Source organism: Capra hircus, chromosome 6 (assembly GCF_001704415.2).
Source record: "Capra hircus breed San Clemente chromosome 6, ASM170441v1, whole genome shotgun sequence".
Taxonomy (NCBI): Eukaryota; Metazoa; Chordata; class Mammalia; order Artiodactyla; family Bovidae; genus Capra; species Capra hircus.
In genome coordinates this window covers 68,824,016-69,977,448 of record NC_030813.1, presented here as the reverse complement: position 1 = coordinate 69,977,448, position 1,153,433 = coordinate 68,824,016, and the positions used below count along the sequence as shown (strand labels likewise).

General features: G+C 42.0%; 5 protein-coding genes, 2 long non-coding RNA genes and 1 other non-coding gene across 25 annotated transcripts; 4 read left to right on the top strand and 4 right to left on the bottom strand.

Annotated features, from left to right (window-relative positions):
* Window positions 239,419-429,904, top strand: LNX1 (ligand of numb-protein X 1). 4 transcript variants are annotated; one of them, XM_005681612.3, is made up of 12 exons: window positions 239,419-239,728; window positions 296,134-296,259; window positions 315,224-315,716; window positions 392,133-392,371; window positions 392,861-393,013; window positions 399,913-400,115; window positions 402,509-402,880; window positions 416,365-416,499; window positions 419,979-420,156; window positions 421,159-421,387; window positions 428,767-428,925; window positions 429,326-429,904. In XM_005681612.3, the coding sequence occupies exons 3-12, from the start codon at window positions 315,325-315,327 to the stop codon at window positions 429,459-429,461; spliced, it is 2,196 nt and encodes a 731-aa protein (XP_005681669.2). In that variant the 5' UTR covers window positions 239,419-239,728; window positions 296,134-296,259; window positions 315,224-315,324; the 3' UTR covers window positions 429,462-429,904. The 4 variants fall into 4 exon arrangements, with proteins under 4 accessions (XP_005681669.2, XP_005681670.2, XP_017904945.1 ...); XM_005681613.3 differs by having other exon boundaries at window positions 296,134-296,327; window positions 429,326-429,798; XM_018049456.1 differs by lacking the exon at window positions 239,419-239,728 and adding an exon at window positions 286,023-286,037 and having other exon boundaries at window positions 296,134-296,327; window positions 429,326-429,798.
* FIP1L1 (factor interacting with PAPOLA and CPSF1) lies at window positions 430,808-499,150 on the bottom strand. Of its 13 annotated transcripts, none has more exons than XM_005681616.3 (18): window positions 498,826-499,150; window positions 497,633-497,677; window positions 497,490-497,529; window positions 494,131-494,188; window positions 492,968-493,071; window positions 488,289-488,353; window positions 487,653-487,763; window positions 487,100-487,230; window positions 486,740-486,808; window positions 479,622-479,731; window positions 461,366-461,459; window positions 459,207-459,363; window positions 447,377-447,403; window positions 445,295-445,349; window positions 443,679-443,734; window positions 439,961-440,174; window positions 431,959-432,096; window positions 430,858-431,173 (listed from the first exon to the last, which is right to left on the bottom strand). In XM_005681616.3, exons 1-18 carry the CDS (start codon window positions 498,908-498,910, stop codon window positions 431,026-431,028), a joined length of 1,707 nt encoding a protein of 568 aa, XP_005681673.1. In that variant the 5' UTR covers window positions 498,911-499,150; the 3' UTR covers window positions 430,858-431,025. The 13 variants fall into 13 exon arrangements, with proteins under 13 accessions (XP_005681675.1, XP_005681682.1, XP_013820086.1 ...); XM_018049457.1 differs by having other exon boundaries at window positions 479,622-479,725; XM_005681617.3 differs by having other exon boundaries at window positions 487,653-487,760.
* SCFD2 (sec1 family domain containing 2) lies at window positions 507,464-907,453 on the top strand. The gene is made up of 9 exons (XM_005681611.3): window positions 507,464-508,424; window positions 525,305-525,473; window positions 557,134-557,261; window positions 579,483-579,658; window positions 664,971-665,220; window positions 859,132-859,277; window positions 877,074-877,208; window positions 893,992-894,111; window positions 905,941-907,453. The coding sequence occupies exons 1-9, from the start codon at window positions 507,587-507,589 to the stop codon at window positions 906,031-906,033; spliced, it is 2,055 nt and encodes a 684-aa protein (XP_005681668.2). The 5' UTR covers window positions 507,464-507,586; the 3' UTR covers window positions 906,034-907,453.
* Window positions 784,623-784,695, bottom strand: TRNAC-GCA. The gene has a single exon. It is a non-coding gene; the product is annotated as a tRNA-Cys (tRNA).
* On the bottom strand, window positions 911,549-916,229 carry RASL11B (RAS like family 11 member B). Its single transcript, XM_005681610.3, has 4 exons — window positions 915,708-916,229; window positions 915,012-915,068; window positions 913,791-913,867; window positions 911,549-913,001 (listed from the first exon to the last, which is right to left on the bottom strand). Exons 1-4 carry the CDS (start codon window positions 915,847-915,849, stop codon window positions 912,531-912,533), a joined length of 747 nt encoding a protein of 248 aa, XP_005681667.1. The 5' UTR covers window positions 915,850-916,229; the 3' UTR covers window positions 911,549-912,530.
* Window positions 1,039,346-1,054,672, top strand: LOC108636224. The gene is made up of 3 exons (XR_001918194.1): window positions 1,039,346-1,039,546; window positions 1,053,199-1,053,327; window positions 1,053,990-1,054,672. It is a non-coding gene; the product is annotated as an uncharacterized LOC108636224 (long non-coding RNA).
* Window positions 1,041,282-1,052,527, bottom strand: LOC102170130. Of its 2 annotated transcripts, XR_001918193.1 has the most exons (5): window positions 1,052,464-1,052,527; window positions 1,052,046-1,052,184; window positions 1,051,545-1,051,607; window positions 1,044,581-1,046,535; window positions 1,041,282-1,043,888 (listed from the first exon to the last, which is right to left on the bottom strand). It is a non-coding gene; the product is annotated as an uncharacterized LOC102170130 (long non-coding RNA). The 2 variants fall into 2 exon arrangements; XR_001918192.1 differs by lacking the exon at window positions 1,051,545-1,051,607.
* On the top strand, window positions 1,074,920-1,149,492 carry USP46 (ubiquitin specific peptidase 46). Of its 2 annotated transcripts, none has more exons than XM_018049455.1 (9): window positions 1,074,920-1,075,130; window positions 1,102,516-1,102,596; window positions 1,105,027-1,105,240; window positions 1,106,759-1,106,988; window positions 1,122,054-1,122,130; window positions 1,138,789-1,138,872; window positions 1,140,978-1,141,175; window positions 1,144,594-1,144,672; window positions 1,145,296-1,149,492. In XM_018049455.1, the coding sequence occupies exons 1-9, from the start codon at window positions 1,075,095-1,075,097 to the stop codon at window positions 1,145,395-1,145,397; spliced, it is 1,101 nt and encodes a 366-aa protein (XP_017904944.1). In that variant the 5' UTR covers window positions 1,074,920-1,075,094; the 3' UTR covers window positions 1,145,398-1,149,492. The 2 variants fall into 2 exon arrangements, with proteins under 2 accessions (XP_017904944.1, XP_017904943.1); XM_018049454.1 differs by lacking the exon at window positions 1,074,920-1,075,130 and adding an exon at window positions 1,075,139-1,075,442.

Genomic DNA, 1,153,433 nt, shown 5'->3' with positions numbered 1-1,153,433 from the left:
TGTGCTCTGTGACAACCTAGAGAGGTGGGATGGGGTGCGGCATGGGAGAGAGTTTTAGGAAAGAGGGGACATATGTATATCCTGGCTGATTCACATGTTATATGACAGAAACCAACACAACATTGTAAGGCAATTATTCTCATTAAAAAAAAAAGGTTCTCACAAGAATAATAAATGTTACTGTGTATGGTGATGAATGTTAACTAGATTTACTATGGTGACCATTTTGCAAGTATATACAAATACTGATTTATTGGTTAGACATCTGAAACTAATGTTATATGTAAATTGTATTTCAATTTTTTTTTAAAGACCTATGATTTTACCATCTATTTTTCTATTTGCATAGAAATCCATTCAATGGGATGATTCTTTCTCTTTGGGGGGGATGATTCTTTTATTCAAAGAATTTCTATTGTTGGACATTTAACTTTATTATATTGTTGGACTTAGTTTGAAATTATTGCTTGATGGCCTAAAGTATCCCGTGGGTACCTGCTGTCTCTTCCATGAGCCTTGGGTGCCTGGAGGTCAGAGAGAATTCCTAAGTCAACTCAGTCCCCAGACTACTGCCCAGCACCCAGCACATGGTCCACATGATAAATACTGGTCAGATGAGTGAATCTTACTGAGCTTGGATGGCCTGGGCGTCCCCATAGCACAGAGCAGAACAGTTTGCTGGCGTAGGGGGAGCCTCTGTCCTGGGAGCCCAGCCTGGTGCTCTGTCTGGTCCTCTGGGACTAAGTCTGTCTGCCCTTCTACCCTCATTTGAATTTCCTCCAGGACCGTGCAGGTTACACACACTTATTCTTTAATTATGGGCCACTGGATGCTATCTGCCTCTTTCTAAACCTGAGAATCATAGTGAATTATTTGGGGGAAATGTTTTGGAAGAAGATAGAAGACCCCACAGTGGAAATAACTCTGGTTTTGGAGTACAAAGACTTTGGTTTGACTCCTTGCTCACCACTCAGCTTTGGAGTCTTAGGAGTTTCACCCAACCTTCCAGACTTTCGTGTCCTTCTTTAGCAAGTGGGAAAATACAAATATATACTCTTCCTCTGTATAAAGGCTTATTGAGAAGAGCGACCGTCCTATAGATGTGAGCTGGGCCAAGTGGGTAGAGGAATGGGGTGGGGAGAGAAGCCAACGAGGCCCTTTGGCCTCATATGCACAAATTACCTCAAATTTATATTTTTAAGGATTACACACACACAAGTATGTACAGATGCTATCAACGAGGTGCAGTTGTGCGGCGTAGCACGGCATTTGTGTATGTATGCTGAAAGTAATAATTTGCACAGGATAAATGTTTCAACTGTTCCATAATTTTTATAACTTTGTTTTTGGTCTTTCTTCCCTTTATTTTGAGTATGCTGGCAGCCTCAGTCAAAGGAAGTGGCTGAGGACTCCTGACTTGTGGGAAACCCTGTTTGCCAGAGCACCTCATAAACGACACACCACAGCACGGGAAACAAAACACCACAACACGGGAAACAAAACACGGGAAGGAGGAGTGGGGCTGTTCTTTGATAGGAACGGGCGGACAATGGAGTGAAAGTTGGAGAATGAATAGGAAATTCTGGGGAACCAGCTCCCCTAGGGTCGTCTACCTGAGGCTACTCCAACAGGAAGCAGAGTTGGTAAAGTGATAGCAGCAGAGAAATTCATTTTGAACAATGCTTTTTTTCCCCCCAGAAAGACCATTGCTTTTCAGTTAGCAGGAACAAGGATTTGCGGAGGAAAAATTTTGTTGCAATAAAAAAAAACAGAAAATAGAAAACACCCAAAGGCAGTTACCCACTACTCCACAGAGTCATTTAGGACCCCTTGGAGGCACTAACTGTAATGATAACAGTGTTATTGTGGGTGAACTTGTGTCCCAGGCAGCAATCTAGAGTGGACCCAAGGTCAACAGTTTTCCTCAAGCCATTTTACCCTAGGCTCATTTTATGCCACCATTTATTAGAAGGGACAGTTTGTATCACAAATCTCATAAAGTTACTGTCATTCCAAGGTTAATCATGCAATCAGAAAGGAAGTTACCTCACAATTTAACAAGGTAAAAAGGAACATTTTTACCATCATCATGTGTTCTATAATTGGCTCGAGAGAACAGTTCTCCCCTTTCATTATGGAAAGTGGGCCTCGGCTGTCTCACATTTGGAAATTTCCAAGGCAGTGCCAGCCTTTGAATCCTCTGTGCTGATGGCTGTCTCATGCCATAGGCCTTCACCTCCTGGTCTGGTTCTGGAGATTTGATGGTGATGGCTGTACCCCTTTTTGTGTGGGAAGCACAGACCTGTTCTTCCCTCAATCAAATGCCTATCTCCCACTAAGTCATTGTTCCCAGATCTCAGTTCAGTTCAGTTGCTCAGTCATGTCTGACTCTTTGCGACCCCATGAACCACGGCACGCCAGGCCTCCCTGCCCATCACCAACTCCCGGAGTCCACCAAAACCCATGTCCATTGAGTCGGGGATACCATCCAACCATCTCATCCTTTGTAGTCCCCTTCTCCTCTCGCCTTCAATCTTTCCCAGCATTAGGGTCTTTTCCAGTGAGTCATCTCTTCACATCAGGTGGCCAAAGCATTGGAGTTTCAGCTTCAACATCAGTCCTTCCAATGAACACCCAGGACTGATCTCCTTTAGGATGGACTGGTTGGATCTCCTTGCAGTCCAAGGGACTCTCAAGAGTCTTCTCCATCACCATAGTTCAAAAGCATCAATTCTTCGGAGCTCAGCCTTCTTCACAGTCCAACTCTTACATCCATACGTGACCACTGGGAAAACCATAGCCTTGACTAGACAGACCTTAGTCGGCAAAGTAATGTCTCTGATTTTCAATATGCTATCTAGGTTGGTCATAACTTTTCTTCCAAGGAGTAAGTGTCTTTTAATTTCATGGCTGCAATCACCATCTGCAGTGATTTTGGAGCCCAGAAAAATAAAGTCAGCCACTGTTTCCACTGTTTCCCCATCTATTTCCCATGAAGTGATGGGACCAGATGCCATGATCTTCGTTTTCTGAATGTTGAGCTTTAAGCCAACTTTTTCACTCTCCTCTTTCACTTTCATCAAGAGGTTCTTCAGTTCTTCTTCACTTTCTATCATAAGGGTGGTATCATCTGCATATCTGAGGTTATTGATATTTCTCCCAGCAATCTTGATTCCAGCTTGTGCTTCTTCCAAACCAGAGTTTCTCATGCTGTACGCTGCATATAAGTTAAATAAGCAGGGTGACAATATACAGCCTTGATGTACTCCTTTTCCTATTTGGAACCAGTCTGTTGTTCCATGTCCAGTTCTAACTGTTGCTTCCTGACCTGCATACAGATTTCTCAAGAGGCAGGTTAGGTGGTCTGGTATTCCCATCTCTTTCAGAATGTTCCACAGTTTATTGTGATCCACACAGTCAAAGGCTTTGGCATAGTCAATAAAGCAGAAATAGATGTTTTTCTGGAACTCTCTTGCTTTTTCAATGATCTGATGGATGTTGGCAATTTGATCTCTGGTTCCTTTGCCTTTTCTAAAACCAGCTTGAACATCTGGAAGTTCATGGTTCACATATTGCTGAAGCCTGGCTTGGAGAATTTTAAGCATTACCAAGATCTCAAGCTTGTTTCAAAGCAGGAGGGCTCAGAATCCTTGGTCCTCTTTTGCAGAACTTTTTATCGTAAGGTGATGCTCTATTTTACTCCATAACTGGAATTAGGAATGCTTTTAATGGAGTTAAACCTGACCTTCCTATGCAAATTTTTTAAAATCTAAAATAATAATAGCATATACATGACCTTCATAATATATTAATACAGATTGTTAGAAACTTAGAAAAATATTGGTTTCTTTTTGGCTGTGCAGTTGTGGCGAGTGAGGCTACTCTCTGTTTGTGGTGCATGGACTTCTCATTGTAGTGGCTTCTCTTGTTGAGCACAGGCTCTAGGAGCATAGGCTCTAGGGTGTACAGGCTTAGTTGCCCTGAGGCATGTGGGATCTTCCCACATCAGAGATGGAACCAGAGTCCCCTGCATTGCAAGGCAGATTCTTAAGCACTGGACCACCAGGGAAGCCCTGTTAGAAACTCTTGACTAACTTTGCAGGGTCACCCAGGGCCTCCTCCTCAGTGGCCAGATCTCTGAGCTAAGTTTCCCCAAATCAGGTGATGAGCAGCACTCAACACCGTAGCTAGCTCTCTTGCCTGAGCTGCTTGCTCTCTCATCACAGCTCCCAGGACACCTCTTTGCCTTGGTCCCTCCAGCCTTCACTGGCTGCCCTGGGCTGGGCAGGATGTGTCTACCTCCATCACCAGCATGGGAAGGTACTGACATCGGAACCAGTTATCTCCCTTCCTGAAAGCACATCTTGCTCTTCCCGTTGTCCCCTCCCCACTCCGCAGGCCTCTACAAAGGAGACCAGAGATGGTCCAAGCAATGCTTTTCCAGCTTTGTAGGCAGAAGGGGTCCAGATGGGTCTGGTCCCTCACTTAGCTGCTCAGATGCTCCACTTCTTCACTTCCAAGCTGGAAATACCAGTTGTTCTAGCCTTGTCCTTTTGTTCTGAATATTAAATGCTGTAAGTCAGTGGTTCTCAATGGGGTGTGGTTTTGCCCCCAGCAGATATTTGGCAATGTCTGGAAGTGTTTCTGGGGTCACATCACGAGTTGGGTGGGGTGGAGAGGTCAGCACTGGCATCTAGCCGAGAGAGAGGAAGCTGCTCTACATCCTACAAGGCACCAGCCGGCCCCGCAGCAAAGAAGGGTCTGGCCCTGATGTCAGTAGTGCCGAGGCTGGGAAATTCTGCTCTGAGGCGTGAAGAGTGCTTAGTTCAACACATAAGAAATGTCATTGTCGCTGTTGTTGCCATTATTCTTTTATGCAGCTGCTCTCTGTCAGAGCAATGGCCATGCCTTCTGGTACTTTTAAGAAGAAAATTTATTTTAACCTTTTGATCTGTGACGCAAGAATGCTAAAGTACGCACATTGGTGGAGACACTGTGCGTGTGCATTTACAACATGGTGGGGTGAAACACGGAGAAAGCCAATGGGCTGTGTGCCTCAATTAAGCACTAACCAGGGAAAATTATAGATTATAAAAATAACTATACTTTTACATATTACCACTAATCCTCCCTGGAAATTAGGCATGTTATACTTCCTTTAGAGGAGAAAGCCTATACTTGGGAAAGTTCATGTGATTTGTCCCAGCGATAAAGGGTGATGAGGGATGAAGCCAGACTATGAACCTAGCTATTTTGAATCAGTGAGTTTTCTACCTGACTGCTCTCCCCACAGGCTTCCCCTCCCCCACCAACTCCTGCCCCCAGGCCTGTGTTCTGAAATCAGATCAGATAGAGCATATCTAGATGTTATGTTTTACAGCCTGAAAAGGACACAAGGACATCAGAAGAATCACTACCTTAAGGTGGTGAATTGATTAGTGTTTACTTGCAAGTGTTTATTTTTATAAAAGCTCATAGCTGATACAGGGCTTTCCTGGTGGCTCAGACGGTACAGGATCTGCCTGCAATATGGAAGACATGGCAGGAGCTGTGGCTCCCCTGGAGAAGGAAATGGCAACCCGCTCCAGTATTCCTGCCTGGAAAATCCCTTGGATGGAAGAACTTGGTGAGCTACAGTCCATGGGGTTGCAAAAGAGTCAGACACAACTTAGTGGCTAAACAACAGTTGATCTAATTATAACAAACTTTAAAAAATAAGAGAGATGTGCACACATGGCCCCATGTGACACTGACTTCCAATCCAGTCTTGCATGGTGCTCATGCAAGACTCTCAAAGTCAATATTAAAGTTAACCAAATGTGATTCAGATTTAATCAAGTAGCTAGACTGGGGATTCCTTGTTTTGTGAAAATGCTGCCAAAATATGTTTGTAATCTCCCTGCCTCCTCTCTGCGTACCAATGCCTCCTCTACCCAAGACACACACACACACACACACACACACACACACACACACACACAAAGGGTGATGTCTTTACAGTCTTTCATTCTTTCTGAGTCCATTTACCTCCTCGATATCTCTCTTCCCTCCCCTGTGAAACAGGTTAGCATCTTAATGGAGGGTAAGTGGTTCCAGCAATTCCATTAGCCTTCTGGCTGGGTAGGGTAAGCATGGAGAAAGTTTAGCAAGGAGGAAAGCCACAGTTCTGAGACGAACTAGTGTTTTACATCAAAAACAGTCTTTTTTTTTTTTTTTTTTAAGAGAGCAGCCGAGTGGTGAGTTACAGAAGAGGGCTCAGAGGCTGGGTCCTCCACAGTGTTTCTCTGAACGAAGACAGTCACATAAGCAGTAACATCTGGATGGGGGAAGCCCACTTTGAAATCTGAATATAGGCGAGCAGGGCTTATTTAAACATAGCCTGTGTTTGAATAATGGCAAGAGTAGAGCCCATGAGGGACTCTGTTTTTCAGGCTTTTGAAAAGGGGCAGAGAGAACTTCCAGCAGTTTGAGGCCATCTGGAGTTGAAGGTGGGGGCTCTGCAGGGATGTGGGGCGATGGCAAATTTGGGCAACTTTGTTCATAGCCTTTTTGGGTTCTGTTTAAGTTTCTTGTTTCTCCTTCATTCAGCAACTAACTGTCAAGTGCTATGAGGTCCATCCCCCACATCTCATGGGCTTGTATGTGAGTTGAGCAGATAAGATACAGAAAGATATCTCACCAGATCAGGGAACAGCTTCGAAAACTCCCAGCGTGATTCAAAATTTCAGCCAAGTGTGAGAATCAGTGTGTCAGAGGAGTGCTTCTCAAACACTAACGTGCATTCATAATGTATGAGAATCTTATTAAAATACAGATATTAATACAGGGAGTCTGGGTTAGAGTCTTAAGTTTTTTTTCTTCTTTCATAATTTTTATTGTGATATGATTCACCTACCATGTGATTTGCCACTTAAAGTGCAGCATTCAGTGATTTTCAGTATATTCATAAGGTGTGTACACATCAGTACCATCTAACTCCAGAACCTCTTCATCACTCCAAAGGAGACCTGGTACCCATTGACAGCCACTCCCTAATTTCTCTCCCTCCAGTCTCTGATGAACTCTAAACCCTTTTCTGTCTCTGTGGATTTGCCTATTATGGACATTTCATACAAATGGAATGGTTCAACATGCTGCCTTTTGTGTTAGGCTTCTTTTGCTAAACATAATGTTTTCAAGGTTCCTACATATAGTATCATGTATCAGTACTTCATTGCTTTTGATGACTGATTCCATTGTATGAATATTCCACATTTTTATCTATCAATTAATGAACAAATGAATTGTTTCTTCTTTTGGGCTGTTATGAATAATGGTAATATGGAACTTTGTGTACACATTTTTGTGTGTACATATATTTTCAGTTCTGGTGGATATAGCTAGGAGTGGAATAGCTGGGCCACATGGTAACTCTATGGTTTACCTTTCTGCTGCTGCTGCTAAGTCGCTTCAGTCGTGTCCGACTCTGTGCGACCCTATAGACGGCAGAGGAACTCCCAAACTAGTTTGCAACGTGGATGCACCACGTTACATTTACATCCCCATGAGCAATGTGTGAGAGTTCCACTATCTCCACATCCTTATTAACCCTTGCTATTGTCTGAATTTTTTTTTTTTATGATAGTCTTTCTGGTGGGTATGAAATGGCATTTCAGTGTGGTTTTGATTTGCATTTCCCTAATAACTATTGTTGAGCATCTTTTCATGTGCTTATTTGGCTATCTATATATCTTCTTTAGAGAAATGTCTATCTAAATCCTTTGCACATTTAAAAAATTGGTTGTTTTTATTGTTGACTTGTGGTTTTTATATATTCTAGATATTAGATTCTTATCAGATACATGATTTGCAAATATTTTCTCTCATTTTGGAGGTTCTGTTTTCACTTTCTTGATAATGTTCTTTGAAGGCATAAACTTGATATTTCCTTTATTGATTTTTCCTTTTTTTAAAAGATAGAAGCACTTCTTTCCTGAATTACATCTAAACTTTATCTATATCACATTATATTGGAATTAGTCTTTTTTAAAAAATATTAATTCATTTGTTCTTGGCTTCTCTGGGTCTTCATTGGTGCACATGGGCTTTCTCTAGTTGTGGTGAGTGGGGGGCTACTCCTTGTTGCGGTGCTGGGGTTTCTGGTTGCAGTGGCTTCTTTCGTTGCCGAGCACAGGCTTTCGGCATGTGGGCTTCAGTAGCTGTGGTTCATGGGCTTAGTTGTACCTCGGCATGTGGAATCTTCCTGGATCAGTGATCAGTCTCTTGTCCTTGGCATTAGCAGATAGATTCTTAACCACTGGACCATCAGGGAAGTCCTCCACTCTTCCTTTTGTAGCTTGTGATGTCAGTGTTACATCTAAGAGACCATTGCCTTATTCATGGTCACAAAGATTTTCATTTCTAAAAGTCCTCAGGTGATGCTGCTGCTGGTTGAAGATCCACAGATTGGGTAGCAAGGGTTTTTTTTTTTTTTTTTCCTTTTCAACGATCTGATGGAGTAGGAACTGCTGATCTCTTTGGATGGCCTACTAATCAACTCCAGTGCAGTCTGAATCAAACTGGAGTTTTTCTTAGTCTGTCAGGGCTCTCTCATAGGGTTGCAGGTGGGGATGGAGGAAAGTGGTGGTCTGCCTTTTCTTCTTGCTGCTGCTGCTAGTAAGTCACTTCAGTCGTGTCCGACTCTGTGCGACCCCATAGACGGCAGCCCTCCAGGCTCCCCCGTCCCTGGGATTTTCCAGGCAAGAACACTGGAGTGGGTTGCCATTTCCTTCTCCAATGCATGAAAGTTTAAAATGAAAAGGAAGTTGCTCCGTCATGTCCGACTCTTAGCGACCCCACGGACTGCAGCCTACCAGGCTCCTCCATCCATGGGAGTTTCCAGGCAAGAGTACTGGGGTGGGTTGCCAGTGCCTTCTCCTTCTTCTTGCTAGAAACTCTTAAGAGCTTGGATGAATTCAAACTCAGGACTATAAACTCTAGGTAGAGTGCTTTCGCCATATTGGAATTCAGCTGTTTAAAGAGTAACTTGCATGAGTGAGCCCTTGTCTGTAGTTCTGATCATAGATAGAAGTTTCCTGTTTTGGCAGCATTTGCTCTAATGAGATTTGAGATGCAGCCGCAGGCAGCACTGTGTCCAGAATAAATTACAGGGTTGTATGAGCAATACAATTGTGTGATTCCCCCAGTTTTGCCCTATTTCAGAGTGTAACATTCCCTTAAATTGTAAGCTTATTAGCAGAACGGTTAGCTTGGATTCATCTGCTTTGTTTTATTTTTTTCTTTAAATTTGCTTGGTGCTTTAATGAAACCTCCACTTTCAGATTCAAAGCTCCAAAAAGAATCCTGGGGTGTTGATGGCTCTCTGGATGATGGTCTTTCTTTTTCTGGACCATTTCTTCTCACAGACTAAGTAAAGATGACCCCCCCTGTTTGCTGGGCTCCACAGAGCCCTCCTTGGGGAGCCCTTTTGGCCAAGGGCTCAGTCAGCCTGGCTGCCGAATAGGAAACACTGACCATGGACACTCTCTGGAGGCGAAGTAGGAGTTTGTGGGTCTCACTTTCCTGGCAAAGTCAGAAGGTGTCCACCTCTAGGGGCTGCAGAGAGGAGGGGACCACAGTGAGTTAGGCTTGCAGGGTCCAGTCCTCTGCCTGCAGGCTAGACCCCCACCAGCCTGGCTTTCTTTCCACACTGCCACCAGGCTGTCTCCCAAAGCCCTTTCCATCTCCACCTTCTCTGATCTGCTTCTCCTTGGAATGTTTGTGGTCTTCTCTCAGTTTGGTAAGGGAGTATGGATGAGATTCAACTATTCACCATTCATTTATTTGCTCTTTCTTACATAATTAATGAGCCCCTGCTATATGCAGGGCGCTGTGTTTGTCACTGGAGGGATTTCAAAGACTGTCTTTGCCCTCACAAAGTTTTCAGTATGACAGAGATAACCACTCTAAGTTTGGCAAATATTTATTGAAGGCATACTATGTGCCAGGCACTGTTCTAGGAAAGTGAAAGAAAAGGTGAAAGTGTTAGTTGCTCAGTTGTGTCCGATTCTTTGTGACCCCATGGACTGTAGCCCACCAGGCTCCTCTGTCCATGGAATTCTCTAGGCAAGCATACTAGAATGGTTAGCCAGTCCTTTCTCCAGGGGATCTTCCCATCCCAGAGATTGAACCTGAGTCTCCTGCATTGCAGGCAGATTCTTTGCTGTCTGAGCCACCAGGGAAGCCCACTCACTGTTCTAGGTGTGTGCTGGCCTGTGCTAAGTCACTTCAGTTGTGTCTGACTCTTTGCGACCTTATGAACCATAGCTGGCCAGGCTCCTGTGTCCAGTGGATTCTCCTCAGGCAAGAATACTGGAGTGGGTTGCCATGCCCTTCTCCAGGGGAATCTTCTCCACCCAGGGAATAAACCTGTGTCTCTTAAGTCTCCTGCATTGGCGGTGGGTTCTTTATCAGTAGTGCCACCTGGGAAGCCCTGCTGTTCTAGGGATTGTAGTTAAATCAGTGACAGAACAGGCCAGGTTTCTGCCACATGGAGCTTACAAGGGTAGCTAGTAGCTAGCTGTAGCACAAGGAGGTTCAGTTAAAATGATATTGAAATCTCGAAAGATGGTACTGTTGAACCTATCTACAGGACAGCAATGGAGATGCAGACATACAGAACAGACTTTTGGACACAGTAGGAGAGAGAGAAGGTGGAATGATTTGAGAGAGTAGCTTTGATACACATACATTACTGGATGTAAAGTAGATAGCCAGTGGGAATTTGCTACATGACACAGGGAACCAAAGCTGGTGTTCTGTGACAACCTAGAGGGGTGGGATAGTGAGGGAAGTTTAAGACAGAGAGGACGTATGTATTCATGATTCATGTTGATGTATGGCAGAAACTATCATGTTATTGTAAAATAATTATCCTCCAGGTAAAAATAAAACACAAAAATTTTAAAAATGATACTGACTACACATCTGCTGTCTCTATTCATTCATCCATTCATTTCAGAAGTTCTTAACTAGCTCCTGCTGTGCACCTGGCACCCTATTAAATTCCGAGGAGCAAGTAGGGACCAGATTCTTTCTTTCTTGGTACATACAGTCTAGTGGGAATTCAGTTATGAATCAAGTAATTGTATTTGTGACCCAATAATGATGGTGATTGCAGCCATGAAATTAAAAGATGCTTACTCCTTGGAAGGAAAGTTATGACCAACCTAGATATCATATTCAAAAGCAGAGACATTACTTGGCCAACTAAGGTCCGTCTAGTCAAGGCTATGGTTTTTCCTGTGGTCATGTATGGATGTGAGAGTTGGACTGTGAAGAAAGCTGAGCGCCTAAGAATTGATGCTTTTGAAGTGTGGTGTTGGAGAAGACTCTTGAGAGTCCCTTGGACTGCAAGGAGATCCAACCAGTCCATTCTGAAAGAGATCAGCCCTGGGATTTCTTTGGAAGGAATGATGCTAAAGCTGAAACTCCAGTACTTTGGCCACCTCATGCGAAGAGTTGACTCATTGGAAAAGACTCTGCTGCTGGGAGGGATTGGGGGCAGGAGGAGAAGGGACCGACAGAGGATGAGATGGCTGGATGGCATCACTGACTCAATGGATGTGAGTCTGAGTGAACTCCGGGAGTTGGTGATGGACAGGGAGGCCTGGTGTGTTGTGATTCATGGGGTCGCAGAGAGTCGGACACGACTGAGCAACTGAACTGAACTGAACTGAATGACAAACAGATGAACTGTTTAAAGAGCAATTAAAACAGAGCTGCCCACACCTGACACATACCCCTGGGACTTGACTGATTCCATGGACTCCAGGAGACTTCCAAATGTCAGTATCTGCACCTCCTCCCTTGACGACACAGCAACCTTTATCCAAAGACTTTCAGGGTTTGTTGGGCACACAAATTTGTTATCATTTAACTGGTAGGATCAGGATAATTATCTCCCATGTAATGACTTTTCCAGCCACCTGAATCTGATCTCTATGTGTCAAATGTTTACAGCTCCCCTCCTTTTTTGACCTTTTTGCTAGAAATCCTCCTGAAGTATTATGTAATTTTTATGCTTTTATGTACAGTATATATGTTGAATTTAATCTTACCTTGAGAGTAGGCTAATATTTATAGAGCTGCTTTCATCTAATATTTTGGCATCTATGGTTCAGCCTTACCTAGATCCATTATTAAACTGAGAGTTCATAAATAGTGATTTTCTGATTTTGTCATTCCTTTTGTGCTTATTGGCTACCATTCTTTTGTAAGGAAGAGAGCCCATCACATTTTCTTCCTCCTACTTCTCTCTCTTTCTTTTTTTTGTGTCACTGTGGACTCATGGATAATTTTTGTATTCTATCCAATGCCAGTGTTATTAGTCTTTTAGCATAGATTATCCTAAAATTGGACAGTGGAAGCCTGCTTTATCAGCTCTTATATTTTTTGACAGACTTACTGAGATATAATTGAAACACAGTAAACATCACATGTTTAAAGTATACAGGGACTTCTCTCACAGTGTAGTGGTTAAGACTCCACACTTTCAAAGCAGTGGGTGCAGGTTTGATCTCTGATCAGGGAACTAAGATCCCACATGCATGGCCAAAAAAATTAAAAAAAAAACACCTGGTATACAATTTGGTAAGTTTTGGCATATGTGTGTCTCATAAAATTATCATTACAGTAAAGATAACATATCCATTACCTCCCCCATAAGGTTTTGTTATGCTTCTTTGCAATCCTCTCTCTTATTTTTCCTTTCTCCTCCAGAGCCCCCATCCTCAGGCCCTCAAGGAAATATAGATCTGTTTTCTTTTACAGTAGTTTGCATATGTTTGAATGTGATAGAAAAGAAATCATACAGCATATACTCTTCTTTTGTTTGGTTTCTCAGCATAATTATTTTGCAGTCTATTCAAGTTGTAAAGTGTGTCCATATTTCTTTCCATTTTATTGATGAGGAGTATTTCACTGTGTAGGTAACCACAAGTTGTTTGTTCACTTGTTGATGGACATTGGTTGGTTCCAGTCTGGGGGCTGTTACAAATGAAACTTCTGTGAACATTCATGTATAATTCTTTGTGGGTGACATGTACTCATTTGTTTCTCTAGAGTGATTACTTAGGAGTGGAATAGCTACATGGTCAACATTTTTAGAAACTGCCAGTGGTTGTGCCATTTTATATGCCCTCCATCTGTGCCAGAGTGTTCTTAACCTTCTGCATCCTCACCAACACTTGATACAGTCATTTTTTTTTTTTTTTTTAGCCATTCTAATGGACATGTAGTGGCATTTCATTGTGATTTTAACTAGCTGTTTCCTAATAACTGATGATGCTGGGCACATGTTTATCTGCCTTTTGTCCATATATATAGTTTGATAGATAAGAGAATTGTATGTTCAATTGTTCAGTGTTTTTTCTTTTTAAAATTGGATTATTTTCTTTGAGTTTTGTGAGTTCTTTAGTACATTACAGAGTCTTGCCTTCAAAGTGGAAAATGATTAGTTCTGTAGGGAGCACTCTCCGTCCTTGTTAACAAATCTTAAGGCAAGATTCCCCAAAGATCAAATTCTTTCCATTTGACTTAACTGTGCCCTTAAACAAGCTCAGTTTATAGGAGTATAAAAATGTTCAGCATACAACAAGGTAAAATTTACAATGACTGATGTCATTGTAAATAAAAATTATCAGCCATGCAAAAAAGGATAAAATATGACCCATAATGGGGAAAGAGAAACCCCTCAACTGCAATTTACCCAGGACTGACAAAGTAGTTAGAATGAAGAGTCAAGGACATAGAGATAGTAATTATAACATAGAACATATATTCAGTGGTTAAAGACATGGATGGTGTAAGAGACTCAAATAAACCATTTAGATGAAAACTACAATACATGATAAAAATATATGAGGATTAACAGCAGATTAAATGTTGCAGAAGAAAGCATTTGGGAATCTGAAGACATAGAAAGAAACTATCCACAATGAAATGATGAAAGATAAAATAATTTTTTAAAATGAAATAAGCATTAGTGATCAGTGGGAAAATTTTAAGCAGCCTAAAATATTTGTAATTGGAGTCCCCACAAGAAAGAGTGGGAAAAAGAAAAGATACTTGAGTAAATAATGGCTGAAAATTTCACAAATTTGATGAAAATTATTAACCCACAGATCCAAGAAGTGCAATTAACCCCAAGCACAAGAAACATGAAGAAAACTAGACCAAAGTAACATCATAATCAATGTTAAAGAAAAAAATATGTTAAAAGCTAGAGAAGAAAGACCTTGAGGAGCACAGGGTAAGAATGAAAGCAGATATTCTTTCTCATTTCAGTTCAGTCACTGTTGTGTCCGACTCTTTGCAACACCATGGACTGCAGCATGCCAGGCTTCCCTGTCCATCACCAACTCCCGGAGCTTATTCCGACTCATGTCCATTGAGTCAGTGATGTCATCCAACCATCTTACCCTCTGTCATTCCCTTCTCCTCCTGCCCTCAATCTTTCCCAGCATCAGGGTCTTTTCCAATGAGTTAGTTCTACACATCAAGTGGCCAAAGTACTGGAGTTTCAGCTTCAGCATCAATCCTTCCAATGAATATTCAAGACTGATTTCCTTTAGGATTGACTGGTTTGATCTCCTTCCAGTCCAAGGGACTCTCAAGAGTTGTCTACAACATCACAGTTAAAAGGCATCAATTCTTTGGCGCTCAGCTTTCTTTATCGTCCAACTCTCATGTCCACACGTGACTAAGTAACTTTGACTAGACGGACTTTTGGTGGCAAAGTAATGTCTCTGCTTTTTAATATGTTGTCTCCGCTGGCCATAGCTTTTCATCCAAGGAGCAAGAGTCTTTTAATTTCATGGCTGCAGTCACCATCTGCAGTGATTTTGGAGCACCCCAAAATAAAGTCTCTCACTGTTTCCACTGTTTCCCCGCATATTTCCCATGAAGTGATGGGACTGGATGCCATGAGCTTAGTTTTTAAATGTTGAATTTTAAGCCAGCTTTTTCACTCTCCTCTTCTACTTTCATCAAGAGGCTCTTTAGTTCTTCTTCACTTTCTGCCATAATGGTGGTATCATCTGCATATCTGAGATTATTGATATTTCTCCCGGCCATCTTGATTCCAGCTTGTGCTTCATCCAGCCCAGCATTTTGCATGATGTTCTCTGCATGTAAGTTAAATAAGCAGGGTGACAATATACAGCCTTGACTTACTCCTTTCCCTATCTGGAACTAATCCATTGTTCCATGTCTGGTTCTAACTGTTGCTTCTTGACCTACATACAAATTTCTCAGGAGGCAGATCAGGTGGTCTGGTAGTCCCATCTCTTGAAGAATTTTCTACAGTTTGTTGTGATCTACACAGTCAAAGGCTTTGGGATAATCATTAAAGCAGAAGTATATGTTTTCTGATATTCTCTGGCATTTCTGATGATCCAATGGATGTCGGCAATTTGATCTCTGGTTCCTCTCCCTTTTCTAAATCCAGCTTGAACATCAGGAAGTTCATGGTTCACATTTTGCTGAAGCCTGGCTTGGAGAATTTTGAGCCTTACTTTGCTAGCATGTGAGATGAGTGCAATTGTCCAGTAGTTTGAGCATTTTTTGGCATTGCCTTTCTTTGGGATTGGAATAAAAACTGACCTTTTCCAGTCCTGTGGCCACTGCTGAGTTTTCCAAATTTGCTGACATATTGAGTGCAGCACTTTCACAGCATCATCTTCCAGGATTTGAAATAACTCAACTGGAATTCCATCACCTCCACTAGCTTTGTTGATAGTGATGCTTATTAAGGCCCGTTTGACTTCACATTCCAGGATGTCTGGCTTTAAGTGAGTAATGACACCATCATGATTATCTGGGTCATGAAGATCTTTTTTGTATAGTTCTTCTGTGTATTCTAGCCACCTCCTCTTAATATCTTCTGCTTCTGTTAGGTCCATACCATTTCTGTCCTTTATTGTGCCCATCTTTGCATGAAATGTTCTCTTGGTGTCCCTAATTTTCTTGAAGAGACCTCTAGCCTTTCCCATTCTGTTGTTTTCCTCTATTTCTTTGCACTGATCACTGAGGAAGGCTTTCTTATCTCTCCTTTCTATTCTTTGGAAGCCTGCATTCAAATGGATATATCTTTCCTTTTCTCCTTTGCCTTTCACTCTCTTCTTTTCAAAGCTATTTGTAAGGCCTCCTCAGACAACCATTTTTGCCTTTTTGAATTTCTTTTTCTTGGGGATGATCTTGATCAATGCCTTCTGAACAATGTCACGAACCACCGCCCATAGTTCTTCAGGCACTCTGTCTATCAGATCTAATTCCTTGACTCTATTTGTCACTTCTACTGTATAATTGTAAGGGATTTAATTTAAGTCATATCTGAATAATCTAGTGGCTTTCCCTACTTTCTTCAATTTAAGTCTGAATTTGGCAATAAGGAATTCATGATCTGAGCCACAGTCAGCTCCTGGTCTTGTTTTTGCTGACTGTATAGAGCTTCTCCATCTTTGGCTGCAAAGAATATGATCAATTTTATTTTGGTATTGACCACCTGGTGATGTCCATGTGTAGAGTCTTCACTTGTGTTGTTGGAAGAGGGTGTTTGCTATGACCAGTGCATTCTCTTGGCAAGACTCTGTTAGCCTTTGACCTGCTTCATGTTGTACTCCAAGGACAAATTTGCCCATTACTCCGGGTATCTCTTGACTTCCTACTTGTGCATTCCAGTCCCCGATAATGAAAAGGATGTCTTTTTTGGGTGTTAGTTCTAGAAGGTTTGTAGGTCTTCATAGGACCATTCAACTTCAGCTTCTTCAGCATTACTGGTTAAGGCATAGACTTGGATTACTGTGATGTTGAATGGTTTGCCTTGGAAACGAATAGATCATTCTGTTGTTTTTGAGATTGCACATTGTAATTGCAACTATTTATATAACATTTACAATACCAGAGCACCTGACCTGCCTCTTGAGAAACCTATATGCAGGTCAGGAAGCAACAGTTAGAACTGGACATGGAACAACAGACTGGTTCCAAATAGGAAAAGGAGTACGTCAAGGCTGTATATTGTCACCCTGCTTATTTAACTTCTGTGCAGAGTACATCATGAGGAATGCTAGACTGGAAGAAGCACAAGCTGGAATCAAGATTGCCGAGAGAAATACAATAACCTCAGAGATGCAGACGACACCACCCTTATGGCAGAAAGTGAAGAGGAACTAAAAAGCCTCTTGATGAAAGTGAAAGTGCAGAGTGAAAAAGTTGGCTTAAAGCTCAACATTCAGAAAATGAAGATCATGGCTTCCGGTCCCATCACTTCATGGGAAATAGATGGGGAAACAGTGTCAGACTTTATCTTTTTGGTCTCCAGAATCACTTCAGATGGTGACTGCAGCCATGAAATTAAAAGACGCTTACTCCTTGGAAGAAAAGTTATGACCAACCTAGATAGCATATTCAAAAGCAGAGATATTACTTTGCCAACTAAGATCCGTCTAGTCAAGGCTATGGTTTTTCCAGTGGTCTTGTATGGATGTGAGAGTTGGACTGTGAAGAAAGCTGAACACTGAAGAATTGATGCTTTTGAACTGTGGTGTTGGAGAAGACTCTTGAGAGTCCCTTGGACTGCAAGGAGATCCAACCAGTCCATTCTGAAGGAGATCAGCCCTGGGATTTCTTTGGAGGGAATGATGCTGAAGCTGAAACTCCAGTACTTTGGCCACATGATGTGAAGAGTTGACTCATTGGAAAAGACTCTGATGCTGCGAGGGATTAGGGGCAGGAGGAGAAGGGGATGACAGAAGATGAGATAGCTGGATGGCATCACGGACTCGATGGACGTGAGTCTGAGTGAACTCCAGGGATTGGTGATGGACAGGGAGGCCTGGTGTGTTGTGATTCATGAGGTCGCAAAGAGTCGGACACGACTGAGTGACTGAACTGAACTGAGCTGAATGAAAGTGAAAGCGACAGTCACTTAGTCCTGCCCGACTCTTTGCTTCCCTATGGACTATACAGTCCATGAAATTCCCCAGGCCAGAATACTGGAGTGGGTAGCTTTTCCCTTCTCCAGGTGATCTTTCCAACTCAGGGATCAAACCCAGGTCTCCCACATTGCAGGCAGATTCTTTACCAGCTGAGCCACCAGGGAAGCCCAAGAATACTGGATTGGGTACCCTATTCCTTCTCCAGTGGATTCTTAATCCAGGAATTGAACCTGGGTCTCTGGCATTGCAGGTGGATTCTTTACCAACTGAGGTACTGGAAAAGTCTGCATTGTATTAATATTAGGCATCAAAAGTAATCTGCTGCTGCTAAGTAGCTTCAGTCGTGTTCGACTCTGTGTGACCCCATAGACAGCAGCCCACCAAGCTCCCCTGTCCCTGGGATTCTCTAGGCAGGAATACTCGAGTGGGTTGCCATTTCCTTCTCCAATGCATGAAAGTGAAAAGTCAAAGTGAAGTCACTCAGTCGTGTCTGAGTCTTAGCGACCCCATGGACTGCAGCCTACCAGGCTCCTCCATCCATGGGATTTTCCAGGCAAGAGTACTGGAGTGGGGTGCTATTGCCTTCTCCACAAAAGTAATTTAGAAATGATTTAAAGTGTGTAGGAAGATGTACCTAAGTTATATACAAATACTACTGCTGCTGCTGCTAAGTCACATCACTTGTGTCCAACTCTGTGTGACCCCATAGACCACAGCCCACCAGGCTCCGCTGTCCCTGGGATTCTCCAGGCAAGAACACTGGAGTGGGTTGCCATTCCCTTCTCCAATGCATGAAAGTGAAAATTGAAAGTGAAGCTGTTCAGTCGTGCCCAACTCTTAGTTTACACCATGGACTGCAGCCTACCATGCTCGTCCATCCAAGGGATTTTCCAGGCAAGAGTACTGGAGTGGGTTGCCATTTTCTTCTCCATATACAAATACTAGACCAGTTTATTTTATTTTTTAAACATTTCTCTGAGAATATTTTATCAAGTGCACAAAAAATAAGAATAGGATCATCTTTAGTGATGTCATTAATAATTTAAATATAATAGATTTCTGTCTGTGTTATTCGCTCAGTTGTGTCAACTCTTTGTGATCCTATGGACTATAGCCCACCAGTTTCCTCTGTCCGTGGAATTCCAGGCAAGAATACTGGAGTGTGTAGCCATTCTCCTCTCCAGGGGATCCTTCAGATCCAGGGATTGAACCCAGGTCTCCTGCATTGCAAGCAGTTTCTTTACCATCTGAGCTACCAGGGAAGCCCCATAATAGATTTGTATTTATATTAATCTTATATCCTACACAAGTATATTTAAAATTTCATATCTCATACATTGTTATTAGATGTCCATAGGACATTTAGCAAAACTGGAAAAAAGATAAACATTATTAAATTTCAGAAAGTAGAATTCTTTTTTGTTGTGATTCAGTTATACATATACACATATATTATTTTTGAAATTATTTTCCATTATAGATTATTATAAGATATTGACTATAGTTCCCTGTGTTACACCAAAAGAAAAGTACTTTAAATATGAAGCACAAATAGGTCAAAAATAAAAGAGATGGGAAAATGTATACAATCATAATACTAAGCAAAAGAAATTTGGAATCATTATATTAATAGTCAGTAAATTTCAGAGCGAAGAATATTTCTAGAACTTCTCTGGTGGTCCAGCGGTTAAGAATCTGCCTACCAATGCAGGGGACACGAGTTTGATCCCTGGTCTGGTAAAATTCCACATGCCGAGGAGCAGCTAATCCCATGCACCACATCTACTGAGCCTGTGCCATAGAGCCTGTGCTCTGCCCTCACAATGAAAAGCCTACTGATCACATCTAGAGAAAACCTCCATGTGGCAATAAAGACCCAGCAGAGCCAAAAATGATAAAAATTAATGTATGGCAAAACCAATACAATACTGTAAAGGAATTAGCCTCCAATTAAAATAAATACATTTAAATTTTAAAAAGTGTTTTAATTTAAAAAATTAAAAATTTAAAAACTTTTTAATAAAAAGGTATTTCCAATGATAAAGTCACTTCAAAATGATAAAGAACTCAATTCATCAAGAGAATATAACAGTTTTAAATGTTTATGCACCTGGTAACATAGCCTTGAAATACACAAAGTGGGAAGCTGGAGAGAAATTTTGAAATGTTTATCTAGTTCAACTTCTTTCTTCTTTTCTTCCTTCCCTCCTAACCTTCCTTCCTTTTTGCTCTCCTTCCCTGCTTCCTTTTTATTTCACCCCCCTTTTCTTTCTTCTCCTTCTCCTTCTCCTCCTTTCACAAAAGTAGGAACTGAGGCCACAGGTGAAGCGGCTGCAGAAGTACACATCACGTGAGAAGCTGAATTCGGTCTAAGCCCCAGGCCCTCCAAACTCTTATCTAGGACACTTTCCTCCTCACTGCACTTGACTGGTCTTGAACAAACTCTGTCTTGATACACTAACAGCTCTTAAAGTGAGGGTATTAATGATGTATACACCAGCAGATGGAAATCAGAGGTGTGACCTAAGCACTATTCCTCATTTGTTGATAGTTGATTGGCATTAGCTAGCACAGAAACCAAACAAAAGGTTGAAAAGAAAACTGGGGAAACTCCTGTCCTGTTTCTTGAGAATTGCTCATTGAATTTCTGCTTTCAGGAGAAGTCTTTCTTGAGAATCCTGGGATGTGAATTCTTAGTAGGTGGTTTACCTTCCTGGCACTGGGTGGGCAATGTCCCCTCAAGTATGGGTCTTTATTTGAAGTAAACATTCTGGTGACCTGCTCTAATATGGTGGCTGCCATAGGCTGCCTCCTGTCTGTGCTGTCAATGTGCCCAATGGCCCAGTTCTGCCAACTGGCCCATGAATTCACATGGAAATTAATTACCAACTGAGCAAGAGCTATGGGAATCTCTGAGTGCTGACCCATGTACTGAGATGAAGGCAATCACACACAGGGTCATCTGGGGTCAAGTCCATGGCTTTGGAGAGCCGTTTGTCACTTGGAATTGGGCAGAGAACTGTAAACAGAAGAGACAGTGAGTGAAGTTGACTAATTATACACAATTGTGGCCACAGCTTGGCCTGATCAGACAGGGCAAGACAGAGACAGTTAGAATGAAAAAGTATGTTTAAAAACACAGCCTTCCCCAGTCAGAAATGGTGCAGGCAGTGCTGGAAAGACACGAGTCGGAGTTAGAGCAGCCCAGGCTTTAGTTTGCAGACTGTGAAGTATGACCTTGGAGAAGAGTGGAGGGTAATTTCAAGGCTCCCTGATAGTTAAACCAATGAGAGCTGCATTGTGTCAGCCTTCAGCGACTACCATGACAGCTGAAGTCCAGAAGCTTCTAAAAAAATGCTTCTCCTCCAACTACTTACTCTGGGATAATGTAATCCACAGTTTCATGGAAGAGAGGTTAGCTTGCTGGATAGTCAGTTCAGGTAAGCTTTATTTTTATAAATAGATGGGAAAAGGGAAACATATCCCACAGTGGCATGAAGACTTTGGAGTTAAGCTGTTGTTCAGTTGCTCAGTTGTGTCTGACTCTTTGCAGCCCCTTAGACAGCAGCACGCCAGGCTTCCCAGTCCTTCACCATCTCCCGGAGCTTGCTCAAATGCATGTCTGTCAAGTTGGTGATGCCATCCAACCATCTAATTCTCTGTTGTCCCCTTCTCCTCCTGCCTTCAGTCTTTCCCAGCATCAGGGTCTTTTCCAGTGAGTCGGCTCTTCATATCAGGTGGCCAAAGTATTTGGAGCTAAGCAGTGCTGTGCTTAGTCACTCAGTCATGTCTGACTCTTTGGGACCCCCTGGACTGTAGGCTCCTTTGTCTATGGAGATTCTCCAGGCAAGAACAGGAGTGGGTTGCTGTGCCTTCCTCCAGGGGATCTTCCCAACCCAGGGATCGAATCCAGGTCTCCCACATTGCAGGCAGATTCTTTGCCATCTGAGCCATCAGGGAAACCTGGAGCTAAGCAGATGTTGATTTAAATCTCATCTCAAGCGCTAGAAACATGTGACTAGAATCAAATTAATAAATTGTTCTTAGTCTTAGTTCCTTCAGCCATAAGAGGAGGATGATTGCATGTACCTCACAGGATTGTTGTGAAGGTTAGGAGTAGTATTCACACATACATGTAGCAGGAGTGAGTAAAACTCTCTTCCTTCACCTCTTCATCATCACATCACCACTTGGATGATTTTGGGCAAGCCGCCTTCTTTCTTTGCCTTTTGTATTTGTCTCAGTGTAGGAAACGATGAGCATAATCCTGGTCATCAGACCAAGCTGTACTGTCTTAGGTGCTAAACCAAAACTGTGAGCTGAGAGTGAAGACCAGGATCCTCTCTCCTCTGAGGTCATATAACACTGCCTTCCCCACCACCAAGGTAGTAAAAAGGGCTCTGACACTTGCTATTTCGGGGGTCAAATGTGCCTCTGCCTCCTACACACACAGCTAGTACCTCTTGTGCTGTTACATCTCTGTCCTCTGTTTGACTAGAAGAACTGAAAGTAGCCACAATTAAATGTACTTATCAAAATATCTGTTAAAAAGCAATAACATGTCAGCTAGTCAATTGCAACACATCTATTCCATAATTATTACACATATATTATATTTGATTTTGTTGACGGAGTTTGTAATTTGCCCTGCCTGTAATTTTCAGTAGAGTTATCCTAATCACATTACACATAAACACAAAGAGCCTCAAAGTCAACCCCAAACTCCAAGTAACAGACACGATGGCCACTTCTGTTACCCTTGCTACCTTGTTGTTTTTTTTTTTTGCCCCCACATTTCTACTGGATTAGGTAGAAACTCTTATTCTAATTCTGCCAGCTAAAATTTGGGCTGGCATTTCTTTTTTTTTTTTAATATAGAATAAAAGAATAATACTGTGATTAATGCCTCATTTTTTTTTCCTGAGAGAGGGAAGGAACTGCAGTGGGAAACCTTCTCCTCCACATTCTGCTTCCTGACATACGGTGTTTGCAGAAATCCCAGAGCAGAATGTGTGATGAGAGACTGGAGGCTTGAGGTACCATATTAGTTAGGAATCTTCAGAGGAACAGAACCCAAAAGAAAGAGATTTATTACAAGGAATTGGCTCATGCAATTATGGAGGCTGACAAATCCCAAGATCAGATTCTCAGGGGCCAGAAAAAAGTGTCTTCCTTTAAAACAAAATTCTGGTTCTAAAATATAAAAAGAAAGCTTTAAAATTACAATTAAAATGTTTAATTAAATGTCTATAAAAAGTAGTCATATGTCAGTCATATGCAACTCAATTCCTCTGTTATTAGATGGAAATTATATTCAATGATGGGAAGTGGATGCAGTTTAGGATGTCTGCTTTGATGTGGGGTGGAGCCTCCAGAAGTAAGAATGCTTAGGGTCTAGGAAGGTCTTAAAATAACCCCAACAAAGGCTGGGGAATGTGCATTGGCCAGGAATGGAGAGCAAATGGAAGACATTTGGAGTGAGGTATATGGGGGGAATTGGAGACCGACTGGGTGTGCAGGCCATAGCCAGTGAGTCTCACGAGTGCCAGGAGAGGGGGTGGTTCTGGAGACACAGCGGGAACAAAGCGGGCGTTGGGGGGGTCATGGAAACCCTCTGATGGTTCTACCACCAGCAGTTTGACATCTAAGTCAGTGGGGAGAAAGATTCTTTGCCCAAGCAACTTTCAGCAAGTGGGTCAGGGCAAACCATCTGATGAAAAAGCAGTAAGTGACTGCTGACAGGCTGAACCACAAATACTTCTAGCTAAAAAGGAACAATAAAGTAGAGGCTGATGCCAAGAGCAATTCTAGCTCTAGTAATTCGTTTAACTTTTATCAGATCACCATGGATACCCCCCATTTTTGTTTCCTTTCTCTGGCTTTCATGCTGCACACAACCCATCTTCATTGAGCAGAGGGCTAAATATGTCAACAAAAAGCCACAGGGACTGAGGTGGCAGGGACTCTCCACCCATGAGTGATGGCTGGAGCATGGGCTCTTTGGAAAGGAGGCATTAACTGTGATCCAGGGAGATTCCCCCTCAGCAGGTTGGCTGGCCAGAGCTCATACTGCCACCTGTGTGCCCATCACCAAGGGAAAAAGTTACCCCACTACTGGGGGAGGCAGGAATTGAGCGGCTGAGGTGGCAAAGAGAGAGAAGGATGGTGTCCCTAGGTATGCCTTACTCTACCAGGCAACACACAGAGTCCCCAGACCTGAGGGGGTGGCGCCGTCCTCTTTGCCTGTAGAGTTTTCTTTTCTTCTTTTGTTATTTATCTATTTATCTTATTATTTCGGTTGCCCTGGGTTTTCATTGCAGCGTGAATGCTTTTCTCTGGTAGCGGTGAGCAGGGGCTAGCAGCGCACAGGCTTCTCACTGCAGCGGCTTTTCTTACTGTGGAACACAGGCTCTGGGTGCAGGAGCGTCTGTAGTCGCAGCACGTGGGCTCGGGAGTTGTGGTTCGGGGCTCTAGAGTGCATGCTCTGTAGTTGTGGCACACGGGCTTCGTTGCTCCGTGGCATGTGGGCTCTTCCTGGACCAGGGATCTGAATCCATGTCCTGCATTGGCAGGTGGATTCTTATCCACTGTACCACCAGGGAAGTCCTCTGTCTGTGGTTTAAGATAGCCTGTCACTCCATGGACCACTGGACCAAAGCCTCATTGCCCTTGGGGGAGCCTTAGCCTCCTCTTCCGAAACAAAATAAATAAGGGTCAATTTGGAACTGACCCAAAACAACCATGACACAAGGGCCCTGTTGGCTGATTTCCTTTGATCCTCTTGGTGTCAAACGGCATGTGGTTAGCTAGGCAAAGCTCATATTTGTTATTGAGAGATTTTCTTGTCTTTCCAAAAGACTTCCTTTCCAGGCTAAACCATCTCAGGTTCCCAAGTTCATCTTAGGGGAAACATTATTTATTTTAGCAAACCCTTATATGGCCCTTGCTATGTGCCAAGCATGATTCTAGGTACATTATAAATACCAAACTATTTTATCCTCATGACAGCCCCATGAGATAGACGTATGTACCGTTATCATTTCCATTTTAGAGAAGTGGTGAAAATGGAGCCGAGAGGTTAACTAACTTTCCCAAGCTCACACTGCTTCTGAGAGGCAGAACACGGCTTTGGGTCCTGGTGGTCCCCTCGCCATAGTCCACGCTCCCTCACTTCTCTCACTCCGTGCTGCCTCAGGCTCTCTGAAGGTTGCGGAACGTAAAGTTAGTCACACTGTGCTAAAGACAACTGGGCATGCACTAGTTTGGGGGAAGTGGCACTGGTTTGCCTCGTCTCTGTTCTTAGATTCTGGTAGCAGCTTGTCTTTAAGCCTGGGATTCATCTTATGCCCCTGTCTTTCCAACACTGCCTGTTCAGTGGCCCAACAATTTTCTCAGATTGTGTCAGAAAACTCACAAAAACAAGCTGGGGAGGCCAAGGTGGGGAGGTCGACAAGGCATGCAAGACACCTGTCCCTACCTATGAAGCTAGACCTTAGGTAGATGCCTGGATTGTTCGTATTTGCTTATTAGCAGCAGAAATGGACTCTGGTTGACTTAGGGGGAAAATGAAGAAAAGAAAACAGTAAAAGAGAAAATACTGGAAGGATTCTGGGTGCGTTGATATATCTGACCAATTGGGCCTCAGAAAGGACTGGCAACAAGGCAGCCTTGGAGATTTCAATAGGAGAACTCAGGAATGGTCTTTCAGGGTGGAATATATTCGCTCCAAATATTCCCCATGCTTATGTCAGTCCAGTAAAGGCTTTCTATTCTCAGCAAAGAGAATGTGACTGGAATAGGTCCATCTGTAGGGAAAGTGCTTGGTCAGGCTGTGGACCTAGCACATGGGATGAGGGAGTGGAGGCCTCCAGGGAGGAAAGCAGGGAAGAAGGACAGGGGCTGGGTGGGCACCCCAGCAGCTGTCCACTCAATGCCCAGCACCCTCCTCGCTGGCCCCCAGCATCTCTGCATCCGAGGCCTGCTGAAGGCCTCAGCTACCCCTCGCCCCCATCCGTCTGTTTCTGATCCAGCCTGTCGACCTGGTGCTGATCTGTCTCTGTCTCCTCCCTTGGTGATTTGGTGTTTGCCCTCTGGCATTGCTGCCAGTGGGTTTCTAGTGTCTTTGTTGGAGGGCCTCACACAGATTTCATTTCTAGTCCTGCGTTTGTGCCTGTTGATCATTACCAATTTTTATTCTGTAATTATTAATGTTTAAATGACATTTTCACTTTTGTCGTCTCATGTAATCTTCTCAAAACCCCTGTGAAGTTGACAAAATAGATATATTTCCACCATCTTGTAGATGCACAATCTAGCGTTTAGAGAGACGGGCCAGCTCAGTTGTGAAGTAATTAAGAAGCCAATGACTGCATTAAAATTTAGGACTTCCAGTTTTGCAATTCTGAGTTGCTGCCCATTTCTCGCAGTGTTATGGGTTCCAGATTGTTATGCATGTCCCAAGAATAGCATCTTTGATTAATAAACATCCTCTTATTTTTGAAAAAGGAGACAAATAAGCAAGAACACGGTAGAAAGTGGAAGATAGTTTCCACTGCTGAAAAATTTCTCATGATCATGCAAGAATGACACGTGTTCATGTCTGGGTGTTTGGAGTATCCAGTGTTTTGTTCACAAGGCATCTCTTTTTAAAAATCCCTTGACGAAGAACAGTCACAATTCACTCAGCAGGCAAGCAGGACCCAGCTCTCATTGTGGCCGTTCTTCAGCTGACACACACAGCTCCGTCGTATTTCCTTTGGCTGTCACGGGAGAGCCCCCTTGCCATCTGGACCTCTGTCAACACCCGTTGAAGGACAAGCACAAATGACAAATAGGTTGTGATTATCAGTGTTGTCAAACCTCAGTCCCCATTGAATCCGTTCACATGTGCGGATTTTCCAAAACTAGTTTAGCAGATACAGCAGGCTGTCTGGGAAGCTAGCAGCCTGGCTGCAATGGGTGTTCAATGATCTTTAATGCTACCTGGAGATTATCTCGAGGATCCCTCTAGCTAAGGTCCTGGGGCTGTGACCACCTTTAGGCTACTTTTTAAATTAAGGTATTTAGGGAAACATCTGTGAACTTATTCATTCATTCAAAAGATATTTATTAAGGGCCAACTGTGTGCCAGACGTTGTTCTGGGGGTTGGAGGGAACAATTTAAATTCCCTGCTCTCATTCAAAAATCAAGCGCTCATAAATGTGAGTGTGTGTGTGTGTTTACACAAACATACATGGAATGGATCTTTGATACCTTAAAGTAGGAGTCACAGACTTGAATGATTTCAATCCAGATATTAAGGTAAACCAGAGAGGCCCAGGGTGCGCTCTCAGTTAGCATAACATAACACCTCAGTGTCAAGTGGCTTAAGACAAGGAGGATTTAATAGTAGAACTTGGGTCGGTCTCAGCTTGGTGTGTCTCCCTCTGGTCTCCCCTGGGTTCATCCCTGTGGCTATGGTCAGTGGTGGCTCAGTTGGGGTTGGATGGTCCAGCATGGCTTTCCTGCCTGGGGTATAGCCCTGGGTTACCAGCCAGCGTGCTGGCTTCACCTGCTCGTGGCCCTTCTGGCAGGCCAGCTTGGTTTGTTTGCACGGTGGCCTCAGGGTTCTTGGCAATCAGTGAAGATGAGCCACCATGGTCGAGCACTGTTCAGGCTTCTGATTGTGCTTGCATTTGCTAGGATCTCATGGAATGAGTCACATTTGTGAGCCAATGAAAGGGTAGGGTGCCATGAGGCCCCAACATTGTGGCCATAATTGCAGCAGTCTACCTAGATACCATACCACAGGCGAAGGGGAGCATGTGAACAGTTAGACAGCACACCTTTCCAAACACCCAGCTCCATATTCTAGAGGGATTAGAGGCCCGGTGAAGAATCTGCTGCAACGTGGGAGAGCCGGGTTTGAAACCTCGATTGGGAAGATCCTCTGGAGATGGACATGACAACCCACTCCAGTACTCTTGCCTGGGAAATCCCATGGATAGAGGAGCCTGGTGGGCTTCAGTCCATGGGGTTGCAGAGTCAGACATGACTTAGCAACTAACATTTTTCACTTTTCACAATTCAGATCCCTGGAATTGTAAAGAAAAGCCAGAAATCCAGATTTGTATACAAATCCTTTCCTATTGTAAATATTGTCAGTTAATGTAGAATGTTAAAATATGCCGTGACCAAGCCAAAATACCTCTGTATTTGAGCTGAATTTGACTCAGGAACCCCCAGTCTGTGGGCTCTGTCATTGGGGGTGGGACACTGCAGTGTAAGGGGCTTTGTATCTTAAATATTGCAAGTTTTCAAATAGCAAAACTGTAAGACAGGACAATCAGTTCTTATTTTTACCAACTAAGGGTTTTTTTAAAAAGTAATCATCATCTATTAGTTTTGATTTTATAAAAGAGTTAAACATGCAAAACTAGGAATCACATGAGCTTGGAATAAATGCACAGTTCTTATGACAATCTTATACAATGTTTCTAACTTTTAAATTCTAATTCTTATGATTTAATTCTTTATCATATACAATTTTGTAATCACCACATAGCCTAATTTCTTTAATCAAAAGGTACATTTACTATATACTTTCCCCTTCTGATAGGTTATTAAACAATCATTTATTTTTATAAAAGATCATGTAAAATTAAGGATGATATTCTCATTTTGTCATGAATCAGCAAAAGCTGTGTTTTTTGTGTGGGCTGGTGTCTGAACTACTGGTGTGGCCCTGGCTTTACTCTTTACTATTCATTACATCTCTGAGCTCCAGTTTCCTCATCTGTAAACTGGAAATAATAATAATACGTACTTATGGATTAGGACAATATGAACTGCCTTGCAATCCCGGGCACATAACCAACACTTAATACATGGTAGCTATTGTCCACTTTCTGTTCAAGGAGTCACGGGAGTTGGTACAGCAGATGGGTTGGCTGAATTAGAGAAGCAGAACCCATGGATACATAGGGTTGAGGGCCATTCATTTCTGTGCAGGGTAGTGGTTGACCTCAAGCCTGAAGGCAGTGGTCAGTGCTAGCTGTGTCACTTCCTAGGAGCAAATTCAGAGGGAAGCCAAGTGTAATTCTACAGTGGAGATAGCAGATTCAGAATGTCTGGGGCCCCATGCCACCACCTCAGCAGACAAGCTGAGTGATCACATCGCCGTTTGCAACTGGGACTCACCCTTGTTCAGAGTCCATCTCAAAAGCCATTTCCACTGAGAGGAGGCCCATTTTCTGGGCCTCGGTTTCCTCGTCTATCAAATGAGCTTGACAGCACTTGTCACTTAGCATGGGCATAAGAATTAAATGCAACATCATATGATGTCATCATCACAGAACGAGCACAGCTTGATGCTGGGGGTAAAGTAGACACTTAGCTTCTGAGCAACAACCATCTGTTCAACTTTGGCTCTGTCCAGGGGTGGGGTGAGTGCTGGTGGTACGGTTTGTTTGCTAGCCCTTTCTTTTTGTTGTTTTTTGTGTGTTATTTGGAGTTAGGCCAGTCTAACTTATCATCCTTATCCTTATCATGTAAGATTTAGATTTCTCTTTCTCTACCTTTGAGGCAAGGCATCAGGCCTGTATGATCCAAACTTCTTGCTGAAAGCACAGTTCCCCCACTTTTTCTCACCCCCTGTTGGAGCTCTGGGAGAGTGACTTTGGGTGGTACCAATCCTAGTGTGCTGTACTTGGGGGTAAGGCCTACTGTATGGCTCTTGGCTCAGCTCAATATTAAAGGGTCCTTCCCTGTTCTGTCAGCAATGACCTTCTCCAATCCTGTGCTGTCCCAGCTGCTAACTGTCAACAGGGCTGCCATTCTTACCTCAGCTGGTCTTGACCTCTGGGGTCCCTGGTTTTCACTTGACAATGAACTGACCTTCCTGGGTTCCTGACTGTGGCCTGAAAATCTTAACCTGATTTTGCTCCTTTGGTTTCCCTATTTCACTTCCTGTTTTCCTTGTAGAAAAAAAGGAGTGAGGTAGAAAAGGGTGGACAGACTTGGGTTGTGGGCTGCTTACTAGCCCTGTGATGCTAGGTAAGCTAGATTTTCTGGGCCTTGGTTTCCTCATCTATAAAATGAGCTTGACAGTGCTTGTCATTTAGCATGGTCATCAGGATTAAATGCGACATCATATTATGTCATCATCATGGAAAGCATACAGATTGATGCTGTGGGTAAAGTAGACATTTAGCTTCTGAGCAACAAGCATCTGTTCAGCTTTGGTTCTGTCCAGGGGGCATTTTAGCAGTGAGGAGTGGTGGGGAGCAATGTACACAGTTTCTTGCTCAAACAAACTTACTGTCTGGAGGGAGAAACAGACACAGACAAGGAAACAAATAAAGGAATAAAAGATGCTTGATAGTAAAATGCTCTGAAGAGAATATGTCAAGGCAAGGGGACTGGAAGGAATTGGGTAGGAAGACCAGCCACAGCCTCCCGGAGGAGGAGATGGTTGAGCCAAGACCTAGTTGACAAGAAGGAGCCAGACATGGGAGGATGTGAAAGACTCACTTTCTGAACAGAAGAATTGGTAGGTGCAAAGTCCCCGTGGGCCGGCAGAGCCCAGGTGAGTGTGGGTGAGAGGCTAGTGTGGCTATAGAGAGGGTGGGAAGTAGAAGACCCTGGGGGAGGCAGGTGGCATTTTGGAGGGTCAGGTACTATTTCGTCTCTTTCTGTCCTTCCTCCCAAATCTGGCCTCAGGCTGGTACCTTGATCTCCTCTGCCTTACAATTCAGCTTGGGAATCTTAGCCTGGTACCAAATTCTGACCTTGTTCCCAGTGTCTTAGTGTTAAGGATTTAAGGCTCTTCCTTATCGCCCGCGCCTCCCACCCCCGCCCACGCCCACCCCATTCAACCGGATCCACAATATATTCCCAGTTGCTAAGACTCATCTTTTGAGAAACCGGTCCTTTCTTGCTGTTGCTTGCTCCAGTCACTGCCTTGTGAAGGAAGCACTGTGCCATGCTTCCAGGTTTACACGTAGGTTTTGCATATTCATAATTTCTTCTGAACACTTACACTCTTCTCTCATTCCTCCAGCTACACATAAGGTCCTTCAAACAGAACCATCACTCCTTATCTTTCTTTGGTAACCCTCCATGACTACCACCTTGTTTAGCTACTGAGTGAATGAAAGCTCCCCTCTTTCCACGCAAGCTGCAACAGGCATCACTGTTGACACCAACTTTCTATTTTATGTTCTTTATAGCATTCTCACTATCCAATTATCTGGTCTGTTCATTGGCTGCCTGCCCCAGGGGACATGTCGATGCCACAAGAGCAGGGTCTCACCTGTGTTTTCCCTGTGCTGCCCCAGGAGAAGCTCAGTGAATGAATTTTTCTGCACTGAAGACTTGGCCTTTAGTGGGTGTGTTGGCCAAGTTAGCCTCATTGGTCAGGTGATCCTGACTTCATTGTGCAAAGGAGAAACTTGTTCTGGAAAGGCATCTTATGCCTTCTCCCTGACTCTACTTCTTGGAAATCAGACTATGGGGGTCTGCCAAAGGCTTGTTGCTTTGGGTCAGTGGCAAAATCGTGCATGTCCTGTTATGTCCCTGTGGCCTCTTTCAGTACTTAATCTAGAGGTGAAAAGTTTGGGATGGTTGGCAGCAGCTGCCCTGAGGTATACGTGTTCCCCGAAACTGTGACTTCATTTGTTTAATTCATTTCAACCATCTCCTTTTTAATTGACCATTTACAATCCCCCAGGACTATAGTAATGACCTGTGGGGTTAAGAGAAAATAATGGTGTGTCAATGATGAGCCTGCTCTCTGCGCCTTGACACCCACTTTGCCTCCCCTGCTGGCTCAGGGAAGATGTGGTTTATATTAGTGACCTGGAGAAAGTTCGTGCCCTCTGGGAAAAGTATGTCCATGAAATGGCAGAGTGATTAATGGTTTACTTGCAGCCCTGACATCCAGCCTGTCAGGACCCTTCAGTGGCCTTTGATGTAAAACACACCGAGAGGCCTTGGGCCGTCCTTATCTGCTCAGAGGAGAGAAATCAGAAATGAAGAATGGTGGGCTGAGGCTCTGAATAGGGGACTTCAGGGGTTTAGATGATGAAAACAGACAGGGGCCCGGGCACGGGGGTGGGCAGCACTCAGCAGGGTGCTCTAGCGTCTTCTCTGGGTGCTCATTTTTCCTTTTTTAAAATCTTGTGTCTTCTTCGTTGGGTACCCCTACATCAACTCAGATCCCTCAAGTTACACAGGGTAATGATTTCACAAATTACACAGGGGTGTTCCCAGGAGTAATGTCATGGATATTTGTATTTCTCAGGGTGGGTAGGTGGGTGGGCGGGTGGGTAATGGCTATGCCTTAGTGTTGAACCATTAATGATCGTTTAAAACTCTCTGGCCTGTGGAACGAGCCATGTTTCTTTAAGAGAACAAAAGAACCCCAAACGATCCCCAGTTGCCCAGGACAGAGGACAGAGTCTGCAAATAGGCGGTCTACAAGCTGAATCCAGCCCACAGCTGTATTTTGTTTGGCTGCAGAGAGCTGAAAAACTTTTTAATAGCTGCCAACATTTAACAATAAGATTTCAATTTCACATAACAATTTGGATTTCTGCTTTCTCTTGAAAGACTGGAGCTCTGGAAAAACTGGGCTTGGGTTCCCTCACTGCAAAAGGGGCTGCAATTGAAGAGAGGCTTCTCCCCTTTAACCTGAATAAGGTCTCTTTTCACTGATTCCTCCCAAATGGCGCTGTATGCTCATTGCCATTTGTCACTGTGTTTGAACTGTTGTTCCATTTATTTCTAATCTACTTTATGCATATTTTGGGTGAGTTATTTAATCTATTTTCTTTGAAATCTCAGTGTTTTGATCAGTAAACTGGGGATACCAAAACCACCCTGAATGGTGATGTCACAAGAGATAGCGCCAATAAAGAGGTTAGCACAGTGCCTGGCCTATAAAACATGTTTAGCAGATGGTACTGATTATCTTATTGTAGACATGAATTTAGGCTCTCCACGCAGTAGATTCTCTCTGGTGATTCCATCTTGGTTTTGAAGCTAAACTATTCAAATCAATGCTTTAGGAAAAGGTTCTGCCTTTATAAAGACCCTCCCCCCACCCCTTCCTCTTCTCTGCACTGAGATCAATAATATTTCAAAGTAGCCTGGAATTTGGAGTTTTAAAGAATTCTTTGAGGATGCTGATTGCAAATACTCCACCTTCTGAGGTGAGAATTTAGGAAGCACCATGTGTTTTATCATTTCATGGTAAATTGGTGTTGAGCTAACCAGAAATGTATCTGGCTGAGAATGAATAGATGCAAAAAGAAATAGTCCTTAAAAAAGGATGTTAGGATAGTCTCTGCTGCTGCTGCTGCTAAGTCGCTTCAGTCGTGTCTGACTCTGTGCGACCCCATAGACGGCAGCCCACCAGGCTCCACCATCCCTGGGATTCTCCAGGCAAAAACACTGGAGTGGGTTGTCATTTCCTTCTCCAATGCATGAAAGTGAAAAGTGAAAGTGAAGTCGCTCAGTTGTGTCTGACTCTTAGCAATCCCATGGTCTGCAGCCTACCAGGCTCCTCCATCCATGGGGTTTTCCAGGCAAGAGTACTGGAGTGGGGTGCCTTTGCCTTCTCCGAGGATAGTCTCTAGCAGTTCTCTATCCTCCTGTGGAAAAAATGAGGCAAGGGAGAGCAGCAGTTGGTCTAATGAGTCACGACCCATAACGAGACACATGTGGCCTAAAGTACTTGACTCCTAGCAGGCATTCTGTTTGCCTTCCTTACTTTGTAATTCCTCCTGTGGTTCTTCCCAGGCCTGTTACCTACAGCATGGCAATCTGGAAGCAATGGTGTTTAGTACAATTTGATGTATGGTTTCAAATAGTTCTGTCTATAGCCATGAAACCTCACTTCGATGCAAGAGGGAGGTTGGGTCATTTGAATCAGGTCCACACAAAGGAAATGACCAACTCTTGATTCTTTTGCCCACATTATTTCCTAACTAGAAAGAGGTCTGTGCTTTTGGATGTGTGCCTCTGAGATGTTGATTTCCATCATGGCTGCTGTGGTGTGCTTAAATTGGCATGAACCAGAATGCTTTTGGCTGCAAGTGACAAGCAGATAAAGGTATTTTGTTATTTCATTCATCAAGAAGTCAAGTGTCGGTTTAATTCTTTCCTACCAACAGGGCTCGAGCTTTTACAGATAGTTGAGCTATGTTTCCCAGTGGCACTCATGGGAGAGTCTTAGAATAAAATTCCAGGAATAGAAAAAAAAAAAACTAGTCTAGTACTAAAGCTCTGTTCTATGTCACATGTAAAATTCTGCATTGAGGAACAGTTAATAATTCTTAGATGAAGTCTGTTAGGACCTTATTTAAAGATTTTTTTTCTGTTGCTTGTGAGAGAAGAAAAGCCATGTTGAGAATTTGTGGATAGCCATCTACAAACTCTGGTGGTTCAGTGGTAAAGAATCTGCCTGTCAATGCAGGAGACATGGGTTCAGTCCCTGATCTGGGAAGATCCCATATGCCGTGAAGGAACTATGCCTGTGTGCCACAACTATTGAGTCTGTGCTCCACAGCCCAGGAGCCACAACTGCTGAGCCCACGTGCCGCAACTGCTGAAGCCCAAGCGCCCTAGAGCCCATGCTCTGCAACAAGAAAAGCCACCGCAATGAAAAGCCTGCACACTGCAACTAGAGAGTAGCCCCTAGCTTGCCGCAACTAGAGAGAAACCTGCGCAGCAATGAAGACCCAGCACAACCAAAAATAAACAAAATTTTAAAATTATAAAAAAAGGAGAAGAGTATCCAAAAGCTTGTGTAATGGGGCAGACATCGTCTGAAATTTCTGCCTGCAGTGATAGTGAGATGGCAACTGGATAAGCAAGGAATGCTCTGTGTTGGGTGGTTCAGGGTGCTGGCATCTGGAGCAATAGCTGGTGCATGGTGAGGAGATCTCCTGGGGGTGGTGTTAGAAGGTGCTCTGACCACTAGAACAGCATGTGAGTTCACAGCAGTAACTATAGAAGGTACAAAGTAGATTCCCAGTTAGAGATGGTACCTTGAGGGGATAATATGCAAGGATCTGGGTCAGGATTTCTCAACATATAACCTCTAGTCTAGCTGCATCAAATCATCTGGCAGATTTCTTGACCTTACCCACCAGCTTTACTTTTAAATAATTTTTAGGAGCATGGCCTGAGAACCTGCATTTTAATCAAGATATTCTAGGAGATTTGAAGGCATACAGAGCAGATGAGGCAACAAGAACTGTAGGACTCCAGAGACAGGTAGCTTCAGAAAAGTGAACTGACTTTTGCGTCAGATTTAACCTGGGAGCAGTTGTCATTTCTGGCCTTAAGCTGAAGGTGAAGAATCTCAGGTTTATACCTGAGGAGGGTTGCATCTTTTGGAAGAGAACTGAAGGCCTCAAGCAGTTGACCAGCTCCTCACTCAGGACTTCTGCATAATTTGGGGGCTGTACTGGATGGGAGGCCACAGGAGGTCAAGAGCCTTTGACAATCAGAGCAGAGTTTCAGCAGTCTGGCAAGGCAAAGATTCATGTTCAGGACCTGCCAGGAAGAGAGATTGTGTAGAATATACCAGCCTCTCAGCTGAAAACCCCTGTCAGGGGGAAATAAGTTGTGATGTGGATGAAACTAGGGCCTCTCATGCAGAGTGAAGACAGAAAGAGAAAAACAAATATATCATATGTTAATGCATGTATATGGAATCTAGAAAAATACAGCTGATGAATCTATTTGCAAGGCAGGAATAGAGACACAGATGTAGAGGATGGAATTATGAACATGGGGAGGGGGAAGGAGAGAGTGGGATGAATTGAGAGAGTATCATTGACATATATACTGCTGCTGCTGCTAAGTCACTTCAGTCGTGTCCGACTCTGTGTGACCCCATAGATGGCAGCCCACCAGGCTCCCCCGTCCCTGGGATTCTCCAGGGAAGAACACTGGGAGTGGGTTGCCATTTTCTTCTCCAATGCGTGAAAGTGAAGTCGCTCAGTTGTGTCCACCTGGTCGTGACCCCATGAACTGCAGCCCACTGGGCTCCTCCACCCATGGGATTTTCCAGGCAAGGGTCCTGGAGTGGGTTGTCATTGCCTTCTCCTGACATAAATACTACCTTGTGTAAAATAGATAGCTAGAGGGAAGCTGCTATGTAGCACAGGGAATTCAGCTTGATGCTCATTGATGACCTAGAGAGGAGAAATGGGGGGTTGGGAGGAAGGCTCAAGAGGGAGGGGATATATGTATACTTACGACTGATTCACATTGTTATACAGTAGAAATTAACACTTCATTGTAAAGCAATTATATTCCAATAAAAATAAATATATTAAAATTACAAGAACTATGACAGAGCTTTCATAGAATACCACATTTATTGGCCTAGTGAAAGGTAGGGTGCACCCTCTTTGAAAGAATTTATCATCACATGGAGCTTCTACACCCTTTAATACGCAATGTCTCTCCTTCATTCAGAAAAACTATTAGTCATGGCAAAAGAGGGCATGACAAGAATAAAAATCAAGAAATAAAACAAATAATAGAAATAGCCCTACATTGGAGTAGCTAACTAGAAATTTAAAATAACTATGACTACTATATTTTTTTTAAAAAGGGAAAAAGGTAGAGAAAATATATGATAAAAGAATTTCACCAGGGAACTGGAATTTGTAAGAAAGAATAAAATCAAATTCTAGGAGCAAAGAACAATACCTGGAATTAAGAACCTATTAGATAGGCTTAATGTCAGTTTAGATAAGTGAAATATGGGAACAGGTGATTGAAAATAACCAAACAGAAGCACAGAGAGAAAAAAAGAATGAGACTGCAGGAAAGATGATTGAGACATGTAGGGCATATGCATGATTAGAGTTCTAGGAAAAGAGGAGAGAAAAATAATTGGTCAGAGAAAGAATAGGACAAAAGAATATTTGAAGACATAATATTTAAAAGCATTTCCCAAGCTGACGAAAGATATTCACCCACAGGTTTGGGAAGTTTTTCGAACCTCAAGCAACATAAATATGAAAGAAAAAAAAAAACCCACATACAGATGCATCATAGTAAGATAGTTGAAAATTATAGACAAAGAGAAAAATCTCAAAAAGAGCTAGGGAAAAGTGCACATTACCTTTAGAGGAGCAAAAATTACTCAAATAATTGACTTCAAGACAATGAAGATATTTTTAAAGGGCTGAAAGAAAAACTATCAACCCAGAATATTCTTCAAAAGTCAAGGGGAAAAAAGAAAAATGAGAGAATTCATTGCCAACAAACCTCAATAAGAGAAATTCTAAAGAGAGTTCTTATGACAAAATGAAAATAATTGCAGAGGAAACCCCCAAATGGCAACAAAATTGAAATAAAGGTGACAGAAATGCTGTTATACAAATGTGTAAATTTGAATGAATTTTAAATAAATATTAACTCTACGCTATATATGACCACGGGGTTTCCCTTGTGGCTCAGTGGTAAAGAATCCATCTGCCAGGGCAGGAGACGCGGGTTCCATCCTTGAGTTGGGAAGACCCCCTAGAGAAGGAAAAGACAACCTACTTCAGTATTCTTGCCTAGGAAATCCCGTGGATAGAGGAGCCTGGCAGGCTGCAGCCCATGGGGTCATGAGAGAGTCAGACATGACTTAATCACCGAACAACAATAATATATGATTATACATGATATTAATACATATAGTATTAATCATATCTATTTCTCTATATAGAGAGAATTAAAATTTAGGATAACATTAATGCAAAAGTTGAAAAGATTATAAATGCAGTTAAAGATTTCTAAAGTTTTGGCATTGTATAGGAATTCATAAAAATAATAATTTCTATAATAGTAAGTTAAGGAAACATTTTAACATGTAAATGATCACTAAACCATTGTAAAATGTACATAGGATAAAATGGAATAATAAAGATAAAAATTATGATTCATTATTAATCAAAAAAAGCAGGAAAAGAGAAAAAAATATGGGTTACATATAAAATAAATGGTAATATAAATAAAAATGCCAATATATCATTAACTACACTAACACATGTGGACTAAATAGCCCAACTAAATCAAGTGGCAAAGTTTTAGTAGTCAAATGGTAGGCAGTGATACTGGAGGTTGGAATATAGTGATCCAAGTCTTACAGTGACAAACACATTTGTTAAAACTGTGCCTGAGCTCTTGTGGCAGGAAGACCATGCTACCAATTCTTTAACTTCAAGGAAAATGTTTGGAAGACAGAATGTTAAAAGTGTGTGGTTGTTGTGACCGGATGTAGTATTAGAAGAAAGAAATGCGTTCAGACTAGGATTTGCTGATTTGAAATCATAAATAAAAATGGATCTAAGGAGTCCAGATATTTGAATACTGAAAGATTAAAAAATCCATCTGCTTTTAGACTCTAAACACTAGGAAATAAGATGGAGAAACCGTCTGAACTACATTGGTTTATTAAGGTGCAGATTTATAGCAAAGATCAGATTATATGGCTTTTTAGATCCAAGCTGGATGGCCTGAAGTTGGTTGCCGTAATGTTAGAGAGTCATGGGAGCAAGAGAGCAAAGAAATGTATCAGACTATAGAATGAATCTAAAAACTGATGTTTGCAACTAGCAGGAGGCAGATAGATGGGAAACATTACTCTATTTTTGAGGAAATTTTATTACCAAAGAAATATGAATAAGGAACCATGAAACTAGACTAAAAATGCCTTTTCCTGTTTAATGCATAAGATAACATTTAGACCCCAAATTTGAACCTGCAGGAATGTTTTCACACCTGGGCAATCCCTGAAAGGGCATTCTTTCCAGTGTCCACTTCAGATGCAGCCAAGTGGGCCATGGTGGACATGGAAGAATGTCCCATAGGGTGGAGCCATGAGTTATGGAGAAAAATAGACTTCTGTCTAATGTCCTCTTAGCAAATTCAGGGTCTAATCAAGAAACCTGTTCTATCTTCAGAACAGAGATTTTTCTAATACCTGTTGAGCAAAATTCCATCATTGCTAGGGCATAATTATGCTGAGTATTCCCCATGCTTTCTATTTGTGAATGGAAGTTTCATTGTGGTTATTCTATCTCCCTCCCCACTGTATAATGGTGTGTGTGTGTGTGTGTGTGTGTGTGTGTGTGTGTGTGTGTGTGAGAGAGAGAGAGAGAGAGAGAGATGAGTTCATAGGAGACTGAATCACAAGGACCACATTTGGTCATGATCGATAGACAATAAAGGGGTGTCAGCATTCCTTTGGGGGTCCTGGACTTTGAAATGATTGGATGGGACTTTGGATTGCCTCCCTTGGCGAGAAAAAGTGAAATAGATATTCAATGACTAAAATGTTGGACAGTGACTGAGAATGGTATGTGTTCACCAAAACCTGTTTCCTCTACTTCTTGAGCCCACAGACAGACAGACTTGTTGTCCATCTTCCCTTGTAGTTACATGGGGCCAAGTGCCCAAATTCTGTGGGTGGAAGTACGTTACGCCACTTCCAGTCCTGGCCCATAGAAACTTCACAGAATCTCTTACATTCTGTCTTTATCCATAGGCTGACTAGACGGCAATGCCCCAGGGGACTTTGGGAGATGTATACTGATGGTGGATACTCAATCAACCTTTGTTCCTGAATAACTGCAGGGCACCTCCCTATATGCCCACGCTCAGCCGCTGGCCTTTGTGAACTTCCACTGTATTAAGTCAAAGACATCTGGAGGTTATCTATTTTAGCAGCTACCAGTATTCCCTACAAGTCATCCCCTACATTCTTTGATGCTCTTTAACTTGTATGAATACCCCTATGGTTACAGAGAGCAAAGAATGAGCTTTGACAGCTGGGTAGCCAATAGTACAGAAAGAAGTAGATTACCTTGCTGGATTTGGACATCCCAGAGAATGGAAAAGGGTAAAGCATATGGTCATGGCTCCAGACATCGAGTGGAGTTATTTTACAATCCTGTTTCTGAGCCACCCCCCATGACCTTAAAACTCTTTCCGCAGTTCCGGTCACTGAAGGGGCAGCAGGGCCTGTGAGAGAGCCACCCCTTACTACCACTGAAAACCTTTATTCTGCTGTGGATGTGCTTACAACATGTCTCTCTTAGAGCAATTTTCTGCAATGGGGTCAACATATTTTTCCCCAGAGCGCAAATCCTGGAAATGTCTGACTAACTCTAGCATCATGTCTTAAGGGGGTAAAATAGTTTTGCTATCTGGCCCCAGGAATGTAGGCCTGCTAATTTCAAGTAATTCATCTCATAGGGGTGTTTTTGTGTGTTAGCATGTTTTCCTTGGTCAACTATACAGTCATCTCATTGCAGCCAGAAGCAATTTGTTTCTCTGAAACCATCCAGCTTACATGTTTTGCTTTCCAACCAGGAAGGGCGTTGTGGGGAACAGTTCTGTCTGACACAGACTGATTCACGATTGCATTAGGGAAATAGTTTCTTGTCATCTTATTAGAATATGAATTTGGCTGCTGAGTTCAGTTTGCACAAGAACAGAAGAGAATAAGGTTGCTTTTGAGTCTGTGTGTGATTCTGTGTGCCTGTCTTTTATTATGCAATGAGACAAAAAAAATAAATAAAGTGGATTCTCAGAGCCCTAGAACATGCATGATTTGTCATGAAAACGGGAAGCAGGTTTCTGGGAAGCCATGCTTAGGCCCAATTCAAGAGTTTTGAATCTGATGATTTATTTAGAAAGTCTGATGGGAGGAAGCCTGGCCCTAACTGGCTGAGGCCGGCATAAAAGAGCTAACAGGAGGTTGTACTTGATTTTTGTCAATAAAAGGAAGCCTCCATCGCTTGCCTCACACCTTCTGAAAGTCTGAGGAAGATAATTTCAGAGACTGTGTCTTGGATTGTATTATACCATTCATCTGAGAGATTCCTCCCTGGGGAATGAGAATTTGAGATTCGGGGATCTGGTGATAGAATTTTACGATTTCGCATGGCAGCAAAGCTGAGTTGGATCCACTGACTGATCCTTTCCTTCATCATGTATTTATTAACAGTTGCCACAGTAGAGGTCCTAAGCTAGGACCTGGGGGTACAGTGGGGAGCAACACAAAGAGCTTTAGCCCCTTTGAAATTTACAGGCCAAAGAGGGAGACAGATCAGTGCAGAGACTCAATTATAGTGAAGCATAGGGAATGCTATGAAGTGGGTAGCGGAGCTGCGAAGGGATGCCAGAGAAGGGTCAGCCCATCCAGCTTTGTGGAAGGGCCAGAGAGGGCTTCTTGGAAGAAATGATGTCTAGACCATGACACATGAGATGAGGGGAAAGCAGCTAGGTAAAGGACTGGGGTCAGGGTCAGGGTCAGGGAAACTGGGTGATTGAATGGAATGGGCTGATGAGTTTTAAAAGAGGGAATCACAGAGACTGTATTGTGGGAATACAGGGCAAACAAATGACTAGATTCTAACATGGGAGGCAAGAAAAGTTGAAATCTGACTGAGGGCAGGAGTCAGAACTTGCTGAGCCCCGTGGAATATTTTTAAAAAGGCTGCTCTGTATTTCAAGAGAGATGAAATATATATTCTTTTCCAGATTCTTTTCCATTGCAGGTTATCGCACACAAGGTATTGAAAATAGTTCCCTTTGCTACACAGTAGGTCCTTGTTGTTTATTTTATATATAGTAGTGTTTATCTGTTAATCCCAAACTCCTAATTTCATGTGTGCATTTTTCATGTAAAACAGTATTATCAAGGGGACCTCAAGTTCTTACGTTTTCAATCAGATAATATTGAAAAATGAGCTTCCAGTTTAAACAATTCCAGGTAGCATGAGAAGAAGTTAAATTTCTTTACTAAGAAATGGATATGTTAATGTGCCTTGTGACTCTGAGAAAGGAACACGATCTGCATCACTGTTTAAGATTCTCCTAGTGTGCCTGGCCACAGAAACCTTTTTAGTTTGGGGTGGATCATCATAAAGCATAGGGCTGATTGTAAGCCATTTAGAAAAAGACATGATGTCTCTGAGGCTGAGCACTGCCTCTGGGGCGGGGGGATCCCAGCCCCACTCCAGTCTCCTCCCCTGGCCTGGGCTGTGTATGTGTCTCTGTGACCAGGGCACCCAGTGGCTAACACACTAATGGCTACTGGATTCCTCTCTCCAGGAGAGACAATTTGCTGGTTTGCTAAAGTCTCCAGGGATTCATTCCGAGAGTGAAGGAACAGGACTCAGAAATGCCGTTCCTTTGTCAAAACAAACACAGGCGCCCCTGCGTCAGCAAACCCCACGGAGAGTAACTTGCTCAATATTTGAAATAGAGTTTAAATGAGGATTTGGGGTCTTAAACTTGACATTGAGGAGAAAAAAAAAAATCTTTGTTAAGAAAGAGCGTATATGACACAAGTGCTGGGCAGATGAAAATCTTGGTTAATTCTGACGTCTCCAGATGTTTAATTGAAAATACGATACAGAAAACTCTCTCTTAAAAAAACCTCATCTTTCAGACAAATAAAACCTGTCATAAAGGGCAAGAAGCTCCAGGTGACATCTGCCTAAGGACATGATGTTTTGAAAACAGCAAAAGTAGGAGAGAATTCCTAGGACACATTTGTTGAAAATCTTAAAGGGCCACAACCCCGTATCCAGAGGAGTTTCTTGAAATGTACTTTCTCAACATATTCTTACCAATACATATAATTTTCACCAGCTCTTTGTCTTTGGATCTTGCAAGTATCATTAGAAGGGTCATTCACATTAACTGAACAGGTAAATTTATGATTTAAGAAAGATATTAACAGTAACAATACTCAAAGACTAGAAAGGCTCAACAGTTTACATAATATCACCCCCCTCCCCCAATCTAGTATGAATCCTTGACCAGATTTTCAAAAACTGTAAGAGAACCAGTTAAATGCAGGCAAGTTAAAGTAAAAAGATAAAGGCTGAATCTTATCAGGAAGAGAACTCTCCCTCCCTCTACCACAGCCCGCCCCCCACCCCACCCCCGCCACCGCCCCAGTCACGCCAACTGGGCTATCTGCCAAGTACTTTCCACAATAACTTTTATTAATTTCATAATCCTAAGAGGCTCATATTATTCCCAGTTTGCTAATGACTAAATTGAGTTCAGAGAACTTAGGAAACTCTCTCAAGTCCTCACAGTTGAGTGTTGAATTCATATTTTAACCCAGATTCTTCAATGAATGCATGACCTCTGTTCAATGTTTTTGCTTCCAAAGGCAAAGTTGTCCCCCTTAAACACATTTAAGTTGAAAGTCAAAAACAATAGATCTGGAACAAGTAAGGAAACTACTACTGTTTTTAAATCAAATAGAATCCACGGATGGGAAGAAGTGGCACTGGAAATGAAATAGTTTCTGCAAATCTATTCATTTTATTCAGCACACATTGATCTAACTCTGACTAGGCATAGGTTTAAGCACTTTGCAAATAAAGGTCCTCCTACTAGCCCTATGAAGTAGGTGTGAAAAAGAAACAGAAAGGTTAAGTAATTTGCCCAAGGTTCCCCAGCTCATAAGTTGCAGAGCAGAGTCCAGACCCAGGAAGGCAGGCTCCCAAGTCTGTGCTTTCAGCCTCTCGGTTAGGCGCATCTTTGATGGACCACTCCAGGTCTCAAGAACAGCGGCATTAGAGTGCCGGGTCAGATGTTCGCCTTCACAGCGCGTCTACTTGCCTAACATAAGTTGCGCTTTAGGCCAAAGCAGATTTTCAAAGCTTTCCTGACTCCTGCTTTGTCAGGGAACAGGAGGCCTGGATGTCTATATCTGATGAGGATCTCGTAACCCCGCACAACCTGCCTGTGCTTTTCTAAGGGGTGGTCTATTTTCCGCAGGCACGGTGAATTAAAACCCCACCGGTTTCCCATTTGGGTGGGCAGTGGGTGGGAGGCTTGTATTGCCCAGAGGGTCAGAAGCATCTTATTGGCACAGAGTAGTAAAGACGATCACTTTGTGTTCTCTATGTTCTAGGAAAACCCAGATTAAGAGTAACCCTTGCCACTGCTAACACACACACACACACTCACACACACAGCTGAGTCCGGATCCCTATGAACAAACATCTGTGCAGAGGCCTGACAGAGCAGTATTGTGCTTGGGCTAAGGGCTGGGAGCCGAGCCCTCCCAGCAATCGTTTTACCAGAGTTAAACCTACAACTGGCCCTATAAATAATTACCACATTGAAAAATAAGGGGGTGTAATCATACAAGCACTTTTGAAAAGCAGCTTGCTGATTGACAAAGTACTTCATGATGTTAAAACCTTCCCACTGAAGTCATTTTCCTCTATCTAGGTCAAGGCATAAACAAGCAATGTTTTTTTCCTCCCTGCTGAAAGACAAATTACACTAGCCATGAAGCAAAAGATAGCACAAGATATAAATACAATTCTCTTTAAATCATGACATAGACACTCACTTCAGCTCGCCATTTTCTTTTATGTAAAATAATGGTAAACACTTCCTTTGACTTCTAATTTCCGTTTGTCTTCTAACTTTAATAAAATTTCCGTCTGTTTCTTTTTCACATTTTCACTTCAGGAAGGTCTGAGACACAAGATTTAAATTGTCAAGTTTAATCGGTTTTTAAAAGACACATGAAATACTGGTAGAAAAAATTTTTTCAAATAGCCTATTTAATCTAGGGAGTACTATGTAAAATATGTCTCCTTTGACCAGAAACTAACTGGTAGCAGGTCTACACAGCTCTGGATTTTTCCAGCCAAAGACACTGGAAAATTTCACCTTCTGGGCTGAACATGCAAACCCATTCCATTTTCAGAAAGTCAACTGCTGGAATGCCCTGGGTGTCTGGAGAGAAGCGTGCTTGCCTGCGAGGTATGTTGACGTTTTGCTGAAGAAGAGAATGACCGCAATGCTGAGAATCATGACTGACCCTCAGCATTTCCAGATGTGGAACCAAGTGTCAGCATAAATTTCCCCAGATTCGTTTCAGGTCCGGGCTAGGCTCCCAGTGCTGCCCGGAACACACAGGCAGAAGGCACCGAGGTAGGGACTCTCCTGCCCTGTGTCCACCCAGCATATATCTTATTTGTAAGCCAGCTCTACAGAGACAAAGCAGAGACACAATGTTGGCTATAGGTAAGATCTTCCAAACCTCCAATACCAGACTAAGAAATTCCAAGAAAGCAAGGAGCACGGGGACCCAAGAGAGAGTCCATCCTTCGCTTACGTATCTTAAGCTTTGTTTCAAGACAAAGATATTTAACTCTCTTCCCTTGACACTTCTGTGCCTACACATTTCCATGTGTATATATGGCTATATAATCTTTACAATCATAATTTAAATTATTGATAATATTCCTTTGGGCAACTATCTTGTAACTTAATCATTTTTCTGCTCTTGAAAACTGGGCACCTTCTGATCATTTAATGAAGTAAATAATCTTGATTAGTATTTCTATGGATATGATTACCCTCAAACCATTTTGTGATATTTCCTGTTTTCAGAGTGCTTCTTTCAATGGAATGTACATGGGTCATTGGTATACATATCCTTTTAGCTCTTTAGTCACACCATTGCTTGGAAATCCATTAACAAGCAAGTCAAAAAATAAATCTGAGAAAATGTCCGTTTAATAAAATCTGAAGGTAAATAAATCTGTTGTGAGATCTATGTAAGTCTTTAAAAATCAAAGTAATTTTTAAAATGAAAAAATGGAAAAAATAGAAAAAAGTTCCCACAATCTTTACCATTCTGATTAATAATTATACAACCACATATACCAGAATGACACTGTTGTGTTATTTTTGTCCAGCCCTTTTGCATTTGCAGAGACAAAACAGCATAGCAAACAAATATTAAAACTTTAAATAAAATGCTTTCTCTGTGCCAGGAATTTTTGTGTAAGAGTTTTATGTGATAGTAACTTATTTAACCCTTGGGGGGAGAAACCTATGAGGAAGCCATTACTGTTTTTCCTAATTTACAAATGAGGAAATGAGCATCAGAGAGATTAAGTAAGCTATCTAAGGTCACAGCTGGTAGGGCTGTGGACAGGGCTGGGACATGAACCTAGCCAGCTTAGCTCAGTGATCTTTGCTCTTAACCACTATACTTACTGACTTTCTAGAATGCACACATAAGTCTGTGTTTGGCTCTCTTCAGTAATGTTACATCAGGTATATACTCCCATATGTATATGTGGCTATATAGATTTTATAACAATTATTTTAATTCTTGCATAACACCACCATAAAATTTTCCATAATGATCCAGTGCACTCACTACTGAAAATTGAGTTTCTCTAATTGTTCAAAGTTATTAGTGATCTATGATAAATTATTCCATGAACATGATTGTTCAAGCCATTTTCAGAATTTCATTGGCATAGATTCCCATCAATGGTACTTCTAGATCAAAGAGTAAACATTTAATGACTCGATACATATTTCAAGAATGATTTCCAAAAGAGTCATTCCAATTTACATCACCAACATTACCGTATGAGAACACTAGATTCTTTGAAACCTAGCCAGGATTGGATATTTGTAAAAGTTGTATTTGTAAAATTTATTATTTTCAGATGTATGGCTTTGGCAAATGTTTGTAATCATGTACCCACTACCTCAGTCAAGATATAAAATATTTTCTTCACCCTCACCTCCAAAATTCTCTTTGTAGACAATCTCCTCCCCAGATTGCCAGCCCCTGGTTTTCTCTAATGTGTCTTCTGTTCCTACAGTTTTTCTTCTTCCAGAGTGTCATATATATCAATCATAAAGTATGTAAGGCTCCTTGTTGTGGTTTCTGTCATAGCATAACAATATTTGAGATTTTGCCATATTATTGCGTATATCAGTGACTGTTCCTTCTTCTAGCAGCATGGTATTCTTTTGTACGAATGCACCACCATTCGTTTATCCATTAGCCAGTTGGGCTGTTTCCTCTTTGGACAATTATGAATCAAGTGGCTATAAATATTTGCAAACAACTTTTTTTTTTAATCTTCTTTGAGGAATTTTTGCCCAAGTAATTTTCTTTACCAGTATCTTTGTTTTTTTTTTTTTTTTTATCTATTTATATCAGCTCTAGGTTGAAAATTTTTCTCTTTTTCAGACATTCAATATTTGTTTATCCTGGCCTTTAAAGTTATTTTTCACTTTTAGTTCTAAAATGTGGTAAAATCAATCAGTCTCTTCCCTTGTTAATTATTCTGTTACTTCTATGCTTAGAATCTTCTTAGTCGTCTATACTTAGTAAATTACACCTATGTTTAGAATTTTGAAAAATATTACGTTTTCTTCATTGGCAGTTGGTTGGAATTTTTATGTTGAATTTCTATTCACTTGGAATTGATTTTGATTCATGGGATAATAACTTTAATGTTTAACTGTTCTATGATACTATTTGTATTGATAAATATCCTACCACAGAAGTCCACAATGACAGTAGGTAAAGCCTGTGAAAAAGACGTTTTCAACCCCTTGTGTTCTTACAGGCTTCAAAAAGATGGAATTAGTAAAAGACATATCCACTCTTGAGTAGCTTTTAGAGGAGTTAAAAATCAAATATGTATTCGTCAGGGTTTTCCAGAGAAAAGAACCAATAGGAGATGTGTGTGTGTGTGTGTGTGTGTATGTGTGTGTGTGTGTGTGTGTGCTGTTTATTATAAGAAATCTGTCCACATAACTAGAAGGCTGTGAAGTCTTAAGGTCTGCTGTCTGAAAGTTAGAAACCCAGGAAAACTGGTGCCATAATTGTAGCCTGGGTCCAAAGCCTTGAGAACCAGGTGTAAGCCCCAGTCCCGGAGCAGATGACCCACGCCTCAGCTCCAGAAGTCAGGCAGAGAGCACATCCTCTCTTCCTCCACCTTTTTGTTCTATCAGTTCTAGGCTCTTAAAGGATTGGTTGGTGCCCGTCCACACTGGGGAGGGCCATCCACTTTACCTGGTATACTGATTCAAATATTAATCTCATCTGGAAAGCTCTCACAAATATACCCAGAAACAATATTTAACCAAATATCTGGGTGCTCCCAGGACCCAGTCAAGCTGACATGTAAAATCAACCATCATAGATACCTAGTTAAGGTGGAAGGATAATTCAGGTTAAATATTTCTGTTCATGTCAGTAGCTACAGTTGCTGTAGTCCTAGAACGTATATGAATGGAAGGTATTTGACATCTTTGATTTCTTGTCAGATTAGGGCAATGGGAAGTGAGACAGTCCCACCATCAGAAAGGAAAGATCTAAGTGTGGGTGGGTGGAGGAGACTAGGAAGCTTTCAGAGAGGAGGTGGGTTACTTGAGGCGGAAAAAAAAGAGAGAGATTGAAGCTCTCAGGTGTCATTCAGTAATTTAATGTTGTCTGTGGAATCCACTGGCCATCAATCTTGATGAGTTGCCCTGGACAAAGGGGTCAAGCTTAAGCTCCCCCACCAGAGCTCTTCATCTGGTCTCTGTGTAGGATGCTGAGCAGCCACGGTTGCTGTTCCTGCCTGCCTATCCACTCCCTCCTACTTGTGGTAGAAGAATCTAATCCTGGGGAGGCTGGATTATATCAGCATCAAGAAAGCCATGGCTGTCAGACTCCCACAAGGAGTGTGATAATAGACTTAGGAAAATATGGGAATATACTCACCCTTACACGTTTGTAAAGGTGGTTGCCTCACTTTAATGGGCAGATAATTTGAGGCAAAAAATATCCAGACTTGGAATATAGAGACTTGCTATTTACTTGCTGTGTGACTTGGGCATGTTGCCTATCCTCTCTGAGTCTTGGTTTTTGCTAAGATAAAAAAGGAATTCAGTTCTCTAGAAACAAGTTCTGTGAAGTTTTCTGTCCAGGCCCTTGAGATCAGTAGCTATGAGCCTGTTATTGGTTTACTTAGCTTTACAAATTCACAATAGATGTGTCCATCGCACTTAGGTAAGTTGATTCATTTTCTAAAGAAATAGAGCAATTCACCACTTAAGTGAAACTGCTGGTAGTTCCTCTGGTTAATCCAATGGATTTTCCCTTGATTATTAATTAATTAATATAGATAGGTTGTTGTTGTTTAGTCACTAAGTCATTTCCAATTCTTTGCAGCCCATGAAATGTAGCCCTCCAGGCTCCTCTGTCTATGGGATTTCCCAGGCAAGAATACTGCAGTGGGTTGCCATTTCCTTCTCCAGGGGATCTTCCTGATTGAACCCACATCTTCTGCATGAGCAGGAGGATTCTTGACCACTGAGCCACTCACTCCCTTATTCAGGGGAGCCTAGATAGAGACATAAAAAGAAAGAAATATTTAGCCAGTAGCCTTATTTAAAATGAGAAACTATGTTGGTCAGCTAGGCAATTCTCTTCCTCCCCTGAGTAATTCTCAAAAGAGGCACCACTAGACATGAGCCTCCCCTGGTGGGTCTCCCACATTTATTACCTTTGGGATAAATTTCTTGGCCATCTTCTAGGAAAACAGGAAAGGTGCCTCCAAAAGTCAGATTTGAGATTTGCATCTGTGCTTTACTTTAGCTCCCTTTAAAGCTATTGCCATGACAACCAGCATCACTCTGGATATCTTGTCCAGAGTATACTGACATCTAATCCAGTGTGACAGAGCATAGGACCACAGCCTTCAAATTTGCTAATGACTGAGACTCAGTGAAAGGATGAGACTCAGTGAAAGGATGAGCCTCTGGACAACCTGGACCAGACAGTGAGGGACCAGAAAGGAAGACCACGGTAGCTTAGGTGTGTTTGACTGTAGCTGACAGATTTGTGAGCCTGCATGAAAATGCCTTTGAAGATGCCCCAGTGAGCTGAGGGGACTCTGAAGGGGGTGAGGACTGTTGTCCTGAAAACAAACAAGTGGGAATTCTAATTTGGCTTTAACCTTAGTGCGATCACACGGGAGTTCACAAGTTGCTAAAGCCGTAATGCAGCCTCTTTTCAATTTCCTCCCAACTAACGGGTTCCAACTTTGACCCTGGGGTCAGGGTGCTCTTATGCCCCTTACATGTCATCATCACTCTACTTCCACTCTTTGGACCAGAGTCAGCTTTTTCTCTCAGCATCTTAGGTCCCTTAAGAAAAATATTTCCTCAATCTGGGCTCCATGCCAGCAACTGGTCAAAACTGCCCTCCTCACAGCATTTTATCCAGTAATCTAGTTTATGTCTCCTGGCATCTGTCCCTGGAGGCATTTTCATTTTTAATGTAGTTTTAAAAATCAAGGTTATACTGCACAGCATTTAAAGAATCAAATGTATCTGCAAAGTTTCCCCCAAACACAGCAGCCTCTCCCCATCCATATACCATGCCTCCAAAGCCCTTTCAACTCCTTTGGCCTTTCTTGTGGTTCAAGTACAATTCTTGATTTTTCAGTGTTAAGCATCATCTATTGACTTTCAGGCTCTTCTCTGGTGGCTAAGAGGTTAAAGTGTCTGCCTCTAATGCGGGAGACCTGGGTTTGATCCCTGGGTCAGGAAGATCCGTTGGAGAAGGAAATGGCAACCCACTCCAGTATTCCTGCCTGAAGAATCCCATGGACGGAGAAGCCTGGTGGGCTATAGTCCATGGGGTCGCAAAGAGTCGGACATGACTGAGCGACTTAACTTTAACTTAACTATTGACTTCCAGCTATGGAAGATGAGGATTTATCTTTCTTTCCCATCGCCATCTAACTCTGCCATACAGAGACTTTTTTGGCTCCATCTATTGTAATTTTGGTTAGATTGATGTGTAGTACTTGATGACTTTGTAAACTTCATACCTGAGTCATGTATGATTATTTTCCAGCACAAACATTTGTTGTCCTAAAGTTAATAACGGTTTTGGTTCTACATGTGCTTAGTTTCCTGCGCAGTTGTCATTACCATATTCCTAAACCGTCCCCCAATTGTATCACTCTTTCAATGTCTTTTCATATATTAGAGAGTCTATTAATTTTATATGCTGTGAAATGGTCCCTTCTGGAGTCTGCCCTGTGGGCCTCATCACAGTTGTCATCTTGGGATTTCCCTTCCTCATTTTCCTGGATTTTTTCTTCACTTCTTTTCACTGGGTCTCCTATTTTCTGCATTCTATGTCTGTCTCTTCCTGGGTGTACTTTCTTGTTTTGGTGAACGATCTCTGAGAAAAAATGAAAAGGAGTTAGACTTTTGGGGATCTTGGAGTCTAAAAATCCAAAATCCTTTCATTTCCTTTTCCCCTCATTTATCTTGGGTAGGGCTTGCCAGGTGGCTCATTGGTAAAAAGTCCCCCTGCCAATGCAGGAAACTCAACAGCCACGGGTTTGATTCCTGGGTCTGATAGATCCCCTGGAGGAGGAACTGACAATCCTCTCCAGTATTCTTGCCTGGAATATTCCATGGTCAGAGGAGCCTGTTGGTTACAGTCCATGAGGTCATGAAGAGTTAGACTCGCTGAACACACATGCACTTATGCACTTAACATCATTCTATGTTGGAAATCATTTTCCTTCAGAATTTTTAAGGAACTTCTCCCTTGTCTTTCAGCCTCCAAGTTTGAGAAGGCCAATGCCATTCTGCTTCTTGAGACTTTGCATAATCCTACTTTTTATCTCTGAAAGCTTTTAGAATCCTCTTTGTTTCCTATCACCTTCCGTTGGGTTTCCTGGAAACTGAGATTAAGACAGGAGTTAGCGTGCATGTGACTAGTTGAGGGATTCCTCTCAGGAGAAGGTAAATGAGGGAAGGAGGATGGGTCTGGGGAAAAGAGCTAAGGATGTGGTTTTGGCTGGAAGCTAGCTTTGGCCAGTACCCAGCCCTGCTCTGGTGCACAATTTGAACCAACATTGGTTCCTCTTTCGGGGCAAGGCTCTAGACCTTTCTCTTCAGTCATTGGTGTGAACTCTCCTGTGCAGAAGCTGCAGTGGTGGACAGATCCTTCCAGGAGACACAGCTGCCCCAGAGGAAGGGGCTGTGAGCCCCAAGAGGGAAGCAGTTGGATGTGCTGGGCAGGTACAGGCGATCTGGACAAAGAACCTGCAGCGTCTTCTAAACACATGCTCTGAAGCTTGCAGTGATTCTCTTTCACTCTGGAAACTCATATATTTCAGTTCTGAGAATTTTCCTCCAATCATTTTGTTGATAACATCATCTTCTCTGGAACTCCTTTTATTCGGATATTGGAGATTCTGGAAAGGTTCTCTGACTTAGTCTCTGTTCTCTCCTGTTTTCCTTCTGTTTTTCATTTTGTTCCTTCTTTTTCTCCCTTTCTTCTGAGTTTTAAAATCTCTTCTATCTTGTTTTTAATTTCTGAGACCTCTTCTTTGTTCTGAGTATTCTTTATTTAGTCTCCCGCTTCTATTTCATGCTGCAATATCTTCTTTTCCTAAAGATAGTAATTATAGTTTTCTTTTCTTTTCAGTTTTTCTCTGCCTCCAAGTTATTTTCCTCTGTGTATTGGTTTTGTCCCTAATATTTTATAATTGAGAATTTCCCCTAATATGCCTGGCTTGGATATACACTCATATTTAAAAGTGGGACACTCTAAAGCTGATTGGAAATTCTTAGTCAGTGGGGTTATCAACTGTGAGCTTCCTGGTAGGGTGAGCCAGATGAGTCATCTTCTCAGTTCAATTCAGTTCAGTTGCTCAGTCGTGTCCAACTCTTTGTGACCCCATGAATCACAGCATGCCAGGCCTCCCTGTCCATCACCAACTCCCAGAATCCACCCAAACCCATGTCCATTGAGTTGGTGATGTCATCCAAATCTTATCTTCTGTCATCCCCTTCTTCTCCTGCCTTCAATCTTTCCCAGCATCAGGGTCTTTTCAAATGAGTTAGCTCTTAACATCAGGTGGCCAAAGTATTGGACTTTCAGCTTCAACATCAGTCCTTCCAATGAACATCCAGGACTGGTCTCCTTTATGATGGATTGCTTGGATCTCCTTGCAGTCCAGGGGACTCTCAAGAGTCTTCTCCAACACCACACTTCAAAAGCATCAATTCTTCGGCACTCAGCTTTCTTCACAGTCCAACTCTCACATCCATACATGACCACTGGAAAAACCATAGCCTTGACTAGGTGGACCTTTATTGGCAAAGTAATGTCTCTACTTTTTAATATGCTGTCTAGGATGGTCATAACTTTCCTTCTTAGGGGTAAGCGACTTTTAATTTCATGGCAGCAATCATCATCTGCAGTGCTTTTGGAGCCCAGAAAAATAAAGTCAGCCACTGTTTCTGCTGTTTCTCCATTTGTTTCCCATGAAGTGATGGGACCGGATGCCATGATCTTCGTTTCCTGAATGTTGAGCTTTGAGCCAACTTTTTCACTCTCCTCTTTCACTTTCATCAAGAGGCTCTTTAGTTCTTCTTCACTTTTTGCCATAAGGGTGATGTCATCTGCATGTCTGAGGTTATTGATATTTCTCCCAGCAATCTTGATTCCAGCTTGTGCTTCCTCCAGCCCAGCATTTCTCATGATGTACTCTGCATATAAGTTAAATAAGCAGGGTGACAATATACAGCCTTGACGTACTCCTTTTCCTATTTGGAAATAGTCTGTTGTTCCATGCCTAGTTCTAACCATTGCTTCCTGACCTGCATACAGATTTCTCAAGAGGCAGGTTAGGTGGTCTGGTATTCCCATCTCTTTCAGAATTTTCTACAGTTTATTGTGATCCACACAGTCAAAGGCTTTGGCATAGTCAATAAAGCAGAAATAGATGTTTTTCTGGAACTCTCTTGCTTTTTTGATGATCCAGTGGATGTTGGCAATTCGATCTCTGGCTCCTCTGCCTTTTCTAAAACCAGCTTGAACATCAGGAAGTTAACAGTTCACGTATTGCTGAAGCCTGGCTTGGAGAATTTTAAGTATTAGTTTACTAGCGTGTGAGATGAGTGCAATTGTGCGGTAGTTTGAGCATTCTTTGGCATTGCCTTTCTTTGGAATTGGAATGAAAACTGACCTTTTCCAGTCCTGTGGCCACTGCTGAGTTTTCCAAATTTGCTGGCATATTGAGTGCAGCACTTTCACAGTGTCATCTTCCAGGATTTGAAATAGCTCAACTGGAATTCCATCACCTCCACTAGCTTTGTTCGTAGTGATGCTTTCTAAGGCCCACTTGACTTCACATTCCAGGATGTCTGGCTCTAGATGAGTGATCACACCATTGTGATTATCTGGGTTGTGAAGATCTTTTTTGTATAGTTCTTCTGTGTATTCTTGCCACCTCTTCTTAATATCTTCTGCTTCTGTTAGGTCCATACCATTTCTGTCCTTTATTGAGCCCATCTTTGCATGAAATGTTTCCTTGGTATCTCTAATTTTCTTGAAGAGATCTCTATTCTTTCCCATTCTATTATTTTCCTCTATTTCTTTGCATTGATTGGTGAGGAAGGCTTTCTTATCTCTCCTTGCTATTCTTTGGAACTCTGCATTCAAATGGGTATACTTTCCTTTTCTCCTTTGCTTTTCACTTCCCTTCTTTTCACAGCTATTTGTAAGCCTTCCTCAGACAGCTATTTTGCTTTTTTGCATTTCTTTTTCTTGGGGATGGTCTTGATTCCTGTCTCCTGTATAATGTCATGAACCTCCATCCATAGTACTTCAGGCACTATGTCTATCAGATCTAGTCCCTTTAATCTATTTCTCACTTCTGCTGTATAATTGTTAGGGATTTGATTTAGGTCATACCTGAGTGGTCTAGCGGTTTTCTCCACCTTGAGTCTGTATTTGGCAATAAGGAGTTCGTCATCCGAGCCACAGTCAGCTCCCGGTTTTGTTTTTGCTGATTATATAGAGCTTCTCCATCTTTGGCTGCAAAGAATATAACCAATCTGATTTCAGTGTTCACCATCTGGTGATGTCCATGTATGGCATCTTCTCTTGTGTTGTTGGAAGAGGGTGTTTGATGTTACCAGTGTGTTCTCTCGGCAGAACTCTATTAATCTTTGCCCTGCTTCATTCTGTACTCCAAGCCCAAATTTGCCTGTTACTCCAGCCATCTCTTGACTTCTGCTTTTGCATTCCAGTCCTCTATAATGAAAAGGACATCTTTTTGGGGTGTTAGTTCTAGAAGGTCTTGTAGGTCTTCACAGAACTGTTTAACTTCAGCTTCTTCATACTGGTCGAGGCATAGACTTGGATTACCGTGATATTGAATGGTTTGCCTTGGAAATGAACAGAGATCATTCTGTTGTTTTTGAGATTGCATCCAAGTACTGCATTTCAGACTCTTTTGTTGACTATCATGGCCACTCCATTTCTTCTAAGGGATTCCTGCCTGCAGTAGTAGATATGATGGTCATCTGAGTTAAATTCACCCATTCCAGTTCATTTTAGTTCACTGATTCCTAGAATGTTGACGTTCACTCTTGCCATCTCCTGTTTGACCACTTCCAATGTGCCTTGATTCATGGACCTGACATTCCAGGTTCCTGTGCAATATTGCTCTTTACAGCATCAGACCTGCTTCCATCACCAGTCACATCCACAGCTGGGTATTGTTTTTGCTTTGGCTCCATCCCTTCATTCTTTCTGGAGTTATTTCTCCACTGATCTCCAGTAGCATATTGGGCACCTACCGACCTGGGGAGTTCATCTTTCAGTATCCTATCTTTTTGACTTTTCATACTGTTCATGGGGTTCTCAAGGCAAGAATACTGAAGTGGTTTGCCATTCCCTTTTCCAGTGGACCACATTCTGTCAGACCTCTCCACCAAGACATGGCCGTCCAGTGTTGCCCGTCCAGGGTTGCACCACATGGCATGGCTTAGTTTCATTAAGTTAGACAAGGCTGTGGTCCATGTGATCAGATTGGCTAGTTGTCTGTGATTGTAGTTTCAGTCTGTCTGCCCTCTGATCCCCTCTTTTAGTGCCTACCATCATTTTCTAGGGAAACCTCATTATTTTTAGGCCTTTTCCTGTGAGTTGACCAGATTCCAGAGAGAAGGCTGTGTTAATGGAGGATATAAACCTGATTTCCAGTGCTTTGAGAGCCAAGTAAGGTGAGATTAATGTTTGAGTTTCAATATTAAGTAAATATTCATTTAATCATTCTGCTTTTTTTCTTTTTTAAAAATTAATTTATTTTAATTGGAGGCTAATTACTTTACAATATTGTAGTGCTTTTTGCCATACATTGGCATGAATCAGCCATGGGTGTACATGTGTTCCCCAACCTGAACCTCCCTTCCACGTTCCTCCTCATCCTATCCCTCAGGGTCATCCCAGTGCACTGGCCTTGAGTGCCCTGTCTCACGCATTGAACCTGGACTGGCGATCTATTTCACATATGGTAATATACATGTTTCAATGCTATTCTCTCAAATCATCCCACCCTCGCCTTCTCCCACAGAGTCCAAAAGTATGTTCTTTACATCTGTGTCTCTTTTGCTATCTTGCATATAGGGTTATTGTTTCCATCTTTCTAAATTCCATATATGTGCATTAATATACTGTATTGGCGTTTTTCTTTCTTATCTCGCTTTGTATAATAGGCTCCAGTTGCATCCACCTCATTAGAACTGATTAAAATGCATTCTTTTTAATACCTGAGTAATATTCCATTGTGCATATCTTACCCATTCACCTGTCAATGGACATCTAGGCTGCTTCCATGTCCTGGCTGTTGTAAACAGTGCTGTGATGAACACTGGGGTACACGTGTCTCTTTCATTCTGGTTTCCTCGGTGTGTATGCCCAGCAGTGGGATTGCTGGGTTGTATGGCAGTTCCATTTCCGGTTTTAAAAGGAATCTCCACACTGTTCTCCATAGTGGTAGTATTAGTTTGCATTTCCAACAACAGTGTAAGAGGGTTTCCTTTTCTCCACAGCCTCTCCAGTGTTTATCATTTGTAGACTTTTTGATAGCAGCCATTCTGACCAGCATGAGATGGTACCTCATTGTGGTTTTGATTTGCATTTCTCTGATAATGAGTGATGTTGAGCATCTTTTCATGTGTTTGTTAGCCATCTGTATGTCTTCTTTGGAGAAATGTCTGTTTAGTTCTTTGGCCCATTTTTTGATTGGGTCATTAATATTTCTGGAATTGAGCTGCATGAGCTGCTTGTATATTTTTGAGATTAATTCTTTGTCAGTTGCTTCATGTGCTATTATTTTCTCCCATTCTGAAGGCTGCCTTTTCACCTTGCTTATAGTTTCCTTTGTTGTGCAGAAGCTTTTAAGTTTAATTAGGTCCCATTTGTTTATTTTTACTTTTACTTCCATTACTCTGGGAGGTGGGTCATAGAGGATCCTGCTGTGATTTATGTCAGTGTTTTGCCTATGTTTTCCTCTAGGTGTTTTATAGTTTCTAGTCTTACATTTAGATCTTTAATCCATTTTGAGTTTATTTTTGTGTATGGTGTTAGAAAGTGTTCTAGTTTCATTCTTTTATAAGTGATTGACCAGTTTTTCCAGAACCACTTGTTAAAGAGATTGTCTTTTCTCCATTGTATATTCTTGCCTCCTTTGTCAAAGATAAGGTGTCCATAGGTGCATGGATTTATCTCTGGGCTTTCTATTTGTTCCATTGATCTATATTTCTGTCTTTGTGCCAGTACCATACTGTCTTAATGATTGTAGCTTTGTAGTATAGCCTGAAGTCAGGCAGGTTGATTCCTCCAGTTCCATTCTTCTTTCTCAAGATTGATATGGCTATTTGAGGGTTTCGTATTTCCCTACAAATTGTGAAATTATTTGCTTTCATTCTCTGAAAAATATCGTTGGTAGCTTGATAGAGATTGCACGGAATCTGTAGATTGCTTTGGGTAGCATACTCATTTTCTAATCCATGAACATGGTATATTTCTCCATCTATTTGTGTCATCTTTCTTTCATCAGTGTTTTATAGTTTTCTATATATAAGTCTTTTGTTTCTTTAGGTAGATTTATTCCTAAGTATTTTATTCTTTTCATCTCAATGGTGAATGGAATTGTTTCCTTAATTTCTCTTTCTGTTTTCTCATTATTAGTGTATAGCAATGCAAGGGATTTCTGTGTGTTAATTTTATATCCTGCAACTTTACTGTATTTATTGATTAGTTCTAGTAATTTTCTGGTGGTGTCTTTAGGATTTTCTATGTAGAGGATTAAGTCATCTGCAAACAGTGAGAGTGTTACTTCTTTTCAGTCTCAATTCCTTTTATTTCTTTTTCTTCTCTGATTGCTGTGGCTAAAACTTCCAAAACTATGTTGAATAGTAGTAGTGAGAGTGGGCATCCTTGTCTTGTTCCTGACTTTAGGGGAAGTGCTTTCAATTTTTCACCATTGAAAGCATTCTGCTTTTATTACACCATCTCCACCCTCAGCTATGACTGGTGTCCTCCAGTCCATAAACCATGATTTATCTTTTCCAAAGACCAGTCCTCTTTCTTTTTCTCACTTTGGGTAGAGCTTGTCACTTGGCTCCATAAAAGAGAAGGGATATGAAGGGTCTAAGCTCTTCTTAAACAGATTTTCATTCAACACCGTTAGCCTCACCTCTTCCCCAAATTCTATAAGTGCCTCCAGTTGCTCAGACTTTTGTGAGATCTTCACTATAAATTGTGTCTCCATTTCCCTTGCTTAAGGTTTATCTTTCTTGAGATGATCAGTAACTATGCAGACATCTGCTTTCCAATTTCCAAAATTTTGTTGCTATTGTATCCTCTCTGGAATTCTTTATTTTTATGTGTTTATGCCTTTTTTTTTCATCCTTTTATTGTTATTTGAGAGAAATTTCAGGAGGGACTAGATATTAAGACATGCATTCAATCCAACATCTTCAGTTGAAAATTCCCCATAAAATCTTGTAATATTTCTGTCAAGGGAAAGAAATTTTCCCTGACGTTTCTCTCAGCTCCTTATTATTTATTTTAATTGTGTTGAGCTTGCTTTCTTCATGGGTAAGGACTGTCCTCATAGTCCAAACCTCTTTCCTAGAATGTACTTCATCTCAGGTACTTAATAATAATAATTTTCTGTTAAATGCTTATGCAACATTGTACACAATCCTCAAAGAGCTTATCTAGTTGAAGAAACACACACACAGTACAACAAAGGGCTGTTCCAATGTGTTAAAGAAACAATAATCTGTTCAGAGATTCCGTAGCAATAGATTTTTTAACAGCAGATTCAAAAGTCCACATTAACATTTCACTAATTCTCATGCATAATCTAAATTACCTCAATTCACACACTTTACAAGAGATGGAGTTTTCATCATGTGCTTCTAAGTTGTGTTCCAATGTGGAGGAGCTGACTAGAACTGTAGCATCAGAAACTGATATGGTGGTGAAATACAAAGCTATTTCTACCTTCCCTTTCCTCACACCTGAAGGTCATGAAAAACACTAGTGCCTAGAATCAGGAGAAATAAATTTCATAAGCTGAGTACTGCAAAGACAATAGTTTAGCACACACCACTGGCATTCTTCCCAGTGGTCTTAACTTTCACCTCTACACACCCAAGGCTGCTTGCTGTGAACATTGACAACTCTTTCTGAAGACTTTCTTCCTGATTGCAGGATCAAGCTCTGTTTGTGCATAGGATAGGCTAGAAATACCAGAGTTAATATCCTTGGTAATCCTTGAATCAGTAGCAGATTCGAGATGTTATTGGTGGGTAAATTCACCAGCTTCCTAAATACTTCAGCTGAGATAACTCTGAGGCATGTTCTATACTACCATCCAGCAGGACTGAATTTCAGTTGCCCACACTGCTGACTGACTCTGAAATGTACTCTTCACTGGCTTCTTTCCCTTTCTTATCCCTTCTTCACTTCCTTAACAGTGCTTCCCATGGTCACCCCCAAAATAAATGACTGGCACTCAAAATTTTGGTTTAGTGGAACTCAGACCCAGATCAAGAGCTTCCCTAAAGACTACATATTTCAGAGAGGTCATATTCTTATTTTGAACTTTACAGAAGTAGAATGAATCCAAAAGATATATCAGGAGACTGTCACTCCAGATACACATAACATTAGAGAAAATCAACAGCTAACCAATGCTTACAAGGCTAAATCTTGGAGCTGGAAAGGGTTCAAATAGTAATTCAGTACAACTTACACTCAAGACGAGAGCTGCCTTCTAAAGATCCCTGATCAGTGATCACCTCAAGTCTTTATTCAAATACTGCAAAACAACAAAAAACCTAAAGAAACTCAGCCTTTCATAAATAGGTTCCCACTTTGAGTTGACCTTGGTGGACCCTAATGAAGAAGATAACAAAAGATGTCCACAATACATGGATGGCTTTGAGAACAATTTAGACTGTCCTCTACAAGAAAACTAGTGAAAACAGACTTTATACATATTACCAAGCCATTAAACTAAGTTATTTCTTTGGCAATGAATTTCCAAAAGATCTCCTTCTCTAGCTTCTAACCCATCCCTATTTTCCTTGGATTGAAAATTTCCTTCCCCTCTCTCTTTGTCTATCCTTCTCTGTTTGAACAAGTATGTTCTTGACAGCCACCCAGTGGACCCTGTTGACACTCAGTAGATAGTAAACAGTTTTAGCAGCACATGTCCATTCCTAGTCACATAAACTTCATTAGAGACTGCTTATCACAAAGTCTCACCCCCTGGGTAAACAAAGAAAAGCTAAGAAGTAGTGTGAATATATAAATTATTGCCAAAACCAGGAGCAGCTTAGACAAAGCACAGCAGCAAACCCAGCCTTCCATAGAGTTTGTTAGAACACTGGGTGGCTTGCCATAATTCTCCTCCTTTCCCCCAACACAGAAACACTCTCAGAGCCACTGAATATTTTCAAGGGATATTAACATGCAAACTTCTGAAACAGAAGGCAACCAACCAATCTAGGATGTACTAGAATCCAGTCACAAAACTTTAGGAGCTGAGGACAATCGACTTCAGCAGCTAGATGGATGCGAATGCACAGGGCAACCTGATGGAAAGAGCTGTATTCTGGAATGTGTTAAGATGTAGATTTCAATCACCAGTATATGAGCTGAGGCACGCAGTTAGGCTCTCTTAACCTCCATTTGCTTCAGTAAAGTGGGAATGATACTGATATTTGAAAGATTCTTTGGGGAGTAAACAAATGAAATATGTTTAGTAAAATATCAAATTATACGGCAAAGTATCCAGATTACTTATTACCTTTCCTTGCTGCTGTGCTGCATTTGGTGACAGCAATGCCCTATTGCTATTCGAATGATCCAATCTGAATCAGGCAGCCTTAGTCAATCCAAAGCAATTATCAATTTTCATTAAAAATCATTATTACCATTGTAAGACTATGACTTACAAGATCACTTCCAGCATGTTAGGGACTGTTGAGCTCTTTTCATGATCATCTCATAGAATTCTTAACATAGACCTATGAGATGAGCTATTTTTCCTGTTTTATAGCTGAGGAAACTGTGGTTCAGGGAAGTTGAATTCGTTTTATGAAAACTACAACAGATATGTGGTAGTACCAGGGTTAAAACTCAAGTCTGTCTGACTTTAAAACCTGTGCTCTGAACCATCAGTAGCTGCAACCATGGTGGCTGGATTTGGTGAGAGTAGGAGCCATGGCATTCTCCAAGGAGAGGGAGCTGGGGTGGGGGTGCAGAGGAAGGCATTGGCCAGGGCAACTGGACGGCCAGACTTTACACTGTGATGGGGCTAAGTGAAGAGTTTTGCCAGGGAACTAAGTGGGCTAAGTGAAGAGTTTTGCCAGGGAACTAAGTGGGAGCCTAATGTATCAAGTTGTTAGATGTGTTTCATCAAGGCAAAAAGCTCTTACCGCGAAACATCTAGCTGCAAACATCCAAAGACTCAGCTTCAAATGGCCTAAGCAGAATGGAATTTAATCTCAGTAAATACCAAGTCCAGGGGTGGAGTGGCTTGAGGGTCAATTTGGCCATTTGACTGCATCATCAAGGATCCAGATCTTTAACATCCTGCTGTTCTGCCATTCCCAGAATGTCTACAGCCCTCTCTCTATTCTCTGACAAGCCGTAGTTCTGATGAATCACAGAAAACCCACACTCAGCAAGTAGGGGTGTTTCTTTCCACGTGTCTGCTGCTGCTAACTTGCTTCAGTTGTGTCCAACTGTGCAACCCTATGGACTGTAGCCTGCCAGGCTCCTCTGTCCATGGGATTCTCCAGGCAAGAATACGGGAGTGGGCTGCCATGCCCTACTCCAGGGGATCTTTCCAACCCAGGAATCAAACCCAGATCTCTCACGTCTACCTGCATTGGCAGCAAGGTTCTTTACCACTAGCGCCAACTGGGAAGCCCTTCCATGTGTCTGTCTCATCTTATTATGCAGAAAAATCTTTCCAGAAGTCCTGAAAGGACCACCTCAGCTTCCACTTGTCAGATTTGTGTTATGTGGTTGCACCCAAACCAGTACATGGCAAAAAGTTACTATAATTAAAAATTATTATAATGTTCATCTTCTGGGACCAGGATGATGTGTTCCATTGAGAACATGGGAGGGGGGCACCTAGACAAAATCAAGGCTCTACCAACAGGGAAGAAGTATGTGTGTGTGTGTGGGGGGGGTATTGGTGTGATGCATGTGTGTGCAAGTATGAGCTCTAGAAGAGGCAAACAACAGGGTCTGCCATAGCAGTCTGCATGCAGTGTCTCTCCTGAAAGTAAACCTTTCCTGGAATTACATCAAGGAAAGTTAGTCTGCACTAAACCTTCTCAGCCAGAGGTCTCTGTTTTCTCCCTGAGCATTGCCATTTTATTATTTGTTGAACAGACCTACTTCCTGCCTGGTCTGTATCTGACCTGCCTCCGACATCACTCTTCCATGACTTTGTAGCCTTTCTCACCACTTTCCATGGTTGGTCCTAGAGCCCTTATTCCCCAGATCTTTATTTCCCTAGGTTTTAAAAAAAATCCTCCTTCTACTTTTTTTTTTAAAGAAACATCCACTGACACCATGGATCCCAGTTTAGGAACTGCAAAGTCAACAATTAATTCAGCAGTAAATGATTATCGAAAGGAAAGACAGAACCATAAAGACTATCTTGGGGAAAGAGCATTTCCTCCTAAATATTCCCGTATTTTTAGTTCCTACTCCCCAAAGCTGCTCTCTGTGTCCCATTAGAGAAACAGATGCCACCACACCACTTACCCAGCATGCATCCAGCCTCGTGGCACCCTCGTTTGCTTCCTTAGCAGGCACAGAACACAATGGTGTCCATCCTTTCTCATGCGGATGGTGGTGGGGGTGGGAAGTTTGACCTAATATTGAACAGAGCTGCAGCTAGTCCTGAAATGAGCAGTGGCCAGGAGCCCAGCATTAAAGACATAAATAAGCTGCAGGTTTTTAGAAACTTGCCAGCAACCCTCTGAAACAGGAAGAAGATACTTAGAGCTGTTCTGCTAACTCTCAATCGTGAACCTGCCGTTAAGGTCTGAGGCTCCCTGGCTGCTGAAACCACCAGCCTTGGAGCTGACTCCAAGGGCACCAGGCTGAGAGGACACCTGAGGTCCCAGGGACCGCTGATGGGGGAATCGCTAGATAATCCCTACATTTGCAGGAGCAGAGAGGGGTTGTAAATGTCATTCCTTTTCTGGGAGGTGTGGTATCTGACTCCATTAGACTTCCAGGAGAGTTCAAAACAAACAAACCGAAAAGGCAAGGGCTTAGGATAATGGAATAGGGTCAGTGCTGCCACTGGAGTGTCATTAGGGAACTGACCCACGCACCCTATGGTCTGGGACCCCAGCTTGACTGGCATTGAGAACTATGCTGCTCACATACAGATGGGCTGGAACAAGTCTTTGAAACTCTGCTGCAATCAAACGAGGCTTTTGGGGGGATGTTTCTCAAGTCTGAAAGCCATTAGTTTTGTATGAAAAGCTATCATGGATGAACACAGTAGTTAAAACAGATCCTTTGTATGAAAACAAGTGACAAACAATCGAATGTAACTGATGGTCTATTTAGTCAAGCAGTGGTTGATAACATAGAATTCCTATCCGGTAGGTGAGTGGGGATCATTCCTTAGAGTTCATGGTGCTTAGAGTCAAACCTAGGAGATAGAACTCTAAATTTCATCATTCAATAGGAAATATTGATATTTAACAAACACTCTGTGCTCAAAGACACAAAAAATGTCTCCTATTCTTCAGAGCTCAAAATCATTACAGACATATGAAGTTAAATAATGATTTAAATAATAGGATGAGAGTACATGAGGAGTCTTAGGCACTATCTGAGAAATTAGTGTATACATGTTAAAACATGTATATGCTTAGCCTCTCAGTCTTGTCTGACTCTTTGCAACCCTACAGACTGCAGCCTGCCAGGATCCTCTCTCTATGGAATTCTTCAGGCACAAGTACTAGAGCAGTTTGCTATTTCGTGCTCCAGGGGATCTTCCTGATCCAGGGATCGAACTCCCTTCTCTTGCATCTGCTGCTTTGGCTGGCAGATTCTTTACCACTGTACCACCTGGGAAACCCTAAGACATTCATCAGTTCAGTTCAGTTCAGTCACTCAGTCGTGTCCAACTCTTTGCGACCCCAGGAATCACAGCACGCCAGGCCTCCCTGTCCATCACCATCTCCCGGAGTTCACTCAGACTCACGTCCATCGAGTCCGTGATGCCATCCAGCCATCTCATCCTCAGTCGTCCCCTTCTCCTCCTGCCCTCAATCCCTCCCAGCAACAAAGTCTTTTCCAATGAGTCAACTCTTTGCATCAGATGGCCAAAGTACTGGAGTTTCAGCTTTAGCATCAGTCCTTCCAAAGAAATCCCAGGGCTGATCTCCTTCAGAATGGACTGGTTGGATCTCCTTGCAGTCCAAGGGACTCTCAAGAGTCTTCTCCAACACCACACTTCAAAAGCATCAAATCTTTGGCGCTCAGCCTTCTTCACAGTCCAACTCTCACATCCATACGTGACCACAGGAAAAACCATAGCCTTGACTAGACGGACCTTAGTCGGCAAAGTAATGTCTCTGCTTTTGAATATGCTATCTAGGTTGGTCATAACTTTTCTTCCAAGGAGTAAGCGTCTTTTAATTTCATGGCTGCAGTCACCATCTGCAGTGATTTTGGAGCCCCAGAAAATAAAGTCTGACACTGTTTCCACTGTTTCCTCATCTATTTCCCATGAAATGATGGGACCAGATGCCATGATCTTCGTTTTCTGAATGTTGAGCTTTAAGCCAACTTTTTCACTCTCCTCTTTCACTTTCATCAAGAGGTTTTTTAGTTCCTCTTCACTTTCTGCCATAAGGGTGGTGTCATCTGCATATCTGAGGTTATTGACATTTCTCCCGGCAATCTTGATTCCAGCTTGTGTTTCTTCCAGTCTAGCGTTTCTCATGATGTACTCTATATATAAGTTAAATAAGCAGGGTGACAATATACAGCCTTGACACACTCCTTTTCCTATTTGGAACCAGTCTGTTGTTCCATGTCCAGTTCTAACTGTTGCTTCCTGACCTGCATACAGATTTCTCAAGAGGCAGGTCAGGTGGTCTGGTATTCCCATTTCTCTCAGAATTTTCCACAGTTTATTGTGATCCACACAGTCAAAGGCTTTGGGATAGTCAATAAAGCAGAAATAGATGTTTTTTTCTGGAACTCTCTTGCTTTTTCGATGATCCAGCAGATGTTGGCAATTTGATCTCTGGTTCCTCTGCCTTTTCTAAAACCAGCTTGAACATCAGGGAGTTCACGGTTCATGTATTGCTGAAGCCTGGCTTGGAGAATTTTGAGCATTAGTTTACTAGCGTGTGAGATGAGTGCCATTGTGCGGTAGTTTGAGCATTCTTTGGCATTGACATTCATAGGTGGGTTCAATTATGATGAGGTGGAGCGGCCTGTGAAGGCTTCTGAGAGAAGGTGGGATTTGAGGTGGGGCTTAAAAAGGAAGGATCTGGATAGATGAAGGGAAAGAGAAAGGAGGGGCTTTAAGAAAACTGCAAGCAATAGTCACATGTGAAGTGTTTACACTGAAATTTTCATACACCCACATGTCCATCCACTTATCATCACCAGCCTGAAAACCATTGTTATTATGGTCTTCTTTTTGTTGCTGTTCTACAAGTGAATTGTTTTCCTTTTTAACTGCCTTATTGAGATACAGCTGAAATGCAACAAACTGTACTCACTGAAAGTATATAATTTGATATGTTTGTTTTTGACATATGTAATACAACTCCACAATCAACACAGTGAACCTATCCATCACCTCTGCTAAAAAGTTGTAAACTTGTTTCAAATTGGAAAGCCCAATATATGGCTTCAGGACACTCATTCTACTCAGATTCCAAAAGCCAGTTCTCTCATCTCTGACATGAGGGCTTCTTTCTTCCTCTCCCACCAAAGTACACAGGTTTCATCTTTTAATGATAATTGAAGGATTACCCTTCATTGAGGGCATTTGGCAACCTGGAATTGTGCTTATTTCTTTATTATTCCTAAGGAGAACCTATGAGAAAGGTATTAACGTTATTCTCATTTTGGAGGCAGAGAAAGCAAACCTTAGGAGGGCAGTCACTTGCCCAGGTCTGATAGACTTATAGTCAGCAGATGGCAAAGCCGCTGTTGGATCTCAAGGTTGCCTTTCCTTCAGACATATCCTCATACATATGTATTCTTAGACCTTTATAAATCTTTTCCAGGACAAAGGATCCTGCCAGCCTGGCACATAGGGAAGGAGGATACGGAGGACTGAGTTTCTAAATCATTGAATCCTGACCATGGATACACAATAAAATCAGGTTGGCTCATTCAGCTTTCAAAAGTATCAGTTTACATTACCTCAAGGGTGCACGTGGGTTTGCTTTTCTCCATATCCTTGCCAACATTTGTTGTCTTTGTCTTTCTGATTACACTCATCTTAACAGATGTGAGATGATATCTCATTGTGGTTTTGCTGGCATTTCCCTGATAATTAATCTACACTCCCACATTCAAATCAGCATTATTCACAATAGCAAAGATGTGGAAACATGGAAACAGGATAGATATCAATGGGAAAGTGAAAGTCTCTCAGTTCAGTTCAGTTGCTCAGTCATGTCCAACTCTTTGTGACCCCAGGAATAGCAGCACGCCAGGCTCCCTGTCCATCAACAACTCCCAGAGTTCACTCAGACTCACGTCCATCGAGTCCGTGATGCCATCCAGCCATCTCATCCTCCGTCGTCCCCTTTTCCTCCTGCCCCCAATCGCTCCCAGCATCAGAGTCTTTTCCAATGAGTCAATTCTTCGCATGAGGTGGCCAAAGTACTGGAGCTTCAGCTTTAGCATCATTCCTTCCAAAGAATCCCAGGGCTGATCTCCTTCAGAATGGACTGGTTGGATCTCTTTGAAGTCCAAGGGACTCTAAAGAGTCTTCTCCAACACCACAGTTCAAAAGCATCAATTCTTCGGTGCTCAGCCTTCTTCACAGTCCAACTCTCACATCCATACATGACTACTGGAAAAACCATAGCCTTGACTAGATGGACCTTAGTCGGCAAAGTAATGTCTCTGCTTTTGAATATGCTATCTAAGTTGGTCATAACTTTTCTTCCAAGGAGTAAGCGTCTTTTAATTTCATGGCTGCAGTCACCATCTGCAGTGATTTTGGAGCCCCAGAAAATAAAGTCTGACACTGTTTCCACTGTTTCCCCATCTATTTCCCATGAAGTGATGGGACCAGATGCCATGATCTTCGTTTCCTGAATGTTGAGCTTTAAGCCAACTTTTTCAGTCTCCTCTTTCATTTTCATCAAGAGGCTTTTTAGTTCCTCTTCACTTTCTGCTATAAGGGTGGTGTCATCTGCATATCTGAGGTTGTTGATATTTCTCCCAGCAATCTTGATTCCAGTTTGTGTTTCTTCCAGTCCAGCATTTCTCATGATGTACTCTGCATAGAAGTTAAATAAGCAGGGTGACAATATACAGCCTTGTCATACTCCTTTTCCTATTTGGAACCAGTCTGTTGTTCCATGTCCAGTTCTAACTGTTGCTTCCTGACCTGCATACAGATTTCTCAAGAGGCAGGTCAGGTGGTCTGGTATTCCCATTTCTTTCAGAATGTTCCACAGTTTATTGTGATCCACACAGTCAAAGGCTTTGGCATAGTCAATAAAGCAGAAATTGATGTTTTTCTGGAACTCTCTCGCTTTTTTCATGATCCAGCGGATGTTGGCAATTTGATCTCTGGTTCCTCTGCCTTTTCTAAAACCAGTTTCAACATCAGGAAGTTCACGGTTCATGTATTGCTAAAGCCTGGCTTGGAGAATTTTGAGCATTAGTTTACTAGCGTGTGAGATGAGTGCCATTGTGCAGTAGTTTGAGCATTCTTTGGCATTGCCTTTCTTTGGAATTGGAATGAAAACTGATCTTTTCCAGTCCTGTGGCTGCTGCTGTTTTCCAAATTTGCTGGCATATTGAGTGCAGCACTTTCACAGCATCATCTTTCAGGATTTGAAACAGCTCAACTGGAATTCCATCACCTCCATTAGCTTTGTTCATAGTGATGCTTTCTAAGGCCCACTTGACTTCACATTCCAGGATGTCTGGCTCTAGGTGAGTGATCACACCATCGTGATTATTTGGGTTGTGAAGCTCTTTTTTGTACAGTTCTTCCATGTATTCTTGCCACCTTTTCTTAATATCTTCTGCTTCTGTTAGGTCTGTACCATTTCTGTCCTTTATCGAGCCCATCTTTGCATGAAATGTTCCCTTGGTATCTCTAATTTTCTTGAAGAGATCTCTATTCTTTCCAATTCCGTTCTTTCCCTCTATTTCTTTGCATTGATCGCTGAAGAAGGCTTTCTTATCTCTTCTTGCTATTCTTTGGAACTCTGCATTCAGATGCTTATATCTTTCCTTTTCTCCTTTGCTTTTCACTTCTCTTCTTTTCACAGCTATTTGTAAGGCCTCCTCAGACAGCCATTTTGCTTTTTTGCATTTCTTTTCCATGGGGATGGTCTTGATCCCTGTCTCCTGTACAGTGTCACGAACGTCATTTCATAGTTCATCGGGCACTCTATCTATCAGATCTAGACCCTTAAATCTATTTCTCACTTCCACTGTATTGTCATAAGGGATTTGATTTAGGTCATGCCAGAATGGTCTAGCAGTTTTCCCTACTTTTTTCAATTTAAGTCTGAATTTGGCAATAAGGAGTTCTTGATCTGAGCCACAGTCAGCTCCTGGTCTTGTTTTTACTGACTGTATAGAGCTTCTCCACCTTTGCCTGCAAAGAATATGATCAATCTGATTTCGGTGTTGACCATCTGGTGATGTCCATGTGTAGAGTCTTCTCTTGTGTTGTTGGAAAAGGGCATTTGCTATGACCAGTGCATATTCATGGCAAAACTCTATTAGCCTTTGCCCTGCTTCATTCCGCATTCCAAGGCCAAATTTGCCTGTTACTCCAGCTGTTTCTTGACTTCCTACTTTTGCATTCCAGTCCCCTATAATGAAAAGGACATCTTTTTTGGGTGTTAGTTCTAGAAGGTCTTGTAGGTCTTCATAGAACCGTTCAACTTCAGCTTCTTCAGCATTACTGGTTGGGGCATAGACTTAGATTACTGTGATATTGAATGGTTTGCCTTGGAAATGAGCACAGATCATTCTGTGGTTTTTGAGACTGCATCCAAGTACTGCATTTTGCACTCTTTTGTTGACCATGATGGCTACTCCATTTCTCCTGTGGGATTCCTGCCCACAGTAGTAGATATAATGGTAATCTGAGTTAAATTCACCCATTCAGTCCATTTTAGTTCACTGATTCCTAGAATGCTGACGTTCACCCTTGCCATCTCCTGTTTGACCACTTCCAATTTGCCTTGATTCATGGACCTGACATTCCAGGTTCCTATGCAATATTGCTCTTTACAGCATCAGACCTTGCTTCTATCCCCAGTCACATCCACAGCTGGGTATTGTTTTTGCTTTGGCCCCATCCCGTCATTCTTTCTGGAGTTATTTTTCCACTGATCTCCAGTAGCATATTGGGCACCTACTGATCTGGGGAGGTCCTCTTTCAGTATCCTATCATTTTGCCTTTTCATAGTGTTCATGGGGTTCTCAAGGCAAGAATACTGAAGTGGTTTGCCATTCCCTTCTCCAGTGGACCACATTCTGTCAGACCTTTCCACCATGACCCGCCCATCTTGGGTTGCCCTCGGGCATGGCTTAGTTTCATTGAGTTAGACAAGGCAAATACCGCACAATTGCACTCATCTCACACGCTAGTAAACTAATGCTCAAAATTCTCCAAGCCAAGCTTCAGCAATACATGAACCGTGAACTCCCTGATGTTCAAGCTGGTTTTAGAAAAGGCAGAGGAACCAAAGATCAAATTGCCAACATCCGCTGGATCATGGAAAAAGCAAGAGACTTCCAGAAAAACATCTATTTCTGCTTTATTGACTATGCCAAAGCCCTTGACTGTGTGGATCACAATAAACTGTGGAACATTCTGAAAGAAATGGGAATACCAGACCACCTGACCTGCCTCTTGAGAAATCTGTATGCAGGTCAGGAAGCAACAGTTAGAACTGGACATGGAATAACAGACTGGTTCCAAATAGGAAAAGGAGTATGACAAGGCTGTATATTGTCACCCTGCTTATTTAACTTCTATGCAGAGTACATCATGAGAAATGCTGGACTGGAAGAAACACAAACTGGAATCAAGATTGCCGGGAGAAATATCAATAACCTCAGATACGCAGATGACACCACCCTTATGGCAGAAAGTGAAGAGGAACTAAAAAGCCTCTTGATGAAAGTGAAAGAGGAGACTGAAAAAGTTGGCTTAAAGCTCAACATTCAGGAAACGAAGATCATGGCATCTGGTCCCATCACTTCATGGGAAATAGATGGGGAAACAGTGGAAACAGTGTCAGACTTTATTTTTTGGGGCTCCAAAATCACTGCAGATGGTGACTGCAGCCATGAAATTAAAAGACGCTTACTCCTTGGAAGAAAAGTTATGACCAACTTAGATAGCATATTCAAAAGCAGAGACATTACTTTGCCAACTAAGGTCCGTCTAATCAAGGCTATGGTTTTTCCAGTAGTCATGTATGGATGTGAGAGTTGGACTGTGAAGAAGGCTGAGCACCGAAGAATTGATGCTTTTGAACTGTGGTGTTGGAGAAGACTCTTTAGAGTCCCTTGGACTTCAAAGAGATCCAACCAGTCCATTCTGAAGGAGATTAGCCCTGGGATTTCTTTGGAAGGACTGATGCTAAAGCTGAAGCTCCAGTACTTTGGCCACCTCATGCGAAAAGTTGACTCATTGGAAAAGACTTTGATGCTGGGAGGGATTGGGGGCAGGAGGAGAAGGGGACGACTGAGGATGAGATGGCTGGATGGCATCACAGACTCGATGGACGTGAGTCTGAGTGAACTCCGGGAGATGGTGATGGACAGGGAGGCCTGGCATGCTGCAATTCATGGGGTCGCAAAGAGTCGGACACGACTGAGCGACTGAACTGAACTGAATTGAGACAAGGCTGTGGTCCTAATGTGATTAGATTGACTAGTTTTCTGTGAGTATGGTTTCAGTGTGTCTGCCCTCTGATGCCCTTTTGTGACACCTACCATCTCTCTTGGGTTTCTCTTACCTTGGGTGTGGGGTATCACCGTTGCTCCAGCAAAGCGCAGCCGCTGCTCCTTACTTTGGATGAGGGGTATCTCCTCACCGCCGCCTTTCCTGACCTTCAACGTGGGGATAGCTCCTCTAGGCCCTCCTGCGCCCGCGCAGCCACCACTCCTTGGACGTGGTGTTGCTCCTCCACCGCCCGTGGCCTCGGACGCGGGGTGGCTCCTTTCGTCCGTCGCCCCTGACCTCCGACGCGGGGTGGCTCCTCCTGGCTGTTCCTGTGCCGTCGCAGCCTGGCACTCTCGGCCGCTGCCCCTGACTTCGGACGTGGGGTAACTCCTCTTGGCCGCCGCCCTTCGGGTATGGGGTCCTCCCGGCTTCTGCCCCTGACCTCGGACGTGGGGTAGCTCCTGTCGGCTGTGCTTAGTGCACTGGTCGCAGCCGCCTGCGCTTAGTGCGCCGGTCGCAGTCGGGTCCAATTCTTTGTGACCCCATTAGACTTCTCCAGGCCAGAATACAGGGGTGGGTAGCCTTTTCCTTCTTCAGGGAATCTTCCCAACCCAGGGATTGAACCCAGTTCTCCCACATTGCAGGTGATTCTTTAGTAGCTGAGCCACAAGGGAAGCCCAGGAATACTGGAGTGGGTAGACTATCCCTTCTCCAGTGGATCTTCCTGACTCAGGTTCGAACCAGGGTCTTCTCCATTGCAGGCGCATTCTTTACCAACTGAGCTATCAGGGAAGCTCTAAATGTCAATAGGTGAATGGATAAATATATTTGCTTTATATATATATTTATAGCATAATTACTCAGCTTTTTTTAAAAAAAAAGGAGGGAATCTTGCTATTTACAACCACATGGAGAAACCTGGAGGACATTATGCTAAATGAAATAAGCCAGATACAGAAGGCAAATACTGCTGATTCTCTTTATCAGTGAAATCTAAAATAGTCAAACTCATAGAAGCGAAGAGTTGACTGGTGGTTACTAGAGACTGGGAATAGTCCATTGTGCTTCAATCAAGCTGGAAGAAAGAAGTTAGATTATGACTTCTCCCCTTCTGTTTCCTATAAAAGAACTTCGGTGGTCCTGAGTGGGAGTAGGATGACGTTTCCTCCATCTGCTGCTGTCCCTGCAAACCCACCCCATCGCTCATCCTTCGCAGAAACTCAGCCAGGATCTTTCCTAACTGCCAGAAGCAGACCATCTCAGAAAGAAGAACAAAGATGAATGTCTAGCTCTCTAGATCACCCCTGTTGGCCTCCAGCACACCGGGGAAGGGGGACCCAGCTCTGCTTGCTGCTGTATAAATGTCCTGTCAGGCTGTTTATATGCTTAATGCATTTTCTTGGCTTTCCCCGTTCTGTTAATTGCCCCCCGTTTAGGAATCTTCGAAGGGACGAAAGCCAGATTGCAGAAACACACCAGTGTTTATCATGAATGACTTTCTAGGGATCACCATAACAGCAAGAGGCAGGTCCTTTCCTACAGAAGCCAAGGCTTTGCTGCCTCAAGTCTGGGCCCGACTTTGGCTCCTGCACCAGCTCTCTTTGAACAAGGAAGGGGTTTCTGGTTCACAGGAGATGGCTGATTCCTCCTCTCACTCAGAAACCTGTATGAAGTTGGAGGTCATAATGTGAAATGCTTGTGCTGTGTAAATGGGTCTTTGATTATGTGCTTTTACATTACAATATTTCACCCTCTTACCTCTTCTAAACAATGTTTCATCGAGCCTCTGAACACTGATCTTGCCCCTGCTCCTTCTTCCCAGCAATGTCTCACTCCTGGGCTTAGGGACTTCTTTGCTGCAGGTATTGATACTCAAGGAGGGTGTTTAAAAGTATGTATTTGGAAAATACTGTATCAGAAGGATCCTTCTTTCTTCCCTTTCATTTATTTATTTATTTTTATTGACAATTGAGGTACAATATTATATAGATCGTGCTGTGCTGTGCTTAGTTGCTCAGTCATGTCTGACTCTTTGTGACCCCATGGACTACAGACTGCAAGGCTCCTTTGTCCATGGGGATGCTCCAGGCAAAAATACTGGAGTGGGTTGCCATGCCCTCCTCCAGGGATTATATAGGTAACAAGTGTACTATTGTACATAGTGGTTCACAATTTTTAACGTCTATACTCCATTTATAGTGATTATGAAATATTGGTTATATTCCCCACTATATATACTTAATCCCCTTACCCCAATATCGCCCCTCCTCCCTTCCTTCTTCCCATTGGTGATCATTTGTTTGTTTTCTATACCTGTGAGTCTGCTTCTTCTTTGTTATATTCCACTAGTTTTTGAATATTTTTTAGATTCCATATATAAGTGATATCATACAGTATTTGTCTTCCTTTGTCTGGTTTATTTCACTTGAGTATAATGCCCTTCAAATCCATCCATGTTGCTGCAAATGACAAAATTTCATTCTTTTTGTGGACGAGTAGTATTCCATTTTGTGTGTGTGTGTGTGTGTATCACATATTCCTTATCCACTCATCTGTTGATAGACACTTAGATTGCCTCCGTATCTTGGCTATTGTAAATAATGCTGCAGTGAACATTGCGGTACATATATCTTTTCAAATTAGTGTTTAATCTACCCAGTAGTAGAATGGTTGGGTTATATGGTAGTTCTGTTTTTAGTGTTCTGTGAAACTGCCTACTGTTTCCACAGTGGCTGCATTAGTTTACATTCCCACCAACAGTGTATGAAAGTTCCCTTTTCTTCACTCTTTGCCAGTGTTTGTTATTTGAGTTCTTTTTGATGATGGCCATTCTGACACCACCCTTATGGCAGAAAGTGAAGAGGAACTCAAAAGCCTCTTGATGAAAGTGAAAGAGGAGAGTGAAAAAGTTGGCTTAAACCGCAACATTCAGAAAATGAAGATCATGGCATCTGGTCCCATCGCTTCATAGGAAATAGATAGGGAAACAGTGGAAACAGTGTCAGACTTTATTTTTTGGGGCTTCAAAAGCACTGCAGATGGTGACTGCAGCCATGAAATTAAAAGACGCTTACTCCTTGGAAGAAAAGTTATGACCAACCTAGATAGCATATTCAAAAGCAGAGATATTACTTTGCCAACAAAGGTCTGTCTAGTTAAGGCTATGGTTTTTCCAGTAGTCATGTATGGATGTGAGAGTTGGACTGTGAAGAAAGCTGAGTGCCAAAGAATTGATGCTTTTGAACTGTGGTGTTGGAGAAGACTCTTGAGAGTCCCTTGGACTGCAAGGAGATCCAACCAGTCGATCCTAAAGGAGACCAGTCCTGGGATTTCTTTGGAAGGATTGATGCTAAAGCTGAAGCCTCATGTGAAGAGTTGACTCACTGGAAAAGACTTTGATGCTGGGAGGGATTGGGGGCAGGAGGAAAAGGGGACAACAGAGTATGAGATGGCTGGATGGCATCACTGACTTGATGGACGTGAGTCTGAGTGAACTCCAGGAGTGATGGACAGGGAGGCCTGGTGTGCTGTGATTCATGGGGTTGCAAAGAGTCGGACACGACTGAGCAACTGAACTGAACTGAACTGAACTGATTCTGACAGGTGTGAGGTGGTATCTCATTGTGATTTCGATTTGCATTTCCCAGATGATAAGCTATGTTGAGTATCTTCATGTGCCTGTTGAGAAGGCCCCTTTTGTTAAGGAAAGCACTGTATATACAAAGATAACTAGAAGATGAGAAAATATGACAAGTTATTAAGAGAGTCAATGTAATATGGGTGTTCAAAGGAGGAAATGCTAGATACCTAGCTGGGGAGCAGTAGCAGAGGTGTATTAATTAAGCATATTTCAGACATCATATTATTTCACCTTCACAGAAATCCCGCTAGATCAGGAAACTAAGGCTTAGAAATATGAAGTAATTTAATTCAGGTCACACAGTAAGCAAGCTGTAGAATAGGGATTTGAACTCCGAAAGCCTGGTTCTTACCTGCACTGTCATACTGTGGAAGTAGCAGTGGAGCTGGTCCATGGAAGGTGAATGAGGTCATGCTTAGTAGTGTTGGGAGAGGGCATTCTTGGTTTGGAGGACAGGAGGAGAATAGTGAAAGACACATAGTAAGAATATTGTTAAAAGCATCCCTAGGGAAATCCATCCATCCATCCATCTATCCACCTATTCATCTATCCATCCACCTATCCAGTAAATATTTTTTGAGAATCCACTGTGTACCAGGCACTGTGGAGGCTGATAGAAGTTATAAGGGTATGAACAAAGATCCATGTCCTCATGAAGCTTACATTCTAGAATGAAAAGACAGATAATAGAAATAAAGTGTGTTAGAAGTCATAGAAATAGAAAAAATACGGCCTGGTGAGGGAGAGTTTGGCATGCAGGGTGAGGTGGAGTCAGTAACAGTTTACAACAAGGTGGTGAGAGGTCGGCCCGCCCCTCACTGCTCCCTCTGACTCTCCCTTCTTCTCCTTTCATCTATTTGTTTATCCATCTATCACACCAGACTCAGAAACCCTGAAATTCCTGAGGTGGCATCTTAGGACAAGTTCTTCTTGCCACACTGACAACTCCAAGCTGCTGGAAGAATCTTCAAACCAGCCTGGGAGGTGTTGCAAGCTCAGATGGCTGTGATCCGGGCCCAGGGCTGAGAGTGGTCGCTGATGTTTCCTGCTCTCCAGGCCAAGCGGCGCTTGCTGCCTTCCTGTGTACCACGCCCTCCTCAGCCTCCTTCCACACCGGAGGGTCAGCTGCAAGGGCAAGGTTGGGTGCAAGCCCTCCGTGGGTCATGCAGCCAATAGTTTTGCTGCCCAGTGACCCTTCCTCAGAGGAGGCATCAACGGAATGCAGAGTGTGACTAAGGGAGGGGCGTGCAGAATTCCGCTGGAGAAATACAGCCCGTCCGCAGCACCCTGGCCTGGATTCTGCAGTAATCAGGCAGAGAGCAGCGTGCTGAGGGGATGTGTGGAGAGAGACACTGTCTCAGAGCAGAGACTGCCTCTTAGGGAGTCACTGGGGAACTCCAAGTGAACCAGAGCAAAGCTGCTGCGGGGAAGGACATGGAGGGAACTCAGAGTGGGGGTCTTTTTAACTAACGACTCGGTGACGAGGGTGTGGAGTAGCTTGGTTTTGGTCTAGACAAGCAGCATGTGAGTCACAGAAGGCAAAAGCAAGAGAAGATGACCTCTTTAGTCCTTTGACACCTTGTGTGCCCCCCACCCAAATGGTGTATCACCCTCCCCTCTCCACCACACCAAACGAAAACATCTCCTTTTCTGACCTCCAGCTCAGTAGCAGATCAAATCACGGACATGTATCAACACAGCGTCCTTGTTGGCACCATTCTTTCCCAGTGGGCCCTGGTGACCACCCTGGTGTTTTCTAGCAAGATTTCATTATTTTCTCAGGCAAGGGGTGTAGGAGAGGGGCAAGGATGTCATGGGCCGGTTGAGACAATGTTAAGGTTGAAAACCAAGAGTTAAAAATTCACAGAAAACCCAGAAAGGGCCTTTTGTAGTCAGATATTATTTAATTTCAATGACCTGAAGACCTCTCAAACTGGTTTAAATGAAAAAAAAAAAAAAAAAAAAGGAGGGGGTGAGGTGAGGATATATCTTTGGAAGGGTAAGAAGGCATGTCACACACCTGAGATGGGGGAGAGCCAGGCTTAGACAGCACCTGATTCAGAAAGCCATGAGCTGAATGCACTCTGAAGGCCTCTCCCTGCACATCCGCCTCTCCCTCCCCTCTCTGCAGCTGGCTTCCTCTCTTTCCATGTCTGTGCAGACCCAGTTCTAGCATCACACAATGCCTGGGGGTCCAGGGCACTGACCAGGGTCTCTGGATTCAATTTCTAAATGCCTGTGAGGCAGAGTTGGCTCATCTTAGTTCAGCTGTTTAACCTTTCTTTAATTGGATGGAGCCAGGGAGGACTGAAGTTATTTATTACAAAAATGGTCACAGAAATTCCCAGAAAGGAGAAGCAGGGCAGAGGTGGAGGAAGGGGGAAATTTTCTGAGAAAAGGGTTTAGTTGGGCACTTGTTCCAGGAAGTGTCTATTGCAGGATCTTTACTAGAATGAAGCAAATTCAATACTATCAACTAGAATGCAGGTATGGCTACTGTGATGCACACCCTGTTTTAAAGAAGGTGAGTTTTTATTTAACCTCCCCTAATGATTAGGACGTGACTGAGTGACTGAACTGAACTGAACTGAACTGAGTGATTATAGCAAGGAGATCCAACCAGTCCATTCTAAAGGAGATCAGTCCTGGGTGTTCTTTGGAAGGACTGATGCTAAAGCTGAAACTCCAGTACTTTGGCCACCTCATGTGAAGAGTTGACTCATTGGAAAAGACTCTGATGCTGGGAGGGATTGGGGGCAGGAGGAAAAGGGGACGACAGAGGATGAGATGGCTGGATGGCATCACTGACTCGATGGACGTGAGTTTGAGTGAACTCCGGGAGATGGTGATGGACAGGGAGGCCTGGCGTGCTGTGATTCATGGGGTCGCAAAGAGTTGGACACGACTGAATGACTTAACTGAATGATTATAGTGGAGAAGGCAATGGCAACCCACTCCAGTACTCTTGCCTGGAAAATCCCATGGGCGGAGGAGCCTGGGAGTCTGCATTCCATGAGGTCGCTAAGAGTCGGACACGACTGAGCAATTTCACTTTCACTTTTCACTTTCATGCATTGGAGAAGGCAGTGGCAACCCACTCCAGTGTTCTTGCCTGGAGAATCCCAGGGACGGGGGAGCCTGGTGGGCTGCTGTCAGTGGGATTGCACAGACTTGGACATGACTGAAGCGACTTAGCAGCAGCAGCAGCAGCAGCAGCAGCAGCAGCAGCAGCAATGATTATAGCAGAAACAGACCAACAAGGAGAGGGCAGCTTCATGGTGTCAGGACCCAAGGGAGGCAGCCTCTGAAAACTCTTCCAGGGACCCTCTCCTCCTCATCCTCCATGCCCTGTGGAAACACTTCCACTCAAATGTAGGCTGGACCTGGAGACTTCCTTCTATTAATAGCACACGCAGAGGTAATGGGAGGTGGCCGCTGAGCGTAGGGTACAGAAGGAGTGTCTTCCATTTTGTTGGCTCTTTCTGTTTCCCTTTCACCCTCAGGGAAGCCGCTGCCATGCTGTGAGCTGCCCCACAGAGAGGCCCACAGGGAGAGGAACTGATGTCCTGGGTTAACTGCCAGCTGGGACCTGATGGCTGCCAACAACCACAGGAGTGAGCTTGGACATGGGTCCCGCCTCAGTGAATCTCTGAGATCCAGCAGCCCTGGCCAGCACTATGTTTGCAGACTTGAGAGAGACTCTAAGCCAGGAGATCCAGATTTCTGACACAGAGGGAGACCATAAATGTTTGTTACTGAAGCAACTATATTTTAGAATGGCTTATTACAGAGAAATAATAATCTAATACAGGGTACCAGGTTTCTTCCATCCCATTTCTCTGCCACCCTGCCCATCTACATGGTACAAGATGACTCACCAGCAGGAAGGGGGAAGAAACACAGCAGGGCTCGCTTCTTATTTTTCAGAGCTTAATTCAGAAGTTGCACACATCACTTCTGCTCACACCCCATTGGCCATAATTCTGTTGCTACCAAGAAGGGTGCAAGGGGTGGCCTTGTGCCCAAGGGAAAATCAAGGATTATATTACAGTGAAAGAACAGGAGGAGGGACGCTGGAGGACAATTAGCAGGCTCTGCCACAAACACCCACACCCATGTTTGTTTGCTTTGTGTGCATGATGAGACTCCAGCCGTATGTTCTGGTCCACAGAAGCTGGGATACGCATACACAGAGCATCAGGAAGACTCCAAGGAGGTGGTAAAGAGAAGCCGCCTCCATAGTCCTAGCACAGAGCCTGCAGGGCAGGTGACAAATGCACGTTCATTGGAGGAATTCTTGCACCAGAAACCGAGGCTCCGTCTGTTATTTCTTCAAGGTCATGCTCAGCAGCAGAGTCATTACATAAGCCAGGGCTTCGGTCTCCCAGCCCAGCTCTCTCTCGTTCCGCTCCTAAAGGACAATTTTAAAGAATTGTTTTTGAGTTAGGACTACACCTGCAGTATGAATACGAAGAGAGGATGGCACACAGCAGAAGGCTTCACTTGCAGTCCTGGACGTGACTTTTCCCGCCAGACCAAAACGGTTTGGTTTCCAGCACCTGGTGAACGCTATGCCTGCTCTTCATATCTCCGTGAGCTCACCCAGTGCTGCATCATCGCTGGGTGTTCAAAACATTTTAATTCAACTGATGCCAGGTGAGAGGAGAAGGGGTTTGCCTTCCCTGTGCTCTCCTGCAGAGAAATGAATATATAAGGGATGATCTATCTGTGAATTTAGTTAAAATAGGTTGGGATTTTCCTTTTAACAAAGGCATCACACTCACAAAGTCTTTTTTTCCTCGAAGTTTATGGCAAGATAGAATACTGGCACACAAGCAGTACCCGATAAATGTTTGTTAAGTGAAATTACAGACTTAATTCCTTTCTAATAATTACTGAGTCATAGAGGAGACTACTGTCCCCCCAGTACCCCCTGTATCCATTCTCCCACTTTTTATTTAGTAACAGAACTCCTGCGTTTCACTGGGCGTGTTGGTGACCAGCCACAGACTGTATTATCCAGCCTTCCTTGTGGCCTTGTGACCATTTTGTGCCTTTTGACCCATTTGGGCCATGGGAATGTGAAAGGCAATGACGTGAGCAGCATGGGATGGGTGGGGGGACATCCCTAACCCCCGAGAAATGGTGGCAGTGCCGTTGGAGTAGCATTCTTAGACTCAGCAATGGAAGTCACATGTTGATAACGGGAGAGATATCAAGCCTGGTGTGTGGATGAGCTCGTGGCTGAAAATGCCTGCACCCAAGATCACCTGCTTCACTCTGGACTTTTATACAGGGATGAGTACATTTTCATTTTCTATACTTGGGGTCATTTTCTACTATAATACATTACTAAGTTCACTAAGTAATGTATACTAATATTACTATTGTATACTACTAGTGTTACTATTGTGTATTAATGTACTATTAGTAACTGTTGGTAACTAACATATACTAATCTTAGCATTACTCTTAGTAATGTGTTCTAATATTGCTAAGTTTGAGACATTCTTTAATCAATATGTTTTCCTTTCTTCTAAGACAGTGTGTGCACTCAAGCGTGTTTCATCTAATGTACAGACTAGTTTAAGAGCTGGATGCTAACATTTCTCTAAGTTGATCCCTGAGTGCTAAGGTGAAGGACAGATCGGCTAGTCTGGTACTGTTCCGTGGATAATAACATTGATTTTACCACATGACACACATCTGTCTGCCTTGTCAAAATAGAGATTAGGGTGCTATGACTACACAAAATATCTACTCTGTGAAGGATAGGGTCTTTTAAGAGAAAGCAACCTCATTACATTTTATGAGTCAAGAGTGTAAGAAATTCCATGTAGGTGATGAAAATGCTTATTGTTTAAAAGACTACTCATATGTCCTGATGGTTCCAAACACATTATGAGTGTTCACAAAATATCCAGTAAAAACCATGAAATAATTGATCCCCTGTTACAGAGATAACTGATCCCCATTACACTTGGCCCTGCATTTCTGGGGCTGCACACTGAAGTTTCAGCCTGGGTACCTCTTCATAGGTACCAGCCTCTTCGCATCATCTTCTGTATACTTGTCATGTGTTGACTTTTCAATGACAAATTCTTGGCATATGGCCATGCTCTCTCTCCAAGGGTCCAAGACATATCCTTGGCATTTGCTTCAGCCTTTGCTGACCTGAATTTTTCCTACAAATCTCCCATCACTCCTTTTGTAATACTGTATCATCTTTCAATCACATAGTATCAATCTGTCTTTTTTGGACATCCTTATACTTACAAATATATATATATATAAAGAGAGATGTGTATATGTGTTTAATATATGAAGACGTATGGATGAATGAATTGAACATCAAAAATTCTACCTAGAAAGCAGCATCTTTCCTTTTTTACCATTTCTCATCAGATACTCTGAAGACTTGAATTATTCTTCACTACCCATTGGGTAAAGTCTCAGGCAATCCAATAGCTTTTTTGGTCAATTTTGAATGTTAAATGTCCAGGCTTATCCATTAAACTCTGTACTCTCATCCAATGAGAATGTTTCCTCCTTTAGCTCTGACCTGCCTCAGGCAAGGACACTGCAGTGGACACGGTTACAGTAATGTTTTTGCCTCCCTTCCTCACTAGACCTCCTTTTCCAGGTTTTGTTTAGCTCTGAGGGTCAGGATAGCACGGGGTGGGAGAGGCCGGGTGAATTAGAGGACGAGGGCCAAGCTGTCACTGCATCTATCATTGGGACCCTCTGTGTGCTGCGTGCTCCAGAGCTTGTGCCTCCCTGGTTTCTTGCATCCTCAGCACTGGAGATTTCACATTTCACACCTGAGGTTCCTTTGAAGCAATGTCTGCTTTGACTGGCTGCAATTACCCCTTGCCCCCGCCTCTCTGGCTTCTGGGTGGTTCTCTGTTGGGGTCACCTCATCCCGCCTGCAGCTCCCTTCCTCAGGCCCACATTTGGCTTGGGAAACATGAATGGATCCTCTTCTTCCCTCTCCCAAACCCAGCAAGCACTGACCTTTCTCAGGCAAGCTGCTACTCCACCCCACACCTGCTTTTAGAGTTTTAGATGAAAATACCAGTCTACAAATATCAGGGAACATAGGTTGTGGGGTGCTTAAAGGACCCCATTGTAGAGTCCCCACCAGCCTTTTCACTTTGTGCTGAACAAGAGGAGGGCTGGGTTCACATGCTCTCTCCACGTTCCCTGCTGAGAACTGTCCATCTGATTCTTTTCTTACTTGGCTCCTCACTGCAGGGGTCCCCATAACCCAGCCAAGTCCCCAAGGGCTGTCTTCCTAAAGCCCTTCTGGGTTGAGGAGGGCATCAGGTGGAATGTTGGCAGCAGCCTTGTGCCCAGCTGTGTGGTGCCAGGGGCACAGCCTGCAGGTGTGCAGGAGTGGCCCCCCAACTGCTCACTGAGCCGGGCCAGCTGTTAGCACAACCACCAGCAGACAAGCAGTGTGCCAGGCCCTGGGAGTCCTGCATGGCAGGGCAAGGCTCACCCAGAGCTGTGGCTCTAGCCTTGGGGTAGTACAAACACAGCCCAGTAAGGAGGCCCCACTAAGCACCAACCGCACCCCCCCAGGCTTTTTTCTGATTTATGGTTTACCAGATTCCCACCAAATTGAACACATGTGCCATTGTTGATTTAGCCACCATTTGTTGGTCAAGTTTAGTTTTGTTTTAACCTACAGAACCTTGATTATTTCATCAATAGACACTAACATCTTCTCTGGGTTGTGGCTGAGGTCTAAGCCAGGTGAACCTCTGTGGCTTTTATTTATTTATAATTTTTCATTTTTGTTGTAGTATAGTTGACATAATGTGTTAGTTTCAGGTGTACAGCAAAGTGAACCTCTGTGCCTCCTTTTAGATCTGGTTTCTGTTGGTGGCTGAGGTCAGGGCTGGGATGGTGGGGGCACTCAAGGCACATTTCTCTCTGTAGCCAAAATCCATTTCAGCTCACACTGAAGAGGAGGTAGGATTGGGGTTAAGGTCCCAGGCTCTGGAGCCAGACTGCCTGAGTTTGATTTCTGTCTCCATCAGTTATCAGTTGTATAAGCTGGAACAAACAAGACCAATGCGTGCATGCATGCCGAGTTGTTTCAGTCGTGTCCGACTCTTGCCATCCTATAGACTGTAGCCCACCAGGCTCCCCTTTCCATGGGATTCTCCAGGCAAGAATTCTGGGGTGGGTTGCCATGCCCTCCTCCAGGGGATCTTCTAACTCAGGGATTCAACTCACATCTCTTACCTCTCTTGCATTGGCAGGTGGGTTCTTTATCATTGTGCTGCCTGGGAAGTGCGTTCCCATTTCCTATTCTGTTTAGTTAGGATAATAATCCATGATGTCTTCAGAACGGGGCCTGGCACACAGGGAGGTCTCAATGAATGTCAGCCGTCATTATAAGCAGAGAAGGCTTGCATACTTTAGTAATGGCCTGCTTCCCTTGCATCATGCTATAAGTTCTGCATCAGCTTGCTTGGTCAACGGTGCCCAAAACTCAGCAAATGGCCGTGTGGTGCATGTCAGTCTGACACAGATGCTGACCTTGATCACATTACATCCCAGCTATGTCCCATGAAGACCTAGCAGTATGATTTCAGTGGTCCCCATTGTCCCAGGTCAGGCTGCTGTAACGAAACACCAAAACTGTATGACTTAGAAAGATAATCATCCATGTAAAAGAAGTTAGAACAGTACCTGGAAAATAGAAATGTTGAGTAAACTTGGTTATAAGCATTGCGGTCATTCTTAAAATGCTTATTGTTGAAAGCGAGTGGTGTGATGGTTTACTATTACTGGCTTCTGCCTTCACAGTCTCTGATTTAACAGATCTGGGGTGGTGCCTGGAATTTGCATTTCTAACCAGTTACTGCTGCTGCTGGTCTGGGGACCACACTTTGAGAACCACTTTCTTATTTCTTTCAGGGGAAATCAGGAGTACACTGAATGGGCACTTTCACCTTGACCTTAAGCACTGTGCTGAGCTTTTTAAAGACAATGATGAGTAGATGAGCCTTTGAGCTCTGCGTGGGGACAGCAGAAGCTCTCACACTGTAGGAAAAGAAGTGCCAGCTCCTAAACTTAGGGGGCAGGCGAGAGGGAGCCCCCACTATACCCTTCCTCCCACTGACAGCCACATGTTCCCAGGCAGGAACGTTTGACCAGTTTTGCCTGGACTTCAAAGGAGGGTCTGGTCACCAAATGTCTGCACGTGCTGAGCAGTTGCTGCGGGGGCTGGGGTCCCTGGAGTGGGCCAGTCTTAACTTGGCAGAGGCTGGCTCGAGCATTTCTAGGCTGGGCTGAGTCCCACGTGTGGTAGCAAAGACGCTGTGTTCCTCTTGGGCAACCTTCACAGCTGTGATCGCTCAGACCCACGGGCGAGGCAGAGTTGTATTCGAAGCACTTTGGGGGGCTCACAGACAAATATTTTTGGAATGATTGTGGTAAGAAGCCCAGCTGGGGAGGGTACTGGGATTGCAGAACGGTTCCTAGTCGCTGCTGTGTCTGCTCTTATCTTTCAGCCCCGGAGCTGGGCTGGACAGGAGGAAGCAGCTGATTTTCTCTGTGGAGCTGGCCCTCACGTGACTTAACCACTCTCCCTGATGGGTGGCTTGGAGGTGGTTGAGACGGTGACTGCTGAAAGAATGTCTGGGAGTTGTCTTATGATTTCCCCCAGGATTGGACCTCTGGCTGGTGCTTCCTTTAACACAGATAGACATCAGCTATAGTGATTACCCTCCAGGTGACACAGGGGCGGCTTCCTGCCTGTGTGACACCTACAGTGTCACCATGACCCCCACCCCCACCCCCACTCAGAAGAGTCCACACCAGGTGCTTAATATTCTGTGGTCACTATTTCTGAGTAAATTTTGAAAGGGTCCTGAATTTCCATTTTGCTCTGAGCCCTGCAAATTATATAGAGGTCCTGGGTGGCAGTGTCAACCAGAAAGTAAGAACAGAGACATGAGGAAGGAAATGGATTTCCACTGGAGCTCCTGAATCAAGTGAGCTTTCAGCTTTGCCCTCCTGAAATCCTGGGAACCACCAGTGAGGAAGGTCACTCACTCCAAGTCATTCCACTGAGCTCCAGGGGCTCAGAAACTTCTGTGTTGAAATCTTGTTGGGAGTAAATATTAGGGTAGTGGTTAGAATCAGGGAGAATTTTTCACTTTTCGTGCATGCATGCTGTCTCTTCAGTGGTGCCCGACTTTTTGCAACCCCATGAAGTGTAGCCCACTAGGCTCCTCTGTCCATGTGATTTCCCAGGCAAGAATACTGGAGTGAGTAGCCATTTCCTTCTCCAGGCAATCTTCCTGACCCAGGGATTGAACCCACATGTCTTAAATCTCCTGCATTGGCATTGGGAGGCAGGTTCTTTACCATTAGTACCAAGGTCTTATTCTTTAACCAGTGTGCCTTGAACGAAATCTGGTGAGATTAAGTCGATTCAGATGGAATTCCATTTGACAGATTCCTCCCATGATGAAGCAAGAAGACAGACCACAGTCCAGGCTCACAACCTGTCTGCTAATCATCTCTAGTGAAAGGAACACATCCCTTTTCTAATAATATCAAAGAGAGTCTAGAAATTGAATTGTATTGGTCTAGCTTTATGGGTCAGAGAAGGCAACTTCTCTGTTGCCTATGTTGCCACTCCAGTGTTCTTGCCTGGAGAATCCCAGGGATGGGGGAGCCTGATGGGCTGCCATCTATGGGGTCGCACAGAGTTGGACACGACTGAAGCAACTTAGCAGCAGCAGCAGCAGCAGCTTTATGGGTCACGTGCCCATCCTTGAACCAATCACTATAGCCAAAGGGAATGAAAGGCTCTGATTGGCTAGGTCTGACTTCTATGTCTATATAGTGTCAGAGGGGTGGTCTCAGTGCCTTCATCCCAGATTTTGTCCTGCAGTGGGATCATAGCTTTTCTAGAGCACTGACCTGACCTTATACCTCCCACAATTTCCCCCAGCACTGGGCCTAGGGCAGGTGCCTTTAGTGTTTGTTGTTTACGATGATGGTCCTGACAGTGAACACAGTTCCCCCTCATCTCTCCTGGATTCCCAAGAAGCTAGAGCCCCTTGTCACCCAGAAGGATCCCTCCTACTGAAATTACCACTTACTCTCCAAATTGCTTTCCTCAGTTCAGGCAGAGTCAACCCAAAACAATTCAACCAAACCCCCAAAGATATTTACAGCCCTTCACTGTATCGGTTACCTCTGTTACTATACAATGCTGTGTAGGAAAATGCCCCAAACTCAGTGGCTTAAAACAGCAATCACTTGTTCTCATGGGTCTATCACTGAGCTTGGTTGATTAAGTTTGTTGTGTCTGGGAGGCTTTGCCTCAAGCTGTAGGTCCAGCCGGACTTCTCTGGGAAGCTCTGCTCCAAATGTGTTACTTCGGGCTTGGATGAAAGGTGGCTTAGCTCTACTCAGGGAAAATGCCTTTCAGGGATTTGGCAAAAATGGGAGAGGGCAAGTGGAGATACTGAAGGTCTCCAAAGGCCCAGATTGAGAACTGTGTATGTTACATATGTCCACATTCCTTTGAGCAAGCCAAGATATATGGGCAAACTCAAAGTCAAGAGGTGGGCAAATATTCCCTGCCAGTATAAGGTGAAGAATTGGGGCTGATAATTCAATTTACTCTAATAATCCTATTGCCTAAAATATTCCATCTGTACTCTAGCCATAACCTGGGGCCATTTTTTCTTGTGCATATGGCATCAACAAGATGTCAACTAACCAGGGAGTGAGCAGATAGCAAGTAGAATTAAGTGGAAACATACACCCCATGGTCTAAAATCCCCAGATTCTTACCATGTAAGCCAATTTATTAAAATTTTCCTAGCGAGTATGTGAAAATGTTGATATCCTATTTCCTGATGGCATGACAGAGAGGTCTGGGCTCCAAGATTCTGCATTTTTATAAGCACCTCAGGTGAGACAAGGCCAATATTTTTCTTTCTCTAAAGTTTTATCTATTTATTTATTTTTGTCTGCTCTGCTCTGGGTCATCAGTGGTGCGCCTGGGCTTTCTCCAGTTGCGGTGAGCAGGGGCTGCTCTCTCGTGGTGTGTGAGCTTCTCACTGTGGTGACTTCTCTAGTGGCGCACAGGCTCTAGGGTGAGCAGGCTCAGCAATCGTGGTGCACAGACGTAGTTGCCCCGGGGCATGTGGAATCTTCCCAGACCAGGGATCAAAACCTGTCTCCTGCATTGGCAGGTGGATTCTTTACCACTGGATCACCAGGGAAGTCCATGTCTGAGGTAAACTGTCTTAATCCTTAACCACGCTATTAGGTTAATCAACACTAGGATGTTAGCAAATTTGAGCAGATCTGCTGAAATTCTTTGTGATGGGTATTTAGTAAACTTCTACACAAATGAACTCTTTTTTAAATCTCTCCCATTCTCTTAATTTCTTGGTATGTCACTAACTACCAGTTTGACAGGCAGCTTCTGGGTTCTAGATACTCATCTAGATACCCATCTGGGTTCAGCACATCTATCTTAGTGCCAGCTTTGGAATCTGAAAACAAGCTTCTTGTGTTTGTGCATAACTATAGAAAGTATCTTAATCAGCAAACTCCAGCTTTTGTGACTTCACTCAGATTTTTTTCTGGCAGTCACACCTCTCTCTTTCAACAAGGGGAGGCATCCAAAGTCACCATGATTATTGTGAACAGCCATGTATCCCAGCCTGAACCAAATCTCATTCTGCAATTTTGCTGGTAGGAAAAAAAAAAAAATGTCTGGAGCTGCTAGAGCTCATCTTGACCACCACAAAACTAAAACCTGCTGAAGAGTGAAGTCAGTACAAAGGAAAGCAGAGCAAAGGATTTCAGCAACAACTCTGAGCACCTGAATCCAGCTGTGCCTGAAGGTGTTCCTCCTGGACTTTTCCATTATATAAGCCAATGCGTGGTCTGTGTCGTTTGAGCTAGTTGAGTTCGGTTTGTTTCACTTGCTACTGAAAGAGTCCTAAAGGATATATCATAATCTGGTATTGAGGCCAATACGACCAAAGCAACGGAACTAGTCAGAACTTAGCAAAGCCCAAAATTCACTTAGCTAGTCATACAGAGATACAAGTTTATTCTGATAAATCAGACCAGACTTGGGACCAAACCTTATCAGTAGTTACTGAGTTACTTTAAACCAAAATAGATTGAAAAATGAATACAGCTATTAAATATATCTGTGTATTCTTAGCAAGGTCTAATTGCATTTTAAAAAACTACTCCATGGCAAAGGCATAAACTTATTTTATTAGTACTTTGCTTTATTGCGTTTTCACAAACTGTGTGTGTTTAAAACAAGTTGAAGATTTGTGGCAACCCTGCGTTTTTAGATGATGGTTAGCATTTTTTTAGCAATAAAATATCTTTAATAATTTTATGTACATCATATTTTTAGCCACAATGCTATTGCCCACAGTATAGTATAAACACAACTTTTATATGCACTGGGAAATGAAAAAAATCGTGTGACATATTTTATTGCAATAGTCTCCTATTGTGGTGGTCCAGAATCGAACCCTCAGTACCTCTGAGGTGTGCCTGTGTTTACAGCTGCTACAAGAGTTACAGTTTCTCTCTCCCAACTCCCATTAGTAACACATTCAGTGGCTTCTTCCCAGGTATTGCATAGAAGGATCTCTCTGAAATCTTTTTTTTTTTCCTCTGCTTGGCTGTGCTAAAAGGACAGAAGCCTCACTCTGGACAGCAGGAAATAATGCATCACTTTGAACAAGTTGTCTTTTTATTATAAATATGATGATATGGCTAGGTGGGACGGCTTCAAAGAGGCAGGATGTTACCTTAAACATTTACAATGCTGTGGTTAAAACAGTCTCCTTAAATTACCGTTTCAGCCCATGGAGCTTGCATAAATATTTGGCTGTTGGTGACAGGCCTAATAAATCTGTTTAGGATGTCGCAGCAATATTTACTTACAAAGTAAAAGCATAAGCCCGCCTTGGCCAATAATTTTAAGACGAGATGCTACTTTTTAGCACCTTGCGTAAATATTTGCGAGACCTATAAATCCAAGATAACCTTGCCTCTTCTCTAAAGCTATTTACTATTAATACTTCCTATCATGGTCCAGCCAAATGCCACTTTTAAATGTCTTTTGATTCACTTCGCAAAACTTGACATTTACTTGAAATATATTAGAAAACATCAACTGATTCTTGGGCAATGGAGGAATTTCTAATTGCCTAAAGTTCTTCTTTAGAAAAATTAGTTTAATTGGAGTATAATTGATTTACAAGGTTGTGTTAGTTTCTGGTATACAGCAAAATATATTGGATATATATATATATATCCACTCTTTTTTTAGATTCTATTCCCATATAAGTCATTGGGAGTACTGAATAGAGTTTCTGTGCTATACAAGGGTTCTTATTATCTATTTTATGTATGAAGTGAAGTCTCTCAGTCATGTCTGACTCTTTGCGACCCCACGGACTGTAGCCTACCAGGCTCCTCTGTCGATGGGATTTTCCAGGCAATAGTACTGGAGTGGATTGCCATTTCCTTCTCCAGTTTTATGTACAGCAGTGTGTGTATATCAGCCCCAATCTTCCAGTTCATTCCTGCTCCTCCTCCTCCTTGGTAACAATAAGTTGTTTTCTGTATCTGTGGCTCTACTTCTGTTTTATAAATAGGTTCATTTGTATCATTTTTTTTAGATTCTGCACATAAGTGATATTATATCGTATTTATTTTTCTCTGTCTGACGACTGCAAGGAGATCCAACCAGTCCATTCTGAAAGAGATAAACCCTGGGGTTTCTTTGGAAGGAATGATGCTAAAGCTGAAGCTCCAGTACTTTGGCCACCTCATGAGAAGAGTTGACTCATTGGAAAAGACTCTGATGCTGGGAGGGATTGGGGGCAGGAGGAGAAGGGGACGACCGAGGATGAGATGGCTGGATGGCATCACGGACTCGATGGACGTGAGTCTGAGTGAACTCTGGGAGTTGGTTGATGGACAGGGAAGCCTGGCGTGCTGCGATTCATGGGGTCGCAAAGAGTTGGACACGACTGAGCGACTGAACTGAACTGACTTGACTTGGTACGGCAGTCTCTAGGTCCATCCTTGTTGTAGCAAGTGGCATTATTTTATTCTTTTTTATGGCCGAGTAATATTGCCTTGTATATATGTACCACTTCTTTATCCATCCCTCCCTTGATGGATGTTTAGGTTGCTTCCATGTCCTGGCTATTGTAAACAGTGCTGCAATGAACTTTGGGGTACACATATCTTTTCAAGTTATGGTTTTCTCTAGATATATGCCCAGGAGTGGGGTATCTGGATCATATGATAACTCTAGTTTTAGTTTTTAAAGAAATATCCATACCGTTCTCCATAATGGCTATACCAGTTTACATTCCCACCAACAGTGTAGGTGAGTTCCTTTTTTCCCACATCCTTTCCAGCATTTGTTTGTAGATTTCTTGAAGACAGCCATTTCAATTGGTGTAAGGTGATACCTTTTTGTAGTTTTGATTTGCTCTTGTCTAATAATTAGTAATGTTGAGCATCTTTTCATGTGTCTCTCGGCCATCTGCATGTCTCCTTTGGAGAGATGTCTATTTAGGCCTTTTGTGCTCTAATGGCCTAAAGTTCTGCATGATACTTCCAGGCTAGGGGAAGGGCCAAACTTCCTTTGCCTCTAAAGCTTGTGAATCAAAATATGCACAGTTAGGGGAAACATCTTATTATGTCTCATCAGAAACTGAAGGACACTCTTTATTTGATTTTCCACATTATACGGATTATAGAAAACTTGAAACAAAAGTAGAAAGGATGGTGGCTGGTTGGGCAACTGTTTACTCTGGAAAAACTGAGATGTAACCTCAGTGTTTTGGGCAAGGCTTTTACACAAACTGGAAAGGATTCTGGTCTTCCTCAAATAGAATGAAACACCATCTGAATTCTCTCTTGGTCTTTTCAAGAGTTGAGTTTCTTCCTGATTTTAAGAGATGGCTCCCCATGGGAAAGACACCAACAGTGAGTGGCAAACATCTCTTTATGGAGGTCAAGCAACAAAATAAACTCTTGATTGCCCAACGCATCCCTGTGCTGGTTTTTTTTCCCCCCTGCCCATAGTTGAGTTTTTTCAAAAACTTTAAGAGGTATTTCCTGTTTACTACATGGTAGAAAAACAGGCTGTGGACAACTCACCCCAAGCCCAGATACCAGAGAATTCCAAAGTGCTTGTCATTTGCGTATTAGTTACATTATCAGATTTGACTTCCAGTGAGTGTTAACTAAGCAAGTGGTCACCATTTACAGGAAAACAGAATGACTGATTTAGAAAAGAAAACAATTTTTTTCCAGTATCATGTAAAAATTACTTTTTTCCCCAAACTCCTAATGAGGCCTCCTGGTCTGAATATTTCTGAGGAAGGAGAACAAAAGAAGTTTGCTTTGGTATTTACATTATCTAGGGGTGGAAGAAAAGGCTACAACCAAGACTTTGATGTTTCTGAGGAGGACGGGAGATGATTTGATATTTATCCCTTCTTAGTATGTGAATTTATACCAGATGGTCCATTTAAAATAGTTCCCACTGTAAACCAGTTTGCATTAAGCAGGGCCGACCAGAAAGCTCTCATTTCCTCTCTGGCGATAGCTGGTGTGAGACCAGCCTCCTAGGAGTGGCAGGACTGCCACATTTGGGTCTGCTGCCAGGCTGCAGGAACTTGCCTGCCCTGCCACCCACTAATGCCAGATGGTCCAGAGTAACTCCAGGAAGAGAAGTCCTAGCCAGTGACTGCCGTCGGGGCCACAGCCTCTCTCCTCTCTCTGGGAATGGTGGATGCGAACAGTACTTTATTGATGTGTTTCATTTATTCCTGGGAGGATTGTGGAAGGTGTCACAGAGATTCAAGGAGTAGATGAGTCAGGCTGGGCTAGGTGTTATAACAAGCATCCTCAGGATACAGCGCTAGGATTTGGAGACACAAAGTAAAGAGAACAAAGTCCTGGTTCTCACAGAGCTTCCATTTCAGTGCCGCTTTCAGGGTTACACTGAACCTCTAAAGTGAATAATCCTTTCCATCAAAGATCAGTTCTGGACTCTTTCTACATCAGTGTCACTCTCTGTAAGGAATGGGCCTGGGTGAGTGGATGCTATTTACATATAGAAACAAAGGGAAAGAGAAGCAGAGAATTCAGGTAATTCTGTTTCCTGCCCACTAGAAGAAATACCTTCCAGTTCCTCTCACTTGAGTCCCCTTGAAACATCTCAGCCTCTCCTGTGGTTTTCAATTCTTGCTGCACATTAAAGTCACTGTGTGTGTGTGTGTATGCACACTCAGGCAGATCCAACCCTTTGTGACCCCATGAACTGTAGCCCTCCAGGCTCCTCTGTCCATAGAATTTTTCCAGGCAAGAATACTGGAATGGGTTGCCATTTCTTCCTCCTGGGAATCTTGCAGACCCAGGGATTGAATCGATGTCTCTTGTGTCTCCTGCATTGGCAGGCAGATTCTTCACCACTGCGCCACCTGGGAAGCCCTATTAAAGTCACTCTTCCCCCTCAAGCACCATCCACCACCACCTCATCAAAACCTACTACTCTGGGAACTTCCCTGGTGGTCCTGTGTGGTCCTGTGCTAAGTGGTTCAGTTGTACCTGACTCTTTGCAACCCCTGGACTGTAGCCCACCAGTCTTCTCTGTCCCTGGAATTTCCCAGGCAAGAATACTGGAGTGGGTTGCCATTTCCTTCTCCAGGGGATCTTCCCAACCCAGGGATCGAACCCGTGTCTCTTATGTCTTCTGCACTGGCAAGCGGACTCTTTACCACTAGTGCCACACGGGAAGCGCTGTGGGAGGTAGGGTATGCAGTAACTCTGTATTTTCCACAGATCTTTTTTATGAGCCTAAAACTGCTCTGAAAAATAAGGTCTGTGGATTTTCCAAAAGTCAACCATTTTTTTTTCTTCCTGGAAAAAAATCAATGATTCATAATTCAAATTCATAATTCATCATGGAGACTGCCTCTCAAGCAAGTTTTGCCGTCTCCTCTTTTCCCTCTTGAGGATAAAAATCAAGGTTGATATTCAGACCACTAGATAAATAATATTTCTGGATTAAAGTATGACCCTAAGAAGTTATTTAACTAGCATTTCTTCTGAAATGTTAGTCCTGGACAACTGAGAATGCTGCCCTTTTGATAGTGCTCATTGGAAAGGAGAGGCTAATTTCACAGCCCGTCTTTTAAGGACAGCCCATGAAGGGAAGAAAAGTGCCTGGCATGAGTGTTACAAAGAAGGCCGTGTTCCTCTACAGGGCATTTCCCCAAGCAGCTGGGCAGAGTCCTACAGGCTTATTCTATGGTGAAAAACTCAAGTGTTTGGCATCCAAAAGTGATGTCATACCCACCTAACTTTTGGTAAATGTGGGTTTAGTTAGATTGGTTGCATTTCAAGACTAAGGAAAACTGGAGGATAAAGTTGTTTCCTTCTGATCACACCCTGGTATGCACAGACAGAAATCAAATAGAAAAACCAGCTGTCATCAAGTAGTGAAAATATTGGGATAAAAAATAGACTGTGAGGCATTACAAAGATATTCTACAAGGCTGAATTAGCTGCACTCAGCCACTGGGGGTCTGATGAATGCCTACGAGCATTTCTCTCTTCTGCTCTCTTCCGAGTATTCCTGCCCTCCCGAGGTTAACTCGGGATCAAAGAATCTTTGAATCCACTTGAATGTTCAAGAACAGCCTGCCCTTGCATGGCCTGAGTGACCCCCATAGCCCCCGCACACTCAGCCACTCGTGTGCACCAACTCAGAGCCACCCTAGACTGAGAATTCTCACAACCACACACACATACAAAATATATATATATATATATATATATATATATATTTTTTTTTTTTCCCCCTCATCTTATTCTTTAAAGTTTGAAGGCTTTAAATTTTGGATATGTTTCAGAGATAGAATCTTCATAATATAGGTACAGGTAGCAAGTAATTTAATAGTAAACCACAATAATTTATTAATGGGAAATATTAAATGAATGGGTTTCCCTGGAGGCTCATATGGTAAAGAATTTTCCTGCAATGTGGGAGCCCCAAGTTTGATCCCTGGGTTGGGAAGATGCCCTGGAGAAGAGGCATACTTCTCAAAATTCTCCAAGCCAGGCTTCAACAGTACATGAACCATGAACTTCCAGATGTTCAAGCTGGATTTAGAAAAGGCAGAGAAACCAGAGATCAAATTGCCAACATCCACTGGATCATCCAAAAAGCAAGAGAGTTCCCGAAAAACATCTACTTCTGCTTTATTGATTGCACCAAAGCCTTTGACTGTGTGGATCACAACAAACTGTGGAAAATTCTTCAAGAGATAGGAATACTAGACCACCTTACCTGCCTCCTGAGAAATCTGTATGCAGCTCAAGAAGCAATAGTTATAACTGGACATGGAACAACAGACTGGTTCCAAATTGGGAAAGGAACATGTCAAGGCTATATATTGTCACCCTGCTTATTTAACTTATATCCAGAGTACATCATGCGAAATACCAGGCTGGATGAAGCACAGGCTGGGATCAAGATTGCCAGGAGAAGTATCAATAGCCTCAGATATACAGATGACACTGCCCTTATGGCAGAAAGTGAAGAAGATCTAAAGAGCCTCTTGATGAAAGTGAAAGAGGAGAGTGAAAAAGCTGGCTTAAAACTCGACATTCAAAAAAAGCTAAGAACATGGCATCTGGTCCCATCACTTCATGGCAAATAGATGGGGAGATAATGGAAACAGTGACAGACTTTATTTTTTGGGGCTCCAAAATCACTGCAGATGGTGACTGTAGCCATGAAATTAAAAGATGCTTGCTCCTTGGAAGAAAAGCTATGACCAACCTAGACAGCATATTAAAAAGCATTTTACTTTGCCAATGAAGGGCCATCTAGTCAAAGCTATGGTTTTTCCAGTAGTCATTTATGGATGTGAGAGTTGGACTGTAAAGAAAGCTGAGCACTGAAGAATTGATGCTGTTGAACTGTGGTGTTGGAGAAGACCCTTGAGAGTCCCTTGGACTACAAGGAGATCCAACCAGTCCATCCTAAAGGAGATCAGTCCTGAATATTCATTGGAAGGACTGATGCTGAAGCTGAAACTCCAATACTTTGGCCACCTGATGAGAAGAACTGACTCATTTGAAAAGACCTTGATGTTGGGAAAGACTGAAGGCAGGAGAATGGGATGACAGAGGATGAGATGGTTGGGTGGCATCACCAACTTGATGGGCAAGAGTTTGAACAAGCTCTGGGGGTTGGTGATAGACAGGGAAGCCTGGCGTGCTGCGTGCTGCAGTCCTGAGGCTGAAACTCCAGTACTTTGGCCACCTCATGCGAAGAGTTGACTCATTGGAGAAGACTTTGATGCTGGGAGGGATTGGGGGCAGGAGGAGAAGGGGACAACCAAGGATGAGATGGCTGGATGGCATCACTGACTCGATGGACGCGAGTCTGAGTGAACTCCGGGAGTTGGTGATGGACAGGGAGGCCTGGCGTGCTACGATTCATGGGGTCGCAAAGAGTTGGACACGACTGAGCGACTGAACTGAACTGAACTGAAGCAACTGAACTGAAGTGAACCCACTCCAATATTCCTGCCTGGAGAATCCCATGGAGAGGAATAAATGAATAATACTGTTCATTTTAGGAAGCCTTATCAGTGCCAGCCATGGTGCTTGGTGTTGGGACAAATCAGAGATGAAACAGATGCAGATCAACATGCAGAGACTTGAGGCCCGGCGGGTAATGGGGTGTATTCCCAAGTAACAACAATGTGAGGCAGACAGTGGTAAATGCCAGGAAAGAATCTCAAATGACAAACAGCAGGAGCGTGGGGCAGTGGGCCTTACTCCCAGCTGAGCGAATGGAGGAGGTGGTATTAGTGATATTAGACGTTGGTCTGGGAGGCCAGGATTGGGTCTGCAGACAGGGAGCATCCTAGATGCCATTTTATCAAACACTCCAGGAGAGGAGAGCCTGCTTTCAAGAGCAGGAGGGGAAGAGGGGCTGGGGTTGGTGGAGAGGAGGAAAATCAGGACTATCCAAAGGCATTTTGCCCTGAGCGGGCACCACAGACATGGAGATGACAGGGGCACGTCCAGGAGGAGTTGTGGGGGAACATAGGAAGGAGATGGGAAGAGCGGGGAATAGGTGGTCTCTGGCCAGAAGAATTTTGTTTTTTCCTTTTATTTTCTTTCAAGTTAGAAGTGTTCAGATTTCTGGCCATGTGTGCAGGATGAGGCGAAGAAATGGGAAGGGAAGGGATTAGAAACACAAGGAGAGGTGGGGAAGGGTGTGAGGAATGATCAAACATTTGGACAAGGATGCTCACAGCAGCTGTATGCGAAAGAGCCCCAAACTGGAAAACCTAATGCCCATCTATGGGGGAGTGGTTAGAGAGATTGCAGCATATATTCAGACAATGGAATGCTACCCAGCAAAGGGAAAAATAAAATACTGGCACTTTATGAGCAACATAGCTTAATCTCACAGATACGGTGCTGAGTTTGAGAAGCACAAAGGTGAAAGAGTACAGATGCCAAAGAGTTCCTATTGTGTGACTGCATTTACACAGAGCTCAGAATTAGGCATAACTAGTCTATGGTGGCAGAGAAGGCAATGGCACCCCACTCCAGTACTCTTGCCTGGAAAATCCCATGAGCAGAGGAGCCTGGAAGGCTGCAGTCCGTGGGGTCACTAAGAGTCGGATACAACTGAGCAGCTTCACTTTCACTTTTCACTTTCATGTATTGGAGAAGGAAATGGCAACCCACTCCAGTGTTCTTGCCTGGAGAATCCCAGGGATGGGGGAACCTGGTGGGCTGCCGTCTATGGGGTCTCACAGAGCCGGACATGACTGAAGCAACCTAGCAGCAGCAGCAGTCTGTGGTGGACAGAGATAGGATAGTGGTTACTCTTGAGGTAGATAATAGCTGGAAGGGGCCACAAAGGAGCCAGTGGGTATGAGACTGAAAATGTTCCTTATCTTGACTCGGTGGGGGTATACATGTGTGTGCCTGTGGACAATTATGGTGAGCTATAAGTAAGACTTGTGCATTTGACGGAGTTTATTCCTCAATAGGGAAAGAGAGACAAGAAATTGGGGGCAAAGAGGTGAATGAGATAAAGCTAGGAGACTGGGAGGGTGTAAGGACAGGGATTGTAAGGTAGAGTGAAGTCAGATTGCTCTGTTGCGTCTAACTTCTTCATCCATCTAGGTATGAGCAGGTAGTGCCTCACCTGGAGTGGTGGGGATGATGGAGATGGAAAGACAGGGACAGCTTCTGCAAGGGCATGGCCTACAAGAAGTGGCAACTGAGTACAGGACTTGGAGGGCATCTGAAAAAGAGGAGGGAGTCTCAGGTGCTCCCAAGGCCTAGAACCTAGATGTGTGCCCTACATCACTGTGTCTGGTAGAAAGGCATTGACCCACCTACTGGGCACTTATCCCAGTGATGGAACATGACCATACATCTAATTCATGGCCTCCATCCTGTCCAGTATCAACCTTGATTTAGCTGGTTCTAGCTGAATCATCAGGAGCCTTCAGAAGATAAACAAACAAGTCAGGGAATACTGTTAGTTTAGTTTAGCAGCAGCTCTCATCTTGTCCTGGGTAAGACTGAGTAGGGGTGGGGCTTGGAGTTGTCCCCCAAAGCTATAAAATGCAGTCGCTTGCAATGCAGCTGATGCTGGTGTGAATTAAGGGGGCCTGAGTACGGCTTCATAATGGACACACAACAGAGAGCCTGTGCCTGCCGATACTGACTGGGGAAGCCAGTTCAGAAGCCCTGGGCAGAAAGCAAAGGGAAGGAGAAGCAGCGAACCCACCGTGCGTGCAAAGCTTCCCTTCCCCTGGGCAGCATCAGAAAAAGCAGGGAAGCACAGTGTGCTTGGCCCTGCTCCGCCAGTGGTCTCACGTCCTTCCTAAAGCACCTGGAGTTCCACACGGATGGAGTCCTTTCTTTAGGCCACAGTGAGATTCAGAAATCCCATCCACCTGGGCAAGTTTGGGAAACTGGGCCACCAGGGATGCTGAGAACTGGGGCAGAGATGTTGCCCAGCTGGCATCTCCTGGACCCTGACCCTCCCTTCTCCTCCTGGATGAAGATGTGGTTTTACTGGTGTTAAGTCCAGGTCAGATCCAGGAGAGCTTGATGCTTGTGAGTGCTGAGTGCTCAGTTGCTCTGTTGTGTCCGACACTTTGCATCCGCATGGACTGTAGCCCGCCAGGCTCCTCTGTCCATGGGATTTCCCAGGCAAGAATACTGGAGCAGGTTGCTATTTCCTTCTCCAGGCTGATGCTTGTGATCAGCCCCACAAATGCAAGTTCATTGGTTGTTAGTGTAAGTTCTTCCCGGGGAGGGGTGAGCCTAAGGCTAACAGTGGCTGAGCAAGGCTTGAGCCCTCTCCTGAACCGTGGCAGAGCCCCATCTGCAGTGCTGCCTGTAAGAGAACTCGGGAGCAAAGGAGAAACCTCGTCCAGACAGGCCGCACCTGCTCCTGCCTGGGGTGACCATTTCCCTGCCCTATTGCTCTGTATCCTGCCTAATAAACAGGACTGTCCCACGAACATGTGCACGCAACACGCGAGAGTGTGTGAGAACCCTTCAGGGAGCGTGTAACCCGCTGAACCAGTGTTGTCACCGTGATTGCATCACAGGCTGTGGAAAGAGGTGGGCACAAAGGGATGCGGGGGACTCAGGGAACCTAAAAAGCAGGAGATGGCATCGACCTTCCGAAAATGCATGGCTTAAAATACATACCACCTGATGTGGGCCCCAAAGACAACTCTAGGCCAAGGGGGTGGTACTGAAGAGAGGTCCAGAGAACTGATGGGGGGTGAGGAGAGAGAAAGGAATGCAGGAGGGGAGGAGACAGGCGAGGAGAGCTGTCAGCAAGGGCAGTCAGAGAAGGAGGACAGCGTGATAAAAGGACGCTGGATCGGGGGTCTTAGAGGAAGCAGCTTAAACTTAGGATGAGAGAGAAAGGAAAGTATTCTCCCCCCAAGAGAGTTGGTAGGCACAAAGGCACGGGGTGGGGGCAAGTGGACAGTGTTCAGGCAGGGAAGGAGCAGAACTTTGTGCGCTGGGAGTTAGCTGTGTCTGGCAGAGTCCACCTGCCGCTTCACGTGTTAGTCAGGCAGCAGGCAGCAGGGTAAGTCACGTGTTTTGTACTCACACACACCTCTCTATGTATAACTCACATGTAATTCTATGCATGAGTATAGGAGGCTGTGGGCTCAGTAGAAGGTGGGAGGATTAAGAGAATCGTTTTAAAGGAATAGAAACATATAACACAGCATGAACTCAATGGACATGAGTCTGAGCAAACTCAGGGAGATGGTGAAGGACAGCGAAGGACAGCCTGGTGTGCTGAAGTCCGTGGGGCTGCAAAGAGCCGGACACAACTGAGCAACTGAGCAACATACAACAGAGATGACTGCAAAGCCAGCAGTGCACATCTCGTTAATGCAGCGACAGGTAAGGAAAGGCGGCTCTCAGCGGTGCTCCCACAGTCACTGGGCTGCAGGGGTGACCTCAGTCCCCTCCGTCAGCTCCTCAACGTCTCAGAGCAGCCCCACCGTCATGGAGGCTGGGCTGTGCGACAGGCATATCTAGTTCAAGCTTGGCTCTGCCACTCTCCAGCCATGGGACCGCTGGCAAATTACTTGCTCTTCCTGAGCCTCAGTTTTCTCATCTGTAAGTGGGAATACCATAATATAATCAATCTCAGAGGGTTGTCATAAGTTTTATTGAATCTGGAGGAACCAAGTCCAGTGTCAGAGAGCCCTCAGCCAATGTTAGCTTCTTTTATTATCAAACATTACAAGTTAGAGGAGGTGACAGTGTTCTCTGCCTCGGCCACATGAGTGCTAAGATGTGTGGCTTACAAGGCCCCTGTGGTAGAGAATAGTTGCCCACCCAATATCTAGTCTCCCCTTCTTCCTTAGTAATTGACCCTTTATTTTGTTCAACATAGATTAAATACACACACACATACACACACACACACCACACACACCACGCACACTCACACCTATTTCACTTGCTTCCCTTGCACCTATGCCCATCCTGTTCTGACCAAAGAGATGTAAGCACTAGGTGTACCCTCTATGAAGCTCTTTAAATGAGTTGACTGAGGAAACACACACCACTTTGCCCTTCCTAATCTTCCTTTTTCTTCCTGCCTAAAATGTAGATGTGATGGCTGAAGCTTCAGCAGCATGGTTGAACCATGTAGTGACCCAAGGATGGAAACCTTAAACTAAGGATGGACAGAGAGACAAGGAGCAGAAGGGTCCCAGACAATGATGTGTGTATGTGTGTATGTGTGTGTGTGTTAGTCACTCAGTTGTGTCTGACTCTTTGTGACCCCATGTTCTGTAGCCCACCAGACTCCTCTGTCCATGGGATTCTCCAGGCAAAAATACTGGAGTAGGTTGCCATTTCCTTCTCCCCCAGACAATGATAGAGCAGCATGATAGTTTTAAGCTGCCTATCTCTTAACTCTCATTGCATGATAAACATATCTCATACACGATAAGCTTTATAAACACCTATACTGATTGAGTACTGTATGCATGATACTCACCACTAATGACATTTCCCCATGACTGAAAAATAGGATCAGGGGCTGGAGCTGGCTGGAAGCTGAGATCCCTGGGTAGGCAACTGGTTTCTTCCATGTCCTTGCCTCTCTCTCTTTCTCTCTCTTATACTAGTACATACCTGCAGTGGGCTGAATGTCCCTGTCCCAGTCTCCAGAAACTGTGACTGTTACCTTATTCAGAAAAAGAGGTCTCTGCAGATGTAATTAAGTTACAGTTCTTAAGATGAGGTGATGATCCTGGATTATCTGGGTAGGACCAGTGACAAGTGTCCTTATAAGAGACATACAGAAGAGAAGACAGACGAGGACGCAATGTGACCACCAAGGCAGAGGTTGGGGTGATGCAGCCAGGAGTCAAGGAAAGCTGTTAGCCACCAAAAGCTGGAAGAGGCAAAATAGACTGCTTCCTGGAGCCTCCAGAGGCAGTGTGGCCCTGCCAATGCCTTGATTTGGGGCCTCTGTGTTTCTCTCCAGAACCACAAGAGAATACATTTCTGTTGTTTTAACCAATCCAGTTCATGGTAATTTGTTATGGCAGCCACAAGAAACTCATACATACCCACTGGCACACGGCACCCAGGCTTATATCATGTAGAGTGGGAGCCTTGAGCCCTTTGTGGTTCTTCAATAAATTCTTCTTGAACTAAATGGGTATTGGAAACACGAAAGCCTGGCTGCTCTCCCCTCCTCAGGAAGGAAGGAGCAGGTCTACAGCTCTGACATTCCCCACATACTGTCCTGCACAGACTCTGTAAACAGCTGTATTCCAGTGGCAGCTGCGACCCAATGGTACACAGAAGAGGAAAACCGTTTGTACCATCTGGAGGACACAGCCTGATCCTCGTTGCTCTGAAACATCTCTGAGTTTAGAAATCTAAACACATATTCCGGTTTGTCAAGCTTCCTGAAGGACTAGGATCTGTTACATGGTTGCATAATATAGTTAAGTGACTGCACTGCCCTGGCCTCCCGCCACCCCCACGTCAGGACCAAGGTTAGGAGAGGAAGTAGGCTGGAGAAGATGGGCCAGAGGATGGGAACCAGAAGGGCAGGAAGCATGGGCAAGCACACTCAAGATTCTAGAACCTTCCAATGGGCTGTGGAAGGAAAAGCTGTCGTACTACCCGCTACTTCTGTCAGAACCGGAAAGCAACACAGGCTGGTGGTGATGTGCACGGTGACAGTCTTGAATTAGAGACGAGGTTCTTCTTCTAACCTGCTGTGTATCCTGGACCAATTCGATCTGTAAGATTTGTCTTACCTGTCCATAAACTGGGGCTAGTAACTACATTTTCCTCTTGGAGTTGGTTGTGAGGATTAAGGGAGATAAAATGCATGGAAAGTGCTTTGGGCAGTACTTGGTGCTAGATAAGAATGTGTTAACAGAAACACCAAGTGTTTCAGAATCCATGATAATCAAAAATGCTAGGCTTCTCCCAGTCACAGAAGTTCATCAGCGAGGCACTCATTTCCTGTGGGTAAGGTGTTCAATCACAATTTTTCAAGGACTTCCCTTTGTATTTTTGTTGTTGTTTGTTTTTATTTACTTATGTATCTTTATGGCCACACTGTACAACAAATGGGATCTTAACTCCCTGACCAAGGATCGACTCCTCACCCAGTGCAGTGGAAGTGCGGAGTCTTAACCGCTGGACCGTCAAGGAAGTCCCTCTTTTTTTGTTGCTAAACAGTGCTGGCCCAAGCCTCATACCACAGAATTCCTCCACCCCTAATTCATGCCTGAAATTCCATTGCTAAAGGCTTTATTCCTATCGAATCCAGAGAGGTCAGCAAACTATTAAAAGCTAGAGAGTAAATATGCTAGGCTCTGTGGGTTACATGTGGTCTCTGTCACGAAGTCTTCCTTTTTTATTTTTAACTTGAGAGGACCTCAGAGTCTGGATTTGGCCCAAGGGCCGTGATTTGCGAAATCCTGCTAGATGAAGATTTAAAGAGCCTCGAAGTTTTCTGATGAGGTTAGTCATTAGATAAAGAAAGAGGTTTTCTGTCTTCTCTCCCTTTAGCAGGAGAGGAGGAGATGGCAATGGTGGCCCCCAAGGGGAAGGACTCACTGAAGGGATTAACTGACTAAAGGACATAAAGCAGACCTTGAAGACAGAGCAGATGCCTGATTTTGCCCGAGGCAGGCCTGTTTCAGAGTTTGCAGCCATCAGTGAACAACAGGTGAGAACCAGACTAACATCTGTGCTTCAGTATGGCTCGCATCCCACACTAAAAAGTGCTGTCATTTTCCAGCAATCTAACCTAGCAAACGCTCAGAAGTTAAAATGCCAAAACCTGATTTCATGAGTAATCCACTCCTGTTGATAGGTTCTCCTCATCCCGTGACCTTTCATTCGAAGCAGCAGAAGACAGGGCTACGATTTTAACTCTGACAGCAACAAAGAGACCCCCTGGATGATAGAATGAGATCACAGATGCAATCTGCAGGGCCAGAAGACTCCCATCTGCGCTTGGTGGAAAACTGGCTTGTGAAGATGCTGACCACTGGGCCAGGATCTGATGGATATGACTGCACAGAAAAGAAGGATACTGAAGATTAAGTAAATTGAGCCTGGATGGAATGTACACTAGTCTTTGATCAAAAGAGAAAGTAGGATAGATCAAGTTTTTCTTTATCCAAAAATGACCAAAAAAATTTATAAACATGCTCAACAAGGTTTGGAATGACAGTTCTTAATGGTTTCTGCTGAGGTGGATATTTCAAGGGATCTTTGCTTCCTACTAAAAGTTTATTCTTTCCCTGAGTTTCTATGTATACCCAATGTATTAGTATGATTCTCTGGGGAAAAAGAACCAATGATACATATTGGTTTTGTTTGGTTCTGTTTTATACATACATACATACATACATATATATGAGAGAGATGGGTTGATTGTAAGGAATTAGCTTATACAATAGTGGCGGCTGGCAAGTCTAAAATCTATAAGGGAGACCATAGGCTGGAAACACCAGGAAGACTTCATATTGCATCTGAAGCTCAAACAGAATGTACAGGTAGAATTCATCCTTGGGAAACATTAGCATTTCTCTCTTAAGGCCTTCAGCTGATTGGATGAGGCTCATACTCATTATGGAAGATAATCTACTTTACTGATTTAAATGTTAATCTCATCTAAAAAATATATTCACAACAACATCTACATTGGTGTCTGACCAAATAGCTGGATACCATGGCCTCAGTTCAGTTCAGTTCGGTTCAGTTCAGTCACTCAGTCATGTCCGACTCTTTGCGACCCCATGAATTGCAGCACACCAGGCCTCCCTGTTCATCACCATCTCCTGGAGTTCACTCAGACTCACACCCATCGAGTCAGCGATGCTATCCAGCCATCTCATCCTCTGTCATCCCCTTCTCCTCCTGCCCCCAATCCCTCCCAGCATCAGAGTCTTTTCCAATGAGTCAACTTTTTGCATGAGGTGGCCAAAGTATTGGAGTTTCAGCTTTAGCATCATTCCTTCCAAAGAAATCCCAGGGCTGATCTCCTTCAGAATGGACTGGTTGGATCTCCTTGCAGTCCAAGGGACTCTCAAGAGTCTTCTCCAACACCACAGTTCAAAAGCATCAGTTCTTCGGTGCTCAGCCTTCCTCACAGTCCAACTCTCACATCCATACATGACCACTGGAAAAACCATAGCCTTGACTAGACAGACCTTAGTCGGCAAAGTAATGTCTCTGCTTTTGAATATAATATCTAGGTTGGTCATAACTTTTCTTCCCAGGAGTAAGCGTCTTTTAATTTCATGGCTGCAGTCATTCACCATCTGCAGTGATTTTGGAGCCCCCAAAATAAAGTCTGACACTGTTTCCACTGTTTCCCCGTCTATTTCCCATGGAGTGATGGGACCAGATGCCATGATCTTCGTTTTCTGAATTCTGAGCTTTAAGCCAGCTTTTTCACTCTCCTCTTTCACTTTCATCAAGAGGCTTTTTAGTTCCTCTTCACTTTCTGCTATAAGGGTGGTGTCATCTGCATATCTGAGGTTATTGATATTTCTCCCGGCAATCTTGATTCCAGCTTGTGTTTCTTCCAGCCCAGCGTTTCTCATGATGTACTCTGCTTATAAGTTAAATAAGCAGGGTGACAATTTACAGCCTTGACGTACTCCTTTCCCTGTTTGGAACCAGTGTGTTATTCCATGTCCAGTTCTAACTGTTGCTTCCTGACCTGCATACAGATTTCTCAAGAGGCAGGTGAGGTGGTCTGGTATTCCCATCTCTTTCAGAATGTTCCACAGTTTATTGTGATCCACACAGTCAAAGACTTTGGCATAGTCAATAAAGCAGAAAGAGATGTTTTTCTGGAACTCTCTTGCTTTTTCCATGATCCAGCAGATATTGGTAATTTGATCTCTGGTTCCTCTGCCTTTTCTAAAACTAGCTTTAACATCAGGAAGTTCACGGTTTATGTATTGCTAAAGTCTGGCTTGGAGAATTTTGAGCATTACTTTACTAGCGTGTGAGATGAGTGCCATTGTGCAGTAGTTTGAGCATTCTTTGGCATTGCCTTTCTTTGGGATTGGAATGAAAACTGACCTTTTCCAGTCCTGTGGCCACTGCTGAGTTTTCCAAATTTGCTGACCTATTGAGTGCAGCACTTTCACAGCATCATCTTTCAGGATTTGAAATAACTCAACTGGAATTCCATCACCTCCATTAGCTTTGTTCATAGTGATGCTTTCTAAGGCCCACTTGACTTCACATTCCAGGATGTCTGGCTTTAGATGAGTGATCACACCATCGTGATTATCCAGGTCATGAAGATCTTTTTTGTACAGTTCCTCTGCATATTCTTGCCACCTCTTCTTAATATCTTCTGCTTCTGTTAGGTCCATACCATTTCTGTCCTTTATCGAGCCCATCTTTGCATGAAATGTTCCCTTGGTATCTCTAATTTTCTTGAAGAGGTCTCTAGTCTTTCCCATTCTGTTCTTTTCCTCTGTTTCTTTGCATTGATCACTGAAGAAGGCTTTCTTATCTCTTCTTGCTATTCTTTGGAACTCTGCATTCAAATGCTTATATCTTTACTTTTCTCCTTTGTTTTTCGCCTCTCTTCTTTTCACAGCTATTTGTAAGGCCTCCCCAGACAGCCATTTTGCTTTTTTGCATTTCTTTTCCATGGGGATGGTCTTGATCCCTGTCTCCTATACAGTGTCACGAACCTCATTCCATAGTTCATCAGGCACTCTATCTATCAGATCTAGGCCCTTAAATCTATTTCTCACTTCCACTGTATAATCATAAGGGATTTGATTTAGGTCATACCTGAACCATAACCTAGCCAAGATGAAAACATAGAATTAACCGTTATACCCTGAAATAGTAGAATGGGTTTGCAATTCCACCCCCACCTTTTTTTTTTTTTCTTTTTTTTTTGAGAGAAAAGCTTTCTCAGAAACCTCCCTGGAAGTCCTCATTTGCTTCACTGGATAGGCCTCTCATGTGACCACCTTGAACTGCAAGGGAGGCTGGAAACACTGCTGCTCCAAACAGAACTAGGTTTCTGTTAGCAAGAAAAAAGGAGATGAGACTATTCAAGTGGGTAACTTACAGTATCTGCCACAAGGATAGTGTACAATTACTTTTATCTGGATTTTAAAAGATATGTTTTTTAAAAAATTAATTTTTATTAGAGTATAGTTGATTTACAATGTTGTATTAGATTCTGTTGTATAGCAAAGTGAATCAGTTTTACATATACATGTATCCTGGGGCTGTCCCAGGTGGCACAGTTGTAAAGGATATGCTTGCCAACGTAGGAGATGTAAGAGCTGCAGTTTCAATCCCTGGGTCAGGAAGACCCCCTGGAGAAAGGGATGGCTACTCACTGCAGTAAATTCCAGGGACAGAGAAGCATGATGGGCTACAGTCCATGGGGTCACAAAGAGTCAGACACAACTGAGCACAGTCACATATGCACACAGTCTCACACACACATATCTACTCTTCAGTAAGATACTATTTCCATTTAGGTCATTACAGAGTATTGAATAGAGTTCCCTGTGCTGTACAGAGCATTCTTGCTAGTTATCTGTCTTCTATATAGTAGTGTGTATACATATCAATCCCAACATATATCTATTACTCTATCTCTGTCTTGTAAATAGGTTCATTTGTCATTTTTAGATTTCACATATAAGTGAAATCATATGATATTTCTCTTTGACTTCAGTTAGTATAAGAAGTGTTTTTAAAGTTTCACATTTTGCCATTTGTCTAATAAATATTATGTCTTCTATAGGATAAGTCTGTGATACCACAGTGAATACCACAGTGTACTTGCTCTTAAGAAAATTAAATCTATAGTGGTTTCCAAGAATAAACCACTATTATGAGAGAAATGTGATAGAGGAGGGTACCCAATTAATTCTTTAGAAAGAAGTGGGTGGGAAACTGGGACAGTTTCAAAGAGGAGGGGACAGGAGAGTACAGTCTTAAAGGATGAGTAAGAGTTGGCTTTGGGGATGAGGAGGCAAAGGAGGAGAATAAGCAAAGGCCTGTGGTGGGAAGGCAGGTTGTGTGAATCAGTTAGGGTCTCTGCAGGAGAGCAGACACCTCTTCAAGTACTTACAACGGAGGAAATTTTAGGCAAGGGACTGGCTGTATGGTAGAGAGAGATGCTGAGAGCTTAGCATGGGATGATGAGTCCATGCAGAAAATGGCATCAGCAAGAAGCCATTATCACCTCAGATGGTAAAGAGTCTGACTGCAACGCATGAGACCCAGGTCCAATCCCTTGGTTGGGAAGATCCCCTGGATAAGGGAATGGCAACCCACTCCAGTATTCTTGCCTGGGGAATCCCATGGACAGAGGAGCCTGGCGGGCTACAGTCCATGGCATCGCAAAGAGTTGGGTATGACTGAGCAACTAACGCTAAACTAGAGGGAAAAAGAAGGGACCAGAAGCTGAAATCACACTGGGCCTATTTGGTAAGGGCCAGAACTACAAGACACATAGTTACTGGTGTGGAAGCCACCGAGGCAGCAAGGAGAGAGATGCCCTCTCCCTTTTTGCCATCCTCCCTAGCTCACCAGGGCCTCCCTCTGGCCTAACCCAGCCAGCTGGCCATCAGAAACAATGCGGCCTGCAAGTGTCAGCCATGGTGGATAAAAACAGAGCAAGGGGAGGGTGAGCTTGGATTCCCAGGTGAAGCAAGGGACCAGAGATGCATCTGTGGGAATCTACAAGTTTCACTAATGTGCAATAGTGATAGTTGACATTTATACGCGTTTACCAAATGCTAGGAAGCGCGCTAAGTGTTTTATATGTATAAACCTATTTACTTGGTATAGGTTAGGTACATAAAGAGGATTGGCAGGAGTTGATGCTGCAATATGGAATTAACAGCAAGGGTCACACTACTAAGGGCTTATATACCATATCAAGATTTTTAAATTTAGTCCTGAAGGCACTGGGGAATCAATGAAGCTTCGAAGCAGAGGAATGATATGATTCGGTTTGTATTTTCGAAAGATCATTTCATGACCATGTCTAAGTTCTGACCATCAATAATTCATCAAAGTAAATAATGGGGATGTGACTAAAGAGACTTGGGAGTGTGACCAGTTTCTCTTTCTGCTTTCTCTGTTCGTCTGCTTGGAGCAGACAGCATCACTTCTGAACACTTGTGTCATCTGTTGACATGCTGGAACTTTGTTTACTTTAGCTCAGCAAAACTGGAGCAGTAGACCTTTTAAAAGCAAAATATTTATTACTAATCTATACAATAGCTATGACAGTTAATGTATTAGTGTATTACTCACTTCATTAACACACTTCCGGAGGAATCTACATCCTAGTAATGTTCTAGAGATAGTCTTTCTCTATCTACTAGTCCCTTAAAGTGTATGTGGTACTTATGATTTGGATTTCAACTTTTAAAATAAATCAGTGTCATTTGTCATTGGGTGTGGAGGTGGCAGTTGGAGACAGAACTTCAGATTAGCTTGAAGTGTTGACACAATGTTATCACAGAGCCAAGACTTATGGCCCTAGAAGAGACATTTAGAGTTTTTTTCTTCCAACAACCTCTTTTAGATGAAAAAAGTGAGCCCACACAAATAAAACTACTAGCCCAAGCATTTTAAAGCAGTTAGTGGAGCTAGGGCTACAACCCAGACTCTCAGATCAATTCTTTCCACACTTGGCTTTATTGATAAGGCATCTAGGGGTAATAAGAAGTTGCCATGTTCAGAAATACTGCTCAGGTGACCACTTTCATCTCACATGGACTTGAGCAAAAAAATAAATAAATAAAACGGTTTATTGGCTCAGGAAACAGTTTAGGGGATATTTCAGTTTCAGGCATGGGTCAGTCTACAGGCTTGCTCTTGTAGTTAGGACTCAACCACTTTCTTTTCCTTTTTAAAAAAAACTTTTTATTTTGTATTGGGGTTCAGTTCAGTTCAGTTCAGTCACTCAGTTGTGTCTGACTCTTTGTGACCCCATGAATCACAGCATGCCAGGCCTCCCTGTCCATCACCAACTCCCAGAGTTCAGTCAAACTCACGTCCATCGAGTCAGTGATGCCATCCAGCCATCTCATCCTCAGTCGTCCCCTTCTCCTCCTGCCCCCAATCCCTCCCAGCATCAGAGTCTTTTCCAATGATTCAGCTCTTTGCATGAGGTGGCCAAAGTACTGGAGCTTCAGCTTTAGCATCATTCCTTCCAAAGAAATCCCAGGGCTGATCTCCTTCAGAATGGACTGGTTGGATCTCCTTGCAGTCCAAGGGACTCTCAAGAGTCTTCTCCAACATCACAGTTCAAAAGCATCAATTCTTTGGTGCTCAGCCTTCTTCACAGTCCAACTCTCACATCCATACGTGACCACTGGAAAAACCATAGCCTTGACTAGACGGACCTTTGTTGGCCAAGTAATGTCTCTGCTTTTGAATATGCTGTCTAGTTTGGTCATAACTTTTCTTCCAAGGAGTAAGCGTCTTTTAATTTCATGGCTGCAATCACCATCTGCAGTGATTTTGGAGCCCCCCAAAATGAAGTCTGACACTGTTTCTACTATTTCCCCATCTATTTGCCATAAAGTGATGGGACCAGATGCCATGATCTTCGTTTTCTGAATGTTGAGCTTTAAGCCAACTTTTTCACTCTCGTCTTTCACTTTCATCCAGAGGCTTTTTAGTTCCTCTTCACTTTCTGCCATAAGGGTAGTGTGATCTGCATATCTGAGGTTATTGATATTTCTCCCAGCAATTCTAGGGCCAGTTAATGAGGTTATGATAGTTTCGGGTGAGCTGCGAAGGGACTCAGCTATACACATTCGTGCATCCATTCTCCCCCACACATCCCTCCCATCCAGGCTGCCACGTAACACTGAGCAGAGTTCCAGGTGCTATACAGTAGGTTTTGTTGGCTATCTATTTTAAATACAGCAGTATGTACATGTCCATCCCAAACTTCCTAACTATCCCTTCCCCCTGTTCTCCCCAGTAACCATAAGTTTGTTCTTTAAATCTGTGAATCTGTTTCTGTTTTGTAAGTAAATTCATTTGTATCATTTATTTTTAGATTCCACATATAAGGGATGTCATCTGATATTTCTCCTTCTCTGTCTGACTGACTTCACTCAGTATGACAGTCTTTAGGTCCATCCATGTTCCTGCCAATGGCATTATTTCATTCTTTTTAACAGACCCAGCCACTTTCATCTGAGTAAGTTTCATTCACATAGGCTCTTCCCATGATGAGTCAAGGAGACCAAAATCCAGGCCTACCGCCTGTCTGCTCAGCATCCCTAGTGAAAAGGACTTGTCTCTTTCCTAATAAAATCAGTGAAAGCCTTGGAACTAAATTTTATTGGTCTAGCTTGGGTCCTGTGCCCATCCTTGAACCACTCTAGCCAAGGGGAATGAAACGCTCTGATTGGCTAGGTCTGACTCCTATGTCTACACAGTGTCAGGGGCTGGTCTCAGCACCTCTGTCCTCAAATTGTGTGTTTGGAGAATGAGGGCAGTTAAATTCCCTGGAGAAGATTCAAGTTTCATCAACCCAAGAAGAGAAAATGGGTGCTAGACAGGCACAAAACTGAGATGGACTCTAGACTCTTATGTCAAATAACAGAGTGGATTTCTAGGTATTATTGGTTAGGGTTATCCTGACCCTACCCCATGGATTGATCACTTTTGAGAAACACTCCTTTAACCAAGAGACTCTTGCCTTGGGCTTCCTTTAGAGGCAGTCACTCCAACAAATTTAGCAAACTGAGTGTTTAACACAGTAAGGTGCTCAGGGGTGAAAAAGAAACTTGAGGTAAGGTGAGTGTGTCTGCTCAGAACTCCCTCCAAAGAAACAAGGTTCCAAATGAATCTGAGCATTCAAGTGAAGAAGCAGCACGCCTTTGGGCATCATTGTCTATTGGGGGGGCTTTACTGGAATTTTCATGTTCTGTGACAAATCAGAAAAAGCTAACCAACTCTGGTAAGCAAAAATATATAAAACTTTATTCCACTGTAATTTAAGTCTCACTGAGTCTCTTCATGCCTCTGTTTCTTTTGTCTAAAAAATGCATAAAACATAGCTATGGAGGTTTGCTGAAGCATTGTCTAAAAGCCTCCACATTTCCTCAGAGAGCAAAATGGAGAACTTTGTAAGCATTATTCCAAGGCAGAAACCTTCTTTTTTCCTAATTAAAAAATTTTAAGTATATCAGTTCAGTTCAGTCACTCAGTCGTGTCCAAATCTTTGTGACCCCATGGACTGTAGCGTGCCAGGCTTTCCTGTCCATCACCAACTCCTGGAGCTTCTCAGACTCACGTGCATCAAATCAGTGATGCCATCCAACCATCTCATCCTCTGTCATCCCCTTCTCCTCCTGCCTTCAATCTTTCCCAGCATCAGTCTTTTCAAATAAGTCAGTTGCATCAAGTGGCCAAAGTATAGCCTCAGCATCAGTCCTTCCAATGAATATTCAGGAATGATTTCCATTTAGGATTGACTGGTTTGATCTCCTTGCAGTCCAAGGGACTCTCAAGAGTCTTCTCCAATACCACAGTTCAAAAGCATCAATTCTTTGGTGCTCAGCTTTCTTTATAGTCCAACTCTAACATCCATACATGACTACTGGAAAAACCATATAGCAAAACACTATTAAAAAGTTAAAGGACAAAAGACAAACTTTAAAGAAATATGTAACATATTAAAAGCTGATAAAGAATATCTTTTACATGTAAAGGGTTCTTTTGAAGAAAAAGATGAAAAATGTACCACAATAGAAAAATAAGGTAAGGGAATGCATAGCTAGTTAATTAAAAAATGGACAATACATATATGAAAAATAATTTATTTTACTAGTAATTAAAGAAATGCAAATTAAACAACAGTTAGATGCCACTGTCACACAATCAAATTAGCAGAAGAAAAGAGTGATGCTACTTGGAGTTAGCACAAGAAGAGTATATGGGAGTGAAGATTGATGAAACTTGACATGGAATGTGGGTGTTGGGAAAGTTGCAGTTTAGTATCAACCATTCTGAGAAGCCTCACAATATGCACAATATTGACTTGACACCTCTAGGAATGTATCCTAAGGAAATGAGGAATTTGCACAAAGATTTAGGTTGTTTATAAGGATAAAATACTGGATATAATCAGGCTGTCCAATACAGGGGATTAATTAAACATATTATGACATGTTCATTGTAAGTGGAAGAAATGAGAAAATTATTTTTAAAAAAAGTTTAGTGTTATCTTCCATTTGGTTTTCTGCAGAAAGCTTTGGAAGAATATTTAAGAATATGTAACAGTGGTTTTCTTCTTTTTGGCCCATTTGTACTTTCTCATTTATCTTAAGTGAACAGAAATGAAAACTGTAATATTAAAAAAGAAGCAAGGATAAGCAAGCCTGGCTGATACCAGGGGCTTCTGATCTTTATGCCTTGACAAGCGATACCAAGGCTTAGCGAAGTCTTGCTCACAATGCAAACATGAAGGAGAAGGGGCTTTTTACATATGCCAGGGTGTTTTCTTTTTACTTTAGAAATACAGTGTTTCTTGGATTCCGGCTGCCACTGCACCCAGATATACATCAGCTGTTCCAAGAGAAAAAGGGAAGTGGAAAGAAAGACAAAGGGAATTCAAGGCAGCGCAATCTGTCCCCAGGTCCTATCTTGTGTATTTTTAAGTCTACTAGTTTATATCTCTTTCTGGATTCTAAAACCCCTCGATAAGATTCCCTTTGGGTATCTCTATGCTTTTCAGGGAAAGAGATTCAGAGCTAGCCAGACCCTTTCATCTCTAGCTGATAAAGCTGCGTGTTTATTTAGATTCAGTCATATTGAACCCATCTCAACATTTACACATTAAGCCTCCCACCCCCTGAACAATAGATGCTCCCTTATCCCCTCCCATAGGCCTGGACTTCCAAGGAATTTGAGAGATGTGAATCAGAGCTCTGAGAGGGAATGATAGGCTTATTTCTAAGGTCCAGGAGTATACAGAACTGACATGTTTTCCAGTGCTCCCATCCTTCCCAATCCCTCGCTTTAACCTCATGTCCTTTGATTTCATTTGGTTTTGTTTCGCTTTTCAACATAGACGCTTCATGGCTCTGATCGTGCCTCATCTGGATGGAATTGCAGGGTTACCCTCTCCCACCTGATGGATAATTTCCTGCACAGCACGTTGCAAGACAATCTGGTGAACACTCCTTCCTCCAGCCCAGCCAAAACATTTCATAATTCTTTAGCCCTTCACTAGGGGATCCAGAAGCTGCCGTGACTCAGAAGAGAAAGAGTGTTTCCATTGGTCTTATCTTTTTTTCCTTTTAGTTTAATTTCTAAATATATATCTTGAGCTTTATCTGAACCTGTTGGGTCCTGTGGGTTGAATTTGGCTTCAGAAATCAGGGGACAGCATCCTTGTGAACGTCCCCTTCACTGCCGTCTTTCTAAGTGATTCCAAAAAGGTCACTGAGAGTCGATACACTTTCTTTCCCATCTGTTTACAATAAGACCTCAGAGAACCCCATCGGGTTGGATGAGCCTAGTTTATGGAGTGCTTAGAAATCCCTGAAGGACACTTGTGCTCCAAAAGCCTTTTTCATCATTAGCAGACATGCAGCTAGGAAAGCAGAGAGTCTCCATAATGGGGTAATTAGTTCCTCTTAAAGTTCTGAAAGTCAGCTTTGCAATGGAGGCGTCTGTCACTCCACTCCCAGTTTCTCTGCCGAGTTTCCCTATATGTATCAAAAATCTTTGCTTGTAAACTGTGTTTGTCTTTACCTTAGAAAAGTGAGACAAATTTTAGAGGAAGGGGAAAGGAATTCTGGGGGTGACTTTTATCTTATTCTTAATTGTAGTAATGATTTCACAGGTGTGTAGATACGCCAAATCTTATCGAAGTTGACACTTTAAATGTGTACAGTTTATTACGTCAATTATGCCTCAATAAAGCTGTTAAAACAAGGACAAAACAAAACACTGTAACATTCCCTGCTTCCACTGCCAAGAGTCTGCTGTACTGCCCTCCACTGTTACCAATAAATAGATGTTTAAGTGGAAAAAACAAACAAAATGCCATAAAGAAATAGTGTTGACCTAGGCAAAACTTTCTAAAGTATTAAAATTTTATTCAATTATTATTTTGCCTACTTTCAGAATCTAGGAGTATTTAAAGCAAGATTTTGTTTTTGGGAAAAAATATTTGAGAGTAACTTGCCATCAGAAAGAAGGCAAAGTGATAAATTTCCACCAGAAATTATGAAAGACAAAGCCATATCCTGGAGATACCTGGGAATCCACTCTCAAACAACCTTCAACACTTTTAGCCTTTCTCAGGCATCACCTTAATTGTTATCATATGGTTAACTTCTCTCCAGTTCTCATGGCCTATGATTTAGGCAGTGATTATTGGTCATTTTTAAGGCTAAAATTTCCAACAGGCCTCTATGGATTGGAACAGGAAGCATATAAGCAGGGAAAGGGAAGAGTTGATGATCATTTAAATGGTGAAAAATTGCCTTTTTTTTTTTTTGTTCACTACCAAAAAGGACACTGAATTTGCTCCTCTACTTAGATCAAATGTTAAAACTGCTTGTGGATGGGGAACAACCAAAGGGGTTCTTGCAGTGACTGAATATTCAGGAGTTACATGGAATAACACTCACTGGAAGGGAATCAACAGCAGGGCTTTCTCTCCCACTAGGTCTTGGTCCTTTTTCCATGGTCAGGACCCAGGGATGGGCCCGGAAATTATGAAGCAGAACATTTCCCATCTGATGATGGCCAACTTTGTCTTTCTGCAATATACTGTGGTCTATGTAACTTCCCTGGTGGCTCAGACAGTAAAGAATCTGCCTGCAATGCAGGAGATCTGGGTTTGATCCCTGGGTCGGGAAGATCCCTTGGAGAAGGGAACAGCAATCTACTCCAGTATTCTTGCCTGGAGAATTCCATGGATAGAGGAGCCTGGTGGGCTGCAGTCCATGGGTCACAAAGAGTAGGACACGACTGAGTGACTCACACACATGCTCTATATGGGGCTTCCCAGCTGGCGCTAGTGGTAAAGAAGCCAACCACCAATGCAGGAGACATAAGAGACGTGGGTTCAATCTCCTGGAAGAGGGCATGGTAACCCACTCCCGTACCTAGAAAATCTCATAGACAGAGGAGCCTGGTGGGTTACAGCCCATGGGGTTGCAAAGAGCCAGACACAACTGAAGTGACTAAGCACGCACACATGTGCTCTGCATGTGTTGTTTTTACCTAAACCTCAGGTTGGTTTTTTTTTTTTAAGGTGGTAAGATATTTTGATTAGGTTATTCTTTAAAAATTTTTTTCTTTTTTCTTTATTTATGTTCGACTCTGCTGGGTCTTTGTTGCTGAGCGGGTTTTTCTCTAGTTGTGGCGAGCAATGGCTACTCTCTAGTTGTGGTGCATTGCTTCTCATTGTGGCGGCTTCTCTTGTTGCTGAGCACAGGCTCTAGGGTGTGCGGGCTTCAGCAGTTACTGCTCCCGGGCTCGCGAGCACAGGTTCAGTAGTTGTGGCACACGGGCTTAGTTGCTGCTCGGCATGTGGTATCTGGTATCTTCTAGGATCAGGGATGGAACTGTGTCTCCTGCATTGGCTGGCAGATGCTTTACCACTGAACCATCAAGGAAGCCCCTACACCTCACACTTTGAAATAGGTGTAGCTTTCCCATTTTCCAGAGAGGAATCTGAAGCACAGATGTATGAAGCTACTTGAGCAAGGTTACACAACATGAATATTAATACTAATACTAAAAAAAAGAATAACAGCATTTATGAGGAGCCAGGCAGGCTCTACACCAATGCCTTTACATATATTAATATGTTTATATTACTATGAGGTATGGAATACAGTTATTCTGACTCAGTTCAGTTCAGTTCAGTTCAGTCACACAGTCGTGTCCGACTCCTTGTGACCCCATGTATCGTAGCACGCCAGGCCTCCCTGTTCATCACCAACTCCCAGAGTTCACACAGACTCGCGTCCATCGAGTCCGTGATGCCATCCAGCCATCTCATCCTTGGTCGTGCCCTTTTCCTCCTGCCCCCAATCCCTCCCAGCATCAGAGTCTTTTCCAATGAGTCAACACTTTGCATGAGGTGGCCAAAGTACTGGAGCTTCAGCTTTAGCATCATTCCTTCCAAAGAAATCCCAGGGTTGATCTCCTTCAGAATGGACTGGTTGGATCTCCTTGCAGTCCAAGGGAATCTCAAGAGTCTTCTCCAACACCACAGTACAAAAGCATCAATTCTTTGGCGCTCAGCCCTCTTCACAGTCCAACTCTCACATCCATACGTGACCACAGGAAAAACCATATCTTTCCTTTTCTCCTTTGCTTTTTGCCTCTCTTCTTTTCACAGCTATTTGTAAGGCCTCCCCAGACAGCCATTTTGCTTTTTTGCATTTCTTTTCCATGGGGTTGGTCTTGATCCCTGTCTCCTGTACAATGTCATGAACCTCATTCCATAGTTCATCAGGCACTCTATCTATCAATTCTAGGCCCTTAAATCTATTACTCACTTCCACTGTATAATCATAAGGGATTTGGTTTAGGTCATACCAGAATGGTCTAGCAGTTTTCCCTACGTTCTTCAATTTCAGTCTGAATTTGGCAATAAGGAGTTCATGATCTGAGCCACAGTCAGCTCCTGGTCTTGTTTTTGTTGACTGTATAGAGATTCTCCATCTTTGGCTGCAAAAAATATAATCAGTCTGATTTCAGTGTTGACCATCTGGTGATGCCCATGTGCAGAGTCTTCTCTTGTGTTATTGGAAGAGGGTGTTTGCTATGACCAGTGCATTTTCTTGACAAACCTCTATTAGTCTTTGCCCTGCTTCATTCCGCATTCCAAGGCCAAATTTGCCTGTTACTCCAGGTGTTTCTTGACTTCCTACTTTTGCATTCCAGTCCCCTATAATGAAAAGGATATCTTTTTTGGGTGTTAGTTCTAGAAGATCTTGTAGGTCTTCATAAAACCGTTCAACTTCAGCTTCTTCAGCATTACTGGTTGGGGCATAGACTTGGATAACTGTGATATTGAATGGTTTGCCTTGGATCATTCTGTGGTTTTTGAGATTGCATCCAAGTACTGCATTTTGGACTCTTTTGTTGACCATGATGGCTACTCCATTTCTTCTGAGGGATTCCTGCCCGCAGTAGTATATATAATGGTCATCTGAGTTAAATTCAACCATTCCAGTCCATTTTAGTTCACTGATTCCTATAATGTTGACGTTCACCCTTGCCATCTCTTGTTTGACCACTTCCAATTTGCCTTGATTCATGGACCTGACATTCCCGGTTCCTATGCAATATTGCTCTTTACAGCATCGGATCTTGCTTCTATCACCAGTCACATCCACAACTGGGTATTGTTTTTGCTTTGACTCCATCCCTTCATTCTTTCTGGAGTTATTTCTCCACTGATCTCCAGTTGCATATTGGGCACCTACTGACTTGGGGAGTTCCTCTTTTGGTATCCTATCATTTTGCCTTTTCCTACTGTTCATGGGGTTCTCAAGGCAAGAATACTGAAGTGGTTTGCCATTCCCTTCTCCAGTGGGCCACATTCTGTCACACCTCTCCACCATGACCCACCTGTCTTGGGTTGCCCCGCAGGCATGGCTTGGTTTCATTGAGTTAGACAAGGCTGTGGTCCTAGTGTGATTAGATTGACTAGTTTTCTGTGAGTATGGTTTCAGTGTGTGCCTTCTGATGCCCTCTTGCAACACCTACCATATTACTTGGGTTTCTCTTACCTTGGGCATGGGGTATCTCTTCATGGCTGCTCCAGCAAAGCACAGCCGCTGCTCCTTACCTTGGATGATGGGTATCTCCTTACCACCGCCCTTCCTGACTTTCACCGTGGGGTTGCTCCTCTAGGCCCTCCTGCGCCTACGCAGCCACAGCTCCTCGGGATGCTTCTCCTGGCCACCGCCTGCTCTGGCCTCGGGCGTGGGTGTCTCCTCCCAGCTCCCGCCCTTGGCCTTGAGCTTGAGGTGGCTCCTCAGGGTCACCGCCCTTGGCCTCGGGCGCGAGGTGGCTTCTCCCAGCCGCCAGTGACCTCGAACGCGGGTTAGCTCCTCCCGGGCGCAGGCGGCTGCGAGAGCCGAGAGCCGGCGCACTAAGTGCGGCGGAGAGGAGCTTCCCCACGTCTGAGGTCAGGGGCAGCGGCCTAGAGTGCCAGGCTGCAACGGCGCAGGAACAGCCGAGAGGAGCTACCCCGCGGCTGAGGTCAGTTGTTCTCACTAAAGACAAGAAAATATGAAGTGGATAGTAACTCTTCCACTCACACGATTGATCATCAATAGAGTCTGTTATGCACTGAATGAAAAATTGTGTGCCTTTCTAGTCTATTGGAGGTGCTCTGTGGGTGTTTGTGTGTGTGTTTGTATGTGACTTTTTTGTGTGTATTATTGGGCAAGTAGGTTATGGAACATAATAAATTATTTTTATAGCCCAAACCCCCTATTTAGCTAAAATGATTAAGGTTACATTGGAGTTGACCTTTACTGCAGTTTCTGCTCTCCAGGGCTGCAGAACTGGCCATATGACACTAGCCACTTTCTATTCACAGCTTTCAACTGCCTCTGGGCAGCAGGCCCACTCCCTCTCCTGTGGGTTCTTCTTCCCAGAGAAGGGTAGTTAATGACAGCACTCAGCCCTTGACCACAGAAATGACCATGTGCTCTCTAGCTGGCCAACTTCAAACCTGTCTGTGGCCACAGCAACTGGCCCAGCAAAAAGCAGTTGACCAAGTAAGAACCAGTTAGAGTTTTTTCTTGAGTTGTTTATATATGTGCTCAGAGAGAAAACCTCTCTGTTTCTTCTACAAATTTTCATTAAGAGTAACTATGCTTGAAGCTGTATGAGGCCACGTTCCTCCTCATGGAGGAGGTTCAACCACGATGGGAAGAACTGAGGCCCAAATACCCTGAAAATCAGAGACCAGAAAGACACAGAGATGGAACGAGGCAGCAGATCACATCATTTGAGACTTAAAGGATCCTCAGGCCCTCTTGATTTCTGAATTTCCTAATTATATGAACTCATTTCCTTCATTATTTAAGATAGCTTTATTTGAGCTTTTTTCATTTGTTAATGAAATGAAAGTGCTTAACAGTACTGACACATACAGGAAATATTCTTATTTCTTTTTCTTAAATATTAAAATTATGCCCCCTCCAAAGTTACTTTTAATAATGATAGCATTATACCTACAGCATTATGAAGGAAGGTAATTGCAATTCTTTAAATACTTATAGTGAGAATACTATTTTATTTATTTTTAGGTAAGTCCTACTATGGAATGTAGTATCGTTGTTGTTGTTTAGTCCCTAAGTCATGTCCGACTCATTTGCAACCCATAGACCGTAGCCCGCCAAGCTCCTCTCTCCATGGGATTTCCCAGGCAAGAATACTGGAGTGGGTTGCCATTTCCTTCTCCAGGGGATCTTCCTGCCTCAAGGATCGAACCTGCATTGGCAGATGGATTCTTTAGCCACCAGGAAAGCCCTGTAGTATCATTAGAGAGGAAAATAGGATCAAAGGATCAATGTTACCCTCTCTATCAAAATCAAAACAGAATCAGAAGAGCAGAGACATGACTTAGACAAAACTAGTGAAATGCATTGGACATGAGAATAAAAGTAGACTCTGTGTTGAAATGATTGCTTTGGGCAACGTGAAAGATTAACCGGGGTCAGTAAAAATCAGGGCCAGAGTCTAGAACTTCCCTCTAAACCAGAACGCATTTGAAAATTTTCCAACAAAATCTTTCCCAGGTTCAGAGACTAGGGACTTCGGGGCAGAGAAGTTATCATAGAAAGAGACCTTTTTAAAAAATCCCCATATGTTTCTGAAATTCCTCCTTTAGAGGTTTATCCTATTGATTAGCATTCACTCTTTCTCTAGTTTCCCTTGAAAAAAACTTCTTTGCAGGGTAATATTACATTTCTTTTATTTTAAGATGGTAATGTTATAGTAGTTAAGTGGTTAATTTTAGCCAAACAGCTTGGGGTCCCATCTTGGTTGCACTGTTTATTAGCTATGTGACTTTCCCTCTCTCTTTACCACTCCCACGCCATACCTTATTTTACTCATCTGTAAAGTGGGGATAATAATAATTATATATATATACACACATATACACTCCTGGACCATTATGGTGGAATTAAAGAAGACACCATATGAAAGGCTCTCAGCATGGTGCCTGGCACACAGGGTGTATTTGATAAATGTTAGCTATCCTCCTGAGAGTGAGGCATTCTAGCTGGGTGCAAAGGGCACTGAGAAACCAGCCAGGAGCACTGATGCTAAGCCTGCATCTTCAAACACTGTCCAGGTGACTTCAACCAAGTGTATCTTGGGTTCCACTGTCCCCCCTCCCACCCCCACCCGTCCCCACTGCCCCAATGAAGGGCAGTACTAATGCGTCTCATGCTAGGTTTCCAGTGGTGGCAAACCTGAAATAGGCGTTTTGAGGATAAAATGAAGTGACTGAAATGAAAGAGGTTTGGAAAGAGTAAATAGATTTTATCAATAATTGGGCGGGGGGATAGTTTATTCATTCAGCTAATATTTACCAAGTGTCTACCAGGTGCAAGGACCAAAACCAGTTTTATTTTCAAGTGAATCTTACTCTGTGATGAGAGAAAGTCAGACAAGAGCATAAAAGTCAGACAAAATTAAGGAAAATACAAGAAATGGGAGATGAGGGAAGGACCGATCTTGCCTTCTCCACACTTTTGCAGCAGGTTAACTCTGCAAGGTTTTCCTGAATCTTCCTCAGTGTGGCCAGCCCAGAGTCACCTTAATGTCTTCTGCTCTGCAAGCCAATGCAGGCAAAGTTAAGTTGGGCCTGAAAGAGAAACTACTGCAACACAGCATGCTCACAGCTCTGAATTAATGCAACCTGCTCTCCAAGGAACAGAATACATATACATATGTACATCTATATTATAGATAGAGATTGTATATATTATATATATAATATAGAAGTATATAAATATATTTTATGTATATTTATATATGTGTATATATAGAAATATTTAATTGTAATAAAATGCACAAAAATTTACCATCTTAATTATTTTAATGGTAGTTCAGTGGTATTAAATACATTCATAATATTGTCCGACCATCACCACCTTTCATTTCCAGAACTCTTTTATTTTGTAAAACTGAAACTGTACCCATTAAACAACATTCCCCAACTCCTCTGTTTCCCCAGTCCCCCTGGCAACCCGCATTCTGCTTTCTGTGTCTATAATTTGACTGTTTTCTGAGCCTCATATAAGAAGTGTCATGCAGTATTTGCCTTTTTGTGCTTGGCTTATTTCACACAGAGCTCTTTTGGAAAAGGTCTGAGATCCCTGTCCCTGGAGGTTTGGGACATGGCCGCTTTCCCTTCCTGTATCTGCAGGCCCACCGGTTTATGACAAGTTCTCTCACGTGGTTCCAACGGCAGCCAGGCTTCAGTAAGATTGGGGAAGGGGATACTCTGTGTTTCTTGCAGTTTTTAACCCAAGCGACAGTGTCTGGTTCCTCAGATTCTACCTTTTTTTGCTTCTCTCCATTTTCCTTCACTTTCCACATAAACATGGACTTGGGGGATGGGGTGGGTGGTGTGTGAGCCGTGGCCCCTCAGACACTTTTGTCCAAGGAGTTTAATGGAGGCTTCTGAAGTCTGTAAAACACAGTGAGAAACAACAGCTGCTTGTTCACCCCGAAGCTCCATTAATAATGAGATGTGCCTTTGTCGTAAAGGTAAACACACTGAAATGGGAAAGTTACCAAGAGGCCCTGAGCGAGGCTTATCAGCAGGAGGAGAGGCCAAAGGTACAGGTCACCACCGATGCAGGGCCATCAGACAGAGGAATGATGCCACTGTTACCTTGGGAACGGGCCTCGGCACCTGAACCTTGGAAAGAACACAGGGTCTGTGTGTCCTCATCTGCTACATCTGGGCTCCCAAGACACATTCTCAGCTAAGCAGATCCCATCTTCTTGTACAACTGATATTTTAAGAAAGCCTGCCTTTCAGAATTTACACTCCCAAATGGAGATTGCCCTCTAAAGTTGCCACGCCGTGGGGATGTTATCTTGTCTACCAGGGTCTCCAACATTCTGCGTGGAATGCTGCTTTGCACAGACCTACAAGCAAAGATGAAGTCCTCCTCTGAGCTTTCTCAATGGTGTCAAGTCAAATTTTGGCTTGGATTTTGAGACAGATGGTGAAATAAGATAGAGGAAGCATGTTATCCACACAGTTAAGTTATTTGGGGTGGAAAAACAAGGCACCAGTTCATATAAAACAATATGTGATGTTTATTGTGACAGGCCAGGGACTGTTCTCAGTGTTCTGGATAGACTATTTTATTAAATTCTCATAATAACCCCATGGGTTGAATTGTGTCATCTCAATCTTCCAGAGCAGGAAACTGAGATACAGAGAAGAAAGTAATGTGCCCAAGGTCACACAGTCACTGAGCGGTAGAGTCAGAGTTCAGGTCAGGTTCTTAACCAGTCTCTATATCGACTCTGTGATTTGCTTGAGTGAATTCCTTACTGGAATTACTGACTTGAGAGGTTACCAAAGAGACTTCTGACTCAATCTCTTACTCTTCCCCAGGTCCACAAGGCCTAGAGTTTCACTATTGGAGTTACTCCTCAGGCATTTGGTTTTGACAGAGGCTCCTATTAAAATGCACATAATTTGCTTTGGAGAACATTTATTCAGGTGTGTCTAATCAATTAAAAAGAGCAAGGAGACATAAATATGGAAAACAGAGCTATGCATTTTGATGGGACAAGAAGTAGTGAGACAGCCTAATCCTAGAGTTCCTTGGGATGATAGTCTGGATACCCTGTCCATCCATCCATCCATCCATTCATCCATCCATCCCTCCATCCATTTATTTAACAGATATTTACTGAAGGCCTGTGATGTTCTAGGAATCATGCCAAAAGCTGAGGCGCAATGTTGAGCAAAAACAGACTGAACCCCTCTGAGAGTTTAGAGTCTGAAAAGGGAGAAGTAAATATTGAAGCGTGATAACATCTGGGAAAGAGAAATACAAGGTGCTATGAGAACAGATAACAGAGGGCTGGAATGGAATGCTCTGAGGGCACTGGGTGTTGGGAGGAGGGAGAAAGAGATGCCAGATAAGAGGCAGGGAGGCGCTCAGCGTGGTTGATGGTGCTGAATGCTCAACGCGTCCATCTGGGTCCCCCAAGGTAACTCTGCCTACATGTTTGGTGGTGGACAGGTACATATGTGTGAAAACTGCTTTAATCCTGTGAAGGAAGTTACTGTGCTCATACAGAGTGTTATTTAGAGGGGAAGAAATAATGACTTTGAACACACACTCAGCCTTGACTCTTTACTTCCCTAAGCTTACTTATCCATCACTTTGACATCCTCCACCGTAGTTGCCTCGTGGATAAAATGGTGAGGGCAGACAGACAGAGGTTTTCTCTAATCTCCCTTGAGAGTCTGCATGAGGCTGTGACAGGAGCCCAGAGGACAGTCTCCTCTGTCTGTCTTTGGTTGTCCTGGTGTCTCTGTGGAGCCTGAGAGACACGAGGGACGTTGCAAGGCAGCATGGTGGCCGAGGCATTTGGTGTCAGGGAGTCTGAGATGGGGAGAGGCAGGGAGAGCAGAGACGACTTTCTTCCCTCTGTTCTTGGAGGGAGATAATCAGACAAAAAAGTTTCAACACTGTATATACTATAATCTGAAAGCTGGGCTCATTTAACCAGGGCCAAACCAATTCATTTTGGAAACATCCCAAAAGACAGGGTTAGTGTGGCAAATTCATAATGTAAGAAAGAGTGCAATCCAACCTCTTGCTAAGAGCACATGTTTCAAGAAGTCATTTAGTTATTAATAATGTTAATAATAATAATAGATAATGTTCATTGAGCATTTACTATACCCTCACATGGGCTTCCCATGTGGTGCTAGTGATAAAGAACTTGCCTGCCAATGCAGGAGATATAAGAGATGTGGGTTCAGTCCCTGAGTTGGGAAGATGCCCTGGAGAAGAGCATGGCAACCCACTCGAGTATTCTTGCCTGGAGAATCCCATGGATAGAGGAGCCTGGTGGGCTACAGTCCATAGGTTCGCAAAGAGTCAGACACAACTGAATGCGTAGCATGCACGCATTCATGCCCTCACATTCACTTTCTCATCAATTTTTCACATTAACTGTGAAGTGAAGTGAAGTGGCTCAGTCGTGTCCAACTCTTTGTGACCCCATGGACTATAGCCCACCACACTCCTCCATCCATGGGATTTTCCAGGCCAGAGTACTGGAGTGGGTTGCCAAAGAAACAGATTGTTGTTATTTAGTCACTAAGTTGTGTACAACTTTTAACAACCCTATGGACTGTAGCCTGCCAGGCTCCTCTGTCCATGGGATTCTCCAGGCAAGAATACTGCAGTGGGTTGCCATTTCCTTCTCCAGGGATCTTCTGAACTCAGAGATCAAATCCGCATCTCCTGCATTGGCAGGTTCTTTACCACCGAGCCACCTGGGAAGCCCTGAGAAATAGATAGTGCAGTGAGTGAAGTCACTCAGGCATGTCCGACTCTATGCGACCCCGTGAACTGTAGCCCGCCAGGCTCCTCTGTCCATGGGAGTCTCCAGGCAGGAATACTGGAGTGGGTTGCCATTTCCTTCTCCAGGGGATCTTCCCAACCCAGGGATTGAACCCAGGTCTCCTGCATTGCAGGCAGATGCTTTATCCTCTGAGCCACCTGTTATTCAGTTCAGTTCAGTTGCTCAGTCGTGACCGACTCTGCGACCCCATGAATCACAGCACACCAGGCCTTCCTGTCCATCACCACCTCCCAGAGTTCACTAACTCATGTCCATTGAGTCAGTGATGCCATCCAGCCATCTCATCCTCTGTCGTCCCCTCTCCTCCAGCCCCCAATCCCTCCCAGCATCAGAGTCTTTTCCAATGAGTCAACTCTTTGCATGTGGTGGCCAAAGTATTGGAGTTTCAGCTTTAGCATCAGTCCCTTCAATGAACACCCAGGACTGATCTCCTTTAGGATGGACTGGTTGGATCTCCTTGCAGTCCATGGGACACTCAAGAGTCTTCTCCAACATCACAATTCAAAAGCATCGATTCTTCAGCACTCAGCTTTCTTCACAGTCCAACTCTCACATCCATACATGACCACAGGAAAAACCATAGCCTTGAATAGATGGACCTTTGTTGGCAAAGTAATATCTCTGATTTTTAATATGCTGTCTAGGTTGGTCATGACTTTCCTTCTAAGGAGTAAGCGTCTTTTAATTTCATGGTTGCAATCACCATCTGCAGTGATTTTGGAGCCCCCAAAAATAAAGTCTGACACTGTTTCCACTGTTTCCCCATCTCTTTGCCATGAAGTGATTTGACTGGATGCCATGATCTTAATTTTCTGAATGTTGAGCTTTAAGCCAACTTTTTCACTCTCCTCTTTCACTTTCATCAAGAGGCTTTTTAGTTCCTCTTCACTTTCTGCCATAAGAGTGGTGTCATCTGTATATCTGAGGTTATTGATATTTCTCCCGGCAATCTTGATTCCAGCTTGTGCTTCTTCCAGCCCAGCATTTCTCATGATGTACTCTGCTGCAATTACATATTATTATATAATATTATTATATTATAATATTGCCCCCATTTTACAGATGAGGAAACAGTGGTCTAGAGATGTCATGTGACTTGCCCAAGGTCTTACTGCTGTAAGTGGTACACCCAAGGTTAGAATGGAAGTCTGACTGCAAAGTCTAGACTTTTAAATACTACTCTCCACTGCCTTGTGGTGAAAGCTATCGATATCCAGATATTTACCAACCTGTAACTTGTTCATTAAGAAAGGCAGATTTCTAAAGACATTGAGGCCAACATTGTTAGATTTTACAGATGCATAAAATTTTTTAAGTATTTGGGAGTCAAAGGGGTGTCAAGTTTTTGCTTTGCTAAATGAACATGTTCCTCTTTTATAAAAAATAAAAAGCCTATTTCACCATTTTTCTTGAATAGTTAAAAATCAAAACATTAAGAATTAAATAAACTTAGAATTTCAAATCTGGATAAATAGAACCCCGTGAACAAACCACTGCATGGTTCTTGCTTTTCTCCTTTTGCTTCAAATCAATGAAAACAGAGTCCCAACCCACTGACTGGCACCAGGGTAAGAATTAAATATTGGAAGTATCTATCCTTTGGCCACTTATTAGCAACACTTTGATTTTGAATATAGCTTGGAAAAAAATAGGATGGTATTTCTTAGAATCGTTTATAACTCAGACTTTCCACTAACTTCATCTGGTTTCTATCCTCCCCCACCATACAATTAGTCTGAATATTTGAGGTTTTCCTATTGTCTCCAGTAAGGTTCTTGGAGACAAGGTCAAACTAAGGGCAAGTCTCACAGGTCAGAGTATTGTTTTGAACCATATGGATGTTCTCTAAATAATTAAAAAAAAAATAAAATCACTGAGTAAATGAAGTTTTTTAAGTGTTCAAACCACATAGGTGACTAGGTTTGGGGCCAAAACTCAAGACCATATTTTAAAGACAATCGGTGATTTAAATATGGTAATTCCTCACAGCACAAATCGGCAAAGAGAATCCACCCCAGCCATGAGGAAGGCATGGATCTGATCGATGTTTGGGTGAGCCTGATTTGGGGCCAGTGACCTTTCCCTGCTCTGGTATTTCTTCAGACCTCTTTTTTGACCACAGCATCACACAGTTCTTAGTTTATGAGTCACAGGGTATCTCCAGGGCAATGCCTCCTTTTCTGGGGGTGTACATGAAATTTCAACCCTGTAAGCTGCGTACCATCAACTTACTTCATTATTCGTTTCTTGGTCACTTTGGAAACGATCTGTCGAAAGTGTGCAAAACACCTAAACATCTTCCTTTAAAATAAAACAAAGCACACGAGGAAATACTACCTAGGAGACATTTTTTAATATTAGAAATAAAATGCTGCACTTAATATAAGAGTATCACCAATCTTAAACGCAAGTCTTCATATCTTCAAGTCACCCAGATAATTTGGATGGTGCAAACATCATACTTCAGGATTTTAATCTTTCATTTTCCCCTCAGTTTTCCAGAGTGATTCAGAAGACAAGTAAAAATAAAGATAAGGGCTCTGAGGTTTTTAGGAAAAATTTTCCATCAGTATAGCCTATGCCTTTGGACTCTTGGAAATAGACATATCTGAATCCCCATGTGGGTTCTACCACTTACTTTTATTTGACCTTGGGCAATATAAGCACTTAAGTTTCAGATTCCACATTTATAAAAACGGGATGAAGCAAAACCCTATATGTAAAGGTCTTAGCACTATAATTAGTACATAATGAAACTTCAAAAATGACAGAGATCCTCCTAGTTCAGCAAATATTCTAAGCACTCCCCTACATTTCCCAACTTCCCTTGATGTCAGTAGGAACAAAAGGAACATGAGCAGATTTTCACATTGGGTCTAGGCAATTAAAAGCTGGTATATATGCTCTCTTTTTCTCCCCCCGCCCTAGTGATCTTGAGAGCCCCATTTTAAAAACTGATTTTTAAAATTAAAGCACAGTCCCATTACAATATTATATATGTTACAGGTGTACAATATAGTGATTCACAACTTTTGAACATTATATTCCATTAATCAGTTCAGTTCAGTCACTCAGTCGTGTCCGACTCTTTGCGACCCCATGAATCACAGCGCGCCAGGCCTCCCTGTCCATCACCAACTCCTGGAGTCCACCAAAACCCATGTCCATTGAGTCGGTGATGTCATCCAACCATCTCATCCTGTGTCGTCCCCTTTTCCTCCTGCCCTCAATCTTTCCCAGCATCAGGGTCTTTTCAAATGTGAAGAGTTAGCTCTTCACATCAGGTGGCCAAAGTATTGGAGTTTCAGCTTCAACATCAGTCCTTCCAATGAACACCCACGACTGATCTCCTTTAGGATGGACTGGTTAGATCTCCTTGCAGTCCAAGGGACTCTCAAGAGTCTTCTCCAACACCACAGTTCAAAAGCATCATTTCTTCAGTGCTCAGCTTTCTTTATAGTCCAACTCTCACATCCATACATGACCACAGGAAAAACCATAGCCTTGACTAGATGGACCTTTGTTGACAAAGTAATGTTTCTGTTTTTTTAATATGCTATCTAGGTTGGTCATAACTTTTCTTCCAAGGAGTAAGCGTCTTTTCATTTCATGGTTGCAATCACCATCTGCAGTGATTTTGGAGCCCAGAAAAATAAGTCAGCCACTGTTTCCACTGTTTCCCTATCTATTTCCCATGAAGTGATGGGACCGGATGCTATGATCTTCATTTTGTGAATGTTGAGCTTTAAGCCAACTTTTCCACTCTCTTCTTTCACTTTCATCAAGAGGCTTTTTCCTTTCACTTTCTGCCATAAGGGTGGTGTCATCTGTATATCTGAGGTTATTGATATTTCTTCCAGCAATCTTGATTCCAGCTTGTGCTTCTTCCAAACCAGAGTTTCTCATGATGTACTCTGCATAGAAGTTAAATAAGCAGGGTGACAATATACAGCCTTGACGTACTCCTTTTCCTATTTGGAACCAGTCTGTTGTTCCATGTCCAGTTCTAACTGTTTCTTCCTGACCTGCATACACGTTTCTCAAGAGGCAGGTTAGGTGGTCTGGTATTCCCATCTCTCTCAGAATTTTCCACAGTTTTTCGTGATCCACACAGTCAAAGGTTTTGGCATAGTCAATAAAGCAGAAAGAGATGTTTTTCTGGAACTCTCTTGCTTTTTCAATGATCCAGTAGATGTTGGCAATTTGATCTCTGGTTCCTCTGCCTTTTTGAAAACCAGCTTGAACATCTGGAAGTTCATGGTGCACATATTACTGAAGTCTGGCTTGAAGAATTTTGAGCATTACTTTACTAGCATGTGAGATGAGTGCAGTTGTGTGGTAGTTTGAGTATTCTTTGGCATTGCCTTTCTCTGGGATTGGAATGAAAACTGACCTTTTCCAGTCCTGTGGCCACTGCTGAGTTTTCCAAATTTGCTGACCTATTGAGTGCAACACTTTCACAGCATCATCTTTTAGGATTTGAAATAGCTCAGCTGGAATGCCATCACCTCCACTAGCTTTTTCATAGTGATGCTTCCTAAGGCCCACTTGACGTCACATTCCAGGATGTCTGGCTCTAGATGTGTGTGAGTGATCACAGTTATTACAAAATATTGGCTCTATTCCCCATGTTATACAGTATATAACTGCACTTTATTTTATACCCGATGCTCTGTATTAATTCCCTCCTTGTTGTATTGCCCCTCTTTGTTCCCTACCCCACTGGTTACCACTAGTTTTTTCTCTGTATCTGCTTCTTTTATGTTACATTCACTAGTTTGCTGCCTCATAGAAGTGATAACATACAATATTTGCCTTGAAAGCCTCATGCTATCATGACAGCATCACAGGATAGAGCGATCCTTGATCCCTGAGTCACCGCTTGGAGGAGAACTCCTGCTGAGCCACATCAATTTTTATTGTAAAGACTCATCAAACCTTTTCATATAAAGGCCCTAAGGCTTTGAGGACTGTCTGTGGGTTGCCATTTAGTTGCTAAGTTTTGTCTGACTTTTTCATGACCCCTTGGACTGTAACCCCCCAGGTACTTCAGTCCATGGGATTTTCCAGGTAAGAATATTGGAGTGGCTTGCCATCTCCTTCTTCAGGGCATCTTCCCAACCCAGGGACTGAACCAGTTGTTTACCGTTTAGCCACCAAGGAAGCTCTGTCTGTGGATAGTTTACATTATTTACATTTATGTACAATATATTTACATTGTATTAATTAACCCAGTGATTGAGATACATATGTTCTTACATTCATAGGATCAAACACATTACATGTACCAGGACCCCATGTGCATAGAATTACCTCAGCTTCCTGGGATAGGAAACTCAAAGAAGCCTCCAGCTAATACATAATTGGTCCCCTCCTGATCTGTAAGAGGAGAAGCTCAGTTTAAGAGTATGAGTTCCAACCAGTCAGTTACCAAGTTCCTGGGAAGAATCTGCCTACCTGATGGCTATGTGTTTGCCAAGGTTTCCAAATTCTCTTCTTAAATGATCTCTAAGCATATGTAATGGCAACCCACTCCAGTACTCTTGCCTGGAAAATCCCATTGATGGAGGAGCCATGGATGGAGGTTGCAGTCTATGGGGTCGCAGAGGGTTGGACACGACTTCACTTTCTCTTTTCACTTTCATGCATTGGAGAAGGAAATGGCAACCCACTCCAGTGTTCTTGCCTGGAGAATCCCAGGGACAGGGGAGCCTGGTGGGCTGCCATCTGGTGGGTCGCACAGAGTTGGACTGAAGTGACTTAGCAGCAGCAGCAGCAAGCACATGTAACCACTAGCATATGTAACTTTTTAAAGTTCCATGTATTATTTTTTAGCCTAAGTAGTAAATTTAAGACCTGAGTGAATGCTGAGTGTTTTAGTTTCCATAAAAAAGTACCACAGAGTGGCTGCTTAAGCAACAGAAATGTATGTTCTGACAGAGCTGGAGGCTGGAAACCTAAGATCAGGGTGTCGCAGGATTCGTCTCTTCCGAGGCCTCTCTCCTTGGCTTCTGGATAGCCGTTTTCTCCCTGGGTCTTCACATGGCTTTCCTTCTGTACATGGCTGTGTCCACTTTTTCTCTTTTAATAAAGACAGTAGTCATGTACAGGTGTGAGAGTTGGACCGTAAAGAAGGCTGAGTGCTGAAGATCGATACTTTCAAACTGTGGTGTTAGAGAAGACTCTTGAGAGTGCCTTGGACTGCAAGGAGTTCAAACGAGATCAAGCCAGTCAGTCCTAACAGAAATCAACCCTGAATATTCATGAGAAGAGCTGATGATGAAGCTGAAGCTCCGATACTTTGGCTGCTTGATGGGAAGAGCCAACTCATTGGAAGAGACCCTGATGCTGGGAAAGATTGAAGGCAGGAGGAGAAGGGGACGACAGAGAATGAGATGGTTGGATGGCATCACCAACTCAATGGAAATGACTTTGGGCAAACTGGGGAGACAGTGAAGGACAGGGAAGCCTGGAATGTTGCAGTCCATGGGGGTGCAAAGAGTTGGACATGACTTAGTGACTAAACAACAACAGCAATAAGGATAAAAGCCATCTTGGATTAGGAACCACCTTAACAACCTCAGTTTAAGTTAATTACCTCTTTGAAGACCCTATCTCCAAATCCAGTCATATGCTGAAGTACTGGGGCTTGCTTTGATGTACGAACTCGAGGAGAACATAATTTAACCATCACACTGGGTAGCAAGGATTTCATCAAGAAATGAAGCCCAGACATGGGTGTCTCTTGGGCTTTCAGCCTCCCATGTATGAATCTCAGACAAAGGACTCGTGTGAAAAGTAAATGCACATGTTGTGACCCAACAGTGAGATTCTTAGACCCTATTACCAGGCGGTGGCGGAGCCTGGTGGGCTGCCGTCTATGGGGTCGCACAGAGTCGGACACAACTGAAGTGACTTAGCAGTAGCAGCAGTAGCAGCTGGTCAGAACACAATTTTTACTTGTGCTAATTTGGGTAATCTCAAGATTGATCAATGATCTATCTAGAGCCAATCTGAAAAGTACACAGTTTTAAAACTCATTTAAGATAGAAAGAAGAGTGGACTTTTCACTAGTTTGTCTGCTGCAAGTTAGTAAACAATAGCAGAGAATGAAAAAAAGCAAAGGAACAGTCCGTTCCCACTCTGCTCTTTAGCTTTCAGGCTTTTGTTTACTTTGTGTTTATCAGTCAGCTGGAACTGGAAAGCTGGACCAGCCCATTGACTGACTTAGTCTGAGCGGCTGGTTAATGCGCCTTCCTCGGGGGCATACTTTCAATCCTGCAGAGGAGAGACTGTATTTGCATAAATAAAACTTGGTCATAATCTTTTCTAATTTGAGGAAAATATGTTCTTTTAAATGGATTTTGCTCCACTTTTTGAATATGCAAAATGCCAATTTGAGGTTTCATATATGCTTTGGCATCGTATCACTGTTTCAAACTCATGTATGAGTGCAAAAACTTTAGAAGGAAGTTAAACTGAGACTCTTGGAGCAGGAAGATGTGATTAATTGCTGGCTTTTCAAGTCAAGTCACCACACAAAGCGAAGTAGTAAATTAATAATGCCTCAGATCATGAGTTAATAAAGACAGTTTTGCCTGAGAGGCCTGGGCAGGCAGAATGTCCTGGACAGCCGTTAGGCTGTAAGACAATTGGAAAGAACATCCACCGTGACGGCACTCACTATTACTGTAAGAAATGCAACAAACAAATCTCAGATCCCAGAGCTCATTTAGTTTAGATTGGAAAGAAACTTTTGACCTGTACCAATTTTGGGCACCAACTCGATGGACACAAGTTTGAGTAAGCTCCAGGAGTTGGTGATGGACAGGGAAGCCTGGAGTGCTGCAGTCCATGGGGTCTCAAAGTGTCGGATATGACTGAGCAACTAAACTGAATGGAACTTGGGCAAGGGGTGTCCTGATAGCTTAGTTGGTAAAGAATCTGTCTGCAATGCAGGAGACCTGGTTCGATTCCTGGGTCAGGAAGATCTGGCCTGGAGAATTCCATGAACTATATAGTCCATGGGGTCACAAAGAGTTGGACATCATTGAGCGACTTGCACTTCACTTCAACTTTGGACAGGGATGGGGGGCTATTTGGTGGTGGTATTAGAGGGTCTCCTTAGTGGTATCAGAGGGACACCTTAGTGATCTGGGTCAACATGCCTAGTATTTGCTGATGGCCCAGACGTCTATAAGTGGGCACTGGGAAAAATAAAGGTGATCAGTCTGTCAAACCAGGGGGTGGGTTTGGTGGCAGGTGTCTGTGCCCCAGCCTCCAGCAGGGAGTGGGCTGGGCTGTGGTCTGCAGCACTCTTTGACAGCCACAGCCACCCAGTTCAGCCTCTTATTGGACTTATTTGAGGTAAACAGGTTCAGAGTACTGTGGGAAGAGTGCTGTGTTCAGGGTCAGGGGGACTGGATCTTAGTCCTGACTCTCATAAATGTATCCTGTGAGTGTTAGCTACTCCCATCGCCTCCCATGGCCTTTGTTTCTTCATTGGTAAAATAAGAGTTGGAAGATGGTTTTCAATTTTTTTTAGCTCTCTACCATTTTCTTCAACCCAAAGTTTAAGTAGAAGCCAAGGAACTGGGCCTGTGGTTGCAACAGGAATGAAGGTGACCCCTCCTTCCTCATGCCCACCCCACCTCAGGGATGTGCTGAGACCATGGCTTAAATCCGAAGTCTAAAGCGGTGCTCCTCAAATTTCAACCTGCTTTATCACCTAGCTCTTGTTCAAACACAGATTCTGACTCATCACTTTGGGGGTGGAGAGGGAGATGTGGGATCAGAGTTGAGATTCTGCATTTTAATCAACCCCCCAGCCCCACCTCTGCCAGGGTAAGCTGATACTGCTGGTCCATGGACCCCACTTTGAGAAATGAGATCATCTCTGTTTAATTCTAAAAGCCTATGAAGTCTTCTGACCCCCAGCTCAGTGCCCATCACCACCCAGGGTCCCCAGCAGTGATGGGAGGTACCAAGCACTGGCTCTCTGTCTCTTTCACTCTTAATGGAAATGTGTGGGAGCACTTTTGGACGCCTTCAAGGGAGATATCAGCATTTAGTAATTTCAAGCTCAGGCCAAGCTAGATGCTCTGCAAAGCACAGAACTGCTTCAGGTGGCAAAGAGTTATCCCATATCCTGCATAATTTCCCTTTCTTAAACTCAATAGCCACTTCCCAGGTGGTACTAGTGGTAAAGAACCCAAGACACAGATTCAATCTCTGGGTCAGAAAGAGCCCCTGGAGGAGGGCATGGCAACCCACTCCTGTATTCTTGCCTGAAGAATCTGATGGACAGAGAAGCCTGGTGGACTACAGTCCATGGGGTCACAAAGAGTCGGACATGACTGAAGCAACAGCGTGAATGCATAGCCAGCAAAAAGCTTTCTCTCACATTCAACTTTTTATTCTGGAAAATACAGGTGTCCCTCAGTATCCATGGGGCATTGATTGTAGGAACCTTGTGGATACCAAAAGCCATGATTGCTCAAGTCCTTTATATGAAATCGTGTAGTGTTTGCATAAAATCTATACAATCCTCCAGTATACTTTAAATTCTCTATAATGTAATACCTGATACAATATAAATGCTAGGTAAACAGCCACTAGGGCAATGAAAATTCAAGTTTTACTTTTCTGGAAATTAAAAAATTTTTTCCCCAATAATTTTGATCCATGGCTTGTTGAATTCATGAGTGTGGAACCCATGGGCTGACTGTACTCACAGGCTTCCAAGATGGCACTAGTGGTAAAGAATCTGCCTGCCAGTGCAGGGGATGCCAGAGACGCAGTTCGATCCCTGGGTTGGGAAGTTCCCCTGGAGGAGGAAATGGCAACCCACTCCAGTATTCTTGCCTGGGCAATCCCATAGACAGAGGAGCCTGCTGGGCTACAGTCCAGGGTTGCAAACAGTCGAGCATGATTGAGCAGGCACACACGCACAACTATATTCACACCTACAGGAAAGGTGCAGGAACAACTGGTAATATTTTGGCACATTTGCTTTATTATTGTTATGTATATAAGAAAATCTCTTCCTGTCTCCTTGTCTGAATCATGTGACATTTCATTGCAGATATCCTAATGCTGTCATTCAGTTGCTCAGTTGTATCTGGTTTTTTGTGATCCCAGGGACAGCAGCACACCAGGCTTCCCTGTCATTCACCATGTCCCAGAGCTTGCTCAAACTCATGTCCATTGATAGTGATGTCATCCAACCATCTCATTCTCTGTCGCCTCCTTCTTCTTTTGCCTTCAATCTTTCCCAGCATCAGGGTCTTTTCCAATGAGTTGGCTCTTCCCATCAGATGGCCAAAGTATTGGAGCTTCAACTTCAGCATCAGCCCTTCCAATGAATATTCAGGGTTGATTTCCTTTAGCACTGACTGGTTTGATCTCCTTGCTGTCCATGGGACTCTCAAGAGTCTTCTCCAACAGCACAGTTCAAAGGGCTTAATTCTTCAGTGCTCAGCCTTCTTTATGGTCCAACTCTCACACCTGTACATGACTACTGGAGAAAACCATAGCTTTGACTAGATGAACCTTTGTTTGTAAAGTAATGTCTCTGCTTTTCAATATGCTATCTAGATTTGTTATAGCTTTTCTTCCAAGGAGCAAGCATCTTTTGATTTCATGACTGCAGTCACTATCCGCAGTGATTTTGGAGCCCAAGAAATAGAGTATGTCACCATTTCCATTGTTTCCTCATCTATTTGCCATGATGTGATGGGACCGGATGCTATGATCTTAGTTTTTTGAATGTTGAGTTTTAAGCCAGCTTTTTCACTCTTCTTTTTCATGTTCATTAACAGGCTCTTTAGTTTCTCTTCACTTTCTGCCATAAGTGTGATGTCATTTGTATATCTGAGGTTATTGATATTTCTCCCTGCAATCTTGATTCAGCTTGTGCTTCATCCAGCCCAACATTTCTCATGATGTGCTCTGCATATAAATTAAATAAGCAGGGTAACAATATATATAGCCTTGACATATTCCTTTCCCAATTTGGAACCAGTCAGTTGTTCGATGTCCGGTTCTAACTGTTGCTTCTTGATCTGCATACAGATTTCTCAGAAGGCAGATAAGGTGGTCTGGTATTCCCATCTCTTTAAGAACGTTCCAGTTTGTTGTGATCCACACAGGCAAAGGCTTTAGCATAGTGAGTGAAGCAGAAGTAGATGGTTTTCTGTAATTTGCTAGCTTTTTCTATGATCAAATGAATGTTGGCAATTTGATCTCTGGTTCCTCTGCCTTTTCTAAATCCAGCTTGTACATTTGCAAGTTCTTGGTTCACATACTGTTGAAGCCTAGCTTGGATTTTGAGCATGACCTTGCTAGCATGTCAAATGAGTGAAATTGTGTGAAAGTTTGAACAGTCTTTGGCATTGTCCTCTTTGGGATTGGAATGAAAACTGACCTTTTCCAGTCCTGTGGTCACTGCTGAATTTTACAAATTTGCTGACATATTGAGTGCAGCACTTTCACAGTATCATATTTTAGGATTTGAAATAGCTCAGCTAGAATTCTGTCACCTCCAATAACTTTGTTTGGAGTGATGCTTCCTAAGGCCCACTTGACTTTGCACTCCAGGATGTCTGACTTTAGGTGAGCGATCACACTATCATCGTTATCTGAGTCATTAGGATCTTATTTGCGTAGTTCTTCTGTGTGTTCTTGCCACCTCTTCTTAATATCTTCTGCTCTGTTAGGTCCATACAATTTCTGTCCTTTATTGTGCTTATCTTTGCATGAAATTGTCCCTTGGTGTCTCTAATTTTCTTGAAGAGATCTCTAATCTTTCCCATTCTACTGTTTAATTCTATTTCTTTGCACTGATCACTGAGGAAGGCTTTCTTATCTCTCCTTGCTATTCTTTGGAACTCTGCATTTAAATGAGTATATCTTTCCTCTTCTCCTTTGCCTTTTGCTTCTCTTCTTTTCTCAGCTACTTGTAAGGCATCCTGAGACAACCATTTTACCTTTTTGCATTTCTTTTACTTGGGGATGGTTCTCATTACTGTCTCCTGTACAGTGTTATGAACCTCTGTCCATAGTTCTTCAGGCACTCTATCAGATCTAATCCCTTGAATCTATTTGTCTCTTCCACTGTATAATTGTAAGGGTTTTAGTTTAGGTCATACCTGAATGGCCTAGTGGTTTTCACTACTTTCTGCAATTTAAGTCTGAATGTGGCAATAAGGAGTTCATGCTCTGAGCCACAGTAAGGTCCCAGTCTTGTTTTTGCTGACTGTATAGAGCTTTTCCGTCTTTGGCTGCAAAGAATATAATCAATCTGATTTCAGTATTGACCGTCTTGTGATGTCCATGTGTAGAGTCATTTCTCAGGTTGTTGGAAGAGGGTGTTTGCTAAGACCAGTGCATTCTCTTGTCAAAACTCTTAGCCTTTGTCCTGCTTTATTTCGCACTCCAAGGCCAAACTTGCCTTGCCTTCAGGTATCTCTTGACTTCCTACTTTTGCATTCCAGTTCCCTATGATGAAAAGGGCATCTTTTTTTGGTGTTAGTTCTAGAATATCTTGTAGGTTTTCATAGAACCGTTCAAATTCAGCTTCTTCAGCGTTAGTGGTTGGGGCATAGACTTGGATTACTCTGTTTACTGAATGTTTTGCCTTAGAAATTAACCGAGATCATTCTGTCAATTTTGAGATTTCACTCAAGTACTGCATTTCAGACTCTTTTATTGACTGTGGGGCCTACTCCATTTCTTCTAAGGGATTCTTGCCCACAGTAGTAGATATAATGGTTATCTGAGTTAAATCCGCCCATTCCCATCCATTTTAGTTCACTGATTCCTGGGATGTCGATGTTCACTCTTGCTGTCTTCTGTTTGACCACATCCAATTTACCTTGATTCATGGACCTGACATTCCAGCTTCCCATGCAATATTGTTCTTTATAGCATCAGACTTTACCTTAGGACATCCTAATACTTTACCCCTAAATAATTCACCTTGTTTTTTCCAATTACAAGGACATTCTCTTACATAACTACAGATTATATACTCAGGAAATCTAACACTTATACAATTCTATGTCACATTAATAGTTTATAAATAGCCCATATTTATAAATGTCCCAAGACGTACCAAAAATATTCTCTCTAGATGTTTTCAAAAAATCCATAATATAATCAAAAATTTTCTCCATAGGGCTTCCTAATACCCACTGGACATTTAGGTACATAACAAATTAAATCTCTTTGTTTCTGAGCCCAGAATCTAACTTTATAAGTAAGCATAAAGAAAATTTTCCATAGTTTTAATAAATATTAAATTTTACAAATGCATTTCCTGGGTAACAAAACAAAGAATACACTTTATTTTGCCTGACAGTTTCGGTAAAGTTGTCCACCGTTTTGATAGATCACATCACTGATGGTATGCCACTTGTGGGGTTTGGATTGCCCCACCTCTATTGATCTGTATTTGTCATAGGAGGCCTCATAAGGACTCCACACACAAGTGTGAGCATTTGACCATTCGACTATGGCTTCCAGTTTATTATGCCCACTTATTTACATACTGAAATACACATTATTTTATTAGAAATTTTCTATTTCTCTTTCACTTACAGTTAGGGCATTGTGTGGACTTTCTGTAATTATTCATTATGAATAATGTTAATGTCTCTGTCGTATCTGACTCTTTGGGACCGCATGGACTGTAATCCACCAGTCTCCTCTGTCCATGGGATTTCCCAGGCAAGAATACTGGAGTGGGTAACCATTCCCTTCTCCAGGGAATCTTCCCAACCCAGGGATTGAACCTGAGTCTTCTGCACTGCAGGCAGATTCTTTACCATCTGAGCCACCAGGGAAGCCCCCAATATGGGTAGGTATAATAACAAATTTTATTTCTGAATAATAGAAGGGGTGCTACAAAGTATTCATTATAGAAAGGAGTTGTTGACTTCTGTGACATCAGAAAGACTGACCATATTGAGTGCTTGCAAAGATGTGGATAGTTGGGATTCTCAACTATCAGCACTAGTAAGAATATAAAATGATAGAGCCACTGTGGGAAACAGTATGTCAGTTTCTTAAAAAGTGAAACATATACCTACCATATGATCAGTCATTATCTTCCTAGAGATTTACTCAAAAGAAGTAAAAGCAGTTGTTCATAAGAGGACCTCTACACAAATGTTCATAGCAGTTTTACTTGCATAGTCCAAACTAGAAATAATCCAACCAAATATGATGAATGGATAAACAAATTTCAGTATATCCACACAATGGAATACTACTAAACAATAAAAGGAATGAACACAATACACACAAAATTATGGGCAAATTTCAAAATAATTTTGCTGGTTGGAAGCAACCAGGAAAAAAGAGTACACTTTGTATGATTATTGAAAATTCTAGAAAATTCTAGAAAATAGGAGCTAATCTACAGGGATGGAAAATCAATTAATGGTGCCTAGGGGCCAAGGGTGGGTAGGAAGGGGCCTGAGGGAGAAAATTTGTAAGAGTGCTAGTTATGTTCACTATGTTGCTCTTTCAAAAGTGCATACATATGTCAAATCATGTCAAATTGTTATACTTCAAATATGTGAAAATGTAAATACGTCAGTTATACCAACATACAGCTTTTAGAGAAAAACGGGTTGTTGTCAACATCTGCCCTGTTGAATGCAGTCCATACAGCATCCTCCACAACCTGGGCCTGTATGGCCTTTGTTTAGGTAACTACTCTTGGGTGGCAGATCCCTAATGGTCTAGGTTTATTATGGTGTTTTTTTTAATCCCTTTGTCCCTCAAAGGGATTGAATTAGGTGTGGGGATAAACAGCCATTCTGCACAATGAAATACAAGGGACAAGGGATAGTGTAGGGCAGAAAGAGAAGAGGATGTCAGAGGATGAGCTATCTGGATGGCATCACTGATGCAATGGGCATGAACTTGGGCAAACTTCAGAAGACGGTGAGGGCAGGAGTAACGGTATGCTGCAGTCCATGGGGTTACAAAGAGTCGGGCACGACTGGGCAACTGAGCAATGCACAACGCTGTGTAGGGCAAGGTTCTGGGAAGGATTTGCCTCCTTCAGAGAAAGACCGAAAGAGGAGGACCCCTCTTTCTTCCTGGCATGGGTATATCCATGTGTAATATCTGGAATTTCTGTAGCCATCTTGTGACCCTGAGGGGTCCTTGGTGTTTGAGAACACAGCTAACATGCTGAGGAGGGCAAAAGGGAGACATGGGAAGAATCTGAGTCCTTGACAGTCTCCAGACTATATTGTGTGGTATAATGAGCTCCCCTATCACGTGAGGCAATTGAGTTTAGGTTTGTTGTTACATGCGGCCAAAGGCATCCTACCTAACACTTTCCTTATCTTTAAAGACTCAAGTCAAGGACTACCTCTTCCAGGAAGTCTTCTCTGATACCTGCTCCCTTCTAGGCCTGGGCTGAGTTATATACCCCTACTCTGTGTTCTCAGGATATCCTTTTAATGGTCCTTTTTAAAAAAAAAAAAAAAACATTGCATGTAATTATCTATTCACAATTCTCTCCTGCATTGATTGAACTGGGAGCTCCCCAGCGCAGGACTGGGTTTCATTTGTCTCCACTTCACCAGAACATAGACAGTAAGTAAAAAACAGTAGGGATGTAATAAATGCCAGAACAACTGAATTGAAACTCTCCTTTTCATGCACTAACAAATGAGAATCTCACTGCTCCCTAGTCATTACAACTTAATTATATTTTTCATATCTGAGAATTCCTTTCTTCTATTCCTCAGTATTTTGTGGTTGCTCTTCTTGAGTATCTTTAGAAACTGGAGTTATTTTTGAGGTCTCCCTGGACTACAAAAGATCATCTTCCAGGTGTGCCCTTGCAGGCTGCAAGGGAGGGAGGAGAGGGGGATTCCCCTTTCTCCACGTTTGGGGCACTGCCTCTTCAATGTCTCCAACTGTGGTCTTGGCTCTTTCGGGGAGTGTTGGCTTTTCTGTCCCAGCAGAACAGTGGACTGAAAGACCTGTGCCTTCACCTGCCTCTCCCTGCCTCCTCCCCCAAGTCCCGACCAGGATTATTTTTTTACAGCTGTCTTGGCTCAAGTTGGCCAGGATTTCTGAATTCCCTCTATTAGATCCTTCTGTGTGTCCTGTGGGACCCTTTCCAATAGCACAGCTCCAATGACACTGACAGGTAATGTTTTTTCTGTTTCCCAGATCATTACCAATGAAAAAGATGTAAACCCAGAGCTGGCCAACCCCTTGCCCCTGGGGGTCCTGCTCAACATTTTTCTTCCCTTCCTTCCTTGGAACCTCAGGCTGGAGGCAACACTATTCATCATTTCTTTGGCTGCAACTTGTACAAGAAGATGCATTCCATCTTCAAAAAAAGAAAATGGAATAAACAGAAAATGGCATCTTCTCTCTCCTCCCCATCCCCCTCCTTTCTTACATCTGTCCCCTCTCATTCACTCCCTCCCATCCGCAGCATTTCTTCCATATCTTCCCTAGATTAGTACTTAAGTGCATAGACTCTGGAATGAGAAAACCTGGTTGTGGATCCTTGTTCCATAACTTCATAGCTCTACTGTCATCTGGATGGAGAAACTTAACCCTCTGTACTGTGACGTCCTCATTTAGAAAGCGATGATAATTATGCTTAATAGAGTCATTTTAAGTATTAAAATGCAGTATGCACAGGGTTTACAAACACACCTAATAAAAATGCCAAAACACACCTAATAAATGCAATATAGATGTTCGGCATTATTGCTACTACTACCATCATTAATACTACTACTAGCCAGCGTTATTGAACATATACTATGTATCGTGTGCTTGATGTTTACTATACTAAACTTCAAAAACATGGTCCCTTTTAATCGTCATAATAACCCTCACAGATGGTTCCCCAAAACCCACAGTTTTTGAATCCTCTGTGACTGACTCTTTGCTAAGCTCTGTACACTTATTTTATTGTTATTTTCGTAACAATCCTATCAAGTAGCTACTGTGAAGGTCCAGCTGACACAGATGGCAAAACTGAGGCTTAAATTAAAAGTCTTGCCAATGTTACACTAATTATAAAATGGGGAAGCCAGGATTTGAATTCAGGTCTGTGTAAACTTGGAATTCTCAAACATTAATATGCATCAGATCATCAGTTGGTTAGTCACTCAGTCATGTCCAATGCTTTGCAACCTCATGGACTGTAGCCTGCCAAGATCCTCTGTCCATGGAAATCTCCAGGCAAGAGCACTGGATTAGGTAGCCATTCTCTTCTCCAGGGGATTGTCCCGACCCAGGGAAGGAACTCAGGTCTCTTGCATTGTAGGCAGATTCATTATACAGTCTGAGCTACCAGGAAACCTCTAGATCCCCTGGGGGCTTGTTAAAACACATATTTCTGGGCCCCACACCCAGAGTCTCTGGTTTAAGAAGTCTGGGATGGGGCCTAAGACTTTGCATTTCTAATAAGTTCCCAGGTGATGCTGACACTGATGGATGATCTGGGGCCATATTTTGAGATCTATTTTATTAGTGGTAGGCATTGCTTTATTCTTGGAATAGGCATAACCCTTTGGTTGATATCTTGAGTTTTGCTCTAGAATCTTAACTAAGAGCTATTTCTCATCATAGGAACAGAGGGGAACATATCATGTTCATCATTCCACTCATGATGTTCCAGAGACCTTCTGACTTCAGTCTTATTTACAAGCTAGTAGTTTTGTGTTAGCAGTGCTATCACCTACATCTCATGCTCTGGTTTAGATTTATATTCTTTTATTCTTTCTTTTTCTACAAAGAGGCCATTTATTTCAGAAGCTTTCCTTGCAAAGGAGCCATGAATCAGAGCATCAGAGATACTGATGTTGTAGATTTCAAATGCCAAAATGTGCAGAAAATCAAGCACCAGGTTGAAGGGGTGATGGTTACTTTTATATGTCGTCTTGACTGGGCCACAGTGAGTGCCCTGATTACATGTTATTTCTGGGTGTGTCTGTGAAGTTGTTTCTGGATGAGTTAGCATTTGAACAGTTGGACTCAGTGAAGTAGATTGCCCTTCCTAATGTGGGTAGGCATCATTCAGTTCACTGAGGACCTGCATAGAACAAAAGGTGAAGGAAGAAGGAGTTTGTTCCCTTTTTCCTATCTTATTGCTTTCCTGGGTCTCCAGCTTATAGACAATCATGGGACTTCTCTGCCTCTATAATCCCATGAGCCAGTTCCTCATAATCAATTTCTCTTTCTCTCTATGTACAGGCTTGAGTGCAATGATGAGTTCCTTGCCAATGGGAAATATAGATGCTAATAATTCATGGCATCTGGTGGCTTCACAATTAATCACACTAGGTTGGTCATGATGATGTCTGAATGGAAGCAAGGGCTGTGGCATTGGATGAATTCTCCTGAGGGCACTGGATCATCTACAGAAAGCAAATGACAAGCTGAGGTCTTTTAAATCTCAGTTCAAGCAATGATCTGAGAGCAAGAAATATCCATGGCAGCTACAAAAGAACCCAGCATTTCTTAGAGATAGAGGTTCATATTGCTGAAAATCAAATAAAATGTAATAGGGTGGGTTACAGAGTTGCAACGTTAGTTGAATTCACAGCCTTACCAAGTTTCTCATGTAAAAGTCAGGGAATTGATTGGAAAAGAATGAGACACTGAATCCAGAAGTCAGTTGCTATGTTGGAACTAATGCTTTATCAACCCCACGTCACTTTGGGGTTCCCTTGCTAGCAGAAGTAGCTTGTCTTCTTCTATTTAAGGAGATGAGCCTTCCTTGAAAAGCCCTGTCGTAACCTCACTCAGGACAGAAACCTTGCAAGGGGAGTTTCATTCTCCTAAAGACCCACCACAGTTGCCCCTTGTTGTCATTAAAGCAGCTCAGTTCAGTTCAGTTCAATTGCTCAGTCATGCCCAACTCTTTGTGACCCCATGGACTGCAGCACACCAGGCTTCCCTGTCCATCACCAACTCCTAGAGCTTATTCAAACTCATGTCCATATAGTCAGTGATGCCATCCAACCATCTCATCCTCTGTCATCCCCTTTTCTTCCCACCTTCAATCTTTCCCAGCATCAGGGTCTTTTCCAATGAGTCAGTTCTTCACATCAAGTGGCCTAAGTATTGGAGTTTCAGCTTCAACATCAGTCCTTCCAATGAATATTCAGGACTGATATCCTTTAGGATTGACTGATTTGATCTCCTTGCAGTCCAAGGGACTCTCAAGAGTCTTCTCCAACACCATGCTTCAAAAGCATCAATTCTTCAGCTCTCAGCTTTCTTCATAGTTCAACTCTTACATCCATACATGACTACTGGAAAAACCATAGCCTTGACTAGATGGACCTTTGTTGGCAAAGCAATGTCTCTGCTTTTGAATATGCTATCTAGGTTGGTCAGAACTTTCCATCCAAGGAGCAAGTATCTTTTAATTCATAACTGCAGTCACCATCTGCAGTGATTTTGGAGCCAAAAAAAAGAAAGTCTGTCACTGTTTCCACTGTTTCCCCATCTATTTCCTATGAAGTGATGGGACCAGATGCCATGATCTTAATTTTCTGAATGTTGAGCTTTAAGCCAACTTTTTCACTCTCCTCTTTGACTCTCATCAAGAGGCTCTTTAGTTCTTTGATTTCTGCCATAAGGGTGATGTCATCTGCATATCTGAGGTTATTAAAACGGTAACTAGGATCAAATTTCAGCATACCCAGGGGCCCAGGACCTAGGACGAGGAAAGAGCATATACACATTATAAAATTTCACTGATACCTAAAACCTGAATAATATGTATGATAGTGGATTTTAAAAAATACAGTGCTATGTCTTTTCTTTGGGACACAATCAAGAGTCTTTTTTTTTTTTTTTAAAGAAAAACAAACTTCATTTTATGGAAGCATTTTGGGGAGATTCGTGTTTATAGAATACATTATAAAGCTACAGTATTTGAAAAAGAATGATACTAGTATATAAATGAACGGAATGATCAGTGAAATAAAATAGAACCCAGTGAAATGCCAGTTAAAATAGAACCCAGTTAAATACTTATTATGAAAAGTAACGATTTATGGAAACAATGACACTTCATATAACTGATCAAAGAACAAACCAATCAATCAATCAATCAATCAATCAATAGCACTGAGACAATTAGCCAGTGATCTGGGGGGGGGGAAAGGAAGAGAAAAAAGAAGAGACAGAAAGAGAGAAAAGGGGGGAAAGAGGAAGCTGAGGCCTACATTATTGCTTGCCTAAAATAAATTCCATTTTGGTCTGTTATTTGCAACAGATAGAAAATCCATAAAAGATTAAGAATAGAGATTGACTTTTATCCTCTGGAACAGTGAAAATCTCTCAAAGCATGACATAAGATGCAGGAGGTATAAAGAACAGATTTGTAAAGTTGACCACACAAATGTTTTAAATAGGAAAACAAATACACATAGCCAAGGGGCAAACAACAAATGGGAAAATATAGCTACCACCCATATATCAAAGATTCATTTATTTAATTTACAACAACCTGCTATAATACAATAAGAAAAGGGTAAAAAATAAATGGAAAAATTGGGAGGGGGGAGATAAAAACAAGCAGATCACACATAGAGGATCCTGCTGTGATGTATGTCAGAGAGTGTTTTGCCTATGTTCTCCTCTAGGAGTTTTATAGTTTCTGGTCTTACGTTTAGATCTTTAATCCTTTTTGAGTTTATTTCTGTGTATGGTGTTAGAAAGTGTTCTAGTTTCATTCTGTTACAAGAGGTTGGCCAGTTTTCCCAGCACCACTTATTAAAGAGATTATCACACAAAAATAATATTAAAAAGCTATTCACAATACAAATGGATGTTCACTTTTACTGAGTCAAGAATATGCATGCAAACAGCACAAGGAAAACAGCAGAAAGATGTGCTGTGCATAGTAGTGTCCAATTCTTTGTGACCCCATGGACTATAGCCCGCCAGGCTCCTCTGCCCATGGGGGTTCTCCAGGCAAGTATACTGGAATGGGTTGTCACGTCCTTTTCCAGGGGATCTTCCCAACCTGGGAATCGACCCGGATCTTCTACATTGCAGGCAGATTCTTTACTGTCTGAGACATCAGGGAAGTCTAGGTGTAGAAAAAGGGGAATTGGCCTATACTCTTGATGGAAATAGGGCTTTGCAGGTGGTGCTAGTGATAAAGAACCAGCCTGCCTATGCTGGAGACAAAAGAGGCATGGGTTGGATCCCTGGGTTGGGAAGATCCTCTGGAAGAGGGCATGGCAGCTCACTCCAGTGAGATTGCCTGGAGAATCCCATGGACAGAGGAGCCTGGCGGCCTACAATCCATAGGGTTGCAAAAAAGTGGACATGACTGAAGTGACCGAGCATGCAGCACACTTGATGGATGTACAAGTTGATTCAGTCTTTGAAAGCATAGTCAGGCGAATCTATCAAAATTCAAAATGAGTATGTTGTTTGATCCAGTTCTAAAATATTTCTGAGAGATATGCTCACACAGGTGGATGGGGTATTTGAACAAGATGCTCATTGCTGGTTTGTTTGTATTAATGAGAAAAATGTTGGATGCAACTAGAATACCCATTATTAGAGAACTCATTAAGTAAATCACTTTACACCAATAATATGACACTGTAGAGCCACTTAAAACTACGTGCTGATCTGCTAGCATCCAACTTTTTGTGACCCCATGGACTGTAGCCCACCAGGCTCACATTTTATCCATGGGATTTCCTAGGCAAGAATACTGGAGTGGGTTGCCATTTCCTTCTCCATAAAACAATGAGGTAGATCTATTCAATAGAAGCAACAACATGGAATTGAATATATTATTATGTCAAAAAGTAAATTTGCTGAATGATATTTATTTTATAATTTCATCTATGGTCAACCAAAAATATACATATTAATATATAGAAACACTAGAGAAGGGAATGTAAACGACTTCAGTATTCTTGCCTTGAGAGCCTCATGAACAGTATGAAAAAACAAAAAGACACTAAAAAATTAACTCCCTAGGTAGGTAGGTGCCCAATATGCTACTGGAGAAGAGTGGAGAAATAATTCCAGAAAGAAGGAAGAGATGGAGCCAAAGCATAAACAATGCCCAGCTGTGGATGTGACTGATGAAGGAAGTAAAGTCCAATGTTGTAAAGAATAATATTGCATAGGAACCTGGAATGTTAGGTCCATGAATCAAGGCAAATTGGCAGTGGTCAAACAGGAGATGGCAACAGTGAACATTGACATTTTAGGAACCAGTGAACTAAAATGGACTGGAATGGGTGAATTTAATTCAGATGACCATATTCTTTGCAGCCAAAGATAGAGAAGCTCTATAGAGTCAGCAAAAGCAAGACCAAGAGCTGACTGTGGCTCAGATCATGAACTCCATATTGCCAAATTCAGACTTAAACTGAAGAAAGTAAGGAAGACCACTAGACCATTCAGGTATGACCTAAATCAAATGATCTATGATTATAAGTGGAAGTGACAAATAGATTCAAGGGATCAGATCTGATAGAGTGCATGATGAACTATGGATGGAGGTTCATGACATTGTACATGAGGCAGTGATCAAGACCATCCCCAAGAAAAAGAAATGCAAAAAGGCAAAATGGTTGTCTGAAGAGGCCTTACAAATGGCTGTGAAAAGAAGAGAAGTGAAAGGCAAAGGAGAAAAGGAAAGATATATCCATCTGAATGAAGAGTTCCAAAGAATAGCAAGGAGAGATGAGAAAGACTTCCTCATTGATTAGTGCAAAGAAACAGAGGAAAACAATAGAATGGGAAAGGCTAGAGATCTCTTCAAGAAAATTAAAGATATGAAGGGAAATTTTCACACAAAGATGGGCACAATAAAGGACAGAAATGGTATGGACCTAACAGAAGCAGAAGATATTAAGAAGAGGTGGCAAGAATCAACAGAAGAATTATACAAAAATGTTCTTCACAACCCAGATAATTATGATAGTGTGATCACTCACCTAGAGCCAGACATCCTGGAATGCAAAGTCAAATGGCCCTTAGGAAGCATCACTACAAACAAAGCTAGTGGAGGTGATAGAATTCCAGTTGAGCTATTTCAAATCCTAAAAGATGATGCTGTGAAAGTGTTGCACTCAAAATGTCAGCAAATTTGGAAAACTCAGCAGTGGCCACAGGACTGGAAAAGGTCAGTTTTCATTCCAATCCCAAAGAAAGGCAATGCCAAAGAATGCTCAAACTACTGCACAATTGCATTCATCTCACACGCTAGTAAAGTAATGCTCAAAATTCTCCAAGCCAGTCTTCAACAGTACGTGAACTAAGAACTTCCAGATGTCAAGCAAGGTAGAGGAACCAGAGATCAAATTACCAGCATCTGTCGGATCATCCAAAAAGCAAGAGAGTTCCAGAAATACATCTACTTCAGCTTTATTGACTATGCCAAAGCCTTTGACTGTGTGGATCACTACAAACTGTGGAAAATTCTGAAAGAGATGGGAATACCAGACTACCTGACCTGCCTCTTGAGAAACCTATATGCAGGTCAGGAAGCAACAGTTAGAACTGGACATGGAACAACAGACTATTTCCAAATAGGAAAAGGAGTATGTCAAGGCTGTATATTGTCACCCTGCTTATTTAACTTACATGCAGAGTACATCATGAGAAACACTGGGCTGGAGGAAGCACAAGCTGGAATCAAGATTGCTGGGAGAAACATCAATAAACTCAGATAGGCAGATGACACTACACTTATGGCAGAAAGCAAAGAACTAAAGAGCCTCTTGGTGAAAGTAAAAGAGGAGAGTGAAAAAGTTGGCTTAAAATTCAACATTCAGAAAACGGAGATCATGGCATCTGGTCCCATCACTTCATGGGAAATAGATGGTAGTACAATGGAAACAGTGACAGACTATTTTAGGGGGCTCCAAAATCACTGCAGATGGTGACTGCATGAAATTAAAAGACACTTGCTCCTTGCAAGAAAAGTTGTGACCACCCTTGACAGCATATTAGGAAAAGGCAATGGCAACCCACTCCAGTACTCTTTTCTGAAAAATCCCATGGATGGAGGAGCCTGGTGGGTTGTTGTCTATGGGGTCGCACAGAGCCAGACACGACTGAAGCAACTTAGCAGCAGCAGCAGACAGCATATTAAAAAGCAGAGACATTACTTTGCCAACAAAGGTCCGTCTAGTCAAAGCTTTGGTTTGTCCAGTAGTCATGTATGGATATGACAGTTGGACTACAAAGAAAGCTGAGCACAGAAGAACTGATGCTTTTTAACTGTGGTGTTGGAGAAGACTCTTGGGAGTCCCTTGGAGTGCAAGGAGATCCAGCCAGTACATCCTAAAGGAGATCAGTCCTGGGTGTTTTTTGGAAGGACTGATGCTAAAGCTGAAACTCCAATACTTAGGCCACCTGATGCGAAGAACTGACTTATTTGAAAAGACCCCGATGCTCGGAAAGATTGAAAGCTGGAGGAGAAGGTGTTGACAGAGGATGAGATGGCTGGATGGCATCACCAACTCAATGGACGAGACTGACTAAACTCTGGGAGTTGGTGATGGACAGGGAGGCCTGACATGCTGAAGTTCATGGGGTCGCAAAGAGTCAGACATGACTGAGTGACTGAACTAATACATAGAAAAAGTCTGAAAGACACACTAAAACTTAACAGTTTTTACCTCTGGGGGGCGGGATGGGGGAGGTTGTGCTTGAAAAGCAGTGTGAGATTTTTACTTTTTATGTTATACAGTTCTCATTTTCGTAAGCATATATCAATTTTATATTTTAAAATGCATTCCTCTCTCTTTTTCTCACTCTTTTTTAAAAAAAGAATTTTCCTTTCTCTTTCTCCGTTAGTGCTCCCTGCCTCAGAAAGGTTTTCCTGTCTTCCAGTCTGGATGTTTCCCAGAGGGATCCCTCTCCAGCTCCACCTGGGTAAGAGGACCCCAGGAGACGTGGAGAAGGCACTAGCAGGCTGACATGCAGCTTCGCTCCCTCTAAAGAAATGATCTCGGGTAGCTTACTCGGCCTCTGGAAGCCTCAGTTGGGAAATGTGACCATCGGGAAGGTTTTTCCCAGGGTCTGTGTCATATTGATGGCCCCAGCAGTGACCTACTGCAGGTCAGTAGTTTTCCAGGCCCTGCCCTTGTCTCCTGGAGACCATCTCCTGCCTTATACGGGAAGCTTGCAGCACCTTTCACACTGAGGTGCTGCTGACACTGATGGGTAACAGAGCGCTTTATCCACCTCAGGTCTGTTCTATTTCGGGGCTGCTATCAGCCATTTCTCATCTCAGACTTGCCTCTGTTATCTAAATGGCCCCTTGCGGGAGGGGAAGCTGATGCTTCAGCCTTCAAGGAGAGCTGCTTTTGTCTAGGTTTGAAGTTGGTTTCTCTGAGTGAGCCTGTCACTCAAATGCCCTGGTGGCTCCTGAGTTGCATCTAGAGACATTGTTGGTTGAGTCACCTGTATGTGAAGACGATAGTCCCAGGCTTTACTGCCAACTCTCTAAATGTGACATAAACAACTCCATAAACATGACATTGTGTGAATGTGTGTGTGACTACCTGGTACTAAGCACTCCCTCTGTGCCTGCCAGCCTGCTTGATGCTCTACATGGGACCAGAACCTAGGGGCTATGTGTTATTAAGCCCATTTCACAGATGAGGAAACCTGAGACTCAGAGAGAGCAAGTAACTTGTAAGTTCATCTATAAGAGATCCTTTAGTTTTAAGAAGTTGAGTTAAGAAGTAGCCACAAAACTTGACTCACCTTAGTCAAGTCTGCCGCTTTCTTTTGCTTTTGGCAAGTACATAACAAGTCATCCAAAACACCCCAGTAACTACTGGAGGAGAACAAAATTCATTGCTGATCTTTTCTTGGCTCTTCCCCCACACCCACCCCTCAACCGCCACCAACATTTGATTATTTCCATTTTCTTTCTTCACCAGATATTTGTTCAAAGAAATAAAATCCTCATGGTTAGCAGTATCTGCCAAGTTTTAGCAGCTGGGTCGGGGAGAAAAGGACCAGCACTGAGCAGGCGGGGTACAAAGCAAATGCTTATGTGTCATTTGAAATATGGTCTGTGCCTGTGTCAGACATTTGCACAACGCTCTGAATCAATTTTGTTGATTCGGGCGCTTTTGGGAGAATAACAAACCTATCTTGAAATACGGGGCCAGGAAACAACTTCCCTGGAGCTCATTTTCCAGTGACAAGTTCCACCTTATCTCAAGTGGCTCCACTCCTGAAATTATAAGCATATGTCCTACCACCATGGAAAATAAATTTGTTGAGACAACAAGCTGGCGTGGAGAGACAGTGTGCAAAACAGGAAACCACGGCAAGTGCTTCCATACTTCTCCAGGAGACAAATTGCTTTCTAATTTTCACTCAAAACAACTTATAGAAGTTAGTGCTTTATTCCCCAGTCCTGTAAAAGCCTAATTGGTGCCCATATATTAGACTAATATTTTTTCCAGCCCTTTATACTCTGCTGCAAATTTAGAATGGGGGAAAAAGAATAACTGAGTTCTCCTTGGAATGAGATTACATCACCTGAAAAATGCCCGGATTTCACCTATAAACTGTTGGGATATTTCCTTGATTGTTTCATGGCTCCTCTCTTAGCCCCTCTCACCTTCACCAGGAAAACTCCATATAGCCTTTGCATATCCCTTCTCTATGATTTAAAAGCCGCAGTTGCCTCTTTGTGGACCTAAAGATTCTTCTCTAGCCCCTGGTGTGTTTGGTAATATTCCCAGAAGAAGGTACACATAAGCTTTTTAAGAGGCAGCAAGAAATTGCTTCATCATTCTTGAACGCGAGGACCTTTCTGGGAGAGAAGGGATTTTTGTCTGCCTTCTTCAGTCTGCATGCCCATTGCCTAAGACAAGGTCAGGTACATTCTTGGTGCTCAACAAATATCTATTAAAATCAAGGAATAAATTACTGTAGACATCTGCGGTTACTGCCTGCCCGCGCTCATTCCTTTCTTCCTGGGAAGAGCACTTGGAGCTTTTCTGGAAAACCTCATCTTTCTCATTCCCAGTGTGCCTGAGTGTGATCTATAAAGGTGAATTATCCCCAGCTCCAGGGGTGGGCACATGTCCCAGGCCTGAACCATGAACCACAGCGATTGGTTCAGAGATGGGCACGTGACCTAACGTGAGTCCAATGACAGTGAGCCTTGAGGATTTTATGGGAACTCTGGGGATAAGAGTTTTTGTTTTGTTTTCCCCCACCATAACTGTGATCTCTAAGGATACTGTGAGCCAGGAGTTTCAGCCTTCACCTCATAGAAAAGCCCTCCCTACGAATCAATTGAATACAGAGAAACGCAGAGCCAAGAGAGGGAGAAAAGGGTTAAGTTCTACAGTCATTGTTTAATCCTTGAATCTAACTATATCTGGGCCCCAAAATCCCCTGGAGTTTTTAATCTTATCACCCAATAAATTCCCTCAAACTGGTTTCTAGAAATCTAATATTTTTAAAAATAAAATAAAGAACCAAATTAAGGAAGTGTCAGTGATTTCACCATTCTGGTAACTATGGTTTCTATTAGAATGTGCCCATACTTGACTCATAGGAATCAAGAATCAGGCTGCTATTTCTAACAGACACCAAGATGCAACAACTTAAACAGGATAACTTTTTATTCCCCCATACTGAAATCTGGGAAGCAATCCAAGCTGGAACAGTGGCTTAACCAGTATTCTATTTTGTTACTTTGCCATCCTCAAAATGTAGCTTTCCTTTCCTGCTCTCATGGTCTGAGATGGCTGTTTGAGCTCCTACCATCATGCGTCTTGCCACCAGCGGAAAGAGTAAAAGGAGAAAGTGAAAAACATGTTCATCCCTTGGCGCGGTGGACTTGGAGAAAGGTATAGGTGGGCGGATCAGAAGTGAAACTGAAAATAATTCCTCCCTCCCCCTTTCCTTCTCTGCTTTTTCCTTCCTTCCTCTCTCCCCGCTTCCCTTCTTCCTGCTTCTTTCCTTCTCTCTTCCTCTCTTCCTTCCTTCCTTTCCTTCTTCCCTCCTTCTGCCTTCCCTCCTTCCCCCTCTCCCTTCTTCCCACTCTCTCCTTTCCTCCAAGGATTCACTGAGGACCCACTATGTACCAGCTACTGTGATGGGTACTAGAGAGACAACATTGAATAAGGCGGACTATTAAAAATGCCAGAGGTCCAGTTTTGGGAGGTAGCAGCTCTCAGAGTGAGTTTTGGAACTTCCTTTTTACAAGATTGAGAAAACCCTGCCATCCCCAACTTCCAAAAGCCTAGAGATTGCCAATCTACCCTGTGTCTACCAAACCAGGAAAAGATCTGTTACCTCTATTTGCATTTTGAGTAGCATTATTCATGTGTACATATTACTTTTCTCCATCCCATGTATATTATAAACCTTTGATGTTTAATCATGCTATTAAAGACTTTCTTTTCTAAGGAATTTCAGGAATCACAAAAAGGTGAAAAAGATATTTCTCTATAAAATGGAGACAATAATGTTACCTGCTTCATAGATGTGAAAATTAAATAAGATAAAGTGCTTAGCATAATAAAGATTTAATAGTTTCAAAAATGATATTTATTATATTTTCTGACCAGAAAATGTTCTTTTTTCCCCCTAATTCTATTTGGGGCACTTGGTAAAGAAAATGTTTAGTTTTTTTTTTTGTAATGAATATATATGACTTTTATGTTTAACAATTTAATATTCAAGAAGGATGACTATTCTGTGTTTGTAAAAATGGAACATTTTCATTGTGAAGTATTTAAGAAATGGAGAAATGTCCATGCTTTATAATAACTCCAAATGATTATCATTAAGTGAATGATATTTCACATCTTTCTAAGCAGATGAATCAAGTACAATGTTTTTAGCTCCAAAAAGATGTGTATAAAATCTGATTCAAATGGGTTTAGCTCATATGGAATGTGTTGATTGCCATAACTGATGTTCAGAGGCAGCAGGCTGATCCATTTCATTTTTCTGTGGCTCTTCCCTCTGTGTGTGGGGGCATTAGCCTCAGACTGGCTTCATTTGTGGTAAAAATGGCTGTAGCCACTCTGGGCTTTGCACTTTCCCATACCAAGTCCAGAGGGAGAGAAAGAGCCTCCTCTGGTGAGTGTGGTGTGTGTATTGTAAAAGCTAGAATACCTCTTTTCCCAGAAGTCCCCAGCGAACCTTCCCTCAAGCTATGCTGGCCTTACTCAGCTGGGTCACAAGCCTAGATTCTGAGGCAGGACTGTACCACACTCTGGTTGGCTTTGCCTGAGTTCCATGGGATAAGGAGAAATTGGATTATCCTGGGATGAGTCACCACATGGCAGAGCTAGAGCTGGGCTCAGAGTCCCCTGCGCGGGTTCAATCCCTGGGTCAGGAGGATTCCCTGGAGGAGGAAATGGCAACCCACTCCAGTACTCTTAGCTGGAGAATTTTGTGGACAGATGAGCCTGGCAGGCTACAGTACATAGGGTAGCCGAGAGTCAGACACGACTGAAGTGACTTAGCACATGCATGCACGACACGTTATCTGGTGGAGATAGCTAAATGAAAATCAGGGCACTGTTTAGAAGGGAGAAGACGGAGAGAAGAAGGTGTGCTTGAAGAGACAAGATGACACAGACCTAGAGAGGAAGAAACCTTTTTACAGAAGTATGAGAATACCACACATGCTATTTTTCATAAAATAATAGATTTAATATGACTTGAATTTAACATTGGAAAAGTAAAACTAAATTAAAACTGAAGGAATCGCTGCCCTTCTGTTAAATGTATCTTCACCACAAAGGCCATTATTTCCTTAAAATTCCCTCTTGGGGAAATAAGGTTAAGAAGCGAAATTATGAGAGATTTTAAGATGTTGGAATCATTACTTCATAAGAATAGGTTTCAATTTTAGAGAGTATTGAATGACTCAGGATATGAAACATGAGTAAACCCTTTGTCTTGCACTTCCTGTCATCTCCCCACCCCTCACCCCCCTGTGCTGACTCTGTTACTGTTTTTTACAGTATCATCGTTTGTAACATTCACATTCTGTTGTGGAAACATTACTCCCATAATGGTTTCATATCATCAGTTCGGTATTCAAGTAAATTTTATGTTCATGACCCGTCTTTTTTTACCCCATCCTGTCCGTTTCCAGATGCTTTGTTTTGCCTCATCTCTAAATTGACTGAGTTTAATCACTGAGTAATTTTTTCAAGAAAGATCATAGGTGTGTCTTCTCTGAGTCCCTTCCTATGTCAGAATATTTGTCTGAGATTTTTATGCTAGAAATCATCTTGGGTGAGTAAACAATTCTTGAGTCACACTCTCCCTTAGAAGTTCTAGACGGTGCTTCATTCTATTCTGGCACTGAGTACTGATTATCACAGTTAAATGCAGACCTAATTGACTTCCCTCACTTTTAACGTCAGTATGCCAAAGGAATTTTTTTGGTTTTCCCTTCAAGTCCTTGATGTTCAATAAGCTAAAGAGGCTGTGTATCAGTGCTGAGCATTCCGTTTTTCCTTTCCTGGATCCTGCTGTGCTCTTTCAGTCTTTGCTTCATTCCATCAGGTGTCAGGGCAATTTTCTTGTTTTATATCTTTGCATATTTAGTCTGTCCTATTTGTGGATTCGCTATTTTAAGAATAACAAACAGGTTTAAATTGCTTTGTGCTTTTCATATTTACTGTTTATCTCAAGCATTTTTTTCTGTCTGTAATTCTATTTTGAGCTGTGTCTATTCAGCTTTTTGCTATTTTTATTTATTTATTAGTTCCATGATAATATTTGGTCTTTAATTTCTTTCAATAGAACTTAAATCTCCATTTTTTAAAAATATCATTCTCTTATTATTTTTCCCTTTGGGCCTCAGTATGTTGAATTCATACTATTATTAACCTGTTTTATAACCTCATATACTCAGCTAGTTTTCTTCTTCCCAGATATGGAACTTTTGATGAAAATGCTCAAGATTTTTGATAATTCAAGGCCTCTAGGAAGAGCACAGGGTTGGAATCTGCACTCTTCTAAAAGTTCCCCTTCCTTTCCTTGTCCTCCTCTCTTTGAAGTACTTTGCTTCACTTCACTTGATGCTATTTCACTTCCTTGTTTGTACCCATTTCCTTGTTTGCTTGCTGTTGCTGATCTCCTTTTCTTACTGGTTTTTATTATTTTTGTTCCTATACTATATATTAAGGGAGGAGAATATTTTGTCTTCATTCTGCCTTCTTTCTTCAGAAGTTTGTATTATTTTTATTTACTGACACTGGTTATAAAGTCAGAAAGAAGTGATCTCCATTGCTTAAAAATAAATCAATGATGGGGCTTCCCTGGCAGTCCAGTGGCTGAGATTTCACCTACCAGGGCAGGGGATGCAGGTTCCATCCTGGTCTGGGAACCAGGAGCCCACATGCCTCTCAGCCAAAAGTCTGAAACATGAAACAGGAACAGTATTGTACCAAATTCAGTAAAGACTTTAAAAAATAAAAATAAAATAAAACTAAATCAATGAGATCATGTGAGGTTTATTAAACACTTTGAAGTCCTATGCAAATATTATTTTTAGAAGGTGAGATCATAGCATCTTAAGCTTAGAAAAGGCCTAGGATCTTGTGTTTTAATCCCACAGCCAACTCAGAAACCCTCCTGCAGCATTTCTCATGATGACTTCTCCTGCTCTCTGTGATGGGAATTCACTGTTGGGGAAAGCCAAACAAATTCAGGGAACAGACAGCTCTCAGTGTGAGTAACTACCTCTGTGTATTAAAGCAAAATGTGCTTTCCTGAACTTCGGCCTAGAGACTCTAGCTCTGCTCTGTCAGCAGGTGGCAAAACGGGCATCATTTGAAGTTGTCACAATGTGGAGACGTCAGCAAACTACAAAGACAAAAATAAGAAAGGAAGATTCAATGGGCTTGCATATGAACAAGACAATCACAATAATTTGTGTGAACTGTTTTCTACTTGTGCCCCCAAAACACACCGCAGGAAAAAAAAGGATTTTAGCTGTAAAAATGATTAACTTTGTAGCAAGTTTTTATCTGAACTTAACCGAATGCTACAAAATTTTGTTAAAGGCTCATAGATAGTTGCTCCTATAAACGTTGGCAACCTTCAAAGAAGAAAGATTGCTCCTGATATCTGGCCCTTATCACCTCTCTCTGCCTCTCAGGCTACAGAGTAAGCACTTGCTGAGTGAGAAACACATTTCCCAGTGGGTCAGGCACTTCTCAAGAGGAAGCAGCCTGCCGATCACTTCCTAACCTACACACCCCTGCCAGGCAGTGCCAAATGACCCATTTGGAAAAAGTTTTTGGACAAATAAATGTTCCTGTAGCCACATGTTTTTCAAAAAATACTTCCAAAAGAATCTTTTCAACAATGCTGATTCTAATCTGTAACAGAAATGCATTTATATTTTACGAATTTTTTTTTTTTTTTGCATCAGTTCAAATTTCCCTTGAAAATGCTTAGGAGCTTTGGGCAGTCTTTTGTTCTCCTTTTTAGAATAAACATTTCCAAAAAATTTGTGTGACGCTTCAGTACTGACACTTAGGTGTTAAATAAGAGACTGATGGAGGGGGGTGTAGAGATCCACAGTGATACAGGTTGAGTCTCCTGAACCCCCCAGTGTCAGCCCTGCCTTCAGGAAGGTTCGCGTGGTTTATGAATTCTTTCCACAACCTCTTTATGAGGTTGACACCTCCGAGCTTGAGAATCCTTTGAGATCCTTCTGTGGAGTTTCATTTTTATTTATTATTATTATTTTTAGTGACACATAGTTGATTTACAATGTTGTGTTAGTTTCTGGTGTATAGCAAATTGATTTAGTATATATACTGTTACTGTTACTGTTACTGTTAAGTCACTTCAGACGTGTCCGACTCTGTGCAACCCCATAGACGGCAGCCCATCAGGCTCCCCCGTCCCTGGGATTCTCCAGGCAAGAACACTGGAGTGGGTTGCCATTGCCTTCTCCAGTGCATGAAAGTGAAAAGTGAAAGTGAAGTTGCTCAGTCGTGTCCAACTCTTCGCGACCCCATGGACTGCAGCCCACCAGGCTCCTCCGTCCATGGGATTCTTCAGGCAAGAGTACTGGAGTGGGGTGCCATTGCCTTCTCCGTCAGTATATATATATATATCCTTTTTCATATTCTTTTCCATTATGGTTTATTTGAGTAAAGTTTCATGCACACACACCTTTAGGTAATCCTTACCCAAGTCTACATTTTCAAAGGGACTTTTTAAGAATCTTATTATTTATTTATTTTCCTGAGGACTGGGTCAGAATCTCTTCAGCTGCAAAGGCGATGATCTCAGGGTTGTTGTTTTTTGTTCACCCTCCTTGTTTTTACTTCAGAGAAGAGGCAGGACAGTTCTGTTCCTCCATCACTGGTCTGGTGTATGAGAGCCTCCCCAGTGCAGGGCCTTTTCCTTAAACTCTCACCCTGTGCCAGGCCCTTTGTGTGCACTGCTGTATCTAATGCTCTCAGCAACTCTCTGGGGTTAGTTTTACCTTATTCCTGCTTCACGCGTTGGGAAATGAAGGTGCAGAGAGGTTCAATGGCTTGCCCAAGGTTTCTCATCTTGGAAGCAGAAGAACCCAAATGTGAAACTCAGTCTGATTCAGAACCTTCCCACCCCCACTACTGTGCTGCTCCCCTACAATGAGGGTATCGAGTACCTACATCAGCAGCCTGGTAACTAGCTCAAATGATCATCTCCAGCGACCCTCTTGCTAGCAGCTCTTGAGTGCTATTATAGGAGATAAATAAAGTGACAAAGGAAGACGTCTGCAGGGGCACACAACGCTGGCAGATTCTTACACAGGATCTCAGGGGCCTAATGGGCTTTCTATTTCCAGCAGTGTGGTGGATTGCAATACATAGAGCCCTCCTGCTATGAAGACACCTGGAAATGCGATCTGAAATAGAGCTAGCATTCCTTTAAATGTCATACTGGACTCAAAAGAGAGAAAAGGAAATCCCAGGGACCAAAAAAGAAATGAAAACTAGAAACCAGAGTGCAATCTGCAAACTAAAGCTGGAGCTACCTGGGGGGATTTGATGATCTCAGAAACCGAGGAGCTTGGGATATAGTGGTTACTCTGGGACAGAAGGAAAACTCAATATCTCTTGTAAAGCTGTTACCTGTAGTGAAAGGGTAAAGAGAAAAGAAAAGACCCTCAAAAGACCGAGAGAAATGACAGGAAGGCTCACATTCCTTGGAGTGAGTTCTCAGTGGTGGAAAAGTTTGAAACCCCAGGCCTGCCCTCTCTAGCCTTGGAGTTCAACAGTGAACTCCCCATGTGGTACCAGACACCTCTGGATGTTAAATTAGCATAGTGGCATTTCTTAGATGTTCCGCAAGTTCCTGACAAATGCAGAGCTGAGGCATTACTAGAGAGATATCCCCAAATCTGGAGCCCCAAGGTTCCCATGGATCAAACAGTAGATGAAATGAGTTCACAATCCAAGGTCTTTAAAAAAAAAAAAACAGCAAATGTATGAGCCAATGCCAACAGGCATAGCAATAGAAATATCCATCTTTCCAAAACCAGATATCAGATAGAAGCTATAAAATAAGAACATAGAAAGTGATTAAAGGTAAGAAAGGAGTAATGAGAAAAAAGAAATCATCAAAAAAAAAAAAAACCACCAAAAAACAAAACTAAGCAGATTGCTTAGTGCAGATAGAACTTTGAACAAAGGAGCAAGGCTACATACTTAGGAGCAGCTTAAGGAAGAACCAGGGGAGCACTTGATCCAACTCTGTCTGACATCTGAGACAGATGGAAAAATTTCCAGAACACTGCACAGGGGAACAAGTGGTCCCAGGAAGGCAGTCTTGGGCCTTTTACTGGAAACAACAGACAAGAATAGCCCTTTTTGTATTGGACTGCCCTGTCATCAGCAAATCCTTTTTGTAAAGGGCCATATAATAATTATTTTCAGCTTTGCCAGCCATGCGTGTCACATAATTGTCCTCGCGTTTTTCTGCAACCCTTGAAAATGCAAACATTTTCCTTAGCTCACAGGCCTCGGGTGGGTTTTGACCTGAGGGCTATCATTTGCAGACCCTGTGCTAAGCCCTCGTCTGCCGTTCTCCTGGGCATTTGCCACCACTGTGTGCATGGGGAGAGTCTGCCTGCGGATGAAACTGCTCGAAGGAAGGCCTTGCCAGGAAGAGGACAAAGAGAACACAGATTCCTGATGACAGGGTTTGAGTGTCTGGACCCACCATACACAAAGGTCCAACCAGGAATTCTTAGTAATGTGAATTAATAAATATTCTTTTTTTAAAAAAGCCACTTTTCCTTGGTTTTATGCCACTTATAAACAAAAGAGCAACATGCACATTTAGCAATGCCCTTGAAGCTCATTTTAAGAGAATCTTGAAATCCTTTGTGTGTGATAGTCTGCTGGCCTTAACATTGTCTAAACAGAAATTGATTTCATTTGGAAATTACAGAAGATATAATGAGTGCACCATTATTCTACAATCAGCTGCTATGTGGAGGGAAAAAGAGAAGAGTCCAGCACCATACTGAGTGTTTTACAAGTTGTCTCATTAAAGCGTTACAATGACTTTTTCAACCCCATATCGCAAATGTCCTAGATCGGGGTCATCAAACTTTTCCTGTAAAGGGCCAGAGAGTAAATACTTTTGGCTTTGTGGTCTACATACAGTCTACTGAAACGACTTAACCCCGCCATGCAGAGCAAATGTAGCCATCAGTTCAGTTCAGTTCAGTTCAGTTGCTCAGTCGTGTCCGACTCTTTGCAACCCCATGAATTGCAGCATGCCAGGCTTCCCTGTCCATCATCAACTCCCGGACTTCACTCAAACTCACGTCCATTGAGTCAGTGATGCCATCCAGCCATCTCATCCTCTGTCGTCCCCTTCTCCTCCTGCCCCCAATCCCTCCCAGCATCAGAGTCTTTTCCAATGAGTCAACTCTTCGCATGAGGTGGCCAAAGTACTGGAGCTTCAGCTTTAGCATCATTCCTTCCAAAGAAATCCCAGGGCTGATCTCCTTCAGAATGGACTGGTTGGATCTCCTTGCAGTCCAAGGGACTCTCAAGAGTCTTCTCCAACACCACACTTCAAAAGCATCAAATCTTTGGTGCTCAGCCTTCTTCACAGTCCAACTCTCAGATCCATACACGACCACTGGAAAAACCATAGCCTTGACTAGATGGACCTTAGTCAGCAAAGTAATGTCTCTGCTTTTGAATATGTTATCTAGGTTGGTCATAACTTTTCTTCCAAGGAGTAAGCGTCTTTTAATTTCATGGCTAAGTCACCATCTGCAGTGATTTTGGAGCCCCAAAAAATAAAGTCTGACACTGTTTCCACTGTTTCCCCATCTATTTCCCATGAAGCGATGGGACCAGATGCCATGATCTTCGTTTTCTGAATGTTGAGCTTTAAGCCAACGTTTTCACTCTCCTCTTTCACTTTCATCAAGAGTTTTTTTAGTTCCTCTTCACTTTCTGCTATAAGGGTGGTGTCATCTGCATATCTAAAGTTATTGATATTTCTCCCGGCAATCTTGATTCCAGCTTGTGCTTCTTCCAGCCCAGTGTTTCTCATGATGTACTCTATGTATAAGTTAAATAAGCAGGGTGACAATATACAGCCTTGATGTACTCCTTTTCCTATTTGGAACCAGTCTGTTGTTCCCTGTCCAGTTCTAACTGTTGCTTCCTGACCTGCATACAGATTTCTCAAGAGGCAGGTCAGGCGGTCTGGTATTCCCATCTCTTGAAGAATTTTCCACATTTTATTGTGATCCACAAAGTCAAAGGCTTTGGCATAGTCAATAAAGCAGAAATAGATGTTTTTCTGGAACTCTCTTGCTTTTTCCATGATCCAGTGGATGTTGGCAATTTGATCTCTGGTTCCTCTGCCTGTTCTAAAACCAGCTTGAACATCAGGAAGTTCACGGTTCACATATTGCTGAAGCCTGGCTTGGAGAATTTTGAGCATTACTTTACTAGCATGTGAGATGAGTGCAATTGTGCGATAGTTTGAGCATTCTTTGGCATTGCCTTTCTTTGGGATTAGACAATATGTAAATAGAGCAGGTATGGCTCTGTTCCAATAAAACTTTATTTGCAAAAACAGGTGGTGGAAAGCAATCAGCAATCAATAAAAATAAATAAATATTAAAAAGCAGGTGGTGGGCAGGATTTGGTGTGTGGGCTGTAGATTGCTGACATTTGTACAAGATGATCATTGCCCTCCTAGCAAATGAGCTTAACTATTTGAAAAGAGCACTTCTCCCAACACTATAAATGTTACTTGTGCTTTATCCAATATTGCATTAAGAAATTTCTATTAAAATGTCAGCTTGGATAACCTGAATCTTTCATCTGGAACTTAGCACTCATGACCTCTTAAAAATTAGTGATCTTCATGTTTCTGCTTGTTTGCCCTGACTTGACTGGATGTTTTTTAAGGATATGGTTGTTTGTTCACTTATTGTCTAAAATAGGGTAAGAGTGGACGTGTTAGTCACTCAGTCCTGTCTGACTCTTTGTGACCCCATGGACTGTAGTATGCCAGGCTCCTCTGTCCATGGAATTCTCCAGACAAGAATACTGGAGTGGTAGTCATTTCCTCCTCCAGGGGATCTTCCCAACCCAGGGATCGAACCTGGGTCTCCTTCATTGCAGACAGATTCTTTAAGGTCTGAGCCACTGGGGAAGCCCCAAACAGGGTAGTCAGTGACTACCATCCTTGGGCTAAATCCTGCCCCTGAGCAAACTCTGACCTGGGGATCAAGCCTGCCTCCCCCACTGCTTGTTTCACAAATAAAGTTTTATTGAAGCATACTAATTCACTTTCATATTTGCTATTTTAGTGCTCTAATGGCAGAATTGAGTAGTTGTGGCAGAGATCAAAGCCAAAATTATTTGCCATCTGAACCTTTGCATAAAAGGTTTCCTGGTTCATTCTCTAGACAGAAGGTGAAGTTATAATTACCTTAATTGCTGGCTGAGTATTTTCTTAAGTAGGAAGTTGTCTTTGCTTGGGAAAATAGGTTGGTGAGTGTTTGGTCTGGAGAACACCCAGCACACAGGTATTTGGAAGAGCCCAGGCAGCAAGATGTACCATTCTATGTAAGAAAATGAGAAGAATGTTGGGTTTGGCTCCTAAAACAATGGAGGGGAAAAGCAGAGTGGGTGGTGGGAAAAAGACTGGAGAGAGAGGAGCTGAGAAGTTCTTGAGAGGTAGGAACATTACAGGAGGTGGTAACCAGGCCGAAGAAAGAGCTAATACATGATTTTAAGTTGTTTGCTCGGTTATATGCAATGTCACCCTTCCTGTCATCACTTGGTCTTTAGGAAAACGCCTTGTTGCATGGTTGCTTTGGGGGTGGGTTGGGTCAGAGAAGAAGCTGTATGCTATATAGCAGTTGCCAGAGCAGAATGAAGAACTAGCTACAAGATATAGAGCAAAACAAAGTTTGGTAAAGTCAGGACATGAGAACTAACCATATAACCATATAACTAACATGAGAATTAACTATAAGTCTATAAGAACTTCTCCTCGAATTTGAAGAACCCTTGGAAGTGCTTTAGGTGTCTTTCATCTATGGAATTGGGTTTGGAGCCATCATCTAGAATTTAAAGACCCGGGTGACCCTAGCTGATAGCTGAGTTAGACCTTTACTCAACAAGCATGAGTAAAGCATTCTCCTTACTCCCAGGAGCTCATGCTCTGTGGGAAACAGAAACACATGCGTAATAAGGTGTCTGACAGAAAGATGCTGTGAATGCATGAATGGCCAGGTGTCATGGAGGAATTCCGGCAGGAGGTGACCTTTGAGCTGAATCCTGAGGGATGAGAAAGGGTTAATTGCTCAGAGAGGGAAAGGGAGGATCTCCCAGCCCGAGGGAACCAGGGGTGCCCAGATGGGAGTCAGGAAGTTTCCTGTGAGGGAAATTGAAGAGGCAGATTGTGCAGAGATGGGTCAGGGCCAGGTAATTTTGTTTACTTCTTATTTTCCCTCCATAATGTTTATTATACGAGGAAGATGCTCAATAAAAGATGTTCTCAGATGGGTTAGCATCTATTATTTAATTGATGCTGGGAAATATTTAAGGCAGGAGAAGATGGGGATGACAGAGGATGAGACAGTTGGATGGTGTCACCGGCTCATGGATGTGAGTTTGAGCACGCTCTGGGAGTTAGTGATGGACAGGGAAGCCTGGTGTGCTGCAGTCCGTGGGATCACAGAGTCAGACATGAAATGATTTAATAGGAACTGGGCATTGATGAGGCGTCTCTTGGGCTTTCCAGGTGGCGCTGGTGGTAAAGAATCCGCCTGGCAATGCAGGAGACATGAGAGACCTGGGTTCGATCCCTTGGTCAGGAAGACCCTCTGGAGGAGGAAATGGCAGGAGACATGAGAGACCTGGGTTTGATCCTTGGTCAGGAAACCCTCTGGAGGAGGAAATGGCAACACACTCCAGTATTCTTGCCTGGAGAATCCTGTGGATGGAGGAGCCTGGCAGGGTACAGTCCATAGGCTCACAAAGAGTCGGGCGGATACAGCTGACTGACAGCATGTGTGCGCACAAGGTGTCCCTTTCTCATTGCTCTTTAGACTGTTTAATATCTGGAGGCCTTACAGCTGTTCTTACTGTGAACATGCGTCTTGAGTGAACATCGTGATCTATATCAAGGACTGGGGGATTTTAACTGATCTTTTAAAGTTTTTTACTGATGCATAGTTGATTTATAGTATTGTGTTAGTTTTAGGTATACAGCACAGTGATTCACTTATACATCCATATACATTCTTTTTTGTATTCTTTATATTTATATTCCTTATTTATATATGTTGCTTTTCCGATTCTTTTCCCTTATAGGTTATTATAAAATATTGAGAACAGTTCCCCATGCTATGCAGTAGGTCCCTGCTGGTTATCTATTTTTTATACAGTAGTGTGTATCCTAACCTTCTAATTTATCCCTCCCACCAACCCCCTTTCCCTTTTGGCAACCATAAGTTGGTTTTCTATATCAGTGAGTCTCTTTCTGTTTTTGAAATAAGTTCATTTGTATCATATTTTTAGACTCCACATATAAGTGATCTCTTACATTTGTCTTTCTCTCCAACCATGTTGCTACAGATAGCATTATTTCATTCTTTTTATGGCTTAGCAGTATTCCATTGTGTACATATACGACATCTTTATCCATTCCTCTGTCGATGGACATTTAGGTTGCTTCCATGTCTCGGCTGCTGTAAACAGTGTTGCAATGAACACTGGGGTGCATGTATCTTTCTAAATTATGATTTTCTCCAGACATGTCTAGGAGTGGGATTGCTGGGTCATATGGTTGTTGTGATTTAATTGCTAAGCCATGCCCCATTCTTTGCAACCCCATGGACTGCAGTGCAGATCATACGGTAGTTTATTTTTAATTTTTAAAGAAACTTCCATATAGTTCTCTGTAGCAGCTATACTAACTTACCTTCCCACCAACAGTGTGGGAGGACTTCTTTTTCTCCACATCCTCTAGCATTTATTGTTTACAGACTTTTTGATGATGACCATTCTGACTGGTGTGAGGTGACACCTCATTGCAGTTTTGATCTGTATTCCTCTAATAATTAGTGATGCTGAGCATCTTTTCATGTGCTTTTTGGCAACCGATATGTCTTCTTTGGGCTTTCCTAGTGGCTCAGTGGTAGAGAATCCACCGGCCAATGCAGGAGACGCAGGCTCTATCCCTGGGTAGGAAAGACCCCCTGAAGAAGAAAATGGCAACCCACTCCAGTATTGTTGCCTGGGAAATCCCATGGACACAGGAGCCTGGCAGGCTACAGTCCACAGGGTCACAAAGGGTCGAACGCAATTTAGCAACTAAACGACAATAAACATCTTCTTTGGAGAAATGTCTATTTGTAATTGATTATTTATGTTGTCAAAGGTAATGTGTTAAAAAAATAAAAGGCTCATGCTTGAGTTTAAAACCTGACATTACCACTTCTTAATTGTAAAGTACAGTTTAGTTAATCTCTCAGTTCCCTCTCCATGGAGGGGGGGATGATGATATCTGTGTAGCATAATTATGGAGATGAGCAAATTACGTGACATAAGTAAAATTATCAGCCCAGTGGCTATCACATAGTTGCTGCTCCATAAATATGAGTTCCCTATTTCCAATTAAATCTCTGTACATGATTCTTTGATAGTTGTTGTTTACAACATTCATATTTTCCAGTAGAGTAGCCACCAGCCATCTGCGGCTATCGAGCACTTGAACCATGGCTCATGAGAACTGGATGTGTCATAAATGTAAAATGCATACCAAGTTTCAAAGACTTAGTATGAACTTAAGAGCAGAAAATACCCCATTAATACATTTGCATATTGATTACAGGTTTAAATGATATTTTGGATATATTCAGATTTGTGTGTATTTATGTATTTGGTTTTATTTTTGGCTGCACTGTGCCTTTGTTGCTATGTTTGGGCTTTCTCGAGTTGGGGCAAATGGGATGCCCATTCATTGTGATGCTCTGCTTCGCATTGTGGTGGCTTCTCTTGTTGTGGAACATGGGCTCTAGAGCTCGTGGGTTTCAGTAGTTCTGGCGTAGGGTCTTAGTTGTCCTGTGGCATGGGGATCTTCCTGGACCGGGGATCTTCCTGGTCCAGGGATCGAACCTGTGTCCCCTGCACTGACAGGCAGATTCTTAACCACTGGACCACCAGAGAAATCTCTCACCTGTTTCCTTTTAATTTTCTAACATAATAGAAAATTCCAAGTTAGATTCATGGCTCACCTAATACTGCTGGTGGACAGTTACTCATCCAGAAGAGTGATGGAATTAAATTTTAAGGCTTCTCTAAAGCCCCTAGATGATCAATTAAATGTTTCAATTTTTCACCTTTTGCTATAAATATCTATTGCCTTAAATTCGATGGGGTTCTGAAAGTAAAGTACTTAACCATTAGGGAATAGGCTAAACGACTTTGATAGAAAAAACCTCAGTGGTTAAACCTTTTCTTTTTTCACATTTTTACCACCATCTGTGTCATCTGAATGCCGTGTTCTCTAGTGCGGGGATGAAGGTTCAGGAACTGTCTCTCTGTCTCGCTTCTGATGGATGGAATCCCGAAGCCCAGCTGCCCCGCAGTACTCTCTGTCCCTTCTGGATTGCACAGTGAATTCGTTCTCTTTTCATGTGCGACAGTGCCTTCACTTTTTGAACTCTCCATCTTTCTTAGAAACCACACAGGGATGTCCCTGGACTACGGGGGAGATTCTTTTGAACTCTAAATCAGCAGTAGGCCTTGGGCTTGACATCAAAATCATTTAAACACACAAATGAGGAAACCCAATACAGGAGGTCTGGTTTGTATCTAAAATCCAGTACACTAGCTGCCTTTGGGATGCAGAGAAAAGCTGAAGCATTTCTTCACACATTGTATCTCCTCTTCCTTGCTACCATCTGTTGATCTTTTTGCTGGGGGAGGCAAGGGGTGAGTGAGGCTCCCATTAAGCACTTGACGTGGGTGGAGGCAGAGAGACAAAGGAGAGGGAAGCCGGTTTTCATTACGCAGCCACGTCGTTTTCATAGTCTCCATTTTCCTTTCCCATCCTCAAATCCTCTAACCTCTCTTCCAACCCTCATACCCTCCCACAGTGGCTGCTTCTTCCCAAGGACACCCATGACCTCTGTCTCACTGAAACCCATGGACACTTTCTGTCCTATCCAGGGATAACCATAAAGTCCACATCGCTTATCCACTGCTGGCCTGGGTACCACAGCTGTGTTCAGTCTCTCCCTAGCCTCATCTCCCAGCCAGCACTCTCCAGTGGGCTTTCTTCTGCCACGCCCAGCAGCCTTCTGAACGGCTCCTTCAGAGGTCGCTCATGGCGCATGTGATGCCACATGAGTGGTGTCTGTCAGTTTCCATCTTCCTTGACCGCTCGTCAGCCCATCACTCCTTCCACCTTGAGACCCTTTGTTCCTTGGCTTTCCAATACAATCCTCGCCTAGTTTGCTCCTAGACCTTTGGACACTCCCTCTCTATGTGCTCTGCAGGCTCAGCTTTTCCTTGGCTACTAAGTGTCAGCTCCATGAGACTTGGCCATGAGCCCCCTGAGACTTGGCCATGAGCCCCGCTCTCTACAGTATCCCTTGCCGTCCAGCAATCATAACATTTCCAGGGTTTCAACAACTAATAATCCCGATATTTTTCAAATTTACATCCTCAGCCCAGAAAGCTTTTCTGAGCTCCAAGCCCATAAACCTAACCTCTTTCTAGACATTTCAGCTTGAATGTCTCAAAGAGCTTCAAAATTAACAAGGCCAAAATGAACCTCCAAGGCCTGGTTCTCCCTAACTCTTTCCTCTTTCAAGGAGTAATAGTATATTCATTTCTTGTGTGAGCCAGCAATCACTTTGAAAGTCACTTTGAAAGTCTCCCTTTCTTTGCCTTAACTATCTGTTCCATTATATCATCCAATCCCGACACTCCTATATAGCTATAGTCTCTCAGATCCATTCACTTCTTTCCACCCTCCCTGCCAACCCTGGGGCCACAGTTCCCATCGCTTCTTGCTTGGATGGCTTCAATAGACTCCAGTCTTCTTCCCATTCCTTCCCAAACACAGTAACCAGAGTCATTTGGCATACTGAGTCTTAGGCCTGTTGAGTCTTCCACAACCTGGTTTCCTTCCTGAGTGTAGAAGTCCTGGACACTTTGGGATATGTGACCTGGGAGCTCTATGATTTCTAAAAGCCTGAGGGTTTTACAGGAGTTCAGGGAAGGATAAAGTTACTTCTAGCAAGGGGTTGGGGATCTTCACAGAGGAGGGGCTTGACTGTGAAGGATGGTTAAGTCCCAATCATGTGGATATGAGAGAAAGTCAATTTAGAGAGTGGAAACGTGCGCAAAAATAGGGAAGTGGAAAATGTAAGTATTGGTTCATTGATTTATTGAACAATGAGTTATTGAGCATTCATCATGAGCATGGCTGGGAAGGGCTGGGAATAGTTTGATGAACAAAACAGACATGGCCTCTGGCCTCATAAAACTGATAAGAGGTGTGGTGTGGGGAGTGTTTGGGGCACAGAGCACATAACGGTGGATCAAGGAAAGTTAATGTGGAAGAGAGAACAAAGGCCAGTTAGTAGGAGAGCCTTAAAGAGCAAACAAGGAGTTTTAGACTTTCAGTCAAGACTCGACCTCAAGTCCTTACAGGAGATGCTCAGGAAATGTAAATTAGGGAAGTAGTCTGGGTGTGAAGCAAGAGGACGAGTAGGTAAGGACTGGGGCAGACTGGAAATCCCAATTCTATCCAGAGCCGTGAGTGATTACACACTGCAGGTATTATTACCATTCAGGGGCACAGGCCCTGAGTCCCTGCTATCAAAAGAGGGAAACACAGGATTTAGAGCGATTTTTGGTTTGTTGCATTTTGATAAGGAGTTCAATTCACTTATTTTTCAAAATACGTGAAGGTCAATCAAACTCTGTTGGCTGGATGCTGCTTATGAGATGCTAGTTTGTGGGTTCTGCTCAAAGGAGATGGGAGACACTTAACACATTATTGACCAGGGGATTTTTGCAGAAACCAATGCCTGTGGCCATACTACATCTCCAGTCAATAGTGTGTTAATATCTAGGAAGACTATTCATGTGTAAGATGGGCTGAAGGTGGGAACCTTAGGCAGAGAGCCCACGAGAAGTGCCCTAGGAGACAAAGAATGAGAGATTGCATTAGAATTAGGCAGTGAGAAAGAAGGTGGGCCTATCCCAGAAAGATTCAGCCTCAATAACCAAACCACATGCAGGGTGCCAATGTCCCTTCTAGCTGGGGTCTGTCATTCTGGCTGATGGAATAACAGCATGTTGTTGGGTGGGGTTTCAGAAACAGTATTAAAGGAGTGTGCCTTTTGTTATTTATTTTTTTATTTTTGCTCTTTATTTTTTATTAAAAATTTTTTTTTTTTACTTTACAATACTGTATTGGTTTTGCCATACATTGACATGAATCTGCCACGGGTGTACATGAGTTCCCAATCCTGAACCCCCCTCCCATATCATCTCTCTGGGTCAACCCAGTGCACCAGCCCCAAGCATCCTGCATCCTGTATCGAACCTAGACTGGCGTCTCGTTTCTTACATGATAGTATACATGTTTCAGTGCCATTCTCCCAAATCATCCCACCCTCTCCCTCTCCCACAGAGTCCAAAAGTTTGTTCTATACATCTGTGTCTCTTTTGCTGTCTCGCATACAGGGTTATCATTACCATCTTTCTAAATTCCATATATATGTGTTAGTATACTGTATTGGTGTTTCTCTTTCTGGCTTACTTCACTCTGTATAATCGGCTCCAGTTTAATCCACCTCATTAGAACTGATTCAAATGTATTCTTTTTAATGGCTGAGTAATACTCCATTATGTATATGTACCACAGCTTTCTTATCCATTCATCTACTGATGGACATCTAGGTTGCTTCCATGTCCTGGCTATTATAAACAGTGCTGCGATGCCTTTTGGTCTTTTCTCCCTCCTACCTTTCATCTTGGAATGTGGGTGTGATAATGGCTGAAACTCCAGCAACTATCCGAAGCCAGAGTGAAAGATGATAGAGGAGAAAGATGGAAGAACCAGGGTCCACAGAACTGTCGTCTCAGCCTGGGCCTGCTACCTCAGGATTTCTACTTGGAAGGAAAATAAGTTTCCTCTTTTTAACTCCTGTTATATATTTTCTGTTATATACAGCTCAACATAATTGTAAAATGAGAAAGCACCTAAGTAAATGTAGAGAGTGGGGAGGGGGAGGCAGGGTGACAGAAGCTGGTTGTGGGTATGAGATATTGGAAAAACAGAAGTTGCAGGAAGCTTGACACACATTAGGAAGGGTGTAAAGGACACATTGAGTCCTTGCAATGTTTCAGGCTTTGCTTTCCACAGGCTAACTCGTTGAAGTCTAACAACTGCTCTATAAAGACATGATTCTATAACCATTTTACAGATGGGAAAACCAAGGCACAGAGGAACTAAGTAACTTACCCAAGATATCCTGGGTAGTAAGTGGTAGAACCATGGGTGTCCAAGTGGCATATTCCAGAACCCTTTCCTAAAACCTCCACGCGGTGCCACCTCCGCAGGGCAGGAGGTCTGTTCCTACCATCACTCCTATGGCAGCACCTTCTCCCTCCCTCTTACATGCTGCTTTCCAGCCACACTGCTTCATCCCTTCCTGCCTCAAATCAAAGCTTTGTCCTAGCTGAACTCTCTGTCCACAAGGCCCTTCCCTCTCATCTCTTGATTGGCACTTTCTCCTAATTCTGACCTCAGTTCAAAGATCACTTCCTCAAAGAGGAGGCTTTGTATCAGTAGTTGGAGTACTTTTGCAATGCATGTTTCTTGTGTAGAATTATAAGCTGTGTCCACAGACCCAGACATCTATGGTTATGTTTCTCCTTTTAAGCCAAACACAGTGATCTATTTAAAGAAAAAAAAAAAAAAACAAACAGAAACCTGGGACTTGAATGCCAGACAGCTATCCATGCCCTGAAGAAATTCTCTGCCTAATGGTGAGGCACACAAGAACATCTACGTGTCTGGTGCATAATCAGTGCTCTTAGGGACATGCAGGTGAGACGCAGACCAAGGGCAGAAAGAACAGCTTCTGCAGAGGCTGCTGCAAATAATTGAGAGGGAAAGTGTCAGAGTTTACTACTTGTCCCCAGTACTTTGCTGGACATATGACCACCCTAAACAGTGACTGCATTTCCCAAATCTGTTTTGCAGCAAATGTGGCCATGTGACAATTACATGGAGCCTAAATGAAGATTAGTAAGTGGCACTTCTTAGAAGGGACCATCAGGGGAGGAGTAAGACTCTCTTTGGTCCCGCTTCCTTCCTGTGGTTTAAAATGTGGTGCAGGAGCTGGATCTCAAGCAGCCATCTTGGCCCATGATGTGGAAGCCACACGGTGAAGAAAATGGAGCAGTGAAGAACAACTTGGGTTTTGGAGACTTGAAAAAACATTCTTGTCATATGAGAAGGGGGGAAAAATCAATGTTTAATAGTTTATATCACTTTTTAGTTTTCTGTTGAAAGAAAGATAGTGAAGTCACCTTGTGACCCCATGGACTGTAGCGCACCAGGCTCCTCCGCCCATGGAATTTTCCGGGCAAGAGTACTGGAGTGGACTGCTATTTCCTTCTCCAACGGATCTTCCTGACCCAGGGATCGAACCTGGTCTCCTGCATTGCAGGCAGATGCTTTACCATCTGAGCCACCAGGGAATCTCTAATTTTGAGTAAGGGGGTATTACAAAGTAAATGAATCTGAAAAGATAAAGCCAAAACAGCAGTGTCATTTCAAGGAATGTTAAGAAACTTCAACTTTATCCTGAAACAATGAAAAGAGAGTGAACTTTTTTAGTGGTAGGTAAGATAGGGTTCAGATTTTTCAAAAAGTTATTTTTGGGAGTAAAAACATTTTGGGGAAGCATGAAAGGGAAGGGGCAAGCCTAGAGTCAGGGAGGGCAGTAAGGAGGCTATTATAAGTAATGCAATGAAATAATAAACTTCTGAATTGTAGTAACAGACAGAGTGGGAGAAGATGGACTGCAAAGAAATTAAGGGGGCAGAACCTCTAGAATTCTTGTCTTGTTACTCTGGCCAAGGAGAAGGGAGCACCTTTACTAACTTACAGATTTCTGACTTGAGCAGCTCCATCACTCATGAGTGGAAGTTACAAGGAGAAGCTCACCAGGCTGTAAAAGGATCTCTAAGAATACAGAATCAAAGGGTTGGCAGAGTCTGGAAACAGAGTATTGTTAATCCAGTTTCAAAATTTCACATCTGCAGAGTCAAAAGCATGCACCAATTAGATTGGTTCCAATTTCGGACAAACCAAGCCATGTTGCTTGACGTTAGGCCTATTTATTTAACCTCCCAGATCTTCAGTTCCCTTAACTATAAAAGGGACAAGACCACAAAGACCTCATTGGTTTCTGTGAAGAATAAATGGAATTCCCAGTAGATGTCCAGATGTACTAAGTGGTCAGTACATGGTAGTTATTGTTATTTGCTGCTTGCTAAATATTCAGACCATCCATGTAGGAGTATTTTTCCTCCTGGTGCTTCGGATTGAAGGTTCATGTCCCACCCCACCCCCACAAAAGTCATGTGTTGAGGGGTGATTAGGTTTAATGTGGTCACAAGGGTGGAGCCCCTGTGATGGGATTGTGTGTGTGTGTACGCTCATTCACTCATGCCCAGCTCTTTGCAACCCCGTGGACTTCAGCCTGCCAGGCTTCTCTGTCCATGGGATTCTCCAGGCAAGAATACTGGAGTGGGTAGCCTTTCCCTTCTCCAGGGGATCTTCCCGACCCAGGGACTGAGCCCACTGAGTCTCCTGCCCTGGCAGGTGGATTCCTTACCACTGAACCACCAAGGAAGCCATGATGGGGTTAGTGCCTTTACAAGAAGAGGAAGAGACTTGAGACCTCTCTCTCTTCCTCCTTCCCCTCTCTCTGCCATGTGAGGATACAGCAAGAAGAGAATCACCTGCAAACTAAAAAGAGGGCTCTCATCAAGAACATAAATGGCTGGCACTTTGAACTTGGCCTCTCCTGTGTCCAGAAATGTAACAAATCAATTTCTGTTGTTTAAGACACAGGTTTTATCATAGCATCTTGAGCTAAGATGCCTTACATAGTCTCTTGAATGTTGTTAGTACACAACACAGCATGTAGGACCTTCACTCTCAGCTAACTCTCAATATACAGCACATTCTCAATAAAAACACAAGGAATAAAAGAGCCCAGTGTATCCTCACTGGTTGAAGGAGAACCTATTCAGGTTTGCTCTCATCTTGATTCTCTTCCTGCCCCGAGATCTCTCTTACCTTCTCCCAGACTGTATACTCTACCTAGAAGTTCCAGCAAAGCGTTTTTAAAATTAAATATTCCTGATAAAGATTTTGGAACATTTCTTGATATCTTAGTGTGGTATACAAATGATTCCTTCTCTTTCATAAATTTTTTTTTCCCTTTGGAAGAATCTCAGTTGATATTATTAGACCCCCTCCCCGCCCCCCCGCCCCAAAAAAATCAACTTGGCATATATATTAACCAGCTATGAGTCTGGAAGAAATTAAAAAAACCAAACAGAAGTCTTTGATTTTTAAAGCATATTTAATCATGTTTTAAAGCAAAATGAAAGACCACAAATCTATTCAGACATTCCAAACAGTGAAGGAATAATTTTTATCAAAATCTGTAGCCCTACTCACGCAGAAAGAAATTGTCCCTAAGCAGTGCTGACAACTCTGTCTGAGACGTGAATCTGAAAACACTGCACATTTTTTCAATTATATTTTGGAAGCATTGAGTGTGCTCAATGAAATTCCAGAATTAATCCACTCTGGTTTTGCAATAGACACTGACTCATCCAAACTCCTCCCCTCTTTCCTTTTGGCAAAGTCTCTCTTCTACTACCCACTTTAACACACACACACACACACACAACTTAAGCTAGAACCAATGACTATGAAACATCAAAATATTCAGCTAACCCAAAGACTTTCATTTCTGTTTCCTGCCATTGTTTTTATACCCAAGATAAAGGGAAAACACCTCATTTACCACCTGCAACATCTCCCAGATGAGCTGAGGTGCAAGGTACCCTCCCCTCTAAGGGCATAGGCTGCCCCTTCCTGCCCATAAATTTCATGGAGTGACAAGACAGCTACTGATAACTACAAATGCTGAGATTGCAATGGATTGACAATTACTGGGCAGTCATCAGAGAACAAATGATTCACCTAGAAAGAGACAGAGTCTTCCAATGAGATGGATCATTCTGATTCCAGTGCTGAAGAGGTAGGGAGTCCATGAAACAAATTAGCTTCAAAATTCATGGTTTTAGTTCATAATAGCTATTTTTTTAAAAATTAACTATTTTTGAGAAATAATTTACATATATAAAATTTATCCTTTTAAAGTGTACAATTCAGTAGGCTTTAGTATATTCACAAATTTATATAAGCATCACTATCACTTATTTCCAGAATATTTTTATTATCCCAAAAAGAAATGCCATATCCACTGGCGCTTAAGCCCAATCTCTCCAACCCTCCAGCCCCAGACCATCACTCATTTACTTTCTGTCCGTGTGTGTGTGTGTGTGTTGGTTGCTCAGTTGTGTCTGACTCTTTGTGATGCCATGGACTGTAGCCTGCCAGGCTCCTCTTGTCCAGGTGAGAATACTGGAGTGGGTTGCCATAGCCTTCTCCATAGATTTGCCTATTCTTAACACGCATTTTGTATAAATGGCTACCTGTGGCCTTTGTGACTGGCTTTTTTCGCTTAATGTTTTTAAGGTTCCAAATGAGATTTTTTGATGATATGTTGAATTTCTCTTCTAACAGTCTTCCAATATTGAATGATTTTCCATTGTGAAGTGCTGTACACGCATTGTCTCACATCATTCTCACAGCATGGGATGAGGCATTTACAACTATATCTATTTTACAGACAAGGAATTGGGGTTTAGAGAGAAGTCGAGTAACTTGTCCAGGGTCAGACAGCTAATAAACAACAGAGCAGGATTTCAGTCTAGATCCATTTGACTCCAAAGCTGGTGATCACAACCTCCAGGCTCCAGGATTTTTAGAGATGTGTTCTGATTTGTCTGGCCTTTCCAGTCACTTCTTTTACACAGGAAAATGTAGATTGGGAAGATGCTCAAAAGTGAAGGAAGTTCTCTGGGACCTGGACTGGGTGCAATGAGTCTGAAATGCAGGCTAGCCAGTCAGTGAACTGAGTATCGGTGAATGATGGCTGGAAGTCTAAGGCCACAGGAATCTCAGAAACTTTAAGGAGATTGACTGCAGAGCTTCCATCACACCAGAGCAGCAAACAGCTTGGGGTGTCTGGTTGAAGCTTGGAATGCCATTAACATCCCTGCTTGGGTCTCCAATTGGCAGGCTCATAAATCAGATTATTCACCAACAGAAATGGTCTTCTTGATGAACCTTGGAGAAACATAAAAGAAGAGTCATCTTGCCCATCGCATTGCTATGATCCACAGCAAGGCTCAACTTAAGAATCTTGGGATGACATTCAACTTATTTTTTTTAATATTTATTTTATTTTTTAATTGAGGTATAGTTGATTTACAATCAGAGTTTATTTCTGAAGACTCTCCAAACAGTGGCAAAATGTCCATGCAGAGATTTATCAAAGGCTGTCAATTTTCTTGTATCTCCCAGGAGAAATGACAAAAATTCTAACTGAAACCCACAGTTTAATCTTTAACCTTCTTTCAATTTTTTGTTCCAACTCCTCCTTTGAAATTTCAAGAACCCAATGGCCAGGAATGATCAGCCTCACTTCTCCTTGTTTCCACCTCCTGACTTTGAGAGGCCTTGACATGCTTAAACTGTGACATGGTTCAAAATGGGCTGCATTTGAGCAAATTAGAGGCTGTGAGGAATTCTTAAAACACTGGCCCTGTATGCATTTTGAATGCAGGTGCGGAGGAAACGGTCTTTCAGTGAAGATAGATTATTAGGCCCATTGTTAAAAGCAAAGTCAACCAAACTCAAATGCTGAGCTCTTCCTCTTGGTGCAGCTTTAAGCCCAAGTTGAATCTTTAAAAAAATTTTTTTAAATTTTTTTTTAACTTATTTTGTATTGGAGTGGGGTCGCACAGAGTCGGACATGATTGAAGTGACTTAGCAGCAGCAGCATAGCCAACTAACAATGTTGTGATAATTTCAGCAAAGAATAGTGATAGTGAACAGCAAAGGGACTTAGCCATATATATACATGTATCTGTTCTCCCCTCAAACTCCCCTCCCATCCAGGCTGCCGTATAACATTGAACAGAGTTCCCTGTGCTATGCAGTAGGTCCTTGTTGGTTATCCATTTTAAATAAAGCAGTGTGTAAATTTTTCTTTTTTTTTTATTGTAGTATAGTGGATTTACAGTATCGTGTTAGTTTCAGGTGTAGACGTAGTGATTCCATACTTTTGCAGATTATAATCCCTTGGGTGCATGTTATCATTTTAGTTGTGTCTGGCTCTTTGTGACCCCATGGACTGTAGCCTGCAGGTCTCCTCTATCCACAGGATTGTCCAGGCAAGAATACTGGCGTGGGTTGCCATGCCCTTCTCCAGGGGATCTTCCCGACCCAGGGATCGAACCCACATCTCTTATATCTCCTGCATTGGCAGGAAGGTTCTTTTTTTTTTTTTTTTTTTAGTTTTTTATTTTTTTAATTTTAAAATCTTTAATTCTTACATGAGTTCCCAAACATGAACCCCCCTCCCACCTCCCTCCCCATAACATCTCTCTGGGTCATCCCCATGCACCAGCCCCAAGCATGCTATATCCTGCGTCAGACAGACTGGCGATTCAATTCTTATATGATAGTATACATGTTAGAATGCCATTCTCCCAAATCATCCCACCCTCTCCCTCTCCCTCTGAGTCCAAAAGTCCGTTATACACGTCTGTGTCTTTTTTCCTGTCTTGCATACAGGGTCATCATTGCCATCTTCCTAAATTCCATATATATGTGTTAGTATACTGTATTGGTGTTTTTCTTTCTGGCTTACTTCACTCTGTATAATTGGCTCCAGTTTCATCCATCTCATCAGAACTGATTCAAATGAATTCTTTTTAACAGCTGAGTAATACTCCATTGTGTATATGTACCACAGCTTTCTTATCCATTCATCTAGGAAGGTTCTTTACCACTAGCGCCACCTGGGAAGCCCTCATGATCCCTTACAGATTATTAAAAAACAATGGCTATAATTCCCTGTTAAATCCTTGTGGTGTATCTATTTTACATATTATAGTTCATTAATCCCACACTCCTAACTTCTCACTCGTCCTCCTTCAAAGGGAAGTGAGAGTAGTGTTTTCCCTCCACTCCAAAGGCAGGGGCAATCAGCGGCCTGGGCCCTGCTCTCCTTCCGCTGTTTCCAGCAGCGGGAACATTTGCCTGAAAACAAGTCCTCTGACGTCACACCTGAGAGAGCTCACTCTAGCTCTGTAGTCAGACAAGAGCACCTCGGCAACCCTACTCTGCAAATTACTTAACCTCTCTAAGCCTGTGTTTCCTTCCTGTGTTAGGAAGATTGAATGAGATCAAAACACGTGAAGTTCTCAGCAGAGTGTCTGACATGTAGTGAGTACCAGTAAACACTGGCTTTTTTTTTTTTTTTTTTTTTTATAAAATTCTCAGAGCTATTTGGAAGCACGTCCCAGTGAGATGTTACACTGTCCTTATTTTGGCCTGCAGAACACTCACATGATTTAGAGAGGCTGTTGCTGCAGCTGCTAAGTCACTTCAATCGTGTTCGACTCTGTGAGACCCCATAGATGGCAGCCCACCAGGCTCCACCATCCCTGGGATTCTCCAGGCAAGAACACTGGACTGGGTTGCCATTTCCTTCTCCAATTTAGAGAGGCTGGGAGGGAATAAAGATGTGAGCTAACCCTCCTAGGTGCTTTCTGGTATGAGCACTGAATCTCAAAGGCAAGGCTTAGAAATGGGAGTGTTTCTGCCACTGATCTCCTCCAGGAGGAAGGAATTAAGGAGCAAGGAGCCCAGACAATGGAAGATTCTGAGGCAAGAGATGAAGGCCTCACTTCAGACAGCGAGAGTGAGGAGAGGAGGGTGCAGGCCCATGAGAGTAGAGGCCGGGAGACAGCTTGGCCACTGCTAGCCATAGGCTCCCGGGAGCCAGTTAGGGACAGGCACCCCTCCACCCAGGACCCATGGTTTGGCGAGGGGAGCACAGGATGGATTCCAGTCCCCCACCCTTCCTCTCTTGTCTCCTCAAATAAGTCCTTTATCAGGACCCAGACTCCACAGCCTCAAGCAATAGCTGAGGGCTGGGCATGGGTATCTGAGTTTGGATTTGGACCAAGAGTCCAGAACCATGAGGATAAGAGCAAGTAGGCTGCTATCTGTGGAGGGCAGGAGGGGAAGAAAGGAGGGTCTTAGCAAAGTGTTTCTCTATATGTAACGGAGCAGGACCCTATCAGGCCTTTCCCAGGACAGATTCCCACCCCTCCTTCCCACTCCATGTCCTCTGCCTGCATCTTTTTCATAGAAAAACTCTAGCCCCCTAGGCTTTCCCTGAGTTCCAAATAATAAATTTAATACAAGAAATGAGAAATCGCAGAAACAAAGGAAAGCAGTCAAGAAGGCAAAATAATAATAGTTTAGTCATTAAACAAAGTCAGGGATCTTTAGTTCCTCCTCAATGGCCATAGATAGCATTCTGAGCCATGTCCTTTGAGCTGCTTTGCAGATACTGAAATCCCCACCAGGTGGGAGAAGTTAACTACATACTGATCATGATCACTGATCACTGATAACTACATACTGACCCCAGGCCAGTTGGAAACAGGAGGTTAATGATGATGTTCATTCTCGATTACCTCACCACCCACCAACCAGAAGAATGTCTATGATCTGACCACGCACCCCAAAACCCCCTCCTCACCATGTCTTGGAAAACTTTTCCCTGAAAGCCATCAAGGAGTCCAGGTCTCTTAGACACTAACTGCCTGAACTCCTAGCTTGATGCCCTGCAATGAACGCTGTACTTTCCTTCACCATAACCAGTGTCGGTAACTGGCTTTACTGTGATTGGGCAAGTGGACTCAAGTTTGGTTGGATAATGTATACTTTTCCAAATGTGTGAACCACCTTACAGGTTGTGTTCTTCAGAAAATGAAGCTGAAATGAAGGTTGGAATTCTTGTGTTGCCTCTAAGTTGTGTCTGACTCTTGCAACCCCATGGACTATAGCCTGCCAGGCTCCCCAGTCCATGGAATTTCCCAGGCAAGAATACTGGAGTGGGTTGCCATTTCCTTCTCCAGGGGATCTTCCTGACCCAGGGATTGAGGGTACATCTCCTGTGTTGGCAGGTGGATTCTTTACTACTGAGCCACCAGGGAAGCCAAAAGTTGGGATATGAGATGTTTATTAAAGATAAATGTAAAGCACAGGATTGGGCCTAGAGGAGCCACCAGCTGAAAGCTGTTGACCAAACTCCCTTCAGCTGGGCAGCAAGGCCTTCCTAAAAGGGCGGTGTGGCGGCGCCTTTCCAAGTGAACCACAATTACCAGTCAACAGCACTGAGTTAGCAAGTAGTGAAACGTTGCTCCTGGGGAAATACAGGGCCTAGGTTCCTGTGAGCCTCTGATCACAACATTGTCACCAACAGATCAATACGGGACCTGGTTTGATGTGTATCTTTTTTAAGGCAACTTTTAGAATATATACTATTGATTCATAGCTGTTGAACTCATGGTCAACAAGACTGCAACTCAGGCCTGAGCAAAGCTTAATCTAACACACGTGTTTCCTGTTTTCTGCGTAAGGCTCATTATAGCCTTCTAGTACTCAGAAACACGAGTCCAGCTTCAGAATTGAGCCTGGGGGCCATTTTAAAACAGCAAAACCACCAATGAGAAGCACAAAATGTAGCACTAAATAGACCTTGAAAAGGACACGTTTGCAGGGTGTGAACTGAAAAAAGAAGTCATCAAGTCACCTGTCCAGTCTCAGCTGAGAACTTGCAGGTCCGGCAATACAATTTTTTGTTCCTCTGCACATCAGCAAATGACCGTGGAAGCATCGAAAGTACTGGCTTTAGGGTCACAGGTACATTTCAGCAAGCAGGCAAATTCACAGATTCAGAATCCATGAATAATGAGGATCAATCATGCTTAATATTAATTGCCTCCTTAATAATTTAAAATGTTACTCTACTTTCACTCTAGGTAATATTGATGAAATCATGGTTTAATTGTGCAGGATGTGTTTTTTCTAACATACATTAATTTGAATACATTGTTAAAATTGTTCATCTTTACATCTAAATCATCTGACACATCGCCCGAGTGGTGCACAGACCTCAGGTGTCCATGGTTCTTTGAAGCTGCATTTTTGTGAGCGTCACGGATTTGATACGTGGATGATTTGGTCTGACCCACTCTCAGGATATCCTTCTCTCCTCAGGTTTCTACTGGAATCATTCATTTGTTCCGGGATCTCTGGACTAAGAAGGAATTCTCATCCACGTTCCACTCAGCATAAGCTATGCTTATCCTTTACTTGCTAATAAAACAGCAGCTTGTATTTAATGCGGATTGATTGAAATAAGAGAATTCAGCGACTTTCCAAACCCACCAACTTCTTCCTGTGTGGTTAAACGTTCCCATATTTGGTGAAAATGGAGAAAGGAAATGACAAAGGATTGGATATTATCCTGAAACCTATTTGTTTACTTTAAAAATCTTAATAAAAAGATTTCTCCAATTTATTTTTCATAACTTCGTAGGAAGCAAGAACAATTTCTGAGAAAGAGCTGGTTTTTAGACAAAAATGTCATTTAATCTCCAAGTACACAGTAAATTACTTTAAAGTGCTACTTGGCATTTGTTATCTAAGATGTCCAGAATCGATAACATTGCAAAGATTCTCTGATAATCATGAGGATGCAGATTTATTTCCTTCAGTGGAGAGTCCATTAAAAGCATATGAACTTTTTAACTGGCCTCCAACCTCTATGCCATGTGATCTACTTGCATTTTTCCATAATTTGTAAGCATCAGCTGAGGTTTTTTAATAGTTGACGCTAATATTTGTTAACTGAAAGTGGAGGTGATTTAAACCAAACCAAAGATAGCATGTATACTTTTTTTTTTAACATTGAACCTATGTTGGGACCTTTGTTCTATTTTCTTCTTCTTTGTGCTTTTCTTGTTTTTGTAAACAAATTTCAGCTTTATTAAGGTATAATTGACAAATAAAATGTTATTTAAGGTATTTAAGGGTACATGTGATGATTTGATACATGTTATGAGAGAATTCTCCCCATCTAGTTAATTAACACATCCATCACCTCACATATTTATCTTTTTTTTTTTTTAAAGAGAACATTTAAGTACTACGCTCAGCAAAATTCAGTTATACGATAGAGTGTTGTCAACTATAGTCACCATGTTTGAAGTTAGATCCTCAGACCTTGTTCATCTCACACCTGAAACTGTGAACCCTTTTCATCATCATCTCCCTATTCCCCAACCCCCCAGCCTCTGGCAACCACTGTTTTACTCTCTGTGTCTAGGAGTTAGTCTTTTTGTGTTTGTTTTTAAGATTCCAGGTATAAGTGATACTTTGGAGTATTTGTCTTTCTCTGTCAGGCTTATTTCACTTAGCATAATACCCTCAAGATCCATTCATAAATGGCATGATTTCTTTCTTTCTGAGAGCTGGATAATATTTTACATCTCTATCCATTCATCTGTCTGGACATTTAGGTTGCTTCCATTTCTTGGCTATTGTAAATAGTGCTGCTATGAACATGGGGCTGTAGTTATCTCATTTGATACCCTGTTTTCATCCCCTTTAAATATATACTTACAGTTGGAATTATGGAATCATATGGTAATTATATTTTTAATTTTTCTGAGGAACCTCCCAATTGTTTTCCGCAGTGACTGAACCATTTTACATTCTTACTAACACTGCACAAGGGTTCCCTTTTCTCCACAGCCTCACCAACACTACTATCTCTTGTCTGTTTGGTGACAGCCAGTCTAACAGTTGTGAGGAGATAACTTGTTGTGGGTTTGACTTGCATTTCCCAGATTAGTGATGTTGAGCCTCATTTCGCGTACTCATTAGCCGTTTGTCTTCTTTAGAAAAGTGTCTATTCAATTCCTCTGGCCACCTTTAAGTTGGATTGTTCTCATGCTACTGGGTCTTTTGAGTTCTTTTCATATTTTGGCTACAAATATAACATAATTGATAGTTCAACTTGCTAGTCCTGCTCACCAGGAGGGACTTTCACATTCTGAATGTGGTTTCCAGATGAGGACAAAGTCTGTGATCCCAGCACCTGATCATCCTCAGAGCCTTCACAATTCTGCTTCCCCAGGTTTTTATAGTCCCTGGTTCCCCTCTTGTGGGTTTTAGCCCATGATGGCAACAGTAGGTTTTGATCATCACAGAATACACTCCTGCTGTATATCACCTGCTTTGTTCTCTGGACCACACTTTGCCCCCCTGAGTGGCAGCTCACAACTATGTTCCAAACAGGTCATCAATATATGCTCCTCCTCAGTACTTTGGCCACCTCATGCGAAGAGTTGACTCGTTAGAAAAGACTCTGATGCTGGGAGGGATTGGGGGCAGGAGGAGAAGGGGACAACAGAGGGTGAGATGGTTGGATGGCATCACCAACTTAATGGACGTGAGTTTGAGTGAACTCCGAGAGTTAGTGATGGACAGGGAGGCCTGGCATGCTGCAATTCATGGAGTTGCAGAGAGTTGGACACAACTGAACGACTGAATGGACTGACTGACTGACTCAGCCTTCACAGTGGTCACATGGCCCCCTGGAGAGGTTAGAGCCCTGGAACTCTCACCCCTGGCCTTGAATAGCCTCATTCGTATCTCACACATAGAGCACAAATGATCATTTTCCACATGTACTGGGACATGAATAGGTTGGGAAGCCCCTCTGAAGACTAAGATTCAGCTTGGCTTTGGGAATCTCCAAGCATCCCTCACTACCTCAGTTCTGTGTGCTAGACTCTCTCTCCAGTACCTGATTGCCAGTCCCTAGAACAACTGGCTCATCTTTAGACTTGAGACTCACTTGCTTCATTCCTGTGGCAGAGACTGACTGGATGGTCACCCAACCCGCTTCTCTCCTGGGTTTATACACAAACTGCATTTCCAAGGCCCTTGCATCCGGGCAGGGCTGTGAGACTAGCTCTGGCTGATGGACTGTCAGTGTAAACGATGTATCACTCCTGGGTGAAGACCAGTAGAGCTGTATGGTCTCACCACACTTTCCTTCTAACTTCTTTGTCCAAAGTGTCCTTTGCATGTGTTGAAGATGGTTACTAGATCCCTAAATGACTATACCCTTTGTCCAGCTGCCCCACAGCTTCTAACTGAAACAAACTTGGACTTGAATGAAAAGAATTTATTGTGTTAAGCCCTAAAACGTCAGGACTTATCTGTTATAATAACTAGCATTATCTACAGTAATCAGTACAGTTTCTCTATCATAGACATTCATGATGTTAGGGGATGAACTATGCCACCCTAAAATTCATGCATGGAAGTCCCAACCCCCAGGATCTCTGAATGTCATGGTAAGTTCTTTAAAGAGGCATTTAGTTAGAATAAGGAGATTAGAGAGGGTTCTAATCTAACATGCCAGTGCCGTTATAGGGAAAGACATAGACCAGAGGTGGTAGTACACAGGTGGATAACGATGGGAAGAGGCAGCGAGAGCGTGCCCACCTGTAAGCCAAGGAGGGAGGAAACCAAGCCTGCCAGTTCTTTGATCTTAGACTTCCCACCTCCAGAGCTGCAGGCAATAAATTTCCATTTTTTTAAACCACCCAGTCTGGGGGATTTTTGTTTCAGGAGCTCCAGAAAACTAGTACACATGGTCCCGTCTCCCTGTGTATCATTTTGTTTCCCTATTTCCCAACAGATGTGTTTATTTAAAATACTATCAGTTCTCAAAGATGCTGGTTTTGCCAGCTTTCCTGTCTTTGCCATTTTATCTTTCATGACTTGCAATCAGTTTTGGTAATTCCTATTCTTACATAAACCCAAACACACACACATATATTGCTTCTGCTTGATATTTTCCCATTTCACAACAGTCTTGCTCTTAGAGGTTTGCTCAATAAAAGTCTTTATTGAGGGCCGCGGTGGGTTTGAACTTAGCCAAGTCCAAGTCTGCACAGTGAGCTAATGGGTTAAGTGAATACCAGCTCCAAACATTCTGTGAGATCCTCCAATCCCTGTCTTCCCTTTCCATCCACTGCCCTTGAAGGTAGTCGCTAGCAAACTCCCTAAGTTGCAGGTTTCTCTGACATAGGATCTATCTTCAGAGACCGTGAACATAAGCAGCCCTGACTGTGTGAGTGCAAGGTCAGCACAATCGCCCATTTCCCTCACTGTGTTGGAGCCAGGCCCTGCTCTGGAATCTGTGAGCCTGTCAAATTGTGGCAACTGTCACACTGAGCCAAAACCGAGTTTTGCTGATGGAAGCAAGCTGCACAATCCAGGGCAGCCCACAAACCCCAAGATACCACCTTGCAGAAGTTTTGCTCTGGCTCTGAGCTTTAAACTAGGTAACCACCTATTGATAAATGGAGCTTCCAAAATACACACAGGGACCACCTGTTTGGCTAATTCCAAGTATTTTACATTCGACTTCAGTAAATTGTTTAACACAGCTCCCTCTACTGGGCTGTTAGTGACGCTGAAGCTTTTGGTTTCAAAACCAGGGAGAAAGGTTTTGAAACCAAAACCTTTCAGCTACCACCAGTTGAGCTGACAGAATCAATGAGGAAATAGCATTGCCTGATGTGAAAATCCTAACGGGTATTTGAGTGGGACCCTTTGGGGTTTTGCCAGTGCCTTTTGGGTCTGCCACCTTGCATCTCAGTAACTTGCCATCTGGGAAAAGGGGGTCAGCAGTCCTGATGGGCTTCCCAAGAGGTGTATGGGTTAATACAGGGTTTGTTTCTAGGAACAACTGTGATTCCAAGTTTAGCTCCACAGGAAGTCAACAAGCACAAGAAACAACAGGGCAAAGGTGTTCCCAAAAAGCCAGCCAAAACACAATCGCAAATGGGGACCCTTTCAGAATAAAAGCAGACCGAAAGTAAGGCAGGCTGCTCTCCCAAGAGTCTGATCTGGGACAATCAGCGCGAGTTCCAGGTTTGAACCAAGGCCCATTTGTGACCTTTGTTCTGACCATTAAAGACTCTTAAAAAGGACAGTCCAGATTTGTTTCTTTCATCCTGAATCAGGAAGCTCTGCAGTAAGGGATGAGGCAAAGAGAGTCCCTGAAAATTTGTCTCCTTTGTCTACAGGGCTCAGGGTGATCCTGGTCCCACTGAGCATGTGGAGTGAAGATTTCCTTCAGCCCAGCCTAAGTGACACACCCACCCCTCTGCACCTGTCTACATGTCTGCCCAGACCCTAAGTAAGCATCATCTGTGTTGGAGATTGAGAGAATCCAATAAAGCAAAGGGAGATCAAAATGACAGTGCTGATACAAGCTGGCTTGGTGAGTGCGGCTTTGATTATATTAGCCAAGTGGCTTTTTAATCTCTCCCTCTGTACTGAACGTACTTCCCAGGCTCTTGCCGGGAAGGTTACAAAGAGTCTGTTCCCCGCAAAAGCCTGGCTTTGTAAAGTTTACGGCACAGGGGAGCAGGAGGAATGATCCCGGCCAAAGAATGACTGACTCATTCTCCCAGTTCCCTCTCCTGGACTCACAGATCAGATAAGTCATTCCTCTCCCCCTGGGGAGATGAACAAAGTGGTGGCAAGAGTCCAGGAGCTGTGCTCTGGTGGAGGTGTCCACATGGAAGGAAGCATCAAGAGACGGAAATAAGTGTCCCCAGCAGTCTCTTCTTGGAAGCCCCCATGCAGCCTCACCCTACCTCCCTGTGTATGGATACAGGTGGGTGTACACACACACACACACACGCACACAAACACACACCCACCAGCACCTCCTGCAAAGATCGACTCAAGGCTCCATCCTGGGCTTCATAGCCTGTGATGATGTCTGCGTGTGTGCTGAGCCACTTCAGTCGTGTCTGACTCGTTGTCACGCTACGGATTGTAGCCCACCAGGCTCCTCTGTCCATGGGATTCTCCATGGACAGAGGAGCAAGAATATTGGAAAAGGTTTCCATGCCCTCCTCCATGGGATCTTCCTGACCTAGGGATTGAACCCATGTCTCTTACATCTCCTGCGTTGGCAGGTGGTCCTTTACCACTAGCGCCACCTGGGAATCAGTCTCCTTAGCATTGTGCTCCTCCACTGTTTCCTTTCTACCTCCTCCATTAGGACTTGAACTCCCAGAAGGCAAGATTGTATTCCATTACTTTTTTTCTTCCAATTTTATTGAGAAATAATTGGCATATATTATTGCATAAGTTTAAGATGCAAAGTGTGATGGTTTGATTTCCATATATTGTGAAATGATTGCCATGATAGATATAGATAAATTTTACCATCTCATTAATATACAATTTAAAAACTTTCTTCTTGAGAAAAGATTTATCTGGACTTTTTCACTAATCATGATTTTAAGATTCTTCTATATTGTTGAATGTATTAATACATCTTTTGCTTGCTGAGGAGTATTCCATTGTATGGACATACTAGACTTTATTCTTGGGTTCAGCAGTTGACAAGCTATTTTGTTCCTTTTCTTTCTTTTTCTTCTAGTTTTATTGAGAAATAATTGACGTATGGCACTGTATAAGGTTAAGGTATACAGCATAATGATTTGACTTACATATGTCATGAAATGATTATCACAATAAGTTTAGAGAACATTCATCATCTCACATAGACACACACAAAAAAAGAAAAAAATATCCTTGCGATGAGAACTCTTAGTATTTACTCTCTTAACGTTCATGTATAATGTACAGCAGTGTGATCATGTTGTATGCATTGCGTATCTCTGTTTACCTGGAATTCGCACATAGTAGATGCTTGAGAAATGTTTCTGGGCTGGCTGGCTGGATGGATGGATGGACAGATGAATAACATGAATATAGAATAAAACTTTGGGAACCCAGAGAGATAGGGCTTTTTTCTAGATATAAACTAAGGCTTTGACTCAGTCTTAGGGCTGCCTCAGGCCTGGGGTGATCCTAGAGCAACCCCAGAAGCAGCCAGCTGCACAGAGGCTGCCAGAGTAGAGAAGATCTGGTGTGTGTGTGTTAGTCGCTCAGTCGTGTCCAACTCTGCGACCCCACAGACTGTGGCCCGCCAGGCTCCTCTGCCCATGGAATTCTCCAGGCAAGAATACTGGAGTGGATTGCCATTCCCTTCTCCAGAGGAACTTCCCAACCCAGGATCAAACCCTGGTCTCCTGCATCACAGGCAGGTTCTTTACCATTTGAGCTACAGGGAAGTAAGATCTGGATCTGAACTAAATTCCTCTGAATGCCAGGGTTTCCCAGGTTATATCAGTCCCCTGCTGGACCTCCCCGGCCTGGCTCTGGACCCTTGGTCTGAGCGTGGACTTTTCCAATGTAGGGTTCCTCCTAGCTCCCCACATGCTTCCCTCCCTCTCTCCTGCAGACTGACACACCTGCTAGTTCCTAGCCAGAGACTTGGTTTGGGGATCTTCAACCTGAGAAACTTAAGACCCTCTCACAACCGAAGTACAACTGTCAATAAAATATGAGCTAAATATTCACATACTATACATCATGCTATTTCTTTTTGGCCTGTGTAGACTTAAATAGCATCTTGCCTAGAGAACATAACATGCCCAATAAATATTGGTTAAGTAAGGAATTGATCAATATAATATATTTAATTACACTGAGAACGAGTAGGGGGGCTTGGATTTTGACCAAGGAAGACTATGGAAAAGAGGTGGTATAAGCCCCTATGGACTGTTTTCTAGGACATCTGAGGTGTGAAAACTAGCCCTACAGGCTTGAGTGTGTTTCACCTCTGCTGTATCATCAACACACCCTATAATACTTCTATAAATATAGGAAATTACAGTTTACTCTTCTGAAGTCTTCTGGAGATTAACATCACACCTATCTCATAGGCTTGCTCAATGAGAAATAAAATGAAACAGCATAAAATGCTTAGTATAGTATCAGGCACATAGTTTTTAACCAATATCTTTTTAAGTTGCTGATGCTGTTTTGTTATTTTTTTTTTTTTGAGTCAGGATTCCAGGGCAACGCAGGGGGAAAAGATCATTATTGGTGTTCAGGGGCAGTGTGGAGGTGGTAAAGCCGAGGGTGGCATCACAGCTGTGTCACAGCTCTGTGAAGCTCCAGATATGCACAGATGGAATGGTTTTCTGCAAAAAGAAGTGTAAATGGAGTCAGAGGAGCTCAGAGAGAGTTCGAAGAGGGTTCAATCACAAAGGCACATAGGAAGGCTCGAAAGGATAAGGCACAAAGCTCAAAAGAAAGCCCTAACAAGGAAGCCTCGTGGTCTGACCTGGAGAGCTTGCTAGTGGGCTCCCACTCACACTCCATCCTGTAAAGTGGGTGGGGAGAGAGAGACAGAGACTCAGAGAGAGGAGCCGGCCCGCTCCCACCTGCTGCCGGCCCACCCAGCTATCCCTCAGACCTGGCTTCCTGCCTCTCTGGTGAGGGATGTGTCCCTTGGCTCAGTAGCCATCAAAGGTCTTAGAGCATAGAGGGACATCTGCCAGGGAAAACAAAGGGACCCCGCCCTCTGCTGCTGGGGAAATCTCTTGAGGATGCTCTAGAGTACTGTCCGCACATGGAGGCAAGCAGCTCATCAGCGCTGGGGACCTTGAGGGATGCTGGAGAGACTCTGCAGAGTCAGGGGGGAAAGCCCGCGGGCTATTTTAGGCCAGGCCCAGACTGTAGTCAATGGAAGTTTTGTTTATGTAACATCTGCTGAAGGCCCTTTGGAGAGAATGACCCCGGGCTCCCGGCCGGGGCTGTAGTGAGCAGGGGTGGGATGGAAGCTTCCTGTTGTTCTTGGCCGGGCCGCCCAGCTGGTGGTGCAGCTCCCCTCCTGGAGCTCTTGGTTTTGCTCCGCCCGCTCCTTCCAATCACCCTCACTTCAGCTTCCTTCCTCCGGCGCTGTGCAGGCAGGGTGTCCCTCAGAGGGGGTGACTCAGGCTCTGGACCCCACAGAGCTGCCCCCTTGACCCCAGGCCTCCCTGCTCACTCTATGTCTTGGATGTTCCAGGGCGTCCTTCCTGCACGTTTCCTTGGCTGCGGGTTTGCTATCAGACGCTGCAGTTAGGGAACGGGGCGGGGTCTGAATCTAGCGCCGCCATTGGGTCCTTGCTGGGCAACTTGTAGGATCCCTTGAGTTTTTATTATATTCAAATATGTATATAAATACATCAGACAAAGCATATATGTCAATTTCCCTCCTATCAGCCTTATTCAAAGGCAGTCAGACTATTTTGGTATATTTTTTAAACACAGATTCTCTTGGTACTAAAGTATGTTGTGTCCCTCCAAAATGTGTGTGCTGAATTCCTAATTCCCAAAGTGATGGTATTAGGTAGTGCAGTCTTAGATCATGAGGGTGGAGCCCACATGCATGGAATATTTTAAGGGTGGAGTCCGTATAAAAGAGCCTCCAGAGAGATCCGAGGTCCCTTGGCCAAGTGAGGACACTGCAGGAGGTCTGCAATCCAAAGGAGAGCCCTCAACATTAATCCTGGCACTCTAATCTCAGATTTCAGCCTCCTGAACTGTGAGAAATCTATTTTTATTGTTTATAAGCCACTCAGTCTATAGTGTTTTATGACAGCAGCCTGACCTAAGACCATTGGGAAGGATAGTGGTAGGAAGGAGAAGGACTTTTTTAAGGTTAAGACATAAAGAGGTACAAATCTGAAATGGACAGTTTGATGCAATCTGGTTATCTAGATATCTACCCATGTAACCACTAGTCAGATCAAGACACAGAGTGTTTCCTTCACCCTTATGTGAACAGTTCCATCGTGTCTCTGTCTAATCAGTAACTTGTTCACACCCAATCTGCCCTTCTTAATCTGCTTAGGCTGCCATAACAAAATAGCACAGGCTGGACTGTGTAAATAACAGAGTCACTCTCAGTTCTGGAGGCTGGAAGTCTGAAATCAGGGTTCCAGCTTGGTTGGGTTCTGGTGAGGGCTCTTTTTCAGGCTTGCAGATAGCCCCTTTCTCACTGTGTGTTCCCCGGACCTCTTATTTGTGCACTGAGCTCTTTGATGTCTCTTCTTATAAGCACACTGTTCCTATCAGATTGAAGATAGGGCCTCCCTGGTGGCTCAGAGGTTAAAGCGTCTGCCTCCAATGCAGGAGACTGGGGTTCGATCCCTGGGTCGGGAAGATCCCTTGGAGAAGGAAATGGCAATCCACTCCAGTATTCTTGCCTGGAGAATCCCATGGATGGAGAAGCCTAGTAGGTTACAGTCCATGGGGTCACAAAGAGTCGGACACGACTGAGCGACTTCACCTTCACCTATCAGATTAGTGTGCTGTGTGCATGCTCAGTCATGTCCGACTCTTTGTGACCCCATTGGCTGTAGCCTGCCAGGCTCCCCTGTCCAAGGAGTTTTTTTCAGGCAAGAATACTAGAGTAGGTTGCCATGTCCTCCTCCAGGAGATCTTCTTGACCCAGGAATCAAATTTAGGTCTTTTGTATTGGCAGGCAGATTCTTTACTACTGCGCCACCTGGGAAGCCAGGCCAGGGCCCCACCCTTATGAACTCACTTAACCTTAATGAATTCTATAAAGGCTCTGTCTCCAAATACCATCACTCTGGAGGCTAGAACCTTAACACAGGTATTTTGGAGGAAGACAGTTCAGATCTCAGCATTAATACCACTCCCTCCTCCTCCAGCCCCTGACTGTAGCCACTGCTTCACTTACAGTGCTTCAGATCTGAAAGCAACCCAATTGTCCATCAACACAAAAATGGATAAGAAAACATTGTTCAAGTAAAGTCACACAAAGGAATACATGCTATTGCAATTTACAAAAAGAATGTGTACTAGTACCTCGGATCCATTCTGGGCGTTCCTCTGATCAAGTGATGAACAGGGCAAAGTAACACAGGCCTTTGGGACTGACATTCTAGTCTCTGCCTCCTCTTCTCCAAAGGCTGGTTCATTCAGGCCAAGTTAAATTATCCCCTCACATCTGAAAGCAAAATTTCAAGTCTTTCGGGACCTTGGCTAACCACTGACAATCCTCCCACCCTGGGGTCATGATGGAGACCCCTGCTCCCAGCATGAGTGGTTTTCAGTAGAGCTTTGTTAACATAAAACATAGCTTTCTTGGGGGCAGAAACTGAATTTGAACTTTCTGTTGTTTTTGTTAAAAAACAATAGAGTACCCCATTGGCCTAGGAAAAAGCAGTTGTTTCAAATTAGGTGTAATTTTGAATTAAGACAATATTGGCTTAACAGATTTTACCCAAGATATTTTTCTATACATATACATCTATACATGTTTTTTTTTTTCCTGAGAAAAACTGTGATAGATTTTCATGTCCACTGTTGTTTAGCTTTATATTTTGTAAAGTATCAAAGTAAGTTTATTTTTAGCAATTGTGCTTTAACAGATTGGGCTAAACTGTTTGAGAAAGGGTTCTGCTGATAATCATCTCTTTTGAGGTGGAGAGTTTTAATTCACTGATATAATTGATTTTAAAGTGAAGGCAGCTAGAACTTGAGATCTGAGATAACAAGCTAGTTCAGTTCAGTTGCTCAGTCGTGTCCGACTCTGCGACCCCATGGACTGCAGCATGCCAGGCTTTCCTGTCCATCACCCACCCCTGGAGCTTGCTCAAACTCATGTCCATAGAGTCGGTGATGCCATCCAACCATCTCATCCTCTGTTGTTCCCTTCTCCTTCTTCCCTCAATCTTTCCCAGCATTAGGGTCTTTTCCTATGAATCAGTTCTTCGCATCAGGTGGCCAAAGTGTTGGAGCTTCAGCATCAGTCCTTCTAATGAATATTCAGAACTGATTTCCTTTAGGATTATCTGGTTTGATCTCCTTGAAGTCCAAGGGACTCTCAAGAGTCTTCTCCAACACCACAATTCAAAAATATCAATTCTTTGGCACGCAGCCTTCTTTGAGGTCCAGCTGTCACATCACACATGACTACTGGGAAAACCATAGCTTTGACTATTGCAATTGTGCAAATCACAGCATTTCCCAGGCAGTGGACTGGATATTCTACTTCCAGATGTTTCATTCTGATTTCTGTGAGTCTGGATTTTTTATCCAGAGGCCTTTCTTGCCTAAGATCCCAATTTGCCTTTGGTGGTTTTTTTTTTTTTTTTGCACTGAGAAGATATTTAAAAGGCCAGAAGCAGAGATGCTAGTGAAGTATAGAGGCAGCATCTGTGTGTTCATATCAAAGACCCATGTTTTGGGTCCTATTTATTCCCTCTGCCTGGCTATGTGATCTTACTATCCATTATCCATATCTATTCGTATCTATAATCCATAGCTTAGGGATGTTGATGCCTCCCTCTGATCTGATAAGAATTTGGAAATAATATCTGTGGCATGCCTGGCACATGGTGGTTTATTCATTCAAAAATATTTATTAAGTGCCTATCACATGTCAGATTCTTTAACAGTGGGGACAGAGCAATGAACAAAATGATCTCTGCCCAACAGAGCTCGCAGTTGTTCAGTAAATAGCTGCTATTCCAGCTGGTACATGAAAAGCTGCTTAGCATCACTAATCATCAGGGAAATGCACATCAAAATCGTAATGAGATTGTCTCACGCCAACTAGCAGGGCTGTTACATTTCTTTAAGGTTGTGTTGCTAAGAATTTGGAGAAATTGGAACTCTTGTTGGTGGGGATGTAAAATGAAAGAGCCACCATGAAAGACAGTGTAGAAGTTCCTCAAAACATTACAGATAGAACTATCATCTGATCCAGCAGTTTCACTTCCAAGTAGGTATCCAGGAGAATTAAAATCACGACCTTGAAGATGCGTTTGCATTCCTCTCTTCACGGCAGCACTGTTGACAATAGCCAAAATGTGGAAACAATCTAAATGCCCATTGATGGGTGAGTGGATAAGGAAACTGTGGCATGTACATGCAATGGAATGCTATTCAGCCTCAGAAAAGAAGGAAATCCTACAGCATGCAACAACATGGATGAATCTGCAGGGTATTACGCTAAATGAAATAAGCCAGCCACAGAGCATGAGTCCACTCAAGAGAAACAGAGAATAGATTGGTGGTTGCCAGGGGCTGAGGAGAGGTAGAAATGGGAAATAGCTGTTTAACAAGTATGGGGTTTCAGTTCTACAAGGCGAATAGAGATCTCTGTGCAGCAGAGTGCCTGGAGGTCACAGAACTGTGCAACACATATGAAAACTGTTAAGATGGTTGATCTCTTGTGAAGTGTTCCTACCACAATAAAGAAACATTCTAAATCTGGATTATGGCAATGTTTGCATAAGTGTAGATTTACTTAAATTCATTGAATTTTATGGTATGTAAATTATACCTCAATAAAGCTGCTTTTAAAAAAATCAATGGAATATTATTCAGTGCAAAAAAAAAGTGAGCGATCAAGCTGTGAAAAGACACAAGGCAGCCTTAAACGCATATTACTAAGTGAAAGAACCCAGTCTGAAAGGACTACATCCTTTATGATTCCGACTATAAGACACTCTGGAAAAGGCAACGTAACGGAGACAGTAAAGAAGATTGGAGGTTGCCAGGGGTGGGATGGAGGAGAGGGATGAAGAGATGGGCCACAGAGGATTTTGAGGACAGTGAGACTACTCTGTACGATATAATGATAAATGCATGTCATTATATGTTTGTTAAAACCTATAGCGTGTACAACACCAGGAGTGAGTCCTCTGCAGGGATAGAACGGAGATGCAAACGTAGAGAACAGACTTGCAGCCACAGGGCAGCTGCTTTATGATGCAGGGAGCCCAGCCTGGCGCTCTGTGACAACTTAGAGGGGTGGGATGGGACAGAGGCTCAAGAGGGAGGGAATATATATATATAGTTATAATCGATTCGCATTGTTGTATGGCAGAAAGCAATGCAACATTGTAAAGCAATTATTGTCCAATTTTTTTAAAAAAAAGTGAACCCTAAGGTGTAAACAGTGGGCTTTTGGTGATCATGATATATTGATGCTGGTTCATCCTGGGGCAAATGTACCACTCTGACAACCGATGTCCATACTGAGGAGGCTACATGTGTGTGGGGGCAGGGGGCATATGGGAAATCTCTGTACCTTTCTCTCAGTTTTATTATAAACCTAAAAGTGCTATTAAAAAATCAAGTCTTATAAAAATTTAACAGCTCTGTCTCCTTCAAGTCTGTTCCATATCACCACTCCTCTTCGCAAACCTTCTTTGCCTGCTCTGCTTTTGTTTCTAATAGCCACCTACTATACTATAGAATTTATCTTCTATAGGTAATCAGGGCTCCCCTGGTGGCTCAGACCATAAAGAATCTTCCTGCAATGCAGGAGACCCGAGTTCGATCCCTGGGTTGGGAAAATTCCCTGGAGAGGGGAATGGCTACCCACTGCAGTATTCTTACCTGGAGAATTCCAAGGACAGGAGCCTGGCAGGCTACAGTCCATGAGATTGCAAAGAGTCAGACACGACTGAGCGACTAACACTTTCACATAGGTAGTCAATTCTGAGTTTAACGACATTTTACACACTTTGAAGAGAAATGAACTGCTAGTCACTCAGTCATGTCCGACTCCTTGCGACCCCATGGACTGTAGCCTGCCCTCCAGGATCCTCTGTCCATGGCATTCTCCAGGCAAGAATACTGGAGTGGGTTGCCTTTCCCTTCTCCAGGAGATCTTTCCAACCTAGGGATCGAACCCAGGTCTCCTGCATCAGAGGCAGATTTTTTACCATCTGAGCTACCAGGGAAGCTGTGAAATCAGGATTTTTTAAAAATAATTGGCAGCAATTATTAGCACCAATTTCTTTTTTCATGGCACACAGAATAATGGTATGTTTGTATCATTGCCATCTTAGAGATGGTAAACTATGGCGTTATTTAATTGTTTCTTGGCCCTTTCTGCCTTCTAGAATATCAGCTCCGCAAAGGTAGGGGTCTTTACTTTGTTCCCTGCTATATTCCAAGTCCCTTGAACAGTGTCTGCTACATAGTAAGTCCTCAGTAAACACTTGTTGCATGAGTGAATGAATGATTGGATGCCATGCCTGCTGATAATAAACTGACAATAAAGCAAAGGAACTGAAATAAAAAGACAAGATGAGTTAAGAGCAGAACAACCTACTTCCATTATTTCCTCACTGTCCTATCCCCTGGATACCAGGAAAAAAGCCTAGTTAAGAAAAATGTCAGCAACTCACCAAGACTCACCCTCCAGGGCAAGAGACTCCCTGAGACATCTGAGAGGGTTGAAAAGAAGGCTACCATGCTTAGTTAGCTCAGTCCCAGAAGCTTCTGTCCATACCATCTCCCACTGAAGTACTAATTCACAAAACTCCCTAGAGATGATGTGAGAAGCCCTGTCCTGTAGCAAAGTGTTCGGGTTCCCCTAGGTGGTCCGTTCATCTCTTTGCTGCACTCCCCAGTGGTCTGGGAATCACCTGTCCCCCAGAGCAGGCCCAGTCTTTTGGTTTTGTTAGCCAGTTATGGTGGCTGGCTCTCAGGAACTGAGACATGAGAACCCTGAGTTTGGTTTGGGAGTGGGTGGTTTCCTGGGCTTCTGGAGGGGCTATGGGCATTCATTCCTAATGCCCTGGGGGTACGATTTACACCAGGCCTGGGTGTGCAAAAGTTCCTTAGAGGAACCACTGCTCTAGTTCACATTAGCCCCATCACAAGTTGCCTCTTTATTTTCTTTTAGTTTCAAGGGACAAATCTCATAATGTCCCTCCCCCTGCTGGCCCTGTAGAGGGGACAGGAAGGAGCGAAAGGTGGGGAAAACCCACTTTAGGAGACGAGACCCCTTCCTCATGTAGCAGCTTCCCCATTTCTGTCTCTCCCAGCCACTCACCCATCAGGCACAGTCCCTGGGGCCTGTGATGATTTTAGAGCCCACAAAAATGTTTTCATTTCTTTTAGAATCAGAATAAAAAGAAAAGAACTTTCAAAGGTAAAAAATGTTTTTATCTCACAGGGAAAAAAAGAGAAAATTTTAGGATTTCTAAAAATCAATGGCATTTTGCCTGAAATAAAAATAAAATGTTGCAGTATTTAAAGCTCTATTAAAAACTTTTAATTTTGATATTATAATGAGGAAGGGGCCACAAAAGTCACATGGAGGCCCTGCTTGTTATTAAATCAGAAGAGCGATCGTGTCATTTATGGGTGGCCAGGTGGATCAAGAACATTCGCGGCTGTGGCAAATAGTGAGTGCATTTAAGGGAGAAGGCAAGGGGGATGAGCATTTCTTGAGTCCCACTCTGTGGTCAGCCTGATGTTTAGTATTTTAGGTTTATTATCTCACTGAAGGCTTTCAACTCCAGGAGGCCATTTAACCACCCACTTTTATTATGAATTTAATGAACCACTCCCTTGTCTAACTCAAACTATGAGGCATGCCAATGTAGGACCACCCAAGATGGACGGGTCAAGGTGGAGAGTTCTGACAAATTGTGGTCCACTGGAGAAGGGAATGGCAAACCATTTCAGTATTCTTGCCTTGAGAACCCCATGAACAGTATGAAAAGGCAAAAAGATAAGACACTGAAAGATGAACGCCACAAGTCTGTAAGTGCCCAATATGCTACTTGAGAAGAGTGGAGAAATAACTCCAGAAAGAATGAAGAGACAGAACCAAAGCAAAAGCAACACCCAGTTGTAGATGGGACTGGGGATGGAAGCAAGGTCCGATGTTGTAAAGAGCAATATTGCATAAGAACCTGGAATGTTAGGTCCATGAATCAAGGCAAATTGGAAGTGGTCAAACAGGAGATGGCAAGGGTGACATCAACATTCTAGGAATCAGCGAACTAAAATGGACTGGAATGGGTGAATTTAACTCAGATGACCATTATATCTACTACTGTGGGCAAGAATCCCTTAGAAGAAAGGGAGTAGCCATCATAGTCAACAAAAGAGTCTGAAATGCGGTACTTGGATGCAATCTCAAAAACGACAGAATGATCTCTGTTCATTTCCAAGGCAAACTATTCAATATCATGAAAAGCAGAGACATTACTTTGCCAACAAAAGTTCGTCTAGTCAAGGCTATGGTTTTTCCTGTGGTCATGTATGGATGTGAGGGTTGGACTATAAAGAAAGCTGAGTGCTGAAGAATTGATGCTTTTGAACTATGGTGTTGGAGAAGACTCTTGAGAGTCCCTTGGACTGAAAGGAGATCCAACCAGTCCATCCTAGTGGAGATCAGTCCTGGGTTTTTGTTGGAAGGACTGATGTTGAAGCTGAAACTCCAATACTTTGGCCACCTGATACAAAGAGCTGACTCGTTGGAAAAGACCCTGATGCTGGGAAAGATTGAGGACAGAAGGAGAAGGGGACAACAGAGGATGAGATGGTTGGATGGCATCACTGACTCGATGGACATGGGTTTGAGTGGACTCTGGGAGCTGGTGACGGACAGAGAGGCCTGGCGTGCTGCGGTTCATGGGGTCACAAAGAGTCAGACAGGACTGAGTGACTGATCTGAACTGAACTGAATCCAAGTCTATGCCCTGACCGATAAGGCTGAAGAAGCTGAAGTTGAATAGTTCTATGAAGATCTACGAGACCTTCTAGGACTAACACCACCAAAAGACGTCTTTTTCATTATAGAGGACTGGAATGCAAATATAGGAAGTCAAGAAACACCTGGAGTAACAGGCAAATTTGGCCTTGGAGTATAGAATGAAGCAGGGCAAAGACTAATAGAGTTTTCCCAAGAGAACGCACTGGTCATAGCAAGCATCCTCTTCCAACAACACAAGAGAAGACTCTACATGGACATCATGAGATGGTCAATACCGAAATCAGATTGATTATATTCTTTGCAGCCAAAGATGGAGTAGCTCTATACAGCCAGCAAAAACAAGACTAAGAGCTGACTGTGGCTCAGATCATGAACTTCTTATTGTCAAATTCAGACTTATATTGAAGAAAGTAGGGAAAACCAATAGACCATTCAGGTATGACCTAAATCAAATCGCTAAAAATTATACAGTGGAAGTGAAAAATAGATTTAAGGGAATAGATCTGATAGTGTGCTTGATGAACTATGGATGGAAGTTTGTGACACTATTTAGGAGACAGGGAGCAAGACCATTCCCAAGAAAAAGAAATGCAAAAAGATAAAAAGGCTGTCTGAGGAGGCCTTACAAATAGCTGTGAAAAGAAGAGAAACCAAAAGCAAAGGAGAAAAGAAAAGATATACCCATTTGAATGCAGAGTTCCAAAGAATAGCAAGGAGAGATAAGAACGCCTTCCTCAGTGATCAGTGCAAAGAAATAGAAGTAAACAGTAGAATGGGGAAGATTAGAGATCTCTTCAAGAAAATTAGAGATACCAAGGGAATATTTCATGCAAAGATGGGCTCAATAAAGGACAGAAATGGTATGGACTTAACAGATGAAGAAGATATTAAGAAAAAGTGGCAAGAATACACAGAAGAACTGTACAAAAAAGATCTTCATGACCCAGATAATCACGATGATGTGATCACTCACCTAGAGCCAGACATCCTGGAATGTGAAGTCAAGTGGGCCTTAGGAAGCATCACTATGAACAAAGCTAGTGGAGGTGATGGAATTCCAGTTGAGCTATTTCAAATCCTAAAAGATGATGCCGTGAAAGTGCTGCACTCAATATGCCAGCAAATTTGGAAAACTCAGCAGTGGCCACAGGACTGGAAAAGGTCAGTTTTCATTCCAATCCCAAAGAAAGGCAATGTCAAAGAATGCTCAAACTACTGCACAATTGCATTCATCTCACATGTTAGTAAAGTAATGCTCAAAATTCTCCAAGCCAGACTTCAATAATACGTAAACTGTGAACTTCCAGATGTTCAAGCTGGTTTTAGAAAAGGTAGAGAAACCAGAGATCAAACTGCCAACATCTGTTGGATCATCTAAAAAGCAAGAGAGTTCCAGAAAAACATCTATTTTTGCTTTATTGACTGTGCCAAAGCCTTTGACTATGTGATTCACAATAGACTGTGGAAAATTCTGAAAGAGATGGGAATACCAGACCACCTGACCTGCCTCTTGAGAAATCTATATGCAGCTCAGGAAGCAAAAGTTAGAACTTGCCATGGAACAACAGACTGGTTCCAAATAGGAAAAGGAGTACGTCAAGGCTGTATATTGTCACCCTGCTTATTTAACTTATATGCAGAGTACATCATGAGAAACGCTGGACTGGAGGAAGCACAAGCTGGAATCAAGATTGATGGGAGAAATATCAATAACCTTAGGTATGCAGATGATACCACCCTTATGGCAGAAAGTGAAGAAGAACTAAAGAGCCTTTTGATGAAAGTGAAAGGGGAGAGTGAAAAAGTTGACTTAAAGCTCAACATTCAGAAACCTAAGATCATGGCATCCAGTCCCATCACTTCATAGTTAATAGATGGGGAAACAGTGGAAACAGTGTCAGACTTTTTTGGGGGGCTCCAAAATCACTGCAGATGATGACTGCAGCCATGACATTAAAAAATGCTTACTCCTTGGAAGAAAAGTTATGACCAACCTAGACAGCATTTAAAAAGCAGAGACATTACTTTGCCAACAAAGTTCCATCTAGTCAAGGCTATGGTTTTTCCAATAGTCATGTATGGATGTGAGAGTTGGATTATAAAGAAAGCTGAGTGCAGAAGAATTGATGCTTTTGGACTGTGGTGTTGGAGAAGATTCTTGAGAGTCCCTTGGACAGCAAGGAGATCCAACCAGTCCATCCTAAAGGAAATTAGTCCTTAATATTCGTTGGAAGGACTGATGTTGAAGCTGAAAACACAATACTTTGGCCACCTGATGCAAAGAGCTGACTCATTTGAAAAGACCTTAATGCTGGGAACAATTGAAGGCAGAGGAGAAGGGGACAACAGAGGATGAGACGGTTGGATTGCATCACTGACTCAATGGGCGTAAGTTTGAGTAAACCCCGGGAGTTGGTTATGGACAGGGAGGCCTGGTGTGCTGTAGTCCATGGGGTCACAAAGAATTTGATATGACTGAGCGAGTGAACTGAACTGAACTAATGAATCACTTACTACCGAGTTCCTCTGACACCTCCCTGTGTATTTCCATTTTCTTAGAGAAATGAATCACAGGTTCATGAATCCTTCTCAATGATCTTATCTAAATATTATTTTGAAATCATTTTTAAAATTCATTTTCCTTTTAATCCTTAAATTAGAACCAGAATAATGGGTTTTGGTAGTCAGAGGCCTGACTTAAATTCCAAGCAAGTTTTGTCTGTATTCTACGATGCTCCTGGGGTCTTGGTTGGGGGGAGCTTGATTACCTAAGGCAGCCTGCCTTGAAGAAATGTGTAATTTTTTTTACTGATCTTTTTAAGAAACAAATTTCAGATGTCCAAAGGTAATTTAAAAAACAATTTCACTGTCAGACTTCAGTGGTCTAGTTGGCCCCCAGGCAAACACCCACACCGTCCTCAAAATGTGGCCTACAGGCTATTCAATTAGGAAAAACAGAAAATAAAGCCTACCCACTGGAAACAAAATCCTGCAATATCTTGTCCTAGAAAAACAAACAGTGATGACTCTAGGAGCTCTGGTTTCTTGATTGAACAACTTGATTCATTCATTTAGTCAGTGTCCTTGAGTCCCTGCTGTTATGTGTTTGGTTCCATGCTGGGGTTGCCAACATAAATGGGATTTTGTCCCAGCTCTCATGTCACTCCCAGGCTAATGGGACAGCCTTTCATCTGGATACTGGCAGAGGCCTCCTAATCAGTCTCCCTGCCTCCACCCTGGCCCTCCATCCTCCAAACATTAGACAGAGGGATCCTGTGGCATAGGGATTCAAATGTGTGGCAGCTCATCCCCTCTAACCACCTAGCACTCTGTTCTTGCTCTCTGGTCTGGCTCCTGTCTCCAACCCTTGCTGACTGTGCTCCAAGAACTCTGGCCTTTTCTAAAGCAGGACAGACCCACTCCCACATTCAGAGTTCTCCACTTGCTATTCCATAGGCCAGGATGCTTGTTCAGCAGAGGTCCAAGAGGCACACTCTTCACCTTCTTCAGGCCACTATTCAAGTGTCATTTCAAAGATGCCTTCCTTGACTGCCTGTTCAATCCTGCAGTTCCCACCTCAAGCCTCCGTATGCCTCCTCCTGAATTATTTTATTCCACTGCACTTATCATCATCTAACCACCCTGGGTGTATTTTGCTTATCTTCTTTCATTGTCTCCCCTTTGCTTCTTGAGAACAAATATTTTTGCCTTTTTATACCTAACCATAACCTTAGTGCCTAGAATAGTTCACTCAGTAAGAACTGATCTTTTGAATAAAGAGGTGACTGAATGAGACATTCATGTAAAAAAAAAAAACACAGAAAATGCTATGCAGGTATGGTGTTTTGAGAGCACAGAGGAAAAAATAAAACCATCTGCTTAGAGAAATCAGGAAGGCTGACTCAAAGAGGTAACTTCATGCTGAATTTCAAATGATAAGTAGCAACTAGCAAGGTGAAGAAAAGGAAATGTACTCAAACAGGAAATGGTGTAAAGAACGTGCCTGTTTGGGACCTACAGGAAGTTTGGGTACAATAGAGAAAAGGATGCCTGAAATGAGATGGGAAATGTGAACCGATATCAACTCATGTCCAGCCAAGGAGTTTTGATTTCCTTCTTCAGGTGAAGGGGAGATACTGAAGACTCAAGCGGAAGAGAGACACGATAGAATTGATATTTTTAGAAGGCCTCTCTGGGGAATTCCGCAGTGGTCCAGTGGTTAGGAATCTGCGTTTCCTCTGCTGTCCTTGGGAAAAGAAATGTGGGGAAGCTAGGAAGACCAGCCATAGAGGTTGCTTCAGTAGAGCTGTTGAAAGATGACAGAGCCCTGCAGAATGACTGCAGCTGTGACAGAGAGGAGGGATTTAAGAGACATTGGGGTAGCAGCTTCTAAAGGACTTGATGAACCATGGTAGGGGGTTGGAGAGGGGACCAGCTTGAGCAGAAAGAAACAAGAATGACTCTCCCTAGTGTCTTTTGGGTAATTGAGTAAATATTTAAATTCATCCAACAAATATTTATTGAAAACCTACTATGTAGCAGGCACTAATCTAGGCACTGGGGTTATGGCTTTACACAAAGTAGGAAAAGCCCGAGCAGAAGAGGCTGCAAATAAATAAAGAGATGGTGGAATTTCAGACTGTGATAAGCCTTATGGCAACAGATATAGCTTTCTAAAAAGTTGGAACATGATGTTTATTTTATGCAGGAGCCAAGGAATGATTCTCCAAGGAGACAATATGAGAGCACAGAGGAGCCATGTGAAGATCTGGAAGGATCCAGGTGGCGGGAAGAGTGGTGTAGAGAACCTGTGACTGGAACAAGGGGTCTTGTCTGACAAACACTGAGAAGGTGAGTGTGGCTGAAGCTCAGTAAGTTAAGTCTCAGGTTAAAGGAGGGTGGCAAGGGCAGATTCTTACAGTTTTGGCCACCATGACAATGCGTGTGAATTTCATTTGAAATGTGGAAGGAAGCAACTGGATGGGGTTGGATAAGGGAGAGACATAACCTGACTTATGTTCTTGCTCTTGGTGTTAAGTTACTCTGGTTGTGCAGTGTAGAATGAATTTGAGAGATGCATGAATGGAAGGAATAGTCCAGGCAAAAGAAAATGGTGGCTGAGACTTGGGTTGTAGCACTGAGAGTGTGGAGAAGTAGGGATCTTTTTTGTTTTTTTGAGGGTAGAAAAATCAGGATTTGCTGATGGATTGAATGTGGGGGAAAAAATTAAAAATCACTCATAAGTTCATCACCTGAGACAATAGATGAATATTAGTGCTCTTTACTGAGACTGGGAACTGTTGGGAAGGAATAGGTTTTAAGGCAATGGAGGAGGAAACCAAACATTTTGTTTCAGACATACTTTACTTGGAAAGCCTGTTAAACATCCAAGGGGAAATATGGAAAAACAGCTAGACACACAGATCTGGAGCTCTTAGGAAAGGTTTGGGTGGAGATAAAAATTTGAAAGTGTTTGATGTCTTGAAATTGAATGAGGTCACCGGGGAGCTGAACATGGATTGGGAAGAGAAGGTGGTCCAGGGCTGCCCCTTGTTCACTCAAGATGATACCAGCGGACTGGAGAAGGAGCAGCCAGTGAAGGAGATTGAGGAGGAGATGCCAGTGAAGGAAATTTGAAGGATGGTGTTCCAAATACCAATGAAGTAACTTATTTTCAGAAGGAAGGAAGGCATTTCTATGCTGGATGACGCTGAGAGGTCTAGTAATGAGAGATCTGAGGGTTGACCCCTGGACATGGCGAGACGGAGGTGATTGGCAAGCTTGACAATAGCTGTTTTGGCAAAATGGTGAAACACAAGTATACTGGGAGCTGAGATAGTGAAGAGAAGGCCTGTTGATGACACTTAGAAAACGATTGGCTCTAGAAGAGTAGAGAGAGATGGAGTAGAGCTGGATGGGGGCGAGAGGTCAAGGCAATTCAGTCTCGTTTTGTTGCCACAGCATATTTATGTGCAGATGGGAATTATCCGGTAGAGAACAGAAAACTAATGATATGGAAGAAAAAGGAGCAAATCATAGGACTAAGCACGAGGATGGGATGCAGCGTGTAGTGGAGGGACTGGTCTTAGAATAGGTTCTGTCCCACCTGTTGCAAGAGGAAGGAAGACAGAATGTAATTGCACAGGTGCTTAGTCTTACCAGGAGGAGTCCTCTCTGGTTGGCTTTACTTTCTTAGAAAACTCTCCAGCTGAGAGTGAGGAAGTATTACTAGAAGGGATGCTGGAATTTTGAGAGGCCAGTGGTGGGTGGGTGAGGGGAGTATGAGTAGCTGCAATACTGAGAGAGCAAATTGGATGGCAGTCATGTTAGGATTGCCAGGCAGCTGTGATGCTCACCTAAGCGATATACCATCTTCAAATGTTTTTCTAGCTGTATTGAAATTGAACTGACATATAGCATTGTGTAAGTTTAAGGTGTGCCATGTTGATTTGATACACATATATTCTGAAAAGATTACCACAGCAGCCTTAGTTAACACGTTCATCATTAGTACATAATTACTATTTCTTTTGGCATTGAGTACTCTCTTAGCAACGTTCAAGTATACAATACAAAGTTGTTAACCTCAGTCACCAAGCTGATCTCCAGAACTTGTTCACCGTAGAATTGGAAGTTTGTATCCTTTGACCGACATCTCCCCATTTTCACCACCTACCAGCCACTGTCAACCACTATTCTACTCTCTCGCTTTTCTAAATGAAAGATTTTATGATGTGGCTTCAAACTGGGCAGCTCCAAACTACTTTTAAAAACTTTTATTGCCAGCATTGATGATAAATTAAGTGGATAATCCAACAACTATAAGGACAGAGAGCTTAAAATGGATACATCTTGGTTTCCTTTTCAAGAAAGAAAGAAAAGATTATTACTCCATATTTACATAGCTCTGTGTATCTTCCTTCCTAACCCCCTCCATTTCTATCACCATGCATTGCGAAGAGTGCAAAATTAAGATCCAGGAGATACAAGTTTCAATATTCTTGCTGCCCCTGACTCTTGGGAGCTCTGCCCTATTTCTCTGAGTTTGGCATTTTTAGGTTTCACATATGAGATCATACGGTATTTGTCATTTTCTGACTTGTTTCACTTAGCATGCCTGCAGGACCCATCCATATTCTTCCAAATGACACAAATTCTTTCTCGTGGCGAAATAACATGGTCTCAAGTAAGCTCAGTCAGGCTGATTGTGTTTAACTCCAGTGGGTTTAGCCAGATGGGGGTAGGTGTAAAGTAGGAAGAGAAACAAAAGAGATGATGCTTTGGTGGACAGAGACTTTATGTGGTAGGAAGAGAAGAACTCAGCTTGGAATACGCTGGGTTTAAAATAGCTACAGAGATGCAGGTAAAGCTGTCTGGTAGACAGTTGGAAGGGAGTTTATGCTATACATAGAAGTTTGGGAATCACTCACTGATTTAGCAAACATTTTACTGAATGTGTCTCAAACATTTACTGAATGTGTCTTGAGTGCCAGACACTGTTCTAAATCATGGGATGTGGCAGCAAACAAGAGACAGGCTCTCTGCCCTCGTGTGGAGCTTGCATACTGGAGAGGAAAATCATCATGTGTAGTTCAAAGGTTTCCAAAGAGAGATGTGCAGCTCAGGGATGGCTGAGATGGTCTTTTGGTATGTGGCTAGAAAATAGTTGAACTTCCACTTCTACATTTCTTATCTCATTTACTATCTATCTTTATATGTGTTTTATTTTATAATACATTAATGCAGTAGTACATATATCATTACATAATAAATATGTGTATATTGGGGGCTTCCCAGGTGGCACTAGTAGTAAAGAAATTGGCTGCCAATGCAGGAGATGTAAGAGACACAGGTTTGATCCCTAGGCCAGAAAAATCCCCTGGAGGATGGCATGGCAACCCACTCTAGTATTCTTGCCTAGAGAATTCCATGGACAGAGGAGCCTGGTGGGCTATGGTCCATAGGGTCACAGAGAGTCAGACATGACTGAGGTGACCTAGCATACACGTACTTCATTGGGAGTTGCATGCTCAGAAATCACTTACTGAAGGAGGTGCTTCATCAAAATAAACTTGGAAAACACTAGCCATATGTGAGTAGTAAAGGAAGAAGGATTGTATCAATATATCAGTTCCTTCCAAATAATACTGTTGAGAATGTACATAAGGAATAAGATTCATGTTCTATGGGGCACAGCCACTAAATTATCCCATCCTGTGTATAACATTTCTAAGTGATGAGGCACAGGATGAAAACATCAAAAAGAAGATTATTATGAGTGTGCTGTTGAAAAACAGGACAAGCTGCAATGTGACACAGTGGAGACCCTTCAGAGAGGCAAGAAGATCATTGGTGAGGTTGGCTGTGGACAAGCTTGGTTCTTGCAGGACCCTGTTGATGTGATAGAGAAGATCTGATCACACAGCCTTCAATTGCCTTGTAACTCTAAGCATCATTGGGGAATTATAATTCCAAAGAGTTGGATAGAGGACGGGTGAATCATAGCCTTACATCTACAGAGGGGCAACACTCTGCCCAGATAGGAGCCCAGGGAGAGCAGGAGAGCATGTCAGCATTTCCAGCTTACTTCGTGGGAGAGGGTGCTGAGGAGCAGATGTGAACATTCTGGTTTCTGTGGTTGGTGTTTTCCTGTAGTGGAGGAGAGTGACTCATGGGATCCCTGAAGCCTGATGATAATCATCTCGAGAGGCTGTTTAGAATCATGGAAAGCTGCTCCAGGTTTACAAGTAAGGAGACTGAAGCTCAGTTCAATTCAGTTCAGCTGCTCAGCCATGTCCAACTCTTTGTGACCCCATGAACCGCAGCACACCAGGCCTCCCTGTCCGTCACCAACTCCCAGAGTCCACCCAAACCCATGTCCATTGTGTCGGTGATGCCATCCAACTATCTCATCCACTGTCGTCCCCTTCTCCCCCTGCCCTCAATCTTTCCCAGCATCAGGGTCTTTTCAAATGAGTCAGCTCTTCGCATGAGGTGGCCAAAGTATTGGAGTTTCAGCTTCAACATCAGTCCCTCCAATGAACACCCAGGACTAATCTCCTTTAGGATGGACTGGTTGGATCTCCTTTCAGTCCAAGGAACTCTCAAGAGTCTTCTCCAACACTACAGTTAAAAAACATCAATTATTCAGCACTCAGCTTTCTTTCTAGTCCAACTCTCACATCCATACATGACTACTGGAAAAACCATAGCCTTGACTAGATGGAACTTTGTTGGCAAAGTAATGTCTCTGCTTTTTAATATGCTGTCTAGGTTGGTCATAACTTTTCTTCCAAGGAGCAAGCATCTTTTAATTTCATGGCTGCAATCAGCATCTGCAGTGTTTTTGGAGCCCAGAAAAATAAAGTCAGCCACTGAAGCTCAGAGAGGGTAAACCACTATTCCACAGTCACCCAGCTGATAAGTGGTGGAGCTAGAATTCAAGCTGGGGATATCCAACTTAAAATCCCATGTTCTCCCTGCTATGTGTAAATGGAGAATGTGTCCTAGGGAAAAAAACAGGGGCTGCAGGGAGAAGGTACAAGAATGCATTCATTTGGATGATGTGGGCTTCTATAAAGAAGAGACCCCAAAATCATGAAAACCAAACAGTCATCTTGAACAAGATGCAATACTTCTCTCTCACACATAATGGTCCAAACATAGGCAGCCCCAGAGTGATATACCAGCTCCACTGGGTTGGACACCAGGCTCCTTTTAGATCCTGGCCATGCCATCACTGTGGCATTGCCTTCAGCTGCTTGGTTGAAGATGGCATTGCACCCCACCACATCCACTGGGTCTGTATTTCGTGCCGTATGAGGGAGAGGAGAAGGGGGTCCCTGCATCCTCTGGGTTGTGATCATCACTGCACACTTTGCTTCTGCTCCCAGATCATTGGCCAAAACTAGTCACATGGCAACACCAAGTCAGGAGAGAAGCTAGGAAACATCTTCCTTCCAGCAATCTGTCTGCCTACTTAAGCCTCAGAACCTCTTCCTCTAGAAGAAGAAGGGAAATGGATATTGACAGATAACCAGCAGCCTCGGACCCAGGAAGTTACATCTGTTAGAAGAACAAGAAGAGGTACACAGTGGAAAGATAGACTATTCTAGCTTAAAACGAGGGAGGGCAGTCCCGGCACTGGAAACAGCCTGGGCAAGGGCAGAAGAGACAGGCCCGTTGTAGAGAAGAGCTTGTGGTCAAGTTGGCTGAAGAGTTTAGTGGTGCACAAAGGGAACATTCAGAAACAAAGCTAAAAATTTCCATCACGGGCCTTCAGTAGATCAGGGAGGAATTTGTACCGCCTCTTGGTCAGCAAGAGATTGCAGGAGTGTAAGCAGAAAAGGTTCTGATTAGGGTTGCACTTGTCAGAGATTTGTTCTCGCAGTTGTATGCAGAGTGTAGATAGAGCACGGCAAGATAGGAAGCAGGGAGGGATTGTGGAAAAACACTAGATGGTGTTCAGAAGGCCTGGCTGCAAAGCCTCTGCCACTAAGCCACTCTTGTGCAGCGGTTACGAGTCTGGCTCTGGGGCCATGTCCATGTGTTCCGTCTCAGCTCCACTGCATACTAACCACGCAGAGAACCCAGATGCAGATGGAGAGTTCTTAGCACATGCCAGCACATGGCAAATGTTAGCCTGGCTGTAACCTTGAATAAACCTCTCTCCTTAGTGAAACATAGATTCCTTAGTTAAATCTAAAGGTTCAATGAGTTGATTTCTAAAGACACTTTTAGCTTTAATACTCTCTGATTCTAAAAACTAAAACAAAGTTCCCTCATTACATGAGTATAATACAAATGTCTAACATTGGTTGAAGAAATACGAGAATAATACTTTAGAATAGTGTTCTTTCCCTTGAGTAATGTGTTGCTGCTGCTGCTGCTGCTAAGTCACTTCAGTCATGTCCAACTCTGTGCAACTCCATACATGGTAGCCCACCAGGCTCCCTCGTCCCTGGGATTCTCCAGGCAAGAACACTGGAGTGGGTTGCCATTTCCTTCTCCAATGCATGAAAGTGAAAAGTGAAAGTGAAGTCTCAGTCGTGTCCGACTCCTAGCGACGCCATGGACTGCAGCCTACCAGGCTCCTCCATCCATGGGATTTTTCAAGCAAGCGTACTGGAGTGGGTTGTCTTTGCCTTCACTGGAGTAATGTGTTAGTATTGTTAAATTCACCTCTGCATCTTCCCCCACAACTGAATGGTGGCTCAGTGGTAAAGAATCCACCTGCAATGCAGGAGACATGGGTTCAATTCCTGGGTTGGGAAGATTCCCCTGGAGAAAGGAATGGCAACCTATCCACTATTCTTGCCTGGGAAATCCCCTGGACAGAGGAGCTTGGGGGGCTATAGTCCATGGGGTCATAAGAGCTGGTCACGACTTAGTGACTAAACCACCAACACCCAACTGAATTGTAATGATTTGTTGATTAGAGGAAAAGAGAATTATTTTTAAATCATATTTTACTCAATACAAAATAATGATGCTAGTCCAGGACATTGGGGAAATAGTGCCACCCAGCTGTGTATTTCTGTCTCCTGTCTTAGAAGAGGAAGGAGGATTCCATATAGCCCGTTAGTTTCCTAAATCAAATCAGGAAGTAGTTTCTTTATCGTAGTCTTTTGAGAAAGCTACTAAAGAGATCCCTAGGTCCAAATGCACTTTCTAGATAGATTTTCTACTTCCTGGAGAGTTACTGGGGACCCTTGGATCCCAAGGTTGGGAGAGCACAGTGAGCAAAGGAGCTGCACCTCTGTAGCTAAAAGGGTGGATGGATAAAAGGGAAACAGGCAGCCAGTCTGATATCATTTAGTCCACACTAAGGGTTAGATTGTGCCCCCACTAAAGTCGTATGTTGCATCCTAACCCAGTGCCTGAGAGAGAGATAGGGTCTCTACGAGGTAATCAAGGTAAAATAAAGCCATTCGGGTGACTCTAATCCAGTACAAGTGGTGTCCTTATGAAAAGGGGAAATTTGGAGAAGACATGCATGCAAGGAGAATGTCATGTGAAGATGAAGGCAGAGATAAGGGTAATGTTTACAAGCCAAAAAACACCAAAGATCATCAGAAAACCACCAGAAGCCAGGTGAGAGGCACAGAACAGAGTCAAAGAAGGAAGGAGCCAAACCTGACAACACCCTAGTCTCAGGCTTCCAGCTCCCTGAACTGTGAGACGGTGTTGATACATTTCTATCATTCGAGCCACCTAGTCTGTGGTGCTCTGTTCCAGCAGCCCTAAGTAATGAATACAGTCCTCATCACAGAGAAGGGAAAATGACCAGCTCATGAAAAGTGCCTGCCTGACACATAGTAAGTGTTCAATAAATACTTGTTGGCTGGATAAATAAATTCATGAGGAACCAGCTTTGAACAAACCCATGACCTACCCTCACTTCAGGAATCTGCCCTCCGTTGTAAATGGTACACCCTACACCCTTTCTGGGCAACAAGAGAGGGGAACAGAGGTCACGAGAGCAGGAAGAAGAAGCAAAAACCTCCATTAAAAATTTTTTTTCTCTCCAGGTTGCAGGGCTCCAGCTTTGGCCAGCCACGCTCAGTCCGGGGAACTCACCTAGGAGGTTGACAAGTTGCCATTTATTATTATTTATTATTAGAGCTCAGAACACAGTCACCTCTATAAATTCCCTTAGTTATTAAAATCAGCAAAACACGTTCAGAAGGTTTGCAGACCGAGGGTAACCTCTGGTGTGTATTTTTGGAAAAGTTTTCCACTTTATTGTGAAAGACATCTGAGTTTCTGAGAAAATTTAATCCATATGTTTCTGGCCCCTTTATCCTGAAAACCTCGGGAAGACTTGCTCTGTGAGCTCCATGCAAAAGAAACGCTGGAGATCTTTCAACCCATTCCCTGTGAATGAGTTGTATTTCCTGTCGCCAGCTTCACTGGCAAAGTCTTTTGATTAAGTCCTGTTTCCCAGTCCACTCTCAGAGCTCACCCGTGACTTTTCTGGTTGTTTCTTCTTCAGAGAACAGACCCATTTCCCAGTGGGTCTGACTCGAATGAATCTCACACGTAGGTGATACAGCCCCAGACGAGGCTTTGCTCTATTTCTTAAATAGCAGAGATTTACTTCAATTCTCTAGCCACCTCTCCTCTGTGTATCTCTTTCTGGAAGGTGGTAGATGATTTCTTGTAGATTTTTTTTTATATTAAAAAAAGAAAAGCAAAGTACTAACAACCCCCCAAAATTGGACAAGATAAGAACTTGCTCAGGTATTAATGGAAGCAAAATATTTGTCCCATGCAGACCAGAGGAAGATTGTTTCATAGTAAATTCTTATGTCTCCCGTTCAGAGAAATGTGAAGCTCTATTCCAGGAAAACTCCAGATTATATAAACCACATGGGACTGAGCCCTTCCAGTTTAATGCCTCTTACGACAGTCCTCTTTGGAATTTGTTATATTCATTTATTCATTGCTTTGTGTAGGTAGGTAACTTCAGTCAGTTAGTTTAGTTTCTCAGTCATGTCCAACTCTGTGCAACCCCATGAACTGCAGCACGCCAGGCCTCCCTGTCCATCACCAACTCCTGGAGTTTACTCAAACTCGTGTCCATTGAGTTGCTGATGCTATCCAACCATCTCATCCTCTGTCATCCCCTTCTCCTCCTGCGTTCAATCGTTCCCAGCATCAGGGTCTTTTCAAATGAGTCAGTTCTTCGCATCAGGTGGTCAAAGTATTCGAGTTTCAGTTTCAACATCAGTCCTTCCAATGAATATTCAGGACTGATTTCCTTTAGGATGGACTGGTTGGATCTCCTTGCAGTCCAAGGGACTCTCAAGAGTCTTCTCTAACACCACAGTTCAAAAGCATCAATTCTTTGGCACTCAGCTTACTTTGAAGTCCAACTCTCACATCTATACATGACTACTGGAAAAACCATAGCTTTGAATAAATGGACCTTTGTTGGCAAAATAGTGTCTCTGCATTTTAATATGCTGTCTAGGATGGTCATAAGTTTTCTTCCAAGGAGTAAGTGTCTTTTAATGCCATGGCTGCAGTCACCATCTGCAGTGATTATGGAGCCCCCCAAAATAAAATCTGTCACTGTTACCCCATCTATTTGCCATCAAATGATGGGACCAGATGCCATGATCTTAGTTTTCTGAATTTGAGCTTTAAGCCAACTTTTTCACTCTCTTCTTTCACTTTCATCAAGAGGCTCTTTAGTTTTTCACTTTCTGCAGTAAGTGTGGTGTCATTTGCGTATCTGAGGCTACCGATTTCTCCCGGCAATCTTGATTCCAGCTTGTGCTTCCTCCAGCCCAGCATTTCTCATGATGTACTCTGCATATAAGTTAAATAAGCAGGGTGACAATATACAGCCTTGACATACTCCTTTATCTGTTGTTCCATATCCAGTTCTGACTATTGCTTCTTGACCTGCATACTGATTTCTCAAGAGGCAGGTCAGGTGGTCTGGTATTCCCAGCTCTTTCAGAATTTTCCACAGTTTTTAGTGATCCACACAGTCAAAGGCTTTGGCATAGTCAGTAAAGCAGAAATATATGTTTTTCTGGAAATGTCTTGCTTTTTTGATGATCAAATGGATGTTGGCAGTTTGATCTCTGGTTCCTCTACCTTTTCTAAAACCAGCTTGGACATCTGACAGTTCATGGTTCATGTATTGCTGAAGCCTGGCTTGGAGAATTTTGAGCATTACTTTACTAGCATGTGAGATGAGTGCAATTGTGCAATAGAAGCATTCTTTGGCATTGCTTTGGGATTGGAATGAAAACTGACCTTTTCCAGTCCTGTGGCCACTGCTGAGTTTTCCAAATTTGCTGGCATATTGAGTGCAGCACTTTCACAACATCATCTTTTAGGGTTTGAAACAGCTCAACTGGAATTCTGTCACCTCCTCTAGCTTTGTTCGTAACTTCAAAACCCTCAAAAACTCCATCATCATTTTTAAGCAGCAAAAAGAAATGTAAATGAGAATTCTTTATTTGAATTGAAAACATTTTACTGGTAGGAGACGTGAGAGAGAGAGAAAGAGTGAATGCTAGGGGCGAAAAACCTGTGGGTCTTGGGACAAGCTACAGGATGTGAGTAAACCAACTGCAGAGTTGGCTGACTCAGCCAACTTGCGGACAAGAGGCATCACACCCCTGAGCAAGGCACAGAGCATCGTAGTCTAAGTCTTCTCAGGCTTAACTCCTGTATCATTTACCCAACCTGAACATGCAGTTCCCCACTTGAGGAGTGAAATCACAGTAAACCATCTCTGAGCTGATCTGTGAAGGGGAAGGACAATTTGAGTTAGCAAAATTACTGAAGTGCATTGTTTTTTTAATCTCACATCTCTAGTGTGGAATTAGCTCACATTTCTCATTTCATGATGCATTGTTAGAATTGTCCTTGGAAAGTCCCTTCCATTCTTTTCTTCCTTTCCATTTTGTTTTTTCTTCTTTATTTTTTAACCTTTTAACTGTCTTCCACATCGCCATCCATTCTGGTATGTTATATGTGTTTTTGAATGTACGTGTAGTTTGCCAAATGAGAACTATGCTTTTGTGCACATGCACTTTCGTTTTGCACATTGTATTGTCTTACAGATCTTATGATATGCAACATCAATACTTAGTCATCCAGTGTCCCAGGGATAGATATGGAGACGGCCTTCAACAAGTCAACCCACAAATAAGCCTGCAATTAATTCATTTATTCAGCAAATACTTGTATAAGCATCTATTATGTTTCAAGTGTAATTCTAGGTACTTAGGATGTATCAACAGAGAAGGCAATGGCGACCCACTCCAGTACTCTTGCCTGGAAAATCCCATGGACAGAGAAGCCTGGTAGGCTGCAGTCCATGGGGTCGCTGAGTCGGACATGGCTGAGCGCCTTCACTTTCACTTTTCATTTTCATGCACTGGAGAAGGAAATGACAACCAACTCCAGTGTTCTTGCCTGGAGAATCCCAGGGATGGGGGAGCCTGGTGGGCTGCCATCTATGGGGTCGCAAAGAGTTGGACACGACTGAAGCGACTCAGCAGCAGCAGCAGCAGCAGGATGTATCAAAAAACAAAACACTTAAAAATTCCTCTACTTGCAGAGTTAACAATCCAGCAGAGAAAGAGAGAAAATAAATAAAAACATAATATATAAGTAATTTACATAGTATGTTAGAAAGTGATAAAGGTGACAAAAGAAAAAAAGTTGGTCAGAGAAAGCAGGACTGGTGTTGTGGGGAGGGAGTGGGCAGTGATTTAAATAGTTTATCAGGGTAGTCACTGGAGCCTAGACTTTGAAGGAGATGTGGGGATAATCATGCAGAGACCTGCGGGCAGGGAGATTCAAGGAGCAGGCACAGCCATTGCAAAGCCTTCAGAGTTAGAACATGACTGACCTGTTCAGAGTACAGCAGGCAGGCCAAGTGTCTAGAGCAGCGTGAACAAGGTGGAGGGCAGTAGGAAGTGAGGACAGGCCATGGAAGGCCCTGGAGGGCACTTCAAAGGACTTTGATTTTGGATGGGGATTTTTGGGGGAATGTTGAGCAAGAAAGTGTCATGATCTGATTTGTGTTTTAACAGGATTAGTCTGGTCAACATGTTGAGAAAAGACTGCCTGAAAAACAAGGGTAAAAGCAGTGATTCTTATCTGATTATTTTGTAATAATTTGAGCATGAGATGATGATAGGTGAGATCAGAATAGAAGTGGTAAAGATGGTGAAAGGTGGTCAGATTTGAGACAAACTTTAAATTTAAAACTGATAAATGTCTCAAAGTTCCATTTTTACTTAGGATGTAGAAACCCACAAGAATACTAATAATGAGAAAAATCTGGAATATCTATAAAATCATAACTTAATCCATCAGAGAGCTGAGGTCTCAAGGTAACCAAAGAAATGGAATTTTAAAGAAATGAAAAGATTCTCCCAGCAGAAACAAAATACATAGACAGTTCCACTTTCAACAAGACACAGGGAGAAGAGGTGGCTGCCATAGAAGTGAGTCAAAAGAAACAAGCTAAAATTTTAGGAAATTCCCAAAGCCCTAGAGTCACTAGTGTGCCAGTATAACTGGAAGCTATAGATATAAGGTGAGCATTCACTCTTAAGTTTTTTCTCCATAAGCCTCCAACAGGTATTCACGGGGACTGAGGGCAGGGCAGGGGACCAGAGAGAGTATCCGTCAGTAGCCCATGTGTGTGGGAAATGACTAGACACCCCTGGAAACAGGGTGAAACAACTGCACACTCTCCCAACGTTTCTGCCATTCCATTCCAAGCAAAAGCCTTATGTTGCTGGGAGAAGCACAGGGGAACTAGCTCACCTCCAGAGTGCCATGTTGGGAGTGGGAAGGGGTGGAAGGAAACCCCATCTCCCTTTGAGGGAAGTGTATGAAAGCCTCCTTCCTGCCCCCCAGAAACCAGGCAGAGATGCTCTGCTTCTAGGGGAAGGATAGAAGCCAAAACCATCTTCCCTAGAGAAGGGACAGGAAAATCTCTTGGTACCTGGATCTCATACCAGTACAAAGCAGAAGTCTGCTGCTGCTGGCTTTACTTGCAAGGTCAAGTGCACAGCCTTGCCTAAGATCAAGGCTAGACCAGGACAACTGACAATCTCCTCCTGTCTCCTGATCAGGAGCCAAGCACCAAGCCACAACCACTAGTAGTGTCCACTGCAGGAATAGGGGGTAGGGGCAGGAAAAGAGCACCCTTCTATGGTGACTTCACAGAGACTGCTGAAATCTGAGGGTGGAGAAGACATACAGGAAAAGTTACTCTGGTGCCCGAGGCCTCTCACCACAGAAGGTAAGACAGTGTACCCCGGGAGGAATGTGAGGTGATGTACTGGAGGGAATGACAGCAACAGTGAGCCCCAATCCAGCTCAACTACTGAGTAGACAGACTGTTCCCCAATATGAATGGCCTGACGGAGGAGGCATGCCCACTTTTGGAACTGAATACTACGTGTCCTTCAGTTCAGTTCAGTCGATCAAGAATGTCTGACTCTTTGCCACCCCATGAATCGCAGCACACCAGGCCTCCCTGTCCATCACCATTGCCCGGAGTTCACTCAAACTCACATCCACTGAGTCGGTAATGCCATCCAGCCATCTCATCCTCGGTCGTCCCCTTCTCCTCCTGCCCCCAATCCCTCCCAGCATCAGAGTCTTTTCCAATGAGTCAACTCTTCGCATGAGGTGGCCAAAGTACTGGAGTTTCAGCTTTAGCATCATTCCTTCCAAAGAACACCCAGGGCTGATCTCCTTCAGAATGGACTGGTTGGATCTCCTTGCAGTCCAAGGGACTCTCAAGAGTCTTCTCCAACACCACAGTTCAAAAGCATCAATTCTTCGGTGCTCAGCCTTCTTCACAGTCCAACTCTCCCATCCATACATGACCACTGGAAAAACCACAGCCTTGACTAGATGGGCCTTTGTTAGCAAAGTAATGTCTCTGCTTTTGAATATGCTCTCTAGGTTGGTCATAACTTTCCTTCCAAACAATAAGCGTCTTTTAATTTCATGGCTGCAGTCACCATCTGCAGTGATTTTGGAGCCCCCCAAAATAAAGTCTGACACTGTTTCTACTACTGTTCTTTAAATGTAGTGCCTGGCAGTCAATGAGAAATGATGAGATACAAAAAAGCGAGAGAAAAAAAAAGACATTATCTTTTGTTTTCCCTAGTTTATTGAGATATAATTAAAATAGAACATTGTTTAAGTTTAAGGTGATTGGATGGATGTATATATTACAAAACAATTACCACAATTAATTAACATCCATCACCTCCTACTTTTTTTTCTTGTCATGAGAGCTTCTAAGATCTTGCTCAGTAATTTCAAATATATACTACAGCATTAAAAACTATAATCACCAGGTGGTCTTTATGTTACATCCTTAGGACTTATTCATCTTAAAATTGAAAGTTTGAACCTTTTGAATACCTTCCCCAACTTTGTAACTTTGGACCATCTTCTCCTTTCCCCCATTATTCCCTCTGCCTCTGGCAACTACTAATCTATTCTCTGTTTCTATAAGATCCATTGTTAAGAGAGAAAGCCATTAATAGAAACAACTCAGAGATGCTGGAATTATCACACTGTGTCTTTAAGATAACTATGATAGCTATGTTAAAGAAAAAATAAAAAGTTGAACTATGTGCATGAATAGACAGGAAATTGACCACTCACAAGCAAGAAGGATGATTCTTTGAACAATTACAGATAACTTCTTGTGACTGGTGGATTGGTGTGTGTGGGTTTCAATCTATAAGCATAAACAATTCTTCCTGTAAACTGAAAAACATCAAGGCTTGCCAGGAGCCAGCACGGGAGATCTCACCCATGACAAGGTCGTGTGGAAGAGACCTGATAAGCAAGACTTCAGGACTCGAGAGACTCCCTAGACCTGCTCAAGCGTCTACCCCAAAACCAGAATCTGTCTGTCGTACTATTTTAGGCCTTTCACCAACTCTTCTGATATTAACAGGGAGCTATCCCTGACCACCTTTCTCTGGAGAAAATCAACTTAGGGCTCTAACTAATAAGTCTCTTGGGCATGAAAGGAGTATTTCAATTCAAACCCCCCTGTTAGCATTCTAGCTTGCCTGACAGGTTTATCCAGACTCTTGCAGCTACGCTTATGATAATTCACAGCCTCCTAACTGTGAGAGGCATAGGAAGCCTAAAAATATAGAGTCTTTCAAAGAGTTAAAAATATTAGAGTAGTGCTGGGGTAGGATTTCACTGTTGAGCCAATGCTTGCTGCTAAGTTCCCATATCTCTTATCCACTGTGCACTTGGGAGTGCGTTAGTTAACATAGTTGGAATGCGAGAAAAACAAGTGTAGCCTTGGAATTAACCACATCAGACCTTTGAGCTAATTGGTTCTTTTTTTGTTGTAACTCACTGCACCTTTGCTCCATGAGAAATGTAACTCTGTTTAATACTTTCTGAGGCTGACGTAGATTAGAAATATAAAGAAAAAACACTTTGAGGGAAAGTAAGTTTTTTGGTTGAGCCACCTTTATCAAAAGAGGGTTGGTCATAAAATGTCCACAGGCCTCCAAGGCCAGAAGATAATGTACACAATATTGTTTATGGGAAAGGTATGCATAAAAAATCCTGGTTTCGATAAGGGCAAAAGTGCTGGAGTGTTTGGGCTGATTCTGCATGACCTTGCATCTTTCATTTTCCTCTATGTATAAGTCAAGGTATAAAAGTCCCTTTTGAAAATAAAATTATGGGCCTCGCTCACTGAAGAAGCTTGGTCTCCCCATGTCTTTCTTTCTTTCTTTCTTTCTCTCTCTTACTCTCTTTTTCAGGCTGATCCCCTGGAACATAGAGGCTCTCTGTGTTCACTTTCCTGCCTGGGCTTCTAAGACCTGAACGGGAAGGCGCTGTGCGTCTTCACTCCCTGGGGAGACCGGGAGGGCGCCTGCGGGCTCCGTGAACAGAGCAAGTCCCTTGTCTTGGGACTTTATTGGCTTTCTGTGTAAACCAAGGAATATCAGCTTCTATTCTTTCCTCTTTCATTCATTTGCCGATGCCGTTTCTCCTGAGGGTTCCCCTGGATCCTGTGGGGGCTGGACCCCAGCAAAGGCTCTGCTAGCAAAGAAGAATGAAGAAATGATTACAATGGAGGCAACCAACAGCAACATTGCAAGAATACTTACAGGACTTGAAAATCACTACTCTTTATGGGATAATTTTCAAAGACTTAAGGCAAACTCTATGTTCTTATCTTCCACTATCTTCCAGGTGTGTCTGTGTGAAAGTTAAGGTAATGTAAGAAGGAATGTCCACAATGACACCGAAGCCACATTGCTATTGTCCTTGGACTGAGTCAGAACTCGTCATACACTAGATGAAGAAGCCTTAATACACGAGGCTGGACCTAGAGGAGAAAACAGACATGGAGGTAAAAACTCAAAAAGGAAATGAAATTAAGCAGAACCACTGGATAGGGAAGTGATCCATATAAACAGAGCTCAGAGGGGAAACAAATGGACTTACAATGCAGTAAAGGGGAAGAAAAGGAGAAAAACCTAGACAGCACAAAACTAAAACCAACTCCAATATCATTGTTTTACCAATTAGAATGCCATTACTAAAACTAACTGTGAATTTGACTATAGTGGCTTAAACAAGGAGTTGTTTGGATTTTTTTCATATGATATGAACTGTGGAAGTTGACAATTGCTAACATAGTTTCAGCAGTTTCGTGATGTTAGGGCTGACATCTTTACCATTGCAATATGGTTGCCACAGCTCCAGCCATTACATCTGAATTTCAGGAAGGAAGATGACAGAAGAGGTTGGGGTAAGGAAAGCTGTCTCTGTCCTCTTTATCAGGAAAGCAGCCACTGTACCAGAACCAGCCCTCTCCATCAATATACTTCTATTTACATTCATTGGCCAGCTGGTCACATGGTCACTTCTAGCAGCAAGGGAAAGTGGGAAAGAAAGTCCATTTCCTCTGCAAACAAAATCTAGGTTCTGTAAACAAGAAGGAAGGGAGTATATGATATTGGATAGACAATATCAACAGAGTCTTCTCTGTGAGTATTCATTGAGACAGTGTATGCAAAAGAAGCTAACATATCATCTGGCATGTATAGGCACTCAATAACTTATGTTTTTATAAAGCTGAAGAGATGGAACTTATTGGAGATGGGAGGATGGGAGACAGCCTGTACATCAGAGGTCAGGTTCCCACACTGTAAGACTGACAGATTTAAAAGTTTACACTTGATTTTGTGAATCCTTAAAATACTCAGCAAAAAATAGAGCCATACACTTGAAGAGCAGTATTAACAGTTGGAGGAGGGTGGTTGTCTATATATCCTTAACGGGTGGGATGGTTATTGTAAACCGAGAGAAAGAAACAGGGCCAGATGCAGAGAAATAGCAAATGTCACAGGAAATAAGCAAATGCAGAGGTAGCCTCAGTTCTGAAGAGGACTTTTGAGAGGTGGAAGACAAATGGCACACAGAGTCTGTAAGTGTATTATATATACACACATGTGCACTCTATAAATATTTCACAGGCCAAGCCATTCTTCAGAATCGTGATATAGGAGAGGTTTCCATACACCAAAACAAATCATCTCAACATATCCCTTCTATCAACTTTGCAAAGTTATTACAGACTATTAACTTTGTTGCTTTTAAGAAAGTTTAAGGGATAACTTTTAGAGTCTATGTCTACACAGTCTAAGCAAAAAGAGGAACTGAATTAAAACACTCAGGTTTTTTTTTTTTAACAGTGATAACTGAACAGCATAATGAATTTAAGCTCACCACAAAATTTCTTCCATAGTAATAAATTCTTTTTGTGACATTTCTGATGATAACAGTTATAGAGCATAATTTTCAACTCTGCTTAATTTCTTGAGGTTGCATGAGTCTACAAGTCAGAAGTATCACAGACACCATGGGTAACTGGCCCTTTTCCAGGGGGCATTCTGAATCCTCAAGGCCATCTCCTTTTCTATCAAACAGAAAATGGCCGAGCAGGGTAACTATAGAGATGTACCAGACATCCCTGAAAGGATAGCAGTTAAGAGAATGTATCTTTAGTTGAGATCATCCTGTGGCAAATAATTATCTTCAGTCAGTGTCCTGTTAGGGATCTTAATCAGGTCGCAAGACAGAAAAGATTGGTTTGAAAGGATTTCTTCACAATTGATGAATTATTAACTAACATTACCTTACAGTTAAGTTAAACATTGTAACTAATTAGAAACCTACCACAAAGGAATGTTTCACTTTGACCACCAACCTTTTTTTTACCTAGGATTATTGCTGTATTAGCTTGAACACAAGCTTTGATGCTTTAATAAAGACCCCCAAATAACAGTGATTTCATAGAAGTTTGTGCTTTCTCATATAGAAAATCAAGAAGGTGATCCAGAGCTGGTATAACAACTTCACAACCACCATTATCCCAGGCTCCTCCTAATCTTATCATCCTGTTATCCTCAACATGTGACTTTTATCTCATGGTCTGTATCAGCCTGCTGGGGCTGCTACAACAAAATACCACAGACTGGGGAGCACAAACAAGAGAAATGTATTTTCTTGCAGCTCTGGAGGCTGGAAGTCCCAGATCAAGGGGCCAACAAGGTTGGTTTCTGGTGAGGCCTCTCTTCCTTACTTGTCAATAACTACCTTTTTGCTGTGTCTGCACGTGAATTTTTTTCTGTGTGTGTGCACATCCCTGGGGTCTCTTCCTCTTTTTTCTGTTTTTTTTTTTTTTTTTTTTTTTTTTTCAGTTGGAGTATAATTGCTTTACAATGTGTGTTTAGTTTCTGTTGTACAATGAAGTGAATCAGCTATATACATGCATATTTCCTCCCTCTTAGACCTCCCTTCCACCGTCTCTCCAATCCCCCCCTCATACCATCACAGAACACTGAACTGAGTTCCCTGTGCTATACCACAGGTGCCCACTAGCTATCTCTTCTACACATTGGGTGTTCCCTGGTGGTCTAGTGGTTAGGATTCAGTGATCTCTTCCTCTTCTTATAAGGGCACCAGCTGTATTGGATTAGAGCCTCACCCTTATGACCTCATTTAACTTCAGTTACCTCCTTAAAGGCCCTATCTTCATATACAATCACATTGGGAATTAGGGCTTCAGCATGTAAATTTTAGGAGGATACAGTATGACCCAGCATAGCTGCCCTAGCTCTCACGTATGTCCACATCCCATCCAGAAAGCAGAGAAAGAAAAAAGGGAAGGACACAAGTCTTCTCTTTAAGGGCATAGCAAGAAATTTAAACCTATCACTTCTACTCCAATCTCATTCAGTTCAGTTCAGTCACTCAGTCACGTCTGACTCTCTGCAACCCCATGGACTGCAGTACGCCAGGCCTCCATGTCCATCACCAACTCCTGGAGCTTACTCAAACTCATATCCATTGAATTGGTGATGCCATCCAACCATTTCATCCTCTGTCATCCCCTTCTCTTCCAGCCTTCAATCTCTCCCAGCATCAAGGTCTTTTCAAATGAGTCAGTTCTTCGCTTCAGGTGGCCAAAGTATTTCAACTTCAACATCAGTCCTTCCAATGAATATTCAGGACTGATTTCCTTTAGAATGGACTGGTTGGATCTCCTTGCAGTCCAAGGGACTCTCAAGAGTCTTCTCCAACACCACAGTTCAAAAGCATCAATTCTTTGGTGCTCAGCTTTCTTTATAGTCCAACTCTCACATGCATACATGACTACTGGAAAAACCATAGCTTTGACTAGATGGATCTTTGTCGGCAAAGTAATGTCTCTGCTTTTTAAATGCTGTCTAGGTTGGTCATAACTTTTCTTCCAAGGAGCAAGCATTTTTTAATTTCATGGCTGCAGTCACCGTCTGCAGTGATTTTGGAGCCCAAAAAAGTAAAGTCTGTCACTGTTTCCCCATCTATTTGCCATGAAGTGATGGGACCAGGTGCCATGATCTTAGTTTTCTGAATATTGAGCTTTAAGCCAACTTTTTCCCTCTCCTCTTTCACTTTCATCAAGAGGTTCTTTAGTTCTTCTTTGCTTTCTGCCATAAGGATGGTGTCATCTGCCTATCTGAGGTTATTAATATTTCTCCCGGCAATCTTGATTCCAGCTTGTATTTCTCACAGCCCAGCATTTCCATGATGTACTCTGCATATAAATTAAATAAGCAGAGAGATAGCTCCTAACCACATGGTCACACTTAACTGCACGGCAGGCTGGGAAATAGATTGTTTAGTGGAACTTCCATGTGCCTGGCTTAAATTTTTATTCAGAAGGGGAGAACAGATGTTATGAGATGACCAGCAGTTTCAGCCACAGTTGGAAAGATTCTGTTGCCTGGTATAATCTTAACATCTCCATTTTGTCCATTCTGCTTTCATTTCCCTTTCATACCCCTCTCTTTCCCCTCCAGAGTCTTGGTTCCACTCAGTGCAACCTGGGAGGAGCCTGTTGCATACTTGGAACTAAAAGCTTCTTTATGGCATCCATAGAAGACAAGAAAGTATTATTATACCAAAAGTTCTCTTTCCCTTCAAGGATGAAGGAGATAAAATATGGGAGGGGATGATGCAACTAGCAATGTAAGAGTAATTAGGGGAGAATGTAGGGTCAAGAAAGAGAAAGGAGATTGGCAACATTAGAGCACTTAGTCTGCTGGTAGGAGTGATAACCCTTTGTTCTATTTTTAAATCTCTGCAACAAGAACAACCTTTTGTGCTGGAGGAAACATTTAGAACCAGTTGATTTTCTATGCTATTTCACTCCGAGCAACAACGGCCTCTTGCCTCCTGCTTCATGTCTCTTGAAAGTGGAATGTCTCCTTTCATTAGCATTTTTAATCTGGTTCCTCCAACATTGTGCAATTTCCTGCTATTTCTTCTCCAGTAATCTAGCCAAGTTCTGCTTTGGGGGGACTCTCCCCTGCTGCTTTAAGGTCTCCCCAAAGCCCTCCGTCATTCTCTTACTCTTCTATGCCTTTGTGGGAACACTTTGTTCTGGTACTCACAGAAGAGCTGAAAGTGCATCTTGTTACCTTGGCCCCATTTCAGTCAACAAGTATTTATTGAGAGCTGCCTTTGCTCCAGTGCTATTCTAGATCCTGTCAAATATAGACATGAAAGAGTCTTGAGGTCTGGAAAGCACCTTAGAGATAGCTGCTCATTTTCCAAATGAGGAAACTGAAGGCCAAAGAATAAACAACTTGCTCCAGGGTCATGAGGCCATTTAGAAAAAGAACCTGCTGAGTTTTCCCATTTCCTACTCTCATGTATGATTTGTCCTTTGATTGGGAAGATGAAATAAAGTGTATGGAATATTATGTCACCTTTTCCAAGCCAAACTTCATGGTTTCAGTATGTTATGCAAATTGCATCATCTCCCAAAGAATTTAGTAAGATTATCTACTAACCCCACCCCCCCAAAAAAATTAATTAAATTATGCGCAATAGCTTCTCCTACCCCATGGCCCTATCTAGATGAACTCATAGTCCAAATTCTGGACATATAAAGCTAAGGGCCAGATCCTGGATCCTCCAGGTGCTGATACTTTGCAGGGACTGTTGGAGAGCAATAAGCCAGACATCTTGGGGTTTACCTTTCTCTTGACCTTGTGTAAGTTGGTAACTGTATCTTCCAAACATCCCTGTGAAGTGAATATCACTATCCCCATTTCATGGATGAAAACATCCAGGCTTAAAGGGGAATTCCTATGCAGGAGACTGGGCTGATTGCCAAAAGATTCTGAAGGGATTCAAGCTTTATTGATGTCTCTTCTTATCCTTAAGTCACATCTGTCTTTTCTTTGTACAGTTTCCCCAGCATGGAATGGCACAGGAGCATGGGGCAGGAGCACATAGGTGGACAGGGACTTGGCTGTCAGGACGAACTTGATGGTGAGTTCTGACCCTCACAGCTGAGCTCTGTGTGCAGCTCCAAGTCTCATGCCCCTCCCTGCACAGGAAGAAGAGCTTTTTCAGGGTGAGGCGCAGGGTGAGCCCCTCTGCCTCCAGAATGGAACTGAGCCCCCTGGAAATAAGCAGGGGCTAGAAAAGACTGTCAGAGCCATGTTGTGGTGGGGAGTAGAGGACTATAGACCAGAGAAGATGCTCAGGCCACGTTCCCACCTGAGATGGCTCTGTTTGGCCTGAAATGAGAGTCCAGGGGAAAGGCAACATTTTGAACCATCTTCCAGAGTCATATGATTGCTCTCTGTGTGGAACTGAGTTCCGCCTCCCTAATCTTCTAGATGGTGCAGGCCTAAGAATGGAGTTTTATATTTGTGTATACATGCAGGAAAAAAAATGTCTGAAATAATATCCATAAAAATATCACTGATTATTAGAGGGGAAGGGTTTGGTGTTTTTTAATTTCTTCTTTCTGCCAATGCTTTCTGCACTTTTAAAAATAATAAGCCAAAATTACTTTTCAATCAGAAAAAATAAAAATTTCTTTCATTGTTGTTTGGGAAAGAAAGAAACCACCACATGTACCCACTAGCTTCTAATGTGATTGCTGCCTTGGGGATATTTGGTAGTTTCAAAATGACTTTGTGTGTAAAGTGATATTCTCTGGCCACACAAACAATTTCAGAAGAGATAGAAGAAATTTAATCTAAGAGCATGTCTGTACTAAACCGGCTTTTAATCTGAGAGCATGTTTGTATTAAACCAATCACACATCCCACCTTTTCTGGTTCCCAGAATAGGCTGTCTGGTATTTCATGTCCCCACACATCATCACCTTCAAACTTTCCAGCTACTTGCTCACTGTCCCTTAGGGCAAAAAGAGCAATTTACAGCTAATTGTCATTAGCCAGGATCTAGTATAAGAAGCTCACAAAACAAATGGGGAAAATGAGTGTGGATTTTCCAAATTGGGATCCAAGGAGAAAGATGACCACACCACAGTGAGGAACAGGAGGTAGACAAGAGTCAAAATAGATAAGAACCAAAATGCCCACTTAGTACGCTAGAGTGAAGCCAGTTAAATGTTGGCCTAGGAACTATGGCAGGCTGCAGATTTCCTTCTTTGCAGACCTCTTCTCCATAAACATGTGAACATCCAATAGGATTTGTTTATGTGATTGTCTGCATAAAGGCACAGAGATAGACTCCATCAATTTCCCAATGTGTGGTTACAGACAATTCATATTTTACTGTATCTCAAGAAGAAAACAGCAATTGCAGACCTACCCCCTTCTCCTTCTCTATCCTGAGTGTGGCATTCTTAAAATTCATCAACTTTTCCTAAAGGCTGTAGTTTTCAGAGTCCAAGTTATATAATGCATCAGGGCTGGATCACTGAAAAGGAAGAAGGAGGTATTATTCCCTCTATTCCTACGAGGTAGAGGGGAACAAAGGTACAAGGGTCAGATTCCCACCATTTTTGAAGAACTGGATCTTTGTTGGAGAAGGAGTGCTTTCTTAGGCTTTGGCTGTCCCACATGTAGCCATATGTGAGTATGTAAATTTATGTTAATTAAATTAGGTGAGGGAGTCTTGGAGACACAGACACAGACAGAAAGTTCCTGAGCTAGGACCTCCTCCTGCTTTCATTTTTCTTACTTGTTTGAGAATTCTAACAGAAAGTATTGACTACCTCCAAAAAACTGGGCAACGAATTTTTGTTTTAAAAGAGTCTACTTTCTTTTCATGTGACAGGAAGAAGCTTAGAGGGAGGCACAGTTCAGTTCAGTTCAGTCACTCAGTCATGTCCAACTCTTTGTGACCCCATGAACCACAGCATGCCAGGCCTCCCTGTCCATCACCAACTCCCGGAGTTTACCCAAACTCATGTCCATTGAGTTAGTGATGCCATCCAACCATCTCTTCCTCTGTCATCCCTTTCTCCTCCTGCCCTCAATCTTTTCCAGCATCAGGATCTTTTTGAATGAATCAGCTCTTTGCATCAGGTGGCCAAAGTATTGGACTTTCAGCTTCAACATCAGTCCTTCCAATGAATACCCAGGACTGATCTCCTTTAGAATGGACCGGTTGGATCTCCTTGCAGTCCAAGGGACTCTCAAGAGTCTTCTCCAACACCACAGTTCAACAGCATCAATTCTTTGGTGCTCGCTTTCTTTCTAGTCCAACTCTCACATCCATACATGACTACTGGAAAAACCATAGCCTTGACTAGAGGGTCGCTCAGGTCTCCTGCATTGCAGGCAGACGCTTTACCGTCTGAGCCACCAGGGAAGTTCCCCTGACTAGAGGGAGGCACATCCAGTGACTAACTATGGGACTCAGAGTGGGACAGGAGGACCTTGGGTGAGAAGGAGAATGGGGAGATGCCGAGGGATTTTCACTTGTTCCCATATCCACCTCTGGGTTGTTGAGGTTTTTTTTCTTTGATGAGGTTATTTTCATTTCTAGTGTGAGAAAACTATTACAGAGACTTAAAAATAAATAAGCAAACAAACACATGGATCCAAAATGCTAGCTAATCTCATTTTTCTTCTCTAAGAACAAAGATTGTGAAGAATAATAAACAAACATTGGGGGGGAAATCTTGTTTGTTTCCAGCCTCCATGTGTTTTGCCTGGTCCAAAGCAGCTGTCATGGCATTGTTTACCCATGATGTGTGCGTGACTTGGGTTGGCTTCATGTCCTGGGCTCTGCAATTCTAAAATTAATAGGAGGCTAACTGGGGAACTTCCCTGTCTTCAGTGCTATAGGGGCACAGATTTGAGTTCTTGAATTTGTTTGGTAAATCCTTCCTTCCATTTTAAGAGATAACTCTTTGTCTTATTTAGGGGTCAAATTCACTGAGATGCTGAGCTTGCTCTTTATCAACATGGTCATAGAGGTATGTCCTATCTATCTATCTAAAGGAAATCAGTCCTGGGTGTTCATTGCAAGGACTGATGTTGAAGCTAAAACTCTGGTATTTTGGCCACCTGATATGAAGAACTGACTCATTTGAAAAGACCCTTATGATGGGAAAGATTGAAGGCAGGAGGAGAAGGGGACGACAGAGGATGAGATGGTTGGATTGCATCACCGACTCAATGGACAAGAGTTTTGGGTAAACTCCAGGAGTTGGTGATGGACAGGAAGGCCTGGAGTGCTGCAGTTCTTGGGGTCACAAAGAGTCGGACACGACTAAGTGACTGAACTGAACTGATCTATCTATCTACCTATCTTCAACCATCCAAGTCTTTTTCCTGTTAAGTAAGTTTAAAAACTTCCCAGCTAGTATATATGGAACATTATAATTCACTAAAAGCTGAATACAAATGGAAATTGACAAATAGCTAAGAAAATTTCAAGTAGGAATCTCATGATTATTTATGAAATTTATGCTCTGATTCTTCTCTCAAGATTTCTTAGTTCTTTTTAAAATACAATGTCAAAAAGAGTGGATATATGTATGTGTATAACAGGTTCACTTTGCTGTGTACCTGCAACAAATACAATATTGTAAATCAACTATACTCCAATAAAATTTTTAAATGAAATCTCAAAATCCCAGGTTATAATAATTGAATTTTCTGCAGCATAATGTAGTAATGTTTCAGTCCAGTTGCTTTCAGTTACAAGTAACAGAATACCTCCATTAAAAGTGGTTTTAAACAGAAAGGAATTTAGTTATCTCATAAAACAATCATTTGAGAGGTAGGCAGGCAAGGACAGAGCTGAATCAGCAGATCAGCAGCATCATTAAGGATGGAAGTTCTTTTCTTCTCTCCACTCTGTCATCTTCAAGATTGGCAGCATAGCTGCAAAAATGCTGCCACTTGCCAGGCAACACGGTTATGCCCCGCAATATCTGGAAGAGAGAGATTGAAAAGATAGAGACAGGAATTTTTTGCCCAGCATCTTCTTCTATTAGGAGGGAAATTCTTCCCCAGAAACCCCCCAGCTGAGGTCTCATTGGCCAACACTGGGTCACATATTCTAGCTGCAAGGGAGGCAGGAAGAGAACACCACTCCAGTCCCTTCCAGGAAGGAAGAATGGCAGCCAACAGGTCAGCCACACAGAGATTGATAGGATCAGAGCCTCTGGTACCAAACTGATGAGAATGCTGTCTCTTTCACTTAATACCACTGCAAACTTGAGCAAGTTACTCAATTACTCAGTGCCTTAGTTTCTCCTCTGCTGTGCGAAATAAATTCTACCATATATATATAAAGCCCTTTATAGTGTCTGGCATGTGCTGCCTATTAGGCATCATGGTTATTTGCATATCTAGGATGACAGAGGGTCTCCTGGGGTTTGGAGTTCATCCAGATGCTCCTGCTGAAAATTTGGCAGACAAGTTGGATTTAAGTTGCGGTGATGTTAAATTCCTATAGGACCATAACCACAATGGCCAACATTCGCTGGATCATGGAAAAAGCAAGAGAGTTCCAGAAAAACACCTATTTCTGCTTTATTGACTATGCCAAAGCCTTTGACTGTGTGGATCACAGTAAACTGTGGAAAATTCTGAAAGAGATGGGAATACCAGACCACCTGACCTGCCTCTTGAGAAATCTGTATGCAGGTCAGGAAGCAACAGTTAGAACTGGACATGCAACAACAGACTGGTTCCAAATAGGAAAAGGAGTACATCAAGGCTGTATATTGTCACCCTGCTTATTTAACTTATATATAGAGTACATCATGAGAAATGCTGGACTGGAAGAAACACAAGCTGGAATCAAGATTCCTGGGAGAAATATCAATAACCTCAGATATGCAGATGACACCACCCTTATAGCAGAAAGTGAAGAGGAACTAAAAAGCCTCTTGATGAAAGTGAAAGAGGAGAGTGAAAAAGTTGGCTTAAAGCTCAACATTCAGAAAACGAAGGTCATGGCATCCAGTCCCATTATTTCATGGGAAATAGATGAGGAAACAGTGGAAACAGTGTCAGACTTTATTTTGGGGGGCTCAAAAATCACTGCAGATGGTGACTGCAGCCATGAAATTAAAAGACGCTTACTCCTTGGAAGAAAAGTTATGACCAATCTAGATAACATATTCAAAAGCAGAGACATTACTTTGCTGAAGGCTATGGTTTTTCCTGTGGTCATGTATGGATGTGAGAGTTGGACTGTGAAGAAGGCTGAGTGCCAAAGAATTGATGCTTTTGAAGTGTGGTGTTGGAGAAGACTCTTGAGAGTCCTTTGGACTGCAAGAAGATCCAACCAGTCCATCCTAAAGGAGATCAGTCCTGGGTGTTCTTTGGAAGGAATGATGCTGAAGCTGAAACTCCAGTACTTTGGCCACCTCATGAGAAGAGTTGACTCATTGGAAAAGACTCTGATGCTGGGAGGGATTGGGGGCAGGAGGAGAAGGGGACGACAGGATGAGATGGCTGGGTGGCATCACTGACTCAATGGACGTGAGTCTGAGTTAACTCCGGGAGTTGGTGATGAACAGGGAGGCCTGGTGTGCTGCGATTCATGGGGTCGGAAAGAGTCGGACACGACTGAGCGAATGAACTGAACTGAACTGAACCACAATGGCTGTCCTCAATTCTTCAGACTTAATGCTTAATATTGTTATATATTTTTAAAATCTTTTAGCTGACAGCCTTGTCTATTAAATTATTTCCAAAAAAACTTCCCAGAGATAGAAAGAGTGTCTTTGGTTCCTATGGGAGATGCCAACCTCCTCCAAGATTCCATCTCTTCCTCTCTCACATTGCTTATGTGTCTGACTTTTTGGTCTGTTCTCATTGCAGCTTAATGCAGACACTAGTTCACACAGTCCTAGACCTCATCTCAGCTCTGTTTCCCAATCCCCTGGCATCAAATGAGGGCAAATTCAGGATGAGGACAGAAAGTAGCTCTTAGGAGTTTCCTTTAAAATTTGATACACTGTTAAATGGGATGGAAATTGGCACAACCTTTCTGAAGTACAATTTGACACATGAAATATTTAAATACATAATTCCCTTGACCCACTTCTATGCATGTAAGCAAGAAATAAAATTCATAAGGCATTGCTTGCCATAGCAAAAAAAAAATTAACAACCTAGATGTCCATTAATAGTAAATATGTTAAATAATTAGAGCATTACCATAATATAAGATTGCTATATCGGAACATTTTTTAAAACATGAGGAAGATCTTTATGTACTGACATGAAGGGATGCCTACAGTATATTATTGAGCTTAAAAACAACAAAACACAGACTGTTGTTTACCATACTGTATCAGTTTTCTATGGTTGCATAGTAAACCATTCCAAAGCTTTAGTGTCTTAAAACAACTGTATTTATTCACAGCTCTTTGATTTGGCATTTGAGTTGGGCTCAGCAAGAACAGCCTGTCTTTACTGAACGTGCTGCTGGCTGGACTCACTCGTGTATCTGAGGCCTCGGCCGGTATGTCAGGGACAAGTCCCTCCCTCTTCCTGTTCTCTCATCCTCAAGGAGGCGAGTCCAGGCTGCTCACATGGCAGGAGCACTCCAAGAGGGTGGGAGCAGCAAAAGGAAACCTGGTTGCTTGGCGCAGGACGCTGACAGCATCATTTCCCCCAGATTCTACTGGTCAAAGCAAGTTTCAAGGTCAGACCAGAATCAAGGAGTGGAGAAAGAGACTTCTCCTCTTCATGGGAGTTGCTGTCTCAGAGCCATCATCCAAAATGCCCTTCAACCACCCTCACTTCCTGAGATCCATGCCTCTGTGTAGCCCTTCCCTTATTGAACTTGGACTGTCTGTGGGACCACCAGAATGTCTGAGTGTGTGTTGGAGTGTGACGTCAGAGTCTAGATCACACCAGGTCTTGCACCTTCCACCTTGCTCTCTTGGTTCTCTCCCTGTGGGGGAAGTCAGATGCCATTTCATGAGGAAATTCATGTGGAGAGGCCCGCATGTATAGGAAGTGAGGCCTCCTGCCAACAACCGGCACGGGTGTGTCAGCTGTGGGAGTGAGCCACCACGGAAGGCAATCCTCCAGCCCCAGTCAGGTGTGCAGGAGTGTAGCCCCAGCCAGAATGTGACTACAGCCTCGGGAGAGCCCCTCAGCCCCCCAGAACCTAGAACTACTGCTCAAGCCCCTCTTGTCCATGGAAGCTGAGAGATAGTAAATGATTAGTGTTTTTTTTAAGTCACTAAATATTAGAATGACTTGTTATACAATGTTCAAGAATGAATGAGATGCAAATAATTTGTGGCTTCTGTGTGTGTGTGTGTGTATACATAAATATACACAAAGATAAATGTTGTCTATCTATTTAATATTTATCCCTAGAGACCAGGAATAAGGGTGTGTGTCTGTGTGTGTGTGTTGTTGTTGTCTGGCACTAAGGGGCAGGCAGACATACTTTTTAATTAAGGCCCTTTTTTCTTCAGACTTGTTTGAGTTTTCTACTAGGAAAGCTTTACTTCTATAATTGTTTAAACAAAAACATTTTCCCTGCTATTTCAAAGCATTTGTATGTACACATGAATATGAGCAACTGGGCTAGGTACAGAAGGAGGAGGTACAGATCCATTGAGAGGCCCCCTCGCACAATTTTTCTGGACACTTCAGTTCTAGTAATGGTGCCACATGCCCCCAGCACATCAGCACAGGCTTGCTCTACGGAGATGAACACTGTCCAACCAAGCATAGCATCAAGACTGCAGTAATAAGGCAACTACAGTGAGATTTAAGCATCCGTTTTCTTTTTAAATGAGATTTTCCCAAAAAGACAACATCCAACTGAGTCACTGAAATGCAATTAGTACATACAGCTGGATCGAGTTTAGAACACTGAGAATCTGTTTGAAAAAACACATGAAATGGGGTCCAGCTGTCTGAACTTTTTAGTTTTGTGAAATCCACATTTAAAAACAAAACCCGCCTATATATTTTCTGACCGTTTTTTCATTGCAATGTGGTTTTACAAATGAACCAACCCAATCAATTCATCAGTGCAATTGACCAGACCTCTTAAAAATAAGGAATCTAAAGCCTTTTGTCCCCTGAAAATAGAGATAAATGTCATAGAATCTTGGTTTTTTTTCCCTAAAGTCTGTGGTAACTCCATGCATTTCTGGGTTTTAAGAAATCTGAATGCCCGTCACATTATTATTTCCATTCATTTATTTATTATTGCTATATTAATTTGTTATTTAACAAGTATTGACAGTATCCTCTGAGCTAGAAACAAAATTCTAGAGGAGACTACAGTTTTTGCCTAAGAGATCACAGTCTTGTCTTCTCCGTGATTGTCCCAGAATGTACAATATTTACTCTTATGGCATTTCATATAGCCCTGAAAGAGGTATTTCCCCTTAAATGGATATATCTCTAACTTAAAAAAAAAAAGTATATAGTAAAGAAATATATATGTAAAGATGACATCTTCCTAACCCCTGGGAATCATAAGCAGAGCATTGAGAATTTCTAATATTTGTGACACAGTGGACGAGTTCAAACACATGTGGTCTTTCTACTCAGGTTAAGTTTAGAGACATTGCAAAGAAAATTGGACTTTTCTTAATGTAACAACTCATTTTATTTATTTTTATTGCCCAACCTCTGCACCCAAATCCAATTTAAGACAGTAATCTGGGGCATCTCATGTGTTTAAATATGAAAAAGACAACCTTTCTTCAGAGATTGCAAACAATTTTCCCAGGAACTGTTAGGAGAAATTCAGTGGTAAAGAATCTGCCTGCCAAGGCAGAAGCTGCAGGAGACGCGGGTTCCACGCCTGAGTCAGGAAGATTCCCCTGTAGGAGAAAATGGCAACTCTCTCCAGTATTCTTGCCTGGAGAATCCCATGGACAGGGGAGCCTGGTAGGTTATGGTCCATGGGGCCTCAAAGAGTTGGACATGACTGTGATTACACACGCATGCATGTACATGCAGCCACTGCCAGTAATTTGGGATTTCTGGCATGCAGGTTTGAGAGCTACATATTTAATTCATGTGCCTAGCACCAGGACCTGCCGTGGTTTTGAGCAAGCCCCCTATAGCCTTCTAGCCTATTCCCTTCAGTGACGTGATATTTATTTGTGAACAAAGCTTTGTAAAACTATGGTTACACGGATGACAAAATCTGGAGTCGGGATGCATGGCAGTGTGAATTTGTTTGGGTTGACTCAAGGGCAAAGCTGATTCATATAAAATTCCTCAGGGAGTTTTCCTGGGTTTTGTTGAAAAATCTAGGATGTAGAAAGACTTCATTTTAACCCTGATTTTGGAGGCTTAATAACTGGCAAACACTTGATGTACACACTTTATAACTCAAGTGTTAGATTTATTTTCACATATGTTTTACACATAGATATAGAAAAGTTGTTTATGAGGGGCTTCCCTGGTGGTCCAGTAATTAACAGTCCACCTTGTAATGCAAGGGATGTAGGTTCGATCCCTGGTCTGAGAAGATTCCGCATGTCATGGAGCAACTAAGCCTGTGCACCTCAATTACTGAGCTCTGGAGCCCACGAGCCACAACTAGAGAACCATGCACTAAAACTGAGACTCAATGAGGCCAATTAAATAATTTTTTTTAATGGACGTGATTTTTTTTTAAAGTTGTTTACGAAAGAAAAAGGTTAAACTACAACACAAATTACTGATTCTGGTTGAGGACAGACATCTAGAGCAAGGGGGATCTTAAGACAGCATCTGCTTTCTGAGGAGGTAGATTGAGAACGAAGGTTTCCTGCCGCCTTCCCTGAACTACAAGACCCACAGGAGTCTGACTCCTCCAGCCAACAAGAGGGAAGAAAATGGAAGCAAGAAAGCAGAGGCCTGTGTCCACTGGCCTGGCATCCCCACACGCCCTGCCTCTAACGGGGAGGTGGGGGCTGCATAGTCACCACCTCCCTTCATCCGAGTCTTGCCAGACAAGATCCAGGAGGCAAAGGAAAAGAGGTCTTTGCTTTTCAATGCAGCAGTCAAGTACCTGGCATAGGGGGCCCAGAAAGGACCTTCTCACCCTGTCTTTCCAATCAGATTGGCCATCACGTCTCTTCTTGGGAGCAGCACCAGGAAAGCTGGGGAGGGGAGGGTAGATGGAAGTGCAGTTCTAGATTGCTCCTTCCTGGGGAATGAGTCACAAGTTCCTTCTGAAATATGAACAGGAAAATAAATATTTCTTGGCTGTGCCTCAACACCAGTAAATAAAATGCCTGTGAGAATAAATCATCTCATGGGCCTCCCCAATGCCATCTAACACATGCTCACCAGGACCCGAATTCAATGAGCAGTCAGGGAGGGTGTGGCTGATGATGAGTCTCCATATTTTAGAAAATTTACAGGAAACACAAAATGTTCCTGCTTAGAGGTTTGTTTTTTTATTTGGGTTTTTTGGGGGTATGTCAGTTGTTCGAGAATTTGGAACAGATTTTTCCACATAAACTGATGTTCTAAATCTAAATGGTGTTTGGCTTCCTAAAACTGGCCCCCCAAAGTTTTTATAGCAGTACAGTCTTTGCCTTATTGTTTTCATGGGAAATTAATTACAAAATTAACACAGTCAGAAATGCATTAGTCCTGGGTCCACACCAGTCCACCCCCTTCTTCTCCCCTGACATCTCCCTGGGCCATGTTGTGGCACTCCCAGATGTAACAGCCAGTGGTCTCTCAGAAGGGAGAACGGGGTTAGATTCTCTGAGACCACAGTTCTTTGCTAATTCTCGACATCTACATCTATGAATTCTATCTGTGTTTGAATAAGAACTAGTAAGTACCTCTCAACAGCTATTTAACAAACTCTTCCTTAAGTGATCTGAATTGAGAGGAAAAGATTTTTCTCATTTAATTACTCATTCGTTCATTCAGCTTAAAAAAATTTGGAACCTGGACATGTAGCTGTGAACCAAACGGACATAGTTCCTGCTTTCCTAGTTGTAGGTGGAGGAGTGGACATAGGAGGGTAAACTGTATAAGTTCTATATTAAGGAAATAAGCAAATAAATAATACACTTACAAATTACATCAAATACTACAAAGAAAATAGGTGTTGGGGGGATATGCCTCTAGGAAATGACATTTGCGCTGAGACCTGGAAGATGAGAAAGAGGCAGGAAGAGAGTGAGTTTGTGTGCTTTTGGCAGAAGATCTGGGAATGGGGGTGTGAAGGTCAGTACACGCCAGCCCAAGATTAGCAAAGCTCTGAGGTGGAGAAAAGTTTGGAGTGTTCAAGAAACTGACAGTAAGCTAATGTCGCCAAGGCAATGTTGGAGAGGTGAGTGGGGATCAAATTATGCCAAGACTAGCTGGCCAGTTCAGAGATTTCATATTTCCTCCTTATTGCACTGGAAAGCCTTGAGGCTTTTAGGTAAGTTAATGGCCTCATGTGACTTATCTTTGAAAAATCTACTCTGGCTGGAATGTGGAACTTAGATTTGGCTAGGGGGGCAACATGGGCAGCAAGAAGACCAGCTAGGAGCCAAGATGAGGGCTGAAGTTGGGTCGGCATTTGTGGTAGCAGAAGTTTTGAATAGAAAGTTGCAGTTGATATCAGTTTAGGAGGTGAGATTGACAGAACAGACTCATGGGTTGGTTGTGGGACTGGAGGGAGAGACGGGAGCACTTGGGTGGCTGGAAAGATCATTGGCTAAGATGAAAGCAGCTGCTGCTGCTGCTAAGTCGCTTCAGTTGTGTCTGACTCTGTGCAACCCCATACACGGCAGCCCACCAGGCTCCTGTGTGCCTGGGGTTTTCCAGGCAAGAATACTGGACTGGGTTGCCATTTCCTTCTCCATGGAAGCAGCAGGAGGGGGAAAAAGAGGTAGAAGGCTTGGCTTTGCCTGAGTGGAGTTGGAGATGGCAGTGAGATTCTGAGAACACGACTGGGAACTCAGAAGAGAGTTCTGAGCCAGAGATCCAAATATGGGAGTTGTTGGCACAGAGATGGTGTTTAAAGCCTCAGGGTGGAACTTCGCACTCCTCATTGCCTCTCCCATTTGCAGACACAGGTGGGCAAACTATCAGTGCATGGAGGAGGATAAGGAAAGCAATCAGCCCATAATGGTCTCGGGAAACCATATTCTGCCTCCTATTCTGATAAATCCACATTCACCCTGGGCATCTTGTAAGCATACAAACAAGCCTAAAAGAAAGTGAGTTAATCTTCTGATTTCTTGCTCACAGTATATTGAAATATGGAGGGGAGAGATGAATTAGGAATTTGGGAATAATACATACACACTATCAAGTAGAACATAGATAAATAATAAGGACCTACTGTATACCACGGGACCTATACTCAATATTCGGTTTAAAAATCTATGTGGAAAAAGAATCTGAAAAAAATATATATATATAACTGAATCACTTTGCTGTGAAACTATCACCTGAAACTAATACAACAATGTAAATCAACTATACTCCGATAAAAAAGAAAATAAAAGAATCCTGAAATAGCTCCTCTAGCATTTTACATAATTCAGTTTTAAGATTCCTCCTTCAAAATGCACCAAAAATGACATTTTCTCTGCATACAAGTGGACACATTACTTTTAGGGACACTTAGAATGGCCATATTTCCTTGCATGGCAAAGTTGTGCTTGCTTTCCCATAATAATTAAAATCCGTGAGGATTCTAATTGCATCTGGATGCCTCTGCTGAGTTGGAACCTGTCACTCATCTACAGCATCCCACACCGAACGGAAAGGACATGCTAAAGCCGTGCCATTTGAGCAGACCCAGGTCCCACACTGTGAGTTGCCAGGGAGTGAGTAATTCTGGCCTTGGAAAGGGCACATTTGTAAAGCTAAATTAATACGTCCTGTTTTTCATCCGTGACTTCTCTCTGTTTCCAGTTTTAAACAGTCAGCTGCCTTGGTTACATGACCATGCAAAAAAAGAAAAAAAATGGGGTGGGGGGAGGTTTGTATGTTTATTGTCAATCCCAGAATGGACTCAACTCTTGGAACCAACTCAATCAGTACTGATCCAGATGCTCAAAGGAGAGGAAGGAGAAATAAAATCCATCTACCTCATTACCTTTCTGAATGGAAACCCCCAAAGCATCTGACAGTCCCCAAGTCTGCTATCTTTATTCCCTGGTGGTGAAAAGCTGTGAAGCAGATGAGGAACATGAAAGCTTTCATTACATCAGCTCCCTTCCAACATTTTGGTTTTCATTTCATACGATAAGGTTGAAAGGCCCATTTGACTGTTATAAATTGCCTTTCCTCATCAAAGAACTCCAAGACCAGAGTCTGTAAACATATCTGGACACTGTGTTTAGTTGTAAACCACTGGGAAAGAAAAATGAAATGACATCTAAACTAAAAGCCCGGCCCCTTTCCAATCTTCTTTTTTTATTGCTATAAATCTAGTAAATAAGTCTTTAGTTTCTGTTGAGAATGAAAGCTGACCAACCTCAGACTTAAAGGCATATGTGGCCCCAGAGTAAAGTACCCCCAAGCTCCACAAAACCAAATGCAAGTGTCCCATGTGCAAGCAGCGGCCCTAATGTCGCAAGTTCTATATTTACAAAAACGGACAACTTAGACGTTGCTGGGAGGCATCTCCTTGTCTCCTAATTACAGGTTTTACTTTCCTTTGACCAGCAGCCAGTTGCCCTGGGTAACTGCACTGGAGAGCTACATGCTAACAGTTGGAAGTAAAGATGAGCCCCCCCACCCCAAAAAAAAAGTGTTGCAGTAGGACCTGAGGACTGAACATACATGTGCTGATTTCTTCTCATCAAGCAGAAGTTTCCAGGCTGGAACTTAAAATTATTCATCCCCTGGATTATTGATTAAAAGAAGCTTGTAACTGTTAGGCTTCTAGAGTCAAAAAGACAAATTTGTGTGATCAGGCCATAACTGAAGCACACACAGAGGCCAAGAGATTTACAGGGCCCTTCCTTCTGGGTCAGTCAGAATCACAGTGGAGAACTGGGTGAAAGCAGCCAGCAGCACCCCCTTGGAGAAGAAGAGAGGGTGCCGTGATAGGTGAGTCCTATGTACGAGTCACATAAAGGTAGCACCACTTGGTAACTCCTGGAAGAGGTCATTAAACTAACCGATGAGCTGTGGTTCTGTTTAGAATTCTATTCGCAGGCCTAAGAGTTTGTTTAAGCAACTCTTTGTCCATCACAGGAGCTGTCAGCCCACCGAAGTGCTTAAGCTGACTGTTGGGAAAAGCAAGACTCAGAAGAGCATCCTTCCAGAAGGGCAATTTCTACATTTTTAACTAGTGGGGTCACTGTGCAGGAGTGACTTAATCTCTCTAATCCTTATTTTCTTCATCTACAAAATGGGAATGAGGATGATAGAATTATGTTGAGAATTAAATGAAATAACACAGGTTGAGGTCATTAGCACAGCACCTGGCAGACGATAAGCTCTCAATAAATGCTGGCAAAGATGATGCTGCTGATGATGACCGTGACATTGTTGTACGTGGAAGAAAACTTTATTCAAACAATAATCTTGTATCTTTAGAGGATGTCTTGAAAGTCTTAACCTGTGTCTTTAAAAGTCTTGGCTTGTGTCAGCTATAAACTTGCTCATTCTTTTCCTTTGGCTACAAACGTTTGCCAGTGTTTGGTTACAAGAGATGCTGCCTATGGAAAAATCTTTGAAAGATTTGGCAGGGCATTGGAGCGAGTCAGGATTGCTTGATTGGTCCAACATAGATTTCATACTTCTGACAGAAATGCACACTTCTTTGCATATTTAAAATTTTTTAAATGCCTGGGGCAATTAAAAAATGTCTGGGGCCCCTTCAGGCAGCGGCCAGCTCCTGCCTCTTTAGAAAGTGATCCCAGCGTGATGATGTCCCAGCCTGGTGATGACCTGGAGGGGTAATGACCCTGTGTTTATTTCCTTGTTGATTTCCCTTCCCTGGCTCCAAGCTCATTTTCCCATTGCCTGCAGGAAAACAACATCCAGGGGTGCGGTAGGCCTGACTTGGCAGCCCTAAAGGTGAACAAAAGGACCCTGGCTCTGGCCGAGAGCAGAAGGAAGTTGGAGGGAGACTCAGCCCATCCAAACCAGAACAGACGCATCGCTGATGCTCTTGAGTGGCTGCTCAGTGGTAGCCACTCTCCCTGGAAGCTCCCCAGAGGCTGCTCTCGGGGTTATGGCTCAGTTCTGTGCAGAGCCTGCAGCAGGGGCAGGGGATGCACTGATTGAGTCCAAGGTGGAGTGGATCTCATGCGTGTCTGGAAGACGGGGCACAGGAAAGAGAAGGGAAATTTTCCCGGGCTACTGCTGAGTCAGAAAAACTCAGTTCCCAAATGGACTTCACCCGGAGGCCTCACACAGCTGAAAACTGATCCGCAATGCAGCAAAGGTAAGAGGCCTGCCACCTCCAGAGGGTTGCGTCTCAGGCAATTGGAGAGAACTTTATCCTGACTCTCCGAGCCCAGCCCCCACCCCACTCCTGCCATACACCAGACACACACACACACACACGCGCACACGCACACACACACACACTTGTTAAGGAGAACTTGTTAAGGGCACACACACACGTGTTAAGGAGAACCTAGAAATACTTCCAACACTCTAGAAAGGCCTCAGGACATTTACTGTCTTTATGTTCAAGGATACCACTTCCTTGACTTTCAAAAATAAAAACTACTTTTTTTATTTCATTTTTCACTGGCCAAACTGGTCAGTTAAAATGTAAGTAATCCCATTAATGGTGACTGGGTTTCTGTAACACTATTCTTTATCAGTATTCAAAACACATTCACGTGTTTTGTCCCATTTCTGTGGTAGAAATAGGCATTTCCGTTACTGTTTTACCCACAGAGGCACTTAGGTGCAGAGAAATTGTGACCTGCCCAGCAGTGTGTAGGAAAGTGACAGACAGCTCATCTTGTCTCCATTCCTGCCTCTTTTCAGTAGAATGGGGACTCTACTTTCTAAAGCAAATGCCAGACTACCCTGTCTGTCGCATATGCCAGCAAATGGTCTGATGAGAGGATCCAGAAACGGAGAGTCACAGTATCCAGGACAATACCCCCCTGTGTCGTGTATCCTTATTCATGTCCATCCCTGGACACTGAAGCCAGTTCAACAGATATTGATAAGCGGTGGCCCCAGTGCCCTGTTCTGGGTCACACATCAGTGCAAGGTGCAGACCCTATGCCCAGCGGGTGCTGAAGGAGGCAGAGTGGGGGCTGGGGGACGGGGTATGAGTGAGAAAGCTCTCCGTGGGAGGGGAGCTTCACACTTGGGCTTAGCATGCTGAAGGAGCAGTTTCAGATCAGCACAGCCCTCGAGTAGGGAGGGAGTGTACATTTATAGCAAGACCACAGCAGCAGGGCAGGAGGTGAAGAGCACAGCCTGAAGAATTAGACCATCCAATGGTGAATCCTGGTCCCACCACATACTAGCTCTGTTGTTGCTGTTGTTCAGTGACTAAGTCATGTCCGACTCTTTGTGACCCCGTGGACTGCAGCACACGAGGCTTCCCTGTCCTTCACTATCTCCTGGAGTTTGCTCAAACTCAAGTGCATTGAGTCATTGATGCCATCCAACCATCTCATCCTCTGTTGCCCCCTTCTCCTCCTGTCTTTAATCTTTCCCAGCATCGGGGTCTTTTCCAATGAGTTGGCTCTTTGCATTAGGTGACCAAAGTATTGGAGCTTCAGCTTTATGTCTGGGCTATTTCAGGTAACACCTCTGACCACAGTTTTTTGACATGTAAAATGGGAACAATTGGTGATACGTACCTTAAGGAGTTGTTTTAAAGTATAAATGAGATAACACATATGAAATCTTGACTGGCACACGTGTTCAATACATGCTAACTGGCTCCATGGGAGATGCCAGGGATAAAGTTAAGAGGAGCCCTACCCTCAATTTGATCGCAAGATCATGAGTTCCTTGTGTGCCACTATCAATGTATGCACTGTGGTCAGGGCTGTGGGATCGCAGAGGAGGGATCCACTCAGTCTGGGAGATTCTGGATGGAGGTTTTGGGCAGCCTGTTGCGGGAGGTGGGGAGAAGTTACACAGCAGAGGCCATGTGTAGGAAGGTGGCAGAGAACAGAATTGCACTGATTTGATGTTGAACACCAACTTCATCCTCCCCCAGATGCCTCCACCTGTTAGGCTGCTGGGACTGCCATAACAGTACCACAGCCTGCATGGCTTAAACAACAGAAATGTATTTCGTTGTAGTTCTGGAGCCCGAAGTCCAACATCAGGGTGAGGCCATTCACCTTGGCTTGCAGCCGGCCACCTTTTTGCTGTGTCCTCATGTGGTCATTCCTCTTTAAGGAGAGCGTCTCTCTCTGTATGTCCAAATTTCATCTTCTTAAGAGAGCCAGTCATTAGTTGGATTAGAGTCTACCCTCAAGGCCTGTCTTTAACTCAGTCACCTCTCTCAGGGCCCTATCTCCAAATCCAGCCACATTCTGAGACATGGGACTTCAGCATATGAATTTGGGGGGATACAATTCAACCCATAATGTTGAGGCTGTTACTAAGACTTCCAAAGCCTTACTTCTTTATTTATAAGATGGGGACAATTTACTTAACAAGGAGAACCATTGGAATGATTATAAAAAGAACCTGTGAAGCATCTATCCCAGTTTCTGACCCTTAGAAGGTGCACAGCAGTCAGTGGTGGTTACTATCAGCACTTTAGGCCAAGTCTCAAAAGAACATGGGGTCCCCTGCACAATCCATGTTCCAGATGGACATCGGAGAACTGGCCCATAGGTATCCTGCAGACTTTTGGACAAGGAAAGGGGCATTCAGTGCTTCCACTTCCTTGGTTCTGGCAGAAAGCCCATCATCAAAGTCAAGTGGCTGGCATGTGTCCTACAGAAACTGTGTTCTGTCTGTCTAGTTATTCAAGAATCCAGGTGCCCATTCTTCACTAAGTGACTTGGTTGAGAACGTCCATCTCTGCACCTCAGCAGAGAAACAACACTTGGCAGATACACCCTGATTCTACTCCTGGGGCAGCCATTCCAAGCTCTGTCCACCCAAGGCAGGCCCCAGGTACCTGTGTCCTGGCAAGTCTGGAAAACAGTATCATTCCAACCTACATCACTAGATATAGATATATCATTTTGAAAAATCTCAAAGTTACAGAAAAGTTGCCGGCACAATACAGTAAAAAAAAATTCTGTAATGTATTTGTCCTGAACCCTTTGAGAATAAGCTGCCAAAGAGATGCCTCATCTTCCACAAATACTTTAGTGTGCAGTTCCCATACACAGTACATCTCCCACACAACCACAAAACCAGGAGCTTAAAGTTGATACATTACTATTATCTAATCCTCAGACTCTAGGAAGTTTTCATTAATTGTCATTGGATCCTCAGACCAGTTCAAGTTCTTGTCACTTGTCCCCAAAATAGTCTTTATAGCAAAAAGAGTACTTTCAAATCAAGCGTTGCATTTAGTTGTCACGTGTCCTTAATCTACTTCAATATAGACCCTTTCCTCAGTATTTCCTTCACTTTCATGACCTTGACAGTTTTTTGTTGTTGTTGTTGTTGTTAATACTGGCTGGATATTCTGTAGAATGTTCCTCACTTTGAGTTTGTCTGAGTTTTCTCACACTTAGATTCAGGTTCTACAACTTTGGCAAGAATATCACAGAAGTGACGCCATGCTCTTCTTACTGCATCCTATTAAATGGCAAAAGATTTTAAATTCTTTTGAGAATTTCACTGAGGCCCCAGTCTCCAAATATGAGATCACTGGGAGTAGTTGGTTAAAGTGATATCTTCTAGGGATCTCCACTGGAAAGTTCCTCTTCTTCCTTTTTTAAATTCATAAGTGTTCTGTAGAAAAGGACCTTGAAATTATGTAAAATCTCATACCCATCAGACTGTCAATGTGTCTTTTTATATGTTCCCATCATTATTTGCACTTCCTTACTTGCTGTTACAATGAGATGTTCCAGCCTTGTAGTCAAGGAGCTCTGGTTCCATTTAGTGGGAAGTTATTTAGAATCCAAATTCTCACTGTTAGGTAGGCTCATTGCTGCATTAGGTATTGCTGTTCCCCGACTCTTTCAGTGGAAGAGCTAGGGTGTATGAGTGTGTGTGTGTGTATCTATGATTTGGATGCATTGAAAACCAGAATTTCACTCTCATACTTTCAATTCCAATCCAACCCCTCATGTTTCATTCTAGCTTCCTCCCTTTCTATATTGTAAGTTCCTTCTCTCACATTACAGAGCCTGGTTTCCATTATCCTTAATACACTTGCTTGTTTGATCAATCCCCTGAATGTAACCAACCGCTACCATGACCTCTGCTATCATGACCTTCCCTACAGGTGCCCTCCTCATCCCGCTGGGATTCTGGCAATCGAGCCAGGCTGTCCCTCCAGAGGAACCCCTTCCTCTGCCCATCCAGGGTCTGTCCCTTGTGTAGGGCAGCCCCTCTAGGTGGTTAATCTCCTTACTCTATCTGGACCAGCATACCAGCTCCACCCACCATGTCGGTGATTACCTTACTCAGACCCCATTAATGGCCTTAAGTATTATACTAAATTAGGAAGAGAAGATGAAGAAGACATTCATTCAATTTTAACATTTTTTTAAAACCTGGAAGTGGCTCAATGACCCATGATATGCGTTTGTATGTATGTAAACATTGTCAGTCTCTTTGATTAGTGGGGAGCAGTCTCTGCCATATGAATCGGGCACATGTTTCCAGTACTAGCCCTGAAGGCATGGGGTTCACACCACTGATTCAATTCCATTCAAGACCTCTCTAGTCTTCATGGATGTGGACTTCCCACCCCACTGTCTGCTCAGGGTACCAACAACATTTCTAGGGTGAAAGCTACTATGTGGACAGTCATTACTCCATCTTCTACACCAAGTCCCAGTGTGGGCTCTGCCTCCTTTATTTCCTTAAGACCAGGTACCAAGCATTTACTATGAATCAAGTACTTGGCTAGGTTGGGACACAGAGATTTAAAGCCTTGTTCTCTACCCTCAGGGAGCTCTCAATCCACCATGAGAAACAGACAAGAGTCAGACAGTTACAATTCCATGTGGCAAAGTACAATGTGAGCTGTCTGAACAGCCAGCCACAGGAAGACATAGGTGTCCCCAGACAGGGAAGGCAGAGAGGGGATACCAAGGGGAACCCTGAGTGGGGATTAACAAGGTGGGACAGGCAGGAAGGAAGGCTCAGGGAGACTTGTGTAGAAGGGCCAGCGGTGAGGGGAGAGCTGGAAAGGCAGATGCAGACAGGTGGAGGTGGGCACACCCTCCAGGTTAATATGCCTGGATTTTAGACTTTAGGACAAGAGGTTCTGAAGCCCAACATTCTGGGTTCAAATCCTGGCTCTGCCACTTACTAGCTGTCTGATCTTAGGCAAGTGACTGCCCTGTGCCTCAGCTTCCTTGACTGTAAAACCAGAGATTATAATCATGCTTATCTCATGGGACTGATATAATGATAAAATTAGTTATTTTATATAGTGCACAGAAAAAAAACATAGCATATAAACAGCAAGTAATAACTATTAAGTGTTATTATCATTTCCCAATAGATGGCTTAAAAGAGATTGTGGTAGCTTAATCGCTCAGTCGTGTCTGACTCTTACAACCCTGTGGACTCTAGCCCACCAGGCTCATCTGCCCATGGGATTTCCCAGGCGAGAATATGGGAGTCGGTTGCCATTTCCTTCTTCAGGGGATCTTCCTGACCCAGGAATTGAATCTGGGTCTCCTGCATTGCAGGCAGATTCTTTACTGACTGAGCTACGAGAAATTGGCAAGGCAGAGACAGCAAACATATCATTAGTTAAAAGAAAGAGAAAGTTTTTAAAAATAGATACTGGCATTTCAAAAGAAACTCTATGCTGTTATTTTGGAAAAATTAGGACTTTGTTGTCTTTCTCAAAGCACATTTTATGGTTTACTGTTGTTTTTCCTTTGCCATACTTGGAAGGATGGGAGACCACCATAATCTTTCCATTGTTGCAGCCTCTAAAGGTCCCAGAGAGGTATTACAGAGAGACACACTGTAGAGACCTCCTCTCTCATTTTTCACTTAATATGTAGCATTCTCAAGGTTCATTCATATTGTGGTGAGTGTCAGAATTTCCTCCCTTTTTAAGTCTGAGTATTATTCTATGCATTGGAGAAGGAAATGGCAACCCACTCCAGCGTTCTTGCCTGGAGAACCCCAAGGACGGAGGAGCCTGGTGGGCTGCCGTCTATGGGGTCGCACAGAGTCGGACACGACTGAAGTGACTTAGCAGCAGCAGCAGAATTCCGTTATATGTTTACACCCTAATTTTATTTATTCATTAATCTGTTCATGGATATTTGAGTTTCTTTCATCCCATGGCTATTGTGAATAATGCTTCTATAAACAGGGTGTACAAATATCTGTTTGGTTTCCTGTTTTCAGTTATTTTGGACATATACTCAGAAACAGAATTGCTGGCTCATATTGTAATTCTATTTTTAAGTCTTTGAGGAGTCACCACACCAAGTCCCCATTTTCCTTAAGTGCTCTTGCTCATTCCTGGAAGTGGGGTTGTCGGCAAGCTGGTTCCTTCGAGGGGGTAACGGTGGGAGTGGATAAGTGGATTGAGCTGCAGGGTTGGCTTAGGTGGTCTGTGTTACACCTTGGAGGTGCTGTGTGCAAGGATCATGTGTAGTACCCTGCTTTTGCTCCTGGTACTTCAAAAGTGGAAATTAGGATTTAGCCTTATTTTTTTTAATTTTTATTTTATATTGGAATATAGTTGATTTGCAGTGTGATTTTAGTTTTATGTGTACAGCAAAGTGAGTTGGTTGCACATATACTTTTATCTATTTTTCCCATATAGATTATTAGAGTATTGAGTAGAGTTCCTTTTGTTATAGAGTAAGTCCTTGTTGATTATCTCTATTATATATAGTAGTTGCTGCTGCTGCTGCTGCTGCTAAGTCACTTCAGTCGTGTCCGACTCTGTGCAACCCCATAGATGGCAGCCCACCAGGCTCCCCCGTCCCTGGGATTCTCCAGGCAAGAACACTGGAGTGGGTTGCCATTTCCTTCTTCAATGCATGAAAGTGAAAAATGAATGTATATATTAATCCCAACTTCCTAATTTATCCCTCCCCTCCGAAACTTTCCTCTTTGGTAACCATAGGTTTGTTTTCTAAGTCTGAATCTATTTCTCTTCTGTATTATGTTCATTTGTATCATTTTCTTAGATTCCGTATGTAAGTGATATCACATATGTCTTTCTCTGTCTAACTTACTTCACTTAATACAACAATCTCTAGGTCCATCCATGTTGCTGCAAATGGCATTATTTCATTCTTTTTATGGCTGAGTAATATTCCATTGCATATATGTACCACATCTTCATTATCCATTCATCTACAGTGGACATTTAGGTTGCTTCCATGTCTTGGCTATTGTGAATAGTGCTACAGTGAACACTGGTGTATCTTTTTGAATTATGGTTTTCTCCTGATGTATGATCAGAAGTAGGATTGCTGGATCATATGGTAGCTCTACTTTTAGTTTTTTAAAGGAAACTTCATACTGTTCTCCATAATTTTACCAACTTACATTCCCATCAACATTGTGCAAGGGTTCCCTTTTCTCCACATCCTCTCCAGCATTTATTGTTTGTAGACTTTTTGATTATAGCTATTCTGACCAGTGTAAGGTGACACCTGATTGTAGTTTTGATTTGCGTTTCTCTAATAGTTAACTATACTGAGAATATTTTCATGTACTTTCTGAGGTTTTGGCCTATTTATACCTATTGTTCATAATTTGCCCCAACTGTGCATGCACACAATTATTTTTAGTCCCTCAATAGTTTCTTTGTGTTCTGTTGCTTGAGGAGATATTTGTCCAGTTGCAAGCACTCCAGTAGAGGGTCTCAGGTCCAATCCTGTCTCAGCTATAGCTGGAAAATATGAGAGCCATATGCTAACATGGCCCATTTCTGGCCAGCAGAGTGTTTTTAATTTTTTATACTTGCCACCAATATCTAAAAATCAGGAGATTTCATATAAAAATCCAAATTCCAAACTGTTAAAATGTAGTAAAAACCTAGCCACACTGGTCCCGCTGAGTCATTAATTCACTCAACAGATGTGATTAGGTGACAGTTCAGGGCCAGGCATTGCTATGGGTTCTGGGGATATAGCAGAGGTGAGAGACAGTAAACAGATAAATAAGATAATTTCAGAAAATGATGAATAAGCAGGGTTAGGGGCTAGGGATTGACAGTGGCAGGAGGTGACGCTATTAGACTAGAATGGCCGGGAAAGACCTCTTTCCATTTGCTACAGTCTACACCATGCTCCGTTATCCCCACTTACTTCAGTCATTTACTGCTACCTGCCTGGCAGTTAAAGGTATCTGAGATTTTATGAACTCTGCAGTAACAATGATTGGAAATATAATCAAGAATTTAAGCTGGGAACAAGGAAAATAAAAATAAGATTAGGTTGACAAGACCAGAGGAATAAGAATCAAGTATGAATGCCAAAAGAGCCTTCATCACTGATACAGCTGAGCAGCAGATTGAACCCTAAGCTTCCAGACAACTAGAGCAAAAGAGAGATATGTCCAATGACATCATCCTCATTTTCAGAAAGGAAGAAAGCAAGCCATTCCTTTATAGGTACGAAGCTTTCCTCACTTAAACTTGGAGTAGAAATTGACCATATCAGGCTTTTTATAAAGGGAACTGTGAGTGATATAGTAATCAGTATCCTCATGAACACATGCGCAGAAGTATGATACATTCCACTGATCGGTCATTCATTCAAAACCCCTTTGTTGAGACACTAACATAAGCGCTACCGATTCAAAAATGCCTGTTGTTTTCTATTCCCTTAGTGTCCATAGATAAGAGATGAAGGTATCTCTTACAAGAATGTTGTTGTATGAAAGGTCAAGTTAATGCCATGCAGACCTCTTCTCCTGCTGATTTCAATTCACGGAGTATCAGAAGAATGCACAGAATGCCTGTCACTCAAACTCTCATCCTTCCATGAATCGATCTTCTCTCAGCTGGTTAGACAGAGGGGGATTAAGAGTAGAATTAGCAGCTCTACATGACTTTCCTCAGTGACAGCCACTCCTACTGCTAAAACGCAATTTTTGCGGCCCTTGAAACTTCTGATTTAAGTAGATAAACCTCTCTCTTTCTCTGGACTAGCCATGTGGGGGAAGCACCTATGGATACACATTCTCACTGCTTAATACTGAGAAGAGCCCTCATGAGGGAAGGAAATTCCTACATCTATTTATTCACCCCCTGCATGAGAAGTCTCTGCCACACTCCTGGGCTGGTGACCTAATGCTGGGAAACTAGCCTGTCTTCTAGAATGCTCCTGGGAGCTCTTTCATGGCTTCAGTGTCCAAAGCTTCTTAAGGGCTCCCTTGCTAACAGAGCCCAAAGGATTCCTACATTGTATATCCCCCAAGTATAGTGCATACCCATGTTCTCAAATATATCTCCTGCCCCACAAGAAAACACACCGGCAGAAATAGAGTTAAGCAAATTTTCTACCCTTATTTTTTGGCCTGGGGGTTGCCTAGCTGAATCCTTATCACCAGGATTATCTCTTGGCTCACTGGCGATTTTGCGGACTCACTCTCCTACGCTTGGCAAGAACGAGGTATTGTCTGAGGTCCAGGGCCAAGCTTTACTTCTCCCTTACTCTTCTGAAAGCTGAGAAGAGCCTTTGGACTGTGCTGGTTATAATCCCTACCCAGACTTCCTCCACTCCATTACCATACCTCTCTGTTACTCTGACTAAATGTTCCCTTTGAGCCAACCTCACAGAACTGGTTCTCTGGGTTTGCAACAATGACCTTCCAGAAACACCCTGAGCTCAATCTGGCTCGAGCCTCATAGTCTCTGCTTGGCTATCTGGCAAAGAGGCCCTGCTGGTGCCAAAGTAACCGACCCCATCTGAGATCTGATCCAAGTCACCTGACATGGAATCCTGCCCTATCCTGCAATGGGACAGCCCAAGAGTTCCCAAGGATTTGCCACAAGAGCCCAGGCTAGTGCTGTGTTTCTGACAAACTTCATTGTGTAAATTTCTTTCCATGGACATTGAAAAAATATATAGGCTTAAATCTATATACATGCATAAATACCTCAATACAAATCATTTTTCATTCATTTCTTTTTATCACTAAAGTCAAGTTTTAAACAGTGCATCCAATGTATCCACTGTGCTTTGTTTCTAAACAGAGAGGGTTCATATTATTAAGACTTTTCGAGTAAATGCTCTGAAGACTAATAAAAAATTGTCACCAACTGGCACTGGGGGGCTAGGAAACACCTAGAAAAGGTGCTTTAAGTTCAGCAGGTGCTTAATTCACAAAATAATGATAGTCACTTCTGAGTTCTTTTCAGTCTGTCAGATCCTGTCAGACTCTTCATGTGGCTTGGCTTATCTGGTTTAATTCTCGTGATTCTGAAAAGTACTAAGGTAATTTCCATGTTTCAGGTGGAAAACTGAGTCTTAAAAAGGTTACATCACTTGCCCAAAGTCCCTGAGCAGCAGGACTGGGGTGAAGCCAGGTCTGTTACATGGCAGTTCCTAACAGGAGGGAGAAGGCAAGGCAGGGGAAGCTGGTGAGAGGGTCAGAGGTTTTGGGCAGCTCACAGCTCACAATCCCTCAAGCTCCGTGATCAACTCTCCATGTCTGTACTGTGGCGCTCGTCTGCTTAATGGACATAGAACCAGTTTTTCAGAATCTGCACTCATTTTCTCTGTCCATTCTTGTTGACAGTTGATTGAGTCATACAAATAACAATTTCCCAACCTCACCAACACTGGCATTTAGGGCTGGATAATTCTTGGATGTGGGGAGCTGTCTTGTAGAATATTTTTCAGCATCCTGGCTTCTGCTCACTAGATGTCAGTAACATCTCCCAAGTTTTGACAATGACGTTTCCAGACTTTGCCAAATGTGCCCTCGTGGAGAACCCTGCACTGGATACTATGAGAAGTGAGAGGAATTGAAAGTTTCTCAGAGGTGATGGCAAAATTCCCCAGAGGACAGGCACTTCTGTGGGTGTTGCTGGGAGGCCTCTGGGATTTCTTCACACAAAGCTGCCCCTCTCCTAGTCACCCCGCAATCCTGACCTCAAACTAAGTGGAAAAGGTCAAGACCCAACCACCCAAAGGACTTCCCTGTAGCTCAAATGTTAAAGAATCTGCCTACAATGCATGAGACCAGGGTTCGATCCTTGAGTCGGGAAGATCCTCTAGAGAAGAGAATGGCAATCCACTCCAGTATTCTTGCCTGGAGAATTCCACGGACAGAGAAGCCTCGTGGGCTACAGTTTGTGGAGTGGCAAAGAGTCGGACATGACTGAGCGACTAACACACACGCCAATCACCCAAAGAAAGGCCAAACCTCAGGCCCCACACTCTTGCAGGTGAGTAGAGCGCGGGGTCCCTCCAAAAGGCCCTGATGGCCATGGTTGACCTCCCCAGTGTCACCATTCTGGTAGGAAATTTGCATTGATCTGGGAAAGGGTCCTTTCTTCCATAGCCATCTCTGTAGCGTTCATTTGACCCCAAGTATAAATGGCTATAGAGTGACCATGCCAGAAGTGACTTTAGGGTACACCGGGTATGTGAGAAGTATCCAAGCTGGCACTGGTGTCTCATGGCCCATCACAAGGTAGCCAATGGGACACCAGAGTCCTTTGTCTCAGGCCCCAACCTCAAATTAAAACGTTGACATCCTCTCCAATGTTATATACATGCTGAATGTTTGCATGTGGTCAAAAGCACTCATTTGTTCAACATACACATTTAAAATGCATCACCCTTTTCATATGTCTATTTTGGAATTTCTTTTATTTTAAATATCTTAAGAGCCTCAAAAAGTGGGCATGACCCAGGCCTGTCAGGCATGGCCTGTTTGCATCATAAGACTGAGTCAGGCACACAGCGAGAGTGATCTCCAGGCGCTTGAAGGCCCCAGGCCCCCAAATCATTCCCCTATGCTCTGGTTTGTTGTTGTCATGTATTCACTAAGTCATGCCCAACTCTTTGCAACCCCATGGACTATGGCACACCAGACCCTTCTGTCCATCACTATCTCCAGGTTTGCCGAAATTTCGTGTCCATTGAGTCAGTGATGATATCTAATTAACTCATCCTCTGCTGTCCCCTTCTTTTGCCTTCAATCTCACCCAGTATTAGGATTTTTTCCAACGAGAGCTCTGATTAGTTCTGTCAAAATCGTCTATGCAATGTCTTACATTCCATGATAAATCTTTAAATAAAAATATCTCTGGGAGAATCTATAATGACCTCTCAAAACTCAATCATGAGAAAATAGACAAGCCAATGTAAGAAATGATTAAAAGATTTACACAGTCACTTTGCCAAAAGATGATTTACAGATAATAAGTAAACACATGGAAAAGATGCACAACATGATTAGTCATTAGAGAGAAGCAAATTAAAACCAGACTGAGACACCCTTACATGCATATTAGAATAGCTAAGACTCAAAAAGAATGACCATACCAAACGTTGGAAAGTACAGGACCAAATACAGGAACTGCACCTACTAGTGGGGGAAAAAAACAGTACAACTACTTTGGACAACAGTTTGGCAGTTTCTTAAAAAGCTGAACATATACCTACAGTATGATCCAGTTATTGAAATGCTCAGAATTTACCAAGAAATGAAGGCTTGTATCCACACAAAGACTTGCATACATATATTCACAGCAGCTTTACTTGTAATCACTTCAAACTAGGAACAACCCAAACGCCCATCAACAGTGAATGAATGGACAGACCATGATACATCCACACAATGGAATACTACTCAACAGTAAAAAGAAACAAACCATTAATACACACAGTATGAATGAATCTCAAAAAGTATTGTGCTGAGTGGAAAAAGTCAGACAAAAAAAGATCATACTGTGATTCCATTTATGTGGGGCTCTAGAAAATGCAAATAATCCATAGTTATAGAAAGCAGATTGATGGTTGTCTGGGGATGCAGAGTGGAGGAAAGAGTGAGACGAGGGATTATAAAGGGGCGTAAGGAAACTTTAGGGGGTGATGGACATGTTCATTATCTTGATTGCGGTGTGGATGAAGAGAGTCACCTGTTGTATCAGTAAATAAAGGATGTTGCAACCATCAAGGAAGCAGCCGCTGCAACAACCCCCCACCCCAGAATTCAGGATGGAGGAAATCAGCATCCTGGCCCTAGATATTACTAGTTAAGATGCATATCAAAGGAATGATTTTAGTGAGTCCAGACTCTTGCATCCTCCCATACATAAAAAGGCACTAAATTCATTAACTTGAGATGTCAAGTTTTCTTTAATAGTAATCTTTTGATGTTCTGATTACCTGGTTTTTGTTGCAGAACTTCTATACATCCTGACTCCTCCCTTACCTTTGTGAAGCAGTCCCTCAGAGCTATCTGAGAGGCTGTCTTCCATGCTTATATCTTCAGTTTTGTCCACCGAATAAAACATGACCCTTAACTTTTAGGTTATGCGTTATTTTCAGTCCACAGTGGTGATTTCATGGCTGTGTCTGGAGGCCAAAATTGATCAGACTGTACACATTCAATACGTGAATTAGGATGGAGGTCAGGCACTAGGGTGTTGTGAGGGGAACAGAGGCGCAGACATTAATTAAATCCACCTGGGCAGTTTCTCCATCTCCCTCTCCCTGGGCTAAGCACAGAGCTGTAGCCATCACTCTTGAATGCTGCCTGGATTATGTCACTAGTCAAGTGTGAGAAACCCATAAAAAATGCAGCAGCTTCTGGGTGGGTGAAAGCCAGGCTGTGACATCCTCTCATACTACCTGAAGGGCGCCTCTTATCTGGGTGAGTTCTCTTGGGGCCAGAAGAGATTAGATCAAAATATACTAGATTTATTAATACTTGCAGGGCTAAAAATCCCTCCTTCCTAGAGAGGAGAGAAAAGAGGGTCCCTCTCCACTAGAGCAGAGAAAGTGGCTGAGCAGCTTGGATCCCCTCCAGACAATTCAGGCCAAAAGAACCGTGCAGTGTCCCAGTGTTCATTGAGGAAATCAAATGCACACACACACACACACACACACACACACACACACACACACACACACAGCAGCACCAGAGCCCAGCCGCCTTCAAGGCTGGGGTCTGCAGGTGCAAACTCCAATTAGAGCAGCCGGCCTTCCAATACCTTTTCATCCCAAACAAGGACTGGGTCTCAGCCCCCGCCAGGGATTGAGGAAGGGCCCGGAAGGACTGCCGACCAGACTGGAGAAAACAAAGACTGTCCAAATAAAAGCAGTTCATGTGAGTCGAACCTGAAACCCTCCCTTCATTTTTAATACTCTTGGGAGAATTAACCAATGTGCACTTAGTGGAAAATCAGTCACTGGCCACAAGGAAACAAACTGCCTTCCAAGGCACTCCTCTTCCTCCCCCAAGTTGGGGAGATTTCTTTTGCAAACCAGCGAGGCGCAGTATTTCTATAAGGGCACAGTCCCCTTGGTCATTTCCACTGGCAACAATGGTTCACCCTAAGCTGATGTTTCTTTCAGGATTACGGATGCAGTGTGGTCCCTTTGTAACTGGTGGCTCTTTATCATCAATTTCCCATCAAGGTTTAAGAGAAATAAGCCTTATGGTTAGCAAATAAGTGTGTGCTTGATATGCTTGCCAACTCTCTATCCTCAGCAGAAAAATATTAAGACCACAGACTCATGTTCTCCACTCCTCCTTTTCTTCCTCTTTATTTTCTTTTATTGACTTTTTAAAGAGAAGGCTAGATAGGTCAAAAAACTTAAATGGAGCTCGGTGCTTCCTCTATAGTCAAGCCAGCTTGTACCACAGCTAAGGAAGCACTCCAGAGGTGGGAAGACATCTCTGCAGGGGAGTCACTTCCTTCTGAGCTCTTTGGGTGCTTAGCCACCAAGGCCACCACCCTCTTTCAGCGAGTGCTTCGTCCCCTTCCTGACAATCTTGCTTGTTTCTAAATCTAAATCTCTGAAGGAGTATCAGCAATTAGAAATATAAACAAAAGAATGTTTAAACTGTTCTCGACCTTTTTAGTCTTCTCTTTAAAACTTTCAACATTTGTTTGAGGTCAGAAGGTCTGCCTTTGAGTGGTGCTTCGGCCTCCATTGGCAGCCTGACCTTGAGCAAGGCGTACATTTCCTGCTCTGTAAAAGCGGAAGTCCAGAGTTCATCAATTCAAAGACACTCATTCTTTCACGTCTTAACATATCTGAAACTACGTGGTCTTTTTGTTTTGTTTTACAACTGATGGTGTGTCGTGGTTTAACTGGCAGCATTCTGTTTTCTTTTTGGGTGGTACATAAAATGAAGGTGAATATTCCACCCTTTGGCCTCTTAGAAGCAATGAAATACAAGAATAATGATACCCACCTCATGATATCTTGAGGACTGGGAAATGCTGCAGCTTGACAGGGTTGATGTGAAAAAGTAAACAGAGTGTGAAAGGATATGGACGGTGCAGAGCTCTTGCAAATGAGGGCGTTGTTATCATGACTGGGAGTATTCTCTTGCTCCTGGAATAGATGAATCTTTTTTACTTTTGAAGTTACTCAGGAAATTTCATAAAAGCTGCACCCGTGATCCCCTATGACTATATTTTTCATGCAATGGTTGTTACAAACGAATTAGTTTAGTGGATCATGATATGTTTTTGTCATTGGAAATAGATTCCAAAAAGCATTTGAGAACTACTGCTTTGGGAAAAGCAAAACACAAGTTTCTGGGGGCCAGAGCACTCCTTCTTCCACGTCTATGATGTTGCAACTGTGGGGCTGCATGGGACCTGATTATTGGGATTCTATTATTTGCATTGTGAGATTCGTTGCCCGTAGAAATTGGATTTCCTCTCATAAAACTGCTTTTGCATATGTTCTGTCGTTTCAGTGGTAAAAGGGATGTGAAACAATTGAGGTAATAATTCAGTCCTAAATTATTAATATACCCCAAGATTCTTTCAAGTAGTTCATCCAGATTATCACCTCAATTGCCCTTCTTTTGCAGGCGTTGGGGGAGGTGGGGGGGGGGGAGGAAGGAAGGTTACCTGGATCCTGTGTACAAGAGAAGGCTTGTAACACCTTCACTCCAAACAGATGTCTTAAACTACAGATCTTGGCCATGTTCTTTATACATGTTTGTTTCTTCCTTGATATAACGGGAAGGGAAGTCGCTCAGTCATGTCCAACTCTTTGCAACCCCATGGACTGTAGCCTACCAGGTTTCTCCATCCATGGGATTCTCCAGGCAAGAATACTGGAGTGGGTTACCATTTCCTTCTCCACTTGATATAAAGGCACAGTTTAAATCCAAGACATTTCTCTCGAGTCTAAATACAAATTTAGGGTGGTATCTGTTGATTGCATGTGTAGGACTGAATGTCTGCTGAGGGTTTGCTCCCTGAGAGCAAAACACAGCAGTCTGCGGTCCTATTGCCGGCTTCCTATCCAAGTAAGTAAATAAATGGAAGGGCTAGGAAACCAGGATTCATCAGGCTCCTAAGTGCCATTTTGTTAGGTGCTTGTGCTGTTTCAACATACTTAAACATGAGCGTTACTGTTTCCATGTCTCTATGGTCACAACCTGGCACTTGAAGGTAAGATGATTTGTGTTAAGGTCATAAGAGTTTCAGAACAGAGTCACCCTAACATCCAAATCCTGTCTCAAAGCCCAGCTCTTCTATTCTAAGGGGCAAGAAGGGCCAACCAGTGTCCCAAAGATGTCATGATAATGGCCCTGCCGTCTGCTTGTCCTACCACCTTCTCTAAAGGGAACTGCAAACCTGACTATTCACATGGTTATTTTTGCAGTGATATGCAGAAGCAGATGCTTGCTAATTTTTTTGAGACCACAAAGTTTCATTTTTCTCTAAGACTGAAAGGATACATCCCTTTCATCCCACCACTTCTCCTCCCTTAAAAAACAGAGAAAAGTTAATAGAAGAGCAGTCTCAATGAGAGTCCCCTTAGGTTTCCATTCTGAAAAGCAGATATTGTCCTCAGAGGTTATTACTTTCGGAGAGCTGGCCAATAGAGATTACTATCTCCTTTGTTTAAATGCAGTGCGAGAACACAGATTTTAATTGACCTGCTCAAGGTCACACAGGAATTAGCAGTGGAGCCAGAAGTGAGGCCCAGTGCTCGAATTTCCCTTCTCTGGCTGTATCAGCGCACACTGCTGTTTTATGTACACTCAGTAAATATTTACAGCCTTCAATATCTTCCCCATTGCAGTTAGGACAAGACGTACTCTCATATACGTGCATGTGCATGCAAAACAGATGTGAAAAATATAAACTTGAGTTATATGGACACAACGCTCCTGATAGTCAAGTACAGAGTAAAACCCAGAAAACCTAAGATTCAAGACTACAGTTTTGTCCTTTCCCACCTCTTGGTGGTTTTTCAATGTTCTGAACAAAGAGTACATTTTTGACTAAGAGACCTAAAATCTGTGCCCACCTAGAAGAGCACTGATGAAAAAGGAGAAGGAAAACCTCCTCTGTGCTGCAACCTTCCCAAGTTCATGATGCCCTAAAACAGCCCATTGTAAGATGGCTGAGATTTGTGTTGGAAAGAATATTGATCAAATCATGCCCCACTTCCTGAGACTTAATTTGCTAAGTTAAATCACATATAACTCACATCAAGTGTGAGAAGAGAGTGATTCTACTTTTCTTTATATGTGTGTTAGCTGCTCAGTCATGTCCGACTCTTTTCAGCCCCGTGGACTGTAGCCCACCAGGCTCTTCTGTCCACGCAATTCTCCAGGTAAGAACACTGAAATGCATAGCCATTTCCTTCTCCAGGGGGCTTTCTGACCTGGGATCAAACCTTCTTCTTCAGGTACATTCTTCTCCAGGTGGATTTTTTTACTGTCTGAGCCTTGAAATACAATTGACCCTTGAATAATATGGGGATTAGGGCACCAATGGTAACCAAAGTTGAAAATCTGCCTATCACTGATAGTCAGCCCTTAGCATTCATGTCTCCTCTATATACACAATTTACATCCACAGATTCAACCAATGTTCAGTTGGGTAGCACTGTATTTACTATTGAAAAAGATTGCATATGAGTGGACTTCCGCTGTTCAAACCCATATTATTCAAGAGTCAACTGTAATTGCAATGTATTAACACTAAATGCACTCATTCTAATCTAATTGCATACATTCTTTAATATAAGATACTTGAAGGAGAATATCTATCTGAATGGAAGATTATACTTTTAAAATTAGATTTTTAAAATGTTGTAGTAAGTTATGTGCTGCTGCTGCTAAGTTGCTTCAGTCGTGCCCGACTCTATGCAACCCCATAGATGGCAGCCCACCAGGCTCCTCTGTCCCTGGGATTCTCCAGGCAAGAACACTGGAGTGGGTTGCCATTTCCTTCTCCAATGCATGAAAGTGAGAAGTGAAGGTGAAATTGCTCAGTTCTATCCGACTCTAGCGACCCCATGGACTACAGCCTACCTATAACCTCAATTCTGACCAAAGAAAAGGAGAGATTTCATTGGCTCACGTAACCAGGCAGTCCAGAGCAGAGTTCTGGCTCAATCAGTGTCAGCGTTTTCTTCTCTCTCCACATCTGGCCTCTGTATTTGTAATACTTTGGTTTCTGAGTGTACTGGTAGCATTCTCTCCACCCCCACCCCCTGCGACAGGAGAAATGGATGGTGAGCTTCATCCTAACAGCTTTTGTTCAAAAAGATGGGGGATACTACCCTTCTAACTCTTATTCCAAGATACTGGAGAAGGATTCTGATTCACTTGATGAGCCAGCCACCCCTTGGACCAATGTCTGTGACCAGGGAGAAGAGGACTGTTGTCAGTGGAGACTGGGTGGCATGCCCATCCTTCCTGTAGGGGATGGGGTGAGTTAGCTGGGCAACAAGCCACCATGATCGCAGCCCCGCTAGGACTAGGGATTGGAGACAGAGCTCTCCAGAGGAAAAGGAATCCACTGCCAGAAGGCGGAGAATAAAAGGAGCTGGGCAGACACAAAATATTAATTAGCTCCAGCTGTTCCATTAAACTTATGGTAATAATTATTATAAAAATCCACTTGAGCAGCTGGTATTGGGTTAATACCAATTGAACCAAAGCTAATGTGTGACCTGCAGATTTCCCTCCCTCTTCAACAGAGCATGTGATCGTGACAAACACGATATACTTCATGTCCCACAGAGTTGAATTGCAATAGTTTCATAACATTATTAACAAGAATATTTGTAACAATATACATTGTTCTCAGTTGGTTTCTGCACAGGGTTCCAGTGCTTCCCTCCCAAAACATTTTATGAATTCTAGGAGGTCCCTAGTGAAGTAGCTGGCACATATTCTGCTATAGAGCCTTCCTGGTGATGGAGAAACTAGACTCCAAGGAGGTTATGTAATCTCTCCAGTCCCACAGCTAGTTTGTGGCTGAGCCAGTAAACTCTTGTCTCAGGTTCTGACTGTGGTGATCAGCTCCCTTCTGCTCCACTGTTTGGCCCAGAAGTTGAAGACTGATGTTGATGAGGGTTCTTTATGTCCAGTGCTAGTGTAATTGGTTTTTAATGGCCTTATTTTCATCTCACAAGGAAAATAACATATCCTTTCCTGGCTAAGCACTATCTCAGAAAGAGCCACAAACCAACCCCCTGAGTCCTGTTTACAGAACTGAACCAACCTAATTCTGCTGAATTGGTAAAAACTGATCACTTCACTGCTGCTTTCCTGGCCATGGCCCACAGAACAAGGATCTGTGTTTCTGGATATTACTGTATATCTCTCTTAGTCTATCATGGCTGGAGGAAGTGAAAAGCACTATAAAAAAATGAGGTGAGGAACCCTGGGGAAAGGAGATAGTAAAAGGATAATACAGAAGAGAAGAAAGAGAATGGAGAGACCAAGAAAATCATAGCGCAGGGGCACCAAGGACATCCGTGGAGAACCAAGTTTGGAGGGAGGTAGCAGGAAGGCTCTAGGAGGCAAGGGAAATTAACATCCCTGGATCTCTACTATGTGCCGTGGAATTTTACGTCCATCCCCTTGCTGCATTTAGTATCATCACAACATCCTGGCAAGGGATGCAAGGCCATTCCACATTTTATTGATAAGGAAATAGAATAACAGCTTCCAGGTAATTTGATGGATTCATGCAACAAAGAAGTGCTGACACTGGTGAATCCAGACATATCTGACTCTGTGGTTCGTATTCTTTCTGCCCTCCCCTCCCCATCACCCACATACTATCTACTCATTACTTGTCCTACAAATTATCTGGAGCCTGAGTCAGGATTTTTATACAAAGGATGTCTTGAGGAAGGGCTCTCAGGAGAAGAGGAATGAGGGAAGCAGGATGGGGCAGGGAACCTGTAAGCAAGCATAGAGCCGCAATGAGTCTAGCTTTAGCCTGATCAGACAGAGCACATGGATCACCCTTCAGAATTCATCCCACCTGAGGCGAGAGGCACCCCAGCTAGTCAGTCATTGTCTGTGGACCTTGCCACCTGGCCAGAGTGGAGAACACTGTGGGGGTGTAACATCTCAGGGGAGCATCTTCTTAGGAGAAGGGGGCCCTGAAAAGAAGAAACCACCACACTAGTGGTCACTAAAGACCCATGCAAATTGTTGATGTCAGTTCCAAAGGCCTGACCGCTGAACAGCCAAACTGTGGGTAACAAGATTTACACTGGGGTAGTTCCTGTGATAGTGCAGCCCTAGGTCTGTCCCTCGCAAATCCCCTGCTCCCCTCAATGGCCCACCTGCCTCTCCTCCCAGGTGACAGTTCAATGGATTAGAAGAATCAGAGGACCAGGACCTTTGAAGGTAGCCAGTGGCTGGTCTCACTTTCACTACATTCATATATGTATCCCTTTCAAATATTTTACCACATTCCTATTTATCTCCAACTTTCTCCAGTCTCTATCTTGCTTTTCTCTAGCAGATTTTATTCCAAACATGCGATAACTATGGCATCTCACTAAACCAGGGATTCTTAAGGACTTTAAAAGTATACACCAATGCCCAGGCTTTCTCTACCTTCAAGGGGGTTTTTAATTGATTCACCTGAGATTTAGGTACCAGAGTGATTCTAATGCAGCCAAGATTGAGAATCACTATATCAGACATACTTCAGTCACCTGGGGCCAGTATATTAGAATCACCAGGGCATTGAAAAAATTACCCATGCTTAGGTCCCATCCCCCAGAAATTCTGATTTGATTGATCTTAACAGGGTTTTTGAAAGCTCCCCAGATGCTTCAAATGTGCAGCCAAGGTGGAAAGTTGGGGGATTTTTGAATTGTGCCACAGGGAAGCATGTCAGGATAGGAGATTTGGAACTGTGTTGGGATCAGAGTGCTAAAGAAAAGAGGACCCTGAGGACAATTGGGACAGAGGTGAAACGAGAGACTCTCACTTTTAATTCAACAGCCAATAGCCAGTTTGATTACATTTCCTATCAAATGCAAATTAAAACCTGGGGAAGGAAATGGCAACCCACTCCAGTATTCTTGCCTGGAATATTCCATGGACAGAGGAGTCTGGCAGGCTCCAGTCCATGGGGTCGTAAAGAGTCAGACACAACTGAGCAACAAGTGAGTGTGCACACGTACACACACACACACACACACTAAGTAAAACCAGATTTTTCGGAAATCTTTATGTGTCTTCAGGTCTTGCTGGAGAGCTTTCTGGTAGCAGTTTTCTACCAGAAGTCCACAGGAGGATCCCCTCAAGTGATGGATCTTTGTGCCTGATCTCAGGCCCAGAATCAATTTACCTGATCAAGATGGCTCAGGCTCCTGTATTATCCCACCAAACACTCAATCCTTCACCCATGAAAACCAGCCACTGGATAATGAAATTCTTTCCAAGTGTCTCCCTCCCTCACACAGCCCTCGGCCCTCCTTTCCCCACCCATCTCTCTTTCTCTCCCCCTCTCTTTCACACACACACACACACACACACACACACACACACACACACACACACACACACACACACACACACACTTCTCCATATTGACCCGATCCATAAGACTATACTTCTATCCAGTGGAGACTTATTGCAAAGTTCTCACCTAGTTCCCCTCATTGCCTTACCTGGACTGGCTTTGCATGAACTGGCAAAAATGCACAAAACTGCACAGAAATGTAAAAAACAACAACAACAAAAGTAGCATTAAACAGATCATGAAAAAAACATGTTTATAGTATGAAAGCTGATAAAAGAAGGCAATTGTGTCTGAGCGCTTCCACAGATGACTCTGAAAGTGTCACAGGCATCAAATCTGGGATTACAAATACATTTTAGTAACTAGGAGAATCCACAAGTATGGAATCTACAAATAAGAAAGATTGGTGTGTAAGCATCCTGTTCTGAGTGACAAGATTTGTTTTAATGCCTTGTGCTGCTATTAATTTAAAAGCCTCTGTTCTAAGCAAGAATTCCTGAAATACTACATAGCTCAGGTCAAGAGAAAACTCACACAGTGATATTATATTTCTTTATTTTTTAACCAAGAAATAATTTTTGTGGAAAAATGCTCATACTTCCAAAGATGATTGAAGGTACCCCCCTGCCACCAACCAATGAAACATAATAGAAAAAATCAGAATCCGTACATTATGTCCATTTTGGCTTTTCACTAGGATAGTGTTTTGTCATAATGAGAAAAACATTTATTTATGCTCTACTGAGGGAAGCCTGGCGTTCTGCAATTCATGGGGTCACAAAGTCAGGCATGACTGAGTGACTGAATTGAACACGGAACTGTGGATACATGAAGAGGTTCTTTCCCCCCCTCTATGTGCAACATTGTATCATTCATTCAAAAAAAATCAGACCACAGTGTCTGTGTCATGTAAAACAAAAGTCTCCCGCCAAGCCAGGGCTGTTGATCTCAGTGTTGTCCCACTGAGATCTGCTGGAAAGAGGCACAGACTTACCACCACCACCCTGATCACCCCCAGAGACTGAGCAGATTTCAGGAGTGGGTGTCTTTTTTCCACCTCCCAGGTCTGAGCCTATCCCTAACCTCTGGTTCAGTTCTGTTACAAATGGCTTTGCCTTTGGTTCAGAGCACCTTTGAACTGGGCTGCAGCCTGTGTACAGATGGGCCATTTGGAAGGCACACTCCTTCTTTCCAGGTCGAGGAGTGAAGCCACACTTTGTCACTGCCTTGAAAAAAATTGTTAGTTGCTCAGTCACGTCCAACTCTTTGTGATCCCCATGGACTGTAGTCTGCCAGGCTCATCTGTCCATGGGATTTTCCAGGCAAGAATACTGGAATAGGTAGCCATTACCTTCTCCAAGGGATCTTCCTGACCCAGAGATCGAACCCGACTCTTTTGCATTGCTGGCAGATTCTTTACCACCTGAGCCACCAGGCATTGCCTTGGCCACATTTGAAAGGATGGGTCAACACAGGTCAGAAAGAGCTAGAGAGAGTTCTTAGCACTGAAACCCTGCCCCTTTGCGGGATGGTGTGATACTGGTCTGTTTCTTGGTGGCAAGAACCTTGTAGCCATCATTCTGCCCGCTGCCTCCCCATCACTCATCTAGGGGCAGCTTCCAGTCTTGTTTGTGGATGCACTGAGGAATGGCTGGAGCCACAGCGGGTGGGGGCTTCCCTGCCCTGTCCATCTCAAGTAGCCCCCCATCAGCCCACACAAGCACTCAAAACCTGTGTGCTTGCCACATGCACTCAGCTTCAAGAAGTCTTTACTTGCCCTGTCCTCACAACCAAATGCCTGCCTCCACACTTTCCCTAATGAAAATCCTGGAGATGATTCTGTTCCCAGTGAATTTAATTTTCACTCCCACTTGAAAATGAGAAAAGGTGCTAAAGAAAAATGCCTTCAGGTTGGAGTGCTGTGAACCAACACCCAAAGTCTTCTCTTTTAGTTGCTTCCTAAATGCAGTTTCCCTCAGAGACTTGTGAAGCTGGAATTAGGTAAATCCCAGGTCCACTTGGTCCAGAGCTGAACACTCCCATTGGGCCCCCACCTGGAATCCTCCCATGGGAAGTGCGAAAAAGGACTGGCTAATAAGGAAGGTACAGGCTCCTTAAAAACCATGTCTGGATACTTCAGAGGACCAGCAATGGCAGTGGAAGCTTTAACAGGCTCTAGGTCAGCTCAGAGTATTACATTTTTTAAAAAATAAATTTTAACTTAAAAGTTTTTTAAATTTCTTAAAAAAATTATACAATTTTAAAGGTTACTTTCCATTTGTAAATTGTAAGATATTGGCTATATTCCCTGTGTTGTACAATATATCCTGGAGCCTATCATACATGCAATAGTGTGTATCTCCAACTGCTCTACCCGTCTACCGCCCTCCCCAGTCCCATTGGCAACCACTAGTTTGTTCTCTGTATCTGCGAGTCTGCTTCTTTTTTGTTACATTCACTCGTTTTGGTTGTAGTCTTTAGATTCCACAAATAAGAGATATCATACAGTATTTGTGTTTCTCTGACTTATTTCACTTAGCCTAATGCCCTCTGAGTCCATCCATGTTGCTCAGAGCAGCATCCATGTTACATCTGAGCAGATTATGGTATCTGTCTTCCAGAGGTGTGCTAACTCAAGACTGCTTGACCCTTTACCACATTTAAAAAAGAGCCACCAATTACTTTGCTTCCATACACTCAACAATTATTTGATTTCTTTAATATTTAAATTTTCTTTAGGTTGAGAGAATCTAGTCTGGGATTATTTCATTTTATTGGAGTCAAAAAAAAAATCAATTCCAAGTTTTAAAACAATTGCATTTTTTGGAATGAGTTGTTTGCAAGTGAGTTCCTTTCAACATAAAAACTTGCCATCAGTAGGAATTCTCATGGAAGAGATGTGTGTCAACCCAAGTTATTTGGAAGCAAATTAAGCTTTCAACAAGATTGCTCAACTCTGTTAGTTTAACACACCTTGATTTGGCTTTCCTTATAAATGTTAATGAGAACTGGGAAGGGTGATGAATACATTCTGAGGACCAGATTGTACCTTCAAGGACTGTGATAAGAGAATTGAGAGGATGGGGCAGCCCGTAGGTAATCCATAACTCTGAACCAAGCCGTCTTCACGCCATCTATCAGAGTCTCATTACACTAGCTAAGTTTTCCTTCTCCCTGAAGACATAACTGTCCCAGGAGACAGAGGCTGGGCAACAGCCTGAACTGTCCTGTGCCACAGCCCCACTAAGTCCCCAGGGACACATGAGGTCCAGGGGACAAGAGGGAGACATGCTGCAGCAGGTGGCTCCCCCGCGTGCTGCTCCTGGGCAAGCAAGCTGGCCTGGGGTCCTCGGCACTCATTCCATGCTGTGGTTTGTCAATAGTGTATGAGGAATGAAGGCCCAGTCCTCCAGATCTCTTGCCATATTCCCATCTTCACTTCCATTTCAGACTCTTGGCAAAGATGGGCCTATGTCATGCTTTTTATTAGGTTTCAAAGGTAAAATTAATACTCAAGTCTTCAGTTTTACGATTATAAAGCTCTTTTCTGAAGCCCCTGAGAAACCCTGGAGGGTTTGTTTTTCTTTTTTTTTTTTGGATCACAAAAAGGCTAGAGAAGAGCTTATTTGCCTTCCTTGCTCTGTCTATTTATGGTGAAAAGAGTGTAAAGAAATGATATTTGACTAGCGGCGATTTGATACTCTATATTGGCTAACTCCCAGTTTTTTCAACTGTCCATATGGCTCTTGGTGCCCTTCCAGTCTGGTCACCATGAATCTTTCTCAAAATACTGATATGACCAGCTCCTAACACAATCCCTTGTTCAAGGAATGTTCCACAAGAATTTGGTAATTGAATGAATGAGGAAATGAACACTAACTTGCAGGTAGTTAATCCCTACTTTTTTCCTTTTAAAAAAAGCTTTATTGTGTTATAATTCACGTATCACAGAATTCACTCTTTTAAAGTGTGCGATTCATTTACAAGGTTGTGCAACCATCAACACAATCAAATCTCAGAACATCTTGATCACCCCAGAATGAAATCTAGACCCAGTCACAGTGCCTCTCCATTCCCTGCTCGGCTCAGTCCCTAAAAACTTCTGATCTATTTTCTATCTCTAGGGACTTGCTTATTCTGGACATTTCTTTTAAGTGAATCATATGATATCTGTCCTTTCGAGTCGAGCTTCTGTCACTTAGTGTAATGTTTTCAAGATTCATCTGTGTTGTAGCATGTATCAGCACTTCATTCCTTTTTATTAGTGAATAATATTCTATTATATGCATAGCAAGGCTTCCAGGTGGTGCTAGTGGTAAAGAATCCACCTGCCAATGCAGGAGACATAAGAGATGCAAGTTTGATCCCTGGGTCAAGAAGATACCCTGAAGGAGGAAGTGGCACCCCATGCCAGTATTCCTGCCAGAAGAATCCCACGGACAGAGAAGCCTGGCGGGCTATAGTCCACGGGGTCGCGAAGAGTCGAACACGACTGAGTGTCTGAGCACACATATGGGTATATCCTATTTCGTGTACCCATTCATCAGTTCATGGAAGTTTGAGCTGTTTCCATTTTATGGCTATTATGAAGAATGCTGCTATGAACATTTGTGTACATATTTTATATGGATACATATTTTAAATGTTCTTAGGGATATATATTATATAGCAGTGGAATTGCTGGATATGTTATCTCTGATTAACATTTTGAGGAACTACAGAACTCAAAAGTGGCTGTACTATTTTACAATCTCAGCAGTGTATGAGGCTTCCAATTTATATCCTTGTCAATGCTTTTTTTTTTTTATTTGCTTGGTTGGTTTTGTTTTGTTTTTGCCAAGTTTAAGGTGTATTGTGGCATTAAATACATTCACTTCTTGTATAACAATCATCACCATCCATCTCCAGAACTTTCTCATCTACCCAACCTGAAAATCTGTACCCATTAAACTATAGCTTTCCATTCCCTTCTCCTTAAGACCCTTGCATCTACCATTTTACGTTCTGTGTCTATGAATTTGACTACTCTGGGTACCTTATATAACTAAAATCATACAGTATTTGGCCTTTGTGACTGGCCTGTTTCACGTAGCATTATGTCTTCAAGGTTTATCTATGTCATAGCATGAGTCAGAATTTCTTTCCTTTTTAAGGTTGATTAATATTTCATTGTATGTACGTACTATAATTTCTTTATCCATTCATCCATTGATGGAACTTGAATTGCTTTGACTCTTTTGCTATTCTGAATAACGCTTCTTTAAACATGGGTGTAGAAATATCTGTTTGAGTCCCTGATTTAAATTCTTTTGGATATATATCCAAAAGTGGAATTTCTGAATCATGCGGTAGTTCAATGTTTAATTTTTTTGAGGAACTGCCATACTGTTTTCCACAGTAGCTGCACAATTTCACATTCTCATCAGTCATGAACAAGTGTTATGATTTCTTCACATCCTGGCCTGACTTGTTATTTTCTTTCTTTCTTTTCTTTTTTATGTTTAAATAATAACCAATCTGATGAAAAGGAAGTGATATCTCCTAGTAGGCCAATATTTGTCCTGTCTTTTTTATTTCAGATAACCCTAGTGGGTGTGAAGTGGTATCTCATGATTTTGATTTGTATTTCCCTAATAATTTGTGGTGTTGAACATCTTTCCATGTACTTATTGACCATTTGTATGGTCAATAGTGAAAGTGAGGTCACTCAGTCGTGTCGACTCTCTGTGACCCCATGGACTGTAGCCTATCAGGCTCCTCCGTCCATGGGATTTTCCAGGCAAGAGTGCTGGAGTGGATTGCCATTTCCTTCTCCAGGGGATCTTTCCAACCCAGGAATTGAACCCGGGTCTCCCACATTGCAGGTAGACGCTTTACCGTCTGAGCCACTACAAATGTCTATTTAAGCCATTTAAGAGAAATGCCTATTTAAGTCATCTGCCCAATTTTCAACTGGCCTGCTTGTCTTTTTGTTGTTGAGTTGTAAGTGTTCTTTATACATTCTTTTAAAATTGTTTTTATTTTATTGCTTAAGCACAGAAATTGAGGCAAACCTGGAGAGTTTTTATATTAATATATTCTGAAGACAAGTTCCTTATCTTATATATGATTTGCAAATATTTTCTCATGATCCATGGGTTCTTTTTTTTGTTTTCTTGATGATGTACTTTGGAGCACAAACATGTTTCATTTTGATAAAGGCCAATTTATTTCTTCTTTTGTTGTTTTTCCTTATGCATTATTTCTAAGAAATCATTGCTTAATTCAATCTTCAAATCATAAAGACTGACTTTTATATATTCTTCTAAGAGTTTTAATTTTCACTCTTGCATTTAAACGAATGATCCTTTTTAAAAGTTGAAATGTCATTGACATATAACATTGTGTTCATTCTATATGTATCACATAATGATTTATACATATTACAAAATGACTACCATTAGGTTTAGTTAATATCTATCACCACACATGGCTACAAAAATATTTTTCTTGTAATAAGAACTTTTATGATGTACTCTATTAAGAATTATCAAATATACTGTACAGTATTGTTAACTATAGTCACCATGCAAATAATCCATTTTGAGTTAAATTTTTATATATTACATACCTCTAATTTTAAAAGTATTCATCAAAAACATATAAATCTTTTTTAAAACCAATTGAATTTATTCCTTACTCTATGAAAGAGGGCTGTTGCTGAAATGTCAGGCAGTTTCCTTAACTAGAATCATTTTCTTATGAATTCTTTAAAAATATAGAAGGATGTTTATGTATAAAAATTTTTTCTGATCGTTAACCATATGCACATTGTATTTAAGAATTTTTAAAATCTTTGAATATATTTTTAACCAGTCATTTAATAAATTTTTGTGTGTCTAATGTGCACAGGCAGGATTCCAAGCAGGGGATGGTCTGCGGGGCCAGATGCTGCAGAAGGGTCAAGGCGAAGGACAGCTAGGGAAGGCCTTCAGGTGTGGTGGTTGAAGATTATGAGTGCCCGTGAGGACGCAGCTTTAGCAGAGTCTGGGCTGGGGGTTGTTGTGAGGGCCATGAAGTTGAAGCAAAAGAGCTTACTTATTGAGGAAAGGGCAGAACTAGGATCATTATTAAAAGGTACAGAAGAGTCAAGAATTATTCAGCATAGAGGTAGCTGGAATATGAGTGTGTCGAGAGGAGACAGCCAGTAGGAAGATGAGCCTGAAGGTTCTCAAGGAAAGGAGAACAGGAGAGCCCCGTTCTCAGAGGGAAGAGGAGAGGGCAGAGGTATGAGCATAGGTTACTCAAGTAACCGGGAAATCAGGAAAACGTATATTCCTTTGATGAGTAACTATCTACAGATAGACCTTTCAATGCAAGACTGTCATTTAAACTATTATGAAAGAAGTTCAAAATGTATAACTTGTACTCCAGGTGCAAAGAGAACTGGGTTTAGATTCTGGCTTTGCTGCTCATTAGCTGAGCAACCATGGGAACGTTATAAGGCCACAGGGCTTCAGTTCACTTGCCTATAAAATGGGAACAAAGAAGACCTACCTCATTGGACTGTGTCTGAGGACTCTGAGGAGGACTACACATACATGTCTGGATAGGTATACATTCTCTGTAGCTCTAGCAGAAATGAAACACACCCGTGTTACTTCAGTTGAGAATTCAATGGGTTGAAATGACATTTTATTCATGTTCTATGGAGTCAGACCTCTTCCCCTTCCACCCTCTGGTGTAATGGAGATGAAGTTAACCCTTGTTTAAGTCAGGCATTCGCAGTGGCTGGCCTGGATATCTTCTCGCCATACGATTCTAGAATGTTGGATCCTGAGTGGTGACATCAGAACACCATTTTGAAATCTCTTTCAGCCCCAAGTTTGGATAAGTTATTAAAGCTTTTTAAGACTAAATACCACCATACACCATATCCCTTAATCTCTGGCTAATGAAAGGACAAGCTCTTTCCCTCTTTATTGTATAACCATATTCACCCCTAGGCAAAACTCATGAAAACTCCCCTCCCAAAGAATAACAGTTTACTTCTAAGAGAAATGAAATTGTGAAAGAAAATGCTGCTGATTTCCAGTTAAATTAGATTTTTAAAGTCCTATAACATAGACGAGGGTGAGGGATCTTTCTGGCAAGACAGCTCTACTCAGTCACTCTGTTTTTTCCCCAGCAAATGCAAGAAACTGTGCTGTGCTAGAGGTATTTGATTTTCTCAGAAAATTTTCATTTACACTTTTAAACCTTTTCCTTCTCATGAGCATCTTTCTGTGTTTTCTTTACTGGATCCTGTTGTAATAAGAGGATTTTGTTTTTATACTGATTTGGAAAACTTCCTTCCTGGCATTCAGATTCTCTCTTCAGATGTCAGAGTGAGAGATAATGGTCCCTTGCCAGCCCTTGGGTGGGGGAGCAGTGGAGAAACAAGGGGAGCCCCAGTCTGCCCAGGCCGGCCAGGTTGGCAGTCTCCATGTGTGAGAACAGCCCAGTGTGTGCCAACAGTGCTTCACTGTTCCCTCCCACAACACCGGGCCATTAACATGCAAGGCTAGTGTTCTGAAAATTGTCAGTATTTTCCAATCAACGCACTCGTTGAGGCATTAGTCAGTTTTGTAAGGAACTTAGTCACTCAGAACAAAGTTGGGTTTATTGCAAATGCCAACTTTCTTGATCAAATCCACTCTTCCTGGCTTGCAATACGCCTAGGTCTTTCTGAATCAGATTCCATTCAATAGATTCCTTTTCATGAAAAACTAAAAATACAATAAGCCGTGATTTAAGAAAATGTCTGGGGAAATAGGGAAAGCATATAACTTAGTGTAACTCGCCTATGAAAGAGATTTTGAAAACTGATTATCCTTCAGAGGCCTGTTTAAATAAAACCTGCATTTCCCAAAGTCGCTTGCATTAGATGGCATTAATATCTCAGAAATATTATAACTTTATATTTAAAGTGTTTAAAGCGATCTATGGCGGGGCAGGGGAAGACCAAGGGGGTTTCTGAGTCCAACTCCCTCACTTATTAATGAAGGGACAGAGCCCGAGAAGGGGAAAGGAAAGGACCACAGTGATTCACCCCAGATCAGCATCGTATTCAGAGCCCAGCTCTTAACCCCGTGCTCATTTCCTGTCATGTCACGGCCTCTGTCTTTTGAGGTGAGATCTGGGAAATCAAAGTAGAATGAGAGCTCATAATGTGATCTTTTCAAAAGTAGGAATTGGATTAACCCCTGGCCACTTCCCAGTCCCCTGTTGTTCTAACTTTCTGTCTAGACCCATTATGTCCAATAAGGCCAGTATGACCTGAATCTCTGCAAATTACAGAGAAAAATAAAATGAGCTCCCTGATCTTGAGAAACTCTCAGTCTAGTACTAAAGACAAACAGATAAATAAACGACTGCAGTCTGGTGCTGTCATGGAAGGATGTCCAATTTCTCTATGGGTCAGAGGAGCCAAAGGATAGAAGGATATTCCGGACAGAGGGTGTTACAGGGGATATAACTGGACAGTTTAGGAGAATGGCTTGGTCCTTCCCACTAGCTGGAGCTGTACTTTTGAAACTTTATTATACATGCAAATCGCCCGAAGTTCTTGCTCAAATGCAGATTCTGATTCTGTAGTCAGGAGTGAGCTCTGAAACTCTGCATTGCTAAGGAGTTCCCAGGCGATGTCAGTATGCTCTGTGGCCCCCTTTGAGTAGCAGGGGCTATAGGAGAGATAAGGTGGGAACAGAAGTAGGAGCTGGTTAGTAAAGTGTTTTAAAAGTCATGCTATAGAATTTAGATTCTCTCCTGAAAGTAACAGGGGTAACCAAAATACTTGAATAACCTGAAATTGGTGGCTTTCTAAGTTTATTGGAAGCTCAATAAGGCATTTCCTTCAGGAAGCTTTCTCACTCTTCCCTGGGAGGAGCATCATGCTGCTGCTGCTGCTGCTAAGTCGCTTCAGTCGTGTCTGACTCTGTGCAACCCCATAGACAGCAGCCCACCAGGCTTCCCCATCCCTGGGATTCTCCAGGCAAGAACACTGGAGTGGGTTGCCATTTCCTTCTCCAATGCATGAAAGTGAAAAGTAAAAGTGAAGTTGCTCAGTCATGTCCGACTCTAGCGCCCCCATGGACTGCAGCCTACCAGGCTCCTCTGTCCATGGGATTTTCCAGGCAAGAGTACTGGAGTGGGGTGTCATTGCCTTCTCCAGGAACATCATGTGCATACCTTAATTTAGAACTAGCTTTACTATAAGGTAACACTGAGCTACCCTTCTATCAAATTCACTTGATTCTAAATCCTGGAAGGACATTGATGTCTTTTTCAGTATTGAAGTCTCAGATAGAATCATCAGACTCCTGCCACTGTATCTGACTCATAGGGGTTTATTTATAAACTGTGATCCTATAACATTCTTGCTCTAGATCAGTGATTTTCAAATATTCACATGCATCAAAATGACAGAAGGCTTGTAGAGTCAGAAATGGCTGGATCCCACCCTCAGAGTTGGTGATGCAGTAATTCTGGACTAGAGCCCAAGAGTTTGTACTTCTAACATACTCACATGTGATGCAGACGCAGCTGGTCCGGGGACCACATTTTGGGAACCACTGGTCTAGAGGAGATCACGGATTACTTCCTACCAAGTAGTACTAACAAATGAGATAAAGCAAATTACTGCCTTAAAAGCATGGACCCTAAGCCGTGGAATCTTGAGCAATTAGTTAACATCTTCAGGCTTCAGAGTACTCATCCATAAAGTGAAGATGGTAATTCTAGCACCTACCCCGCTAGGGCCAATGTGAGGATTCATTGAGCTAATATATATGTATATAATATATATAAAACACTCAGGAATCACAGATATTAATTGTCATTGCTAAAAGAACTCACCTCACTTGCTGATGGTGCAGAGAGAATAAAATAGCTTCTTAGCAAAGCTAAAATGTGCTTCCCTGATGGCTCAGGAGGTAAAGAATCCGCCTGCAATCCGGGAGACCCAGGTTCAATCCCTGGTTAGGGAAGATCCCCTGGAGGAGGGCATGGCAACCCACTCCAATATACTTGCCTGGAGAATCCCCACGGACAGAGGAGCCTGGTGGGTTACAGTCCACGGGTCACAAAGAGTCGGACATGACTTAGTGACTAATACTTTCACTTTACAAGTAAACTTGGCAAATGTGAGTTTTACCCCTCTTCTTTGAAATCTGTAGGAATACAGTAGCTCCTGTTGCATTTTTGTAAGCACAGTTTTCAAATTTTTAATCTGTAAAACATTAGCTAACCTCACATTTGTTAAAAAGATTTATACTTCACACTCATCATGATGGCTATAATAAAAAAAAAAGTGAAAATATTAGTCTTTCAGTCATGACCAACTCTTTGCAACCCATGGACTATAGCCCACCAGGCTCCTCTGTCCATGGAATTCTCCAAGACAAGAATACTGGAGTGGGTAGCCATCCCCCTTTTCAGGGCATCTTCTGACACTGGGATCAAATTGGGTCTCCTGCACTGCAGGTGGATTCTTTACCATCTGAGCTACCAGGGAAGCCCTGTAATAAGAAAGTGGATAATAACACACATTGATGAAATTGGAACCTACATACACTGCTGGTGGGAATGTAAAATGGTTCAAACACTTTGGAAAACAGTTTGGCTGTTCCTTAAATTGTTTAACATAGTGTTTTGATTTGACCCAGAAATTCCATTCCTAGATAGAATTGATGGAGAAGGCGATGGCACCCCACTTCAGTACTCTTGCCTGGAAAATCCCATGGACAGAAGAGCCTGGTAGGCTGCAGTCCATGGGGGCGCTGAGTCGGACACGACTGAGCGCCTTCACTTTCACTTTTCACTTTCATGCATTGGAGAAGGAAATGGCAACCCACTCCAGTGTTCTTGCCTGGAGAATCCCAGGGATGCAGGACCCTGGTGGGCTGCCATCTATGGGGTCGCACAGAGTTGGACACGACTGAAGCAACTTAGCAGCAGCAGGTAGAATTGAAAACATATGATCTCACAAAAACTTTTACATGTTCATAATAGTATTGTTCATAGTAGCTAAAATGTGAAAAGAACCCAAAGTCCCATCAATTGATGAATATGTAGTTAAAGAAAATGTAGTATATATCCATACAAGGGAAGAGTAGTCAACCTTAAAAAGGAGTGAGGTTCTGATACATGCTAAAACATGGATAAAGCTTTGATAACATTATGCTAAGCGAAAGAAGTCTGATACAAAATGCCACATATATTGTATAAATGAGTCCATTTATATAAAATGTCCAAAAGAGGCAAGTCCATGGAGACAGAATGCCCTGCTGGGGCTGGGAAAAGAGGGGAATGGGGAGTGACTGATAATGGCATGGAATTTCTCTGGGGAATGATGAAAATGTTCTGGAATTAGTGGTGATAAAGAGTGGTAACAAACAGTCTTGTGATAATAATAAAGAGCATTGGATTGTATGCTTAAAAGGATGAATTTCAGTGTGTGAATTATATCTCAACATAAAAAATTATTTAAGACGCTAAAATCCTACTTGGTGAGAAAAACGTTTTCATCCTAGAGTGGCACTGTCCCATAAGATAGCCACTGGTTACGTGTGGCTCTTGAACACTTGAAATGTGGCTGGTCCAAAGTGAGCTGTGCTGTAAGGGTGAAATGCACACTGCAATTGAAAGTACATTTTAAAAATTGAAATGATTCTATTTTAGAGACATTTAGTTAAATAAAATATAATGGTAAAATTAACTTACCTGTTTGATTTTCCCTTGTAAAATGTGGCCACTAGAAAATCTAAAATTCTGTAGGTGGCTCTCATTTGTGGCTCACATGATCCTTGGATTGGCCTGATCTGCCTCCGAGGTCCTCCTCACTGGGTTCAAGGCTTTGTCAAGACACATGAAAGTATTTGCATCTGGGGTTAGTGAATCTGAAGCTGGTCCTTTTCCTTTACATAAAGGGCTTTATACCCAGGACTTGATTAGCTCTGTTCCATCAGCATGACTCAACACATGTAAACAGGGCAATTCAATGGATGCTTCCAGTTTTTGTTCTTTGAGTAGAAGGCCACCTGCAAAAACAGAGCCTTGTTATCTCAAAGAGCAAGGTTCTGGACCATTATTATTTTAGAAAGTACTTTTTGTGTGTCTTGCTAATGAACTACACAGCAAGTCATCTGAAAAAGAAATTTTTAAGGCATAATTTCTTTCCTCTTCATAGTCAATTTTTTTTCAAGGCTCAAGTCCTATGTCAAAGTTTTCTTAGCCTAGATATAAATTTCTAGATACCAGTGAAAATTGATCATAAGAATTCTTTGGAAAGGGAAAATTGTTTTTAAATAAGCTGAAGACAAGGATTTATTTGGTAGGCAATGTAGTTAAGAGCAAATTATTTAAATATTGCAGGAATGTCTATCAGTAAGTTAACTAGGTTGATTGCTTTTAAAAATTGTAATTTTTTATTATAAAAAATATGCTCTTATATATGCTCTTTTGAAAACAACAATATAGCTTTTTTGAAAATTTTAAAAAACAACAAAAAGCGAAGAGAAGTAAATAGCGAACACTCCTAATCATACTACCAGAGATGTTCATTGTTAATATATACTAATAGATGTTTATCCTCCTGGGGACAGAAAGGTCCAAATTATCCTATGTAGAGAAAACTGGCCCCAGTTCTATTAACTTTTGGTCAAAAAATAGTAAAACAGTGATTTTTCATCCAATAAAAATAATCCTATTGGCACTCTAAATTTTGAGAAGATAAATCCAATTTTTATAAGTTTGGTTATAATATTCCTGTGCTACAATTTACTTGCTGGGCTGAATGTAATCCTTTAGCCTTTACTTCAATAAAACAAGAAAGATATTTACTTTACAGACATCAAAGATGTGGGTGGGCATGTCTATACATTTTTCTCCTCTCTTCACAAACAAGGTTGTATAAAAATATTTACTGCTTCCCCATAGGTTCATGTATGGGGTGTAGTGTCCACGTCATGAGGCAGAAGGATGGATTATTCACTGGAGTTTTTATGGACCCACATTCAAGTATTTCCCCAGCTGTGTTTACAGCTTTGGGTTTCTAAGCCTCTTGAAAAGTAATCAGTTTTGATCATCTTAAATCCCAAAGTAAATTTTCTTTTCTGGTGATTATTCTAGTTGCTAACACAGGTTAGTCTGGCCTATTGAGCCATTTTTTAGTGCTGTAACATCCAAACATGAAAGCTGTGGTTTTGCTTCAAGGAAACAGGGAGCTTTGAAATACGACTCAGATTCTTCCCTACAAGAGGTGAGGTCTCAGAAATGCTTTGTTCTTTTTTAAATTGTATCTTGTCTTATTCTCTGGTCATTTCATTTTACAAGGCTGGTCACTTCAAAATAGTGCGAATACCTTTAAAGCTAAGTTCTCATATAATGCTATTTTTTGTATTAGTTTATATGTTGTAAAACTTTCTGTGTACAACTGCAGTAATGCTGTCAGTAATACTTGCTCTTGACTAATGAGAAGTACAGTGATATTTACAACTTTGGGGATTGTCATTTATAGGTGATTTCTTGTTAGATAACTTTTACAAATTACTATGTTTAATATTCTTTAGTTTAAACCTTTCTGCTGTAACCATTTTAGCTACAAAAAGCCAGAATGTTTGCTAAAAGCAGGAAAGCTAAGACTTTACCATGTAACTATGCCAGCTTGAGCAGATAAATTAGTCCATCTGTGCCTCAGTTGCCTTATGGAAATAATAATGAATTAATAACTCAATTAGCTAATTTATGTAAAGTGAATAGTGTGATGACTGATATATTGATAAGTGCCAATAAACTTTAGCTGCTGCTCCTGCCACCAGTAACTATAGTCAGAGTCATGTCCAACCCTTTGTGACCCCACGGACCATAAGCCCACCAGGCTCCTCTATCCATAGGATTTCCCAGGCAAGAATACTGGAGTGGATTGCCATTTCCTTCTCCAAGGGATCTTCCTCAACCAGTGATTGAACCTGGGTCTCCTGCATTGCAGGCAGATTCTTTACCAACTAAGCTCCCAGGGAAGCCCATAGTCAGAACACTCTGGTCCAATGACATCAGTTCCGCCACCAAGTGGAGACGGGCTCACTTCCTCCAGCCTGGCAACTATGAGAACTTTCTATGTGGAAAAGTGAAGCAACAAGCGATCATCTGCTGGGCTGTTCAGGTAAGCCAAATCAACCACAAGTCACCATTTGTTCAGTGACACATGCAAACACTAAGAAAATGAGATGAAAGCAGCAACAGGTGTCTCACGAGACACTTAATTTGGTCAACAAACGCTGACCATCCATGGGTCACATGGTGCTGTTCTGGGTATGGGATACTGGAGCACAGACACATAAGATGTACGGCTTGCCTTTAGAATCATCTGTCTCTAAGGAACTTTTAAATGCATGGTACTTAGGGGTTATTTGCATCCATGAAGAGAATGTATTTTCCAAGATTTCTAAGGAAAAATATTTAAAAGGAGCCCCATTATACACAGAACACTAGAAAAAGAGAAATAAAAGATAGACAGTTAAAATATCCAAGCATCTATCTTCATCACTTATTGCTGTTACGATAAACTGCTTTAAATTCAGTGACTAAACCGACAACCCTTTGTTATTTCTCATAATTCTGGGAGTTGGCTGAGCTCTTCCACTGTGGATTTTGCCTGAGATCACTCGTGAGCCTGCTTTCGGCTGCCAGGTCTGAGATGGCCTGACTCCCACATCAGGGAGTTGGTGCTGCCCATTGGTGAGAGCCTCTGTTCTCTTCCAAAAGCCTTTCATTCACCAGTAGACTTGCCTGAGATTCTCAACAGCATGGCCATCACAGGGTCCCAGGAGGGTAAGAGTGGAGGCTGCCAAGCCTCTCAGTGCCTAGGCTCTGGAACTCCCACAACATCCTGAGGCCTGAGCAGGTTGATTCACGGGGGTGGGGACATGGTCCCTAATTCTCACTGGGAGAAGCATATCATATTGCAAGGGGGTTGGACACAGCATCAGTTAACTACTGCATAACAAACCACCCCAAAAGTTAAAGGCCTAAGACTAATCTCCCACAGCTCATTCACCTCTCTTCAACTTGTGTCCTGTTCTCTTCAGTGGCATGTGTAATTATTCCTGCTGTTTCTGCAGTTCATCAGTTTGAAATGTCATGACAAAGTTAGAATCAATGACTTGAGGGAAAAAGAAAACTACACTTCTTTTTTACTCTCAGAGTTCAAAAGCGTTTGAATGCATTGAGGAATAGCTCCAGAAGTCAACTTGGGATAAGATGAAGAGAGGACATGTTTCATTAAGAAGAGGAGCCAGATTTGGAGGCGGGGCCACAGCCTGGGGTCCTCCCTGCACCTGGAGCTTCCTTTGAAGTGAAGGAAATTGCTCCGCCACGAGGAGGCGGAGGGAGGCAGACAGATGTGAGCACGGAATGTCAAACCAGTAAGCGTTCTGTACACACCCAGGGGGCAGTCAACAGCGTAGGCCGCCTAATAGTAGCTCCGGTTCGTTTTCTTGGCTTCTTGTATTTTACCTCATATTTGATGCTGAAGAAGTTCACAATTTAGACTACTTCAAAGTTCTTGGACTTATGATCTAAAGAGCAACTAGTCATTTTCCAGTACCTTCACTTTCTGCTTCTCTGTTGTGGGGAGAGAACCATGGCCTGAGGCTCCTAGAGAAGCGGCCCCAAATTGTGTCATTTGCTATAGTTACAAAGGTTAACCTAGGAGTCATTTCACAGAAGGAAGTATAGACAAAAAGCAACAGAGGTAGAAACCGCAAAGGATATGCATTTCCAGAAGGATGTTGGAGGCTTTCTGAGTGCTGTTTCTGAGATGAGACACTATGCCTCGAGGGGTGCGTTGGTCGCTCAGCCATGTCTGACTGTGATGCCGTGGACTGTAGCCCATCAGGCTCCTTTGTCCATGGGATTTTCCAGGCAAGAATACTAGAGTGGGGTGCATTTCGTAAGTCTTTGGATTAAAAATGGGAATCCCAGAAGCAGAAATTCTTTCCTGAGGAATGTGTCGGTGCAGGGGTACAAATGAACAACCAGTGTTCCTAGAAAGGAAGAAGTTAACAGGGAGACAGAATCCTTCAAACTGGCTGGGTGAGGTCTTTATGTCTGAACAATACACATTCATGTATTTTCACAAATGCATGTATGAGATCAGTTTAACCATAGGTGTGTGGTTGTGTGGGTGGTCTTTTTGCTTGTTTTCCTTTTTATAGACTTGGTGCCTCCTCTTGTCTTACATGCATATGCATCAATTCCCAACCCACCCACCTACACAGATAACTGATATTAATAATCTAATATGTATATTTCCTACTTTTGCTGATGACCGTACAGTCATATAAAAATGTATGCCTACACACACATGCACTTTCTGATCATTGTTTGACAACAACAGAAAAATATTACCCTTCTTTTTCCTGCATTGTGCTTTACTCAGTCAATAATACTTTCTGAAACTTCCTGTCAACTAGCAGAACTCTGTCGTTCTTTTTGATAGCCGTGTTGTTCGAACACAGGGCTCCCCTATAGTTCATTCAATCACTTTCCTATTGCCAGAAACATTGCAGCTTTCAGAGACAATTTGCAAAAAAGAACTAACACAATCCTCCCCTTCTGAAAAAAACACTTTATATAAATCCTTAGGTTCTAGCAACTACATCTATTGGAGTGTTTCCCAGGAAGAAGATTGCTGGCCTGAAAAGTATGTGTATTTTAAGTTTCAGTAGGTATTGCAGTGCCGCTTCCCCGAGAGGCTCTAGCATTGCTCATTCTGACTATGAAAGTGATCCCTTTCCTACAACCCTGCCAGCAAGAAGTGCTTCAGATCTTTTAAGTTTTAGAAAATCTGGTCGGTACAAAATGCAATCCCATCATTAATTTGCATTCCCCGCACTTCGGGTGAGCTTGGACATCGTTCCGTGCTTCTCAGCCGTTGGATTTGCTTTTCAACGAATTGCCCATTTGTAATGTTTTGCCCGTTTTCCTACTTGTTTGTTCTCATTCCTCTTGTCAAATTACAGGAAATACTTGTATATTATAAAAATGGAATAAACTATCTACACAATATGTATTTCTGCAAACCTACTATGGTCAATGATATTTTTACAATAGCTTTGCCTTAAAGTTATCATTTTAGAGTTAAATATGCCTGCCTTTTCTCTCATAGGATTTGACTTCTCAGTTTTGATCAGGAAAGTTTTCCTGCACAATATAGTACATATAATCTAGATCCTTCTTGCAAGAGCTTTGCTTTACCTTTATATTTTTACTGGTACATTTTACTCATCCATTTGTACCTTTAGATATACAATAAAATTGGGATCAAATAAGGTACTTATCTGAATACAGTGGCTTTCTAGAGAGTTCTAATAACTGGTGAGGAAGTCTCTGCCCCATGTTTACTTTTCTAAAATTACTTACTTTTTCTTCAGTATTTCATTTGTTTTCTAGAAATGATAAAAATCATCTTATTTAATTGCCAAAGCCTAACAAACCAAAATACCCACCTTGCTGTGAGTTTTAGTGAAATACATACACAATTTGAGGGAATATTTTTGTGGCATTGAGTCTTCTCATCCAAAAATATGGCATGTCTGTCCATTTCTCCTTTTACATACATATTTTAGTATGATTTTGTTATTTCCTTTTTTTTGGTATCTATTTCTAAGTATTCCATAGGGGTTGATTTTGAACATTTTTTTTTCCATTCCTATTTTATTGCTAGAGTAGAGAAAAGTTAATGATTTTTGTTTTTTGCATATTTTTGGATCCGTCTACTTTACAAAATTCTCTTAAATCTAGGAGATTTTTGCCAGATTCCTTTGGGTTTTCTAAGTTTACAATCATATCATCTGCAAAAATAGATCATTTTTCCTCTTCTTTTCCAATGTTTTCTACAGTTTTCAAATTTGTTGCCATAAAGTTTTAAATTATATTTTCTTTTAATACTCTTGGTCATTTTAATATTTGATCTTTCTATTTTCTGATCTTTTATAATTTTGCTTTTTTTCTTTTAAAAAATTAGATTGTTTATCAAGTGGATAGAATTTTAATATAATAAGATTTTAAATTTATTTATATACTTTATTACTTTTCTCCTTTCTATTAAGATTTTATCTTTATTCAGTTCAGTTCAGTTCAGTTCAGTCGCTCAGTCGTGTCCGACTCCCTGCAACCCCATGAACTACAGCACGCCAGGCCTCCCTGTCCATCACCAACTCCCGGAGTTCACTCAAACTCATGTCCATCGGGTCAGTGATGCCATCCAGCCATCTCATCCTCAGTCGTCCCCTTCTCCTCCTGCCCCCAATCCCTCCCAGCATCAGAGTCTTTTCCAATGAGTCAACTCTTCACATGAGGTGGCCAAAGTTTATTAATCATTCTTTATTGTTATTTTTCTAATTTCTTAGAATGTAGACTTAGTTTCTTTACTTCTCATCTTTATTCTTTCACAAGGAAGGCCTTTTGACTGTAAAATTGCTACAACTCTATGAAATTAGAGTAGAAAAATTGTACAGTCAAAAGGCCTTCCTAGTGAAAGAAGGTCAGTAATTTCCCTTTTGATTTCTTTAATTGTTTTCTATTTCTTCATTTTCAAGAAGACAATTTTTGGTCATCTTTTGATAATTTTTTTTCTTACTAATTGAATTAGGATCAGATAATGTGACCTATAAAATCTTTATTTTTTGAATTTCTGAAGCTTTTTTTTGTAGCCAGCTATATGATCATCTTTATAAATGTTCTATAGACATAAAAAGTAATGAAAATTATCTATATTTGAAATGTAGGGTATTCTCCAGTTATTGTGTGTGGGAGCAGTATGGCACATAGATTAAAAGCAAAGAATAGAGGAAAATGTCTACTTTCAATCTCGAACTTACCGTATGACATTGACTGTATTTGTAAGACATAAATAATAATGGTATTTACCTCATAGGGTATTTGAGAGAATTAAATTATTTAACATTCTTAAGTACTTAGAATAGAAATTAGCACATACCAAATGCTATATCATTAACTTTGTAAACAAAAAGAATTCATATATGTCAGTTCATATATGTCCTTATTTCTTCTTTTCTATGGAATTGCCCAATACAGTCCAAAGAGATATAATGGGTTTATTTAAGTTTTTGGTGTTTTTAAGGATGGCTCTGTATCAAAACATTGTAAGTGAAAGTGAAAGTCACTCAGTCGTGTCCAACTCTGTCACCCCATGGACTGTCCATGGAATTCTCCAAGCCAGAATACAGGAGTGGGTAACCTATCCCTTCTCCAGGGGATCTTCCCAACCCAGGAATCAAACCAGGGTCTCCTGCATTGCAGGCAGATTCTTTACCAACTCAGCTATGAGAGAAGTCCTTATCAAAACATCGTTCTGGTTCTATTTTAAATTTCAAATTATTAAAGTGATAGATTTTAAAATGTAATCCTTTTTTTCTTCTTTAGATTTTCGATGCTCATTTTACTTCCTTGAATTTTTTCTTATCTCTATTATTAATTTTTTACATTTGATGCACAATTTAAAATGTCTTTGCCCTTTAATAAACTTAGTCTCAATCTCATTCTTCCTTAATTAAGTTGCCTTTTCTCCCAAATCATACATAAATAACCATTCTCCTTATACTTTAGAATGCTGGATTTCCTTCAGAGCAGTTCAGGCAAATTAAGTAGCCTGTGTAATCAGATTGGATTGCAGGTGTGTTCCCAAAATGACGTTAGGTGTACTGAGTTCTGTAGTCAGTTCATTCTTACAATTTCCAGTGTCCTTCATTTGCTGTGTAAGTCCAAGTTTTTGTCTCATATCATATTCCTTCTGCCTAAAGAAATCTCTTTAAACTTTCTTGCAGTTCATGTCTGTTAGTAATAAATGATCTAGGTCTTTGTTTTTCTGAAAAAAAGTCTCAATTTCCTTTCATATTTGCTATAGAATTGGGGATTGACAATTTTCCCCTTCTAGCATTTTAAAGACATTCCTCTGCAGCCTTAAGCTTTATTCCTTTCTCATGAGAAGTCTGATCTTTCTTATCTTCCTTCCATAGACCTGAACCATGAGGAAGGCTTTCTCCTACCTTCTACTCCACCACTGTCAAATCCAATCATTGAAAACAGCTTACCAACAGGGGCCATTTCCAAAGGTAAGCAGGAGGCCAGGGCAGACTCCGAGCTAGAGACAGTATGCTTTTCAGGGGCTGTATAGTCGGATAGTAGTAGTGCTCAGGCGTGTCCGACTCTTTGCAACCCCATGGACTGTAGCCCGCCAGGCTCTTCTGTCCATGGGGATTCTCCAGGCAAGAAAACTGGAGTGGGTTGTCATTTCCTTCTCCAGGGGATCTTCCCAACCCAGGGATCAAACACACATATCTTGTATCTCCTGCATTGGCAGGCAGATTCTTTCCCACTGACTCCACCTGGAAGCCCAGGGCGTGCGGGTGAAGCCATTACCATGCAGGAGAGAAGCAATAATTAGAACTCAGAGAAAGAGAGCTTGTGCCCTATGTCAGAAAATGAACCACTCCATTACCCTGGAAGGGGAGTTTAACTGCATGGAAGAAAACTTGTCACTTACCTCAGAATTCTATACCCCCGAAGCATCATCTTTCCCAGTTTCCTGCTCATGCATCTCTCTCTTCTTGGAAGAAGTAACCCATGACCTGCTATTTCCCACCCAAGCGGTTCAGGCCCATTCCAGACATGAACACAGATTTTCAGTCTCAGGGAATTAAAAGAAAGAAAAATTAGTCTGTCTCTGCCTTTGGACTGATATTTATAATTCATTTCTGGTGTAAGAAATAACAAATCCAGCTAGACTGAGTACACCTCGGATATGAAGTATGCTCACATGCCGTTTGGAGTTCCAGTTAAACTTGGCCTGAACCCCAGTACCACCTCCCACGAGAGTTCAGAGTCCTTGGTACAATCTCTGAGGGTCCTGAGTTCCTTTGTCTTATATCTCCCTCTCTCCAGTTCCTACATCCACATGGGCTCTGCTAGTTCTGCTTAAGTCTAGACAGTTTATCAGTTTGCCCCCAAATACCACGTGCCCATTACTTCAGTATGTTGTGAGTATAAAAACTTTAATAACAGGTCACATATCATTTGGTCTCCATTTATTTTTCCTTCAAACACTCTCCAGTTTAAGGAGGATGTCCTGGGCTTATGATAAGAGAACAGAGAAGTCCACCAGCAGTAGTTGCTGGTATATTTTTAGTGGGAGGGTGAGGGAAAAGTAATATAAATTCTTTCCTAGGGAGAGTAGAGCAAAAATCAGAAGCTCATCAGAAACTTGGAATGGACATAGCCTCAAGTGATAAATTGCCCTCCACCAAATTCATAGAACAATAAATGGATTTGAGCAGCTCCCCTGACTTCAGCACTACCAACATCTGTGAGAATTGTTAATATGTGTGGTGGCCCCATGTTGCAGTGAATGGCCATCAGAAATAAATTACTTTCCATTTGTGAAAATGTTGCCGAATATTCTAGGCAAATATGATTGTCCGTGTACTTGGGTTGATTTTCAAAATATTTAATAATCAGTACAGCAGAGGCATCAACCAATCTGGATAGACCTGACCAATCATTAGAGATGTTAGGAGTAAGGACCCACTACAGCCCCGTGGTGGACACCAGCGGAATACCTACCCTGCCTACAACTTAATAACAACTCTGCTAATTCATATCATTTTGTACCCAGATGCTTCCTTTCTCCTTCCCTTTCCCAAGGGAAGGGAAACTGGCCAAAAAAGTTTTATGGAAAAACATTTTGGCCAACCCAATACTTTGTTCATTCATTCATCTATCCATCTAGTCAATAAAGACATCATTAAGCTCTTCCATGTGCTTTCCCAAACTTTCTCGGCTCCTGTCCTATTATGCCTCATACAGGTATCTTCCCTAATTAAGTCCTTGCGTGCTTAGCCTCATCCTGGCATCTGTTTCTCACAAGACCCAGACTAATTCCTAATAGTGGTGTCACAATCACAGACAACAGAGTAGTTTGTTATATTTGAAACCATCCTTGTATCACTATGGAGGGTAACTTCCTTTCCATTTCTTTGGGCATGCGCATTAACAGACCCTGATTGCTGTTTCTCACTCTGTTCCTCTTCCCATCACACCAGCAGAATTCTACAGCTTCCCGATGAGAACCTACTTTTGCTTTTATATGAAATCTCATATGATCGCTTCCAGCGGAGGATAACAGAAGTCAGCCATTTAAGCAGGAGTGAAGACAGTAGGTAGTATTTGGATGCTATAGAATAGGAAGATTTGTAGGAGAGGGGCTGGTGGAGCAGGGCAGGGAGAAATAATAGCAACCAGTTTAGAATAATTGGTTTAGAGAAGACTGGAACTTGGAACAGACCTGTTGGTGAACTCTGGCATGTGGTTCCTGGTTCATTTATTCTGGAGAAGATGCTACCTTAAGATGGGTGGAGGATAGACCAAGAGAGTCACAGATCTTCTTCCAACTTCAAGTTCATAGGAGTTAGTGTGTGCAGTGTTCTCTTGTGGCAGAGATGAGGACAGGACGTGCCCAACATAACTGCTGCCCCCTCTGCCAAAACCCTGCAGCAACATGACATTGACGAATAAGCATCCTGAAGTCCGCCTGGCTTGCTGCCACACACACTCCAAAATCACAGCTGTGACTTTATGGATGGGTGGACAGAACATGATCAGTGTTGATCCAGGTACAGCCAAATCACTAAGAAGGACTGGCCACCCTGGGGAGACACTTTAATGAGAGTCACCCAACATAGAGGTGGGAATACACCTGTGGCAGGACTTGCCAAAGACGTGCTTTCAGTCAGCCTCTGGGGCAACTCAGAGAAAGTGGGAGAAAGGACTGAAAGCAGCCTCTCCCTTGCCACATGGACCATGCTGCTTCAAGAGGACAGGCTGAGCTGGAAGGACCAGTCTAGCCACCCTAGGCTGATAGCCAGTACTGATATTGACAAAGCCTCAAATTACAACAGGGCAAATGGGGAACTTAGTGATCCAGGGCCTCTGGATCACTGCTTCTAGCTCTTAACTCTCCATAAATATTCATGGAACTAAGCTGAATGGATTTGAAAATTAAATGGAGGCATCTTTCAGACATTCTCATACCCTAGAGAGAATGAGTTCCTGCTGTCTCACCTGTACTTTGGCCACTTGGTTGCAGTTGAGGTCAGCATTTCCAGTGCGGGATTAGATGAGCCATCCAGGGGTGGAGGACTCGAGGATAAGTCCACAGTGATAACACATTTTCATAACTGGTAGGAGGGGAAACTATTCATTACTCTGTGATCATCTAAACTTCAACTGGAAGTGCAGCTTCTATGCTGCCCTTGGGAGGAGCAGCAGCTCCTAGGGCCAGAGGTACCAGGACTGGCCATGGAAATGCCTTTGTCCATGTCACTCGAGCCTGTGTCCATGGCTCCACCTTGTTGTGGCTTTATGGCCACAAGGAAGTGCCCTTACTTATTCCAGACCCCTCATCGTGGCTTAGCAGCAGGTGCCCAGGGAAATTCATCTCTAAGAAGGGCTGAAAAGAGAGGCAGTCATCCAGGTTCATTGTCCAAGTTGAGAAGGAAAATCTTCACCTGCTTGTGATTTGAGAAAAGCCAAACGAATTGCCCCTTGCTGAGATTCTGTTGGAAGATTAACAGCTGTCTCTGCTTTAATGGTGAGTAGTTTTCAAGATATTCTTTCTTATATTTGACTTTGGAGAATTGAAGGACAGGATTCTTGGCAGTGAACCCCGCTTTTGAGGACCTGCCCTCTCTTGGATGGAGGCAAAATTTCACTGGGAAGGAAAACACTTCTCCATCTAGACGCTGGCTTCTTCTATGCTTACAACACCCAAAGGGACCAGCAGCATGCTTTGCCTCTTGTTTTTGCCTTTTCCACTCCATCTCTTATTGGGCCATTTTGGGTGTGTATCTATGAGTCACTGTAGGTTATTAGTTATTGTGAAATTTTAACTTTATCAGGAAGAAATTTGAAGAAGTTGGGCTCTTAGGCCTGGACAGAGCACTCTACTAAACAACATAAAAGACAGCAAGTATAAGGAGGTTTTGTGAAGAAAATGGTCATTTGATCTTATTTACTGAGGATTGAATATACAGAAAGTAGAACTAAGTGGGACTTAAATTATGCAACACTGAAAGCTTATGAAGTTTAAGGAGGGAATCTTTAATAAGGGTTTACTAACATTGTCAATTCCACTTGAAAGGAATTTAAATTTGTCTAAATAGTTACAGATGTTACTGTCACATGAGAGCTCAGGTCTTTTTCAGGTTCTTCCCAAGGTACCACCCAAACCTGACTGTGGGCATGAAACTCCAAGACCACATTTGAGGCAGTTTTTCTACCCACTCAAGACAAGCCACATCTACATTTGTGAAAATCGTTAAGGTGTAAGAGGATCCCCTGGAGAAGGAAATGGCAACCCACTCCAGTATTCTTGCCTGGAAGAATCCCATGGACAGAGGTGCCTGGCAGGCTGCAGTCCATGGGGTCAGAAGAGCAGGACATGACCACGTGACTAAAGCACCACCACCAAGAAGACCCAGATTCTCTGAAGCAAACCTAGAGGCACAATGGGCCCCTGTTCTCACGGGCCCCCTTTTTGGCAAAGGGCCAGGGCAATGCCATGTGGGCCCGGGAAGGTCACGGGCACTAAAATGGACCTGCACCCCATTGTAAGCTCTGTCATTACCAGTTGGGCGAACTTGGGCAGAAGTTTTTAACAACTTAGATCTTTTAAATGAGAAGAAACAAGCCACCCTTCCTCTTCCCTGTAACTGTATGAATACCTGGCAATCTCCACCTTGGGCTTTAATCCTCCGTCTTTAACTCTGCTTCTTCATGGATGAGGAGTTCCTGAAAACTGAGATTCTTCTCCTCCTTGACAGTGACTAGCACATCAACAGTTTAATACGTTTTTTGAATATCTGAATGAATGAATCGTGAAGGTCTAGGTTGTGGCATTACAGTGAAAATTAAGTGTAATAAAGTTAGTCTCCTTTCTAAAGTCCATAGGCTTAGACTCCTAGGAGAAGGAAGGGATCCTTCCAGATGTAACCTAACAGTGAGAATTCCCTCATTCATCCACTTGTTTTACAGTCATCTCTAGTTCTTTTGACTAATGTCTGTTGAAGGCACTGGGCAGTGTTCCTTCCAGACACTGGGCCAAGTCCTGCAGGTCTATGAGAAGTCATGCTCCCTAGCTGGCTGTCTAGAGAGAAGACTATCTTTTAAAAATTATAATCAGGATAATAACTGCCTGAGTAGGGCATGCAGCGAGCACAGCGCGGGTATGGATGTCTGCTCAGGAAAGTGAGGAGAGGTTCCATAAAGGAGGTGGCACTATGCTGAGCCCTGAAGACAGAGCAGGGGTTTCCCAAACTGAGGGAAGAGAGATACCTGAGTGTCGGGTCTGCCTGTAACCCACTGGGCAGTTTGGGGCATTCAGTCTCCTCACCTGTCAAGTAGAGTTAGCTCCTGGGGTTTCTGCCAGGATCCTGTAAGAGAGCATTTAAAAGTGCACCACATCAATGCAGGTGATGCCAGATGAGTGAGAACTGTTAGGGTGGTGTTGCATGAATAAGAGCCCAGCAGTGAGAGACCCTGGTTGTTACGGGAACCACAGGTTTTCTTGGGTATCTAAGAGGGTCCCCAACAAAGAGTGCTTCCCTTTCCCACCTGAGTTTGGAATGATTAGAGAAAAATTGAAGAGTAATTACTGAGGCCAAAATATCACCTTTCAAATGGTAATCGCGAAGCTGGAGAACAAGACGTGGAACAAGGTAAAAAGAGCTTGAAGGCACCCAGCCCGGGCAGATCTGGGCATGATGTCTTCTCAAACAGAAGCCTGCCCTGGGAAGACTCAGCATATGGAGCGGCAGAGGAAAACTACCAAGACAGCCAAGGGAGGAGTGCAGCTGAGCTGGCCCGTCGTTCTTTCCTATTTTTCCACTGAAGGACTTGCAGGGGGCAGAGTGAGTGAAGGGCAAAGTATGGCAGGAGTTTTCTTTGGAAACCACTTTCTTGTGGAAATTTTGGGGTGGAGAGGGGGGCAAGGGCAGACCCCTCTAACACAGTGTTACTAGGGCATGGGGGCTGGGGCACGGGCAGTATTCTGAGGGTGGAAAGGCTATAAAGATGTTGCTGAGGTATAATAGGCAGGCAGGGCCCAGGGTCATGAAAAGCCTGGTGTGCCAGGCCAGGCAAATGGACTGCAGGTGGGCTGACCGCAGAGAAGAGACATGGTGGACCAGGACTGCTGAAGAGACCAACTAGAGGGGCTGGCATTGCAGACGTATGGATACAGTGGCTCCAACCCTCATGCTCATAGGAAGAGAGAAGGCTGGAGCCCTGGTTCCACCAGGCCATTGGGAAGTTGAGGATGCAGGCAAGGAAGTGGGATCTGGGTCAGACAAGCTTGAAGTGAAAACAGAAGAGAGAGAGATTCTTGGATGAGCTCCAGAAGTCAAGGACCAGGAGTACAATCCATTCAGAGATGAAAGCAAAATTTGAGTAAGGGAGTGGAAAATCTGAACAGTTAAAAGAATATAGAAGAGAGTAACATTCTCAGAGTTTTTTGAAATGAAAGATTTTTGGATGATAAGAAGATGCAAGTGGCAGCCCTGAAAACGGGCAGCTTCATAGGAATCGAGGTAAATGTCCTTAGAGTTGGCGGGGTCAAGGATGTAGAGGGGTCATCCACAAGGACATGGACTCCCTTAGAATGAGGTCACAGTTCAAAAGGAGAGGCAACATTTTACACTTTCAACATATGGTACTGGGTCAATTGGGCTTCCCTCATAGTTCAGATGGTAAAAAATCTATCTGCAATGTAGGCTACCTGGGTTCAATCCCTGGGTCAGGAAGATCCGCTGGAGGAGGGCTTGGCAACCCACTCCAGTATTGTGCCTGGAGAATCCCATGAACAGAGGAGCCTGGCAGGCTACATTCCATGCAGTTGCAAAGAGTCCAACACGACTGAGTAACACATACACACACACATTGGGTCAATTTTAAATAGCTATATGGGAAGATCCCCTGGAGAAGGGAATGGCAACCCGCTCCAATATTCTTGCCTAGAAAATTCCATGGACAGAGAAGCCTGGTGGTCTACAGTCCATGGAGTTGCAAAGAGCTGAACATGACTGAGCAGCTAACACACAAATGATGGAACCAAGAAAGGCAGACACAGCAACCTTCAAAATATCAACAACCATTAGCAAAAAAATTAAATAACCCACCTGGTTTATGTAAGAATGGAGTCATATAAACACAGATATTTACAGTTGTGGAATATAGGCCTTGTAACATTTATAGAGGGAGCAACAATGAAGTCTTTTTTTTTTTTTCTCTACTAAAGAAGAATGCACTGGCTGCAGGTCCATGGAGGAAATCTTCACACAATATGTGCCACCTCCAGTGGCTAATGTACTTCCTCTTACCTCCAAAGCACACAACCTGGAGCAGTGTCTGCCCCCCAACTGTAAATCCATCCAGTATCCTAGAAGCTCATCTGCAAACCAGACTACACGTGGGCTGTGAGTTTGTGAGAGAAATGCAATCTCTTCCACATATATAGAACCAGATGGCATTTATCCCATCAGCTGATATTTGTGATTATTACTATTATTTTCTGTAATTGCCCTTCTGGGTTCTATTTACTCATATCATGCTAAGTAATTGTGATTAACCAATGAAATATTTGGAGCTAAGCTAGTTCAAGGCTATGGTTTTTCCAGTGGTCATGTATGGATGTGAGAGGTGGACTGTGAAGAAGGCTGAGTGCCGAAGAATTGATGCTTTTGAACTGTGGTGTTGGAGAAGACTCTTGAGAGTCCCTTGGACTGCAAGGATATCCAACCAGTCCATTCTGAAGGAGATCAGCCCTGGGATTTCTTTGGAAGGACTGATGCTATAGCTGAAACTCCAGTACTTTGTCCACCTCATGCAAAGAGTTGACTCATTGGAAAAGACTCTGATGCTGGGAGGAAAAGGGGATGACAGAGAATGAGCTGGCTGGACGGCATCACCGACTTGATGGACGTGAGTCTGAGTGAACTCCGGGAGTTGGTGATGGACAGGGAGGCCTGGCGTGCTGCGATTCATGGGGTCGCAAAGAGTCAGACACGACTGAGTGACTGAACTGAACTGAAGCTAGTTCAAAAAAGAAACTGAGGCCAACATGATGGAATGTGTACAGCAATTCCATCTCATAATGCGATATACTTTCAGCTAAAGTATATAGCATTTTATTAAAATCAGATGGAATTTGTTCACTTTTGTTGTGGCGTTCAGTCATCTTAGACAACCCTACAAATATGCTATGAAAAAAAAAGGAAGCCAACAGGCGCAAAGCAATTCTGACGAATCTTGAGGTACTGTCTTAGCAACAGTTCTTTGCCAGGAATGTCTTACAATAGTTTTCTGCCAGGAAGAATCCTTGAGAATGCCAACCTTCATTGTGGTGATCTAATAGGAAAGAGCTTTGAAAAACAGACCTCCTTTCCCCCATAGATTTCCCTGTCAAGATACATAAAATAATTCAGGCTAATCAAAAAGCCCAAGTGAGCTGGCTGCCTAACTAGGACAGGCCCAACCTTGAGTTCAGAGAGCTTTCTAATGCGTTCCATCCATCTCTCCAAAGAACAAAGTTTACAGGATATGTTGACTGCAAAGGAGGCTTACTTCTAATGAGAAAGATGATCACATAGTAGCTGAAATGGCACATCATGGAAGTTTAACTCAATTCTGAAAATACTGTTGCTCTGAATAAATGACCCATGCCCAAGATGCTGAATTTTTTTCTCTTTCTTCCTCCCTCTCTTGCTCCCTCCTGCCTTCCTTCATTCTTTCCCTCCTTTCTTTATCTCTTCCTTCTTCCCTTCCATCCCTCCCTTCCTTCCTTCCTCCATTCCTTTTTATTCTTTCTGCGTTTCGCTGTTTAATCATCACGAGAGAAGTAGCCGGAAGTCATGTGAAGACCTGAGGAGTCAGCCCTTGAGGTTCTTTATCATCTGGTCCTCCTTTCCCATGCAAGCCAAGCAGAGGATGGCTCCTCTTCACCCCAGCAGGATGAACACTCTATTGTCTCGTCTTTTCCCTCGTTTCCACTCACACCCTCCTCCCCAGCACTCACAGGCTGTGATCACTCCGTCTCCACCTGCTGTCTGCACTGGCTTTTTTTTTTTCTTTGTTTTCATTGCTGCACAGGCTTATCCCCAGTTTCAGAGAGAGGGAGGGGGCACTTCAGCTGCGGTTCATGGGCTTCTCACTGTGGTGGCTTCTCTTACTCCAGACATGGTCTTAGTTGCCCCAAGGCATGTGGGATCCTCCTGGATCAGGGATCAAACTCATTTCTCCTACACTGGCAGGTGGATTCCTTACCACTGAGCCACCAGGGAAGGCCCCTCCCTGGATTTGTCTGCCCCTCTCAACAATCTCCCCATATCCTTCAAGGTCTAATTCATGTTCCATTCTCCATGAAATCTTGCCTAATGAACCGGCCAACACCAATCTTATCCTTTCCTGATTATCCCTCCCACTTACTATCAAATCAAGGATAGAAATTGTTGCTGTGCTTGGACCTCTGTCTTGAAGATTCCTAGGTTACCTCTGAGCTGAAGGCCTTCTAGCAATAATGATGAGAATGATATAGGAGCAGTGTGTGTCGGCTGCTGCTGCTGCTGCTAAGTCGCTTCAGTTGTGCCTGACTCTGTGCGACCCCATTGAGAACAGCCCACCAGGCTCCCCCGTCCCTGGGATTCTCCAGGCAAGAACACTGGAGTGGGTTGCCATTTCCTTCTCCAGTGCATGAAAGTGAAAAGTGAAAGTGAAGTTGCTCAGTCATGTCCGACTCTTTGTGACCCCATGGACTGCAGCCTACCAGGCTCCTCCATCCATAGGATTTTTCAGGCAAGAGTACTGGAGTGGGGTGCCATCGCCTTCTTTGAGTGTGTGTCCAGTACTTACCAAACCTGGTCTAAACTATATAACTTGGTAGTGGTTGCATTGGAACTTAATTTTACATAGTCTCGATTATCCAAATGTATAAAGTTCTAGGCTATTATGGCCCTTCTGATAGCATTTGCAGCTTTTAAGGGATAAACCGTTAAAGTTTTAGAGAGAGAGAACCATAAAAGATGTCGTGGAGAGTTACAACTGATCCCTCTGGAGGGGCCCCTCAAGTTGGCTTTCCTTTCTTGGGTTGGTTTGACAGAACCCAAAATACGATTTTGAGGATGCACTCAGGGTTGATGGATTTCCTGGTGTGTTTTCTCACAAATACGTGTATAAATGTATCCATCTACATACTCAATATGTAAACCAGATTAATAATTCTTTTGTAATTAGAGATAGTCCTTCCCAGAAACTATACTTCCCAGGGCTACTTCTACAAGGCACTTCCTTCTAAATAGAGGATGGGTAAGAACTTTGATTAGTGCCCAAGAAGTTGCCAGGGAACATGAAATCAAACCCTTTCCACATTTTTCCCCCCAGAGGATGAAACTGCTCTGGCCCTGTCACTTATTGGCTGTGCTGGCCTTTAGCCTGTACTCAATATCTCTATGCCTTGGTTTTCCAATTGTCTACACAAATAGTATGTAACTCAGTGTCGTTGTAAAAAGTGCTCACAACAGTGAGTAGCACCAGCTAAGCACTTAGTCAATGGTAGTTTTTTATGATTATTATGTATATCTTTTCACCAGTATTTGAGACATACTTCCATAATAACACAACAGCCCTAATGGAATAATGAAGCCCACACTGATTTTTTTGAAACTTCAAAGATTATTCTAAATCCAAGAGCACCAAGTCAAATGGCCTATTTTTCCTTTGTCTTTTGTACACTTCTCCACTCTTTTTGTTTTTTTGACCATGATCTCTACTCCTGGTTGAACTTCTTTTCTCTATTTTTATTCATCAAAGCACAGGAGCAGAATGCTGTGTGTCTCTGAAGCCCTTAACCTCAAGGACTTGTTGTCACTTCCTGAAAATGCTTTTCCCCAGAAATCTTGCTCCTCCTTTTACTATATTTTCTGTGAAAGTGTTAGCTGCTCAGTTACGAGCTATTCTTTGAGACCCTATGGACTGTAGCCCGCCAGGCTCCCCTGTCCATAGGATTGCCATTTCCTTTTCCAGGGGATCTTCCCAACCCAGGGATTGAACCCGGGTTTCCTGCATTGCAGGCAGATACTTGACCCTCTGAGCCACCAGGGAAGCCTTGTGGCTTCCCCCTACCTAGGTGGGACCTGCCGCCTTCAAAGGTGATTGACACACATGGAAGGCAGCTGTAGGCAGGCCTGGATGATTCATGAGGCTGGCGGCTGGCCCTGCGCCTCCTCCTGTCTCGGGGGACACTCAAGCCAGGGTAGAAGCCTGTTTTGCAGGGGTATCTTAGTTGAATATCAAACCGGTGGACCGGTACTTATTCCTGAAACACCGGCAGGCATATAAAAGACTTTGCTGCCTTATTCTTTTTATGTAGTCGTTGATAATAATAAAGGAGTAGCCATACCTACCATAGTTTCTATTGGATGAAAACGTGAATGGGGAATTTTTTTTAAGCTTCCAGCTCTCTACGAAGTGCAGGCAGTTCCCAGGTGGGGACGGTGGTCTAGAGCAGCCAGGGACAGCTCGGGAGAGCAGCCAGGGACAGCTTGGGAGAGGACCCAGCTCTATTGCAAGAGAAATATGCAGAGCCTGCCCTGTGGACCCGTGACTAGAATTTTTCCTCCTTCCCTCCCTGGTTGTTTTACAAGGTATCGGATGACTGGAGGCACCCAGTCAATGTGGAGAACTAGAGACTGGAGTCAACACCTTCCCCCCTTCCCCCTCCTGTTTATTCTTCTTCCTCTACCCCTCCCCCTCAGTCAAAACACCAACCCACCAGCCCAATTTCAAAACCTCTGAAGAAGTACAGTGTTAGAATGTGTGAAATCAAAGGATTAACAGTATCAAGAGAAGAACAGTAGAAACTAACACAGCGTTGTAGAGCAACTATACTCCAATGAAAGTTAACTTAAAACAGAGACAGAGGGAAGACGGAGACAGAATAAGAGGAAGAGTCAGAATTTCAACATTTTTTTCTCCTTCCAGGGAAAAAATAGAGTATATCTCTCTGGGCAAGTAAGCCATCCACCTGGGAGGGAGAACCCACGTTTTCCCCAGGTAGTACATTCCAGAGATGCTGGACTGGGGCCATAGAAATGCATGATTTAAAATGCAATGATAGAAGCTGTTGACAATCCTTTGAAAGATGCCAGAGGGTTTAAGAGGCAGCCGCAGTACCTCACAGGTGCTGCTGCCGCACTGGCTGAGTTGCAGGGATCCTGTCTTTTGCTGCTGGAAAAGCTGAGGCAACACAATGACTTGCCCAGGGTCACACACGGAGCTTGGGACAGAAATAACCCTGACTCCTCCTTCCTGGCTCTAACCAGCTGACAACGCCACTTTATTACTGCACTATCATTCCAATCTGAATCATGTAAATTGCTCCTAATTGCAGGTCTGAAGTGAACTGTAACCTCCATGTGACTTCTAGCTGCCAGACCAGCAAGCTAGGAAGTGACTGAAGTTCCACAAACTCCTGAACATGGGATGAACTGCTGGGGCAGGGAGTGGGGGAGTGTTTGAAAACTTGACTCTGAAACTTCTGAGAAGCATCATATTTGAATTTTTAAAAAAAATGGATTTGAAATGTCACCTCTCATTTATTAAATTTGAACAAAGAAGCACTTGGGATCCAAATGGATGACATTCAGAAAAGCATTCAGGAATAAATCTCTGATATTTTCCAAGCATTCAATCTTCACCCAGTTCCTTTTCATGCTCATTAAGTGACTGTTTTTGTATTTAAACATCCTAGGTTATCACATGTGAAATCTAAAAGATAAACGAACAGACTCAGAACAAACTAGTGATGACCGGTGGGAGAGGGAAAAGGGGAGGGGCAAGATGGGGTAGGGGAAAAGTGAAAGTCACTCAGTCGTGTCCAGCCAGTCGTGTCCGACTCTTTGCAACCCCGTGGACTGTAGTCCGCCAGGCTCCTCTGTCCATGGAATTCTCTAGGCCAGAATACTGGAGTGGGTAGCCATTCCCTTCTCCAGGGGATCTTCCCAGCCTAGGGATGGAACCCAGGTCTCCTGCATTGCAAGTGGATTCTTTACCATCTGAGCCAGCAAGGAGGCCCTAAGTGTAGGGCACTAAGAGGTAAAAACCAGTAGATATAAAATAAATAAGAAAAAAAGGTATATTGCACAGCACAGGGAAATATGGCTGTGATTTTGTAAGAACTTTAAATGGAATAAAATATAGAGACGAAAATAACATTGCAAATCAAATATACCTCAATTTTTTGAAAGCTGTCAAAATGATAAAAGTAAATAAACTTCGTCTATGGGGTCGCACAGGGTCGGACACCACTGAAGCAACTTAGCATAGGATAGCATTGGAAGGGGGTGGGAGGAGGGGCCCAGGAAGCAACCAGGCATAGAAATTCAGACCTGTTCTTGGGGCTGGACACGTGCCATGCAGGAAAGAAAGTAAATTCCAGTCGGCAAATTGCTCTAACTGATTCATCTGTCCACCCAGAGACGCCACCTACCTGCTCGCAGGTATTCAGGTGAACGACAGGTGGGTGGGACCTACTGACTGTTTCAATAACTAAGGTCCCAGCAATGTTTTATCTGTCGAGGCTCCTGTGATGTCACACATTTCCTGGTCTCCACCAACCAATGCCCTCCTTGTTCCTCTAGGCACCTGTAGGACGGAGGTGGAGGCCGGTTACTGCCGGGGCAGCCCAAGGAGTTGCTGGACTCGCCACAGGCGTGAGAACGGCTGGGGTGCTGCTGCTTTGAGAGCCCCAGGCAGCACTTGGAAAGGTGAGCTGAAACCCTGCTTGTTCCTCTCTGGCCGTTTAGACCGTGGACCCTGGATCTGAAGGAAGAATGTGAGTGAAAAATAGAAGCTGAATGGTTTAGCCCTGGGTGTTTGTCCCAGAGGGAGAAGTTCTTTTTGAAAGGAAAGAGATGTCTTTGACATTTTGGATGCAGAGGAAAATTCTCCCAGGTCAGATATTTAATCCTTTCGGTTTCTCTTAATCATTAATCCAGCCTCTGATTGTCTGGGAAGTTGAACTGATTATTATTATTTTTAAACTCTGAGATGGAGTGGATACTTTTTTTTGAAACTTCAAGATGCAGACCTGTGTTGGGAGGGGGCTGAAATCAGAGTTGACTTATTTTCCCTTACCTTCTGCATTCACCAGAGGCAATTTCCATCTAAACCTGTGAGATGACCTTAATTATTTCCCCCCACCCTCTGAAAATCTGTTCCTCTGGCAGGTAAATTCTATTGCCCTTACTCAGAAGCACTCCAGGCTTCTTCCTTCTTTCTTCTCTAGAGAAGTCTACTATTTTCTTTGTCCTTTATTCTTCTTAAAACTACTTCACAGACTTGGATTAGAATTGTTTACATTCAGACCCTGAGTTGGCTGCCTGCTGACCTTTGGCTAAAGTAAAGATCATTTCCTCAGTGTTTACAAGAATATAGATTCAGGTCTGATATGTAATTTTTGGGAACTCTTCCTTTTTTTTTTCTCTCTCTCTTTCCTTTGCAAATATACCAAGGAGACTGTTCTGCCAGGACCTTTCTTCCTTGAGAAATTTTGCCTCTAGGATCCATTTTGTTTTCTTAATCCTGACCACACAGACTGTTACCACTTCTGTTCTGGATGGCCCAGTACCCACACACACTCTCCACCCAATACTGTTGTTAGAGGAAGAGAAACCATTTCCAAACCTGGCTCCCTACTGGGATGAGCTGGAAAACTGGGGGAGAAAAGTCAACCTGTGAGGGAGGCATTTCATCCTGAATTCCTTCATGGGCTATTTTTCTGAGATTTCAGTTAGCAAGGTAATAATCTGTTAGGAATATTCCTATTCCTATAAAAATTCATATTCATCCACCCAGAAATTCAAAGTGCATGTCAATTCTCCTAAAGTATAAACAGACACAAATTGAGAACACTTTAATCTTGGGTGTTTGCTTCTCCCCTGAGACTCTGCCTCACATTTGTTGCCAGTTTCTCTTACTCCTCAGAGGCTTGTATTGCTCTTCAGCTGACCTTTGAGTCTGTCCTTTTCCCCTGAGCCTTGTGTTTGGGTGGTGGTGGCTGCCTGTCCTTCACCAATAGCCTCACTTGATTCAGAGTTTTGTCAACACAAGAGAGAAAAAGATCGCTTAGATCCTAAATCTCCTAGATAGAATTATGTCCTTAAAGTCACAAACCTCTCCACGATATTTCCTTCCCCCTGTGGGCCGTGGTTCGTTAGGTCTCTGCATAGTAGATAATGTATGATTAAACCAATCAGTTTATCACTATATGTCAGGGCTCCTGACTATTAAAGGAACAAAGCTATGGATACTATGCCCCCAGATATAAGAAAGAAAAAAAAATTACAGAGACTGGAATTCAGAGTCAGGTGATTTAGAATGCAACTGGTATCTTGGATAATGTGTACATGAGTTTTGTTCACAGGGATGAAAAGACCCACAGTGGTTCCCTTCCTATAGTAACTCCATCCCTTGGTTAAGTGCAAAATGACTTGATTGAAAACTGTACAGTCTCTTCCATTTACATATTCCTTATATTACTTCCCTAAGTCTCTGTTTCTTCATCAGTAAAACAAGAACTAATAATCCCAGCAACATAAAACGGTCCTGAGAAGTGCATGGGGTAACATAGAGCGTCTAGTGGCCAGTGCCTGGTGTCAAGTGGGTGCCAAGCAAAGGCTAGATCCAGCCTCCTTGAGGCTATTTATCTGGATTGCTGGAGGAAATAGTCTGACCTTTCTGAGATAAAAGGTCTAATGTGGTTGCAATTGTTAGGAATCCTGATAGTTCTTGTTATGGTTATTAGTTGTAAGTAATTAACACCGATGTTCACAGTGCAGAGAAAGGAAACAGGCAGGAGGGAGGAAAATGCTTAAACTGTGTCATTAAACAGGCCAGGCAGATTGGTTCCTGCCATTCTCCCAGGCCAGCTTTAGGAGCTGCTAGCCACGCTGTTACTCCTGCCTATTTCCTCCTCAAGACTCTCATCCCACAACAGCCCCACAAAATGTGGTCCTCCACAGGCTTTCGGGGGATGGCATTTGTGCAATCTGACTTGGCAGACAGCCCTTTCTGCTTTCAATTGTGTTATCTCCAGGGCAGACTGGTGCTTGGTCTCCTCCAGTCTTGGAGGTAAACACAGTTGGCTGTAGCCTGGTGAGCTGGGAGGAGGAGCCTGCCCTGGACTAAGGAAGGAGAACTGGGAAGTCTTGCTGACATGATCATCCCTTTAACGGACTGTCGTGTGCTCTTTGATGACCTTGAGCCATTGCATGAGAGCAGGCGTGTTCCCAGTGCCCTGGGAACTTCTCCAGGTCTCACCTTACCCTGAAAAGATAAGGTCATCATCAAAAAGAAAATTTTCATCATCAAGAGCAAGGTAACAGCCTAGTGGATTGAGATCAGGGGTTCATAACCTTGAACTGATTACTAGCTTGCTCAGTGGAACCTGGAGATGCACCTCAACCTCCTCATCCATCAGTTTCCATATTTACCTTTTCCCCCAAAAGAGATGTCAATGTGTTGTGGTTCACATCCCCAGGCTGCATAACAGAAGCTGTATGGGCTGTGCACCTATGTGAGTAGGTCAGGTTGACTGCAGGGGAGTGGCCATATGCCTCATTAGGAAATATTAGTCTTATTTATTGAATTCTAGGTGGAATGGTGCTACTGCATTAGAACAGTGGCCTGTTCTTTGCCATCAGACTCCCTGAGTTCAAAAACCCAGCACCACCTCCTACTAGCCTTGTAACCTGGGATGGGTTATTTAACCTCACTTCACCTAAGCTATAAGAAAATTATGAAGCTGAAATGAATTGAAATGTTTAAAGTGCTTAGACTAGTCTTTGGCACAATGTCAACTATTATTTTCTTTAACGGAAGGCATGGTGGCTAGAATCAATCAGATCTGGGCCAGTTCCATCAGGTAATTATTAAACTAAATAAGTAATTGAATATCTCTTCGTCTCAGTTTCATCATCTGGAAAACAGAATACTTACCAAACCCAGTGTTATTGTGAGGAATAACTGAAATGGTTTCATATAAAGTGCCTGGTATATAGAAAGCACTCAATAAGTGTTAAATTGTGTAGTATTAGAGGAAACAATTATTATATTGGACACAGCTAGACTTCCTAGGTCATGCTACAGTTTGGGTATAATAATGATGGAAACAGTAGTAAATTGAGAACCAAAGATGCTCTGAGCAAAACAGATTTCCCAAAAGGCCCCCAAAGGCTTAGAAGGAGAACCTGGTAACATAGATTATTAATATCTTGTTTATCTTGGAGTTCCGGGCTGGGGTGCTGTCAGTTGAAATGCCTGGTCCTTTGCAGAACTGTGGGTAGTAGGATTCTGCAATGTAAATAAACAGTGGGGTTTCCTGGAGTGGTGATTCCTGGCTTCCAGCGTCTCCTTTTTAGATTTGAATTCCACACTCCAAGTGGAGAAGATAAGGTCTGCTAGGATTCTAACTACTTAAAAGGCCATTCTGTAGGATGCTCCTGAGAGGGGACATATGAGAGATACCCTAAAATCTGTCCTTTCCCCTTGCCTCAGCATTCATGGACTCTCTAGTGTACATAACTTGTCCTAATATTTGCATGCTGGCACCGCATAGACTCACTTTTATGTGGGTGGCAAATTTATTGTTTTCTGACAGGGCCTCTAAATAACATGGGCTTTTCAAAACCATTTGGAAGGAAGACTACATCACTCTTTCTGGGTTAATAGGGTTTAACCATCTATTATCTCCAAAGAATAAAGGTGTACATGAAAGCCATACAAATTGCAAAGCACAAAAACTTCACTGAGCTGAAATAAGAACAGAGAATGTTGATTCTCCTCTATAAACTTCTTCCATCCATCTTTTCCTCTTCTTTGGTTCTCAGATGAGGACAACGCAGTGACCTGTTGCTTACCACAGATATATTTCAGATCAACATGAGGCAGAACTTTCTAAGAATTAGAGTTGTCTAAAAATCCAGTAGGCTGCCTTGCAGTGCACTGAGCTCCCTGTCTGAAGGTGATTGGTTTTTGCTATATTTAGTACCTAGTACAATGGCAACCCACTCCAGTACTCTTGCCTGTAAAATCCCATGGATGGAGGAACCTGGTAGACTACAGTCCATGGAGTCCCAAAGAGTCAGACATGACTGAGCGACTTCACATGTTTACTGAATGAACGAATGACAAAGAAGACCTGCATCTCTTTAGCAGCACATACCACTCATCTATACAATAAAGATTAGATCACGGATCTCATAGGGTCATTCTAAAGATTAACTGAGAAAATACATGAAAAGTATCCAACATAGTATCTTGCACTTAGTGAACTGCTAATTAACTAGTAATAATTATGTCTTATTTTACATCATAAAATATAATCTAAAAAGGAGGGGAGAGAAGGGATTCCTGGAGTTCAAGTAGAGGATAGACAAGATGACCCCCAAATTTGAGGTTTGTGGTTTTCTATTCCTGTCCTCTTCACCCTGCCCTTCTGTGTCTGCCTTTCCAGAAGAATACCTCATCCCCTCCCTGACCCTCTCTCTGGTTTAGGGAGCCACACTCTTTGACATGGTGGATTGACAATACACTTCTGTCAGTGGCTAAGTTCTGCCCCAATTAACCAGAGATCGTTTATATATATATCATTAATATGTGACTTAGAATGTGTGGACTGCAGTTCCACCATTATTTCCTAGTGACTCTTGGTCGCTTCTTGTGTTTGAAGCATTTGTCACGGGGATGGAAAAGACTGCACCAATAGCAGAGTGGAAACTCTACAAGAATTTTCTTTAATAGCCTCTTGGCATGGAGCGTGGCAATAACACGCATATGATGGTGAGGTCTAAATATGTCATTGCTATCTGTTGAGATGATTTACATAACTTGCTTATGACTGCTCTCACAGTCACGCGGCCATCTTTGAATAGTACGCTACATGTTGAGGCTCCAGCATACTCACGTTAACACATGAGTCATCTGGTGTTTTCAGATTCCTCATTAACTAGTATCATTATGCTTGTCTTATGTCTTCCACGACACACGCACAAACTCAGCTATTCTACCTGTAGTTCTTTTTTCTCCCTTGGGGCCCTAGAAATTTGGTTTAACAGTCATCTCTGGAGACATCTGTGTTCTCGCTTAGCTATGGATTAAAAGAAAATTAGGTTTTTATACTAGGGCAGAACTGCTATCCAGAAGTGTGTCTTAATAGATGTCTAATTGGCTGCCACTCACTGTGTTGTCCCTAAATCCTGTAGAGAAGCATCGTAAAAGATCATGGGGAATGTGTACCCCCTTCTGGGTATACAGAGCCCTGTTTTCATTTCCTATCACTGTTGTAATGAATTACCGCACACTTGGCATCTCAAAACAGCATGCATTTATTTCCTCACAATTCAGGAAGCTAGAACTGTGAAATCAAGGCATTGGCAGAGCCCTGCTTCCACTGGAAGCTCCAGAAAAGGATCCTTCTTTCCTTCTTTCAGTTTCTGTGCCTCCTGGTGTCCCAGGCTTGTGGCTGCTTCATTCCAGTCTGTCTGCACATCACCATCTCCTCTGTGTCTCCTCTTCCTCTGTCTCTTAAAAAGACATTTGTCATTGGATTTGGGGTAAATCAGATAATCCAGGATGATCTCATTTCAAGATCTTTAACTTAATTTTATCATCAAAGACAAGACCGTTTTTTCTAATAAGTTCACACTCTCAGGTACTAGGAGTTAGGATGTGGGCATATCTTTGGGAGGGACTATCCTACACGTAGGCCCCTCCCACTTCTTATGATGAAATTCCTTATCTACTTGGAGATTGATATATTGGGCAAAGTACAGCCAGGGAGAAACAGAATTGGCAACCTTCACCACTACAATTATTTATTCCTATGTTCAAAGTTCAAAATACAATTGTTAAGTGTTTTATATGCTAAAGACCTGCTGAATCTTTTCAGTCACTAGTATGATGAATCTACAAAAACAAATAAGTGAAGGTCATCTTAGGTTGCTTTAACAGTTAGGTGGTATTCTGGCTAAGGAAACGTACTGGAGATATTTCAAACAGAAGCTGGTCATCCCCCAGCATGTCATAAAGAGGATTCTTGCTCTTGGTGAGAATCTAAGATCATCACCCAACTCAAATCCCTGTGACTTCTTAATAATTTTAAAATCTCAGACATGTGGGAACACCAGACACATGGTGGGTGGATTCCTTTTGCTTGAAGAATTTGCTCAGTTTCTTCCTTCTGCCTGGATTTCTTCCAACTTTCCCAAATTTCTTTAATCTTTCGTGACCCTCCCTGAGGACAATCTGTTCCAAGAACTTTCCTTGACTGTTCTGAGCCATGCCGCACTGCTTTCTCACTCCTTTTCCTCCACGCTTGTCCCTGGCTCCTATTTTGGAGGACCATACTTATTGTATGTTTTCTTACACTGTTTCAAGTTTGTTTGTTTTTTTCTATATGAAAGCTCTATTTTCCTAATTAGAAAAACTCGTTGAGGGTGAAATTTAATTGCCTATGGGAACTCCCACAGAAATGCAGACAAGAGAAGGCAGTGGCACCCCACTCCAGTACTCTTGCCTGGAAAATCCCATGGACGGAGGAGCCTGGTAGGCTGCAGTCCATGGGATTGCTAGAAGTCAGACTCGGCTGAGCGACTTCACTTTCACTTTTCACTTTCATGCATTGGAGAAGGAAATGGCAACCCATTCCAGTATTCTTGCCTGGAGAATACCAGGGACAGGGGAGCCTGGTGGGCTGCTGTCCATGGGGCCGCACAGAGTCAGACACGACTGAAGCAACTTAGCAGCAGCAGCAGCAGTCAGGCACATAAGAGGTAAATACCTATAGAATTGAAACAGTAGAGAAATGTTGAGCACTTAAATGTCTTCCTCCACCTTGTCCTTTCTTCCTTAAACCTTGGTTATAGGTTAAAAGAAAAAAAAAAAAAAAGCATTTCCTGAGTATGTTTAGGCTACCCACTCCAGTATTCTTGGGCTTCCATGGTGGCTCAGACGGTTAAGAATCCACCTGCAATGCAGGAGACCTGGGTTCAGTCCCTAGGTTGGGAAGATCCCCTGGAGGACAGCATGGCAACCCACTCCAGTGTTCTTGCCTAGAGAATCCCCAGGGATAAGAGGAGCCTGGCGGGCTGTGGTCCATGGGGTCACAAAGGGTCAGACATGACTGAGCGACCAAGCATGGCATAGCACAAGGATGTTTTTCAGCCTTGAGTGTAAGAAGGCCAGTCTGCTTCTTTGCCATACTTCTCATCTGACATCAGCCCTGCCCAGGACCTTGTGGCAACTGACTGCAAGGGCCATGAGCCGTTGGTCAATGCAGAATATTCTGCTTTCATTTTGTTGTTGGCAGGGGGTCAGTTCCACCTCAATATGTTGGTAGACCAGAAGTGGAAGGACGTCTTTTATGGGCCGGAGTTCTTACAAACAAACCCAAGTTTGAAAGGTGTGCCCTGACACCCCAGGGGAAAGGCAGTAAAGTCTTCTGACAAGAGAAACAAAGCTCCTCTCCAACAGGAGCTTGTGAAAGTCCATCGCTGACTTCTAAAACTTGAATTTCTTCTCATATAACACTCCGTTGTTTTCCCCACTTTCTGAACATCTATCTTCTCAGTTATTGACTCCAGATATATCACATGTTCTCCTTTTAGTTCAATTTTCCTTGAATTTCCTGACTATATTTCAACACTATACAGACAGGTGTCATTCACAGACTGCATTGATGAATTACTCTCTCTTAGAGACTGATGATTTAGATATTAAGTAGGAGCAGAGCTAACCCTGACCTTTGTAGCCCATACACACCTGCCCTCCCTCTGTCCTCTCTTTCCCCTGCAATGCATATGGTGCCCTCATCTCTCCACCTCCACTTCCAACCCAGGCTCTTGGTTTGAACATAGTTTTTATCCTGTGCATGACTATTTTTATTCAGATCACTAAAGTACCTGGAAATGGAAGTGTGAGTCACTTAGTCATGTCCAGCTGTTTGCAATCCCATGTACTATAGCCCGCCAGGCTTCTCTGTCCATGGAATTATCCAAGCAAGAATACTGGGGTGGGTTGCCATCCCCTTCTCCATGGCATCTTTCTGACTCAGGGACTGAACCCAGGTCTCCTGCATTACAGGCAGATTTTTTTACCATCTGGGTCACCAGTGTGCTAAATTGCTTCAGCCATGTTTTTGAGCCAACAGGGAAGCCCATTAAAGCCCCTAATTTCTCCCCACTACAAAATAAGTTAAGGTATAGCCCCCAGAGTATTTGTCTAGCCTCTTATATATCTTAATTCAAAGTTAGTATTTAAAAAAAAAAATGATGGCACTTTGATACCTGCAAGTCTCGTACAATTTATCCATAATTTAACATGTAACTGTAAATTTACATTGTTTAATAGAGAAAGAATGAAGCAGGGCAAAGGCTATAGAGTTTTGCCAAGAGAACGCACTGGTCATACCAAACACCCTCTTCCAACAACACAAGAAAAGACTCTACACATGGACATCACCAGATGGTCAATACTGAAATCAGATTGATTATATTCTTTGCAGCCAAAGATGGAGAAGCTCTATATAGTCAGCAAAAACAAGACGGGGAGCTGACTGTGGCTCAGATCATGAACTCCTTATTGCCAAATACAGAGTTAAATTGAAGAAAGTAGGGAAAACCATTAGACCATTCAGGTATGACCTACATCAAAACCCTTATGATTATACAGTGGAAGTGACAAACAGATTCAAAGGATTAGACCTGATAGACAGAGTGCCTGGAGAACTATGGACAGAGGTTCATGACATTGTACAGGAGGCAGGAGTCAAGACCATCTGCAAGAAAAAGAAATGCAAAAAGGCAAAATGGTTATCTTAGGAGGCCTTACAAATAGCTGTGAAAGGAAGAGAAGAGAAAGGAAAAGGAGGAAAGGAAATATATACCCACCTGAATGCAGAGTTCCAAAAACTAGCAAGGAGAGATAAGAAAGCCTTCCTCAGTGATCAATGCAAAGAAATAGAGGAAAACAATAGTATGGGAAAGACTAGAGATCTCTTCAAGAAAATTAGAGATACCAAGGGAACATTTCATGCAAAGATGGGCACAATAAAGAAAAGAAATGGTATGGACCTAACCTAACCCTCTTAATACCTAGAAGATATTAAGAAAAGGTGGCAAGAATACACAGAAGAACTAGCCAAAAAGATCTTCATGACCCACATAATCAAGATGGTATAATCACTCACCTAGAGCTAGACATTCTGGAATATGAAGTCAAGTGGGCCTTAGAAAGCATCACTACAAACAAAGCTAGTGGAGGTGATAGAATTCCAGTTGAGCTATATCAAATCCTAAAAGATGATGCTGTGAAAGGGCTACACTCAATATGCCAGCAAATTTGGAAAACTCAGCGGTGGCCACAGGACTGGAAAAGTTCAGTTTCATTCCAATCCCAAAGAAAGGCAATGCCAAAGAATGCTCAAACTACCACATAATTGTACCCATCTCACATACTAGTAAAGTAATGCTCAAAATTCTCCAAGCCAGGCTTCAATAGTTTGTGAACCATGAACTTCCATATGTTCATGCTGGATTTAGAAAAGGAAGAGGAACCAGAGATCAAATTGCCAACATCTGTTGCATCATTGAAAAAGCAAGAGAGTTCCAGAAAAATCATCTACTTCTTCTTGACTGACTATGCCAAAGGCTTTGACTGTGTAGATCACAACAAACGGTGGAAAATTCTTTAAGAGATGGGAATACCAGACCACCTGACCTTCCTCTCAAGAAATCTGTATGCAGGTCAGGAAGCAACAGTTAGAACTGGACATGGAACAACAGACTGGTTCCAAATCGGGAAAGGAGAACATCAAGGCTGTATATTGTCACCCTGCTTATTTAATTTATATGCAGAGTACATCATGAGAAACGCTGGGCTGGATGAAACACAAGCTTGAATTAAGATTGCCAGGAGAAATAGCAATAACCTCAGATATGCAGATGACACCACCCTATGGCAGAAAGTGAAGAACTAAAGAGCCTCTTGATGAAAGTGAAAGAGGAGAGTGAAAAAGCTGGCTTAAAACTCAACATTCAGAAAACTAAGATCATAGTGGTCCCATCACTTTATGGCAAATAAATGGGGAAAAAATGGAAACAGTGATAGACTTTATTTTGGGGGGCTCCCAAGAATCACTGCAGATGGTGACTGCAGCCATGAAATTAAAAAACACTTGCTCCTTGGAAGAAAAGTTATGACCAACCTAGACAGCATATTAAAAAGCAGAGACATTACTTTGCCAACAAAGGTCCATCTAGCCAAAGCAATGGTTTTTCTGTGTATGGATGTGAAAGTTGGACTATAAAGAAAGCTGATCACTGAAGAACAGATGCTTTTGAACTGTGGTGTTGGAGAAGACTCTTGAGAGTCCCTTGGACTGCAAGGAGATCCAACCAGTCCATTCTAAAGGAAATCAATTCTGAATATTCATTGGAAGGACTGATGCTGAAGCTGAAACTCCAATACTTTAACCACCTGATGGGAAGAATTGACTCATTTGAAAAGACCCTGATGCTGGGAAAGATTGAAGGCAGGAGGAGAAGAGGACATTAGAGGATGAGATGGTTGGATGGCATCACTGACTCAATGAACACGAGTTTGAGTAAACTCCAGGAGTTGGTGATGGACAGGGAGGTCTGGAATGTTGCAGTCCATGCGGTCGCAAAGAGTCGGACACGATTGAGCGACCGACCTGAACTGAATAGAGAGATAGAGTTTGCCCTGACTTTGGCAATTCCTTTCCCCCAATAGTCTAATTTAGGTGTTGAAGCCAGAGCCAGGGCAGTGGTTGGACTGATAATCATTGTAGAAAGGGAGACAAGGCCATTGGTGTTACAAGAATTTATTGGCATTGTTCCACCCACTCTTTTCCTCAAGGGCTATATATCTAGTCTCCACAGTTTCAATGTTCCTGGCTATGAGTGTGATCTGTACTGTCTCTGTACTGCGACATGGCCTCAGTGACCAGTTTGAAACCAGCTCTGCAGCCATTCTGCCCTGTGGAGCTTCATCCAAATTTTAAAGCATCATCAACAACAGGAAAACTTTAAGCTCAGTTTCATTTTTTTTTTAAAGGCTAATTCTTTTTTTAAAATTTTAAACGTTGAAGTGTAGTTGATTCACAATATCACGTTAGTTTCAGGTATATAACACAGTGATTCAGTTATATACATATATATATATGTTTATTCTTCCTTAGGTTCTTTTACCTCATAGGTTTTTAAAAATATTCAATTTAGTTCCTTGTGCTATACAGTAGGTCCTTGTTGGTTATCTACTTTATATATAGTGGTGCATATGTGTTAATCACAACCTCCTAGTTTATCTCTCCCCCAGGTAGGGCCAAGTCTCACATTGTTGGTATAGCAACAGTTCATACAGTGTCCTTCCTTGAGAGAACTATTTCTATTACTTGAATGGGCTCTCTTATATACTCACAAAACACAGCTCTTTCAGGATTCAGTTGTCCTGTGATTGTCTGGGGGACCTGGCCTTAGGCTACATTTTCTTCCTCTCATTTGAAGAAAGTTCTTCCTCCTGCTTCATGAACCCATCAGCAGATTGCTCACCTGCTGCCTCTATCAAGCATGTATCAAGACAATGCTCAGTCAAATCAGTTTAGATCTTGGTTAAATTTAGTGGTACACCTGTGACAAGGTTGTAATTCTTTGCTTTTGCCATTGCACCTGACTGGGAATCAGGGCAGGTGCAAGGAAAATATTGAGACCCACAGAGGTAGCTGGAAGCAGAGCTGGGTCCTCACCATAGCCTCAACACACAGCTCTACCTGCGTCTCTGAAATGGCAACAGTGGCAGGGCCATGAGTTTGTGAGGCAAGTGCAGGACTTACCTTTGGGTGTAATTTTAAGGGGGCCCCCAAAACCCTGGTAATCATGATAAGTACTGTTTTAATGCATTATTTTAAAAAACCAAAATTAATGCAAAAATCCATGATGAATAAAAGGATCAGTAGCTCAAGTTACCTAAAGATTACTTAAGGTTATCACTTAGTCAAAAGAGATTGTCAAACAGCAGTTTCCTCAGTTGAAAATCAGACAAAAGAATAGGCAGATTTTTGAAAATGCTATTGCTGGGCTTGCTTCCTTTAAAGCCAGGAAAGTGAAACTATGGGGTAAAAATGTTTGTTTTTAGTATAAATAAACTATTTAAACTTAAAATAATGTTGTACATTTAATATATGTGTTTTTCACGTTTCCCATGTTTTTTCAATTAGCTTAATGATCTAGGGGAAATTAACCATTAGAAAATATACATGTATATCAGGACGCATATCTCCTTTGGCCTTAGGCTGCAACATAGGGACTTCCTCGATGGCTCAGTGGTAAAGAATTCGCTTGCAATGCAGGAGACACAAGAGACATGGGTTTGATCTCTGGGTCGGGATGATCCCTTGGAGGAGGAAACAGCAATCCACTCCAGTATTTTTGCCTGGAAAAATACCCCATAGATAAAGGAGCCTGGCAGGCTGCCGACCATGGGGTTGCAAGAGATGAACATGACTGAGTGACTAAGCACACACTACATATTGCAACGTGGACCACACAGCACTGGTGGGATAAGTGTATCTGTTATTTAGGAATGTCTTCAGTGGATTTTTTCCTGTGTTTGTCATAGGCTAAGTAGGAATTTTCTATAAGCAATGCTTTCTGGCAGATAAATGGAGAAGCCTAGTGTTCCAAGGTGACTGGCTAGCAAGCCTCCTTAGGTACACTTTCCTTCTCAAGCACTTGTGCATCTTCTTCTCCTTTTTTAAAGCAGCTGGACAGGAAGAGGTACAGAGCATTTGGAGTTGCAGAATTTCTAGTTTATTCCATCACCTGCCCCTTCATCAGCTGCCCTTGGCCCTATTTTCATTTTTTCATTAATAGTGAATTTCAGTGAAAACTCAATGTTTATGCTCTGGATGGGAAAAATTATCTCAGATTTACCATTTTTTAAACTGGTTTCCATTTCTCTTGTGTTATGTATGTCAGGATATTGTAAAATACCAAGAGTTGTCAAAATAAAGGAATGTATACAAACAAATGGGAGAGCCCCAAATTCCTCAAATACCATTCATTCTTCAGTTCAGATTATATGCTGAGAATTCCAATACTGGAACTGTTTGGCCATTAAGGGTTTTATTTTGTTTACAGAAATCTAGCTAATGCCAGTAAATATCATTGCATTTTCTAAATTGCTCCAAACCCTTGCTTTTGCCTTTTAAAGCATCTACTTCTCTACTTCATTACCCTTAATCTTTTTTCACTTCTGTGGCCAAGACTTACTAATAGATTCCTTCAGGGCTCAGTGTAATGTCCCCTGCTCAGCCCTGGCAGGACTGCAGTAACAGCCAAGGTGTGTATTGCCACCAAGAAAACAGATGCAGTCTTTGGCTATGGGAGCAGTTGGTTACTCTCATTTCACTCTGTCTTGGAGGCTGTCCATATGTTGCAGGAAGTACACTGATAAGTTTAGAGCTTGCAGAAGAGTGTGGTCAGGCTCTTGGAGTTTGGAAACTGGAAGGAATGTCGGATACACCTAAGGCTGCTGAACCTATGGGAAGACTTGGGGGCTGTCGTCAAATAATTGAAATGGATTTAAGGAATTAGACATGTTCTAAATGGCACCCATGAAGGGGTTAGGTGAGTTCCAGAGAGAAAAAAATTTGGTCAATATGTAGACTTTCCCTCCTTAGTAGGTTATTATTTAGTCGCTCAGTTGTGTCTGACTCTTTTGTGACCCCATGGACTGTAGCTCACCAGGCTCCTCTGTCCTCAGGATTTCCCAGGCAAGAATACTGGAGTGGGTTGCCATTTCCTTTTCCAGGGGATCTTCCTGATCTAGGGATTGAACCTGTGTTTCCTGCATTGGCAGGCAGATTCTGTACCACTGAGCCACCAGGGACGCCCACATCCCTAGTAGTTATTTATCCTTTAACTGGAATTTTTTATCTTTTGACTACATTTACCCACTCTAACTCTCCCCCCACTCTGGTAACTACAAATATGATCTCTTTTCTTCCAAGTTTGTCAAAGTATAACACCATGCTAGTTCCTGGTGTACCACGTAGTGACTCAATATTTCTATACATTACAAAATGATCACCACAATAATCTGGTTACAATATGTTACCACATGAAGATATTATATCATTACTGAGTATATTATTTCATAAAATATGAAGCTCATTCATTTTGCAGCTGGAAGTCTGTACCTCTTAATCGCCCTCCTGAAGGCTGCTCTTAAGGCTACTAAGTTTCCAGTCCATTGAATTTTCCAGTCCAGGTGACAGTGTGCATACGACCTCTAATGAGCCTCTTGGTTGCAGATGGTGCTGACTCACATTTGCTCTGAAACGTATCTTTGTTGTCAACCACAGATGTTTAGAATTTCAAAGTTAGGTAGAAGAACTTCTGGACAGACTGCAGGCACCATGAAGCAGTGGGGAAGGAAGCAGGGATTAAGGACAAACAGAGATGGGCGTTGTTATTTTTCCTGTCACTTCCTGGCATGCCATTGGTGGACTACACATCTCTGTAAACATCCCCTCAGGCTTCTATTCTACCCCAAATCAGAGAAAAGGAGGAAGGATGGTTCCTAAGTCGCAATGGTGTTGTATCAAGGCAGAGTATCCCCCCCCCACCCCACCCCCATACACATACTCAAGGAAGGAATCTACTTCCTGCTTTTTCTCACTCCAAACTGCAAAAAAAAGCCATCTTGCATATCCCTTTCTCCTTACCCCAGCTAGGACCAGATTGCTGACAGCTGACATACAGACTAACGTGTATGGACAGACCCTCTTGCTCCCTCTTAGGGGACAAAAGAGTTTACCTTTTAAGCCTTAATGAGTTTCTATTTCTTCTCAGTTCATCAGCAGGGCACATATATGTCCAAAAACATGACACATCATACGTATTTATAAGATGTAAACTGGAAATAAGAAACATCAAGTAAATCACATTAATCATACTTTTTAAAGTCTACCTAGTTCTTTTTTTTGGAACCCAAACTCCTTTTTTTAGCCAATTCTCTCATAATCTGTGTCTATTCATATAGGCTTTATTTAGTCTAAAGCAAAGTTGAAAAATATATACAGCAGTGTTTACTTTAATATTATATGAAGAATCTGGTTTACTCACAAGAGTAAGTGCCAGGGAATTCAAATTGCTCTCAGATAAAAAAGAATGAAAGGAAAAACAAATTGGTGTTGGAGCTAAAGCCTGCCATTTCTGCTTATTCCAATCCACTTATCCTGTCTTAGGCATTTTAGCGCTCAGTAAAGTCGAAGAATCTTTTTATTCAGAGATCTTGGAAAACTCCATTTGCAATGGGGCCTACAGGGATTTTTAACCTTATAATTTCCTGGGGCTCTTATATTTGGTTCAGTTCCTGGGTCGGGAAGATCTGCTGGAGAAGGGATGGGCTACCTGCTCCAGTATTCTTGGGCTTCCCTTATGGCTCAGATGGTAAAGAATCTGCCTACAGTGATGGAGACTGGGGTTCAGTCCCTGCATTGGGAAGATCTCCTGGAGAAGGGAAAGGCTACCCACTCCAGTACTCTGGCCTAGAGAATTCCATGGACTACAACCCATGGGATCTCAAAGAGTCGGACATGACTGAGTGACTTTCACTTTTCCTTTTTCCTATCTTGATTCTGACTGGTCATAGTCAAGATAGATATGGGAGAAAAGTAGCAATGCTGTGAAGAGCAGTAAGGAGTTATGAGCCCCTGCTAGTTTGTTCTTTTTTGGTGTAACTGGCAAGTTACTTACCTACTACACCCAGTTTCCTCATCTGTTAAATTAAAAACAAAATCCCTGGGGATGTGTAAGGATTAAACAACATAATTTTATATATATATATATATATATATATGCCCCAGAAAAAAAAAAAATTCCCCAAAGCCAACCACCCTAAAATACCCCAAGAAAACACCTCTATTATATTAGCATGGAACCACAGGACTCTGTTTCTGAAAGGGATTTCATGGTATCTAGTCCGGAGGATTTTTTTGGCTTTTGTTTTCCTTAAGCCATGGTCCTTTGAACAGAATCTATGAGGAACCTAATGTATGAGATGAAAGTGGAGCTGGGTCTGGGTGGAGTGGAAAATTGGGCACAGCCTACCATCCCCCTTCCCTTCCCCGGAAGAGCCTGAGGCACCTGACACACCTTGCCTTGCCGAGCACAGTGAGAAAACCAAGCATCTGGTCCAATTCCACCTTTGCACCAATGAGGAAATGGCCCAGAAACGTGACATTGTTGCAGTGGTCAGAGCAGGGCGACCACCGTCATTCCTATCACCCTTCCCTTCAGCACAATGAGAAAGAATACGTGGGAGGATTTGACCCAACTCTAAGTACTAAAGACATAGGGTTTTAGTTCAAAATATGCGAACTTTTTTTTCCTATAGCAGATGATAATCTTTTGGGTGGCCCATTTCCATTTTCATGTTTATTTTTGAACTGTTTTTCATGCTACTGAAAGTATTTCCTGTGTGGTTCCAATATCTTCTCTGAGCCTTGAGGACAAATAGCAGCTGTGTAGGTTTCTATGAAATTTGACTATAAACAGCTTCACCCCCTCCTGTATCCTCTACTTTTGCCTCCTGTGATCTCTTCTGATGCTAAATAAAAGTCTGTGATTTCTACATGCTTTCACATTTGGGGCACTTTACTTCTACCTCTTGACCAGAGTGTTCTTCAAGGCTTGTTAACACAGTGCAGAAATGTAAGCTGACTCAGTACAAGTTTGAAGTCAATGTATTTTCTTTTTGAGATAAGGCTATGTTTGTACAAACAACCTCAAACTTTACTTGGAAAAGAAAAAAACTGTAAGGCAGTTTGTGACTGCTGTGCTGTTTCAAAACATGGCCAGTTTCCTGTTAGGCGATTCATCTGTCTTTATGTTTCTGTGGAAAACTTAAAGTCATTTTAGTTACTTTTGGAAAAGAAGAAAGTTGAGTTGGGGGCTGGGATACGACAGGTTCTTCATTGTCATGAGTATTGATCTTGAGTCCCCTAGTGCTGACCTCTGTCTGCACTGCTTACCTGGGTTTCTCATTACTTGGTCATGTCCACATCCCCTGGGAAGGTCTGAGGACTCCAAGAGGGTAGGCATGTCCTTTAAAGCTCTCTTGAAGGTCTCCCGCACGGCCAGTTTGCTACCTTGCTCAAGATTGGTGCCTACAAAATGCTTATTGAAATCAGATGTTTATGATTATCATTGTCACTAATCTCACACTACTGCAGTTCATTAATAAAAAATATTGAAGGCAAAGAAAAAACTGTTTATTGACTGGTCAGGAGACTTTCCTAGATGTTGATCAGGCATGTTGAAATCTCCACTTTAAACTCCTATACCACAGGAAAAATAGCTTCCCTGGTGGCTCAGATGGTATACAATCTGCTTGCAACGTGGGTGACCCAGGTTCACAATCCCTGGGTTGGAAAGATCCCCTGGAGAAGGAAATGGCAACCCATTCCAATATTCTTGCCTGAAGAATTCCATGGACAGAGGAACCTGTCACGCTACAGTCCATAAGGTTGCAAAGAGTCAGACACAATTGAGCGACTCTTTCACTTTTCACCAAAGGAAAATACATAGTGTGATAATATTCTACTAGTTTGAAAATATATATATAATTGAATGAAAGAGAACTATGAGAACAAAGCAAAAGACCCCTGAGAGGAACTATAGCTTTCAGTTTCCAGGCGAAATGAGCTTGGCTGGAGGCAGAATGACTTCAGCAACAAATATATGTAAGAATAGTTAATACTTACTGTATTTTAGGCATAATTCTAAAGTGTTTTATGCCTCATATGTCATTTACTCTTCACAACAACCCTCTGAGATAGGCCATTACAGTATTATCTCCACTTTACAGACATGGAAGTGAAAGTGAAAGTGAAATCACTCAGTCGTGTCCGACTCTTTGTGACCCCATGGACTGTAGCCCACCAGGCTCCTCCCTCCATGGGATTCTCCAGGCAAGCATACTGGAGTGGGTTGCCATTTCCTTCTCCAGGGGATCTTCCTGACCCAGGGATGGAACCTGGATCTCCAGCATTCCAGGCAGACACTTTAACCTCTGAGCCACTACAGACATGGAAACGGAGACTTCCATCATTGGTGCAGTGATGGTGAGATTGGCACAGACAGCGTGGCTCCGGAAACACCTTTACCACGAAGTGACTGAATAAATGAAATGCACGCAGAAGAAAACAATGCTTTCATCTTCATAAAAATACAACTGCCTCAGCAGCTCTTATTTCTTCTCAGATGATTTAGTTGAAGACTATGAGGTGTCCTTTATTTTCTGGGTTTTAGAGAAAGGTAGTGAAGAGAGATAAGAGAAAGCCATCAGAGCATTAACATCTTCTTCTTGTCATGATCTGACAGAATTTTATAAATCACTGGTCTGTTTTGTTAGGGCCTGTTTCTGGGCATTCTCAGATTTCACTCAAATAATTTTCACTGCACTAATATGAGGAAATTAGGCGTAAGTATTATTCCTGCTAAGATAGGTAGTTAAACTGAGGCATAAGGAAGCCAGGCTTCAGGTCTCGTTGGTCAGTCACCACGTGGTGACTCGTTCCAGGCCTTCCTAGTCACAGCTCAGTTCTGTCCATAACCAAGATAGATGAGCAGTCTCGTTCTCTTTCAGGTTTGTGGATGGCTCCTAGAAGATCCTGATTTACTCTGGAGGAAATACTGTTTTCTGGGGTTGGTTTCCGGTCATCCTGCTCCACCCACTCCCAGTTGACCATGAACCAGCCAGACCCCGCTGAGGACCCGGATCCCAGCGCTGCACCCCTGTGTGTGGTGTGTGGCCAAGCCCACTCCCCCGAGGAAAACCACTTCTACACCTACACGGAAGATGTGGACGATGACCTCATTTGCCACATCTGCCTGCAAGCTCTTCTGGACCCTCTGGACACGCCATGTGGACACACCTACTGTACAGTCTGCCTCACCAACTTCCTGGTGGAGAAGGACTTCTGCCCCGTGGATCGAAAGCCTCTGGTTCTGCAGCACTGCAAGAAATCCAACATCCTGGTCAACAAGCTCCTCAACAAGCTGCTGGTGACCTGCCCGTTCACGGAGCACTGCGCCGAGGTGCTGCAGCGCTGCGACCTTGAGCATCACTTTCAAACGAGGTAGGGAGGGGCTTCCCTTGTGGCTCAGCTGGTCAAGAATCAGCCTGCAGTGCGGGAGACCTGAGTTCGATCCCTGGTTTGGGAAGATCCCCTGAAGAAGGGAAAGGCTACCCACTCTAGTATTCTGGCCTGGAGAATTCTATACAGTCCATGGGGTCTCGCGAAGAGTCGGAAGCGACTTTCACTTTCACTTTCTAGGGAGGGGCTGCCTCTCGGCCAATCCCGAGAAGCCCTGCCCTCATGGCTGCCGCTGCAAGGGCGGGGTGTTGCAGGGTCCCGGTGCTCCCGGAAATACCTGTTTCTTTACCTTCTGCTTTGCAGCCAGTGAAAGGATTGATTCAAAGTAAGAAACGGTTGAGATATTCTGGCTGTGGTTCAGTGTGAGGAAACAGCGCATGGTGGAGTTGTGGGGTGTGAATGTGTGTATATGTGTGGGTGTGTGTTTATACGGTTGGAAGGTTTTCTGGTAAAATATAAATAATATAAAATTTGCCGTTTAAAGCATTTCTAAGTGTGCGGCTCAGTGACATTAAGTACGTTTACACTGATGTAACAATCATCACCAATAACCATTTCCAGGATTTTTTTCATCTTCCAGAACTAAAACTTCACATCCATTTAAAAAACTAAAATAAACCCCCCTCATTTCTTCCTGTCCAGCCGCTGGCACCCACCATTCTGCTTTCTGTCTCCATGAATTTGACTGCTGTGGAAACCTCATATAAGAAGCATCATTCAGTATTTGTTCGTTTGTGACTGGTTTATTTCATTTGGGTGCATCTGAAATGTGAAAGATACTGGAGAATCTAATGAGAAGCTTTCTCATTTTGTGAGGCTTCAGGTTCCCAAAAAGATATCCTGGAGGACATTGCTTGCCTTTTTATGTAAGAAAAAAAAAAAAAATCTCTCCCAGTTTGGCCCGTGACTTGCTCTGTACAGGAAATACCAAAGCCCAACTATCCTTTGAGGAGACACGAGGTATTTTCAACTAAGTTTCTAAGAGGAGAGATTTACAAAACTTCTGTCCTTCTAGTGATTTGTTCTGCACGTGTTTCCGCACAGGTGTGCACACTGATGCAGAACTGTGGTGTGACTGCTCCTGCTGGTGGTCAGCACCATCCACCCCACCATCTACCTCTTGCTTCACCCACGCACATCGTGTGTTCCTGAGCGTGCTTCTTGTGGACAGCCTCAGGGGGTGGCCCTGGGTCTCAGGCGCAGGAGTTCCTTTCTTAGAGCATCTAAGGTGCTTAATAAGAATTATTTTGTAAGAGGAAATTTGGAAACTGGTGTTTATCTTGGTTCCTATTGTGACAAGGGTGAGAGGCAGGTGCGGGTGTTTTTTTTTCCTAAAGATCACATTCCTTAAGCCCTGAATCTGAGTCTTTGTCTTTGGGGACATGCAGAATCTCTAACATGGAAGTTTGCATCCAAAGCACCTGCCTGGGTATAATGCTTCACACATGTTTTCCATAGTAATTAATTATGTTGGTAAACACACTTTCCCCCAGTAGATGTTGAGCCAGATGCATCTATGTCAGGTTTGTGAGTTGCCTCTGACCCTCTGTGATTTCAGGTGTGTGAGCTAGGATGTGCCTCTTGTCTGGCTGCCCGGAAGGAAACGTGGCCAGAGGAAAAGGGGTAAGGGAGTCTGTGTGTGAATTTTGCTGCAAGTTTTGCCTGGGTAGGGGAGGCGTTGCCTGCATAAGGGAGGCATTGCCTGCAGGGGAGTGGGCCTGGGGTCAAAGATGAGGTGGATGCAGACAGATGCTAACACAGGGCCAGGGCCAAGACTGCAGCCACACCAGATAGAAGAGGTGAGGAGCAAGAGGAGGAGAAAAGGCCCTGGGAGACCTCCTTGCCCCATTCCCATGTTGGCTACTTTTGCCGTTTATATAATACATTTGTGTTTGGGAGCTGTATTGGATTCCTGCTGCTGCTGTAACAAATGATCGGAAACTCAGTGGCTTAAAACAATGCCAAGTGTGTTACTTTCCAGTTCCGAGTATTTGAAGTCCAACACAGGTCTCACTGACATCAGGGTGTTTGGAGGCTGTTTCCCTTTGGCTCTGGGGAGAGTCTCTTTCCTTGTGGCCTCCAGCTTCCAGAGACCCCCGCATTTCTTGGCTTGTGCCTTCTTTCTCCATCTTCAAAGCCAGCAGCCTAGCATCTCTCTCTCTTCTCTCCTTCCTCGTTCCCTTCTCTTTCTCTGTCTCTCTCCTTTCCTTCCATCACCACATCTCTTTCTATGACTGTGATCCTCCTGACTTCCTTATATAAGGACGCCTGTGATGACACTGGGATCCACTCAGTGAATCCACCTGGATCATTCAGGTTCCTTTCCTCATCTCAGGATTTATTTAGTTGCATCTGTAAGTCCCGTTTGCCATGTGAGGAGACACATTCACAGGTTCTGAGGGTGAGGAGGCAGGCTGCTTTGGGGAGGGGTGTGTTAGGTATTCTGCCCACTACTGGAGTTTTGCAGGAGAGGGGTAGAGAGGACAGAGACAAGGAGAGAATAGAAGCACTCTGAAGTAAGAGAGTAAAACCACGGCAGCCCTACCCCCTCCCCTCATCAAGCACTGACTTGGGGCCAAGAATAGCCCTAAGAATTGGGATAAGATAGCACATGGAGCTGAGAGCAAGGCTGGAAAAAGTGCTTCCAGGGGAGGTCTGGGAAGAGACTGGTCGGGGTAGGGAGGGGTGGGGCACTTCTGGGGTCTAGAGAGAGATGACTCAAGTGCACCTCAGCTGCCCACACTGGCTGCATGACCCCACACCTCAAGGAAGCCTGGGAGAAAGGTCTGCTGAACGCTCAGCGCATAACGAGGTGTGCAGAGCTAATTGAATTCACATGTCTGAGCTGTGGCCTCAGAGTCTTTCACCCTCCCCTTCAGCAGCCCTCGGTGACGAGGGAACTCTCAGGGCAAGGTGTTGGGCCTCCACACTTGCTGTGACTCCACACTTCAGCTTCCTAAGTAGGTTAAAACCAACATTTCCAAAAATACGTTGAATTTGTTAGTCATCAAATGCTTAATATACATTTCCTTGCCTCCTGCTCCCTGAGCATTTTACTGGCCAGGATTTAGAATCTGGAGCTAATCTGGAACTCTACTCCAGAGCCCTCTTGGGCCCAGGGCCTGTAACCAACCAGTTCAGTAGACTGCCTCTTCCTCCTCTTAGAAGAGAGGTTAAGATTAAGGCACTACTACTGCTGGAGTCTCTTAAAGTAGGAAAACTCAGATGTTACCAGGAAGCTGGTGTTTTCCTTACATTTGGATTCGAGGCCTTCAGGTTGGTGGCTCCTTGTATGGAAGTGTTGTCATATGTTTGTACTAGAAGATAAATTTATATTTATAAATTTTGCATTCTTCATTTCAGTATTTAAAATGTAATGAGTTAAAAATATTTTCTTTGACTGATGGTACTTTGATGAGTATAAAGTAGGTAGGCTGAGAATTGACCTAAAATGGAGAACTTCACTGTAATTCTGGTTGATAACTATGGGGAGACTGACGTGGATCCACATGTCCTTCCAGGGGATCCTAGAGAGCTAGCAACCCTGGGCTTCACGGGAAGCTCCCTATAGGCGGTTTGTCTGCCTGTGCAATGGGAATTTATTTCAGTTGACTCCTTGAAAACTAAGCTCTTGCAGAAATAAATCACATTTAGAATGTTTCCATTGTCCCTTTAGTAAATAACCTGTATTCAAGAACTATTTCCCCAAGGTCTCTGTTCACGGCCTGTCTAGAGGATCATGCATGCTATGGTTATCAGGGATGCTGCCTGTTTTTCTGCAGAATTTATGTCATTTGTAAACATTGCTTACTACTTCAGGCCCTGGGTTAAATATAAATCCTAAAGTAAAGCATGTATGGGCAACTGTGGGTGTGCAGGACTGGCTGGACCAGCAATGACTTGGGTGACTTGTTTAACTTCAGACTGGAGAGTTCTTCTGTGGGAGTAAATCTAAGCATGTAAGCTGATGTTTGGAATCTTCTGGATAATTCTGTTGTCCTCTGCTCTTAGATGATTGCAGACTCCCATCACATGGGTCTACTATAAAGAATTCCCACAAGAGTGATGGCCTGTTGAGTGCAATGGCAGACTTCCCAACCAAGGGATATTGGCAGTGGGCACAGTTGGGGCACAGCAGAGGGTCAGTTCAATGCACCTCTCTTGACCCAGACTGGCAGTGAGAGGGTGTGCTGAGGGGAAGCTTTTACTTCCTTGATCCTGAGTGGGCGTTTTTTTAGTCTCAAGACTACATCTTTATTTTGCAGTATCATTCTCTGCATATATCATATTTATTAACAATCCACAATAGGCCAGGCCCAGAATGAAAGAAAAATCTATATAAGCCACAATTTCTGCCTCTGAGAAAATGACCTCTGAAAGGTAAAAGAGAGAATTTGAAAACACACACATGTTGAGTTCATGGGACAAGCCACTTTGCCCTTGAGTTTCTCTCTCATGGACAACAATAAAAACGTGAGATAGTAAAGCTGACCCCCTTCAGTATTTACTTAGCACAAATAAAGAGCTCATTGTTCAGTGTTTTGAAAAACAGTCCTGGGTGAAAATGTGATGGTATTGGCACACCTGACTGAAGACTCTCTAGGGTTATTTTCTTGATTAAGTTTAAACCCAATGTCCTGGAAATTTCTTCCCCAAAGACCTACACTGGAACCTCTCCTGACCTTTTCTTCTATCAGGGGCCCTTCTCTGTTGTTCAGTTGCTCAGTCATGTCTGATACGTTGTGACCCCGTGGACTGCAGTGCGCCAGGTTTCCCTGTCCTTCACCAGCTCCTAGAATTTGCTCAAACTCATATCCATCGAGTCGGTGATGCCATCCAACCATCTCATCCTCTGTGGCCCTCTTCTCTCCTGCCCCCAATCTTTCCCAGCCATCAGGGTCTTTTCCAATGAGTTCGCTCTTTGTGTCGGGTGGCCAAAGTATTGGAGCTTTAGCCTTAGCATCAGTCCTTCCAATGAATATTCAGACCCTTCTCTGTACCATGTTCCATAAACACAGACTCAGGTAGCTGCCTACAGGGCAGGGAAAGTTCTACTGCCAGAGTAAAGGACTAGGGACTATTACCCTATGGAAAGGTGGTCAAGTAACAAGTCTCATTGGTCATTTTAGCCTGGCTTAACATCTCCACTCTGACTGTGCTTAACATGCATCCTTCACATGACTTTCCAATCCTGAACCCACTTTCTCCTGGCTGTGCCTAACTGAGATCTGTTCTTTTAGTTCTCCTGGGCACAGAAGAGATGAGGAAATTTTCTGCCTTTGTTTTTGAGAGAACCGTTGAGCATCCATCAGATTATGCTCCAAGAAATTCTTTAGAGAAATCACATTCTCCTAGACACCCGTTCCAAGAAGTATTCCTTACCTTTTTCCTTGGTTCCTGGGCATTTATTATCCATTCATATACATGCTCAACCCCTGCCATCACTCTCATAAAGTTTGAAGTCTGTTTTTGCTAATTTGCCTGTGATCAAGAAAGACTGTTCCAAGAAATGGTCTCTTTAACCAAGTTGAATTCTCTTTCATTCAACAGATATTTATTGAGCATCTACTGTGTTCTAGGCACTGTGATGAGAATACAGTAGAAAACAATATCAATAGAGCTCCTGCCCTCAAGGAGTTCCCTGCTTAGTGACAAGAAAAACAGACAAGAAAACTGGAGGTGATTGATGATTGGTGACGTCTGAGCTGACATTTGAAGATAAAGAGGACTCAGCGCCTGGAGGCAAGGATTAGGGTTATGACTGTACTGTTTACAGTGATCCATGACCATTTGAAAGTAGGATTTTATTCCAAAAAGATTATATTAGATAGGACTACCTCTGAGAATGGGTAATAAAAGATTCAAGTTATATTGATCTAACTATGTAGAAGTTTCCTTTTTCTCATTTAGCACAAACTTTGGGGCTAGGAAGCCCACAACTAGTATGATGTTGCTATCAGGAATCCAGGCTCCTTCTGCTTTTCAATTAGCATTCATCCTCATAATTATTACCTCCTGGCCTCAAAATGGCTGCTCAAGCCCCAGCATCACATCCAATTTCCAGGCAAAAAGAACCAGGCCTCAAGGGCAAAATGCAGTGTACAAACTGAGACTCCCTCCTTTAAAGAGCTTTCTGCTGCGTCACCCAGTAATTTCTTCTTATACCTTGTTAGCCATTGTTGTATTACATGGCTGCCTGTCTGTGGGAGAGGCAAAGTGCATCACCACCATAAACAAAACACAGATGCTCTTAAAAAGAAGATGAGATTAGATATTGAATAGGAAGCCAGCTGTTTTTGCAAGAGTGACAGAAACAATAAAAAACAATACCTTCATTTTTATATTGCATTCATATCCATTGGGATTCCCTGGGGGCTCAGATGATAAAGTGTCTGCCCGCAATGTGGGAGACCCGGGTTCGATCCCTGGGTCAGGAAGATCCCCTGGAGAAGGAAATGGCAACCCACTCCAGTACTCTTACCTAGAAAATTCCATGGATGGAGGAGCCTGGTGGGCTATAGTCCATGGGGTTGCAAAGAGTCGGACACGACTGAGTGACTTCACTTCACTTCACTTCTTCAGATCCATTAAGGCATCTTATCCTTTTGAAATGCAAGAAGTGAAAGGCAGACATCTTTCTTTTTAATAGAGACTTGGAGAAGCAATCTGACCTACCCAAGATCATCAGAAATACAATCCTGCACGCTCTGAAGCCTCTATGTTATATATGATGCTACTTATGAGTCATGCTTTATACAGTAGATCCTGGACATTCAAGATGAGCACGTCCCAGGACTCTGTGAAACTCTGTATTCAGGAAAAGACTGAGCAGGAGGAAAGAAGGGCCAGGGTGAGAACAGCAAAGCCTCTTGGAAATAGATACTGATCTGCCAGCCAGGCTCATCCACAATTATTAGTGGCTATTAATAACAGCATTTACAACAACAGCTAAACACTCATGCAGTCCTTTGTTCTTACAGGCATTATTTCATTCCACCTGCATAACAACACTGTGAGTTAAGCATACTATTGTTGTCTTTACAAAGGAGGATATGGAAGTTCAGAGAGATTAAGCAACATGCCCAGTGTCACACAGCTCATTTATGGCAGAGCTAGGGTTCAGACTCAAGCCTGTTTGATGACAGCATCTCAATTCCAAACCTTACTTCCTTTTTTATGCTCGTCACAGACTCTGACTCTCCTGCACACCAGAGAAAGGGAGTGGAATTCAAATTAGGACCTCCAAAGAATTATAGATGCCCATGCTTTATCAAGGTTGTGTGTCTCAGATCTAAACTGTAGAAGTGAAATCTGTACATCCTCAGGGTCTCCTGTAGTTTAAGTCTTTGAGCACTGTCAAAGATGAATGCAAATCTCTGATGCCAGTTTCCTGCTTGTGTGTGTGTGTTTAAGCCGCTTCAGTCGTGTCTGACTCTTGTGACCCCATGGACTGTAGCCTGCCAGGCTCCTCTGTCCATGGGGTTCTCCAGGCAAGAATGTTGGAGTGGCTTGCTGTTTCCTCCTCCAGGGGATCTTCCCGACCCAGGGACTGACCCATGTCTCTTCTGTCTCCTGCACTGGCAGACGCATTCTTTGCCAGTAGCACCTGCAGTTGCTGTCATCCTGTAGATTTTCCTTAATCTTCCTGTGAAGTGGAGTTTGTTGTAATTGCCAGGTTGTGGTTAACGTAACCATCTTTTTGAGCCAGTTCTATTAAGATTTGGGTCTTCAGTTACCAAAATGGATTTCCATCTTCTTAAATATGAACTAGAAGGAGAGGAATCTGAGGCTTCTATGGCATTCCAGAGCTTAGGCATGCAAAGAAGCCCTCGTGTTAAGACAAGTAGTATGGTCTGGAATCATAGACCTCAAAGGTGGAAGAGACGCTGTCGTCCAGCCTCCACAGAACCAAGGAATTAAGGCATTATTAGCTCCGTTTCAAAAATGAGATGACTGAGGCTCAGAGCTTCAAGGAGATGCCCAGAATCCTGCAGCTAGTGTCAGAGCCTAATTCAATTACTCCAGGGAGCAGGAGGAATGGAATAACTCTTCTTCTTACAGATCAGGAGTCTGTGTACACTGGTTTTAAAGAGCTTCATGTCTGTCTATTGAGGCCTTTGGTTAGTCTCAGAGAGAATGACACAACCTATTCTGTCATAGGGACAGTTTTCAAAATTAACAGGAAAGATATCACTTCCCTTACCTGTCTGTGTGGTCAGGAAATTGACAGGTAAATTACCTTAAGCACATATTCTAAATATACATGGAGAGGTGGAGCTGGTTCCGATTAACATTCCTGTGCAACAATATCCAAAGACTCACTTTGAGCTCAGCTCTCTAGGCTCTGTTCCAAAGATGCTGATTTCAACCCGTGTCTTCCTCCAGTCAAGCTGGAGGACAGCTTCTGAGTATCTGCTTATTCACACAGTGGGCTCTGCATGTGCCATCTTCATGCCCTCTTCCAACACAGATCAGCTTCCAGCCCGGCTGCTCCCGGCCAGTGATGTAAATGTACCAGCTGCTTCCTGAGAACCAGTCGGCAGCCTGCAGGAGGGGGCAGGTCCCTTTCCCAGGCATCAGCCTGTCTGCTCTCAGCCTAACCCTCTCTCCAGCCTTGGTGGGGCCCTTCATTCTCATATCTCCCCATCTGAGAATCAGAGCACCTCACAGTCCCCTTACGAGCCTGTGATTTATCAACGCAGCTCCAGCCAAGGGCTCTGAGTCTGATTCTCTATGATCTGCTGATTGTGGGAACATGGCAAAGGTTGTTTAAAGGGGCGGGCTGGGCTGGGCCCCTGCCACTGACAGAGAGAAGGTGGCTGGTGGGGGGAGAAAAAGCTGCACCCTGATCGGAAAATGAAGGCGCTTCTGTTGCTGATCCTGCCTTGGCTCAGCCCTGCCAACTACGTTGACAATGTGGGCAATCTGCACTTCCTATACTCAGAACTGTGAGTCCCCCTCTCACCGTGCCTGCCTGTGTGTGTGTCTCGGGGTGTCGGGGGTGGGACCGAGTCCGTCCTTGGGCCGGTATGTCGGTTTAGAGGGATAAATTCCACATCCACTAGATGCACTTGGACAAAACATCCTGCCAGTAGTTTGAAGTCGCGTGCTTAGCGGTCTGTGACTTAAAAGAGAAACACCATCTTACTAATGCAGTGCTTTCCCAACAAGGCATTTTTTCCCCTGCATCTGTGCCAACACTGCTTTCTTCCTTTCTTTTTTTTTTTTTTTGATACTCTGCTTTTTCTCAATAGCTGCTGCTTCTCTTCCCTCCGTAAATAGAACCAAAGGACCGTTAAGAACAGAAGCTGCATGTACAGACCTGAAGTCTCTACTGGACATTTCTAGTTAAAAACAGATATCATCCTTTTTTGAGATGATCGGTCTCCAATCCTGAAAACACCAAGAGTGTCAGTATGGGGGCAAGATAGCCCTATATGTAAAAAATCTACACCCTTTTTGTTTTTATTTTTGATAATTTTTATGCTTCGGAAAGCAGAAAGAACCCTGTAGTGAATACCTGTATTCCTATCACCTAGATATAATGATTAACATTTTGCCAATTTTGCCTCATTTGTTTTATTTTTTATAGAAGTGGTTTGGAGTAGATTGCAGTCATCATAACATTTTACCTCTAAATATTTCATTATGCATCTCAAAAAAAAAAAAGACATTTTCCTCCATGACCTATGTTCATTTTGTAAGAGGAAATGACACACATCCCCAATCTTTACAGTAATATTTTTCAGGCTGTTTGAGTTAATAAGCTTTGAAAAAGGATTGCAGACTGATGTGAACAGCTTCTAGCAATCAGATGCAAAGTGCTGCTGTGTATGTCTCAGTGTTGGGAGTATTTACAAAAATGTAGTTCTCTTTACTCACCAGACAGGTGAAAATAGCAAGAGTTGCTTCTTTATAAATTAGAGTCAGGGTGAGGGGTAATTGAAAAGAGGGACTCTAAATAGAGTCCAGACATCAGACATCCCAGAATAGAAAAGCTTGACTGGTCAGATTTAAGTAGAGATCCTCACATGTTCAGATATAACCAGTGCCTCTGTTATAGTTAGGCAGACTGATCAATTTGCCCAGCACAGTAGATGCTCAATAAATGCTCCAGAAGCAGAGAAGAGAATGAATGACCTGGGTCTATGAAGGACATTCATTTTGAGGACTCTTCATTTCAGGGTTTCCTGGTCCTATCTTATTGGAATGTAAACCTGGTCTACCTTGGATAAGAAGGTTCATAGAGGAAGTATCTGGCTTAAGCCTGAATAGTGAACATCTCTGGGGTAATAATGACATTGTGGAAGCTTGTCTAGAAAAACATATGATGGCAGATTTAATTGGGATTATGGAAAAGCTCCTTCCTGTCTCATGATGGATGCTGAAGCTATCTCTCAAATCTAGTGCCAGAAAGCATTCCTCCCAACCCTTTTCAGTTGCATCTCTCCACCCCCATCCCCCACCCCCATCTGCTATCCTTGTTTTTTGCTGTATTAGTTTCCCAGGGCTGCTGCAACTAATTATATACAAGATAGCACATATTTAATCTCTCACAGTTCTGGGGACTAGGAGCTTGAAATTAAGGTGGCAGTAGGGCCACACTCTGTGAGGGCTGTCGGAGAGAATCCTTCCTCACCTCTCCCAGCTTCTGGGGGCTCCAGGCATTCCTTGGCTGTGGCTGCCTCACTTCAGTCTCTTCCTCCATCTTCACTTGGCCTTCTACGGTGTGTGCTCTCCAGTTCTACATCTTCTTCCCCTCTTACAAGGATACGTGTCCCTGGATTCAGGACTCATCTGGATAATACAAATGATCTTGAGAACCTTAGTTTAATTGCATCTGTAACACTCCTTATCCAAATAGGGTCACATTCACAGGTTCTGGGTGGCATGGTTTAGGGGCCACCATTCAACCCATGTCAGGTGCTAATGAGGAACCTTTCCATTGAGGTGCTTTCCATTTATAGCCTAATTAAATGCAAGCTCTTCATACTGGCTTACAGTTTTCTTTTCCACAAATGCATGAATCAAAGGCAACTTTTCTGAGTGAATTCAGGCTAGCCACCTTTTCTGAATGTGACGCAATCCAGGGCGCATGATACAATTAGAAATATCACGTTCCTGTACTGATTTGATAGAACTTTCTTGGAAGCTCCCAGTTCTGTGCAGCTGTTACCTGATGCTGCTAGTGATAATGAACTAATCAGTGAATTAATGACATGTTTCAGGTGCTGGGGCTTCCCTTGTGGCTAAGCTAGTAAATAATCCACCTGCAATGTAGTTCATGTACTGCGGCAGGTATTGGAAGGAATATATGGGCAGTAAAAAGTTAGTCACAGCACCTACCCGCAGGTGTTGGGGATTTAATTGAGAAGATAAAATGTATATAGATAAGAAATACAAACAATAATCTAAGACATAAAGTGTTAAGTCTTTAGACAGTAGGTTAGGTAACCAGTTGAGAGGAGAAGGAGATTGTGCATTTCAGTGAAATTGATCAGGGAAAGTTTGACAAGGAGATGGGGGCCTGAGCGGGAATTTGAAGTAATTAGGGAGGAATTAGGCAGAGTCAGAGATGCACAGAGAAATGTTTCAGGCAGAGTTTCAGAAAGGATAAGAGGTGGCTGTGGTTGTCAGCAAAGGTTAGAAAACAACTGAGAGCTGTGAATGGCACTGCTGGGTGGCTCTGCTCAGTATTGTTGGCACTGGGGCCACAGGGTGGTGAGATGCTACTGTCGGCCGCTGGAATCTCAAAGGTGGAGTGCATTAACCAGGCTTTTTCTGACACCCTCGTCTAGGCTTTGGTGTCCAGGCCTTGGGTAAAGCTTGCCCTGAGTCCCGAGCTTCCAACTACAGAACTCCTTCTGGATTTTCCTTTCTCTCTGACACCAAGACTCTCTCCACCTGAGTCCTCTTCCCTAGCATCCCAGCTGGAAAACTGGAGTTAATCCAGTAAATGGATTCAAATTTAAGATGTGGTCCCCAAGGGTCTCAAACTCAAATGCCTAGAGGAACCAGGCAGGAGTTATCTAAACATGTGAATCATTCAGATCTAAGATTACAGGAAGACCTGAGGCCTCCGATCAACTGCTGAGAAAGTAGGTATACAAATATGTATGCATATATATATAAAAACATATATGAAAAGAAATTGAAAGTGAAGTCGCTCAGTCATGTCCGACTCTTTACGAACCCATGGACTATAGCCTACCACACTCCTCCGTCCATGGGATTTTCCAGGCAAGAGTACTGGAGTGGGTTGTCATTCCCTTCTCCAGGGGGATCTTTCTGACCCAGGGATCGAACCCGGGTCTCCTGCATTGTAGGCAGACGCTTTACCATCTGAGCCACCAGGGAAGTCCATACACATATATATGTATATATAAATAAGGTCAGGGGAGTGTGTAATTTCCTCGGTTCTATCTCATCAAAACAAAAATTTAAAGTGACAGATGTTAAAGCCCTCGGACAGGGCGTGTCACAGCTCTCAGCTCTCGGACAGACCATGTTACTGCTGTTGGACAGATCGGTGGTACAGCTCCGTGTTACAGCTCAATTTTATTTAGAAAATAAAAGGAAAATACATCCTTGAGGTGTGAGGGCATGCTGACCCAAAAGACACGAAGAGACGAGAAGGGAGAGAGAGAGCCCCTGCCCTTCGGCTCCCCTTTTATCCGTTTTTCACCCCCTGGGCCCGCCCTCTGTAAACTGGGCCAGCCAGGAGGGCTGATTGTTCTACCCGAGGTCCTCAATCGGGTCCTCTGAGCTTCCTTTCTTCCATTTTCATGGGCTTTCCCCTTCCTTGTCTTTTAGCCACTGCCATTCTGGACTCCTTTTTCCTATTCTAACTACCTAATATATAATATACATATTATGTATACAGGTTCGATCCCTGGGTTTAGAAGATTCCCTGGAGAAGGGAAAGGCTACCCACTCCAGTATTCTGGCCTAGAGAATTCCATGGACTGTATAATCCATGGTTCAGTTCAGTTCAGTCACTCAGTCATGTCTGACTCTTTGCTACCCCATGAACCACAGTACGCCAGGCCTCCCTGTCCATCACCAACTCCCGGAGTTCACCAAAACCCATGTCCATTGAGTCAGTGATGCCATCCAACCATCTCATCCTCTGTTGTCCCCTTCTCCTCCTGCCCTCAATCTTTCCCAGCATCAGGGTCTTTTCAAATGAGTCAGTTCTTCCCATCAGGTGGCCAAAATATTGGAGTTTCAGCTTCAACAGTGATCCTTCCAATGAACACCCAGGACTGATCTCCTTTAGGATGGACTGGTTGGATCTCCTTGCAGTCCAAGGGACTCTCAAGAGTCTTCTCCAATACCACAGTTCAAAAGCATCAATTCTTCAGCATTCAGTTTTCTTTATAGTCCATCTCTCACATCCATACATGACCACTGGAAAAACCATAGCCTTGACTAGATGGACCTTTGTTGACAAAGTAATGTCTCTGCTTTTTAATATGCTGTCTCAGTTCAGTTCAGTCATTCAGTTGTGTCCAACTCTTTGCAACCCCATGAATCACAGCATGCCAGGCCTCCCTATCCATCACCAACTCCCAGAATTCACTCAAACTCATGTCCATAGAGTTGGTGATGCCATCCAGCCATCTCATCCTCTGTCATCCCCTTTTCCTCCTGCCCCCAATCCCTCCCAGCATCTAGGTTGGTCATAACTTTCCTTCCAAGGAGTAAGCATCTTTTAATTTCATGGCTGCAGTCATCATCTACAGTGCTTTTGGAGACCAGAAAAATAAAGTCAGCCACTGTTTCCACTGTTTCGCCATCTATTTCCCATGAAGTGATGGGACAGGATGCCATGATCTTAGTTTTCTGAATGTTGAGTTTTAAGCCAACTTTTTCACTCTCCTCTTTCACTTTCATCAAGAGGCTCTTTAGTTCTTCACTTTCTGCCATAGGGTGGTGTCATCTGCATATCTGAGGTTATTGATATTTCCCTGCAATCTTGATTCCAGCTTGTGCTTCTTCCAGTTCAGCATTTCACATGATGTACTCTGCATATAAATTAAATAAGCAGGATGACAATATACAGCCTTGACATACTCCTTTTCCTATTTGGAACCAGTCTGTTGTTCCCTGTCCAGTTCTAATGGTTGCTTCCTGACCTGCATATAGGTGTCTCAAGAGGCAGCTCAGGTGATTGGTATTCCCATCTCTTTAAGAATTTTCTACAGTTTATGGTGTCCACACAGTCAAAGGATTTGGCATAGTCAATAAAGCAGAAGTAGATGTTTTTCTGGAACTCTCTTGCTTTTTCCGTGATCCATCGGATGTTGGCAATTTGATCTCTGGTTCCTCTTCCTTTTCTAAAACCAGCTTGAACATCTGGAAGTTCATGGTTCACGTACTATTGAAGCCTGGCTTGGAGAATTTTAAGCATTACTTTACTGGCGTGTGAGATGAGTGTAATTATGTGGTAGTTTGAGCATTCTTTGGCATTGCCTTTCTTCGGGATTGGAATGAAAACTGACCTTTTCTAGTCCTGCGGCCACTGTTGAGTTTTCCAAATTTGTTGGCATATTGAGTGCAGCACTTTCATAGCATCATCTTTTAGGATTTGAAGTAGCTCAACTGGAATTCTATCACCTCCACTAGCTTTGTTTGTAGTGATGCTTCCTAAGACCCACTTGACTTCACATTCCAGGATGTCTGGCTCTAGGTGAGTGATCATACCATTGTGATTATCTGGGTCATGAATATCTTTTTTATACAGTTCTTCTGTGTATTCTTGCCACCTCTTAATATCTTCTGCTTCTGTTAGGTCCATACCATTTCTGTCCTTTATCCAGCCCATCTTTGTGTGAAATGTTCCCTTGGTATCTCTAATTTCTTGAAGAGGTCTCTAGTCTTTCCCATTCTGTTGTTTTCCTCTATTTCTTTGCAATGATCACTGAGGAAGTCTTTCTTATCTCTTCTTGCTATTCTCTGGAACTCTGCATTCAGATGCTTATATCTTTCCTTTTCTCCTTTGCTTTTCACTTCCCTTCTTTTCACAGCTATTTGTAAGGCCTCATCAGACAGCCATTTTGCTTTTTTGCATTTCTTTTTCTTGCAAAAGAAAAAGATGGTCTTGATTCCTGTTTCCTGTACAATGTCACAAACCTCCGTCCATAGTTCATCAGGCACTCTGTCTATCAGATCTAGTCCCTTAAATCTATTTCTCACTACCACTTATAGTCATAAGGGATTTTATTTAGGTCATATCTGAATGGTCCAGTGGTTTTCTCCACTTTCTTCAATTTCAGTCTGAATTTGACAAAAAGTAGTTCATGGTCTGAGCCACAGTCAGCTCCCAGTCTTGTTTTTGCTGACTGTATAGAGCTTCTCCATCTTTGGCTGCAAAGAATATAGTCAATCTGATTTCGGTGTTGACCACCTGGTGATAATCCATGGATGAGGTCACAAAAGAGTCAGACAGGACAGAGTGACTTTCATTTTCATATATATATAAACATGTATATATATACATAACATATATTATGTATAACATACATAATATATAAAGTAAACATGTATACATATATCCTGGCTTGATGTTGTTTTAGTTGCTAAGTCATGTCCTATTCTTTTGTGACTGCATGGACTGTAGCCCACCAGGCTCCTCTGTCCATGGCAAGAATACTGGAGTGGGTTGCCATTTCCTCCACCAGGGGATTTTCCCCACCCAGGGATCGAACCCATGTCATCTGCATTGGCAGGCAGGGTCTTTACCACTAAGCCACCAGGGAAGTCCATAGATACTGGCTAAAAGGCATTCAAATTCAACTTAACTCCAAATAAAAACACCTGTGTCCAATTCAGCAGACGCTTCTGCCTGCCTGGTTTGGCCTTGAGGGCCAAGAGTTTATGACCCTAGGCAACTCCTTCTTTAAACATTTCCATCAGCACCTGTTGACATGACCCAGAGGAGAGTGAATTCCATAGAAGAAGCCTAAAACCAGAGTGTTTAGTATAAAGGAGTCCCAGTCAGAGATTAGGGGGCAGGGAGCCGAGGATTGCTCTTGAGGTCTACAGAAAGCCTGCCAAAAGGATCAAGGGCAGTGCTTTCTTTCATAAACCCTCACCTCCAGACTTCCATGAACTCTTTCTGAACTTCCTAGATGCCCAAGCAAATTGAAGAAATAGACTTTGAGTTTCACACACATGAGCACGGATCCAGCGTTATAGCCTTTCTGGGTCTATTTACAGCTTCATGCATGTCCAGACTTATAGGTGAAGTCCTTGGAGCAGCAAGGGTTCTGAGGACCACCCACATAACAACTGAGGGCTGATTTTTTTTTTTTTTAATGCAGATGTTTAGGCTCTAAATCACTTCCCTAAAACAAAAGTCTTGGGTGGAGAGCATCCATTTTCATTCTCAAGTTCCCCTTGATTCTTATGAGGCCCATCCTATTTTCATTCTTAACAAAAAACTCCCCAAGTGATCCTTATGGGCATTACAGTTTAAGAACCCTTAGTTCCAGCTCAGGTGTCCACTCACCCTGACATCCTGTGGAAAGTCGTCTCTCTGTCCCTCTGCATTCCTCTGTGGTGTATCCTCCACAGCGTTCCCATCCATTCTGCTCTGCCTGCTGAGTCCTAAGGAGGAGGGTTGGTTGAGAGTTGTTTATTTCTTGCACCCAGTGTCTGCACAGTACAGGCTTAAATTGAACTAAATGAAATGAATTCACCTCGTGTCTTGGCCTCTTCCACGACAAGTTGTCTGTATATCAGGTTTTGCAGAAAGCAGCACTGGGCCTGAGTAACTGAAATGGCTGCTGCTGCTCAGGTTAATAAATCTCCTGTGGCTTTTGTAATATTTCTTTAAATATTTTGTTTAGCAAAAATCCCAAGGAGAAACTTTAGAGTTGGGGGTGGTGAAATGATGAAATGAATTTTACGATACACTCCCAACTCTCAAAAGCTATTTACAGAAAATTGAAAGTTTTGTCATGTTTCCCCAACCATTCAAATTCTGTCTCCTATTGTGCCTGAAAACAGTTCTGACTTTGTGTCATATTTTGGTGGAAACTGTGTTTATGCTTGTGGTATAGAGTCTGAGCGAATTCCCTGCATCTGGAGCCCTTTTCTTCAAAGCAGGTAACTGTCCTTTGTTTGAAAGATGAAAGTATCAATAAGGCAGCTAGGCACTGTCAGCCAATGGGGGATAACTGGTCCCTAAAACTGGTGCTATGCTATGGCCATGTGGCTTCTCAGGTTGTCAGGAAATGCCGGCTGTCTTTCTCACTTACAGTCAAATATTCTTGGTTTGGAACTGGCATCACTAGAAACAGAATCCATGCCCATATCTGGAGGGAGAAATTGCACTCTTTCCTGACCCCTGCAGAGAGAGTAGCTCTAAACAGGGATGATTTATTCCCCCTGGAGTTTTGTGCTTGGGAAATTAAAATGCATGACTCCAGTTTTGCAACCTGAATCATTTAAGGCTATGGAAGGATGTCTCTGGAGAAGCTGCCAAGAACAGCAGTTCTGAGGCGGCCCTGTGTGTGTCCTTCTGGGAAGTGGGATAGGGCCTGGGAGTCAGAGACGCAGAACACCCACTACATGTCTCAGGTCCAAGGAGCCCAGCCACCCTCTGCTCCCCTAGCAGAACTTCCTTGAACCAACTTGCAAAACACACCTCTGACAAATTGCAGTCTTCATTGGGGTTCACAGACCAATAAGAGCCTTAAATCACACCCCGCTGGGCGTTCTGGGCTTTCAAGGGTTTCAAGATGGTTTGCCCTGGTCCAACTTCTCCATTTCCCCTCCTTTAGAGAAAGGTCATGTGGTAGCACTGGCCTCCTCCCTGCTGGCTTCAGCCAGACTTGGCCATGAGCTACACAGCCCGGGGAAGCATCTTTTCCAAAGGCTTTGTACTAAGCAGAGGTCCACACAAGGCACGTCGAGACTATTGCTGTTGGACTCTTCTTCGTGTGAATGAGGAGGAAGAGGGTTGAGGGAGAGGAGGGCAGTAGAATGACCTCAGCATCCTTTTCCTCCTCACTTCATTTGCACTGTGTTAACGACTCCCAGCACTTTCCAAGTTTAAACCAACAAAGTGAACTCCATGGGTTTGCCAGGAGATTCTTTCCAAGTTAAGTCTCAAAGAAATTATTTCTTTTTCATCAAAATTGAAAAGGGGGAAAAAAAACCCTGCTGATCTCTGGATTTTTCTCATCCTATGTTTTGAGACTCCAAGGTCAAGTTTAGATTAGGATTTAGAAGGAAGGACGTAGCATTTACAGAGGAAATGGGGTGAGGTGGAGAAATCCTACTCCACTAGAGAGGAGCAAGGTCCATTCTGGGGGAGTAGAGCCAGAGTCCATCTGTGTTCAGTGATTCTCAATGTCTTCCAAAGCATTGCAGCTCAGCACATGTCTAATAGGGCATTTCCCCCTTAAATCTACAGCTTGTGTATCTGGAAGGAAATTGAAGCTGCGTGTTCCCAATTCATTATACTCAACTCATCAAAATGGTGCTCTGTAATGATGCTTTGTCCAAAGAGCATAGTGATCCTGTTTAATGGTCTTATTTTTTTTTTTTCCTCCTTGAGAATCAGCAAGTTCTCTTTTGCCAGTAGAAAAGCAACATCAGTCCCAAATTATTTACATCCTGATCTAAAATGCCAAACTCAGGGGCCTCAAGGTACCACTCTAGTGCTCGGTAAATTGTTTGCTTTTCTTGATGTCACTTAACTATGTCAGGTAGATGAAAGACAGTGGGGATTTTTTTTTAAATATCGGGCCTCACTGATTTCTTCAAGTTTGGTTGATTTTTGTTGTAAAATTCTTAGCTTTTATAATGAAAATCTCAGTGTAAAAGTAGAGTATAAGGAATCCCCATGTACATTAACACCAGTCTCCAATAATTAATAATTCATGGCTATCTTTTTTCATCTATAGTATCTTTTGAAGCAAATCTCAAACATCATAGTTTATCTGCAGATGTCTTAGTGTTTATCTCTGAAGGATGCAGGTTTTTAAGAAATGTAGCTATAACATTAATATCACACAAAACAACCATAATCCCTTAAAATCAAAATGCAATCAGTTTAAATATGCAATCAGTTCAGCATTTCCCTGTTGACTTGGCAAACTCCAAATACCAGGGTTAGTACCTAAAAAAAATACAGCAATTATTTAATTTACTGTAAAGTTGAGGGAAATGTAAAGAAGACAATTTTTATATCCAAAACGTGGAACAATCTTATGAATTCAACCAAGATAGGTATTTTTGATGACTTTGTCACCCAGAAGCTTTAAGAGGGGAAACTTAAAGAGGATTGGGCAGTATCTTCTCTTTAAAGTGATAGTCTCCCAACTTTTTTCATCGCAGTGTTAGTCACTCAGCCATGTCCTACTCTTTGCAACCCCATGGACTGTAGCCCACCAGGCTCCTCTGTCCATGGGATTTCCCAGACAAGAATACTGGAGAGGGTTGCCATTCCCTTCTCGAGGGGATCTTCCCAACCCAGGGATCAAACCCAGGTCTCCTGCATTGCAGGCAGATTCTTTACTGTGTAAGCCACCAGGGAAGCCCTTTTTCCATCACAGACCTATAGCAATACATTCCAGGCAAGAACACTGGAGTGGGTAGCCATTCCATTCTTCACGGGATCTTCCCCACCCAGAGGTTGAACCCAAGTCTCCTGTATTGCAGGCAGGTTCTCTACCATCTGAACTATCAGGGAAGCCCTTACCTATCCTGTGTTGTGTTGTGCTAAGTCGCTTCAGATGTGTCCAATTCTTTGTGACCCTAAAAAACCCTGACAGGCTCCTCTCTCCATGGGATTCTCCAGGCAAGAATAGTGGAATAGGTTGCCATTTCCTTCTTCAGGGGATCTTCCTGACCCAGGGATCAAACCCACATCTCTTATATCTTCTCCATATGTATGATTATTTACAAATTATATACATGTATTAATGTGTTATATCCATTATCAGACATATAAAAATGCTGTTAAAGGATCAGAAAATTCTGCATAAGAGCTCTGTTATAGTCCCCCACATTCCTCACGGGTATCACCACTTTGGCGACTACCACGGAGGAATGGCAGGCTCTCAGGACTGGTTGGCATCAGAACACAACCCCTTCATTAAAGTAAACAGGGGAAATTTCCCACTGCCAGTCTGTGGGATTGGCCTTGGAAGGAATAGGGCAGGAAATGGCCCATTTCTGCAAGCCAACGAAAACTCACAGACCAAACCACCAGACAACTTTTCTCCTAGTTATTTCCCCATTTTCAGTCATCATTACTTCTTCTGCGTGGCCCATGTGGACCCTACTCTCTTCCAGCTTCCTCTATCCTGAACAACACCTGCTTTCATAAACACTGGGTCTGGTAGCATTGGGGGGCGGGGGTGGTCCAGGGTTGTGAAGCCTGAAGCATTTAGAGGAGTCCTCTTTAAAAAAAAAAAAAAAAAAAAAAGACAGGATCATGAATTCATACTGGCTAGGTCCCTGGTGAGGTCTTGGAAGGACTCATGCGTGCCTTGAGCTGGAATCATCAGTCTTAACAGTAACAACTGCCCCCCACCCCCCTCCCATGCATGAGCACTGAAATACCAGCTGTGTGTCTGTATCCCCTTTCCCTCCCTATTTCTCACTTTTAGTTCCCTATAGAACAAGCTCTGGGAATTCCAGTGCCTCTCTAAGCCCACTCCTGTGTTTTAACTCCCACATATCCAGAGCTAGAACAGTCTTCCTGACTGTTCTGTGGGCCAAGGAAGTACTTGTGGCCCTTTTCCACTATCTCCCTTCATTATCAGTTCTACCCAGAAGAGTCAGGGAGAGGCCTGGGCCCCAAGACCTTTGTCACCCTGAGAACTGTGATGAAGTGGCCCACCACTGAAAAGTTGGAGGTGAGGTAACTTGGTGATTAAAGGCACACACGCTGCAGTCAGGTTGACTCAGCTTCCTATTCAGTCTCTGCCAGCTGGGCAAACTTAGGCAAGTTACTTAGCCTCTCTGAGCTTTTCTCCTCTATAAATGAGGGTAGTGACACCTATCTCACAGATCGCGAATATTGAGTGCAATTATATAAAGCGTTTAGTACAGTTCCTGGTACCTAGCAAACCCTTATAGAGAAGGAAATGGCACCCCATTCCAGTACTCTTGCCTGGAAAATCCCATGGATGGAGGAGCCTGGTGGGCCACAGTCCATGGGGTCGCGAAGAGTCGGGCACGACTGAGAGACTTCACTTTCTCTTTTCACTTTCCTGCGTTGGAGAAGGAAACGGCAACCCACTCCAGTGTTCTTGCCTGGAGAATCCCAGGGACAGCGGAGCCTGGTGGGCTGCCATCTATGGGGTCGCACAGAGTTGAACACGACTGAAGCGACTTAGCAGCAGCAGCTGCAGCAGCAAACCCTTAAGTTATGGATTTTATTAGTAGTAATAACAGTAGTTATAAGAACTTCTCATCAATTCTAAGATAATTCTTAATGTAAGAGCCACCCTTGTCTTCTAATGGCACTGTACAAAGATATGGGCAGTGCTTTTTTTTTCTATTTCTGTAAAATAATGGTGTACCTACAATAGATGAAATCTTTAATGAAATTTGATAATAGCTAAATTTCATCCAGGATTAGCAGGGATGGGCTGAGATCAAGAAAGTGGAGTTACTGAAAGTGTACATTCCCTCCTTTCTTCCCTCCCTCTCTGAAGACTTAGCTCAGACAGGGATGACTAGTGTCTCTGGGAAAACCTGGGGAAACGCTAAGCCATTTGTCAGTGAACAAGGGCCCTGCCTCCCACACAGCTCTGTAGGTCCTTGTCTCTGAACTGACTCCCGTGCTTCCTCCTCCCCAGTCATTCCTCCCCACTTAGCTCCTTGTCTTGTAACCTTGACATTGCAGCTCCTACTTCTCCTTTCCTCTTTCCTACCCTTCTTTCCCCTTTCCTAATTTGCAGAGAAAGACTTGATCCAGCATGGTTCTTGCCTGAGGAGTCTGTGGCCCAAAGTCATATTTTTTTTCCTAGCCAAAGGGGGCTGTGGAAATGATCCAACCCAGTCTGCCCACTTTGTAGAAGAACATGAGGTATAGGAATTCACCCAGATAACTCGGTCCTACCAGTGACAAGCTACGTGACCTCAAACATGATGTTTTGGGGGAAACAATGCATTCGTTATTTTAATTTTTCCTCAGGAAACAGTAAAGCTGGAGTTAGTTGTTAAAATTGGACAAAGCAATGGCATAGATGTGATAAAAATGATACATGTGACATCATCTTTAAGGAGTGAGTGACTTCTGAGGGTATATGACCACCCAGGCTTACTCAGCATCGTTGTGGGACTTCCTTGATCAGTTTTGGACAAATGCAACCTAAGGTCCTTAGGTCAAGAATAAAGCTTAGCTTAGGTTAAGCTAAAGATAAAGCTTCACATTGGAATATGGCATTCCAAGGATTTTCATATAATCCCAAGGGTCTCATATACAAGGGATGGCAGCAGAGAGACAGGGTGGAGCCCGATCACGAAGCAGTCACAAGCTTCAGCTTGTAGAGATTAAAACCATGGCTTCAGAAGGTACTCAAATCTGAATTCAGGTTCTGACCTGTCACTTACCAGCTGTGTAACCTTGGATAGATTACTTAACCTCAGCTAGGCCCCAAGTTTCTCATCCTTAAATCAGAGCTTTTAATGATAAGTACCTAGCCCCTGGGTTAAAAATTAAATATATGCATGAAGCACTTAGTAGATGCTTGGAGCATTCCAATGACACTATAAACATTTGCCATGGTGATGATAACCTAGCTCATTTGAACCTCATAGCAAATGTAGTGACTCCCCGTCTTATTGATGAGAAAACCAAGCTTCACTGAGGTTAAGGAGGTTCCCCTAGAATACAGGCATCCTGATTCAAGGACCGAGGCTGCTTTTCTACTGTATCTCCCTTTGTTGCCATGGAGATGGCATTGCTGAAATGCATCTTGGGTTGCTCCAGGCCTTTACAATTCATTAGCACCAGGTTGGGGAACTGAGATGGATTCGGAACCCCGAAAGTCAATTGCTTTGTAGATGACACATTTCTGAGTGAGATATTTGGGTAGCTTCTCTGGCCAGTTGTGCTGAAGACAGAGCTTTCCAGCGCGAACTATTTTTGCCACTGGAGTAGGCATAAGAGGGCAGACTACAAGTGGTCCCAAAGACGTTCTTTAAAATGGTCAGCCAAAAATGGTTTTGGGCCCCATAAGTTAATTGATGATAGATTAAAGAGGATCAAAGGGATTCTGTTGCAAATGCATCTGGAATAACCCTTCCCTCCAAGATGCTGCTGCAGTTTTTGTAGAAAAACATCTGGGCACCATCAAAAGTAGAAGTCCGTTCCATCCTCGCTCCCTCTATGAGACAAACCCTATGCAGGTCGTATAGCATTATGGTCAGGAGTGTGGGCTCCAGAAAGCCAAACCGACCCTGGTCCTGTCATTCGCTGTATGTGGAGGCTTCAGGCAGCTAACCTAACCTCCAAGGTTACTCTTCTGGAGTGAGTGGGGACTACAGACCCAGCAACATGCCTGCCACAGGAGCATTCACAACCAATGGTGGCTCTTACGCTTCGGGCTTTGCGACTCTACAACGCAACTTCCTTTCTTCAGTCTATGCACATTTTCCTCTTTTCAAAAGAGGAGTCGTGGTGGTGTCTGATTACTGAAGGCTCCTTGCTGATGAGGTAGCCCTCTTACGGTCTCGTTGGATGCTAGTCAGGACAGCAGCCCAACCCCATCAGGGAATTATATTTCCTTTAACATCATGAAAGAATGACTCAACCCCTGAGAGGTACTGATTCTCCAAGAAAAGCCCCCAGACACTTACAGTCAGCTTCCAAGAATTAAATACTCCAAGTGGCAACTAGACAGGAATGGTGTCTAGGGCTCAAATACAGGACTGGCGAGGGTAAAGGAGAGGAAGAGAACGTGTTTTTTTTAACTCAGCATCATTTCCTTATGAAAGAACTAACAACTTAGATTATTCTGTGGAAAAAGAGTCAGTTTGTTTGTTTGCTTAATCCCTCTTCAGTTTCTTGGCATCAGTAAAGAAAGCATCAGGGCAATGAATTGACTTTTTTCACCTGAATTTTCTTGGTTTCTCTGCACATCCATCTATCCCCTCCTACTTTCTTGGTGTTGTTGACAGAGTTGGGTCAAGGCATGTGGACATCCAAGGAGTCCGGTGGTTTGGTTCTCCTTCAGATTCTTTATTTAACACTTAACAAAAGCAGGGAATTTCTATTAATAAAAACAGTACCTTACAGAAACTGTCTGCTTGGTCCAGTAGACATAAATTAATATTCTGGACAAATCTAACAAGACATTTCCTATTCATCTGTTCAGCATTTTGTTTTATAAGTGTGATTTTTTTTTCCAAACTAGGTACCTTTAATAGATGAATTAGTGTGCATTTAGGTAATAAAAAGAAAGCATTTGTTCCTGAGAAGCATATAATTTAGTAACAAATATTTATTGAGTACCTGTGAAGTATCAGACATGTTTGAGACTAGAGATTCTGTAGTAAACATATATTCCAGCGAGAGGGCAGAAAGCAAGCAAATATATAGCATATCAAATAGAAATAAGTGGTATGAAATAAAGCAGCATCTCCATACCCTATTTGATTGATATGAGAAGGTCTTTCTTATATAAAAAACATAGCACTTGAGCAGAAATCAGAAGGTGGAGGTGGGGCAAGGTGTGAGAGTGTCTGATGTTGGGGTGAGCATGGGTTTTGGAGTCGAGCTGTGCTGTTTGCAAGCCCTAGATCTGACACTTTCTAGCTCTACATCTCCTTTATGGCCTTAACCTCTTTGTCCTCAGTTGTCTCTCCTGTGAAATGGGAGTGGAGAGACCTGCAGCACAGGATTCTTGTGCTGACTGCTGACTGACTCCTCGGGCAGAGAGACCCATGGAAAAGGAACTGGCATCTGGGTGGGCTGGGGGAATGTGACTTCCTGTTGCTCCCACTTTCACCTTTTCTGGATTATTCTTCAATGAGGGTTGGTGGAGGGCAGTTACCTGGTTAAAGCTTGCTCTGAATCACATCCTCTGAATATAGTTTTCAATGGAATCTCAAATACCAACAACATCCCTCTCCACACACATTTTTCTTTTTTAGATTACTTTTTGAAATCACGTACATATTTAATTAAGAAACTAATAATGCAATAATACTCAAACAAAAAGGAAGCATATGTTCAATTATCATGTTCCATATTTCAGAGAAGAGGCATTAAGGATTTGTGCCAAATCTATCTAGGATGCTGAAATTAAGAGTTTTATCCATTTAAAAAAAAAAAAAGATTGCACCTCTTAACATACTCCTCTTCATATCTGTCTCATGGATTATTTTTTAAGCAGTTGATGTCTTTCTATAACTGGAGGAGGGCATGGCAACCCACTCCAGGATTCTTGCCTGGAGAATCTTCATGGATAGAGGAGCCTGGTGGGCTACAGTCTATGCAGTCACAAAGAGTCAGACACAATTAAGCGATGTAGCGGGCAGCAGCAGACAGGTCTCACTATAAAGGAAGGTGGAGCAAATCCAGACCCAAAAAACAAAGTCATCATAGCTGGTAACCTCCACTTGTTTTCCACTGAAAATGGTATACTCGTCCCTGGACCCTCCTCACGGTGGCTCCTCAGAGGCTGTGAGCCTCTGGATGCCCTGTACCAACGCAGCATGGTTAGAAGCTCTGCGAAAGATGCGGACTGAAGGCTGAAGGGACGGTGGCTGCAGACCAAGCGCTCCTTTCCTCACCACCTAGTTTCTCCTTTAATTTTTTTTTTTTTTTACCATTTTAACTTGTTGTTTTGTATTGGAATATAGCCAATTAACAATGTTGTGATAGTTTAGGTGGATAGGAAAGGGACTCAACCATACAAATGCATGGATCCATTCTCCTGAAAGCTCTTCCTCCATCCAGGCTGCCACATAACACTGAGGAGAGTTCCCTGTGCTATATGGTGGGACCTTGTTCTCACATCCCCATTCTTAATCAGTATGAATCCATGTTAAATATTCTCATCCCTAAACTGTGCTGTTTTCTAAATTTATCCAGCCTGTTTTTATCTGTTTCCAGTGGATCCTCTCTTTGCAGATGTGTCTATGTCTAACCTAGTTTATTTTTTTTTTTCTTGCTCCTCTCTCATATTTTCCATGGCTCTCCCCACCAGAGTATCATCCATAAATTTTGTGACACCCCATCCTGGGTCATCTGTCAGGGTACTAACTGAGACTGATGTGGTGGCAGCTTGTTAAGACATCTTCTGAAACATGTCCCTATGACTGGGCTTAATACCATGTTTGTTTGAGATTTCTGTCCATTTTCAGCCTCCCTTCTGAATCTTTAGGCTAATGGTGAAATCTTGACTGAGACACTGCATGTTCATGCACCTTAATGTCCCCCTCCTCATCCCTTTATATTCTTAACTACAAGAATGTGTCAAAGTCGTCAAGATAATCTCAAGTTCATCTGCAGTTATCTAAATGCAGACATTGTTTTATTCACCTCTGCCATTCTGAACCTCCCTAAATTTTACCTCCCTAGTGTTTATTCTGGCCTTCCCAGGTGACTTAGTGATAAAGAATCTGCCAGCAACGCATGAGACCCAGGTTCAATCCCTGGGTCGGGAAGATCCCCTGGAAAAGGGGATCCCACTCCGATATTCTTGCCTGGGAAATCCCAGGGAAAGCCTGGAGGGCTAGAGTCCATGGGGTCACAAAGAGTCGGACATGACTTAGTGACTGAACAACAACAGCGTTTATTCCACAGCTTTTAATACCAGCAATTGCATATATCATATGCTAATTTTTCCCTACCCTTTCCTTCTGTTTTCTTTCTACATTACTGCCACATGTTGTTGGTCTTTTTCCAAGCTTCTGACATTCCCCCTGTGTGTAAGGTAATTTTTCAGAAATAATTGTTCATCTTCAGTGTACCATTGTTCAGTAAGCATATTAGTCAAATTCTTTTATTCCCTGGAGCTGTATGTCATCTGGAGCAGCTGATTTATGTTTGTGTGTGTGTGTGTTTGCCAAATATTCCTTTACCTAATTTTTTCTTGTCCAAACTACTCTGCCTAAGTTTAATTCTTCAAATTTTTATTTATACTTATTTGTACTTATAAAGATATCTTTAAGGAGTTTAGCATTTCATGTGTTAACATTTTCATTTCAGTGTTTGCCTCTTTTAAAAACTTAGATCTGTGTTCTTTCAAGCTTCTTGGCCTATTTTTTTATGACTCAGAGTGAGCTTACAGATTTTAAAGCTATTGCTAAGTATTAAATCCTCCTGTTTCAACTCATATGTATTCTTCTGAGTTTAACAAAGTCCCTTGTCTGGGCATTTTACTGTTCTTAAGTATTAAAAACTGTTTAGTGATTCTAAGAGTTTCTGACATAGGACTAAATAGATGTCCTCTTTTTCCATTTGATGTAAATAGTTAGAGACTGGAGTTAAAGAATTATGAACTGTGGATTTCTTTCAGAAAATAAGGCAATGGAATATGCTGATCAGCTTCTTAGAACCCACCAAGTCTCATCTTCCCAAAGAGCAGAATTTTCCACTATGTAAATAGTTTGGCACTAATTATTCACTCTTTCCCTCCGAGAAATCATTTTATTCAACCCAGCCTCTTTTTTTAACATGACCTTGCCAAGTCATCATGCTCGTACAGAGCATTTTGCTGAAGTTTATTCTGCGTCCTCATTTGGTTGATACCTCCACCCACCCACTGGAGAATCCTCAAGTCATAGAACACATTCCTGCCAGTTATTTTTAGAGTCTAGTCCAACGCCCTTATTTTACTAAAGACAAATGTTTGACCCCAATAAGCGAGGACACAAATCTGTAAGGACTCCTTGCCAGTGATGACTCCAACAGAAAACTCTGTTTCTGATGCAATAACCCTTCTTAATGAGCTTTGCCAGCTGGTGTGGCACTTGACTTGGAGGCTGGGTTGGAGAACGTTTAAGTGAGGCCCCATTGTCATTTGAAGCTGTTGGCAAAAACAGTGGCTGTGCTGTTTTATTGTATTCAAATGCATTAGATTTGGTATTGATTAGTAGCCTGAGCAAAAAAAGAATTGGAACAAACCCAAATACTAAATTTCCAGTTTTAACCGTGTAGCCAAATCAAAACCTTTGTCATGGATGACAGTTGCAAGGACTGCAGAAATTATTACTAACTGCTGCTAGTGGTAGAAGAGGAAGCAGCCTGGTCATGGTGAGTCCCCTACAAGCAGCTGTTGTCACTGTCCTCAGAAAGCAAACTTTTCATCTTAAAATAAGCAGTAAACAATGTCTTTGATAGTATCAATTTTATATAGATAACAGAAGTCCTGGTGTTTGGAGACTTATGTATACATACACGCAAAAGGGATCAGAGCGGGGGTTAAAGCAAACAGGTTAGAGCTGAATCACTGTCTAAAAATTAAAGACTTTGTGTGAATCATGATCCTGCTACTAGAAGAAAAATGTCAGTTCTAAAATATTACTTACTGAACCCAGAACTAACCACCCCCACACTCCAGGGCCACTTTCACCTGAGAGATATGCATTCTGCCTATGGGATGTGTATCTCTCTAAATAAACTTGCTTTCGCTTAAGAAATTTTTTTTCTTTTAATAAAATGTTACCTACCAAAGTTCTAAAATCTTATGCTTAGATGATTCATTTTAAAAGGAGGAACTAAGGACCATGTGAGCATTTATCAGCCCAGACATAACTCAGTGGGTAAATATCTCTATATGTCTTATGGACAGGAGGTAAAATAACGTTCCCTCTTCCTGAGACTCTGATTAGAGCACCAGAAGTGTAGGACATATTGCTGGGGACCTTCTGGGAAGGAGATAGCGGGCATTCTCTAGCTCAGATCTAGCCTTGGGCAGCTTCAATTGGTGGAGGGCCCTTGTGGTCCCATTCCTGCCAGAGAGAGCCCTTAACTCATGTGGGCTTCTTTGAGAAGTGGGATATGGCTGATCCAGGTTTAGTGAGGAAATCTACCTTATTTAAAGTAGAAAAAAAATGCAAACAGATTAAGCCCTTGGAACTGACCCCATTTTCAGTGGAACCGAGTTGATTTCATGCTCTTTCTGGAGCCCCTTCAGCCAGGCAGCTCTCCAGGAGTCCGTCAAGTAAACGTGCAGAAGTGTCAGTCAGCTGTTTGGCTTACTTCCTCTGATTGCTTCCAGAAGGGGTAGAACATGTTGTCCCTACTGAGGGTCTTCTATTACCCCCGCTCCCTCCCTCCCTCCCTCTCTCTCTTTCCCCCTTCCCCCAAAAGGGCCCTTGTTCCAGTGTGTTCATGTTCGGCCTTTCCTGACCACATGAAGATCAGAAGACTGGTTGCTAATGACACCTGCATTGTGACTCTTGTGTCATGTCCCTAGTGACCTGTACACCTGTAAATCTGAAAGTTCTTTCAGTCACAACTTTTGAATCACAGATGAATTCAGCAAGAATCAGGAACAAAGCTTTCTGCACGCAGAAAGCTTTTAACCAAACAAATGCCATGACACCAGGCTTACAACATCTGGGAGATCAAGCGGATCGACTGACTCTTTTAAAATGTAGGACTTAACTCAGGTTAATTGGACCAGAACTGTAATTTAGTTGTTTCCAGAGGTAAACCTTAATCCATTCAGAAAAGAAGTGTAGGGTTCTTCTGTCCTACCACACCTCCGTTCATGCATGTGTCTCTTCCCTGCATTTCACCTGGAGTTATGCACCCCAGATGCAGCGAGACTGTAAGGAAAAGCTGTTCTAAATAGCAAACGATAGTGCTGCCAAAGGTGCTTTTCTGTCACTGCTGATCCTGGCTCTTAGTCTTAAAGATGAGGTCCCACTTGATACAGAGGTTATGTGGCCAGGCTAGTAGAAAGAGATGCAGATAAAGCCCAGACACCATAGTGTCCCAGCCCCAGGTGCCATCCAGACACCCGCACTTAGGGCTCTATGTATGACTCACTGTCCCCTCCTCTGTGTTCTTGGCTTTGGAGTGGATTTTGTGATTGTTTGTGGGTTGTTTTTTTTTTTTAATGAGACATTCATATTTAGCCAGTAGCTGTTTGAAACCAATAGCCATGCAATTTATTTTTATTTTGGGGGGCTCCAAAATCACTGAAGATGGTGACTGCAGCCATGGAATAAGAAGACACTTGCTCCTTGAAAGAAAAGGTATTACCAACCTAGACAGCATATTAAAAAGCAGAGACATTACTTTACCAACAAAGGTTCATCTAGTCAAAGCTATGGTTTTTCCAGTAGTCATGTATGGATGTGAGAGTTGAACTATAAAGAAAGCTGAGCACCAAAGAATTGATGCTTTTGAACTGTGATGATGGAGAAGACTCTTGAGAGTCCCATGGACTGCAAGGAGATCCAACCAGTTCATCCTAAAGGAAATCAGTCTTGGGTGTTCATTGGAAGGAATGATGCTGAAGCTGAAACTCCCAATACTTTGGCCACCTGATGAGAAGAACCATCTCATTGGAAAAGACTCTGATGCTGGGAGGGATTGAGGGCAGGAGGAGAAGGGGATGACAGAGGATGAGATGGCTGGATGGCATCACTGACTTGATGGACATGAGTTTGAGTAAGCTCTGGGAGTTGGTGATGGACAGGGAGGCCTGGTGTGCTACAGTCCATGGGGTCGCAAAGAGTCGGACACGACTGAGCAACTGAACTGAACTTCCATGCAAATATAATTCTTTACTTACTTTGGGTCCCCTAATATTTCACACTCTGAATAAGAAGTGAGAAGCAGTTGCTGACAGTGGCCGAGCCTCACCCAGCTTGAAGATACTGTCTCAGGTCAGCCAGCTCACTGACTTCCCTGTGTCGTGACCTGAAAGGAAGAATCTGGCTGGACCAGATTGTGCATTTTTATGAGGAAGGAGTACTACTCTCGGGAAGCACTTTCTATTTTCAGTGACCGAGACCTTCTCCTTGGCTCTGTGGTAGAGTGTGGTTTGCTGGGACTCCTATCCAATGCGGAGGCAGTGCAAAGGAAGGTGCCCGGGCTGCCCACCTCTGTGGAGCTTGGGCGTCCCCGAGTCTCACGAGGCTGACAGCAGAGCCTGGTGCTGGGTGCAAAGGTGAGTTAGAATGGAGAAGGTGAGAGGATACTAATGGAGCCTGAAAAGTGGCCACATCCCAGTGCTTTGTAAGGTTTCAGGGTGTGTGCACACGCACACAAATGCATGCACACCTATAAAGGAATAAAACTATTGGATGCTTTCCAAAGAGCAAGCATCTGGCTACCTACTGATAGAAAAATAACAGCCTCCCTCCCTTCTCCACCCAGGAGTAGAACTGGACGTAGCATTAGAAACTGACCCTCAGTCTAAAGATTCATTCCGTTGAGAAAAGGTACACCTAAGGCTGTTGTATGCAGAGGCTTTCAGGGCTGTTGTTTACCATTAAAGCATTTATAAGCATGCTCTCAATTCCTATATGATTGGCTGGATGTTTGCATAAAAGTGCCAGGTGTTCATGCAAGTTGGATGCCTTTAAATATATCTTTTTCACTTAGTTTAAGGCAAATTACATTTCATAGGAAAATCAGTGTACCTTTCCCGGTACCAGCCTAAAATGCAAAGGGAAGTGACCTAGAGGTGAATCTTTTCACTAGTGGCATGCTAATGACCAGCTCAGACTAGAAATAAAGCAATAAACAAACAGGTAGATTTTCCTAAGTAATCAGGAAGTGATTGCTGCTAAAACCATGTTAGTGATACTTAGAATTTACTACAAGCAGAAAAGATAACAGTCCTGGGACTGGAGTGGAAATTCCATCCTGATGCTAATATTTGCATCATCGTGTGATAAACGCTATCGCCCACATCTTTAGTGGTGTTGTTCAGCTGGGTCAATGCATCCTTAGGTGGGGAATCAAGAAGAGGAAGAGAACCAGCTAATTATAGAAAAACAAAGGGGTGATTTCTCAAGAACATTCTGTGCTTCCTCAGTGCAATCAGGGGCTCTTGAGAGGCCCTGAGAGCATTCAAGGAAACTGTCGCTTTGGTATCTAAAACTCTGAAGTGATGTGGGAACAGAAGCGCCAGACTAGGAACGTGGTGGCCTGAGATCTAATCTGGAGTTCGCACGTCAGGACTGCTGAACCAGTTTCAATAAAGCATAACTTCAGAACACACCGAGTTCTAGGACAAAGGTGGAGGAGAAAGGGGAAATCTTTTTAGGCCAGGAGTTGCTTGTGGTCTAGGCACCATTCCATCAAGAACATTTCTAGGTACTTTGCTGTGACCATTTTGTACTTGTCTTCCACAGTAACAGTTCCTCAGGGGACAACCTCAGTAGCTGTACCTTTTGTGTTAAGATCATCTTTCAAAGAAGGGGTACAGTGAGACTCTCCTCTTCTCTGGGTGATGAGTATCTTCAGTTAATGGAGAAAATCCTGCGAGGCATTTCCCATGAAAGTCTGACTTGAACTTGAGACTTGTTCAGTCACTTAGGTGTGTTCTGCTCTCTGCAAACCCATGGACTGCAGCACACCAGGCAGGCTCCTCTGTCCTTCACTACCTCCCAGGGTTTGCTTAAATTCATGTCCACTGAGTCAGTGATGCTATCTAACCATCTATAGGAGACTAGCGACTATCAGAGGTGTATTCACAGATAGAGGGCTTTGTACTTACATAGAGATGGCCTTGTGTGTACACTCAATCCTGTCTGACTCTTTGCATCCCTATGGACTATAAATCACCAGACTCCTCTGTCCACAGGGTTCTCCAGGCAAGAATACTGGAGTGGGTTGCCTTGTTCTGCTCCAGGGGTCTTCCTGACCCAGGGATTGAACCCACATCTCTTAAGTCTCCTGAGTTGGCAGGTGTTTTTTTTTTGGTTTTTTTTTTTTTTTTTTTTTTACCACTAGTGCCACCTGAGAAGCCCCAGAGATGGCCTTATTCTCTACCCATTTCCTCATGGTTAAGTGAGGAAACCACATTACCATGTTATGTGGAATAACTAACTAAACAATGGTAAGACAGTTACTTACTAAAAGCAGGCTGAAAGACTTCAGGTCGGGGTCAAGTGATTAACCCACAAGGCTTACATTGGTGCAAGTCCCTGAAAAGTTCTCAGCTGTTCTGGCCTTGATTAAGTCTAATACTCCAATATTTGAAGTTACCCATCTGCAAAATGGGGGTGATGGTACCTTTGTCAGTGGTTATCAGATGCTATTTCAAATGTAGGAGTAAAGATAGTCCCAGCCCCGTTGCTCAAGAACTGAGCCAATAGATGAACGAAAAATAATAAAGGAAATAAGAGAGATGTAACAGGAAGTGGGGACTGACTGTGAAATGCTTGGCGTCCATATGGGGCTGGGGAGCTGAAGCAGGGATGTGAGGCTGATCATTGAGTCAACTCGTGTTTCTCTGGCTTTTGTTATTCCTCATTTCATTCCAGTCTACATCATGGGGTTACCATGTTTTGTTTTGTTTTGTTTTGAATAACTGATAATGTTTACCTTTGAGAAGATTAATGTGCTGTTTAAAAATATTCACTAATAGAATAGAAATGTCTATTGATAAAAATAATTTTAATAAAATGTTAATAAAATTAACATTAGTATATGTGGTTTCATTAATGTTCAGTTTCATTACAATGTGTTACTAACGAGCCAGTCTGTTTTATTGGATTGACTTCTCATGTGCCCTTGCAGGTAAACAGAGTAGAATAGTTTGCTCTTCTGGATGGAGGGGAGATATTTCATTTGTGGCCCCATCAAGAGGCAGATTTTGTGTCATAGAAACATTTCAGGGGGAAGACAATAACTGCAGTAGAATTTGCAAAAGGAGAAAAAGAATCATGCCTTAGGCATCCAAAACAACAAAGCCTGTTCTCTGTTGTTTATGGGGTCTGCTGAGCCTAATTTTGCACAGGAAGCTTTGGGAGATGTTGTTTACTGTAGTCTGCCTGAAGTTGGGACAAAGTTGAACAAACAAGGTGAGTGTTTTTCTAATCTTGGTATGTCATGATTCATGCCATGAGTTTTATCTTGAATAATAACTTGTCTGCGTCCTATTGCCATCCCTAGCTGTAAGGAATGATGATAGTGAAGAATAGTGAACATTTTCATATTTTATAATGGAAGGTAGGAAGTAGAGAGAAATGGCTCTTAGCACCATCCCTGCTACACATTGATGCATTAGTGATAAAGCTGAGGTCTCTTAAGTTTAAAAAATAAAATCTGTTTTTCTTTGGAGGCAGTAAAGAATATCAGAACATGAGCTCATGAGTCAGAATCTGGTTTTAAATCCAGGCCCCTCAACATATCAGCTGTGTGATTTGGAGGAAATTACTTAATGTAGATCTCATCTGTGAGTTAGGATAATAATAACTGCCTCATATAGTAGTTGTAAAGATTAAGTGGAATTAGCATAATATCCAGCATAAGATTTGTTGTTGTTTAGACACTAAGTTGTGTCCAACTCTTTTGTAACCCTTTGGACTGTGGCCCACCAGGCTCCTCTGTCCATGGGATCTTCCAGGCAAGAATCTTGGAGTGGGTTGCCATTCCTCCTCTTCCTGATCCAGGCATGGAACTCATGTCTCCTGCATTGGCAGGTGGATTCTTTACCATGGACATTAGTACTTGATAAATGTCAAGCAGTGGAACCACGTGTATTATTGTTCATGGGCTCCTTGCTGTGTATAAGACACTGCTAGAGAATTTAAGTATCTGTTTTCTAATATCTTTGACAATATCAGCCGTATCTTTTTCTGCTTAAACTTTCCCTATCATTTATCTTGTTTAAACTTTCTTTTTATCTGGACATCAGTTGTTTTCTTTTTTTATGCTTAATTTTAAAATTTCCATTAATAAAAATATGTTGAGTAACCTCCTTAAACTAATAAATGCTTTAAACTTTCTGCCAAATGCCAAAGGTATTTTTTAAATTGAGGTACACCCATGGCAGATTCATGTTGATGTATGGCAAAACCAATACAGTATTATAAAGTAAAATTTAAAAATTTTTTAAAAATAAATTTATATATGATCTAACTAGATCTAGGCATTAACTATATACTCTTAACTGTATAATCCAAACAGTTTTGATAAACGATAATCTCTTCTCTGATTTCTGTCACCATAGATTACTTCTGCCTATTCTTTAACTTCATTTAAAAGGAATCGGACAATATTATGCCTGGTTTCTTTTGTCTACTGTCATGAGTTTGAGATACATTCATATTAAGTGCTCAGTAATTTGCTTTTTATGCCAGCGGTATCCCATTGTGTTTGCTGAAGTGGTTACACCATTTGCATTCTCACCAGCAGTATCAGAGAGTTCCACGTACAACATATCTCATTGTGGTTTTAACGTGCACTTCCCTAGTGACAGATTATTCACCTTTCCATGAGCTTTCTGCCACTCTCATCTTTGTGAAGTCTCTAGTCTAATTTATCTTTTTTACCATTGATTTTAGGCATCTTTTATACATTCTAGATATAAAACCTTTTTCAGATATGTATTTTAGGAATATTTTGTCATATTTGTGTATAAAACATTGTGTCTTCTCTAAGATATCTTTGTCTGTCTTCATAGTTCCCAGATTATATACCCCAGTAACATGAGGTGCTGTGAGATATTTTTAATTTTTAACATCTGTTGGACACAGCACGAACTAAGAATCAGTGAAGTTAACAATTTCAGTATTGAATCTTACTCTATTACTTTGGGTAATGTATCTCTGAAGCAAGTACTACATGGTTGGTGTGGAACATGAGGTTGGGCATTGGTTGATATGACCTGATTCCCTGATGGAGAACTTAAGCAGTATGCAGCAGACACACTTATATCTGTAAATTGTAATTAAGAATGAAAATTCTATTTTTTTTCAATTTCTGTATGTTTTTTTTTAAACTGCTACTCAATTGTTAGGAAAGTTATAACCAACCTAGATAGCATATTGAAAAGCAGAGACGTTACTTTGCCAACAAAGGTCCGTCTAGTCAAGGCTATGGTTTTTCCTGTGGTCATGTATGGATGTGAGAGTTGGACTGTGAAGAAGGCTGAGCACCAAAGAACTGATGCTTTTGAACTGTGGTGTTGGAGAAGACTTGAGAGTCCCTTGGACTGCAAGGAGATCCAACCAGTCCATTCTGAAAGAGATCAGCCCTGGGATTTCTTTGAAAGGAAGGATGCTAAAGCTGAAACTCCAGTACTTTGGCCACCTCATGCGAAGAGTTGACTCACTGGAAAAGACCCTGATACTGGGAGGGATTGGGGGCAGGAGGAGAAGGGGACGACAGAGGATGAGATGGCTGGATGGCATCACTGACTCGATGGACGTGAGCTTAAGTGAACTCCGGGAGTTGGTGATGGACAGGGAGGCCTGGCATGCTGCGATTCATGGGGTCACAAAGATTCGGACACAACTGAGCGACTGAACTGAACTGAATTGTTAGGATATAAAAACCTTCTAAGTAGTTAGGACCTGACCTCTTAATAAATTGAAATGTTAGGTATTTGTTTTCGTGTAGGAGAAGGCAATGGCAACCCACTCCAGTACTCTTGCCTGGAGAATCCCAGGGATAGTGGAGCCTGGTAGGCTGCAGTCCATGGGGTCGCTAGGAGTCGGACACGACTGAGGGACTTCACTTTCACTTTTCACTTTCATGCATTGGAGAAGGAAATGGCAACCCACTCCAGTGTTCTTGCCTGGAGAATTCCAGGGACGGGGAAGCCTGGTTGGCTGCCGTCTATGGGGTCACACAGAGTCGGACACGACTGAAGCGACTTAGCAGCAGTAGCAGAGCCTAATTAAACAAACTTAGCTTGGAAATGGAAATGGAAATAGTAAAGTTGGTGGGTCCCATATGATTTTGATTATATTCTTTATGTTCCTTTAAAAAAGAAAAAGTCTAAACCTTTAAGTAATGATGCAAAAAGAAAAGTCTGCTTTTCTTTCGCTTCTGATTCTTTATAGCCATAAAAAATCATAATTATTCAAAGAAAGATATAAACACCTTCCTTAAACCCCATGACTTAATAGAAGAACATTTCCATTTACAATAGGTTGCCACTACTGGTTTCTTTCCTTTCACGTACAAACACAAATCACCTCTTCCCATTTAAATTTTTTAAAATCACCTTGCTAAGACCTCTCACTCATCCTTCAGCAGTTCAGTGAGTTAGGTCAGGCATTATCATAGGGGAGGACACCAGGGCCCCCAGAGACAGCAGTCTGGCCAAAGTGTATGGCTGCTAAGGAGAAAGAGAGAAAGTAGAGCAGAAATTATTTGACTCTCTATATGGTACTCTTGAACACTAGAAGATAGTGGAGAGTGGAGAAGTTTCTCCTTAACTTTTTCATCCTTCCCCAAGGAAAAGATGTGCCAAAGTACTGTGGCACGCCCGGTAACCAAAACATAAGCCCTAGAAATAACTCCTGCTCTCCCCGTGATCTACTTATGACGCTTAAGGTTGACGATAGGGCCCTCTTACAGAGAAGCCCAGTGCACTGGCAAAGACTTGCAAACTCTCGAGTCAATCAAGCCAGCAGAGTTATAACAATGGGGAAATTGGCAGTGAAGCTGACATTTCAGAGGCACAGCTGCTCAGCTTTCCCTTGCTTTTCTGCTTGGGGGTAACTGGACCCTATGGTTACTCATCCCCATGGTCCCATAATAAGTCCTGTTAAAGTCTCCCATGGGTCCTGCATGGAATAAATTTGTAAAGTGTGTTGTGACTGTCTTTAGTGTTACTTATCTGAGTGTGTTCCATGTCTGCCTTGACCCATCCTCACTGCCCTGGCAACCTGATGTCATCAGCCGGTTGACAACACAGGTGGAAATTCTCAAACCTTAGAGTGCATTGGAATCACATGCAGAGTTTATTTAAAAACAAAAGTACTCGGCACCGCTCTAACCCAAAGAGCAAGGTTTACTCAGCCTTGGGATGTTGGCATTTTAGACCAGATGCCTCTTTGCTGTGGGGGCCATCTGTGCATCATAGGATATTCAGCAGTAACCCTGACCCCAACCCACTGGATGCCAGTAACCCCTTCCCTAGTCATGACAACCAAAAATGTCTTTAGACATTGTCCCTGGCTAAGAACTACTGTCCTAGGGATTCTAAGTCCTAAGGGAAGAGTAGCCACGATTCTCTTTTTAACATACTTCCCTTCTTCCCTTTCAATGCCCCATGTCCTTCAGCCCCCTGCTTCCAAGGCCACCTAGAGGATGACTGCTGTCTTAGTAAAAGTAAAAGGTAAAGCCCAGTTCTCCTCTTCCCAGGCCAGGCCAACTGTGCTGCCCAGAAGGCAACTGAATAAATAAACAAAATCCTGCTCTGTGCTATTGAATGGCCCACTCTGCATCCAGGGAGCATATGTGCTTAATACCAGAGCACTTTTGGAGGGAATGTCCCTGCTGTGGTTGTATAAGCCAAGAAAACAATAAATAGGCTCCCCTGATGGGATCTTTGGACCCGAAAGGGAGAAAGCAAAATTGGTATGGCTGGCTCCCAGAGGGGGAAATATTTAGAGCAGATGATGCTTGGTAGCAACTCCTGGGGCAGCGTGGAGCCTTCCCTGGGGAGGCTGGACCTGAATTCACAGGCAGGTGAGGCAGCCTCAGCAGAGACCATCAGCCTGCAGCCCAGCCCAAGCTGGGCACCAGCAAAGCCGAATCTGACGCCTTTGTTGCAGTGTGAATGGCTTGGATGCGTTCAGGAATTCCGCTGTTTAGTCTATCTCCTGTGGTTGGAACTTCCTCTCCAAACAGTCATACTAGGGATGTTATTTTCCAACTGGCACGAGGAGAATTTCCTACGGTAACTCTTAAGTGCTGTGCTCTAGCCGAGCTGGTCCATTCAAGGCGAGAAGGCCTTCCGCGGGGATCTTTACTGAAAGCAAACCTTTTGTTCAAAATAAACCTGGTCGCGCTCTGGGGACACAAGGGTTTCTGGTCTGTGGGTTTCCTTGTTTTCAGCTGTTGTAGCTGGTGACCTGTGTCAACAGGTGTACCCTCAAAGAGGACACTGAATATATTGTTGGTATTGCATCCTCGATCCACATTTTCTGAAGAACTTAAGCCATTGCAAATGTACTTTGAAATAATACATATGTTGCCTTGATTGGTTTCTCACTGGAAGATCAGAATAGATGTTTGGGGGTCAGCTCATGGCTTGGATATTTCTTAAACTACACCAGAGGTCTTTAGTTCCTTTCCAGAAAAAAAAAAAAGTAACTGAGGCAAAGGGTGATGTCCAGTCCTCAAAGAGGCCACCCTCTGTCTCCTAGGCATCCCTGAAGAGACAGAGATTGTTACATCACCGGGATGATGATGTGATGGGACAAGTCCCGAGCACTTCGTCCGAAGATCCTTCTTAGAACTCCAAGCCTTCGTTATGGTCCCATGTCAAAAAAAATGAAGTGCAAACATCACAGTTTACCAGCAGCTTAGTCTGAACGTATTGCAAATGCGGGACATTGCAGTCTCGTGTTTAATCCTCATTCACAGTTTACACAGTGATCACAAGTTCATTCACCTCCTTTATATTCTCCCCAAGCTTATATGTTTACATGGTGGGGAGGCATCCGAGCAGGCAAAAGCAAGCAGGCAGCTTCAAGCTAAGATAATTTATACTAAAAACATTTTGAAACTAAATATTGTCCTAACCACTGTCTTTTTCTGTGTGCCTCATCCAGGAAGCTGTGGGTGTATAGTAGGAGACAGACTCCTGTCTGAGCCAGGACGAGCCGTAGAATGTTAGCATTATTCTGGGCAAGAGAGGTGAACCAATTCAATCCTGTGCTTTACAGATGAATAGACTGAGCCTTTGGAAAATTAAGTGGCTTGCTTCTGAGAACACAGCAAGCTGGTGCAGAGAACGGACCGTGGCATGTCTTAATTTCTGACCCAGTCTTCTACAGATCACAGAATTCTGTTGCCCATAAAGTGTCCTGTCCCTGCCTCACATCCACAGAACTTTCTCATTAAATAAAAGTAGAGACAAATCCTCAGTCAATGCCGGTTGAACTTAACTTATAGAAGAAAGAGAAGGCTGAAGTTGTATGTATCAATAGTATGCATGAGTTGGCTCAGGCTGGCAGAGAGGTGGGGTGGGCTGAAACAACAGGAGTCTAGTTGCTCACAGTTCTGGGGGTAGGCATCTGTGGTCAGGGTATCAGCAGGGTTAGCTTTTTCTGAGGGCCAACAGGGAAGGGTCATGTTCCAGCCTTTCTCCAGCTTGTAGATGGCTGGCTGCTCCAGGTGGCTTCTTGTGTTCCTCCCTTCCTACCCTTCTGTGTCCTAATTTTCCGTAAGGACACCAGTCAGATGAGAGCCTACTCTAAAGACCTCATTTAACCTCAGTTACCTATTTAAAGACACATACCTGCAAACAGTGTCATATTGAGGTACTGGGGCTTAGGGCTTTACCATAAATTTGTAGGGACACAGCTCAGTCCATGCAGCATATGTACACATGTTCTTTGCTGTTGTTTAGTCGCTAAGTCATGTCCAGCTCTTTTGCAACCCCATGGACTATATATAGCCCACCAGGCTCCTCTGTACATGGGATTCTCCAGGCAAGAAGGCTGTAGCGGGGTGCCATGCCCTCCCCCAGGAGATCTTCCCAACCCAGGGATTGAACCCGTGTCTCTTTCATTGGCAGGTAGATTCCTTACCACTGAGCCCTAGGTACATGCATGTTTTGTGCAAAAGAGAGAAAATGGAAGAGAGTAACAGAAAATAAAAACAGAAACAAGAGGTCCCTTGGAGGCCTGTCCGGGAGGCATAATCATTTCATGCCAGGACCTTGGCAGGAGACTGAGGGAGAAAGAAGAAGAAATAAGAAAGGAAGGGAAGTGGGGCTCCTACCTGGACAAGTCCATGGACCCTCAGGATTTCTTATCATTGTCCAACAGGGCCAGGTACACTTGAACTTCTTGTGTTAGTCTTCCAAGAAAACAGGTCAGAGGTTAGAGCATCATACTTCTGATTTATTTGGTGTGCAAACACATTACCCAGGAGTCAGTACTAAGTCAGAGGGGCTTACAAGGACTGGCTCTGTACTGCTGTTATGGTAGCCACAAGTCTCACATGTGGCACTTGGTTCTGCAAATGTGGCACTTCCAAGTCCAGATAAGCTGCAAACATAAAACAGTCGATTTCTAGAACTTAGTATGGAAAAAAATGTAAATTGTTTCATCATTTTTTTATTGGTGTTGAAATAGAAATATTATACACTAGGCTAAAGTATATTAAAACTTCACTTGTTTTTCAAAATCTTACTCTATATAATATGGTGATTAGGAAATTTTAAATTACCTATGTGACTTTCATTAATTTTCCATTGGACAGTTCCATACTCTAAACTGCATGAAAAAAACATGACTTAAATGAAATTAAGCTTATGTTATATATTTAAATATGTATTCATATAGTTTCTAATCTTTTAAAATATATAGTATATATAGATGTATATATAAGCAATTTTCTATCTTGCATTTCTTATAATCAATAATATTTAATATTCATAATAATTGAGTCATGTTTCCATTTTATTTACTATTCTTTACAACTATGATTTTTAAGTTTGTAGGGGAGAGTTTTTTAAACGTAAGTAAAAGTAGAATAGTTTAAGGAACTCCTGTGTGTACATCTCCCAGGCTCAACAATTATCAACATTTTGCAACTTTATTTCATACCCTGCCCACCAGTTTTTTTAATTGTTTTTTTATTGGAATATTTTAAAACAAATTCCAGACATATATGTCATTTTACCCAGAAATACCTCAACAAAATGTTTTTCACTTGCTTCTTGCTATTCTATCTTTTAGCATGTCATAATTGATTGTCCCTATGTCTAGAGAATAGACATATTTAAATTTTCAGATTCTAACCCTAAGTAATCTGTGATGAACACCTTTCGTGTGTGTGTTTGATTTTTTTAAATTTATTTTTAATTGAAGGATAATTGCTTTACAATGTTGTGCCGGTGTCTGCCATACATCAACATGAATCAGCCATGGTATACATATGTCCCCTCCCTCTTGAACTCCCCTCCCATGCTATCCCTCCCCTCTAGGCTGTTCCAGGTTGAGCTCCCTGTATTATACAGCAATTTCCCATTAGCTGTCTACTTTACATATGGTAATATATATATTTCAAGGCTGCTCTCTCAATTCATCCCACCCTCTCCTGCCCCTGTTGAAAACATTAGCCTGTTCTCTATGGCTGAGTCTATGTTCCTGCCCTGCAAATAGGTGTGATAAACATCCTTTAATATAAACCCCTATTTTTTTAGACTGAAGTCTTAGTAGAATTACTTATTCAAAGTAGCAGACTTTAAAAATATGATATATATGCTAGGTTGCTTTCTAAAAATTTAAGTTCCTACTATAAGCATTTATACTTTGACCAGCAGTGGATATTATCAATGCCAATTTGATAGATGAAATACTGTCTCAGTGTTGCTTCTTTAGTTATAATGTTGTACTTCTTTAATTACAATGAGATCAAACAATTTTTTTCTCCTGCTTCACTGGCTATGTACATGTCGCCCCTTCTCCCTTTGACCTTTATTCTCTTGTTTCCTGGGAATCTCAGTCTCCACATGAATGCAGAAATAAGTGAATGTAATAGCTTGGTTGCCTGAAAAAATCAGCGCTCATACGATACTCTTTTTCAGTTGGATTAACCTCTCTCGGTCTCTGGATCAGGGAGAAGACAGGTGTGGAAGAAAGCATCTCTTCCTCACCAACCCTGAGCAGATTCTGGTCTGTTTCATGAGTCAGTGCATACGGTGCAAGGTAGCTTCTGGCTTTCTCAATCCAGTTCCAGCACCCCCATCTCCTAGAGTGTGTCAGTTCATTGTCTTAAGTCTTTTTATTCTCTCTCCTCATCTGCCTCTCCTGCCTTAATCATGTTGTGTTGACCTGTGTTCTCATGTGTGTTGGTCAGGACTCTGCAGCTGCAGTTTGTCAAACCAGCAAAAACAGGACAGCTCATACCAAAAACCCCAGGCATCACTGGATGTTGAGTCTCCATGCTTCCATCAGTATGATTTTCTCTCACCATCTCATACTCTGTTTTCCTCTCAGATGGCTTCTTTCAGAGACAGCCTCTTCCCACCAACTGAAATGCAGAGTTCCAAATTGGATTCATCTGATGGGAGTCACATGCCCATCCTGGACCCAGTCCCTTTAGCTGTGGATGCTCTGATTGCTAAGACAGATCACCTGCCTCACCCTTCTTACCTCCAAGGAAGATGGTCCCAGGGGAGATATAGTCCACTAGTTCATAAGGCTGGCTTTGATTTATATTGTTCAATTATTTATTCTTGCTGGTTGCTGTGTAGGCTGCTCTTGCTTTTTATTTATTTTTTAAATAAAGATATAATTGACATATAACATTGTATTAGTTTTAGGTACACAGCATAACGATTCGATGTTCATATATACTGCAAAATGATCACCACAATAAATCTAGTTAACATCTGACTCCCTGCACAGTTATAAAATTTTTTTCTTGGGATGAGAAATTTTAACGTTTATTCTATTGGCTTTCAAATAGTATGATCTATAGTCACCATGCTGTACATTACATCCCCATGATTTATTTATTTTATAACTGGAAGTTAGTACATTCTGATCCCCCTTCACTCATTTTGCCCTGTGTTCTATACCACCCACCCGACCTCTGCCTCTAGCAACTACCAATCTGTTCTCTGTGTCTGCGAGCTTAGTTTTTTACTTACTCAAATGAGATCATATGATACGTGTCTTTTACTGTAACTTATTTCCCTTAGCATAATGCCTGTAAGAGCTATTCCTTTGTCACAAATAGCAAGATTTCCTTCTTTCTTGTGGCTGAATAACATTCCATTGTATATATACCACATTTTTTTCATTCATCTATTAACAGACACATAGGTTGTATTCATACCTTGACTCACACCTTGGCTATTGTAAATAGTGCTGCAATGAACACAGAAGTGCATGTATCTTTCCAACTTAATATTCATTTTCTTTTGATAAACACTTAGAATTGTTGACCGTGTGGTAGTTCTAATTTTAATTCTTTGAGGAACCTCCATACCATTGATCATAGTGACTGCACAAATGTATATTCCCACCAACAATACACAAGGGTTTCCTGTTCTCCACATCCTTGCCAACACTTGTTACCTCTTGTCTTTCTGATGAAGGCAATGACACCCCACTCCAGCACTCTTGCCTGGAAAATCCCATGGATGGGGGAGCCTGGAAGGCTGCAGTCCATGGGGTTGCTGAGAGTCACACATGACTGAGCGACTTCACTTTCACTTTTTACTTTCATGCATTGGAGAAGGAAATGGCAACCCACTCCAGTGTTCTTGCCTGGAGAATCCCAGGGACAGGGGAGCCTGGTGGGTTGCCGTCTACGGGGTCACACAGCGTCGGACACGACTAAGAATTGATGCTTTTGAACTGTAGTGTTGGAGAAGACTCTTGAGAGTCCCTCGGACTGCAAGGAGATCCGACCAGTCCATTCTGAAGGACATCAGCCTGGGATTTCTTTGGAGGGAATGATGCTGAAGCTGAAACTCCAGTACTTTGGCCACCTCATGTGAAGAGTTGACTCATTGGAAAAGACTCTGATGCTGGGAGGGATTAGGGGCAGGAGGAAAACAGGATGACAGAGGATGAGATGGCTGGATGGCATCACCAACTCGATGGACGTGAGTTTCAGGTGTGAGGTGATATCTCCTTGTGGTTTTGATTTGCATTTGCATGACAGAGTGATACTGAACATTTTTTCGTGTACATACTGGACATCTGTGTGTCTTTGGAAGAATGTCTATTCAGATCTTCTGCATATTGCTATCTGTTGCTCCCTTTAGGTTTGTTAATGCTTACTTTCTATATTTGGGTGCTCGCATTTTGGGTCATAGATACTTACAAATGTTATATTCTCTTGTTGGGTTGACTCCTTTATCATTGTATAGCACCCTTCTTTGTCCCTTTTTACAGTCTTTGTTTGAAAGTATACTTTCTCTGTTATAAACATAGCTATACCCAGCTTTCCATTGATTTCCATTTGTGTGGAAACCATGTAGAAGGGTCTTGTTTTTAAAATCCATTCAACCACAGTTTTTTGATTGGAACATTTAATCACTTTGCATTTAGAGTAATTGGAGAAGGAAATGGCAACCCACTCCAGTACTCTTGCCTGGAAAATTCCCTGGATGAAGGAGCCTGATAGGCTACAGTCCATGGGGTCACAAAGAGTCGGAGAAGACTGAGCGGCTTCATTTTCTTTCTTTCTATAGTTCCTTTTGGAGAAGGAAATGGCAACCCACTCCAGTATTCTTGCCTGGAGAATCCCATGGACAGAGGGGCTTGGTGGCCTCAGTCTATGGGGTTGCAGAGAGTCAGACGTGACTAACAACTACACAAGCAACTAACGCAGACACACATTTAGGGTAATTATTCATTGTTGTTGTTGTTTAGTTGCTAAATCGGGTCTGATTCTTTGTGACCCCATGGACTGTAGGCAACCAGGCTCTTCTATCCATGGGATTTCCCAGGCAAGAATACTGGAGTGAGTTGCCTTTTCCTTTTCCAGGGGATCTTCCCAACCCAGGGATCAAACCCATGTCTCCTACACTGGCAGGTGGATTCTTTACCACTGAGCCACCAGGGAAGATAGGTATATACTAATTGCCATTTTGTGATTGTTCTCTACTGTTCTGTAGTTACTCTTACTCTCTTCCTTTGTGGTTTAATCACTTTCTTTAGTGTTATGCTTGGATTTCTTTCTCATTATCTTTTGCATATCTACTATAGGATTTTACTTTGTGGTTACCATGAGACTTACCTATAAGGACTTTTACTTATTATAAGTTCTTATAATAAATATATTTTATATGAAGTTGATAACAAGTTCTGAGCACATTCTAGGGCTCTGCATTTTAGTTGTCCGGTCCCTTCACATTTTATGATTTTGCCGTCACATCTTATATCTTTTTGTCTTGTTATTCTTCAATAATTGTAGTTATTATTTTCACTGCTTTTTGTGGTTAACCTTTATGCAGCTCCACAAGTGATTAATCTACTATCTATACTAAATATTTACCTTTACCAGTGAGATTTATACTTTCATATGTTTCTTCTTACTAATTAGCACATTTTCTTTTCAACTTAAAGAAATCCCTTTAACATCTCCTGTAAGGCCAGTGTAGTGATGTAGCTTTTGCTTGTTCGGAAAGCATCAGTTTTTCAGTTCTGAACTTTGCTGGGTAGAGTATTCTGGGGAGTTTTTTCTTTTAGCACTTTGACTATATTGTGTCCCTCTATTCTGACTAGCTGAGTTTCTGCTGAAAAATCTCCTGAGAGTCGTATGAGGGTTTCCTTGTATATAACAAGTTGTTTTTTCTCTTGTTGCTTTTAAGATTGTCTCCTTGTCTTTAAATTTTGACATTTTAATTATAAGAAGACTTGGTGTGGATCTCTGTGCTTCTTCTCATTTGGAACTCTCTGGTCTTCCTGGATCTGAATGTCAGTTTCCTTCCTCGGGTTAGAGAAGCTTTCAGCCATTATGTCTTCAAATAACTTTCTGCTCCTTTCCCACTCTCTTCTCCTTCTGGTACCCCTGTATTTAGAAAATGTTAGACTGCTTGATGTTGTCCTATAAGTCAGTATTGTTATTTTATCTTCACCTCTAATTGGTATTTTCTTATATTTTCTATCTCTTTGTTGAAATTCTCAGTGTGTTCATCTGTTTTTCTCCCGAGTTCAATGAGCATCTTTATGATCATTACTTTGAACTTCTTTCATTAAACTTTTTTTTCCAGAGATTTTATCTTATTCTTCCCTTATAACATATTCCTGTTTCTTATGCTTGACTCTCTGTGTTGGTTTCTAAGATTATATTAAATAGCCACATCTCCCAGTCTTGATGAAATATGCTCATGTAGAGATGAACCTCATCATTCAACCCTGCCTTAGCTTTTGGCTGTCTCTCAAACCTTCGTGATTATCCAAGCAACTGATTTTATTTTTAATAGCTCCCCATAGTTGAGGGTGCGCCAAGGCCTGTCAGTGTCTCAAAGGGAAGGATCTTAGCACCTAGATTCAGGCTGATTGGAAGCCAGACTCTAAGGCAGCAACTGTTAAGGTATGCAAATAGACAGTCCTGCTGACCGCCACAGCCAAGTGATCCCAAGGTGTCCCGAGGTGCAGTTGCAGAAAGTGAGGTTCCAGATGTGTGTCTAAGCTCCTTTCTGTAAGATACAGAAATATTTTCTTGGGTTTCTTTTTTTTTTTTTTCCCTTGGGTTTCAAAATCACTTCAGATGGTGACTACAGCCATGAAATTAAAAGACGCTTGCTCCTTGGAAGAAAATCTATGACCAACCTAGACAGTGTATTAAAAATCAGAGACATCACTTTGTCAACAAGGGTCCGTCTAGTCAAAGCTATAGTTTTTCCAGTAGTCATGTATGGATGTGAGAGTTGGACTATAAAGAGAGCTGAGTGCTGAAGAATTGATGCTTTTGAACTGTGGTAACCCTAGAGTCCCTTGGACTGCAAGGAGATCCAACCAGTCAATCCTAAAGGATATCAGTCCTGAATATTCATTGGAAGGACTGATGCTGAAGCTGAAACTCCAATACTTTGGCCACCTGATGTGAAGAAATGACTCATTGGAAAAGACCCTGATGCTGGGAAAGATTGAAGGCAGGAGGAGAAGGGGACAACAAAGGATGAGATAGTTGGATGGCATCACCAACACGATGGACATGAGTTTGAGCAAGCTCTGAGAGTTGGTGATAGACAGGGGAGCCTGGCGTGCTACAGTCCATGGGGCCCCAAAGAGTCGGACACAACTGAGAAACTGAACTGAACAGTGAGGCAGGGGGAGAATGCAAAGAAAGTGTCCCCCAGCCTATTTTCCCTGAGAGTACCCCTGGAGGCTCATAGGTGTGCACGCTGAACCTGAAGCTTGCCGCTCAGGCCGAAGCTCCAGGACTAGCAAATTTTCCTCTTTAACAGAAAGGCCGAGACTGTCTGTGTAGTGCTCTGGGAGTGGTAGCCTGCCAAAAGCTATCTCTGGTTGTCACTGTCCCATGGCTCCCAGGACTGAGAACCAGGTGATCAATGGATATTCCCTGGGGGCCAGTCACAAAAGTCAGGGCAGCAGATGTAAAAACTGAGGCACTAGACCTGTTAGAAATCCCCTCCAAGTGATATTGGCACTCTGGAGAGCATCCCTCCCTGGTCTCAGGAAAGCATTACAGTCAGCGTTTGTTGTTGTTTAGCTGCCGAGTCATTTCCTACTCTTTTGCAACCCCATGGGCTATATAGCCCACCAGGCTCCTCTGTCCGTGGGTTTTCCCAGGCAAGAATACTGGAGTGGGTTGCCATTGCCTTCTCCAGGGGATCTTCCTGACCTGGGGATCTTGCCGATCCAGGGATCTAGCCTACATCTCTTGCATCTCCTGCATTGGCAGGAGGATTCTTTACCACTCAGCCAGTGGGGAGGCCCATAGTCAGCCTTTAGATGTGTTTAATTAGATGTCTGCCCCTCGGGCTGCAGCCAGGATAATAAGCTGATAGGTTCGGAAAGAATGATCTTCCAGGTCGGTTGCTTCTTGCTGCGCCCTGAGGGTGGTAGCTGTTTAAGGACTTTTTCTCCATTGGTTACTGTTCTGTGGGACCTGCAAAGGTAAGCCTCTTGGGCCACCAGACCCAGGAGATATAGAGGTGTCCCCTGGTAGCAGCCACAAAATTCAAGGAGCCCGACCAGGATATAAACACTTCCCTAGGATGTTGATGAGCTGAAGCCAGGTAGATGGAGAGCGCAAAGGTTGCATCCCCCCGTCTCCATTCCCCGAGTGCACCTGTGTAGCTCCTGGAAACGGGCCAGGCCAGAGGCTGCACTGAGCCAAAGCTCCTGGGCAAGCAAATAGGCTCCTTTCTCAGAAAAAAATGGAGATGTTTTGGTCTGCTCTGTGCAGTGTCCTGGGGGGTGATCTGTCAAGAACTGTCTCTGTGAGTGTTACAATCCCATGGGACACAGGAAGGCAAGCTGCCCTGGCCTTCAGAATCAGCCAACCAAGGGACGTCCCCTGGGCAGCGGCCACCAAAACCTGGGCATCAGGCGCATATGTAGAAGCTCCCCTGCAGGTGATACAGGCACTGGAGTGTGGCTAATGGAGAGGATAAAAATACCACCACCACCCCACCACCCCACCCCCCCCACCCCCCAGAAAACAGTGGCACCTGCAGGCTTTAGCAAGGCAGAGGGACAGTGTGAGCATGGAGCTCACCAGCCTCCATCCCCGGAGAATATCCCAGCAAGCCCCTGCCCCTCAGGCTGATGCTCTATTAGCAAATGAACATCTTTCCCATGAAGTCTAGGTACTTTCCAAATGGCTGCTTCTGTGCTGTATCCCAGCGGGTGCATGAGTCATTACAGAGCCCTTACAGAGCCATTTCTCAGTTTGGTGCAGTTTGGTGGGTCTCATGCACATGGGCCCTGCTGGTTTTCAAAGCCACGTGTTTGTGAGGACTCATTTAGAGTGCAGGTCTTAAAAGATAGGGTGCTTGGTATGGGGTTTTCACGAAGACACCTCAAGTTTTGAGTTTCCTCCTGGTTGTGGGTCACTGTGTTGGGGAAGGGGCTTGTGGTGAACTTGTGTCTCAGCCTCTCCTTCCTGCTTGAATGTGTTTCCCTCTCATTTGTTCAAGATGCAGAGGTCACTCAGCTAGTTCTTAGTCTTTTTTATTCCAAAGAAAGTGTTGCAAATCGTAGCTATAGACTCAGTGTGTCTGTGGGAGGAAGTGGGCTTAGGATCTCCCAGACCCTCACACTACCTTTTTACTTATTTTGCATATCTTCCCTGGGCAAGTGTACATGATTGGTTGATTGAAGTCGAAGGGAGGAGCCAATCTCAAAGGGGAAACATGGACACAGGGGAAAATAGGCACAAAGGGTTAAACAACATCTGTGGTGTTATAAGGCATCAGGGCGGGGGTGGGGTGCTTTCCTGGTGGTTCAGGTGGTAGAAAATCTGCCTGCAATGCGAGAGACCTGGTTTCAGTCCCTGGGTCAGGAAGATCCCCTGGAGAAGGGAATGGCAACCCACTCCAGTATTCTTGCCTGGGAAATCCCATGGACAGAAGAGCCTGGAGAGCTGCAGTTCGTTGAGTCTCAAAGACACAACTGAGCGACTAACGCTTTGACACTTTAAGGGCATCTTAGAAGACAGAAAAACAATGGAACATGGATGGGAAGTTTAGGTAACCTTCAAAAACAAAACTTTATTCCCAGGACCTGGCATGTAGTAGGCTCAACTTTATATTTTGGCAGGGTAAATGAATGAATGGAAGAAAAAGTAGACTCTATCAGGCCACAATCATCATCTGGTTGCTGGAGGCTTTTTGCCTGTGTAATGGGATTAGAATCCATCTGCTTGCTCTTTGATTATTGGGGAAGATCTGAATCTGTCACGCAGAGGGTGGTTTCCCGAGGTCTTTTGTCTTCAGATCCACTAGCTGTCAGCCCCAGTGCTCCAATTCCCTGGTGTGGCCCCCTGTTGCACTCGACACCCTCTGTGGTGGATCTGTGGATGTGGGCATTACCGCTGATCCAGTGAGGAGTCAGGATTCAGGCTTGGCTGAGTGATGGGGACAGAAGGTAAAGACACAGGAAATGTACAGAGGCTTCAAAGCATTTCCTAGACACAGTGAAGGGTTTGAGAGGGGACTGGGGTGTGCCCGCAAGATGGAGCCAGGGGATGCCCTGGGATTGAGGACCTTTATAACATCAGAGCCTGCACCAGGCGTGTGGAAGCCGATTCTGGGTATGGGAGTCATGCAGATCCCTTCCCAAGGACTTTGAAGCCATCAGAGAGTGAGCACCACATCAAATTAGGAAAACATTTAGGTGGATAAATTCCTAAAATGGAAAATTAGTTACAATGGTAACTAATTAGTTACAACCCTTGACTTAAATAGCCTATTTGTACTGTGAACCTGGGAATCAGCTAATTCATTGACTATATAGAAATAGAATTTCAGTAAATGGGTATAGTTTTATTTCAGGTGCAGTAAAGAAGTTGACCTTGGTACTGATAATATAGAACTGAATTTCTTTTTAAAATTATTATTAATGGATTTATTAAAGATGTTAATAAAAATAGCTGGCAATCCATAATTTTGGATTTAAGCTTATGCTTTCAGTTATGTACATAACATTCAATATTGTGTGTAATGCATAGTATTTTGTAAAAATGGGATGACATTGTACATTCTATATTTAACATGCCTTTCTTTTCACATAGCACTGCACTCTGGGTACCTTCCTATCTCACTGAATATTCTTCTCTACCTTTAGTCTTTATTTTTAAAGAACTAAATTTTCTAAATTCCTAGCCATATATTTTAGTTACAACTACTATCTATAAATGCAAGCTCAGGTTGTTTTTTGTTTTTGTTTTTCTTGGGGTTTGGGGGGAGTTGCGGTGGGAAGATTCAGGAGTCTGAAATTTTATTTGACCCAGCATATCTTTGGGCTCTAATTCAAGCATTCCCTACCCCTTGTTTAGGCTTCGTTTTCTATTATTTTGGGCTTCCCTGATAGCTCAGTTGGTAAAGAATCCACCTGCAATGCAGGAGACCCTGGTTCGATTCCTGGGTCGGGAAGATCCGCTGGAGAAAGGACAGACTACCCACTCTAGTATTCTTGGGCTTCCCTTGTGGCTCAGCAGGTAAAGAAACTGCCTGCAATGCGGGAGGCCTGGGTTTGATCCCTGGGTTGGAAGATGCCCTGCAGAAGGGAAAGTCTACCTACTCCAATATTCTGGCCTGGAGAATTCCATGGGATACAAAGAGTCTAACACGACTGAGAGACTTTCACTTCTATTACTTAAAAATGAGTGTATACCTTACAAAAAGGAATTTACTCTGTATTTTGATTCATTCTGTAACCTTGTGAGCCTTCCATGGAGCCAACTACTGAGGTTATAAAGATTTTAATACGCCTCTCTACAATAAAGATAAGGTTTCCCTGAAGAGACTGAGGAATTCACAACTAATAATTGCCAAAGGTAACAAAGTTTCAAAAGAATAATTTTACCCTGAGAAGCCCAGGAGAGGTTAAGCAAGCAGAGACTAGAGCACATGGAAAGGTGCTGAGAGGGTAGCCACTCGGCTGCTGGAGGGAGAAATCTCTCAACATTATGACTGAAAGGATGTGCATTCTGCATCTTTATCAGCTGCCTGGGCAACAGTTTTCCTTGGGCTTTAAGATTTCTTCCAAACACTGTCATTCTAATAAGAAGTTGCACTTGATTTCCCCATCAGGTGCCAAGTTACTCATTGGTTGACTGGTTGGTAATTCAGACATGAGAATTTCGGATTATGGGAAAAGTTCAGAAGTAGCTGATCTGTTTCATTTACATAGTAACCAGTCCTCATCATTTTAATCAACATGTATAAATTCCCCAAACTGAATTTCTGATGAAAACAGGGATGAACACTTAGGAATGTGGCCAGTGAATTTTTGTTGTTGTTCATATCATCATTGATTAGAAGAGTTTTCTTGTTGAATGTGACTTAAGTTATCCTGAAATTTTTATTACCTTTTTTTCTTTCTAAAACATTCCAAAACATGCTATGATGCTTTCTTTTAGGCAGCTTCTAAACAAATTGCCAGCATTTTTTTTAATTGAATACCCATAACCAAGTGATTATTTTGACTGAAGAATAATTAGATATTGATAATTTGTAAAGCCCAATTTGCAAATTATCCCTTTGCCCGTTTTTATAACATGACAGGGTGCTTGCCAACACCAATCAGGTGGTATTTCCTAAAAATGTGACTGAGCTAACAAAGAACCTCATTATCTTAACTATCAACCCAGCTTGCCAGCACCTCCCCACAGGCACACCCCTTCCTGGCCTTCCAGTACTCTCCCTGAAAGGGCGGGGCTGCTTTAGCCACTGGATAATAGCATTCACCACCAGGTTTTTGCTTTTTTATTTTTTAATTGAAGTATAGTTGGTTTACAATGCTATATTAATTTCTGCTGTAGAGCAAAGTTATACATGTATATTCTTTTCATCATAGCTTATCACAGGGTGTTGAATATAGTCCCTTGCGCTATACCATAGGATCTTATTGTTTATCCAGTCTATTTAATGTGTGTAATAGTTTGTGTCTGCTAATCCTAAACTCCTAATCCCTTCCCACTTGGCAGCCACAGATCTGTTCACTATGTCTGTGAGTTGGCTTCTGTTTCATTTGTGTTGTATTTTGGATTCTACATATAAATTATATCATAGGGTATTTGTCTTTATCTGACTTACTTCACTTAGTACAATAATTTCTAGGTGTATCCATGTTGCTGCAAATGACATTGCTCCCTTCTTTCTCAAGGCTAAGCGGTATTCCATTGTGCCTAGGTACCACATCTTCTTTATCCATTTCTTTATCCATTCCCCTGCCAAGGGACATCTAGGTCGCTTCCATGTCTTGGCTATTGTAGATAGTGCTATGATGAACAGTGGGTGCATGTATCAGGTCACATTATAGCTTTGGCCCAGGAGTGGAATTGCTGTATCATAGGGTAATTCTAGTTTGGTGAGGAACCTCCATGCTGTTTTCCATAATGGCTGCACCAACACTACTGTGTTTTTGATTCAAGACCCTTCTGTTGAAGGTTGCCTCCTGCTGAGTCTCTACCTTTTAGAAATCTTAAATACTTGACCTATTTCCAGTCACCAGGCTGACTGATAGCTTTTTCCCTATGGTAGTGATGGCCAGCCAGCTTTGAAGACTAAAGGATAGACATATTTCTGAGATTCGCTGAGATCAAAATAGAGCTGGAATTGCAGATTAGAAACCAGGCATCATTATGTGTGGTTAACTAGATAAGCTGGGCAGAGCAAAGAACTGAAAAAAATAGAAGTAAGGAGGTGGGAAAAGACATGTTTCTATCCTCTTGGTTTACCAACTCTCTGACTTTGCACAAATGGCAGACCTTTTAATTAGTTTTTCAAATCTGTAACAAGGGGTGCTCATGGCCTACCTCAAGTGGCTCTGGGAGCTTTAAATGAGAGTGAAAGAAGACCACGTGAAGTATATGAAGGTCCTGTGGCTTCAGAGGCTACAAAATGTAGCTGACTACTGTCTGTGCTACACATGAGAGCTTTCTGGAAGCTTCCAAATCCATCACAAATTCTCACCTGTACACTCAAAGATTCCTTCCACACTAGACCACCTTTAGATCATGTGTAAATTAGAATAAAGCAGTCCCTTAGCAAATGGACAGAGACTTTTTTAAAAAAAAAAAAGAAAGGGCCCCTTTCTCCTGGCAGGTGAATTCTTTGCTGGCACTTAACTTGGAAGGCAGAGCACAAGCTGGATGCTGGCCCTCAAACCCTCACTTGGGCACCTTTGTGCAGAATCCAAACCGCCCAACTGTGCTTATATCCCCTAAACCTTACTAGTAGTGTCCTCAGAAATGCAATAAACTTCCCAGGAATTGGATTCATTCTGAAGATGACATTTACTGGTAGAAAGAAATGGACTTGAAGTCATACAGACCCATTTTTCTTTTCTTGATCTGCCATCTGCCAGTTGTTAGCATTGAATGACTTCCAGGAAAATCATCCTGGTCTTCTTGTGTGATCTTGAATGAATGACTTGGTTTTCTCTGACTCTATTTCCCCATCTGTAAAATGGAGACCCAATAGTATGTAGGCCGCCCAGTAAATGTGAAAGATACCACGTATGAAAGAGTAGCAGAAAGCTCAACAAGTGTCTGCCCAGCAGAAGGCCACTTACAACCTGGCTCATGGGCTATTACTGGGACAAGAGACTTCACTCTCCGTCACCAGCTCTTCAAATCACTGCAAAATTTCAACAAGATGATGAATAAAGTGCTGTCAAGGTCCAATGAAAGCCTTGTTGACTATAATTTTAACACAGAGGCTGTGGGGGAGAACCCACTTTAGTTTAAACATTGAACTGTTTCTTTTTCTTTTTTTGGCTCTGCCGCTTGACATGCAGGACCTTAATTCCCCAACCAGGGATCAAACCTATGGCCCCTGCAGTGGAAACACAGTCTCAACCACTGCCAGGGAAGTCCTCCTGGACTGTTTCTTATCAAACCATATCTTCCCCAAACAGACTGATGCTATTAACATTAAGAGAGCAGATGTCAGGTAAATCTCCTGGTTTTCTGGGAGAACAAAGACTTATCCAAAATGTCAGTTTTATGTACTCCAATTGATGGTCAATTTAAGAATAGGCTGACCAGCCAGATGACAATTAATAGAAAAAGTTGTCTTCTGAAGATCAGTTCTCAGTATTGAATTAACAGAATCATCTACTGTAATTACCCAAATCCTCTGTCACTGACAGGCAAGCAGGCAGAGAGGGGACAGTGTAAATGGAGCCCCCAGAGGGTATCTTAGGACAATTGGCAGAGTGTCTGAGACCACCTGAATCCAGAGTGATTTCTGCAATATCCGAGCCTGTCTTCATATGAAGAGACCAAAATTATACTTTCAAGTCCTCATACAAATCAGAAAATCTGTCTGATTTTGCATGAGATGTACATATTCATACTTAAACTCATTATACAGCTTGAGGTAATCATTTTCAAAAATCAGAGTATAACATTCTTTCTCTCTAATTATCCTTTACTTAGTCAAGAACAGAAATCCATGTCTAGGTTGATCTTCCCTTCGAAGATTTCTCGAAGGTCCTATTATTTAATCTAGCTGGAGGTCTGTGCAATTTTTATCTTATGATAAACAACTCATAGCAGATGAAAGGCCTATCATCTAAATAAAACTTTAAAATATCTAAGAGTTCAAATCTAAAGGCTCTTGGCATCAAAATTCCATCCTTTAGAGACGTAAGTCACCCACTGTTTGTGATGATGCTCTGCAGCTTTACTCCCCACTCTCCTTTCCCCAGTGTTGGCAGATGGGTAAAAGCTTGCTTGAACAACTTGGAAGTCCACATTTCTCTGATAAATCTGGGGCCCTGTTTACTCCCTCTGGAATAATTGGACAGATTAAACTGTTTGACCCCCGTTGACTTCAGTGCAGTTCTCTGACGATAGATTTTAGTCATGAGCAAGTTGAGTGATAAATTAGATGGTTGGCAAACAGCCAACACTTAGGTTTCCCTAATGTTCTTTTTCCACTCCCTTTCCATGCTATCCCTTCCCTAGGGATTGTTGAATTCCTAGAAAAGAAAAAGGAAACCGAATCAAATGGATTGAAACCAAAAAGGCAACCTCCAAGCTCACAAGTGGTAGAAAGTCGGGGCTAAAGCCATGTTGAGGATTCAGTCAGGGTCATAGGGGTCAAAACCAAACACCGACTGTTGAAGGGTCACGGTACAGACAGAGCCTTTAACAGGAGGCAAACCCTAAACTCTGCTTGTTGAAAGTCATTAAGAACACATGCTGGGTAAGTGGTACCTTAAGACGTTTACCCGCTTCAAGGATTTTATAAGCTGTGTGTGTGTGTGACAGAGAGAAAGTGAGAAGAGAGAGTAGGGGAGAGAGGGCATGAAAATAGCTTTACTATCACTGTATCACTGCATCCCCTTCCAGTGTTTCTTAACCTTGGATGAACAGTGGGATCACCTGAGGAGATTTAAAAATGAGTGTGGAAATAAATGGGATGATGAGAAAGCTAGGGGTATTGTTAAAGTTATTTCAATTTTAAATGAGACTATCAAACCATGAATTGGGTGACACTTCTACATAGGTTGTTGGAATCAAGAATCTAATTATTAAAATATGCTTGTATCAACACTTAACACATGTTCATTGACAGCCTGTCATATATTAAGCACTCAGCCTAGCTCCCAATAGGGATTTATTATTTTAAGCTTATAGAAGCTAGAGCTGAAAGAGAACCCAGTAGGTTCTATTAAAAGGTTTAACCATCTAGGATGATGGGAAAGACCTTCACATAAAAATCTATCACTGTGTTTACTGAGGTGGCCTTTCAATTTACCCTTTGTGATCATAATGGCCATCCTTTGATGTGTTGTTGGCCCAATTATATCTTAACTATACCATGTAAATAAAACTGTAAGAATTCAGCGAATTGCATTTTAGATAAAACACTGATTTGTGCAGCACATTGTAGCCCCTAGCCCACCCCCACCCCTCCCCCTGCCATGCACTGTGGAACGTCAGGGTTAAGTGACCGCTTTCCCATGGAGGAGATGACGATGAGTCATAATCCTTTTCCAAGTCCAGATTCGATAGCAGGGAAAGAAACACCATCCCGCCTCCTTCCCTAAGGGACTGCACACCTAGTTCTCACCACCCAAGACTATCTCCACGGATGGTTCCCAGCACAGCCTTCAAGGAGGAGTGAGGGAAATACTTCAGCAGTACCCTGGAAGCCAGCACCCCTGGTCGCTCAGAATCAACAGTGAGAAATACATGATTTCAAGGATTCACACAGCAGTGATTGGCTGATGAGCAGTCAGTTCTAAGCAGATTCTATAACTCAATCAACTAAAATAATCAGTGAGATGGAAAAGGTTGGGCTGGTGGTTCTCAACCAGGCTACACATTAAGATCAGCTGGAGAGCTTTACAAAAACATGGATGCATGGTAGACCCACCCCAGAGATGCACATTTAAGTACCTGAGAGGCTGGATTTTTAAAAATCTTCCCAGGTGATTCTATTGTTCATAAGGTTGAGAACCACTGGGTAGGGAACAAGCATGTTGATATGCTGCTGCTGCTGTAGGTAACTATTATCAATGTATCTCAAATGCCTTAAAAACGTGCATCTCATTTGGTCCAATTATGGGAAAAAAAATAAGTATAAACAGATGAATATGTGTGTCTATACATTTAAAGAGATTAGAGGAATAAAATAACAGATTAGCAAAAATAAAGATTAGCAAGACTTCTTTGTGGGATCATTATGGGATCTTTATTTTCTTTTTTCTATATTTTCAAAAATTTCTTCTCTGAACCTCTGTTGCTTTTGAAATTTAAAAAGGGGACTATTTTAATTAGATTCTAATAAGACTATGTATTTTATGAATATCCAGCATGCTGTTAATCCTGTTCTCATGGTGGAGGATGCAAAAGACGTGATCTTAGGGGGTTTGCTAGCTAGTCCAAGAGATATAAGCAGTGTCCTTCAATTTGGAGTGAAATATTGTCCTGGACTAAGAGTGTTTGGTTCAGACCAATCTTGTTTCTGTGGTAGATCACTAGCTAGTAAAGGGCAGAGCCTTAGGAACACCTAGCCCTGGGTTTGGTAGCCACTCAGATCTTTGTGTGGAGAAGGCAATGGCACCCCACTCCAGTACTCTTGCCTGGAAAATCCCATGGACAGAGGAGCCTGGTTAGCTGCAGTCCATGGGGTCGCACAGAGTCAGACACGACTGAGCAACTTCACTTTGACTTTTCACTTTCATGCATTGGAGAAGGAAATGGCAACCCACTCCAGTGTTCTTGCCTGGAGAATCCCAGGGACGGGGAAGCCTGGTGGGCTGCTGTCTATGGGGTCGCACAGTGTCGGACATGACTGAAGCGACTTAGCAGCAGCAGCAGCAGCAGCAGCAGACCTTTGTGGAAGGGAGGAATGAGTTCAGAGAGCAGAGTGATTCCCCGAAGCATCAGTGGAGAAAGTGGGATTAGCGTTATCGCTGGAGAATATGAGTTGGCATGGCCACCGTTCAAACAGATCCAGGGAAGAGGCCCGTGGTGGAGTCGTGTGTGTGAGGAGCGACAGCTTGCAGATGTACTGGACTGCAGAAGTCTTGTCGAGGGCACTGACTGTGCCACACCAAACACATGGGGCTAAGCCGCAGCCAAAGGGCAGGGCTGGCAAGACGAGGAGAAAGAAGCGTTCGATTATCTGAGAAAAAGAAATAAGAGCCAGCGTTTCCTGCAAGTGCTCCCTCCCCCATTTACATAACACAACTTGGGGGAAATGAAATATGACTTACAGGAGTCAGGGAATATAGTGAGAAGGAAGAAGCAGTTCACTTAGCAAACAGAAGCTGGCTGGGAAAATAGGGTTTTTGTTTCAGGCAAAAAGATTTGGCACAAAAGAGCAAAGTATCTTCACAAGGCATATTCTCAAACACAGAGCAAGACAGAACCCACTTTCTCAATACCTGAGAGTCCCGTAAAGTCCATCCAGGAGGGCTCTGGACATCCAGCCTGGAAAGAACTTGGAAAAACTGGGGCATTTTGAGTTAGCCCTGAGGGCACTTAGAGGAAAGAAGGAGATGCTTTAAAATAGCATCTGGGAATGATTTCCACTGGAGGGTCCTGATACCGTCTCCCACCCCTCCCCCATCCCCATGCCAAACCGTCACCTCTGAGCAGCCCCTGGGGTTGTGCAGATTTCACAGAAATTGAGGCTCTCAAAACCTCATCCGAGGTGGCTAGAAACCTAGGCTGCTTTCAGAGCCCATCAGAAAACCTCACTGGGCAGTCAGTTCCAATATTTAGAAAACCTCACCACCGTGAAACCCACCGTTTCCCATTCCCCTAAACACAGTTCCTAGTCAATCCTGAAATAGAAAGCGCCATTGACCCATAGCCCAATTTCCCAAAAATGAGAAGCTGAACCTTGGTCATTTTTAAGCATTTTAAAAGTAAAGATGACAAGTCTAAATGGAGCCATGAATTGCAGGGGCCTAAATGTTAGCCTCCCCAAAACGATGACCCTCCCCCTGACACACACACACTGTAATCCATGGAAAGCTGACGGAAGACTCCAATCATTTGTGCCTCGGGAACTGTCTGCTCTCCCTTCCCCCAAAACATCCAGGAAACAACTTCGTGACCCCAAAGATGCCGGAGACTCACAGAGTGGATAAACCACTGTGACGTCTCTGTGAGGAATTGACCTGGCATGTGGACTGTGCCTGAGCCCTCAACCGTCACTCATTAAGCACTGTCAACTTCACATCTGGCTTGGGCTTTGGAATTCTTAGACATCACCCCAGGGAGCAGCCTGGTATTCATCAGGCACCCCTTGTTATCAGCCAGGGTCCTCCTCACTAACAAGTGAAGCTGATTCTTCCAGTTGTGGGAAAGCCCTGGAATTGCATGTGTTCCGTACCTGTCGGGGCTGCTGTGAGGCTGAACTGAAGCAGCGGTGTAGGGAGGTGGTCTTCTGGAGGCCCTGCTAAGAGGGTGTCATCTGAGCACACACTGAGAGGCACTGAAACCATGAAAGCCCCCACCTCAGTCGCTTCTGCTTCTGTGAAATCGTGGAGCAAAATATACGAAAAAGGAAAAAAGGCCATAGTGTACCATAGTAAAGGGGCTTCCCTGGTGTCTCAGACAGTAAAGAGTCTGCCTGCATTGCGAGAGACCCGAGTTTGATCCCTGGGTTGGGAAGATCCCCTGGAGAAGGGAATGGCAACCTACGCCAGTCTTCTTGCCTGAAGAATCCCATGGACAGAAGAACCTGGCAGGCTACAGTCCAAGGGGTGGCAAAGAGTCGGACACGACTGAGTGACTAACACACACACACCATAGTAAAGAGTATGTTATCTGCAGTCGTGACTCTGACTTAAATTCTCTTTCTGCCCTTTACTGGGTAACCAGGTTGTCCTGGTGTGCCTGGGACTGGCCTGGTTTAAAACTGAAAATCCTACATCCCAAGAACCCAGTCAGTCCAACGGCAAGCTGGGATGGCCTGTCACCCTAGGTACTGTGTGACCCTAGGCAAGTGAACCTCTGTATTATGTTTCTACATGTGCAACATGGGCATGATAATTATATCTACCTCATTAGGTGGTGGTAAGGATTAAGCGAACAGAGGGGAAAGTGCTTCGAAGCACCTGACCCACATTAAGGACTAAGATAACTTGATAATTGTGTGCTCATGCTAAGTCACTTCAGTCGTGTCCAACTCGGCGACCCTATGGGCTCTAGCCCACCAGGCTCCTCTGTCCATGGGGATTCCAGGCAAGAATACTGAAGTGGGTTGCCATGCTCTCCTCCAGGGGATCTTCCCAAGCCAGAGATCGAACCTGTGTCTCTTACGTCTCCTGCATTGGCAGGCAGGTTCCTTACCACTAGTGTCATTTGGGAAGCCCATTACACATTGTTTAAATCAGCAACAAAGTCCCAGACAGAGCTAGGTTCAACTTTCAGCTCCTTTGCCTTAGTGCTGTGTCATTTTGGATAAACTACATAACTTCTCTAAGCCTCGCTTTCCCCGTCAGTAAAATGGGGATAATAGAAGCCGGCTGGGGCAGTGTTGCTGGCCTAAGCCCCATTTCTATGTCTGATGATAAAGACCAAGCTTGGAACAAGTGACAGCTCAAGTGGTTACTGATATGACTTGTTACTAATAGGGCAGGAGATGATGCAGTCCTTGCTGGTATGGGATGGAGATGTCTGCCTCTTTTCCCCTGATAAAGTTGTTTTCCACCACAGATGTGGTGTATTTGAGTATCTAAATGCCTGGACTAAAGAGCTCCCTCTAGAGGAAGAATAAATAAATCACAAGTTACCCACTCACCCGGCCCAGATTGTTTTAAGCCACTGCCTCTTATAGAAGTTTGAAGTGGAACCTGTTCTCAGATAATTATGTTATGTTTGGAGAGGAAGGAGAGCAGGAAGACAGCGAGCCTGAGGGCACATGGGGACCGCTGCAGTTGGCTCACTCTACCAGCAACCCACCACATGAGCTCCACTGACAAATGGTCCTGCTGACAGGGCAGAAACGGAGGTGCAGGCAGCTCGAAGCTTGCCGCTCGTGTCTGTCAACTGCAGGCCTGAAGATGCCAACTTGATTACAACAGGCCACCCTTCCAGCTCATGCCGTTTGTATTTCTTATGGCAGCCACACCGTAGCTGGCAGCAAACAGTAGCTGCAGTACAGAGTAGACAGTTATAAAGGACCTTCTCATGTTTCTTGCCTTTTCCCTGCCTCCTACATTGCAGTCCCCTCCAGACTGTCCGCCACCAAAGTTCATGGCATGTTACAATCATGAGGTGCACACTTCAGCTAAAATCCTGTCTGCTTTGGGTTCAGATCCTAGCCCCTCCACTTGCCTACTGTGTGACCTTGGGAAAGTTATTTAACCTCTCTGTGCCTTAGTTGTTTATTAGCAAAGTGGCTAACTGGGATGATGCAAAAGCCAATGAATTAATATGCATAAAGCATATTATGCATAGTAGTGCTTAGTCCATATAAGTGTACTGTAAGTGTTGGCCATAATTCTAAATTGTTATTAATATATGAGTTGAGATTTGAAGGATAAAAAGATGAAGTCACAGGTTGGCTGACAGACCTAATCCTGCAGACTAACAGAAAACATAGAAAAGGAGCCTTTAACATTAGGTAAAAGAATATCTGCCTTTCTCTGCCTAAATAAAAATAGACACTGTGCAGAGAAGGGCCAGCTGTTTCTCATGCCTGCACAGCACCAGGTCATCAGTCTCACAGGAACACATCAGCATCTTTGGTAAACTGAGTCACGTATGCTGGCTTCATTGTCTTTAGACCATTTGTTTGTGGAGCCACTTTTACTTTAAGAGCGTCCTGCCCCTCACCCCACCTCACGAGGCCCAGGAGACTGGGGTTCCAGTTGCCCAAATCTTGGCCTGTGCTTCCAAGGCACTCTCCAGTTTGTTTTAAATCTCCCTTCCTGGGATTCATTAACAAGGGAGGCAAGGGTGGTTGGAATCACTGGGGATGTTCTCCCCTGTGGTTTGGAGGCAGAAGAAAGAAGCTAATGAGAGGAAGAAGTGTGTGGTCGGTGGTGATGTTAAGAAATCCCTTGGTCCCGTGGAGTGAGGGCCTTTCAGGCTCAAGTTCATATCCAGGGTCTAAGGCGACTCCCAGATGGTAGGCTTGTCCAGCTGATGACCTCCTTCACTTATTAACCGATGTTGGTTTCACCCATGAGTACACAACAGTGCTAATGACTTTTCTATGTATGGTTTCTGGTAGCTTCATGAGTGACCATGTAATTCAATCCCAGGGAACATGCATTTTAACCAAGAGGAGAAAAAGTAATCCAAACAAAGAACGACTTTACCTAATATCCTTAAACCAGAGATTAGTTTCAAAGCTGCAGGTATAATGAGTGAAATACAGAATTATCCAATCGAACTCAGAAAATGCCCAAAAAAGTTGCAGTGCTTAGGATCTATCTGCCGAAAAACTAGAGGAGTCATATTAATAGAAGTTATATTATTGTTACTTGAGTCTTTTCCAAGTGATCAGGACTTAATTAGCAAGGGTGGGTTCTGTTAGAGGGCGGGCTCAGGGATCCCAGGTGGGTCTGATTTAGAAGATGACTGATGTGTTTATTTTTATCCTAAATATAATAAAGATTTCCAGTGTCTTGCATTTTAAAAGTTATTAAATATTATCACATATTTTAAAAACACAGCCTGTCTTCCTCCAAAAAAATGAAGGCAGCCTGCAATAATGGAAACATATCTGGGTCAGCATGATTAAAAGTGTAAACAGAAAGTGTCTAATACAAGGAGCCGAAAAATATATAGCATAGGATATTATGCTTAGAGAAATAAGTCAGAAAAGGGCATATCATATAAGCCTATGTGTGGAAACTTAAAAAGCAAAAACAAGACTCAGATATGGAGAATCAATCGGCGGTTGCCAGAGGCAGGGGGTAAAGGCTAGGCAAAATGGGTGAAGGGTGTCAAAAGCTACAAACTTCAAAGTTATAAATAAGTCATGAGGATGTAGTATACAGAATGGTATATATAATCTGCATTGCATATTTGAAAGTTGCTAAGAAAGTATTGGATTGGCCAAAAAGTTTGTTTGCGTTTTTCTGTAAGAATGTATGGAACAACTCAAATTAACTTTTTGGCCAACCCAGTGGATCTTAGGGGCTTCCCAGGTGGCGCTAGTGGTAAAGAATCTGCCTGCAATGTAGGAGACCCTTGTTTGGTCCCTAGGTCAGGAAGATCCCCTGCAGGAGGAAATGACAACCCACTCCAGTATTCTTGCCTGGAGAATCCCATGAACTGAGGGATTTAGCAGACTACAGTCCATAGAGTCCCAAAGAGTCAGACACAACTGAGCACGCACACAGTAGATCTTTAAAGTGCTCATCAAAAGAGAAAAAAATTAAACTATGCACGTTAGGTAGACTTATTGTGGTGATGATTTTACAATATAAAAATATCAAATCCTTATGTTGTATACCTGAAACTTTTTATAATATGTCAATTGTACCTCCATAAAATCAATAAAAAACATATCTAGGTCAACATAATTGAAAGTATAAACAGAAAGCATCTAATAAAGGGAGTAAGAAACATAGCTGTTCCCAGGATCTCTCAGACTGTTCTGACACATGGCTGACCCCATGTCTCTCTGAGCGCTGTGTGGTGTGTTGAGGATTTAGTGGTGACCAAGACATGCTGGACTCTTACTTTTGGGGGGAGACAGTGATTTAAAAGGGAAGCAAATAAATATACAAAATCATTTCCAAAGAGGTTAAGTGCTGGGAATTGAAAGCGGGTGCTGGGGGGAGAGAAGATCCACTTCAAACAGAGGGTGAGGGAGCCTCTGTGAGGGGGCGACTTTGAGCCCTCCATTGTCACCTTCATCCCTCTTCTGTGTTGGCATCAGACTTCTCAATGCCCTCGTCTCCTGCACCCACAGGCATGGCTTTAGCCTTGCCAACCTCCAGAGGTGGCAACAAACGAGCAGTCAAGTACCCTGGGCTTTTTCCTCAACACCACTGCCAGCATCTGTCTTCCTCTTTGGCCTCACTTTTGTGCGTTTCTCCATCAATGTCTCAAGGGACAAGATCTGCACCAAACACAGTAATCCTGCCATGCACTTGCATCCTTGGTGTCTTTCGATGTGGCATTCACACCTAGTCTGCCAGAACAATGTCACTCACTTTCCTAGACTCAGCTCAGATATCACCTCTTCTGGGACACCTTCCCTGATTACCCCTTGATAATGAGCTACCTGCAGAGAGTGAGTGGCCCCCTTCTCTGAGTTCTTCCAACACTTGGCTCGTACCTCCATCTCTCTCTGATAACCTGGCAGTTTTCTGTTTTCATACCAGTCTCCTCGCAGGCATATACTGTATAATATGTTTCTTTGCAACCATAGGACCTAACATTATGCTTGACATATAATAATCTTGCTGATTAGTGCTGATTGAGTTGCTAGTATATTCCAGGTGCTATTAGGGGCTTGGCATGGATCTGTAAATCTTACTATAAATAAACACTGAGCCCATTTTACATCTGGGAAAGTGAAAAGTGAAAGTGTTAGTCACTGTGAAAAGTTGTGGAAAGTGAAAGTTGTGAAAGTGAAAAGTGAAAGTTGTGTCTGACTCTTTGCAACCTCTTGGATTGTAGCCCAACAGGCTCATCTTTCCATGGAATTCTCCAGGCAAGAATACTGGCGTAGGTTGCCACTCCCTTCTCCAGAGGATCTTCCCGACCCAGCATTCAAACCTGGGTCTCCTGCATTGTAGGCAGATTCTTTACCAACATCTGGGAAAGGCTGAAAGGAGTCACGGAACTTGTCCACAGTCACAGAGCTGGTGGTGCAGACCTAGGATTCATACCCAGATGTTTTAAATGTGAAAGCCTGAGCTTTTTCCACATCACTCCGCCCTCTTTTTCAGGAAGTCCTCCATAAGTGCCCACTGAATGAAAAAACAAAGTATTAGTATTCAAAATCACTCATCCCATTGTAGCAGCATAACCCACCAAAAGAAGGTATATGGCAACTGTTTATTCCTCCTATGTACAGACTGGTTTTAAAACCCAGATCCAATAGAATCCTATTAGAGTTACCAGGGAAGTATGTGAAAAAGAAAGAATGTTAAAAATCTCACTTTTTCCTCTTCCTTCTCACTTCTCATCTCGCATTAGAGCGCAGGGAAATCATGAGTTTGCTGAGGGGAAAAGGCAGCCTGGCAGAGGCATCACAACCAACCACAATTACATGTTAGTGGGACCATATGGGTGGATCATCAATCCCCAGTCGCGTAATTTCAATAGAACACCCAAAGGGAGACTTCAGTCTAATTCAACACATGTTTGCCAAGTGTCTGCCTGAGGAAATCTACTGACCATGTGGACTCTTTGAAAGTCACCAGGTGAGCAAGGCTTTGTTCTTCCCTCCATTCCCTTCTGGCTCCATGGAGCAGACGTGCCCAAAGCTGACCAGGCAGCTGACACAGAGCTGGTGTGTCTGGACTGTCAGCCAGGAGGGACATGGGAATCCCTGAGCTCACTCTTTCTCAAGAACTGATATGATGAAGCCCCTTTGAACCTAGAGGGATAGAGTTTTCAAAGTTTGGTTCAATTGGTGGTTGCTGCTGCTAAGTCACTTCAGTCGTGTCAGACTCTATGCGACCCCACAGACGGCAGCCCACCAGGCTCCCCCATCCCTGGGATTCTCCAGGCAAGAACACTGGAGTGGGTTGCTATTTCCTTCTCCAGTGCGTGAAAGTGAAAAGTGAAGTTGCTCAGTCGTGTCCGACTCTTAGCGACCCCATGGACTGCAGCCCACCAGGCTCCTCCATCCATGGGATTTTTCCAGGCAAGAGTACTGGAGTGGGGTGCCATTGCCTTCGATGGAACTAAACTCCCTCTCTCCCCAACTTTGGAACTTTTACTCCAAAATAAGCAGAGAAGAGAGAAGTAGGGAAGAAAAATAAGAAGGGTTAAAATGTTCCAGGAAAAAGCTGCTAAGAGAGCAGACAGAGAGCAGGAGCAGAAATGCAAGGTCCGGGAGACAGGAGCATGCTGGGCAAGGGTGAGAACCAACAGGAGGCCAGATGAGTGGGAGATGGAGATGGGAACGAAAGTAACCCAGAGAGCATACAGGGCCCACTGGGCTATTCTGAGGGCCTTGTGTTTTAGTGGCATGGAGGGCTGTTTTAAAGGGATGACACTACTGCTCTGTTGAAAATAAACAGGGGAGGGGAATGAGTGTAGAAGTAGAAAGATGTCTCAGGAGCCTGTTGTAATAATCCAGGCTTTGATGATGGCAGCACAGACTAGGGCCGTGGTGGTAGAAGTGATGAAAAGCATTTGGATTCTGGATAAATCTGGCTTGATTATATCTGTAGGGTTGAAAAAAAGAAAGGAATCAGGGCTGACTCAGGAGTTTCGGGTCTGAGAAGGATGTAAGGTAAAACAGAAGAGGCGGGAAGAGCTGGTTTGGCAGGGAAGGTTGGGGCATTTGGATGTTAGGTTTCAGATGCCGACTGAGAGTGAAAATGTGGCATGAGCAGTCAGGAATCTGACTGCACGTCAGGAGTCTAGAGTGTAGGGTGAGCCCCAGGCCGGAGGCCAGGCCACAGGAGGGGAGAAAGCATGGACCCCACAACTTGGATATGAGCCCCAGCTTCACTCTGACAGCTAGAAGGGAAGAAAGCTTTATCCAAGTTTTCATATCCTCATCTGCAGAGTGGAGGTGGTTTAACTGACTTGACAGCTGGAGCCACTGGGAGGGTTTAACAAGGTTTTAGCTGAGCCTAAGACCACATTTCAGAGAAGGCAATGGCACCTCACTCCAGTACTCTTGCCTGGAAAATCCCATGGGTGAAGTAGCCTAGTAGGCTGCAGTCCACGGGGTCGCACAGAGTCAGACAGGACTGAGCGACTTTGCTTTCATTTTTCACTTCCATGCATTGGAGAAGGAAATGGCAACCCACTCCAGTGTTCTTGCCTAGAGAATCCCAGGGACGGGGGAGCCTGGTGGGCTGCCATCTATGGGGTCCCACAGAGTCGAACACAACTGAAGCAACTTAGCAGCAGCAGCAGCAAGACCACATTTGTGAAATGTAACGCACAGTACACAGTAGTCCAATAGATGTTAGCTCTTCCCAGCCCCTTTCTGGGTTGCCAGACCCTATCATGAGGCCATGATCAACACAGCTCAGAGATAAGTTCAGTTCAGTCACTCAGGCGTGTCCGACTCTTTGCAGCCCCATGGACTGCAGCACACCAGGCTTTCCTATCCATCACCAACTCCCGGAGCTTACTCAAACTGATGTGCATTGAGTCGGTGATGCCATCCAACCATCTCATCCTCTGTCGTCCCCTTCTCCTCCTGCCCTCAATCTTTCCCAGCACCAGGGTCTTTTCAAACGAGTCAGTTCTTTGCATCAGGTGGCCAAAATATTGGAGTTTCAGCTTCAATGAATATTCAGGACTGATTTCCTTTAGGATAGACTGGTTGGATCTCCTTGCAATCCAAGGGACTCTCAAGAGTCTTCTCCAACACCACAGTTCAAAAGCATCAATTCTTTGATGCTCAGCTTTCTTTATAGTCCAACTCTCACACCCATACTGACTACTGGAAAAACCATAGCTTTGACTAGATGGACCTTTGTTGGCAAAGTAGTGTCTCTGCTTTTTAATATACTGTCTAGGTTGGTCATAACTTTTCTTCCAAGAAGCAAATGTCTTTTAATTTTGTGGCTGCAGTCACCATCTTCAGTGATTTTGAAACCCCCAAAGTTAAAGTCTATCACTGTTTCCATTGTTTCCCTATCTATTTGCCATGAAGTGATGGGACCAGATGCCATGATCTTAGTTTTCTGAATGCTGAGTTTTAAACCAACATTTTCACTCTTCTCTTTCACTTTCATCAAGGGGCTCTTTAGTTCTTCTTCACTTTCTGCCATAAGGGTGGTGTCATCTGCATATCTGAGGTTATTGATATTTCTCCCAGCAATCTTGATTCCAGCTTGTGCTTCTTCCAGTCCAGCGTTTCTCATGATGTACTCTGTATATAAGTTAAATAAACAGAGTGACAATATACAGCCTTGACGTACTCCTTTCCCAATTTGGAACCAGTCTGTTGTTCCATGTCCAGTTCTAACTGTTGCTTCCTGACCTGCATATGGGTTTCTCAAGAGGCAGGTCAGGTGGTCTGGTATTCCCATCTCTTGAAGAATTTTCCACAGTTTATTGTGATCCACACAGTCAAAGGCTTTGGCATGGTCAATAAAGCAGAAGTAGATGTTTTTCTGGAACTCTCTTGCTTTTTCAATGATCCAGTGGATGTTGGCAATTTGATCTCTGGTTCCTCTGCCTTTTCTAAATCCAAGGCTCAGAGATGGCCCTGGGTAAATACTTCAACCTGCGGAGCCGGGACTTGATCCTATAAGCAGTAGGAAATACTTCCATGGGAAGTTTTTGAGAAAAGAAATTGTGTTGGTGTGGTTGTGTTAAGGATGGATTGGATGATGGGGAGGAGGGGCAAGACTGGGAGCAGGGAGATGGGCTGGAATGTGTTGAAAAGCCCTGGAGGTGTCAGAAGGGCCAGGATGGCGGCCCTGGAGATGGAGTTGGGAACCAGACACATGAGCAAGGCCCATCCTCAGCCTCTGGGTCACCAGCATCCTGACACAGACTCTCTCTGAGCTGGAGCAGTGTGGGTGGATTCCTTGAGGCTGCCAGTGGCCCATCTCCCAGGCACCTTGTCCAAGGACACCAAGGAGAGGCTGTGGGTCTCTGACAGCAATCATGTCCTCCTGCAATGGGCTCCTAACCTGGCCCCAAGGACCCCACTTTGAATAAAGCTTGAGTTGTTCATCCTGTTCAGTAGAGCAGCTGAGCCTATGACCCAGCTGTTAGCAGGGAACCTCGCTTCCCTTTAGAGCCCCCTAATCTCGATTCTCTTGGCCTGAAAGAAAGAATTCATCCATTTGAGTTGAATGTGTTCCTTTTGCATGATGTTGTAACTTCTGGCACATGATGAGCTCTCCCATGAATGGAAGACAGTTGGGAATATCCCCTTCTCTGATTGGGATCAGAAATGGGGCTGGGGCAAATGTTGAAAGGGAAGCCCCATCTGAGGCCATGTTCTCTGTGCTTGCACATGCATACACCCCCACAAAAGTGGGGAGGGAGGGAGGGAGGGAGCAAGCAAACTCAGCGGGAGAGTGAGAGGAGTGTTGAGTTGCTTCTGGAGGACTGAAAGAGAAATGGGTCTGACTTACACACATTGGCAGGTGTGTTGTTGTTTTTTTTTAATTCCCAGAGGCTGGAATTTGTCATCCCTTGAGATAGATCTGGCCTACAGATGTGGTTTTTTTTGCCCAGAAAATGGTCTGAAAAGTTTTGAATTTGTTGCCAGCTTTTAAAAATGAAGAGATTTCACATTAAAAACTGGGATTTAGGCTTCCATATTGTTTGTCTAATAACACTGGACCACTCTTACGTTTTTCTTCCAGTTTTATGAAGATACAATTGATATATAGCACTGTGTAAGTTTAAGGCATGCAACATAATGATTTGACTTAACATACATCATGAAATGACCACAAAGTTTACTGAACATCTATCTTCTCATATAGATATAAAATTAAAGAAATGGAAAAAAAAAATTTCCTGATGAAAATTCTTAGGATTTACTCTCTTAAGGACTTTTCATATATAACATACAACAGTGTTAATTGTGTTTACCATGTTGCACATTACCTCCCAAGTACTTAGTTATAGCAAGAAGTTTGGACATTTTGACTGTCGTCATCGAATTCCCTCCCCCATCTCCCACTCCCTCTGCTTGGCTCTGTTAATCACCAATCTGTATGTGCTTAGTTTTGTTTTGTTTTTAAGATTCTACATATAAAAGTGAGATCAAACAATACTTGTCTTTCTATCTGATTTATCTCAGTTAGCATAATGCCTTTAAGGTCCATCCATGTTTTGCAAATGGCAAGACCTCATTCTTTTTTATGGCTGAATAATATTCCATTTTAATATATATACACAATTACTGTAGCCCACCAGGCTCCTCTGTCCACAGGGATTCTCTAGGCCAGAATACTGGAATGGGTAGCATTTCCCTTCTCCAGGGGATCTTCCCAACCCAGGGATCAAACCCAGGTCTCCCACATTGCAAGTGTATTCTTGACTGTCTGAGCCACTAGGGAAGCCCTGTATATATATATATATATACACACACACACATACACACAATTATTTATCCTTCAGAGGGCACTTAGGTTGTTTCCATGCCTTGACTACTATAAATAATGCTGCAATAAACATGGGGTGCATATATCTTTTCCAGCTAGCATTTTCAGTTTCTTCAAATAAATACCAAGTGGAAATCCTGGATCATATGGCAGTCTATTTTTTAACATTTTGAAGAGCCTCTATACTGTGCTCCATAGTGGCTGTACCAATTTATGTTCCTACCAGCAGTGCACACAGCTTCCCTTTCTCCACATCTTCACCAACATTTGTAATCTCTGGTATCTTTAGGTGTCTTAACAGGTGTGAGGTGATATATCGTTGTGATTTCAATTTGCATTTCCCCGACAAGAAAGTGATGCTGAGCATCTTTTCATGTACCTATCAGTCACCTGTGTGTCTTGTGTGGAAAAATGTCTCTTCAGATCTTCCTGTTTTTTAAACCTTTTAGGGTTTTTTTTGCTATTGAGCTGTGTAGATTCTTGTTATATTTTAGATATTAATTTCTTATGAGATATGATTTGCAAATATTTTTTTCCATTTAGTAGTTGTCTTATTTTGTTGATGGTTTACTTTTTTGTGGAAAATCTTTTTAGTTTATCTGTTTATTTTTGCTTTTTCTGCTTTTAGTGTCAGATTCAAACAATCATCTCCAAGACCAGTATCAAAGAGCTTATCATCTGTTTTCTTTTAGGAGGTTTGATATCAGTTCATACATTTGTCTGTAACCCATTTGAGTTAACTTTGGTGTGTAGCGTAAGATAGAGGTCCAGTTTCATTCTTTCACATGTGGCCGTACAGTTTTCCTAACACCATTTACCAAAGAGACTGTCCCTTCCCCGTCATATAGCCTTTACTCCTTTGTCATAAATTAATTGACCATCTGTGTGTGGGTTTATTTCTCGACTCTCTATTCTGTTCCAGCAATCTACATCTGGGTTTTTTGCCAATATCATACTATTTTGACTACTATAGCTTTGTAATATAGATTGATATCAAGGAGCATGATGCCTCTAGCTTTGCTCTTCATTCTAAAGATTGCTTTGTCTATTTGGGATCTTTTGTGGTTCTACACAAATTCTAGGAATGTTTGTTTTATTACTGTGAAAAACACCATTGGAATTTTGATAAGAATTACACTGAACATGTAGATTGAGTTTAACAATATTTTCCAGTCTATGAGCACACAATATCTTTCCATTTATTTGTGTCATCTTAATTTCTTTTATCAGCGTCTTACAGTTTTCAGTGTACAGATCTTTTGCTTCCTTGGTCAAATCCCTAGATATTTTTCATGCAATTGTAAGTGGGATTTTTTTAAAAAATTCCTTTTCTGATAGTTCTTTGTTAGTGTATAGAAATGCGACAAATATTTCTGTATTGATTTTGTATAGAAATGCAACAAACATTTCTGTGTTGACTTTATATCCTGCAACTTTGCTGAATTCGTTCAGGAAAATTGTAGCGAGGTTTTTGGGTTTTTTTTTTTTTTTTTTTTTTGAGTCTTTGAAGGTTTCTATATATAATATGGCATTGCAAACAGTGACAGTTCCCCTTTTCCTTTCCAATCTGACAACTTTCATTTCTTGACTAATTGCTCTTAGGCTGGTGTTCTTGAGGCAACACTCAGGAGGTCTGTAGGGCTGCCTGTCGCACTTTTCAAATGAAATAGCACTGATCACCACAACCACCGCCCCCCTCTCCCCCCACCCCCTGGCCTGATTAGCGTATGAGTTTGCAAGCCCTGGTTTAAAGTAAGAGCAGACTGAGCAATTAATGAACTCAACTTGAGGGCAGATTCAGTGTTTACCTAATTCAGAAGTGAACTGAGAAAGAATGTGAGGGAAGTTGAAAAAGAGAGGTGGTATAGTTACCCAGACTGTTATAATGAGTGTATTGAGGCTTGATTTCTCAAGGACCTCTTTTATTCTATCATCAGAAAGGAGCCCTCCCCTGCAAACCAACTTGTGCTGAGCTCTGATCCCATCAGAACCTCTGTAAAGTACACCAGAGGTCCAACCTGCTTGCAGTCAACCCCCATTAGCAGTGAACTCACGGACTCAGGAATTTTTGCAAGAAGAGGTTCATTTTCTCTTCTTACTTTCGCCTCTCCCTTGCAGAAAAGACAAAAATTCCATGGCACATGCCCCCAGTGTCAGCATTTTTATATTAAGACAGATTTGCCTCCGCTCACTTTGATATAGGAGCTCAGGATCCCAACTCTGTTATTAACAAAACTGATCTTCAGAGCTACTTTAACAGATGGCATATCCAAAGTGGTTGAAAAATGGTTTACCACGTTCCTTGTGTTCATCCTTCAAGTTCATGGCTGTCACCCATCACCACCTGAGAGTACTTAATGCTCAGGATAACTAAAGGGAGAATAAATCCTGTTTGCTTTGAACACAACCCAGGGTTCAGCATATGTTCCTGTATTGGCCAAGGCTAATCAGCTCTTTCCCCCTCCTCCCCTCACTTGTGCCTGTAAATCAAGAGGCCCCAGGATCAGTCAACACGAAAGAGATAATTAGTAAGTACAAGCTGCTACCTTCATAGATCACGCTGTGCCTTAGATTCAAGCTCATCCAAGAAGCTGAAACAAGCAACATTACACAAGTATTAGTCACTTTAGCAGAACCTTTTTCACACAAAGCTTATGAGTCTGAATGTTTAAATCTACCCTCCCTGGCTATTGTGAGGATAGCTGAGGTATGAGGCCAGAGGGGAGTGATCTTAGCCATTTTATGATGTTTCCTTTCCTGGGCTAAAATGTGTCTTTGGAACCCCAAGTATCCGAAACAGAAATGGTTTCTTAATGGCATAGGCTTGGCATTCAGAGATCTTTAAATACCTTACCCCTTCTCACAGATGCGGCAGCAGAACAAGATGCCACTTTTTTCCACCGGGATGTGGTCCATCCCCTCGGAAGGCCATGGCTTGTGCCTTCGCCGGTCATTTGTCCAATTGGAAGATTCATTTCCTGCTCTGGCAGGGCACATGGTGAAGAGCATTGCTGCCCCAAGAAAAGAAAGACTGTTTCCAGTCCAACAAAATAGCCTAGGAACTTCCTTCCCATGTGTTGCTAGTCTGAGACTGCTGGCTTACAGAGAAGTGTTCCACTCATGTGTTTATGACTTTGGAGCTGCTCAACTGCATGCTGGCTTTTATTTTTTCCATCACACAATGTTTCTTCCAATTTTTGAGCTTCTCATATCAACCACTTTGCTATTTTTAAGCAGAATGATTCAAAGCCAAAGTAGCTCATCAGAACAGTAAAATCTCACCAGTTCAAGCAAGAAGCTTATACTCTTTCAGGGAGAGAAAGACTAGTATGAGAAGCTATAGTCCCATTTCATCTTCTATAAGATAAAGATGTAGGTAGGGTTGTATAATCAGTCCTTTTCTACTAATATTAAAACCACATAAAATCATCATCATTGATTATAAGAAGCATCATGTTTTATGTACCAACAAGAAAGTTTTAAAAACTGTCACTGGTTTTTTATCATTCCAAAGCACTGTTAAAGATATCCTTGCAATACATGAGTTGGTGAGATTAGACTTCAAAATCCATTCAGACAAATTCCATTCAGACCTCTCCTGCCCTCTAGTTGTATTGTTTGGCATGAAAGAGGCCCATTCTTTTGGATGATTTCAGTAACAAAATGTGACACCATTTTTCATCTCCTTGGTGGTATCTTTCTTTCTAAGCAAATAAAGCGTCTGCTTGTCTCTTCATAAGAAAATCGGAAATTGCTGTCCTTCTAATGACAAATATTTACTTTGCCAATGTCAAATTTACATGACACTGCTCTGTTTTTGAGAGTTTCTATTTATACAGTTACTTTTCGTTTCAATGCTTAATTGTAATGTAATCTTTTCTAAGACAATGAACAGCATTTAAACTTGGCCTAGTACCAAGAGTGGATGCAACTCAATGGAAGGGACAAGCTGGACACCTGTTACCATGTTTGCCGTGCTTGGACAATGGCATTTGCATCGTGACTGCAGCTTGGCAACTGAAGTTTTGGAACCCCATCCATCCCCCATGCACTCTAATCTCAAAGAAGTTAATGTGATAAAACAGGCAACTTAGATGGTTCAATTATGGAAGTGGCCACAATCTGTTGAGAATTTTCCATGTATCTGGCAAAATACTAAACTTTTGCCAAGACCTAATATCTAGCAGACTTCACAGCAACCCAAGATGTATGTGCAGATTAGAAAGTTTAACCACGTTAACAAAATTTTCCCAGATGATACAGCTACGTAAATTTCAGAGCAAAGATTTCCATCCAGACAGAGGCCCTTCTATCCACCAGCTCTATGGCTCTCTCAGGCCGTATCAATTATGGGCACATCAACTGCAGGCTGCTTTTGATTCTATTCAGAAACATCACTCCAAATAGGCTCTCAAAGTGTTATCTAAAATAGCTCAATCATATCCAGTTTTCTGTAATGAGTTGGTGAAGATAATTTAGAAATTAACATCCATTATATGCAAATGGTCGCTTCTTAAAGGGACTCGCCCATTCAATTTCTGCCTTCATGATCACTGGGAAGCTGATGTGGCTGTCTGTGGCTACAGCTTCACCACAACGATGAAAGAGTGAAATCATCAGCATTTTCTGATCGAAACCTACCTAAGAGCTGAGATGACTTGCCTAGTGACAATGGAAGGGCATTCACAGCAAAAATATGGACTTAGATAAACTCGAACCTTGGTCTCCTGACTCTTAGGCTTGCTCTTTAACATGGAGGGTGAATGGATATAGACCTATTTTTTTAAAGACCGTGAATGTTGTTTTACTCTCCCAATGTTAGAAGACAGGCACATTTTTAGTGCATGGGAGCCCCCAGTCCTCAGTCCCTCAGAGGTCCTGGCCACTCTGAGACCAGCCCCAAGGCAGGGGACTGGAAGCCAGCAAGCCGGCCTCTAGAGAACCATGGTGCTGAGCAAACTCCTGTGGCTTTGTAATGTGGGCGATTCTATTTCCATGGACAGTTAAATATGGAATCTGGGAGGAGTTTTGTATTTATCTTCAGTGGCTTGGGAAACTAAACCCAAAAGAAAGGACTGAGAGGGTGACTAAGGGCTTTCATGGTCAAGATAAATACCAGCAAGAAGGAATTACCACGTCCAAATAGTTGAAGATAGCCAGCCGCAAGCCCTAGTCTTTGTGACCCCATAACAACTCTCACAGTTTGCATTTCAGGCACCAGGATAGAGAGTGTTTTAATAAAATGCAATAAACGAATTTTAAAAGCTGTCCTCTCAAGTCATTCATTCGTTTGATTGGCAAGTGTATATTGACTTACCTCCATGTGAAAAGAGAGGGGAACCAGGGGCGAGCAAATCAATTTCCGAGGGCAGCAAGCACGTGCGCTGGAAGAGGCCCAGCTGAGCGATGTGCAAAGCTTTCTCTGACCTCCTTCTGGCTTTGTTACAGCTGCAAAGGTGCCTCCCACTACGGTCTCACTAAAGACAGGAAGAGGCGCTCTCAGGATGGCTGTCCAGATGGCAGCACCAGCCTCACAGCAACAGCACTGTCCCCAGAGATTTCCACAGTTCCCACCGTCTCCTTAATGACAGATGAGCCTGGCCTAGACAACCCTGCCTACGTGTCCACAGCAGAGGATGGTCAGCCAAATAGCCCCCTGGACTCTGGCCGGAGCAACCGAACAAGGGGTGAGTCAAATGGGTGGTTGTCCGGGAATGGGCTCTTCTGCCTTGGGACTGCCCTCTGTGAAACGGTCACTGTGGAAAGTCCTAGAAATGTTTTGTTTAAGAGGAAATTGTTCTGGTAGTTTTGGCCACAACCCAACATCCAGTTCTCCAAAGTGAAATGAAACCACAAGGACTTGAGATCATTAGAAACGTGTGTAATCTGACTTGGTGAAAGGAGTTGAAGTTAGACCTAGTGATTCATCACTCCCGCAGCGTCCATACCTTCCCGCCCAGGCAACTCGAGAAAACTGCTGTTATATTCCATCCAGCCTAGGAAAAAAAGACAAGCAGATTTTAAATAAACCGTCCATATTTCATTGTAGAAAACTGAGAACATACAGATAAGCAAATTGTATCATCCTGCCACCTCGAAGTAATCACCGTTTGCGTTCTGTTGTGCATCTTGCCAGCCGTGTCCATTAAAAAGGCCTTTTTCTCTCTTGTCTTCAGCACGGCCCTTTGAGCGATCCACCATCAGAAGCAGATCCTTTAAAAAAATAAACCAAGCCTTGAGTGTTCTCCGAAGGACAAAGAGTGGAAGTACCGTTGTCGGCCAAGCTGACCAGGGACGAGAGGATTCTGAAAACACCACTGTCCTTGATGGTAAGTTGCTTCCCCATGAGGCTGGGCGTGGCCTGGGCTTCCAGAATGATGCCAGGGGTGATGACCACAGGACTAGCCCTCACTTTCTACGACACCTCTCTTCCTAAGGGCATAAATATTTTTTACCTTGATTACTCTACTTATATAAGTAACCAAAGGCAAAAATTACTTTTCCTTTTTTTTTTTTTTTCCTGGCTACATTGGGTGCTTGTTGCGGCTCACCGGCTTCTCTAGTTTGGCATGGATCTTAGTTCCTGAACCAGGGCTCAAACCCATGTCCCTTGCCATTGGAAGGCAGATTCCCAACTGGACCATTAGGAAAGTCCCTATTGTTCTCTTCTTACATAGATTAAGGGAAAAGATTTTGGAACCCTTACCTTCAGGTCTTAGCTTAGTGTATATAAAGAATAATATAGTTAAGTGAAGAGCAGTTAGAACAGTGCCTGGCACACAGGAAATGCCACATGAGTATTCTTATCTCCACCTTGTGTGATGTGTGATTCTGAGGGTTTTCTATGTATTAATTCATGTACTCCTCAACAACTCTATGAGGGAGCTACAGTTATCATCCCTGTTTTATAGATGAGGAAACTGAGGTACCAGGCAATTACTTAGTTTGCCCCTTCTGAACTTGGGATCCAAGTAATGTGGCTCTAAAATTCACACAAATAACGTTTCTGGATCTTAGATTCTATATCTTTTTTTCAATATAAATGGAGCTGAGAAAATACTGTCCTGTCCTTTCATTTTCATCTTACATTAGAACTTCACAACAGTAATGATAATAACTAAAAGAACGTTTTTGAGCTTTCCTGGGTGCCAGGCAGTGCTCTAAGGCATTTAAAGGTCACAATGATAAGAGATGGGGATTGTGATTCCCAGTTTACAGAAGAAGAAACCAAGGTTTAGAGAGACTGGGTAACTAGCCCAAAGTCACCAGGTTGGAAAATGGCAGTCCTGGGATTTTAATTTGTGTCCTCTGGCTCCAGAGCCCACTTGTTTACTCACTGGATTAAAGTGCCCTCTGCTCCTTCAAGATTGGGGAGTGAAAGTGTTAGTTGCTTAGTCATGTCCCACTCTTTGAGACCCCATGGACTGTAGCCCCCCAGGCTCCTCTGTCCATGGAATTCTCCAGGCAAGAATACTGGAGTGGGTTGCCATTCCCTTCTCCATAGGATCTTCCCAACCCAGGGATCAAACCTGGGTCTCCAGCATTGCAGGCAGATTCTTTTCCATCTGAGCCACCAGGGAAGTCCCCTCAAGGCTGGAGGCTTAACCCCAAACCTCTGTCTTTATCATGTTCTCAGAGAACTTTGAGCAGTTGTATAAGCCCCTTCTTACCTCTCTTACCCTGTACCTATACTACATGCTCTCAGTACTCTCACTGCTGCTGCTGCTGCTAAGTCACTTCAGTCGTGTCCAACTCTGTGCAACCCCACAGATGGCAGCCCACCAGGCTCCCCGTCCTTGGGATTCTCCAGGCAAGAACACTGGAGTCTGCCATCGTGTAAATACTGTCTTTCTCTCACTTCCATGTTGCTGTCCAACCTGTACTCTCACTTGCCTTCAGCTGGCATCCTAATTTCTCTTTAGGCTTTGCCTCCTCCTGGGAGCCCTCCTTGACTCCCGCAGTCCTCTCTCCTTTGTGTTCTCAAAGCACCTGCATCTCTGTTATAGCAATGTCATCTTTTATTGTAACTCTACCAGTGAGGGCAGGGGTTCTTTATCTAAGTCTTTGTGTTCTCAAGGCCAAGCACAGTATCTAGTACATAATAGTTTTCACTGAATGTTTCTGCAATGAATAAAAGGATCATAACTTCCTTTCTGCCAGTCTTCCCCCTTATTCAGTTCAGTTCAGTTCATTTCAGTCGCTCAGTCGTGTCTGACTCTTTGTGACCCCATGAATCGCAGCATGCCAGGCCTCCCTGTCCATCACCATCTCCCGGAGTTCACTCAAACTCATGTCCATCGATTCCGTGATGCCATCCAGCCATCTCATCCTCTGTCGTCCCCTTCTCCTCCTGCCCCCAATCCCTCTCAGCATCAGAGTCTTTTCCAATGAGTCAATTCTTCGCATGAGGTGGCCAAAGTACTGGAGTTTCAGCTTCAGCATCATTCCTTCCAAAGAAATCCCAGGGCTGATCTCCCTCAGAATGGACTGGTTGGATCTCCTTGCAGTCCAAGGGACTCTCAAGAGTCTTCTCCAACACCACAGTTCAAAAGCAAAAGCCTCCTTAATTCTATTCCACATAAAGTTTTCTCTTGCCTGAATAAGACTGATTTGCATTTTAAAAGTTTATTGCAGAAACTTTTAAAAATAAGAGATTACTATGTGTAGGACATTGGCCTAAGCTTTGTGCTTTTTTAAAATTGAAATATAGTTGATTTACAGTATGGTATTAGTTTCAGATGTACAACATAGTGATTCATTATTTTTATAGATTATACTCAATTTAGAGTTATTATAAAATATTGGCTATATTCACTGTACTGTACAATGTTTCCTTGTAGCTTGCTTATTTTGCATAAGCAGTTTATACCTTTTTCCCTGTTGTATCCCTCTCCCTTTCCCTCTCCCCACTGGGTATCTACTAGTTTGATCTCTATATATGTGAATCTGTTTTTGTATTTGTTTTTATTTTCTAGATTCCACACGGAAGTGATAACATAAAGTTTTTGTATTTTTCTATCTGACTTATTTTACTTAGCATAAAATGTTCAGGTCCGTCTACACTGTTGCAAATAGCAGAAGTTCATTCTATTTTATGGCTGAGTAGTATTCCATTGTATACATACCACATCTTTATTCATCTGTTGATGGACACTTAGGTTGCTTCCACCTCTTGGTTATGAACATTGGAGTCCATGTATCTTTTCAGATTAATGTTTCTGTTTTCTTTGGATGTATACCCAGAAATGGAATTGCTGGATCATATGATGGTTCTATTTTTAGTTGTTTGAAAGCTTCCATACTGTTTTCTATAGTGGCTGCATCAATTTACATTCCCACCAACAGTGTGCCGCTGTTCCCTTTTCTCTTCATCCTCACCATTTGTTATTTGAAGAATTTTTGATGATAGCCATTCTGACAGCTGTGAGGTGATTAACAATGTTGAGCATCTTCTCATATGCCTGTTGGCCAGCTGTATGTATTCTTTAGAAAAATACCTATCTGTATCTTCTCCCCTTTTTAAATCAGGTTATTTGGTTTTTTTGATAGAGTTGCATGAGCTGTTTATATATTTAGGCTCAGTGATTTTATATAAGAAACTGCCTGCCAATGCAGGAGACACAGGAAATACAGCTTCAATCCCTGGGTCAGGAAGATCCCCTGGAGAAGGAAATGGCAGCCCACTCTGGTATTGTTGCCTAGGGAATCCCGTGGACAGAGGTGCCTGGCAGGCTACAGTCCATAGATTCACAAAGAGTCAGACACAATTGAAGCAACTTAGGACACACAGAGGACTTTTATATAAAGATTATAAAATCTAGTTCCTGGCTCCAAGGGGTTCATTCAAGACTAAAAGAAAAGAAAATACCATGAAGACTGAAATATAAATAAATGAAAATGGGGGCCACCAGAAGAGACACACCACTTCCCAATGGGACAGTGTAGTCCGTGTTTAAGGGGCAGTTATGACCTGGATGGGCACTGGGATCTTGACTGTGTGTTGGGAAGTGGGGGAAGATGAGGATAAAGCTGGATTAGAAGAGTCCTGGAGGCCATTTAAGAGTCTTGACTTGGGGCAGTGAACATACCTGAATGCTTTTGCATCAAGTTATAGCAGAATCAAAATTTATTTCACAAAGATGAAGATTGCAGCTACATTATGTGTGCAGGGGTTTTGCATGGGAGAGAATGAAATTTCCTTTTCTGCTCCAGGACCTATTACTTCACAATGGGGGAGGGATTAAGACTCAGTGAGGCTGGTACAGGATTTGGAGGTAACAGAGATTTCAAAAATGACCTTAGGGTCTCATTGCTTCAGTAACCCATGGTTAGTGTGATGAACTTCCATGGTTTATCCATCCTTTTCATATCAGTAAAGAGATTGGCTTTAATTTTTATCAGCCATATGACCTGGATGGTTTACTTGACTCCTCTAAGCTTTAGTGTCTCATCATCTAAAAAATCAGGGATAATAATAACCTAGTTCCAGTCCTAATCTATTGTGAGGACTAAACAAACAAACAAAAATATCATACAAATTGCTTAGCTGAATGGTCAGCATATAATAAACACTTGGTAAATGATACTATATTCCTTGGTCCTTAAGTAAGGACAAAATATTGGACAACTGTTTCTTTTCAGACCAGTACCAAGTGGGAATTAAAAATTTCATTAACTCTTGAAGGTCTCATTATCGTGGCTGTAATTAACATTTTCAACTGTGACTGAGTATGTCCTTTCAGACTATCAAAACAAACAGCGTTGACTGGTTTAGATTTGGGAGCATGGTTTTTGTAACTCTGTTGGGAGAAAACGTAGAAAGTGGTGGGGGGGAGAGCAAAAATCAGCAGCTTTGATGATTATTTCCAAATCTTTCTTAGCTCAAAATGATTTTTTAAAAAAACTTCCATTCCCTTCTCACCAGAGCTGTTCCAACAAATACTTGTGGGTAGCGCCTACTTAAGGTAATCAAAGCAGTTTAAACATTAATTGAACTTGATCACTCAAGCAGTGTTAGCACCAGGAGCTGACAGATGAAGACTGCTGCCCACAACCTTACAACAAAGCCCAGTTGCTTACATTAAATCAAATCCCAACAGCAGTCAAGGGCCCACATTTACAACCCGGCTTCCTCTGGCCACTAAATTTCTTTGTTTATCATGTTTTGTAATATTTAGAAATAATTTTAATTCTTTCTGTATCGTTCCTAGAGAGTTGAGTACTTGTTAATGAATTTGGAGTTCATTAGGGAAAATGGACTAAGGTCATGGGTTTTGAAAATAGTCACAAAAAGTGTTTTATGTAGAACCAGGCCTGCAGTTTTGATCTTTCCCAGTGATATAATTAAGGAAGAATCTTAGGGCAACGGCTGCTGTCAGCAGCTACAGGAGACAAAAGTAACCCCACCTTCAATGTCCAGACTCGAGCCTCCAGCATCTGGGGAAGAGCTGCGGCTCCTGTCATGCTAGGTGTTGTGTGGCAGCTGGTGTTGCCTCTATACCCTTCTATTCCACCGGGGTGGAGAACCACGCCAGTTGGCACTGCTGGCTCAAGAGAGTGTGTGTCTACAGAGCAAGTCCCCTGGGGGCCTGTTGCCAGCTGTGAAGGAGGGAGCCTAGCAGGAACCCCAGGTTCTGACCCGGTTTTGGGGACCACCACTAAACTACCACCTCTAGCTGGTCATGTCACTTCCGTTCTCCCAGCTTATGCATCCTCACTTGTGAAATAAAGGTTTGACTGTGGCTAACTTTATTTGGGGGCTCCAAAATCACTGCAGATGGTGATTGCAGCCATGAAATTAAAAGACACTTACTTCTTGGACGGAAAGTTATGACCAACCTAGACAGCATATTAAAAAGCAGAGACATTACTTTGTCAACAAAGTTCTGTCTAGTCAAGGCTATGGTTTTTCCAGTGGTCGTGTGTGGATGTGAGTTGGACTGTGAAGAAAGCTGAGCGCTGAAGAATTGATGCTTTTGAACTGTGGTGCTGGAGATGACTTGTAAGAGTCCCTTGGACTGCAAGAAGATCCAACCAGTCCATCCTAAAGGAGATCAGTCTTGGGTGTTCATTGGAAGGACTGATGTTGAAGCTGAAACTCCAATACTTTGGCCACCTGATGTGAAGAGCTGACTCATTTGAAAAGATCCTGATGCTGGGAAAGATTGAGGGCAGGAGGAGAAGGGGACAACAGAGAATGAGATGGTTGGATGGCATCACCGACTCAATGGACATGGGTTTGGGTGGACTCTGGGAGTTGGTGATGGACAGGGAGGCCTGGCATGCTGTGGTTCATGGGGTTGTACAGAGTCGGACACGAATGAGCAACTGAACTGAACTGAACTGATGGTTGTCAAACTGCAAAGCCTGAAATGGTCTTCTGTGTGTGGGCTCAGGGGATGGGGGCAGAGGAACCTGTGAAAAACTTCCTAGGGTAAGGGTCCTCACTGAAAGCGTAAGGTTTGGAAACCCCAGCCTATATCTCTGAATCTCCTTCTTGCTCTGAATTCAGCAATGCAAGCGGATCAGGGACGAACCCCTTGACACCGCCAGCTGGGCCTGGGCGCTTTCCCTGATTGTGAATTAGGCCATTTGACTTCCCTTCACTGATAGCAGGGGTGGGGAGAGAGCCTGCTTTTCAGTGAGACTGAAAGACAGGGCCTCCCAGGAGGAAAGCTTCAGAATAATCAGAAAGAGCAGAACAGGTTTGTTCTGTTTTTTCCCCTTGATAAGTAAGTGAGCAAACTGTGGTCCACTCCATAATGACTGTTCATTCATTCTTCTTCACTCAATAAACATGGGACAAAGTCTTCTGTGTACAGAGATCTGTGCACAGACCTAAGAAACAAGGATCTTAGAGTCCAGTGATGGGTATAAGAAATGGCCATATGTAATACTAACAGTAATAGAAGGCTCAGTGCCCTGAGAAATACAGCTTTGTGGGAAATAGGAAGTTGAGAGAGAGTAGGGGAGGAGGGAGGAGGGCAGAGTTTAACTGGAAGGGATCATTTCATGCAGGCCTTGAAGGAAAAATTGGGTTTAGGCCTAGGATGGAAAACATTCCAGGCAGAAAAACTTATGCTGGCTCAGAGGCAGGAAGATGGAAAACATGTACAAAGAATGATGAATAGTTTAGTTTGGCTGGAACCAAAAGCCTGGCAAGAAGAGAAGTGGTTGGAAATGGCCGTTGGTGGGTGTCTTAAAAAAACACTGTCTTTGTCCATTTTAGTCTTTCCGAGGTTGTATCACCTGATTCCAGATGGTGAAATTACCAGCATCAAGATCAATCGAACGGATCCCAATGAAAACCTCTCCATTAGGCTTGTGGGAGGCAGTGAAACCCCTCTGGTCCATATCATTGTCCAGCACATTTATCGTGATGGGGTGATAGCCAGAGATGGCCGGCTCCTGCCAGGAGACATCATCCTAAAGGTAGAGACTGTGGCTGTGGGGCCACGAAAATGGGCTTAATAAGAGTCACTTCTGAGCACATCATTGGATGCATAGGTTAGGGTTATGATGGGTGAGTGGTTGGACAAATAAGTAAAACACTAACATAAATGTGGAACAGTCACTTTCCATAGTTATTGGGTTGATATGACTCTTCATACAAGATTAGTAATTTTCAGTGGGTCCCTAACCCTTCTGTCTTGTTCTTCTGACCTCTTTCTCTCTCTGTATAAATACTATCTCTATATCATTTTGTCTCTGTCCTCCTCCTTCCTCTTCTCATGTCTTCCCCTCCCCTAACTTTCTCTACCTCTTCAGTCTTCTCTCTTCCTTCTTCTCCCTCCTCATTCTTCCTCTCCTACCTCTTTCTCCCACTTTAAGTAACAATAACTTAAAACAATATAAAACTGTAGCATATTAAGTTGTTTTTAAAACAGATTACTGGAACATTTTGTATTTTATCTAATCACTCACATTCACACACTCCCCTAAAGTAAATTTCCTATAGCTTAATGACCCTACAGCAAAGAAAAAAAAAAAAATCCCTAAGCTATTCAGCCAACCCACAGACATTCCGGGGAGACAGGTGGTGGAACAGAACGCCTTGGGCATTACTGTCCTCTGTGGCTTGGCCGAGGATAAGGATGCTCGGGAAGAATTTTCAGTTGAAGAGAAAGGACAAAGGAAGAGTTGTTCATCAGACAGAAGTCTAACATGTGCCAAAAGTGATAAGGAAAAATCCCTCCCTTGGTCATATATTTCCTGTCTGACCCTCAGATGACAGTTTCATCCTATCCCTTCTGGGTTGCTGACAGGCCAGCTCCTAACACATTATGTGCTATTTCTCTGGCAAAGAAATTCTTATTTTTTGGACTAAGAGGAGAAAGAATTTGAAGCAGTTATTGTAGAAACACTGATATTCCCACTGGCCTCTGAGATAGAGTACGAGGCAGGGCCCGTCAACCTCAGGGGACGATTGGCCATGCAATTAGCAACACTCTACATGGCTTCCCTCCAGTTCTATGGAAGCTATGCTGCCTGGGAGGGTTGCATAAGGAAAACATTTTGATTCTTGTGGCCTTCAGCTGGCACTTGCAAGCAAAAAAGCTGCCAGGACTGTTTAGCAGGCGACCCTGACTTTCTCTTGGCCCGGGTGTGATGGGGAAAGCTGGACATGGGATAAGGTGACAGAGCAGAGAAAGGCCTTTGAGCTCACCTGCGCTTGAACAAAGGTTCTGAGCCTTGTCCACACACGAAGGAGCCTCCGTGCATCCCTGGAGATGCAGCAGAGGACGGGCAATTGCACGCGGCAGGCAGGCCCGGGAAAATCTCACTCTGCGACTCTTCTAACAGTTGGCTGCCGAGTGCGAGAAATCTTCCCAAACCATAGAAATTCAAGAAGGTTGTTTCTCTTCTGTGGGGCCTCCCTCCTTAAGAACAGTGCAGTGCTGCTGTGAAATTATTTTCTTCCCAAGCAGTGACCACCACTGGGGGCCGAAGCCTTGAAGCTGGGTCTGCCTAGAGTAATTAAAACCAGAAAGCCCCACACAGCATCAGTCCCACAGATTATTAGTGAGGCACAAATGAGTGGGCCGAGCTGGAGGACATTTAAGCAGTTTAATAAGGGGACCCAGCCTTTCAGTAAAAGAGCCTAAAACTTCCATTTACATCGGTTCATTTGAAATAGTACAGAGATTTTTTTTTCTCTTTTATTGAGAACATGGGCAAAAGACCTTGTAGGAGACTGCCTGGGGACTTCACAGATGTACACACTGTCACACACATTCACACACTTGCCAAAACACAAATACATGTATGTACACATACATTCTCTGTGTCACACACACACACACATACACACACACCAGTGAAGCCTAGAAATCCCAGTACAGGTGACCTAGGGAGAAAAATTCATTTGGAGATGTTTGGAAAGGAAATGTCAGCTCAGTTTTATTTAAATAGCACTTTAACATAATCATTAATCAAAAATTTTCTTTTCTTCTTTGGCCTTCTCCCACTTTTTCTTCCTTTTCCTTCCTCCCTCAGCCAAAAAATAAGTTTAGCAAGCAACAGCAATGAGGGTTAGGACCATATTGTTAAACTTGAGGGCCTATGTAAGGACAAGGCTGAGAAAAGATTCTGTCTGCTGAGACAGAGAGTTGAAAAGGTGTGCAGGTAACAGTGGAGGAAAGCTGGGTTACAAGTCCTGTTGGAAGATGAGGTATTTGGGCATTTGGACAGAGAAGAAGGGGACAGAGCAGAGTGGTCCTTTAGGAAGGGCCCTGGTGGGTGTGCAGGCAGGGCCTTTTAGGCAGGATTGTGGCAGGTGGATCTGATGGCTCGGTGGCTCCAGATTCGAGGTCCCCTTCCTCCAGGTCAACGGGATGGACATCAGCAACGTCCGGCACAACTACGCCCTGCGCCTCCTGCGGCAGCCATGCCAGGTGCTGCGGTTGACCGTGCTCCGGGAGCGGAAGTTCCGGAGCAGGACCGACGGACAGCCCCTGGATACCTACGGGCCCCGGGATGACAGTTTCCACGTGATCCTCAACAAAAGCAGCCCAGAGGAACAGCTTGGAATAAAACTGGTGCGCAAGGTGGATGAACCAGGGGTGTTTATTTTCAACGTGCTGGACGGTGGCGTGGCAGACAGACACGGCCAGCTGGAGGAGAATGACCGTGTGTTAGCCATCAACGGGCATGACCTTCGGTACGGCAGCCCGGAAAGTGCAGCTCATCTGATTCAGGTAGGTCACAGACGAGTACAAGATCCTGGTCAGAAACTGCCAGCATGAGCAGGAATGCTCATCACCTTGATCCACCTACCCTGTTTCTACCCCCGGTAATATGTAGTGCCTCCTTTTCAAAGATACCCTGGGTAACACGCAGTGCCTCCTTTTCAAAGAGTCAAGAGTGAAGGGCCAGGTAAGAACATTGCTCCAGCAAATGATGTGTCTCAGGGTCATGGGCATTCTGTTAGTGTTGCCAGCCATCCAGTCTGACTGCAGGTAGACCCATTGGGCTCTGTTGCAGCCTCACCAGGTTAAGATCACTCAGGGTCAGCAGGGTTGCATCATCCTTGTACCCAGTATGGTAGTCACAGACCTTGGGGTCACGCAAATACACTCTGAGGACAGCCGGTGTGCTACTCACATAGAGGCTGGGCCATGTGCCTTTCATGATCCTGTGGATCAGAAACCATGGTAGCACTGGCTAAGTTTGAGCCCCTTCTCCATGGCTAAGTCCAGCCCCTTTCAAAAGTCCATAGGAACTCAAATATGAGCCTAAGGAAGCCCTCTGTAAGAGAGGCATGCAAATTATTATTACTCAGGCAAATAGAGCTCATGACAGCCTGACATTGGTTCAAACTAACTCATGCTCCTGACAGGCATGATGCCACCAAGCCCCAGCATGCATCTTGTTAACTTCAGCTGGATGACCTTGAGTTTTTGTTGTTGGTTTTCTTTTTAAATTGAAGTATAGTCGATTGACAATGTTGTGTTAGTTTCAGATGTACAGCAAAATGATTCAGTTTTACATGGATATATATACATGTTCAGTTCAGTCGCTCAGTTGTGTCCGACTCTTTGTGACCCCATGGACTGGATGTGTACCTATATAGATATATAATATATTTTATATATGTATAAAATCTATTCTTTTTCAGATTCTTTTCCCTTACAGGTTATTACAAAATATTGAGTATAGTTCCCCGTGCTGTACAGTAGGTCCTTGTGATTTACGCATTCTACATATAGTGGTGTATGTATGTTAATCCCAAACTCTTAATTTATCCCTCTCCTCTCCTTTGGTAACAATAAGTCAGTGGATTTATTTCTGTTTTATAAATAAGTTCATTAATATCTCTTTTCAGATTCTACATACTAGCAAAATTATATGATATTTGTATTTTTCTGTCTGACCTCACTTAGTATGATAATCTCTAGGTCTATCCATATTGCTGCAAATGGCATTCTTTAATTCTTGGTTTCATGAAAAAAGTAATATTTTTAACTTTGCTGAGTAATATTTCATTATACATATACCATCTTTTCTTTATCCATTCCTCTGTCGATGAATATTAGATTGTGTTCCTGCCTTGATTATTATAAATAGTGGTGCTATGAACATAGGGTTGCATGTATCTTTTTTAATTATAATTTTCTCCAGACATATGCCTAGGTGTGGGATTGTAGGATCATATACTAACTCTGTTTATTTAAGAAACTTCCATACTGTTCTCCATAGTGGCTATTACCACTTTACATTCTCACCAACAGTGTAAGAGGGTTCCCCTTTCTCCACACCCTTTCCAGCATTTATTTGTAGACTTTTTGATGATGGCCATTCTCACTGGTGTGAGGTGATACCTCATTGTAGTTTTGATTTGTCTTCCTCTAATAATTAGTGATGTTGAAGATTTTTTTCATAAGTCTGTTGGCTATCTGTATGTCTTCTTTGGAGAAACATCCACTCAGATCTTCTGCCCATTTTTGATTGGATTATTTGCTTTTTACCATGAGTTTTTCTAATATTCACTGAGCTTCCAGCTTTATTCCTAGAGACAGGCTTTGTTCTGGACTCTTACATTCTAACCCTTCTGTTTACTTCATTTAGCCAAAATGTATTAAGTTTTTGCTTCTTGGCTAGTTCTGGATTGCGTTCAGAGAACAGGGAGATGATAACCTCTTAGGTTGCTCTTCCAAAGGAGCCCACAGTTTAGTAGAGAGGTGGGTTTTTTCTGAATGACGGCCATATGGTGTGATAGTGTGTCATGGAGAAATTAAGCATGGTACTGGTTCAGACAAAGGAGAGATTTTTTTACTTAGTGGGGTCTAGAAATTCTTCACAGAGAAGGAAAATCTTGCACTGGGATTTTGAGGGATCAGAAGGGGTTCTCTAGGTGGTTGAGGCAGAGAGGGTCATTCTAAGGAGATACAACACAAAAGAATGCTTCCCCCAAAGCCAGGTAGGGAAATGGTTAACACCTGGAGTGTGGTATACAATTTTAAAAGCAACAATAGATAAGGTAGGATTGGTAGCTAAGGGCCAGATCATGTAGAGTTTTATAAGTCATGCTAAGAAGTTTGGACTTTACCTCTAAGGCCATGAGGTATCATTGGAAGGGTTTAAGAAAGAAAGTGACATGATTTTCTAGAAAGATCTCTTTAGAGGCAGTGGAAAGCTCATAGGAGAGGGACAGGAATGGAGGCCTTAAGATGTGTTTGTGGTTATCCATACATCATGTCAGCTTCCCCTTGGTGGGTTAGAATGAAGAAGTATTCATTCAAGTATAGAGAGAGAGTCAGCAGCAGTAGTTGAGTGGACCTTGTATCAAAGTTCCACAGAGGGTGACAGTCAGAAGACAGAGCCTCCCCTCAAGGGCTTGATCATCTCAGTACAAAACAAATCTCCCTACCTTTGGGTTCCAGTCATGGAGTTCTTCCAGGTGTTGGCAACTCTTTTCACTATCATGTGTGTAGTATCTTATCTCTGTTTTTGGGGAGGAGAACCAAGTAGTGGATGAAATTATTGTCATTTTAGATGTGGAAAGCCTGAAGCAGAAGGTGCAAGGGGACTTCCCCTGCTTCTTCCACCCATCAGGACAGGAAGGCTGCATGGTGCTTTGGCCCCTGATCTGGGGCTTTTGATGGTGTCTCAGTTCCAAGGTCATTCTCAATCTGGTGGATGCCCATCTGCCCTAAGGGGCCTGAGGTCATGCCCTGTGGAGCCGATGAAGAACAAACCAGAGTTACAAGAGGCATTTCCTTCTGGAGTTTATGTCATCCATTCCCAAGTTCACATGCCCAGTCCCAACTTTTCTGAACACCACACTTACATGGCCAATTGCCTACTTGGTATCTCCATGTGAATGTCTGAAAGCCATCTCAAATTTAATATTCAAAAGTGAAACCTTGGCCTCTCCACTCTCCACCCCTTGCCAAACCTGCTCTTCCCCTCAGTCTTTCCTTAACTCTAGAAATGACAACGTCATTTACTCAGTTACTTAGAGCAAAAAGTATCCTGACTCTCTTCCACATCCCCTGCCTGTAATCTTTCTCACCATCTCCGTGGCTTCCATCCGCCAGGCTGCCATCACCTTTAGTCTGGGCTGCTGCAAGAACCTCTTGACTGGTCTCCTTGCTTCCATCTCCACTCTCATTCAGCATTTAGAATGACCACTTTACAGAGTTAATCCCACTATATCACTTTCCTGTCCTCAGCCATCCAGTACTTCCCAAGACACTTAGATTCAAATACCAAATCCTTCCAGTGCCCAGCAGAGCCATGTAATCTGGTCTTTAGTTGTCTCTCCAACCTCATATCTTAAGCAAATGGGAGGATTTCTGGTATTCTCCCCCTTGTTTAACCATGTTCTTCTTAACATTGCCTTCTTTCTATTGCTACTCCTCAAGCATTTTAGGAACTTTCTCAACCCAAGGCTGATGATCTTGCCTCTCTGAAAGACTCTTCCAGATATCTGCATACTCTTGCACTTCACTCAGGTCTCTCTTCAAATGTTACCTCAGAGACACCTTCACTGACCATCCTGCTTAAAGTAGCATCCCCTACCCTCAATTCTATATCCTCTAATCTTATGTGCTACTAACAAATTATTTGATTAATACCTGCCAATCAAGCATAGTATAGTAAAGTATTTTACCTCGCGCAATTAGAGAAATGTCTGGTAGTAGAGACACTCAATAAATATTTGAATGAATAAATTTAGCAGGTTATGTTGTTGTTTGGTGGCTAAATTGTGTCCAACCCTTCGCAGTCCCATGAACTGCAGCACACCAGGCTTCCCTGTCCTTCACTGTCTCCTGGAGTTTGCTATATAATTCACACATTAATTTCATCTCATAGGGATATTTTTTGTCAAACCGTTTACTGAAGAAAAAGCACCAAATCCACTTTTACATTATTTTTCCCCAAGGTAAAAGTCTTTTTGTCCCTTTGAATTTGTTCAGTTATTATTGGTTGAGCACCTTCTAAATGTCAAGAGGTGTGTAGGACAACGGTGAACGAGACTGACACAGTCCTAGCCTTGTAGAGCTTAGACTACATTCCCATCTCTTCCCAAATACAGTCAAGTCAGCACTAAACAGGCAGTCTAGCCTGTATGTACCAATGGGTGAGAACAGGAAATAGACAATGTTTATGAAAATATTAATCCATGGAAAATGAAGAGCCCTGCTTTTTTTCTTTATTAAGAAACTACACTCTCAGCATGCCTTTTCTCTTTAAAAAGCAGACTCTTGGGTGTTCATCAGTTTTTTCCCTGTTATACTTGTCAGCTCCCTCTGCAGGTCAGTTTGTGCAGCTCACAGTCTAAAGATCACCTGCCAACTATCCTTCGCAATAGACAAAAGAAAAACTCCCTTACTCATGTCACTTGGAAAAATCTTGATTACACATGGCATTCGACTTTTGTAGATTAGTAACAGAAGAGGAAAAAATTTTTTCCCTGAGAACGTTGACTTATGAAATAAAATCTTGCTTAACAGTGGGATTTCCTAAAAGAGTCTTCTGCTTACCAAACAAAGCCGATGTGCTTTGTAGGCAGGGGAAGAAGAAGGGGGAAGAAAAATTGGGCCAAATGAGTTGGAAAAGAAATGGAAAAAGCAGAATGCTGAGCAAACTCAGTTAAGCGACCTCAAGTGTGGATTTTATTCATGAGATACTTGTAACACACACCCGGCTGGGGGGATTAAACCAAATGCCCTTCAAAAGTTGAGAATCAAATTTCCAACCAATCCTTGGCTGCACTGGCCTGGTGTGTCCACTCCATGAATCATGTTTGTCTTGCAAAGAAATTCCCAGACAACATGCCCTTTTGGTCATGTTTTCACCCACAGTCCCACGCATTCTACCTTTTTCTACATTATTTCAGGGAAAAGTTATTACAGAGAAGCCGCAACTGTTTTAAATTTGACCAACTTTACATATGTAGAGCCCTAACCTTGGCTTACTCAGCAGAAGCCCTAAGTACCAGACCCCAGAGTTAGGCTGAAAGTTGATCGCCTCTTGGAGAGAAACCCGGTGGAGATGGAAGCTTCAAATATGAGGCACTTGACTTATTTAGAACTTAGTACAACTTTATTTTTCTCTGTTGTCAATTTTAGCTTTTTGAGCACCATGACTAGAATCTCTGCATGAAAGGGACAACTATCTTGTGTCATACCTAAAATAATAGAACAAAGAAATATGGCCAGAGATTTCAGACCCTGGGACATCTCAGCATCCCAAACCTGGAAGGTTCCACATATATCCATCCAGTATTCAATATGAGAATGATTTCTGCTGAGAGTTATACCTGCTTTGAGATGCTCTCATCTACCTGCAATTCTGAATCCGTGAATACATATCTAGGAGTTCAAATGTATACACAGTTAATAAATGAAGAAAGCAATGATGGATTTTAAATTCAAGTATCTCCTTTGTGCCCTTTTTTCTTAGCCAACTTACCATACTTGATGCAGAAGCTGAAATAATTCAAAACCATTTGCAGAGGTTGTGATAAGATCAGCTCTCGTTAATATAGGTCTATGGGATTTTCTTTCCCTTTCACATGAATTAATGTTTAAGTGAGAAGTTATTTCACTAAAGAGCAACTGACAACCAGGTTCTTCAGACTTTCTAGAAGGATATAATAGGGTTTTAAACAGATTCAGAAATTAAATAATAATGGACTACTCACATTACCTACACTTGTTCTAAATAGGTGGTTCCAGTTCATGAGCTTAGGGTCAGGACTTTTATCCCCAGGAGCCAGTAAGAATTGCCAATAAAATAAGAGTTCTGTGTTTGTATATGTGTTTTACAGATTAGTGCAGCTAATATATTCCCTATTTAAACAAATTTTCTTAATGTGGCATGGTAGTAAATTTAAAGCACATAAGACTAAACAGTATGTAGATTTTTAAAACATTCTTCTTGAGCTGAATTCTTAGAGTCCAAATGACTTTTAACACAAAACTCCAGATTCCATGCATTCATGGTTCAAGCATGACTTGAACAGTTTTTCAACTCAGAATGTTATGAGTGAATCTTCTGCCTAGCCACACTGCAAATATTAGGGGATCTCGAAACTTCACCATCCTTCCCCAACTCTCACTACCCTTCCCCACCTCTCATGTCTCCACACATGATTTTGTTTTGTTTTTTATATTGTGGAACGAAATCAATCAGAGTAACTTCCAGTTGCCATAAAAGAAATGGCGTTTGAGGACTTAGGTCATTCTGCTGAGGTTCAGGACCTAAATTCTTATTTTGACCTTGTCATTGACATCTGTTTGACCCTGTATAAGTCAGACTGTCCGTTGTTAATTTCTTAGCACTTAAAAAATACACTTCTGGGAGCATAAAGATGTACATGGAGCTAAAGTCTAGTGGGAAAAATAGATCAAATTGCTGTCTCAAATCTCCTCTTCTACCCTCATCAAACCCTAAGGTCCTATTCATCACTTTTCCTCAAAGCCTCCTTAATCTCCTTTTTTCTTGGCACAACTCTGGTCACCCTTAGCTCAAGTGGCTGCTGCCTGTCTTAAAAGACATTCACAATTCTCTTTAGACTGTGCCAGGCTTTCTATGTGCCAGGAGCTAAAGTCTCAATGGTGAATTAGTCGACATACCAGATTTGCCTTCACCAAGCTCATGTTATAGAGACTAGCAATTAACATTGCCCCATGAGCTCAACCCGGAGTTGTAATTCTGGAGCCCCCAACTTACTGCCCAGTGAGAGAGATTTCTTTTAACTTTTTTATTCAAGCATGGTTGATTTGCAATGCAGTTTTAATTTCTGCTATATAGTAAAGTGATTCCAAACTTCCAAACCCCTCCCTTGGCAACCACAAGTGTGTTTTCTGAATCTGTGAGTCTGCTTCTGTTTCTTAGATTTATTTGTGTCACTTTAGACTGCACACGTAAATGATATCATGTGATATTTGTCTTTCTCTGTCTGACTTCACTTAGTATGATCATCTCTAGTGCATCCATGTTGCTACAAATGGTCTTTTTCATTTTTTATGGCCAAGTAATATTCCATTGTATATACATAACATCTTCTTTATCCATTCATCTTGTCAGTGGACCCTTAGGTTGCTTCCATGTCTTGGCTGTTGTGAATAGTGCAGTTATGAACAGGCAGGCATGTATCTTTTGAATTATAGTTTTGTCTGGATATAAGTCCAGAGTTCAGTTCAGTCGCTCAGTCGTGTCTGACTCTTTGCAACCCCATGAATCGCAGCACGCCAGGCCTTCCTGTCCATCACCAACTCCCCGAGTTCACTCAAACTCATGTCCATCAAGTCAGTGATGCCATCCAGCCATCTCATCCTCGGTCGTCCCCTTCTCCTCTTGCCCCTAATCCGTCCCAGCATCAGTCTTTTCCAGTGAGTCAACTCTTCACATGAGGTGGCCAAAGTATTGGAGTTTCAGCTTTAGCATCAGTCCTTCCAATGAACACTCAGGACTGATCTCCCTTAGGATGGACTGGTTTGATCTCCTTGCAGTCCAAGGGACTCTCAAGAGTCCTCTCCAACACCACGGTTCAAAAGCATCAATTCTTTGGAGCTCAGCTTTCTTCACAGTCCAACTCTCACATCCACACATGACCACTGGAAAAACCATAGCCTTGACTAGATGGACCTTTGTTGGCAAAGTAATAGGTAGCTCTATTTTTAGTTTTTTGAGGAACTGCAGTACTGTTTTCCATAGTGGCTGCACCAGTTTACATCCCCAGCAACAGTGTAGGAGGGTTTCCTTGTAGGGAGACATCTTTCTGTTTCTCAGCTCTTCTCTTGCTCACTGGCAGAACCTTCGGGCAAGGATTTTGTTTCTGTACCTCACTGTGAAGTATGTTGCTCTGTCAGCAGGAATAGCTGAAAACTGTTGCTTTGCTAGCATATCAGTGGGTAACCCTGTTCGGATGCCTCCTATTGCCTGCATGGCTGTGTATGGTCTGTGTGCCACATGTGATCTCAGAGGCAGGCTGCTCTGCTGTGATGTATTCACAGCAGCATCTTGGGAACCTCCCTGTCATCTTTCAATTAAGCAGCAATAACCAAGACAGACACCTATGGAGTTCTTGGCCCCATAGAACAGAGACAGTCTTTATGCATATGTGAAATGACAAAATGGGAACTCCATAAATGAAGTCCTGGGTGCAGCTGGTCCATCCAAAAACAGTTTATTCTGCTGGTCAGACCATGCTATATCTTCTAGGTCTAATTCTCTTATACACACCCAACTCAACTTTATTAGAGTGAGTTCAGAGTTCATGTTTTTGAGGCAACTTGTTAAATATGAAAGAAACTAGAAATCCTTGACCTAGAAAGGAGAAGAGCTAAGGGAAGGTCTTGAGAATTATTTTCAAATAGGCTTGTCACATGGAAGTTGATTGGGGTTGCCTGAGAGGACATGGCTAGAACCAATGGGCAAGCAAGAGAAAGACAAATTTAAATTCGACCTAAGGGCAAACTTGCTAATTAGTGCTGTCTAAAAATGGCCTGCACCACCTTGGGACACAGTCATTGGATGCATTGAAGCGCACACCGGGTTACAACATGGCAAGGAGTTGGAGGGGAATTGAAGCAGGCTGCCCATCAGTCAGTTCAGAGTCCCCTGTGTCAGGCTTTTGTATAGAATGATACTCTGAAGCATTGAGGGGGCAGGAGTGTGGTAACTCTTGAGATTTTTTGAAGCATTTTTGGTCAATGCAATGACGAAACCCACACAAATTACAATTTACCAAATGTTTTATTTAAGCATATATGTGTGCTAAAATACAGGCTACCCCAGTGCAGTGGTGAAGAATCCACTGCAATGCACAAGTCACAGGAGATGCAGGTTCGATCCCTGGGTCGGGCCGATCCCCTGGAGGAGGGCATGGCAACCCACTCCAGTATTCTTGCCTGGAGAATCCCATGGACAGAGTCTGGCAAGCTACAGTCTATAGGTCACAAAGAGTCAAACACGACTGAAGCGACTTAGCATGCACACATGTATGCTTAAATATGTGTGTGTATAAATATATATATACATGTGTCTGTATATATGTGTATACACACACACACACACACACACACACATAAAGCAGCAAATGCTAGCGTGCATTTGGTTTAACTCCAGTGTTTTGGACATGAATAGGTAGAGAATTTGGCTTGGCCACCATACTTTTAAGTACAGGTAGTCTATCAACTCTTGCTCTGCCCTAACTAGCCTCCATATAGACCATGCCACCGTGGGTCAGTATAGAGTCCTACTCTGCTCTGGGCACAGCTCTGTAGAACACCTGGCCCCTGGTGCAGTGGCATCTTTGATTTCCACCTCTCTACTCTGTGAGTCTGAGTGAACTCCGGGAGTTGGTGATGGACAAGGAGGCCTGGCGTGCTGCGATTCATGGGGTCGCAAAGAGTCAGACACGACTGAGCGACTGAACTGAACTGAACTCTGTGAAGAGCCTGGTCCTTGTTGCATCCTGACAATCAACTGAAGTGGGTTTTGTAGAAAAAAGAGCCATTTCCAAGCTGAACACAAAGGAAGATGCTTGCCCTGGGAAACATCAGAGTAGCACTCTCAGACTCTTCTTCCTTCTAGCTATGAAGGATGGGATCGTATTATTTTAAAATGGGCTAAATATAAATGAGGCTGCTGGACTGTGCTTGCCTTTTGTGACCTCTGCTTACTCTCATCATATAAACATGATTGGCAGCTTTGAGTCAAATCTCAAAAGAGCAGAGAAGTCATTAAATGAAACAAAAGCAAACAAGCTTTTCTATGAGAAATGCTATTCAGTTTTAGCCTTCTGGTTTTCTCTGAATATGAGATTTGTCCTGTTTTTTCAGCTAGGAGTAATTGGCCCCACTTCAGGAGACTTTTATGTATGTTACTCATGTCTCCTTCTTGGCACCTGCTTCAGACTTTTCCTGAAGTAGGACAACCCCCTGAGGGCAGAAGCCTTGTCCCCAGGGCTCTTAGAGGCTAGTCTAAAGCAGACACCTGTCAAGCATGGGGACAGAATGTTTTTCGAGAGGCCTGCCAGCAAGTGGAGGTCCACAGGGGAGAAGGTGGAGGCCATTAGAATCCCTTCCCCTTAACCAAGGAAGGCAGAAGAGAAAGTGAAGGCTTGGGTGCTTAGAATAGAAAAAATACGGTATTGCAGTCAGACTGTGCAGCTTGTAACCTCTATGTCCAGAATTTGTCTGGATCAAAATTTAGACTGTTTAAAGGAGAGAAGGGGCTTGCTTCCCTGGTGGCTCAGAGGTTAAAGCGTCTGCCTGCAATGTGGGAGACCTGGGTTCGATCCCTGGGTCGGGAAGATCCCCTGGAGAAGGAAATGGCAACCCACTCCAGTATTCTTTGCCTGGAGAATCCCATGGATGGAGGAGCCTGGTATGCTACAGTCCACAGGGTCGCAAAGAGTCGGACACGACTGAGCGACTTCACTTAAGAGGGAGAAGAGAGGAGAGGAAAATTACCTCTAGCTTGGTCTGTTACTTGAGTTGCAATTGTTAAACAGTTCTTTTGCCCAAATTACAGCATCCCAAGAGATGCCAGAAAGAAGCAGGGACCCCTCTTCTTTTGAGAGTTATTTAAACAACAGGTCTGCTGCCCCCCTTCCTCCTGGCACAGATTATGTGGGTATGAAATAAGCGAGTTCTTGCCATTCTCTCCTTCATTCAGTCTTTCTATGATCCCCCTCCTTCTCCCACTCATCCCACATTCACACTACATTCAACCAGTGGAAAGAAAGGCTATCTGGTGCTAAGGGCTGTTTCTCAGCCCTAAATCCAGCTGCTCCTGAGAGTTAAAGCCAGGATAAACACATTAGCCCATTTTCCACCTTCAACTTCAAATACTTGGAAAGAAAGAGCATCAAATAGCATCTCTCTGAGAGCAATTTATAAGGTGGCTGGTAAGAGCCTGGGATCTAGCCTTGCAGGGAATTTATTTCCAAGTAAATTGATACCAGGGTTATTTATTGGAGTGTTATTTCTGCCAGAGCCGGCATTTGAAAATCCAGTGAGAAATTCATGCTAGAAAATGTGAATTAAATAGCTCTTACAGGCTACTCCTTGGCATTTGGGATATTGCCTAGCGAGTTGATTCAATCTGTCTCTGATTTTCTCAATTCTTATTAGGTGCTTAGGCCTGCAGCTGCTGCTAGTCCAGACTGAACACAGCACAGCACGAGGGCCTAGACACAAACCTACCACCGAGATCTTTCAAAACGTTGGAGTTTCCCTGAAGATAAAGAGCATATTTGGACTCAGCAGCTGAATGTTTGCCACTTCTTATCTTTTAGTGACTTTTGCTTCAAAAGGTTCCTAGAGATAACCTCATTTGGATAAGTGAGGCTTACAGTATAAAGAAAAAGCTATTACAAAATCCTCTTCCAAGAATTGAGTTTAGTTGGCTAGTACCATAGTTCTTCATGTCAGCTTACTTCACTGTTGTTTCCTGGCCTTGTTATTTTTATCCTCGTCTGACACAAGCTTTATATATGATGAGAAACACCAGGGAATTCGAGATAGGCAAATGAGCAGGGGAGATGAGTATGTAAGTGATGACTGGGCAGAGCAGCAGAAGTGATGCTCAAGCTTGATATGAAGGAGAGGGAGTGAAGGACTTAAACTTTCTTTGTAGGGTTTTCTACATGTATGTGTGATGAGTCATGCTGGCCCACCATCCACCATGATGTTTACAACAGGCACTGTACTTTAGCAGCTGTTTTTTAACATGCATCTAATTTATAACCACCCAGCTGATGACCTCTACGTTTCTAAAGAGTCCTGAGATATTAATAGAAGAATGTAAAGCCACAAAGTTTTGGGCTAGGCAACTGTAGGGATCTGATTTCATTGGTGGGGTTCTCATTGCTTAAGATTTTAAAACAAGGTCCTAGTTCCTGAGAGTGACTTACAGGCCACGGGAAAGAAGAGGCAGAGAGGCAGGAAGTGAACAACTCCACTCCCATTGTCTGAGCTCATGGAGAAGAACATGGACTTTCCTTGGCCTCTTTTCATGACCTGACTTGTCCATGGTCTGAGAACCGTGCCTGTGAAGGAAGAGGGCAGGTAGGCCGCTATCTACCTGTGCTGTGATGCTGGTGGCTAGGGGAGGGGATGTAGAGGGAAAACGCCTAGAACTTAGTCTTCTCTTCTCCACCTCCCTTGTCCCCAAACCTAATCTTTCCTGGTTTCCAATCCAATCCAGCCATGCCTCAGCCACAGTCAGCTTTTATTCAAGTGACAGGGAGGTCAGCAGGCTCCTTCAACCTGGGCCATCAGGGAGCCTTGTTAGGTATGTTTCACAGGTCCAAGGTTTCCTCTATCTTGCCTGCAGGTCTGGAACCTCTGTAGTCAGTGGTTCTAAAATAATGACCCCATGTGTTCTCAGACACAAGTGAAACTCCTCAGTGGCAGAGAGCCAATTGGTAGGTTTATGGTGTGGAATCAACCTTCCTAATAAGCAGTGCAGCTGCTCTTTGTCAGGGTACATAGCAGAGAGGACTGGTCAACACAGTTAGTGACTGTCACATTTTAAAAAAGGATCAGGGCAAAGGGCTTTAATCAGGCTGTGTTAGAGCCTGCTGTCATCCTCAGATGTCTGAAATGCTCATCCTTTCCAATACTCAGATGTTTGAGACTGTCACTCACAGGATTCGTATTCCTGCAGTGGCAGTGTTGCCATCACCAACTCCATTTTCCTTTACTCTTTACCTTTGGTCTTAGACCTTGGGCCTGGGATTTGAACTAGGCTACAACCTTACACAACACACACTGTTCTAGCTGGAAAGTTCTTCAGTCATGGCTTGTGTGCAATTCATTAAAAATAAGTTAGCAATGCCCAACAGTGTCTTTTCAAAGACTGTTGAATGAGTCAAATATTCCTTAGTTTCTCCCTTTGAAGTGATGTTCGTTACCTAAAGTATAGGGATAAAGGAAGTAACTCAAGTTCTTGCCAAATTACAAAGTGGGTATAATCATGGAGAATGTGAGAAATCATTTTTTTTCCATAAAAAAGGTAAAACCTTGGGGAAAAAATGGATACAGGTATACGTTGACCGAGTCCCTTTGCAGCTCACCTGTAACTATCACAACACTGTTTATCGGCTATTCCCCAACACAAAAAGTTAAAAAGAAAAGTAAAACCAGACTCACATCTCAGTAAGTCATCGGTGCTGGATGAAGCTCCAAGTGGCTAATGCCTGTGTCTCATCATGCAGGCCAGTGAGAGGCGTGTTCACCTCGTCGTGTCCCGCCAGGTTCGGCGGCAGAGTCCTGACATCTTTCAGGAAGCCAGCTGGAACAGCAACGGCAGCCAGTCCCCGGGGCCAGGGGCCAGGAGCAACACTCCCAAGGTGAGGCCCAGCCGGGATATGTCCACTGGTCCTGCAGGGAGCTCTTTCTTGGGAAGCCTACACACTTGAACATTTCCAAGTGTCATCTCTGGACTTCATCACTTAAACACTGTTTGACTTGTCTTGTAAAACAAAAGCCCTAAATCCCATCTTCGCGACCTGGTGAGATAACAGGTGTCTCCTGTCCAAGGAGGAGGGGGAAAGGTACAGGAGTGTTTTGAAACTGGATCGTGAAAACCAGACCTCATATGGGGACCTAATTTCTAGTCTAAGCCAAATGGATGTCTTATTTTTAAAACAGGCGTTTAAGGATGGTTCCCATTCATGTTGAAATGAGGAAGGTGGCTTGGTTTCTGGCTTTTGAAGTACCCAACCTGCCTGAAAATGAATGATTCTCTGCTATCTTTTTTTTTGCTGCACCACAAGTCAGGCAGGATTTTAGTTTCCCAACCAGGGATCAAACCCATGCCCTCTGCAGTTTGGACCATGAGCGTTAACTACTGGACCACCAGGGTTGTTTCCCCCTTCTATTTTTAGTGTGTTTATTTTTTGCAAGAATACCCAGGAAGATAATAAAAACATTCAAATTCAGGTAACATTAGGGAGTAGTGGGGATTGGGACAAATTAGAGAGTGTATGCCCTTATGGTTTTCAATTCCAGAAAAACTTTAAAACACTGTGGATGAAGCAGAATGCCTCTCTAGGCAGAATGCCTCCTTCAGGTCAGCAATTTGTAGCATCTTTAAGTGAGGTGACTCAGGTCAATGTGTACTTTTGCATGTGGCTTTTATTTGAGGGAGTACTGTACCTTCCCCATTTGGATGGGTATCTAAGTAACACAAACCTTGCTTAGTCCTATGCCTTGGCTTGGCATCCTACCGTGATGGCAATGAGTTTCTAGCTGTCATTTCTCCTGAGACCTGGTTTCATTAATCACTTGTCACTAAACTCTTATAGGTAGCCCATTCTTCTTGCAACAGATATTAGGAATGCCTACATTCTATATCGGGCTGTATTTCAGTTTGGAATAACTCACAAGTTTGAGTTTTTGAGCAATGTATGCAGATTTTTTATTTTGGAATATCTCTGTTTTGTATACTGTTAACTACATAGCCTGCAAGGCTACACCACCTCGCCTTCCTCCAGCCAGCCAGCCAGCCAGCCAGCCAGCCATAAATCCATAAATTTTAGGTTTGTTTACAATAAGCAATCTAGAAAAACCAAGTACCTCCTGCTAAAACCTTTTATGGATAATGACTACCTGGTGTCTTTTTGATAATAAATACCATTAGTGTTTAAACTAAACCAATGGTATCTGTTAATGGAAAACTGGCTATTAGCTCAATTATTTATTTAAAGTTTTAGTGTGAGTTAACTAGACGATATTATATTCTGGTTCATTAAACCACTAAGAATGTGGCTTCCACCAGCACTGTGGCTTTATAATCCCTTCCACCTAACCATCATGAATCATGGAAATAGGGTAATCTGATCAAATTTTTGCTGCAACCTTCTGTCATGTGTCCAGTTTCTGGAAAACATACATAACAGACTGGCCTAGTGGGAACTTGTAATTATTTTCATTTTAATTTATAGTTCTATCTGCCTTCTGAAATGTACCCCCCGTCTCTCTCTCACATACACACAGTGGTATATTTAAAACATGTAGACATTTGATGATTTAGTTTTTCATGACCCTACTCAAGTTTTTTTTTTGCTTAGGAAGTAATATGGCTTTTTTAAAGCAGGCACTTAATGATTCAAAGAAATACCAAAAGAAGGGAAACCAAGATTTGTGAAATAGAGTTTTTAGGCAATTGACAGTATGGTTGCCTCTGTAGGGGAAAACTAATGCTTACCTACACAACCAGTCTCTAGCAGGGCACTTCAAAGTTCTAAGGTTTATATAAACACACCCCTGATGTTAGAAGTACTAATTGCAGCATATTCCTTGCTATAATTATTAATTTCCAATTTAATTATTATTCTATTACTATCAAAAACAAGGTGTGCCAACTTGCAGTTTATCCATCCATTTATTCAACAGATGTATACTTATTGTCATCAATGTGTTAAATGCTATGCTCAGTGCTAGGGATACACTCACATGGCATTACTGTATATAATAAAACCATTACAAGAGACATGGATTATTTAAAACCATAGGAAATCATGAGGTAATAAATGCGCAAAAATCCTAGGTTTATCTTGCTTCATAATGAAGCATTAAAAATTGATTCTGTGCACGCAAGCATTAGTTCTGTATTATGAAAACCGTCAAATTTACAGAAGTTTGATTATAGCCCATTTGGTTTACTGAATACATAATATATTCACTGAGTTCAAAAGATGGAAAGCATAGTTTCTCACCTATCCCTGCCCTGCCCAGTACTCACCTCCACCACTTTTTCTTTCAGAGCTCCTTTATGAAAATGCAAAAGCTAATACAAGTTCTTATTTCAGAAGCACGCTTACATTTTGTTCTGTGACGTGATTATTTTTGTCAAATTTAAAAAATTTTTATTTCTTTAGATAGAACTATCAGCTATGTTTTGAACCATAGACCTCCTTGAGGTTTGATCAGGCGTTATATTGATTTGCAGTGCACATGCTGACTTAATCTGCTTGGTCACTGCCCAAGCAGGAAAGAGAATAACTTTTTAGAAAAATATATATTGATATATATTCACTGATATATATTCCTTGACTCACTCTTAATGCTTTCAAGATAATGTTGCGTATGGCTTTGATGTTTTTAGTCTTGTGCTGTTGAATCAAAATCACAATTCTCTTGTTTTAGAAGGTAGTCTATTAATACAATGTGTATTATGCAATGTGTATATTTTATGTAATAAAATTAAAGGGTATAACTGCACATTATTTAGAATGCTAAAGTAAGAATAAAGTTGTCAGCTGGAGAAAACCCAGATATTGGTGAGTTTTTAGAGCACAGTATCTATGAAGTTCATTATTTTTCTTTGTGGATTTCTGTGATTACCTGAATAAATTAAACTGAGGCCATTTAATTTAAATATGGTTACTCTTAACTTAGAAAAAGGTGCTGATCTTCATGAATGACAAGCGTTTCATGAAATGCTGACTCACTATATCAGGAATAAATGAGTCACATGAAGAATTTTGGGTGCAGTTCACTTTGTATGCTTAATATTTCTCCAGTGGTCTCCACCCTATTCCTCTTTCCATTTTTCACTCCTCTATTTGAAATGCAAATGTTCCGAGTCACCCAATGGCATTTGGGATAATGTAACTCTGTAGTGAAGACCAAGTGAGTTCTCTGCATCTCTCTCCCTCCAACTCTTACCCCCTCCCCGCTCTTCCTCTCTGTAAGACAAGAACCTCCATCACATTTATGCAACTTTGGTAGTTTTTGTATGTAAGCAACTCAAACCCACTTGTGAACAAATGTGCTACATATATATATATATATATATAATTTTCTTTTTGGTCTGTGCCTTTAGCCCCTCCATCCTGTGGTCACTTGTCATGAGAAAGTGGTAAGTGTCCGAAAAGACCCTGGTGAATCACTCGGCATGACCGTTGCAGGGGGCGCATCACACACAGAGTGGGATTTGCCAATCTATGTCATCAGTGTTGAGCCCGGAGGAGTCATAAGCAGAGATGGAAGAATAAAAACAGGTAAAAAGTAAAGAGACTTAAGGAACTAGGGCAGCAGAGTGTTAAAAGGAATTAGTGTGGCTTCCTGGATTAGCTGTTTCCAGAAATTAACAAGAGAATGTGAGGGTGATCTGGCCAGGACATCTCTTACTCATTGACCATGACTGGTTTGAGTATAGTTGCTGGACTGGGTTTCACCCCTCTTGGTTCATGTGGTTTGATTGTGGGCCACATTGCTTGCTGGGAAAGTGAGTACCTGCCAAGGATGCCAAGCATTAATAGGGAAGAACTGCAGTTATGAGCAAGCTGCTTCTATTAAGTGGAGTAATTTGGTTCTGTTCATTCTAAGTGATTCTTTGCTAGAATGACCAGTGATGAAACTGTTTGTGAATTGTTGTATTTATGGGTTGGATAGGAAAATGATTTGATTGAATGAATATTAAGTGAAAATACCGAGCCAGATACTTGTTCGTCGGTGAAAAGTGTTTCACTACTTTAATCTTAATGTGATCTAGGGTACTCTAAGTGAAGGAAAGAGATGTCCAATCTCATGGGAAGCTTATGTATTCACTCAATCTGTATTTATGGGGTGCCTACTACATGCCAGGATCTGTGTAAGCTTTTGCCACCTTGCTCTGCCTTTGTGCTAAAAATAAAGGGGGTGGGAGAGGGCAGGGAAGAAAAAAAAAGGTTTTCTCTGATTAGTGAATGTGACTATTTTGTCTTCCTCTCATTCTCCCTCTCCCTTCTGTCTTCCCTCCCTTCCCCCCATTCTAAAGGCAAGAGCCAAATACCAACACGTACGTTTAGAAACCACCCCCCCACACACACACACAAATTTATCAACACCTTGCAACATGCACGCTGCTCACAATTTGCTATGTGAGAACCAACCTCATGTCACCAGGGTGTCCTTTGCCCTCACGTTTCCGCATCCCAGTCAGCCCTGCCCCTTTATCCTCTCCAGCAGAAGTTCCCATTTGTAGCCTCACCAAGAATGGCTTCTGCTTCTCTGGCCCCTAGGTGATATTTTGTTGAATGTGAATGGGATTGAACTGACCGAGGTCAGCCGGAGTGAGGCAGTTGGTTTATTGAAAAGCACGTCCTCCTCGGTGGTACTGAAAGCTTTGGAAGTCAAAGAGTATGAGCCCCAGGAAGATGACAGCAGCCTGGCAGCCCTGGACTCTGACCACGACACAGCCCCACCCAGCGACTGGTTCCCCTCGTGGGTCATGTGGCTGGAATTACCGCGGTAAGTTCCAATGTGACATCCTTGGGGAGGTGTGGGAGGAAACAATTATAGTTCGTAGACCACTGTTTCACTCTCGGGCTGATTCAGGGCAGTAACAATCTTAATGAGACCCATGTGTGATTGTGGGTCTATTTGAAACAATTCGTCTTCCCTTTTGTAACTGAAAACACAGTAATCCTCAGGCAGGAATGAAAGCTTGAATATGGGCACTCCTGTTGAGGAGCTTACAGGGCTGCCATGTACAGTGGTGTGGGTCATACATGCAGCAGGAAGCCCAGCCAACAGGGAGAAGGGGCTTGTGTTCACACACCCTGGAGCCATGGGAAGGTCCCCTTTTCCGAATTGGCTAGCGGCAGTGCTGGGAACTTGCAGAGGCAAAACTCTTCCATGGCTTCCCCTCTCCAGCTTTTGGGTGGCCCTGGCTAGACACAAAGCAACGCAGCAGCACATTTTCCTTTTGCCCGGATGCTCGGGCATGTGCTGATTGAGGGTCTGGCTCAGATCACCTCTCCTTAGTTCCTACTCTTATAAAGTTCTTGTGTAAGCCTTCAGGAAGTGGCTGCGTTGTCATTCCAGTGAGACGGAACTAGAGCCTTATAGGGAAGCCAGTTAAGTGTTTTAGAAGTTCAGGAAAAGATTTGGGAGCAACCTTGCTCAGGGCTAGATACAGAAATCAAACATTCACAGGACAGATAAACTTGAGGTTTGCTCACCTGCATCAGAGTGTGAACTCTTGGCCTACGAGAAGGATGGCCTTAAAAATCCCAAATGTGTGATTTCAATATTAAACATGGGCGTTGCTGATGACAACATGCTGGCAGAGGATTAAATGAATGAAAGTAGGATGTTTGGTTTGAGTACATTTGCGGGGTGGGAATAGGTTGGCCTCTAATTTTTAAATGAGGTTTTGAAAAACAACCTTATCTTAAATACAAACCGGGATTCCTTTTTGAGCCTTCACTTGATAAAATGTTTTTTACAGTGAGTACGTCTTAGGTTGAAAATTGAGCATTGAGTTTAAAAATCTTTAAAAATGTTAAAACTGAGCCTAAGTGGAAGAGAGTATTAAAGTTATATAAAAAAAAAATCTAAGCCTGCAGTCTGCTAAAATAGATCATTTTGAAGTATATTTGTACTTGAAAGCTATGTCATACAATTGAAGTTCCTCATTCACTCATGTAAAGCAAAACAAATGAGATGTTTTTTTAGTCCAAATACAACCAAGTGAATAGCTTTCTCTCCCTCTACCTTTTGCCCCTGACCTTGGCACAGCACTTCCCCCCTTGTTTTTTGTGGCACCGCTGGCAGGAGCTTAGTTCCTCCACCAGGGATCGAACACACCCCGCTTGCAGTGGAACTGCAGAGTTCTGATCACTGGACAACCAGGAAGGTCCCTTCCCTGCTCTTGCCAGAAGTCTAACCTGAGCTTTGCTCATTTCCTTTAAGAGTAGAAAGCATGAAATGACAACACTGGTTTGCTGTCACCCCTGGCAATTCTTGTTTTCCTTCATCCACGAATCTCCTTGCAGTCACGTAATAAGCAAAGTGAACATGCATAGGCACCAAAGGCTAACAGAGTGACCCTCTGAAAGTGACTCTCCCAGCCCTTGCCCTTCAGATCTGCTCAACAGCGGTCACGGTTACCAGTTCCTTGTGTAATATTTCAGGGAGTGTCGATGTCAGAGGTTGGTAAACTTTTTCTGAAAAGGGCCAGAGAGTGTAGGTTTGGAGGGTCTTTCTGTCTCTGTTGCCACTATTCATTTCTGCTGTTGTGCAAAAGCAGCCATAAACAGTAAATGCTCAACACATAAATGAATAGGTATGGCTGGTTATTTATAAAATTGGGTGTTGGGCTGGGCTGTAGTTTGCTGACCCCTGGTCTAGGTACAGATGTACACACATACAGTGGTAACACACACACTATGTGCTATACCATGCTTTTTAAAATCTACAAATACACACTGGTATCATTTCACATCAGGACACATCAGCTTGCCTCTTCTCCACGGCTGAGAGTATTCTCTTGTATAGATGTGCTATACTGATTCAGCCAGTCCTATTGGTAGTGGACACTTAGGTTGTTTCCCTCTTGGCTTTCACAAACAATGCTGAGAAAAGAATTCATAAGGTACAGTGATACTCACTGTAGTATTGTCATGCCCACTACCGGTAAGAACTGGTTAAAGAAATCATGCTGCATCTGTACAGCCCTGTGACAAGTTACTTGGTTATGAAACTATCTCATCACCTCTTTTTGGACTTTGTAGGTGATGCATCACTGTTGACTTGCACTGAGTGGTGATGTGGAGAAATGAGGTCCGTCTCATTTCTTTACTTCCCCACGTGGCTTGCTCTTTGCATCTAACATTCAAGATAAATGTTCTCTGTTATCTGGGTTCTTCTTTTCAGGGAGTTCAGACGTGTATTTGTCATCTTTTTCTTTTGTATCCTTTCACTTGAATCATTGTCATCTGTTCACTTTCATTCTTTCTTTCTTTGAGCGCCTCTTCATACTCCAAAGTTTCCAGCCATTCATCTTTGCCTTTGTAGGCACTTATATATTTGTTTTTTCTCTTCCACTTCTTTCTTCTCAACGCTTTCCCTCTCATCTTGTCTTTTACTGACCCCTTGGAATCTTGTGTTTCTGCCTTAAGAGCCGTTGTTTCAGGAATATTTTAAATTCATGGGAAAAGGGCTGGTGTTATACATTTCCTTGTCTATAGTGGCAGTTCTTTTCCATGGCAGCATTTTTCTGGTGAGTTGTTTTTCATCTGTTACTGTTTTTACTGCTACTTTCCATCTTTTTTTTTTTAATAATGTGTCTACTGGTTCATTCTTTTGAGCTAAATTTTTCCTGGAGTGGCTAGTTGCTGGAATTTTATAATCAAAGGAAGAAACCAGGGCCATCTTCCAGGTGGTAGAAACATCTCTTTATGACAAGAGTTGTGTGTTTTACTTCTCCCAAGCCAATTAAGATCTGCCTTGCAGGGCCACTCACTCATAGTACACATCCTTCCCCCACCCTACCACCAGGACAGGCTGCTAATTCCTGCATTTCCAGCCATGCATCCTGTGTGGGTTATCTGTTTGGGTTTTCATTGCCTCACTCATGCCCTTCTTCTTGGCCAAACTGGGTCTGGTGCTGTCTGCGGAATGGCATTCTGCACATCAGAGGGGCACTCACCATGGGCTCAGGGTGCTGCGGGCTTAGTTTGCAAGCCCCTGGTGTAGGAAGCCTCACTTCCATCTACAATCTGACTTTCACTGCCTTTGGTGGCTCTCCTTCAGTTTTAACATGGAGTTCTCATTTGTTTCCATGATCCCTAGTTGGCGTTCTAGTAATTTTTGAAAGCAAAAGGGTTAACAGTCTGCACTCTGACATTTAGAGGCGTGGTTCTTTTGGGGAGTCCTTAAAATTCAGTCATGCTCTTGCAAGTCTTCTCCAGCAGAATCAAAAAGCATCAGTTCTTCAGTGCTCAGCCTTCTTCATGCCTTCATATCCATACGTGACTACTGGAGAAGCTATAGCTTTGACTATATGGACCTTTGTCAGAAAAGTGATGTCTTTGCTTTCTAATATGCTGTCTAGGTTTGTCATAGCTTTCCTTTCGAGGAGCAAATGCCTTTTAATTTCATGGGTGCAGTCACTGCAGTGATTTTGGAGCCCAAGAAAATAAACTCTGTCACTGTTTCCATTGTTTCCCCATCTATTTGCCATAAAGTGAAGGGACAGGAAGCCATGAATTTCATTTTTAAATGTTGAGTTTTAAACCATCTTTTTCACTCTCCTCTTTCACTCTTTAGTTCCTCTTTGGTTTCTGCCATTAGGGTGGTGTCATTTGCATATATGAGGTTACTGGTATTTCTTTTAGCAATCTTTTTTTTTTTTTAATTTTTAATTGGAGGGTAATATTGTGGTGGTTTTTGTTCTTTTGGCAATCTTGATTTCCACTTGTGCTTCATCCAGCTTGGCATTTCACATCACGTACTCTACACATAAGTTAAATAAATAGGGTGACAATATACAGCCTTGACGTACTTCCTTTCCCAACTTTGAACCAGTCTGTTTTTTCATGTCTAAGAGTTGCTTCTTGTCCTGCATATAGGTTTCTCAGGAGGCAGGTAAGGTGGTCTGATATTCCCAACTCTAAGAATTTTCCACTTTGTTGTGATCCACACAGTCAAAGGCTTTAGTGCAGTCAATGAAACAGAAGATTTTTTGCAATTCCCTTGCTTTTTCAATGATCCAAAAGATGTTGGCAATCTGATCTCTGGTTCCTCTGTCTTTTCTAAATTCAGCTTGTACCTCTGCAAGTTCGTGGTTCACAAACTGCTGAAGTCTAGCTTGAAGGATTTTGAGCATTACGTTGCTAGCATGTGAAATGAGTGCAATTATACGGTAGTCTGAACATTCTTCGGCATTGTCTTTCTTTGGGATTGGAATGAAAACTGACCTTTTCAGTCCTGTGGCCACTGCTGAGTTTTTCAAACTTGCTGGCATATTGAGTGTAGAACTTCATCAGCATCATCTTTTAGGATTTTAAATAGCTCAGTTGGAATTCCATCACCTCCATAGCTTTGTTCTAAGTAATGCTTCCTAAGGCCCACTTGACTTCACACTCCAGGATGTCTGGCTCTAGGTGAGTGACCATACCATTGTGGTTATCCAGGTCATTAAGGCCTTTTGTATAGTTCTGTGTATTCTTGCCACCTGTTCTTAATCTCTTCTGCTAGATCCTTGCAGTTTCCGGTTCTTTATTGTGCACATCTTTGCATGAAATGTTCCCTTAATATCTCCAATTTTCTTGGAGAGATCTCTAGTCTTTCCCATCCTATTGTTTTCCTCTATTTCTTTTCATTTTTCACTTAAGAAGGGTTTCTTACCTCTCCTTGTTATTCTCAGGAACTCTGCATTCAGTTGGGTATGTATCTTTCTCTTTTACTTCTCTTCTTTTTTCAGCTATTTTCCAGGCCTCATCCGACAACCACTTTGCCTTCCTGTGTTTTTCTTGGGGATGTAAAACTCCATGACTCCTGTAAGGTGAACCTACTAACATCAAGTCTTACTGTGAAATACAGCAGATAACATCCTGTACGATGTTATGAATCTCTGACCATAGTTCTTCAGGCATTCTGTCACCAGATCTAATCATTATTCTTTGCACTATGCTAAATCTTCACCAGTGAACCAGTGAAGTAGCTCAGTTATGTCCGACTCTTTGCAATACCATGGACTGTATGTAGCCTACCAGGCTCCTCCATCCATGGAATTTTCCAGGCAAGAGTACTGGAGTGGGTTGCCATTTCCTTCTCCACAGATCTTCACAACTAGGCCTAAATTTAGAGAACTGAGAATAGGAAAAAAGCTCACATTTAAATTTCGATTTTAAATTAACTTAATTTCTCAAGGGTATATCCTCAACATTGATCAAGACAGCTGCCACATTTCCCAGTAGAGAGTGAAGTAATTCAACTTAAGAAAAAAAATGCCCTAAAACTTACTCAGTCCCAACTGACCAAGATCTGACTCTTGAGAGTTTAACATAGTGAGTTCTCACTGCTATAATGAAATAAACACTTAACTGAAGGAAAGCACTTGATGAAATAAAATTAGTAACACTGAAATTCCCTTGAATAAAGCTACACAGGGCAGGGGTTTCACCTGTTTTGTTCACTGATATATACCAAGTGCTCAGAACATGGTATACCCATATCAAAACAAGAGTCTAAGAAAAAAGACACACTTGTGACTTAACGTTATGCTGAAAATTTTCTATTGGTACATAAAAATTTTAGATGGTTATTTGTATAGCGTGTCCACATGGGATAAAATATTTAGTAAGAGTCAAGGTAATACTTAATGAAAAAAGTCAAAAGGATGAGAAATACTTAAAGTTTCTGAGTACTGCTCTTTGTACCCGTTCATATATTTTAAAGAATATAGAGATATATTTGGTCATAACCTTGGGTAAGAAGCACCCACCTGCTTTCCCCCAAGTACTGGCATAGGTGAGAACGTAAGTGCTCTGGGGTTTGGGGAACAATACCTGCTATGAACATGAGCTGTTAGGGTGCCACTGTGTAAAACTCCACGACTCCTGTAAGGTGCATCTACTAACATCAAGTCTTACTGTGAAATACAGCAGATAAACATTTTACAGTAAAAACATGGTTGTTTCATGTAATGAAATCAATACTTTTCAGCTGTCATTTCAGTGAAACTGATTACTGTAAATGCTCTATGATGACAGATACAAAACAAAAAAACTGGGTTGAATTTTAGTACTACATTTTAAAATTACCCACCATCAAACCCAAATCTTATTTTACTTCAAATGGGAGTCAAAATGCCAAGAAAAAGTTGTTACATTAATTAGCAAGGTCGGTAACAATAATCAATTTTATCACTTAAAACATTTCATAAGAGTTTTTTAATTGGTTTCTCAAAAATCAGTTAATATTTTAATGTACAGTTTATAAACAAAATCACCTTATCTTGATTTTTAAAAACATGAAAATGCTAATTTCCTTTCAAAACAGTTCCTGGCCTGGGGATTCTGGAGTCAAATCCAGCTCCTGATATACCTGTCATAATTGTAACACAGTTTTGTACTTAGCTTGCATCTATGTTAACACTGATCTAATTGCCACTGAACAATAAAGGAACAGCTTCCTCAATCTAGTTTTCTATTTTAGCTGAAGGTTCTACTCATTTACAGAAGACCTGTGGTCATTCTCCTATTCCTACTATAACTTGCTATTCAGTTTACCGCTGTTTTTTTCCCCCTTCGATATGAATCATTCTCATTATCTTTAAATGTATCTCAATCTCCACTCACTATATTATGTGGCCTGCATGCTTCTCTATAACCTATCAAATATGTAGAACTATGTATAAACTGATTAAGTCAAAATAATACTTCAGGAAATGCATTAATTACAGTTATGTTTACATTTTTTCAGATTAACCATTTATTCAAAGACTTTCCTTCATTAAAATTTATATCCATAATAAAAAAAATGGTACTGTAAGTATGCTTGAATGTGGTTCATCAGTAAAGATTTAGGCATAACTAACTTTTTAATATAAATTGAGGGGTTAAATCTTCAAGGGGAAAATGAATCTTTCCTAGTAGACATATAAACAGAATGTAATAAATAGATCGCCTCATTTTTTAAAGGGTGTTTAGAAAAGATAAGTTCAATGAGAAAAAGCCAGCTTTTTAGCACAAAGGTTACTGGGCTATGACAATTTTGAGTGAGACCCATCGCATGTTATTAACCCTAATAATGCCAATAAAGGGAATGGGAGATGAACCACAGTAATTACTATGAGTTCAAATTAACTGTGGATTTACATTGATTTTGTTCTATTTAAGGTACCTGTATAACTGTAAAGATGTTATATTACGAAGAAATACAGCTGGAAGTCTAGGCTTCTGCATCGTAGGAGGTTATGAAGAATACAATGGAAACAAACCCTTTTTTATCAAATCCATTGTTGAAGGAACACCAGCATACAATGATGGAAGAATTAGGTAATAATAATGACTGCTTAACAAAACACTTATATTCAAAGATTCTGGTTTTTATGTGCAAAAGCTTGGCCCCATTTGAAATAAGGCATATATTTATTATGCCTATTTTTATTGGTCATAAATTTTAAACATTTATGTAGCATTCCATTCCCAAGAAATCCAAAATTAAGTTATTCTTGATCCCATACAGCAACTTCCGCTACTTTTAGAATTCTTCCTAAAACAAGATGAATAATACAATTTGATAGAATTTAAGTGATGGATGGAGAATCTTAGTTAGAAGTAATATAATCAAAACTGACAAGCGTAGCAAAAACGAGGACCACCATAAAAATTGCATTAACTTCAGCTATGGCTCAGAATGTTAATCATATACCTTGTTTATTTATTTCCTTTTTAGATGTGGTGATATTCTTCTGGCTGTCAATGGTAGAAGTACAACAGGAATGATACATGCCTGCTTGGCAAGGATGCTAAAAGAACTTAAAGGAAAAATAACTCTCACCATTGCTTCTTGGCCTGGCACTTTTTTATAGAATGAATGATGGGTTATAGAAAAATAGGAAATCACAAGTAAGCTAAGTTGAAACAATGTATTTATCTTGTCAATTTTTTTTTTTATTTGAAGGCTATACTGTAAAAATACTAAACTTTAACATCAGGAAAAGTAGGATCTAATGAAAGCAAATTACACCTCAGAAAATATAATTCTCAAAATATAAAATCTTTATTCAGTGTGGAACATTTCTCATTACTCCACAGCTTTAAGATTAAATTTTCTACTCACTATAAAGCTCTTCAACAGCTGACATGGTTTGTATGCTCCCACTGAATTCAAATCATACAGTTTAATTAAAATTTGGTATGTGCTGAGGTCTGTAAAGCATTCATTATGGGCATTTTAAAAACAATTTCCAGACACGGGATTATAAAAGTGCACTGCTGAAAAGTGTTCATCAAATGAGAAATAAATATTTTTTAAAAATTATATAGCTGTCCTTTAGTATGTGATACTAAGTACATTTCTATCATCACTATTTAAAAGTTCCTAGTAATTCATTCTTTTAAAACCATGTTGTTACCTTCACTGACAAACACTTCCTATGGATTATCCCTAAAAATGCTCACAGAATTTTGTAAACTTGTATTTTCTTAAATGTTACAGTAAATGACTAAAGCTCTTGTTATTTATTTTCATTCACAATATAGCTAGTAACTATAAAAACCCAACATGCTGCTCAACCAATAAGCCTTGAAAAAGCATCAAGAAAAGGCCAAACCACTTTGACCCTGGTTTGGCTCACAGAAGATGGCAGTGAGGCAATTCAAATTTTTGTCACAGTGATGAGTATTTGTCCATGTGCCTGCTCTCTAGAAACTACAAGTTATTTTAGAGGCAACCCAAATGCCATTAGATTTTATTACTGTGGATATAAAACTTCCCCATTTAGTTTCACCATAAACCCAAATTTAGAACACTGAAAACCTGCTATAAAAAAGCTGTGATATCAAAACTGAGTAAGAGTTCTTTAATATGCAAAACCACAGTGCCACAGCAGTGAAGAGAAAAGAATAGTTTTAATCTCAATACGCAGAGGTACCTTTTGATGCCTTTTGTAGTGCAACTTCATAAGAGACTGGTATTTGATTAAGTCAAGAAAACCAGCCAAGACCTCTTCTGTGGGGGCTGGCCCACTCTCTTGCCCCGAAAGTGTACTGCTTGCTCGATAAATCTCGCCTGCTTGAGCTGTAAAAAAGAGAAAGAAAGAAAGAAAACCGGCCAAGAGGGAACCTTGACTTTTATCAGAGATTGTGTATGTACACAGCTAAACAGAGCTCTTTAAATTCTCTGCTGAGTAACTCATTCACATTACTTTCTTCCATACAAAGTCATTACTGCCTTTTTATTTTTTAAATATTACAAGACAAAAATTTTAACTTAACATGAAAAACTCACTCTTTTATTTTGGAAGAGAAAATTAACTTTTCATACTAACAGAACAAGATGAAAGGCAAGTTTCTTAAACATTATCCAGAAAAATAACAAGATTTACAGTATCTACTTCTGGCACTACTATACACAGAAGGCCATGACCACGCCTATTCTGCAGGTGTAGCTTCAGCGCTCTCCTGTTCAGGGGCAGGCTCACTGCCAGCTTCTTTTCCTTCTTTGCTTCTTTTAGACTTTTTGTGCTTGTGTCTCCTATGACTGTCTCCTTCTTCACTTTCATGGCGACGTCTACTATTGCTGAAGGAAAAAAGAAAGGCATATTTTTCTTAAAAATGTTTCCCTACGTAAGTAGTGACAAATCAACCCACTTTAGGTAAATTCTTGGGAGAGCAATGGGTTCTAAATAACCTAATACTTTTTTTCCTCAAATACATTTTGGAGAGTAATCACATTTTATGTGACTTCTATCCTGGGCTTATACTTACATTTAATGCTCACCTTCACTGTTGTTAGACTAGAACAGTAAGGCCCACATACTTTAGATTATGAGACTGACGCAATGCCCACTGTGCTGAGAGGGCCAGTAGGGACCATATACTGTATTCTAAAAGAATAATTACAAATTAGAAACTAAAGTACTAAGTCATAACAGGAAATACTTTCTAGAGTTGATTTCATGCAAACAATACACATTAAAAATGTAATGCTTTTTTTTGAGACTACAGGGCCCTGAATGTTTTTTGATTAAACTGAACATTGCTTTGTTTAATAATATTTACTACTAAAAACTGATTCATGACAAATTCCCTCCTGCTCAACAAGATAATATAGTAAGTTTAATTTTCATATATATATTTTTCATTTCATGCTAATTTTGGCTTATGGGTATTAAACATAATCTTGTTAGATTTCAAGGTCTTTGTTGAAATCTGTAAAAGAACCAACTATTTTAACAGATTATTCCTGATCTTCTAATTAGGAACACATACATGCTCTAGTGGTTAGTGGCAATGTCTGCTTCTACTTTCTGAAGTCAAATCAATTTGCCTGGCTTCAAACTGATTCACTATTAAAGAGCAAACCTTCGAGAGGACTTGTGTCTGGTTTCCTCTTTCTCTCTGTGTCGTCTTTCTCTGTGTCGTTCTTCTTTCTCCCGACTTGCTCTGTGGCGCTCATAGCCTCTTTCTGCATACTCCCTGTATCTGTATCGTTCTTCATCACTGAAACAGAATAGAAACAAGTATTCTTGACAGCTGGACTGTTGATTCTGAACAACTTCAAATTATAAAAGAGGTGACCTGAGTCCAGAAGTCCCCATGTTAGCACCTTAAACAGAACAGGTGCAAAGTATGTGTCTGCTGAACTGAGAAGAAAACAATGTTGCTCCCAAATTAGTACTAGATCTAATACAATACAAAATATACAGTAATTACACATTATGTTAAAGGATCAAGTTTTTTCTATGCTTTCAGTTGTTACAGGGAAGAAATTTTACAAAAACAATGCTGTTTTTCTTCAAAAATTGGGAGCTGAAACTGATTTAAATTTTAATTTGCAGCTTCCCTTGTGGCTCAGCTGGTAAAGAAACTGCCTGCAATGCGGGAGACCTGGGCTTGATTCCTGGGTTGGGAAGATCCCCTGGAGAAGGGAACCGCTACCCACTCCAGTATTCTGGCCTGGAGAACTCCATGGACTGTAGTTTATGGGGTCGCAAAGAGTTGGACACGACTGAGTGACTTTCACTTTCACTTTTAGTTTTTAGAATTAAAAGAATGTTTGCTTATCTCAGATTTCCAACCAAAACTCTTATATTTATAAAACCTTAGGTAGACAGTTAAAATTCTAAAAACATTATTAAAAATATTTGGCTTTCAAATACAGACAAGGTTCTTAAGATTTTGAATCACATAAAAAGTATATTCATCTAAAGAAGCAGTACAAACATTAAGAACAGTGTGACACCAAAGCAACTTCCACAATATCCACACAAAATGCAGGCTGAAAATTGCCTGTGTACACTTGAATTCCGACATCCTGATAACACTACTACTGTGTGTGTGTCACTGGGGGTGGGATGGAGAGGTGGCCATGGGAATAACTTCAAATCCATATTAAGCTGCACCTCCATTTTCTGATCTTGGAGAAAATGGACTAAGGAAACTGGGACTGATGGCTACTGTTACAAGCATAATCATCTTTACCTACCTCCTGAGACCTCTCTTCAGGTCCTTTTGTGAAAATAGAGATATACTCTGTTTTTTTCTTAATCCTTCAGGTCTTTTTATTTAGCATACAAGCCAACATTCTCTACAGCCTAATATCAGTAAACTCTTTTAGAATGAATAAAAGTAGCTTTTGGAACATTGTGTGCTAAAGAGCTATGGTTTCTAGAAATATTCTGTGTAATACAAATTATTAAATTAGTAATTTGTACACAGCATCAAGATGCTAAGGAATCTTAGAGAGTAATAGGAAACAGAATCAGGTGGAAGTATAAGCCATATAAAAACCAATCAACCTAATTGTCTCTTAGCAACAGTGATAATTCAGGAGTGCTATACCTAATGCCAAGTCATATTGCTGACCAAGTTGTTATTGCCTGTGATACATTTTTATTTTTAAAAGTATTCATATATGCAGACATACATAGATATATATATGCACACACACACATGAAAATAATTTTTTCTAATCATAAATATGTACTTGGTATTGGGAAAATGGAAATGTGCCACCAGAAAGGTAATGCACTATGTCCGGAAGTGGGAAGTAGCAAGAGCAGTCTGGGCAGAGCAGGCCCCAGGGGAGTCCTGACTCTGCTATGGTCCAAGGTAAGTAACTTAACCTCTCTACTCAGTTATCTCACCTGTAAAACTGGCAACAGTCTTTTTCAGGGTTGTTGCAGAACTGATAATAGTATTTATAAAGTGTGTCTGGAACAAGAGTAGGCCCTCAACAAACGTCCACTAACATGCAGGTTCATTATCTTCATTAAATTTAATGCTAAACTTTTCAGAAGCAGAACGCTTTTTGTAAAGGTAACTGACTAATAAAGTTTCTAAAAGGAGAATAAACTTGCGCCTACCTACCATGACAAATATTAGCATTAATGTTATCCTCTTTAAAAATGAGGTTGTTGGGGACTTTCTTGATGGTCCAGTGATTAAGAATCCACCTTGCAATGCATGGTACGTGTGTTAAATTCCTGGTCCAGGAAGATCTCATCTGCCACAGGGCAACTAAGCCCCAGCACTCTAAAGCCTGTGCTCCACACCAAGAGAAGCCACTGCAACAAGAGGCCCATGCGCCAACTGCCCATACACAGCAACAAAGAGCCCGCGCACCACAAGGAGGACCCAGTGCAGCCAAAAATAAATGAAGCTCTTTGTAATGATTCCAACTAGATTTACATAAAAATAACTAAAGTCAATTATCTCACAATTTGTCATTTCTAACCTCTTTCCCTCTCACCCTGCCACCAATTTTTATTAGATTTGAGCCAGATTCTGAAAGCAAGCCAAACAGTCTTCTGATGAGACCGTTCCCACAGATGGTGGAAGATTTGGTCTCATACTCAAAATATAAAGACCCCTTCTCCGATTAGCAGCTGCAGCACAAAGGTTTTTCTGGGCCTGGAAATCATTAGAGTTCATTTCAAACACCCTAGAATGACCAGCCTTCCCTCTGGCCCACAATTAAGCAGCCTAAAAAACACGTTGAAACTTGTCTGTAATTTTCAAAACAATAACTCTGTAATTTGTAACACAGCACATACTACATGCCACATTGCTAGAATGTCAGTCTTGAAGAAACACAGCCTTCACTTCCACTTCGCTTGGACTTTCCAGAGATCACTATTGCTGGGATAATTCAGAACACCACAAAATTCTTCCACCTCTTTTCCCCTCTCTGGCCTTGAACTTTTAGTCAGATTTAGGTAAACATTATCCCTGATGCCCTACAGCTAGCAACCTGAAAATCAAATGTGGTTTAACGATTAACACTTTTTAGCATCAATAAAAATTGAGTAGAATCTGTGCATGGGTGTGCCCGAAATTAAACTCAAAGTATTTTATAAACATTGTATTATTCATGCAAAGTAAACTTATATGAGCTCTAGCAAAGCAATTCATTTTAGACTTCTTTCCTATTAAGTTTTGAATTACGTTCCTTACCTTGTGAACATGTACATTCAAGAGATAACAGTACTATCTCAAATATATTAATTTTAACTGCATTCGAAACAATTCAACTTTCTGGAAAGTAGTGCCCTTGATTTAAAAGAATTCGTGCACTTTTTTGACTAAAGTTAACAGCACATTTCCCACCACACAAACTTGAAACATACACTACACACACAGATACAATCATATGTATGGACCCATACCTTCACTTATTTAGTCAATAAAATTTTACCAGGTGCCTACAATATATAAGTCATATTATTAGCAGGTATTAGAGAAAAAAGATTAATGAATCTTACTGAGTTTCTTTCTGCACTGTTTTTTTTACACAACCTTTAAACTTCCAACCACAGTCCTAGTTAAGGTGACAATTATTATATGGTTAATCTGTAACGACAGTATATGAGTAATTCTGTATCCTCAGCACACAACTTTGTCCCTGGCATATAACGGGGATTCAAAGAATGTCAGTTAATGAATGAAAGAATTAATCTGATTCCCCATGACCTCTAAAAGAAGAAAGAAAGAAAAAAAATCAAGTACAGAAAAATAAGAAAAACAGAAGGCAATAGAATTTTTAAACTACCGAATTCCAATACTAGAAATGATTTTAAGTAATATCTCAACCATATTTCCAGTAGATACCATGGTTCTACTGTTGGTTTAATTTCTCTATGCTTCCATTCTCTCACCTGACAAGTTAAAATTTAGGCTGGATAATCCTCAAGAACCTTTCTGGATTAAGAAGTATATGATTACATGATCACATCTAACAAAACAAATGTTGTCTGAATCAGACATATGCTCACATCCTGAACTGAAACATTGCTTCATCTCACCAAGCAACATCTGGAAAACTGTGTACCTGTGTATCTTATGCATAAAAATAGCTGGTAAAACAAGAAAAAGTTATCTTAAAGATATTTCATTCTACATTGTAAAGGTACCTCAATGGATATCTTAATTAAAAAGATGTTCATATTAATGCCTTGATAGTGATAAAGGGTGATTTTTAACCATTTCAAAACCTATCTAGCTAGCACAGTTTCACCAAGTTTTCAAGATCTTTTTTTCTCTATTGTATTCACCTCCCTGATATGTGTATGTCATTTTATTCACCGACATATTCATTATGTGCCAGGCATAAATGGACAAAGGGGTGAGAACAGAGAGATGAAAAATGGCAGTCAATGCCCTCAAAGAGGCTTACTAAGAAAGACATGCTCTAAAGAAAATACATGAAGTGCTTAGGGAGTATGTGAAGGAATAATTAAATTCTTTCTTTCAGGTTCAGAGGAGCTCACGGAAGACAAATGTGAGCAGAACCTTGAAGAATCAGTAAAAATTTGTGAGGCAGTAAAGGATAGGAATAACATGAAGGAAGGAGGTATTAAAACTATGAGGATTTCCAGATGTACAACTAGTTCACTATAGATAGAGCATGCAGTATATTGGCTTGGGAGAGAATTGGGGTTAAAATATAGAAGGGTGCACTGGACTTGTGACTTATGGGTCATAAAAAGAATTCTGAATTCCTTCTTTCAGCTAGCAATAAATGAGTTCTTTCCAATGGCACAAAGTTTTAGGGAATCAATTTCCATACCCTGAACTTCCATATTTATTCTTTCCTAAACGTGCTTAGTCATTCAGTCATGTCCAACTCTTGGCAACCCCATGGACTCTAGCCTGCCAGGTTCCTCTCCATGGGGTTCTCCAGGCAAGAATAATGGAGTGAGTAGCTACTGCCATCTCTAATTCCTTCCTAAATATGGAGTGCCTAATGATACACCTGCAGGTAAAACATCACACCATTTCTCCAGTTAATCTCTTCTCCATCATGTTCCTGATCTTTTACAAAAGGCAGGCATTCTTTTCAACAATTTTACTACAGTACATTATTGGCTCAGGGTATAAAAACCATCATGGCATCAATAAGATCTAAGTTAAAAATATTAGTGTCAGTAAGACCAATTTTATTTCAGAAACCATAAAGTTTTTATAGGGCTTTAGGCCTTTATCTCTTATATATCCTTCTGTTACAAAGTATGAAGTAAGAAATGGAATATTTTGGCCTGTGTCATGAGACATTCTAAGTTCAGATATACTGCAGAGGTGTATGGTGGGAGTCCTGAGAATTTTCCCTGAACTAGTAAAAAAAAAAAAAAAAAAAAAAACCAAAAATTCCTTCTAAAGGAAAGCAAAACAGCGTTGGGGAGGCAGCACCTTATTTTGAGTTCTGTGACTATTTTATCTTAGACAAGGGATATGGACTAACTCATTTAATGGAACAAGAAAAATGAAGTCAGACTTTTCTCCCACAGAAATTGGGTATAATGTGGCTGGCTGGCTTGCCAATAAATAGGAGCTGTATTTCATGAATTATTTGGTAGCTATTTTCCATAAATGGAATGGGGGAACTTGCAACTCCAGGTTTGCATGAAAATAAATATAAAAGTACACATAAAGGTGTTCCATTAATTTTTAAAGACATTTTGGAAAAGATATACTAAAATTAACAGTATTTCAATTTTCCTAACCCTTGAAAGAGGAGAGTGAAAAAGTTGGCTTAAAGCTCAACATTCAGAAAATGAAGATCATGGCATCCGGTCCCATCACTTCATGGGAAACAGATGGAGAAACAGTGTCAGACTTTATTTTTTGGGGCTCCAAAATCACTGCAGATGGTGACTGCAGCCATGAAATTAAAAGACGCTTACTCCTTGGAAGAAAAGTTATGACCAACCTAGACAGTATATTGAAAACCAGAGACATTACTTTGCCGACTAAGGTCCGTCTAGTCAAGGCTATGGTTTTTCCTGTGGTCATGTATGGATGTGAGAGTTGGACTGTGAAGAAGGCTGAGCGTTAAAGAATTGATGCTTTTGAACTGTGGTGCTGGAGAAGACTCTTGAGAGTCCCTTGGACTGCAAGGAGATCCAACCAGTCCATTCTAAAGGAGATCAGCCCTGGGTGTTCTTTGGAAGGAATGATGCTGAAGCTGAAACTACAGTACTTTGGCCACCTCGTGCGAAGAGTTGATTCACTGGAAAAGACTCTGAGTTGGACACAACTGAGCGACTGAACTGAACTGAACCCTTTCTAAGCATACTAAGTTGAACAGGGTACCTCTAACATGAAGAGTATTAAATATAATTAATAGTCTTCTGGTAAGTCTTGGTAAAGTCCTTTTGATATTCCAAGAAACTCAGAACACTGAAAACTTTGGAAACAGGATCTTTCTGGATGTAATCATCAAGGCAAGATTAGGTTATACTGGATCTGGCTGTGCCCTAATCCAAAGACTGATATCCTTATAAGAACAGGGAAACTTGTACGCAGACAGAGAGAGGAGAATGTTGTGTGAAGACAGAGATAAAAATTGGAGTTAAGCATCAAGGGATACCAAGGACAGCTAACAACAACCAGAAGGTACAAGAGGGCAGGGAACAAATTCTCTCTCAAAGCCTCCAGACCTGTGAGAGCAAATTTCTGTTGTTCTAGGCCACCAGTCTGTGGTACTTTTATTGTTACACTGAGTAACAACTGGGTGATTTCTAATTCTTTGCTTTTAAGAAAACTAAGCCATGAGCTTATGGATTCTTAAAAGTAATTTCTGATGATATGTAAATTGTATAATTTTGACATATCACTAAATCTTAAAGTGCTCAAATAACAGCAACAGAGCCACAACAAAATTCCATTAATTCTTATTTACATATTTCATGTGAACAAGGTTTGTCAGGGCTTACATCTATACAATAAAGAAAGAAAGAAATACAATACTGGCAAAGCCTTTTCTCCCCCTAACAATAGTAACATTCATTTATGGATACAAACATTAATTAAGAGATGGGCAGAAGCTCTTTCATCACACTAAGGAATGTAGCTCCAGTAAATTATTTTCAGAATTTGCATTATATTTATATACAGAAATAAATCATGATAACCAACATGAGAAAAAAATTTTAAATACTTAATAGGAAATGGCACCCCACTCCAGTACTCTTGCCTAGAAAATTCCATGGATGGATGACCTGGTGGGCTACAGTCCATGGAGTTGCAAGAGTCGGACACGACTGAGTGACTTCATTTTTACTTTACTATGGTCATTACATTTTTAATACATTAACTTACATAGGTATGTTGCAGGGTAAATAGGATGGATAATTAAAAATACTTTTTCATAATAAAAATACTTTACATTAGAATAAAATTCTTTGGGGACATGGTTCAGAAATAAGAATTCAAGCACAAAAAGAAACCCAGAGTTTCCAACTGTTAAAGAGAGCTTGCTTATACATTTTAAAAAGATGGATAATGATGTTTAACAAATCACTGTAGTATCCTTAATCCACTGGATATGTTCAAAAGAATAACAGTAACTTTCAAAATTATGATACTTATAACAGACTGGAAATTTTATCTATGTGGTTGGTTGGTTGGTTTAGTTGCTAAGTTGACCCCATGGACTGCAGCCTGCCTGGCTCCTCTGGTCATGGAATTCTCCAGGCAAGAATACTGGAGTGGGTTGTCATTTCCTTCTCCAGGGGACCTTCCCAACTTGAATCAAACCCGGATCTCCTGCATTGCAGGCAGATTCTTTACCAATTAGCCAAACGTTTATACTTAAAATGAAAAATCTTGTGTGGCAAGTGGGGGTATGACATTTTCAAAACTGTTTTAAGGAAGAAATGAACAAAGAAATTTGGACACTGTTGCTTTAGATAGTGGGAAGTCCTTAAGAATTACACGACAGCCTTGATGCTTTTAAAATGGCTATCCTCACTACTCGTCAAACAATCCTTTCCCAGTTGAATTGGATTTCCCATTCTGGCACTGAATAAAAATTCTGAAATGCATATAAAACACACATGTATAAATCCCTGTGCGCTGAACATACCTGTTGAAGACGCTCGGCGTGGGACTGTGATCACGCTCCCTCTCCCTCTCTCTGGTGCGTTCTCGTTCTCTGTCTCGATCACGGTCTCGCTCTCGGTCTCGGTCTCTCTCTCTGTCTCGGTCTTTCTCTCTCCTTGAGTAATAGTCCCATTGCTTGCTGGTGTCCACAAGACTAGGCCATGAAGGAGTAGAACCAGGAAGGTGGGGAAAGGCAACTAAAGAGAAAGAATAATAATTAAAAATAAAAGTTATTGTACTTAAAAAACAAAAGAGAAAGACGAGGGAGAAAAAAGGTAAAAATCCCACAAAAATGCTTCATTAGATTAAAAAGAAAATTATTTAGTATGTAGAAAAGAGAAGTAATACATGGTGAATACCCACAGTCTGGGGACATGGCCAGAAACAAATCTTAAAGGTTTAACTCTTCATTTGAAAGGTGGACAGCAAACCAGAATTAGTACATAACCAACTTCCCAATATAGCAAAAATATAAACCAGAATACATTAGGACATCTTCAGAGTGCTGAGACAAAGTAACGGTCAACCTAGAAATGTGTACTCAAAATTATATTTGAAGAATAAAACAAAAGGCATTCATAAACAAAAAAAAAGCAAAAGTTATAAACAGAGTTCACACACAAAAATAACTTCTATTAGATACATGTAAAATATATTTCAAGAGTAACCACTAAAAAAATAGAGATAAATATATTATTTCAGAACAATGTAGGGAAAAAGAAAATATTTTTAAAAATCACCTAAAAATTTCAGTCACTTCACAACAGAAAGAATGGGGATATGCAAGACAAGTTTGAATGGCTCAAAAATCACAGTAATACAAAGAGGATGGAATTAATCACTTAAGTGACAGAAATTGTTGATTTGTATTTTTCAATATTCTACCTATATTTTGAACACTAAACATAAAAACACAAGATGGTTGAAAGTGAAAGGATGGGAGGAAAAATGGAAAACACTAATATCCCCTAATTTCCATGAGTAACTGTGTAAGTGGCAAAGCATACTCATACAGAAAGGGTCACCCGAGGAAGAATGACTATGTGAAGATGGAGGATGCAACTCACTAAGGACACAGAACAAATTCAACTTCCAAATATCTAACAACACAGCCTTACTTTCCGTGGAATAAAAACTAATAGAAATAATACAGGTAGAAACAGAAAAATCAACCATGGTCATTGGAGACTAATGTAATTTTTCAATTATCGACACTTAAGCAAACAAAAAAATCACTACAGATATATAAGGACTGAGGAAAATATTGTTAATAGAGTTGATTTAATGAACATTACATAGAAATCTGCCAGGCAGGTAAAGAATACACATTCTCTTCACCCATATGAAACATTTATGAAAATATGTTCTTTCAAAGCATAACAGACATCATGCTTTCTGACCACCACACAATTTAAATTAGAAGTAAAAATGAAAAGTTATGGGAAAATAATCTCCACTTATTTCAAATTTAAAACACATTTCTGATAACTCAGGGGTGAGTCAAAAATGTCATAAATTTAAAATCATTTAAAAACTGAACACAAAGAAAAGTACAATATGTCAAAATGAAAACTGTTCTGAAGGAAATTAATCTTAAAAAACCCTGCATTACAAAAGATGGAATGTGAATGAATTAAGCTTTCAACTTATGAGCTTAGAAAAAAGTAGAATAATCCAACAGAAGGGAGATAAGAAATCATGTCAGCAGAAAACTACCATGTAGTAAACAAAGGTAGAAGTTGGCTCTTAAAGACTAGATGAATAAAACATAATAATCTTCTGACAAGATTAGGAAAGAGACCTTATAAAAAAATATCAGAACCAGTAAGGGACTACAACTACAGATGTTACAGGGATTAAACAACACAGAGAGTATTATATATTTTAGACCAACACATTAAGTAATTCAAAGAAATCTTGACTAGTCTCGTAATTATTAAAGACATTAAATCAGCAATTTAAAACCTTCCCACAAGACCAGATGGCTTTTACAGGTGACTTTTACTCATTTATAAGGTACAGACCAGTTGAATAATACAAAAACTTTCAGAGAATGGGAAAAAAGATTATCCCCTTAACTTATCCCATGTGGCTTGTATAACCTTAATACTAAAACCAGTTAAGGACAATAGAAATAAAGGAAAATCACAGAACAATATTACATATGAACTTATATATGAACTTAGATGTCCAAATTCTAAGGAAGTCTGTATTTATTTTAAAAAAGTAATCAGTTGTGACCAAATTAGGTTTATGTCAGCAAATAAACAGTGGTTTAATATTAGAAAAATTTAGAAATCTGCCACATTAACAGAGAAAGAAAATAATACGATCAACTCAGAAAGCATCTGATGAAACTCAATATCCATTCACAGTTTAAAAGCCCTTGGAAAACTGGAAGAGATTTTCCTTATTCTGACATAGGGTTCTATCAAAAATCTGAGAGTAAAAATTGCATAATATAAATATAAAAGTATTTCCTTAAAAATAATTTTTTTAAAGGGTAGGTGGGGCAGTTCCAGACAAGAACTCCATTTGCAGTACTTCAACATTATATAGAGGTCCTAGTCAGAACAGTAAGATCAAAAAATGAGGAGGCATGGGGTGTGAGGAATAAATACCTGAAAAGGAAAGAAGGGCAGATGATATTGCCTCACTTCTACAGGTAACAGCTACAAAGTATATATTGAACCTGTTATACATATAAATAAAACAAAACCCAATTCTATTTCTAAATACAAGCAAACACAAACAGAACATGTAGCTTACATGAAGATACTATTTATAAGGACAATAAAAACATTAGGTACCTATGACTAAACCTAACTAACGATGTCTAAGAAGTGGAGGGAGAGTTATAGCACTCAACTGGGAAACATTAAAGAATATCTCCGTAAATGGAGAGAATGCTTGTTCAGAAGTTAACTCAATGTTGTAAGGTATGAATTCCTACAAACTGATCTAGAGCATCAGGATAATAATACAGTATAGTAAGAGAAAGGACTCTGACAACAGGCTGCATGGTTTCAAATTCTGACCTGACTATGCCACTTACTGCGTGACACTGGGCAAATTACTTAATCTGGCTGTTCTTAAATTCCCCAGTCCATAAAATAATGATAACAGTATGCCTGCTTTATAAGGCTGTCAGGATTACATGAATCAATAGTTTGTCATATTGTAAACATGAGTTAGTCATTAATAAAAATCTCAATAGTTTTCAATGAAACTTGAAAAGTTGATTCTAAAATAGGTATATAAAAGCAACGGCCCGAATCACTTCTGAAGCAGAGTAAGATAGCTTTTGCTAAAACAGATGTCAGATTTACTATAAAACTCAAAATTAAAGAGTTTTATAGTAAGTGTGGCACTGTTAGCATAGGGATAATTAAAAACTAACCAAATGAATAGTCTTGAAAGCTAAGAAATAGATACATGCATGCAGGGAACTTGATACACAATGGAGATGACGCTATTGCTACCTCAGGAAGGAGGGACAATTACATCTTTACTAAAGAAATGAAAAATATTCTGTTAAGTAACCTGGAATATATGTAAGACTAATTATTTCTAGAGTAAACATTTTTAAATTCCTTTTAAGATAGTACTTTAAACCATGGGAGCATGTTTCTACTATTTTAAAGTATTTAAGTACTTTACTGGTTTAAATTGAATCCGGGCAATTAAAAAATAACACTTACCATTGCCATATGGAAAAGCACGTGCAGAACGACTATCATAACCAGAGGAATGTCCACTGTCAAAGAAAAATGCATTTTTACATGTTGCAAGTTCTGAATTTCAGCTTGGTGCAAATGCAAAACATAAGGTAGAATTATGACTTTTACTTAACCACCATGTAATTTGTTCTGTTTGTTTTTGTTTGTTCTTAGTCGCTCAGCTGTGTCCCACTCTTTGCGACCCCATGGACTGTAGCCCACCAGGCTCCTCCGTCCATGTAGTGTTAGGTGTAATACTGTTAAATAGCCTGTGTTTTCAGTCTAAAAAATTAAGTTACTATGGAATTACAACCACCATATTATGGTAGCTGCAATTCCATAATAACTTTATTTTTTAATACTGAAAACACAGGCTATTAACAGTATTAAGCCTAATACTACATATAAAGAAGATACAGCTTGTTAGTATTATTTAACATGAATAGTCCAATCAATTCAGCGTGACACAACAGATAACAGAAACTTTGAGGCTGACAGAGTACTTCAGACATAGTTAAAATTTAGCCTTAAAAAACTAATTTTAATGAATAAAAATCAGAAATTCCGCCCTACTGACAGACTCAACAAATACTACTTCTTAACATTTTGAATGAGAAAACAAATATATATAACAAGGATTTAAAATTAAATGCTTATGGTCTCACAAGTCACACTTTGCTGAGTTTTATCATTTCTTCTGAAAATCATATGCAGTTTGATGCTACTGATCTAAAGCTCCCATGATTTTTCTTTAGTTTGAATCACTTTCTCAGAAATACAGTAATTTTTTTAGTTTTTTGCCACTCTTAAGGAAATAATAATAGCTACCACTTATTGGTTATTTCTGTCTGCCAAGAATGGTGCTGATGCTTTATATTCACCTGAGTTGTTTTAATCCTCATAATTCTATCAACCCCATTTGGCAAAAGAGGAATCTGAGTCTCAATGAGTTATTATGCACCCTGCCTTGCCACAAAGCTGGGAAATTTTGAAGGCAAATTTGAACCAGGTTTGTGTGATTCCAAAGCATATGCTGTTAAACATGGTATTGCCATCCATGAGGTAAATGTTCTTTACCACAGCATTCCAAATAACATAAACTATAAATACAGGGTATAAAAAATAAGGTAACTGCCAGGCAGAAGGGATCCATTCTTCCTCTATGGAAGCCGAGTTGCACTGGGTAGCAAGGAATTAGGCAGCTTTTCTTTACTGTGGTCCCTGATAGTAGCTGTCCTTACTTAATCCTAAAACAGACATGCATTATTCATAATTTCTAGTCATCTGTTTGTATATCCCACAAAACTTGACTATAGCCAGGTTTTTACCAATCTAGCGGTTTCTTTAATAAGTGTACCATAAATCAAAGCAAGATATTTCAAAATAACTATCATTTTGTTTTCTTTGTCCTGTTCTATAATTAGGTATAGGTCCAATATCTTATCTAAGAGTAAATAACACAGATCTAGACTCATGAATTAAAAGGCAGGTACTACTGTTTACAAAATTAAATCTTTGAAAATATTACCAAGATACATATGATTCTTCTGTCAAAAGCCTATGAATGATAAAAAATTTATAGTGTCCATACTGATTACCTTTCTATTGTTGGTATAAGGGATGGAGGTGGAGCACCTGGTGGAGGAGGAAAACCTGAAACATTCAATCATAAGATAAAAAGAAGTTAGAATGTAATACAATGTTGAGGTAAAAGTTGTGTGTCATTAAAATTTCTCTGGGACTATAACGTGCTTCTCTATGTTATAATGGACAGGAAAAAAAATGGAGCTTAAATTTATAAACAGATTTTTGGATCAATATTAACTTTGAATGAACAGTCTGGTCTAATACACAGAGCACAAACTGGGAGTCAGGACACTCGGTCTTATTTTCAGCACCACACACAGCCCATTTTGTGAGTATAAGAAAGTTAATCTCAATGCCTTACCTTTTCCATATATTAAACAGTAGTAGGATTGCCACCAGATACATTTAAAGTATTTTAGAAGAAAAGCAAATAAAATAACATTTACCTCTTTCAAAAATATTTTGAGAGTTTATATGTATAGAAATGGTCTTAAAATGCATAATTTTAAAATAAAATCTTACCAGTAAATACATAATGCTTAAGGCTGAGAATATCCATCATAAAATGTGTTTTAAATAGCACAACCCTAAAGAACTAATTTACAAAGAAAAGGACATAATGTAGTTTTTAAATTAGTTTAGAAAGGAAATAATTTGCAGCTTTGTATCATGAGGTCTGCATTCTGAATGATCCACAAAACCTAGATGAAATACCACAGAATACGGCTACCAGGGACCTTAACAGTTAATCTACTCTGCACTTTCAAATTCAGTCAGGCAATGAAGCATCTCAACAACACTTGAAGAGTCTACAACTTACAATACCAATTCTTTATGACATCAATTTTTGCCAAGTTTTAAAGACCCTGACTATTACGAAGTACATTAAATTATGTAATTTAAATTTCTCATACTACAACTCACATACTGATCTTAATGAGGACAAGAAGCAATCCAACAAAATACATGTTTGAAAACACTTCCACTAAGCCTCCTTTTTAGTATTCTATGTAAAAATGAATTTCAGTTCTCCTACCCCTTTTCAAATGTCCATTTAAATCAATTTTTAGCCTTGTTTCAAGTTGTTTTAAATTCACCATGCTCATCTTCACTGTGTCGAGTTTTAGGTTCTCCTCTATTAAATATCTTAACAGAGTAAAACTTAGCAATTACTACTTAGTCCTAGAGTCCACAATCCTATTTTAGATAATCTTACAATCACATTTCTTTTTAACCTGTAACGACAGACCAATGACTCCTTTAAGACTTCTCCTGATAGGTCTTTTTCAGCCACACTCATACATAATCAGTGACTCTCTATCTGACAACTAAATATGTATACTATCCTAAGCTATTTAAACTCCACTATTTATCAAGGTCATTTTGAATTTAGACCCACCCTTCCAAGCACTGTCACCTCTCATCTCTTTATATTTCATGACTTTCAATACTGAGCTTCATAAACACACTTGCTATCATATCTGCATCACACTACAAAAGGAAAAAAAAAACAAACACCCTGAAAAACTGTAAAAAAAAAAAAAAACACACTGGGCCACATGTAACACTCCTGTTGATCATATTCTTACATGAGTGAACAATTAAATCACTGCTCCATGAACAATCATCTGACCAGCTGTCAACCTATCAGTGTGGTTCAGAACATATTTTCTCACAATATTGAGTTATGTCAGGAGGGTAAAAACAATCAGAAACCATGATAAAATCAAGATAAATGGGAACTTTCTCTTCTCTTGCAGTCACTTCATCATATAAAAAATTCTTTGGTTTGAAAAAACAATTTTTAATAAAAATTTTCTTTTTAATCCTATACTCTGTTTTCTTCAATAAATTGATATGGTAAGAATTTTCTCAGAATCTCTATTTCTACAGAAATGGGTAAGACAGGTATAAGAAAACTAAATATCTTAATCAAAACTGGAATGAAGCAAAGGCAGAGCTGAAAATAGGACCTTGAAATCCCAATAACCTATTTTATATTCTAACCACATCAACACCGTCCCTCCTGTAACTATAAGCTTGAAATTTCATGTTTATTAACAATGATGGAGAAAACATGAAAAAAGTTTTACCTGGAGGTGGTACAGTTATTGGAATACCTAAAAAACAAGTGATGAAATTTAATATAGTAACTGGATTTCAAAACCTGTTATGTATTTATGCCATCACGAAAGAAAACTTTGAAATAAAACCCCTCGCCTCATCGTCCTGGCTTATTCACTCAAAAGCAGCATTCTGTTTTCTTGCAGAGGACCAACAATTCGAGTATAATATCAGACTTCCTGATGAAAACCCAGTCTAACAACTTGATAACAAGATTTCCCCACTAATTGTAACCACGAACAAAGTGAGATGTTAGTTAAAAAAAAGCACCTTTGTGCACACACAAATATCAAACTCTATGAAATTAACACTAAGCTTGATAATCAACATCTGATCTTGTTATTTTAACAGTATATGATAGGGGGCTCTTAAATACTGCAGGTAATACAAGGTAACTCGGAAGATGATGGATATTCACTATAGTAAAGCTATGAGGGATGTTCAAGTATGGACATGAGTTGTTTCTATTGGTGACAGGAGTGTGGAAAGGTTATTATTTCCCTTGACTTGTGGGAGTAGAGACAAGGGATATAGCCAATTCACATATTTACATCCCTAGGGCACGCTAAAATGAATGTGGTGGTTTACTTCAACACAAGTCAGTAAATACTAATTTGAGTGACTCTCACTCGCACACATTATAATCTTTAAAGGAATAAACTACGGATAAACATTCTCAATTTACACTGGTCAAGAAACTGAAAGTGTTAGTCGCTCAGTCGTATCCGACTCTTTGCGACCCCATGGACTGTAGCCCACCAAGCTCCTCTGTCCATGGAATTCTCCAGGCAAGAATACTGGAATGGGTAGCCATTCCCTTTTCCAAGGGTTCTTCCTGACCCAGGGTTAGAACCTGGGTCTCCTGCATTGCAAGCAGATTCTTTATCATCTGAGCCACCAGCGACTCTTCGAATGTGTCCTTAAATCCTAATTTAAAATTTATGTGTCATACAAATTATAATTTTCTTGTTTGAAGAAAAATGACATTACTAAGTAGAAAAATTTCAAATATGAAAAACTTTTTGAAGCAAAACGTTAAATCATAAAGAACTTCAACAAAGTCAGAATGGTTTACTAAATCCTATCTTTTAAAAACTGCATCAAAACTATTCCCAAAGAGGAAAAGTAACCTAAATTCATTAACTAAGTACACAGGAAAAAATAATGAAAAAAATTGCTTTCAAATGTTTGCTTGTCAATGGAAACATCTGCTAATAATTTAAAAATTTTCTACGCATGTTTTACCAGATTAAGAGGTTTATTCAAACAGAACTTAAGGAAATAAGTAGGCCTTAAAATGGAGAATGAAGCACCTTACTTAACCACCCATGCAATAAAAGGATATGGTAAACTCAAACCAACAAGATGAAATAAGTAATGCAGCAGTCATGTTTCAAAAATCATTAGGCATCCACAAGTCTACTACAATGAGCTACACTCCATGGCAATTCTCATACCTCGAGCTACCTCCCTGCTTCCTACATTACTAAGCTAAAGGAATCCAGCAAACAATATAAACTAACAAAAGTTCCAGACACCACACTAAGTGGGAAATTAAGGCAGGCAGAGTATATTAAATGCTCTTAATAGCTGCTATTACTTGATCTTCATTAGAAGATTATAGATTTTTTTTAGAGTACTACTGAACTTCACTATATGTCCCAGTTTTCATATTTAAATGCGTGACTATTTAATTCATGACCATTGTCCTAGGTATGGTAAGGTAACCATGCCGATTTCAGCAACCCACACTGTAATCCTAATAACTTTACCCAAGTAAATACATGAACATACATCACTTAAGCTAACTACAATGTGAACTCATATAAAATAACTAAGAAAATACTATTCACCTCTCTCAACATTTAGTCTTCAAAAACATTTAAGTTACCAAACTTCCACAAAACATAAAAATAAAAGAATATAACCAAACTATTAAGTGTGCTATGAAGACAGTTAAAATTACAAACATTCTGCTTTTAAGTTTTCTTACTATAGTAGTATCATAAGATTCTTTTCAAAAATCAACTGAAAGGAATTAAGAACACAAAAATTATGCTACATAGATAGATATGGATGTCTTTCCAAACAATATCTACACATCAGAAAGTTGACATAGAAACTAGAGAAGACGCTTTGCGTGAGACATATACCTCATCTAAGATAGCGTGAGATGTATATCTCATCTAAGATAATTCAAATCTTAATTTTGAATTAAAGTTCACTGAAACAGAACTTTAGAGTTGATGAAACACTGTACAATCCATTCTTTTGACAATTAGTAAATATATTTTAAGTAAGTAAGTAAAGTCACTCAGTCGTGTCCAACTCTTTGTGACCCCGTGGACTGCAGCCCACCAGGCTCCTCAGTCCATGGGATTTCTCCAGGCAAGAATACTGGAGTGGGTTGGCATTTCCTTCTCCAGGGGATCTTCCTGACCCAGGGATCGAACCCGGGTCACCCGCACTGGAGGCAGACGCTTTAACCTCTGAGCCACCAATGCTACTTAAAAAGTTTAATATGTAATATAATGTTAGACCAACACAATTGTCATCTAGAAAATCACTATTTAGTATTTGACTTTTGTTAACAAGAGACAACAGTAAAAAGAAGGACAAAATTCACCTCAAAATTCCCTGTCCTGTTTCTCCTGGCACTCCCAACTTTCCTGGCCAACACATGTGCTGCCCAGCCAACAGATTTGAAATACACAAATTACGCACTGTGTTTCTGTATGCTTTATCTTTAAAATGAGTAGCAAAAACAAAATGTTTTCCCGGGAAATTCTGCATACAGTAGTAAAAGTAAGATTTCTATTACTGGCCAAAAGCTTTTGGAAAAGTTATATTCAAGTTCTAAAGGGAATGAATAGGTGGGGTTTTGACACTTTAGCGACCACCAGAATTACTTCAAGAATTTGTTAAAATGCAGATTGCGGGGCCCCTCCCCTGGAACTTCTGATGCAGTAGGTCTGGCATGAAGCAGAGAATCTGCATTCCAAACAAGGAGGTGATGGTGTTGCTGACCAGAGACCGTATTTTGGGAATCAATGGATTTACATTCAGACTTCCCTGCAAACTGCACTGCGGAGCTACTCAAAACGCATAAACTCCATTTCAAATTTTTATTAAACAAAGCATGTGCCACTGTGATATAAAACAGTACAGCTGTATGACAGCCTATACTGTCCGGCACCTTCAAAGAAAGAAAATAGGATTTAACTTTTCTAGTATGTAATATGAACTTTTAAATGTAAAGAAGTGTAAGGGTGGGTGGCGGGACTGTCAGGGGGTTGAAGGAACTGGTACAAAGAAACAGAAAGGCAGCACGCCAGCGAAACATCACATCGAAAGGAATTCAACTATAAATTCATTATTTTTAAAATTCTCACAAAAGCAATAGCTCTGTATTTAAGTTAAAAACTGGAATAAAAATTATCTGTGAATTCATTCTTAATGTATCCCATCATTATTTTACATAACTTAGGCAAAGAAAGAGTTCTGTGATAGGAGGCCTCCAACTTGGCTTCCAATGATTCCTGCCTCCTGGTATTCATGTCTTTTTACACCTTTGGTATTCATATCCTCTCCTTGAAGGTGGGCTAGATAATAATTTATTTCCAACAAATGAAATATAGCAAAAATGATGGAATGTTATTTCCATGACTAGGTTACAAAAGAGACTGACTTCTATTTTGCTGGTTTCTTCTACTGTGCTCTCAGCATTCATGCTATGATGAAGCAAACTACCATGGTGAAGAGGAAGTGAATCTTTTAACAAAGAAGTCAGTGAATCTGAACATGAATCTTTTCTTAGGAAGTCTTTGAGATGACCATCTCAAAGTCTGTGAGAGACCCTGAAGCAGAGAACCAGCTAAGCTGTCCCCACATTGCTAATCCACAATCACTGTTCAACAATAAACGTATGTGTCTTAAACCACTGCGCTCTACAAAAGTAATCTGTCGTCGTGGATCAAGAGCTAACTAATATATATAGTTACCAGCTATCAACTACCTATTATTTCTCTATTCAGTTCAAATAAAAGAAAGAAGCACACCAGAACAATGGGAACTATGCTTTCTATTTCTCACTTGGAAATTATAATCTTCATCAACACTAGTGTGTTACAAACACCAAAAAGCCTAATTGCTTGCCTTAAGTCTCACCAATTACTACTTTCAAGTCATCAAGCTCGTAAGTAAATTCTGCACACACAAAAAACCTGAGTACAAAACATCAAGCTTTATAAAAATCTTTAAATATGACCTTCTACCACATGCTTTTCTATGTACCAGTGTTTTAAAGATTATGTACACATACACATCATCTACAATCTATACTTTAAAAATATACGAGGTAGAATACTTATAAACCTATAAAGTAAAACAATTACAAGGTGCAACAACAAACAGGAGTAATTTGAAAGAAAAAATTGTGTTAAAAGGCACTATGAACACTTAAAGCATCAGAAATGGTAATCAGCATACTCTACACCTAAAAAGTAAAAAAGATAATTTTACATTAACTATAAAATTGGTGAATTATTTTATCTTTATTACAATCTCTCACTCTTCCAATTATAAAATAACCTAAAAGCCTATGGGAAACAAAAATTCTGTTAGACAAAAACATCTCAGATTAGAAATACCGATATTTTTACTTGTAAAGGAATTAAACTCTAAAGGCAAAATAACTAGAAGAGTAGCACGAATGAAAGCAAATATTAAATCATCATTAAATTCTACAATATACAGCATCTATGCTGGTGAAGAAGACTCTTGAGAGTCCCTTGGACTGCAAGGAGATCAAACCAGTCAACCCTAAAGGAAATCAAGCCTGAGTATTAAAGACTGCTCTTGAAGCTAAAGTTCCAGTACTCTGGCAACCTGGTACCAAGAGCCGACTCACTGGAAAAGACTCTGATGCCGAGAAAGACTGAAGGCAGGAGAAGGGGATGCAGAGGACAAGGAGGCTGGATGGCATCACCAACTCAGTGGACATGAGTTTGAGCAAGCTCTGGAAGACGGTGAAGGACAGGGAAGCCTGGCAAGCTGCAGTCTACGGGGTTGCAAAGAGGTGAACATGACTGAGCGACTGAACAACGAAGGATGTATTAAAAATATAACTGTTATAAAGGGAGCAACAGGGAGAAAAAGACATTCAAAAATCAACATCTTAAAGAAGCTTTTAATTGCTATTAAACTTAAATTGTGCTCATTATAATTAGCATTATACCCTATTTTGAGTTTATGGAAAACACCAATACACTACTGTATTTTTTTTAATATAGAAAACTATAACAAAACAGAAAATGAGTACTTCTTCAAAAATTCAAGAAGTTATTTTTCAAAAGGTACTTCTGGAAACTACATTTTTAGTGCTTACATTTTTGGCAAATAGCATAGATTAACCTGCAGATTTGCTGTGTAAGACCAAAAATCTTGATGAAACTGTAAAACCAGCTTAATGTTATACTCACAGAATAATTTCTCAAATAAAGGGACAAAATTATACTTCCTCAAGAGTGCAGATAATATTCACTGAATATAAGCCAAGCTTCTGCAAAGTAGCAGTTCTCAAAGTATTATCTGGAGCTTCCTGGGGGTGTCCGTTCTAAGAATCTCTAAAGGTCAAAACTCCTTTCATAAAAACACTAGGATGTTATTTGCCATTTTCATGCTCATTCTCTTACAAATGCACAATGAATTTTTCCAGAGGTTACATGACATGTGCAATCACAACTGATTTAATGTGAAAGCAAACAGGAGAATCCAGTTTTTTTGTATTATGCCACATGAGCAAAGAGATTTACAAGGTGTAAAAGAAAGCCACTCTTTGCACTATAATTTTTTGTCATTCTGGAAGAATAATTTTTCATTAAAATGTTATCTTAGTATGTAATTGGATTAGATATACATTAAAAATAATATTTAAATAAAATATCTTAATTTATTGGGTTTAATTTCTAATAAAAAGATGAATTTATCACACATAAAGAAAAGCTCTTTGGGGTCTACAGTAATTTTTAAGAGTATAAAGGGATCTGTGACCAAAAAGTTTAACAGCCACTGCACTAGAAACCAGACTGCTAACAGGAAAATAATCTAAAGACAATGAAAACCCTGAGGAAATACTGAAAAACTTCAGAAGTAAGCTGCTTTCAGCCCCATGTGTCATCACTAACTCAAATTCAAAATACTTAAGGAACAAACAAGATTTTTAGGTTCATATAATTTGTAGTACTAGATGACTACTAAGATGCTAATTGTCTTACCTACCTAACAAAAGTCTTTTAGTAAAAAAAATACTTTGCTCTAAAATGCAGAATTTTATACATTTTGAAATCTAGATAAAGAGCCTAAATCCTATGCACGCATGCATGTATGCTAAGTTGCTTCAGTCATGTCTGACTGTGTGTGACCCTATGGACTATAGCCTGCCAGGCTCCTCTGTTCATGGAATTCTCCAGGCCAGAATACTGGAGTGGGTTGCCAGTCCGTTCTTCAGGGGATCTTCCCAACCCAGGGAACGAACCTGGGTCTCCTGCACTGCAGGCAGTTTCTTTACTGTCTGAGCCTCTAGGGAAGCCCACTAAATTCTATATCCAACTTTAAAAGCAGAGATGACTTATCTATGGTCTGGGCTCCATCTCCGTAAAGCAAAGAGACTTACTCAACTTAGTAGAATTCTACTCATGCGCTAGATTTCAACTGTTGCCAAGACTTAACAGAACAATAGTCACATGAGCCTTAACACTCTTAAGGTAACAAGACAGGAGTTAAACTGACTCTCCCTTTTCTTGTTCAACAAACTAAATTATATAAAAATGAACATAAAATATGACACTAAAAGTAAATTAATATTTAAAATCTAAATTAAAAATCTATCATAAAATGTAATACAGTTTGATCAAAGTTTAAAAAACAGCCTATTTACAACTGTGAATTAAAATGTTATTAAAAAATAATAATATAAATCAGACACAAACAAATACTGTATGATTCCACTTATATGAGGCACCAAGAGTAGGCAAATTCAGAGAGACAGAAAGAAGCCACCAGAAGCTACAGTAGGGAGGAAGGTATTATGTTTAATGAATATATAGGCTTTGTTATGCATGATGGAAAAGTTTTAGGTATAGATAGGGGTGATGGTTACACAACACAGTGAATGTACTAATGCCACTGAACTGTACAATTACAAATGGGTATGATGATCAATCTTATGTCATGTTATCACAAACACACACACCCACACAAAATCAACTGCTCTATAATATCAATCCTTCCAATTCTACGATTTTTCTTCCAACACACAAGTATTTAAAAACTGGTTTAATCAGTAAACAGACTTCTTAACACAAAACAGGCAAATAGTAAAACCTCAATTACTGTAGCTGTTTGGTCACTAGGTTGTGTCCGACTCTTTTTCAACCCCACTGACTATAGCCTGCTAGGCTTACTCCACGGGATTTCTGAGCCAAGAATACTGGAGTGGACTGACATTTCCTTCTCCAGGGATCTTCTTGATCCAGGAATTGAAGCTGAATCTCCTGAATTGGCAGGCAGACTACTGAGCCACCTAGGAAGCCCCAAATCTCAATTAATTGAATTAAAAAAAAAAAGTCTGATCCCTACTTTTCACTCCCTAACTTCCTTAATCACAAATATAGATGCATGCACATTCACAACAAGAAAATTTTTTAAAAGAGCTTTTAGGCCATGTTACCAGAGTGAATACAGATAGGTAATGATTCACTTCTTCATTTCAATGTAGTTGAATAAAATAGGCATTCAAGCAAAATTGCCTATGTTAGAATTCTGGTTCTGCTACTTTCTAGCTATTACGATTCCAGTTTTCTCATCTGTAAAACCAGAATAGTATCTACTTCAGATGGTGTTGAGAATCAAATTGAGCTAAAACATGAAATGTGTTCAGAACAGCGCTTTCAACAGTAGCATTTAATAAACATTAACTTTTACTTCTATTATTACTCAGTGAAAGCATGGAAGCACACTAATAATGTGTGTCTGAAAAAACTCTTAACAATAGAAAGTATTTTCTGGATTACTAATAACAACAGATTTTCTGAAAATTAAGGAAGATCCTAATAAATTACAGTGTTTGTTTTCAAGCTACTATCAGTATGGTAGCAAGGAACCATATTACTTTTCCATTTAGAAAAGCTAATCCAGAAGTCATAACATTAACGTAGGACTGAACGTCCCTTACATGTTTATTGTACTCGCCAATACCAAACCTCCTCTACTCTTTAGACAAATCTACTATCGCCAGAAATATGACTTTGTCTGTTATAACAAGACTTCACATATGTTGTAGATGTGTTTGAGGGGGAGAGGAAACAACACATCTCTTTTCTGTTAACTATTTTACAGTGAAAATTTCTTGAATGAAGCAGCTTCCCTGGTACCTCAGTCAGTAAAGAATTCGACTGTAACGCAAGAGACCAGGATTCAATCCCTGGATCAGGAAGATCTCTTGGGAGAAGAAAATGGCAACCCACTCCAGCATTCTTGCCTAGAAAATCCTGTGGACAGAGGAGCTTGGAAGGCTTCAGTCCATGAAAGTGAAAGTGATGGCGCTCAATCGTGTCCAACTCTTTGCAACCCCATGGACTGTAGCCCACCAGGCTTCTCTGTCCATGGGATTTTTCAGGCAAGAATACTGGAGTGGGTTGCCATTTCCTTCTCCAGGAGATATTCCCAACCCAAGGATTGCTCCCGGGTCTCCCATATTGTAGGCAGACGCATCACCATCTGAGCCACCAGGGAAGTCTTGGGGTTGCAAGAATCGGATACAACTTAGCAACTAAGCCACCACAAGCATCTATTCATGCAAGAAGCCACATCTGTAAACCTCCAAGAGTTGATCATAAAGGTCACCCTCCATACCAGGGCGTTTCTGAATGAATAACAACAATTAAGCTGGGACAATAGGTTTAATAGGACTATTCCAGACAAATCTGGATTAACACCCCAAATTATGGGCATAATACATCATCACTATATTTGTTCCATCATTTACAGCTCTACAGTCTTAAAAACTTAAGCATTTGAAAGCTGATGTTAACAAAGGCAACATTAGAATGTTCAAATTAATTCTCCAAAGATTTATTCCATTTTTCCTTTCAGTATTTCTCAAGGAGACAAAAAGAAAACCCAAGGTTTCTCTAAGAATACTTTTAAAAGCAATACTTACGAAAAGACTGCTTGAGCCACAGCTTTCTTTCATTAGCCGCTTATGATTCTTAAGATGATCTAAATTATAGCAAACTCTACAGAACATGCTGTAATCATATGACTCTGTGGTAAATGGTAACTGCAAATGTGGCTTTAATCACTGCCTATATTCATCTGGTATATATATTAATGCAGCCATACTGTTTTTAAAGCCAGTGCCCACTCTGACTGATAAGAGCCTGTGTGATGTACCAACTGTCAATCTGAAAATTTCTTTGGTGTTACGGATACATAAATATGTTGCTAACTCAATTAGCTAACACATGTAGGGAATGTTAGGTATACAGAGGATCTCTGTGATTGGCACTGCGAGGAAACACAGATGGGAATGGAGCGCGTATGCTCTCTCCAACAGCTCACAATCTAGTAAAAACAAGGAGCAATCCAGAGAGTCTCAACTTACAAATATTTGGTTTTAACATGAACTGGCATCTTTCCCTCACCATCATCCCTAGCAAATATACCAGTTAGACTATGACCACATGCACTGATCATCTTTTAGTCTTATTATTTACATATTTTATCTTTCTCATAGGACAAAAGACCCATTATGAATCATTAAATCCTCATTATTTTCTCTTTTCATTTACTTAATTCTCACCATGTCAAAGATCCCAACCAATATATACTGCTTAAACCAGCATTAGAATTCATCTGAATTTGTATTCCTTAAATGCTGACAGGATGACACGGAAAGGTAATATAAGGATAAGCATCAAAAGAAATCTGTACAGGTGTTAAAAATATGGAAAGCATGCAATTGAAAATTAACATTAAATAGCTTAAACAAACAAAAAAAAAATCAGTGGTACTCTACGGTATAATTCCATAGGTAATCTAAACATTTTAATAATAGATTTGTTATCCTTATAAACAGATTTTATGGCAAAGAAATGAAATGATTTTTACCATTTTGAAAAAGAACACACATCCAGATAATGCCACTGCCTATCAATATCCTACAGAGCTTCTAAATATTCTTACACCAGTGAGGTGTTTATTCCTTTGTTATTATTTTGTACCACTATTTTCTCTCACTTACTTTAATAACAAGTGTTGAAAAATACCTGGGGATATACTATATTAGGTAGTAAATAAGAAAATTCTTTTAAATCACCTTTAGTAATTAAATAAGATTACAAAGCAATGTAAAGACTATGACCACATGCACTGATCATCTTTTAGTCTCATTATTTCCACATTTTATCTTTCTCATAGAACAAAAGATCCATTTATGAATCACTAAGTCCTCATTACTTTCTCTTATCATTTAGTTAATTCTCACCACATCAAAGATCTACGGACCACAGATCGAATCTTAACTTCTGAATGGTTTCAGCTTTGGAACAAGCAATTTATTGTCAGAACAAGAAATTCACTGAACTTGAAAAATATATCAGTCTGGAGTAAGCAACTCAAACCTATCTAATCTTCTCTTTCTACTATTTTTGAAACAACAGATTCCCTAAAGCCATAGTCATGTTTCATAATTTTCTAATCCTTTTTGGAAAGCAGAATCTCAGAGGGAAATCAAAGGTGCTGTGGTTGTGGGGCTGATGCAATAGCTGAATTTTAGAGGAAAAGGATGAATATTACAAAGGATTATTCAGATCCCTTAAATGCCTCTGTAGTCTATTCAGAACTGCCACCTCCTAAAGACAACTCTCTGGCAAATGCAAAGTGAGTGAGTGAATGTGGCTCTCTAGCATAAACTGATTTTATTAATAAAAAGCAAATTTTTACATATGTGGCACATGTAGTTATGGTCAGGATCAGCAGCTAATTTTTAACACTTATTATTGGAGGTCTCCCTAGGAAGAAAATAATTATTATCTCAATCTGGTTAGTTTCATTAAAAACTGGTTAAGGGATATAAATATTAAAAGCCTGCTGTGAATAAAATAACAAAGGCTATCAGACAAAAGTTGAAAGTATACAATTAGGGAATTATTTGTGAATTTTTTCCTACTACCACTGATCTAGCTTTTAATAAATAACCAAAAGTGGCTAAGAATATTATAAAAACTGACATTAATTTTCTGTTATGTTTAATAAGCCCCTGGCACCCAGAAACAGTCTCCAAAAAGGAAACCAGTATACAAAGACGACAACTAGACTTGAGATTTTAATTTAATTCTCTTCATAGGATATAATTTTTTTTAACTTATGCAATTCTAAAAGTATCTTTATTTATTTTTTTCCCAAACAAGGTAACATGACTCAATGTGAGTTTATACATACACAATCAGCAACTTTAATTTGGGGAATCACTATCACATTTTCGGAACACTGTTTTAGTCCACTTGTCTCTATTTTAGTATACTGCCTCTTCGCTTTGCTGAAATTGTTAAGACACATATACAGCTGATTCAGTGTGAATCTACTGAAGACTGAGCATAAGTTTCTTGTTCTATTACTTTTAATGTAATGCAGTGAAGATTCTGTTTCCAAATATATACTTTAATTGTTAAGTTCAAAATTTAAAAACACACATAGGCTATTTTTCTTTCAGAATCAAATGTCTCATTTACTATTTACCTGGTGGTGGAATCAGAGGTGGAGCAGTGCTGACAGTCGGAGGAGGCGGAAGAAATGGAGGAGGTGGAAGGTGAGTTGGAGGAGCTCCTGGAGGGAAAAATGGAGGTGGTTTGCTAAAATTGTTGTCTACTTCAGTGGCAGATCTTTCAGAAAGGACCTAAAATTAGAGCACAGTTAAGTAAAAAGGTGAATAAATATTCTTATCTAAGAGTAAACACAGTAAATGAATCTCATTTAATCTAAGAAATAAGTTTTATTCACGTACACGTATTTTGGATAAGTAGGACTAATTGTTCTATGCATGGGGTATGAGTGAACATTACACGTATGTGAGTATACACTCAAACACACTTTTAAAAATGCTCATAGTCAAAGCCTAGGAAAAAATGAATCATTACAAGTAAAATTCTTATGGAATAACTGAGATTTAATAACGTTGTAAGCAAGAGACAATCACAAATAAAATGTAATGAGTATTATCTTTGTTACTCAACCAAAGATAAAGTATTCAAATTAAGGCATTCTAATCATTAGTCACAGATAGCAGAATTAAGAAACTAAGATGGCAGCAGAACCAGATATGCATTATACCAAAGCCTGTCATCATCAGGCTGTAAAGTAAGAGGCTGTACGGCATGCATCAAATAGGGTGCAAGTAAAAGGCAACTGGATATATAAAAAGCTTCTTCATATGAGCCCTTAACTTTCAGAACAAGGGTTTATACTCAATAAGCCAAAAGTATTTATAAAATACCGATCTTCGTGAATAGGTAAGGGACAAGCATCAAACCTACAGGAGAGTGGCACCTAGAAATATGAATTTTTTACAAGATCCCTGACAGACTCTAATGTGCAAATGTGTTTGGGAAAAACAGAAAAAGCAGGAACATAATGTTATATATTTATACTTTTCAAATCCTTGCTGGCTGAAGCATATCATTTAAACATATAATCCTTCCTTTCATTAACTTTTCCTACATTTAAGTACAGTAATTTTTGTAAGGCTTATGTTGAAAAGCTATTTTTTAAGTAGAAAGCAGAGTTATTTTAAGAATAAGCATGGCCTTTTAATTGTGGGGGGAAAGAAAGAGGACTGTCTTCCAGTTTAGGAATAATTTACCTTTAAAGGTGCTAAAAAGAACATTCATATGATTAATTTATTAAAGGTAATAAGAATCAAAACACTTTGGATATTTTTTAAAGTACTCAGAGAAAGAAAACAATAATGAAAAAGTGTAGTCAATTAACAGCTGAAAATCTTAAGTTACTCAAGTTCAAACTTGAGTTATCCACGCTACTAATAACTCATCTCCTTTCATCCTTTTAACTAAAAAGCATGAGATCCATTTCTCTCAGAAATGTCACATTAAATAAATTATGGAACAGCCATAGAATAAATCTATCAAGCTGCTGCTGCTGCTGCTAAGTCACTTCAGTCGTGTCCGACTCTATGTGACCCCATAGACGGCAGCCCACCAGGCTCCCCCGTCCTGGGATTCTCCAGGCAAGAACAGTGGAGTGGGTTGCCATTTCCGTCTCCAATGCGTGAAAGGGAAGTCGCTCAGTCATGTCTGACTCTTAGCAACCCCATGGACTGCAGCCCACCAGGCTCCTCCGCCCATGGGATTTTCCAGGCAAGAGCACTGGAGTAGGGTGCCATTGCCTTCTCCGAAGGAGATTTTAAATCAAATTGTTAAGGATACGGAAAAATGCAAATGATAATTTTAAACAGAAAAAAATGGATACACAAAAATATAACTGTAGTTGTATCTGTCCCAATCTTACTTAGTGATGAGGAAAAGGTGTATCAAAATGTTAAGAGTAGTTATCTTTAGATGGCAGAACTATGGATGATTTTATTTTCTTCTTTAAACTTTTCTCATATCTTCCCTTTTCAGTCCACTGAGTCTATATATCACACTCATAGCAAGGAAAAGAAATTTTACTGAAAAATAGCCAAAGGTTATACATTTTAAATAGAACAGTTTTTGTAATAACATAGTGATTATGTTGCAGTGATTGATTCACATTTTAAATCCCCTTTGTATTAAAAGCACCGAAAGTACCTAACACATAGGAGAGAGCTATGACTGAATACATTAAACCAGAACACAGATATAATCTTTCATTTAAAAATAATAACTCATAAAATACTAAACCTGTATATTGCTGTTTTCATTTGCCCGTCGCCTTCCTTCTACTCGGCTGATAGTTATAGTCTGACCAATAACATCAATTGCCCCAGGTAATCTCCTGTAACGTAAAAATTGAATCATTTCAGTTTCACCTAACTAGATGTTTGGACAGTATATACATATTAGGTAAGAAATAAAGCCCAAAACCCTTTGCAATGTAATTTAAAATAAAACTATCACAACACACTTTGAAAAAAACTTCATTTAGGTAAAAAGTTTTATTAATGAGCTAAGACTAGCACATCCAACAATGATCACAATGCTAATTTTTAAGTATATTTGAAGGTTTTCTTTAAAGTTTATTATTTTTTAGTACTCTCCAACTGAATTTACCTTTGTGGAATTGAAACAGGTAGCAAATACTAAACAAATAGAAATAAAATTTATTTGCCACTATAACTGTAACACATACCACAGTTATATTACAGACTTAAAAATTCTTCAAAAGGGCCTGGAAATATATAATGCATAAATAATATATAAAATAATAATTTTGAGACACAAAGAATATTTTTCTTAGTAATTTATTCTGAGCATTAGAAAAGAATAAAAAGGGAACCAGTTCTGTATTGCCGTTAGAAAGCCTCAAATATTTAAATGCCAGGCCCACCCCCAACTGTATTTACAACTGTTAAAGTTTGTGAGTAGATGGAAAAACAGTCTATCACAAAATAATGCTGCAAATTTAATAGGAAAATCTAACAAGTTAAATTAAAAAAAATAAAATAACATTAAAAGCCATTTATACATGTAATTAAGGACTATAAAAATGCATATGGTTAATAAAATACAAAAGTCACTTGTAGGCATTGGCAATGAAAAATGGACGCAAATTAGATGAATTTCTCTTTATCTGTACTTCAGTTCTGAACAATTGTGCTTTTAAAATTTTAGAACAATCAAAGTACCATAAATCCTTCCACAGTCATCAAGTTAGATTCCTTAAAATGACTAGTAACAGCGGCTACTATCTGTTGAACAATTATATTCTATACCTAAACCTCACAATAACCCTTAAAGAAAATCAACATATTACCAGTCAGAGATGATAAAGCTAGAGCTAGAGTGACGTAACTGACTTCAGTAATAACTAAATGGCAAAACTAATTTACACACCTCAGTCTTTCTGATTTCAAAGCCTCAGATTCCTTCCCTTGAGCCATGCTGCCTTCCAGCAAGATACAGCGGCCCTTGAAAAATCTAGGACTTTTGGAAAGCAAGAATTGGTGGAAATATGTCTCAAGTAAACCTTGAAATGACCAATAAATAATTTTATGCTCAGAAAAAGAGAGCCCTATAAAAAGCCTATAATATCATTTGAAATGTCTTTAACTACTGATCCTGCTCATGTAAGATTTCTATCAATATATTTTTTTAAATGTTCAAGCCTTACTGATTTTATGCCTGGGTCACTGACGTCCCCAAGTTTCCTCATGATCTCAAAGATCAAAAGTGATTTTCCTTCACTTGTATTCTTTAGTATAGCTGGGAAACTATCCTAACATTCACGGATTAGGAAAATTCATATACTTCTGACAAAACAAATACTGCTGTAATTTTTCCCTAAAATTTAAAATACTTATAAAGGTATGATCACTGTAATTTCACATGAAATGCACATGCCATCCGTTCTCCCACATAAAAACATATCTCAGATTTTAACGTCTCAGCAGATAAAAGTATATATTTTCTGAGATCTGGACTTCTCTCACCATTTACTGTACCTAGACTTCATTGTAAAAATCCTTATTTCTACTCTGTTTTCTTTTCCGTTCTCTTCTGTTCTCAATCACCAGATTCTCCCCACTCCATTCTTTTTTTTTTTTTAGATGTTCAAGCTGCTTTTATTTTATTTTTTTTTATTTTACTTTTTTTTTAACTTTACAATACTGTATTGGTTTTGCCATCCATCAACATGAATCCGCCACGGGTGTACATGAGTTCCCAATCCTGTACCCGCTTCCCACCTCCCTCCCCATACCATCTCTCTGGGTCATCCCAGTGCACCAGCCCCAAGCATCCTGTATCCTGCATCGAACCTGGACTGGCGATTCGTTTCTTACATGATATTATACATGTTTCAATGTTCCTGTCAAGAATAAATTCTCACAAAGTTGTTTGGCTTTGCAACCTGCATTACAAATCCTTCAAACTGTTAAAAGTAACAAAAGGGAAAGATTCTATAACTTTGACCATGGATTTCTAAGCATTTGTGCTTTCAAAAATTCTGGGCCATATGGGAGTGCTCATTTAACAAAATTTGATCTTCAGTGTAGTTAGAGAAGTCTGATTATCTTTTTCAGCTTTAAATGGATTTCTCTATCACTAAAAGGGCATCCCCAGTGGCCCAGCAGTAAAGAATCCGCCTGCATGCAATACAGGAACTGCAGGAGACATAGGTCTGATCCTCTGGTGTGCAAGATCCTGCCGAGGAGGGCATGGCAGCCACTCCAGTATTTTTGCCTGGAGAATCCCATGGACAGAGGAGCCTGGTGGGATATGGTCCATACGGTTGCAAAGAATCAGACATGACTGCAGTGATTTAGCAGGCTATCACTAAAGATTCAAAATGGCAAATACTATGTTTCTAAAAAGATACAAATGAGAAATTAGTCTGAACAAACACATATGGCTAGAGAGAGTCTAAAAAATTACAATTCCTTGCATTTCCATAATAGTAACATCTTCTTGCCCAAGTACTTTTACCACACAAATTGATTTAACTGAATCAAAAATTTTGTTAGGAATTAGAAATTGATGAGAAATTTTGTTATTTTAGAACAGATACATATGTATCACAGTAACATTTAATTTGATAATATTTAATATTAAAATAGAATAATCAAGTATCAATTCTATTGCCACATTATGGAGAACAATATTGAACCATATTATTTTTAAAGTTTCTGATGCACCACTTTCTACTTCAATGTATAAAAAGATTTGTAGAGCTTCACCATGAAGATCTACAATAACTTGGATTTCTACGAAGCACAGATTTAATTGGACTTAAAAACTTGTTCAGTAAGGCAGATAGCAGTTAATGGAGTATCAAGATTCTCTTCTCTATATTAGACTCAATCACATAGTAAAAAGTGAAAAGACAGCAACTAACCATGGTGGACAGCTACTGTTTCATCAACTAGTTTAATACAGGCAGTAAATATTCACAAGAACCTCTACCTCTCCTCCTAACACAGATGAATATGAAAACAACTCTGAAACTTTAATGGAATCAAATTAAAACGCCATATTTTGGTAACTCTGATGTTCCAGAAAGGGTATGAGAGCTGCTTACATAGATACAACAGAAAATCTAAAGTAATGAACTTGGGACAAAGGGAAGATAGACAAAAGGTTATTAATCTTTGGCCACATATTTATCTCTCAGTTTATTTTTTAACAGCCAAAATAAAGGACATTCTTAATAACTAAAGTCTCTAGTGTGCATTTAAGATAAAAACAAAACACTAGCACTGAAGATTACTTTTCTTGGTAATTATGACAGCTAGCATTTATTGAACCCCTACTATGGTGCTAGGAAAGCACTGTTCTAAGCATTTTACATATATTTACACCTCATAACAATCCTATGAGGCAGCACTTTCCCTCTTCCATTTTATAGATAGTAAAAAGACAAAAAGCTTCTCCTTTGATTACATCTTAAGAGAAAGTATGATAGACTGCAGTAGTTTTTAAGCTTTTAAACAACAAAACAGTTATTTAGGAAATATATTTTACATAGGAACCCAGCACATACATTATATAAAAAACAAAAACAGAAGTTTCATAAAACAGTAGTAACACTTACTATAAAGGAAAATGGTAACATTAAAATCAAGTATGCCTTTATTAATATTTACATATAATACAGGGGGGAAAAACTAAATAATATTTGGAGGCTCAGACTACCAAACTGGTCTCATACCCCACTAATGGATGGCAATCTCATGCTTTGAAAAACACTGAAATAGTGACAAAGTTTCCAATATTACTATAGCCAAAAGGGAACTGAATTTCACATCCTGTTTCTCAAGTTTCCTCCACAGTGGGTGAAGCATAACAATGTACTAGTCAATAAAAGCAATTTAATCAGAGGAGCAAAACAATGTGGTTTGAGAACACTGCCCTCTTGATGGTCAGGCTTACCCTAAGGATTTAATTGTACTTCTGAGCAAGAGTTCTTAACTAGTATCCATGGGATACAGAGAAATCAAGAAGTCCCTGAACCTAAATATGTGCATAAATATACATGTATTTTCTAGGCAAGAGTCCACAGTTTGCAGCAAATTTTCAAAGGACTTACTGCTTCAAAGAAAGTTGAGAACCTCTATTCTAAAAAAAAAAGCAAAAGGAATGAAACACATATCCTTGCAGAAATCTATGAATGTAGTCTTCTCACAACGGAGAGTCTAATAAGAACAAAGCAGGAGATATTTTAAGAGTGAAATCTCTAGGAAAATACCTAGAATGTGACTATTATAATTTCCAAATTAAAGACAGATGTACTTGGTGGTATGATTATCTAACTCAGGTCATACATCTGAATAGATGGCTGTAACAATTCTGCATGAAAATCGATATTACATTTTTTTAAGTTACTTAGGAAAAAGCCTTAGAAGACACGTAAAATGGATTTAGCCATATCAGATGGGAAGGGAGGACATTTTAGATCGAGGGGAGAACAAGAATGGGGTAAATATTATGCGCTGGATTCCAAATATACTATCTACCAATCTGTTTGCAACAGGACAGCAGGATCCACTTTTGGTAGAGATTACCATATTTTAAGCTCAGCTGCATTTTTTAAGTGTATCACTGATAGGAAAAGACATGCTTCTACAGGTAATTAAAAAAAAAAAGACCTTCATATGTGCAATCACATAAAACCTTATAAGCCACACAATATAGCAATATGCATTCAGAGTGCTCAAATGCTTTGAAGAACAGGTACATTTTTTTCAGTATACAAATTAAGACAGAACAGTAAGCAGTGCAAGAACAAATGAGGAAGTCAATCTTACATTTAATGCTCATTTAACATCCACTTCAAAAGTCTTATGTTTGTCTAATTATAAGAAACCCAAGCAGGTTTAAATATTTTAGTAATTCTACACGGTAATGGAATTTTTATTATTCCTCTTACAAGAGTTTGAATTGGTTTAAAAGAATTATGACATTGGAAAAAAGCTTAAAAAAAGAACTTCAGTCCAGTCGCTCAGTCGTGTCCAACTCTGTGACCCCAAGAACTGCAGCATGGCAGGCCTCTCTGTCCAATACCAACTCCTGGAGTCCACCCAAACCTATGTCCATTGAATTGGTGATGCCACCCAACCATCTCATCCTCTGTCGCCCCCTTCTCCTCCTGCCCTCAATCTTTCCCAGCATCAGGGTCTTTTCATATGAGTCAGCTCTTCGCATCTGGTGGCCAAAGTATTGGGAGTTTCAGCTTCAACATCAGTCCTTCCAAAGAACACCCAGGACTGATCTCCTTTAGGATGGACTAGTTGGATCTCCTTGCAGTCCAAGGGACTCTCAAGAGTCTTCTCCAACACCATAATTAAAAGCATCAATTCTTCAGCGCTCAACTTTCTTTATAGTCCAACTCTCACATCCATACATGACCACCGGAAAAACCATAACCTTGACTAGACAGACCTTTGTGGACAAAGTAATATCTCTGCTTTTTAATATGCTAAGTTGGTCATAACTTTCCTTCCAAGGAGTTAAGTGTCTTTTAATTTCATGGCTGCAATCCCTTAGAAGAAACGGAGTAGCCATCATAGTCAAAAAGAGTCTGAAATGCAGTACATGGATGCAATCTCAAAAATGACAGAATGATCTCTGTTAGTTTCCAAGGCAAACCATTCAATATCATGGTAATCGAAGTCTATGCCCCAACCAGTAACACTGAAGAAGCTGAATGGTTCTATGAAGACCTATAAGACCTTCTAGAACTAACGCTCGCAAAAGATGTCCTTTTCATTACAGACGACTGGAATGCAAAAATAGGAAGTCAAGACACACGTGGAGTAACAGGCAAATTTGGCTTTGGAATGCGGAATGAAGCAAAGACTAATAGAGTTCTGCCAAGAGAACGCATTGGTCATCGCAAATACCCTCTTCCAACAACCCAAGAGAAGACTCTACACATGGACATCACTAGATGGTCAACACCGAAATCAGACTGATTATATTCTTTGCAGCCAAAGATGGAGAAGCTCTATACACTTAGCAAAAACAAGACTGGGAGCTGACTGTGACTCAGATCATGAACTCCTTATTGCCAAATTCAGACTTAAACTGAAGAAAGTAGGGAATGCCACTAGACCATTCAGGTATGACCTAAATCAAATCCCTTATGACTATACAGTGGAAGTGAGAAATAGATTTAAGGGACTAGATCTGATAGAGTGCTTGATGAACTATGGATGGAGGTTCATGACACTGTACAAGAGACAGGAATCAAGACCATCCCCAAGGAAAAGAAATGCAAAAAAGCAAAATGGCTGTCTGAGGAGGCCTTACAAATAGCAGTGAAAAGAAGGGAAGTGAAAAGCAAAGGAAAAAAGGAAAAGATATAAGCATCTGAATGCAGAGTTCCAAAGAAGAGCAAGGAGAGATAAGAAAGCCTTCCTCAGCAATCAATGAAAAGAAATAGAGGAAAACAATAGAATGGGAAAGACTAGAGATCTCTTCAAGAAAATCAGAGATAACAAGGGAACATTTCATGCAAAGATGAGTTCAATAAAGGACAGAAATGGTATGAACTCAACAGAAGCAGAAGATATTAAGAAGAGCTGGCAAAAATACACCAAACTGTACAAAAAAGTTCTTCACAACCAAGATAATCATGATGGTGTGATCACTCACACTCACCTAGAGCCAGACATCCTGGAATGTGAAGTCCAGTGGGCCTTAGGAAGCATCATTACGAACAAACCTAGTGGAGGTGATGGAATTCCAGTTGAACTATTTCAAATACTGAAAAATGATGCTGTGAAAGTGCTACACTCAATATGCCAGCAAATTTGGAAAACTCAGCAGTGGCCACAGGACTGGAAAAGGTCAGTTTTCATTCCAATCCCAAAGAAAGGCAATGCCAAAGAATGCTCAAACTACCACACAATTGCACTCATCTCACATGCTAGTAAAGTAATGCTCAAAATTCTCCAAGCCAGGCTTCAGCAATACGTGAACCTTGAACTTCCAGATGTTCAAGCTGGTTTTAGAAAAGGCAGAGGAACCAGAGATCAAATTGCCAACATCCGCTGGATCATCGAAAAAGCAACAGAGTTCCAGAAAAACATCTATTTCTGCTTTATTGACTATGCCAAAGCCTTTGACTGTGTGCATCACAAGAAACTATGGAAAATTCTTCATGAGATGGGAATACCAGACCACCTGACCTGCCTCTTGAGAAACCTATATGCAGGTCAGGAAGGAACGGTTAGAACTAGGCATGGAACAACAGACTGGTTCCAAATAGGAAAAGGAGTACGTCAAGGCTGTATACTGTCACCCTGCTTATTTAACTTATATGCAGAGTACATCATGAGAAATGCTGGGCTGGAGGAAGCACAAGCTGGAATCAAGATTGCTGGGAGAAATATCAATAACCTCAGATGCGCAGATGACACTACCCTTATGGCAGAAAGTGAAGAAGAACTAAAAAGCCTCCTGATGAAAGTGAAAGAGGAGAGTGAAAAAGTTGGCTCAAAGCTCAACATTCAGAAAACTAAGATCAAGGCATCACTTGATGGCAAATAGATGGGAAAACAACTTAGAATTTGCAACTAATAAACTAAAAGGAGCACAGTTTAAAATTTAAAATGGAAACAAAATACAGAAATAAACTGAACACTGGGATAAGATTATAGCAATCATCTGTAATGCCAATTCTAATTTTCTGTGTTCATTAAACAACTTCATTCTTCTCAGTAACTGGCTTTACAAGAGTAACAAATCTGAATGAACAAAACAAACTAGACTCTATACTAGACTGTATTATTCTTTACAGTGGGCTTCAAGAGTTAAAAAAAAAAAAAGCAAAAACACAGTACTATATAAATTAAGAGTAACATGGTGAGAAAAGTCTGTGTCTCCAAATACAGTGATTTATGAAATGGATTTCAACCATTGTACAACTGTTCTCATATAGACCTAAGGAATGCTTCAAAAATAACTCCCCATTTCTCAATTACATTCATTATAAGAGCTGGAATCTCATTTTCTATCTTCTGCTCTAAGAAAGTATGTGCAGCTTTCAGCTACAGTTTTTACTTTTAATTTTCAAAAGCACAAAATATTCACTGAAAATACAGTGTCAAAATTCCTAATAACTACCCCCTGACATTAACCACAAAATCAGAACAGGAGTTTTATAAGTTACCAAAACCATTTTTTTTGGGGGTGGGGGGAGAAGGCGAAGTGTGGGGAGAGTTATACAATCTAAGTACTGAGATGTATCACTTTCAAATTAAAGAACTAATATCTTCCTTATAAAATGGCCAATTTATTTCAAGAAATAAACTGACATCAAAAGAAAAACTAAGTTAAAAATTATAAGTCAAATGATTTATATAAAAGAAACTTCAGATGCTAAAACAGTAGCAGTAAAAGCAACATATATAAAATTTAAAGTTACATTAAAATGAAACTTATGAAAGTCAACTTTCCTGACCCACAGCATTTGAAGGTGAAAAAACAGGGATTCTTGCCCTGGCTCTGCCTCTTACTTAGCCATGAATCTGGGCAAATTCCCTAATTTCTCAAATCTCCTCTTCCATGTAAACCAGGGACTAGCCAGAAAATAAATAATTCAGGGCTTTTTCAGATAAAATAGTCCAGCCCCATCATTTTACAATCATGGAAACAGAGCCCTAGACATTTAAGGAAACTATCCTAAATTAACACAAGGGCAAACCCAAATATAATATCCAAATCCAATGTCTATGACATGAACCTGCTCTAAGTTTAAGAAAGCAGTCATTCTCTTTCTACCAATATGGCTACTGATTCATTATCAATAGTAGAATGATGAACACAATGCTCTATTGTCTGGCCCTTTGGGGATCAGTGAATAGGCCCTCCATGTTGCTGGCCAGGTTAAATATAAATCCAAGTGTTTCTTTATACACTATAATAACAAAGTTAATTATTATTTAGAAATTATATTATTAACACTGCTATTAAATTTTGAGTTCCACAGAAATATTAAAAGTGAAGACTCAAACAGCACTCCACACCTGTCACATCTAACTTTTCTTCATTCAAAACAAATCTTGAAATTTTCTATTGGTTCTTCAAGGAGAACTGCAGCTTTAAAAACTAAGATCCCTGGTTCCCATGGTTAAGAATCTACCTGCCAATGCAGGGGACACAGGTTCGATCCCTAGTCCAGGAAGATTCCACATGCCCTGGGGCAACTAACCACATGAGCCACAACTACTGAAGCCTGCTTGCTTTAGAGCCCATACTCCACAAGAGAAGCCAACACAATGAGAAGCTCGCACACCACAACTAGAGACTAACCCCTGCTGCCCACAACTAGAGACAAGCTTCGCACAGTAACAAAGATCCAGAGCAGACAAAAATAAAACATATATTAATTAGTTTAAAACCTAAGATCAGCATTATATAACACATCTGCAAAAATATCAATGAGGATCCCTTTAAAGTAACAGTCATGTATGCAAACTGTCATTCTATAACCTATTAAAATAGTATATGCAACTTGAGGCTATTCTAAGGCTATAAATAATATATTTTGGTCTGCATCAATTATCATTTGGATATTTACTGAAAAGTCAGAATATTTTTGACTTTCAGATGAATACCCTTTTGAGAATGAGTAAGTTTATTTTCTCTTAAGAAATTTTATCAAAGCAAGTTGACTAGAAAACTCTTACTTCTCACAGGGAATATATAATGGAGACCCCCAAAGAAAAGAAATCGAAAAAATAAAATTTAGACATGTTTCCTCCTTTTACTTTTCTTTTAGGTGCTATGACCAAAACATCTGATCATAATTTATATATTTAAGTCCGTAAGTAAAAGTAATTAAAAGTACACTAATACAGCATCAAGTTGCCCAGGAAAAAAGCTTTAAATTATTTAACAATAATGACACACAAAATACACCCCCATATACTATCACCTTGTTTAAAACTCCAAATGATAAATTAGGAAGGTTCTTAGTTTATATTACTAGTCAAGCAAAGTATAATTTCTTAGACTGATGAGTGCTGGCAATGTACTTTCATACCCTAACATATTTGCTTCTCATTACATCCCTTAGTCTAGAAATTATTACTCCCGTTTTACAGACTCAAAAGAGTTTACAATATCCATCCAAGGCTGTATGCTTTGTAAATTTAAGACTTTGAACACAAACCAAAATTTTATGGAGAATGGATATGAGAAATCAGCAAAGAAACAATAGGGAGATAATATTTCCAAAGACATCTGGTAGACTCACCTAAAAGAAAGGCGGGTTTATGCACTGTAGTTGGAAATAAAGATTGAAAAGATTCAGTGGTATACAATTTTAAAAAGATCCTAAACACTGAAAAGGTCAATTTTCATTCCAATCCAAAGAGGGGCAATGCCAAAGAATGTTCAAACAACTGCACTCATTTCATATGCTAGCAAGGTAATGTGCAAAATCCTTCAAGTTAGGCTTCAGCAGTACAAGAACAAAGAACTTCCAGTAGTACAAGCTGTGTTTAGAAAAGACAGAGGTACCAGAGGCCAAACTGCCAACATCTGTTGGATCATAGGAAAAGCAATGGAATTCCAAAAAAACATCTACTTCTGCTTCACTGACTACACTACAGCCACTGATTGTGCGGATCACAACAAACTGTGGAAAATTCTGAGAGATGGGAATTCCAGACCACCTTACCTGTCGCCTGAGGAAGCTCTATGCAGGACAAGAAGCAACAGTTAGAACTGGACACAGAAGAACAGACTAGTTCAAAATTCGGAAAGGAGTACATCAAAGCTGTATATTGTCACCCTGCTCCATGCAGAGCACATCATGCAAAATGCTGGGCTGGATAAATCACAAGTTGGAATCAAGATTGTCCAGAGAAATATCAACAACCTCAGCCATGCAGATGATACCATCCTAATGGCAGAAAGCGAAGAGGAACTAAAGAGCCTCTTGATGAGGGTAAAACAGTGAAAGCTGGCTTAAAACTCAACATTCAAAAAACTAAGAGCATGGCATCTGGTGTCATCACTTCATGGCAAATATTAAGGGGAAAAAGTGCAAAGGGTGATAGATTTTATTTTCCTGGGCTCCAGAATCACTGCAGATGGTGACTGCAGCCATGAAATTAAAAGACACTTGCTCCTTGGTAGGAAAGCTATGACAAACCTAGAAAGTGTATTAAAAAGCAGTGACATCACTTTGCTGTATATTAGTCTATATAGCCAAAGCTATGGATTTTCCAGTAGTCATGTACAGATGTAAGAGTTAGACTATAAAGAAAGCTGAGTGCCGAAGAATTGATACTTTCAAATTGTGGTGCTGGGAGGACTCTTTTGAGAGTTCCTTGGACTGCAAGGAGACCAAACCAGTCAATCCTAAAGGAAATCAGTCCTGAATATTTACTGGAAGGACTGATGCTGAAGCTCCAATACTCTGATGCCACCTGATGCAAAGAGCTGACTCATTGGGAAAGATTCTGATGCTGGGAAAGATTGAAGGCAGGAGGAGAAGGGAATGACAGAGGATGAGATGGTTGGATGGCATCACTGACTCAATGGACAGTGATGATGAATTTGCTCAATGAATTTGAGCAAACTCCAGGAGATAGTGAAGGACAGGAAAGGCTGGTGTGCTGCAGTCCATGGGGTTGCAAAGTGCCAGCCACAACTTAGTGACTGAAAAACAACAAAGATTGACTCAGAGGGCTAAATTTTATTTCAGATAGTGAAAAGCACCCAGGGTTTTTTGAAAAATAATTATAGTTGGTTAAAGTAAAATTCTAAAGAAAGCTAATTTTATCTTGTGTGTTTAACTACTTCATTCCTGCCGACCCTTTAAAAACAAGATACTCTTTTAAAGCAACAGGAAAAATATATATTTATAATTACACATCTGCTTATTTACATAATAAAAAACAGGAAGAACAAAAAAAACTACATGAAATGAAACTTTTTACTGACAGAAATGAAAAAAACTGTGACAAGAGTAACTAAGTATATTTTTAGATAGCCTTGCCTGTGGAACTATGTTAAATGTTCTGAACATGTAGAAAAAAATTAGTGTGGAGAAGAAATGCTAATACTGAATAGCAACAAACAATGAATCAAATTATCTTTTAAATGATTAATAAGATGCAATACGAAATAAGGAAAGAGGAGTAGAATCTGTGCTTTCAAACTGGAAGTAAATGAAACCTGACTTTGTGACTAAAATTTTATAAAAATAATGTACATATGGCAATTTCATATCAAAAATGCTTAATTTTTCCTAGCTCTGAGTGCTGAAAAGGACTAGAAAGACTGTAACACCTCAACAGCAATGAGATAATTAGTGCCAAGATTGTGGTTTCTAACTACCGTTTCCAACTAAAAAGCATCAGGATCCCTTCAAGATTTGGTTGCTTCTATGGAAGGGGCAGGGAAAGTACAAGACTAAAACATCTAGGAGTACCAGAAAATATCAGTTCAGTGGCTCAGTTGTGTCCGACTCTTTGCGACTCCATGAACTGCAGCACGCCAGGCCTCCCTGTCCATCACCAACTCCCAGAGTTCACTCAAACTCACATCCATTGAGTCAGTGATGCCATCCAGCCATCTCATCCTGTTGTCCCCTTTTCCTCCTGCCCCCAATCCCTCCCAGCATCAGGGTCTTTTCCAATGAGTCAACCCTATACATGAGGTGGCCAAAGTACTGGAGGTTCAGCTTTGGCATCATTCCTTCCAAAGAACACCCAGGACCGATCTCCTTTCGAATGGACTGGTTGGATCTCCTGGCAGTCCAAGGGACTCTCAAGAGTCTTCTCCAACACCACAGTTCAAAAGCATCAATTCTTCGGCACTCAGCTTAGAAAATATAGAAATCATCAAAAAAAGAGATGGTGGGGACATGTCAAAAGGTCATAGCAGCCAGTTTAAAGAAGCTCCCACAGACTAAATTTGGAATAATTTGAGAATCAGTATGAATTACAGTGTGTGTGTAGTATCCACACAAACTAATAAGCCATATTAATGTCACACATACTCTCTCAAGCATATAAAATAAAAACTGCATCTAATAATAAATAAATGAGGGAGGTGGGAAAACTCATTTTTAAAGTAGAATGCCAACTAAAATGTAAGAGGAATAACAGATGATAACTATTTTTAAGTAATAACTGACTAAATAAAAATCATAATTGAACATTGAAATTCTTGGACAAGTTCAAAGACAGAATATTGATGCAGTCTCCTCACAGATCACTTATTTAGACAGTAACTTTGTAGAAACCCAAAGGACACCACCACAACAAAGTAATAAAGTTATCACCGCTAATAATAAGACAAACTGACATAAGCACCTATAGAGTAACTCAATGAGAAGAACACAGCATTCATTACCTAGGTAGGAGTCCTGTCCAAAAAGCAAAACCTAAACGTAATAACACAGAAATATCAGACAAAACCAGATTGAAGGATGATTTACTAAATAACCAGATAGAACTCTTCCAAGAGTTAACGTCAACAGACCCAAAGAACACTCATACTGTCCTAGATCAAAGAAGAATAGACACAAAAGAATTAATTGTAATGAATAATATTAGACTGAACCCTAAATCCAGAAGGAAAGAAAAGAATTATCAGATATTATTGAAATATAATAATCAGCAAAATTTATTGGCTATATACTAAAGTACTAATTCATTATTAGATGTTTTGGCTTTGATAACTGTTCTCTGTAATTATGGAACACAATGTCCTTGTTCTTAGGAATATACAGTGAAGTAGTCAAGGAAAAAGCGCATAATGTCTATAATTAGCATTCAAATGGTTCAGGAAAAAATATTTCTGAGAAATTATAAAGCAAACATGGCACAAAGTTAAAAATTAGTGAATCTGAGTGAACTGTGTATAATACTTTTCCTGTACCTCTGCTAAGTCACTTCAGTCGTGTCCAACTCTGTGTGACCCCATAGTCGGCAGCCCACCAAGCTCCCCCGTCCCTGGGATTCTCCAGGCAAGAACAGTGGAGTGGGTTGCCATTCCCTTCTCCAATGTATGAAAGTGAAAAGTGAAAGGGAAGTTGCTCAGTTGTGTCCGACTCTTTGCGATCCCATGGACTGCAGCCTACCAGGCTCCTCCGTCCATGGGATTTTCCAGGCAAGAGTACTGGAGTAGGGTGCCATCGCCTTCTCCGTGCACCTCTTCATAAGTCTAAATTTTTGTCAATACTAAAAAATGAAAACAATAAATGAGGGGGCACAACAGGGGCTTCTGGTTGTAATGGTAATATTCTGTTTCCTGTTCTATATGACAACTTTTAAAAACTAAGCAAAACATTCTGATATGTTCAATATTAACATTTTATTTAATTATGTCAATTTGCTGGGCAGTACAGAAAGTCAGAAATCCAACATTTCTACTGATAAAGTACAAAGAACCATTAAAAAATAATTTCTATGCAAACATTCTATCAGTCACCTATATGTTAATAAAATAATCTAAGATTTAAAAAAAAGAAACAGTGACTACATCAGTAGTACACCTCATTACTGCTAAATACTCGCTATGCAGTCTCTATTATGACTTAAAAGACATTCACTGTCTTCTCCCTAAAGTAAATAGAAGCTTACTTTCAAAAACATCTAATTTCTGTAAGTACAGAGGAAAAAAACAGATACACTTTGTACATATATAAGAATAAGAAACAAATATTTACTTAGAGGAATACTTCACAGTGGCTGAAAAATATCCTTTTGATCAAGCGGAGATGAATCCCGAAAACAAATTTTTCTAATGAGCTATGAATACTGTTCTCTGTAACCAAAAGTGAGAGTACTGACATGTTGGGTTTGTTTCCACAAGCTGTGGTGGTAGTTACCCACTCTTTTCAGCAGTAGTGATGAATCAGCTAATTCTTCCAATCGTTTTTTTACATCCTTTGCAGTGTGTCATATCCACCAGTGTCCCTTTATCACTCCTTGGATCCATGATTCATCGTCACGATCATGCTCTTAAGTACACTCTCACCTTCCTTGCCCTCTCTATATCCCTTTGTCATACATGTCTGGCAAAACTTCAACTCCTGCTAAATCCAACTCCAGACACTCTTCCTGAACACACGAACACCTGACAATGGCAATAGGAACACACCCAGACAAGCTGACTCGTCTCACTTCAACTTATGGCCATCCACCTCAAGAACAGTTTGGAATGTAGAGTCTCTCTTCCTGTGTCACCAGTTTTTCACTCTTCTAACTCATTCCTATCAGCATATAAAAGTGCTGTGGTTTCTCCCATCTAGGGGAGAAAAAGCCCTCACTTGACCCCACATTTCCCTCCAGGTAACTGCCTAGCAATCCTACTTCTTTTCCCTAGTTTATTTATACCCCCTCTAAATAACTATTTCATATCATCTCCTCTCCTCTCAAATATTCAATACTCCCTTCCATTATTTTCACTTTTACCAGATAAATCTGCATCCTATGCTGCTGGGAAAAATTGAAGCCATCAGAAAGAGAACTTTCAGTTGTTCCCATCACCATGAACTATCCAGGCCCCTCCCCCTTCACCCCACCCCCCACACCTGCACTGAATCCTGGCCTTCCTCCTATTGCTGTTTAGTCTGTAGGTTGTGTCTGACTCTTTTGTGACCCCATGGACTGTAGCTCACCTGGTTCCCCTGCCCATGGGATTTAACAGGCAAGAATACTGGAGTGGGCTGCTGTTTCCTACTCCAGGGGATCCTCCCAACCCAGGGATAAAACTTGTGTCTCCTGCATTGGCAGAAGGATTCTTTACCACTGAGCCACCAGGAAAGCTCTCCTTTCTCCTGTTACAATGAGTAAAATTGTCTCCGCTTCTCCCTAAGGTTAAATCCTTCACTGGCACACTACATCCACAAGCTCTGACCTTAAGGACATTGCTTTAATAACGGTACTTTCTCTTTTCTTACATCATTAATTTTCCCTTCTAGTAACTCATTCTCATGAGTATAAAAACATGTTATAATTCCATTTTGGCAAAAGCAAACAAACAGAAATCTCCTCCCAACCCCACATTTCCCTCTAGATACTGTCAAAAGTATTCCACATTTCCCTCCATATACCCTCAAAAGGAAAACAAAAAACCTCAAAAAAAAATGTTCATTCTAATCCCTCGTCCTAGTTGTCTCACTGTAATTCCTTCCCTCCTGTTGTCTCCTGAATCCACTACTCCAAAAATTCTTTCTAAAATCTTCATTTTACACCACTTTAAAATGATTCTGGTCAGAATCACCACAATCTTTGCATTCTAAAATCTCAAAGTCAGCCCCAGTCCTGTTATTCCTGGTCATTCAATATTATTTGATAGTTAAACATTCCTCCGACATTGAAATACATCCTTTTTAAGATGCACCACCACCACCTTGGTCCTGTTTACCATTATCTTTGCTAGATAATTGCTGCAGCCTCCTAACTGGTCTCCCAATTACTGCCCTTAATCACTCTGTAATCTCGGCTTAATAAAGCAATTAAATTGAGACTTTAAAAACCAAAATCAGATTACTTCATTCCCCTGCTCAAAATCTGATGGAGATTCCCCATATATTTCATGTATAGGAAAAGTCAAAACCCTTATAATGGCACAATGTCCTACATACTTTGATCCAAATTTTTAAAGCAGGGTGGGGCAGTGGTGCTTCAGTTAGAAGTGGGCAAAATACAGAAAAACTGCTATTGACTTTTAAAAGTTCAATTAGTTTAATCATGATAATGACATCTAAAAATAATTATTATGTATGCACTGCTATTCTAAACACCTTCAATAAATTAATCCATTTAATATCCACTGAGGTTATTATTGTAATATTATTACTGCATTTTACAGACTAAGAAATGAAAAAACAAGAAGACCGGGGGATGTACTCAAGAACACACAGCTTGTAAGTAATACAACCAGAAACTGAACCAAAAGTCTGGCCCTGGAGTCCAAGCTCTTATACCATTCTAGAGTGTAGATCACCACAAACTCAAAGAATGAAAGCTGGTCTCATGTAAAATATGAAAAAAACAAAATAATACTATATATTAAAAGAACCAATATTCGTCACTTATCATACTTTTTATACAAACATTTTATGAGATCGTATTAAGTTTAAAAAACCTTATTCAGAAACATCCACAACTTGTAACTGTTAAGCTGAGAAAAGACAGTCAAAATCTGAGATGGCTTTATGACCTTTAATTTTTGCTGGAAGTTTTAAAATTTTATGTTAGAGCTTCTTACAGTCATACAGTATGAAATATCATAATGACAAAACCAGTAAAGTATATGAAATAAGTAACACAAAAGGTAAATGATCTGGCTGAGAACTAGTCACAACTGAGTTATTGTCTTGTTTCAGGCTCACAGAAATAACTGATTTAAGTCATCTTTATCTAACCCAAGATTAACCTGCTGACATCCAGCTTCCCTAGTTTTAGCCTACCCTTTATCATTTTCCTGGTAACAGGCTAATCACGTGTTATGTTTAAGTTAAAAGGACATTTACCAAAATATTTGCCTCCAACAATTGGTACTCTATGGAACTTAAAGTTAGGTATTATCACAATAAATCAAAGAAAGAAGAGAAAATGGCTTTAATTTTCAAAGATTCCTCAGGCTAAAATTTCTATGTTTTACTAAAATCAGTAAACATCTTTAGGTCTGTCGCTCTAGACTTAGAATGTTCAATAATTCTTTATGAAAGAACAATATACACAGAAAACAGCAAGACCACTGTTAATCACCTTTCCCAAATATGAGATTATTGTCTCTTTGTATATACAAATATAACTATATACCATGGTTCATTCCTTGCTTACCTAGATTTTTTAGATGAAATAGCACTCAGAAGAGTTTTTCACAAAGAATTCATTTTGTACTAAAAACCAAACAGAAGGTTCCAGTTTTTTGATGTATCATTCAGAGGTTTCATACTTTACACAGCACTCAAGGTGAAGAAACCAATGCCTTCAATAAACTAAATCATCACTGTCTTACTAACCTGCTTGGTGGAAGTCCAGTCTTGAACAAAGAAGGAGGAGAAGTAAACTCCGCTTTTGTAGATGGAAGCGCTGTTTCCTTTTCTGCATTTCCAGTTCTTCCCTGCTGTACCTTAAAAAAAAGGGTTATTAGCTTGTTTAATGAAACACGGAAAGATAATACAGTAAAGATGTTGACATAAATTCATAGTTTTATTTCAAATGATATGAAGAATGTTTTGTTGCCAAATATATAATAAATTAAACCTATTTTAGAATAGCATTAAGTATAAGGCACCAAACATGGATCGTGGGATCAAAATGTTTCCAACTACTAAAAAGTTCAAATTAATGTCACTTCAAGTCCAATAAATTGTAACTCTTAAGGACTTTCATAAACTCCCTCAGATCACTCACTATATATACTTGGTATATATATATATACCAAGATACTTGTTTAATACTCCATGTTTCAGAGTTCAAGAAAGGCCTTGAAGAATTCAGTACACCTAGAAGCTTGAAGTCAGTCATCTGCTTCCTAAACCTTTTTTCTTACTCTTTACATTCGGTTATAAACCAGTAATCTACCTAACTCCATAATTTCTCCCATATTTGCCCATCCTTTGTGCTCCTATCAGATCCTTGAGTATGGTCCAATCATATTCCTTTAGATTGGTGAAAATCTTTATGCTCTTTTGCTTTCATACTCATCTTCCTATCTTAAAATCATCATTAATTTATTAAACTTAAACAAAGTTCACACTGACCTGTACTTAAAAACATCTCTACTTTCTTAAGCCCTATTTAAATTCTTCTGCCCCTGTTCAGTGTAAATTCAGCATCACTCTCCTTCCCCATGAGGCAAAGGCCAAGAGAACTCAAGACACCTTGACTCTGCTATATTCAAATCACTGATTCAACTCCAGAAACCATCTATCTCTCAAATAAACATTATGTAGAACTCATTTTCAAATTAAATATTAATGCTAAATCCTTATATAAGAGATGATGAGGATCAGCACCTAGACAATGAAGATAGAAAGACGAAATAGATTTGATAGACATGTGACAGGTAAAATTCAGAATGTAGTAACAGGGAAAATAAACATGGTTTATTTGTCAAACATTTATTAAGTATCTACTATGTACCAGAAACTGGGACCACAGAGAGAAATACCACAAAATCCCATACTGTGGGAAAATACGGACACACAAATCATCAGAGCACTGTAACTGTTATGAAAAAAATTAATGGGATAAAAAGATCCTATGAAAGAACAGACAAAGAAATGTGCTGCTCTTCCTGGGGATGTGAAGAATACTCAAAAATGACACTAAGGTCTCCAGTGCACTCCTGAGCACCTAACTTCTTACCATGTCTAACAAGCATCTCAAACTGATATGGACAAAACAAAGTTACTGACTTCCCTCTATCTGCCAATCTGATTCTCTCCAAGTCTTCCTCCTATGAGTAAACGGCACCATCATCTACCGAGTTGCTTAGTAAAAACAAAAAGAAAAACAAAGCCTTAGCAAATAGCCAATACACAGGTACATCCAATATCAACTTTACCTTGACAATATATACCAAATTCAACCACTTATCACTATGTTCACTACCAAAATTCAGGTCAAACCCATCACCACATCTCAACTGTTCTGCTACATTATCTGGACTCTTTCCTTTGATCTAACCTCTCTAAAACCCATCCTCTGTACAGTCAAAGCAATCTTTGGTATGGACCCTGCCTACCTACCCAACTTATTTTGACAACAACCAATCGCAATGGCCTTTTCTCTTGTTCTTTTTAACAGGTAAGTTCCTCCTTAATGTTGCTTCTGCACTGTTCTTTTAGCTTTATAAGATCATCATGACAACCTCCTTGTAATCATTCAAGTATTGTTCAAATATTTCCTTGAAATGGCCAATCCCAGTCTCCATCATGTCATCTCTATCACATTACTATTTTGTATTTTCTTCACAGAATTTCTCACTAGTATCATTATCTAAAGTCCTCTTATTTATGTTTATTGTCTGCCTGCTGCCACTATAACATAGGATCTTGGAAAACATGGATGTCATCCAGCTCAAGACTATATCCTAAGATCCTTAACATATTGCCTGGCATGCAGTTAGTGCTCAAATATATTTGCTATTTGACTGGCTTTAGGACTCAGCTTAAATGTCACTAAGGGAAGCCCGCTTAGAGTTTGTAACAACATAATTTTTGCCATGATTTTCTAGTTATCTTTCCCATTAAGTCAGATAATCTCTGAGACCACAAAATCTATGTCTATAAATGTTCATTTCCCCTTTCCACTTGAACCTAAGAAACTTCCTCGCACAGACAATGCTCAATTAAAAATTGGGAAGGAGGGGAAAAAAAAAAACTGGGAAGGAGGAAGGGAGAAGGGTTGGAAAGAAGTAGGGGGTGGTGGGAAGAGAGTAAAAGTTAGAGTATTTATAATACGGGAAAAAGTGAGAGAAGGTTTAACAGGAAGACATGGTACATTTTTAACCATGTAAAAATTGCTGTTTCCTAACTTAGCTTTCTTTTCTTGTTAATTTCTTCATAACATACTCAAACAATTCTGAAAATCTTCACCATTTTTGCAACCCTCCTAATCAACTTGCAATAACACTATCACCTTATCTTCAAATGTTGATTAGCATTAATAGACTCAAAACTTGTTTAGTCAGAACATAATGAGATTACTTTTTCCACATGATCTAATATTTTAAGAAAAGACTATAAAAAAAAAGAAATAACTCTAAGACATCACAACTGATTTTATTAAAAAATTGTCAGATTTTATGTATTCAAAGAAAAGTTGACTGAAGTCTATAACCTTAAGAAGCTATTTACTCAAATTATCAAATTATGCCAAAACTTATTTTGTAAAATTTCCTTCAACTGCCCTTTATAGCATTATTTACAAGCTTAATATTACAAAGTAATATCTAAAAATAAATTGTGAAACACCCAAATAAAGGACTATGCAACTATTTATAAAGTATTATTTATCAAAAAACTTTATTTAACCTAGGAAAACAGCTTATGTTAAGATGAGAAAAGAAAAGTAGAAAACCACATCAATTATTATAATTTCGTTTCAACTCACAAGAACAAAAATATTGGGACGACAACAAAGTCAGGACTTTGAAAGCAGATGAAAAAAAAGTAACTGAGCAAACCAAAGAATCTGAATCCTAAGTCAGCAATGAGAAAGCAAAGACATATTGATTTTCACAGCAAGACCTGCAAAGATTCAGGAACTAACAACTCTAGCTCCTAAAATATTTCAACCAGTCAAATATAAACATCAGCCCTCAGACAGATGTCTTCTCTGAAAACTCAGATTTCAAAAACAAAAACCCAAGAAAGCAAAAAGATAAAGACACTGGCCATCAGAGACTGAAAAACGCTTAACCGCAGTCAAGTGTACAGCCAGCAAGCTCTACCCGTATGCACAGACCTCTCAACTGTTTCTTCAGTGGCCCACACTCTCGTGAGTTCATAATGGCCAGGGGTCAACAAATACTTGAGAAGAGTCAAAGGCAAAAGCCAGAAACAACAAAATTAAAAGATCAACTTGGAGAAAATAGACTATGCACAAAAAGAAAGCCTAACAATCAATCTACCATTAATATTAAGATATTTTGAGAGACAGAGGGAGAAAAAACCACTGCATCACTGCATGAATGAGTAAGAATAGGATGCTAGGGGCTTTCCTAGTGGTTCAGGGGTTGAGAATCCGCTTTGCAATGCAAGGGAAACCGGTTTGATCCCTGGTTTGAACCCTGAGCCGGGAAGCTCCTACATGCCATTTATTAAGCCCATGAGCCTAGAGCTGGTGCTCTGCAACAAAAGAAGCCACCGCACCAGTAGCAGAGCAGGCCCCGCTCGCTGCAACTGAAGAAAGCCCACATGGAACCACAAAGACGTTTCAACCACGGCTAAAAAATGAAAATGAATCTTTTTTTTAAACTTTTTTAAACAAAAGAAAGACTCAATACTACAGTTAAATACTGAAGAAAAATCATCTTATATATTCAAAAACATAACAGTAGAAATAAAAAAGTGAATAGAAGCACTCTGAAGCCAAAGAAATCTCCAGATAATGGAAAACAAAGAGATAGGAAAAGAAAAACGAATCAGCATAAGGAGATTTTGAATTTTTGAATAAGAGGGCCAAAAGGCACATGAAGACAAAGTAAAAAAAATAACAAGAAAATATCCCACAAATGAAGGATTTATACTTCCAGATTTAGAAGGTACAAATAAATGCTTGGTACAATGGATAACAGACCGACAAATCTTAAGAAATTCACAACGGTGACAGAGCGGGAGGGACACCTATGCAGGCGTGCACACACAAACTTTAATATTTGAGAGAAGGCTGTGGCCAATTTTTCTTATACACATCACCCATTCTTACTAGTCACTTCTTTCTTGCCCTCACTCCCAGTTATATAATTGTACAATTGTTTTCATACTCAATTGACTTTATACTGAAGTGTACAAAAAGTCTTTAAGAATGTTGAAACATTAATAAATCCCTGGAGAAACTATAATAAGCACCTGGTGGTTCTTTGTGCAGTGAAATGGCAACCCACTCCAGAGTCCCAAAGAGTCAGACAGACTTAGTGACCAAACAAAAACAACAAATCTACTTGTCAGTATGTTTAAAAATTCACTTAATCAAAAGTTTAAAAGTTATTTTAAAGAGGCTGACTGGCTGTCCCTCAGAAAACTAAGGATAAAAAAAAAAATCTTTGTATTAGATATAAAAATAACTTTAAAAACCTGTTCTTTTGTCCATTCCCCAGTATCAGTCTGAGTCCTTGATCATTTCGTACCTATAGTACTCCAACAGTTTCCTATCTGGACTCTGACTCTCATTTCCCCCCTTTATACTCTGTGGCCCACCCTGGTTACCAGTTCTTTTTTCTGAAAACCGATTTGCTTATGCTATTCTTATACCCAAGAACTTTCAAACGGCTTCCTGCTACCGATCCATCCGTCTGCAGGGTAGGTGCACATTAGTCTTTCACATCATTTCCACCATTCCCAGGCTTCTCCTCTATCTCTCATCGATTCTCAACTCTTCCTTCACACTATCTGGTTTTGTTCACATTGTTTTCTCTGCCTACAATCTTCTCCACTCTCCTCTCTCCTAGTAATGCAAACTTACTCATTTTGCATCGCATCCCATTTGAATCCTTCTAGACTCTGCAATGTAGGATAACCCACTCTCGCCTCTGAACTCCTTACTGTATTTTGTCAATACACCAATATAACACTTTCACAATACAATATGGTTATCAGTTTGTATGTACACATCACTCAGATAGTGAGCTCCCTGAACACAAAGACTGTTTTACAGGGCTGGGCACAATGAAGGCATTCGGATATGTCAATAAAGTTGGGCAAGTTTTTTTCCTTCTATCTCCTTCTCACCAATCCTAATAATTACAGTTCAAAATGGTAGAGAAGTGGACAAGAGCTTGGACTTTATTCAACTACACCATACACTGCCACCAAAACAGTATTACTTGTAAGTCACTGTCCTAATCACGAACAGACAGTAATTCCTCCAACTCATCTTCCTGGTTTAAACTACACCCTACAAAGCCATGTCTTCTATTCTCCAGAAAAAATTAACTCTCTGATTCAATAAGGCTGATTTCTTAAATAATCTGACTACACCTATCAAATTCAAGTCCTTATTCCTTCAGAAGTAAATAAATCAGAATGGAACAATCATCTCCTCTCACATGATCAAAAGAAACTTCAAAATGATTTTTTGATAGACTGTATGTATAACTTATTCACTATGGCTACCTTCAATAAAAGACAAGACCCTAGCAGTTTCTTCTTATTCTTTGCTTTTAGTAGTTTACTGCAAGAAAACACAAAGTATACAAAAACTGGAAGTTTAAAAAGGCAGTTCTTTTTTCTGTTGGAAGAAAATGAAAAGCACCATTGCCAACAAACTATTTCCTCATCAAGATAACTTCTCTAACTATTCACTGCAATTGTAAAAGACAATATATTCAATGTCTAACTAAGTAGGTATCATCAAAAATAACTTGATGACCATTTAAAATAAGAGAGACATCAAACACTTTCAAAATATTTACAGCAGAACAAGAACCAAATACTTACCCAAAGTAGGATGTAAATTAAAATTAAATTCTCTATACAGAACTGTGTCCAGCAGAGCGGCTACATCTGCGGATATAGCACATGCATCGCATAAGGCAGTATTTTGGAGGACAGGGCTATAAGCCCCAAAAGGGACACAGAAAAGTTCCTGCCCATAAAAATTCCCTGCATGTATAGCTCAAACTAAAAGGCACTCCCAGTCACTGACATCCCAGTGTCACTCAACACAAGAATCAAGAATTAAGAATTAAGGTAAAGGAAGAAGAGTTTATAATCAGGTTTTGAGAAAGTTTGTGGGATGCTGTGTATCACACAAGTATGAAAATATATTATTATTATTTGGAATGATCATATGGAATAGAGAAGCAAAAAGTCAGACCTGATACCCAAGTGGTATCAACCTACAAGTTCCTCACTAACTTGCTCCTTTTAAATATTCATTTAAAAAATCAATGACTTTATCCTAATTTTGTTGAGTCTCTCTTGGTGACTCTCAAAGAATACCTAAGATTCTTGAGATACCTTCAACTGTAAGAGACATCACATCAATGATTTCAGTGTCACACAGATAATACAGGGTACGCCATCTACCTTACCATTTTTTAACAGAAAATCAGGAAAAATAAGTCTCCAATTCTGATAAAAATTACAGCAGGATCTACAATGAGTGCTTAGCCTGTTGGCATGAACTTTTATATCCTACAAACAAACATACACTTGACTCAAAATAAAATCACAACATACAGCAGGAATAGTTTTACTTTGCATTTGTTAGTATAATAGGCTATAATTCACATGCTTGCAAAAGTGGAGATAAAACAACAATCAGCAAATTTGTAAGTCACCAGGAAGCTGAAGATTTGGAAAAAAGGTAGCTATTTCCATTTTAATCTTGTCCCTCGAGTAGTGGTATGGGAGCAGACTCAAGAACAAAAAATGAGAGCAACCAAGGATAATTTACTAAAATTCACCTTAAAAAGATTGAATCTGCCATCTTGGATCTCTGCACCTGGTGTAACTTCCATAGTACAGTCTTCGGCCTAAGTTAAATAACATATTCCCCATTAAGATACCACATAATTTTTAATTGACAGGCCACATAAAGACAAACCAGCTGTGGCTAGTCTGCAACATGAAACTAAAAACATCAGATAATCATTAATATGAAACTCTGAAAGGGAAGGAGGGGGAAAAAAACAAACATGGTAAAACGGAATTTTTAAACTATCATATAGCATTTAACCACCTTTATAGGGAAAAACTGATGTATTTAGGGAATAAAATTGGGACAGTAGAAAAGGCCGGGGTATTTTGGAATATTTACTAATTACCGTAATTTTATTTGTAGTAGAGGTAACTGGTATAACTTCAAGCCCCATTCGTATCCTCTTCTGTTTTTCACAGTAAGCCTTCCAGGTATCTTCATTAAACCCGTAATTAAAATAATCAGAAAGATCAGCACCTAAAGATAAAACATACTTTCAGTGTACAAATGATTTCAATTCTATTTTTATGTAGTACATAAAATATAATAAACTGTAAAAATATAGAGTTCTATTAAGTCTTATCACCTCTTCTAGTTTTACCAATTTTCCCAATTAATACCATAAAGCAACAGAACTATACAAAGTTTTGACCAAAATGATTTCCTCTAGAATTGGCATTATAATAAAAACAATGAGTCTACTTTTATATAATGCTAGGTCACCTGTAAGATTTAATAATATAAGCCACTATTACTTGTGTGCTTAAGACAACAAAAATTACATTTAAAAAGTAATATTATATGCTGAAAAAAACTTTTCTAATGATTGTTCATACTGTTTGCTAATGATTATTTATACTAAAATTTTTTCAAACTGACATAATCCACAATGATCTTACCAGGTTTACGCCATGGTTTATCTTCAAAAGAATCCAAATCCACCTCCAAGAGCGGAACTCCATTAATGCTTCCAGGCGCATCCAGATCTACTCCTTTCACTTTCGTTCCTACTTTAGAAAATTACAAAACCGTAAAGGACCCATATTAGTGAGACATACCACAGACAAACAGAAAACAATGACACCCTTTTACTACTGCTAATGCTAGCACTAATTGTGGCAAAGATTTCACACTGAGTAGTAACGTTTCCACAAATAAAAAGTGAGGTCCAAGTGTATGGTGTAGTTATAAGATAAAACAGAGAGATTAGAGACTTCTTGTTTATAATAAGGGATTCCTGTACCAAGAAACTTCCCTCTTTTAAATCATTATCTTCATACATTCTGTGATCTAAGAAAGATTTCCACCTTTTAAAAAAGCTGTAGAACAAACAACAACAAAATCACACACGTGACAGGAACCCTATGTGACCCACAGCCTAAAGGATTTACTAACTAGCCATTTACAGGAAAGTGCCCACTATATATGGTCAAAACTGTTCTTTTTAACTGAGTTGTAATAACTAACATCTATTCTTGACTTATTCTGATATATGCCCGATTTTCCTATTGATGCAACTACAAATATAAATTTACCGGTAGTTCCATAAACTCTTCCTCCTGTCTTGATGTTAAGATTTACAGGTGCTGTACCGTAACTCCTAAAAGCAAAATAATAAAAATTATCCTGAAATGCTGCAATGAAAACAGTAAAATATTCAGTATGTACATATAAATTATATACCCACATATTAACTGGATAGACTGACACTAAAACATTTTAGAAAATGTTTTCAATTTTAAAAGTCTATCACTTGCTCAATAAAAGATAAAAACAAATTTTTTAAAAAGTATGATTAATTTTCCATCTTAAAAACCTACCTATAAATAATTCAATATTCCACTGTTACAAACTAACCAGAAATTTGGCTGGAAAGGAAAGAATAGTTTATATGCCTTGTTTTTACTTCCTCATCTCCTACTCATTCATCTGGACTTGCAAAAACTCACTGCTTCTTGCCCGCCTAATAATGTTCATCTTTTGTCTCCAACGTGTTAATTGTGACACCTACGTTATTCTGCCTTAGAAAACTAAGGCTATATTCAATAAAATACTCAAATATTTGTATAAAGCTCCACTGCTATAAATTTAAGAAATATAAGGTAGCTCAAACAAAACTGTTACTATCAAGGAGGACCATCATTACCAACTTGAAAGGTTTCATCATCTCATTGACTAATTAATTCATCTAATAAATGCTTTTGCCCACGGCTTAGGGGTAAAGAACCCGCCTGCAATGCAGGAGAGCAGCAGGAACCATGGGTTCCATTCCTGGGTCAGGAAGATTCCCTAGAGAAAGAAATGGCAACCCACTCCAGTACTCTTCTTGGGAAATCCCATGGACAGGGAAGCCTGACAGGGGAGTCAATGGGGTCGAGAGAGTCAGACACAACAACAAATGCTTGAGTACCAACAATGTATCACATATAGTTCTAAGCTAAGGACAGAGAATGAGGAACTGGACAAATATGGTTCCTGTCTCTTAATACTTACATTTCAACAATCAAGTTCAGCACAGCAAAAGCACTCTGAGGTATCTATATAAGATATACAAAAGTCCCAGCTATTTGAAAGTCAAAGCACAAAAACCTAGGACTGTCTCCAAATGGTCCTCTTACAGAACTGCTAAAGGATAAATCAAAACAGTATTTATGGCTTACCATAGTTCATTACATGAAGTTCTTTACTTCCCACCCAGCTACTTTCCCTTCCCCACAGTGCCTTTTAAAATGTTACTTTTCTTTTTTAATGCCACCAAGCCTTTGCATTCATTGTGAGTAAAGAAGCTTAGCTGTCTGGAAAACTGTATTCAAGTAAATGTGACACCAATCAATAGCTGCCCTGCCACCATGAGATGTCAGGCTTCTCTAGGGGCTAGATCCTATGTACCTGGATGTCTAAAGGAACTTCAAATTAAACGTACCAAGAAATTTTATTTTAACCTGCTCCTCCCACCTTACCCATATATGGTAATACACTGCTATGTATACAATGAACTAATCTAGAAATCTCCAAATCATTGAGTCCTTTATCTCCCTTTCCATCTATAACCAGCCATTACCCACATTATTTCCATTTATTCTTTACTCATATATATCAAGTTATTTCATCTATCCCTATATTACTGCTGCTGGCTTAGTTTTATCATCCCATGTGGATGATTACTTCAAATTTATTAACTAATTTCTGTCTAGCACATCTCAACTACTTCTGCTAGTTTTATTTCAAATGTGACCGACTATTTATAATAACCTTTAAAGGTTCCATGATGACATGGCAAAAATGTACTAACGTTCCTCTTCTGTGGTTTAAATAAGCAACCTTTCTCATCTACCTTATTCTCCAGCATTCTGGTTCCTCTAAGTCATGCTTCCACTACATCTAAGTAGCTTCCTCTGCCAAAACCATCAGTCCATTTCCTTCTGTCTCAAGAATTACTGAAATAACTTCCAATACTACCTCCTTTAGAATTTTCTCTTTAACACATGCAGACTTTTAGCAACCGTCCTCTCAAAACTTTTAAATCACTGTACATGTTTCTGGCTAAGCACTTACACTGCTTAGCTACAAAGTGTTTGCTCACACGTCTGTCTTCCTCACTACTTTTGATAAACAAGAATAGTTTATATTCCCATCATCAATTAACAGAATGCCACACAAGCTGTCTTTAAAAAGTATTTAATGAATGAGCAGATGAATTTCAAAGACATAGCTGAGAAGCCACTCTTCTATACAAGGTAAATTATTCCTACCCTAAGATTTGCTTTTCTTCCTACCTTACTTATAGATACAATAAACTCTGACAAAAACTGTGTTACCTACAACAATTCTAGTTTTTACTTTCTAGCAGCTTAAATAAACCAATTTAGCATTGTTCCTTAAAAACAATTTGCTCTTTAAATTTGCTTCTGAAAACACTGCACAAAGTAAGTATTCATCAAATTTTCTCCTTGGCTTTCTTTCAGTTTTCAATGGCTATATCTTGAGATAGCAAGGTTAAAAAAGCTTTATACTCTCCAGAAAGATCTGTAACTTAGTTTGAAATGCATTAAAAAAATACAAAAGAAAAGATGGACTGTTGAGTGGGTGGAGGCATGGAGGTAGGTAGTAGATAGACAGGTGATACAGCAAACACAGCAAAACATAAATTATATAATCCAGCTGATGAGTAAACGGGTGTCCACATCAATTCCTTAAACTTCTTTGAATGTTTGAAAATTTTCATGGTCAAATGTTGAGGGAAGAAAAACGTTCAAAGACAACTGTGTTTTTTAACATGCAGTCTATTTACTAAATAAACATCTACTAAACACCATATGTAGGACAATGTAAGAAATAGGAAAATTCATAAACCATGGTTTCTACTCAAAGATTTCAGAGTCTGTGTTAAAAGTGCAAACATAATTACAATCCATGAAACTGCTATAAGAAATAAAGTTCAGATAAAAGTACTATGGGAGTCTATGTGTATTTGATATTTGTATGAAAGTCTTATCACAAAATTGGTCATATTAGTAAAAAATAATCACCATTTCCTTTAATTCTTCTATACTTGCAAATACAAATAATTTTAGAGGATAATATTTACTAAAAATGCAATGAATACTATGGTATTATTTTGAAGTGTTCCTTCTGCGTAGTGCAAATGAAAAACAAAGTCAAAGTGTTAGTCACTCAATTGTGTCCAACTCTTTGTGACCCCATGGACTGCAGCCTGCCAGCAGGACTGTAGTTCCTCCTGTCTATGGGATTCTCCAGTCAAGAATACTGGAGGGGGTAGACATTCCTTTCTCCAGGGGATGTTCCCAACCCAGGGAGTGAACCCGGGTCGTCTCCTGCACGGTAGGTAGATTCTTTACTATTTGAGCCACCAGGGAAGCCCAGATGACAAAGGCCTATTACCATAAGGGCTTACTAACCTCACAAGCTCAACACTAATAATTTACTTTAAGTGGGGATGAGGAGAACATCAGCATTACCCTAACATGAATCATTTAAATCCTGCCCCCCCCCCAAAAAGTTGCTAGGGTCTTAAAATTCCACAAGCAGTCATTATTATAATGCAAAACTGATTATGACAACTGAATTACCTTTAAGCTTCCTGAAATAACTTCAAAAAATTTCCCTACTAGATAAAATATTCAAAAGTATTTCTGTATATATTGTTCCATTTCAGGTAAGACTGTGCAATTAATGAAAAGCTTGTTTCCAATGTACTAGTACCACAGTATACATCCAAATTGAAAAGCAGAGAAACAATGTCAACTCTTATTCTACCACCACAACAAAATCACAATCTGTACTTTATTCCTCAGCAGTCCATTCACTTGATCCAGCTTTACAGACTATAAACCCTGAGACAACATATTGGCATAAACAGCCCTCAGGATTATTAACCACTTGAAAAATAATACTATAAAAAGCAAAAAGAAGTACTTTGGTTATTGTTTTTACTGAACAAAAAAACCTAAACTCAGGTCTGGAAAAGTAATAAAATGTTAAAAACAATATAGATGCAAACAACAATTTAAGGTTTTCTAATTAAAGAATCTGTGGCACTCAATTAATTTGTAAAAACACTTCAATTTCAAGAATAAAAAACTGCTACTTCCACACAGGTTTACCTAACTTTATATTTAAGAAAAAAAATTTAATTCTGAAATCCCTTTACATCATGAGATGTAACTAGATGCACGCATGCATGCCAAGTCGCTTCAGTTGTGTCTTGACTCTTTGTGACCCTATGGACCACAGCCCTCCAGGCTCCTCTTTCCATGGGATTCTCCATGCAAGAATACTTGAGTGGGTTCCCCTGCCCTCCTCCAGGGGCTCTTCCCGACCCAGAGATCAAACCCGTGTCTCTTATGTCTCCTGCACTGGCAGGCGGGTTCTTTACCACTAGTGCCACCCGGGAAGCCCTGCAACTAACATATAATACTGTATTAACTTCAGGTTTACAACAGAATGATTTGACATACATATAAATTGTCAAAATGATTACAGTAAGTTAACATCCATCACCACAGAAAGTTACAAATATTTTTTTTCCTTGTGACAAGAACTTGTACCTACTATCTTAGCAATTTATCAGATGAAACTTTAGTAAGAATTCATATCATGGTCAGATGGAAAAACAATGGAATCAATCACTAATTGTCTGATACAGGCACACTGCCTTTGATTTAAGCACATACAACTGTTACATATAACTCACCCATACTGTGGTGCTCCCGTTTTAATGTCTCCTATAGTGACGTGAACATCGTCCTCATCATCATCACTGTCGCTATCACTATCATCTTCAGTCTCAGTCACTTTCTACACCAAAAAAGAACCACCACAAAATGCACTCATTAATCCGTTTCAACATTTGATCTGAGATGTGTAACTGAAAAGGTAACCATTTTGCATTTTTTGAGCTCCTTTTAAAGGAAAAAGTTATAGTGTCGCTGCCTATTTCAACTCATTTACAACTTTGATGTTTTACATGACCAAAGGATAATGATGTTAAGTAAAACTTTTTTTCATCATCGTCTTTTTGTAAATAACACCGTATGTATTTTTCCTATTAAGAACTGCTCCTCTTAAAAATAAGATCTAAGGCAACATACTAAAATATCAACTTAAAAAAATTTGAGGAATTCTTAACAGAAAGAACATGAAGGTAAAAGGAAAACAATTTTTAAGGGTCACAGAGTCATGGTTAAAATCACCAAACAGTTAAAAAACAGTTCACTTACTCCTGACAATCATTTACACACAGTAGAGGCCCTGCATGCAAATGACTGAGGGAATACTTCAATTCCATGAGTAAAAGTTGGGCCATACACAAAGGTTTTATTTTGGCTCTAAAAGGCTGTTTTGTGCTTAGTCACATAAGAGTAAAATTAAAAAATAGAACTCATAGGCTAAATACTTTTTTGTATATAAGTTCGAGCTTACAGAATACAATTTTGTTTTTATAGGATTAAAACATGTTAAAACATTCCTAAGACCAACGATTTGTCACCTGCAAAGTGTCACTTTTAACAGGCATGAGGTCAGACTGTCACACACACATATATATATATAAATATATATAAATAAAATATAGATATATCCGCTAAAGAAACTGACAAACTTGGGTTGCAAGATGCAATGTTTGGTTTGAAAAAAACTAGGTTCTCTATTATTATTAATAATAAACTGCTCTTTTATTAAAGCAATAAACATTAAACCTTTGTAAATGTTCCATTTCATCTAGCGTTTCCTCCCACTAATTCTCATGCAAAATACTGCAAGTAATTCTAAATTTTGGGTTTTTTTCCTATGGGAACGGGAAACTACCGATAAAGATTTTGAACAGAGAAGTAACCAGATCTCAAAGCCTTGTGTTACCGGTTTAGGTACGCCATTTTCAGGAGTTTCGTCTTCAATTCCAGATGGAGGATTCGCACTATAAGCAACAAAAAACAAGCACACGCTGTGTATTACTTTTCTGAAGTAAGGATGGAGCATTACAGTGTTTTTAAGCTATGTCTGATAGTTTCTTGAAATTACTGTCTCCATTGGATAAGAAGATGGTAAAAACTGCCTGTCTTACTCTGCTATTCCTAATGCCTATACAAAACATGTACATTCAACACTGGAAGTAAAATGGAATTGCACCCAGTTTGTTAATGATGCCAAATTTGCAGTTTGATGATGGGATACAATTTGAGTTTCTTACATTTTTAAAATATGCATCATACTTAATCTATGTAACAGTTTCCTCTTTTCTTCCTAATTTTATAGTTTCATCTTATTGGATATATGTCCTTTGTGAAATAAGAAACAAATTTTAAGATTTTAAAACAGTTAATTTTCACTTAAGATTGTCTTCCAGTTTGGCAGTAAGGAGCTCCAGATCTAATTTTCACACATGACAAAAATACTTTTTTAAGGCTAGTTATTAATTTGAATTTGCCCTGTTATAACAAAATTGCTATATAATAATAAATATTCTTATTCTCACGAGACTCAGCATATGGCCATTATCCATGGTGTCAGATTTTCAGTACTATAGTGCAATTGGTTCTTACAATTATAATTTTTATAGTGGACATTAACCATTAACCTCATTTTATAGATAAACTCAACTACAAGGCAACTCACAATTATGTAGGTAAAGCATTTCTAGGAAAAATGTCCAGATGTTGATACAGTTCAAAGCTCTTTTCACTGAATTCCTGCCAATCTCTTCTAAACTTCACTTTTTGTCAGTTTCTATAGGAATCAATTTAATCCCTAGAGCGTTTTTTTTTTCCATAATACAATTTCCAAATAAAGCAAAATGAAGGGTAAAACCTGAAAATTTATCTGTTAAATTTTCATTGTTCTACACTAGCCCAAGGAAAAAAATATGCAACTATGATTATTCAGTACATTTCTCAGAAACCAGCTGGGCTTGTTCTTTTATGTCACAAAACAGTATATTTAACCAAAACTTGGATCAGTGAAACATGACAATTAGAGATAGCACAATGCAATGGTTATTAATGACAATTTCAAGGATGGGTTAGTCACTTTTTTAGTCACAAGAATCTGGGGAAAACTAATAGCAAGAGCTCAGCTCATTTAGGGCAATGTAATATGTACCACTCTGAATACCACAACACAGGTTTGTTTGGCAGGGCGCTCGTGCCCAACAGACTTAAGTTTTTATTCTCTATCACCATTAAAATGCTAGAAATGTGGTAAAATTATAAGCTTTTTCTAGAAAAATAAAATTTTAAAGATAGATCTTTTCCTTTGGATGAAATAAACAGCTTTCCAAATAAAGTGCTAATAAGGAACATGGAGACATTTTGACAGTGACAAGAGAGAGGGCTGCCTCTCCAATCAATTTAATCAGGCTGTGTACTGAGGAAGTAAGAAATCAGAAAATAAGCTTCAAGAACTATAGCCAAGAACTCATAATAACAAAATAAAATAAAAATTAGTTTACAAAATCGTGTTATTATCATTAATTTCTGAACCAACTGAAAAAAAGGACAGGAAGTAATATTCTTTTCATCACTATATACTACACAAATCCTAACTTTGTGATTAATTGAGATCAGGGTTAGGAACTGATTTGGATATATCCATTTCAAAATTAAATAACAAGATTTCAGATGGTACAGTACTGAGTTAATTAAAAAAAAAACACACACATCCAAAATAGGGATATTTTTAAGCGAAGAATAAGCTCAACACCCCCTAAGCTGTTTCCATTTTTCACTTCTTCCCTTCATCCACTTTTTAAAAAACAGCAGCAGAGATACAATTCATATTCCATATAATCTACTCATTTGAAGCATACAACCAGAAGATTAAGTATGAAGACAGAATACTGTATCTATCTAATTATAGTACATTTCCATCATCCCCAAAAGAAATCTTACAGATATGTAGTTGGTCTCCATTTTTCCTACCCCAGTAACTACTAACTACTTTCTGTATCTTTGGATTTACCTATTGTGTACACTTAATATAATTAGAAACGCAATACATAGTCCTTTGTGCCTGGCTTCTTTCACTAAGCATAATGTTTTCAAGGTTCACCTGTGTTCTAACATATCAGTACTTCGTTTCTCTTCACTGTCAAACAGTATTTCAACTTATGAATATATCACTTTTCTAAATCTGTTCATTCATCATTTAATGGCTATTATGAATAATGCTGCTATGAACATTCACATAAAACTTTTTGTGATGTGTTTTAATTTCTCTAAAGAATGTATCTAGGAGTAGAATTCCTGGATCATGTATATATGGCAGCTCTACATTTTAACCTTTAGAGAAACCATTAGACAGTTTTCCATAGTAGTTGCACCATTTTACAATTCCACCATCAGAGTTACAATTTCTCTGTATTTTCAGGAGCACCTGTTACTACCTGTCTTGATTACAACCATCCTAGAGTCAGACACGACTGAGCGACTTCACTTTGACTTTTCACTTTCATGCATTGGAAGAAGGAAATGGCAACCCACTCCAGTGTTCTTGCCTGGAGAATCCCAGGGACAGGGGAGCCTGGTGGGCTGCTGTCTATGGGGTCGCACAGAGTCAGACACGACTGAAGCGACTTAGCAGCAGCAGCAGTGGGTGTGAGGTGGCATTTCCTCCTCTTTTTAAACCCAAATATTCTTTAAAAGTCATTTTTGCAATCATGCCTCCCCCATTATAAGACACTAAGGAATCCGGTCAGAGTAATGTCAGCGTGTATCCATGTACTTGTATCAATGAGCTATTCCGAATTTAGGATAAGTTTCTAGCTAATATGTTCGATAAATGACACTCACACCTTTCTAATTAATCTAACAAACACTTCCAATCTTATAAGAAATTCATTCATTCCACACTTAATTTTACATTTGAAACACTTAAGTTGTAGTTACCCAAATAACTCTTTATTTTTAAAAAATTTAAACCTTTTTTCCTTAGTAGTGTAATGGTTATACCGTATACTCCACTACTGAGCTCACTTAAGGTTATGAAGTTATTTAATATGAAAAATATTCACATCCTTACCTCAAAACCTGTTTGTCCCCTAGGCTATTAGCAAACAGAATTGGTTTAAGAGTACATCCTGCAATAGTAATAAACTATAAAGGACTCAAGTGTCTTCCAATCTCATTCAAGCAATGATTATAACCAAATAATGTTGACAGTCTGTTGACAGGACCACTGTACCACACAATCTTTGTTGAGTATCAACAAGAAATTTCACTAACCTGGCATTTTCTTCTTCTGGCCTTTCAACTTCATTTTCATCTACCAAAAAAAATACATACACACATAAATAAAATTAACAAACAAATCACTCTTAAAGAAACCATTATTATGAAAATCTGAAGTGATCATCACAAGCACTAACCTAGGTCCTTTGCCAAATCAGTGTGCACATGCACGTCCCATGGGCCTATAAGCACATCCAAAGTTAGATCACCTTACAATGACTTAACAAGATACTGTTTCTAATGAAAAATAAACTTTAAAAAAATCAACTTTTAAGTAAAGATTTCTAGGTCTTTGTAAAAGAAACCCTACACAGTTACATTTCAAACAGTACTAACTAATGCTAAATCTTGCACCAAAGGTAATGTATTTTACAAGTTTACCAGAATCAACATTTGTCAAAGTCACATCAAGGAGCAGCAAGGTGCCCAAACATGCATTCTTACTGGACTACTCTAAACACAATCGAGAAGATGCCCTTTAGGCATGAAACAAACATTAACTTTCAAACTTAGCACGAACAGACAAAAAGGGACTGTGACTTCATGGAAGTTAAAAAACAAACGTCAAACAACTCTCTTTCAACGGGTAAGCAAAAGATGCAGTAAATTCATTTTGTGAAAAAGATAGATACACGAGATGATACTGAAAACCATAAGCCTAAGGGACATGAGGTACTTCTATGTGGGTTAAAGCGCAGTCTCTTAAAAAAGAAAAATTTCACCTTAATACAGGAGACATTCGGGGTTTTCTTTATGGGCCATAATGTATTCCATCTCTTTCTCTCACTCTTTTTAATTAATTATTTTTAAAGCACGACTTTCAGACAAGGAGGTACCCTTGCAGGTGCATTCCACACAAACTGACCATCAAGAAACAAGACGTTAGTTTTACAGCATCAACTTTATTTAGCTATTATTACAGAATGACTGTTTGTGGGACAAGAAGGGCATCCTACAGTCAAAGGGCAACAAGAAACACGCCAACAAAGCTCAGAATCGATACAAGAAACAAGTGAAAGAGTGCCGAGGCGAGGCGGCCGAGAACGGCGGGCGCGGAGGAGGGCGAGGCTGGGTTCCGACCCCGCGCCCCCGGCCCGGCCCGGCGCCGCAGCCGCTGGGTCGTTGCGCGTTGGGGGCGTGGGCTGGGCGGAAGGAGGCGGAGGGGGCGGGGAACGCGCACGCCGCGCTCGGCCTAAGGCAGGCCGGAGGAAGCTCCGCACGGAAGGCCGCAGGCGGCGGCGTGAGGGGCCCGGGACGCCGGCAGTTTGCGGGTCGGGAGGGGAAGCCTGAGAGAACCCGGGAGAGAGAGAAGGGACAGGAAGTTCCGTACCGCCATAGAGCCACTCTTCCTCCTCATCCCCTCCGGTCCCGCCGCTCAGCTCCGACACTAGGCGCTCGACCTCGCCGGCCGACATGGCCGCTCCGAGCACAACTTAAGCGCAGTGATCAACAGCCCCCTCCAACCCCTTCCCCTGCCTCGCTGACCAGGGGCTCGAGAGGGGCGCGAACCCGCCGGCGAGCGGACGAAGGAAGCACGAGACTGAAATCCAGGGCAGACAGCCGCGGAGGCGGCAAAGCAGACGACTCCGGCGCCCTCCGCCCGCGCACGCGCAGCAGCACCAAAGCGGCGCGGCGTTTCTAGGTGGCTTCACTTCCGCGGCGGCGGCCACCTGAGTCTTGGTGCGCATGCGCGTCGTGGCGGGCCCCGCCCCGCCATGGGATCCCGCCGGCGTTTTAGCGTGGCTTTATCTCCTGACGTTCTACGTTGCCTAGAATTCCCCTCCCCCTATGTGGACTCTGATAGCTTGTGTTTCTACTGCTGGAGAGAACACCATTCTTACTTTCTGGCTTTGATGCCTGCATTCTCTTCTCTACCTGTTCTGGTTTTCTAAATCTTCTGAAAAGCGTTTCATTTTTCACTTGTATCAGAAGTGATATAAAATCGTTACCCTATCGGTCCCTGTATCTCATCACAGAAGAAATCTAACTCATGCTCACGTTCTTGAAAAATTAGTTTTAACAGCAAACAAAAGTCAAACCAAAAAATCAAGTATGCGTTTTCCTTGTCAAAAAGAACTCATCCACTACCCTCCTTTTCAGAAGTAGGTCTTGTTTTTCTGTTTCACGTGCAGCATTATGAAAATTTATACATAGTTGCTTCAAGTATATCGTTGTGGAAGAACCTGAGATTAATGAGCCTTAAAGTGTACAACATTCAGAAACATTTCAACATTCAGAAAACTAAGATCATGGCATCCGGTCCCATCACTTCATGGCAAATAGATGTGGAAACAGTGGCCGACTTTATTTTTGGTGGCTCCAAAATCACTACGGATGGTGATTGCAGCCATAAAATTAAAAGATGCTTGTTCCTTGGAAGGAAAGTTACGACCAACCTCAGTTCAGTTCAGTTGCCCAGTCATGTCCAACTCTTTGCCACCCCATGAATTGCAGCACACCAGGCTTCCCTGTCCATCACCAACTCCCAGAGTTCACTCAAATTCATGTCCATCAAGTGGGTGATGCCATCCAGCCATCTCATCCTCTGTCGTCCCCTTCTCCTCCTGCCCCCAATCCCTCCCAGCATCAGAGTCTTTTCCAGTGAGTCAACTCTTCGCATGAGGTGGCCAAAGTACTGGAGTTTCAGCTTTAGCATCATTCCTTCCGAAGAACACCCAGGACTGATCTTTAGAATGGAGTGGTTGGATCTCCTTGCAGTCCAAGGAACTCTCAAGTCTTCTCCAACACCACAGTTCAAAAGCAGCAATTCTTGGGCACTCAGCTTCCTTCACAGTCCAACTCTCACATCCATACATGACCACTGGAAAAACCATAGCCTTGACTAGACGGACCTTTGTTGGCAAACTAATTTCTCTGCTTTTGAAGATGCTATCTAGGTTGGTCATAACTTTCCTTCCAAGAAGTAAGCGTCTTTTAATTTTATGGCTGCAATCACCATCTGCAGTGATTTGGGAGTCCCAGAAAATAAAGTCTGACACTGTTTCCACTGTTTCCCCATCTATTTCCCATGAAGTGATGGGACCAGATGCCATGATCTTCATTTTCTGAATGTTGAGCTTTAAGCCAACTTTTTCATTCTCCTCTTTCACCTTCATTAACAGGCTTCTCAGTTCCTCTTCACTTTCTGCCATAAGGGTGGTGTCATCTGTGTATCTGAGGTTATTGATATTTCTCCCAGCAATCTTGATTCCAGCTGGTGCTTCTTCCAGCCCAGCGTTTCTTATGATCTACTCTGCATAGAAGTTAAATAAGCAGGATGACAATATATAGCCTTGACATACTCCTTTTCCTATTTGGAACCAGTCTGTTGTTCCATGTCCAGTTCTGACTGTTGCTTCCTGAGCTGCATATAGGTTTCTCAAGAGGCAGGTCAGGAGGTCTGGTATTCCCATCTCTTTCCGAATTTTTCACAGCTGATTGTGATCCACACAGTCAAAGGCTTTGGCATAGTCAATAAAGCAGAAATAGATGTTTTCCTGGAACTTTCTTGCTTTTTCCATGATCCAGCGGATGTTGGCAATTTGATCTCTGGTTCCTCTGCCTTTTCTAAAACCAGCTTGAACATCTCTCTTTTTTGAGAAAGTCAGAAGGGTGGTAAAAAATTAACTCTCCTACAAGGGAAAAGTGGGTCTTAATAGACGCATAAAATGTTTTTATACCACCAATGCCACAGCATCTTATGTTATTTAAGTCATGTGGCTTTTATCCTCATTACCGTTAAATATTGGGCTTTTCCACAGGCTCAGCAGTAAAGAGATACAGGTTCCATTACTGGGTAGGGAAGATCCCCTGGAAGAGGGCATGGCAACTCACTCCAGTATTCTTGCCTAGAGAATCTCATGAACAGATGAACTTGGTAGGCTACTGAGTAAGGCTGTGAAGTGTTAGACCCCACTGAAGATTTAGCATGCTTGCGTGCACCATTAGATGTTCCTCTATTGCTATTTTCAGTCTCCATTATCTGTAGAGGATAATCCTTTGTATATTTCTGAAGTCTGTTGAGATACAATCAACTTTTAAAATCTTTCCTGAACCCCATTTCTTTATCCTATAAATATGGAGGGCCTACCAAGTTCCAAAGACACTTCTAAACTATGTAAATTCAGCAGTGAGTAAAACAAAGTCCTTCCTCTCATGAAATTTTCATTCTAATGAGAAAGACAGATAATAAACGTGTAAATGTACAGTATGTCAAATGGTGATAAGGATGATAGAATAAGCAGGAAAGGGGGATCCAGAGAAAAATGATGAAGACGGATAGGATGTAATCTTATGTGGTCAGGAAAGGCCACTGTAATGAGGTTGCAGAAGAGTAGAAACCTGAATGGAAAGAAGTAAACTCTTGTGAATTTCTGGGAGAAGCCTTATCAGATGGAGAGAATAGCATGTGCAAAGACCCTGAGGCAGAAGCATACTTGGGGCATTCAAGGAACCCAAAATATAGCTGGAGTGGAGAGAGGGAGGGAGGATGAAGATATACAGATGAGGTTAGAGTTATTCTGGAGTAGCTAGTGCAGAGCTAAACACTCCTTTCTGTACACTGGGCCAATTCCGTGGCATGTGTCTATCACATCGTATAGTGATTATTTAACTACATCTCTGTTTTCCTAAGATTCTTCACCGTGTCCTCTCTCCAAAAGGGCATCTTCTTATGTGTCATTCTAATTCCTGGTGTTGTGCCTAGTACTAAGGCGATCTTAGCCTCTGCTGACACTAATGAACTAAAGATTTTACATTCTGCTTGCGAGTTTCATAAGGCGATCACTCACAGTCCTGTCTATCTATTTACCATTCAGTAAGTCTGTAACAAACTTTGATAGTTTCATGAGAGGCCAATTGCCATTTGCTGAGGAGCCTCTTTCTCCTTTCAGCTGCCTGAAATGAGCTTTTCTTTCAAGGCATTAGTTAAACTGAAGAACTGACAAATAATAATCAATGTATCAGAATCACCTTCGTGGTTGAGGTAGCATTTGAGCTAAGCTTTGAAAATAAAGATTTTCACAAGCAGAGAAGCCCATAAATCACTAATAACTACTCTTTAAAATACCTCTTCCTTTCATGCTTGCAAACTGAGTTTTTGCCTGGATATACTTCCTTGGTTAAAGGTATCTTTGTCTCCTACCTGGGGAGACTTGAAAGATAGGTAGCTTGAAGATGTTATATAAAATTATGCCTTTATCAAAATTATAACATCAAAATTATTCCCTCAGTGGCTTCCCTTCATCTGCAGATCCAGAAATGTTGCTCAGAGATCTGTCCATCACCCTCATTGTCTTTGGTCTTCTTTATGCACAAGAAATCTCAAGCACATCCATTTGCTAATGACTCCCAAGTTACTAGACGTCTCTCCTGCAATCCATAATCATAATCCAACTGTTTACCATGATACATGTTTCCACCTGGATGTCCCATGGTACTTTTAAAACAACAAGCCCCTATACCCAATAGAAAGGCTATTATCAAAACAATAACAATAACAGAAATAACAAGTGTTAGCAGGAATGTGGAGAAATTAGAATGTTTTTACACTTTTGGTGGGGATGTAAAATGTTATCCAGCAGCTGTGGAAACAGAGGGTCCTTGAAAAAGGTAAAGAGGGAATTATTGTATGATTCAGCAATTCTACTTCTGGGTATATATCCACAAGAATGGAAGGCAGAATTTTAAAGAAATATTTGTAAACCCACGTTCCTAGTAGGATTATTCACAAATGCCAAAACATGAAAGCAATCCACATGTCTATTGAGATGAATGAATGAACAAAATACAGTATACACAATGGTGTATGCAGAGGGCTGTTCAGTCAGCTCAGTTGCTCAGTCGTGTCCGACTCTTTGTGACCTCATGGACTGCAGCACATCAGGCTTTCCCGTCTGTCACCAACTCCCAGATCAAACTCTTGTCCATGAAGTCAGTGAGGCCATCCAACTATCTCATCCTCTGTTGTCCCCTTCCCCTCCTACCTTCAATCTTTCCCAGCATCAGGGTCTTTGCCAATGAGTCAGTTCTCCGCATCAGGTGGCCAAAGTATTGGAGTTTCAGCTTCAACAACAGTCCTTCCAATGAATATTCAGGACTGATTTCCTTTAGGATTGACAGGTTTGATCTCCTTGCAGTCCAAGGGACTCTCAAGAGTCTTCTCCAACACCCCAGTTCAAAAGCATCAGTTCTTTGGCACTCAGCTTTCTTTATAGTCCAACTCTCACATTCATACATGACTACTGAAAAAACCATAGCTTTGACTAGATGGACCTTTGTTGGCATAGCAGTGTCTCTGCTTTTTAATATGCAATCTAGGTTGGTCATAGCTTTTCTTCCAAGGAGCAAGCATCTCTTAATTTCATGGTTGCAGTCACCATCTGCAGTGATTTTGGAACCCAAGAAAATAAAGTCTCTCATTGTTTCCATTGTTTCCCCATCTATTTGTATGAACAGTATGAAAAGACAGGGGGATATTATTCAGCCTTAAAAAAAAAAGGAAATTCTTGCACATGTTATAACATGGAGAAACTTTAAGGATATTACCAAGTGAAATAAGTCAGTCACAAAAAGATAAATATTATATAATTCAACTTATATAAGGGACCTAGAATAGTCAACTCATAGAAACAGAAAGTAGAATGGTGGTTGCTGGGGTTGGGGGGACTAGAGAATTGTTAATAGAGTTTCAGTTTCAGCAGACAAAAACGTTCTGAATATTGATTGGAAAACTGTGAAAATACTGAACTGTGCACTTAAAAATGGTTAAGACGGTAAATTTCATATATTTTCCCACAGTTAAAAAAACAGAAACAAAAACATGTCCCAATCAAATTCAGTATATTTATTCTCCAATCTGCTTTTCCACATCTCAGTTACTGCCACTTACTAGTCTCCCAAATAGAAAGCTGGCCATTAATCTGTGGTTTTCCCTCTGCCTCTGCCTTTGTCAATCTAGTTACCTGAATTGTGTCTCTATCTTCTTAACATCTTTTCATAAATCCCAGGCTATCTACTCTCTTTATTAGTACTATTCTTATGTGCTGTTTTCCATAGGTATTGCTGTTACTTTTTTCTAGCTGCACTTCCTGCCCTAAATCTTACTCCGTTCAAACTATTTTCCATTTAGAATATTTTTCCCCTAAACTGAATATCTGAATAAATGTTTCTGCTCCTAAAAATACATTGAGATCCTCCATATTGGTGGGTTCCACATCCATGGACTCAACCAACTTTGGATAGAAAATATTTGAAAAGAAAATCAGAAAGTTTCAAAAAGCAAAACCTGTATTTGCTGTATACCAGCAGCTATTTACTTAGCTTGTACATCATATTCACAAACATTTACATAGCACTTACCTTGTATTAGACATTTCAAGTAACCTAAACCTGATTTAAAGTGCACAGTGCACAGGCTGTATGCAAATATTACAGCATTTTATATAACAGATGAGCATATGGTATTTTATTATTTGTAAGATGTCAGGGCAGGGGCTGTACTGGAACCAAACTTCCAGCATAGGGTTACCAAGAGATTGTACTTTAATAGCTCCCCATTGGCTGCTACTATTTAGAATAAGGAAATAAGACTTACTCTAATATAGTCCATTCTTTTCTATATCCTAGCTCCTATTTCTTCATGGGCCTCTCTTTAAAGAAGACTCTCAAGCCACAGTAAACCATTTGTAGCTCCAAAGAACATATTGTAAGGTTTCATAATTCTGTACCTTTGTTTATGCTTCACTCTTTGCTTGGGCTGCCAGGAATGCCCTTCCTCATCTTGTACACCTGGTTAACACCTGGTTTTCTTTGAAGACAAATAAAAACTTATGTCCTATATGAAACTTCTGACTACTTCCCTTTTTCCTTTGCTTAGAATTTATTTTTCCCACTTTATAGCTCAAGGTTTTAAAAAAATTGCTTCTGTAATGTTTTATTTCATTTGCTTGCTTTACTTGTGTGTGTTAGGGAAATTAAAAGTCTTGTTCAGGCTTCAGAAAGTAGGACAACAGGCCTCTGACCAACTTTCAACCTGCCTGCACCCTGCCTGGACTATGAGCCTGCCTGCAACACACCAACTGTTACCAGCAAGTCAAGCAGTACCTTAGATAAGAAAGGAAGTGGGTCTTAGAATTTCTTGAGCCCCTGGGGGCTTAACTAGCGCCCGCAACTGATGATGATATTAGTTTACAGCCTGGGATTATAAATGGGAGCCTGCCTCCACCTCGCAAACTGCAATCTGAAGTCTCACCCATGGAGTGGACGCACTGCCCAGGACCCTTTGCCCCAGTGGGACTCCAGATTGCTGTTACTCAGGACTTCCCAGTGCTGTTCAAGTCGGGATGTAGGTTTTGACCCAACTCGGTGATGTTTATGCCATTACTCTCTCTATTGTTTCTATTTCTTTTCTTTTAATGATTGTATATTGAAATTAAGTTAAATATTAACTCTGAAATATTAAAAATTGTTTATTTCATGTTTAATAAGTGGTTTCTTTTGTTAATGAATCCTTTGCACCTAAAACGAAAAGTAAAACTTTAGCCAAAACAGTGTGAGTCCTTTTACTTCAGGTTATTTTGAAGGCAAGGCTATGGATCACTTCCATGTATATCTTCAGTGCCCAACACAATGTATGGAATATTGTACATATGCATTAAAATTTGGATGAATATATTATTTATTATAATGATATGAATTCAACAAACATTTATTCAACATTTATTTAGTTATTTTCTAGTGCTGGGGAAGCCAAGCTTCTAGTGCCCCATCTAGTAGAACAGATACCTTAAGGAAAACAAGTATGTTAAAATTTACTCCATGATATGGCAAGTACTTAGCAGAGGTGTATATTTTTCATAGATCATGTAATATATCTCATTAACTACTGTTTTGGAGCCTAGCTCAGTGATCACAATAAGTGCTTAATAAATAGTGATTGAACAAACTGAACCTATGATGCAATCCGGGCTCAATCTGTTGACTTCATTGTGCAGGCATTTAACGTTCTAAGCTAGAAATGGCTGGAGAGAAACTGAAAAATTGTGAAGGTTTTTGGTGCCATTATAATGCGTTGGCTGGATCTGAAGGCAATTGGGCTAGGAGAGGTTTTAAACAGAAAATTGGCTGAACAAGCTTAGTTTACTAGGAAAAAAAGTGAATCAAAGGGTGAAGAGGTGGGAAACTGGGAAACGACAAGAGAGGGGTAAGGTGTCCTCACTCGGTCGTGTCCGACTCTTTGTGACCCCATGGACTGTAGCTTACCAGGCAAGAGTACTGGAGTGGGGTGCTATTTCCTTCTCCAGGGCATCTTCCTGACCCAGGGATTGAACCTGGGTCTCCTGCATCGGAAGCAGATGCTTTACCCTCTAAGCCACCAGGGAAGCCCTAAAAGAGGGGTGGTCACTGCTATTGTCCAGTTGAGTGACGACGGTGGATTAAGGCACTGAGAAAAAAGATGGATGAGGAGAAAGGACTGGATTCTCGAATTTTGAAGCAGGTCAAGATTTAGTGTCAATGAGAGGCGGGAAGGAAGATAGAGAAAGTGAAAGCGAAACTGGTATGTGTATTACAGGTTTGTATCAAATGCATGGGATAGTAATCTATAAACAACAAAACCTCACAGTAGTTGGTTGTTTTTAATCTCTGGCCGCTCTTAATTTGGGCAAAGTGGCAGTACGTTTAAAGACATGTGTTCAGATCCATGAAAAACATCATATTTCAAATTAGGTTTTATCACTCCTCAGATTTCTCAAGGAGCAGCGAAGGATAATCTGAGCAGAGAGGGAGAGGAGGACAAAATTCCTCAGCTATTTCTTCAGCGCCTTCCCACTTCCACAAACCTACGGTGGTACCCTGGAGGCTCGGAGCCCCGCCCATTTTGTCTCAGCCGTAAACAATTCTTCCGCGACGGATTTCCTGACTAGCCAATCACGCTCCGTGGCGTCATTACCTTGCGCCACACGGGACAAGTCAGAGGCCGCCCCACGTGTACTGTGTTGACTGTCAATGTCTCTTGAAGCCTAATTCCCGGAAGCTGTGAGTTCTGCGAGAAGTTCCTGCACTCCGTGCCCCAAGTCAGCGAATTCCCAAAAATGAACACTCCAGGCGTGCTGTCCTTTACCCAGCAAGCCTGGGAGCAGGTGCTGGCCAAAGCGAAACGGGCCGTGGTCTACCTGGACGCCGCCTGCGCGGAGAGCCTGCACTGGGGCTGCGGGTCCTCGAGGCTGCTGGAGGCGGTGGGGAGCCCTGCGTGTTACCTGCGCGAGTTCGAGCCCGCCGCAGTTGGTGGCGGAGCCGAGCAGCCCAAGGCAGTGTTTGTGTTGAGCTCCCTGCTGAAAGGCCGGATCGTGGAGACCCTGCGGGACATCATCTGCCGAAGTCACTTCCAGTACTGTGTGGTGGTCACGGCTGTGAACCACGCAGTCCATCTTACGGCTAATCATGTGCCGGCGGCGGCAGCAGCAGAGTTGGAAGGGCAGCAGCCAGTGTTCGAGCAACTGGAGGAGAAGCTGTGTGAGTGGATGGGCAACATGAACTACACAGCTGAGGTGCTGCACATACCATTGTTACTCGCCCCTGTGGCTCCCCACCTTGCCCTGACTCCAGCTTTTGCTTCCCTTTTCCCACTGTTACCCCGGGATGTGCATATTCTCAACAGTGCCCGACCTGACAGAAGGAGGCTGGGAAGCCTGGCTGAGGTGGATGCCACTGCCCTGACCCCTGAGCTGCTGCTGCAGATTAGGTGCCTGGTGTCAGGGCTCAGTTCCCTGTGTGAGCATTTAGGTGTACGAGAGGAGTGCTTTGCTGTAGGTTCCCTCAGTCGGATCATCGCTGCAGATCTGGCCAATTTTGCTCCTGCCAAGAACAGGAGGAAGACTGCCACAGGCAGGGCATCAGTGGTCTTTGTGGACAGAACGCTGGATCTCACAGGTAAGTGGCAGTTACTGTGGGGGGCTTCATAACCACTCTCCAAAGTGATTCAACCTATAATTAATTTACCTCTTTCTATGTGTCCCCGGTGGCTCAGACAGTAAAGAATCCTACAGTGCTGGAGACAGGAGATGTGGGTTTGATCCCTGAGTCGGGAAGATCCCCTGGAAAAGGAAATGGCTACCCACTCCAATATTCTTGTCTGGAGAATCCCTGGAGAGGAGCCTGGCAGGCTACAGTCCATGGGGTCCCAAACAGTTAGACATGACTGAGGGACTGACATTTTGACTATGTGTCAGGTTAAGGAGACAAAGAAGAACTAAATAGACACAGTCCCTGATCTCACAGTTTATGGTCTAGAGGGTGTTAGAAACAAACAAATAGCAATTAAAATCAACTTATTAAATGCTGTAATGGATAAATACATCCTTAAGGTGTACTATCCTGTTAAAAACAACTGCATCTAGCCCAAAGATTGAAAAACTGGACTTACGCTGACATGGAGGAGAACTGTCCACCTGGGAACCTTTAGAAATGTGCAGATATGAGTATTCACAGCAATCCTTCATAAGAAGGCTTTAAGTTGTTGGAGAACTATTACCAGATGACCAAGTTGAAGGAAGCTGTACAACAAAACACAAAAAATATTACAGAAAGTTGACTTTCAAATCTCTTTACATGAGTGTTAATGAGGCTGTACTTAAATTTCACCAGAAAATGAGACTAAATAGACTTGTAGAAAATCTTTTCAAGTGTTCATTGATTTATTCTTACCTCTTATTCTATTGAAGATTGAAAAGTGAAAGTGAAAGTGAAGTCGCTCAGTCCTGTCCGACTCTTTGCAACCCCATGGACTGAAGCCTGTCAGGCTCCTCCGTCCATGGGATTTTCCAGGCAAGAGTGCTGGAGTGGATTGCCATTTCCTTCCCCCAGGGATCTTCCCAACCAGGAATCGAACCTGGGTCTCCCACATTGCAGGCAGACGCTTAAGATTGGGTACTCCCAAATTGTAATAATATTTATACACATAAGTAACAAATGCTACCCTTAATATGTTGTTGTTTAGTTCCCAAGTCATGTCCAACTCTTCTGCGACCCCATGGACAGTAGGCTGCCAGGTTCCTCTGTCCATGGAATTTCCCAGATAAGGATACTGGAGTGGGTTGCTATTTACTTCTCCAGGGGATGTTCCTGACCCAGGGTTTGAACCTGAGTCACCTGCTTGGCAGGCAGATTATTTACCACTGAGCCACCTGGGAAGCCCACCATTAAACAGGTGAAGGAAAAACACTTTCTCATACTTGACATGCGCATTACTTTCTTTTTTAAAAAATAATTTTTATTTTTATTATTTTTGGCTGTCCTGGGTCTTTGTTACAGTGTGAGCTTCTCTCTAGTTGTGGAGAGTGGGGTCTTCTCTCTAGTCGCAGTCCGCAGGCTTCTCACGGTGGTGGCTTCTCTTGTTTCAGAGCATGAGCCATAGGACTTGCAAGCGTCAGGGGCTGTGGCACGTGGACTCAGTGTTTGGTGGGTCCCTGGCTGTAAAACACAAGCTTAATAGTTGTGGCTTATGGATTTAGTTGCTCTGTGGCATGTGGGATCTTCCCAGATTAGGGATTGAATCCACTGCATTGGCAGGTGGATTCTTTACCACTTAACCACCAGAGAAACCCTTTATATTTATTTTCAAAGGTCAGTTTTATTGATCTCTAATTAGGTAAATGTATGGTTGCTGGTAGTACAGGCTGGAAACACCCAAGTTCATGGATAATGATCAGGTAACTGATTTTGGTAAGCATTCCCTTCAGTAGATAAATAAAAATGTTTTAAACACCCTTAAATTCTTAGAGGATTAAAAACACCTGATGAGTATATGCTTGTTGAGTTTTTGAGTCATGGTGTATACCGCTTATGCTTCTTTTTCTTTTTGCCCAAAATGTGACATTTCAAATGTTTAATTCAGTCGCTCAGTTGTGTCTGACTTTTTGCGACCCCATGGACTTCAGTGTGCCAGGATTCCCTGTCCATCACCGATTCCCAGAGCTTGCTCAAATTCATGTCCATTGAGTCTGTGATGCCATCCAACCATCTCATCTTCTGTTGTCCCCTTCTCCTCCTGCCTTCAATCTTTCCCAACATCAGGGTCTTTTCCAGTGAGTCAGTTCTTCACATCAGGTGGCCAAAGTATTGGAGTTTCAGCTTCAACAACAGTCCTTCCAATGAATATTCAGGACTGATTTCCTTTAGGATTGACTGGTTTGATCTTCTTGCAGTCCAAGGGACTCTCAAGAGTCTTCTCCAACACCCCAGTTCAAAAGCATCAATTTGTCAGTGCTCAGCTTTGTTTATAGTCCAAATCCCACATCCATATATGACTACTGAAAAACCATAGCTTTGACTAGATTGACCTTTGTTGGCAAAGTAATGTCTCTGCTTTTCAATGGCTGTCTAGGTTGGTCATAGCTTTTCTTCCAAGGAGCAAGCGTCTCTTAATTTCATGGCTGCAGTCACCATCTGCAGTGATTTTGGAGCCCCAAAATAAAGTCTGACACTCTTTCAGTTGTTCCCCATCTATTTCCCATGAAGTGATGGGATTGGATGCCATGATCTTAGTTTTCTGAATGTTGAGTTTTAAGCCAACTTTTTCACTCTCCTCTTTCATTTTCATCAAGAGGCTCTTCAGTTCCTTTTCACTTTCTGCCATAAGTGTGGTGTCATCTGTGTATCTGAGATTATTAATATTTCTCTCAGCAATCTTGATTCCAGCCTGTGCTTCATCCAGCCCAACATTTCACATGGGATGTACCCTTCATAGAAGTAAAATACGCAGGGTGACAATATACAGCCTTGACGTACTCCTTTCCCAGTTTGGAACCAGTCTGTTGTTACATGTCCAGTTCTAACTGTTGCTTCTTGACCTGAATATGGATTTCTCAGGAGGCAAGTCAGGTGGTCTGGTATTGCCATCTCTTGAGGAATTTTTCGCAGTTTGTTGTGATCCACACAGTGACATACAGCTGCATAAATCAAGCAAGGTCACTTCTCTCCCTGCCCTGCCCCAAGACTCCAGTTAGGCAGACTTTAATGTCCTAGCCATCTAGCATCATAGCAACTAATTTTTTATATAATATGCATCTCTTCCTTATATATGACTTCTAAAACCAGGAAAAAACAAGGAAAGCATAGCTTCTGCCCTCCGAAAGCTCCCAAAGCAAAGCTATTAGGAATGATTTAGAAAATAAGGGCATGTAGGAAGGCCTAAGTTGCCAAGTCTCCCGATCTCTCTGTATATACCCCTCATATTTCTTGCTTTTTATCACTGAGAAAATATGAGCCATCAGGAAGCTTCTGTATCTTCCCATTACCAAATCTACCAACCTTTCTACATCTATAGCCAAGTACTTCTCTCTCCTTCCTTCATATTAAAGTGAGATATATTGTCTCTGCTACTATGTAGTGCCAACATTTCCTCCTTTGGAGACTAGATCTTTTCCTTTCTCACTCCTCTCATAGATTGACTTCTTTCAAATATCCTCCCCCTTTCCTAGCTCATCATTTTTTAAAAATGTATTTTCTACCATATTTTTCCCATTAGCATGCACACAGAATGGAACATCTCCTTTCTTAATCCCTCCGGCTCCTGCAACTTCAGATTCATTTTTGCTCCATTTTACAGCAAACTTAAAAATTTGTCTATTCTTGCTATCTCTACAATCCTCTGCTCAGTTTTCCCTTGACTTCACTTCTTTTAGGCTTACATACTCCTCAGAAGTTTCTTCTGTCAAGATCACCAGTGGCCTCCATGTTGCCAAATCCAGCGTTCAATTATCAGGATTCATTTTAGTCAATCTCAAGCATCATTTGTTACAGCAGAGTAGAGGATGCAAATAGTTTAAAAAATAATATTAATACAGATATTAGAAGAAATACAGAAGATACACAGATAATGCAGTTTCTTGTGTAATCCCATCAGAACATAAAACTGATGCCTTATTTGCTTGCTCACAGTCAGATCTGGGCTCCTTAGCATTTTTGTCAAGATCATACATGACCTGCCTGTCTGTACTTTGCCCCCCTGGACCCTACATGATCTCCCGTCACACGTAGCTTTCTTGGCACACTGGCCACCTCGCTCTTCCGCAACATGCCAAGTGTGTCCCAGCCTCCCGGCCTTTGAAGTTCTTCTGCACTCAGCTGGGAATGTTCTTCCTTTAGGTATCTGCATGGCTTTCTCGCTCACTTCCTTCTCCGACAACCCTTCCCTGACCATTTTCTAGAGACATTCTCTAAAGGTTGGTTGTTTATTGCCTATCTCCTCATATTTGAATGGAAGCTCCTGAGGGGAGGGGCTCCATTTTGTTTAACTATTTATTAACCAGCAGTCGGAAGAGCGTCTTGAAAATACTAGGTACTCAATAAGTATTTATTGAAGGACTGGATGAGTGTACAGGTGAATTAAAGGTTGCTGTTATTTGGATATTCAGTGAGGTTAATGTACTCATTTTTTGTGATAGAAAATACTTTTGAGATTCCTAAGTTGCATCATTAGTCATTCACAAATAAAGTGGAAGTATCCTAGGGCACACATTTTCTGAATATTCTAAAATTTGACAATTTGGGTCTATGATAGTATTTGAGAAAGGAAATAATTACTATTCATATATATGTGATTAATAGATAAAAATCACTTCTACACTACCTTATTTGATCTTCTCAACAAATTAGGTGAGCTATTTATCATTTCAGGAATAAGAAATTGAGGCTCTGAAGTTTCTCTTTACTGGAAAAAAGAAAAGCAGAAACATTAAGTAGTAGGCCAGATGTGACAGGATTGCTCCAATATTTTTATAAATGTCCATGTTCAGCAACTTTTGTTTTCTGAGTTATCAGTGTTGTTAGTGTAAAGCCCTCATTTTCTTCTGTATTTGTTTAGGAGCCTTCTGCCAGTAGGTGGGCTTCCAGGGTGTTCTTTAATTTGGTGAAGGTACTCAGCAGGAAATTGGTGTGGGAAAAAACATTTTAGGTCCATAAGATCATGTGAGAGACTAGGAGAGCATAGCTTTAGTGACAAGCAAAATAGCAATTAAAATCAACTAATTAAATGCTGTAATGGGTAAGTACATCCCTAATGTGCACTGCCCTGTTAAACAAAGCAACTGCATCTAGCCAACGGTTGAAACACTGGACTTACGCTGACATGGAGGAGAACTGTCCATCTGGGAACCTTTTAGAAATGTGCAGATACCAGTATTCACAACAGGCCTTCATAAGAAGGATTTAAGTTGCTGGAGAACTGTTAACAGATGACCAAACTGAGGGAAGCTGTACAACAAAACACGAAAATGACTGAAGTACTACAGACAGTTGACTTTCAAGTTTGAAAGGGACATTGTTCAAAGGGAGCAAATAGAAAAGTTTCTCTGGGTAGATTCAAGGCAACAAACAGGTAAAAGAGAAAGAAAAATCAGTCTACTTTGTCCAGGGCTTATGAGGAACCGTGAAAGTATTATTTTCAATAGCATGCCGAGAGCAATATGCAATGTGATGACAGCAATGAGAGTGAACCTCTGGAAAGTTTCTTGAGATATTTCCCAAGTATGTTTAAAATGATAAGGACTGTTTCCTTCCTGAAGAGTTCATTTGAAAAGCACCAGGTGGGGCTCAGCCAGGCAGTGTCTATGCGTCGAGGAAAGCACTCCCAGGCCCGGGTAAGGGAACTCAAGTTAGGTGAGATCTCCTGAGCGGGAGAGGTCACCTGCCTGGGGTAGCAGGTGACAGCAGGAATGCCCTGGTGGGAGAGGGGGTCAAGGGAAGCCCCAGAATGGGTGGCATAACGGTGTCCCTGGGGCCCAGCATATTTACCTCTCTCCTGGGGCCTGGAACCAAGTTTGAAACCTATCGACTTTGCAGAGTGTAGCCAAGAAAGTTTCACTGATCTACATCCCATTTTTAAATTATGACAATGCTCTCCTTCAGAAGGGATCAAATTATTGCTGGCTGATAGAGGGAAGATTTTGGAGGAGAGATTCTGATTGGAACAAATTTGTTGCTATAGTCCTAATAACTTATAAATTAAATTAAATTTAATTTAACTTATAAATTAAATCCATCTATTTAATGGATGCGTTTGTGGTAATCATCCAAACTGTCTTCCAGATAATCAGTTTATTGGTTCATTTATGTCAAAGATGTTTCAAGATAGTGTTGCGATTTCATATTGATGATTCTTAGGACTGATTTCCAGCTGGGATACAGTTGTATTGTCAAACTTGTTTTTTAAAGACTGAAATACGTCTGTGCGTGTGTGTTCAGTCACTTCAGTCTTGGCGAATCCATAGACTGGAGCCCGCCAGGCCCTTCTGTCCATAAGATTCTCCAGGCAAGCATACTGGAGTGGGTTGCCGTGCCCTCCTCCAGGGAATGTTCTCAGCCCAGGAACTGAACCCACGTCTCTTGCATCTCCTGCAGTGGCAGGTTGATTCTTTACCACTGAACCACCTGGGAAACCCAAAGATGTTTGTACTAGTAAGTAAAGAGAAATCCTCTACTTGGTGAGACCACAACTCACTTAATACTGTTGTTTGGTAGAGGTAAGTGATAGGGCCTAAGACACTGGGGGTGCTGACAGTACTGAGGCCGCAGAAGGATTTCATGCTGGTAATGATGAGTGTAGAGAAGCAACACGTGTCCTTTGCTCCACAGTGGCCCAAAACTGGCTGGGGGGTGGTAAGGTAAGTGGAGTTGGTGGCATTACTTTTGGCCCAGGTGCTTTCCAACCTTAATCTAGGCTCTGACATCCAGGAACATACCTGATCACCATGCCTTTTTTTTTTTTTTTCCAATTGATCTGTCCTGGCTGCAGCAAGCATAGGGAGCTGGGGAGCTCATGACTTGTTGCTAAGAGTTTGTTGTGAACTTCCCTATTCGTCCAGTTGCTGGGATTCTGAGTTCCTAGTGCAGGGTTTGATCTCTGGTCAGGGAAGTGGATCCCACATGCCGCCTGGGGCAGCCAAATAAATAAATAATAAATATTACAAAAAAAGAATTTGTTGTGACAAGGATTTTGATGTGGTTTCTTACATCAAATTGCAGCTTAGATTGGGGCATTGCTTAGCTAAGGATAGCTGCAGCATGTAGAAGATTGCACCAACAATTTCTGAAAATCAAAAGGTAACTGGAAATCATAAGAATGATTTGAATCTGATATGAATTTCAATTTAAATTACATATGACAGCGATTTTCATATAGTGACCAAAAGAAAATCCATTTTCAGTTGTTGGTTTAAATGTTAATTTATATACATAGTGTATTAAAATGTTATTTGTTGTTGAATATTTTGGGTGCTATTCTTGACCCTTTACCATTAGAAGTATATATGCGTTTGTATATATTCTTCTTAGATGTAAAATTTATGCTACCCAAAATAACACAAATAACCTCCAATAGTTCATAAATACTCCACAGTGTTAATGTCATGCTTAGAAATATAGAGAAGCTTCTCATCTTTTTGTCATCATCTTTGCTGAAAGTAATGTCACTTTGTCTAATAGTTGCTTTATTTTTTTTCAATAAACAGTTATTGAGTGCCTGTTATGTGCCAGGTGTTGTTCAGGCCTAGGGGAACACTGGTGAACAAGATAGACACATTCTTTGATCCCCTGAAGCAGTCAATACACTCTCAGGGCTGAAAAATAGAATAAGTTTGTTCTAATTGTTTGAGAAGGCCCCCAGTATCTGTTGCTGTGATTTTGGTATACCTTTACCACATCTAGACCACACAGAAGCTTGTCTGCAGTATTCTTCAGACATGTTTGCATAGGGGATTTCAAGACAAACTTCTATGGACCATTCTGGCTTCTGATTTTGTTTCAAGGGACAATTAAAAAGGTAGACATGATTTATGAATATCAGAGAGATTTGAGTCTGTTTTTTTTCTTTTTCCTAATATTTTTTGGCTCTTTTCAGATGGGCTAGAGTGTTTTGTTGATTATTTACAGGTTCAAGATTAAAAGATAAGAGGGAGCAGTAACTCTGGGAATTAAATTTCCTTTCTTGGTTCAATTCTTTTGAATTTTAGTTTCATGTAAACTTTTAAATTAAATCCATCCAGTTAAAGATTAACTCCCAATCCAATGGGTGGTTCTTAATCCTTGGATTAGGATTTATTGGTTCATTCAAGATGTGGTTGTATATTATTTTATTAAAGTGTTAAAATTTGAGACTATTCATAATTGCTAACCTTTGGGATCATACTACTTTTCTCAGCACTGTATGTACATGTTGTTATTCAGTTGCTAAGTTGTGTCCAACTCTTTGGGACCCCATGGACTGCAGCATGCCAGGCTTCCCTGTCCTTCCCTATTTCTCAGAGTTTGCTCAAACTCATGTCCATTGAGTCAGTGATGCCATCCAACCATCTCATCCTCTCTTGCCCCCTTTTCCTCTTGCCCTCAATCTTTCCCAGCTTTGGAGTCTTATGTAGAGAGTCTGTTGTTCCATCAGGTGGCCAAAGCATTGGAGCTTTAGTTTTAGCATCTGCCTTTCCAGTGAGTATTCAGGGTTGATTTCCTTTACAATTGACTGGTTTGATCTCCTTGCTGTACAAGGGATAAATTCATTTAATTTTTATGACAAGTCTTCTATAACTATCCCCATTTTACAGATGAGGAAACAGAGACATGGAAGAGTTAAGGAACTCACCCAAGATCACACAGCTAGTGAGTGGGAGAGCTGGGGTTTGAACCTTGGCAACTTGCTCCAGAGCCTGTGCTCATAATCTCTCTTATATGAAAGGCTATTCTCGTCCTGGATAGTAGAGATGAAGCTGATGTGGTCTCTAGAAGCTGGCAGCCTCAGAGACTCAGCACAGTTGTTGGACTCTGGTGATGCTTTAGTGTTCAGAAAAGTTATTTATTCTCCCCCCCCCCCACATCTGGTTTTCCACAAAATGTAAAATAACCAATGAATATCTGTATTTTGGAGAGGGAAATGGCAACCCACTCCAGTATTCTTGCCTGGAGAATACCATGAACAGAGGAGCCTGGCGGGCTACAGTCCATGGAATCGCAAGAGCTGGACACAACTTAACGACTAAATCACCACCACCATCTTTATTTTAGGGTTAAGAGGATAGTGTTTAAAATCAGCATAGGTAGTGAGAACAATTGAGAAGCCATGTAAGGCTCCGACTAGGTTGCGAGTGTTAGATCTAGACGAGTGTAATAAATTCAAGGCTTAGCTCAGTGACTTACCTGCTGTTTGGTTCTCATTGAGCTTTTTGAGAGATTTTTCATTTGTAAATGGGGGAAATTATGACCGTAAAGTACTGTTGGAAAAATAGAAAATCATCCATTCATTTACTTATTCAATATATAACTAATACAGTAGTAAAGAGATTAAAAAGGGATAGTGTTTCCATTTTAGATAGCATAGCTAGGGAAGACCTCTCTGAGGATGTGATGTTTGAGCAGAGAATGACAGGAGAGGGGAAATAGGATGTGTGACAGCCTTGGTATAGAACATATAAGATCCAGGTACAGAACACGAAAGACCCAGCTATCGAATACGTAACACCCAGGGAATGGCAAGTGCAAAGGACCTGAGGTGGGAAGATGCTGGACGAGTTTGAGGAGTCCAGCGTGGCTTCCTTCAGCTTGCCCTGCAAGCAAGGAGGGCAGTGAGAGAAGATGAAGTTGGAGAGAGAGGCAGAAGGACAAGACTTGGAGTAAAAACCTGGATATGACGGGAAAGTTGGAGGGTTTTGAGCTGTGATGTGACATGCTCGCATTTACATTCCACAGGATCACATATGTAAGGAGTGAGGGGATTGAGGCAGATCCTCAATGTATAGTAGCTGCTGCCGCTCTCTAGGGTATGTAATAGGCATGTGTGGCAGTCATAGTGGCCTTAGCTCTGCCCTTCCTAGTCATAAGTCTTTGGGCGAGTTTCAACTTATAGGTCTCAGTTTCTTGATCTGTGAATTGAGAATAACAGGGTAAAATAAGTTAACAGGTCCAGCTCCTAGAATTGTGTCTGGTACATGATGGGGAAAATGTTAGTTATTACCATTATTAATTAATGACATGCCTTTAAAATGATTTAATGTCTTTGAAATGTATGTTTTCCCCTTCAATATAAGGCTAAGACTGTAAGTATAAGAATAATTTGCCATACATATAACCCAGAAGAATTCTACTACCTAACCTATTATCTGCCACTAAAGTAAATGAGGGCTAAAGAATTGATGCTTTCAAATTATGGTGCTAGAGAAGACTCTTAAGAGTTCCCTGGACAGCAAGGAGATCAAACTAGTCAATCCTAGAGGACATCAACCCTGAACATTCATTGGAAAGACTGATGCTGAAGCTCCAATACTTTGGCCACCTGATGTGAAGAGCAAACTTATTGGAAAAGACCATGATGCTGGGAAAGATTGAGGGCAAGAGGAGAAGGGGGCGACAGAGGATGAGATGGTTGGATGGCATCATTAACTCAGTGGATGAGTTTGAGCAAGGTCTGGGAGATGGTGAAGGACAGGGAAGCCTGGCGTGCTACAGTCCATGGGGTTGTAAATAGTTGGACACGACTTAGTGACTGAAAAACAACAGCAAACTAAATGAGAGTTGGTTAGAATTAACCATTTGTTGGGGACTATATTCTATGCCATTTTGGGTGTTAGTATATAATATTTTAAGGATGTAAATAATACTTTGGTTCTGTAAAAACAGCTATTAGCTACTGAACCTTAAGGAAAATTAAGTATCTTGACTTCTCATATTAAAGAGTTTCTAGGTTCGTTTCTAGATTTGCTGAGAGTTTTTGTTTTAATTTGCTTTGAGTGTAATGAATTGAGACTTGCTAAAGTCCCCTGTTGCTTGCATAGGGAGGAAGAGTATCAGCTAGACTGTAGACGCTAAAGAAGTTAAGAAAGAAAGGCAGAACACGTAGGCAACACGTAGGTACCATGTGTCTAAGAATGGCAGGTGACAGATGAGAATAACTTAGGGGCAAGACTCTGAATTTGGGCACTGAGTTCAAAGAAAAGTTATTGTGGTGATGAGGAGAAGTTTTTAAATTCCTGAGAAGGTTACTAGTGGAAAGTGAAATTCATGATGCTGTGGGGTAATCTAGTATCTCCATTCCAGGCTTGAAGATAGGATTCACTTAGAGACTTTTGACTCTCCTGTGGGTCTCAGGGCCACTAATAGTCACTAGGCATTCATTCAGCAAATATTTAATGACTAAGTTGTAGTCTGACTGCTGGGAAGACAACCATAAACCACAGAAAACATAAATAAGATATGGTTCTTTCCAGCCCTGATAAGTGAATATTTTTCTGGTGGAATAAGAACTCTTCTTTAACAGCAGAAGTCCCCTTCAAAGCACTCATACTGGTTCTGTCGTGAGTCACTTTTATGGCTCTTTTTTTTTTTTTTTAATAGTGTGGTTATCTGCCTTCTGTGTTTGAGTTCTTTCTCTGTAATTTACAGCATATATAATTTTGAGCAAGTGACTTAAACTGAATCCTCTGCTGTGTCATTGAGCATAATAATACCTGTGTATTAGAGTTGTTTTAAGAATTAAGTGGATAATAAATGTATAGTATGGAAGTTAACATCTGGTACATCATCAGGTCTCAATCAGTTCAGTTCAGTCACTCATTCGTGTCCGACTCTTTGAACCCCATGAACGACAGCACGCCAGGCCTTCCTATCCATCACCAACTGCTGGAGTCCACCCAAACCTATGTTCATTGAGTTGGTGATGCCATCCAACCATCTCATCCTCTGTCATCCCCTTCTTCTCCTGCCCTCAATCTTTCCCAGCATCAGGGTCTTTTCCAATGAGTCAACTCTTTGCGTCAGGTGGCCAAAGTACTGGAGTTTCAGCTTCAACATCAGTCCTTCCAATGAAAACCCAGGGCTGATCTCCTTTAGGATGGACTGGTTGGATCTCCTTGCAGTCCAAGGGACTCTCAAGAGTCTTCTCCAACACCATAGTTCAAAAGCATCAATTCTTCAGTGCTCAGCTTTCTTTATAGTCCAACTCCCACAGCCATACATGACTACTGGAAAAACCATGGCCTTGACTAGATGGACATTTGTTGACAAAGTCATGTCTCTGCTTTTTAATATGCTGTCTAGGTTGGTCATGACTTTCCTTCCAAGGAGTAAGCATCTTTTAATTTCATGGTTGCAGTCACCATCTGCAGTGATTTTGGAGCCCCCCCAAATAAAGTCTGACCCTGTTTCCACTGTTTCCCCATTATTTGCCATGAAGTGATGGGACCGGATGCCATGATCTTCGTTTTCTGAATGTTGAGCTTTAAGCCAACTTTTTCACTTTCCTCTTTCACTTTCATCACGAGGGTCTTTAGTTCTTCACTTTCTGCCATAAGGATGGTATCATCAGCATATCTGAGGTTATTGATATTTCCCCATAATCTTGATTCCAGCTTGTGCTTCCTCCAGCCCGGCATTTCTCATGATGTACTCTGCATATAAGTTAAATGACCAGGGTGACAATATTCACCCTTGACGTACTCCTTTTCCAATTTGGAACCAGGCTGTTGTTCCATGTCCAGTTCTAACTATTGCTTCCTGACCTGCATACAGGTTTCTCAAGAGGCAGGTTAGGTGGTTTGCTATTCTCATCTCCTTCAGAATTTTTCACAGTTGATTGTGATCCACACAGTCAAAGGCTTTGGCATAGTCAATAAAGCAGAAATAGATGTTTTTCTGGAACTTTCTTGCTTTTTCAATGATCTAGCGGATGTTGACAATTTGATCTCTGGTTCGTTCCTCTACCTTTTCTAAAACTAGCTTGAACATCTGAAAGTTCATGGTTCATGTATTGCTGAAGCCTGGCTTGAAGAATTTTGAGCATTACTTACATAGTGTGTGAGATGAGTGCAATTGTGTGATAGTTTGAGCATTCTTTGGCCTTGCCTTTCTTTGGGATTGGAATGAAAACTGACCTTTTCCTGTCCTGTGGCCACTGCTGAGTTTTCCAAATTTTCTGACATATTGAGTGCAGCACTTTCACAGCATCATCTTTCAGGATTTGAAATAGCTCAACTGAAATTCCATCACCTCCACTAGGTTTGTTCATAGTGATGCTTCCTAAGGCCTACTTGACTTCACATTCCAGGATGTCTGGCTCTAGGTAAGTGTGAATGATCACACCATCATGATTATCTGGGTCATGAAGATCTTTTTTGTACAGTTCTTCTGTGTATTCTTGCCACCTCTTCTTAATATCTTCTGCTTCTGTTAAGTCCATACCATTTCTGTCCTTTATTGAACCCATCTTTGCATGAAATGTTCCCTTGGTATCTCTCATTTTCTTGAAGAGATCTCTAGTCTTTCCCATTCTATTGTTTTCCTCTATTTCTTTGCATTGATCACTGAGGAAGGCTTTCTTATCTCTCCTTGCTATTCTTTGGAACTCTGCATTCAGATGGGTGTATCTTTCCTTTTCTCCTTTGGTTTTCACTTCTCTTTTTTTCACAGCTGTTTGTAAGGCCTCCCCCGACAGCCATTTTGCTTTTTTGCATTTCTTTTTCTTGGGGATGGTTTTGATCCCTGTTTCCTGTACAATGTCACAAACCTCTGTCCATAGTTCATCAGGCACTCTGTCTATCAGATCTGGTCCCTTAAATCTATTTCTCAGTTCCATTGTATAGTCATAAGGGATTTGATTTAGATCATACCTGGATGGTCTAGTGGTTTTCCCTACTTTCTTCAGTTTAAGTCTGAATTTGGCAATAAGGGGTTCATGATCCAAGCCACAGTCAGCTCCCGGTCTTTTTGCTGACTGTATAGAGCTTCTCTGTCTTTACCTGCAAAGAATATAATCAGTCAGATTTCGGTGTTGACCATCTGGTGATGTCCATGTGTAGAGTCTTCTCTTGTGTTGTTGGAAGAGGGTATTTGCAATGACCAGTGTGTTCTTTTGGCAGAACTCTGTTAGCCTTTGCCCTGCTTCATTCCATATTCTGAGCCCAAATTTGCCTGTTCCCCTGGTTGTTTCTTGACTTCCTACTTTTGCATTCCAGTCCCCTATAATGAAAAGGACATCTTTTGGGGGTGTTAGTTCTAGAGGATCTTGTAGGTCTTCATAGAACTGTTCAACTTCAGCTTCTTCAGTGTTACTGGTCGGGATTTAGGCTTGGATTACTGTGATATTGAATGGTTTGCCTTGGAGACGAACAGAGATCATTCTGTCATTTTTGAAATTGCATCCAGGTACTGCATTTCAGACTCTTTTGTTGACTGTGATGGCTACTCCATTTCTCCTGAGGGATTCCTGCCCACAGTAGTGGACATAATGGTCATCTGAGTTAAATTCACCCATCCCACTCCATTTTAGTTTGCTGATTCTTAGAATGTCGATGTTCACTCTTGCCATCTCCTGTTTGACCACTTCCATCTCCTGTTTGACCAGGTCTCAATAAATATTAACTATTCTGATGAAGATGATGAGGGTGATGACAGTGATTCCTTGAATTTCTGGTTTAGTCTTTTCCACCTAGTTCTTCTGCCCGATTAATATGGCATGGCAAATACAGTAGAGAGATACAGATAGAAAGACATTAGGAAATCAAGTGTTAATTGATTTGAAGTGAGTGAGATCAAAACAAGCCGATTTGGCCAGTCACATCCATTGTTGCCACTCTAACAGCAGAAAGTGAAGAGAAACCAAAGACCCTCTTGATGAGGGTGAAAGAAGAGAATGAAAAAAACTTGCTTAAAACTCAACATTCAAAAAAATAAGATCATGGCATCTGGTCTCATCATTTCATGGCAAATAGAAAGATTGAAAGATTGGGAAAGATTGGAAGCAGTGGCAAATTTTATTTTCTAAGGCTCCACAATCACTGCAGATGTTGACTGCAGCCATGAAATTAAAAGATGCTTGCTCCTTGAAAGAAAAGCTATGACAAAGTTAGCATTTCAAAAAGCAGAGACGTCACTTTGCCGACACAGGTCCATATAGTAAAAGCTATGGTTTTTCCAGTAGTCATGTACAGAAGTGAGAGTTGGCCCATAAAGAAAGCTGATCACTGAAGAACTGATGCTTTTGAACTGTGGTGCTGGAGAAGACTCTTGAGAGATCCTTGGGCTGTAAGGAGATCAAAGCAGTCAATCCTAAAGGAAAGCATCCCTGAATATTCATTGGAAGAATACTTTGGCCACCTGATGCAAAGAGCTGACTCACTGGAATGATGCTGGGAAGGGTTGAAGGCAAAAGGAGAAGGAGGCAACAGGACAAGATGGTTGGATGGCATCACCGACACAATGGATATGAGTTTGAGCAAACTCCAGGAGACAGTAAAGGGCAGGGAAGTCTGTTGTGCTGCAGTCCACGGGGTTAGAAGAGCTGGGCATGACAGTGACCGAACAACAACAATAGCTGGTTGTTGAAATGGTATCTTTCAAGCATTGATGACTTTTGGAAAGATAACTTGGCCTTATGGAAAAGCATTAAGCTATGTATTTGGTCTTGATTTTAATTTGAGCTTATTAATTCATTTGTTATTAAAGGAGTTAATATATGTAAAGCACCTAGAACAGTGCCTGGTAAATAGAAAATGCTCTATAAATCCTTCTATCAGTACAAATTTTTTTCCATTCATTCGTTATTTTCTTCATCTAACAAATAATTAGTAAACCTACCAGCTGCCAAGTTGCCTTTATGTAGAGAATGGACTAGGTAAACAGCTGCCATTGTGAAGATAAGCTTCTAGCAAAGGGGAGATCTGCTATTCTTGGTCAGGTCACTAAGCCCTTCTAAGTCTTATAGTCTTCATCAGTAAAATTAAGAAAATCTTTTTGGCTTGAAAATTTCAGGATAATGTCATCTTATGACACCATTTACCTGACCTACCAAATGTTGACTATTTGTTTATTCACTAAGTACCTGTTGATGCCTTCCATGTGTAGGCACTATACCAAGTGCTAGAAATATAGCAGTAACCAGAGCAGACATAGTGCCTACCCTCGAGGACAATTAAGTCCAACACACAAGACATACGTTGTCTAGGTAATTGTGAACCTGATTAGTGTTCAGTTCAGTTCAGTTGCTCAGTCATGTCTGACTCTTTGCAACCCCATGAATTGCAGCACGCCAGGCCTCCCTGTCCATCACCAACTCCCGGAGTTCACTCAAACACATGCCCATCGAGTCGGTGATGCCATCCAGCCGTCTCATCCTCTGCCGTCCCCTTTTCCTTCTGCCCCCAATCCCTCCTAGCATCAGAGTCTTTTCTAATGAGTCAATTCTTCGCATGAGGTGGCCAAAGTACTGGAGTTTCAGCTTTAGCATCATTCCTTCCAAAGAAATCCCAAGACTGATCTCTAGAATGCACTGGTTGGATCTCCTTGCAGTCCAAGGGACTGTCAAGAGTCTTCTCCAACACCACAGTTCAAAAGCATCAATTCTTCGGTGGTCAACTTTCTTCACAGTCCAACTCTCACATCCATACATGACCACAGGAAAAACCTTGACTAGACGGACCTTAGTCAGCAAAGTAATGTCTCTGCTTTTGAATATGCTATCTAGGTTGGTCATAACTTTCCTTTCAAGGAGTAAGCGTCTTTTAATTTCATGGCTGCTGTCACCATCTGCAGTTATTTTGGAGCCCCCCAAATTAAAGTCTGACACTGTTTCCCCATATATTTGCCATGAAGTGAAAGAGGAGAGTGAAAAAGTTGGCTTAAAGCTTAACATTCAGAAAACTAAGATCATGGCATCTGGTCCCATCAATTCATGATTAGTGTTACCAAGGGCAAAATGTTAGGATTGTGTTACTGATTTCTGTAACAGCTTCTTTTCCCTTCCATTTTGTGAGTTCATAGCTTCTTGTCTGTTTAAATAGGGGCTGTAGGACATCATGGAGATAACTTGGTGGAGAAGATCCTTGCAGTGCTTCCCCGGCTTCCAGGCCACACCAATGATGTGATGGTTAACATGGTGGAGCTCACTGCACTCCAAGCTGAGGAGGAGAATCAGAATGTGGTTGTACCTGGCTGTCTTGCACAATCCAAGTAAGATGTGTGGTTTTTTCCCTCTTTTCCTTTTCTTTCTCTTCTAGAGTGTTCCTGTAGAAGGGAAACAATGAAGAGTTAGTCTGGTTAAAAAATTTATAGTGGAGAGCATTTAGAAAAAAGAATTTTTTCTGAACTTTGAAATAATTGTGTTTGTTAAACAATGTAAGCCAAGAAGTACAGAATTTTGAAAAGGTGTTATTTAGATGCAATATAAGCTTGTTCCCAGGGTCAGCTAAGTGAGTCAGTTTATACATCTCCATTTCTCAGACAGTTTCACGTGGAGTTGAGGCTAGGTTTACTCAACTTCTCTTTCCCAGCTGACTCTTCCACATGACGAAAATACTGCCCACAAAGCTCTGAAACAGTGCCATCTTTTTATGTAAATGATATACTCTTGGGCATCAGTGGGAAAAGTTTTTATTTCTGTGTATACTTTTGCACATGGTTAGAGAAATCAGAGAAAGAAGGTGGGGTACCTTGTATTATGCAGAGTTCCAAAAAAGAAAAAAAAATAATTCCAGAAACATGACAATGAAAAGAAACAGTAATTACCTTTCCTACTTTTTCCTTCATCAGCAGTTTTTATGAGAAAAAATATATATTTCAAGAGAAAAAAGTGTTTGAGGAGCTATTTCCCTCACCTCCCAAGTTTTAAAGTTTTAAACAAAGCAGGACCTTTCAGCTGTACGGTTTCCAATGTTAACAGTAATAGATGTGTTTGGAATTTCCTGTCATAGTTGGGATTAATCTTCAGCTCCTGAGATTTTCAGCTTTTTTGTAGACAGTTAATAACGTTTATTGGATGCCTAGTGTGTATGGGCTAGTGTGTGAAGAAAACAGAAACTTCTGTCTCTGTCTTTTTGTGTGCTCTTACACGCAATAAAAACAACGGCCTGTGCTTGGCAGCATATATGCTAAAATGTCGGCCTAATGGCTTGAAGCCATACAAACTCAGAAGTAACTATTATTGGAAATATTTTTAGCTTCTCAGAGGGCAATTTAAAACTTTATTATTAAGGGCTTACTATAAGCGTTACTCTGGGCCAAGTAATATGGAGGACATAAAGTAATATGCAATGTCATTGTTGCCTTCAAGGAACACTTTTCTTGTTGGGTAGTCATGATTTACACACAGGTACAATTAAAAAGTAATAGAATGATACAGAATTAAGACTCATGTGTCTGCTATAGATTATGATTCCTATAAGTGAAGTATCAAGTTAATGTGGCCTTTGTAGATCAATGTGGGCATTGTGGAAGTGGTGGTTCTTACTTCAGTTATGTCTTGAAGAATTCAGAAAAGGAGAGAGGGCCAGCATGAAGACAAGGACAGTAAGAACAGTAAGAACGGAAGTAAGAACAGTCGGGGCCTAATGTGATGGGTTGTGAGAAATAAAGACAGTGACAGGACCATCACCGCATCAGCTTAATTAGCATTTTTCAGGACTTACTATTATACGTGCCAGGCATTGGGGAAGTCAGAATTCAGAATTCAGAAAAGGAGAGAGGGCCAGCATGAAGACAAGAACAATAAGGACAGTAAGAACAGTAAGAACAGAAGTAAGAACAGTCAGGGCCTAAAGTGATAGGTTGTGAGAAATAAAGACAGTGACAGGACCATCACCGGACCATCACTGCATCAGCTTAATTAGCATTTTTCAGGACTTACTATTATACCTGCCAGGCATTGGGGAAGTCATTTAAGTTTCGCAATGACCCATTGAGGCAGATGTTTTTATTCTGTTTGACGAAACTAAGACAGAGATGTTAAGTAACTAGTAGGACATAGGATTAAAATTTGAGCCCAGAATATTTGACTTCTGAGGCACTGTGTTAATTTATGTACTATGTATGCAGGGGCAAGAGAAAATCTAGCCTCATAAATAGCTGTAAAGAAACAATGAGAGAGAAAAACAAAGCTATTTCATTATTTAATTTGGGAAAACCTGTGTGTTCGACATAATGGTTATACAAACAACAGGAATCAGTTTTGACTAAATTCAGCAAAAAGGGAATTTATTAAAGGGGATTGGAAAGCTAGCAGAATCAAAGGAAGAATGGTTAATCAGATTTTGGAATGGATTAGTACAGTTCCTGAAGCTGAAAGTCCGATACTTTGGCCACTTGATGCGAAGAACTGACTCATTGGAACAGACCCTGATGCTGGGAAAGATTGAAGGCAGGAGGAGAAGGGAACGACAGACGATGAGATGGTTGAATGGCATCACTAATTTGATGAACCTGAGTTTGAACAAGCTCCAGGAGTTGGTGATGGACAGGAAAGCCTGGTGTGCTGCAGTCCATGGGGTCTCAAAGAGTTGGACACGACAGGGACTGAACTGAACTGAACTGAGTACAGTTCCAGGGACCTAGGGTCAAGAGCTCAGGAAAAGCTCTTCCAATCATTGACACCAGAGAGACTGAATTTCAATTGTTTTCTGTCTTGAGTCATTCTAGCTAAGATTCAGATTCCAGGGGAAAAAGTAAGATTGGCCTAACTCAGTGCCAGGAGGGGTTGGGAGCAGTTCATGCTGACTGAGATTTGTGCCAGGATCATATGGCATGGCAGAGGGATAGTTCTTCAAAGGAAAACTGAAATGTTTATCAAAAGGAGGGAGAGAGATCCTGAGCATATGTCTTTTCCATTCCTGGTCTGTGTTTTTAATGGGTGCCTTTTCCGCTCTTTAGACTGAGTGAGTATTGAGTAGCATATCAGTTTTCAGTGCCACTCAAGTATCAGAGTGCAGTCATAAATGTCTAAGGCTGTGGTGAATTCTAGAAAGATCTAAAGAAAACTTTAAGAGCAAGTTTGGTGACATAGTGAGGCCAGAAGGCAGGTCGCAGATGATAAAGAGAAAGATAGTGAGAAAATTATAACCAAATAAAAATATAAAACAATAATTAGGAGAAATATGGTATTTTCTTTATAGTTGCTTTGAAGACTGAAGGAATTGTGCTGATTAATTTCTTTGTAAAGTGATATTGAAATCAATTACAGCCAACCTAGTGTCTACTGTACTTCCATCAAAATAATGAGAGCCATTACTATCTCCAGTGCCACTCCCAAGAAAGTTCTTAGTGAAATGAGTGTGAGGATTAAAAATTTAGTACTAAAAGGCAAATCAGATCACTGTTTGGCACTAAATAATGTGACTGCAGTGGAATAATCTTTAAAAACCAAGTCTCTAACTAGGATATAAACCGTAACAGGCAAAATTGATGGCGAAAATAATTTTTATAAAAGGTTGTTTATAATTACAGCAATTAAAATTATGACCTATGCAGATGAAAAATTGATAACTTAGATGCATTATAGCCTGGCTTTCCAGTTCCTGTCCACTGGTCCCTGGATTATGTGGAATATATTGTTCAAGAAAGAGGCAGGATCTTTTCTGTTCTCATGTTCACCTTTTGTTGAAGTGGGTTTCTATCCTCTGCCCCAGCTCCACTCTCCTAACCTATTACTCTTTCAGTTGCTGAAGAATGCTTTCCCTCTTGCCATACCTGCATTGACCGTGTTTGTTCTTGGTGCCCCTGCCTCGGTTCAGCCCCACACCCATAGTGCGGCTGGTTCCACTCTGTCCAGTGCCCGCTTTTCCTCCCATAGCACCCCAGGTGCCTGCCTCGTCTTTCTTTCTCTCCTCCTTCCTCGCTCCTTACAGCCACACTAGCTTCCTTTCTCTTCCTCCAGTAGGGCACTCACTTTCCTGCCATGGGACTTTCCTCTTGATTTTCCTGGATCATTCTGCCTGCTGATATAAACCTGCCCTGATTTCCTGTCTTCCTTCCTTCTCAGGCCTTCATATTTCCTTTCTCTCTTTAGCTAGTTTTCCTCCTCAGCCCAGATAACTTTCTAATGAACTTACTGATGTTGTGTATTTATCTGTCCCTTTCCTGGAGACCCACAGAGTGAACTCCTACTAGCGAGTCCTATGAAAGGAGGGATATTTGTCTGTTTTCTTTGCTGCTAGACCCCCTTCCTAGAACAATGCCTGGCACTCAAGAGATTGCTTTTGTTTGTTTGTTTTGTTTGTTGATTGGTTTTTTGGTTTATTTGTTTTTGGCCATGCTGTACACCTTGGGGAATCTTAGTTCCCTGACCAGGGAGTGAACATGAGCTCTCAAGAGTGAAAGCATGGAGTCCTAACTACTGGACTACCAGGGAATTCTCATCAAGAGATGTTTGTTTAATGGTGATGGTGCTGCTAGGGCAGGATCTGTGAGAGAGTGAAGCTGAAGACTAAGATAGAAAGGTGATATCAAACCAGAGCATAGGAGAGGTTAGTATGGGGATGTCTAGATTCTAATTATTTATTTGGCTGCATTGAGTCCTAGTTGTGGCACACGGGATCTTTCATTGTGATACGCAGGCTTCTCATGGTGATATGCAGGCTTCTCATGGTGCTATGCAGGCTTCTCATGGTGATATGCAGGTTTCTCATGGTGATATGCAGGCTTCTCATGGTGATATGCAGGCTTCTCATGGTGATATGCAGGCAGTCCTAGTTGTGGTGCATGGGCATAGTTGCCCCCTAGCTTGTGCGGTTCTCAGTTCCCTAACCAGGGATCCGACCCACATCTTCTGCATTGCAAGGTGGACTCCTAAGCACTGTACTGCTAGGGAAGTCCCTGCTGCTGCTGCTAAGTCGCTTCAGTCGTGTCTGACTCCATGCGACCCCACAGACAGCAGCCCACCAGGCTTTGCCATCCCTGGGATTCTCCAGGGAAGTCCCTAGACTTTAATTATTGAATATTTAAAACAGTCACATCGTGTTAGCTAAATGTAGCAAAATTGGCCCAGAAATTCTGCTTTTAAGACCTTATTTCTTAGATGTATTTTGTACACATGTACAGAATGATATATTACATTAATTTGTCATAACAGCATTTCTAATAACAAGACTGGAAATAATTTTCATGTCTTATCAGTTCAGTAAATTGTGGTATATTCATACTATAAAATAATATATAGCTATTGAAATAGGATGAAGAATGAATAAGCCATTTATATATTAAGAAGCAATGAGCTCAGTGACATACTTCAAATGAAATTAGCAAGGTATAGCATACCAGTTTGTTAGAAAGGGGGAGATACGTATTTGCATTTGCTTGTGATACATTAAATATGCCTGGAAAGTGCACAAGAAACTGATGATGTTGGCTGCCTTTTTAGAGGGGTACTAGTTGGCCAGAGCTTGCTGAGAAGTTGGTGAAATGAATGAAGGTGGAGGATGGTAGAAGATGTCTTATTACATATATTATATACTTGTGTATTTTGTATTTTCAGTCGTGTGAATGAATCTTCCTGTTAAAAACATAGAAATTACTCAACATCACTCATTATTAGAGAAATGCAAATCAAAAGTACAATGAAGTATCACCTCACACCAGCCAGAGTAGCCATCATCAAAAAAATCTGCAAACAGTAAATGCTAGAGAGAATGTGGAGACAAGGGAACCCTCTTCCACTATTGATGGGAATGTAAGTTGATACAGCCCCTTATGGAGATTCCTTTAAAAACTAGGAATAAAACTACCATATGACCCAGCAATCTTACTATTGGGTATAAGTAAGTAAATGTTAGTCGCTCACTCGTGCCCAACTCTTTTCGACCCCATGGACTGCAACCCACCAGGCTCCTCTGTCCATGAGATTTTCCAGGCAAGGATACTGGAGTAGGTTGCCATTTCCCTCTCCAGGGGATGTTCCCAACCCAGGGATGGAACCCAGGTCTCCTGCACTGCAGACAGATTCTTTACCGACTGAGCTACTCCTGGTTATATACACTGAGAAAACCATAATTGAAAAAGACACATGTACCGTGTGTTCATTGTAGCACTATTTGCAATAGCCAGGAAATGAAAGCAACCTAGACATCCATTGACAGACGAATGGATAAAGAAGATGTAGTACACATATACAATGGACTATTACTCAGCCATAAAGAGAAAAAAAATTGAGTCGTTCTAGTGAGGTGAGTGAAACTAGAACCTGTTATACAGAGTGAAGTAAGTCAGAAAGAGAAAAACAAATATCGTTTATTAATGCATATATATGGAATCTAGGAGCTTCCTTGGTAGCTCAGCTGGTAAAGAATTGGCCTGCAATGTGGGAGACCTGGGTTTGATCCCTGGGTTGGGAAGATAACATGGAGAAGGGCATGGCAACCCTCTCCAGTATTCATGGAGAATCCCCATGGACAGAGGAGCCGGGCAGGCTATAGTCCATGGGGCCACAAAGAGTCAGGCAGGACTGAGCGACTAAGCATAACACATGGATTCTAGAAAAATGGTACTGATGAACCTTTTTGCAGGGCAGGAATAGAGATGCAGACATAGAGGTAGAGAGTATAGACTTGTGGACCAGTGGGAGAAGGAGAGTGCGGGACGAATTGAGAGAGTAGCGCTGAAACATATACGTTACCATATGTAAAATAGATAGCTAAAGGGAGGTTGCTGTTTAACACAGGGAGCTCAGCCTGGTGCTCTGTGACAACCTAGAGAGTTGGGCTGGGGTGGGATATGGGAGGGAGGTCCAAGAGGGAGGGGACATCTGTATACTTAGGGCTGATTCATGTTCCTGTGTGCAGAAACCAGCATAATGTTGTAAAGCTATTATCCTCCAATTGAAAATAAATTTAAAAAACAAATTAGAAATAAACAAAACACTACTCCCTTATTAAGCTAGCTTAAGGTAGGATTCTGTGCTCTTAAGAAGGAAAACTGCTGTCTCTCAATTTCGAACCTCTGTAGAGCTTCTTGTCTTCCTTTCCCAATGAACCATACTTTTCTTTTAATACTTCTATCAAAAAGTGAAAACATTATACCCCAGTAATTTGTTGTGTGTCCATTTCCCCTGTGCTGTGCTCAGTTGCTTCAGCCATGTCCAGCTCTTTGCGCTGTTGATTGTAGCCCTCCAGGCTCCTCTGTCCATGGGATTCTCCAGGCAAGAATACTGGAGTGGGTTGCTGTGCCCTCCTCCAGGGGATCTTCCTGACCCAGGATCGAAACCCTATCTCTGGTGTCTTCTGCATTGCAGGTAGGTTCTTTACCCACTGAGCCACCTGGGAAGCCCTGTCCATTTCCCCTGCTATACTATAAATTCCTTGAAGGTAGTAAGTGTACAGGCACTTCAAAAGTGCCAATAAATTGCATAAAGAAAGAATGAATAAATTTTATTAGATTTGAGGCCAAGTATAAAAATGATGACATAAATCCCTGAAGAGCCTTAACTGTTTCATTTTAGCACTTCAGTCATTGTCTAACATTGATATGTTTTAATTTCTTCTGTAAGTTCCTATAGCGTAGGCATTTTCTATGTACTTTTCACCAAATGCACCTATTGTCTAGGTCAGTGAGAAGGAAGGATGATAACAATGAATGCCTAAATTTTTTCAAACATTGTACTGTTTTTTAAATGTATTATTTCATTTAATTCTGAAAACAACTGTTTGTTGTTCAGTCGATCAGTCGTGTCTGACTCTTTGTGACCCCACGGACTGCAGCATGCCAGGCTTCCCTGTCCTTCATCTCCTGGAGCTTGCTCAGACTCACGTCCGTTAAGTCGGTGATGCCGTCCAACTATCTCATCCTCTGTCACCCCCTTCTCCTTCTGCCTTCAGTCTTTCCCAGCATCAGGGTCTTTTCTAATGAGTTGGCTCTTTGCATCAGGTGGCCAAAGTATTGGAGCTTCAGCTTCAGCATCAGTTCTTCCAATGAATATTCAGGGTTGATTTCCTTTAGGTTTGATTGATTTGATCTCCTTGCAGTCCAAGGGACTCTCAAGAGTCCTCTCCAACACCACAGTTCAAAAGTTAAGAGAAAGAGACTGAGTAACTTGCTTTAAGCCAAACTTTCCCTAATTGATTGAATCTTTGAAATCAATATTGAAAATATCTTTTTGCTGTTTCTTTAAAAAAATTGAGGAATAATTGACATACAGCATTATTTTAGTTTTAGGTATAGACCATAATGATTTGACATTTGATTGTATTAGCAAATCATCACTACAATATATCTAATAGACATTCATCACCATACATAGTTACAGATTTTTTTCTTGTGATAAAAATTTTAAAAGTTTACTCTCCTAGGTGACTTTCAAATATGCAGTACAGTATTATTAACTGTAGTAACCAGGCTGCACATTACATCTGCATGACTTATTTACTTTATAACTGGAAGTTTGTATCTTTTGACTCTATTTACCCATATTGGTACCTTGCCTTATGCCTTTGGCAACCACCAGTCTGTTCTCTGTATCAATGAGCTTGGTTTAAAAAAATTATTATTTTTTAATTCCAAGGCACATTTATTTTCTACTATACCATACCAACTGTCTGATACATGGTTAGTTAATGAATGTATAAATAGACCAATGAATTCAGAAATTATGGGTACTCTGGTTTATAAAATGAAAATATAGTTTTAAATAAATCAAGACCAGGGCACTGTGCCCCAAGGGTCTTTTTTAAAATTGCATACTTAGTTAATTTGTTTATTAATTATTTATTTTTGGCTGCCTTGAGTCTTTGTTGCTACAAGTGGGTTTTCTCTAGTTGTGGCGAGCAGAAGCTACTTTCTGCTTGCGGTACTTGAGCTCATTGCAGTGGCTTCTCTTGTTGTGGAGCACAGGCTTACTTGCCTCATGACCTGTGGAATCTTCCCAAACCAGGGACTGAACCCATGTCCCCTGCATTGGCAGGTGGAGTCTTCATAACTGAACTACCAGGGACGTCTTAAGTCCAATTTTCTTGTTAGTTTTTATACTGAAGGTGGCATTTTTTTTTCTTAGACTATAGAACAATGGAATAATAGAGTAGATCTTATAGTGAGAGACAAATGCAACAGTGGTTTCACCCTAACCACTGCTGAGAGAGTTTTTTGTTAACTTTCACATTATTAAGCAACCTGTTAGTGGTGTATAATAAATCACTAACTCAATGTCAAAAGCTGTTAAATTACCTCTTAATAGTGGTAATTTTTTATCTTCTTTCCTTGGTTTCCAAATACCAATTAAATATTACTGTTCAAGAGACTAACATTAGGACTTCCCTGATGATCCAGTAGTTGACTCCATGCTTCCACTTCAGGGAACTTGGGTTCGATCCTGGTAGGGGAACCAAGATCCTGCTTGCTGCATGATGCAGCCAGGAAAAAAAAAAAAAGAAAGACTAACATTTTCAGAGGGAAGAAAAATAATTTTTATTAGAGCAGAATCAGAGATACTCCTTTGATTTTAAATTTCCTTGCAGATAGAGTTACTGAACTCTATGTCGCATTGACTTTGAGGTGTAAAGCCAGTACGCAAGAGGATGTCACCATGTAGCTGTATAATGAATGACCTGGCTGTTGGTGCACGCTGTGGGTATCTTCTTTTCCCCACTTGGACCTCCCTGCAAAAATGTCATTATGTCTTATTTTATGTTTTTACTTTTTAAATAAACATTGCAAATTGAGCAGGAGAAAGACTTACCTCTTCTCAGCATACAGCTGCTATATTTAACTTTCTGTTTTTTGTTTTGTTTTGAGGAATTCTATAAGCCAGGTTCTTTTCTACAAATGAAGGGATGAGTGTGTCTACTAAGAAATAGCTAAATAATTTGGTATGCCAGAGACATTTAACTTATATTTCTTGATAAAGAATTATGTTTAATAGTTATATTTTTCTGAATTTTTAAAATGCATGCTAAGAAAAGAAAATTTAAAGGTAGAAATTCTTATTCTATAATCGCTTACATATTACAACCCTGTCATGGTATTTGTTTGTTAAGGCATGTGCAGGTAATCCCCAGAATCTTGCTCATCTGAAAAATTTTCAATGATTTGTGGTCTATGTGTTGTGAGAAGACTGAATTCTGGGTCACTGTGGCTTTGGGATCCATAATTTAAATGGAAAATGTGAATCCTTTAAATAAAGCCAGGAATGCTCCGAAGTTAGCTAAAATGGAAAAGAAGGAATGGAAAGAAAGACTCACTACATTTGAATGACAAGTCCTTAATTAGTTTGATGTTCACTGCCAAGCAAAAATCAACAAGTTCAAAAATACCTTGCAAAGCCAACCACAGTCTTTACTGGGTTGACTTCTTGGTCTTGTGTTATATAGACCAGGGTGTATTCAACAGCATGCCAAGAATGTCCCAAAGCTCTGGCTGCAGCTTCTCTCATCTAACACCTGCTGGTATTCTTGTTCGAGGGTCCTTTTCCTTTCTTTTTTCACTCTGTCTTCTATTACAGTGTCACACTGGTTAGTGATGGGGTGGCTGGAATCAACAGAGTTGGGGTAAGTGTCCTACTAGGAAAGCTGGAAGGAGGATTAAATAACTAAGAACAAGGCAATGGCTTTAGCATTTAGAGAAGGTTTTAGGACACAGCAGGCAGATGAGGTCGGAAATCCAGGAAATTTGAGTAAAACTTCATGAATGGAAATATGAAAGCACATCCTCTGAATGTGTTGTAGTTTATTTATCCAAAATAAATAAATATTTATTTAGTTTATTTATCCAAAATAAATATTTGTTGACTACTCTGTGCCAGATACTTGATGAAGATAAGATCTCTGGCCTCTTGGAAGTTATTCTATTAATAAGTGGGGAGACAGACAACAAACAGATGAACAAGTGACTATATAATGTCAGCTGGGAATAAGTGCCATGAAGGCAATAAAGCAAGGAATTCAAGAGTAAATAGGGACTTGGGGTGGTGAGGAGATGTCTGGATGGGGGAGAAAAGGCCTTTCTAAGGAGGTATCTTTCAAGCAAAGACCTCAGTGAAGTAAATTGTAAGCCTCATGGGTATCTGAGACTAGAGCACTGCAACCCAGTGGAAAGACTAGGTATTTAGAGATTACTTTGTTGATTTGCTTTCCCCTAAAAGACGCTTACTCCTGGGAAGGAAAGTTATGACCAACCTAGATAGCGTATTGAAAAGCGGAGACATTACTTTGCCAACAAAGGTCCGTCTAGTCAAGGCTATGGTTTTTCCGGTGGTCATGTATGGATGTGAGAGTTGGACTGTGAAGAAAGCTGAGTGCCAAAGAATTGATGCTTTTGAACCGTGGTGTTGGAGAAGACTCTTGAGAGTCCCTTGGACTGCAAGGAGATCCAACCAGTCCATTCTCAAGGAGATCAGCCCTGGGTGTTCTTTGGAAGGAATGATGCTAAAGCTGAAACTCCAGTGCTTTAGCCACCTCACGCGAAGAGTTGACTCATTGGAAAAGACCCTGATATTAGGAGGGATTGGAGGCAGGAGGAGAAGGAGACGACAGAGGATGACGTGGCTGGATGGCATCACCGACTCGATGGATGTGGGTCTGAGTGAACTCCGGGAGTTGGTGATGGACAGGGAGGCCTGGAGTGCTGCAATTCATGGGGTCGCAGAGTCGGACATGACTAAGCAACTGAATTGAACTGAACTGGATGGCTCGTGATGTTGAACATCTTTTCCTGTACTTATTTTCTATTTGCATATCCTCTTTTTTTTTTTTTTTTGGTGACTCATTCTTATTTTATTTTTTATTTTTATTTATTTATTTATTTTTTTTAAAATATAAAAATTTTTATTTAACTATGGTATCATCTGACTTCTTTTTTTTTTTTTTTTTTTGGAACTGGAGGAATCAACTTGCCTGACTTCAGGCTCTACTACAAAGCCACAGTCATCAAGACAGTATGGTACTGGCACAAAGACAGACATATAGATCAATGGAACAAAATAGAAAGCCCAGAGATAAATCCACACACATATGGACACCTTATCTTTGACAAAGGAGGCAAGAATATACAATGGAGTAAAGACAATCTCTTTAACAAGTGGTGCTGGGAAAACTGGTCAACCACTTGTAAAAGAATGAAACTAGATCACTTTCTAACACCGCACACAAAAATAAACTCAAAATGGATTAAAGATCTAAATGTAAGATCAGAAACTATAAAACTCCTAGAGGAGAACATAGGCAAAACACTCTCAGACATAAATCACAGCAGGATCCTCTATGATCCACCTCCCAGAATTCTGGAAATAAATGCATATCCTCTTAAATAAAATGTCTCCACATCTTTTGCCCACTTTCTAATTGGACTTTTTTTTTAATATTTAAGTTCCTTATCACAATTTATTGGTGGTATTTTACCTGTTTAAGTGAAATGTAGAAAGCTTACCATGCCTTACTCCCCTTTACCTTCCCACACTTATAATCATCTTAATATTTCCTCTACATACATTTAGGACTGCAACACAGTGTTAAAATTTTTACTTCTATTGCCAAACAAAGTTTACAAAACTTAGGAGAAGAAGGAATGCTTATTGTATTTACACACAGACACACACACATTGAAGCTGGTTTTTTAAAAAAATAATTAATTTCTTTGTTCCTTTCCTCTAGTCGTGGTGAGTGGAGCTAGTCTCTAGTTGCAATGTGCAGGCTTCCCATTGTGGTGGCTTCTCTCGTTGCAGAGCACAAGCTCTAGGGCGTGGAGGCTTGGGTAGTTGCAGCACTGGGGCTCCATAACTGCGGCTTCCGGGCTGTAGAACGCAGGCTCGATGCAAGCTGTGTTGCATGGTCTTAGTTGCTCTGTGGCACGTGGGATCTTCCCCGCCCAGGGATGGAACCGTGAGTCTGGTATTTGCAGGTGGATTCTCTTCCACTGAGTCACCCAGGAAGCCCTTACTATATTTTTGCTTACTGTTTTCTTTCTTCATTATGTTTTAAGATTTCCTATTTTTACTTTTCCTTTTTAGAGATTTTCTTTAGCCATTCTTTTATGATATGTTTGCTGATGACAGAATCTCTTAATTTTCATTAATCTGAGAATACTGAGAATATTTTTTTTCTTCTCATCTTTCTTTTTTCTTTTGGCTGAGGTGAGTCTGTTGTGGCTCGAAGGCTTCTGCTTGGGGCAGTCAGGCTTTCTCTAGTTGTGGTGTGAGGTGGAGCATAGGCTCAGTGCAGGCTCAGCAGTTGCAGTGAGTGACCTTAATTGCCCTGTGGCATGTAATGTCTTAGTTCCTCAACCAGGGATTGAACCTGAATCCCCTGCATTGTACATGCAGAGGCTTAGCCACTGGATCTCCAGGGAAGTCCTGCAACAATATCTTATGGTTTTTTGAGTACAGGTCGTTTACGTCCTTAGTTAGATTTTTTCCTTAGGTGTTTTTTCTGTTTGATGTGACGGTAAATGAGATTGTTTTCTTAATTTCTCTTGCTGATAGTTCATTGTTAGTTTATGGTAATGAGACAGATGTCTCTGTGTTAATTTTGTATCCTGAGACTTACCAAATTCATTTATTAGCTCCAGTAGTTTTCTGGAGGCATCTTTAGAATTTTTATGTATAGTATCATATCATCTGCAAGCAGTGACAGTTTTACTTCTTTTCCAGTTCGGATTCCTTTTTTTTTTTTCCTTCTTTGATTGCTGTGTCTAGGACTTCCAAAACTATGATGAATAAAAGTGGTGAAAATGAATATCCTTGTCTTGTTCCTGAACTTACAGGAAATGCTTTCAGCTTTTCACTGGTGAATATGTTAGCTGTAGGTTTGCCCTACTTGGCTTTTATTATGTTGAGATATGATTCCCTCGTAGCTCAGTTGGTAAAGAATCTTCCTGCAGTGTGGGAGACCTGGGTTCCATTTCTGGGTCAGGAAGATCCCCTGGAGAAGAAAATAGCAACCCACTTCAGTGTTCTTGCCTGGAGAATCCCATTGACAGAGGAGCCTGGTGGGTCACAGTCCAGGGGGTCACAAAGAGTCGGAAATGGTTCAGTGACTAAACCACCACCACCATATTATCTCTGTGACCACTTTCTGGAGAGTTTGTATCATAAATGAATATGGAATTCTGTCGAAAGCTTTTTCTGCATCTATTGAGATCATCATGTGGCTTTTATTATTCAGTCTATTAATATGGTATATTACACTAATTGGTTTGTGGAAAAATCCTTGCATCCCTGAGATAAATCCCAATTTATCATGGTATATGGTCCTTTAATGTATAGTTGAATTTGGATTGCTAGTATTTTTTTCTCTTCTGTGTTCAGCCTTAATGATTTCCACGACTATCTTCTAGCCCACTGATGTATTCCTCTGTATCATTTAGTCTATGGTGGGTCTTTCCAGTGTGTTTTTCCTTTCAGTTATTGCATTCTTCATTTCTGTTTGATTGTTTTCATGTATTTTCTAACTTTTTAAAACACTTCTAACTGTTCACTCTGTTCATCCATTTTTCTCCTGAGTTCTTCGCTCATTTTTACCATCATTACTTTGCACCCCGTTTCAGGTAGATTGCCTGCCTCCACTCCACTTAGTAGTTCTTTTGGGGTTTTATCTTGTTCTTTCATTTGGAACATGCTCCTCGGTCCCGTTGTCCTGCCTGACTTGTTTTTATTTCTGTGTTTCTGGTCTGTTGATTATATTTCCTGGCCTTGGAGCAATGGCCTTTTGCAGATATGTCCCAGCAGCAGACTTCCCTCTCATCACCAGAGCTGTATGCTCTCGTTGGTGCCCTCATTTTGGGCTCTGTGGGATCCTTCTCTTGTTTCGGGCTGACTGCTGTTGGTGGTCTGGTAGGCATAGCGGGCCCTGGTCCTGTCGCTTGCCAGGCCCTGCCTGGTGCTGAGGCTACTGGCCACTGGTTGTTGGGGCTGGGTCATGAGGTGGCTGGCCATGGAAACCCAGGGGGTCCCTGGAGTGCTGGTGGCTTGTGGGTGTATGGGCGAGGGCCTGCCATGGCAGACTGTATGACTGTGGTGGTCCTGGAGCTGGTGTCCGCCCACGCTGGCTGTGGCTTGGGCCCACTGGGCCCTGAGGGTGGTACCTGCCCTTCGGTGTGTGAAGTTCGTCTCTGGGCTAGTTCCTGTCCTCTGGTGGGGCTGGTGCCATCTCACTGATAGGTGGAGCTGCTTCACAGAGTCTGGTTGCAGGGCCCTGGGGCTCCCGGAGGTGGTGTGTTGGCCCATTTGTGGGTGGACCTTGGACCCAGGGGATTCTGTGGTTTGTCTGGGTGAGGCTGGTCCTGAAGCTCATGCTCTCGAGGCCTTCTGGTGGGTGGGACCAGACCCCAATGCTAAAAAGCTAGATGGAGAATTCAGAAATGTCGCTTGCCAGGACCAGTGTCCACATGGTAGAATGATCACTCCAGAATGGCTGCCTCCAGTGTCTATATCCCCAGGGTGAGCTCCGTTTGCCTCCTGTCTTCTCTGGGAGACTGCTCAGGATCAGCACCTGGTTCCTTTCAAGTTACCACTTCTTCCCTGGGTCCCAGAGAGTGTGAGATTTTGTGTACACCCTTTAACAGTGGAGTCTCTATTTCCCTCTAAGAGTGAAGTTTCTGTTTCCCTTTAAGAATGGAGTCTCTATTTCCCACAGCCCTCCCTGCTAACCTTCAAAACCAAATGGTCTGATGGCTTGTCTGATGCTGGACCCCTCGGCTGTGGCACCTGATATGGGGAGCCTGTTGTGTGGAGGAAGGAGCCTCTTGCTTCTTGGGGTGAAACTCTACAATTGTAATTATCTTAATTATCACCTACCCAGGGATGTAGGTATTGACTATACTATATGTCTCTGCTCCACCTTTCTCATTGTGGTTCCTTCTTCACATCTTTAGTTGTAAAAGATATATATATATATATATATATATATATATATATATATATATAATTTTAAACTAGATTCTAGTCTTTCTCATCAACACATGCTCTGTAAACAGTTATAATTTTGGTGTGCCCATAACAGAAGGTGATCTCAGAGTCTTCCCACTTTTATCACCTTGGTTAAGCTCCCAGCATAATTTTTTTTTTTCCCAGCATAATTTTGAACTTAGAAAGGGTTGTGAGCATTTAGGTGTTTGGTATTACTGAGTTTTTTTCCCTTGCCTTTACTTAGAACAGTGTTCCCAAACTTTGTTAATTGAAGAATACCTTATTGATATACTGACCTTCCAAAGCTGTTTGATATTTTTCTTTGAATTGATTGATGTCATAAAACTTTTTTTTTCAAATATTTTTTAACATGTAAAAAAGTGGCAAGAATAGTACAAGAAACATTTTCTTTTTCCTTTGAAACATTTGAGAATAATTCACCTGTGCCCATCAGTCCCAAAGATTTTAGTGTGTATTTGTCTCAAAGGGATATTCTCCACTGTAATCTCAATCACGGAATCAACACTGTTAAACTAGTACCATCTAACCCACACATTTTGCCACTTATCTCAATAATATTCTTTATCAAAACAAAAGGATATTGGTCAGAATCACACATTAGTTATCACGTCTTAGTGCCCTTTATCATGAGTCTTTCCTTGGCATTCATGACCTTCACACTGCTGAAGAGCATAGGCCAGTTATTTTGTAGAATATCCCTTAGTTTAGGTTTGTCTCATGTTTCCTCGTGAGTAGATTTCAATTATGCCTTTTTGGCTAGAATATCACATAAGCAATGCTGTGTTCTTTTCATTACTTTCTGTCAGGTGGCACACAATTTAACTTTGTCCACTCATACTGACAACTTTGATCACTTGATTAAAGGAGACATTTTGAGATTATGTAAATATGCTTTTCCTCATCTAACTTTAACCCACTGGTTTAGCATGCCAAATTATTTCCATGGTGGCTGTTTTTAATTGGAGTTGTTTCAGACATGTGTACTTATAATCCCTTCATTTTGGGTTTTTACTTTGAATTACTATCTTTTACTAACAGAATAATTTTAACTACAAAAATCTAGAAGAAAGCCTGAAGATTTCTTTTTACTCTCTTTCTTATGGTTGGAGCTCTGTGAAGGGGTTTTCAGATGTTCGAATTTCAAGGAGCAGAGAAATTCAACAACAATGTAAAGCTCCTGACTTTGATTAGTCAAGTAAAATCCTCCAGTTTTTCCATACAACACAGGCACTAAAGATTCTTTATCTTACAGTATTGAAAATACTTTAATTCAAATATTTAGCTTTATGAGAAACTACCTTATCCTCACTATAAGTAACATAGTATGCTTGCTGTGCAAATGTAACTTCAAAAATAAGTTATTTTTTCTAGCCTCTAAACATATGGCCACCCCCCAACCACCCTTATAGAAAAATCTGTTATATATTCTTCTCTCTTCAGATTTGCATCCATAGTAACACTTCAACAAGGTTTCGTATCTCTAAGGTGGCAAGGGACATGTACAAAATGCCTTAACAAAATATTAAAATGTGGGTGTTAAGATGATATAAATAATATGAGCAACATAAATTCATATTCCACCTGAATTAATGACTGTAATAATTTCAACAAATCAGGTTTCCTTGATTTAGTAGCTTTGAAAACTCACTCTTAATATGTGTATAGGTACAGTGGTGTCAACCAGGGTGAGTAGAGTATTAGATTCTGGGCTTACTGTGTGGTAGTAGAATATTAATAGGTGTGCTGATTTTGACTTTCCATCTTCCTCATAGAGTGGAGTGATTGAAGGTATGAAGTGAACAGGTTGAGTTTGTCTCCAGGAGTCTCTATAAAACTGTCGCTAACTCTTGATCTTATAGTTTCTCTACACATGAACTAGTTCTCAACTTTGCAAATCTCGAGTTCAAGCCAAAACACACAGATGTAATCCACCACAGAGGAGAGTTCCCCTCTGAAGCAGATGCTGACCTTTGGAATGGGTCATGAAACTCAAAGTATAGCCTTCAGAGTCGGAAAAATGTTCATAGAAGGGACATGTATTTGGTTTTTTAAGTAATTTAGTTCTGTTAGTAATTTTAAAGTCTTCATACTGAGTTAATCTGTTTATGCATTAAAAATCCATGAGAAAACCCCTATTCTTTGTTTATGAATAAGTGTATATCGATTATGGTTACTATCATTAGTGAGCTGGTAGAGAGTAGGAATAGAAATATTTATCTGTACTGAGATGAAGTTCAGCTTCCCACAGTTATTTTATATGATTGTCAAACAGTTTATGTGTTGCATTCTGGTCCATTTTTTATAGTTTCATAGGCCCATTGCTATGAATGAAATTTGCTATGCTGAATGAAAGTATCATATTGAAGGAAGAAATGATGAGAGGAAACTTTGATTATATATCAAGTGGAGATTATTCTTTTATTATTCTGAACATTATAAAGCTTGTGTGGAGCTGTTTATCCTGGATTTAAACAATGTTTTATCCTGAACTTTATTTAGTTTGCCTAACACATGGTTGTGATTTCTGCACTGTTAAAGTTATTCCAGTGTCATTTATCATGTGGAACCAGTCACACCCACAGATTTCTATTAGCTGTAGATTGATAGAGAAGGTGCATGCATTTTTCAGGACATTTAAAGTTTTTGAATACCAAACTGAAAGTCTAGTTCACAAGATTAGTGAAAGTTGATAACAGATAATACATTTATTTATGCTTTTAAAATGACAGCTCTTTCCCTAGGTAGACTAATGCAGAATAAATTGGTGTGGTGGTTTATTCTTAAGTGAATATCCTGAGCAAATAATGAAAATCACTTCCCTATAGTATAAGAGATATAGAGTATCAGTGAGAGTTGGGGGGTTGATACCAGTGACCTGATCATAGTAGGAGCTACATCATGGTTCCTGCTTTTTCCATTCTCCTCTGCTTCTTCCCTGAAGTGTACTTCAGTGCCATAGTGAGTTTAACATTTTTGAAGTGACCTTATCTTTTTCAGCAATATAGTTGATAGTTATGGGAACATTCTTTAACAAATAGGACAGTGGATATAAAACGTCCTTAAAACAATCCCTTTCACTTGAACCAGAGAGGATGTGTTGATGTGGCTTTGTGTGTGTGTGTGTGTGTGTGTGTGTGTGTGTGTGTGTGTGTGTGTCTTTGAACAGTTTCTGTGCAGTTTTTGTTTTCTAATCATTATTGTAGTATAGTGACCTGGCACAGTCCATGGTCATAGGTCGGTGATGGCCCCAGTACACTGCCACTCGTGGACCCAGGATGCTGACATTCTGCTGAAGCTAGAATATCTCTGTGCTCAGTGCCCTGAAACCAGTTCCCTCTCGCTTCATGAAAATAAATTCTATTTAACAGCTTGTAATTTGAGTTAATGACAAATGTTATAGATAAAATAGGACAAGTGGGATTTGAAATAGGAAGCACCACAGTAGCTAGTGTGATCGAGGAGGGAAGCCTTGAGCAGTGCCTACGACAAGACTGACTCTTGGTCAGTGCTCAGTGAGTATTTGTTGAATGAACGAGAGTTAATCAGTGGACACCTGGAGGAAAAGGGTTCTAGGCAAAGGGAATAGCAAATACGACGGCCCTGAGAATGTACTTTGACCCATTCAAGGGGCTGAAATCAGAGCAGTGGGTCTGGGGCCTAATGGTTAAAAGTGAGACGTGAAGATATAAAGTATAGGAATGCACTGAAGTATATAAGCTTGTTGGCCAAAATAAGGAAATTAAATTTCAGTGTGATAGTAGTAAGAAGCTTAGAAGTATTTTGAGCAGAATGATATGATCTGGTAGCTTTAGGAAATCAGTCTAGTCCAGGCTATCAGTTCTTGTCCGTACTGCACAGTAACCTCTTTCCCAGTGCTTAGATCCATTCTAAACAATGGGGCCAGAGTGGCCTTTTAATAACACAGATCTGATTAGGTTAGTCTGTTGCTGAAGACCCTTCAGTTGCCCTTGAAAAAATGTCTATAATCTCTAATGTGGATTACCAAGCCTTGGATAATTTGACATAAGCTGAAGGCCGTATCAGACTAGATCTTCATGCTCCATTGATACTAGTTTTCATTTCCTTGAGAAGGTCTCAAGTTCTCTCCTCAGAACCCCTTCCTGTGATGCTGCTCTTACTTAGACTGATCTTACTTGTGTTTGAACTGGCGAGCTCCTGCTGATTTTCCCGGTCTCACTGTCACATCCTTAGCCACTCCCTGTCCTCTGCGCTCACACCCAGACCAGTGTTCTACTCCCCCTGAGCTCCTGTATCCTCTTCCGTCGCCTAGTCCCTAGGCGTATGCTCAGCTCCAGCCGCCCTGCCAGCTTGCTAGCTCCCTGAGGCCTGGGCACTAGAAGCTGCTCACCAGCTGTGATGAGCGCTTGGTCACAGGAAGTGCCCATATTCTGAGAGAAAGAAGCAATGAAGAACGGCTTTCTAGTGCCAGGCGTCTACTTCAGGATCCTTCTGTGTTTATCCTTCTGTTTTCTGTTCTGTTGAGATGAAGGTTAACGGATTATTTTGTTTAAGATGAGGTAATTGTTTTAAAAAGTAGTCCAGAGGGAAGATGACTATTGAAAGCTCTGTGAATAATTCAGTTAACAAACCTACCTTCATAGCTCATTAAGCTTACCGCTGATGGAAGCCATTATTCCCTGCTGTGAAAAACTATGACTCAGATGGCCCTCTGTTTAAAATTAGTTGAAAATGCTTATTTGGTTGTTTTTGTTGTTGTATCATTGTATTTCTGTTGCAATACTGTAACTGTTACTGCAAACTGTGTGAGTCAACTTAGCTTCTCATGCATGCTGTGGAGAAACCATTTCTCTGAGTTTAGTCATAAGATAATAGTGTGCATTCATGTTTTACCCTCGGTCTCTTAATTGCAAGCCTTTCATCTGATTAAGCAGAACCATGATTCAGTTTTTAGCCACCTTTAAAAAATTAATGCTGTCTTTTTTATATTTTATTTGATGATGAATATTTCCTGTTCCTGACATTTTATACATGCCAAACCAATATGCTTCTAAGGTTTCATTCATAGTTGAGTAATTCTGGTGAATAAAATGTCAAGAATTATCTGGAAGGACCATATCTTCCTGTATAGACGTCTCCTGAGACTTAAAATTAATTCTAGATGGTTATTATTATGAATATTGCTGGTCTGTAGTCTTCAAACACAACAGTTTGATTTTTAAGGATACAAGATAATCAGTTTATCAAAAAAAGGACATGAATTTAGTATGCATTTCACATCTTATGTAGTTACAATGACAATATAGAAACAAATTCTGTATAATTCACAGTAATAAAATGGATCTTTTCATAGGATAAATATTCTACTTTTATATTACATATTTCAAGGAATCTATTGAAGCAAATAAAATTGTATTCTAGTAACTACAGGGAAATAAAGTTTGTCTCATAGGAAAATGACTAAAAACAGAGGAAAAGGTAGAAAATAATTTAATATATTTTGTAAGCTGTCAGGAATATTCTTTTGTTAGCTCTTTTTGTCACTGGGCTTGTGAAGAAGAAAAAAGGTTTTAATAAAAGTAACAGCAGGGGATATTCACCCATCTTTCATTGTGTTGCACAATTAATCAAATTCATACATGTGAACTTGGAGTACCAAGGCATAAGGAAAACCATGTGAGTATGGCTTGTTAGAGATCCTGGGAATCTCAGTAGTATTCTAGTTTGAGCATTTTGTTTTACAGAATTGTGTAGAACTGTGGTAAAATAGTTCGATTTTGGAGTTCACAGGGACCTGGGTTCAAATTCTTATTCATTGGCTGTGTGATTTGGGTAAATTATTTTATTTAAGACTCAGCTTTCTCACTTGTAATGTGGCATTGATTCTTACCCTTGAGAGTTGTTGATCATAAGATAATATAGTCATGTTAGTGAGTTTCCAATAAATGAAAATGATAGATTAATAATATTTATAAAATATAAAGCGCCCCAAAAGTAAAGCAAATTATTCAAGGTCACAGAAACATCCCATTGATGCTTTGAGTGTCAGTTCCTCTATCGAAATATTCCTTCCTTTAATGTTAACAATGGAATATTAGGTGGGTGGCTTCATTTTGTCTCCATTTTTATCAGTGATAAAATAGCTGGAGGCCATTTTTTCTTTCTTTCCCAAAGATATAATAAACATCAAATAAGAGCTAATAATATCTCAGGGCAATTTAGACTTTGATTTTTTTTGTCAGTTCAGTTACATAAATGTTGTATATATGTTGACTTAAAATTCAGCAAGTCTTCTTAGAAACATTTAAAGAAGAGAGTTGTCTAAAAGTGGGACATGATGGTCATTGTGTCCCAAGGACTGTCAGTGACTAATGGTGACCTACAAGGGGAGTAGTATGATATTGTTTAAAATAAAAAGTGTGCAGAATCCTGAGGTCAAGCTTTACCTGCTTCATGAGTGAATGTGGATCTGCTTCATTCTTCTCTAAGGCAGAATAGAGGATATATTAAGAACTGGAAAAGAGAGCTGACATGAAAAGTTTAAAATAATTGATATTATGAATAATGAATTCTCCCTGCTGATTTGTGTAGTGCAACATGACATGGCATAGTAGAAAGATTACTGGATCAGAGCCAGTAACTTGGGTATGAGTCCTGGTTTGCCAGATGCAGACTGAGTCATTACAGAAGTCAGTCGGCTTCTCTGAGGCTCTTTAAACTGGGGCAGTGATAGTGGCTTAGCTCATGAGATGAGGATTGTGTGAGACATAACTTGTTTTGTAAATTCTGAAATGTTTCTAAAAGGGAATGTAGTGTTGGTGTTTTTTACTCATATTTTATTTACCTTTAAAAACTCTTCCTTAAGTTACCCATGAAAAAAATTGTTTCTGGCTGGGCTCAATTATTAAAAAGATGTTGTCATGATCCAAAAGGATACATGCACCGCAGTGTTCATTGCAGCACTATATACGATAGCCAGGACATGGAAGCAACCTAAATGTCTGTCAGCAGAGGAATGGATAAGGAAGATATGCTATATATATACAGTGGAATATTACTAAAATCATTGCAGATGGTGCTGCAGCCATGAAATTAAAAGACGCTTAGTCCTTGGAAGGAAAGTTATGACCAACTTAGACAGCATATTAAAAAGCAGAGATATTACTTTGCCAACAAAGGTCCATCTAGTGAAGGCTAGTACAAGGTTTTCCCAGCAGTCATGTATGGATGTGAGACTTGGACTATAAAGAAAGCTGAGTGCTGAGGAATTGATGCTTTTGAACTGTGGTGTTGGAGAAGACTCTTGAGAGTCCCTTGGACTGCAAGGAGATCCAACCGGTGCATCCTAAAGGAGATCAGTCCTGGGTGTTCACTTGAAGGACTGATATTGAAGCTGAAACTCCAGTACTTGGCCACCTGATGCGAAGAGCTGACTCATTTGAAAGGACCCTGATGCTATGAAAGATTGAGGGCAGGAGGAGAAGGGGACGACAGAGGATGAGATGGTTGAATGGCATGACTGACTCAGTGGACATGAGTTTGGGTAAACTCCGGGAGTTGGTGATGGACAGGGAGGCCTGGCATGCTGCGGTTCATGGGGTTGCAAAGAGTCGGACATGACTGAGCAACTGAACTGAACTGAATAAGAATGAAATAATGCCTTTTGCAGCAGCATGGATGAGCCTAAAGATTGTCATACTGAGTAAAGTAAGTCAGAGAAGGAGAAATATTATATGACATCCCTTATATGTGAAATCTAAAAAGAAATTATATAAATGGACTTAAAAAAACAGAGACTCTCAGACTTAAAGATGGACACGATTGAGCGACTTCCCTTTCACTTTTCACTTGCACGCATTGGAGAAGGAAATGGCAACCCACTCCAGTGTTCTTGCCTGGAGAATCCCAGGGACGGGGGAGCCTGGTGGGCTGCCATCTATGGGGTCGCACAGAGTCGGACACAACTGAAACGACTTAGCAGCAGCAGCAGCAGCAGCAGACTTAAAGAACAGATTTATGGTTTCTGGGGAGAAGGATGTGGGGAGGGGATAGTTAGGGGGTTTGGGATGGACCTGTACAGAGTGCTGTGTTTAAAATGGATAGCCAACGAGGGCCTACTGTGTAACATGGAATTCTGCTCAATGTTATGATGGGAGGGGAGTTTAAGGGAGAATGGATACATGTATATGTATGGCTGAGTCTCTTCTCTTTTCGCCTGAAACTATCACAACGATGTTAATTGGCTATAACCCAATAGAAAATATAAAGATTTCTTTTAAAGGTGTTGTCCAGCTGTTCCTTAATTTAAAAGATAAATCATGATGAAGTTGGTTTACAGTAGAGCACAAAGGATTTAGATTTGGCATAAAGAGTATCTAATAACGGTTTAATTTGTTTGAAGCTGTAGTGTTTTTCTCATAAAGTTTTCTTTAGATGCCTTCAAAAACTAGAGATAGATTTATATCTGTGTTGGGTTAAGTAGCATCCTGCAGAAGATGTAGAGTTGATTAGCACTATTTCTGATGTTCACTTCTACCCCTGAAGTTGTACATCCACTTTATAAGTCAGTCTGGAAATATTTATAGAACCTGAACTCCTTGTAAAAGTAAAAATTGTAGTCTTAAAATGTCTTTTTGTGTGCAGTCTACAGAATTTCAGTGTTGTTAAATTGATGAGTACCAAAGTCATTGCTTAAAAAGTTTGTACCGAAAACGCTAATTCCCTAAAACTTTGAGTCTCTATCTTTAGTAAACTTTCTTATCTTATTCCTGAAAGTCAAAATTCATCACACTGTCTTACGTATGGGGATTGGTTAGGTTGGTCTTAATATGTTTCATTATGAATTTTGTACTATGTATTATTGACCTTTTCATATTAGAAAATGAACCTACTGACAGTGGTTATCCATGCTGCTGCTGCTGCTAAGTCGCTTCAGTCGTGTCCGACTCTGTGCGACCCCGTAGACGGCAACCCACCAGGCTCCCCCGTCTATGGGATTCTCTAGGCAAGGATACTGGAGTGGGTTGCCATTTCCTTCTCCAGTGCATGAAAGTGAAAAGTCAAAGTGAAGTCGCTCAGTTGTGTCCGACTCTTAGCGACCCCATGGACTGCAGCCTACCAGGCTCCTCCATCCATGTGTATATATAATTTTGTAGAAGAAATAAAAGTACTTCTAAAACAGGCTTCCTTCTATATATCTTATGAGAAGATCCTGACCACTGATTTTTTTTTTAATTTGTTAAAATATAGTTGATTTTAGCTTCCTGGTGGCTCAGATGGTAAAGAGTCCACCTGCCAGTGCAAGAGACTCAGGCAACATGGGTTTGATCCCTGGGTTGGGAAGATCCCATGGAGAAGGAAATGGCAACCCACTCCAGTACTCTTGCCTGGGAAATCCCATGAACAGAGTAGCCTGGTGGCCTACAGTCAGTGGGGTCCCAGAGAGCTGACACAACTGAGCGACTGAGCAACAACAGCAGTTGATTTGCAATGTTATATTAATTTCTGTTGTACAGTAAAGTGACTCAGTTATACATATTCTTTTCCTTTATGATTTATCACACAGTATTGAGTATAGTTCTCTGTGCTATGAATAAAATATAGTAAGACCTTGTTGTTTATCCATCTTTTATACAGTTGTTTGCATCTGCTAATCCCAAACCCCCAATCCATACTCCCATCTTGGAAACCACAACTCTGTTCTTCATGTCTGTTGACTGATTTTTTTTTTTTTTTTAGTATTACAGCTGCTGCTGCTACTGCTGTGTTTTGAGGGGCACTTACTGTGTGCCAAGCATTGTCCTAGGTCTTTAGATATACTAGCACATTCATTTCTCATAACAACCCACTGATAATGTACTATTACCATCCCCAGACAACAGAGGAAGAAACATGCATAGAGCGTTTAAGTAACCCTGCTAGGGATGTAGAGCCCTTCGTGTTTGGGATCCAGATCCTGTGCTTCTACCCACCCGTGTCCCACACTGGCCCTGCTGTGATTGCTCTCTGTGTAGTGCTTTTTCCCTCATTGGGAAAACAGAGAGCTTGTACACTCAGAGAGGACAGAGAATTATTCAAAACATACTCTCATGATTATAATGTGAATTTCAGTGAACTTTCCTTAACATGAAATTGGACATCAGGAATTGATTTCATGCGTGAAATGTCTATTGAATGTCTTTTGAATCAACTTCTGTGAACACGTCAGAGAAAGGCAGTGGTTAACTCCTCCATTCAGCTCCGATGCTGATATATGCTTTCACATTCAGTACGTGTGTAAGCCACCAAGTGGCAGCAAGGGTGACCTGGGGAAGAAGTGAGTGCAGGACACAGTAGAGCGGCCGGCAAGTCTGATCTTCTTCAGCTCTGATTTTTCAGAGAACCAGAGCTAGTTCATGAATGTTAACTTGGTAAGCTTGATAATGACCATGTTCAATGTGGGGTATGATATGTTGAGAAAACTGTTTTGGACAGAAAGTAGACATTAGCAAGGGTAGTATCTAGAGAGTTTGAATTGTTCATATCAACAAAACAGTTTTCATGACCCAGCTCCACATCAGTGTTAGAGACTGTATAAACTGTATATTTCTCTTAGTGTTTTAATAGAAAAGAGCCTGAGAGTTCAAGACCCCAGTGACTTCAGTACAGATGAACAAATCAAGATTGTATGAAAAACATACTCAGTGTAATTAAGTAGATTCATTTAATATATCACAAACCCTTAAGCTTATTGAATTTTAAGACAATACCTTTTATAGCAATAGTAATAGCAACCACAACAACCACACAAACGCATTTACTGTAAATCAGGAGAGTGCTTTAGGTGCATTATCTTAGTTAACCCTTCAACTACCATCTGAGGTAGTCGCTATGTTACTTCCATCTCAAAGACGAGGAAACAGAACAAGAGAGCATTAGTTACATGCACGAGGTTACGCAACTAGCAAGCATTGTTTGTTCATTCACTGTTTGTTGAGCGTTAACTACCACAGCCTGGCACTGTTCCAGGTAATGGGGAATTAGCAATGAGTATAAAAGAACCTCTGCCTTCATAGAAGGACCTTACCTTCAATGAGGGAGCTAGACAACAAAGAAACATGCAAATCTAGAATGAGTCAATGGTAATATGGATTATGCAGGCTAATAAAACCCCATAGGTGGAAGGGTGTGTTGGGAAAAGGTGCTGTGATGGGTTCTCATCATTTTTTTACACCGGTGGCAATGCCAAAGAATACTCAAACTACCGCACAATTGTACTCATCTCACATGCTAGTAAGGTAATGCTCAAAATTCTCCAAGCCAGGCTTCAGCAATAGGTGAACCGTGAACTACCTGATGTTCAAGCTGATTTTAGAAAAGTCAGAGGAACCAGAGATCAAATTGCCAACATCCGCTGGATCATGGAAAAAGCAAGAGAGTTCCAGAAAAAACATCTATTTCTGCTTTCTTGACTATGCCAAAGCCTTTGACTGTGTGGATCACAATCAACTGTGGAAAATTCTGAAAGAGATGGGAATACCAGACTACCTAACCTGCCTCTTGAGAAATCTGTATGCAGATCAGGAAGCAACAGTTAGAACTGGACACGGAAGACAGACTGGTTCCAAATAGGAAAAGGAGTCCATCAAGGCTGTATATTGTCACCCTGCTTATTTAACTTATATGCAGAGTACATCATGAGAAACGCTGGACTGGAAGAAACACAAGCTGGAATCAAGATTGCTGGGAGAAATATCAATAACCTCAGATATGCAGAAGACACCACCCTTATGGCAGAAAGTGAAGAGGAGCTAAAAAGCCTCTTGATGAAAGTAAAAGAGGAGAGCGAAAAAGTTGGCTTAAAGCTCAACATTCAGAAAACGAAGATCATGGCATCTGGTCCCATCACTTCATGGGAAATAGATGGAGAAACAGTGGAAACAGTGTCAGACTTTAGTTTTTGGGGCTCCAAAATCACTGTAGATGATGATTGCAGCCGTGAAATTAAGAGACACTTACTCCTTGGAAGAAAAGTTATGACCAACCTAGATAGTATATTCAAAAGCAGAGACATTACTTTGCCGACTAAGGTCCGTCTAGTCAAGGCTATAGTTTTTCCATGGTTATGTATGGATGTGAGAGTTGGACTTTGAAGAAGGCTGAGTGCTGAAGAATTGACGCTTTTAATGTGAGAGCTGGACTTTGAAGAAGGCTGAGCGCCAAAGAATTGATGCTTTTGAACTGTGGTGTTGGAGAAGACTCTTGAGAGTCCCTTGGACTGCAAGGAGATCCAACCAGTCCATAAAGGAGATCAACCCTGGGATTTCTTTGGAAGGAATGATGCTAAAGCTGAAACTCCAGTATTTTGGCCACCTCACGCAAAGAGTTGACTCATTGGAAAAGACTCTGATGCTGGGAGGGATTGGGGGCAGGAGGAGAAGGGGACAACAGAGGATGAGATGGCTGGATGGCATCACTGACTCAATGGACGTGAGTCTGAGTGAACTCCAGGAGTTGGTGATGGACAGGGAGGCCTGGCGTGCTGCAATTCATGGGGTCGCAAAGAGTCGGACACGACTGAGCAACTGAACTGAACTGAACTGAAGGAGGGACTTCTCTGAAATAGTGACATCTCAGCTGACACTTGAAGAGAGAGAAGAATGTTTGTAAGAAGGAAATTCCTGGCAAAGGAGCGAAAGAGGTCCCTGTGCTTGAAGTGCCTGAGGAGGCTCACAGAGGCCATGTAATTGCTGTGGGTGAAGGGAGGATGGTTGGGTTTGGAACCGAGATTTATCTGACCCCAGAACTCACATTTTAACAATTACGGTAGTCTGATGGGGCAGCCACCGCATTGCCCAACCTGTTGTGATCTTGGAGACACTATCATTCTCATGGAAAAGAAAGCAAGAGAGAGCATTAGTTGCTCAATCCTGTCTTTGCAATCCCATGAACTCTTCGCGACCCCATGAACTGTAGCCTGCCAGGCTACCTTGTCCGTGGAATTTCCCAGGCACTAGAGTTGGTTGCCATTTCTTTCTCCAGGGGGTCTTCCCAACCCAGGGATTGAACCCATGTCTCCCACATCTCCTGCATTGCAAGCAAATTCTTTACTGCTGAGCCACCAGGAAAGCCTCATGGAAAACAAGAGGGCAGTCAATTTCTACTCTAGAGGGTCTGTGTGTAGAGTTGAGAGTATAGGAGAAATCTCTGTAGTTTAGGAGCTTTGGAAAATAAAAGTAGGAAGTGATTGATTCACTTCAGTTCAGTTCAGTCGTTCAGTCATGTCTTATTCTTTGCGACCCCATGAACCGCAGCATGCCAGGCCTCCCTGTCCATCACCAGCTCCCAGAGTCCACCCAAACCTATGTCCATAGAGTCAGTGACACCATCCAACCATCTCATCCTCTGTCATCCCCTTCTCCTCCTGCCCTCAATCTTTCCCAGCATCAGGGTCTTTTCAAATGAGTCAGCACTTCGCATCAGGTGGCCAAAGTATTGGAGTTTCAGCTTCAACACCAGTCCTTCCAGTGAACACCCAGAACTGATTTCCTTTAGGATGCACTGGTTGGATCTCCTTGCAGTCCAAGGGACTCTCAAGAATCTTCTCCAACACCACAGTTCAAAAGCATCAACTCTTCGGCACTCAGCTTTCTTTATAGCCCAACTCTCACATCCATACATGACCACTGGAAAAACCATAGCCTTGACTAGACGGACCTTTGTTGGCAAAGTGATGTCTTAGCTTTTTAATATGCTGTCTATAGACCATAAACTTGGGAAACTGGGAGGTGTATATCTTTCTTTCCCAAAATTCCTCAGTGGTTCTCCATTGCCTTCAGAGCTTTAAAGAAATTAAGTAACTCTTCCAAAGCCCCATAGCAAATAGATCTAGTTAAAACTATTTTTTTTAATTGTAGTGTAGTTAATTTACAATATTGTGTTAGTTTCAAGTGTAAAACAAAGTAATTCAATTATATATTCAAATTATTTTCCATTATAAGTTATTAGAAGGTATTGAATATTGTTCCCTGTGCTGCACAGTAAATCCTTGTTGTTTATCTGTTTTATGTATAGTAGTGTGTATCTGTTAATCTCATACTCCTGATTTATCCTTCCCCCTCTTCCCTTTGCCCTTTGGTGACCATAAATTTGTTTTCTATATCTGTCTGTTTCTGCTTTGTAAACAGATTCACTTGTATTATTTTTTAGGTTCCACGTCTAGATGTAGTCCTAGTTTTGAATGATGATGAAAACTTTGTTCATGACTGCTGAGCTATGTTACTCTTCTCAGAAAGTGAAATCAGTCACGTGCTCCTGGGCTTCTTGTCACTTGCAGGATGCAGGGCTCCCCCAGAGTAGCTCCCCTGATCTCTTTCACACTTACATCTGCTGCCCCTCCCCTTCCACCTTAGCATGGAACAAACCAGTGCTTCTTAGAGTCATTTAAGACCTAAACTTTGAACGCTCTGAAATGTCCTTCCTCTTGTTTTGTGGCTAAGATTTTATATCTTTCTTGAAGGTTGAGTTATAATTTCCAGTTTGATTTATAATTTCTTCTGTTGGCTGCTTTTGTATCTGTGTAATTACTTATCATTTCTGGTAGAGAACATTATCTGAGTCCTTGCCCTCCCAGTGAGAATTGGAGCCCCTCTGTGCTACCACAGAAATCTATGCCAGTGTTCGCTATGCCTCTTACCATGCTCTTTTGGGGGGTTAATTTCTTTGTTCATATGTCTGCCTATTCTTCCAGACAATAAATCACTAAAAGCTTGTGCCCTAGCTTTTTTTTTTTTTGGTCTGTGTTCTAACCATGGAGAATAGGGCGTGGCACCTAGTTTACTTGCTCCTTTAAATTAAACAGAATATTAATTTTTATATTAATGGTGACAGTTTTGGTCAGATCAAAACAAGTGGAATATATTGAGCAGCGATGTTAGTTCACTGAGGAAAAAATAAATGATAATAAAAGCAACTACTTTTAATGAAAGGTTATTATGTGCCAGACTCTAAACTCAGCCTGAAATACATCATTCCATTATTCCAAATCACATTCAAATGTGAAAGTTATACCTTATTAGGTATAATTTTAAAGCTAAGTTAATATCTTATTAGATATAACTTTTAAGATGAAACTTTTAAAAACGTATCAATGTTTGAGCTATGGCTAACTGAATAGTAGGAGGTATTTCTGGAGCTTTAAGTAGAGGGAAATGTCCTTAGGAAGGGACAGAAGTAACCTTTGTTTCTTTATACTCAGTTTTTAAAACATTACTACAAATGTGTATACTTGGCTCCATGCAGAGATCTTCCGGAAAGAACACTGTACTCATTTATAACTGGGACATGGCATGTTGGGAGAGACAGAGGGCTGTTGGAGAAGTGAGGCCAGATGAGACCCTGCAGAGTGCAGCGCTTCGTGCGCTTATCAACGGTTAATTGTAAGGGCTTCGCAGTGCCGTCCTTGCAGCCCAAGGCCCCTAAGTGGGCTACTTGCATGGTTTCTTAACCTAATTCCTGATTGCCATTCACTTGGAAATCTACTCATTAAGAATTCTGTTGAGTAATTTTTGAATAGGAAAAATTGAATCATTGAATCATTGCTGGTTGCTTTCTGTTTCTCAGACAAGTGTATTATCTGAAATCAATAGGCTTATAATCACATCAGTTTTGGGCATGTATTTAATTTTGGTTTACATAACATTTATATCTTATCTAGCAGTGTTCAGTTTTACTTTGAAATACTTTTAAATGCAAATTCTCAGGATATCACACAGTTTTCCTACACTTCTCATAGTATAGTATGATTCCCTCCCACTTTGAAGGTGCTTGATTTTACTGTCTTCTTAATTTTTCAATATTTTGTGCTGCTTAGAATGGATCAGATATTCTTTATTTAATCCTAATATTTTTAATACTTTTGAGTCCATCAGTTAGAAGGACTACACTGGTACTCAAAAAAGATGCTTAAGAAATTATTTTGCTTGCTATTCTTTCCATTATTCAGTAGAAATTTACTCTAAAGCTCTTTTTGTGGTTTTATTGCAGTGACCCTGCAGCCAAAGCCCTGTGGGAAGCCTTATTGAACACCAAGCACAAAGAAGCAGTGATGGAAGTCCGGAGACACCTAGTGGAGGCAGCAAGCAGAGAAAACCTGCCAATCAAGATGAGTATGGGTAAGTTACCAGCTTCCCCAGCAGACCATGACTGCCTGCTCTGAGGAAGTTCCTTTAAGCCTGCTCTGACCTGTGGGCCAACCTAGTCATCATGGCATCTAGATAAACATATTGAAGACATCTTTAAACTGTTGAAAGAGTAGGAAAGGATGCCCCCCGGGGCTCAACCATGAGCCCTTTCCTTAGACTCACCTTTGGAAAGCTCAGGCAAGTCCTTGCCCACAAAGGGTCATGCTGTTAGTTGTTTCATCTAGAATGATTAAAATCAGTCTGAACTCCTCCTTCATTCTGCCCCACACCCCCCTACTCCCCACTTGCTGTGATTAAATGATCTTTTATTGGATTTGAATTGATGAATGAATGATGATGCTGAGAAATCAGTTGAGCAAATGGACGTATTCTGTTCTGGCTCCTCACTCTTAGACTGGTCTGCTGATTGTCTGGTCACATCCCTCTTACCCCTTCTTCACCATGGTGTTTTATAACTTCTCATTTCTCTCTCTTTCTCTTTTAACATGCAGTTTTATCTTTAGTATTAGAAGAATGGGGCTACAGTGATTTAAGTTTTAAATTGCTGTTTTCTTTTGATTTAAAAAATCAGAGAGCTAATGTTTTGAGAATAATAAACTTGGCTTTACATTTTTTGAAATAAATACTTTTATTAATGTAGAAATATTTAAATATGGATATTGAATCTGATTAATAGGTAGAATTTATTTCTGGAAACTTGCAAAGGTTTATTTCTCTTTTAAAAATAAGGTTTCTTTTATAATCTGATCTTAGGTATCTGATAAATACTGATACATTTTACTAGATGGGTAAATTTTTCTTATTGAGATTTCTTGCCCAAATTCTTGATTACTGATGAGTACAAAGAAAACAAAAAAATCAAACTGTCAAGTTGAGATAGAAGAGCAGAATTTTGGAAATAAAAGAATACAGATGAACCCAGAAGAAAAAAAAATTTAGAAGGTCATAATATGAAAAAAAAACTGTAACTCTCAGTGTGTTAAGTGATTACATATGAAGGTTTTAAGTAACATGAAGGATGATAAGGAAAGTGAAAGTAACTAACATTTATTGAGCACTTGTACCAGGTCTTATTCTACCTCTTTACATGTGTTATTTAAAATTCACAGTAATTCTATGAGATTGATACTGTGAGTATCCCATTTTTCAGATGAAGAACCTAAAACAGAGAAAAAGTATGGTACGCAAGGCCCATACATCTGATAAAGAGTAGGACTGGAATTTAAATCTAGACATTGTAATGTGAAAGAATGTGTTTTTTATTTATAAGATTATCCCAACTCCATACAACCAATGCCAGAGTTATACATGTTGTTTTGGAGTAGAAATAAAGTTGTTTCTTTGAGGTCATTCTGGTATTTGACTGTAATTCTGGTTTCTTTTTCACTCTTTCCTTCCTGCCTCCCCTCTTTCTTTCTTTCTCCCTCTCTCCTTCCCTCCCTTCCTCCTTCCTTCCTTTTTCCCATAGTTAGAGGTATCCATTAATAAGGTATGTTTACCTAGTATAGTTCTCTATCTGTGCATATGCTGAAATAAGAACTGATTCACATTGTGAATAGAGAAAAGTAGGAATGTACAGAAGGTCTGAGTGAAAGGTTAATTTGTATTGTGTTTCAGTGATAGAATCTTATGATGCTATCCCAGAGCATAAATCAGCTTTTATTGCTCAATCAGTGCAGAACTCTTAAAAGTTCAAAACACTTTACATTTCTAAAGCTCTGTATCTTTTAAAAATAATCAGAGTCAGAAAAAAAAAAAAAAAAAGCGGGTAAGCCCATAAGGAATTCAGTTTAAATATTTGAGTTTTCTGTCGACAAAAAAAAATTTAGATAAGATGGTTTGATTTATCCCCAAACTCCAGACATGGGGGAGGGGCTGGGGGGAGAAGGAAAGAATCAGACAATTGTTAGCAACCTTTGTTGTAAGAAGGACCAAAAAGATTGATCCAAATCATGTTCTATCTATGTGCCAACTGTAATTTAGGAAAAGATAACACTTTACAGCTATGCATTTCTGCTTCATATCACTGGTCAGAATTTCTGGTGTGTCTCATTTCCATTTACAAACAGATACATAACCATGAACAGCAAGGGAAAAGACTGGAATTTAAACAAATGTTGATATTTGAAAACTGCTTATCATAAAAGAAAAAAGAAATAATGTTCTGATATCCTAGATAGCTGAAATCCTATTTCTAGCAGCATTAAAAAATGTGAAATTCAAACTATGCACTGTTCAACCCCTGCTGTAAATTCTACTGAGGTAAACATTCTTCTGACTGTGATAGAGGCTTCTAGCATTTTGGGGACATTAAACAGATATTTTAATTTAGATTTTTCTTATAGTGAAATTCACAGGGAGGGATCCCATGTGTGAAACCTCAGCTCTTAAATATAAAATTTCCCAGTAAAAGGTAGTGAAAGTGAAAGTGCGACCCCATGGACTGTAGCCTACCAGGCTCCTCCGTCCATGGGATTTTTTAGGCAAGAGTAATGGAGTGGGTTGCCATTTCCTTCTCCAGAGGATCTTCCTGACCCAGGGATCAAACCCGGGTCTCCTGCATTGTAGGCAGACACTTTTACCATCTGAGCCACCAGGGGAGTCCAGTAAAAGGAAAGTTCATATTAAAACATCATGAACATAAAGAGGAATAAACATCATTCTCTTAGGAGAAAAAAGTTTAATTGCTAAAAGAAAGAAAACATTCATTTTGTCATTTCACATATAAACATATGCCTTCTTTCCAAGAAGTTGTTATTAAATTGTCAGTTAACTAAGCATATATGTTCCAGAAAAGTGATTTTTATTTTTTTTACAACATTGCAAACTGAATTGTGTTTTTCCCAGTGGCCTTTCATCATGGAAAACGTATTCTGAAAGTAAAAAACAAATAGCCTCTAAGAAACCCATTTGTTTGGACCCAAAATGTTCACTCACAGAGGAAATGAGTAGAAGATGCCCATGTTAGTGTCTCCATTTACAGAGAATCTGTTTCTCTGGACTGACACTGGTTGTGCATCTTCCCTGGTTTATCCCATAGCTCTCCGCAGAGTGGCTGTATTTAATGGCTGGTGGAAAGATCCTATTACGGCTGAAGTGAAACAGATCTCTTTATGACACTGTACTTTGTTTCCCAGCCAGATTTCTTGAAAGAGTGTCCTATGCTTGATGCCTCTGTTTCTTTATAATTTTCTTGCTGATTAGTTCAGTGTAGTCTGGCTTCTGGGACTTTTTTTGCTGAGAAAGTGAAGATGATGAGTATCAAGCAAACTGGAATTGGTGTGCTGCAGTTGTGTTCTGTCTATGGGATAGATATCCAGAGGGGGTCCCCTGGAGAGGGCAATAACAACCCGCTCCAGTGTTCTTGGCTGGGATGTCCCACGGACAGAGGAGCCTGGCAGGCTGCAGTCCACAGGGTTGCAAAAGAGTCAGACACGACTTAACCACTAAACAACACAATGGGGAAATCTACATGGAAAGCCGTATTATAAAAGGATTGTTTGATGAGAGTAAAATAACAACAGATCAAGTTCAATGATTTTCTCCCTTCTTTCTTGGAAATGTACCAATTTATCCTTTTCACTTAATTTGTCTTTTTTCTAGTCTTTATGCTGAGTATTCCCCTTTTGATAACACATTCTTTCTTTGAGCAGAATTCTAAATAGTTTTTCCATTTTCAGCTTAGTTATGATTACATTCTGTTATGTCTTCCCTGACTTCGTTCACCCTCACATCACCTTGGCTATATTTGGGAGTCCCAGACCTCTGTGGTCACACTTTTACCGGAAGGTCTCTTGAGCTGTGTTTCCAGATAACAATCAGATCCATTGTGTTGTGAAGCTTCATGATTACTCTGTTCATTTTGGGGCACAGGAGTGTCAGCTCTGTGTAATCACCATCACTTTCTCTTTTGTAAATTAAATGTGATGAGTTCATCCAACCATTTGTGAAAGGACTAGCCTTTAACCATTATAATTTTTTCTCGTTCCGAGCCACTGACAAAGCTCTAGTTTGTTAATGTTTGGCCTAAAATGTGATGTTCAGAGCTGAATAAAGACGTCTTGTTCTTTGCCTCTTTTTGGACGTCATATTTCTCTTAATGAAGCCCCAGATGAAATTAGTGATTTTTGCTTTTCACCAATGACACACACACCTATCATTTCCTGCTTTCATAATTTAGCAATACTGGCTTTGAAAAACAGCAATAAATCAACACACTCTAAAATTTTATTCAATATGTACTTTTTCAACATCACTGAGACTACTCTGATTCCTAGTATTGGTACTTGAGTTCATCCTGTTTTGTGTTTTAATCACATTTATATCTTTTGCCTTCATTACAGAGAGGTTTTTTGTTTGTTTGTTTGTTTGTTTGTTTGTTTGTGATTAAAAGGAACATGTATGCATATACATCTGTGTGTGTGAGTGTGAAGTGGGTGTGGAGACTGTCACACTTGGCAAAATGGATAGGTTAAAACCTAGTAAGACCAATGTTGCATTTCATGTATGGTAACTGATAAGAGATGAGAAAATCTGGATGTCTCCTAGGCACACACACTGAGTGTTAACTCTCACACATGCTTGTCTTCATGCTTTAGATGTTGCCACAGTTTGGAGAATGGGGAAGGGAATTTTATGGGCTAGCTACTTTTTTCAGGTACTATAGCAAGTTTTGGAAAACTCAGCAGTGGTCACAGGACTGGCAAAGGTCAGTTTTCATTCTAATCCCAAAGAAAGGCAATGCCAAAGAATGCTCAAACTACCGCACAATTGCACTGATCTCACACGCTAGTAAAGTAATGCTCAAAATTCTCCAAGCCAGGCTTCAGCAATACGTGAACCGTGAACTCCCTGATGTTCAAGATGGCTTTAGAAGCAGAGGAACCAGAGATCAAATTGCCAACATCCACTGGATCATGGAAAAAGCAAGAGAGTTCCAGAAAAACATCTATTTCTGTTTCATTGACTATGCCAAAGCCTTTGACTGTGTGGATCACAATCAACTGTGGAAAATTCTGAAAGAGATGGGAATACCAGACTACCTAACCTGCCTCTTGAGAAACCTATATGCAGATCAGGAAGCAACAGTTAGAACTGGACATGGAACAGCAGACTGGTTCCAAATAGGAAAAGGAGTACGTCAAGGCTGTATATTGTCACCCTGTTTATTTAACTTCTATGCAGAGTACATCATGAGAAACGCTGGACTGGAAGAAGCACCAGCTGGAATCAAGATTGCCAGGAGAAATATCAATAACCTCAGATGTGCAGATGACACCACCCTTATGGCAGAAAGTGAAGAGGATCTAAAAGCCTCTTGATGAAAGTAAAAGAGGAGAGCGGAAAAGCTGGCTTAAAGCTCAACATTCAGAAAACGAAGATCATGGCATCTGATCTCATCACTTAATGGCAAATAGATGGGGAAACAGTGGAAATAGTGTCAGACTTTATTTTTGGGGGCTCCAAAATCCCTGCAGATGGTGACTGCAGCCATGAAATTAAAAGACGCTTACTCCTTGGAAGAAAAGTCATGACCAACCTAGACAGCATATTAAAAAGCAGAGACATTACTTTGCCAACAAAGGTCCGTCTAGTCAAGGCTATGGTTTTTCCAGTGGTCATGTATGGATGTGAGATTTGGACTGTGAAGAAAGCTGAGCACCGAAGAATTGATGCTTTTGAACTGTGGTATTGGAGAAGACTCTTGAGAGTCCCTTGGACTGCAAGGAGATCCAACCAGTCCATTCTAAAGGAGATCAGTCCTGGGTGTTCATTGGAAGGATTGATGCTAAAGCTGAAACTCCAATACTTTGGCCACCTCATGCGAAGAGTTGACTCATTTGAAAAGACATGGGAGGGATTGAGGGCAGGAGGAGAAGGGGACAACAGAGGATGAGATGGCTGGATGGCATCACCGACTCAATGGACATGAATTTGAGTGAACTCCAGGATTTGGTGATGGACAAGGAGGCCTGGCATGCTGCGATTCATGGGGTCGCAAAGAGACAGACGCGACTGAGCTACTGAACTGAACTGATACCAAGTTTTATATAGTTGGTACTCCCCCCGCCATCCCCATTTCACAGACAAGGAAAACTGAGACTCAGAAAGGTTGAGTTTTTTCCCGGAATTACTGTGCTAGTTAAGTTGCTGTCTCGCAGATCTCACCCCACCCTTCTCCGTGCTGCTGGGGCTGGGGCTCTGCAGTCCACATCCTGCTCCACCCTCTGGCTCCCTGGTGAGCTGTGCTGGTGAGGGGGTGCCAGAGGGAAATGGCAAGGTTGAAAGGGAAAAAGCAGCTTGCGCCTTCCCGTCTGCCCCTGCCCCATGGAGTCCACTTCTACTTGAGAGTGTCATGGCAGCAACACTTTCTTCACCCTGGCAGTGGCAGGTCCTTCCTGTGGGAGCAGCTGAATCCAGTTTGCAGTTCTTCCAATTCTTGCAGAACCAGCTCCATGGCACCCTTTCCTCAGAGGTACTAACCCAGCTGAGTAGGGCTTGGTTCTCAGAGGTGTAATTCCAGGCCTTCTCCTTGTGTTTTTCCTTCCACCCTCCTGCCAGGTAGCTGCTTCCAACAGCTGTTGCCTGCATGATACCTTGGAGTTCTCTTTTAACCTTTCAGTTTCCCAGTTAACAATTCTGTATGCTAAATTTTCTCTACTCAGATAACTGTTGTGTTTTCTACCTTCTGCCTGGGCCCTGACTGATACAGTCATATACCAAGTAAGCCAAGATGTGGCCTGGTCTGTGTGACTTCTGTATCAGGAATCAAACTACTGGCAGGAGCAGCTATAGAGGCTCAAACACAGATATGGTTGTGGCAGTCCTCTGTCTAAAATCTCTAATGGTTCCTTATTGCTTTAGGACAGTATACCAACTCCTTAGCCTGCTATTTCTGTAAATCTCTGACTTCTAGCCCCATGCTTCATCCACCACTCATGTTACTTTTCCTCCCTGCTCCCTACTCCCCAGCAAGGAACTTCTATAGATCCAGGTCTTTGTTATTTTTGCCTGAAATAATCTCATTTGGTGTCCCTTTAGATCTCCTCCGCCCTTCTCTTGCTGTGCTTCTAGGGGCTCACCATTATGGACTGCCTCAGCAGGCTTTTCTGCCCTTGGCCTCTCAGCTGAGTTTGGCTATTGGGAGGCCTGAGTGGGAGATTTAGAGGGTGAGAGGCAGTTATGGTTCCAGGTGTTGATTGCCTCACTCCATCCCTGCCAGGATGCAGTTGGTTGTTTCTCTCTACCCTTCCCCTGTTGGATTCCCTTCACACTCCTGATTGTCCTTAGCCTCACTTCTTAGAAAGTCATGTTGTTCAGTTCAGTTCAGTTCAGTCGCTCAGTCGTGTCCGACTCTTTGCGACCCCATGAATCGCAGCACGCCAGGCCTCCCTGTCCATCACCAACTCCTGGAGTTCACTCAGACTCACGTCCATCGAGTCAGTGATGCCATCCAGCCATCTCATCCTCTGTCGTCCCCTTCTTCTCCTGCCCCCAATCCCTCCCAGAATCAGAGTCTTTTCCAATGAGTCAACTCTTTGCATGAGGTGGCCAAAGTATTGGAGTTTCAGCTTTAGCATCATTCCTTCCAAAGAAATCCCAGGGCTGATCTCCTTCAGAATGGACTGGTTGGATCTCCTTGCAGTCCAAGGGACTCTCAAGAGTCTTCTCCAACACCACAGTTCAAAAGCATCAATTCTTCAGTGCTCAGCCTTCTTCACAGTCCAGCTCTCACATCCATACATGACTACTGGAAAGGTCACCTTATTTTCTGTTTGTGTGTGCCATTTATTTCCTGCTGGGACCTTGATTAATATAACCACACACTTTCCAATGCATGCACACACACACACACACGCACACACACACACACACATACACACATTCCTATGAACCCCATCTTAGTTTTCATGATCTCATACAAATGTCACTTTCTCTGTGGAACCATATTTAATTCCCCTTTACCTTCCTTCCTTCCCCTCCTCAGCAGGCTGCGTTGACTGTTCTGCCTTCTAAGGACCCACAGCTCTTTCTCTTTTTGTTGTCTTAGCACTTACCACAGTGAAAAATAGTTGTATGTGTATGGATCCAAAACTTTATACTAGACAGTGTCCATGTCATATATTCTCTGTTAGCTGTTTGGCTTGGTACATAGTGGATGCCTTGGTACTTGCTGTTTGGATGGATGATTGCCTAATGAGTATGGATGAATAGTAGATTGGTGATGGGTATTTCTGCTTCTAGTTACGTGCATTACTATTTCTTTTTTTAATTTATTTTTTATTGAAGGATAATTGCTTTACAGACCTTTGTTGTTTTCTGTCAAACCTCAACATGAATCAGCCATAGGTATACATATATCCCCCGCTTCTGAACCTCCCTCCCACCTCCCTTCCTACCCCACCCCTCTAGGTTGGTACAGTACTATTTTCTGTTTACAGCTGTTCTTTCTACTCTTTCTTGTTCCTCTTGATACCCTGTAGCATCTGACTGTGTCTTCTCTCTTGATTCTTTTCCCTTGATCTTCATGTCACTCTGCTCTCTGATCATCTTCTCTCTGATAACTGCTTCATGCTTTCTCTTCTTTGCTTCTAGCTTCCTCTAGAAGCTTCCTTACTTCTGGCTTCCTCTAGACTGTAGCTCTATTTGTATCCCTTGTTGTGCTTTGCATGTAGATACTCAGCTAATGGTAAAGAGTCTGCCTGCAGTGAGGGAGACCAGAGTTCAATCCCTGGGTCGGGAAGATCCGCTGGAGAAGGAAACGGCAACCCGCTCCAGTATTCTTGCTTGGAGAATCCCATGGATGGAGGAGCCTAGAAGGCTACAGTCCATGAGGTCACAAAGAGTCGGACACGACTGAGCGACTTCACTTTCACTTTCTTTTACTCAGTTAATAACTGCTACTGATCTTAAAGCCTTATCCTGCTCTATTCACTCTCCAGAAAGAATGCTCATTTTAGTCTCCTGTATTTTAAAATTCTCTTCCAACATTTTTTCCATGCTATCTCTCATCCCTTATCATCCTTTCTGAAAGGTGACATCTTATATTCCTGTCAGTACTGTTTTTGTTCATATTTCTGTCACAGCAGTTACCACCAGACCCTGAGTAGTTGGGGCTGAGAATTCTTATCTGTATTTCCTAGTATTCTCCGCACCTAACACAAGACCTTGAAATTCCTATATATTCAGTAAGTGTTTATGGAATGAATAAATAAATCCTTTAATTAATACTGTCAGTTGGTATTCATTATGTAGTTAATGGATTACTTTTTCTATCTCTCTCCTATGGAATCCAAGAGGGACACTGGTTTAGACCGTCAGTTCTCAAACTTTTATGTCTCAGAACCCCTTTACATTGTCAAAAGCTGTTGATGTTCACAACAACCTATGAATGGAAAACAAAACAGACCTATTGAGGACATCATAAGGTTTTGTTATGTGGAGTTTATCTATTAATATATGTGAGACTGATAGATAGGAAGAAAACATCACATTAGGAATTTAAGCAGGGAAAATTTTAAAAAATATTTTGGAAGAAAACATCAATTAGTGATTCAAGTAGGGAAAAATTTTAAAATATTAATTAATGTAAAAATATAATAAACCTATTGCATGTTGCTGCTGCTGCTAAGTCACTTCAGTTGTGTCTGACTCTGTGTGACCCCATAGACAGAAGCCAACCGGGCTCCCCTGTCCCTGGGATTCTCCAGGCAAGAACATTGGAGTGGGTTGCCATTTCTTTCTCCAATATTGCATGTTAATATAACATATTTTTGTGAAAAATAACTATTTTCTCAAATAAAATAATGTGGGGAAGAGAGCGGCACCATTTTCCATTTTTGTACATCTCTGTCTGGTTTAATAGAAGGCAGCTCTATACGCATATCTGCTTCTTTATAGAATCTGTTGTGATCGAAAGAAAAGCTGGCCTTACAAAGATATGTAGTTGAAAAGGGAAAGATTTTTTAAAATAATTTTCAGAAAATTGTGGCTATTCTAGAATTGCAGATATACTATACCAAATTTACAAGAGGTAATTTCTTACAGGTAATTGCAGTGTGGAATATGAAACCATATCATTCAATTTTCCACACTCTGGTACATTAAGGACCATTGATCTCTTTCACTTTGGCTCTTTTACTCACACATTATTTTATAGCATTTTACATTAGTCACTTGGACAATAAAGGTTCTCTGAGTTATGCAGATTTTCCAAATGTTGACACATGTTATACAATATAGCAGACCACATTTGTTGATATCCCCATTGTTATCATTAGAAAATCTTTACATATTAGGATGTAAAGATATAGAGGCAGATACAAGCTTTCCAAAATTATGATTTCACATGAAAACTTGAGTTTTGATTTTGACAAAACAAATAGCTGTTTTCCTTGAAGTGATAGGCTCACTTTATTCTTTTTCTTTTGGAAGAATGTATGAAGAACCATACGCTTTCAGTTGTCTTTCCAGTAAAATCCATACCATTGAGTATGAAGAGTATTCTACCCAACCTAGGGGCGGGATTACGTTGTCTGTAGGATTATTCCCTGATCACCTTAGTTGGGTGACATGTGGCTAGAGTAGTGATTCCAGAAGTGAAAGTGGAGGTTGGAGATGTAGTTACCTAGTCATTATGTTGGAGCCGAAGTAGTGAATTTCTAAGGAAATAGTGATCATCCAGGAAAAGAATATAGAATGAATGAGAAGAGGGTTGAAGGCAGAGCTGTAAAGAACACATCCACTTAGGGATATGAAGAAGTAGAGAATCTAGAGAAAGAGCCGGAAAGAGTGTTTATTGAATTAATAATTAATAATGCCCCAAAGCCTTAAGGTCAGCAAACAAATATTTCCTTCTTATACTTCATCACCTAAAACAAAACCTGAATTGCCTCTGCTACTGTTATTTCCTTGTCTGCAAATGGTCATCTGAATTTCTAATACCCTTTCTTCAAGCATCTGTCCTCTGACTCTATGTTTCTAACTTTAATTGGTGCATCTGTTTTTTTCATCCTCCTCCTCCTCTTGTTAATTTTTATGTTTTCGCAACAGAAGGAATCCTCAGCACATGAGAATATGGGCTAGGAGTTAAAAAAAAAAACCCAAGGAAAGATGCATGGCTGTGGGGTGGGAGTTGCTTTATTTGGAAGTACAGCCTTCCAAGTCAGGGTGGACCCACCAAGGAATGGCTCCTTACCTGGCAGGCTGGAAATCTGCCTTGTGGAAAACAAGAGTAGTCTATCAGTGTCTTTCCATGTGCTCAGCTGAGTTTGTAAACATTGATGCAGTGATTTAAATTAGCCTCAGGAAGGCTGCATTTCCAAAGAAAGCCAAACCATAAATGTTTCTGTGGTTTTATATTTCATGGTTTTTGTATAAATCTCAGGGAGAGCTGTTTATTTTCTATTTGTGACCCCTGGTCCTGCAGCAGTTATGCTTTATTCCATACTCTCCTAAAATCGTATCTTGCAATAGATTTCTCAATTTTGGATCCATTTGATTGAATTGGTTCATATAATTAAAATGCTCTTTTCACATTGCTTTCTTATTCTGTCTTTGTAATACTGTAGAACTAAAAAATTTGTTTAACAAGAAACATACTATTTAAAGGAAATCTCAGGAAAACCTTCTTCAGTATTTATAGTGTTATAAAAGTAGACATCGATTCCCAGCTGGTTTTTATCCAAGTTTCACTATACAGATGGCTGTATATGCTGCCCTTCAAATCCCTACGGGAGAAGATTTATAATGTCTTCCCTCTTCCTCCTTTAATAACTGGTTTCCATGTCTAATAGTCATCACGAATGTGGAGTTTTTTTTCTCAGGTCTGACTTAAATCTCCCCACCTGCATGTTAACCATATTTCTTTGTCCTTTGACCTCAGTAGAGGTGGGGAACTAGCAGTAATTATTACTCTTTTATTTCTTTTTCTCTTGAAAGACAATGCTTCATCCCTTGTACAAATCAGTGATAGTAATATACTCAAATTTCTCAGAGAAAAATGCTTGTCTATTAATTCCACATGAAACAGACATTATTTTATTTCAGAACCAAGAGACTATTTAAAAAGTAATATTTGTAACATTAGTAGAATAAAAAGTAATTGTCTACCCACTCCCCCACCGGCCCCCCCGCCATCATCTTACTCTTCAGTGTAACCTTTGTTCCTGAATTAGTATCTTGACTTCCAGGCCTTTTTCTGTGTAATTAGGTAAGAAAGTAAGTAAATAAGCTAGTAAACCAACAATAAGCAAAATAAAGGTGTGTACAAAGAGCATGACAATGTGGTTTCCATTGTGACTTCTTTTCTCTCTCTCTTATTAGAGTTTTGGCTACCCAACATAAAATACCATGAAGGAAACTTAATTATACAGTTGTGCCAGGTTTTAAACATTATATGTATACTTTAAAATTTATGTTAAATTAGGTTAAATTTGATCACATTTAAAGTGTGTGGATATATTGATACAACCATGGAAAACCAGCTGTATTAACTGAAGTATACCCATCTGATCCACTGGTTTCACAACTGGGCATATAGCCAATGGAAGCGAGTCTACCAAAAGGCATGTGGTAGACTGTTCACAGCCTCATTATTTATAATGGCCCTAAATATCCTTCAAAGTAGAATGGACAGAGACGCAGTTAGAGTCGTACAGAACAGTAAAACAGAGGAAGGGAAAAAAAAAGATTGAGATTTTGGACGATGTTGAACTAAAGAAGCTAGACACAAAATAGTGTATCTGTGTATATGACATTCAAAGGCAAACGAAAAATTAGCTGTACTGAGAGAGTTAAAAGCAATGGTTTGCTGTTGTAGGATTATTGATTAGGTAGGTATCAAGGGAATCTTCTAGAGCGCTGGGTATATTCCATACCTTGATCAGGGTGGTGGTTACGTGGATAGATGTAAAAAGTAACTGAGCTACATACTTAAGATGTGTATGCTTTATTTTATGTTATACTCCTCACTTTCCTCCTCCATTGTATCTGAGGCCTCTGAGTCTGAAACTGGTTATATCTTCTAGGTAAGTGACCCCTCTTTGTTGTAATGCCTTGTCACATATTCTAGGCAAAGTGTTTGGAGGAGGGGAAGAAGTTTATTTTTATTGTTTGTTTTGCTCCGTGATTTAGTAAGTATTTTTCTAGTCCTATATTACCTTCCAGGAATTTATACTTCAATTAAAAAAATTTTTTTAGCGTATCTGCTGCTGCTGCTGCTAAGTCGCTTCAGTCGTGTCCGACTCTGTGCGACCCCATAGACGGCAGCCCACCAGGCTCCCCCGTCCCTGGGATTCTCCAGGCAAGAACACTGGAGTGGGTTGCCATTTCCTTCTCCAATGCATGAAGGTGAAAAGAGAAAGTGAAGTTGCTCAGTTGTGTCTGACGCTTAGCGACTCCATGGACTGCAGCCTACCAGGCTCCTCTGTCCATGGGATTTTCCAGGCAAGAGTACTGGAGTGGGGTGCCATTGCCTTCTCCATTTAGTGTATCACCATAGTATTATCATATATAAAAAAGCCAGAATTCTATTATAGCTATAATTACCTGAATATTCTCCCTTCAGTTATTTCTGTTTCCTGGTTTAACTAAGTACAGTTATATCTCCCAACTGGAAATTTTATTTAGGCTATATTCTAATATGTATGGATTTATATAGCTGTATATCTTTTTCATAACTGGGGAAATTTGAGTATAGGCTTTCTTCTTGGGATAATGAGAATGTTCTGAAATTTTATAGTAGTGATGATTACATAACTCTGAGTGTACTAAAAACCACTGTATTGTACATTTTAAGGGTGAATTTTATGATATGTGAGTTATATCTCTATAAAGCTCATGTTAAAAAAGAAGCTCTTAGGGACTTCCCTGTGGTCCAGTGGCCAAGACTGTATGTTCCTAATGCAGGGGGTCCTGGTTCGATCCCTGGTCAGGGAATTAGATCCCACAGGCTGCAACTAAGAGTTCTCGTGCTGCTATGAAGATTCAATATGCTGAGTACTGCAACTATGCCCTGGTGCAGCCAAATAAATAAACAAAATGATAAAAAAAAGAAGAAGCTCTTAGTAATAAAGGTTTTATGGTTAAAAAAAAAAAATTCAGGACTTCCCTGTAGCTTGAATGGTAAAGAATCTGCCTGCAATGCAGGAGACTCAGGTTCATTCCCTAGTTTGGGAAGATCCTCTGGAGAAGGGAATTGCAATCTACTCCAGTATTCTTGCCTGGAGAATCCCATGGGCAGAGAAGCCTGGTGGGCTACAGACCTTGGGGTCGCAAAGAGTCAGCAATTCAACCAAAGTTTAAAGATAAATCAAGACAATCTCCTAAAATGTTGAAAGAACAGGGCATTGAAAATATGATACAAAAAGCAAAGTATATAGAAAACCAATTCAGGAGACCGAAGAACTATTGAAAGTTTTAGAGAGAAAAAGTGGAGGACAGGAAATTAGTAAGGAAAGAATGTGAGACTTCCCAGATGTGAAGAAAGACATATCAAATAGTAGAACAGGCTTAACTGAAAAGCAAGTGGAAAGAATAAACCCCTCTAAACTAGACATCATCACTATGACTCCTTAGAGTACAAGAGAATGAAAAGATCCTATGAACCTCTAGATGGAAAAAAGGAAGCTCGTCTACAAAGGAACAAAAATAGGACTAGCCCAGGTTTCTTATGAGCAATGCTCAGCCAGAAAATAATGAAGCAAGGCATTGTTTTCAACCTTGAATTGTAGATCTGGATAAACTATTATTAAACTTGGAGGGCAAGAAAAAATCTTTTTAGAGATAAAATGAACTTTGCTTTCCACACACCTTTTCTGAGGAAATTACTTGAGATTGTCCAGCGAAACAAGGCAGCATAGCAGGAAAGAAAAATCCGAAATTTAACCAAACAGTGTTCCAATAGAGGAAAGCAACAGAATCAGTTCCAGGCTGCTGACTACACAGAAAGGCCTGGAGAACAGCCCGCCCATGATGGGACTGGAGAATGAAGGGGTTTGGTTGTAAAGTATTCAGGGAGGGGAAAAAGCAAAACAAAAACCCCCACAGCTCAACTATACCTCAGTTAAAAGAAACAACAACATAACCTGGACTTCAAAGATGAGACAGTGTATTTGAAATTAGGAGACTTCACAGCTTTGATTAAGGCAGGGAATTCAGCTCCCCCATCCCCTTAGAAAAATCCCATAAGCGTTCTAGGACCAAAGTATATGCATAAGGAAATGCAATCATAATTTGTACCTTGGGTCTGTCATTAATAGTTATATAGTTCATTATGATGGAAACACAATAGACTGATTTTGAACTGTTTGAATCAAGCTATACGAAAAGCACGTACAGTCGTCCCTGGTGGCTCAGTGGTAAAGAATCTGCCTGCCAGTGCAGGAGACATGAGTTCAATCCCTGGTCTGGGAAGATCCCACACGCTGCAGAGCAGCTGAGCCCGCGGGCCGCAATTACTGAGCCTATGTTCTAGAGCCTGGGAACTGCAGCTACTGAGCCCATGCACTCTAGAGCCCGTGCTCTGCAACAAGAGAAGCCACGGGAAGAGAAGTCTGCACATCGCACCTGGAGAGTAGCCCCCACTCACTGCATCTAGAGAAAGCCCTCACAGCAACGAAGACCCAGCACAGCCAAAAATAAATAAATAAAATTATTTTTTAAAAAAGCACATAAGACTAAATTACGGTCATAAGACAAAATATAAATGCTATCCATCTTGATGAAAGTAAAAGTACAGATGATTTAAAAGATGAAAGGAGGAGATACAAAGTAGAGGGGGGGCAAAGAGGGATTAATATCCTCTGCTCAGAAGACGAAAAGCCATAGGATACCATCTGTAATTGACAGAACAAAGAAGAAAGTTTACGAATGTAATGTAAATTACGAAGATAACCAACAAATGGGGAGGAATAGTGCTCGAAGCCTCTGTCAGTTTAGAGACTATCTCACGATCTCTTTGTTGTGTATTCCTTTCCCTTTGTAATTCCTTTTTGTCTTTCTGATGAAATGAGATGAGGATATAAACCCATGTGTTCAGTCTACCCTCTCAATCTTTTGTACATTATTTACAGAACTCTGAAAGTATATTTTGTACACAAGAGCTTTCTATTGTCAACTGTAGAATTAGCATTGGAGCTTTTCCCTGACCATGCTGCCTACCAACCAATAGTTATGTTTTAGTAGCATCACCACCTTTGTCTACATGTTAGTATGAGCACTTTTGCTGTAATTTACATGCATTCCTGGAAAACTTGTTTTGCAAAATCACATACTGGTTATTAGGGCTCATGATAAAAAATATCATTAGCAGAAGCCCATTTAAAAATCTATACAAATTTATAATTAGAGCACTAACAACAAAAAAAAACACAAAATCTTGATTAAAATACTAGCACAGTTCAAAAGGTATGCCAATTTCCTATAGATAAAGAAATGTTACAGTGTATTTGGGACTTCATGTGAACAAAAGAGTTGAAGGTAGCTCACTGGAAGGGAATGTAAAGAGAAGTTGAGGCTGTTTGTTAATGGAGGCAAAGGCAAACTGCACTGAAGATCGGGGAGGACCAAACAGGAAGCACTTACAGGACAGGGCATATGATCAAGCAGAGCTAAGAGGAAGAACTAGGAATGCAGTCAGGACTCACTTCCTCTTATGGCTTGCAGTGTTCAACCATGTTTGCTTACTTTGTGTTCAACTGCTCTTATTTGGCGGCACAGGATGTTAAGTGACAAATGAATAGATGTGACTTTTTGTGTAATATTAAAAGTATTCTTGTTTGCCAGTTGTGTGTCGGTTAATAAACCAGATTTTTAGCAGAACATGTTATATTTAATTATTTTAATATGCTTTGTCTTTATTATATTAGAAGAGTAATTAAAAAGTAGACAAATGAAATGCTGATATTTGAATTCTGGGAATACATGTCTTAATACATAACTTTGTTTATTCAGATTTCACATACTAGTTTTCATTCACAGTTTCAAGACAATGATGAATAAAAAACATGCATGATAGTGTTATTATTTGTTATAGAGTTTTTTTTTGAAGAAAACATTTAGTGGCTAAATATACTATTTTAGACAAAATTTCTCATGATTGCTTTCTACCATTAAGACACATTTTGAGGATTAAGTCAAACCTACCACTGACAGAATGCTCTTTTTTGTTGTTGTTCAGAAAATCAACAAAAAATCATATATGTGTAAATATTTTAAATACATCTTACCAAGCCACAAAACAAGTTCAGAAGTTTCAGTCACTCAGTCATGTATGACTCTTTGTGACCCCATGAATCGCAGCACGCCAGGTCTCCCTGTCCATCACCAACTACCGGAGTTTACCCAAACTCATGTCCATCGAGTCGGTGATGCCATCCAGCCATCTCATCCTTTGTCATCCCCTTCTCCTCCTGCCCTCAATCTTTCCCAGCATCAGGGTCTTTTCCGATGAGTCAACTCTTCGCATCAGGTGGCCAAAGTATTGGAGTTTCAGCTTCAGCATCAGTCCTTCCAATGAACATTCAGGACTGATCTCCTTTAGAATGAACTGGTTGGATCTCCTTGAAATCCAAGGGACTCTTAAGAATCTTCTTCAACACCACCGTTCAAAAGCATCAATTTTTCAGCATTCAGCTTTCTTTACAGTCCAATTCTCACATCCATACATGACTACTGGAAAAACCATAGCCTTGACTAGGTAGACCTTCGTTGGCAAAGTAATGTCTCTGCTTTTGAATATGCTATCTAGGTTGGTCATAACGTTCATTCCAAGGAGTAAGCATCTTTTAATTTCATGGCTTCCGTCTAGTTTATAAATGTATGTAGTAAGTAGAAAGGTAATTTCCATAATTCATTTGAATACAATGGAATTAAATATTATAAGCATCATAGACAATATTAAAATATTAAATCATTTTATTTTCTAAATCTGTCCCTTTTCTCCCAAGCAATAATTCTATTTTACTGTTTCAAAATATACATAGAATTAATGTTGTTAAAGTTTTCCATTTTTTTTTCTTAACTAAATATCAGAAGCCTGTTTCTCTTTCTTAAAAACAATATTTTAAAAAAAGAGCCTAATAGATTTTCTTACTTGAAAACTAGTTTTCAAATTTCAAAATTGTCCCTTTTCACAGAGTTCCTATATATTATGTCTTGATATAAAATAACCTTTGTTTTTATGACTGAAAAAAAGTGTGTTGGCAAGCCTTCTTGGGTTGACATTTTTAAATCACTATGTAAATCTACCTGAGAAGTTTTTTTTTTTGGTAACATGAGATATGAATAAATGTTCTGTCTATTACTTTTTCAACACCTGGTCCTAGTTGCTTGCAGTTTTAGTTGAAATAAACTGGGAAGATTTCTCAAGTTGTTAGTCTTATTGTATAACATTTTTAATACTCAGTTAGTTAATTTTACTTGTTTTATGTAAGATTCTGATTAAACTTATATTTTAAAATGTCACTAGTCTATATTTTAAAGCATTTGTGTAAAGTACTCTTTTAATAAATTTAAATTACCATGTTTGGGATTTTTACCAAAACCCCCCTGCTTTCATGACATGTATAAGAAGTGTTAGTGGCCTGTCTATGTAAGAAAAAGATATGCAGAGGGAAAGAGACTAGAGCAGCAAGGGTGAATAATCGCTAATTCACAATGTAGTATTCTGTTGGCAGTTCCTATTATGAAATATAGCCATTTGTTCTTTGGATCTCATGCTTTATGTTGGAAAGTGGTGCTATGTAAATATGGTTGTTGAGTCCAAGTCTGAGATTGGAAGATGCTAACTGAATAAAGTTTAACTATATTTTTGAATTGAAGACATTATTATCTTTAAGTTGAACATATGGTTATTGCAATTGAAATCGAAACAGACCTGATGACTTTCTCTGATGGTTTCCATTTTTTTAGGTCTCTCTAAAGGGCAGTTATGCTATAAACGGATTGTGTGTATTCTGAGCCTTTTTAATTTCTTCTTCTTCAGATCCTGGAGATAGGGTTGGAGAGGTAGGCAGTTATGTACCACATAGACCCTTTCACGGTTTCAAGACTTGTTAGTTGTTGCCTTAGCAGTACTTGTCACAATAATGATTAAGTAATTGTTCATGTAATTGTTCTATGACGATCTCTCTTGGTCAACAAAGCTCTGTGTGTCCAGGGACTACACTGCCATCAACTGTAGCACAATGTTTAAAGAAATAAATGGAGCTCACTGCAGTGTTAGATCTGAACCCATTTCAAGTGAAAATTTGTTTTCACATGTTTAATGTGTCAGAAGATGTTCTTGTGTAAAAATGTTCATCCTCTGCACAAAAGATCCCATCCCCTAAGAGAGTGACATGTAATGAGCTGGATTAGTTAGGAGAGCATTCTGGGAGTCATTTGTCTTCCTTATTTGCTGGCCGTGAGGACAGAGTTTTCTTTGATTTGTTCATGGGCTTGTGCTTAGCAGTAAGAATAGTCCCTAGCACAAAAACATGTGTTGAACCAATGGATTAATAAAAGTTAATGATACTCTTAACTCAAGAAAGCAAACAACTTAATAAAAATGAGCAAAGGATTTGAACAGACACTTCACCAAAAAAGATATAGGGTGGCAAATAGGCGCATGAAAAGATGAACAACATTATTAGTCATTAAAAAATCCAAATTAAAACCCTAGTAAGCTGTTGCCTATTAGATAACCTATTAGACTGGCTAAAACCAAAATACCTGGCAATACTAAGGCTATTGAGGATGTGAGGCAATAGAACTCTCATTTGTCACTAGTAGGATAGCTCACTTTGGAAATTAGTTTGTCAATTTCTTGTAAAGTTAAGCATACATTTAGCATATGATCCAGCAACCCTAGAAATTTCTTACGAAAAAACTGAAATCGTATGTCCACAGACACATACACACATAAAATACTGTATGAAGATGTATATGAAGTTTTTATTCATCATTTCTAAAAATTGGAAACAACCCAAATGATCATGAACTGGTGAATGGATAAGTTTAAACAAACTATGGTTCTTACAACGGATTACTACTCAACAAGAAAATAGAGCAAATTACTGATACAAGCAACAACATGAATGAACACAAAATACCTTATGCTCAAGTAAAAGAAGCTAGACTCAAAAGGCTATATGCTATATGATTCCATTTATAGAACATTCTGGAAAGGAATAACTATGGGACAGAAACCAGATAAACACAGACAAGTGTTCACCAAGGACTGGGGATGGGAAAAGAGAATTGACTATAAAAGGGGAACTTTTGGGAGTAAAGGAAATAATCTATCTTGATTATGACTGTGTTTTTGTCAAAATTCATAGAACTATTTTGAGAACACCCTGAACCAGAAAAGAGTGAATTTTACTGTATGTAAATTATACCTTAATCAAGCCAACTTAAAACCAAGCAAAGAAGGGGTTAATGAGGCTCTTCTCTGTTAGTACTTGAGCTAGCAAATTGTTAGCTTGCTGCTTGAGAATCAGGAATGAACTATGCTTTACCAAGGGACCAAAGAAACTAGTGAGACTCAGCTCTGTACTATTAATTTCCACTGTTCTTGCCTGCCGCCAGCTGTTCTTACTGTTTGAAAATGAAAGTTGCTCAGTCATGTCCGACTCTATGTGACCCCATGGACTATACAAGTCCATGGAATTCTCCAGGCCAGAATACTGGAGTGGGTAGCCTTTCCCTTCTCCAGGGGATCTTCCCAACCCAGGGATCAAACCCAGGTCTCCCTCGTTGAAGGTAAATTCTTTACCAGCTGAGCCATAAGGAGTGGGTAGCCTGTCCCTTCTCCAGCGGACCTTCCCAATCAAGGAATTGAACCAGGGTCTCTTGCATTGCTCTTTACCAATTGAGCTATCAGGGAAGCACCATATAAGTGGGTAATAAGGGCACTTTAGAATCCTTAATCTCTCCAAAACATGCAATAAAAAGGTGGAATATATTACGGGCTTGTAAGTTTCTTGTGACAAGGTCTTTATTTTTTGTGTATTATAATCTGTAGCAAAACCACTAATTGACAAATGCCATTTAGCACGATGTGAGATACTGAACTCTCGCTTGTTTGCTACCCCATGGAATTGCTATGAAAATCAGAACAGGACATGCGCTAAATAAATACAGGTAGTTTTGTTGCCAAATATTAACAAACCTAGGCATAGCAAACAAACCTGGATTTTAGGCATCAGAGGGTAAACCAGGAAGACAGTGTGGCTGAAATGTACAGGAAGGATTTACTGGCCTTGCATTTGTGTTTGGCTCCGTTGCACTCTTCTTGCCCAGTGAGGAGAAACTGTACTGGAGTTCTGCCCATTGCATTGATGAATGGCAGGAATGAGATCTGACATAGAATGGGAAGTGACTAAACGGAAGGAGTGCTGTTTAGGAAAAGGTTGGACTTAGAGGTCTGAAAGACTGAATCTTCAACAGGGTTTGTTTGTGTTTTTGGTACTCCAGCGTTTAATGAGGTGACAGTCTTGTTCTAGATCTAGGTGACCATGATAGTAAATGCCCTCTCACCCACAAGAAACCCTTTCTTTGGATATCTCATCTTCCAGGGTTTTTTCCACTCTGGTTCTCCATACATTTTTGTTCCAACAACAGTCTGCTTTTATGCTCAAGGATATTGTCATAAACCCATTGATATATCAATGATAAAGTTTTAGCTATAGTCCTAACAGATTTCTCCTTTGCTTTATATACGTAACACACACAATTGGAAACCTTGCCTTTTTGGCTCTTAGATTGCTATATCATATGTCTTGCAGAGGTACTCCACGTTGACCTCAAGAAATATTTATTCATAAGACTTTATTTGAAAATGCATTTATGGGGTATTGCAGAGTTATGAAATGAATCCTAATAGCAATATGGCTTTGGCAAGAGCACTTCACATCTGTTTTCTTGCTTGTAAAATGCAGTTGGTAGTTTCAACTTTGCTGTTGTCACCATGTTGTTTTAAGAGTCACAAAAGCTTAGGAAAGCTTGCAGTTGACTCTGAAATTTTGTGCTGATGGGAGATAGTGAAGAACAGGGAAGCCTGGCGTACTGCAGTCCGTGGGTCACAAAGAGTCAGACATGGCTGAGCAACTGAACAACAACAAGGCAGTAGTAGTATTAATAGCACGCTCCTCTTTATTTTTACCGCTCCCAGAAGAGGCTGCACTGATATATTGTATGTTTTCCCAGGGAGAGTCACTCCGGGGCAGCTCATGTCCTATATTCAGCTCTTCAAGAACAACCTCAAATCTCTAGGGAATCACTGTGGGCTCCTACAGCTTGGGCTGGCCACTGTCCAAACTCTGAAACACCCACAGACTGCCAAGTGGGACAACTTTCTGGCTTTTGAAAGGCTCCTTCTCCAGGTATGTTGCTCTGGGAGCTTCTTGGGATATTAATAATTAAAGTTTTTACTTCCAGGGGAAAATTTAATATTTATTATAATCTGAGTAATAAATCATATTGTTGACATGTGCCCTATATCATATTCTGTAAGTGCCCCCAATTTAAAATGCAAGTAGCAGCTTTTTCTATTTTTTTTAGTTTTTCTACTTTTTTTTTTCTCTTGACAGCAATGTCTTTGGCTTCTCACTCAAAACTTAGATAAATGTTTTTTTTTTGAGTATTTAACTAAACTTTGAAAACCTCTTTTTGATTTTATGCCATTTGGACCTTTCTTAATCTTTATGGCATCTTTATTCAATCCTTGCTACTTTTCCTGTAGAATATGCTACTTTTTACCCTTCTTCTGTCAATAGTTTCTAATCCTTAACAACATCTAATAACATGTGGCTTAAAATGATGTTTAATAACAGATGAAAGGGAGGCAAACTCCCTTTGTAGTTTTATGAAGAGATATGTACATAGGGTATGGCCTTTTCATTATTGTTAAAATATTTACAAGGGATACTTTAAAAAACATGTATTTTTAAAATTATAAGGTATTTTGAAACAAAATATTATGAATATTTAGGTATTTTACACATAGATTCAATATAATTTAATAATTTTTTATATTTATATGCATTTTCATTAAAGAAATAAAACTAGAGGTAAAGTTGAAACATCTCTGATACTTCACCCTTTCCATGCTCTGATTCTCCTTTTTCCTTTCCTGGGATAATCAGAAGCTTGATTCCTTGTTTCTACATATTTATTAAAAACTTATTTTTCCATAAATAATACAGAGTATTGTGCTACGGGTTTTACTTTTTATGTAAGTGATGTCATATTATAAATATCCCTGAACAACCTGCTTTTCCCTCTCAGCATTCTGTTTTTAAGATAATCCAAATTGACATATACAGATTTAATTATATGAATATTCAACAATTTAGCCAATCCATGTTGATATATAGCTAGACTATCCCACATGTGTGTGTGTGTGGTTAGAAAGAATGAGATGAATATCCTGGAGCTTGTCTTCTGGTTTACATGTGAGAGAGTGTCTCTAGGGCACATACCTTGGAGAGGATTGTTAAATTTGTTGACCATGCATATTGATGAGTTTAAAAAATATCTGTGACCAAACTGACCACTAGATTTTTCATGGGTATTTTAATGATTCTAATACCATATGTAAATTGAATTTTCTAATTGCCTACTGGTATACTGGAACACTCTTGACTTTTGATTGGTGATGACATGTCCAACAGCCTTGCATTTTGCATTTATATTTGTTATCCAATTTTTTTAAAAAAATGTTCATTGGAGGATAATTACTTTACAATGTTGTGCCAGCTTCTGCCATACAATGATGCGAATCAGTAATGAGTATACATATGTTCCCTTCCTCTTGAATCTCCCTCCAGCTTCCCACCTCCTACCCCATCCTACCCCTCTGGGTTGTTACACAGCACTGGGTTGAGCTTGTTTTCCTTTTTCTTGCTGTGTATTTGGTTCTCCTGTATTTCCTCTGCTGCTGCTGCTGCTAAGTCGCTTCAGTCATGTCCGACTCTGTGCAACCCCATAGACGGCAGCCTACGAGGCTCCCCCGTCCTTGGGATTCTCCAGGCAAGAACACTGGAGTGGGTTGCCATTTCCTTCTCCGATGTATGAAAGTGAAAAGTGAAAGTGAAGACACTCAGTCGTATTTCCTCTGCAGGCAGTGATATCTGTAAATAATAACAGTTTTGTTTCTTCCTTTCCACATGTGATAGCACTTTCTTTTTTTTTATTTTAATTTTAATTAGAGACTAATTACTTTACAATATTGTAGTGGTTTTTGCCATACATTGACATGAATCAGCCATGGGTGTACATGTGTTCCCCATCCTGAAACCCCTTCCCACCTCCCTACCCATCCTATCCCTCAGGGTCATCCCAGTGTGATAGCACTTTCTTAGTGCACTGACCAGGCATACTAAAACTTGCAGTGAAAGTAGGTGTTTTCATCTTATTCCTGGCTATAAAGAAAATGTTCTAAAGTTTTACTGTTAAATATTATTTTTTGTTTTTAAGTTTCTTCTTAATTGAATTTTTCTGAGTAATTGTTATTGCTATTTTGTCATGCGTAAGTATTGAATTTCACTTAATACAGAGTCTGAATTTTTAGATGTATATATATATGGGCTTCCCAGGTGGCACTAGTGGGAAAGAACCTGCTTGCCAATGCGGGAGACATAAGAGATACAGGTTTGATCCCTGGGTTGGGAAGATCCCCTGGATGAGGGCATGGCAACCAACTCCAGTATTCTTGCCTGGAGAATCCCCATGGACCGAGGTGCCTGGTGGGCTGCAGAGTCAAACATGACTGCATGCAGACACACGTGCAGGTGGGTTTACTATGGTAAACCCTGTGAAAAATTCATAACCTATAAAGAATTCTTTTGGTAGCCTATGAAGAATTATTTTTTTATATTCTAGCAAGACAGTTTGATTTAGCTTCCTCAATTAAATGGGAATAAAGTACCTATATCACAGTGTTATATCATCAGGATTGAATGAGATTGCATATGTATATCACTAAGTTATACTGCTTAACATATAGTAAATGCTCAATAAGTATTAGTTATTATTCTTTTACCTGAGCCAGAAATATTGCCAATGCTTGCCAGTTTACTTTATGGAAATAATGGTTTTAACATATTCTCACCTTGGTTTTGTTTTTCCAAATTAAAATTTATTAAGGAATAATGAGGCTGTTACATAGAAATATATTACCATCTTTTTTACTTACTATTTGATAATGTTTAATAGTATTTTTCTTTAAATCCAGATTTAAATACCATTGTTTCTACACTATATGTCTGATGTTATGCTAATTGTTTCAAATAAAAAATTTTATTGATCATAGCTTGATGATGGTTATGAAACAATCACAAACTGTATAGCAGAGGGAGCATCTGTGTTTATACTTCCTGAAATGCATACTTTATAAATATGTATGTAATATCTATCTCCAGTTATTTTTTAGGTAAGAATTTACATTTCGAAATTAAAAAAAAATCCAATTTGGAAAATGACTTTTAAATAACATGTAAATGATTTATAGAGCCACTCAAGATTTCCCAGGTAAACGTTGCTTTAGTTTTAAATGTTCTCATCTTTGTAGTGAAAAGTAGGCGCAGCATGTTGTCAGTTGCCAAAGTAGTTTTTAATAGGTAGAATTAGTTTTCTTTATGAGATACTAAATTTCAGAGTATCTGTTCTGTAACAGATCAAGTTTAGCTAAACTAAATGACAGTATGTCTGCTTGTCCTGGAGCAAATTGATGAGCTTTACCTTCTCAGTCCTCTAGTGCTTCTGTTGGGTCCCCCAGCCAGATGGCTAGGCTTGGAAAGGTAGTGGCTCATTTTAGGTCTGTTCCTGACTTCGCCAGCACCCTGGGAGGTCCTGACTTGCCAAGTGCTGGCAATATTATTTCGATAAAGAGTGAGGGAGGAAGCAGAAAATAGTGATCCCTAAAGTCAGGCCAGAGTGTTGTTGACATTTATGGAGATTTTTCATAGGATTTTTCTTGAGAAGAAAAATTGTGGAGCATACTTAAAAGAAAACCTCTTGTTTCTTTACTTTCTACTCTTAACACTTCTGATACCAAATGTGTAGGAGTTTTTCCTACGCCAGGCAATCCTCACTCCTGGGTGTCACACCCACTAGAGGGTGTCCTGTAATTCAATTATGACTGACTAAATGGAGGAGCACAGACCCCACAGGTTATGGACTCAGTCCCACAAGACTGCTCCCCACTGTAGACATCAATTACAAGTCTGGGCCTCTGATACTTCTGACCAGTCCACTATCAATCAGGGTTCCCATGCCCCACCCCACCCCCACCTCCTTAGGTTCCATAATTTGTTATAATGACTCACAAAACTCGAGGAAACATTTATTTAAGTTTATGGGGTCATTAGAGCTCAGGTAAGGTCCAAATGGTTTTTCCTGTGGTCATATATGGATGTGAGAGTTGGACTGTGAAGAAAGCTGAGTGCCGAAGAATTGATGCTTTTGAACTGTGGTGTTGGAGAAGACTCTTGAGAGTCCCTTGGACTGCAAGGAGATCCAACCAGTCCATTCTGAAGGAGATCAGCCCTGGGATTTCTTTGGAAGGAATGATGCTAAAGCTGAAACTCCAGTACTTTGGCCACCTCATGTGAAGAGTTGACTCATTGGAAAAGACTCTGAGGCTGGCAGGGATTGGGGGCAGGAGGAGAAGGGGACAACAGAGGATGAGATGGCTGGATGGCATCACTGACTTGATGGACGTGATTTTGGGTGAACTCCGGGAGTTGGTGATAGACAGGGAGGCCTGGCGTGCTGCGATTCATGGGGTCGCAAAGAGTCGGACACGACTGAGTGACTAAACTGAGTGACTAAACTGAACTGAACAGAAGGTCCAAAAGTGTCCTGAGAGCAGGAGCTTCTGTTCCCATGGAGTTGGGGTGTCCTACCCTCCCAGCCCATGGGTGTGTTTACTAACCCCAAAGCTCTGTGAACTCTATCCTCTAGGGATTTTTACGGAGGCTTCATCTTGTAGGCATGATTAGTAAGTCAGTCTCTAGCTCTTCTCCCCTCCCTGGAGGATGGAGGGTGGGTATGTAGCTGAAAGTCCAAGCTTCTACTCTTCGCTTGGCCTTTCTGGTGATAACCCCTGTCTAGGAGCTACCCAGAAGCTCACCAGTAACCCCCTCATTAGAACAAAAGATGCTCCTTATCACACAGGAAATTCCTAGAGATTTAGGAGTTCTGTGTGCCAGAAATCAGGGTCCAAGACCAAATATTGGAAACAAAGATATTCCTGGCACCCCTGTTGATCATGAAATTACAAGGACTTATGTACCTGGAACTTTGGGCAGAGATCTAGTATGTGTTTTTAACTGCAAAGGCAAATTATTAGGAGGAAACACCCCACCCCCACCACAGATTTCTACAAGGAGAGGTTCCTCCTAGGCATGTTCTTGGTCTGTTTCTGACCCTTTATTCCCTCCTTTCCTAGGGAGAGGGGATTTTATCCAGTTAGCAAGTTCAGGACAAGTGAATGGGCTCAGCTCTCTTTTCTCCTCTTGGGAGGTGTCCTGTCTGTGGAGTGCAGTGTGAGGCTCAGGTCTTTCAAAGTCAGAATCTGCTCTCATTGGCTGGCAGCCTCTTCTTTTTCTACCCTTCTTATTCTTTATTCTGGTAGCTTGGTTATTTTGAATGAAATGTCAAATATTTGGGAGAAAATGTTAAATGGGGATTTATCAGTTATATCTTTGGAGTTGTACACAAAGAGAAGTAGGGATGAACATAGTACAGAAAAAAACATTTTTTATGACTGAGCCGAAAATAGTGAAAGTCATTTTCCATGCTGAGAAGAAAAGGGGCATATTTGGCTTGAAGAATACTACCATTTCTATTGATTCTAAGAAATCCTTTGTTTCACATTTCTGAAATTGGGATGCATCTTGGAATCAGTTGCATTTCTCACTTTAAGTGCAGTATTTTTTTCCCCCCTTGTTAGGGTACATCAAATAATGATGTGTGTTACAGTCAGTTGTGTCCTAGAGTCAACGAACTTGGGTTTTGAAGGTATAAGTCAATGAAAATTTCCCCAGACCTTGGGTCTGACTTGGTACCTTTCTTACTGCTCTTTTGGCAAAGCCATTGTGTTAAAATTGTGACATTTGAGTGGCAGCTTGCCTTCACTGATCATGAAAAGTGAAAGAAAGTGAAAGTTACTCAGTCGTGTCCAACTCTTTGTGACCCCATGGACTATACAGTACATGGAATTCTCTAGGCCAGAATACTGGAGTGGGTAGCCTTTCCCATCCCCAGGGTTTCTTCCCAGCCCAGGGATCGAACCCAGGTCTTCTGCCTTGCAGGCAGATTCGTTACCAGCTGAGCCACAAGGGAAGCTCAGGGGCAGCCTATCCCTTCTCCAGTGGATCTTCCCGACCCACGAATCAAACTGGGATCTCCTGCATTGCAGGCAGATTCTTTACCAGCTGAGCTATCAGGGAAGCCCGATCATGAGTTTGATAGAAAGACTTGTCACTTGGAGTAGTTATATCACTGTAGTACCTTTCATAAGTTAAGTTGGTCTTTCTTTTATTCAAATTTGTGACTATTAGACAATGCTGTGAATACATCATGATAGTTTAAGCAGTACTGAACTTTCTCCTAAACTGTTCTCAGACCAAGGAATAGATGCTTTGGGAAAGATCTCTTGGCTGGTGCTACCAAGTCCTTAGGTTAAGATTTTTATGAGTAGATTCCTGATAGCTTAAGAATGTGACTTAGTTTGGATCCCTAAATATAAGTTGTGTGATATTTGAAATATATATTAATTTATGGTACAAATGTACCATAATGTACAAATATTTGATTATTAAATTTGCTTATTTTTACCCTGTTTTGTGTATGTTGTTGTGCATGTTGTTGTGTATGTTGTTAAGTCATGTCTGACTCTTTGTGACCCCATGGACTGCAGCACGCCAGGCTTGCCTGTCCTTCGGTATCTCCTGGAGTTTGTTCAAACTCATGTCCATTGAGTCAGTGGAGCCATCCAACCATCTCATCCATCTCAACAGAGGATGAGATGCCCCTTCACCTCCTGCCCTCAGTCTTTCCCAGCATCAGGATCTTTTCCAATGAGTTAGCTCTTTGCATCAGGTGGCCAAAGTATTGGAGCTTCAACTTCAGCCTCAGTCCTTCCAATGAATATTCAGGGTTGGTTTCCTTTAGGATTGACTGGTTTGATCTCCTTGTGGGCCAAGGTATTCTCAAGGGTCTTCTCCAGTACCGCGATTTGAAATCATCAATTCTTTGGTGCTCAGCCTTCTCGTTTTAATTAAAATAAAATGTGTAAGACATTTTATTTACAGCTGCCAATTTCTCATTGGGAGCTAAAAGTTAGTTAGAACAATATACCTGAAATTAGTTAGCTTTATTTAAGAAACAAATGGGATCTAATTAAAATTAAAAGCTTCTGCACAACAAAGGAAACTATAAGCAAGGTGAAAAGACAGCCTTCTGAATGGGAGAAAATAATAGCAAATGAAGCAACTGACAAACAACTAATCTCAAAAATATACAAGCTACTCCTGAAGCTCAATTCCAGAAAAATAAATGACCCAATCAAAAAGTGGGCCAAAGAACTAAATAGACATTTCTCCAAAGAAGACATACAGATGGCTAACAAACACATGAAAAGATGCTCAGCATCACTCATTATTAGAGAAATGCAAATCAAGACCACAATGAGGTACCACTTCACACCAGTCAGAATGGCTGCAATCCAAAAGTCTGCAAGCAATAAATGCTGGAGAGGGTGTAGAGAAAAGGGAACCCTCTTGCACTGTTGGTGGGAATGTAAACTAGTACAGCCACTATGGAGAACAGTGTGGAGATTCCTTAAAAAATTGCAAATAGAACTACCTTATGACCCAGCAATCCCACTGCTGGTCATACACACCGAGGAAACCAGAATAGAAAGAGACACATGTACCCCAATGTTCATCGCAGCACTGTTTATAATAGCCAGGACATGGAAACAACCTAGATGTCCATCGGCAGATGAATGGATAAGAAAGCTGTGGTACATATACACAATGGAGTATTACTCAGCCATTAAAAAAATACATTTGAATCAGTTCTAATGAGATGGATGAAACTGGAGCCAATTATACAGAGTGAAGTAAGCCAGAAAGAAAAACACCAATACAGTATACTAACGCATATATATGGAATTTAGAAAGATGGTAATGATAACCCTGTATGCGAGACAGCAAAAGAGACACAGATGTGTAGAGCGGACTTTTGGATTCTGAGGGAGAGGGAGAGGGTGGGATGATTTGGGAGAATGGCATTGTAACATGTATGCTATCACGTAAGAAACGAATCACCAGTCTATGTTCGATACAGGATGCTTGGGGCTGGTGCCCAGGGATGATCCAGAGAGATGATATGGGGTGGGAGGTGGGAGGGGGGTTCATGTTTGGGAACTCATGTACACCCGTGGTGGATTCATGTCAATGTATGCAAAACCAATACAGTATTGTAAAGTAAAATAAAGTACAAATATAAATTTTAAAAAAAAAGGAAATATATGTACCCAGAAACACTATTTAGGACAAGTGAAAACAACAGAAAAAAATCGTTTAAATAAAAAGGCTATACTATCTCTCAACTTCTGTAACCATTTGTTTTGTTTTTCATCTCCTCTCTGTATGGCCCCAGGCTCTCTTTCTTCCTGGTTTCAGAGTGTTCCACATTATTACTAGATGTTAAATATTAATCCTAGGAGTAGAATCATAGATCTCCTCTTCCTAAGCGTGAACACATGCATGCATACACACATACACACAAACACACACATGTTCTTTCATCCTGTCCCATGTATGCTGCTGCTGCTGCTGCTAAGTTGCCTCAGTCGTGTCCGACTCTGTGTGACCCCATCGACGGCAGCCCACCAGGCTCCCCCGTCTCTGGGATTCTCCAGGCAAGAACACTGGAATGGGTTGCCATTTCCTTCTCCAATGCATGAAAGTGAAAAGTGAAAGTGAAGTCGCTCAGTCGTGTCTGACTCTTAGCGACCCCACGGACTGCAGCCCACCAGGCTCCTCTGTCCATGGGATTTTCCGGGCAAGAGTACTGGAGTGGTGTGCCATTGCCTTCTCTATGTCCCATGTATAGCAGGCCTAAATAAAGAAAACTAGAGCTAAAGCAACTTGATTCTGACAAATAGGGAGCCTTGGGTCTTTAACAATTGTTAATCTCTCTTATTAGATTGTTCTTTTCCAGCTCTTCTCATGGCTAGTCAGATTAAAACTGAAATGCCATTTCCTCAGGGAAGCCTTCCCTGGATAGCTTTTCCCTGAGAAGCTCCAAAACTTTGGAGCTTCAGCATCAGTCCTTCCAATGAGTATTCAGTGTTGACTTCCTTTAAGATTGACTGGTGTGATCTCCTTGCTGTCCAAGGGACTCTCAAGAGTCTTCACCAGCACCATGATTCCTAAGCATCGTTTCTTTGATACTCAACCTTCTTCATGGTCCAACTCTCACATCCGTGCATAACTACTGGAAAAACCATTGCTTTGACTATATGGACCTTTGTCACCAAAGTGATGCTTCTGCTTTTTAATATGCTATCGTGGTTTGTCATATCTTTCCTTCCAGGGAGCAAGTGTCTTAATTTCATGGCTGCAGTCACCATCTGCAATGATTTTGGAGCCCAAGAAAAGAAATTCTGTCACTGTTTCCATTTCCCCCCATCTATTTGCCATGAAGTGATGAGATCAGATGCCATGATCTTAGTTTTTTGAATGTTGAATTTTAAGCCAGCTTTTTCATTCTCCTCTGTCACCCTCGTCAAGAAGCTCTTTAGTTCCTCTTCACTTTCTGCCATTAGACTGGTGTCATCTACATCTCTGAGATTGTTGATATTTCTCCTGGCACTTTTGATTCCAGCTTGTGATTCATCCAGCTTGGCATTTCACGTGATGTACTCTGCATATAAATTAAATAAGTAAGGAGACAGTATATAGCCTTGATGTACTCCTTTTCCAATTTTGAACCAGTCCACTTTTCCATGTCTGGTTCTAATTGTTGCTTCTTGTCCTGCATATAGATTTCTCTGGAGACAGGTAAGGTGATCTGGTATTCCCATTTCTTGATTGGCTTGCAGTAAATAAAGATTTGAGTGGTTTACCTGAGTCTTAAATGATATCTTGCCCTATGGCCTTTAGGACAGAGGCTTCTTAATGTTCCCACCACCTAGTGTCACCTTTTTACATACATATTATGTGATCACCCAGAATAATGACAGTGATTTGCAGTTAGCCTACCAGCTTAATGTGACCAAGTTCTCCTGAGTGAGAAATGAGTAGGAATATGTGGGCCACTTTCAGGCTGTGCAGTGAAAGGACAGGTATGTGCTTTTCCTACACTTTCTTTGTGTTGAAATGTCAGACTAGGATGTGGCTGACTTGAATTATGAGAGGAAGCTGCGGTGTTGAAGATATTTAATGGAAAGATGGAAGAACCATAATTGGTTCACTGAAGATGGTGTAAACACCATACCAGCCCTGGACTCCTGACCTGGTCTTCATGTGTGTGAGAAATATATTCCTATTTTGTTTAAGGCACTGCAGTTTTGAATTTCAGTGATAGCGGCCAAGCATTCTAATTAACATGGCTGTCTTTCACGATAATTTTCATCACAGAAGTCTGTGCTGTGAGTCTTGTATTTCTGATCGTTTATGATCTCATGGGGAAGTGCTCACCATAATGGAGTGTCTTAACATTTGTACTCTTAAACATCCCTAGATTCTGAGTTATTTGGAAACAGTGTAGGAGATTTAACTTATTTTTATGAAACACTAAATTATTAGAGTTTAAAATTTTTTCCACAGAAATTTATGGGTAAATTTCCAGATGAAAGACATTTGTAATTAAAGAGATCTGAGTAGCCTAAGATGTTGGTTCTTCAGGGGCTCATGTAATTAGACTCTTGTATTAACTCAAAAGACCTTTATTCTTCTTTCTCCCCACAGTTCAGAACACCTGGGGAGATTGAATAAACTTTACTGACCCTCAGAAATAAAAATCGTCTCTTCATCACTTTCTGCCTCCTCCAGGGAAGCTCTGCCCTCTAGTTCCTTGCCAAGAGAGGTGTCACTTCCAGATGGTGGAGGGAAAAACCCAAACACATTTTCTAAAAGAAAATATTCTTTTCCATTTCATATAATAACAATCTATTGAACACAAGCTATTTGCCAGATAGTGAAGTTATAAAACCAAAGCATATATGGTTTCTTGGATGAGTGTTCAGTTTATTCTGTAATGTGGATTAGATGTCAGTCCTTAGTACCATTTGTGCTATTTTCAGGGATACAGGACCAAGTAGGATTTCCTGGCCTGGTCTGAGTACCTGAGTACTGCATTTATAGTATTTTTAAAAAAATTTCTTGAACTGCTGATTTAACTTTGAGGATTGTATAGCAGAGGTTGGACAAGTTATGAACTTGATCACAGTCCTACCAATAGAGTCAGAACCAGGTTAAAACCCAGATATGTCTGATACTGAAGCCATGCCCTTCACTGCTGTGTAGTGCTGGAATATTTATCCTGGGGCAAGGCATCAAGTGACTGTTGGCCACTTTCTTCTCATACTCCACTCAGGCTTGTGCTCAGGCATTAGTATAAAAAAGTTGTCAAAACACAATAAGGTCTACATAATTCATTAATTAAGGTTTCAGTTTATATCATTTAAATTGATAACTTTCTCTGTGAATACTGAGATCATTTAAATGTGTTTTTCACTAATTTGTTTGTTATTGATACATCTATAAATTTGGCACCCAGGTTAGAATTTCATGTTGAGCTCTGCTCCTCAGCAAGCCTGTTGTTGAAACCACGTGAGACTTACACATTTTTCTGTAAGGATGCAACGTCACTATTATCCCACAGAATATTTTATTTTAATCTGGTTCTTCTCTTCTATCACCTTAGGATATTATGTTTTTGAATAATAAAAGAGAAAGACACATGGAAAATAGAAAAATACCCATGAACCTTTTGTTCCTTTGCCTAGGGAGGGCACATTGCCAGGTTTTGGTGTTAGGTGAATTCGTGCCAAGCATCTGATTAGAAAGTGAGAGCTGAATATATAGGCTAAGTAAACTGTTGCTTTTAAACTGGGTTTGCCTTAGAAGCAATGATATCATATGTTATTCCAGCTGGAAGCTAGAGCTCGTAATCAGGCAAAGTAAGTTCAAGGCTAGCAATTTTGGTTCTAGCGTTTTGTGGGTCTACCAAAAACGTTTCAAATACAGACATTATGCCAGTGACCAAAGGTACATCTGGGTGGGGCTTCGTTTTATGAAAAACAAGAAGGGTGCAGCCATTCTGGTTTGCTTGACCAAAAGAGAAATAATAATGGTTCGTGCTTCCCTGCATGGACTGAATCTTCTCTCTAAGCCTCTCCCTCCAGCTGTTTGTACTATGCTGGCCACTCCGATGCTGGGGTTCTCTTTTCCTATTTAAACATCTGGGTCTTTAAGAATGGAAGGCAATAGCACTGTCTAATTGATGTTTTCTTTTCATAGTGTTTGCCAGTCTTGGAGAAACCAAGTCTTGCTTATGCCCCATCACGGGATGTCTTGGGTGCAACCTAATGGCAGGTCTTTCTGAAGGAAGCCTGTGTCTGCCTGCATGCATAGTTGCTCAGGCGAGTCAGATTCTTTTCGACCCCATGGACGGTAGCCTGCCAGGCTCCTCTATCCGTGGGATTTTTCAGACAGGAGTGCTGGAGGTGTGTTGCCACTTCCTTCTCCAAGGGATCTTCTTGACCCAGGGATCGAACCTGCGTCTCCAGTGTCCCCTGCATTGCAGGTGGATTCTTTATCTCCTGAGCCACTGGGGGGTTCAGCCTATGCCTAGGCTGGCTGAATGTCTCAAGGACCCCAGTGCTTCACTTCTGACGTAGAATACCTAAGGTGCGAGAGACTTGCTTAACATCACTAACGAGCATCTGAGACTAGATGGTAGGCTTGGGCCTGGATGTGGAGAAACCTAAAAAGTTTTTTATTTTTTACCAGTCACAAAGAGTTGCATAAAATGAATTATTTATTGAGGATTTTTCTTTTTTCTTTTTTTTTTTTATGGAGGAGAACAGTGCTACTGATCTTCAAAAGTAGGAGAAATATTTGTTCAGGATCTCAAGTTTCTTTCTGGTGAGGGACGCTGAGGATTTGGCCATACCTGGTTTACCTTAGCACCTTGACCAAATGTGTGTGTCTTGGTAGCCCCCTTGTTACTTCCATCTTTGCTTCTAAGGTGATTGGCTCAAAGCAGAAGAGCAAGAGGACTGAGCGGAAGCTGACCAGTCTGTCCCTTTTTCTCCAGAAAGTGTTGGCCCTTGCAGAGAAGAACATCGAATGACCCGACTCTCCTAAAGCAGACATCCCTTACGAGGGGCACTGTACGTGGCACTTCTGCACCCTCGAGGTTTCAAGGAGCAGTGTTAGCTTATAACTTGCAAGATACTGTTGCAGTGTCACTTTACAAACATTATGGAAATAGTTCTTCTAGAGAAATTGATGTAATTTCATATCTGCACAGAAAAAAAACCCACAACTGGGCGATTCCATGTTGGTTGTACTGTATGTCTTTAACAGGAATTTTCCCTACTATAGTATGCAGGAACACTGTTCTTACTTTTCTTTAGTCTCCTGATTTTAAGCTCTTTAAAAAAGTCACAAATAAGCAAAACAGTTGCCAATAAGCCTATTCCTAGGGACAAAATGTGTGAAAAAGTGATAGATTACCATGCTGCCACATGGAGCTATTTCTGTTATTGTATATTTTTAAATCTATTGCAGTTTGACAAAAAGAGTACAAAAGATTCCTTTTTACTTCGTCCACATAGAGTTGATATAGTCCTTTTTCTTTTAAGTGAGTCGTTTTGTTCAGTGTTGCTGTTTTGTTCAGTGTTGCTGTTTTGTTTGATGTATTAGTAAGTGTTGTTTTCTTTGCAATGTTTTGGATTTGTAATGTTAAATGGAAAAAAAATAAGGAAAGTGGAAAAACATTATTTTTAAGGTAATTTTGTTTGATGGGTTTCTTTTTTCCTTTCCTCCCATAGAATTTTTTTTTAAAGATTATAGTCTAAATTAGAAGAGAAAAGAAAAAGATACATTACCAATAATCCCATAAATATATCTCTTTAGAGGAAAGCTGCCTGTTTAAATAGGATAAAATACAATAACCAAGGCATGGGTTACCAGCACTCAACTGACAACAATAGTTTCTAATGATACCCACCTGATTGAAATTCTCTTCATGAATAATTACTATACTGATTGTGAAAAGGACTAATTCACTGTGTTCTTGCTTAACATGATAAAAGAATAGAGGAAGAAAGGGAAATATAGATCAAATTTTAAAAGCAAAGGCATTTCACGTTTGTACTGGTGAAATTACCTCCAAATGAAGATTATTTCTTATGTACCCAGAATATAAAATCTGTCTGCTTAACCGACAGATATTTATTGGGCACCTACTAGACACCAGACACCATCTTGGCACTGAGGCTGAATCAGTAAACAAGTAAAACAAGGTCTCTGCTGTTCTGGAGCTTACATCATATAATGAGTAAAGTCAAGCAACAGACAGTTAAATAATGAGCTGGCAGTTAGCACAGATTTTGAGCATCTTGGGACTTCCCTGGTGGCCCAGTGGTTAAGACTCCACCTTGCAATGCAGGGGACCTGGGTTTGACCCTTGGTTGGGGAACTGAGATCCCACATATAGAGGAGCAGCTAGGTCCATGCACCACAGCCACTGAGCCCACTTGTTCCCGAGCCCATACACCACAGCTAGCAAGTCTGCATGCTACAGAGGAAGATCCCACATGATGCAAGAAGGTACCGTGTGCCACGACTAAGACCTCAGATAGCCAAATAAATAAATGTTTTTTAAAAGTTTGGTGTGAAGCATACTATTAGAAGTTAAGGGTTTTTAAAAAATTAGTTTTCAGTTGATAAAAGATGCATGTTTGAACTCATGAGTGATTCCTTTTGGGTATGCCATAGCCCACTTCACATGCATCCATAATATGCACGTTAGTTATAACATGAGTGATAGTTGCTTGCATCCAGCTCCATCTGTCATAGCCACACCAACACTGACAGACTAGCGTCTTAGGACTTATTTACCCATGCTTCCCCTTCACTTGGAGCTTGCTTACGTGATATATGAGGTCATGGTGTATATTGGTTCACTGAATGTAGTTCTTCACAGTTAGTGAGACATTTTCATCTGATTTTTGTCTCAAATTGATTCTCAACAAATCCATGTAAGTGAGGTAATTTAATGGTTGAAGCAACAGAAGATGAAAGAATTTCAGTGACTACCTATGGTTGCATGGAAAATACATATATTTTTATGCACATATGAAAGAATCATGGGTCATAGACAAGCCAACTTTAAGAATACTTCTTTGGACATAAATTTCCCATTTTTGTTGTGAAAGGTCATCAAGAATGGTGTAACTGATCATGTCTAATGTAACTTTTCAAATGTTGTCAAATTTACAAATCTTACCAAAAATTCATCATCTTTCTTTTGCCAAACCACTCTCGTTTTTACCTTACACTTTGTGAAATCATTCTGAAGCTTGTAAAGATGTTTGTACTGAAGTTACAAGATAATCAATCCTCAATACCTCCATCATTGAGCTTTTGCTAAGTGCAGGAACCAGACTTAAGTACTTTTTATGCACTGTTTTATTCAAACCTTACCATTCCCTGGGTTGGGAAGATCCCCTAGAAAAGGAAATGGCAGTCCACTCTAGTATTTGTGCCTGGGAAATTTCATGGACAGTGGAGCCTGCTGGGCTACAGTTAATGGGGTCGAAAAGAGTCAGACAGGACTCAGTGACTAAACATTAACATACCATTCCAGCAGCTATGACGGATGAGGAACTAGAAAGTTAGAGGAGTGCCAACCTAAGGTTACATGTTGGTGGTAGAGACTAGATTCTATCCTGACTCCTCCCAGTCCCAAAGTTTGTGCTCTCAGCAATTATACTACACTACTTCAAAAGGCTTTCTTGAAAATGTGAACTCAATAATGTTGTCAAGCTACGTGTCTAGTATAGAACGTGAAAATCTGCCTATTTATGAAGCAACCATCTGTACATCACTTTACCAGAAAATATAAAGTCAGTCTCACTGATTTTTATTTTTTGTAGAAATAAAAAATTTCTTGTAGTGTTTTCAGGGAACAAGCCCCTTCACTATGTCAAATTCATTTTATTTGCTGCTTTTCAGCTATACATCATGAGCGATGAGCAGTGCATAAGGAGTAGAGTGTTTAGGCTCCATAGTTTGAGGTCCAAAACTTGGATGTTCAAACATAGTGAGGTTAATCCAAACGGACACAGCTTTTGAGTTTTTGAAAAGACTTTGACCTGTTGTCTTCATTTATTTCAGCACTCTCAGCTGTATTTGATTGTAGCAGCCATAGATGCTCTTTGCTGGGAAGTACTTTAGTGGTCATCTATGTAAGAATCCCTCTGTGGCATCTTCTCTATGGACAGCTTGTGTGAGTCTATTTACATTTAAAGTCTAGATTTCTTTCTAAATATTGCATGCAAAGATTTTGCTCTTAGCTTTGAGGGGGTAACATAATTGAGGCAATGGATTATTTGCTTTTTTCTTAAAAAACTTCTTTATTTAAAATTTTATGTTGGTATCTCTTATATACGGGCTTCTCCCAATGGCTCAGCAGTAAAGAATCCACCTGCAATGCAGGAGATGCAGGAGATGTGAGTTCCATCCCTGAGTCAGGAAGATCCCCTGGAGTAGGAAATGGCAGCCCACTCCAGTATTCTTGCCTGGAAATCCTATGGACAGAGGACCCTGGTGGGATACAAAGAGTCGGACACAACTTAGCGACTGAGCATGGAGATGCACCCTTATACACAATGCTCTTTTCTCAAACTGTACTTCATTTTGTCATCTTTCCGTGGCTGAAATTACATTTGGTGCTCTTTTATACAAGATTATGAATGGTGATAGGAAGGATCTTTATCATTGAAGGACAATGGATACTCAACCCAACCAAGAGGCCAGAAGAGATCCTCGCAGGGGCCACCCATGCTAGCTACCTTTCTATGCTGCCAGCCGCGTGCTCCATCTTTTCCCTCGGGAAGACAGAATGGTAAGAAGACATGAGAAAATCCAAGAAATCCTTAACAGCTAGATCTCCCAAGTATACCTCTCTGGGGGCTTCTGTTTTTCCCTTAGGGTTAAATAACCCATAGCAAATGTAGTCATCTGACCACTGCAAAGAGTGTGTTAAAAAATAATTTTGTTGGTGATGAGGGGTTTTTGTAGGGCAGTTGGTTTGTGGTCTACAATGCAGGAGACCCAGGTTTGATCCCTGGGTTGGGAAGATCCCCTGGAGAAGGAAATGGCAATCCGCTCCAGGACTATTGCCTGAAAAAATCCCATGGACAGAGGAGCCTGGTAGGCTACAGCCCATGGGGTCGCAGAGTCGGACACGACTGAGTGACTTCACTTTCTTTCTTTCTTTGGTTTGTGGTAGTAGCAGTGAGTGTTCTAAGGAGAGTCTTAGCCACAGTGATCTGAATATGCACATCCAGTCATTTCATTGTCCTCTGTGTCTTCGCACATGCTGTTTGCTTTTACTAGATCATAGTCTCTACTTATCTAGAATACCTGCCCCCCTTCTTCAAGTTCAAAATAGCTGCCTTTCCTTGGATGCTTCCTGCCAATTTTGCTGATCACCCTGTCTTCTTATTGCCTAGTTTATTTTTATCTACTAAGCTCTCTGTGGGTGGGGATCCTGTATGTTTTGTTTATTGCTATTTTTCCACATAGTAGCTGTTCAATAAAGATTTCCTCTTGACTTGTGAATTTAATGCAATGTCATTCTGAATTCTAGCGAATGATTTTTTTTTTAATTTGATTAAACTATTCTTAAAAATAGCCAATAAAGACATGAAAAACAGTAATGCTGATTGAAACACTTGTCCATTTTAGCCTACATTATGATACTACCAATATATGTATCAATAATACTTGTTAATGTTTTCTAGTATTTTTTGTTTTTGTTCTTGTATTTCCCATTTTAATTCAATAATAATCACTACCTTTCCCTACTATAAAATAGTTCAGAAATAGATGCTGTAGTATTTTAGTGTATTAATAAATTTTGTTTATTTAATGAAAGCAGTACCATAAGCCCTGGAAAAACAAAGAATAATAAATGGGCAAAAGCAACTGGTGCCTTTTTATTACTGTGTAGAAATGGTATATTAAAAACCAAAACCAAAATAAGTCTTCTATAAAATATTGGTAAGCATATGTTTTATCTAGGAATAGGGAAAATGTTAGAGCTTCCCTGGTGGCTCAGCTGATAAAGAATCTGCCTGCAATGTAGAAGAGCCAGGTTTGATCCCTGGGTTGGGAAGATGCCCTGAAGAAGGGAAAGGCTACCCACTCTAGTATTCTGGCATGGAGAATTCCCTGGACTGTATAGTCCATGGGGTCACAAAGAGTTGGACACGACTGAATGAGTTTCACTTTCTTTTTCTTTCAGTATAGCTTAATGTGTAAGAGAAAGGACTTTAAATCAGTTGGTCCATCTGAATTTTGATCTGAATATTGCCTTTGACACCCAGCAAGTGAACTTACAGCAAATTATTACCTCAATAAGCCTCAGTTTCCTCATCTATAAATTGGAAGGGCTGATAATAATAGCAAACTCATTAAACCTTTAGAATACAAAAATTTACCTAAAGTACCCTTTGCCAGTCACATGAAAAATGCAAAAAATTTTCACCATTCTCACCCTTAAAATTTTTATATAGGAAGTTGGTAAATTAAAAATCCCATAAAGGGCAAGAAAAATAGGAAAAATACTGCCATAAAGATGAAGATTGATATACATGACATGGATCTTCCCAGGTGGCTCAGTGGTAAAGAATATCCCTGCTTATGCAGGAGACACAGGAGATGCAGGTTCAACCCCTGGGTCAGGAAGATTCCCTGGAAAAGGAAATGAAAACCCACTCCAGTATTCTTGCCTGGGAAATCCCATGGATAGAGAAGCCTATCAGACTACAGTCCATGAGAGTCCCAAAGAATTGGACACGACTTAGCAGACACAACTTAGTGACTAAACAACAGCAATACATGACATGAAACTAATCCACTCATAGATAAGAGAAATGTAACGGTTCAGCGGAGGAAAAAATGGTTAAAAAATGTGACCAACTGTTATCCAGATGAAATAACTGTGGTTAGTGAGCATGTGAAAAAATATTCACCTTTCCTAGTTAAAAAAGTAAACTCAAGCTACACTAGAAAGCAATTTACCACTTCAAATTAAAGATTAACGATTGATAATTTAGTGTTAGGCAGAATTCAATGTCATGATCAAGAAACATTACTCTTGGGAAGATGAATTTTGTCAAAGCACTTTAACAATGTATGGTGAGACTCTTAAGATTTATACCTTTCCTGGTAATTTCACTTCTGGTAATTAATCTTAAGGACACAATCAGAGACGCTGTTATGATTCACTTTGATATGTATTCATTGCAGTTTTATTTATAGTGATGAAGAATTAGGAACAGCCTAACTATCCCAGGTCGCACAGTGGTAAAGAATCTGCCTGCAGATGCAGGAGACGCAAGAGATGCAGGTTTGACTCCTGGGTCAGGAAGATCCCTTGGAGTAGGAAATGGTAACCCACTCCAGTATTCTTGCCTGAAAGATTCCATGGACAGAGTAACCTGGTGGGCTACAGTTCATCGGGTCACAAAGAGTCAATGCTGAGTGACTCAGCACACACACACACACATATTCCACAGTAGAATGGTAGAATACAGTATGTAGTCATTAAAAATCAAGTTATTGAAAAATATTTTTGATGAGGTGAGAAAATGTTAATCATGTAATGCTAATGGAATAAGAGTTTAATCATGAATATGGAAAACAAAACTGCGTATAGTATGAATCCAACTCTTAAATAACAACAACAAAGGATGAAGAGAGTAAAGAAGGTTAGGTACATAGACAAAATTAGCAGAAACAATGGAAAAAATACATGGGAATGATTATCATAGTTTTCAGTTTGTAGTGGGCTTTCCAGTTACCTATTGTTACAGCAGCAAAACTACCCCAAAATTTAGTGTCTTAAAACAAGCATTTTATTATAGCTCACAATTATTTTGTATAGCAGTATTTTAAGCAGTAATCAGCTGGACAGTTTGCAACCCCAGCCTTCCAGGCACCTCTGTCTGTGGAATTTTCCAAGCAAGAATACTGAAGTGGGTAGCCATTCCCTTCTCCAGGGATCTTCTCAACCCAGGGATTGAACCTGGGTCTCCTGCATTGCAGATGGATTCTTTCCCATCTGAGCCATCAGGGAAGCCCAGCTTTCAGCTGAGCAGTTCTTTAGCTCCATGTAGCAGCTAATGGGAGAAGGCAATAGCATCCCACTCCAGTACTCTTGCCTGGAAAATCCCATGGACAGAAAAGCCTGGTAGGCTACAGTCCATGGGGTCGCAAAGGGTCGGACACGACTGAGCAACCTCACTTTCACTTTTCATTTTCATGCATTGGGGAAGGAAATGGCAACCCACTCCAGTGTTCTTGCCTGGAGAATCCCAGGGACGGCGGAGCCTGGTGGGCTGTCGTCTATGGGGTCGCACAGAGTTGGACACAACTGAGGCGACTTAGCAGCAGCAGCAGCAGCAGCAGCTAATGAGGTGGCTTGGTGGTGGTGGTATTCAGCTGGAGGGAGGCTGAAATAGTGGGTCCTAGGCACTGTCAGTCACATGTCTGGGCCTGAAGGGAGCAGCTGGGAGGATGAGCTCAGCTGCAGTTCCTACACATGACCTCTTCACATGGCAGTCTCAGGGGGCTCAGACTTCTTATGGGGTAGGCTCAGGTCTTCCTGGGAAAGTGTTCCAGGGAAACCGGTGGAAGCTGCTGGGCTGCTAATGCTAATAACCTAGCCTTGGAAGTCCCAGCACATTGTTTCTATTCACCAGCCCAGGATCAAGGAGATGAAACTGGACTTCAGGAGGGGAGGAGAAGCAAAGGATTTGTGACCATCTTTAGTCTACCTCAATTGAATTGAGTGATTTTTTTTTTTTTTGCCTCTGTTTTTTGCTTTATTTTGGAATTCTATAAACAATTTTTTTTTCTCTTTTTTTTTAATTTTTTTATTTTTTTAATTTTTTTATTTTTTTTTTTTAAATTTTAAAATTTTTAATTCTTACATGCGTTCCCAAACATGAACCCCCCTCCCACCTCCCTCCCCACAACATCTCTCTGGGTCATCCCCATGCACCTGCCCCAAGCAAGCTGCACCCTACGTCAGACATGGACTGGCGATTCAATTCTTACATGACAGTATACATGTTAGAATTCCCATTCTCCCAAATCATCCCACCCTCTCCCTCTCCCTCTGAGTCCAAAAGTCCGTTATACACATCTGTGTCTTTTTTCCTGTCTTGCATACAGGGTCGTCATTGCCATCTTCCTAAATTCCATATATATGTGTTAGTATACTGTATTGGTGTTTTTCTTTCTGGCTTACTTCACTCTGTATAATTGGCTCCAGTTTCATCCATCTCGTCAGAACTGATTCAAATGAATTCTTTTTAACGGCTGAGTAATACTCCATTGTGTATATGTACCACAGCTTTCTTATCCATTCATCTGCTGATGGACATCTAGGTTGTTTCCATGTCCTGGCTATTATAAACAGTGCTGCGATGAACATTGGGGTACATGTGTCTCTTTCAATTCTGGTTTCCTCCGTGTGTATGCCCAGAAGTGGGATTGCTGGGTCATAAGGTAGTTCTATTTGCAATTTTTTAAGGAATCTCCACACTGTTCTCCATAGTGGCTGTACTAGTTTGCATTCCCACCAACAGTGTAGGAGGGTTCCCTTTTCTCCACACCCTCTCCAGCATTTATTGCTTGCAGATTTTTGGATCGCAGCCATTCTGACTGGTGTGAAGTGGTACCTCATTGTGGTTTTGATTTGCATTTCTCTAATAATGAGTGATGTTGAGCATCTTTTCATGTGTTTGTTAGCCATCCGTATGTCTTCTTTGGAGAAATGTCTATTTAGTTCTTTGGCCCATTTTTTGATTGGGTCATTTATTTTTCTGGAATTGAGCTGCAGAAGTTGCTTGTATATTTTTGAGATTAGTTGTTTGTCAGTTGTTTCATTTGCTATTATTTTCTCCCATTCAGAAGGCTGTCTTTTCACCTTGCTTATATTTTCTTTTGTTGTACAGAAGCTTTTAATTTTAATTAGATCCCATTTGTTTATTTTTGCTTTTATTTCCAGAATTCTGGGAGGTGGATCATAGAGGATCCTGCTGTGATTTATGTCTGAGAGTGTTTTGCCTATGTTCTCCTCTAGGAGTTTTATAGTTTCTGATCTTACATTTAGATCTTTAATCCATTTTGAGTTTATTTTTGTGTACGGTGTTAGAAAGTGATCTAGTTTCATTCTTTTACAAGTGGTTGACCAGTTTTCCCAGCACCACTTGTTAAAGAGATTGTCTTTACTCCATTGTATATTCTTGCCTCCTTTGTCAAAGATAAGGTGTCCATATGTGTGTGGATTTATCTCTGGGCTTTCTATTTTGTTCCATTGATCTATATGTCTGTCTTTGTGCCAGTACCATACTGTCTTGATGACTGTGGCTTTGTAGTAGAGCCTGAAGTCAGGCAAGTTGATTCCTCCAGTTCCATTCTTCTTTCTCAAGATTGCTTTGGCTATTCGAGGTTTTTTGTATTTCCATACAAATCTTGAAATTATTTGTTCTAGTTCTGTGAAAAATGTGGCTGGTAGCTTGACAGGGATTGCATTAAATTTGTAAATTGGTTTGGGTAGTATACTCATTTTCACTATATTGATTCTTCCGATCCATGAACATGGTATATTTCTCCATCTATTAGTGTCCTCTTTGATTTCTTTCATCAGTGTTTTATAGTTTTCTATATATAGGTCTTTAGTTTCTTTAGGTAGATATATTCCTAAGTATTTTATTCTTTTCGTTGCAATGGTGAATGGAATTGTTTCCTTGATTTCTTTTTCTACTTTCTCATTATTCGTGTATAGGAATGCAAGGGATTTCTGTGTGTTGATTTTATATCCTGCAACTTTACTATATTCATTGATTAGCTCTAGTAATTTTCTGGTGGAGTCTTTAGGGTTTTCCATGTAGAGGATCATGTCATCTGCAAACAGTGATAGTTTTACTTCTTCTTTTCCAATTTGGATTCCTTTTATTTCTTTTTCTGCTCTGATTGCTGTGGCCAAAATTTCCAGAACTATGTTGAATAGTAGCGGTGAAAGTGGACACCCTTGTCTTGTTCCTGACTTTAGGGGAAATGCTTTCAATTTTTCACCATTGAGGATAATGTTTGCTGTGGGTTTGTCATATATTGCTTTTATTATGTTGAGGTATGTTCCTTCTATTCCTGCTTTCTGGAGAGTTTTTATCATAAATGGATGTTGAATTTTGTCAAAGGCCTTTTTATTTCTTTGTTTCTGTAAAGTCTATAATGAATGTATTTTTGTGTACATTTATAAGAGCTCCTTATATATTAAGTTTATAAGTTTGAGTGAAATAGTTCCCATAAAATACTTAACAGTGTATCTGGCATATATAAGATGCCAGCTGCCATCAGTATTATCTTTATTCCTTTCTCATTATAATAGAAATGTATTCGTGGGTTTATTCACTAATTGAAAAAGGCTCATTGAAAAAGGCTTTAAAAAGAAAAGGCATAATTTTGCTTGGGCAAGCCAAATAAGATCTCATGAGCAGTTGATTCTTAAATAATGTTTTGAAGGACAAAAAGGAATTCACCAGTTTGGGAAGAGGGGGAAAGGCACTCAGGGAAGTAGGAGCTGTGTATTCAGACATGGACTCCGGGTAGTGCATGGGTGCTGGAGAATCTTTTAGTGTGCAGCATTCGAATATGAGATGCACATCGGGAGAAAAGGGCTGAGAATAGGATTAAATTCAAGAGGTAATCCAGAATCAGAGTATATAGGTTTTAGTGACTGATTAGCTCTAACAATTCCTTGAGAGTTATAGCAAATACAATGTATCTGTTCTCTAGTTAAAGCTTTGGTATCTGTTGCTGATTCCGTTTTCTTTCTTTTAACTTCAGCATGAATTGTATGTGAAAAGGACAGATTCAGAGCTAGTAATAAACTACACATGGATAAATTTCCTTTCAAACCAAAAAAATAAAGAGTTGGGAAAAATGACTGGCTAAGCTGTATTTCTTGGTTTAAAAGTAAAATGATTAATATATACATATATTTTTCAGAAAGTCAGCAACCGAAGACTTGTCCATCATCTCAGAGTGGCTGTTCCAGCCTTTTGAGCTTATTAGCTCCATTCTTTTGTCCCAGGTCTCATACTCATGTGCCATATGGCTTCCACATCTGGTGACCAGCCCATGGTCTTTTAGGGGTGAAAAACAAAATTTCCTTTGAGGTACTACATAAATACATTTCTGTAGAATCTGCTACTGCCCATGTCTGCAAATATCTGGGTCCCAAATTAAATGCATACAGCTGAAATTGTATTACTTTTCAAAGATAACAGTGATTAAATGAGACACAATACAAATTAGGGCTTTAAACTTTATGGCACTAGTAGTTTTCTTCCAGCTCATTACTCGTGATGATAGCCCTTTGATGTTTTGACATATCTCTGAAATCGTGATTAAATATGGTAACCAAAGCTAGTACTGGCTTATTGTACTGGTAAGTAATTCAGAATCAATATTATAGGGAAAACAATGCTATTTGGAAAAGTTCTTCTAAATTTAATGAATTTAATTTTTATCTTTTTTCCCTCCTTAACTGTCATTAAAGTAGTTGTCATAAGTTATTAAACCAAATAAAAACTTCAAATAAGAAGTTAGTTCAAGATATCATTAACAGATATTTATCACTTAATATTTTTAAAATTGATCATAGATATCCACTGTCCCATGGATAAAAATGACAATTAAGCTTTTCAGCAACCGCTTGTACTGGTATGCTCTGCAGTCATTTAAAAATAATTTCTTTGACCAAAGCTTTGAGAAGAATGCTGAAGCGCACATATGTGCAAGACTGTGCTGGTAACACAATCAGAGTTCTGTGTTTCAACACCAGAGTTTTTATTCTCTTCTTAATTCATTGAGTCACTGTTGCTTCTCCCACTGTTTTAGAACATGATTAAAATTTGTACCATTTTTCCTGTGTTAAAGAAACAAAGTGGGGGAAAAGCTGGAAAGACATAATCCAGATAAGATGGTTGTATTGAAACAGATTTTTCCAAAGTGTTAACTGATGTTGTAAAAAGCTGTTTTAGTAATAAGCCAAATGGGAAAACAATGTGGTCAGGAAACTCAGTGATACTGAAATTTGACTCTTTCAAAGTCATGTCAGGTACCAGGAACAAAGGGGCCTGATGAGCAGAATCAGTCCCATGTGTTGGGAAAATAGGTTTTTTTGTTTTGTTTTTTCTCCTTTGCTGCCTCTTCTTGTAGCCTCCCATGGTGTTGATGGGGTGGGGGGGGGGGGTCAAGGCCTGGCTCTGGTAGAACTTCTGGCTTCTCCCCATTCTTAAGCTCCTCATCACCATCTTCCAGCAATGTTAATCTTGTTTCACCTTCCTCTAACTTGCCCCCTTGTGATGTCATTTTAGTCTTAGCTTGTTTTTTTTTTTTTCTATTACAATTGTCTTGATTTGAAATTCATTTAAGTAATAAGTAAAAAAGTAAGCAAGCAATCAGTGCAATCACATTCTAAAAGTTATATGTAAAATCTGGAAATACCTGTTGGATGGGGATTCATATTATAAATCACCATTGAAAAAGGAGTTAGAGATGGGGAGGCATAAACACCCCAAACTGTTGTAATATTGTTAAGAGTAGATAGCTACTCTTAACAAGGGTTTTAATGTTACTTCTTTTTTTTTTTGTTCCGAGGCAATGTCTTGACAAAATTAAGAATGCATGGGAGATTTTTTTTTTTTTTTTCCAGTCTCAGCAGACAAAGACTCCTGTGAATGGGAGCCAGGAGACCTGATTTTCAGTCTTTAAACCCTTTGCTTTTTCGTTTCTTCATCAATCAAACACAAACATTTTCTTTCCTTCTTTCCTCATGGAAATACTCTAATGATCAATATTATGTGACTTTCAAGTCTCCAAGAAGAGTTGCTTTATCTTTCTAATCCCACCCCCCATTTCTCAGTTGTTTAATTGGGCTGACTTTGGGGTGGTCCTGGGCATCAGGAATAATGTATGCACTGCATTAGGCATGGTGCCTGCTAGGTCATGGTTCCTCAAAAGAGAGATTTGACCATTGCAGTTACTGCTGTTGCGCCTGCTATTACTCTGTTGCTGTTACGAGTGCTATCATTACCTCCTTATTTCCTAGGACTTTGTCAATACTAGTTCTTTTCATGATTAAAATAAGCATCATGATATGGCTGAGATTCATTTACACCACTTCCTGCAAGGGAAATTTTGTTCGTTTTATTGAAAAGGAAAGAGAAGATAACATTTCAAATAACCCTACATATAATTTAGCATTTCAAATTTTTTATTTAGGTAAGGTGTAAGGCATGTTTATTTTCTTAGAGACTGTCCCCCTCCTCTAGACTCTCAGCAGTAGAATCAATCAGTACTGGCTAAGTCTTTGGGACTCTTGTTCTGTATGTGAAGCCTTGAAGTTGACCTCGGAATCAGCAAAGATACTGATTTACGGTTAGTAAGGTGTTATTATTAACTGCTTTCTTGTATGTAATGCTATAAAATTCTGCCTGTGTATACTTGTATATGATCTTTAAATAAGTCAATACCTAACTATATTTCATATAATAATATTCTTTATATTTCTGATAATTTGTTAGAATATTATATATAGACACACAGAAAGTACTCAGTTATTCATTTCAGCAAATACTTATTGAGTGCCTACTTTGTTTCTAATACTCGTGTACCGTCTGGTGGGACTAGAACAGTGAATATTATGAAATCCCTTCTCTGATAGAATGCACATTCTAGTTAAGGAGACAGACAATGAGCAAACATATAAAGCACGTATGATACTGAGCTTATAAACTGATCAGGTTGTCTATAGCTCTATTCCAGTATTTGCTGCCTCTGCTCTACTGGCTTTGAATACTTTGAGTAACACTGTTTATGATAAGTGCTCTGATGAAAAATTTTGAATCTGGGTCATGGGAATAATAAATACTGGGGGCCAGGGAAGCTGTCATATATCATGTGGTGAAGGCTGGACATTTCTGAAGTGACCTCTGAGTGGAAAGCTGAATGAAGAGAGGGAGTGAGCCATGAGGCCATCCAGGGAAAGAGTGTTCCAGGTAGAGGCGGCAGGAAGGGCCGAAACCCTGGCGCAGATTGGAGGCCATAGCTGGGGAGTGAGTGTCAGGTAGTAGGGACGAGCTCCGGTGTGGCAGGGGGTAGATTTTGAGATCCTATAGGCTCTAGTGCTAGTGGTGGTGGGAGTAACTATTATTATCAATTGTTATTATTAATAATTATTTTTGGTATTTTGATCTTGAAAGTGAAAGTGAAGTCGCTCAGTCACGTCCGACTCTTTGCGACCCTGTGGACTGTAGCCTACCAGGCCCCTCCATCCGTGGGATTCTCCAGGCAAGAATACTGGAGTGGGCTGCCATTCCCTTCTCCAGGAGATCTTCCCAACCCAGGGATCAAACCCGGGTCTCCCGCATTGCAGGCAGACGCTTTACCATCTGAGCCACCAGGGAAACTCTATTTTGATCTTAGTAGATTTTAAATAATGTTAAACACTGGGGGAAAACACACATGACATTATTAATTGAATGAATGAAAAAAATTTAAGAACTCTGAAGAAGAATCCCACTGGTACTCTTATAACCTATGCCATTTGCTTGTGCATCTTAATTGTTAAATTTTCTTTTAGTTTGAAGCAGCCTAAAGTTTTTACGTATGAGCTCTTAAGAGTTGTGACGGAAAACGTTTTTACAGAGCCTAACTGAAGGCAGGTGGACTTCGCAGGCCCTACTCACTCTGGTTTGAATCTCAGCCCTCTCTCTGTAACGAAAGTCAGGTCCCTGAAGAGAAGTGAATTAAGTCAGAGGTGTTGTTTTTTCTAATTCTATTCCAAAGAAGGTTTTTTCTTTTTGGAGTTTTTGTTTTGGTACTGTGCATCTCCAAGAGGAATTTTTTCCCCATACACCTGCAGCAATAAAAAGTAAAAGGATTGTGAACTTGAGTTCTATCTTAACTCATCATCTCTTCATGCTTATGCTAGAGACAATTGCATCTAAATGCGTTTGTGCAGTTGGGTTGTTTTTGGACGGTAAGCTTTGTAAAAAGGTAGTACTTTTTAATTCTAAACCTGCTAAATAATTCTAGTATAATCATCACTGTTAGAAACTATTTATGCGTACCACATGTGCTTAAACATACTTCATTTATCATTATTACAGAAGTGTTTTAATATTTTAACAGTCGAAACAGCCATATTGAATGCATTCAGGCTGAGTATTTTTCTTGGCCCGCTGTCTACCAGCACCTAATTATGTGTGGATTTTTTTTTTTAATCAACTATATATTCTAACAAGATAGAAAAAGTAGAATGTGCTGGTTAATATATATATATATTGATGTAATCATTGCAAATGAGTTAAGGTTCACTTGTAAAGCAGAATTTGAATGATTCAATTGGTTTCCTTTAAAAAACTGCCATCATTTCAAAAGAACAAATGACTCCATGTAGCCATTGTATAAAAATAACTCAACTCCACATCTGAAGTGAACAGTTTTCTTTGTATTTTAGTGAATATGAGTCGTTTGTCTTAAATTCCTTGTGTCTTTCCCCTTCATCCCAATTCCCTATCTCCTTAATACTTTATGGTGCTGTTCTCTGTTCACAGGCAAATAGCCTTTGCTTTCTTTTGGTTCGGATACTCTCTTCAGCCTGTTCTGGACTGTGTTGTTGGTTTGGAAAGTGAGATGGGCAGATTTTTCCTAACAAGCTAATTGCTTTTATCATGGTTGTGTCAATAGGTGCACTGAGAATACCACGCTAAACATTTACTGTTTAGTCGCCAAGTTATGTCTGACCCTTTTGCGACCCCATGAACTGTAACCCGCCAGGCTTCTCTGTCCATGGAATTTCCCAGACAAGAATACTGGAGTGTGTTGTCATTTCCTTCTCCAGGGGATCTTCCCGACCCAGGGATCAAACCTGCGTCTGCTGCTTTGGTGGGCGGATTCTTTACTTCTGAGCCACCTAGGAAGCCTCAAGCCAATCACACTTCCCACATTTGTATTGTTTTGACCCTTTCAAGTCCTTTTAAAGCTATATGATACACGGTTAACTTTACCAACTTCAGGGAAGGAAAAGAGCATTTGGTTTTGAGGGGAGGAGAATGTTTTCCCAACAGTGAATTCCGCTAAGTGCTAGACTTTTCTTTCTTTTTCCCCAGCAGAAGGAATACAGGTGTCATGCTTGAATAATTTAAAATTCAGCTGGAGGAAGTTTAGCTTGGGCATATACCACCCATCTGATACTATAAGACAACCAAACAATGGAAGGAAAAGTGAAAGTGAAGTAGCAAAATAGAAAGTAGAAAATAACCTCATTAAGCCTAAAGTTCAGTCTCCTTAGCTGACAGTTTTAACCTTTCAGTTTATAGTTTTAACTTGTGGATCTCAAACTTTTTGATCATGAACTTCTTTTAATTCTTAAACATTATTATGGACCCCAAAGAGCTTTTGTTTATATGGGTTCTGTTGATTATTAGGCATCTTAGAAATTTTTTTAAAATTCATTAAAAGCAACAGTAATACATGCATTGCATGTTAATATAAATAGTACGTTTTTCATGGAAAATAACTTTTTCAGAAAAACATTTAGTGAGAAGAGCGGCAGTGTTTTACATTTTACGAATCTCTTTAAAATGTCTGGCTTAATAGAAGACAGCTGGGATTCTCCTATCTGCTTCTGCATTCAATCTGTTGTCATATCACATGTTACATAGCTTCTGGAAAACTTCACCCTATGCTCCTGAGAGAATGAGTGAAAAAAAGGCAAATAATGTCTTAGTATTATTATGAAAATAATTTTGACCTTGTGGACCCCCTGAAAAGGTTCCCCAGCATCCCCTAACCACAGTTTGAGAACTGTTGGCCTTGACAAATTTTTCTAGTCACACTCTTGTGTCAGCTCCCCATGCAGCCTCTTAGTATTAACACGTCAGCCTGTTCTCCCCGCTCCCACCCACCTATGCCCCAGCTGCCCACAGTTTGGAGACCGGAATTTTAAGCATTAGAGTCAAATGGAATCTACCCAGTACTTGTGTCTATCATGGAAGGGTTCAGCTCCAGATATTATGAAAATAACAGAAGAGTGAACTGAGAATGAATGAACCCACTTTCTGAAGTGTTAAAGCTACAGTTGAAGTCTTATCATGGTGATCAGGGCCAGGAGATGACTGTTTAATTTAAAAAGCAGTTCAAAAGAGAGAAACATAAAAAAAGATTCATCCACACATCAGCATTTTAAAACTCATATAAAGCATATCTGTTCATTCATCAATCTTTACATGTAGTGTCCAGTCTTCTCTTTAAGGATTTGCTAATTGGAGTTCTCCATCCTGTTTTTTGCATAAACCACATTCAAAATGCATCATCTACTGTTTCTAGTTTTGCAGTTTTAGAATGTGGAGTAAGATCTTAAAGTCATTTGCAAAACAAGCCAAGGGCTCTACAAACACTGGCCTGTCATTTCTCTATGATGTGGTTTCTTGAGGACAGAGACCATTCTTTGTCATCTTTTTCCTAGTCTTAACACAGTGACTGAAACCATAAGATACTCCTCATAATATTGATCGAGTCTATAGTATGGGCATACATCCATGAATGAATGAAGCAGAGGTTGTATGATGAAATACACTGTTAGCAATTCAGGGAGGAACAAATAAGTAGACCTTCTTGTATTCAAAGAGGAACAAACTATTAATTTTGTGTTTCTACTACATCTTCATCCTGAATTTTCGTTGAAAGTACTGATGCTGAAGCTGAAGCTCCAATACTTTGGCCACCTGGTGTGAAGACCCAATTCACTAGACAAGACCCTGATGCTGAAAAAGGTTGAGGGCAGGAGGAGAAGAGGGCAACAGAGGATGAGATGGTTGGATGGCATCAGACTTGATGGACATGAATTTGAGCAAACTCCAGGAGAACAGGGAAGCCTGGTGTGCTGCAGTTCACGGGGTTGCAAAGAGTCGGACATGACTGAGTGACTGAACAACATCAACTTCATCTTTAAAGAGAGTTACCACATTTTCCCATGTCAGCTTCCAGTTTTTGAGGGGTACAGAGATTAACCAGTACTCTTGCCTGGGAAATCCCATGGATGGAGGAGCCTGGTAGGCTGCAGTCCATGGGTTGCGAAGAGTCAGACACGACTGAGCGACTTCACTTTCACTTTTCACTTTCATGCATTGGAGAAGGAAATGGCAACCCACTCCAGTGTTCTTGCCTGGAGAATCCGAAGGACGGGAGCCTGGTGGGCTGCTGTCTATTGGGTCGCACAGAGTCGGACACGACTGACGTGACTTAGAAGAAGAGATTAACCAAAGTCAGATTTTTATTCAAAAGGAAGGCTTGCTGGCTGCTACGCCCTCATCTAAAGTATCTTCTTGTCTACCTTGATCAACGATATGGGAGGATGCATTAAGGTCTAAGCTTTTGAATTATTAATATTGTGTTAGTAACTTCATAAGCTTTGCTTAATTGGGGGATGTGTACCCCCTGATGTTAAGCAGCGTCCTTAGAATAATAATCTCACCCAGTGTACTGTACCTGAGACTTCCCCTGGTTTACCACTGAGTGTATTAAGTCTGGAGATTTCCCTCAGATCCTCACCAGCTGTCACAAGCAACCCCAGCTTCAAGGCAACTGGAAATGTAGCTGTGGGGTGAGAGGTCAGGGATGGAAAGTTGGAGGAAGAATGAGGCAGTTGCCCTCCCAGGGACTGAGCAAGTCTGAACCACAGAATCCCACAGAAAACAGTGCCCATTTGTCTCATGATGGAATACAAGGCATGTGTGGCAGCACCCTGCCAGCCATGGTGCAGTGTGGAACATGTGGCTGGGAGTCAGAAGACTGGGTTTGCACACTGGCTCTGCCACAAACCCAGGTTTGGGGAGCTTGGACAGGTGACCTAGCTTTGCTGAGCCTGGCTTTCTTTTTCTGTAGAATGGGATCAATTATATAATAGCAATGTCACAGATTATTTTGATTGTTATTAAGAGGGACAACTTGTCGGGAAGTATATGATACACACTGAATTCTTCAATAAATGTTTGTAGAGCGATTGCTGATATATCTGCAGTACCCACTTGTTGCTTCACAGATAAGACTATTGTTTCCAATGTCAAGTTTTATTTTTAGAACATAATCGGTATAAAATGTGATGATTTGTTGATATAACTACTTAACACTTTCTATTACTGACTTTTCAAACTACTCAGCCACATATTTGTTTGTTCATGATCTATGTCTGTTATTTAAGTTTGGCCTTTTTGAACACTGGAGATTATTGATTTGTCAACACAATAATTTTAAAAATGTGAAATATGAACATTCTTTTTTTAAAAAATCCTCCCCACCTCCTTTCCTACTTTTTTATTTTCACTCTTTTGCAAAAATGTATTAAGTTCCCAGGTTTGCCATCTTTAGACCTAGGCACTAGACACACATGGGTTAACACTGGTTCCTGCTCTTTTGGAACTTCCAAACTTTATGTCCTTTATTTTATCTATCAGAAGTTTTCTCGATATTTCCAGCTAGTTTCAAAAACTTGAAGGATTGCAAAGGGAGTAGATTAAGAACCAAAGAAATAAAGGTATTTAAAGGCAAATGATGTGGAAAGTGCATGGCTTCATGTACTTTTCACCACTTTATAGCTGTATGGTTCTGGACAAGTTACTTCCCTGAGACTTTTTTTTTTCCAGTTTTGGAGAAAGGAATTGCATCCATATGACACAGTTTTTTGAAGCAAAAATAAGATAGTGTATACAATAGCACTTGGTTTATAAATAACACAATCATGTTTAGCATGCACTAAGGACTGTTCTTTGATTCTTGAAACTCTTTCCTCATTGATCTTCCTCTCTTACTCATACAGCAGTTTTAGTTTTCATGTCCTTGTTAATTTAATCTTTAGCAGAGTAATACATGAGTATAATTTTTATAAATCAGATACAGTCATCACTTGAACAGTAGCAAAAATCACTGTAAAAAGTGACTGAAGCTGTGCAAAGCAACTTTAACAGTCAATGAGAAAAGTTACAGTTGTCCCATGACCTTTAAATTTTTTTTTTTGTCGAAACTGACAACTCATCTACTTTTGCTTATATAAGGGTAAATTAATATTTATTTCCTGCAGTGTAGTTTGAAATATTAGAAACATTGAGAATTGTTGGGGGGGGGGTTGGCTAAAAAGTTAATTGAGTAGTTGGAACATTGCTTGTCTTCTTGTATAACTTACAGTGTGGAGCAAGCATCTTTTCTGTGCCTTGGTGAATATCATACTCGTTTCTAAGTTTGGAGCAGCTTCCAACATTTTATCCTCTGTACTTTCAATGTTATGACTGTCTCTGAGAGTTCCTTTAATGTGAAGTTTTTTGTTTGTGTCAGTCCCTCTGGACCATCTTTGTCCTCTTTGTGACCACGTCCCTCACTTACGTGGTTTGTTTACCTTCTGTTGGCTGCATATGTGGAATTTCTTGAATGGCAGCAATATCAACGTTCTCAAAGTCAGCTCTCCTTTCTGTCCTTACATCAGCACTCTATTTGGACCTCATTTCTAGTGTTATCCTGTTTTATTTGCTGCACTTTCATCTTTTGGGGCTAATTTCTACTTCCAGATATCCATTTTTGTAAAATGTTGGGTGAATTCATCACTCACAGACAAGGAGGCAACACCACTACATACTTTGCTGTCTGTGTGTGAGCTGAGCAACAGGTGTGCAGTAACCGGTCACCAGCAAACTTTGAAAGGACTGATGTGACTGGTCACTGACCATGATGCACGTGTGTTATTTGTGTAGTGTTTGTGGACTAACGAACTCACAGTGGAATTTCTACAGTTATTCATGGTCATATACTGAAATTTGAATTGTGTTTTGGGGAACTGAGGCTATTAATTAGTGTTAATAACACCTAGACAAATAATGTACACAGCTGAGCCTTGTAATATACTGTGATTGTGTTTACCTTTTTACTTTCTGCTTTTCTAGAGTTAAGAAATAACTTCTTAATTTGTTGTTTGATTTTTACCAATTAACTTTTTGTACATGTTTCAAAAAAAGTTTTTGTTTTTTTTTTTTTTAGTCCTGTTGTTATAATTATCCATAAGATTAATCACATCAGAGTCAGGGTTCCAATCTTTTTTGTTGCTGTTTTTGTTTGAAACCTCCATTCTCAAGAGTTCTTTGTGAGTGTGTCTGTATATGAATGTATATGTATTCTGTATGTTATAATTATTTTTAAACTATCATTTTGTCTTTGTTTTATAGCTACATTATCTTCTTTCTGCATAATTTTTACACATTGCCTTTTTTCCCTGTAAGTTGTTTTTTCCTCCACCTTCCATGTCAAAAGTTTTCCTCAGTTGTTGGATAATTCCTGATAAGAAAAGTTAAGAATAGATGTCCAGCCAGCTGATTGGACATGCTGAACCTATGGTAGGTTTGCAAATTTGAAGTTTACTCTAAGTGGTCAGGTGAGTTGTTTGTTGATAAACCATCTGGATTAGGAGTAGGTCTTTGTTAGAAGTATTCTCCCAAGGGTACTCTTCCAGTTTCCTTCATGGAATGGGAAAGGTCTGTCTGTTTCTTCTGAGAGTCACTTAGAAGAAAGGGTGGTATCTTAGTCCGTTCAGACTGCTATAGCAAAATGCCACCAACTAGGTACCTCATATAAACAAATTTATTTTCCACAGTTTTGGAAGTTGAGGGGTATAAGATCACAGTGCCTGCATGGTTACCTTTTGGTGAAGTCTGTCTTTTTGGTTTATAACCAGCATCTTTTTGCTATGTCCTCACATGGTGGAAGGGGTGAGGGATCTCTCTGGAGCACTAATCCCATTCAGGAGGGCTGAACCCTCATGACTTAAGTACCTCCCGAAGGTCCCACCTCCTGATGCCATCATCTTTGGAAGTTAGGCTTTCAACACATGAATTATGTTGACCCAAACATCCAACCATACCAGGTGGGTAGTGTTAGCATCCAGCTTTTGATGTGCAATCAATTAATTCCTATGTCTTTGTCAGCCAATCTGTAGACCAAAGCCCTCTGCTTTACTCTCTCCAGAGAATAAACCTCTCGTCTGCTGCCAGCCTGAGGGAGGGGCAGCTGCCAAGTGATGTAGAGTGTTAGAGGAGACTCAGTTTTATCACACCTATGACTAATGTACCCCAGTTCCCTCCCAATTGCTGGAGAGCCTCTTGCTGCCATTTGCTGAGCCTTTTGTGGATTCTGCAATCTTAAGTAGGTTTGCTTCTTATAATAGCTTTGCCACTAGTTAGGGCCTGGCTTTTCTTTTGTTTTCTGCCACTCTTCATGGCATGTGGAATTGTAGTTCCTCAAACAAGGTTGGAACCCTTACCTCCTACATTAGAAGAACGTGGTCTTAACCACTGGCTGCTGCTGCTGCTGCTAAGTCGCTTCAGTCATGTCCGACTCTGTGCGACCCCATAGACGGCAGCCCACTAGGCTCCCCCGTCCCTAAGATTCTCCAGGCAAGAACACTGGAGTCGGTTATCATTTCCTTCTTCAATGCACGAAAGTGAAAAGTGAAAGTGAAGTCCTTCAGTCGTGTCCAACTAGTATCGACCCCATGGACTGCAGCCTACCAGGCTCCTCTGTCCATGGGATTCTCCAGGCAAGAGTACTGGACCGTCAGGGAAATCCCAAGGCTTGGCCTCCTTGGTTCTCCCAAATAGTTTAACACTTATGCATTGACTTTGAAGTTTCCAACATTTTGTAGCTGTTATTTCCTCGGTGGCTTTTTCTTTGTATGTGTGGGTTTATTTATTAAAAATACAAAACCTTTCTTTTTCTGTTACCTTTCTTGGGTAGTTTCAGTAGGGCTTTAGTGGGCAGCATACTTAGAGATAAATGTTTAATCCACCATCTGAACCCTGAATTCCTGTGATCTTTCTATAATTGAAAATCTGACTTATGAATCTTCAGTTATATTCCATGATCTCGCTAGAGTCAGATACAAACTAAAAGGGAATATGTGTCTTGTCAGGATGCTTTTTGACTAGGTAAATGAGCAATGTCTTAAATAATAAGGAAAATATATTATTGTTAGGAGGAAAATGCTGCTCCATTCTCTTGTCACAAATGACAGACAGCATTTATGGATGAAATGATGCTTGCCTTTGGAGAACTGAGTGGTTATATCAGGTTTTGCTACAGAACAGAACCTTAGCTCCTGTATCTACTTAAAACGACTTTGGCAATGATATTTTGGCTGGTGAGAAACTAATTAGAAGATGAGACAATTTTACATACACTTCAAATGACCCAGAGTTTCAAACAGATGTTTCAAGGAAATGCATACCTGTTTAGCCAATTACTTTGTTGTGACTGTCACAGGCTCTTTTGTACAATAATTATGAAGAATTATGTCCCAGCTGGCAACAGAAATGTACATTGTTTAGCTCAATTTGGAGGAAGTTTGGTGGTAATTAGAGACCCAGTTTTTCTGTTAAGCCTTGAAAAAGGAAACTATCACCGTTGAGAAGACCTTGATGAAAGGCATAGGAGCAGATCACATTCTTCAAGAGGCATGCACTGTAGAGTCTTGAAGGATCATATATGCACACACGTATACATGCAGTCAAAAAAGCTCTAACTCCAAAACAACTTAAACAGAAGTGGAGAAGTAGAGAAAGAGTAAGGAATAACCTCTACCATAACTTGAAGCCCTGAAATTTAAATTTTAACGTATCAATAATTGCATGAATTCTTGCTGGCTTCTCCTGGAATCTCAATAATTTTTTTTATGAACCTTAAAACTATTCCTTTATATCTCTGTAAAGGAATAGTTTTAATATTGAATTTTTCAGTAGAATTATTAGGTTGGTAGGGAAAATGCTTGCTTGAATCTATAATATTTTGCTCTCTTAAAGCAAGTAAGCGAACAAATCTTTGAGTCAAAATTAGAGACAAAGACACACATAAACACTTAAGACTGTATAAAGGTTGATTCTTTTAGAGTCAAATAATTAGTTATTGTTTTGCTTAATGATCTTAAGGCTTTTGTGTAAATTTATGTCCAGTCACTCAAATATACAGAATTTAGAGAAAGCCATATGGATTACCATTATGTATGATAAAAAAATTTCCATTATGTATCTATAGGTTTTATTCTTAGTACCTGGCCAAGAATTTGCTATTTCCCTCCACAAACTCCCAAAGCATAGTAAGTCATTGGAAGCCAAGCATTCAGTGCAAACAGTTTCAGTTTCCATATTTCCTTGCAGGCCAGCCAAGAGCCATCCTAGGCAAGTGCAAAGAAGTCGATTTCTAGAAAATACGAATACATTCTTGTAAATATTTTCCTACCCCATTTTTTGAAATTAACGTCATTTAACCGGATCACATTGACTTGTGTTTATAAACCAGCTCTGCATTTCATTTCAGACCAAGATGAAATATTCATTCCATTTTTTTTACCAGCTCCCAATGTGATATTTACAATAAAGAACATCTGGATATTTGCAACTGGAGAAATATTCATGCTTTTGAAATATGACATTTAATAAATAGTTCTCCTTCCACTGCTAAGTAACTGTCAGCATGTCTCCGATATTTAGGTGTTCTTTTCCATAAAAGCATTTCCTTTTTGTATTATTTAAGACATCTTAATATTGTAGGTAGGTGGTAAAAAAGCAAGTTGGACATCAGGAGGAAAAAATCTAAAATTTGTAATAAATTAAGATAATTATGCCAACATGATTAAATCTTAATGAAGAATAATGGTTCTTTTTCGTCTCTTGGTCAGGCCTTGTTTCAAGTGTGAGCATGATGTTACAATACTGCCCCCTACTGTATAACTTTACTGGGCCCTTTCAAAGGAACATCAAGAAAAAAACAGGAGAAAGTAACTGATGACGGGGGCAAGTATATCTTATTATGTTTGGCATTTTAAAAGCATACTCTGATGAATGGTTTAGGCCTTTCAAATGCAGAAATCTAGAATAATAATGAAATATATACTTTTCTTCTCAGTTTGTCTTCTTTTGAATTAACGTCTTTGCTGCTCTGTTCCTTTTGTTAAAAAGAGGGAACTTTCCTCCCCTGACATATTTGAGAGGATTGATCTTACTAGGGGTTTTGTGAATGTGTTTCTGTTTTAATTTGTGTTGGTTTCAAGGAATTTTGCATCTTTGAAAAAAAGCACACAGGGTATCTTTGAGGCTGGATAAAGAATGATGCTTTTGTCTATCTTCGGTGTGGCTTTGGTATTTTGAATAATGGGAATGAGTCTTGGAGTAAAATATATCAACTCAACCAATCATATCTTGGAGTTTATCCAATCTTAAACTGTCTGTAAACAACTTTGTATTCTTTTACGTTGAGTAAAGCTACAAATACATGTGAACAAGCCTTTGGCATGAATACAATTTAGGCTGCCTTTTTGTTTTATTTTTTGAAAAGTTGAAAATTTTTCTTTTTTATGTATACTGGTTTAACAAAATGATTCTGATGACATTTCTTTTGCCAATGCATATTTTCTGACATTAAAATACAAATCAAAAGCCACTTATCATATGAATCATTGTTAAAGTCAGCAGTAATCCACTGCGTAAAATCTCCCTTGGAAGACGCAGAGGCTGGGGGCTTCAACCTGGAGCACATTAAATTAGTTCCAGTCCCTCACAAATGGGCTTCGCCTGGCTTGCTTAGGCAGGCAAAACGGAAACAGGCAGTTTATAACGCAAGGTCGGCTTGAAAAACCAGGGGGTTCATTGGAGGAAGATTTATATCCCCCACTTATATAAACATTACAAATGTGGACTGCAAGTAGGAGGGAAACCTTTATCGAAATCTCTTCAAGAGCTTTTTCATTGTGAGTAAAATGGACAGCTTGCACTGTCGTTTGAAGATACGCCAGGAGTTCGACAATCATCTTTTTCACTGCTTCGCCTGATTAAAACGTAGCATTGTGAAAACTAACCAGACCACCTACTTTTAATTTACTTTCCTGATGAGACTATGTTGGCATAAAAAATGAGTAAAAAAACTCTGTGCCAAAGGAGAAAATAGTCATTCCAGGATTTTTTTTTTTTTTAAAGACAATGTATTTATATGAAGACTTGGGGAAAAGGGAATCTGGATGTCCGTTTATATCACCTCCTAATTGAATATGATTTTTATATATAAACACTATCCTAGATTTCATGTTGTCTTTAGGATTGTAATGGAACACAGATGAGGCTTGAAATATTTGGCCCAATAAAATGAGAAAGGCTGCAAGGAAAGATTACCAGTTGAGATTAGAGTTGCTATTTATTTGATATTTTGCATATGGTGACTTTGAGTCCATGGGCTAAATTTCTGTTTTTCTCTCATTTGTTTTTATCTTAAAAATAACTTTAAGATCTTTAAAATTTCCATAAACGTGTACTTTCCTTTGCCCCATACTTGTTGAACAGGGCCCTAAGATCAAGTTATCTTTTTTCCTTAGGCTTCTTAGCAGTAGCTTCATGGCAAATAACATCACTTCATGGCAAATAGAAGGGGAAACAATGGAAACAGTGAGGGACTTTATCTTCTTGGGCTCCAAAATCACTGCAGATGGTGACTGCAGCCATGAAATTAAAAGACACTTGCTCTTTGGAAGAAAAGCTATGACAAACCTAGACAGCATATTAAAAAGCAGAGACACCACCCTGCTGACAAAGGTCTGTCTAGTCAAAGCTATGGTTTTTCCAGTAATCATGTACGGATGTGAGAGTTGTGCCATAAAGAAGGCTGAGCACCAAAGAATTGATGCTTTTGAACTGTGGTGCTGAAGAAGACTCTTAAGAGTCCCTTGGACTGCATGGAGATCAAGCCAGTCAATCCTAAAGGAAATGAGTCCTAACTATTCATTGGCAAGACTGATGCTGAAGCTGAAGCTCCAGTACTTTGGCCACCTGATGTGAATAACTGACTCCTTAAAAAAGACCTTGATGCTGGGAAAGATTGAAGGCAGGAGAAGGGGACAACAGAGGATGAGATGGTTGGATGGTATCACTGACTCAATGGACATGAGTTTGAGCAAGCTCCAGGAGTTGGTGATGGACAGGGAAGCCCTGACGTGCTGCAGTCCATGAGGTCACAAAGAGTCGGACACAACTGAGAGACTGAACTGAACTGTTAGCAGTAGCTACCATTTGATAGGCTTTAGCCACAATCCAGGTAGTGCTGAATCAGTTTTTCTTAGGATTTCTTCATTCTTTCTGAAAGATAGCACATCTGTTTTTAGCATTGTTAGCTGGTTCCAAACATAATGTTATTCTTATACCTTAAAAATCTTAAAACCTTAAACCTATAATCTAAACCTAAAACCATAAACCTAAAAACTTTAAAAATCGGGGCTGACTATAAGAAGCAACGCGGTGAAAGTATTTGAAGGACATAACATGAAACCAGGACTTACAGGAGTGTGGGGGTTAGCATCTCAGGAGCTCAGCCCAGAAGGGCCAGCTTGGCTGTTTGTCCACCAGGCCTATTAGCTGTGACTGCCATTAGAGGTAAAGGCAGATTTTTCAAAGGGAAGGACAGTGCAGAAGTGGAAACTGTACTTAGATTCGGTGTAAAAAAAATTTTTTTTTAAAGGCACAGACAAAGCTCTCTGGCCAATAACGTAATAATAGAGATAATAATGATCATTTTATGTGTGTGCAGCTCAGTCATGTCCAGCTCTTTGTGACCCCATGGACTGTAGCCCACCAGGCTCCTCTGTCCATGGGATTCTCCAGGCAAGAATACTGGAATGGGTTGGTGTTTCCTTCTCCAGGTGATCTTCCCAACCCAGGGATCGAACTCGCGTTTCTTGTGTTTCTGGCATTGGCAGGCGGGTTCTTTCCCACCGGCACCACCTGGGAAGCTTAATGATCATCTTAGTGAGTCTCATTTGTTGAGCTCTGATTATATGCCATGTACCACGTACTTCACATGTATCATTATTTTTCATCTTTGCAACAACTCATTTTCTTAAGTGAGGAACCCAGGGTACAGTGGTGCTCAGGTCACACCACTGGTAGTGAAAGAGCTGGTCATTGAAACTGGGAATTCTGAGTGCAGAGCTGTGCTCTTAGCTTACTTAACCATGGCATGACACGTATTGGTTTTTCCTGTTTCGACTTGGAATCCTGTTATTGCCAAGTGCTGTCCAGTTTAAATCCATGGACTTTTTTTATCAGCAGCTCTATCTGCCCCTATAGCCATGTTACTCAGATGAGTGGCCCTGAGCGTGATAATGAATGGCTTTGTGTTGTGAACTGGGATGGAGGCAGAAGGGATGTAGGGAGACTGTTCAGAGGTTGTCAGGTAGTGATGGAAGGAACTCTTTGTACAGAAGGACTAAGATAAAGGATGATTCTTGTTAATCTGCGGTTAGCCTGTGATCTGTCCTTCCAAACAATTAAGTTATTCGAAGTCCGTACTGTCTTCCAATGAGGGTTAGAGTTTTACTCAGGAAGACCTCCAGTTTCAAAGATAAGCTGACCTCTACTCAAAGGCAGCAGAACTATTAGTCACTTATAACTATGACTTCATTGGTTGAGTAAAACTTTGTTCTTTGAGAAATTTGATTTATATTCACCTGTAACGTAACAAACAGAATATGTATGTTATTAAAATGGATTTTTTATAATGACTAGCAGACTGCCCTCAAAAATAAGGCATGAAAAAAGAAAAAAGAAAAACAAAAGTAAGGCACAAATATATCACCAGAAATATCACATAATTTTAGACTTTAAAGAGGTTGTGATGATAGTGAATTTCTTCTTTACTTCACATAACTGGACAACCCCCTTCCCCCATAAAAAAGGAAACCCAAAAGGTAGAAGCTAACAGTGACAGTAATGATTAGAAGAGGAAGAGAAGAAAATGGAGAAAACCCTCCTAACTACTAGTGTTGATCTGTGAAATAAGATGTGTGGTCTAGAGGGGGTGGAAGAAGAAACAAAGATGGACCTATTGCACGTACAGTATTTAAAGTGAAGGAGGTGATCAGTAGAGAAACCAGAGTTTTGATACAAATGACTGGTATCTGGATATGTGTGGTTATATTTCGGGAGAATGGGTTAGGGATGCAAATGAGCTAAATTCTAGTCTTTCATGGTAGAAAGTCAGTGTAATGTAGGAAAAAAGTGATCTATAAAAGAAATAGTATAAATATAACATGTTATTTAATGATTTGATGGTGATCTCCAGAGAAACCAAAACCAAAAATCAGCCCAAAGTGGTTTCCTTTAGCAAGTAGGAGCGGACTTGGGAAGCAGTGAGCAGGAGGCTGTTGTTTTCCATTTCAACCCCTTGAACTATTTGAATCAAATCTTATGAACCATATTCATGTTTTACTTTGATAAGAATAATTCTTTTAAGAGAACTTTGATTAAGGGACTTCCCTGGTTTAAATTTCTGGTTGTTAAGATTTTGCTTCCCCTGCAGGGGACCTGGGTTCCATCCCTGGTCAGGGAACTGCTGTCCCACATGCCGCACAGCCAAAAAAACAAAAACAAACCAAAAACAAACCAAAAAACCCCCACTTGATTAAAAACAAAAGAACACTCAAGAGTCTACATTTTTTAAAAAGAAAGAACAAAATATTCCCTCATGTACTCCATTACACTTTTCTTTGTCCCCTTAAGCAGGGGTATGAAAAATTAACTACCCTTACTTAGTTTTGTTTAGTCTCAGAAGTTCTCTTTGTTGGTAAGGTGAAGGTTTCCAGAAAAGACATTTTTCATAATCTGGTTAATTAGGCCAATGTTGTTGATGACTAAATAAACCTGACCAATGACCTGTAGACCATTTTGATTAATTTTCAATCCCAAATTACTGAGACTCATAGATTTAAATGATGGATATAGTGACATGACGCCTCAAGGACTTTCTTAGATTATGTTTGCCTTTTCATTACCGCTACTGGAATAGATTAGTATTCTGGAGATCTGTTTCTCTGTCACAGATAATCACAGCAACCTTGACTGTCTGGAATCTTAAAGCTGGTTAACCACTTATAAAACCCTGTTATGCTCTCTTTGGAGGTTGATAATCCTGGCTCATTACATGCCTTTTAATGCCAGCATTTGTCTTAAGTTTTCTTCACAGACTAATTTTGTTCATGTTTTATGTCGTCATTCCTAGATAGACTCTTTTGGTCATGTGTATAGTTCCTGAAAACGTTTTTTGGCTGACCTGATTTGACCTTGAAGTTATCTTTAGTTCTCAGGAAATTTAGTTCTTTCCCAGTTTAGCAGTCTGACAAGTTTAATGTTATTTATGCTTATAAAGTTCCTTAAAAGGAGATGGTTTTCAGTATATATAAATATATATTTGCATTTCCTGAATTTGTAGTCTGAGGCCTACTAATTTCTTTTGTGCCATTAATCATGACGAGAAGATCAAGCTTTCTCTGTGTACCAACCTCAAACATTCATGTAAGATGTTGTTGTTTTATAATATTTTTAAAATGTGCCTATCCTAATCATGGATTCATGTTCACTATGTGGTGACATCACTTCTCCATCGAGCACTTTTATACTCTTGTTCCATTTACTCATCACAACAACCCTGTGAGGAAGGCAGGGGAGGAGTCGTCATCCCCACGTCATAGATGAGAATGAGGGAAGATGAGTGATTTGTATACAGTCACATAGTCAATGTCAAAGAACAACTCAGTGCTCTGGCCTTGACTTCATGGTACTCTGCAGCAGGATTTAAATCTAGGGTTTATGCTGAACGTCAACAAGGGGATGTGTTGGACTTGGGGGCCAGGCAGGTGATGTAAACTAGGTGGAAGACAATAGGGAGCCGTGGGGAAAGTAGTGGCCCTAGGAGGAGATGCCCAGCCTCAAGGGGACAGTGACTCCTCATAGATTCTCCTTCTATTCAGTAGTTGCACCTCAGTGTTGCTTGAACTTGTGCATTTTTAAGAGAAGTTGGAAGTTTGAATATTTGGGGGGAAATTTCCTAATTTTCGAATACCCTTCTTCCTAAATAAAACATTTGATTTCCGGGGCCTGTAGCTTGGGACCCCTGACATAAATCCTGCTCTTCTGTCTATGCATTTGGAGCAGCCAGAACTGAGGCCACCCCTGGCACTAAACTCATCTTTCCACACATCACGGGTGGTGGACTGGAAAGGAGACCACAAGAGAGGTGTTCTTAGAACAGGGATGAAGAAAGGAATGGCAACACACTCCAGTATTCTTGCCTGGAGAATTCCACGGACAGAGGAACCTGATGGGCTACAGTCCATGGGGTTGCACAGAGTCAGACATGACTGAACGCCTAACATTTTGGGACAAGGAAAGTTACAGGCAGTGGGTGTGGGACCTTAGGGCATCTAGGAAACCCATTCCCAAAGGACGTTTTTCAATTTTCCTATAGTAACCCCTTTCTGGAATTTCAAAGTACATCTCTATTGCTTTCTATGACCATGCCTTACCTATTTCTGTTAAGAAGCCAGATAATCATGCCTGTGTTTGATGTATGCAGGAGAAAATGATTCATGAATATTTTCACACTTGATTTTTCTGCTAGCAAATATTGTTCAACTTTTATATTTAATGCTGTTCTAGATCTAAAGCAAAGTAAATGTATACCTTATACTTCTTGAATGTCACTATAGTTTTTGTGATGACATATTTTGCTTCTTAAATAATTTTATATATTTTAATTTCTATAATGTCAGGGACCTTTTCATTGCAACTCTGGTTTTAAAAATATTTAAGCAACTCTCTGGTTTCAACTTCTGGAAGAGGTCACATACATACCTGCTATAGTTTATTGGATTGGAAACTATTCATATTTAATTTAATTTGAATCAGAGCATTTAATAACCCAGTTGTGGTTTTATTGTTTCATATTTTCATTCATTTATCTAGCATCAATTATTTCCCTGGCATTGGGGGTTCAAGATAGAACAAAAACCACATGAAATCTTTGCTCTCATAGAGTTTATCTTCTAGTGTGGAGAAAATGAAAAAGGATAAAGAATATAAATAGATACATTATGTAGTGTATTAAAAGGTGATAAATGCTATGGAATAGGAAGTGTTAGTGGAGAAGTTTGTAATGGAAATAGAGTGGTCAGGAAGGCCTCACTGAAGTGATATTTGGACAAAGACCTAAAGAGAGAGAAGGCAGTAAGCCATATGGATCCTGTGCAGGCAGCAGTTACAGAAAAGCAAAGGTCCTGAGGTGAGGGGTGCCAGACATTTTTCAGAGAAGACCTAGCAGCCCTGTGTGGCTAGAAAAGAGCAGGCACGGGAAGGATATGAGGTCACACAGACCCTGTAGGACCTTGTAGACTGTGGTCTAACACACCACACACACACACAGACACACACACACAGACACACACACACACAGTCAAGTATCTGTCTCCACTAAAATTCCAGAACTGGTTCCCCATTTAATTAAATAGAAAAGGCCATTGGGGATTATTTTCCATGATTAAAGTGTTTTGTGCCAGTTGAATGTCAGGCTAAAGAGAAGATGAAGAATAGGTTGACTGATTAAGTGTTGGGTTGCAAAACCAGAATCTCTAGTTTCCCTTATGGTATTAGACATCTCCTGTGTATTTTTATATATGTCATTCACTTTTCAGCAGATACTTACTGAGTGATGTTATGTGCCAGCCACTGGACAAAACTCTGGAGTAAGTAGTGTTATGTATTCAAGGGTAGAACCAACATCCTCGTGATGGTTTCTAGTACAATGAAGGTTACACCAATGTTCTGGGCAGTAGCATAGTCTAACCTCATCCAATCTATTTGTGTGTATGTCTAAAGGTGGTTTAGGTAGCATTATGGACTGAATGCTTGTGTCTGCTCACAGTAGAGAATCTGCCTGCAGTGCAGGAGACCAGGATTCGATCTCTGAGATGGGAAGATCCCCTGGAGAAGGGAATGGCAACCCACGCCAGTATTCTTGCCTGGGAAATCCCATGGACAGAGGAGCCTGGCGGGCAATAGTTCGTGGGATTGCAAAGAGTTGGACATGACTGACGAACACACACACACATACCCTTGGTATGATAACATTGACAGATGGGGCCTTTTGGAGGTGATTTGGTTTAGATGAGGTCACAAGGCTGAGATCCTCATTGTGGGATTAGTGCCTGTACTAGGAGAGGTTATGCTCTCTCCACCATCTGAGGACACAGCCAGAAGGCAGCAAAGTCTGAAAGCCAGGAAGAGGACTCTCCCCAGAACCTGAGCATGCGGCACCCTTCAGAGGTCAAGCCTTCAGAACTGTGTGAGATAAATGTCTGTTCTTTAAGCCATCCAGTCCATGGTATTTTGTGAAAGAAGTCCCATTTGCTCTACTCCTGAAACTAACACAACATTGTCTAACAACTATACTACAATCTTTAAAAAAAAAAAAAAAAGCTGCCCCTGCTGAGATAGGTAGATCCACTGGGGAGGGAGACATGACTGTCCAACCTCCCTTTCCTCGTATTTGTTATCTCCTTTTGGTTTCATTTGACAGAAATCCAAATCAAATGATATGAATGGCTTCAGGCATGGTTTGACCCAACTTTCAAAAATAGTTTGTTACAAGTCTGTTTCTCTCTGTTTCATGGATCTACTCCCTTCTTTATTTCTTAGGTGGACTGCGAAGTAATGACAAAGATGTCTTCAGCAATAAGTTTATATTCTTTACATGGAAGCTAGGGAGGAAAGAATATGCTTCTTTCCCAGGAGCTTAAAGAATTCTTATTCTTTAAGAATTCTCAATTCTTACTCTTATTCTTAATTCTTGCCCCAAATGGTCCTCACTTGGGTCTGTGGCTGCTGAATATTCATTCTGTCTAGGGGAATGAATTATATTGCATGACCATTCCTGGGTTACTCATTAGTTCCTGAAGTTAGGAAATGAGGTCAACTCCACCATATGGGCCAAAATGTGAGAAGTACTCCTCCAGAGGAAACCTGGGTGCTCTCAACCAGAGAAGGAGGAGTGAATACTGGGCAGAAAAAACAAATGACCAGCCTACCAGGAATAGACAGTGAATAGCAATTTAAATAGCTATTTACTTAGTCTTTCTCTCTGTCTCCCCTACCTTTTTTTTTTTTTTTAACATTTTGTGTTCAAGATTTATTTTGCTAGATGAAATTAAGAATCTTCAATTGATCTAGTCGTTCATTAGTTTTAAAAAGGCACAAGTGAATACCGTAGGACTTACTCTGAATTCTTGAGACTTTTGTTCAGTATTAAATGTAAGAATGAATCAATGTCCAACCTAGTTACACAATCTGTGCCTGCTCCCTCCCTTCCATGTGGGGTGGTGGGGATTAAGTGTATTTGTATTCACACTCACTTCATTCTGAGTAAGGCCTTTCTTAGATTTATTATGAAGTTGGAAAGCCACACTAAACACACACACACACACATACACAAAGATATGCCCCATTTTTGAAGCATGAGGACCTTCTCCTTTTGCCTATTTCTAAAATGATTGAACTGATTTTTTTCCCCTTAGTTGTGACCAAGCATTTGACCTGTCAGCCGAGAGGTCCCTTTAAATTTGCAGAAAGCAATGAGTTATAGCATAGATAAACACTCACTGAAGTGTTTCTAGAATTATAACCATACAGATCACTAAATCTTTCATAATTAATGTTTGTTTTTATTTTTTTTCTCTTTGCTGCTGAGTAAGCATGAGATTAAGGTTTTAACTTTATCCAGTACTGCTTAGTTGTGTTTTGTTTTGTTTTACCCTAATGCCATTTAGCCATTAAGCATGTGATGGTCCCTTGAGTTATTTTGGTATTTAATTGCACTTTTGCATTGAATTACTTGAATTGCTTATATATGCATAGAACCTATAGGCTGATTTTCGTTCTTGTATGCCCATTTCAAGGAACACAGGGCAGCCACTATTGATTGGTGGTGATGAATACCATCTAACATGAAGGGTCTCTGATAGGACTGGACTGTCCCCTAATGGTAAATTTTTTTCTTTTGAAAAAGACAGTTTTTATTTTCTTGAATTGTAAAAATATAGTCATTATAAAAAATTTAAAATATGTTATAGCTTTCCAAAGGCACCTAAAATTTCATTATCTAGAGATATTTGACATTAACCTCTTGGTATATTTCCTTTCTAACCTTTTTTTGTGTCTGTGTACACATGCACACATACATACACACACATCTTCTTTTATGGTTTCTGTTTAATTAAATTAGAATCATGTAGTAGTGCTGTTATAGCATTTTTTTTCATTAATAGTATTAAATATCTTCCATGAGATCACATTATTCAGTGTTGTAATTTATTATTCTCATCCAGTTTTCACTTACAAACAAGCATTCAGTTTATATACTTGATGATTTCTTTATTAAAAATACCTGGTTTCCATGGTCAAAACATGCATACATTTTAAGACTTTTGATGCTCTTTGGCAAAACGGTCTATAGAAATGTGCAAATTTAAACTCTTCGCAAAGCTCTGTAAGCATGCCCATTGCTTCATACCATCATCAGTATTGCTGACTTAATAAGCAAAACTTATATCTCATTTTAACTAATGACCTTCAATTACTTAATTAAGGTGGATATTTTTTCATGTTTGGTCATTTTACTGTTGTTGTTCAGTCGCTCAGTTGTGTCTGACTCTGTGATACTGTGGACTACAGCATGCCAGGTTTCCCTGTCCATCACCAACACCCACAGCTTACTCAAACTCATGTCCATTGGGTCGATGATACCATCCAACCATCTTATCCTCTGTTGCCCCCTTCTCCTCCTGCCTTCAATCTTTCCCAGTATCCGGGTCTTTTCTAAGGAGTCAGTTCTTCGAATCAGCTGGCCAAAGTATTGGAGCTTCAGCTTCAGCATCAGTATAATGAATAGTCAAGATTGATTTCCTTTAGGATTGACTGAATTGATCTCCTAGGAGTCCAAGGGACTCTCAAGAGTCTTCTCCAACACCACAGTTCAAAAGCATCAATTCTTGGGCGCTCAGCCTTCTTTATGGTCCAACTCTCACATCCGTACATTACTGCTGGAAAAACCGTAGCTTTGACTATATGTTTCATTGTATTTATTCATATTTTGTGAAATGCTCAATTCAGCTTTCCTATTTTTTTTCTATTAGGGTTTTACTCTCCTTGTTAATTTGTTAAAGTTCTTCCTATATTTGGAGAAGGAAATTGCAACCCACTTCAGTATTCTTGCCTGAAAAATTCCATGGACAGAGGAACCTGGCAGGCTACAGTCTAAGGGTAGAAAAGAGTCAGACTTAACTGAGCTACTAAGTGCACAGGCTTTTCTACTTTTTTTCTATTAGGGTTTTACTCTACTTGTTAATTTGTTAAAGCACTTCATATATTTAGGATATCCATCCTTTTTCATCCTGTGTATTATTTAATATTCATTTATTTGTGAGTACTCTTTTTTAGACTACAAAGATTATTTTCATGCAGCCACATCTGTGTCTTTTCCTCTGTTGATTTGCTTTTAAACATGTATGGAAGACACTGTGTCAGACATTGTGGTATGAACTTTACAGTCATTATCTTATTAATTCCACCTTGTGAACTGTATGAGACTGGTATTATTGTCATCCTATTTTACAGTGAAGAAATTGACTCTACAGATGGCATCCTGGGAACTGAGTCTGCAGCCTGACTCAGAGCTGGCCATCTTCACCATTTATTTCATTCCTCTTTTGCTTGCTTTTGTTTTTTTTGGTGTCATGTTTAGAAACATGCCTTCCACCTCTTAAGATTATGTAAACGTTCCGTGATTTCTTTCAGTGTAATTATGGTTATAATTTTACCTTTTATTTAATTAAATGCTTTATCCTATTATATCTGGATCTCTTCTGTCCTCTCCTCAGCAGACACAGAGAATAATTGCTAGTTGCTGTGTATTCATGACTCTTTGTTTCTAAAGTGGCTGCTAAATTCTTTCCTTCTTTCTTCTCCTATTAATGCTAGGGCTAATTCCATCAGCGTTTGCTGGGCATGTACTTTGTGCAAGAATTCTCCGTTAGTCACCATAGGTATACAGCAATGAATGAGAAAAAGTCTGCCTCTCTGACAATTTGTGACGTAATGGCGAGAAGAAGAGCCGTACATAAAGAACTCTTGAGGTGATCTATGGTAAATCTTACAAGAGAGGCAAATAAAATAGTGGAGAGGGGGAAGTAGACAAAATTTGACTTGGTGAGCGAGGTAGGCATAATTAAAGAAGAACTTGTGAGCAACTGAAATTTAAATCAAACCTCAAAGGATAGGAAGGTCCCAGACTATAAAATGAGGATGATAATAGAACCATTTCATAGACCCGTTTTACAGATCAAACAAATAACATGCAAAGAGTGTGGGACAGCGCCTGGTATGTTGTTAAGAGTTGGGTCATTGTTAAGCATTGTCTTCTTGATCACAACTTGAGCAAAATCTTGAAAAAAAATGCTGATTCTAGAATAAGACCAACCTTGTAGATTTGTATTTATACTTTAGAATATCCCTCTTTATTTTTCTCTGTTAGTAGTTGCTGATTTGTATGTTTCATGATTTTCTACCTTGCTTTCACAAGGCTATTCATGTTGCATTTGGAGGGGAGGAAATAAATTTGAAGGAAAATAAATATAATTAACATGGAGCCAGTTTTATTAACTTTTATGTACTGTGCTTTTATTTTGAAAAATATTCATTCATTACAAATTAATCTTAGACTTCTGTTTAATTAAGAGAGTCTAACGGTCTCACTCAAAGATTGTAATCATAGTTAAACTGAAGTATTTTCAGTTATGTGCCTGTGTGCATGCATGCACAGTTTAACTTATTCTTAGTAACTAAAGCAGTAAGTTTAAAATAAAGTATTGGAATAATTCAAGTTTAATGTAGGCAATTAATAGAGTTAAAAACCATGTTTGATACCTTTTCCTTTGGGCGACTTAGGTGCCTGGAGGACTCTCCCAGTTGGAGGTGGGCCCCTGCCAGGGAACAATAATCAGCAAAAGAAACCAGAAAGCAGGAAATTTGAAACCCAGAATGGGAATTTGAGAGCAGCAGTGTACAGCAGTCTGAAGCCTGGGGCCAGGACTACTTCAAATGATTTTGACTGTTAGACCTTTCTCATGTCACCTTGAGAATAGAAGCCAGTTCCACGCCTTGAGGACAGCCTACAGGCAGAAGATCAGTGTTGGTGGACTAAAGGCTGGGCTCAGCTGTTGATTATCTTTAATGTTTATGGAACACTTGGATGGGACACGGTGAGAAACCAGACTATCTGCCTTACTCTTCTCTCCGTTCATACAGATCATCAGAACTATCCCTTCCTTCCCCATTAGGACCAGTTGTCTTTGTACATGTGTGGAGTTGGAGAGAAAAATAGAACTACCACTAGTCCAGATGGTACCTTAATAGGAATAAGAAAAGGCCTTTTTTTTTTTTTGCTTTTTCAAAAAGATTTATTTATTTTTTAATTGAAGCATAATTGCTTTACAGAATTTTGTTGTCTTCTGTTAAACATCAACATGAATCAGTCATAGGTATGCATATGTTTCCTTAAGACATTTCACTGCTTCTGCTGGAAAATTTTTATGATCAATACACAAATCTATGATGTCTATAATTTTAACTGTGTAAGTATACAGTAAATGTGCATGTAATCTAAATGTACAGTATACAGCCATATGGTACTGCCCTGGGGAGTAAAGACTGCAGATTGGGAGAGAAGAGAGAAAAATGATATAGGCCATTTTGAAGACACTTTCACCCTTGTAGTCATTTATCCTACCACATAACTTCACCCATTCTGTCCTCCACGAAAGATGTAGTTGGCATTTTGGATTTGGTTGTGCAAGTCTGCCATGGGCACTGAACAATATTTAGTGCCCCTGGCCCCCCTTTCCACCTTCACACTTAAACTGTAGTGCTCCCCAGGTATTCTGCCAGCCCATCCCCCTGCTCCCATTTCTAGATGCCCCTGAGATGGACAGTGTCATTCAGGTTGGGAACCTCTACTCTGGTTTCATGGTACTAATCCTCTATTCCTGAAGATTTCAAAGTTGCCTTGCATAAAGGCTCATCCTTCACGTCACCTCCTCTGTGAATATTTCTGGTCTTCTCTCTGGGTATAATTGACCCCTCCTATGTGCACCTTATGTTGCCACTTGTTAGGGCAAACACTAGTCTGCATGTGGTTGGATTTGAGGATTCCTCTTTCTGTCTCCCCCTCCCCATTGGACTTTGAACTATTTGAAAAAAGGGATAATGTTGACTTCCTGGAATCCATAAAGTCTAAGACAGCCTCTGCGTCTCCCTGGGAGGTTTTTCTCTCCCTTCTCTACCAGGTCAGCTCGAATTTTTAAACTTTAATTTGTAAAAGCATTTTGCATAACAAAGAGCTACTTGAAATCAAATAAGAATATTGTGTATTATAATTCAAAGTACATTAAAAATTGGAAATTGCTTCTCTAATTTATCTAAAATGTTAGTTTCCTATTAAGACCAGTATTTTTAAGGATACCAGTCTGTTGGTTTGCTAGTGCCAAATATTGTTTTAGGTCAAAATTGCCATGATTCTCCTACATAAGGGAGTAGGATCATGGCAATTTTGACCTGAAGCAATATTGTATTAGCAAACCAACAGACTGGTAAGGGAGTAACACACTCCAGTGTTCTTGCCTGGGAAATCCCATGGACTCAGAGCCCGCTACAGTCCATGGAGTCACAAAGAACTGGACATGACTTAGCGACTAAACAACAACAGGGGAGTAAGATAAGATGTTTTGTAATATGGTTCTTATATAGGTTCTTGTCTTAAACTTAATATTGCAAAGGATTATTTTCAGAGATATTTCATTATTGTTCATACTTCCCTTTGGATTATGTGTCTCTCTGATTCGGCCCTAAGTCAACTGCTGTGACCTGAGATAACACACTCTGTGAGTCAGTTAGCAATTAGTAATGTTCTCTGGCTTCTATTTGGGGAGGGCATTTTTAAATTTCATTTAACTTGTTTTAAAAGTGTTTTCTCCCCCTGATGAGAGATGAGTCAAAACCATCTCAATAAAACAAGCTACAAAGAGAATGCTTGCTCATCAGGAAAGCTAAATCTCCTATAGCTGGTAGAAAGACTGTTTCATGGGCAGCCTGATTATATTAGAGCAAGAAAAAACTTCTGCGTGAACTCATGATAACAAATGAAGATTGTTCTTTCTGCTTAGCACTGTTGCCATTTGACATGAAGCAAATAGTGAGTACAAAAATGAGGTGTTGATGAGCTGAGTTCCCTGTTGCCAGATATTTGCTTCAGGGCAGTGCACCAGCCATCTGGAAAGGCCTTTGGACTCACAAGGCAGATGATGGTTCAGTTCATTAGGATACATATTAGGCAACTATCATAAACAGACTCTAAAATATAGTAGACAGAAGCAAGATAGAAATATCACTGTCTCTCACGTAAAATTCTCCATCAGTGGTCTAGGACTAGTAAGACAGCTTCTTGGTGCTGGGGGCCCAGCTATCTTCCATTTGGATGTTTTGCTGTGCACACTTCCATTTTTTGATTCCAAATGGCTGCTCTCACTTTCACAAGCATTTCTTTATCCCATAGATAAAAAAAAATAGGCACTGAAAGGTAGTGGTGGGTACAGCAAGTTCCCTTTAAGATCATGACCCAGAATTTGCACCTGTCACCACAGTTCACCATCCCACACCCCTCCACCCCTTAGTTACAGGGCAATACCTAGTTGCAAGGGAAGCTGGAAAATGTGGTTTCTTTCTAGGTGGCTAGGCACTGAGCTAAAGGGGTGGTTTTATTACTAGTTGAAGTGCTAAGTCTCTTCAGTAGTGTCTGACTCTGCAACCCCATCAACTGTAGCCCACTAGGCTCCTCTGTCCAAGGGATTCTCTAGGCAAGAATACTGTAGTGGGTTGCCATTTCCTTCTCCAGGGGATCTTTCTGACCCAGCGATTGAACCCATGTCTCTTGTGGCTCCTGCATTGAAGGCAGATTCTTTACCACTAAGACAAATAAAGAGGCAATATCAATGTGGTAGGAGTGGGGGCATTTCTGTGTTGGCTGAAAGATCTGCTGGTCAAGGTAATAGTCACATTTTCTGTCTAAGGTATTTCAGTGGTTCATCCCCAAAGAGCTCCAAGGAGAGCTCTAAGGAGTTTTTGAGCAATGTATTTCAACTGTATTTTTATATTCCATCATTTCATGGAAATAAATTTCCTTTCAGCATTATCTGTATTTTCAGATTACTAATTTAAAAGCATATATTTTTTTGACTTGATAAAATGTATTCTACTTATGCTTTAAGGTGCAGACTTCTGAAATACTTTTTTGGAGCTAGGACATGTTTTTAGTTTACTGTGTTATTTAATTTAAACCTGAGTATTCAATGAATCATTTTTATTGTGGTACATTCAATTATTGTCTTTAACATTGAAAGGTCTTTCCCAATTGATGTGCCTGTTCTGTAAAATATTATATTGAATAAATAGAAATAGTTGGAAATGGGCTATTGTGTGGAGAGTAGAGAGATATAAAGAATGGAGCTGGCAAAACAACGTCACTATGGTTATAATTCACAGCCATGGTGATAGATTTTTAGTGAATAATTAAGGAAGCCAGGAACTTGGGAGGTATAAAGATTCTGTAAGCATCATGAGATCGCTAAAATGGAACCAGAAACCTTTGAAATCCACTTGTGTAGTGATCCCATTTTATAGATAAGAACAGTGCCTAAGTATCTGTCCAAAGTCACTGGGTGGGGCAGTTGTCTTCAGTTCAGTCGCTCATTCATGTCTGACCCTTGGCGACCCCATGGACTGCAGCACGCCAGGCCTCCCTGTCCATCACCAACTCCCGGGGTTTACTCAAACCCATGTCCATCGAGTCAGTGATGCCATCCAGCCATCTCATCCTCTGTCGTCCCCTTCTCCTCCCGCCTTCAGTCTTTCCCAGCATCAGGGTCTTTTCAAAAGAGTCAGCTCTCCGCATCCGGTGGCCAAAGTGTTGGAGTTTCAGCTTCAGCACCAGTCCTTCCATGAACACTCAGGACTGATTTCGTAAATGCTCTTCAGTTTCTAAACCTGTCGTAGCCCCTAGTCTGCTAAAATATTCCATGGAGGCAAATTTTCAAAGATACCAAAGTTTCTAAATAAAAGGCTTTTTTCACTTTAAGTCTTTTTTGGGGGGCAGGGGGGCAGGAGCGGGGAGAGACAGGGCATAAATAAACTAACTGTAAATATAAATCTGATTCATGGCAATATTTCAGTTAACTTAGGAGTTAATTTTGGTGTATAATAAATGCTAAAAATTGCAAAGATTTCAGAAGAACATAATTATCATGTGAACTCATTAAATTACTTGCAGATTAAACCAATTATTTAGTTTCAGTCCGTGTGCAAATGAAAATTTAAATTTAGATGGATTTTGGAGCATTTATATTTGGATAATTTGGAAAATATTACAGTTTTGTCTCTCCAGTGAATTTGTACATCCAATTTCCTAGTCTCTTAAAGAGGAAATTAAAAAATTCAAATGAAGCTATAATATATTAGCTTACACTGCTTTGTTTTAAGAAATAAAATTTATTTCTGTACTCATAATATTTTCTTTTTACTTAACTGGAAAATTACTAACTCTAAAATGGTTTGAAGTATTTTCTATTTGTTAGGTACCTTATGCATTCCTGAATTTCAATTCAAATTCCTGTGGAATTCTATGGGGATGACTAAATATATGCAGCCGTTGTTGGGGAAGAAAGCTTGGTGTGCAGTCAGCAGAATCTGAAACCCCACAGTAAACTGAAGTTGGAGCTGAGTCAGACTTTCTCTAGTCAGTGTGGTACAGTGGTCGGTCACAAACATGTGTAATGGCCGTCAGCGCTCACAGCACAGGCAGCAACATTTACATGGATGATATGGATCTTTATTATAAGCAGAAACATTCCATGCTAACTATACTGAATAAAAGGCATTTCTCTTGACGGAGAACAAGAGTGATAGGGTATAGGGACTGTTTCTTATTAACAGATACTTTTCACTTTGTGGTGAATTTATTGTTCCCTTCTCCTGCCCTAAGACTCTAACAAAAGGAGGAAGTAAGCCAATTTCAGATTTTATTACTGTGAGTTTCAGTTTAGTCTTCCTAGTGGCTAATTTAATCACTTAATTGGCGTATAGAAGAATAGAGTTGATTTATTCAACCATTGTTCTCTGAACAGTTTAGGGTATGCTCAGCAGTATAATGGGCTTCCCTTGTGGCTCAGCTGGTAAAGAATCTGCCTGCAATACGGGAGACCTGGGTTTGATCCTTGGATTGGAAGATCCCCTGGACAAGGGAAAGGGTACCCACTCCAGTGTTCTGGCCTGGAGAATTCCATATATAGTCCAGTGGGTCGCAAAGAGTCAGACATGACTGAGTGACTGTCACTTCACTTCACTTTGGCGATATAATAGGAGCTCATACACAGAGATGACTGGTACTCAGGACTTTGACAACGTTATTTATCCCTTGTATATCCAGACTTCGTTATTGCTGTTGAGACATCTGTAGTCTCTGTATTGTCAATTCCTTTGACTGTAATCCATTTTCCTTTGACTTTCCAGATTTGTGGGTTTTTGTGTTTTTTTTTTACAATTTTATTGTACTGTTACAGTGTCTGATTATGGCTCTCTTTCTATTTGCCCTGCTTGGTATATGTTGTATTTCTTAGGTCTGTGGGTTTGTGCTTTTCTTCAGTTCTAAACAATTTTAATGTATTATCTCTTCCAATATTATGTGTCTTTTCTATTTTTTTTAACCACTCTGGGGCTCCAATTAAACCTATTTTAGACCTTCTTATTCGACTGTCTTTTCATATTTTTGTCTTTTGTTTCTTTGCCATATTTACGGTAATATCTTCACATTTATCCTCTATTTCATTATTGATCTCTTCAGTATTTGTAGTTGACATTTAAGTTTTATATTTTAAATAATATGTTTTTCTCTTTAAAAAACTTTTATTCTAATAGTCCCACTTTAAAAATTTTTCATCTTTTATTTCTTTGAACATTTTATATATTATCAGTTTGTATTTTTTATTTGATAATTTCATCCTGAAGTCACTGGGTTCTGAATCTGCTGAACAATGTGTCTGCTGACTCACCCATGGTTTGCTTTTTGTATGTTTTATAGTTTTTGGTTCTGCAATCATTGCTGGTTGAATAACCTTTGGTAATTCTGCAAGACTAAATCAGGAGTGTGTTCCTTCAAAGATGATTTGGTTAGGCACCTCCCTTGAAGCTAAGGGTCTCTAGGGACACTTACCAATCTGCAACTGCTGTAGCCCACATTGTTGTTGTTGTTTACTCTCTAAGTTTTGTCCAACTGTTTTGAGACCCCATGGACTGTGGTCTGCCAGGCTCCTCTGTCCATGGGATTTTCCAAGGAAAGAACACTAGAACAGGTTGCATTTCCTTCTCCAGGGGATCTTCCTGACCCAGGGATGGAACCCATGTCTTCTGCATATCAGATGGATTCTTTATCACTGAGCCACTGAGGAAGCCTGCTGTAGCCCACATAAATGCCCTAGATTAATGTAGCATATGCACACTCAGCTCTTTCACCTTGAGGGGATCCAAAGTCAAATTTCTAGATTTCTGTGTAGAATCCAGTAGTTTCCCCAAGACAGCACCAGCTTTCTGGTACTCATTATCCTAAATTGGGTTTCAGCTCACTGGTTAACAGTTTGTTTGCCTGCATAGGTTTTCTTTACTTTCTTACAACTCAGCAGTGAATTGAAAAGTTTATTATTATTTATGATTGTATTGTATGTGTGCAAGAGAACTTTATTTTAGCAGGAGAACTCATCATAGTATCTAGCACAGTAATACTCCAGAACACTTTGGTCCCCCTTTAATAATAGACCACCAGTAATCTGTGTTGTTAAGAAAATAAAACATATGACATTATTAATCTTGAGAAGTTTGCATAATGAAGTGTTTTCATGGGGTAAACATTTCAAGTTACAGAGATTAGTCCTATATGAAAAAAGAAAACTTCCTTTATCCTCCTGGTTTTGGCAGACAGTTTAATTAATGGAAAATCTTAGCACTTGGCACTAATTTTAATCTTAAGTTACCAGGTATTTTTACATGATTTCGAAACAAAATTAAAACCTAAATCAAGTGTCTTGATTCACTTGCTGGGTTACAAGTAGCATTTGGAAATGCAGAGAACAACTGGCCAGGTGGACATCTCGAAATGTGACTGTGTTTTAGTGTTGGAACTTTTTGACCTGTTATACATACTTTGGTCATATCAGTGTTTCTGCAAAATATTCAGTTGATTCTTCATAAGTTAGTTTTGCTTCCCTGTCATTGTTTAAGTCTATCAGGATCAGTTACTAGGGGATGGTAACCTAAAAATAATTGAAATGTGTGCCTTGGACATGGTAGTAAAATGGGAAAGTCATGTAAGCAAATAATCATAGTTCAGTGGGCTAAGATCTAGAAGAGAATACACAGTATATTATGAGGGTATCTAGGAGAGAATATCCATACCTATAATAATCTCATCAGTCTGAGATGGATGGCTTCCCTGATGACTCAGATGGTGAAGAATCCGCTTGCAATGAGGGAGACCTGGTTCGATCCCTGGGTTGGGAAGATCCCCTAGAGGAGGGCATGACAGTCCACTCCAGTATTCCCTCCTGGAGGATCCCCATGGGTAGAGGAGCCTGGGAGGCTACAGTCCATGGAGTCACAAAGAGTCAGACATGACTGAGCAACTAAGCACAGCCATCAGTCTGAGAAGACTTCTCAGAGGAGGTGGGGGGGGGGGCATGTGAATTCCATGTTATAGAATAAGTAGGAATTACCAGGTAGAGAAGGAGGATGAGGGATTCCAAGCAAAGGGGTTATTAGTAGATGGAGCAGTTTAGAAAGGATTTTCAGAGGAAGAGCTGAATAGTAGTATAACACATTCATTTTCTTATAAGGGATCAAAGCTATAAGTTAGTGTTTTACAAAATCACAGATTTTCTGTTTCTTCCATTCACCCTCACATCCCCTCTTTCTCAAGTACCACTAAATGTTTCATCTTTGTTATCATCTTTGATATGATGGCAACTTCTGATCCTCAGGATATGATCTCTGGTTCTTCTAGGATCTTCAAGCCAAGTCTTGATTACTGGTGGCCTGGTTGTGAATGGGCTCCACCTTGCTTCCTGTGTCTATATATCAACATTTATGGCAGGAGTAGGGGGAGTACTTGATATTACTTAGGGTTGCTATAACCCTTTTTTCTCATTTTCTGAAACTTTTTTTCAAGCTAGAGAGTTGCTTTTTGTTTGTCTTAGACACTTTTTTTCTCATGTAATTTCAAAATTTCACTTTCCATTATGCCTTCCAACCTTCCCATCTCTCTGTGGACCTTTCCATAGAGTAGGCCTCTTTCACAAGCATGAAGGAAAAATATTTTAGGCATTACCAATTCAGAGGTAATGATTTCTTCAAGTAGCTAGGTTGCTTCACAGATTTTTTTTTCCTTTTTGCCACAAAGGCAAAGAAAAGACATTGGTAAGTTGGCATAGCTTGGATATCATGACTTCTAAGGCTTTATTCTGTTTTTGTTTTCTATAAAAAGTACATTTGATATACCAGTATTCACAAGAGCATTATTCCCAATAGCCAAAAGATAGAAACAACCCAAATGTCTACCAACAGATAAATAGATTAAAAAGGGTATATACACACAATGGAATATTATTCACCCTCAAAAAGGAAGGAAATTCTGATAATTACTACAATATGGATGAACATTAGAAAACTTTATAATTGAAATAAGCCTGACACAAAAGGATACATATTGTATTATTTTACTTAAGTGAGATATATAGAATAGACAGAAAGTAGGGTTATGGTTTCTGGGGACTGAGGGAGGGGAGCGTTGGGGGAGTCAGTGTTTAATTGGGCATAGAGTTTCAGTTGGGGAAGATGAGCAACTTCTGAAGATGAGTGGTGGTGATGGTTGCACAATAATGTGAATGCACCAAATGCCACTGGCTGCACCTTTAACGATGGCAGATTTTGTGCTACATATTTTTTTTTACCATAATTTAAAAGGTGCACCTGAGAAAAGATGACTTGGAGAAAATTATGTGGTACCTAGGGTCATTCTGAGCCACAAGGGAAGCCCAAGAATACTGGGGTGGGTAGCATATCCCTTCTCCAGCAGATCTTCCTGACCCAGGAATTGAACCAGGATCTCCTGCCTTGCAGGCGGATTCTTTCCCAACTGAGCTATCAGAGAAGCCCATCATTATTTAAGATACTTTATTTATTCAGTCATCCATTCATTCAATAAATATTGAGTTGCTACTATGTATCATATATGTTTTAGACGCTAGGGATATGGTAATGAACAAAACAGACAATAGTACTAGGCTCACTGAGCAGTTTAGTAAGGTGAGACAGATACTAAAGTAAATAAAGAAAACATGTAGTAAGTAGATGGTGAAAATTCTCTGTGTGTTAGTCACTGTCTTGTCCGACTCTTTGCTGCCTGTGGACTGCAGCCTGCCAGGCTCCTCTGTCCGTGGAATTCTCAAGCATAATGGAGTGGGCAGCCATTCCTTCTCTAGGGGTCTTCCCCATCTAGGGATCAAACTACGGGTCTCCTGCATTGCAGGCGGATTCTTTAATAAAGCAGGAAGGGAGGATGGAGTAAATGGAATTAGGTGAGGACTGTTGTAACTTGTCAGGTTACTCCCTGAGAAGTGGCACTTAAGTAAGACCTGAGGAAATGAGGGGGCAGCCACACAGATGTCTGTGGGAAGTGTTCCAGGAAGACAAAGTAGCAAGGGTCAAGGCCTTGAGACAGACTGATGGTAATAATGATAGATTTCACTTACTAAGCACTGGCTTCAGATACTGTATTATTTTTATCTTTTTTCCTCAGTTTTATTGAGATATAATTGCCATAAGCACTGTGTAAATTTAAGGTATGCACCCTAATGGCTTGACTTAATGTATATTGTGAAATGATTACCATACTCAGTTTAGTTAATATCCACCATCTCTCTCTCTCACACACACATATACATGCTTTATTATTAATCTCTAAAATAATTCAAGTAACTCTTATTTTTTAGATGTAGCTGTTGAAATTCTTGAAGTCACCATAGCAAAGCAGGAATATATAACCATGTCTGTCTGGCTAACTGTCTTTGTTTTTCTGCTTTTCCATGTGGCTGTCTATGGCACAAAAGTAACAATATTAATGGGGTAGCCCCAAAGAATGAGTTGCTCAGCATCTAAAAGTGTTTCCTTCGAATGTTATGTGGGCCCTTTTAAATGATCTTGTTTATATTCAGGATAATAAAAAATCACATTAACAGACTACTGGATTCTAGCTCTACAACTTAGAACTTGCCACTCCAGCCTAACAAGCAAGAGGCTAAACAAACTAAAAATTCAGTAACTCTCCTTGGATCACAAGAGAGGGAAGGGCAAGCTGCTGCCCCTGAGATTGGAGAGAATGACAAACACACTCAGTTGCCACTTCCCAGAGGAGAGATTCACAAACAGAAACTACCACAAGGACCTGTGCTGGGTAAGGAAACCCAGATTGTAATTGATGACTTGCTGGAGGCTCATTTGCAGCAAAATGACGTAGAGTTAAAAGCTCCAGGGAAATCCAGTCATAGGACAGCCCTCACATGTTATGACATTTGCTCAGTTGTGTCCGACTCTTTGTGACCCCATGAATTACAGCATGCCAGGCCTCCCTGTCCATCACCAATTCCCAGAGTTCACTCAAACTCAGGTCTATCAAGTCGGTGATGCCATCCAGCCATCTCACCTTCTGTCATCCCCTTCTCCTCCTGCCCCTAATCCCTCCCAGCATCAGAATCTTTTCCAATGAGTCAACTCTTTGCATGAGGTGGCCAACGTACTGGAGTTTCAGCTTTAGCATCATTCCTTCCAAAGAAATCCCAGGACTGATCTCCTTAAGAATGGACTGGTTAGATCTCCTTGCAGTCCAAGGGACTCTCAAGTCTTCTCCAACACCACAGTTCAAAAGCATCAATTCTTCGGCGCTCAGCTTTCTTCACAGTCCAAATCTCACATCCATACATGACCACTAGAAAAACCATAGCCTTAACTAGACGGACCTTTGTTGGCAAAGTAATGTCTCTGCTTTTAATATGCTATCTAGGTTGGTCATAACTTTCCTTCCAAGGGTAAGCAACTTTTAATTTCATGGCTGCAGTCACCATCTGCAGTGATTTTGGAGCCCCAAAAAATAAAGTCTGACACTGTTTCCACTGTTTCCCCATCTATTTGCCGTGAAGTGATGGGACCCAATGCCATGATCTTCATTTTCTGAATGTTGAGTGTTAAGCCAACTTTTTCACTCTCCTCTTTCACTTTCATCAAGAGGGTTTTGAGTTCCTCTTCACTTTCTGCCATAAGGGTGGTGTCATCTGCACATCTGAGGTTATTGATATTTCTCCTGGCAATCTTGATTCCAGCTTGTGCTTTTTCCAGCCCAGCGTTTCTCCTGATGTACTCTGCATATAAGTTAAATAAGCAGGGTGACAATATACAGCCTTGATGTACTCCTTTTCCTATTTGGAACCAGTCTGCTGTTCCATGTCCAGTTCTAAGTGTTGCTTCCTGACCTGCATATAGGTTTTTCAAGAGGCAGGTCAGGTAGTCTGGTATTCCCATTTCTTTCCGAATTTTCCACATTTTATTGTGATCCACACAGTCAAAGGCTTTGGCATAGTCAATGAAGCAGAAATAGATGTTTTTCTGGAATTCTGTTGCTTTTTCAGTGATCCAGCGGATGTTGGCAATTTCATCTCTGGTTCCTCTGCCTTTTCTAAAACCAGCTTGAACATCTAGAAGTTCACGGTTCACGTATTGCTGAAGCCTGGCTTGGAGAATTTTGTACATTACTTTACTAGCACGTGAGATGAGGGCAATTGTGCAGTAGTTTGAGCATTCTTTGGCATTGCCTTTCTTTGGGATTGGAATGAAAACTGACCTTTTCCAGTCCTGTGGCCACTGCTGAATTTTCCAAATGTGCTGGCATATTGAGTGCAGCACTTTCACAGCATCATCTTTCAGGATTTGAAACAGCTCAACTGGAATTCATTCCATCACCTCCACTAGCTTTGTTCGTAGTGATGCTTTCTAAGGCCCACTTGACTTCACCTTCCAGGATGTCTGGCTCTAGGTGAGTGATCACACCGTCGTGATTATCTGGGTCATGAAGATCTTTTTTGTACAGTTCTTCTGTGTATTCTTGCCACGTCTTCATAATATCTTCTGCTTCTGTTAGGTCCCTACCATTTCTGTCCTTTATCGAGCCCATCTTTGCATGAAATGTTCCTTTGGTATCTCTAATTTTCTTGAAGAGATCTCTAGTCTTTCCCATTCTGTTGTTTTCCTCTATTTCTTTGCATTGATCGCTGAGGAAGGCTTTCTTATCTCTCCTTGCTATTCTTTGGAACTCTGCATTCAGATGCTTGTATCTTTCCTTTTCTCCTTTGCTTTTCACTTCTCTTCTTTTCACAGCTATTTGTAAGGCCTCCCCAGACAGCCATTTTGCTTTTTTGCATTTCTTTTCCATGGGGATGGTCTTGATGCCTATCTCCTGTACAATGTCATGAACCTCATTCCATAGTTCATCAGGCACTCTATCAGATCTAGTCCCTTAAATCTATTTCTCACTTCCACTGTATAATCATAAGGGATTTGATTTAGGTCATACCTGAATGGTCTAGCGGTTTTCCCTACTTTCTTCAATTTAAGTCTGAATTTGGTAATAAGGAGTTCATGATCTGAGCCACAGTCAGCTCCCGGTCTTGTTTTTGCTGACCGTATAGAGCTTCTCTATCTTTGGCTGCAAAATAAATATAAGAGAAAAATCCCCTTGGGCTTTAGAAAGGAACAAGGAAAATATGCCAGAGCACTCTGTTCTCAACAAGGCCTGCCCTCAGGGGAAGCCAGTGAACCAGAGCCTAACTGACCTGGGAAAGGGAAATACTCAAGCCCAGTCGACTCTAGCCATCCTGTTCCACCTGGGAGGGAGGCAGGGTGGAGTGAGAAAAACTGAAAAATACTTCTGAAGTTCACAGTCCAGAGGCATAGGCTTAGTAAAACTCTGAGTTCTAATCATAAAGCAATAGAATTCTCCTCCAAACCCTACAACACACTACCACATTACTTAAGTTCTATAGCAATTCCTCTTACCTGGAACATCATATCCAGCTGCCACAAAAAATTATGAATACAAGGCATACCAAAAGGCAAAAAATGCAATTTGAAGAGACTGAGCAAGTGTCAGAACTAGACATGGCAGGGATGTTGGAATTATCAGTTTGGGAACTTAAAACAACTATGATTAATATGTTAAGGGCTAAAATGTATAAAGTGGAATGCAAGAACAGATGGGCAGTATAAGCAGAGGGATGGAAATTCTAGTAGAGAATAAAAAAGAAACATTAAAGATTTTTTTTTTTAAGTGCTGCAGCAGAAATGAAGAATACTTTTGGTGGTCTTTTACTTAAGACTAAGGAAAGAATCCCTGAGCTAGGAATATATCAATGGAATTCTCACAAACTGAAAAGCAAAGAGAAAAAAAAAAGCAGGACAGACTATCATGGACTGTGGGGTAACTATAAAAGGTATAACCTAAGTATAATGGGAATATCAAAAGAAGAAAACAGGAAAGGAACAGAAGCCATATCAGAAACAGTATTGACTGGAATTTCCCTAAGTTAATGTTTAGACAGTCACAGATCTAGGAAGCTCAGAGAAACCCAGGCATATCAGATAAATGCCAAAAATTAATGCTTAGGAATATTATTTTCAAATTATAAAAAATCATAGATAAAATTCTGAAAGAAGCCAGAGGAGAAAGTATTTTATCTATAGAAAAACAAAGGTAAGAATTGTATTCAACTTCTCAGAAACTATGCAATCAGGAAGAATGGAGTGAAATATTTAAAGTGTTGATAGAAAAAAACTCACCAACCTAGAATCCTATATTCTGCAAAATAATCCTTCAAAAGTGAAGGAGAAATACAGACATTTCAGACAAACAAAAGGGAATTTTTTGCTAATAGATCTGCCTTGCAAGAAATGATAAAAGTGCTTTAAAGAGGGGGAAAGTAGTATAGGTCAAAAAGTCACATCTTCATAAAGAAAAGAACATCAAAGAAGAAATGTCAAAGTAAAATAAAAACTTTTATTTTTCTTATTATTTTTAAGTTTTATCTTGGAGTTTACTTGATTCAGTTATACACATAAATATATCTGGCTTCTTCAAATTCTTTTTCCATTTAGGTTGTTACAGAGTATTGAGCAGAGATCCCTGAGCTATACAGTAGATCTTATATTTTAAATATAGGAATGTTTACACGTTAGCCCCAGCCTCTTAAGTCTGTGAATCTGTTCATTTGTATCATTTTTTTTTTCAGATTCCACATATAAGCAATATATTATTTGTCTTTCTCTGTCTGACTTACTTCACTTAGTATGATAATTTCCTGGTCCATCCATGTTGCTGCAAATGGCATTATATCATTCTTTTTAATGGCTGAGTAATAGTCATATATATTTATGTATATATACACACGTACACACACACCACAACTTCTTTACCCGTTCATCTGTCAGTGGTTGCTTCCATGTCTTGAGTTTTGTAAACAGTGCTGCAGAGAACATTGGGGTGCATGTATCCTTTTGAACCATGTTTTTCTCCAGATATATGCCCAGGACTGGGATTGCTGGATCATACGGTAACTCTATTTTTAACCTTTTATGGAACCTCCATTCTGTTCCTCCATAGCCACTGTATCAGTTTACGCTTCCACCAGTAGTGTAGGCAAGTTCCTTTTTCTACAAATCCTCTCTAGCATTTGCTGTTTATAGACTTTTTGATCATGGCTGTTCTGACTGGTATGAGGTGATATCTCATTGTAATTTTGATTTGCATTCCTCTAATAATTAGTGATGTTGACCTTTTTTCATGTGCCTTTTGGCCATCTGTATGTCTTCTTTGGAGAAATGTCTGTTTATTTAGGTTGACATTGTTAACCTAATTTTTGGTTGAGTTGGTTGTTTTTTGATATTGAGCTTCATAAGATGTTTGTATATTTTGGAGATTAATCCCTTGTCAGTCTCATTGTTTGCAAATATTTTCTCCCATTTTGTGGATTTTCTTTTCAGCTTTTTTTTTTTTTTAATGGTCTCCTTTGCTGTGCATTAGTTCTAGAGTTTAATTAGGTCCCATCTGTTTATTTTTGTTTTTATGTCCATTACTCTAGGAGAATGAATTGAAAAAGATATTGCTATAATTCATATCAAAGAGTGTTCTACCTATATTTTCCTTTGAGAGTTTGGTCTTATAGTTCCTCTATATGGTCTTACATTTAGATCTTTAATCCAATTTGAGTTTATTTTTGTGTATGGTGTTAAAGAATGTTCTAATTTCAGTTTTCTTACTTGTGGCTGTCCAGTTTTCCTGGTACCACTTATTGAAGGACTGTCTTTTCTCCATTGTATAGTCACAACTCCTTTGTCATAGTTAATTGACCATAGGTGTGTGGGTTTATTTTTGGGCTCTCTATCCTGTTCTACCAATCTGTTTTTCTGTTTTTGTGCCAGTACCATACTGTTTTTTAAAAATTGATTTATAATTGAAAGATAGTTGCTTCACAGTATTGTGTTGGTTTCTGCCATACATGAACATGAATCAGCCATAGGTATACATATGTCCCCTCCCTCTTGATCCTCCCTCCTACCTCCCACCCCACCCCACACCTCTAGGTTGTCACAGAGCCCCAGTTTGAGCTCCCTGTGTCATGCACCAAATTCCCACTGGCTATCTATTTTACATATGATAGTGTATATGTTTTCATGCTACATAGACATAGAGAACAGATTTGTGGACATTGGGTGAGAGAGGAGAGGGTGAGATGAATGGATAGAGTACCATACTGTTCTAATGACTGGAGTTTTATAGTATAGTCTGAAGTCAGGGAGCTCAATTCCTGTTTTTCTTTCTCAAGATTGCTTTGGCTATTCAGTCTTTTGTATCTCCAAACAAATTTATTTTTCTTAATTGATCAAATAGGTAATGGTTCAAGATAGTAGTAGCAACAATATGCACTTATCCATATATCATATATATGCACATGATACACACACATACCCACACACACACACACACACACCCCCTAGGTATATGTGAAATGAATGACAACAGTGATGCAAGGAATGGAAGCAAAAGGTATCAGGATTATTTTATTAATATAAGGTACTCACACTACCTGTGATGTGGTGTAATTATATTTGAAAGTAGACCTGGATTAGTTGCAATTGTATCAATAATATCACAAACTCTAGGGCAACCGCTGTCTTTAAAATAGGCCCTTAACTGATATACTAGAAAAGGAGAGAAAACTGAGCCGTAGAAAATGCTCAGTTAAAAGCACAAAAGCAAAAACAGATCAAAAGACAAAACTAAGAACAAAGATAAAGGCACCAAATAGAAAACAGTAATGAATATGGTAAATATTAATCTAGCCTTATCAGTAATCACTTTCAATGTCAATGGTCTAAATGCACCAGTTAAAAGAGATTGTAAAAGTAGATTTTAAAACATATGACCCAACTATATGTTTATAAGAAACCCACTTTAAATGTAAAGACCCATGTAGATTAAAAGTAAATGGTTGGAGAAAAATACATTATGCTAACACTGATTAAAAGAAACTACAGATAGCTATGGGATTCCTTGGTGGCTTAGATGGTAAAGAATTCGCCTGCAGTGCAGGAGACCCAGGTTACTGATCCCTGGGTCCAGAAGATTCCCCTGGAGAAGGGCATGACAACCCACTCCAGTATTCTTGTCTGGACAGAGAAGCCTGGGGAGCTATAATCCATGGGATCACAAGAAGTTGGACACGACCTAGTAACTGTCACTATCACAGGTAGCTATATTAATTTCAGAGCAGAAATCAGAGGTAGGAAATTTATCAGGTATTAAGTCATTATATAATGATAAGAGGTCTATTCCCTGTGAAAACATAATTCTTCACACATATGTGCCTAAAAACAGAGTGTTAAACTTTATGAGGTAAGAACTGCAATGAGAAATGAATGAATTTCTATCCTACTTGAAGAGTTCAACACCCCTCTCTCAGAAGTGACAGATCCAGCAGGCAGGAAATCAGGAAGGACATAGTTGAACTCTACAGTACCATCAGTCAATTGCTTATGCTTGACATCTGTAGACTACTTCATCCAGCAACAGCAGAATACAGATTTCAACTGTGAATAAATCATAATAATGATCATTATTGTTATTTCTTAACTACTAGCCCTGGACCATGGCTGCAATCCAGATTGCCCACCAGGTTCCAAATGCCTGACTCTACATTAGTAATTGCTGCTGTAGCAAATTAGTACACAGTTAGTGGCTTAAAACAGCACAAATGTATTAGCTTACAGTTCTGGAGGTGAGAATTTGAAATTGGTCTTCCAGAACTAAAGTTAAGGTGTTGACAGAGCTGCATTCTTCCTGAAGGCTCCAGGAAAGAAAACATTGCCCTGCCTTTCCAGCTTCTAGAGGCTGCCTGTTTTCCTTGGCTTATGGCCCCTTACTCCTTCAAAGTACATTACTCCAACCTCTGCTTCTGCACATATTTTTTCTCTAACTTTGACCCTTTTGCTTCCTTACTATAGAGCCCTTGTGATTACATTGGGTCTATATGAATAATCCAGGGTAATCTCCCCATCTAAAAATTACTTTGCCAAGTAAGGTAACATAGGTTCTAGGGATTAAGATCTTGGCATCTTTGAGAATCCATCATTCTGTGGTCTAGGTAGTCCGTGTGCTTAATTTTTTATTCAGGGCAATTTACTCCATTTCTAAATCTTAGCTTTCTCACCAGTAGAATAAGATCTCACTTTTAGGCATTAAAATTAAATATGAAGATATATACTATATTTAACTCAATAAAATTTGAATACCTAGTGCTAGTTTTGAACTTGGAGGTTGGTGAAAGTATTAGACTCTAGAGCAGCACTGTCTCATAGGAATATAATGTGAGATACAACATAAGCCACATATATAATTTCAAATCTTTAATAGCTACATTAAAAGATAAAAGGAAACAGGTACAATGATATTAAAAATATATTTTATTTAACCAAATATATTCAAAAATATTATCTCAGTAAGATAAACAATTATTAATGGGATTTATTACATTTCTACTCTAAGTCCTCAAAATATAGTATATATAATAAAATAGTGTATATATGTATATATATATATAATACAGCTCAATTTGGACTTGACTGCATGTCAAAAATTTACTAGCTAATGTGATTAATTTCTACTGTATTGGGCAGGGCAGGTTCAAAATAATCACTGTCATTTCCTTGTGTAACATGTAATTCACAGCATTTACCCAACCAAGTTTTCTATTCAAAATGTTCACAGATCTGACTCCTAAAAGGTCAAAGTAAGGGAATTTATTTATATACCACACGAATACATACTGACTACCTTTGCAATTAATTTAAAAAATTTTTCAGATAGTGATAAAAGCTATGAAGATAAGAGAATAGCTTAAAGAGTGATTAGGACTAGCAGTGGGGTAGAAGGCAGGCTACCTTAGATGGCAGAGAAGAGCTCTGAGAAGTGGACAGCTGAACTGAAACCTGGATGATGAGACAGCGTTTTGACCAATCACTGAATTTCCATCCTGGGAAAACCTGGAAAAGAGCGTTTCAAGCAGAGGGAGCAAGCACAAAGGCATCATTATGGAGACAGCCTGGAGGAATGGAGGAGCTGAATGGTGGTAACCAGCGTGAGCAGAGCATCCTGAAGGGAGGAGGGAAGAGAAGGGCTGGGGAGAGCAGTGGTACTAGGTACAAGTGAGAAGTGGGGCAGGCCTGATTCTGGAGGGTTGTACGGGTCAGTGCAAGAGTGCAGATTTCATTGCATTCCAAAGCTTCCCCAGACTAAAGCTCCATCAGCCTTAGAGTAACAATAGATCCTTTTCTTCATCACACTGGTTAGTGTTTATTTTTCACTGATTATATAAGCACAAGCAGAGAGTTCCCCTTTCCTCAAGGACTTTTCCAAAAATGTTGTAAGTATACACTTGTGACCACAACATACACACACTTTCTTTCTCTCTCTCTCTCGCTTTCTTTCTCTCATATAGTTGAGCAATATCAAGCCCCTAGGTTACCTAATTCACCTTTTTTGCCTCTTTAATTATCTTTTGTCTTATTTTTCTAGGAAACAGACTCAGAGGCAACATTTATATGAAGATGCTTTAAAAGGGGAAGGAGGTAGAATCCCAGACCAGCAAAAGAGTAAGGGAAAAAGGGAAATGAGTCAAGGAAGGAAGTAGAGCAGATACAAGAAGGCTGAGCTGGCCATTGCCTCCCTAGAAACACAGCTGGTTGTAGCTGTGTTTAGCACTCTTGGTACTTGAAATTGTTTGTAGGGGAGGAGCTAGGTTAAGACTCTATGCCACTTCTTTCCAGGGCCCCTGCCTTTCATCGGTCTTAAAGTTTCTTATGCGTGCATGCTCAATCACTTGGTCGTATCTGACTCTTTGTGACCCCATGGACAGTAGCCTGCCAAGCTCTTCTGTCCATGGGATTATCCTGGCAAGAATACTGGAACGGGTTTCCATTTCCTCCTTTCCTCCTCCAGGGGATCTTCCCAACCCAGGGACTGAACTAACATCTCCTGCTTTAGCAGGCGGATTCTTTACCACTGAGCCACCAGGGAAGCCCAAAATTTATTAGAAGTGTTAACTCCTCTTTCTTTCAGGTAGTCTTCTCTTTTAGGTTCTGGCCGTGAGAGAGGTCAGGACTCCATAGGACTTGTTGGATTGGACGTGGACGTGTTGCTGATATGGCCTTCACTTAATGGGGATGAGAGAGCCAAGTCAAGTTGTGCCCAGGAAGTCTGAGGGCATTGGTGGTGGGGAGATGAGGCCGTGGAGCAGTGGCCCAGCCACTCCCTTCAACAAGGGGCCAAGTCCAGGCACTGGAGGGCAGTGTGCAGCTGAGTCTTTGGGGGTGAGACACCAGATCTCTGAACAGAAGCATGGCTTCGGTGAAGAAGGTGGTAAAGTAGTAATAAATGTAGTAATGCTTTATAGTTTATAAAGTGCTCATTTCACTGGTACTCCTTGAAAGTCTGAGTCTAAGCTAAAAGTCTGAGCTGAGGGATGTGGTATTATCGTCCTTTTTACTGAGACCTTGAAGCCTTGAGATGTTAAATGCCTTTTCAGTGGTTGAGTGGAACTTAAATTGCACCCCTTCATACTGTCTCTTTAAGGAAATGAGATGTTTATATTCTGAATCTGTACAAAAGATTGTATAGAGTAGGAAAAAGTGTAAGTATGCTTTAGTTAATTTCTGTAAAATGTGACTTTGAGGAGCTCTAGAAAGACTTTCTGTGACACGTGGTTGCTGCCCAGCTACCAATGAACCAGAAATGTTATGGAATAGTCGTCTCACTTTTAGATTCTATCTCTCTTCTCTTGTTTTAAAACACAGAAGTCCAGCCATTGAATCATTCATTTCTTAGAGGAAGAATGGCTCATTCACTGGTGCTAGGAGGAGGTCAGCGAGTTCTGCATACTTGGTGGGGAAAGGGAAGAGCAAAGTCACAGCAAGGACAGTGGAGACCACTCAAGTCAAGTTGGCGGCCTTCACCACAGTGCTGCTGGGTGCTCAGCCTGGCACTAAGGCGTCTTCTGGAGTCTGTCCAAACTTCTCTTCTGGAGCAGATAGTATTCCAGAGTTTCTTCTGAATAAGATGACACAGCCTGCTGAGATGCCAGCCGGGGTGCTTTTGGGAGAAGCAGCTCGGATGCCTTGTCCCGGCTCCACCCAGCTCATGGGTTTCTGCAGGCAGGTTGTGGATATGAGGAAGTGTTCTCTTACTGAGTAGAATTTCCTTGTTGCTGGTCATTTTCCTACGGGGGCTTGAGGCCTTACAGTACATTTTCCTTCTTACTTCCCATCAAGTGATAAAGAACATTTTGAACTAATACTTAGGATAACTGTTCTGGTTTACACAGACAGCCTTTCTGCTGGTCTATTTTACTGGAGCCTCCACTGCATTTTTCTTCCTCCTCCCCGATCAGCAGTCTTTGCTTGGCTCTGTGGATCCTGGAATTCAAATTCTCTCACAGGCTGGGAAGTGCAGTATCACATTCTCCATTAAGATAGCTACAATTTATATTTCCATCTTCTCATATACTCTTTAATTTACCAAAATGTAACTCCTCTTCTGGAGTCAGCAAAATGAGTTCATTTCAGTTGCCTGCTAGTTGTGAAATTGTTGCTTAGCTAGATTAAAAAACAAGCAAGCAGAGAGGGGAAAAATTGATTTTTAGTTAATGTATACAGCCTATGGGATATTTTGTTATTGAAGACGAAATTTACTGAGAACTCAAGCAAAGAGTGGACACAGTGAGTTGGCACTGATTAGAGGAGTGTGAATATTTTTATATAGGCTTCAGAAAGCCCAAGGTTGACCTGTTTGTATTATTTTTATTGGCTCCCTTGATGACAGACAAACTGGTCTAACCTGGGGCCAACAGAACCAGCAGGAAATTTAGGTCACGGATAGTTGCATTTTAAAAACTCTGGTTTTTTAGATGCTGCTCAGTCATAATTGATTGATGATAACATGGCAGAGAGGGCTCTTAAATCATAAAAGGTGGCCAGATAAAGACAAATGGCTGGAGATTTCACTGGATGCCTGGTCCCCAGCTCCCTGTGGTGTTCTGTTCTGCTCTCGGAAGGAGCTGCTTGTCCCTCCTTTCATGCAACTTACGGCCCAGCTGGCCTGTGTGCAGAAAAGGGCCTCTTAAACTTGGCAGTTCTGTTTGAAGTAACATCATTTCTCAAGAGATGGGGGGAAAAATTACAAAAAAGTTTTTATCCCCCCTAAAACATATGTATGTTTTAAAATGAATAGCCTTTAAAAGTTGTTCTTTCCCTCCCTGAAATGAAGACCCTAGCCTTTACTGGTAGCCGAAGTTCAGTGTAGTCAAATGAGATAATTTGATAACTCCTATAAGCTTCTTATATGGTCCTGCTCTGGCTTTGGGTAAATGCTAATTTGTAATAAGAACTCTAAGTAGATAGCTCTGTTCTTCCCAGGATGTAGGAAATGTGGCCTGGTATAATGGCATTTTAAAGAGTTTTTTTTGAACTAAAATATAATACTGTAGGAAAGTACAACTCAGAGAATTTTTACTAACTGAAAACATCTGTGTAATCAGCACCTAGGTCAAGAAATAAAATATGAGCAGCAACTCTGGAAGTCCTGCTTTTTCTTCCTCCCTGAATTCTAAAGACATAGATAGTTTTCCCTGGCTTTTATATTTTACATAAATGGGATCGTATAGTATGTTCTTTGTTACAGATTCTTTCATTCAGTGTTTTATTTGTGAGATTCATCTGTGTTATTGTTTTATGAAATTGGAGGTCATTCTCATTGCTGTGCACTGTTTCATTGTGTGGCTCTCACACAGGTTTTCTCTGAGCATTTTCAGTAGGAGAGAAAGTTTGTAGAGACTGCCTGCACCTTCCCTGAGGAGTTCATCATTTCCCGTACCCGAGAACCATGTTGCGGGGGGCGCTCCGCAGAAAGAGAGGGGCAGTGGAACTTCCCTCAGCAGAGCTGAGGGGTTCCGAGGAAAAGTGAGCCTGCTGTCCGCCAACCCAGACCCTCCGCGAGCGAGAGACAATCAGATGCGTTCTGTCTAAGCAGTTCCACTTTATTGTCGTAAGCTCCTGGTTTATATAGGCAAGCAGGGGGGTTTTGCGAGGGACTTTCCATAGTTCTACCTATCAAGTTAAAGGTCAGATTACCACGTGCTTACATCATGACAGGGGTCTGTGGTGATCTCGCATTGTCCACGTGCACGGAAATCAAGAGAGCCAATCAAAAATTTTGACAAACAACTTAAGCTGCGCCCTCATCTCTTCCGCCAGGCGCCATCTTAGCTCTAAACCGCAAAGCTAGCCCTTCTTTTTAAGGTTTCCCATTTAGGGCCCCACACCATGTGCTCTGCAGACGCAGAGTGCCAGTAAGTTCCAAGGGCCCCTTAGAGGGATAAATTTTAGGAAACGCTTTCATACTTGGAGATCAGCCTCTCATTGCTCCTTTATATCTGCTTATTTTATTAGGTCTTCTTGATACCTTCTTCCAACTTTCTTGTCCATGATAGTATTTTGCTCACTCTGGAATCCTTCCATTCATTTTTGTCTCTTTCTCCCAGTCCTAAGCTCAGACATCCCCCCTTTCTGAAATATTTGTTTCTGTCCTATGCTTACATATTGCTCCAATTCTACCTTCTCTGTTCTCTACTTTGAACCATATCCTCCTACTCTGAACTTCCATTCAAAAACCTTGCAATAATTCTAGATCCTTTGTTTCTCTCATACTTCATATTAAATCCATTAATAAACTATGCCAGCTTTAGCTTCAGAATATTTCCAAATGTAACTAATTCACATCACCTCCAATGTGTCTACCTCATCCAAGACCCATTTCTTCTTACTGGGATTATTGAGATTGTTTCCTACCTGTCTCTCTGCTTCCCTTGCTCCTCTGAAGTCTGTTCTCTTCATCAGAGCCTGAGTAATAACCTTTTTAAAAAATTTCTTTTACATTTTTATTCTATATGGAGGTATAACCGATTAACAAACAACGTTGTGATAGTTTGAGGTGAAGAGTGAAGGGACTCAGCCATACATATACATGTATCCATTCTTCCCTAAAATCCCCTCCCATCCACACTGCCACGTAACATTGAGCAGAGTTCCATGTGCTATACAGTGGGTTCTTGTTGGTTATGCATTTTAAATATAACAGTGTATACATGTCTACTTCAAACTCCCTAACTGTTCCTTCCCCTCATCCTTCCCCGTGGCAGCTGTAAGTTCATTCTCTAAGTCTGTGAGTGTGTTTCTGTTTTGTAAGTAAGTTCGTTTGTGTCATTTCTTTTTAGATTTCACATATAAAGGATGTCATACAATATTTCTCCTTCTCTGTCTGGCTTATTTCGCTCAGAATGACAGTCTCTAGGTCTGTCCAATTTGCTACAAATGGCATTATTTTAGTCTTCTTAATGGCTGAGGAATATTTCTTTGTACATATTGAAAGGTTGTTGTTGAATCACGATGCCGGGATTCTTGGCCCCCGGAGGAGAAGAATTCAATCCGGGGCCAGAGACGAGGCTTGATCGCTCAGAGCTTTTGTGTAATAAAGTTTTATTAAAGTATAAAGGAGATAGAGAAAGCTTCTGACATAGGCATCAGAAGGGGATAGAAAGAGTACCCACTTGTTAGTGTTAGCAATGAAGTTATATACTCTCCAATGAATCCAAAGAATGTCTGGAGGTTGTAAAGACCTCACCAGACCTACTCCCATAATTTACACTTTAAGATAACGGAATTAGCCAGAAGGTTTAATCCAGAGACTGTCTCAGGCAGAATACATTATGGTTATATAATCCTAAGGAATGTAGAGAGGAAAAAAGTTCGTCCTTTCTTCCTCCTTGGGGATTCCAGACCCCCCTCTCATTGGGGACCCCTAGACTTCTTATCAACCTGCCTAGGAAATGACTCTTTCAATATGTAGCACATCTTCTTCATCCACTTCTCTGTCGATGGACATTTAGGTGCCTTCCACATCTTGGCTATTGTAAGTGATGGTAACAGCCTTTTCTTTTTAATAGTTGATTCACAATATTGTATTAGTTTTGGGTGTACAGCAAAGTATAAATACATGAGTCAATATACATATACGCACTCTTTTTAGATTCTTTTCCCATATAGGGCATTACAGAGTATTGACTAGAGTTCCCTGTGCTATATACTGTAGGTCCTTATTAGGCATCTATTTTATACATAGTAGCGTGTTTACGTCAATCCCAATCTCTCAGTTTATCCCTCGTCCTACCAAGCCTTGTAAAACAGATCATACCATTCCTCTGTTTGGAAGTTCATTTATCTCAGAAGAAAAGCAAAGGTTCTAACAATGGGCTATGTGGTCCTGAATGATCTTTCCTCTTATCCTCCTTGTGTCTTAGCCTCTTCCCACTTCTCTTGCTGAGGGAACTGAGCCTGCTTAAACAACTTCTACACCATTGATCTACCACTTTCTCCTGCTGCTCTTCCTCTGAAGCCCAGACCATGACCCCAGTCTGCCATCTTTAAATCAACTGCTCCTGGAGACCATTTCCACCTTCTTTGATGACTTCAGGATCTGATTCCTTTTTGGGCATATCTCTTCAGTGTGCCCCATCCTTTCTTTTTTTAAACATAGTTGTAGATGTACATAGAAAATTATGTGGTTTGTAAAGGACACACTGGGTTGACAGCTACACAGAACTGGAGGCCACTGCCGTGTGGCATTGGCTGACCTAAGCCTCAGTCAGCTGTCCCTTGGGCTTAGGGATGGCGGGTAAATATGGCATGGAAACACTCTGAATGAAAAATTCTTTCTTAACATTGTCATTGCAACTACATATCCTTCCACCAGGGGTTTTTAGCCTTGAATGAGGTTCTGAGGCCAATCATCTACCTTCCTGGGGGGCTCTAAAGAGCTGCCAGTCTGTAGATCTCCTCTGACATGCTGAGTTGGTCTACTGCTGCTCTTGCTTGTGTGATTTATCTCACTTACTGGGTTCCCTTGGTGATTTGTCCCAGTCAGAATCCTGGCTTCGGAGCCTGTTTCAAGGGTCTGAAATCCCCTTCCCTCACAAACTCGGATTTTCCTCTGACTGGGAAGCTCCAGAGAGGAAATGTGTAATGGATCAGTTCTCAGTTTTAGAGAAAGACAGTCTTAAGTGGATCCCAGCTCAACTATTCACCAGCCGATGTCCTTGACAAGTCATCTTTCTCAACCTTAATTTCTTCCTCTGAAATAACAATGCCCATGTTATAGGGTAATCAGGAGGATTAAATGAAGTAATCTATAATAATAATATTTTTGTAGATGTTTGTTTCTCTTTTTCTGATGTCAGCTACTTCACTATAGAGATGAGTGTACTTTTGATCCTTTATTCAAAGGACTGAGCTAGATGCTGGAGATGCCATTAGGAATAAGATGTGTTTCTTGCCATGAAGAATTTTTCAGTCTTCTTTGGAAGGAATGATGCTAAAGCTGAAACTCCAGTACTTTGGCCACCTCACGCGAAGAGTTGACTCATTAGAAAAGATGCTGGGAGGGATTGGGGGCAGGAGGAGAAGGGGGCGACAGAGGATGAGATGGCTGGATGGTATCACCAACTCGATGGACGTGAGTCTGAGTGAACTCCAGGAATTGGGTGATGGACAGGGAGGCCTGGCATGCTGCGATTCATGGGGTTGCAAAGAGTCGGACACGACTGAGCAACTGAACTGAACTGAACTGAGACATGAATAAACAGTTATGAAGTTCAAGGTGGTAAGAACCATAGTAGAGGGAAACAGAGGCTTCTCAGGGGTTATAGAGTAGTACACTTAACACAGGGAAAATCAGGGGAGATAATTGTGCGAACAGGTGGAAAATATGGGGGCAAAAAGCCGAAAACATCCTGGACAGCAATATAAGCCTGTAGTTCAGCTAAACTAAAATGTAGCCTGGAAGGAAAGGGTTCATGATGGATAAGGCTGAATGGTCAATTAGAGCCACAGAAGCAAAAGAAATGTGTGTATCATGTAAAAGCTTTATCTTGAAGACAATGGAAACCATGAAATATCTTGAAGGATATCAGATTTTTGGTTCAGAATGAGATAAGTCATGATTAGAAATATTAGTCCTCACAACCTAGGTGGTAGAGGAAGAAATAGAGGAGATGGATATATAAAATCATCAGGCCTTGGTGGCTGATTTGATGTGTCAGGGACAAGGAAAACCCAAGTAGACTCCCAAGTTTCAGTCTTGTCCAGCTGGAATAGTGATGGTACCACACAGTCAGTATGGGTATAGACTGTATAGACTGCAGAACAGAATCTGGGGTAAAAATCTGCATTTCAGTTTTAGACAAGTTGAATTAAATTTGCTAATGAGATATATGAGAAGTTCATTTGTTGGCTGTATAGCTAGGGAGCAAAGGAGAGAAATTTGGCTGAAGATGTAGATTTATGAGTTATTAGCATTCTGATTCGGAGAAGGCAATGGCACCCCACTCCAGTACTCTTGCCTGGAAAATCCTGTGGACGGAGGATCCTCGTAGGCTGCAGTCCATGGTGTCGCTAAGAGTCTGACATGACTGAGTGACTTCACTTTCACTTTTCACTTTCATGCATTGGAGAAGGAAATGGCAACCCACTCCAGTGTTCTTGCCTGGAGAATCCCAGGGACGGTGGAGCCTGATGGGCTGCTGTCTATGGGGTCGCACAGAGTTGGACACGACTGAAGTGACTTAGCAGCAGCAGCAGCATTCTGATTAAGATGAGATATCAGAGGAATTCACAAATACAGTGACTCAAACAGGATTGTTTATTTCCCATATACCCTGCAGTCTAGAAATTGTTGAATAGTCCAGTCCAGATGCCACTGAAAATGTGGTCCACTGGGCAGCAGCATTGTTATCACCTGACAGCTTATTAGATGTGCAGAATCTTCAAGTCCTGTCCCCAAACCTAGTGAATTCACATCTGCATTTAACAAAAGCCCCAGGTAAGCCACATCCACATAATTTTGAGAAGCTCTGGTTCAAGGGATCGATGGTATATAAGAAGGGGAAAAGAACACACAAAGCAACGAAATTTTTTTTTTTAGATGTGACATCTTTAAACCAGTAGATATTAATTTTCACTATAGTAGAAATTAAAACTGAGAAAAGTTTAAAATGTTTATTTATCAATTCCTTTAAAAATAACAACAAACCTGTTACGAGTTAACATAAATAACATATTTTATGAAAAATAGCAGTATTTACAAACCAAAGAAAAAATGAGAATGGCATTGGTTCATATTTTTGCAAATCTCTTAAATGTCTCCCTGAAGAGAAAAACAGCTGGATTCTTGTATTTGCCTCCTCATTCAATATGCTGCCATATGTTGTTTTGGTTGAAGCATTTGAAGAAAATCCAGCTTCATGCAGATACATAGTTGAAAAAGGCAGGAATATTTTGATTTCCTTTTCAGATGTTTGCAGATACTATGTTTTGATACGATACCTTGACACTGCAAGTAGTAATTTCTTAAAGGTATGCTGTAATATGGGATTGGAAATCATATCAATGGATGGCGTCATCGACTTAGTGGACATGAGTTTGAGCAAACTCCAAGAGATAGTGAAGGACAGGGAAGTCTGGCGTGCTGTAGTTCTTGAGGTCGGGAAGAGTCAGACAGGACTGAGAGACTGAACAACAACAGGATAATGTAGGTTAATCTCCTCATCTCAAGGTCTATAACCTTAGTCACATCTGCAAAGTCCCTTTTGTCATATAACGTAACATGTATGGTTCTGGGGACAAGAGTGTGGGTCTCTTTGGGGGAGGTGCATTATTTTGCCTACCACGCACTAGTGTGTATTAAATATTTGTTGAAGGGATGAACAAAGGATCCTAACCCATCACTCATTTCTCAGAGCTTTGCTCTGTCATGATATTAGGTGTTGATTGTTCAAGACACAGTTGAGGTACTACCTCTTCAAAGATGTAGGTATTCCTCGGCTCTATTTCCGGAGTGAATGAATCCCTCTGCTAAAGCAGCAGCAGCATGACTGTTTACTCCTGTCCTCACTCTCCTGTGAGCTCCTTGTGTCTTGCTTTGTGGAGCACAGTGTAGGGCACATAGTATGTATACAATGCATATTTGTTGATGAATGCACGAGGGCAGCAATTAGTTATCCTGTACAAAGCAAGTTACACTTTTGCATTTTCCCTGGAGCATATAAAGCTTATCCCCTCCCCCAAAAAGCAGAATGGCTTTAGTTATGGGGATGTAAGGCCTTGTGGCAAGTATTAATGCAAGAACAGCAAAGGCCATTAATACAAATGGTATTTGGCATCAGAAGGGCCTCACCTACTCCCTCAGGCCCCACACTGGCACCATCCCTTGAGCCTGCACCCCCTAACTGAGCGGAAGTTGGAGGAATTGCAGACAGGTTCTCAGCAGAGCAGCAGTTTAGATGGCTTAGAGTTTCCCTGAGGGTCCTCAGGCTCACGCCCCAGAGGGGCAGGTGTGGAACCAGCAGTCTGCTCTGTAGCCATACCACACATGGCCAGTTTACACCTCATGCCTGCAGAGCCAGCCAGCAGAGACTGACTGACTTTGCAGAGGGATCTTAATTCAGCCCCCAACTTGGCTGTTCTAAAGACAACATACATTTTACAGAGGACCTTTTGTATGAAGTTACTGGGGACTCATTCAAGAATAACAGAAGTCCCAGTCTGCAGAATTTTAAAAAAAGAAATTCTTTTTTTGGTTATTCCAGACACAGCTCCAGTCTTCCACCTCCCACCAGTAAGCCCATTTATATCAAAATGAGTGAGAAATTTAATCCCTGGTACTTTATAAATAAGCCATTTCCCCCCCTTTCTTTGTGGTTTACTCTGTATGTGCTTTTTAATGGCAGCGTTTAATAATGTTTATATTGCCTTTAACCTTTGACTAATTTTGCAGTTAGGTTCCAAAATCTGGTTTCACATCCAGTGTGTGTAGGCTGCTGCTCCTTCCTTTGAGACTACTGGCTTCTTATTCCTGGAAGGTATTTCATTCCCTTAATCACTTCTGCTGGGTAAAAAGCATGTCCATGGGGTAGTAGGCAATAGTAGTAGTAGTGGTAGCTCTGTAGTCTGGTAGGTGGGCTAAGTTGCTTCAGTTTTGTCTGACTTTTTGCAACACTGCACTGTAGCCTGCCAGGCTCCTCTGTCCGTGGGATTCTCCAGGCAGGAATACTGGTTGCCATGCTCTCCTCCAGGGGATCTTCCTCACACAGAGATTGAACCCGTGTCTCTTATGCCTTCTGCATTGGCAGGCAGGTTCTTCACCACCAGCACCACCTGGGAAGCCCTCTTCCTTATACTATGCCAAAATCAGTCTTCCTGGAATTTTCAATCTGATAGAAAGAAGATCAGAATGTACCTGTCTTTGTCTCTTACTGTCCTTCCCTTCCCCCCCTCCATCCTCTTCCCTTTCCAATAAATGTTTTCAGAATGGTTTTAGATTTATAGGAAAATTGTCAAGATAATACAGAGAATTTCTGTGTACCCTTCACTTTACAGTATTGTGTATCTACAACCATTCATCGAAATTCAGAAACGAACATTGGTACATAGCTCTTAACTATAAACTCCAGACTTTGGTCTGATTTCACTAGTTTTTCTCTAATGTCCCTTTTCTGTTCCAGGATCCTATCCAGGACATCACATTACATTTAGTCATTGTGTTTCCTTTGTTTCATGTAGTGTGTGATGGTTTTTTTGTTCTAATTTTTTATGACCTTGACAGTTTTGGGGGAGTACTGGTCCGGTGTTTTATAGAATGTCCCCCAGCATCTATCTGATGTTTTTCTCATGGGTTTATGGGTTTGGGAGAAGAATACTGCAAACAATGAAGTGCTGTTCTTATCACATCATGTTAGGGACACATGATATCACTATGACATCACTGGTGACATTAACCTTGATCCCCTAAGATAAAGTCACTCTTCCCTCCCTTTTCCATACATAGTTTTTTAGAAGCAAGTCACTATGTTCAGCCTATACTTAAGAGGTAGGGCAATTAAGTTCTACCTCCTGGAGGAGAAGTATCCTATATAGTAAGTAATCTGGAATTATTTTGTTAAGGAAGGTTTGTGTCTTCTCCTGCATTTATTAATGCAGTCATTTATTCGTATCAGTTTGGAGTGAAGCATATTTACTTTACACTTTGGGTTATAATCCATTACTGCTTTAATTATTCTCTTGCTCAACTTGTTCCAGCCTTGGCCACTGGGAGGGCTTCCAGTTGTCTCTTGTGTCCTCTTCATGTGTCCCCATTTGTGTGTTTCCTAAGGATTTCCTTACTTTGTGGCACTATAAGATATTCCAGGTTCTTCTTGTATTTCTCCTGCCCCAGCCCTAGAATCAGCCATTTCTCCAAGGATCTCTGGTTCCTATTATTGGAGAGTGAGATTAGAAACTAAGATCTGACCACTGGGGTGCCCATTGCTACTGGGATGTCACTACTTCCAGATCTTCTCAGTAGACAAAATTAAATACATGAGTGTATATCAGCGTATGTTACACATGTATGTGCAATGTTTCTGCATCTACATTTCTCCCTATAGTAAAGCTCTGCTATTTTGAGTATTTATATTTTGTTGTGTAGCAAACAATGAGAATATGATTCACTCTATTCTACCATCACTGGTAATTTTTTTAAAGGAGTGAGAAGAAAGTAGAAATGGAAATCTTAGCATAACTATGACTTAAGAACTCAGTCATCCTCCTGACAGATCATGTCGTTTCAGAGATAAAGACTTCCTAAGAAGTTTACTGAGGTCCAAAGAAGTTAAGAAACTAGTTAGTGGAATAGTCAGAAGTGGATTCTGGATTTTTGAAATGAAATCTCTTTATTTCCACCATATCTAATGCCTCTGTAGACTGATTAGTATTCTTGGCTTTGTTTTCATCTCAGTTATTAACTACGTAGAATGCATTAATAAGCCTTTTAGAGTTGGTGTGCACAAGTATGACCAGGTAATCCGAAGTCCACCACAGTATCACTGAGGAGGGATTTTGCTCTCCAGTGACAGGTGTGTGTGTGTTTGTGTGTGTGTGTATTCAGTTGCTCAGTCATGTCCAACTGTTTGCTGTAGCCCAACAGGCTCCTCTGTCCATGGGATTTCCCAGGCAAGAACATTGGAGTGGGGTGCCATTTCCTCCTGCTGGGGATCTTCCCAACCCAGGGATCAGACCCACCTCTTTTGTGTCTCCTGCATTGCTGCTGCTGCTAAGTCACTTCAGTCGTGTCCGACTCTGTGTGACCCCATAGACGGCAGCCCACCAGGCTCCCCTGTCCCTGGGATTCTCCAGGCAAGAACACTGGAGTGGGTTGCCATTTCCTTCTCCAATGTATGGAAGTGAAAAGTGAAAGGGAAGTTGCTCAGTCGGGTCCAACTCTTCGCGACCCCATGGACTGCAGCCTACCAGGCTCCTCCGTCCATGGGATTTTCCAGGCAAGAGTGCTGGAGTGGGGCGCCATTGCCTTCTCCACATGACAGGCGGATTGTCACCACTGAGCCAGAGTGCTGGAGGGGGGCGCCATCGCCTTCTCCGCACGGCAGGCGGATTCTTCGCCACTGAGCCGCAGAGGCATATCTTAGATCAGTAACTCAAAACTGATGCTGTAATGGCTGGATGGTAGTGAGTGAGTCTTTTCAGATCATTATGATGATTACCCTGCCTCATTTTACTTTTTATAACTGTCTCCAAAAAAGTATTTTTTGCTCTGGGAAGGGAATCACAGGGCTCCTACAGGACAGATACTTGATGTGTACACCTGCTTTTTAGAAGTGGGTCATAAAGCAATAAAGGAATCTGCTTAATGACATCCAGGAGTTGGTGATAGGGTAAAAAGTAAAAAACGAAAACTGTAGCCCCCACAGCCCCTCTTTTAACACACAGCTCCTTTCTTTTAAATTGCTTTTGACAGTATGTAAAGCAAAGAACATACACTTGAAAGTTCCTCTCAAGAGATTCCCAAGGCTACAGGACAGTCCTAGGATGCCTTCAAACCTTTCAGCCATGTCCTTTGAGACATGGGTATGTTTATACTTGGTAAACCATGTCTTGTTACCAGGTAACAGTAAAATCTCCATTCTGTTCTTTTCCAGTTGTACTTTTATCCATTTCATTTTGTTTTTGTTTGGTACATTGTGAACGTCCAAGATTTTTAGTGGAAATAAAAACAGCTGTTTCTCATGTACCAAAGAATTTAATTGTGAACTTTAACCTTGAGATAATATATCCAAATTTTCCCAGGTGTAGGAATGACTTGACTAGAAAAGCTCATTTTGGGTAGTTATCCCAATAAGAACCAAATTCAGCTTGCTTACTGTCAACTTCATTAAGAGAGAGAGTTTCTATAGGTCTTTCTTTATTTCAATACTCCTTTCTTAACATGGCTTTTCCTCTTTAAAATAGTACATATTTACCTACATAAACAAACACACCCTAATGTCCCATCTTTCATTCCGGCTTTATTTTTCTCCATAGCTCTTACCAACATTTTATATGCTATATATTTTACTTCTTTAGCTTTTTGTCTGTTTTCCCCCACTAAAATGTAAACTCTATGAGAACAGAGGATTTGTTTTGTTCGCTGCTATATTCCCCAGACCCAGAGTAGTACCTGGAACATAATAGATGCTCAGGGAATGCTTCAGAATGAATCATGTGAAAGTTGCAAGTTCTGATTATTTAGCTCCTGATTTTAATATAAATGCAAATAGTTGAACTTTATTTTATAGGGTCATTTTAGATTATAAATAAAATTAAATCACCTTGTAAGTTAAGGATTTATCTATTCACCAAAAACCTTAGAATTTGTACAAGCAGTGTGCATAGTGCCTTGGAAACTATGCAACTCACTCAGTACTACGATGCTATTATCACTTGAAAGGAATTTTGAAATTCTCTGCTAAATATCACTCAGGAAATTGAAATATCTAAAAGCACACTTTTTTTTTTAAGTTTAAAGGTGAATCAATTCAGTTCCGTCACTCAGTCATGTCCAATTCTTTGTGACCCCATGGACTACAGCATGCCAGGCCTCCCTGTCCATCACCATACCTTCAGACTAACGCAAAGATATCTTGAAGTGTCATTACCCACTTTGACCAGATTTAGCAGAAAATGACTTTTCATTGTTGCTTTTTAAAAAATCTATTCTGACTCATATTTGCCAACTTAAAGAATATTAAAAAGAATAGGTTATAAAATCCAAAGTAATTCCTCTGAAAGAGTGTCAGCATTCATTTGTATACATAGGTGCTGGCATGTTTTTATTTTTAATCACATTACTTTACAGATATTTACATTTTCTAGTGTCTGAAGTACTTACACTTTTATTTTTAGAATACATGGGCTCTTATTTGTTTAAGAAATATGTAAGATAATACAAAAGGGTATGCAACTTGACTAGCCTTTTGATGAACTAGATCTTTCAAAAACAACAGCTCTAATGCCAAATTTCCTGCAGTATTCTCTCCAGGACAAGAAACAAATAAAAAACCCATCTAGTCAGTGAACATCACAGACTTGTTTGCATGCTATCCTTGGACTCATGTAGTGCATAAATTACACCTTTGTACAGATTGACATATGTCCAATCCCCCCTTTTATTTCAGAACATTGGGGAATCGACAATGTCTGTTGTGTTAAATCAGCTGCTGCCCATGATTAAGCCTTTGAACCAGAGGACCAATGATGACTACAGCCCCGAAGAGCTGCTGGTCCTCCTGCTATATATTTATTCTGTCAGTGGAGAGTGCTCAGTGGACAAAGACCTGGGGGAAGGTGAAGAAAAAGTGAAGAAAGCGTTGGCTCAGGTCTTTTGTGAGGAGTCTGAATTGTCACCTTTGCTGCAGAAAATCACAGGTAAGTGTTTAACAAAAATAGAGGACGTATACATCACTGATACAGAAAACAGGTTTTAAAATAAAGGCATTTTGGAAAGAGGATGTAACTATCTTCATTAGAGTTGTTTAGAATTTCATGAGGCCTGATGAATGCTAGTCAGCTTTTAGGATTAGAAGTTTTTATTGCAGTAATTGTTTTTTTCCAATTGTGGTAGTAAAATGCCCTTCTAGCTGCTTTTTTAGAATTCATAGTCTTAGAACCTAAGTCTTGTTAAAACAGCAAAATTCTCACAAGATGTAATATCTTTAAGAAAAAATAAAATATGGTGCATCCTATTCAAAAGGTTTCTGATGACGTATTCTCTTTGAGATTGTCTTTTCAAGCTTAGAAAAAGCAAACCCGTTTCCCTAAGATATTATACAATGTTATAGGATGAAAATTGACATTTTCAAGAATAGTTTTATACTTCCATTTTTCATTTTAAATCTGAGTTAATTGATAGCATTCAAAATAATACCCAAATATCCCAGTGAAGTAGACTGTGCTGATTTGGGGAAAATATTTAATTAAAAGTCATAAAATCTAACCATTTTCACTTCTAATAAGAACTGTGATAAAACTTATGAAAGCCTAACTTAAGGAGATAATCAGTTCTATTGTTTCATATCAAATTCAATGTTATTTATATTTTGTGTAAAACTTATTGCCAGTAGTATGGATTGAGCCTGAGTCTGTTTGACAGTGAGAAGTTATTAAAACTTACATGTGAAACTTAAATACTTTATAAAAACAGACCAAGTTGACATTCATTCTTGAGCGTGTGTGGGTGTGTTTAGACCTTTCCACTGGGGAAAGCTCAACTTGGTAGGTTACTAACGTATCTCCTGACCTTTCCTCCTGTCCCCTGTCTTGCCTCCCTGGGTGGAGGAGCTTGCTCAAAAGTAAGCTGTGTTGCTGTCCACCTGAGTGTCCTGTGCATATGTGCTTTCCTTTGTTTCCCACTGCTGGCCTTTCCTATGTCTGGTCATGGAAAATGAAACCCTGATGAGATGGAAACTGAATGAAGTTCCCATAGAAGTGAAGCATTTCCTTGCTCAGTACAGAACCTGCTTGCCAACATAAAATCTACATAAGGAAAATTGTGGGAGTTGTTCCCATTTCATTAAGGTACAGCGCTGTATGTGATTCCATGTGTGTGTTTGGTTATAAATGAATATTGACTTAGAAAGGCTTCATACAGTTTGTATAAAGCTTTAGAACAGTGATTTGATTCAAAGTCGATTTGAATGCTAGGAGAGTGTAATTGGACGTTATTCTTAACACACATAATTCCAGAAACAGACAACAAGCATGGTATGTTTTAGTGAGGGTGTTTGGCTAGCTTTTCTGCAGCACTAGTGAGTTACTGTATTATTTTGGGAATTAAGGTCAAGCAGTCAGAGTGTTCATTTGATATTTGCTCAAGGTGTTTATTGACCCAGAATTTCATTCTTTATTAGTTTCTCTGTTTTTGATTGCTCAGGATATTGCATTTTCTTGCTTATAAATGTGATTTCACGATGGAAAACACTTCTGTACATTTGTATTTATATATCAGGAAAATTTGTAAGCTTAGCAGTTGAAGGTGAAAAAAAGAATCTATGAAAGTTTTAGTGCAGTTTTAAACTTTTGAGACATCTTTTTTAAAATTAATTTATTTCTTTTAATTGGAGGCTAATTACTTTACAATATTGTGGTGGTTCTTACTATACATTGACATGAATCAGCCATGGGTGTGGCTGATTGTTTTATAATACAAAGCATACGTTCCTACCCAAATTAACTTTGAATGTGCAATTTAAATAGATGAATAAGATGTGCTGTCTAAACTTGACAGAAGTTACCTTGCCAGTGGAACATGTGTGCATTGGTCAACTTCTGTGGACACAAAAAGGACTTGCTTTCTGAAGATAGACTTTTACTTGGCCAGTATAGATATGCCTCTTATTAAGTATGTTGAAATGCGATGTGGCCTGAGAAGTAGGGTTTATGTTTACACTTAGCTGCTGAAGAGAATGTTTAACCTACATCTCAAGATAAGGAGTAATAGGATGGTGTTGAGGCAGTGGTGACTCAGTCTTGTATCAGTACAAGGCATGCCCAGCATGTACTGGAAGAACTGAATTGTCTTCCAAATGTGCTTAGCCTATCATGGAGCTAGGTTAGTTTGGCCCACAGTATTGCACTTAACGTTATTCCAACTTTTAGTCTTGACTTACTTGTTACTGGGTGGCAGAAATTATTTTACGTCTTCTGCACATTTTGTGGTTGATGAGATTTAAAGGTATTATTGAAAATAAGCATGTAATCAATATAAGAATTGTGCTTTTCGTATAATGTTGTAATTTTACTAATCTTAACTGTTGATAGAATCAAGAAAGCAATACTTTCTAAAGTGAAGTTGAATACTGGACTGAAGATGAAGCGTGTTATCATCACACAACTGCTAAGTGATAGAACCAGGACTTGAACCCAGGTGTTCTGAGTCTGGAGCCCATGTCTTTAAACATGAGACCTAAAGCTGACACAAATTCATTTCCATAACCATTGAATATTGTATTCTGTAACTTATGCTTGCCTACATTTATTGTTTTATGCCGTGCATGCTCATTTTCTGAACAGTGAATTAATATTTGGTTAATATTGTAGATATTACTTGTGTTTTTGAATCTATCTGTAAAGATCCTTTCTCCAGGGGATCTTCCCAACCCAGGGATCAAACCCAGGTCTCCCACATTGTAGGTGGATTCTTTAGCAGCTGAGCCACAAGGGAAGCCCAGGAATATTGGAGTGGGTAGCCTATCCCTTCTCCAGCAGATCTTCCCAACTCAGGAATTGAACCAGGGTCTCCTGCATTGCAGGCGGATTCTTTACCAATTGAGCTATCAGGGAAGCCCAATAGCTACTTACAGATATTTCCTTGTACTGTCCTGTTTTGGTGCATGTATCCTCTTTGTTCCGCATTGCTATAAAGAAATTAAAATATTTTTTCTAGTCATTGAAATCTATTGGTTGTCTAGCTTTCTAAAACAGGAGTAGCAAACTTAAATTCTTTTTGTTTCAGTAGTATCTCTTGACAATAATTGTGCTGTGTTTAAAATTCATATTTCCTTTTATATGTTAAAAGTGTAATTTACTTTTGACAGTGTCTTTCATCTCTATTCTTCCCTTTTATGGAAAGGGCAATGAGAAATTGTGATTGGAAAAACAAAACAAAATTTAAGATGGTCAACGGCAGCTATTATTTTCTTTTTAATAGGTACTCTTGGGGAAAATAGTGGGCAAAAACTCCTTTCTATTCACACAGAATAACAAAGGTTGACTCTTGGGTGTCAGGGATGGGAGCTGCAAAAAGAAAATTGATATGGCCTCAATGTGTCATTTAGTGTTGTGCTTTCTCAGTCTTGCTAAGTTCAAAGAGAATATCGGTTTCTATATATGTTAGTGTTTGCATGGGAGTCACAAGAGAAAACAAAGGAAAACCATTTGAACTTTCTTTAGGCTATGAAATCAAAACACTGATTTTAAAGATCTGTGCAAACTTGGACTGTCCTCATACGGGGAGGTATATCAGAAAAGTGTAGACTTAGAGCAGAAATCCTTGACTCAGAAGTCCTGGCTGTGTCATTTCCTCTCCGTGTGTGTTAGTGGGCAAATTAATGTCTCTGAACTTTGATAATAAATGCAAGCAGCCTATTGACCACTCATGGTTTTGCTGAGAATAAAACGATGTTATGTGTATGAGCTAATTTTTGATCCATTTACTACTGTAATAGGTAATTTTTTCCCATTGCTGTTATTTTTTTGCGAGCATCTAGCTATCTTATAGACAGTGCTTCCCAGCCTTTTCACACTGCGATGCGTTCAAACAATGAGAATGCTTGCATAGCCTACCATGGTGAGTGGACAGGCTATTGTGGGAGGAAACCAGCAGCAGGGGCTCTGATCACTTCCGGCCCTACCCTATTGACCTGTGACCTGAAGTGAAGGAGCAGCTTGGCACACCTGTAAACTATTAAGGGCAAATCAGTGCACTAAGGTGTGTTGGTCAGAAGGCTCTGGAATCAGGAAACAAAGAAAAACAAAACTTGCGTATATAGTTTTTGACACCAGAACTCTTGGAAAAAGAATTTTTTTTGGTACACAATTTTTATATTAATCAATTTATTTTCCTGAATTTTTATATTTCCTGTCTTTAATTTTTCCATGTCTTTAAAGGGGCTAGATCTATTTATTTAGGTTCAGTGTAATGCTAGGGAATGAAAGATTCAAAATATCTAAAAACTGTGCTTCAAGAGAGAAGCATGACAATACCATGGAAACTATGATTTACATTTCTTAGATTCTTATTTTACTTCCTGTTGATAATTTGGGATTATCAATTTCTGTATTCTTGTATTAGGATTGTACCTGGTTATATGTGATGGAAAATTTACTAGATTAGCTTAAATAATAAATAAAAATAAACAGGGATTTTTTTTTTCCACAGCAGGAAGTTCAGAAACAGGCAGCAGAACTCACACTCTTTTTGGCTTCCTCCTTCATTTATTCTATCATCATGGTCATGAGGTGGATACTCCGCTTCCATGTGTTATAGCCATGCTTCAGGCAAGGAGGGAGGAAGGATGAAAGTCAAAGGAATATGCTAGTGAAATCTGCCCTTTTTTCTTCACCTAGGAAGACCACAACTTTCGGACTTGTAATCATTTGCCTATGAAGTTGGCTCATTTTCTAAAACACTGCATGAGTCAAAGGGATCTTACTGAAAGGCAGGATTCAGCCTGTAGGCTTATAGGTTGCAATCTTTATATATATATATTTTTTAGATTTTAGTATCCAGTATACAAGACAGTGTACAGGTTGCAGTCTTTAGGCTAGTATTGCTTCAGGTATTGACTATTATAGAGAAAAGCTTTTGAATCTCTAATACTAGAAATCTGAAAGATCGCTAGGCAGTGAAATTATACGCTACAGATCTCATGAACTCCTTTTTTGACTTTTTTTTTTTAACTAAAAGAAAAATCACATTCGTTTACATTTTAATCTGCAGTGAGTTCACCAGTGAAGTAGCATAGGTTTTCCTTCCAAATCGATACTGTAAAGATACCATCTAAGTGGAAGTCGACCTCCCACGGAACTCTGACTATTGGATGGAAAATGCTAGGAAGCAATTTGGGGCTTAATGTTAGGAAGACATATCAAGAAAATAAAGCCAGCCAGAAAGTCTGACTCACTCCCACGAGAAGAGCTTCCCAGCACAGAAGGCCGACACCAGAACTTGAGCATCAGTAGGAATTTTACCAAGACATTTTAGGACTTGAAAATGTTATGAAAAGTCAGTTTGGTGGAAGGAATGGTGCCTCAGTTGCCCTCAATTTCTGGGAAGGTGGTACTTTTCCTAGCAAGATCTTTAGTCATGCTCCCTTTCCTATGTAGTTCCCCAAACCTCGATATAAAATAATGGCAGGATTCCTGTTACTCTCACTGGAATAATCAGAACTTCACACTGATTGGAATAAAATGTATAAATTACCTTCATGATGGACCATGATTTTTTAAATCATCTTCAACTTTGTTAAGGGATCTTGTTTCCTGAGTTTTTTTCTTCTCTGTTCCTCCTCACTTGCCTATTGCCCCGTTTAAGATTAACCATGGATGACAGATGAGGAAAGGCTGAAGGTAAGAACAGTCTAGAGAGTTCTCATCTGGCATCCGCTTGTGTTCTCTAATGGAAATCTGAGAGAGGACTTCGAATGAGGAGGGAGCTGAGAACTTGGTTGTAGAAGGCAGCTTATGATACTGTCAGGCCTGCTTGCCAATGGGAAGCATGTATATGCCCCTGTCCTTAGCAAAACAAAGTCACATTCTACAACCAAACGTAAAAGCCTATTTGCAATGATTTGTATATGACAGCTTTTCTCTTTTGAAAAAGTTCAGATAAACATTAGTTCAGTTCAGTCGCTCTGTCGTGTCCGACTCTTTGTGACCCCATGAATCGCAGCACGCCAGGCCTCCCTGTCCATCACCAACTCCCGGAGTTCACTCAGACTCATGTCCATTGAGTCGGTGATGCCATCCAGCCATCTCATCCTCTGTCATCCCTTTCTCCTCCTGCCTCCAATCCTACCCAGCATCAGAGTCTTTTCCAATGAGTCAACCCTTCGCATGAGGTGGCCAAAGTACTGGAGTTTCAGCTTCAGCATCATTCCCTCCAAAGAAATCCCAGGTAAACATAGACCATATAAAATTATTATTGCCATTCATGGCTGATAATTTATTATGAAAACTTTCATCTCCATCAGCATAAGGCACAGACATTTTGTTTATTATGTTAGTAGAGATATTTCTTTCAAACAAAGCATTTTTCATCATTGGTCAAGTACTTTTCCCAGCCTTGTAGAAAGTCAGTCTTCTTTGTAAAATACGAAGTACTTCCCAACAGAGGACTGTAAAAGATGAGGAGCTAATGAGAACTCCTCCTCTTTTGTGCTTCCTTTCCTCTGTCACCTCTGCATTTTTTCCTCCTTTCACAGCTTCCCCTCAGTAATTTATCAAATTTCAAAACACAGGTTTCTGCAGATTTCTACTCTTAAGGGCACTATTTCAGTTGAAAAACAGTTTTCAAGATTTCAGATATCTTTCCCTTGAAAAGTTGTTCCTTGGACCTTGAGCATTGGCAATGATAAGGATGTTGCCACGGTAACTAGCAGAGTGATCCTGAAAGTTCATTGCCAGCTTAAACATTACCCACAGTTGAGTGAAAACTTGAGCTCATTACAGGAGGTGACAGTTTACAAAACCATGACTAGAGAATCCACTACTCACTCAGCTGAAAGACTTCAGGATACAGGGAAAATTCATTTCAGAAAAGATTCTGCTTCATCTCTTGCTTTTAATTTATGGATTCTCAGTTATTGTGGCATTCCAGCATTAGACTTTTCATCAAGGCATGTACCTTCATTTCTAGTGTTTCAGATTTCTTGTTTCAGGGCACCAAAACAAAACAAAACAGCTTTTAAGACTGTTGTTTTCCATTATGATTTGTAACACTGTTTGGTATAATAGGGTCTATTTTTCCTCTTGATTTCTAAGATTTCTGCTGGAAACGCTGATGAAGAACATATGTCTGGCCTAAATCACTCCCATGAGAAATGTTGGAACTGTTACATTTAGTTTTACTGTCCAACATATTAAAATAGTTAACTGCAGCATGTATTACAAAACGGCTATATCAAGTGAAGTTTACAATGTTTAGTTCATATTTAAAATACATCACAAGCTGTGCAGAAAAATATTTAGAGCTGCCTATTAAGGTAGCTAACTAGTTAAGTAATTTTGCAAAGATATTAAGGGATTACTGCAAATTACTTTCTCAAGTACTTAATTTTTTCATGCCAGATCATAAAAATGATCATTCTTAATTAAGACAGTGGAACAGATCTTCTTGCAGTGGTATTTATATATGCACAAAGGCATGAGACAGACTGTCTAAATCATTAATTTTTATGTCTGCTCATGATGCCAATAGTAATAATTGTGTGTATGACAGAGCAATTAATAATTGCTGATTCTTATTAATTGCACATTAGATTATACATTTCCCAGTCATGAAAGACAGCAAATGGAATGCATGGAATACAGCGTAGTTTTCTTAAACATATAGCTGTGGATCAGATGGGAGTGACTGAGTGTTGTAGTCGGAAAGAGCACAGAGGAGAAGGGGACTAATGTTTATTCCTGAAAATCCTCATTGGTGTGTAACCTGAAAATAAGTCACTTAGCTTCCTCATTGTAAACTGAGAGTCTTATTAGGTGAATCTTAGGTCTCTTCTTTCGCTGCCGCTCTGTGGTTCTAGCTTCATTTGTTTTTTATTTTTATCAGATTCAGTGTACCCCCATCCCTACCTCTAAGCCTGCTCCTTCTCAGTACCGTTGTCTCTGTCAGGCCGTCACTGTCATCTCGGGAGGGAAGCAGAGCAGTCACTGACTCAACCTCAGCTCCGAGAGCTGTGGCCTCTCCCCGCGGCCGTGTCTGCTTCCTCTGAGATGGCCTTCTCTGTTCACAGTTCTCCAGCAGTGCTCCCTGTGCCCCAGGCACACAGTGGCCCGCGGCCGCTCCACCCCTGCCCACCCATTCATGCAGCTTACTGATAACCAGGTTAGCATTCTGAAATTTAATTTTATATTTTAATATCTTTAAGGTTTTCCCTCCACTATTGTAGTCATACTTTCTCTTTGTAGAAAATTTGGAAATGTAAAGAACAGTGTAGAAGGCACATATAAATTTCATTTCATTGAATATTGATGAAAATCAGGTATTTGCCATTTGTATTTCGTCTTCTGTGAATTGCCTGCTCATGGTCTTCGCCTTTTTTGCGGACTGAGTTGTTAATTCTGTTCTTGATGATTTTAAATCAGAGCACCTGTATTATTAAGGTTATTAGTGCTCAGTCATGTGTTTTGTTAACCTGTGTTCCTGGTTGGTATTTGCCTTTCATGTTTGCTCAAACGGCAGGTCTGGAGATGGAGCTGTGTTTAGGAATGAGGGTTCAGGGACTCTAGAGGTATGATCGGGACACTCTGCATCTTCCTCCTGAGTACTGGCCTCATTCTTTCCTGTTACAACTGCCTCCATGTGACCCCCTCATCCCTCTAAGGCATTCCTGGCTTCTGTCATTTCAGAACAACAACTCAGGAAAAAGGAGAGTTTTTGTTTTTCAATCCTAAGACATGAAACTGACTGACTTCCAGTCGTCATTGCCAGGGGAATAGGGTTGTCTGTGGCCAGGCTGAGTCCTGAGTTTATAACTGCATTGGGGCGTAGGCAGGAGAGAGACGGGGGCAGGATATGGAGAACGGGCAGTGGACTGTGATCAACAGTCCAGCATTACCATTTACTAATAGAATAGGGACTGGAGTAGTTCCACAAAGGAAGGGACACTGGTGTACAAATGCTAGGCATGGCCATTGTGAAGACATTCGCAAATAAACCAGTTTCTTTCTTTATATCTAAAAAACGTATCTTATCTTCTCCCTCTTGAGTTTGGTACTTTGCCTGTAAATGGATGAAGATGTCACTGGCACCAGAATAATTGCTTCAGGAGTAGGTGTTTATATGCCTAAAAATCATTGTCTGGAATTTTCACTAATGTTTTAGAAAACAGCATCAGAACAGCTGGGAAAATTCTTAGACCTCAAACTGCTTTCACCATATAATTGCTGTCAACACTCAAGTAGCCATAATTGTGCCTGTCATGTATGACTGTGTAATTATATGTAATTTTTTGAATATAAGTATTAGCAGGACAATGATTATCATTTGGATGAATTTTAAAACTCCATTCATGTTTATACATTTTCTAAAATATTTATAATTGGATTTTTTCCCTGATTACAGAAATATACTTGTTCATTGTAGAGTACTTGGACTATCTTTTACTCTTTAATAAACACAGAATAAAATTTAAAGTTACCTATGAACCCACTACTGAGAGAAAACTACTGTTAGTATTTTGATGTGTACTTGGTGACCTATTGGTAAGTAGAAATTCAGATCCCATATAAGTCTCCCAAGTAAAAGTGGCAGGTGAGATTTTTGTTTTAAATTTGTTTTGTATTTTATCTGTCAAGGTCAGAGTGCCTAAAATAAAGGGGATCAGAAATAATGTCATATATGGCTTTTGAAACTAACACTGGAAAGTTAATTGTTGAGAATGTTGGTACTGAACTAATGTCCCGAGTTCTAGGAGACACTATCCCTCAAAAGTCAAATTACCCTTAATCAGAACATAAAGGAGAATAGGGGCTTCTCTGTCCACGGGATTTCCCAGGCAAGCAAACTGCTGTGGGTTGCCATTTCCTTCTCCAACGGATTGTCCCAACCCAGGGATTGAACCCAGGTCTCCTGCATTGTAGGTGGATTCTTAACCATCTGAGCCACCAGGAAATGCACATAAAGGAGAATTCTCTCAGCCAAAGAGGAGGACCATTAGGACCTTGGGTAGGAGGGAAAACACTTAGATACAAATAGTTCAGCCTAGAATTTTGGCAAAAGAAAATTAAAAAGAGACACAACAGGCTCTAGACACCAATATTATTTTATTATGTGAGGAGAGAAGATTAATATTTTAAAAACCAGAAGGAGAACATATGTGTACAACCATGGTGATATTCATTTGTATTTTGAAATTTAGTTGTAAACGTAACCAAGAATGTAATTCCCATGGAAACCTGACTTTTTCTGCCTTCATATGTTGCCTGTTTATTCTGTTCTTAGCACCTGGAGTGAATTGGTCCCAAATGGAATGGTAATTTTCACTGAAGTGTTTATAAAATGAAGCCCCCTTCTGCTTTTTTTCCTTTCATTTTAAACACAAGACATATGCCTGCACCTCTTCGTCAGGCTCTTGAGTTGTTGCCAGCCTGACAGAGAGCCATCTGGAACAGGAAACTGATAGGATGCAGTGTTCATTAACAATTAACATTTTCCAATGTGTAAAATGCATTAGAATTTTCATTTTAAATGCTGTGGTTTTTTCCAAACTATACTCTGAAATAATTGTATTCTTTCTTTCCTTATTTTTGTTGTGGTTAAGAAAAACAGTTAAATCTGATTTATTTATTTATTTATTGCATACAGTGATGTAGAATTGAGTTTCTTTTGTGTACAAATCACCACCTTGCAAAGAATTCAATCTTTGGCCAAAAAAGTTTTCTTCATAGTTAAAATGTGGTTGGATACTTCTTCGCTGGAAATGCACACCCTTTCTTTCCAAGTGTGGAAACAATGCACTATGTCAACAAGCACACTTGTGAGTTACAGTTTACAGTATTCAGAGTGTCTCTTTGATGTACAAGAAGTGAAGCACATGTTTTCATCTGTTAAAAAGGAAGAATGCTTTAAATTTTGTTCCCAGATTTTTCTATGGTTTTCCCTTTGTTATTTTTTTAAACTTGAACCTCTTGCTTACCATCCCTCTTCTCGCTTTCTCCCTCCTAATCTCACCTAATCTCACACTTCTACGAGAGAAATCGGAAAACTGGTCACCTGGGGAGTTTGCACACTGTACTCTTGATTATTTCAAGTTGTTCTCCTGGAGAATGGAGAAGCCCAGACAACATGACATCATCTGAGATGAGTACAGCCTTTTATTATAGAAATCGGTATTTAATGGCTTTTGAATGTAGAGCGACTGTAGCATTTCAGAGCAATAGCCCTTCCAGATATTCGACTGCAAGTGCTGACACCATTCTGTGTCAGGGCCACTATGCAGAGTTTAAAATAGAGCAATACCACCAGAGTGTATTTGTTGGAACTTCTTGGTAGGGTATGTGCAAATAACAATCAAAATATCAGATCTCTAATTACTTCCTTATTGTTTTTATCTTTGCAGTTCTCTCTTGAGCCAAGTTATGCCTTATCATTTATTTAAAATGCAGATTCAACATGTGAAAAATCCAGGAAAAAGCTCTGGGAACATAGATATGTTGGCTTTTTGATTGGCCCTTTTAATGACATGGCTCTTGTTTTGCAATTTGGCAGTGAAAAAAATATCAGTATTTTGCTTAAAATAATAGAAGAGCAAAAATGAACACGATCAGGCTCAAAAAAAATCTGGGTCATTACTCTCCAGGGTAGGGAGGCGCTAGAAACAGTTACTAAATAGTGTGCTCCACCCACGATGTCCTCCGTGTCTGGACCAAAGGGACACACCCTCTGCACTGGACTCTTCAGAGCAGTAGAATGACATTTTTCCACAATCACCTTCTCACTCTGGAGGTTTTGTATTCTATCATACCCTTTCTTCTAGCCACAGGCTTTTCAGTTCCTTAAATCCATTACACTCCCTCCAACTAACTCCCCACCCCAATCCAGGTAACCTCTTTGGGGCACGGCTCAGGCAGACCACGTGTCCTGGGCTCAGCCTTGTGCCCCTGCCTGCTAGCTCAGAGCCTCCACCCTCACCATGTGTCTAGTGAGCAGTTTATTATATATTTGTGTGATAAATTGATTGGTGTCTGCCTTCCCTCTGCCCCAGACCATAAACTCCATCAGCGTGGTTCACCATTGTATCTCAAACACCAGCTATGCTCAGGAGCAACATGGAAGGCTTTTCCTAAGTACAGTATTTATTGAATGAAGGAGGGAATGAGAAAGCAGGCCTGGCTCAGCTCCAGTTTTCATCTGACACTGCAGCGCTGCAAATAGGTTGCAGCTTTACCGGAGGAGAGAAGAGAATAGAACATTAAAGAGTTTGAGAGAGTTTGAAATCCCATTGTTTGCAATATAGTGAAGAAAATGATTCATGCAGTGAAAACAAAGACTACCAGCCAGTGATGGAACTGTTATTTTGTGCTAAATACTAAATCTGGCAGTCTTTTTGTGCTGCCAGATTTTGAATTCTGGAGGTTTTTGGTTAAATTCACTGTTTTTCCATTACTCCTCTTTTTTTTTTTTTTTTCCCATCTTTATTTCTTTGTCCATCTTCTCTTTTGTCCCCTTATCTTGTTTCCTGGCCAGGTAGTGAGGCTGTTATTCAGCCACACCTGGAAGGCAAAACATTTTTTGACTTAACTTTTAAACCTCAGGCCTACTGACAGTTCTTCTCCCACCTGAATATATCAAGGGTGAAACCGGCCACAGAACATCTGTGGAAGTTCAGTGGCCCATGGACAGAATCACCGGGGCAGGAGAGCTTTCCTCCTGAATGCCTGTCAGCAGTATCCAGCCATAGCGCCCTGACTAACGTCTCTGAGCAAATCTCTCCTCAGCCAGCTTCTGTAGCCCTTTCTGGCTGCTCTCCCAAACTTTCCCCCTCCTACTCTGAACAGAACCATTTCTCCAAAAATGTTTTCTAAAATAACATTTTTTTTTTTTCACCACATCTGCTGCTCCCAGCCCCTTCACCCCGCACCTCCACACCTAATTATCAGACCTAAACCAAGGGAGTTTGGTCATGAAACTAGCATTCCTAAGTTACAGTATTCTATTAGGTACTCACTGATAAGGAAACGGCTTGGCATACGTAATGTATCATACAAAGTGGAGGAGGGGATTTGCCCCCAGCCCCATGTATCTCTTGTCTGCTCATGTGTAACCTGAGGCCCTGTCATCAGGCATGTGTGCCCATTGACAGGAACATGAGCCTGCGTACTGGCTCTGAAGTTTTGCTTCTCAAGGCAGGAGCTGACTAGCCTGAGCACCTTTTGCTTTTCATACATATAGAAGAATCTGTGATCATTTCTTATTGCTGTGGCAAATAGGAAAGTTACAAAATGCTAGTGAAGGAGAATGAGAATGAGAAAAGCTTTAGATCCAGATACATGTAATAGTATGTTTCAGAACCTCAAGTGTTCTCTTCTTAGGATTTAAACAGTTTTATTTTCAACTCTATAATATTTTCCAGTTGTGCTATATTTCAATACCATTTCTTATGCCTAAAATACATCCCCTGCCTCTCCATTCCTACCTGTAAAACTCCCACTTATTCCAAATGCAACTACAATAGCATTGCCTTTCTTACCCCTTCTCTAATTATTCCAGCCCAAAGTGGCCCTGCGCCTCGGTATTGACTTGTGACATCTCTAGAGCATTTATATTTGTGTCAACCTCACATGGGTGATACTTGTACATGAGTGTGCTTCCTACCTGGTCATCTTGGACAAGTTACTTATTCTCTCGTTACCTTCGCTAGTCTATCTTTAAAATGAATGTACATGAGTTTGAGCAAACTCTGAGAGATGGTGAAGGACAGGGAAGCCTGGCATGCTGCAGCCCTTTGGGTTGCAAAGAGTCGGACACGACTCAGCGACTGAACAACAAATAATATTACATCTCTTGTGGGACTGCTATATACGCTTCACACTATACAGCTACTGTTGTCGTTTGGTTTCTATTAAGTTCCTTGAGGGCAGCAGCCATTCATTATTCACCCCTGTATTCTCAGTCCCCCTTTTTAAATTGTGGTGCTGAATGAAGAGATAAAAACTGGGTTGTGTGTTTTCATGTTGCGCTTCACTTTTCTCTTCTGAGAGTTGTTTCAGATGGAATGGAGGCTAGACTGATAGCTCAGCCTTTGGGGACTAGAACTGGTTCTGAGATGTTACATGGTGAGAGAACTCTTTGATGATGAGTACAGAGGAGCCTGGTGGGCTACAGTCCATTGAGTCACAGAGTTAGACATGACTGAGCACACACACATTGTTTTTTGCAAAATATTGCCTTATAAACCTGCTGTATTGCAGAAAACTTTTTCTTCTATTCCTGATAAGCCGAACACTGTAAACAGTATATCATCACCTTGGGAGTAGATCTAGATGCTCTTCTCCTCCAAAGTTACTTTACTCATCTAGGCATTGACTGTCACATTTTTCTTTCACACATACATGTTTGGAACTGATAAGATTTAACTTTATAAGAAAAGGAAATTTAACCCACGTGTAGTTGAAAGAACTTACTTTCTTCTTACACTTCTTTTCTCTGAAGAAAATCTTACAGGTTGGGTATAACTTCCTGACCCTCAGCTTTCATTGGTCCAACTCTGTGGTGTTACCAGACACCAATGAATTCGCCTTTATGAGAAGGGCAGTAAGAGAGTTGGTCCTTCTCTTTCTCAAATATTGGTTTCATGTTCCTAGCATATCTGTCAGCACTAATAAGAATATTTATGGCACACCAAAAATGTCTAGACGTGGCTCCAGAACCATCTCGTGGGATGATCTAGCTCACTGAGCTCATCGTCTGAATGATACAGTGAGATGTCCAGAGCTCTCGCAGGACAAAGCCCCGCCCCAGCAGCACTCTGTTCCAATAGGCTTATCACCAGAGCACACAGGGCCTTTGTTTTCTGGCTGCGCGGGGTGGGAATTCTTAGACCCTTGTTACCACAGACGTGCCTGTGAAGATCCGTTTGAATCCTTCCCTAGAGTGGCTCCCAAGCACTGTTCTACAAACCGGCTGTGTTAGAATCCCTAGAGAGAGTTGTTCACCAAACAGGGTTATAGACCCTACCCGAGCCCTACCCTATCAGAGAGTTGAGGGGTCGGGTCTGGGGATCCGGGTAGAAAAGGAGTAGTGTGTTCTGTCTGGAGCTTCCTGGACCAGGCACAAGACAGGGCTTTCCCTTGAGACGTCACCCCCCTGGAGGTATGTGGACTGCACCCTCTCTTTTGGGGTACTTGGAGAAGGAAATGGCAACCCACTCCAGTGTTCTCGCCTGGAGAATCCCAGGGACAGGGGAGCCTGGTGGGCTGCCATCTGTGGGGTCGCACAGAGTCGGACACGACTGAAGCGACTTAGCAGCAGCAGCAGCAGCAGCAAGGTCCCAGGTTACTGAACAGGGTAGATGTTGTCTGCTTGGAGTAGGTCAGCAGGCAGTCTGAGGTACCAACGAGCATCTTACAGGTGCTCAGCTGGCGACTGGCTGGCCATGTCTGTCAGTGCCTGTCACACAGCTGTTAGTGAAGGTGCTAGAAGTCAAACCTAGCCCTGTCTGGGGCCCGTGTCAGAGGTCTCTGTCTCTGCACTGTGTTGCCTGCTCATTCCCAGCTGAGCAGCTCCAGCCACTCCTTCCCACCTGTTACTGTGTGTGTTTCTCCTTGTTTATCGTGACACAGCTGTTCCATTTGGTGGCCGAAGCTCTTGCCAGGGCAGTGTTTATGCTGGGACTCTTCCTTCCCTTTCATGGTGAGTGAGCTGCAGTTTGTTAGCCGGCCAGTGTTCAGAAGTCAGGGTCCAGGAGTTATTTCCCTTTAGATTTTTTTTTTTTTTTAACTTGGTACCAAAGTGATTGAGTCTTGGGAAGTTATTCCTCAGGTGATCCCACTAGGTCAGAACCTGGTTTAAATGGATAATAGGAGGCAATGATGGCAGCTGAAACATTTAAAGCAACAACATTTTGGGAAAGAAGACTAGAAAAATGAGAGCAATCCTGGTAACTGCTTATATTAGTATTCTTGATTAATGTCTGCTTTTTAAAACATCAAATTGCTAATGCATCTCTAATCACTGCAGCAGTCATAACCAATTAGTTGTGTTTATGTAATATTAAAGAGTGCACGGGCAGGGCTGGCCGAAATGTCACTTTCTTCCACGGAGAGAGTCAAGATTGCATGCCTCGCTGCTTCTCCAAGCCTGGTCTCTGCAAAACCATGAGCAGCTCACAGCCCCGCACCGAGGCAGCTCTCTGGGCGACTCAGAGTTGGTTCAGCTGTGGACTCGAAAGGGCCCCCAAGAAACTACCCATGACAGCCTTCTCTGAAGCCAGGCTGCCTCTTTCCTTCCACACCTCAGAAGCACAGCGGATTGCAGGCTCATACCCAGCAAGCCTCAGCTGTTCTCTAGGCCTGTTGTGTTTGGCCTCTGCAGTGTTTGTGAAAACCTTCAGTTGGAAGCCAGATTGGAATAGAGCAGCTTTAAATAAAGAACTGGGTTTTTGTAGCTGTTGTTATTTGGTTTCTCTGAAAAATGTAAAGAATGGCAGGAATTGATTGAGGCTAAGTCGTGGCTTCTCTCTCGACATCCCAGGTGGCTCGGTAGATAAAGAATCCACCTGTCAGTGAAGGAGATGCAAGAGATGCAGTTTCCATCCCTGTGTCGGGAAGATCCTCTGGAAGAGGAAATGGCAACCCACTGCAGCATTTTTGCCTGGAAAATACCACGGGCAGAGATGCCTGGTGGGGCTGCAGAGAGTCAGACACGACAGCACGCACGCCCATGCAGCTGTTCTCCAGCTGGCTGGAGCATCCGTCCCTCACCTCCTTCTCCTATAGTATCTGTGGCCCCCCTGCTGCAGGCAGTGTGTGGCTGTACTTTCCTATCACCGCCATATTATCCCTCCACCTGCCTGTTAGCAGATGGATGAGCTGGACAAGCAGCCATTCTGACCAATTGGAAAGGGTTCACTTATCATTGCATCACTATTTTGTAAACAGGAACTTGAAATCCACGCATTCCTGAGTGTTTTTAGAGAAATGTTTCAGGCACAAGCTGTGGCATGTATTGGCCACTTGGCAAACATCTGCTGACTGACTGAATCTTTGACTAGAGGTCCAGGGGTTTGAGGACCCAGGGTCCTGTGTTTGGCTGGAAGAGGAGACCTCGGGGGCAGATTGGGAATATTACTGGTACTCTGTAGATCTATGCAGAGCAGGGAAGCCAGCTAGCGATTTTTCACTTTCCATGAAATACAGGACTTGGTCTTGTGTTGGGACACTTTGACCACTTTATACTGAAGCCTATTTGAAGACATTAAACTTTAGTAACTTTGTAAAATTTCAGTAAATTTTCTGCTCAACTAAGCAAAAAGTCCTTTTGGGTTTAGTTGGGTGTGACTGTCTCTCTCACCTGACACTGTCTATTTCTCCCAGTGCGGGCTGTGAAACAGGACTGCCTCCCATGTCTCTGCTGCCTCTGTGCCTCAGAGCCCTTTGATGTCAACCGTGAACCCTTATTTTGTTACTCACACCTGGGCTCTGCCCTACCAGACCCAAAACAAGTTCTCAATGATCCTATCACAGTGGTTTGGGACTAAGGTTTCACAGATTGCCTGGGTTGAAATCCTGATTCATCCTGTGGCCCTGAAGGTTATCTATCATTTCTATATCTTAATTTTCTCATCTGCAAAATGGGTATGGTAGTAGCCCCTACACCATAGCATTGTCAGAACTGTGCTGGGCACATTGGGAGTGCTCGGTGAGTGACAGCTGCTGTCTTGGTGGTGGCAGTGACAGCAGCAATCATCTCTGTCTTGAATTATGAGAATGTAGCCACCAAGAGCTTTTTTGTGATTTAGTTTCATCTTTCCTGCATTGAATCCTTGGAGCATCGTGGAGTGCTTTTGTCACCGGATTGTAAGAGTTTTGTATACTTCCCCCACCCCCGCCCCTTAATGTGTGGTCAAGTTTGATTTGATAAAACAAGATACACATATAAGGGGTCCATTACTTCCTGGTTATAAAAGGCACACGAGGCCTATGTGAGGGAAGGTCATTGTCTTCCCATAGTAATTACTATGCTTTAAAGCTCAACACACTCTCACACCTTTTACTGAGGGAAAACAAGACTGGTTTCTGTGTAAAGCTCCTTGTGGTAATGGCCAGCTTTGGAATGTGGTGTGATGTCACTGCTGATTGATCCTGGAGGTCTGGGTTTCATTTGTGTTATTAGAATACCTCAATTTATCTGTTTTCCACAGGGGATCACAGCGCTTTTCAGGGGTTTGGAAAGTTCTGAAATGAAAGCACACTTCAGGGCTAAGACATGTCTGTCCCAAACACTGGCAGTTCTCACAAGGCTAAGTGTCGGTTGACCTTAAGGAATGATATTTTTTCCTTAGCTATCAAGCCACAGGATTTTAAAACTGGTTTTATGACCAGCTCTCCCTCTAGTCCACCCCCTTACTTACTTTGGACAGAAACTTGATTTCAGGGACAGAGTTGTAAAGTAAATGTTTGTGTTGGGGCCTTTTCTTTCCAATTCCTCACAGATTCCTTTCAGGTCTGTAAGAGAAAGCAAATTCTGTCAGTTATATTTGATTCCCAAAGTGGCTTTTGAACCCCGAGTCATATGTATCCTACTGAAACAAAAGACTTCCATTAAAAAAAAAAAAAACGGAAACAGTAGATGCCTTGCAGATTATAAGAGGAATGTCCTATCGTGGATAAAAGAAATGGGAGGGAGGTATGGAAGGAAGTCTCTGAGAATCAGAATTGAAGGTGTCCCTGCCAGTTAGGTCCATGGCCTTGACTAGTTCTTAGCTGTTGGTGTCTTCCTCTGTGAAGCTGAGAATCACAGGTACCACCATCACACAATGTGGGAGGACCAGAGCTTGGGCTGCCCATAGTTTTTTAAGCACTCAGTAAGTAATACGTTACCATGATTACCATTACTGTTACCATGCCTTGCTCTGGACTGCTCTACTTATTCAATTATGAGATCTCATGTCACCAAAACATTTTGTAAATACTTTTTTCTTTTCCTGGTAGAAATATCTGAATGAGCCCTCTCTTTGTTTATTGATCACCAAACCTCTTGATCTAATCACCATCTACTTACATGTGGAGAAACGCAGTCACTAACATGACTGATACTATATATCTTTGACTCCTGGTAGACCATCAGTCACCACATGTTTACTGAGTGCCTACTCTGTGCCAGGTAGAAGTGGATTCTGGGGTTATAAGAGAAAGCTTCTGCCCTGAAAGAGCTTGTATTGTTGTTGTAATATTACTTGTATTTATGCAATATTCATTCTACAGAGTACCTGGCATACAGGAAGTACTCAATAAATGTTGGCGGGGTCGGGGGGTGGAGTTGGTGAATTGAGTGCAACTTACTGAAATGTAAATCCAGTTTAACAATCTTTATCCATCTGGTTGGGTAGAAAAATAGGTCTTGCTGATTACTATCTTCTGTCTGGCTGTTTGAAGAAACTCTTCACTGTGATACTTATAGGTCTTTACGTGTGCTGCTTCTATATGTAAAGAAATGTGTAAAAGGAGAATTAGCCGAAATACAAACCAAGGTTGGCATACTTGTTCTTGAACCTGACCAGATTTTGCAAGTTTGTCAAGAGCTCTTCCTTTAATGGACACAGAACCCCCAGTCTGTCTGCATACCAGCAGCCTCCCCTTGTACACCTGCAAATCAAGAAGAAAGAGAGCAGGTGAGGGGGGTGGGAAGGAGGTAGCAGGCCAAGACCTGTTAGTGCTTGGCCTTGTATAGAATGCTTCACCTTTTTAGAATCACTTTTTATCTCTGAAGCAGATGCTGTTCACCACTGCACTCCACCTCCAGTTGGTCTTGTAGCAAGGTGATGTAAAAGTCAAAGTTGAGAATCTTATGCAAATGCTTCCATTTAAATTAATTTATGCAGTAAGGCTTGGAGCTTGATGTTTTAGGGTTGGTTAAGGTACCTTAGAGGTTTTAATGCCTCCTGATTCCTCGCTTCTCCTCTCCCTCCTTCCATTCTGTGTTCCCTTTTTCTTTCATCCATTCACTGTGGTCATCACTTTTGTCGTTTTCTGAGTGATGTTTATTGCAGGGCAGTAAAGCAAGGTGATTCATAATGTAGACTCCCACGTCCTTCCATAGGTACTTCCCTAATGGTCCCATGGTTAAAAGTTCACCTGCCACTGCAGGGGATGCAAGTTCAGTCCCTGGAGAGGAAACTGAGATCCCACATGCTGAACAGCAGCTAAGCCCATGAGTTACAGCTAGAGAAATCTGGTGTGCCGCAGTGAAAACCTAGCGCAGCCAAAACAAAATCAAGCAAAATCCTTCTGCAAATGCTTTCCCGTACCTTCTACTGACATCAGGATTTGGGGTCGAGAACAATCTATCCACCAGTCTACGAAGCCTTCTCCGCTTCTGCCTATCAGTTCTGAATGATTTTCACTGTGGTTATTTTAAATACAGTTTATCTTAGGCTAACCTCCTATCTCTCTCTGTAGCCTGTTCTCCTGGAGAATGGGGAGCTCATTCTTTAGACTTCTTTCACTTTCCAGAATGTACTCATCATGATGTTAAGTATGCAGTCACTTCTTAATATACTCAAGAATAGAACAGTGATGTCTTATCTTAATCTTTATTTGGCATAGATTTTTGAACATGAAAGTGAAAGTGTTAGTCGCTCAGTCATGTTCGACTCTTTACAACCACGTGGACTGTAGCCCACCAGGCTCCTCTGTCTGTGGAATTCTCTAGGCAGAAATACTGGAGTGGATTGCTGTTTCCTTCTCTAGGGGTTCTTCCCAACCCAGGGATCGAACCTGGGTCTCCCACGTTGCAGGCAGATTCTTTACTGTCTGAGCCACCAGGAAAGCCATGATAGGCTATGACATACAAGTGCTCTTGATATATAATCACTCGTTAAAATTTCATAAAGCTCAAATTAATATATTCAAATATGGAAATTTTTAAACAGTAAAATTAACAGTGTTTCCCAATGTTCTTTTTCTGTTCCAAGAACCTCTAGGATATCATCTTAACATTTAGTCGTCATATCTCTTTAACTTTCTCCTGCCTATGATGGTTTCTGAGACTTTCAGTATTTTTGATGATATAGATATTCTTAAGGAGTACTGCTCAGCTATTTTGTAGGATGTTCCTCAGCTGAGATTTTTCTGATGTTTTTCTCATCATTAGAAGCAAGTTATTGGTTTTCTTTTTATTTCTTGCCTCAGTCCTAGAATCAGCTATTTCTACAAGGAGCCCCGGTTCCTTTCACTGGAGAATGGTATTAGAAATCAAGATCTGGTAGTAAGTATGCTCACTGCTGTTGGGATATTATTCTTCTAGACCTTCAAAACTAACAAAGCAACAAATTACATGTATATATATAAACCCCTGTAAATATACACATTTATAAATATTTCCATTACAAAGCCATCTGTATTCAGGTTAAAGTAAACATGAGTTTATATTAGAGTTTATATTATTAGAGTCTCCAAGTCTAATCCATTACTATGTGGCTCATTGTAGCCTCATCCCCTTGTTTTTGGTATACATCCATACCAATAATATTTCATAGAAACCTGGCTTCCTCTGTCCTCCATCCACTTATTTAATGTGTTAGAATCAGTTTGTGCACCCCTCCCCTCCATCAGAATACTCCACATGGGAAGTTGTAGATGTCTTAGGGTCAGGTATTCTTCTTCAGTTACGATGTTAATTTTGGTCACCTGATCAAGGCATTGTTGGAGTTCTTCCTGTAATGTATTTAATGTGTTCTCTTTTGCAACTAATAACCAATTTATGGTCATTTATTTTGATATAATACAAATATCTTGCTCCACATAAAGCTATCACCCACTGATTCTCACTCTTACAAATCTTACAATTATGGTTACAAAAAAATGGTTTTAACTCCACTATATCTCTGCTCATTAGTTGACATTCTGCTAGAAGGAAAAGCTCTCTTCTCCGCTAGATGTCAATGTATATTTTTATCTATTTATTATCAGTAGGGGTTCCTATTTAACATATTAGAATTTACTAATTTTGGGGCCAGTCTGTTCAGTCGCTCAGTTGTGTCCAGCTCTTTGCGACCCCATAGACTGCAGCAAGCCAGGCCTCCCTGTCCATCACCAACTCCTGGAGCTTGCTCAAACTCATGTCCATTGATTCAGTGATGCCATGCAACCATCTCATCCTCTGTCATCCCCTTCTCCTCCTGCCTTCAATCTTTCCCAGCATCAGAGTTTCCTCCAATGAGTCAGCTCTTCGCATCAGGTGGCCAAAGTATTGGAGCTCCAACTTCAGCATCAGTCCTTCCAATGAATATTCAGGACTGGTTTCCTTTAGAGTTGACTTGTTTGATCTCCTTACAGTGCAAGGGACTCTCAAGAGTCTTCTCCAGCACCACAGTTCAAAAGCATCAATTCTTTGGCACTCAGCTTTCTTTATAGTCCAACTCTTACATCCGTACATGACTACTGGAAAAACCATAGCTTTGACTAGATGGACCTTTGTTGGCAAAGTAATATCTCTGCTTTTTAATATACTGTCTAGGCTGGTCATAGCTTTTCTTCTAAGGAGCAAGCATCTTTTAATTTCATGGCTGCAGACACCATCTGCAGTAATTTTGGAACCCCCAAAAATAAAGTCTGTCACTGTTTCCCCATCTATTTGCCATGAAGTGATGGGACCGGATGCCATGATCTTAGTTTTCTTAATGTTGAGCTTTAAGCCAACTTTTTCACTCTCCTCTTTCACTTTCAACAAGAGGCTTTTTAGTTCTTCTCTTTCTGCCATAAGGGTGGTGTCATCTGCATATCTGAGGTTATTGATATTTCTCCTGGCAACCTTGATTCCAGCTTGTGCTTCATCTAGCCCAGCATTTCTCGTGATGTACTCTGTGTGTAAATTAAATAAGCAGGGTGACAATATACAGCCTTGATGTACTCCTTTCCCAGTTTGGGACCAGTCTGTTGCTCCATGTCCAGTTCTAACTGTTGCTTCCTGACCTGCATACAGATTTCTCAAGAGGCAGGTCAGGTGGCCTGGTATTCCCATCTCTTTCAGAATTTTCGAGAGTTTATTGTGGTCCATACAGTCAAAGGCTTTGGCATAGTCAATAAAGCAGAAGTAGATGTTTTTCTGGAATTCTCTTGCTTTTTCAATGATCCAGCAGATGTTGGCAATTTGATCTCTGGTTCCTCTGCCTTTTCTAAATCCAGCTTTGAACATCTGGAAGTTTGCAGTTCGCGTACTGGTGAAGGCTGGCTTGGAGAATTTTGAACATTACTTTACTAGCATGTGAGATGAGTGCAATTGTGCAGTAGTTTGAGCATTCTTTGGCATTGCCTTTCTTTGGGATTGGAATGAAAACTGACCTTTTCTCGTCCTGTGGCCACTGCTGAGTTTTCCAGATTTGGTGGCATGTTGAGTGCAGCACTTTGACAGCATCATCTTTCAGGATTTGAAATAGCTCAACTGGAATTCCATCACCTCCACTAGCTTTGTTCGTAGTGATGCTTCCTAAGGCCCGCTTGACTTTGCATTTCAGGATATCTGGCTCTAGGTTGGTGATCACACCATTGTGATTATCTGGGTCATGAAGATCTTTTTTGTATAGTTCTTCTGTGTATTCTTGCCACCTCTTCTTAATATCTTCTGCTTCTGTTAGGTCCATACCATTTCTCTAATTTTCTTGAAGAGATCTCTAGTCTTTCCCATTCTATTGTTTTCATCTCTTCCTTTGCAGTGATCACTGAGGTAAGGCTTTGTTATCTCTCCTTGCTGTTCTTTGGAACTCTGCATTAAGATGGGTATATCTTTCTTTTTCTCCTTCACCTTTAGCATCTCTTCTTTTCACAGCTATTTGTAAGGCCTCCTCAGACAACCATTTTGCCTTTTTGGTTTCTTTTTCTTGAGGGTGGTCTTGATCACTGCCTCCTGTACAGTGTCATGAACCTCCATCCATAGTTTTTCAGGCACTCTGTCTATCAGATCTAATCCCTTGAATCTATTTGCTACTTCCACCATATAATTGATTATACAGAATTGCTATATAATCGTAATTTTGGTGCCAGTTTTCTCAGATCTGGCAAGGCTCTTAAAGCTGGTCCCTATGTGCATTTGATATGCCTCATTATTTGGGGGCATTTCCTTAATTTCTGGCACAGCAAAAATATTCTGGATTCATCTTATGTTTTTCTTCGTACATCCCTGAAATCATCCATTAAAAAAAAATTCATATCAGAAGCATATGTATATATTAGGAAATATTTTTGTATACATTTATATCATTAGTTATGTAGTTACATAATTGTATATAATATATGTCTAGTTGATACATATACCTGCCATTCTACCCTACCTCCCAAGATTCTTTGTTGCCTTTGTCTCAACCCATGCTTGCATTTCACTTTCTCACAATGAGAGCCTTGGCTTTCAGCGATGTCAACACATTTGCTCCATTTGCTCAATCCTACAATGCACAAACAAACAAACTCGGAATTGCTATACTCATAGTGCTATGAAAAAGAGGCCTGCTAAAAATAGTTCAAGATGTATGTGCAGTTCTTTTTTCTACAGACTGAGGGTATGTATCAAAGCATTGTGTTCTGAAGCTACTGGGATCAATTCTGTCCTAGCTTGGCCCCTTGCCACAGCATAGTTCTGTTTCGCAGTTGGGATCATATGGTATCTCTGTTTTCTTTCAACTTTAGAATTTCTCTGAAGCTTATTGATTTAATTGTATTGATACTTTTGAACATGTACAGCATTAACATTTTTCCACATTTAAAATTAAACTTGCGATATATTCAGAAATGTCACTCACTCCTCCGTTGCTTTTAATTTGTGTTCTACCCTCCTCATTCATTCCTTTTGTAGGTCACCAGTTTCATTGTTTTCTAATTTATTCTTCCTGAACTTCCTTTTGCAAAAATAAGCAGGGAATTTTATGCTTTGGTACTTCCTGCCTTTTCTTACACAAAGGCAGCATATACTATATATACTGTGTTGACTGTGCTTTTTTTACCTAACAATATATCCTGCAAATTATTCCCTATCAGTTCATAGAGCGCTTTCTGTTCTTTAGTACATTCACCTAGTATTTCATTGTGTGAGCGGACCATACTTTATTCAACCATGTACTGTTTAGGTAATTTCTATAGTTCATGATTACAAATGATAGTACAGTGGATAACCCTATGTATGTGTGTTGGAGATAATATGATCAGGATAAATTGCAGTCATCGTATTGCTGGGTCAAGAGTAAGTGATTTAGTTTTATTCAGTTGTCAAATCCCCCCACCCCAAATAGGGATTGTACCCTTTTCCCTTCCCGTCAGCTATATAGGAGAGGGTCTATTTCCCTTTAGCCTCACCACAGACCGTATTGTCTGGCTTTTGATTCTAATGGCTGAGGTATATCAATATTGTTTTAACATGATTCCTTTTTTAAGTGAATTTGAACACCTTGCCATATTTTAGTGTCATATCTTCCATGGGAAATTTTTATTTATGTCTTTCTATAATATTTTTGGTCTGTTTTTGATCAATTTTTGAACGTATTTTGGTAAATTAGGGACCTTAGTCCTTTATCTAGGATAGATTTTCAAATATTTTCGTCTGATTTGCTGTCTTTTTGCTTAGCTTGCAGTGTTTTTTGTCATGCATTTTTCTTGTTGTTGTTTAGTCACTAAATCGTCCAACTGTGACCCCATGGCCTGTAGCCTGCCAGGCTCCTCTCTCCATAGGAATTCTTCCCAGGCAAGAATACTGGAGTGGGTTGCCATTTCCTTCTCCAGGAGATCTTCCTGACCCAAGGATTGAACCTGCATCTTCTGCGCTGGCAGGCAGATCCATTACCACTGAGCTACCAGGGAAGCCCATAACAGGCACTTACTGCTTTTTTTTAAGATAGTCAAATATAACATTTTTTTTTCATTGCATCTGGATTTTGAGCCACAGTTAGAAAGTCTTTTTAACTTTCAGGGTAGAGAAGAATAATTTGGAATTCACCCATTTAAATATTAATTATATAATTTTATCTTTTAGAATATCTGATTAATTTGGAGCTTGTGCCTATGAGTAGCATGAAGAATGGATCAACATTTATCGTTTTTCAAAGGCTATCCAGTTGTCCCAGCCATATATTAAAAAGCCCATCTTTATTCCCCCATTTTGGGAAGCCCCTTGTCATATACTAATTTCCATCTGTGGTCCCGAGGAGAACTTGCTGTTCTGTTTCATTGGTCTGTCTATCTATGCGCCAAGACCGCACTTTAGTTAAAGAGGCTTCGTAGCAGGAGCAGTTACAGAAACCGCGTATTTCTGTTAGCTACTCCCTCACAGTTCTTCCTTTCCATTGTTTTCCTTAGATAACATTTTGCTGTTACTTTTTTATAGGAACTTCAGTATTTACTAGTGTCAGTTTGTTTTTTCCCCAAAACATGACTCATTGGTATTTTTATTGGGATTTCACAAAATTTATAAATTGACTTAGAGAACCCAGGGTTTTGATTTTTTTTAAAAATAATGCTTAGGTGTTCTAACCAAGAACTAGTGATGTCTTTCTATTTGTTCAAATATACCATTGCATTTTAGAGGAGGGTTTTAAAACAGTGTTTTTTCATAGAAGTTTTAAGCTTTTCAAATTTAAGTTCTTTTTAAGTTTACCTCTTTTGTTGTTACTGTAAATTGAGTGTTTTCTACCAAAGTGAAGTGAAGTCACTCAGTCGTGCCTGACTCTTCGTGACCCCATGGACAGTAGCCTGCACCAAGCTCCTCCATCCGTGGGATTTTCCAGGCAAGAGTACTGGAGTGGATTGCCATTGCCTTCTCCAGGGAATCTTCCCAACCCAGGGATCGAACCCAGGTCTCCTGCATTGTAGACAGACGCTTTACCGTCTGAACCACCAGGGAAGACCTTTTCTACCAAAGTGTCTTTTAACTTCTACCGGTGTTTTTAACATTTCTATCTAAAACCAATGCTTAGCACATTTTTTTTTTCTTTTCAAACAACTATCTCAGCACAGCCAGACTGTGTGCAGTGCATCAAAGATAATTTTTCCATGAGTAACTTCCTCTAAGTCAGCAGATACTTCAAGCTTCACACATGTACTGTGGATTAGAATCCACTGGAACCTTCACCACCCAGATTGCAGAAGATCAGCTGTTGTTCAAAGGAGAATATCATTGTGGAAGCTCTGTGAGTTGCTGTTTGGACTAGTGCAACATGAATATTGTAACTATGATCAAGGAAAAGAAAGAGATCACACCGGGTCTTATTGGAACAACAGCCATTTGAACGTGCAGCTCTTCAAGCTGGCTTTTTCTGCAGCACATGGGAGTGACTTGTGGAGCCCCATATAGTCACTCATCCTGAGTTTCTGCAAGCTGATCCTTTTTACAGTGCATGAGGGGTGAAGTGTGTTAAGCAGTTTACCATACAGAATGCTCTGATAGTTTCTTTCTGGTCCCTGGGAGCTGTAGTGCTTCAGTGTAAACTTTGGGTTTGACATTTCTCTGTCTCTGATGAGGCATTTGAAGTTGTGCCAGAGTGGAGATCTGTGTTTTCTGTACTTAATCTCACAGCTGTGGGTTTGCGTGTTTCATTCGGCAACAGAGTTTGGGGTAGTGATGAGTATTTATGCTAAAGCTCTGAGTATTTGCATAATTGTGAGATTTTAATGGAAACTCAACAAACTGCTTTTTACAAATTACTTCCAACTTTGGTGTACTTTACGCTCACTAGAAAGGATAAATACTAGAAAATGCTAAAAAAGAAAAGGAAATAAAGCAGAAATTAAATCAGAAGTTCAGTTGTCTACTATCTCTTAATGCTTGCTGAGTTTGGCTGAGGTCATATGTGATTCCATAGGGAACCTTGTGTGTTTGTTCATCTCCAGCCATTTGTCATTCATTCAAGTCTTATTCTCAATGAGTATTTTGTTAGAATACCTCTTTCTGATAATAGGAATTTGTAATGTAGTCCTAATGACCTGTTAACACCTAATTTAATGAAGGTAATTAAATTTTGCTAACGAGACTGGATAGAAAATTGGTTTTATGACTAATTAATTAACCAGATTAAGAAACCATTCCTGTCTCTCTTTGCATATATAACTTGCCTGCATGTGCACAAATTTCTTTGTTTATATAATTTATTTAGTCTCTTAGAACTGTGATTTTTCTAATTCTTAATAATGGGCCATCCTTGGGAATGCTAATACTTTTAGAATGTAGTTCAGTTCAGTTCAGTTCACTCGCTCAGTCGTGTCTGACTCTTTGCGACCCCATGAATCGCAGCACGCCAGGCCTCCCTGTTCATCACCATCTCCCAGAGTTCACTCAGACTCACATCCATCGAGTCCGTGATGCCATCCAGCCATCTCATCCTCGGTCGTCCCCTTCTCCTCCTGCCCCCAATCCCTCCCAGCATCAGAGTTTTTTCCAATGAGTCAACTCTTCTCATGAGGTGGCCAAAGTACTGGAGGAGATAATAATAATAGATAATATTTATTGTACACAGCTATACCAGGCACTGTTCCAAATGATATATTTATCCTTCATAGGAGCCCTGTTAAGTGGTTGCTATTATTATCCTACATTGAACAAATGAAGAAACTGAGGCAAGTTAAATAACTTACCCAAGCTCACTCAGATAATAACTGTTGGTAATATAGTCCCTAGGCTCTTAACCACTTAGCAGAAATGAGGCTAAGAACTGTGGTTACTAACTAACATGACAGGTAAGAGTCCTGTTATTTCCATTTTCTCCACCAGTTCCCTGATACCCACTTTGGCTTCCTTTTAATTTATACTTACTGTCATTTGTTGGTATTTCTTGTGCTTCTACACTAGTTTTTCCTTTATACTTCCAATTTCACAGAGCTGGGGTGAGGTTTATGGAGTGTTTTATAAACATTCACATATCTCTTATCCATAAATAATTTTTTTTAAAGAAACAAAAGCTTCCAGTGCATTAACACCTACTTGGGGACATTTAACAAGGGGAATGTGAATAATTATGTGTTTAGCAGGCACCAAGTAGGAGGAATGCAATGATAATTTTACTCTTTTCTGTTTCGATTCTCAACCTTGTGAAATTTTGCAATCCCATGTGGACAAGAGAGATTGATGAAACAGTTCTATGAGTAATATTAGTGACTTGGAAAACTGGGAAAGACTTGTGCTTGTTAACTGCTTTTGTATTTCTGGCATTCATGGTCACTGTAGAAATGGTAGAAGCGATGTCCAGGTCCTCCTGCCAGCCACCCTTTTATCTTTCCTGGAGACAGCTAAAAGAAGCACAACCATGTGTGTGTGTATGTGTGTGTGTGTGTGTGCACACGTGCGCACACGCATGCATGCATGCTCAGTAGTGTCCGACTCTGCAACCCCATGGACTGTAGCCTACCAGGTTCCTTTGTCCATGCAACTTTCCAGGCAAGAATACTGGAGTGGGTTGCCATTTCCTACTCCACAGGATCTTCCTGGAGATCAAACCCACCTCTCTTGCATCTCCTGTGTTGACAGTCGGATTCTTTGCCACTGTGCCACCTGGGAAGCATATATATATGTATATGTGTGTGTGTATGTATGTGTGTGTGTGTATATATATATATAAAATATATAACATATATGGGTATATATATAAATTCATAGGACTTCTCTGGTGGCTCAGATGGTAAAAATTCTGCCTGTAATGCATGTGATCTGAGTTAGATCCCTGGGTTGGGAAGATCCCTTGGAGAAGGGAATGCCTACCCACTCTACTATTTTTGCCTAGAGAATTCCATGGACAGAGCAGCCTGTTGGGCTACAGTCCATGGCATCTCAAAGAGTTGGACACACCTAAGTAACTAACACATATATAAATTAATATATATTTTCTTCTTTATTCTCCCCTTTTTATACAAATGATAGCATTGGACTCTTCTTTGCTTTTTTCACTGATTTATATTAATCAATATTACACAGTGTATTATTATGTATTTTTTACATAATAAAATTATGTAATTATATAATGTAAATTTATCAGAGGCTGAGAATGGGCCATTCTGTCTCTGTCTATGTGCCTATAGCACAAAGCCTGGCATACTGTTACTATGTAAATATTGGTTAAACGAAATGAAGCACAAATCTGGGCTGCAATTTGCACAATACATCATGTGGCAGTTTCTAATTTAGCTATGAATCACTGGGACTATTATTTTGCATGTATAACATTCTGCTGTCATTTTAATATCTCCTTTTTTTCCACACTTACCTAAAAATCTGCAATGGTGTTGATTTTGACCCTGGAAGATTTGTATTTCTTTAATTACTGAATCACTGCATCTTTTGAGAGATTTGATATCCCAGCAGAATAAAATCAAGAAAAATTACTATTTAAGAGGAAAAATCTATAAATTATAGTAATTAGAAAAAGGCATGACCTACTTTATCTTACTAGTGAAGATGTGATATTGCTAGAACAGATTAAAAAGTACCATATACTTCAGAGCATATCTCTTCTCCCAGAAATCCTCAGTCTGCCTGTGTTATGTCACAGGCCACCTAAGCCATTTTTATAAAAGTTATAGCCACAGGACTCAGGAGGGACTTTGGTATTCTAAATTTGAACTGAAGGTTGAAATAAGTTGACATTTTATGAAGCAATACCCATAATTAACTTTTATATAGCAATCATATTTTTGTAGATATTCCTGGAGGATTATGATAATATAAGGTATTTTCAAGAGTCTGAATTACTGAAAAACCATCAGAGATAATATATACTCTAGTGTCTTTAGTTGTTTGTTTATTTTTTTTTTCATTATCTATCTCCTGTTAATAATCACTTTGGGATTTACACACCTCTCTAGCACAGAGTTTGCCAGATTTCCTCTTTTGCCTATTTTCTTCTTTTCCTTAGGTGCAGAGTCATTTCTTTATTTCTATTGGGAGATAGTGCTTTTCCATCTTAGAATAACTCATAGCATTATTTCTTCCCACATGAATATCTCTTTTAACTTTGTATCTCCTTTCTCCTTTCAACAATAATCAGACAGACATACCGTCACATAGCATCATATTTAAACTTTACAAATCTTGAGGCTTTTTCTCTCATCTATAAATGACTGTATGCTGTGTGCCAAGTCATTTCAGTTGTGTCTGACTCTGCAACCCTTTGGACTGTAACCCTCCAGGCACCTCTGTCCATGGAATTCTTCAGGCAAGAATCCTGGAGTGGGTAGGCATTTCCTGCTGCAGGGGATCTTCCTGACCCAGGGATCGAACCCAGGTCTCCTACATTGCAGTCAGACAGTTTACCCTCTGAGCCACTAGGGAAGCCCACAAATGACTGTACTGCTATAATATAGGAAAAGATGGTATAACAGTCATTTGTATAATTGTCATCCAAAATTAAACAACATGACAGCAGCTGTAAGATTATGGTCTTAGAATCACAGAGTGAATCTCTGATGGAGTATGCAGCTGTGAAGACTAGAGTTTCAGTGGTTGGGCAGACCTGTGTGTGAGTCACTGATTCCAGTACCTAGACAAGTCCCTTAACCTAAACTTCAGTTGTCTTACCTGTAAGGTGGAAATAATAATAACAGTTTATCCATAGGACTGGAGTGAAGATCAAAGAAGCTATCACATATGAAGATCTGAATACAATTGTTGTTCAGTTGCTCAGTCTTGTCCAATTGAATACAATGGTTGGCACAAATCAATGCTCCATGAACGTTAGCTTTTAATTGTATGCACCATGAGGGCAAGGTTTTCATTCTTTTTGTTTCTAGTTGTATCACCAGCACCTAAGGCAGTACCCATGCTAAGTGCTCTACAAATATTTGCTGAATAAGTGATGAACAGCTATTAAAGACTTCACTCTAGAATACCACTTCCAGTGTAGAATATACCACTTCCACAGTCACTATTCTTTCCTCATCTGAAATCGCATGCTGTAGGTATTTTCATTCAAGCTCATTTATTTCCTCTACAGATCACATGATCCTTTTTTATAGCTTCTCCTAACATATTTAGCCAGACCCGAGGTTCTAAGAAGGCAGAGGTCTCTGCCTCCAGGAGCTTCTATCTTAGGAGGAAACACAACTAAACAGACAAATGCCTCCTGAAGAGGAGGTCCCCTCCTGGTTTTCTTTCAGTCTTCACTGTCTCTTTTGGCATTTTCAGTGAGATTAGCTTGTACATTTTCAAAAAATTCTTACCATGTATGATTTGAATCCAACAGAAAATCTGTTTGTGGGGAGATGTTTGTTTTGGGTTTCTTATTTTTTATTTTGTTGCCAAAATAGTTTTCACTTGTTATCCTCTTTTTGACTGGCTTCCAGCAGAATTGCAGATACAAAGCAACAGATGGCTGGGAGTAGGGTTTTGCAATGTCCCTTGAGCCCAGTGAGATCCCACTTGCCACCCAGACGTTACAGTTTCTGACAAACCTTCAAAGCTACTCCAGCTTGTTTTCCATTTGAAAACTATACAGTGCTTGGAAGTCACCATAGCATATTTTATGCTTACCAAAGTGAAGTTCTGGCTGTTGTAGCTCTCTACACAAGAAGCAAATACACATATTGGCACAGATGTCTTTTAAATTAATTTTTTTCTAATGATTGAGCATGTTTTGAAATGTCACAGGGGAAATATGCTTGTATAACTTCACATCTTTAGAAATGATGCCAAGCAAAGATGTTCTGTGAACTAATAATATTAGCATTTAGTCAAGATACAGATTCCAAAATATTTAAAAATACGGAAATTCTATAAGCAGATAGGCTGTCTAGATATGGTCCTAACTTTTATCCATTGTCAAAGAAATGGCACAGATTTACTTTAATGTCCTATTAAGCAACTTTGCCCTAACTTGTACAGAAAAACATTCTTTTATTATAAATGTCTCATGACAAAATTAATATGCATTCTTTAATTTTTCTACTTCATAGATGTTGTCTCTTTCATAACTTTAGAATTAAACAGAAATAATTTAAAACAGAAATGTGGTTGTTGGCATATCTCTAATTATATACATCAGCATAATTGGACTTGATCAAAATTTAAAACATTTTTTTGCTTTGAAGAATACTATCTAGAAAGTCAAAAAACAATTCATAGAATTGGAGAAAGCACTTGCAAATCCATATTTGACAACAGTCTGATATTCAGAATATATAAAGAACTCTTACAACTCAACAATTAAAAGACAAATAACCCAACTGAAAAATTGGCAAAGGATTTTAATAGACTTTTATGCAAAGATGATGACCAATGAGCATATGAAAAGATACTCAGCTTCATGAGCCATGCTGCTAAGTCGCTTCAGTCGTGTCTGACTCTGTGTGACCCCATAGACAGCAGCCCACCAGGCTCCCCCATCCCTGGATTGCCATTTCCTTCTCCAATGCATGAAAGTGAAAAGTGAAAGTGAAGTCGCTCAGTCGTGCCCGACTCTTAGCGACCCCATGGACTGCAGCCTACCAGGCTCCTCCATCCATGGGATTTTCCAGGCAAGAGTACTGGAGTGGGTTGCCATTGCCTTCTCCTCATGAGCCATGAGGGAAATATAAATCTAAACTGCAAGGAGATAACACTTTACATTCACTCACTCATGAGAATGACTATATATTTTTAAAAGTAAAATAATAAATGTTGGTGAGGATGTGGAAAAACCTTCATACATTAGTGGCTGGAACATAAAATGATGCAGCCACTTTAGAAAATAGCAGTTCCTCAGAAAGTTAAACATAAAGCTATCATACAACCCAGAAATTCTACTCCTGTACCCAGGAGAACTGAGGACATGTGTTTACACAAAATCTTGTACATGAGTGGTCACAGTAATATTCACAAAATCCCCAAAATTTAGAAGCAACCCAAATGTTCTTTAGCTGATGAATGGTTTTTACAAAATGTGGTATGTCTATACAATGGAATATTATTCATTCATAAAAATAGAGGACATATTCTCATATGCTACAACCTGCATAAACCTCAAAGACCTTATGCTAAATAAAAGAAGGCAGACACAAGAGGGATGGGTTATATGATTCCATTTTTGTGAAATATTTGAAATAATTTACTATAGAGACCACAAGTAAATTAACGATTGCCAGGGGCTAGTGAAGTGGGGAAGAAGAAGTGGGAATAACTGCTAAGGGGCCTGGGCTTCTTTATGGGGTGATGAAAATGTTCTGGAATTAGATAGTAGGGATGGTTACACAGTAAAATTCAATAAATTGCATACTTTAAAATAGTGTATTTTATGGTATGTGAGCTACAACTTAACTTTAAAAAATCAACATAGAAAACCTATTTAAAAATCAGTTAACAAATTAAGACTCACCTTGTTGTGATTTTTCTTCTTGAGGTCTTATTAGAAAGTGGTTTGAGCAATTATCCCTCCCAGGATATAACAGATACATTATACAGAGATCACCTAGACTTTGTTAACCCACACACTAAGATAATTGCCTGAAATGCTGGGTGGTCAAGTATAGATTTAACTGTATGTTGCATTTAAGGGGCTTTAGGAGGTAGATTGTAATTTGCAGTTCTAACTGAAATACTGCAGTGGTTCACCCTCAAAGCTGGAATTATCACATACTCACTGTAGATCCTCTACTCTAAGATGCGCATTTTTTTCTGAATTTTAACATCTTTGGGATGTATCTTACAATTGATAGTGTCTTAGATTGGATGAAATATGGCAATTTTGTACTGTGTGTGTTTGCTTTTAATGCCTTTCTAGAGTAGTTATACAAAATTAACTTTGCTGTCCCCTAAAGGGCTATTTATATTAAAATATCATTGCCAGTGCACCCCCGTGGCGTGTTTATTTTGAGGCTTGGAAACCCGGTTATTGACATATCTCCTAGTTGCATAAAAATAGTTCTCAGAGGTTAAGGGAAGGTTCCCACGTTTCCCATCCATTTCTCTCTGGACTGAAAGGAAAAAGGCCTCTCAAGTTGCCCACCTTCTTCTTCTTTTCTGTCATGTTGGGTCATTTGAAGGACTAAATGGAAACTTGAAATAATCAAGCATTAAAAAAATTCCTGTCTCCATATATGATATTTTAATTTGAAGCTTTGAGAATTAAGTCTTTAAAGTATCTATGACAGACCATAATTTTATAGCTTTTTAAAAAATTGCTCTAATATATTTTAAGTATACCATAAACTCCTGCCATATGATAAAGTTTTGCCCAAGTGTCTTCTCTAAGGCCTTTGGAAGCAGAAGGTTTTGGATTTCTGAGTGGAGATTGAGGAGGATATTGTTAATCCGTGGTTTACAAAATGTTTGTTTTACCCCTAAACACAGAGAGAACCTGGTTATTACAAATGGCAATACTTCTTAAAAATATAAACATAAAATGAAACCTGAGGGCATCCATAGGCTAAGGAGCAGTTGTCAAGGAAAGTAGAGAGGGAGGGAGTATTTTCACTATTAGAACACTTGGTTCTGTATGATAGTGACCTTTTACAAAGGTAAAATTTTGCTGGCATTGCCTTTAACAAATGTATAACCCCAGCCATATGTCCATATGTGTTATACAACAAGAATACCTAACTATTCCCATAGTGAAGAAAGGAAAGTTTTCATGTATATATTACAATGTGTATTTATACATATATATCTTCTTATATATATTTTCTACATAATACAGATATATTTCTGTATATGCCATATGGCCATCAAACATTCCCTAAGGTCTTTGCTCAATGGTGATATGTAATGGAGCAAGTGACTTTCTCATGCTCTTGGTTGAGAACTTAAAATTGGATAGTAAGTCCAAGTTATAAAGCACACTGTGAGGGGAGGGGAAGCATTAGTAAGAGCCTAATAATCGCTGTGCCAGGAAACAAATAATGATAATTATTAGGTGCTTTGAATACTCTTTCCAGTTTGGATTCTTGCTGTTGTTAAAAAATACTTCAGGTTCTTGGACGTGCACATGATCTGGACATTGTCTCCTCTCCCACTTTCTTTCCAGCACTGTTCAGGCCCCTCCTGGTGAAAGGGGACTAGCTCTTAGAGGACAGGGAAAACCCTGAGTTGCTGAACTCTCAGTGCTATCTGCCTTGTTGTTGTTCAGTCAGTAACTTGTGTATGACTCTGCAACCCCATGGACTGCAGCAAGCAAGGCTTCCTTTTCCTTCACTATCTCCCAGAGTTTGGTCAAACTCATGTCCATTGAGTTGGCGATGCCATCCAACCATCTCATCCTCTGTTGCCCCCTTTTCCTCCTGCCTTCAATCTTTCCCAGCATCAGAGTCTTTTCTAATGAGTCAGTTCTTCGCATCAGGTGGCCAAAGTATTGGAACTTCAGCTTTAGAATCAGTCCTTCCAATGAATATTCAGGGTTGATTTAGAATTGACTGGTTTGATCTCCTTGCAGTCCAAGGGACTCTCAAGAGTCTTCTTCAGCACCCTAGTGCTGAAGCATCTATTCTTCAGTATTCAGCCTTCTTTATGGTCCAACTCTCACATCTCTATATGACTACTGGAAAAAGCATAGCTTTGACTATACAGGCCTTTGTCAGCAAAGTGATGTGTCTGCCTAGCTGGTATTATAGCGAGTGATGGTACACAGGGCCTAGACTCAGGATGACCCATAAAAAACTCATTTCAGACGCAAGATAACACAATGTGTTCTTACTTGACTTACACCTCATTCTATATTCCATCTTAACTCAATGAGCATGAGTAAAAGAACTGATTATAGCCATTTGGCAGGTTGTTTTATTATATTGGCTAATACGGTATTGTGGATAAGGCCATGGGTAGTGGAATCAGATTATGTGGGTTCATATTCTGATTCCATTGTTTGACTTTGGGCAGGTTATTTGGCCTCTCTGTACCTTAAGATTCCTATTTGTAATGTAGGGCTAGCAACAACATGTGCCACGTAGCAGTATCATTATAATGAAGTGAACCTCTTAGAACATTACCAGCATATAGAGTAACTGCCCAAGGATGCTTCTTGATTTGCTGTAGAAAGCAAGCAATAGGAAAAAACTACCTTTGGAGCTGGGGAAGGGCCTGAGCTGGCAAAGTAGCCTTGAACAGTGAAAGCCATCATGTGAACTTTGATGTAGAATCCTAATGTCATTTGTCAGAGGAGCAGAGGAACAGTCCCAAAAGAAAGAAAGAAAGCGGGGAGAGGGAGGTAGGAGAGGGGAGGGAGAAGAAAGGAAGAAGGGCTTAGAATTTGGACCCTATTCTTTAGAGACGCATACAAGGCACAGAATGAAAATTGAAATCTTGGGAATATTTTCTCACTCAAAAAATTTAAATAACTTAAAACTCTGAATTGTCTTTTTGTCAAAACCTTTAATATTGGGCTTTGCCACCAATTATTCATTAATTACTTAATTATGACAATTTTTTCCATTTGTAGAACTAAAATAAATTTCTGGCCTAATACTTTGATAATTTAAATTATTTGCTATAAAAAAGGGTAAGTTGTGACTAAAAGCAATTCAGTGTAGTAGAAAAAATATAATGATTAGAGATATAATGACCCAATTGTGAGATTCCATTCTGCCACTTACTACATTGTGATCCTAGGCAAGAACTTAACTTCTCTGAGCCTGAGATTCTTCTATAGAAAATGAAACTGAAAAGGCATTCAACCTATCATAGTTCAAGGAAATGGCTGTGCTCAAAAAATGGTTCCAATAACTAATTCTTATTAACCATGGAAAGGGTTACATGAATCACGGAAAAAGTCTTATGTGGTGGTTCCAGTGGTGCCGACCTTGATGTTACAATGCTCCTAACCACACTGGAACTTCACAGTGGTAACAATACACCTGGCTCAACATGATGTAAAGCTCGCGTGCAGAAGTTTGGCCTGAAAATGGAGACTTAAAGAAATAGCGATGTATATTTTAGATGTAAAATCCAAGAAGCTAATAATGACAGCTAATTATGGGATCTGGTGCAAGTTAACTGTTCGATACCTCGTTCTTGATGTGCGACATTGGACTAGATGACTTTTGAGAAATAAATATTCATGAAGCCAGAAAAGCTTGACTAAGCTTTGAATACCATAGAGACGACTGAGCCTTTGCAATCGAGGATGTAAATATTCCTGGAGTCTGCCATGATTTGTTCAGAAAACTTGTGGATTTGAGAAAGGGAGGAGTGAAAATTAGATCTTAAAGCTGAAGTATAACCTGTTAAATAGTCAAGCATTTAAAGTGAAGCTTTGGAAAGCACTCATCTCATACTGAATTAACTGCATGTGGAAAACTTTTATTTTTGTGTCCTTATTTTTACTGTCATACTGTGGGATCTTAAAGTTAAAAGTGACCACACTTAGGCTGATTACCTACATATGTATCCCCCAGTGCTAGACTTTTCTTAGAGCAAAGAATGATACTGTTGGATACTAGAACAATATTCATCTGATAGCTGAATGCTCTTCTTAAGACCTTTCCTTGGCCAACTTTGAACAATATATGAAATCTCTTCCAGTGCATTTAAATCAGAATAATTACCCAGCCTATTGTCTCCAGATTCTCCTCTGCTGCTGAATGAAGAAATAACTTATCTTTAAAGAAAACGAAGCCCCACTGGATAAACCCAAGTGTTCTGGGCGTTGACTCTGGCCAGCGAAAAGAAATGCTGCTGAGGGGCTCCTGTTTGTCACCTTTTAAGGGTCCGTCAACTTTGAAGGAGAATTATAGTTAAATGCTTAGAACTGGCAGGTCCGTCTTTCCTCACAGCTTTTTAAATGACTTCTTTTGCCCCTGATTGGTCTGGCCACCTCATTTTGCTCTTAATATTTCACTAGCACCTCTGTTCCTGACAGTTATGAGGACTCAACGCCAGCCAGATATCAGCAGGCCCGCCCAGCCCAGTGGCAGCTTAGCGAGGAGTCTGACCAGAGGCGGGGAGGAAAGGCTTTTCATAAATAACGGTGTGTTCTTGTCAGTGGTTTTGGCCCTCGCAGGATGGTAACATGTTTCCATAGCAGATGGGTCAGCTCTTGCTTGCCGTTCTGTCTTTTGAACTTCCTGTGCGAGAGTATGGTTTTCATCAACCTTGATGCTGTAGAGAACACCTCCTTTATAAGACTGGATTTTTTTTTTTTAGCCAAAAGAAAATAACTGAATGTTTTTATGTATTAAATGTTTCTTTGGCAAAGATTAAAAGGGGGTGGAGTAGCCAGCCCAGATGTCCAAGTGAAAAATTGTAACTGTGATAGAAGCTTTTCCTAGTAATGCATGAAAATTAAGACTGAGGAGAACAACTCTCTCTAGGCTCAGATTTCATTAAATGTCATTAAGAAATTATACCTTTTGCTATAAAACTGCTTTGCCTTATTATTATTATTATATTTTTGGTAAACAATCCCTGTACATAGATGTCATTTTGCCTACTTATGTCTGCAGATCTTTTGGCAGGAAAGCTAATGTCTCCTACCTTTTCCTTTCAGCATCTTGATCTCATTTTCAGAAGGACAATTCAAATGTAGTGCTTATAGGGTGAACAGAGTTTGGAATGCCTCATTCCGATGGTATTTACTGCTGGGGGCTAAACATGGCTCAGGTAAATTGTAAGGACTCTATCAACCCTATTGGACCCATAAATTTAGCTTGACCCAAGTAGTTGAAAGTAATTTTTCAAAGCTCTGAACAATTCCAGAGGAAAAAATAACACATATGTTACTGTCGTGTCTGTGTAGTAGAAACACAAGTATGTCGTACTTCAAGAAGCTCTAATATGTAAAAACAGAAACATTAAAAGCCCATAAACTAGGTGGTGACTAGATACACTCCTACATTCATATTCAGATTATGATTACTTGATGATGAGAGTAAGTGGCAAACTGTTAGAGTCTATCGAGAGAATTCCATTTACAAATGTTTAAGAAATGATTGTATGGTACAGTAAGAATGCCTAACACAGCCAGAAAGAAATGTCTGATGTTGTGGTTTTTGCCAACAAAAATCTCAGAGATTTGAAGACCAAATAAATCTGAGGGAAAACGTAACTCCATTAGTTAAAATATGATTGACGTGTAATTTTTGAAACAAAGAAGTACCCCCTTTACTGTAGTCCTTGGATAACCCCCGGAATATTCAACCTGATCTGCCATGCCCGACTGATATGCCAGAAGGGACCCCATGGTACCAATCTGCCTGTGAAACCATTATGGAAGGCCATAGTAGTCACCTCATAGGTGAATTCTGATTGCTTTTGTATCTGAATGTTTAGCCAAAGGGATGAGAAGTGTTAAGTCCTGATTAGGCATTCACTTGTATTAGGACATGTCTTGTATTGCACACACTGTGCTAGGAGTATGTGCTGCTGCTACTGCTGCTAAGTCGCTTCAGTCGTGTCCGACTCTGTGCGACCCCATAGACGGCAGCCCACCAGGCTCCCCCGTCCCTGGGATTCTCCAGGCAAGAACACTGGAGTGGGTTGCCATTTCCTTCTCCAATGCATGAAAGTGAAAGTGAAGTCGCTCAATCGTGTCTAACTCTTAGCGACCCCTTGGACTACAGCCTACCAGGCTCCTCCATCCATGGGATTTTCCAGGCAAGAGTACTGGAGTGGGGTACTAGGGTACCAAACAGTGGTGGTAATTGTGGTACAAATAGTACTAGTAACAAGAGAAGAAAGAGTTGGTAGCAAGAAGCCAAAACCCATATGAACTAGACCAAGTGAAAAGTGACTGATTATAGGGAAAAATGGAAAGTGCTATGGGATCCAGTTGTAGGAAGTTAAACAGCCAAGTTTAACAGGAACTAAAACATCTTTGAGTGTTCAGTATGATGATTCAGAAGGTCTCGATCTCAAGACTGTCTCCTATATTGCTTCTCTGTGCACATCTGGGTGCCCTCCTAGCTGGCCAGCATCTTCTGCTGCTCCCTTGATTTCTGCTTCTCCATAAGCTTAGTCAACAAAGGACTTTGATGGGCCATGAAGGACTCCATGGCTATATTCTATATAATTCTATGCTTCATTTCCTCACAGCTAACTAACTCAATCTTTGTGCCCAGTTTTAAATTCCCAAGAAAGAGATCTTACTAAGCCAAACCTATTGATTAAGTTGTCCTTAGATCCCCCTAACACAAAAAGAATCACCGTGTTTCTTTTTTCTCTGAGCCAGGTCCTGCTTTAAACACTATATGTACTTAATGTGGTTCAGTCGCTCAGTCGTGTCCAACTCTTTACGATCCCATGGACTGCAGCATGCCAGGCTTCCCTGTCCTTCACCATCTCCTGGAGCTTGCTCAAACTCATGTCCATTAAGCTGGTGATGCCATCCAACCGTCTTGTCCTTTGTCGTCTCATTCTCCTGCCTTCAGTCTTTCCCAGCATCAGGGTCTTTTCCAGTTAGTTGGCTTTTCACATCAGGTGGCCAAATTATTGCAGCTTCAGCATCCGTCCTTCCAGTGAATATTCAGTGTTGATCTCCTTTAGGATGGACTGGTTGGATCTCCTTGCTGTCCAAGGGACTCTCAAGAGTCTTCTCCAGCACCACAGTGCAAAAGCATCCATTCTTCAGTGCTCAGCCTTCTTTATGATCCAGCTCTCGCATCTGTACATGACTACTGGGGAAACCATAGCTTTGCCCGTACGGACTTTTGTTGGCAAAGTGATGTTTCTGCTTTGTAATGCATTGTCTGGGTTTGCCATAGCTTTTCTTCCCAGGAGCAGGCATCTTTCAATTTCGTGGCTGCCATCTCATGTAATTAGCAAGCATTTGATCCGCAACATCTCGTTTAGTTCTTCAGAAATATTATGAACTTCATGTGGTCCTTGAGGGGATAAAATGAGATAGCATATGACCAAACAGTGTGTTTCACAGAACCTAGCCTTCATTAATAAGGGCTTCATTAATATTAACTCATAATCAAAGTGGTTTCAATGAATGAAGACTTCTAGGTTAAAGCTCCGAGGACCTGAAGATCTTATTACGGTTTTTGTCAGCAACAAGTCTCTAACCACCATTAGTTTCCACTTCATCAGATTAAATGAAATTACTGTTAATTTTTTAGGTATGATAGTATTATTATGGTTGTGTTTTTAAAAGTCCTTATCTTTAAGGATATGTACTGAAATATTTGTGGATAAAATTATATGATATCTGGGATTGACTTCAAAATAATTTGAAGAGGGGGTGTGACGGAGATTAAAAAGATTGGCTGTGAGTTATAATTGTTAAAGTTGTGTCAAGGGTTTTATTGTAGTACTATTCTTTCTACTTTTGGTAGGTTTCAAATTTCCCATAGGAAAAAAAAATGTTAAAAAAAGATTGGAATAAGATCACAGAAGTCTTTTCAACTCTGTTTTGTGTTTTTTTTTTTTTTTTATTCTGCTATTTGGAACAGCATAAGTCTTAGCCAGTGTTTACTCTGAATATTTAAGTTCTATGACTAGTCTTTGAGTTTTATACAGTTGGTATTTTTTTAATCACAAAGTAATGTGAGTTAATTATGATGAGATTGGCCTCTGCCATCCCCTTTTCCAAATTCTCATTGCTCCTGCAGTAATCAGTGTCCACACATTTTTTTCTGCAGTCATAAAAATATTTTTATATATGCATATACAGGCTTTGGTGAATTTTGTTTTATTTTCTTTACAAAATTTGTGCATTTATTCATCACTTGATTATCATAGATATCAAGGACACCCCCCAATAAATAGACATGGATCTAACTTATCCTTATGGTCCAGGATGCTCACTAGTATTTCACATTCTAGCCAGTTAGAAGGGGGACAGGGGCAGGAGAACGTATGAACCATCCCTTCAATGGCCACAACCAGAAGTTCTAAACATTGCCTTATTCTCCCATGTCCCAGATTTAGTCACAAGACCACAGTCTTCCCTTACTGACAGACGCTCAAGTTATTCCTGTTTGTTTTTTGCCTTTACAAACAATGCTATATTAACATTCCTATACATAGGTCCTATGTATTTTCACTGTTATTTCTGTAGGATAGTTCCCCAAAAGTGGAATTGCTGTAAATCTGCATTTTTATATCTTATGAACTGAAACACTTAAATTTTTATAGTTGGATTCGTTTGTTAGTTGGTTAAGATCTCTACCTTTTTTAAAATTAGTTTTTATAGAAGTATAGTTGGTTTACAACGTTCTGTTAGTTTCTGCTGTACTGCAAATTGATTCAGTTATACATGTCTACTCTTTTTTAAATTCTATTCTCAAATAGGTCATTACAGAGTATGGAGCAGAGTTCTCTGTGCTATATAGTAGAATGTTACTGTTGTTGTTCAGTTGCTAAGTTGTGTCCAGCGCTTTGCGACTCCATAGCTTGCTCAAACTCATGTCCTTTGAGTCAGTGATACCATGCAACCATCTCATCCATCCTCTGTCGCCCCCTTCTCCTCCTGCCCTCAGTCTTTCCCAGAATCACGGTCTTTTCCAATGAGTTGGCCCTTCACATCAGGTCACCAAAGTATTGGAGCTTCAACTTCAGCATCAGTCCTTCCAGTGAATATTCAGGGTTGATTTCCTTTAGGATTGACTGGTTTGATCTCCTTGGTGTCCAAGAGACTCACAGGAGTCTTCTCCAGTCCCATAGTTTAAAAGCATTGATTCTTCGACACTCAAACTTCTTTATGGTCTAACTCTCACATCCATAGTTATCTATTTTGTATATAATAGTGTGTATATGTCAATCCCAATTTCCTAATTTATTCTTCTCCCCCTTCCCCCCTTGTGTTAGTTGCTCAGTTGTGTCCAACTCTTTGTGACCCCCTGGACTATAGCCCACCAGACTCCTTTGTCCATGGGATTCTCCAGGCAAGAATACTGGAGTGGGTTGCCATTTCCTTCTCCAGAGGATCTTCCCAACCAGGGCTCGAACCCAGATCTCCTGCACTGTAGCAGATTCTTTACCATCTGAGCTACCAGGGAATCTTTTTTCCCCCTTGGTAACCATGAATTTGGTTCTACATCTGCGATGCTTTCTGTTTTGTAAATAAGTTCATTTGTACCTTTTATAACATTTCTTTAGATCCCACATATAGGCAGTATCATATGACATCTGTCTCTGACCTACATCACTCATTGTGACAGTCTCTAGGTCTATCCATGTCACTAAAATGGCCTTCTTGTTTTGTTCTTTTTTATGGCTGAATAATGCTCCATTATATATATGCACCACATCTTCTTTATTCACACCTCTATCGGTGGGCATTTAGGTTGCATTCATGTCCTGGCTATTGTGAATAGTGCTGCAATGAACATTGGGGTACATGTATCTTCAAATTATGGTTTTCTCCAGATATGTGCCAAGATCTCTAACTCTTGATGGCATTGTCTCATAGTGAGCAACCAGTCTTGAAAATGTCACCATATTTATATAATGTTATTTTGACAATTATGTAACTATTCTATAGTATTTCATACTTATCTATAAAAATTAATGAGCCATGGAAAAATGAAAGTTCTGCTATTAGTGAGACTTCCACTATAATTTTCCCCCTTGAGAACAGGTGATTTGGGCTCTTTTCTTCCCTGCTTTATTCCTGACACCTAAAAGAATATGATACATAATAGGCTTTCAATACATACTTGTTGAATGGATATAAGAAATCAGTGAATAATTTTTATTACTGCAAATCAGAAATTATAAGGAGCATTAAAAGCAGTAAATCTTTAGGCTCAATTGGACACTATGTTTAAAACTGATCACTTGTATTTTTCTTTGTGAAAAAAAAGCTAAGTAAAATATACAAAATGCTAGAAAGATGCCACCGAAGATGCAGTGATACAGTCATTGGGAGGGCTCTAAAAGTATAGACAGAATTATCCCTTTGGTGTTTTAAATGCCAAAGAAGTTCAGAGAATGTTGATTGGGGATCTGGCTTGTACTAGAATCTTTGCCAAGAAAAGAAGATGATCAACATTTTTGTGACAAAATTTTTGAGATGGTTAACTAGATTTGAACTGCACAATTTCCATCAGCAAATCCCAAGTCTCCATATTAAAATCATTCTTTTGTTAGTTAAGTTCAGTAACTCAGTCATGTCTAACTCTTTTCAACCCCATAGACTGCAGCACCCCAGGCTTCCCTGTCCATCACCAACTCCTGGAGCTTACTCAAACTCGTGTCCATTGATTCAGTGATGCCATGCAACCATCTCATCCTCTGTCGTCCCCTTCTCCTCCTGCCTTCAACCTTTCCCAGCATCAGGGTCTTTTCCAATGAGTCTGTTCGTTGTTGCATCAGGTGACCAAAGTATTGGAGCTTCAGCTTCAGCATCAGTTCCTCCAATGAGTATTTAGGACTGATTTCTTTTAGGATTGACAGGTTTGATCTCCTTTCAGTCCAGTGGACTCTCAAGAGTCTTCTCCAACACCACAGTTCAAAAACTGTTATTAGTTACTTAGTTTGTGCCTGTTTCATCCATGAGGAGACTAGTCCAATCAAAGTCTACAGAATCCAGGGAAGCCTGGACATCTCAGGGGCTAAAACTAGCAGGACTCTCTTTCCACCTCTGTCTCTGTCTCACCCTCTTTTTATGTGTGTGTGATGATCATTTATTTCACATGAGATTTTAAGTATCTGCATCGTGGGGCCCATATTCTAATAATCATCCAGCTGAGAAGAAATTTTGTCCCACCAGCTCCCTTTATAAAATTATTAGAGGAGCACTGAATTGTCCTATCTTGGGTTATGCACCACTGAGGAAAAGGCCATTCTCCAGAGGAAAGGGGGGGGTGATGTCATTAGTACAGCATTGCACATTAAACAACTATTTCTCTTTTGCTTTTTGTATTTTAAATAATCATAGGCAAATTGTAACACTATCTGTTGCTAAAAATAAAAACTAGAAGCAATTTTAATTAATGAAGAACTTTGTAATGTCAAAAATTTTGTTCAGTTAGATGAAAATAGAATCCCCCTGTTAGAATATAACTCTTACTTTTAAGTTTTATACACATCTAACTTTCTTAGATGTTTTTAGAATGATTTTTTACAGAAGTTGGGAAAGCCTATACAGGGCTTCCCTGATGGCTCAGCCAGGAAAGAATCAGCCTGCAATGCAGGAGACACAGGAGACACGGGTTGAATTGATGGGTTGGAAAGATTTGCTGGAGAAGGAAATGGCAACCCTCTCCAGTATTCTTGCCTGAAAAATCCCGTGACAGATGAGCCTGGCAGGCTCATGGGGTCTCAGAGAGTCAGACACGACTAAGCAACAGTGTGTGTACACACACACACACACGTACTACAGTCATTGGCACAGTGATAAGGGCATGGGCATCCCCCTTGGTTACAGTTTTCTGTTATTAACTTTGAGCAGGAGATATATCCTGAGATTCAGTTTTGTATCTGTTTTTGTTTTTAAATCAATTTTGTGGGGTTTTGTTTGCTTTTTAATCTATAAACTGATGGGAATAAAAGCAATTTTTATTTCACAGACTGATTGGAAGATCAAGTGAGATAATGGATGTTAAAAAATGTGTTAATTACAGAGTACAAAACTTAAGTAGTTATCACTGTATCCTGTTTCTAAAGTAATATTCTGAATTTGGGATCTATGAACATCCCTCCTCCTGCCCCCAAATTATATGCAAACTTGAATGTGTTTCTACCTGTATTAGTTAATAATAGGTTCAGCTGTGAGTGACAGAACACCAAGTAGCTGTGGTCTAACAAAGTGTAAGTCCGCTTGCCTCTCAAACTATGCAAACTCCAGAGATAAGCCATCCAGGACAAGTACGGCAGTTCCACGATCACCAGTGGTCCAAGCTCCTTCCATCTTGTTTTGCTTTCCTGAGCCTCTAGTTTTTACCTCATGGTCCAGAATGACAGATTAAACACTCAGTCAACAATAAAGGAGTGGAAGAAGGACATGCTGCCTTTAAGAACACTTCCTGGAAGTTGAACATGACACTTAAACTCTTTTATCTCACTGAATTTAGTCACATGGCCGCACCTCACTTAAGAGCAGCTAAGAAAATGTAGTCTTTTTTCTAGGGCATCCATTACTAAGCAAGGCCCTGGAGAAGGAAATGGCAACCCACTCCAATATCCTTGCCTGGACAATCCCATGGACAGAGGAGCCTGATGGGCTAAAGTCCATGAGGTCACAAAGAGCTGGGCACAGCTGAGCCACTGAGCACATTACTAAGCAGGAAGGGAGAGTACCTAAAGGGAGAATCTTCTGTGTCTGCAATAAAATGGGTATATATTTTAAACAGAATAGTGGGGAGATATATTTCAAATAGAGCTTTCATCAGAATCTTAAAGAGGTCTATTAAAAGTTATAAATAGAAAAAAAAAACCCACTGTTTCAGAACAGAATCAGCTATTTTACTATGTAAATATATAGATTAAGGGTATCTTTCTAATTATCACCTGTCTGTGCTTTGAGCAGGAGAGTAGGAAGTAATAAATAAGCAGAAGTTCAGTGCTGTCATATATATAGTATCAATGCCATTTGATAATGATGGCTTATTATTTTAATTTACCCTCTTAAATCAATCACTTTACATAAGTTAATGACTTCTTTTTCACACACTCTACTGATGATGTATTACTTAAAAGATTTTTAAGCAATTTAAAATTGTATCTATCCCCTCTTCCTCTTTCATCATTTTGGGTTCTAATCTCAATTCTTTTTGAAAATTAGTTGAGTTTTGCTTTTCATAATTAATTTCAAATTAATAAAGCCTAGTAAACATCTTTTCTAGCTTAATTGAATTTTTCTTTTAAAGCTTTGCTTTGTACAAATCATCTGATCTTATTGTTTATACCCCATTTTAAGTAACACATGTTAAGCAACACATAAAATGTCAAAAATTCTAACTTAAATCATTTTGAAAGTAAACAACTGATAAAACCAACTCAAAAAAAGTAAATAGTTTTTAGACATTTTAATGGTTTAATTTTTGTTTTTATTGTGCATAGTCTTTTCTTATGCAAAAATTTGTAGCTATAAATGGTTAGATTATTTATTTGAATTAATGTCCACTAAGAAGTTTCCCTCTTTAGAAACAAGCCAGATGTCAACATTAAACACAAGAACCCCCAAAAAAGAAAGAAAAAGTTTTTACTAATGTAATTGTCAAAGTAAACATGCGTCAGGATTTTTTTAAGTATTTAAAAAGTTAATTATGCAGCCATTTAAAAAACTTGATTGACAAAGATGTATATTCATATTGTTAAAGTGGAAAGGAAGGTTACAAAGTAAGTATGTCTAATGTGTTTTTTTGAATATTTACGTGTCAGAAGGAAAACAGTCTAACAATATACATCAGCTCTCCAACCATTTAATATCATCTGTCTGTGAATGATGGGATTAAAGGTGATTTTTACTTTCTAGAATATTCCTTCCTATATTGTATGGATTTTTATAGTGTCATGTTGCATTACTTTTATTACTGGCGCCCCCCCCCCCAAAAAAAAAATACTAGCCAGTTTTTCCCATTTTGAAGAAAAGTTAATTATAATAAAACGTATAAAGAAAGGTAGCATTTTGGGATTTTTTTTTTCCCACTGCAGAGCTCTATCTTTAAAAATGAAAAAGTCAACAGTGCTTACTTTGGCAGCACATATACTTAAAAAAAGAAAGAAAGAAATTAAAAAGTCATTTAGAAGGTAGGTAGAATTATATACCCATAACTGACTACTGCAATTTTAAAGCATAGCATTTAGGAAATTTCACAGGAGACTTGATACATTGCTGCTTTTGTTGAAGAAACTTCTTTTCTTTGCCCTGTCTGTGCAGGGCTGATAGCTACACTGAATTGCAATGAGATGTGAAAGTAGAGTAAGTCAGTGTGAATTAGAAATTCAGTCTCCTGGATCTCCTTCCCTTCAGAGTCACTGACGCAGTGTTAATGAGGATGTGTGTGTGTTACTTATCTCAAGGTGTGAGGTCAGCAAATGACTGCGGGGCACATCAGTAAAGCTTTTGTGCTCTGTGGAAGCAAGAATAAACCAGCTATTTTCACCCAAGCCCAGGCATTCCCTTCTCTGGATTCCCCAGCGGTTCCTTCAGCTGAATTTAAGCCTTCAAATAAAGCCACTTTCTGTACTCCTCTGTGCATGCTGAGAATCCTGCCAAAGCCTTCTATGAGGTATCTGTGAGTCTCTCCTGGGAGAACACCACACAGTGTCCTTGGCTTCCTGCTCTAAACGATCCACCCCAATGACACACTGTAATCCTACTCAAGGTAGGGAGAATGAGCTGCCAAAACCTATTTATCACTTTGCTGGCCTTGGACCGTGCACATCTGTCTAAAGTTAAACAAGGGTCATAGGAAGAGCTTTTCTTCTTTCCCTTCTTGCCAACACTAGAATCTTGTATAAAGATTAAAATAAATTGTCTAGTGTTTCACTGCATTGGTTTTCCCACCCTACAAAGTGCCATTCTTTAAAGTTGTATAAAAGAGTGAATTTGGTAAAATAGATGCTTGCAGTTGCGCAAATAAATATTGAATATCCAGAGCTAGGAGAAACTGGTTAAATAGATGATGCTTGCCATTAAAATGGAATATTATGCTACCATTAAAAATAATATTGAAGAATATTTAATGAAGTGTCAAATGGCCAGGATATTCCATTGAATGGATAAGTATCATCTGTTTAACCAAAATAGTATGTAGAATATGATCCCAGTTTTGTTTTTAAAAATTAAATATATATACACAGAAAGATATGTACCAATAAACTTTTTGTAGTTACCTTTGAATGAAAGAATTATGTCTGAATTTTCCTTTCTGTCTTCGCTTTCTTTCTTTTATCAGTATTTATTAACTTTTCTACTTCTGAACTAACCTAGAAAGTCATTTAAAATAGGTTGATTAGTGTTCATCCTTATGTAAAATAGAAAATTTGCTAATTAATATGAAACATAAGGTGAAGATTTTAGAGCATTTTATTTCTGGCAGTTAAGTTTATATTTTTTAAAAGACACTGTGGAGTGTCTTTATATTTTTTAAAGACACTTCAGAAACTGTGGAGAGGGAGCAGAGGGTAATACAGGAACTCTCTGTACCTCAATTTCCCTCTAAACCTAAAACTTCTCTAAAAATAAAATCTATTAATTAAAATTTTAGAAGCCCTTCTACACTTGTTCTACTTGGCCATCTTTTATTTTTTTCTCCATCACGTTATGTCACTAATCACATGTTACATGAATACTTAAGTTTTAACAAGCCATAGGACAGTGTCTACTGGCTTCCCAGGTGGCACTGGTGGTAAAGAACCTGCCCGCCAGTGCAGGAGATGTGAGAGACACCAGTGCAAACCCCTGGGTCAGGAAGATGCCCTGGAGAAGGGCAGGGCAACCCGCTCCGCTGTTCTTGCCTGGAGAATTCCATGGACAGAGGAGCCTGGCGGGCTACAGTCCATAGGATTGCAAAGAGTCAGACATGACTGAATTGACTTAGCATGCATGCCGGGAGTGTTTATGAGCAAGATGGCTGGGACTATAGTTTGGAAAACAGTATGGGCTTGCTGAATACTCTGTTCTGTTAGGATCCCATATTGTGAGTTTCTCCCTCTGACTGACTCCCCTGGCCTCCTGAACCTCAAACAGTATCAGCCCCCTTCCCCTCCTAGCCATAGAACAAAACAGACTGTGTACCCCCTGGAATCCTGTAGGCGTTAGCGATAACCCCTGTTCTCAGGGGCCTGTCATCAGTGGCACTGCTGTAGAATCAATTCAATGCATGTAACTGCTCTGAAAGTTTGCGGCCATACCATTACAGCCACTCTTTTGGGTAAGGCTGACCTCCAGGTGGCACTAGTGGTAAAGAGCTTGCCTGCCAATGCAGGAGACTTAAGAGACATTGGTTCAATCCCTGGGTCAGGAAGATCCCCTGAAGAAGAGCAGGGCAACCCACTCCAGGATTCCTGCCTGGAGAATCGCCAGGACAGAGAAGCCTGGCAGGCTATGGTCCATAGGCTCACGAAAAGTCAGACATAACCGAAGCGACTTAGCACACACCAGAAAGCTCTCACTGAAGTAGAAGTATGAATGAATACTGACCATATGACCAAAAGGAAGGTGTGAGGTCCAGCATGAATAAAGCGTGTAAGGATGAGTGAGGGCACTAGAAGGCTATGACATAGGGTATTGAGATCTCCTTCTAATCCTGTATATCTTGCCCCGTGTTCTCAGTAGCATGGGCTTCAGGAAGAAGGTAGAAGGGAACCCAGTAAGATAGAGGCAAGGGGGTCCACTATCCTATGCTTGGCTTGGGGTAGAACTCTAGTCATCATTTTTACCCAGTGCTAACTGTTTTAAACCCAATAACAGTAAATACTTCTTTCCTTCTTTTTCATCATCCCATAAACATGCATTAGACATCTATTCTGTGCCCAGCTTTGTGCTAGATTCTGAAGTTGTAAGGTGAGAACAAGCAGCCATGTCCTCTTTCCTTCCTGAGGTATATAGTCTAATGGGAAGGAACTGATCAAAAAACAATACATCAGTTCAGTTCAGTTGCTCAGTCGTGTCCGACTCTTTGCGACCCCATGAATCGCAGCACGCCAGGCCTCCCTGTCCATCACCAACTCCCGGAGTTCACTCAGACTCACATCCATCAAGTCCGTGATGCCATCCAAACATCTCATCCTGGGTCGTCCCCTTCTCCTCCTGCCCCCATCCTTCCCAGCATCAAAGTCTTTTCCAATGAGTCAACTCTTCGCATGAGGTGGCCAAAGTACTGGAGCTTCAGCTTTAGCATCATTCCTTCCAAAGAAATCCCAGGGTTGATCTCCTTCAGAATGGACTGGTTGGATCTCCTTGCAGTCCAAGGGACTCACAAGAGTCTTCTCCAACACCACAGTTCAAAAGCATCAGTTCTTCAGTGCTCAGCTTTCTTCACAGTCCAACTCTCACATCCATACATGACCGCAGGAAAAACCATAGCCTTGACTAGACGGACCTTAGTCGGCAAAGTAATGTCTCTGCTTTTGAATATGCTATCTAGGTTGGTCATAACTTTTCTTCCAAGGAGCAAGCGTCTTTTAATTTCATGGCTGCAGTCACTGTCTGCAGTGATTTTGGAGCCCAAAATATGTTTCTACTGTTTCCCCATCTATTTCCCATGAGGTGATGGGACCAGATGCCATGATCTTCATTTTCTGAATATTGAGCTTTAAGCCAACTTTTTCACTCTCCTCTTTCACTCTCATCAAGACATACACAAAACAACACATAAAAATGTAAAATTGTAGCTATGCCAAGTGCCATGGAAGAGAGGCACACTGGTATAGTATCAGAGTCAAAAGTCAAAGTGTTAGTTGCTTAGTCGTGTCTGACTGTGCGATCCCACAGACTCTAGCCTGCCAGGCTCCTCTGCCTGTGGGATTTCCCAGGCAAGAATACTGGAGTGGGTTGCCATTCCCTTCTCCAGGGGATCTTCCTGACTCAGGGATTGAACCCAGGGATCTCCCACGTTGCACGCAGAGTCTTTACCTCCTGAGCCAACAGGAAACGACAGTATAGGAGGGCTGAATCTGGGAAGTCAGGCTAGACACCACAAGCAAGTGATGCTTCAGCTGAACTCTGAAGAAGAATTCAAGTGAATGAGGCAGGGAACATGAAGGGTTTTCCAGACAGAAGGAAGAAGCTTGTGCTGAAGCTTGGAAGGGGGCTACTAGAGCACTGAGAAAAAAACTTTAGTTTTTAATGTTCTGACTTTCAGACACCCCAAAGGATTCATCCAGATGCAAGCAAAGGTTCCCCTGAACCTGTGATATTCATCTTTTGTGTTTTGCTTCAGCTATAAAATTTGTTTTTACAGCTGCACTTTCTCGTACAGAATTTGAATATGGATCATAAAACGATCACAGGGAAAGACTGCACATATTGATTGTTCTGATTTTGATTGCTAAATGGCCGATGTCATCCAGCAGTTACTTTGTCACCTTGATAAAGTAACATAAGCACCAAAGGTCAGGCTCTCAAATTTAGGTTGTCTTCATAACATGATTCTCATACACTTTAAAAATTTTGTTTAACATTGCGGCTTTGATTTTGGATACAAGCCAAATTGGATTGCGCTTTGCCCGCAAGTTGTTTTCTTTGTAATTTTTTGATAAGGTAAAGAGTTTTGTCAAGCACTGTTTTTAATGCTTGAATTTAAAGCACTTCAAAGACAATTAGTCCTGGTTAGACCATTCATCTGTGATTATTTTCATGGTGAAATGGTAGTATTAAATCTCCTGATATTAAGGAATAATTTGACTTCAAAGCATAGTTCCAGAATATTCTGTCTGGTCTTGCCACAAGTTCCTGTTCTTTAAGGTTTTATTCTTAGAAGAGCTGTTCAATGAGTACAGTAGCAAGAAAATGGATGAAAAACATACGCTGTTCTTATTTAAGGGTTCATTATCATTTTCAAACTTTCAGTTCTCCACCTTATTAATTTCTCCAGTGTATTGGGCTATACTGTGCATACATTAGCCCTTGCCAGGTGGCGCTAGTGGTAAAGAGCTCACCTGCCAATGCAGGAGACATAAGAGACATAGGTTTGATCCCTGGGTCAGGAAGATCCCCTGGAGATGGAAATGGCAACCCACTCCACTATTCTTGCCTGGAGAACTCCATGGACAGAGGAGTCTGGTGGGCTATAGTCCATGGAGTCACACAGAGTCAGAGGGAGGTGCATATATTAAAACTGTTGAAAATGACAAAATGTGAACTGTGATAGTGGAATGCAACAGGAAGCATTATGTGTATTAAATTTTTTTTTTTTTTAGAAAAAAACAAACTCTATTTTGATATGACACACTAACAGAAACCAATTGGAAAGACTAAATTATTTTTCTAAGATTAAAAATTTTGAAATAGAGTGTCAATGTTTTTGAATAATGTTGACCTAAAAGATACTATGACATACTTTGAAGTGTGATATTATTAATGTAAAAGCAAGATAACAGTTAATGTCTTTAAATATGACTAACTATAGTTTAAGAAAAATAATAAAATCTATTAGATGAACCATAGAATTATTGAAGGTTTGCTGGGATAGTTTCTCAGCAGGATTGCAGAGATCTTCCATGCTTTCTTCTAATATAACATCGACTTATTATTTGTATCATGTGTTCTTCAGTAGAAGTATTCATTTTCTTTCTATATTTCCCTTTTATATTTAGACTAAAGTTTATCTGTGTTAGCTATCCTTTTCCCCAGGTTACTTCCCTGGTCTGTATCTTTGAATTAATTTATATATGGTATAGGTAGTCTTAACTCATAAGAGCCATATTGAATTTACTGTGCTAAGTGGTGTAAGCAGTCTATGCTGTTATTGTTCAGTTGCTCAGTCATGTCCAGCTCTTTGCAACCCTGTGGACTGCAGCATGCCAGGCTTCGCTGTCCTTCACTATCTCCTGGAGTTTGCTCAGATTCATGTCCATTGAATCGATGATGCTATCTAACCATCTCATCCTCTGCCACCCTCTTCTCCTTTTGCCTTCAATCTTTCCAAGCATCAGGGTCTTTTCCAACAAGTTGGCTCTTTGCATAAGGTGGCCTAAGTTTTGGAGATTCAGCTTCAGCAACAGTCCTTCCAATGAATATTCAGGGTTGATTTCCTTTAGGATTGACTGGTTTGATCTCCTTGCAGTCCAAGGAGCTCTCAAGAGTCTTCTCCAGTACCACAGTTCAAAGCAATCTATGACCATTGCTAATTACATGCTTGTCTTTTGTGTAACAACTATTCTGAAATTTTCTTCCACTGAAAGTTTCCCTGCCACTCTCAAGATATCTAGTGCCATGACTAGAGTTCTCTCCCCTCCCTTCCTATTTTTTGATTGCTCCTCACCCCACCCCCTTTTTCTTGCCTCCTGTAACTATAGAAGCTTATATAAGCAAACTTCTAGAAGTACTCATCTTACTAGAGAATGATAGATGACCCAAATAAAATATTAATAATATTATAATTATAAACAGTAATTTATTGAGCATTTTTTATGTGCCAGGCAGTAGACTAACTACATGAATTATCTCATTGAACCCTATGCAATTTGTACCTAATTTTTAATGCATCAAATAATAGTGAATCCTATTCAGGTTATGCAGTTGTTTTCCACTTTTCTCAGTTAATGAGAGAGAAGCAGTATTGCCCTTGTGCTAAGTCACTCAGTTGTGTCTGACTCTTTGTGACCCCACGGACTGCAGCCTGCCAGGCTCCTCTGTCCGCGGGATTCCCCAGGTAGGAATACTGGAGTGGGTTGCCATTTCCTCTTCCGGGAGTATTGCCCTAGAACTAGACAAATTTGAGTTTGAATCCTAACTTCCCTGTTTATCAGGTTGTAGACTTTGGGTAAATTTCACCTCTCTGATCTTCATTCTCCTTATCTGTTAAAGGGGCTAATAGTATCAATATTGGGAGAAAGCAATGGCACCCTACTCCAGTACTAAAATCCCATGGATGGAGGAGCCTGGTGGGCTGCAGTCCATAGGGTCACTAAGAGTCGGACACGACTGAGAGACTTCGCGTTCACTTTTCACTTTCAAGCATTGGAGAAGGAAATGGCAACCCACTCCAGTGTTCTTGCCTGGAGAATCCCAGGGACAGGGGAGCCTGGTGGGCTACTGTCTATGGGGTTGCACAGAGTCGGACACGACTGAAGCGACTTAGCAGCAGCAGCAGCAGCAGCAGTATTAAGATTTGCTCCTAAGAATCATTAGATATATTTGTGAAAATGAAATCAGACCCCTTCCTCTCTTTCCTTCCCTTTTTATCTTTTTATAAAATGGGAAATATCATTTAAATGTATTGTATGGTACCTTTTTTTTAAGGAACTATACTCCTATTTGCTTTGAGAATTGTTACATAAGAGGATAAGTTGCCTACAGAATAATTGCTCTGGGTTCTAGTATAAGGGCTTCCCAGGTGGTGCAGTGGTAAAGAATCTGCCTGCCAATGTAGGAGACACAAGAGACACGGGTTTGATCCCTGGGTCACAAAGATCCCCTGGAGGAGGAATTGGCAACCCACTCCACTGTTCTTGCCTGGAAAATCCCATGGACAGCAGAGCCTAGCAGGCTACAGTCCATGAGGTCACAAAGACTGGGACATGACTGAGCATACATGCACGCCTTTTCTAATATAAAGATTGATCGTATATTGTTTTGTCCACTTAAGTTGAAAGTCATAAAATCAGTATTCACAAATAAATTATGAAAGAAGTCAAGCAAAACATTATTCCAAACATTCTTTGAAGAAGATGAAACTGTTAAATTAATCCTCACCATGTTAAGCTCTTATTGTTATTATGTGCAAGTAGGAATTTTAAGTAGGAACATATAATTTTATAAACGAAGATTCCATTTTTTCATCTCATTGTGAAAGGAACTCAAGAAGTTACTAGATGAATTTGTTTTTGGTAGGCCAAGCTTATTTCACATTTTAATAGTATTTTCACATTAAACAGTTTCATATTAAGCATAGTGTACACCTATTAAATTATATGGGTTCCATGTAGTGATGGCAGTCTTGTTGCTCAAGAGACTGAATCCCTGGAGGGTACTCAAAAAGCAAATTTTCTTGTGACTAGTCATATATGTGATATTGTATCACCTCTCACTTGAAGTGAAAGTACTTCCTTTTCCTGTGTCACAGTTGAATCATAATTTTTTTCCTGCTATTACACTTATATTATGGTGGCATAAAAGTTGTAAAATTGGGGTAAATTTTAGAAAGCGCAGGAAGAGCTCCTGATTTTGGTTATTAGAATACCACTCTCCCCACTCTTGAGTTCCCCAACTGTCTAGAAATATTATTTTTGCTGTTAGGTATGCATGTTAAGATGCCTAAGCAAAGAAGACCTATAATTCTTTGCTCCATTCTCTGATAATTAGGGTTAGAGTGAGCACAAATGCAGAGGAAATTTTCCAAATCACCTATTGTCTATACAGAAGTAAGGAGCCAGATAGATAGATACTCTTCCATGAGAGACTTCTGCTACTCGTGACAGTGATGATGGTGATGTTATATATTGTATTTTATAATTACAACAATAATGGTGTATATTTTAAAGTCACCAATAAGATAGTCACCCAGACTAAAGGCCGTGTGGCATCTGAATGTAATAACATCAGGCAAGCGGGCTCTCTCACCACTCTGTCCAAATGGGGGTTCAGGAAAGGTGACCTGTTATTTCTCTTGTATCATCATTTACTATTATCACGTTTCCTTTTAAAGTCCTAAAGAAGGGCTGAGTGAGGCAATTGTGTTTGTGCCATGGAAATAGGGGACATACTGCCTTTATGAGAATTTCTTGTGAAAAACCTCCCCAGGGAAAAAAAAATTCTTAAAAGCTACCATCTGATGGCCCAGCTCTGAAGCACTTCACACAGAGGGTGTTATCTTCCAAATGAATAAATAATGCAACTGCAGTAAGGACAATTCTGCCCTACAGGAACCCACGCTGTAAAGCCAACAGAAGGCGGAACCATGGATTCTTATCCATATCCCTTAAGTCATACACTTAAGAGCTTTTCTGATTTGTATTTCCTGTTTCATCATTTGCAATCAAAATGCCTTCTGCTCTGGCAAGAAGGAGAGGAAGGTTTCTAAAACAGGGGTGGACTAGGTAAGTCACAGTGGTCCACACAGTAGTTTGGAGTAGAGACTCTGGAGACAGACAGGTCCAAATCCTGGCTCTCCCACTTACTGGAAGAGGAGCTTGGACAAGCCCATCCTCTTGTATATTGAGGACTCAGGGAGAACACAGGTGGAAAACACTTAGGAACAGGCCAGGCACAGAGTAAGTGCTCAATAAATACTTGCCATTGGTGTTGGCAGTGTCAAACCTGAATTCAATTTCATATTTTCTTCACTATTGGATGTTCAGAATTCAAGAAAAGTCTAATGTTTTTAAGCTCTTAGCACATTTAAAAGAGAGAAATGTCAAGACAGATTTACAAACATTATGGTATGTTTTAAATATTTATATTTTCATTATTGATACTTCTAGTATATGCTATTTATGGAAAAGCACTTGGTTTTATGCATTTAACCAAAAATACAGTGCAGTTTATTTTTGCTGCTCACCAAATAATTACAGAATAACTTCTAATCTGGAGCTCACTCTAGGTGTTATGACCCAAAAAAGAAGTGGTTCTTAAACTTTGTGCTCTTCGAGACATCTTTATATTCTTATAAATAATTCAGAAATCCCAGAGAACTTTTGTTTATATGTTTTATCTGTTACTGTTTATCTGTTAGAAATGAAGCCAGGCAATAATAAACCCATAATATGTCAACATAGTAACATATAAAAAACTGTGTAAACAGAGAAAGTAAATATATCTTCATAAAAAATAACTGTCGTTTCAAAAACAAAAAGAAGCATAGGTAGTGAGTGGTATTGTTTTAAATTTTTGCAAGTTTCCGTAATATCTTTGTCAACAAAAGACAGGTGGGTTCTCCTGTCTATCTTTTGTATTTAATCTGTTGTGATATCGCATGACACATAGCCACTGTGTACTCAGGAGAGAATGAGAATGGAAAATACAAATACATTTCATGCCACATGTCCACATTGGAAGGCCCGTCATAGATCAGAACGTGGCCTTCCCTAGTAGCCCTGTGATAACTTTGGAATAATACGAGCATAATATCTTTTTGAAAATAGGAAATCCATGGAAGGGAAGTGGAATTAACTGCTCCTCTGGTTCCTTAGCACTCTGACCTAACTCTATACTGTTTATTTCTTTTTTAAAACCCCTGTGTGTTCCTCATTAATTTCACATCCACTGAGCAGGGCATATTGTCTCGGTCTAAGTATTATGGAAAAAATTTTTGGCTCATTTGAAAGAATCATTTTTCTGGACCTTGGTGTCCCCTTGTGTAAATGAGAAAATTGAATCAGATGAGTCCAAGAATCCTTTTGGTATGAGATTCTATTCTTCTCACTTAAAAGTGGAAAGATTGTCATTAAAAAAGAAGAAAGCAGAATTTGCTTTATGTATCTAGTTACGATAGACCTAGGGATTGCTTAATACATAAAATTACAGATTGCACAATTGCAAGGAGCAATAAGTTTGTTCTGAAAAGAACTGAAGTCATCTCCGTCAACCTCCTGCCATGTTAGAATCTCCAGTTGGGTTACACTGCTTTCAATTAGTTTTTGAAACTTGACTAAATGGAAGGAGAGCCCTGCAGATTACCCCTTCCCAGACGCAGTCAGGAAAAAGAAAAGGAGATTTTATCAGAAGGCATTTGCAAATTGGAGATTAGTAAATCGGGCTCTGCGTATGTTTTAAGTTAATGTTTAAGTGATTTAGGCAGGCTCTGAAGTCAGGCGTAACACATCTCTGCAACTTGGTCCTGACAGATCCTCAGGATAGTTCATCTCTCTGAATCTCCTCTCTAAAATGTCCGCTTTATAGGGTCGCTTTGAAGATTGGATGAAACAAGATGCTATCATGCCAGATCAATGGTAGTTCCAAATGTTGGCTCTGTCCTTTACTACCAGGTTTCTTCATCTGTAAAATGGAACTAATGGCACCTCCCTTTCACAGTTGTGGGAGGATTTAATGCACAAGTCCTAGCATATAATTCTGAACTTTGCAAATTGGAATCAACTGAAACTTTTGAATTGTGGTATTGGAGAAGACTCTTCAGAGTCCCTTGGACAGCAAGGAGATCAAACCAGTCAATCCTAAAGGAAATCAGTCCTGAATATTCATTGGAAGGACTGATGCTGAAGCTGAAACTGAAGAAGTGACTCATTTGAAAAGACCCTGATGCTGGGAATGATTGAAGGCGGGAGAAGAAGGGGACGATGGAGGATGAGATGGTTGGATGGCATCACTGACTCTATGGACATGACTTTGAGTAAGTTCCGGGAGTTGGTGATAGACAGGGAAGCCTGGCATACCACAGTCCATGGGGTCGCAAAGAGTCGGACACAACTGAGTAACTAACTGAACTGAACTGAGGTATTAAAATTCCTGACTCCTAATTTCACCTACAGAGATTCTGGAGTGTGGCCTGGGAATAACAATTTTTAAAGTTCTCCAGGTGATTCCAGTGTATAGCCAGTCCACTGAAATCCTGCTTATATTTAAAACAGCCATTTTCCCTAGAACATTGTAATTGAACTGAAGACACAGTCAGTTTTCTATGTGGTTGTCTGACTGGCTTGTATATCAAAAACATATATTATTTTTGTTTCACTAAATATAACATCAGTATAGATCTTTTCTTAAAGCCGCCGAATCTCCTTCTCTCTGCCACACAATTACCTGGAAACATTCCAGTGAAGTATTACTTATAAATGAAATAGGACTCTCATTTAAATAATCTATTTAATAGCATGGAATACTTAAATTGCCCTCTGTGTCTTAGCATTGTTACTTATAGTAGACTTGAAAATTCGTCATATTCGGAATAAGATTTGTAATGAGCTGAGTCAGTAATAAATTCAGTTGCCTGCTGAATGTTTAGGTTTTGCCTGCTAGCCTTAGTTAGGCTGGAAAATGAGGTGCTGACAATGAGGTAGGACTCATGGTGCTTGCATTCTGGAGATGACTCAGGCTGGTTTCCTACCCTCGAAGCTGTCGCCCTTCTGGAAAGGGAGGTAGTTTCTGCTGGTCTCTGCATTGCCCTCTAACTGCTCAACAGTAGTGTTGATAACTTTACTTTTTGGCTGCTAACACAGCACAGAGTATATATGACTTCAATTTTATGCTCAACCACCTTGGAAAACCAATAAGAGCTCCCTAGTCACCCTCCCTCTAGCCTGGCATGTACTTTCTCCCCGAGCTGATGAACAAGTGCCCTCTCCCGGATATTTTTGACTTTATCAGCTGTACTCAAGTGTCCTCCTTTTCTCGGCATCTCCTCCCACACCCTCGTTACTTCTCTTTTTCCTCCATCCTTTAGTCTCCCCACTCAGCACCCTGATTCTTCTTCCCTCTCATCATGGTGTTCTGATACATAAAAGAATTAACCCAGAGGAAGTATAGCAACAAATTACTAGTGATTAAAAGTGGTTTATTAGCAGAGAAGCTAACAGTTAGAAAGAGACACACAATATATCATGGAAAATCCTGTCTCTGGGAGGGAGCTGGGATAGTTCACACTATTTGTTATTATTATTCAAGTTGTAGTTCATGTACAATTTTTCCATTTAATTGAATAATACTTGGGAAAAAATATTAGGTGTAAGTCTTTGTTGTGAATAAAACAGAATCAGCACTTTCCTGTAAGTCAACTGTTTTTCCTTTCCTTAAGTCCAGGAGCTGTCATTTCTTTGGGGCCAAAACATACATTGCACAGTAAGATTTTAGAGACGCTGATGGGGCTCAATTACTGTGGCCGAGGCTGCGTGGTCGAGATTTGCTGTAAGAATGGACATCCCCTGAGTCCTCACCTGAGGTCATTAAATTGATTTAGTCTGGATCCACTGCCTGTATTTTAATGCATCTTAGCTGTAAAAATACAAGGCCCCATTGTGTAATACAGGCAGTGTATTGTGATTTTTCTAGGCCTGTCAATGTAAAAAATGTGTCTGTTTGCCTTCCCCTATGACCTGAAAAAAAAATTTTTTTTTAGGTATATTACAGAGTAGCAGGACACCCTGGAAATGTTGGTTTTGGAAGATACCTTGAGGAATAACATAGAAAGATCTGGCAATGTAATTTGTTAAAGGTGCCAGGGATATATACATGCTCATCTGGGGGTACTTTATTACCCTCCCTTTTCAATTAAGTACCAGGCCTAGGAATGAACCACATTAAGAGTCTCCAAGAAGCTGGTGGTTCTTCCAGTGGTGGTCTGCTGTGACCAGAGAGGTCATTTTCACTGCAGCCAGTCAGGAGAGAGGCCAAGCAGATGGGCACATGCTCCAATACCCAGAGCCCTAGGAAACCACACTAAATATACTGTGTCCAAGATTTGCCCAAAATAAACCAGGTGGCATTCAACTTGCCAGCGCCTTTAGTATAATGTGTACTGTGGGTTGTTGCAGGACCCGTGTGTCTGTCATAAGATTCTGTTGAATCCGGGTGTTTTCTTTTCTCTCTCCATTTTTTTTCCTCTCTGGCATGTGGTCGCTGGTAACCATTTCTTCAGATATATCTTCTTGTGGGTCCCTCTAGGGTGGTTCTGCTTTATTGTAGTAGGTGCTGGGTTGAGTACCTTACAGGAAATTGCCACACAGCTTCATAGTGCGGTTTTGTACTAGCTGTATTTTTAGACTCTTTTCCATACCTTTGGGACTCCGGGGTGTTCTTTCCCAAGGATAAATCTCCAGCTATGGATGTTTAAATACTGCCCATAAACATGGCAGAGAGGCTGTGCCACTTTTCTGCCTGTTCCCCTGCCATGATGTGGGCTTCTGAGATCCTCATTTGAGAGTGTCTTTGGTAAAAGTCTCACTGCCAGACTCTAGAGCCCCTTAGGCCTGGGTTAGAATCTGAACACTGCCACAGCCTGTCTCCAGCAGGCTCCTACCTTCCTAGAGCATCAGTTACCTCATACGTAAAAATGGAGGTTAAGAGCAGACCGTCAAGGATTTGCTTCGAAGATTAAATCAGATAATGAATGCAAATTGCCTGATAGATAGTAAGCATTCAATAAATGTCAGATACTGCAATTAAGTATTATTACTGCTATTACTGTGAATATCCTGACCTAATTCAGGTCCTATACCCATAAACACAGTCCCCTAAATTATCATCATGGTTGCTTCTCTTCCCTTAAACTGTTTAACATTTTAAACTTGGACTTAAAAAAAGACCTCATTTTTGAAGACTAAGGTATTCATTTTGATTCTTTACTTCACCTATCTCTGTCTCCTTATGCTCTGAAAGGGGTTTTTGTTTCTTTAAACTACCATTGGTCAACGTGTCCTTATTCTGTGCTAACAGTTATATGCTTTACTGTGCATTTTCCCCACTCCAGTATTCTGGCCTGGAGAAATCCATGGACTGTGTAGTCCACGGGGTCGCAAAGAGTCGTTCATGACTTTGCGACTTGCACTTGCACTTGTGCGTTTTTCAGTTCAAGTTCAACCAGTGTTTGGCAGGCACCTTCTGTCTGACAAGCACCATGGGCACAGCAGATGCAGAAGCATGGAGGTGAGCAATGCAATGGCCTGTCTAGAAAATTCAGGGGGAACCACATGCCTGGAGCATCCCGTGCACATGTGGAGCGCTGGATGTTGAGATGAGAGCGTCTCTGGAAGGGGCTAGATTACAAAGAGCTTTGTAGACCTTCCTGAGGAATTTAGACGTTATCCAGTAGACTGTGATAGGGCCATTGCAGGGGTTTCAGAAGTAGAGTTCCTGTTTTCTTTTTCATTAAAGTACCACTTTCCTACAGTGAAGCGTGCAAATCTGGAGTCCACAGCCTAATGAATTTTTCATACATATGCACCTACAGTCGCTCAGTCGTGTCTGACTCATGTGTGAACAGCATTTCTAGCAACTCACTTGTATTTCTTCCCATCAATTCCCCCAGAGGTAACCACCATTCTCCCTTATTTCAGCCTACGTTAGTTTGCCAGTTTTCAACTTTGTATAACTGGATTCATACATTATGTACTCCTTTGTGTCTGGCTTCTTTCATTCCACATTTTGTGTGTGAGAATCATCCATGTTGTTGTGTATAGCCGTAGCCTGTTCCTGTTTGAATGCTGTGTCGCCTTGCCTTGTATTAAAAATGCCTCTGCAGGCATTTGTGACTACTGTTTTCTTTTCATTTATTCACCTAAAATTACCTAAAAGTGGACCAAAAATAGACTCCTTCTCCACTTTCACTTTTGTGCCCCTTACAAAATGCTCACCATACCAGGACCATCTGAAGGACCAAGGATCTGTCAATAGCTGGAACATTTAAGATCCCAAGGGAAGATGGCTCAAGGGTGTTCTAGTTTATAATGTAAGGTCTTTATTTTCCTGTTATTCTTTACTGCCTCCCATGACCTTCCACCTCATCAATTAACAAATGATTATTGAGAACTGACAAGGTGCCAGACACTGGGACATGCAACAAGAAGTCTGTAATACACAGTCAATCAAGAGTCCCTCCTAATCTGGAGGGTTGGGGAACTTTCTTAAAGCAGTAACAGTTGATCTGTGAACTGAAGGATGAGCAGCAGTTAGCTGGGGAGGAAGAATAGCAGTCACAGAGGCCCTTCAGTTCAGTTCAGTTCAGTCACTCAGTCGTGTCCAACTCTTTGCGACTCCATGAATCGCAGCATGCCAGGCCTCCCTGTCCATCACCAACTCCCGGAGTTCACTCAGATTCACGTCTATCGAGTCCGTGATGCCATCCAGCCATCTCATTCTCTGTCGTCCCCTTCTCCTCCTGCCCCCAATCCCTCCCAGCATCACAGTCTTTTCCAATGAGTCAACTCTTCGCATGAGGTGGCCAAAGTACTGGAGTTTCAGCTTTAGTCTCATTCCTTCCAAAGAAATCCCAGATCTGATCTCCTTCAGAATGGACTGGTTGGATCTCCTTGCAGTCCAAGGGACTCTCAAGAGTCTTCTTCAACACCACAGTTCAAAAGCATCAATTCTTTGGCACTTAGCCTTCTTCACAGTCCAACTCACATCCATACATGACTACTGGAAAAACCATAGCCTTGACTAGACGGACCTTAGGTGGGAGGAAATCCCCAAAGCTTGAGCAACTACAAGAAGGTATATCTGGAATGAAAAGGAAGGGGGAGGGTGGCAGAGTTGGAGCTGGAGACAGAGACAGTGCCCAGTCAAGTGAGAGCTCGTGTTCCCTTAAGGATCTTGGACTTTATTGTAAAGGCAACGTAAAGCCTTTGAGCAGAAAGGGACTAATGCGATCTGTTTTGCATTTTTTAAATACTTAGATTCCCTGATGATGCATGTTTATTATAAGAAAGGGGCCTACTGCTGCATATCTGACCTATTGGTTTGGGACCTGTAGGACAATTAGCCCTAGTTAAGGGACCAGTCATTATTCTTTGATGGCTTCATCTCATTTTTAACATTTTCAGGTCTTTTCTGTATATTTTCTCTTCCTTGCATCCTAGATTTTCAGAACTTCCTTCCCTTTGACTAGACTGTAAGGGGAAGTACTCTTCAGAACTAATTTAAAATCTTGACTTTCTTCTTTAAATTGAACTCTTCATTTAATGGTGGTAAATCTCAGGATTTAAACTTCAAAGGGGTTACCACGTTGATACATCACTAGTCTTCTTCAGCGTCATTAATTTTACTGTGTATCCAGACTGAGAACAATTTATTAAGAGTAACATAAGCACTTGTATTAATTAGCCCTAACCACTGTACTTAAAAAAAAAACATTGAAGTGACTTAACCTAAAGTTTCACGTTCTTACTCCTGCCCAGTATGAGGGAGGTGGCACTCTTCCAAGAGGCAACTCAGGAACCTGGGCTCCTGTCCCCAGGTGCTTCCATCATCTCAGAGTCTTTAGCTTCCAATGGCACTGCTGGGGAAAGAATGGCATAGAAGATTGTGTTGGGCATTCTGCCACAAGTCCTGGAAGAGGTGACTCTCACTTCTGCACACATTCTGTTGACCAGAGCAGTCTCATGTCCCCAGAATTTAGCTGTAAGGGAGACAGGATGATAAATGACCTCCTGAGTACCAGGAAGATTTAAGGAGTCAGCATCCTGCTGTCCAGCCAGTCTGACACAGTGATAGAAAATGTGCTCAAACTTTTGTTGCTTTTTTGCAAATTACATTTATTCAGCTTTCTATTCACTAAGGATTCTAAGTACCAGCACTGTGCCAGACCCTAGGAGTACAATGGGAAGCAAGACAGACATGGTTTCTGCAGTTTAGCCAAGAGAGGGACAGAAGTAACAGAGTCACAGGAACGGCTGTTTAATGGGGTTGCATTGTAGTAAGGGTTATGAGGGAAATTAGCGTGAGTTCAGGGAGAGTGCCCCTGAGGAAGGGGCGGTTTAAGCTGTCTCCTGACAGATGGCAGGGAGCAGAGAGACAGAAGAAGTGGGCAGCTTTCAGAGGGAGCAAGAAGGGGCACTGGAAGTTTAAGGAACTGAAGGAAGCATGGCGAAGCCTAGGGGGGATGGGGAGACAGGAGCCGGATGATCCAGGGCCCTGGTGGACCACGAGAGGCAAACAGTGGGGGACATAAAGCAGTGGGAAGCCAGTGAAGGATGTTCAACCTGGGAGTACAAGATCATAAACGTGTTTTGTAAAACACTGCCCTCAACATGGAAGATAGATTGGAATAAGGCCAGGGACGGTGTCGGCAACCCAGGTGTTTTATCTGTATGGCTTCTTTCTGGTTTCTGTTCTTCCTTCGTAGCCTCCCACCACTGTACGTAACACTGATAGGCTACAGTGGAAGCGCTGGAATTTTCAGTTCCAAACGTGGAGATGTTATCTGTATTATTGAGGTAGAATAATCTCATCCACTTCTGAGCTCTTTGTCTTCTTGAAATATTCCTCATGGCCTCTGCTATCTGTCTTGACTCAGTTAATCACATCAGCTGTGTGGCCAGACCCTTATTGGTGAGGTTTGCCGCCACTTAATCTGAAGCTGGTATTGTATTAATAAAAAGCAGTGCCCATGACTGCCCTGTCTGCCATTTTGAAAAAGTCTAATCAACACCTCATTCGTCCAGCATTATTGGGTGATAAGCTGTCTCCTGTAAGATCTTGTTTCTCTTAAGTACTCAGAGGTGTTTTAAAGACTTTTAAAAAATTTTCTGGTTTCTAAAATGGACATAGAACAATATTAAAGATGGAGTTTTTAAGGGAAAAAGTCCTTAACTCCATTAGACAACAATGTTTACTTTTGCATATCACATTAGAATATTTTTAGACTTGTGTACGTATATCAAAATATCTTCCATTGGTTTTTTTCCTTTTTCTTCAGTATAGTATCTTGTCTATAGCAGAAATAAATAAATATGTTGGATGTGTTAGAGAACATATGAGGGAATGTATGTTAATAAGAGAAATTTTTAAATATTGAAAAGCCAAAGGAAGAAAATTTGAATGACCTAAAATAATTTTTAACAATAACGAAAAAAGACCTGTGATTGCTCCACTGAAAGACAAATTTTACCTGTACATTTTAACATAGTCTTAATCAACATTTTGTATCCTACTTTTCTGGAGAAAAAAAAAAATGTATGGCCTTTTTTTCTAAAATATCAGATGTAATTTTCTGACATGAGGTAGTCACAGAGCAGATAACATTATCAGACATTTTTATACAGAAATAAACTCAGACTCAGATTAGATGGCTGCGTGCAAGGAGCAGGGCCAGAAAAGGTCCCATGCTTCCTTCCAACTGATGAATTTCTTTCATTCATCACACTGCGCTGCCCCTCTGCTCACTCTTATTTGTCATTCTGTCATTTGGGAACAAAATGAGGAGGAGGGAGGAGTTAACGGCGGTGACATATGTGCCTTAGAGTACAAAGAAGCCAGGCTGCCTGGATCTGAGTCCCAGTTCCTCCGTGTGAGTTTGCTAAAGTAACTTAACCTCTATAGACTTACCACACATGTGTATCATTGATATATGTGTGTGACTGTACAGGTGAGGTGATAAGGAACACGTAATTAAGGGGTCAAGAGGAAACATAACCTATAAAGAAAATTCCTGGAAGAGAACTGTGTTTTTCTCTTGGAGAAGAGCTCAAGAGAGGTGTAATGATACATTCATACTGGGTGGATCTTATGTTGCAAAAAGCACTTCCATCAGAGGAAGAAATGTCTTTTTTTTTTTTTTTTTTTCATTTGCTCTCCTTAAGTCCTAGAACAATTCTTGAAATATACTAAGCATTCAGAAAACATTTGTTAAATATAAAAAATGAAATCAAAACTTGGGGAAATAATTACCATACATTATCATTGCAAGAACATATAGCATTTATAGCGTTGTTAAAGTGGGGGTATGTATGAGGTACCATTAAAATTAGAACTTTCTAGTTCCTTTTGAAACATTATTTTTCGAAACTTGTTCTTTAAGAGCTTCTAGTTATCACAGAAAATGTGTATGCTTTTTTTTAAACTTATGCTCTTTGAAAAATATTATAGAGTCATTCATGACATTGCTAACTCTAAGATTACAAGCGCTGAAGATTTGTTCTGAAAACATTTTTCAGTATGGATATGAAAAGGATTTCTATTCAGAGTGAAGTAGAAATAAAAATTGCATTGGAAATCTAGAGAGATGGATTCTGGTCCTATTTCTGCCCCTTAGTAGCTGTGTGACCTTGGGTAACTAAATGTCCTCTCTGATCGTTAGTGTCCTCATCTTTAAAATGGAGTTTTCAGCTAAATGACCTGTGGGAGACTTTGCACCTCTTCAAAGCTATGATTTTTTTTTTTTAATTCCACAGACATTTAGTAAACTTTTATATTTAAGAAGCTAGATTATAAGAGAATTTATTTATGAAGAGCATTTCAAGGGATATTAAAGCTCTTCTTAGTTAATAGGCATGAGCACCAAGATAGTCATAGACTTTATTTTCTAAAATATGTGAATAATTAGTAGATGAATTCATTCACTCATTAAATAAGTGTTTTACACTCCTTAAGTGCACCTGCTATACATGCACCAGGTATTGTGTGTTAATCCCACAAAGAAAAATACCTTATTTGGCAGAATATAAGGTTTGTTGTGCAATCACTTTGTCGTGTCCACCTGTTTGCAGCCCCATGGACTGTAGCAAACCAGGCTCCTCTGTCTTTCTCTATCTCCTGGAGTTTGCTCAAACTCATGTCCATTGAATCGGTGATGCCATCCAACCATCTCATCCTCTGTCATCCTCAATCTTTCTCAGCACTGGGATCTTTTCCAATGAGTTGGCTCTTTGCATCAGATGGCCAAATTGTTGGAGCTTCAGCTTCAGCATCAGTCCTTCCAATGAATATTCAGGGTTGATTTCCTTCAGAACTGACACTGGTCTGATCTCCTTTCTTTCCAAGGGACTGTCAAGAGTCTTCTCCAGCACCACAACTCGAAATCATCAGTTCTTCAGTGTTCAACCTTCTTTACGGTTCAACTCTCACATTCTTACACAACTACTAGAAAAACCATAGCTTTGACTAGGTGGACGTTTGTTGGTAAACTGGTGTCTCTGCTTTTTAATGCACTGTCTATGTTTGTCATAGTTTTTAATTTCAAGGCTTCAGTCATCATCCGCAGTGATTTTGAAGCCCAAGAAAAGAAAATCTGTCACTGTTTCCCCTTTTCCTCTATTTACCATGAAACGATGGGATCAGATACCATGATCTTAGTTTTTTGAATGTTGAGTTTTAAACCAGCTTTTTCACTCTCCTCTTTCATCCTCATCAAGAGGCTCTTTAGTTTCACTTTCTGCCATTAGAGTGGTATTATCTGCATATCTGAGGTTGTTAATATAAAAATATATGAGTGTTATTGATAAAAGATAAGCCATTAGAATGGAATCATCTGCATATCTGAGGTTGCTTATATAAGAATATAAAATATGTAGATATAAAAGAGTCAAAAATATTGAGGGCAAAAGAAGAGGACAAGAGAGGATGAGATGGGATGGCATTATTAACTCAATGGACATGAGTCTGAGCAAACTCCAGGAGATAGTGAAGGACAGGAAAGCCTGGCATGCTGTAGTTCATGGGGTTGCAAAGGGTCGGACATGACTTAGCGACTGAACAACAAGTTAATTTCATAAGGAAATTTGGGGGAAAATAAAATTTTAAATATGTTTTATTATATAGAGAGTAAAAAAAGATATTATATATATGTGAGTGTGTGTGTATTTGTAGAGTGTATGAAAACCCAAACTCTGGATGTATGGTAACATGTTATCATCAAAAGTACATTTTTAGAGCTAGATTACATATCTAATACCTTCTTCCCTGGTGGCTCAGAGGTTAAAGCGTCTGCCTCCAATGCGGGAGACCTGGGTTTGATCCCTGGGTCGGGAAGATCCTCTGGAGAAGGAAATGGTAACCCACTCCAGTATTCTTGCCTAGAGAATCCCATGGACGGAGGAGCCTGGTGGGCCGCAGTCCACGGGGTCGCAAAGAGCCGGACACGACTGAGCGGCTGCACCTTCACCTTACATATCTAATAAGAAATACATTGGCCATGGAATACTAGTGCATAGCAGGCAACAGAGCATTAATTGATTTGGTAAATGGTGTGACTATACTCTCATAGGGTTAGGAAAGCAAATAGAAGTACTAAATGTCATTGAACAGTCATCGATAAAAAGCCCACTTCAAAAAACAAATGAGTTCCAGTAGGATACGTGCAGTCAAAGCAATAACATTAATAAAATCTAGCACAGGGGAAAAGTAAAATGCTATAAATACGCTTGAATTCTTCTCCAGATAACCCAGGTATTTGTGAAACTCACCCTTTAGCCCCAGGAACTGTGTGGCTACCGTCCTGTTACTGTCCACGGATACAAACAACAAAGTTTTCAGTTGAATTTCCCATTGCAGTAGCTTTGTTTATTTACAGTTCTGTACTAAATGGACTATAATAAGTTCATACAGCTCATTCCAAAGCCAAGACAAGCTTTCTTTTATGGGTGAGTAGAGGTGGGAGTCGGGATGGAGAGATAGATGGATTCACTCAGGTGCTGGCAGAAAGGGGGAAAAAAAATGACAGTGAAGAGAAATACTCTTGTCTCTTGTTGGACTCAGGGTCTGGGATGGTGACAGAGCTGTAAACATGCAGTGTGATTGCTAGTGGTTCTAATCCTGGCTGACTGCATCACTGAGGGAGCTTTGTAAAATTGAAAAGGAGGAGCAGGTGGGTAGGGAGAGAAGTAAATAAGTCTAAGACCTACTAGAGCATAGTCTCTGTGGCTAGAGTCTTTTGAACAACTTTTCTGCTGTGGCTGGATAATAGGATACAAGGGAGTGAACAGCGCCTGCCCAATCCAAATGGCCAAGCAAGGCTACTTCCCAAATGACCTTGTGTGACCAGCTGCACAGAGTCACCTTATTCCTTAAGGAGTGAGGAGTCATGAAAGCCAAGGACCATTGTGTTCATGTTTGGGTCTTGAAAAAAACTATTGTTCTGAGGACCAGCACTGGAAAAAAGGCTGCTGTTAGGAGGTTACTGCCCTAGTCCAGGCCAGTGACAGTTGAGCCGTGGTGGTGGGGCAGAGAAGAGGTGATGGTTTCTGCGGAGGAGGAGGTGGGGAGGAGAGTCAGCAGGGTCTGGTGTGAGTTGTAAGAGAAGGTTTCTAGACTGGGCAGCTAGGACTCAAGCAGTGCTGTTGTTGAAGAGGGAAAGAGTAGGTAACAGAAACACATCTGGGGAGGACACAGTGGATTCCAGTAGTTTGGAATGACTGTGGAACATTTGTCTAACAGGCATAATTGTATTATCTCCAAGCGGGTCTCTCTGCTCCTGCCTTTGCTCCCCCGTGATCTTATCATGGCAGCCAAAATCGGCCTTTAAAAACAGAATTCAAACCATGTCACTCCTCTGCTGAGTAGCTTCTCAGCTCACTCAGTGAAAGCTGCAGTCTCCTCAGTGGCCCACAAGCGTCACCTGCCGTGTCACCTTGGACCTCGCCTCCTAGTGTTCTTCCCTTAGTCACTACACAGGCCTCCACGCTGCCCCTCAGACAGGCCGGGGCCGCTCCTGCCTCAGGACCTTTGTCCTTGCTGTGGTCCCTGCCTTGAGTAGGGGTTTTGCTGCTTCTGTTGGTGCTGCTGGTATTGTTTTGGACTGTGTTCAAGCCAAGAACAGGGTCCAGGACCTTATTAAGCGAAAGAGGAGTTCCTTCCTCACAAGTTGCAGGTCTTTGCTGGAATGTCTTCTCCTCTATTAAAATGATAAATGCCACCTCCCCTCTCCTATGCCCTTTTCAAATCCTCATATTTAAAGCCCCTTTCTGAAGGATAGTTCCATATTTAGAATTACTGTTCAATCAACAAATATTTATTCAGTACCTACCAGGTGTCGGCCACGGTTTTAAGCACTGTAGACAAAACAATGAACAAAACAGACAAATATCCATCCCTTCATGGAGCCACATTCCAGCTGGGGGAGAAAGTCAACAAATAAGTACAATATACTATTATTGCATGGTACTTTTCATGCTGTGCTGTGCGTAGTCTCTCAGTCATACGTGACTCTTTGTGATCCTGTGGACTGTAGCCCTCCAGGCTCCTCTGTCCATGGGGATTCTCCAGGAAGTGGGTTGCCATGCCCTCCTCAAGGGGATCTTCCTGACTCAGGGATCGAACCCAGGTCTCCCACATGGCAGGTGGCTTTTCACACTACTTGCTCAGAAAACCTGATGTAGGACAGGAGAATAGAAGAAGTTTGACTTGCATTCAGGTTTAGCAGGAGAAAGTAGTGACAGGATTGAGAGTTCTTGAATGACAAGGTGTGGACTGGAGAGAGAATAAAGCAAATTCCAGAAACTACAGAAAAGTTTAAAGAGGAAAGAAAAGTAGATCATATTTCTTTTGCCCACATGTTTAAATATTTTCATTTACTTACTTCTAATGTCTCAAAAATATCCTTAAAATTCATAATTACTTATTAATTGATTCAATTCAGAAAATATTTATTGAGTCCATATTATGGGCCAGACACTGTCTGTAGTCTCTGGAAGAATAATGTTAGGCATATTATTGAATTATTGAGTTGGGAGAATCCTTAGAAATAAATTAGGCTAAAATCTCCACATTTTATAAATCATAAAACCAAGCCCCAGGAAAGTGATGTGGCTTGCCCAATGACGCATAACCAGTTAATGGCAAAGCTGGAATTTGTAACTGGGTCTCCAGACTCAAAATCAGTGCTTAATCCAAGCTACATTTCCTGGGATCAAACCATTAAAGGTCTAAACTTGACATTTTATGATGGAAATCACTGGGGGAAATGAGCCTTTCGGGAATCTCCATAAAACAAAGTCCAGTGCATGAGTATACTAGAAGTGAGAGACACAGTCATTGAATATATCAGCGAAGAATGGTGTTTACAAGTGAGAGAAGTTTAATTGAGCTAGCATGCACATCATAAAGGAGAAACTGGGGTAAACAATGAGGTCCTACTGTATATCACAGAGAACGATACACAGTATCCTGTGATAAACCATAATGGGAAAGAATATGAAAGGGTACATATATGTGTGCAGCCTCACTGGTGGCTCAGACAGTAAAGAATCTGCCTGCAATGTGAGAGACCCGGTTCAATTCCTGGGTTAGGCAGATCCCCTAAAGAAGGGAATGGCAACCCACTCCAGTATTCTTGCCTGGAGAATCCCAGGGACAGAGGAAACTGGTGGACTATAATCCAGAGGGTCACAAAGAGTCAGGCACGACTGAGCGACTAACACATGTATATATGTATAACTGACTCATTTTGCTGTACAGCAGAAATTAATGCATCATTGTATATCAATATACTTCAATAAAATTTTTATTTGAAAAGGTGGGGAAACCGGGGAAGTATTTATCAGCTCCAAGAGTAATTGGTGTAGCCTGAGTTATGTGCCTTCTTCCTCCACGGCCAATATTGTCACGACAAAGCCAAATGATAAAACCAAAGCCGGGCAAGAGATTATGGAGTGAGGATGGAAAGAGGCATTCTCAGAATAAGAGTCCTTGTAAAGTGTGTAAAACCTCCCAAAAGATGCCTGTGTTGGTTGAGCCCTCCAACAAGCAGGTGCTGAGATAGGGTTATAGGGTAGCTGGTAATGACTTTGAAAGGTAAGAAGGGGAGGGAGTGGGACTGAGCACAGAAAGCCTTCGGCTAACATGTAGGTCTGACAACCTTGAAAGGGGGGGAAGGGGGAGGCAGGGCTGGGGGAGGCAGGGCCAGGGGAGGAGAGCCTCAGGTCTGGATGCAGATCTGACAGAGAGGTGACCAAACCAAGGGGGATTTGAGAGCAGAGACTGTCTGTCGGGAGATTCCTTGGAGGTAGTGGCAGGCCCTTGAAGACCATGCCTTCACCATCCTCAGTCACTGGCTGGTCCATCTGGGAGTGTGCCCTTGGCCTTGGCTTAGAAGCAGAGGAGGATGCCAGTGGGTGATGGCTGACAGCTGTCCACTAATTACACTCCTTCCAGCTCAAAGGAAGGGAGATGGCTGCCACAACATCTAACATTAACTGTGAATGTTCTGCTGACAAAATGCAGGAAGCATATCAATGCCAAAAAATATCAATAAGAGTTTATTTGGGGGGAAATTTTCTATTTTTATTTTAAAAGGATTTTTTTAAGAGTTTTTTTTTTTTTTTTTGAAAAAAAAAAAAAAAAATACAGAAAAGCTGAAATGTTCCCTCAGTTACCACTTCAAAAATCTGGTGTGGGTCCTAGCAAAACTTTTTCTGTGTCATATATATTTACATACTTTGTATATAGAAAAGTAGAACAATATTAAGAGCAATTCTGCCTTGTAAGTTGCCTTTTTTATCCCATAAGATAGATAACCTCTAGCATACATTAATATCTTTTCCTGTTCTAACACCCCATGTTTTGTTATTATTTTTTCATTATATACTTCTTCAATTTAATTAATCTTTGTTTACAAATGCATGGAATGTCACAGTGACATGGTCAATGGTTATTGTGAGTTAAGTATGACTGAGTTCTCAACATGCTTCTTACACGTTCAGTTCAGTTCAGTTCAGTCACTCAGTCGTGTCCGACTCTTTGCGACCTCATGAATTGCAGCACGCCAGGCCTCCCTGTCCATCACCAACTCCCAGAGTTCACTCAGACTTGCGTCCATCACGTCAGTGATGCCATCCAGCCATCTCATCCTTGTCGTCCCCTTCTTCTCCTGCCCCCAATCCCTCCCAGCATCAGAGTCTTTTCCAATGAGTCATGTTAAGTCTCCCTAATTCATTTATATTTGTTAGTTGACAGCACCTAAGAGCTCCAACCTAATCAGATGCTTTAATTCTGCTGCCATATGTCTCCCAAGTGCTTCCATCCCGAGGCTCCGCTGACTTATACTTGAAGAGGCAAATGAGGTAGAGGGAGTGGGGAGAGAGGGAATGAGGAAGGAACATGTGCACCTGACTGTAGAGCCTGGAGATTGCAGAAGGGTGTTCATGCACAATGCTCAGAGTCAGTCACGTGGCCAGCCTAACACAAAGCACTCTGGGAAATAGAAAGAAGCACATCCACATTGTTGAGCATCAGCAATTGCAAAATACTATCAAAACACTAATACATGCAGGTAAGTAGATGGTTGTTGTTGTTGTTATTTTGAATACTAGAATACTCTTTAACTAAATAGTAGGATTAACTCCCATATCTGTGTGGCACATATTGGTGCTTTTGGTAAACTCCAGTTGATATATAACATATTTTAATATGCACCGAGGTTTTTCTGGGCTTTATTATTATTTTTTAATGATGCAAATCAGACACTCATGGACTCCTTGGAAACTGAGGCCTAGAAATGGGATGAAAGGAACCAAGACAAGATCTTGGCTCTTTTTCCAGTTTCAGTGCTTCTTCATGTGTTCTGTCCCCACCAACTTTTAAACACATTTATGCCTTCAGTGGTGGTCTAAAATTAGTCATATACCTTGATAAAAGCCAAGATTGGTTTATACAAATACGGGAAGCTTAAGACTATTAAGGGCCTTGTGCAATGGCTCTTCCCCTACAGAAACAGCAAACTCAAATGCTTACAAGAACCAGAAAAGGATGATAAGGAGACCTGGGTTATACCATAGGAAATGGGCACATTTGCTCAGTTCTATTTTGACCGTGTGGGAATCAGAGCCCAGTGTTCTCAGATCTTGGGGGTTTGTTTGTTTGTTTGTTTTAGGAGAAGCCATCTACTGCCTACATAGAAACAAATGTTTGTAATATCATGTTATTGAAATCAGAGCAGTGATTTTGTACTCTTCCAGAGGTGTGTTGGTACCTGATGGCAATTCCATCTTCATCGCATATAGAGAAGGAGAGAAGACTGTGCACTAGTCCAACCAAGACCAGCTCTGTAAACCACATTAGGGTTTATCAGTTACCAAAGGGCCCAGAAGTCCCCAGAAGCACTGTCCAGTTCTGCCTTAATGAGACCTATTCGCCTGGGTCTTGGCTCTAGTATATTTGAGATGTTCCATCTTTTGGACACAGCCTATTTATCCCTTAGCTTATCTTAACAAAGAGGAGTGGGTTTTGCTTCAGGTTCTTGCATTGAAGAGAGGGCAGATACAGAAATAAGGAAACTCCCGGGGGCAGCAGATGATGGAAGTAAAGAGCTGGGAAAGGCCTAGGAAACAGAGCTGTGCTGAGGAGTACTTAACAAGAATAAAACTTATTCTCACACCATCAATTTCAAGTAATTTTATTACCATCAACATAGTGAAGCACAGTTTTTAAAGCAATAATATGTGCATTTCTTAAGAGCTACGTCAAACCAACCATGAACCACACGTACAAAGGGACCGCTTCCATGTTCAAAGCCAGAGACAGTAAGGCTCATTCTCTTTGTTCCTCTCATCTTCACCCAAAACTTACTCTTGCAAAACTAAATTCTTACATATCCCAAAGTGCCAGACTGGGTGCACAAGTTATTCACTTACTTGCATAGGACATCTCATCTCCTGGCTTAAATGCTGTTACTATGCGCAAGTGTTATAAATAGGTCAGTGTAATGTGATGTTGATATACTCTCCATAGAACTGTCATTAGGGCAACCTGACTCCATCGAAACTTGTTAAGTCTTCCAAGTTATAGGCCTTGATTTCACTTCCCTGTTAAGTTCTTATGAATCTACAAGGTTCAGTAACACATTTGTTATCATCATCATCAGTAAGAATGTTTCAGGCACCAATAAAACAGAAACTACATCAGATGCAGCACCACTGAGGGTCCTAGAAACAAGCCTGCTGTTGGGGATCCCATGGATGGTTGCATAAACCCCTTTAATTAGCATATTATTGACTAAATAATAGCTTCTTCTCAGAGATGTGTTTTCTGTTCCAGTCCACCCAGCTGGCATGGACATACTGCTTAAAGACTACATAATGAAATTCTATAAAAATACTCACAGAACGTGTCTGGTAGCAGATTTATAGACTAAATAGTCCCTGTGGTTTTCTCTCTCTCTCCACCAAATAAGAGAAATGAATAAACACCCAGAACCTGAATAATTATTTAGGTTCAGCAAAGTTTTCTTTATCTTATTCATAAAAGACTTTATATCAATAAATATAAAACTTTTTAACCCCCACTTTCAAAACTAGTTATCATTTTCACTCTTGGTAAAGATCCTTTACAAATTCATCAGTAAGGTATGAGTCATTAGAAAACCAGTGCTTTTTGGAATTCCACAGTGAACCTGCTCTAAGAGGTAATGAATAAGAAGTGTCCACTGGAAGAACTTAATGTGGCTGTGGTTTGCAAAAAAAGATAGAGAACCCAAAGAATAGAGATACAGAGATATTTATCATTGCAGTTTGTGTGTGCTGTGTATGTATACTTAGTTGCTCAGTCGTGTCCAGCTCTTTGGAACCCCATTGACTGTAGCCCACTAGGCTCCTCTGTCCATGGAGATTCTCCAGGCAAGAATACTGGAGTGGGTTGCCATGCCCTCCTCCAGGGGATCTTCCCAGTCCAGGGATTGAACCCAGGTCTCCCTCATTGCAGGCAGATTCTTTACCATCTGAGCCACCAGGGAAGTCCTTGCACAAATTGAAAAAGGAAAAGGGGACAACAGAGGATGAGATGGTTGGATGGCATCACCAATGCAATGGACATGAGTTTGAGTAAGCTCCGGGAGTTGGTGATGGACAGGGAAGCCTGGCATGCTGCAATCCATGGGGTCTCAAAGAGTTGGACACGACTGAAAGACTAAACTGAAAAGAAATTTTCAGCCAAAGTAGTCAGAGAAAAATATCTGTGTTAAACACAGCTACCTGCTTTCCAATTTTCATGCTAGTAAGCTTCCATAATAAAATGTTATTGAATCTCAAAATGTTGTATTTTTATTGCATTGGAGAAAATTAAATTTTTGGTTTAAATGAATCCTGCTGTATGAAATTGAGGTATGCTTGGAGGAAAAGTATCAAATTCCAATGTAGATTGTTTATAAAGCTCCTTCATCAGATGATTTACTTTATTCAAGATTTCATTCATGCCAGACAACTGATACTGCAGTCAGGCTCACCTCCTTCTTCATATCCTGTATGAGTTACACCCTCTGCTAATTACATGGGCTAAAGATACAAAGATATGCTCTTCATTTGATAACCTTAGCTCCACAGAGTGTAGTGTTATTGACAGAAATAAGAGGCCAAGGGGAGAACGCAGTTCGAAAGGAACATATATGTAGGATTCCAGGCCACGCTCACCTGCTGTATATTTGCTGTGTCCACAGCACCATGCTAGAGGCTGATGGAGGTGATATCTCAACTAAGTGTGAAGTCACTGCCCTCTAACAATCACAGTGGGAAAGTAAGCACAAGTGAACCATGTAGCTAGCCATTCAAAACAGAATGAGATTAAGTGTCAACTAAGTGATAACAAGGGCTTCTCTGGTGGCTTAGATGATAAAGAATCTGCCTGCAATGCAGGAGACCTGGGTCTGATCCTTGGGTTGGGAAGATCCCCCAGAGGAGAGCATGGCAACCCACTCCAGTATTCTTGCCTGGAGAATCCTCATGGACAGAGGGGCCTGGCAGGCTACAGTCCATGGGATTGCAAAAAGTTGGACATGACTGAGTAAGCACAGCACAGCACAAGTGATCCCAAAGAGAAATCTAGGCAAGGTTCAGAGCAGAAGAGATGGGTAAAAGCAGCGTAGAGCCAGGAAAGAGCAGTGACTGTGGGATCAGGGAGCCTTAGGATAAAGTCTCATTTTCACCCTTCTCTAAGAGCAGCATGATCTTAAATCAGTGTCACGCTGTGCATGCTAAGTCGCTTCAGTCATGTCCTACTCTTTGGAACTCCATGAACTATAGCCCGCCAGGCTCCTCTTTCCATGGGATTTTCCAGGCAAGAATACTGGAGTGGGTTGCCATGCCTTCCTCTTCCCAACTCAGGGATCAAACCCGTGTCACTTAGGTCTCCTGCATGGGCAGGTGGGTTCTTTACCACTAGCACCACCTGGGAAGTCCAAAGTCAATGTCACCGTGCTCCAATTCCCTTATCTGTAAAACAGGGATCAGAACACCTTCTTTACAAGTTGTTTCCATGATGAAATGAGATACTGTATGGGAAATGCATGATGTGAGTTCAGTTCAGTTCAGTTCAGTTCAGTCACTCGGTCATGTCTGACTCTTTGCGACCCCATGAACTGCAGCATGCCAGGCCTCCCTGTCCATCACCAACTCCTGGAGTTCACCCAAACCCATGTCCACTGAGTTAATGATGCCATCCAACCATCTCATCCTCTGTCATCCCCTTCTCCTCCTGCCTTCAATCTTTCCCAGCATCAGGGTCTTTTCAAATGAGTCAGCTCTTTGCATCAGTTGGCCAAAGTATTGGAGTTTCAGCTTCAGCATCAGTCCTTCCAGTGAACACTCAGGACTGATATCCTTTAGGATGGACTGGTTGGATCTCCCTGCAGTCCAAGGGACGTGAAGGAGGCACTAATTATTTGGCGGGTGTTCCTGTGGCTATTGTGATCCAGTAGAGGAGGAATGGAGCAGTCAGATCTCATGCAAAGATGTGCTTGAAGTTGAGGACAATGAAGGATTTGCTTGGGGCTTGCCATTTAAAAACAAGAATCAGTGACAAAACTGATCCACTAGAAATTTGTCTTTAAAATGTGGTAGAGAAGCTTAGAGTAATTGGAGTCAGATTACAGAGGGCCTTGATTGCCAGGAAGAGATGTTCAGATTACATTCTGTGGGCAGTTGGGAGCCACTGGAAAATTTTGAGCAGGAAAGTTATCTGATGAAATCGGTGTTTTAAGGCTCTTGTTTTGATAGATCTGATAATCAGATATGCAACCTGGATAGCAAATGAGAGAGTCAAGAGTGAAGAGTGAGAAAGGGAGAATGAACATTTATTGAACAGCAATGGTTTGTGTTTTAGGCCATGTCCTGAGAGCCAGTCTCTGATTCCAAATGGGGCTCCCCCTAAAGAAGAATCAATCTTATTCTTTTTTTTTTTAAATTTTATTTATTTATTTTTTTTTTAAATTTTAAAATCTTTAATTCTTACATGCGTTCCCAAACATGAACCCCCCTCCCACCTCCCTCCCCATAACATCTCTCTGGGTCATCCCCATGCACCAGCTCCAAGCATGCTGTATCCTGCATCAGACATAGACTGGCGATTCAATTCTTACATGATAGTATACATGTTAGAATGTCATTCTCCTAAATCATCCCACCCTCTCCCTCCCTCTGAGTCCAAAAGTCCATTATACGCATCTGTGTCTCTTTCCCTGTCTTGCATACAGGGTCGTCATTGCCATCTTCCTAAATTCCATATATATGTGTTAGTATACTGTATTGGTGTTTTTCTTTCTGGCTTACTTCACTCTGTATAATCGGCTCCAGTTTCATCCATCTCATCAGAACTGATTCAAATGAATTCTTTTTTACGGCTGAGTAATACTCCATTGTGTATATGTACCACAGCTTTCTTATCCATTCATCTGCTGATGGACATCTAGGTTGTTTCCATGTCCTAGCTATTATAAACAGTGCTGCGATGAACATTGGGGTACATGTGTCTCTTTCAATTCTGGTTTCCTTGGTGTGTATGCCCAGCAGTGGGATTGCTGGGTCATAAGGTAGTTCTATTTGCAATTTTTTAAGGAATTTCCACACTGTTCTCCATAGTGGCTGTACTAGTTTGCATTCCCACCAACAGTGTAGGAGGGTTCCCTTTTCTCCACACCCTCTCCAGCATTTATTGCTTGCAGATTTTTGGATCGCAGCCATTCTGACTGGTGTGAAGTGGTACCTCATTGTGGTTTTGATTTGCATTTCTCTAATAATGAGTGATGTTGAGCATCTTTTCATGTGTTTGTTAGCCATCTGTATGTCTTCTTTGGAGAAATGTCTATTTAGTTCTTTGGCCCATTTTTTGATTGGGTTGTTTATTTTTCTGGAATTGAGCTGCAGAAGTTGTTTGTATATTTTTGAGATTAGTTGTTTGTCAGTTGCTTCATTTGCTATTATTTTCTCCCATTCAGAAGGCTGTCTTTTCACCTTGCTTATATTTTCCTTTGTTGTGCAGAAGCTTTTAATTTTAATTAGATCCCATTTGTTTATTTTTGCTTTTATTTCCAGAATTCTGGGAGGTGGATCATAGAGGATCCTGCTGTGATTTATGTCTGAGAGTGTTTTGCCTATGTTCTCCTCTAGGAGTTTTATAGTTTCTGGTCTTACATTTAGATCTTTAATCCATTTTGAGTTTATTTTTGTGTGGGGTGTTAGAAAGTGATCTAGTTTCATTCTTTTACAAGTGGTTGACCAGGGATGCAAGGATTCTTCAATATCCGCAAATCAATCAATGTAATTCACCACATTAACAAATTGAAAAATAAAAACCATATGATTATCTCAATAGATGCAGAGAAGGCCTTTGACAAAATCAACATCCATTTATGATAAAAACTCTCCAGAAAGCAGGAATAGAAGGAACATACCTCAACATAATAAAAGCTATCTATGACAAACCCACAGCAAACATTATCCTCAATGGTGAAAAATTGAAAGCATTTCCACTAAAGTCAGGAACAAGACAAGGGTGTCCACTTTCACCGCTACTATTCAACATAGTTCTGGAAGTTTGGGCCACAGCAATTAGAGCAGAAAAAGAAATAAAAGGAATCCAAATTGGAAAAGAAGAAGTAAAACTCTCACTGTTTGCAGATGACATGATCCTCTACATGGAAAACCCTAAAGACTCCACCAGAAAATTACTAGAGCTAATCAATGACTATAGTAAAGTTGCAGGATATAAAATCAACACACAGAAATCCCTTGCATTCCTATACACGAATAATGAGAAAGTAGAAAAAGAAATTAAGGAAACAATTCCATTCACCATTGCAACGAAAAGAATAAAATACTTAGGAATATATCTACCTAAAGAAACTAAAGACCTATATATAGAAAACTATAAAACACTGATGAAAGAAATCAAAGAGGACACTAATAGATGGAGAAATATACCATGTTCATGGATCGGAAGAATCAATATTGTGAAAATGAGTATACTACCCAAAGCAATTTACAAATTCAATGCAATCCCTATCAAGCTACCAGCCACATTTTTCACAGAACTAGAACAAATAATTTCAAGATTTGTATGGAAATACAAAAAACCTCGAATAGCCAAAGCAATCTTGAGAAAGAAGAATGGAACTGGAGGAATCAACTTGCCTGACTTCAGGCTCTACTACAAAGCCACAGTCATCAAGACAGTATGGTACTGGCACAAAGACAGACATATAGATCAATGGAACAAAATAGAAAGCCCAGAGATAAATCCACACACATATGGACACCTTATCTTTGACAAAGGAGGCAAGAATATACAATGGAGTAAAGACAATCTCAATCTTATTCTTTAATGGAATGGAAAGTGAAAGTACAGAAGAGCTTTTCAGAATTCTGAAGGGAATAAACTAGAGCATGAAGACTACTGTTGATGGTAGATTGAGGGAATCTTTGGTGCTGGTTAGAAGGAAATCTCAGAATGCAAATTCTTAATATAAATATATATTCTTTTTCTGTTAGGTGTCTTCTTTCCTGTGTTCTTTCCCTCATCCTTTTGTATTTAAGAGTAAAACTCATAATGGGGAAAACTCAGAGGCCTTAGACATAAGCTATAATTGCTATATAAAACTCTCCACTCAAGCTCATTTTCATTAAAACCAGACAGCTTTAAAATGAAAGCTATTTTAAACAAGCTCATCTGTGAACATTTGAATATCCATAAGGAAATGTACAAGAGCCCAATTATCAATCTGGAAAGTTGTATTAAAAAAAAATGCAATTTCCTTTAGACTTGAGGATGGACCAAAGAAAGGTGACTTCATTTTGGCAGACTCCCTGGTCTCTGGAACCCTCTTCAGACTCATGAAAAGATTTGCCAACCCTAGAGGTTTGCAACCTCTTCTACAGAGTTCTCTTATTGGACTCCAGTGAATGCCAGTAAATAGCTCAGTAAATCAGAAAACAGAAATTTTTCTAGACTTGTATTCATTTTTCTTTCCAGAAGTATCTTCAACATGTTGTTCTTGTTAAGGAAAATCTTGGGAACTGTGTGACTCTCGAAGAGTGAATTTGTGTTTCCAGTTAATTTTTTTTTAAATGTTATACTCAAAGCCTAACATTGGCCAACACTTTCATTAAAACTATAGCACCACCGTTTTATTTTCACTGAATGAAATCTTAAAAACTTTATATTCTGGCTTACAGGGAAGAAGAAGGTTCCAAGAAAATATTCAAGATCTACATTTCCCAGGGTTTGGTTGAACTATGACATTATGTTCATTGTTGGATTGTTTGCATGTTTATCATAGATTTTCTTGCCTTGTTTGGCCAAGTGGTATTCTCTGGCCTATAAAGGATATATGTGGTTTTAGAAAGATAAGACATTTTACTGTGAAAAACAACTTCAGATCTGAGAGAACATAAGTGTTTAAAAAACACGTTTAAGTTTTGGAAGCTACTTAAAAAAAAAAAAAAAACTTTGCTTTTGATGCATATGTCCCAGGTTTGATTTGTGTTTTTCATTGATTATATAAAATGTTCTTTTAAACCTATCAGGCACTTGCTGATGGGAAAATTCAGATTTTCCTTATGCATATTCAAATGAGAGAGTATGCTTTTCTCTCTTAGACATATTTTATGGCTATTGGATCTAAACCTGAAAGTGAAAGCGAAAGTGTTAGTTTCTCCCTTATGCCTGACTTTTTGCGACCCCATTGACTATGCAGCCCATGAGGCTCCTCTGTCCATGAAATTCTCCAGGCAAGAATACTGGAGTGAGTTGCCATACCCTTCTCCAGGAGATCTTCCCAGCCCGGCGATTGAACCCCGGTCTCTTGCATTGGAGGCAGATTCTGTACCATCTAAGCTACCAGCTTATTCTTTTTTGAAAGGAATATTTTATCTTTTTGTGAAGTGGCCCATAATTTATTTGGACAATCCTCTGTTGATGGATAGAGACTTCCCAGGTGGCTCAGATGGTAAAGTGTCTGCCTACAATGCAGGAGACCTGGGTTCGATCCCTGGGTCAGGAAGATCCTCTGGAGAAGGAAATGGCAACCCACTCCAGTACTCTTGCCTGGAAAATCCCATGAATGGAGGAGCGTGGTAGGCTACAGTCCATGGAGTCCCAAAGAGTCGGACATGACTAAGCGACTTCACTTTCTTTCTTTCTGTTAATGGATAGTATTTACATGAGATAGTAATTGTTTATCCAGTTTTTTGTTCATGTACAGAAAATTTTACTCTTTTTGTTGTAATGTTTTATGAGTTTTGATGAACAAATATAGTCATGTAACCACCACCACAATTAAGATACAGAACTGTTCCAACCCTCTTAAAGTTTCCCTTTGTAGCCAACCCTTTTCTCTACCATCTGCCCCTGGCAATCTGTTTTCTCTTTTTATAATCTTGCTGTTTCCAGAATATCATAAAAATGGAATTATGCAAGATGTGGCTTATTTCACTGAGCATAATGCTTCTGAGATCTACCAATGTTACTGTCTATATCAGTTCATTATTTTTATTGTTGGGTGTTCTTCTACTATGTGGAGGTGCCAGTTTGTTTATCTGTTCTCCTATTGAGGGACATTTAGATTGCTTCTAGTTTTTGAAATTATGAATTAAGCCACTATAAATATTCATGTGTAGGGTTTTGTGTTCATGAAAGCTTTAATTTCCTTTGGGTAAATACTCAGGAGTGAGATGACTGAGTCACATAAGTGTATGTTTAACTTCATAAAAGCTGCCAGATTGTTTCCAAAGTCCCTATGCAAGTTTGCACTCCCACCAGCAATGTGTGAGGATTCCAATTGTGTGTTTTCATTAGTGTTTAGCATTATCAATGTCTTGTGTTTTTTTTTAAATTTTTACTTTATAATATTGTATTGGTTTTGCCATACATCAACATGAACCTGCCACAGGTATACACGTGTTCCCCATCCTGAACCCCCCTCCCTCCTCCTTCCCCGACCATCCCTCTAGGTCGTCCCAGTGCACAAGCCCCAAGCATCCAGTATCATGCATCGAACCTGGACTGGCGATTCGTTTCATATATGATATTATACATGTTTCAATGCCATTCTCCCAAATCATCCCACCCTCTCTCTCTCCCACAGAGTCCAAAAGACTGTTCTATACATCTGTGTCTCTTTTGCTGTTTCGCATACAGGGTTATCATTACCATCTTTCTAAATTCCATATATATGTGTTAGTATACTGTATTGGTGTTTTTCTTTCTGGCTTACTTCACTCTGTATAATAGGCTCCAGTTTCATCCACCTCATTAGAACTGAATGAAATGCATTCTTTTTAATGGCTGAGTAATACTCCATTGTGTATATATGCCACAGCTTTCTTATCAATTCGTCTGCTGATGGACATCTAGGTTGCTTTCAAGTCCTGGCTATTATAAACAGTGCTGCGATGAACATTGGGGTACACGTGTCTCTTTCAATTCTGGTTTCCTTGGTGTGTATGCCCAGCAGTGGGATTGCTGGGTCATAAGGCAGTTCTATTTCCAGTTTTTTAAGGAATCTCCACACTGTTCTCCATAGTGGCTGTACTAGTTTGCATTCCCACCAACAGTGTAAGAGGGTTCCCTTTTCTCCACACCTTCTCCAGCATTTATTGCTTGTAGACTTTTGGATCACAGCCATTCTGACTGGCGTGAAATGGTACCTCATTGTGGTTTTGATTTGCATTTCTCTGATAATGAGTGATGCTGAGCATCTTTTCATGTGTTTGTTAGCCATCTGTATGTCTTTGGAGAAATGTCTTTTTAGTTCTTTGGCCCATTTTTTGATTGGGTCATTTATTTTTCTGGAATTGAGCTTCAGGAGTTGCTTATATATTTTTGAGATTAGTTGTTTGTCCATTGCTTCATTTGCTATTATTTTCTCCCATTCAGAAGGCTGTCTTTTCACCTTGCTTATAATTTCCTTCATTGTGCAGAAGATTTTAATTTTAATTAGGTCCCATTTGTTTATTTTTGCTTTTATTTCCAGTATTCTGGGAGATGGGTCATAGAGGATCCTGCTGTGATGTATGTTGGAGACTGTTTTGCCTATGTTCTCCTCTAGGAGTTTTATAGTTTCTGGTCTTACGTTTAGATCTTTAATCCATTTTGAGTTTATTTTTGTGTGTGGTGTTAGAAAGTGTTCTAGTTTCATTCTTTTACAAGTGGTTGACCAGTTTTCCCAGCACCACTTGTTAAAGAGATTGTCTTTAATCCATTGTATATTCTTGCCTCCTTTGTCAAAGATAAGGTGTCCATAGGTGCGTGGATTTATCTCTGGGCTTTCTGTTTTGTTCCACGACCTATATTTCTGTCTTTGTGCCAGTACCATACTGTCTTGATGACTGTGGCTTTGTAGTAGAGCCTGAAGTCAGGCAGGTTGATTCCTCCAATTCCATTCTTCTTTCTCAAGATTGCTTTGGCTATTCGAGATTTTTTGTATTTCCATACAAATTGTGAAATTATTTGTTCTAGCTCTGTGAAGAATACCATTGGTAGCTTGATAGGGATTGCATTGAGTCTATAGATTGCTTTGGGTGGTATATTCATTTTCACTATATTGATTCTTCCAATCCAAGAACATGGTATATTTCTCCATCTATTAGTATCCTCTTCAATTTCTTTCACCAGTTTTATAGTTTTCTATATATAGGTCTTTAGTTTCTTTAGTTTGATATATTTCTAAGTATTTTATTCTTTTTGTTGCAATGGTGAATGGAATTGTTTCCTATTCTATTTTCTCATTATTAGTGTATAGGAATGCAAGGGATTTCTGTGTGTCAAATCAATAAAATTAGAAATGAAAATGGACAGATCACAACAGACAACACAGAAATACAAAGGATCAAAAGAGACTACTATCAGCAATTATATGCCAATAAAATGGACAACGTGGAAGAAATGAACAGATTCCTAGAAAAGTACAACTTTCCAAAACTGAACCAGGAAGACATAGAAAATCTTAACAGACCCATCACAAGCATGGAAATTGAAACTGTAATCAGAAATCTTCCAGCAAACAAAAGCCCAGGTCCAGACGGCTTCACAGCTGAATTCTACCAAAAATTTCAAGAAGAGCTAACACCTATCCTACTCAAACTCTTCCAGAAAATTGCAGAGGAAGGTAAACTTTTGAACTCATTCTATGAGGCCACCATCACCCTAATACCAAAACCTGACAAAGATGCCAAAAAAAAGAAAACTACAGGCCAATATCATGGATGAACATAGATGCAAAAATCCTTAACAAAATTCTAGCAAACAGAATCCAACAACACATTAAAAGGATCATACACCATGACCAAGTGGGCTTTATCCCAGGGATGCAAGGATTCTTCAATATCCAAAAATCAATCAATGTAATATGCCACATTAACAAATTGAAAAATAGAAGCTATATGATTATCTCAATAGATGCAGAGAAAGCCTTTGACAAAATTCAACATCCATTTATGATTTAAAAAACTCTCCAGAAAGCAGGAATAGAAGGAACATACCTCAACATAATAAAAGCTATATATGACAAACCCCCAGCAAACATTATCCTCAATGGTGAAAAATTGAAAGCATTTCCCCTAAAGTCAGGAACAAGACAAGGGTGCCCACTTTCACCACTACTATCCAACATAGTTCTGGAAGTTTTGGCCACAGCAATCAGAGCAGGAAAAGAAATAAACGGAATCCAAATTGGAAAAGAAGAAGTAAAACTCTCACTGTTTGCAGATGACATGATCCTCTGCATAGAAAACCCTAAAGACTCCACCAGAAAATTACTAGAGCTAATCAATGAATATAGTAAAGTTGCAGGATATAAAATAAACACACAGAAATTTCTTGTTTCTTGAACCATTCTGATAGTGATTTTAATTTGCATTTTTGTTGTGACTAATGATGTTGAATATCTTTTCACATCCTTATTTGCCATTTATATGCTTTCTTAAGAACTTCCCTGGTAGCTCAGTGGTAAAGAATCCACCTGCCAATGCAGGAGACCAGGGATCAATCCCAGGGTAGGGAAGATTCCCTGGAGTAGGAAATGGCAACCCACTCCAGTATTCATACCTGTGAAATCCCATGGACAGAGGAGCTTGGTGGGCTACAGTTCATAGGATCCCAAAGAGTTAGACACGACTCAGCAACTAAATAACAACAATATACTTTCTTATGTAAAGTGTCTGTTCAGATCTCTTCCCATTTTTTTTTTTTACTGGGTTGTTTTCTTATTAGTGAGTTTTGAGAGTTCTTTGTATTTTCTGGATACACGTTCTTTCGGAGATGACATTCTGCAAGTAGTTCTTCCAGATTGTGTTTGTCTTTTCAGACTGTGTTTTTTACATGTCAGAAACTTTACATTTTGATGATTTCCAAATTATCATTCTTACATGTCATATTTAAATTCTTGCCTAACCTGAGACTTCAGTGATTTTCTCCTGTGTTTTCTTCTAGAAGTATTATAGTTTTAACTCTTACATTCAGACCTATAGGCCAGTTAGAGTTAATTTTCTTGGTTAAGGTTCATGTTTTGTTTATGAATGTCCAATCAGTTCAACGCCATTCACTGAAAAGATTATCCTTTGTCCATGAAATTCAAATTCAGTTCAGTTCAGTCACTCAGTCACGTCCAACTCTTTGTGACCCCATGAATCGCAGCATGCCAGGCCTCCCTGTCCATCACCAGCTCTGGAGGTTCACTCAGACTCATGTCCATCAAGTCCATGATGCCATCCAGCCATCTCATCCTCTATCGTCCCCTTCTCCTCCTGCCCCCAATCCCTCCCAGCATCAGAGTCTTTTCCAGTGAGTCAACTCTTCTCATGAGGTGGCCAGTATTGGAGTTTCAGCTTTAGCCTCAGTCCTTCACCCAGGACTGATCTCCTCTGGAATGGACTGGTTGGATCTCCTTGCAGTCCAAGGGACCCTCAAGAGTCTTCTCCAACACCACAGTTCAAAAGCATCAATTCTTCGGTGCTCAGCTTTCTTCACAGTCCAACTCTCACATCCATACATGACCACTGGAAAAACCATAGCCTTGACTAGACAGAACTTTGTTGGCAAAGTAATGTCTCTGCTTTTGAATATGCTATCTAGGTTGGTCATAACTTTCCTTCCCAGGAGTAAGCATCTTTTAATTTCATGGTTGCAGTCACCATCTGCAGTGATTTTGGAGCCCCCCAAAATAAAGTCTGACACTGTTTCCACTGTTTCCCCATCTATTTCTCATGAAGTGATAGGACCAGATTCCATGATCTTAGTTTTCTGAATGTTGAGCTTTAAGCAACTTTTTCACTCTCCTCTTTCACTTTCATCAAGAGACTTTTTAGTTCCTCTTCACTTTCTGCCATAAGGGTGGTGTCATCTACGTATCTGAGGTTATTGATATTTCTCCTGGTAATCTTGATTCCAGCTTGTGCTTCTTCCAGCCCAGTGTTTCTCATGATGTACTCTGCATAGAAGTTAAATAAGCAGGGTGACAATATACAGTCTTGATGTACTCCTTTTCCTATTTGGAACCAGTCTGTCTTTCCATGTCCAGTTCTAACTGTTGCTTCCTGACCTGTATACAGATTTCTCAACAGGCAGGTCAGGTGGTCTGGTATTCCCATCTCTTTCAGAATTTTCCACAGTTTATTGTGATCCACACAGTCGAAGGCTTTGGCATAGTCAATAAAGCAGAAATAGACGTTTTTCTGGAACTCTCTTGCTTTTTCGACGATCAAGTAGATGTTGGCAATTTGATCACTGGTTCCTCTGCCTTTTCTAAAACCAGCGTGAACATCTGGAAGTTCATGATTCATGTATTGCTAAAGCCTGGCTTGGAGAATTTTGAGCACACTTTACTAGTGTGTGAGATGAGTGCAATTGTGCGGTAGTTTGAACATTCTTTGGCATTGCCTTTCTTTGGGATTGGAATGAAAACTGACTTTTTCCAGTCCTGTGGCCACTGCTGAGTTTTCCAAATTTGATGGCATATTGAGTGCAGCACTTTCACAGTATCATCTTTCAGGATTTGAAATAGCTCAACTGGAATTCCATCACCTTCATTAGCTTTGTTTGTAGTGATGCTTCTAAGACCCACTTGACTTCACATGCTAGAATATCTGACTCTAGGTGAGTGATCACACCATCATGATTATCTGGGTTGTGAAGATCTTTTTTGTACAGTTCTTCTGTGTATTGTTGCCACCTCTTCTTAATATCTTCTGCTTCTGTTAGGTCCATACCATTTCTGTCCTTTATCGAGCCCATCTTTGCATGAAATGTTCCCTTGGTATCTCTAATTTTCTTCAAGAGATCAAATGTCTTTCCAATTCTGTTGTTTTCTTCTATTTCTTTGCATTGATCTCTGAGGAAGGCTTTCTTATCTCTCCTTGCTATTCTTTGGAACTCTGCATTCAGATGCTTATATCTTTCCTTTTCTCCTTTGGTTTTTGCTTCTCTTCTTTTCACAGCTATTTGTAAGGCCTCCCCAGACAGCCGTTTTGCTTTTTTGCATTTCTTTTCCATGGGGATGGTCTTGATCCCTGTCTCCTGTACAGTGTCATGAACCTCCATCCATAGTTCAACAGGCACTCTATCTATCAGATCTAGGCCCTTAAATCTATTTCTCACTTCCACTGTATAATCATAAGGGATTTGATTGAGGTGATACATGAATGGTCTAGTGGTTTTCCCCACTTTCTTCAATTTCAGTCTGAATTTGGCAATAAGGAAGTCATGATCTGAGCCACAGTCAGCTCCCAGTCTTGTTTTTGCTAACTGTATAGAGCTTCTCCATCTTTGGCTGCAAAGAATATAATCAGTCAGATTTTGGTGTTGACCATCTGGTGATGTCCATGTATAGAGTCTTCTCTTATGTTGTTGGAAGAGGGTGTTTGCTATGACCAGTGTGTTCTCTTGGAAAAACTCTATTAGCCTTTGCTGTGCTTCATTTTGTATTCCAAGGCCAAATTTGCCTGTTACCCCAGGTGTTTCTTGACTTCCTACTTTTGCATTCCAGTCCCCTATAATGAAAAGGACATTTTTTGGGGGGTGTTAGTTCTAAAAGGTCTTGTAGGTATTCATAGAACCGTTCAACTTCAGCTTCTTCAGCGTAACTGGTTGGGGCATAGGCTTGGATTAGTGTGATATTGAATGGTTTGCCTTGTAAACAAACAGAGATCATTCTGTCGTTCTTGAAATTGCATCCAAGTACTGCATCTCGGACTCTTCTGTTGACCATGATGGCTACTCCATTTCTTCTGAGGGATTCCTGCCCACAGTAGTAGATATAATGGTCACCTTAGTTAAATTCACCCATTCCAGTCCATTTTAGTTAGCTGATTCCTAGAATGTCGATGTTCACTCTTGCCATCTCCTGTTTGACCTCTTCCAATTTGCCTTGATTCATGGACATAACATTCCAGGTTCCTATGCAATGGTGCTCTTTACAGCATCAGACCTTGCTTCTATCAACTGGGTGTTGTTTTTGCTTTGGCTCCATCCCTTCATTCTTTCTGGAGTTATTTCTCCACTGATCTCCAGTAGCATATTCAGTTGTGTGCAGCTCTTTGTAGCCCTATGCACTGTAGCCCACTAGGCTCCTGGATTTTTGCCTGGATTTTCCTGGCAAAAATACTGGAGTGGGTTGCCATGCCCTTCTCTAGGGGATCTTTCTGACCAAGGGATAGAACCTAGGTCTCCTACATTGCCAACAGATTCTTTGCTGTCTGAGCCATCAGGGAAGCACCGCCCCCCCCAACCTTGTTATGTTGGTGTATATTAATTCTGACAGGTTATCAGGGTGATAATTACTATACCCCTCTTTTATAAGAATAAGGCATACACATCTCATTTCAGTTCAGTTCAGTTCAGTTCAGTTCAGTCACTCAATCGTGTCCGACTCTTTGCGACCCCATGAATCGCAGCACGCCAGGCCTCCCTGTCCATCACCATCTCCTGGAGTTCACTCAGACTCACGTCCATCGAGTCCGTGATGCCATCCAGCCATCTCATCCTGGGTTGTCTCCTTTTCCTCCTGCCCCCAATCCCTCCCAGCATCAGAGTCTTTTCCAATGACTCAACTCTTCGCATGAGGTGTCCAAAGTACTGGAGCTTCAGCTTTAGCATCATTCCTTCCAAAGAAATCCCAGGGCTGATCTCCTTCAGAATGGACCAGTTGGACATCTCATTTAGTCAGAGGGATTTTAACTTTACATTTTTACTAGTAGGGAAAATCTGGAAGAGTTTAGTAACCATTTCCAACTTTGAAATTTGTCATTCTCCATTCCTTGCTTTTTTCCTTTAAATTTTTTTTTTTTTAATTTTAAATGGTTTGAGTTTGAAAATTTGCATTTCATGAAGTTCCTTCTAGTGCCCTGGACCACAGCTTGTTCCAGTGACATTGAAGACACAGTTGCTACTACTCTGGTTGTGTGGAAGCTATGGAGTGGTTCAGATATCCACAAGGATCAGGCTACTGGAATGACTGCCTGAAAATGTGAGATTAGGAAATAGCAGTACATGATTCTAGTTTGCCAGGATCATGTGTAGGATTCTCAATGTAACTTCATCCTGGTATCCACTGGAGAGGTATCCAAGAGGTAACTCAGCCCTGGAGATGCCCACTTCAAGCATGTGGTCTGACATCCCTATTTCCCATTTCGTGTATCACTGTAAGAGTGGTCTTATGGCTTGGCCATAGTGCTGTAGAAACACTGGACAGGGAACTCAGAGACAGCATTTTCAGCTCCTGACAGCATTTTCAGCTTCTGTTAAGTCATTTGTTTATCCAACAAATATCTATTGAATATCTACTGTGTGCCAGGCATTCTGCTAGATAGACATTGAAAGTCTAATGTTAGTTCCTGCCCTTGTGGAGCTTTGCTTTTGCCTCTAATTAGCACTGGAATCTGGGTAAGTTTTCCTTTCCTATAAATGAAAGATCTGGACTAAATATTCTTGCAAAGTCCTTTCCAACTAGAATATTCTATTCCTGAAAGCAGAGAGTTCCAGTGTCTCCAAGGGGGACAAAGGGTTAATTTAAGAAGCAGTATGGAAAAAAGTTCCTAGTGTAACAACGATTTAACACAAGAATTTGGTTGGGGGGAGTTGTTGTTGTTGTTTAGGTGGTGATAGCTTGCTTTTTTGGGAAAATTTTATGGACTTTTCCTAAGAAGGAGAAAGAAGAAAATGAAACATTTGAGTCATTTATATCATCCATGATAACCCTAGTAGATTTTAAGAACATAATTCAGTCCAAGTTAAAAGATTTCTTGAAATGTTTGATATATGAAACTGTCCTTGTGCAAATCAAGTTAGTTTTACTTGTATTTAACAAAGGTTGGGTTTTGGCAGACTTTTACTTCAAAATTAAACCTATGAACTCAGTAATACGACTCTAGTTAGTAAATTTTTGTGTCTTCTGTTGGGCTCAGCAGCAGGCCACATGGCCATCAAAAGTGAATAAGATGACTTAGTCTTGTCTTTAAGGAGCTCAAAGTGTGGTAGTTTCTCCTTCATGAACTGAGTAACTTTTTGAAATTCTAAAAAAAAAAAAAAAACTTGATTCTTTAGCATTTATAGTAGAAATATGATGCCCTTGAGTAACTGGGGGATTGGGTGGGGGGTGGAGGTGTGATACCACAATAGAATCCACTGAGAAGGCTTTAGAAGTGAATGCTGGAGCTTGGAGAGGAGCTGTCTTCCTCCTGCAGGGGTGATCTCTAAATTGTACTTACTGGGCACTCTCTATTAGTAGCACAGAGAATATTTGGTTTTATTTGATCCATTGCTTGGTTTGGAAGTATCAATGTTATTTGTGTTTTTTTTGTTTTTTTGTTTTTTTTTTTAACTTTTAAATTTTTTTTTATTTTTTAAATTTTAAAATCTTTAATTCTTACATGCGTTCCCAAACATGAACCCCCCTATTTGGCATCAATTAAACTAAAAGATGTTTTGTGGATTAACAGCAATGTTTGCTTTAGCATTGATTTTATAATTTTGTTGTACAACGGATATCCCCATCTGTGTTTTATCCAGGAAAACATGGAAATAAAGACAGTTTTGAATGTGTAAATGTGATTGGAGAATTTGAAAAACTTAGAGTGGTATTTAAATGAGCGAGTATAGATTTCTATTTAAGAGATGGCCACCCAGAAGGGCTGAGCCACCCCTACCCCCCCTTCTTTTCATTCCATTCCTTGTATTCCTAACTGTAAGAATAGAGGCTTGCAGCAGAGCAACACAGCAGGGCTGTGGAGATGCTTTGAGGTTGGATCAATCATAGCACTCCTCAACCATGAATAGAGAAGGTACAGTATAACCAGTGGGCTAGATGTAACAGGTGCTCACAGTCCAAGCTGATGCTCTGGGGGTGGGGAGGATTCACAATTTTAGAAGCTGTTTTAATGCCTCTGGATTACCAAGGACTGGCTTCTTCAAAATGCTCATGCCTGGAATAATCTGGGCCAATGTGTGATTACTGAAGTGTTAGTTGCTCCATCCAGTCCAGCTCTTTGTGATCAAATGGACTGTAGCCCGCCAGGCTCCTCTGTCCATGGGATTCTCCAGGCAAGAATACTGGAGTGGGTTGCAATTTCCTTACTGAAGTGGTGATAAAACAGAGGCAGAGACACCTGAACCCTTTTGCAGTAACGTCCTTCTGTGGGTCAGCTAAGAACTGACTTGGAGTAGCTGAAGGCAAAGGAAATGGATGTAGACATTAAAAATGACCTTTCAATTAAAATACTATTAAAGGGGAAAAATGCAATTTTTTTGTTATTTTTATTTATTAAGATTTTAGATAGCCAGTCTTCAAAACAGGCCAAATGAAGGGTTTATAAAGAACTGATAGTGTCTTAGCCTACCAATTTATTCATTCCACCATTTGTTCATCAAATACTTATTATCTGGCTACTTGATATCACTTTTCTTGAAATTCCCACCCCTCCCCCATCTTTTGTATCAATATATTCCTCCAAGTCAATCATGCCATTTTTAAACAGGGCTTTAAATTCTGTTAAATTCATCACCTAGAACTTGTTGGATAAAAAAGCCTTCAGTTCCCAATGTTTGTTCACCTGTTTGAGTTGAAGAAGAGAAGAATTGAGCCAGCCATCACCTCTTTAGAGGACTTTTCTGGAGCCAAAATGTATGTAACCCAGAAACCTTCACACTGGTGAGGTAAGCGAATCTTCAAGTCTTCAGCTTTCCTTGTGATGACCAGGACTTGCCATAAGGCTTTTAGAAACACAGCCACAAATACTTAATGAAAGCAAACATCTTGCGAACAGCAGGTTTCCATTGGGTAGTTGTTTCCAGATGCCCAAGAACAGAGCTGCTGCTGACTCTGGTGTTTAGGTTCCAAGTCAGAGCAGCTCCATTTGAATGACAGTGTCTCTGGAACTCTGACTTGTCACCTGCAGGGTTCCCCCCCCACCCCGACCGACCACCACCACCTGTGATCTCCCACCCAAACAGAGAGGTGTTATCAGTGTTAGGGATGAAGTTTTCTCTTGGATGATTAACTTCACGTGGTGAGACCTGCCCCAGCCAGTGAGCTAAGAGCTCACACACGACAGGTTTCACTCCATGCTCAGATTTCACTTGGGAAACCTCCCAGACTGGCACTTGGAGTTGCATTTATTGATATTATGCCAAAAGATATCCAAAGTGGTTTCCAGAGAAACACACTGTAAAAAATGTGATAATGCCGGAGCAAAAAGAGGAGAGTAGAAAATAAAATGAAACTAAACATAAGAGAATCTCTCATGTAATTCTAAAACATAAGATAAAAGCCATAGGGTTCTGTATTGTTGGGACTGGTCTAGATTTGGCACCAAGATTCTTCACAGCCAAGGATAAGAGAGAACTAAGATTGGGTTAGAATTTGGGAGAGGGGACTGATGTCACAGCATTCTGTCCAGGCAGACTCCACCTTCTAAGTTTGGACTGAGTCTCCCAGGTTTCTGGAAACTCCAGCAGCCACACCAGTATTTTTAGGGCCAGGGTCATGTAAGTCTATGATTCCTTTTCCCAAACCATGCCTTGGGAAGCTGGTGTCCCAGTTTTCTTAAGCATGCTGTTGGAGACACACAGTTCATTGAATTGGAGACACAGATGTAGATTTCAATTCATCTCAGCAACACTCATCTTTGAGGGAGCAAATTCAAATCAGAAGGAAGGGCATGAGAAGTGAATTAAGAGTCTAAAATAAGATGTAGTATCACAGGAAAGGATTTTCCTCCCTGGAGTCTAGTTCTGCATTCAGACCCATGTCCCCATGAGTCTAAATATTTATCGCACCCACTATGCACTAAGTTCTCAAAAAGACACAACTACCTATGTGTACCATAAATTAAGTCAGTTGCCTGTGATGCGCTGAAGAGGTCTATTGTGCCTTTCTTTTAGCCTTTTGGATACTTTTCAGGAAGGCTGTAGGAGCACTGCTTATTTACCTCACCTTATTCATTCATATATATAATAGATAATTCTCACACTCCACATTCATGCCAGACTTTGTGGGGATAAAGCAATGAATAAAAATGTCCAAATCTCTATACACATACAGCTTATAATTATTATTTCGCTGTTGCTACTTAATGTTAAGAAAAATTCAGCCCTCCTTGCATGTTTTTCTAGCTGACCAATCAGTCTCTGAGGTATTATCCCATGTCTATTCTGATCTCTAAATTACCCTGTGAGGTAGTTTGGCAGGGATTAATCCCTTCTTTAGAGATCAGGAAAAAGTATAGACTTGCCAAGGTCACACAGAGCTGGGATTCAAAACCAGGTCTCTTAACTCTAAGGCCTAACCTTTCTCTCTTATTCCATTGTCCCAGTTTAGTAACTTTACTTTATTTTCTGACCTCCAGTTTGCCAGATAGATGGAGATAAGCAGTTCTTTGCGACACTGTAGATTACAACAAATTTCTCAGAAAACCAAACAGATAGCAAGGAATCAGAAGTTTTTTCTTAGACCTACTGCCTGATTTAATGTAGGCCTCCAATGGCCTCAGGGGCCCTGACTGTGTTGGTTCCAGCTTATTTCCAGGGCTACCTAATGGGTAGAGAAGACAGACAGATACTGTGTTCTTATTCCTTGTCACTATCATTTTTAAAAATCCAGGCCCCTTTAAGGAAAGTAACATCCTTCCATGTTTGTTCCTCTTAATAGTTAACTTGCATTTGACGTCTTTCTGTAATCCAACCAACGTCTTTCTTGTAACCCACCAGAGACCGTGTTTTTCTTACCCCCAAAAGCTTAAAGAATAAAAAACCATAGAGGGAGGAGGGTTTCTGCCCACAGCCCAGATCACTTGACAGCACCCGCAGTGGCGTTAACCATCATGCTCTGTGATACATGGACCTGTGGCCCCTCCTCATTTTTCAAACAGGGGTGCTGGCATCCAGGCATCGGAGTAGAGCTGGTCCTGTAATGTTTTCCATCTGCCGGCTTGGCACCAGTCATCGCAGAGTGTCACCTGGGTTCTGTCTTCTGGTCTCTAGGGCCAAGGCTAGAGGCACCGCAGAAGAACAATTACCTTATTCATCTGTCAGCACTGTTTACTTTATGTGAACAAAACAAGATTTTTCTGAAGTATATGAAAGAAATTTTCTGGGGGGAGGGGAAAAAGGCTCAGCAGCGTCTCTCTTCCTTTCCTCTCCCCCACACCTTCAAATTCTGACGGATCTCAAATGTCACCTTCTCCCAGGAGCTTTTCCCAACACCCTCACCTTCCTTGTCCCCCTGGAGAACTCATTTCATTTTGCATTGTGTCACCATTGTTTATTTGTATTTCTCTCTTGCCCACTAGACTGTAAACTCTTTGAAGGAAAACATGCACTGTATCTTTTAAAGTTCATACCATTCAGTATGTTCCTGTTCAGGGAATGATTTGCAAGTTTAGAAAAAAAAATGGCAATTCCTGTTAGCTTTAAACTAAATCAACGGGAATAAACTATGTTGAAATTTGCCATTCTGAAAAATAAATTAGTTAATGCTGTTTTCCCTTTTATAAAAAGTTAGCAATAGGAAGTTCAGTGTTAGGGTTGTACAATATCCTTTTAAAGACAATTTTTAAAACAATTGAACTTATTGTTGAAAACCAACAGGATATTTGAAGCTAGTCTGTATCACTTAAAACAGATCTAAGACATTTGACGGCACCATCATTAATTAAATGGCCCAGTAAGTTCATGTTTGTGGTTCTAAAGTAGTGGGTTTCTGTTTTAAAGTAAATTTTCACATTATTAGTATTTCATCACAAGTGAAGTACATGCGAATCATAGTAGAAATTATTCCTAAACAAATGTAAGATTTTTTTTTTTAATGTATCATATTAATGCTGACTTAGTCAAGTCGCGAGAGTGGATGAGGTGGCTACACGAGCAATTCTGGAAGGAGGAATGTCTGGGACAAAAATATAACTCAAAAAAACAAAACAAAACCATGTACCATGGCATTAAGGCCCTCCACACAAATTTTCATCAAGAGCAGAGACTGGTATTTATGATCAGCTCTCATCTGAGCAGTAACCTCAATGCCAGGCTCCATCATCTTCAGTGCATGGTTCCTGTGACCACATCGGGGTGGACTTTATGGGCCAGATGTGGTGGTGGCGCAGACCGTCACGTGGACCCTACAGTCAGTCCCACGGCACTTCCTGCCTGCAGGGAAGGCTGGGAAACACAGGCTGGCTGTGTGTCCTGGAGGAAGGGGAAGGCACTGTGGGGAGCAGCCATCTAGTCCCTGAGATCTGAACTCATCCCTTAGGAAACCCAGTTCCAGGCACAGAGTAGTGTGTGGCCTGGAAGATACAAATCCCAGAGCTCTTCAGATGGGAATCATCAGGATTTAGGGACTGGATGGGGAAGTAGGAACACAAGAAGAGCATCGACAGTTTCCTAACCTCTGCCTGGGTCTGTCCTTATTAGGCTCTCTGAAAATGATTTCTGAAAAGCAGCTGGGAAGGGCTCTCAGACATTTGTCTGTCACAAAGTTGTTCTTACACAGTGGCCCGTTCCCTAATAAGCTATGTATAAACCCACTTTTCACACCCCCTCAAGACCAGATGAATTTTTACAGGGACCACAGTGTGATTTGAAAATGAATATCATTTAGTTAATGTGAACTAACGTAAGCAACGACAGTTTTGTTCCCAGGACATTAATAAAGGCCTGAAATGGCATGCTAATTTAGTGTGTGGGCACAGGAAGAGCCATTCTGTATTCAAAAATAGTTGTCAAAGAAAAGAATCAACCAAGACGAGCTCGCTGCTAATAGTTTTGGCGTGGGAGGAAAAACTGCTCTGCAGTTCTTGGCTCTGAGGTGGGGTCAGGAAGGTCAGCAGCCCAGTGTTGACCCTTGTGTTTGGAATCTTTCTTACTGACTCACCAGACTCTTGTAATTTGCGGAGCCGACGAACAGAAGTGTGGATGGTGGTCTCTGGGCCTCGACTTTAAACTCCTGAGACGCTTGTCTTTTACAATAATAATTAGCACTGCCTGGAATCCAAAGCAGGATAGCCAGCAAAGACCTACCATATTAAACTAAATTAAATCAATGAATGACCATCAGAGAACCCGCTGGGGAGCTGGGAGCGGGCAGCAGAGTAGCACCGTTGCCTGACCATGCACCGTTGGGAAGTCTGTCTAGAGGTGATTTTTACAAAACTAATAGGTCTGAGAGGCTGAGACAATGTCAGCCACACTGATGTGATCACATGCTGCCCTGGTGTTGAGGTTCTCTGGTCCCTTTAAATCTAAATGGAACTTTTACTCCTTATTTCTTCTAATGATGAAGTAGTAAATCGTCATTTTGTAATCAGGTCAATGGTATTTTAAAAAATTAAGTAATATGTGTTTATGGTAGAAAGCTATGAAGCTAAAGATTTTAAATCAGATTTAATCCCATCACCTACAGATGACCAGTATAAATATTTGGGGAAGTTTCTTTCAGCTCATAGGCATGTGTGTGTATGAATGTACATATACCTATATAAATAAGGCTTAAGTATATAACCTTGATATCAGGATTACTTCCCAAGATTTTTGTTTGTTTGTTTTTATTTACCTTTGTTGTGTTGTTTAGTTGCTCAGTTGTGTCCGAATCTTTGTGGCCCCATGGACTGTAGCTCTCCAGGCTTCTCTGTCCATGGAGTTTTCCAGGCAAGAATATTGGAGTGGGTTACCATTACCTTCTCTAGGGGATCTTCCTGACCCAGGGATCAAACCCAAGCCTTCTCCATTGACAAGCTGGTTCTTTACCACTGAGCCACCAGGGAACAAATTTACCCCTAATAGTTGCCTAATGTTCTAAGATCTACTATTATTTACCTAAGCATTTCCTATTTTTGAACATTTCCGTTTTTTCTAGATTTTGAATATCCTTGTGCATAAGTCTTTGTCCTTATCTTCGACTACTTCCTTAGGATAAAGTCATAGAAATGGAATTACTAGGTCAAAGGCTGCAGTCTTTTTTAAGACTCCTAATGAATGTAAGTCACATGGTAACCTAGGAAATGTACTGCTGTTTACTCCTGTCATCTGGGTATGAGACAGCCTGACTGATCAGAAATCCTTTCAGCATTGAGTATGATTCTTTACTTATCAAGTGAGAATTGGTGCATTCAACTGGGCTATCACTTCGATAGTTTTACAGGCTGCTCTGCTTCATAACTGGCTGTCTCAAGTACATACTGTGTGGAAGGCTGCCACAAGAAAACCTCATTACAGCTGCCCTTAGTCTAAAGTAAGATGGACACAGACAATCTGAGATATGTCCACCGTGAGTATGTGCATCAGATAGTTCTTAGTGTGCGGAGTCAGACTGGTATGAGTTTTGTTTCTGATACATGTCCCGAGCATCCTCTGGGAGGGTTGTGTTTGGTTTCCAGAGTTGATCTGCTGAGTCTCTTCCCCAGAAATGTCTTGTCAAGCAATAAAGGAAACTCCAAGCGTGAAAACTGCACATCGTAAGCCCGGTGGAGTTTTCCTGCTGACAGAGAATTGATTGACTGAATATAAATCACTCTGACTTGAGTGATTGTGTCCACTCAGGATGAATTGGGGAGAAATCACCAGAAGGAAATTGGCCTCTGAAGTGTGAGCACATTGGATTATTGCAGTCAGGGGCAATGCTTGTCAGGAGCATTGCGCTTTCGCCTTACTTTGGATCTCATGTTATTTGGAGCAGTGTTGGAGTGCTGTGGGATTTAGAGCTACCTTTCTGTGGGTGTAATGTTGTAGGTTTTTGTTTTTTTCTTTTTCTTTGTTGCCATTTTAGTAATCTAGGAACAATGGATTATAATATTTTATTACAGTTTACAATGCTTGGCTCATTCTGTAACATTATCAAGATTCCACTGACTTTTTCTTAAATGCTTAACAATGTCCCAGAAATCTATTAAATCGTTCCATGAGTGTATCTGGTCCTATCCCATGCCCTGGGAGTAGAACTGTGAGTAAATCCAGTGAATCCACGCCATCATAGAGCTTACATTCTGACGTGGGAAGACAGTAAACAGATACAAAGTATGTCACGTGCTGATAACAGCTTTGGAGGAAAATAGAGCAGGAGAAGGGGGCAGGGTGGGTACAGAGGGGCTATGGGTATGGGATTTTATATGGGATGATCAGAAGAGGCCTCCCTGGAAAGATATTTGAGCAGACCTCTGAAGCGACTTAGCAACAGCAGCAGCAGCAGCAGAAGTGAGCAAGGCCCCGAGCCTTTTGGACATTTTGGGGAATGACATGCCAGGCAGAGGAAAGAGCACATGCAGAGGCCCCAAAGAAAGCAGCAGCTTGCATGGCCTCTTCCAGAACAGCAGCAGGAGGGTGGAATGAACGGGTGGGGCGGAAGGAGAGGTGGCAGGGCTTAGAGCTGGTGGGGCCTAGTTGACCTTCATGGAGGTTTTGGCTTTGGCTCTGTGTGAGGAGAGGGTCGCGGAGGGTTTTGAGCAGAGAAGTAACATGATTTGATTTCAGTTTTTGTTGGCAGCAGAGGTGGTTTATCCACCGAAACAGGAGGGAAGTCGGAGTCCCTTGGAAGGTGGGCGGTGGGAACTTGTGGAAGGCCTGATTCAATGCCTTTCGCTTCTTGGTGAAGGAGGAAGCCAGGCCGCCAGCCAGCAGGGAGGTGAGGGAGGAGGCGCTGGAAGGTTGAGAAGAGAAGGTTTGAAGTAAATGGTCTGGGAGGGTGGGAGACTGAGTGGAGAAAGGTAGGAGGCATGAGAATTGCTATGGCCATGAGTGCTGTGATTATCAGTAACTTGAGTGAAGGACCAGTTGTATAAAATTGTTTCTGAAATCATTTTCAGATTTTCCTCTGCCTGGCTGCTTCTTCATCCTTCAGTAGCCCTTGGCTTGATTTTCTTTGCCAGTCTTGTTACGTTTTAACTCTAGGGGTTTGGGTCTAAGGACCAAAATCCTCATAGACAAGGACTGATAGAGCCGGAAAGAGCTCAGAAATCATGTGGTCCAACCCCTTCATTTTACAGATAAAGCCCGCCAGGGAGCTTGAGTGACCTGCCCGGGGCAGAGAACTCGTGGTCATAGAGCTGACCTCAAATCCTGTCTCCTGGTTCCCCACCAAGGACTCTTCATACTACAACAAATTATTCTCTTTTTTTCCCCCAGAAATTAGTTAAAAAAAAACACCTAATCTTGGATATTTTAAAATCCCTAACGTAATGTCATCTAGCTGGTTTAACTTAAGAAGATAAAAGAAAATTGAAGAAACTAATTTTGACAACTTTATTGAGATTTGTAAAATCCATAAAACACTTCCTTTTTCATCTTTCATGTTAAATATAGAGACAGATCAGCATTATCATCAGCAGCAAAAATTTGGGCGAGTGAGTTCCCTATTTCACATGTTTTTATTTCAGTGTGTTTTTTATGTAACTAGTTTTTGTTCATCTTTTCTCTCCTTGGTTTTTTTCTTTTGTTTGTTTGTTTTAAATATGTGATTGAAATGTTTTCCACGTTTATTTTCAGCGGGTGAAGTGTGGTCCATGTGGTCTATTGCATAATAACCCCTACCCCTGGATAATTACCCTCCTTATTTTTAGAAAGCAGAAAACAGCCTATTGTGTTATAATTAGGCAATGATGCCCACCCAAACATAAGTATTAGACAAGAATTTTTGCTTCTTCTCTCTTTTAGGGAAAGGAATGGGGATGGAAACAGGAGGGAGAATAAGATTTTGATCATTTTTGTATATCCTGAATACCATCTTGGGAAAGGTTCATGTTTTTTCAGGTTCCCTAAGAGACTTTTTTAAAAAATCCATTAAACCTAATTTTAAAATTAAATGTCCCCAAAGTAACAAGTATATATTTTCTTTCACCTATCTTCTAATTAGAACTGCGTACCCATTTCTAAGTTGATTCATTTATTTTGTCTCATACGAAGAAGATTTAGAATTCTCACTGATGGCTAAAGAGCTCAGGAGTTTTAGCTAGAAAAAAAATGTACATTAATAAAAAGAGTAATAAAAAATAGAAACCTCAGCAGTAGCTTATAAACAACAGATACTTAAAAAAAAAGTTTTTGTACTTTTTTTTGAAAATCTATGTAAAGATCTTGAAGACTTTTTAAAGATTAATGTCATAACAGTTTTGAAGTTTGTATGATGAAGTTTGTTTCTAACTTGTTTGACCCCTAACAAATGAAAACATTAGCACACGGCAGGTATGATTTTCTTGCTTTCTGCTCCTATATGATCCAGGATAATAACCAAAAATTATTTTGTAACATCAGATTTCTTCCCATGGCAACTGACTGTAATGTTACAAACATTGGATTATTGACTGGTTCAGGATGAAGGTTAAGGAAGATTCCTATTTGCACAGGATCATACAAACCAACGCCCAGGGGAATACTGTCAGAGACGTGTCCAAGGAATTAGTCCCTTTCGAAAATGTTCTCATTATTTTGAGAGCGTTATTTTGTGAGGGTTTTCATTGTTTGTTGTTGTTATTGTTTAATGTTTTAATTTTGTTTGCTTGCTTTACTTATTTATTCCCTCCTCCCCTAGAGGTGATGGGGTGGAAAAACGGTTATTTTTAGTAATAGAAGCTCCCTCTCATAAGAAACAGTCTCTACCTTCAAGTAATTCTTCCTTCATAAATAAGATTTATTTTGGAACTTCAGTCAAAAACATCTGTACTTTATGCTGGACAAACATCTGCTTTCCTACAAGAGCTGCTGGCCTTCCTGATGTTAGATAAACCCGTTTTGTTCTCTGAAAGCCCCTTGATAGAGCAAAGGAAAAATGTAGGATGGAAAAGAGAAGCCCACTCATTCTTTAATCCAGAGCGCCTCTATGTGGCCTGAGCCAGGTACTACAAGAGGAGGATGAAGACGGCCAAACTGCTCTCCTTTCCCCACCCCCAAACCTCATACATTTTTAAGGCAAAATATATTTTCATAAACGTATTACTTGATGGTGTGGTATTAATACAAAAAGAGAGCATGGAGCTATTTGTCTCGGAAGATAAGCCAGTGTTAACCAGGCTTCTACTTGAGATATTTTTCTAATAGTGGTGGGAGACATGTGATGATCAATTTTTAAAGCCTCATCTGAACCAGCCACGATTGACAGCAGGCCTTTGAGAGATTCTATTTCTCTTGGGAATCCTGCCGTCACTCTCATACCGCTTCCCCCAAAGGTTAGATGACTTGTAATCTGTTTAAACTTACTTTTCTGTATCCCTTACTTAGGTCATCAATTCCTTACAGCAGAGCTGTTGTGTTCCTCACCTCTGTATTCCCAAGGCATAGCATACTGCCTGGCACATAGTAGGTCCTCAGAAAAGGCTGGATAAATGATAGGTATTTAAGGATCAACAGTGGTGCATCAGAGACATGAAATCCATAATCTTGACCTATGTCTTGACCACCAATCGTGTATGGTTAGTCTTTATTACTGTGTTTTTCTGTACTTACTCTTTGAAAATCGCCTTAAATACAGTGAACTTTGCTTAATGAGAAACCGAGGTAGTAAATAGTAGACCCTATAATAAAGTTGGACATTTTGACTTCATTCTCCTTCTCCCTCCTGACTTGCTGGCTTTTGGTTTGTTTTGCTAAATCATTAGTTTGTAATGTCTACTTTTTATTCAAAACATCTGCCACCCAGTACTACACCAGTAAAATCTTCTAGTGGATACAATAAGCTTGGAGAAAAAAATAGTACCATTGCCCTAATAGCAGGGAATGCTAAGTTATGCTGCTTTTCAGAGAACAGAGACACCCCTCCAAAAAAGACTTTCTTTTTTTTTTTTTTACTGTTCACTTACCATCTGTGTTGAAACATACTATGTAGGAAACACTTTTTTTTAAAGGTGAATTTAAGTATATTTTGGGAACTGAACTATGTCCCACCAATCACGTGGGTCATTCAACAGTCATTTACTGACCCCTTTATGTGGCTGGCGTTGCGCTGAGGTTACAGAAGTGGGTGAGACAGTCCTCCCTGGACTTCATGGGGAGGCTGAGGGGGCCTAATATAGGTGATCTGTACACACAGGGCTGAATAATGAAGAGTAGTGCCTCTGAGATGCTTAATAAGTGCTCCAGGAATTGAATTTAAGGTTGGTGGAAGCACCTTTGTGTATTGCAAAGCCAAACTGAGAACAGTGTCTTGGATTACAGGGGAGAATAGTCAGGCAAATAATGTTCCATACCACACTTAAAAATGTTTAATTTAGACAAAGCAAATAAGAAATGTATAGATTTTAGGTGTGACTAAGTAAAGTCGGGGACTCTGACTATAGTCTCTTTCTTATGTTCCCCCTAGTGTGGAACAGTGATACTGATTTGTCAAAAACCCCGAAACTTTCCTTTCCAGACTTTTATAAAAGTTGTTCCTTCTGCCTGGAACAGTCACTGCAACTCTGTCTCCAGACCATCTTCTCCTTTCAGCCTGGAGGGGTCTCCTCGCTCACAGGGCTCTGTGCTGCCCCCCATAGCACCTGCCACGCCGTCATGTAAACAGGTTCACCTGCTTACCTGCCCGGCTCCCTGCATGACCTGAAGCCACGTGGAAAAGGGTGTGTTCTCTTTCCTCCAGGGCCCAGGCCTGGCTTGGCACCTCCAAGAGTAATAAAGATGTGTTGATCAAATTAGCTAATTAATTTCCAATAGCTCTCTGGTATTGTGTCTCTCTATGTGACCTTGGAAACCTAAAATATTTTAGTTGCCCTATTTTATTTTATGCTGGGAGAAGAGATAAGCTCTTATCATATAGATATGAGGAATATATACCCTTCACTGCATAGAATCCAAGCAATGTCCTCTACAGATGCGGTAGAGGGGAACCTGGTAGTTAAGTGAGAAATATGTGTACCATTGATGGGATTTTCAAGAAAGGGAGAATTGTCTGCAAGGGCCAAAGTGGACATTTATTGTGAAAACGTGTTCCTTAAACAGTTCCATTATTTATTTACTTGGGAAATGGCCCGTGGATCTACAGCACAAAACCTTTATGAGAGAATTAGACCTCGAAACTAGTGTAGTTGTACTTACGGATCAGTGCTTGAAAATGCCATGAACTAATGAAGTGACCAAGTGTCTTTTTGAAATTTAGAAACAAGGAGTCCCAGGAAAGTGAGGAAGGTGAGAAAAAGAATAGCCTGTCCTAGAAATAATGCCATCTGCAGCAACATGGATGGACCTAGGGACTGTCATACTGAGTGAAGTAAGTCAGAGAAGGAGAAATATCATATGACATCCCTTATATGTGGAAGCCAAAAAGACACAATACAGGTGAGCTTAACTTACAAAACGGAAAGAGACTCACAGACTTAGAGAACAAACTTATGGTTGCTGGGGCAAAGGGGATAATTAGGTTGGGATGGACATGTACACCCTGCTATATTTAAAATGGATAACCAACAAGGACATACCGTATAGCCCGGGAACTCTGCTCGGTGTTAGGTGGCAGCCTGGATGGGACGGAAGTTTGGGGTAGAATGAATACGTGTATATGTATGGCTGAGTCCCTTGGTTGTTCACCTGAGACTGTCACAACATTGTTAATTGTCTATACCCCAATACAAAATAAAAAGGTAAAACAATTAGCCTGTTCTAGACAGATTTCTTTCCTTGTCTCTTTCAGGTGGCTGTCTTGAGGGAGGGGGCTTCTAACAGTTTTCAAGCACAGACTGCAAACGGTTTGTTGTCACTGAGGCGGCCGTTGGACTTGGTGCCGGAGCCCTGCAGCTTCTTGTCTCTGGAATAGTCTCAGTGTGGTGGCGTTCAGTCTAGCTGGGGCCCCTTCCTGTCATAAATAAGATTACTTTCATTTCACTTGTGGAGTGTGCTATTCCTCAGAGTAATGAATTTCCTCTGTGCCTTTGAGCACATAAACATGGTTTTCATTAGCTTTCTCTTTAAAAAAAAAAAAAAAAAGAGAGAGAGAGACAGGGAGGTGGGAAGGAGGAGAGAGAATCTGAGTAAAATTAATAGATGTCAATTAACTCCATAAATGCAGATATATAGATATATATATATATATATATATATATATATATATTTTGGCCTGCTGGCTGAAACAGGCTTGTGAGCAGTTCCAGAAAAGCATTAGATAGTTCATCTCTTCTGAAAAGCTGCAAAAATTCAGCAGGGCAGAAAGGGGTGCCGGTTTTAACCTACATGAACAGAGAAACAAAGAAAAAGAGAGGGGAAGGGAGAGAGAGTATTCCTTTTTTAACTTTGTTTTATTAAGAACTGTGTCCCAAAAAAGTCCATCAGAGTGGTGCCCAGGCCAGACAACTAGCCCTGGATTCCTCTGCAATTAGGGGGCCCGTCTCAGAGGGCAACCTGACGTGACCAGGATCACAGCGCATCCTCTGTGTCCACCTCCCCCTTTGCCTTCACTGTGTGTGATATCTCAGCCTTTCTCAGTTTCAAACTTACCCTGTTGAGATTTGTGCTAACTATGCGGTTGTTCAGTTTTATGGTCTGGAATCTCTTGTCAAGGGGTGACTCATTATAACACGGCTGGACTTTTCTCGTTGACATTGTATAATTGAGCCTGAAAGCTATTTAGGAGCCATTGACCCTTTGACTTCTGCCAGGATCTTTTTTGCTGTTGTTTTTGGAAATTTGGGGCCAGAGAGTGGAGGCATGGGGCGTTTGCAAAGGGTGTCCCAGTGCGAAGGAGTCAAGCCATTTTTTTTTTTTTTAAGCCTGAAACTTGTTTTCAAAATTACTTATTCTCAATGGAAAATCCCCAGATTTGTCTTTCCAGAGTCTGTTTCTCTCTCCCCTCAAATCAAGGTCTGTTACAGCCTCCAGTTCATAATATATTGTGTGTTTATGTCTGCCTCCTGAGAGGAAGAAATGATAATGCTCTGAAAGCATCAATGAACTGAATTCTGGGTCGCAGGTTGTCACTGACAATTCACCGCAGACAAACTTTAACCCAGATAAAGAGGCTTGATGCATTTTCCAGTGAGGTGCCTTCAGCCCAGCTCTGACCTTGTGGATAGGTGTTCTCGTTACAGTTTAAACATACAGCTGGTTTCCATTTGAAATGAGAAGGAGGGAGCTGTTTAAGGAGCCAGTGCTTCTCCTAGGTGAAGGCTGCTTTGCTGAAATGCATACAGCATACAGCAAGGAGCCTTAGAAACGAGCTTCCATTTCAGTTAGCTCGGGAAATTGTTTCTGGCTTGTTGTTGTTGTGAACAAAGAGCGTGTTGCATATTAAAAATTCCCCGTAGTTGTTTAATATTTACTGGGTGGTGTGCTAGTCCCCCATCAAGGCCCTCTCCTCAGTAAATCATGTCAACTCTGTCACTGTTTTGATTGGAAGCATGAATTGTAACGTTGAAAATCTCCCAGGACAGTAAACCTCTGCAGCTGTGGAAGGCTGCAGCTATTTACTGGGGTTATTAAAGGAACCTGCATGACTTCTTTAGGGAGGAGGAGAAGCTAAGATGGAGTGAAATTCATGAGGCCTACAGGGCTTTAAAATGAAGGTTCTATTATGAGCACAGTTCCACAACCATATCCTCATAGAAATGGATACAGTATAATAACAGTTGTTCCTTGAATATTCTGCTGTCTTTTTACTTTAGAGGAAAACAATAAGAGTCCAAATGTGGATACTAAAACAGACATATTTAGTGCTTTAGAACAGTGTTTGAACTGAATGGTTTTCAAAGATGACATTTCAAACAAATGTCACCTTTATTTCCTAAAGGCCTTTTGGAACGGTCTGCCATTAATGTTTTTATGGCCTTAATTCTCTTTAGAACAAAAGAATTGGAGAAACTTTTTATTTTTATTATCTAAAGACATGGCTAAGTAGCCTGCTTCCTGCTACTGGGTCCCCAGGAATGTCCTCAGAGCACAAAGGATGTGTTGGAGGGGCAGGAGCCCAAGGGGTGGAAAAGAGAATGCAGAGAAATGGAAACTCTTGCTAGGGAACAGAGACCAACCCCTTACCTGAGATGTATCTTTTCCCGAATGTTTCTTTGCTCATCTGTTCATTTCTTTATTCAATCATGTATTCTTTTAAGCAGTGTTTATTGAGCATCTACTCTGAGCCCGGAACTATGCCAGGTCCTGGGAGGTCTAATTTAAAGGCAGCTTGCCCCCAAGGACAGGCTTTTCTGGCAAGAATGTTCTGTTTTCAGTGCTGCAGTGCAAGGAGCAACTGGATGCCCCAGTTCAGCCTTGACATTCGGCAGAACTCAGTGTGTCTGCTTCTGAAAGCACAAACCTGTTTGCTTGGCTGCTGTTCTTATAATTGCTGGCATCTTTGCTATTGTGTGAAAGCCATTATTCATTTTAAAGGCAACCTTCTAATTGGACGTAAATCTCTGTTGTACCTAGAAGCTGCTGCTGCTGCTGCTAAGTCACTTCAGTCGTGTCCAACTCTGTGCGACCCCATAGACGGCAGCCCACCAGGCTCCCCCATTCCTGGCATTCTCCAGGCAAGAATACTGGAGTGGATTGCCATTTCCTTCAGTGCATGAAAGTGAAAAGTGAAACTGAAATTGTGTCCAACTCTTAGCGACCCTATGGACTATAGCCTACCAGGCTCCTCCGTCTATGGGATTTTCCAGGCAAGGGTACTGGAGTGGGGTGCCATTGCCTTCTCCGATCTAGAAGAAGCAGTACAAGGCCCTAAGAAACAGTTTATAGAAAATAGTTTTTGAGTCATTTAAAGAAAGTAACTGTAAATTTGGCATAATTCCAAAGTTCACTGTCAAGGGTAAACATCAAGAACCTCTGGCACGTCTATAGAAAAGCAGTGCATGTATTTTCTTTGGGGCAAGAGCTGGATAATCAGGGATGAAATTTCTAAAATATTAACTCAGCAAAGCAGATGCAGAACTTTTGGAGACTCAGTCTTCCAGTGGGGGACTGGACACTGTGGGAGACATGACAGAGGATAGATTGTCCCCAGCCTAACCTAGGGCAGGAAATGAAGCTTAAGCCCTTGACCTAGAAGACCATGTGCTCCAAGCTATCAGTGCAGTCGCAGAAAGTACAGGGAGCGCTGGCTCCTGTGGCCGGAGGGCCAATGAAACGCTGGGACCTTGGGAAGGTTACAAAAAGCCAGACTGAAAACATGTCCAGAGCTATCCGGTGTTCCTACCTGGAATGTATATGCTGTTCCTGGCCTTGTTCCTCGAGAAAAATAGTTTGGAATTGGACGAGGTTCAGAGAAATGCAATTAAAATGATAAAGAGGAGCAAAGGGTGATGGTGAGAGAGGACGCAGGCCATATTAGGAAAAATCAAAAAGGTTGAGATTCTTCAGTCTGCCAAAATGGAGGTTGAGACTAGTTGTGTCTATGAAAGAAGGTTGCACACAAGGTCGGTGCTAAATCTCAGCGTTACTAGAAGCAGGAGGAGGGAGCCATATCAGTTGCGAAGCCTTGAGCAAGATGTTTCTTTTCTTGGAGTCCAAGTTTCTTCCTTTGTAACCCACATTCCATAGTGTCATTAGCAGCACACCTGTCCTGCAAAATGCTTGCCTGGAAAAAAGGTACTCTTTAGCCAAATAAATTTGAAAATCTCTCCACACCATAGGTTCTTCCAGGAGATTCACCATTTGCATTTGATATTAAAAGCTCTCAGAAGTTCATTCTTAAGGGAAATCTATTTAACTTTCGTGAATCTCAATCGCTATTTCCCCAAACTCATTTGACCATGTGGAATCTTTTGTTCACATAGTGTCTATGAGGACTTTTGAAAATGCTTTTGGGAAGACTGGAGTCCAAGATCTTTAAAGTCCCTGAAAGTTCATCCCAGACAAAGAAAGTGCTTCCTGACCATGTGAAACTTACTACTTCTAGAGCTGATACAGGAAGAAAAGCATACTTTGCAAGGAGTAGAAATTATAGCCACTGAAAGAGTCAGACACAACTGAGCAACTAACACACACACATATGGACAGTGGCAGGTTTGTCAAAGGTAACTGAGAGGTATAGGTTCACAATATGAAGAAAAGTTGTTAGAGTCCACACAGTGCTTTGGGGAGCTACTGTTGAGACCCACAGGCTTCTCTAGTGGCTCAGTGGGAGGGAATCCACCTGCCAAGCAGGAGATGTAGGTTCGATCCCTGGGTCAGGAAGATCCCCTGGAGAAGGAAATGGCAACCCGCTCCAGTATTCTTGCCTGGGAAATCCCATGGACAGAGGAGCCTGGAGGGCTATAGTCTGTGGGGTTGCCAAAGAGTTGGACATGACTTAGCAGCTAAACAACAACAAATTTCGACCCAGGCCCCTGGATTTAGATTGTTGTATCAGGACACGACTGGCACCATCAAAAGAGAAAGTACATAGAGACAGCTCATTTAAATTTTAGCTGAAGCAAGCAGAGCGGCCTGCAACATAATAAAATTACAGACAGTTGGAAAACACTTCTCCTGGACCTTTTGACCTGTCACATTCCATTATTTAAGATTCGAGTTCATGTCCGTTAAGACCCTATCAGTTGTTTTCTATAGCTTGTCTCCAAAAACCTGGCCAAAGATTCAGGTTCAACAGTTTTATGCCTGGTGTGCTTGGGTTGTTTTTCCCTGGAAACCTTTTGCTATTTTGGAAAACTGTTTTATGCATTACAGCTCTCCACCCGTGGAGCCACTGGTCGACTCTCCCTCCTTTCTCTCACTTCCCTACCTCACTGAGCGTGTGTATGTAGCCACGGTGTCCTTCCAACATTCTAAAATGTTTTCCTGTTATTTATGGAACTTTAGGGAGAACAAAGATATACGTTAGGTTGAAAGACTAAGCCTGAGAATAACTTTCTTGCTTTCCAGCATGTTTTGGCCCCTCTTCCTTTTGCTTCCTCCATCCCTTTGGGCTGGACCTTCTCCACGGCCCACTCCTCGCCACTGTGCATTGTGTGGGGGCAGGGAGGAAAAGGTTAACCTGTATGGACTGCACCAGTGGGCTCCCTTGCCCTATGACTTCCGGTTGGGATCCGTTGATGGAGAGACACCAGCCGGAGATTGTAGGAGGAGACTGAGGTTTGGGTGTCTGTCCACCACCCCCTCCATAGGGCTTGTTTCTCGTGTTCTGGACACAGCTTCCTTCCCTTGTGTCTCAGACCTGCACGTGCCTCTGGCATTACTAGCCCTCTAGTGCCTTACTTCTACTTGTTAGTTTCCATTAGCCCTGCCCACATCTTTATAAACAGCCCTTTTCTGAAACTCTCCGCATCTTACCCAGTTTGACTGTGTTGTCTCTTTCCTGCAGAGACTCTGACTCACATACCCACCTGCCTGTAACTTCTTCTGTCTTTCTTGAGGTCTAATGAATAGCACCATTCAGTGGAGCCTGGCACAGGCTCACCTTCTTCAGGAACTATCTCCATTCCACATGAATCTCTTCTTGAGATCTGCTAGCCATTATACTCTGTCCCACTCATCACCGCCTAAAAATGCCGTCTTGTATACCGACTTAACCGCACTAAGACTGATGCTCTTCACATGTGCGGCTGCTGTCTTATGGGTGTGCAGGAAGGAAGGCTAATGAGTGGAGGTTGCCAGTTGGCAACCTGACTGGCCACTATTGGCCAGTTACCATAATTTTATAGAATGCTTCCAGGCACTGTTAAGCAGAGTATAAAGTTAACAGGCAGCACAGTTATTATCTTCCTTTTACAAATACAGATGCTGACTCAGAGAAGTTAGGTAGCTTGTCCTGGGGCACACCAATAGTAAATTCTGGAACTAGGATGTAAACCTAATCTGCCTAGCTCTAGAATCTATGCCCTTAACACTATACTAAGTTACCTCTCACAGTGTTTTTTTAAGTTTTTGAATCACCAATTATCACTTAAAATTCATGTGTCACTTTAGAATCTGCATTTCTATGTCTCTTGAAAAAATAAATCATCTGGTTATTGGGGCCCATAGGCCATGGCCACAGTTGGCCCAAGGTCAGTAGGAGCCACCCCGTTGAGGTGGGGATGTGTTCTCCAGCTCACAAGGTGGGCTGGAGGATCTCTGCTCAGTTTCAGTTCAGTTCAGTCGCTCAGTCATGTCCGACTCTTTGCGACCCCATGAATCGCAGCACGCCAGGCCTCCCTGTCCATCACCAACTCCCGGAGTTCACTCAGACTTGCGTCCATCGAGTCCGTGATGACATCCAGCCATCTCATCCTCGGTCATCCCCTTCTCCTCCTGCCCCCAATCCCTCTCAGCATCAAAGTCTTTTCCAATCAGTCAACTCTTTGCATGAGGTGGCCAAAGTACTGGAGTTTCAGCTTTCATTCCTTACAAAGAAATCCCAGGACTGATCTCCTTTAGGATGGACTGGTTGGATCTCCTTGCAGTCCAAGGGACTCTCAAGAGTCTTCTCCAACACCACAGTTCAAAAGCATCAATTCTTCAGCACTCAGCCTTCTTCACAGTCCAACTCTCATATCCATACATGACCACAGGAAAAACCATAGCCTTGACTAGACGGACCTTAGTCAGCACAGTAATGTCTTTGCTTTTAAATGCTATCTAGGTTGGTCATAACTTTTCTTCCAAGGAGTAAGCGTCTTTTAATTTCATGGCTGCAATCACCATCTGCAGTGATTTTGGAGCCCAAGAAAATAAAGTCTGACACTGTTTCCACTGTTTCCCCATCCATTTCCCATGGAGTGATGGGACTGGATGCCACGATCTTCGTTTTCTAAATGTTGAGCTTTAAGCCACCTTTTTCACTCTCCTCTTTCACTTTCATCAAGAGGCTTTTTAGTTCCTCTTCACTTTCTGCCATAAGGGTGGTGTCATCTGCATATCTGAGGTTATTGATATTTCTCCCGGCAATCTTGATTCCAGCTTGTGTTTCTTCCAGTCCAGCGTTTCTCATGATGTACTCTGCATAGAAGTTAAATAAGCAGGGTGACAATATATAGCCTTGACGTACTCCTTTTCCTATTTGGAACTGGTCTGTTGTTCCATATCCAGTTCTAACTGTTGCTTCCTGGCCTGCATACAGATTTCTCAAGAGGCAGGTTAGGTGGTCTGGTATTCCCATTTGGTCCTACATAAATGCTCTTTCCCATCCTTAGGAGCATTGGGTCTGGGACCCTTGAATAAGAGTGATTCTGATGTGTAGACTTTTAGAGAGCATTCACGTGCCTTTAGTCATTTCCCATGTGAACACCCGTTTCTCCAGCTAGATGAGATTTGAGCAGCATCACTATTGCTTCCAACTAAAGGAGAATCCACATCCCCTGTAAGCCCAGTGCTGTTAAGTTCATAGGAAAGGAAGCAGCCACTGCTTGAGAGGGTGGTGGGAAAGGGGAGAGCCTACTCTTTGGAAGAGCAGCAAGGTGAAGCAATGTTTCAAAGTGGAAGTTGAGAATACAGAGGCTCTTGCTGCTGAATGACATAGGTTCTAGAAGGCACAGGGATTTGGAAGTTGGGCAGGAGAAGGAAATGGAGGCAGAGTGGGGGTGTGCAGGGCCATATTGGAAACAGGCGAGATGAGGGATAACTGGGACCCTCAGGTGACAGATATAAAAAGGGGTGCTGGATATGTTGGAGTTAGTCCTAATGGTCTTCAAAGCAGTTGCAGTAGTGGAAACCTGGGTGTGGAAGGTGGGGCAGGGATGGAGGAAGGGAAAGGTTCTGCCAGGAACACACAGAGCTGGGGGCCCTCTCTTCTTCCTCTTTTCTCCTGGAGTGTAGAGCATGGCAGGCAGGAATGCTTCCTCTAAGGCAGGTGCACAGCAGAATGCCCTGTTTGGGATGATGCCTTTTGCTTTTGCAAATGCACTTAGAATGTGGGCCATCTCAGTAGAATCTGCATGTTATCATAAAGTACAGCTAAGAAGCTTGCTTCATCATGTTCAGTTCATTTCAGTTGCTCAGTCGTGCCTGACTCTAAGGACACGTAAATCTTTATTCATTTATTTATTTTGGCATGATATTCTTTACCTGTCTTTGATTGCAGGTTTTATTAATTCATCTTAATAGTTTGACTCTTCTTAATGGGACAAAACGACTTCAAGAGATAGAGGCCGGTTTAGGAAGATAAATCATCTTTCCTTAGCCAGGGGGCTGGTGTGTTTGTAAGGCTGTAATCGGCATACCTACTAATTACAGGCTAAAGGAAGATGAAGGGTCGGTGGTACCTGCAGCCCTCTCAGTTTAATGGGCGGGCGCATGAACGCCCCCTCATGAGTTGGAAACATCGTCAATGGCTGGGGCTGCGGCACTGGCCAAGAGTTGGAGCTCTTGGTCCTGGCTGAGCAGGATCAGATGCCAGACCTCCATCAGGCAAGCCAGGGGCTTTCCCGCCAGCAGAGATCTGCTGTGATGGGTCACTCTTGCTCATACCCCTTGGGACTTCATGGAAAAGTACAGAATTTGCAGATCTCATCAGCATCTGTTCCCTTGGCCTCTGTGGATTCAGGGAGTGCAGTCTTGACCAAAGCAGAGTAGAAATCCCCATCTCTCCCGAGAGCACTGAGATTTTAGGAGGCAAAAAAGGATATATCAGACTTAGAAATCGGGTGATGAGTGATTTTCCTAACTCTACCTTCCTCATTCCTGGTGGTGTATCACCTGTCCTCAGGGATTTGGGCAGGGGAACCACCCTGGAAAGTTTTTAGGATGCCCCCACCAGTATAAGCAAGGGTCGAACCTTCCTACCATTCTGCCCTCTTTGACCTGTCTCTCCCCAACCACACTTGGCATATGATCAATACTTTCAGATTCCAGCTCAGTTCAGTTCAGTTCAGTCACTCAGTCATGTCTGACTCTCTGCAACCCCATGGACGGAAGCCTGCCAGGCTTCCCTGTCCATCACCAACTCCCGGAGCTTGCTCTACCACTTGCCAATTAGTTGTGTGACCTTGGGCAAGTCACTTCGCCTCTCTGTACCTCAGTTCCTTCGTCTGTCAAGAGGAATCATAAGGGTACCCCTCTCGTAGGGTTGTCGTTGGAACTAAATGCGTTCAGTGACGCCTGGCATGTGGTGCGGGCTGAAGAAGTGTTAGTGATAGACGGTGGGTGTCTGGTCAGCCGCCTGGTCACCTTTACACGGGTCCAGCCAGGTTGACTTCATGCTTTTCTGGTGAGTAGACATTGGTAGCTGAAGTCAGCCTGACCTGACCTCTACGCGCTGCTTGTTTACGCCTTTCTTCCATACCTCCCAGCCGTCTGGCTCTCATGTAGCTGAGACACTCACAGAATCAGACGGCTCTAGATGAGTGTGATTCTGAATGAGACCCCAGAGGTCTCCGTCGCTGACCGCATGGCGTGTGTACGTTGTCATTCAGTTTCCTTCGTGGCTAAGGAGTGGACACCTAAGTACTGCTTCTTTTTATGGAAGGCTCTGACTAGCATATTTGCTGATTAAAAGGGAGGCCTCGTAGAGCATTCATTTCGAGGCAGATAGTGATACTTAAAAACCAGCACTATTCCAGGCATTTACTGCAAACTGTCTATTTCCTAAAATAGGGAGGCCATGCTTTTGTTTACTTCCTCCTAATGAGAATTCCTCAGGAGTTTGAAAGCTGCTATTGTGGCCTTTTCCTCTTCCCCTGCATTTTGCAGCCTACCCCGTCCAAGGAGCAGCTGAACAGTGCTCAAAGTGGTCATTCAACATGGAAAGGAATCCCCTTCCACTTTCCCCTTAGAATTGTAGGAAGCTGCCTTTGTCGATCAAATGTATATAAAAACTTTTAACATATTTCAAATCCTATCACTGATTCCTCTCTCCTCTGGAGGATATTCCCTGACCCCCATCCTGTTATGTAAAATATTTCCTTCTCTGATATTTATGTACTGGGACGTATCTTTATTGTTGTACTTCTCACACTGCCTTAACACGTAGTAGCTCCTAATAGTACCTACTGTGTGCCCAGCACAGTGTGAGACACCAAAGACCTGATCACAACTAAGACTCCAGTGCACCACGGCCTAATGCAGCTGCGGGTGATAGTGGACGTGTTCTGCATCGACACTGCCCGCTCTCGAAGTCCCCAGCCCCCTGTGCCTATGGAACACTTGAAGTGTGGCTAGTGCAACTGAGGAAATAAGTATATAATTCCATTCATTTAAATTTCCATTCAAATAGTTACATGTGGCTGATGACTACTGTATTAAATAGCTCTAGAACCTATGCCTCAGAAGGCCAGAGATTCTTTTGTTTATTGCTGTGCTTCTAGCACCAAGAACAGTGCCTGGCAGGTGATGTGAATGAGAGAAAGACGGGGTGGCAGAGGGGAGGAAGAAGGTCTCTGTCCTTGTAGGACTCAAGATACAGGCAGGACCTAGTATTTATGTTATTTGTTTGTAGGTGCTCAAGTCCAGAGACAGGGATTGTCTTTGCATTGTCTGTACCCTTAGACCCGCTGCTTAGAACCATAATCAAAGCCATAGGAGATGCTCAAGAAACGTAAGTGGGATTGATGCTGATGAAGGAGTAGGCACTAGGAAAGCTAAGATAGCTCTTTTGAGATTAATATTCCCTTTTATTTTCATGAATATGCATTTGAGAATGAATAAGGGGGATTTAGTCTCTTATCATGAGCCACCTTCAAAAGCTATGTATGGTGCCAACAGTAACAGCTTCGAGTGGGCTCAGAGGGACACAGTCGTAGACATAACATACCTATATGCTATAGCAGGGAGGGGTCCTTGGTTTTGGGGAAGAAGGTCACAGTCCCCTGAGCCGAACCTAGTCCATAGCTGACCTGAAGTCACGCATGCCCCTGAAGCCAGGTACGGATTAGACGTCTGAAATGTGCCTGGTGACGCTGCCGTCCTGAGTGTCTTAGATGCACAAATGCAACCAAGTCCTCAGCCTGGGTTTTGAAAAGTAACCCGATTGTGCCTCCAGTAAATGGCTTTTCTGGTAGAAGCCCTGGAATGCAGCCTTATCTCCTCCTTCTCTTGGGCTAATCCTTTGTCCTGGCTGCTGACCTTTCTCCTTCCTCACACAAGGAGGTTTGCTTGATTGGGAAGAGTAACAGATGCAGACAGCTTCATTTGTTCTTGGCAGGCACCACAATCTGCATTTCTGTGGAGGTCAGGAGAATCATAAATAACTCACAGGGTTCTGGTTTTCTGGGATGAAATGGGCCAAATTAGTCATAATTTCATTGCATTCTCCCTCTTCTCACCCCAAACCCCATACACCCCATAGCCTCTTAGCCCCTATGCCAGCACCTTCCCTTTGATGCCTTAGAAGGAGAGGACAGAGCGGGCTCTCTCCGCATGAACGTGAAGCACATGGAGTCGGTATGTGAAGATACTGTGATGCAGAAACTAGGACATCTTGAAAGCTGAAACATAAAACAGCATTTTTAAAAGGGAAAATAACCCCAATGTGTCTCCAATATGCTGCGCGCAGGAAACAGGACAGAGGCTGGCGTGAGGCCAAGGGGAGTTGTCTCCAGCTGGAGGGCTTTCATCATTGCCCTATTACCATCCGCGCATCAGAGCCCCAAGACCTTTTTACTCCCGCTCCAGGAGACAGTGGGTACGCAAGTCTAGAGAGCTTGGAATGTCAGCATGACCTTGCAGGCCCCTCTGTCTCCTTCAGCATTTAAAAATTCAGATAATAAGCCTGGTCCCAATCTGACTCAGAGTGGTGAACGTGTGAGCAAGCGTCTAGGCAATCCACAGTGACCTTTTGTTTGGGACTTACTCACTTTTAACCAAAGGTGGGGGAAGAAAGCAACTCAAAGGCAGGCCCAGGGCTTCTGTGTAATGTTGTTTAGCCACAGGTGGTTTAGTCGCTCAGTAGTGTCCAATTCTTTGTGACTCCATGGACAGCCTGCGAGGGATTGAACTGTAGCCTGCTGTAGTCCCTGTAAAGGGCCTGTCCTCTGTCCATGGGGATTCTCCAGACAAGAATACTGGAGTGGGTTGCCATGCCCTCTTCCGGGAGATCTTCCCAACCCAGGGATCGAACCTGGGTCTCCTGCATTGCAGGCAGATTCTTTACCAACTGAGACACCAGGAAAAAGTCTTTTTAGCCTCAGTAGAGGCTAAATGCAACCAGAGTGCCGCTCTGGCTAGATCCGGGGTGGGGAGAGACCTCAGCTCAGTGTCTGGACTACCATCAGCAGGGCCTGTCCTGCTTCCAGCTTCTGAGTCCCCTGCCTCGCCGGGTTCTAGAGCCGGGGGCATGGGGCAGCCTCCGAAGGTTATGTAGAGGATGGTATGCTTTGCACTGGCACTGTGCGAGGAAGACCACAGTGATCTGCTTACATCCACCCTCCCCGCTGCAGACCTGGAGTACTTCAGACCCCTCCCCTCTATCCTTCTCACGCTGCCACGCTTGCTCTCTTTGCCCCTTTCCTTGGAGGTGAATCTAGAGAGCTGTTAGTTCCTCAAAGCAGGCAGGGCTTTGTTGGAAAAGGTGTGAAGGAGATCAAAGTTTTATTTTTCTTTCTGTTTTACGGAGACCAGTCATGGTGCTAATTAAATAAGTGCTGCCCAAACAGCAGTCCATGCAGTCCTTGCCTTTAAGAAGCTGAATCTAGAAGAGGAAACACAATAGTTACTTATGGTACCAGTTTGCTTCGTTTCTTACAGGTGATATTATTAGAGGTCAATAAAAATGATTTTGAGCTCTAGTCAATATCCTGTTCTTCCCTAGTAACAGATGGTGGTGGTATCATAAACATAGTAGGTGTTAGGAAGTTTTTGTTATGTTGATGTTGGTCATGATTATGGTAAATATGCTTTATGATAGTATGCAGAAACTCTCACTCCTCTCTTAGTGATGATGAGTGGGTGCCTTTGTGTTGTCAACACTCAGGGCAGAAATGACGTGAGTGTCCGTGGTTCTATGGAGTCTCACAGACAGACAGGACTTCACCTAATGACAGTGTGGCTGGGTGTGGAATGGGGAGGAGGAGGCAGGGGGGCTCAGGAGACAGAGCGCGGGCCCCAGCACCCGGGTTCCAGGGGAGCAGGATGTGTGATGCTTCGGCTTCCGCCCTGCTCAGTTCCACTTGTCAAATGGGCTAGATGATGTCAGGCTCTTCGCTGACCACCGGGGCTTGCATCCATCCTCTACCTTTGAGAGATAAGAACACCGCTGGCAAAGGGTTTAATGAACCCACATGAGGTCAGTGGTAGCAGGGCCAGAAGTAGAATCCAGTTCTCTGGCCAAGTCTCCGGTCCTTTCCCCTTCCCCTGTCATAATTTCACGGTGGCCAGAGGCAGTGTAAGATATTAGTGAAGTGTTAGGGCTCTGCAGAAATCTCTAGTAACACAGCAGCATGACAAAAAAATAGGGATCCTGTCTGTTTGGTCATGGTCCATCCAAGACGTGTCCAGAATACCTGGGCTTCCTCAGGTACCCCCGACTGGGATCCACAGCCCTGGGGTATTTGTCATCCTTCCCTCCAGCCATTCAGGGGAGCCACTGGCCTGAGGGTGCTGCCTGCTCCAAACCCAGTTGTCGAGAGCAGGGTCAGCCTCCAGACAAGGAGGCCAGACTGGGGATGGGGGCGCGGGGGCGGCAGAAGGCTGGTCTGTGTCCTCAGCCCCTCTCCACTGCACTGCCAGCAGACCCACAGTTTGGGCCGCTGGCTATCTATTTGACACCCCCAAGAATTTCCCACACTCCTCCTGTCTCCAGCTCTTCTCCTGACAGTGTTTGCTGTCAAGGACAAAGCACTCTAAATAATTTCAGTGTCCAAACAAAAGTACCTGTCCTAGAGAGTTTAAATGATTTCCATTGACTTTATGGTGTTTTTATAAAGTAATTTTATTAATCTATTTATTTGTGACTGTGCTGGGTCTCCATTGCTGCACGTGGGCTTTCTCCAGTTGGAGCGAGCTCAGGCTACTCTTCATTGTGGTGCTTGAGCTTCTCATTGTGGTGGCTCCTCAGGGAGCACAGGCTCTAGGGACTCAGGCTTTAGTAGCTGCGGCTCCCAAGCTCTGGAGCACAGGCCCGATAGTTGTGCTGCACAGGCTTAGTCGCTCTGTGGCATGTGGGATCTTCCTGGATCAGGGATCAAACCCGTGTCCCCTGCCTTGGCAGGCGGTTTCTTTACCACTGAGCCACCATGGAAGCCTCTTATGACCAGTTATTATGATTGTAGTTTGGAGATTTGGGGGTACAAATCCAGCAATATTGTCTGCATCTCCCCACACTGTGCAGCGTGGCATTTTGTTTTGACCAGCAGCCTGTGTGTGCCAGCCCCTTGCCACTGTCTCTGTGTCTTCAGTTTTCTTGAAGCAGTCATTTTGAGGAGAGAGAAGCATATGTAAAAAATTATGAGCCTATGAACATAGTTGAAGCCAAAACACAGAGCTACTTTCAGACATGCATCGTAGTGAATATTTTGATGATTTAGTTGCAGCACATAAATAAAAGATCCAGTTAAAGAAAAAAAGTACTTAAGAAAAATGCACACACTTTTTAAGGCTGCTTGGGGAAATGTATTCACTGTACAGACATGTACATTTGTTAAGTTCATAGCCTGCCTCATTCCAGAAGGACTTGAGAGAGCTTCGGGACAAATACTGGCAGAGAACCATCTGAACTCAACATATTCAGGCCAGAATGACTTCCTGCCAGCACAGGACTACACAGCAACAACTCCACTCCAGTTTCCAGAACCAGAGAGAATCAAAGGCACTTCCCTCACTTGGCGGTTGGGTGGAGCCAAGCCAAGTAACCTTGAGGCTGGTTCTGCTCAGAAGTGCAGAAGTAATAACCAGACTCCTCATCTGTCTTTGGTGATCAAATCCCCTCCCCTGACCTTACCCCAGGTTAAGGGTGCCAGTCTTGTTCCCCAAGGCTGAGGTCATCCTCAAAAGTCTGTGATTTTTCCTGGTCCTCCAACCCTGAACCTTCCCTTCTAGTATTCTTTGTGGCAGAAGCTCTCCCTTGAACCCTGATCCCAAAGGGTCTCCACTTGAACCCCAGCCTCTCCTCCTAAAGTGAAGTTGAAGCATATAAACTTTGAAATCAGCAGATCTGGGAATGAATTCAGAGTCAATCTGCCTTTCACTGTCCATAAAACCCTGCCCGCTTGCTTAGCTTCAGTTTCCTCAGCTTGAAATGGGAGGAATAGTAGTATTGATCACAGAGGTTCTGCTGCAGATGAAAAAACACCTCTAGTAGGCAGGGCCTGACACTGATACTCATCTAAGGCACGGTCGCCACTATTGCTGAACTTGCCTGTCTGTAAGCACAGGGGACAGCAGCAGTGTGTCTCCCGAGTCTCCCTGTATCACCTGTAAACAGGCTTTCCTGTCGCCAGCTCTGCTCAGCCTCCGGGGTACTCCCCAATACTCCTTACTGGACCTCCCTCCTTCCTCCCGCCCACTTTCCACCTCCATCACCATGATGTCCTGACTCTGCATATCAGAGGCCTGCCTTGCATTGCTCCCCCACAGCCACATCTATTCCAAGTTCAAGAGTAGGTGTCCAAACCCTCCCACACTCGCCCTGGTCACCTCAGCCCTGTTCTGACGCAAAGAGAGAACTAATGCTGAAGAGTTAAAATGGTGAGATCTTACAGTTAAGATCATCGTATGTCTCTTTTGTTGGGAAAATCAATCCTTTTGGTGTTTCGTGACTTTTACCCTTTATTTTTTCATTCATTCCAAAAATAATAGCTACAGGGATGAATAAGATGGACCGAGTGCCTGTCCTCAATTTGCTTACTGTTTAGTAAGGGACTAGTATACAGCATGATAGGTTATATAATTGTTAAAATGTATTAAAGGCCCCATTTTAACTTTGTAATTTACATGGTTCTTCCATTTTGGAGCAAATTACTTAACTCGTCTGTGCGTCATCTTCTTCATCTGAAAAATGGAATAACAGTAGCTTTTACCTACAGTTCAACAAGCAGCCTCAACTCTCCTCTCTGCTGGACTCCTCAGCACGGTAACAGACTGCTCAGCTGTGTTAAGAGCCCTGAATTTGCTCATTCACTTTTAATAGAACAGAGCTGATGCCTTGTAAGTACACAATAATAAGTTATTATTAATTGTAGTGATAAAACTAAGGAAACACCTTGGGCGTACAGAGATTGCTGTAATTCGGTTTTGCAGCAACTTTGTCTCTTTAGAAACATTTGCAATCACCCTTAGATACAAGAAGACAGCTTTCTTATTAACTATCACTTGCTCCCCCTTCAGGAGCTGCTGAATCAGGCAGGATGTCTCCTTCACTTCTGACCCCCTGCTTCAGCACTTCTCCAAAGAGGATAATAAATGAGCAGGATAAGTTTGCCTGTCGCATTTCACTACTGTCTGTGAGATGTGGCAGGAGATTAACTGAGCATGTTTGGATAAATGATAGATCACTTGGAGGCGATTTATAAGTTCAGCATTAATGAAGAAAAGTTGAAGGAGGCATGAAGGATGAGAGGGAGGGAATCAATGCCAGAATGTTAACTGTAAAGACAGAGGAGGCAAGTCAGGGAAGGAAAACATAAAGGGAGGTGAGCAACTGGGCTGGAAACGCGTGAGCAGAGAGGGCAGGAAGTGGGCATCAGAAGGCCAGGGGAAAGAGGATACAGAGAGAGAGAGATGGCATTGTCCACCAATGAAAAGGCTGAATTTTGAGTAAATAAAATACATCAGGCACATTAGGAAAAAAGTGGAATAAGCAAAATGGAAACAGAAAGTTGAGAAGAATATAAATCAGTGCGTAAATGGAGAACACATATTAGATTATGGCTATTTTTATAAACCAAGGAGTAACTGTTTTGCCTGATAGAGATTATTGAGCTCCTCTAAAGTCACTACCATAAGCATTCCATGACTGTTATATTCTTTTCTCTTTTTTCTATAATATATTTGAAATAGACAAACTAGGGAAATTTATGGAGTATCTTTATAATAAATTGAACTCCTAAGTCGTGGCATTTCAAATGCTGAAATAATTTGATATGATATAATATAATGTAATATAATAGTATAAGGGAAATTATAGTATGAATAGAGAAAAACTGGAGTTATGCTATTAATAAGACTGTTTGCATCATCTCTCTTTAGTCTGCTTTATTAGCAGTGGTATATCTGACTCATGATATCCCTTTAAGATATATTTACAGATAAGATATAGCATGGTTTTTGTTTCACCATGTGCTATGCTTAGCCACTCAGTCATGTCTGACTCTGCAACCCCATGGACACATCCTGCCAGGCTTCTCTGTCCATGGGATTCTCTAGGCAAGAATACTAGGTGGTTAGCCCTTCCCTTCTCCCGGGGATCTTCCAGGAATCAAACCCAGGTCTGCATTGCCGGTGGATTCTTTACCATCTGAGCCACCAGAAGAGATTAAAAGACTAGTCAAATAATCCATAGTCATTCATGGAATAGAAACATCATTAAGTTTTCTGTTCCATTCTTACGACACCCGACTCTGTTCGTCTTCCATAAACAAATGAGCCTGGGGAGTGGACATACTCGGGTGAGAGTACAGGCTCCCTGATGTGTTAACTTTATAAACTGGAATGGCTAACTTGGCCTGTCTGAAATTTCATTTCCTCCCTCAGTAAAATGGGGATACTGCCACTCCCCCCACCCCGCCCGCTGCCCCCGGAGATCATTATACCTATTAGAGATAAAAATACAGTAAAGCATTTGGAACAAGTAGATGGTCAATAAATTTTAGCTATTATTATTTTCATGCAACAGAAACTAGTGATATACATCTTTATAGTCAAGTAAAAGCATCATTGCATCAACAAGGAAAGGAGAGAAGAGAGTGGCAAGATTAAATCAAGGAGGAAAAGGGAAAAAATCACATGAGAAAGCATGCTTGTTGTTGTTGTTCAGTGACTAAGCCATGTCTGACTCTTTGTGACCCTGTGGACTGTAGCACACCAGTCTCCTCTGTCCTTTACTATCTCCCAGGGTTTACTCAGATTCATGTCCACTGAGTCGGTGATGCTGTCTAACCATCTCATCCTCTGCTGCCCCCTTCTCCTTTTGCCTTCAATCTTTCCCATCATCAGGGTCTTTTCCAATGAGTTGGCTCTTCAAATCAAGTGGCCAAAGTATTGGTGGAGCTTCAGCTTTAACATCAGTCCTTCCAATGAATATTCAGGGTTGCTTTCCTTTAGAATTGACTGTCCAGGGGACTTTCAAGAGTCTTCTCCAGCACCACAATTCAAAAGCATCAATTCTTTGGCATTCAGCCTTCTTTATGGTCCAATTCTCATATCTGTACATGACTACTGGAGAAACTATAGCTTTGGCTATATGGACCTTTGCCAGCAAAGTGATGTCTCTGCTCTTTTAACATGCTGCCTAGGTTTGTCATAGCTTTCCTTCCAAGGAGTAAGCATCATTTAATTTCATGGTTGCAGTCACCGTCTGCAGTGATTTTGGAGCCCAAGAAAATGAAATCTGTCACTGCTGAGAAAGCATACTGGGATTAGTGTATCGGAAACTAAAGGGAAATGTATTCCTATAGTGCCCTGGATTAATGTACCTAAATGAAAATCAATATAGAAAGGAAGTCAGTTCAGCCACAGACATAAGGAAATGCTATTAAAATGGAGGTTTGCCATCCCTCAGAAGATGTCTTAATCTATACCTTAAGATTAAGGTAAAGAGATAAGTGGAAATGACACTATAAAAACCAGTGTTACATAGTTGAAGCTTGATTTATTGATATTGAAAATCCTAAACAATAACAGTAACCATTTCCTCCCGGTCTTGATGATCCGCACTTATATCCTCGCTAGACCCCCAGGTTGTATAGGCCCTGTAAATCATGTAACTAATATGTTGAATAATCACGGCTCACAAGGGAGGTCAGATCATAAAGCAATCTTACTTTGTTTCTCCGTGTTACTTTCAGTTTTTCAGTGAGGTCTAGTTCTTTCCCTATCTTTGGATGAATATTGGGCAAGTCCATAAGTTTTATGGTCCCCCTTAGGAAATATAAATGGTCTCAATTTAGTAATTTATGTGTCTAATCCCATGGAATAGTCAAAGCTTCAAACTTGATTTAAAGTTTAGGCATTCTTTCTCTCCCAGTTTCTGCCTCCTGCAGTTGAAGAAGGGAGGTGCGGCTGGTTGCCTCTCTCCTCCCTCCTCTAAGGTTCCTCCTCCTCCTCCCATAGCTGAAAATCTGCACTGTCCAGCACCTGCAAGGTTCTGAGAGATAGCAGAGGGGCAGGGTGTAGAGAAACTCTTGCCTCGCCGACACAGTGATGAGCGGATCTGACACTGTTTGGTCTTGGCAGCTGTATCAACCTGCCTTTTTTCTCATGTGCACTTTGGCAGGGGCTTTTGAGACCCCCATATCCCTGGAGATCACCTGTGGGCCCTTCAGTGTGGAGAAATGCTGTGCTGTGTTGGTCAGCGGTTAGGAGCAGCTGCATCGCAGTGTTTTGTTTTTTTTCTGCCTCTCTTTTAGGGATAGGAGTTGTGTATGCCACCACCTACTCAGTTAATAGTGCAAAAGGCATGGAAAATAATTCAAATACATGAAAAGATGTAGATCGATGAATGAGCAGAAATGCTATTGCTTAGAGTTAGTACAGCCAAGAACTTACCAATTATTCTGATTTACAAGAGGCTTAATGATATTGGAGCTTCTCAGGTGGCTCAGTGGTAAAGAATTCACCTGCCCATGCAGGAGACACAGGTTCAATCCCTAGCTCAAGAAGATCCCTTGGAGGAGGAAATGGCAACCCACTCCAGTATTCTTGCCTGGAAAACCCCATGAACAGAGGAGCCTGGTGGGCTATAGTCCATAGGGTTGCAAAGAGTCAGATATTGGCAGATTGCTAATCCCCAGTGTTTGAAAGGTTCCCCTCCTCAGATGAAATGGCTCACCTTTCCACAGGCTCTGTTGAAAGAGAAACTCTACAGAAACCTGTGCCCTGGAGATTTCAGAAGGGGGAGTGGGGAATGGGGTAGGGTAGACAGAGTAGGCAATGGCACCCCACTCCAGTACTCTTGCCTGGAAAATCTCATGGACGAAGGAGCCTGGTAGGCTGCAGTGCATGGGGTCGCTAAGAGTCGGACCCGACTGAGCAACTTCCCTTTCACTTTTCACTTTCACACATTGGAGAAGGAAATGGCAACCCACTCCAGTGTTCTTGCCTGGAGAATCCCAGGGATGGGGGAGCCTGGTGGGCTGCCGTCTATGGGGTCGCACAGAGTCAGACACGACTGAAGCGACTTAGCAGCAGCAGCATCAGGCAGAGTGGAGCAGATCTTGCAGTACTGTCTTGAGCAGGAAGGGATGGCCATTTTACAATGAGTTTGCTCATCGGTGGTTTAGAAAACAAATCATGAAGCAATGAAGGGAGAGGGAGGTGATAGGTAAGCGTTCATTTTAAAATCCTTTCAAACAATTGTGAGTTTGCAACTAAGTTACAAAGCATTATGTATCAAGCTCTAAATACTCACAGAGTATTGTTAAGCCATGAAAATTCTGATTTTTTTAAGCTAGAAGAATGTTCAAATGTTAGCAATTTCACTTGGTTCAGACTTTTTTCACTCCCTCTCGTCACTAATACTGAATTCCACCTTGTAGTTTAGAAATTTTAAAACTTAAATCAGGTACTTTTATCACCCCACACATATCTCTAAACTTCCTGAGATGAGGAATGGTGATTATTTATCTTTGCAATCCCTCCAGTACCCAGCACACAGTGGTTGCTGACAGAATACTTATTAACTTGTATCACAAATTCAGAGTCAGGCTAGAACTCATTATTAGCCACAAAATGGCAGAGTTCAATTCTAATCAGCAATCTTTACCTTGATATAGAAAGTGAAAAGTGCAAGAAGTTGAAAAACCTTATTTGTCACCTGCAACGGAAAACTTTGTACTTTTTTCCCTTGTAAATGGCCCAGAGAAGGGAGAAGAAGAGGGAAAGATGGTACCTCCCCCAAGATGCAAAGAGGAGCAGCTGTAGAGGGAGGATTTGGGGTCCAGCCTCCACCCTCAGGCACCCCCGGAATCTGAGAGCAGTGGCTAGACCAAGGCGGCTTCCCTATGCTCCTCCCAGATGTCAGGCAGGGACCAGAGCAAAAGCGGAATCTTGAGAGGAATTGTGCACCCCCTCTGCCCACTCAGTGTCTAAGGAGAAATTGTTTTCTGGCGATTGCTTCAGCATTTGAAAACATTCCCAGCCCCAACCCGCTCTCTCTGGTGTTTGTCTGATCTGATTGGAAATTCCCCAAGTGTGTTTAGGGCTTTGCTCTAGAATGGGTGAATATAGTTGAAATTGCAGAGTGTCATCTGTTACATATTTGGAGAAACTTTTTAAAACCTAACTCGACACTAACCTGCTAACTCTAACCCAGAATTCCAGACAAATACGTGGGTCTTCTAACATCATAAACATTTGATGTTTGTGCTCCTGATCTATTTGTTTCTTTAATACAAAAATACTTGCATCTGGCATTTTGAAACCTTCCAAAGGAAGTTTTCTAGACACCTTTGAGGGGATGATCTCTTAATCAGATAAAACTACCTTCATTTTTTTTTAAATTTTGCTAGAATTTTCACTAGACACCACTGTAAAACATCCTAAGATTTATCAATACCAAAATCCCCAGTCATAAAGATGATATTAACGTTTTATCATAAATGCATTTGGAATCATCAGTAACTTGAAAGGCTATTAGGATAAAACATAAGGCTAATTAGGAAAATATGAAGCTAAGCACCATGACAAATGAAACAGATATTTATTGGAAATAACCAAAATGACTTTGCTCCAGTGGAAAGATCCTAAATCTGTGCTCTGTGGAATAAGGCTGAATGTGTTCATATGTTTTCACAAACACATCATGAATATTATGCCCAGCTCTTCAGAACTGGGTAAAAATTGGATGAGGGTTTACCCCTACTACCAGGAAGCAGTCATACAGTTGAACAATATTGGAGAAGGATTTTAAGGTCAATACTCTTAAAACCCCAATAGAAACTTTAAAAATGAAATTGTCTGAAATTTAGCAATATGGCTCCCGATTAAATGAATGAGTTGTGTCTTTAAATGCCTATGCCCTGCTGGAAATTTGCCATAGCTTTTTAAATTATTTATTTCTTTAGACCACACTGTGCAGCACGTGGGATCTTAGTTCCCCAAGGATTGAACCCATGCCTCCCTGCAGTGCGAGCACATATCTTAGCTGCCGGACTGCCAGGGAAGTCCCTCTCCATAACTGTTTCAAAAAGCTGTAAATGTGTTGACTGGTGACAGAATTCCGCTTAATAAGTTTTCAGAGGTCTTGATAATTCCTTTCACACTTTAACTCATAAAAAGTGTAGGCAAGTAAGTGGAATCATTTTTCCCATCTTCTACATGATTAGGCAAGGTACAAAACCCAGTACACTCCGTTAGAGCAATTTGGGGAAGCCTGAGATGACTCATGAGAAGGGAAGACTCCAGGTGAGTCCTTGGCAGCTGAGGTGACATGTTGCACGTGGCTCGGTTCGCCCTTCTCCTGTTCTCCTCAGGAGCATAGACAGTCTCAGACCTCTGCTGACCTAAGGATTTGTCACTGTTGATTCAAACAGAAGAACTATTAATACTTAGACCCATTTAGGATTCACAGCTTACAAGCAATTTCCCATTCTTCCTATCATATAATGGTTACTCTTAGGTCATAGATGCCCCCAGAGGACCTTAATTTCAGAACAACTTAATTCTTCGTAAGTTGCAGACTCTGGTATGAGTCTAGTCCCATTGGAGAGCGTCTGATTTCAGTGTCAATCACCTTTTGGCTCTTTTGTTTCCCTAATAAGAATTAAAAGTGAGTCGGATCCTCACAGTGAGTTTGCAGGACGCCCTGGACAATGGTGGCTTTGTGATAGTGTTGAGGTCATCATTTTACAGAGCAGCACAAAAAGGTGCTCCAGAGACAAACCAGCACTCAGAACTCTCCAACTTGTTATGCCAGTGATTTTGGCATTATACATGTTCCTCCCTTTTCTTTCAATATGAATGTATCTAACCCAGCCCCTTCCTCTTCCAAAGTTAGAGTTTTAGAAAAAGTGCCTTTGGCATAAGTTTCCAACTGGTGTCATAATTACAACCTGTTCCACTGGCTTCCTGTTTGGGAACCCGGGAAAAGCAACCATGAGCAGACTTCAGACATGCTGTGTGAAAAGTCCGTGACTCTGTTGATGCAGTCCTTCATGACACAAGGCACTGCTACCACTCTGCAGAGAGGAGGCAAACTGATAACCCTAGGAACTTAGTCAAAAAGCTGTGTGGAGTCATTATTTGGAGAGAGCTTTCTCTTAGGAAAATAAATGCTCACCAAACAGCCTAAATTTAAATTCTTCATGGTAGGTGAGAGCAGCTGGAGCATCCGTCATGGAGAGCGCCTGTTTACTGGCAGGCTAGGATGTTTATGTTTCCTTTTCCATGCTCCAGGTAGTGGGACCAAGCCAAAGGAAAGGAGAGGTTCCTCTTGATTTTCCCAGCAGAGGTCACCATTCTCATGATCTGAATGGATTTTGTGCTTAGAATCCACACATTGAAAGATCGTGATTACTGAGCCCTCAATTCCTGGAACAGAGGACAGACCATCTACAGGCCACTTTATTCTGTGCATAAAGAAAAATAGCAATGGTCTAGAAACTGTAGATTGTTCAAGCAGTTTAAGTTAGATCTTGGTATTTAAAATGTCTCAACTAAGCTAAAGACATCTCCTTTGAACATTTGCACACACATGCACATGTGTGTTGTACACACACAACTACTGTTTTTATATTATTTAAGCTGCCTCATAATATGGCTTTCCATCCCCCCCGTAGAATATTTAGCCCAAAAGAAGAGTCATAAATATTACTTATTGCAAATTTCTGCTGCACTGTGACTTTAGTTATATATACCTTTTAAAACCAATTCTATAGGTATGAAAAATGACAGATGTACATATTGAGCATTGGAATTTGGTTTTATGGGCTCTGGTGCCCTTAGGTGGCTAGGCAGAGTCATCATGCCCTTTTGTCCTTTCACTTATGAACTTCCATAGACTCTTGTCTAGCAAGTATCTAGGTTTTATGTTAAAGGCGTCAAACCATTACATTGTCAAAGCAAAGGATCAAATAGTTCACACTAGAACTCAACAAAAATACCTTCTCTAAGAGTGAGTAGGGAATGGTGATTGTAAATAGCACCCAGTGGAAATCTTTGAAAATAGATTTGCTTTAAAATATTTGTTACACCTCATGAATCATTATTTTGAATATTTCTGTCATGTGAATGTCCCTAAAATAAGTTAGGCTGAAATAGCAGGTTGAGTTGCTACTTCCCTAGTGGATTGCTATGTGTGCAAGCTTAGCTGGCTGCTGAATAATTTTGAACAGTAGAGAGCAGTAGAAGAGTGTCAGAGCACATAGCTGGCCAAAAATCAAGAGGCTGTAAAGCAAAATCAAGGCATATTCTCCTAAAATGATGTTGAGTTTCTACTGACAATGAGAGACACTTTTGACCTGTATTGTAAATGTATCCATTTTTAAACAATGGCTAAGTAACATACAAACAATAAGTTATCAAATAAGGATGCCAGTATTTATTACTGAACAGCTGTTTATTTATTAGAATTAAGGCTGTTCCCTTTGGAGGCATGGAAACATTCAGTAAAAACTTCTGTACAAGCTCCATCATCAATAGCAGCAGCAGCATGGTAATCTAAAGCAGGCCACAGACTAATCGTATAGGAGAGTCGTCAGAATCGATCATCATTTCTGTGAATGCCGACTTACATGGAGCATTCAAGACGTGTGCATCAACTTCCCAGCAAATGTGTTTGCCACTCTCTCTGTAGTCAAACCAGCCTTTGTAGAAACTACACCGTAATTCTGATGTTTCCCTTTGGCCTTGGTAACCCCACTGGGGTGGTAGTGAATACAGCAGTGGTTTAAAAAAGAAACAAACAAAACACCAACCGAGAAGCCAACAGCATCACTGCCACCATGCTTACTCCTGCCAGACATGGGGCAGCCCACGTCTATTGCACTGTTCCATCTCAAGCCTCACTTGACCACCTGACCAACAGTGGATTCTTGGTTCCTTGCCCTCATTTTTTTTCCCATCTCACAAATAGTCCCTGCATCCACACAAGCCCAGAAACATAAGAATCATCCTTGACCTGGCCTTCTTCCTGATCACCCACAATAGCAAGTCCTCTAGATTCTAATTCTAAAAATGCCTCCAGTTCTAAAAACCTCAAATCCGTTCTTTTTTCACCCCATCGTCACACCTGCAGCTGGGCCACCATCATCTCACACCGGTGGACTACTAGAGCCTGTAAGTGGCCTTTCTCCCCCAGGCAGCAACATGGTCTTTATATTTGAAAACATGGGTCAGATCCTGGCATGCTCCTGAGTAAAACCCTTCAGCTGCTGCCCACTGAGCTGGGAAGGCAATGTCGATCCCTGGCACTGGCCCACCGAGCCCTCGCCAGCTTTCCTGCCTCCCCTGCACCCTCTCCAAAGTCTCTCGGACTCAGGGCCTTCCACATGATGCTGCCTGTGCCTGGAGGATATGTGGCTTGGGGAAGTCACTCAGTCTCCTGGGCCTTGGTTTTCTCCTCTGAAAGGCGGGAGCTTGGTCCTTTTCCAGCAGTGTTCCTCCTATTTCCTTTGATAAGACAGGAGTTCTCGTGAATCTGTCTTTTAGTAACGTTCTACCACACACTGATCCTGAGACAGCAGAAGAGGCTAGCCACATGTCCATCAGAACATATTTTCCAAGGATAGTACAGGAATAAAAAGTGCTTTGAAACTGAGATGTATATGTTAACCAGCACTGTTTTCAATTAATAGAGGGATGTTTATACCATATGAGAAGCCTAAAAGCCTCAAATTACAGCAGGGCAGGAGGCTTAATCCTTACAAAGTAAATTTACTGCTCTTTCCCTAGGCTCTATTTGAACACACCAGTTACATGTGGGTACCTATCTAAATTGGCATTCCAACCATCCTGTATTAAAAGTGCATTTTCAAGGTTTATCCTTTTCTCATCGACAGGACAGTGTTACCAGGTTTTCAGTTTCAGATTGTCAGACACCCAAACCAGGATTTTGAGCCGTTTTCTTTCTTCCACCGCCTATATTCCTAAACCAGTCTACCACGCACAATGAAGGTGAATTCTTAAACCATGTTTATTAACTGAGCCAACCTTATACCAATTCAGTCCAGTTATGCAAACTTTGTCGAGTATCTGCTGGATGCCAGACACCTACCAAGTACCAGGCTACAATGAGTAGGTCCTGGCCTCAGCTCTCAAAGAGCTCCCAGTCCAGCAGGCAGACCCAGATGCAAACTAATCGTGTAAAAGTCCAGTGTGTGCTCGGTCGTGTCCGACTCTTTGCGACCCTTTGGACTATAGCCCGCCAGGTTCCTCTGTCTGTAGGATTTCCCAGGCAAAACTACTGGAGTAGGTTGCCATTTCCCCCTATAGGGGATCTTCCCGACCCAGGAATCGAACCTGCATCTCCCACACCTCCTGCACTGCAGGCAGATTCTTTACCTGCTGAGTCATCGGGAAAGCCCATCACGTAAAAGAGTTGGTGAAAAAATAAAGGAAGATGCTGTGGGCTCTGGGACAACTGTCTCAGCATGGAGTGATCGGGCAAAGTGTGATGCATGAATAGTATTTACCTGTCAGAGAAGAAAACAGCATTTCAGGGAAGAAAATCAGGTATACAGATAACCAGGAGTGCAACAGCTGTGTCCTTTGGGGGTTCTAGAGGGTCTGTGGCCAGATAAAGCTGGAAAGAGCAAGGAACCTTGTTATGAAGGGTCTGGTATGATCTACATGCTGTCCATCAAGTTTGATTGGATCCTGAAATACTACTCACTAACTACTACTTTCCATGAAATGACTCCTGTAGTCCTGAAGAGCTGAAATTCCAGCCTCATCTGCCATCTCTTCAGCCCTGTTATGTTGTTGTTCAGTCACCCAGTCATATTTGACTCTTTGTGACCCCGTGGACTGCAGCACACCAGGCTTCCCTGTCCTTCACCATCTCCTGGACTGCGCTCAAACTCATGTCCCTTGAGTTGGTAATGCCCTCCAACCATCTCATCCTCTGTTGCCCCCTTCTCCTCCCACCCTTAATCTTTCCCAGCATCAGGGTCTTTTCTAAGGAGTCAGTTCTTCGCATCAGGTAGCCAAAGTACTGGAGCTTCAGCATCAGTATAATGAATAGTCAGGATTGATTGACTGAATTGATCTCCTAGGAGTCCAAGGGACTCTCAAGAGTCTTCTCTGGCACCACAATTCAGAAGCATCAATTCTTCAGTGCTCAGCCTTCTTTATGGTCCAGCTCTCACATCCATACGTTAGCCGTGCTATGAAGCACTATTACTCTGCCTCCCAGATAAAAGGAGACATTAAAACTCTGTGATCCTAAGCAAGTTACCCAACACCTCTGAACCTCACGACATCCTCTGTAAAATGGGAATAACTTGTGCAAGGAGAATAATTGAGTTTTTGTAAGAACTAAGGTTAAAACGTGAAATATTTAGTACTATTCCTTGTGCATGGCATGTACGTGCCATTTTTAGCATCTTAAACATCATCACTAGAAAAGACTCTGATGCTGGGAGGGATTGGGGGCAGGAGGAGAAGGGGACAACAGAGGATGAGATGGCTGGATGGTATCACTGACTCGATGGACATGAGTTTGGGTGAACTCCATGAGTTGGTGATGGACAGGGAGGCCTGGCGTGCTGCAATTCATGGGGGTGCAAAGAGTCGGACACGACTGAGCGACTGAACTGAACTGAAACATCATCATTATAATTCATTTTTAAGATTTGAAGAAATGAAGCAGCATAACCTTATTTGCAGGTTGAAAGGGGTCTAATAAGAGAGTAGGGTGCAGGGAGGCTAGGGGCAGGACTGCATGCATGTGGACAGCTCTGGGGGGCGGGCATCATTCACTTTGTAATCAGTGTGCAAGTGCCCCTTGAACCCAGGCCCTGGGTGAGGCTCTAAGCTGAGAGCTTTACATGTATGACTCAGCCCTCCAGCAACCTTCAAAGTAGGCACTATTATTGTTCCCATTTTTTGAGAAGGGAAAGCTAAAGTACAGAGAAGTTAAGTAACTCTCCCAAGATGACTCAGCTAGTAAGAAGTGGAATGAGGATTCAGATCAAGGCTGCCTGTCCTGAGTCATTGCCAGCATTTCTGCTCTGACCTCTCTCAACACCGAAGCAAAGGATGCTCAGACGCTGCAGCTGTGACGAGCTGCAGGCGCTGGTGGTCGGCTGGGCTCACTCGCTGTGAGTGGAGCCACCACAGCTGCCTTTGGCCCAGGTCGTGACGATCCATGCCTCAGGATCAGAGTGGCAGATTGTCACTGGTGTTTGGGTCCTTAGAATGTGAGCTCTTCCGATGCCGGGGTCTGGGAGCATTCTGCCTTCACTGAACCCACATTCTCTGTAGTTCATCAAGGTTTGTTCTTTGTGTGTAGCCTTCCTTTCCCCCCCACCGGACTTTTCAGTATCTCAGGAGAAGGTAAAGCCCTGGGAGAGAGATCTCTATTTGGAAATGACACTGCTGATCAAAGAGCAAGCTGCAGGGAAGGGAGCACCAATTGCCTATGACTCTGAATTAATTTTCTATTTAACTCTAGAAGACCCCAGAAATGCCTCCCTGCCAGATTTTGTTTATTAAAGCTGCTAGGTATGTGTTACTTCATTTAAATACAACGGCGCCCTTCGGCAGAATATTCCCAGTGCTTTCTTTAATAAAGCCTTCTGCTCCACATTTATACAAGAAGAGGATCTTAGAATCAGTTCATAGTTTTTCATGTTCTTTGAGCTTTCTATCCTTTTAAACTGTTTCGTAAGTGAAAAAAATGACGATATTAAAGAAAACTGCTTTTTAGAGAAGCTCACAGTGATTTTCATTTTTGCATGATGTATTCCAGTCCAGGCTCCATCTAATAATGTTTTCCATAATGTACTTGCAGCTCATATTAGTCAGTAGAGTAACTCTAGTAACATGACTCCCAGACCTCAGGAGTTTAACACAAGTCAAATTTGCATCTCACTCAGTCTGTATCTCTCTCTCAGGCCAGCAAGAGCTCTGCTGGTCACAGTCACAGAGACGCAGACCCGAGGGATGGGGCCCCACTGTGATGCACACCTCACTGAGGCAGGGCAAGGAGAAACAGGAGATTATAGCCAGGCCCTCAAACCTCTGCCTGGAAGTAACACCCATTACCTCAGCTCCTTTCCACCGGCCAGAGTGAGTCACGCAGCCAAGCCAACTTCAGGGGAGGTGGGGTTGGACGTTTAGTGTGTACCTGGAAGAACAAGAGATGGAATATTTGAAAACATCCCTTTACTGTTCCATAACTGTGTTATATTCTACCACAAGTCATAATTTATTGACTTATTTTCATACTGGTGGGTATTAATACCAAAAGCAAAGAGTTTATATAGGATTTAGAGTTTATATTTGAATGTGTTTTATGGTACCATCACCAAGCAACATTTGCCTGCTCCTGCTGTATGAAATCTCTCTATATATATCTCTCTCATACACACACACACTCACACTCCCACACATACGTATACCCACATGGTCACACACATGCACACACACTCTTACACACATACTCACACTCACACACACACACTTCTGGTCATCTGTTTGCCCTCTGGCCACAGACTTGAAGATCAGACACTAATAAAGCCCGGCTCAGCAGGACAGTCCAGCACGCTAACGCGTTCTAGTTTTCTCCCATTTCAACTCTGGTTGCTGTTTTAAGCATCTCACTCCTGCAGCCCTAACTTTGGGCCTTTTGCTAAGAATGCCTTTTGTGCCCAACCGCTAAAGCATCCAGCAACAGCCCCCTCCGCACAGTCAAATGACAGCAGGCAGGCCCTCGGCCCAAGCTCAGTGGTCATGTCCAAATGAGACAGAAACGACTCTAGCGATGAAGTGAAGGTGCATTGAAGTCGTACTGTCTCTGTGAAGGCAGTGACCTTTCCCAGTTATAAAATTGATTCTGTTAATCCAGGTCAAAGAACTACCATGGCCTTTGAATTGAATTATGTTGTTTACAGTCTTCCAGATTATAAAGTAAAATGTTATTGGGACACCAGAGCCACCTGGCCTGTAGTGGAATAATTACACTGAACTGAAACATTAATGACCGACAGAACCTGCCTGAAGTTTTGTTGAAACTGGGAAGCAACTCAGCACCCAGGAGGGTGACATAAGGAAGGTGAAGGGACAGAATCATAGAAACAGGCCATGAGGCATAGGCTCCAGAGCCCAGGTGGTTGACAGAGCAGCCAGCAGAGGGCCTCGGAAACTCAGGCCAGGCTCAGGGAGATCACGGTACCACCAGGCCCAAACTAGCTGACAGGACAGCGGAGAGAGTGTCCAAGAGGAATCAGCAACATTTGCAGTTTAATGAGAAAATGTGTCCATTTGTGGGCCTATTAAAAGTTCAGAGAACTGAACTTCCTCCCCTATGGAAGGAAAGCCAAGCCCTGCAGAAACTAAGAGACATTACAGGACGTATGGGGCTGCCTAGCTTCTAGTTCCGGAGAAGGCAATGGCACCCCACTCCAGTGTTCTTGCCTGGAGAGTCCCAGGGACGGGGGAGCCTGGTGGGCTTCCATCTATGGGGTCGCACAGAGTCGGACACGACTGAAGCGACTTAGCAGCAGCAGCAGCAGCAACTTCTGGTTCAGGAGCTGCCTTTGGCATGTTGCTTAATCTCCCTATGCTTGAGTTTCCTAATCTGTAAAACGAGAAAAATAATAGTACCTACCTCACAAGGATGTATTTTCACATTTAAACAAGATAGTATGTGTATCTTGTTATTATATGTATTACATATGTGTTGTATGTATTTAAGATTACACATATTATATATATATTGTTTAGAACAAGGAGCTACATAGTAAGTACTTTTTTTTTTTTTTTTAATTTTTTTTTTTATTTATTTTTTTTAAATTTTAAAATCTTAAATTCTTACATGCGTTCCCAAACATGAACCCCCCTCCCACCTCCCTCCCCACAACATCTCTCTGGGTCATCCCCATGCACCTGCCCCAAGCAAGCTGCACCCTACGTCAGACATGGACTGGCGATTCAATTCTTACATGACAGTATACATGTTAGAATTCCCATTCTCCCAAATCGTCCCACCCTCTCCCTCTCCCTTTTGATATGTAAGTTCCTATGAGGAATTCTTGGATCCCAGATACTAAAGGGGATTTAGGACAGAGTCCCGGAAATAGAGGCAATCTAGCGCTCACTGTAGTATAGGACCGACTCTATAGCAGAGAATCAGAAAGTAGAGTGAAGATTCAGAATGTGCAAAATCATACCGTTTTGAAGTCGGCTGAAGATTCAGAAGATGGACAGCATAGACAAACCTGAAAGACATTATGCGAAGTGGAGTAAAGCAGTCGCTAAAGGACAAATACTGGATGACTCCACTTATTTGGCGTGCCTAGCCCAGTCAGCCTCATTGACATAGAAAGTGAAATGGCAGTTGCTAGGGGATGTGGGGAGGGGAATATGGTGATTTACTGTTTCACGGGCACAGAGTTTCAGCTTTGTAAGATGAAGGAGTTCTAGAGATGGATGATCGTGATGTCCGTATAATGTGAATGGACTTGTTGTCACTATACACTGAAAAATGGTTAAAATAATGTTCTGTTTCTTTGATCACATTCAAAAAAAAACTAAGGAAGTCTGTATAAAATATGGACTTTAGTCATAATAATGGGTCAATTTTGATTCATAGATAGTAACAAATGAATCATGCTGATCTGGGTTCCCCTTGTAGCTCAGTTGGTAGAGAATCTGCCTGCAAAGCAGGAGACCTGGGTTTGATTCCTGGGTTGGGAAGATCCCCTGGAGCAAGAAATGGCAATGGGGAAGCTAGGTTCAAGGATATATGAGAAATATCTGTACTATCTTCATAATTTTTTTTTGTAAATCTAGAGCTGTCCTTCAAAATAAAGTTTAGTTTTTAGAAACAACTCTAGAAGATGGGGAGAACCAGATGAAGAGCTGCTCTGGCTTGAGTGAGGGACAGTTGAGCTAGCTGGAGGGATCATTATGAATCTGAAAACAGAGGTTCCCCCTGTGGTTTCGGAGGTCACGTGTAAAGAAGAAAGAGACTTAAGGAATCAGGAAGTTGGTCTCAGCAGCAGGAGGGGACAGATGACCAGTGACACTGACTGGGAAAGGATCAGGTCATCAAAGTGGACCCACAGTCAACCCAGTCCCACACTACATGACTGTAGGAGAAAAGTCATAAAGACACATGTACCATCAGCTGAGGCTGTTTCAACTTCCAGATAAGGAAGATTAGTAGACCTGAACCCTTGGGCATTTCCTTAAAGCCAAAGAAAAAGCAGACAATTAGGAGCAGGCAGAAAGGGGATTGAGCAGGGCAGGTGGTGTTGGCCCCAGAGCCCCAGTAGTCTGGTGGGTCTAAGTACGTCTAAGCACCTAAGCTTGTCAAGACTGAACAGTACAGTCGATGCTGTAAATTCTGATGTCATTTTACAGTAAGATTTACTGTTTTAAATTCTTGTCCCTGAATGTCTGTAGGAAGTCTTTATGAATCAGATCTAAGTTCAACACATTTTTAGCACCTATGGAGTTCTGTATTTGGCATGTTTGCTCATATTGTTTTAATTCTCATAATAGCTAGTCATCATATTACCGTAGAATATTATGTGAAAAACTAGAATCGCATTATTTGAGTAACCAGTGATAGAGGAAGGAATCAAGCTATGATCTTCTAACCATGTAAATGAATCGTGAGTTTCTAAGCTCCTTCTATAACAACTGTTAAAGCAAATCAAATCATATATGGTGGTGAGGAGTTTGCCTAAAGGCCTGATCAAGCCAGACGTGCTGGCTACAGAGGAGATCCTAGGGGAGGCACTGGAGAGCAGATGTGGGCATAGCACAGCCCTTTTTAGAGGACGTGTGACCTGCCCCACTCCTGCTGAGTACCACAATGTCACCAGGGTGGGCATCGTTTTGAACATCTGCAGTGCTGTGAAAACTGGGCATGCAGAGATTCTGACCAGTCACCACAGGAAGAGAGTGAGGCAGCTGTGGGGGATGCAGGAACACATGTCACAGTGTGGGCAGAAGGAGGGGGAATGATGAGGTGGAATAAAGGGGATGTGCACTCAGCAACTGGAGGAAAGTGGGCATTAGGGTGGGGCTGCAAGAGGGAACAGAGCCCTGGGCTGAGGCAGGAAATCAGCAAATCTGTGCCATAAGTGAAGAAATCTTTAAACATTAGTAATATGCTATAAGAAACATCAACACTAGGCTCCTCATATTTTTGAGCTTTCATAATCCACTTCACTTACTGGGAGACAGTGCAGCTCCCAGAAAAGGAAAAACATGCACCAGGGTGCACAAATGGTATGGAAAGATTAGCATGAAACCTGATATGCTCCAGCCCAGCCTCCAGCGGCCATGGTGGTGCTGTGCATAGTAGGTGCTCAGGAACAGAAATGTCACTCAGTCGTGTCTGACTCTTTGCAACCCCATGGACTGTAGCCTACCAGGATCCTCTGTCCACGAGATTTTCCAGGCAGTAGTACTGGAGTGGATTGCCATTTCCTTCTCCAGCAGATCTTCCTGACCCAGGGATCGAACCCAGGTTTCCCACATTGTAGACAGATGCTTTACTGTCCGAGCCACCAGGGAAGTCCAAGAAATGCTTTTTGAATGAACGGTGATAACATGGAGTAAGTGGCATCAGCACGTGCACCCGTGTGTGTGTGTCTCTGTGCAGTTTGGGTTACTATATGAGGCTTTTTTTTTTTTAATGTATTTTTTACTATATATTCTTGCCTTTGAGGTCAGGAATCATGTCGTTTAGCATCTTTGTAACTATTCATAGCTTCTGTGAGGTTTTTTTTATCCCCTTGTGGAATGGAATCTATAGTGATACAGTTTTCTAAATTCCATACTGAGTTAACATGGTGATATTTTATTTGAAATGCTTATCTCAGCCCATCCTATTTCATGCTGGCCCATACTTAGAAGCACTCAGGTAACGGCTGGACAAACAACTACATTGAATGGGAACTGGGATTAAAAGATTCAAGGATCCTTTCTGACTTTGAGTCCATTTTTCTGTGGACCCCCGCAACAAGTCCCCCAAGGTCAGTATTCTCTTTACAATCATATTGCAAATCCACTCATAGGTGGATTGTAGTACCTGAGTATATTATCTTCACATTGCTAACCAGTGTTATTTAGCCATCCATTCAATGAAAGGAAAACTCAAGCTGCTGAGTGGAACGTGGATGGAGGAACCAAGAAGCTTCAGGGGACACTGGCAATGATATTGGTTTTAGAAAAGGGTGAGGCTCCTCTGAGTATAGTAAAACCTCTCTCTTTAATATTTTGAAAACCTTGGGCCTGTTGGCTAAAGCAATTAGTAGTTAGTACTAATGACTTTTTGGCCTTTTATACAGTTCATGAGGTTCTAATGACTTATTGTTGGATCAGGTCTGACCTGGTGGCACAATACAGCTTTACCCTTTGCTAAACTCTTATGCCTTCAACTGGTCCAGACCTTAAACAACTAACAATAGGCAGAAAACATTCCTGACCTAGTTTTTGAATCTTTACATGATGCAGAGATAAAAATAAGTTCTCTACACTAATTAACTGAGGAGTCTTGGAACATTACAGCTTGGAATCTCTCCATTTCTAAAACTGGTGCCCAGAATGTTGCTGAGTGGTTTGCTTTAGGGAACGATGTGTTGGATTTCATTAATCCATTGTTGAGCTTTTCAGTGGAAAGAATTCAGTAAAATCTTTGTATTACTTTTTCTCCCAATTAATAACAAGAACATAATGTACTCTGGGAAGGACAAATGTATGACTAATCCTTCACTCCTATGTCTGATTTTTCTTATGCACCTTTTTGCATTCCATGTATTTGTTTAACGGTTCAGATAACCACATAACGGAACCTTAAAATTCCGTCATTATAGATTCTTGTTTTGTCCAACTTAGGAAACCAGAGAGCAACCTTTTCTCCTCCCATCACCTCTGTTTTTATCGGTCATATGTCTTGTGGAGAGAGGAGCTAAGACTGACTGAGAGACATGGGCGCTGCCCATCAGGCTGATGAAAAGACTCCTGTCTCAGAGAAGCTCTTTTCCCCTCTTCCTGAGAGAACCAAATAGATAATCATGGCTAGAAGAGAAAGAATTTGAGCTCATTTGATAGAGACTCTTTTGAACACAGCTGAGTTTATACCTTTATCCTTGAAACTTATATCTGAAGTAGTTTGACCCTAAGGTCAATAATGTTGGGGGAGGAAATCACAAAGACAAAATGTCAAGTCAAGGTCATGGGTACTCTCAGAAATATAGAGTGCCTTGTAGAACCTGGCTTCAAAAAATGGAGAAGAGAAGGCAGTTCAAGGACCTTCCAGCAAATTCTTAGTGCAGAAGAATTAAGTATATGTAAACATTTTTATAGCAGTTTGGTGAGTAACCCCAAATATTCCTGCTGTTCCTCTGACCTTGTATTGCATCAGAAGAAAATAACAGCAAAAATGATGGCAATAAAGAAAAATAGGTTCTTTGGCTATTTTCTGTTCATCAGAAAACAGATGAACCCATATGATCCCAATGGTAATCTCACTTGTAATTTTTTTTTCTTGATTAGTAACTAGGGCATTTCTGATAATAATTTGCAAGCTTAGGAGAATACATTTGTTCTTTTTATAATAATAGAAGGTAGTTAAAATGCTTTAGTAGCCAGTGGAATAACTGTGAGGATTTAAACTTGGTCCAACACATGTTTGTTTAGTGACTTCTTGATTTCAGCAAAACCAGTATGTGTGTGTGTGAAGACAGAAATCAACGAGCTTGTATATAAACAAGTCATTTTTATGTGAATTTGAGGCCTTGGCTCTTCTCTTAGTCTCTCTCTCTCCTTTGGGGATCTCATCCAAGCTCAGAATTTTAGCTACATCATCTGTGGAGATAATCAATTTGGAAAAGAAAGGTTCACAATGACCATGAGAGTAAAATATTGGATAGGCTGTTCTGGGTAAAAGGGATTAGACCTCATTTTAGAGACAACCGAATTCCATCATCTGGAAGCCAGCCTGGGGATGAGGCAAGTTTCCACCCACTGATTAGAGAGAGGAAGGGGAAGGGGGGCCAAGAATATACAGCTTCCATCTACTTGCTTACCGTAGTTCGTGGTCATTCTATTTTCCCTAAACTGTTTACATCATAGTCTTAACACGGCTGTCATTTTAATGTGTTGCTTAAAAAAATAGGTGAGAATACTGCCACTTCTTGAGAGTGTGGCCAGGGAGAGTTGCCTCTGGCATCCCACTCTGCAGCCCAGCTATGCTCTTCCTAACTGAGTCACTTTCAAGAGGAACTACTATTACAATCTGTGGGTTGAGTTTACAGGGAAGTCCATTTCAGCTCAGTGAAAGGAATCACTTTGTGTTAAAGCTACCTGGTGACAAACTCTTGATGGCCTTAGGAATTTGTGAGGTGCCAGGAGTAAAGAAGGGATGAAGGGCCATCTGTCAACATTTCTGGAAAGGGGATTCCTGTCTTCGGTTGGAGCTTATGCTTCGGTTGGAACCTCTGAGGTCACTCTGAACTGTGAATTCCCCCTCACTACCGAACCTGCATTTGCAACCCCAGCCTCACTCCTGGAATCAGGGAGCTGTAGAATTGGCCATGACCTCAGAGGCCATCTTATTCAACCCTGTAGAGAGGGGGTAAGGGACTAGCTACGGTCCCCTTTGAGCTCTAGTCCCTCTCCTCCCAGTGCTACCCTTTAAGTCTGAGGCGGGAGAAGTCCTCCCCACTTTCAAACCAGCCCCACATCTACTTTCCATCCGTGGAACTGGCATCCTCCCAACTCAGAGGAGCAGGCACTCCACATCACCTGCCTCCTTTTCCCTTGCCTCCCCCAGCTGGTCATCAAAGTGCTTTTACAATGCCATTCTGAGTCTCCTCTCCTCATTCCTATCACCACTACAGCATTGCCTCTAGCCTGTCAATAATGGCCTGAGAATGTCCCGGATTCCAGTCCTACCCCCTCTAAGCCATGGTGCAGACTATCACCAGCGACTGCCATCTACCACACAGTCTCAAGATTGGAAGAAACCAGAGAATTCATCTTGTTCCACCTTCTATCCCATACCTGACCCCTTGCTAAAACATTTCCTCTTTCATCAGTATTCCATTTCTCAGAGGTCACCATGGCTTCTCGTGCCTATAGGCTGTAAAGTTCTTATCCCCTAGCTTTGTAATCATGCCTCCCTTCCATCTCCTGCCAAGTTTGGCCCCAGTTTATTCTTCCAGCTGTCCTTTCAACAACATCAACCAATGAGACTCATCTTCCCACTCTTGCGTTAACACTCTTACACATTTACTACTATAGTGACAAAAAGTTAATCAGCCAAACTAGCTTTAAAAACCAAAAACAGCCTGCTCACATGATGTAAATGGTCCAGGTATAGAGCTGGTTTCCTCAGTCTTCGTCCTCGGGACGAAGACCTCTGTTGGCTCTGCTTCCAACTGTGATGGCTTCGCTCTCAGGCCACCCCCTCCCTGTAGCAGTAAAATGGCCCCAGTGGCCCCAGGGTTACCTCTCTTAGCAGACAGCCATGAAGAAGGGAGAGATTCTCTCTATCCATGGTTCCTGCAAAGGCCTCGGGATCCAGTCTCATTGGACTGGTCTGGAGCATGTACTCAATCCTGAACCCTTATAGTGGCCAAATGGATAGGGTTTTGATGAGCAAGGTCAAGTTCAGGCCCACCTGAATCACAGAGTTAAGCATGAGTTTAAGGAAGATCAGGGCACTGTTACCAGAAATAGTTGGAATGAAGACTGCAGTCATCCCCTCGACTCCAAATACTCTGCCCGCTCTCCTCAGCTTCTCCAAGACCCAGGTCCCTCTTTCCCCCAGAGGCTGTTTGGTAACCAGCCTACTCACTGTGACTCCTGAACTCCCACCATGCTTGCTTTCTGGAGCATATCTATATCTAGGTGCTAAGGTCCTTGAAGGGAGAGACCACGTCTAATGCAGCTTCTCGTTTTTTTTCTCATTGTGCCTAGGACTGTGCTTTGCACAACTGATACATAATAAATTTTTGTTGTGGTAGTGACATTGGCTAATATTAGCATTCATGTGTATCTGTCAGAAAGAGGGAAGAAGTGCATGGAAAAAGCAGATGTGCGTCTCTGTGGAAACATAGCAGCGGGCAGCCCCTGAGCCTGGTGGCTGCATGATTGATGTGGGCATTTGGCCATCTTGGTCAGCCAGGGGTGAGGCCTCAGTTGAGGGGGTCTTGCATCCTTGTGCTGGGCAGTAAAATGATGACCATTACAAGGTGTGCCGAGTGCAGGCTTTCTTGTCACTCTGACCTCGATGCCAGCAGGAAAGGACAAAAATAAAGAGACCAAAAGGCAAGCTAGAGGGAAAAATGAAAACAAGAGGTAAGAGGGCATTTTTAGGGGAAATAAGGAAATAAATTAGGAGGAAAAGTCAAGACCATGGCTGATGGTAACATGTTTTTAGTGGAAAAAGGCCTGTTTGCTCTCACACTCTTCTCTCACAGCCCAGTGTTACCTGTGTCTTCTATGTGTATGATTGGAATGTGTGTGTGTGTGTGTGTGTGTGTGTGTGTGTGTGTGTTGATTTAGAAATACCGTCTCTCCTCCCACCCCCTTTCTCTGAGAAATGAGAGAGATCATTGTCGATGTTCCCTGGTCCAGTGACTCTTCTCAGTAACTACTTCCATATGTGTGTGGACTTCCACTTGTAAAATACCTTTAAGAAAATTCTTTTGGCTAAGGTCATGTCATCTTGTTTTTGCATTCCTTCTAAATGGGAGGGATTTGTTTCGTATGGTTTAAACATCTTAGAGAATAAAGAATTTGCTTGTGTCTTGTATGAAACAAGATTGCATGTTGTCTATAGCTGATCTAAAGAAAATGTGTGGGATATTTAAGGGTTAATTCTGGGTGGGATGGAAGAGGAACGCTTGCATTCTTGAAGAGTCTCTAACAAAAGGAAAGCACAGGCCATCATAGTAGAGCTGGGTGAAATTTGGGGATTATATACCTGGGGGTTCTCAGACCTTAATATGCTTAAGAATCACCTGGGGTTCTTGTTAGATTCCTGGGCCTCACCCCCAGGGATTCCTATCTGGGGTGGAGCCAGGAGTCTGCAGGTCAACAAGCACCCCTGGTGACTCGGGACAGTAGTCCACATACCACGTTCTGGGAAATACTGACCCCTAGCCAACCTCTGGCTTTTAGGCAGGAAGAAACTTCAGTCAATAGTTGTGGGCATCACACAGCCATAAAGGCTTTACCTCTGTAGGCCTCAGTTCTGTATTCAGTAAAGCAGGAGTGACAGCGTTGTCTATTTCCAAGGGTTTTGGAGAGGATTACGTTCACATAGAGCACTTGCATCATGCCTAATATTAATATGTAATAGGTTCTGGTTAATGTATTATTATCAGCTTATTGTTACCATTTTAAATATATTATTTCCCTGTTTGAACTCTAGTTATCTGTAGAGCTTGCTAAAAGGTACCAGGGTCATTCAGGATGGACTGACAAAGTGTCCCCGGGGAGGAAGAGAGGTACTGCGGAGCTGGGCAGAGCCCCTCTTCCTCAGCTCCAGCCACAAGCTTTCATTCTGCAATTACGACATAGGTGACTGACACGAGACTCCACCGTCCCCCAGGTTAAGGCTGCCCATGTGGGAGCTTTACCTTTGGCCTGTGGTGGCTGTGAATGAGGCAGTCTGTCACAGACATGAAGATGTTGGCTCAGACGGTAAGCAGACAAAAGTCAATTGTTGGCTGCTGCTGCTGCTGCTGCTAAGTCACTTCAGTCGTGTCCGACTCTGTGCGACCCCAGAGACGGCAGCCCACCAGGCTCCCCTGTCCCTGGGATTCTCCAGGCAAGAACACTGGAGTGGGTTGCCATTTCCTTCGCCAATGCATGAAAATGAAAAGTCAAAGTGAAGTCGCTCAGTCGTGTCCGACTCCCAGCGACCCCATGGACTGCAGCCTACCAGGCTCCTCCGTCCATGGGATTTTCCAGGCAAAAGTACTGGAGTGGGGTGCCATTGCCTTCTCCGTCAATTGTTGGCAGTGGGTGTGAAACACTAAGAAAGGTCGGTAACGAGAACCTCTCCAGCACGTGAACAAAGTCACCGCGTCATAGAAGGTTAGTGCCAAAAGGCACAGCAATACAGTCATTGTCCAGTGGGCCCCTCCCTCAGTCAATAAGCGAGAGAAGTACTTGGTCCAAGACAGCTGGGGTAAGAACCCAGTGATTTCCCTTCCTGAACAGAAATAAACAAACGCGTGGTACTTTCCTTGCAGCATCAACAAGGGCCTCAGAGCCCAGCCAGATTTTAATACGTGAACACAAGTTCGTAACCTTGTCATGCAGACCGGGATCAAATGTTTATGCAGGGGTGTATTTTTTCACTGCACTCAGAGTGTCGTTGTTTTTCCTTCCCACCTTGGGGAGCAGAATAGCCCCTTTCAGTCTAAAGGAACATTTTAGATGCAGTAGGAGAAAATGAACCTTTTCTCCTTTGTGTCTGACTTTATTTCTCGTGTACAAAGAGCTTGTGTTCTGAGGAGAGCCTGGAGATGGCAACCGGAGTCCTAACAATCCCGTTTACTGTTTGACTGCACAAGGGGGCCGTCTGTCGGGTTTAACGGCCCTCTCTCTTAAAAACAGCAGTGACCAGCCAGTTAATAAAAAACAGCCCCGGCTGAGTACTGCTCGGTCTGGTTAACTTAGATTTGTATTAACACGTGAAAATATAAGCGTCACCTTGGTCTGACGTGAGCACATGACCCCACTGGGTCTGGGGTTTCATCTAAACCAGCACTAAGAGCCGCACGTGCAAGCTCGTCTCTGTGGATAAAATCAAACGATGAGCAGGTCAGAGGAGTCAGGCACGAGGAAAATGCTTCTGCTGAGATCTCCACGAGCCGCCACCTCCCTTTCTTTCTTGCGGTGGGACCTGGTGCGTGCTGGCCATTGTGAGGCTGCAGAAGAGATGGGAACAAAAGCTCCTAAACGTGCTTGATGAGCGATGGCCATTGGAGCTGCTCAGTGTGTGGACCCCCGCCTTTGTGAGGGGTCAGCCGGGATTTGTGAGAGTCCATAAACTGCCACGTCAGGAGGATCGCTGCTATTCTCAGCAGCGGAGAGCTGGCAGCTGCTGCCAACATTTTTTTTTTTTTAACTCAGACCCCATACCGCTCCTGTCCTGCTGATCCTTTCAGTACTCCTCTCCGAGTGGCAGATGGTGACATTTTTCCAGATGTTGCAGCTTTCATGTTCATCTGATGTGTACACGGTGCACCAGGGTTATTCGTGTCAAGAGACTTGCACACGGATCCAGGTGCGTGCTTCTCATACTGGCTGTCACGGTGGCCTCTGCAGTGCCCAGGTGGAGGTGCTAAGCCCACCCTGGGCCCCTCCCATCCACCAACCCTCCTGGCCTAGGATGGCTGCGTCTCGTTCCTCTGGAAGGGCAGCATTTGCGTTTGAAGCTTCGAGTTGTTTCTGGAATCATGGAGTGTCTGTAGTCCACTTGTCCTCTTCCACTATGTGACTTCAGTCTCCCAGGCTGTGAGTTCCCCAGAGCATCGAAGACTGGAGTATGAAGGAGGGTTTCATCTACCCTTCAGCCCATGTTTGCTAGGATTTCAGCAACTCCGTCCCCTTTGTTGTTTTCCCGGTCACCCTGGGGCAACTCCCCACGGGACTGCAGATCCCTGATGGTCCGAGACTGCAAGGTCCTTTGGCAGCCATCCGTGGTTTTGCCTGGCCCACACCAGTCCTCCTATTGGGAAACTTAGGTGAGCAGTTGCTCATCCTCGTCCTCTGTTTGATTTTACTGGGGCTATCTATCACAATACCTGCCTTGTTGGCCACAGAAGTGGGCCAGTTGGATTTCTCATCTGGGACGTTACTAATTGAAATGAAGAGCCTTCCCTCCTAGTTGAGAAGATGGGCTCATGACAGCTGCTGGCAGCCTCATTTCATGCTTCATGGAAGATGCCAGTCTGCAGGAGAGTTCAGCTGATCATCAGAGAGAAGAGAAATGAGCCATTGAGGGAAGAGTGGGCTCTGGTTTCACTGCCCCAGGACCCAGCTAGCCACCTGGCCCTTCCTTCAGCTTAGTTACTTGAGCCAATAAATTCCCTTGTTCGCCTTTAGATACTTTAAGTTGGGTTTCTGTCACTTGTGATCAAGAGTCCTAGCTCATGCAGTCACGTTGACTTCTGTCATGAAGTCACTCCACTCTCCTCTGGCCCCTTGGCGGCCTCTCCCCAGCTGGTCTCCGAGAGGAAGGAGGCTTTTCCTTCAGCACGTGACGGGTGATTGTGACGTGCTGTTGGGGAGACAGCCACTGCTTTCAGGAATGGGGGTTCTTTGAGCTCCTAAAGGTAGTCTTGGGCTTCTTCCAAGACTCAGGCTGTGGAGAAATTTATATCAAGGCCCCTCATGTGATACTTCAGAGACCTGAAAGCTGGAAGGAAAATTGGGACCCCCGTATCAGCTTCACTTGACCAGCACATCTGAAGTCCCCGTGGTGTCACTGACCACAGCAATAGGTATCGCAGCCTATTGTGGGACACAGGCTTAACACAGTTGGTCACCTGTCCTTGGGAGGTGTTTCCTTCATCAAGTAGCTGCCTTTACTTGAATTCAGCATTCGATTTCAGGCAATACAAGGACTGCTCTTCTCAGTCCTGAATCATCGTGGTCGCCCACTGCCTTTGGCCTGGAATCCCGTCACAGAAAATCATGTTTTTCTACTTTCGTGTATGTTAAGTATGTTTTCTGTCCCCAATCCTGAGGCAGAGTTTGCTGCCAGAATTTTCTGATGAATGTCCTACAAGGTTATAGCAAAATGAGACCAATTCTTGGTGATATTTAGAGTAAGGCTAAGAGCAGCGGCTGCAGAGTTCAGCTGCCTGGTTGAGCTCTCAGCTTTGTCACCTACCAATGGTGGCTCCTAAAGCCAGTCACTTACCCCTTCTGTAAGGGGTTCTCATGTATTACAAATGGGGATAACCATACCACCTGTTATAAGGACCTTTGTGAAGAGTGGCTATTCTAAAAGATATACAGGGCTTAGCATAGGTTCTATCACATTAGTGTCATTTAGTAAATATTTAGGAGAAGGCAATGGCAACCCACTCCAGTACTCTTGCCTGGAAAATCCCATAGACGGAGGAGCCTGGTAGGCTGCATTCAATGCAGTCACTAAGAGTTGGACACGATGGAGCAACTTCACTTTCACTTTTCACTTTCATGCATTGGAGAATGAATTGGCAACCCACTCTAGTATTCTTGCCTGGAGAATCCCAGGGACGGGGGAGCCTGATGGGCTGCCGTCTAGGGGTCACACAGAGCCAGACACTACTGAAGCGACTCAGCAGCAGCAGCAGTAAATATTTAGTAAATAATTCAGTAAATATTACCAACAATAATGGGCTTCTCTGGTGGCTCAGAGGTTAAAGCGTCTGCCTGCAATGCAGGAGATCTGGGTTTGATCCCTGGGTCAGGAAGATCCCCTGGAGAAAGAAATAGCAACCCATTCCAGTATTCTTGCCTGGAGAATCCCATGGACGGAGGAGCCTGATGGGCTACAGTCCACGGGGTCGCAAAGAGTCGGACACGACTGAGTGACTTCACTTTTCACTTTCACCAACAATAATATAAGTTCTTTCACCTGGAGTCTCTGGGATCTGGTTTCTTATGTTTGGTCAGATATTTTGCTGCTAGGAAATGGGACTTGGAAAATTTGACAGAACGAAGAGCAGTGGGATAAAGGAAGAAAAAGATGCTGGCATGACCTCTTGCCGGTGCTAAACCCACTGCCCTATGCCCTCCTGCCTAGTACAAGCGCAGAGGGAGAACCCCTGAAGCCTGGCCACGCGTCTACTCTCTGCTTCCTCCCCAACAGGCTGCCTTAGTCAGAGAGAGGGGATGGAAGGTGAACCTTGAAGGGTGGGAGGAGAGTCGCCGACAGATGGAATAAGGAGAGGGTACAGCGTGGGAGGAGGCTTGACGTCAGGAGCAGGAGGGGTGGGTGAAGAGGGCGGGTTGAGATTCTCCTTTGTGGATCAAAAGGAGCAGAGAGCAAAAGCGGCGCATGAAAGAGTGTGTGGCCGTGCACATAGGAACGAGCTCCCTGGCTCCCTGGCTCCCTTCTGTGTCTCTTTTATGGCCTTGAAAAAAGTCCTCCTCTTCCCACTTCTTAGTCACACATGTACATCTGCATACCCACCAGCCCCTTGAGCTCATGTTTGTGCTTAACGGACATGATTAAATCCTGCACTTAATTTATACATCTCTTTGATACTGATGCAGCTGTGTAAGCCGTGGTTATTTTACATTTCATCTGACTCTCCCTTTCTGATTTTTGCTAGACTGCTTGTTCCTTTTTCTCCCCTGCTTTTCCGGGCTTTATCTCTGCTTATGTGTGTTAGGTTGAAGAATATGAAATTGGGGATTTCCCCCCCCCTCCATATTTGACCTACCAAAACAGCCATTTCTTAGGGTACAAGTGAATTTTTTTCATATTTAGGTTATAACCGTAAGTTTCCAGAGGCACGGGGCCATAGCCACATGCCCTGAGGACGTGTCACTGAGGCTTGATGGTGACGGAAAGCTGGTTAACCATCCAGAGCAGACAGAGGACATGCGAACAGCTCCCGCTTTGCCAGCGGTGCTCTGTGCTAGGCACTGCTTCTGGTTCTTGCTCATGATCCTCACACCAGCCCTATGACACGGGTGCTTGGGGGGTCCCCCTCTGTGATGAGGGGACAGACACACAGAGAGATCAGGGAGCTCGCCCACTGTTACACAGCCAGCAAGTGGCAGAATTGGGATTCGAACCCAGACAGCTTAGCTCAGGAGTCAGTGGTCTTAACCACTACACTATAGAATGTTTGACCAAATACCTGTAATGTAATAATTTTGTTTGTTTGTTTTAGTCGCTAAGCTATATCTGACTCTTTTTGCAACCCCGTGGATTGTAGCCCACCAGGATCCTCTGTCCATGGGATTTCCCAGGCAAAAATACTGGAGCGGTTTACCATTTCCTTCTCCAGGGGATCTTCCCGACTCAGGGATCGAACCCACATCTCCTGCATTGGTAGGAGGAATTTATCATTGAGCCACCAAGGAAGCCCATAATGAAATAATGCTTAGCCATTAAAAAAAGGAATGAATTAATGCCATTTGCAACAACATGAATGAACCCTAGAGACTACCATACAGAGTGAAGTAAGTCAGACAGAGAGAGACAAATACCATATGATACCACTTATATGTGGAATCTAAAAAAAAAAATCATACAAATGAATTCATTAACAAAACAGAAATAGATTCATAGACATAGAAAACAGATTTATGGTTACCAAAGGGGAATGGGCGTGGGGGAGGGATAAATTAGGAGTTTGAAATTAGCAGATACACACTACTATGTATAAACTAAACAATAGGGACCTAATACCACAGGGAGCTCTACTCAGTATCTTATAACCTATAATGGAAAAGAATCTGAAAAAGAATGTGTATATATATACATGTGTGTGTATATATATATATTTGAATCACTTTGCTATACATTTGAAACTCACGCATTATAAATCAACTATACTTCAATTTTTTAAAAAAAGAATATACTTTTTTTTTTAGTGCAAATAAGACAAAGAAAAAAAGTTTGACCTAACAGTGGAGTAGTCAGCAGTGCCCATAGGTCCATTGCTGCAGACTGTACTGTTATCACTCATCAAACACTCCTGCCCCGCCTGCCCAGCTCTTGTTGGCTTGGATGAAACTGCATTTCTGGATAAGCTCTAATATAAATTCATTAGTAATTACCTGCTTGAGGATTTTATTTGTATTTGGCATTTTACCACCACCTTGCACTTCTTTGATCTCACACGTATGCAGCGTCTGAGACTTACAAAGCCTTTCACCGTCATCTTCTCATTCATCCTTCACAAACCCTGTCTCTTGCGCGAGGGAACCAGCGCGCTGAGAGTAGAAAGGGCTTTCCCAGCTCACACATGTGACTCCCGTCAGGCAGGCGCTGACCACAACTCCACGCGAGGTTCACCCCAGGACTCACTTGGTACACTGAAGACATGCATGACCCTCTCTACACTTAGGGTGTGTGGCTTTGGTGAGGCCATCTGCCCTCCCCCAGCTTCCGTGTCTTTTAATAAGTTTATTTATGTTTGGCTTTGCTTCGTTGATGTGTGGGTTTTTCTCTAGTTGCAACAAGTGGGAGCTGCTCCCTAGTTGGGGTGTACGGGCTTCTCATTGCTGGGGCTTCTGTTGTTGCGGAACACGGGCTCCAGAGTGCATGCGCTTCAGCACTTGCGGCTCCCGGGCTCTAGGCACAGGCTCAGAAGTTGAGGCACACGGGTTTAGTTGCTCTGCAGCGTGTGAGATCTTCCTGGGCCAAGGATCGAACCCCTGTCTCCTGCTTTGGCAGGCAGACTCTTTACCACTGAGCCACCCTGGAAGCCGTGTATCTATTTTTAAAAGGGAGGTATTCATGGTGCAGGATTGGTGTTCGTCACTGTCGTGAACTGCTTTAGGCAGTAGACCCGCTAGGAGTCTCCTTCCTTCATATCTGTTCTACCCAAGGCTGTGCTGAGAGATTGCACGTCACAGCTATTGGCATAGACTGACACCAGGTCTCGAGGGTATAAAACAGACTCAACTGGACACACATTCTTCACCACTCTCTGGCTGCAAACTAATGTCATGAAATGACTGCTTTTAGAGTTTTCATTTGCCAGGTTGGGGCAGTAATAATAATAATAATAACCCCCTCGAGAGCTGTCTGTGAGGACTGGAGGTGATGGGTAGAGCTCAGGGCCTGGCGCTTTACAAGATCTCGGATGATGTAGCTGTTGCTGTAGTTGTTGCTGTTGTTTGTGGTGGTGTTACTTGTCCAACAGGCGCTTATGTTCAACCAAACCAGCGGAGGAGCTTGCCAGCCCTGTGGGACATTATAAAACTGTGAGCACTTTGCTACTGTTCTGCGGTTACTAAAAAAATACTTAAGCTAGATTTCAGGATGCCAGCTGTCACTGTCTCATCCATTCCCCGCTACTTGGTGACTTTCCCAGGGAACACATGAAGATTTCTATTTTGATCTGGGAAAAAGCCAGGGAGAATTTGAGTAACATTCAGGGGCACGAAAGGATTATCGTTTTTCTAATGGACCTGTTTCCAACATGGGTCCCCTTATCACTAGCAGATTGTAAAGCTGTAAACCCTCCTGTTCCACACGAAATCATGAGTCACGTATCAGGAAAGAAAAATGCCTTCAGCAGTCTGTCAAGCAGCTCCCTGATACTCGCTTCACCTACATGTTACCCATATGTGGTTACTGCTTATTTCAAAAGATATTTTTAAATTAACTGCCGCAGTAGTAATGGAAATATTTTAAAGTCTATGTTTAGTATGGGAGTGGGGAAAAGAAACCTTATTCCAGGGTGAAATTACACTGGCCTTGTTTAGTTTGTTTTCTTTGTTTCTCTCTCAGGAGTTACTACCCTTTCAAAGGTGTTAGCTCTTAAGCTATTCATTCTCTCTCAGTAGACATTAGAGGGCTGCAGAGAAAGGCGCAACTACCCTGAGACTGCCCCCCAAGAGGTCCCTGATGGGGGTGCCTTACTGTCTGGGCCCCGCATGGGACCATCTGGGGTAGACGGGTGGGAGAGGCTGGGGGTAGGGAATGGCTTTGACTGTTCCATAGACAGACAGAGAACTCAGAAGCGTGGCTTTCCTGCCTCCCTCTTCTCTTCTGCGCCCTCTCGTCTTCTGTTCAGGCTTCTCTTTACAGGTTAACGTCTGAACCTATATCCAGGTACCAGCTCTAAGTGAAGAGATCACACTACTTACCCTCTGTCACTTTCATCTCTTTCAGGAGATTATTCTTAAAAGACTGGTCACCTAGGAACAAAGTCCCTTTTCCTTTGAACAATATTGGAATGCATTTCAATAACCCAACTCCCCCTTTTAATCCATCATCATTCTTACTATTGGTCAGGATATTCTGAGTTTTGCTGCAGTAACAACATAACCCCAAAAGTTAAGGGACTTAATCAAGAACTTATTTCTTGCTCATATTACATGTTGATTGTGGCTCAATGGAGTCTCTTTTCCACACATTTTCTTAAAGATTCAGGACAATGAAGGCTCAGACGTCTTGAAGCCACACCACCTGGAATAAGAAGGCTCCACAGGCACCATGGTAGGGACAGAGGAAAGCTGAGCTGGATGGTCATAGGAGTCCCCCTTCTTGTAGCCTATTGGCAAGAATTAGTCACATGGCCTCTGCTAACCACAAGGGAGGCTGAAAAATGTGGTGGGTCCCCATGGATAGCCAGTATGCAGATGATGTCTCTGCCACAACTCATCCTCAGATTTTCCATGTGACTGAGTGGATGATAGCTTAAGGTAGCTTTCCTAAGGGTACTGGTTGGATAGAAGGGAGTTATCAGTTTTCAGAGACTTCCAAATCTTGGACTAGTAAGCTTTCCTCTGTGCTCCTAGACCACATGGTATGCACTTTCATCACAGTCCTTACCAAACTGTGTTAGATTTAGTTGTCAGTGTCTCTATTTCTGCATCTTCCTGCCTCCCCCTCCTAACTAAATTAATAAATCTGAGGGCAGAAAACACATATTTGAAGTCTGGTTTAAAAAAAAAAAAAAAGCATTGCTCAGGACTTCCCTGGTAGTCCAGTGGCTAAGACTCTGTGCACCCAATGCAGGGGACACAGGTTCAGTTCCTGGTCAAGGAACTAGATCCCACATTCTGCAACTAAGAGCACAATGCAACTAAAATCCCACGTGCCCTAACAAAGATCAAAGATTCTGCTTGCTGCAACTAAAACCAGGCACAGCTAGCTAAAGAATAAATCAATCAATGAATAGAGAAATAAATAAGCAAGCAAGCAAGACCTGTTAGTCCTCAGCAGAGTACCTGTCTGTTTGGTAAGTCAGAGAGGAAGAAAAGAAGGGAAGGAATGAGTCAGTCAGTCAATTAATCAGTCAAACAAAACCACCTCTTGGGGTGGGTTAGTCATAAATTAGACTCATCCGTTATGGGTTGATTTTGACCAATGTACACATTTGGGTATCTAACAAATGCAGGCTTAGTTGTTGTTTTTTTTTCTCAGCTCTCTTCATTGTTATATGTGCTCCTATTGCTCTGCGTGGTGGAAGTTTCTGTCTGGCAATTCCGCATCCTCCCACCTTTATCCCAGGACATATCTAAGGCTGGTGCCTGTGCGCCATGCGCTGTCTGTCCCTGAAGGCACCCCTGTAGCATCCTTGTTCCACAGGATCCCCGCTGTCAGTCCACAAGTCCCCGATGGGCAGCTGTTTGCAAGGCTTCTCTGTCCAAGCTCTCTATCTCTCCGAGTCTCTTTGAACTTCCTTAGGCCAAGAGAAGCTTTCCGCTGCCCTTGACCAAGAGCCCAAGGGGCCCTTGTGAGTCTGTTCAGGGCTTCATCGACGGCCAGGCCCTCTGGGCCACATGCAGTTTGGGGCCATGGGAAGCTCTTTGACCTCCTCTGATGTCTGACACAGCCCTGGGGCTTCTGCTCCCCTGGGCTCCACTTGAGAGGTGAAGCATAGGCGCCCTTTGTTCTATAACCTACAGATGTATCCAAGGGTTCTCTCCTCCCCGGACATCCCCACCCCAGGGGCCTTTCTCTAGTCAAGAGGACTGGACGCCTACCTCTGCCGCTGCTGCTTTCAATCTCTTGAGAATCCTCAGAGTCTATCTTTTGACACTCTACACCTGGAAGAAGATGGGTTTTAGGGTCAAAAGAAATGTGATTCTGTGCATGTATATGAAACTCACTAATGCTTTAAATTATTATCTTGCCTCCCTAGTACCTCTCTCAGGATCACCAACTTCTTCTTAGGTCCCAGATTTAGTCTAGGGACAGCTTCATCTATCTCATACCCTGTCCTTCAGGGTCTGCTGTCCTGCTGGGCACACTGCTGCCTCAGTCCGCCACCTCTGCCCAGAGCAGAGGCACAGCCAGCTTTACACAGCATGTGTGCAATGCTGGCTACAATGCCCAGGAGGAACTCCACCCCTGCCCCCAGAGCTGGATGTCCCCCTGCTCTGGATTCTGCACCAAGGTTCAAAGACACCCTGCCCCTTCTGACATTTTGGTGGTATAGGCCTGATGTATTTAGGCCCTAAATCAAAGGATAAGAAATCTGTGCTTTCCTTGTTTCCATGGAGCATTTGGTCCTGGCCTTTGTGGTTCACCCATGTATCACTGCATCTTCCAAGAAATGGAAAAGATCGAGGCTTCAGGGTGGTCACAACAGGCTGCTGTTCCGACAGTGGAGCCAGTAGACCAGGCCTCTCAGTAATCTTGTAGGAAAAATTCTGTCTATGCAGAATGCCGAGGGAAGACAGCCCCAAAAGAAAAGAGAACAAGAACACCTGTTGGTTCAGTTAAAAATGAAAGTAATTGGGCTTCAGACATCCAAAGGGAAGGTGGCCACTTTTGGAAACAGCTGAAGCCACACACGGTTGTTGGGGAAAAATACTACCCACCTCTGAAGAGCAGCCCTGTTCAATCTCCAGGCCCCTCGGATCTGAACCTTGAACCAGATTTTCATAATGTATATCTTGGAAAAGATCCTACTCTTAAAATATAACCAAATAAATATTAGTACTAAATATAAAAAATAAACCCATGTGTGTATATAGTAAACTAGCGCTCTGAGGGTATTTTAATGCCCTGTAAGAATTTACGATGAGAACATGGAGTCCCCAAGAGGGCATGTGGCTTTGCCTGGGTCCCACAGAGAGTGGATGGCTCCACAGCATCTGTCAAAGCCAGGCTCTTCTGGCTGCTTGTCCTGTGTTTCTCCTCCAGAAGCCTTTATACTCAGAATTTTATCTTAGCCTGACGCGAGAGTCTTTTTAAGCCATATCTTAAGATGCCTGCTTTTCATTAATTGGTATTAAAAGTGCCCGTGTAAAGAGAAGAAAAATAGAAGGCAGGATGTGGGAGAGAGAATATACATTGCAATCCTGGAAATAGATACACAGAAAGAACCAACCCGCCCATTGTTATAAATCTAGCCTGTCCACCCCCATGAAGGTTCAATTCAGTTCAGTTCAGTCGCTCAGTAGTGGCTAACTCTTTGCAGCCCCATAGACTGCAGCACACCAGGCTTTCCTGTCCATCACCGACTCCCAGAGCTTGCTCAAATTCATGCCCATCGAGCCGGTGATGCATCCAACCATCTCATCCTCTGTCGTCCTCTTCTCCTCCTGCCTTCAATCTTTCCCAGCATCAGGGTCTTTTTCAATGAGTCAGTTCTTCGCATCAGGTGGTCAAAGTATTGAGGTTTCAGCTTCAGCGTCAGTCCTTCCACTGAGTATTCAGTTTTGATTTCCTTTAGGATTGACTGGTTTGATCTCTTTGCAGTCCAAGGGACTCTCAAGAGTCTTTCCAACACCACAATTCAAAACCATCAATTCTTTGGTGCTCAGCTTTCTTTATAGTCCAACTCTCACATTCATATATGATTGCTGGAAAAACCATAGCTTTGACTAGATGGACCATTGTTGGGAAAGTAATGTTGGCAAAGCTTTTCTTCCAAGGAGCAAGCATCTTTGAATTTCATGGCTGCATTCACCATCTGCAGTGATTTTGGAGCCCCCAAAAATAAAGTCTCTCACTGTTTCCATTGTTTCCCCATCATTTTGCCATAAAGTGATGGGACTGGATGCCATGTTTTTGAATGTTGAGTTTGAAGCCAGCTTTTTCACACTCCTCTTTTACTTTCAAAAAGAGCTTCTTTAGTTCCTCTTCACTTTTTGCCATAAGGGTGGTGTCATCTACATATCTGAGGTTATTGACATTTCTCCTGGCAATCTTGATTCCAACCTGTGCTTCATCCAGTCGGGCATTTCACATGATGTACTCTAAATATAAGTTAAATAAGCAGCATGACAATATACAGCCTTAATTAACTCCTTTCCCAATTTGGAATCAGTCTGTTATTCCATGTCCAGTTCTAACTGTTGCTTCCTGACCTGCATACAGATTTCTCAGGAGGCAGGTCAGGTGGTCTGGCATTCCCATCTCTTTCAGAATTTTCCATAGTTATGATCCACCCAGTCAAAGGCTTTAGCATAGTCAATGAAGCAGAAGTAGATGTTTTCTGGAATTCTCTTGCTTTCTCTACGATCCAGTGGATGTTGGCAATTTGATCTCTGGTTCCTCTGCCTTTTCTAAATCCAGCTTGAACATCTGGAAGTTCTCAGTTCACATATTGTTGAAGCCTAGCTTGGAGAATTTTGAGCATTACTTTGCTAGCGTGTGAGATGAGCACAACTGTGTGGTAGTTTGAGCATTCTTTAGCATTGCCTTTCTTTGGGATTAGAATGAAAACTGACCTTTTCCAGTCCTGTGGCCACTGCTGAGTTTTCCAAATTTGCTGGCATATTGAGTGCAGCACTTTCATAGCATCAACTTTCAGGATTTGAAATAGCTCAACTGGAATTCCATCACCTCCACTAGCTTTGTTTGTAGTGATGCTTTCTAAGGCCCACTTGACTTCACATTCCAGGATGTCAGACTCTAGGTGAGTGATCACACCATCGTGAATATCTGAGTCATGAAGATCTTTCTTGTACAGTTTTTCTGTGTGTTCTTGCCACCTCTTCTTAACATCTTCTGCTTCTGTTAGGCCCATACCATTTCTGTCCTTTATCAAGCCCATCTTTGCATGAAATGTTCCCTTGGTATCTCTAATTTTCTTCAAGAGATCTCTAGTCTTTCCCATTCTGTTGTTTTCCTCTATTTCTTTGCACTGATCTCTGAGGAAGGCTTTCTTATCTCTGCTTGCTAGTCTTTGGAACTCTGCTTTCAGATGGGTGCATTCCTTTTCTCCTTTGCCTTTAGCTTCTCTTCTTTTCTCAGCTATTTGTAAGACCTCCTCAGACAACCATTTTGCCTTTTTGCATTTCTTCTTCTTGGGGACGGTTTTGATCACCACGTCCTGTATAATGTCATGAACCTCCATCCATGATTCTTCAGGTGCTCTATCTATCAGATCTAATCCCTTGAATCTATTTGTCACTTCCACTGCATAATAGTAAGGGAATTGGTTTGGGTCATACCTGAATGGTCTAGTGGTTACACTGATCGGAAAAAAAATGGATCTAGTGTGATCGAGCGTGTGTTCCTGTTGAGTGCTGATGCTGGTGGCTGCATCCTTCAGGGTCGTCACTGCATACGTATAAGCAAGAGTTGGAAAGAATGCCATTTCCAATGTGAACCATTGGCAGTGAAGAGAGTCGGCATGTGACCGCTAGCAGCGGCTTATCAGCGCCAATACATCTGTGTAGTGGGTACAATTTAAGTTGTACTTTCTCCAGCTCACTGGCATCTTCAAGGTCACATTGAGGTCACTGTAGTTCTGTCACTTTGTAGAAGAGGAAATGGGATACCAAGTTAAAGCATGTGTCCAAAGGTCCACAGTAAGTCCAGATTCTCTGACTCAGAACCCCTCATTTCTTCTGTGACCCTGCAGTTATGTGACTGCGGTTTTTTAGGGGCACCAGGCCTTGGGAGAGAGTTGGCCAAGCTCGGCTCTGCCAATTCAGAACCAGGCTCTAGTGAAATAGAAGAGGGAAGAGGGCACATCTGAGGAACACGGCACATCTGCCGACACTCGGAGCCTGCATCTGTGTATCACAGCCCAGCCCCTTCTCACCCAAGGCTCCCTGCCTCGGCCACATCCCCAGAGCCCCTGGGTAGTACCAGACTCTCATATCTGTGTCATTCTCATTCCCTGACTGCTGTGGAACGATGCATGTATGAACATATTTTTAACCATTCACATGATTTTTTTTCTCTCTGTGATTTGCCTCTTTATATTCTTTGCCTATTTTTCTACTTGGTTGTCTTTTTTCTACAGATTTTCTTACTGATTTATTCCTTTGGCAAATAGTTTGTTGATTTTGTATGTTACAAATGCCTTATACTCATTGAAGCCTTCTCTCTTCACTTTGTTTATGGTATCTCTCGGGCTTCCCTGGTGGCTCAGCGGTAAAGAATCCGCCTGCCAATGCAGGAGTTACGGGAGATGCAGGTTCAGTCCTTGGGTCAGGAAGATCCAGAATTCAAATTCTTGGCTGGAGAATCCCATGGACGGAGGAGCCTGGGGGCGCAGCAGTCCACAGGGTTGCAAAGAGTCAGACACGACTGAAGCAGCTTAGCACACACACATGCATGCATGGTATCTCCTTTTTTTCTAAAAAATTTTCAAATTTTGTTTTTTCACATTTAGGTCTTTAATATCTCTGCATCTTGGCATATAATAAACGGTATAGGAATCAAGTTTTATACTGATTATGTCCAAATACCACTTGTTGATTAGTTCATCCTCTCCACACTGAATTTCAGCATCATCTTGGTTGTGTATCAAGTTTCCATGATGTGCCTGACAGTTCACAGGCTCTCTGCTTTCATTTCATTCTTTGGTTTCTCCCCGTGCCAATACCACACTGTCTTCATTACTAAATCTGTATAATGAACCTTGTCCAGCTTCAGCTTTTTGCTGGTTTCTCTTAACTCTTTGCTCTCCCATAGAAGTTTTAGAATCAAATTGTTAAGTTTTACACATGCATACACACACACCCCTCACTTTCTTGATTTGCACTGAAGGTGGACGGAGTTAGTAGATTTATCTGGAGAGAATTGATATAGTTACAGTCTTAATCCCTAAGGGAATTTGAGTTTGTCACAGGTGCATGAAGGCCAGAGCTCGCTCTGAATAATGAAGGGACACCTGGCTTCTGTCTGGTGGTTTCCCTGTAAATGGAGAGCTTTTTCTAAATGGCCATCCTTGACTGAACTTTGGGTACATCATTATAACAGCTCTTTCTCTGCATGGTGAGCCAAGGTGGGAAATGGTCATTATAGTGCAATTTGCCAAGATTTTTTTCTAGCTGAGTGATCAAATATATGTAGTTAAGAAGAGAAGAGCCTGTAAGAACAGTGCAAAGGCCAACACAGCTCTGGCAGCTGGATTCTCTTGCTGCCCAGTACGAGAACACTCTTAAACATCAGGACACAGTGAGCAGTTTTCACAGGCTGGATACTCTGCCAGTGAGACAAGATTCAAAATAGAATAATGAGAAAACAAGAAGGGTGTCTTCAAACCTCCTGAGCATGACATGTCCCAGCCAATTTCATCCTGAAGATTATTACCCTTCTCCTCTGATGTGTGCTTTCCTATTCCTCCCAGCTCTCCTACCTGAGAGTCAAAGAAAAACAGTCCCTGCATTCTGAAGAGTAACAATGCTGATCCTTTACTCTGGAAGGCTCTGATACATATTAAATGAAGATTTTTAAAGGATTGGAGCCTGTTTCTCTTAATTCTTAAGATTTTCAAGAAAATAAAATAAGCATCTGTATTATGTTAAACTACAGACACATATGTAATCTTTTTGAGCTGAGGGATGAAAACTATAGTGACTGCTCATGACTTTAATCATAGGCACTATCATGGTAAGTCATTTGTAGTTCCAATTATCATGAGAATTATAATACTCCTTTCTCTTTGTTCAAGAAAGAATAATGAATTTGAAGTTTATACATCAAATGTTTTTTAAGGGACAGATATTCCCGACCTTTTTAGAACTGAAATACCCTAGCTTTTAGTAATTTTGAAACACAGCCTCCCTAATCTTGTAAAAGTACTCAATTGAATATATTTATTTTAAAGTGAAAAAAATTTTAATATTTTCCTATGAGACTTGAGAATATCTTTAAAATTCTTCTAAGATAAACCTATGATATCCATGGGGGATAATCACTCGTTTGAAGTTGAATTTTACACCAACATGGGACCTGACTATGACCATCATAACCAACTATGGCAGTAAGAGTTCAGATCCCTAAGTCTCACTCCAGGAGATTCCAGAACTTCCCTGGTGATCGACAGTCTGCCCTTCCAATGCAGGGGGTGCATGTTTGAATCCTGGTTGGGGAACTAAGATCCCACATGCCACACAGCGTGGCCAGAACAAGAGAGATTCTGTGTTAGCTGCCTGGGACAATTTTCTATGCTTTTGAAACAAGCATGCAACCTATTTTCAACTTCTTACAAGTAACATATTCCACTTTTCCACTATAATTAATCATTCTAAATTTATAGGCTTATTTTCTCTTTATGAGATCTAGAAGATGATTTTAAAAGGATGCCACATTTGGCTCACGAGGACTGTCCTCAGGCGTCCCTCACCACCACTCTGCCAAATTAAAAAAAAAAAAAAGGAAGGCTGCAGCATTTGCTTTTAAAATCTGGCTAACTTAATAATTTAAGAGAAGAATAAGACAAGATGTTTGATGTGGAAATCCCAAGCTCATAATTCCTTCTTGAAAAAAAAGGAAAGAGTATTACAGTTCTCATGGGTCTCTCTATAAGTGGAAGTTTGGAGAAAGAAAAAGAGTTAAATTTAAAGTCAGTAAAAGAATCGTTCCATTTGAAACTTGTGTCCTTTTACATTTCTTGGAAAGAATGTCCAGAAATATCTGATAACCGAAGCCTGTGAGAAAGCCATGTCCTAGTGGAAGCATAACTTTCTGTCGATAAGGAATTCTGTCCCCTCGGTTTTATTTATTAGTAGTGGTATTCTTTGGATTTGAGTTTTCTCCCACTGGACTTTAGCAGAAACACAACTCATTTCTCTATGGAGTAAAACTAGGAACTGATGAAAAAAGGAAACATTTATGAGAAGGTTAGTGTTACACCCTCATGTTTGTCTCCACAACAAGGATGTGATACAATTGTGTGTCGGTTCCAAACTGTGTGGGTTGGGGGAAGAGGATTTGAGGGGGAAAAGTCTTTAGTGGAGGCTCGAGCTATAGAAATAAAGACGCAAGTCGATTTGGGGCTAGGCCTCTAGTTCCCTAAAGAAAGGTAAGTTAAACGTAAAATTCAGTTTATAACACTTGTGATATATGAATATAGCCTATTGAACAAAATTTAACCAGTACAGGTAAAAACACTAGTTCCTCTTGGTGTCTCCCAATCTCCAATTCCATTCCTCTTTCCATAAGTAACCTTGGTCATCAGTTTGAATATAATCATCCACATTATTTTCCAAGTTTTCACATCCAGATGTATGTGCAATGATATACCAAGATGTATATAGGGCTTTTTTAAGTAGATATCGTATGAGTATGATATCATAGTCTATTATTCTGCAACTTGTTTTTTCCACTAAGTACGTCTTAGAGTTCTTTCCAGGGGACCACAGATAGATCTGCCCCATCCTGTTTTTAACGGCTGCAAAATATTCTATGTTAATTTAATCCTTATTCGTTGGTGCACATATTAAACAGTTGTTTCTAATCATTCTTTGTTGTAAGTCAGGCATAGCGACCACCTTTCTACATGCTTCTTTGTACCCAAATAAGATTATTTCTAGGGTAGATTGCTAAAAGCAGAACTGCTAGGTCAAAGGGCCTGCATATTTGTAATTTTCCTAGAAGCCACCCTGTGTGTGTGTGTGCTTAGTCACTTCAGTCATGTCTGACTCTGTGCAACCCCATGGACTGTAGTCCGGCAGGCTCCTCTGTCCATGAAATTCTCTAGGCAAGAATACTGGAGTGGCTTGCCATCCTCCAAATGATTTCACCAATCCACATCTCCACCAGCTCTATATCACCACCATGCTTGATGTAGTCAAATGCTTTAAAATGCTTGCAATTAATCATACTTTGATTTAATTAGATTTAATAGTCAATGCCTTTTGAGAACTGTCATATTAATAAATTCATATGCACGCAGAGAGGAACCTATTGTCTGCCCATATGCTCGTGTTTAGCTTCACTGTAAACATGCCTTGTTACAGCCTCTAGTCAGTACTTCCTCTAGAGCCCAAATTGAAGACAGACTAGGTGGCTACTATGGCAACCAGTTTTATGTTAGATCCTGGGGGAGAAGGGGTGACTATTACATGAGGGGAGGTGAGATAGACAGTAGTTTCTGGAAAATATCCTTCCTGCTGGTGTAAATCGAAGCCTGGAAATTTCTTTCAGAAAACAAATCCCTTTAGATGAAGCATTGACCCTTGGCACGGAAAGGAGTTGGTCTGTAATATGAGAGTACTGCATGGCCTCCGGAGCCCTTTCAGCTTGACGTTCTATCACTCCTCTATGAAACTAGCTATTATAGTTGACAGGAATAAACAAGGGCTTGAGAGAATGGAGTTCAGGAGGGAGGAGGTAGTCCAGAAGTCAGAGTTTCCCTGGTGGCTCAATGGTAAAGAATCCGCCTGTCAATATAGGAGACTCAAGAGATGCGAGTTCAATCCCTGGAGAAGGAAATGGCAACCCACTCCAGTATTCTTGCCTGCGAAATTCCATGGACAGAAGAGCCTGGCGGGCTACAGTCCATGGGATTGCAGAGTTGGACACGACTGAGGGACCAAAACAAAAATAGCAACAAAAAGGCAGATACAAGATTTGATTACTTCTGGGGAGCTCAAAGACATTGACTGCAGGAGGGACATGGGTGGGAGGTCACCTTCCGCACCCGCCCACTGACCCGGCCGTCACCTCACCTGCCTGTAGCTCTGCTCAGAGGGATATGTCTATTCAGACATTAGGCAGTAGCTCCCAGCTAATCAACTGAAATGTTTTTAAAACCAGATTAGAAAGTTGAAATAGTTCCTCTATGACGTTCTTTAAGACACATGAGAAGAGAGGTCAGCCAATTATGTCATTGAGAGCAAAGTTTGGATGATAAAATATATCATTAGAACAACAGATACAGGCAATTCAATTTTCTTTTATAGAAGAGTCATAACATCTGTTTCTTTATAGGGTTGCATCGTTCTCTGGCATGGACTCTGAAGGATTAGAATAATTTGTTGTTCAGACGCTAAGTCATGTCTGACTCTTTGTGATCCCATGGACTGGAACACGCCAGGCTTTCCTGTCCTTCACTATCTCCTAGAATTTGCTCAAACTCATCAAACTCATGTCCTTTGAGTTGGTGATGCAATCTAACCATTTTATCCTCTGTTGACCCCTTCTACTCCTGCCCTCAATCTTTCCCAGCATCAGTGTCTTTTCCAGTGAGTTAGATCTTCCCATCAGGTGACCGAAGTATTGGAGCTTCAGCTACAGCATCAGACCTTCCAATGAATATTCAGGATTGATTTCCTTTAGGATTGACTGGTTTGATCTCCTTAATGTCCAAAGGACTCTCAAGAGTCTTCTCCCACACTACAATTTGAGAGCATCAATTCTTTAGCGCTCAGCCTTCTTTATGGTCCAACTTTCACATCTGTACATGAATATTGGAAAAATCATGGCTTTGATTATACAGACCATTATCAGCAAAGTGATGTCTCTGCTTTTAATATGCTGTTTAGGTTGGTCATAACTTTTTCTTCCAAGAAGCAAGCATCTTTTAATTTCATGGCTGCATTCACTGTTGGCAATGGTTTTGGAGTCCAAGAAACTAAAATCTGCCACTGTTTCCACCTTTTCTTTTTCCACATCTATTTGCCATGAATTGATGGGACTGGATGCCATGATCTTAGTTTTTTGAATGTTGAGTTTTAAGCCAACTTTTTCGCTCTCCTCTTTTACCCTCATCAAGAGGCTCTCTAGTTCCTCTTCACTTTCTGCTGTTAGAGTGGTATCATCTGCACATCTGAGGTTGTTGATATTGCTCCTGGCCATCTTGATTCCAACCTGTGATTCATCCAGCCCAGCGTTTTACATGAATAGAAGAAGAATATAGGTTGATATTCTTTTTTGTCCGATAGCTTCTTCCTTTAGTGCTTAACCCTATTTGTTGAGGTTCTACTCTTATGTCCCAGACATTTGGGGTATGAGAGGGAGCTTAACATTTCCAGGACATAGTTGTTACAAAGCAATATCATCTCCAGTGTCCTCCCCAGCCACTGACCTTCTGGGTGATGAATTCTATAATATTGCTGCAGCATGGAAATCTTTTTAAAAATGAGATAATACATTATTTGAATGAATAAAGGAACAAAAGAATCCTCAATCTTAGTCTCAATTGACATAAGTATTGAGAGGTCTTATGCTTAATTATATTATTCTAGACACAAAAGGGACAGAATATGTCTAAAATTACAAGTTTTATCTATTGCACAATAAAGTTCATTGACAATATTTTTAGTGCATATTATCCTTGTCAATTTCTAAAGACTTATCTGCTGAATAATTGTCTATGTCACTGACATATTGACATCCTGGAGATTTTATGTTTGGGCTCTCATTTCATTATATAGTTTGGTAAATAAAATGTTCTAAGTGTGCTAAAAATAAAGGTGTACCTTGTGTCTGAATTCACCCCTTCCTTGTGGTTCTATTTTAGACATCCTGAAGGGTTGGGAAAGAACAGGCAAGTTGAGATGGACCGTACAAGGCTGTTGCAGTGTAAGTCAGGGTCTCTCTTTGCGTCAGTCCTGTTATGGTAGGTTTTCATGTGCATAAAGGATAAGCCCAGTGCCTATCTTTTACAGGGATTGTTTTTTCAACTAGCACTCTAAAATGAGATTTTAAAATACCATATTCCTACTCTGGTCACAAGAGCCAGAAAAGCTGGAATCTGCCCCTTGCCTTCTTGAGTTAGGCACACCACCTTGAATCATTGGCTTATTCTCACACCTTTGTTTTAATTATTTTTTACAATGTTAAAAGATTTTCTTTAGTAGCAGCAGATTAATGTCATATTTGAAAGTGAAAGAAGTGTTAGTCACTCAGTCGTGTCCAACTCTTTGCAACCCTGTGGACTGTAGCCCGCCAAGCTCCTCTGTCCGTGGAATTCTCCAGGCAAGAATATAGGAGTGGGTTGCCATCCCCTTATCCAGGGGATCTTCCCAACCCAGGACTGAACCCGGGTCTCCCACATTGCAGGCAGATTCTTTACTATCTGAGCCACCAGGGAAGCCCACTGCCATATTTAAATAATGCCAAATTCCCTTCTGCCTAATGCTTTTTTTTTTTCTTTAAACTTTTTTTGGGCTTTTCCCTTCCATAATAGATTTATATAAGTCGGATCCCCAGCTATCTTAAGCTATGCTATAGAGGCATATCTCATTTTGATGAGGAATATTCTCATATCAAAATGCTCAGGATATCTAAAGTACTTCCAAGGCCAACCCAATGGCCCACTTGTTTTAAGAGGTATTCATTAAAGTGCTTTCTCTTTGGACCTCAGCCCCTCTCCCTCCTATACCCCTCACCCTGAAATGCTGCTCACTCAGTGCTATCTAAAGATAACATTAACAATAGTTAACTTTCAAGACCTTTCTATGTATTCACTCATGTATTTCCCCTCCCCACTAAAACCTGTATTAATGAAGCCCAGAGAAGTTAGGTCATTCATCCAGGCTCACACAGCCTGTGCTTGGCAATATCACACCAGTCTGCCTGGCCTGGGAGCCAGTTCTCCTAACAGCCACCTGACTCCGTGTTTCCTGAGTCAGTGCCTCTAACCAAGATGGTGGCACCTCTGCACATCTGCTCCCAGCTCCTCTCGGGGAATGTCGGCACTGGAATCAGAACGTTCAGCTTCTTTCAAACTAACACTCAGTTTCCGACTTTCTCCAACATGGCCCACCTCCTTCTTGTCCCTCGGTGAGTTAGCTCAAAAGTCAGTCTTTTTGCCAGATCTTCTGCGGTGGCTCAGATGATAAAGCATTTGCCTATAATGCAGGAGACCTGGGTTCGATCCCTGGGTTGGGAAGATCTTCTGGAGAAAGAAATGGCAACCCACTCCAGTACTCTTGCCTGGAAAATCCCATGGACGGAGGAACCTGGTGGGCTACAGTCCATGGAGTCACAAAGAGTCAGACACGACTGAGCGACTTCACTCACTCTGCGGCCTCTGCTCCAACTTTCCTCTTCCTTTAGCTATTGCCTTTCTACCATCTAGATTCAGTATTTTCACCCCGTCTTCCACTCCTTTTCTGTCAATTCTAGTTCCTCCATGCGCAGATACTAGAAAAATATTTCTTAGCACTCACCATTCTCATCAAACTCCTGTCGCTGCTAAAGATCAGAATAGGTTCTCTTTCATTAATAGTACAGTATTCCTGGGGCCTCCTAGCACTCACCGTCCAATGGGTAACTTGTCCCCATGTCCTCACTCTCTGAATTTCTCTCATCTCTACCAGACAGATCTTGTCCAATGGGTAACTTGTCCCCATGTCCTCACTCTCTGAATTTCTCTCATCTCTACCAGACAGATCCTGTGTTTAGGCGAGGTAGTCTGATTTAGATGGAGCCATTCACTCAACAGGTATTTTGTATGTGCCAGGCTAGTGAACCAGTGTAAGTGCCTGACTTCCAGAAGCTCCTTGTCCAGTGATGGAACCAGGCTCAACACAATGGGATGATGCCCCAGTACAGTATCTCTAGGGTCTTTGATTCTACTGCAAGGGAACTTCTGAGCTCCTGGGCAAGACTCTAAGAAGTGGAGCATTTAGTTTTCTGGCATCCGCTGTACGGAAAGACCCACCAAAGGAAGCAGAAAGAGACGTCAGGAAGCCATTTGCCCTGTCTGCTCTGTGCTGCTGTGTCTTCTGCATGTCACTTATCCTCAAGCATTTGCTTATGTATCTATTTGTGTGCTGTCTGTCTCCTCCGCCAAAATACAAGAGCCACGAAGCAGGACTGTTGTGCTTGTTCACAGATGCATCTTCTAGAAACTAGCACACAGTTCAGTTTAGTTCAGTTCATTCGCTCATTCATGTCTGACTCTTTGTGACCCCATGAACCGTAGCTCGCCAGGCCTCCCTGTCCATCACCAACTCCCAGAGTTTACCCAAACTCATGTCCATTGAGTGGATGATGTCATCCAGCCATCTCATCCTCTGTCAACCCCTTCTCCTCCTGCCTTCAATCTTTCCCAGCATCAGGGTCTTTTCAAATGAGTCAGCTCTTCGCATCAGGTGGCCAAAGTATTGGAGTTTCAGCTTCAACATCAGTCCTTCCAGTGAACACTCAGGATTGATCTCCTTTAGGATGGACTGGTTGGATTTCCTTGCTGCCCAAGGGACTCTCAAGAGTCTTCTCCAACACCACAGTTCAAAAGCATCAATTCTTCAGCACTCAGCTTTCTTCACAGTCCAACTCTCACATCCCATACATGACCACTGGAAAAACCATAGCCTTGACTAGATGGACCTTTGTTGGCAAAGTAATGTCTCTGTTTTTTAATATGCTGTCTAGGTTGGTCATAACTTTCTTCCAAGGAGTAAGCATATTTTAATTCCATGGCTACAATCACCATCTGCAGTGATTTTGGAGCCCCAAAAAATAAAGTCTGCCACTTACCATTGTTTCCCCATCTATTTGCCATGAAGTGATGGGACCAGATGCCATGATCTTTGTTTTCTGAATGTTGAGCTTTAAGCAAACTTTTTCACTCTCCTCTTTCACTTTCATCAAGAGGCTCTTTAGTTCTTCTTCAGTTTCTGCCATAAGGGTGATGTCATCTGCATATCTGAGGTTGTTGATATTTCTCCCAGCAGTCTTGATTCCAGTTTGTGCTTCCTCCAGCCCAGCATTTCTCCTGATGTATTCTGCATATAAGTTAAATAAGCAGGGTGACAATATACAGTCTTGATGTACTCCTTTTCCTATTTGGAACCAGTCTGTTGTTCCATGTCCAGTTCTAACTGTTGCTTCCTGACCTGCATACAGATTTCTCAAGAGGCAGGTCAGGTGGTCTGGGATTCCCATCTCTTTCAGAATTTTCCACAGTTTCTTGTGATGCACACAGTTAAAGGCTTTGGCATAGTCAATAAAGCAGAAATAGACGTTTTTCTGGAACTCTCTTGCTTTTTCCATGATCCAGCGGATGTTCGCAATTTGATCTCTGGTTCCCCTGCCTTTTCTAAAACCAGCTTGAACATCTGGTAGTTCACGGTTCATGTATTCCTGAAGCCTGGCTTGGAGAATTTTGAGCATTACTTTACTAGCATGTGAGATGAGTGCAATTGTGCAGTAGTTTGAGCATTCTTTGGCATTACCTTTCTTTGGGATTGGAATGAAAACTGACCTCCTCCAGTCCTGTGGCCACTGCTGAGTTTTCCAAATGTGCTGGCATATTGAGTGCAGCACTTTCACAGCATCATCTTTTAGGATTTGAAATAGCTCAACTGGAATTCCATCACCTCCACTAGCTTTGTTCATAGTGATGCTTCCTAAGGCCCACTTGACTTCACATTCCAAGATGTCTTGCTTTAGGTGAGTGATCACACCATCATGACTATCTGGGTCATGAAGATCTTTTTTGTATAGTTCTTCTGTGTATTCTTGCCACCTCTTCTTAATATCTTCTGCTACTGTTGGGTCCATACCATTTCTGTCCTTTATTGTGCCCATCTTTGCATGAAATGTTCCCTTAGTATCTCTAATTTTCTTCAAGAGATCTCTAGTCTTTCCCATTCTGTTGTTTTCCCCTATTTGTTTGTGCTGATCACTGAGGAAGGCTTTCTTATCTCTCCTTGCTAGTCTTTGGAACTCTATTCAGGTGGATATATCTTTCCTTTTCTTCTTTGCTTCTCATTTCTCTTCTTTTCACAGCTATTTGTAAGCCCTCCTCAGACAACCATTTTGCTTTTTTGCATTTCTTTTCCATGGGGATGGTCTTGATCCCTGTCTCCTGTACAATGTCACAAACCTCATTCCATAGTTCATTAGGCACTCTATCTATCAGATCTAGTCCCTCCAGTCTATTTCTCACTTCCACTGTATAATCATTAGGGATTTCATTTAGGTCATACCTGAATGGTCTAGAGGTTTTCTCTACTTTCTTCAATTTAAGTCTGAATTTGGCAGTAAGGAGTTCATGATCTGAGCCACAGTCAGCTCCCAGTCTTGTTTTTGCTGACTGTATAGAGCTTCTCCGTCTTTGACTGCAAAGAATATAATCAGTCTGATTTTGGTGTTGGCCATCTGGTGATGTCCATGTGTAGAGTCTTCTCCTGTGTTATTGGAAGAGGGTGTTTGCTATGACCAGTGCATTCTCTTGGCAAAGTGGATACTCAGTAAATATGTGTGTGATTAGTTCAATCAGCTGGAAGTAGCTTTCTGGAACTGTACTAAGAAGGGGTGTGAGGCTGCCTCCCACTTCTACAGAGAAAAGTGCCAAGACTTAGCAGTGACTTTTTTTGGCCTGGGAGAGGGTCTCACCCCCTAGGCTACAAAACTACTATCCAGAGCCTGGTGGGGCACGAAGGAGACCGCACAGGGCAAGGTGACATCCACGCTGGTAAAGCAAAGAAAAGGAGAGTTTACCAGGCACAGAGTCCAGACAGATGTTTCTAACTGAGGGAAGAGCATGCCTGAGGGTCCTGACCGCTGCTCTCCATAGAACCTACCCATTCCTATCCCACCCTCACAGAGGGGCGTGTGCTCCTTACACCCTTGGAATGCCATTCCCTCCCCAGCTTTCTATCAGTTTATGTCTTTTGCTCCTTAATTCTTTGTCCCACAACAAGAAGCCCCTTGCCCTTTGCCTCAGACAGAACAGACTGCCCCCTGATCGTGCTCTCAGAGATCATGTGGCTTGGGGATGCTGAGATCCTCTTTTGAAATTTGAACTCACAAAAGCAGTGTTTCATGTTTCCTATTGTTCCACCCACTTGCCTCTTTCCAGCTGCAATTGGAATCTCCAGGTTCCAAGACTTCTCTCAGATCATCTTCTAATCTCCAATGTGATGTGTTAACCCTTCTAGCCTTAAATCGCCCAAAACAGAGACCCTAACGTTAACTTCCAAAGCACATTGTGTTTCTCTCCCCAGACTCTCTGACCCCAGATATGGCCTAGCAGCCCCTACCCTAAGACATGTATTTCTTCATTCCCAAGTGGGACAGGTCTCCTTCTGAAGCTCAGACCTGCATGTGTTCGTTTGTGCATGCTAAGTTGCTTCAGTTGTGTCTGACTCTTTGCAATCAATGGACTGTAGCCTGCCAGGCTCCTCTGTCCTGGGATTCTCCAGTCATGAATACTGGAGTGGGTTGCCATGCCCTCCTCCAGGAAATCTTCCCGACTCAGGGATCAAACCCGTGTCTCTTACATCTTCTGCACTGGCAGGCGGGTTCTTTGCTTCTATCGCCATCTGGGAAGCTCTCAGTCCTGCATAGCTGAGTATTATAGGAAGAAGCCTGAGCTGTTCTACGATATATTCCAGTCCCCACAGGCCTCAGACCTGTGGGTGCTCAACAGCCCCTGAGCTTCCTTAGACACCTTTCCACCTCCACAGCTTCTGTTCATGCCCTGTGCATCACCAGTCAGCATTGACAGGGCAACTGTCTCATATCAGGCCCCATATGAGGTCTGGTGACTATTACAGAAAGTAACAGATGAGCAGGGAAGACCAGCAAGCAGATTGTCCTCAGCCCTCTTGACTTAGGGTGCCAGCCACCAGGGAAGGCACACTCTCTGCTTGGGTTTGAATTCCTGAGCTGGCAGGGCAGGGGGCTGCTGTTCCTAGCAGGTGGAGCTGCCTCTCTTGGCTTCTGTGGGTGTCTTGATGTCATCAGTCAGTGGCAGCATGCCACCACAGTTGTATGTGCCAGGGCGAGGCATATGGCGTATTTTTACCAAACGTGTGCAGATCTGAAAAGGAAGAGAATTCCATTAATGGCACGTCTTTTTTCACCATCATCTCTTATTTGCATTCCTAGGTTTCCCTTCTGTGCTGTGTGTGGGTTTGGGAAGGTGCTTTCCTCCTAGTTTTCCCTTCCACGACTTTGAGTATACTCCTAAACTGCACCCCATCCTTGCCCTAGCCAAACATATAGCTCATAGACCGTATTGAAATTGCAACTTTTCTCATCTGTGGCCCACTCTGGTCTGTCAGTTCCTCAGGGCAGGAGGCATAGCCATGTTAGTCACTGGAGGAGCCCACTGCACTGCCTGATGCAGGGTAAGCGTGCTGTACTTGTTTGGTGAATGACTTCCCCACCGAGTGGTCCTAAGTCTGGCCTTCAGAGGAATCTAGTTGCATATGCTTCTATTGACAGCATTGCATAATCACAGAATTCAGACAAACTTGAATTTGAAACTTGCTTCTGTCACTTACTAGCTATATAATCTTGGCTAAATCCCATTCCCTTTCTGAACTTCAGTTTCTGTGTCTGTAGAGTGGACGTCATACCTACTTCTCAGTGTTGCCAAGAGGATTAGGTATGATAATATGGTAATACTTGACCTACCTCTTGAGAAACCTATATGCAGGTCAAGAAGCAACAATTAGAACTGGACATGGGACAACAGACTGGAAAAGGAGTACGTCAAGGCTGTATATTGTCACCCTGCTTATTTAACTTATATGCAGAGTACATCATGAGAAATGCTGGGCTGGAAGAAGCACAAGCTGGAATCAAGATTGCTGGGAGAAATATCAATAACCTCAGATATGCAGATGACACCACCCTAATGACAGAAAGTGAAGAGGAACTAAAAAGTCTCTTGATGAAAGTGAAAAGTGGAGAGTGAAAAAGTTGGCTTAAAGCTCAACGTTCAGTAAACGAAGATCATGGCATCCGGTCCCATCACTTCATGGGAAATAGATGGGGAAATAGTAGAAACAGTGGCAGACTTTATTTTGGGGGGGCTCCAAAATCACTGCAGATGGTGACTGCCACCGTGAAATTAAAAGACACTTACTCCTTGGAAGAAAAGTTATGACCAACCTAGATAGCATGTTGAAAAGCAGACATTACTTTGCCAATAAAGGTCCGTCTAGTCAAGGCTATGGTTTCTCCAGTAGTCATGTATGGATGTGAGAGTTGGACTGCGAAGAAAGCTGAGCACTGAAGTATTGATGCTTTTGAACCATGGTGTTGGAGAAGACTCTTGAAAGTCCCTTGGACTGCAAGGAGATCCAACCAGTCCATTCTGAAGGAGATCAGCCCTGGGATTTCTTTGGAAGGAATGATGCCAAAGCTGAAGCTCCAGTACTTTGGCTACCTCATGCGAGGAGTTGATTCATTGGAAAAAACTGTGATGCTGGGAGGGATTGGGGGCAGGAGGAGAAGGGGACGACAGAGGATGAGATGGCTGGATGGCATCACTGACTTGATGGACGTGAGTCTGAGTGAACTCCGGGAGTTGGTGATGGACAGGTAGGCCTGGCATGCTGCGATTCATGGGGTCGCAAAGAGTCAGACACGACTGAGTGACTAAACTATGTTAATACCTAAAATATAGTAATGGTCAATGTTTGTTTTCCTTTGCCTTCTAATTGGCTCTATAGATTATTTATTCATCCCTCTTTGCACCAAGAATTTAGAGGGTTGGTGTTTGTAATAGTTAAGATGGGCTAAACACAAACAACCCAGAATCTTAGTGATTTAAAACAGCCATGGTAGTTTCTTCTCTGTATTCCGTGTGCACCTCAGGCCTACAGGGACTCTGCCAGATGGCCAAGGACCTGCTCTCGTTATAGCCTCTGTGATCGCTGATGCAGGGGGAACAGATGGGGGGAACTGAACCATAGCTTTTAAAGGCTTCCCCCTAGAAGTGGAACATATCACTGCCACTTCTATTTTGCAGGCCAAAGTAAACACCATGGTCCTACCTCATGCAGGGACACATGTAATCCTACCACACACCAGAAAGAGAAGACAAAGGTGCTAAAAATTGAACATCAGTGACCACCCAGGAATATTTAAGATAAGTTGACCTTAAAGTACAGTGAAATCATAATTTGCTTTGGCTTAGATAGTGCATGAGTACTGTTGAGCAAATGGGTAAAATCAATGAGATTGTAATGATGAGTTGATAGCCTTCCTAAGAGAACAGATAGTTTTTAAGGATATTAAGTGTTAGTTATTAGCTATGGACACTTGAGTTGCAGTCTTAAATTTTCATCTGAACAGGCAACAGAGTCCTCTGCTTGTTAGTAGACTGTTGGTTTTTTTTGTTCAGTTGCTAAGTTGTATGTGACTCTTGACCACCCCATGGACTGTTCTCATTGACTCACTGGAAAAAGACCCTGATACTGGGAAAGATTGAAGGCAGGAGGAGAAGGGGACGACAAAAGATGGGATGGTTGGATGGCATCACCAACTTGATGAACATGAGTTTGAGCAAGCTCTGGGAGTTGGTGATGGACAGGGAGGCCATGGGGTCACAAAGAGTTGGACAAGACTGAGTAACTGAACTGAACTGGACTGTAGCTCACCAGTCTCCCCTGTCCTTCACCATCTCCTGGAATTTGCTCAGATTCATGTCTGTTGAGTCGGTGATGCCATCTATCCATCTCATCCTCTGCCACCCTCTTCTCCTTTTGCCTTCAATCTTTCCTAGCATCAGCATTTTCCTGTGTTAATAGATTGTGTGTGCACACACATGTGTATGCTCAGTTGCTTTAATCATGTCCAACTCCGTGCAACCCTATGGACTATCACCTGCCAGGTTCCTCTGTCCATGGGATTTTCCAGGCAAGAATACTGCAGTGCTTTGCCATGTTAATAAATTACCAGTCACTAAATTAACCCTAGTCTCAATAATGCACTTGCAGGTAGTAACAATATAGTTTGTTCCAAATAACCTAGAATTTAAATTTGTCATAATGTAAACTGACCCTTCTCCTATCTGTTTGCTTAAATTTGGGCTATTTTACTGTGTTTTTGCTATACTTTTTAAAATCATAATAATTTAGTTAATAAGTTGTTTATTGATTTCTGTAGTGAAAGAGTCTGGATTCTGGGTCCTAACTGCCTTGGTTCAAATTATAGTTCTGTCATTAGTTGGCTGTGAGACCTTGGGCAAATTACTCAGCCTCTCTGTGCCCCATTTTTCTCAGCTGTGAATTGGAGGTGATGATAGCATCTACCTATAGGATAGTAGTCAGAGAAGGCAATGGCACCCCACTCCAGTACTCTTGCCTGGAAAATCCCGTGGACTGAGGAGCCTGTAGGCTGCAGTCCACGGGGTCACTAAGGGTCAGACACGACTGAAGTGACTTAACAGCAGTAGCAGCAGCATAGGATAGTACTGAGGATTAAATAAATTATTACTGCTGCTGCTGCTGCTGCTAAGTCGCTTCAGTTGTGTCCGACTCTGTGCGACCCTGTAGATGGCAGCATACATATAAAATACTTAGATTAGTACTTGGCACATGGTAAGTCCTCAATCGGAGAAGGCAATGGCAACCCACTCCAGTACTCTTGCCTGGAAAATCCCATGGGTGGAGGAGCCTGGTAGGCTGCAGTCCATGGGGTCGCTAGGAGTCAGACACGACTGAGTGAAATGGCAACCCACTCCAATATTCTTGCCTGGAGGATCCCAGGGACAGGGGAACCTGGTGGGCTGGCATCTATGGGGTCGCACAGAGTCAGACACGACTGAAGCGACTTAGCAGGATGACTTAGCAAGTCCTCAATATATATCCTTTCGCTCAGAAGTCCTCAATAAATGTTAACTATTATCATCATGTTACAGTTGGACTGTAAAGAAAGCTGAGCACCAAAGAATTGTTGATTTTTTTTTCCCCCAGTTATGCTATATTTACTGTGGTGATGATATTAGAGACTGAGAAGAAATTTTTCTCAATACCTTTATGGAATTGTTGCTTTTGACCTGTGGTGTTGGAGAAGACTCTTGAGAGTCCCTTAGACTGTAAGGAGATCAAACCAGTCAATCATAAAGGAAAGCAGTCCTGAATATTCATTGGAAGGACTGATGCTGAAGCTGAAGCTCCAATACTTTGGCCACCTGATGCAAAGAACTGACTTATTGGAAAAGACCCTGACACTGGGAAAGATTGAAGGCAGGAGGAGAAGGGGATGACAGAGGATGAGATGGTTGGATGGCACCACCAACTCAATGGACATGAATTTGAGTAAACTCCAGGAGTTGGTGATGGACAGGGAAGCCTGGAGTGCTGCAGTCCATGGGGTCACAAAGAGTCGGACATGACTGAATGACTGAACTGAACTGATTATCATTGTTTTTAGGCAAAGGGGAAAAGTACAAAGGAAACCTGATGCAGGAAGACATTTTTACATTTTATTTGCTGCTGCTTAGAACAGTGCCTCATGTTGGGCACTCAGTAAATATTTGTTGAGTGAATCAACGAATAGGTTCCATCCTGGTGAAACTGAAATCCAGCCTAACCCTCAATTCCTTCCTTAAAATAATAAGAGAACTTCCTTCTCTCAAATCTACCATAGCCAACCTGGAATTTTCAGGTGAGCACCAGCTCTTGATCTCCCTGACCAGGGATTGTCATTTTCCCTTAGCTTGCCAACTCAGTCTCTTAACACATTCTAGCAGCCATACCAGTCTTGCGCTTCACAGGCTGCCCTTCTCTTTGCACCTTCTGTGGGTGAGCCTGGCACGATAGCATTGAGCTCTCACAGCAGGGGCTGGTAGCCATGAGGCAGCACTAACATGCCAGTTTCCTCCTGTGGCAGTTTGGATAGTTCTCTGCCTGTCTCCCTGACCTTCCCTTTCTCTCACTTGCTTTGCCTCCGTTCTCCCCTTGCTGCTCACTTCAGCTGCTCTATCTCCTTGCTCTCCTGAAGCCCTTTCTGCCTCAGGGCCTTTGCACCTCCTGCCCTTATGCCTAGAAAGGTCTTTCCTAGGTGTCTGCAGTACTTGCCTCATCACTCCATAAAGGTCTCTGCTAAAATGCCACCTCCTCCAAGAAGCCCTTCTTTACCATCTCTAAAACAGCTCCTGCCTCTATTTTTCCTCTGAGCACTTATCTCTAAGGACACATTATGACTTATTTACTTGCCTATTTATTTCCATATTGTCTTCTTCCCCCCTCCACTGAAGTGTAGGCTTCTTATAGCAGACACTGTCTTCAGTGCCCAGCAAGTAGCTCAGTAAATATGTAATGATGGGACAGAAGGAAGGAAAGAGAGAAGGGAGGGAGGGAGAAAAAACAAGAAAAGGAAATACATTTCTATGTATTTATAAATGTTGATAAAGCACTTTAGGTCTTCCCAGATGGCATTAGATGATAAAGAACTTACCTGCCAACGAAGGAGACAAGAGACACGAGTTTGATCCCTGTATCAGAAAGATCCCCTGGAGAAGGAAATGGCAACCCACTCCAGTATCCTTGCCTGGAGAATCCAGGACAGAGGAGGCTGGCCGGCTGTAGTCCATAGGGTCGCAAAGAGTCAGACATGACTGAGACAATTTAGCATGCACACACCAAGTATTATACTTTAAGAAAGACAACTTGACTGAGATGGTGAAGAAGTGAAGTGTTAGTTTCTCAGTCTTGTCTGACTCTTTGCAACCCCATGGACTGTAGCCCACCAGGCTTCTCTGTCCATGGAATTCTCCAGGCAAAAATACTAGGATCGGTTACCATTCCCTTTCCCAGGGGATCTTCCCAACCCGGGAATTGAACCCAGGTCTCCTGCATTGCAGGCAGATTCTTTACCATCTGAGCCACCAAAGGCATCTTTGAGGAGATGTCCTAAGCTGATACCTAATATATATGGTAACAGTCAGAACAGGTAGAGAGAAAAAAAGTACAAAGATCCTGAGCTTGACATCTACTGGGGAACAAGAGAAGGCCAGAGCAGCTGGAACCCTGAGGGCAAGGAGGAAGGGATGGTGGGACTGGATCACAGATATATAGCAAGGGGACTCCCCTGATGAGGCTAGACTGGCACCAAGCAGGTCGGAACAAAGGCAGATTGTGGGGTCGCATGGTCATAAAGAAGGCCCGGGAGAGCAGAGCTGTGCTGCAGAAGAGATGTCTTCCTCCCTGAACTCCTGACTCTGCGAGGCTGTTTTCTTTTTAAAGGAGTTGCTTAGTCATTAAGCCAGCCTTCCTGGAGCCATTGCAGCGTCCGTGCCTTCATGTGAAAAATGAGCAGAACAGCACCTGCTCCGAGCGGTCACCATCAGCACAGCTCCCAGCGCCCAGGAGCCGCCTCCTGACAGTTGGCTGACTCTCAGTTTCCCACATGCAGCTTGGTACTGGGGCCATGGCGGGGACGGAGGGAGAGGGGGCCCTGCCTCTGAGAAGCAGATGAGCTTCTTAGGAAAAGGCATGTGGTCCTGGCATTGCACGAGAAGAGCATCCATCACACACCCATGAGTGCACACCAGTCCTTAGGGTGGTCTTTGAGAGGAGTTGAGGGGAGGGCACCAATGAATATTTTCTATTTTCAGTTATATTTTTTCTGATGCATGTTAAAATAAGTAAATATTAGCACATCAGGTCAACTCACATAGAACAATAAATGAGTTGAATCAGTATCACGTAGAATCAGTCAATGAGTTGATTTCAAGCTAACTTATAGAAACAGGCAGAGTCAGTCTTGGAAGCAGGCAGTGCCTAGAAGTGGCAGGAGTGAAGGTGGCCAGTGAAGTTCAGGAAGCAGGGATCTGGCATCTGCGAGCCGAAGGAGGCAGAGTGGACTGGTCTTGAGTCAGTTTCTAGAGTCACACTGTGAAGAGGAACAGGTAGGACGTGAGCCGGAGGGGCCAGCCAGCAGGAAGCCAGATAGTGGCATTCATCAAGGCTCGTGGAGAGGGCCGAGTGGGTGCTGGGGGGACATGGAGAAGCAGATGACCTAGACTGCACCAGGGGTGGAGAAGAGACATCTTGAGGTCTTATTCTAAGACACACGCTGACTTAGGAAGGTTGTCAGGACTCTAACTGACCCTGTACATAACAGAGAACAGTGTGCCTGATCCCACATTTAATGGCAGGGACAGTCTTTCTGTCAGATTTTCTTCCCCACTAGAAATACAGATTCTCTGCTCACCTCATTTAGGGAAATGGAAGCCATGAAGGCCTTGTTGAAGGAAGAAAATGAAATTGAGAGAATGATATCTACTATGAATCAGGAGCAAGGAGGCAAGGAGAGGCAGGTGGAACTGTGGCACCCAGCAGTGTTCATCTGGGAGAAAGTGGTCCAGGTGGCCAAAAATAAACACACCACCACTCAGGGGCCAGCCTTCCCCTCCAGCCAAAGGGAGCTGTACTTAGAGCAGTTAGGAAAAAGAAAAGGATGTGATTGTGTGCACTGTACTGTGGAACTAGAATATCTTTATTGTTTTGCTAATTTAAAATGTATCAGTTCAGTTCAGTCGCTCAGTCATGTCCGACTCTTTGCGACCCCATGAATCGCAGCACGCCAGGCCTCCCTGTCCATCACCATCTCCCGGGGTTCACTCAGACTCACATCCATCGAGTCAGTGATGCCATCCAGCCATCTCATCCTCTGTTATCCCCTTCTCCTCCTGCCCCCAATCCCTCCCAGCATCAGAGTCTTTTCCAATGAGTCAACTCTTTGCATGAGGTGGCCAAAGTACTGGAGTTCCAGCTTTAGCATCATTCCTTCGAAAGAAATCCCAAGGCTGATCTCCTTCAGAATGGACTGGTTGGATCACCTTGCAGTCCAAGGAACTCTCAAGAGTCTTCTCCAACACCACAGTTCAAAAGCATCAGTTCTTCTGCACTCAGCTTTCTTCACAGTCCAACTCTCACATCCATACATGACCACTGGAAAAACCATAGCCTTGGCTAGATGGACCTTAGTTAGCAAAGTAATGTCTCTGCTTTTGAATATGCTAACTAGGTTGATCATAACTTTTCTTCCAAGGAGTAAGCGTCTTTTAATTTCATGGCTGCAGTCACCATCTGCAGTGATTTTGGAGCCCAAGAAAATAAAGCCTGACACTGTTTCTACTGTTTCCCCATCTATTTCCCATGAAGTGATGGGACTGGATGCCATGATCTTCGTTTTCTGAATGTTGAGCTTTAAGTCAACTTTTTCACTCTCCTCTTTCACTTTCATCAAGAGGCTCTTTAGTTCCTCTTCACTTTCTGCCATAAGGGTGGTGTCATCTGCATATCTAAGGTTATTGATATTTCTCCCAGCAATCTTGATTCCAGCTTGTATTTCTTCCAGTCCAGCGTTTCTCATGATGTACTCTGCATAGAAGTTAAATAAGCAGGGTGATAATATACAGCCTTGATGTACTCCTTTCCCTATTTGGAACCAATCTGTTGTTCCATGTCCAGTTCTAACTGCTGCTTCCTGACCTGTATACAGATTTCTCAAGAGGCAGGTCAGGTGGTCTGGGATTCCCATCTCTTTCAGAATTTTCCACAGTTTCTTGTGATGCACACAGTCAAAGGCTTTGGCATAGTCAATAAAGCAGAAATAGATGTTTTTCTGGAACTCTCTTGCTTTTTCCATGATCCAGCGGATGTTGGCAATTTGGTCTCTGGTTCCTGTGCCTTTTCTAAAACCAGCTTGAGCATCAGGAACATCAGGAACCCTAATCACACTAGGACCACAGCCTTGTCTAACTCAATGAAGCTTAAAATGTATATATTTATTTAAAAGTCAGAATGACACAGAAGTACATCAAGGAGAAAGTCTCCTGTAATTCCATAGGTAGCAACCTTTAACAGGCCGTGGTTTATTTCATTCGACAGCTGTTTATTGAGTGCCTACCATCTACAAGGCACAAACACGATTTAGGAGATTCAGATACATCTGTAATTAAAACAAAAGTCTTAGTCCTCACTAGGCTTACATTCTTGAGCTGTGCTGTCCGATACAGTAGCCACTAGCCATGTGTGGCAATTAAATTAAAATTTAACGTGACTTAAAACTGAGATTCCCCTAGTCACATTTCAAGTGCTCAGGTGTAGGCAGTGGCTGCCATATTGGACAAAACAGATGTGCATTTCCATCATGGCAGACAGTTATTTTGGGCAGTGATATTCCTGCCTTCAGGTCCCAGAGTTGGCTAGAGCTCGGTGATTTCACCCCTCCCCTTACCCAGCCTTTTGGGGAAAGAGCTCTGAACCCAGGGCCCCCCTTGCTCACCCTCCCTGACATGTGATGGACATAGAGTAACTGTGAAAACAGCTGTGGGCTTAAGAATGTCCCTGCCCAGAAGCAAGTGAAAGCCTAGAACACTAAGCCTTTGTGATAGTTCATTTTTGTCGACAGAGTTGAAATCATTTGGTAGACATGCAGTTCATCTGAGCCATCTCCATCAGAGGTTGGAGTTGATGGGTGAGAGCCCACCTGAGACCGGACTGGGGCTGGGACAAGTAAAAGTGTCCAGAAGCCCACAGACAGCAGCCTGCAGCCTGCTCCACCCAAACAGGAAGCCTGGCTCCGCACTCAGGGTTAGGGAGGCAGGGAGAACAGCTGCCCACCCCCGCCGCCCCACCCCCGGACCTGAACTCTGAGTTGCAGGAGGCAGGCCTTGGGCTGTATGCTTTCTGGAGTTCTCTGCATTTGCTTCTAGGGTCCACCCTCAAGGCTCCTTCTACCCCCCAAAAGAGATAAGGGCAATGGTAGTGTTTCTCCCCTTCCCCTCCAGGCCAGGGGCCGCTAGCAAGCCTCCCTGGACTGTGTCCCATCTCTGCATCAGGAACGGCTGACCCACAATTAAGCCACGCTGCCTCCGAAAGAAAATACAGAAAAGTGATAGATAAGAGGCCTCATTTAGTGGGAGCTTAAATTTCAGGCATAGCAATGCTGGCTCGGTTCAATGGAGATTTACAACAACAGGTGCAGGGGAACCTTAGATTGAGGCTGAGAGTGATTTTTGTGTGCGTTGGGGGAAGGGTGAGGTGGGGTCTCATTTGATCTGGCTGCTACTTAGAAGAAAAATAAACTCCATTTGCTCTTCCATTCTTTTAAGAAACAAAAGGGATGAAAGAAACCTTAGGCCAATAAGCTTCCCTTTCATTCTTTCCTTTTTCTCAGATCAGAAAATGATCCCATATCATTAACCACCTACCCTCTCCCAAAAATATAGAGAGACACTACTTTCCCTCCATGCTTAACAAGTCTCATGATAACAAGCGCAGTGAGGCTGGACCTCCAGAAACATAGTAGAAGAGACAAGACTTAGATTTTGTTATAAAGTTCCTCTAAATGACAGTGAGAACACGAGGCCAGGCAGGGCCAGAGAGTCATTTGAAAGGCTTTGAAATGTGCCATGATTTGGACTTTTGATTTCATCCTTTTCTACAAGCGATTAGCTACAGCACAGGTTTGTGTAATCAGCAGACAAATCAAAGCCTGAGTGATTTACTCACTGGAACTCGAATAAGAAAGCCTTGCCCAGTGACACGTCATAGCCAGAAGCGACACTGTATTACTCCCACCTTCTAAATTTTATTGGAATTTTAGAATAAAGTACAACCTTATCTCTTAAGAATCCTTTGTGGACAATGGACTTTTGGTACTGTTTGTAAAACCAGGAGCGAGACTGGGCCTAGAATAAGATTCAGGATGGAGCAGAAAGTGGGCACCTTGATGGGGTCCTTCACATCTGCCTTCTGCTCCTCCAGGAAGCCTTCCAGGTGGTTTCCTTTTTTTTTTTTTTTTGGCCATGTGGCATTAGGATCTTAGTTCCCCAGCCAGGGATGGAACCTGTACCCCCTGCAGTGGAGGCACAAAGTCTTAACCACTGGACAGCCAGGGAAATCCCCAGCTGGTTTTCTCGGGGGAGCTCTAGACCTCTGCTGCAACTGTGTCAGGTAGAACCACCCCACGCCCTACACACACATCTCTGCATGGGAGAACAGGGAGGGACGGAGCATGGGAGGTGAAGAGGAACAGGGCTGGTGACGCATCAGGCTCACTTCCTGGAGGACAGGTGGGATCAGCCTCCGCAGGTCTCAGGAGGAGCCTCTGGGCTTCCTTGTCCCTCTCTCTGAAATGCCCAACTGCCTCACTGATTCTGAAACTGTGCCCTGGGAGAATACTATTCATGGATAAAATCGAACGATGGCACACTTTACTCAGTTCAGAGAAAAATACAGTAAGCAGATCAGATTTCCCCCAACATAAATTTGTATCTATCCTGTGTTTTCTTCCCTTTGTTGTTACGTCAGCTTTGGTAGCACCCAAAAAAGAACAGACGAAAAGCGAGCAAATGTTAACAGAACTGCCGGCTCGTTGTTGCCTTGATGTGCGTATAACACAGCCTTCGGTGCTTCCCTGGTGGCTCAGCTGGTAAAGAATCTGCCTGCAGTGCGGGAGACCTGGGTTCAACCCCTGGGTTGGGAAGATCCCCTGGAGGAGGGCATGGCACCCCCCTCTAGTATTCTTGCCTGGAGAATCCCATGGACAGAGGAGCCTGGCGGGCTGCAGTCCATGGGTCGCAAAGAGTCAGATGCGACTGAGCGACTAAAGCACAGCTCAGCACAGCCTTGCTTTCTCCTAGTTTAGGAAACAAGATCAACAGCAGTCATTGTCACAGGGGCCTCCGAGGCTCGCAGGTGCTCTGCCACCTGACAGCTTGTGAAAACAACCAGAGGCAGGTTATCTCTCAGCTTGGCTCCGAGAGGCCAGTGCTCCATGTTGAGCTATTCAGAACCATCAGAAATGTCAGCACGCTTTGAAAGGGGACTTAGGGTGTCAGTGGCAAGTTAGTAAATCAATAGAATTAACTCAGCAGAATAAAAACAATCAGCCTATTAGGAAGCACTCAGCATGCGATGGGGGTTTGAGACCGTATCCGTGATTACTGTTAGCAGCCTGTGTGCCAGCCTGCTTGGGACTGGGCAGGGTTATGAGTGCAGGTTTCAGTGGTTATGTGGGTATCTCCACTGGTGGCAGGTTTTGTTCAAAGGGGGCCCAAAGTTGAAATGATATGAGAGAAATCTGATTTTTCTCATGGTGATAGCCCCAATAATAGGAGAGGGTAACTGATCAAAAACCAGTGTCTATCTTTTGAAAGAAATAGCCTCAAACATGGTATTTCACTTTCTCTGAATGCTGAACACCTTTTGTCAAAGGTGATTTGGATTAATTTAATAGGATAACACAGTAACTGATATATGAAGTTGTACTATTTAATATGATATTGTTTCACAAGAGTTTTTACACTTACTCCATCCTTGATTAATCACATGAAATCTTAGGATAAAGAAACTCTATGGGTATAGTTTTGGTAGTCAAAAAAGCTGCTTTGAATTTTCAGCAGTGTCTCGGAGGGAATGTTTTTAAATAGCTGAAGCTGTCTCCTTATTTGTGCAGTGATCCAGGATTGTCTGTCTTGCTGCCTCCTGGGTTCCTCCTGAAGCGGCATGGATGTCCAGGATCCCGAGGCTGCTTGTCTCTGTGTCTCCATTCTGCTCCCTGGGCCTCACTGACATCTTGACCTTATTCCTTGCCTTCATTAAAGGTGCAAGTTCCAAAGCATATTCCTAACAATGTCCCTTCTTTCAGATTTCCCCCACCACAGATTTTCTCACAAGAAGCCTCAGACCTTGGGCTAGAATTCTGGGCAGTGACATTCTCTCATGATTGTACAAGCCTTTCCACATCTACCACACATCCCAAACCTGCCTAATAATAATGCATTTCAGCTGTCATTTCTTCCTTTTTCCAACTGTTATAAAAAAGCTGAATTTGCTGGAGGCTTAAGAAAGTAGTGTGACTGGTTTTTTGTTTCATTATAGTTTTTAAGATTGTGTCCAACTCTTTGCAACCCCATGGACTGTAGCCTGCCAGGCTCTTCTGTCCATGGAATTTTCCAGGCAAGGATTACTAGAGTGGGTTGCCATTTCCTGCTCCAGGGGATCTTCCCAACCTAGGGATCGAACCCACATCTCTTGTGTCTCCTGCATTGGTAAGCAGATTTTCTACCACTGCGCCACCTGGGAAGCCCAAGATGGTAGGGGATACATTTAAAAGATTATATGATATATATGTGATAAAGCATACTTATATCAGAAACACTCATGAACCCATCACCCCCTCCCAAAGGGTTGCTTATTCACTCACCCCCTCCCCTAGGGGTAACCACTTTCTGAAGCTTGTATTTACCATTTTCTTTCTTTTAAAATAGTTTTATCTCATATGCACGTATACCCAAACCATGTAAGTTTAGTTTTGCTTGCTAAAGAGACAAAATGAATTTATGCGGCCAATTGAGGTAGTTTTTTTAAAGTAGCCTTCCTGGGACATGATCCACTTATGCGTGGAGGCTGCACTTGCTCAAACCCATCTGGGAGCCCTTTGTTTGAAATTTCCTGTAGAGACATTTTTATCAGCTCCTCAAGAATCATGGCTGTTGCTTTATGGCATGTTTGGTCTGATTCATCTTTTTCCCATCACCTATTTTCCTCATTCATTTATTTAAATGAGAGATATTTCATGAGTTCTTCTATGAACAAAGACTCTGCGTTGGAGACCAATGGAGAACCAAGTAGAGCCCTGGCTTCCCTGGAGCTTGTCCCCACCCCTCCCCTCCTGCCCTCCTCTGTCATTTGAACAATAACTAGAGGCCACAGGCTAGGAGACTCCAGAACCCTGAGCAGGATCCAGTGCACCAAGGGGCCATGGGATCAGCCTGGGCTAAGAGCCTGAGGGGAGATCTAGAAGGGACTTCTGAAGGTGGTCCAGTCTCCATGAGCTGTCTCCAGCCCTTTGTGGCCTCATCTGAGTATTTCTGACCCTGATTTTCTTAGTTAGGTCAGGCACACTAATAGTCTCGTCCAAGCATGTTTATGGCGGCACCTGCTGAGGAGCCCCTGCCGTGTGGTGTAGATCAAGGATCCTGCAAGGAAAAGAAATCAGGCCAGTAAGATCTAAAGGCTGAAAACTCAGATTTTGGATGTTTTATGTTAGAAGAACTTAAAAGCCACACTAGATCATTATATAAATATTAGATTAATGACATAAATACATTGCCTGTGTAGTATAAATAGGAGACCTTAGAAATATGTTATGTATATATATGTTTCATTTATTGTATATGCAGTATAATATAAATTCAATGAATATAAATAATATGTACATCTAATTCATGTGTTCTCAACCAGCCTCCACATGACCCATTCACCCAAATAACTTACATCCTGCAATCCTTCTGTGAAACAGAATGACTCATGCAGAACTGTGACCCCTGCAGAGCTCGAAGCACCCTGCCTGTGCCTGGGCATATCTGCTCTTCCTGGTTTAGGCGTGTGATTCCCAGGAGCCAGTTGTGTTTGTTCCCAAACCTGCCTCTGCTAATTGTAATTTTTATTAAGTTGCAAACTCTAATTAAATGTTCTCTGAGAAAATATGAATTCAAAAAAAATTGTTTCAGTGAAAGCCAAATTGAATGCTTTGAAAAGCATTTAAAGATGAGTCATTTTAAACATGCTTTTGAATTAGGTCTGAACTAGGTGATTGTGGAAGATTGAAGGGAAAAGCAAGATTAAAATCTAGAAGAATTCTGCTTTCAGATTGTGCTTCAGGGGTCTTCAACTTCTTGTTCCACTTTTAATGGACTAAAACTGGAAATTACACCTGGTATGTAATGGTTTAAAAGAAGAAAAAAGAACTCTAATCAGCAGACAGTACTCAAAGAAAAGACCTTGGCCTTTTCTTGAAAGATTAGTGAATAAATAGACCCTTACATTTTTTTAAATGTATTTGTAATTGAAGAATAGTTGTTTTAAAATGTTGTGTTGGTTTGTGCTATACAACGTGAATCAGCCATAAGTATACACATGTCCTCTCCCTCTTGAACCTCCCCCCCTCCCCTCTAGGTTGTCACAGAGCACCAGGCTGAGCTCCTTGCATGCAAAGCAAATGCCCACTGAATATTTGTTTGACAATGGTAACGGATGTGTTTCAGCGCTTCTGTCTCAATCGTCCCACTCTCTCCTTCTCCCACTGTGCTCACACGTCTGTTCTCTTATGTCTGTGTCTCCACTGCGGCCCTGCAAATAGGTTCATAGTTTATGTTTTAATTTTAAACAAAACTGTACATACACACAAATACACATATATGTCTATGTGTATACATACATGTGTGTATGCATGGAAGAGAGATCAATTTTTCATGATCCCTCCCCTGTGTTAAATGACTCCTAACACCTACTGGTCCCAAGCACATTTGAAAAGGAGGGCTTCTACTATAAATATTACCAGGACTGCCCTACATAAGAGTGGTTTTACACAGTCTCCCTAAGAGATTTCAGATGTGACACCACTCGCTAAGGTTTATTTGGGTTTTTTATTGTGTTTGGTTTTGTTTTCATTTACCAACCTTTTATTGAGAGCCATGAAAAAATGACTCCATCTTTAAAACAATGGCTTGAAAAGAGAGAAAAGGCAACATAAGACAGCCGGATGGATGAGGGAGGTCATGACCTCCCAGCGCTCTGTCCTTTCTGGCAGTCTTGCCCTCCCAAGCCAACCCTTTCTCTAACTTCCTGGGGATCCCACAGAGGTGGGTCCCCTGCTGCCAAGGGTTTGCAGAGAGGCAGGAGGGCTGGATACAAATTGGAAAAATGGGTCTGATGTTCTCAACCTTGGGCTAGAAGAAGGATGAGGAGGCCATCTTTGGATAATTTGAGTCCAGATAAGAAAAGAACCTCTTGACCAGGCTCCAATGATATTCTTTGACCCTAGCTTTTCCTACTCAGATGTGAGGGAACTTTACAGCTGTGAAGAGAGTAATATCTCTAAATAGGGAGGCATTTCAAATCCTATTCCAACCATGCTCCCCAGCTTATCCACCCACAAAGGTTCCACGTGTGTGTGTGTGTGTGTGTGTGTGTGTGTGTGTGTGTGTTGGAAGACCTTAAGTGAGGTGCTACATCTCTAATCCAGACTGAAGCTTTGGATAAGGCAGCCTCCTGTTGCAAGATGCTTTTTTTCCCTGAATACCTAAGAAATGAAACCCAAAGTCTGGAAGCCAGGCTCTTTTGAAAAAAGTTCCCCACACCCTGCAAAGTTTAAAATCTGCTTCATGCAAGAACCAAACAGAAGGGGTAGGCAGACTGGAGAGGGGTTCAGCTTCATTTCGGCCCTCCCAAAAGGATCGCTCAGCTACTCAGCTTGCTCTCCACTTTAACTTTGTTGTTGCCTGAACTGTGGGTCCCTGCAGCACTCACAGCCATGAAAACTGCTCTCCTCCCTCTGCCCAAGGAAAGCCACTTCAGTAAGCGGAGACGGGTGAGAGGGGCCTGGCGAGGGCAGACATGGACACTGGAGCCCTATTTGGTTGCTTGGAGAAGTAACTGGACCCCTGCCTGAGATTGCCAAGCCCTCCAGAGAAAGGAATTGCAGGGGCATGAGTCATACCCCATTTTAGACGAACTCAAGGGTGCCCTGGGGGTTGGGGGCCTCCCTTATCAAGAAGCAGGCAACTGAAGTACACAGATTGTGCTTGGCCAAAGGCTAGGATCAGCTTCTGCTTTATTATCTATTAAACTAAGTGGATTAAATGAGAATTGACTGGAACTGTACACTTAGCGTTCCCTCACAAAACACCGTTATCTCATAAGCTGGCTTAATGGAACAGGCTGTCAGGGGCTTCTAAGAAGTAACTGAATATAGTGCCTTACAGGACAGAGATCCGATGGAGGGTGTGCAGCAGTCCTGGGAGATCCCAAGATCCCACACCTTGTATGGATGCAAAAGACAGGCCAGGGGTATAACTGCAAACCACACTATTAGCATCTACCCCCAGGGATGGGCCCACATCTTCCCAAGAAAGGCATCTGCCACTCATTCCATTTTAAAAGCACTTCTAATGCTGGGAAAGATTGAGGGCAGGAGGAGAAGGGAACAACAGAGGATGAGATGGTTGGATGGCGTCACCGACTCAATGGACAAGAGTTTGAGCAAGCTTCCAGAGATGGTGAAGGACAGGGAAGCCTGACGTGCTGCAGTCCATGGGGTCGCAAAAGGCACAACTAGGTGGCTGAACAACAAAAAGTGCTTTACTAGCCTTTTATATATGTGGCCTCCAGCACATATGAAGGCAGTAGAGTGGAGTGGCTAATACGACTATCTTGGGAGTTAGACCACAGGCTTTGCATCATAGCTTTACTGCTTTCATTGAGTGACCATGTGTTACTTCTCATGGCTCAGTTTCCCCATCTGCAAAATGGGAGTAATAATAATAGTACTTACTTCATTGGTTTTCTCTGGAGATTAAATGAGCTAATATCTATAAACTTCTTAGAATAGTGCCTGATGTAAGTGGTTATTTAGGTGAGCTTTAAGTGATTATAGCTTTTACACAGAAAAAGAATTCATCCCATTTCATAACTTTTGCACCCACATCTCCTTTAGCTATTATTAGTTGCAGCATGAGTTTGGAATGAGCTGCATTCACAAAGGAGGTATTCTGAAAGGCAGGAGGCAGTATATATGGAAGAGGTCAGGCCTGTGATCAGAAGGACATTTTGCTGGAGATGGTGATGTGCTTTTGCACATCATTTGTCTTCTTTGATCCACATTTCTCGTGTGTGTGTGTATGACTTTTCTTTATAGGGTTTGGGTAACTGAATGTAAACCCTGCTTTTGGTGAAGATTGATATAATTATGAAAATGCTCAGAGATGATAACAATGAGACCCCTTTGGCCTGGTGTCCCGGAAGCATGTCCATTGTAGAGCACTTGCTTTGAGGATAACAGACACATCAGAACGAGATGATGGTTTGGAAGAAGTTGCCGTTGTACAGTTGATTTGAACAGTGGAGAATATTAACTGGTTTTCAGGGAAATTTTAGTTTATTTATAAATTTAGGAGTTTTTTCCCAACAATTTCTTTGACAGTTTTATTTTTCTGTTGGGTTTGAGTTCAGTTTACTTGTAAACATTTCTATCAACAACCTGCTCCACAGTCAACCTGCCTCTTTGGAATTACACAGCCTTTGCTTAATCTAATTCTAATGTATAATCCACAACTTCCACATGTAGTTTATTATTTTCAGTACTCTACAATCCAGGATATGGTTTTATCCCTCTCAGCCTAATGGAAGAACATTATCATCCTCACTTTTCAAAAAACTTGAAAGAGACCAAATAAAAAATTGTATAAACTGCTGTTGTTCTTGATGTTTAGTCACTAACTCATGTCCAACTCTTTTGTGACCCCAGGGACTGTAGGCCCCCAGGCTCCTTAGTCCATGGGATTTCCCAGGCAAGAATACTGGAGTGGGTTGCCATTTCCTACTCCAGGGGATCTTCCCGATCCAGGAATCGAACCTGTGTCTCTAGCATCTCCTGCATTGATGGGCAGATTCTTTACCACCGTACTATCTGGGAAGGTCTAGGCTGCCTGTGTTCAAATCGCCCTGGAAGCTCTGGTTTCCTGAGACAAGGGTTGAGTGCAAGTACTATATTTGAGAAGATGTCCCAGGCAGTGTGGTCAGGAAGTAGGGAAGTGAGACAAGGCGGGGAAGAAAGCTCAGTAGTGAAGGCATTCATGAGTGAGTTACTGTTGTGGGCAACTAGGACTCAGCCCTACCACCCCCTCCCCATCAGACTATGGAGACCACAATTCAGAATCGTTCCAACTGTCCCCAGTTGTTACTATCCCCCCAACAATTGTGTTGTTGCTTCTGAGTGCTGACTTCCATGCTTCTAACCAGAAGAAGCCCTCAGACAGGAAGAGAGACACAGAAACAGATACAGAGACAGGCGTGCAGGTACTTGAGGAAGGACACAGAGGCCATAAGATCTGCTCTCCAGACCTGCACACGGCCCGCAGTGACTGAGCCAGTGTGGACCGAGCATTGTCAGCGTGCTAGCGGCGGTGCTCCTTAATCTCTCCGGATCTCATCTCTCTTATCCTTAAAATAGAAAGAATAGCTCCTGCCTCATAAGGGTGATATGAGGATTGATGAATTCCTATATCTGCAGCATTTCAACACCCCAAAATTCTCATCTTAAGTCTGTCTTTATTTTTTGAACTTCTAACTTACCGTAATCATTCCTCTTCTGAATAGGCTTCTAACAAGATAGAGGATAAATCCATCTATTATAAGTTTCAAAAAGAAATAGAACCATTTCCGAGAACGGTCTCCATATAAGGCCCCCTTTGTGTTTGATCAGCTTGGAATGGTTGCCTTTTGAAATACGCCGTATGCTTTGTTAGCACATTAGATGCCCAGCCCAGCAAGTTCTGTTATTGGAGCAGCTCTATGAGCTTTCTCGTTCTGGCTGTTCTATTTTATGGAAACCGTTGGTGGGATTCAAGTGTGAGCGGCTCATCCCAGTCCTCTGTTGTATTTTCCTCTATGTCTCCTCCTCCTTTCTCAGAGCTGTTTTCTAAGGATAAGACCCTAGGGAGCTTTCTTTTTGTGAAACTTCTACAGTCTAGCGGTTGAAGCCAGTGGCTGCAATCCCGGGCAATTCTGAGTTCTACTTCTGTCAAAGGCATTTATACTTAGTGTGTTTCCTTGCTCAGGGATGATTGAAACAGCCCAATTGGTGAACAGCCAGGGGGAAATAGGGTTAAAAAAAAAAAAGAGGAACCCAACTATGTTACATGGAGCTCAGCCTGTCATGATTAAAACTCAGTTTAAAGATTTGTTCACCCAAGAAAATATCTCTGGACTGTTTCAGGCTGTGACTCTTCAATTAACCTGACATTTCACAAATCCAAAAGTGCTGTGGATGAACTCTTCACTTCGCTTCGGGATATTGCTGGAGCTCGGAACCTCATGAAACAGTTCAAGTCTGTATATGTTCCTGGAAATCATACCCACCAGGCAAGTACATATGTTTTAAAGTAACCGGCTAATCTGTGCTGTGTTTTTAGGATTCAGAGACTAAAAAAAAAGTTTCCATGTTAAGCTGTTTAAAATGAAGGATTTGTTCAAGATGAAACCTAAGGCTCTTCTAGTCCAGAGTTCTGGATTCCCCTGAATCTGAAAGCTTCCCAGTTTATTTGTACCACAGGCTTAAAGCCGTGAGATGAACAATGGATTGGGGGTCAGCTCTACTTTGTCAGTGGCCCAGACCTGTCCTGTCACCTTACGCAAGTCCGTAAGTGCTAGATGAGGGGCTGGCTTTAGACAGTGCCTAGGTTTCTGGACCTAAGAATAACAGAATTACCGAGTAATATTATGCAAAGAAAATAAAAGTTGATGTCAGCAAGAACAGTTGTTATTTAAAATGCCCCCATCACTTTATGGGCTTCCCTTGTGGCTCAGCTGGTAAGGAATCTGCGTGCAATGCGGGAGACCTGGGTTTGATCCCTGGGTTGGGAAGATCCCCTGAAGAAGGGAAAGGTTACCCACTCCAGTATTCTGGCCTGGAGAATTCCATGGACTGTATAGTCCATGGGGTCACAAAGAGTCAGACATGACTGAGTGACTTTCACTTTCACCACTTTATAAGGAGAGTAGGAGAACCTCACAAGGATGTTTTGAGCAGGGAGTCGGAAAATGGTAAGAACATCCAAGATGAATGCGGTAATTACTGTACCACACCTTGATGGCAAAGGGAAGAGGGAGGTGGCAGAGTGAGGCACAGAAAGACCCAAAGGGAAGATAAAGGGTAAAGAAAGGCTAGAGCCATTGAGGCTGGGTAGTCTCTGTTAGACAAGGAGGAAAGCGATCAGGTTGCTGGTGGCCAAAGATGAGCTTTCAAGGAAGAATAAATGTTTCTGACAGAAAAGCTCATTAGGTTTTGGTGTGGAGTGGATGAAGGAATCTTCTCTCCCATCTTCCTGTGAAATAGTCCACAGAATTCACTCTATTTGCTAAGGCTTTCATGGAGAGTTGAATGAGCTGTTAGTGGGGACTATGATCCAGTGAGGGGTTCAGCTTCAGGGTGTTGACTCTCCAAGGTGGGCATGTAGACAGGAGCTAAGGTTACCCACTATCACCTAGTGACATGCAGGTTCTTCCTTCCATTTATTCATATAGTAGCTGATACTTGAAGAGTCCCCTGCATTTGGTTCCCCTTTTATCCTCACGCAAGTAGGCCAGAGAGGTATTATTATCAGAGACCTACGAAGGCCGCAGTGACTTGCCACAGGCACACAGGTGGCCAGGACCCGACCCCGTGTTTGCTGGCAACACAAAGCTTCCAGTCACTGCACCATGGTTCTCATGGAGGTTCTAGAAATACTAACTGATGGTGCTGAAGTCACCCACCAAGACACCGAAGACCTTAGCAACTGGCACTCAACTTAGTAATACAAGTTCCCATCCTTTGTTCAATGATCTAAAAAAATACTGATAAAATCACTCAGATAATTGATCAGTTGTAGTTTTGTCATTTAAAAAATTACCAGTATTAAATATGGCAGTGTAGACTGGTTCTACAAGATGTGATGGAACTGAAGATGCATGATGAAATTTGCATCTTCAAAGATTGTTGAGAGGCAAGTAGCTGCTGTCATTAACAATGGGAAAGTAACCACTAAATTACTAAGGTCTTTTCAGTTTTTTTTTGACCATCGTGGTGGCTGATTTGGCCAACTTCACATAAACCTGTTATCTCTAAATCTTGAGCATGACAAAGACAATGATCAGTTTCCTAGACTTTATCTCCCTGCCACCAACTCAGTCATTTCCCCAGACCTCAGAACCCTGTCTGAGCAGCCGTTGCCTTTGGAAAATGAACTCTCCCTTGTTGCACACACTTCCTGTATAGTGAGTCAGTAATACTATCAACTCATTCAGCAAAACTCCTAAAGGTCCATGAGTGGAAGTGGGGGCAAGGCAGACAGTATATGTGTAGCTTGAGGGGATTGAATAATATTAATCCAGAGACCAAGTGAAGTGCTATGCAACCAAAAAGTGAAATCTATACATACTCAACAATGACTGTGTTTGGATCCTTAGGTTCTACTTGGAGAACTCAAACAGTGGTTTGTGGTCTATTGGGTGAAAAGTGTTGTAGATTATTCTGTAAAGTGTTATCTTAATTTTCTTTTAAAAAACAATAAAATAAAAAGTATGTGGGTATGTATACTTAATAAGTATTTAAAATTTTAGGAAAAATGTATAATGGTTACTTATGGGGAATAGGAAGGGTCGAATGGACAAGGAGGAACTCTGGCTTCTTGCTTTATATATGTAGAGAAAGAATTTTTGATGGGATTACAGATAATTTTGACCTGTTTGGGCTTTTCAATGTCTTTTGGAGGTAAAGAAATACTAAGTCACAGGTGTAAGCCCTGTGAGGACAGGGATTTGATCTGGTGCGTCTACTGCCATAGTTTCCCTGCTATAGTGGTATCATGCACATAATGGGTGCCTGAGAAATGTTTTGGGGTACATCCTGAATGCACTACATATATTTTTATCATTTTTTGGAAGAGTCGTTGGGACAAAAATATATACAGATAGAAAATAACAGGTGTCCAGACTAGAAGCAGAGTCCAGCTCCATCTAGCTTTAAAGATGGACCTTGGCTAGGCAACTTTCTGTCCATCTGTTCTCCCAGTTTGGTCCTCAGCTCTAGGAAAAATTAGTGCTTTCTCTCTAGCTCCATGCTGTTTCTACACATCATCTAGTTGGGATGTCCTGGGCTTCCTGGGGCACTCAGGAAAGACATAGACCTGGTCTGGCGAGGGATTCCTGCCTCAGCTCTGACCAGTGCTGTGTATCTGGGCTCTCTCCCCTGGATCTTGGGGCCCTACTCAGCCCCAGGCTTCCTCCCAGAGTACCTTTCTCCTGCTCTGATGCAAATGAGTTGACTCTTAGAGCCACTCCTCTTTACTCTATTAGCTAGAGGCACTTCTTATTTAACCTTCATCCGTTAGCCCTTTAGATTAATGTTTTGGTCACAGCTCAGATATAGAAAGCAGACACCGCTCTCATCATTTTAAAGAAAATGTGATTTCATATAAGGAATTAAGTACCTGTAGTATCTGAAAGAGCTGGAGAAGTGGGATCTAGACCAGGTATGTAGAAATGAGCCCCGAACATCACCACACACTTGGTTCCAAGAGAACCAGTACCTCTGCCACAGCCAGGGGAGTGGGCATGGTGCCACCACGAGGCTGCCATTGAATCTCTTGGCTTGAAGAGCATGCCAGCGAAGCTGGAGACAGCTTCTGTGTTTGCTCATCCTGATAAATACACAGCCCAGCTCAGTGCTTGCCACCTGAGGGTAAAGGGGTAGGTGGATGGATCCTGGACTCTGGGTCTAATTCAGAATGGTATTTCTTACGTTCTTAATTCTAAGTGAGAGAGAGGTTAGCATGTAGGTTAACATCAGCCTTTGGGTTCATAACCCAGCTCTGCTCCTTACTAACTGTGTGACCTTAGGCAAATTACTTTACCTCTCTGAGCTTAGTTCCTCTTAGCTACTTTTATTAGCTCCTTCATAAAAGTGCTCTGATGATTAGGTGAGTTGATACATATAAGGCTTTTCAGGACACAAACCAACACAGACAGTGCTATGTAAGTGCTGGCTGTAACCGTGGTTGTAAAGGACGAAATAGACCTTGTCTTTGTCCTCTTTTGTAGCGTTTCATTGATTCCTTTATTAGGAGATGAGCTACCCAGAAAGGGGGTCATTCTCAAGTTGACTTTCCCGTTAGCTGTGACATATGGTCAGAATTTGCTACTCATACCCCTTTGTTTGGAAAAGTCATGTTTGTCCATAGACTCTGTTGACCAGAAATGTAAGCCCCGGTTTTGCCTTTATAGCAAGCCTTCTGCTTTCGTTTCTGACTACAAATGCTCCAGTTTAATGGGAGGCTTAACCCTCTTTCTGAATGTCAGCGTTTCATGTGCTGCTGTTCCTCAGATGACTCAGGGCAAGGAGCTTAAGAGCCCTTTCAGACAAAATACTGTATGACTCTTGCTTGACTCGCTTTGGCAAAACTCTCAAAGTGCTGTGCTGTGTTGGAGGAAACGTCCCACAGATGGGTACCATCTTCTGTGCCTCTGGTGTGTTGAACAAGAGCCTTTAGAACCTGCAGGGCCCAAGGAGGCTCAATTCATCTTGTGCCTGGTGAAACAGGGCCTCTGAACAGTCTGTAGGCCCAGTCTCTTCATCAACAATCCCCAGCCCTGGCCACCAGCTGTCCTTTTCCAAGTGCTAAGCTCTGTTCTTCCTCCTGATTCTATCTACCTAACTCCAGACCTGCTGACATCCTTTTTGAAAGCATTTACGTGAGATAGTGTAAACCGGGAGCTGGGGAGCTTGACTCTCTCCTGCAGCCTAACTTCTAACTGCCTCTGTGTGAATTCAAGCAAGTTGATTAATAGCTTTGGGCTTTGATTTCCTTATATTGACGTTAAAGGGACTAGACTGAAAACTTTAAAGGTCATCTGCTTGTGGTTTGAGGGATGGATGGATGGATGGATGGATGGATGAACAGATAGACGAATAAAGCACTTTTAAATCTCCAGAACAAACCATTATCCTTAAGAAGATGAAAGGAGGAAAAAAATCAGTCATATTATATAGCAAAAGATTAAATAAGCCATGGAGTAGTCAAAGCCCAAAGCCAAGATCAGTTTTGAAGAAAAGTTTTTTCTGTGCGATTGAAGAAAAGTTTTTTCTGTGCGCTCTTGGATTGAAACAAAGTAAATATCCTCTGTACGAGTCTAGTTCTCCTGGGAAGTTGGTTGTTTAGAGTCAGTTTTGCAGAAAAGAAGCATTTGCAGCAGAAAGACTAAGAGGGGCCCCGGCTGCACCAGTATCAACCAGCAAAAGCCAGGGTCAGCAGCACAACCGAAGGGATATGGTTGTGGCATCAACAGTTTTCTTGGAACTGATCTCCTTGGCCATCTACATGTGGCCAAATTTAAGAAGATGTTGGAGTTGATTTTTCAGAATTGTCTCTGACTTATGTGTAATGTCAGAAACTTGCTGTGCTCAGAACCTTTCTTCAAGGGTTGGAATCAGGTCAGTAAGAACCTTCTGGACTGAATCATATGTTATCTCCACCATGAAAAGGAACCAAAGACATAGAAACAAGTATTTTATTTTTCATATTCTGATTAACTATGGGATATTAAAAGTCCAGTTTGTTCTGGAACAGATACTGACCGTTTAATGACAAAAAGAGAGTTTCTATTTGTTTTGAAACCTCATCTATTTCATGTGTAACACCCATGGAGGTCTCGTTAGGTTCTGCCAAACCTTCAAACTAGCCTCATGAGACTGTCATACAGTGCCATGTTGCAATCTCCACGGCCCTAAGCATGTTTGCCTTCATGGCTCTCTATATATTAATATATGTATATATATTTATGTGAATAAATATTTATTAAGTATTATATGGGGATTCCCTGGTGGCTCAGATGGTAAAGAATCTGCAGCTTCAATCCCTGGATTAGGAAGATCCCCTGGAGAAGGACGTGACACTCCAGTATTCTTTTTTTTTTACTTTATTTTACTTTACAGTACTGTATTGGTTTTGCCATACATTGACATGAATCCACCACGGGTGTATACAAGCTCCCAATCCTGAATCCCCCTCCCACCTCCCACCCCATATCATCTCTCTGGATCATCCCCATGCACCAGCCCCAAGCATCGTATCCTGTTTCGAACATAGATTGGCACTTCGTTTCTTACATGATAGTATGCCTGGAGAAATCCCTTGGACAGAGAGGAGTCTGGTGGCTGCAGTCCATGGGTCACAAAAAGTCGGACACAATTGAGTGACTAACACTGAGACTAAAGTATTATGTAATAAAATTTATAAATATATTCATTTGAATATATATGTTGAGTATATAATACATGTATTTATATGAATATTCTTATATTTGCATATGTTCAATTGTGTACATGTAATTATACAGTTACATTGGTATAGAGACAAATCTATTTATATTATATATCAAAACATTATCTTTCACCTAAAAGTTCATAATTTTCTTCTGATTTTAAAAGAAATTAATACCTTTTCATGGATTGCTAACAGTCTCATGGGCCCTAGGCATCATGCATTCTGTGCCTGCTGCTTCTGTCATCTCTGTGCTCATAGCCCCCACTGGCACCAGTCTGCCCAGGATAGAAACATAGCTCACCCATAGGCAGCGGCGGGCATTTTTCTGCTCTGGAGTAACCGTTGTGCCCATCCATGAAGCAGTCCATGCAGCTACCCAGGAGCTGCTTGGTTTGGTCCCAGAGTGACAGCTGAGGGGTGAAGGAACTAGACTCACAAGGAAGGAAGGGTGGGGGCAGGAGTCTCCTGGCTTAAAACTCTCATATCCTATAGGAGCCACTTTCTCTGAACCAGCTCCACAGACATGGTTCTAGCATTCCTCCAAGGGACATGCCAATTATACAAGGCTCATTGTACTCAGAGATGCGCAAAGCCCTGACTTTCTGTCCAGTATTTATAGTTCTGCCCATCTAATGCAATTTACTAAGCGGGGGTCATTTTTATCATAGGCAATCTTGCTTGGCTAGAGTTTGACATTCTTCCCTTATCAGGTTTCCAGGGAAACAGAGCTCAAAAGTTAACCAAAGGTCAAATTCTTATGCAGAAGGGAAAAGAGGTTTAATAATCCTTTGCCTACCACAAGCAACCTGCCAGTTATTAAGGAAATAACTAATACTTCAATTCAGACTTTGCGGTATGTCTGTGGTAGAGACAGGCTATGTGGGTTCCCCAAACTGTATGTCTGTGATAGAGACAGGCTATGTGGGTTCCCCAAACTGTATTTCTGTTTCCTTCTGGCACGATTAGACCATATTTTCCAAGTTCCCTTGCAGGTAGATGTAGGTTTGTGATTAATTCTGACCTGTGAACAATGGGTAGACATGATACAGATCACCTTCACCCCATAAAAATCTCTCTGGAAATCCTCCACACTGTCTCTCTTTCATCCTCAGTTGATGAGATGCAAAGGCTTCCATGTGGGATTCCAGAGCCCTAGGGGGTGGCAGGGGCTGCTCAACAGCAGGAACACGGATGTCTGTCTGAATGATTGTGTAGAGAGCATAGACCCCCTACTGCTGGGACACGCTGAATGTGGTAGAAGCAAGAAATAGGGATGAATTTGTCTGTGTGTTTAATCCCTCTCCTTCCCCCCTGAAAGATGAACTGCCAGTGAATGTTTGATTAGGAAAATTAATTCTCGTTAACATCTCATGAAGTCAAACTACGCAACTGATCTCCCCTCTGTTCCTCTCTAACACATGAGGAAAACTGAACAGGGCCCTAGGGAAAGACATCTGTCTTCCCATTACCCCCTTCTATGGGCCTTTGCTGAGAAGTAAGCAGCTTCTGGCTGAATAGAAAATTCCATAATAGTTAGAGGAGTCTCATCTAGGAAGCTACTGCCAGGGCTTCCCTGGGGGCTCAGTGTTAAAGAATGCACCCACCAATGCAGTAGACATAGGTTTGATCCCTGGTCCAGGAAGATCCCACATGCCCAGGAGCAGCTAAGCCCACACGCCACACCTACTGAGCCTGTGCCCCTCAGCAAGAGAAGCCACTGTAACGCGAAGCCCCCACACAGCCCCTAGAGAGCAGCCCCCGCTCACCACAACTAGGGAAAAGCCAGGACAGCAAAGAATACCCAGCACAGGAAAAAAAAAAAAAAGACTCAAAGTCTTAAAATATAAAAAAAGAAGAAGCTACTGCCAAAGCCATTCATTCTAGTCAGATTTCAGTGACATGATTTGGGGCAGAAAAACATCCAGACTGAGTAAGGAAGAAGCCAAAAGTTCTCATGATTAAAACCCTGATTGGGGAAACTAAGAAATGTGTTTGCTAACGAATCATGAGACAAGTATTACTTTGAACCTGAAAAAGTCTTTTCCTAAATTGAGCTCTTTAAATGAACAATGTTATTTATTTGTTCTGTGCTTAGTTGTTTTAAAGAAGAATTTAGAAGTCTTTTTCTATATAATATTTAAGTGGCAAAACATCTTTTTTTTTTTTTTTTTTCCTGACTGTGCTGCTCAGCTTGTGGGATCTCAGTTCCCTGACCAGGGGCTGGATTCGGGCCCCAGCAGTAAAAGCGCCAAGTCCTAATCACTGGACCGTAAATCACTGTAAATTCTCTCTCTCTCTCTTTTTTAAATTGAAGTAGAGTTGTTTGCAATAGTGTTAGTTTGGATATATAGTATAGTGATTCAGTTATATGTATATGATTCTTTTTCAGATTATTTTCCCTTATAGGTTATTACAAAATATCAAGTATAGTTCCCTGTGTTATACAATAGGTCCTTGTTGATTATCTGTTTTATATATAGTAGTGTATATATGTTAATCCCAACCTTCTAATTTATCCCTCCCTGCCCCTTTCCCTTTTGATAACCATAAGTTTGTTTTCCATGTCTGTGGGTCTATTTCTGTTTTGTAAATAAGTTCATTTGTATCATTTTTTAGATTCCACATATAAGTGATATATATTTGTCTTTTTCTGGCTTCCTTCACTTAGTATGATAACCTTTAGGGCCATCCATGTTGCTGCAAATAGCCTTATTCTTTCTTGTGGCTGAGCAATATTCTCTGTGTGTATATGTGTGTATGTGTGTGTGTATACGCCACATCCCCTTATTCTTTCTTATGGCTGAGTAATAATACTCTCTGTATCTGTGTGTGTGTGCGTGTGTGTGTGTGTGTGTGTGTGTGTACACCACATTGCCTTATTCTTTCTTATGGCTGAGTAATACTGTGTGTGTGTGTGTGTGTGTGTACACCACATCGCCTTATTCTTTCTTATGGCTGAGTAATAATACTCTCTGTATCTGTGTGTGTGTGCGTGTGTGTGTGTGTGTGCGTGTGTGTACACCACATTGCCTTATTCTTTCTTATGGCTGAGTAATACTCTCTGTGTGTATGTGTGTGTGTGTGTGTGTGTGTGTATACACACCACACCTTCTTTATCCATTCCTCTGTCAATGGACATTTAGGTTGTTTCCATGTCCTGGCTATTGTAAATAGTGCTGCAGTGAACATTGGGGTGCATGTATCTTTAAATTAACCATACTTATATCATTTAATGAGGTTTTGGTTACCAGTGAAAATAGAAAAAAGAAAAAAGCTGAAAGCAGTTTAAACAAGAAAGGTAATGTATTGGATTCTATGATTTAACAGCCAGAGAAAGGGACAGCTTCAAGTGGTAAGGAACCATTGCTGGGGTGATGCTAACAGAAATAACAGAGAGGAGCAGGTTCCCGCTTGCTTTCCCTGCCTTCCAGTGTCCTTCCTGGGCTCCTGTGGGCAGATTTGAACAGATCTAGATGGCAAAGCACAAATATGGTTGGCAGGCCAGCCTCCCAGAACTGAGCATGGAAGAGATGATTTGGGCTTAAGAGACAGCTTAATAACCATCACATCTCATTATAAAAAAGGATATTTCAAAATTGCCATCATGGGGCTTCCCTCCCCACCCCCAGAGTTGGACCATAAAGACAGCTGAGCACCGAAGAATTGATGCTTTTGAACTGTGGTGTTGGAGAACACTCTTGCGAGTCCCTTGGACTGCAAGGAGATCCAACCAGTCCACCGTAAAGGAGACCAATCCTGAGTGTTCACTGGAAGGACTGATGCTAAAGCCGAAACTCCAATACTTTGGCTGCCTGATGCAAACAACTGACTCCTTGGAACAGACCCTGATGCTGGGACAGACTGAAGGCAGGAGGAGAAGGGGACAACAGGGGATGAGATGGTTGGATGGCATCACTGGACATGAGTTTGAGTAAACTCCAGGAGTTGGCGATGGACAGGGAGGCCTGGCGTACTGCAGTCCATGGGGTTGCAAAGAGTCGGACACGACTGTGCGACTGAACTGAACTGAACTGGGGCTTCCCTGGTGGCTCAGCAGTAGAGAATCAACCTGCCAATGCAGGAAACATGGGTTTGATCCCTGGGCTGGGAAGATCCCACATGCTGCGGAGTAGCTAAGCCCATGTGCCGTAACTGTTGAGCCTGCTCTCTAGAGACTGGGAGCCACAACTACTGAAGTCTGCGTGCCCTAGAGCCCGTGCTGTGCAGCAAGGGAAACCACTGCAGTGAGAAGCCCCAGCATCACATCTAGGGAGTAGCCCCACCTCCCTGCAACTAGAAAAGCCCATGCAACAGTGAAGGCCCAACACAGCCAAAATTAAAAATAAAATTACTTTTAAAAATTGCTCTCATGTGAGAATGTCATGTGACTGTCATAGGAGAGAGTTCAGTCAAGAGAAAAAATGAGTATTACAGAGATATGAGAGGCAGTTCATTAAGAAAAGCGCTTTGACTATTTCTCTGGATTATGTGATGTGCCTGTTATCTGTGACTTTTCCGTACTTAATTTGTGGCTGCTTTTCTCAATCTAAATAAATGTTATCTACATATCTTAAAAAATAATAAAACATGTTTACAGCCCTGCCCAGTAACATTCCATGATCACAAAGTCCCAAGAATGAAGGTGTTAAGGGAATAGCACTTCCAAATCTCTGCTCACCCTCAAGGGGAGGCTGACTCGAAGGGCCTTTCTCCCTGGAGCTGCATTCCGCAGGGCTGAGCTGAAAGTAGAGCAAGGGAGAAAGGGGATGTCTAACCCTCCATGCTTCCTTCTTTTCCTGTCTCCAGTCTACACAGGGGCTTCTGGGGCCCTGAGCACAGTCCTGTCACCCTGGTACCCTGTGCCTTGCACAGAGGGGGGCCCGACATAATGTTTTTGCTGGACAACAGGATGGCCTTTTTCCTATGCCTGAGCTCTTCTTGGGGTCACTGCTCATCCTACTTACTGAAGGTGCATCCTATGGTGAGCAACAGCCTTCTTTTGGTTTCTGTAGGTTGAGGGATATTCTCCCTCCTCTCTTAAATGTGGCAGCCTATGTGTATCTCTCTGGTTCTGCCCAATGTTAGTCCGTATAACTATAGGTAGACTAATAAAAGAAATAACTATAAGCTCCAGGAAAGAAAAGTGGGCTTTTTATTTATCTTCCCTTTGTGCTTCGTAACAGAATTTTATTAAGCTGCAAGTAGCAGAGATCTGAAACACAATGGCTCAAACATGCAAGGTTTCGTCTTGTCACGTATATAGGTTCTGATTCAGTCCATCTGTGCTGTAGTAATGCCATGAGTCTCCACTGACCCAGATTTCTTCCAGCCCTCTGCTCTAGCATCTCCAAGAAATGGTTCAGTTTTCCACAGTGGCTGCTGGGGCTGCCGCCATCTCTTTCATATTCCAGGCAGCAGGAAAGAGAAAGGGAGGAAAGCTTCTAGAAGACCCACTCCCCTTCTCCTTGCATATCATTCTCCAAAACTTCCAGACTCAGCAGCAAGAAAGGCTGCAGAATGAAGTCTTTCAGCCAATTGATCATGTGCCTGGTCAAAAACTGGTTCTATTTCTAAGGAAGCAGTTGATGAATATTTGATAAGTTAGCGGAGTATTGGCCAAAGGACTTCTCCTTGGAGAGCAGTTTAGAGAGATTAAAGTTTAAGAGATTAAATATCCAGAAAGGCTGAGATGGTAGAAAATTACTCAAGACAGTTTACTCAGGGAGGAGGATTTGGAAAATTCAGAGGCCATTCTGTGAACTTTTTTTTTTAACATTGAAAATACATATTGGATTATTTCAATTCCAGAAATATACCTGTTAATTTCTGAAGTTTTGGAAAAAGAAGAAAATAGAGTCCCCTACTTGCAGAACCTAGCATTAGCCCTCGTTTACATTTTCGTGTGCTTTATTCCAACCTCTTCCAGACATAAATAACTTACTAATTTTTAACAAGTGAGGAAAAAAAGACCGTTCTTGATCTGTGGGAGTATGTGTGGGTGTAGATGTGTGTGAGTTGGGTAGTGTTTTAACTGTGCTTTGTAAAAGAGGAATACAGTGGAAAGACTCCCTCCCGCCTCCGTCTCTTGTCCGGTCCCCCGCTTCATGGTCGCTGCTCGTGGTGGTCCTGTATATCACACCTGAGTTTATTTTTTGCATGTTTCGGCAAGTGCAAACTGTCATATTCCCTTCGGCACATTTTACACAAACGCCCATTATCCGTACTGTTTCTCATCTTGCTTTCTCCACTCACAGTGTATTCACCTTGCTTTTTCCTATCAACACAGAGTTCCCCTCTAAACTTCCACAGCATTCCTTCATGGAGATGGATTCCATGTATTAAACAGCTCCCTACTGTTGGGCACGTGAGTTTCCAATCTTTTGCTGTAACAAATAGACTTTTATGGATCTCATTTGCATACAGTAGCATATTTGTAGGATTAAGTTTTAGATGTGGGATTGCTAGGTCAGATGCATTCATAACTTTGATAGGTATCTCCAGATTACTCTCCGTGCTGATTGTAACAATTTACACTCCCACCAGCAGTGTATGAGCATGTCTGTTTCCCTATGACCTCGTCAAAAGAGTGTATTTTCAAACCTCTGCATTTTTGCCTGTATGATAAATTTTAAAAATCTAACTTGGTGTTACAGCTTTATAATGAAGAGGTTGACTCATAGTTTTGTTTGTTTTTAAATTTCTGTGTCTCTGCCCAGTGCTCTCCCTTTCGTGAGCATCTGCCTATGAGATCTCTGGGCATGCCATGGTCTGTCTGATTAATAAACAGAGGAGAGCTGCAGCTTCAATTCAACAGTTGCTATTTCTCCCTGCATCTTATCCCTGTTAAATGCACTAGTTGCCTTCTAGCTAAGTGATTATTTAGGATTGTGATGATTTATACCTTAATTTACTTCTAAGATATTTCAAGTAAGAAAGTTGGAATAAGGGGGTGACTGCAGCCATGAAATTAAAAGACGCTTACTCCTTGGAAGAAAAGTTATGACCAACCTAGACAGCATATTGAAAAGCAGAGACATTACTTTGCCAACAAAAATCCTTCTAGTCAAGGCTATGGTTTTTCCAGTGGTCATGTAAAGATGTGAGAGTTGGACTGTGAAGAAAGCTGAGCACCGAAGAATTGATGCTTTTGAACTGTGGTATTGAAGAAGACTTGAGAGTCCCTTGGACTGCAAGGAGATCCAACCAGTCTATTCTGAAGGAGATTAGCCCTGGGTGTTCTTTGGAGAGAATGATGCTAAAGCTGAAGCTCCAGTACTTTGGCCACCCCATGAGAAGAGTTGACTCATTGGAAGAGACTCTGATGCTGGGAGCGATTGGGGGCAGGAGGAAAACGGGACGACAGAGGATGAAATGGCTGGATGGCATCACCGACTCGATGGACATGAGTCTGAGTGAACTCCGGGAGTTGGTGATGAACAGGGAGGCCTGGTGTGCTGCGATTCATGGGGTCGAAAAGAGTCGGACACGAATGAGCGACTGAACTGAACTGAAGAGTACAACATGACTGTAGGAAAAGCAGGACGAGGCCAGAGATGAAGTCAGCACCCCAGATGTCCTCAACACTGGCTAGAGGTCAGTCACAGATCTGGCCAGTACAAAGAGAGACACAGTTCACCGCATCTCTGCAGCGCTGGCTTTCCTGAGTCTGTGATAGATCACCGCATCTCTGCAGCGCTGGCTTTCCTGAGTCTGTGATAGATACAGCAGAGTGCTTTGAGGGTAGACACCCCTCTCCCTTCACCCTTCATGGTTTCACTGGGGTGCCATGCAGAACTGGAGCAGCAAAGGCAGCAACACGACTGAGAGGAAAGCAGTCCAGCTGATGGGAAGGGAAGGAGAGAGGAAAAGCTTGGTAGTAAGGAGACCCAAGGAGAGGAGGAAGGGAATTTGCTTAGAATACACATTGGTCAGAGGCAGCTTTCTCCAAATATTACCAAAACCTGGATAGATGTAGCACCATTTACCAAACTGTAGGTGTTGTAAATTCACATCAACTTAATTCTACTGAAATTCTTTTTTTTTTTAATTTATTCATTTATTTAACTGTGCCAGGTCTTAGTTGTGACATGTGGAATCTTTAGTTGCAGCATGTGGGATCTAGTTCCGGGATCAGGGATTGAACCCAGGCCCCCTGCGTTGGGAGTGTCCAGGGAAGTCCCCTACTGAAATTCTTATTGTTCACGTGGCATCCTTTCTCTAAGTCCTGACCTTGGTCAGATTTCTTTGGGGTAACTTGGCTTCTTTTTCTGGGCAAGTTGTACTTGGAGTTGACTTCTCTAGAAAAAAGAGATCGCTTTGGGCTTGGTTAGTGACAATACATTGTAAGAAAACATTTGGGATCCTAAGGAAGGGAGCATAATTCTAAGGATGTTTAGGAAAGACCTGAGAGCATCTTCATGTCTATCTAAGTTGACAGTATTTTCCTTTTCAGCATACTTCATGCTGAAGGGAATGGCAAACCACTTCAGTATTCTTGCCTTGAGAACCCCATGAAGAGTGTGAAAAAGCAAAAAGGATATGACACTGAAAGATGAACTCCCCATGTCAGTAGGTGCCCAATATGCTACTAGAGAAGAGTGGAGAAATAGCTCCAGAAAGAAGCAAGGGGCTGAATCAAAGCAAAAACAGCATCCAGCTGTGGATGTGACTGGTGATGGAAGTAAAGTCCAAAGCATAGAAACCTGGAATGTGAAGTCCATAAATCAAGGTAAATTGGAAGTGGTCAAACAGGAGATGGCAAGAATGAATATTTTAGGAATCAGTAAGCTAAAATGGACCAGAATGGGTGAATTTAATTCAGGTGACCATTATAACTACTATTGTGGGCAAGAATCCCTTAGAAGAAATGGAGTAGCCCTCAGTATCAACAAAAGAGTCCAAAATGCAATATTTGGGTGCAGTCTCAAAAAGCGAAAAAATGATCTCTGTTCATTTCCAAGGCAAACCATTCAATATCACAGTGATCCAAGTCTATTCCCCAACCACTAATGCCAAAGAAGCTGAAGTTGAACACTTCTGTGAAGACATACAAGACCTTCTAGAACTAACATCAAAAAAGGGTGTCCTTTTCATCACAGGGAACTGGAATGCAAAAATAGGAAGTCAAGGGACACCTGGAGTAACAGGCAAGTTTGGCCTTGGAATACAAAACGAAACAGGGCAAAGGCTAACAGAGTTTTGCCAAGAGAATGCACCAGTCATAATAAACACCCTCTTCCAACAACACAAGAGATGACTCTACACATGGACTTCACCAGATGATCAACACCAAAATCAAACTGATTATATTCTTTGCAGTCGAAGATGGAGAAGTTCTATATAGTCAGTGAAAACAAGACTGGGAGCTGACTGTGACTCAGATCATGAACTCCTTATTGCCAAATTCAGACTTAAATTGAAGAAAGTAGGGAATACCTCTAGACCATTCAGGTATGACCTAAATCTAATCCCTTTTGATTATACAGTGGAAGTGACAGATAGATTCAAAGGTTTATATCTGATAGACAGAGTGCCTGAAGAACTATGGACAGAGGTTCCTAACACTGTACAGGAGGCAGTGATCGAAACCGTCCCCAAGAAAAAGAAATGCAAAAAGCGAAAATGGTTGTCTGAGGAGGGCTTACAGATAGCTGAGAAAAGAAGAGAAGCAAAAGGAAAGGGAGAAAAGGAAACATATATCCATCTGAATGGAGAGTTCCAAACAATAGCAAGGAGAGATAAGAAAGCCTTCCTAAATGATCAATGCAAAGAAAGAGAGGGAAATAATAGAATGGGAAAGACTAGAGATCTCTTCAAGAAAATTAAAGATACCAAGGGAACAGTTCATGCAAAGATGGGTAAAATAAAGGACAGAAACGGTATGTACCTAACAGAAGCAGAAGATATTAGGAAGAGGTGGCAAGAATTCACAGGAGAACTATACAGAAAAGATCTTAATGACCCAGATAACCATGATGGTGGGACAACTTACCTAGAGCCAGACATCCTGGAATGTGAAGTCAAGTGGCCCTTAGGAAGCATCTCTACGAACAAAGCTAGTGGAAGTGATGGAATTCCAGCTGAGCTATTTCAAATTCTAAAAGATGATGCTGTGAAAGTGCCACACTCAATATGCCAGCAAATTTGGAAAACTCAGCAGTGGCCACAGGACTGGAAAAGATTCGTTTTCATTCTAATCCCAAAGAAAGACAATGCCAAAGAATGTTCAGAATACTGAATAATTGTACTCATCTCACACGCTGGCAAAGTAATGCTCAAAATTCTCCAAGCTAGGTTTCAACAGTACATGAACCAAGAACCTCCAGAAATTCAAGCTGGTTTTTAGAAAAGGCAGGGTAGCCAGAGATCAAATTGCCAACATCTGCTGGATCTTAGAGAACACAAGAGAGTTCCAGAGAAACGTCTACTTCTGCTTCATTGACTATGCTAAAGCCTTTGACTGTGGATCACCACAAACTGTGGAAAATTTTTCAAGAGATGGGAATACCAGACCACCTTACCTGTCTCCTGAGAAATCTGTATGCAGGTCAAGAAGCAACAGTTAGCACTGGACATGGAACAACAGACTGGTTCCAAATAGGGAAAGGAGTATGTCAAGGCTGTATATTGTCACCCTGCTTATTTAACTTATACGCAGAGTACATTGTGCGAAATGCCAGGCTGGACGAAGCACAAGCTGGAACCAAATTGCTGGGAGAAATATCAATAACCTCAGATAGGCAAATGACACCACCCTTATGGCAGAAAATGAAGAGAAACTAAAGAGCCTCTTGATGAAAGTGAAAGAGGAAGAGTGAAAAACCTGGCTTAAAACTCAACATTCAAAAAACGAAGATCATGGCAACCAGTCCCATCTCTTCATGGCAAAAAGATGGGGAAACAATGGAAACAGTGAGAGACTTTATTTTGGGGGCTCCAAAATCACTGCAGATGGTGACTGCAGCTATGAAATTAAAAGACACTTTTTCCTTGGAAGAAAGCTATGACCAACCTAGACAGCATGTTAAAAAGCAGAGACATTACTTTGCCAGCAAATGTCCATCTAGTCAAACCTATGGTTTTTCCAGTAGTCATGTATGGATGTGAGAATTAGACCATAAAGAAAGCTGAGTGCCAAAGAATTGATGCTTTTGAACTGTGGTATTGGAGAAGACTCTTGAGAGTCCCTTGGACTGCAAGGAGATCAAACCAGTCAATCCTAAAGGATACCAAACCTGAATATTCATTGGAAGGACTGATGCTGATGCTGCAGTTCCAATACACTGGCTACCTGATGCAAAGAGCTGGCTCATTAGAAAAGACCTGAATGCTGAAAAAGATTGAAGGCAGGAGGAGAAGGGGACGACAGAGATGAGATGGTTGGATGGCATCACTGACTTGACGAACATGAGTTTGAGCAAGCTCTGGGAGTTGGTGATGGACAGGGGAGGGTTGGTGATGGACACGTTAGGGAAGCCTAGCGTGCTGCAGTCTTTTGGGTTGCAAAGAGTCGGACATGACTGAGCAACTGAACTGAACTTATACTTCATACATTAAATTGTCACTTTAAATCTAGATTGAAAAATTAGCCATCCTATAACTATAGCTCTGGTAAGAGTTGTTTGCTTGTGGAAGGGAGTATGAGAAACAAAAAATAGTGCCAGTGTAGTGGAATAAACATTTTTCCCAAAAAAATCAATGTTGTTATATTATCTTTTCACACACACACAAAACCATAGCCATTGCTCAGGATCAAAAATAAACTTGTTTTGCTTCATTTGGTACAGATAAAACTATCTTTTCTCCAGACAAACCAAACAAACTCTTTTACTTACAGCACAATATTTTGTCTTTCCAGGCATCCTATAAACCATTGTTGAAGCAGGTCGTGGAGGAAATATTTAATCCCGAGAAGCCAGATCCAGTTGACATTGAACATATGTCTTCGGGCCTCACTGATCTCCTTAAAACTGGATTCAGCATGTTCATGAAGGTAAAGTCACCATGACGAGGTAATCCTAAGTATAATGCTATCTTTGCTGGACTTGAAAATGCTGGTACCTCTTCAACCCTGGTGAGTATCACCGAAGAGAATGTCTGGCCTTTCTGAAACCAGGTACAATCTTCATGTAACTTTTGCTTATAAACAGCCTGACCCTCTAGCTTCCCTTGACCTAAGTATTATGATCTTTTGTGATCAATAGGTAAGGACATAGCCCTCCAGGGTAGCACTACTGAAAATATCCCTCCTGGTTCACATTTTCACTTAACACAAATCCACATACAGATCTTAGTGGTAGTCTTGTACCCTTAATTCTAGAGCTTACTGTGTGGATAACAAGTAACTCTCCTCAGTCATATAACCAGCATCATCCCAAAATCCATTTGAAAATGACTTTTATTTTGGCTTAGCAGACTCCCCAGTGACAAGTTCGAGAATTTCTCTGGCTAATATCGAGGCTAAGTCAAAATTACCAAACCGCCTTTGCAGTGGAGATGAAAGGAGGCAAAGTACACAAATGTGATCTATTTTTAACCCACTGTAAAGTTTCTAAATTTAAAAAGATCTAAATGAGATTACAGGCTGACCTCCTCGTCTATGCCAGGATTTCGGTTGTAATAACTCTTGGAAATAACAGAATGTTTTGCCAGTTTCAAAGCGTCTTTGAAATCATGAATTAATCTTCATAGACGATCTGGCCTTTCAGAGTTCAATAAATGCATATGCCAGGAAAACTGGTCCGCTCCAAAAGCCAGAGGGCGGAAGCCAGTCAGACTCTAAACCAAGCAGTGAGCAGCTGGAATGGATGCTAGGTCTCCTCCCCAGTGCTCCCAGTCATCATCAACTTCTGATGCAACATGTGGCTGGGCATTTTCCCTCTATCTGTTTTTTGTTTCTTGTTTTTAATAATACAGCACAGATCAGCTTCTCAAAAGTGTTCAAGGGCTCCTATGTAGATGTGAGCCAGGGTTGTCTAGCAGCTCTTCATACTGGCTGGTTTTTACAGATGCTTCCCGGCTAGACATGCTCTATGACTTTCTCTGCCTGAGTACTCTATTGCTTCATTCATAAGCTTGGACTTAACCTTGAAGAGAAACTAAAATAAGAAGTGTGGACTTCCCTGCCCTGGTCGCTCAGGTCTGAGGACAGCCCACTGTGACCTTTTGCAGTCAGCCTGCTGCATCCATAGTCTGGCCAAGGGCCCAAGTGGAGGCTCGAACCCGCCCATGCTCTGCTCACTGTGGGAGTTTCTGATTTGCAAAGAGGCACGGTGTCAGTGAGACACCTAACTTGCCCGAACATAACTCTCCAGTGATGTTCCACAAAAGAACAGTTTCCTGGCAAAAGGGTTCTGTGACAAAATATGTTCAGAAAACCCTCAGTTAAACAGAAAATTAAACCAAAAGTCTTTGCTGTCATATGTCACAGTGCCTTTAATACACTAATGGACTTTGCAACTCTCCGACGGCCGACAGAGACCATCTGTTGTAGGAGGACTGTCCACTTGCATTTTCCATCACTGTTTCATGAACCATGAGACATCACATCTTTTAATTACCCTTTTAAACTCTACAGTGTGTTTTCTGCAGCTCTCCTCACAGTTGGAAGCTTCACTGTCCTAAGACGGGCTTTGCCTGGGGAGATGTTTAGAACTGTCCTGGGCCATCACTGGGCTGCCATGTTTCTCTCCGTTCAAATCCCTGGAATTAGGGCTCATGCAGAGATGCTCCTGCCCCAGAGATGGATCCCAAAGGGAGGTTTCCATTCAACGGATTTAGGAAAAAGAATCATGCATTCTCCCAGCAGCGGCCAGGACCCACTGCTCAGCCCCCAGCTGCTGGGCCTCTGCACTGACTTACCAGGGGCATCTCATTTGTCTGCAGGTGGTGGGAGAGTCTTGGTGGGCTAGGCAGACCCTCCCCACCCCAGCACCCCAAGGGAGAATCGTTTCATTTTGTTTCTACCTGGGCCTCCATGGCTGGCTCTTACCATTATTCCAGAGATCTTGGCAAGGAAAGTTACTGGCAGCCGACGTGTCAGGGTTTGAAAAACCTGCAGTAAATGAAAAGAAGAACACTAGGGCTTTGAGGAACCACCTTTGATTTCCCGTGGAGCTCCATCTTTGACACAGGGGTGTGCCATCGGGAGAGGGTGTCTTCTCCTTTGGTTTAAGGCCAGTGGAAAGAAGAGGATGTGGAGGGAGGTGGCAGAGGCTCTCATGGCCGCGGCCATTCACCAGTCTCCCTGGTCCTATTCTCTGAGGCTTCTCGCTACCAAAGTCAGGCAGCTAAGCTGTGGTCACCTGTACCCGGGGATCAGCCATTCTCACATTCAAACCTCACGATGACCCTTTCATCATCCCTGCTTTACCCATGGGGAAACTGAAGCCCAGAAGGGGTACGCAGCAGACAGGAACTTTCAGAAGGCTAGGGTTGGGCCGTCCTCCCCCGGCCCCCCGCTAGGTGTTTTCTGAACAGCACACAGAAAGTGGGATGCCAGGATTCGTCCCTAGACCTGTCTTATTCCAAAGTCCACGCTCTTACACACAACATTTCTTGGCACCAGGATGCTACTAGGTACTCTCTTGGAAGTTCAGTATTCATGTGTCATAAATCCTTTTCTTCCTGATGCCTCATTAGCACAGATGCTTTCCCTCTCCAGTATCTATGCAGTGCCTCAATCAGCTCCCGGCCCGGAGTGATCCTCAGAACAGCCCAGGTGAGGGTGCTCTCCCGGGGTCATCTGCTGGCACTGCTTCTCTGGGACTCAGTCCAGGGACTCATGGGCCGTACAGCCCCGGGAGGAGAAATGTGTGCAGTGGTGTTGGGTTGCCTCCACACGCTGCAGCTTCATTCTGTATCAGCGGCCAACAGCCGTTGCTTTCCTGCCACTCGCTGCCCTACTCTTTGCCTCTGGGGCCTGTTTCCCCCCTTCTCACTCAGAGCCAACCGAAGCTGAGCCTGAAAGGAGCAAACAAACAGAACCTGATGGAATAAAGGTGTCCATGTGGCCTCCTTCTCGGCTTGGGGTGCTACTCGTCCAAACGAGAGAGCCGCGGTGCTGGAAAGGGAGCTGAGCTGCTCGCCTCTGGTTTCACAGATGACATCGGCTCAGAGTCCTCAGAGGGAGGACCTGAAGCCTAGGCAGGGGGTGAGAAGCCGGGGAGAGATGCGCTAGTAAGTAGACCAGTAGATGTTCCCACAGGGTATGCTGCGGGCCCCACAGCGGTGATAGCAAGACCATAGGAGAGGGGTTTCCAGGCCCCAGGGTATCGTCAGGGCTCCATACCTTCCGCACACACCTCTGCGGCTGCACGTACTCCTTGCTTTATCATTATACATCTTTATCATTACACATTGAAGTGAAGTGAAAGTCACTCAGTCATGTCCGACTCTCTGCAGACTATAAATTGAGGAGGATAATAGTAGCCACTTTATAGGGCTGTTGTGAGAATGAAGTGAGTTCATACATACAGAGTATTTACAATGGTGCCTGTCCTACAGTAAGTGCTAAGTACATATTTGCTATTTTTATTTTTACAAGTTCATGGTCCTGGTCTGAGTGTGGTTCCCAAGAGCCACCTTGAGAATCTTTATATCCCTGTGCGGAGCCAACATGTGGGCATTTGGTGCATACAGATCTACTGCTGAGTGAACAAGTGAATCACATAGGAGAGACTAGACACCTCCCCGCAGAGCCACGAGCCATGTCCTCTCTCACTCCTGACTTGTTCTTGCTAAGAGACATGGAGTCTCAGCGCCTGTGGGCAGCTGTGTTTGTACGACCGCACTGTGGTTTTCCAGACCCCCTTGTTCTCCCCTGTGAGTCCAGCCTGGGTGTCCTCAGTCTCAGGGGACACAGACCGTCCCACCTGGGGCAAGCTGTAGAGCCTGTGAGATTCCGTACATGTGCTGTGATGAGATGGTTCAAGGAAGGAGAGGCCAGCTGGGCTAGACCCTGACCACCTGGGGGATGGAGGCAGAAGCCCAAAACAACTCGGGCCCCTAACTCCGCCAGGAGCCCTACAGAAGCTGTCTCCACATCCTGGGAGAGGGCAAATGCCCCACCCCGCAAGTGCCCCTCAGACAGCCTCTGTGCTGTAGGGAAATGAGACTTCCATTCCAGATGCTCCAAAGTGGCTCACAGCATTCAGTCTCATTGATGTACGTGTCTGAAGATGGTGGAAGTTAGGGGATACGCCCATGTGTCCAAGATTCTCTGCAGCAAACAAATCCTCTGTGAGAGGGAAGTCAAGGCGGCTGGGTTCTGCCCTTAGTACAGTCAGAACCTCATGTGCTGATATCAGACTGCAGCTTGTTAAAGTCACTTTCCTTCCGTTGCTTTAGCACGCTTTCCTGTATAAATCAGACTCTCCAGACAAGTCTCTCATCCCCGCCTGTCCCGGTTATCAATGGGTGCATCAGAAGCCGTGTTGAAACACTGGCTTTAAATATCATTGATCATTTATTTTATTCATGAATGTGCTGTCTGGGCAGAGCTCAGCAGAGAAGAATTTGCCTCCAATGTTATGCTGACCATCAACTGGTAGCTCAGCCCGGCGTGTGAGCTGAAGGCCTCAGTTCCTCTCCACACAGGCTTCTCCACGTGGCCTGAGCTTCCTCACAGCAAGGCAGCCGCATTCCAAGGACAAGCATCCTGAGAGAGAGCACCAGATGGGACCCTCAGAAGCCGCAGAGCATCACTCCCACAGTGGTCTGTCGGTCGAGACAGTCACAAATGCCTTCCTGGATTCAAGGGGATGAACCTGCTCTCTTCCTGTTAAAAAGGGAACCAGAGCATGAGGAGCAGAAAATATCATTGAGGCCATTTTGGAAAAATACCATCCGCCCTCCACCTAAGTGTAGGATTGGCTGTCCAGCCCAGCAAGAGCGGTGTTTGAATTCTAGAAGTTTTCCCTTCAATCTAAAGGACAGAAAATTCACTCATGCTTCTGATCTGGTTTCAAAATAAATGAGCCTGGAAAGGCTCTGATAGCAAAAGGCATCCTTGCTATTTGCCTAAAATCATTTTAAATAATATAGTCTTTTTAAAAAATTAACAAAAAATAATAAAAGCCTTCCTGAGGGATGAGACGCTGAGCTGTAGAACTTTGCTCTTCCAAGTTCTCCCCATCAGGCCCTATCAAGGAAAGAGACAAGCCGGGAAGTAGAGCTGGGCACCCTCGAGGTCATTCTGCCTGAGGTTCTGAGAAAGTGTTTGGAGTCAACTCGGTGTACTCCTCCACCGGAGGCTAGACTTGTGGTTAGCCGCACAGAACTGTCGGCTTCAAAGGGCAGTGCCCTGGGTGGAGGGGAGTATCAAAGTCCAGAGAAACCGCTTTGGCAGAACCTGACTTTTTTTAAACAGTCAAGTAAGTCTTCTATCCCAATGCCTGTGTGTGAAGCACCTTGATCTCTGTAGAAAAAAACTTGATAGCGATCTAATAAATAAGTTGAACCATACCTTCCCACTCTCACAACAGCGTTAATTTAATTTAAAATGAGCATGTCTAATAGGCAGCACTTTGAAAATGCGTTTCTGGAATTTGTGGTTTGGATTTCAGTCTCCTGAAAATAATATATTTTATATCTACTCCATGTGTTTGGACTCCAACTTGTTTTGACTAAAGGACATGATTTGTCAAGATGTTTTCTCTGCTGAAATTGGCATGAGGAGGGCGGGTTGTATCTGATGAAATTGCACAAGGCCCTTTTACCTCCTTTTACGAGTGTTGTTAAACTGCGTGTTGTTGTTCCCTTTCGTATATGGCCGTGCTTAACTGGAAAAAAAAAATAAAAGATTTATGAAAAACACTCACAGAAGACTCAATGCTTGCCTCTGGGCCCTCAATAGGAGTTCCTGTGAGTGCTCCATGGCCTGGGCCCACAGGATAGAGGGGGCAGCTGCTCAGGCCCACCTGGAAAAGCTGGAGCTGAGATACATTGTTGGCAATTAACCAAGTGGCACTAACTTCATCAAGGAAAGCCCTCATCGGGAGGACCGAGTGTCTCCGAGAATGCAAGGGCAGCCATGCAGTGAGCCTCAGGAAAGATTGGGCCCAAGAACTGGAAAGCCATCAGGAAACCAGACAGTTCTTGAAGAGGGGCTGTGGCCTGCAGAGATGCCAAGAACCATCCCAGCTCAGTGTCCACGCTCAGTGAACGAGAGTCAAGTGAACGGCTGGGAGCTGTGCCACAGGTGCTGGTGCTTCTTAGGAGCCTTGACTGGGCCCCATCTGTGTTAGGTCAAGTCTCCATTCCCAGGGGAGGGTCTCACATTGGGCCTGGGTCAGGGGCCCATTCCTGCACCATTCAGTAGAGGTCGGAGGAAGGCAGGACCACATTGTAACTACGCGGCTGCCAGGAGCCCACCCTGTGGCCATGCAGATGGAGGGGACTGTTCATGTGTGAGCTGGACAGACATCTACAGATGCAACTACGATGGGGTGAAGGAAGCTGTAAGGACAAAGGGCAAAAATGATGAGCTTCAGGTGCAATTTGATGTCAGATCCCTGGACTGAGGATGGTCATCAAGTCCAGCTCCTCATCGTTTACATAAGAAAAACACAACTCAGAGATGGACTGTTGGCTTAGGCCCATTATACTTAATAGCGTTTCTGATGAGAGGAAAACATCTCAGCATTTGGTGTCTGTTGATTAAGTCAGCACAAGTCTTGGAATTTGTTTGCAATACTATTTATAACTATTGTTTATATTTTCTCCTTCTCAATTATGCTCCATACTGTGGTTTGATTTTTGTGTAACATTTGCTAAATAAGATCCATAAGTTCTAGTGAGTTAGATCTTGGAAGGAATCATTAAACACAAACTTGGTTTTGGCCGGCTACAAACTTTGCCTGCCTGTGAACAATTACCGAGAGCCTCTTACATGCTAGTCACTGCTGTGGGTAAGGAAGATGCAGACAGGCTAGCTATCCTACCTGCCACAGCACAACTCACATTGGAGAGCTTACAGTTGGTTAGGGAGAAGGACAGGAACCTTGAGAGTTGTGGGGACAAGAGAGAAGTGGTGTCTGGGCGGGCTGTGAGAGTACAGAGAAGGAGGAGCTTAATCAGGGAGTCAGAAGAACTGAATGTGTCTGACCAGGAGTGAGATACAAAGTGATGGAAGTTCTGGGCTAAGTCGAAGGAATTCCAGGTAGCTCCAAACGGCTGGAGCTCAGAGCAGCCTGTGAGGAGTGGAAGAAGGTAAGACAGAGAGAGAAGCAGAAGGCAGGTCACGAAGGGCTGGAGGCTTGACATTTGACCAGAAACGATGAGGTTTTATGCCATGTTTTTTAGGAATATAGAACCAGTGTATTAGAGAAGGAAATAGCAACCCGCTCCAGTATTCTTGCCTGGGAAACCCCATGGACAGAGGAGCCTGGCAGGCTACAGTCCATGGGGTCATGAGGGTTGGACACAACTTAGCAAGCAAATCACCAAAACAACCAGTGTATATTTTATAGAGATCACCTGGCAGCAGGGAACGAAGCCAGACTGGCATCAGATTAGGGAGAGAAGGTAAGAAGAGTCGGGGTCAGGTAGGGGCTGAGGGGATGAGGGCAAGGATGCAGCCCTGGTGGGTCCCACTGGACTGGGCATTGATGGGATGTGGAAATAAATGAGGGCATTGTCCAGGGCCCCTCGTCCAGTCGGGGATGATTGGATGGCAGGTGTTTACATTCTCTCTGACTCAGAAGCAGAAATGGAGAAGAAAATAACTTGTGTTTTAGAGTTTAGGTGCCTGTGAGACAGCTTTGCAACTCAGCAGAGCCTGGGCCTGCAGTAGCGACCTGGGACCACAAGCCCTCTGAGGCCTGGACCATGGACAGGGCAGGGCCACCCAAGGAGGGTGTTTGGGAGAAGAGGCCCCAGCAGTCAGGAACACAGTGTGTGATGGGACAGGTCAAGCAAGAGGAGAGCCCAGGAGGCAGGAAAGACACTGAGAGGGCTTGGAAGACAGAGAGGGGTTGGGGTGGAGTGGGGAGTCTCCAGAATGGGGACGCCATCCACGGCAGCAAACGCAGCAGGGAGGCCGAGCTAATGGCAGGGGGACTTTGGCAGCAGGGCAGCCTTTGCACTGAGATGAAATAAGTCCACGAGGAAACTGGTAATTGGCTGACATTGCCAAAGAACTAAAAGTACAGAGTTTTAAGAGATGAAAGCTAGTAAAAATGCTTTCAGTTTCAAGAATCTGTTTATAAATGAGGGCGTGTGGAATGTATCCCACTCTTCTCTGAGGCAGACCTGGATTTCTGTCTCAGCCCTATAGCTTATGAATTGGAAAACTTGGGACAAGTCACTTCACCTCTGTAAGCCTCACTGTCTCTGTCTGTAAAATGGAGCTTCTACATGCTTCATAGATCCTAAGATTGTGCAAAGTAATGCTTGCCCTGTGCGTGCCTGTGAAGTCGCTTCAGTTGTGTCCGACTCCATGCAGCCCTATGGATTATAGCCCACTAGGTTCCTCTGGCCGTGGGTTTCTCCAGGCAAGAATGCTGGAGTGGGTTGCCTATTCCCTTCTCCAGGGGAATCTTCCCTACTCAGGGATCAAACCCATGTCTCTTACTTCTCCTGTGTTGGCAGGTGGGTTCTTTACCGCTAGTACCACATGGGAACCCCAACCCTGCTTTATTTCCTCCATAGCACTTACTGCTTTCCTCACTTATCAATTTACTTCTGTATTTTGTCATTTTCCCCAACAAAAATATAAATTCTTTGATGGCAGAAATTCTTCTTGGTTCATTTACTGCTGGGTTCCCAGTGCCTACAGCCATGCCTGGCCCATAGTACTTGCTCAATAGGTATTTGTGGAATGGATGAATAAATGAATAAAAAGCGGAGCTGGACATCAAGTGTTCAGTGGCAGCAGCAGTGCTGTTACTGACTCCTTTTGGGACAAGAGCCATTACGAAGCCACCTTCAAAGTCAGCACAGCTGCTCTCAGGGCCCAGGGACCTTTGAGCCAACGCTCCCATTATGCTGTCTCTCTCCTGCAACGCCCGCCCACTGTTGGAGAATGGAGGACCTGACCGTTGCCTGTGCTGGGGACAAATGAGTCAGTCATGAAGAGAAACAGAGTGGAGGAGAATCAGCAGCTGGGTTCCCGGAATGCCCAGAGAACTCCAGGGAACCAGGAGCAGAGGAAACACTTCCCATAGAAACCAGTCAGGACATCAAAGAGTGCTCTTGGGGCCACAGCTGCAGAGAAGGTGTCAGCAGCCTTGGCTTCAAAGGCTGGCTAAATGGTGGGGAGAAATGGTCTTCTCTGACCAGAACTGATGTCTTAAAATCACAGCCAATGAAGGTTTAGAAATGTCTTAAAGTCACAGCCAGTGAAGGTTTAGAAAATGAAAGAAAGGGCAGTGAGCCCGACTTGCTTTATTAATCTGCGTGTTTATGATGGCAGTAATGACGTTTACATCTTGCAACTTCAAAGTGCCCTACACCATGAACTCACATACAAATGAGACTCAGCCGAGTGTGGCTGATTATAAGGAATGTGTTATTCTGATGGAAAAGACTGGAAAGACTCCACTTCCCAATAGTCTGCCAACTTGATGTGTTCTATAAAGGAAGCTGGTATCAAAACATAAATCTAAACAGAAACCAAAATAGCAAACAGCAACATGCATTAATGGCACCCGTTAATTTGTACCAAAATCAACATTCTCTCAAGTCCTTGGCCCAGGGGTATTGATCCTTGTTGCTGTTTCTTTTTTCCTTTTCATCTTTCAATGCATCCTTCCAAGATTCTTGCAGTGTATTTCAGAGTCCGGACTCTCTTATGGAAAGCATATGTCTTTGAGAACATACTGTACCAATGTGAAGTTCTGAAGCCAGTTGTATTTCCTTCCCAGGAATAAGTGAGAAACAATTGTTTGTAGGGTTGGAAGGAACTTCAGGTTGTTACTCAGCCAGGAAAAGCATGCATAGAACGGAGTGTCTAAAAGATCTGTCTCTTAGAGAGAGAGCTAAGGAAAGAAAGACATCTCCAGTTAACCTGTGGACCTCATCCATTCATTCATTCTTTTTATTCACGCAACACTTGCTGAAAGTTTACTGTGAGTTAGCTCTATGCCCAGAGCCCAAAATACCAAGATAGATATAGTCAGTCCCTTACCGTCTAGGAGAGGAGATAGGCAGGCCTATCAAGGTTGCAGCCAGTGTGACAAGGCCAGAGCAGAGGTGTCTATCAGATTCGGGTCATGGGGCAGGAGTTGAGAGGTGGTTAGAGATTTTTAGAGGCAAGGATGGCTTTTAAAGAGAGAAGAAGGAGGTAAAGAAGAGCAGGCAAATATGCAACAAGCAGCAAAGGTTTACTGTATAGCACAGGGAACTACAGTCAATATCTTACAATAACCTACGATGGAAAATAATTTCAAAAATAATGTATGTGTATTTGTATAACTGAATCACCTTGCTATGTACTTGAAATGTAAGTCAACTGTACTTCAATAAAATGCATATATTAAGATAAAAAGAAGGAGAGGCAAGGGCACTTTATACAGAGGAAGTTATCCATGCCACGTAACATAAAACGATGCAGATGGTGCTCAGAGTGTGACGGGCGCAGACAGAGGCCACTGGTGTGGCTAGGCCAAACCCACCGGTGCAGTCCCAGCCAATTCCTGTGGGCCCCAGGTCTTTCCCACTAATATAGAAAAACCCTCAGATTATATCATTGAGCAAGAAAAGCAAAGTCCAGTACTGAGCGACTAGAAGTCAAGATGGCAGTTGCCCCTTGGCGAGGTAGTGACGTGAAGGGGGCTTGAAGGGATCCAGAGTGCCAGCTTTCTGTTTCTGATCTAAGTACTGGTCACAAGGGTTTGTTTAGTTTATGAAAATAAGTTGAACACTTGTGATAAATGCTCTTTTCAGGGCAAGTGTTCAGTAAAATGTTGCATGTTTAGCAAAAATTTTTTTTTTAATATCATGCATTCATGGATGGTTCAGGTCTTTGAGTGACTTCAACAAACAGTGTATATGGAGGAGATGAAGATGGAGACAAAAAGCAAAGCCATGTGAGAAAAACCTTCTGTACTAAATTGAGGAGTCTGAACTTTATCTTTCCTGGCTCTGAGCATGTGGTGGAGGTGACGGGTGTTTAAGAGTGTAATCTCTGCAGTTTGGCCCCTGCCTCCACGATTTAGTCATTATGTGTAAACTTCAGTCTCTTCATCTGCATCATATACTAATGATTGTATTTGCCTCCTAAGGATTTTTGAGAATCAGATAAGATAATGCACAAAGATTCAATAATAAATATTTGCACTTTAGAAAGTTCACTTAAGCAGGAATGAGAAGAATGGATGGGGGTGGCCAGATGAGGGACAGGAAGACAAGTCAGAAGACCCTAGCAATAATCTTGGAGAAGGCAATGGCACCCCACTCCAGTACTCTTGCCTGGAAAATCCCATGGATGGAGGAGCCTGGAAGGCTGCAGTCCATGGGGTCGCTGAGCCTGACACGGCTGAGCGACTTCACTTTCACTTTTCACTTTCATGCATTGGAGAAGGCAATGGCGACCCACTCCAGTGTTCTTGCCTGGAGAATCCCAGGGACGGGGGAGCCTGGTGGGCTGCCATCTATGGGGTCGCACAGAGTCGGACACGACTGAAGCGACTTAGCAGCAGCAGCAGCAATAATCTAGTAAAGAAGAAATGAGGGAGTTCCCTGGTGGTCCAGTGACTAAGACTCTGAGCTCCCATTGCAGGGAGCCAGGGTTCAATCCCTGGTCAGGGAGCTAGATCCCACATGCCACAACAAAGAGTTTGCATGCTGCGACTAAGACCTAGCACAGCCAAAATAAATAATAAATATAAATATTAAAAAGAAGAAGAAATGAAAGCCGACCAGAACAGGGATAGTGGGAATCAAAAAGAGATCAGTAAATTGGAGGGGGCAGAATTAATAGGACTTACCTAGGAGATCAAAAAGATAGCAAATCTAAGATGACTTCTGGGTGTCTGGCTCAGGGGACTGTGAAGGTGGTGATGCTTATAAAAAGTTAAGAGAAGGAATAGACTTGGCGGGGGTGGGGAGTGGTTAAAATCATGCATCAAATTTGAAATGTGTAGAGTTTAGGAATGCCAGGAGGCATCCAGGTGGAGATGGCCACTGGAACTAAATAGAGATGCTAAAGACATAGATTTGAAGAATTAAAAGATTATTGGAGGCGTATAAGTAGATGAGGTCCTCAAGTGAGAGTACCACAGTTCACTTCAGTTCAGAAATAGATGTTTTTCTGGAACTCTGTTGCTTTTTTGATGATCTAACAGATGTTGGCAATTTGATCTCTGGTTCTTCTGCCTTTTCTAAATCCAGCTTGAATATCTGGAAGTTCACAGTTCATGTATTGCTGAAGCCTGGCTTGGAGAATTTTGAGCATTACTTTACTAGCGTGTGAGATGAGTGCAATTGTGCGGTAGTTTGAGCAATCTTTGGCATTGCCTTTCTTTGGGATTGGAATGAAAACTGACCTTTTCCACTCCTGTGTCCACTGCTGAGTTTTCCAAATTTGCTGGCATATTGAGTGCAGCACTTTCACAGCATCATCTTTCAGGATTTGAAACAGCTCAACTGGAATTCTGTCACCTCCACTAGCTTTGTCTGTAGCGATGCTTCCTAAGGCCCACTTGACTTCACATTCCAGGATGTCTGGCTCTAGATGAGTGATCACACCATTGTGATTATCTGGGTCGTGAAGATCTTTTTTGTACAGTTCTTCTGTGTATTCATGCCACCTCTTCTTAATATCTTCTGCTTCTGTTAGGACCATACCATTTTGTCCTTTATCGAGCCCATCTTTGCATGAAATGTTCCCTTGGTATCTCTAATTTTCTTGAAGAGGTCTCTAGTCTTTCCCATTCTATTGTTTCCTCTATTTCTTTGCACTGATTACTGAGGAAGGCTTTCCTTGGTATTCTTTGGAACTCTGCATTCAGATGCTTATATCTTTCCTTTTCTTCTCTGCTTTTCACTTCTCTTCTTTTCACAGCTATGTGTAAGGCCTCCTCAGATGGTCATTTTGCTTTTTTGCATTTCTTTTTCTTAGGGATAGTCTTGATCCCTGTCTCCTGTACAATGTCACAAATCTCCATCCATAGTTCTTCAGGCACTCTGTTTATCAGATCTAGTCCCTTAAATTTATTTCTCACTTCTACTGTATAATCATATGGGATTTGACTTAGGTTATACCTGAATGGTCTAGTGGTTTTGCCTACTTTCTTCAATTTAAGTCTGAATTTGGCAATAAGGAGCTCATGATCTGAGCCACAGTCAGCTCCTGGTGTGTTTTTGCTGACTGTATAGAGTTTCTCCATCTTTGGCTGCAAAGAATATAATCAGTCTGATTTCAATGTTGTCCATCTGGTGATGTTCCTGTGTAGAGTCTTCTCTTGTGTTGTTGCAAAAGGGTATTTGCTATGACCAGTGTGTTCCCTTGGCAAAACTCTATTAGCCTTTGCACTGTTTCATTCTGTACTCCAAGGCCAAATTTGCCTTTTACTCCAGGTGTTTCTTGACTTCCTACTTTTACATTCCAGTCCCCTATGATGAAAAGGGTATCTTTTTAGAGTGTTAGTGCTAGAAGGTTTTATAGGTTTTCATAGAACTATTCCACTTCAGCTTCTTCAGCATTACTGGTCGGGGCATAGACTTGGATTACTGTGATATTTAATGGTTTGCCTTGGAAACGAACAGAGAACATTCTGTCATTTTGGAGACTGCATCCAAGTACTGCATTTCAGACTCTTTTGTTGACTATGATGGCTGCTCCATTTCTTCTAAGGGATTCTTGCCCACAGTAGTAGGTATAATAGTCATCTGAGTTAAATTCACCCATTCCAGTCCATTTTAGTTCGCTGATTCCTAGCACAGGGTCAAAGATGAAGGCCAACGAGTATCGACAATTGAGCAGACCAAGAAAAGGAACCTATGAAGAAATGTGAGAAGAAGCCATGGGAAAGGCAGCAGGGAGACCCCAGAGAGAGTGCTATTGTGGTGGCCAAGAAGGATGTCATCAGCTGGGACACATGCCACAGAAATGCCCAGATAAATGAAGACAAACGTCTGTCGAAGTGACAGCCATTGGTGACTGTAGTGAGAGCTATTACAGGGGGACAGCTGGACAGAAGCAGCACGGCTATGGGTGTGTGGTACCTGGACTGGAAGACAGCCATCAAAAATGCAGTCAAGGGAAGGAGCCACAGGGCAGAAAGTTGGGGGGTGGGGGGGGAGTCTAGAGTCTTTTTCTAAAGATCCAAGAGTTCCATAACTTTGTCGAGTATTCCACACTGCCCATTTGGAAGAAGTTTAGATCCACTTTTCCTTCTTTCTTCCTGCCTTTTGTTTTTCCCCTCCTTCCCCCGATTTCTCCCCATCCTTCCCTCCCTCCCTCTTCACTCTGAGTTTCCTCTTCAGAAGCCAAGGAATAACTTATGTAACTGGAAGCATTTAATGTATTACCTTCCTAAGTGTTTTAAAATAAGATACTGAAAAGTTATATTTAGGCAAGGGAGTCAGAAGAACCAAGTTGAAAATAGAGTTGGAGCCAGGGTAAGAGAAGGGCTGGCTCTCTTCCTCTCAACCTGCTGCCCACCCTGCCACTCATGGGGACCATCCTTTGGCCCAAAGACGGCTTATGTGTTAGTGAGTGTTGTGAGCACAGACACTTACCTACTTTGCCTACCCTCTTCTGGCTGGAGACCAGCCTGCTTCTCCCGCCTCTGGCTTCACTGGTCATGCAGCCAGCTGGCAGCATCCTTCCTATAATGACTCCACGCTGCCGTCCTGCTCACTCCTCCCAGCTGGTGACCTCTTGCCTGCAGAACTTGGCTCATACCACTTGCACCCACTCCTCACCGAACCATCCTGAACTTGCAGGTAGGACTGAAACACACTGTCTTCAGGAACCCCCTCTTGTCCCCTTCAGTTAGTCACCAGGTGTACACGTTGGCATTGTGCATTTCCTGAGAGGGTGCCGGGAGATGCTCTCATTTGAGTTGTTTGTACTGTGCCTCATTGGTGAGACCTTAAGGCCCCGGCAGGGATTCTCCACGACATTCAGCGCAGCATTGCGTGCAGCTGCAATCCTCAGCTGAGGTTGGTTTGCAGAAGGTAAGGGCATGAAGTGCCCTCAAGGGTGGGCACGGGGCTCTTGCATCTTTGTGCACCCTTCACTTCCTCCTCCCTAGGGATGTGACCATCTTTCAATGCCACAGGCATTTATTGAGCACCTATTCTGAAACGGCACTAAGTACTCTGGGACTTCAGCAGTGACCCAGGCAGACAAGATTGCTGCCTCCTCAGTTTGTGTTCCATTAAAGGAGACAGCCATCAAAGAAACATGTGTAAGCAGAGACGATGACTCCAGGCTATGGCTATCGCCTGGAAGGAACTGCACAGGCTCCGTAAGGCAGGAGCACGTTTGTGCTGAGACTTGTAAACTGAAAAGGAAGGGAAAGTTGCCCTCAGTATTCTCTGTTATTTAATAGCTCCTGCTCCTTTAACTGGAGAAGGCAATGGCACCCCACTCCAGTACTCTTGCCTGGAGAATCCCATGGATGGAGGAGCCTGGTAGGCTGTGGTCCATCAGTTCAGTTCAGTTCAGTCGTTCAGTCGTGTCTGACTCTTCGCGACCCCATGAATCACAGCACGCCAGGCCTCCCTGTCCATCACCATCTCCCGGAGTTCACTCAGACTCACGTCCATCGAGTCCGTGATGCCATCCAGCCATCTCATCCTCTGTTGTCCCCTTCTCCTCCTGCCCCCAATCCTTCCCAGCATCAGAGTCTTTTCCAATGAGTCAACTCTTCGCATGAGGTGGCCAAAGTACTGGAGTTTCAGCTTCAGCATCATTCCCTCCAAAGAAATCCCAGGGTTGATCTCCTTCAGAATGGACTGGTTGGATCTCCTTGCAGTCCAAGGCACTCTCAAGAGTCTTCTCCAACACCACATTTCAAAAGCATCAATTCTTCAATGCTCAGCCTTCTTCACAGTCCAACTCTCACATCCATACATGACCACTGGAAAAACCATAGCCTTGTCTAGACGGACCTTAGTCGGCAAAGTAATGTCCCTGCTTTTGAATATGCTATCTAGGTTGGTCATAACTTTTCTTCCAAGGAGTAAGCGTCTTTTAATTTCATGGCTGCAGTCACCATCTGCGGTGATTTTGGAGCCCCAAAAAATAAAGTCTGACACTGTTTCCACTGTTTCCCCGTGTATTTCCCATGAAGTGATGGGACCAGATGCCATGATCTTCGTTTTCTGAATGTTGAGCTTTAAGCCAACTTTTTCACTCTCCTCTTTCACTTTCATCAAGAGGCTTTTTAGCTCCTCTTCACTTTCTGCCATAAGGGTGGTGTCATCTGCATATCTGAGGTCCATGGGGTCATGAAAAGTCTGACATGACTGAGCGACTTTGCTTTCACTTTTCACTTTCACGCATTGGAGAAGGAAATGGCAACCCACTCCAGTGTTCTTGCCTGGAGAATCCCATGGATGGAGGAGCCTGGTGGGCTGCCATCTATGGGGTCGCACAGAGTTGGACACAACTGAAGCAACTTAGCAGCAGCAGCAGCAGCTCCTTTAACTTCTCTTTCAATAAAATATTTACGTAAAGGGCTGTAGGAAGGCGACGTGCCGGGCATGCTCCTGGTCAATGGGCAAATACCCCCTAACACATTGTACCCCTAACAAATTATAATCTCTCGAATGGCTATTCACCGCCCCTGAAGACGCCTCTAATGCTAGGTTTTGTTTTGCAGGTGAGCCGGCCTCATCCCAGCGACCACCCTCTCCTCATCCTCTTCGTGGTGGGCGGAGTCACAGTCTCTGAAGCCAAAATGATCAAAGACCTAGTGCCCTCCCTGAAGCCAGGAACCCAGGTACTGAGTCCTCAGTGACGCTTGGTGACATGATCTGAATGGGAAGCCTGGACAGGGGGAAGGGTGGGCCTCCGTTAGGCTTCCCAGCCGTCTGCGTCACCATCCCCCAGCATCCTCTCCCCTGCTCCTTCTGCCTGTCCCAGGCCCGAGACCTCTCCTACCCCTGGGCTACAGTGCTGTTCCCCCGACTCCTGAAAGACATGTCTTCTCTGATGTCCAAGCAGTGCTTAATTACTCTTACCAGGCTCTAGATAATTGAGGGCGGCTCCCAGGGACCCTCTCCACCCCATGGAGAGGACAGAAAGATACCTCATCCGGACAGTGACAAGTGCAATGTCTTTCTTCTCTGCCTCCTGCCAGGCCCCGTCTCCCTTCCCACAAAATGCCCCCGGTGGTTAAGGCACAGCCCTCCTCTATCTGCCTTCTACTAGCCAGGTGAGAAAAGCCTTCGGTTTTCTCACTGAACCGACAGGATGGGGGGACTGAATCTTAGGTCAGAGACGGGAGAGAATATGCTTCTTAGTGTTGCGCGCAGCACACAGCCCTCGATACAGGTGGCCAAGGTTATTATCAAAAACCACTTCTGAGCAGTTGCCACCCTACCCTGCAGCAGGAGCTCGGGGAGAGGGACTTGAGGAACAGGCAAGGACTTCCCTGTCTCTGGAAGCTCTCAGCTGGCTGGGGCAGCAGAGCCTGTAACTCAGTAGGACTGAAAACTCCTTGCCTTAGTAGGTTCCCAAAGCAGCCTGAAACAGGAGGCCGCAAGCAGACTTTACATGGGAGGGGATCCCAAGAAGCGGAAGGGAGGGGACTGGAAGAGAGAGAGTGGAAGGAGAAAAGCCGGTACAGAGAGCGTGGCCAGGCTGCTTGCTGCTGTGGGCACCCCGGGCCGAGGACTGTCCTCGGAACTGGAGCGCCTGGGACTTCACCCTGAGGTTGAGGCTTGTCTCCTGGGGCCTGTCTTCAGCTTTGTGTTGGGTCTGTATGCTGCCAGCAGCCTTCTGTGGTTTGGAGACAGCAGAACAGAGATGCCAGTGCAGTGCTTCGGGTAGGATGCTGGCTCAGAAGAGAACTGTCCGCCACAACCGCACAGAATCCTGGTGGTATTCCAGCCATGCCTGGCTGACCCCCCCCCACACTCCCCAGGGGAGAGGTACAGATGCCCATGTCTCCCACTTTCACCCACTCAGCCAGCCAAGGAGCCCCTATCCCCGCTGGCATCCCAGGCAGCTTGCTGATGGCTCCCCATTGCTGACCTAGCCTCCTGAAGCAAGCGTACATTCCTTGAGGACAAAGACTGGGCCTTCCCAGGCCTGTGCACAGGACAGGAGCTCTGTCACCTTGTAAAAAAGGCCAGATCTCTGTGGGTCTCCAAACACCCAACTTAGGAAAGGGACCCAGGTGTCCCGGGAGCCATGATATGTTTTTGAGCAAAGGAGTGACCCGTCGGCTATGGCCACTTCTGCTCTTACTAACACCTGTCTTGGTCATAGCTGGTGGGATTTCGGATAAAGTGGTAAATTCAGCCTCATCTCACACCCACTCTGTCAGCAGTGTTCAGGGTCTGTTTAGTGAGCAGTTGTTTTTTTGAGCAAGACGTTCTCTTTTTTATCAGCAAGCATGCTTCTCACTGCCCCTAACATGGTGAAGCGAATTCTTAGCTGCTGCATTGTTAACTGGCTGACAGACATGTTAATCTCCCCTCTAAAAGGATGAAATGCACACTTTTTCAAAGCCGTGTGACCTGAGTTTGACAACAGAGACCCGGAATCTGCAGTGGCTCAGTGGCTGGGCTGCAACTGACCGACCTTGTGCTCAATCATCTGCAGAGAGAGTGGCTCAAAGAATTGGGGGCTTAAGGGGCAGGCGTGCCTGCTGCTTGTCCTTTGTGCAGAAAGCTCCCCCTGAAGAGTTAACAGGGCCTAGGAAGATTCCAGAGAGGAGTTATTTACCATCATGGCCTTCATTCCAAGTCCTGAAAGGAGGTGGATTATCTGCCTGTTTGCTGGAGCGACACCTGCGGAGGCAGGTCTCCCGGAATTAGACCTCCGCAGACTGGGAGCTAAGTCAGCCCAGATCTGAGATGTAACCAGCTCCGGCTTCAGAGGTGCATTCAGAGGGATGAGGGCTGGATGCTCTGGCTGTACACGGAAAGGCCTGCTGGTCTGTCGCCTGCTTAGACCTCTGTCAGGGCGCACGTGGGAACAACTGAAGTGGGGCAGGTCTGGCAACCAAGAGAGTGACTCTAACCTGACCGATGATTTAAACATACGTATCTAATACTGCTGTCTGATACATATCTAATCCAGCCTACATGTAAAGGTCCCTGGGGATGAGGATTTGCCCCTTGCTCATAGCCTACCCGAGTCCTGGAGGCCTTGGCCCTTAGGACCATTTGCTCTGCCGATTCCACCTCCATTCCTCCTGAGGTCTCACTCAGCAGTTGCTGCCTGTAGCTCCCGGGCCCCACAGAATCTCCAAACAGATCAGGCTCACCCCACCTCCACAGGTCCTCTTCCAGGCTGCTCTTCGCCAAACTAGATGTCTTCAGTCCCTCCAGCCACCTCACCACAGCCCGTGCCATGAACCTGGGTATCCCAGTTCCCAGGCAGCTCTCCTGGGACCCTGGTCTCTCTTTTCAGGCTCACTCACACCTGAGCACCTCCCTTGCCAGGGGCTGAGCAGTGCAAAGGTGCTGGGGCCACCTCCTCCTCCCACCACGGCCCCTACCTGCCGCTGGGCCTTCTTTTCCTACCCCTTTCTGCTGGCCTCTCTCCCTAGCCTCAGGACTTTGCACTTATTTTCATTCCAGCACCTCAGAAAGGATCTGGCACTGGGTGTCATGATTACTCATTGAATATTGAACACTAGAGGGCTTCCCAGGTGGCTCAGCCAGTGAAGAACCCCCTGGAGAATGTAATGGTATCCAGTAGTCTTGCTTGGGAAATCCCATGGACAGACGAGCCTGGGGGACTACAGCTCATGGGGTTGCTAGAATTGGACATGACTTAGTGACTAAACCATCACCATTGACCACTAGAAACTCTACTTGCATTATTGAAGTACTGTAAGATAAAAGCAGTTTTTCTGGAGACTATACCAGCCTGTTATTGATTCTGAGATTATGGACAACTGAGACCAGCCTGTCTTTTGCATCAGTTGCTGTAATTCATATCTATTCCATACCACATAGATGCTTTTTGGACCCAGGAATAGGAACTTAACAGCCTCTTAAATTGGATTAATTATTCAGTAAACATTTACTGAGCATCTCCTCTGTGCCAAGCTCTGTTCTTTGTGCTGAGGATAGAGCAGTGACCAAGCCAGACTTGTACCTGCTTTCATGGAATTTACACTCTAATAATGAGTGAGTGACTGACATCAAACACAGAAGCTCCAGCCAGTCGTGAGTGTTCTGGAACATAGGCAGGTGCTCTGATGGGAATACCTGCAGGAAAGGGGTGGAGGCGGGAGGGTCCTTCTGATGGCATCAGCTTCTCCTGAAGGAGAGGGTTGATGAGCTGAGATGTGCAAGGCATTCAGGGATCCACTCATCAAAGGAAACTGCCAATAGAAGCCACGTAAGGCCCACATTTCTTGGAGAGAGAAAAGCTTCCTCTAAATTATTTCATCTGACTGATGACTGTCATTTATAACTTTGTTGCTACTTCTGTCTTGGGTATTCCTTTGGAAAAGGTGTATAGATTCATTACATATTCTAATGTGTTGTCTATAGATTATAAGATAAAGTCAAGCATGTATCTGCTGATACTTTTTAAGTTGACCTGTCTTTATACTTAGAGTGTGTTGTGTGTTAGTTGCTCAGTCGTGCCCAACTCTTTGCAACCCCATCAACTGTAGCCCACCAGGCTCCTCTGTCCATGGAGTTTCCAGGCAAGGATACTGGAGTGGGTTGCCATTTCCTTCTCCAGGGGGTCTTCCCAGCCCAGGGATCAAACCTATGTCTCCTGCACTGCAGGCAGGTTCTTTACCGACTGAGCTAGAAATGTCTCTTAATAGTAGGCTTCCCTGGTGGCTCAGATGGTAAAGACTTTCCTGCAGTGTAGCATCCCTGGGTTGGGAAGATCCCCTGGAGAAGGAAATGGCAACCCACTCCAGTAATCTTGCCTGGAGAATTCCATGGACAGAGGAGCCTGGCAGGCTACAGTCCATGGGGTTGCAAAGAGTTAGGCATGACTGAGCAACTGTCACTCACTCAAGGCACATCCAGAAATAAATTCCCTTTTACAGAGGGTGATAAGGATCTCATGAAACAGTGGCATTCAGAAACCACGTTAGCACCTGCTAGTCCCAGAGGATGGCTGTGCTACACTACAGTGGGCATGTTTTCTCTGCTCTCCTCCCCTGGTTGTTGCTAAACGTGCTGATGAGAGAAAGTGGGCAGCTAGAGAAAGCCCTCTTCCCTGACTACAAAAAAAGGGATCAAACAGGCAGCCTCTCAACCCCACCCCAAACAGCCGCAGCCACAAGCAGCTGACTTTGCAGGCTTGCCCTGGCTCTGGAACACATGTGCCCAGCACTGGCCTCTTCTCACTGCAGACAGCTCTGCAGGCTGAACCCTGGAGCTGGGAGGTGGCCAAGATGCCAGCCAAAGGCTGGGATTGTGGGAGGAAAATAACAGGGAGGGACCCTCCCAGAAAGTACAGGGAAAGGCCAGCTCAGGAAACAGGGAGAGACAGAGTGGGCCTGACCTGCCACCATGGCTCTTCACGGTACACGTTGCCCAACCACGCTTTGATGTGCGTCTACATTTCTGGAACCAAACACTCAGTGAGACTGTAATAGAAAAAAAAAAAAAAGTAGACCCAGAAATATGCTCATACACTTACAATTTTGTGCCACTGTAGACGTTCGAGGATAACTAAATCCTGACTCTAAACCCTGGCCCCAGGTTATTCTAAGATTTAACACAAGCCCTCAAGGAGAGAAGTCAGGCGACTTCTTTTTTTTTCTTCTGGTCTGCATTTAATTTGTTATGAAGTTTCCTGTTCCAAGGAAAATGTCAGTGAGATTTACAATTTTTCTTCTTTACCTTATAATTTGAAATATTAGACAGCGTCACACATGTTCATATTATTCATATTAATATTGCCCTTTATTCCTATATACTTTGTGTATCTTTGATATTTGATGCAATCCTCTTAGCAATGTTGAAGTCATTTGCAACAGAAGTTTCTTATTGTTTTCCCTCAAGTAACTTATTTTTAAACAACCATCGGAAGGGACAAAAATGGAGACATCTGAAATCTCAGGGGATTCTTTAGAAGAGCCTAAGCATAACACACTTACCCCACCAGCAACACAAAGGCAATGGGTTTTCCAGAAAGCTTGATCATGTCTGTTTTAATCCGCTATCCCAGTGGTTTAACAAGACACACCTTTTATGTTTAACACACATGACACCTGTACAAATGAGGACAAATAGTGCCCTGAATATGGTATGTGCTCAAGAACCAATTCATCAGCTGGATGAATACGCATGTTGGTGCCTGTGCATGGGAGTTGCTTGTACTGGAAAGCATCTCCCAAGTTTAAGAGAAAAATGGAGAAAAAACATTAGTGTCCCCTCCTCCTTTCAGTTCACAGTGTTGGAAGTCAAGGGATATGAGTCTAAATCCTGGGCTGCCCTGCTTCCTCTCTTTCAGCAGAAATAGAACAGGAAGATGCTGGCACCTCCAAATTATAGCAATGGCCCAAAAAAGCGAAAAGTGGAGAGAAAGCAGGTGGACTGGGCCACTCCCGCAGGAACTAGGGCAGTCTGAGCACAGAGACAAGCGGTTCTTCTTTCGGCTGGAGGAGAAGCTGCATGGAGCCCCAAAGGCTGCTTTTTAGGGGCTTGGTTCCAAGGTGCCCTTGGGCCCTCTGGCCCTCCCTCACAGATGGAGATTTTCATCCTTGCCCTCGGTTGCTTGAGAAAAAGCCGGTCCTCTGAAAGGAAGTCTCTAGTGCTTAATTTGCCTCATGTTGCACGTTTGATGACTATGTTTATAAAATTTAAATTTCATATCCAGCAGGCTGATTTAGGATTGCTTTAAGCATTTTCTTTTTCATTTTAGAGTGCCTTTCTGCTCCCCCTCCCGCCATTTAGCTAAGATTTTTATAATTTTAAGGACTATTTTAGTCAAATAATGCAGAAATACCTTCACTTGAATAGGCTAGAAAACTGAAAATGAACAAAAGACACCTGAGATGTGAAAATACTTAAGGACCATCAGCTATTATACTGTAAAGGAAATGTTAGCCATATGATCCTGCTTGTTCTTCAAAATAGGAATTTTAGACAAATGGGTTTTCAGTTAAACCAATTTGAAACAAATTTAAACAGAGCCATTATATTTGAGCTACCAGAGCCTCTTGGTGTGAAAAACTCACTGCTGAGCATGGCTAAACCCACTCCCTCCTTCCTAGTCTTGTTTTTGTTTATTCAATTAATCAATCATTGGCTAACTTATTATATCAGGGATCTGCTAGGTATCAGGCACTGTGCTAGGAAACAACAAAGAAACTCAAGGAAACAAGGAGTACAGTGTAATAGCAACAGCCATGGGAACATCCTCAGTCATCAGGGAGAGGTGGTCTGGGAAGGCTTCCTGGAGGTGGTGATGCCTGAGCAGATCGTTGAAGGATGACTAAAAGGTCTTCAGGCAAAGAGTTGGTAACTCTCATTCTAGATGAAGAAACACCCCCAAAGTTCCATTTGTGAAACTGCAAATAGTTTAGAGTGTCTAGAATGTGGAACTGGTGATAAGGGGAATGCTGTGGCCAGGGGCCAGGGTGTGGAGTGCTGAGCAGCCATCAGACTCCAAAGTCTTGCGATGCTCTCTAAGAGGGTCAGGCTTATAGATTTTTGGTTTGTGGTTACCATAAGTTTTTGATATAGTAATTTATCTACATACAAGACTGGTCTCTTAATTTCAAATGCATGTCCGATAGCCTGCATTTGTACTCTCCTCTTCTCACGGTTGCTGGTTTTGAATTCGTATTTGTGTGGGGGTGATTTCCTACCCTTACTGTACATTTGCCTTTACCAGTGAGCTTTCCCATTCATAATTTTCTTATTTCTAGTTGTGGCCTCTTCTTTTCCATCTAGAAAAGTTCCTTTAATACTTGTTGTATAGCTAGTTTGGTGGTGCTGAGTGCTCTTAGCTTGTGCTTATCTAGAAAGCTTTTGATTTCCCTATCGGGTCTGAACAAGCCTTTGGGTAAAGTATTCTTGATTGTAGGTTTTTCCCTTTCATCACTTTAAATATATTATGCCTCTCCTTCCAGCCTGCAGAGTCTCTGCTGAAAAATCAGCTGATAACCTTATGGGGATTCTCTTGTATGTTATTTGTTGCTGTTCCCTTGTTGCTCTTAATATTTTTCTCTTAAAGTTTTGCCAGTTTGATTAATATGTGTCTTGGTATGTTCTTCCTTCAGTTTATCCTATATGGGACACTCTGTGGTTCTTGGACTTGAGTGACTATTTCCTTTCCCATATTAGGGCAGTTTTTGGCTATGATCTTTTCAGAGATTTTCTCAGGCCCTTTCTCTCTCTCTCTTCTCCTTCTGGGACCCCTATAATGTGAATGTTGATGCCTTTAATGTTGTCCCAGAGGTCCATTAGACTGTCCTCAGTTCTTTCATTCTTCTTTGTTTATTCTGTTCTGCATCAGTGGGTCAAGCTTAGAAAGGGTGGAGGAAGGCAGTCAGGATTTGCAGCCTGTGAGTAAATGCTATCAGACTTACACGTGAGGAAGACGTCTCTGGCACATCCGCCTCCCTTGTATCAGCCCAGTGACTGCTCTGTGCTGAATAGAGGGAATGCAGCAGAGGATGAGACTAGAGAAGGTGGTGCTGCTAATGAAGGTGATAATAGCAGGCACCATTTTAAGCCCCTCCAAAGTCTGTCATTATGCTGAATACTTTATATCTATGTTCACATTTGATCCTTATGATAGTCATGTGAGGTGGATGTCATTATTTCTACTTCACAGACAAAGAACTTGAGGCTCAAAGTGATCCAGCAAATTCTCTAGGGTCCGTCATCTGGCAGGTGGCCTATTGGACACTCCTAAGGCCACTGTACCATCTGGCGGGAGTCCTTGGTCCCAACGTCCTTCCCTCCTAATGACACTGACACCTCTCAGTTACTTCACAGACTGCCTTTGTTTTCCATTTGTTTCTTCCCAACCCTCCAGAACACATACCCGAGACGGCCTCTGGTTCAGCCCTCATGCCAAATACCACTTGTCTAGTTGTGACAGGGTCCCGGTCCTTAGTGCCGGCTCAGTGCAGGTGACTGGGCAACAGTCCATCAGCCACGACTGAAAGCCCAGCCTCCACCCTGAGAGTGATGGATCTTTGGGCTTAGTTGTCACTGCCCTGGAAGTCTGCACACACCCGAGTCTACAGCCTTTCCCTCCCAGCTCCTCTACCGTGTTCATGAGACGCACGCATCCTTAGAGACTCACTCTAGCCGTTATACTTGCCCTCACCTGAGCCAGAGAGGAATCTGCAGTCTTGGCTTTGGAACTAAGGACCCCAGGGGTTAGCATGGTCTAACCATGGTGGTTAGCCCCATCTAACCCAGGTGGAGGGGTCTGGCAAGCCCAGGGCAAGGGAGGGGCCTGTGGCCCAGCTACCCGTCCTCCTGTACTTCACGAGGGTCTGCTCTCTTGCGAAGGATTCTTGTCTTTATGTGTGCTCTTTTTAAAATATCTGAATAAGGGTCTTTTAACTTGTTATCTGGGCTTCCCTGGTGGCTCAGATGATAAAGAATCCGCCTGCAATGTGGGAGACCTGGGTTTAGTCCCTGGGTTGGGAGGATCCCCTGGAGGATGGTGTGGCTCCCCATTCCAGTATTCTTGCCTGAAGAATCCGCATGGACAGAGGAGCCTGGCGGGCTCTAGTCCATGGGGTCACAAAGATTCAGACGTGGCTGAGCATCTAAGCACAGCACAACTTGTGGCCTATGAATCCTAGTTAGCCACAAACTTCACCTGAAACTATATTCAAAATCTTGTATAGATGAACATATATGTATTTTTCTAGAGAGTTCTTAGCTTTCATAATATTCGAAAGGAGGCCTGGGCTTCCCTGGTGGCTCAATAGGTAAAGAATCTGCCTGCAATGCAGGAGACCCAGATTCAATCCTTTGGTCAAGATGATTCCCTGGAGAAGGCAATGGCTCCCCACTCCAGTATTCTTGCCTGAAGAATTGCATGGACAGGGGAGCCTGATGGGCTACAGTCCATGGCATCTCAAGAGCTGGAGATGACTTAGTGACTAAACCACCATGACCCAGTCACAAAGTCACAATCAAACAGCAGCTCAGAATTGCTGAGCAGCTTGTGTGCTTTAGAGTCTTCACCTTGGGTAATCCTTGCCATAATTCTACAAACTTTTATTTTTCTCCTGGGATGGATAAAGTGAGGCCACAAGTGGAATGACCTTCCCTAGGGTACGTAGCCAATCAGCCATGGTACCAGGCTCTGCTAGCATCTGATGAGCCTGCTGGTCTGGGTACCACCATTCTCAACTATCTGTTGGACTTGGTCTCGAAGACCCTGAGGGGTAAGTAGAGGCCCTCTCCAGAGCCACGTATTCCAATGGTGTCTACACCATGTGATAAGACGATGCCAGTGTTCACTCTCTGCCCTCAAACTCTCATCACATGGCTTTCAAGGAAAAACGTGAGCACAGACTGCAGTGTACTTCTTCTGCCAAAAATATGACCTGACTGATATTAACCGTATATTTTCAAGGATAATTCTCTTTCAAAATAAAAAGTAATCACTGCTTTCAAAGGTTAATTTTTGTTTTAAACAGAAAACTTTTTAATACTGAGAACAAGAGAATTCTAAAATGCTTTCTTCTCTCCTCCCTTCCCTCTGCTTGTCCTCCACGTAAGAGAGTAGGCTCTGTTTTTGGCCAGTGAATTGCTGACTTATTGGTTTCATTCTTCCTAGCACAATATGGGGTGCAGAGGGGAAGAGAGTGAGTGAGTCTCTTGCTCCCTACCAAGAGACCCAGCCAGGTGGTGTGACCCCTTAAAGCCCAGGCTTTCTGGCCACCTGGGACCCCTGCATTCAGGGGCTGAACTCCAGAATCTGACTCCAGTGCCTCCTTCCTCACTTCCCTCCATCATCTGGGTGTAAAACCCCTACCTGGGAAAACCTCACCAGACTGACAGAGCACATCACTGCCCCAGCCCAGCACTGGGAACGAGCTCTCCCAGTGCTGCAAGAGGGAACTCTGCCCCCCAGGAATAGCTGAGTCTTGGGGAACCAGAAGGGGATACGATGACAACAGGCCAGAGAGGTCCAAGTGTCCATGTGGACTCAGGGAGTAAGCAGCCTTCCCAGAGCCCTTAATAATGGAGAAGTGACCTGACAGGCACTTGGACGCTGGAGCCAGCCTGCCTGGGTTGGAATCCTGATTCAGCTTCTTCCTGTGTGTCCTTGGTCAAGTTACTTAATCTTTCTGTTTTTCATTTTCCGTATCTGCAAATAGGGTTGTTACGAAGATTAAATGGATATTAAATGAGAGCATCCTCTGTGCCTGGCACATCCTAAGAACTAATAAATATTAGCAGATATCATTATTATCATCATTGTCATGGGTGGAAATGTGTCCCCTCCCAAAAGATGTTAAAGTCCGAACCCCTTGTACCTGTGAGTGTGGCCTTATTTGGAAATGGGTCTTTGCAGATGATCAGTTTAGATGAGGGCTTCCCAGGTGGTACTAGTGGTAAAGAACCCACCTGCCGATGCAGGACATGTGGGAGACGCAGGGTTCAATCCCTGGGCCAGGAAGATTCCCCTGGAGTAGGAAACGGCAACTTACTCCAGTATTCTTGCCTGGAAAATTCTATGGACAGAGGAGCCTGGCCAACTGAGCAACTGAGCACAAGGAAGATGAGGTCATTAACCAGTCCAAGTTCAATGCATGAAACGGGGCACTCAAAGCCGGTCACTGGGACCCAGAGAGATGGGATGGGGGAGAGGTGGGACGGGGGTTCAGGACAGGGGGACACATGTACACCCATGGCTGATTTAATGTATGGCAAAAACCACAACAATATTGTAAAGTAATTAGCCTCCAATTAAAATAATTAATTTTTTAAAAAAGATGAGGTCATTAGGGTAAGCTCTTATCCTATGCAACTGTGTCCTTATCAAAGGGGAAAGAGAGACCCAGAGACAGACACGCAGAGGGAGGACAGGGTGAAGACATGAGGAAGCTTGAGAGGGAAGCTTCTCCCTCGCAACCCGTAGATGGAACCAACCTGCCAACACCTTCATCTTGGACTTCTGACCTTCTGAGCTGTGAGATGATGACTTTCTGGCATGGAAACTGGGTAAAGGAGATAGATACAGTCATCATCGTCATCATCACCCACAGCAACATGCTGCTCTTGAGTATGCCTTCTCTCTTTCCCCAAAGGAGCAAAGCCTCCCTGGAGGATAGAGGGACCTCTGTGTGGAGTTCAGATTACCAGATCACAAAGCAGAGGTCTGATTTAGTACAACTGAGCAGCAAGGTGGTGGCTAGGCTTGGCCCTGCCCAGTGCCCACCGGTTAAAGGCTCAGCAGACGCAGCCCCACTGTCCCTGCAAGCCACCCTTCCCAGCCTGCGTTCCCCTTCTTCCACCTGGGACTGGAGAACTCACTGGCATTCTAGCAGCTGCCTTCTGCCCTCTCCTCCACAGCATCCACTCTATGCCGTCCCTTCAAAGAAGTGTGTTGCATTTTATTTCTTGTTATCGAATAAGCTGGGCTTGGCTCTCCTAATTGTCTGCAATGTGTTTGCCCCTCCCATTGTTAGGTAATCGTGCTGTCCACGCGACTCCTGAAGCCACTTAACATCCCTGAGCTGTTGTTTGTGACTGACCGGCTGCATCCAGACCTTGGCTTCTAAGCATCTCCTAAGAAGAAGATCCCTACCTGAGCTGGAAATCCCAATACTGTTATCTGTTAAAATCCAAATCAGTGTCCCTGTTACTAATCATGGTTATGACTGAATGTTGTCCAAAGGATCTTCATAACCACACAGTGTGAAGTATTGCTGAGATTTTTTTTAAATCATTTTTCTAAAGGCATCAAACTGCCTTTCAGCTGGCCTAATTCATGATAATGCCCATTTATCCTTACCCCTCTCTCTGTGATCTTTCTGACTCCACCTGCAAGTTCATTCATTCCAAACAAGTGCCTGTCGGTGAGTGTTGGTAGATTACAAGCTGTTTGATCTGCAGTTGCTCCAGGAGAAGTTAGACATGCTTTAGAATCATGGGTGTCAGGAAAGTTTGGTTTTCAAGATAATGTAGCTGAGGAGGGAACATTGCAAATGGGATGTGAGGCTTTGTTTCTCTCTTGATCTGAGACATTTCTGAACAGGGGAGGAAAAGAGGGGGGCAGCTAGGGCAGTGCGGATCGTCTGCCTCTGTTGTAAATCTCCTGCCTTTACAAAGAGCTGCGTTGTTCCTGTCTGCTCACTGGGTAGGGCTGCCAGCCTGCCTGGAACAGGAGTGGGAGAGAGGTTGATTGGAGCCCTGCGACAGCCCATGAAAGGTTTCTTCTCCTCCCAAAGCAAGGCCCCAGTAAAGATATCTGGTCCAGGAGGTCTAGGTTGGAACCCTACCCCTTATGACTTATGATTACACATTTCGACTTCTTTCTTTTCTGTGAATCTTAGTCTTCCTTCTAGCCATGACAGAAAAACCTAGACCCACAGAGTGGAATTATATAAGAACTCCAGCAGAAAGGGACCTCTTGGAACCCATGCATTTGTAGGTGTACAGTTGATGGAAATTTCTAGCATCTCTAAAAGATGTTTATAATAAAGAGGGAAAGCTGAAAAACAATGACTGGTGTGAATTGAACAGGTAGAAGAAATAAAATGTAAACCAAAATGTCTCTACTTTTAGTTCTGTGCAAAACGCTACCATTTTATGAGAAAACTGTGAAGTTGGAAATCATTTTGAGATGTCATCAAGGCAGGTTTTCTTGACCCCGACATTCTTTATTTTGTCCAAGTATGTTTTCCACCTAACACTGGTTCTTTCATGGTGCTGAAATAGTGGAGACCCCAGATGCTTTCATTCATTCTACTGAGAAGTTTGAATTTGAGTAAGGGAGAAAATGGCGGATAGCTCCGAAGAAATGATCATTAAAGCAAAGATCACTCTTTTTAAAAATGAATAAATAACCTCTTGAATCCCCTGGTGGTCCTGTGGTTACAACTTAACATTTTCCCTGCAGTTCCCTTAGTTCCCTGACCAGGGAACTAGGCATGGCCAATAAATTAATTAATTCATTAATAAAGTAAATAAGTAACCTGTTGTGGGTCTCCAATCTGTATTCATTTGATCACTCATTCATTCCCAACTCCCCAGTGGCACGTGCCAGGCAGTCCCCAACGTTCCAGGACACAGTGGGGAATGAGGCTTATCCTGGACTCCATGTCTCTCACAGAATGAACATCTGGGGCTTTTCCTGATGCTTGGGCCCTGTGAGAGGATCTGGTCAAGGTTAAGTTTCAAACCATATGTCTATGTGCAAAGGAAACTTTCAGAAAATACAGAACTCAAACTGCTAACAAGCGGTTCCCTCTGGGAAGGAGTCTATCATAGGAGGACTAAGAAAAGGTGACGCCTCTCAATATATTTGTGTCATTTGAATATTTTCACAGTAGATGTATTGATATATTACTCTTAGGCCTTTAATGTATTTTTACAAGTTGATTTCCTCTTGTATAAAAACAATATTCCAAAGCTTCTAATCTGAAGTGGTAAACAAAAGAAGTTTCTGATTGTAAATGTTACGTATCATCAGTTACTGTGTTCCCCAAATGCTCACACTACTAGATTAAATATAGCCAGAGGCAGTCTCTGAGTGGTGGGGGAAACATCAAAAGTTTAGTTTATAATCATCTTTTTCCATCTCTGTGGTCACAGATTGTAGAAACTGAGCTAGGCAGACAATCAGATAGCAGAAGGCTTTGGAGGAAAGGTGAACTGAAAGAAGATCGTGGTGACCAGAGTTTGCTTTGAATAAAAAGGTCGGAGGCACAGGACAGGGTGCTGCTCCTTGAATGAAAAGCAGGAGCAAGATGAAGACTTGGTGTAAATCCTGCAAAGGGCCTTCAGCAGATAAGGAAAAAGCAGGGACTCCAGAAGTAGCACATCTGGCCCTGGGTGGAGGATGGGGTAGGGGGGACACAGGGAACAGTTGTGCTCTTGGCATCTTGTGAAGCAGCAATGGTTAGAACAGAGGTCCACAGTCTTGTCTGGGTTTGAGTCTCAGCTCGCCACTGCCAGCAGTGTGGAGATCTCCAGGCCTCAGCGCCTCCATCTATAAACCAGGGAATAATAATGAGCGGTCCCCACCTTGTGAGAGGGCTGCTGTAGAAGGGTCCCATCCCTAACACAGCTAGCCTGTGGCACTTAGCAAGGTGGGTTTTCACTCCTGGTTTATTTATTATAACAGATAAAGCTCTGTAATTCCTAGTGGCCTTTTCCAAGCACCATCTTGACTTACCAACAGAGGCTCAGCGGGGCAGCCCCACACCACCATCCTACACCAGAGTTACCCGAGGGCTCATTCCTAAGGGATTTCACCACAAGCTTGAGCAACAGCTTTATCTTCCACAGGGTATAAAGTGAATGTTGAAATCTCATTTTTCACCAGCACGAGGGGCTCACCACAAGCAGGCCCACAGCTCTGGAACCTGGGATTCAGGCAGGGTGGTGGCCGGGTGCTGACAGGGAGCCCCAGGCCAGGAGCATTCAGCCACCTCAGCCCACAGCTCAGTGCCAGGCCGGCTGTAGAGCGTTTGGATGGTTTTGATTTGCAGCAGGGAGGAAACTTGAAAGCCAGACATCTCTACAGACGAGGATCTGGGGCTGAGCAGACAGGCTGTGGGCCGTGCTGGCCCCTGCTCCAGCTTGGACGTCTTTATTACTGAACTGGGACTGGAGGCCAGTGAGCAGCTGGCTGATGGCAAGAGCAGATGCGGCCTTGGCAGCCAGGCAGGCCTGGGCCAGGGAGGAGCCACGAGCCCGGGGTAGCAACAAGGAGGCTAAGGGAAGCCTGATGAAGAACACGGGGCCAAGACAGGGAGGACCCGCATCTGCAAGCCAGAGGAACAGAGAAGCGATGGTGGCTTGCTTAGAGGAGCCTGAGCTGCAGAGTCGTGAGCTGGCTGCCTGGCGTCTGGGCATCAGGCAGACCTGGGTGGAGTCTTGAAGCTGAATCTGCCATTTAGAAGCTCATTTTTCTGAGCCTCCCTTCTCTGCGTCTAAAGGGACTAAAGAAGGGACTAAAGATGGATTGTGGGGTTGGTGTGGAGAATGAAAGTTATTTCAAATCCCCCTCCAGTGCTGGGGACATAGGTTTTCAGTCAATAGAAACAATGACTGCCTGTGTGATCCCAGCTTTCATCTCTCCGACTCTCAGTTTTCTCATCTTTAAACTGGAAGTGCTATCATTACCTTCCTTGCAGGATTCTTCAAAAGATTAAAGGAGATGGATTATAGTCTGGCATTCTGTAAATGCTCAGTAATTCTGATTCCTTTCTTCACTCCCCTGAACACACACACATCTCTCCCTTCTTCTACCCAGGTGGCAGGGAGGCCATCCCCTGCCTAGGTAGGAGGGGACCGTCCTTGGTGCCATGTGATTGCAGATACTAAAAACCAACGAGGAAGTCAGAGATATAATGAAAGAGAAGAACAAAGGTAATGAAATAGGGCGATAAATTTGTGAGAAGGAAACATGGTGTACTCTAGAACTGTAAATAGTCAAGTCAGCCTGAGACAGTGGACAGGAACGCAGCTCAGGTGGTTTCCAGCCAGGGGTCAATCTCTCTCTTCCAGAGCGGCCTCCAGCGAAGCATTATCCCCGGGATGGATGAGAGCCGAGACTCTTTCAGCCCGAATTTCTGAAAGGAAGTTTAAGAGACCGAGTCCAGTGTGGTGGGGAAGTGAGAGGCAATGGACAAGTGCCAGGAGGTCAGGAAGGACAGCTCACGAGGGAGGAGGAGAGGTCTGCCTGAGCTCTGCAGATTCCTGGAGCAGGTGGGATGGAGAGGGAGGCAGCCAGGCACCACTCATGAACAGAGGATGTCCAACACTGCTCAGCACCACTGCAAGATAAAGCCCTGGGGAACACTCATCTTCTTTATTTCCAGAACATGGGTAGAAGACCATTGTTAAGTATATAAAGATGAACCACTCACTCACTGGACATTACTAATATAGCCATGTAGGATGAATAAAACCAAACGTGAGCAGAATCTAATCAGAGATCCTTGTCACTGCCTTTGAAAGAAGAGATTTTTAGAACCTCCTGTGAGCACCATTCCCTCCCTGCACCCAATACCTTCTCAGAGGTTAGGTTAGGCTTGAAGTGTAGAAAATTGCCCTCCACCTAAGGAAGGTGTAGGGCATAACCAGAAGCCCTGTCAAGAGCAGGCAGGACATTTACCCTGTGGGGAAACAGATTTGAAAGTCTGGCATTGTGCCATAGTAGACCCTCAACTCTTCATGATGGCTGCTTCCCTCAGTCCCAAGGCCCCATACATGCAGCAGAGGCCCGTATATGAAATGCTGTGAAGGAGAAAGAACATTGAATATAGTCCGAAGACATTGATTCATGCCCTGTGAACTCAAGGACATCACTCTAAACTCAGAGCCTGTTTCTCTCACCTGTAGAAACACTGGTATTTCCTCCTCTGCCCTCCCCACAGGGTTATCCTGAGGGTTACATGAGATCAGTTATGTGAAAGCACTCTCAAGACAAATACAAGGTGTAATTATTTCCACGTAAACGTGGTGACTCACCTGGCTTGTATGAAAGTTCTCCCTGGCCCGGATGGAAGCAGATGAGAGTTTTAGCACATCACCTGGGGCAGGTGCCACGCGGGAGGGGTTCCTGAACCACCCTGCATCAATGGCTATGAGCTTCTACAACATGAGAAAAATGTGCACTTTTCAAAAGTGGCGCCCAATGAAGGCTCGCCAAATAGGGCAAATAATAAGCAGTGATCTTGTATAGGAGCATGCTCTTCCATGGCTTAGCCAGGACATCTCTTATCAGCTTAAAATATAGACCCAGACATCTGTCTTAAGTTTCCCTGGAGGATCAGGAAGGAAATGAATAGATGTGTTACTCTTGACTAAAGAGCAGCAAACCAGAATTTACAAACTCAAAGGCCGGGGCCTTTGACAAGTTATCTAACTTGTTTTCAAGTTTGTTTCCTCATCTGTAAAACAGGGATAAGAATAGAATGCACCTTGGTGGTTTGTTGGGAAACTCCAGGGCTCACCCCAGGAAGGCAGAATGCCCGCTCGACGTGCCTGAGAAACACTAGGTGATGAGACATACAGTCTGAAGGACAAAAGGTGAACATTTCAATCAAGACCAAGTCAGACGTCTGCCCTTTTAAAATGAGCTTTATTGTACACAAAATAAATTACAGTTTAAGCCAAAGCATGAGTGGCTTTTTAAAGTGCATCTGTGTAGGGGATTCGGCAGTCGCCCCTGCATCTGTTCACTTGCTGTAAGATAGTGTTTCCACAGTTAAGCCACAACTCGGCCAGGTCTCGAAGCAACCCAGCGTTATTGCTGTGTTTACACAAATCACATCAAAATCAGTTGGACACATTTTGTTTTTCTGTACCTGATGCAATGATCTGGAAAAAAAAAAAAAAGACTTATACAGCCTCACAATTATTCAAAAGTCTGGGGCTGAAAAGTCTGTGCTCTCAACCAGCCAACACGTTCCCAACTCAGCATCCTCATACTGTGTCTGAGCCCAGAAGCTTACACAAGTCTGCATATATAACATTCGGCCCCAAAACTCCACTCTTTCTAGTAGGGTGGAGGTAGCATTTTCTTCTTTTTCTTCAAAAAAAAAAAAAAAAAGAGAAATCTGAGTATCCTTCAGGTTTGAAAGTCATTCTATAAGGAAGAGTATTCCAGAGACACATACTTGTATAAGAAAATCAATTCTTTCTTTTGGGGGGAGAAAAATAAAGGGGGAAAAAAAAAGTCTGTGAATGCTTAATCTGTTCTTTCATTCCCACTGTAAATCACATCAATATATTGGGTGAATCTACAACTGACTGTCATTTACAAGGTAGTTAACAAAATCCCAAGCCATCACCCAACCCCTCCCCGCTCCAGAGGGAAAGTCGTGGAGGCTGTTTGGCATCATCAGAGGTGGCTCGTTCACACCACATCAGTTCTGCCCCCCTGCTCAGGACAACACTTCCTCTCCTGAAGCGGTTCAACAGGCCCTCCTGGCCTCTCTGCTCCAGCCCTTCCTGGAACCACAAGTAACCGCCAGCATCCAACGTTCCTGCATCACCCCGGACCCCTTCCCGGGAAGACCGAACCCCCTCAAGTACCCCTGCTTCAGACGGAGGTGACAGTCCTGACTTTGGCCGAGAGGGCTTGCTTGAACCTCCTCTTCAGGTCCTGCATGTTGGGGGACTTGGGCCGAGGGATGAGGGAGGTCCGTCGCTTTTCTGGCGTGCCACTGGGCTGCTGTTTGTGACTCACTTCTTTGCACAGCACGTGGAAAGCGTTGTAGACGTCATTGTCATTCTCGCTGACGGACACCTCATAGAAGGAGCAGCCCAGCATGCTGGCCAGCTGCAGTCCGAGCTGTGGGTCCACCTGCTTGATGTGTAGCAGGTCGGCCTTGTTGGCCACGACCACCACGGGCAGCCGGGCACCCAGGTGCAGCTGCTGCACGTGCTGGTAAAGCTGGCTGGTGAGCTCATAGCTCTTGTAGTCAGTGATGGAGAAGACGATCACCACGGCGTCTGCCCAGCGGATACACCTGTTCAGCTGCTCGGTGCAGCTCAGGCCATTCTCGTGGACCTGAAAGAGAAGGGGTGACAGCAAGGTGAAGGGCAAGGGCCGGAGAGAGCCCTGGCTCAGCTACAGAGAGAATTCAAAAGAGCCCTGAGCAAGAACACCAGGTTGCAGGCCATCAACAAGTTCTATCCCCCTACACTTTAGCTTTCTCGACAATATGTTGATCCAGCTGCATGGAGCTGGAATAAATAACAGAGCAGCTCACCACACTCAAGTGGAAAATTGACCTGCAGAGAACTCCATGCAGAGAGACTTTGTAGTTGCACAAAATGGGAAATTAACTGGCTAGACAGTAAGTCTGGGGAAGTAAAGATAGGAGCTGGAAGCATTTAAACCTGGATAACTGCCCAGTTCAAGAGGGAAAACACACACACACACATATGCTAGCATGGCTCTTTGTCTATAGAGTAACTTTCCACAGTGTAAGAGTGATTCTGAGGATTTGGAGACGATGCTTAGATGTTTGATTTTTAATGCCAAAAACACAAATGTAAAAACTGACCTTTTAAACCCTAGTATGGGCATTCTGCCAAATCCAAGTGTGTTTGGTTTGGTCTTTCCTGCTGAGTAAAATCGTCCTAAAAGATTTCTGCCCCTTTAGCCAAGTCTCCCATCTAGGCTAAGACTGATCAACAGCCAGATACAACTGAAGTGTCAAGCAATATATAAAAGCCTAGACTTGACTCCCCAGGTTTCTTTCCTTCTTCAGCACAAGGTACTTTGAAAACATGAGAACAACTCTGCGGCCAAGCAGACTCCCTTTAGACTTAGTCACATATCTCAGACACTCACCTGAATACCTGGAGTGTCTTGAACCTGAATAGCCAGGGTTTCACCTTCTATTTGGACTTGTCTGGTATAGAGATTACCTATAAAGAGGGGGAAAAAAAAGATTATGTCCTTCCTTCTTGTACAACTTTTAAAACATTGTAGGGAGGAAAAAAACATCATAGGATAATTCTTACTTAGAAATTATAACCTGAACCAATGCACAAAATAAGCTATAGGCTATTCTATTTAATGGACATTTCAGATGTTTTTTTAAAACAACTGCAGTTTCAACCCTGCATAGGCAGGTTTATTAAAACTAGGACAAAGCTTGTTACATTTTTGGAAACTTAATTGTCTAATTTTAAACAAAACTTACATGTTTAGAGAATTTCCTCGAAAAAAAATGTTCTTGTTCTATTTTCGTACTTATTGCTCTTTGGCACCAATTTATTTTTTAGCCATTAGATATAATGGCTTAGTGGGCAGATATTGTTAGTAAATTCACAGCCAACATCATCAATTGGAATAAAATTGCAACATAGCTGACTCTACATCAAAGCAGAAGGCTGCCATGCCTTATCAGGGGATGGTTTATATAGTACATTTGAAGTAATCCCCTGTAGGTACTTCATATGGTCTAAGGAATTAAGCAATTTGCTAACAGTGCATAGGTAGAAAGCCCTTAAGCCTCCCCAGTGGATATCCTTAATCACAGGAATTGAAAGGGTGTCCAATCATTTATTCAGGAACTCTCCTCCTAAAATTTTACCATGTAGTTATTTTTCTTTGTTAAAAAAAGAGAACTTTAGGTTTACAACTGCACTCCTTTGGCCTCTGCTTTAAAAGGTCACCTCTGAAAGGCAGCCAACAGAGAAGGCGAGGGGTGGGGGTAGGCGCTGGCCATCTTTTTTTTTTTTTTTTTATGACTTTCGAAGGAGTGTTTTGAAGGGAGAGGCTCTTGAGTACAAAGGGTGCTTCCAACTGGGGTCCCTATAGTTAAAACATACCAAGGAGAATACTTTCAGGCCCTTGATAAAATGATGAATGGGCTCGGAATGGAATGAGGCCAGATGGCAGTTATGGGAAGGGGGGCACACAGGAGGGGGCTAGGAAAGTTGGAAGGGGCAGGATCCCGGTGCTCTAGCTGTCACTCTGAAGGAACCTGCCTGGTAGACACTTATAAAATGGGAACAGCAGTACTAGCGCAGGCTGACAGCACTTTCTTCAAATACATTTCCTCACCTGCATTTCTTTCATAGTCGCCGATGAATCGTTTGGTGAGGAACCGGACCACGAGAGCTGCAGGTCAGAAAAGAGAAAGGAAAGGGGGTTAGCCTTGGCACAAGAAGTTAGATTGGTCTCCCCCCTTTAACCCCTACCCTAAAAAACAACTCTCAGGAAAAGCCAACCACCAAATGAAATTCCTACCCTGCAGCTCCCTGACCCTACTTCCAGACACAACGGCGAGGGGGCTAGGAGGCATTGTGAATTATGGCTCTGTCCAGCTGGAAGGGTCATTTGGCCCACCCCCATTCTCCGAGCCCGGCCGAGCCACACCTAAGCCTGCCCTCAGACAAACGTCTTTCCTAACCTTAAAGAGCTCTAGGAAGGGTTATGTTCACTGACTCCCCTTTCTGTGCCAGATACTGCCAGGGGCTCAAGAACCCAAAACTTCGAATCCCAGTTGTGTCGGTTGTGCAGAGGGCCGTCAAGCCATTTAGGATCAGTTTGTTCCCCTCATCTGATGAAGGAAGGGGGAGTGGAAACGAAGCTGTCTAAGGTCCTTCCCCAGGGACCGCGGATCAATAGGAGAGGGTAGGCGGTCCCGTTGCAGCTCCAACGTCTACTCCAAGCCGGGTTTAGTCGAAACTGCCAGCGGGGGCCGCCGAACTCCAGACCGAGAGTTAAGCGGGTTCTCGCCGGAGCGCGAAGACTCACCAGTCTTGCCCACGCCACTGGCGCCCACTACGGCGATCTTGACCAGGCGGCGGCCTGCGGCCCCCAGGCAGAAATCTGCTGCGGCTGCGCTGCCCGGGGCGGGGTACTCGGCTATGGTGCACATGTTCTGAATGAGGCGCATCGCCGCTTCGGCCGGGGCTTCACCGCGGGGGACGGGACCTGCTGAGCAGGAAGAGGATCGCGCTGCGCGACAGCGGCGGGAGGACCAGGCAGAGGACTCCGCGGTTGAAAAGAAGAAAAGAAAAAGAAAGGGGAAAAGAAAAAAAAAAAAAAGCACCGAAGAGGACGCAGAGGCCAACTAGAGCAGGCTCAGGCTCCCGGCTGGGACTGCAGCCGGGTTGCGCGCGCGCTGTTTTCTCCGAGACCGGCCCCACCCCTTGCTTCCCGCGGCCAATCCCGGGGCGTCCTGCGCGAGGCCCCGCCCACGGCGCCGCTCCTAGCGCGCCGCGCCCCTGGGGTCTCTCGGAGCCAGTGCGGGGCCCCGTGAGGCGTGGGGGAAATGGGACAGGCAGCCTGGGAGGGGGTAACGGGGGGGCTGGAGGCGACCGCGCAGCCAATGGCGGGCGCCGGGGACAACAGCGCCGGGCGCGGGCCTAGGTCCTGCTGCACCGGCACGGGGCAGATGCTGTGGCTGTGGGGTTGGGGAAGCGAGGCTGGGTCTGGGGTCGGCGGTGGGAGATGTCTGCACCCTGGCTGCCTGCCAGCCCGCAAGAGCTCCGCCCCAGTCCCTCATGAGCTTTCCTAGGCATCTTCACCCTCCCGGATGACCAGCCCGCCCGCCTACTCCCTGCAGCCAGCGGACCTCTGGGCCCAGCCCCGCCCACCTTCAGGGAACCTGCGCCCAGGAGGCCGGGCCCTCTAGGGTGTGAGCCCTCGGGGTCTCTCGTCTGGCTGTCCAGCTGCGTGCTTGTCTCCTAAATTTGAGAGACACTGACTCGGGTGCATCCGTGGTGGCATATCCCGGATCACAGATTTGACTACAATGGCGATCTATTAAAAGACTCGGTACCCACTCCCACTTTGACGTTGACTTTGGCGGGTTGTGGGGGTGGGGAGGGTGGTGGTGGTGGGAAATAAACTCACCCTTCTTGTTCTACCTCTTGTTGGCCTAGTGACAAGCTCACGTGAACACACATATGGTCGGGTGCGTGTACAGCACACCCAGAGGCAAATCTAGAAGTAATTATAGAACAAGCTTTCTAGCGCCTCACACACCTCACACCTCCTCCAGGAGCTGTGAAAAGGAAAGAAACGGTTGCCCCAGCTGTCTCGGGGACCAGATTGGGAGGCAAAAAGCATCTGAACTTAGTCTGGTTATGAGGAATGGCAGTCAGTTAAGTGACTTGATGCCAGTTTGAGCTCATAAAATCCCAAGCTCCAACCCCTCACATCCTCACCAAGGAAAGGCATCTGAATTCCCCATGCAAGCAACGTTCTGTAGCTGGAACTGCTGCACAATGTCACCAGACACTCAGGCTGACCGCTTACCCATCCCCCCATCTCACCCCTCTCCTCGCCACCTCCCTAACCTTGCCAGCCCCCAAATCTTCCAGAGGCTTTTATCCTAGAGGTATATGAGAGCAAACACTGTGGCACTGTGTCCACACCCACATTAAAGGATAAAATGTAAAAGTAAAGTAAACCAATTCCCTTATCTACACATCAGGCATCTAGTTCAGCTCCCCCTTCCAACCTTGACTTCACTGACCAGGTATGTGACAGAATTTATGATGCTGACCTAGTTCAGATGCTGAGATGAACTCTCTAGCCTGTCACGGTTTAGGTGTTTGCAGGAACTCAAGGACAAAATAGGAGAGTAATCTCAAGTTGCTTGGCAGCAAGTCTGCTAGAAAAGGCAACATAATTAGCAAGACACACAACCTTAGCCATAAACACAAGGAAAGACTGGCTTCTAGGGAGGTCTCAAGAATGACAGAAATTCAGCCGTTTGAGTCCAAAGGGAAAAGATATATCCAAATGCACTATGTTTTTCTGTCTAGTTTAACTCAAACTTGAATTTTGCTGTTCATAAACACTCCAAAGAAATGTGCTGGTTTTTTTTTTTTTTTTTTTTTGCCATAAAATCAAACTTAGGAAGACGGTAATTACAGGTAACCATGTACTTTTCAACCCACCCCCTCCAAAAAAAGGCGGTAATTCTATGATGCTTACATGGTAAAATAATTGTGTACTCTATAAAGTTTTTGTTTAACTGTTTTTTATACACACACACACACACACAGAGAAAGACATACAAAAGTTGTCAAGGGGAAATTTGCTTTGAATCATTTTAGCTTCTGGAGCTTGATTTTTCAGTACCATGAGCCTGTACCAAGCCTATGATTTTTCTGTCTGAAACACAAAGGCTGAATTTGGTATTCTTATTTTAGGTCTAAACCATCTAACTGTGCTTTAAAGAACACAGGAAGGAAAGAAAGAAGAAAAAGATGGGGGAAAGCTCTTCAGATTCCAAATATCAAGCAAGGAACCTACCTACCTCCACCCCACCCTCAGACCATGACACTGAGAGTTACCCCTTCTCAGAAATACATAGAATTAATATAAAGGAAGAGGAAGGAGCAGGAGAATTGATGTGCATTGAAGGCTTGTTTTATTCCAGGCTGCAGATTAGGGATTTAACAAGCAAAACTCTCCTTTTTCCTTCGTGACAGTCCTAAAAGGCAGATGCCATCATTACTTCCCATTGCAGTTTTCTGCTGCTGCTCAGTAAACCACCCCCAGCCTTCACGTCTCACAGTTCTGTGGGTTGACTGTGCTCAGCTGGGTGGTTCTCCCTTGGGGCCTCTCGTGTTGTTGCAGTCAGACACCAGCTGGGCTGGAGTCATCTGAAGCCTCATCTGGGCTAGATGTCTGAGATGGCTTCTTCACTGACATCTCTGCATCTCAGCTGGAATGGCTGAAACAGCTGGGGACTGGCCAGTATCTCTCTCTCTCTCTCTCTCTCTCTCTCTCTCTCTCTCTCGCCTCTCAGTGTGGTTAGCTCAGGCTCCCTCCCAGCATGCCGAGGGGCTTCCTTTAGAAGGAGTATTCTAAGAAAGGAAACAGAAGCTGTCAGTCTCTTAAGGCCTGTGCACAGCAGCTGGCACAGCATCACTTCAGCTATATTGGTCAGTCCCAGAACCCACCCAGATTAAGGGACAAGGGGAATAGAGCCTCCCTCCTGAAAAGCAGATGTCGGCATCCTCACCAGATTTCCAACCACCTGATCCATTGCTCCCAAGCCTTCCATGGTATTGGGAAAGGACTAAAGGACTGAATAAGAGAAAAGGAAAGGTACTTGCCTAAAGGAACAAGAAAAACCCACTGGAGGCGAGTCTCCTGCATCTTCACTGAGGATGACTTGTAATAGCGTTTCAATCATTCTGTTTTAACAATTAAGAAGAACTATGGCTCAGAAGCAGCATCTGGATGAAAGAGGGGAAAGAATTCATTTTGAGCTGCTCATTTTCTAAGAGCTTTCTGAGTGTGGAAATAGCACCAGATGGAAGTAAGCGTAACAGAGGGTTTGCAACCAATGGCTCTGTGCACTGTGTGTTGAATGTCTTGCAGTTCTGTGCATTCCACTGCAGAGAGTCACGCCTGGTACACAGTGGGGGCACAATGATTTTTTTAAATTGTCAGCCTTCTCTTTTGCAGAGGCTGGACTGAAAGAATAACTAAGCTCAAGAGACAAAGGAGGGAAGGCAGGTTGGAAATCAAATAAAAAGGATACATGCACACACATACACATACCTCTTGCCATTAGAAAGATTACCTATTGACCAGAACAATTTAACTTTGAAAAAAGTTAAGATCTTTAAGTTCCTCAAATGGGCCTTCCCTCCCCTCTACATACCTTGGTTGGTTTCTATGGTAGCGAATGACCCACACTCTCCACCCCCCTTTCCACACTCAGGGAGAAAGAAGAACTAGTGTTCTACAATTATAATCCCTTGCTGCTCTACCAGATTTTATCTTTATATTCTGGAAGGTTTCCTCCACTCTCTTTCTCTACTTCAATGTAGTACATAAAGTGAAGGTAAAAGAAAAAGTGGAGATAATCCTCCTTGTCCTTTAGGGCAAAACTGGAGATTTTCTTCTCCTCCCAATAATTTATATCTTAAGGCCTAAGTTGTTTTTCTTTGGCAACATAGAAGACCTATTTGATAAGTAATCTGATGACAGTGGGGCTTCCCAGGTGGCAGTAGGGGTAAGGAACACGCCTATCAATGCAGGAGACATATGAGATGTGGGTTCAATCTCTGGATCAGGAAGATCCCCTGGAGAAGGGAATAGCAACCCACTTCAATATTCTTGCCTGGAGAATCCCATGAACAGAGGAGCCTTGCAGGCTACAGTCCATAGGTTTGCAAAGAGTCAAACATGACTGAAGCAACTTAGCACACACACACTGATGACAATACTCAGAATATATTCAAGTTTTAAACATTACTTGGAGCAGCTAGTGAATTTCCACTGTGTTTTCATGGAAAGTAAGAAAACTCACAGGGTGCATTTTCCCAAAGCCTTTTAAAATATTGAGCAGTAGGAACTGACTGCATTAATTCCTAATTATTATTAGGACTGCATATTATTAGTTCCAGGACTGCATTATTAATAAAGCCATGATTCGGGTTCCCTTAAGTTCAATGAAAAATCTTACAATATTAGCACTGCTGCTGCTGCTGGTGCTAAGTCACTTCTGCCATGTCCGACTCTGTGCGACCCCATAGACGGCAGCCCACCAGGCTCCCCTGTCTCTGGGATTCTCCAGGCAAGAACACTGGAGTGGGTTGCCATTTCCTTCTCCAATGCATGAAAGTGAAAAGTGAAAGGGAAGTCGCTCAGTCATGCCCAACTCTTCGCGACCCCATGGACCGCAGACTACCAGGGTCCTCTGTCCATGGGATTTTCCAGGCAAGAGTACTGGAGTGAGGTGCCATCGCCTTCTCCGAATATTAGCACTAGACTGTGTTAATTTTCTCTGAGATCGTTTTCATCTTCTTTTCTCCAGTGCAAAGAATCCTGCAAGCATACAAGGATCCTGCCCCTTCTCTCTCCAACCCATCATTTGCCCAGAAGACTAAGGAGCCAAGAGGAATCAGAACTGGTCCTGCAGGAGTGATGCTCTTGGGATATTGACAGGATTCTGGGATCAGGTGATAAACATAAGAAGAAACGGTTCAGAAAGAATCAGACAATTGAGCCAATTGTTTAGTAGAATCATTGGTTCCAAGTTCCTAAGCAGATTGGACACACCTATTATTTGCCCTCTAACTTTTCTTAGGGTGCTTAAAAGGTCACCTCAGAACACTTCAGTCATCTTTATTTGTCTTTGCAGAGAAAGCAAAGCCTCTCCCTACAGCCTCAGCTTCTAAGCATAAGGTGAGAAGCTAAAAGGAAATTAAAACTTCATAAATATCCAGCCATGCTATGAGAGAACAAACTTCTACTACTTCCCTTCATTCCAAGATCACCTGGATGGCGGAATTAACAGGACCAAAGTCTTGTTTGGGGCCAAAGCTACTGATTCTTACTACTTTAATTAGCTCTCAAAATCACAGGAACCATCAAATACTTTCTAAGCCCTAATTAGCATCTCTGGCTCAGGCCATTCTGGAGTGTCTAAAATATCACAGGTCATATTGTGAGTTATAGAAATGGAGCCCCAGGTTAGCCGAGATAGGCAAGTTACTTGGTTCATGAAATATAAATCGTGATGTGATCATTTCTTAAACAAGCATGAAATTCAGTCACTGCCAAAAAATAAGGAAACATTTTCTTTCCAACAGAGCTCTATGAGAGTTTAGGATTTGCACCAAGATATTTGCATTAATGCATCTCCCTTCTGATTAAAAAAGAAAATGGATAACAGATGAGAAAAATGATGCGATCGCTTTTAGGAAATGCACAAATGACTCATGTACTCCCTTAATTTGACAAGGGTGCTGGTTTCTATATAAAGAAACAACCTAGTCCCAAAATAGAGCTTCACACAGCAGAATGTAGCTCATAGAGGAATTACACATTCCAAGCCTGAGGAACATGAAGCTTGGTATGCTGGGCCATCTCTGCCGGGAATGTTGTGTGAAGTCCATTATTAATTCATGTGGAATGTAAAGCTAGCCGCTGCATGACCTTAGCATTTGTCAAGCTAGGAAAACTCCAGTGTAGCTTGAGACAGTTCTTACCTTGCTCTAAAAGCAAACAACAATGACTTAATTTTTTTTCTTTTGCAGAGAATATGTGGTGGTGGTTTAGTCACTAAGTTGTGTTTGACACTTTGTAACCCTATGAACTATAGCCCACAAGGCTCCTCTGTCCACAGGACTCTCCAGACAAGGATACTGGAGTGGGTGTCATGCCCTCCTCCAGGGGCTCTTCCAGGCCCAGGAATTGAACCTGGATCTCTTGCAATACAGGCAGATGCTTTACCAACTGAGCCACCAGGGAAGTACCTAAAGAACGTGTACTCCCATATTAACTAAAAAATAAGTTTAGCTCAATAGTAAATACATTATAACAGTTTTTGTGCCATATATATGTTGAATATCCATTAAGATTAGGCATATGAAAGTGCTCTGTAAATTATCAAGGTTTAATACTTTTATATCTTCATTATGAGACTGAAGCAGAGTAATTTTCCAGCGTGGATCATCCCATAATCAGTTGTTGGAAAGTATTCCATTGACAACAGGCATTCCAGGTAGTGCTAGTGGTAAAGAATCCACCTGCCAATAAAGGACACATAAGAGATGCAGTCTCGATCCCTGGGTCAGCAGGACATCTGGGAGGAGGGCGTGGCAACCCACTCCAGTATTCTTGTCTGGAGAATCCCAAGGACAGAGGAACCTGGCGGGCTACAGTCCATGGGGTCACAAAGAGTCAGACAGGACTGAAGTGACTTAGCACACACAAGTCTATTTACATTTCAGTCAAATCCTCCCTCAAATCCCTCTTTCCCTAGGCCTAAATGTGGAGATAGGCTGCAAAGAGCAAGGCTGAATAAAGCCTTTCTTGTGTTTATTTGTCAAAACATCCAGCCAAGGCATTCCTCTCTCCCTATCTGCAGGCAAGAGGTGGAATCATGTCTTTTGGACCAGCCAGTGTACCGCTTATCAAGCAGACCCACTCTGATTCGAGGGCAGAACGTGGCCGGCTCCCTGAGGTCGTGGCACACACCCAGCCCAAGGACATGTGGAGAGCAATTTCCAGGCAGTTGCGCTGTACAGCAGCCGGCTCAGGGAATTCCTCAAATTGGCCAAGCAGCATCTTAAAGGAGCCCTAAGCAGCTTCTCCCTCATTATAATGAAACAGCCTTGACCTACAGGAGGCCCTTCTGTGGCATGACCTGTCCTGTTCCTCCATCCTTCCTTCCCAGTTCACCCGCCAGGCCCAGGGCCACTGGAATACGCTGCAGCCTGCTATGTCCTTTACCCTTCATGCCACACTATTTGCTTGTTTATTGTCTAACTCTCCACACTGGAGTGTAAGCTCCACGCAGTAGAGATGCGCTGTTCTTTGTTGCTGCGTCTCCAGAACCCAGAAGCATGCACATAGCACACACTCCCACTTACTCAGTGCGTGCTCAGCTGCTCAGTCGTGTCTGCCTCTTTCCAATCCCATGGACTGTGGCCCGCCAGGCTCCTCTGTCCAGGGGGTTCTCAAGGCAAGAACACTGGAGTGAGTTGCCATGCCCTCCTCCAGGGGATCTTCCCAGCCCAGGGATCGAACCTGGGTCTCCTGCATTGCAGGTGGATTCTTTACCATCTGAAGCACCAGGGAAGCCCACTAACACTTATAGGTATTGTGAAAAGTGAACAGATGAAAGAATCTGTGCATTTTCTAGGGACTGAGAAAGGAGGTGGTGAAGACAGCCTAGGAAGCTAGAACTGTGGATGGGAATGTGGGGGAGTCAGGACCAGAGTGGGCACAGGGAGGAGAGTAGGGAGGAGAACACAGACGGAGAAGGGCTTCGGAGGTGAGGCAGGCTCCAGGCTGCTCCAGGCTCTGACTCAGCCTTGGCTCACTGTTTCCACTGATGCCAGGAGATGGACTAAGAGGGTGGCTTTGGGCTAAGAGGATGGCTTTGCGGTCAGAGGTTACTGTCAGGTGGAGAAGATGGAGAGGGTGCTACAGCTAGCTGACTGGGGGCTTGGGAAGCAGAATTGAGGCCAATGGCCTAGACTCGGGGAGAGGGCGAGGAAATGACAGGGTGGTGGTGAGGATAGCTCAAGAAGAACCTAACAGGCAAGTCAAATCCACTGAAATGCTTCAGAAACCAAAGGACCGGCTGAAAAAAGAATAGGAATATGGGGGCTGTGGCTCAAGCAACAATATTCCACGTGGGTAAGGAGAAGCAGAGAAAGGGGTATGGCATCTCAGGGAACTGAGGCGGTGGTTTATCTGGGATTTGGATGGGCAGGTGACTCTTGAATCTACATGGGCAGGCTGTCTGTGAGGAGGGAGAGAGTAAGGGTGAGTGACTGTCGGACCTTCCCAGCGGCCAGTCCCTGTGCCACACAGCCAGCCTCCAGTCTGTGCAGAGACAGGCAGGCTGGACCATAAGCTCACAGGGGGCCAGGACTGTATTCTCTATGCCTGGCAAGCGTCAGGCACATACTGGTGGTGGTTTAGTTGCTAAGTTGTGTCTGACTCTTTTGTGACCCCATGGACTGTAAACCACCAGTCTCCCCTATCCATGTGATTTCCCAGGCAAAAATACTGGCGTGGGTTGCCATTTCTTTCTCCAGGGGATCTTCCCAACCCAGCAATCAAACCTGGGTCTCTTGCATTGCAGGCGAGTCTTTATCAACTGAGCCACTGGGGAAGCAGGTCTCAGTAAATAGTTGTTGATTAAAATTAATGGCTAGAAGAGATTTTGTGCAGGAACAAGTCCGATGTGGCTTTCTATCATTTATTTTCTCGTGTGGGTTTTAGCTGGGTCCTGAGGGGACTCATGTGACTTCCCTGACAATGATAATTAATACTGATTAGGCATAGGCCACATCACAGGCACTGTTCCAAGTGTTCCATATGTATCGAGTCAGTTAATTGTCGCCACAAGGCTAATACTGTTGTCTCCTTGTTTAACGACAGGCCCAGAAAAACTCAGCACTTTGCTCAAGATGATATAGGTAAAAAGTGGGAAAGGCAACGTCTGAACCCAGACAGTCTGGCTCCAGAGCTCCGCCACCCACAACCTATTGCCCACCTCTCAGTACGGTCCCACCTCCCTGGAGCCAAGTCCCCTCTATCCTCAGCCGTCACCTTGCTTGTTGATCTTTTGTGCAACTTGCAGGTGGAGAGGCTTTGTATTTGGAAAGGAATATGTGAAATGCGAGGATGAAGAGGGCAGCTGACTGGGGAAAGGCTGGAGTCCCAAGTTCTGTGTGTGTGTGTTTGGTGTGTGGTGTAGCAGGAGTTGCAGCTGTTAAAAATGACTTTTCATATGTACTTAAAAGTGGCTTCTCACATAACCCACCAGGGTAAGAGCATTTCCCAGCCACAACTACAGGGCTGGGATGTGACCAGGGTGTTACTGTGTCAATTTAGGATCAGAGCCCAGAAAGTGGAGGATTGTTTCATCAGAAGAGCAGTGACAACACGAAGACTTTCAGCTTATTCCCAGGTGGGAAGAGGAAAGAGTATCACTTCTTGAATTTAACTTAAGCATTCAGTTCAACTACCTCTTCATTTTGCCCAGAAGGCTCGAGGTCTGAAAAAGAGACTCTAGTCAGCCCTCCACAGCTATGGGTGCAAAACCCACAGAAACTGAGGGAAGACTGAGCATCTGTGGATTTGGGCCACTGAGGGGCCTGCTGGAACAATGCCCCACCAGTACTGGGGGACTGGGTACTTAGAAATGGGTCTATGGAGTGAAATTCCATTTAACTCCAGCTGCAAGCCTGGTACTCTGCAAGGTACTTTAAAAAAGGAAAAGTGGCATTCGTCTATTTCTTTTTCCCCTCCTGTCCTTCTATTATATAACATCAGCCCTATTCAGAGCAGAGATAATGCCTCACAATAGGCCCGGTGCTCAGTGACCAGAAGCACATTTGCTGAACACTGGTGGCTGTTGACAAATGCCGCAGCCCCACTTGAGCGTTTAGTCATTCATAGACCCTCTGATTGCTTCGTATGTTCTTCCCATGTGACCATTATGTACAGGTAACAGGCTTCAGCAGGGGTTCAGAGGAGAGTATTCTAGTTTGTTCTGCATCCCTGGCAAACATATGTTCAATTGTCCTCATCAACGTGATGCTGAAAGTTCGAAAAAACTGGTGCTTTTTCAAATGTTAACAGAAGAAGATACATCAGACATACTAGGTATTTAAATATGAAGTAGAATCTGTTTACTTGTTTAAACTGGCATGTGTGGGGGGCCATGTGAAGGTCACTGAAATAATTTGGCATGATGCCTGCTCCCAGGGAATGTGTAGTCTGGTTAGGAAGGCAAGATTTACGGAGGAAAGAATGGGTGATATATGGTGATGCATACAAAGAGTGTCAAGTTGTACTTAAGGAGAAAGAGGAAGATCAACAGGGCTGGAGTGACCAAGGGAGGCTTATTAAAAGAACTGCAAGTGGAGCTGGACATTGAGGGTTGAGTGAGCTTTGGATAAGAGAGTGCATTTATTTTTTTTTTAATTTTAATTTTTACTTTATTTTACTTTACAATACTGTATTGGTTTTGCCATACATTGACATGAATCCACCACGGGTGTACATGCGTTCCCAAACATGAACCCCCCTCCCATCTCCCTCCCCATAACATCTCTCTGGGTCATCACCGTGCACCAGCCCCAAGCATGCTGTATCCTGCATCAGACATAGACTGGCGATTCGATTTTTACACGATAGTATACATGTTTCAATGCCATTCTCCCAAATCATCCCACCCTCTCCCTCTCCCTCTGAGTCCAAAAGTCCGTTATACACATCTGTGTCTTTTTTGCTGTCTTGCATACAGGGTTATCATTGCCATCTTCCTAAATTCCATATATATGTGTTAGTATACTGTATTGGTGTTTTTCTTTCTGGCTTACTTCACTCTGTATAATCAGCTCCAGTTTCATCCATCTCATCAGAACTGATTCAAATGTATTCTTTTTAATGGCTGAGTAATACTCCATTGTGTTTATGTACCACAGCTTTCTTATCCATTCATCTGCTGATGGACATCTAGGTTGTTTCCATGTCCTGGCTATTATAAACAGTGCTGCAATGAACATTGGGGTACATGTGTCTCTTTCAATTCTGGTGTCCTCGGTGTGTATGCCCAGCAGTGGGATTGCTGGGTCATAAAGCAATTCTATTTGCAATTTTTTAAGGAATCTCCACACTGTTCTCCATAGTGGCTGTACTAGTTTGCATTCCCACCAACAGTGTAGGAGGGTTCCCTTTTCTCCACACCCTCTCCAGCATTTATTGCTTGCAGATTTTTGGATCGCAGACATTCTGACTGGTGTGAAGTGGTACCTCATTGTGGTTTTGATTTGCATTTCTCCGATAATGAGTGATGTTGAGCATCTTTTCATGTGTTTGTTAGCCATCCGTATGTCTTCTTTGGAGAAATGGAGAGTGCATTTAAAGGAAGAATGAATGTGGTTTCGTAGAGAGGGGCAGAAGAGGCTGCCCTGATGAAGGAATTGTGCCAGGATGGAGTGGGAACTTACTTGGCTTGGGTGAGTAAGATGTAGCCAGAAGATGGAAGCATTTGGAAGCTGGAAGGCAGGGCATTTACACTGGTTCTGGTGCCCAAACCCAACAGGGAACCCCAAGGTCCCAAAAGGCACAAGGTGCTAGCACAGCAGGGTTTAAGAAAGCAAAGGAAATGGGAGAAGAAACATCGAGACCATAGTTAATGTCAAAAATGGACCACAGCAATGATAACTTACTGTATAGCACAGGGTCTCCACTCAGCGCTCTGTGGTGACCTGAATGGGAAGGAAATCCAAAAAAAGAGGAGCTATATGTACACATAACAGATTCACTTTGCTGTACGCCTGAAACTAACACAGCACTGCAAAAAACTATACTCCAATAAACATCAATAAAACAAAAAAGAGTATCACCTTTAAAAAAAAATAAAGGACAACATTAGCAGAAAAAAGCTGACCATGGTTTAATGGCTAACTTGAATTATGGTCCATTTCTGACATTTATTTTTCCATAAGAAATAAAGAAGCTAAAACCACTGATACTGGTGCCTTGACAGTCCAGGAGCAAAAATCCACATGCAGGATCAAGCGGGAATAAAAGAGAGATGGGGAGAGGGGTACAGGCCAGGAACCTGAAGAGTTCACTGCTAGAGTGGAAGTTGTCCGGAAGTTAAAACAAGCAGTCACATTTCTTAAATGGAAAGCAGCTAGGCGCAGGAACAGGATTAATCTAGAGGCTGATGCCATCCAGTCAATATTTATGAATAGAATTTTAGTGAAAAGAACCATGGGTATTAAAGGAGAGAAGCCAAAGCACGACCAACCAAGATTTCTTTCATTCATTCATTTGTCTATTCATCAGCAAAATATATTGAATGCCGTTGCTGAGTTGCCTGATTCCCAGGGAGCCCATTCACATTGTTTTCCATATAAATGGCACCACTGGAGCACCATGTAGAATAAATATAAATTGGGTCTTTGGAGCTGTGCATCAAGGTAGCCTGGATTGCATGGCTACTATGTGTCAGGCACTGATGTAGGTGCAGAAGATTTAGGTTCCTGGTCAAATCTAAGGATATTTTGTTTTGTTTATTTTTTTCTTTTTGGCTGCATCACACAGCATGTGGGATCTTAGTTCCCCAACCAGGGATCAAACCCATGTCTCTTGCATTGGAAGCTCAGAGTCTTTACCACTGGACTGTTAGGAAAGTCTCCTGTGGTCAAATATAAGAATAGAAACAGCCGAGGCTGAGGGTTGAAAGGGCATAGAAAAGAGAATAAGACACGCATGTGTGTGTTGTGCTTAGTCGTTAGTCATGTCTGACTTTTTTGCGACTGTAGCCCGCCAGGCTCCCGTGTCCATGGAATTCTCCAGGCAAGAATACTGGAGTGGGTTGCCATTCCCTTCTCCAGGGGATCTTCCCGACCCAGGGATCAAACCCAGGTCTCCTGCACTGCAGGCAGATTCTTTACTGTCTGATCCACCAGGGAAGCCCTGTAGATAAGCATGTTCACATCCCCAAAGCAAATCCTGCCAGACCCCAGGGGTCAGGTCTTGTTTGTGCCAAGTCATTCCTATCTGCCCAGTGGAACAGAGGTGAGGAAACCTGCAGGCAGAGAGGTGCTGAAGAGGGAGAGGCGAGGAATAAAGCACATTTATAGACAAACGCTGGATTAAAACGTTGCCTCCGCTAAGCCCCCAGGGGGTTGCCTTCCTTCGGTGATGACAGGTCAGTATGAGCACAAACAGATCCAGCCCCTCTGGAGACAGACCAGACACCTGAGATGACTTGATTCTCTAGTCTGTGCTGTGGAACAAATGGCTTTACTCCCTCTGGAAAGCCTCTAACAAAGAATAACAACAAACCTGTTATGATACCTTTCTCTCTACCTCATTAAACACTTACTTGCGTGAGAAAATTGAAGTCAGTAAAAATTTGCGGACTTCTCTGCCCTCATTTCTGCAAAACTTTTCTTTCTCATCAGCTACATGAGTTCTTGAACATGAGCTAGCAGTCACAAGCCGGGTACCAGGGGAGGGCACAGGATGCTTTGAGGAAGTGGATAGTAGTGCCCCTCTGATGGTTTATATAGTAGAAAACTGGCTTAATGTCACAGCGGATGTCTGATTGCTTACAATGATGAAGAGTGATTTCCATAGAAAGCTTGAGTCAGCAAAGCAATGGAAAAGCTGAATCTTTTCCATGGAAAGCCTCTGCTCACAGCTGTCTCCCACTCAAACCGAAATCCCTCAGTCCTGAGGTCATTGTTGGAGATGGGGTCATCACGGTGTCAGTCTGTGATGCTGAAGAATAAATAATCCATGATGTTTAGCTGAGAGAGCAGGGCTGGTCTCAGCTACAGAGCAAAGGAGCAAGGCTAGTGGAACGGTTTTCATCTTATCTAGAGACTATAGGAGGAGAAGTTTTCTTTTCAAAGTAGTCAGGATACTCTCTACAGGAAAAAAATGCCAGAAACTCCATTTAAACTGGCTTAAGGATCAATACTCTTGCCTGGAAAATCCCATGGATGGAGGAGCCTGGTAGGCTGCAGTCCATGGGGGTGGCGAAGAGTCGGACATGACTGAGCGACTTCCCTTTCACTTTTCACTCTCATGCATTGGAGAAGGAAATGGCAACCCACTCCAGTGTTCTTGCCTGGAGAATCCCAGGGACGGGGGAGACTGGTGGGCTGCCGTCTCTGGGGTCGCACAGAGTCGGACACGGCTGAAGTGACTTAGCAGTAGCAGCAAGGATCAATATGAAATTTCTAAGCTTGTGTAACTGCTCAGAAAATCCAAAGGTAGACTTGGGGGGGTTCAAGTATGGCTGAACATATGGGTTCATAGGCTCCAACAGTGTTCATAAGTCCACAGGTCCCAGGCCGGCTTCTCCTCTCTTGCTTGATTTCTTTCCCAGGCAGGCTCTAGCCAGGTGACTTTCCTTGGCAGCTCCAGGCTGAGCTCAGCCACACAGCATGCAACTCTCAGCTCAAAGAGACAACCTCTCTCCCAGTATCTCCAGCGAAAGTTCCAGGATTGAGTCTCATTGGCTAAGCTTGGGTTATATTCTCAACCCAAAGGCGATCATCTCGACCAAGAGGATAGAAAATGATGATCGATCAGGTGTAGATCACATGCCCAGCCCTGGAGCAGAGCAGGAGAGGTCTGGATTCCCCACTGGATCGCTGGAACCAGGAGTGAAAACAGGTTGCTTATAATTAGGAAATGAATGGCAGGCAGGTCAAAGAGCAGGTCTCCAGCTCATGCTCCCCCTATATGTAAATGAACAATCTCTTCTGGGGTCTTATTTGACTCATATGGGTCCTGGATTGTGACACTGAAATAGAACAGGTACCGTACCTTAGACTCCTTGAGAGCTTTGTACTTCTCTTGTTTCCTTTTAGTGTGTCTCTCTGGAAGACAGAAAAATAAGATGGCATTTCTGAAAGAGTCTTTATCTCCAATGACTGGCCCATGTACACTGGACAATCAGAACGTCATGGGGAGGGTTGAGGGGAGGGCAGAGATGTTTGTATCTCCAGGTCTAAGTTCCAGCTGTACCACCTGCTTCCCATGTGCTCTTGGACAGGTTAATCAAAGGAATTACTCCCTACCTCAAAGACTGGTGAGGATGTGAATACTTGAAATTATGAGAAAGTGCTTGATAGACAATTAGTAGTTACAGTAATAGCTGTGTGTCAGTACATACATTGTATTTCTTGCTTTTAAAATTTTCATGTATTTATTTTTTTGGCCATGCTTTTAACACGTAAATTATAAATATATAAATAATGTTATGTATTTATATAATGAATATATAAATATGTGTTTATTGGGGTCTTTGTTGTTGCGTGGGCTTTTCGCCAGTTAAGGCAAGCAGGGGCTACTCTCTGATTGCGGTGCACGGGCTTGTCATTGTGATGGCTTCTCTGGTTGCAGAGCGCAGCCTCAGTAGTTGCAGCACTGGGCTCAGTTGCTCCAGGGCCTGTGGATCTTCCCAGGCCAGGGATTGAACCCATGTCTCCTGCTTGGCAGGCAGATTCTTTACCACTGAGCCACCAGGGAATGCCTATTTCTTGCATTTTAAAGTAAAGAGAAATGAGTCCTAGAGAGGCTAAGGAACTTGGTCACAGTTACCCAGTTGGTAAAGAGTAGAGCTAAGATTTGAATCCCAGCCTTTTTCACCCCAAAGCCTACATTTCTTCCACCATGCAGATAGTGGCAGATACCTCAGGTTGCCTCTAGAAACTATCTCTTTCCCTCATCATTCTTTCTTCCTCACCAACAATACCCTATTTTGCTGTGGGTAGAAATGGGCCTAGCTCTTCATCATGCCTCATGATTAGTCTAAGCTAACCCTAACTCTCCCACTTCCCTCTACGGGATATTTACTTCCCGAGGCTCCTTTGCCACAAGAAGTGACCAGTGAGATATTAAGGGGAGTCTTCTGAGGGAGGTTTTGAGAATCACCTTCCACCTAGTTGAAAAGAAACATAGTTTCTTCTTTCCCCATTCTCTTCTGCTTGGATCACTTGTCTGAAGACATATGCCTGGAGCTGTTGCAACCATATTGTGATCATGAGGTAGGAAGCACAAGGGTAAAAAGCCAACTTGATGGCAGTGCAGAAGCCTAGCTCTTTGTGGATACCTTTGAGTCAGTGAAAAAAATGAGTGAAATCACCTCCCTCCAAACTTTCTGTAAGGAAATAGTAATAAACGTTCTTTCATTGTAAGTGATCACTGCCAAATGAGATTTAAACTGGGACAGCCTCTAGTTTTAATTTGAACAGAAGAGTAAGGTAATTCTCTCTGCACTTCATTTTTCCCTTCTGTAAAATAAGGTCGTCGGAGTAGAACACATCTAAGGTCTCTTCTTCACTCTAGTGGAGAAGGAAATGGCAACCCACTCCAGTAATCTCGCCTGGATTTTATCCATGGACAGAGGAGCCTGGCAAGCTATAGTCCATATCAGACACAAATGAGCACGCATGTACTCATGACTCTAAGATTCCCTCATTCTGTGACTACCTCTGAACCAGGGCTGTTAGGGGACCCTATAAGCCATTCAGTTCAACTAAAGAAAAGGACCCCAGAGGAGCAGCATGTGGGGGTATTTTGGAGGCCTGGGCCTGAAGGGACACATTGTACAACTGGGCTTAGAGGGCCTAGTACTGCTTTGGCTGAATTCACAGACCTGCTTTATTGAGGAGAGACACCGGAAATACTTATCAATCTTATAGCACAAAATCTGACCTCAAAGGGACCCAGGCTGCCCCACAATGCATGTGCGATGGCCATCAGCCCAGACTGAAGTGGAGCTACCCTTTCACTTTCCTGCTTTTCACCCCTGCCAGGGCTTATCTCCCCACAGTGAGTACTATCTGTGCCCACTGGACCTCCTACCACCGTCTGGAGCCTCCAGAGACCCCTTGGTCTTGTGGTTTGCCAGGAGAGTGACTTCTGCCACCGTTAGAGCCAGGGTTTCTGCCTCTGACATCTTGGTCCTTTACTGAAACAAAATCTGAAGATTAATTGTAACTGACCAAGGAAGGGCATTGTGGGTTCTGCCACCTCCCTCATTCCCACATTATTTGCCTTCTCCACCAGGACTGTCACCAAGACCACCATAACCACTGAAGTTTTTGCCCATCAATACAGTGGATTCTATCACTGTATCACTCAACCTTATTATTTACTTCCATACTGTTCAACTAACCTCTTGAGAGGAGTTCTTCAGTGTCTGACTTGGCCAGGTTGGCAGGCTTTCAAGAGCCTTCTATTGAGAAAAGCTTGTTTGGCTCACCTTGAAGTTTTCTCGTCCATCCACCTTCAGAGGCCTTGCATACATGGCTGCTTCGACGTCTTCCACGGGGGCCTGCTGACAAATACAATTTCTCTGGAGTGGTTGGTACCTGCCTCTTCCAACACCTCGCAGTTGGTAAACATTCCCCATTGTTCACAAAGCTCCTCAGGCTCCCGTAGTTCATCTCCAAGTTCAAGTCCCCAGTGAGGAGCCTCTGTAGCCATGGGACTTCAACATGGTAGTTGTTACAGCAGACACTGCCACCACCTTTCCTCAGGGACATCCACAACAGAAAGAAGCTGATCCACACCAGACCCCAGAATTTCTTGTTTTCTGAACCGAGTCAGGCTGGTGAGACACAATTTCACTCTTTCTCCTCAAAAGCAGAGACATAACTTTGCCAACAAAGATCCATCTAGTCAAAGATATGGTTTTTCCAGTAGTCAGGTATGCATGTGAGAGTTGGACCATAAAGAAAGCTGAGCACTGAAGAACTGATGCTTTTGCACTGTGGTGTTGGAGAAGTCTCTTGAGAGTCCCTTGGACTGCAAGGAGATCCAACCAGTCCATCCTAAAGGAGATCAGTCCTAGATGTTCATTGGAAGGACTGATGCTGAAGCTGAAGCTCCAATACTTTGGCCACCTGATGCAAAGAACTGACTCATTGGGAAAGACCCTCATGCTGGGAAAGATTGAAGGCAGGAGGAGAAGGGGATGACAGAGGATGAGATGGTTGGATGGCATCACTGACTCGATGGACATGAGTTTGAGCAAGCTCCAGGAAATGGTGATGGAAAGGGAAGCCTGACGTGCTGCAGTCCATGCGGTCACAAAGAGTAGGACATGACTGAGCGACTGAACGGAATTAACATACAGCACTGTATAATTTTAAGGTATACAGCATGATGACTTGACTTACATACATCATGAAATGACCACAATAAGTTGAGTGACCATCCATCATTTCATACATATACAATACTAAGGAAATTTTTTTTAAGTTTTTCCTTGTGATGGGAACTCTTAGGATTTACCCTCTTAGCAGCTTTTCACACAGAACATACAACAATAAAATATGTATCATGTTGTACACTATATTCTTAGTACCTAATTTACCTTATAGCTGGGAGTTTGTACATTTTGACTCTCTTCATCCACTTTTTTCTCCCTACCCCTGACACCCTTTTGCTCTTTAGTGGCTACCATACACTATTATACTGCCCAGGAAGCTCAGACCTGAGGTTTACCCTTAACTGGATGCATTTTCCTTATCTTGAACACCCTGGTATAACTATTCTGCACCTTCATCGATAAGCCTTCATTGTTTTAATTGGTTTAGAATTTCGTTGTATCTTTGCCTTTTTTTTATAAAGCAGTCTCAATCCCCAACATAAATACATGGTTGAGAGAATATGAAAAAATACCTACCAATCACCAAGAAAGAAACATAAGCAGAACAGAACCTCCAGCTCAGTTTAAGTTGTAGGGACTGTGTCCCATAGATTGAATAAGGTGGTAGTTAGTGTGTTGATTAAGGTCTAGAGGGAGATAGGAAGTCAAAAAGCCCACAAGAGCTGTTCCCTTCCTTCTAGCCTGGCTGAGAACCCTCCTCCTCCTAGAACAGTGTCCATGAGCTCCCCTCCCCCACCCACTTCGAAGAGGGAAGGACCCTCCAGAAGAACATCACATAATCCAGGAAACCAATTTGCTGCTGTGAATGAGTCTCGGGGAATGAGACTGTATTTGTGGCAGACACTCCAATGCCAGTCACAACCCCCTGGCCCTTGCTGCTTTTGCTACAGAAGCAAAAGAGACAGCCTTTCCTTTCTCAGTCTCCTTTACAGCAAGGAGGATGAAGCATGGTTCCGGCCGATGAAACAGAGGAAGTGGAGGTTTGTTGAGTTGCAAGAAAACCTTTGGCTTTGATGCAGCTGGCCCTGGCCTCTCTCCTAACGGGCAGAGGGAGGTCAGTGTATGGGAGCAAGCAGGCTAGTTGGGGGTTGAGGGGGTAGGGGGAGCAGGGCGGAGGGCACATGGGAGTCTCTTCCCATCATTCCCTTCTCACAGTGAAGCAGACAGCAAGACCGTCAACTTCAAGTGAGGATGAGTAAGGAGACGTGGAGACACATACTAGGATCAGTGGACAGGCCCAGGACTGACCTGAGGTTAGTGGTCGAGGATGTAGAGGAAGACCAGACAGCATGGGTGAGTGTTTCCCTCCAATCTTGTTCGTCGGCCTGTGCGCAGCTGGGGACCAGGATAGTAGAGTTCATGTTTTACCAAAAAGAGTTCAGCGAAAAGAGAGAGGGAAAGGGGTTGAAGGTTCTTGCAAGGGAGTGACTATAGATGTGGACCATGGGCTCTAAACTGGGGCTGGAGGCAACTAAGGAAGGGAAGTGGGGGAGGCACACTGCCTGTAGGCTGTAGGGAGCCTCTGCCCAATGAGGCTGAGAATGGTGCATGACGAACTGCAGGGAAAAGAAGCTGAAAATGTGGGAAGTGGTGTCAGAGAGATGCTTGAAACTGAGCTTAAAAAGATGGTGGAGCTGTTGGTCACAACCAACTGATGATAAAGATGCAGTGTCCACAGTGGAGGACAAGGGCAGAGAGATTATGCTCCATCTTTCCTTGAAGTTAGATACCCAGACCCAAGGCCTGAAACCTCAGAAGTATCAGCCTTCCATTTCCACCAAACTGACCTGCTAGAGCCAGTAATTGGAAGCTTTTCTCCAGTCACAGAGCTTCGTAAGCTCGCTCCTTCCCTCCCTATACCTATTAGCAAACTCTCAGCTAGCGCCCAGTTCAGGGGACCCCCAGCACCAAACAAGCAGCAGGATGGGTCAGGAGGATCCTAGGGGGCCAGAGTGGTTGTGGTGGAAATGGCAACTTCATCTCAGAACAAGGCAGGGACTTGGGAATTAGAAGAGATTGTAAGAGCGGGTGGAGGCAGGTGCCCCTGAACTGAAGGGCTGTTCTCCAGGGCTGGGAAGACCTCTCTTTCCTTATTCAAGGGAAGCCTGAGGTAGAGGAGAAAGCAGAGGAGTGGGTAAAGCTCTACATGGGTTTTAAAGGTTAGAAAGTGAAGGGCTGCAAAGCAAGCTGGACATTGTGTTCATAGTCAGGACTCTGGAATGGGAAGAGATCTTGGAGAGCATTAAAGTTAGATGAGCTGCATGTAAGGAAGTCTTAGGGTGGACGTTGGGGTCATCCACGGTGGATGGACATGATCTCTGCACAACTGTCAGGGTCTTGGCTTCATTTTTTGGCCCACCACCCAATCAGCAGCTTCCATTCTAGTGATAATATTTGGGGAAAGTTGCCCTATTTTTCTAAGCCTCAGTTTCTTCAGCTGAAGAATGGGGCTAACTTTACTTTCTACTTCATGAGGTTAAGGAGCAGGCTAGTTAAGATGGCAAATGAAAAGCGATTTGCACCCATGCCAACACAATAGACCTATGTTCAGCACTAGTCCAGCACCGGGTATATAGTTGGGGCTCAATAAATATGGAGCTCGGACTTCCCTCATGGTCCAGTGGTTAAGAATTCGCCTGCCAATTCAAAGGACACAGGTTCTATCCCTGATCTGGGAAGATTTCACATGACCCACGCAGAGCAACTAAGCACATGCTGCCAGACTTAGGAAGCCTGCATGCTGCAACTACTGAAACCCTTGTGCCTAGAGCTGTGCTCCCTAAACCCTGTGCTCCCTAGAGCCTGTGCTCCACAAGGGGAGCCACTGCAATGAGAAGCCTGTGCACGGCAACTAGAGAGCAACCCCAGCTCACTGCAGCTAGAGAAAGCCTTGCACACAGCAATGGAGAACCAGTGAAGCCACAAGTAAATAAATAAAAAAAAGTAAATAAATATGGAGCTCAGCATATATGGCTTGAATTGATGATAATTAGTAATATTATCGTTAGTACTGATGTGGCTTCACACAGTACTCACGAGCTATATCCAGACCCACTCCACTACCCTGCACAGGAAGGGCCTGATTTCCTTGATCCATTTTTATTTCTGGATGACCAGTTGCTGGTACTAGAACTGATCAGAGGACCAACTGTCGAAGAGCAGCTGAGGGAGGGTGCAGCCCACGGATAACCCGGCAGAGCCCAAGGCCCGCCTCCGCCAGACCAGACGCTGCTCATGGCTTTTGTTCGCTGCCAAATTCCCCAGGCCGTTCTCCTCTGGGAAGAAAGAGCAGACAGGACTGAGTCGTTGCAAGGCCGACACAGGCTAGAGGCTGGGAGCCTGGGAAGGAGAGGGGCGGGTGGGGAGAGTCACCGCAGGGGGCCCTTCTGGGGGCTTCTGCACAGGCCTGAGAGGTGTTTTCCTTCCCTGTACCCTCAGCGAGTCTGTGTGCACAGCCCTCACTCAGGATGGCCTCACTTCCTCTCTCCCAGAGTCGTGAAGGGATTGTGGCGAGAAAGCTCAAGAAAGTCAAAACAAGCCTGCTGATGTGAAAACCATATGGGGACCTGGTGGGCCCCCAGGTCAGCCTAATGGGCCTCCCAGCCATCCCCGCTGCAGACACTGGCCTTGTGTGAGGTGGGGGCCCTGGCCCCCTCATTCAAATTCAACAGAAATAAAATTTAAAAGGAAAGGAAGATGAGAAGGCTGCTAGTCTCGTCATCTCTGTGCTTCCAAGGGCTGAGCAGTACAGTGACACCAGGCCCATAAAGTGAGGCACAGTTCCTGAGCACTTGCTACCTGCTAGGCTCATCCACAGGACCTCATTTCTCCTCTCACCCCTCTCACTGATCTCATGGGTTACCTGATTCCTGTGTCAAAGCTCAGGTCTCCGAGGTTTATGGAGGGCAAGTCACCAAGGTGACTGGCTAATATGTGGTGGACAGCCTAGGGCTGGGGAGGAGGTTCAAATGCAGACCCATCTGGCTGAAAACCTTGATATTTGATAATCACAGAGCTGCCTCCCTGATGACCTTTGGTTTTTTCAAACAAATTTACCAAACTTTCAAAATTGTACCAAGGCGTAGCTTTCAGAAGATATTCCCTGTCCTAGAGAGAAGGGGAGACATATTTTTTCTTCCAGTCATATTAGCTAATCTTTGGACAATACTCTAACATGCCAATTGTTATTTATGCCTGAAGTTATTGTGTTGGAAAGCCTGTCAGGATGGAAGGGAGACTACTTTCCAGAGTCATCATTATTGTGATGCTAAAATTAAATATTCTCTTAGAGCAACTGAAAAAAAAAAAACTATTCAGAAAGTGAGATAAATGGCTGTGCACATATAATGGCTTGTTCCTGGGGTTCCCAACGACCAGAAAAACAAGTTTGATGTACAAATATATAAATACATATGCAGACTTTCACTTGTCTGTGATCTGCAATTGTATATACATCCAACTTCTATCTTCTTGGAATGGTTTCTTGAAAATCATTCAAATCCATTTTAAAACTCAACAAACTTTTGGAAGGCTGACCAGACCCAGGTGTTCTGAATTTTTTTTAATTGAAATATACTTGATTTACAGTGTCATGTTAGTTTTAGGTATACTGCGTAGTGAGTCAGTTATATGCATATGTATGTATGTATGTATATATATTTTTCAGATTCTTTTCCATAGGTTATTACTAGCTATTGAATATAGTTCTCTGTGCTATATATTAATAGTAGGTCCTTGTTGTTTATTTACTTTATATATAGTAGCATGCATATGTTAACCCCAAACTCCTAACTTATCCCTCCCACCACCTTTTCCCTTTGGTAACCATGTTCGTTTTCAAGGTCTGTGAATTTCTTTCTCACGGACTGTGGTCAACCACCTGGACATGGAGCTGCTTCCAGAGCTGCCTGGCTCACATCTGGAGTCAGTATGAGGCCTGATTATTTCAGGAGAAGTGAGGGCCTGCTTCAGATTCCTCACGAAAAGACTCAGGTAGGGTCCTCCCACTTAACTGACATGAGGGAAGGCAAAAAGCAGCGTGTAGGAGCGAAAGCAATGCAGGCAAAGGGGGCGAAAAAACCCAAATGCCCAAAGGCTGGTTAAAGGGTCCCTGCACATCCAGACAGGGGCTCATGCCGCTGCTGAGAATGAGCTGGATCTGTAGGGATTAATAAGGAACAATTTGTTTGTCTTCTCATTTACAACAAATATTTTCTTGCACTTAAAATTTAAAAGTACAGATCATTGTATAATCTGTTTTATTTTATTTAAGTTGGGAGCTATCTGTATCTATAGCTTTCTCTCCCTTATGCGTAGTGTAGTAGCGTGAGTGGTCAGCCGTGTCCCACTCTTTGCAACGCCATGGACTGTAACCCGCCACAGTCCTCTGTCCATGGAATTTTCCAGGGAAGAATACTGAAGTAGGTTGCCACTTCCTACTCCAGGGGATCTTCCTGACCCAAGGATAGAACCCGAGTCTCTTTTATCTAGGCAAATTCTTTACCACTGTGCAATCTGAGAAGCCTCTCTGTTATGTGTATATCCGTATAAATAACTATATTTGTATACAAGTATGCTTTAAATAGCTCTTGGCGGACAGCTGGTTAACTTGTAACTGTGGTTTTTCGGGAGAAGAAAACTAAGAGCTTTCAAATCAAGCTCAAAGGAACATTTACTTTTCATTCCATCCCCATCTATACTATTTGAATTTTAGAACTTTTTTAAAAGCATTGTTACCATCACGAACACTGATTCGGCACTTTGCTGTTGTTCATTGTTACTCAGTCGCACCCGACTCTCTGTGACTCCATGAATTGCTGCACACCAGGCTTCCCCATTTTTCACTGTCTCCTGGAGTTTGCTCAGACTCATGTCCATTGAGTCAATGATGCCATTCAACTATCTCATCCCCTGTCGCCCCCTTCTCCTCTTGCCCTCAGTCTTTCCCAGCATCAGGGTCTTTTCCACTATTTGGCACTATCATATACCAAGTACTGTTCTTAAGCACTTAACATGTTTAAATTCACTTAAAATTGTCACCATGCCCTAAGATGTAGGAATTCTTATTATGACCATTTTACAGATGAGAAAACTGTGGTACAGAGTGTGTATACCTCTAGTAAGTGGCAGAGCAGCCATTTGATTGCAAATAGAGAGTCTCCAAATACCGCATGCATGTACTGTTTTCAAAGAAAAACAAAGACACTGTTTTTTTCATGTCAAGGGGTTTGTTGAAGCTGTCTCTGATCTTGAGAGTTACGCCATCCCCGTGCCCAGCTCTCAGAGTAAGGGGTGGGTTGGGTGGTGTCTAGAGGGAGGTGAGGGTGATAAGGACCATGAGCCCAGGGCCCAGGTTCTCCAGCTTCTCGAGTAAGAAGCTGAGGTTTACTTTTAGCCAGCCTTCTGCTACTATTCTACTGCTAATTTTAGAATATATAAATAGATCCTGCTTTCAGCCTTCATTATGTTAGCATACCAAGGGAGAGGAATTAACTGAGAGCCTCTCCTGGTCTCCAGTGGATGGATGGAAATTGAAACCCCTCTTCCCACCGTTTTCCTCACCGCCTTAAAGGAACTCATTGTGTTGTCTGAACCGGTCAGGGCTGCAGCGAGAACGGCACCCTGTCCAGAGTCGCCGTAACCCTGAACCAGGTTCAACCTGTGGGCCCTCTGGCCTTGAACCCTGCAGTCCTCTAACTTACACTGAGAGTACTAATTGCCTTGCTAACAGACCTGTCTCAGGAGAATGAAACTTAAGCAGAGGAGTATCAGAGCATGACGTCCAGGGAAATGAGCAGATCCAGAAACTAACAGTCTTTCCAGCAGCCCAGTCGCAGAAGGCCCGCAGAGCAAATAAAAGAGCACTTTAATGGTATTGTCAGGGGGGATATGACTTGTCAAGGCAGATTTGCAAACCGGAAAGGGGGCAGGGGCCGTTCTTGTCTAGACATCTGATTAGGGGAAACCATAGGATTATGAGGAGTGTGGGTTTTTCTGGCTGCCTCTTCTGAGGAGGTCAAGGGCTGGATGAGAGAAACATTTGTCCCCAGTGGAAATCACTGGCTGGTTCTCACCCTCCTTTGGGCTCCAGCAACCAGTTCAGGACCAAGAAACTATACTGTGTGTGTATTCATGCACGTTCAGTCATGTCCCACTCTTTGCGACCCCATGGACTGTAGCCCGCCAGGCTCCTCTGTCCGTGGGATTTCCCACGCAAGAATACTGGAGTGGGTTGCCATTTCCTCCTCAAGGAGATCTTCCTGACCCAGGGTGTTCCTTATGTCTCCTGTTTTGGCTGGCGGGTTCTTTACCACTAGCGCCACCTGGGAAGCCCAAGAGACTAAATTAGTGGGTTTTAACCTGTTACTGCTCCAAGCGATGGGCACTCACCTGGGAAAGTCTGGGCCTTGAAGACAAGGGAATCACCGCCTAGCTTGTCACCTCTTCCTGTCCTTCCATCAGCAATCCTGGCTTACTCCCTGATCACGCTGCGGGCTGATCCCCTGGACTTGAGACCTCTGTCCTGCTTAAAATGACAGCCCAGCTTTTGCCCCTTCATCTCAGGACACTATGGAAACAACAGCACTTTCAGGTAGGGATTGTGGGTTCTGGGCTCAGACAAATTCTCACTTGGATAGTAATGAAGTCAGGTGAACCTGAGGTGCATGTAGGAAGGATTGCAGGGTAATGGGTGGGACCCTAGAGGTGACAGGTGGGCTCCTCAAGGAAATGGGCTGGGAATCAGGAAATGTGAGATTCTAGAACAGGTTCCTCACCCCCCAAGTGAGGACATCATTTCTTAATATTGATTGATTGATTGATTCGGCTGCACCCGTCTTAGCTGTAATATTGATGAATATTGATTGATTGATTGATTTGGCTGCACCAGTCTTAGCTGTAATATTGATTAACATTGATGGATTGATTGATTTGGCTGCCCCGGTCTTAGCTGTAGTGCACAGGCTGTCCACTGCAGTGCTTGGGCTTCTCTCCAGCTGCGGTGCATGAGCTCAGTAGTTGCTGTGTGTGGGCTTAGTTTCCCCCGTGGCATGTGGTATCTTAATTCCCCAACCAGGGATCGAACCTGCATCGCCTGCATTGGAAGTAGATTCTTAACCACCAGGGAAGTTCCCCAAGGGTGGAATTGTAGCACAATCCCTGCCTCTGTCCCGCTGAGTGCTTGCTGCTCAGTGCTGTCGGCCATCCCTGGGGCTGAAAGAGTCACAGCTCCGCTCCCCACGGGCAGCAGGCACTAGAGCACATGCCATAGTCGGGGCTGAAGCTGGAGTCATCCCATCAGTCTCAGTCCAGCGAGGCCAAGGAAAACCACTGTGGATTTCCAACAAGGAATGCCTTCCAAGGACTTTGTTACAGGGGTGATGGGAGAGCTGAGAAGCCCAGTGAGGGATGGTGAGACAGTCCTGAAATTGGCAACATCAGGAAGTAGCTACCTCCCAAAGGCTGGGGAGGTTGAGAGGGGACGGGAGAACCAGAGCTGAGGCAGGAGGTCCCTGGCAGGAGCCATAACCAAAGCGGGCCTGTCTGGTGGGAGTTAGGATCTCCCAGGCAGGGAGGGAAAGGGGACAAAAATATCTTCCATTTTCTCCCTTCGCCCTGCCCTCCAGCCTCCTCCTGGCATGCGGCCTTCATGGGTCTGGCGCTTGTGGGAAAAGCAGAACAAGACAGCGCAATCTGAAGCAGATGCACTGGGCCAGACAGTCTGTGCAGCAGTCTCCTCACCTCCTGTGCTCTTTCCTCTGCAACAACCGGAGTCAAATCACAGAATTAAATATTTGCACAATTACTGGTTTAATACTTTTTTTTGCCTCCACCACAACCCCAGCACTGCAAACCCTGAGCTCCATGAAGGCAGGGTTGGAGTCAGCTCTATTTGCTGTTGTAACCAAGCACCCAGCACGGTCAGTAATTCCTAGCTGATTCTTTAGTGCATTTGTTAAGAATAATTGAATGAACTGATGTGTACTGCACAGAGTCGGACACCACTGAAGCGACTTAGCAGCAGCAGCCCATCGCGTAAGAAACCAGGATTTTAAATCAAAAAACAGTAGCACTTACACTCACCACATGCTTGTACGTGCTAAGTCGCTTCAGTCGTGTCCGACTCTTTACGACCCTATGGACCATCGCCTGCCTGTCTCCTCTGTCCATGGGATTCTCCAGGCAAGAATAGTGGAATGGGTTGCCATTTCCTACTCCAGGGGATCTTCTTGACCAAGGGATCAAACCCACATCTCTCATGTCTCCTTCATTGGTAGGCAGGTTTTTGTTTGTTTGTTTGTTTGTTTGTTTTTTACCACTAGTGCCTCCTAGGAAGCCCACACACTCCATAAAGTCTAGGAAATCACCCAGCCTCTAGGGCTGGTCTTCTGAGAACTCAACTTCACGTGGTGGGATTTTAGAATTTAAACAGATTTTAGTGTGTTACTAGGACAGGATTTTGCCCCACGATAAATATGAATTTATTTTGTGAGCCACCAAATGATGCACTTCTCTCAGAGAGCATAGTAACGTGTATGGCATTTCCCACGAAATGAGAGTTTCTGCATCTCCTGAGAGTGGCAGGGGAGGGGTTTGGGGTTCCTCCTGTCTATGACCTGTAAATATCTGGCACCAACAGAAATTCCAAGAGACAATTCAAAAGTTAGTCATAGGAAGAAAGGATAAAGGGGAAGATGTCACTGGGGCTGACCCTGCCTCTTCCCTCCTGCACCCTCCCCACCTTGCCCACAACCAGCTCCCTCACCTCCTTCAGGTGCTTTCTCAGTGAGCTCTCCCTAACCAGCCTATCTAGGGTTACCTTCCGCTGGCACTTTATTCCCCCTCCCTCAAGGTAGACGCTGTTGTCACCACACCCAGATTCTTTTCTGGGCCAGTGCACCCAACCCCAGCCACTGTGAGTGGGGTCGCCAATAGCTCTGAGATGCCCTGCTTTCCAGAGAACTGCCCACAACCAACAGGCTCTGCCTTGGCTGGGACATCGTAGCCCCTTTCTCCCCTACCTCAGGGCTTGTGCAGCTCGCAGCAAAGAAGTGCCCCCGTGGAAAGGAGTGTTGAGCATTTGCTATTATTGAAACCAAAGAACACACACTGCCCAGAAGCCAAGGCCAGGGAGGAAATAGGTCACTAACAAGTCAACAGTGCAGAACCCTCAAGATCTGAGCCCCACCTGACTGTCTGATTCCATGTGTCCAGTCCCTTAGTCACTCCTGGCTGGCAGCCATGCAGCCTTGCTGGAATGCAGCCTTAAATATGTGTGTGCCAAGTTGCCTCAGTCATGTGTGACTCTGTGCAACCCCGTGGACTGTAGCCCACCAGGCTCCTCTGTCCATGGGATTCTCCAGGCGAGAATACTGGGGTGGGTTGCCATGCCCTCCTCCAGGGGATCTTTCCAACCAGGGGTCAAACCTGCATCTCTTAGGTCTCTTGCATTGGCAGTTAGGTTCTTTACTACTAGCGCCACCTGGGAAGCCCAGACACGCCCATGAAACGTGTGGGAATTAACCTCTAGAATTAGGCCGTGGGCCTCAGCTGGCTTTGGCAGAGCGCCAACCCAGGAAAATAGAAGTCTTTCCCCTGCCCCTGGCCATTCCTGCCTGAGTCGCATATTCTGATCGCTCGGCCAGAGGAGGAATCACAGCCTTACCTGGATGCCTTCTACTGCGCATCTTTCCTCGTCCACCTAGTTTTCAGCTCACATTGGGGCAGATGAACAGATTTCTCTTGTTTACTTATCATCCGACTGAGACCTGAGTGAACCAGCCTGTGGGAGGCAGGGAGTCCCGAGAGAAGCTGACAGATGCTTTTGGACAAACAAGCAAGTGAGCCGGGTAGATCATCCAAGACGGAGAGGAAAAGGCCCCTGGGGTCAGAAGCCGGCTTCCGCAGACTGGAGGAAATAGATGAGAATGTGGCCTGAGGTTGTGGGCAACAGTGTTAACAGTTTAAGACTCCTGGCTTGTTGACCAAGGTCAGGATTTGTGCAAGTCCTGGGGTGCATAGAGGTGTGGGGACTCAGTCATTCCTTTAACACCCATTTGCTGAGCACCTACTATATGCCAGGTGCTGTTTTAGCTACTGAGGATGCAGCAGGGGACAAAGAAGATAATGACTGCCTTAGGTGGACTATTTACTGAAAGACGGACAAAGTTAAATATGTCAATATGTTATGCTAAGTAACTGAACCGAAGAAAGAAAAAACAAAGGAAATGTCTTAGGTTGGATTCCCTAGAAGCAGAGTCTGAGACAGGGATTTTATGCAGGTGGGTTTGTTTTTATTAGTTTGTTTGGGTTTTGTTTTTGGGAAGAGTTCTTAGATGAAAGGGAGTGAAATAAGCAGGTAATGCATGGGAGAAAGTCAAATAAGAATGTGGGCTTAGGTCTGATCCATGAGAGACTCTAGAGTTTTCATATAACTCTTATAGAACTGTCTCCACCTTGAAGCATGGCAGCCAGCGTCTTGTGTCCCTTTACCCTTCAGTCACTGGCTGTGAGCTGCCCTTAGATGGGTGAGGAAGGGCTGCAACGTCCCAGCCAAGGCAGAGCCTCTTAATTGAGGGCAGTTCTCCAGAAAAACAGGGCATCTCAGAGCCACTGGCAGCCACACTCATGCAGCTAGGGGTGGGTGCACTGGCCCAGAAAAGAATCTGGGTAGGATGACAGAAGTGTCTGCCTTGGAGGGAAGGGGGAATAAAGTGCCAATGGAAGGTAAAATCCTCGATAGGCTGGGATGGGGAGTTCCAGAAGGAGGCAGGGTCAGCACCAGTGATCTGATGTGGTCGTGGTCCCAGCACTGAGGACAGAGGAATGAGGCTGGAGCAGAGCAGTGTCAGGGGTAGGAGCAGAAGAGGAGGTCTGCGATGGAATGGAGAGGGAAGGGGGGCAAGTCAAAGGGCAGGCGGGGGGGTCTAGCAAGGACGGTGACTTCCTCCTGGGAGTTAAGAAGCCATTGGAAGTTTCTGAGCGGAGGGTTGACATGGTCTTTCGTTTTAATCAGTTTGTCCTGGCTGCCGCGGTGGCAGTAGATGGAAGAGGCCAAGAGTGGAAGCTGGAGAACTGATCAGGAGGCCATTGCAATAATCCAAGTGAGAGAAGAGAGTGGCTTGGACCAGGGGGTAAGAGGGAGGGTGATGAGAGTGGTCAGATTCTGGAAATATTTTGAAAGTAATATCGATGGAGTTTTCTGAGAATCTGAATGTCAGGTATGAAAGAGAAAGAAGGTCAAGGTTGGCTCCAAGGCTTTTGGCCTGAAATCTTGACAGATGGTTTCCATTAACTGAAATGGGGGAGCTGTGGGTGAGGCATACACCTTTTTGTGTTCAGAGGGAGCTCTGTTTGGACATATTGGTGTGTGATGTCTACTGGACATCCATGTGGAGATGTATATGAGTAGGTTGTTGGATATAATTGTGGGAACTGTGGGTGAAAAGATGTTCCTTAAGCTATGAGATCATACAGGGAGTGAGTCACGATGCAAAAGAGAAGGGGTCCAGGAAAGTTTGTCAAACAAAGCTTGCTGACCATGAGCCACCCCACTGGAAGTATGGGTGTCTCCCGAACAGCCTAGGCCAGACCCACACTTACATCTCCTGTCACAGGGAACGTCACTAATCCCCAGGAACCACCCCCTCTTGGAGACTGTGTTTCAGAATCAGACATATAGAGATATTCAGATTTCAACAATCCTTATATCAAAAACCTACATTTTTAAGAGAAATAAAATGGAGGGTGGGCAATAACTGGTAACAGGCCATGTGAATGGGTCCCCACAGACCTGCTCTCAGCCAAGTTTCACACACACAGCCTTTTTGGGCATTTCAAATAGAATTGTCTGTAAAAATAAGGCATCAGCTTTTTTATTGGCTCATCTGTTGTTCAAAGGGTCACTGGTCCCCAGGTGGAGATGCTCAAAGGTCATCAGCATATACTGCCCTGTGGGAACATTACTTGCCAAGCTGTCCATCCAGGTCCTCTGTGCCTGGAGAGGACAAGGGCAGAGCAGGCACAGAGGAGACAAAGCTTGCTGTCCCCCAGCACCTGCTGTGAGTCCAGCCTGTAGGTGAAGTCTGTCGCTCCAGGTCACACGCAGATGGAGGCAGCCATCACAGAAAGACCCTAAAAGATTTTGCCTTTTCAAAAATGACTCTAGCTTAGAGGCCTTTTTTTAAGTGCTTGCACTAGAGAGAAGATCCCCTGGAGTAGGAAATGACAGTCCACTCCAGTATTCTTGCCTGGAAAATTGCACGGACAGAGGATCCTGGCAGGCTACAGTCCATAGGGTCACAAAATGTCAGACATGACTAAGTGAGCACACACACTCACATATGCTGGGGTAGAAGGAACTCTGGAGTGAGGAGCCCTCTGTCTGGGTTCTGCCATGAACCAGTGGGTTGGCTTTGGGAGCATGTTTTACCTATTTGTGCCTCAGTATCCTCATCTGTGAATTGGGAATCTTAGTGTCCCATGAGGTCATTCTGAGGATTAAAGAAATTGAAATGGGTCAAGGGCACAGAAGAATTTCTGTCGCCAATTAACGTATTGTCATATTTTATGCTGTGTTAGTAATAATATAGCTCTTGGTTGCTTTTATTATTGTTGTTGTTGTTGAATTGACTCTTCGAATGGTCTTGCTGATCTTGGGCAAGTAGGTTCACGTCTCAAGGCCCACTGAGGTACTCTCACAGGAATCTGTGAACAGCCCTCCCTCCCAGGCTGAGACTGAGGAAAACTCCACAACCACATTCTAAAGGCCCGGCAACTGCTGAAGCCTTTACAGGAAGCAAAGCGGCACCGTCAGGAGGAGGTGATGACTGCATGGGAGGCGAGGGGGCCAGGAACTGGCCAGGCTGCCTTCGTTCCCTTCACTGTCTCCCTTTCTCACTGGAACAAGGGTGTCTTCCCTAGTCCCCTGAGTTCTCCCTGGCACCCTGGTCCCGGGAGGAACACTACAGAGTGTTCTGAACAGCCTACCATAGTGGTATTCTTCATCTACAATTTCAGGAGAAAAAATCACGTCATCTGTTTATTCCAGGCAACAGGTTGCATAGTAAATGAGAAGCGCCAAACTTCTGAGAAAGCCTCTCTGTTTACAGTGTTTGTAGAATCTTGCTTATGTTTATGTTTCCCCTGCTAATCACTGTTTTGGCACTCCATCTGCTGCACGCACGTGCACTACCTCAGCCTGGGTGCACCTTGCCAAGTTGGGTTGGGTGGGGGGGGACTGCTTATAGGCAGCCTGCAAGAATCACTGGGTTCCTGGGCCTGTGAGGGAAGTAAAGAAGGAAAAAGGAAGAGGGCTCTGGGCTAAGAACCTGGAGCAGACCCAATGGAGGCATATAGCACCCCAGGCAACTTGACTCCTGACTCACTTAGAAATAGTGTTAATTGTATCATCGATCTAATTGTGGTACCTTCTAGAAGAGGTTTATTCCTCTCTTAAAGAAGCCTGGAGGACTTCTGTAGTAGCTCCTCAAACTCTTTAGCTTTCTGCTCCACCATCCTGGTTCATTGCTTTCCTCCTTCAAGTTTGCTTCATGATCCAGTGTGGCTGCCAGGAGCTCTAGCCATTACATCCATATTCCAGACAACAGGAAGGAGGAGCCAAGGAAGGGTAAAAGGAGTATTCACACCCTTTGCCTTTTACAGAGCCTTCCCGGAAATCCCATATAGCAACTCTGCCTACATCTCAGTGGCCAGAGCTCAGCCACACACCTGTTCCTGACAGCAGAAGAGGCTATGCTACATAGACACTGAGAGTGGCTCGAGGGAAAGGGGCGAATGAAGCCTGTTAGCAGAAGCACAGCCTCCAGTTTTCTGTCCTGAGCAATTCTGCTCTGGCTCCAAATTTGCACACCCGCCTAGCAGTAACGTGGTTCCTAAAGCATCGTATTTACTTGTTACTCAAGTATCCCCCTGGAGAATGTTAAGATTTCTCCCATCTGTCTATGTTATACTATACTCTCTTACAGAAGAATTCTAGTAAATAGAGTTTGTTCCACGTCAGAACATGACTAAGGATGGTTTAATTTAACAATACTATTTTAAACTCCCCTCAACTCTTGGTCTGAAAAGTTACCTGGCTCTGACAAGAGGCCCTAGTCTTAGCAAAGGCACCATGAGTCTGGATTCTTTATTCATTCAACAAATATTTGACATCTGACCTGCCCAAGATATTGCGCTAAGTACTGTGGACCCAGGAACCTACACACGCAATGTCATTGGTTCTCATGTACTCACCTATAGGAAATCCATAGGCACTGGTAATGCATGGTGGGGAGGTGCTGGGGGCCAGGAGTGAGGCTCCCTGATGGTTCCTTGGCAGGTTTCATTTGATCCTGTCTGGGAAATCCCATGGACAGAGGAGCCTGGTGGGCTATAGTCCATGGGGTGGCAAAGAGTCAGACGTGACTTATTGACTAAACAACAACAGGACAGGTAGGAGGTCACAAGGGTGACCTCCAAGTTGAGAGCTGAAGGTCAAGCAGAGGTTATTCAGATTGTAAATATCAAAGAAGTCACAAGATCAAAGGATGAAAGATCCTGGTGGCCGCAGTACAGAGGATGAATTGGAGAGGGGCTCGTGTGGAGGTGAGGAACCCAGCGATGAGGCTGTTGCTCCATATGGAGGAGCTGGAGGGTCAGAGGCAGCTTGGATGGTGAGAAGGGAAAACATACAGAGTCACGCTGGTGGTGACATCAGAATATGGTGAGGAGTATCTGATTTGGGACAGGAGAAGGAATTCAAACGTGATGGCGGGTTTCCAGCTCAGGGTTTCTAGCTTCGGACACTAGCTGGTGATGTGTCCTAGGACTGGATAATGCAGGGGAATAGGCCAGGACTTGTGGCTGAGGCCTGCCCTGTACCTGCCTCCTGAGAAGTCAGGCAAGTGGACACGCTGGCCCATATAGCCCAGCTCCCCTGACACCCTTTCCCACAGAAATGGCCCCTCCTGAGGCAGAAAGCATCATTTGGAGGGCTGACCTGTCCCAGAGGCCAGCGCAGACTCTGGGAGAAGCTTGGAACTGTTTGGTTGGGGAATGCTGAGGCCTGGGAACATGAGATTGTTGAGGGGTTGGCATGGGCTCTGGGTGGCCATGTCCCTGTGGGAAGGGGCAGAGGCAAAAATCAGCGGAAGGTAGGAGGCCTCCAGGTGCCCTGAGGCAGAGGTCCCAGGCCCCAGGTGTAAGGGCCATGCTGCCAGGAGAGAGCGGGGTGCAAGGAGACGCTGACTTTAGTTCTGGGCTGCTTGTGTTTGAAGTGCCTATGGAGGTAACTGGGCTTCCTGGGTGGCGCTCGTGGTAAAGAACCTGCTTACCAACGCAGGAGATGTAATAAGGGACCTGGGTTCAATCCCTGGGCCTGGAAGATCCCCTGAAGAAGGGCATGGCAACCCACTCCAGGACTCTTGCCTGGAGAAGCCCGTGGAGAGAGGAGCCCGGCGGGCTATAGTCCATAGAATAGCAATGTGTCAGACACAGCTGAAGTGACTTAGCACACATGCATGTGGAGATAACCAGGAGGGAGTCAGAGGTGTCATGCTGGGACACAGAAAGAAGATTTTGAAGTCGCACTTCTCACACTGGCTCCCCTCAGCATCATTTATAAGACAGGGCTCTGCAGGGCTGTGTGACTGGGTCCTCGAGGCTCCTTTCTCCTCTAGTATTCTCTGGACTGTAAACCAGCCTCCTCGCCCCACTGCCCCGCCCCAGGGCTGCCTGGCCTCCGTGGAGGCAGAGACTGAGGAAGCCTGTCCGAGGGGCCCAACCTCGCCTGATTCACCAAATTCTTGTAATCAGTTTAGTTACACGACAGAGTTCGGATCAGAGTGAGGATTAGCAGAGGAAGTTTGTGAACGGTGCTTTGAACTTCACAGATGAAAGCCCCCTCCCCTATTCTCACAAAGAAAGTCCGGGGAATGAACGCATGGCCCCCACCCCCTCCAGCCTCACCACCTCCCACTGCAACTGGCTGGTGAGCCCTTGGCATCCCAAATGGCCTTCCCCCACCATGGCATTCCACCCAGGTCTCCCAGAGCGGGGAAATGGATTCTGTCCTCAGCCCGCTGCTCCTGGAATTGCAGGCATTCGGCCAGCCAGTCCCCAGCTCTGCCTTCTCCAGGACTCCCGCGTGTAGCTGGGACATTCACGTCCCCACCAGCTCCCCCACCCCAATCAGAGTCCACATCCCACAGCGGCGCAGGGAAGGAAAGAAGAGGACAGTGCTGGGGGAAGAGCAGCCCTCCCCAAGGCTCAGCCTGCCGCTGGTGGGTTATTGTTCCCAGATGGAGACTGTCAAACCCTGTCAGCCTCAGATACACATTGGGCGCTACATCCGCATTCCTGGGATGTGTAACTGCCCGGCTTCACCTTCTGTGGCCCTCGATTCAATAACATGTCAAGTTCCTTCAGTCTCACCCGGGGCTAAAACCCTCTCACCCACTCTCAGCCTCTGCATTTGGAACACATATTTGCTGTGGCTGTCTAAATATTTAAGCTGGGCTGAGGGGAGGCCCATGAAGTTGGATTGATTACACGGAGTTGTCCAAGCTGAGGGGGGGTCTCACCTGTTAGTGCTGGTTCCATGATGAGCTTTGGAAGCCAAGAGTCATGGGCTGTGCTCACTGGACTCTGGGGCTGATGATCCTGGATGCTGTCCCCAGTTAGCAGTCCTGGGTACCTGAGGGGGTGTTAGTGGTTTAGTCCCTCAGTCGTGTTCGACTCTTTGAGAACTTCATGGAGTGTAGCCCACCAGGCTCCTCTCTCCATGGGAATTCCCAGGCAAGAATACTGGAGTGGGTAGCCATTTTCTTCTCCAGGGAATCTTCCCCCACCCAGGGACTGAACCTAGGCCTTCTGCATTGCAGGCAGATTCTTTATCCACAGAGATACCAGGGAAGCCTGGGGGAGGAGCATGGCAGTTATGCTCATGACTTCAGTTGAGGGCCTGGCTACAGAAAGGATCCTGTGTCCTTGATCCTGCCATGCTAGGAAGCGCATTCCACAGCCCCCTCCATCCCTTCCTCTGAGGGTCTGCCTCTCAGGGTCATGATGCTGCTCCCACCCTGGCAGACCCTTTCCACAGTGAGTCCATTTTCTTTAACTAATTTGCAATAAATTAGGCTCTCGTTTGGATTTCCTGGGTGGCACTAGTGGTAAAGAACCTGCATGCCAATACAGGAGATGTGAGAGACGCAAGTTCAGTCCCTGGGTCGGGAAGATCCCCTGGAGGAGGGCATGGCAACCCACTCCAGTGTTCTTGCCTGGAGAATCCCATGGACAGAGGAGCCTGGTGGACTAGAGTCTACAGGTTCGTGGAGTTGGACAAAACTGAAGTGACTTAGTACACACGCAGGCTCTCACTCAAACTGCATTGTATCTGAGGGCCATAAGGGTAACCGTGGGGACAGATGAGGGCACCTGGGACTCAGAGATGATAAATGACTTGCTCAAGATCACAGAGCAATTGGTAATGAAGCTGGATCTACTATCCTAGAACTTTGACTTTCTATCTGTCATAGGTTGAATTGTATCCCCTGCAAGATATGCTGTGGTCTTAACTTCTGGTGCCTGTGAATGTGACCTTGTTTGGAAACAGAATCTTGGCAGATGGAATCAAGTCGAGGTGAGGTCACTGGGGGGACCCTGATCCAATACGGTGATTTCATTTTTTTTTTCTCTCTGCACCAGACTTTCTTTTATTTTTTTATATAAATTTATTTATTTTAAATGGAAGCTAATTATTCTACAATATTGTATTGGTTTTGCCCTACATTGACATGAATCCGCCACGGGTGTACATGTGTTCCCCATCCTGAAGCCCTCTTCCACCTCCCTCCTTATCCCATCTGTCTGGGTCATCCCAGTGCACCAGCCCTGAGCACCCTGTCTCATGCATCAAACCTAGACTGGTGATCCTTTTCACATGTGATAATTTACATGTTTCAATGTCATTCTCCCAAATCATCCCACCCTCGCCCACTCCCACAGAATCCAAAAGACTGTTCTATACATCTATGTCTCTTTTGCTGTCTCACATGTAGGGTTATCGTCACCATCTTTCTACAATACAGTGGTTTCCTATCGGAAGAGGGGAGTGTAAGACAGAGGCCCCCTCATAGAGGAAAGTCAGTGTCCTCCTCTAGGGCTTGGAGGGAGCATGGCCCTGCCCCACACCTGGATTCCAAACTTTGGACTTCCAGAACAGTGAGAGTACACTTCGGTTGTTCTAAGTAGTCCAGTCTGTGCACTTTGTACCGCAGACCTGAGAAACTAATACATCATCCAAAAGTATTTCTGATACAAGATGTAAGTGAATTCTGGATGAAAATGCAGCTCCTTAGAAGCAATGAGAGTCCATGGATCTGGACCCCTGGCTACCGACCAGATCACATTTACTGTGCAAGTCACCTCTGTGCTGCCTCCTATCCTGAGATGCGCCCTCCAGTGAGGCCGGTTGATATGGGCTCCTTCTCAATTTCTCAGCTTTAATTTATGAGTTGATGTCAAACCAGGAGATTTCCCCCCTGAATCCGTCTCAGGCTGCCCAACATAACTCTGATCATTTGCTCTTGAGTGGCCTTCCCCTCTAAGGGATTTCAAAGCACTTAAACCAAATTCTGTGACCCATGGGAGTGGCTGCAGGGGTTAGGAATTCCTGGTTTACATCTACCCTCTGACCTCTCCCTGTCCCTATGACTTCATTAAACTGAGTCCTTTTGTTGAGCAGGCTTCAGGAAAGAGGTTAAGATCTGATGTAGAAAATACCATGGCTCAGGCTTGGCCTGACGGTGGGCCAGGGGTTTGGGCAAATGGATGCTTTGCAATTAATCTTACGGTTTATCTTCAATCTCAAGAGCTGGCAGTTTTCCAGATTCCACTGGCCTGCTCCTGAGTCTGTGGGATTTCTTACAAGGCAGTCAGTTGGTGGTTTACATTCAGGGGTGGCTGTGTTCATACCCTAAAACCCAGCAATTCTGGCCCGCAAAAGCCCTAAGCCCACTGCCTTCTATCAGCCTCACACATTGGCCAAGGTTGGTTGACCAGATCCTAGATCTGGTTGCATAACTTTGGGAGTAACGGTTCTAAAAGATGTGTTCTATTTTCTTGCCTCACTGCTCTTCCCTGAAGTTTCTTGTTTACTGTGGAATTGCTAAGAATCTAAACACATCCAGGGACAATGCTCCCAGTCCCACAGGCATGAGCTGAACTAAATGGAACCATACCTTTGCTTTCCTCCCAAACCAATGGGTGGAACCAATGTAACACCTCAGGATCATTCACTGTGTGTGCAGAGACTCCCCTGTGTGTTTTTATGTTCCTCCTGAAAAGGACATGTGTTCTTGCCTGTGTTTTATCTACCAAAAACAGGCATTGCATTCCAAAGGTGACAGGTCTAAACAACTGGTCACTGCTAATACCAATTGTGGTACAGCCATACAATGCACCCCTGTGTAGCCACAGAATGTCATGCTTTGGAAGCAAATTTAATGACATGGGAAAATGTTTGTGGTCTGCTATTAAGTGAAACAAGCTGCTTACAAAACAAAATGTACAGTATGAAAATAATTATGCAAAAATTAGGTAGATAGCCATTGAAAATCTGGAAGGCTATAATCCAAAATATAAACATTGATGAAATACTCTAGGTCACAAACACACAGAGGAGAGTCTGTGTATTCCTCAAGGGCATCTATTTGAGAGGACAGAAGTGGCTGACACCTTGGCACAGGACAGACCCTGTTGGGAAGGGCCATCTTTTTCTGAACATACTTGGCACCATGGAGACTGGCCTTAGCTCTGGGATTGTGCTTGCTACTGCTATGCTGTGCTCAGTCATGTCTGACTCTTGGTACCCCATGGGCTGTAGCCTGCCAGGCTCCTCTGTCCATGGGATTCTCCAGGCAAGAACACTGGAGTGGGCTACCATTTCCTCCTCCAGGGGATCTTCGTGACCCAGGAATCGAACCCATGCCTCCTGCGTCTCCTGCATTGCAGGCATATTCTTTACCCCAGAACCATCAGGGAAGCCCTCTAGGATTGTGGGTGAGTCAAACTTGTCTTCTGTGAGCTTTTCCATATTTCCCCAGAGTTGTTCTGTGATTAAGTGCTGCTTTTGTGTCAGCTAAAGACCATGATGTATAATATAATCAGTCTTAAAAATGAAAACAGGTGGAAATTTGAACACTGATAGAATATTTGATGATATTAAGGAAGTGTCTTTAAGTATGCTAATGATATTGCAGTTATATTTTTTAATGACTCATTAGCTTTTAAAGATGAATACTGACATGTTTGTAGATGAAATGATATGTCTTCTGGAATTTGCTTCAAAAGAATATGAGAAGGGAATTCTCTAGCTGTCCAGTGGTTAGAATTTGGCCCTCTTACTGTCAGGGGCCCCAGGTTCAATCTCTGGTCAAGGAACTAAGATCCCACAAGCCAAGCAGTGCAGCAAAAAAAAAATTGAATGGAAATATAAAGTGTTGCCTGCAAAAAAAGAAAAAAATGCAAAGATGGATAACCATCAATTCCTTCACTCTACTGAGGCAAAATAAAAAGAGAAGGATTAATTTACAAGATTGAGAAATTTGATTTAGCCAGATGGAAAAAATAAATTATTATAAGTATTGGAATGTTAAATACCACAGTATTATTGTATCAGCTAGGACTGCTTTCAGCTGCAAGTACCTAAAAACAAATCTTGGACTTCCCTCGTGGTCCAGTGGTTAGACATCTGTTTGCCAATGCAGGGGACACAGGTTTGATCCCTGGTCTGGGAAGATTCCACATGCCGTGGAGCAACTAGATCTGTGTGCCACAACTACAGAGCCTGAGCTCTAGAGCCTGCGAGCTGCAACTACTGAAGCCCTGCGCCCTGCAGCCTGTGCTCCTCACCAAGAGAAGCCACCGCAATAACAAGCCCACGCACCACAACTAGAGAGTAGCCCCTGCCTGCTGCAGCTAGAGAAAGCCTGCATGCACCTGTGAAGACCGAGTGCAAAAAAAGAAAAGAAAATCTTACAGTGATTTAAGTCCTAGGTATATCTGTCAGTTAGTTAATGTGGAGAAAACAGGTAGAAAATCCCAGGGTTATTCAGCAACTAAAGGTAACGTCAAGATACTGAGAAGTCAGGTGTTTTCCATCCTTCTGTTGTTGTTGTCGTTGTTGTTTTAACTGTAGACTTACTGCCGCATAGTTGTAAGATGGGTGCATGAGCTCCAGACTACCCAGTCTATCCAAAGGCAGGAAGCAGAGGGAGGAGAGTGAGAGAAAAGTCTCATGTGTAGCTCTTTTTGTTCTTCTCTTTTCTCAGGAAGGAAAACTCTTGCCCCAAACCCCTTTGGCAATCTTGCCTTTGTATCTTACTGGATGATACTTGGTTGCCTGGTCCAACTGAAGGGAGACTAGGAAGATGAATATGTAGCTGTTTAAGGTCCTACGAGAAGGAAGAAAAGGATTAGGAGTGGCTGCCATAATTATAGAAAAGAGCTATGGCATATCTGTCCTCATTTTTGAAGCAATTTTTGCTAATTCTAGGAAGATTGAAAAATGCAGGTAATTAGCTAATTCTTCATCCAAAGAAATCCGTTAATAACATTTTGGTGTCAGAGGAGCAGCTTTTAACAAAGTTAGATCTTCTTTATTGGGTACATGAAGACAAGGGGAGACAGAGAGGGTCAACCCAGGCCTTCCAGGTTTTTTGCAGATTTGTGAGTCAGAGTAAAAGGCTCTATCTTGATTTCTAACACTCTTCAGGAATAGGGAAAGAGTATTTGGGTAGAGTTTATCAGTTGTGCACTGCTGTATAACAAACCACCAAAATTTAATGGTTTACAACAAAAAGTATTCATTATTTTTCAATAATTATTTATTATATATTTTTTATTTACTTTCTTGGCCACGCTGGGTCTTAGTTGTGGCACATGAGAACTCTTGATCTTGGTTAATGGCATGTAGAATCTAGTTCCCTGAACAGGGGACGAACTCAGGTCCCCTGCATTGGGAGTACAGAGTCTTAGCCATTGGACCACCAGGAAAGTCCTCAATCATTTATTACTGTTCATGTCACTCTGGGTCAGGAATTTGGGCTGGGCTCAGTGTGAAGACTCTTTCATGTGGTACTGGCTCCTTCACTACAGCAACAGCATTCAGCTGACCGATCAGCTGGGCTGGAAGGTCCAAGATGGCTTCCCCCATCTGTCTGAAGCCTCTCTGGATTCATTCTGCCTGGTCCTCCAGTGCCTTTCTCTTCAGGTGTCCTCTCGCTTTAGCAGGATAGCCTCAAGTTCTCCCTATAGTGGCTGCTTTCCCCAAGTGAAGTGTGTTTGTCACTCAGTCGTGTCTGACTCTTTACAATCCCATAGACTGTAGCCCACCAGAATTCTCTGTCCATAGAATTCTCCAGGCGAGAGTACTGGAGCAGGGTGCCATTTCCTTCTCCAAGGGATCTTCCCGACCCAGGGATCAGACCTGGGTCTCCTGCATTGCAGGCAGGTTTTGTTTTTTTTTCTTACCATCTGAGCCAAATGCAGAAGCTAAATTTTAAGGCATGCCTGAAGTTCCATAATATCATTTCCACCATCTTCTAACTGGTTGGAGCAAAAGGCACAAAGGACAATCCAGATCCAAGGGAAGGAAAATAGATTCTCTTTTTTTTCCTTTGTAGTTCAGTTCAGTTCAGTCGCTCAGTCATGTCTGACTCTTTGTGACCCCATGAATCACAGCACACCAGGCCTCCCTGTCCATCACCAACTCCTGGAGTTCACTCAAACTCATGTCCTTCGAGTCCATGATGCCATCTAGCCATCTCATCCTCGGTCGTCCCCTTCTCCTCCTGCCCCCAATACCTCCCAGCATCAAAGTCTTTTCCAATGAGTCAACTCTTCGCATGAGGTGGCCAAAGTACTGGAGTATCAGCTTTAGCATCATTCCTTCCAAAGAACACCCATGGTTGATCTCCTTCAGAATGGACTGGTTGGATCTCCTTGCAGTCCAAGGGACTCTCAGGAGTCTTCTCCAACACCACAGTTCAAAAGCATCAATTCTTCGGTGCTCAGCTTTCTTCACAGTCCAACTCTCATATCCATACATGACCATTGGAAAAACCATAGCCTTGACTAGATGGACCTTTGTTGGCAAAGTAATGTCTCTGCTTTTGAATATGCTATCGAGGTTGGTCATAACTTTCCTTCCAAGGAGCAAGCGTCTTTTAATTTCATGGCTGCAATCACCATCTGTAGTGATTTTGGAGCCCAGAAAAATAAAGTCAGCAGTTTACACTGTTTCCCCATCTATTTGCCATGAAGTGATGGGACCAGATGCCATGATCTTAGTTTTCTTAATGTTGAACTTTAAGCCAACTTTTTCGCTCTTTTTTAATGAAATATTATTGATTTACAGTATTGTATTAGTTTCTTTTGTACAGCAAAGTGATTCAATTATACATACAGATGTGTGTGTGTATATATGTGTTACATATGTGCATAAATATATGTACATATATATATTTGTTTTCATATTCTCTTCCTTGAAGGAGAGGCACAGAGTGTGCTGGATAGGAGGTATTATTGTAATCATCTTGGAAACATTCTGCTCCATATGGCAACAGATCTGCTCAGGGTTAGAGAAGTTAAAACACACACACACATGCAAATGCTCTAAAATTCAAAACCAAAAACTCTTTTGCCTTTGGCATCTGTATGCCATGTGTGTATGTATGTATGGATACAAGTATGTATACATCAACTGTGATCTTCTATAATTCTTTTCAAATAAGATCTTTCAGGTTTGTTGAGGAATCTCTGTCAACTATTGGTGAGGGTGTAGTACTTAATAGCACTAACCTCAGAGCCAGAATGCCCGGATTCAAATCCAGGAGCACATCTTCAGAAGAGGTTAGCATTTGAATCAGCAGAATGAGTAAAGCAGATGACCCTTCCCAACAGGAGCCCGCATCACCCACTGAGCTGTCTAGATCCCAAACGGAACAACAAAGTGAAGGAAGTGCACCTTTGCTTTCTCTCTCCTGGAGCTAAGACATCCACCATCTCCTGCCCTAGGACTCTGACGCTCCTGGTTTGGATCAGGTCTTAGCAATGTCAGCTCCCTGATTCTTGGGCCTTCAGCCTCAGACTGAATTGTATCATCATCTTTCCTGGTTCTCCAGCTTGCAGACAGCAGATCATGGAACTCCTTAGCCTCCATAACTATGTAAGCCTTTGATAACTGTGTAATTCCTATAATAAATCTCTTCTAATCTACATCTATCTATCTCCATCTATATATCTATATCTATCCTGTTGGTTCTATATCTCCCTAGAGAACCTAATACAAGACCCTTAGTTGAATTACATTGGCACAAACCCTTTTCCCAAGTATGGTCACTTTCACAGGTTCCAGGGGTTAGCATCTGTTTTGGGGGGCCATTATTCAACCCACTACACCACTCTATATAATAACTGCAAAATATAAACGTGTGCATGCATGCACACACACTTACACATGGATACACACACCGGGTCTTCCTGACCTTGTTACTTACCCTGCTACTATTTTCTTATTTTTCCATAGTACTTGCCACCTTCTAGTGTACTATGTCAATTGTATAAGGTTATTAAATCCTTTGTATAAGGTTTATAGTTATTCTCCCCTCCCTCTGGAATGTCAACTCACCAGATTTATGTCTGTTTTGTTCATTGATGTAACACAAGAATCTAGACATACAGTAATGCTTGACACATAACAGATGCTGACTTCTTACAGAATGGATGAATGAATAAATGCCACGTGTTACAGGGAACCAGTCACCCAAACAACTCCAGGCGTACAAGCAGGAGTCAATAAATGCCTGTTGAATAAGATGAGATGAAACAGTCTGGAGCCTGCCCTTAGGAGAATCCTGGGGGACCCTGTTACAAAGGCAAAGATACTCCCTTTCCAAGCTAGTTTTTCTAGTTGTTTGGTTTTTTTCTCTCCTCATCAGATTTGCAAATACTGAGCTGCCCACTTCAGGGCAGTGATTCTCCATTGGTGATTCAGTGTTACATGGTCCTGAAGCTGCCTGAGCTGAAAATTACTTCCCCTAAATAGAAAAGGTTATATTTCCAGAGAATATATCTTGGTCTCTAAATAAGGTATAATTAATCACACCAGCAAGCATAATGACCAAAATAGTTTCCAAAGAGCAACTTAGAGCTGGATAATTACAAATCAGAGAGTGTGATGAGTCCAGGATGCCACTGCACAGGCCCTGATGGCCCAAGCTAAGCAAACCGAAAATGCCATGGAAAAATACAGACCAGGGCGTGCTCTGTACCTGTTTCCCAGACCGCCCTCCCCCTTCACACCCCATTCTGATGTTCACTCTTGTTTGTCCTTTATAAGCTGCACTCAGTTCAGTTCAGTCACCCAGTCATGTCCGACTCTTTGTGACCCCATGGACTGTAGCACGCCAGGCTTCCCTGTCCATCACCAACTCCCATAGCTTACTCAAACTCATGTCCATCGAGTTGGTGATGCTATACAACCATCTCATCCTCTGTCATCCCCTTCTTCTCCTGCCTTCAGTCTTCCCCAGCATCAAGGTCTTTTCCAGTGAATCAGTTTTTTGCATCAGTTGGCCAAAGTATTGGAGTTTCAGCTTCAGCATCAGTCCTTCCAATGAATAGTCAGGACTGATTTCCTTTAGAATTAACAGATTTCATCTTCTTGCAGTCCAAGAGACTCTCAAGAGTCTTTTCCAACACCACAGTTCAAAAACATCAATTCTTCAGTGCTCAACTTTCTTTATAGTCCAACTCTCACATCCAGACATGACTAGTGGAAAAACCACTTTGGTGTTTGACTAGCTTTGACTAGACACCTTTGCTGGCAAAGTAATGTCTCTGCTTTTTGATATGCTGTCTAGGTTGGTCATAGCTTTTCTTCCAAGGAGAAAGTGTCTTTTAATTTCATGGTTGCAGTCATTATCTGCAGTGATTTTGAAGCCCTCCCCAAAATAAGGTTTGCCACTGTTTCCATTATTTCTCCATCTATTTGCCATGAAGTAATGGGACCAGATGCCATCATCTTCACTTTCTGAATGTTGAGTTTTAAGCCGACTTTTTCCTTCTCCTCTTTCACTTTCATCAAGAGGCTCTTTAGTTTCTCTTCATTTTCTGCCATAAGGGCAGTGTCATCTGCATATCTGAGGCTATTGATATCTCTCCCAACAATCTTGACTCCAGCTTGTACTTCATCTGGCCTGGCATTTCACATGTTGTACTCTGCATAGAAGTTAAACAAGCAGGATGACAATATACAGCCTTGATGTACTCCTTTCCTGATTTGGAACCGGTCTGTTGTTTCATGTCCAGTTCTAACTGTTGCTTCTTGACCTGCATACAAATTTCTTAGGAGGCAGGTAAGGTGGTCCAGTATTCCCATCTCTTTAAGAATTTTCCAGTTTGTTGTGATCTACACAAAGGCTTTGACATAGTCAATAATGCAGAAATAGATGTTTTTCTGGAACTCTCTTGCTTTTTCTATGATCCAATGGATGTTGGCAATTTAATCTCTGGTTCCTCTGCCTTTTCTAAATCCAGCTTTAACATCAGGAAGTTCACGGTTCATGTATAGTTGAAGCCTAGCTTGGAGGATTTTGAGCATCACTTTGCTAGCATGTGGGATGAGTGCAACTGTATGGTAGTATGAACATTCTTTGACATTGCCTTTCTTTGGGATTGGAATGAAAACTGACCTTTTCCAGTCCTGTGGCCACTGCTGAGTTTTCCAAATTTGCCGGCATATTGGGTGCAGCACTTTCACAGCATCATCTTTTGGGATTTGAAATAGCTCAGCTGGAATTCCGTCACCTCCACTAGCTTTGTTCATAGTGATGCTTCTTAAGGCCCACTTGACTTCACATTCCAGGATGTCTGGTTCTAGGTGAGTGATCACACCATCGTGGTTATCTGGGTCATAGGATATGTCTATTTCTTTATTTCCTCAAATAGTCGCCTTTAAAACTAAAAACAAAAATTGATTGGCTGCTGAGAATGAAGGTTTGGAGCCTGAGTTGTTGTTTTTTTTTTTTTTCCTCCTTCTGCAAAGTTCAGGGCACAAAGTCTTTAAATGCAAACGTATTTCTTAGTTTTTGTAAAACAGTAAGGCGTGTTTTGAGGGGTATTTAGGAGATGCAGATGAGCAAAAGGAAGAAAGTATTTGAAATGGCCTGTAAGCCCGCCTACCCAGAGACAGCTGTGGCCATTGTTCATGTTGACTCTCACTTTCACCTTGTTGCATCTCATGAACTTCCTCACTTCCTGCCCATCTCACTCCTTGCTTAGATGTTTTAGGTGTGTTTCTGGTGGTTTAAAGATGGCATTTGCTGCAGTAAGCAAGGGAGCCAGGGCCAGCCAGCAGACACCCCCAGTCCTTTCTCCCACCTGTGTCCTCAACTCCTGGACCCACTCCTGCAGGGGAAGCCCATCTTCTCCTTTCATTAATCTTGCAAGGATTAAATCACAGGCCTGCAGTAAGGTTCTGTGGCCCAGGGCCAGAGGTCCACCCTGGAGGACACACCAGTTCTACGTCTGTCTCACATTACCGTGGCCCTATAGCTTCCAGCTATCAAAGAACAAAAAGACGAAATCCATCCATCATTCATTTGACAGGGGCCTACTCTCTGTCCGGGGTTCACATTATCTATTGCTGACTAACAAACTGCCCAGAAATAAAATGGCTTTACACAACTATTTACTATTACTTCTTATGAATTTGTCCTTTGGCTGCGCTTAGCTCAGGGGTCCTAGCTTTAGGTCTTATGTGGTTGTCACCAGGTTGCAGCTGGGCCTGGAGTTACCCAAAGGGTCCTCTGGGCAGGATGACCAGGGTGGCTCCCTCACACAGTGGGTGCCCCATGGACTCTCTCTCCCCTCACACAGTGTTTCAGTCTCCAGGCCTTCTCCACTTGGTGTGAGCTTCACATAGCATGGTAGCTGCAAGGTACCTGCATGACTCACATGGCAACTGGCTTCCAAGGGTGGAAAGTAGACTCTGCCAGCCCAATTAAGGGCCCCCCAGAACAGATAGTGTCACTTTTGCCATAGTCTATGAGTCAAAGCTGTCACAGGGTCTATCCAGATTGAAGGAGGTGGAGAAATAGATTCTACTCCTTGACGAGAGAGTGCAGTAGCATACACGGGGTAGGAAATATTGTTGCCAGGTCCAGGTGCAAGTGACAGAAACTCCAAATAACAATCTATTAAACAATTAACTCTTCCCCACATGAAGTAAGGTTTGCATAATCCATCAGAGGCTACAGGAACTAGCACCTTCAGCCTTTCATTCACAATCCTCAGAACACAGTTTACCCCTACCTCATGGTTCAGAATGGCTGCCTGAGTGCCAGCTATCACATCCACATGGCAATCAACAAGAAGGAGGATATGCTTTCTCCCTTTTGTGGTACACATCATTTCCACATCTGCCTGTGAGGGAGGCTGGGGAATAGAGTCTTTCTCCGGTTACCCATGTGCCTAGTTAAGAATTGAATGTTGTACTACTAAGGAAGCAGGAGAGAAAATGGATAAACAGCAGTCTCTCCTGTAGTACTGGAAGACTTTAAGAAAGGGAATATTTCTAACATTGCCAAAACATCTTATAAAACAGGAAATTGGTTTCTTTGTCAAGAGTCCTGAATTCTACAGTGCCCTTCCCCCACGCCACTACTGTTCTCAAGGTGACCTTGTGAATTCCCTTAACTTCTCTGGGACTTTGATTTCTCATTCACAAAAGGGAGGCTAGCCTGCCCACAGCATAAGCATGTTATGTGAGCTGGTAAGATCATAATAATTAAAAGGTTTAGCAGGGGGTGGAGTGAGTAATCACGTTTAGGGAGGATGTTAATTTTGAGAAATTCCCAATCTGTAAAGTATTTAGAGATTTGGAGGCACTCAGGAAGCAAACAACACTCTGTCTTTCTGATGTTCTTCCTGTAACCCAGCAACCAGCAAGAAGTCCTTATGTGCACAGAAGTGGGATAATGTCCACTGTCCTTAAGTGGACAGAATGAGGCTGATATCATCAGCTTCTTTGGAAATGCCAAAGTTAAACTGACTTGCTGCCTGAGCAGTCATGAGCCTTGGTCACAGAGCCCAGACTGTTGAGATAGGGACTAGAATGTTGCTTCCAGGAAAGCTGAAGCTGTTCACACACCACACAAAGATAGATTTTGGATAAGCTGGTCTCTAAAACCTGTATTAAAGGCCAAGTAGGGACAAAACTAGGGTTCACTTGTTCTCATTCTGAAAGTTTCACTCACCTAACAATACAGCAAGATTAGCTGTTGTTTATGGACTGCCTACTAAGCTAGAAAACTAAGATCATGGCACCTGGTCCCATCACTTCATGGGAAATAGATGGGGAAACAGTGTAAACAGTGGCTGACTTTATTTTGGGGGGCTCCAAAATCACTGCAGATGGTGATTGTAGTCATGAAATTAAAAGACTCTTACTCCTTGGAAAGAAAACATTTTAAAAGCAGAGACATTACTTTGCCAACAAAGGTCCGTCTAGTTAAGGCTATGGTTTTTCCAGTGGTCATGTATGGATGTGAGAGTTGGACTATAAAGAAAGCTGAGTGCCAAAGAATTGATGCTTTTGAACTGTGGTGTTGGAGAAGACTCTTGAGAGTCCCTTGGACTGTAAGAAGATCCAACCAGTCCATCCTAAGGAGATCAGTCCTGGGTGTTCATTGAAAGAACTGATGTTGACGCTGAAACTCCAATACTTTGGCCACCTCATGCGAAGAGTTGACTCGCTGGAAAAGACCCTAATGCTGGGAAGGATTGGGGGCAGGAGGAGAAGGGGATGACAGAGGATGAGATGGTTGGGTGGCATCACTGACTCGATGGACATGGGTTTGGGTGAACTCCGGGAGTTGGTGATGGACAGGGAGGCCTGGCATGCTGCAATCCATGGGGGTCACAAAGAGTTGGACACGACTGAGCGACTGAACTGAACTAAGCCAAGTGGCAGAGTCTGGGCTAAGCTCTTGAAATAATTACCTCATTCAAGCTCAATAGTCCAAAGAGGCAGGTGCCAATCATACCCCCAGGTGAAAAGGTGAGGAAATTGGGCTCCAAGAATCCACAGTTACTACAAGCTAATAGGATGGCTTATTCCTAGAAGTCTGGCTCCAGAGCCATTCAGTGTGAACCACTGTGTCCAGCCCCTTAAAGTCCAAAGATGCCTCACTTCCAAGCACACAGGTCTTGAAGGCCTACTCTATGCCAGGTCCTGGACTAGGTGTTAGTATCATAAAAACAAAAGCCAGGCCTGGGCCACAAGAAGTTCGCAGCTGGTGGAAAAGTATACTAGTTAAATGTGCTGCTGGATATTCTGAGTGGTTGCTTTGTACATGGGAGGAAGGCCTAACCCACCCTATAGATTGTGCTGGGAACAGTCTGGGAAGGCTTCCTGGAGGAGGCAATGCAAGAGTCAAATCTGACATCTCTGATTCAAACACACTTGAATGTGTCTGAAAGGCTTCACACACACAAGCACACAAATATTACTACTTTATACTATGCTTTTTTGACCCATCAGGCTGATCCTCCTAATTTACTTATAAACAGAGCTCCAGGGACCATTGGTAAAGACAGCAGGGTAGGCTCTCCTGAAACTCAGCTCCCCCTGTTTTATTGGTCAGCCCATTTATTTTATCATGTCTCATCTTAGGTTCCAGCAGGTTTGGAGCAAAAAGTAGCCTCTCATGAGCATTCAGAGGAGGACAGAGGTGGGCAGCAGTGGCCTCACCTCTAGAGAGCCTGGGCCCTGGGTGTGAACCAGATCATTCTTTCTTCCACTTACACTTCTTCACCACAAGCTTGTTATGACCTTCATCCTTATCTTGTACTCCAATAATTGTTTCAGTGGAGAACATTTTCTTCTCTTGGAAAACAAGGCTTGAAACTGAAAAAAATGAAAACGTGTGGACAATTTTCAGTTGCTTCTTTAGGAGGGGCTGTCCTCACATGGAAGGGTTCATGTCCTGCACCCTCCTATCTGAGCATTCTTTCTCTTTTTGTTCAACAGGGGTAAGAGAAATGAGAAACCTGGATTTCAGCCCATTGCAAGAAAGACCCAGAAAGTGCAGGGCAGGAATAGTGGGGTTGCCTGGATGATTGGCCTTGCTTCCTGAGAGTCACATGTGTGTGTGTGTGCACAGTCATGTGTGACTCTTTGTGACATCGTGAACTGTAGCCTGCTGGCCTCTGTCCATGGGATTATCCCAGGAAGAATACTGGAGAGGGTTTACCATTTCCTCCTCCAGGGGATCTTCCCGACCCAGGGATGGAGCTCGTGTCTCCCGTGTCTCCTGCATTGGCAGGCAGATTTTTTACCTTTTATGCCCCCTGAGAGGCACAGTATCCCAGATACACTGATCATCTGTCACAGGTGCACAGGAACATGAGCCTGCACAGAACTTCTACAAAGACAGGATTGTGGGGCCAGGCTGATAACGGGGGTTCGGGGAGGGGGCTGGCTCTGAGGCCGTACTGTATATATGATGCAAAAAACATCAGTTGTTTCCATATCAGAGATGGAAGGCTGGATATTAAGCGGTGGGGCTTAAAACTGCTCCTTCAGATTAGAAAAAAGAAAAGATCAAGGGAGAGAGAAGACTAGATGGGGGAGAGGGGAATACTGAATGGACAGAAGTAAAGTGAAAGTTACTCAGCTGCCTCTGACTCTTTGCGACTACGTGGTATATACAGACCGTGGAGTTCTCCAGGCCAGAATACTGGAGCGGGTAGCCTTTCCCTTCTCCAGGGGATCTACCCAACCCAGGGATCAAACCGGGGTCTCCTGCATTGTCGGCGGATTCTTTACCAGCTGAGCTACCAGGGAAGCCCCGGACAGAAGCCGGGAAAGGAGAAAATACTTCCCAGAATTTCTAAAACCAGATTCCAACAGAAATTCTTGCCACCATTTGTTAAAGATTTGCCATTAGGGCTAGAACTCTGATTGGCATTATGGGGTGATTAAAAACATCTGAGTTTTAGAGGAAAGCAGGACTGATTTTAAATCCTGATGCTGCTGCTTCTCAGCTGAGTGAGCCAGGAAGGCCCTCCTTTCCTCGTGAGTAAAAAAGGCTGTGATAATACCTGGTGAAGAGTCCCCAGCAATGTCGGCTGCAGGCGGGGGCTCGGAGAGGACAGCGAGGGGACTTCTCCCGCTTGTGGGACTAGGCGATCTGACAGCCTGGCCTGATGCTCCCTACTGCTCCCAGGGGAGAGGAGGATCGGAGGGGGCCTGAGGTGAGAGGGACCATCACCCTGACAGCACCTGAAAAGGTGAGATTGTGCTGAGGGTGTGTACGAACAGAGCTGGGGGCAGTGGGTGGCCACTCAGCTCCAGCCCTGGCCAGGCACTTGCTGAAAACCCCTGGACCACTAGGTTCTCATATGTGAATTACTTTTCTTCTCTTGTTTCTGTTTATAGTCCTGCCCTGTGACACTCTGGCAGCTAGTCATCTCTTCATTCACTCACAGTCTCTATTCCAGACGTGGAATTCAGGCCTGAAGCCACTGTCTTCTGTTTCAAGGTTGATGGCACGTCTGTTCTTTCATAGTCTCCATCCCCTTCTCTTGGGCTCCTTTGACTGTGCTGAACACACTCTTGGGAACAGGCATTTGGCTCATGTTCAGTTCTTAGAAGTGAGGACAGTTTGCGGTGGGGGCCATGTGAACAGTGGGGTGTGTACCTGCGTGCACATGTGTGTGCCTATCTGTGACGTGTGTTTTTCTCCAGTGTAACCCCTCCTGTCAGCTGTCAGCTCTTCCACTCTCTTCGCAGTCTCTCTTTAAACAAATTCATTCCAATCCTTTGAAACATTTCATCTTTAAACCCACAAGAATGCTCAGATTCTATCTGGGCTCCAGGAATTAGCTAGTTTCAAAGTCACTTCCAGTTGCATGACCATTCATGTAGAAACATTAACCTTTTTGAATCTTTCAAGTTGTTCCATTAGTGGATCTAAATGTGTCCTTTTCCTTCTTCGTTTAGTAAGTTAACTAATCATTCTGTCATTGCCCTCATTTTTGATGTTAAGGAACCCCACAGAACCCCTCACACTATATAGGTTTTAGACTGCTCTTAAAATGGCTTGTGATCAGGATAAGAGCAAAAACCAAAAAAACCCTCAAGTGACATTTTCCAAGACAGGCTTTAAACAAGATTATTCTCCAGGAGTAGAGTTAAAAGAGAAAAATTATATAAGTAATTGCTTAAGAATGTGCCTTAATACTATAATTTCTTAATATGATGACACAGTCTAAGTGTGCTCTCTGAGATGTTCTTGAAACAACTGGAGGTCCTTTGTGCTGTGGAATGAGATACTTTTCTCCAATTAAGAGATGCTAGTGCTCCAAAGAGAAACAGAATGTAATGCCTGTTAGGAAGTGGGGTCAGGGTGGGGATTTCTCCAAAAGAAAGAAAGAGGAAAACTAAACTTTATTAAAACTTTGAAAATCTAGTGGGCGTAAATGAAATGGTTGATTACAGTTCAGCTAGATAAGGATGTTGCCATACAATTAAATTATTTTAATCGGCCAAATAAAACACAGTTGTAACAACCTAACTTCTTAGAATCCTTGGGTATTTCACAAGGATCTAGTCTTACCTTTCAGCTATTCAGGTATGCTGAATTTTTTTCATAACATTTATTAGGGTAGAATATAAATAGGAAAGCATATTTTAATACTGAGGCAGCGGTTCCTCTTAAAAATAATGTTTTGAGAGAGGAAAAGATGGCGGAGGAATAGGACGGGAAGATCACTTTCTCCCTCACAAATTCCTCAAAAGAACATTTCAACGCCGAGCAGACTCCACAAAACAACTTCTGTAGGCTGGCAGAGGACATCAGGCAACCAGAAAAGCAGACCATTGTCTTCAAAAACAGGTAGGGAAAAATATAAAAGACGAAAAAGGAGACAAAGGAGGTGGGGAGGGAGCTCCGTCCCGGGAAGGGAAGCCCGTCCCGGGAAGGGAATTTTAAGAAGAGAGGTTTCCAAACACCAGGAAACACTCTCCCTGCTGAGTCTGTGGCGAGCCTTGGAAACACAGAGGGCAACATAACAGGAAGGAAAAATAGATAAATAATTAAAACCAACAGATTACAAGCCCAACAGTAACTCCCCCAGCGGAAAAGCAGCACAGACGCCTGCATCCGCCATTGGGAAGCGGGGACAGGGCAGGGACGCGAGGGAGGCGCGGGCTGCAGAGCTTTGCAAGAATCGGGCAGGAACGCCCCAGGCGCAACCAGAACGATCTAACTTGGGCTAGCAAACCAGACTGTGGGATAGCTACCACGCGAAAAACTCGAACATAAGACACCGCCAGGACCGAGCACAGGACAAAGGACAGAACGGAAAAAGCCGACTGCAGACCATCCCCCGCCGGGGACAGGCAGCCAGAGCCGTAAGGACTGGAAAGGGGCAATTGCAAACCCGGAGAGACTTTACTTACCTAACTGCAAGCAGGCTCCTTTGCTAAGACTTCTGGGGGTGCTGGACAGTCACAGTCTGCCTCACGGGGTGCACCAGCGGTCCACCCAGAGAGCTGAGCGGCAGCGGCGGAAAAGGTGACAAGCCGCAGCGATCGCGCTCGCCAAACTCCTGAGCTACTCGGACCTGGGAAGGGCACAAAGCGCAGTCCCAGCTGAATCTGTGCCTCTGAGGGCTGCCTGAGCGCCAAACCTGAGCAGCTTGGACCAGGGAAGTGCACGCAGCCTAGGGCCGGCCCCAGACGGTTCCCGGCTGAGCATCGAAGAGCCGGAGCGGTTTGTGCGCCGCGAGAAAGGACAGGTCAAGTGGGGCTGAGATGCGGTGTGCACACGAAAGTGCTGTTTGTTTGCAGCATCCCCCCTCCCCACAGCGTGACTGAACTAGTGAGCCTAAAAAACCAGCAAACAGAAGAAGTTAAACAGAGGGAACCACCTTGGAAGTGAGCCCACACGGCCCATAACATCAGAGAAGGGCTAGATATATTTTTAATATTTTTAAAATCATTCCTTTTTTTTTTTTTTTTTTTTTGCTTTTTGCTTTTTTGGTTTTTTTTCTTTTTTTTTCCTAGCTTTTTTTAAATTGTTAAGTCTTCTATTTCTCCTCTAATTTTATTTCTATAACCTATTATTACTTTTTTTTTTTTTTAAGGCAAACACCATATATACTCTTTGGATGGTTGTTGGTGTGTTTTTTTTTTTCTTTTGTTTGTTTGTTTGTTTTTTAATAATTTTTTTTCTTTCTTCCTTTTTCCTTCTGCTTTTCTTTAATATTGTATCTTTGAAAATCCAACCTCTACTCTAGATTTTTAATCTTTGCTCTTAGGTTTTTGTTGTCAATTTTGTACATTTAAAAACCCAAACTTCACTACCCAAGTTTACCTGAGAGCGAGATTACTGGCTTGACCACTCTCTCCTCCTCTGGACTCTCCTTTTTCTCCACCAGGTGGCCTCTGTCTCTTTTCTCCCCCATCTCTTCTCCATCCAACTCTGTGAATCTCTGTGTGTTCCAGACGGTAGAGAACACCTAAGGAACTGGTTACTGGCAGGATTTGTCTCTCTCCTACTCATTCCTCTCTCTTATCCTCCTGGTCACCTCTGTCTACTTCCTCCCTCTTCTCTTCCCCATATAACTCTGTAAATACCTCTGAGTGGTCCAGACTATAGAGCGCACATAAGGAAGTGACTACTGACTAGCTTGCTCTCTCCTCTCTTGATCTCACCACATCTCATTCCAGTTACCTCTAACTACCCCCTCCATCTTCTCTTCTCCTTGTAACTCAGTGAACCTCTCTGAGTGTCCCTCAATGTGGAGAAACTTTTCATCTTTAACCTAGATGTTTTATCATCGGTGCTGTATAGATGGAGAAGTCTAGAGGCTACTGTAAAAATAAAACTGAAAACCAGAAACATGAAGCTTAAATCCAAAGCCTGAAAACATTAGAGAACTCTTGAATTCAGGGAACATTAAGCAATAGGAGCTCATCAAATGCCTTCATACCTACACCGAAACCAAGCTCCACCCAAGGGCCAACAAGTTCCAAAACAAGACATACTACGCAAATTCTCCAGCAACACAGGAACACTCCCCTGAGCTTCAATATACAGGCAGCTCAAAATTATCCCAAAACTTTTGATGTCTCATAACCCATTACGGGTCACTCCACTGCACTCCAGAGAGAAGAAACCCAGCTCCACCCACCAAAACTCCAACACAAGCCTCCCTAACCAGGAAACCTTGACAAGCCACTGATAGAACCCCACCCAAAGTGAGGAAGCTCCATAATAAAGAGAACGCCACAAATTACCAGAATATAAAAAGGCCACCCCAAACGCAGCAATATAACCAAGATGAAGAGACAGAGGAATACTCAGCAGGTAAAGGAACAGGAGAGTTGCCCACCAAACCAAACAAAAGAGGAAGAAGTAGGGAATCTACCGGAGAAGGAATTCCGAATATTGATAGTGAAAATGATCCAAAATCTTGAAATCAAAATGGAAACACAGATAAATAGCCTAGAGACAAGGATTGAGAAGATGCAAGAAAGGTTTAACAAGGACCTAGAAGAAATAAAAAAGAGTCAAAATATAATGAATAACGCAATAAATGAGATCAGAAACACTCTGGAGGCAACAAATAGTAAAATAACGGAGACAGAAGATAGGATTAGTGAAATAGAAGATAGAATGGTAGAAATAAATGAATCAAAGAGGAAACAAGAAAAACGAATTAAAAGAAACGAGGACAATCTCAGAGACCTCCAGGACAATATGAAACGCTCCAACATTCGAATTATACGAGTCCCAGAAGAAGAAGACAGAAAGAAAGATCATGAGAAAATCCTTGAGGAGATAATAGTTGAAAACTTCCCTAAAATGGGGAAGGAAATAATCACCAAAGTCCAAGAAACACAGAGAGTTCCAAATAGGATAAACCCAAGGCGAAACACCCCAAGACACATATTAATCAAATTAACAAAGATCAAACACAAAGAACAAATATTAAAAGCAGCAAGGGAAAAACAACAAATAACACACAAGGGGATTCCCATAAGGATAACAGCTGATCTTTCAATAGAAACTCTTCAGGCCAGGAGGGAATGGCAAGACATACTTAAAGTGATGAAAGACAATAACCTACAGCCCAGATTACTGTATCCAGCAAGGATCTCATTCAAATACGAAGGAGAAATCAAAAGCTTTACAGACAAGCAAAAGCTGAGAGAATTCAGCACCACCAAACCAGCTCTCCAACAAATTCTAAAGGATATCCTCTAGACAGGAAACATGAAAAGGGTGTATAAACCCGAACCCAAAACAATAAAGTAAATGGTAACGGGATCATACTTATCAATAATCACCTTAAACGTAAATGGGTTGAACGCCCCAACCAAAAGACAAAGACTGGCCGAATGGATACAAAAACAAGACCCCTCTATATGCTGCTTACAAGAGACCCACCTCAAAACAAGGGACACATACAGACTGAAAGTGAAGGGCTGGAAAAAGATATACCACGCAAACAGAGACCAAAAGAAAGCAGGAGTGGCAATACTCATATCCGATAAAATAGACTTTAAAACAAAGGCTGTGAAAAGAGACAAAGAAGGCCACTACATAATGATCAAAGGAACAATCCAAGAAGAAGATATAACAATTATAAATATATATGCACCCAATATAGGAGCACCGCAATATGTAAGAGAAATGATAACAAGTATGAAAGGGGAAATCAATAATATCACAATAATAGTGGGAGACTTTAATACCCCACTCACACCTATGGACAGATCAACTAAACAGAAAATTAACAAAGAAACGCAAACTTTAAATGATACATTAGATCAGTTAGACCTAATTGATATCTATAGGACATTTCACCCCAAAACAATGAATTTCACCTTTTTTTCAAGTGCTCATGGAACCTTCTCCAGGATAGATCACATCCTGGGCCATAAATCTAAACTTGATAAATTCAAAAAAATCGAAATCATTCCGAGCATCTTTTCTGACCATAATGCATTAAGATTAGATCTCAATTACAGGAGAAAAACTAAAAAATTCCAACATATGGAGGTTGAACAACACACTTCTGAATAACCAACAAATCACAGAAGAAATCAAAAAAGAACTCAAAATATGCATAGAAACTAATGAAAATGAAAACACAACAACCCAAAACCTGTGGGACACTATAAAAGCAGTGCTAAGAGGAAAGTTCATAGCAATACAAGCATACCTCAAGAAACAAGAAAAAAGTCAAATAAATAACCTAACTCTACAACTAAAGCAACTAGAAAAGGAAGAGTTGGAAAACCCCAGAGTTAGTAGAAGGAAAGAAATCTTAAAAATTAGGGCAGAAATAAATGCAAAAGAAACAAAAGAGACCATAGCAAAAATCAACAAAGCCAAAAGCTGGTTCTTTGAAAGGATAAATAAAATTGACAAACCATTAGCCAGACTCATCAAGAAGCAAAGAGAGAAAAATCAAATCAATAAAATTAGAAATGAAAATGGAGAGATCACAACAGACAACACAGAAATACAAAGGATCATAAGAGACTACTATCAGCAATTGTATGCCAATAAAATGGACAACGTGGAAGAAATGGACAAATTCTTAGAAAAGTACAATTTTCCAAAACTGAACCAGGAAGAAATAGAAAATCTTAACAGACCCATCACAAGCATGGAAATTGAAACTGTAATCAGAAATCTTCCAGCAAACAAAAGCCCAGGTCCAGACGGCTTCACAGCTGAATTCTACCAAAAATTTCGAGAAGAGCTAACACCTATCCTCCTCAAACTCTTCCAGAAAATTGCAGAGGAAGGTAAACTTCCAAACTCATTCTATGAGGCCACCATCACCCTAATACCAAAACCTGACAAAGATGTCACAAAAAAAGAAAACTACAGGCCAATATCACTGATGAACATAGATGCAAAAATCCTCAACAAAATTCTAGCAATCAGAATCCAACAACACATTAAAAAGATCATACACCATGACCAAGTGGGCTTTATCCCAGGGATGCAAGGATTCTTCAATATCCGCAAATCAATCAATGTAATTCACCACATTAACAAACTGAAAAATAAAAACCATATGATTATCTCAATAGATGCAGAGAAGGCCTTTGACAAAATTCAACATCCATTTATGATAAAAACTCTCCAGAAAGCAGGAATAGAAGGAACATACCTCAACATCATAAAAGCTATATATGACAAACCCACAGCAAACATTATCCTCAATGGTGAAAAATTGAAAGCATTTCCGCTAAAGTCAGGAACAAGACAAGGGTGTCCACTTTCACCGCTACTATTCAACATAGTTCTGGAAGTTTTGGCCACAGCAATTAGAGCAGAAAAAGAAATAAAAGGAATCCAAATTGGAAAAGAAGAAGTAAAACTCTCACTGTTTGCAGATGACATGATCCTCTACATGGAAAACCCTAAAGACTCCACCAGAAAATTACTAGAGCTAATCAATGAATATAGTAAAGTTGCAGGATATAAAATCAACACACAGAAATCCCTTGCATTCTTATATACTAATAATGAGAAAGCAGAAAAAGAAATTAAGGAAACAATTCCATTCACCATTGCAACAAAAAGAATAAAATACCTAGGAATATATCTACCTAAAGAAACTAAAGACCTATATATAGAAAACTATAAAACACTGGTCAAAGAAATCAAAGAGGACACTAATAGATGGAGAAATATACCATGTTCATGGATCGGAAGAATCAATATAGTGAAAATGAGTATACTACCCAAAGCAATTTACAAATTCAATGCAATCCCTATCAAGCTACCAGCAACATTTTTCACAGAACTAGAACAAATAATTTCAAGATTTGTATGGAAATACAAAAAACCTCGAATAGCCAAAGCAATCTTGAGAAAGAAGAATGGAACTGGAAGAATCAACTTGCCTGACTTCAGGCTCTACTACAAAGCCACAGTCATCAAGACAGTATGGTACTGGCACAAAGACAGACATATAGATCAATGGAACAAAATAGAAAGCCCAGAGATAAATCCACACACCTATGGACACCTTATCTTTGACAAAGGAGGCAAGAATATACAATGGAGTAAAGACAATCTCTTTAACAAGTGGTGCTGGGAAAACTGGTCAACCACTTGTAAAAGAATGAAACTAGATCATTTTCTAACACCCCACACAAAAATAAACTCAAAATGAATTAAAGATCTAAATGTAAGACCAGAAACTATAAAACTCCTAGAGGAGAACATAGGCAAAACACTCTCAGACATAAATCACAGCAGGATCCTCTATGATCCACCTCCCAGAATTCTGGAAATAAAAGCAAAAATAAACAAATGGGATCTAATTAAAATTAAAAGCTTCTGCACAACAAAGGAAAATATAAGCAAGGTGAAAAGACAGCCTTCTGAATGGGAGAAAATAATAGCAAATGAAACAACTGACAACTAATCTCAAAAATATACAAACAACTTCTGTAGCTCAATTCCAGAAAAATAAACGACCCAATCAAAAAATGGGCCAAAGAACTAAATAGACATTTCTCCAAAGAAGACATACGGATGGCTAACAAACACATGAAAAGATGCTCAACATCACTCATTATTAGAGAAATGCAAATCAAAACCACAATGAGGTATCACTTCACACCAGTCAGAATGGCTGCGATCCAAAAATCTGCAAGCAATAAATGCTGGAGAGGGTGTGGAGAAAAGGGAACCCTCCTACACTGTTGGTGGGAATGCAAACTAGTACAGCCACTATGAAGAACAGTGTGGAGATTCCTTAAAAAATTGCAAATAGAACTACCTTATGACCCAGCAATCCCACTGCTGGGCATATACACCGAGGACACCAGAATTGAAAGAGACACATGTACCCCAATGTTCATCGCAGCACTGTTTATAATAGCTAGGACATGGAAACAACCTAGATGTCCATCAGCAGATGAATGGATAAGAAAGCTGTGGTACATATACACAATGGAGTATTACTCAGCCGTTAAAAAGAATTCATTTGAATCAGTTCTGATGAGATGGATGAAACTGGAGCCGATTATACAGAGTGAAGTAAGCCAGAAAGAAAAACACCAATACAGTATACTAACACATATATATGGAATTTAGGAAGATGGCAATGACGACCCTGTATGCAAGACAGGGAAAGAGACACAGATGTGTAAAATGGACTTTTGGACTCAGAGGGAGAGGGAGAGGGTGGGATGATTTGGGAGAATGACATTCTAACATGTATACTATCATGTAAGAATTGAATCGCCAGTCTATGTCTGATGCAGGATACAGCATGCTTGGAGCTGGTGCATGGAGAATACCCAGAGAGATGTTATGGGGAGGGAGGTGGGAGGGGGGTTCATGTTTGGGAACACATGTAAGAATTAAAGATTTTAAAATTTAAAAATAAAAAATAAAACATTTTAAATCTTAATAATAATAATGTTTTATTATTATAAAAAGTTACACAGAAATTTACAAAGAAAATAAAAATCATCCATAATCATACCATTAGGGAAAACCATTATTAATGTTTTGGTGTATTTCTTCTAAACATTTTGTGTATGTGTGTGTGCATGAAATAATGTAATTTTCCAAAACTGGGGAATCATGATGTGGATACAGTGTAATATTATAGTTTATCATCTTTATTGTTTATACTTATACGCTGGGGAGGTTTTTCCATGTCATTTTATATTCTTTTATACCATCATTAGTACTGGCTATATAGCTTTCCATTGTGTGAATGTACCATGATTTTTTAAAAAATCAGTTCCCTGCTATGCATCACTTGGGTTCTCTCCTGGGGTTTTGTTTGCCATTACAAACAATGGCATAGATAGGTCTCCATGTGTATCCTGATTAGTTCTCTGAAACAAAGGGTGGGAACATTCATAAAGCCATTCATACAAAGGCTGAATTACCCTCCAGAAGTGCAACACCAATTAATACTCACTCCAGGAATGAAGAAGGATAGTGAGGAAGTCGAACATGCAGGCTAGGCTTGAACCTCTGCCACCCTCCAATCATGCGATCTTGGGCAAATGATAGAAATACTCTGCGCTGCAGACTTTTTTTCCGAAAAAATGGGGGAAATCAGTGCATTTATGTCACATGGCTATTTTGAGGATTAAATGAGAGAAAGTGCTTGGACCTGAGATGCTGGTCCATCAGGAGAATCTTACAACCAGATTCTTCCACCTATCGATTCAATTCACTTAACAAATCCTCAGTGAGTGCCCATCCCCCATGTGCCAGGCTCTGTTCTTGGCACTTGGGGGGCATCCGTGAGCCGAGCAGTTGAAGATCCTGGCCTGAACGGGAGCTGCCATCCTAGTGGTGGGGAGGAGACAGACAATAACTAATAGAGCTGAAGAAATAAGTGTACCGTATCTTAGAAGGTAATGAGCGTGCTAGGGAGAAAGCCACGGCAGAACAGTGTAAGGATTTTCAGGAATTTGGGGTTTCGGTTTGGAATTTTAAGAAGGGTAATCAGAAGAGGCGCCAGTGAAAAAGTGACAGTTGAGCAAAGACTTGGAGAGGGTGGGAGAGCAGACAGGCAGATAACAGGAGAAAGGCTGGGAGCAGCAGTGTGCTGGAGCCTCAGAGGCAGGCAAGCGGCAGTGTGGTGGGAACAAAAGGCGTGAGGGGGGTGGCAGGGGAAGGTGATGAGAGAGAGGTGGCGGGGCAGACCACATGGAGCCTTACAAGACCTCTTTCTCCGTGTGGAGGGAGGTGCTACTGCAGACTTCTGAGCAGGGGAGTAACAGGGTGGGGCTTCCATGTTGCAAAATCAATGCCTGCTGTGTTGGAATAGACTGTAAGGGTCAAGGGTAGAAACAGGGAGTCTGTTAGGGTGACAATGACAGGTGACGGGTTGTGATGACTCTGATCATGTGGAAAGAGTGAAAGTGGCCCCGCACAGGCAGAGTCTGGACCTGTTGTGAAGGCAGCACCAGTAGGATTTCCCATGGGTGGGTAGTGGATGTGGGGTGTGAGAGGAATAGGAGTCAAGGATTTACTCCATGGCTTTTGACCTGAGCACCTAGAATAATGGAGCTGCCTTTCATTGAGCTAGAAGATCAGCCATGGAGTTTGGAAAATGCCCAGTTTGAGGAGTCAATCAGATATCCAAGTGGAGATACGGAGAAGGCAGTTAGGAAGATGAACATCTGGCAGGGCTCCCTGGTGGTCCAGTGGTTAAGACTCTGAGCTACCAATGCAGGGGGTGCAGGTTTGATCCCTGGTTGGGGAACTAAGATACCACATGCCTTGCAGCATGACCAAATAATTAAAACTTGGGGCTTCCCTAGCGGGTCAGAAGGTAAAGAATCTACCTGCAATGTGGGAGACCCAGGTTCAACCCCTGAATCGGGAGGATTCCTCTGGAGAAGGGAATGGCGTCCCACACTAGTATTTTTGCCTGGAGAATTCCATGGACAGAGGAGTCTGGCAGGCTACAGTCCATGAGATCACAAAGAGTCATACACGACTGAGCGACTACACAAGAGTCATAGGTATATGAGAGATAATTTTAAAACTACAAGATTAAATAAAATCTCCTAGAAAATGTATTTGCACAGAAAAGAGAAAAGGGGCAATGACTGAACTATGATGGTGCCCCAACTTTATAAGATTGGAGGAAGAGGAAAAAGCATTGCAGGGGAGTGAGAAGAGCCAGTATCAAGGTAGGAAGAAATCTAGAGAGTCCGATGTCCTGGAACCCAGGTGAAGAGAAATGGTCAAGGAAGAAGGAATGATCAAATGGTTCAAATGCTGCAGAGACGATCAAGTTAATCTGAGGGTGGAGGACTGATGGGTTCTTGTGGATTCTGCAGCCTCACCAGATAAGAGCAGATTTGATAGAGTGGGCAGAACAAAAAGCCTGATGCAAGTAGGCTGAGGAAAAATGAGAGGAGGCTTGGAGACAGTGAGTATAGACACATCTTTGAGGAATTTTACTCTAAAATAAAGGTGACAGGGGCTAGCTGAGGAAGTATAATCAAAAGAAGTTACAGTGTGTGCATTTGTGTGTATATGCGTGCATGCTAAGTCACTTCAGTCATGTCCAATTTTTTGCAATCCTATGGACTGTAGCCCTCCAGGCTCCTCTGTCCATGGGACTCTCCAGGCAAGAATACTGGAGTGGGTTGTCATGCCCTCCTCCAGGGAATCTTCCAATTCAGGGGTAGAAACCGCGTCTCTTATACCTCCAACATTGACCAGTGGGTTCATTTTCTTTTTTCTTTCTTTCTTTTATAATTTTTAGTTTTACTTTATTTTGCTTTACAATACTGCATTGGTTTTGCCATACATTGACATGAATCCACCACGGTGTACATGAGTTCCCAAACATGAACCCCCCTCCCACCTCCCACCCCATATCATCTCTCTGGATCATCCCCATGCACCAGCCCCAAGCATCCTGTATCGAACATAGACTGGCAATTTGTCTCTTACATGATAGTATACATGTTTCAATGCCATTCTCCTGAATCATCCCACCCTCTCCCTCTCTCACAGAGTCCAAAAGTCCGTTCTATACATCTGTGTCTCTTTTGCTATCTCGCATACAGGGTTATCATTACCATCTTTCTAAATTCCATATATATGTGTTAGTATACTGTATTGGTGTTTTTCTTTCTGGCTTACTTCACTCTGTATAATCGGCTCCAGTTTCATCCACCTCATTAGAACTGATTCAAATGTATTCTTTTTAATGGCTGAGTAATACTCCATTGTGTATATGTACCACAGCTTTCTTATCCATTCATCTGCTGATGGACATCTAGGTTGTTTCCATGTCCTGGCTATTATAAACAGTGCTGCAATGAACATTGGGGTACATGTGTCTCTTTCAATTCTGGTTTCCTCAGTGTGTATGCCCAGCAGTGGGGTTGCTGGGTCATAAGGCAGTTCTATTTGCAATTTTTTAAGGAATCTCCATACTGTTCTCCATAGTGGTTGTACTAGTTTGCATTCCCACCAACAGTGTAGGAGGGTTCCCTTTTCTCCACACCCTCTCCAGCATTTATTGCTTGTAGACTTTTGGATCGCAGCCATTCTGACTGGTGTAAAATGGTACGTCATTGTGGTCTTGATTTGCATTTCTCTGATAATGAGTGATGTTGAGCATCTTTTCATGTGTTTGTTAGCCATCCGTATGTCTTCTTTGGAGAAATGTCTATTTAGTTCTTTGGCCCATTTTTTGATTGGGTCATTTATTTTTCTGGAATTGAGCTGCGTAAGTTGCTTGTATATTTTTGGGATTAGTTGTTTGTCCATTGCTTCATTTGCTATTATTTTCTCCCATTCAGAAGGCTGTCTTTTCACCTTGCTTATAGTTTCCTTTGTTGTGCAGAGGCTTTTAATTTTAATTAGATCCCATTTGTTTATTTTTGCTTTTATTTCCAGAATTCTGGGAGGTGGATCATAGAGGATCCTGCTGTGATTTATGACAGGCGGGTTTTTTTTTTTTTTTACCACTAGTGCCACCTGGGAAGCCCCATTCGTGTGTACATGTGTGTTTAAATAATAGCAGGTGTATATGTTTGGGAAGAATCCTGAAGCGAGAAGACTTTCTGACTGTAGGAGAGAGAACTGTTGGAATAATGTTGTGAGTAGGCAAGAGCAAATGGGCTCTAGTGCAAAGTGAAAGAACTGACTTTAGACGGCAGCATAGGAAATTTGTCTGTATTAAGATATGGCCCCAGAAGCCACCAGTGGGTAGATGTGGTCAAAAGAGGCTGGAAATTTCGCTTCTGATTGCCACATTTTCTCATGTACTTATTGAGTGTCTCCTGCATGTCCAGCCCTTGGCTGTCCATCCAGTCTTTTTGCCAGGTTCCCCACATCTTTGACATGCCTTCACCTCTCTGAAATAACTCAGGACTGTTTCAAGGACTTATTAGGTCTCAAGTGACAGCAGTAGTGGTACCCAAAGAAGCCTGGAGGGATGAGCACCTTTCCAAATGCCTCCCTGAATACCTGGGCTCTTTCTGGGGTCAAGAATTTGAAGCAGTTACTCTATCACCCATTACTAAACGTTGATAGAAGCTCAGGCTAAAAATAGTTGTGCTAAAAATAAAAAGTCCCTGTACTTATCTGAATTTCGTCAACGAAACTGCCAACATCTACATATTTGGAAACATCGGTGCAAACACTTAGGTGTTTGGAAACATCAGGAACCTTGGCATCGCTTGGCATTTTTAAAGTTTTATACTCCTTATCCTGATATTTTGGTTTCATGTGGACATAGCCAGGTGGTGTGAAGGATCCATTTGAATTTGAGTCCCTGCCCACAAAGGTCTGTTTCCTTCTTCATTCAAATACCAAAGGAGAGAACACAGTCATCATGGAACTCTGAGAAACCAATGTCATTGCCATTTTACCTGATCTTGCCCATGAAAATAAATATTCTTATATTTAGAGCTAAACCCTCCCAATTCTCACTCTAAACAGTCAAACTAATTTCGATGTCTTTTGTTACCTCAAGCAATTACAAGCATTTCCTTCCTCTTTTTTTTTTTTAATGTTTGATGAAATCTTAAACCTATTAAAACCCTTCCAATGTGTACTCCTCATGGTTCTTATCAAGTCTCATGGGTAAGTCAGCTTTGTTTTTTATTGCCTTTGGATTATGTTACTGCAATCCATTATGAGTTATTGGATAAGATGCTGTAGCCAACTGGAAATTAAATCCAAGGTACCCCCCAGCTTTTCAAAAGCTTGTGATTTCTTGCAGTCAATGAGGTATTAAATTCAGCTTCCTTTCTTTAATACAAGGTTTCATGATAAAGGGTAGGCAAATCTTTTTTTTTTTTTTTTTTTTTTTGGTCACACAGCATGTGGGATCTTATGTTCTCTGACCAGGGATCCAACCCACATGCCCTGCAGTGGAAGTGTGGAGTCTTAACAACTGAACCACCAGAGAACTTTCTGCAAATTTTTTATCCGTTCTTCTTTGCAACTGAAGAGCACTTTGCAAACTGATATCCTCTGCTTATACAAACTTATTTTCCACTCAATGCAAGGAAAAGCAAAATTTGCAGTATCTGTTCCCAGTATCTTTGACACCTTTTTGTCCCTTTGGAGTAGTAGCAACTTGAGGATTTTTAGATGGCTTTCTTTTCAAGATCAGATCCTATATTAAAAGAAAGGGACAGAAAGGATCATACTGACAGCTTTTTATGCCTTCTCCTGTGGATCTCTCCAATATCTTTTAGATGATGTGAAGTCTGAGAATTAAAAACCAGTGAAGATGCTCATTGCTATAACTAGAGCTCTGAAACCCACAAATATTATTGTTATGTTTTTAATTACACATATACGAAAAGAAGAAAATAAAGATTATAAATACTGATCAGTCAATATAACTTGTATTAGATAGGGTAGCACCATTACTTGTATTAGGTAGGATGCCATAACAAACTCCAAATTCCCATAACACAGCACAACAGAAGCTTGTTTATTGCTCACATAACTGTAAGTGTTCTTGCCTAGCATGTGGCTGTTCCTCACTTCAGTTCAGTTCAGTTGCTCAGTCATGTCCGACTCTTTGCGACCCCATGGACTGCAGCACACCAGGCTTCCCTGTCCATCACCAACTCCCGGAGCTTGCTCAAACTCATGTCCATTGAGTCGGTGATGCCATCCAACCATCTCATCCTTTGTTATCCCCTTCTCCTCCTGCCTTCAATCTTTCCCAGCGTCAGGGTCTTTTCTAATGTCTCAGCCCTTCTCAACAGGTGGTCAAAGTATTGGAGCTTCAGCTTCAGCATCAGTCCTTTCAATGAATAATCAGGACTGATTTCCTTTAGGATTGACAGGTTGTATCTCCTTGCATTCCAAGGGACTCTCAAGAGTCTTCTCCAACACCACAATTCAAAAGGGCCGGGGTCCAGCCCCGGTGGATCCAGGGAATTCGAAGGGTGGACGGAGTCGGCGAGGAAAACTTATTTATTTATTAATATAAGATTAGATTAGGAAGAAATAGTGTAGTAGGAAAATTAAGTGGAGAGAAGAGGCTGATTAACTTGGGTTACGTGGAAAACCAATAAAGTTCCGGACAAGGAGCTTGCACCATCTACGTTAGGCCGCTGGCGCCCGTTTGAATATCGGAGAGTGCCCCGCCTTGGGCTCTCTCTCTTATGGATCTTAAAAGCCTGGACAAGTAAGTAAACATAGTGAGCCTCCATGCTCCAGATGGGAATTCAGCCTGAAATTAGAGTAAAGAGGAGACACGGGGGAAACCAGTCCAGCGACTGGCTCTCCTTCTATTGTGCTTCAAGGCCTTTTATACTTTTGATTATACATAGAGATCAATGGGTAATACAAAATTATGTAGCATTAGCAGCCCAGACTCTTTCTGTATATCTTTTTGTATACAAAAGGTCTCAGGTGATTTACATTATCTTCTGGCCAAGAGGCTTGTTAACACTTTTTGGCTCTCTTCCTTAATGAATGTTAATTTCATTTCCCCTAAGTGTTTTTCTTTAATCTGCATCTCCTTAAAGCACTAAAGTTACATCTCTATAGAACAAAGGCGGAGTGGGTTATAACAAAGAAGGTACTTAACTCAAAGATCTAATGTTGCTAATACCAGGTCTACTACTTGTTTTTCTATATACCAACTATATCTAAAAATAAAGGATATGAAAATTTGGCAGCAAGTATTGGCTCAACAAATGAAACCTTTAATCAATTCTATTCTAATGATTTTGACTCCTCGGAAGCCCCTACATTTCTAGGATGTTTTAAGCTTCCTGTGCCTCCTGTGGTCAGGAGGCCTCAAACAATCACACGCACAGCTGTACATCACATGCACAGCTGTACGAGTCCTGCAGGCAGGCTAGAAAGCCATCAGAGGGGTTTTTGGATTGAAACACTCTTTCAAATGCAGAGGACTAAAGCCCTGAATTGACTTTTTCCAGAGAATGTCAGAAGAGTGGAAAAGCAGGCAGATTCTTATTTTTTGGGGTACATGCTCAGGAAATGCCAGGGGGAAAACCTGAGATCTGACTCGACCCTGCCCATCAGATCTCTGCCGCATGACCTGTCATGGGTGGAATTCCTAACTCTGGCTTCCGGCACAAAAGCATCAATTTTTTGGCACTCAGCTTTCTTTATGGTCCAACTCTCACATGTATACATGACTACTGGAAAAACCATAGCTTTGACTAGACAGACATTTGTTGGCAAGGTAATGTCTCTGCTTTTTAATATGCTGTCTAGGTTGGTCATAGCTTTTCTTCCAAGGAGCAAGCATCTTTTAATTTTGTGGCTGCAGTCACCATCTGCAGTGATTATGAAGCACAAAAAAATAAGATATCTTACTGTTTCTATTGTTTCCCCATCTATTTGCCATGAAGTGATGGGACCAGATGCCATCATCTTCATTTTTTGAATGTTGAGTTTTAAGCCAACTTTTTTCACTCTCTTTCACTTTCATCAAGAGGCTCTTTAGTTCCTCTTCGCTTTCTGCCATAAAGGTGGTGTCATTTGCATATCTGAGGTTATTGATATTTCTCCCTGCAATCTTGATTCCAGCTTGTGCTTCATCCAGTCTGGAATTTCGCATGATGTACTCTGCACAGAAGTTAAATAAGCAAGGTGAGAATATACAGCCTTGACGGACTCCTTTCCCAATTTGGAACCAGTCCGTTGTTTCATATCTTGTTCTAACTGTTGCTTCTTGACCTGCATACAGATTTCTCAGGAGACAGGTGAGGTGGTCTGGTATTCCCATCTCTTGAAGAATTTTCTACAGTTTGTTGTAATCCACACAGTCAAAGACTTTAACATAGTCAATGAAGCAGAAGATGCTTTTCTGGAATTCTTCTGCTTTTTCTGTGATCCAGAGGATGTTGGCAATTTGATCACTGGTTCCTCTGCCTTTTCTAATTCTAGCTTGAACATCTAGAAGTTCTTGGTTCACGTACTCTTGAAGCCTAGCTTGGAGAATTTGGAGCATTGCTTTACTAGTGTATGAGATGAGTGCTATTGTGCAGTAGTTAGGACATTCTTTGGCATTGCCTTTTCTTGGGATTGGAATGAAAACTGACTGTGGCAACTGCTCAGTTTTCCAATTTTGCTGGCATATTGAGTGTAAGACAGAGGAGAAAAGGAAAGATATATCCATCTGAATGCAGAGTTCCTGGAGTGGCTGTACCCATACATGGTCATTCAGGGACCTGGGCTCCTTCCACATGGTGGGTCCAATAGCCCCAGTTTCCTTGGAGTCCTCTGCATCTGGCTGACAGGTGGCAGAGGGGAACAGGAAAAAAGGGATCGCTCACTACTTAAAACACAAACCAGAAGTGACACAGCACTTCTGTTCACATCCCATGGGTAAGAATTAGCCATACGTCCTGTTCTGGATGCAAAGGAGGCTGAGATTTGTAGTCCCTAATTAGGCAGCTGTGTCTGAGTAATAACTCTGAGTTAAAGGTTAGCCAGCCATCCCTGACACACTGTGTAATATAATCACATTTTTAAAATATATTCTGTAATGCCTCCTACTGTTAGCATTTGGAATATAGCTAACAAATGGGATCATACTACATATATTAATGTTGTTGTTGTTGTTTAGGCGCTGATTCGTGTCTGACTCTTTGGGACCCATGGACTGTAGAACACCAGACTTCCCAGACCTTCACTATCTCCCTGGAGTTTGCTCAGATTCATGGCCCATGAGTCTGTGATGCTATCTAACTATCTCATCCTCTGCCACCCTCTTCTCCTTTTTCCCTTCTGACAAAATGTGGTCCACTGGAGGAGGGAATAGCAAACCGCTGTAGTATTCTTGCCACGATAACCCCATGAACAGTGTGAAAAGGCAAAAAGATATATATTAATACTTACTGCTTTATTACAGTAAAGACGATCTTTCTTCATTAGCAATAAATCAAATCAGACATCCGTCACATATATTGCTGTACGTCATTGCTGTGAACAGAACATGGTGTACATCACTCCCCAGATGTACATCATTGCTGTGAACAGAACATGGTTGCAAGTAGCAGCCAGGCATCTTTCTGGTGTGTCTGTTTGGTAGCCAGTATCACAAAGACAGAGGACAGCATGAGGCTATGCGGCGTAATGAAGGGGGCTTTGGGCTCAAGCATATCTGGGCTCTAGTCCCAGTCCTTGCATTCACCAACTTGTAATGATAAGGAAGCCTTCTGTTTAACCCATAAAATGGGAATGGGAGACTTCTTTTTATTAGGTTTTTTGTGAGGGTTAGTGAAATAATTTACGCAAAGAACTCAAATACCAGGATGAGTGATAACCTTATTTCTTAAAGTTTATAAGTGAATTTAAAATTTATGAGTTTTATAAGAAAAGCTTTATATTTTGGCATTTTGTGGCCTAGTGAGATAGAGGAACATGTAAAGCAGACTGCATACAAGTCACCTGGGGATGTCAATACTGATTTGGTAGGTCACAGTTTGGGCCCATGAAACTGAATTTCTGGCAGATTCCTGAGCTGACTCTGATGGATGTTGTCCTTGGGACCTAAATAGAGAAACACTGATATAAAGGCTCCATATAGGCAGTCAAAAGGGGACCAACAGATGGCAAAAGTAGGAAAGCAGAAATCGAGAGAAAGGAAGAAATGACCCAGAGTCACAAGAGTGGTTAAAAAGTAAGAGGAACATCCAGCAGTATCTCAAGAGGCACTTTGGGGGAAATGGATTTTCTTTATTGGGATCACGCCAAGCATTGTGGACGTTTGGCATGCCTGCCCACTCAGTGAGTGCCAGCCGTGTCTCCACACTTACTGTAATAATGAAAAGTGCCCTACATTTCCCCAGATATCTCTTATGGGAGTGGAACCACCCATCGTTGAGGACCACTGATCTAGTCCAACAGGCTCACCACTTGAGATGAGGAAGGTGAGTTTCAGAGAGGTGAAGTGACTTGCTTATGGTCACACAGCCTCTAGGTGGCAAGGCTGGGAATAGAACCAAGTGTTCTGCTCCAGCCAAGGGTTTATTTCCACCATGTGACCATTTTACTTTACATGTCACTGTAAGTCATAGAAAACCCAATTTTATCTTCCCTCAATAACAGGGAAGTTGATTGACTCGTTCCACTGGAAAGTCGGAGGTAGAACCCATTTCGAGATGATACAGGTCCAATGGCTGTGATTCCATAGGTCTGCAGCATAACTGGCTTTGCCATCTGTGTCAGCTTCATCGTCAAGCTGATAGGATGATTACAGTAACACCAGGCCTTGCATCTGGACAGCAACATCGAGGGAAAGTGAGAGAGGGTAGCTTTTGGAAACTCCCCAAGAAAATGAGAAAGAACTTCCCCAGGAGCTCCTGGATCTGCTTCCTGTATCCCAGTGGCCCAACTTGGGTCATAAAGCCATTCCTGAACCAAGTTCTGAGCAGAAATCTGGGATAACGCTTAGTTCACCAGGCTGTCCCCAGAGTAGAGGTGAAGTTGTCTTATCCCAGGCTGTGTTGAACAGGAGTGAGTAGCTATCTGAAAAAGAATTCAGTTTCTATTAGAACGGACTCTCCTGCTGGTGAGACCACCATCAGCGTTAATGATAATAACGTTGGCTCCTTTGCATCTTATACTTCTAAGTAGTTACCCCAGTATTCAGTCTACAACTACGATGCCATGTTCTTTGGGGTTCTTAGAATGTGCATTGAAAAAATAAATAGTAATATTTTCACACATCAAATAATATACGGTTAGATGTCTGGCACAGGTATCATTTCAGACTAGCTTTAGCTGTGTGTGACAAAAGACTGAAATAGGAGTGACTTAAAAGACGCGGTAGTTCTCTTCTCACACATGTAAACAATCCATAGGGTAGCAGGCCAGGCTGATAGGGTGGCTCCACAGTCACCAAGCATGCAGATGTCTATCTTGTTTATCCCTCATCCGAAATCTGAGCTCTGAGCTCCATGGTCCAGGTTGGCTGCTTGACCCCGATCACTGTGTCCACACTTCAACCAGCAGAAAGACAGGAAGCCCTGAAGAAGGGTCTGCTCTGCTTTTAAAGACATTTCCTAGAAGGACTAGGAGATATAAACTTCTACTCAGAGTCCTTGGCCACCCCCAGCTGCAAGGAAAGTTGGGCAATGTGGTCCTTATTCTGGTAGCTAAAACATTTGGAATTTTATTATTAAGGAAAAAAAGGAAAAGGATACCGAGGGTAATTAGGAATCATTGCTACATATACATAATTTTAAAAGAATGAGGGTTTTTCTGGTAGCTCAGTGGTAAAGAATCTGCCTGCCAATGCAGAATACATGGGTTCGATCCCTGGTCTGGAAGGATCCCACATGCCATGGAACATATAAGCGCAAGCATCACAACTACTAACCTGTGTTCCAGAACCCAGGAGCCACAGCTACTGAAGCTCACACACTCTAGAGGCCATGCTCCACAACAAGGGAAGCCACCACAATGATAAGCCCATGAACAGAAAATAGAGAGTAGCCCCCACTCTCCACAACTAGAGAAAAGAGTGCACAGCAATGAAGACCAAGCACAGCCAAAATAAAATAGATAAATAAATTACTTTAAAAAATAAATTCTGAATATTCCCATGACACCAATAAAATACATTGTGAGAATTACTCAACAATTACTCAACAATACTCTATAGTATTTAGAATTCTTTAAAAAAAAAACATTTATTTGTTTATTTGGCTGCACTGGGTTTTAATTGCAGCACGTGGGACCTTTAGTTGCAGCATGTGGGATCTAGTTCCCTGACTAGGGATTAAACCCAGGGCCCCTGCACTGGGAGTGTGCAGTCAGCCACTGAACCACCAGAAAGTTCCTAGTATTTAGAAATCTTCAGCCTCACTGGAAAGTCCAGCCAAGTAAAAATTAAAAAGTGCCAGCCAAGCAAGGAAGAGTCAGTTTACTCTTAGCTCCTTAAAGATGCTTCCCTATCCCTAATACCAGGCATTTCTCCCTGGGTGACAGAGAGAATCAACTTAACCAGCCACAGATAAGAGTCAACAACCCAAGCAAACGAAGGGGGTGGTTATCCAACTGTAACCCGGAGGTAAGGTGGGGCTCATATTGCCAAATTAAACATTAAGCACCTTTGAAGGAAAATATCTGAAAACCAGAAATAGCTAAAAAGTAACTCTAGTTATTCATTGTATTTTCCAAGATCAGTAAAGGAACCTGAGTCATATGCCACAGCCACACCTCCTCGTCATCCCAGGGATCTTACTTGCTCACACTCTGACACTGCTTCAGCATCTTGATGCTTTGCTGTTTCTTGTAGGCTGTATTCTCTTTCCTGCCTCCTCTCCTGCCCTATCAAACCATACCCATTCTCTCTGTGTAGAATCCCCAAGACCCAGAAAGCAGCAAATCAAGACAGGACTGTCCTCAGTGTAGGGGAGGGAGAAACTGAGCCAGCAAAGCAAGACCAGGGCAGAAGGGGACACAGAGGGAGGGGACATTCCCACTGAACTAATCCTGTGTGACGAGCACTCCTGAACCATATGATCGTAAGGTCAGTCTGCTGCCTGGACACCGTCATCTCCTCCCAGAGTGGATCTCGGCAGGCCTCCCTCGGAAATGACCACCTCTGTCTGGAGGGTAATTGTATGGCAGCTGGGGGTTGGTAAAAATAATGCTGTGCTGTGCTCAGCCGCTCAGTTGTGTCTGACTCTTTGCAACCCCGTGAGCTATAGCCCTCCAGGCTCCTCTGTCCATGGGATTTCCCAGGCAAGAATACTGGAGTGGGTAGCCATTCCCTTCTCCAGGGGATCTTCCTGACCCGGGGATCGAACCTGTTTCTCTTGCGTCTCCTGCATTGGCAATCAGATTTTTTGCCACTAGCGCCACCTGGGAAGGCCAAAGATGATCCTAACCACTCTCTCTGCTCTTCAGGACTAAGTCAGAAATAATTTCTTATGAAGTTAATTCTTGAAAATGAGAGCATAGGTGAGAATTTGAAGTATTAGCAACCCACATACACAAAAGGATGACTTCTAGTTGATGTAACCGACAAAAACAGAATCCTGATGTACTTTAAATACATAGAAATGATGGACTAAATGTCTTTTGAAATATATTTTAAAATATGTATTCATCAAGACTTCCCTGATAGCCCAGTGGTTAAGACTCTTGAGCTGCCAACGCAGGGGGCACTGGTTAGATCCTAGGTCAGGGAACTAAGATCCCACATGCTGTGTGGTGTGGCCAAAAATTAAAAACAAAACAAAACACATATGTTCACACTCAAAAGTAAGAAAAGGCTACCTCCAGGAGCTAAATATGAAGCAGTAACTCACAGCCCCGGAATTATGCAGAGATTAAATCAATATAGCCTGCAGAGAGATAGACTGGATTAGTGGTTCCAGAGCTGAGCTTCTAATGCCCAGGGTTGAGAATTAAAGCAGTGGGCCCTGCACAGGGCAGAGAGCTGGAACTGGGCTCCCTGCGAGAATTTAGAAGCCAGAAATCTGCTAACTCCTTTATCCATCAACAGATACTAGGAAATGTCTGGGAGCTACTGTATAGTTATAACACGAAGCAAGGCGAGAAATTCACAGCAGACAAACAGAGATTATAAAACCCAAAATTTTTTTCTGAAAAGACAAGTAAAGCAGTGGACCCCTGGGGGAGTTCCCTGGTGGCCTAGTGTTAGGATTTCAGGCTTTCACGGCCTTAATCTAGGTTCTGTCCCTGGTCAGGAAACTGAGATACCGGTAAGGCATGTGTCATGACCCAAAAAAACCCCAAATGGACCTATGGCTACACTGATCTTTTTTGAAGCATAAACAAGCCAATATTAGAGCAGAAAATAAAATAATAACCATGGGTACACTAGAGAGGGAAATAGAGTGCTCTATGAATGAAGAATATTCTGGGCCAATAAAATTGAAAACTTAAATGGGATAATTTTCTAGAAGAATATGAAATACTAAAATTTATTCAATATGAAAAAGATCTGAAGAGAAGATTTAGTTATGGTTCCTATGGTCAAGAAACAAAATAATTTTGCCTTGTCTTAAAAAAAGTGAAAAAGGATAGTACAAGAAAAGTTACCAGCCAATGTTTCTTATGACTATGCCAGAAAATACCCAAAATAAAATATTAATTCACTGACTGCAGCAACGGATTTTAAAAAAGAGGATCTAAAGGTAAATCACGCCATAATTGGAAAGGATATCATGATACCACTAAGCATTGTTCTTAAACATTTGATGCTGTTTTTCATACCATTGCCACATGCAAAAAAAAAAAAAAACCCACTTCTCTCGAATGTCCCTGATTCTTTGCTGATTGGCTCCAGACTTAAAATCCTGGGTACCGTGAGCTGAGCCAAAAACATAGTTCCAGGTCCTAGATGCTAGAGCACAGAGGAAAGTATATGTTGATTGTTTCAACTCTTACAATGAATACAGGTCAGGAATTCCCCAACAGGAAGGTATTTCAGATACTGGATGGCAATAAACAAATAAATAAAAAAATTTAAATCCACAAATACTAAAGAAAATTTAAAAACTTTTTCCTCTTCCCAAAAGACAGCATGTTCAAATGATTTTTATGGGCAACTTCTGTCAAATCATCAATTATAAAATTATTCCAAATATTTCTATTTTCCCCACATTAAGCTATACATTCACTGCAATCTCAATCCAATTTCCATTTAGATATTTCTGGGGAAATTGAAAAACTGATTCTAATGTTTAATTGAAAGAATAAATGTTTGAGAAGAGTCAAGAAACTCTGAGATAGATGAGGTAATCACTCTTCAGAATGTGAAGATGTATTATGAACCTATAATAATGGTAAGTATTAGACAAAATATCCATGGAAAGAGAAGAAAGCTCCTGAAGAGACCCATGCTTTTGTAGGAACCTGAAGTATGATAGAGAGGGTGTCTTCTTCTAATCACTCTGAGAAGCCTTCCTGAAGGTGATAGAGGAGGCATTTGGTAATTGTGGGGAATTAAAAGTAATGAGGAAACTGGACATGTTTTCTGCAATTTCCAGTTCAAAAATCACCATGAGGATTTCCCTAAACCTTTATTCCAAGTTCTTTCTTTAGAATATAGATAGATGGATGATAGAAATGTAGATTTTTTTAAAATAACTATTTTGGACTTCCTTTTAAATAGCTATAGTTTTATGCTGTGCTAGAGACTAGAAAATAATGGATATATTTAAATAGACTCTACCACATTGCAAAATGCAAAGTACCTAAGCAAAATGAATAGTGATCAAATAAAATCCTTGGTAGAACTCACAGATACATTAATTTATTATTTTACCAGAAGAACACACTAAGTACTTGGGGGCTTTTTATTCTTATCATTTTAGAGTAAAGAGAATTAACTTCTACAGATGTAACAAGGATACCAGAGGAAATATAAGAGTCAAGTTCTTAAAATCTAGAAAAGAAGCACAGTATGCAGATCAGAGCCATGATATTAGACAGAACACATCTAGTGACTGTATAGGGAAACCCTACTGAAGGAAAGATTGACTTCTGAAGCTGCTGAGTAAATGATAGTCATTGTTTCATGGAGAGAGTGGAACCAAGTTTATCACACCACACAACAAAAGGCATTTCTTAGCTTTGATCAGTCAGAGCTAAGTCACTCAGTCATGTCTGACTCTTTGTGACCCCACAAACCACAGCACGCCAGGCCTCCCTGTCTATCACCAACTCTCAGAGTCCATCCAAACTCATGTCCATTGAGTCGGTGATGCCATCCAGCCATCTCATCCTCTGTCATCCCCTTCTCCTCCTGCCCTCAATTTTTCCCAGCATCAGGGTCTTTTCAAATGAGTCAGCTCTTCATATCAGGTGCCCAAAGTATTGGAGTTTCAGCTTCAACATCAGTCCTTCCAATGAACACCCAGGACTGATCTCCTTTAGGATGGACTGGTTGGATCTCCTTGCAGTCCAAGGGACTCTCAAGACTCTTCTCCAGCACCATGGTTCAAAAGCATCAATTCTTCAGCACTCAGCTTTCTTTATAGTCCAACTCTCACATCCATACATGACCACTGGAAAAACCATAGCTTTGCCCAGTCTGATTACAGAGGTCAGTCATCCCTTCTTACACCTTGTCATTTTGATTGTCTAAAATTATATTTTACTAAACCATCCCTTGCTTAAAAAAATAAATAAAAGTTCAACAAAGTCAATAAAGATATGTATCTAAAATTATCAAACAAACATTGATATTCTGAAGATAGTTGGGGAGAATAAACCTATGGAATCTTATTCCCAACAGTGCTTAGTTCTTAGCCTCCCCATCCCCCTATTAAACCAACAGTATTCACTGGCTTCTGGAAAAGGCAAAACCCAAGCTAGAACAGAAGAGACATTCTTAGCTTTTTTCTTCAAATGAGATTTTTTTTAATTTAACAATTGGATAATAATTTTGCAAGGGTTTGACATAATATATCTAAGAGGTACTTCTGATAACATACTAATAATAAAAAATGTATGTAATAATACCCATGTTCCATACCCTGTTCCAAGTGCTTCAGACATTTAATCTTTACCAGAAATTTCTCATTTTCTCCATCCCATTTTAAAAGTGAGGAAACAGAGACCCAGAGGGGTGCAGTAACTGGTCCTGGGTCATGCAGCTAGTATCTAGTGGAGTTAGAGTTAGAGCCCAGACAATCTGACTCCCGAGCTAATGCAGTGGATGGTTTACTCATTCAGTCATGTCCACGTCTGTGTGACCCCAAGGACGGTAGCCCACCAGGCTTCTCTGTCCATGGGATTTCCCAGCAAGAATACTGGAGTGGGTTGCCATTTCCTTCTCCATGGGATATTCCTGACCCAGGGATGAAACCCAGGTCTCCTGAGTTGCAGGAGGATCCTTTTTCATTGAGTCACTAGGGAAGACCATGAGCTAATGCAGACCCCACTCCAAATACATAGTGGATAAACATAGAAAGAGCACTTTGAATGGCCATCCTTGAAAGAAAGTTCCAAAAACAGAGAGACTTGGAGCTTGAACAGTGACCACAGCTTTGCCTGTTACTTCAGCCATGCATTTAATTGACTTGGCACAACCCATCAGGAGCCTTTGACTTTAACCCTGCTTCTACACCTAGGTGTGTGATTAGTGGACACATCTCAGTAAACAGGGACTGGCTCACTCAAGAGCTGTCAGATTTCTGTCACCAGGGCGGGGAGTGTGGGTAGGGGGGTGGGGTGAGTACCAAGCCTGTGCGGTGGGACCATATGACAATATGTGACATTTTAAGGTCGGTTCATCAAGGGTAACACAAATGTGTATAAAAAGTCAGAGAGAATGTAAACCTTTATTTATGTTTATAATCACTTTTATTTTTAATCAAACCTGTTTTTTGATATACGTTATTAACTGAATCAAAGAATTAAAATCTATATTTTTTAAAAAACATTAAGCCTTATTGATAAACAAGTTTTTTCTGGGTTTTCTTGTCAAGAAATGATACTACTGTTTCAAACCCACTGGTAGTTGGCAACCAAATGATGATGATGGAAATGATTCTGAAGAAATGAACACCATAATATGTAACCAGTGAGAGAAACTGAGCAAAAGGTATAAAGACTTCTCTGTAGTATCTGTGCAATTTCCGTCAATCTATAATCATTTCAAATTAAAAAAAAAATTTTTTTTAAGCTTGAGTCCAGACAAGAGACTAAGAGACTATAATTTCTGTCTCTCTCTTTCTATATATTAAAGGTAAAATACGCTAATCATCACTGAACAGCTTGCTCAAATTTTAACATATGTATATATCCTTGTGAACATCACTCAGACCACAATATAGAGCATTTCCATAAGCAGAAAAAAATCTTGATGTCCCTCCCAGTCCATGGCCCTCTTCCAAGGACATAAGGTCCCAATTTCTATCACCATCGATCACTTTTCTCTGATTTGAACCTCATGTAGGTAGAATCATACAGTATGTTCTCTTTGTTGTTTGGTTTCTTTCACTCAGCATTTGTCTGTTACATTCATCAGTGTTGTTGAGGATATTGGTAATTCTTTTTGATGCTAAGTAGCATCGCATTCTATGAATAAAATATACAGCATTTGCCCTTCCTGCTATTGATGGCTACTTGAACTATTTTTGGTTTGAGGCTATCACAAATAAAGCTGCTAAAAATTTTTCATTTTATAAAGAGAAGAAGAAAAAGGAAATGAACACCAAAGAAATAAGTTTATTTCAGCTTTGAGAGGATATATTTGTCAGGGTAGCAAAGCCGCTGAGGGTGTTATGGAATATGGTAGGGTTTAGATCTGAATGACTGGGCAGAGAGTCTGTCTATAAGGTGAAGTTAATGGATCAGAGAAAATGTCACTGACAGTTTATCTGTGCACTGGTATAGGCAAATAAGTCTGTGATTCTTGAGAAGCTAAGCACGGCCAGCTATTGAAATGGGATCATAAAGAAGGAGCTTATGGACTGTTCTGTGGGAGGCTGCTACCTTGAAGTAGTGCATATCCTTTGACAGTCCCTTTGAGAGTCCACCACCCAGCATTTGCAATGAGTCTGGGGGCCACTGCTGGCTAGCAGGGTTAGCACTTCAGAGCTAAAGACATACAGATGAACTTATTTATGAAAAGAAATAGATTCACAGACATAGAAAACAAACACAGTTATCAAAGAGGAGAGTGGGGGATAAGTTAGGAGTCTGGGATTAACAGATATACATATTATATGTAAAATAGGCAAACAACAAAAACCTACTGTATAGCTCAGAGAACTATATCCAATATCTTGTAATAACCTATAATGGAAAAGAATCTGAAAAAGAAAGGATAGATAGATATTAGAATATATGTGAATCACTTTGCTCTACACTTGAAACTAACACAGTATTATAAATTAACTATGTTTCAATTTTTAAAAAAAGCAGAAACAAACTATAAACAGAACAAAGGAGGTCAAGGGCCCACTGGAATCTGTGGACAAACTCTGTTTGTCACTGTATCTGACTGTAAAGACTAACATGAATGTCCATAGAAGCTTTATTTACAATGGACAAAAAAAACAAAAACAACCCAAAGATCCATTGGTGGGTGAGTGGATAAACAAACGATGCTATATACATACAATGAAATGCAACTCAGCGATTGAAAGGAATGAACACTGAGGGGATTCCCTGGGGGTCCAGTGGTTAGGTCTCTATGCTTCCCCTGCAAGATCCCTGGTCAGGGAACTCAGATCCTGGAAGCCACTTAGCATGCCCGCCCCCCCCCCCAAAAAAAAAGGAATGATCACGGAGAGGTCAGGGAGGGATACAGGAAGGATTGGCCTGCATGGATATTGATATGCCATAAATTAGGGTAGAAGTAGTGTTGAAGAGGCTATCAAGGAAGCAGAAGCAAAAATGATTTTTAAATAAAGGGGAATAACCTATGAATCAGTAGATTACTCCAACTACAAAGGGCAGAAGGGCAGTAAAATCTGAGGAAGAAGCAGAGAGAGTTGCAGTGAGGAGCAAAAACGATATTCAAACACATCAGAGCAAGGGAGTTGGGGGAGATTCATATCCAAGATTAAGCAATACCAAGACATCACTTAATACCCATTATGCATGTGTGTGTGCTCAGATGCTTTGGTCATGTCTGACTCTGCGACCTGTGGACTGCAGCCTGCCAAGCTCCTCTGTCCACAGGATTCTCCAGGCAAGAATACTGGAGTCAGCTGCCATTTCCCTCTCTAAGGGATATTCCTGACCCAGGGGTCAAACCTGGGTCTCCTGCATTGCAGTTGGGTTCTTTACCAACTGAGCCACCAGGGAAGCCCAATACCCATCATACTGGCAAGAATTTTAAAGAGCTGCTACTGCTGCTGCTGCATCGCTTCAGTCGTTTCCGACTCTGTGCGACCCCATAGATGGCAGCCCACCAGGCTCCCCTGTCCCTAGGATTCTCCAGGCAAGAACACTGGAGTGGGTTGCCATTTCCTTCTTCAATGCATGAAAGTGAGAAATGAAGTTGCTCAGTCATGTCAGACTCTTAGCGACCCCATGGACTGCAGCCCATCAGGCTCCTCCATCCATGGGATTTTCCAGGCAAGAGTGCTGGAGTGGGGTGTCATTGCAGTGGCATATAATAATCATGGGATTTGGAGGAAGGGACTTAAATAAGGTCAGGATTCAAGTGAATAAAAGAGGCATCACTTTAGCTGTTTGAATTAGAAAGAAACAATACCAGAATTTATTGAAAAAGCTAAGACAGTTGGCTCTATGCTAGACCTCCGGTAATGATTCCCAGAAGACTCTGCTGAACATACTACCAGAGGCACTGCTTTCTTTTTCCTTTATGTGGAAGTGAATATAATGAGATAGCATTTCTTTTTTTTTTTTTTACTTTATTTTACTTTACAATACTGTATTGGTTTTGCCATACATTGACATGAATCCACCACGGGTGTACATGCGTTCCCAAACATGAACCCCCCCTCCCACCTCCCTCCCCATAACATCTCTCTGGGTCATCCCCGTGCACCAGTCCCAGGCATGCTGTATCCTGCATCGGACATAGACTGGCGATTCGATTCTTACATGATAGTATGCATGTTTCAATGCCATTCTCCCAAATCATCCCACCCTCTCCCTCTCCCTCTGAGTCCAAAAGTCCGCTATAGACATCTGTGTCTTTTTTGCTGTCTTGCATACAGGGTCATCATTGCCATCTTTCTAAATTCCATATATATGTGTTATAAAATAACAAGATTATGTGTGTGTGCATGTGGGTGTATAAATGTATAACTGATTATGTGAGCTTGAGAAAAAACATGGAAGGATGGGTTACCAGAATAAGTGAAGGCATGGAAACAGGGTAAAGGATTTTAAGTTGTATGCATAAAAGAGTAAGAAAGGGAATGAAGAGATTAGCTGTAAGAAATGAACAAAAAAGAAAAACACCTGAAAAATGTCCATTGTTTTTAGCATGGTTCATTCAAAGTCACCCTCTCAAAACCTATAATTTAAAAAGTCTATGTCCGATGCAGGATACAGCATGCTTGGGGCTGGTGCACGGTGATGACCCAGAGAGATGTTATGGGGAGGGAGGTGGGGGGGGGGAGGTTCATGTTTGGGAACACATGTAGACCCGTGGTGGATTTATGTCAATGTATGGCAAAACCAATACAGTATTGTAAAGTAAAGTAAAAATTAAAATTAAAAATTAAAAGTCTGTGTCCAAACATTCACCTGTAGAAGACATTACCATTCAGCCGAATATGGCATCATGATTGATATGCATGACAGCAAACACTGAGCTAAACTATTTTAAAATTTTCTAGATATTCTAGAGTGGAATCTTTTCTATTCTGGAAGGCAATTTGGCAAAAACCATAAAACTTTCATATGCATTTATCCAGAAATTACACTTCTAGAAATCTAAGGGGAAATCCTAAGGAGATTTGGGTGCAATTTTTGGTTTAAAGATGTTACTTTAGTATTAATTGAAAGCAAAAAAATAAGGGAAATAAGAACAGTCTAAATGTTTAGCAAAAATTAATAGATCTATAGAATGGGACATCAAGCAACTACTATAAGTCATATCTTTAATAATTTAATAGCATAGGAAATTGCTCATGATATAATGTTAAGCAAATAATAAAACAAGAGACTTAAAATTATGTATTGTATATTTCACTGTTGTTACACACATACACAGAAGACTTTAAGTAAATACACCAAAACGTTAATGGTGATTAGTGTTAGTCGCCCAGTTGTGTCCGACGCTTTGAGACCCTATGGATTGTAGCCTGCCAGGCTCCTCTGTCCATGGAACTCTGCAGGCAAGAATACTGGAGTAGGTAGCCATTCCCTTCTCCCGGAAATCTTCCCAACCCAGGGATCAAACCTGAGTCTCCCGCATTGCAGGCAGATTCTTTACTGTCTGAACCACCAAGGAGGTCCCTAATAGTGATTAGTTCTAGGAAATATTAAAAATGATCATCCTTTCCTTTATTTGTATATTTTCTAAATTTTCTAGATTAAGTAATTATTTAGGATGGAATGCTCTTATTTTGCTCTGATGGGAAGACAAACTGGCTGGCAGATCAGCCACCCCAGTGATTCATAGATTACAAAGTCTATGAGGGTAGTTGTCTGCTTAACATTATGTCCCCACTTCTTAAAACAGTGGTAGATGGATAGACGGACGGATGTGCACGTGCGTGGATGAAAGCATGGATGGATGTTTGGATGAATTTGGTTGTTCTGTTGGGCCAGGCAGCAGTTTCCTTCTTTAAGGCACAGTAGGATAATCAGAGATTAGAGGGCCATTCTGCTGAGTAAAGCACTACTTCTACCTATGTGTTGTTGTTATTGTTGTTTAGTCACCAAGTTGTATCCAGCTCTTTCGCAACCCCATGGACTGTAGCCCACCAGGCTTCTCTGTCCATGGGATTTCCCAGGCAAGAATACTGGAGAGGGTCACCATGTCCTACTCCAGCGGCTCTTCCTGACTCAGAAATCAAACCTGCATCTCCTGCATTGGCAGGTGGATTCTTTAGCACTGAGCCACCAGGGAAGCTCCCTCCTTTATATATCAGGTCATAAACTAAGGAGAGGATAATATTTGTAAGAGAAAGCCAGAAATCATTGTGGCTTATGTTACTACAGTATATAGGATAATTACAATCATTATGTGTGTAAACAAACTGGTCCTCTACCAGGTTCCCTACCAGGTTTCATCCATATCATTCCATGAGTCCTGTCTGACATTTTCAGCCTTCCATGGCAATGAGGAAACACCTTAGCCAATATCATACCACGAAGTGCTGGCAAGGTAGGGTATATGGGGCATTTAGTGTATTTAAAATTCATACCCATGGCTGATTCATGTCAATGTATGGCAAAAACCACTACAATATTGTATAGTAATTAGACTCCAATTAAAATAAATAAATTTAAGAAAAAAGAATGAAAAATGAAAAAAAAATGCATACCATAACTTTAAATGCATTTAGTGCACTTAAAAGTCATATCAAAGGATACCATATCCTTTGAGGCTTCAGTTAAAATTTTGTGAAATGACTAGTTTGCTCAAGATCAGTGTATCTACCATTTTGAGCATGTACTTATGTATAAGTCGTCTCAGCTATGCAAACTATTCATTTGCAGCCAGTTAAATCAGTTTTTTACATAGACTGTTAATGGATGTTAATGCTTTTCTTCTAGAACTAGCTTTCCCTTCAGCGTGCCCAAGAACATTTCAAAGTCACACTGAGCAGTAACAAATTATATTTTCCTTAACAAACTTCTCACCTAATCATAAAGTGATATGGATGTTGCCACTGAATATTGGTGTTTATATCTAGCCTGTGAGCATTCGTGCAGGAAAACATCAAAGTTTTGTGGGTGACAAAGAATCACCTCTGATCTTCGCTTCAAAGACAGCCAAACAAAAAACCCTTCCCATCAACACCTTTGGGATTATCGTCAATTATACTTTTTCCCTCAACTTGTCTATACAAATATGCAGGTTATAATGAGTGAAGCTTGTCAGGAAACCATAAACCTCCCCTAAAATGGCAGTAAAATTCTACAGCACGCACCCAATTTCCCCTGATGTATTATAAAAGAATTTTAGTAAATGGACCCTTTTTATCCCTTATCCCTGATTCTCTAACCCCAGCTTCTCAAAGGGACCAATAAGGCCCCATCAAAAAGAGGGAAGAGTGCTGTTTCTAAGCACCCAAATCTAAACTAACATTTTCTGTAATGTCTACGGAACTTTCCTTTCCTTCTGCAGAGCCCACGTCTAGCTATTCCTCTTTATCTGACCACAGACTCAGCTTCATAAAGCCTTTTATTGTGGATCTGGGACTTGTTCAAAATTCTCAATTCTCAAGTCAGAATGGCCATCACCAAAAAGTCTGCAAACAAAAAATCCTGGAGAGGGTATGAAGAAAAGTGAAGCTGTTGTAGCCACGTGTTCTGGGAAACAAACTCACTCAGAAGGACAATGCAGATAGTGGAGTGCAGTTTATTACACCAGCGGGCCCAAGGCAGAGTCTCCTCTTAGCCAAGGACCCTAACCAGTTTTTTCTGAAAACCTTATATACCCTAAGTGTACGTGCCAAACCCACCTCCCCAAATTCCCTGAAACTAGTCTGAACAAAGGAAAGATACAATCAGAGTTAACCCGTGATTCATATGCCTTAAGCCCAGGTAGTTAACAGGGGACAATTCTCGATAGGCCTGTGGTCATACCCCAATAAGCATAATAGAATTTATGATTCTATTCGGCTACACAGATACTTAGGGTATTCTTTTAGGCAACAAAGAGTCTAGGTACGAGCCCTGGGGCTCTTCCGTTCAGGGGGCTTGGTTTTCCAGTTGGTATGTTGTTTCCATAGATACTGGGCATATAGCTGAAAGTCCACAGTCTGGCCCAAGATAGAGTCCTGCTTTCAAGATGGAGCCTGTTCTGTCTGTTTCCTCCTTCAAAGCCTCCAACACTATTGGTGGGAATATAAATTGGCACAGTAACTATGGAGAATAGTATGGAGATTCCTTAAGGAAACTAAAAATAGAGCTACCATATGATCCGACAGTCCTACTCCGGGGCATACATCTGGATAAAAACACGGTCCGAAAGGATACATGCACCCCAGTGTTCCCTGTAGCATTGTCTACGATAGTCAAGACATGGAAGTAAACTCAATGTCCATTGATAGATGAATGGATAAAGAAGACGTGGTGTGTGTGTATATATGTATATACACACTGGAATATTATCCATTAAAAAGAATGAAATAATACCATTTAAGGCAACATGCATGGGCCTGGAGGTTGTCATACTAAGTGAAATAAGTTAGAGAAAGACAAATATTATATGATATCTCTTATAATAATGCAAATGAAGTAATTACCAAACAGAAACAGGCTCATAGAGAATGAACTTATGGTCACCAGTGGGGAAAGGTTGGGAGGAGGGATACATTTGGAGTCTGGGACTGACTTGTACAAACTGCTATATTTATTAATAAAATAGATAACTAACAAACACCTATTATAAAAAAAACTAAAAATTTAAAACAAAATCTCAATTCTGCCTCCACCTAAGTCTCTTCTGGGACATGGCAACCTGAGGAAGGAGGTCTTGCACCTGGAACTCTTCTAGGTCTGGCTCAGTGTCTCATTTCTGTTTCCATAGTGCCTGGTGCTAACTCGACCACATCACTTACTGTCCAGTCATTACCCATGAGCTCTGGGAGAGCCAGAATTAGGTGTAGATCATCTTTGTATCCCAGACACATAGCCCAGTGCTCAACACACTTGGTGCTCCATTAGTGCCTGTTACTCAATTAAGTGCATTAATGAAATTGAGACCACTCCACCCACGAGGCTGAAAATGAGAGTCCCCAGGAGTCTGGGAAAGGAGAGAAAGAATCCCTAAAGGTGTGTCGTCTGGAGCAAGGACAGGCAATTGGAGTTTGTGGTGTGGAAAGGTCCAGGGAGTCAGAGGAAGTACAGTTGGTAAGTAGATAGGGGCTCATTAGGCACAGGCAAAGGGTGAGGTGAACACTGAATGACAGCTATTGCTGGGCACAGGCTAAAGCTTCAGGCCCCAGAAGGCTGATATTTTCCTTGTAATTAGTGTCCATGATTGATGCTTCCCATCTAGAAGTGTTTGTCTGGGATTCTGTATTTCTGTATTCTATATTTATGTAGATCTCTCTCTCTGTGTGTGCCTGTGTGTGTGTGTGTGTGCTTAATCACGTCTGACTCTTTGTGACCCCATTGGCTGTAGCACGCCAGGATCCTCTGTCCATGGGATTCTCCAGGCAAGAATACTGAAGTAGGTTGCCATGCCCTCTGCCAGGGGATCTTCCTGACCCAGGGATCGAATTTGCATCTCCTGCATTGCACATGGATTCTTTATGGCTTGAACCTCTGTGCTGGGGCGGAGAGTGGGATGGGGAGTCTGTATGCTAATTGGTAGTTGCCCCTTTGTGTGATAAATGCTTTTAAAACTTCCTCATTTCTGCATACCCATGACCTTTGTGATGGAATGCCCTGAAAGAAGCTTGGTAAGACCCCAGGTTGGATCCGATAACCTGTAAGTAGTTATGGAATTTGATTAAGGGCATTATGAAATATCTTAAAATGTTTTTTTAAACCTTTTCAATGAAAATGCTCTGAATTTAGTAATTCATTCAGTCAGTAAATAAGATTGAGCTTCAAATATGTGTTAGCTACTATGTTAGACCTAAGGAGATGGCCTTGTATAACCCACAGTCTTTGTTAAAATTAAAGTAGGAAAAGTAAATGTAAAAATGCTGCACTTTCCCCATTCTCTCTGCACTTATACAGCCACTGCTTATAGAGATTATGAAGAAGGTGAACAGGAGTAAAAGACAGAATATCCATTATTTTCCATTTTATCTGGATTCCAGGATATATAAAAGGGTGATTTCTCCTCTGAGTTACTTAAATGAGATGAGTCTTGATTGAGGGCAATTTTATGAATATGGATGAATTGTCTTCATTATGCAAAATTCATTCCAGAGTCCAAATAACGAACATTAATAATAACATGGACAGAAGCATGAAGTAAATATGTTACATGGACTCAGTGGTAGTAAACAGAAATCACATCAGCTCCTGCAGCTCAGCTGCCCTCAGGACCCCAGCGGTGGGGAGAAGCTGCCCAGCTCCTTCTCCAAACTCATCCAGGAGAGAAGCTCCTCCTTCCCCAGGGGAAGAGGAAGGAAGCAGACAACCAAGGGTGTTATTTCACTTGAAATACTTCCACCTGGAACCTATAGATTAGGGAATTAAGCACTTTCCACTAACCAGCTCCATATTTGGGGAGTAGTTGATTTCATTCCTTGTGATTCTGACCTAAATTGTGTCTTTCAAAAACAAGTAAATCATCATGTGTATCTAACTCAATCACCGAAATAAGGACTGCATTCTCCTACAGTGATACAGACCAGTAACCGTTGCCTAGGATGAAAAAAGAATCTCCTGACTACTGGAGCTCTGCAAAAGCACCACGTTTGCGAATGTTTTCTTCCTTCGTGAACCATCAGTCCCAGGCCCACAGCATCAGTATCGGGATTGATGGAAAGATTTCAGTAGTCAACAAGCATTCTAAATTAGCACATTATCACGAACTTCTCAACTGGCTTAACATGTAAACACACGAACACCACATCCTAACATGCCAACTTACTTCTGGCATGATTTCTTCCAGCAAGCCAGCCTCATTCACCATGGCTTTACTAACATAAATATTTCAAACACTCTTACTAATCTTACTGAAAATCATAGTTTTTGAAAAACAGACTTCAATTTATAAGGCAACCCATATACTTCCTTCCTACTGTTTTGATTATCACTTGAAAGATTTATCTTATTCTCCTTTTGTTTAAATTGGGAAACTGGAATTTTTAAAAACAACTGATAAAGTACATGTTCCAGACTTTAAAGTTTTAGCCTAACATTGACTCATTAAAAAAAAAAAAAATTTAGCAGATTTTCATTTTTCATGAATATTTGGCAATAAAAAGACATTTGCAGTTACAAAACAGGTCAAGGTCATTTGTGGCTCTCATTAATCCTGTGCCTCTGTAAAAAAGGCTAAAAGCATTGCCTACATTTTGCAGGTGGAAAAAAGTAACAAGTTCCTTCTTGCTCTGGGTATAACAGCAAAGCCTGTGGTAGAACCAGAAATAGAAGCTGGAGGGATTTGTGTTTCTTTTCTGATGTAGAGCAAGACTCATCCAAAGCAGTCTCATTAAAATTGTGCCACAGAAGAAGCGGGGTCTAGCTCTTCACTCCGTTATATTCAATGGAATTAAATAGTCTATTTAGACTGTACTTTCAATTGGATACCTTATGCTAATTAGTTTAGCTGACCAACCAAATATAATTTAATAGTACTTTTATAGAGTACATTGGATGTTAAGCATAATGGATAGAAACTAAAAATATACAATTCACAACCTAAAAGTTGAGAGTTATGTTTTTAGGGTTTACTAAATATAATGTATATAGTACTTTTATAGAGTACATTGGGTGTTAAGCACAATGGATAGAAACTAAAACTACACAATTCACAGCCTAGAGTTGAGTTATGTTTTTAGGGTTTTTAAAGATTTATTTGTGTTTGGCTGCACTGGCGCTTCATTGATGCACATGGGCTTTCTCTAGTTGCGGTGAGTGGGGGCTACTTTTTACTGTGGGCTTCTCATTGCAGTAGCTTCTCTCATTGGGGAACACAGGCTCTAGGGTGCTTGGGCCTTAGTAGTTGCAGCACTTGGGCCCAGGAGTTGGGTGCATGGGCTTAGTTACTCCAATGCCTATTAAATCTTCCCAGACCAGGGATCTGGGTCCCCTGCATTGGTAGGTGGACTCTAAACCATTGAACCACCAGGGAAGTCCAGGAGTTACATTTTATTTGGTGGAAATTTTTAGGATTTCAAGCCTAGAAGGCAGCATCTCAAGTAACCCTGAGAGAACTGAGTGGGGAGCCAGGATATTATAGGAGTTTTCCAACAAAAGAGCAGGTGCTCTGAATGTCAAGAGATTATTGTTATTTAAGGAAAATCAGATTCATCAAGGTATTTAACACTTTTCTATGAATGAGAAAGGGCTTCTCAGGTGTCACTAGTGGTAAAGAATCCACCTGCCAATGCAGGAGACATAAGAGAAAGGAATTTGATCCCTGGGTTGGGAAGGTCCCCTGGAGGAGAGCATGGCAACCCACTTCAGTATTCTTGCCTAGAGAGGCCCATAGACAGAGGATCTTGGTGGGCTACAGTCCGTAGGATCACAAAGAGCTGGACACAACTGTAGTGACTTGGCATGTATGCACGCATGTATGGGAAAATGCATGAGTCTGGGCTCATTGAAGTCATTCCTTTGATATGCACCGCAGCTAGCAGGGCCAGTATCCGGTGTCTTCACACCTTGAATCTCCTCAGGGCTCACTGTAGGGAGTGGCTACAGTCTGAGAACTGCTAGATGGTAGTTATTCTTTTCCTTCCTAAGTTCCCTCAGGGCTCACTAGCTCACTGTCATCAGTAGCTGCAATGGCTGGTGACTGTGACATCCTTTTTTTATTGACATGGCAGGCAATATTCCATTTCTCAAGAATAACATGTAATCAAATTAAAGAGTGCTCTTTTAAAAAAAAAGAGAGAAAGAAAAAGCAGTCTTTGGGAATACCCTGGTAGTCCAGCAGTCAGGACTCTGTGCTGTCAGTGCCAAGGGCCTGGGTTCAATCCCTGTTTGGGGAACTAAGATCCCACAAGCTGTGTTGTATGGCCAAAAAGAGAAGGAAAAGGCAATATTTAAAATCCAATATAATCTAATGTTATATGATGTAGCTCAACTGGTAAAGAATCTGCCTGCAATGCAGGAGACTCCGGTTTGATTCCTGGGTTGGGAAGATCCCCTGGAGAAGGAAATGGCAACCCACTCCAGTATTCTTGCCTGGGAAATCCCATGGACAGAGGAATCTGGCAGGCTACAGTCTATGGGGTCTCAAGAGTTGGACATGACATAGTAAATAAATCACCACTACAACCACTACTGTTTAGGTTCAGTTGATCAATGTGCAACTTCTAATATGGCCATCAACATACTTCTGGGTTTTTTCAGTGTTCTAATTTAAATTCCACAATCATTTTTAGAGAAATACACCTTCAAAGCTACAGAAGTTGAGAATTGCATGCTGCCATCCTGTGTCTACCAGCTGGCCATTGCAGCTACGGGTTCCGTTTTCTTCCCTAAGGTTGTGTTTGTGTATACATTTCACAAAGGAACTTGACCCACTAGATGCTACCCTGGATGTGCTTGTAATTCCTTATACGTTTGAAGTAAAGAGAAGTGAAAGTCACTCAGTCATGTCCGACTTTGCGACTGCATGGACTGTAGCCTGCCAGGCTCCAAGCAAAAATACTGTAGCGAGCACCCATTCCCTTCTCCAGGGGATCTTCCTAACCCAGGGATCAAACCCAGGTCTCCTGCATTGCAGGCAGATTCTTTACCAGCTGAGCCACAAAGGAAGCCCCCCAATTTTTTTATGGGCAAAGGGCATGTGAGAGCTTAGTGTCCTGACCAGGAATTGAACTTGCATCCCCTGCATTGGAAGCACAGAGTCTTAACCACTGGGCTGCCAAGAAGCCCCTTTATATGTTTACCAGCCACCTAAACTGTTAAAGTGACAAGGGAACAGCTCTCACAAAATATTAGCCAGATGTGGATCCTCTGGTACAAAATGAGAAATTTTATACCTCGTGAATAGCTGAAAGGAGTAAATAAGATAATATGTGTAGAACACTTAAAGGAATGTTGATGGCGAGTTCATGTGCTCAACACACAAGTGAGGCCAAACAAACTGAAATGTCAGAGTATGGAAAAGAGAAAAGGTTTACTGCAAGGCCAAGTAAGGAAATAAGCCAGCTCATACCCTGAAAAGCCTCTAGCTCGCCAAAGGGTTTTGGCAAAGTATTTTTAAAGGGCAGGTGGAGGGGAGGGGCATCAGAGGTCAGCAGTGTACCTGACCAGTTTTTTGCGCAAGTCTCTGACTGGCTGATGGTGAGGAAGCAGGGTGGTATCACATGGGTAACATTATCTGTCCTTAGGCTCCAGACAACATGCTTATGCTCATCAAGAGGTTCCTTCACTTGGTGAGGGTAGGGGGTGGTGGCATTTCACATCTACAAAATGACTCAGGAAATGTGCGTCAAATACTATTATCTATTAATAGGTACTTCAGAGAGGAGCTGAAGCAGAGAGTTTGGGGTAAGGTGTGTCCCAGGAAGGCCCCATAGGGGCGTGCTCAGTTACAGAAGCATGTAGTAAGCGTGCAGTCAAGGCTAAGACTTATTATCTTTAACATGCTGGCCTGAACACATGCCAGACTTGCAAATAAATTTTTACTAACATGCGTATATACAACACATTATAACCCCCACCCCCAACCTCACCCCAGGCCCTCACCCCCACAGCCCAGTTTACATCATGCCTTATCCTGCAGCTCCATCCTCATCCTTTGGTTTTCAGTGCAGAAGTCACAACAGCCTCCCTCCATCTCCATGAAAGCACTGAGCTCCTTTCTGGAGTTCACATTCCGCACGTACATGCTCTTCCCTCTACACAGAAGTCCCTGTACTTTGCCTCATAAACTCATCTTCAATTTTCTGCTTTGAAATCCCTTCCTCAGCCTCACGGCTGAGTCTCTGACCTCCAATGTGATTCTTATATTAATGTGTTTTACTCACTAGACTAAAAGTTCCACACAGCAAGGTCCGTGTTTTGTTCCATTTTTTTCTTCTGTCTATTTATCTCCAGGTCTACCACAGGACTTGGCATTTGGTAGTTCTCAATACAGATGGGTTCTATAAATGCATAAACACACCCCAACATGAGGCAATTGCTTCCAAAGCCTGAACATTTGTCTCTTTCCACTTTATTTCACCATCACTGCTCTCTTCATCCCTGGCTTCACTCAATTATACTGTAAAAACACACATATTTTAGAAGGTAGAAACAGCTTGGGGAAAACAAAATGTGATTTGATTTAAAAGGTAGAGGGAGGAAAGGAGACATCAATGAAATAAAGATAGTTACAAATGAGGTGGTCCATCAGCATAAGCAAAGGGCAGTTTGAATAGTGGTTACACCCATTTCTGGAGCCAGACTGAAGAGCCAAAAGAGAAGCCACTGAAGAGGCAAGAGACAAAAAATAAATAGCCTGGGGAGGGCTGAAGAGGCTAATGGGATTGGAGCCCAGACTGGAACAGTGGGATTGCTGCTGCTCTGTGAGAAGGGTTCCCCTGAGCTATTAGAACGCTGGAAAGGATAGCACTGCAGGCCTATTCAGCGCTGGGAGAGGAGGACTGGGGATATGAAAGGTCTGAAGACCACTATCCCAGCCCATGACAGTTAGCCTCCTTCCTGAGCATCCTTTAACTAGTGACTGCCCCCAGGGCTGTGTCCCACGTGTCCCACGTGTCCCACACCTCAGGGCCATTGTTCTTGTCTATCTCTGCCTCCTCTGTGTGATCAAGTACAGATCCAAATAGGACCTTACTCGGGTGTGCAGGGCGCCACCCAGCTATCACTCCTGGTAAAAAGCCTTCTGTCATATGTAATCATTTCTGCAGTGAAATATGTTTTCCTGCTTCCCTTAAAGCAGCACAGTAACAGCAATCATGATGAGTTTTGCTTCTTTGTTTCTCACTGTCAGAAGAGGCATTTGTTCACAGAAAATACTATTTTCTATCTTTAGTCTTCCAAGTAGTAATAAATACTTAGTTTTTTCTCCTTATTATTAAGACATTATATATCTACATCTTGATATTTTTTGTTGTTGTTGTTCTCCACTAGAATGTCAAAGGCTTCTGTTTTGTCCTTTGAAGAATTAGAAGGGTGCATGACACATAGGAGACATGCAAAATAAACTGAAATGCGGCAAAGGAGCAAGCAGCTCAGGATTCTAGGGGGTTATGTAACCGGAAGCCCTGGACCAGGCGCGGACCTGAGGAGAGGATAAAGGTGAAGGCCTTGCTAGAAGAGTTCTTGTAGAAGGACCATTGGCGGGGAGAATCAGATCCATGAACGCCAAGGCCTGGGAAGGCACCAGATAAACCCAGCTCCTATTCTCGGGCCCCTTAAGCCATAATGAAGAGCCATTCCACCCAGTCACTTTATGACCATCTAGATGGTTTCTAAACCACAAGAAAAACTTTTAGTGCATCCTTTTGCAAACCATATGTGTTCTTTTCTATGATGGCTCTTGTAATAAAATTTTCAGGGAAGCTGACTATCCCACAGAAAACACTTGCTGCATGCTGCCTACTGGAAAGGGCTTCCCAAGTGGCTCAGTGTAAAGAATCCACATGCCCATGTAGGAGACTCAGGAGATGCAGGTTCAATCCCTGAGTCAGGAATATCCCCTGGAGAAGGAAATGGCAACCCACTTCAGTATTCTTACCTGGGAAATCCCATGGACAGAGGAGCCTGGAGGGCTATAGTCCATGGGGTTGCAAAGAGTCAGACACAACTGAGTGACTAAGCATGCATGCCCACTACAAACTCTGCCCAAGCTGCAAAACTCCTAACTCTTTCGAGGGCTGATACACTGGCAGAAGGGGAAGCTACAACCCTTTACAGAACCAGATAAGCCTCTGGAGTCCGTCATGTTGTTAGCATACTTTGGTAGCTCCGTACGTAGTTTCTTGACCTCTCTGCAGCTACTTCCTGCACATTCTATCCCACTGCACCACCTATAATAAATCTTACCAAGTTTCCAGAGGTACCTAGTGTACCCCCAGGGAGACCTCCAAGACCCTACACTGTCCTTTATGGCACTCCAGGTGGACTTTATCGATTTACCTTCAGCCTTTGGCTCTTTTTCACTGTTTGGCTATTGTCTGTACGTTTAGCAGATGGACTGTGCTATCCAGTTAGCCATACTGATGCCACAGTGGTTGTAACTAACAACTTCAACTATTCCTTGTTTTGACACTCCTTTTTGAGCTGAATCTGATCAAGGAACTCTCTGTTTTTTTATAATATTTAAAATTTTCACACAATTAATAAAGCTTACACTCCGTATACAGTTACTGCAAAATATTAGCTGCATTCCCCGTGTTGTACAGTACACCATTGTAGCCTGTTGTACACCCAATAGTTTGTACCTTCCACTCCTCCACCTCTGTATTGCCTCTCCCCACCCTTGCACTGGTAACCACTAGTTTGTTCAAGGAACTCACTTTACAGCAGAAGCAAATCACTTGCTCACAAAGACCTGTGAGAGGCTATTCATTAAAATTTCATGTTCCCTACCATCCCTGATCCTCAAGGGAAGGAAGACATTAAAGTGTAGACATCAAAAAGAATGTTAAGGGGAAAAAGATTTATCTAGAAATTAGACTTATATGGAAAAGGTCATTCTAATTCCAAAGAAAGGCAATGCTGAAGAATTTTCAAACTGCCACACAATTGCACTCATCTCACATGCTAGCAAAGTAATGCTCAAAATTCTTCAAGCCAGGCTACAACAGTATGTGAACTGTGAACTTCTAGAAGTTCAACCTGGATTTAGAAAAGGCAGAGGAACCAGAGATCAAATTGCCAACATCCACTGGATCACTGGAAAAGGAAGAGAGTTCCAGAAAAACATCTACTTTTGCTTTATTGACTATACAAAGAGTCTTTGTGTGGATCACAACAAACTGTGGAAAATTCTTCAAGAGATGGGAATACCAGACCCTCTGACCTGCCTCCTGAGAAATCTGTATGCAGGTCAAGAAGGAACAGTTAGAATCAGACATGAAACAACAGACTATTTCCAGATTGGGAAAGGAGTACGTCAAGGCTGTATATTCTCACCTTGCTTATTTAACTTCTATGCAGAATACATCATGCTAAATGCCAGACTGGATGAGCACAAGTTGGAATCAAGACTGCAGGGAGAAATATCAATAGCCTCAGATATGCAGATGACACCACCCTTATGGCATAAAGCTAAGAGGAACTAAAGAGCCTTTTGATGAAAATGAAGAGGAGAGTGAAAAAGTTGGCTTAAAACTCAACATTCAGGAAACTAAGATCATGGCACCCAGTCCCATTACTTCATCACAAATAGATGGAGAAACAGTAGAAACAGTGAGAGACTTTATTTTCTTGGGTTCCAACATCACTGCAGATGGTGACTGCAGCCATGAAATTAAAAGATGCTTGCTTCTTGGAAGAAAAGTCATGACAAACCTAGACAGCATATTAAAAAGCAGAGACATTACTTTGCCAACAAAGTTCTGTCTAGTCAAAGCTATGGTTTTTCCAGTAGTCATGTATGGATGTGAGAGATGGACTATAAAGAAAGCTGAGCACTGAAGAATTGATGCTTTTGAATTGTGGTGTTGAAGGATACTCTTGAGAGTCCCTTAGACTGCAAGGAGATCTAACTGTCAATCCTAAAGGAAATCGGTCCTAACTATTCATTGGAAGGACTGATGCTGAAGCTGAAACTCCAGTACTTTGGTTACCTGATGCAAAGAACCAACTCACTGGAAAAGACCCTCATGCTGGGAAAGATTGAAGGTGGGAGGAGAAAGGGACAACAGAGGATGAGATGGTTGGATGGCATCACTGACACGACGGACATGAGTTTGAGCAAGTTCTGGGAGTTGGTGATAGACAGGGAAGCCTGGCATACTGCAGTCCATGGGGTGGCAAAGAGTCGGACACGACTGAGGGACTGAACTGAACTGAACTGAGACTTATATGGATAGAAGTATTAGCCCTGGCCCTTATGCAGATCCAGATGACTCAAAATGAACCTCTTTTGAGATAGTTTTTAGTCACTCCAATGCCTGCTGGCATCTCTAAACCTTCCATTCCTGGACTGGGCTAGCTTCCTAGGGGTTTGAGTGAACAGTTTCAGTATTCTGACTAGTTCTATACTTGGTGTATATCATCAACAGGTGAAAAAATTATGGTCTTCACTGACAGGCCATGCTTTCCCTTTCTTCCAGGAGGTGAGTATACATCAACATTTTTACAAGAAAACATACACCATCACCTTGCCAGGACAGGCCTTAGGAAGTACAGCTATCTGCACCGTCATTAGAATAAAAGTCCTCCTGGATTTACATGAAATAGCAAGCTGCATCCTGATATCACCCTCCAGAACGATTAGAAGGCCATTCCTATGAGCAACCACAAACTGAGGATTTCCAAAGCTCTCTAGAGTTCCAGAAGCAGACAACCCCACAAAGTAGATAGCTCTACCCAAGATCTCAGATCAAAAATTTCTCCATTTATCTTCCCTTGAAACCTCTCCTCTGCCTGACCTGCAAAATTCTCTCACCTACAAATTTAAAACAAAACCCTTCCTCTTTCAGTTAGTGAAAGATTAACTGGAGGTTGCTTGTCTTAACCTATCCCCCCTCTATTCCTTTACTGTGCACTCCCTTTCAAGCTATGTCTTGCTTCAGCTAACTCTTACTGCTTTTTCAACAATTTTAACATGGCTCCAACATTTACTCACACTAATCTTCCAGACCCTATCCACCTTACAGAGAAGGCAATGGCACCCCACTCCAGTACTCTTGCCTGGAAAATCCCATGGATGGAGGAGCCTGGTAGGCCGCAGTCCATGGGTCACTAAGAGTCGGACACAACCGAGCGACTTCACTTTTCACTTTCATGCATTGGAGAAGGCAATGGCAACCCACTCCAGTGTTCTTGCCTGGAGATCTCAGCCTGGTGGGCTGCCATCTATGGGGTCGCACAGAGTCAGACACGACTGAAGCGATTTAGCAGCAGCAGCAGCAGCAGCCACTTTAACTAATCAGGGTAATTGCTGGTTATGTCAACATCTAAATACTGCCCAAGAACCTGGATTAGGTTTCGTTCCTGCCAGTGCGAACATCTGATAGACCCATTCTGGACAGTGGATGTATGGAAGACACCCTACTTCGCCCTGTGGCAGGGCACTTGGGGATCCCCCATGGAAGCTCAGGGTCTGTCCTTCACTCAGATGAGGCTATTGGAGGGAAAATGTTCTCTTTGCATTGAAAATAAAAATGGCACTGGGCTCTTTATAGGTTGCATACCAAAGTGGTACTATAATCAAGCACTAAGGTTGTATTCCATGGATGGATGGCACCTCAAACCCTCCATAGATGGTACAAAAGAGTTCAAGACTGATTATAGTGATACAAATGTTTGCCTAGTCACTGGGCAGTATTCCTGGTCTGTAGACCACACAAATGGGACCTGGAACAGCTCAGCTGTTTCCCTGGTTGATCTGCCCGATGCTCCAGGCTACAAAGGGGCCAACCAGAATTCTGGAATGACCTGGGCAGGTAATGACACCTATCTCTACAGCTGCCAAAACTGGACGGAAGGTCTTCACCACCAGAAGTCTCACAATCCACTCTGCTCTGACCACCTCACAGAGGCACGTGGGAAATGCAGATGTGCAGACGCCAGCATAACTGACAACATGAATGGCAGGCCACCGTGGACACCAGGCTCCAACCTGGTGGGCCCCAGGTTCCACTCTGACCTTGTCTGCGAGCACCTCTGGTCTCTTTATTTTATGTGCCAATAAAGTACATAAGGGTTCCCATATAAATAGTCAGGGCGATGCAGTCTTGGCTACTTGGCACCTTCCTCACTAGGGGCATGCGTGTGTGCCAAGTCGTTTCAGTTGTGTCCAACTCCATGACCCTATGAACCCACCAGGCTCCTCTGTCCATGGGTATCTCCAGGCAAGAATACTGGAGTGGGTTGCCATGACCTCCTCCAGGGGATCTTCCCAACTTGGGATTGAACCAGCATCTCTCAGGTCTCCAGCATTGGCAGGATGGGTTCTTTACCACCGGCATCACCTGGGAAGCCCCCCTCACTAGGTATCCCACTTTAAATGCTAACCAGATTACAAGCCTGGGCTCCTTCAGGCATAAAGTTGCACCACATAGAAGCATCCAACCAGATGTTGTAGGCAAGTACTCGTGTATCACAATACCGATTCAGTAAAGATGCTTTTTCAAGTTTGAGAACTTCTGATTCAGAAGAAGCAATCCTGAACATTTCCAGAACCATGGAACCAGTACCTCCCCACACACCTTGAAAGTATGTCCACCAGGGGTTGGCAGCTTTGCCTCTGTGCTCCATAATCACCATCTCTTGGCCCCATGGGCTGCCCAACAAGGGTCACAGTGTACCATCATTGGGGCTTCCCTGGTGGCTCAGAGGTTAAAGCATCTGCCTCCAATGCGGGAGACCCGGGTTCAATCCCTGGGTCGGGAAGATTCCCTGGAGAAGGAAATGGCAACCCACTCCAGTATTCTTGCCTGGAGAATCCCATGAACAGAGGAGCCTGGTGGGCTACAGTCCATGGGTTGCAAAGAGTTGGACACGACTGAGCGACTTCACTTTTCAGGCTGCTTGTGTGGAAGCAGATCAGAAGAAATACAGAAGGATGTGAGCCAGCTACTAAAACAGGCTGACATCCTACATAAGATGAGGGAAGCATGGGTTAACTGGACTGACATGTTCTCGAGGATAAGAGACTGGTTCAGTGAAAGATGGGACTACATGTTGGGATTTGCTCTTTTAGGCATATTCATCCTTGTAACTGTGCTTTTGTTTGCAGATCTCTTACCTCCTGGCTCTGCACAGCAATCTCCCCAGCTCCTTGCCAGTTAAACTTCATGACAGCTTTTAACAGGGAAATGAAGGGGCTAACCCCACCAAAATGGCATCATGGCTATTTTAAACTGAGAACATCTGAACAAACAGCAGCTGAAGGGGGTAAAAAAAAAAACAACTTCCTTTTGATATGTATAGCAAGTCTTTCTAAGAATTCAGCTGCTATAACCCAGGTGGCACTAATGGTATAGAATCTGCCTGCCCATGCAAGAGATACAAGAGATGTGGGTTTGATCCCTGGGTCGGGAAAATCCCCTGGAGAGGAAATGGCAACCCACTCCAGTATTGTAGCCTGGAAAATCCCATTGAGCCTGGTGGGCTACAGTCTATGTGGGTGCAGAGTTGGACACAACTAAGCACACGTACACTTAACCCCTCTCCCAGGGAGCTTTCTCTAAGGGAGGAGCCCGACTCCACAGCAGGACCTGCCAAGGAGCTGTGTAAATACGTCCTGTGAGAACCTCGCATGCTTTCCACTGAGGCCTTAAAGCCTTTCCCCTGCTGACCCCGTCCTATTCAGCTGGATTATAAATCTGTACTCCTTGAAGTGTGCTCCTGCATACATGTATAAGAATCTCTGCTTCTATTAATCTGTCTGTTCATCCACAGGCCCCCAACTACTTCGGCCTAAGTTGAAAAAAGAAAAAGTTGGTAAAGGAAAACTTTTTCTCCCAATAATCTTTTCTAGACTTTGCTGGGGACACCAGAGAGTGTTTTCACATACATGAGGGAATTTGGAAACCTGGATTTTGTTTGAAGGTGAAAGAATCCAGTGTACATGTACAAAGGTTCTGTGGAAATCTTTTAAGTTTGTTTCAAACTGTAAATCTTGGGTAATCATCTGGTGTCTTTAATAACTCTCTCTTTATTTCCCTTAGGGAGAAAGCTATGGACCCTTTAATGTGGGATGATCTGCTGTACTGGCCTGATTTCCTGTGGGCATTTAATCTAGTCTAAAGGAATGTTTGTCTGGTACAGACTGTAGTCTTGTTACCACAATAGGCAGTGGCAGTGAGGGAGCAGAGTGGACGTAGCATTCATCGTATTGAATTTGTCACTTTGTCGCTTCTGTCCTTACATTTTTTTCATTTAATTTGCACAGTGCTCTTCCCATTTTACAGATGAATAAATCCAAAGGGTCAGTAACTTGCTAAAGATTATACCATTACTGAGAATAAAAGCAAGATGCAGAACTGGTATCTAGGGTGCCCCCTTTCATAAAGCAGAAGAAAGGAGGAGAGATTCCTCAGAGATATTGCTAGGTTTGGTTCCACATACAATACTGGTGGTAAATGAAGTCATGCAGATTGTCTGCTTTCCCTGTGCGTATAAAAGTTGTCTATACTGTAGTATATTAAGTGCAGTAGCCATATGTCTAAAAAAAATCCACATTCTTCAATTTAAAAGTTCCTTAATTTAAAAAATGGTAACCATCACTGAACTTCCAGCAAGTCATAATCTCTTTTGTAGTAGTAACTTCACAGATACCTATAATATCTATAATGACAATAATGAAAAAGTTGATATATTGGAAGAGTTACCAAAATGCGGCACAGATGCAAAGTGAGTACGTGCTGCTGGAAAAATGGAGCGGACAGGCTTGCTCCACACAGACTTACGCGAACCTTCAGTTTGTAAAGTATGCAGTATCTACAAAGCGCAATAAACTGAAGCCATAAAAGAAGATATGCCTGTGTGTATATATACATATTTACCCAGTTTTGCAAAGAGACAGGGAAGGATAAGCCAGAAGCTCATGAAAGTGATTGCTTCTCACGGGGCTGGGCAGATTCCTACTCCCCTTTCAAAAGCTGAATATAAACAAACTCATGAACATTGTAACAAATTGACGACGTATCCACAAAGAGAAAATTATTCCAATAGTTGTTTATTGCAAGCTGTGCCTAAAACAAACCGTATTCTGGGTGCATCCTTAGAAGTGGGTTTATTGCTCATGGTAATGCTGGTATCAAAAGACAGTAAGCAATGGAATCAGTGGCAGTAGTACAGGGTTTAGTAAGTGGGCTCCTGAGCAGAAGTCCTCTATCTATCCCATTACTGGGTGTGTTAAGCCAAGTTGTTAAGCTTTTGCACTAAAACTAGAGAAACCTTTAAAAGGTGAGCATTCAGCTTTCGGTATTGGGTAATTGTGGTACATCTATAGATGAGAGACCTGAGTTGCTGTATTAAAGGGGCAGGAGTTGTTCTACGCAGTTGGGGGAAGTGATAAATTCTTGACACAATCTGCATTTTCTTCTGTAAAATGGAGAAATAAATAGCTTTCCTGGCGGCCTTTTAGACAAAAACAATGATATAAAAATATTTATTAACAAATTTCCTTTCAGGAGAAGATGGATGATAGCCACTGACCATTAGAATTCAGTGTTCAAGGATCACTTTTTTTTTAAATTGTTAATTTATTTTAATTGGAGACAAATTACTTTACAGTATTGTGGTGGTTTTTGCCATACATCAACATGAATCAGCCACAGGTGTACATGTGTCCCCCCCAACCCTGAACACCCCTCCCACCCGCCTCCCCACCCCACCCCTCTGGGTTGTCCCAGAGCACCGGCTTTGAGTGCCCTGCTTCATGCATCAAACTTGCACTGGTCATCTATTTTACATATGGTAATATATATGTTTCAACGCTCTTCTTTCAAATCATCCCACCCTTGCCTTCTCCCACAGAGTTCAAAAGTCAGTTCTTTACATCTGTGTCTCTTTTGCTGTTTTGCATATAGTGTTGTCTTTATTGTCTTCCTAAATTCCAAGTATATGCATTAATATACTGTATTGGTGTTTCTCTTTCTGACTTCTTCACTCTCTATAATAGGGTCCAGTTTCATCTACCTCATTAGGACCCAAATGCATTCTTTTTTATAGCTGAGTAATATTCCATCGTGTATATGTACCACAACTTCCTTATCCATTTGTCTGCTAATGGACATCTAGGTTGCTTCCATGTCCTAGCCATTGTAAACAGTGCTGCAATGAACATTGGGGTACTTGTGTCTCTTTCAGTTCTGGTTTCCTTGGTGTGTATGCCCAGCAATAGGATTGCTCAGTTGTAAGGCAGTTCTATTGCCAGTTTTTAAGGAATTTCCACACTGTTCTCCATAGTGGCTGTACTAGTTTGCATTCCCACCAACAGTGTAAGAGGGTTCCCTTTTCTCCACACCTTCTCCAGCATTTATTGTTTGTAGACTTTTAATGGCAACCATTCTGACCAGTGTGAGATGGTACCTCATTGTGGTCAAGGTCACTTTTAAAGAGGTTTGAGACAGATTCAGTCAGTCAGTTCAGTCACTCAATCATGTCCAACTCTTTGGACCACCTGGACTGCAGCACACCAGGCTTTCCTGTCCATCACCAACTCCCAGATCTTGCTCAGATTCATTTCCATAGAGTCAGTGATGCCATCAGTGATGAGACAGACTAGATTTACTAATTTGTATACCAATTGTCTATTCCCTGGTAGAAGGTAAGCTTCACAAGGACAGGCATATATTTTGAAACATGATGAAGAGGGTTTTGATGAGCATTAAGTAGCGTATGTAAACCTGACCTTAGTCATTGCTTAGCTAAATGTAAGTGAACTCAGTTGGGCTTTCCTGGTGTCTTAATGGTAAAGAAACTGCCTGTCAATATAGGAGACTCAGGAGACATGATTTCAACACCTGGGTTGGGAAGATATCTTGGAGAAGGAAATGGCAACCTACTCCGGTATTCTTGTCTGGGAAATCCCATGCACAGAGGAGCCCGGCAGGCTACAGTCCACGGGATCGCAAAAGAGTCTGACACAACTTAGCAACTCAACAACAATAGCCAATGTTGCTAGCAGGTTTGAACTTCAGTGTTGGCTATTGTCAGATGTAAATTTCCAAAAACTTATGAATAAAGTTGATTATACCATTTTGGAGTTCTGATCATGGCTCACTTTGGTTCCCTTTTCAAATACTCAGGTATGTTAGAAACCTCATACAAATGTGCAGATGTGTTTATTCAGCCCTTATTTCACTGTGTGGGCTGTGTGTTCAGTCATGTTTGACTCTTCATGACCCCATGGGCTGTAGCTCACCAGGCTCCTCTATCCAAGGAATTTTCCAGGCAAGGATACTAGAGTGGGTTGCTATTCCTCCTCTAGGGGATCTTCCTGACCTAGGGATTGAACCCACGTCTCTTATGTCTCCTGAATTGGCATGCAGATTCTGTAAAACTCCACCACAACTATTCAGTCTTTATTTCACACTGTTGAGTTCCAACAAAGTTAGGAACAGTTGTGAAATAAGACTGCAGTGATTGGAATGTTAGAAAATGTCTGTTGGAAGGATAAAGTCTTTTTTTTTGAAGGATAAAGTCTTATTCTGTCAACTGGTATGAGTGATTTCAAGGTGTGTTTAGCAACACAATACTGGGTTAAAGAATATGAATCTTTTATGCTTCCTTATGCAAAAATAGTTTCAAAATTATTAATAATGAACATATTTTTTGATATTTGGATCTTAAGTTATTTGTAGGACAGAGTCCCTCTTTCCATCATTTTGTAACAGATGGAGCACAAGATACATTGACTGGCGAAAGAATTGATCTATTAGCCAACTCAAAAGGCTTCTCAGATGCTTTAGCAATTAATTGAATTATTTATCAACATTTACCAAGACTCAGTGAAAGATGCCAGACAATAAGGGCCGTTGTAATCAATTCTGTTAGAGTTAAGAGTGGTGTTTGTTACAGGGATAAAGGATTTGAACACCTGAACTCAGAAATGGAATTAAGACAGCTCTCTAAAAGGCATTGTTTTTAAGTGCTTTGTTCACAAATTGATACCATTTTAGAAATTTTAGTTTAATGAATGAAACCACCACAATTGAAGTGTTGTTATGCAAATATCCTGTTTCTTATTAAAGTGTAACTCACAAAATTTTGCTATTCTACAGTGGATCTTGCCTATTTCAGTTATTACTGTGGTGATTTACTACTTCTCTATTTATTAATGGGAATTCTACTGTAAGAAATGTTTGTCATCTCAGTCATTTTTATCAGTATGGACTTATGGATATATACATTATTCTTTGGTTGTGATCCAAGTCTACTCTTTATACTATCAAACTGCCCCAGCTTTGGCCTCTGAGAACTCTGAAGGTGGCTCCTACATCCCTTTGACACACTCCCAACCTTTTGTTTTGAACACTTCCCTACTCTTTTTGTATTGCTTCAGCTTCATCTTGTAGTTTTCCTGTCCAATCCTAGGACCTGTCATTTTTCTAAGTAACCATGACTCCTTTTACTGATAATGTTATTTAGAAACCAAGATCTAGGCACAAACTGTGCTCATTGTTATTGCTACTAGGGTGTCAATGCCTGGGTCCCCTTGGTGGACAAAGCTAGGAAATACATCTGTATATTAATCCATGTAGACACAGGTTCCTACAGTTCTGTATCCAGACATAATAAATAAAAGAGTTCATACTGATGTCTGCCACCCTCAGCACCACAGGGCGCATTCTAACCCATCCTCCTCCCTTACTTACTCGTGACTTCTGTCTCTAATACTGAGAAGTCTGCTGTCATTTGTTAAACTCTCTCCTGTGTGTAAATTTGTTGCATAAAATTACAGAATTGCTGACCTGTACCCCTACCAGTCTCAGACTTCCCAGTTAGAATACAGCCTTGGTCTGTCTTGAGCTTTACAACTACTTTATAAGTACTGTTGTAATCCAATCAAAGTACTGTTTTCAAAAGTCAAGTCTGCTCCCAGATTTCTTTTTTTTTTTTTTGTCAGAAAGATACCTGTAAGAATTGGCATTTAAAAATTTTTAATTCATATTTCAGTGATCTTTTCAGGAAAAAATATATATGTGTTTTTCTGAAACAATGAAATATTATCATGTGTGTATACAATATAAAACTATTTAAAAATTGATCCATCATTGAAATCTAGATTATCTATGTAAAAATAGAATTGAGCAAGAAAACCACTTAAAGGAAATGGCATATATTCCTCACTCCATTCTAATGTTGCATAGATGATCTACTGGAAAAAACACATTGTATTCTAAAACACATTGTTATATTGTGACTTTACAGAAGATAAAGTATTTAAAGGTAGCTATCAATAAATAGTACCACTGCAAAGGAATATTTTAGGGGGAACCTCTGTACCTGAGCGTTGCTGTGATTTAATGTACCTGTAATGAAAACTTGAGAAATGAAGACCTGATTGAAATAAAAAAGATGTTTATTGGGGTTTTGTTAGGACTGAAGTCCAGAAGGCAGCCTCAAGAAGTACTTGAATTGCGTTCCTCCAGACTACAAAATGGGAGAGGTTTATCAAGGTAAAAACTGCAAGGTTACAGTTGTTATGTAACTTGTTTATCAAGAATTATAATTGGAGCTGGCAGGAAGTAGGGGTACTTATTAAAACAAGGATTGATTGGGGTCTGAAATGGTTGCATAGTTACAAGGGGGAACAGCCTTGCAATAAGCTTGCAGCTAGCAGAGGTTTTAAAAATGGTTGGTGTCCTTGGTTAGGTATAGTTTATAGAAAGCTGAGGTTCTCAGGGGGAGAGGGATGTGTCTGAGACAAGGTCCTCAGTGAACTCTGGGCTCCATTTTGGTATGCGTGTACAATGATTATTCTGTTATTGTTTCGACTTGTCATGACTCCTAAATGTGCTGCCAGGTCTCACTTTAAGTTCACAATCACAGAACCAGAACGGGCACTTAGCACTGCCTGACAATTCTATAATCTCTACTCTCTTAAATGACTGCCATACTTTGTCATCTTTTCCCTCAGAATAGTCTCATACTCCCCTACTTCACCCCCTAAGCACATTTTCATCTGATGACCTTGCCTCATACTTCATTGAGAAGTAGAAGCAATTAGACAAGCAGTGTATCATTTATTTACCTTCTCACCAGCCAGCCTCTACTGGTACCTGCCCTCTGCCTTCCCTTTGTTCCGATGAAGTGCCCTTGAACCTACCAATGTCTGCATCTCACATTCTTTCATGAAGCTTGTATCCACCAACCTGGCTTTTCTCATTGAGGACTTCCATTATGTCCATCTTGCCAAATCAGTAGTCCTAACTAGGTTCTTAACAAATCTCTCAATACCATTCTTTTTCATATTTTTAAAATTTTTATTTTTATACAATTCTGTATGGTTACTTTTGTATATTTACACTTATTACAAAATACTGCTTCCTTTGGTTTTTTTTAAATTTTATTGAAATATAGTTGATTTACAATGTTGTGTTAATTTCTGCTACACAGCAAAGTGATTCAGTTATAGATTCTTTTTCATATTCTTTTTCATATTCTTTTCCATTATGGTTTATCCCAGGATATTGAATAAGTTTCTGTGCCATACTGTAGAATCTTAATTTTTATCCATCCTGTCTACAATAATTTGTATGTGTTAACACTGCTAATCCCAAACTCCCAATTTGTCCCTCCCCCTTGGCAACCACCAGTCTGTTCCGTATGTCTGTGAGTCTGGTTCTTTCACCAGAGAACCAGTGAAGTCGCTCAGTCGTGTCTGACTCTTTGCGAGCCCATGGACTGTAGCCTACCAGGCTCCTCCATCCACGGAATTTTCCAGGCAAGAGTACTGGAGTGGGCTGCCATTTCCTTTTCCCGGGGATCTTCCCAACCCAGGGATCGAACCCAGGTCTCCTGCACTGCAGGCAGACACTTTGCGGTCTGAGCCACCAATGTGTTCATTTGTGTCGTGTTTTGAATTCCGCATATAAGTGATATCATATGGTATTAATATTTGTCTTTCTCTGTCTGGCTTACTTCCCTTATGATAATCTCTAGTTGCATCCATGTTGCTGCTAATGGCATTATTTCATTCTTTCTGTGGTTAAGTATTCTATTATATATGCTTATAGTACCATTCTTAATAATTGACCACTTCCTCTTTCCAGATACCTTCTTCCTTCAACCTTAACTTTGATGGTTAATTTTACATGTCAGCTTGACTTGGCCATGGGGTGCCCAGATAGTCGGTCAAATGTTCTAGGTGTTTCTGTGAGGGTGTTTTGGATAAGATTAACATTTAAACGGGTAGTCTCAGAGCAGGTTTCTCTCTCTAATGTAGATGGGCTTTATCTCATCAGTTGAAGGGCTAAACAGACCAAAAAGAATACCTCTCCCATGAGTAAGAGAATTCCTCTTGCCTGACTTTCTTCAAACTAGGACATCAGCTTTTTTCTTGCCTTTGAACTTGAACTAAAACACCAGCTCTTCCTGGGTCTTGAGCCTGCTGGCCCTCAATAGGAGCTGCACTCTGTCCTCCTGGTTCTCAGGCCTGTGGGCTCAGACTGGAACTAAAGCGTCAGCTCTCCTGCACCTCCAGTTTGCTGACTTACCCTGCAGATCTTGGGGCTTGCCAGGCTTGTAATCATACGAGCCAATTTCTTTGAATAAATCTCTGTGCACTCCCCTGGCTTTCCTCCTACTGTACGAGGTGCTCTCCTTGGCCAACCCCTCTGTTCCATCTCTAAATGTTGGAGTGCTCTGGGGCTGGACTCCCTACTACTTGTGCAATGGCAACGTGCACGCTCAGTTGCTCAGCCGTGTCTGATTCTCTATGATCCCACGGACTGTAGCCACCAGGCTCCTCTATCCATGGAATTTTCCAGACAAGATGACTGGAGTGGGCTGCCACTTCCTACTCCAGGGGATCTTCCTGACTCAGGGATTGAACCCATGTCTCCTGCAGCTCCAGCATTGATGGGTAGATTCTTTACCACTGAGTCACATGGGAAACCCCTACTACTTTCTATCTGCATAATATTCCATACCAGTGTCCTAGTCCAGGACTGGTCGCTATAAACAGTATCTTTGTGTCAATGATTCCCAAATCTATCTCCAAAGCTGATTCCTCCCCTCACCTCTAAACTAATATATTCTTACGTATTTGTTGTGACCACTTAAATGTTTCATGTCCACCTCTACTTAATCATGGTCAAAACTTCATTCTCGATTCCCTCCCCAAACCTGCTCCCTCTTCAATTTTCCTGGGCTCATTGAATGATGACACTGTGCACTCAAGTTGCTCATCCCTGAATCAGATGGTTTCCACTATTCCTCTGTCCTTTTCCCCATCTGCCCACACATGCAATTTGCCAGCCCATCAGCAAATTCTTTCAGCTCATTTCTATCCACATCACCCTATTCAAACAACTTCTGGCTAGACTGCTCCTGTGCTGTGCTGCGCTTAGTCGCTCAGTCATGTCCGACTCTTTGCGACCTCAGGGACTGTAGCCCACCAGGTTCCTCTGTCCATGGGGATTCTCCAGGCAAGAACACTGGAGTGGGTTGCCATGCTCTCCTCCAGGGGATCTTCACCCACTACTAACTCTTCTAACAGAATCCAGTCTTATCCTCCTGAAATTTATTTTTTATTTATTTACAAGAAATAAAAATTTATTCTTTAGTCTTTTAAAAGGAGACTTTTAAAAGCAAACAATGTCACAGAATTTCTGACATGTCAAGGGCTTCGCATGATAACTAGAATAAGATCCAAAGCCCTTACGTGGCCTGTAAGGCCTTAGTGATCAGAGCCTTCTCTCCCCCACGTTTGCTCTTGAGATGGTTGTGCTAGCTCTGCCCATAGTGCTCACCCTGGCCCCATCTTCAATAACTGGAGCTCTTGCCACTCAGGTCTCAGTTTATTTATTTATTTTTTTGAACTTTACTTTTTTTCTTTTTTTGAGAAATTTATTGGATATAAAAAGATTTACACTATGAGGGGTCTCAGTTTAAATACTACCTTTCAGAGGCTTCGTTTACCTGAGCACCACATCTCAAGAAGCACTTGCATCCCTCACTTTGTGACACATTTACTCCCCAGTAATTTTTTTCCCTTCTAGAATAAATGAGGGATAGTGCAGGCTACATCCATCAGAATGTAGGAGGTTTTGAATGAGAATAAGAGTGAACTTTTTGGGACTTCCCTGGTGGTCCAGTGGTTAAAACTCTGAGCTTCCAAAGCAGGGGTGGGGGGACGCGGAGGGCAAGTTAGATCCCTGGTTGAGGAACTAAGATCTCACAAACCACGTGGCCAAAAAAATTAAAAATTAAAATTAGGTCTTTAAATAAAAATAAAACAACCAAAAAAAAAAAAAAGAAATAATTTTTTTTAAGTGAACCTTCGGTTCTCCTGGTCTTTTTTTTTTTAATCTAGTTTATTTTATAATTATTTACTTATTTACTCATCCATTCATTCAACATTCAAGAAACATTAGTTAAGAAAAAAAAATAAACAAATATTACTTGATTATTTCACATGTGCCTGCCCTTGTTTTAGGTGTTGGACATAAATCAGTGAGCAAGACAGACAGGTTTACATTTACTAAGAGGAGAAAACAATACACAAGCAAAATCACACTTTGAAAAGTATGATTGTGACTTGATTGTGAGTAGCTGGCAGGCTATCTTATAAGCAGCGGAGCACTTAACCAAAGTCTCTGATAAGCTACTTTCTTGCAATATATTAAGATTTTTACATATCTTTGCTGGGAGTCAGTTCCCTTCCTATAAAATGGAAATGATAATAATAGAATGTGTCTCATTGGGTTCTTGTGAGAGTCTTGGATTATTGAAAATAAAGTGTCAGAAAGTGCCTTGACACTTCATAAATGTTAGTTTTTATTATTACTTTAAACTGGGGACTCACGTAAAGTTTCCGGGAGGAAGAAACATTTAAGCTGAGACCTAAAGGACATAAGAGACCCAGCCTTGTGAAGATGGGCTAGGGAGAACATTGCAGTCAGAGGAAACAGGCGATACAAGACTCAAGCGGGGCCCTTCAAGGCGAGAGACTGAGGGGGAGGTGAGTGATCACACAGGGCTACACGAGCTCGACCAAGGGTTTAAATTTTAGGAGCCATGGAAAAGCAAGGGAGAGTGTTGAGTGTGAGAGTTGACCCAGTCTTAACTAAAATCTTTAAAAAGGATCACTCAGCTCATCATGCAGAAAATGGATTTTTAGGAAAGCAAGGGTGGAAGTAGACGGACAAGTTGGAGAATCTATTTTGGAGGTTAAGGTACGGAAGGCTGTGGGCAGGATAATAGCTGTGGAGACTGGGAGAAGTGATGGTTTAACTGTGTCGTACTTGATTTTTAAACTTTCAGTTCTGATATTGTGCTTTTGTTTTCCATTTTACAAATATTTAAAGTTACAATATATATTCCAATGACTTTTTTATTGAGTTCTTCAAAACAGAGAGGAATTGACTTTTCTTCCACAGATGTGTTTCAAAAATCATTCCCTGATAAGTCTCCATGAAGTTAAGCTTTTACATTTAAATTTTTATCTATGAATTTTCCTTATAGATTTCTATTTAGTCATCAAAATATATTTATTAGTTTCCTGTATCTCTGATTTTGAATGCTCTTAACACAGCCAGATTTTCTGTTTTCTGTTTCTTTCTTCTTTAAACTTGGGGTTTCTTCTTTAAACTTGTGTCTGTTTCTGGATTCTTTTACATTGAAGTAGAATTCCACTATACCATTGCTAGTCTGTAATTGCTGCAAAAGAGGATGTAAAAACTGATAACAGCCTTTCCCTTTCAGATATTCCTCTATAGTTGAATCCATGTATTTTTCCATTTTAAAAATTATTTTTTCTTTATATTTAGTATTCTCTATGTTTAATTGGAATTGCATTAAAATAAAATGTTATAATTTACATATTATGCAATTATAAATAAGGAAAACATACATATGAAAACTTAGTTTCAAGTTTCAGAATTTCTTATGCACTCAATGTTTCATTGTTTATTTTCTATCTCCCTCCATCCTTTATACCTATAAATTCACACTATTTGAGAACATGCTATAGTTCTCCACTTGTCTTTATTCCTTTTTCAAAAAACTCCCATTTTACAGATGGATAAACTAAGACTCAGAGAGGTTAAATAATTTCCCAATTTCCCACAGCTGCTAAGGGTGAAAGCCAAGATGGGCACCAAACAGCCCGCTCTACTAGCTGCCCTCTGAAGCACTATCCTGTATGGCTGATAATTAAACCAATAAAACAAAAGAAAATAAAGTATATATCTAGTATTGTATATTTTTAAGTTTGATCTCTTATTTTCAGTTGGTTATATGAGGATCCTATCAATTTTCATCTTTTTCTCACCATTAATCTATTTTTATATCTCTAGAATTTTTCTTTAAAACCTAATTTTCTAAGACTATCAATTGCATTACCAGCAAATAATAGCGCTTTTCTCTTTTCATGTATAATTACATTAGCATACAATTTCCAAAGAAATCTTAAATAGTTGTGTAAATGGGAGCTGATTTTTAGACCTGAAATTAAAGAAAATATTCGTTTAATTATTAGATCTAATTGCATGAAAGTTTATTTTTTTTATTCTTAAATGTATTCACTTTGTCGCTGATAAGAACAAAGATTTCTGTAATAATGGAAGGTAGAGTTGAGACTTCCTCTCAACCACCCCCCTTCCAAATTTAGATTATAGGTCTAAGTTCTCTGACTGTGTGCATGCTAAGTCACTTCAGTTGTGTCTGACTCTGTGCGACTCCATGGACTGTAGCCCACCAGGCTCCACTGCCCATGGGGATTTTCCAGGCAAGGATACTGGAGTGGGTTGCCATGCCCTCCCCCAGGGGATCTTCCCGACCCAGGGATCAAACCACGTCTCCTGCATTGTAGGCAGATTCTTTACCACTGGCCACTAGGGAAGCCCCAAATGCTCTGACTAGAAGATCTTAAAATTATAAAGATGAATTCAGTTAAACTGGATTTGAAAGTATGGGAAATTTAAGTGTGATTTAGATACTGTGGGGAAAGAAAAAAGATGAAACGGTGTTCTTAGTCCACTGTTTAGAGCACTAATTCTCAAACCGGGCTGCACATTGGGATTAAGATTTACAAAAGATATTGATGCCTGTGCTCCACTCCCAGGTAATCTGATATAATTGGTCTGGGGTGCAACATGAACACTGGAAGGTTTTAAAAACACCCCAGAAAGTTCTAATGTATGGCCAAGTTTTACAATCACTTGTTTAGGGAAGACTCTAAACCTGTTTCTCACCCTGCACAAATTCTGGTTAAAAAGGTTTGTATAACCTAGTAGTAAAATATGCCACTGTGTACACCAACATTCATAGTAGGCAAAAAATGGAAACAATCCAATACCCACTGATGGATGTGAATAAACAAAATGTATATCCATACAATGGAGTATTATTTAGCCTTACGAGGGAATGAAATTCTGTTAGATGCTGCAACATGCATAGACACTGAAAACATCATGCTGAGTGAAATAAGCCAGATCTTGCATGATTCCCAGTAAATTCCCCTGGGAGATTTACTGTTTAAGAGGTATAGTTTCAGTTCAGGGATGATAAAAATTTTCTGGAAATGGATAGAGGTGTTGATTGCACAACATTGTGAATATTCTTAATACCACTTAATTGTATATTAAAAAATGGTTAAAATGGTAAATTTTATGTTATGTATATTTTAGGACAATAAAAAAATGTTAAGCATAAAGGTTGCCAGTGGTGGGCTACAAGCCACATTTTCCAGCTAGTTTTAGAGTGTAGATGGCAAGGAATATGATACAGAGTAATTTAGTAATAGAGTTTGGTGGTGATTTTCTCTCCACATCATTTTCAAAGAAGGCAGCTCTTTTTATTTTTATTTTTTAATTTTTGGTTGTGCTGGGTCTTTCTTTTGGCTGTGCTGGGTCTTCCTCTCAGTGCATGGGCTTTCTGTAGCTGTGGCACAAGGACCTCTCATTGAGGTGCATGGTCTCATGTTGCAGAGCATGGGCTCTAGAGCTCACTGGCTCCTCTAGCGGTGGTGTGTGGGCTCAGTTGCCCCAAGGCATTTGGGATCTTAGTCCCCCAACCAGGGATAGAACCCACGTCCCCACATTGGAAGGTGGATTCTTAACCACTGGACCAGACAACAGTTAACTGTTATAAAACCTTTGCATGTGTGCAGACAGGTAGAGACCATAAAGCTGAAATCTGCAATGCAATGCTATAAAAACTACTGTGCGAGGATCCTTTTAAAGCAAAGTTCAGAAGTGAGTCTCTTTGACCCTCACATCTTTGATGCACTCCCTCCTGGACTGTACATGTACACAGCAAACAAAACCGAGACATCTATATCACTATTTCTGTGAGACATTTAGCAAGAGAAGTATAATTTGTATCTGACATGACGCTATTTCTGGTGTTCCAAAGAGAAAGATAAAGTGAAATAAGTCTCTTTGGTATCAAATTTTCATGACAGAAATGAGGCTATTTATAAGCTGTCTTAACTGAAGTAAATGGATCACAATGTCCAAGGCCTTGATTTACCAGTCTGGATGATCTGCTTGAGCAGAAGACAGATGAGCTCTCGGAGCTTGGTTTTCCTATGCAAAATAATTGTGTCATAAATTCATACTGGCTGCAAGGAACGCATTAACATTCAGAGTTTCTAAATTCTAAAAGATGTCCAGGAGATACTCTTCCTCCTTAAGCAGAAGATTCTAGAACTGTACTGTCTAGAAGTGAGCTCTTGAAATGAAGCTAGTGCTACTGAGTATATGAATTCACTATGGCTGCTGTAACAAATGTTGCAAACTTGTTGGCTTAAAGCACACATTTATGATCTTACAGTTCTGGGGGTCAGAGTTGGAAGACAGTTTCCCTGGGCCACATCAGGGTGTCTGCAGGGCCATGCTCCTCTTGAAGGTTCCAGGGAACAGTCTGCTTCTTTGCCTCTTCCAGCTTGTAGAGCTCCACTCTGAGCATTCATTGGCTCAAGGCCCCCGTTCCACCTTCAAAGCCTGCAGTGTAGCATCTTGCCTCAGCTGTCACACTGTCTTTTTCTTCTGTTCTGCAGTCAGATCTCTCTGTTCCCTTCTTATAAGACACCTGTAATTACATTTAGGGCCCATTAGAATAATCCAGGATAATTTCTCCATCTCAAGATCTATAATCTAGAGGGGAAGAGAGGGTGAGATGTATGGAAAAAGTAACATGGAAACTTACATTACCATATGTAAAATAGATATCCAACAGGAATTTGCAGTATGACTCAGGAAACTCAAACAGAGGCTCTGTGTCAACCTAGAGGGGTGGGATGGGGAGGGAGATGGGAGGGAGGTTCAAAAGGGAGGGATTATATGTATGCCTATGGGGGTTCTCTGGTGGCTCAGATGGTAAAGAGTCTGCCTGCAGTGTGGGAGACCCAGGTTCGATCCGTGGGTCAGGAAGATCCCCTGGAGAAGGAAATGGCAACCCACTCCAGTATTCTTGCCTGGAAAATCCCACGGATGGAGGAGCCTGGCATTCCATGGGGTCACAAAGATTTGGACACAACTGAGCAACTTCACTTTTCTTTCTTATGGCTGATTCATGTTGAAGTTTGACAGAAAACAACAAAATTCTGTAAAGCAATTATTCTTCAATAAAAAAATAGATTTAAAAAAAGATCTTTAGTCTAATCATATCCATAAAGTCTCTTTTGTTATATAAGGTACAACTAATAGGTGCTGGATATTAGGAGGTGGATCTGTTTGGAGGCCACTATTCAACCTACCATACTGAGGACTGAATTTATTATTTAATTAAATTTAAATATCCATATGGCTAGTGGCCACCCTAGTGGACAATACAAACATAGGACATTTCATCCTCCCAGGAAGTTCTATAGAAACAGTGCTGCTTTAGGAGACATCTAGCAGCCAATGTAGGTTTCCCTGATAGCTCAGTTGGTAAAGAATCCACCTGTAACGCAGGAGACCCCAGTTCAATTCAGGGGTTAGGAAAATCCACTGGAGAAGGGATAAACTACCCACTCCAGTATTCTTGGGCTTCCCTGGTGGCTCAGCTGGTAAAGAACCTGCCTACAATATGGGAGACCTGGGTTCAGTCCCTGGGTGGGGAAGATCCCCTGGAGAAGGGAAAGGTTACTCACTCCAGTTTTCTGACCTGGAGAATTCTAAGGACTGTATAGTCCACGGGGTCACAAAGACTCAGCAATTTTCACTTTCAGTAGCCAATTCTAGATAGTTCATTTCATAGTTACAGGCCATCTTAAGTGGCCTTATTATTGGGCTGCTCTTCAAAATAAAAAAGAAAACTATATAGTTTTTTTTAAAGAAATTCAGAACACCTCTTCCCATAGATGGCCAAGGAAACCCCCAGTGACCCTTCTTCACTGAGCAAGGAGGTAATGAGTAGTTATGATAGGGCAGGCACTGAACTCTAAATTTCATAATCTACAGCATAATTAATAAACCTCATGATAGCAGGAGGCACTGGGAGCATGAGATCAGAAACCAGCCCTGGTGAGGTCAGGAAAGGAATTCTGGAGAATGAAAAAGCCTAAGGGGTTGCCAGGCCAAGAAGGGTGAGAAAGAACACAGGTAGAGGGTAAGAAAGATGTTACTGGCACAGAGGAAAGAGATTAAGAGAGGATTTGGGAGTAAAGTAGTGCCATGTGACTGAATATGCAGGCTCCAAAGGGAGAAGGCAGAAAATAAGGCAGGGGACGCATCTTAACTGGGTCTAGTATGTTATCATAAGGAGTTTGAGCTTTTCCCTTACTATCAGGATTGGTTTTCATGCAAATAACAGAGGCCCGGTGATAGTGTCCAAGGTTCTGATCACTAATTAAGTTGTATGGGAATCTGCCACACACATCAGCTCTATTCTGACACTATCTACCTGGAGATAGCATCAGATCCCACAGATCAGGGGCTCAGTCCCAACACTCCCTCCCGGCTCAAACATCCAATGCCAATTGTGAGTCTGGGTTATTACCTGTGGTTTTGACCAACTGACTTAAATTGGATGTCCCCACAACTCTAGACTTGTGTTCAACTATAGTAACTAGAATGACTCACAGACCTTAAAGAAACATTTTATTTACTAAATTATCCATTTATTATAAAAAGGCATAACTCAGGAACAGCCAGATGGAAGAGATGTAGACGGCAACATATTAAAAAGGGGAGCAGAGTTTACATGACCACTTTGAAAGTACTATTCTCCCAGAATCTCCATGGGTTCACCAACCCATAGTTCTCTGAACCCTGTCTTGTTTGGTGTTTTGTAGAGGCTCCTCACTAAGGCGTGACTGATTAAATCAGTGGCCATTAGTGACTGAGTCAGCCTCCAGCCCCTTTCCTTCCCTGGTGTGGGGTAGAGGGGAGAGAGGAGGGACTAAAAGTTCCAGTCCTCGAACACAGGGTCGGGTCCTCGGGCAACCAGCCCGTATCCTGTACTTTCCAAAAGTCACGTCATTAACATAAGAAGAGACACTTTTTATTGTAGTCATGAAGAGTTTTACGAGTTCTGTGCCAGAAACAGGGCCATGATACACAGGACCTTGATCAAGGCAGATGTTTATCAGGACCAAAGCTGATGCAGAAGTCGTCTCCATACAGTTCTCAGGGGCTCAGATTCCTCCTAGCTCATTTCTCTGCCATCTTTAGCATGTTAGTTTCCAAGGGCTGCCGTAACAAAGGATCACAAGCTGGGTGGCTTAAAGAACAGAAGAGCAGCGTCTCCCAGTTCTGGAGGTTGGACATCTGAGAAGGAGCTTTCTAGAGGCTGGAGGGACGAATCTGGGCCACGTCTACCTCCTGGTTTCTGGTGGTTTCCTGGGAACCTTGGGCATTCCTTGGCTTGTGGAGTCATCTCTTCCTTCATCTTCGTATTCATGTAGCATTCTTCCTGAGAGTGTGCTTCTGTGCCCATGTCTCTCCTTTTCAGAAGGACACCAGTCATACTGGATTAGGCGCTGCTCTACTTCAGTACAACCTTCTTATCTAATTACATCTGCAATGATCCTACAATTTCACATTTCAAATAAAGTCATGTCTAAGGTTGGGGGGTAGGACTTGGACACAAGAATTTAGGGGAGACACAATCCAACCCATCACATCTAGGAGATGGTCAAAGATAGCAGCTAGACATGCAGCCATCACAGTCACATCCAAGGTCTTCTTAAAGGGCCTATCCTTACTCTGGAGGGTTTCTCAAAGCAGCCTAGCATGAACAGATTCTGGTTTTGAGGTGAGAGTCATTGGAAAGTCATCCTTTAAAGAGGATGCTGACCGCTTATTAGCAATGCCTCCTCTTCAGAAGTGAGATCAGAGAAAAGCCTGGCTGAGCATTGAGAAGACGAACAGGGAAACTTGTCACTTCTCGGATCATTCCGGAAGGAGGAGAAAGGATCTGGAGTCATCTACAAGGACATCTGAGTCATTTCCCACAGGCTAGTTTCAACTGTGGCGTGCTACAGACCTGCTGGCAGGACTCATGGCCAATTGCCATTTCTTCTGTGCTTTCACCCCCTTTTCTTTTTGTAGTATCTTTTCTGCTAGGGGGTTGTGGTTATTGTGGGTTTGCCTCCACTATGAGACCATATGTTCCCAAAGTACCTTTTAAGTCTGATAACTCTCATAGAGGTGGCAGCGGTGGGATTCATAGCTTTAATCTCAGCTCCAGCACTGATAAGCCATCTGACTCCTAGAACTGTAGTTTTATCATCTGAAAAAAAAATGTAGTAACAGTATGTATCTTACAATGTTGTTAGGATTAAAAATAACAAATGCAAGTGCTTGGGGTATAGTATTTAGTAGATGCTCAATGGTAACTCAGAGAAGGCAATGGCACCCCACTCCAGTACTCTTGCCTGGAAAATCCATGGACGGAGGAGCCTGGTAGGTTGCAGTCCATGGGGTCGCTAAGAGTTGGACACAACTGAGCGACTTCACTTTCACTTTTTACTTTCATGCATTGGAGAAGGAAATGGCAACCCACTCCAGTGTTCTTGCCTGGAGAATCCCAGGGATGGGGAAGTCTAGTGGGCTGCCGTCTATGGGGTCGCACAGAGTCAGACACAACTGAAGTGACTTAGCAGCAGCAATGGTAACTATCATTGGTTATTTGTCAGAGTTTATCCTAGGGGCCAGCACAGGGCATCTCATAGAGTAAGCACTCAATAAATATCTGTTGCCCCAATGGAAATTTAGATCATGACCATAGCCCTGTGCTATCCTCATGTGTGGAAACTGGTGATAATTAAAACAGCCATCACAGTAACTATAAGACACAAGACATTGGAAAAGAAACAGTCATCAAATGCAATCAAGCATTGTGGGCAGAAATAAATACATATAACATAAAAAGTAACACCAGAAGGACATAATAAGTACATATGTATCATTTACAAGTCAAAAGGCTCCAATGATACCATGGAATAAACAGGACAGTATGATTTAAGGAATCCCTTACACACAGGAGCCAGATTTGACTCAGACCTTTGATTACAAGTCTGAGGGCAAATTCTCAGACACAGTTAGTAACAGTCCAGGAAAGCCCTCTGAAAGAGAATTGTGTGACCTTGGATGAGAGCAGACAATAAACTACAGGTGATGGCGCTACAGCAGGAAACTTTCCCTATGATTTGGGGCTACATATTTTACGGTGTCTGATCACAGGAAATGTCTCCTAAAACATTAAACTCTCCCAAACTTGAAATAATATTTTCGTTGCTAAAAGTACAAGGTCAAAACAGCTGGATGTCTTACCTATCTTTGGGAAGGTGCATTTTTAATTTCTTTTTTTAAAAGACATTACACAGATATTTTTGAAGAGCAGCCCAGCCATAAACTCAAGATGGCCTGTGGCTGTGAAATGAAGTATCTGGTATTGGCCTCTAGATGTCTTCTAAAGCAGTACTGTCAACAGAACTTCCTATGAGGATTTTCTATATCCGCTCTTACCAATATGGTAGCCACTAGCCCCATAGCTATTTAAATTAAATTAAAAAAATCAGTTCACTGGTACACTATCAAGGCTCATTATAAAGCTATAGTAGTGAAGACTATGTGGTATTGGTGCAAAGATAGACAAAATCAACCTATTAAATGGAACAGAGTGGGAAATAGGTCTACACATATGTGGTCACCTGATCTGTGACAACTGCAGATGTGGGCAAGTGATCAACTGAAAACCATGCTGGACTTACTGGATAGCCACACAGAAAAAAAGATGTCTGGATCTACCTTTATATCCGATCACTCACAGCCATCAGTTCAAAGTGGATTACTATTCTAAATGGGCAAATCAAAACAGTAAAACTTTTGGAGGAAAATAGAGAAGGAATCTTTATAACCTGGAGTAGGCAGAGATTTCTTAAAACCAGTCACCATCAAAAATTGATACATTGGAGTATTAAAACTAAGAACGTGGGCTTTGCTGGTGTCTCTGTGGTAAAGAATCTGCCTGCCAACACACGGGACATGGGTTCAGTCCCTGGTCCAGGAAGACCTCACAAACTGGGGAGCAACTAAACCCATGTGCCTCTACTACGGAGCCTGTGCTCTAGAGCCCAGAAGTCACAGCTACGGAAGCCTCGTGCCTAGAGCCTGTGCTATGCAACAAGAGAAGATGCAGCAATAAGAAACCCACGGACCATAACTACAGACAAGACCCCCTCACTGCAACTAGAGAAAAAGCCCATACAGCCATGCAGACCCCAGCCCAGCCAATAAATAAATAATAAGAACTCTCCCTCTCAACGGGCATCGCTAGAAGAATGAGAAGGAACTCAGAATTGAAAGAGGTATTTGAAACATACACTTGACAAAGGAGGCATATTTTAAAAGTCCTCTTACTATGGATAAACTAGTATATTTACCCAATGGAATTCTACTCAGCAATAAAAGGAAATAAATTATTGACACATGAAACGACATGAAGGAATCTAAAGTACAGTAGGCTGAGTGAAAGAAGTCACAAAATAGCAGATATGTATGATTCTAGTTATATGAAATTCTGAAGCAGGTAAAGCTAATCTACTGCAGGGAAAAAATAAATCAGAACTGTGGTTTCCATCAGGAAGGTGGAAATGGAGATTGACTGGAAGGTGGCATTGAACTTGAAACTCCTTTGCTCAAAACTCAGCCAATCTACACTGAAGATTTGTGCATTTAAGTTTATATAAAAAGAAGAAACCTTAAATACTGAATTATATATATATGCTGAAGTATTTAGAAGACATGTATTGCTATCTGCAATCAATTTTGAAATGCAATAACATGAAGATAGATAAAGGGAAGGATAGAAATATAACAAAAGAGGTTCTATAAAAAATGGGAGATCAAAGCAGTCAATCCTAAAGGAAATCAACCCTGAATATTCACTGGACGGACTGATGCTGAAGCTGAAGCTCCAATACTTTGGTCACTTGATGTGTGCTGTGCTGTACTTAGTCACTCAGTTGTGTCCAACTCTTTGTGACCCCACGGACTGGTGCCCGCCAGGCTCCTCTGTCCATGGGGATTCTCCAGGAAAGAATACTGGAGTAGGTTGCCATGCCTTCCTCCAGGGAATCTTCCCAACCCAGGGATCAAAACCAGGTCTCCCGCATTGTAGCTGGATTCTTTACCATCTGAACCACCAGGGAAGCCCTTGGTCACTTGATGCAAAGAGCCAACTCATTGGAAAATACCCTGATGTGGGGAAAGATTGAAGGCAGGAGGAGAAGTGGAGGACAGAGGATGAGATGGTTGGATGGTATCACCGACTCAACAGACATGAGTTTGAGCAAACTCCAGAAGATAGTGAAGGACAGGGAAGCCTGGCATGCTGCAGTCCATGGGGTCCCGACGAGTCGGCCATGACTTAGCAATTGAACAACAACAACAGAATCTGTGTGGCAGGTTTACCCGTGTTTACTGTAAAATTCCTTAAACTTTGCTATTTGAACATTTTTATAATCAAGTATTAGGAAAAAAATACTCAGGAAAATGGGCAAAAAATTTAAAGAAACTTCATAAAGTTATTTCTAAATAACCAATAACCATACGACAAGGTGCTCAACTTCATTAATCCAGTTCCAGTTCAGTCCAGTCCAGTCTAGTTTGTGTCCGACTCTTTATGACCCCATAAACCACAGCACAACTGGCCTCCCTGTCCATCACCAACTTCCAGAGTCCACCCAAACCCATGTCCATTGAGTCGGTGATGCCATCCAACCATCTCATCCTCTGTCATCGCCTTCTCCTCCTGCCCTCAATCTTCCCCAGAATCAGGGTATTTTCAAATGAGTCAGCCCTTCACATCAGGTGGCCAAAGTACTGGAGTTTCAGCTTCAACATTAGTCCTTCCAATGAACACCCAGGACTGATCTCCTTTAGGAAGGACTGGCTGGATCTCCTCGCAGTCCAAGGGACTCTCAAGAGTCTTCTCCAATACCATAGTTCAAAAGCATCAATTCTTCGGCACTCAGCTTTGTTTATAGTCCAACTCTCACATCCATACATGACTACTGCCTTGACTAGACAGATCTTTGTTGACAAAGTAATGTCTCTGCTTTTTAATATGCTGGTCATAACTTTTCTTCCAAGGAATAAGTGTCTTTTAATTTCATGGCTGCAATCACCATCTGCAGTGATTTGGGAGCCCCAAAATATAAAGTCAGCCAAGGTTTCCACTGTTCCCCTATCTATTTGCCATGAAGTGATGGGACTGGATGCCATGATCTTAGTTTTCTGAATGTTGAGCTTTAAGCCAAAATTTTCACTTTCCTCTTTCACTTTCATCAAGAGTCTCTTTAGTTCTTCACTTTCTGCCATAAGGGTGGTGTCAACTGCATATTTGAGGTTATTGATATTTCTCCCAGCAATCTTGATTCCAGCTTGTGCTTCCTCCAGCCCAGCGTTTCTCATGATGTACTTCATTAATCAGGGAGATGAAAATTAAAATCCCAGAAAACATAATCATCACCCACCAAAATGGCCAAAATGAAAACAGACGGGACATACTTAGCACTGACAAATATGTGGAATGACTGGAACTCTCATATGTTGCTGATCAGAGTGTAAATTTGTGCAAACACTGGAAAACTGCATTAAAATGTCTACTAAATTTGAACATAGCACAACTCTGATCCAACAGTACCGTTTCGGTTATACAGCCAACATGGCTTGTGTACTTATCTGCAGATGTGAATATTTCAATAAATAGCACTGTGTGCCAGAGAGTGGCAATAAGGAACCACAGAAGGATTTGACATTTCTGAGGCCTGAGAAGGATTTGAGAGAGACGATCAGATTTGGCTTAGGAAGATTAATCCTTGGATTTGTAGAGGATGGCAAGGAGAGGAGTTAAGAAGCTGTTTGTAGAGGTAATCTAGCAATTATGAAGTCCCGGATTAAAATAAGAGAGATAGGGATGAAAAGGACAGAGTATAGTTCATATTTGCACAGCAAACACAGAACTTGGGCAGGTCACTAAAGTTCTCTGTGCTTCTGGTTTCTTCACTTGAAAAACCACTGACAGTACCCACTTCAGTGATGATTATTTTGATGACATAATGAATTAAGGCAAGCGGGGCGGGGGGTGGTGGTTAACGATTGTTAAAAAAAATTTAATTCTCACTGCATGCTATGCAGAGCAAGACGTAGGTTTGGAGACCATAAAGCTTGAAATACCTTAATTTGGCAAGGTCTGTGGAAACCTGTTTTCTCCCAAGCGCAGGTAAAAACAGGTCCCTGCCCAGGACAAGGTCAGTTTGGGGACACAGGTTAGAAAACAGGTTAGGAACGAGACAAGACATGCTAGAATCTGGGCAAGAAATGATTCTAAAATGCCACGGGTGAAGAGGTGGGATTCTACTCCGGCAGCCCAAGCTCTCGCACTAGGAGCTGGGGCAAGCGTAGGCGTTTCCTCTCCGGCTCCCCACCTTCTCAGCTGAGAAGCGGAGCCGGAGGAGAGTAGGACTAGGATTCAGAGAGAGAAGGCGAAGTTGGCTCCGGAAAACACGCCAATGGGACGCGAACTTTCCCGTGCTTAGCCAATTGGGTGCGCGCGGAACCGCCTCCATGTGGTGATTGGCAGGCAGGCTGCGTCCCCCAGAGTTCTCGCGGCCTGTAGGGGCGTGTCAGAACTCTCGCGAGGGTGCAGGTCTTCCACCAGGTTGGGAAACTTGGTCTCATTGCCGGTGGGTGGAGGGTGCGGTTTCTTTGTCCACCTCGGACGCCTCGGCCCCTGGTGGCCTCTATTCGCTCGCTACCCCGAACCGCGGGGCTTTGAGCGGCAGTGGGCGTGGTCAGGGAGTTTGACGAGCCGCAGGCAGAGAGCTGCCTGTTTCGAACCCCGGACCCGTGGCGGAGGTGAGGCTGGGCCCGGGCCGTGGGGTCGCTTAGCCGCCCGGTCTTGGGTGTTCCCTCGTGGTTCCCTGCCTTCCTCTCCGCGGGGCGGAGATTCGCTGTTGGCGCGGCTCTGCTGCCGCTTGGCGGGAGGAACCCAAGGTAGTAAAGCGCGACCTGATTGGGCCCTGCCGGGCACTGACGCTCGCTCCGTCTACTGAACGGTTTGCGGCCTCGGAAGGGATATTTGCATTAAAAATAGTGGATGAGTTTGTGTCTCTCTGGTTACCGCGCTTGAGTGCTCGCAGGACAGTGAGATAGAATGCTTAACAGGAATGAACCGCCTCGCTTAAATGGTCGGTTCTTGTTCCAGCCTGTTTCTAGTTCGTGATTATTCGGCTGCTGTACAGATAGTTAAGTGAGGGTAGTCATCTACATTTTGAAGGTCGTCTCTAATGGAAACACTTAAAGCAGTAATGTAGATTCCTCCAGTAATGAGGTGTGTCAATATGTATTGAATTCTTGCACTTGGCAAACAACACAAAGTTATCTTCAAGTATTTTACACTTAATACTAAGTCTTGTGGCTAAATCTGTTTTCACTGCAGAAACAGCACGGCCAAGAAACGGGTAAAAGGTAAATGGGGATCTCGAATACTGAGCCCTGTACATACCTGAATATTCACGTACTGTTGTGGAAAGTGGTAGAAAATAGCAAATGTTGAGGTTCGGCCTCCTGGTATATACCCAAAAGAACTGAAAGCAGATTGTAGACAACAGCATCCATTCTCTTGTTATGCATTTGGCCTATTTATACAACGTTTCAGCTGACCACACTGCTTTCTAGGTTGCCAGCTAATTTTGTGAGTAGATGACAATGTTTTTCAACCATAAAAACAAATGATCATTATTTAGAGCAAAACTTTTGTATTAAGCTTTGTATAAAACTAAGTGTAAATCTGCCAGACCCTTGAAATGTTAAATATAACTTATGGTGAAGAAGTACTGTCAAGAGCAAGCCTCTGACTAGCATAAAAGGCTTGAAGGCAGAGATAAAACCCAGGACGATGCAAGGATATTGCAGTTACCCATATTACACATGAACAGTTGAGGGTCAGGAATTTTGCTGAAAGTCAATTTAAGAAAAAAAAAAAAAGAGTTAAGAAGCTAAATTAATACAGACTCATCCTGAAAGGAAACGTGCACCTATGGGAAGTTCCTAGCAAACTCTGTTGTGGGCAATGATCCTGTAGGAAGTCTAACCAAAATAGGGCTGCACCAGAATTAGGGAATGCCAAGTTGCTTCAGTTGCGTTCAACTCTGTGCTACCCCATGGACTGTAGCCTGCCTGGCTCCTGTCCTTGGGGATTCTCCAGGCAATACTGGAGTGGGTTGCCATGCCCTCCTCCAGATCTTCCCAACCCAGGGATGAAACTGACATCTCCCACATTGCAGATGGATCCTTTACCTTCTGAGCCTCCAGGGAATCAGGGAATAAGGCCAGAGATAATGGGAATATCTCAAAGAGTGGCCACTTTTAGGCAGAAATATTCACTTTTAATAATGAAGCTTTTCTGCTGTGGCAAGTATTAAAAATAGGTATTCAAATCTGTCAGCAAGAAAGGAATGGTGGGGAGTTTTTTATACTTTCACTCTATTCAGGTCTGCAACTTGCTATGGTGAGTTTTGATCCTAACTTCTTTGAAAGGAATTAGATTCAAAAGGCATTACTGTGAATGACAACATGTAAACAACACACGATCTTTTCAATAATGTTTTATTTATTGACTGTGATAGCCCCACAAGAATACTGAAATTCAGTAAGTTTTTTATTCAGAAACTTGGGTCTGCCCATCTATTACCAATCTCTAGCATGAAGCTGCCATTATTCAGTATCAATACTTGTTGCAACCTGTGTGCTGTTGCTTAGTCACTCAGTCGTGTCTGGCTCTGCAACCACATGGACTGTAGAATTTTAAAGAACAAATTTCTGGTTATTTAAAAAAAATTTGGAAAACCAATGTATGAACAGGACTGTACGGGTTGCAGCTGCTTCCTGGGAGAGGGGGAAATCTGTGGCAGACCCAAGGTTTCCACCTGTCTGTCCAGCCCAAGTGACTCCTCAAGGGACAGAGAGCCACCAGCAGGGCTCAGTGGAGTGAAGCTTCTTGTGCAACCAGTGGTTACCCTTGGAAACTTTGCTAGTGCCGTCAGACTTTCATCTAGGCCTTTAGTCTACCAAATACCGTTTCCACCAAAATGCTAACTAGTTACAGGCCTATACCCCGGAGGCCTCCGTCAAGGACCAGTTGCAGTTACATACCCTGATGTGCTTTGTTCACAATACCCAGAATAGGTCTTGGCCCATAGCAGGTACTCTATTTTTTTTAATGAACATTAAAGCCAGCATCTTACTACCATATGAATATCAAGTATCAGTGTTTTCATTTTGATCTAAATTACGGTGACCATACAGTATTATCAAAATGATCCTATAGCACTACTAAGTACCTACTACTTACCAGGAAGTTAGATGTACTGTGTATAAACTCCAGTAACTATCATCAACTTAAGAGTTAGATTCGACTTAGCGACTAAACCACCACCAAAGATAAAGAAATTGAAGAACTGGTCAGAGATCATTTAGGATGGGGATTTGAATCTAGGCTCCACTCCTAAGTAAGCCACTTACTTCATGTGATTTATAAGACAATTCAACACAACTAGCAATAGTATTATAAATGATACTGCTCCTTGTACTATAGTCACCATGGTTTTAAGGCTAAGTATTTGAGAATTTATGCCAGGTATTTAGTCAGACCCCAGGAATATGGTAGAAACCAAGATGGGTTTTATTGGCAGGGGCAGGTAGGCAAGCTCAGAAGAAACTACAAAGTGTGCTTCCAAGTCTAAGGGCATTACAAGGTGTTACAGAAATCCAGAATAAGAGCACTGGGGAGGGGAGATAGCACTTAACAGAAACGTGGGAAAGTATATAGATGGCAGGGGGCATGGTAAGTTAAGTGATAGCATTCCGAGGTCTTACAGGCCAGAAAGCAAGCTGCCATCTTAGAATGGTCTCAAATATCCACCCTAGCCCTGCACACAAACTTAAGGCCACTTCTCTGCAGCTTCACTTTGCTTTCCCCACAAACCTTTAAACACATCCCTCCCCAGGGCCTTGGCACTTGCTTTCCCTCTACCTGAAATCCTCTTCATCAAAATATGTACAGTTGACCTTTGTATAATAAAGGAATTAATCTGAATAATTTATAGATGGCCCTCTGCATCCACAAATTCAACCATGTAGTAATGTATTTACTACTGAAAATACCTGTGAATAAGGGGACCCATGAAGTTCAAATCCATGTTACTCAAAGGTTGACTGTAACAACCATGTTACCCTCTGCAGCCCTTTCAGGTCTTCTGTAGTTAGTCTCAGCCAGCTCTATCTGCAATTATGTCCTCCACTCACAGTGCATACACACGCCTTTCCTATTTCTCTCGTCTTTTCCCTCTAGCAATTATGCTTTTACAACATATTTGTTGAATTTCCTATATTAGGAGGCTAGATTTTACAGAATATGGAATATTAAAGAAATGAAGTTTACAGAGGCTAAAACAATGTTTTAAGAGTGAGTCCTAGGTGAACACCTTTAAGATTTCTGGAAAATGAGGTATTTGCGAACATTCAGTGCTGATCAAGAGGAAGAATTCCTAGCTCCTACTGGGCTGTTAATTTTGCTACACTGACATTTCTTCCCATATGAAAACTTTCCCATCACCTCCAATACTTTCAGAATTGTAACAATCTGGCATCACTGTGTCCTTTAAACTCCTTCTTACAGCTCACTGTGCTACATTCATCAGCAACATTTAACATGCTGAAGAATGGCCCCCTTGTGCCAAATTTCGACATATATTCTTAGTAAGTCTCTAATCCTAACTCCCTCCCCAAATGGCCTAATCTCTATTTGAATACTTCTGCTGTTACACAAGGACACTAAATCTCAAGAGAGATACATGACTTTCCATAGTTTATATAGCCAACAAGGTACATATGAGGCTCCTTGTTTAGGGCTATGCATGTGATGGAATATTAATTCACTACCTGAACTATTGCCCATCTGTAATTTTACACTACCCACTTCATAAAGCTGGGAGAATTAAACCACCAGCTTTATCCCACTGACCCAACTCCTATGCCAGTGCAGATCCATAGCTGCTACAAGTTATGTGAGAATGGCTGGCCTCGTTAGACACACTTGGGTGTTGTACACTGCAGTGATATAGTTGGTGTATGTCAGTTAAAATACCAGCATCAGAGAGCATTCTGGCTTCAATGGCTTGTACCTGTAGTTTTCAACCTAAAAAAATAAATGTTTTAAAATTACCTTTTTGAATAGAAAATTTGCACACGTGCTCCATCATCTAGATCTTTTTCCACCATCAGAGGCAACCAAAGTACCCAAACTGCCTTGTATTTTTGAATACACTAGATGGGACCCCCAGAGGAATCTAAAAATCAGGCCCTGAAAGTACTGTCAAACTGAAGGTCAAGTTTAAATTTAATGACCTTGGTATTAACTATACACATGATACTAAGTGCTAAGACTTAAAATCATCTGGTTCAGTTGTGACTCCAGACAGGATCCAGAGAGGAGTTCTAAAATCTCTTCTCTGGGTTTTATGGAGACTTTCTTTACCCTCCTGTGTTAGCCTCTTAAGGCACTGCGTCAGCCTTAAAAGGGCACTGGAAAGGGCAATCTGGGTTTCTCACAGGGTTCTCTACAATTTTCTGCACTCCTCTTGATAATATCCGTGGACATCAGCAGTTTCTTAGCCGAGTCCGAAAACCCAGTAGAAGCAGCTGTTCTGCTGGGTGAGGCCAGTAAACGTCCATTTCTTTTAACATTAAGGAAGAGCCTGGTCCAAGCCTTTGCATGGAGCTTGGGAACCCTCTGGTCGCCATTAGCCACATGCTCGGGCCTGGGTCATCTTACTTTCACTCAAGGACAGGGTTGTGAGGAATAGGCAGGGTGTTTTGGGTAATCTTTACCTGAGATGGCATTTGCAGTTGAGCAGAGGGTGGAAAGTTCCAGGCTGATGCAATCTGCCTGGAGTACTGGAGTGGGGCAAAGTTCAGTTGTCTTCCCTGAAGTCAGGTGGTCCAGCAAGGGCCCTTGAGGTAGTTATCTTCTTTTCCTAGGCCTGAGGACTCCATTACAGACCCTGAAGTCATAAAAGGATGGGAAAAGGGCGCCGTATCTCTCTGGCTACTTCCTGCTGGATAGGGGCGATGGTTTTGGGGTCTGGAACAGAGGATCTTTCTAGGGCCGAGGGTTTCCTTTTGCCGACATTAAGGTGAGGCTCTCAACAAGAATGGTCTTTGACTTGGTCTTGAGAGATGGCCCGAATCCGGTCTTGGAGAAACCTTTGAAAGAGATTGAAGAAACAGGGGCCAAATAAGAGGAGTAAGATAATAAGTACTAGTGGTTCCAAGAAAGGGAGCAACCAAGGGAGGGCCAGTTGGAACACGCTTCTGGGAGTGGAAAGCTTTTGTTAACTCTTTTTTGTGGCCTTTTGATTCTGTCTCTAAGTTCTCTGACCCTACCCTGGACTATGCCTGTTTCGTTAACAAAAGAGCAGTAGTCTTCTCCCAGGAAAAGGCAGATCCGTCCCTTTTCTATGGTGAGAAGGTCCAGGGCTCGTCTATTTTGTAGGGCCACAGAAACCAATGAGTTAATTTGCCTTTGGACTGCAACAAAGGACTCCACCACCTGTTGCATATTCCTAAGTTCCTGGGACAGTTTGCAGTAGAAATGGGCTGAGGTCGAGATGCCCCCAATCCCAGTGCCCAGATCTGCTGCTATGCCAGTCCCAATCAGGAGGCGGGCCATGACAGACCGTTTTTTTCCTGTGGGAATGTCTCACCTGGGGATCAGCTACTTGTTCTGTCTGTCTTTTAGATGCTAAGACCTGGGGTCAGAAAGACCAAGATGCAAGGTCCAAGGGTTGGGAGGAAGACATGAGTATCCCGCACTGGGATGTGTAGTGAGTGTTCTAGAAGAATTGGAATGAGTTAAGGAGGATAAGGTGTCAGTTGTCAGAAGGATTTAGGAGGGGCCGTAATTGGGAAAGGTGGTCTGGGCGTCTATCGGGCTCAGGGGTTGCGCGATTGGGAGATTAGTTTTCTTATAACCTGTTCTTGGTTCTTTTTACGCTGTTGATCTTGTGCCCCTCCCCCATCTGAGTACCCCCAGTGGGTAGTGGGATAGAAACATATGTCTTCTCCATTTGGCTTATAGCAGTTGTTCACGGCACTCCCTGTCTTCTGTACTTTAACAGTGAGTAGGGATTTGGACTTTCCCGCCCCGATGTTCATGGTGCATGGTTTAGGGGCCGTGTTATAACATGAGGAATGGACATAGGAATGAATTTCATTGCAAGGACAGGAACTAGCCAGAAGGCTGGGGAGCATAGCAAGGATAAGGAACAGGGGAGTCATGGGTCTGGTAGTCAGACAATGTGGAGGAAATAGAATCCGAGGAGTAAAATACAGTAGCTGACAGCGTAGGCGGCACCGACGACGAGACGGAGGATGGGTGACCAGTTTAGAGGGGAGACAGCTGTTAGGCTTATTTCAAGGGCTAAGGTTAAGAGTACAGTTATGGTTAGAGAGATGGGGAGAGGCCAGTCCGGCGAGAGGTGGAAGGCCCCAAATTCGTGGTAGCTTGAATCTGGGGAAGACGAATCAGGATGTAGATTGATGTAGAGGATGAGAGTAAAGAAATAAATTTCGTCTGGAGTTAGGTTGTAGAAGGTTCCCTTAAGCCACAGTTGAGACACTAGTGTGGTCAGGTCTTTGAAGGAGGTTCCTGCCAGGGCACTGGTCCAGAGGTCTTGTAGTAGTCAGGTCAGGAACAGCTGTGGATTGTGAGTGTCCAGGTCATTCAGTGTCTTCTTGGATGATCGACAGAGGTTGTCGCCGGGTGATTTTTAAGGAGGTGGGCCCTGTGAGGGAGACCAGCGCAAGATTGGCGTCAACCCGTTTTAGGCTAAGAGAGGCATTCCCAGAAAGCGACCTTTTTGAGCTTAGCTGCAGTCGGGGTAAGGGGGATGATTTTGAATGCTCCCTGCTACTTTGGGGTTAGGTCACCCTGGGGATCTCCAGACAGACAGACCATGTCCCCAATTTGTAGACGGGGTGAGGGGGCTTGGGGATTAGGAGCGGGCAAGCTGTGGTTGACCTATTTCCGGGGGGCACTGTGGAGTTAGTTCTGCTAGCAGAGGTGAGTACAGGGAGTTTGGTATGGGAGGAGTTTAAGGGGGAAGTCCGGGAGGGTTTATGGGTCTTCTGTAGGTAACTTCAAAGGGGCTTAGCCCAATGGGGTTTTCTAGGCAAAGCTCGTACTTTTAGGAGAATGACTGGCGATAGTTTAGTCCAATCTAGACGCACCTCGAGGGATAATTTGGTTGAGTTTCTTTACTTATCCTGTTCATCCTTTCCACCTTCCCTGAGAACCAGGGACAATGTGGAATGTGAAATTTCCAGGGGATGTGTAAGAATTGGACAAGTTGTTGGGTGACCTTAGACATGAATTCTGGGCCATTATCAGACTATAGAGATGAAGGCAAGGCAAACTTGGGGATGATTTCTGTGAGGAGGGCCTGGGCCGCAGTGTGGGCTCTTTTGTTTCTGGTGGGAAATGCTTCTACCCAGCCCGAAAAGGTGTCTACAGGACCAGCAGGTACTGACTCTCCGAACTGGGGGCGTATGAGTAGAGTCTGTCTGCTCCTCTTGTGCTGGGAGACTGCCACGCGTCTGATAGGTTGGAAAGGATGTAGGTTTAAGGTTGGAATTGAGATTAGTTCGTTGACTTATCTGATAGGAATGGGTAAGGTCATCTAAATATTTTTGGTTGGCAGTAGATATGGGGAAGTGGTTGTGGATGACCTGTTGGAGTACCTTGGACGAAGGATGTAACAGTGAGAGTAGATAGGAGGGAATTTCTCTGGTGGTGGAAAGCTCGGATGGAGTCAGGGCTAAAATGACAAGGGACTGGAGGGAGGGATGGGACAGGGCTACCTCTTGCCTTTTGATCTGCGACATTGTTGTAGGTTGGTACGAGACTTCCCTTTTGATATCACCTACAGTGGAGGATGGAAGCTGTCTGCTAAGAGTGCGGCCTCTAGAAGTTCGTAGATCAGGTCAGAATTAATAATGGAGGATCCCTTCTGGGTGTGGAACCCTCCTTCCCTCTGTATCAGGATGTTTGAGTGAACTGTTATAGGCATGTTTGGAGTCTGTGTAGATGCTAACTCTTAGATGCTTAGCCAGGGTCAAAGCTTTGGTGAGGGCTACTAGTTCTGCCTGTTGGGAGGTGGTGTGAGGTGTCAATTATCTGTGTCCCGTGGTTGTGATGAAGGTTTCCCTGGATGATGGCATATCCTGCCGCAAAGGGTGGGGATTTTTGAGAGCTGCCATCAATGACCCAGTATGGGGTGCTAGGGTCTAAGACGGGCTGATCTGTCAAGTGTTGGAAGGGATTTTGAGACTACAGTGATGCAGGGGAAGGTCTGCTGTAGAGGCATGGGTAATAAACTGGCAGGGTTAAGGAGAGCACAGGGAGAGAACGAGAGCTGGGGATTGAGAAAAAAGGCACGCAGAGTCTGTATCCTGGAAGAGGAAAGGGAGTAAAGCCTGGTATGAGAGTAGGTCTTGGAGGGTGTGTAGAGAGCAGACTGTCAGGGGGGCACGTCTAGAGAATTTGTTTGCTTCTGGAACCAGGGCGGCGATGGCAGCCATGGCTTGTATGCAGGGAGCCCACCCCGTGGTCACCAGGTCAAGTTGTTTGATAAACAGCCTATAGGAGTCCAGGTGTCTCCAGCCTGCTGGCATAGAAGCCCCAGGGCCTGTCCTTGACTGGAATGGGCAAAGAGAAAAAACTGTCTGGTATAATTTGGGAGGTGGAGAGTTGGCACTCGGAGGAGGCTCTCAGTGAGCTGGTGAATGGGAGAGGCCAGTGAGGAGGGGTCAAAGAGAGGTTCGTCTAGGGACTCTCTGGTCACCTCATAAAATAGCTTTGCAATGAGAAAGAAATTGGGGATCCAGATACAGAAAAAGTTTAGGAGGCTGAGGAAAGACATGAGGTTCTGTTTTGTTTTTGGAGGCAGGCAGTCAATTTAAGGCCTGGATTCTGTCTGGAGGAATGATTCTCCGTTGGCAGGATAGGGAGGGTCCCAGGTAAGTGATGTTTGTCTGGGCTATCTGGGCCTTGGATCGGGACACCCAATAACCCCAGAACCCCAGGGCCCCAAGGAATTTGGCAAAGCTTTCAGGTTGAGCTACAAAGGAGAAGGTCATCTACATACTGAAGGAGGTAACCAGGGGCCAGGTAGAGTGTCTGTAGATCCTTTTGTAAGGATCTGTCCAAAAAAGTGCGGGTTGTCCCTGAACCCTTGGAGAACTGTTCACTTTAGTTGTTGGGAAACATGAGTCTCGGGGTCTTGCCAGGTGAAGGCGAAGAGGGGTTGGGAGAGGGGATGGAGGGGGACGGTGAAGAAGGCATCTTCAAGATCTAATACTGTGAAGAAGGTTATAGTTGGGCGAATGGCAAACAGAAGGGTGTAGGGACTGGGGACTACTGGGAGTGCTGGTGTGATGGTCTCACTGATTTTTCGTAGGTCTTGGACCAGTCTCCCAAGAGCTTGGTCTCCTTTTTACTGCCAGAATGGGGGTGTTGTGTGGTGAATGGGTAGGAATTAAGATGGAGGCTTAAAGAAGACAGTCAATGATAGGCTTAAGTCCCTTGTGGGCCTTCAGAGTGAGAGAGTACTGTTGTTGGACAATTATAGCTGAGGGGTCCTTTAAGGTGATGTGGACTGGGCTATGTTTGGCTATGGATGGGTGACCAGTATCCCAGACTCAGGGGTCTATGGCGGATAGGTCCAGGAAAGGTCAGGAGTAGGGGATTCGGAGGGTCCAGGTGCCATCTGCATGTAGAACAGAGACCACATTGAGAGGGCGTATGGTAATAGACACCCCGAATTTGGGTAACAAATCTCTCCCTAGGAGCACCATGGGGCACTGAGGCATTATGAGAAATGAGTGTTCGAGGGTCAAGTTTCCAAATTGACAGAGTAATGGGAGGCTGATTCTTGGGCTCAGGGTGACTCGAGACCCCCTTGATTGTGAGCTGAGTCTGGGGTTGGGCCAGAGTAGGAGATCAAGAGAGAGAAGGCAGCTCCATTGTCTACTATGAAGGAGACCTTTCTCCCAGCCACTATCCCGTCCACCCTGAGTTCTGAGCTTGTGTCCAGGACGCAGGCCAGGGTGGGGGGTGGGGGGCTGGAACCTGGTTTCCATCATTGGACCAACTCTCACAGGGTCGGGCTGGAGTTTTGGGGAGAGCTGGGGACCTCCCCAGTGGTGCCAGGGCGTCCCTGGGGGCAGTCCACCTTCCAATGTCCCCGTTGGCCTCAGTTCAGGCACGCCTTGGTGTGGGTCAGTGGGTTTGGGCATGCCTTTGACCAGTGTCCCAACTGGTTACAGGGTCCGGGCTGGGGGGGTCGGGGAGGGGGACGGTTTAAGCCCCAGTCTGGGATGACTTGGGCTGGGCTGATCTCTTCCCTTAATTGCTGCTGCCAAAAAGGTATATTTAGCCTTTCTCTCAATCTTTTTCTCTTTTAGCCTCCTCCTATTATTGAAAACCTTGAAGGCTACTTCTAGAAGGTCCCTTTGGGGAGATCCTGGGGCCCTTCTCTAGTTGTCGAAGTTTGCATTTAATGTCAGGGGTGGACTGATATTGAGGTTGTTATACTTTTGGACTGCCTCTGTGAGGCGCACCAACAAGGCTGAATTCTCGTCTGCCCCTTGGGTGATTTATCAGGATTGACATGGATGAGCATTTTTCTGCATGCCCTCTAGGAGGCAGATGACCATATGATCGAGTCCCCTGAAGCCTGGGTCACTGGGCTGGTATGTCCAGTGAGGTTCTAGTTGAGGCACCACCTCATCAGCAGCTGGGCTGGCCCAGCTTGCCAGATACGGTCTTTTTCATCTGGATTGAGAGTGGCATTTAGGATATAATATACGTCACTCCATGTGAAGGTTATAGGCCTGGGTAAGCCTCAGGAACTCTTTTCTGTACCTGGTACAGTTTCCAGAAAATGATCCTAACTTTTCTTCTTTCTGGCTCATGTCTGACAATGAAAATGGCACGTGGACTTGGGTGGGGCCTTCTGGTCCTGCCACTCTCAGGGGAAACGTGTTGGGTACGTGATTGTGTGGCAGGGTGGTTGGGAAGGGGGGAGGAGGGACTGGGGGAATGGGGTCATGGGGATGAGAAAGGCTCAGGAGAGGTTTCAGAGTCAGCAGGTGAGTTCAGTGAGGGGGAAGAAGGGGGTTGATGGTGTGGCTGGTAGGGAGGGGGCTCGTCTGCAGGGTCGAACTCTAGGGGTGCGTAATGTCATGTGCAGCTGGTTGAAGCAGAAGGGTCCTTTTGTTTGGGAAGCAAGGTGCACAGAAGGACCTCATGCAACAGGATTTGCATAGGGAGGGCCTGCTCTGAAGGGCCCAAAAGGCTTGGGCATGTGGGACCTCTGACCACTTGCCATTTTACAAAGTTGGTAAGATCTTAAAGAATGTAAAAGTCAAATGTGCCAAATTCAGGCCAGCGGTTTTGACTGTCTGATTAGTCCTGAGGCCAGATCTGCATACAGAGCTGCTCTAAGCAGCTAGCCTTGAGTTCAGTAGAGTGGTGAGGGATTTTTGAGGACGCAGGCCAGAGGGGAATCTTTTGGGATAGATTGGCCAGACCCCATGATTGGGAGGCAAGCAGAGGCTCCTATTCTGAGTTGGGGTCATCACTCGTAGTCACAACAAGAGTTATGAGAAGAGAGCTCAGTATCAAGGCGGAGCGGCCCCCACGGTCGGTTACAGACTGGCCTTAGGCCAGGGGTCCCCAGGACCAGAGAGGACAGTATACCAGGGTACCTGTAGAACACTATCCGGATCTTACCTTAATGTAGGGGCCGGAGTGAGTGGAATGTTGGGTGCGGAGCGGTCGAATGGCCAGAGTTCCCTGTTCCGGAGATCGTCAGAGAGAGAGAGAGGAAAGAGAGAGGAAAGAGAGAGGAGAGATGAGAGTAGAGAGAGACACGAGTGCCTCGCCCATTCCGGGTTTCAGCACCAAAAAAATGAAAGCGACAGTTCGGAAGGAGGCAAAGAATAAAGGAAAACGACCTCAACGAAGACAGGTTACCTTTATTCAGGCAAGGAGGGGGAACAAGTGGCCTAACGACCAGGCTGAGCGCGCGAAGGATCGAGGAGGCTGCGTATTTGGGTGGGGGTGGGTTGCGGAAGTGACACGGGACGTTTTAGGCGCCGCGTTTTGGGTAATCTTTAGCTGAGATGGCATTTGCGATTGAGCACGGGGCGGGAAGGTCTGGACAGCGCGGGGAAGTCCCGGGCTCATGCCATTATCTTTTTCTAGGCCCGAGGACTCCTTCAAGGGTCATACCTGCGCTTAGTACTCAGGCCGCTGCAGCCGGCAGTAGCTGGAGATAAACTCCCCAGGCCCACGGTTGGTTCAAGATCCGCTGTAGCCGCCGCAGTCTTGGTGGGGCCCGACCCCGCTACAAAGTAGCCGCGGCTGCACCCTGGGGAAGCAAAGCGCAAACTTGTTACCGTGCCCGGGTCCGCCAGCCTGGAAGCCTCCTGGCGACTCGGCGCGGCGCAATGTGCCTCGAGCGGCCCCGGGACGGGCACCGCCGCCCGTCCCTCCCAGGCCGCCGAGGGCTGCTCTACCCCTGCGTTCTGGCCGCCGAGAGCAGTGGAGCTCCGGGCGGGCAAAGCTCGAGGGGACGAGGGGCGAGCCCAGCCCTACCCGGCCCGCAGGCCGGCCGGATGCCCTCCCCGCCGCACCGACCTACACTCACCGCTCAATTCAGCAAGACTGAGGCCGGCGCGCGTGTGCTGCGCCGAGACAATGCAAGCGGGGCAGGGCGGGCCGCGAGTAGGGCATCCGGGGCGGGACGGTCGGGGGTAGGGCGGTCCGGGCAGCCAATCCCGGGAATTCTCCGGACGTGGGCGGTGCGGGCCTGGCCAGGCGGTCTGTGGCTGGACCGGATGCTGCAGGTCTTTCTGTGGCGGGCGGACTAGGCAAACCTCCGCAGAGCGTTCTACTCGGGTGCTCTAGGAGTCTTGCCGCCTTCCTAGGCCTTGGTGCTCGTGAATCTGGTTCTCTCAGCCAAGTGTCTTCCTCTGGACTGCCCTTAGAAGGCTCTGGCTGACCCAGAGATTCCCCTTCCCGTAGCTACGCTTGTTCTGTTTGTGTCCTGCAAAACTGTAAACTTAGAGGCCAGAGCCTCGTCGTCTTGAACAAGCTCTCTCCATGGTCCCTCCTAAACGTGGAGGACCAGCCTTTCCTCATGCTTTCTGTTCACTCATTCTCAGTGTTCAATAAGTAAATTTGGTTGGGGAGTGTTGGTGGTGAATGGGGGCGGGTGGGCAAAGAGGCACTATAAACCTTTCCTAGGTGACAGGTCTCAAACTTGGCAATCAACTGGAATAAAATTGGAGTATATAAAATGAGAACTTATATTACTGTTCTAAGAGTTTATCATCTGTTAAATTTAATTCTCAAAATATTTTTAATCATCCCCACATTATAGGTGGAGAAACCCAGACAAGTCCAGTAACTTTCCAAAGTCACAGAGCAGCAAACAAGTGGTGGATCTGGGATTTGAATGCATTTTGAAGGCAGAGCCCCTCAAAACACCTTGCTACATTGCTCTCCCCAGGTGGGTGCAGTGGGTGGGAAGGAAAACAAATGGCCTAGGTTTGAATGGCTGACCAAGGTAGGCATCTCCAATGGAGTTGGGGGTCTGCGGGCACAGAGAACAGCTTGTGATAGAGCCCTGGGATAGAATGGAAAGCTCTTGACCTGTTAATTGGAAGGGCTGATGTTGAAGCTGAAACTCCAATATTTTGGCCACCTGATGCGAAGAACTGACTCATTTGAAAAGACCCTGATGTTGGGAAAGATTGAAGGCAGCAGGAGAAGGGGATAACAGAGGATGAGATGGTTGGATGGCATCACTGACTCAATGGACATGAGTTTGGGTAAACTTCGGGAGTTGGTGATGAACAGGGAGGCCTGGCATGCTGCGGTTCATGGGGTCGCAGAGTCGGACACGACTGAGCGACTGAACTGACCTGTTAAGGACCCCAAAGTGCAAATAGAACTTAAGGATGTAGGAGTACCGTGGCCTGAGAAAAGCGTGGGGCCACACCATGCAGGAGCCCCTGGCAGACTTTGTGTTTTATGCTGAGAACAAATGAAAATCTGTTCAAGCATTTTGTTTTTTATTAATTTTTTTTATTGGGGTATAGTTGATTTACAGTGTTAGTTTCTGTTGTATACCAAAGTGAATCGGCTGTACATGGATTGACTCTCTTTTAGATTCGTTTCCCGTAGAGGTCCATAGAGAATATTGAGTGGAGTTCCCTGTGCTATGCAGTAGGCTGTTGTGCCACTGCACGCGTGCTGAGTTGCTTCAGTCATGTCCATCCCTTCGGCCCTGTGGACTGCAGCCCACCAGCCTCCTCTGTCGTTGGGATCTTCCAAGCAACAATACTGACTTAAGTAGATTGCTGTGCTCTCCTCCAGGGGATCTTCCTGACCCAGGAATTGAACCTGTGTCTCTTAGGTCTCCTGCATTGGCCAATTGCACTTTCTAAAAATGGCCAATTGCCTGCGCTTTCTAAGCAGCCCTCAAGTCCTCCGGACAAAAAAAAAAAATAAAAAAAACTGCTAGGAAGTGATCTGGGAACAGTTTAACACTGCTTTCTCCACTCTCCTTGGGATGGAATATATATCACATGCTCTTCTTTTATACTGTCTTGCACAGAAATACATAAATCACAGTATCTTCCTCAGACCTTTTAAAATCTACTTTTCCCCCTTCAATGTTGAAAAGTCATAATAAACCTGAAACCTTCTTAGTCCCTTCATTATATTTGTGTCATAAAGCTCACAGTTGATGTCAGAAAAGAGACTTCCATGTATAAAGAAAGATGTGGAAAGTATGTTAAAGTAAGATGGATTTAACGAGCAACTTGAAAATGAGCTGCAATGTATTTCTTTGTAATTTTTTGTGCTTATATTGATATTTATTTATAATTTTTAAAATAATTTATTGTTGTTCATTCATTTGTTTACTCACTGTTTAACATCTCGTTTTAGCCCAAGAAGAATGTAGTTTACAAGAATATATTACAATTCTATTTTTAAAACACAGTGAGAAAATTGGATTGCAGGGAAAATAAGATAAAGTCTGGGGCTGGTACAGAAAATATAACCCATGAAGCTCTGTTGACTTGCTGGAAAAAGGCCAAAAATTTTGCTCTGAGCTGCCTAACAGTCAATTCAAAAACCAGAAAATGGAAACAAATCAGACACTCAAGAGAAGCACAAAGATTCCTGAAGAAAATTTCCCCCATGGATCTTCATAAAGAGGGCACTGCAACCAACTTCCTCAGTATCAAAAACCTAAAAAAATATAATTCACGTGTTCAAGATTTTTGACCCCCGGGCAGACAGTTTCCTAGTCAAGGTGATTCCACATGCTTAAATTTACTTAAAATAATTATTTTCTTCTAAGTCCTAATTATCATGTGATAGGAGGGTTATCAGGCCACATGCATCTGAGAACAAAATTGCACCTGCTTTTGAAGCAGATAGGCCACATTCTGTAACACTGAAATCAGTGATCAAAAATAGGTAGTATGATCCCACAGAAAGACATGGTAATTTGGGTTAATTCCCTGATCAAAGATTCATCATTAAGGTGTGTGTGTGTGTGTGTGTGTGTGTGTGTGTACAGTAGTAGATTTTTAAGACAACTAAATCTCTAACAACATTATAGAATTAGGAAGTTCGCAACAATAAAATCTTTTTTTTAATTAAAAAAAATTTTTTATTTATTTTAATTGGAGGCTAATTACTTTACAATACTGTGGTGGTTTTTGCCATACATTGACATGAATCAGCCACCTGTGTACATGTGTCCCCCTCATCCTGAACACCCCTCCCAGCTCCCTCCCCACCCCATCCCTCTAGGTTGTCCCAGAGCACCAGCTTTGAGTGCCCTGCTTCATGCATCAAACTACACTGGTCGTCTATTTTATATTGATAATATACCTGTTTCAATGCTATTCTCTCAAATCATCCCACCCTCGCCTTCTCCCACAGAATTTAAAAGTCTGCTCTTTACATCTGTGTCTCTTTTGCTGTCTTGCATATAGGATCATTGTTACTTCTTTCTAGATTCCATATATATGCATTAATATATTGAATTGGTGTTTCTCTTTCTGACTTCACTCTGTATAATAGGTTCCAGTTTCATCCACCTCATTAGAACTGACTCAAATGCATTCTTTTTTTTTTTTGCATTAAGAATGTTTTTTAAAATATAAATTTATTTATTTTAATTGGAGGTTAATTACCTTACATTATTGTATTGGTTTTGCCATACATCAACATGAATCCGCCGCAGGTATACACGTATTCCCCATCCTGAACCCCCCTCCCTCCTCCCTCCCCGTACCATCCCTCTGGGTCATCCCAGTGCACCAGCCCCAAGCATCCAGTATCATGCATCGAACCTGGACTGGCGATTCATTTCATATATGATATACATGTTTCAATGCCATTCTCCCAAATCATCCCACCTTCTCCCTCTCCCACAGAGTCCAAATCAAATGCATTCTTTATAGCTGAGTGATATTCTATTGTGTATCTGTACCACAGCTTTCTTATCCATTCATCTGCTGATGGACATCTAGGTTGCTTCCATATCCTAGCTATAGTAAACAGTGCTGCGATGAACCTGAGGTACATGTGTCTGTTTCAATTCTGGTTTCCTCGGTGTGTATGCCCAGAAGTGGGATTGCTGGGTCATAAGGCAGTTCTATTTCCAGTTTTTTAAGGAATCTCCGCACTGTTCTCCATAGTGGCTGTACTAGTTTGCATTCCCACCAATAGTATAAGAGGGTTTCCTTTTCTCCACACCCTCTCCAGCATTTATCAACAATAAAATCTTAAGTCCAGAACAGCACATGAAAGTACAAATTTATTTTGATGTGAAGTCAATTCATTGTTTAGAGTAAATATCAACTAAATATTTATTTAATAAGAATTTTATCCCCTGAGAACTTAAAGTGACTTTTGAGGAAAGAATTAGAATGGCTTTTCTCTTTTTAAAAAAATAGCCAAAGAACTTTGAGCTCAATTCCTTTCCAGTGTGTCCATTAATTTTTCTGAGTATATGGAATTATTCTCAATTCTCCCTCTAATCTTTTCCTGTTGAAAAGCTAAAAAGTTAAGAATCTGCCTGTAATATTTGCCCTTCAGTCTCACTCTAACACTGCAGGTACCATTGAAATTTTTGGAATCAAAACAAAATCATCAAGAAGCCCTGAGTTCCTTCATTCTTAAATCTTAATCATGCTGCTAAGTCGCTTCAGTCGTGTCCGACTCTGTGCGACCCCATAGATGGCAGCCCACCAGGCTCTGCCGTCCCTGGGATTCTCCAGGCAAGAACACTGGAGTGGGTTGCCATTTCCTTCTCCATAAAAATTTCCAAATATAGAAGGGAGAGAATTCAACAAGAATTCAATAAGTCCCTGTATACTTATCTTCCAGGCAACAACTGTCAACCAAAACTATCATTTATTTTGTATATTTCTTCCATTTATCTCCCTTTTTTCTTGAAGTATTTCAAAGAAAACTCCAGATATTATGTTATTTCAGTCCTCAGTATTTCAGTATTAATCTCAAAAGACATAATTGTACCTGAAAATGTGAACATGGTTGCTAAGAAAATAAACAATAATTCCAAATTCATATTCAACATCTCCCCTTGTCTAAAAATGTCTATTTCACAATTTATTTGAATCGAGATTCAAACAGGTTTACTTATATTTAGCATGTCTTCAAAGTTTAATCCTCTTTTGGTCTGGAAAAAAAAATGCCCTCCTTTGTTGTTGTTGTTCCAATGTCTTTAGCTTTTTAAGTAATAGTCTTGGAGATATTAGGCTTCCCTGGTGGCTCAGACGGTAAAGAATTTGCCCACAGTGCTAGAGACCCAAGTTCGATCCCTGGTTGGCAAAGATCCCCTGGAGAAGGGAATGGTGACCCACTCCAGTATTCTTGCCCGGAGAATTCCATGGACAAAGGAGCCTGGCTGGCTACAGTCCATGGCATCACAGAGAGTTGGACATGACTGAGTCACTAACACTAGCTTTCTAACTTTGGAGATATAATTCAGATGCCATAAAATTCACCTTTTTAAAGTGTGCAATTCAGTAATTTTTAGAGTTGTACAATCATCATCATTATCTAATTCCAGAACATTTTCATCACTCTAGAAAGAAACTCTGATCCACCAACAGTCACTCCCTGCCCCTCCTCCCCAGGTCCTCTGGCAACCATTAATTTACTTTCTGTCTCTATGAATTTGCCTAGTTCTGGACATTTCCTATAAATGGGGTGATACAAGATGTGGTCTTTTGTTTCTGGCTTCTTTCAGTGTAATGTTTTCAAGGTGGAACAAACAAGAGCAGTGCTATGCACTGGTGGACTTTATTCCTTTATGGCTGAGTCATATGCCACTGATTGGCCTTCCTAAATTTTGTTCACCCGTTTATTAGCTGGTGGACAGGTCAGTCGTGCTGTGGTAATGTTCCACATGTTGGCTGATTGCTTCCTTCTGCTGCTATTTAACTTGGGTGTTTTATCCTGTTTTTCTTAAAAACCTGAGAGAAACTCACATTCTTGAAAACTTGTTTGCCAGACTTTAATGTGTGAAAGAACTACCCGTCATACTTGCTAAAGGTGCAGAATTCCAGGCCCATCAGCAGAGAGTCTGATGTAGTCTGGTGAGGAGGCCCAGGAAACTGCATTTTTTTTAACCCACCAGTTGATTCTTATGCAAGTATTCCCAGAAAATGCTCTGAGAAGCTACTGCTGCTGCTGCTGCTAAGTCACTTCAGTCGTGTCCGACTCTGTGCAACCTCATAGACGGCAGCCCACCAGGCTCCCCCGTCCCTGGGATTCTCCAGGCAAGAACACTGGAGTGGGTTGCCATTTCCTTCTCCAATGCATGAAAGTGAAAAGTGAAAGTGAAGTTGCTCAGTCATGTCCGACTCTTCGCAACCCCATGGACTGCAGCGCACCAGGCTCCTCTGTCCCTGGGATTTTCCAGGCAAGAGTACTGGAGTGGGTTGCCATTGCCTTCTCCGGAAGCTCTATTAGGTGTCCCTAAATCTTGATTTTAATAGTACTTGACGTTAAAAAAAAAAAAAAAAAGTCCTAACAGCAACTGGGAGATTATTAACTAAGACTTTTAAAAAATAAAGTTGGAAATATTACTACAGAGTTACTGGAAGGGGCTAAGTGAATACCCTGGATGACGTCTTGTGGGTTGGATTTAGACATTTGCAGGAGTGATGGCCAGGAGAATTGAGTTGTGGATGTTAATTAGCCACCCTGGAGTAAGTGAAGTAGCCAAATTTAGTTTTAAACACAGTGGAAGTCAAATAGCCTCTAAGAATTAAATTACTGTATGGATCTTTACATTATTGACCTCAACATTTACAAATGCACTCAGCCTGATTAATTAGAGTACTTCTGATGCAGGAAATTTCAGTTCTTAATCTGAAGCCATTTTCTCTTAGGTGACCAAAGCCAAAGTAGGTCGTAAGTATTCTAAGAGAGCTCCCCTTTTCCTCTAGAAATAGGCTATTAGCATATACAACCACATGTGCTTTAACACTTTTTCATGATCTTTTTCACTATGTAAATATTGCATTTAAACACCCCAAACTCCTGAGTATGAAGAGCGGTTTTCCCTTAAGTCAATGACAAGGCTTTTCTTTCACTTAATAGATGAGTGATGTTAGCAGGGTCTTAATGGTTCTCAAGCAGCTAGAGGAGCAAATGAAGTTCCATTTACTCTGCACATCTCATTATTACAGAAGAGATCAACGTGGGAGAAAAACCACCGTGATTTTCTGGGCTGTGAGAGAGAGAGAGATTAAAAAAAAAAAAAGGATTTCAGGATATGAAAACTTAGTTTGGGGCATTTATAGGGGAGTTACCAGTAAAAGGGAAAGTTTAATTTGTGACGAATGATAATCTCAATGTCTTGACTCATTACCCTGGCTTGTAAGGGATATGTACCTGCAGCAAAAGTATATTTTAAAAACTTTTTATTATGGGAAATTTCAAGCATATCCCCATATAAGGAGAAACTTTACTTACTCAGCACCAGTCTTCAGGAATTAGTAACATTTTGCCAATCTCATTTCATCTCCCCACCCACCTTTATTTTTACTTGTTTTCAAGGAAATTCCAGACTTTGTCATTTCACTCATTAAAATTGTAGGAAGCATTTCTAGATTGATAAAAAAAACATTTTAAAACATAACTGTTTGCCATTATCATACTTGATAATTTTTTTTTATCATCTAATACCAGGTCCATGTTCAGACTTCCCCTATTGTCTCAAAACTCTCTTTTTACAGTTGTTTTTTTCCCATCAGAATCCAAATAAGATCCACACATAGCATTTGGCTACATCTTTAAGTCTCTTTTATTTAATGATCCTCCTTCTTTACCTGATCGCTGATGTGTTGTAGAATTGGGTAACTTTTTCTATTAAAATGACCCACATTATGGATTTGTCTTTTTGTTTTCCCTTCTGTCATTTAGTGTGTTTATCCTTGTTTAGCTTGTTTTCTTTATTTAACTTATTTTCTATAAACTAGCTGAATAAGTATCAAGTTGAATTTTGGGGTGAGAAAACCTTCAGCACTTCTGGTGCATCATTCCGAAAGGCCCATAATGGCACAATTGTCCCCTTTTTTACAGTTTATTAGTGGGTTGAGGTTGGAGAAGCGAAGGCCAACCCATTCCAGTGGGTGTCCTCCACTACTGCAGGACACCATCCTTAGTCATCACCCCATCGCTGACTAGTCTCTTGTTAATCCCAGGTGGCTCAGCGGTAAAGAACTACCTGCCAATGCAGGAGCTGCTGCTGCTGCTGCTGCTAAGTTGCTTCAGTCGTGTCCGACTCTGTGCGACCCCATAGACGGCAGCCCACCAGGCTCCCCCGTCCCTGGGAGTCTCCAGGCAAGAACACTGGAGTGGGGTGCCATTTCCTTCTCCAACGCATGAAAGTGAAAAGTGAAAGTGAAGTCGCTCAGTCGTGTCTGACTCTGTGCGACCCCATGGACTGCAGCCCACCAGGCTCCTCTGTCCCTGGGATTTTCCAGGCAAGAGTGCTGGAGTGGGGTGCCGTTGCCTTCTCCAGAGATGCAGCAGACGTGGCTTCAATCCGTGGGTTGGAAAGATCCCCTGGAGGAGGAAATGGCACCCCACTCCAGTACTCTTGGTGGGAATCCCATACCCATAGGGTTGCAAAGAATCGAATACGACTGAGCGCGCGCGCACCGTTTCACTAAATGGCTTTGGCTTCCACTCGTGCTCATTCCTTAGGCTCTTTATCCATAGCTGTGAAATATCGGAATTATTAGAAATTAACAAAAAATCGTTCCTTCTGCTTTTATTAGCTGGACTTCTAGAAAGAACAAGTTTTTTTCAAATACTACTTGATTACTCCCCAAAACAGGTCACATGGGTGGGGCAGGATAAACCTTTTTTCTTTGCCCCCCCACCTCAAATTTCAGAGTAATATTATACAACCTCAAGAATTACAGGAAGGTTTTATATTTTCATGAATTCAGGATTTTTATATGTTTTACATTCATCAAAAGTATGTTTCTAAAATTGATGCTGGAAATGGAATAATGAAATACTGGCATCAGTCTTTTGAGCCAGAGTTTCTCAAAGTATGGCCACAGACCATATACATCAGAATCCCCTGGGGCACTGGCTAATCTGTAAATTCCTGGTCCCCACCAAGACCTCCTCTCCAAGAAGGAAAACCCTGGAATCTGCATTTCTAACAAGCTTCTCTAAGGATTTCTAAAGGAGCTATAGAATGGATAGCTTTATGGAACAACCTCATCAGAGCTCAGGGAAAAAGCACCAGGTGGGTACACACCTGAGCAATTACTTCAAAATTAGGTCACAAGATCAATGACCACTGATAATTCAAGAAAAGAGAAGGTAGATACACTAACTCCTTCAAAAAGGGCCCAACAGGAACTTCCCTGGTGGTCCAATGCCTAAGACTCTGTGCTTCCAATACAGGGGGCCCAGGTTCGACCCCAGGGAACTAGATCCCACATACTGCAACTAAGGGTTCACATGCCAAGGCTAAAAGATCCCGCATGCTGCAACAAAAGCCCTGCACAGCCAAATAAATGAAATAAATATATATATTTTTTATTAAAATGGGCCCAACAGGGACAAGTAGTACTGTACAGTGACCTTACCTCTTTCAAGTTTCTGATCAGATGTCACCTTCTCAATGAGGCCAACCTTCTAACCTCGTAACATGGCAACCTGCCAAATTACTCTGTTCTACCTTTTTTTTTACATAGCAATTATCAACTTATTTATTATGCCCATTGTCTGACTCCACCTGCTAGAATGCAGGCCATATTAGAGCAGTGAACTTCGTTTTCCCAACTATTTCAAGGGCCTAGGAAAGTGGTTCCACATACTAGGTGTTCAATAAATGTTTGCAGAATGTTGAATAAATGAAAGTGGGGTGCTCGTGTAATGAAAGAAAATAATAGTTCTACCTTATATTTCAATTTTGTAAACATAATGTTTACGCACGTGGATCATTTCATATTAGACAGAGGAAACATCTAACATTTTGGACTGAAAAGTACTAGATTCCTTGCCTGGTCTTCGATGCAAATGGTCCTGGACCCCTTACAGTGCTCTACCTGGATTGAGACAATCTAGGTTCTGACTACACATTGTTCTTAGAACTCTGGAAAACTTCCACAACAATAAATTGTGTACAACATGGCTCGACATGACATTGAACTAACCTCTGTGGATTTTCTTGGACCAGTGTGTTGTTCACACCCAAAGCCTCAGATCCTGCACAGCTGCTGTCCACCAGGCCCCGGAGACTATCACTGCATGATATGTGTCATCGCATCAGGTAACATGGCTCTGCATCCGTTAAGACATGGAGTGTCACTGGTATTTGGAGGATCATGTAGTGTCCTACTTTCGAATTGCTCATCTCCTCCAGGGGATATACTTTCAACATTCTGTTAAAGTGTCCAGGTGCTTGGCATTTTGAGCGAAACATTTATTTAGTTGGTTTTCCATAGAAGTGATGATCCATTTCTGTGATTTCACTTGCCTTTATTTATTGAATTTTAAATATCACTGTTAAATGCACTGACTCACAGGGGCTAAAATACAGATGCATAGATGAAGAGCCAAACTTGCAGATCTTGCCAGTTGAATTTTCTGCAGATTGGAGAATGCTAAACTACATCACTCAGCATTTTTTCTGCCCATGTACTTGAAGGGGTAAAAAAAAATGAGAATTAGGTTGCTAGGGCATAGCGGAAGTCCCAGCTCTCCCTGAATGAATGCAGCCCCATTCTACACCAGTGAAGCTCTGGGTTACGCCAATACCCAGCCCAGAGAAGGGCATGGCAAAGGACAGCACTGGGTGATCCAGAAGGCCCTACAGGGGACTGGAATTATACGCAGCTTTTATTGAGATTCTTCAAGTTGCTGCCAATGAATGCCCTGGCATTGAGTTCCAGGCAGAAACCTAGCCTTGATGTTATTTGATTAGGGCAGAAGTCAGTTCAAGTGCCTATGAAAGGAAGGCAGCATAAAGGAGTGAAGAGGCCTGGATAGGAGGCTGGTAAATTAGGGAGATATGAACAAAGCCACCCCAGTGAACAAAGCCACCCCAGTCAACAAGATCTCTGAATGGCTTGAACTTTTGGTATTTCAAGAGAGGCTTATCATCTAAATTTTTATGTGAACTCTCTAGATTTCAAAGATTGTCATTAATTCAAATAGCTTCTAAACACTGCAGTGGTTAAACTAAACACATCTGTGGGCTACTGTTGGGGGGCTTTTGATTTAAGGGGCTTTCGTTGTTCAGTCACTAAGTCATGTCCAGGTCTTTGCAATCACATGGACTGCAGCATGCCAGGCTCCCTTGTCCTCCACTATCTCCCAGAGTCTGCTCAAATTAATCTCCACTGAGTCAATGATGCCATCCAACCATCTCATCCTCTGCTACCCACTTCTCCTTTTGCCTTCAATCTTTCCCAGCATCAGGGTCTTCTCCAATGAGCTGGCACTTTGCATCAGGTAACCAAACTATTGGAGCTTCAGCTTCAACATCAGTCCTTCCAACAAATACTCAGGGTTGATTTCATTTAGGATTGACTTAAGAGATACAGAGAAGGCAATGGCACCCCACTCCAGAACTCTTGCCTGGAAAATCCCATGGATGGAGGAGCCTGGACAGTACCTTAAATTAATATCACAATGAAATAGAGGAGAACGTATATTTCCCAGATCAAGATGGTGAAAGTTAGTCTATAGATGGTTTGCTGATGCTATTAGTGAAGTGAAAGTCACTCAGTTGTGTCCAACTCTTTGCAACCCCATGGACTATAGAGTCCATGGAATTCTCCAGACCAGAATACTGGAGTGGGTAGCCTTTCCCTTCTCCAGGGGATCTTCCCAACCCAGAGGTCAAACATAGGTCTCCCACCTTGCAGGCAGGTTCTTTATCAGCTGAGCCACAAAGGAAGCAGAAACTCAAACCATGAACTTCGTAGGGATAAATTAGCTACATTTTGGTCAGTAGAGAAAGGCTAGACATTTGCAGTTGTGTGCCATTTGTCATCTAGAAGTTCTGGATAAATGTACAAAGATCAGTGCGCAGCCATAACTTCAGGTTCACAATCTACTGATTGTGAGTCAGTAGTGAAATCTTCCTACAAGAAAGTCACCACATTAAGGAGCTAGCCCTCAAACCCCCTTGAGTCCTCAGAGGAAGACAGCAGAGTATTTGCATGGATTGCTCTATAAAACTCAGTCTTGACTTGCTGGTGAAGACAGTAGTGGGAATTTGACAGACTGCTTTTGTCTTTCTGAAGAGTGATAGCCAGATGGCATGTTCTGTTGGGACTGGATTTCAGTGTTGAGTTGTCTTCTAATTAGTCAGAGAAAGCATGGCTACATAATTACAACATGTGGACAGAGTGTTCTTTCATGGGTAACTAAGTGCACTTACAAAAGTAATCTGAACTCTAGGAAATTGAGTTCAAAGCGAAAATTTAGACTTAAGAAAGTACATTGAATAAAATTTTAGGTACCCTACAAAAGACCAGGGATGTAGGGACTAGAATTCTAGTTCTGGTTCTGTCTGCAACTGGTATGGGTCTTAATCGTTTAATCTCTCCTGGCTCCAAGGCAGTTGAATTAGATTAACTGTAATAATCAATTATTCTACAACTTAAACACTTTCCTTTTTAAAAAGCTGGTTGTTTTCTGGCCCTGACTATTCATTTCTCTGCCTTGTTTTATTCTGAGGAGAGAGGGGATGGATCCTTTTCTTGCTAGATGATTCACATGTACTTGTCACATGTCTATGTTATTGCTTTTATACTAGTTGGGACATGGACCTTACTGAGATGGGCTTACAATGAAACAGGGTGATGTGGACTCAGTACCAAAAATATTTAATAAGCATTATTAAGTTATATGGAGAAGGAAATGGCAACCCACTCCAGTACTCTTGCCTGGAAAAAACCCAAGGACAGAGGAGCCTGATAGGCTACAGTCCATGGGGTCGCAAAGAGTCGGACACGACTGAGCGACTTCACTTTCTTTCACTTTATTAAGTTATATATGGCATACTTAGCAAAAGGCGAAAGTTAAAAAGCTTGATTGTACTAAGCCACTTCAGTCGTGTTCGGCTCTTTGTGACCCCCATGGGCGTAACCGGCCAGGCTCCTCTGACAATGGAATTCTCCAGGCAAGAATACTGGAGTGGGTTGCCATTTCCTTCTCCATGGGATCTTCCCAACCCAGGGATTGAAACTGCGTCTCCTGTGTCTCCTTCACTGCAGGTGGATTCTTTACCACTGAGCCATGTGAAGCAACAGGTGAGTGTAAGTTAGTATGACCCCTTTAAAAACCAGTTTGGCATTATCACCCCAAGTTGAAAACATGCCTACCCCATGACCCAGCAACTTATACCTATATGTATATCCAACAAAAATGTGTGTGCATGTTCACCAAAGGACACATATAAGAACATTCATAGAAGTGTTTTTTGGTAAGACATTTAAGATGAAAGCCAACCAAATATCCATCAGTGTTGAATTTTTATATAAACTGTAATATCTTCATACAACAGAATACTGCATAGCAACAAGAGCTAACAAAATACAGATCTTCTGAGCAACATGGCTGAATCTTGCAATACTGAGCAAAAGAAGCCACACAAAAGAGAGTTACACACTGCATGGTTTTATTTAGATAAACACAAACAGAAAACCCAGGCAAAAATAAGCTATTGATTTAGAAGTCAGTGTAGGGGTTTGAGAGGGGAGAGGAGTTGGGAGGAGCATGGGCTAAGACTTCAGGAATGCTGGTTATGTTCTATTTCTTCACTTGGGTGATGGTTGTACAGGTGCGCCTGTTTTGTGACAATTCACTTAAGATTTATGCCTGTGCTGCTAGGTCGCTTCAGTCGTGTCCGACTCTGTGCGACCCCATAGATGGCAGCCCACCAGGCTCCCCCGTCCCTGGGATCCTCCAGGCAAGAACACTGGAGTGGGTTGCCATTTTCTTCTCCAATGCATGAAAGTGAAAAGTGAAAGTGAAGTCACTCAGTCGTGTCTGACTCTTAGCGACCCCATGGACTGCAGCCTACCAGGCTCCTCTGTCCCTGGGATTTTCCAGGCAAGAGTACTGGAGTAGGGTGCCATCACCTTCTCATTTATGCCTGTATATATGTTTTAATTAAAAATTAGAAGTTCTGCATGTGTGCTTTAATTTAAAATATTAAAAACATGTAAAAGTCTCATACTCTGTTCTTAGACATAATATCAACAGCTCTTTTAAAAAGTTGTTATAACTGATAGGAATCAATAATAGCTGACACTTATTATAAGTGACTTCAACTAAATGGCCAAAGAAGTAAGCTATCTTAAAAAAAAAAAAAGAAGTAAGCTATCTTGATTTGTCCTTTTTATTTAAAAATAAAGTCTAAACATCAAGGAATGTAGTGTGCTTAAAATGGAAACATCCACAGTATCATTGTTTCAGTTGAACCAGAATTCCATCAAAAACAGCAGAAATCATTTGTAATCATTTGAATCAATTTGTACTCTTGAAACATTTGAATTCACTTACTGAGCTTCCCTCATAGCTCAGTCGGTTAAAAAAAAATCTGGCTGGTCGGTAAAAAAAATCTGTCTGCAATGCAGGAGACCCAGGTTCAATCCCTGGGTCAAGATGCCCTGGAGAAGGATATGGCAACCCATTTCAGTATTCTTGCCTGGGAAATCCCATGGACAGAGGAGCCTGGCAGGCTACAGTCCATGCAGTCACAAGTCAGACATAACTTAGTAACTAAACCACCACCACCACCACCTAGCTCATGGAGGTCTTGAAAGGCTTGTCGAATGAGTATGTAGAGCATCCCAAGCCATCAGCTCCTCACAGCCTCTTTTGGACCACTGACGATGGCGGGTGATGACTGGCATGTGTACAGTACTTTTCAGGGTACACAGCACCACAGCCACCAGTAGAAGGATCTGCTCACATGGCCTTATTACTCTTAATTTGGCTGTCTGACCCTATTTTCTTTTTTTAAATTTATTTTTAAATTACTGACCCCTTTTTCTGAGAAGAAATGCAAGAGTAGAACCCTAAACATTCACTGGAGACAAAACTATACAGTGCGAGTTCACGTCAATCTTGCTTTCAACGAACCACATGGTTGCCAGTTTTCTGGAAGAGCATGACCACAAAGGACACTTAAAAGTGCTGCTGCTGGAGGGAAGTCTCATTCCAGGTGTCACTTGTGAATCCCTGCCCTTCCACCAGGGGGCAGTGGTTGTCAGGAGGTTGTTAAAGCTATGCAAGTGATCAGACATGGGCTGGGGAGCATACCTTCATGTATAATCTGGTGAGGAGGCATACATCTTTCCTCTATTGTAAATAGTGTTTATGGACATGGAAGGAATGCAAGTGCCCCCAAAGAAAGCCTGTTCTAAATCTGATTAGGCTATTGGAACAACGATTCACTTATACTAGAGTTTATACTTGGAGTTCTTCTAATCTTATCCTTTCAAACACCCTTTCAACAAATATTAATCGAGCCTTCTGAGAGCCTTACTGTTCTGAGGGCCATGGCAGTAAAGAAAGCAGTCAAAACCCCTTGGGAGCAATGGAGCTTCTATTCCTGTCTAAGACAGTGGAGGCCATCTCCTGTTAATTTCTTCAATCTAATGGATGGACGACTTCCTCCTTTCCAAAGCTCTTGGGCGCTCAACCTGACTGAGTGCTGCGCTCAGGCATGTCTGACTCTTTGCAATCCTATGGACTGCAGCCTGCCAGGCTCCCCTGTCCATTGGGTTCTCCAGGCAAGAATACTGGAAGGGGTTGCCGTGTCCTCCTCCAAGGGATGTTTCTGACTCAGGGATCAAACCCGCATCTCCTGCATTGGCAGGTGGATTCTTCACCACTGAGCCACCTGGGAAGCCACTTGACCTGACCGTCATTTGTAGGGTCACTGGCTCCTCACATCTTGATGAGAAATGTACTAATGATTATGGTGAAAGAAAAAATAAAATGACTAAACCCTTCCATTGATTCCCTTGCCTTCCTTAGGCTGCTGAGATCTCTCCTTATTTTATGATCAAATCTCTTTAGAAGTCTCATTTCTAAATGAGGGAAGCTTATTTGTTTCAACTTCCTCATCATGCACTTACCTTCTAAACCCTGCCTTCCCCATATGCATGATGGCTAAATTCTGTATAATTCAGATCAGAACTTGAAGGAAAGAGAAAACCGCCAGGAAAGCAGGATGGAGAGCAAAATAGTTCTGATCAAGGGAGCCAAGTGCTGTAGGTAAAGAATTAATTACCTGTTAATTATCTGAGAGCTTCCTGTGTGTACATAGCATTGTGCCAGGCATTTCCGGTTTCTAAAGAAATGTCAAAAGTGGTCTCTGATAAAAACCTACCAAGAAAGGTGAGACTGAGAAGACTTCCTCTGGAAGCACGCTTTTAATTGTTTTGAGGAGTGAGTGGACTTGAAATGGAAGGCAGAATAATTAGCTGGGGGGGGGGGGAGGTGTGAGGTTGCAGGCCTGGAGGCACAGACAGTGAAGTGATTTAAAGGAGGTCCTTGCAAACCAGGCAGAGACCCACTCCAGGAAGGTAACTTTAATTATCTATTTATCTCCTCTTCCCTTGAAAGCCAAACACCTTTAAGTCTGTTTTCTCATCTCACTCTTATTAATCTAATACAAATAATCCAATATCCAATAGCCTAACTGTTCCATGCAAACTCCCTTTGATATAATTCAAAGAACTTTTTTCAGTAGTAGGTTCTGGTGCTTAATTGAATCTGAGCAAGTTACTTAAACCCTTTCAGTCTTGGTTTTCTCTTCTCTAAAATGGGGACTATAACAGGGCTTTCCTCCACAGGATTGTCAGAGGAATGCATCTTAAAGTTTTGCTCAAGAATTGAACAATGTTATTAATCACCTTTGATATCTAAGCTGTATTTGATACTTTTGACTACCCCCTCCCATCTTGAAGCACTCCAGCATTTGCCACTGTTTCTCCTCTACCACTTTAGAATACACTGTTATTAATCACGTTTGATATCTAAGCTGTACTTGATACTTCTGACTACCCCCTCCCATCTTGAAGCACTCCAGCATTTGCCACTGTTCCTTTCTCCTCTACCACTTTAGAAGCACTGGATTCGTTTCCTTTGGCTCCTCCTTCCTCCACCTGATCCGCTGCATGGTGGAGCTCTTCCCAGCTATTCCTTTGTCTACTTTCAGTCAACACTCCTTGGCAAAACTCTTCCTATGCACTTTCATCCATAATCACATGCCTTCTGTTATTTTCTCTATGTTAATCAGACTTATCCCCACCCCAGACATCTCTTCTGAGCCCCAGATTGGTACCTGACATAACCTTTCAGGTTGTTTCATGGTTATCTCTAACTCAGCCTCTGAAATCAAGTTCATTTCTTCTCAACCATCTACACCTGCACCTTCTCCTTCAGCATTCTCTATAGTAAAAAAAAAAATGACATTCCTTTTCATTCTAGTCAGAAACCTGGGTTTTATCTTTGACTCATCCTTGTCCCTCATCCCAGACAACCTCAAAAAACATCTGCAGTCTGTCTGCTTCTCCCCTTTCCATTGCTGTTCCTTACCTAAACCCAGGCTCCCAGGAGCTCTGGGAATCTCTCTCCATGGATTTCTAACTGGCCTCCCCTAGAGCACTTTTGCTCTCTGTCAACCCTCTTTCCCCACACAGTAGCCAGCTATAGTCTCTCTTCTTTCAGTTAATCAAAATGTATTAGCAAATAGAAATCTAATTATGTTCTAGCCCAGTTTAAAAGTCCTTCAATGGTATTTCAATTGGCACTTCAAAATAAGTCAATTGTTCCAAAGACTTAGGGAATCTTAACCTCCCATAAACACATCCATGGCATTAGAGGTAGTTTTCTCATTGTAGGAATTCACTCCGAAGTTTGCTTATACTAAGTTTATATTAACTGCATGCAAAAAGTAGTGGAGACATCCACAGTGATGCCAATGACCATCACGCTAGAAACACAGAGCATAGCAGAATGCTGTGACTGCCTCCTCTTATTTTAGGACCATTGGTACTGAAGAATCTAAGCTACTCCATTTTGTTAACAGAAAAACTCCATTTTCTAAGGTTCCGGGAAAAGAGCCTTTGGAAATCCCCTGACCTCACCCCACCACTCAGGAGCCAATGGACCCCAGACCAAAATCTCCTGACTTAACGCTCAGGAACTGTGGTCTACCTGGACAATAGGGACCAATCAGAACCCGTGGCCAGCCCCGGAAATGGGGACCAATCAGAACCGAACACCTAATCCTTCCACAGAAGGTAACCAATTAGACGTCTCCCAACCCCGAAGCGCCGGTTTTTCAAATTTTTCGCGCGAGAATACCCTACATAAGCAATGTAACCCAGAGCTCCTCCCTATAGCCGCTGCGTCGATATTGGTGGGAGCCCCAGCTGGAGCTTGGTAATAAAAACTCTCTTGCTTTTGCACTGGATATCGGCTCCCTGGTGGTCACTGGGAGATTTCGCGACTTGGGCATAACAGTACCTCACACAGCACCTGGTGCAAAGCATGTTTTTAGTATTTGCTGTATACGTGATGTAAAAGGGAAAAGACTCATAAAGTTCCTCACAGAATTGAAATATAACCCTCAGAAGCCAGTCTGGTTTTAAACTGAAGTCTACAACTAGGAAAATGTTTTTCCCCTGACAACCAAATATTTACTAGTCTTTGCCTCTCAAATGAGGTGCAATAACCTATTAGCAATGAGGGGAAAGTGAGAGGGATGAATGTGCCAGGCACAGTGCCTGAGACCAGATGAGATATTTTTTAATACAAAAGACAAGGTACCTTCCCTCTAGGAGTTTCCAGGCCTCTTGGAGAGAGGCAATTGCCCAAATATTTAATATCTGATTTCTTGCCTGCTCTTTTGGACCAGGCACTGTGTCTTAGGTGTAAAATGGTAAGCAAAAACAGACCTGTCACTTCACATCTGAGATGAGAAACATATTATTAAACACATGCACAAAAATAATAGCAGTGATCACTTAAAATGCACATCAGCCATAGTTTTGTACTCTACATAAACTAACACAATCACACTACTCTACATAAACTAACCCAATCACAATACTCTACATAAACTAACAAACACAATCACAATACTCTACATAAACTAACACAATCACTCTATGAAGGGCCTCTTCTTTTTATGGATCCAGGAATTTTGGCATAGAGAAGGTGAGACATTTCCCTAAGTCCAGAGAATCTGGATCCAGGACTCCCCTTTTTAACCACCCACTCTACTGTCTCCATGCTGTGTGCTGGATGGCATAAGCAATTCACAATTATAAGGTCCATGAAGGGAAGGGGGATGACGCTGTGAGAACATATGACAAAGGCATCCCGTCTTGTCTCAGGTCATCTGGAGGCTGCATAACGGTAACTAAGCCAAGAGGGGAAGCAGGAGGGCAATGACACAAAACTGGTAACAAGAGAGAGGCACGAACCATCTGCATATACTTCATTGGTGGTGGTGGGAAGCAACCTTGGACGGCGTCATGGAGAAGATGAAATATCCACATAGTGGGAAGAGAACAGAGGAAAAGGGAACACCATGAATTTAGAATGAACCTAATGAATTTTGGGAACAGGGAGACAATGATGTTTTAGAATTGTTTCGGTCGTGAGCAGCAGTCACTCAATTTGAACGACCGAAGAAAACAAGGACATTACCACCTTGAGTTACTGAAGAGGCCAGGATATAGATTTGGCAGCAGTAGGACAAAAGATGTTTTTACATTTCTCAGCTTTATTTTTCTTCACTCAAGCAGTGGAAAGACAGAAGCTCTACATATCGTACCAGCTCAGCAAACTAAAGCAGCGGAGCACTTCTTTCCCCAAAGACCCAGGGCCAACTCTCATTGACTGAGCGTATATCACATCCTCCTAGCTGAACCAGTCACTGTGGCTGGGCCATGTGGTGCTTTCACTGGCCTGGCCTGAGTCATGTTCCTTCATCTGTTTAGTGCTAGCCTATGTCCCAACTTTCCACTTGTGTACTTTGCCCAGATTTTACTCTATACCTTCGTATCAGCTGGCCCCTATATATGAAACACTTCTCCTAAAATTCTCATTAGCTTGTCAACATTTTCATTACTTTGCATCTTATCACCTCCAAACAATGTTTACCACTGAAAAAGACTGAGGTTACAATTCTTCAACTAATGCCCTTTCTGATTTAGGCCTGTGAATACGAACCTCGTATTCAATTATTTATTTAATTCGTATTTAATTATTCATGAGTCTGACAAGATCTGCTGTGTTCAATTGATTTGTTGTTTGTAATTCACTGAGTTTCAATCTGAATGTTTTAGCCTATAGGCTGTTCATGCAAAGGATGCCTTGCTGACATAGCACTCAGTAATCCAACGATGTTCAATTTTCACTGTGTCAATGGCATTTTCAATCCTGTGGACTTTGCCATCCATTATGCTATACTAATGGCAGAAATTCTGAACTCTATTACGGTATAAAATTTCTATATTATTTAAGGTTTTGTATTAATGCTTTTACAGTGGAATGTCTGTGAAATTTGAGTCCTGAGTTCTAGCCTTGAGGTTGCTCCTGAACTTGTTTTATGACTTTCCTCAAGTATAATATTTTAAACCTTTACAGGTGTCAGTTGTGGGCTTCCCAGGTGGCACGGTGGTAAAGAATCTGCCTGCCAATGCAGGAAATACAAAAGACACGGGTTCAGTCCCTGGGTGGGGAAGATCCTCTGGAGGAGGAAATGGCAACCCACTCCAGTATTCTTACCTGGAGAATCCCATGGACAGAGGAGCTTGGAGGGCTACAGTTCATGGGGTCGCAAAAGAGTGGGATGTGATTGAGCCACTGAGCAGGCACATTCACCCAGGTGTCAGTTACCCCAACTGGCCATAGGTTGGGTGTTTTGTTTTCTTGTCTTCAAGGTGCTCAGCCAGATTAGCACCCCAGCTTCAGTTGTAACATATGGGTAACATGATGGAAATAGGATGCTTGGTATCCTAAGCTTTTTTTTTTTAACTGACCTACAAAAGGCGATTATAATAGGATCCGTCATCCGATGGGTTTGGTGGTGACCAAGATCATGAATGTAAAGAGCATCATGACTGAATGGTAAAAAGTCAAAGTGAGCTACCATCATTATCAGGATCTGTTCGGAAATAAGATGTAGGCAGAATAACTTAAGCAGGAATTGATGTCTGGAAATCCATTAAATATCCAGAGCCAAGATGACCCCCAACGAAACTTTGTCTCCGTTGTCTTATTTCCATCCCAGGTCCTAGGGACATTAACAATCAATGGTCTTCAACTACTAAAGAGCATTAACACTAAATAGATAATGGAGGACAGGAAGTGAGCTATTTTCCTAGTATGTTCCTCTTGGTTAGATAAAAGCTATCTTCAATTTCATTAATTTCTCCTTTAATTCGATTTGTCATTAAATATATGGGTTTAAGAACTGTCAGGCGTTTCCCTCGTACAACTTCTCTGTTGAAAGCATAAAACTGCAACTTTGTATGAGAACTGTTTTACACCTTCGGAAATGGGCTCCTCCACTTCACAGAATGTAACTGCTAAGTGGTGTAGATTGGCGCTTTGAGTTAAAAACCACGACTGTGTATGCAGGAAATGTGTATGAGCCAATACAATGACCCTCCAAACCTGAAGAAACTGGGTGGCCCCGAGAGAAGTAGGTTTTTCTAGAAGACGCGGAAAAGTTTGTTTTTCATTCTTTCCAGGTTCCATCGCTCCCTGGACCATCCCTAGTCCTTATCCAGTACCGAGACTTCCCCTTTGTACCTGCTGCTGTCACCCACTGCCCAAGCGCGCCTCGGCCCACGCTCCCGTCCCCTCCCGGCGCCCTCGACCCGGCAGGACAAGGGCTCTCGGCACTCCCGTGTCCTGACCCCATTTACTTCGTGGGTCCCCGCTGGTGCCATCTAGCTGGAAACCCGGGGACAAACGAAAAGTTGGACGTAGTCACCCCTGCCCCTTGCCTCCTCCACTCGCGGAACGTGAAAACGCGGGGCTGCTGCGGGCCGCGCGGCCAGAAAGAACAAGTGAAGAGAGAAAGCGGCCGCGAGTCCCCAGCCCGCGCGCTGAGCCTTCCGGCGGCCGACACCCAGCGCGGGCTCGGTCTCGCTTCCCGGGCGGCGCCGCGGGCCGGAGCTGGGCGGAGGAGGCCGCCGGCGCGGACGGGTCCGCCCGGGGGACCGGCTGCCGCTGCGCGAGCCGGGGCCTGGCCGCGCTTTCCAGCCGGTTCGGAGTGAAGCAGGACGCCGAGAGAGAAAAAAGAGAAAAGCCGAGCCGGGGCGGCCGGCGGAGGCGGGAGGAGGAGCCGCGGGGACCCGGGCCGGGTCGGGGCCGGAGCGCGGCGGGAGCGCTCGGGGCGTGCGGGTTGCACGCGGCGCTCGGGCCGCCCCTCCTCCCGGCGCCGCCGGCCGCGGCCCAGGCTCCCTCGCTCCGCCACTCCCCGCCCCTCCGCTCTCCCGCCCGCCTCCCGCCTTCCCCGCCCTCCCCGCCTCCTCTCCTCCCTCCCGGCCTCCCTTCTCCCAGCCAAACTGAAAGCCGGACCCCAGGCCGCCTCCCCGCCGCCGCCGCGCCCGGCCTCCCCGCGAGCGCTCCACCATGGCCGGTCCTGTTTTCCCCTTGTAAAGATGGCGGTGCGGGATCGCTGTAACCTTTAGACTAATGACTGTCCGAAACATCGCCTCCATCTGTAATATGGTGAGTGGTCGCCGCCGCCGCCGCCTCGAGGGTCGAGCCCCGGGCGTGGGGAGGCGAAGAATGGGAAACCCGAGCTGCACGCCCGCCGAGCGGCCGGTGGGGGTGGGGGCGGCGGGGGCCGTGCGGCGCCTCCAGAAGTTCCCGGCCCCCAGGCTGGGCGGGCCGGTCGCGGCCCGGAGAGCTGCCGGGGGAGGGGCCCGGAGCCCCCCGCCCCCTTCTCGGCCCCGAGACCCGGGAGCCCGCCCGCCCGCGCGTCCCTGCGCCGCTGCGCCTCCGCCCTCGGGTTGCGGTGAAGCGTCTTCGGGGGAGGAGGTAGGCCGAACCCGGACGTCCCGGGGGACCAGGTTGGAAGAGAAGCTGGGGTGGCGGGGGACGCCCACCATGTTCTTGCCGAAGATAAAGCCCTGCCGGACACCCTGACCGCCCTTATCTGATTTTTGAGTTCACTCTTTTAAACTGTATTTAAGATTCACTTTGCAGAGGCAGTCGGTGTGTCTGGAGAAATCTGAAATGTGATAGAGCTGTAAAAAAAAAGTGCAAAATTGTGGTCAGGGAAGTGAACTTATACCTGGTTTGGGAAAGCACGGTCATTTGTTGTGGATGCCTCAGTTTCCCCATCTGTGAAAGGGGGACAAGGTCATAAGGCAGTGACATTTAAAGGTCCTGAGGATGCGGGCCGGCTGGGGGGCATGGAGGAGGTCTCCAGGGTTATCCTGCCTGTCACTGTAGACCCAAGTGTGGACCGGTGGGTGTGGACGCAGCAAGAGGACATTGCTGGGCTCTGGTGAGGACGGGGCCCACGACATCGTGATCACTTTAACTTGTATTTCTCCCATTGCTTTGCCTTCTGCAGGAACAACCTCCAGCCATTGGGTCTCAAGGGTGCCTCCTGCTGGTACTTCCACTTGTCAGAGCCTTGGGGACCAAGGCTTGCCCCCTGGAGTGAGGCACTGCCTTCCTGTGCACGATGAGAGGGTGTGTGCTTTGCCTTGGCTGTCCAGGGACCAACCCCCCACCCCGCCCCCATCCTGTCTCCCCTTCCTCCAGCTGGATGGAACACATGCTCTTTTAATACCAGTTTGGGGAAACCTCTCAAGCTAGTAACACAGGCCGCTAAAGGGAATCTGAGGAGGCTTGATTGAAAAGCCTGGGAGTAAGGTGATCTGGCTGCCCTTCCCCCATCACCCAGCTTTTCAAATCTTCTGTCCCATATTCTCCTGCAAGATTAACACATGGGAAAGGAGCATTAAGGAGCCATGTGTTACTCAGGGATGGAATCAAGACCCACTGGCGCTGGCTTCAGTTTTCAGCGCTGTTGGACGTGGCTACTGCTGTGGTGGGCAGAGCAAAAGCTGGGCCTTCCCGGGGTGACAGCTGCAAAAATACTGGCGCAGGACCAGTTAGACGTGGTGGGTGGCTCCTGGCGGGTTTCCATTTCCTCTCTTCTCCACGCGGAGACAGGCCCCCTGCTCCCTCCTGTCGAGTGGCATTAATGTTGCTTGGTGCAGTGAAAAGGTGATGCCTCTCTTCCCGGTTTCTCTGTCTGCTAAGACCAGCTCCTGAGGGGAACTGTGAAACCAGAGCAACTCTAACACTCTCTTTCGTGCCTGCTCGGGTGGCTTTGGGCTCACAGGGCAGGGGAGCCGTCGGTGGTGGTGTTCCTGCCCCGCTTGTTTGTGGTGACGCCTCTGTATTGAAGCGGGCTGGAAACTTGAGAGTTAGCGTGTGCCAAGATGAAGCCAGCCTCCAGCTTTTTTTCTTTTTTGCCCTCAGTGCAGCTGGGGCTTCTTGGCACACCTGAGCAGAATGTCACAACCTGTTTCCAACAAAACTCAGCTAGAGAGGCAAGCTGCAGGGCAGACGAGAGGAGTGGGCTGTGGAGAACTGACATCTCATGTGAAGTCCTTAAAAAGGCACCAAACTTAGGATCATCACCCAAGTGAGATGAGGAACCAATAATTCACAACTCGGGAGTTGTACATTCCGATATAGACCCTGTGCCTAGAGTAAGGGACATAAAGAGTCTGGGGTCTAAAGTCAGACTTCCTGGGTTCAGGGTTTTGGTTCGAACATATGCTAGTTTTTTGTCCCAGAACCAGTTGCTCTCCTACTTTCCTAATCTACAAGAAGGGGATGATAATGGTTCCTCCTCATGCGACTGTTGTATTAAAGGAGTTACTGAGCCTACTAGGTAGCAAGTACTTACTGAGTATCAGGTGTTGATGATCAGCTTCATCTTTATCATTATTATGTCATCTTCAGTTGTTTAAAGGACAGTGTCTTCTTGGACCTGATGTAAGCAGCTGCTAAGATAAATGCTAAGATAAATGTTTGTTTATGCAAACCAAGCCCATACAGGGAGACTGGGGTGGGAGTCCTTAATCCCGCCCCCTTATAAAAGGCTGCTCTGGTGCCCTGGTCCCTCCCAGTCTTGCTTCCCACAGAGGAGGCTGGGTGGTGAGACTGCTGTCTTTTCACTTGTTCAGACATACAGTTTCATTGGACCTCGCTTAAGATTGTTCACTCAATGATGAATTGTTTCCAGGTAGGTCTTCTGTGGGTCTCTCCTCACCACTTCTTTTCTCTCTGGGGGGCTCTAACTGATCCTTCCCAGTCCCAACTCCATTTGATCCCAAATGGAGTTGTAGTAAGAAGTGACAGTTGACAGTTGCGTCTTTTTTTTTTAAAGCAGGTCATCTGGCATATTTTAAACAGGCTGATGTGTGTCACAGAAACAGTGATAGAAGATACATCCTTCTAGGTAAGGCTTGTGCAAACCAGGACCTAGTACTGAGTCTGGATTTGTTTCATCCAGCAGACAAGAAAGGACGCAGCAGAGCAGGAAAAACCTTGTTGCAAATCCTTGTGTGATTGAGAAATAAACACCTTCTCTTTTCCCCACACTTCTTGTGCCAGTTTTAGATACAGGGGTCGTGGAAAATACTCCCATCCCTCTACTTGTCTTCTACCCCCGAGGTTTTATTGTCCATTGGCAGTTTAATGCGAGTTCCCGTTTGTCTTAATTTCACTTCGTGTGAATTCCTGCCATAGTGATTCTTGATCAGCTTGCTGAGGGCTTGTCACCTTAGCTACACAGCGTGTCTGGTTCAGAGATAGTAAAGCTTGTTTGGCTGGTATGTTGTAATTTTTAAATGTATTAGCTGCTACCAAGCATGAGGAAATGTCCCTTGTTGATAGTCTTCTGATTTTGGCCAGGCTAATGGATTTAACTTTTGTAAGTGAAAGGTTTTTGGGGGTAGATTTTCTGTTTGAAAAGCCTGAGGAATTTTCTAAAGAGGAAGCATTTGTTAGTAGAAACCAAATGTGCCCTCTAGAAATGTGACTTGTACAGATGCAGATTGGCCTAAATCATCAAATCTTAATTTCATTTGTGAATAGTGCTGTAAAATATTCCGTGAAAGAAATGCCGTGTGTCAAATAGATTACGTTTTGTGCCTGGAAATGGCCATCTGTTGAGGATCTCTGTGTTAGTGTCGGCACATATTACGTGCAGGTGTGTAATTGAGCGGGGTGAGTCGCCGTCCCCAAGGAGCTCAATGGTTTCTTATCTTGTGGGCATAACATTGGTAAAGATGAAACTATCTCAATACAGTGGGAGATCCACACGGATCAAAATTGAGCAAAATCTCAGAAGCAGGACAGTAAACTGGTGATCACAGCAGGATATTTCTTTAATTTGCATTTGATTCGAGTTTGATTCTTTTATTTTCTGTGATTGTAGTCAGAAGAGCTTAGAACTGAAATCTATGCTATTGGGTGTCTCTCCAGCTAAGCTTGAGTCTAATGGTGCCATTGAACAAATTGTTGTGTTTCTTGGGACCGTAGTTTCTCAACTTGTAGAACTGATGTGTATATACATTTGGTTGTCAGAAACTTCCTTAGTGAGTAGTAGTTCTTAACTACTTTGTTTGAAACTATGTTGAATTTACCAGATATTACCATTTCAGCATCCATTGAACAACCCCAGGATGTTATTGGGCACCACTGTGAGTGCCAGATTTGAATTCTTTTAAATAGAAGTCACCTCGATGTGAAGGGAAAATAAAATTACTAGAAATTTGTAATAAAGCTGGAGGACATTTATAGAGATCATTTTATATTGGGAAGTCAATTACTTATTTGAGGCAGGCATTTTTAGAATAGTTGAAAACGTTTAAAAAAATTAAAAATAATATGTAAAACTCAAAATTTGAGAGAAGAGATGACTGTGTTTCTTCCTCTGTTACTCCTTCCCATTGAAAGATAATTGGAGACTCTGAGTTAATGAATCAGCTAGGAGAGGTTAAGGTCATGTGTGAGCATCTACACTGATAATTGTCAGATTTAGAAATTGCAGCCTGAAGTGGGCTGGGTTAATGTTTAAAAAAACATTCTGTTCTTCTGGCCTCTTATGTCTAACATGAAGGAGTTTGTGTTGGGTCAGGACCTGACAATTAGGTCTACAGATTCTTCTCTGTTTTTCTTGGAATCATATGGGAAAACAAAACTGAAAGCCAGTATTTTGTTAGAATTAAATCTTCTCTGGTGGCTCAGACGGTAAAGTGTCTGCCTATAATGCAGGAGACCCAGGTTCAATCCCTGGGTCGGGAAGCTCTCCTGGAGAAGGCAATGGCACCCCACTCCAGTATTCTTACCTGGAAAATGCCATGGATGGAGGAGCCTGGTACGCTATAGTCCATAGGGTCGGAAAGAGTCGGACACGACTGAGTGACTTCACTTTCACTAAAGATTGTGATACCCGCTTCTGGATATCAGCTTCGTGTTTTCCAGTTGACCCAAACAATAAAGCCTAGTTATTTTTCAGTAATGTGGAATTTTGGCGTGTTTGGGTAGTAACTGAAAGTTTTTATTCTCTTGAGCAATTAAGAGAAAGCTCCCTAAATTTTTCTAAACAAGAAAGTTCACATGTCTTTTTTCACCCTACACTGGGCCTAGTCTATCTAGTTAGTTTTAATGAATTGAAGTTTTGTGATGGTATTGAATTCTTTGGTATCATCAGAAAGGTATCTCTCGGTGGTTTTATCGCTGGCCTACCCATGGAGCCAGCCCAAAGCAAACCAACTGAAAGAGTTGTAAAAGTTAACTTTGAGTCTAGTTAACTTTTCTGGCCTAAATATTTTAATGCAGTTTCTTATAGTAAACCTTCATTTGTGGTGAAACCCAATGCTCATTTAAGGGTTTGAAAGGCCTTGCTGATCTTTTCAAAGAAAAGGCCACCCAAAAATGAACCAGGAAAAAAGTGTCTTCAGGCAGATAAATTCTATGTCAACACTAAAGGCTGTTTGGAATGTTTCTGTTCTGGGATTGTGGCTTAGAATTTTGGGGGTGTCACAAGTCCTCTGCATGGAATTTTACCACAATTCTGAGAATGATTTTTTGCCATGGATAGTTTGAAGAGGGAGAGGGGAACCCTATTGGTTGTTTCAGCTTTCCATTCATAGGTCCAACTTTCCTTCTTCCCATCAAGTTCTGATTCAGCTCTCAGAACCTGCAAATGCTTTCAGGTAGCTCAGACGTGGGGCTGTCTTTCTAGGTGGTGATAAATTTCAGGCGTGCAGAAAAATATGGAAACGCATAGAGTGACCACTCAGTGTCTACACCCTGTGAAGAAATAAAATAATTACAAATATGAGTGAGCATTTCCCCATCCCCTTCCTACCACAGTGACCGCTGTTCTGAATTTGGTGTTTATCATGTGTTTCTACACCTTTTCCTGAATATGTAGGTGTTCGTACACTAGATATTGTATTGCTTCCTCATGTTTTAAACATGCTTTTGTAATACTGAACAACTTCAAAGTTGCTTTTAAGTTATGATTTTGAGATTTATCAATGCAAGCATGCAATCTAGGTTGTTTTTAACTACTGTACAGTATCCCATCACACAGATGTGTTACATTTATTCATTTTTTGGCTAGTTTTAGAATTTTGTCTGTGTGCCATGACCGTTGGGAGCTTGTGTCCCTGTGCATCTGTTCAGTTTTTCCCTGTGTTGTACGTACCTAGAAGGGAAATCGTGGGTCAAAGGAAGCGGGCGTCTTTGACTCGAATACGTGACCTGATTTCTCTTCAAAGCACTTGTACCAGTTTACGTTCCAGCTGGCAGGTTTGGGAGTTTCAGTTGCTTCATGTGCTTGCAGACACTCAAAATTGTTAGACTTAAAGTTTTGCCAGTCTGATGGGCGTGAAATGATATCATTGTGGCTTAAAATGTGCAATTTCTAATTTCCTAATGAGGCTGAACATCTTTTCATTTGTGTGTTGCGCTGTTTTTTAAATTGTATTTTCAAAAATTGCTTATTGAAATATAGTTGATTTACAGTGTTGTGTTAGTTTCAGTTATACATATGTGTGTATACACACACACACACACACACACATTATTCTCTTTTATAGGGATTCCCAGATGGCTCAGTAGTAAAGTTTCCACTGCCGGTGCATGAGATGCGGGTTCAGTCTCTGGGTGGGGCAGATCTCCTGGAGGAGGAAATGGCAGTCCACTTCATATTTTTGCCAGGAAAATTCCATAAGACAAGAGGAGGCCGGCAGGCTACAGTCCATGGGGTTACAAAGAGTCAGACAGGACTGAGCAACTGAGCACGCACTTGGCGTGCCCGCACGCGCGCACACACACACACATATTGTTTTCTAGATTATTTTCCATTATAGGTTATTATAAGATACTGAGTATAGTTCCCTGTGCTGTATGCAGTAGGTTCTTGTTGGTGGTCTATATTATATACAACAGTGTATATACGTTAATCCCAACCTCTTAATTTACCCTCCCCCCAACATGCACACACTCTGTGCTGTGGGTTGGTTTTTTTTTTTTTTTGCTGCATATGTGGGATCTTAGTTTCTTCACCAGGGAGTGAACCCAGACCTCTGGTTGTGGAAGTGCCGAGTTCTAACCCCTGGATCTCCAGCGAAGTCCCTGTACTGGATTGTTTTTAACCCAGGGGCTCCAGAGAGGTTTTCCAGGGCTTGAAAGTCAGGACTGTGGTATTGGTTTCGTTTGCACGTAGGGAAATAGAAAATGAAGGGGAACATGGAGGAGGCCGAAGGAAAAGTCAAGAAAGGTGAGGATGGAATGGAAGATACTCAGACCAAGGAGATGTTAACAAGATGTGGAAAACTTGTAGCAAAAGGACTGTAGAATGAAGAAGATGGCCCTAAGAGAGGAAATTTGGCATCTCTTACTCTGCTAACCATTTCTGTCTAATTGAGTCTGGCTCTGGGGTCGGGGCCAGCAGCAAGGCTGGACCTGTGGAGCTTCCCTGTATACCCAGTTGCTTTTTGAAGTTCTTTTATTTAGAAAGGCAGTGTGAAGTTATGTTCTTCCTGAAATACGTTTCTTTGTCCTTCAGGGTTAGATACACTGTGCGGGAAACCAGTTTTCATCAGGATCTGCTTGCATATACTTGTGGAATTATGATCTCGAGCATTTAGAAAATATTCCCTGCACCTTAATTTTCAGAGTATGAAGCATGTCACCTTATGGTGACATAAAGACACATATGTTTTTAAAAATTTGAGCAATAGTAACTTGAAAAAAATATACTTGAGTGGTTCTTCAGTGTACAGTTGCACCCATGGGTGCATTCTTTTATTAAAAATTCAGCCTTTGGGTTTCTGCCCTCAGAGATTTTGATTAAGTAGGTCTAAGGCAGGAAACCTGGAATCTGCATTTTAATAAACACTCCCTCTCCTTACTCCCTCTTCCTTGTGTTGCTGGTGAACTGAGGCTCACAGTTTGAGAAATGTTGCTTTCCTTAGGTAATACTTACCTTTGCCTCCTGAAAATATATATATAGCTTGTAGAAACTATCTGCCACGTGAAAGTTTTTTTTTTAATCTATATGAAATTATTTAAGGAAGTAATTTAACTTCAAGAGCTATAGATCATTGCCATTCTATAGATGTATTTCCTGATATTAAACAGAGTTGTATTGCTTCATGTTCTTAGAACAGGGATTCCCAACCCTGACTATATATTACATCCCCTGTGAAGCATTTGAAAGAATTTTAAAGAAATTAAATCACAAAACATTAGCACCCAAAAATGTGTGGGGGGAAAAATGTAATTTAATGTAAATTAGATACCCAAATTCTAACCTTCAGATTTAGCAGACTTAAACTTTAGTTGTATTTGGTTAAGATCTTTTTTCAGATCTACTAAGTACCTTAGAAAAAACCGCTAACCACTGCTTTCTCTTTCCTCTCCCCTCCTCCTAGAACTAACCATTTTCCTGAAGATGGTGTGTGTTTGCCATGCATGTCTTTATGCTTCATGTTTATGAATCCATATATGAGCGTGTATAAAATTATGTAGCCTTTTGGAACTATCTCTTTCCACTCAACAATTATATTTGAGAATATACCAACACGTACAGGAGACACAGGAGATGCGAGTTTGATCCCTGGGTTGGAAAAATCCACTGTGGTAGGAAATGGCAACCCACTCCAGTATTCTTGCCTGGAAAATTCCACAGACAGAGGAACCTGGAAGGCTGCAGTCCACGGGGCCTCAAAGAGTTGGACACCACTGAGCTTTCTATTTGTTTATTCATCCTGAGGGCTCTTTAACAGTATGCTTTGTTTAACCATGGTTTACTTGTTCATTCCCTTATTTAGGGACAGTTGAATAGTTTCCCAGGTTTCTGTCTGGAAGCATTGCTGCAGTGAGTGTTCCTGTTCCTGTCTTCTTTGCACACATGCTTCCATTTCTCCAGGATATAGTCCTGGAAGTGGAAACGCTGCTCTTAGGATACGCTTGCCCGCAGCTTTCCTAGATACTGTCAATTTATTCTCCAAGGTAGGTGCATGAATTGGAGCTTTTCTGATAAGCAGCATCTAGGGTTTCAGCTTCCGTTTTTGACTGTATAGAGATGTAGGTGGGTCTGGGATGGGATTTAGGCATCTGCTTTTTGTTAAGTGCCACCTTTGATTATGGTGAGCACCCAAGGCTGAAAAACCACTGTGTTCGACTGGCAACCCATGAGGGCAGGAGCTGTGTTCATGTTATTCACTGCAGATTTCCCAGCATTCAGCACAGTGTGGTAGGTGCACAAAAAATAAGTATTGGATAAATGAATGAAGAGATGCACTGTGGGAGAATGGAAGGATTGCCTTGCAGTAAAGCAGTGCTCCTCAGATTGTCTTGTCCCCAGAAATTACCTGGGGAGCTTGTTTAAAATGCAGATTCTGATCCAGTATGTCAGGAGCGGGCTGACATTTTGCCTTTCTGGGGCCCTCTCTCGTGACCAGATGATCTTGGTTTGGGGAGCACACTTAAGACCCTAGGAAGAAAATGAAAACAATTTTTTTTTCCATACAACTCCAAAGTGGAGCAGTTCGGGTTTGAAATCCTGCTTGGTGAATCTCAGAGCCTGTTTCCCCATCTCTTTACAACACAAAAAGACATGATGAAATACCCTCCTCACAGATTTTTTTTTTTTTTTTTTTTTTTTTTTTAGAGAATCAAAGGATCTCTCTCTTACGGAAGCATTTTGAACCATGATGCCCTCACACATATTACTTTTCATAATTCTTTTTTAGTGAATTGAACATTTTCTTTAGTTTGATCAAAGCACAGAGCTGTTGGCATTGCAGGACCCAGTGTGATCCTTTAACTGTGCCCTGCCATCTACATTTAGTGGGCATTTGGGGAAAAATAGGATTGGACAAAGAGGTTGGGCAAGAGCAGAGGCAACATTCACTAGATGGTGCAGTTCTGACTGTGGCTGCTGGGGAAGTGTGGTTCCTTCTCACTGTTTCTGGGGTGACAAGGGCTAGAGAGAGGTCACAGGTCTCTCCCAGTTGGCTCTCCAGTTTGTTCGCCAGGTCAGATAAAGTGAGAGAGGGCACACTCAAAATAATTATCTCGTATTAATTGATCTACTATACGTATAATCAGAACTATTCAGGGTCAAACCTTGATAGAAGGTTTCCAGTTGCTTTGGTAACGGGTCCTGCCTTGTCCATCTGAGAGAGGCTGGGTGGTGTGGACAGTGAAGGGCAGATGGAAATGAAATAAATACAAATAAAGCGACATTCAGAACCCGTGTGTATTATGTGCTGGAGTATTCCTGAGATTGGATCCACTTCCTTAGACCCATGATTCTCAAATGTCAGTTTGTTTTCCTTCATGGTTTTCATTATATCTGTGAACTACCTGAACTTATTTATTTAGCAGTTATCCTTAAATCTGTTCAGCTTCTTTTAATTCAGTCTCATTCTGTGCTAAGACATCTGTGAAGTAATGGGTTTGATGAGCTAGTTATATACTTTTTAAATACATATCAAATATAATTGCTAAAGTTAAAAAAAATGTTCATATTCGTGCCACCTAAGATTATTTCTCCTCCTTTGGGCATTCATGGTCTGTGGTTTGGGAGACATTGGCTCAGAGAAGAAGTTCTTTATGATGGTTCGTATAACTGGCTCTTGGAGTAACACTGTTAAACTGGTTTGCAGGTTGTGGGCTGGTGAGCTTCCTCGGGAGACAGGTCAGTGTGTGGATGCGATATGGTTGGTTGGGTGTGAGAGCTCGCCATGCTCCACCTTCTCATCCACGGCATGTGGGTCATGAGAGCACCTCCCTCCCTGGGGCATTGTGGGGTGTAAGTGGCATCATTTATGTGCAGTGCTTAGCCCAGAACCTGGCCATTTTATTTTATTGCTGTTTTCCTCTGGTGCCCCCTCCTTCCCACTAGCAAAGGAGTCCGCAGGATGTAGTGGAAAGAGCCCTGAACTTGGGATCCAAGGTCCCGAGTTCCAATCCTGATCCTGCCACTTTGTAGCTTTTGTGATGCTGGGCAGGTGAGTTAGGTCTCCCGGTCTGTAAGATGCTAAGAGCCATTCCTCCTGGTGAGTAGCGCTAAAGAAGGAGATGAGCAGACTTGTAAACTCACTGGGGCTTCCAGTCAGAGGCAGGCCTGGGGAGGGGACGTGCATGGAGCGGACAAAAGGAGGAAGAAGCTGTGATTTCCTACTGAGATGTTGGAAGACATGGGGGCTGCTGGTGTGTGCAATGCTTTTATAATCATCAGTCAGGATGCTGTGTTTTCCCTTTGCTAGTAACGAGCGTGCGTGATGCAGTAAACGATTTTCAGTCATCTGATAAGCCAACAAACATACCCTTTTGTGTTATCTGGTGTACACTGAGACATTCTTAACAAAAACACGTGAAGCGGCTGAGCTCAGTTTCTTTCTTTTTTAAAAGTTTTGAAATAAAGTTTTTGAAAAGGAGTATGAGTTACTGGTAGAAAAAAATTTCAGATTGTACAAAAGGATATACTGTGTTGCAATTATATCCACCCTCCGATTCTTGTCTGTGGCATTCATCAGTATTTGCCATTTCTTCCTCTTGTATTCAGTGATGTCTTCTTATGCATATACAAGCAAGTATGTTTTTGTTTCTCTCCTAGTTTTTAAAAACACAAATAGTGCTTGTAGCATATACTGAACAGCCTGGACCTGCCCTTTGCTTTTTGTATCTTGGACTTGGGTCTGTGCCACTATGTGAAGAGCATCCTCATTCTCTTTTTATGGCTGCAGAGTATTCAGTTGCCTGAACGTATTGAATTCACTTAACCAGCCCCCACTGATGGGCATGGAGGTAGTTTTCCATGCCTTTTTTTTTTTTTTTTTACAAACAAGGCTGCGGGGAACAACTTTGTCCCTACATCATTTTGCGTCTACGGGGGTGTATCTGTCAGCTGACTTCCTTGCAATAGGTCTGCATTTGTAACTTTGATGAGTTTTGCCAAATTGCCCTCCACTATCAATGGGTGTGACTGTTGCTGCCCCCGCCTTGCCAAAGTAGGGTGTGATCCAAAAGCCTTTTGATCTTTGCCAATAGGGGGAAAATGGTGTCTTAGTATATTTTTAGTTTGCATCTCTCAGATTAAGAGTGAGCTTGAGCAGCTATTCACACATTTCAGAAAACAAGCTCAATTTCACTCAGCTGTTTTGCTGTTGGCAATTATTTTCAAAGTCTGTAGGGAAGGACCAAGTTTTATTTTTATTTTCAATCTGTCACAGACTGATACTTTTGTAAACTACAATAAAAAATTAATTGCAAAATGGAATAAAAGCCCCAAAGATACATAAAACACCAACTCTGGGGTTTTTTTTTTTTTTTTTTGGTCGTTGTTGTTGTTACTAAACTCAACAGATAGGAAATTACTCTGTGCATTCATTATACATGTTTTCAGTTTCTGAACTTTGCTCCTGGCAGAGGGTTAATAACACTTTGAGTAATACTGCTGGGAAGACCTCCTTGTTCCCTCTGCTTTCTCCCATTGCAACACTGTCTGGGAATGGGGGAGGAGTCCACAGAATTTTACATTTTATGTTTCATAATGAGTACATTACTGGGTGTTTCCAGTGCACTTGACTAAAATATCTCTGAGAGGGCAATACTGATCCAAGGGCAGGGATTCCCTGCTGTCAGGTGGGGTACTGGGTTTTAATGACCTTGAGCTTGTGCTAGAGAGAGTGAGGGAAGTACTTGAGGTCACCCTGTTAATTAAATTTGCAGAGTTGGCCTCTTTGACCAAGATTCCTGTGCCACCTGATGGTCAAGGAGGCAACTTGGTGCCTTTGCAGAACTTTGGATTTACAATGAGGTTCTTCCACAATTCTGAAAGACTCATGTACCCCACTGTTCATTGCAGCAGTATTTACAACAGCCAGAACATGGAAGCAACCTAGATGTCCATCCACAGATGAATAAGTTGTACATATATACAATGGAATATTACTCCGTAAAAAGGGATGAATCTGAGTTGGTCTTAGTCAGGTGGGTGAATCTAGAGCCTGTTTTACAGAGTGAAGTAAGTCAGAAAGAGAAAAACATAGATCTTATATTAATGCATATATATGGAATCTAGGAAAGCTACTGATGACCCTAATTGCAGGGCAGCGATAGAGATGCAGACAGGGAACAGGCTAGTGGGTACAGCTGGGGAAGGACAGGGTGGATGGACTGAGGGAGTGGCATGGAAACACACCCTTTACCGTATGTAAAACAGTGGGAATTTGCTGTATGTCTTGGGGACCTCGATCCATGCTCTGTGACACCCTAGAGGGGTGGGATGGGGTGGAGGATGGGAAGGACGTCCAAGAAGGAGGGGACATATGTATACCTATGGCTGATTCGTGTTGATGTATGGCAGAAACCAATACAACATTGTAAAGCAGTTATCCTGCAATTAAAAATAAATAAATTAAAAATAATAATACAGCGAAAAAAAGAATGAGGTTCTTGCTTCTAATTCACTGAATTCAGGGACTGGATAGATATTTTCTCTTTCCCATTCTGCTGGAAGACAGACCCAGTCCCAGTTTTCTCCTTTTGAGTTGAAATTTTGCCTTTGCCTGAGGACTTTGTTGTGCTGTCTCTAGCCACGAGGAGAATTGTTTCACAGGCCGGAATCTCCCGCTGCTCTTTACTGTCCTTCCTATGACGACTTGGGATCATTATGTATCCCAGGGTCGTTGTCTTCAATTACAGGCATTTTTGCCTCTGTGTTACGGTCATTAAGTGAAGTCACACTGAGGTTTTTTCCAGCATTGTTTCTCCCTCCCCAGAAAGGCATGGAAATGATATGCTCTCCTGGTGTAGAATGAAAATGCCCGTCACTGCCTTCTTGTGAATGCCTTTTTCCTTGTGGGAGTCTGGAGGGAGGTGCAGGAGTGCTGTTGAACTGGGAGTTGGCATTGTGATGGTAAATAAGATGGTGGGTTTGCAGCTGACCTGCGCCTCATACTAATACTTGACCTTGGCAATTTACTGAACCTCCGTTAACTTCATTTCCCTTACCGATGAAATGGAGGTGGTGAGTCCAAGTGAGTGCCTCGTCTGGGGGGAGAGTGTCGGTATTGCTCTGTGGGACCAGGTGACGTGTCTGTTCTCTGAGGAGGATGGATGGCACCCGAACTCCTCTGGGTACAGTGCACTGGTGGTTAGGTGATGTGTGAGGGCAAGCAGCCAAGGAGGACACAGTCAGAACCAGTCGTGGCCCTCTGCCCAGACCCTCCAACTGCAGCTAAGGAATTACTCAAAGTCTGAATGGGTAGATCATTTTCCCTGCCTTGTGGTCAGAAGCTCAGGCTCTGGAGCTGAGTGGTCTGGGGTTGAGTCCTGGCTCTGCTGTTACTGGCGGAGTGGAAGGGGACAATAAGTGGACTGGTTTTGGCTGGTTGACAGTGGAGTTGATCAGTACAGAGATGTGAAATTCTCTGAGCCACAAGCGGCACATACTGCTTATTACCCACCAAGGTGATTCAGTCAGCAGCTTTAGTAAGTGCCTTTTGCATGTCAAGTGTTCTGTAGGGTCCTGGTAGACCAATCAGACACAGTCCTGTCCTCATAGAGTTTATGGTCCAGTGTAGGACTTGGCAGGGCTGTTGGTAAAGGGCTTGTGGGCCCTTTAGGCTTTATGGGCCATGTGTCTCTGTCGCAGCTACGCAACTCTGCTGTCATATTGTGAAAATAGCTACAATAAGTAAATGAGTGATCACAGCTGTGTTCCAATAAAACTTTATTTACAAAAACAGTTAGTGGGCCACATCTGGCCCAGGGACTGTCATTTGCCAAATCTGTGGTCCAGTGGGAAGACAGATATTAAAGACATCAGCCCCAAGTAAATATATTATTACAGATTGTAATTAGTTGCATAAAGAGTGACCCAGGATTCTGTGAGAGGGAAGGGTCAGAGAAGATAGCTTTGAAGAAGTGATGTTAAAGCCAAATGCTAAGGAGGAGGTGGTGGGAGTTGGGGGAGAGGGGACAGCATTGAGGGGCCAGAGAAGTGGCTGCACTAGTTCTGAGCCAAGAGGCACAGAATTGCAATCTGCATTTCTGTCTCTATAGAGGCACGACAGAGGCTTTGCCACTTTCTTTGGCCAAGAAAAAAAATGAGTTTTTCCCCTGATACATAATTCACACCATTTCTCCCCACTTACGCATCCCAGATAGTCCCAGTACTGAGAGATGAGTTGTATTAATATATTAACATATTTTATTCTGAACACTTCTGGTGGGTCCTTTCTGTCTGGCTTCCTTTTCTTTTTTTAATTGTCAGTATCTATCCATGTTAGGGAAGTAAGAATGCACATTATTCCATTGTTAGATTTCTACTTTTTGATCTTGTTTTTGCTTTCTACTATTTTAAACAGTAATATTTTCTTTTAGTATTATATTTGGCTGGATAAAAATTCACAGCCTGAAACTATTTTTGGAAAAAAAAAATTATCTCTTGATTATATCTCAGGTTTCTCCTGATTTTCAACCTCAATTTTATATATTCTTTAAACTGTTTGCAGTATTCTGTGGTGATTTTACAGAGAAGGACACCTGTGTTCCTCATTCTAGAATATTTGGAGTGGTGCCTCAGAGGTAGGGGTTTAGATCTGTTAACTGTGACCTCTTCTCTTTCCTCCGTTTTTTATTCTTACGGTTCCGGGACTCTGAGGGGACCCTATGACCTTGAGAGTCAGTGTGGTATAGTGTTTGGGAGCCTACACTCTGGAGCCAGATGGTGTGAATTAAAACCTAATTTCAGTATTTATTATCTGTGTGAAATTGGATGAAGTTTTTTACTCCCTCTGTACCTCAATTTTCTTATCTTTAAAATGCAAACAGTAATGATATCCACCTCATAGAGTTATTGTGAAGATTAAAATGAGTAAAATATACCTTAAGTCCTCAGAGCAGTGACTGGACACTGTTATTTTTTGTGTTATCTGTTATTATTATTAATTACGTTTGGAAGACAGTGACTGTAATCCCTCCTTAACCATCCTTGAATTCTGGCAGTTGGCTCCTGACTCATCCTGAGATCTTGAGTTGCGTCACTTTATTTATTTATTTTTATTTCTCATTTGTAATTTTAATCGGAGTATTGCTATTCATTTTTAAGTCCTTCCTTGTAAGCACCAAATTTTAATATCTATGTCCGTTTTGATGTGTGGGGGGAAGAAGCTCCATCAAAAACTTCCTTCCAGAAGAAAACAAAACATTTCATTTTGGCTTCACTTTCTCCTTAAGGCTCTATGAAAGACCTTTTGTCATCAGAAGTCTGGGAATTTTAGTCCTTTTGAGAATTTGTCCTCAAAATACTTTTGTACTTCGAAACACGCTTGTTAAGTAAGGGAAGTGAAGTTGCTCAGTCGTGTCCGACTCTTTGCGACCCATGAACTGTAGCCCACCACGCTCCTCCGTCCATGGGATTCTCCAGGCAAGAATACTGGAGTGGGTTGCCATTTCCTTCTCCAGGGGATCTTCCCGACCCAGGGATCGAACCCAGGTCTCCCGCATTGCAGGCAGACGCTTTAACCTCTGCGCCACCAGGGACCGCTTGTTAAGTAAAATAGCCCTTTTTTGAATGTCGACTTTAAAAGGTCGTTTTAGCAACAACATTCACCTCTCCTGTCATGTATTTTAATTCATCGTTTATAATCAGCGACTTACTCTCTGTGTACTTAGAATTCTTATGTGTTATTTGGGGCCTTTCTATACTTTGTACAACCTTGAAAGAGATCCTGCATGCCTTAGGATGCAGAAGAGTAGGCTGCCTTGGGGTGATCTTGAGCAAGTAGGTTTATGTTTATGATCTTAGGTGTTGGTTTTTTTGATCTGTATAATGGTCTAGCTGATCTTCAAGGCCCCTTCCTGGTTTCTATTTCCGGTTTAGGCTCCTGCATAATATACAATGTTCTTTTTTTTATTTTTTTAAGTTTTATTTGGCTGCTTCTGGTCTTCGTTGTGGCATGCGGGTTCTTAGCTACAGCTTGAGGGATCTAGTTCTCCCGACCAGGGTTGGAACCTGGGCCCCCTGCATTGGGAGTGCAGAATCTTAGCCACTGGACCAACAAGGGAAATCCTTCATGGACTTTTCTGCATCTTGCAGTGCCATTGTTCTGATTACATCCTCCTGGGCAAGAATCTGTCTTCATCCCCTCTCCCCTGAGGGAAGGCATTCTAACTTGTTTTCCTATAAGCTGCTTTTAAAATTGCTTTAGAAGAACTGTTTTTCTTTATACATCTCATACGTTTATGATTCATTCTTCCCGAGTTGTTGTTGTTGCTTCTGTGTTTTTGTCGCACCCCTTGGCAGCCACACAACTGCCTTCAGACATGCTGTGAAGAGCTAGCATTACAGTCTTCTTGTTGGAACTTGTCCCAGCCCAGATTCTATTTTTAATAAACTGCGGTGCATTGTTCTCAAAGGTTACCACGTTTCTTACCGATGTAAATGAAAACTCTGTCTTATACCCGCAGACCCTGTGATTTACTGCTGTGGATCAGTTTTTCGTTCAGTATCTGGTCAATTATTCTCAGTGGCCCGTTTGCCTTTTGTGTCATTACGCTGGATGCCACTGATCAAGGAGCAGGCTTGGGTTTACAATGCATCTTGCCATTTACTTAGTGCTGATAATGTTCCTTGTTTTGCTTGATTTCCTCTGCCACCCTGAGCCACAGGCAGGCTGAATATGAGCAGCCCCACTTCTAACCCAAAACAAAGGCCAAGAGAGAGGACATGCCTGAAATCAAAAGGAAGTTCATACTGGGGGGAGCAATGGCCAAACAGCTGTGAGGTGTGTGCTGTGGGCTTTCGATGACTGGTCTGCAGGATATTAGTTTGCTAACTTTCATTACATTTTTTTCATGACAAAGATAATATGTGCTCATAGTTAAAAATTGGAACAGTTGGAAAAACAAAAAGCTCCTTGGTGGGCTTGTCATCTGCAAGCCCTTCTCCTAGAGACTGGTTCAGTCCAGCTCTCAGCTTTCTTTATAGTCCAACTCTCACATCCATACATGACCACTGGAAAAACCATAGCCTCGACTAGATGGACCTTTGTTGGCAAAGTAATGTCTCTGCTTTTTAATATGCTATCTAGTTTGGTCATAACTTTCCTTCCAAGGAGTAAGCGTCTTTTAATTTCATGGCTGCAATTGCCATCTGCAGTGATTTTGGAGCCCCCAAAAATAAAGTCTGACACTATTTCCCACTGTTTCCCCATCTATTTCCCATGAAGTGATGGGACCAGATGCCATGATCTTAGTTTTCTGAATGTTGAGCTTGAAGCCAACTTTTTCGCTCCCCTCTTTCACTTTTATCAAGAGGCTTTTGAGTTCCTCTTCACTTTCTGCCATAAAGGTGGTGTCATCTGTATATCTGGGGTTATTGATATTTCTCTTGGCAATCATTCCAGCTTGTGCTTCTTCTAGCCCAGCGTTTCTCATGATGTACTCTGCATATAAGTTAAATAAGCACGGTGACAATATACAGCCTTGGCGTACTTCTTTTCCTATTTGGAACCAGTCTGTTGTTGAATGTCCATAACTGTTGCTTCCTGACCTGCATACAGGTTTCTCAAGAGGCAGGTCAGGTGGTCTGGTATTCCCATCTCTTTCAGAATTTTCCACAGTTGATTGTGATCCACACAGTCAAAGGCTTTGGTATAGTCCATAAAGCAGAAATAATGTTTTTCTGGAACTCTATTGCTTTTTTGATGATCCAGACACTGGTGACAAGTGTTAATAATTTCTCAAGTATTCTTTCTGGAATTTCCATTAAAGCATAGATGTTGAAGGCAGGCTCTGGCCGCTCTGTCCCTTTGTGTCCCTCAGGTATATAGTTGTGCTGTGGACCAAGAGGGCTCAGTGTCTGCTGCTTGGATGGAGGACATTTCCAGTAATTGTTCTGTACACACGTTGGCTCAGTCACATGTTTTTACTTATTGTTGTATCTCGGACAAATTTTCACAGCCATACCTGTGGAGTAGGTTCTGTCTTATTTATTACTGTAATTATTTAACCAGTGAATTATTTCTTGGAGAAGGAAATGGCTACCTACTCCAGTATTCTTTCTTGAAGAATTCCCTAGACAGAGGAGCCTGGCAGGCTACAGTCCATGGAGTCACAAATAGTCGGACACGACTGAATGACTAACGCTAAATTATTTCTAACTTTTTTCAGTTAAAACCTTGCCAGGGAGGACCATTGCATGCTGACTGTTATTTCAGTATCCTTTTTCCATTTCTAATTTTGGTGGCTCATCGCTGCTCAGGAGCACGTTTGCCAAGTTCCCCTGGCAGCTAGGTGTGGCCACGTGGCTGGGAGATGTTCTGGCCCTCAAGATCATGAGAAAAAGCGATGTGTGTGACTCTCAGGGACTTTTTTGGAAGAGAAGGAGAAATCTCTCTCCTTCTTGTCTGTTTGCCCCTTGCACAGGTTCGATGATAGGGGGCTGGAGTGGCCACGTTGGTTCCTAAGATAGACTCTTGAGGATGACGAAGCAACAGGTTAAAAGGAGCCTGTGTCCCTGGCCCTGCAGAGCTGCCGTTTCAGACCTGCACTGCTTCCTCCCTGTGAACACTTACGTGAAAGAGAGAAACAAACTTCCATCTTGTTTTAAGCCAGGCCTGGATCATTTGGGGCCTGGATACAGGCTCCGTATCTTTTCTACCTGTGTGAGTATAGACGTGGAACAGATTGCAGGGCTGAAGGACATGCTCATGTAAAGGTTTGATTTACACTGTCTAATTGAGATTTGAGTGTCTGTCATCATCTCATGAAACATTCCCCATGATGTCTATGTCCTTTTATTGTACAGAGATCTGCATTTAACATAGAGAACTCTGAAATCTGTTAAGGTTGCACAAAAATTCATGTTACCAATGGAAAATGCTGGCATGTGAAGTAAGAGTTTGGTTCCAAGGGTCAATATTAGTAACATTCTGTATCCATAGGAAGGAGTTCCTAGGATGTGTATTTATAAAAGGACAGGGAGAATGGGGAAGTGGTTGCGGGTACCACTTAGGTAACCTCACTGAACAATAGCTCTGGAGAGTGCACACACCCATGTGTGGACCCATGTCCAAATGATCATGGATATGGAAGCAATTCACACACCCCTGACCATTCCCATCCACGCATCCACCCAACCATCCATCCCGCCACTTATTCATCCATTCATCCATTTACCCACCCAGCAGGACTGGGCCTGCCCTGTGCTAGTCACTTAGTACTGTACTTGCAGGATTAAGTAGGTTAAACGTAGTCTCTGCTACCATGGGACATGCAGTTTAGGGGTTGGACAGATATCAATGTTCATGCAAATGCCAACTGGCATAAATACTGTGAGGGAGACAGTATGCTATGAGTGGAGGGTGGAGGTTGTTGGGGAGGGGGATATGTCAATTTTGTGTTGCTACAGTAAAATAGTACCACAGATTTAGCAGCGTTTTTTATTTGGCCATGCTGTGTGGCATGTGGGATCTGAATTCCCAACCAGGGATCCAGCCAGGGCCCCCTGCAGTGGAAGCACAGAGTCTTGATGACTGGCCACCGGGGCAGTCCCTTAGCAGCTAAAAACGACAGTTTATTCTCTTGGAGCTCTGGAGGTCAGAAGTCCTAAAACCAAGGTGTTGGCAGGGCTGCACAGCTTCCAGAGGCTCTGGGAGAGCTCTTTCCATTGCCTAGGGCCTGTGTGCATTCCTTGGCTCAGGGTGCCGTGCATCCTCAAGGCCAGCAGCAGGGTAGCATCTTTAGGGCTCTCTCAGCCCTGCACGTGTCATCATGCCTTCTCGCTGACTGTGATACTCTTGCCTCCTCCTCGTGAGGACCCTTGAGGACACTGGGCCCACTCAGACCATCCAGGATAATCCCCCATCCCAAGCTTCTTAACTCAGTCACATCTGCAGAGTCCCTTTTGCCGCACTGGGCCATCGTTCCTGCGAGCGCTTTTCTGCAGTTGCGGTGCACGGGCTTCTCACTGCGGCGGCTTCGCTCGTTGCGGAGCACAGGCTCCAGGGTGCGCGGGCTTCAGCGGTTGTGGCACGTGCATTCCGTAGTTGCGGCTGCCAGGCTCTGGAGCACAGGCCCAGTAGTTGTGGCACACGAGCTTATTGGGTTTTGGGATCTTACCAGACCACGGATTCTTTACCAGTGAGCCACCAGGGACACCCCAGGTTTGTATTTAAAGAGAACAGTTTTGCTGCCGCGTTGACAGTGGGGTTAAGGCCAGCAAGGTGGATGTTGGATGCCGTTTAGCAGGCTGTTTAAATTCAGATGAGAAATGGTGGTGGCTTGGTCTCACTGGTGGCTGGAGGTTAAAGAGAAGCGAGAGGACTTGAGAGACTTAAGGAGAGGGAATCAGTCAGTACACTGTGATGAATGAGTGCTGAGTCGGGGACGGGATGTTGGGGCTGGCCCTGGGGTCTGTAGAAGGAGCTGGAGGGAAGGTAGCATCGTCATGGACTAAGTGGGGAAACACCAGGGAAAGACTGGATCTGGGGGGAAGGAGAAGTGAAAGCTAGGGCTTGGGGTGGAATGATTTTGAGGGTCTGTGAGACAAGCAAGTGGAAACGTGTATTCGTCCTACCTGAATGAGCTCAGAAGTGAGCTTCCAGGGATGAAGGTGGTGAAGAGTTGGAGGTGTTTGGCACATAGCTGCTGATTAAAGCCTGGTTATTATCTGGACCCTCCACAGAGAGCCACGGAGGGAGGGAGGAAGACCTCAGACAGTGGCTGGGGAAAGCTAGCAGCTGTGTGCACCGTCCAGAGTTGACTGTGTGTGGAGTGCATCAAGGGTGGCATCCAGAAGGGGCTATTTTGAGGAGAGATGGCAAGGAGAGAAAACAGAGACAGGTCTCAACATGTATTATGGAAAACTTCAAACACAGTGTATTTGTTTCCTCTTGCTGCTGTAACAAGTTACCATGACCTTAAGTGGCTTAAACAGTACAAATTTATTATAGCCTCAAGGTCAGAAGTCTGAGCTGAGTTTCCCTGAGCCAAAATGAAGGCAGTACAGTGCTGTGTTCTTCCTGGAAGTTCTAGTGGAAACTACTTCCTTGTCTTTTAAGCTTCTAGAGGCTGCTTGGTTCTTTGGCTCCTGGCCCCTTCCTCCACCTACAGTCAGCAAAGGCATGACTTACATATCATATCACTCTCATTGGGTGTCCTGCTCTGTCTCCGCCTTTTAAGGATGCTTGTGATTACATTGTGCTCAGCTGGATAGTCCAGGACAATCCCCCTGTTTATGGTCAACTGATTAGCAAATCAGTTCTTCTGCAATCTAAGTTTCCCTCTGCCATGTAAGGTGATGTCATCCCAAGTTTTGGGAGTCATCACAAGTTTTGCCCATGTCATCACAAGAGGACATGGGCATCTTTGGGAGACCATTACCCTGCCCATAATATCTGTAAAAGTATAAACGAGATGGTATAACAAGCCCCACGTACCCACGCTCAGCTTCAACAGCTGAGTTTTATCCCCACCTCCCACTTCTCCCCACTGGATTATTTGAAACAACTCTTAGAAATCATCTGATTCATTTGTAAATGTTTCAGAACAGATAGTTGTTTAAAGTAGTTTAGCTGTGAAGAGAAGGTGAGAAAGGATGGGGAGTGGGGAGGTGTGGGAAGATGTGTGTATATATTTTCACATGAGAGACACGTAGGCATGTTCAGTTCAGCAGGGCAGGATCTAATAGTGCAGGAGCGATTGACCTTGGACGAGAGCGAGATCTCCGTCATTGACAGGGAGGCATGTAGGTTTGAAGGGTTCAGTTCAGTCCAGTCGCTCAGTTGTGTCCGACCCTTTGTGACCCCATGAACTGCAGCATGCCAGGCCTCTCTGTCCATCACCAACTCTCGGAGTTCACTCAAACCCATGGCCATTGAGTCGGTGATGCCATCCAACCATCTCATCCTCTGTCATCCCCTTCTCCTCCTGCCCTCAATCTTTCCCAGTATCAGGGTCTTTTCAAATGAGTCAGCTCTTCACATCAGGTGGCCAAAATATTGGAGTTTCAGCTTCAACATCAGTCCTTCCAGTGAACACCCAGGACTGATCTCCTTTAGGATGGACTGATTGGATCTCCTTGCAGTCCAAAGGACTCTCAAGAGTCTTCTCCAACACCACAAAAGCATCAATTCTTCGGCACTGAGCTTTCTTTATAGTCCAACTCTCACATCCATATATGACCACTGGAAAAACCATAACCTTGACTAGACAGACCTTTGTTGACAAAGTAATGTCTCTGCTTTTTAATATGCTATCTAGGTTGGTCATAACTTTCCTCCCAAGGAGTAAGCGTCTTTTAATTTCATGGCTGCAGTCGCCACCTGCAGTGATTTTTGGAGCCCCCAAAAATAAAATCAGCCACTATTTCCACTGTTTCCCCATCTATTTCCCATGAAGTGATGGGACCAGATGCCATGATCTTCATTTTCTAAATGTTGAGCCTTAAGCCAACTTTTTCACTCTCTTCACTTTCTGCCATAAGGGTGGTGTCATCTGCATATCGGAGGTCATTGATATTTCTCCCAGCAATCTTGATTCCAGCTTGTGCTTCTTCTAGCCCAGCGTTTCTCATGATGTACTCTGCATATAAGTTAAATAAGCAGGGTGACAATATACACCCTTGACGTACTCTTTTTCCTATTTGGAATCAGTCTGTTGTTCCATGTCCAGTTCTAACTGTTGCTTCCTGACCTGCATATAGGTTTCTCAAGAGGCAGATCAGGTGGTCTGGTATTCCCTTCTCTTTCAGAATTTTCCACAGTTGATTGTGATCTACACAGTCAAAGGCTTTGGCATAGTCAATAAGGCAGAAATAGATGTTTTTCTGGGAATGTGTAATTAAAGATCCTCTCTGCTCATTTTATTTTGTTATTTTTGCTGTTGAGTGGGAGGCCAGTGAGAAGGGCAAAGGAGTTTAAGAGTTTTGAGGAACTTGGAGAAGGCTGGAAATAGTCACTGTGGAGTGGAGAATGAGCATGTTAGAAAAACGCTGTTGGAATGTGGGCATGTTGAGAGCTGCCTGAATTTGTTGAGTTCAATCGAGTGCAGTCAGCTTGGGAGTGTGACTTCTCCCCTCTAATGTTGCTCATCTGTCTGGGTTTAGAGAAGGTGGATAGTTTGGTCCCCTCTGGGTTGACTTTTTGCCAAGTAGTGTAAGCAAAGGATGGCAGGGTGGTGGGGGATGGGGGGGGGTCCTGTTTATGAGAGCCATTGAAATCGTGATCCATGGACTCTAAGCTGGATGAGAAAGGAGAGGAGTGAGGGGTTCCAGCCAGTCTCTGTGTGGCTGTAATGGGATGAGCCGGCAGGCAGAGCCCAGCCTACCTGGGTTTAGGTGGTGACCAGATCCAGGCTGTGTCTTTGGGAGTGGGTAGCTGGAGTGGAGTGGAATAAAAGGTAGCTGCAAAAGAGGACACCAACACTGAGAGAGCAGATGTGGGAGGCTGCTGCCATGTGGGTCCTGAAACCACCCAGCATGATTGCAGGAGACGGGTTGTCAAGGTAGGTCTCCAGGGATGGGGAGTTAGGCAAGATGAGGAGAAAGGAAGGGGTTTGTACAGTGCCGGGAGGCATGGGCTGCAGGGGGCAGATTTTTTAAAATTATGTATTTATTTCCACAGGCTTTCTCTCGTTGCAGTGAGCAGGGGCTACTCTCGAGTTGCGGTGCAGGGGCTTCTCATTGCGGTGGCTTCTCTTGTTGCAGAGCGTGGGTTCTGGGACATGTGGGCTTCAGCAGTTGCAGCACGTGGGCTCAGAAGTTGTGGCACGTGGGCTCTAGGGTGCACGGACTCAGTTGCAGGCACAGGCTTAGTTGCTCCATGGCACGTGGGATCTTCGTGGATCAGAGATTGAACTCATGTCCCCTCTATTGGCAGGCAGATTCTTAACCAGTGGGCCACCAGGGAAGTCTGAGGGTAGCTGTTCTGACAAAAGGGTGATGCTGCAGTGATCTGGAAGCAGCCCAGGGTATCAGACCTCCCTTTTGAGCCTTCCAGACCTCCTGTGAGAGGTTGAGCAGGCCTGACCTGAGGCGTGGCCAGGAAGTGTGGATCTCAGGTTTCATGAAGACCCCGTTAGCTCCCTTCCCTCTTCCTGAGCTGTGCTGTGGTGCCTCCTCCCCCGCTGCCTCTTGTCCAGGGTATCCTCTCAAGCACCACCGTCCCCCATCCCCTGCTGCCAGTCACTGTAGTCAGCCTGAGTCACAACCAGCACTGCCCCCTCTACCCCCGCCAGCTCCCTCTTTGGTGGGAAAGTATTAAGATAGATAGAAAAAAGCAGACTCCATTCAAGAATTCCCAAATAGCAGAAGTCATGGATTGAATAAATGGTTGCCTCATAAAGATTTAATGAGATCTGTCTCCATGTGCTCTACTTTTATATCTGACATTCCTCCTGGGCACTAAGCCATATTTCCTAACGTTGCTTTAGAAATGGCCGTGGGTATATTTAATACACATTATTTACATCAATTTATGATTGAGATGTAGCTTTATTGGAAAATATTCGTGATTTTTTTCAATACCATGAAATCCTGCTTTAATGAAGTATTATTTTATGAATTCAGCCTGTATATGGAGTCACATCATTGTGAAGGCAACGAACCAATCCCTACCCCCCAACTGGACACCCCACTATTAAAAGATAGTGAAACTGTTGTGCACACAAATGGCCACTGAATGTAAAGTCTCCGGTGATGGGTAAAGGACTTTAGATTGGCGGAACAGTATAATGGACCTAGAAGACAAGTGGAAACAAAGGATAAATAAGGGGATGGATTGTACGATTTCTGCTGAGGTTCTGTTTGCTCAGAATTGAGTTGTTCTGCATTTAATGTTTGCTTGTTGACACGTGACCATCTTGACAGGTTCTTAGCCTGCCTTTTGGCCATTTCTTTCTGTGATAGGAGATTCTAATTATACGAATCCAGAATAAGTAGCAGCAGCAGATTTATTTTTTATAAAGCCTAACAGTCTCTTTTTAAAATGCCTGTCTCCCAGATCTTTGAGAATCTGTGAGCTATAGGTCTTCTGTGATAGCCCGAGGATTTGAGGAGCATAGAATGATGTAGAGCTGTAGGTAACCGTGGGGCCTGGTCCTCCCCACCCCCAGATTACTCACCTGGTTGGACTGAACTTTGGTCACTTTTCTTAATCCTGGTATCCAGGCCTCGGGAGAAAATGATCATCAGTGAGGTATTGCCAGTGACCTCTTGGCCCTTAGCAGGGCTCAGGAAATGGTTTTATTCAGTAGGATTGCTCTGCATAGTATTTGGTTAAGGCTGTGAAATCCCAAGTCTGACTCCAGGGTTCAAGCCTAAGCTCTGCCACTTATTGACTGTGGTTCTTGGACAGATTCTCAACCATTCGAAGCCTTAAGTTCCTAACTGTTAAATGGGGATTATAATAGTAAGTACTTACCTGATGCTGAAGCTCCAATACGTTGGCCACCTGATGCGAAGAGCTGACTCACTGGATCCTGGGAAGACCTGATGCTGGGAAAGACTGAAGGCGGGAGGAGAAGGGGCGGCAGAGGATGAGATGGTTGGATAGCATCACTAACTCAGTGGACATGAGTGTGAGCCAACTGCAGAAGAGAGTGAAGGAGACTTGTATGCTACAGTCTATGGGGTTGCAAAGAGTTGGACGTGACTGAGCGACTGAACAATAACAATTTACCTGCTAGGAATGTTGTGAGAATAAATAGTGCAGTTCCTGGCACACAGTGGGAGTATCCAGTAACTTACTATCCTCACGCTGGAGTGTTGAACTTGAGTATGCATGGCTTACGATTTGATACACTTGGGAACAGTTAGGTTTTAAATGTTTTAAATCTGTGTCTCCATTATTTATAATGTTTCCTTGGACATTTTGCTTTCTCAATAAGGCCTTCCCTGACCGCCCTATTTAAAGCTGCAACAATCTACCCTTCACACCTCCTCACTCCATGCCTTCCCTCCTCCCCCTACTCCCTGGAGTCCCTACCCTCATTTCCAGCTTTGTTTTTCTCCACTGCACTTACTGCATTCTGATGTACTGTCCAGCATACTTGCTTTTTCTTTCAGACTGCCTTTGTCCACTGTTCTGTTGTCAGAGCCTAGAACAGTGCCTGGCATGTGGTGGGTGCACAGTAGATAAATCTTTATCAGAAAAACACCATGACTTTGACATTGGTGGTATGATTCTATACACCACTGAGTAGCATAAAAGCTACTCCAGGTATCTGAGCTTAGAACATTTTATTTGGAAGTTCTGAGTGGCAGTTTGCTCGTTACCTGTCCTAAACCTCCTTTCCTAATGGAAGGTCATTGAAGCCGGGTAGAACAGATTTGAGGGACGATGAAGTCGGGTGAGGACAGGAATAGGCTGACCTCATTACCTCATCTACGGTTTACTTCCGACACCTGTTTTCAGCATGATCATCTCCAGACTCTGTGGCCACCAGGGGAAATGTTGGTCTCAATAGCGGGCTCTCTCAAGTATCCTTTTGCTTTCTTGTCTGTTTTACACGCAACAGAACTTTTGCTGTTTTTCTCTTTCAGGGCACCAATGCCTCTGCTCTGGAAAAAGACATTGGTCCAGAGCAGTTTCCAATCAATGAACACTACTTCGGATTGGTCAACGTAAGTATTTTGAAATGTACTGTCTTAATCAGGTGTTTTAGCATTCTTGAGGCAATGTCACTGCCATTTTCATCATTACCAAGTTTTAAATAATCATTCATACTCCTTGGTTACCATAGGTGGCAAATACCAGAGTAGGGGATATTTAGTCCAATTTTTGGAAGTATGAGTTGCCCCAGAAGAGGAGGTTTAATTAGTGCTTTATTAGGTCAGATTCTCATTTTCCCCCCCTGTGCTTTAAAGGATTTCCTTTGCACACTAACTTTCAGAGCAATATTATTAGCCTTTGTAGCAAAATCTGCTTTTGTGTGTCCTCCCTTTACCATCTGAATGGGCTCGTCAGATGGTATACATCAGCTCAACCAGAGCTCATCACCAGTGGTTACTTCGTGGCATAATTTGGTATCTGAAGCATGGGTTGGAAGTCGGGGGGAGACTGGGGCCAGTTTATCTCTAAATCCCTTGGCCTCATTTCACTTGTGCTCAGCAATGGTCCCCTTGTATATAGCCAGACTTGTTCGGCACTGTGTCCTGGATAAGTTCATGATAGCTGGGTAGTAAGGCAATATTACCCACCACCCTCATGAGCTTTCTTCTCCAGCTGATCCTTTCTCTCTGGGGTGGAGGATTTAAATAACATCAGCTGCTACCTCACTAGCACCAGGTTTTTTGGAATAACTGCTCTGAGCATGGTCTGCCAGAACTCAGGTGTCATAGGTCATAGTCTCTACTGAGTGTTCTGAGTGAATGCCGCTGGGGACTAATGGAGTGGACATTGTCTCTGAAGTAGTACAGACCTAATCCAGAGTCTGCCTGTGCTGCTCCCTAGCTGTGTGATCTTGGGCAAGTCACTTGCCCTCTCTGAGCTTCCATTTCCCCTTCTGTGAAATGGATCACAGTGGTTTCTACACCTTGGCTTATAGTGAAGGATCCATGAGAGCTCCTACTGAAGGTCCTGACATGAGGCTGAGGCACACAGTGACGCTCGGTAAATGTTAGTTCCTTTTCTTTCCCAGGAGTTGTTCACTGGTCCAGGGACCAAGTGTTACTAAAGGGTGTCTGGCTAAAGGTGAGGTACTGAGTAAAGAAAAGAATGGGAGGAGGAGGCTAAAGTACTGACATATAGGGCACTGTGTTGATGGAGTACTGACTTATAATTTTAATGCAGCTTTTTAGGCATTGTGCAAAGGCCTCTTGCTTAAGCTCTATGAGGATAGTTATTTAAGTTGAGGGAGTTCTGCCTTGGCCAGGGAAAAGATGGATGCAGACTGTGGAGGAATAAAGAACTAAAGCCATCTCCTAGCCTGTGGAAGCATTGTGAGATCTAAACCTAATAACAGTTTTGTACATGTTCACTTCGAATGGTAGTTCATGAAAGTTACAGCTTCTCTTTAAAAAGGGGTTTGTCTCATCACGTAATTGTGTCAAAGTAGATTAAAATGTATAAAAATAGGAAGTGTTCTATCTTAGCATACGAAGAAATGTCACGTTAAGGATGGCCGTGCATCTGCCTCACTCTTGGGCAGATGACACACAAGCCAACAACCAGGCTTGAGAAGGTGTTCATGTTCCATTTTAATCTTACACAGCATTTTCTAATCTGCTATTAATCTTCTAATTGTCCTAGATGGTTTCCCTCTTTATTTTAGCACATATGAACAACTCTAAAATGAACGTCTCCGCTATGTGTTCTCCCATAGAACTGGTTGTCCAGTCAGTTGAAAACCAGTGAGACGATGACTTTTTGCCTTGTTAAATCATAACCGTGGCTTTTGAGAAGTGCAACATGTTACTCTGCGGGTCCTGCTACGGTGGCAGGAGACCAGGACCTATGTGGTATTGTATTGAGACAGTGGCTACTTTGGCAGAAACGAGATTGCTTTGGAGAAAGTGAGGCGAGTAGTCTGAAGCCTGTGGCAGGAGTGCCAAACCCTTGAAAGAGAGAAAGTTAAAACAAGTCCCCACTCAGTTAAGGCTGTTTCAGCTGAGCAAGCGGTTCCTAGTAGCTGGATTTCTTTCTGATTGGGGTTTTTATTGTCCCTGTCATAGGAGTTTTGATGTGTTGCAGTGTGACGTCTTTTGTGTCGCCAGCTGCTTTTCTATGTCTCCATATCATGTTGATTTTTTTTTTTCTTCACCCTCTCTTTTGAGCACCAGAAAGTCTCATTAGATTTTTAAAAACCAAGGCCGAGTGTTCCTTATCATTTTATAGAGACTTTTATAGCCTAGCGAGCTCTCCAGCTTGTGTATACTAGGATTCATTTCTCTGGTGATCAGATAGTCACTGGTGTTCTGCATGGCTTACTGGTCTACCACGGCATGCAGCCCGTGACACAGGGGATCTGGGCCAGTTCACACCAGGGCGGCCCCTCCCTCTCCTCGCTGGTCCAGAGAACCCTGATTTAAATCGGCCCTCTTGTCCTTTGGCAGTTCGGAAACACATGCTACTGTAACTCCGTTCTTCAAGCCCTGTACTTCTGCCGGCCATTCCGGGAGAATGTGCTGGCATACAAGGCCCAGCAAAAAAAGAAAGAGAACTTGTTGACATGCCTGGCAGACCTTTTCCACAGCATCGCCACGCAGAAGAAGAAGGTCGGCGTGATCCCACCAAAGAAGTTCATTTCGAGGCTGAGAAAAGAAAATGGTGAGTAACATGGAGACGAATGTGTTTCAGATCTGAGATAAGGAGAATCAACAGGTCTGTGTAACCTCAAAATGAATCCCCCCCCCCTTTTTTTAAATGGGAAAATAATATGGCCAACTACTCAAATATCAGTTTTTAAATACAAGATAGTTCTTCTTTTCCACCCAGTATATAAAGCAAAATTGGGTTAAAAAATATACTTAAAAATTCTGATTGGAACTTCCCTAGTGGTTCAGTGGTTAAGACTCCACACTTGCAGTGCAGGGGCTGTGGGTTCCATCTCTGGTCAGGGAATTAAGATCCCACATGCCACATGGCCAAAAAAATAAAAGTAATTTATCCTTCCAAAATGGAATGATCTTTTTATTTGCTCCACATTCAGAGGACTTTTTTCTGGGTAGGATCATTATAAGAGGAAAAATTGCCCAAGGCAGGACAATGACTGGAATAAATAGGTTGATGTAGTAATTGAATAAAATAGTACTGTCTTATAAACTTGTCATAAGAGATTAAACTAAATGCACATTATCTAATTAGAGCCTCTGCTATTTTAAAAATAATACCTCTGGTTTTTATATGTCTAAAAGAGTTGAAGGATAGCAAATTGATGTTTTTCTATAATAAAAATGTCCTGCTGTCACTTGATTTTCTTCCTTTTTTTCCCCCTCTATCTGGTTTTTTTGGGGAGACATGGTGCATGGGTAAATTTTATGACTATAGAAATATTTGATATGGCAACTTGTGTTTAGCCTAGATTTCAGCCGTATTGCAGCAGACTTGCACAGATAATCAGATGTTTGTTTTTTAAAGTCTCATTCAATTTGATTGCTGTCTTTTGAAGTTGTTGTAGTTTATACAGAGCAGAATAAAAAATAATCTGAGAAGGAAGCAGAACCCTCCCAAGTCTCCCTTGTGAACATGATTAATAATGAAGTTTCACAGCTGTATTCATCTCTTGATTGTTTGTCCTTATGGCAGGGAGCAGCAGCGGGCTGCTGGAATCTTCTGTATTTGGTTTCAGAATGCTATCAGATAGATACATTCTTGTATATATATCTCTCGTCTCCCTTATGTGTTTCGTTTAAGCTGCTTCTGGGCTGGTCCAGAGTTTAATATGATCTTTGGGAAGAGACCCTGTCATTCTGGATAGATTACAAAGTGAATAATTGATCATTGGTGGTCATATCATATTAAATATTGATATTTTATCAGGGAGCTTGTCAAGTATTTCCTGTTCTTTTTCTTTTTTTGTAGAGCAAATACAAATGTTTGTAGCTTTATATATTTATGATGACTTTACAGAGGGAGATTGGGAAAATTTAGTTCTCGGTGTTAAAAAGTAGAAGTGAACAAAAAGTTTTTTAAAAAACTTATCCATTGAAGTTGCAAGATAGAGGTGAATTGATCCCATACATGTCCATTCTTTTGATATAAAAATTGAAACGTGACTTGTAAAATTAAGCATTTCTTTTGCTTTTCAAGAGCCAGAGACTGAAATAACAACCCTCTCCTTTCCAGATCTTTTTGATAACTACATGCAGCAGGACGCCCACGAATTTTTAAATTATTTACTAAACACTATTGCGGACATCCTGCAGGAAGAGAAGAAACAGGAGAAACAAAATGGAAAATTAAAAAATGGCAACATGAATGAACCTGCGGAGAATAATAAACCAGAACTCACCTGGGTCCATGAGATTTTTCAGGGAACGCTCACCAATGAAACGCGATGCTTGAACTGTGAAACTGTAAGCATCACGAGGGCTTTCATGTAACTTGCTTGTGCATATTTGTGCATGAGCTATGCTGTGCGTGAGTGCGGCGTGGCATCGTAGCACCTAGCAGTTGTCTTCCTTGTATACAGACTGTTCTGTTCATATGTATGAGCCTCAGGTGCAAACTTTGGAAGCTTGTTTACATCTAAGATGCCTCAGCCGGTGGAAGTAGAGTGATGAGGGAAAAATTTCAAAAACTTAGATCGCTATGCTGCATGGGGTAATTTGAGGGTCTAAAGATTGAACTATTGAATTGGACCTCTGCCAGTTATCTTGAAAAGGTTTGGGCCACAAGGAAGTCATGTGTGACTTAGAACAGACCATTTCCCTGGCATAAAGGGAATCAGCTGTGCTATGGTGAACTTGAACTCAGAAGACAGACCTAACTTCTGATTCTCCAGCAGTTAGCTGGGTGTCTGGGATGAATCTCTGACAGCGCTGTTGCAGGGCCTGGGTGAGTCTGGCACGTAGTAGGCACTTAGTGTTGAATTTGAAGACGTTTTCCAAAGGGTGATTCAGGAGGTCACGTTGGCTTCGTATATTTGATTTAACTCTGTGAGTGGCCTCATGATGTGGTATATAAAAGCCCAACTCTAGCGCCAGGCTGCCAAGTTTGTATGTAGGCTGCCAAGTTTGGACCTTATGCAAATTATCCAGCCTGTCTGACCTCACTCTCCTCGTCTGTAAAGTGGAGGTGATGAGAGTGCTTATCTCCTAGGATCGCTGGTTGTTAGTTTAGTCACTAAGTCATGTCCAACTCTTGTGACCCGATGAACTGTAGCCCACCAGGCTCCTCTGTCCATAAGATTTTCCAGGTAAGAATACTAGAGTAGGCTGCCATTTCCTTTTCCAGGGGATCGTCCCAACCCTGGAACCAAACCTGGGTCTCCTGTACTGCAGGCAGATTGTTTACCAGCTGAACTACCAGGGAAGCCCCAGGGCTGCTGGGAGGATTAAATGAGTTAACTCTTGGAAAGCACTTAAAAACCATGCTTGGCACGTACCAAGTATGCAGTAAAGTCAGCTTTTATTATTTATTATTATAACTACTAACAATATGGAGAGTATGGGCTCATTTGGGGTCTCAAAGTTTCACATTCTGAAAAATTCTGAAGGATTGGCATTTCTAGGGGAGAGAATGATTTTCATCAGATTCTGCAAGGGAACTAGGACCCAGAAATGGTTAAGAAATGTGAACTTAAGTGGGAGGCTTTTTGTTTTTTGGCAGTCTTCTATCCTTTTAAACAAGTTTTGAAGCATTCTGATACGTTCATTTTAGAAATAATTAGAAAACATAGCTAAGCAAAAAGAGACTAAAAGTTACCAGTAGTCTCCACTAGAGATGATAAATGTGTAACATTTTCTAAAAATTGTGATCATGTTAGCCCAGAGATAACCACTTAAACATTTTAACATTTTGAAATATATCCTGCCAAAACATTTTCTACACATATTTATCTATCTAGAGATTTCTCCTCCCTCCCTTTCTCCTTCTGTTGCTTTATATTTTATATTCCATTAAAATTCAATGGAATATAGAAGTAGAATGTGTAATAAATCCATATGTCTATTACTTGGGGTCAATGATTGTTAGCACACTGACGCATCTTGATCATCTTTCCTGTCATATCTCTCTTCACTGAACCGGTCTGTTTTTAAGGAAGTCCCAGGTAACATCATTTCTCGTTTCTTCATTGAAGTGAAGTGACTTGAAGTCGCTCAGTCGTGTCCGACTCTTTGCGACCACGTGGGCTGTAGCCCACCAGGCTCCTCTGTCCATGGGATTTTCCAGGCAGTAGTCCTGGAGTGGATTGCCATTTCCTTCTCCAGGGGATCTTCCCAACCCAGGGATCGAACCCAGGTCTATTGCATTGTAGACAGACGCTTTACCGTCTGAGCCACCATTTCTTCATTACTTTGTTATAAATCTCTGAAAGATAATAAAAGGTAAGAAAAAAAAATTTTTTTTAAAACACTAGTACAATACCATTATCACACCTAAAAATGATTCTTTAGATTATTATTCACTCAGCGTTCAAGTTTCTCTGAGTATGTCTGGTTTTTTTTTAAACAGCTAGTTAATTCAAATCAGGATCCAAACATGATCCATACATAGTCCATTTTCATTGGGAGAGTTTGTATACATTTTGAATGTTTGGTAGAACTCAGAACTTATCTTTGCCTCCTTAAAACATATGGTTCAGTTTGCCTTGTTTTTGATCTCTATATGAATGAAATCATATGTGTTCTTTTGCATCCTGGTTTTTTTTTCCTCACTAACCCTTGTGAGATTTATTTGTGTTGTTACATGATGCTTTAGTTCATTCATTCTCAGTGTCCTGTCAGTATTTATACAACTCTATTATTTTTATGATACAAGCTATTTATTTGAGATTACTTCTTAACATTTGCTCTCTATTAAATTAATTATTGCCTGAAAATATCACAATTCATAAATCCATTTTATTGCTGATGGATATTTAGTTGTTTTCAATTTGGGGCAACTATGAACAATGAACATTCTAACATATAATCTAGTATACATAAATTTAGTTTCTTTAGGATATATGCACAGAAGTAAATTTGTTAGGTCATTAGGTGTGCTTCTCATTAAACTCATTTGAAAATATCAAATTCCCACCTGGTGTATAAGTATTCTCATTTCTCTACCTTCTTGTCTATACCCACTATTCTCAGATATCTTCACTTTGGTAATATAGTGGCTGTATAGACAAGTATTCTTTTATTCAATAAACACCTGTTTTTCTTTTTCACGTGTACTAAGTAAAGATAGAGACACTGAGGATGCAGTGAGACCTTTGCCTTTCTGGAAGTTTAAGCATGAATGATAGACATGACAAAACAAATAATGAGTTTTGTAATTATGATTGCAAAATTCTATGAAGGAGGACAGAGTATTCTGTGAGCTTATGATACAAGAACCAGAACAGTGGGTCATCACATCTCTCCATTTAGCCAGGTAACCCTCCCCAGATTGTCTAATCCTTTTGGTTCTTTGAAATGAACACAGTTACTGAATCTATTTTGTGATTCTCTGCATGGATTTTCAGATAGACTCAGTCACATTTGTAATTTCCTTTTTTTTTTGTCTAAGAACAGGTCAGTTGATCCTAACAAATACAAAGGTTGCACCCCCAGACAGCTGTATTGCAGAAGCTGTTACTGAGCCTGTTAGTTTGTGGAGGGGCTCAGAGGTTAAAGCGTCTGCCCGCAATGCGGGAGACCCCGGTTCGATCCCTGGGTTGGGAAGATCCCCTGGAGAAGGAAATGGCAACCCACTCCAGTATTCTTGCCTGGAGAATCCCATGGAGGAAGGAGCCTGGTAGGCTACAGTCCACGGGGTCGCAATGAGTCGGACACGATTGAGCAACTTCGCTTACTTTACCTTTCACTCACTGTGGATCAGAAGCCTGTGCCCAAAGATTCCTCCAAAACTTTTGGAGCATACCATAGTGTTTGTTTCAGTGGGATTCCAACCATTCCAACCATTTATACTTCATTTGCAGAAAACAATGAGACTGTCTTTGTGGAGGATGGTGCACTTTGAAAAACCTGGATCTTTTTCCCCCACCACAATTTTATTTTTTTAATTTATTTTTTAAATGGAGGATAATTGCTTTACAGTGTTGGTTTTTGCCCTACAACATTGTGAATCAGTCGTAATTATATATATCTCCCCTCCTTCTTGAGCCTCCCTTCCCTCTCCCATCCCACCCCTCTACATCATAGAGGGAGAGACTGGGCTTCCTGTGTTATATAGCAATGATTAGATTTGTGGCAAGAGTTGTGTTTTTTTTTTTTTTTATCCCCTATGGAGTTACTTGGATAATCACCTCCATTTTCTTAGAGATTTTAACTGGTTGGGATCCTAGGAGTCACCTAATCCTTTCTCTCCCTGTGCCCAAGTCCCTCCAGTGACGTCCTAGCCAGTTGGTCACCAGCATCCGCTGGATTCTGTCCAGTGATAGGGAACCCAATCTCCCCAGGCGACGCCTTCCATTTTTAGAAAGCTCTGATTGTTAGAAAGCCGTATACTTTCTAAGAAAATACATAGTCTGCAGGCTTTTTCATTGTTGTTATTGTAGAATGTTGAGAATTTAGTGTAAAAGAAGACCTTAAGTTAAAGTTTTCCTTCACAGGATGAGAAATACAGGGCCCCATTTGAGTGCTGTCCTCTGCCCCGGGCAAGCAGCCTTTTCAGAGTGCTTCCGGCAGAATTGCCAAGGCCATTAGTGAGTGCTCACAGTGGGATTAAACTACACTGGATCTGGAGCAGCAAATTGACCCCTGGGGGAGCCTCGCTGTTTGGGCAGCCTCAGCTGGTAGTTCCTCCAATTGTGCTAAAACCTTTTGTGCCAGTCTTCATGCTTTCAGACAACAATGTTTTTTGTCTTTTTCTGGGTCTCACCCTTTGTAAATGTTGCCTGGGATTGCAGTGCAAATGTCAAGGGAAAGGTTTATGGAGAACAGCCGCTTTTCATTCTGCAGTAGAATTGGGGAGACAATTTTAAGGGGCTCATCCTGTGCGGAATTTTCCAGATGAGCTTGAGCAAGCTACTTTAGAATTGAGGCATGGGATTTTCTAGTCTAGCCTCAGCGCTCCCTTGGTTGTCCTCTGCTTGGATCACAAGATTTGCTGCACCAATTGGAGCTTAATTTTGTTGTTGTTAATTTTCCCCCCTTTCTGTTTAATCTGAGTTTTTGCTTTGCAAATTTGTGGTTTTCATAGCTTCTCAGTGGCTTTAACACATTTATATCTGTTGCTAGAGCCAAAAGTTTGTCTGAAGAGCTGCTTTATTAAGTACCAGTTGTAGGCTCCTTCTTGCTCTGTTTGCCAAGGTTAAAGTTGATTCAGCAGAGCTTCTGAGCCCTGTACAGAGGAGCAGTGGGGGATGGGCACTCAGCATGATGAGTAATGGTGCTGAGTTCCTGGGATTCAGGTGGGCTGTCATTGCCACTTTGCCTGAGCCCACCTTCTTGGCATTGCCCCTAAGCCAGTTTTCAGTTCCTGGCTGAACAGCATGGAGCTGCCACCTGGTCACCTTTACTGCTAAGCCTAGCAAAGGCTGCTGGGAATTTAGAAGCACATTTGAATAGGATTTTAATTACTCAGGAACTTAGCAAAGCTCCTGATTTTTTATGTATGCCCTGTATATTAATTTGTTCTATTAATTTGTAATTAAAAAGAAGAGCAAGTAGGATCTCTTTCACTCTTTTAAAATTAGTTTCTGAGGAAGTCCATGCCCAGAATCAGGAGGGAAGAAAGGAGAATAAGATGTAGCCTGTACCTGCTGAGAGTGTTGGAGTCTTAGCGATATATATGTTTCCTTGGAGACAAGCTGTGTTTTCACTTAGACCAGAATGAGATTCTTCTGTGTGGGAAGAAAATGGTTTTATTTTCTGGCAGTTTCCTGGGAAGAGAGAAAAGGGGGGGGGGGGGGAATTGCTTGATCACTCACTGCTTTTGACTATGTCAGTCTGAGACGGAGAGGGAGAGAGAAGAATCCCCATGGAAGAGTTAGTGCCATGTTTTGATGTCCCTGGCGTGGCTGACCCACCTGAGCAGCGCTTGCTCACTCTTAATTCTGGAAGCAGTTTGCGCTGGGAATTGAGAAAGTTACAATAACTTTCTCCAGTCCTTTAATTAGATGCGTACCTTTCTTCCCTCTCCCTAGAATAATTAAGTAAAGGAAAGGATTTGCATCTAAAGGGAGACAGTGTTTCTTTGTTTTTATCCCCCTTTAAGTACGGAGAACTTTAGTAGAACTATCTAAATTATGTGTGAATTTCAGTTGGCTAGAATCCTTTTATTATCTCTCAAAGAAGAGCCATTTGAGTTTTTAAAAAGTTTTGCTGATTAAAAAAATATAATACCCATGAATTATGTTTTTAAAAATCAGGAACAAGCATTTATAAACAGTAAATCATCCGTAATTCTGCCACCCAGATGCCACTGTTGGCATTTAGATATCTTTTCATTTGTTCAGTCTTTTGTTCAGTTTTGTTTTCATTTATTTAGTGAATATTAATATTAATCTAGTAAATAATGGAAATTGTTTTATGTACCAGAGATATAGCAGTTAAAGCAAACAGAAAAGACAGTCCCTGCTTTTTTATTTACTAACGTACACGTTTAAAGCTATACTTTTTCCTTTTAGCATGCAACCAATGCTGGTTGCGTCTCTCAAATCCTGATATGTTTTCTTCGTCACTAGCTCAAAATATTTTCTAATTTCTCTTGTGTCTTTTTTTCCTTTTACTCATGTATTGCTTAGAAGTATGTTGTTTAATTTTCAAATGCCTGGTGTTTTCCCAGGTTTCTTAATGTTTTCCAATTTCATTCTGTTTTGGTTAAGGAATATACTCTGTATGATTTCAGTCTTTTAAAATTTATTGTAACATGTTTTGGATCCTAACACAGTGTCTGTCTTGTTAAATGTACTTGAAAACAGGGTGTCTCAACCTTAGAACTATTAACCATTCGGATCCGATGTTTCTTTGTTGTGGGGTGCTGCTCTGAGCATGGTTAGCTGCATCCCTGGCTTACCCACTGGATGCCAGTAGCATCCCCAAAGATGTCGCAACAAAGATGTCTGTAGACACGGCCAAATATCCCCCGAAAGGCAAAGTTTCCCTTATTAAGAACCGTTGAGTCAAACACGATTTGTATTTTGCAATGGTTGGGTATAGTATTCTATAATTATCAGTAGGCCATGATGATTGGTAGAGTTATTCAGATTGTCTGTGTTTTTCTTAACTCCTCTGCCTGCCCCCCGCCCCCGGGTTTTATGTCATTTGTTGAGAAAGAAATCTTAAAATATCTAACCATAATGTGGGATTGTCTTATTTCTCCCTCTAATCCTGTCAGTTTTTGCTTCATGAATTTTTTTTACTTTTTAAAAACAACTTTGTTGAGGTGCAGTTTATGTACCATAAAATTTATCCATTCAGTGCAAAATATATATATATATATATATATTTTGGTGATTTGCTGGATTATGCAACTATAACCATAATCCAGTTTTAAAACATTTCCACCACACCAATAAGATCCTTTGTATTGAGCAGCATCAAGAATGGGAATGTGATACCATCTTGTGGGATTATATCAACTTCTGTCTTTAGATATTTACCTTTTTTGAACATTTCATATAATTAGAATCATACAAATGTCTTTTGTATCTGATTTCTTTTGTATCTGTGTTATAGTATGTGGTTCATTCTTTTTTTTTCTTGGTGAAGTGTTCCAACTTCATGTATTTTTGAGACTTTGCTACAAGTAATTAGGGCTTCCCTAGTAGCTCAGCTGGTAAAAAACCCACCTGCAATGCAGGAGACTCCGGTTTGACTCCTGGGTCAGGAAGATCCCCTGGAGAAGGGATAAGCTACTCACTCCAGTATTCTTAGGCTTCCCTGGTGGCTCAGCTGGTAAAGAATCTGCAATGTGGGAGACCTGGGTTCGATCCCTGAGTTGGGGAGATTCCCTGGAGAAGGGAACGGCTACCCACTCCAGTATTCTGGCCTGGAGAATTCCAAGAAGTGTATATAGTTCTTGGGGTTGCAAAGACTCGGACACGACTGAGTGACTTTCACTTTCACACTTCTACGAAGGACTTCTATATTTTTTATTATGTTTTTCTAGTAAATTGACCCAATTATTAGGAAATAGCTTTTTTACTTATAATTTTTTCTAAAATTTGTTTTCTTATATTAAATAGCCCACTATATGTGCATGTAAACTCTTTACATAGTATATCTTTTCCACCCATTTATTTTTAGCTTATCTATTTCTTTATATTTAAAGTATACTTGTGGACAGTATATAACTGGTCTTGCTTTAATAAAAAAGTCCCACTTAAAACTTTTACTTGAAAAAAGTGTTTAATTATTAACATGGTTGGGTTTGATGCTCCATTTTAGTATTTTCTATTTTTCCTTCTGAGTTCTATTCCTCTTTCTCTGATTTTTTTTCTTTCCTCTTTTTGGATTATTTGTGCATGTATATGTATGTATTATATTTGATAATTCCATTTTAATTTTTCTCTTAGTGTGTCTTTGGAGAGTATAGTATACTTTTCACAGTCCACTTAAAGTTATTAGGTTGGTACAAATGTAATTGTAGTTTTGGACCGTGAATTTTAAATCATTATAACTAGGCTCAAACATATCTTTATTAATCAAAATAGGAGCCATTACAATCAACACATTTTTGCCAATGAGAAATAAGTTTGTTTATTCCTTTAGTATAAAAATCCCTGCTTTGGGATTTGATGAACTCTTGGAAACATTTTCTGCCTCCTGCTGGTTGTGGAAGTGTTTTCCCTGCAAATGTTGTGGAGATGCTTGAAGAAGTGGTAGTTGATTGGCAAGAAGTCAGGTGAATGTGGCGGGTGGGGCAAACCTTTGTGGCCCAGTCCGTTCAACTTTTGGCGTGTTGGTTGTGCGATGTGCAGTCACGCGTTGTCGTGGAGAAGAACTGGGCCCTTCCTGTTGACCACTGCTGGGTGCAAGGTGCTGCAGGTGTCAGTGCATCTCATCAATTTGCTGAGCACGCTTCTCAGATATAATGGTTTCACTGGGATTCAGAAAGCTGTAGTGGATCCAACAGTCAGCCGACTACCAGTGACCATGACCTTTTTTTGGTGCAAGTTTGGCTTTGGGAAGTGTGCTTTGGAGCTGCTTCTCAGTCCAGCCTCTGAGCTGGCCATCGCCAGTTATTGTATAAAATCCACTATTCATCCAGTGCCACAATCCAATCAAGAAATGGTTCGTTGTAGTTGCATAGAATAAGAAAAGATGACACATGAAAACGACAATTTTTTTTGATTTGCAGTCATCTTATGAGGCATTCAGGGCTTCCCTGGTGGCTGAGATGGTAAAGAATCAGCTGCAGTGCAGGAGACCCAGGTTCAATTCGTGGGTCAGGAAGATCCCCTGGAGGAGGGAATGGCAACCCACTCCACTATTCTTGCCTGGAGAATCCCATGGACAGAGGAGCCTGGTGGGCTACAGTCCATAGGGTCGCAAAGAGTCAGGTATGACTGAGTGACTAACACATGAAACATTCACTTAATCAAGCTTATTCACCTTTCCAATTTGCTTCAAATGCCGAACAACCATAGAATTGATCAACGTTGAGTTCTTTGGCAACTTCTGTAATTATAAGAGGATCAGCTTCGATGATATCTCTCAGTTTGTCATTATCAGCTTCCAGTGCCTGGTCACTGCACTGCTTATCTTCAAGGCTCTCGTCTCCTTTGCAAAAATTCTTGAACCGCCACTGCACTGTACGTCCGTTAGCTGTTCCTGGACCAAACATGTTGATGTTGGAAGTTAATCTCTGCTGCTTTATGACCCATTTTGATCTCAAAGAAGAAAATCGCTTGAATTTGCTTTTTGTCTAACGTCATTTCCATAGTCTAAAATAAATATAAAGTGAACAGCAAGTAATAAATCATTAGCAAAAAACAAAGTGAGAAATGTGTTTTAAAACGATGTATAACATAACCACTTTTATTTAAAACATATTCTAATATCAGATGGCAAATTTCAATGTTGCAAAACCACAATTAGTTTTGCACCAACCTAATACTAATGTTACGTTTCGCATAAAACATAGTTAACTCATAACTGTGTAGGTGCCTATTCCTTCCACCCCAACCTTCCTTGTCTTTTGTGCTGTAATTATATGTATTACATTTACACATATTATAACCCCCACAAGACAAAATCACAGTTCCCATTTTCGATGCTTTTCATTTCTTCTTGAGGATCTGGATTCCCATCTGGTAACTTTTCCTTTTGGTTTAAAGAATTTTCTTTAACCTTTCTTGTGGTGCAGTTCTGTTAATAATGAATTCTGTTCATTTTTTGGTCTTCATTCTTGAAGGATATATTTATCAGATACCGGAATTCTGTTCTGATAGTTTTTCCTTTAGCACACTAAAGAAATTCAGTGTCTTCCGGCCCTTGAGTTTTTGATGAGAGACCAGCGTCCAGTGAAATCATTCTCTGGTAATGTGTCATTTTTTGGAAAAAAAAAAAAAATTTATTGTGGGATCTCCGTTCCCCAACCAGGATTTGAACCCGGGCCACAGTCACAAAAGCCCAGAATTCCAATCATTAGATCACCAGGGAACTCCCTGTAATGTGTCATTTCTCTCTACATGTTTTTAAGATGTGCTTTTTCACCTTTGGCTTTTAACAGTTTGACCTTGGCTGGCCTTCTTTGTATTTATTCTGCTTGATTCTTGTTGAGTATCTTCAATCTATATCTTTCACTGAATTTAGGGAATATTCAGCCATTATTTTTCAAATAGTTTTTCTGCCCTATTCTCTCTCCTCCCCTTCTGGGACTCCTGTTAGTTTATGATATTTTCTAACAGGTTTATTGAGTATCTATGAATTTTTATTTCAGTCTTTTTTCTTCCTTTATTCTCATTGGATAATTTCTATTGTTCTGTCTTCAGATCCACTGATCTCTCTCCAGATCTCTGATTAGTCCAACAGCGTATTAATTTTTTAGTTCTGGAATTTCCATTTGATTCTTTTTTTGTTTCTATTTCTCTGCTGTCTTATGTTTTGGTTCACTGTGAATATTATTATATTTCACTTTATTGAAGATAATTACAATAGCTTCTTTAGAATCATTGTTTGTTACTTCCAACATCTGGGGCATCCCAGGATTGGTCTCAGTTATTTCCTTTTATTTAAGAATATCTTCCATTTTCCTGATTCTTCACATATTGTAAGTTTGGATCATATCTAGGACACTGAGAATGTTAAGTTTGAGAGTCTCTGGGTTCTGCTATTTTTCTTCAATGAGTTTCTTTAGTTTTAGCAGGTTGTTGTATTGCTTGGACTCAAACCGCAGACTCTGTTTCTTAGGCAGCAGTTTGGCTCTTGGGTCAGCCCTCTGGTCTCCAGCCATGTTGCTGTGACTGTACTCTGTGTGAGCATGGCTCAGGGGTCAGCCAGAGATGTGGGCAGACAGAGTTGGGAATACCTTCTCAGATTTTTTCCCTTCTTAGTGGACATGGTTTCCCAGGTTGGTTTTTCTGACTCCTAAACCAGAAAGATTGCATTTTCGCCCCATGAATCCCCAGCTAAAGGCTGTGAAACTATGAATTCATCCTTTGCAACTCTTCTTCCTCCCAAATGTGGACCACCCATCTGTCTGTCTTTGTTTCTTCTCTGTTGCTTTATGTGAGTTTATAGTTTCTGGAGGAGTGCCGGAAGACAGGATCTTAGTCATTACTGAAGCCAGTCTTTCAAACTTTCATTTTAGTAAGGGGGAAACTGACAATAAATGAATAAAAATAAAAAGTATATACAGACATACCTTGGAGGTATTGTGAGTTTGGTTTCCTATCACTGCAGTAAAGTGAGTATTACAAAGAGGCAAGTCACACAAATTTTTTGGTTTCCCAGTGCATGTGAAAGTTATTTTTACACTATATTGTAGTCTTTCAAGTGTACAATAGCATTGCACTTAAAAAATGTATATACCTTAATTGGACTTCCCTGGTGGCTCAGATGGTAAAGCGTCTGTCTACAATGCAGGAGACCTGGGTTTGAGCCCTGGGTTGGGAAGATCCCTTGGAGAAGGAAATGGCAACCCACTCCAGTACTATTGCCTGGAAAATCCCATGGATAGAGGAGCCTGGTAGACTACAGTCTATCGGGTCGCAAAGAGTCGGACACAATTGAGCGACTTCACTTCACTTCACTATATACCTTAATTAAAAAATACTTAAATCTAAAAAATGATAATCATCATTTGAACCTTCAGTAAGCCATAGTAGTAACATCAAAGATCACTGATTATAGATCACCATAAGACATAATAATAATTTAAAAATTTTCAATGTTGCAAAAATTACCAAAATGTGACACAGAGACGTGAAGTGAGCAAATGCTGTTACCGATAAACTTGCCTGACACACAGTTGCCACAAATCTTCAAATTATGAAAAACACACTATCTGCCAGGTGCAATGAAAGGACGAATGCCTGTCATGTTAAGTAGTTCTGTTGGTTATTTGTTGCTTTGTTAGACTTCCCCAAAACTCTGAGGCTTAAATCAGCTCTGGGTTTTTTTCCACTATAATTCTGCAGCCTTGGGTTGGTGGGGAGTTGCCTGATCCAGTTGGCCTTGCCCAAACCTGTTGGTCTGCATCTCAGCTGTCTCACACATGTATCCACGGGCTGGTGGGGGTTGAGCTCTAGTCTGGGCTTGACCAGGACACCTTAGTGAGAACCACTCTCCTCTGTGGGCTCTCATCTCCTTCAGGGGAGCAGTCACTGGGCCAGCCTGGGTTACCTTGCTCATGGTGGTGGCAGAAGTGCAGGAGAGGAGTCTCGTATTTCATGTAATATTATGCCCACAACATAGTAACCTGTTCCCAACTATTTGACCATTTTAGGCCATTTAAAATATTTTGCCCCTCCTGGATTTGTTGAGTACTGACTTCTTAAAGCACTTTACAGGTATTAGTTTATTTCAGTCTCATAACAACCTTATGAAATAGCTACTCTTACTGCTCCCACTTCACAGATGAGGAAACTGAGGTACAGAGTAGCTAAAGTCGTCCACTGTAAGTAGCAGAGACAGGATATGGAACTGGGCAACTGCCAGTACCCATTCTTTGGTGTGGTAATAAAGGCATGAAGGATTGTGTCCACGTCTCTGAATGTTGGAGTACTGGCTCCTAGGATAGTTGTCACATTTATAGGTGTATTTTTGTTTGCTGCCAGGTGACTGGGCATCTTAAAGTTGCTGCTGGGCTAGTTTGTCCCTCCTACTCCAAGATGGTGAAATGCTAGGCTAGCTGGTGAGCTTCATTAAGTGCCGGGAGCCAGTGTGAGGAATCCCGCCCGTGACAAGGTCATGAGGAAGGAAGCTGACATACCCAAGGCGTGCTCAGACTTCAGGGACCCCTCTGGAAATTCCTAAGCATGTACCCCAACAAAAATCTGCCGGCTTTTGTGCTCTGCTTTTCCACTCTTCTGACATTTTCTGGAAAAAGTCAATTCAGGGCTTTAGTCTTCTGCATTTGAAAGAGTGTTTCAATCCAGAAAACCCTCTGATGGCTTTCTAGCCTGCCTGCAGGACTCGTACAGCTGCGCTTGTGATTGTTTGAGGCCTCCTGACCGTAGGAGGCACAGGAAGCTTAAAACATCCTAGGAATGTAGGAGCTTCCGAGGAGTCAAAATCTTTAGAATAGGACTGATTAAAAGTTTCATTTTTTGGGTCAATGCTTGCTGCCAAATTTTCATATCCTTTATTGGTATATAGAAAAACAAGTAGTAGACCTGGTATTAGCAACATTAGATCTTTGAGTTAAGTACCTTCTTTGTTATATCCCACTGCACCTTTGTTCTATAGAGATGTAACTTTAATGCTTTAAGGAGATGCAGATTAAAAAAAAACACTTCGGGGAAACAAAATTAACATTCATTAAGGAAGAGAGCCAAAAAGTGTTAACAAGCCTCTTGGCCAGAAGATAATGTAAATCACCTGAGACCTTTTGTATACAAAATGATATACGGAAAGAATCTGGGCTGCGAACGCTACATAATTTTGTGTTACCCATTGATCTCCGTGTTTTATCAAAAGTATAAAAGGCCTTCTGAACAATAAAGGATGGGGGCCAGGGGCCAGGGGCCGGGGGCCAGTTTCTCGGACCAGTTTCTCGAACTAGTCTCTCGGCCTGGTTTCTTGGGACTCTGGCTCCCCCCATGTCTCTCTCTCTCTCTTCTTCTCTCCCCTTCCCTCTCTCTGCTCTTTACTTTAACTTCAGGCTGAATCTCCACCTGGGGCGCGGAGGCTCACCAGGTCTACTTACTTGCCCTGGCTGTTAAGACCCGAACGAAAGGGAGCTTAAGGCGAGGCACCCTTAGATATTCAAGCGGGCGCCGGTGGCCCAATGTAGATGGTGCAAATGTAGATGGTCTGGAATTTTATTGGCCTTCCGCGTAAACCAAGCTATTCAGCCCTCTTCCTCCAATTAATCTTCTTACTACACTATAGTTTCTTAATCTAATCTTACATTAATAAACAAACAAGTCTTTCCACGCCAACGCCGTCCACCCTTCGAATTCCCTGGATCCACCGGGGCTGGACCCCGGCAATTAAGTACAGACTCAGAAGTGGTGTGGTGTGGTGTTAGCTGTGCAGGCTAAGAAACAGTCAGGACTGATGATCGACTCAGCCAGCACAGGAGAAATTAGAGATGTGGGTTCAGTCCCTGGGTCGGGAAGATCCTCTGGAGGAAGGCATGGTAACCCACTCCAGTATTCTTGCCTGGAAAATCCCACGGACAGAGGAGCCTGGCAGGTTATAGTCCATGGGATCACAAAGAGTCGGACATGAGTGAAGTGACTTAGCAAGCAAAGCAGCCCAAGCCCCAAGTCCAGGTCTGGGTGGTACCCCAGACAGCAGTGGGCGTTCTGCAGGATGGCACTTGCTGGGCCAGAGGACAGCTGTGTGTGCAGGCAGGGTAGCCCTCCAGCCCGTAGCACTTTCAGCTCCCCAGCCCCACATACGGTTCGAATGACGAGGCACCAGAGGAGGGGAGTGATTTCAGGACACTGGCAGGAAGTGCAGACAGCTTAATGGAGGGCAGTCATCTGAGCAGTAGGTTTATAAGGCTCTTGTCATTTTTCTATTTCCATTGTTAACCATTCTGCCAGGGTGAGCTGTAAGGATACCTGTCTGATACTTCTTGCTTTGAAACAGTGGGGGAAGTGAAAGGACAGGAAGAGAAATCTGGTTGAGTTATAATTGTGAAAAGCCTGAGTCAAAGCTGGGATACAGGTAAGGTTTAGAGTTTCCTAAGAATTTCGAGTTTTCTCTTTGGGATTGTTTTCAAGGTTAACCTGTTGCCAGTGAATATACAAAGTCACACCTGCCTTTAACTGCAGTTACAGGTTTTGGTTCTCTGTAAGTATTCAAAATTATACCTGCTTGTCTATTATGTACTTTATACCTAATGCTTCTTCCTTTTTTTGCTTCAGGTTAGCAGCAAAGATGAAGATTTTCTTGACCTTTCTGTTGATGTGGAGCAGAATACATCTATTACCCACTGTCTAAGGTAACCTCATGAATTCTGACTGTGGTCTGAGTTTTTGATGAGGCTAATAAGTCATGGGGGAAAATTTCCTGTATTTCTTCAGAAGATAATCTTCCTTTCTGTTAAACCAGTGTAATCCTATTATTTTCTATTTCTTCTTTCCCAAGAGAGATTAGAAATAAGTATATGTTGTCTAGAGAAGAGTCCTGCTGAGGAGTGAGGGGATCAAGTGGAAGTCATTAGTCATTAACTTTAAAAATAAGGTTTTAATCTTTAATACAGATGTGTGCTTTGGGCCGTCATCTGCCTCTCCACACACACAGACACAGCCAATCACAGTCACACAATTAAGCTGAAAAATGCTACTGATGCCTACCATTCCTTTCTTTTTCTAAGCTAATCTAGTCTTTAATTTTAAAAATTACGTACTTTTGAACTGAGAACCAATGAGGGCATTACCTTTTCCTCTATCTCGCAGCATTGTGTAGAGCTCATTCATGGAAGAAGGCTTTCTCCTAATTAGGGTTGAGGGGAGGTAAGGTTCCCTGAATGTAAGAGTAACACAGGCCCAGAGTTCCTGCAGATATTGTGTTTTGACTTGTGGTTGAAAATGTGCTCAGAGTTGATTTGTTGTTGTTCAGTTGCTAAATTGTATCTGATTCTTTGTGACCCCATAGGCTGCAGCTCACCTCGCTTCCCTGTCCTTCAGCTATCTCTCATAATTTGTTCAAATTATGTCCTTGAGTCAGTGATGCTGTATAATCATCTCATCCTCTGTTGCCCCCTTCTCCTGCCTTCACTCTTTGCCAGCGTCAGGGTCTTTTCCAATGAGTCAACTGTTTGCATCGGGTGGCCAGAGTATTAGAGCTTCAGCATCAGTCCTTCCAATGAATATCCATGGTTGATTTCCTTTAGGATTGACTGGTTTGATCTCCTTGCAGTCCAAAGGACTCTCAAGCATCTTCCCAACACCACAATTGATGCCGAAAGCATAAATTCTTCGCCAGTCAGCCTTCTTTATGGTCCAACTCTTATTGTATATGGCTGCTGGAAAAACCATAGCTTTGACTATATGGACCTTTGTTGACAAAGTGATGTCTCTGCTTTTTAATACTCTGTGGAGACACAATTCACTGTCCTGTCCTCACTGCTTTCTCCTCCTTTGAATTCACAATTAGCCCCACTCTTCTGTACACCGGAGGTCAAGGGCTAGCTAGCGTCAGGTGTGTATCTCGTGGCGCTTACAGTCTAGTGGGAATCCACAGACAGGAATTGGTGCTTTGCAGGACATTAAACACGTCTAGAGAGTGGCTGGTAGTGGGGGTGCAGGCCAGGGTTGGAGCTGGTGGCCCTTCCCATTGCTTAGAATGCCTCATCAGCTCAGGGCATTGTTGGTTTTTATTCATTTATTTTAAAAAAGTTTATTCTATTTAAGGATAGTTGATTTACAGTGTGGTGTTAATCTCTGCTGTCCCTCAGGGTAATTCAGTTATATGTGCATTCTTTTTCGGTTTGTCACAGGATATTGAATATAGTTCCCTGTGCTGTATAGTAGGAACTTGTTCATCCATTCTGTATTTAATGGTTTGCATCTGCTAACCCCAAACTCCTAATCCTCCACCCCCTGCCCACACCCCCCAGTGACCGCAAGTCTGTTATTCTCTGTGTCTGTGAGTCTGTTTCATAGATGAGCTCATTTCTGTCACATTTTAGATTCCACACATAAGTGATACCATATGGTATTTGTCTTTCTCTTTCAAGCCCTGTTGATCTTTATCAGTGGGCATTGTGTGACAGAATTGTTCTATCAGGAGTTCAGGTTACTCAGAACTCTTTAGATTAAAGGGACTTGCTGTGGCCGTCGACTGTTAGAAAGTCATTTTTCATGGTAGAGGCAGCAGCTCCAACCTGGCAGAACGTCCCAGTTCGTCTGGGTATCATGTATTGTGTGAGCTGGGGGCTGGTTGCTCTCTAATTCCCAGGAGGCTGAGCCTTCCCCTGTCCCCACCAAGTTACCTCAGCACCTCCTGCTGGTCTGGCATTTCATCACTTGTCTCCAGATGCCTTGGGTCCAGGTGTCCAGGACACATTTATGGTCTCTGCAAAGCATTTTGCAGGCCAGGATAGCATTTTTTGTTTCTTCTGATTGGTTCTGTTTTTGGCATGGACTCTTAATATTCCTGTGAAAAGAAGCCAGTTTTGATTTCCTCAGGGTTTTGTGATCACAAGGAGGTGAAAAAGCTATAAAGTTATGCCAGAGCTGGTCATAGGTGAGGGAGCAGAAGAAAGGATATTACCTGCCCATTCCCCTTGGAGAAGGGGAGCTAGGAGGCTGGCTGCTTCCCCTCCCTTCTAAGAAATTCCTGGGCTGTTCAGGAGGGCAGATGGCAGTGGCTGTAGCTTTGAGACCAGCTAAGAATTTCAACCATTGGGGAGCCTTGTTACAGACAAATGTAACCCAGAACTAAGTTCCCCCACTTTTTTTTTTCTGGAGGAAATATGTACATTGGCAATGCATACCTGATGAAGGCAGGCTCGAGACATTTGGAGGCCTTAAAGCCGGGATGGGTAGGTACAGAATAGCCTCACAATACATTTTGAACAACATCAGATTCTCATCTGATTGTCCAGGCTGATATTCCTCAAGGGCCTGCCCCTCCCCCTTAGTACATCATCCTGAAAATAGACGTTGGCTGACTTACCTGGACCTGCCTTCATCGATACCTAAGAGCTCACCTCCCCAACAGAGAGAAGCCTGCCAAGTGTTGCTGTTCACCACTGAGAGTTCTGGGGCAGCGGTGGCAGCTTTCCTGCCTCTCCCAGAGGAACAAAGTGCAGGAGAGAGTTCCAGGAAATAAATGATGCCAGCTGATCCGTTAACTTTTTCTGTTTGAGACAAAAGAGAAGGAATGATTATGATCTTTTTTGGCCCCTTTCATGGCTTAATGTGGTTTGCATTCTTGAGGATTTATTTTTCAAACTAGAATTATGAGTTGTCTTCTTTAACATCATGCCTGCATATCTCTTCTGGAGTGATAGCCTTATCATTTATTTTGATATTGAAAATAGTTAAAAATCAAGCTAAAATTGTAGGATTTAAATGTTAAGACTTCTGCCACCTTCGTCCAGAAGGGCTTTAGGTGATCAATTACAACGTGTTTTCAATGAACTTTTATCCCAGAGAAATGATGATATAAACAGTGGTTATTCAGGAAACAGGTTTAGAGAAGCCATTAAAGCCATATTGCAGCTGAGCTATACTTCTGATATTTCGCATCTCAGCACTGTGTCTTAGGCAGGCAGAGTGAGCCATCTGCATCATAGGATACTGAGAAATTTCCTCCTATTTTCTTTTGAAAAGTTCAGGGATGGCCTCAGGCAAAAACTTAAAATACGTGTTTATCTTACCCCCCTGTCCTTTTGGGTATTTTTTGTCTTTCACTTCAGGGCCTTAGTCCCTCCCTGTGGCTCCTGCACAGAAACGTACCTTTCTCCTCAAAGGGCTTCGTGCTCTGACACCACTTTCCTCTTCCTCTGTCCTCCTCTCATTAAAAATGCCCATTCTCCCAGGGCCAGGGAGGTCAGCGTTTTTTAGTTCTCCCAAAGCTGTATTTTAAAATTACTCTTCCTTTTTAAAAAAATGTCTTTTCATTTTGGAAACTTCTCTGTGCCAAGTTTATATGGAACTCTATCACAAATCTCTTGCCATATGCTTATCTGTCAGTTTCTCTGTTTATCTGGCTTGTGTCTTAGTTTTGGCTATTTCTCATATATGGTATTTGCTAATATCTGACACATCTTTCTTGTGGATTTCTTTTTCTTAACCTTCTTTAACACTTGAGTCAGTAGTTCTCAAACTTTGGTGCATATCAGAATCATCTGGGGAAGTTGGTAAAAATGGAGGCCTAATGGCAACCCACTCCAGTACTCTTGCCTGGAAAATCCCATGGATGAAGGAGCCTGGTGGGCTGCAGTCCATGGGGTCGCTAAGAGTTGGGCACGACTGAGCGACTTTACTTTCACTTTTCACTTTCATGCATTGGAGAAGGAAATGGCAACCCACTCCAGTGTTCTCGCCTGGAGAATCCCAGGGACAGGGGAGCCTGGTGGGCTGCTGTCTCTGGGGTTGCACAGAGTTGGACACGACTGAAGCGACTTAGCAGCAGCAGCGGCAGGTGATATTTAACTTCTGTGAGCCTGGGCATCTACTGTTCCTTAATTTTCCAGATGGTTTTGATACCGCCAGAGTTTGAGAACTGCTGCCCTAGATCTTTGCTACTCGAATAGGGGTCTGCAGGCCATTGCAGTTGACATTACCTGGGTCATTAGTAGGGCAGAATCTCTGGTCACCTTTAAGAATGAGTGCACGAGTCCGTGCCTGCACTTGGACAAGATTTCCAGGTGACTCCCATACGTGTTCGTATTTGCAAAGCACTGGGGACAGTGGCTCTCAGCCCGCCGAGCATATTGGAACCGCCTAGGGAGTTTTAAGAACAATGGTGCCTCTGGTTCTTGGAGACTTTCTCATGTAACTTGGCTTGGGACAGAGTGATGGGGGACTGAGATTGTTTTGAAAGCTCCCCTGGTGATTCTGATGAGCAGCCGAGTGAACCACTGCTGTAGATTCTAGAACAAAGCTTCCTAGCTTATATGCCATGGAAGATAGGTTACAGGTGTGTGTAGATGCCCTCAACTACCAGGCAGAGCCTGGGGCTGCTGGCAGAGCAGCTGTGTCAGTGTACCCCAGCTCCTTTCTATGTGGCACTATTTTTGTTGTTGTTTGTTTTGTTTTTGTTTTTCTTTTGCCACTATTTTTTAAATGTGCATCATAACATGAAATTATTGAGAGACCTCCTTAGCTTGAGAATTTTTTTTTAAACTTGGTAACATTGTACTGGTTTTGCCATACATTGACATGGATCTGCCATGGGTGTACATGTGTTCCCCATCCTGAACCCCTCTCCCACCTCCCTCCCCATCCCATCCCCCTGGGTCGTCCCAGTGTACCAGCCCCGAGCAGCCTATATCATGCATCAAACCTGGACTGGCGATTCATTTCACATATGATAATTTACGTTTCAATGCCATTCTCCCAAATCATCCCACCCTCTCCCTCTCCCACAGAGTCCAAAAGACTATTCTATACATCTGTGTCTCTTTTGCTGTCTCACATACAGGGTTATCATTACCATCTTTCTAAATTCCATATGTATTAGTATACTATATTGGTGTTTTTCTTTCTGGCTTACTTCACTCTGTATAATAGGCTCCAGTTTCATCCACCTCATTAGAACTGATTCAAATGTATTATTTTTAATGGCTGAGTAATATTCTATTGTGTATATGTACCACAGCTTTCTTATCCATTCGTCTGCTGATGGACATCTAGGTTGCTTCCATGTCCTGGCTATTATAAAGAGTGTTGTGATGAACATTGGGGTACATGTGTCTCTTTCAATTCTGGTGTCCTCGGTGTGTATGCCCAGCAGTGGGATTGCTGGGTCGTATGGCAGTTCTATTTCCAGTTTTTTAAGGAATCTCTGCACTGTTCTCCATAGTGGTTGTACTAGTTTGCATTCCCACCAACAGTGTAAGAGGGTTCCCTTTTCTCCACACCCTCTGCAGCATTTACTGCTTGTAGACTTTTGGATAGCAGCCATTCTGACTGGCGTGAAATGGTACCTCATTGTGGTTTTGATTTGCATTTCTCTAATAATGAGTGATGTTGAGCATCTTTTCATGTGTTTGTTAGCCATCTTTATGTCTTCTTTGGAGAAATGTCTATTTAGTTCTTCGGCCCATTTTTGATTGGGTCGCTTATTTTTCTGGAATTGAGCTGCAGGAGTTGCTTGAATATTTTTGAGATTAATTCTTTGTCCATTGCTTCGTTTGCTATTATTTTCTCCCATTCAGAAGGCTGTCTTTTCAGCTTGCTTATAGTTTCCTTGTTGTGCAGAAGCTTTTAATTTCAATTAGGTCCCATTTGTTTATTTTTGCTTTTATTTCCAATATTCTAGGAGGTGGGTCAGAGAGGATCCTGTTATGGTTTATGTTGGAGAGTGTTTTGCCTGTTTTCCTCTAGGAGTTTAATAGTTTCTGGTCTTATGTTTAGATCTTTAATCCATTTTGAGTTTATTTTTGTGTATGGTGTTAGAAAGTGTTCTAGTTTCATTATTTTACAAGTGGTTGACCAGTTTTCCCAGCACCACTTGTTAAAGAGATTATCTTTAATCCATTGTATATTCTTGCCTCCTTTGTCAAAGATAAGGTGTCCAGAGGTGTGTGGATTTATCTCTGGGCTTTCTATTTTGTTCTGTTGATCTATATTTCTGTCTTTGTGCCAGTACCATATTCTCTTGATGACTGTGGCTTTGTAGTATAGCCTGAAGTCAAGCAGGTTGATTCCTCCAGTTCTATTCTTCTTTCTCAAGATTGCTTAGGCTATTCAAGGTTTTTTTTGTATTTCCATACAAATTGTGAAATTATTTGTTCTAGCTCTGTGAAAAATACCGCTGGTAGCTTGATAGGGATAGCATTGAATCTGTAGATTGCTTTGGGTAGTATACTCATTTTCACTATATTGATTCTTCTGATCCATGAACACAGTATATTTCTCCATCTATTTGTGTCCTCTGATTTCTTTCATCAGTGTTTTATAGTTTTGTATATATAGGTCTTTTGTTTCTTTAGGTAGATATATTCCTAAGTATTTTATTCTTTTTGTTGCAATGGTGAATGGAATTGTTTCCTTAATTTCTCTTTCTGTTTTCTCACTGTTAGTGTATAGGAATGCAAGGGATTTCTGTGTGTTGATTTTATATCCTGCAACTTTACTATATTCATTGATGAGCTCTAGTAATTTTCTGGTGGAATCTTTAGGGTTTTCTATGTAGAGGATCATGTCATCTGCAAACAGTGAAAGTTTTACTTTTTCTTTTCCAATCTGGATTCCTTTTATTTCTTTTTCTGCTCTGATTGCTGTGGCCAAAACTTCCAAAGCTATGTTGAATAGTAGTGGTGAAAGTGGGCACCCTTGTCTTGTTCCTGACTTTGGCAGAAATGCTTTCAATTTTTCACCATTGAGGATAATGTTTGCTGTGGGTTTGTCATATATAGCTTTTATGATGTTGAGGTATGTTCCTTCTATTCCTGCTTTCTGGAGGGTTTTTATCATAAATGGATGTTGATTTTTGTCAGAGGCTTTCTCTGCATCTATTGAGATAATCATATGGCTTTTATTTTTCAATTTGTTAATGTGATGTATTACATTGATTGATTTGCGGTTATTGAAGAATCCTTGCATCCCTGGGATAAAGCCCACTTGGTCATGATGTATGATCTTTTTAATATGTTGTTGGATTCTGTTTGCTAGAATTTTGTTAAGGATTTTTGCGTCTATGTTCTTCAGTGATATTGACCTGTAGTTTTCTTTTTTTGTGGCATCTTTGTCAGGTTTTGGTGTTAGGGTGATGGTGGCCTCATAGAATGAGTTTGGAAGTTTACCTTCCTCTGCAATTTTCTGGAAGAGTTTAAATAGGATAGGTGTTAGCTCTTCTCTAAATTTTTGGTAGAATTCAGATGTGAAGCCATCGGGTCCTGGGCTTTTGTTTGCTGGAAGATTTTCTGATTACAGTTTCAATTTCCCTGCTTGTGATGGGTCTGTTAAGATTTTCTATGTCTTCCTGGTTCAGTTTTGAAAAGTTGTACTTTTCTAAGAATTTGTCCATTTCTTCCAAGTTGTCCATTTTATTTGCATATAGTTGCTAATAATAGTCTCTTATGATCCTTTGTATTTCTGTGTTGTCTGTTGTGATCTCTCCATTTTCACTTCTAATTTTGTTGATTTGATTTTTCTCTCTTTGTTTCTTCATGAGTCTGGCTAATGGTTTGTCAATTTTACTTATCTTGTCAAACAGCCAGCTTTTGGCTTTGTTGAATTTTGCTATGGTCTCTTTTGCTTTTTTTTGCATTTATTTCTGCCCTAATTTTTAAGATTTCTTTCCTTCTACTAACCCTGGGTTTCTTAATTTCTTCCTTTTCTAGTTGCTTTAGGTGTAGAGTTAGGTTATTTATTTGACTTTTTTCTTGTTTCTTGAGGTAATCCTGTATTGCTATGAACCTTCCCCTTAGCACTGCTTTTACAGTATCCCATAGGTTTTGGGTTGTTATGTTTTCATTTTCATTCATTTCTATGCATATTGTGATTTCTTCTGTGATTTGTTGGTTATTCAGCAGCGTGTTGTTCAGCCTCCATATGTTGGAATTTTTATAGTTTTTCTCCTGTAATTGACATCTAATCTTACTTCATTGTGGTCAGAAAAGATGCTTGAAATGATTTCAATTTTTTTGAATTTACCAAGGCTAGATTTATGGCCCAGGATGTGTCCTTCCTGGAGAAGTTTCCGTGTGCGCTTGAGAAAAAGGTGAAATTCATTGTTTTGGAGTGAAATGTCCTATAGGTATCAATTAGGTCTAATTAGTCTATTGTATCATTTAAAGTTTGTGTTTCCTTGTTAATTTTCTATTTAGTTGATATATCCATAGGTGTGAGTGGGGTATTAAAGTCTCCCACTATTATTGTGTTATTGTTAATTTCCCCTTTCATACTTATTAGCATTTGTCTTACATATTGTGGTGCTCCTATGTTGGGTGCATATATATTTATAATTGTTATATCTTCTTCTTGGATTGATCCTTTGATCATTATGTAGTGGCCTTCTTTGTCTCTTTTCACAGCCTTTGTTTTAAAGTCTATTTTATCTAATATGAGTATTGCTACTCCTACTTTCTTTTGGTCTCTATTTGCATGGAATATCTTTTCTCAGCCCTTCACTTTCAGTCTGTATGTGTCCCTTGTTTCAAGGTGGGTCTCTTGTAGACAACATATATAGGGATCTTGTTTTTGTATCCATTCAGCCAGTCTTTGTCTTTTGGTTGGGGCATTCAACCCATTTACATTTAAGGTAATTATTGATAAGTTTGATCCCGTTGCCATTTACTTTATTGCTTTGGGTTCGAATTTATACTCCCTTTCTGTGTTTCCTGTCTAGAGAAGATCCTTTAGCATTTGTTGGAGAGCTGGTTTAGTGGTGCTGAATTCCCTCAGCTTTTCCTTGTCTGTAAAGCTTTTGATTTCTCCTTCATATTTCCTAGCTGGGTATAGTAATCTGGGCTGTAGGTTATTTTCTTTCATCACTTTAAGTATGTCCTGCCATTCCCTTCTGGCCTGAAGAGTTTCTATTGAAAGATCAGCTGTTATCCTTATGGGAATCCCCTTGTGTGTTATTTGTTGTTTTTCCCTTGCTGCTTTTAATATTTGTTCTTTGTGTTTGATCTTTGTTCATTTGATTAATATGTGTCTTGGGGTGTTTCGCCTTGGGTTTATCCTGTTTGGGACTCTGGGTTTCTTGGACTTTGGTGATTATTTCCTTCCCCATTTTAAGGAAGTTTTCAACTATTACCTCCTCAAGTATTTTCTCATGGTCTGTCTTTTTTTCTTCTTCTGGGACTCCTATGGTTTGAATGTTGGGGCATTTAACATTGTCCCAGAGGTCTCTGAGGTTGTCCTCATTTCTTTTAATTCTTTTTTCTTTTTTCCTCTCTGATTCATTTATTTCTACCATTCTATCTTCTACCACACTTATCCTATCTTCTGCCTCCGTTATTCTACTGTTGGTTCCCTCCAGAGTGTTTTTGATCTCAGTTATTGGATTATTCATTATGTATTGACTCTTTATTTCTTCTGTGATTATTATCTCTATGATTATTATGGGGCCAATTGTTAGTTTGAAAGTGAAAGTGGCTCAGTCGTGTCCAACTCTTTGAGACCTCATGGACTGTCCATGGAATTCTTGAGGCCAGAATACTGGAGTGGGTAGCGTTTCCCTTCTCCAGCGGATCTTCCCGACCCAGGAATCGAACCAGGGTCTCCTGTGTTGCAGGTAGATTCTTTACCAACTGAGCTATCAGGGAAGCCCAAAATACTTCTTTGAGCTGCTTTTGGTGGGGGTGGGGCAAGAATACTGGAGTGGGTTGCCATTCCCTTCTCCAGGAGATCTTCCCGACCCAGGGATTGAACCCAGGTCTCCCACATTGTAGGCAGACAGATGCTTTACCAAGCCACCAGGGAAGTTCTTTCTTGCATCTTCTCGATCCTTGTCTCCAGGCTATTTATCTTTAACTCCAGTTTGTTTTCAAGGTTTTGGATCATTTTCACTATCATTATTTGGAATTCTTTATCAGGTAGATTCCCTATCTCTTCCTCTTTTGTTTGGTTTGGTGGGCATTTATCTTGTTCCTTTACGTGCTGGGTATTTCTCTGCCTTTTCATCTTGTTTATATTGCTGTGTTTGGGGTGGCCTTTCTGTATTCTGGCAGTTTGTGGTTCCTTTTTATTGTGGAGGTTCCTTGCTGTGGGTGAGGTTGGATGGGTGGCTTGTCCAGGTTTCCTGGTTAGGGAAGCTGGTGGGTGGAACTGGATTTCTTCTCTCTAGAGTGCAATGAAGTGTCCAGTAATGAGTTTTGAGATGTCAGTGGGTTTGGTGTGACTTTGGGCAGCCTGTATATTGAAGCTCATGGTTGTGTTCCCATGTTGCTGGAGAATTTGCATGGTATGTCTTGCTCTGGAACTTGTTGGCTCTTGGGTGGTGCTTGGTTTCAGTGTAGGTATAGAAACATTTGATGAGCTCCTATCGATTAATGTTTCCTGGATTCAGGAGTTCTCTCGTGTTCTCAGGATTTGGACTTAAGCCTCCTGCCTCTGGTTTTCAGTCTTATTCTTACAGTAGCCTCAAGACTTCTCCATCTATACAGTACTGATGATAAAACCTCTAGGTTAATGATGAAAAGTTTCTCCACAGTGAGGGACACCTGGAGAGGTACACAGAGTTACATGGAGAAGAGAAGAGGGAGGAGGGAGATAGAGGTGACCAGGAGGAGAAGGGGGGGAATCAAAACGGGTGAGAGCAAGCTAGCCAGTAATCACTTCCCTATGTGCGCCCCACAGTCTGGACCACTCAGAGATGTTCACGAAGTTACACAGAGAAGAGGGAGGAAGGAGACAGAAGTGGCCAGGGGGATAAAAGGGGGAATCAAAAGGAGAGAGAGAGATCCAGCCAGTAATCAGTTCCCTAAGTGTTCTCCACAGCCCAGAACACACAGAGATTGACAGAGTTGGGTAAAGAAGAAAAGGGGGAGGGAGGAGATAGAGGCGACTTGGTGGAGAGAAAGGAGAGTCCAAAGGGGGAGAGAGCAGTCAAGCCAGTAATCTCGCACCCAAGTTAAAATGGGTACTGAAGATTGGGTTCTTAAAGATACAAAATTGATAACAAATACCAAAAAGCAAAGATTAAAAATCTAGAGTAGAGGTTAGATTCTCAAAAATAGAATATTAAAAAAAAGTCACAAAAATTATAAAATATATATATATGAAGTTTACTTTAAAAATAGGGTCTTTTTTTTGGCAAGGTAATAGTAGGTTATAAAAATGAAAATTAAAGAAATAATAGGGGACTTAAAAATTAAAAAAAATGTTTTTAATTTAAAAAATGATTATAGTAAAAATATATCTATGACTTTCTCTGGAACTGTTGCAGATAGTGTGGGGTCAGTTCATTTTCAGATAGTTCCTTGGTCCAGCTTATACTTCTCAAGGTCTACAGACCCCTTCCTATGGAGTTGGTGCTAACTACAGGGTTTTAATCTATTGTGCCTGTCACTTCCAGAGTGGTTCCCTCTGTTTATTTCAGCTTCTTCTGTTTGCTGGTCTCTTCAGTGTCTAATTTCCGCCCTGACACAAGGCGGGTGGTGGAGGTCACTTTTTTTAGGCTCACTTGTTCAGTCGTGCTGTGGGGAGGGAGGAACCCTGCAAACAAATATCAGTGGCATGTGCTCACAGTGATTCAGTCACACTGGGTTTGCCTCTGCTCACGGCATGTGTGCTTTCCCAGTCTATACTACTCAGGCTCTAGGTTGCTCTGCCAGGAACTGTCTGATGCAGGCCCTGGGTTTCATGCAGTCCCCAGGTCTAAGCCACTCAGGTTCAGGTTCTCAGGTACTCCACAAAGGTGCAGACTTGGTTGGGCCTGCGTTTTGTGCCCTTCCAGGTCCGAGCAGCTCAGGTGACCAGGTGCTTGGTGAGCGCAGTTGGTCCCAGTTGAAGGCTGTGACTTATCGCCTCCCCCGTCCCAGCCACTCGGTTTTCTGGGTGTACAACGGGCATGCCTTCTCAGGTGTGCCGTGTGCCGTGTGTCTCTTCTGGGGAGCTGATCTCTGTCTGCAACTCTCCCAGAGGATGTTGACCATCCAGAATCCCAAGAAGTCTTGGTTAGCAATGACGTCAGCTTGCAGTTTGGTATAGGATGCCTCTCTGGGGCCAGTATTGCCCCCTTCCAGCTCTGGCTGCCCTCGCCTGCCTGCCTCCGGTGGGGGATGGGCCGATCCTCAGCCGGCTAGGTCTGCTCAGTCCTTTGTTTTATGAGCAAGGCTGGCGGTGTCTTGAAAGTGAAAGTGAAGTTGCTCAGTCGTGTCCGACTCTTTCCGACCCCATGGACTGTAGCCTACCAGGCTCCTCTGTCCATGGGATTTTCCAGGCAATAGTCCTGGAGTAGATTGCCATTTCCTTCTCCAGGGGATCTTCCCAATTCAGGGATCGAACTCAGGTCTCCCATATTGTAGACAGAGCTTTACCGACTGAGCCACCGATAGCTATTCCAGTCTGGGTTGCTGTCTCAAGCTAGTTCCCTCAGATTGCCCTCAGGGCATTCAGGCGAGGTCCTTACCCTAAGCAATGCAGCCCGCACCTCCGTGTCCAGCCCCTGCTTGCTAGTGGGCGATGCGAGCATCTGGGCTCCTCCTCCTCCTCCTCCTCCACTTGCTGTCAGGCACGTAATCTGTGGGTTTTAATTTTTTATTTATTTTTCCTCCTGGTTATTTTGCCCTCTGAGATTCCAAGGCTCGCCATAGACCCGCCAGAGAGAGTTTCCTGGTGTTTGGAAACTTCTCTTTTTTTAAGACTCTTTTCTCGGGAGGGATTTCCGTCCCTACCTCTTTTGTCTTTTTATCTTTTGTATTTTGTCCTACCTCCTTTTGAAGACAATGGGCTGCCTTTCTGGGTGCCTGATGTCCTCTGCCAGCATTCAGAAGTTGTTTTATGGAATTTGCTCGGCTTTCAAATGTTCTTTTGATGAATTTGTGGGCGAGAAAGTGGCCTCCCCGTCCTATTCCTCCGCCATCTTAGGACCGCCCCTGAGAATTTTTTTAAATCAATTTTTGAGCTAATGTGTTGAGTGAAAGGTTAAGATTTAAATAAAAAATGTTTTCTCTCAAACATAGACATTACCTTGGTCATGATAGCTATTCTTACAACCTGTAGCCATCTCAGCTGGAAATATAGTCATTCTCCATTTTTTTCAAGTTTTCTTGTGTACATTTCCATTAGGCTTTATAGTTCTTATGAAGGTATATGTTTCATATTAGACTTGCTCCCCAAGTATATTTTTAAAAAGTGTTTCTTTGACTCTTTTTCAAAAAATACAGAGTTTTGTGCTTTCCCAATAACCTCTCCTCTGTGCTTTGATGTAATTTATCCCGAGTGTCTAAAAGACCTTTCTCTTCTCCTCTTGTTCATGGGGTTGCTTAGAGTTGGACACGACTGAACAACTTCACTTTCACGTTTCACTTTCATGCATTGGAGAAGGAAATGGCAACCCACTCCAGTGTTCTTGCCTGGAGAATCCCAGGGACGGAGGAGCCTGGTGGGCTGCCATCTGTGGGGTCGCACGGAGTTGGACACGACTAAAGCGACTTAGCAGCAGCAGCAGCCTCTCCTTTTTGATTTCCTCATCGAGGAGTTTCCTCAACATTTGTTGCCCTCTTTTATTCCAACAACTGTACAGCATTATCTGACAGATCCGCTGTGCCTCAGTTTCCTGCTGGGGCCACTCCGTCTCTCTAACTTAGCCACATTTTCCAGTTCTTGACTCACAGATGCTCTGAAGGCTTTGTCCTGCCTCTCCTGTGGCAACAAGCTTCCAGTCATCTAGGGCTGGGCAGGATGGTGAATCGGGTCTTTAAGTACCAACTTCTGCTATGTTTTTACCTTTGTGGATCTACAAAAACTTTTTTTTTTAATTGAGAAATTTGAGTAGAAAGTGTTTAATTTCTTATTTGTTGTACTTGCCTGAGGTCTTTTTTTTAATTAACTTTTATTGGAGTGTACCTTATTTACAGTGTTGTTGCCTGACTTACTCTGATTCTTTAGTAGGACAGAGGAGAGGTTTGTCTGTGGTAGACATTCCAAAACTATGACTCTCCACCCTCACCCAGACTCACTGCCCCTTCTTGGTTGCTCTGTTCTACCCCAGTAAATCTTGTGCAGACCAAGAAGAGATTTCACAACAGTTACTCCATGAAGAGCTGAGCAGTATTCATTCAGCTGAGTTTGAGTCTGTATCAGGTACCAGGCACTTGGAGTCTGAAGGTTGCGTATACTTGCCTTCTAAACTGTGTTTTTGCTTTTCGACTCCCTCCAGTCCTTCCTCCAGAGTGCTGCCATAAATGGTCCATAAGCCCACAGAGACAAGTTAGAGAGTCACAGGGTCCACACAGCTTCTAAGAAGCGTGCTCTGTACCTTGTGTTCATGCCTCTTGGTCATGGCCTTCACTCTGTCTGGAATCCTGGACTCTTAATCCCTTGGTTCACGTTCCCTTTTTGAGAATCTGACTCAGATATCACCCCTTGAGGAAACATCCTGAATTGCCCCAGTTCAAGTTCATTTCTCCATCCTCTGTACTTTGCTGGGGACTTTGTATACATGCGTTTCCCTTTGTTCAGCCAGCACACATCGTTGAGTGCTGTTGTGTGTCAGGCCCATCCTCAGTGCTGGGACCCTGGCAGTGAGTGAGACAGACACGGTCACTGCCCATACCCGTATCATCCAGCAACTAGGAGGATGTTTCAGATAGTGATAAGTGCTCAGAGGAAAACAAGACAGCAACAGAGTAGGGGCTGGATGGGTTTGGAGAGAGTGACTGGGGAAGTCCTTTCCAAAGAGGTGACGTAGAAGCTGAGCTCTGAACAATGAGCAGGGCCAGCGATGGAAGCATCTGGAAAAAGCTGTTAGTGCAGAGAAAAATGGCACTAGCAAATGCCCTGGAGCAGGGAGAGCAAGGCTCCCTGGAGCTGCAGAGAAGGCCAGCCGGTGGGACTGGAGCAGGGAGAGCAAGGCTCCCTGGAGCTGCAGAGAAGGCCAGCCGGTGGGACTGGAGCAGCGTGAAGGAGGCGGGAAGGCTGGAGACGGGTCAGAAGAGCAGACAGTCTGTTGGCATAGCAAGAAATGTGGATTTTAGGGACTTCCTTGGTGGTCCAGTGGCTGAGACTCGGCGCCCCCAATGCAGGGGAGTGGGTTTGATCCCTGGCCTGGGAACTAGATCTCACATGCTGCAACTTAAGAGCCAGCACAGTCAAATAAATTTTTTAAGAAGTTAAAAAAGAAATTTGGATTTTATTCCTGAATTCACCAAGAAACTATCCAAGAGCTTTAGGTAGGGGAGTCAGTAGTATGAAATGATGTATGTTTCACCTGCACTGAACACTGTTGTAAATGGCTCATTGCGTGTGTCTCTGGTAACCCTGTGTACTGTGAGGGCAGGCGTTCTCTGTGGATCCCCAGCACCCAGTCCAGGGTATGGTTGATAGCCACTGGGGAATCTAATGAATGAATAATCTATGTATTCTCTTGATAAGCTCTATTTAAGTGGTTGAGTTAGTAACACCATGTAAATAATTTTTTATGTTTGGTAAAAGCTGGTCGATCTAGTGCTAGGACACTCCCTGTGAATAAGGAAACGTCACGGCCTTTTTCAAGACTCCAGGGTGTTACAATATTCTGGATATTCTATTCAGCCTTTGAGGCAGTACCCCAGGAATGCTGAGTAGAATCTTGATGGCCAGAGAAGAATGAAAAGCCGTGACATTTTAAAAAATGAAAGCTGTCAGTAGCACAGTAAGATCTTACGATAAGGTGAATACTGACATAGCATCCCAATGGCGTTTGTTCTCAGGAGGAGGTGGTTGGGAGTTCTTATCGTCCAGCATGTGGGCAGGAGGGGAGCAGGGGGTTGGTAGTCATCTCCTGATAATTTAAGATTTTCTGAGTTCAATATAAGGGCCATTGAATACGATTTAAATTTTATTATCTTTCGTGCTCTTTGAAAATGTAGACCACCTAAGACAGATCGTTTTTCACTAACCATGTAGTAATGTCTCCTAGCATTTTGTATGATGGTTTTTTGGATTTGACTTTCACTGTAATGGTTGGCTTTTACTATAGTTAGTATTTTTCTATTATAATTTTCATCTCCAGTTTTCGGGTACTGTTTCTTAAAAACCTTGAGTTTCTGTTTTTTTGTTTTTCCTGAATCAGTTGGAAACCCTAATTTAGATCTATCTGTGTCCCATTAAATAAAGCTTACTTGAAAATCTTTCATGGTGAAATCATAACCCAGCCCAGTGAACATGCTCTAATCATCATAGCACTTGCTCCCAAGAAGAATCTTTTCTCATTACTTCTTTACCCACATTCACTTAAAAATTACCCTACAGGTAATAGAGAGTTTAGGACGTGGTAAGCTGAATACATTTTGGACTTCTGTTAAGTTGAAAATATTTCTCTTTGCAGAGATTTCAGCAACACAGAAACACTGTGTAGTGAACAGAAGTATTATTGTGAAACATGCTGCAGCAAACAAGAGGCCCAGAAAAGGTACGTAAGGGTTTAGCCCAGGGGGTGGCGTCCTATCCGCAGAAGGGACCAGACTGTGGAGCCTGACAGATCTGATTTTTGAATCCCAGTTCCTAGGGCTTGTAACCAAGTAGCTTTGGAGAAGTCAGTTACCTTCTTCACTGGTAGAATACGATAAGAATGCCTACCTGGGGAAGTTGCCCATTCATCTGATCATGTGTTCATCTGTTTGTTTGTTCATTCATTGATTCAGTGTGCCAGATACTCATGCTGGGTAAACAAGTGGTGAGCAAGTGTGATCACTGTCCTCTTGGGATTAAAGGTGAATCATAAAAATGACTTAGCATAGTACATAACACATAGTGGTCACCCAATAGTACTGTTAGTATTGCCTAATGTTGGAACTTCTTATTTAGAAGATAGAAGAGGCAAGTAATACTAATCATTTAATAAGGAAGCATGAGGAAATCAATAACATCAGTCTATGGATGGGTAAAAAGAAAGTTATCATATTCAGAGTTGATACAAGACCCAAGGTTGCCCGTCTTTTTACCAGCACTGGCCAGTTACAGGTCTTGAACAATGTGAAATAATTGTCCTTCCCTATGTTCTGTCCCCAGAAGCCAAAAATCTTGACATTTTTACTATCCTGTGAAGCTTTACCATGAGTTAAGTTTATCCTGTCCATGGTTTGTGGCATATTCAGGATAACTCACAGATGCCCATTCCTACCGTCTAAAACTGTGAGGGGTCTAGAGCTGAAATTGAACGAGTTTCTCTGACCAGTCTCTCAGCCCTTCATCCCCAAACATGCACATCTTTCTTTGGTGCCTCAGAACTGGAGAAAGGTTAGTCATTGTGGTGGCAGATGGGAGTTAACATTCATTAGTGGTTGGGGAGTTTATCTCTGTCCCCATCCATATAATCTAAACTACGTCTGCCTAAGGCCATCCTAGGTCTTCCAGTGGAGCATGAAAGCATATTCTATTCAACCCTGGAAGTTTCATACATTAAAATGCAGTGTTCTTAAAAAATAATAGGGATCCCCATAAATCTTACGTTTCTGCTGATGGTGTGGTTTTGCTTACTTTTATGCACAGGATTTTTTTTTTCAATAGATTTCTAAATAATATTCTATTAAATTTGTCCTTTACAAACAATAATTCATGGAAAATATGCACAAGTCAAACAGCATTTACAATAATTCAGGACCTTCAAAGAAGGTGTCCTCGAAGGTAACCAGAAAATCCTCTATTTCTATCAGAGTTATCTCCATAAACTGTTGTCTTTGCGACTTCTTACTGAAGAATGTTAATGGTCATCTAGTTGAAAAAAGAGCTTTTCATGTTTGTGTAAGTTGCGGAACTGCTGCATCGAACAAAAGAAAATCCTTTTCTGCAGGATTTCTCAAAGCCTTAGGTATGTGGATGTGCAAGGAGGAACTTAGGAACAGAAGGGAGAATAGCATCCTGACTTGACCTCAGAAACCCCGCATCCATTAACATCTCCCGTGCTCTCACGAGCCTATTTTGAGAACTATAGCCCTAAGCCAATCAGTCTCTGAGAGCCAGAAAAGGGAAATGACTTGCTCAGGAGTAAGGAGGGGGAATGGGCCCAGCTTGCCTGATTATCTGATGGTGACCAGTTGGCAGTGGATGTCTGAGGCATGCCTGTTTGTCGGTTCTCAGAACCTGTACGTACAGAACCCACCCTCTGCTTGTCCTTTCCCCAGCCTGCTTTTCTCAAAAACTGTCCCCCTCCTCTCCATTATCTCAGAGTTGAGGGATTATCCAAATATCATTCTTCCTGGGAGGCAGAGGGCAGTGACGTAGGGCAATTGTGCATCATATTTTTATTGGTACGTAAGTTCTAGGGTGTCTCCTTTGACCAAACAGATGATCCCACCCCCACATCCTAGCCCCACTGCACTCTTCTCTGCTTACTAGGCTCCAGTTAGCCGAGTCTGTGCAAGCGAGCATCCTTTTACTCTGGTACGTGGATTGGCTGTTTGCTGGTTAGAGGTTTGTTGGACCCCTCCTGCTCTCCATTTGTGCAGGCTGTGGTATAATTGGTCCCACTCACAGGCATTGGATGCCGCTGATTTTCTGTTGCATGGTTTATTTTAGGATGAGAGTCAAAAAGCTGCCCATGATTTTGGCCCTGCACCTCAAGCGGTTCAAGTACATGGAGCAGCTCCATAGGTACACCAAGCTCTCTTACCGAGTGGTCTTCCCGCTGGAACTCCGGCTCTTCAACACCTCCAGTGATGCAGTCAACCTGGACCGCATGTATGACCTGGTCGCAGTGGTGGTGCACTGCGGCAGGTGAGGGCGGGCAGGGAGCGCGTGGAGGGAGGCGCTGTCCTTGGGCCACGTGGACTCTGCCACATCTTTCAGGGGCGGGGCCAGGGATGTGAGACTCCGTGGTGATGGCGCTTCGGGGAATTTCCTCTAAGCTCCAGTTTGTCACCTCAAAATGAATCTCTAAACTTATGTATATAAAGTAAAATAATAAATTTAAAAGTAAAGGAAATTAACGCATAATAATAATTTAAATGTTCTCTCATAAGGGAAATAATAAATCTCCATTAGATACAAAGAATTTGAAATCACATGGAAAAGTAAATGTTTGTGCTGTGATTTTAATTTCTGACAAACCAGGTTACTCATTTAGTATGATCACTAAAGTGTTTTAAGATACCTAAATAAAGACTGGAAGCAATGGATGGAATTTAATACTTTTTTGGCATTTGAATAATTAAAATGTATCCTTAAGTGTTCTTTAGGCAGTTTTAAGCCTTTCCCCTGTATTCTATAATAAGTACATAATCAAAAAAAAAAAAGAGAGAGTGGAGAGAAATGCCCTTGATATGGAGAAGCAAAGTGTTTTTGCTGTAAGTCTTTTGAGGAAATATTTTTTATTGTATAATTTGGTGTAAGTCGTGAAAACTCTACTGAAAATTCACCTGTTGCTATTATTTGCTCAGCTGGGATGGATCTGTGTCCCCTCCCTGGGATCGACATTGCTGTCACCCTTGTAGGCTTCAGATTGGGGCCTGTCACAGAGCAGGTGTCTTTTCCTCTCCGTCTACCTGGATGGAGTGGTAGTAAACAGACCTTTACCAAGAGGATGGGTGGTTCCACGGGGAGGGGTGGAGTGATTTCCTTTCCTCGACTGGGTGGCTGGTATCAGAAACTGTAACTGCCTGAAGCAGCCCTTGTTTTGTCCCATGCAGAGCCATAGTCACAGATGATTGTCTTAGTTCTCAGAAAGTTGTGTTTGTTGGTCAGTTACAAGCCACCTTTCTATTTGCCCCTGAAGAATACTTCTAACTGCTAATTATTTTAAAGAGCCTCAGGGTTGGGAAGATCCCCTGGAGGAGGGCGTGGCAACCCACTCCAGTATTCTTGCCTGGAGAATCCCATGGGCAGAGGAGCCTGGTGGGCGACAGTCCATGGAATCCCAAAGAGGTGGACACGACTGAGTGACTGAGCATACATGCACACACATCTATTTTCTATTTATTTATTTATTAGAGTTCTTTAACAGTTTTCTTTGATTTAACCATGCCCTCCTCCAGGGGATCCTCCCAACCCAGGGATTAAACCCAGGTCTCCCTCATTGCAGACAGATTCTTTACCATCTGAGCCACCAGGAAAGCCCAAGAATTCTGGAGTGGGTAGCCTATCCCTTCTCCAGGGTATCTTTCTGACCCCGGAATTGAACCAGGGTCTCTTGCATTGCAGGTGGATTCTTTACCAGCTGAGCTACCAGGGAATCCCATATATTATGTATATGCTATGTATATTCTGTGTTCCTGGTGGTTTAGTCAATAAGTCATGTCCATCTCTGTATATACTAGGAAATGGCAGCCGACCACAATATTCTTGCCTAGAGAATCCCCATGGATAGAGGAGCCTGGCAGGCTGCAGTCTGTGGGGTCACACACAGTCAGACGTGACTGAGCGACTATGCACACACATGAGTTAAGGAAGAGGGCGATGACAGAGAGCAGTGGGAGGTGCCCCTTCAGGGAAGGTGGTCAGCAAAGGTTTATCTCCTGAGATGACATTTGAGCTGAAGCCTGCCCAAGGAATAAAAAGAGGCAAGAATGCAGACATGAGTGAGGACACTTGCAGGCAGAGCTGCAGCAGGCACAGACGCCCCAGCTGAGAACGCTGATGTGTGTGAAAACAGAGGTGACCCGTGGGCTGGAGCTCAGAGGGAGGGGAGAGAGTGGCTGGAGAAAGGTGTGAACAATCCTCTGGGGTAGCTTTTATTTAAAGAAAGCAAACTAAAGGGACTTCCCTGGTGGTTCAGTGGTTAAGACCCTGCACTTCGAATGCACAGGATGTGGGTTTGATCCTTGACTGGGGAACTAACATCCCGCATGCTGTGCAGTGTAGCAAAGAAAAAGCAGACTAAGGCAGGTTCAGCTTTCCAACTTTGAGAAAGTTGCATTGAGAAAACAAAACTTCAGAGTTAGAGTTAAAAACTCCGTCAGTTGTGCAAACCTGGCTTCATAGGAGAAGCTGTTTGGTTGTCTGGCCTACTTTTTTCTGTGGTGTGTAATAATGTACCTTTTTGTTTTCCTACTTGTTATTACACATTTTGGTTTAATATCTTTCTAAAACTTGAATCAGATCACATCACTCCTCAAAGTTTCCGAGTGTCTTCCCGGCTCACTCACAGTGAAGTCCGTAATCTTAACCACAGTGGCCCATTCCTAAGCCTCGTCCACTGCAGCTCACTTGGCTCTTCGAGCTGTTCCCTGATCACACTGTTCCCACCCCCACCCATCCCCTAGGCCTTGCACTTGCTCTTCTCCATTCCTGAAACTTCCATCACGTGGTCTCATGGCTTGTCTTTCCCTCCCTCTATCTCTCACACACACACACAGACACACACACAACACACACACACACCCACAACACACACACACACACACACACACACTCCTCCCCTTCAGGGAAATTCCTTCTGCTCACATCTCATATCATCACCATAGCACCTTCCCTCTATCACTCACCACCCCGTTGCACTGCTATATTCTTCAACATGTATCACCCCTTGAAATATATTTGTATTTAAGTTTATTACCACTCCAACCCTCAACCTCAGGAAAGGCAGGACTTTGTTTCATTCACTGCTTTTTTTTGTTTGTTTAAGTAGAAGAGAAGAGGCTTTTCTCCCAGTCTTAATATTTATTTATTTATTTGGCTGCACCACGTGGTCTTAGTTGCACCATGCTGGATGTCCTGTGAACTGTGTTTTGGCACATGGGATCTGGTTCCCTGACCAGGAATCAAACCCAGGCCCTCTGCACTGGGAGCACAGAGTCACTGGACCACCAGGGAAGCCCCCATTCACTGCATTTTTTTTTTTTTTTTTGCCTAACTGCCTGAATGGACCTAGATGGAGCATAGTGGGTGTACAATAATTATGTGTTAATATTTGTTGAATTTGAATGTCTTGTTTTCCCCAGTGGATCGTGAATCCTTTGAAACAGAGGCTTCATTCACCTTCCCTTTTGCCCAGCACAGTGTCAGCACCCAGGTGTCTCTCTGTGAGTTGTGGCCAAAGACATGTGGACGTGGACATGACTTATTCCAAGTTCTCTGTCCTAGTGATAGTTGTTCCCCCCCCCCTCCAAAAAAAGTCATTGCATATAAAGAGCTACATAGAGTTTTATAAAGAAGTAAATGTTAACTTAGTAACATTCTTCTGTTTGTTCTTTGCCAGTGGTCCTAATCGTGGGCATTATATTACTATTGTGAAAAGTCATGGCTTCTGGCTCTTGTTTGACGACGACATTGTAGAGGTTGGTAAACAGATGATTATATCCGAGGGAACTGGGGTGGAGACAGTGTTTTGGGATGTGTGCATATGGACATTTTCTAAAATAGACCTGTATTCCCGTCATCTGACTTGAAAACAGTTTACATTTCTCTCAGAACTACATTCTCCTGCTCCCCAGCCTCTCTGGAAGGGGAGAAGGGGTAAGATCAAGGACTCATCAATACTGTGTTTTTGTTAACTGATCGACCACAGACGTGGGACCTCCTTGCCATCCTAAAAGACATGGTCTATTTGAGCCCACTTAAGGTAGCACTAAAAGGAATAAGCTTTGATGACCTGAATGAATTATGCTTATTCCCGAGAGCTCCTACAGTTTACTGTTTGAAAGACAGAAGTCCTGTCTTCTTCAAAGAGTGCACACCTGTGGTTGCTAATAGCGGAAAGGGTGGCATTCTCTCCCAGGGATTTGCAGTGTGAGTCGTCATGTCCTCTCGATCAAGTCTGTGGAGTTACCTGTTTGCTGTTGAAAGTTCCCAAGTTTAGGATGGTGTTTCTTCCATTTTCTTGTGCATCCCATTAGCCTTTCTTTCCTTCTCCCAGTAATCATGTTAAACCATTGTGTTGTTTCACTTCTCTTTCTTGCAGAAAATAGATGCCCAAGCTATTGAAGAATTCTATGGCCTGACATCAGATATATCGAAAAATTCAGAATCTGGATATATTTTATTCTATCAGTCAAGAGAATAACTTAAAGGACTGTGGAACTAACTCGAGTGAGGGAAAATGCACTCGGACCTGGTCTCTCTGCAGACGTCCCTCCTCTCCAGTGGACCACCAGTGAACGGCATCACTCCAAGTCTCGGTGGTCTGGCTGCGTGACTCTCTTCCCCCTTCATTTTTCTACAAGCAGCACTACTCATGGTTTTATGTTAGTCTGAGGTAGAGTTAACTGCAATCAGATTGTAGTAAGGATTAGATGAATAACATTTGCTAATTTTAGTTTCAGGTATATACTATGCCACTGTCTGGCTGAATTAGAATGCCATTTCTTACAGACATCGACAGTCTATTTGGGGTCTTTGCTAATCTTCCTAAATGGCTTCCGGGGTCTCCTTTCAATGCATTCCTTTAACTTGTCCCTGGAAACATTGCTCCCCATTTTTAGCTTCTCTGCCTCTTTTCTGACAGAAGGACAGAAGAATGGGGTAGATGCTTACCTTTTAGAGCTGCAACTATAGCTTTAAGTTTGTTCGAGTGAAAATGTTTTAAAATTGAGTAACCTCGAAACTGAATTCATCTTCCGGGTGGAACAGGGTGAAGAGAAGCTGTTCGAGGATGCCCAGAGCTGTGCCCACCCGGCCGTTACAAGCCAGGGGCTGAGGAGACGTGGAGCTCAGGGCAGGCAAAGCCGAGAGGAGGAAGCTTTTGTGCACAGTGGAAAGTTGCTTTTCTTCTCTTTCTACCAAAACCAAGTTTCAGGAAAATAGCTCTGTGCTCTTTGTTTTTAGTGATGCTCTTCTTCTGTCCTGTGAGTTGTATCTCTCCTTTATCTGGCGCTGCTAAGCTTTCCAGGGTATCTTTCCAACCCCGCTGGTGTTCCGCGGTCAGAGGTGGTAGGGCTGAGACACCACGGGGACTGCCACCCGCCCGGCTCTGCTTAGCCAGGCAGCACCAACACCGTCCTTTCCCAGGAAGAACAAAGGTGCTGCACCTGTCCTCCCATCAGCCACATTGTACAACAGTTCATATTTCAGCATTTCAGGTCCTGGCAAGCCCAGGGCTACCATGGAACCTTCTCTGGAGGAGATATTGGAGTTAGCTGGGGATGCAGGTGGGTCAGAGGAAGTGTCAGTGGGCAGGTGGTGGGATGAACAAAGGGGCAGCATTTCTTTGGCTCAGGCTCCCAGGATGTTTGACAAGACGGAGTATTTTGGAAGAACCTCATCTCACCATAGTTTTACTTTTTTTTTTCACTTTTGTTGTATGTGTATTTATTAAATCATTTGAGTATCGATGCCTTTTATTAAAAGGTTCGATACGCTGTTTTGCTGTTGAGCAGGTTTTTGGTTTCCTACAAATCTTTTAAGTTGTAGATCTCAGCTTCCTGTGGGAAGACCGCTGACTTCCATACACTATAATATACTGTGAACCTGTTACTTTGTTACCTAATACATCAGCGAAGGAACACGCAAACTGTGGCATAATGTGAACTAAAATTGAAATTGAAAATGTTACTGGCCATTTTGCAACAATTAAGAGCATAGCACTTTATCTAGATGAAAACTGGATTTCTTTATCTTTGAAGTATCTTGAACTGTTTATTGCTCACAACTTCCATAAGCATGCCACCCTTCATCTGTTCATGCTTGAAGTGAAATGTTTTACGTTTCACTGGAGAAGACAAAAACAGGGTGATCTTCTCGTTATTGTTTTATACAAGTGATGAAAATATACCTTGCCTTGTTTAGAGGCGAATTCATATTTATAAATATTTTGTCTTTTTTCCCTCCACAAGACTTATGCAGTAATCACTTACCTGGAAGGTGAGTTTTCATCCTGTTTTTAAGAAGAGATGCTTCTCAATTGAAGGTGACTGATACAGGGAGCTGTTTATACTATACATAATCCATATATTTGCAGGTTGCAAAGTTTTAAAAAAAAACGATGGCTGATCCCTAATATAGTTGGAAGTGATACATGAGAAACACTGTTAAAATTATCTTTGAAGTGACTCTTGAAGCTAATTTATTAGGAAAAAAGTTTCAATTGGAAGCCTATAGAACTAATTTGTTGTTTAGTCGCAAAGTCATGTCCGACTTTGTGACCCCGTGGAGTGTAGCCTTCCAGGCTTTTCTGTCCATGGAACTTTTCCAGCAAGAATAATAAAGTGGGTTTCCTTCCCCGAGGGATCTTCCCAACCCAGTGATCGAACCCGAGTCTCCTGCATTGGCAGGCAGATTCTCTACTGCTGAGCCACCAGGGAAGCCCCTCATAGAAGTATTATCTGAGTGCTAAGTCATAAATTCAGTACTTTTGGGGTTTTTTGGATGAGCAAAAAGTTTTTCTTAGTGATTTAACTGAAATAATTCCTTTTAGTAGAAAAGGTCAGTTAAAATTCAGTATTCATGAATAAATGTTTGCCTAAATATTGAAGATAATACAAAGACATTAACATGGTCGTGTGGTGCAGGAAAAAGAAAATTGAGATAAAAATACACAAATCCACCAACACTCCATCAGTTTTTTAAACTTTCGCACTATCTGGGATCATCGTCCCCCTTCTTCTTTAATAAATGAAAGAAACACTAGGCAGCTACATCCTCCCAAGTCATTTCCCTTTGTGTGAAGACTAGAGCACATAACACTTCTTTATTTTTCATCCCTCACTCGTTGTGTGAAGCAGGGATGCTGTGGGATGTGTGAGACCATTCTGAGGTGAACGATAGCACAAAAGCTCAGCAACAGTCCCTCAAATGGCGAGGGTTTGTGTGTGTCATTTTTCTGACAGGAATGGGCAGGCTTGCTGTATTTCTTCTAACTGCTGGGTGTTTTAAAAGAAGTTACAGTGTTTGCCACTTTCAGAAGAGAAGGAATGTTTGCTTTATTGGTTACTTCCTTGTTTAACATCTAGATTATGATACCGTATGCTAAAATGTCATGTGTTTAAAAGTAAATGTTGGTAGAATGCTGACGCCCAGTCTTGTTATTCTGATGCATTTTCCATTCCGAAGAAACACGAAGTGAGCTGGTTTGAAGAGAGCCAAGGAGCAAAACCACAGGAGAGTGGTGCTTTGTCTAGGAAGCCAGTCATATTGGTTTTATAGCTTGGTATATTTTGGATTTCAGATGAAATGGGGAAAAAAATGACAGAAATGGTCCCTATGCATTTATTTTCATGGATACCCTTAATTTTCATGGGCATGCCTAACAATGAACTATGTTATAACTGGAGCTTTAGGGCTTATTTTAGATATTGGAGTGTAGCTTTATTACAAAGATGGATTTTATCTATAAACATTGCATTTTGATCAACTTTGTATGTTCATGTGTATTAAAATATTGTGCACTAAATGTTTTGCCCTCGTCTGCTATTATATGGTCAAGGCATTTATCAGCACTAGTGTGATTCACTCATGTAAGTGGCACGGGTCAGGGAAAATTATTTCCTACATTTCTGCCTAATTAAATTTGTTTTCCAGTATTATATTAATTTATTTCTGGCTTCCATTTCTGTGTAACCAAAATAGTTACTGCATTTGTGTGGCACATTTGACTTTGTTGCTAAAAAAAAAAAAATTTTTTTTTTTTAGTTTTTATTTAAAATAATCTGTACCTTTTTTTTTTTAATGTAACCAATTCAAGCACTTTAAGCAATAATGTCAATCTTGTGAAACTTCAATCAGTTTAATACCCTGCCTCTAAAGTTGTTGACAGAAAAATAAAGAGGAATTCTCTTCCTAGAGAATTATATCTGAGTAGTGTTAACACACATGGATTTAAAATCCTTTTTATAAAATGTGAGTCATTGGCAAGTCTCGTGTCCAGGTAATCAGTCCAAGCCTGATTTTGAGGCATTGTAGAGGATATTCTGGTTATCATAGTAAAGTTGCCACTATTGTCGAAGTTCAGAAAGTTAGGGTTCTGGAGGTTACTCACCACTTTTTTGAGTTGAGAAAAGGCAACACAATCCAGAAACCTGGGTCTGGGGAAGAGCAAATTGAGAGTATCAGTGAAAAACAGAATTAGGGTAGGTATATTAGGCGTAATGAATTGCTTAGCTGAGATGTTTCATAGGAAATGCCCTTTATTGGTTATGAAATAAAAGATCCATTCTAAAAATAAGGCAGTGGCTTCCAGCTCATTGATCTCATGGGCATCTGGTTTCTAGGAAAGGGTCAGTGTGGCTTTCCCCTGCCCACAATACTGGCAGCAGCCACAGGCTTCTGGGCAGGGTCTGAGCTGCATAGACCCCATCGGGGTGCACACCAGTCCCACCCCTGGCCTACCTGGTGGCGGGCAGTGTGGGCCCATTTCTTGTGGTCTCAGCATGTGGCTCCCCGGGGCTGATACTCAAGCTTGCTGTTAAAATGTCTAAGGATTTTTTCCCCCAACAGTTACTTCAAGGGGTCCCTGTGTGGACAGGAGATTGTCATCTGAATGCATTTTCCTGGGCCCAGTGATGGGAATAGAACCGCATAGACCAAGAGCAGAGCAGTGTGCCTTGAAGTCTCCCGGGTTCCGTCCATCCCAGAGCAGCTCAGGTGAAGCTGGCTGAGCCTCGACAGGCTCGGTAGGGAAGCGCCTCCCTCTTCCACAAAGGCCGTGCAAGGAAGACCTCAGGAAAAGTGTTTTTCTTTCTTCCTTTTGTCCATCTGCCGAAAAGGTTTATGGGATAAGTTGCCACCAGCACAGTACAGTTCCTGGGGCATGAGAATTTCCCGTTTCTCCAAATTTCCCTCCTGTTCGCTGAGACTTCAAACCCCTTGAACAGAGGATGAAGCCTTCCATTTCCATGTCTTGTATCCCCATGAAGATGAAAAGGCTTGCCAAATCATTTTTCCTCCTGAGGGAAGATTTTGATCTTGGGGACAGAACTCTTAGACTTGTCCTAGAGATCCCCCAGGCTTCCCAGGTGGCATCCCTGGCTCAGAAAGATCTCCTGGAGGAGGAAATGGCAGCCCACTCCAGCGTCCTTGCCTAGAGAATCCTATGAATAGAGGAGCCTGGAGGGCTACAGTCCATAGGGTTGCACAGAGTCGGACACAACTGAGCAACTAAGCACAACACAGAGATTGGAGAGATTTTAATGAAGACATCACTTAGCACCTGTAAGTGCTAGCCATGGGGACAGGAGTTGGGAGGTAAAAAGGTGAAGCAGATAGGATCCCCTTTCTAGTGTCCCGCCTCGGAAAAAAGTTCTGTGGAAAAGAAATTTAAATTGTGAAAATAACATGAGCAGCGGAAGCCCTCACAACCTGGTACATTTTGGTATTCGGCCTGGGTCTTCCGGTGCAAACGGGCACCGCTACAGCTGATGCTGTGGGTGAAGCAGCCAGCTCTTTTTTCCCCCCCTCTCTTATTGGGTCACCTTCTTGGAGTCCCCACTTCCTCCTCGCCTGTGCTCAGTGTCGCCTTCACCTTCCTTTTAGCTCCTCGTAGTAGGGATGACCCCATTTTTAAAACCGCATAAATCCATTATGTTATGGACTCGGGCATTTTGCTTGTTAATGCTCATGTTAAAAGAGCCAGAATATTGAAAATCTTCACAGGATTTTATGAATAAATTATCCAAAAAATCTCCTGTGACTACCAAATAATTAGAGCCTAACTTACTTCACCAAAATCAAACGAGCATGAGTTTTCAAGACATTTTACTGACCTTTCAACCTATGCTCCCGCTTTGGATTCCATTATATTTTATTAGTGCTTTTGAACAAAGCACATTAGGAGCTTACAAACAAATGCTAGATAGCTTCATTCTGGTTCTGAGACACCAAAGTCCAAAGTCAGAAAAGACATTAGACTTTGTAAAAAGGGCCCCTAATTTTGTGCCTATTTTCCATGTGATGATTCATAATAAAGTATTTATTAACAACCTTGAGGGTTTCCTATAAGTTACATCGATGTGTCTTTCACTTTTTCCCCCTCCCTCAAGTGAGCATATGGGCTGTATCAAGGAGGTGTGGAATTCCACAGAAACTGCACAGGAAGGTTAAGCAATTGTGTTGTGGGTGGAAATCTTTTCTTACCTCCTCCTAATAGGGAGCTTGGAGAAGAAAACTGAGATGTAGATTTGACTTGGCAGGAAGAATAGTTGAAACCACTATTTCTATATATTTAACCAAGCCCTCCTTCTATGATCCAACTCAACTGTATTTGTATTTCAGAGTGTCTCTTAGTTGACCTTGCCTGAGAGAACATTCTGTGCTGAGATAAATGAAAATAAACACTAGAAAAATTTGAGAGTGAGCTGTCCTATCTTCCACAGAAAGCTAAGTCTCTTCACTGTAGAGCCCATCTTGAGTTGAGAATTGCCTGTTTCCCGTGCTGAGGGGTACAAGAATATATTTTGATGGGTTATAAGACCTTTGTAAAGGAGAGACTCCTCCTTGCTCCCCACCAACCCCATAGAACAATTTGAAAACTCTTTTTGAAAAGAAATTGTTTCTGCATGTTTTCCTACCTCGGTTACTCCAAAGCCCAGAAAACAAAAAATAAGTATAAATTAGCCTAAGTATGTTGCCAGTGCTAACTTGGACTTAGGAGGCTCCAGCAGAAGAAGGGGTGAAGACTGTAGAATGGAGAGAAACGTTCCTCCTGGACATTCACTGACTGACCTGCTCTTTGTGTCAGACTCAAGGAGTCTGGGAAGATTAAGAAGAAGAAGCTCATGGCAGAATCTGCCCTCAAATGGAATTGGTACAAAATGTAGAATAAGTTGGTGGGGGGTGAATTTCAGGGGGTAAGAGGAGGGGAAAATTTTGAGACCCTCCTAATGTTTATACAGAGAGACTGCTCTATTGAAACCTCATGAAACAGCAAACCCCCAAACTACAACTGATACACAAAAAAGAAAAAGCAACCCAAATAACACTACAGATGGTCATCAAACCACAAGAGAAGAGAACAAAAGCGGAAGGAAAGGATAGAGACCTACAGGGACTTCCAAGGGGTACAGATTCCATCCTTGGCCAGGGAGCTAAGACTCCACATGCCTTGAGGCCAAAAAAACAAAACATGGAACAGAAGCAATATTTTAACAAATTCAATAAAGGCTTTGAAAATGGTCTATGTCAAGAAAAAAAAAATCTTAGAAAAGATCGCTAAAAATAAAACCCCAAACAAAAAAATAGGAACATAGTGATGATTACCTCCTAGTGTGACTGCATAGCTTCTGACCTCAGGTGTCACCTCAATGTCTGTCCCAGTCTGTGCCTTTGCCCTGCAGGGTTAAGGGGGATCCCAGTGAGCCCCACAAGTGCCCCCAGCTGACAGACAACCTACGGACTCGATGCCCTTTCTGTCGTCCTGACTTTAATAGTAAAACTTCAGACTCGATTCAATAGCAATGTGAGAAAGCCCAGCTGGACTCACAAATCCAGGTTCCAGTGTGGGCTGCCATTCACTGGTTCCATCATTGTAGCAGAAGGCAGAGGGTCAGGAAGCAGGTCTGAGTACAAGTCCTGACTGTGGCTTCCTGCTTGGATGATGTTAGGACTGTGTCACCTGTTGATGTTGACTCACTGACCTGAGTCAGATGTTGGTCGTAATGTTGGGATGCTAATGAGTGGTGGTTGGCAGAGGGACCCTTCTCTGTAGGTCCTCAAGGGAGATAGAGATGCAATTGCCAAGACAATAGAAAGCACGTGAGAGCTAAGTTACTTAAACAGGAAGTTTGTGGGGTAGTGTGCTATACTAGTTCATTCAATCTAATCCCCACAACATCTTCCAGGCATAAAAGACAAGACTAAAAAGAGCTGAGTGAAAAAAAAGAGCCCCAGTAGCCAGATAGCCAGTGACAATTATGCCTGGGATGTTGTCTGAAGACGGGCTGTGCTGTTTCCTAGACATGAACAATCTCACAGGACACCAACCTCAGACAAGGTCATGGTGTGATCATGATGAAATGAAATAAGGCCACTTTGTAGGTTTGCCCAAGTGCGGACAAAAACCAGATCACTGAAAACCACAAAATACCAAACCTCCCTTCCGGACCAGATCCCAGTCGCTGCTGCTGCTGGACCGGTAATGGCGTCAGCACCACTGCCATCTGTCCTGGGTGA

Bases quoted from the DNA above. Each gene is read 5' to 3' on its own strand.
- USP46 (XM_018049454.1), top strand. From the start codon at position 1,075,191: ATGGGAAACCCGAGCTGCACGCCCGCCGAGCGGCCGGTGGGGGTGGGG. The intron at 1,105,241-1,106,758 runs GTGAGTAACATG...TCTCCTTTCCAG, and splicing joins GAGGCTGAGAAAAGAAAATG to ATCTTTTTGATAACTACATG. The intron at 1,144,673-1,145,295 runs GTTGGTAAACAG...TCTTTCTTGCAG, and splicing joins TTGACGACGACATTGTAGAG to AAAATAGATGCCCAAGCTAT.
- RASL11B (XM_005681610.3), bottom strand. From the start codon at position 915,849: ATGCGCCTCATTCAGAACATGTGCACCATAGCCGAGTACCCCGCCCCG. The intron at 915,069-915,707 runs GTGAGTCTTCGC...TCTGACCTGCAG, and splicing joins CAGTGGCGTGGGCAAGACTG to CTCTCGTGGTCCGGTTCCTC. The intron at 913,868-915,011 runs GTGAGGAAATGT...CCCTCTTTATAG, and splicing joins CGACTATGAAAGAAATGCAG to GTAATCTCTATACCAGACAA.
- LNX1 (XM_005681612.3), top strand. From the start codon at position 315,325: ATGAACCAGCCAGACCCCGCTGAGGACCCGGATCCCAGCGCTGCACCC. The intron at 393,014-399,912 runs GTAAGTTGCTTC...TGTCCATTTTAG, and splicing joins AAACACCACTGTCCTTGATG to TCTTTCCGAGGTTGTATCAC. The intron at 400,116-402,508 runs GTAGAGACTGTG...CCCTTCCTCCAG, and splicing joins CAGGAGACATCATCCTAAAG to GTCAACGGGATGGACATCAG.
- SCFD2 (XM_005681611.3), top strand. From the start codon at position 507,587: ATGAACACTCCAGGCGTGCTGTCCTTTACCCAGCAAGCCTGGGAGCAG. The intron at 557,262-579,482 runs GTAAGTTACCAG...ATGTTTTCCCAG, and splicing joins GCCAATCAAGATGAGTATGG to GGAGAGTCACTCCGGGGCAG. The intron at 579,659-664,970 runs GTATGTTGCTCT...CTTTTATTTCAG, and splicing joins TTGAAAGGCTCCTTCTCCAG to AACATTGGGGAATCGACAAT.
- FIP1L1 (XM_005681616.3), bottom strand. From the start codon at position 498,910: ATGTCGGCCGGCGAGGTCGAGCGCCTAGTGTCGGAGCTGAGCGGCGGG. The intron at 494,189-497,489 runs GTTAGTGAAATT...TGTTGCTTATAG, and splicing joins CCAGAAGAAGAAAATGCCAG to TGCGAATCCTCCATCTGGAA. The intron at 443,735-445,294 runs GTAATCAGTATG...TTTCTTTGACAG, and splicing joins CTTATACCAACAATAGAAAG to TGGACATTCCTCTGGTTATG.